Source organism: Pseudophryne corroboree, chromosome 4 (genome assembly GCF_028390025.1).
Source record: "Pseudophryne corroboree isolate aPseCor3 chromosome 4, aPseCor3.hap2, whole genome shotgun sequence".
NCBI lineage: Eukaryota > Metazoa > Chordata > Amphibia > Anura > Myobatrachidae > Pseudophryne > Pseudophryne corroboree.
The window spans coordinates 877378584-878532016 of NC_086447.1; the positions used below are offsets into that span (position 1 = coordinate 877378584).

The following is a 1153433-nucleotide window of genomic DNA, read 5'->3' on the forward strand; positions in this document are numbered from 1 at the left end:
TTGATTGGCCCTGATTCTCCAAGGAAGCAAATTGTGTACGCATCTGGAACCAGTTCTGAATTTCAAAATCTGTTGAATGGATTTGCCTATATTATCATTTACCTACCAGACTTTAGGTACAATGTATTTCTTGCTCTTTGTAAACTATCCACATTGTCTTATATTGATTAGCTTCAAGTCTGTAGTGATTGCAGCAAAAATAGACAATGGTCGCTGACCATCCATCGTGGATGGCCAACCCTAGACCGGGCACAGGATTTCAGCCCTGCTTCCCTCTGTGGGCGCTCTTCTAAATTCAGGAATCTCCTAGAGTCTGGACCATGCTTTTTCAACCAGTATACCAGGACCGAATGTAAGGTGTGCCGTGGAGTCAGAGCCGCTGCCAGCGCCTTCAAAACGAACTGTGAGCCCAGCCAGCGCTGGACTCTTCTGGGAGGTTCAGTCATGCACAGGCCGTGACCTATGCCATGGAGATGCGGCGTAGTGACATCATAGGTCATGATTTATGTAGGAAGCAATGTGGCTTATGTGGGAACCAATATGATTGTTTTTTCTGTGGATGTATTTTTTTTTTTACTGTGGGGGCCAATGTGTGTGTTTTTTCCCCGTGGGAGACTGATGGTGTGCTTGGCAATTTTCAAATATTGTTCAGTGTGCAGCAAGTTAAAAAAGTTTAAAAATCACTGTCGTAGACTACAGCTATATTATCCTATGGGTCATTCCATGTCAGTTCACCCAGGCCATGACACCAACTGACTCAGATTTTCATGATACATTGTACTTTGTAACATTTTTCTTCCCTAGGCCTCATAGTTTTTGAGATATAGGGGGTAAAAATTTTGAAAAACTGCTCGGAAATGCCACTCCTGATGCTCTGTTTTTTGTGTGGTGTGTATCTCAGTGCCTAATCCACATATCGCTTTAGAGATTCCAAAAAAAAAGGTTTATTGATCTTGCCTGACTCTGAGAGTCATTATAAATGCCTTTACTTCATATTTCATTATTTTTTTGATGCACAAATAAAAAAGTGGGTTCAGTAAGCATTAGCAACCTAAGGCAGATGAGTTATCATTTCCCTTTTTTGTTTAAATTGAACCTTAAAGTATATATTAAAAGGTTATGAAAGAAAAATAATGGGATTTTGACTGCCTGCATGAGTATTTTAATGTTTAATTACAATTCTCTCTTTATAAATTAAAATTACCATTAGGTATAATTTTGGCCACCAGGGAAGTATTTTAATTTGTATATTTCTATATATATACTGTATGTGCAGATTTCTTATTATAAATAAAGTAGGGGGGTATTCAATTAGCCGTGATAACCCATGTTTTGCACGAAAAACTGATTTTACCATGAATCATGAAAAACACATATTCAATTAGCCGCTGGCGCAAAGTTGGGGAAAATCCCTATTTTAAGGTAAAAAATGTTGGGATTTGGTTCAGAACCCCTGGGACACCCCCTACTTAGGCACATTGATGGTTAGGCATATTGATGTTTTTCACTATTTTTAATTGCCCATTAATGACATGTCATTTTTGGGGTGAAAAAGTGCAAAGTGATGGGATTTTGGGATCAAGGTATGGAACAGATATATTAGGGCGCTTTATGAGTGGGACAAGCATTTTTAGGCTTGCAGGTTGGAGTAGTCAGTCTTTTTCCACTTTTTTTTTAAAGTTCCCTAGAATGACCCAAAAATATACTTATACTTATTTAATGAGAGCACTTATTTTGCAGAAAAAGAAAATGCTTTTATTTATTTTTTCCATTAAAAAAAAAAAGCATATAATAGCCATTTGACTCAATGTAATTACCCCAAATCTATTTAATATGACCTCTATTTAGGGTGGCCAATACCGAGCCATTTTTTCAATCCTGGGTATCGGGGTTGAAAAATGGTCAATCCCGGGATTGGCTTTTTCCTATGTGTCTGCCCCTCTCACTTAACTCACCATACGACGCGGGCGGTATGGTGGGACACATCCTTCGGGCTCGGCGGCGGGAGACGGCGGACTGCGCAGCTTGATCTGTGACTGTATGTCACGCTAAGCAGGGGGAGCCGGGCAGCGTTTGAGCGTCCTGAGGACACTCAACGCTGCCTGGCTTAAAAAAACACAAAGGGCCGCATGATCCCTTAATCTCCGTGATCGGAGCTTCCAATCCCGCGATTTTTGGTCTAAATTCCGGGATCCCGATCCCGGGATTGGCCACTCTACCTCTAATACACTTCTATACTGTTATCCTATGTCATACCCTCCAACATTTTACACTTGAAAGCCGGTACAAATTAGGAAGAGGGGAGTTGGCATAGACGCCCCTTTCCTATACTTTCAATGTTAAGGAGAGTCAAAAATTAGTACAAAGCCCTTTTTGGCAGGTACAAACCATTAAAAAGGTACTGTACCTGCCATGTTAGTTTGGCATTTTCAGGGTAAAGGCTGATTTCTCCATTTCACCTACACTTTTCAGGGAAGAATTTTTGCTCATATCCTGTTTTCACAATTTTGGAATCGAATAGGTGCGAAAAACGAGATTTGACATGGAATGAGCCCTATATAATAATAGGATAACGCCGTTCCTCACCTCTATAGGGGGAATTCAACTGTTTTGCGCACCGGTGGCCACTAAATGGCGCCCGGCTGAGAAATTAGTTTAGCCCGTTCGGGGGCGCACAGCCGCTGGCATTACTGTTATGTTGTTCCATCGTTTTGACAGGCTGGTAACTAGTTATATTATAAAACTTTCTGGTTAAAATATTACTAAGCCCAGTGAATAGTAATTGGTGGCAAAATCTTTGCCTAACCAGCAGAAACAGGGATGTAATAGTAGCATGGCCCTAAATCCTGGGAATAATTAGGGATAAACATTAACTGTCTATTGTGTTATCAGCATTTTATGCTCCATCACAGCATGACCAGGACACCTATACAACACTGACACACTGACTGACACACACACTGACTGACTGACTGACAGCTGAGCCGACACCAGCAAGAACATCAGCCTCACCAGCCAATGTGCACAGCCGCCGCCGCACCTCCCTCCACAAACCCAATATTTATATGGGAACACCACGTGTGTGTCACTGTCAGAGAGACCCTCTCCGGCCAATCGGCAGCCTCCGCTCTCCCACTGATGACGTCGTCAGTCGCTAGGAGGACGTGGCAGACGCAGCTGCAGGAAGTTCCCTGTGACTCGGGGACTCAGGTGAGGAGAGAGGGGCCGGGGGTTTATCTTTTCTCGGTCATGTGACTCACAGTCGGCCGCTTTCCTTCGTCTTGGCGCCGCGGCTTCTGATTTGTCAGTCCCACGCTGTGGCCGGCGCTGATAGGGTTACAGATGAGCGGGAACGTGTGGCGCTACTGAGCTCGCTGATTTTACCTCAGGCTCAGACGCTAGTCCTGCCGCCGCAGCGGCAGCGGCAGCAGCAGCAGCAGCCATGTTTCCGGTGGACACGTTTTAGACGGTAGATGCTAGAATCAAGTGGGCTAAGGGACCTTTTCCGTAAGGGGGAGGAGTTACGACGCAAGGGGGAGGAGCTAGGCCAGCGGGATAGTTCCTCTACTATCCACGCCACCAACTATTACCTTTAGTAATTAGGTGGTGAGCGAAGCGGAGCGGAGCGAGCCACCGTGCCCGAAGCGTGGCGAGCGAAGCGAGCCCGCGAGGGTACTTTTCGGGTACCCTGTTCGCCCGTAGCTCATCCCCCTGGTGACGTAGCTCCTCCCCTCAACACGTCACAAGGTCCCTTCAGCCCCTCCGATATAGAACCAACCCGTTTTAGACCTGTATTAGCATGCGTTTGCTTGCAGACTGGATGATAAATTGATGCTCTATTCCCTGTATGGCGCTGTGGAGTGTATTGTAGGAGGGGGGATGGAGTAAATCCTTGTCAGGACGATTGCTGGAACAGAATATCGTAGACTTCAGAGGAGTTCGTTTTCTAAAATGATTTATGGTGCTGAAATCCCCCTAGGTGTGACTGTAAAATTCCAGAGACGTCATAATGATAGCAAAAACATAGGCGTGCTCATGCGCCCAAAGTTCTGGCATCTGTCTTTGACCTAAGTATAACAACTTAAGTCGAGAATATATAACTGATGTTGGGGTAATGTACAGATATCCAGTTGATATTAGTAAGTATGGAGTCTCTTCCTTATCAAGCCCTGATGGCCCCTTCATTCATTTGATATCGAACTCACTGAGATGCGGTGGTGGAAACTGAGGCACCAAAGTAATTAAGCATTGTTTCGGTTGCCGGACAGCCCAGAAATGGCCTCTTTCAAAAGTTTACACTGTAAAGGTGCTCATACACTTGTTCGATTTGGGCCGATTTTGACGGTTCGGGCTGAGGAATCCGTCGGAAAGTGGCAAATCGCAGGTGTTTTACCTCTGATTCCGATCCGATGCACGGTCCCGTGTTCATCAGAGTCGGAGATCGCAAGGGCTACGCTATAAATGTGTAGGATCCCAGTGCCTTGGCTGGGATCACATGATGCATCGTATGCAAAAGGACCAACTATGATGTATGTGATCCTGCTGCCGGAGAGCTCAAGGGAATCCTATGCGACTACTCCCCTCGGAGAAGTGATATAAGTGTATGGGGACCTTAAGGGCTAAAACACACTACCCGGCTTTTGCCGGCCGGGAAAAAGCCGGACGGCTTTTTCCCGTGCCGGCATTGTAGTTAACAGTGTGAGGGCTAGGGTCCCTTCACACTGCACGGCCCCGGCCCGGCTGCCGGGTTGCAGCCGGGTCTCACCACTGGAAGGTCCGGCGGCCGGGCGGCCGCCGGGCCGTCTTTGCAGCCAGTGAACAGTGTGTGTGAAGGGGAGCTTTCACACAACGTTTTTTTCTGAAGCCGTGTCTGGTGCTGCACATGCGCACAGCATCACACACGGCTCAAAGCCGTCCTGTGTGAGCGACTCTGCCGGTTTCTCCCGGATGGCAAAAAGCCGGACAAAGTTTGTCCGGCTTTTTGCCATCCGGGAGAAACCGGCCAGTGTGTTACAGCCCTTAGGGATGGGGATCCAATTACCGGAGATGATTTTGTAGTTGCTAGTAAGTGTGGTTGTATGCCGCACATACAGTATATCCAACTAGCTGATTTTTATCACCGCAAAATAGGGCTACAAGTAAAAATGTGCGAATCTGGCACTATAAGGGGAAGCGAGTTTGGGTGCCGTAGCCGGCATTTACACGCAGCTGCAATGGCCACTTGTACCCTTCATGGGGAAAAGGATTGCCCTCTAAGTGTGCATGTGGGAATTATAAATGGACATCGGAAGCCCAGCATTGGGTCCGATTCAGACCTGATCGCTAGGCTGCGTTTTCTCACAGCCTGCAATCAGATCTGAACTGCGCATGCTTATACACCGCAATGCGCAGACGTGACAGACCGCAGCATCGGGGATTGCCGGCCAGCGACGGGATGGTGCAAAATTTCCGAACGCACAGGCGATCGGAAGGAGATTGACAGGAAGAGGGCGTTTGTGGGTGTCAACTGACCGTTTTCTGGGAGTGTTTGGCAAAACGCAGGCGTGTCCAAGCGTTTGCAGGGTGGGTTCCTGAAGTCAATTCCGGTCCCGGACAGGCTGATGTGATCACACCGGCTAAATAAGTCCTGGACTGCGCAGAGACTGCACAAGATCTGTTTGTACAGCTCTGCTACACATGCATTCACACACATGCACAGCTGAAATACACTCCCCCCGTAGGCGGCGACTTTCCGATCACAGGGCTTCAAAAATCGCTGCCCAGCGATCAGGTCTGAATTACCCCCTAGGTATGACTATTAGTGAGTTAACTATTGATGGTATCATTGGTGGTTAACTTTGATGGTATAAAAACCATCTGCAAGGGAATCATCGATGGTTTCACCCGCCAGTGGGTATCCCCCTGCTTTCTCTGACGTCCTAGTGGATGCTGGGAACTCCGTAAGGACCATGGGGAATAGACGGGCTCCGCAGGAGACTGGGCACTCTAAAAGAAAGATTAGGTACTATCTGGTGTGCACTGGCTCCTCCCTCTATGCCCCTCCTCCAGACCTCAGTTAGAATCTGTGCCCGGCCAGAGCTGGATGCACCTAGTGGGCTCTCCTGAGCTTGCTAGAAAGAAAGTATTTGTTAGGTTTTTTATTTTCAGTGAGATCTGCTGGCAACAGACTCACTGCTACGTGGGACTGAGGGGAGAGAAGCAAACCTACCTGCGTGCAGCTAGCTTGTGCTTCTTAGGCTACTGGACACCATTAGCTCCAGGGTAGATGCTAGAATCAAGTGGGCTAAGGGACCTTTTCCGTAAGGGGGAGGAGTTACGACGCAAGGGGGAGGAGTTATGATGCAAGGGGGAGGAGCTAGGCCAGCGGGATAGTTCCTCTACTATCCACGCCACCAACTATTACCTTTAGTAATTAGGTGGTGAGCGGAGCGAGCCACCGTGCCCGAAGCGTGGCGAGCGAAGCGAGCCCGCGAGGGTACTTTTCGGGTACCCTGTTCGCCCGTAGCTCCTCCCCCTGGTGACGTAGCACCTCCCCTCAATACGTCACAAGGTCCCTTCAGCCCCTCCGATATAGAACCAACCTTAGCTCCAGAGGGTTCGAACACAGGGCCTGACCTCGATCGTCCGTTCCCGGAGCCGCGCCGCCGTCCCCCTTGCAGAGCCAGGAGACAGAAGAAGGAGATAAAATTGGCGGCAGAAGACTCCGGTCTTCATTAAGGTAGCGCACAGCACTGCAGCTGTGCGCCATTGCTCCCACTGCACACCACACACTCCGGTCACTGTAGGGTGCAGGGCACTGGGGGGGGGGGCGCCCTGGGCAGTAATAAGTATACCTTTTGGCAATATATACACATAATACAGTCTGGAAAACTGTATATGTGTAAAACCCCTGCCATTTTTAGTCAGAAACAGGACAGAAGCCCGCACACCAGCGCCATTTTCTCTTCACAGCTCCGCTGGAAAGAAGCTCCCCAGGCTCTCCCCGGCAGTATCCTGGTACACAAAGGGTGAAAAGAGAGGGGGGGGGGCACATAAATTTAGGCGCAAAAATTTGTATATACAACAGCTACTGGGTAAACACTGAGTTGTAGTGTAATCCCTGGGTTATATAGCGCTGGGGTGTGTGCTGGCATGCATACTCTCTGTCTCTCCAAAGCGCCTTGTGGGGGAACTGTCCTCAAGTAGAGCATCCCCTGTGTGTGTGGTGTGTCGGTACGCGTGTGTCGACATGTCTGAGGTAAAAGGCTCCTCTAAGGAGGTGATAGAGCGGATGTGTGTGTGAGAGGGTGTCTCCGTCGACAACGCCGACACCTGTTTGGATATGTGTAAGTGCTAAGGTGAATTTATTGCACAAAAGGTTAGGGAACAGACAGGAAATCTACCCATGTCTGTCCCTATGTCACAGAGACCTTCAGAGTCTCTCAATGCTCACTATCCATAATAACAAACACTGGTATCGACATGGAGTTTAACTCCACTGTCGACTACGATAATGCAAAGTTACAGCCAAGATGGCTATAAGGTATTCAATATATGATTATTGAAATAATAGATGATTTGCATATCACTGATGACTCATCTGTCCCTGACACGAGAGTACACATGTTTAAGGGGACGAATGCTGAGGTAAATTTCTCTCCTCTCATGAGGAAAAAGAGCGTGAATCTCCAGACAAGAGACGGCAGCTTCCCACAAGAGAATTCTCAGGCTGTATCCTTTCCCCCCTAGGGCCAGGATATGTTGAGAATCTTCCCCTGGGGTGTCCTGTTTGCACAGATGGTAGCACTTGCTATTCTCAGGGATCCTGCAGATAGCGTGCACATTCTAGTATACTACCCAGACCGGCAATTGTGTCGGCATGGGTTTATAGCGATGTGGCAGCGTGGACAGGTACCTTATCAGCAGAGATGAGACCCTAGTATGCAATATAAATATATTAAAGATGCTGTCTTAAGTGATAGATATATAGTTATAAAGCATGCCCAAAGAGACATGAGTATACTGGGTCCTAGAGTCAAAGCTATGTCGATCTCTGCTTGACGTGTCCTGTAGAATATGCATTGGACAGATGATGCCGACTTAAGAGGTATATGGAAGGCTGAGGATTGTGTGGAGAAGGGTTCTCGGGCCTGGTCTCCACAGCTATAGCTGGTAATTCTGCTAGTTTGCCTTATATTCCTGCACAGCCTAAGAAAGCACGACATTATTAAATGCAGCCTTTCGTATAAAGAAACAAGAAAGTCTGAGGGGCGTCCTTTCTTGTCAGAGCCGGGCAGCTAGTTCCCAGGAACAGAAGTCCTCCCCGGCCCCTACAAAAATCCACCAATGTCGCTGGGGCTCCACAGGCGGAGCTAGGCCCGGTGGGGACACGCCTTCGTAAGTTCAGCCACAAGTGGGTTCACTCCCTGTTCGATCCCTGGGCAATAGATATTGTGTCTCAGGGATACAAGCTGGACTGTGAGAAGATGCCCCCTCACCGACGGCCCTGCGGGCTTCCCCCCAAGAGAGGGAGCCAGTGTTATCTGCAATTCACAAATTGTATCTTTAACAAGTGGTGGTCAAGGGTCCCCTCCTTCAACAAGAGGGTGTTATTATTAGACCATGTTGTAATCCCGAAACCAGACGGTTCGGTCAGACCCATATTGAATTAAAAATCCCTGAACATATACCTGAGAAGGTTCAAGTTCAAGATGGAATCGCTAAGAGCGGTCAGTGCAAGCCTAAAAAGGGGGAGACTTTATTGTGAATCGGGACATAAGGGATGCATACCTTCAGGTCCCCATTTATCCACCTCATTAGGCGCACCTCAGAATTGCGGTACGGGATTGTCATTACCAATTTCAGATGTTGCCGTTTGGTCTCTCCACGGCCCCGAGAATATTCACCATGGTAATGGCGGATATGATTGTGCTCCTGCGGAAGCAAGGTGTCACTATTATCACGTACTTGGACGATCTCCTCATAAAAGCGAGATCAAGAGAGCAGTTGCTGAACAGCGTATCACTTTCTCTGGAAGTGTAACGGCAACACGGCTGGATTCTATATATTCCAAAGTCGCAGTTGTTTCCTACAGCTCATCTGCCTCTCCTAGGCACGATCCTAGACACAGACCAGAAAAGGGTTATCTCCCGATAGAGAGAGCTCAGGAGCTCATGACACTGGTCAGGAATCTATTAAAACCAAAACAGGTGTCAGTGCATCACTGCACTCGAGTCCTGGGAAGGATGGTGACATCATACGAGGCCATCCCCTTAGGCAGGTTCCATGCGAGGACCTTCCAATGGGACTTACTGGACAAGTGGTCCGAATCACCTCTTCAGAGGCATCGGTTAATCACCCTATCCCCCAGGGCCAGGGTGTCTCTCCTGTGGTGGCTGCAGAGCTCACCTTCTCGAGGGCCGCAGATTCGGCATTCAGGACTGGATCCTGGTGACCACGGATGCAAGCCTCCAAGGGTGGGGGGCAGTTACACAGGGAAGAAATTTCCAAGGTCTGTGGTCAAGTCAACTGACTTGCCTTCACATCAATATCCTGGAACTAAGGGCCATATACAACGCCCTAAGTCAAGCGGAGATCCTGCTTCGCGACCAACCGGTTCTGATCCAGTCAGACCGCAGGGGTTCATGTAAACCGCCAAGGCGGCACAAGGAGCAGGGTGGCGAGGGTAGAAGCCACCAGAATTCTTCGCTGGGCGGAGAATCAAGTAAGCGCACTGTCAGCAGTGTTCGTTCCGGGAGTGGACATCTGGGAAGCAGACTTCCTCAGCAGGCACGACCTCCACCCGGGAAAGTGGGGACTTCATCAGGAAGTCTTCACGCAGTTTGCAAATTGATGGGAACTGCCTAAGGTGGACTAGATGGCGTCCCACCTCAATAAAAAGCTAAAAAGGTTTTACGCCGGGTCAAGGAACACTCAGGTGATAGCTGTGGTCGCACTAGTAACACCGTGGGTGTTCCAGTCGGTCTCTGTATTCCCTCCTCTTCCTCTCATACCCAAGGGCTGAGAATGGTAATAAAAGGAGGAGTGAAAACAATATTCTTTGCTCCGAATTGGCCACGAAAGGACTCGGTACCCGGAGCTGCAGGAAATGCTCTCAGAGGACTCAGGGCTTCTGCCTCTCAGACAGGACATGTTGCGACAGGGGCCCTGTCTGTTCCAAAATTTACAGCGGCTGCAATTGACGGCATGGCGGTTGAACGCCGGATCCTAGCGGAAAAGGGCATTCCGGATGCAGTTATTCCTATGCTGATAAAGGCTAGGAAAGACGTGACAGCAAGACTTTTTCACTGTATATGGCGAAAATAGGTTGCTTGGTGTGAGGCCGGGAAGGCCCTACAGAGGAATTCCAGCGGGGTCGATTCCTGCACTTTCTACAGTCAGGAGTGACTATGGGCCTAAAATTAGGATACATAAAGGTCAAGATTTCGGCCCTATACATTTTCTCTAAAAATGAACTGGCTTCACTGCCTGAAGTTCAGACGTTGTTCCGGGGGTGCTGCATATTCAGCCTCCTTTTGTGCCACCGGTGGCACCTTGGGATCTTAACGTTGTGTTGGATTTCCTGAAATCCCACTGGTTTGAGCCACTTAAGACCATGGAGCTAAAATATCTCACGTGTAAAGTGGTCATGCTATTGGCCTTAGCTTCGGCTAGGCGTGTGTCCGTATTGGCGGTTTTGTCATGTAAAAACCCTTATCTGATCTTCCATATGGACAGGGCAGAATTGAGGACTCGTCCCCAATTTCTTCCAAGGGTGGTATCATCGTTTCATTTGAACCAGCCTATTGTGGTGCCTGCGGCTACTAGGGACTTGGAGGATTCCAAGTTGCTGGACGTAGTCCGGGCTTTGAAAATTTATGTTTCCAGAAAGGCGGGAGTCAGAAAGTCTGATTCGCTGTTTATTCTGTATACAGCCAACAAGGTTGGCGCTCCTGCTTCGAAGCAGACTATTGTTCGCTGGATCTATAGCACGATTCAGCTGGTTCACTCTGCGGCTGGATTGCCGCATCCAAAATGGTGAAAGCCCATTCCACAAGGAAGGTGGGCTCTTCTTGGGCGGCTGCCCGAGGGGTCTCGGCTTTACAGCTTTGCCGAGCTGCTACTTGGTCGGGGTCAAACAAGTTTGCTAAGTTCTACAAGTTTGATACCCTGGCTGAGGAGGACCTTGAGTTTGCTCATGCAGTGCTGCAGAGTCATCCGCACTCTCCCGCCCGTTTGGGAGCTTTGGTATAATCCCCATGGTCCTTACGGAGTTCCCAGCATCCACTAGGACGTCAGAGAAAATAAGAATTTACTCACCGGTAATTCTATTTCTCGTAGTCCGTAGTGGATGCTGGGCGCCCGTCCCAAGTGCGGACTCTCTGCAATACATGTATATAGTTATTGCTTAACTAAAGGGTTATTGTTATGAGCCATCTGTTACTGAGGCTCAGTTGTTGTTCATACTGTTAACTGGGTATGGTTATCACAAGTTGTACGGTGTGATTGGTGTGGCTGGTATGAGTCTTACCCTGGATTCCAAATCCTTTCCTTGTTGTGTCAGCTCTTCCGTGCACAGTTTCCTTAACTGAGGTCTGGAGGAGGGGCATAGAGGGAGGAGCCAGTGCACACCAGATAGTACCTAATCTTTCTTTTAGAGTGCCCAGTCTCCTGCGGAGCCCGTCTATTCCCCATGGTCCTTACGGAGTTCCCAGCATCCACTACGGACCACGAGAAATAGAATTACCGGTGAGTAAATTCTTATTTTACTATTCACTGGCCTGCGGACCAATCAGGCCCACAGGATGTGACTTTTAGGGTGCATCAGGGGGTGGAACTAGGTTCTGGGTCCCACACCTTGTGAAAAAAAAACCCAGGTGGTTCTGTTCTATCGATAGTGGGAAACCTTCAGGTTTTCCCCCATCGATGGCAAAGTATTCACTCAACTTCGGGCATAGACCGCACCCCTATCCAGCATTGAATGGTTGCTGGGCTTCCGACATCAAATTAAATGTTGCCATTGCATCAAAAACATTCAATGGTGTAACCACTGATAATTATACTGTGCACAGAAGCATCTGAATACAGTAAAGAAAAAATACTTTTTTTGGGGACACCCAAGCTAGACTATATAATACGCTTGTGCGAAGAGTAACTTAAAACATAGCCTTTATTTGGTGTATAGTAAAAATAAACAACCTTTGTGTAATAATAAAACAAGGACCTCAAAATATCCAGTTGTGATCCTTGATGATTATTCCATAATCCACAGATAATCAGTGGTAAAGAGAACCTGTCACAGTATTATTCACAGTGACTATATAAATCATTGGTTCAATAATACCATGGTTGAAAATTATAGTTGCGGTGACCCATGTCACATATATGTTGTAATTAAATGGAAAACAATGCATATAAATTCAGTTAATATAAGAAGGTTCAGCGTCCTTCCGTTCTCAAAATGGAGTAAATTTACAGCAAAGTGGCACAAACATTAATCATAGAATCTCATGTTCTCCATAAACAAACGGCAGGTCTTTGAAATTTGTCTGCTAACTCACATAGGGTCTAATTCAGAACTGATCTCTGCTGTGCGTTTTCGCACAGCAGCGATCAGGTCTGAACTGCGCTGGCGCATGCCAGACAGTCGACGGCTATCTTAGCCTTGCGATCGCTGGGCAGGAGGGGCCGGTCCTGGCAACGCAGGTGTGCCTAGACCATTGGGGGGGCACGGCTGCTGCGTGGTGTCACACGCAGCCGCTGCAACCCAGCCAGCGTCGAGTAGCTCCCTGCCAGCGCACAGGAGCTGCGCTGGTAGGGAGCTACTCTTCCAGTACAAAAGCATCGCCGCTGTGGGGGAGGGGGTGTCGGGCCTGTGCTGGGCGTCCCCCCCGCACGTCTGAAGACTGTTCGTAGATGTGCTAAATGAAGCACACCTACGATCAGGTCTGAATTAGGCCCAAAGAGCCTAATTCAGACCTGATCGCAGCAGCAAATTTGTTAACAAATGTGCAAAACCATGTGCACTGAAGGGGGGCAGATATAACATGTGCACAGAGAGTTAGATTTGGGTGGGGTGTGTTGTTCAAACTGAAATCTAAATTGTAGTGTAAAAATAAAGCAGCCAGTATTTACCCTGCCCAGAAACAATATAACCCACCCAAATCTAACTCTTTCTGCACATGCTATATCTGCCCCCGCTGCAGTGCACATTGGGGGACATTCGCTCGCTATCTGGGGAGTTGTTCGCTCGCTGTCTGCTTTTAGCAGCATTGCACACGCTAGGCCGCCGCCCCTTGGGAGTATATCTTAGTTTAGCAGAATAGCGAACGATAGAGTAGCAGAACTGCTACTAAATAATTCTTAGCAGTTTCTGAGTAGCTCCAGACCTACTCACAGATTGTGATCAGCTCAGTCCGTTTAGTTCCTGGTTTGACGTCACAAACACGCCCTGCGTTCTGCCAGCCACTCCCCCGTTTCTCCAGACACTCCCCCGTTTTTCCCTGACACTCCTGCGTTTTTTAGCACACTCCCGGAAAACGCTCAGTTACCTCCCAGAAACGCCCCTTTCCTGTCAATCATTTACCGATCAGCAGAGCGACTGAAAAGCGCCGCAGAATCCACAGCAAATCTGCTAAGTTTTTCGTTAAATAACTAAGCGCATGCACCCTGCGTGCCTTGCGCATGCGCAGTTTGCAACAAATCGCAGCATAGCGAAAATCGGCAACGAGCGAACAACTCGGAATGACCCCCCATGGGCCCTCATTCCGAATTGATCGCTTGCTACCAGTTTTTAGCCGTGCAAACGCATACAGTTGTCGCCGCCCACTGGGGAGTGTATTTTCGCTTTGCAGGAGTGTGAACGCCTGTGCAGCCGAGCGCTTGCAAACACATTTTGTGCAAAACAAGACCAGCCCTGTACTTACTTATCCTGTGCGATGATTGCTGCGACGAGTGACACGGTAATGACGTCAGATACCCGCCCGGCCACGCCTGCGTTTTTCCAAACATTCCCAGAAAACGGTCAGTTGCCACCCAGAAACTCCCACTTCCTGTAAATCTCCTTGCGTTCGGCTGTGCGATTGGTATCGTCGCTAGAACCAGTGCAAAACCACAAAGGACTTCGTACCAGTACGACGCGTTTGCGCATTTCAGTGCATACGCATGCGCAGATTACCTGCTTTTCTCTAACGTCCTAAGTGGATGCTGGGAACTCCGTAAGGACCATGGGGAATAGCGGCTCCGCAGGAGACTGGGCACAACTAAAGAAAGCTTTAGGACTACCTGGTGTGCACTGGCTCCTCCCTCTATGACCCTCCTCCAGACCTCAGTTAGAATTTTGTGCCCGGCCGAGCTGGATGCACACTAGGGGCTCTCCTGAGCTCTTAGAAAGAAAGTAATATTTAGGTTTTTTATTTTCAGTGAGATCTGCTGGCAACAGACTCACTGCTACGAGGGACCTAGGGGAGAGAAGCGAACCTACCTGCTTGCAGCTAGCTTGGGCTTCTAGGCTACTGGACACCATTAGCTCCAGAGGGATCGAACACAGGCCCAGCCTCGGTCGTCCAGTCCCGGAGCCGCGCCGCCGTCCCCCTAGCAGAGCCAGAAGCAAGAAGACGTTCCTGGAAATCGGCGGCAGAAGACTTCGGTCTTCATTAAGGTAGCGCACAGCACTGCAGCTGTGCGCCATTGCTCCCCAGGCACACCACATACTCCGGTCACTGATGGGTGCAGGGCGCTGGGGGGGGGCGCCCTGGGCTGCAATATAAGTACCTTACTTGGCAAATTAACACATAATATAGCCTTTAAGACTATATATGTGTAAAATCCCCTGCCATAACTGTATAAAAAAAGCGGGAGAAGCCCGCCGAAAAAAGGGGCGGGGCTATCTCCCTCAGCACACTGGCGCCATTTTCTCTAACGTCCTAAGTGGATGCTGGGGACTCCGTAAGGACCATGGGGAATAGCGGCTCCGCAGGAGACTGGGCACATCTAAAGAAAGCTTTAGGACTATCTGGTGTGCACTGGCTCCTCCCCCTATGACCCTCCTCCAAGCCTCAGTTAGATCTCTGTGCCCGAACGAGAAGGGTGCACACTAGGGGCTCTCCTGAGCTTCTTAGTGAAAGTTTTAGTTTAGGTTTTTTATTTTCAGTGAGACCTGCTGGCAACAGGCTCACTGCATCGAGGGACTAAGGGGAGAAGAAGCGAACTCACCTGCGTGCAGAGTGGATTGGGCTTCTTAGGCTACTGGACATTAGCTCCAGAGGGACGATCACAGGCCCAGCTTGGATGGGTCCCAGAGCCGCGCCGCCGGCCCCCTTACAGAGCCAGAAGGCAGAAGAGGTCCGGAAAATCGGCGGCAGAAGACGTCCTGTCTTCAACAAGGTAGCGCACAGCACTGCAGCTGTGCGCCATTGCTCTCAGCACACTTCACACTTCGGTCACTGAGGGTGCAGGGCGCTGGGGGGGGGCGCCCTGAGACGCAATAAAAACACCTTGGCTGGCGAAAATACATCACATATAGCCCCCAGGGCTATATGGATGAATTTTAACCCCTGCCAGAATCCATAAAAAAACAGGAGAAAAGTCAGCGAAAAAGGGGCGGAGCCTATCTCCTCAGCACACTGGCGCCATTTTCCCTCACAGCTCCGTTGGAGGGAAGCTCCCCTGGCTCTCCCCTGCAGTCACTACACTACAGAAAGGGTTAAAAAAGAGAGGGGCACTAATTAGGCGCAGTATTAACTATACAGCAGCTATAAGGGGAAAAACACTTATATAAGGTTATCCCTGTATATATATAGCGCTCTGGTGTGTGCTGGCAAACTCTCCCTCTGTCTCCCCAAAGGGCTAGTGGGGTCCTGTCCTCTATCAGAGCATTCCCTGTGTGTGTGCTGTATGTCGGTACTTTTGTGTCGACATGTATGAGGAGAAAAATGATGTGGAGACGGAGCAGATTGCCTGTAATAGTGATGTCACCCCCTAGGGGGTCGACACCTGAGTGGATGAACTGTTGGAAGGAATTACGTGACAGTGTCAGCTCTGTATAAAAGACAGTGGTTGACATGAGACAGCCGGCTACTCAGCTTGTGCCTGTCCAGACGTCTCATAGGCCGTCAGGGGCTCTAAAGCGCCCGTTACCTCAGATGGCAGATATAGACGCCGACACGGATACTGACTCCAGTGTCGACGGTGAAGAGACGAATGTGACTTCCAGTAGGGCCACACGTTACATGATTGAGGCAATGAAAAATGTTTTACACATTTCTGATAATACGAGTACCACCAAAAAAGGGGTATTATGTTCGGTGAGGAAAAACTACCTGTAGTTTTCCTGAATCTGAGAAATTAAATGAGGTGTGTGATGATGCGTGGGTTTCCCCCGATAACAACTGATAATTTCTAAAATGTTATTGGCATTATATCCTTTCCCGCCAGAGGTTAGGGTGCGTTGGGAAACACCCCCTAGGGTGGATAAAGCGCTCACACGCTTGTAAGGGCTCTACCTTCGCCTGAGATGGCCGCCCTTAAGGATCCTGCTGATAGAAAGGTATTTACACACATACTGGTGTTATACTGCGACCAGCAATCGCCTCAGCCTGGATGTGCAGTGCTGGGTTGGCGTGGTCGGATTCCCTGACTGAAAATATTGATACCGTAGATAGGGACAGTATATTTTTGCCTATAGAGCATTTAAAAGATGCATTTCTATATATGCGTGATGCACAGCGGAATATTTGCCGACTGGCATCAAGTCTAAGCGCGTTGTCCATTTCTACCAGTAGAGGGTTATGGACACGTCAGTGGTCAGGTGATGCGTATTCCAAACGGCATTTGGAAGTATTGCTTTATTAAGGGGAGGAGTTATTTGGGGTCGGTCTTTCAGACCTGGTGGCCACGGCAACAGCTGGGAATTCCACGTTTGTACCCCAGGTCGCCTCTCAACATGAGAAGATGCCGTATTATCAGGCGCAGTCTTTTCGTGGACAAGCGGGCAAAAGATTCCTCATTTCTGCCCCGTGACAGAGGGAGAGGAAAAAGGCTGCAGAAATCAGCCAGTTCCCAGGAACAGAAACCCTCTCCCGCCTCTGCCAAGCCCTCAGTATACGCTGGGGTTTTACAAGCAGAATCAGGCACGGTGGGGGGCCCGTCTCAATGAATTTCAGCGCGCAGTGGGCTCACTCGCAAGTAGACCCCTGGATCCTTCAGGTGATATCTCAGGGGTACAAATTAGAATTCGAGACGTCTCCCCCTCGCCGTTTCCTAAAGTTGGCTTTACCGATGTCTCCTTCTGACAGGGAGACAGTTTTGGAAGCCATTCACAAGCTGTATTCCCAGCAGGTGATAATCAAGATACCCCTCCTGCAACAGGGAACGGGGTATTATTCCACACTGTTGTGGTACCGAAGCCGGACGGCTCGGTGAGACCGATTCTAAATCTAAAATCTTTGAACACTTACATACAGAGGTTCAAATTCAAGATTGAGTCACTCAGAGCAGTGATTGCGAACCTGGAAGAAGGGGACTACATGATGTCTCGGGACATCAAGGATGCTTACCTTCATGTCAAAATTTACCCTTCTCACCAAGGGTACCTCAGGTTTATGGTACAGAACTGTCACTATCAGTTCAGACGCTGCCGTATGGATGGTCCACGGCACCCCGGGTCTTTACCAAGGTAATGGCCGAAATGATGATATTCCTTCGAAGGAAGTGAATTTTAGTTATCCCTTACTTGGACAATTCCCTGATAAGGGTAAGATCCAGGGAACAGTTGGAGGTCGGTGTAGCACTATCTCAGGTAGTGTTGCGGCAGCACGATTGGATTCTCAATATTCCAAAATCGCACCTGGTTCCGACGACGTGTCTTCTGTTCCTAGGGATGATCCTGGACACAGTCCAGAAAAAGGTGTTTCTCCCGGAGGAGAAAGCCAGGGAGTTATCCGAGCTAGTCAGGAACCTCCTAAAACCGAGCCAAGTCTCAGTGCATCAATGCACAAGGGTTCTGGGTAAAATGGTGGCTTCCTACGAAGCAATCCCATTCGGCAGATTCCACGCAAGAACTTTCCAGTGGGACCTGCTGGACAAATGGTCCGGGTCGCATCTTCAGATGCATCAGTGGATAACCCTGTCACCAAGGACAAGGGTGTCCCTCCTGTGGTGGTTGCAGAGTGCTCATCTTCTAGAGGGCCGCAGATTAGGCATTCAGGACTGGGTCCTGGTGACCACGGATGCCAGCCTGCGAGGCTGGGGAGCAGTCACACAGGGAAGGAATATCCAGGGCTTATGGTCAAGCCTGGAGACATCACTTCACATAAATATCCTGAAGCTAAGGGACATTTACAATGCTCTAAGCTTAGCAAGACCTCTGCTTCAAGGTCAGCCGGTGTTGATCCAGTCGGACAACATCACGGCAGTCACCCACGTAAACAGACAGGGTGGCACAAGAAGCAGGAGGGCAATGACAGAAGCTGCAAGGATTTTTCGCTGGGCGGAAAATCATGTGATAGCACTGTCAGCAGTATTCATTCCGGGAGTGGACAACTGGGAAGCAGACTTCCTCAGCACGACCTCCACCCGGGAGAGTGGGGACTTCACCCAGAAGTCTTCCACATGATTAAAAACTCGACAGGTATTGCGCCAGGTCCAGGGACCCTCAGGCAATAAGCTGTAGACGCTCTGGTAACACCGTGGGTGTACCAGTCAGGGTATGTGTTCCCTCCTCTGCCTCACATACCCAAGGTACTGAGATTGATAAGATGGAGAGGAGTAAGCACTATATTCGTGGTTCCGGATTGGCCAAGAAGGACTTGGTAACCGGAACTTCAAGAGATGCTCACGGAGGATCCGTGGCCTCTACCTCTAAGAAGGGACCTGCTCCAGCAAGGACCCTATCTGTTCCAAGACTTACCGCGGCTGCGTTTGACGGCATGGCGGTTGAACGCCGGATCCTGAAGGAAAAAAGGCATTCCGGATGAAGTCATCCCTATCCTGATCAAAGCCAGGAAGGATGTAACCGCAAAAACATTATCACCGCAATTGGCGAAAATATGTTGCGTGGTGCGAGGCCAGTAAGGCCCGACAGAGGAAATTCAACTGGGTCGATTCCTACATTTCCTGCAAACAGGAGTGTCTATGGGCCTGAAATTGGGGTCCATTAAGGTTCAAATTTCGGCCCTGTCAATTTTCTTCCAAAAAGAACTAGCTTCAGTCCCTGAAGTTCAGACGTTTGTAAAAGGGGTACTGCATATACAGCCTCCTTTTGTGCCTCCAGTGGCACTTTGGGATCTCAATGTAGTTTTGGGTTCCAAAAGTCACATTGGTTTGAACCACTTAAATCTGTGGAGTTAAAATATCTCACATGAAAAGTGGTCATGCTGTTGGCCCTGGCCTGGGCCAGGCGCGTGTCAGAATTGGCGGCTTTATCCTGAAAAAGCCCTTATCTGATTTTCCATTCGGACAGGGCGGAATTGAGGACTCGTCCTCAGTTTCTCCCCAAGGTGGTTTCAGCGTTTCACCTGAACCAACCTATTTGTGGTGCCTGCGGCTACTAGGGACTTGGAGGCCTCCAAGTTGCTAGACGTTGTCAGTGCCCTGAAAATATATGTTTCCAGGACGGCTGGAGTCAGGAAATCTGACTCGCTGTTTATCCTGTATGCACCCAACAAGCAGACTATTGCTCGTTGGATTTGTAGTACAATTCAGCTTGCACATTCTGTGGCAGGCCTGCCACAGCCAAAAATCTGTAAATGCCCACTCCACAAGGAAGGTGGGCTCATCTTGGGCGGCTGCCCGAGGGGTCTCGGCTTTACAACTTTGCCGAGCAGCTACTTGGTCAGGAGCAAATACGTTTGTAAAATTCTACAAAATTGATGTCCTGGCTGAGGAGGACCTGGAGTTCTCTCATTTGGTGCTGCAGAGTCATCCGCACTCTCCCGCCCGTTTGGGAGCTTTGGTATAATCCCCATGGTCCTTACGGAGTCCCCAGCATCCACTTAGGACGTTAGAGAAAATAAGAATTTACTTACCGATAATTCTATTTCTCATAGTCCGTAGTGGATGCTGGGCGCCCATCCCAAGTGCGGATTGTCTGCAATACTTGTACATAGTTATTGTTACAAAAATCTGGTTATTATTGTTGTGAGCCATCTTTCAGAGGCTCCTCTGTTATCATGCTGTTAACTGGGTTCAGATCACAGGTTATACGGTGTGATTGGTGTGGCTGGTATGAGTCTTACCCGGGATTCAAAATCCTTCCTTATTGTGTACGCTCGTCCGGGCACAGTATCCTAACTGAGGCTTGGAGGAGGGTCATAGGGGGAGGAGCCAGTGCACACCAGATAGTCCTAAAGCTTTCTTTAGATGTGCCCAGTCTCCTGCGGAGCCGCTATTCCCCATGGTCCTTACGGAGTCCCCAGCATCCACTACGGACTATGAGAAATAGAATTATCGGTAAGTAAATTCTTATTTTCCCTCTCAGCTCCGCTGGAAGGATCGCTCCCCAGGCTCTCCCCTGCAGTTCCAGACTACATAGGGTCTAAAAGAGAGGGGGGGCACTAAATTTAGGCGCAATCTGTGATATATATAAGCAGCTATAAGGGGTAAAATCACTGTGTAGTGTGTATCCCTGTTTTATATAGCGCTCTGGTGTGTGCTGGCATACTCTCTCTCTGTCTCCCCAAAGGGCTTTGTGGGGTCCTGTCCTCAGTCAGAGCATTCCCTGTGTGCGCGCGGTGTGTCGGTACGGCTGTGTCGACATGTTTGATGAGGAGGCTTATGTGGAGGCGGAGCAGGTGCCGATAAATGTGATGTCACCCCCTGCGGGGTCGACACCTAAGTGGATGGATATGTGGAAGGAATTACGCGACAGTGTCAACTCCTTACATAAAAGGTTTGACGACATATCAGATGTGGGACAGCCGGCTTCTCAGCCCGTGCCTGCCCAGACGTCTCAAAAGCCATCAGGGGCTCTAAAACGCCCGCTACCTCAGATGGCAGACACAGATGTCGACACAGATACTGACTCCAGTGTCGACGATGATGAGACTAGTGTACATTCCAATAGAGCCACACGTTACATGATTACGGCAATGAAAAATGTGTTGCACATTTCTGATATTACCCCAGGTACCACAAAAAAGGGTATTATGTTTGGGGAGAAAAAAACTACCAGTGGTTTTTCCCCCTTCTGATGAATTAAATGAAGTGTGTGAAGAAGCGTGGGCTTCCCCCGATAAGAAACTAGTAATTTCTAAAAAGTTACTAATGGCGTACCCTTTCCCGCCAGAGGATCGGTCACGTTGGGAGACATCCTCTAGGGTAGATAAAGCGCTCACACGCCTGTCAAAGAAGGTGGCACTACCGTCTCCGGACACGGCCGCCCTAAAGGAGCCTGCTGATAGGAAGCAGCAGGCTATCCTGAAGTCTGTTTATACATACTCAGGTATTATACTGAGACCAGCTATTGCTTCAGCATGGATGTGCAGTGCTGCAGCTGCGTGGTCAGATTCCCTGTCAGAAAATATTGATATCTTAGACAGGGACACTATATTGCTAACCATAGAGCATATTAAAGACGCAGTCTTATACATGAGAGATGCACAGAGGGATATTTGCCGGCTGGCATCTAAAATAAGTGCAATGTCCATTTCTGCCAGGAGGGGTTTATGGACTCGGCAGTGGACAGGGGATGCAGATTCTAAAAGGCACATGGAAGTTTTGCCTTACAAGGGTGAGGAGTTGTTTGGGGATGGTCTCTCGGACCTCGTTTCCACAGCGACAGCTGGGAAGTCTGCATTTTTACCCCATGTTCCCTCACAGCCAAAGAAAGCACCGTATTATCAGGTACAGTCCTTTCGGCCCCAGAAAGGCAAGCGGGTTAAAGGCGCGTCCTTTCTGCCCAGAGGTAGAGGAAAAAAGCTGCAGCATACAGCCAGTTCCCAGGAACAAAAGCCCTCCCCCGCTTCCTCTAAGTCCACCGCATGACGCTGGGGCTCCACAGGCGGAGCCAGGTATGGTGGGGGCCCGTCTCAAGAACTTCAGCGACCAGTGGGCTCGCTCACGGGTGGATCCCTGGATTCTACAAGTAGTATCTCAGGGGTACAAGCTGGAATTCGAGACGTCTCCCCCTAGCCGTTTCCTCAAATCTGCCTTGCCAACAGCTCCCCCGGACAGGGAGGCAGTGCTGGAGGCAATTCACAAGCTGTATTCGCAGCAGGTGATAGTCAAGGTACCCCTCCTTCAACAAGGACGGGGTTACTATTCCACAATGTTTGTGGTACCGAAACCGGACGGTTCGGTGAGACCCATTTTAAATTTGAAATCCTTGAACACCTATATAAAAAGGTTCAAGATGGAATCGCTCAGGGCGGTTATTTCAAGCCTGGAGGAAGGGGATTACATGGTATCACTGGACATCAAGGATGCTTACCTGCATGTCCCCATTTACCTTCCTCACCAGGAGTACCTCAGATTTGTGGTACAGGACTGTCATTACCAATTCCAGACGTTGCCGTTTGGTCTGTCCACGGCACCGAGGGTATTTACCAAGGTAATGGCCGAAATGATGATACTCCTTCGAAAAAAGGGAGTTTTAATTATCCCATACTTGGACGATCTCCTTATAAAGGCGAGGTCCAGGGAGCAGTTGTTGGTCGGGGTAGCACTATCTCGGGAGGTGCTACAACAGCACGGTTGGATTCTGAATATTCCAAAGTCACAGCTGGTTCCTACGACACGTCTACTGTTTCTGGGGATGGTTCTGGACACAGACCAGAAAAGGGTGTTTCTCCCGGAGGAGAAAGCCAAGGAGTTGTCGTCTCTAGTCAGAGATCTCCTGAAACCAAAACAGGTCTCGGTGCATCACTGCACGCGAGTCCTGGGAAAAATGGTAGCTTCCTACGAAGCAATTACATTCGGCAGGTTCCATGCAAGAATCTTTCAGTGGGATCTGTTGGACAAGTGGTCCGGATCCCATCTTCAGATGCATCGGCTGATAACCCTGTCTCCAAGGACCAGGGTGTCTCTGCTGTGGTGGCTGCAGAGTGCTCATCTTCTAGAGGGCCGCAGATTCGGCATACAGGACTGGGTCCTGGTGACCACGGATGCCAGCCTTCGAGGCTGGGGGGCAGTCACACAGGGAAGAAACTTCCAAGGGCTATGGTCAAGCCAGGAGATTTCCCTACACATAAATATTCTGGAACTAAGGGCCATCTACAATGCCCTAAGTCAGGCAAGACCCCCGCTTCAAAACCAGCCGGTACTGATCCAGTCAGAACATCACGGCGGTCGCCCATGTAAACCGACAGGGCGGCACGAGAAGCAGGACAGCGATGGCAGAAGCCACAAGGATTCTCCGATGGGCGGAAAATCACGTGTTAGCACTGTAAGCAGTGTTCATTCCGGGAGTGGACAACTGGGAAGCAGACTTCCTCAGCAGGCACGACCTCCACCCGGGAGAGTGGGGACTTCATCCAGAAGTCTTTCAGCTGATTGTAAATCGCTGGGAACGGCCACAGGTGGACATGATGGCGTCCCGCCTCAACAAAAAGCTAGAAAGATATTGCGCCAGGTCGAGAGACCCTCAGGCAATAGCTGTGGACGCTCTAGTGACACCGTGGGTGTACCAGTCGGTTTATGTGTTCCCTCCTCTTCCTCTCATACCCAAGGTACTGAGGATAATAAGACGAAGAGGAGTAAGAACTATACTCATTGTTCCGGATTGGCCAAGAGAGCTTGGTACCCAGAACTTCAAGAAATGATCTCAGAGGACCCATGGCCTCTGCCGCTCAGACAGGACCTGCTGCAGCAGGGGCCCTGTCTGTTCCAAGACTTACCGCGGCTGCGTTTGACGGCATGGCGGTTGAACGCCGGATCCTGAAGGAAAAGGGCATTCCGGAGGAAGTCATCCCTACGCTGATTAAAGCCAGGAAAGAAGTGACCGCAAACCATTATCACCGCATATGGCGAAAATATGTTGCGTGGTGTGAGGCCAGGAAGGCCCCAACGGAGGAATTTCAGCTGGGCCGTTTTCTGCACTTCCTACAATCAGGGGTGACTATGGGCCTAAAACTGGGTTCCATTAAGGTCCAGATTTCGGCTCTATCGATTTTCTTCCAGAAAGAACTGGCTTCACTACCTGAAGTTCAGACATTTGTTAAGGGAGTGCTGCATATTCAGCCCCCTTTTGTGCCCCCAGTGGCACCTTGGGATCTCAACGTGGTGTTGAATTTCCTAAAGTCACATTGGTTTGAACCACTTAAAACCGTGGATTTAAAATATCTCACGTGGAAAGTGGTCATGCTGTTGGCCTTGGCTTCGGCCAGGCGTGTGTCAGAATTGGCGGCTTTATCATGTAAAAGCCCTTATCTGATTTTCCATATGGATAGGGCGTAATTGAGGACTCGTCCCCAATTTCTCCCAAAGGTGGTTTCAGCTTTTCATTTGAACCAGCCTATTGTGGTGCCTGCGGCTACTCGTGACTTGGAGGATTCCAAGTTGCTGGACGTAGTCCGGGCCCTAAAAATCTATGTTTCCAGGACAGCTGGAGTCAGAAAGACTGACTCGCTATTTATCCTGCATGCACCCAACAAGTTGGGTGCGCCTGCTTCAAAGCAGACTATTGCTCGCTGGATCTGTAGCACAATTCAACTTGCACATTCTGCGGCTGGACTGCCGCATCCTAAATCTGTAAAAGCCCATTCCACGAGGAAGGGGGGCTCTTCTTGGGCGGCTGCCCGAGGGGTTTCGGCTTTACAACTTTGCCGAGCAGCTACTTGGTCGGGGTCAAACACATTTGCTAAATTCTACAAGTTTGATACCCTGGCTGAGGAGGACCTAGAGTTCGCTCATTCGGTGCTGCAGAGTCATCCGCACTCTCCCGCCCGTTTGGGAGCTTTGGTATAATCCCCATGGTCCTTACGGAGTTCCCAGCATCCACTTAGGACGTTAGAGAAAATAAGATTTTACTCACCGGTAAATCTATTTCTCATAGTCCGTAGTGGATGCTGGGCGCCCGTCCCAAGTGCGGATTGTCTGCAATACTTGTATATAGTTATTGGTTAACTAAAGGGTTTTTGTTGAGCCATCTGTTGAGAGGCTCAGTTATATTTCATACTGTTAACTGGGTATAGTATCCCGAGTTATACGGTGTGATTGGTGTGGCTGGTATGAGTCTTACCCGGGATTCCAAATCCTTTCCTTATTGTGTCAGCTCTTCCGGGCACAGTATCCTAACTGAGGTCTGGAGGAGGGTCATAGAGGGAGGAGCCAGTGCACACCAGGTAGTCCTAAAGCTTTCTTTAGTTGTGCCCAGTCTCCTGCGGAGCCGCTATTCCCCATGGTCCTTACGGAGTTCCCAGCATCCACTACGGACTACGAGAAATAGATTTACCGGTGAGTAAAATCTTATTTTCTCATACGTCCTAGAGGATGCTGGGGACGCTTCAAGAACCATGGGGTATAGACGGGATCCGCAGGAGACATGGGCACTTTAAGACTTTGAATGGGTGTGAACTGGCTCCTCCCTCTATACCCCTCCTCCAGACTCCAGTTAGATTCTGTGCCCAGTGAGACTGGATGCACACGGAGGAGCTCTCCTGAGTTTCTCTGAAAAATACTTTATGTTAGGTTTTTTATTTTCAGGGAGACCTGCTGGCAACAGGCTCCCTGCTTCGTGGGAATGAGGGGAGAGAAGCAGACCTACTGCTTTGCTTCTTAGGCTACTGGACACCATTAGCTCCAGAGGGTCTGATCGCTAGGTACGCCTAGATGCTCGTACCCGGAGCCGCGCCGCCACCCCCCTTGTAGAGCCAGAAGTCAGAAGACGGGTGAGTAGAAGAAGATCAGAAGACTTCAGTGACGGCTTTGAGGTACCGCGCTGCCGCCATGCTCCCACACACACAGCGGCACTACAGGGTTCCAGGGCGAAGGGGGGGGGGCGCCCTGGGCAGCATAAAACCTCACTAATGGACTGACAAAAGCGATATAAAGTGCCTGAGCACTAAAACCAGACCCCCGCCAGTATAAATATGTGGAAAATAGCGGGGCTGAAGCGCCCCATTAAGGGGGCGTGGCTAACCCTCACAGCTCTAATCAGCGCTATTTCTCTAACGTCCTAGAGGATGCTGGGACTCCGTAAGGACCATGGGGATAGACTGGCTCCGCAGGAGACATGGGCACTTTAAGAAAGACTTTGGGTGTGCACTGGCTCCTCCCTCTATGCCCCTCCTCCAGACCTCAGTTTGAGACTGTGCCCAGAGGAGATGGGTGCACTGCAGGGAGCTCTCCTGAGTTTCCTGCTAAGAAAGTATGGGGGCAGATGTATTAACCTGGAGGAGGCATAAGGAAGTGATAAACTAGTGATATGTGCAAGGTGATAAACGAACCAGCCAATCAGCTCCAATATGTAAATTAACGAGCTAATTGGCTGGCGCATTATCGCCTTGCACATATCACTGGTTTATCACTTCCTTATGCCTTCTCCAGGTTAATACATCTGCCCCTATTTCTCTGACGTCCTAGTGGATGCTGGGTACTCCGTAAGGACCATGGGGAATAGACGGGCTCCGCAGGAGACTGGGCACTCTAAAAGAAAGATTAGGTACTATCTGGTGTGCACTGGCTCCTCCCTCTATGCCCCTCCTCCAGACCTTAGTTAGAATCTGTGCCCGGCTCGAGCTGGTTGCACACTAGGGGCTCTCCTGAGCTTCTAGTAAAGAAAGTATTTATTAGGTTTTTTATTTTCAGTGAGATCTGCTGGCAACAGACTCACTGCTACGAGGGACTTAGGGGAGAGAAGCAAACCTACCTGCTTGCAGCTAGCTTGGGCTTCTAGGCTACTGGACACCATTAGCTCCAGAGGGATCGAACACAGGCCCAGCCTCGGTCGTCCGGAGCCGCGCCGCCGTCCCCCTTGCAGAGCCAGAAGCAAGAAGAACGTCCTGGAAATCGGCGGCTGAAGACTCCGGTCTTCATTAAGGTAGCGCACAGCACTGCAGCTGTGCGCCATTGCTCCCTATGCACACTACATACTCCGGTTACTGATGGGTGCAGGGCGCTGGGGGGGGGGGGGCGCCCTGGGCTGCAATTAGAGTACCTTACATGGCGAACAGCACATAATATAGTCTAATAAACTATATATGTGCAAAAATCCCCCGCCGTAATATAAATATAAAGAGCGGGATAAGCCTGCCGAGAAGGGGGCGGGGCTATCTCCCTCAGCACACTGGCGCCATTTCCTCTTCACAGCTCCGCTGGAAGACAGCTCCCCAGGCTCTCCCCTGCAGTTTCCAGGCTCAAAGGGTAAAAAAGAGAGGGGGGGGGGGGGGCACTAAATTTAGGCGCAAAACTGTATTGTATAGCTGCTATAGGGAAAATCACTTTCTGTAATAGTGTAAATCCCTGTTTATATAGCGCTGTGGTGTGTGCTGGCATACTCTCTGTCTCCCCAAAGGACTTTGTGGGGTCCTGTCCTCAGTCAGAGCATTCCCTGTGTGTGCGCGGTGTGTCGGTACGGCTGTGTCGACCTGTTTGATGAGGAGGCTTATGTGGAGGCGGAGCGGGTGCCGATAAATGTGATGTCACCCCCTGCGGGGTCGACACCAGAGTGGATGGATATGTGGAAGGTTTTACACGACAGTGTCAACTCCTTACATAAAAGGTTCGATAACATAACAGCTGTGGGACAGCCGGCTTCTCAGCCCGTGCCTGCCCAGGCGTCTCAAAGGCCATCAGGGGCTCAAAAACGCCCGCTACCTCAGATGGCAGACACAGATGTCGACACGGAGTCTGACTCCAGTGTCGACGAGGACGAGACTAATGTACATTCCACTAGGGCCATCCGTTGCATGATTACGGCAATGAAAAATGTGTTACACATTTCTGACATTAACCCAGGTACCACTAAAAAGGGTATTATGTTTGGGGAGAAAAAGCAGCCAGTGTTTTTTTCCCCCATCAGATGAGTTGAATGAAGTGTGTGAAGAAGCGTGGGGTTCCCCCGATAAGAAACTGGTAATTTCTAAAAAGTTACTGATGGCGTACCCTTTCCCGCCAGAGGATAGGTCACGTTGGGAGATATCTTCTAGGGTGGATAAGGCGCTCACACGCTTGTCAAAAAAGGTGGCACTGCCGTCTCAGGATACGGCCGCCTTGAATGAGCCTGCTGATAGAAAGCAGGAGGCTATCCTGAAGTCTGTATATACACACTCAGGTACTATACTGAGACCTGCAATTGCTTCAGCATGGATGTGTAGTGCTGCTGCAGCGTGGTCTGATACCCTGTCAGATAATATTGATACCCTCGACAGGGATACTATTTTGCTAACCATAGAGCATATTAAAGACGTCGTCTTATATATGAGGGATGCACAGAGGGATATTTGCCGGCTGGCATCTAGAATTAATGCAATGTCCATTTCTCTGACGTCCTAGTGGATGCTGGGGACTCCGTAAGGACCATGGGGGATAGCGGCTCCGCAGGAGACTGGGCACAACTAAGAAAGATTTAGGACTACCTGGTGTGCACTGGCTCCTCCCTCTATGCCCCTCCTCCAGACCTCAGTTAGAATTTTGTGCCCGGCCGAGCTGGTTGCACACTAGGGGCTCTCCTGAGCTCTTAGAAAAGAAAGTATAATTTAGGTTTTTTATTTTCAGTGAGATCTGCTGGCAACAGACTCACTGCTACGAGGGACTGAGGGGAGAAGAAGCGAACCTACCTGCTTGCAGCTAACTTGGGCTTCTTAGGCTACTGGACACCATTAGCTCCAGAGGGATCGAACACAGGCCCAGCCTCGGTCGTCCGGTCCTGGAGCCGCGCCGCCGTCCCCCTTGCAGAGCCAGGAGCAAGAAGAACGTCCAGGAAATCGGCGGCTGAAGACTCCGGTCTTCATTAAGGTAGCGCACAGCACTGCAGCTGTGCGCCATTGCTCCCCATGCACACCATACACTCCGGTCACTGATGGGTGCAGGGCGCTGGGGGGGGGGGGGGGCGCCCTGGGCTGCAATAAGAGTACCTTAGCTTGGCAAAAAAACACATAATATAGTCAGTAAGACTATATATGTGTAAAATCCCCTGCCAAAAATATCCTGAAAAAAGCGGGAGAAGTCCGCTGAAAAGGGGGCGGGGCTATCTCCCTCAGCACACTGGCGCCATTTCCTCTCACAGCTCCGCTGGAAGGACGCTCCCAAGGCTCTCCCCTGCAGTTACCAGGCTCAATAGGGTAAAAAAGAGAGGGGGGGCACTAAATTTAGGCGCAAACTGTGTATTATAGCAGCTATAGGGGAAAAATCACTGTGTGTAGTGTGTATTCCTGCATTATATAGCGCTCTGGTGTGTGCTGGCATACTCTCTCTCTGTCTCCCCAAAGGACTTTGTGGGGTCCTGTCCTCAGTCAGAGCATTCCCTGTGTGTGTGCGGTGTGTCGGTACGTCTGTGTCGACATGTTTGATGAGGAGTCATATGTGGAGGCGGAGCAGGTGCCGATAAATGTGATGTCACCCCCTGCGGGGTCGACACCTGAATGGATGGACATGTGGAAGGAATTACGCGACAGTGTCAACTCCTTACATAAAAGGTTTGACGACATAGCAGATGTGGGACAGCCGGTTGCTCAGCCCGTGCCTGCCCAGGCGTCTCAAAAGCCATCAGGGGCTCTAAAACGCCCACTACCTCAGATGGCAGACACAGATGTCGACACGGATACTGACTCCAGTGTCGACGACGATGAGACTAGTGTACATTCCAATAGAGCCACTCGTTATATGATTACGGCAATGAAAAATGTGTTACACATTTCTGATATTACCCCAGGTACCACAAAAAAGGGTATTATGTTTGGGGAGAAAAAGCTACCAGTGGTTTTTCCCCCATCTGATGACTTAAATGGTGTGTGAAGAAGCGTGGGCTTCCCCCGATAAAAAACTGGTAATTTCTAAAAAGTTACTAATGGCGTACCCTTTCCCGCCAGAGGACAGGTCACGTTGGGAGACATCCCCTAGGGTGGATAAAGCGCTCACACGTCTGTCAAAAAAGGTGGCACTACCGTCTCCGGACACGGCCGCCCTAAAGGAGTCTGCGGATAGAAAGCAGGAGGCTATCCTGAAGTCTGTATATACACTCAGGAATTATACTGAGACCGGCTATTGCTTCAGCATGGATGTGCAGTGCTGCAGCTGCGTGGTCAGATTCCCTTTCGGAAAACATTGATACCCTAGACAGGGACACTATATTGCTAACCATAGAGCATATTAAAGACGCAGTCTTATACATGAGAGATGCACAGAGGGATATTTGCCGGCTGGCATCTAAAATAAGTGCAATGTCCATTTCTGCCAGGAGAGGGTTATGGACTCGGCAGTGGACAGGTGATGCAGATTCTAAAAGGCACATGGAAGTTTTGCCTTATAAGGGTGAGGAGTTGTTCGAGGATGGTCTCTCGGACCTCGTTTCCACAGCAACAGCTGGGAAGTCAGCATTTTTACCCCATGTTCCCTCACAGCCAAAGAAAGCACCGTATTATCAGGTACAGTCCTTTCGGCCCCATAAGGGCAAGCGGGTTAAAGGCGCGTCCTTTCTGCCCAGAGGTAGAGGGAAAAAGCTGCAGCATACAGCCAGTTCCCAGGAGCAAAAGTCCTCCCCCGCTTCCTCCAAGTCCGCCGCATGACGCTGGGGCTCCACAGGCGGAGCCAGGTACGGTGGGGGCCCGTCTCAAATACTTCAGCAACCAGTGGGCTCGCTCACGGGTGGATCCCTGGATCCTTCAAGTAGTATCTCAGGGGTACAAGCTGGAATTCGAGACGTCTCCCCCCCCGCCGTTTCCTCAAATCTGCCTTGCCTACAACTCCCTCAGGCAGGGAGGCAGTGTTAGAGGCAATACACAAGCTGTATTCCCAGCAGGTGATAGTCAAGGTGCCCCTACTTCAACAAGGACGGGGTTACTATTCCACAATGTTTGTGGTACCGAAACCGGACGGTTCGGTGAGACCCATTTTAAATTTGAAACCCTTGAACACATATATAAAAAAATTCAAGTTCAAGATGGAATCGCTCAGGGCGGTTATTGCAAGTCTGGACGAGGGGGATTACATGGTATCACTGGACATCAAGGATGCTTACCTGCATGTCCCCATTTACCATCCTCACCAGGAGTACCTCAGATTTGTGGTACAGGATTGTCATTACCAATTCCAGACGTTGCCGTTTGGTCTGTCCACGGCACCGAGGGTATTTACCAAGGTAATGGCCTAAATGATGATACTCCTTCGAAAAAAGGGAGTTTTAATTATCCCGTACTTGGACGATCTCTTGATAAAGGCGAGGTCCAGGGAGCAGTTGTTGGTCGGGGTAGCACTATCACGGGAGGTGCTACAACAGCACGGTTGGATTCTAAATATTCCAAAGTCACAGCTGGTCCCTACGACACGTCTACTGTTCCTGGGGATGGTTCTGGACACAGAACAGAAAAAAGTGTTTCTCCCGGAGGAGAAGACCCAGGAGCTGTCATCTCTAGTCAGAGGCCTCCTAATACCAAAACAGGTGTCGGTGCATCACTGCACGCGAGTCCTGGGAAAAATGGTAGCTTCCTACGAAGCAATTCCATTCGGCAGGTACCATGCAAGGACTTTTCAGTGGGACCTGTTGGACAAGTGGTCCGGATCGCATCTTCAGATGCATCGGCTGATAACCCTGTCTCCAAGGACCAGGGTGTCTCTGCTGTGGTGGCTGCAAAGTGCTCATCTTCAAGAGGGCCGCAGATTCGGCATACAGGACTGGGTCCTGGTGACCACGGTTGCCAGCCTTCGAGGCTGGGGGGCAGTCACACAGGGAAGAAACTTCCAAGGACTATGGTCAAGTCAGGAGACTTCCCTACACATAAATATTCTGGAACTGAGGGCCATTTACAATGCCCTAAGTCAGGCAAAACCCCTGCTTCAAAACCAGCCGGTACTGATCCAGTCAGACAACATCACGGCAGTCGCCCATGTAAACCGACAGGGCGGCACAAGAAGCAGGACGGCGATGGCAGAAGCCACAAGGATTCTCCGATGGGCGGAAAATCACGTGTTAGCACTGTCAACAGTGTTCATTCCGGGAGTGGACAACTGGGAAGCAGACTTCCTCAGCAGACACGACCTCCACCCGGGAGAGTGGGGACTTCATCCAGAAGTCTTCCAACTGATTGTAAACCGTTGGGAAAGGCCACAGGTGGACATGTTGGCGTCCCGCCTAAACAAAAAGCTAGAAAGATATTGCTCCAGGTCAAGAGACCCTCAGGCGATAGCTGTGGACGCTCTAGTGACACCGTGGGTGTACCGGTCGGTTTATGTGTTCCCTCCTCTTCCTCTCATACCCAAGGTACTGAGGATAATAAGGAGAAGAGGAGTAAGAACTATACTCATTGTTCCGGATTGGCCAAGAAGAGCTTGGTACCCGGAACTTCAAGAAATGATCTCAGAGGACCCATGGCCTCTGCTGCTCAGACAGGACCTGCTGCAGCAGGGGCCCTGTCTGTTCCAAGATTTATCGCGGCTGCGTTTGACGGCATGGCGGTTGAACACCGGATCCTGAAGGAAAAGGGCATTCCGGAGGAAGTCATTCCTACGCTGATTAAAGCTAGGAAAGAAGTGACCGCAAACCATTATCACCGCATTTGGCGAAAATATGTTGCGTGGTGTGAGGCCAGGAAGGCCCCAACGGAGGAATTTCAGCTGGGCCGTTTTCTGCACTTCCTACAGTCAGGGGTGACTATGGGCCTAAAATTGGGTTCCATTAAGGTCCAGATTTCGGCTCTATCGATTTTCTTCCAGAGAGAACTGGCTTCACTACCTGAAGTTCAGACTTTTGTTAAGGGAGTGCTGCATATTCAGCCCCCTTTTGTGCCTCCAGTGGCACCTTGGGTTCTCAACGTGGTGTTGGATTTCCTAAAGTCACATTGGTTTGAGCCACTTAAAACCGTGGAATTAAAATATCTCACGTGGAAAGTGGTCATGCTGTTGGGCTTGGCTTCGGCCAGGCGTGTGTCAGAATTGGCGGCTTTGTCATGTAAAAGCCCTTATCTGATTTTCCATATGGATAGGGCAGAATTGAGGACTCGTCCCCAGTTTCTCCCTAAGGTGGTATCAGCCTTTCATTTGAACCAACCTATCGTGGTGCCTGCGGCTACTAAAGACTTGGAGGCTTCCAAGTTGTTGGACGTAGTCAGGGCCCTGAGAATTTATGTTTCCAGGACAGCTAGTGTCAGGAAAACTGACTCGTTGTTTATCCTGTATGCACCCAACAAGCTGGGTGCTCCTGCTTCAAAGCAGACTATTGCTCGCTGGATCTGTAGTACGATTCAGCTTGCACATTCTGCGGCTGGACTGCCGCATCCTAAATCAGTGAAAGCCCATTCCACGAGGAAGGTGGGGTCTTCTTGGGCGGCGGCCCGAGGGGTCTCGGCTCTACAACTTTGCCGAGCAGCTACTTGGTCGGGGTCAAACACATTTGCTAAATTCTACAAGTTTGACACCCTGGCTGAGGAGGACCTAGAGTTTGCCTATTCGGTGCTGCAAAGTCATCCGCACTCTCCCGCCCGTTTGGGAGCTTTGGTATAATCCCCATGGTCCTTACGGAGTCCCAGCATCCACTTAGGACGTCAGAGAAAATAAGATTTTACTCACCGGTAAATCTATTTCTCGTAGTCCGTAGTGGATGCTGGGCGCCCATCCCAAGTGCGGATTGTCTGCAATACTTGTATATAGTTATTGTTTAACTAAAGGGTTATTGTTGAGCCATCTGTTGAAAGGCTCAGTTGTTGTTCATACTGTTAACTGGGTATAGTATCACGAGTTATACGGTGGGATTGGTGTGGCTGGTATGAGTCTTACCCGGGATTCAAAATCCTTCCTTATTGTGTCAGCTCTTCCGGGCACAGTATCCTAACTGAGGTCTGGAGGAGGGTCATAGAGGGAGGAGCCAGTGCACACCAGCTAGACCTAAAGCTTTCTTTTAGTTGTGCCCAGTCTCCTGCGGAGCCGCTATTCCCCATGGTCCTTACGGAGTCCCAGCATCCACTACGGACTACGAGAAATAGATTTACCGGTGAGTAAAATCTTATTTTTTTTGCCATATATTCCCTCACAATCTAAGAAAGCGCCTCATTATCAAATGCAGTCCTTTCGTTCCAATAAAAGCAAGAGAGCACGTGGAACGTCCTTTCTTGGCAGAGGGAAAAAGCTGCACAGCACAGCTAGTTCCCAGGAACAGAAGTCCTCCCCGGCCTCTGCTAAATCCACCACATGACACTGGGGCCCCCCTGAGGGAGTCAGCTCCTGTGGGGGCACGTCTTCGACTGTTCAGCCACGTCTGGGTCCACTCACAGGTGGATCCATGGGCAATTGAAATTGTTTCCCAGGGTTACAAGCTGGAATTCGAAGAAGTGCCTCCTCGCCGGTTTTTCAAATCGGCCCTACCGAAACAACCCCTGGAAAGGGAGATAGTGTTACATGCGATTCACAAATTGTGTCTGCAACAAGTGGTGGTAGAGGTTCCCCTGCTTCAAAGAGGGCAGGGGTACTACTCAACTCTGTTTGTGGTTCCGAAACCGGACGGTTCGGTCAGACCCATTTTAAATTTAAAATCCCTGAACCTTTACTTTAAACGGTTCAAGTTCAAGATGGAATAACTCAGGGCAGTCATCGCCAGCCTAGAAGGGGGAGATTTTTTGGTATCTCTGGACATAAAGGATGCATACCTGCATGTCCCCATATATCCTCCTTATCATGCGTACCTGAGATTTGCGGTACAGGATTGTCATTACCAATTTCAGACGTTGCCGTTTGGGCTTTCCACGGCCTCGAGGATTTTCACCAAGGTAATGGCGGAAATGATGGTGCTCCTGCGCTAGCAGGGTGTCACAATTATCCAGTACTTGGACGATCTCCTCATAAAAGCGAGATCACGGGAGAAGTTGCTGAGCAGCGTATCACTTTCACTGAATGTGTTACAGCGACACGGCTGGATTCTCAATATTCCAAAGTCGCAGCTGAATCCTACAACTCGTCTGCCCTTCTTGGGCATGATTCTGGACACAGACCAGAAAAGGGTTTTTCTTCCGAAGGAAAAGGCGCAGGAACTCATGACTCTAGTTATGAACTTGTTGAAACCAAAACAAGTGTCAGTACATCATTGCACTCAAGTTCTGGGAAAGATGGTGGCAACATACGAAGCCATTCCATACGGCAGATTCCATGCAAGGGCCTTCCAATGGGACCTATTGGACAAATGGTCCGGGTCTTTTCTGCAATTGCATCAGCGGATCACCCTGTCCCCCAGGGCTAGAGTATCTCTCCTGTGTTGGCAAACAGTGCTCACCTTCTAGAGGGCCGCAGGTTCGGCATTCAGGACTGGATCCTGGTGACCACGGACGCGAGCCTCCGAGGTTGGGGAGCGGTCACACAGGGAAGAAATTTTCAAGGACTTTGGTCAAGTCAAGAGACTTGTCTTCACATCAACATCCTGGAACTAAGGGCCATATACAACGCCCTACGTCAAGCGGAGATCTTACTTCGCAATCGACCAGTTCTGATCCAGTCAGACATCACCGCAGTAGCTCATGTAAACCGCCAAGGCGGCACAAGGAGCAGAGTGGCAATGGCGGAAGCCACCAGAGTTCTTCGCTGGGCGGAGAATCATGTAAGCGCTCTGTCAGCAGTGTTCATTCCGGAAGTGGACAACTGGGAAGCAGACTTCCTCAGCAGACACGATCTGCATCCGGGAGAGTGGGGACTTCATCAGGAAGTCTTCGCGCAGATTGCAAGTCAGTGGGGACTACCCCAAATAGACTTGATGGCATCCCGTCTCAACAAAAAGCTACAAAGGTATTGCGCCAGGTCAAGAGACCCTCAGGCGGTAGCTGTAGACGCCTAGTGACACCGTGGGTGTTCCAGTCGGTATATGTGTTTCCTCCTCTTCCTCTCATACCCACGGTGTTGAGGATAATAAGAAAAAGAGGAGTGAGAACAATTCTCATTGTTCCAGATTGGCCACGAAGAACCTGGTATCCGGATCTGCAAGAAATGCTCACAGAAGATCCGTGGCCTTTTCCTCTAAGGCAGGACCTGTTACAACAAGGTCCCTGTCTGTTCCAAGACTTACCGCGGCTGCATTTGACGGCATGGCGGTTGAACGCCGGATCCTAGCGGAAAAGGGTATTCCGGATGAGGTCATTCCTACGCTAATAAAGGCTAGGAAGGACGTGACGTCTAAACATTATCACCGAATATGGCGAAAATATGTTTCTTGGTGTGAAGCCAGGAATGCTCCTATGGAAGAATTCCACCTGGGCCGTTTTCTTCACTTCCTACAAACTGGAGTGAATTTGGGCCTAAAATTAGGCTCCATTAAAAGTTCAGATTTCGGCCTTATCCATTTTCTTTCAAACGGAATTGGCCTCATTACCTGAAGTACAGACTTTTGTGAAGGGAGTACTGCATATTCAGCCTCCTTTTGTACCTTCGGTGGCGCCTAGGGACCTTAACGTGGTGTTAAGTTTCCTTAAGTAACATTGGTTTGAACCACTTAAGACAGTGGAGTTGAAATATCTCACCTGGAAGGTGGTCATGTTGTTAGCCTTGGCTAGGCGAGTTTCGGAATTGGCGGCTTTATCACATAAAAGCCCCTATCTGGTTTTCCATATGGATAGAGCGGAATTGCGGACCCGTCCTCAATTCCTGCCAAAGGTGGTCTCATTCTTTCATATGAACCAACCTATTGCTCGCTGGATCTGTAACACGATTCAGCAGGCACATTCTACGGCAGGATTGCCGTTACCAAAATCGGTTAAGGCCCATTCCACTAGGAAGGTGGGCTCTTCTTGGGCGGCTGCCCGAGGGGTCTCGGCACTACAGCTGTGCCGAGCTGCTACTTGGTCGGGGTCAAACACCTTTGCAAAGTTCTATAAGTTTGATACCCTGGCTGAGGAGTTTTGAATGCAAATGTGGCTCTATTGAATAAGAGATTAGATAAATCTGAGTCTCAGAGCCAGTCATGGAGAAAATCCATGGAGGATGCATTGTCACAAGTCCAGACCCCCTCGGGGTCACAGAAGCATGCATTTACTCAGATAGCGGATACAGATACCGACACGGACTCTGACTCCAGTGTCGACTATAGTGATGCCAGATTGAATCCTAAACTGGCTAAGAGCATTCAGTACATGATTGTGGCGATAAAATACATATTACATATCACAGAAGACCCTGCTGTTCCTGACACAAGGGTCTGTATGTTTAAAGGAAAGAAACCTGAGGTAACGTTTCCTCCCTCTCATGAACTGAACACTTTCTGAAAAGGCTTGGGAAAATCCTGACAAAAAGTTACACATTCCCAAGAGAATTCCGGTGGCATATCCGTTCCCCTCTGGGGACAGGGAAAGGTGGGAGTCAACCCCCACTGTGGACAAAGCTCTATCGCATCTGTCCAAAAAGGTGGCGCTTCCGTCTCCTGACACGGCAGCCCTAAAGGATCCTGCGGATCGTAAGCAGGAAAATACATTGAAATCCATTTATGTCACTACGGGTACGCTGCTCAGACTTGCCGTTGCTTCGGCATGGGTGAGTAGCGCTATTGAAAAGTGGGCAGATAACTTGTCATCTGATATAGATTCCCTGGATAGGGATAGCATTCTTTTGACACTGGGTTATATCAGGGACGCTGCAGCCTACCTAAAGGAAGCTGCGAGGGATATTGGCCTTTTGGGATCAAGGGCCAATGCCATGGCAGTCTTGGCTAGGAGGGCATTGTGGATTCATCAATGGAATGCTGATGCTGACTCTAAGAAAGCTATGGAGTCTCTGCCATATAAAGGTTGTGTCTTGTTTGGTGACGGCCTCGCTGATCTGGTATCTACGTCTACCGCGGGTAAGTCATCATTTCTACCTTATGTCCCTGCACAACAAAATAAAACGCCCCACTATCAGATGCAGTCCTTTCGGCCCAATAAATACAAAAAAGGATGAGGGTCTTCCTTCCTTGCTACTAGAGGAAGGGGGAAAAGGTCACTGGCTGTGGCAGGTTCCCAAGAGCAGAAGTTCTCCCCGGCTTCTGCCAAATCGACCGCATGACGCTGGGTCTCCTCTGCGGGAGTCCGCACCGGTGGGGGCACGTCTCCAAATCTTCAGTCAGGTCTGGGTTCGCTCCGCCCTGGATCCTTTGGTATTAGAAATAGTAGCCCAAGGGTACAAATTGGAGTTTCAAGACGTGCCCCCTCTTCGATTTTTCAAATCGGCCTTGCCAGCTTCTCTTCCGGAAAGGGAGGTAGTATGCGCAGCAATACAAAAGCTGTGTGAAAATCAAGTCATTGTCACGGTACCCCCGTCACAGCAGGGAGAAGGCTTTTATTCGAGCCTGTTCGTGGTCCCGAAGCCGGATGGCTCGGTCAGACCGATTCTGAACCTGAAATCCCTCAATTTCTATCTAAAAAAATTCAAATTCAAGATGGAATCTCTCCGAGCAGTGATCTCCAGTCTGGAGGAGGGGGATTTTATTGTGTCGGTCGACATAAAGGATGCCTACTTACACGTCCCCATATATCCTCCGCATCAGGCTTACCTGAGGTTTTCTGTTCAGGATTGTCATTACCAATTTCAGACGTTGCCGTTTGGTCTGTCCATGGCTCCGAGGATTTTCACCAAAGTAATTGCGAAAATGATGGTTCTCCTGCGCAAGCAAGGAATCACAATTATCCCGTACTTGGACCATCTCCTGATAAAGGCGAGATCCAAGGAGCAATTACTGATAAACGTTACGCTCTCCCTGACAATTCTGCAACAACATGGTTGGCTCCTAAACTTGCCAAAATCACAGTTGGTTCTGACAACACGGCTGTCATTCTTGGATATGATTCTGGACACAGAATTACAGAGAGTCTTTCTTTCAGTGGAAAAGGCTCTGGAAATCCAGAACATGGTCAAACAGATTCTGAAACCTTCAAGAGTGTCGATTCATCAATGCACTCGGTTGCTGGGGAAGATGGTGGCGGCCTACGAGGCCATTCAGTTTGGCAGGTTCCATGCCAGGGTGTTTCAGTTGGACCTGTTGGACAAGTGGTCCGGGTCTCACCTGCACCGGAAAATAATCCTATCTTCCAGGACCAGAATCTCTCTCCTGTGGTGGCTGCACAGCTCTCACCTCCTAGAGGGATGCAGGTTCGGGATCCAGGATTGGATCCTGGTGACCACGGATGCAAGTCTCCGGGGCCAGGGAGCAGTCACACAGGGGGAAAATTTCCAGGGAAAATGGTCAAGCCAGGAAGCTTGTCTGCACATAAACATTCTGGAATTGAGGGCCATTTACAACGGCCTTCTGCAAGAGGAACATCTTCTTCGCGGTCTGCCCGTCTTGATTCAGTCGGACAACATTACAGCAGTGGAGTACGTAAACCGCCAGGGCGGAACAAAGAGCAGAGCGGCAATGGCGGAGGCCACAAAAGTTCTTCACTGGGCGGAAAGATATGCAAGCGCTCTGTCAGCAGTCTTCATTCCAGGCGTGGACAACTGGGAAGCAGACTTCCTCAGCAGACACGATCTCCATCCGGGAGAGTGGGGTCTTCATCAAGAAGTCTTTGCAGAAGTGACAAGTCGTTGGGGAATTCCTCAAATAAACATGATGGCGTCTCGCCTCAACAAGAAACTTCAGAGATATTGTTCCAGGTCGAGGGACCCTCAAGCAATAGCGGTGGACGCCCTAGTGACACCGTGGGTGTTTCGGTCAATCTATGTGTTCCCTCCACTTCCACTCATTCCAAAGGTGATAAAGATCATAAGAAGAACAAGGGCTCAGGCGTTACTCATTGTTCCAGACTGGCCAAGGAGGGCCTGGTATCCAGATCTTCAGGAATTACTCATAGGAGATCCCTGGCCTCTTCCTCTATTAGAGGACCTGTTACAGCAAGGACCGTGCGTGTATCAAGACTTACTGCTGCTGCGTTTGACGGCATGGCGGTTGAACGTCAAATCCTAGCCCGAAAGGGTATTCCCAGTGACGTCATTCCCACACTAGTTCAGGCTAGAAAAGAAGTAACGGCAAGGCATTACCACCGTATTTGGAGAAAATATGTGTCTTGGTGTGAATCCAAGAAGGCTCCTACGGAAGAATTTCAGCTGGGGCGTTTTCTCCATTTTTTGCAAGCAGGTGTGGATGCGGGCCTAAAGTTAGGCTCCATTAAAGTACAAATTTCGGCCTTATCAATTTTCTTTCAGAAAGAATTGGCCTTCCCTTCCAGAAGTTCAGACCTTCGTGAAAGGAGTACTGCGCATTCAACCTCCTTTTGTGCCCCCAGTGGCACCATGGGATCTTAACGTGGTATTGCAGTTCCTGCAATCTCATTGGTTTGAACCTTTACATAAGTTTGAGCTCAAATTCCTCACTTAGAAAGTGGTCATGCTGTTGGCCTTGGCATCCGCAAGGCGGGTGTCTGAATTAGCGGCTTTGTCTCACAAGAGACCCTATTTGATCTTCCATGTAGATAGAGCGGAGTTGAGAACTCGCCAGCGATTTCTACCAAAAGTGGTTTCATTGTTTCACATGAACCAACCTACTGTGGTGCCAGTGGCTACTGAAGCCTTGGCGGAATAGAAGTCTCTCGATGCGGTCAGAGCTTTGAAAACTTATGTCGCCAGAGCGGCTCAGATTACGAAAACGGCGGCTCTGTTTGTCCTGTATGCTCCCAACAAGATTGGGGCTCCTGCTTCCAAGCAGACTATTGCACGCTGGATCTGTAATACGATTCAGCATGCTCATTCTACGGCGGGTTTGCCGTTACCGAAATCGGTGAAGGCCCATTCTACGAGAAAGGTGGGCTCATCTTGGGCGGCTGCCCGAGGGGTCTCAGGGTTACAGCTTTGCCGAGCGGCTACTTGGTCGGGTTCAAACACTTTTGCTAAGTTCTACAAGTTTGATACCCTGGCTGAGGAGGACCTCATGTTTGGTCAATCGGTGCTGCAGAGTCATCTGCACTCTCCCGCCCGTTCTGGAGCTTTGGTATAAACCCCATGGTTCTTGAAGCGTCCCCAGCATCCTCTAGGATGTATGTGAAAATAGGATTTTAATACCTACCGGTAAATCCTTTTCTCTTAGGGGTTTTTTCCAAGTTGATCGCAGCAGGATTTTTGTTAGCAGTTGGGCAAAACCATGTGCACTGCAGGGGAAGCAGATATAACATGTGCAGAGAGAGTTAGATTTGGGTGTGGTGTATTCAATCTGCAATCTAAATTGCAGTGTAAAAATAAAGCAGCCAGTATTTACCCTGCACAGAAACAAAATAACCCACCCAAATCTAACTCTCTCTGCACATGTTATATTTGCCTCCCCTGCAGTGCACATGGTTTTGCCCAACTGCTAACAAAATTACTGCTGCGATCAACTTGGAATTATCCCCTTAGTCCGTAGAGGATGCTGGGCATCCGTCCCAGTGCGGACTCTATCTGCAGTACTTGTTTAATAGTTAATGCTTGTGTTACACAAAGTTTATGTTTTGGTTATGGTCAGCCTGTTGCTGACTTTGTTCATGCCGTTGACTGGAATTCTGTTAAATGCCAGGTTGTACGGCGTGTTTGGTGGTGTGAGCTGGTACGTATCTCACCCTTAGTTTAACAGTAAATCCTTTTCCTCAAAATGTCCGTCTCCCTGGGCACAGTTCCTATAACTGGAGTCTGGAGGAGGGGCATAGAGGGAGGAGCCAGTTCACACCCATTCAAAGTCTTAAAGTACCCATGTCTCCTGCGGATCCCGTCTATACCCCATGGTTCTTGAAGCGTCTCCAGCATCCTCTACGAACTAAGAGAAAAGGATTTACCGGTAGGTATTAAAATCCTATTTTTTCAATGATCGCTACGCAGCGAACAATGGCAACTAGCGATCAACTCGGAATGGCCCCCGTGGTTTTGCCCATTTGCTAACAAATTTGCTGCTGCGATCAAGTCTGAATTAGGCCCATAGTCCCCTGGTATAGACAGAATAAACATACAGTATATATATGTACTGTAGCCTTAGACAGCAGTATTATTACTGTAAAGCCCAGATTGTTCAAACCAGAAATGATCAAAGGTGAATTGCTACAAGTCTCACTCAGATTGCCATTTCACATAATTTGTTACACAGTATAGTCGATATCACAAAATGCGGCTGTCTGAGCAAGTAAGTAACACCTGTTAAGCAATTTAACACTTCCCTTGTTGATTTGCTGTACTGTATGTACAAGAGAAACAAGTAACATTTATTTAGCAATTTAACAATTCCCTTGCTGGTTTGTGCAATAAGAACAACTATTAATATACACGGCTAAGTGATTCCATGTAAAACACACACACATCTCCTATATAATAGCCCTATTCTGTGACCTTGTGATTCATTTGCTAACGCTGGGCGGAGTCACAACACTGGGCGGAGTTAGTCAAATGAGTCAGAGATCTGGCCAAATCTACAGGAGACTAGGAGCAGAAGCAGATAGCATGGGCATTGGGCATGTCACAGGCAGGGGTGCATACCTCCCAGCTTTCTGCAGGAGCTTTCTTCAGGCAGAAGGAGGGACACACACTCTGCGAAAAGGGGGCGTGGCTTCACGGGAGGGTCCCCATTTTCGTCAGTGAGGGAGCATGCCCAGCGCTCTGTGAGCTGCTGGCATGCTCCCAGGGGCTGATTATGAGTCCGGGGGGCCCAGGGCACTTGAGACAGGGGAGCCCTATCTCATTGCTGTGCCTGCTGTGGGCTGGGGGCGTGGCCTAATCGCGGACCGCGCGGCCACGCCCCCTTATGCAAATTCCTATTTTTATTTTTTTAATGGTATTTTGGCCCCTCAGCTAGGGGTAAATCCAGAGGAGGTGGTCGCTCCCCCCTACACACCCGCACAGGCAGAAGAAAGCAGGGAGACTGCTGCCTCCCTGCAACACCACAGACCTGCCAACACGCAGCAGCGTGTGCTGACTGTAGCACAATGCTGCCGCTGTTGCTGGCAGGACGGGGGGGGGGGGCTTCTGAGCTGGGACAGAGCATCTCCAGCCGGGGGGCCCCTTAAAACTGTGGGGCCAACGGTACGTATCCCCTGCCCCCCCCCCTTAATCCGGCTCTGCTGCTGGAACCCCCCCATTAATTCGTACCCCCTGATGCCCCCTCTCCCTCTGTCTCCACTATACACCGCTGCTCTGCTAAGCAGAACAGCGAGTACAGGAGCTTTCCAACTGCCCCCCCCCCCCCCCACCGCCGGACACTGCGACCCGCGGGTGGGACAGCGGGACAGACCCCAAAAAATGGGACTGTCCCGCGAAAATCGGGACATTTGGGAGGTATGGGGGTGTGTGAGGGGTATGTCATACAGACAGACGGGCACCGGCTCACTGTGTGCTTGACCCCCCACATCGGCATACTCAGCAGGGTCTCTCTGGTGCAGAGGAGCATCACTTTCTGGCACACTCCACGCTTCTTAGCTGCAGTTTTGTGGGGCACCTGCGCTGTGCAGGTTCCATACTGCCTCTGTTATCTCCAGCCCCGGCAACCCCACCGCTAGCTGCAGCGCTGCCACCCGCAGTGGAGTGCGCCCAGCTCATTCACACACTTTAGCTGGCGGGTAGCGCTGCAGAAATCCGAGCTGCTTGCAGGCTCTGACCCACTCCTCCCTCCAGCCGCAGCGTCTCCTGGGAGCTAACCAGTCACTCCCAGTCTCCCCTTACCACAGTGCCCGGAAGCCGTGAGGTCCGCGCCACGTGCATGCTATGACCCCCTCCTCCCTCCAGCCGCAGCATCTCCAGGGGGCTAACCAGTCATTTCCAGTCTCACCTTACCACAGTGCCCGGCAGCTGCGCGAGGTCTGCGGTGTGTGACTGAGGAGGGGGGGGAGGGATGCGGACGGGCAGAGAAAGCAGGACTCCAGCCTGAGAGAGTCAGCCATGCCAAGTCTCCAGCAGCAGCAGATCCCAACAGGTTGGAGTGGAACAGCAGCAGCCAGCAGCAGTGACTCCGGTAAGACACATCTGTCTGTCACCACTGTTTTGTCCCTAATACCAATCTCTCCCGTGCCCTGTGTTCTGTCATGTCCCTGTCACCCCTGGCCTTGCCCTGCCACCCTTATCCTGGCCTTGTCACCCTTATCCTGGCCCTGTCACCCTTATGCTGGCCCTGTTACCCCTATCCTGGCCCTGTCATCCCTGTGCATGCCCTGTCAACCCTATACTGGCCCCGTCACCCCTGTCCTGGTCCTGCCGCCCCTACCCTGGCCCTGTCATCCCTATCCTGTCCCTATCATTTCTGTCCTGGCCCTGTCACCCCTGTCCTGGCCCCGTCACCCCTGTCCTAGCCCCGTCACCCCTGTCCTGGCCCTGTCACCCCTGTCCTGGCACCGTCACCCCTGTTCTGACCCTGTCACCCCTGTCCTGGCCCCGTCAACCCTGTACTGACCCTGTCACCCCTGTCCTGGCCCTGTTACTGCATACCCTCCAACTACCTTTTATGGCATGTACAGTACCCGCATCGCCTCCAGACCTCTCCCCAATGCACCACACCTCCGCACCTTCCCCTCCACCACATGCGGCACTCCACCCCTCCCCCACATGCTGTGCCTCCAGACCCCCTACACCACCCGTGGCTCCCACTCCTCCACCACCCACAGCACCTCCAGGCCCCTTTCACCATTCACCCCCCTTATATGTCTCCCCCCACACCTGCCCCCCTCCATCCGCAGCATCTGCAGACACCCTCCTCCATCAGCGGCCCCCCCTCACCCACCCCTCCCCCACCAATGGCACCCCCGCACCTGCCCCTCCACCACCTGCAGCACCTCCGGACCTCCTTTCCCATCCGCCGCAACACCTGTACCTGCCCCTACCCTACCCATGGTGCCTGCGGTCCCCTACCCAACCCCCGGCACTCCCGTCCCTTCCCATCCCACAGCACCTCCGGAACCCTTCACCCATCCACAACATCCCCACACCTGCCCCTCTCCCACCCGTGGCACCCCTGCCCCTCCCCCACCTGCAGTGCCTCCGGACCCCTCCCCCATCTGCATCCCCCACTCCTCTGCCCCTCCCCCACGCGCAGCACCTCCCGAACCTTCCCCATCCGGGCCCCACCCCCACTTCTGCCTCCCCTCCACCCGCAGCATCTACAGACACCATCCGCAGTCCCCCCCCGCACCCGCTACATTCTGTACATCGTGCCCTGCAGGTGCTGTTCACGCCGTCGCAAGGGGCTGCGCCTCCTTCACCATCGCACGCCCTTTCATTGTGCAATATTTAACCACTAACAAAGGAATGCAGGTAATACTCCATATAATACAAATATTAAACCCCAGAAAGGCATGCAAGGGTTAAGGGGGCGTAGCCCCTTGCGACGGTGTGAAGAGCGCCCGTAGGGCGCGATGAAGCACCTAGTATATATATATCTATATCTATATCTATATATATATATATATATATATCTATCTATCTTGTGACAAGGATCACATGGGGACTTAGATGAACACTTTCGGTGTTTATTTTGCACAGCAGGTCACTACATAGCAAGTTGATTTCTATACAGTCGGTATTACAGGCAGTAGCATTCAGGTACAGCATAGCAGACTCTTGATAGGCTCCAGTGGTCCCTAGTCTCTCACCCACACAACCCGGCCTATCACTCGGGTAGCTATTCCACCGTCGAGAGCAAGGTGACTCTGTCCTGGAAACCCTTATATCAGGAAATCCCAGGTGCTGCTTATCACACACCTGGGAGTCTGCTACTGCTTCTAAAACCTGGTCTGGATCCTCCACATTACTTTCACATGGAAAACTGCTGTCTCTGCCACACTCCTCCCCCCTTAGCTTCAACTCTCCTGGCGAAGCTACACTATTTTCAGGCGAGCTCTCTGCCTCGCCCACCCCCACCTGTGTCATCCGCCCAGGTACACAGCCTTCCACCACCTTCCAGAGGTCACCCACCTCGCTTTCTTCCTCCTCCCCTAGCTTCACCATAGGGTTGCTTGGAGGAACAGGACCTACAAATCTCCTGGAAAGAGCATCGGCATTGAGGTGCTGTTTCCCCGGACGATGCCTCATCTCAAACTTAAATGGCTGCAAAGCCAAAAACCAACGGGTCACACGAGCATTCACCTCTTTGTATGCATGAACTGTAAGGGTGCATGGTCTCTGACCAACAAAAACTCTCGTCCCAATAAATAATATCTTAATGACTCAATTGCCCATTTAATGGCCAAGCACTCCTGCTCCACAGTTGAGTACCTACGCACCCTGGGCAATAATTTACGGCTAAGATAGAGGATGGGCTTCTCCTCTCCTAGATGGCCACCCCACAAGTGCGTATGGGCAGCTTCTAACACCAGCCGTTCCAGTTTTCGGGGAACCAAGAGCTGATCTACCCGTTTCCCTTGTAAAGTAGCGACACGATACAGCAAATCATTTCTCTGACGTCCTAAGTGGATGCTGGGACTCCGTAAGGACCATGGGGAATAGCGGCTCCGCAGGAGACTGGGCACAACTAAAAGAAAGCTTTAGTCTAACTGGTGTGCACTGGCTCCTCCCACTATGACCCTCCTCCAGACTTCTGTTAGAATCTTGTGCCCGGCTGAGCTGGATGCACACTAGGGGCTCTCCTGAGCTCCTAGAAGAGAAAGTATATTTTAGGTTTTTTATTTTCAGTGAGATCTGCTGGCAACAGACTCACTGCTACGAGGGACTAAGGGGAGAAGAAGCGAACCTACATGACTGGAGATAGTTTGGGCTTCTTAGGCTACTGGACACCATTAGCTCCAGAGGGATCGAACACAGGACCCGACCTCGATCGTTCGGTCCCGGAGCCGCGCCGCCGTCCCCCTTACAGAGCCAGAAGCAAGAAGTGGTCCAGAAAATCGGCGGCAGAAGACCTCGGTCTTCAACAAGGTAGCGCACAGCACTGCAGCTGTGCGCCATTGCTCCTCATGCACACCTCACACTCCGGTCACTGATGGGTGCAGGGCGCTGGGGGGGGGGGGCGCCCTGAGCAGCAATATAAACACCTTGGCTGGCAAATCATCACAATATATAGTCCCAGAGGCTATATATGTGATAAATTACCCCTGCCAGAATTCCTGAAAAAAGCGGGAGAAGTCCGCCAAAAAAGGGGCGGGGCTAACTCCCTCAGCACACTGGCGCCATTTCTCCCTCACAGCTCCGCTGGAAGGATCGCTTCCAGGCTCTCCCCTGCAGTATCAAGCTACAAAGGGTAAAAAAGAGAGGGGGGGCACTAAATTTAGGCGCAGTATAACTTATATAGCAGCTATAAAGGGAAATAATTCAGTTAATCCCTGTATTATTATAGCGCTCTGGTGTGTGCTGGCATACTCTCTCTCTGTCTCCCCAAAGGGCTTTGTGGGGTCCTGTCCTCTGTCAGAGCATTCCCTGTTTGTGTGCGGTGTGTCGGTACGGCTGTGTCGACATGTTTGATGAGGAGGCTTATGTGGAGGCGGAGCAGATGCCTATAAATGTGATGTCACCCCCTGCGGGGCCGACACCTGAGTGGATGGTTATGTGGAAGGAATTACGTGACTGTGTCGACTCCTTACATAAAAGGTTTGACGATATACCAAATATGGGACAGCCGGCTTCTCAGCCTGTGCCTGCCCAGGCGTCTCAAAAGCCATCAGGGGCTCTAAAATGCCCGCTACCTCAGATGGCAGACACAGATGTCGACACGGATACTGACTCCAGTGTCGACGACGATGAGACTAATGTTCTTCCAATAGGGCCACACGTTACATGATTGAGGCTATGAAAAATGTGTTGCACATTTCTGATGTTACCCCAGGTACCACAAAAAAGGGTATTATGTTTGGAGAGAAAAAACTACCAGTAGTTTTTCCTCCATCTGAGGAGTTAATTGAAGTGTGTGAAGAAGCGTGGGCTTCCCCCGATAAGAAACTAGTAATTTCTAAAAGGTTACTAATGACGTACCCTTTCCCGCCAGAGGATAGGTCACGTTGGGAAACATCCCCTAGGGTGGATAAAGCGCTCACACGCTTGTCAAAGAAGGTGGCACTACCCTCTCCGGATACGGCCGCCCTAAAGGAACCTGCTGATAGAAAGCAGGAGGCTATCCTGAAGTCTGTATATACACACACAGGTATTATACTGAGACCAGCTATTGCTTCAGCATGGATGTGCAGTGCTGCAGCTGCGTGGTCAGATTCCCTGTCGGAAAATATTGATACCCTAGACAGGGACACTATATTGCTAACCGTAGAGCATATTAAAGACGCAGTCTTATACATGAGAGATGCACAGAGGGATATTTGCTGGCTGGCATCTAAAATAAGTGCAATGTCCATTTCTGCCAGGAGAGGGTTATGGACTCGGCAGTGGACAGGTGATGCAGACTCTAAAAGGCACATGGAAGTTTTGCCTTATAAAGGTGAGGAGTTGTTAGTGGATGGTCTCTCGGACCTAGTTTCCACAGCAACAGCTGGGAAGTCTGCATTTTTACCCCATGTTCCCTCACAGCCAAAGAAAGCACCGTATTATCAGGTACAGTCCTTTCGGCCCCATAAGGGCAAGCGGGTTAGAGGCGCGTCCTTTCTGCCCAGAGGCAGAGGTAGAGGGAAAAAGCTGCAGCATACAGCCAGTTCCCAGGAGCAAAAGTCCTCCCCCGCTTCCTCTAAGTCCACCGCATGACGCTGAGGCTCCACAGGCGGAGCCAGGTACGGTGGGGGCCCGTCTCAAAAATTTCAGCGATCAGTGGGCTCGCTCACGGGTGGATCCCTGGATCTTTCAAGTAGTATCTCAGGGGTACAAGCTGGAATTCGAGACGTCTCCCCCCCGCCGTTTCCTCAAATCTGCCTTGCCAACAACTCCCTCAGGCAGGGAGGCAGTGATAGAGGCAAATCACAAGCTGTATTCCCAGCAGGTGATAGTCAAGGTGCCCCTACTTCAACAAGGACGGGGTTACTATTCCACAATGTTTGTGGAACCGAAACCGGACGGTTCGGTGAGACCCATTTTAAATTTGAAATCCTTGAACACATATATAAAAAAATTCAAGTTCAAGATGGAATCGCTCAGGGCGGTTATTGCAAGCCTGGACGAGGGGGATTACATGGTATCACTGGACATCAAGGATGCTTACCTGCATGTCCCCATTTACCATCCTCACCAGGAGTACCTCAGATTTGTGGTACAGGATTGTCATTACCAATTCCAGACGTTGCCGTTCGGTCTATCCACGGCTCCGAGGGTCTTTACCAAGGTAATGGCCGAAATGATGATACTCCTTCGAAAGAAGGGAGTTTTAATTATCCCGTACTTGGACGATCTCCTGATAAAGGCGAGGTCCAGGGAGCAGTTGTTAGTCGGGGTAGCACTATCTCGGGAGGTGCTACAACAGCACGGCTGGATTCTAAATATTCCAAAGTCACAGCTGGTCCCTACGACACGTCTACTATTCCTGGGGATGGTTCTGGACACAGAACAGAAAAAAGTGTTTCTCCCGGAGGAGAAGGCCAAGGAGCTGTCATCTCTAGTCAGAGGCCTCCTAAAACCAATACAGGTGTCGGTGCATCACTGCACGCGGATCCTGGGAAAGATGGTAGCTTCCTACGAAGCAATTCCATTCGGCAGGTTCCATGCAAGAACTTTTCAGTGGGACCTGTTGGACAAGTGGTCCGGATCGCATCTTCAGATGCATCGGCTGATAACCCTGTCTCCAAGGACCAGGGTGTCTCTGCTGTGGTGGCTGCAAAGTGCTCATCTTCAAGAGGGCCGCAGATTCGGCATACATGACTGGGTCCTGGTGACCACGGATGCCAGCCTTCGAGGCTGTGGGGCAGTCACACAGGGAAGATACTTCCAAGGACTATGGTCAAGTCAGGAGACTTCCCTACACATAAATATTCTGGAACTGAGGGCCATTTACAGTGCCCTAAGTCAGGCAAAACCCCTGCTTCAAAACCAGCCGGTACTGATCCAGTCAGACAACATCACGGCAGTCGCCCATGTAAACCGACAGGGCGGCACGAGAAGCAGGACGGCGATGGCAGAAGCCACAAGGATTCTCCGATGGGCGGAAAATCACGTGTTAGCACTGTCAGCAGTGTTCATTCCGGGAGTGGACAACTGGGAAGCAGACTTTCTCAGCAGGCACGACCTCCACCCGGGAGAGTGGGGACTTCATCCAGAAGTCTTCCAACTGATTGTAAACCGTTGGGAAAGGCCACAGGTGGACATGATGGCGTCCCGCCTAAACAAAAAGCTGGAAAGATATTGCGCCAGGTCAAGAGACCCGCAGGCGATAGCTGTGGACGCTCTAGTGACACCGTGGGTGTACCGGTCGGTTTATGTGTTCCCTCCTCTTCCTCTCATACCAAAGGTACTGAGGATAATAAGGAGAAGAGGAGTAAGAACTATACTCATTATTCCGAATTGGCCAAGAAGAGCTTGGTACCCGGAACTTCAAGAAATGATCTCAGAGGACCCATGGCCTCTGCCGCTCAGACAGGACCTGCTGCAGCAGGGGCCCGGTCTGTTCCAAGACTTACCGCGGCTGCGTTTGACGGCATGGCGGTTGAAAACCGGATCCTGAAGGAAAAGGGTATTCCGGAGGAAGTCATTCCTACGCTGATTAAAGCTAGGAAGGAAGTAACCGCAAACCATTATCACCGCATATGGCGAAAATATGTTGCGTGGTGTGAGGCCAGGAAGGCCCCAACGGAGGAATTTCAGCTGGGCCGTTTCCTGCACTTCCTACAGTCAGGGGTGACTATGGGCCTAAAATTGGGTTCCATTAAGGTCCAGATTTCGGCTCTATCGATTTTCTTCCAGAGAGAACTGGTTTCACTACCTGAAGTTCAGACTTTTGTTAAGGGAGTGCTGCATATTCAGCCCCCTTTTGTGCCTCCAGTGGCACCTTGGGATCTCAACGTGGTGTTGGATTTCCTAAAGTCACATTGGTTTGAGCCACTTAAAACCGTGGAATTGAAGTATCTCACGTGGAAAGTGGTCATGTTGTTGGCCTTGGCTTCGGCCAGGCGTGTATCAGAATTGGCGGCTTTGTCATGTAAAAGCCCTTATCTGATTTTCCATATGGATAGGGCAGAATTGATGACTCGTCCCCAATTTCTCCCTAAGGTGGTATCAGCCTTTCATCTGAACCAACCTATCGTGGTGCCTGCGGCTACTAAAGACTTGGAGGCTTCCAAGTTGTTGGACGTAGTCAGGGCCCTGAAAATTTATGTTTCCAGGACAGCTGGAGTCAGAAAGACTGACTCGCTATTTATCCTGTATGCGCCCCACAAGTTGGGTGCACATGCTTCAAAGCAGACTATTGCTCGCTGGATCTGTAGTACGATTCAGCTTGCACATTCTGCGGCTGGACTGCCGCATCCTAAATCGGTAAAAGCCCATTCCACGAGGAAGGTGGGCTCTTCTTGGGCGGCTGCCCGAGGGGTCTCGGCGTTACAACTTTGCCGAGCAGCTACTTGGTCAGGGGCAAACACGTTTGCTAAATTCTACAAATTTGATACCCTGGCTGAGGAGGACCTGGAGTTCTCTCATTCGGTGCTGCAGAGTCATCCGCACTCTCCCGCCCGTTTGGTAGCTTTGGTATAATCCCCATGGTCCTTACGGAGTCCCAGCATCCACTTAGGACGTCAGAGAAAATAAGAATTTACTCACCGGTAATTCTATTTCTCGTAGTCCGTAGTGGATGCTGGGCGCCCATCCCAAGTGCGGATTGTCTGCAATACTTGTATATAGTTATTGTTTAACTAAAGGGTTATTGTTGAGCCATCTGTTGAGAGGCTCAGTTGTTATCATACTGTTAACTGGGTATTGTATCACGAGTTATACGGTGTGATTGGTGTGGCTGGTATGAGTCTTACCCGGGATTCAAAATCCTTCCTTATTGTGTCAGCTCTTCCGGGCACAGTATCCTAACTGAAGTCTGGAGGAGGGTCATAGTGGGAGGAGCCAGTGCACACCAGTTAGACTAAAGCTTTCTTTTAGTTGTGCCCAGTCTCCTGCGGAGCCGCTATTCCCCATGGTCCTTACGGAGTCCCAGCATCCACTACGGACTACGAGAAATAGAATTACCGGTGAGTAAATTCTTATTTTTTTAACACAAAATATGGTACACCCTCTGATGGTAAAGCATCAACTACCCTGCCGTTAACTACTTTAACAAAGGCGTGTGCCAAATTGCTGTCATCGTGTTGATCTCTCCCAAAGTTCTGCAGTGATATCTTCTCACCAACTGGGTTCCAATGGGCCTCGGAGTCAGTCTCTTGGGGTGGTCTGGGACCGACCGGCAGCCTCTCTCCCGGATGCTAAACTTTGGTAGTCTCTGGTCTCTGGCTTCTGAGTTGTTTCGGTGGTTGACGATTTGTGGGTAGCATGCCAGGTAACCAGTTCCTGCAGCAATGGAAAGTCCCAGCCCAGGATCAGCGGATACGGGGGTCTGGAGGTCACCGCCGCCACCACCTTTAACGACCAACCTTGAACGACCAGGGTTAAGTAGACACGTGGGCACTCCTCCACATCGCCATGGACGCACAACACCCTGACAGGAGGCTGGTCCTTTTAGCTCCCGGGGGAACCATGTTGGCCGCGACAATGGTGAGCTCACTGCCGGTATCCACCAGGGCCCAAATCTCCCGGTTTCCCACCTGTACCTGACCCGGAACAGGGAGGACTCTGCTTTGGATACCCCCACCGCCGCCATGTTGACCAACGGCCGAGCCGTTTTCCCCGCACTGCAATCCATCGGCTCGCCTTGATTCGGGCAGTCCCGCCGTACATGACCAGGCTTGCTGCACTCAAAGCACACCAAGGGAGGCGGAGCCTTTGGTTTAACTACTGGGACCTGAGTTCTGGGTTCAGGTGTTGGCCCGTATCCTGACCTGGCTTTGTTCAGCTTTTCCAGCGTCAGGTGCCGCTCAGTCACCACCGCCAACTCCTCAAATGTCTGGGGGTCAGCCTGAAGGGCCCACTGCTGCACTGAGCGGTCTAACACTCGCAAAGCCTGGTCCAGTGAGACTACTTCCACAATCTTTACTGCAGAGTTTTTATCCGGCTGCAACCAGGCCCTTGTCAGTCGGGCTAGTCTGGCCAGCTGAATCCTGGGAGACTCAGAGCCCTCCAGCCGCCAGTCATGGAATTCTTGGACTTTGCTGGGCCCTGTCACTCCAATCCTATCCAGTATCGCCTTTTTCAGGCCAGGATAGGAGCGTGCCTCAGCCACAGTCATGTCCACATATGCCCGCTGTGCCTCCCCTGTTAAACAGGGAGCCAGCTTGTCAGACCATTCATCCGCAGGCCATCCCAACCGCGTGGCCGTGCGCTCAAATGTGCAAAGGAATGCCTCTATATCATCTGCTGGGGTGAGCTTTGGTAGCCTTTCCCACTCTGGCTCAGATTTTTTAAGCGCTTTTAACTCATCGCACAACATTTTAATTTGAGCTTGCTGCCCCTTATGTAACATTTGAATTTGAGCTTGCTGCCCCTTATGTAACATTTGAAGTTGAGCTTGCTGACCCTCATGTAACATTTGAATCTGGGTCTGTTGCCCAGCTGCAAGCTCAGCAAATTGTTTTAGTAACTCCTCCATATTGCCCTGCGTGGCCCCTTTAAGGACAAATCTCGGAGGTTTAATATAAAGTGCCAGGCTTATCAAACAGTCCAAGCCGACACCCGCCTGTTTTGCTGGCTATCTAACACATAGCAAACCGTCTGCCTATGATGCTATGGCCCATTAAGACTGCCACATGCACTGCATAACCAGAGAGGAAAAAAGGAAAACTTGCAGTTTAAACAGCTTACCAACCGTTTCTGCTGTACACTGTGTCCTTGCTCGCATTCTCCACCACTTGTGACAAGGATCACACACATGGGGACTTAGATGAACACTTTCGGTATTTATTTTGCACAGCAGGTCACCACATAGCAAGTTGATTCCATACAGTCGGTATTACAGACAGTAGCATACAGGTACTCACAGCACAGCAGACTCTTGATATGCTCCAGTGGTCCCTAGTCCAACCCACACAACCCGGCCTATCACTCGGGTAGCTATTCCACCATCAAGAGCAAGGTGACTCTGTCCTGGAAACCCTTATATCAGGAAATCCCAGGTGGTGCTGATCACACACCTGGGAGTCTGCTACTGCTTCTAAAACCTGGTCTGGATCCTCCACATTACTTTCACATGGAAAACTGCTGTCTGTGCCACTATATATATATGGTGTCCACTATGCTTGTTATTTCTTGATTCACTTTGAATACATTTTTACTTGTTTAAACCCGTGGAGTGCCGCCTGGTTCTTTATACATAGAGGAGAGGAGCAGTAATCCGTCCCAGAGAACCATCACTTGCTATATATATATATATATATATATATATATATATATATATATATATATATAATATATGGTTTTTCTGTCTATACCAGGGGGCTATGTGAGTTAGCAAACAAATTTCAGAGACCTGCAGTTTGTTTATGGAGAACATGGGATTCTACGATTAATGTTTGTGCCACTTTGCTGTAAATTTACTCCATTTTGAGAACGGAAGGACGCTGAACCTTCTTATATTAATTGAATTTATATGCATTGTTTTCCATTTAATTACAACATATATAAGTGACATGGGTTGCCACACCTATCATTTTCAATCATGGTATTATTGAACCAATGATTTATGTAGTCACTCTGAATAATACTGTGACAGGTTCCCTTTACCATTGATTATCTGTGGATTATGGAATAATCATCAAAGATCAGAACTGGATATTTTGAGGTCCTTGTTTTATTATTACACGAAGGGTGTTTATTCTTACAATATACCAAATAAAGATGATGTTTTAAGTTAATATTTGCTGAAGCATATTGTATAGCCTAGCTTGAGTGCTCCCAACAAAGAGTCTTCTTTCTTTACTGTATTCAAATTACTCTGACTCCCCCCGTGCCGCAGTGGCGTCAGGCGACCACCGGGGAGGGGGCGCCGCAGCAGCGGCCACGGACCGCCTGGTCGCCGCCTCCTCAGCCATTTGAATACAGTAAAGACTCTGACTCTGGGGAGCACCGCCAACCCTACTATATTTTTGGAGTTCCGTTGAAAGATATGGTAGTTGGCATGGTATTCAATCAATCCCTCTGTATACTTCCTATGTCTCGTGAGCTGTAGTGCATGGGAAACCAAAGGGAATTCCTGTGCGGAAGTCTCACCTTGTTCTTCACTGTGCACAGAAACAGTCAGAGCTTTGCGCATGTACTTTATGCACAGGAACTGAGCTGCAGACACCACTTCCGTGTGTCACAGCTGCATAGAAGGCTGCCAGCCTTAGGATGGGCATCAGAAAGCTGCACCCATTGGCTGGCAACCATCAAATGCCCACAATTATATTTGGGAAAGTATTTCCATTGCGTCAGGAACGATGGTTGCTAACCATCGGCTTCCTATGTCCAGCCCTAGTGTAAACGGAGTCTATGCATGTGCTCAGACAGGGCTTGAGGAGACGGAGGTATCCGAATGAATCCGTCTTTGCCATTTGGAACTCATTCCAATAGCGAGGCTCTGGGAACTAACGTCATCTTTAGATATGACAATCAAACGTTCAGTTTTAGGAGCTTGATGAATACTCTGCAGAAAGATTGGGCCACTAGTGATGAAATGACCCATTTCTTAAAACATGCTGAAGCAGTCGTTAAATGGGCACGTCACCCTAATGAATAGGCCCCTGTATCATTTACAGTGCGTTTCTCCCTTTCATATCACAGATATTGTCTGCTGCTGGTAGGTTTAATGTGCTTTTATATTTAGTTCTGCTCTACAAAGTCTACAATTACAGACCAAACAGGATAAGTAACAGTGAGGATGTTGGCTATAAACGTTTACAATCTGAATGTAAAGCTGTTATAGTTTTACTTCCCTTATATGCCTGAGATTTAAGGATCCCGATCTCCGCATTAATGCGATGTCTCCCATGTGGATACAGGATCTGATCAGAATAGTTCAACCTGATTTCTCTGGCTACTGACAGAGTTCACAATTAAACTGTGATACATGGGGCGATCTTATGTTAACATTAATCAGTTTCTGCAGTGCCAACAGAAAGGATGGATAGAGTCGACTACACATTATAATATGAGTGTTGTTATTGTTGTGGTTGTAGCAATCAAGAGAAGAAGAGAACTCTAAGGAAGAGTCTGCGCTATATAAAATGCCATGAGCCAGAAAGAAACGCTTATAGAAAAATTCTCTATGAACTTTAGACTATGCGGGTCGAGAATAATATATTCCCGTATTCATTACTTATCACTTCTGCTGCGGGGTACACTGGGCTCCACAAGTCTGGACAACGGGGTGTAGAGTAGGATCTTGATCCGAGGCACCAACAGACTCAAAGCTTTACTGTTCCCAGAATGCACAGCGCCGCCTCCTATATCACCCTGCCTCCCAGCACAGGAGCTCAGTTTGTCAGTTGGTGCTGCAGTAAGCAGGCACTTAACAGAGGGGCTGCTCCAAGCAGCCCTGAGAAAAGCTTTTTATGAGGTAAAAAGTGAAGACTTCAAGGGCAGCAGCGGTGGTAAATGTTTTTGTGACATTCACTGCTGCAGCTCCAGCTCTCCCCAGCAGCGCTGTACACTCCCGAGCCCTGGTTGCCGGGTACCTACAGCGGAGGCTCCGGTTTTCTTCATGTTAGACACACACGGCTGGGGCTCTCCAGGATCGCGTGGCCGCACTTCGGGAGGTGGTAAGTGGGTCCCGCTCGCGGGACCCGGTCTTTATCGCGATCCGGCACGGTCAGTGGGAGGCGGGCCGCGCGCGCTGGCGGTGGACACTGTGGCAGTACAGGCTAGATCACCAGGGCATGGGCGCAGGTCGGGTTTTCTCTCTAAACCACTTCTTATATCGCCCACAGTACCAGGTGGTTTGCCAGCAAGGGGGATAAGGCTTAGACCTGAAGCCCCTCCCCCAGCCCCAGGGCGCCATTTCCCGCAAATGTTCCCGCCCTGGAGCTGCATATCTGTCTTTTCCTCACTCCCAGTCAGTGTCTGCGGCGCCATTATCCCTCAGTTCACTGTTCTTGGGACTGCTTGGGCAAATCCTCCTATGTAAAGCCGCCTGGTTGTCAGTGCTGTGCCTTTACATGACACTTAAGTATTCTACCTGCCTTTTTAGACAGTGATAGTTAAGAAAGAGTGCATTTAGTCAGGGTTTTATAGTACAATTACCATGTGATATACATCCAGTTCTTACTGTGTACTGTTATATCTACTGTTATATAGCTGTGTAAGCTAGTCCAGTGCAGTATTATTGTCTGTAATAACCTCTGCATTGTACAAACTGTGACCTTCTGTGTGTGCATTTGATAGCTGAGTGTTGTCCATCTCGTGTCTTTCACTCAACTTGCTATCCCTATATTCTATAACCTGAGGGGGCTTGGTGCATCAGGTGTTATCTAATATAGGATTTTCACAAAGATATACTTTATTACGTATTTTTCTCTGTGATTTGGTCACCATATCTCTCCTTTATCTCTGCTAGTGCTGACTACACTGCGCAGGGGTTTGGGATATTGTGCTGCTGATAATTGTACTGTGTTACCTCATACTGCAAGTTATATCATGTCTGCTTCTGAGGGTAACGGTTCTGGGGCGGAACACACTGCTGGTGTTGCTGAAGCCACAGGCACATATGAGGAGAATATAGCAGCTGTGGGCTCTGGTTCTTGGGGCTCCTTGCCCCCCAGTGGGACTGTGGCAACGGAGGCACATACTGACCCACCGTGGGCCGCTTTTTCCACGCTTCTGCATACGCTAGTTCATAAACTAACACCCCCTATGGGACCCCCAATGCCGGTACAACCGTATGTGGGCCATGCAGCTAACCCGCCGTGGGCGGACGATTTATCTGCTCAATTAAAGAAGTTGAACCAGTCCCTGACTACTAAAAAGTCTGACCAACGCTCGCCTAAGTCCAAGAGGTCCACTAAGCGAGCGCTCGTCTCCTCACAATCCACTGCTGTCACTGACACCTCGTCTGATGAGGACGGCACTTACACTGACCCCACAGGTTCTGACTCGGATACGGCTGATGGGGAGGGTAGTTCACATGTGGATGTTCCTGACCTTTTAAAGGCTATTAAGTTAATTCTTCAGATTATGGATGATCCCGAGCCATCCGTGCTTCCTAAGAAACCAGATAGGTTCAAGCGTCAGAAGGTGGTTAAACAGGTTTTACCTCACTCTGATCACCTAGTGGATATACGTCAGGAACCCTGGGAAAACCCGGGTACGAAGTTTGTGCCTCAAAAGAGGATGCTGGCTCGCTATCCCCTGTCTAAGAATTGGGAAACACCTCCTCCAGTGGACTCACATGTGGCTAGGATGGTGGTTTCCTCAGCTCTACCGGTCACTACCGTCACGTCTCTGAAAGAGCCTACGGATAAACGTGTGGAGGGTTGTCTAAAAGCCATTTACACCCTCACGGGTGCTGCACAAAGGCCTACTATTGCAGCTTCATGGGCTGCTGAGGCTATTGAAGCATGGGCCTTGGAGTTAAAAGCTGAAATCTTCTCTGACCATGCTAGACAATGCTTCTCATATATTGTCACAGCTTCTCGATATATTAAAGAGGCGGCTTCTGATGCCGGTATCCTGGCAGCCAAGGCCTCTACTACGTCAGTCCTGGCTCGCCGCATATTGTGGCTGAGATCCTGGTCTGTGGATCTGGACTCTAGAAAAACCCTGGAGGTACTCCCTTTCAAGGGGGATATTCTGTTTGGGGAGGACTTAAATAAGATAGTGGCTGACTTGGCTACTGCCAAAACTACCTGTCTACCTAATACCGCTCCTTCTGTGTCGAAGGCTAAAGGTACGTCCTTTCGACCCTTTCGTCCTTCAGGTAAAGCAAAAGGTCAGGTGTACCATAAGCAGGCCCGCACTTCCAAACCTGGTAAGCCGAAGCCCAAAAGAGCCTGGGCTGCCCGTCAGCCAGCTGCCAAGACGATAAGCCTGCCGCATGACGGGGCGGGCCTCCCCCTGGGGGATCCCAGGATGGGAGGCCGGCTTCTAGGGTATACCCAGGAATGGTTGAAGACCACTTCAGATACCTGGGTACGGGAAGTCGTCACTCGAGGTTACGCCATTGCCTTCAAAAACTGACCCCCTCATCGATTTTGCCATACAGACGTCCCTATGGACCGGACAAAGGCAAAAACTCTACACTCGGTGGTACAGACCCTCCTGGATACAGGAGTCGTAGTACAGGTGCCTCTTGCTCAGAGGGGCCGGGGTTACTATTCTCCACTGTTTCTAGTCCCGAAACCGAGTGGGTCCTCCCGGCCCATTCTCAACCTCAAGGCATTGAAAAGGTTTGTGAAGATTTCCAAGTTCCGTATGGAAACCCTTTGCGCTCTAGTTCTGGCCTTGGAACCTGGGGACTACATGGTCTCCTTGGACATGCAGGATGCTTACCTGTATATTCCTATAGCAGTGTCACATCAACAATACCTGAGGTTTGCTATTGGCAACATCCATTACCAGTTTCGGGCGTTACCTTTTTGGTTTAACAACGGCTCCGCGAGTCTTAACCAAAGTTATGGCGGGGATGACGGTGGTACTCCGCCGTCAAGGGGTCAGGATACTGCCGTATCTGGACGACTTGTTAATCCTGGAAAATTCCCCAGATCTTTTCCTGTGTCATCTGAATATGACGGTCCGGTTTCTAAAAGCCCACGGGTGGCTCATCAACTGGAAGAAATCCTCCCTGGTCCCTGCTCAGAGCTTGGTGCACCTGGGAGCGCTGTTAGACACTCACAACCAAAGGTTATTCTTGTCTCAGGAGAAAGTCCTGAAGCTTCAGGACAGGATTCGTTGCTTCCTTTCTTGTCCGCAAGTGTCGATACATTCAGCTATGCAGGTGCTGGACCTCATGGTGTCAGCATTCGACATGGTGGAGTATGCTCAATTCCATTCTCGCCCCCTCCAGAAGCTGATTCTAGCCAAGTGGGACGGCCTGCCTCACCGGATCAGGTCTCACATGATCTCATTGACTCCGGAGGTCCGTCTGTTGCTGCTCTGGTGGCTCCAGGACCAACAATTGTGCAGGAGCCGTCCCTTCTGGATATCCAACTGGGTCCTGTTGACGACAGAAGCCAGTCTAAGAGGTTGGGGCGCGGTGCTGGAGCAGCACTCCTTACAGGGTCGGTGGACCAAGGAGGAATCTCTCCTCTCGATCAACATTCTGGAGTTGCGGGCGGTCTTCAATGCATTGAACCTGGCCCAGCATTTAATTCAGAACCGTCCTGTTCAAGTACAGTCGGACAACGCTACCACGGTGGCTTACATAAATCATCAAGGCGGCACTCGAAGCCGTTTGGCAATGAAGGAAGCCTCACGGATTCTACAGTGGGCAGAACGCCATCTACCGGCAATATCGGCAATATTCATTCCGGGAGTCCTGAATTGGGAAGCGGACTTTCTCAGTCGTCAGGACGTGCATGCCAGCGAGTGGGGCCTCCATCCAGAAGTGTTTCAACTCCTCGTGGAAAGGTGGGGTCTTCCAGATGTGGATCTGATGGCGTCTCGACACAATCACAAGGTTCCGGTCTTTGGAGCAAGGACAAGGGATCCTCAAGCAGCATTCGTGGATGCGCTGGCGGTGCCGTGGAGGTTTCGGCTGCCATACGTGTTCCCTCTGGTGTCACTCCTGCCCAGGGTAATTCGGAAGTTCAAGCAAGAAAAAGGAAATTTGCTTCTCATAGCTCCGGCGTGGCCCAGACGGCACTGGTTCTCAGACCTGCAAGGCCTATCGTCAGAGCGTCCACTTCTACTTCCACAACGCCCAGACCTCCTTGTTCAGGGCCCTTGTGTCTACCAGGACCTAGCCCGGCTATCTTTGACGGCGTGGCTCTTGAAGCTTCCGTCTTGAGGGCTAAGGGTTTTTCTGAAGAGGTCATTAAAACTATGTTGCGGGCCCGGAAACCGGCTTCTGCTCGGATTTACCATAGGGTCTGACATTCATACTTTGTTTGGTGCGCATCTAACAATTATGACGCTTCCAAGTTTAGTACAGCCAAACTTTTGGCTTTTCTGCAGCAGGGCCTAGATTTAGGCCTGCGTCTGGCCTCCCTCAAGGTTCATATTTCTGCCTTGTCGGTGTGGTTTCAGAGAAAAATTGCGACTTTACCTGATGTTCATACTTTCACTCAGGGTGTGTTGCGTATCCAACCTCCCTATGTCCCGCCTGTGGCTCCTTGGGACTTGTCGGTGGTTTTGGAGGCGTTGCAGGAGCTTCCATTTGAACCTCTTGGTTCAGCTGACCTTAAGTGGCTTTTCCTTAAGGTGGTGTTCTTGCTGGCTATTGCCTCTGCTAGAAGAGTGTCGGATCTGGGTGCCTTGTCTTGTTGTTCCCCATATCTGATTTTTCACCGTGACCGGGCGGTTCTTAGGACTCATCCCGGATATTTACCTAAGGTTTCTTCGTTCCACCTTAATCAGGAGATTGTGGTTCCAGCCTTTGTCTCTCCTGATTTGTCTCCCAAAGAGCGGTCTTTGGATGTGGTACGGGCTGTCCGTATATATGTGAAGAGAACTGCTTCTATTCGAAAATCTGATTCTCTCTTTGTTTTGTTTGGATTTCACAAACGTGGCTGGCCTGCTCACAAGCAGACCCTGGCCCGGTGGATTAGAATGGTGATTGCACATGCTTATGTGAAGGCTGGTCTGTCAGCTCCTGCTCACATTATGGCCCATTCTACTCGGTCTGTTGGACCTTCTTGGGCGGCCAACCGTGGTGCGACCCTTGATCAATTGTGCAAGGTGGCTACGTGGTCCTCCGGGAACACGTTCATAAGGTTCTATGCCTTCGATACTGCCGCTTCCCAGGATGCTTCCTTTGGACGCCGGGTTCTTGTGCCCGCTACAGTGCGTCCCCTCCCATAAGGAACTGCTTTAGGACATCCCCATTGTCCAGACTTGTGGAGCCCAGTGTACCCCGTAGCAGAAAATGAGTTTTATGGTAAGAACTTACCTTTGTTTAAACTCTTTCTGCAAGGTACACTGGGCTCCACAAGGCGCCCACCCTGACGCACTTAGCTTCTTTGGGTTGATATGGCATTAGCCGCTGACACGTCTCTTGTCGTGAGAGTGTGGTGTATGTGGCTACTAACCGTTGTCGTCTCTTTTCCTGCTACTGCATTGGGCTGGTTAACTAAAACTGAGCTCCTGTGCTGGGAGGCGGGGTGATATAGGAGGCGGCGCTGTGCATGCTGGGAACAGTCAAAGCTTTGAGTCTGTTGGTGCCTCGGATCAAGATCCTACTCTACACCCCATTGTCCAGACTTTTGGAGCCCAGTGTACCTCGCAGAAAGAGTTTTAACAAAGGTAAGTTCTTACCATAAAACTCGTTTTTTTAATAAATCGTACGTAATCTTTCCATTGAACTCATTTAGTATTTTGCAGATTCTGCCAGGTGGTTTTGTCTATTCATTTATGCAAGTGTTTTTTTTTTTCTTTTCACGGAGTACATACATTTCTCTATCGTCCTAGTGGATGCTGGGGTTCCTGAAAGGACCATGGGGAATAGCGGCTCCGCAGGAGACAGGGCACAAAAAGTAAAGCTTTAGGATCAGGTGGTGTGCACTGGCTCCTCCCCCTATGACCCTCCTCCAAGCCTCAGTTAGATTTTTGTGCCCGGCCGAGAAGGGTGCAATCTAGGTGGCTCTCCTAAAGAGCTGCTTAGAAAAGTTTAGCTTAGGTTTTTTATTTTACAGTGAGTCCTGCTGGCAACAGGATCACTGCAACGAGGGACTTAGGGGAGAAGAAGTGAACTCACCTGCGTGCAGGATGGATTGGCTTCTTTGGCTACTGGACATTAGCTCCAGAGGGACGATCACAGGTACAGCCTGGATGGTCACCGGAGCCTCGCCGCCGGCCCCCTTGCAGATGCTGAAACGAGAAGAGGTCCAGAATCGGCGGCAGAAGACTCCTCAGTCTTCTTAAGGTAGCGCACAGCACTGCAGCTGTGCGCCATTTCCTCTCAGCACACTTCACACGGCAGTCACTGAGGGTGCAGGGCGCTGGGAGGGGGGCGCCCTGGGAGGCAAATGAAAACCTTTTTTGGCTAAAAATACCTCACATATAGCCTCCGGGGGCTATATGGAGATATTTAACCCCTGCCAGAATCCATTAAAGAGCGGGAGACGAGCCCGCCGAAAAAGGGGCGGGGCCTATCTCCTCAGCACACAGCGCCATTTTCCCTCACAGAAAGGCTGGAGGGAAGGCTCCCAGGCTCTCCCCTGCACTGCACTACAGAAACAGGGTTAAAACAGAGAGGGGGGGCACTAATTTGGCGTTAGAAATATATAAAAGATGCTATAAGGGAAAACACTTATATAAGGTTGTCCCTATATAATTATAGCGTTTTTGGTGTGTGCTGGCAAACTCTCCCTCTCCTGTCCTCTATCAGAGCATTCCCTGTGTGTGTGCTGTGTGTCGGTACGTGTGTGTCGACATGTATGAGGACGATGTTGGTGAGGAGGCGGAGCAATTGCCTGTAATGGTGATGTCACTCTCTAGGGAGTCGACACCGGAATGGATGGCTTATTTAGGGAATTACGTGATAATGTCAACACGCTGCAAGGTCGGTTGACGACATGAGACGGCCGACAAACAATTAGTACCGGTCCAGACGTCTCAGAAACACCGTCAGGGGTTTTAAAACGCCCGTTTACTTTAGTCGGTCGACACAGACACGGACACTGAATCCAGTGTCGACGGTGAATAAACAAACGTATTCCTTATTAGGGCCACACGTTAAGGGCAATGAAGGAGGTGTTACATATTTCTGATACTACAAGTACCACAAAAGAGGGTATTATGTGGGATGTGAAAAAACTACCGTAGTTTTTCCTGAATCAGATAAATTAAATGAAGTGTGTGATGATGCGTGGGTTCCCCCCGATAGAAAATTATGGGCGGTATACCCTTTCCCGCCAGAAGTTAGGGCGCGTTGGGAAACACCCCTTAGGGTGGATAAGGCGCTCACACGCTTATCAAAACAAGTGGCGGTACCGTCTATAGATAGGGCCGTCCTCAAGGAGCCAGCTGACAGGAGGCTGGAAAATATCATAAAAAGTATATACACACATACTGGTGTTATACTGCGACCAGCGATCGCCTCAGCCTGGATGTGCAGAGCTGGGGTGGCTTGGTCGGATTCCCTGACTAAAAATATTGATACCCTTGACAGGGACAGTATTTTATTGACTATAGAGCATTTAAAGGATGCATTTTCTATATATGCGAGATGCACAGAGGGATATTTGCACTCTGGCATCAAGAGTAAGTGCGATGTCCATATCTGCCAGAAGATGTTTATGGACACGACAGTGGTCAGGTGATGCAGATTCCAAACGGCACAAAGGTGTATTGCCGTATAAAGGAAGAGGAGTTATTTGGGGTCGGTCCATCTGACCTGGTGGCCACGGCAACTGCTGGAAAATCCACCGTTTTTACCCTAAGTCACATCTCTGCAGAAAAAGACACCGTCTTTTCAGCCTCAGTCCTTTCGTCCCTATAAGAGTCATATCTGCCCAGGGATAGAGGAAAGGGAAGAAGACTGCAGCAGGCAGCCCATTCCCAGGAACAGAAGCGTTCCACCGCTTCTGCCAAGCTCTCAGCATGACGCTGGGACCGTACAGGACCCCTGGATCCTACATGTAGTATCCCAGGGGTACAGATTGGAATGTCGAGACGTTTCCCCTTCGCAGGCTCCTGAAGTCTGGTTTACCAAGGTCTCCCTCCGACAAGGAGGCAGTATGGGAAACAATTCACAAGCTGTATTCCCAGCAGGTGATAATCAAATTACCCCTCCTACAACAAGAAAAGGGGTATTATTCCACATTATATTGTGGTACTGAAGCCAGAAGGCTAGGTGAGACCTATTCTAAATCTAAAAAAATTTGAACACTTATAAAGGTTCAAATCAAGATGGAGTCACTCAGAGCAGTGATAACGAACCAGGAAGAAGGGGACTATATAGTGTCCCGAGACATCAGGGATGCTTACCTCCATGTCCAAAATTTGCCCTTCTCACTAAGGGTACCTCAGGTTCGTGGTACAGAACTGTCACTATCAGTTTCAGACGCTGCCGTTTGGATTGTCCACGGCACCCCGGGTCTTTACCAAGGTAATGGCCGAAATGATGACTCTTCTTCGAAGAAAAGGCGTCTTAATTATCCCTTACTTGGACGATCTCCTGATAAGGGCAAAGTCCAGGGAACAGTTGGAGGTCGGAGTAGCACTATCTCGGATACTGCTACAACAGCACGGGTGGATTCTAAATATTCCAAAATCGCAGCTGATCCCGACGACAAGTCTGCTGTGCCTAGGGATGATTCTGGACACAGTCCAGAAAAAGGTGTTTCTCCCGGAAGAGAAAGCCAGGGAGTTATCCGAGCTAGTCAGGAACCTCCTAAAATCAGTGCATCATTGCACAAGGGTCCTGGTAAAGATGGTGACTTCCTACGAAGCAATTCCATTCGGCAGATTTCACGCAAGAATTTTTCAGTGGGATCTGCTGGACAAATGGTCCGGATCGCATCTTCAGATGCATCAGCGGATAACCCTATATCCAAGGACAAGGGTGTCTCTCCTGTGGTGGTTACAGAGTGCTCATCTTCTAGAGGGCCGCAGATTCGGCATTCAGGATTGGATGCTGGTGACCACGGAGGCCAGCCCGAGAGGCTGGGGAGCAGTCACACAAGGAAAAAATTTCCAGGGAGTGTGATCAAGTCTGGAGACTTTTCTCCACATAAATATACTGGAGCTAAGGGTAAATTTATAATACTCTAAGCTTAGCAAGACCTCTGCTTCAAGGTCAGCCGGTATTGATCCAGTGGGAAAAACATCACGGCAGTCGCCCACGTAAATAGACAGGGCGGCACAAGAAGCAGGAGGGCAATGGCAAAAACTGCAAGGACTTTTCGCTGGGCGGAAAATCATGTGATAGCACTGTCAGCAGTGTTTCATTCCGGGAATGGAAACTGGGAAGCAGACTTCCTCAGCAGGCACGACCTCCACCCGGCAGAGTGGAAACTTCATCGGGAAGTTTTCCACATGATTGTAAACCGTTGGGAAATACCAAAGGTGGACATGATGGCGTCCCGTCTGAACAAAAAACGGGACAGGTATTGCGCCAGGTTAAGAGACCCTCAGGCAATAGCTGTGGACGTTCTGGTAACACCATGGATGTACCAGTCGGTGTATGTGTTCCATCCTCTGCTTCTCATACCTAAGGTACTGAGACTTATAAGACGTAGAGGAGTAAGAACTATACTCATGGCTCCGGATTGGCCAAGAAGGACTTGGTACCCGGAACTTCAAGAGATGCTCACAGAGGACTTATGGCCTCTGCCGCTAAGAAGGGACTTGTTTCAGCAAGTACCATGTCTGTTCCAAGACTTACCGCAGCTGCGTTTGACGGCATGGCGGTGGAACGCCGGATCCTAAGGGAAAAAGGCATTCCGGAAGAGGTCATTCCTACCCTGGTCAAAGCCAGAAAGGAGGTGACCGCACAACATTATCACCACATGTGGCAAAAATATGTTGCGTGGTGTGAGGCCAGAAAGGCCCCACGAAGAAATTTCAACTCGGTCGATTCCTGCATTTCCTGCAAACAGGAGTGTCTATGGGCCTCAAATTGGGGTCCATTAAGGTTCAAATTTCGGCCCTGTCGATTTTCTTCCAGAAAGAAGTGGCTTCAGTTCCTGAAGTCCAGAAGTTTGTCAAGGGAGTATTGCATATACAACCCCCTTTTGTGCCTCCAGTGGCACTGTGGGATCTCAACGTAGTTCTGGGATTCCTCAAATCACATTGGTTTAAAACCAGTCAAATCTGTGGATTTGAAGCATCTCACATGAAAAGTGACCATGCTCTTGGCCCTGGCCTGGACCAGGCGAGTGTCAAATTGGTGGTTTTTTTCTCAAAAAAGCCCATATCTGGTTGTCCATTTGGACAGGGCAGAGCTGCGGACTCGTCCCCAGTTCTCTCCCTAAGGTGGTGTCAGTGTTTCACCTGAACCAGCTTATTTTGGTGCCTTGCGCCTACTAGGGACTTGGAGGACTCCAGGTTGCTAGATGTTGTCAGGGCCCTGTAAATATAGGTTCCAGGACGGCTGGAGTCAGGAAAACTGACTTGCTGTTATCCTGTATGCACCCAACAAACTGGGTGCTCTTGCTTCTAAGCAGACTATTGCTAGTTGGATGTGTAATACAATTCAGCTTGCACATTCTGTGGCAGGCCTGCCACAGCCAAAATATGTAAATGCCCATTCCACAAGGAAGGTGGGCTTATCTTGGGCGGCTGCCCGAGGGGTCTCGGCTTTACAACTTTGCCGAGCGGCTATTTAGTCAGGGGCAAACACGTTGGTAAAATCCTACAAATTTGATACCCTGGCTAAGGAGGACCTGGAGTTCTCTCATTCGGTGCTGCAGAGTCATCCGCACTCTCCCGCCCGTTTGGGAGCTTTGGTATTATCCCCATGGTCCTTTCAGGAACCCCAGCATCCACTAGGACGATAGAGAAAATAAGAATTTACTTACCGATAATTCTATTTCTCGGAGTCCGTAGTGGATGCTGGGCGCCCATCCCAAGTGCGGATTATCTGCAATACTTGTACATAGTTACAAAAATCGGGTTATTATTGTTGTGAGCCATCTTTTCAGAGGCTCCGCTGTTATCATACTGTTAACTGGGTTCAGATCACAGGTTGTACAGTGTGATTGGTGTGGCTGGTATGAGTCTTACCCGGGATTCAAAATCCTTCCTTATTGTGTACGCTCGTCCGGGCACAGTATCCTAACTGAGGCTTGGAGGAGGGTCATAGGGGGAGGAGCCAGTGCACACCACCTGATCCTAAAGCTTTACTTTTTGTGCCCTGTCTCCTGCGGAGCCGCTATTCCCCATGGTCCTTTCAGGAACCCCAGCATCCACTACGGACTCCGAGAAATAGAATTATCGGTAAGTAAATTCTTATTTTTGGTGACATCTGTATTTCCCATAGATTTACACACAGAATACTTTACTCCACATTACAACATTATTTATCAGATTTATCATAAGGGATCATTACTTCCCTATCTTCAGTTCACCTGTCTTCGAGAATCTTCTTTAAGGTGCTAGTGGTTCTCATGGCCCCTCTCAGAAAACCACACTATGGGGGTAATTCAGACCTGATCGCTAGGCTGCGTTTTTTGCAGACCTGCGATCAGATAGTCGCCGCCTACAGGGGGAGGGGTAAAGTGCTGTGCAGGTGTGCAATCACTTTTGTAGCAGAGCTGCACAAGCATCAGTTTGTGCAGTCTCTGCGCAGCCCAGGACTTACTCAGCCGCTGCAGTTGTTTGCTGCTGATTGGGGCCGGAGCTGACGTCAGACACCCTCCCTGAAAACGCCTGGTCCCTCTTGCATTTTTCCGGACACTCCTGTAAAACGGTCAGTTGCCACCCACAAACGGCCACTTCCTCTCAATCACCCTGCGATCGTTTTTTTTTTGCACCATCCCGTTGCTAGGCACCGATGCCCGGTGCTGTTGTGCGATGCGCTGGCTCATTCGGGTGCATACGCATGTCCAGTTCAGATCTGATCGCCTGCTGTGCGAAAACGCACAACAGCGATCAGGTCTGAATTACCCCCCAAGGCCTTCTTTGGATGACCGACGTGTAACATGAAAGTCACTTCAAATTACCTAAGAAAGTATATGTAATGGTATTCACTGAAAGGGGAGGAACTTTTCATGGCTGCTGCATTGTATTCCTATGAGAGCACTGATCACCAATGGAATAGTCATCTAATGCTCTCCAAGAGCTGCTATTATTGGGAGGGGATGTAGTGGCTTTACCGGTGGTTGGGATCCTGGCATTTAGGATACCCACGCCAAAATCCTGACCGCTTACAATGACGCAAGCCGTATTGCCAGCAAACAGGGGCTTTTCCCACTCGTGGGTGTCCATGACACCCATGGAGTGGGAATAGAACCTTTGGCACGTGCATCGAGCCACAGAGCCTGCAAGGGGCTCTGTTGCGCCCCTGGGGTGTCAACAGGTTGCGCCCCCAGGATAGCAAGACGCCCTAACCCTTTATGCAGCTAAACATGATTACTATGGGCGCGATATGCACGATAACGGGGATCACTTTAGAAAGGAGATTGTGCGTGATATATCATTTGTATGACTACAAAAGTCCCAATGGAATTATCCTGCTTGTGACAGGATCCAAATGAGCAAGACAGTGCTTTAAGTGGTAGCTATCATGTCATGGTCACAAGATAGTTTGATATCTTTCTTCACTTTACGTAGCTGGCAAAGACCACAGTATTATTTCTCTAACGTCCTAAGTGGATGCTGGGACTCCGTAAGGACCATGGGGAATAGCGGCTCCGCAGGAGACAGGGCACAAAATAAAAGCTTGAGATATCAGGTGGTGTGCACTGGCTCCTCCCCCTATGACCCTCCTCCAAGCCAGTTAGATTTTTGTGCCCGGCCGAGAAGGGTGCAAACTAGGTAGCTCTCCAGAGCTGCTTAGAATAAAAGTTTAGTTAGGTTTTTTTATTTTCAGTGAGTCCTGCTGGCAACAGGCTCACTGCATCGTGGGACTAAGGGGAGAAGAAGCGAATTCACCTGAGTGCAGAGTGGATTGGGCTTCTTAGGCTACTGGACGTTAGCTCCAGAGGGACGATCACAGGTTCAGCCTGGATGGGTCACCGGAGCCGCGCCGCCGTCCCCCTTACAGAGCCAGAAGAGACGAAGGTCCGGTGAAAGCGGCGGCAGAAGACATCCTGTCTTCAAGACTAAGGTAGCGCACAGCACCGCAGCTGTGCGCCATTGCTCTCAGCACACTTCACACTCCGGTCACTGAGGGTGCAGGGCGCTGGGGGGGAGCGCCCTGAGACGCAATATAACACACATATACCTTAGCTGGCAAAAGGAATACATCACATATAGCTCCAGGGCTATATGGATGTATTTTTTCCCCTGCCATTTTACACAAAAAAGCGGGAGTTAAGGACGTCGTGAAGGGGCGGGGCCTATCTCCTCAGCACACTGGCGCCATTATTCCCTCACAGCTCCGCTGGAAGGACGGCTCCCTGATTCTCCCCTGCAGTACTGCATCTGATTCAGGGTAAAAAAGAGAAGGGGGGGCATTTTGGCAGCAAATAACTAGATTAACAGCAGCTATAAGGGATTAACACTTATATAAGGTTATCCCTGTATATATATAGCGCTGGGTGTGTGCTGGCAGACACTCCCTCTGTCTCTCCAAAGGGCTAAGTAGGGTCCTGTCCTCTATCAGAGCATTCCCGGTGTGTGTGCTGTGTGTCGGTACGCGTGTGTCGACATGTATGAGGAGGAAAATGAGGTGGAGGCGGAGCAGTTGCCTGTGTTAGTGATGTCACCCCCTAGGGAGTCGACACCTGACTGGATGATTGTGTTTAAGCAATTAAGTGATAATGTCAGCAATTTACAAAAAACTGTTGACGACATGAGAAAGCCGGCAAATCAATTAGTGCCTGTTCAGGCGTCTCAGACACCCTCAGGGGCCCTAAAACGGCCGCTACCTCAGTGGGTCGACACGGATCCAGATACAGATACTGAATCTAGTGTCGACGGTGACCAGACAAACGTAATGTCCAGTAGGGCCACACGTTACATGATCACGGCAATGAAAGAGGCATTGAACCTTTCTGACACTACAAATACCTCAAAGGCGGGTATTATGTGGGGTGTGAAAAAACTGCCAATAGTTTTTCCTGAGTCTGAGGAAATAAATGAGGTGTGTGATAAAGCGTGGGTTTCCCCCGATAAAAAACAGCTAATTTCTAATAAGTTATTAGCACTATACCCTTTCCCGCCAGAGGTTAGGGCACGGTGGGAAACACCCCCTAGGGTAGATAAGGCGCTCACACGTTTATCTAAACAAGTAGCGTTACCGTCCCCTGATACGGCCACCCTCAAAGAACCAGCTGATAGGAGGCTGGAAAATATCCTGAAAAGTATATACACACATACTGGTGTTATACTGCGACCAGCAATCGCATCAGCCTGGATGTGCAGTGCTGGAGTCGCATGGGCGGATTCCCTGACTGAGAATATTGATACCCTGGATAGGGACAATATTCTGTTAACTATAGAACATTTAAAGGATGCATTGCTATATATGCGTGATGCGCAGAGGGATATTTGTACCCTGGCATCAAGAGTAAGCGCAATGTCCATCTCTGCCAGAAGAGCATTATGGACCAGACAGTGGTCAGGGGACGCAGATTCCAAACGGCACATGGAAGTATTGCCGTATAAGGGGGAGGAGTTATTTGGGGCTGGTCTAACAGACCTGGTGGCCACGGCAACGGCTGGAAAATCCACCTTTTTACCCCAGGTTACTTCACATCAACAGAAAAAGACACAGTCTTTTCAAACTCAGTCCTTTCGTTCCCATAAGTACAAGCGAGCAAAAGGTCACTCTTTTCTGCCCAAGGGCAGAGGAAGAGGAAAAAGGCAGCACCATGCAGCCGCTTCCCAGGAGCAGAAGCCCTCCCCTGCTTCTGCCAAGTCTTCAGCATGACGCTGGGGCTTTACAAGCAGACTCAGACACGGTGGGGGCCCGTCTCAAGAATTTCAACGCGCAGTGGGCTCACTCGCAAGTGGATCCCTGGATTCTACAGGTAGTATCACAGGGGTACAAACTGGAATTCGAGGCGTTTCCTCCTCATCGGTTCCTGAAGTCTGCTTTACCAAAGTCTCCCTCCGACAGGGAGGCAGTTCTGGAAGCCATTCACAAGCTGTACTCCCAGCAGGTGATAATCAAGGTACCCCTCTTACAACAGGGGAAGGGGTATTATTCCACACTATTTGTGGTACCGAAGCCGGACGGCTCGGTGAGACCAATATTAAATCTAAAATCTTTGAACACTTACATAAAAAGGTTCAAATTCAAGATGGAGTCACTCAGAGCGGTGATAGCGAACCTGGAAGAGGGGGACTATATGGTGTCGCTGGACATCAAGGATGCTTATCTCCACGTCCCAATATATCCTTCTCACCAAGGGTACCTCAGGTTTGTAGTACAAAACTGTCATTATCAGTTTCAGACGCTGCCGTTTGGATTGTCCACGGCGCCTCGGGTCTTTACCAAGGTAATGGCCGAAATGATGATTCTTCTACGAAGAAAAGGCATCTTAATTATCCCTTACTTGGACGATCTCCTGATAAGGGCAAGAACCAAGGAACAGTTAGAAGTCGGAGTGGCACTATCTCAGGTAGTGCTAAGTCAGCACGGATGGATTCTAAATATTCCAAAATCGCAGCTGATTCCAACGACACGTCTACTGTTCTTAGGAATGATTCTGGACACAGTCCAGAAGAAGGTGTTTCTCCCGGAGGAGAAGGCCAGGGAGTTATCCGAGCTAGTCAGGAACCTCCTAAAACCAGGACAGGTCTCAGTGCATCAGTGCACAAGGGTCCTGGGAAAAATGGTGGCTTCTTACGAAGCGATTCCATTCGGAAGATTCCATGCAAGAACTTTTCAGTGGGATCTACTGGGAAAATGGTCCGGATCGCATCTTCAGATGCATCAACGGATAACCCTGTCGCCAAGGACAAGGGTGTCTCTCCTGTGGTGGCTTCAGAGGGCTCATCTACTAGAGGGCCGCAGATTTGGCATTCAGGATTGGATCCTGGTAACCACGGATGCCAGCCTGAGAGGCTGGGGAGCAGTCACACAGGGAAGGAATTTCCAGGGCTTGTGGTCAAGCATGGAAACATCTCTTCATATAAACATTCTAGAACTAAGGGCCATTTACAATGCCTTAATTCAAGCAAAACCTCTGCTTCAGGGTCAGGCGGTGTTGATCCAGTCGGACAACATCACGTCAGTCGCCCACATAAACAGACAGGGCGGCACGAGAAGCAGGAGGGCAATGGCAGAAACTGCAAGGATTCTTCGCTGGGCGGAAAATCATGTGATAGCACTGTCAGCAGTGTTCATTCCGGGAGTGGACAACTGGGAAGCAGACTTCCTCAGCAGACACGACCTTCACCCGGGAGAGTGGGGACTTCACCCAGAAGTCTTCCACCAAATTGTAAACCGTTGGGAAAGACCAAAGGTGGACATGATGGCGTCACGTCTAAACAAAAAACTGGACAGATATTGCGCCAGGTCAAGGGACCCTCAGGCAATAGCAGTGGACGCTCTGGTAACGCCGTGGGTGTACCAGTCAGTGTATGTATTCCCTCCTCTGCCCCTCATACCGAAAGTATTGAGAATCATAAGAAGGAGAGGAGTAAGAACTATACTCGTGGTTCCGGATTGGCCAAGAAGGTCTTGGTACCCGGAACTTCAAGAGATGCTCACGGACGAACCGTGGCCTCTACCTCTAAGACAGGACCTGCTACTGCAGGGGCCTTGTCTGTTCCAAGACTTACCGCGGCTGCGTTTGACGGCATGGCGGTTGAACGCCGGATCCTGAAGGACAAGGGCATTCCAGAAGAAGTCATCCCTACTCTGGTAAAAGCCAGAAAGGAAGTAACCGCAAAACATTATCACCGCATTTGGCGTAAATATGTTGCGTGGTGTGAGGCCAAGAAGGCCCCTACACAGGAATTTCAACTGGGTCGTTTCTTGCATTGTGAAAGGGGTGCTGCACATACAGCCTCCTTTTGTGCCTCCAGTGGCACCTTGGGATCTCAATGTTGTGTTGAGATTTCTAAAATCACACTGCTTTGAACCATTGTCTACGGTAGATTTAAAATATCTCACGTGGAAGGTGTCGATGCTGTTGGCCTTGGCTTCAGCTAGGCGTGTGTCAGAATTGGCGGCTTTATCATGTAAAAGCCCTTACCTAAATTTTCATTCTGACAGGGCGGAATTGAGGACTCGTCCTCAATTTCTACCTAAGGTGGTTTCTGCATTTCACATGAACCAACCTATTGTGGTACCTGCGGCTACTAGGGACTTAGAGGACTCTAAGTTGCTGGACGTTGTCAGGGCCTTGAAAATATATGTTTCCAGGACGGCTGGAGTCAGGAAAACTGACTCGCTGTTTATCCTGTATGCACCCAACAAGCTGGGTGCTCCTGCTTCAAAGCAGACGATTGCTCGTTGGATTTGTAGTACAATTCAGCTTGCACATTCCGTGGCAGGATTGCCACAGCCAAAATCAGTAAAAGCCCATTCCACAAGGAAAGTGGGCTCATCTTGGGCGGCTGCCCGAGGGGTCTCGGCTTTACAACTTTGCCGAGCAGCTACTTGGTCAGGGGCAAACACGTTTGCTAAATTCTACAAATTTGATACCCTGGCTGAGGAGGACCTGGAGTTCTCTCATTCGGTGCTGCAGAGTCATCCGCACTCTCCCGCCCGTTTGGGAGCTTTGGTATAATCCCCATGGTCCTTACGGAGTCCCAGCATCCACTTAGGACGTTAGAGAAAATAAGATTTTACTTACCGATAAATCTATTTCTCGTAGTCCGTAGTGGATGCTGGGCGCCCATCCCTAGTGCGGATTGTCTGCAATACTTGTATATAGTTATTGTTACAAAAAATTCGGGTTATTATTGTTGAGCCATCTTTTCAGAGGCTCCTTTAAATGTATCATACTGTTAACTGGGTTCAGATCACGAGTTGTACGGTGTGATTGGTGTGGCTGGTATGAGTCTTACCCGGGATTCAATATCCTTCCTTATTATGTACGCTCGTCCGGGCACAGTATCCTAACTGGCTTGGAGGAGGGTCATAGGGGGAGGAGCCAGTGCACACCACCTGATATCTCAAGCTTTTATTTTGTGCCCTGTCTCCTGCGGAGCCGCTATTCCCCATGGTCCTTACGGAGTCCCAGCATCCACTACGGACTACGAGAAATAGATTTATCGGTAAGTAAAATCTTATTTTCAGTCTATATTAATTAACTCCTGGAGAATGGACCTTGTATGATGAGGTTTTTCAGTTACTGGTCCAAAAGTTCAAACTTTCTCCCAACAGACCACACAATGACAACTTCCAACATCAAGGTAGTTTGCTTCTAGGGCCTGCACTAATCTAGGACTGCCATTTTGTAATGTTTATAAAGGCACCGTAGCAGATCTGTCTGGCATAAGGAGTTAAACAGTCACTTAGGGCCTTATTCAGATTATTGGGAAACTACGCAGGACCTATTCTGCACATGTGCGGAGGGGTGGTCTTCAGTATGCCGACTGACGGGATCCCGGCGCACAGTATACCGGCGCCGGGATCCCGACAGCCGGCATACCGACACTTATTCTCCCTTGTGGGGGTCCACGACCCCCCTGGAGGGAGAATAAAATAGTGTGGCACGCGTAGCGCGGCGAGCCCGCAATGGGCTCATTTGCGCTCGCCACACTGCCGGTGTGCCGGCGGTCGGGCTCCCAGCGCCGGTATGCTGGTCGCCGGGAGCCCGACCACCGGCATATCATAGTGAACCCGTGCGGAGTGGGTCTTGCATGTTTTTCTATCAGCCTCTGCCTGATTGACGGGAGCAGACGGCTGGCATTTCTGGAGTGGCGAGGCCAAGGTCTGCGTCTCGGACGCATACTTCTTGGCCAAGCAAGGCCCCCTGTGATGGCCAGCCTGAGTAAGCTGAGACTTACTCAGCTGGCAGTCTGCGGGGAACATCGTGACCATCAGTTACGATGTTGATCCCAGGCTGCGATGTGATTGCAAATGCAGTAAGGAGTTGTTTAACATGTGCGAGCAGCTTTACAAATGCGATTCATGCTGAATGAGGGCCTTAATTAGAAAAGTAATTCTACAAAAAAGTTGTTGCTGTAAAACTAGTCTTTTACGTGGACAGTGTCCATGCTTTAAATTAACGTGCTTGCTTTAATAATGACATTTTGATTGAAAAAAAGATCTGATTAGCATCTGTGAAATTTTAGCACAAGACTTTATTGTCAGAGAATTAATTTTGCACAGCAATAAAAAGTACAAAAAGTATTCATCTTCATTATAGTCACCTGCTGTTCCGTCTTTAGCTTTCAGCTGTGATGGGACAAAAGTATTTTATTGTTTGATGAGGGTACATTTTGGTAATTGGAACAAATAATTAAGTCTCAAATTAAAGAAGAAACCTTTTCAAAGTATTTCTTGTTTTAATTAGTCTTTGATACAAAGAGCAGAGAGGAGACTTCTGTGACGAGGGAAGGGAAGCTGTTCCTGGCTCACATCCTGGATCCCTAAAATAAATAAAAGCTTGGACAGGATGGATTTTGGACAATATCAGCAGAATTTATGTGAATATATGCTGATTTTCTCTAACGTCCTAAGTGGATGCTGGGACTCCGTAAGGACCATGGGGAATAGCGGCTCCGCAGGAGACTTGGCACAAAAGTAAAAGCTTGAACTAGCTGGTGTGCACTGGCTCCTCCCCCTATGACCCTCCTCCAAGCCTCAGTTAGATTTTTGTGCCCGAACGAGAAGGGTGCATGCTAGGTGGCTCTCCTGAGCTGCTTAGAGTAAAAGTTTATTTTAGGTTTTTTATTTTCAGTGAGTCCTGCTGGCAACAGGCTCACTGCATCGTGGGACTAAGGGGAGAAGAAACGAACTCACCTGCGTGCAGAGTGGATTGGGTTTCTTAGGCTACTGGACATTAGCTCCAGAGGGACGATCACAGGTTCAGCCTGGATGGGTCCCGGAGCCGCGCCGCCGGCCCCCTTACAGAGCCAGAAGAACGAAGAGGTCCGGTGAAATCGGCGGCAGAAGACGTTCCTGTCTTCAACTAAGGTAGCGCACAGCACTGCAGCTGTGCGCCATTGCTCTCAGCACACTTCACACTCCGGTCACTGAGGGTGCAGGGCGCTGGGGGGGAGCGCCCTGAGACGCAATAAAAAACAGAAATACCTTAGGATGGCAAAAGAAATACATCACATATAGCTCCTGGGCTATATGAATGTATTTAACCCCTGCCAGTTTTCCAGAAAAAAGCGGGAGATAAGGCCGTCGTGAAGGGGCGGAGCCTATCTCCTCAGCACACAAGCGCCATTTTCCCTCACAGTTCCGCTGGAAGGACGGCTCCCTGTCTTTCCCCTGTAGTCCCTACAGAATCAGGGTAAAAACGAGAAAGGGGCCGCACTATTGGCAGCTAAATTATAAACAGCAGCTATAAAAGGGAGTAACACATATATAAGGTTATCCCTATATATATATATATATAGCGCTCTGGTGTGTGCTGGCAAACTCTCCCTCTGTCTCCCCAAAGGGCTGGTGGGGTCCTGTCCTCTATCAGAGCATTCCCTGTGTGTGTGCTGGGTGTCGGTACGATTGTGTCGACATGTATGAGGAGGAAAATGATGTGGAAGCAGAGCAATTGCCTGTATTAGTGATGTCACCCCCTAGGGAGTCGACACCTGACTGGATGGTTGTATTTAAAGAACTACGTGACAATGTCAGCACTTTACAAAAAACTGTTGACGACATGAGACAGCCGACAAATCAATTAGTGCCTGTCCAGGCGTCTCAGACACCGTCAGGGGCGATAAAACGCCCGTTACCTCAGTGGGTCGACACAGACCCAGACACGGATACTGAGTCCAGTGTCGACGGTGAGGAGACAAACGTAATGTCCAGTAGGGCCACACGTTACATGATCACGGCAATGAAGGAGGCATTGACCATTTCTGACACTACAAGTACCACAAAGAAGGGTATTATGTGGGGAGTGAAAAAACTACCAGTAGCTTTTCCTGAGTCAGATGAATTAAATGAGGTGTGTGATAAAGCGTGGGTTTCCCCCGATAAAAAAGTGCTAATCTCTAATAAATTATTGGCACTATACCCTTTCCCGCCAGAGGTTAGGGCGCGTTGGGAAACACCCCCTAAAGTAGATAAAGCGCTCACACGTTTATCTAAACAAGTAGCGTTACCGTCTCCTGATACGGCCGCCCTCAAAGAACCAGCGGATAGAAGGCTGGAAAATATCCTGAAGGGTATATACACACATACTGGTGTTATACTGCGACCAGCAATCGCATCAGCCTGGATGTGCAGTGCTGGAGTGGCGTGGTCGGATTTCCTGACTGAAAATATTGATACCCTGGATAGGGACAGTATATTACTAACTATAGAGCATTTGAAGGATGCATTACTATATATGCGTGATGCACAGAGGGATATTTGCACCCTGGCATCAAGAGTGAGTGCTATGTCCATTTCTGCCAGAAGAGCGTTATGGACGCGACAGTGGTCAGGGGATGCGGATTCCAAACGACATATGGAAGTATTGCCGTTTAAAGGAGAGGAGTTATTTGGGGCCGGTCTATCGGACCTGGTGGCCACGGCAACGGCCGGAAAGTCCACCTTTTTACCCCAGGTCACCCCTCAGCAGAAAAAGACACCGTCTTTTCAAACTCAGTCCTTTCGTTCCCATAAGTACAGGCGGGCAAAAGGCCACTCATTTCTGCCCCGGGGCAGAGGAAGAGGAAAAAGACTGCACCAGGCAGCCTCTTCCCAGGAGCAGAAGCCCTCCTCTGCTTCTGCCAAGTCTTCAGCATGACGCTGGGGCTTTACAAGCGGACTCGGACACGGTGGGGGCCCGTCTCAAAAATTTCAACGCGCAGTGGGCTCACTCGCAAGTGGACCCCTGGATTCTGCAGGTAGTATCACAGGGGTACAAACTGGAATTTGAGACGTCTCCCCCTCGCCGGTTCCTGAAGTCTGCTCTACCAAAGTCTCCCTCCGACAGGGAGGCAGTTTTGGAAGCCATTCACAAGCTGTATTCCCAGCAGGTGATAATCAAGGTACCTCTCCTACAACAGGGAAAGGGGTATTATTCCACGCTGTTTGTGGTACCGAAGCCGGACGGCTCGGTGAGACCTATTTTAAATCTAAAATCCTTGAACACTTACATAAAGAGGTTCAAATTCAAGATGGAGTCACTCAGAGCAGTGATAGCAAACCTGGAAGAAGGGGACTATATGGTGTCTCTGGACATCAAAGATGCTTATCTCCACGTCCCAATCTACCCTTCTCACCAAGGGTACCTCAGGTTTGTAGTACAAAACTGTAATTATCAGTTTCAGACGCTGCCGTTTGGGTTGTCCACGGCACCTCGGGTCTTTACCAAGGTAATGGCCGAAATGATGATTCTTCTTCGAAGAAAAGGCGTTTTAATTATCCCTTACTTGGACGATCTCCTGATAAGGGCAAGGTCCAGGGAACAGTTAGAAGTCGGAGTAGCACTATCTCAGTTAGTGTTACGTCAGCACGGGTGGATCCTAAATATTCCAAAATCGCAGCTGATTCCAACGACACGTCTCCTGTTCCTAGGAATGATTCTGGACACAGTCCAGAAAAAGGTGTTTCTCCCAGAGGAGAAGGCCAGGGAGTTATCCGAGCTAGTCAGGAATCTCCTAAAACCAGGCCAGTTGTCAGTGCATCAGTGCACGAGGGTCCTGGGAAAAATGGTGGCTTCTTACGAAGCGATTCCATTTGGAAGATTCCATGCAAGAACGTTTCAGTGGGATCTTCTGGACAAATGGTCCGGATCGCATCTTCAGATGCATCAGCGGATAACCCTGTCGCCAAGGACAAGGGTGTCTCTTCTGTGGTGGCTGCAGAGTGCTCATCTACTAGAGGGCCGCAGATTCGGCATTCAGGATTGGATCCTGGTGACCACAGATGCCAGCCTGAGAGGCTGGGGAGCAGTCACACAGGGACAAAATTTCCAGGGCTTGTGGTCAAGCATGGAAACATCTCTTCATATAAACATTCTGGAACTAAGGGCCATTTACAATGCCCTAAGTCAAGCAAAACCCCTGCTTCAGGGTCAGGCGGTATTTATCCAATCGGACAACATCACGTCAGTCGCCCACGTAAACAGACAGGGCGGCACGAGAAGCAGGAGGGCGATGGCAGAAGCTGCAAGGATTCTTCGCTGGGCGGAGAATCATGTGATAGCACTGTCAGCAGTGTTCATTCCGGGAGTGGACAACTGGGAAGCGGACTTCCTCAGCAGACACGACCTTCACCCGGGGGAGTGGGGACTTCATCCAGAAGTCTTCCAAGAGATGGTAAACCGTTGGGACAAACCAAAGGTGGACATGATGGCGTCCCGTCTCAACAAAAAACTGGACAGATATTGCGCCAGGTCAAGGGACCCTCAGGCAATAGCGGTGGACGCTCTGGTAACACCATGGGTGTACCAGTCAGTGTATGTGTTCCCTCCTCTGCCTCTCATACCAAAAGTACTGAGAATCATAAAAAGGAGAGGAGTAAGAACTATACTCGTGGTTCCGGATTGGCCAAGAAGGACTTGGTACCCGGAACTTCAAGAGATGCTCACGGAGGACCCGTGGCCTCTACCTCTAAGAAAGGACCTGCTCCAGCAGGGACCTTGTCTGTTCCAAGACTTACCGCGGCTGCGTTTGACGGCATGGCGGTTGAACGCCGGATCCTGAAGGAAAAAGGCATTCCAGAAGAAGTCATCCCTACCCTGATAAAGGCCAGGAAGGATGTAACCGCAAAACATTATCACCGCATTTGGCGAAAATATGTTGCGTGGTGTGAGGCCAATGAGGCACCTACAGAGGAATTTCAACTGGGTCGCTTCCTACATTTCCATGCAAACAGGACTGTCTATGGGCCTTAAATTAGGGTCCATTAAAGTTCAAATTTCGGCCCTGTCGATTTTCTTCCAAAAAGAACTGGCTTCAGTGCCTGAAGTCCAGACGTTTGTCAAAGGGGTACTGCATATACAGCCTCCTTTTGTGCCCCCGGTGGCACCTTGGGATCTCAATGTGGTTTTGGGGTTCCTAAAATCACATTGGTTTGAACCACTCACCACTGTGGAATTAAAATATCTCACATGGAAGGTGGTAATGCTGTTAGCCCTGGCTTCAGCCAGGCGTGTCTCAGAATTGGCGGCTTTATCTTATAAAAGCCCTTACCTGATTTTTCACACGGATAGGGCAGAATTGAGGACTCGTCCTCAATTTCTCCCAAAGGTGGTTTCAGCGTTTCACGTGAACCAGCCTATTGTGGTGCCTGCGGCTACTAGGGACTTGGAGGACTCCAAGTTACTGGACGTAGTCAGGGCCCTCAAAATATATATTTCCAGGACGGCTGGAGTCAGGAAATCTGACTCGCTGTTTATCTTGTATGCACCCAACAAGCTGGGTGCTCCTGCTTCTAAGCAGACGATTGCTCGTTGGATTTGTAGTACAATTCAGCTTGCGCATTCTGTGGCAGGCCTGCCACAGCCAAAATCTGTAAAAGCCCATTCCACAAGGAAGGTGGGCTCATCTTGGGCGGCTGCCCGAGGGGTCTCGGCTTTACAACTTTGCCGAGCAGCTACTTGGTCAGGGGCAAACACGTTTGCTAAATTCTACAAATTTGATACCCTGGCTGAGGAGGACCTGGAGTTCTCTCATTCGGTGCTGCAGAGTCATCCGCACTCTCACGCCCATTTGGGAGCTTTGGTATAATCCCCATGGTCCTTACGGAGTTCCAGCATCCACTTAGGACGTTAGAGAAAATAAGAATTTACTTACCGATAATTCTATTTCTCATAGTCCGTAGTGGATGCTGGGCGCCCATCCCAAGTGCGGATTGTCTGCAATACTTGTATATAGTTATTGTTACAAAATTCGGGTTATTATTGTTGTGAGCCATCTTTTCAGAGGCTCCTTCGTTTATCATACTGTTAACTGGGTTCAGATCACAGGTTGTACGGTGTGATTGGTGTGGCTGGTATGAGTCTTACCCGGGATTCAATATCCTTCCTTATTATGTACGCTCGTCCGGGCACAGTATCCTAACTGAGGCTTGGAGGAGGGTCATAGGGGGAGGAGCCAGTGCACACCAGCTAGTTCAAGCTTTTACTTTTGTGCCCAGTCTCCTGCGGAGCCGCTATTCCCCATGGTCCTTACGGAGTCCCAGCATCCACTACGGACTATGAGAAATAGAATTATCGGTAAGTAAATTCTTATTTTTTTTAACGTGATATGGTGAAAGTTTTTAGGTTCCATAGACAACATTCCAAGACTAAGGGGCCTATTTGTCAAATAATATTTGTAGACAGGAGCGGATCTAGGCATGGGCGAGCAGGGGAGCCCGCCGCCCACCCGCGCCCGCTGCAGCCAGCTCCATTTTCACATAATTGACCTCTAGTGTCTGTGCGGCGCTGCTATGGGAGTGACGTCATGACGTCTCTTCCATAGAGAGGAGCCGGTGGCGGCCAGAGACGGAGCAGCAGCGGTCGGGAAGCGGGAGTGTGAGTATTGTTTTTTCTCTGACGTCCTAGTGGATGCTGGGAACTCCGTAAGGACCATGGGGAATAGCGGCTCCGCAGGAGACTGGGCACAAAAAGAGACTACCTGGTGTGCACTGGCTCCTCCCCCTATGACCCTCCTCCAAGCCTCAGTTAGATTTTTGTGCCCGACCGAGCAGGGTGCAATCTAGGGGGCTCTCCTGAGCTTCTTAGATAAAAGTTAGTTTTAGGTTTTTTATTTTCAGTGAGACCTGCTGGCAACAGGCTCACTGCATCGAGGGACTAAGAGGAGAAGAAGCGAACCTGCCTGCTTGCAGCCAGCTTGGGCTTCTTAGGCTACTGGACACCATTAGCTCCAGAGGGATCGAACACAGGCCCAGCCTCGGAGTCCGGTCCCAGAGCCGCGCCGCCGGCCCCCTTACAGAGCCAGAAGCAAGAAGAGGTCCAGAAAATCGGCGGCAGAAGACATCAGTCTTCATCAAGGTAGCGCACAGCACTGCAGCTGTGCGCCATTGCTCCTCATGCACACCTCACACTGCGGTCACTGATGGGTGCAGGGCGCTGGGGGGGGGCGCCCTGAGCAGCAATATTAACACCTTGGCTGGCAAAAATACATCACATATAACCCCCAGGGCTATATGGATGTACATTAACCCCTGCCAGAATCCATAAAAATGCGGGAGAAAAGTCCGCGAAAAAGGGGCGGAGCTATCTCCTTCAGCACACTGGCGCCATTTTTCCCTCACAGCTCCGTTGGAGGGAAGCTCCCTGGCTCTCCCCTGCAGTTAATACACTACAGAAAGGGTTAGAAAGAGAGGGGGGGCACAATTTAGGCGCAGTATACAATATATATGCAGCTATAAGGGAAAACACTTTTTTATAGGTGCTATCCCTGTGATATATAGCGCCCTGGTGTGTGCTGGCATACTCTCCCTCTGTCTCCCCAAAGGGCTTTGTGGGGTCCTGTCCTCTATCAGAGCATTCCCTGTGTGTGTGCTGTGTGTCGGTACGGCTGTGTCGACAGGTATGTGGAGGATAATGAGGTGGAGGCGGAGCGAATGCCTGTAAATATGTTGTCACCCCCTGCGGGGTCGACACCGGTGTGGTTGAACTTATGGAAGAATTACGTGAAAGTGTCAACTCCTTACATAAAAGGTCGACGACACGGAACAGCCGGCTACTCAGCTTGTGCCTGTTCCAGCGTCTCAAATGTCATGGGGGGCTCTAAAATCGCCCGCTACCTCAGATAACAGACACAGATGTCGACACGGATACTGACTCCAGTGTCGACATCGATCAGACTGGTGTACCCTCCAAATAGGTCCACCCGTTACAGGATTGAGGCAATGAAAAATGTATTACACATTTATGATTATACCCCAGGTACCACATAAAAGGGTATTGTGTTTGGTGAGAGAAAACTATTAGTAGTTTGTCCTGCATCTGAGTAATTAAATGAGGTGTGTGAGGAAGAGTTGTCTTCCCCCGGTAAGAAATTGATAATTTCTACAACGGTTATTGGCATCGTACCCTTTCCCGCCAGAGGATAGGTCACGCGGGGAAACACCCCATAGGGTAGATACAGCGCTTACACGCTTATCAGAAAAGGTGGCACTACCGTCTCCGGATACGGCCGCCCTGAAGGAACCTGCTGATAGAAAGCAGGAGGTTACCCTATAAGATATGGTCACACACTAGGGCATTATATTGCTACCAGCCGTTGCTTCGGCATGGATGTGCAGTGCTCCCGCTACGTGGTCAGATTCCCTGTCGGAAAATAACTATGGATAGGGACAATATTTTGCTGAAAATAGAGCATATAAAAGACGTGGTCTTATACATGCGTGATGCACAGAGGGATATTTGCCGGCTGGCATCAAAAAATAAGCGCTAGGTCCATTGCCGCCAGACGGGGGTTATGGACTTGGCAATGGTCAGGCGATGCCGACTCGAATCGGCACATGGAAGTTGCCCTATAAGGGGGTAAAACTGTTTGGGGATAGTTTTTCAGACCTCCTTTCCACAGCTACTGCTGGGAAATCGATTTTTTTGCCACAGGCTACCCCACAACAAAAGAAAGCACCGTATCATCAAGTACAGTCCTTTCGGCCCCAGAAAATCAAGAGGGCTAGAGGCTCATCCTTTCTGCTGAGAGGCAAAGGTAGAGGAAAAAGCTGCAACACACAGCTAGTTCCCAAGAGCAGAAGTCCTCCCTGCGTCCGGTAGGTCCACAGCATGGTGCTGGGGCTGCTTAGGCGGACCCGGGTACGGTGGGGGCCCGTCTCAGATATTTCAGCGGACAGTGGGCTCTCTCACATGGATCCCTGGGTCCTTCAAGTAGTATCTCAGGGGTACAGGCTGGAGTTCGAGACGTTCTTCCCCCCGCCGTTTCCTAAAATCTGCCTTACCGGCACCTCCCTCTGCCAGGGAGACGGTGTTGGTGGATATTCAACACTATAATCACAACAAGTGATTGTCAAGGTGCCCCTCCTTCAGCAAGGAAGGGGTTACTATTCCACAGTGGTTGTGGTACCGAAACGGTTCGGTGAGACCCATCTTGAAATTAAAATACTTGAACTTTTATATCAGAAGATTCAAGTTCAAGATGGAATTGCTCAGGGCGGTTATTACGAGCCTGGACGAGGGGGATTACAGGGTCTCCCTGGACATCAAGGATGCGTACCTGCATGTCCCCATTTACCCCCCTCACCAGGAGTACCTCAGATATGTGGTACAGGACTGTCACTATCAGTTCCAGACGCGGCCGTTGGAGTTGTCCACGGCACCGAAGGTCTTTACCTAGGTAATGGCCGAAGTGACGATACTCCTTCGCAAGAAGGAAGTTTTTATTATCCCGTACTTGAACGATCTCCTGATAAAGGCGAGGTCCAAAGAACAGTTGGTAGTGGGGGTAGCACTCTCTCGGGAAGTGCTACAACAGCACGACTGGATTCTCAATATTCCAAAGTCACAGCTGGTCCCGACGACACGTCTTCTGTTCCTGGGAATGTTTCTGAACGCAGACCAGAAAAGAGTGTTTCTTCCTGTGGAAAAAGCCGAGGAGTTGTCATCTCTAGTCAGAGACATCCTAAAACCAGGACAGGTGTCGGTACATCAATGCACACGAGTCCTGGGAAAAATGGTAGCTTCGTACGAAGCATAATTCCATTCGGAAGACTCCACGCAAGGACGTTCCAGTGGGACCTGTGGGACTAATGGTCCGGGTCCCATCTACAGATACAACAGCGGATAACCCTGTCAGCAAGAAACAGGGTGTCGCTGCTGTGGTGGCTGCAGAGGGCTCATCTACTAGAGGGACGCAGATTCGGAATACAGGACTGGGTCCTGGTGACCACGGATGCCAGCCTTCGGGGCTGGGGTGCAGTCACCCAGGGAAGAAATTTCCAAGGAGATTTCGCTTCACATAAATATTCTGCAGCTAAGGGCCATTTACAATGCCCTAAGCCAAGCAAGGCCCCTGCTTCGGAACCAGCCGGTACTGATCCAATCAGACGACATCACGGAGGTCGCCCATGTAAACAGACAGGGCGGCACAAGAAGCAGGATGGCGATGGCAGAAGCCACAAGGATTCTCCGATGGGCGACCTACACCCAGGAGAATGGGGACTTCATCCAGAAGTTTTCCAAATGCGGGTAAACCGTTGGGAATGACCACGGGTGGACATGATGGCGTCCCGCCTCAACAAGAAGTTGAAAAGATATTGCGCCAGGTCAAGGGACCCTCAGGCGATCGCTGGGGACGCTCTAGTGACACCGTGGGTGTATCAGTCGGTTTATGTGTCTCCTCCTCTACCTCTCATACCCAAGGTACTGAGAATAATAAGAAGGCGAGGAGTGAAAACCATACTCGGGGTTCCGGATTGGCCATGAAGAGCTTGGTACCCGGAACTTCAAGAGATGCTGGCAGAGGACCCTTGGCCTCTACCGCTCAGACAAGACCTGCTGCAGCAGGGACCCTGTCTGTTCCAAGACTTACCGCGGCTGCGTTTGACGGCATGGCGGTAGAACACCGGATCCTAAAGGAAAAGGGTATTCCGAAGGAAGTCATCCCTACCCTGATCATAGCCAGGAAGGATGTCACCGCAAGACATTATCGCCGCGTTTGGCGAAAATTTGTTGCTTGGTGGGAGGCAATGAAGGCCCCGACGGAGGAATTTCAACTATGTCGATTCCTGCACTTCCTGCAAGCAGGGGTGACGTTTGGGCCTCAAATTGGGGTCCATCAAGGTCCAGATTTCGGCTCTGTCGATTTTCTTCCAGAAAGAACTGGCTTCACTGCCTGAAGTTCAGACTTTGGTTAAAGGAGTACTACATATTCAGCCTCCTTTTGTGCCTCCTGTGACACTTTTTGGATCTCAACGTGGTGTTGGATTTCCTAAAGTCGCATGGGTTGAGCCACTTAAAACCATGGAGCTAAAGTATCTCGCGTGGAAAGTGGTCATGCTGTTGGCCTTGGCCTTGGCCAGGCGTGTGTCAGAATTGGCGGCTTTGTCATGTAAAAGGCCTTATCTGATTTTCTATATGGATAGGGCAGAGTTGAGGACTCGTCCTCAGTTACTCCCGAAGGTGGTCTCAGGTTTTCACTTGAACCAACCTATTGTGGTGCCTGCGGCTACTGGGGACTTGGAGGATTCCAAGTTGCTGGACGTAGTCAGGGCCCTGAAAATTTTATTTTTCCAGGACGGCTGGAGTCAGGAAATCTGACTCGCTGTTTATCCTGATGGCACCCAACAAGCTGGGTGCTCCTGCTTCTAAGCAGTCTATTGCGCGCTGGATTAGTAGCACTATTCAGCTGGCGCATTCTGCGGTAGGATTACCGCAGCCTATATCAATAAAAGCCCATTCCACAAGGACGGTGGGCTCATCTTGGGCGGCTGCCCGAGGGGTCTCTGCTTTACAACTTTGCCGAGCAGCTACTTGGTCAGGGGCAAACACGTTTGCAAAATTCTATGAATTTGATACCCTGGCTGAGGAGGACCTGGAGTTCTCTCATTCGGTGCTGCAGAGTCATCCGCACTCTCCCGCCCGTTTGGGAGCTTTGGTATAATCCCCATGGTCCTTACGGAGTTCCCAGCATCCACTAGGACGTCAGAGAAAATAAGAATTTACTTACCGATAATTCTATTTCTCGTAGTCCGTAGTGGATGCTGGGCGCCCATCCCAAGTGCGGATTGTCTGCAATACTTGTACATAGTTATTGTTAACTAATCGAGTTCTTGTTGTGAGCCATCTATTCAGAGGCTCCTCTGTTATCATGCTGTTAACTGGGTTTCATATCACAAGTTGTACGGTGTGATTGGTGTGGCTGGTATGAGTCTTACCCGGGATTCAAAATCCTTCCTTATTGTGTACGCTCGTCCGGGCACAGTATCCTAACTGAGGCTTGGAGGAGGGTCATAGGGGGAGGAGCCAGTGCACACCAGGTAGTCCTAAAGCTTTATTTTTGTGCCCAGTCTCCTGCGGAGCCGCTATTCCCCATGGTCCTTACGGAGTTCCCAGCATCCACTACGGACTACGAGAAATAGAATTATCGGTAAGTAAATTCTTATTTTTTTGTGTGTGTATTTGTAAGCGGTGCTACAAGGGGGCATCTCTACTGGCGGCACATCTAAGGGGGCACATCTAAGGGAAATATCTACAGGGGCATCTCTACTGGGGGCATATCTACAGGGGGCATCTATACTGGGGGCACATCTAATGGGGGCATCTCTATTGGGGACACATCTAAGGGGGCATAACTACAGGGGCATCTCTACTGGCGGCACATTTAATGGCGGCACATCTAATGGTGGCACATCTAAGGGGGATAACTACAGGGACATCTCTACTGGGGGCAATTCTACAGGGGATATCTCTATTGGGGGCACATCTAAGGGGTCATAACTACAGGGGCATCTCTACTGGCAGCACATCTAATGGGGGCACATCTAAGGGGGATAACTACAGGGGCATCTCTACTGGGGACATCTCTACTGGGGGTACATCTAAGGGGTCATAACTATGGGGGCAAATCTACAGGGGGCATCTCTATTGGGGGCACATCTAAGGGGTCATAACTACAGGGGCATCTCTACTGGCAGCACATCTAATGGGGGCACATCTAAGTGGGATAACTACAGGGACATCTCTACTGGGGGCACATCTACAGGGGGCAAATCTGGGGGCACATCTAAGGGGGCATAACTACAGGGGAATCTCTACTGGCAGCACATCTGATGGGGGCACATCTAAGGGGGATAACTACAGGGGCATCTCTATTGGGGCAAATCTACAGGGGACAACTCTGCTGGGGGTACATCTAAGGGGTCATAACTATGGGGGCAAATCTACAGGGGGCACAACTACAAGGGCCACGCCCCTTCCCTATGAAGCCATGCCCGTATTTTTTACGCGAGCCTTAGGTGCACACTAACCCTTTTTTACATGTGTGTGTGGGGGGGGGGGGGGGGGGCAAAGGAAACTTTTGCCCTGGGCACCACAAGGTCTAGAACTGGCCCTGTTTGTAGGATATTTCCCAAAAATAATTAAGTTTCCCCCAAATGTACCGTAGAGATACCTCACCACATTGGGGGTCATTCCGACCCGATCGCACGCTGCACTTCTTTGCAGCGGTGTGATCGGGTCAGAACTGTGCATGCGCATCGTTGCCCGGCGACGGCTGTCAAATTACCGTATTAAATTACCGTATAAAAAATAGTAGATATGGGCATCAGCGATCAATGGTGTCAGGTGTAACGGAACATAAAATAGTATTCAAATTTCTCATTATAAAATATATATTAATTTATTCTACATAAGGACATGAATTACTAGTTGAGACAGCAAAAAAATTTGTTTTTTATCTATTTTTGCTGTCTCAACTAGTAATCCATGTCCTTATGTAGAATAAATGTATATATATTTATTAATGAGAAATTTGAATACTATTTTATGTTCCCTTACACCTGACACCATTGGTCGCTGATGCCCATACCTATTATTTTTTATACGTTAATTTCACAGCAGCTTATCACTGCTGGTTAATTTAAGGGCCTGCTACCACCTTTTATACCGAGGGCTTGTCATCTTTTGGACAGTTTTTATATTTATATAACTAAGTAAGTGTTTCACAAGTGGCGCTGGTTATTGCTTTTTTTCTATATATATACGACTTGCTCTTGGAGAAGGGACTGATGCACATCCTGCTGGTAATCCATTAAGGATGTTTAAAAGTCTTGAATTACTATGAGAATATATGGCTGCCTGTAGACACATCTGATCAATCCTAAACATCAAATCGTATGAGGTCCACCATAAAAGATATCAACTACTGGTCCTATTAATATACTGTACTTAGAAGCTCTGAGTCTCATCTGAATTATCAGTAGTATTAAGCATCTAGACCTACTGGGGGCATCCCTCACCTATTGAGAATTTACCGTTATATACAGATGGCGTTTACAACATATTTTTCTTTTTAACCTTTATACCCTGATGAAGTCCGTATAGGACGAAACGCGTTGGGTATAGAGACTGATTCTCTTCTAAGAACATTAGCCCCAAAAATTTGTCAGCAACAAAGGGGTTTGTTTATTGTATTTGTTTTAAATATGCACTTTGAATGAACAATTTATTTGTGCAATAAATTTTCCTATGTCTATTTGGTTGTTGGTTTAAATTTGAATTAGAATTAGATTAATTTTGAGCACCCTCTGAATTTGTTTATATATATATATATTTATTCATTTATTTATTTCACATAAGACATAAAGCTTTTCTTAACATCTCCCAAGTAACTGTGGCTGTTTGAGTTTTCCCTTTTTCTGCATAACTGTGCCAACATTCTTAGCTACCTGAAACAAAGTTTTGATCACATTTACTACGAATGACCAGAATCTTTTTTCAATTGTGGTTAAATAATTGTATCTGTAAAGATAGTGGGCCTGATTCAGTCCTAATCGCGCACAGCGGGAGATCAGGCATTAACCGCATGCATATGCACCGCAATGCGCATCGCCAAACAACAGACATCGCCGGTCAGTGACAGGCTAGTGCGAAAATTCTAATCGCACAGCCATTTACAGGCTGATTCACAGGAAGAGTCCGTTTGTGTGTTGTAACTGACCGTTTTCTGGGAGTGTCAGGGGAAACACAGACGTGCCCAAGCGTTTTCAGGCAGGGTGTGTGACATCAGCTCCAGACCCGATCAGCCCGTTCTGATCGCACTGTAGGGGTAAGTCCTGGGCTGCACAGACTGCACACACATGTAAAAACCATTCACTGGTAAGTGAGGTACGAACGGATTTGCAGCTGTCCGATGACTGAGGTTTTTTTAGCTGCTCGGCGTACACATGCGATCGCACACTTGCACGGCGAATATACACACTCCCATTGGGCGGTGACTATCTAATCGCAGGACTACAATTTTAGCAGACTAGCGATCAGGTCTGAATCACCCCCTTTGAGTGAGCAGGAGAGTTTTCATTGAAGAAAACGTTCTAATTCAGTGAGTATAACTTCATTTAATGGGATGTAGTTATGTCACCGGCGGTCAGTTGACTGCTGATCACAATACCGACATCTACATCCCGCTCTTCTCACAAACACGACAACCGGCATGCCTACTAACAGGGACTATTCCAACTCCAGCCGTAGAGTGGGAATAGAACCGAGCCCGCAAGGGGCTTCATTGCTCTCATTTTGACCCCCCTTGCCCGCCGTGCATTTAAATGCCGGGATCCCGCCATTGGTATGGTGACCGGTCACATGATACCAATCCCATATAATGACAGAGAGACAAAGTAATAGTATCCCAAATTCTTTACAACATAAAGTGGGATTTAAGGCCGCCCAAGTTTGGCGGCCGTGCGGGATGCCGACTGAACTTACACTTTTTTTTTAAAGGGTCAATCATGTACAAGGCAAAACCATGCCTTGTAAGTGATTGCCCATTTAAAAAAAAAGTAATGTAATGCTGCACAGCCGCAGAACTCAGGCGGCATTACATCCAGCCCATAGTGTAAAATAGCCAGCCCCCTCCCTCTTCCTTGACCGCCAAAGTTAAACTGTTACCCATACCTACCAAGAAATGATAATTACTCCGGGACAATCGTGATATGGCCAGAGGACCTCGTGTAATTAAACCACCATGCAGTGATTGGGATCAGCAAATAAATAGTCATGGGCAGGTTACTGTATATAGCCCAACTGACCTCATATTGTTAGTACAATACCAACTCCTTATTTTCTGGCGCTACTGATAGTGATATTAGACTTTGGGGGGAACGTCATTTACCGTTCATGTAGGTTACTTGCAATCAATTGCCATAATGACAGCAGCAGTGTCCAGCTTGATACTCTCAGTAACAATGTGCTACTGGAGCTGGAGAAAGCTGTACTGATGCCTAGAGCTGGTTGACCTGCAAAGACATTGAGCCTAATTCAGAGGTGGACAAAGATTTGGTAACAACCGACCAATGTTTTGTAGTCTGCGCATGGATTGGAGCCGCAGTCCGCATGTGCTGCGATACGGTTGTGACGCCTGCCTCAGTGGGCTGGTAGTCACAGCTTGATTGTCAGGCTGCAGGATTTGGGAGCGGTAATGTTGTTGAAAAAAGAAGCATGATACCACTGTTTTAGGGGAGTGCCGAAGCTTTAAAATGTGTCTCCGTACACAGATTCACTGGCCTCAGCAGCTTAGTTGTGGACGACATTCTGGTTGCTCAGATGTCAGCTGGTCTGTGTGATGTTCCGGATCGTCATCCGATGTTGCATGTTTGGAGCGGATATGAGAAGTCGGCTGTTGGCGCCTCATTACAAAAGTCAGCACCAGCAGTATTTGCATAACTTCTCAGGTCTGCTGCAACCAAAGACATAGCTGTGACCAGACTTGGGTCCATCTCTGAATCGGGGCCATTGCTGGGTGTTATTGTTTCTGTGCAGGGTAAATACTGGCTACTTCATTTTGACACTGCAATTTAGATTCCAGTTTGAACACACGCCACCCAAATCTAACGCTCTCTGCACAAGTTACATCTGCCCCACCTGCAGTGCAACATGGTTTTGCCCAATTGCTAACTTCTTTGGTTTGCTAACAAACCTAAATAACCTCCATAGTTTCGTACATTCATATCTTTTCGGTGTGCTATGATAGGTGGGCTTCCCTCTGAGGTGTTATCCTCATTGGCAGGATTATGAGAATATGGGTTTCTTGAAGCATTTCATACACAAGACCTAAAGCAAATACCTCACATTTTTTTGTAGATCATGTAAAAATGATTTTGTTATGCACCCACGTTCCATAATTTATTTGATACTTATGGTGTTTATTGAGCACACCTGTTAGAATGTCTTAATTAGCATTTAAGAAATATTGAAAACAGTAAACTCTAATTTAATTATTTTAGAATAGCCCCAAGCAGACAAGGTGGCACGTTTCATTTACAGTTCTACAAAGTGCCATAATTGCAGCACAGGCAAACACCATTAGATGCAAAGACATTAAAACACTTTTATGGCTAACGGGTTGTGTATAAAAACGACAGTTTTATGTACTTAAGTACCTTATGCTGGAGGGTTATTATTGTATATGGTGTTATAAAATGTGTTGCTTTGCCTGGATTTTAGTCACAAGCTTCTCATATACAGTAATGTGTATATGATGTTATATTTGTTTCTATTTTACACCTCTGGTTGTACAGCATATTACGAAGGCAATGAGAAGAGATGTGTAAAATGTTCACATTTCGTTTTGCTTCATATTCCATATTTGATTTTCAAATTGTACGCTTTTTGCTGGCATGAGTTTCAGCTCCAACCAATCCACACCACCCATACACACCGCGTGAATTAATTGGCTGTTATCATCCCATCTATATTCATAGACTATAAATTCTGCTAAATGAAAACTTGCAAATACACACAGAACGACAAGTAAAAAGTGGAACGTGAAGATTGTATATCCGGAAGTTTAAAGCTCTGCAAAACAGTCTGTTCAGCCGCAAAACTGAATTTACATGAATTTACATGAAATTTTGCCACAATTACGCACATCTGTAAGAACCGAGTTGGTGCTGTAGTTGAGTCCTAGGGAGGAATCCTTTATCTGCCTTCTGTTCTTATCTTATTCTTTGCAACATTTGTGATTTATATACTGAAAATGTTTATGTTCTGTTTTTAAAGCATAGTAGTTTACTCGTACAATGCAGATAATTAATAACATTTTCTCATACGTCCTAGAGGATGCTGGGGTCCACTTCAATACCATGGGGGTATAGACGGTTCCGCAGGAGCCATGGGCACTTTAAGACTTTTTCAGAGTGTGAACTGGCTCCTCCCTCTATGCCCCTCCTCCAGACCTCAGTTTAGAAAATGTGCCCAGGCAGACTGGTCGCACTCTAGTGGAGCTCTACTGAGTTTCACTAAAAAGACTTTATTTAGGTTTTTTATTTTCAGGGAGACTGCTGGCAACAGTCTCCCTGCTTCGTGGGACTTAGGGGGAAGAAGTAGGAACCAACTTCCTAAATAGTTTCATGGCTCTGCTTCTGCTGACAGGATACCATTAGCTCCTGAAGGGTACTGAACACTAGCTGCGGCTATGCGCTCACTCCCACAGCATGCCGTCACCCCCCTAACAGAGCCAGAAGTCAGAAGACTGGTGAGTAGTGTTACCGGAGATCTACAGAGAGGGACCTCCGGTCATCGTGACGGCTTAAGGTACCGTGCAGCGAGCGGGAACGCTGCGCAAGCATGCTATCCATAACACAGAACCCAGCAGGGTACAGGGCGAGGGGGGGGGGGTGGGCCTGGGCAGCTTGAAACCTACTCTCACTGGCAAAAGGTAGCATATGATGTTGTGGCACAGTCCTACACCCCCGCCAGTATAAATATCTATTCTAAAAGCTGAGGAGAAACGTGCCATTATAGGGGGCGAGGCTTCTTCCTCAGGCAGCCAGCACAATGCTCAGCGCCATTTTCTCCCACCAGCTGCAGGGAAAGAAACGCTGATCCTCCTCTCCACTTCTGAATCAAGTGTCAGGGTGCAAAAAAAAGGGGGGGGAGTTAATATTTGGTGCTAAACCTATTATTCGTAATATAAAGCGATTGAAAGTCTCTGTATACAAAGTACGCGACACAGGGATTTTTTCTTTGGGCGCTGAGTTGTGGACTGGCAATTCCTTTCTGTGTCCCTCTGACAGATTTTACTGTGGGTCTGTCCCCTATAAGCCCCGGAGTGTCTGTGGTGTCATTGTGCACGTGTGTGACATGTCTGAGGCATGGAGCTCTTCCCCTTAGGGAGCCATTTTAGGGACGCAGAGTTGTAATGTGGTGGCGCTGCCGTCGCACCACGAACCTGAATGGGTGAAAGAATTACGTGATAGTGTGAATCATATCAGTACGAGATTGGATAAGTCTGAGTCTCATGCAGAAAACTGGAGAAAATCGTGGAAGATGCGATTTTTAATAGTTCTGCTGGTTCACAAAAAAGGTCATTTGCATAAGTAGTACAAACTGATACCGACACGGACTCTGATTCCTGTGTCGACACTAGTGATTCCAGGGGAATAGATCCAAAATTAGCAAAAAACATTCAATACATGATTATTGCTATAAACGAGGTGTTAGAAGTTACGAAGCCCCCTCCTTTACCACACTAGAAGGCTTACTTTAATAAAGAAAAGAAAATTAATATAACTTTCCCTCCATCTCATGAGCTGAACAGTCTCTTTGAGGGAGTCTGGACTAACCCTGAAAAGAAATTTCAGATTCCAAAACGAATTCAGGCAGCTTACCCTTTCCCTGCAGAGGACAGGAAAAGGTGGGAGTCACCCCCCCATTCTAGACAGTGCCCTGTCACGGTTAACAATAAAGGTGATTCTCCCTGCGCCTGGAACAGCTTCACTAAAGGAGCCGGCAGACCGCAAGTTAGAGACTACGTTGAAATCTATCTGTGTGGCCAATGGGACACTACTCAGGCCTACCATTGCCTGTGCGTGGGTGAGTAGTGCTATTGAAAAGTGGTCAGAAAACTTGTCATCAGACATTGACACGATAGATAAAGACGAGATACTCCTAACGCTAGGTCATATCAAAGACGCTGCTGCGTACATGCTTGAAGACATGAAAGATATTGGTCACTTGGGATCAAGAGCCGCTACCATGGCGATCTCAGCACGTAGGGCGTTGTGGATTCGCCAATGGAATGCTGACGCAGATTCCAAAAGGAATATGGAGGCTCTCCCATATAAAGGAGAGGCCTTGTTTGGAGATGGGCTGGATGCCTTAGTTTCTGCGGCTACCGCAGGTAAATCGACATTTTTGCCTAATGCTCCTGCGCCGGCTAAAAAGACACATCACTCTCAGATGCAGTCCTTTCGGCCCAATAAGTACAAAAAGGGCAAAGGTTCTCCTTTCTTTGCAGGTAAAGGAAGGGAAAAGGGTAAAAAGTCCACAGCGTCTGCAGGATCACAGGAGCAGAAATCAACCTCTGCTTCTGCCAAATCTTCAGCATGACGCCGGGGCTCCCTTGCGGGAGTCCGCTCAGGTGGGGGCACTTCTGAAGCTCTTCAGTCAGATTTGGGTTCAATCTGGCCTGGACCTATGGATCTTACAGATAGTGTCCCACGGGTACAAGCTGGAGTTTCAAGACATTCCCTCATGCCGATTTTTCAGATCGGCCTTACCAGCTTCTATCCCAGACAGGTAAGTGGTATCAGCAGCAGTACAAAAATTGTGTCAGGATCAAGTGATTGTCCTGGTTCCCTTGTCGCAACAAGGTGAAGGGTTTTATTCAAGCCTTTTCGTAGTTCCGAAGCCGGACGGCTCGGTCAGACCGATTCTAAATCTGAAAACACTGAATCTCTACCTGCAAAGGTTCAAGTTCAAGATGGAATCCCTGAGGGCAGTGATTTCCAGTCTGGAGGAAAGGGACTTCATGGTGTCGGTAGACATAAAGGATGCCTACTTACATGTCCCTATCTATCCTCCACATCAAGCTTATCTGAGATTTGCAGTGCAGGATTGTCATTACCAATTTCAGACGTTGCCGTTCAGACTCTCCACGGCACCGAGGGTGTTCACCAAGGTGATGGTGGAGATGATGGTCCTCCTTCGACAGCAAGGAGTCAATATAATTCCTTACCTGGATGATCTCCTGATAAAAGCGAGGTCCAGGGAAAGGTTGGTGCAGAACATTGCACTCTACCTGACAGTACTTCAACAACACGGTTGAATTATACATTTTCCAAAGTCACAGTTGGAACCGACGACAAGATTGTCCTGTCTGGGGATGATACTGGACACAGAAGTACAGAGAGTATTTCTACCAGTAGAAAAGGCTCTGGAAATCCAGAGAATGGTCAAACAAATTCTGAAACCAACAAGGGTGTCGATTCATCAATGCATTCGGTTGTTGGGGAAGATGGTAGCGGCCTACGAGGCCATACAGTTTGTCCGATTCCATGTCAGAGTATTCCAGTGGGACCTATTGGACAAGTGGTCTGGATCCCATCTACACATGCATCAGAGGATAATCCTGTCATCCAAAGCCAGAATTTCGCTCCTGTGGTAGCTACACAGTTCTCACCTCCTAGAGGGACGCAGGTTCGGGATTCAGGACTGGGTCCTAGTGACCACGGATGCAAGTCTCCGAGGCTGGGGAGCAGTCACACAGGGGGAAAGCTTCCAAGGAAGATGATCAAGTCAAGAGACTTGTCTTCACATAAACGTTCTGGAGTTGAGAGCCATTTACAACGGCCTTCTACAAGCGGTGCATCTTCTTCAAGATCAACCCATACAGATCCAGTTAGACAATGTAACAGCAGTCGCGTACATAAACCGTCAGGGCGGAACGAAAAGCAGAGCGGCTATGGCAGAGGTGTCAAAAATCCTCCTCTGGGCAGAAAGACATGCAAGAGCTCTGTCGGCAATTTTCATTCCGGGAGTGGAAAACTGGGAAGCGGACTTCCTCAGCAGACACGATCTCCATCCAGGAGAATGGGGCCTCCACCAAGAAGTCTTCGCAGAGGTGACGGATCTTTGGGGAGTTCCTCAAGTAGACATGATGTCATCTCGTCTCAGTAAGAAGCTTCAGAGATATTGTTCCAGGTCGAGACCCTCAAGCAATAGCAGTGGATGCACTAGTGACCCAGTGGGTATTTCGGTCGGTGTATATCTTCCCTCCAATTCCTCTGATACCAAAAGTTCTCAAAATCATAAAAACAGGGGTTCGAGCGATCCTCATTGTCCCAGATTGGCCAAGGAGGGCTTGGTATCCAGATCTTCAGGAGTTGCTCATAGAAGATCCTTGGCCTCTTCCTCTTCGCGAGGACCTGCTGCAGCAGGGGCCGTACGTGTATCAAGACTTACCGTGGCTATGTTTGACGGCATGGCTGTTGAGCGTCGGATCCTAGCCCGAAAGGGTATTCCCAAAGAAGTCATTCCCACTCTTATTCAAGCCAGGAAGGTAGTAAAATCTAGACATTACCACCGTATTTGGAGAAAATATGTGTCTTGGTGTGAAACCAAGAAGGCTCCAACGGAAGAGTTTCGGTTAGGACGTTTTTCCATTTTCTTCAGGCAGGTGTGGATGCTGGCCTACGATTGGGTTCAATCAAGGTTCAGATTTCGGCCTTGACCGTTTTTTTCAGAAACAATTGGCCTCCCCTCCAGAAGTTCAGACGTTCGTGAAGGGGGTTCTACACATCCAACCTCCATGTGTGCCTCCTGCGGCACAGTGGGATCTTAGCGTGGTGTTGCAGTTCCTTCAATCAGATTGGTTTGAACCTCTCCAGGAGGTAGAGTTGAAGTTTCTTACTTGGAAACTGGTCATGCTGTTGGCCTTGGCATCCACCAGGAGGGTGTCTGAGTTAGGGGCCTTGTCTCACAAGAGCCCTTACTTGATCTTCCATGAAGATAGGGCTGAGTTAAGAACTCGTCAGCAATTTCTTCCAAAGGTGGTTTCTTCTTTCCATATAAACCATCCTATTGTGGTGCCAGTGGCTACTGACACTTTCGCTGGTTCGAAGTCTCGGGATGTGGTCAGAGCTTTGAGAATTTAGGTCGTAAGAACAGCTAGGATACGGAAAACAGAGGCACTGTTTGTCCTATATGCTCCCAACAAGATTGGGTGTCCTGCTTCTAAGCAGACGATTGCGCGTTGGATCAGAGGTACGATTCAGCACGCTCATTCCACGGCAGGATTGCCGATGCCGGATTCGGTGAATGCCCATTCTACAAGAAAGGTGGGCTCATCCTGGGTGGCTGCCCGGGGGGTCTCGGCATTACAACTTTGCCGAGCAGCTACTTGGTCAGGGACAAACACGTTTGCTAAGTTTTACAAGTTTGACACCTTGGCCGTTGATGACCTGAAATTTGGTCAATCGGTGCTGCAGGAACATCCGCACTCTCCTGCCCGTACTGGAGCTTTGGTATAACCCCATGGTACTGAAGTGGACCCCAGCATCCTCTAGGACGTATGAGAAAACAGGATTTTAATACCTACCGGTAAATCCTTTTCTCCTAGTCCGTAGAGGATGCTGGGCACCCAGCCCAGTGCGTACTTTACCTGCTGTTGTTAATTTGTTAAAATTGTTTCAGCATGTTTGCTGTCATGTTCATGCTTATTGGCATGTGTTTTGCTGAATGCCATGTTGTGCGGAATGGTTGAAGTGTGAGCTGGTATGAATCTCACCATTACCTTAAAAGTAAATCCTTTTCTCGAATTGTCCGTCTCCCTGGGCACAGTTCCTATACAGAGGTCTGGAGGAGGGGCATAGAGGGAGGAGCCAGTTCACACTCTGAAAAAGTCTTAAAGTGCCCATGGCTCCTGCGGAACCGTCTATACCCCCCATGGTACTGAAGTGGACCCCAGCATCCTCTACGGACTAGGAGAAAAGGATTTACCGGTAGGTATTAAAATCCTGTTATTTAAAAATTAGACACAAAAGAAGTAGAAGGAAAATATACTCGGCCAATCATTTCTTTTAGAAGTGCTCAATTATACAGCTGATTGTGAGCAACAACATCAATCCGCTGTAGTACTAGAATTGTTAAAGGACCAACACAATATATAAGTTGATCTGTTACAAAAAGGCACTTGTACATGTCTTGTGTCATGGGGCCTAAATCATACCTGATCGCATTAGCAAATTTGTTAGCTAATGGGCAAAATCACCCGCACTGCAGGTGGGGCAGATATAACATGTGCAGAGAGAGTGAGATTTGGGTGGGTTATATTGTTTCTGTGCAGGGTAAATACTGGCTGCTTTATTTTTACACTGCAGTTTAGATTTCCCCTGCAGTGCACATGACAAATTTGCTGCTGCTATCAGGTCTGAATTACCCCCTTAGTGATTCTTAATGTGAACAGAATGCGCCCCTGCATACTAAATGTTCAGCAATTATAAGTGAATCATACGTTTCTTGGTCATACTGTATCTCAGTTGCAGCTAAATGGCCTTCACTGGTTTGTAACGTGTTCGCTTGTAGGATTAGAGGGCCTGTTTCAGGTTTGCAAGTAAAGCAAAAAAGCACACAACTGGGCAAAACCATGTTGCACTGCAGGTGGGGCAGATATAGCTTGTGCAGAGAGAGTTAAATTTGGGTAGGGCGTGTCCAAATGGAAATTTAAATTGCAGTGTACAAATAAAGGTAACATTTGTGAGCTACATGCAAAAGCAGTCGATATTTACTGTGCACAGAAAAAAATCTAACCCACCCAAACCTAAATCTCTGCACATATTGCATCTGCCCCACCTGCAATACAGCATGGTTTTGCCCAGTTGTGTGCTTTTTTGCTTTGCTTACAAACCTGAATCATGCCTAGAGTCCCATAAGCATGTAGACAGAATTGCAGGCTATTTAGAAGTGACTTATGCATAGTTCATTTGGATGTCTTATGCCCAATATAGGGCTGGTTAAAATCCACATAACAGCAATGACAGCAGCTCTCAAGCGGAGGGCTGGGGGCTGTGCGGTCCAGTTAAATGCGGCCAGCTCAAAGTACAGGCGAATGTTCACATGGATAGCCGATCATTGGTATTACAACCGATATATCAGATTATTTACCTTTGCAGCTCAGTGAAAGCTGCTGTTCTCTATCATCAGCTATTTTAGATTACGCAGCTCCTTCCTGTGTCCACTGACACGTTTTAGGGTGTTTGTGGTTGGATGAGATCCGTGGTTTGCTGGTATCTGGATTCCCCTAACCTAATACGCATTGTCCAAAATTGCAGTACCACTTAAGACAGGTATGGGTCATTAGGTCGACCACTGTTGGTCGACATGGTCACTAGGTCGACATGGAAAAAGGTCGACATGAGGTTTTTTTTTTACTTTTTTGGTGTCGTTTTCTTCGTAAAGTGACTGGGAACTCCAAGGTTACTTACTATTCCTAATCGTAGTCCACGTGGATCGTAAAGTATGAAAAAGTTAAATGAAAGAAAGAAAAAAAACCCTGTGAAAAACGCATGTCGACCTTTTTCCATGTCGACCTAGTGACCATGTCGACCTATTGCATGTCGACCAATAGTGGTCGAGCTAATGACTGTTGACCTACGTGTGGTCAACCTAATGACCGTATCCCCTTAAGACTGGTTGCTTTACATTCACACAGTTGATTTATTGTTTAGGGTGTTTAAAAAAATAAAAAAATAAGTAACTGAAACTTTTTTCCGTCCTCACACATTGCTCTTGGTGCTGCGCAATCTGCCAGAATGTCCTTTATTATGATTAGCCACGGACCCCGTTTGCTGGAACATTTTCACCCAAGTCAGGATAGTTTTCTTTGGTGGTTCAGGTCTTTGGAAATTGTCCTGGAACCCAGTTGTTACGGATGCCAGGGAAGGCCTACCGTTCCGTCCTGTCCTGTAATTTCGGAAACACTGTTCCACATGCCATACACGTTCCTGGATGGTGTACTGTGGCGTACCGGCTGTCCCTCAATGCCTGCTGTAACACATAAGATACATAAGCTACACATACAAGTTTCAGTTACCTTTTTCTGTGTAACATAATTTGAAGACTACACTAGGCCAGGAATTATATGCCGTCCATGTGTATTGCGTGGCTGTATCAAATATATGTGTTGTTTGGCAAAAAGTAATGATGCAATGGTGTCCATGAAAATCCTGTGTTGCTCCTGTGATATTTCCCAACCTTCTACTCCATTTACAGCTGAAATACCTTCCTACACCCTAAAAGCTAAAATACGTCTGATGCATTATATCATATTTGTGAGATATTACAGGATAGATTTGAATTGCTTGATAATAAGGAATAGCAGTGTGTGACCGGAGATTGATGGCGCAGTAAAGTGCCTGGTCAGTATATGTGTATTAGGGTGGCTGTAGCATTGGCGTTTCTATCATGGGTGCAGTGTGTGCTGTGCATATGGGCCGCTGGGTCCAAGGGGGGCCCACACCGCACACATTGCACCCATGTTTTTATACCCACCTCTCCGAAGTCTACCGCCGGGCGTTGTAGCGGCAGCCTTCGCAGCAACAAAACACCGCAAAAATGGCTGCGGCGCATGCGCAGTACGACTTTTGTCTCCAAAACATGGCAGGCGCCATGTTTTAGGGGACCTGCGCATGCGCAGTAGACTCCGGCATATTGCCAAAGCCTACGGCGCCGTGGCGGGGAGGGGAGTGTGCACACAGGCCCCCTCCTCTCTTAAGACACCCCTGGGCTCTAGTATATTAATTCGGTATTCAAAATGTCAGCATTATGAATATTGGCAGTCGGCATGTCGATAGTTAAATGTGCAATGCATTTTTTTTATGCAACACTAATACTAACCCTAACCCAAACCATGACCCTATAACCTCAAGCTCAACTTGGACAGAGCTGGTCAGAGTTGACCCCCCCCCCCACCCCCAATGATACTTATGTATATAGTGAATTTCCTATTTTGTTACACACACTTTCTGTGTGTGTGTGTGTGTGTGTGTGTGTGTGTGTGTGTGTGTATATGCATTTTCCCTGTATATTAGTTTAGTAATGAGTCCATTTGTATTTTCAGTGGCTGTTGAGTTAGTTTCTGCACAAGACTGAATTGTTCCCGACATCTGCCTAATGCATGGACCCCCTGGAGCAAAGACTGGCAGAATTCAGAGCCAGAAAAGCTAAAGCTCAGCAGGCACATGGGGAAAGCAGCCACGGTGAGAGCAGGGCAGGCACAGAGCATCGGAGGAAAACATTCACACAGGCAGCAAAAGAGACAATGCAGAGTGTGTATAGCATGTGGAAGACACAGGATGCTCCAGAACCTCGGATAATGGATCCCAAGATGGAGGTAAGATGGGGACACAACTTTATGCTCATGGGGCGGAAATAATGAGTGCCCGGAACACTACCTATGTCTGTCCCCGATATCGTTATATTCATAGTGCTGTCAGGAGATGCCGCCACAAATGTGCACGGGGCTGGCGCAGTTTGCATGGTAGATTTTTTTTTTACAGATGTGATGCCAATAACGGAATAATAATATTAACATGTACAAATACATTGTTATGACACACAGTAGTTCCTTATTATAATGACTTAAGTACAACATTGTGGGGGAGAAATCAATTAGACCTGAAAAAGTTTTTGAAGAAAAAAAATGGTGTTTTACCGCAATTTTTCCCCAATGTTTCTCTTTGGCCAGTTCAATTGTAGCCTGTTTTTTTTCTCCCCAAAGAATTACCCGTTTTCGGGTGTAAACACATAGGGTGGGATTCAATTCTTTTCACCCCTTTCCACACCCGTTCTGTTTCTGCCCTCAGGGACGTTGTATCATTATTTCAGCTCCCTACCCCCTGAGTAGCGAGGTACCCAACCCTTTACACAGCTAAACCTGATTGCTGTGGGCGCAATATGCACGATAATGGAGATCATTTTAGAAAGGAAATTGGGCGTGATATATCATTTGAATCTCACCCATAGAATCCATCATAAGTTCACGGAACTGTGTGTTTTTCGCGAAAACGGGGCTGTTTATCAGAGATTTTTTTTCACTCCTCTCAGGCAGGTGATTGTATAGTCCTCGATAGGGGGTGGGGGGTAGTGGTCAACTAGCGGTGGTAATTGAATTCCCCCATATGAAGCTTCAATGATCAGTATTTTAATAGTAGAAAAATATGTTGTAATTAAACTGCTGGTCCAGATATACTAAGGTAGAACCGGAAATTACAGTTCCCTTTTTTTTTTTTTTTACATTTTTGTTTTAACTGACAAGCACATGACTGTGATGGTGTGCAGTCCTTCATGTGGTTGTGTATGATGGGGCTGATTCTGAGTAGGGTAGCAAGCAAAAAAAAGAGTGACTTTGTGGGCTACGGGCCTAACTCAACGTTGATTGCAAAAGCAAAATCTTCCTCTAATGGCAAAACCATTAGGGGCAAATGTAACATGTGCAGAGAAAGTTAGATTTGGGTGGGTTACATTGTTTCTGTGCAGGGTAAATACTGGCTGCTTTATTTTTACACTGCAATTTAGTATTCAGTTTCAACACACCCCACCCAAATCTAACTCTCTCTGCACATGTTACATCTGCCCCACCTGCAGTACAGCATGGTATTGCCCATTGGAGGAAGATTTTGCTTTTGCAATCAACCTTGAATTAGGCCCTACATGCAAAAGCAGACAGTATTTACCCAGCATGCAAACACAATAAATGAATTAGCTCCCCTTACCAAGCAGCATGGTTTGTCCAGGTGCACACAGCACAGTTAGGCTACTTTTTTTTCCCATTGTTTCCAGTTCAGAATCAGCCCCGACATCTGTGACTAGGGCCTTTCAAGGCATGAGAATGCCGTGTATGAGACACATATCCAAAATATTTTTTTCATTTTGGAAATGATCCTTAGGGGTCAATCTAATTAGCCGCGATGATCTTGCGGGTGCGAGTCATCGCAGCAGCGGCCGCTCTTTACGACGGGCCAAATTCACACAAAAGTGCTCACCACCCCATAGAGGTCCGAGCAGTTTTGGGCGAATTGGTTCTGATTTCAGTTTGCGAAAGGTTCGAGATGGTGTGCTGTTGCCAGCGTTGAAAGGCCACAGCAACGACACATTGCACCTTTCGCAACTAATTGGATCAACCCCATAGAGTGCCCTATGGATTTAATATGATGGACACAAGATGAGAACACTCCCTATAGTAGTTCATAACTGGGTCCTACAGATTTGGAGCTCATTCGAGATAAATGCATTTGTTTCCTGTAAGCATCATTCCTATAAATACAAGGAAAGGGCTACAAATAGCTCTGCTGTTGTGCCATAACTGTACTTGCATGCATTTGGAATTAAATCTATAAATCTATTATCACATTACTGTGTCACAATAAAGAAAATACAATCTTGTGTTGCCATTAATATAGAAGTAAACAATCTATGCATTTGGGAACTTTGGGAACAAGTGCATTTATACAATCCATGGCAAACAGCTTTTCTAAACAGAAATAGCAAAAATAGGTTGTAGTTGTTACCAGGCGCCACTTATACAATATGGTCACAATTCAAATGAAAATGTCAAAGCATGGTACGTTCCTGATAATGAGGTTGAATCCTCAGAGGTTCTTCCCACTGTTACATGTAATGCATGTGGAAAGAGTAAATCAACATCATGTGTAGTACAATTTATGTTTTAATGACATACACAATTTAAAAACACAGAAAGAAAAAACAGAATGCTATGTCCCCCTGTTCTGTTGGAGATGCAGTCCTCAACAAAAGCGTGTTATGTATTTATAATTCACAAGTGTCTTGGGGAGGCACTTACCTTGGTTGTTGAAGTGTCCAGGAAGCCTTTTGCGCAGTTGAGGGTATAACTTATCATTCTGTTCACAAATTACGTAGCTTTTCTAAACAGGATCATTTCTCTCCTAGGCTTTGGCTAGTACCTCATCAGTCCCAGAAGAAGACCTGGCGGACATCGATGTGCAGCCTCCTGATAGTTCTGTCCGGAGAATCACCCTTCTGCTAAAGTTCCTCCTGTGGCTTGTATTGCTCGGCCTATTTGTCGAACTTGAGTTTGGACTGGCTTATTTCATTCTATCCATGTTTTATTGGCTTTATGAAGGAACTCGTGGGCCCAGACAGAGAAGGAAAGGAGAGAAGAGCGCCTACTCCGTCTTCAACCCTGGCTGTGAGGCGATCCAGGGGACATTAACCGCCGAGCAGTTTGAGAGAGAACTGCAGTACAGACCCTTGGCCGGGACATAGAAGGAACAGGCAAAGCTTATTGTGTGTTATGTAAAGAGTAACTTCAGCACCATAAACCTGCTGATGTGGAAGCTGTGTATATTGCACATTAATGTGCTATTACTACAGAAAAAATACCCTACACATACATCAATGCCAATTATCATTTTGAGCAAACAGACTTGTTTAATGTTCCTTGGTGAAGCAGAAGAATCCCAGGGGGTGCACTATGCACATGTAACACCCAACGTGCTGCTTCCACCCCTTCCATTCAATAAAACATTTCTGTTTTTTTCTCCTAGGTTTAAATTAATCAAGTGTGAGGGGGATATCAGTGCTGTATCATGTGAGGGTATATCAGTGCTGTCTCATGTAAGGGGATACCAGTGTTGTATCATGTGAGGGGATATCGGTGCTGTATCATGTGAGGGGATATCGGAGCTGTCTCATGTAAGGGGATACCAGTGTTGTCTCATGTGAGGGGATATTGGTGCTGTCTCATGTGAGGGGATATCAGTGCTGTCTCATGTAAGGGGATATCAGTGCTGTCTCATGTGAGGGGATACCAGTGCTGTCTCATGTGAGGGGATATCAGTGCTGTCTCATGTGAGGGGATATCAGTGCTGTCTCATGTGAGGGGATATCAGTGCTGTCTCATGTGAGGGGATACCAGTGCTGTCTCATGTGAGGGGATATCAGTGCTGTCTCATGTGAGGGGATACCAGTGCTGTCTCATGTGAGGGGATATCAGTGCTGTCTCATGTGCGGGTATATCAGTGCTGTCTCGTGTGCGGGGATATCAGGCTGTCTCATGTGAGGGGATATAAGTGCTGTCTCACGTGTGGGGATATCAGTGCTGTCTCATGTCACTTTTGGGCATTTGAAAATGTGTTTCACAACTGGTGGCTCATTTTGAGTCAGATGCAAAGTGACTGTAGATACGGGCTGACACGAGGCCTGATGTACTACCTTATGCTAATGAGAGAATCTGCTAAAGTAATGCAGGAAACCATTTGTCTGCAAGCGGAAATCTGCCGCACATTGATTTCTCTATCGTCCTAGTGGATGCTGGGGTTCCTGAAAGGACCATGGGGAATAGCGGCTCCGCAGGAGACAGGGCACAAAAAGTAAAGCTTTAGGATCAGGTGGTGTGCACTGGCTCCTCCCCCTATGACCCTCCTCCAAGCCAGTTAGATTTTTGTGCCCGGCCGAGAAGGGTGCAATCTAGGTGGCTCTCCTAAAGAGCTGCTTAGGAAAGTTTAGCTTAGGTTTTTTATTTTACAGTGAGTCCTGCTGGCAACAGGATCACTGCAACGAGGGACTTAGGGGAGAAGAAGTGAACTCACCTGCGTGCAGGATGGATTGGCTTCTTGGCTACTGGACATCAGCTCCAGAGGGACGATCACAGGTACAGCCTGGATGGTCACCGGAGCCTTGCCGCCGGCCCCCTTGCAGATGCTGAAGTAAGAAGAGGTCCAGAATCGGCGGCAGAAGACTCCTCAGTCTTCTAAAGGTAGCGCACAGCACTGCAGCTGTGCGCCATTTTCCTCTCAGCACACTTCACACGGCAGTCACTGAGGGTGCAGGGCGCTGGGAGGGGGGCGCCCTGGGAGGCAAATGAATACCTATTTTGGCTAAAAATACCTCACATATAGCCTCCGGAGGCTATATGGAGATATTTAACCCCTGCCAGAATCCGTTAAGAGCGGGAGACGAGGCCGCCGAAAAAGGGGCGGGGCCTATCTCCTCAGCACACAGCGCCATTTTCCCTCACAGAAAGGCTGGAGGGAAGGCTCCCAGGCTCTCCCCTGCACTGCACTACAGAAACAGGGTTAAAACAGAGAGGGGGGGCACTAATTTGGCGATATGCTTATATATATATTAAGATGCTATAAGGGAAAACACTTATATAAGGTTGTCCCTATATAATTATAGCGTTTTTGGTGTGTGCTGGCAAACTCTCCCTCTGTCTCTCCAAAGGGCTAGTGGGTCCTGTCCTCTATCAGAGCATTCCCTGTGTGTGTGCTGTGTGTCGGTACGTGTGTGTCGACAGGTAGGAGGACGATGTTGGTGAGGAGGCGGAGCAATTGCCTGTAATGGTGATGTCACTCTCTAGGGAGTCGACACCGGAATGGATGGCTTATTTAGGAAATTACGTGATAATGTCAACACGCTGCAAGGTCGGTTGACGACATGAGACGGCCGACAAACAATTAGTACGGTCCAGACGTCTCAAAAACACCGTCAAGGGTTTTAAAACGCCCGTTTACTTTAGTCGGTCGACACAGACAGGGACACTGAATCCAGTGTCGACGGTGAATAAACAAACGTATTCCTTATTAGGGCCACACGTTAAAGGCAATGAAGGAGGTGTTACGTATTTCTGATACTACAAGTACCACAAAAGAGGGTATTATGTGGGATGTGAAAAAACTACCATAGTTTTTCCTGAATCAGATAAATTAAATAAAGTGTGTGATGATGCGTGGGTTCCCCCCGATAGAAAATTATGGGCGGTATACCCTTTCCCGCCAGAAGTTAGGGCGCGTTGGGAAACACCCCTTAAGGTGGATAAGGCGCTCACACGCTTATCAAAACAAGTGGCGGTACCGTCTATAGATAGGGCCGTCCTCAAGGACCAGCTGACAAGGCTGGAAAATATAATAAAAAGTATATACACACATACTGGTGTTATACTGCGGCCAGCGATCGCCTCAGCCTGGATGTGCAGAGCTAGGGTGGCTTGGTCGGATTCCCTGACTAAAAATATTGATACCCTTGACAGGGACAGTATTTTATTGACTATAGAGCATTTCTATATATGCGAGATGCACAGAGGGATATTTGCACTCTGGCATCATGAATAAACGCGATGTCCATAACTGCCAGAAGATGTTATGGACACGACAGTGGTCAGGTGATGCAGATTCCAAACGGCACAGTATGGCCGTATAAAGGAAGAGGACTTGTTTGGGGTCGGTCCATCGGACCTGGTGGTCACGGCAACTGCTGGAAAATCCACCGTTTTTTACCCTAAGTCACATCTCTGCAGAAAAAGACACCGTCTTTTCAGCCTCAGTCCTCTCGTCCCTATAAGATCATATCTGCCCAGGGATAGAGGAAAGGGAAGAAGACTGCAGCAGGCAGCCCATTCCCAGGAACAGAAGCGTTCCACCGCGTCTGACAAGTTCTCAGCATGGCGCTGAGACCGTACAGGACCCCTGGATCCTACAAGTAGTATCCCGGGGGTACAGATGGGAATGTCGAGACGTTTCCCCTTCGCAGGCTCCTGAAGTCTGCTTTACCAAGTCTCCCTCCGACAAGGAGGTAGTATGGGAAAAAATTCACAAGCTGTATTCCCAGCAGGTGATAATTAAATTACCCCTCCTACTACAGAAAAGGGGTATTATTCCACACTATATTGTGGTACTGAAGCCAGAAGGCTAGGTGAGACTTATTCTAAAAAATTTTTTTTTGAACACTTACAAAGGTTCAAATTAAGATGAAGTCACTCAGAGCAGTGATAACGAACCAGGAAGAAGGGGACTATATAGTGTCCCGGGACATCAGGGATGCTTACCTCTATGTCCCAAATTTGCCCTTCTCACTAAGGGTACCTCAGGTTCGTGGTGCAGAACTGTCACTATCAGTTTCAGACGCTGCCGTTTGGATTGTCCACGGTACCCCGGGGTCTTTACCAAGGTAATGGCCGAATTGATGATTCTTCTTCGAAGAAAAGGCGTCTTAATTATCCCTTACTTGGACGATCTCCTGATAGGGGCATAGTCCAGGGAACAGTTGGAGGTCGGAGTAGCACTATCTCGGATACTGCTACAATCAGCACGGGTGGATTCTAAATATTCCAAAATCGCAGCTGATCCCGACGACACGTCTGCTGTGCCTAGGGATGATTCTGGACACAGTCCAGAAAAAGGTGTTTCTCCCGGAAGAGAAAGCCAGGGAGTTATCCGAGCAAGTCAGGAACCTCCTAAAAACAGTGCATCATTGCACAAGGGTCCTGGTAAAAATGGTGGCTTCCTACGAAGCAATTCCATTCGGCAGATTTCACGTAAGAACTTTTCAGTGGGATCTGCTGGACAAATGGTCCGGATCGCATCTTCAGATGCATCAGCGGATAACCCAATATCCAAGGACAAGGGTGTCTCTCCTGTGGTGGTTATAGAGTGCTCATCTTCTAGAGGGCCGCAGATTCGGCATTCAGGATTGGATGCTGGTAACCACGGAGCCCAGCCTGAGAGCCTGGGGAACAGTCACACAAGGGAAAAATTTCCAGGGAGTGTGATCAAGTATGGAGACTTTTCTCCACATAAATATACTGGAGCTAAGGGTAAATTTATAATGCTCTAAGCTTAGCAAGACCTCTGCTTCAAGGTCAGCCGGTATTGATCCAGTGGGAAAAACATCACGGCAGTCGCCCACGTAAACAGACAGGGCGACACAAGAAGCAGGAGGGCAATGGCAGAAACTGCAAGGACTTTTCGCTGGGCGGAAAATCATGTGATAACACTGTCAGCAGTTTTTCATCCCGGGAATGGAAACTGGGAAGCAGACTTCCTCAGCACGACCTCCACCCGGGAGAGTGGAAACTTCATTGAGAAGTTTTTTCCACATGATTGTAAACCGTTGGGAAATACCAAAGGTGGACATGATGGCGTCCCGTCTGAACAAAAAACGGGACAGGTATTGCGCCAGGTCAAGAGACCCTCAGGCAATAGATGTGGACGTTCTGGTAACACCGTGGGTGTACCAGTCGGTGTATGTGTTCCCTCCTCTGCTTCTCATACCTAAGGTGCTGAGAATTATAAGACGTAGAGGAGTAAGAACTATACTCATGGCTCCGGATTGGCCAAGAAGGACTTGGTACCCGGAACTTCAAGAGATGCTTACAGAGGTCTTATGGCCTCTGCCGCTAAGAAGGGACTTGCTTCAGCAAGTACCATGTCTGTTCCAAGACTTACCGCAGCTGCGTTTGTCGGCATGGCGATGGAAAGCCGGATCCTAAGGGAAAAAAGGCATTCCGGAAGAGGTCATTCCTACCCTGGTCAAAGCCAGAAAGGAGGTGACCGCACAACATTATCACCACGTGTGGCGAAAATATGTTGCGTGGTGTGAGGCCAGGAAGGCCCCACAAAGAAATTTCAACTCGGTCGTTTCCTGCATTTCCTGCAAACAGGAGTGTCTATGGGCCTCAAATTGGGGTCCATTAAGGTTCAAATTCGGCCCTGTAAATTTTCTTCCAGAAAGAATTGGCTTCAGTTCCTGAAGTCCAGAAGTTTGTCAAGGGAGTATTGCATATACAAACCCCTTTTTTTGTGCCTCCAGTGGCACTGTGGGATCTCAACGTAGTTCTGGGATTCCTCAAATCACATTGGTTTAAAACCAGTCAAATATGTGGATTTGAAGCATCTCACATAAAAAGTGACCATGCTCTTGGCCCTGGCCTGGACCAGGCGAGTGTCAAATTGGTGGTTTTTTTCTCAAAAAACCCCATATCTGTTTGTCCATTCGGACAGGGCAGAGCTGCGGACTCGTCCCCAGTTCTCTCCCTAAGGTGGTGTCAGTGTTTCACCTGAACCAGCTTATTGTGGTGCCTTGCACCTACTAGGGACTTGGAGGACTCCAAGTTGCTAGAAGTTGTCAGGGCCCTGAAAATATGTTCCAGGACAGCTGGAGTCAGAAAATCTGACTCGCTGTTTATACTGTATGCACCCAACAAGTTGGATGCGCCTGCTTCTAAGCAGTCGATTGCTCGTTGGATTTGTAACACAATTCAACTTGCACATTCTGAGGCAGGCCTGCCACAGTCTAAATCGGTTAAGGCCCATTCCACAAGGAAGGTGGGCTCATCTTGGGCGGCTGCCCGAGAGGTCTCGGCATTACAACTCTGCCGAGCAGCTACGTGGTCAGGGGAGAACACGTTTGTAAAATTCTACAAATTTGATATCCTGGCAAAAGAGGACCTGGAGTTCTCTCATTCGGTGCTGCAGAGTCATCCGCACTTTCCCGCCCGTTTGGGAGCTTTGGTATAATCCCCATGGTCCTTTCAGGAACCCCAGCATCCACTAGGACGATAGAGAAAATAAGAATTTACTTACCGATAATTCTATTTCTCGGAGTCCGTAGTGGATGCTGGGCGCCCATCCCAAGTGCGGATTATCTGCAATACTTGTACATAGTTACAAAAATCGGGTTATTATTGTTGTGAGCCATCTTTTCAGAGGCTCCGCTGTTATCATACTGTTAACTGGGTTTAGATCACAAGTTGTACGGTGTGATTGGTGTGGCTGGTATGAGTCTTACCCGGGATTCAAAATTCCTCCCTTATTGTGTACGCTCGTCCGGGCACAGTACCTAACTGGCTTGGAGGAGGGTCATAGGGGGAGGAGCCAGTGCACACCACCTGATCCTAAAGCTTTACTTTTTGTGCCCTGTCTCCTGCGGAGCCGCTATTCCCCATGGTCCTTTCAGGAACCCCAGCATCCACTACGGACTCCGAGAAATAGAATTATCGGTAAGTAAATTCTTATTTTTACCCAAGCTGCCGGTACTGTAGTCATTAGTAACTGCACTTGTCGCAGCTCCATGCTAGATGCAAGAGATCAGTCAGAAACAGGATTCCCCTCCCTGTATGCACAACTCAGGATCTCACAGAGATTTTTATACACGCCCACGACACTTCCATGGCACTCCTATAAGTCTGGATGTCTACGTTTAATTGCCTTGCAGTGGACCAGTTCCCACCCTGAAATGCCCTGTTTCATGGAATGACAGATTCAGCTAAGTTCCGTCCAACTCAGAGTAAACGGACATACGCAAAATAACTAAACTCACTTCTGTTCGTGCGCTTCCGTGGAGAGATATATACAACTCAGAATCAGGCCACTGACCTGCATTTATGATCTTCTTTATCTACCTGAGTGCACTTATTCCTGTGGATTCAGCACTCACCATTATGCAGCTAGAGTTATCACCTTCTTCTGTTGTAATCAGTGCTTCTATCGACACCAGTGTGCTGTCTGCCTCCTGCAGTTATACTGTGACTGTGCTTGCTACAGTCTGCTTCCAAGCTATCTGCATGTAGTCTCCTTACTACATACCACCTGTGTTCTAAGTTGTCCAAGTTATTTAACCTGATTCACATTTGTAAGCAAAGCAAAAAAACACACAACTGGGCAAAACTATGTTGCACTGCAGGTGGGGCAGATGTAACGTGCAAAGAGATTTAGATTTGGTGGGGTGTGTTCAAATTGAAATCTAGATTGCACTGTAAAAATAAAGCTGTCTAATGTTTGTGGGCAACATGCAAAAGCAGCCAGTATTTACCCTGCACAGAAAAAATGTAACCTACCTAAATCAAAATCTCTCTGCATGTTATTTGTGCCCCAATTGCAGTGCAACATCTTTTGCCCAGTTGTGTGCCGTTTTGCTTTCCTTACACACATAAATCAGACCCTGTGTATTGACAGGCTGATCCATCCAGTACTCATTTAAGCACTCAAGAGAAGATGTATTAACTGCCAATATGGGGGAAAGTGGTATCAGCATGTTATGTGCACTGATACCGCTTCTCCCCCATGTATGAATGTGGAGATGTGTGCTACATGACATGTCTATATCAGTGCTGCTATCTACAAGATAGCTCGCCGATATGCTAGGCAATGTATGATCCGTCGGTGGCACTGACCGTTTGGCTGCAGCGGCTGCTGGCTTCGGGCTGCACAGGAGATCTTGTGATGCTTGCGATGTTCAGTGGAGCTGGCCGGGCAGTGAGACTCAGTACTAGGATGATTTGCTATGGGGATCGGTAGGAATAGTCTTCAAGAGAAGAGTTTTCAATCCTTCACCCCGTGATCTGAGATATTCATACAACTCGTCGCTCCTACTTTGCCTGGGTAAAGAAGTGAAGCAGGAAAAAACTATGCTGTGCCAGTATAATACATCTGCCCCTCATTGTACTAGGATTAAGTATTGCTAGCGCATATAGGGCCTAATTCAGACCTGTTTGCTCGCTAGGGGTTTATGCAGTCCTGCGTTCGCATAGTCGCCGCCTACAGGGGGAGTGTATTTTAGCTGTGCAAGTGTGCGAACGCATGTGTAGCAGAGCTGTACAAACAGATCTTGTGCAGTCTGAGTAGCCCAGGACTTACTCAGCTGCTGCGATCACTTCAGCCTGTCCGGGACCGGAATTGATGTCAGACACCCACCCTGCAAACGCTTGGACACGCCTGCGTCTTTCCAACCACTCCCAGAAAACGGTCAGTTGACACCCACAAACGGCTTCTTCCTGTCAATCTCCTTGTGAATGCCCGTGCAAATGGATTCTTCGCACAAACCCGTCGCTGAGCGGCGATCCACTTTGTACCCGTGCGACGCGCCTGTGCATTGCGGTGCATACGCATGCTCAGTTTAGACCTGATCGCAGGCTGTACGAAAACGCAGCCTAGCGATCAGGTCTGAATTAGGCCCATAGCATACTGGGGGTCATTCTGACTCAATCGCTCGCTGCAGTTTCTCGCAGCGCAGCAATCGGGTCGGAAATGCGCATGCACCGGCGTCGCAGTGCGCCGGCGCATGCCTGCTGTCGTTGCATAGCGATTGCCTCTGAGGCAGAGGCAGTCGCTGGGCGGGAGGGGGTTGGACGGCGGCTTTAAGCCGCCGTTTAGGGGGCATGGTCCTGCGAATGCAGGCGTGGCCAGACCGTTGGGGGGCGGGCCACGGCAGCTGCGTGACGTCACACGCAGCCGCTGCGGGCCGGGGAGCAACGAGTAGCTCCCGGCCAGCACGATAAAGCTGCGCTGGTCGGGAGCTACTCTTGAAGTGCAAAGGCATCGCCGCTGTGCGATGCCTTTGCACTTCTGCTGGGGCGGCACTGACATGCGGGGCTAGTCCTTTGCTGGGCGTCTCCCCGCATGTTATTGTGAATGATCGTAGCTGTGCTAAATTTAGCACAGCTACGATCAACTCTGAATGACCCCAACTGAGTTTAGCCTAGATTTACTCGCTCTCTATTTCTCTTACGTCCTAGAGGATGCTGGGGACTCCGTAAGGACCATGGGGAATAGACGGGCTCCGCAGGAGACATGGGCACTAAAAAGAACTTTAGATATGGGTGGGCACTGGCTCCTCCCTCTATACCCCTCCTCCAGACCTCAGTTTGATACTGTGCCCAGAGGAGACTGGGTGCATTACAGGGAGCTCTCCTAAGTTTCCTGAAAGAAATAATTTTTGTTAGGTTTTTTACTTTCAGGGAGCCTGCTGGCAACAGGCTCCCTGCATCGAGGGACTGAGGAGAGAGAAGCAGGCCTACTTAAATGCTAGGCTCTGCTTCTTAGGCTACTGGACACCATTAGCTCCAGAGGGAGTCGGAACGCAGGTCTCTTCTCGCTGTTCGTCACTTAGCCGCGCCGCAGTCCTCCTCACAGAGCCGGAAGATAGAAGCCGGGTGAGTATAAAAAGATAAGAAGACTTCAGAGGCGGCAGAAGACTTCGGATCTTCATTGAGGTAACCGCTGCGCGCCATTGCTCCCACACAACACACACACGGCAGGCACTGTAAGGGTGCAGGGGGGGGGGGGGGCGCCCTGGGCAGCAATTTAAACCTGTCTGGCAAAAACAGTGCATATATAGGCTCTGCACTTATATTAGAGATCCTCTGCCAGGTTTTAAACGAAATCAAGCGGGACCGAAGCCCGCGGCTGAGGGGGCGGAGCTTGATCCTCAGCACTCACCAGCGCCATTTTCCCCACAGCACACCGCTGAGAAGCTGGCTCCCCGGACTCTCCCCTGCTGAACACGGTGACAGAGGGTTTTAAAGAAGGAAGGGGGGGGGAATAATTTGGTGCAATTATATATTTATATGAAATAAAAGCGTTGTCTGGGTATTTTTTTGGTCCAGGTTCATTGGCGCTGGGTGTGTGCTGGCATACTCTCTCTCTGTCTCTCCTAAGGGCCTGCTGGGGGAACTGTCTCCAGTTAGAGAATTCCCTGAGTGTGTGGGGTGTCGGTACGCGTGTGTCGGCATGTCTGAAGCGGAAGGCTCTTCTAGGGAGGAGGTGGAGCAAATGAGTGTGGTGTCTCCGTCGGCAACGCCAACACCTGACTGGTTGGATATGTGGAATGTTTTAAATGCAAATGTGAATTTATTGCACAAAAGGTTGGACAAAGCTGAGTCCAGGGAATGTACAGGGAATCTTGCCCTGCCTTTCTCTATGTTGCAGGGGCCTTCGGGGTCTCAAAAGCGCCCACTATCCCAAATAGTAGACACTGATACCGAAACGGATTCTGACTCCAGTGTCGACTACGATGATGCAAAGTTGCAGCCAAAGTTGGCTAAAAGTATTCATTATATGATTATTGCAATAAAGGAGGTGTTGCATATCACGGATGAATCCTCTGTCCCTGACACGAGGGTGCGCATGTATAAGGAAAAGAAACCTGAGGTAACCTTTCCCCCATCTCATGAGCTCAACGAATTATTTGAAAAGGCGTGGGAATCTCCAGACAAAAAACTGCAGATTCCCAAAAGGATTCTTATGGCGTATCCTTTCCCGACTAAGGACAGGATACGGTGGGAATCCTCCCCAAGGGTGGACAAAGCGTTGACGCGCTTATCCAAAAAGGTAGCGCTGCCATCTCAAGATACGGCAACCCTCAAGGATCCTGCTGATCGCAGGCAGGAGACTACCTTGAAGTCTATTTACACACATACTGGTACCTTGCTCAGACCGGCGATAGCGTCGGCTTGGGTTTGTAGCGCTGTAGCAGCGTGGACAGATACCTTATCTGCTAATTTAGATACGCTGGATAAGGAAACCATTTTATTGACCCTGGGTCATATTAAAGATGCTGTCTTATATATGAGAGATGCTCAGAAAGATGTTGGCCTACTGGGTTCCAGAGCCAACGCGATGGCGATTTCTGCTAGACGTGCCCTATGGACCCGACAATGGACGGGTGATGCCGACTCGAAGAGGCATATGGAGGTTTTACCTCACAAGGGTGAGGAATTGTTTGGGGAAGGTCTCACGGACCTAGTTTCCACGGCTACGGCAGGTAAATAAACTTTTCTCTAACGTCCTAGTGGATGCTGGGGACTCCGTCAGGACCATGGGGATTAGCGGGCTCCGCAGGAGACAGGGCACATCTAAAAAAGCTTTTAGGTCACATGGTGTGTACTGGCTCCTCCCCCTATGACCCTCCTCCAAGCCTCAGTTAGGTTTTTGTGCCCGTCCGAGAGGGTGCAATCTAGGTGGCTCTCTTAAAGAGCTGTTTAGAAAAGTTTTTTTTAGGTTTCTAATCAGTGATTCCTGCTGGCGACAGGATCACTGCAACGAGGGACTTAGGGGAGAGACTTGCAACTCACCTGCGTGCAGGAGGATTGAAGTCTTAGGCTACTGGACACTGAGCTCCAGAGGGAGTCGGAACACAGGTCAGCCTGGGGTTCGTCCCGGAGCCGCGCCGCCGATCCCCCTTACAGACGCTGAAGAACGGCAGAACGGAGGTCCGGAAACAGGCGGCAGAAGACTCCTCAGTCTTCATGAAGGTAGCGCACAGCACTGCAGCTGTGCGCCATTGTTGCTACACGGCTCACTGATCTCGGTCACGGAGGGTGCAGGGCGCTGCTGGGGGCGCCCTGGGCAGCAATATAGATTACCTTAGAGGCAAATAAATACATCACATATAGCCATTAAGGCTATATGTATGTATTTAACCCAGGCCAGTTTTCCTAATAACCGGGAGAAAAACCCGCTGAGAAAGGGGCGGAGCTTATTCTCCTCAGCACTCAGCGCCATTTTCCTGACCAGCTCCGCTGGTGAGGAAGGCTCCCACTCTCCCCTGCACTACAGAAACAGGGTTAAAGAGAAGGGGGGCATAAATTGGCGATATAATTATATATTAAGAGCGCATATATATAGAAACAACACCTTCTAGGGTTGTTATATACATTATGGCGCTTTTGGTGTGTGCTGGCAAACTCTCCCTCTGTCTCCCCAAAGGGCTAGTGGGTCCTGTCCTCTATCAGAGCATTCCCTGTGTGTGTGCAGTAGGTCGGTACGTGTGTGTCGACATGTATGAGGAAAATGTTGGTGAGGAGACGGAGAAAATTGCCTGTAATGGTGATGTCACTCTCTAGGGAGTCGACACCGGAATGGATGGCTTATTTAGGGAATTACGTGATAATGTCAACACGCTGCAAGCCGGTTGACGACATGAGACAGCCGGCGGACAAATTAGTATCGGTCCAGGCGTCTCAGACACCGTCAGGGGCTTGTAAAAACGCCCATTTACCTCAGTCGGTCGACTGACACGGACACTGACCCCAGTGTCGACGGTGAAGAAACAAACGTATTTTTCCTTTAGGGCCACAAGTTACATGTTAAGGGCAATGAAGGAGGTGTTACATATTTCTGATACCACAAGTACCACAAATAAGGGTATTTTGTAGGGTGGGAATAAACTACTTGTAGTTTTGCCTGAATCAGATAAATTAAATGAAGTGTGTGATGATACGTGGGGTTCCTCCGATAGAAAGTTATGGGCGGTATACCCTTTTCCCGCCAGAAGTAAGGGCGAGTTGGAAAACACACCTTAGGGTGGATAAGGCGCTCACACGCTTATAAAAAACATGGCGTTACCGTTTCCAGATACGGCCACCCTCAAGGAGCCAGCTGATAGGAAGCTGGAAAATATCATAACAGTATATACACACATACTGGTGTTATACTACGACCAGCAATCGCCTCAGCCTGGATGTGCAGCGCTGAGGGGGCTTGGTCGGATTTCCTGACTGAAAATTTTGATACCCTTGACAGGGACAGGATTTTATTGTCTATAGAGCATTTTAAGGATGCATTTCTATATATGCGTGATGCGCAGAGGCATATTTGCATTCTGGCATCAAGAGTAAATGTGATGTACATATCTGCCAGACGAAGACACGACAGTGGTCAGGTGAGGCAGATTCCAGACGGCATATGGAAGTATTGCCGTATAAAGGGGCGGTCCATTGGATCTGGTGGCCATGGCAACAGCTGAAAAATCCACCTTTTGTTACCCCGAGTCACATATTGGCAGAAAAGGACACAGTCTTTCAGTCTCAGTCCTTTCGTCCTCATACGGGCAGGCGGGCAAAGGCCAGTCATATCTGCCCAGGGGTAGAGGAAAGGGAAGAAGACTGCAGCAAGCAGCTCATTCCCAGGAACAGAAGCTCCTCACGGCTTCTGCCAAGTCCGCAGCATAACGCTGGGGCCGTACAAGCGGACTCAGGTGCGGTAGGGGGTCATCTCAAGAGTTTCAGCAACACTCGCAAGGGAACTCCGGGATCCTACATGTAATATCCCAGGTGTACATTGGAAATTCGAGACGTCTCCCCCTCACACAATTCACAGGCTGTATTCCCAGCAGGTGATAATCAAAGTACCCTTCTTACAACAAGGAAGGGGGTAGTATTCCACACTATATTGTGGTACTGAAGCCAACCGGCTCGGTGAGATCTGAAATATTTGAACACTTACATACAAGCGTTCAAATCAAGATGGAGTCACTCGGAGCAGTGATAGCGAACCAGGAAGTAGGGGACGATATGGTGTCACTGGATATCAGGGACGCTTACCTACAGGTCCAAATTTGCCCTTCTCACCAAGGGTACTTCAGGTTCCTGGTACAGAACTGTCACTATCAGTTCAGACGCGGCCGTTTGGATTGTCCACGGCGCCCCGGGTCTTTACCAAGGTAATGACCGGAATGATGATTTTTCTTAAAAGAAACATGGACGCTTTCCTGATAAGGGCAAGGTCCAGAGAACAGTTGGAGGTCGGAGTAGCACTATCTTAAGTAGTTCTACGACAGCACGAGGGGATTCTAAATATTCCAAAATCGCAGCTTTTTCCGACGACACGTCTACTGTTCCTAGGGATGATTCTGGACACAGTCCAGAAAAACGTGTTTCTCCCAGTGGAGAAAGCCAGGGAGTTATCCGAGCTAATCGGGATCCTCCTAAAACCAGGAAAAGTGTCAGTGCATCATTGCACAAGAGTCCTGGTAAAAATGGTGGCTTATTACGAAGCAATTCCATTCGGCAGATTTCCCGCAAGAACTCTTCAGTGGGATCTGCTGGACAAATGGTCCGGATCGCATCCTCAGATGCATCAGCGGATAACCCTATATCCAAGGACAAGGGTGTCTCTCCTGTGGTGATTACAGAGTGCTCATCTTCTAGAGGGCCGCAAATTCGGCATTCAGGATTGGATGCCGGTGACCACGGAGGCCAGCCTGAGAGGCTGGGGAACAGTCACACAGGGAAAAAATTTCCAGGGAAGTGTGATTAAGTCTGGAGAATTCTCTCCGCATAAATAAGCTTAGAGCAAATTTATAATGTTCTAAACTTAGCTAGACCTCTGCTTCAAGGTCAGCCGGTATTGATCCAGTGGGATAACATCACGGCAGTCGCCCACGTAATCAGAAAGGGCGGCACAAGAAGCAGGAGGGCAGTGACAAAACTGCAAGGATTTTTCGCTAGGCGGAAAATCATGTGATAGCACTGTCAGCAGTGTTCTTTCCGGGAGTGGACGACTGGGAAGCAGACTTCCTCAGCAGGCATGACCTCCACCCGGGAGAGTGGAAACTTCATAGGGAAGTTTTTCAACATGATTGTGGACCGTTGGCAAAGACCAAAGGTGGACATGATGGCGTCCCGCCCGAACAAAAAACGGGACAGGTATTCCGCCAGGTCATGAGACCTTCAGGCGATAGCTGTGGATGTTCTGGTAACACCGTGGGTGTACCAGTCAGTGTATGTGTTCCCTCCTCTGTTTCGCATAACCAAGGTATTGAGAATTATAAGACATAGAGGAGTATGAACTATACTAGTGGCTCCGGATTGGCCAAGAGGGACTTGGTACCCGGAACTTCAAGAAATGCTCACAGAGGACTAAGGGCCTGGGGAGCTAAGAAGGGACTTGCTTCAGCAAGTACCATGTCTATTCCAAGACTTACCGCGGCTGCGTTTGACGGCATGGCGGTTGAATGCCGGATCCTGAAGGGAAAAGGCATTCCATAAGAGGTCATACCTACCCTGGTCAAAGCCAGGAAGGAGGTGACCGCACAACGTCATCACCACATGTGGTGAAAATATGTTGCGTGGGTGAGGCCAGGAAGGCTCCACGACGGAAATTCAACTAGGTCGATTTCTACACTTCCTGAAAACAGGAGTGTTTTGGGCCTCAAATTGGGGTTCATTAACATTTAAATTTCGGCCCTGTAGATTTTCTTCCAGAAAGAATTGACTTCAGTTCCTGAAGTCCAGATTGTAAAGGGTGTATTGCATATACAGCTTTTTTGTGCCTCTAGGGGCACCGTGAGGTTTCAACATAGTGTTGGGATTTCTTAAAATCATATTGGTTTGAACAGCTCAAATCTGTGGATTTGAAATATCTCACATGGAAAGTGACCATGCTGTTGACCAATATCTCACATGGGAAGTGACCATGTGTTAGCCCTGGCCTCGGCCAGGCGATTGTCAGAATGGGCGGCTTTGTCTTACAAAAGCCCATATTAAAATTTTCCATTTGAACAGGGCAGAACTGGGACTCGTCTCCAGTTTCTTCCTAAAGGGGTGTCAGCGTTTTCACCTGAAACAACCTGTTGTGGTGCCTGCGGCTACTAGGGACTTGGAGGACTCCAAGTTACTAGACGTTGTCAGGGCCCTAAAAATATATATATATATATATATATATATATATATAGTTAGGACGGCTGGAGTCAGAAAGTCTGACTTGCTGTTTATATTGTATGCACCCAACAAGCTGGGTGCTCCTGCTTCTAAGCAGTCTATTGCACGCTGGATTTGTAGTACAATTCAGCTTGCACATTCTGTGGCAGGCCTGCCACAGCCGAAATATGTAGATGCCCATTCCACAAGGAAGGGGGCTCATCCTGGGCGGCTGCCCGAGGAGTCTCGGCATTACAACTTTGCCGAGCAGCTACGTGGTCAGGGGAGAACACGTTTGTAAAATTTTACAAATTTGATACTCTGGCTAAGGAGGACCTGGAGTTCTCTCATTCGGTGCTGCAGAGTCATCCGCACTCTCCCGCCCGTTTGGGAGCTTTGGTATAATCCCCATGGTCCTGACGGAGTCCCCAGCATCCACTAGGACGTTAGAGAAAATAAGAATTTACTTACCGATAATTCTATTTCTCGTAGTCCGTAGTGGATGCTGGGCGCCCATCCCAAGTGCGGATTGTCTGCAATGCTTGTACATAGTTATTGTTACAAAAATCGGGTTATTACTATTGTTGTGAGCCATCTTTTCAGAGGCTACTTCATTTTGTTATCATACTGTTAACTGGGTTCAGATCACAAGTTGTACGGTGTGATTGGTGTGGCTGGTATGAGTCTTACCCGGGATTCAAGATCCTTCCTTATTGTGTACGCTCGTCCGGGCACAGTACCTAACTGAGGCTTGGAGGAGGGTCATAGGGGGAGGAGCCAGTACACACCATGTGACCTAAAAGCTTTTTTAGATGTGCCCTGTCTCCTGCGGAGCCCGCTAATCCCCATGGTCCTGACGGAGTCCCCAGCATCCACTACGGACTACGAGAAATAGAATTATCGGTAAGTAAATTCTTATTTTTTGCCTTATGTTTCCTCACAGCCTAAGAAAACGCCACATTATCAGATGCAGTCCTTTCGGTCGCATAAAACCAAGAGAGTGCGGGGATCTTCCTTTCTTGCCAGACGTAAGGGCAAGGGGAAAAAGCTGCCAACCACAGCTAGTTCCCAGGAGCAGAAGTCCTCCCCGGCCTCTACAAAAGCCACCGCATGACGCTGGGGCTCCGCTGAGGGAGTCCGCCCAGTGGGGGCACGTCTTCAACTTTTAAGCCACGTCTGGGTTCACTCACAGGTGGATCTCTGGGCAATAGAAATTGTTTCCCAGGCTTACAAGCTGGAATTCGAAGAGGTGCCTCCTCGCCGGTTTTTCAAATCGGCCCTACCAGCTTCTCCCCCAGACAGGGAGATAGTTTTAAATGCAATTCAAAAATTGTGTCTTCAACAAGTGGTGGTCAAAGTCCCCCTGCTTCAGCAGGGGATGGGGTATTACTCAACCCTGTTTGTGGTCCCGAAACCGGACGGTTCGGTCAGACCCATTTTGAATTTAAAACCCTTAAACCTATACTTTAAAAGGTTCAAGTTCAAGATGGAATCGCTCAGAGTGGTCATCGCCAGCCTGGAAGGGGGGGATTATATGGTATCCCTGGACATAAAGGATGCGTAACTTCATGTCCCCATATATCCGCCTCATCAGGCGTTCCTGAGATTTGCTGTACAGGATTGTCATTACCAATTTCAGACGTTGCCGTTTGGGCTTTCCACAGCCCCGAGGATTTTCACCAAGGTAATGGCGGAAATGATGGTGCTGCTGCGCAAGCAGGGTGTCACAATTATCCCGTACTTGGATGATCTCCTAATAAAAGCGAGATCGAGAGAACAGTTGCTGAACAGCGTATCACTCTCCCTGCGGGTGTTGCAACAGCACGGCTGGATTCTCAATATCCCGAAATCGCAGTTGGTTCCAACAACTCGTTTGCCTTTCTTAGGCATGATTCTGGATACAGAACAGAAAAGGGTTTATCTTCCAAGGGAAAAGGCCCAAGAACTCATGAATTTGGTCAGGGACCTATTGAAGCCAAAAAGGGTGTCGGTGCATCACTGCACTCGAGTTCTGGGAAAAATGGTGGCGTCTTACGAGGCCATTCCATTTGGCAGGTTCCATGCGAGAACTTTTCAATGGGACCTTCTGGACAAGTGGTCCGGGTCATATCTACAGATTCATCAGATGATTATCCTGTCCCCCAGGGCCAGGGTATCTCTCCTGTGGTGGCTGCAGAGTGCTCACCTTCTGGAGGGTCGCAGGTTCGGCATTCAGGACTGGGTTCTGGTAACCACGGACGCGAGCCTCCGGGGTTGGGGAGCAGTCACACAGGGAAGAAACTTCCAAGGTCTCTGGTCAAGCCAGGAGGCTTGTCTTCACATCAACTTACTGGAGTTGAGGGCCATACACAACGCCCTTCGTCAAGCGAAGAATTTGCTTCGCGACCTACCGGTTCTGATTCAGTCGGACAACATCACCGCAGTGGCGCATGTAAACCGCCAAGGCGGAACAAAGGGCAGAGTGGCAATGGCAGAAGCCACCAGGATTCTTCGCTGGGCGGAAAATCATGTAAGCGCTCTGACAGCAGTCTTCATTCCGGGAGTGGACAACTGGGAAGCAGACTTCCTCAGCAGACACGATCTACATCCAGGGGAGTGGGGACTTCATCAGGAGGTCTTCGCAGAGATTGCAAGTCAGTGTGGACTGCCTCAGATAGACATGATGGCGTCACGCCTCAAAAAGAAACTACTGAAGTATTGCGCCAGGTCAAGCGACTGTTATGCACACCAGTGCCAGCAGGAATGTACTGGTGTCTGAACGGAGAGGGATGCAAAACAAATGAACTCACAGACAGACTGGGGAATATGACATTAGATACACAGAAGGTGATAGGGTAACAAAATAAACACAAAGTGAACAGAGAAGCCCAAAGGCTAAGAAACTGGGTGTCTCCCTAGTATTAGGAATGCTCAGATGGAAAGAAGCGAGATGTTGTGATTTAATACGTAGAGAACCCGAAATGCTGTTGCTAAGGGCAACAGCAAAACCCTAAAGGGTTACCAACGGGTGTGGCAGTAAACTCCTTGGTCAGAGATGGAATAATAGACACAAGGAGAGTCTCCACAATCCTAGTCCTCACTTGCAGTGCACTGGTTCAGTTTACTGCCACTAAACTGACACCTGAACACCTTGCACAGTGAGAAAGGATTTTGGCAGGCAAGTCTGAGAATACAGCCGCAAACTTGCTAGGTTCACAGAGTAGCAAAAGAACCCCAGCAGGTTAAACGACTGACTCCAGTCTTACTGCTAGGTCTGGATTGGCAGAGTGTAATACCAAATCCCAAGGCCTATTTGCAGTAAGCAACAAACAAATACAAAGTTTACACAGTACTAGCTAGCTTTCAGGAACTGACTAACCAACAAAGATTCAGCAGCATCTGCCTAACCTGAGAAGAGGGTTTATATAGCAGGTGCTGTCCACGCCCCACTCAGACCTCACAGACTGTGAGCACAAAAACCAGCACCGGATCCCCTGCCGTGCACAGAGCCTGTAACCACTGCACAGCAAAAGACCCGAACCGGAGTATCAGCTACACTCAGGTTACTCCGCTAGCACTTGTCTCCCGGTTGCCATGACGACGTGGCAGCACAGAGCAGGAGACCCTAACAGTACCCCCCCTCTGACGAGGGTTCAAAGAACCCCTACCACCGGGTTTATCGGGGAACTGCGAGAAGAAAGAGCGTAACAGTCTGGGGGCATGAAGATCACAACTGCGCACCCACGACCGCTCCTCCGGGCCATACCCCTTCCAGTGCACCAAAAATGACAGCCGACCCCGAACCATCTTGGAGTCAAGAATCCTTTCAACAACAAACTCCCTCTGGCCACGTATCAGAAGAGGGGAAGGTCTTCCACTGGAAGAAGGATTACTAATCGCCCGTTTTAAAAGGGAACAATGAAATGTTTTATTGATACCCAAAGAACGGGGTAGATCTAACTGAAATGCCACCGGATTGATAACCCTAGTGATCTTATAAGGACCGATGAACCGGGGGCCTAACTTATGAGATGGCTGTCTCAACTTCAAATTCTTGGTAGACAACCAGACGAAGTCTCCTAATTTGAAGCTGCAGGGTCTTTTCCGCTTATCAAAAACCCTTTTGGTCACTAATGACACAGACACAAGGGCTTTCTTCACTTTCCTCCAAATACCTCTAAGGACCGAAACCACAGAGGAACCACCAGGCGTGGAGTCCAGGGGGTCAAAAGAATTGGCCTTAGGATGATGCCCATACACACAAAGGAAGGGAGAGATCCCTGTAGCAGAGTGAGCCGCGTTGTTATAGGCAAACTCCGCCATGGACAGATGAGCAACCCAGTCAGTCTGACACTTGGAGACATAACACCTGAGGAACTGCTCCAAGGACTGGTTCACCCTTTCAGTCTGCCCATTAGACTGCGGATGGTAGCCTGACGACAAGCTGACAGAAATCTGGAGATCGGAACAAAATGCCCTCCAGAATTTGGCCACAAACTGGGATCCGCGGTCAGAGACCACATCAAGTGGCAACCCGTGGAGGCGCACAACATGCAGCATAAATAATTCAGACAGGCGTCTGGCCGATGGCAGCCCAACCAATGGAACGAAGTGCGCCATCTTCGAAAACCTGTCAACGACAACCCAGATGGCTGTCATCCCCGAGGATTTGGGCAAGTCCACCACAAAATCCATTGAAATGTGGGTCCATGGCTTAGATGGAATAGAGAGTGGATGTAATGGGCCAACAGGAACCCCTCTAGGAGTCTTATTTCGGGCACAGATGTCACATGCCCGAACCCACTGATCCACATCCCTAGCCACCGAGGGCCACCACACCGCCCTAGATAGCAACTCCCGAGTTCTGGCAATACCCGGGTGACCCGCCGACTTCTTGGCATGGAATTCCAGGAACACTCGCTGTCTTAATCTAGGAGGCACAAACAAAATACCTACCGGAAGGTCTGGAGGAGCCTGCTCCTGTGCTCTAAGGACTAATGACAAGAGGTCCTGGGTAATGCCCACTTTAATACATGATGGGGACACAATGGGCAATGGCTCCTCGGTGGTCTCCTGGATTGGAGCAAAACTCTGCGAGAGCGCATCAGCCTTGATGTTTTTTGACCCAGGGCGATATGTTATCAAAAAATTAAAGCGAGCAAAAAACAAAGCCCATCGTGCCTGCCTGGCATTGAGGCGCTTCGCTGACTCTAAATATGCCAAATTCTTATGGTCGGTGAGAATTGAGACCACAAACTTAGCCCCCTCAAGCCAGTGTCTCCACTCCTCGAGTGCATCCTTAATAGCCAACAATTCCCGGTTACCCACGTCATAATTCATCTCGGCAGGCGAAAATTTACGGGAAAAGTAAGCACAGGGATGAAGGCGATTATCAGACACCCCCATCTGAGAGAGCACTGCCCCAATACCCATCTCAGAGGCATCCACCTCCACCACAAAAGGACGCTCTGGATCTGGGTGTCGCAGCACCTTGGCCGAGATAAATGCCCTTTTGAGACGGGCAAAAGCCGCTTTGGCCTCACAAGACCAGTGAGCAACATCCGCCCCTTTCTTAGTGAGTGCCACCAAGGGCGCCACTACAGACGAAAATCCAGCGATAAATCGTCTATAAAAATTTGCAAAGCCCAGAAAACGCTGAAGCGCCTTCAAACTAGTGGGCTGCACCCAATCCAGGACTGCCTGTACCTTGGAACCCTCCATTTGGAAACCTTCTGGGGAGATAATATATCCTAGAAATGCGATTTGCTGAACTTCAAATTCGCACTTCTCCAGCTTCGCCCCAAGCCGGTGGTCTCTGAGTTTCTGGAGGACTAAGCGTACATGCTTCCGATGTTCCTCCAGGGAATGGGAGAAGATTAGGATGTCATCTAAGTATACAACTAAGAATCTATCCAAATATTCCCTGAGCACATCGTTCATGAAGTCCTGGAAGACTGCCGGGGCATTACAGAGCCCAAAAGGCATCACCAAATATTCATAATGCCCTGAGTGGGTATTAAAGGCAGTCTTCCATTCATCCCCCTCTCTTATTCGGATTAGATTGTACGCACCGCGTAGGTCAATCTTAGAAAAAATGGTAGCAGTACGAAGCTGGTCAAACAAGATCGAAATGAGAGGCAGTGGGTATGAGTTTTTAATCGTGATACGGTTCAATTCCCTGAAGTCGATGCAGGGTCGCAATGAACCGTCCTTTTTACCCACGAAGAAGAACCCCGACCCAACTGGAGACTGTGAAGGTCTGATAAATCCCTTAGCCAAGTTCTCCTGAATGTACTCTGCCATAGCCTGAGTCTCAGGACGTGACAGGGAGTACAACCTGTTCTTGGGAAGCTTAGCATTCGGCAACAAATTAATGGCACAGTCATAGGGGCGATGGGGAGGTAGTACCTCTGCAACTCTTCTGGAGAACACGTCCGCAAAATCTGCATAACATCCTGGCAATCCTGGCAAACTTAGCTGCGAAAGCCTGACTGGAAGGCTCAAGCAACTCCTGAAACAATCAGTACCCCAACTAAGAATCTCCCCAGAGACCCAGTCAAATTGAGGATTGTGGGCCCTTAACCAGGGTAACCCCAACACCAATGGGGCAAAAGTACAGATAATCACATAAAAGGACAATTTTTCAGAGTGTGTGGCTCCAATAAACAAAGAAATCTGGCTAGTGCAAGAGGTAATTTTACCCTGGGATAATGGTTCCCCGTTTAACCCACAAATCTCAATTTCCGATGCCAAGGGTACTAAGGGAACAGAGTGTTTCAGGGCGAATTGGCGGTCCATAAAAACCCCGTCGGCCCCACTGTCCACAAAGGCCTCAGTCTTGACAGTTTGACCGAGGATCTTCAAGGTCACCGGAATACTAAAAGTCTTCTTGGGAAATTCTGACTTCTGGCCTGACAGGATATTTCCCATCACCCTCAGGCCCTGAAGTTTTCCGGCTTTTCTGGGCATGATACTACCACATGACCTTTATTCCCACAGTACAAACATAACCCCTGCTGTCTCCTCCGCGTCTTCTCACGCGAGGAGAGGCGGGTAGCCCCAATCTGCATAGGCTCCTCAGAAAATTCCTCAGAGTCTGAGGTTCCCTAGGGAAAGAAGGAAACCTCGGTCTCCCTTTCAAGCCTGCGCTCTCTCAGCCGTCTATCCACCCGAATGGATAACTGCATGAGCTGATCCAAGCTATCAGGCAAGGGATATTGTACCAGTTGGTCTTTTAACTGGTTAGAAAGACCTCTTCGGTACTGGTGTCTCAGGGCTGGGTCATTCCACTGGGTATCATGGGCCAACCTCCGAAACTCTGTACAATAAACCTCAACTGGCCTTCGCCCTTGCTTAAGGATCGAAATCTGAGCCTCGGCTGAGGCCGTCTTGTCAGGGTCATCATACAACATGCCCAGTGCCATAAAAAAAGCATCAACACTTTTAAGCGACGGACAGTCAGGCTGCAACCCATATGCCCAGACCTGTGGGTCTCCTTGTAGCAAGGAAATCACTATGCCCACCCGCTGAATCTCCGACCCAGAAGACTGAGGCCTAAGTTGGAAATATAGCTTGCAGCTCTCCTTGAAACAAAAGAACTGCGAGCGATCTCCAGAAAAACGATCCGGGAGATTTACTTTCGGCTCCTTAACCCCTGAAGGTACTGCTGCTGCGGGAGCTCCGCCAGCGGCCTGCGAGGTGTGCATTTTAATGGACAAATCATTAAATTGTCGAGTCAGGACCTGCACCTGATCGACCACCTGTTGCAAAGTATTTTAAGGGGTATGCTCCATATTCCCACAAAATTTCAACAGGAGTATTTGGCTGCTGAATATGTTATGCACACCAGTGCCAGCAGGAATGTACTGGTGTCTGAACGGAGAGGGATGCAAAACAAATGAACTCACAGACAGACTGGGGAATATGACATTACATACACAGAAGGTGATAGGGTAACAAAATAAACACAAAGAGAACAGAGAAGCCCAAAGGCTAAGAAACTGGGTGTCTCCCTAGTATTAGGAATGCTCAGATGGAAAGAAGCGAGATGTTGTGATTTAATACGTAGAGAACCCGAAATGCTGTTGCTAAGGGCAACAGCAAAACCCTAAAGGGTTACCAACGGATGTGGCAGTAAACTCCTTGGTCAGAGATGGAATAATAGACACAAGGAGAGACTCCACAATCCTAGTCCTCACTTGCAGTGCACTGGTTCAGTTTACTGCCACTAAACTGACACCTGAACACCTTGCACAGTCAGAAAGGATTTTGGCAGGCAAGTCTGAGAATACAGCCGCAAACTTGCTAGGTTCACAGAGTAGCAAAAGAACCCCAGCAGGTTAAACGACTGACTCCAGTCTTACTGCTAGGTCTGGATTGGCAGAGTGTAATACCAAATCCCAAGGCCTATTTGCAGTAAGCAACAAACAAATACAAAGTTTACACAGTACTAGCTAGCTTTCAGGAACTGACTAACCAACAAAGATTCAGCAGCATCTGCCTAACCTGAGAAGAGGGTTTATATAGCAGGTGCTGTCCACGCCCCACTCAGACCTCACAGACTGTGAGCACAAAAACCAGCACCGGATCCCCTGCCGTGCACAGAGCCTGTAACCACTGCACAGCAAAAGACCCGAACCGGAGTATCAGCTACACTCAGGTTACTCCGCTAGCACTTGTCTCCCAGTTGCCATGACGACGTGGCAGTACAGAGCAGGAGACCCTAACAGCAACCCTCAGGCAGTGGCGGTGGACGCCCTGGTGACACCATGGGTGTTTCAGTTGGTCTATGTGTTCCCTCCTCTTCCGCTCATCTCAAAGATATTAAGAATCATAAGACGAAGAGGAGTTCAGACAATTCTCATTGTTCCAGATTAGCCGCGAAGGGCCTGGTATCCGGATCTGCAGGAAATGCTCACAGAAGATCCGTGGCCTCTTCCTCTCAGAGAGGACCTGTTACAACAGGGGCCCTGTCTGTTCCAAGACTTACCGTGGCTGCGTTTGACGGCATGACGGTTGAACGCCGAATCCTAGCGGAAAAGGGCATTCCGGATGAGGTCATTCCTACTCTGATAAAGGCTAGGAAGGACGTGACAGCAAAACATTATCACCGTATATGGCGGAAGTATGTATCTTGGTGTGAGTCCAGGAATGCTCCTCCGGAAGAATTCCATCTGGGCCGTTTCCTTCACTTCCTACAGACTGGAGTGAATTTGGGCCTAAAATTAGGCTCCATTAAGGTTCAGATTTCGGCCCTATCCATTTTCTTTCAGAAGGAATTGGCTTCTCTTCCAGAAGTCCAGACTTTTGTGAAGGGAGTGCTGCATATCCAGCCTCCTTTTGTACCTCCAGTGGCCCCCTGGGACCGTAACGTGGTGTTGCGGTTCCTCAAGTCTCACTGGTTTGAACCACTTAAAACGGTGGAGTTAAAATATCTCACTTGGAAAGTGGTCATGTTGTTGGCCTTGGCGTCGGCAAGGCGAGTGTCGGAGTTGGCGGGTTTATCTCACGAAAGCCCCTATCTGATTTTCCATGTGGATAGAGCGGAGTTGCGGACTCGTCCTCCATTTTTGCCCAAGTTGGTTTCTTCTTTTCATATGAACCAACCTATTGTGGTGCCTGTGGCTACACGGGACTTGGAGGACTCCGAGTCCCTTGATGTGGTCAGCGCATTGAAAATTTATGTGGCCAGAACGGCTCGGGTTAGGAAAACAGAGGCACTGTTTGTCCTGTATGCAGCCAACAAGGTTGGCGCTCCTGCTTCTAAGCAGACTATTGCTCGCTGAATCTGTAACACGATTCAGCAGGCTCATTCTACGGCTGGATTGCCGCTACCAAATTCGGTAAAGGCCCATTCCACTAGGAAGGTGGGCTCTTCTTGGCCGGCTGCCCGAGGTGTCTCGTCATTACAGCTGTGTCGAGCTGCTACTTGGTCGGGTTCAAACACCTTTGCGAAGTTCTACAAGTTTGATACCCTGGCTGATGAGGACCTCATGTTTGCTCAATCGGTGCTGCAGAGTCATCCGCACTCTCCCGCCCGTTTTGGAGCTTTGGTATAATCCCCATGGTCCTTACGGAGTCCCTAGCATCCTCTAGGACGTAAGAGAAAATAAGATTTTAAACCTACCGGTAAATCTTTTTCTCCTAGTCCGTAGAGGATGCTGGACGCCCGTCCCAGTGCGGAATACATCTGCAAGACTTGTATATAGTTTTTGCTTACTTAAGGGTTACGTTGCAGGTTGATCAGTCTCGGACTGATACTGTTTTATTTCATGCTGTTAACTGGTTAGTATATCCCATGTTATACGGTGTGGATGGTGTGGGCTGGTATGAGTCTTGCCCTTAGATTAACAAAAATCTTTTCCTCGTACTGTCCGTCTCCTCTGGGCACAGTTTCTCTAACTGAGGTCTGGAGGAGGGGCATAGAGGGAGGAGCCAGTGCACACCCATATCTAAAGTTCTTTTTAGTGCCCATGTCTCCTGCGGAGCCCGTGTATTCCCCATGGTCCTTACTGAGTCCCCAGCATCCTCTACGGACTAGGAGAAAAAGATTTACCGATGGGTTTAAAATCTTATTATTTCCATATTGGTATATTGTAATGCAGAGAAGTATCCTCCAACCTGCTTGTTTCATTCATTCTAGTTATAGCCAGTTCTGCCCTGTGGCCCCAGCTCCGGCTACAATACAAACTCAGAACCTCATACCCTTCTGGAGTATTACAGAGATCAACTAAATCCTTCTAGATTCCAGGTCAAGAATGAATCAACTTGTGCTGTTACCTGATAAATGATAACATTTGGCTCCGTGGAGTTTTCGGTATTTGAATAATTATCTGTAGGAGCAATATTTCAAGCCTTGCCGAAATATTTATGAAATGTAATAACTCTTTGACAATGAATATTTAAACAGGTAAAATTAGATTTTGCAGTATTATTATTATTTGGCTGTTGCTCAGAAACTGTATTTTAAGATGTAAGTGGCACATTTGCCGGGAAAATAGACATCATTTTCCAGTTTCACATCTTTCAAAAATGTGATACCTCTGAGATAGTAATAAATCTGTACTTCTATTGTTCTGCCTAACATGTCCCACATTGGGGGTCATTCCGAGTTGATCGCACGTAGTAACTTTTTGCTGCTCGTGCGATCAACTAGACGCCGCCTATGGGGGAGTGTATTTTAGCATAGCATGGCTGCGATCACTTGTGCAGCCCTGCTATGCTAAAAAAGTTTCCTGCAAAACAAGACCAGGGTTACTTACCCTGTGCGATGGATCCAGCGATGAAGGTCCCGGAATTGACGTCAGACATCCGCCCTCCAAACGCCTGGACACGCCTGTGTTCGGATCTCCACTCCCGGAAAACGGTGAATCGACGCCCCGGAACGCCTTCCTCCTGTCAATCTTCTTGCAGTCGCAGCTGCGACCACTTTCTTCGTATGCGGTGTCGCCGCCCGTCGCCGGGCAACGGCGCACCTGCGCAATGCGTCCGCTGCTGCGCATGCACAGTTCTGACCCGTTCGCACCGCTGCGATGAACCGCAGCGTGCGAACGGGTCGAAATGACCCCCATTGTGCAACATTATACACCTGCTCAGTCTGCATGCCTATGTGTGTGTGTGTGTGTGTGTGTGGGTGTGTGGGGGAGACAATCATAATGCCGGCACCACAATGTTGAAAGTTATAGTGTTGAAAATGTCATGGTGCAAAACTGTACCCTTTAGCCTGTCCATGCAGTGAACCAATGTGGTAATCCGGGAGCGTGTATCACAGCGGCAGTGTCCCATTACTCCTCTGTGTCCACCTGTCTGTCACAGTCTGCACTTCTGGTAGGAAGGGCACCAGACATCCATAGTTCGTCCACTTGACAACCACTGGTTTATGGATTCTTTGCATAGAGCTGATGAATGGATCATTCAGATATAAATAGTATCCTTGCGCATTTCCTTTTTGCGCTGGCCGGCTCCTGCCTCCAGGATGCATAATGGTAACATAATGGCCATCAGCAGTGACAAATATTTGTGAAGGTGTCATGTGACTTCTCACTTGACTCAAAGTGGTCAGTGAAGGTCAAACGCCTGGATATAAGGATTGCCTCACTCACAAGCAGTTTGTTCTGCATCTAATGGAAACCTTTGTATTATAAGTAATAATGTCATGTAATTTCAAATAAAATGTATCATAATAATAAAAATAAGTTACCCCCCCACTTGAAAAAAATAAGATAATAAAACAAAGGGTGTGGTATAGCTCATAGACAGTTAAAAGATAGACAGTCATTAGTTAGACACTATATGGTCGACAGGGTCATAAGTCAGACACAATTTTTCTCTGACGTCCTAGTGGATGCTGGGAACTCCGTAAGGACCATGGGGAATAGCGGCTCCGCAGGAGTCTGGGCACAACTAAAAGAAAGCTTTTAGACTACCTGGTGTGCACTGGCTCCTCCCACTATGACCCTCCTCCAAGCCTCAGTTAGATTTTTGTGCCCGGCCGAGCTGGATGCACACTAGGGGCTCTCCTGAGCTCTTAGAAAGAAAGTATAATTTAGGTTTTTTATTTTACAGTGAGACCTGCTGGCAACAGGCTCACTGCAACGAGGGACTAAGGGGAGAAGAAGCGAACCTACCTGCTTGCAGCTAGCTTGGGCTTCTTAGGCTACTGGACACCATTAGCTCCAGAGGGATCGACCGCATGGAACTGGCCTTGGTGTTCGGTCCCGGAGCCGCGCCGCCGTCCCCCTTACAGAGCCAGAAGCAAGAAGAAGTCCGGAAAATCGGCGGCATGAAGACTTCTGTCTTCACCAAGGTAGCGCACAGCACTGCAGCTGTGCGCCATTGCTCCTCATACACACTTCACACTCCGGTCACTGAGGGTGCAGGGCGCTGGGGGGGGGCGCCCTGAGCAGCAATAAAAACACCTTGGCTGGCAAAACAATCACAATATATAGCCCCAGAGGCTATATATGTGATAATTACCCCTGCCAGAATCCTTAAAAAAGCGTGAGAAAAGTCAGCGAAAAAGGGGCGGAGCTATCTCCCTCAGCACACTGGCGCCATTTCTCCCTCACAGTTCCTCTGGAAGGAAGCTCCCTGGCTCTCCCCTGCAGTCTACACTACAGAAAAGGGTAAAAAAGAGAGGGGGGCACTAAATTTAGGCGCAGTAAATATTATAGCAGCTATAGGGGACATAATTCAGTTAGTCCCTGCATTATATAGCGCTCTGGTGTGTGCTGGCATACTCTCTCTCTGTCTCCCCAAAGGGCTTCTGTGGGGTCCTGTCCTCTGTTAGAGCATTCCTGGTGTGTGTGCGGTGTGTCGGTACGGCTGTGTCGACATGTTTGATGAGGAAAATTATGTGGAGGCGGAGCAGATGCCTATAGAAGTGATGTCACCCCCTGCGGGGCAGACACCTGAGTGGATGGTTTTATGGAAGGAATTACGTGCAAGTGTCGACTCCTTACACAAAAAATTTGACGACATGCCAAATGCGGGACAGCCGGCTTCTCAGCTCGTGACTGCCCAGGTGTCTCAAAGGCCATCAGGGGCTCTAAAACGCCCGCTACCTCAGATGGCAGACGCAGATGTCGACACGGATACTGATACCAGTGTCGACGACGATGAGTCTAATCTAATGTCCACTAGGGCCATTCGTTGCATGATTGAGGCAATGAAGGAGGTATTACACATTTCGGATATAAACCCAGGTACCATTAAAAAGGGTATTATGTTTGGGGAGAAAAAACTACCCGTAGTTTTTCCCCCATCTGAAGAATTAAATGAAGTGTGTGAAGAAGCGTGGGCTTTCCACGATAAAAGATTGGTAATCCCTAAAAAATTACTAATGGCGTTCCCTTTCCCGCCAGAGGATAGGGCACGTTGGGAAACACCTCCTAGGGTGGATAAAGCGCTCACACGTTTGTCTAAAAAGGTGGCACTTCCGTCTCCGGATACGGCCGCCCTAAAGGAGCCTGCGGATAGAAAGCAGGAGGCGATCCTGAAGTCTGTATATACACACTCAGGCATTATACTTAGACCAGCTATTGCGTCAGCATGGATGTGCAGTGCTGCCGCTGCATGGTCAGATTCCCTGTCAGAAAATATTGACACCCTTGACAGGGACACTATTCTCCTAACCATAGAGCATATAAAAGACTCAGTCTTATATATGAGAGATGCACAGAGGGAGATCTGCCGGCTGGCATCTAATATAAGTGCATTGTCCATTTCTGCTAGGAGAGGCTTATGGACTCGGCAGTGGACAGGGGATGCAGATTCCAAAAGGCACATGGAAGTTTTGCCTTATAAGGGTGAGGAGTTATTCGGGGATGGTCTCTCGGACCTAGTTTCCACAGCGACAGCTGGGAAGTCAGCATTTTTACCCCAGGTTCCCTCACAGCCTAAAAAAGCGCCGTTTTATCAAGTACAGTCCTTTCGGACCCAGAGAAACAGGCGAGGAAAAGGCGGGTCCTATCTGTCCAGAGGCAGAGGTAGGGGAAAAAGGCTGCAACAAACAGCAGGTTCCCAGGAGCAAAAGTCCTCCCCCGCTTCTTCCAAGTCCGCCGCATGACGGTGGGGCTCCACAGGCGGAGCCAGGTACGGTGGGGGGCCGCCTCAAAAATTTCAGCGATCAGTGGGCTCGCTCACAGGTGGATCCCTGGATCTTGCAAGTAGTATCTCAGGGGTACAAACTGGAATTCGAGGCGTCTCCCCCCGCCGTTTCCTCAAATCTGCCTTGCCAACGACTCCCTCAGGCAGGGAGGCTGTGCTAGAGGCAATTCACAAGCTGTATTCCCAGCAGGTGATAGTCAAGGTGCCCCTACTTCAACAAGGACGGGGTTACTATTCCACACTGTTTGTGGTACCGAAACCGGACGGTTCGGTGAGACCCATTTTAAATTTGAAATCCTTGAACACATACATAAAAAGGTTCAAGTTCAAGATGGAATCGCTCAGGGCGGTTATTGCAAGCCTGGACGAGGGGGATTACATGGTATCCCTGGACATCAAGGATGCTTACCTGCATGTCCCCATTTATCATCCTCACCAGGAGTACCTCAGATTTGCGGTACAAAATTGCCATTACCAATTCCAGACGCTGCCGTTTGGACTGTCCACGGCACCGAGGGTGTTTACCAAGGTAATGGCGGAAATGATGATACTCCTTCGAAAAAAGGGAGTTTTAATTATCCCGTACTTGGATGATCTCCTAATAAAGGCGAGATCCAGGGAGCAGTTGTTGGTAGGAGTAGCACTATCTCAGGAGGTGCTACATCAGCACGGTTGGATTCTGAATATTCCAAAGTCACAGCTGGTTCCGACGACACGTCTACTGTTCCTGGGAATGATTTTGGACACAGTCCAGAAAAAAGTGTTTCTCCCGGAGGAGAAAGCCAAGGAGCTGTCATCTCTAGTCAGAGACCTCTTGAAACCAAAACAGGTGTCGGTGCATCACTGCACGCGAGTCCTGGGAAAGATGGTGTGACCTGTTGGACCAATGGTCCGGATCGCATCTTCAGATGCATCGGCTAATAACCCTGTCTCCAAGAACCAGGGTGTCTCTGCTGTGGTGGCTGCAGAGTGCTCATCTCCTAGAGGGCCGCAGATTCGGCATACAGGACTGGGTCCTGGTGACCACGGATGCCAGCCTTCGAGGCTGGGGGGCAGTCACACAGGGAAGAAACTTCCAAGGACTATGGTCGAGTCAGGAGACTTCCTTACACATAAATATTCTAGAACTAAGGGCCATTTACAATGCCCTAAGTCAGGCAAAACCCCTGCTTCTACACCAGCCGGTACTGATCCAGTCAGACAACATCACGGCGGTCGCCCATGTAAACCGACAGGGCGGCACAAGAAGCAGGACGGCAATGGCAGAAGCCACAAGGATTCTCCGATGGGCGGAAAATCACGTGCTAGCACTGTCAGCAGTGTTCATTCCGGGAGTGGACAACTGGGAAGCAGACTTCCTCAGCAGGCACGACCTCCACCCGGGAGAGTGGGGACTTCATCCAGAAGTCTTCACACTGATTGTAAATCGTTGGGAACGGCCACAGGTGGACATGATGGCGTCCCGCCTAAACGAAAAACTGGAGAGATATTACGCCAGGTCAAGGGACCCTCAGGCGATAGCGGTGGACGCTCTAGTGACACCGTGGGTGTACCAGTCAGTTTATGTGTTCCCTCCTCTGCCTCTCATACCAAAGGTACTGAGAATAATAAGAAAACGAGGAGTAAGGACAATACTCGTGGTTCCGGATTGGCCAAGAAGAGCTTGGTACCCGGAACTTCAAGAGATGATCTCAGAGGACCCATGGCCTCTGCCGCTCAGACAGGACCTGCTGCAGCAGGGGCCCTGTCTGTTCCAAGACTTACTGCGGCTGCGTTTGACGGCATGGCGGTTGAACGCCGGATCCTAAAGGAAAAGGGCATTCCGGAGGATGTCATTCCTACGCTGATTAAAGCCAGGAAAGATGTAACGGTAAAACATTATCACCGCATATGGCGGAAATATGTTGCTTGGTGTGAGGCCAATAAGGCCCCAACAGAGGAATTTCAGCTGGGTCGATTTCTGCACTTCCTACAGGCAGGAGTGACTATGGGCCTAAAATTAGGCTCCATTAAGGTACAGATATCGGCTCTGTCGATTTTCTTCCAAAAAGAACTAGCTTCACTACCTGAAGTTCAGACATTTGTAAAAGGAGTGCTGCATATTCAGCCCCCCTTTGTGCCTCCAGTGGCACCCTGGGATCTCAACGTGGTGTTGAATTTCCTAAAATCACATTGGTTTGAGCCACTAAAGACCGTGGATCTAAAATATCTCACGTGGAAACTGGTCATGTTATTGGCCTTGGCTTCGGCCAGGCGTGTATCAGAATTGGCGGCTTTATCATTTAAAAGCCCTTATCTGATTTTCCATATGGATAGGGCAGAATTGAGGACTCGTCCCCAGTTTCTCCCTAAGGTGGTATCTGCTTTTCACTTGAACCAACCTATTGTAGTGCCTGCGGCTACTAGCGACTTGGAGGATTCCAAGTTACTGGACGTAGTCAGGGCCTTGAAAATTTATGTTTCCAGGACGGCTGGAGTCAGGAAAACTGACTCGCTATTTATCCTGTATGCACCCAACAAACTGGGTGCTCCTGCTTCTAAGCAGACTATTGCTCGCTGGATTTGTAGCACAATTCAGCTGGCGCATTCTGCGGCTGGACTGCCGCATCCTAAATCAGTAAAAGCCCATTCTACAAGGAAGGTGGGCTCTTCTTGGGTGGCTGCCCGAGGGGTCTCGGCTTTACAACTTTGCCGAGCTGCTACTTGGTCAGGGGCAAACACGTTTGCAAAATTCTACAAATTTGATACCCTGGCTGAGGAGGACCTGGAGTTCTCTCATTCGGTGCTGCAGAGTCATCCGCACTCTCCCGCCCGTTTGGGAGCTTTGGTATAATCCCCATGGTCCTTACGGAGTTCCCAGCATCCACTAGGACGTCAGAGAAAATAAGAATTTACTCACCGGTAATTCTATTTCTCGTAGTCCGTAGTGGATGCTGGGCGCCCATCCCAAGTGCGGATTGTCTGCAATACTTGTACATAGTTGTTGTTCACTAAAGGGTTATTGTTATGAACCATCTGTTGAGAGGCTCAGTTAAATTTCATACTGTTAACTGGATATGGTATCACGAGTTATACGGTGTGATTGGTGTGGCTGGTATGAGTCTTACCCGGGATTCAAAATCCTTCCTTATTGTGTCAGCTCTTCCGGGCACAGTATCCTGACCTGAGGGTCATAGTGGGAGGAGCCAGTGCACACCAGGTAGTCTAAAAGCTTTCTTTTAGTTGTGCCCAGACTCCTGCGGAGCCGCTATTCCCCATGGTCCTTACGGAGTTCCCAGCATCCACTATGGACTACGAGAAATAGAATTACCGGTGAGTAAATTCGTATTTTTTTTTTTACTTTTTTTGTGTTTTTAAACATTTTTAACCCAAATTTGGTGAAATTCGTCCACTCGCCATGCATCGGGCTCGGTGTCTCGCTCCGCTCCGCTTCGCTCGCCACAACTTTACTAAAAGGTAATAGTTTGTGACATGGATAGTAAATGAGGCAAAACTTGAAAATAACACAGAAAAACAAAAAAACAAAACATTTTTTAGTGTCTGACTTTTGGGGGTCAATCCGACCCGTTCGCATGCAGCGGTTTTTCGCTGCGGTGTGAACGGGTGCGGAATGCGCTTGCGCGGTGGCCGCTGTGTGCAACGTTGCCCGGCGACAGGGGTCGCCGGGTTACGTCGCGGCTACCGACGGAAGCGACCGCTAAGAAGATTGACAGGAAGGAGGCGTGGATGGGCAGATCCGGACCGTTGGAGACCATTTTCGGGGAGTGGTGAGTAAAACGCAGGCGTGTTCAGGTCAACGGAGGGCGGAGGAGTGACGTCAAAGCCGGGCTCATCATCGCTGGATCCATCGCACAGGGTATGTCCAGGCCTAGTCTACTTCTGCTTACATTTTTTTCAGCTTAGCAGGGCTGCACAAGCGGTCGCAGCCCTGCTTAGCTAAAATACACTCTCCCATAGACGTGGACTATTGATCGCAGCAGCAGCAGCAAAAAGTTGCTGGCTGTGATCAACTCGGAATGACCACCTTTGACTGACTTTTGACCCTGTCTGACTTTTGACTGTCTGACTTTTGACCCTGTTTGACTTTTGACCCTGTCTGACTTTTGACCCTATTTGACTTTTGACCCTGTTTGACTTTTGACTGTCGAACATATAGTGTCTAGCTAATGACTGTCTATCTTTTAACTGTCTATAGATAGGAACCCAAAACAAAAGTCACCTAATATTACCAGCACAGGGAAATTGTGTGGGCGGTGACCTTGTGCTTCATGTGGCCACAGAACTCCTCATCCTAGATCTCCTCTGTAAGGTACTGCAATACTCTGCAGCCAGGAAATCAGCATTTCTCCGGCAGGTTCCACAGGTTATACACAGGATAACAATGGGATATGATGAAGTGACAGCGGATTTGCACCAATCGGTCAAAGCTTTTCCGGCCTCCCAGCATGCAACGGGCCCGTCCATATATCCCTGCCTCCTTGCTCAGGCAAATCAGTTTTTTGTTTGGTGCGGCAGGAGCCGGACCATGGTCAGAGGGCTGCTGGTTTTTAGCAGCCCAAAGCTTTCTTATTTTATTTTTATAGTCTTACTATTTTTCTGAATGATCTTTCTAAACAGCGTCTTATACGTACCTTAGAAAGAGTCACTCCGACAACTCTCCGCCGGGTAGCGACAACGCTTACCCACGAGTACAGTGCTGTTTCGGAGGTCGTCTGTGTTGGATATACTAGCAGGTCCAGCAGACGTTACCAGGATGTGGCCGGAGCACGTGGAGAAGGTAAGGCATCGGCTCCGCTTAGAAGGGGAATACGGACACAGACGCGCTGTTTTGGGAGGAGACCACCAAACAGTCGCTGATATTGCTGCCACCTCGGATGCACCAGTGCTAGCCTTAGGGATTAGAGGCTCCAGGAATAGTAGAGGCTGCAATCCATAGGGTTGATGTCAGCAGTGGGGAGTCAGACGCTCTCCTGGTCGCCCCTCCCCCCGGTTCATGACCAGTTTCCGCCGAGTCTCCTGCCATGAACTGTTTCCTGCTTTCGTCTCAGACGCTGTATACGAAGGGAACCCAGTCACAGCATAGGCGGCTGTGTGACTGGTGCTTCCATGTTCACTGAGCGTCTGTGTTCACTATAGGTTCATGGAGCGGCAGTGTACTCTAGTAGCGTCTGGATCCACTCAGCATTCGCTAACGTATTGATCGGTCCTGGAAGCAAGTACGGGTTATACAGCACTAAGTCTCTATCTACCCTTTGAGTACGAATAGTTAGATAAGTGTCTATTGCATATGAGTCTGTATACATTTACTGTTGTTTCTTTCGCATTTGCATCTGAATACGTTAGATCTGTTTAAACATGATACAGTAATATGTTTTCCTACATACTTAAAATGTAGTTGTAGTTGATGATGTGCGCATATTGCTTATTATACTAATGTATAATATGTGACTGACTGCTAGTGTGATTGCTGACTTTACTATATTTCTGTCAGTTTATTCCGATCCTCAATGCTGGTGCATGGGTAGGTTCGGATTGTATATCACTTTAAGAAATTGAAAGTGATTACAGTCACAAATTGTGTAGTACACTGTGGACGTGTTGATAATTTATCATGTCTAAGAGCGGCAAAGGTGAGGAAGGTACACTCACAGCAACACCAACACTCATATCATGTTTGTATTGCAAAGCTGTGTTATCCTCTCAGGATCTGGTTCAGGATGGTTTGTGTGCAAATTGTTTTAGCTTTCACCAGGGGTTAATGTAAAATACAAGGCAGATTCAGGTGCAGATGGATCCACCTTGGGCTATGTTTGCACAGACTTTATCCAGTATAGCTGAATGGATAATTCCTCCAACTCCTGTACCAGGGATAGGTTACACTATTAACCCTTACATGCAGCTCCTCACCTATGGTGTATCACTTACAGCAGCAGCTTCTCAAAAGAAACAAGCAGATAAACTGGTGGTAAGTAAATCTTCACCTTCACAGGCTACACATGATTCAGATGAGGATTCATCAGAAGATGAAAGCTCAATTAATTCTACTTCTGCATACGAAGAGGAGGAGGAAGGTCTCAGCTCAGTGGATATAACCGAGTTAATTAAAGCAATGAAAGCCATTGTATCCTTAGAGGATTCAGCAGAGCCTGTGTTAAAAACCAAGGCACCTGTGTTTAGAAATCCCAAAACAGTTAAGACTGAGTTTCCAGGGTCAGATCAGCTGACGGAAATTATGGAAGAGGCTTGGGCTACGCCCAATAAGAAGTTTAGAATTCCTAAGAAATGGAATTCCAATTATCCTCTTCCAGCTGGGGATTGTTTAAAAAGGGAGGTGGCTCCTAAAGTTACGAAAATCTACATTACCTTTACCTTCAACATCATTAAATGATGTCACAGATAGGAGAGTGGATGGTTTTCTAAAAAAAAAATTTTATACCCTGTCTGGGGCAGTCATAAGGCCAGCAATGGCTTCAGCTTGGATGGAAAAGGCAGTGGCTGCCTGGGATGATGCATTGGAGGGGGATTTTTCTATAGCTTCTAGAGAGCAAAAATCCCATATAGCTCATATAAAACAGGCTGCAATGTTCCTGGAAGAAGCAGCATTGGATATGGGTACTATTGCCTCCAGGGCATCAGCTTCAATAATAGCTGCTCGCAGAGCAGTTTGGCTACGTACGTGGAAAGCTGATTCAGAATCTAAGAAGGTTTTGGAATCTTTGCTCTTTTCTGGAGATATTCTTTTTGGTAAAGAATTGACAGATATTCTGGAGTCAGACGCAGACTCCAAGAAGGTCAAGTTTCCTTCCACATACAATTTCAAACATAAAGTTCCGGCTTTTCGTCCCTTTCGGTCTCAAAGAAAAGCTAAAGGAAAAAGTGATGGCAAGCAGCCCCAATACAAGTCTGGTAAGACTAAAAAGCATTGGGCTACCAGAGGACCAGTTGGGAAAACAGATAATAAGCCATCGTAGTAATAAGCAACAGTAGCCTGATGGTGCGGGCCTCCACCTGGGGGACCCCAGAGTCGGGGGCCGACTTCTTCAGTTTGCACAGATCTGGCAGCAGTATACAACAGATGCCTGGGTGCAGGAAGCAATATCTCTAGGTTATGCTTTTGCTTTGAAGAAGCACCCTCCTCAAAGGTTTTTTTGTACCAGCCCATCTCGGGTAGAGATGATGGCCAGGGCTTTGTTAGAAGTAGTTTAGAAATTGCTTCAGTCAGGAGTAGTCATTCCAGTTTCTCTTGCACAACGAGGACAGGGTTTTTACTCCAACCTGTTTTTAGTTCAGAAGCCAAATGGGTCATTTCGGCCCATTCTCAATCTCAAAGTACTGAAAAAATACATTTGGGTACCTCGGTTTCACATGGAGACGTTACGTTCCATAATTTTGGCCATGGAGCCAGGGGATTATATGGTATCCCTGGATATACAGGATGCTTACCTACATGTTCCTATAGAACTGTCCCATCAGTGCTATCTCAGGTTCGCTATCCTCCAACAGCATTTTCAGTTACAGGCCCTACCTTTTGGGTTAGCCGCAGCTTCCAGAGTATTTACCAAGATTATGGTGGTAATGGCAGCTTATCTCCGCCAGCAGGGGATAAGAATATTTCCATACCTCGACGATCTTTTAATCCTGGCACAGACGCAGGAATTGCTCTTATGTCATCTGCAACAGAGAATAACGTGTCTACAGAACCACGGGTGGCTCGTAAATTGAGCAAAATCATCTCTGGTTCTGTCACAACGGATAACTCACTTGGGGGCTGTACTGGATTCAAGTCTTCAGAGAGTAATTTTACCTCTGAACAAGATATCCAAGGTCCAGACAAGGATTCAGGACTTGTTACACAGTCAAAAGGTATCCATCGATTCACGCAGCAATGCGCGTGATGGGTTTGATGGTGTCAACATTCGACATGATGGAGTATGCACAATTCCATTTGAGGCCTCTGCAGCGTCTGATTCTTGCCAAATGGAATGGGTTGCATCAGACAATAAAAACACAGACTTTGTTTCTTACGATAGAAGTAAGAAGGTCATTAGCCTGGTGGCTACAGACATCCCATCTGGACAAGGGGAGACCCTTTTGGATATCAGATTGGGAAATTCTGACGACAGACGCCAGTCTCCAGGGCTCAGGAGCAGTGTCAGGAAGGCTGTGTTTTCAGGGGCAATGAACGCCCAGCCACACCTGCGTTTTTTCTGCCATGCCTGCGTTTTACCAAACACACCCTGAAAACGGTCAGTTGCCACCCAGAAACGCCCACTTCATGTCAATCTCCTTGCGATCGGCTGTGCATTTGGAATCATCGCTAGAACCAGTGCAAAACCACAAAGGACTTTGTACCCGTACGACGCACGTGCACATTGCGGTGCATGCGCAGATTAGACGTTTTTTTCACTGATCGCTATGCAGCGAACAACCGATCAACTCGGAATGAGCCCCATAGTCTCTGTTCACTCTACTCGTAAGGTAGGTCCATCTTGGGCAGCACAACGTGGTGCTTCAGCAGAACAGATATGTAAGGCAGCCACATGGTCTTCCATTAACACATTTATTAGACATTATTCCTTGAATACATTTGCCTCTCATGACGCTGAATTTGGGTGAAGGATTCTCCTGTCCAATCAGGAGTATCCCCACAACTAAATTGCTTTGGGAAATCCCATTGTTATCCTGTGGATAACCTGTGGACCCTGCCGGAGAAATATACGTTATGGTAAGTGCTTACCGTTGATAACGGTATTTCTCCTAAGTCCACAGGGATCCCACCCTGACGCACCTGATTTGAGGATCCTTTTACTCATTAAACTCTTCCTTCTTGTTCGGAAGGGTGTGCATGTGTGTTCTTATCGCCTGATTAGGGCTATCTATGATGCTCCTGCCTTGAGCTTTGGAATACAACTGATTTGCCTGAGCAAGGAGGCGGGGATATATGGATGGGCCCGTTGCATGCTGGGAGGCCGGAAAAGCTTTGACCGATTGGTGCAAATCCGCTGTTGCTTCATCATCTCCCATTGTTATCCTGTGGATCCTGTGGACTTAGGAGAAATACTGTTATCAACGGTAAGTTCTTACCATAACGTATATTTCTAAAGAACTGAGCAATGAGTACACGGTTGATGATAATCTATGGATGTGGTGTTGAGGACTTTAGGGCTGATCAGAGATGGATCTTATTGGCACAGCTGCTGCATCTTTGCTGTGCAAAATTATGTAAAAGCCTCGGGAGGCATTTTACGGAAAAGTCGTTGCTTGCCAGGTTCTGTGGTCAGCTGCTGCATCCAAAGACACATGAACATCAGACATCTGAGTGGGTGTAGTATGGTATGCCGGCGGCCGGGCTCCCGGCGACCAGCATACCGGCGCCGGGAGCCCGACCGCCGACATACCGACAGCGTGGCGAGCGCAAATGAGCCCCTTGCGGTCACGGTGGCGCGGTACGCGCGCCACTCTATTTTCTCTGACGTCCTAGTGGATGCTGGGAACTCCGAAAGGACCATGGGGATTAGCGGCTCCGCAGGAGACTGGGCACAACTAAAGAAAGCTTTAGGTCACCTGGTGTGCACTGGCTCCTCCCCCCATGACCCTCCTCCAAGCCTCAGTTAGATTTTTGTGCCCGGCCGAGGCTGGATGCACACTAGGGGCTCTCCGGAGCTTCTAATAAGAAAGTATATATTTAGGTTTTTTATTTTCAGTGAGACCTGCTGGCAACAGGCTCACTGCAACGAGGGACTGAGGGGAGAAGAAGCGAACCTACCTGCTTGCAGCTAGCTTGGGCTTCTTAGGCTACTGGACACCATTAGCTCCAGAGGGATCGACCGCAGGCCCGTCCTTGGTGTTCGGTCCCGGAGCCACGCCGCCGTCCCCCTTACAGAGCCAGAAGCAAGAAGAGGTCCGGAAAATCGGCGGCAGAAGACATCAGTCTTCACCAAGGTAGCGCACAGCACTGCAGCTGTGCGCCATTGCTCCTCATACACACTTCACACTCCGGTCACTGAGGGTGCAGGGCGCTTGGGGGGGGCGCCCTGAGCAGCAATAAAAACACCTTGGCTGGCAAAAATACCACAATATATAGCCCCAGAGGCTATATATGTGATAATTACCCCTGCCAGAATCCATAAAAAAGCGGGAGAAAAGTCCGCGGAAAAGGGGCGGAGCTATCTCCCTCAGACACACTGGCGCCATTTTCTCTTCACAGTGCAGCTGGAAGAAAGCTCCCCAGGCTCTCCCCTGTAGTTTTCAGGCTCAAAGGGTTAAAAAGAGAGGGGGGCACTAAATTTAGGCGCAATATTGTATATACAAGCAGCTATTGGGGAAAATTCACTCAGTTATAGTGTTAATCCCCACATTATATAGCGCTCTGGTGTGTGCTGGCATACTCTCTCTCTGTCTCCCCAAAGGGCTTTGTGGGGTCCTGTCCTCAGTCAGAGCATTCCCTGTGTGTGTGCGGTGTGTCGGTACGGCGGTGTCGACATGTTTGATGAGGAGTTTTATGTGGTGACGGAGCAGATGCCGATAAATGTGATGTCGCCCCCGGTGGGGCCGACACTAGAGTGGATGGATAGGTGGACGGTAGGAACCGACAATAAAATAACAGCTGTGGGACAGCCGGCTTCTCAGCCCGCGCCTGCCCAGGCGTCTCAAAGGCCATCAGGGGCTCAAAAACGCCCGCTCCCTCAGATGGCAGACACAGATGTCGACACGGAGTCTGACTCCAGTGTCGACAAGGTTGAGACATATACACAATCCACTAGGAACATCCGTGATTTGATCCCGGCAATAAAAAATTTCTGACATTAACCCAAGTACCCCTAAAAATGGGTTTTATGTTTGGGGAGAAAAAGCAGGCAGTGTTTGGTTCCCCCATCAGATGAATGAATGAAGTGTGTGAAAAGCGTGGGTTCCCCCGATAAGAAACTGGTAATTTCTAAAAAGTTACTGATGGCGTACCCTTTCCCGCCAGAGGATAAGTTACGCTGGGAGATATCCCCTAGGGTGGATAAGGCGCTCACACGGTTGTCAAAAAAGGTGACACTGCCGTCTTAGGATGCGGCCATTTTGAAGGTACCTGTTGATAAAAAGCAGGAGGCTATCCTGAAGTCTGTATTTACACACTCAGGTACTAGACTGAAACCTGCAGAGCGTGCTGCTGCAGTGTGGTCGGTGACCCTGTCAAACATACTAGTTTGCTAACATGAGAACATATTAAAGACGTTGTCTTATATATGAGGGATGCACAGAAGGATATTTTGCCGGCTGGCATCCAAAATGAATGTAATGTCCATTCTGTCAGGAGGATATTAGAGACCTGTCACTGGACAGGTGATGCTGACTTTAAAAGGCGCATAGAGATTCTGCCTTATAAGGGTGAGGAATTATTTGGGGATGGTCTCTGGGACCTCGTATCCACAGCAACAGCTGGGAAGAAATATTTTTACCTCAGGTTTCCTCACAGACTAAGAAAGCACTGTATTATCAGGTACAGTCCTTTCGGCTTCAGAAAAGCAAGCGGGTCAAAGGCGCTTCCTTTCTACACAGAGACAAGGGAAGAGGGAAAAAGCTGCACCAGTCAGCCAGTTCCCAGAATCAAAATTCTTCTCCCGCTTCCTCTGAGTCCACAGCATGACGCGGGGGCTCCACAGGTGTAGCAAGGTACGGTGGGGGGCCGCTTCGAAAAATTTCAGTGATCAGTGGGCTTGCTCACAGGTGTATCCCTGTTTCATTCAAGTAGTATTTCAGGGGTACAAGCTGGAATTCGAGATGTCTCCCCCCCGCCGTTTCCTCAAATCTGCCTTGCCGACAACTCCCTCAGGCAGGGAGGCTGTGCTAGAGGCAAATTAACAAGCTGTATTCCCAGCAGGTAATACTCAAGATGCCCCTACTTCAACAAGGACGGGATTACTATTCCACACTGTTTGGGGTACCGAAACCGCATGGTTCGGTGTGACCCATTTTATATTAAAAATCCTTGAACACATACATAAAAAATTCAAGTTCAAGATGGAATCGCTCAGGGCGGTTATTGCAAGCCTGGACGAGGGGGATTACATGGTATCCCTGGACATCAAGGATGCTTACCTGCATGTCCCCATTTACCATCCTCACCAGGAGTACCTCAGATTTGCGGTACAGGATTGCCATTACCAAGTCCAGACACTGCCGTTTGGACTGTACATGGCACCGAGGGTGTTTACCAAGGTAATGGCCAAAATGATGATACTCCTTCGAAAAAAGGGAGTTTTAATTATCCCGTAATTGGACAATCTCCTTATAAAGGCGAGGTCCAAGGAGCAGTTGTTAGTCGGAGTAGCACTATCTCGGAAAGTGCTACAACAGCACGGTTGGATTCTAAACATTCCAAAGTCACAGCTGGTTCCTACGACACATCTGCTGTTCCGGGGGATGGTTCTGGAAGACCAGAAAAAAAAAAAAAAAAAAAAGTGTTTCTCCCGGAGGAAAAAGCCAAGGAGCTGTCATCTCTAGTCAGAGACCTCCTGAAGTAAAACCAGGTATCGGTGCATCAGTGCATGCGAGTCCTGGGATAAATGGTAGCTTCATACGAAGCAATCCCATTCGGCAGGTTCCATGCAAGAACTTTTCAATGGGACCCGTTGGACAAGGGGTCCGGATCGCATCTTCAGATGCATCGACTGATAACCCTGTCTCCAAGGACCGGGGTATCTCTACTGTGGTGGCTGCAGAGTGCCCATCTTCAAGAGGGCCGCAGGTTCGGCATACAGGACTAGGTCCTGGTGACCATGGATGCCAGCCGTTGAGGCTGGGGGGCAGTCACACAGGGAAGAAACTTCCAGGGACTTTGGTCAAGTCAGGAGACTTCCCTACACATAAATATTCTGGAACTGAGGGCCATTTACAATGCCCTGAGTCAGGCAAGGCCTCTGCTTCAAAACCAGCCGGTACTGATCCAATCAGAATCACGGCAGTCGCCCATGTAAATCAACAGGGCGGCACAAGAAGCAGGATGGCGATGACAGAAGCCACAAGGATTCTCCTATGGGCGAAAAATCACGTGTTAGCACTGTCAGCAGTGTTCATTCCGGGAGTGGATAACGGGGAAGCAGACTTCCTCAGCAGGCATGACCTCCACCCGGGAGAGTTCGGACTTCATCCAGAAGTTTTTCAACTGATGGTAAACCGTTGGGAAAGACCACAGGTGGCCATGATAGCGTCCCGCTTAAACAAAAAAACTAGAGAAATATTGCGCCAGGTCAAGAGACCCTCAGGCAATAGCTGTGGACGCTCTAGTGACACTGTGGGTGTACCAGTCGGGTTATGTGTTCCCCCTTCTGCCTCTCATACCAAAGGTATGGAGAATAATAAGAAGGAAAGGAGTAAGAACGATACTCGTGGTTCCGGATTGGCCAAGAAGGGCTTGGTACACAGAACCTCAAGTAATTATATCAGAGGACCCATGGCCTCTGCCACTCAGACAGGACCTGCTGCAGCAGGGGCCCTGTCTGTTCCAAGACTTACCGCGGCTGCGTTTGACGGCATGGCAGTTGAACGCCGGATCCTAAAGGAAAAGGGCATTCCGGAGGAAGTCATTCCTACGCTGATTAAAGCCAGGAAAGTTGTAACTGCAAAACATTATCACCGCATATGGCGGAAATATGTTGCTTGGTGTGAGGCCAGAAAGGCCCCAACAGAGGAATTTCAACTAGGTCGATTTCTGCACTTCCTACAAGCAGGAGTGATTATGGGCCTGAAATTAGGCTCCAATAAGGTACAGATCTCGGCTCTGTCGATTTTCTTCCAGAAAGAACTAGCTTCACTACCTGAAGTTCAGACGTTTGTGAAAGGGGTGCTGCATATTCAGCCCCGTTTGTGCCTCCAGTGGCACCTTGGGATCTCAACGTGGTGTTGAGTTTCTTAAAATCACATTGGTTTGAGCCACTTAAAACCGTGGATCTAAAATATCTCACGTGGAAAGTGGTCATGTTATTGGCCTTGGCTTCGGCCAGGCGTGTGTCAGAATTGGCGGCTTTGTCATGTAAAAGCCTTATCTGATTTTCCATATGGATAGGGCGGAATTGAGGACTCGTCCCCAGTTTCTCCCTAAGGTGGTATCAGCTTTTCACTTGAACCAACCTATTGTGGTGCCTGCGGCTACTAGGGACTTGGAGGTTTCCAAGCTACTGGACGTAGTCAGGGCCTTGAAAATTTATGTTTCCAGGACGGCTAGAGTCAGGAAAACTGACTCGCTATTTCTCCTGTATGCACCCAACAAACTGGGTGCTCCTGCTTCTAAGCAGACTATTGCTCGCTGGATTTGTAGCACAATTCAGCTGGCGCATTCTGCGGCTGGACTGCCGCATCCTAAATTAGTAAAAGCCCATTCCACAAAGAAGGTGGGCTCATCTTGGGCGACTGCCCGAGGGGTCTCGGCTTTACAACTTTGCCGAGCTGCTACTTGGTCAGGGGCAAACACGTTTGCTAAATTCTACAAAATTGATACCCTGGCTGAGGAGGACCTGGAGTTCTCTCATTCGGTGCTGCAGAGTCATCCGCACTCTCCCGCCCGTTTGGGAGCTTTGGTATAATCCCCATGGTCCTTTCGGAGTTCCCAGCATCCACTAGGACGTCAGAGAAAATAAGATTTTACTCACCGGTAAATCTATTTCTCGTAGTCCGTAGTGGATGCTGGGCGCCCATCCCAAGTGCGGATTGTCTGCAATAATTGTAAATAGTTATTGTTAACTAAAGGGTTATTGTTGAGCCATCTGTTGAGAGGCTCAGTTGTATTTCATACTGTTAACTGGGTATAGTATCACGAGTTATACGGTGTGATTGGTGTGGCTGGTATGAGTCTTACCCGGGATTCAAAATCCTTCCTTATTATGTCAGCTCGTCCGGGCACAGTATCCTAACTGAGGCTTGGAGGAGGGTCATGGGGGGAGGAGCCAGTGCACACCAGGTGACCTAAAGCTTTCTTTAGTTGTGCCCAGTCTCCTGCGGAGCCGCTAATCCCCATGGTCCTTTCGGAGTTCCCAGCATCCACTACGGACTACGAGAAATAGATTTACCGGTGAGTAAAATCTTATTTTATTCTCCCTCCAGGGGGGTCGTGGACCCCCACGAGGGAGAAAAAGTGTCGGTATGCCGGCTGTCGGGATTCCGGCGCCGGTATACTGTGCGCTGGGATCCCGACAGTCGGCATAGTGAAGACCACCCATCTGAGTAACCCTTAGACTTGGGGCACTGCGAGCAACTGCACGGAAACAGGTCTGCACATGTGCAGTGCAGTTCAGATAAAAAAACATTGGAGATTTGTGCGAATATCAGATTTATGTAAATACCTGAATCTGGCCCTTTGCTCAAGAGACTTGCCATCTTACTATTCATAAAAAATCTATTGTGTTTTAAATAATATTTTGCAGCACTAGTTGTTAAGAAAAGGGTACATTAATTTATAATAAATCTATATTTACTTTTTTATAGCAACTTACATCAATGTAATGTCTTTTGTAAAAGCAGAAAAATAAAAAAACAATTCTTTTGTTCAGTGATTAAAAACTACCACAATACAACATAAATCAGATTATTATATTTATGCATGAAAGGTTAAACACAATCATCTGTAGTAAATTAAAGTGTTACATTGTTATCTATTGGCCTCTCCATTCATGTTTGTGTTACTGAAGCCTTACCATTCATACTATATTGGCGTTACTGAAGCCATCCCATTAATGTTGGTGTTACTAAAGCCTTTATATTCATATTGGTGTAACTGAAGCCTTGCAATTTATGTTAATGTAACTGAAGCCTTGCCATTTATGTTGGTGGTACTGAAGCCTTGCCATTTATGTTGGTGATGTTACTGAAGCCTTGCCATTTATGTTGGTGATGTTACTGAAGCCTTGCCATTTATGTTGGTGTAAATGAAGCCTTTCCATTTATGTTGGTGTTACTGAGGCCTGCCCATTTATGTTGGTGTAACTGAAGCCTTGCCATTTATGTTGGTCCAACTGAAGCCTTGCCTTTTATGTTGGTGATGTTACTGAAGCCTTGCCATTTATGTTGGTGAAGTTACTGAAGCCTTGCCTTTTATGTTAGTGTAACTGAAGCCTTGCCTTTTATTATTATTATTATTATCCTTCATTTATATGGCGCCACAAGGGATCCGCAGCACCCATTACACAGTACATAATAAAATGAGCAAACAAGAAAACAGCACTTACAGTACAGGACAAAACAGGACAGGTATAAAAACCCCGGGGTTATGTGCCATCAAAGGGAGTATGGAGTATAAAATAGTGTAAGTAAGAAAAGGATTATGTTGGTGATGTTACTGAAGCCTTGCCATATATGTTGGTGTTACTTCAGCCTTGCTATTTATGTTGGTGTTACTGAACCCTTGCCATTTATGTTGGTGGTACTGAAGCCTTGCCATTTATGTTGGTGGTACTGAAGCCTTGCCATTTATGTTGGTGATGTTACTGAAGCCTTTTAATTTATGTTGGTGTTAATGAAACCTTTCCAGTTATGTTGGTGTAACTGAAACCTTGCCATTTATGTTGGTCCAACTGAAGCCTTGCCTTTTATGTTGGTGATGTTACTGAAGCCTTGCCATTTATGTTGGTGATGTTACTGAACCCTTGCCTTTTATGTTGGTGTAACTGAAGCCTTGCCTTTTATTATTATTATTATTTTCTCTATCGTCCTAGTGGATGCTGGGGTTCCTGAAAGGACCATGGGGGGATAGCGGCTCCGCAGGAGACAGGGCACAAAAGTAAAGCTTTCCGATCAGGTGGTGTGCACTGGCTCCTCCCCCTATGACCCTCCTCCAAGCCAGTTAGATTTTTGTGCCCGGCCGAGAAGGGTGCAATCTAGGTGGCTCTCCTAAAGAGCTGCTTAGAAAAGTTTAGCTTAGGTTTTTTATTTTACAGTGAGTCCTGCTGGCAACAGGATCACTGCAACGAGGGACTTAGGGGAGAAGAAGTGAACTCACCTGCGTGCAGGATGGATTGGCTTCTTGGCTGCTGGACATCAGCTCCAGAGGGACGATCACAGGTACAGCCTGGATGGTCACCGGAGCCTTGCCGCCGGCCCCCTTGCAGATGCTGAAGTAAGAAGAGGTCCAGAATCGGCGGCAGAAGACTCCTCAGTCTTCTAAAGGTAGCGCACAGCACTGCAGCTGTGCGCCATTTTCCTCTCAGCACACTTCACACGGTAGTCACTGAGGGTGCAGGGCGCTGGGAGGGGGGCGCCCTGGGAGGCAAATGAATACCTATTTTGGCTAAAAATACCTCACATATAGCCTCCGGAGGCTATATGGAGATATTTAACCCCTGCCAGAATCCGTTAAGAGCGGGAGACGAGGCCGCCGAAAAAGGGGCGGGGCCTATCTCCACAGCACACAGCGCCATTTTCCCTCACAGAAAGGCTGGAGGGAAGGCTCCCAGGCTCTCCCCTGCACTGCACTACAGAAACAGGGTTAAAACAGAGAGGGGGGGCACTAATTTGGCGATATGCTTATATATTAAGATGCTATAAGGGAAAACACTTATATAAGGTTGTCCCTATATAATTATAGCGTTTTTGGTGTGTGCTGGCAAACTCTCCCTCTGTCTCTCCAAAGGGCTAGTGGGTCCTGTCCTCTATCAGAGCATTCCCTGTGTGTGTGCTGTGTGTCGGTACGTGTGTGTCGACATGTAGGAGGACGATGTTGGTGAGGAGGCGGAGCAATTGCCTGTAATGGTGATGTCACTCTCTAGGGAGTCGACACCGGAATGGATGGCTTATTTAGGAAATTACGTGATAATGTCAACACGCTGCAAGGTCGGTTGACGACATGAGACGGCCGACAAACAATTAGTACCGGTCCAGACGTCTCAAAAACACCGTCAGGGGTTTTAAAACGCCCGTTTACTTTAGTCGGTCGACACAGACACAGACAGGGACACTGAATCCAGTGTCGACGGTGAATAAACAAACGTATTCCTTATTAGGGCCACACGTTAAAGGCAATGAAGGAGGTGTTACATATTTCTGATACTACAAGTACCACAAAAGAGGGTATTATGTGGGATGTGAAAAAACTACCATAGTTTTTCCTGAATCAGATAAATTAAATAAAGTGTGTGATGATGCGTGGGTTCCCCCCGATAGAAAATTATGGGCGGTATACCCTTTCCCGCCAGAAGTTAGGGCGCGTTGGGAAACACCCCTTAAGGTGGATGAGGCGCTCACACGCTTATCAAAACAAGTGGCGGTACCGTCTATAGATAGGGCCGTCCTCAAGGACCAGCTGACAGGAGGCTGGAAAATATCATAAAAAGTATATACACACATACTGGTGTTATACTGCGACCAGCGATCGCCTCAGCCTGGATGTGCAGAGCTGGGGTGGCTTGGTCGGATTCCCTGACTAAAAATATTGATACCCTTGACAGGGACAGTATTTTATTGACTATAGAGCATTTAAAGGATGCATTTCTATATATGCGAGATGCACAGAGGGATATTTGCACTCTGGCATCATGAGTAAATGCGATGTCCATAACTGCCAGAAGATGTTATGGACACGACAGTGGTCAGGTGATGCAGATTCCAAACGGCACAAAGGGTATTGCCGTATAAAGGAAGAGGAGTTATTTGGGGTCGGTCCATCGGACCTGGTGGCCACGGCAACTGCTGGAAAATCCACCGTTTTTTACCCTAAGTCACATCTCTGCAGAAAAAGACACCGTCTTTTCAGCCTCAGTCCTCTCGTCCCTATAAGATCATATCTGCCCAGGGATAGAGGAAAGGGAAGAAGACTGCAGCAGGCAGCCCATTCCCAGGAACAGAAGCGTTCCACCGCTTCTGACAAGTTCTCAGCATGGCGCTGAGACCGTACAGGACCCCTGGATCCTACAAGTAGTATCCCAGGGGTACAGATTGGAATGTCGAGACGTTTCCCCTTCGCAGGCTCCTGAAGTCTGCTTTACCAAGGTCTCCCTCCGACAAGGAGGCAGTATGGGAAAAAATTCACAAGCTGTATTCCCAGCAGGTGATAATTAAATTACCCCTCCTACTACAAGAAAAGGGGTATTATTCCACACTATATTGTGGTACTGAAGCCAGAAGGCTAGGTGAGACTTATTCTAAAAAAAAAAATTTTTTTGAACACTTACAAAGGTTCAAATCAAGATGGAGTCACTCAGAACAGTGATAACGAACCAGGAAGAAGGGGACTATATAGTGTCCCGGGACATCAGGGATGCTTACCTCTATGTCCCAAATTTGCCCTTCTCACTAAGGGTACCTCAGGTTCGTGGTGCAGAACTGTCACTATCAGTTTCAGACGCTGCCGTTTGGATTGTCCACGGCACCCCGGGTCTTTACCAAGGTAATGGCCGAAATGATGATTCTTCTTCGAAGAAAAGGCGTCTTAATTATCCCTTACTTGGACGATCTCCTGATAAGGGCATAGTCCAGGGAACAGTTGGAGGTCGGAGTAGCACTATCTCGGATACTGCTACAACAGCACGGGTGGATTCTAAATATTCCAAAATCGCAGCTGATCCCGACGACACGTCTGCTGTGCCTAGGGATGATTCTGGACACAGTCCAGAAAAAGGTGTTTCTCCCGGAAGAGAAAGCCAGGGAGTTATCCGAGCTAGTCAGGAACCTCCTAAAAACAGTGCATCATTGCACAAGGGTCCTGGTAAAAATGGTGGCTTCCTACGAAGCAATTCCATTCGGCAGATTTCACGCAAGAACTTTTCAGTGGGATCTGCTGGACAAATGGTCCGGATCGCATCTTCAGATGCATCAGCGGATAACCCTATATCCAAGGACAAGGGTGTCTCTCCTGTGGTGGTTATAGAGTGCTCATCTTCTAGAGGGCCGCAGATTCGGCATTCAGGATTGGATGCTGGTGACCACGGAGCCCAGCCCGAGAGGCTGGGGAGCAGTCACACAAGGAAAAAATTTCCAGGGAGTGTGATCAAGTCTGGAGACTTTTCTCCACATAAATATACTGGAGCTAAGGGTAAATTTATAATGCTCTAAGCTTAGCAAGACCTCTGCTTCAAGGTCAGCCGGTATTGATCCAGTGGGAAAAACATCACGGCAGTCGCCCACGTAAACAGACAGGGCGACACAAGAAGCAGGAGGGCAATGGCAAAAAATGCAAGGACTTTTCGCTGGGCGGAAAATCATGTGATAGCACTGTCAGCAGTGTTTCATCCCGGGAATGGAAACTGGGAAGCAGACTTCCTCAGCAGGCACGACCTCCACCCGGGAGAGTGGAAACTTCATCGGGAAGTTTTTTCCACATGATTGTAAACCGTTGGGAAATACCAAAGGTGGACATGATGGCGTCCCGTCTGAACAAAAAACGGGACAGGTATTGCGCCAGGTCAAGAGACCCTCAGGCAATAGCTGTGGACGTTCTGGTAACACCGTGGGTGTACCAGTCGGTGTATGTGTTCCCTCCTCTGCTTCTCATACCTAAGGTGCTGAGAATTATAAGACGTAGAGGAGTAAGAACTATACTCATGGCTCCGGATTGGCCAAGAAGGACTTGGTACCCGGAACTTCAAGAGATGCTTACAGAGGTCTTATGGCCTCTGCCGCTAAGAAGGGACTTGCTTCAGCAAGTACCATGTCTGTTCCAAGACTTACCGCAGCTGCGTTTGTCGGCATGGCGGTGGAAAGCCGGATCCTAAGGGAAAAAGGCATTCCGGAAGAGGTCATTCCTACCCTGGTCAAAGCCAGAAAGGAGGTGACCGCACAACATTATCACCACATGTGGCGAAAATATGTTGCGTGGTGTGAGGCCAGGAAGGCCCCACAAAGAAATTTCAACTCGGTCGTTTCCTGCATTTCCTGCAAACAGGAGTGTCTATGGGCCTCAAATTGGGGTCCATTAAGGTTCAAATTTCGGCCCTGTCGATTTTCTTCCAGAAAGAATTGGCTTCAGTTCCTGAAGTCCAGAAGTTTGTCAAGGGAGTATTGCATATACAACCCCCTTTTGTGCCTCCAGTGGCACTGTGGGATCTCAACGTAGTTCTGGGATTCCTCAAATCACATTGGTTTAAAACCAGTCAAATCTGTGGATTTGAAGCATCTCACATGAAAAGTGACCATGCTCTTGGCCCTGGCCTGGACCAGGCGAGTGTCAAATTGGTGGTTTTTTCTCAAAAAAGCCCATATCTGTTTGTCCATTCGGACAGGGCAGAGCTGCGGACTCGTCCCCAGTTCTCTCCCTAAGGTGGTGTCAGTGTTTCACCTGAACCAGCTTATTGTGGTGCCTTGCACCTACTAGGGACTTGGAGGACTCCAAGTTGCTAGTTGTTGTCAGGGCCCTGAAAATATGTTCCAGGACGGCTGGAGTCAGGAAAACTGACTTGCTGTTATCCTGTATGCACCCAACAAACTGGGTGCTCTTGCTTCTAAGCAGACTATTGCTAGTTGGATGTGTAATACAATTCAGCTTGCACATTCTGTGGCAGGCCTGCCACAGCCAAAATATGTAAATGCCCATTCCACAAGGAAGGTGGGCTCATCTTGGGCGGCTGCCCGAGGGGTCTCGGCTTTACAACTTTGCCGAGCAGCTACTTGGTCAGGGGCAAACACGTTTGCTAAATTCTACAAATTTGATACCCTGGCTAAGGAGGACCTGGAGTTCTCTCATTCGGTGCTGCAGAGTCATCCGCACTCTCCCGCCCGTTTGGGAGCTTTGGTATAATCCCCATGGTCCTTTCAGGAACCCCAGCATCCACTAGGACGATAGAGAAAATAAGAATTTACTTACCGATAATTCTATTTCTCGGAGTCCGTAGTGGATGCTGGGCGCCCATCCCAAGTGCGGATTATCTGCAATACTTGTAAATAGTTACAAAAATCGGGTTATTATTGTTGTGAGCCATCTTTTCAGAGGCTCCGCTGTTATCATACTGTTAACTGGGTTTAGATCACAAGTTGTACGGTGTGATTGGTGTGGCTGGTATGAGTCTTACCCGGGATTCAAAATTCCTCCCTTATTGTGTACGCTCGTCCGGGCACAGTACCTAACTGGCTTGGAGGAGGGTCATAGGGGGAGGAGCCAGTGCACACCACCTGATCGGAAAGCTTTACTTTTGTGCCCTGTCTCCTGCGGAGCCGCTATCCCCCCATGGTCCTTTCAGGAACCCCAGCATCCACTACGGACTCCGAGAAATAGAATTATCGGTAAGTAAATTCTTATTATTATTATTATTATTATTTTCTCTGACGTCCTAAGTGGATGCTGGGACTCCGTAAGGACCATGGGGAATAGCGGCTCCGCAGGAGACTGGGCACAACTATAAAGAAAGCTTTAGGTCTAACTGGTGTGCACTGGCTCCTCCCACTATGACCCTCCTCCAGACTTCAGTTAGAATCTTGTGCCCGGCTGAGCTGGATGCACACTAGGGGCTCTCCTGAGCTCCTAGAAAGAAAGTATATTTAGTTTTTTTATTTTTCAGTGAGATCTGCTGGCAACAGACTCACTGCAGCGAGGGACTAAGGGGAGAAGAAGCGAACCTACCTAACAGGTGGTAGTTTGGGCTTCTTAGGCTACTGGACACCATTAGCTCCAGAGGGATCGACCGCAGGACCCGACCTTGGTGTTCGGTCCCGGAGCCGCGCCGCCGTCCCCCTTACAGAGCCAGAAGCATGAAGAGGTCCGGAAAATCGGCGGCAGAAGACTTCTGGTAATAAATAAACAAGGTAGCGCACAGCACTGCAGCTGTGCGCCATTGCTCCTCATGTACACCTCACACTCCGGTCACTGATGGGTGCAGGGCGCTGGGGGGGGGGCGCCCTGAGGGCAATATATGACACCTTGGCTGGCAAATCTACATCATATATAGTCCTAGAGGCTATATAGATGTAAAAATACCCCTGCCAGTATTCCTGAAAAAGCGGGAGAAGTCCGCCGGAAAAGGGGCGGGGCCATCTCCCTCAGCACACTGGCGCCATTTTTCCCTCACAGCTCCGCTGGAAGGAAGCTCCCTGGCTCTCCCCTGCAGTCTGAACACTACAGAAGGGTAAAAAAGAGAGGGGGGGGGGCACTAAATTTAGGCGCAGGATATATATATATATATTGATATATAAAAAGCAGCTTTAAGGGAAAACACTCATTTATAGTGGGATCCCTGTGTTATATAGCGCTCTGGTGTGTGCTGGCATACTCTCTCTCTGTCTCCCCAAAGGGCTTTGTGGGGTCCTGTCCTCTGTCAGAGCATTCCCTGTGTGTTTGCGGTGTGTTGGTATGGCTGTGTCGACATGTTTGATGAGGCTTATGTGGAGGCGGAGCAGATGCCGATAAATGTGATGTCACCCCCTGCGGGGTCGACACCTGAGTGGATGGTGCTGTGGAAGGAATTACGCGACAGTGTCGACTCCTTGCATAAAAGGTTTGAAGACATACCTAATGTGGGACAGCCGGCTTCTCAGCCTGTGCCTGCCCAGGCGTCTCAAAAGCCATCAGGGGCTCTAAAACGCCCGCTACCTCAGATGGCAGATACAGATGTCGACACGGATACTGACTCCAGTGTCGACGACGATGAGACTAATGTAACTTCCAGTAGGGCCACACGTTACATGATTGAGGCAATGAAAAATGTGTTGCAGTTACCCCCGGTACCACAAAAAAGGGTATAATGTTTGGAGAGAAAAAACTACCAGTAGCTTTTCCTCCATCTGAGGAGTTAAATGAAGTGTGTGAAGAAGCGTGGGCTTCCCCTGATAAAAAGCTGGTAATTTCTAAGAGGTTACTAATGGCGTACCCTTTCCCGCAAGAGGATAGGTCACGCTGGGAAACATCCCCTAGGGTGGATAAAGCGCTCACACGCTTGTCAAAGAAGGTGGCACTACCGTCTCCGGATACGGCCGCCCTGAAGGAATCTGCTGATAGAAAGCAGGAGGCTATCCTGAAATCGATATATACACACACAGGTGTTATACTGAGACCGGCTATTGCTTCAGCCTGGATGTGCAGTGCTGCTGCTGCATGGTCAGATTCCCTGTCAGAAAATATAGATACCCTAGACAGGGACACTATATTGCTAACCGTAGAGCATATAAAAGACGCACTTTTATACATGAGGGATGCACAGAGGGATATTTGCCGGCTGGCATCCAAAATTAGTGCAATGTCCATTTCTGCCAGGAGAGGGTTATGGACCCGGCAGTGGACAGGAGATGCAGATTCCAAAAGACACATGGAAGGTCTGCCTTATAAGGGTGAGGAGTTGTTCGGGGATGGTCTCTCGGACCTCGTTTCCACAGCAACAGCTGGGAAGTCTACATTTTTACCCCATGTTCCCTCACAACCAAAGAAAGCACCGTATTATCAGGTACAGTCCTTTCGGCCCAATAGGGGCAAGCGGGTTAAAGGCGCGTCCTTTCTGCCCAGAGGCAGAGCTAGGGGAAAGAAGCTGCAGGCAGCATACAGCCAGTTCCCAGGAGCAAAAGTCCTCCCCCGCTTCCTCTAAGTTCACAGCATGACGTTGGGGCTCCACAGGCGGAGCCAGGTACGGTGGGGGCCCGCCTCAAATATTTCAGCAATCAGTGGGCTCGCTCACGGGTGGATCCCTGGATTTTTCAGATAGTATCTCAGGGGTACAAGCTGGAATTCGAGACGTCTCCTCTCCGCCGTTTCCTCAAATCTGCCTTGCCAACCACTCCCTCAGGCAGGGAGGCAGTGTTACAAGCAATTCACAAGCTGTATTCACAACAGGTGATAGTAAAGGTACCCCTACTTCAACAAGGAAGGGGTTACTATTCCACAATGTTTGTGGTACCGAAACCGGACGGTTCGGTGAGACCCATTTTAAATTCGAAATCATTGAACACATATATAAAAAAATTCAAGTTCAAGATGGAATCGCTCAGGGCGGTTATTGCAAGCCTTGACGAGGGGGATTACATGGTATCACTGGACATCAAGGATGCTTACCTGCATGTCTCCATTTACCATCCTCACCAGGAGTACCTCAGATTTGTGGTACAGGATTGTCATTACCAATTCCAGACGTTGCCGTTCGGTCTATCCACGGCTCCGAGGGTCTTTACCAAGGTAATGGACGAAATGATGATACTCCTTCGAAAGAAGGGAGTTTTAATTATCCCGTACTTGGACGATCTCCTGATAAAGGCGAGGTCCAGAGAGCAGTTGTTGGTCGGGGTAGCACTATCTCGGGAAGTGCTACAACAGCACGGCTGGATTCTAAACATTCCAAAGTCACAGCTGGTCCCTACGACACGTCTACTGTTCCTGGGGATGGTTCTGGACACAGAACAGAAAAAAGTGTTTCTCCCGGAGGAGAAGGCCAAGGAGCTGTCATCTCTAGTCAGAGGCCTCCTAAAACCAAAACAGGTGTTGGTGCATCACTGCACGCGGATCCTGTGAAAAATGGTAGCTTCCTACGAAGCGATTCCATTCGGCAGGTTTCATGCAAGAACCTTTCAGTGGGACCTGTTGGACAAGTGGTCCGGATCGCATCTTCAGATGCATCGACTGATAACCCTGTCTCCAAGGACAAGGGTGTCTCTGCTGTGGTGGCTGCAGAGTGCTCATCTTCAAGAGGGCCGCAGATTCGGCATACAGGACTGGGTCCTGGTGACCACGGATGCCAGCCTTCGAGGCTGGGGGGCAGTCACACAGGGAAGAAACTTCCAAGGACTATGGTCAAGTCAGGAGACTTCCCTGCACATAAATATTCTGGAACTAAGGGCCATTTACAATGCCCTAAGTCAGGCAAAACCCCTGCTTCAAAACCAGCCGGTACTGATCCAGTCAGACAACATCACGGCGGTCGCCCATGTTAACCGACAGGGCGGCACGAGAAGCAGGACGGCGATGGCAGAAGCCACAAGGATTCTCCGATGGGCGGAAAATCACGTGTTAGCACTGTCAGCAGTGTTCATTCCGGGAGTGGACAACTGGGAAGCAGACTTCCTCAGCAGGCACGACCTCCAACCGGGAGAGTGGGGACTTCATCCAGAAGTCTTCCAAATGATTGTAAACCGTTGGGAAAGGCCACAGGTGGACATGATGGCGTCCCGCCTAAACAAAAAGCTAGAAAAGTATTGCGCCAGGTCAAGAGACCCGCAGGCGATAGCTGTGGACGCTCTAGTGACACCGTGGGTGTACCGGTCGGTTTATGTGTTCCCTCCTCTTCCTCTCATACCAAAGGTACTGAGGATAATACGGAGAAGAGGAGTAAGAACTATACTCATTGTTCCGGATTGGCCAAGATGAGCTTGGTACCCGTAACTTCAAGAAATGATCTCAGAGGACCCATGGCCTCTACCGCTCAGACAAGACCTGCTGCTGCAGGGGCCCTGTCTGTTCCAAGACTTACCGCGGCTGCGTTTGACGGCATGGCGGTTGAACACCGGATCCTGAAGGAAAAGGGCATTCCGGAGGAAGTCATTCCTACGCTGATTAAAGCTAGGAAATAAGTAACCGCAAACCATTATCACCGCATATGGCGAAAATATGTTGCGTGGTGTGAGGCCAGGAAGGCCCCAACGGAGGAATTTCAGCTGGGCCGTTTCCTGCACTTCCTACAGTCAGGGGTGACTATGGGCCTTAAATTGGGTACCATTAAGGTCCAGATTTCGGCTCTATCGATTTTCTTCCAGAGAGAACTGGCTTCACTACCTGAAGTTCAGACTTTTGTTAAGGGAGTGCTGCATATTCAGCCCCCTTTTGTGCCTCCAGTGGCACCTTGGGATCTCAACGTGGTGTTGGATTTCCTAAAGTCACATTGGTTTGAGCCACTGAAAACCGTGGATTTGAAATATCTCACGTGGAAAGTGGTCATGTTGTTGTTCTTGGCTTCGGCCAGGCGTGTATCAGAATTGGCAGCTTTGTCATGTAAAAGCCCTTATCTGATTTTCCATATGGATAGGGCAGAATTGAGGACTCGTCCCCAGTTTCTCCCTAAAGTGGTATCAGCGTTTCATCTGAACCAACCTATTGTGGTGCCTGCGGCTACAATAGACTTGGAGGCTTCCAAGTTGTTGGACGTAGTCAGGGCCCTGAAAATATATGTTTCCAGGACAGCTGGAGTCAGAAAGACTGACTCGCTATTTATCCTGTATGCGCCCAACAAGTTGGGTGCACCTGCTTCAAAGCAGACTATTGCTCGTTGGATCTGTAGTACGATTCAGCTTGCACATTCTGCGGCTGGACTGCCGCATCCTAAATCAGTGAAAGCCCATTCCACGAGGAAGGTGGGCTCTTCTTGGGCGGCTGCCCGAGGGGTCTCGGCTCTTCAACTTTGCCGAGCAGCTACTTGGTCGGGGTCAAACACGTTTGCTAAATTCTACAAGTTTGACACCCTGGCTGAGGAGGACCTAGAGTTTGCCCATTCGGTGCTTCAGAGTCATCCGCACTCTCCCGCCCGTTTGGGAGCTTTGGTATAATCCCCATGGTCCTTACGGAGTCCCAGCATCCACTTAGGACGTCAGAGAAAATAAGAATTTACTCACCGGTAATTCTATTTCTCGTAGTCCGTAGTGGATGCTGGGCGTCCATCCCAAGTGCGGATTGTCTGCAATACTTGTACATAGTTATTGCTTAACTAAAGGGTTATTGTTGAGCCATCTGTTGAGAGGCTCAATTGTTATCATACTGTTAACTGGGTATTGTATCACGAGTTATACGGTGTGATTGGTGTGGCTGATATGAGTCTTACCCGGGATTCAAAATCCTTCCTTCTTGTGTCAGCTCTTCCGGGCACAGTATCCTAACTGAAGTCTGGAGGAGGGTCATAGTGGGAGGAGCCAGTGCACACCAGTTAGACCTAAAGCTTTCTTTATAGTTGTGCCCAGTCTCCTGCGGAGCCGCTATTCCCCATGGTCCTTACGGAGTCCCAGCATCCACTACGGACTACGATAAATAGAATTACCGGTGAGTAAATTATTATTATTATCATCCTTTATTTATATGGTGCCACAAGGGATCCGCAGCACCCATTACATAGTGTTACGTTCACTGTACTTGGTACTCCTGGAACTGGGCGGATGAGCCCCAAGTACAGGAACGTAAAGCTGCAATGGATACGGAGCTCAGCAGCAACCCCTACAGAAACCTGACTCACCCTCGTTGTCAGCCTACGCCTGCGTGACTATGGTTTCTTGGGCCCACGGCAGCCGCGTTTGAAGGGCGGATTATGTCTGCCCAACTCTGATGCCCCCCGGTCTTAGTTGGAGACAAGGCGTAAACTGAGACAGGGTGATGACAAGGGGAACCTCTAACTAAAGACAGAAATACAGAGTTAGGTGCGCTACAGAACTTAAATAAAGTATGTGCAGCACAGCCGCCAGGATAAACAACAACAAAGGAAATGCTGTCCACACGCCGACACAATACTGTTGTGTACCGGCGGTGACAGTATATGCAGAACCCTCTGCAAAACACCAGTAACTAAAAACTAAAGAATACAGCGGCCTTGGCCGACGGACGCGGCAAAGCCGCTACTCACGGAACCGGTACAAATACTGGCAAACGGACAGGAACCCCCAATGTAGCTGACACAGGCTCTCAGGACCAGAGGACAAGCAGAGTTCCAACGACTGAGCAGTGGACACCAAGGAACAGGATACGGAATCAGGATCATGAACAGATAAAGCCACTGGACTCCAGGACAGGAACCCTTCAAGACAAGAAGCTGGATCAGACACTGGATCAGACACTGGATCAAGGCTGGAAGCTGCTAGACAGAAGCTCAGAAACTATCACCGGCGTCTGTGAAATGCAGTGAGCCAGAATATAACAGGGAGCCCTAATTAATTATGTCGTGCAGCTGCCCTGTTGCACGACTCCAACTGACAAGATGCAATTAACAGACAGGTGTTTCCAAACATGGAAACAGGCTGCAATTACACAGACTCACCACTGGCAGCAAACAAGAGTCTTCTAAACCAGAGCAAAGGGAAATCCTGGCCTGCAAGAGAACTATAACATAAAATACATAAACGGAAAACAGGAATGTGGTTCATAACAGTACCCTCTCCTTAAGGGTGGGCTCCGGACACCCACGGGGAACAGAAACAGAAGTATAACATAAAATACATAACCAAAATGCAAAACAGGAATGAGCCACAGCCGTGGCTCATAACAGCACCCCCCCTTGAGGAGGGGTCAACAGACCCCAAAATTCAGGTTTTCCAAAACAAGGTATACATTAATAAACCTCACACTGGAACAAACAAAGACAAGAAACAGAAACAAGCTGTGGCAACAGTTTTCATTAAGTTGGACGCCCACTCAAAAGGCTCCCCTCTAAAGGAATATTTAAGATAGAGCACAAGGTTCTCTGAAGTGATGCCCAGAAATGGTCTAGACAACATAATGATGTCATCAGTGACGTGCGGTGAGGTCATTGGCTGGGGAGGCACTGAGATTTTATATATATATATATATATATATATATATATATTGTACATACAGTGGTAAAAGTGGAAATTTTGAAGTGGGGGTATGGAAAAGTGAAGGTTGCAATTATGCGCGCGCCTCCGGAAAAGGGGGTGTGGCCACTCAAACAGGGGTGTGTCCTTCAGTGTAGTAGGACCCCTTATACTATCTAGTACTGGCGCCCCTTTCACTTGATACCACACAGTATGAGCCGAAATACACATTACAGCACATGGTATGAGCTGCAGTTCACATTACAGCACACGGTATGAGCTGAAGTTCACATTACAGCACACGGTATGAACCGAAATTCACATTACAGCACACGGTATGAGCCGAAATTCACATTACAGCACACGGTATGAGCAGAAATTCACATTACAGCACACGGTATGAACCGAAATTCAGATTACAGCACACGGAATGAGCCAAAATTCAGATTTTACCACACGGTATGAGCGGAAATTCACATTATAGCACATAGAATGAGCCGAAATTCACATTATAGCACATGGTACGAGCTGAAATTCACATTATAGTACATGTATGAGCTGAAATTCACATTATAGCACACGGTATGAGCTGAAATTCACATTATACTACACAGAATGAGTCTAAATTCACATTTTACCACACGGTATGAGCCAAAATTCACATTATAGCACACAGAATGAGCCAAAATTCACATTATAGCACAAGAATGAGCCGAAGTTCACATTATAGAAGATGGTATGAGTCGAAATTCACATTATAGCACACGGTATGTGCCGAAATTCACCTTATAGCACACAGAATGAGCCGAAATTCACATTATAGCACACAGAATGAGCCAAAATTCACATTATGCCACATGGAATGAGACAAAATTCAGGGAGAGTGACAGCAGGTACAGGGAGAGAAAGAGGGAAAGTGACAGCAGGGACATAGGGACAGGGAGAGTAACAGAGGGACAGGAAAAGTGACAGCAAGGACATAGGGACAGGCACAATGACAGCAGGAACATAGGGGCAGGGAGAGTGACAGAGAGAGGGACAGCAAGGGCATACAGTAGGGACTAGGGAGAGAGAAAGGCAGCAGGGTAAGATTACCTTTTTAGCAGCGGCGGTGCTGAGGATACTGTGGTCTGCGGTGCGGTGGATGAGGAGGCAGTGGTCGGCATGGTGCGCAGGAGGCGGAGGTGCAGAGAAGAACTGAGGGCGGCGGCGGGGTGCGGATAAGGGTAGTGGCGGTGTAGTGAGGAAGAGGCAGAGGGCGGCGGCGGTGCAAGTTGGAGGAGGCTGTGGTCAGGGGGCACTGCGGCTCCTATGACCGAGGCGCTACTATTTCATATCTGCTGCGGACCGGCAGCCAATCAGGAGTGGCCGCGTGGTACGCAGCCAATCAGGAGCGTCTGCCTCCCCCCTGTATCTTCCTAAGACTGCCTCCCCCCTGTATCGCCACAAGACTACCTCCCCCCTGTGTATCCCCAAGCTGCCTCCCCCCTATATGTCCCCATGGCTGCCTCCCCCCTTAAGGTCCCCAATGTCCAAATGCTGCTTCCCCTCCTTTATGTCCCCATGGCTGCCTCCCCCCTCAAGGTCCCCAATGCTGCTTCCCCCTGTGTATTCCCAAGGTTGCCCCCCTCCCCACCGTGTGTCCGCCCCCACTGAGTCCCTTCAGGGCTGCCTCTCTCCCCTGTCTCCCCATGGCTGATTCCCCCCCCCCCCGGTCTCCGGCCCCCTTTGCTTGCCTGGGGTCACTGCTGGGGTCGCTGGGGAGAGCATTCATTCATGCCTCTCGTCCCGCAGCGCGGCCGCCGAGCTACTGCTACAGCTACTGGCCGGCGGGACTGCGGTGCCCTTGCCCGAGAGAGGCGCCTGGCTGGAGCATGAGCTCCACTGACGCCGCCCTGGCTACTCCGCTGGGACTCAGCAGGCCGGTGATCTGACAGTGAAAGTAGGCTGGACTTCGGGGTGGGCTCCAGATCTGGTGCCCAATCATATTTGCATCAGTGACAGGGGCGTGCTTTCATATGTACTGAAAGCACGCCCCTGTCACTGAGGCACTCATACTAGTGCCGCATATACTTCTTTTTTAATGGGCTTTTACAGCCCTCTCCTTGGCCCTGCCCCCTACCCGCCCCCCGCTTCCAACCCTTTGTCATTAGCCGCAGGAGGCACCACTATCGGTGCCTCTAACACAGATCCAAACCTGTTTTCTCATGTAATAATGATTCTAATCATATAAAGCATATACTTGTGACACAGAATATGTGTCATAAGTATCTTCTTTATATTATTATAATCATTAATGACAGGGGAGAATGACAGGGGAGGCACTGCCTCCCCTGACTGCACGTCCCTGGATGTAATAGTGTTTGTAAAGCGCCAGAAATTGGACTAAGTCCCCATCAAAGATTATAGATGTTGAGATATCAACAGAGTCAGGATCTACTTCCTTCCCATCTGACTGACTAGAGTGCTTTGCTAGGACCAGGTCACTACTGACCTTACTCGAGGCTGTGGCCTTTGGGACCCTCTCTAGGGCAGTGGCCATTGGAACCCCACCAGGGGTAGTGACTTTCTGAACCCCACCCGGGGCAGTGGCCCTCGGAACCCCCGCTGGGGCATTGGCCTTCGGGAACCCTGCTGGGGCATTGGCCTTCGGGAACCCTGCTGGGGCAGTGGCCTTCGGGAACCCCGCTTGGGTCAGCACCTCGGATTCTTCTACTGGGACCGGTCCGTCGGCCTCCCTCTCTGGGACCGAGCCATCAGCCTCCCTCTCTGGGACCGGGCCGTCAGCCTCCCTCTCTGGGACCGGGCCGTCAGCCTCCCTCTCTGGGACCGGGCCGTCAGCCTCCATCTCTGGGACCGGGCCGTCAGCCTCCCTCTCTGAGTCGATAATTATCGAAACTTCTCTCGGGACTATGACCTCCGGGACTTTTGCTGAAGCTATAACCTTCAGAACCTCCACTAACGCTATGCCTCTTGAGTCCTTTCCTGGGGAAGCGACCTCTAGACCCTTCTCTGGGGCTGTGTCTCTCGAGACCCCATTTGGGGATATTACTTCAAAGATCCCTTCTGGGGTTTTGCTTCTCGAGTTCCCTTCTAGAACTATGGTCTTAGATACCCTTTCTGGGGTTGCGCTTTTCAAGTCCCTACCTGGGGTAACAGCTTCTGAGACCCCTTCTGGTATTGACACCAGAGCTATTATATTCGATGTCCCTCTATGACTCTGGGCATCGGGTACCGCTCCAGGACTCTGGGCATCGGGTACCGCTCCAGGACTCTGGGCATCGGGTACCGCTCCAGGACTCTGGGCATCGGGTACCGCTCCAGGACTCTGGGCATCGGGTACCACTTCGGGACCCCGGGCATCGGGGACCGCTTCTGGACCCCGAACATCGGGGACCGCTTCAGGACCCCGGGCTTCCACAACTGGGGTTTGCAACTCTGATTCAACAGGAAAGTCAAGAGAGGAGAGAAACATTCTCCTTTGGTTCCTGAATCTATAATGGGGCTCCCTAGCCCAAGGACCCCAATTATAGGACAGAGTGCTTTTTAGTGTGGGTTTTGTGACAAGTACCTCTGCCACAGTGGAGACAGGAGTAGGTCTTGAATCCTGACTCAACTTGGCCAGAGGGCAGGACTTGTCGCCACACTTTGGCTTGCGCAACTCACAGGTCTGCAGATAGTGGCCTAAACCCCCACAATATAGGCATAAATTTAAGTTTCTGCGACGCAGACGCTCCTCTTCTGAGAGCCTGGGCCGCGGAAAACTTTTAAACCTTTTCTCTCCAATTAAACCTGAGGATTCTCTTGTCACCATATTGTGAGCAAGAGTCTCTTTAGAGATAGATGTACTCTCAACAACTTCTGGCAAGATAAGCAAAATTTTGGTCAGAAGGTTTTGCAGTTGCTTTAAGGATTGTTGCAAAACTTCCAGCCGCTCAGGTTTCAAAGCATTGAAAGCAGAGTTCAGGGCTGAGAGAGACGCCTGCAGGGCTTGCATAGTTGACATGGGAGGATTTCAAACTAGACAAGACAAGACAAGACTGGACTGGATTTTTAAACTAGACAAGACGGGACTGGACTGGATTTTTAAACTAGACAAGACGAGACTGGGTTCTGCACACTGGACTGGGTTCTAGACAGGACTGGATTCTAGACAGGACTGGACTGGGCCAAAAAAGACAAAACTACTATTTAGCTTTGTTTCTTTTTTGTTTGTATGGCCGGTGATAATGTTACGTTCACTGTACTTGGTACTCCTGGAACTGGGCGGATGAGCCCCAAGTACAGGAACGTAAAGCTGCAATAGATACGAAGCTCAGCAGCAACCCCTACAGAAACCTGACTCCGTTGTCTCAACCGTCAGCCTACGCCTGCGTGACTATGGTTTCTTGGGCCCAGGGCAGCCACGTTTGAAGGGCGGATTATGTCTTGCCAACTCCGATGCCCCCCGGTCTTAGTTGGAGACAAGGCGTAAACTGAGACGGGGTGATGACAAGGGTAACCTCTAACTGAAGACAGAAATACAGAGTTAGGGGCGCTACAGAACTTAAAGTATGTGCGGCACAGCCGCCAGGATAAATAACAACAAAGGAAATGCTGTCCACACGCTGACACAATATTGTTGTGTACCGGCGGTGACAGCATATGCAGAACCCTCTGCAAGACACCAGTAACTAGAAACTAAAGAATACAGCGGCCTTGGCCGACAGACGCAGCAGAGCCGCTACTCATGGAACCAGTACAAATACTGGTAAACGGACAGGAACCCCCAATGTAGCTGACACAGGCTCTCAGGACCAGAGGACAGGCAGAGTTCCAACGACTGAGCAGTGGACACCAAAGAACAGGATCGGAATCAGGATCATGAACAGACAAAGCCACTGGACTTCAGGACAGGAACGCTTCAAGACAAGAAACTGGATCAGACACTGGATCAGACACTGGATCAGACACTGGATCAGACCCTGGACAGACACTGGATCAAGGCTGGAAGCTGCTAGACAGAAGCTCAGAAACTATCACCGGCGTCTGTGAAATGCAGTGAGCCAGAATATAACAGGGAGCCCTAATTAATTATGTTGTGCAGCTGCCCTGTTGCACGACTCCAACTGACAAGATGCAATTAATAGATAGGTGAGGCCAAACACATGGAAACAGGCTGCAATTACACAGACTCACCACTGGCAGCAAACAAGAGTCTTCTAAACCAGAGCAAAGGGAAACCCTGGCCTGCAAGAGAACTATAACATAAAATACATAAACGGAAAACAGGAATAAACCACTACCTGTGGTTCATAACAGTACCCTCTCCTTAAGGGTGGGCTCCGGACACCCCATGACACCCACGGGGAACAGAAACAGAAGTATAACATAAAATACTTAACCAAAATGCAAGACAGGAATGAGCCACAGCCGTGGCTCATAACACATAGTACATAATAAAATGAGCAAACAAGAAAACAGCACTTACAGTACAGGACAAAATAGGACAGGTATAGAAACCCCGGGGTTAGGTGCCATCAAAGGGAGTATGGAGTATAAAATAGTGTAAGTAAGAAAAGGATTATGTTGGTGATGTTACTGAAGCCTTGCCATATATGTTGGTGTTACTGAAGCCTTGCTATTTATGTTGGTGTTACTGGACCCTTGCCATTTATGTTGGTGGTACTAAAGCCTTGCCATTTATGTTGGTGGTACTGAAGCCTTGCGATTTATGTTGATGATGTTACTTAAGTCTTGCCATTTCTGTTGGTGTTACTAAAGCCTTTATATTCATATTGGTGTTACTGAAGCCTTGCCATTTATGTTGGTGGTGTTACTGAAGCCTGGCCATTTATGTTGGTGTTACTGAAGCCTGGCCATTTATGTTGGTGTTACTGAAGCCTTGCCATTTATGTTGGTGTTAGTGAAGCCTTACCATTCATACTCTATTGGCGTTACTGAAGACATCCCATTAATGTTGGTGTTACTAAAACCTTTATATTCATATTGGTGTTACTGAAGCCTTTCCAGTTATGTTTATATAACTGAAGCCTTGCCATTTATGTTGGTGTAACTGAAGCCTTGCCATTTATGTTGGTGTTACTGAGGCCTGGCCATTTATGTTGGTGCAACTGAAGCCTTGCCATTTATGTTGGTGATGTTACCGAAGCCTTTCCATTTATGTTGGTGTTACTGAAGCCTTTCCATTTATGTTGGTGTAACTGAAGCCTTGCCATTTATGTTGGTGATGTTACTGAATTCTTGTCATTTATGTTGGTGTAACTGAAGCCTTGCCTTTTATGTTGGTGATGTTACTGAAGCCTTGCCATTTATGTTGGTGATGTTACTGAAGCCTTGCCTTTTATGTTGGTGATGTTACTGAAGCCTTGCCATTTATGTTGGTGTAACTGAAGCCTTGCCTTTTATGTTGGTGATGTTACTGAAGCCTTACCATTTATGTTGGTGATGTTACTGAAGCCTTGCCTTTTATGTTGGTGATGTTACTGAAGCCTTACCATTTATGTTGGTGATGTTACTGAAGCCTTGCCTTTTATGTTGGTGATGTTACTGAATCCTTGCCATTTATGTTGGTGTAACTGAAGCCTTGCCTTTTATGTTGGTGTAACTGAAGCCTTGCCTTTTATTTTGGTGATGTTACTGAAGCCTTGCCATTTATGTTGGTGGTACTGAAGCTTTGCCATTTATGTTGGTGGTACTGAAGCCTTGCCATTTATGTTGGTGTTATTGAAGCCTTGCCATTTCTGTTGGTGTTACTAAAGCCTTTATATTCGTATTGGTGTTATTGAAGCCTTGCCATTTATGTTGGTGTTACTGAAGCCTGGCCATTTATATTGGTGTTACTGAAGCCTTGCCATTTATGTTGGTGTTACTGAAGCCTTGCCATTTATGTTGGTGTTACTGAAGCCTTGCCATTTATGTTGGTGTTACTGAAGCCGTGCCATTTATGTTGGTGTTACTGAAGCCATGTCATTTATGTGTGTTACTGAAGTGCTACTGAGAACATTACTGGAGCCTTTCTAGTCATGATGTTGTTACTGAAGCTATCTCATTCATGTGGGTGTTACTGGAGCTTTTTTAATTCATTTTTGTAATGAAACCTTTCCATTCATGTTGGTGTTACTGTAGTCTTTTTAGTTCATGTTGGTATTACTGAAGCCCCCTGTTCATGTTTCAGTTACTGAAGCTTTCCATTCATGTTGGGGATGTGACTGCTACTCTCCACATGCAATAGTGCTTCTGAATAGTAACTGAAGTCTGCACGGCCTGCAATCCTTAGAGTTTACTCACCTTTTTACATACCTGTGGCTTCCAGTGTTCTTTTACTTTACATACATTGTACTTTAGGGGTGGTATTTGATATGCCGGCTGTTGGGACCCCGGTGCTCAGTATACCGGCACCGGAATCCCGACAGCTGGCATAGTGACAACTTTTCTCCCTCTTGGGGGGTCCACGACCTCCCTGCAGGGAGAATATATAGCGTGGCGCAGGTTGCGCACCACCGTGCCCATGCGCGTGGCTCTTTTGCGCTTGCCCCTATGCCGGTGGTCGGTATGCCGGTGGTCGGGATACCGGCGCCGGTATGCTGGGTGCCAGGGTCCCGACCGCCGGCATAACATACTACACCTGTACTTTTAGATATGTGTATAAGAACAGACTTACTGTAATACACAATTGGGCTATATATTTTTTACTTGATTTTCAATTATGGGTCAAGTATGTTGAAATATGGGGCCGAATGTAATGATGTTTGAGTTTGCCGGAGGTGCTGAGATGGTTTTGCCTTGTAAATGACTGCTGCTTTAAAAAAGTGTTCAAGTTCCACCGGGAATCCACACCTCCAACCAACTTAGCCGTCATTACATCTGGCTCCCAATGTTCTGTTAAACTCTTTGATTTGCAGTATTTTATCTGTCTTCCACAGCCCAGTTATACTCATTGTCTATTTACAAATTATATTTCCAAGGTCCCCTCTGTTCCTTTCTGTCACCATAAATGTAGCATTATTACATTATTATCATTTGGTGCCTTAAGGTTTTATTTGCCCATTAAATTATTTCCACTTCTTTCTGGAACACGCCAACACTATTTGGGTCAGAGAATGGTCATTGAGCTTATACAGCTTGCTGTAAAATGTTTGAGATTAGATGAAATTGTAATTACAACTGCTTTTCCTGCAATTTGTTTGTAATGCACATATTCTGAAATGAATTTTAGCTCCTTAATGACTCTTGGGAACACCTCACGCAATTTATTACATTGCTAATGACATCTCCTTTTTGTCACCTAACTGACTTAGGAGGTACAGTGGAATCTTAATCTCCTGCCTTTTAGTTTGTAATTTGGCAAACACATTTGTGTGAAGATTAGTTTTATAAGGTGTTTCTACATCCTCAGATCTTCTAGTTGAGGCACAAATATTCCCATTTTCAGCAGCTGATTTTTCAAACTTGATAAATTAACCCCCTGTGTACTGTCTAAACTTGTTTGTTAAAAGTTTGTGTGGCTGAGTTGAATGCAATTTAGCTGTAACTGCTCCCACTTTACATGCTCAGGGCCGGACTGCCAGAAGGGCTGGTGGGTCAGTCCGTTCCCACATAGAGCCGGGAAGGCCACGCGCAGCGCAGCCTCCGGCTCTCTGGTTTAGCCACCCCCACCAGCCTCCTTGGAAATTGGGGGCGTGCCACGAGTCCATGCCCTCGGACTCGCTGCACACCCCCGCCCCTGCAGGTGTCTCCATGTCAGTTTCTCTGTGTCCAAATTCTCACTGCGATGCCGTTGGTACGCAATTACGACATTAATAAAACAGGGACTTACTGTACAAGATAACATTAATGCATGCCAATGTGATAACAAAGTGTGGGGAGGTTCCTGCTTGTAACAGAGGGAACAAGGTAAAGCTAAAACAAGAGGAGGTGGTGTGACTCAGACTAGAGCGGTGCGTGCATCTTCAGGATTAGGACAGGTTGAAGCTGGGAGTAGGAGGCTGCCGTAGCTGAGATGAAAGATGCTGTAATGAGAGAATGATGATGAAGAGTTTGCCTGCATCTTGGGTAAGACTAGTTTATATCTAGTAGTAAGTGGAGGTGAGAGATGGTGGGTGTGAGGAGTGAAGCTGCTGGGGGAGTTAGGAATAATGAAGGCGGTTGCGTGGGTCACTGAGATAATCGCCGTGTCATTAATGATGAAGGAGGATGACTCTGGTAGAAGGAAAAATGATCACCTACCTCTGTTTTGGGCATCTTTAGCTGGCATTGGAAGACTCATCTGGATATACCAGAGAGATAGGTGGTAACACAAGATAGTTGGGGGTAGGGTTTTTATGTAGTCAATGTAGAGGTGACTTCTAAAGGAAGTAAATCAGAAAAGAACTAAGTATAAAACATGCTCTGTTCGGTCTTCTAACTTATCCTTAACTTTTCCTTTAATTTTGATAATGAACTAAGGAAAAGGGGGGGGGGAGTGGGGGTTGAAGTGGTGGGGGTTATACCACCTAATTAATCCAAGAGATATGAGCAAAGCATTTGTTGAAACAAGTCTAGTAGAAGCCAGCAGTCTGAGGGTCCAGAGTCCCATCTTTTAGTTATTGACCTAACAGATACACAGGGGTATATTTACTAAAGTGTGAGTGCTCAAAAGTGGAGATGTAAGGCGGTGTGTCCCTCATAATCGGCTCTCACACAATAATAAATGACTGCATCCCATTTGGACTTCAGAAAATATTGATCAAACCTTAGGTTGGACTTGTGGAAAGTACTGTAGCAAGAGACACTTTGCTCTAACTTTCAAGGGTAAATACTGCAGTCAGTGCCGTAACTGTAGTCTGACTAGGAGGTTCTTGGCTCCATAGTTACAATGCACAAAGTGGTGAGCTGCTCAATCAGATAGTGATGTCACTCAGGTGCTAAAAGGGAGGGATAATTCTGTGTAGGAAAAAACAAAGGTTCCCTAATGCACACCGAGTGAAAAATATTACGACATAATAGTCAGATAATACGGAGATCTTAGTTGCGTATATCTGCAGATATAGGGTTAAGCCCCCAGGCCGATCGACAAGGCTTCTCCGTCACTGGGGGTCCCTAATACTGGGTATGGGTCCGGGGTGCAGGACCCCATAACGTCGGCACAGGTCGGCTACCCCAGGTCAGCACACAAGTGAGAGTTAATAAGAAGCACAGAAGTGCTATATAGGTGGTGTGATTAAAATAATACAAAAATATATACAAAGTGATAGGAAAAATCATAAGTGTTAATAAAGTGTTAGGGTGTGCCGACCTGAAGTAGCCCAGCCATACCGACACAGGGGCCACCGCACCCCACACCCACCCCAGCTAGGGGTATCTCCAGGTGAGCTGGGTCTCAGATGCTGTAGGAGCCATTACCATGTGGCCTTACACTGGGAATTTAACCCAGACATATTTGTAATTATTTATGGGGTGGGTGTGGGGTGCGGTGGCCCCTGTGTCGGTATGGCTGGGCTGCTTCAGGTCGGCACACCCTAACACTTTATTAACACTTATGATTTTTCCTATCACTTTGTATATATTTTTGTATTATTTTAATCACACCACCTATATAGCACTTCTGTGCTTCTTATTAACCCTTATTAACTCTCACTTGTGTGCTGACCTGGGGTAGCCGACCTGTGCCGACATTATGGGGTCCTGCACCCCGGACCCATACCCAGTATTAGGGACCCCCAGTGACGGAGAAGCCTTGTCGATCGACCTGGGGGCTTAACCCTATATCTGCAGATATACGCAACTAAGATCTCCGTATTATCTGACTATTATGTCGTAATATTTTTCACTCGGTGTGCATTAGGGAACCTTTGTTTTTTCCTCCATAGTTACAAGCAAGTTTAGATTCACCTTGTCCTGAATTTGGTTTTCTCCAGCGACATTCAGCCTTAAATGTTCCCAACACCATCACAACTCTCATTGACTTCAGCTCTGTTAATAGACAATAAATTCTGCAAACTGGAAATTTACTGTACGGAAGCACGGAATTGAGTGGCTAGTGAGAAAGGGTTAAGTAACTGATTTATGTTTAGTAACGTAACTGGAAGTTAATAGGTCATGCCGATGGTTTTTGGAACCTGTGTCCTGTACACACAATGCTCACACTAAACGCTTTGTTTGGAATGTGGAAACACAGAAGAACCATGAAGCTGGTCCTATTTTTATAAGAGCTTTATGCGAAATTGCATGGAGCACTGTGCTGTGTAGCCACTGTGCACCCATTCAAAGTATTTTGCATTGTGAAATCCAACTGATTCAATTGGTGTGCTGGGTTCTGTGGCTGGTATGAAACAGATTGGGGGCAGCTACAAAAAGCTGGATGGGAGGCTGAGTGCCTCATGCATGTGGGTGGGGCCAAAGTTTAAACCTGGCACAGTGGCCTGCAGACACGCTGCTGTACTTGCTCAAACATGGGCATGGTTCTGATTCGGACCTGGGCCTGATTCGGACTTGTATGTAATTCTGTTCGCAGATGGATTTTGGGATTTTTAGCAGGTTGCAAATGCATCATGTTCTATATATGCAATACAGAGCAAATATAGGCAAATAAGAATCTCAGTTACACATAGGTTAAGTATATTGTGGGTGTGTTGAGAGACCTGTGGCTATTCAGAGATGAGTGTACACAGAGAGCCATCAGATGTATCTCAATGATAGATCTCAAGGGTAGATTTGGTGACAATTGCACTGATGATGATGAAAAGTGCTTTTACCATGTATGGCTGGTGCGGTTGGCCGAGTCTAAATTCAGGCAGAGTTGCACATTTATTTCCGGACACATAAGGCGTCTACAATTGCAACCACTTGACGCTCAACTTTTAATTAGGCCCACCTGGTGCAATTCGTTTCATAGTGGGAGATGTGTGACACTCTGACATGGATATCCTATTAACTTGGATTTATGGGGATATATGTGGCTATATAGGTACCATCACCAATATACTGGAGACAACCTGGGTGAGATACCTAAATTTTCCCTAAAAGGAACCCTCACTTCTCACTAGCCGGAACAGTGCAGCTGAAAGGGTTAACAGCTTCCCCTTGCCTAGGTTGCTAGGCAACGCCAGCAACCAAGGATAGCAACTTGTGGAGCACTAGGACCCAGGTGCAGACCTGCAGAGCAGGAGGAATCGAAGCTGCTGATTGGGAGGTGCAGAGTGGGAAGAGTAGGAGGCGGGGTTACCTCCTGAGGTGATTGCTGCGGACTCTCCTGAGGTGACAGGGAGAGAGACGCTGTGAGGAGTGGAGCTCTGAGGGAACGGTGAGGAGGAGAGGGGTTATGCTGTCGGCGCAGTGCTGATAGACCCTTCTCTTGAGCAGAGGCCCCTGTTAATTAAGAAAACTTACCTGCCCTGCTGTGATAAAGAAAGCCCTTGTCAAGTGCAGCTGAGGAACTCTGAGGAGGCGGCTTCTGTTCCCCTAACTGAGAACCTGGAGGTGGTGTCTGGAGGAGCGGCTTGCCACTGAGTGACAGGAGCGGGTGGAGCTACTGCTGCAGCCCCAGCATCTGAAGCACAGGCAAGGCGGGCTGTGAGACAGACCTGGATGCTCCATACTGTAAATGGACAAAGGTGGGTGCAGCTGAAGACAGCAAGGATATCCGACAAATGCTACAGGAGAGGTAGTTTACTCTCTGAGAGCCTCACAGTGACTACTATATAGAAGGGGAAAAGTGGCTGTAGAGAAGTGGACATGCCCCTGGTTATGACTAAGGGGGTCATTCCGAGTTGATCGCTAGCTGCCGTTGTTCGCAGCTTAGCGATCAGGCTAAAAATTGGCATTTCTGCACATGCGTATTCATCACAATGCGCAGGCGCGTCGTACGGGTACAATGAGCGTTGTGGGTTTGCACAGAGTCTAACGAAGATTCCAGTTGCACGGCCGAACGCAGGAAGATAGACATGGGGGGGTTATTCCAAGTTGATCGCTATGTTCTATGTACGCAAGTGGCGTACGCAAAAGAGCGAACACATCGCACGATTGCAAACAAACGCCCACCTCGCACTACTGCGATCGTCCATGCACTAGTGCACAAAGTAGGCGTGCATATATGTCGCATCACATGGTAGCGATCTGTCCGCATGACCACCATACGCATCGCTAGCAAAACAGAACACGTCGCATATATGCAATGCCTTCGCAGGAGTACACAGGCTTATGTAAATCTGCAAATTTTCGCACAGCATAGGTTTTTTTTCCACCCCAAACACTGCTCACTGCCATACTTTTTCGTATCCCTTCCTCAATTAAGAGACCAATTAGGCTAAGGAATGTAAATGTGATTATCCAATTAAGTATTCCAAGACTTCAAAAGGGAGACTTTGTCAGCCTAATAGCATAATATTACAAATGTGGTGCTTATTCTTGTTCATTTTCCAATTATGGTTTTACAAATATTTGCAAGACCACAACATTTAAATGTGTATAATCTTTCAGTGTACATGTACATGTCCTTTTTAATGTTTTTTTTTTTGTGTGTGCATTTCTGAAACAATCACCTCCTATCAGCCTTTTTTGTATTTGTTTTACTAAAATTCCATTAAGTAGGCCTTTGACACTCTTTAATGTTCCCATGATCCAATTTCAACACATTGGTACATATGTTAACACTAGGTGCTTCATCGCGCCCTACGGGCGCTCTTCACACTGTCGCAAGGGGCTACGCCCCCTTAACCCTTGCATGCCTTTCTGGGGTTCAATATTTGTATTATATGGAGTATTACCTGCATTCCTTTGTTAGTGGTTAAATATTGCATAATGAAAGGGCGTGCGATGGTGAAGGAGGCGCAGCCCCTTGTGACGCCGTGAACAGCACCTGCAGGGCACGATGTACAAAATGTAGCGGGTGCGGGGGGACTGCGGATGGTGTCTGTAGATGCTGCGGGTGGAGGGGCGGCGGAAGTGGGGGTGGGGCCCAGATGGGGAAGGTGCTGCAGGTGGTGGAGGGGCAGGTGCGGGGGTGCCATTGGTGGGAGAGGGGTGGGGGAGGGGGGGATCACGGATGGAGGAGGGTGTCTGCAGATGCTGCGGGTGGAGGGGGGCAGGTGTGGGGGGAGACATATAAGGGGGGTGGATGGTGGAGGAGGCCTGGAGGTGCTGTGGGTGATGGAGGGGTGGGGGAGTGGGAGCTGCTGGTGGTGTAGGGGGTCTGGAGGCACAGCGTGTGAGGTAGAGGTGGAGTGCAGCATGTGGTGGAGGGGAAGGTGCGGAGGTGTGGTGCATTGGGGAGAGGTCTGGAGGCGCTGCGGGTACTGTACCTGCCAAAAAGGTAGTTGGAGGGTATGCAGTAACAGGGCCAGGACAGGGGTGACAGGGTCAGAACAGTGGTGATGGGGCCAGGACAGGGGCGACGGGGCCAGGACAGGGGCGACGGGGCCAGGACAGAAATGACAGGGACAGGATAGGGGTGACAGGGCCAGGGTAGGGGTGGCAGGGCCAGGACAGGGGTGACAGGGCCAGTATAAGGGTGAAAGGGCCAGGATAAGGGTGACAGGGCAAGGCCAGGGGTGACAGGGACATGACAGAACACAGGGCATGGGAGAGATTGGTATTAGGGACAGAACAGTGGTGACAGACAGATGTGTCTTACCGGAGTCACTGCTGCTGGCTGCTGCTGTTCCACTCCAACCTGTTGGGATCTGCTGCTGCTGGTGGAGACTTGGTATGGCTGACTCTCTCAGGCTGGAGTCCTGCTTCCTCTGCCCGTCCGCATCCCTCCCCCCCTCCTCAGTCACACACCGCAGGACCTCGCACGGCTGCCGGGCACTGTGGTAAGAGTAGACTGGGAGTGACTGGTTAGCCCCCAGGAGATGCTGCGGCTGGAGGGAGGAGGGGGTCATAGCATGCACGCGGTGTGGACCTCGCGGCTGCCGGGCGCTGTGGTAAGGGGAGACTGGGAGTGACTGGTTAGCTCCCAGGAGACGCTGTGGCCGGAGGGAGGAGGGTGTCGGAGCCTGCAAGCAGTGCGGACTTCTGCAGCGCTGCCCGCCGGCTAAAGTGTGTGAAGGAGCTGGGCGCACCTCACTGCGGGTGGCAGCGCTGCAGCTAGCGGTGGGGTTGTTGGGGCTGGAGATAACAGAGGCAGTACGGAACCTGCACAGCGGCAGGCGCCCCACAAAACTGCAGCTAAGAAGCATGGAGTGTGCCAGAAAGTTACGCTCCTTCGCGCCAGAGAGACCCTGCTGAGTATGCCGATGTGGGGGGTCAAGCACACCGTGAGCCGGTGCCCGTCTGTCTGTACGGCATACCCCCTTACACACCCCCATACCTCCCAAATGTCCCAATTTTCATGGGACAGTCCCATTTTTGGGGGTCTGTCTCGCTGTCCCACCCGCAGGTCGCAGTGTCCCGCGGTGGTGGGGGGGATGGGGGGGGCAGTTGGAAAGCTCCTGTACTCGCTGTTCTGCTTAGCAGAGCAGCGGTGAATAGTGGAGACAGAGGGAGAGGGGGCATCAGGGGGTACGGATTAATGCGGGGTTCCAGCAGCAGAGCCAGATTAAGAGGGGGGGGGGGGCAGGGGGTACATACCGTTGGCCCCACAGTTTTAGGGGCCCCCCGGCTGGAGTAGCTCTGTCCCAGCTCAGAAGCTCCCCCGTCCTGCCAGCAACAACGGCAGCATTGTGCTACAGTCAGCACACGCTGCTGCGTATTGGCAGGTCTGTGGTGTTGCAGGGAGGCAGCAGTCTCCCTGCTTTCTTCTGCCTGTGCGGGTGTGTAGGGGGGAGCGACCACCTCCTCTGGATTTACCCCTAGCTGAGGGGCCAAAATTCCATAAAAAATAAATAAATCCTGGAATTTGCATAAGGGGGCGTGGCCCCGCGGGCGCGATTAGGCCACGCCCCCAACCCACAGCAGGCACAGCAATGAGATAGGGCTACCCTGTCTCAAGTGCCCTGGGCCCCCCGGACTCATAATCAGCCCCTGGGGGCATGCCAGCAGTAGAGATGAGCGCCGGAAATTTTTCGGGTTTTGTGTTTTGGTTTTGGGTTCGGTTCCGCGGCCGTGTTTTGGGTTCGAACGCGTTTTGGCAAAACCTCACCGAATTTTTTTTGTCGGATTCGGGTGTGTTTTGGATTCGGGTGTTTTTTTTTAAAAAAACACTAAAAAACAGCTTAAATCATAGAATTTGGGGGTCATTTTGATCACAAAGTATTATTAACCTCAAAAACCATAATTTACACTCATTTTCAGTCTATTCTGAATACCTCACACCTCACAATATTATTTTTAGTCCAAAAATTTGCACCTAGGTCGCTGGATGACTAAGCTGGGCGACCCTAGTGGCCGACACAAACACCGGGCCCATCTAGGAGTGGCACTGCAGTGTCACGCAGGATGTCCCTTCCAAAAAACCCTCCCCAAACAGCACATGACGCAAAGAAAAAAAGAGGCGCAATGAGGTAGCTGACTGTGTGAGTAAGATAAGCGACCCTAGTGGCCGACACAAACACCGGGCCCATCTAGGAGTGGCACTGCAGTGTCACGCAGGATGTCCCTTCCAAAAAACCCTCCCCAAACAGCACATGACGCAAAGAAAAAAAGAGGCGCAATGAGGTAGCTGACTGTGTGAGTAAGATAAGCGACCCTAGTGGCCGACACAAACACCGGGCCCATCTAGGAGTGGCACTGCAGTGTCACGCAGGATGTCCCTTCCAAAAAACCCTCCCCAAACAGCACATGACGCAAAGAAAAAAAGAGGCGCAATGAGGTAGCTGACTGTGTGAGTAAGATAAGCGACCCTAGTGGCCGACACAAACACCGGGCCCATCTAGGAGTGGCACTGCAGTGTCACGCAGGATGTCCCTTCCAAAAAACCCTCCCCAAACAGCACATGACGCAAAGAAAAAAAGAGGCGCAATGAGGTAGCTGACTGTGTGAGTAAGATAAGCGACCCTAGTGGCCGACACAAACACCGGGCCCATCTAGGAGTGGCACTGCAGTGTCACGCAGGATGTCCCTTCCAAAAAACCCTCCCCAAACAGCACATGACGCAAAGAAAAAAAGAGGCGCAATGAGGTAGCTGACTGTGTGAGTAAGATAAGCGACCCTAGTGGCCGACACAAACACCGGGCCCATCTAGGAGTGGCACTTCAGTGTCACGCAGGATGTCCCTTCCAAAAAACCCTCCCCAAACAGCACATGACGCAAAGAAAAAAAGAGGCGCAATGAGGTAGCTGACTGTGTGAGTAAGATAAGCGACCCTAGTGGCCGACACAAACACCGGGCCCATCTAGGAGTGGCACTGCAGTGTCACGCAGGATGTCCCTTCCAAAAAACCCTCCCCAAACAGCACATGACGCAAAGAAAAAAAGAGGCGCAATGAGGTAGCTGTGTGAGTAAGATAAGCGACCCTAGTGGCCGACACAAACACCGGGCCCATCTAGGAGTGGCACTGCAGTGTCACGCAGGATGTCCCTTCCAAAAAACCCTCCCCAAACAGCACATGACGCAAAGAAAAATTAAAGAAAAAAGAGGTGCAAGATGGAATTGTCCTTGGGCCCTCCCACCCACCCTTATGTTGTATAAACAGGACATGCACACTTTAACCAACCCATCATTTCAGTGACAGGGTCTGCCACACGACTGTGACTGATATGACGGGTTGGTTTGGACCCCCACCAAAAAAGAAGCAATTAATCTCTCCTTGCACAAACTGGCTCTACAGAGGCAAGATGTCCACCTCATCATCATCCTCCGATATATCACCGTGTACATCCCCCTCCTCACAGATTATCAATTCGTCCCCACTGGAATCTACCATCTCAGCTCCCTGTGTACTTTGTGGAGGCAATTGCTGCTGGTCAATGTCTCCGCGGAGGAATTGATTATAATTCATTTTAATGAACATCATCTTCTCCACATTTTCTGGATGTAACCTCGTACGCCGATTGCTGACAAGGTGAGCGGCGGCACTAAACACTCTTTCGGAGTACACACTTGTGGGAGGGCAACTTAGGTAGAATAAAGCCAGTTTGTGCAAGGGCCTCCAAATTGCCTCTTTTTCCTGCCAGTATAAGTACGGACTGTGTGACGTGCCTACTTGGATGCGGTCACTCATATAATCCTCCACCATTCTTTCAATGTTGAGAGAATCATATGCAGTGACAGTAGACGACATGTCCGTAATCGTTGTCAGGTCCTTCAGTTCGGACCAGATGTCAGCATCAGCAGTCGCTCCAGACTGCCCTGCATCACCGCCAGCGGGTGGGCTCGGAATTCTGAGCCTTTTCCTCGCACCCCCAGTTGCGGGAGAATGTGAAGGAGGAGATGTTGACAGGTCGCGTTCCGCTTGACTTGACAATTTTCTCACCAGCAGGTCTTTCAACCCCAGCAGACTTGTGTCTGCCGGAAAGAGAGATCCAAGGTAGGCTTTAAATCTAGGATCGAGCACGGTGGCCAAAATGTAGTGCTCTGATTTCAACAGATTGACCACCCGTGAATCCTTGTTAAGCGAATTAAGGGCTCCATCCACAAGTCCCACATGCCTAGCGGAATCGCTCCGTGTTAGCTCCTCCTTCAATGTCTCCAGCTTCTTCTGCAAAAGCCTGATGAGGGGAATGACCTGACTCAGGCTGGCAGTGTCTGAACTGACTTCACGTGTGGCAAGTTCAAAGGGCATCAGAACCTTGCACAACGTTGAAATCATTCTCCACTGCGCTTGAGACAGGTGCATTCCACCTCCTATATCGTGCTCAATTGTATAGGCTTGAATGGCCTTTTGCTGCTCCTCCAACCTCTGAAGCATATAGAGGGTTGAATTCCACCTCGTTACCACTTCTTGCTTCAGATGATGGCAGGGCAGGTTCAGTAGTTTTTGGTGGTGCTCCAGTCTTCTGTACGTGGTGCCTGTACGCCGAAAGTGTCCCGCAATTCTTCTGGCCACCGACAGCATCTCTTGCACGCCCCTGTCGTTTTTTAAAAAATTCTGCACCACCAAATTCAAGGTATGTGCAAAACATGGGACGTGCTGGAATTTGCCCATATTTAATGCACACACAATATTGCTGGCGTTGTCCGATGCCACAAATCCACAGGAGAGTCCAATTGGGGTAAGCCATTCCGCGATGATCTTCCTCAGTTGCCGTAAGAGGTTTTCAGCTGTGTGCGTATTCTGGAAACCGGTGATACAAAGCGTAGCCTGCCTAGGAAAGAGTTGGCGTTTGCGAGATGCTGCTACTGGTGCCGCCGCTGCTGTTCTTGCGGCGGGAGTCCATACATCTACCCAGTGGGCTGTCACAGTCATATAGTCCTGACCCTGCCCTGCTCCACTTGTCCACATGTCCGTGGTTAAGTGGACATTGGGTACAACTGCATTTTTTAGGACACTGGTGAGTCTTTTTCTGACGTCCGTGTACATTCTCGGTATCGCCTGCCTAGAGAAGTGGAACCTAGATGGTATTTGGTAACGGGGGCACACTGCCTCAATAAATTGTCTAGTTCCCTGTGAACTAACGGCGGATACCGGACGCACGTCTAACACCAACATAGTTGTCAAGGCCTCAGTTATCCGCTTTGCAGCAGGATGACTGCTGTGATATTTCATCTTCCTCGCAAAGGACTGTTGAACAGTCAATTGCTTACTGGAAGTAGTACAAGTGGGCTTACGACTTCCCCTCTGGGATGACCATCGACTCCCAGCAGCAACAACAGCAGCGCCAGCAGCAGTAGGCGTTATACGCAAGGATGCATCGGAGGAATCCCAGGCAGGAGAGGACTCGTCAGAATTGCCAGTGACATGGCCTGCAGGACTATTGGCATTCCTGGGGAAGGAGGAAATTGACACTGAGGGAGTTGGTGGGGTGGTTTGCGTGAGCTTGGTTACAAGAGGAAGGGATTTACTGGTCAGTGGACTGCTTCCGCTGTCGCCCAAAGTTTTTGAACTTGTCACTGACTTATTATGAATGCGCTGCAGGTGACGTATAAGGGAGGATGTTCCGAGGTGGTTAACGTCCTTACCCCTACTTATTACAGCTTGACAAAGGCAACACACGGCTTGACACCTGTTGTCCGCTTTTCTGTTGAAATACTTCCACACCGAAGAGCTGATTTTTTTGGTATTTTCACCAGGCATGTCAACGGCCATATTCCTCCCACGGACAACAGGTGTCTCCCCGGGTGCCTGACTTAAACAAACCACCTCACCATCAGAATCCTCCTGGTCAATTTCCTCCCCAGCGCCAGCAACACCCATATCCTCCTCATCCTGGTGTACTTCAACACTGACATCTTCAATCTGACTATCAGGAACTGGACTGCGGGTGCTCCTTCCAGCACTTGCAGGGGGCGTGCAAATGGTGGAAGGCGCATGCTCTTCACGTCCAGTGTTGGGAAGGTCAGGCATCGCAACCGACACAATTGGACTCTCCTTGTGGATTTGGGATTTCGAAGAACGCACAGTTCTTTGCGGTGCTTTTGCCAGCTTGAGTCTTTTCAGTTTTCTAGCGAGAGGCTGAGTGCTTCCATCCTCATGTGAAGCTGAACCACTAGCCATGAACATAGGCCAGGGCCTCAGCCGTTCCTTGCCACTCCGTGTGGTAAATGGCATATTGGCAAGTTTACGCTTCTCCTCCGACAATTTTATTTTAGGTTTTGGAGTCCTTTTTTTACTGATATTTGGTGTTTTGGATTTGACATGCTCTGTACTATGACATTGGGCATCGGCCTTGGCAGACGACGTTGCTGGCATTTCATCATCTCGGCCATGACTAGTGGCAGCAGCTTCAGCACGAGGTGGAAGTGGATCTTGATCTTTCCCTAATTTTGGAACCTCAACATTTTTGTTCTCCATATTTTAATAGGCACAACTAAAAGGCACCTCAGGTAAACAATTGAGATGGATGGATACTAGTATACAATTATGGATGGACTGCCGAGTGCCGACACAGAGGTAGCTACAGCCGTGGACTACCGTACTGTACTGTGTCTGCTGCTAATATAGACTGGTTGATAATGAGATGTAGTATGTATAAAGAAGAAAGAAAAAAAAACCACGGGTAGGTGGTATACAATTATGGATGGACTGCCGAGTGCCGACACAGAGGTAGCTACAGCCGTGGACTACCGTACTGTACTGTGTCTGCTGCTAATATAGACTGGATGATAATGAGATGTAGTATGTATAAAGAAGAAAGAAAAAAAAAACCACGGGTAGGTGGTATACAATTATGGATGGACTGCCGAGTGCCGACACAGAGGTAGCTACAGCCGTGGACTACCGTACTGTACTGTGTCTGCTGCTAATATAGACTGGTTGATAATGAGATGTAGTATGTATAAAGAAGAAAGAAAAAAAAAACCACGGGTAGGTGGTATACAATTATGGATGGACTGCCGAGTGCCGACACAGAGGTAGCTACAGCCATGGACTACCGTACTGTACTGTGTCTGCTGCTAATATAGACTGGATGATAATGAGATGTAGTATGTATAAAGAAGAAAAAAAAAAAAAACCACGGGTAGGTGGTATACAATTACGGATGGACTGCCGAGTGCCGACACAGAGGTAGCTACAGCCGTGGACTACCGTACTGTACTGTGTCTGCTGCTAATATAGACTGGATGATAATGAGATGTAGTATGTATGTATAAAGAAGAAAGAAAAAAAAAACCACGGGTAGATGGTATACAATTATGGATGGACTGCCGAGTGCCGACACAGAGGTAGCTACAGCCGTGAACTACCGTACTGTGTCTGCTGCTAATATAGACTGGTTGATAATGAGATGTAGTATGTATAAAGAAGAAAGAAAAAAAAAACCACGGGTAGGTGGTATACAATTATGGATGGACTGCCGAGTGCCGACACAGAGGTAGCTACAGCCGTGGACTACCGTACTGTACTGTGTCTGCTGCTAATATAGACTGGATGATAATGAGATGTAGTATGTATAAAGAAGAAAGAAAAATAAACCACGGGTAGGTGGTATACAATTATGGATGGACTGCCGAGTGCCGACACAGAGGTAGCTACAGCCGTAAACTACCGTACTGTGTCTGCTGCTAGTATAGACTGGATGATAAATAATGATATAAAAAATATATATATATCACTACTGCAGCCGGACAGGTATATATTATATAATGACGGACCTGCTGGACACTGTCTGTCAGCAGAATGAGTTTTTTTAATTTTTATAGAATAAAAAAACACCACACAAGTCACACGACGAGTGTACTTTTTCAGGCAGACATTCAATCACAATATACTATACTGGTGGTCAGTGTGGTCAGGTCACTGGTCAGTGGTCAGTCACACTGGCAGTGGCACTCTGGCAGCAAAAGTGTGCACTGTTTAATATGTACTCCTGGCTCCTGCTATAACCTATAACTGCTCCCCAGTCTCCCCCACAATTAAGCTGTGTGAGCACAGTCAGATATTATACATAGATGATGCAGCACACTGGGCTGAGCACAGATATGGTATGTGAGTGTGACTGAGTCACTGTGTATCGTTTTTTTCAGGCAGAGAACAAGAACAGAACGGATTATTAAATAATAATAAATTATAAAACTGCACTGGTGGTCAGGTCACTGGTCATCAGTCACTAGTATAACTCCTCCTAAGCTCCAGTAAGTAAATGAAGTGTCTCACTCTCACTCTCCTATCTATTTTAATTTCTAAACGGAGAGGACGCCAGCCACGTCCTCTCCCTATCAATCTCAATGCACGTGTGAAAATGGGCGCGACGCGCGGCTCCTTATATAGAATCCGAGTCTCGCGATAGAATCCGAGCCTCGCGAGAATCCGACAGCGTGATGATGACGTTCGGGCGCGCTCGGGTTAACCGAGCAAGGCGGGAAGATCCGAGTCGCTCGGACCCGTGTAAAAAAACATGAAGTTCGGGCGGGTTCGGATTCAGAGAAACCGAACCCGCTCATCTCTAGCCAGCAGCTCACAAAGTGCTGGGCATGCCCCCTCACTGACGAAAACGGGGGCCCTCCCGTGAAGCCACGCCCCCTTTTCGCCGAGTGTGTGTCCCTCCTTCTGCCTGAAGAAAGCTCCTGAAGAAAGCTGGGAGATATGCACCCCTGCCTGTGCCATGCCCATACTATCTGCTTCTGCTCCTAGTCTCCTGTAGATTTGGCCAGATCTGTGACTCATTTGACTAACTCCGCCCAGTGTTGTGACTCCGCCCAGCATTAGCAAATGAGTCACAAAGTCACAGAATAGGGCTATTATATAGGAGATTTTAAAGAACAACATCAAACTCCTTTGTAGTGCTAAACAAATTTTTTTTATTTTTTTTAGGAAAACATAGTCATTTTTTTTCTCACCAAAACCAAAAAGAAATGTAAAATCAAATTGTAACTAAAACAAAATAATCTATTTTTTTGGGGGAGAAACTTGATTTCCTCCAGGAGGCCCCTGCAATGGGCCTCCATTCTGTGAAGGCTTTGGCCTATTCAGGCATGGGTATCTCCAACAGCATCATCTGTAAGGAAGGTACATAATTAACTGACATAACACATTATATAAGCAAGCCACAAAACACACTTCAACCGGTCACTAGCTAGGTCAGGGATTTCGAGCCCTTGGCCCTCCAGCTATTGAGGAAATATACATACCAGCATGGCCTGCAATGAGCACAAAAAAAACACAGAATAAAACGGGTGCTGGTCATGCTGGGATGTGTACTTCAGACACATCTGGAGTGGCCTGGCCTCACCATTTACTATGTAGGGCTCAGCCTCATCAGACAACGTATGTACATGTGAAGGTGAACTACATATCCCAGCATGTCCTGACTCAGTGATAACATGCCTTACTACCTAAGCTGAGTCAGGATCTGTTGGTATGTGTATCACATCATATTTTTCGTGGCCACATTTGAATAACACATATACCTGTACATCAATAAAAAATAAGATTTTAAACCTACCGGTAAATCTTTTTCTCGTAGTCCGTAGAGGATGCTGGGACACCGTAAGGACCATGGGGAATAGACGGGCTCCGCAGGAGACATGGGCACTTTAAGAAAGAACTGAACTCTGGGTGTGCACTGGCTCCTCCCTCTATGCCCCTCCTCCAGACCTCAGTTAGAGAAACTGTGCCCAGAGGAGATAGACACTACGAGGAAAGGATTTTGATAATCTAAGGGCAAGATTCATACCAGCCTCTAAGGGCAAGATTCATACCAGCCACACCAATCACACCGTATAACTTGTGATAAACTACCCAGTTAACAGTATGAACAAACAATATAGTCTCGGCCAAACCGATGAAACTACAACATAACCCTTATGTAAGCAATAACTATATGCAAGTCTTGCAGAAGTAGTCCGCACTTGGGACGGGCGCCCAGCATCCTCTACGGACTACGAGAAAAAGATTTACCGGTAGGTTTAAAATCTTATTTTCTCTAACGTCCTAGAGGATGCTGGGACTCCGTAAGGACCATGGGGATTATACCAAAGCTCTCAAACGGGCTGGAGAGTGCGGATGACTCTGCAGCACCGAATTGAGCAAACAGGAGGTCCTCCTCAGCCAGGGTATCAACTTATAGAACTTTGCAAAGGTATTTGACCCCGACCAAGTAGCAGCTCGGCACAGTAGTGCCGAGACCCCTCGGGCAGCCGCCCAAGAAGAGCCCACCTTCCTAGTGGAATAGGCCTTAACCGATTTAGGTAACGGCAATCCTGTCGTAGAATGCGCCTGCTGAATCGTGTTACAGATCCAGCGAGCAATAGTCTGCTTTGAAGCAGGGCCGCCAACCTTGTTGACTGCATACAGGACAAACAGTGCTTCTGTTTTTCAGATCCTAGCCGTTCTGGCCACGTAAATTTTCAAAGCCCTGACCACATCAAGGGACTCGGAATCCTCCAAGTCACGCGTAGCCACAGGCACGACAATAGGTTGGTTCATATGAAAGGATGAGACCACCTTAGGCAGGAATTGAGGACGGGTCCGCAATTTCGCTCTATCCATATGGAAAATCAGGTAGGGGGTTTTAGGTGATAAAGCCGCCAATTCCGAAACTCGCCTAGCCGAAGCCAAGGCTAACAACATGACCACCTTCCAGGTGAGATATTTCAACTCCACTGTCTTAAGTGGTTCAAACCAATGTGACGTAAGGAACCGTAACACCACGTTAAGGTCCCTAGGCGCCACGCCAGCCATGTTGCTGTGACACCTTCAGCGAAAGTGACACTCTGTTCAACAACTGCTCTTTTGATCTTTTGATCTCGCCCTTATAGGAGATCGTCCAAGTATGGGATAACTGTGACTCCTTGCTTGCGTAGGAGCACCATCATTTCCACCAATTACCCTGAAATTGGTAATGACAATACTGTACCGCAATTCTCAGGTACGCCTGATGGGGTGGATAAATGGGAACATGAAGGTATGCAGCCTTTATGTCTAGATACATCATCAAATCCCCCCTTTCCAGGCTGTCCATGATCGCTCTGAGCGATTCCACTTTAAATTTGAACCTTTTCCAGTATAGGTTAAGAGATTTTAATTTTAAATAGGTCTGACCGAACCGTACGGATTCGGGACTACAGCCAAGGTTGAGTAATATCTCCTTCCTTGTTGCAGGAGGGGAATCTTGAGCACCACCTGTTGGAGATACAATGTGTGAATTGTATTTAATATAATCTCCCCTTCTGGGGGAGAAGCCGGTAGGTCCGATAAGGAAAACCGGCGAGGAGGCACCTTTCGAATTCCTTTGTAACCCTGAGGACAATTTTTATTGCCCCGGGATCCACCTGTGAGTGAACTCAGATGTGGCTGAAGAGTTGAAGACGTGCTCCCCCTGGGACGGACTCCCTTAGCGGAGCTCCCGCGTTATGCGGTGGATGTAGTAGAGGCCGGGGAGGACTTCTGTTCCTGGGAACTAGCTGTGCCCCGTGCCCTTACCTCTGGTAAGAAAGGGCGCTCCTCATACTTTCTTGTTATTCTGCGACCGAAAGGACTGCATTTGATAATGTCGTGCTTTCTTAGTCTGTGAGGGAATATAAGGCAAAAGATCAGAATTACCAGCTATAGCTGTGGAGACCAGGTCCGAGAACCCTTCTCCACACAATTCCTCAGCCTTGTAAGGTAAACCCTCCATATGCCTCTTTTAGTCAGCATCACCTGTCCATTGCATGTTCCACAGGACACGTCTAGCAGAAATCTAAATAGCGTTGACTCTAGAACCCAGTAGACTAATGTCTCTTTGGGCATGTCTTATATATATATATATATAAGACAACATCTTTTACATATAAATATATATATATATATATATATATATATATATATATACACTAGGGACAATAACATGGCATCCTTATCTAGGGTTTCAATCTCCGCTGATAAGGTATCTGTCTACGCTGCTACAGCGCTATAAACCCATGCCGACACAATCGCCGGTCTGAGTAGTGTACCAGAATGTGTGTAAATGGACTTCAAAGTAGAGATGAGCGCCGGAAATTTTTCGGGTTTTGTGTTTTGGTTTTGGGTTCGGTTCCGCGGCCGTGTTTTGGGTTCGACCGCGTTTTGGCAAAACCTCACCGAATTTTTTTTGTCGGATTCGGGTGTGTTTTGGATTCGGGTGTTTTTTTCAAAAAACCCTAAAAAACAGCTTAAATCATAGAATTTGGGGGTAATTTTGATCCCAAAGTATTATTAACCTCAAAAAACATAATTTACACTCATTTTCAGCCTATTCTGAACACATCACACCTCACAATATTATTTTTAGTCCTAAAATTTGCACCGAGGTCGCTGTGTGAGTAAGATAAGCGACCCTAGTGGCCGACACAAACACCGGGCCCATCTAGGAGTGGCACTGCAGTGTCACGCAGGATGTCCCTTCCAAAAAACCCTCCCCAAACAGCACATGACGCAAAGAAAAAAAGAGGCGCAATGAGGTAGCTGTGTGAGTAAGATTAGCGACCCTAGTGGCCGACACAAACACCGGGCCCATCTAGGAGTGGCACTGCAGTGTCACGCAGGATGTCCCTTCCAAAAAACCCTCCCCAAACAGCACATGACGCAAAGAAAAAAAGAGGCGCAATGAGGTAGCTGACTGTGTGAGAAAGATAAGCGACCCTAGTGGCCGACACAAACACCGGGCCCATCTAGGAGTGGCACTGCAGTGTCACGCAGGATGTCCCTTCCAAAAAACCCTCCCCAAACAGCACATGACGCAAAGAAAAAAAGAGGCGCAATGAGGTAGCTGACTGTGTGAGAAAGATAAGCGACCCTAGTGGCCGACACAAACACCGGGCCCATCTAGGAGTGGCACTGCAGTGTCACGCAGGATGTCCCTTCCAAAAAACCCTCCCCAAACAGCACATGACGCAAAGAAAAAAAGAGGCGCAATGAGGTAGCTGTGTGAGTAAGATTAGCGACCCTAGTGGCCGACACAAACACCGGGCCCATCTAGGAGTGGCACTGCAGTGTCACGCAGGATGTCCCTTCCAAAAAACCCTCCCCAAACAGCACATGACGCAAAGAAAAAAAGAGGCGCAATGAGGTAGCTGACTGTGTGAGAAAGATAAGCGACCCTAGTGGCCGACACAAACACCGGGCCCATCTAGGAGTGGCACTGCAGTGTCACGCAGGATGTCCCTTCCAAAAAACCCTCCCCAAACAGCACATGACGCAAAGAAAAAAAGAGGCGCAATGAGGTAGCTGTGTGAGAAAGATAAGCGACCCTAGTGGCCGACACAAACACCGGGCCCATCTAGGAGTGGCACTGCAGTGTCACGCAGGATGTCCCTTCCAAAAAACCCTCCCCAAACAGCACATGACGCAAAGAAAAATAAAAGAAAAAAGAGGTGCAAGATGGAATTGTCCTTGGGCCCTTCCCACCCACCCTTATGTTGTATAAACAAAACAGGACATGCACACTTTAACCAACCCATCATTTCAGTGACAGGGTCTGCCACACGACTGTGACTGAAATGACGGGTTGGTTTGGACCCCCACCAAAAAAGAAGCAATTAATCTCTCCTTGCACAAACTGGCTCTACAGAGGCAAGATGTCCACCTCATCATCATCCTCCGATATATCACCGTGTACATCCCCCTCCTCACAGATTATCAATTCGTCCCCACTGGAATCCACCATGTCAGCTCCCTGTGTACTTTGTGGAGGCAATTGCTGCTGGTCAATGTCTCCGCGGAGGAATTGATTATAATTCATTTTAATGAACATCATCTTCTCCACATTTTCTGGATGTAACCTCGTACGCCGATTGCTGACAAGGTGAGCGGCGGCACTAAACACTCTTTCGGAGTACACACTTGTGGGAGGGCAACTTAGGTAGAATAAAGCCAGTTTGTGCAAGGGCCTCCAAATTGCCTCTTTTTCCTGCCAGTATAAGTACGGACTGTGTGACGTGCCTACTTGGATGCGGTCACTCATATAATCCTCCACCATTCTATCAATGGTGATAGAATCATATGCAGTGACAGTAGACGACATGTCCGTAATGGTTGTCAGGTCCTTCAGTCCGGACCAGATGTCAGCATCAGCAGTCGCTCCAGACTGCCCTGCATCACCGCCAGCGGGTGGGCTCGGAATTCTGAGCCTTTTCCTCGCACCCCCAGTTGCGGGAGAATGTGAAGGAGGAGATGTTGACAGGTCGCGTTCCGCTTGACTTGACAATTTTCTCACCAGCAGGTCTTTGAAACCCAGCAGACTTGTGTGCGCCGGAAAGAGAGATCCAAGGTAGGTTTTAAATCTAGGATCGAGCACGGTGGCCAAAATGTAGTGCTCTGATTTCAACAGATTGACCACCCGTGAATCCTTGTTAAGCGAATTAAGGGCTCCATCCACAAGTCCCACATGCCTAGCGGAATCGCTCTGTCTTAGCTCCTCCTTCAATGTCTCCAGCTTCTTCTGCAAAAGCCTGATGAGGGGAATGACCTGACTCAGGCTGGCAGTGTCTGAACTGACTTCACGTGTGGCAAGTTCAAAAGGTTGCAGAACCTTGCACAGCGTTGAAATCATTCTCCACTGCGCTTGAGACAGGTGCATTCCACCTCCTATATCGTGGTCAGTTGTATAGGCTTGAATGGCCTTTTGCTGCTCCTCCAACCTCTGAAGCATATAGAGGGTTGAATTCCACCTCGTTACCACCTCCTGCTTCAGATGATGGCAGGGCAGGTTCAGGCGTTTTTGGTGGTGCTCCAGTCTTCTGTACGTGCTGCCTGTACGCCGAAAGTGTCCCGCAATTTTTCTGGCCACCGACAGCATCTCTTGCACGCCCCTGTCGTTTTTTAAAAAATTCTGCACCACCAAATTCAAGGTATGTGCAAAACATGGGACGTGCTGGAATTTGCCCAGATGTAATGCACACACAATATTGCTGGCGTTGTCCGATGCCACAAATCCACAGGAGAGTCCAATTGGGGTAAGCCATTCCGCGATGATCTTCCTCAGTTGCCGTAAGAGGTTTTCAGCTGTGTGCGTATTCTGGAAACCGGTGATACAAAGCGTAGCCTGCCTAGGAACGAGTTGGCGTTTGCGAGATGCTGCTACTGGTGCCGCCGCTGCTGTTCTTGCGGCGGGAGTCCATACATCTACCCAGTGGGCTGTCACAGTCATATAGTCCTGACCCTGCCCTGCTCCACTTGTCCACATGTCCGTGGTTAAGTGGACATTGGGTACAGCTGCATTTTTTAGGACACTGGTGACTCTTTTTCTGAGGTCTGTGTACATTTTCGGTATCGCAACCCTAGAGAAATGGAACCTAGATGGTATTTGGTACCGGGGACACAGTACCTCCAACAAGTCTCTAGTTGGCTCTGCAGTAATGATGGATACCGGAACCACGTTTCTCACCACCCAGGATGTCAAGGCCTCAGTTATCCGCTTTGCAGTAGGATGACTGCTGTGATATTTAATCTTCCTCGCAAATGACTGTTGGACAGTCAATTGCTTGGTGGAAGTAGTAAAAGTGGTCTTACGACTTCCTCTCTGGGATGACCATCGACTCCCAGCAGCAACAACAGCAGCGCCAGCAGCAGTAGGCGTTACACGCAAGGATGCATCGGAGGAATCCCAGGCAGGAGAGGAATCGTCAGAATTGCCAGTGACATGGCCTGCAGGACTATTGGCATTCCTGGGGAAGGAGGAAATTGACACTGAGGGAGTTGGTGGGGTGGTTTGCGTGAGCTTGGTTACAAGAGGAAGGGATTTACTGGTCAGTGGAGTGCTTCCGCTGTCACCCAAAGTTTTTGAACTTGTCACTGACTTATTATGAATGCGCTGCAGGTGACGTATAAGGGAGGATGTTCCGAGGTGGTTAACGTCCGTACCCCTACTTATTACAGCTTGACAAAGGGAACACACGGCTTGACACCTGTTGTCCGCATTTCTGGTGAAATACCTCCACACCGAAGAGCTGATTTTTTTGGTATTTTCACCTGGCATGTCAACGGCCATATTCGTCCCACGGACAACAGGTGTCTCCCCGGGTGCCTGACTTAAACAAACCACCTCACCATCAGAATCCTCCTTGTCAATTTCCTCCCCAGCGCCAGCAACACCCATATCCTCCTCATCCTGGTGGACTTCAACACTGACATCTTCAATCTCACTATCAGGAACTGGACTGCGGGTGCTCCTTCCAGCACTTGCAGGGGGCGTGCAAATGGTGGAAGGCGCATGCTCTTCACATCCAGTGTTGGGAAGGTCAGGCATCGCAACCGACACAATTGGACTCTCCTTGTGGATTTGGGATTTCGAAGAACGCACAGTTCTTTGCTGTGCTTTTGCCAGCTTGAGTCGTTTCATTTTTCTAGCGAGAGGCTGAGTGCTTCCATCCTCATGTGAAGCTGAACCACTAGCCATGAACATAGGCCAGGGCCTCAGCCGTTCCTTGCCACTCCGTGTGGTAAATGGCATATTGGCAAGTTTACGCTTCTCCTCCGACAATTTTAGTTTAGGTTTTGGAGTCCTTTTTTTTCTGATATTTGGTGTTTTGGATTTGACATGCTCTGTACTATGACATTGGGCATCGGCCTTGGCAGACGACGTTGCTGGCATTTCATCGTCTCGGCCATGACTAGTGGCAGCAGCTTCAGCACGAGGTGGAAGTGGATCTTGATCTTTCCCTAATTTTGGAACCTCAACTTTTTTGTTCTCCATATTTTATAGGCAGAACTAAAAGGCACCTCAGGTAAACAATGGAGATGGATGGATTGGATACTAGTATACAATTATGGACGGACTGCCACGGTTAGGTGGTATAAAAAAACCACGGTTAGGTGGTATATATTATAATAATAATACAATTATGGATGGACGGACTGCCTGCCGACTGCCGACACAGAGGTAGCCACAGCCGTGAACTACCGCACTGTACACTGGTTGATAAAGAGATAGTAGTATACTCGTAACAACTAGTATGACACTATGACGACGGTATAAAGAAAGAAAAAAAAATACCACAGTTAGGTGGTATATATTATAATAATAATACAATTATGGATGGACGGACTGCCTGCCGACTGCCGACACAGAGGTAGCCACAGCCGTGAACTACCGCACTGTACACTGGTTGATAAAGAGATAGTAGTATACTCGTAACAACTAGTATGACACTATGACGACGGTATAAAGAATGAAAAAAAAACCACGGTTAGGTGGTATATATTATAATAATAATACAATTATGGATGGACGGACTGCCTGCCGACTGCCGACACAGAGGTAGCCACAGCCGTGAACTACCGCACTGTACACTGGTTGATAAAGAGATAGTAGTATACTCGTAACAACTAGTATGACACTATGACGACGGTATAAAGAAAGAAAAAAAAATACCACAGTTAGGTGGTATATATTATAATAATAATACAATTATGGATGGACGGACTGCCTGCCGACACAGAGGTAGCCACAGCCGTGAACTACCGCACTGTACACTGGTTGATAAAGAGATAGTAGTATACTCGTAACAACTAGTATGACACTATGACGACGGTATAAAGAATGAAAAAAAAACCACGGTTAGGTGGTATATATTATAATAATAATACAATTATGGATGGACGGACTGCCTGCCGACTGCCGACACAGAGGTAGCCACAGCCGTGAACTACCGCACTGTACACTGGTTGATAAAGAGATAGTAGTATACTCGTAACAACTAGTATGACACTATGACGACGGTATAAAGAATGAAAAAAAAACCACGGTTAGGTGGTATATATTATAATAATAATACAATTATGGATGGACGGACTGCCTGCCGACTGCCGACACAGAGGTAGCCACAGCCGTGAACTACCGCACTGTACACTGGTTGATAAAGAGATAGTAGTATACTCGTAACAACTAGTATGACACTATGACGACGGTATAAAGAATGAAAAAAAAACCACGGTTAGGTGGTATATATTATAATAATAATACAATTATGGATGGACGGACTGCCTGCCGACTGCCGACACAGAGGTAGCCACAGCCGTGAACTACCGCACTGTACACTGGTTGATAAAGAGATAGTAGTATACTCGTAACAACTAGTATGACACTATGACGACGGTATAAAGAATGAAAAAAAACCACGGTTAGGTGGTATATATTATAATAATAATACAATTATGGATGGACGGACTGCCTGCCGACTGCCGACACAGAGGTAGCCACAGCCGTGAACTACCGCACTGTACACTGGTTGATAAAGAGATAGTAGTATACTCGTAACAACTAGTATGACACTATGACGACGGTATAAAGAATGAAAAAAAAACCACGGTTAGGTGGTATATATTATAATAATAATACAATTATGGATGGACGGACTGCCTGCCGACTGCCGACACAGAGGTAGCCACAGCCGTGAACTACCGCACTGTACACTGGTTGATAAAGAGATAGTAGTATACTCGTAACAACTAGTATGACACTATGACGACGGTATAAAGAAAGAAAAAAAAATACCACAGTTAGGTGGTATATATTATAATAATAATACAATTATGGATGGACGGACTGCCTGCCGACTGCCGACACAGAGGTAGCCACAGCCGTGAACTACCGCACTGTACACTGGTTGATAAAGAGATAGTAGTATACTCGTAACAACTAGTATGACACTATGACGACGGTATAAAGAATGAAAAAAAAACCACGGTTAGGTGGTATATATTATAATAATAATACAATTATGGATGGACGGACTGCCTGCCGACTGCCGACACAGAGGTAGCCACAGCCGTGAACTACCGCACTGTACACTGGTTGATAAAGAGATAGTAGTATACTCGTAACAACTAGTATGACACTATGACGACGGTATAAAGAAAGAAAAAAAAATACCACAGTTAGGTGGTATATATTATAATAATAATACAATTATGGATGGACGGACTGCCTGCCGACTGCCGACACAGAGGTAGCCACAGCCGTGAACTACCGCACTGTACACTGGTTGATAAAGAGATAGTAGTATACTCGTAACAACTAGTATGACACTATGACGACGGTATAAAGAATGAAAAAAAAACCACGGTTAGGTGGTATATATTATAATAATAATACAATTATGGATGGACGGACTGCCTGCCGACTGCCGACACAGAGGTAGCCACAGCCGTGAACTACCGCACTGTACACTGGTTGATAAAGAGATAGTAGTATACTCGTAACAACTAGTATGACACTATGACGACGGTATAAAGAATGAAAAAAAAACCACGGTTAGGTGGTATATATTATAATAATAATACAATTATGGATGGACGGACTGCCTGCCGACTGCCGACACAGAGGTAGCCACAGCCGTGAACTACCGCACTGTACACTGGTTGATAAAGAGATAGTAGTATACTCGTAACAACTAGTATGACACTATGACGACGGTATAAAGAATGAAAAAAAAACCATGGTTAGGTGGTATATATTATAATAATAATACAATTATGGATGGACGGACTGCCTGCCGACTGCCGACACAGAGGTAGCCACAGCCGTGAACTACCGCACTGTACACTGGTTGATAAAGAGATAGTAGTATACTCGTAACAACTAGTATGACACTATGACGACGGTATAAAGAATGAAAAAAAAAACCACGGTTAGGTGGTATATATTATAATAATAATACAATTATGGATGGACGGACTGCCTGCCGACTGCCGACACAGAGGTAGCCACAGCCGTGAACTACCGCACTGTACACTGGTTGATAAAGAGATAGTAGTATACTCGTAACAACTAGTATGACACTATGACGACGGTATAAAGAATGAAAAAAAAACCACGGTTAGGTGGTATATATTATAATAATAATACAATTATGGATGGACGGACTGCCTGCCGACTGCCGACACAGAGGTAGCCACAGCCGTGAACTACCGCACTGTACACTGGTTGATAAAGAGATAGTAGTATACTCGTAACAACTAGTATGACACTATGACGACGGTATAAAGAAAGAAAAAAAAATACCACAGTTAGGTGGTATATATTATAATAATAATACAATTATGGATGGACGGACTGCCTGCCGACTGCCGACACAGAGGTAGCCACAGCCGTGAACTACCGCACTGTACACTGGTTGATAAAGAGATAGTAGTATACTCGTAACAACTAGTATGACACTATGACGACGGTATAAAGAATGAAAAAAAAACCACGGTTAGGTGGTATATATTATAATAATAATACAATTATGGATGGACGGACTGCCTGCCGACTGCCGACACAGAGGTAGCCACAGCCGTGAACTACCGCACTGTACACTGGTTGATAAAGAGATAGTAGTATACTCGTAACAACTAGTATGACACTATGACGACGGTATAAAGAAAGAAAAAAAAATACCACAGTTAGGTGGTATATATTATAATAATAATACAATTATGGATGGACGGACTGCCTGCCGACTGCCGACACAGAGGTAGCCACAGCCGTGAACTACCGCACTGTACACTGGTTGATAAAGAGATAGTAGTATACTCGTAACAACTAGTATGACACTATGACGACGGTATAAAGAATGAAAAAAAAACCACGGTTAGGTGGTATATATTATAATAATAATACAATTATGGATGGACGGACTGCCTGCCGACTGCCGACACAGAGGTAGCCACAGCCGTGAACTACCGCACTGTACACTGGTTGATAAAGAGATAGTAGTATACTCGTAACAACTAGTATGACACTATGACGACGGTATAAAGAATGAAAAAAAAACCACGGTTAGGTGGTATATATTATAATAATAATACAATTATGGATGGACGGACTGCCTGCCGACTGCCGACACAGAGGTAGCCACAGCCGTGAACTACCGCACTGTACACTGGTTGATAAAGAGATAGTAGTATACTCGTAACAACTAGTATGACACTATGACGACGGTATAAAGAAAGAAAAAAAAATACCACAGTTAGGTGGTATATATTATAATAATAATACAATTATGGATGGACGGACTGCCTGCCGACTGCCGACACAGAGGTAGCCACAGCCGTGAACTACCGCACTGTACACTGGTTGATAAAGAGATAGTAGTATACTCGTAACAACTAGTATGACACTATGACGACGGTATAAAGAATGAAAAAAAAACCACGGTTAGGTGGTATATATTATAATAATAATACAATTATGGATGGACGGACTGCCTGCCGACTGCCGACACAGAGGTAGCCACAGCCGTGAACTACCGCACTGTACACTGGTTGATAAAGAGATAGTAGTATACTCGTAACAACTAGTATGACACTATGACGACGGTATAAAGAATGAAAAAAAAACCACGGTTAGGTGGTATATATTATAATAATAATACAATTATGGATGGACGGACTGCCTGCCGACTGCCGACACAGAGGTAGCCACAGCCGTGAACTACCGCACTGTACACTGGTTGATAAAGAGATAGTAGTATACTCGTAACAACTAGTATGACACTATGACGACGGTATAAAGAATGAAAAAAAAACCACGGTTAGGTGGTATATATTATAATAATAATACAATTATGGATGGACGGACTGCCTGCCGACTGCCGACACAGAGGTAGCCACAGCCGTGAACTACCGCACTGTACACTGGTTGATAAAGAGATAGTAGTATACTCGTAACAACTAGTATGACACTATGACGACGGTATAAAGAATGAAAAAAAAACCACGGTTAGGTGGTATATATTATAATAATAATACAATTATGGATGGACGGACTGCCTGCCGACTGCCGACACAGAGGTAGCCACAGCCGTGAACTACCGCACTGTACACTGGTTGATAAAGAGATAGTAGTATACTCGTAACAACTAGTATGACACTATGACGACGGTATAAAGAATGAAAAAAAACCCACGGTTAGGTGGTATATATTATAATAATAATACAATTATGGATGGACGGACTGCCTGCCGACTGCCGACACAGAGGTAGCCACAGCCGTGAACTACCGCACTGTACACTGGTTGATAAAGAGATAGTAGTATACTCGTAACAACTAGTATGACACTATGACGACGGTATAAAGAAAGAAAAAAAAATACCACGGTTAGGTGGTATATATTGTAATACAATTATGGATGGACGGACTGCCTGCCGAGTTCCGACTGCCGACACAGAGGTAGCCACAGCCGTGAACTACCGCACTGTACTGTGTCTGCTGCTAATATAGACTGGTTGATAAAGAGATAGTATACAATACATACAACAATATACTACTATACTGGTGGTCAGGCACTGGTCACCACTAGTCACACTGGCAGTGGCACTCCTGCAGCAAAAGTGTGCACTGTTTAATTTTAAATTAATATAATATTATGTACTCCTGGGGGCTCCTGCTATAACAACCTGCAGTGCTCCCCAGTCTCCCCCACAATTATTATAAGCTTTGCCTTTTATACATTGATGTGCAGCACACTGGGCTGAGCTGAGTGCACACAGACTGAGTCACACTGTGTGACTGGCTGCTGCTGTGTATCGTTTTTTTTCAGGCAGAGAACGGATATAGCAGAGAACGGATATATTATATTAAAATAAATAAAAGTTAACTAGCAACAACTGCACTGGTCACTGTGGTAAACTCTGTCTGACTCTGCACAATCTCTCTCTCTCTTCTAATCTAATTTCTAATGGAGAGGACGCCAGCCACGTCCTCTCCCTATCAATCTCAATGCACGTGTGAAAATGGCGGCGACGCGCGGCTCCTTATATAGAATCCAAGTCTCGCGAGAATCCGACAGCGTCATGATGACGTTCGGGCGCGCTCGGGTTAACCGAGCAAGGCGGGAGGATCCGAGTCTGCTCGGACCCGTGAAAAAAACATGAAGTTCGTGCGGGTTCGGTTTCAGAGAAACCGAACCCGCTCATCTCTACTTCAAAGTACTTTTACTGCATGCTATCTGCAGGATCCCTGAGGATAGCTGTTAATTCAGCGCTACCTTTTTGGGTAAACGTGTCAATGCCTTGTACAACCTAGGGGAAGATTCCCATCGTATCCTGGCCCCATTAGGGAAAGGATACTCCCTGAGAATTCTTTTTGGGAAGCTGCAGCTTCTTGTCTGGAGATTCCCGCTCTTTTTCTTCATGAGAGGAGGGAAATTTACCTCCGCTTTCTTCCCCTTAAACATGTGTACCCTTGTGTCAGGGACAGATGAGTCATCAGTGATATGCAAAACATCTTTTATTACAATAATCATATATTGAATACTTTTCTGCCAGTCTTGGCTGTACTTTGCATTATCGTAGTCGACACTGGAGTCAGACTCCGTGTCGATATCAGTGTCTATTATTTTGGATAGTGAGCGTTATGAGACTCTGAAGGTCTCTGTGACATAGGGACAGACATGGGTAGATTCCCTGTCTGTTTTCTAATCTTTTGTAATAAATTCATCTTAGCACTTAATTTCACATATCCAATCAGGTGTCGGCATTGTCAACGGAGACACCACACACACACACACACACACACACATTTGCTCCATCTCTTCCTTAGGAGAGCCTTTTACCGCAGACATGTCGACACACACGTACCGACACACTCCACACACACACAGGGAATCTCTTATCTGAAGACAGGTTCCCCCCTAGGCCCTTTGGAGAGATAGAGAGAGAGAGTATGCCAGCACACACCCCAGCGCTATATGACCCACGAAAAAACACAGAATGTTTACCCAGTAGCGCTGCTGTAATGTATAATCGCCAAATATGTGCCCCCCTCTACTTTAAAACCCTCTTTCACCGTGTGTCAAGCAGGGGAGAGTCCAGGGAGCTTCCTCTCAGCGGTGCTGTGGAGAGAAAATGGCGCTGGTGAGTGCTGAGGGAGAAGCCCCGCCCCCTCGGCGGCGGGCTTCTGTCCCACTCAAAATTACTAAAATTTGGCGGGGGCTCTTTTATATACATGTACAGTGCCCACCTGTACATGTATATAGACTTTTGCCATAGAAGAGGTGTTTTATTGCTGCCCAGGGCGCCCCCCCTGCGCCCTGCACCCTTACAGTGACCGGAGTGTGTGAGGTGTATGGGAGCAATGACGCACAGCTGCGGTGCTGTGCGTTACCTCAGTGAAGCACCGAAGGCTTCTGCCGCCTGAGACGTCTTCTGTCTTCATTTCTTCTGGCTCTGTGAGGAGAACGGCGGCGCGGCCCTGGGGTTAACGCCCAGGACGAACCTGTGTTCACTCCCTCTGGAGCTAATGGTGTCCAGTAGCCGAGGTAGCAGAGCCTATCATTTAAGTAGGTCTGCTTCTCTCTCCTCAGTCCCTCGATGCAGGAAGCCTGTTGCCGGCAGTGCTCCCTGAAAAAGAGAAAAAATCCTAACAAAAATGCTTTCTATGCAGGATACTCAGGAGAGCTCCCTGCAGTGCACCCATCCTCCTCTGGGCACAGTCTAAAACTGAGGTCTGGAGGAGGGGCAAAGAGGGAGGAGCCAGTGCACACCCAGAGTTCAGTTATTTCTTAAAGTGCCCATGTCTCCTGCGGAGCCCGTCTATTCCCCACGGTCCTTACGGAGTCCCAGCATCCTCTAGGACGTTAGAGAAATGATTTTACTAAAACATTTGTGTTACTAATTACTCACTCTCCCCTGATGGATGAGCAGCACCCTCTGCCTCCTCAGGTGCCTCAGCTGCCCACTCAGATGTGGGGGAAGGGACTTATAAGGGGGAAGGAGGATGAATGGGTGAGGGGGGTGGAGAGGGGTGGTCAGATTGGGAAGGTGAGGGGGGTTGAGAGGGGGGTTCTGAAAGAGGGGGAGGGTGTTTGAGTGGGGGGTTCAGAAAGAGAGGGAGAGGGTGGTAGAGAGGGGGGCTCAGAAATAGAGGGGGAGGGGTGTTGAGCAGGGGGTTCAGAAAGAGAGGGTGAGGGGGTTTGAGAGGGGGTTCAGAAAGAGAGGGGGATGGAGGTTGAGCGGGGGGTTCAGAAAGAGAGGACGAGGGGGGTTGAGAGGTGGGTTCAGAAAGAGAGGGGGGGTTGAGAGGGGGTGGAAGAGGGAGAGAGGGAGGGGGGTTGAGAGGTGGGTAGAGGGGGAGGGGATTGTGAGGGGGAGGAGGAGGAGGATGGCTCTCGTTCCTCGTCTGGCTGAGGGGGGGGGGATGCGGCTGCACCATCCTCCGCTGCCCTTTGCCTAAAACACAGTACAATACATTTTAATTATGGTAATTTCCCTGAAAAAAGCAAACATACTGTAAATGAACGCTTTTTTTTTTCTGTTTGTCAATACATTTTGTTAAGCATGTTTTTTTTTTTAATTGTGCTGGTTAGTTTTTGGCCCAAACAAATTATTAATATTGATCAAAAATGTAAAAGCACAAGCACACTGTTATGTTCTGTGGCACAGGAGTTGTGTGGCAAACCACTGTGCCTTGCCCTACTAGCTGGCCCTATAGGTTTCTGGCTCATGCTTGCCCACATTCACTCGCCAGCACACATATGTTATGCCACACTACATAGGACTAGTTACCAGGGCCGGATTAACAATGGGGCGGATGGAGCTGCAGCTCCAGGCCCTCCATTGAAAATAGGCCCACAGCCTGCCACAGTGAAGGGGCACATAAACGCTGGCATTACAATGAGTCACACTGACTCATTGTATACCGCTGCCAGCACTACAATCACGGCGACACAGTGCCCCTGCCCCAGGCCAGTCCGTGCATTCAAGTCCCGGCCGGTCAGATGAGGAGGGTCCGCTTTCCACTCTCCTCTCGGGCACCTCCCCTCCTCCCCCCGGACTACTAATTGTGCTGATGACTGTGCTCAGTGACATGCAGGGGGGAGGAGCGATTGTCCCCTCTACGCTCAGCTCCTTCCCCCAGTGCTAGTGATGAGGACATCCCAGCTGGAGGAGGAGGAGGAGGTGCAGCTCCTCCCCTTTCCTGGTGCCGCTAGCTGGTAGCCGCACGGCGCACAGTGCACAGCGTGGCTTCGGCGGGGGTTGGTGGAGGGCAGGCTAACCAGCTGTATCCGCTAATATCCCCCACGATGGTACAGCATAGCAACAATGTGGACCTCTGACCAATAGTAAGCCCATTTAGACTTGCCTGGAGGCCCCCTGTATTTTGCCAGAGTGCACCGCAAACTGAAGTGTTTCTCCCGGATTCCCACTGCACGTGGGTGGCCCCCAGACCCCTTCCTCCCTCACCATGCTTTTAGCAGCCCTCCGGCACCTGTCAGATTCCTGCCCTGCAGTTTGGAGGGGTTTCTGTGCGATCTCCTCTAGTCACCACTGGTGACCAGTCTCCGGCATCCACTCAGAGCTACCAGCCCAGCACCACAGTCATTGACAGGAACCAGAACTAAAGTGGACCAATCATCCAACAGGTTGGAAGTCCCGCGAATCGCGGCATTTTGGGGGCGGAGCCTAATAGAATGGTGCCTTATCCTGTACACAGCTGATCACCCCTGCTTGGTGAGTGGGGAGGTGGGTGTGGGTATATGTAGGTGTGTATGCATGGATATATATATTTCTCTAACGTCCTAGTGGATGCTGGGGACTCCGAAAGGACCATGGGGAATAGCTGCTCCGCAGGAGACTGGGCACAAAGTAAAAGCTTTAGGACTAGCTGGTGTGCACTGGCTCCTCCCCCTATGACCCTCCTCCAAGCCTCAGTTAGATTTTGTGCCCGAACGAGAAGGGTGCAATCTAGGTGGCTCTCCTGAGCTGCTTAGAGTAAAAGTTTAAATAGGTTTTTTATTTTCAGTGAGACCTGCTGGCAACAGGCTCACTGCATCGAGGGACTTAGGGGAGAGAAACGAACTCACCTGCGTGCAGAGTGGATTGGGTTTCTTAGGCTACTGGACATTAGCTCCAGAAAGACGATCACACAGGCCCAGCCATGGATGGGTCCCGGAGCCGCGCCGCCGGCCCCCTTACAGATGCTGAAGCAAGAAGAGGTCCATAAATCGGCGGCAGAAGACTTTCCTGTCTTCATAAGGTAGCGCACAGCACTGCAGCTGTGCGCCATTGCTCTCAGCACACTTCACACTCCGGTCACTGAGGGTGCAGGACGCTGGGGGGGGGCGTCCTGGGAAGCAATGAATTTACCTTAGTTGGCGAAAAATACATCACATATAGCTCCTGGGCTATATGGATGTATTTAACCCCTGCCAGTTTTCCAGTAAAAAGCGGGAGAAGAGCCCGCCGTGAAGGGGGCGGGGCCTATCTCCTCAGCACACAGCGCCATTTTTCCCACACAGCTCCGCTGGTAGGAAGGCTCCCAGAATCTCCCCTGCATCCTGCAACTACAGAAACAGGGTAAAAAAGAGAGGGGGGCACTTATTTGGCAAAATAACAGATATAAGCAGCTATAAGGGATAGACACTTATTGTAAGGTTGTCCCTATACATATATAGCGCTCTGGTGTGTGCTGGCAAACTCTCCCTCTGTCTCCCCAAAGGGCTAAGTGGGTCCTGTCCTCTATCAGAGCATTCCCTGTGTGTGTGCTGGGTGTCGGTACGTGTGTGTCGACATGTATGAGGAGGAAAATGATGTGGAGGCGGAGCAGAGTGTCTGTAACAGTGATGTCACCCCCTAGGGGGTCGACACCTGAGTGGATGTACTGTTGAAAATTACGTGACAGTGTCAGCTCTATATAAAAAAAACAGTGGTTGACATGAGACAGCCGGCTACTCAGCTTGTGCCTGTCCAGACGTCTCATAGGCCGTCAGGCAGATGGCAGATACAGACGCCGACACGGATACTGACTCCTGTGTCGACGGTGAAGAGACAACCGTGATTTCCAGTAGGGCCACACGTTACATGATTGAGACAATGGAAAATGTTTTATACATTTCTGATAATACGAGTACCACCAAAAAAAGGGGTATTATGTTCGGTGAGGGAAAAACTACCTGTAGTTTTCCTGAATCTGAGAAATAAAATGTGTGATGATGCGTGGGTTTCCCCCCGATAACAATTAATAATTTCTTAAAAAGTATTGGCTGCATACCCTTTCCCGCCAGAGGTTAGGATGCATTGGGAAACACCCCCTAGGGGGGATAAGGCGCTCACACGCTTGTAAGAACAAGGGCTCTACCTTCTCATGAGATGGCCGCCCTTAAGGATCCTGCTGATAGAAAGCAGGAGGGTATCCAAAAAAAGGTATTTACACACATACTGGTGTTATACTGCGACCAGCTATCGCCTCAGCCTGGAGGTGCAGTGCTGGGTTGGCATGGTCGGATTCCCTGACTGGAAATATTGATATCCTAGATAAGGATAGTATATTATTGCCTATAGAGCATTTAAAAGATGCATTTCTATATATGCATGATGCACAGCGGAATAATTGCCGACTGGCATCAAGTATAAGTGCGTTGTCCAATTCTACCAGTAAAATGGTCAGGTGATGCGGATTCCAAACGTCATTTGGAAGTATTGCCTTTGAAAGGGGACATTTGGGGTCGGTCTTTTAGACCTGGTGGCCACGGCAACAGCTGGGAAATCCACGTTTGTACCCCAGGTCGCCTCTCAAAATAAGACGCCGTATTATCAGGCGCAGTCCTTTGTTGGCAAGCGGACAAAAGGTTCCTCTTTTCTGCTCGTGACAGAGGGAGAGGAAAAAGGCTGCAGAGATCAGCCAGTTCCCAGGAACAGAAACCCTTTCCAGCCTCTGCCAAGCCCTCAGTATGACGCTAGGGCTTTACAAGCTCAGGCACGGTGGGGGCCCGTTCTCAATGAATTTCAGTGCGCAGTGGGCTCACTCGCAAGTAGACCCCTGGATCCTTCAGGTAATATCTCAGGGGTACATATTGGAATTCGAGACGTCTCCCCCTCGCCGTTTCCAAAAGTCGACTTTACCGACGTCTCCCTCTGACAGGGAGGCAGTTTTGAAAGCCATTCACAAGCTGTATTCCCAGCAGGTGATAATCAAGGTACCCCTCCTGCAACAGGGAACGGGGTATTATTCCACACTATTGTGGTACCGAAGCCAGACGGCTCGGTGAGACCGATTCTAAAATCTAAAATCTTTGAACACTTACATACAGAGGTTCAAATTCAAGATTGAGTCACTCAGAGCAGTGATTGCGAACCTGGAAGAAGGGGACTACATGATGTCTCGGGACATCAAGGATGCTTACCTTCATGTCAAAATTTACCCTTCTCACCAAGGGTACCTCAGGTTTATGGTACAGAACTGTCACTATCAGTTCAGACGCTGCCGTAGGGATGGTCCACGGCACCCCGGGTCTTTACCAAGGTAATGGCCGAAATGATGATGTTCCTTCGAAGGAAGGGAATTTTAGTTATCCCTTACTTGGACGATTCCCTGATAAGGGTAAGATCCAGGGAACAGTTGGAGGTCGGTGTAGCACTATCTCAGATAGTGTTGCGGCAGCACGATTGGATTCTCAATATTCCAAAATCGCAGCTGGTTCCGTCGACGTGTCTTCTGTTCCTAGGGATGATCCTGGACACAGTCCAGAAAAAGGTGTTTCTCCCGGAGGAGAAAGCCAGGGAGTTATCCGAGCTAGTCAGGAACCTCCTCAAACCGAGCCAAGTCTCAGTGCATCAATGCACAAGGGTTCTGGGTAAAATGGGGGCTTCCTACGAAGCAATCCCATTTGGCAGATTCCACGCAAGAACTTTCCAGTGGGACCTGCTGGACAAATGGTCCGGGTCGCATCTTCAGATGCATCAGCGGATAACCCTGTCACCAAGGACAAGGGTGTCCCTCCTGTGGTGGTTGCAGAGTGCTCATCTTCTAGAGGGCCGCAGATTCGGCATTCAGGACTGGGTCCTGGTAACCACGGATGCCAGCCTGCGAGGCTGGGGAGCAGTCACACAGGGAAGGAATATCCAGGACTTATGGTCAAGCCTGGAGACATCACTTCACATAAATATCCTGAAGCTAAGGGACATTTACAATGCTCTAAGCTTAGCAAGACCTTTGCTTCAAGGACAGCCGGTGTTGATCCAGTCGGACAACATCACGGCAGTCACCCACGTAAACAGACAGGGTGGCACAAGAAGCAGAAGGGCAATGACAGAAGCTGCAAGGATTCTTCGCTGGGCGGAAAATCATGGGATAGCACTGTCAGCAGTATTCATTCCGGGAGTGGACAACTGGGAAGCAGACTTCCTCAGCACGACCTCCACCCGGGGAGAGTGGGGACTTCACCCAGAAGTCTTCCACAGGATTATAAACCGTTGGGAAAAACTCGACAGGTATTGCGCCAGGTCCAGGGACCCTCAGGCAATAGCTGTAGACGCTCTGGTAACACCGTGGGTGTACCAGTCAGGGTATGTGTTTCCTCCTCTGCCTCTCATACCCAAGGTACTGAGATTGATAAGATGGTGAGGAGTAAGCACTATATTCGTGGCTCCGGATTGGCCAAGAAGGACTTGGTAACCGGAACTTCAAGAGATGCTCACGGAGGATCCGTGGCCTCTACCTCTAAGAAGGGACCTGCTCCAGCAAGGACCCTGTCTGTTCCAAGACTTACCGCGGCTGCGTTTGACGGCATGGCGGTTGAACGCCGGATCCTGAAGGAAAAAGGGCATTCCGGATGAAGTCATCCCTATCCTGATCAAAGCCAGGAAGGATGTAACCGCAAAAACATTATCACCGCAATTGGCGAAAATATGTTGCGTGGTGCGAGGCCAGTAAGGCCCGACGGTGGAAATTCGACTGGGTCGATTCCTACATTTCCTGCAAACAGGAGTGTCTATGGGCCTGAAATTGGGGTCCATTAAGGTTCAAATTTCGGCCCTGTCAATTTTCTTCCAAAAAGAACTAGCTTCAGTCCCTGAAGTTCAGACGTTTGTAAAAGGGGTACTGCATATACAGCCTCCTTTTGTGCCTCCAGTGGCACTTGGGATCTCAATGTAGTTTTTTTTTTGGATTCCAAAAGTCACATTGGTTTGAACCACTTAAATCTGTGGAGTTAAAATATCTCACATGGAAAGTGGTCATGCTGTTGGCCCTGGCCTGGGCCAGGCGCGTGTCAGAATTGGCGGCTTTATCCTGTAAAAGCCCTTATCTGATTTTCCATTCGGACAGGGCGGAATTGAGGACTCGTCCTCAATTTCTCCCTAAGGTGTTTTCAGCATTTCACTTAAACCAACCTATTGTGGTGCCTGCGGCTACTAGGGACTTGGAGGATTCCAAGTTGCTGGACGTAGTCAGGGCCCTGAAAATATATGTTTCCAGGACGGCTGGAGTCAGAAAATCTGACTCGCTGTTTATCCTGTATGCACCCAACAAGCTGGGTGCTCCTGCTTCTAAGCAGACGATTGCTCGTTGGATTTGCAGTACAATTCAGCTTGCACATTCTGTGGCAGGCCTGCCACAGCCAAAATCTGTAAAAGCCCATTCCACACGGAAAGTGGGCTCATCTTGGGCGGCTGCCCGAGGGGTCTCGGCTTTACAACTTTGCCGAGCAGCTACTTGGTCAGGGGCAAACACGTTTGCTAAATTCTACAAATTTGATACCCTGGCTGAGGAGGACCTGGAGTTCTCTCAATCGGTGCTGCAGAGTCATCCGCACTCTCCCGCCCGTTTGGGAGCTTTGGTATAATCCCCATGGTCCTTTCGGAGTCCCCAGCATCCACTAGGACGTTAGAGAAAATAAGAATTTACTTACCGATAATTCTATTTCTCATAGTCCGTAGTGGATGCTGGGCGCCCATCTCAAGTGCGGATTGTCTGCATTACTTGTACATAGTTATTGTTACAAAAATCGGGTTATTGTTGTTGTGAGCCATCTTTTCAGAGGCTCCTTCTGTTATCATGCTGTTAACTGGGTTCAGATCACAGGTTGTACGGTGTGATTGGTGTGGCTGGTAATGAGTCTTACCCGGGATTCAAAATCCTTCCTTATTGTGTACGCTCGTCCGGGCACAGTATCCTAACTGAGGCTTGGAGGAGGGTCATAGGGGGAGGAGCCAGTGCACACCAGCTAGTCCTAAAGCTTTTACTTTGTGCCCAGTCTCCTGCGGAGCCGCTATTCCCCATGGTCCTTTCGGAGTCCCCAGCATCCACTACGGACTATGAGAAATAGAATTATCGGTAAGTAAATTCTTATTATATATATATATATATATATATATATATATTAGGGGTACCCATGAGAAAATCTGTATTACTGCCCCTATTACAAGTTGCTCCCATGTCAGTGAGTAGCTTTTTTCCTTAAGCTCACTCTTTGTCCCCTCACAGCTCCAACCCCCCCTTCCCCATCTGCAGCACCCCCAGTATCCCACACAGATTCCCCTCTCTTGCTTACTCTATCCCCTCACAGCTCCAATTCCCCCACCCCCACCACCATTCACCATCCCCATCCACTTCAAAACAATGTAAGAACATTAAAGTTTAAACTTTAAAGTAGTAGTTACCCACCAAAGCTGGATTAATGTCTGTCTCATTTGTATGTATGTAACATATACTGCATGTGTATAATTATGTAGGTGCGATGTCGGCGTGTAGCCCTGCTGTGTAGAGGGCCCTACAGACATGGCGATCCGCCGCCGAGCTGCCCAACCGCCGATACGGCAGACGGGCGACCCGGTGGCGGGGGGCAGTGACGGGTGGAGTGAAGTTTCTTCACTCCCTTCGAGTACAGGCAAGTACAGGCAAATATGGACAGGATCGTCCATATTGGCCTGCATGCACAGCCGACGGAGCACGAGCAATGAATGAGCGCGGGGCCGCGCATCGTTCATCGCTGGTGCCCCCACGCTCAAAGATATGAACATTATCTCGTTCAGTAATGTCAGCGTGTAGCCCTGCTGTGTAACGTAGGTGCGATGTCAGCGTGTAGCCCTGCTGTGTAACGTAGGTGTGATGTCAGCGTGTAGCCCTGCTGTGTAATGTAGGTGTGATGTCAGCGTGTAGCCCTGCTGTGTAACGTAGGTGTGATGTCAGCGTGTAGCCCTGCTGTGTAACGTAGGTGTGATGTCAGCGTGTAGCCCTGCTGTGTAACGTAGGTGTGAGGTTGGTGTGTAGCCCTGCTGTGTAACGTAGGTGTGATGTCGGCGTGTAGCCCTGCTGTGTAACGTAGGTGTGATGTCAGCGTGTAGCCCTGCTGTGTAACGTAGGTGTGAGGTTGGTGTGTAGCCGTGCTGTGTAACGTAGGTGTGATGTCAGTATTATGCTCTGCTGTGTAACGTAGGTGTGATGTCAGCGTGTAGCCCTGCTGTGTAACGTAGGTGTGATGTCAGCGTATAGCCCTGCTGTGTAACGTAGGTGTGATGTCAGCGTGTAGCCCTGCTGTGTAACGTAGGTGTGATGTCAGCGTGTAGCCCTGCTGTGTAACGTAGGTGTGATGTCAGCGTGTAGCCCTGCTGTGTAACGTAGGTGTGATGTCAGCGTGTAGCCCTGCTGTGTAACGTAGGTGTGATGTCAGTATTATGCTCTGCTGTGTAACGTAGGTGTGATGTCAGCGTGTAGCCCTGCTGTGTAACGTAGGTGTGATGTCAGCGTATAGCCCTGCTGTGTAACGTAGGTGTGATGTCAGCGTGTAGCCCTGCTGTGTAACGTAGGTGTGATGTCAGCGTGTAGCCCTGCTGTGTAACGTAGGTGTGATGTCAGCGTGTAGCCCTGCTGTGTAACGTAGGTGTGATGTCAGCGTGTAGCCCTGCTGTGTAACGTAGGTGTGATGTCAGTATTATGCTCTGCTGTGTAACGTAGGTGTGATGTCAGCGTGTAGCCCTGCTGTGTAACGTAGGTGTGATGTCAGCGTGTAGCCCTGCTGTGTAACGTAGGTGTGATGTCAGCGTGTAGCCCTGCTGTGTAACGTAGGTGTGATGTCAGCGTGTAGCCCTGCTGTGTAACGTAGGTGTGATGTCAGCGTGTAGCCCTGCTGTGTAACGTAGGTGTGATGTCAGTATTATGCTCTGCTGTGTAACGTAGGTGTGATGTCAGCGTGTAGCCTGCTGTGTAACGTAGGTGTGATGTCAGCGTGTAGCCCTGCTGTGTAACGTAGGTGTGATGTCAGCGTGTAGCCTGCTGTGTAACGTAGGTGTGATGTCAGCGTGTAGCCTGCTGTGTAACGTAGGTGTGATGTCAGCGTGTAGCCCTGCTGTGTAACGTAGGTGTGATGTCAGCGTGTAGCCCTGCTGTGTAACGTAGGTGTGATGTCAGCGTGTAGCCCTGCTGTGTAACGTAGGTGTGAGGTTGGTGTGTAGCCCTGCTGTGTAACGTAGGTGTGAGGTTGGTGTGTAGCCCTGCTGTGTAACGTAGGTGTGATGTCGGCATGTAGCCCTGCTGTGTAATGTAGGTGTGAGGTCGGCATGTAGCCCTGCTGTGTAATGTAGGTGTGATGTCAGCGTGTAGCCCTGCTGTTAAACGTAGGTGTGAGGTCGGCGTGTAGCCCTGCTGTGTAATGTAGGTGTGAGGTCGGCGTGTAGCCCTGCTGTGTAATGTAGGTGTGATGTCGGCGTGTAGCCCTGCTGTGTAATGTAGGTGTGAGGTCGGCATGTAGCCCTGCTGTGTAATGTAGGTGTGATGTCAGCGTGTAGCCCTGCTGTTAAACGTAGGTGTGAGGTCGGCGTGTAGCCCTGCTGTGTAATGTAGGTGTGAGGTCGGCGTGTAGCCCTGCTGTGTAATGTAGGTGTGAGGTCGGCGTGTAGCCCTGCTGTGTAACGTAGGTGTGATGTCGGCGTGTAGCCCTGCTGTGTAATGTAGGTGTGAGGTCGGCATGTAGCCCTGCTGTGTAATGTAGGTGTGATGTCAGCGTGTAGCCCTGCTGTGTAACGTAGGTGTGATGTCAGCGTGTAGCCCTGCTGTGTAACGTAGGTGTGAGGTTGGTGTGTAGCCCTGCTGTGTAACGTAGGTGTGAGGTTGGTGTGTAGCCCTGCTGTGTAACGTAGGTGTGATGTCGGCGTGTAGCCCTGCTGTGTAATGTAGGTGTGAGGTCGGCATGTAGCCCTGCTGTGTAATGTAGGTGTGATGTCAGCGTGTAGCCCTGCTGTTAAACGTAGGTGTGAGGTCGGCGTGTAGCCCTGCTGTGTAATGTAGGTGTGAGGTCGGCGTGTAGCCCTGCTGTGTAATGTAGGTGTGAGGTCGGCGTGTAGCCCTGCTGTGTAATGTTCATGTGTTGTCAGTTTGTAGACCTGCTGTGTGATGTGTGACCCAAGTGGAGAATCCACCCGAAGGTCGTAACTCTGACCGTCGGTATTTGAGCGTCGGTATCTTGAATGCTGGGATCCCGACTGGCGGTCAATTGACTGCCTCCCCATAAACAGACTAGGAGGGGAGGGAGGGGGCACACTGACATATATACAGACAAGTAGGGGACACACTAATACAAAATATAGACTAGGAGGGGGGCACACTAAAACATACACACAGTAAGAGGGGTTGGAGGGCAAACTAATACATATACAGACTAGGCGGGGAGGAAGGCACACTGACGCATGCAAACTGACACTTATACAGACTAGGACGTGAGGGGGAGCACTGACACACATACAGGCTAAGAGAGGAGGGGAGGGGGGCACACACTAATAGGTAGCGCCTAGATCCCCTTTGCCGAGAGGACCTTTCCTATAATGCACTGGGTCATTGTCACCATCTATTGGGAACAGTAACCTGTGGCGAGCAAAGTGAGACTTCGGGCACGAAGTATGGCAAGCGAAGCAAGGCCGCGAGGGTACAATTAAGCCAAACAAGAACAGAAAATAACTTATAACAAATCCAGATTGGAAAAAATAAAAATGCTTTAATGGCATAAGGCAACCTCCGCCCTCATCTGATATCACATCCGGGTCCTTAAGGCGATGGGTATATTGATTCTACCCACACTAATACATATACAGGCAAGGAGAGGAGGGGACACAATGATGCTCATACAAAACAGGAGGGGAGGGGGCACACTAATGCATATACTTTTAAGGACACACATCTTTTCAGTGGCCATGCCCCCTTTTTTGGCGCACGCAACAATACTCCTGTTTCATTTCCCATACACGCACTTCAAAATCCACACTTTAACGACCACTGTATGTATGTGTATGTATGGGTCAGTTGCTCTGTTCCTCTATTAAGTGGTTGAAGGTAGGCACTAGTTATGACCTCCATGGAGAAGCCACACCCATGGCACAGGCCACATCCCCTATTTAGACCACTCTCACCACAGCGCCTGCCACACCTCCTGCCAAGGCACACAATAGGCCCTTCATAAATTTCAGCTCCAGGCCCATGTGGACCTTAATCTGGCACTGCTAGTTACATAGTATTTTTACCCATAGTGATGATCCTGCTTCCTGTAATTTCATTATGTATTAATGGAGGAACACACCGCATGCACTCTACACGTTTATCTAAACCCAAAGTGCTGTCTGTCTCCAGCCTACAACCTGTGTGCTGACTGTCCACACGCATTACCCCCTAACAACTCTGGTCCTCAGTGTGTCCTGCAAGCCCTAATCACACACAGTCTCCAAACAAACAGAGCCACCTGGATGTTCAAACTGGACACCGTAAGACCGAAAGGTCTCAACGACAGAATACAATGGAGTGTTTTCTAAGACATATTCGTGGTAGGAATGCCACTTACCACCACATGGACCATTGCTAATGTCCACTTCAACGAAGGTCGAGACATTTTTCACAGATGTCCCTGTGCAACACCACTGGAAACTCCCCAGAAATTCAGTTGTATGACATATGTTTGTTTCCTATTAGGTTATCACTACTAAGTGCCATTAACCCCTCCCTTTATTATGTTTTTCATTCTACATATCAGTCTGTTCATACATCTGCCACTGAAGTATGTTGCCATCACTTACATAGTTCTTATGAGACAGTTATTAATTATGTGACATTAGTTGCCTTTCCCTGATTACTACATACTGTCACGTTTAATGATTTGCTACAGTAATTGAATTGTATTCATCTCCTTGTGCAGCATACATATCATCTACACAATTGTCACTTTTTACAGCCCGGGTCACTCCACCTCCGCGATCGGGAGACCCACGTCAACCCTAGGCATCCATGACAACTGCAGTGCGTCAGGTTGCCATGGCAACGCGGTAATCCAACGACGCGCAGGAGGACCACGTGATCACGGCGCACACACGTCACACCATCCGGGACGGAAGCACCACGCTCCCCCGGACGCTGCTGTTCCTCCCACTCGTGGGTCCTCTACACCATAAAGGTAATGATTTATGTTTTTCACTTCACTCTGTATTTGGCTCACCTTGACAAAGGGGCTTGCGTGCCCCGAAACGTTGGAACACTTAGCCTGTTTTATGGAATAAATAGCACCAGCACTTTACCTCCATTTGGCTGTGTCAGTCTCTGAGTGCCGCTGTTTGTACTACAGTTACTCATCTGCATGAATTTCTCCAGAAGGCACCTGAGCACTTGAATTGTATCCAGGAGAGTGCCGATCCGATACCAGCTGCGATATATATATATATATATATATATATATACTGTATATATATGTACACACAAATAGAGAAAGAGATAGAGAAGGGGTCATTCAGAGTTGATCGCTAGTGAAAAATGTTCGCAGCACAGCGATTAAGTGAAAAAGCGGCACTTCTGCGCATGCATATGCGGCGCAGCTCGCACGCTCGACGTACTTTCACAGCGGCCGATGTATTTTTACACAAGGTCTAGCGAAGCTTTTCAGTCGCAATGGCAGCCGCAGAGTGATTGACAGGAAAGGGGCGTCTCTGGGTGTCAACTGACCGTTTTCAGGGATTGTTTGACAAAACGCAGGCGTGCCAGGAAAAATGCAGGTGTGGCTGGCCGAACGCAGGTCGTGTTTGTGACATCAAATCCGGAACTGAATAGTCTGAAGTGATCGCAAACTAGGAGTAGGTCTGGAGCTACTCTGAAATGGCACATTTTTTTTTTTTGTAGCCGCTGCGCGATCTTTTCGTTCGCACTTCTGCTAAGCTAAAATACACTCCCAGAGGGCAGCGGGTTAGCGTTTGCGCGGCTGCTAAAAACTGCTAGCGAGCGAACAACTCGGGATGACCACCCCGAGACAGAGAGAGTCAGAGAGTGAGACAGTTAACTCACCACATTTGGAGTGACCAATCAGCTACACAAAGGCAGATTGAAGAGTTTTTGAGGTCAGATGGGTCGGGTGTTTGTTTGTAATCATAGCAGATAAAATGGTGGTGAACAAAACACAAGTAGAAAAGTGATATTCAAAGAAATGAAAATTACAAACACAAAGCAATACAAATATAGTGAAGTTATCTGAAATCAGATAAGCAAGCCTAATGAAACACTAATTTCAAGGAAATGTAAAAAATAAAAAATAAACGGATCTTCAAGCAACAATGACAGACGACTCATCTTCACAGTCACTTATGAAACTACTCAAAACACATACACAACACACTTTAAGAAAAGGCCTGTTACTCAAATGATTGACATATTTAATTAGGAATTGTGTCACCTCTAAGCTACATTTACATCTGGTACACTTAACCACATTTTATACAATCTTAGCAGAATGTTATCTATAGTGGTAGCATACCATAAGCATACCTGAAATACTGCCGCACAATTCTTGCCCTAACAGCATGCCCACGCTGGGCCTCCGTGCCGCCACGGAATGTCCGCACAACCCCTGGCTCCTCATCCTCTCTGGGCAATTCCTCGGATCGAGGAAGCTCCAGCCGACTCCTCACAGCAATATTGTGCAGGATGGCACACAGGACCACAATTTTACTTACCATTTCCGGCGAATACATGAGGTGGTCACCAGTGCGGTGGAGCACATGGAGTCGTCCCTTCAGGACCCTAGTGGTGCGCTCCACCAGCTGCCTAGTGGCAGTAAGCGCGGAATTAAACTCGGACTGTGGCCCTGGCCTGGGTGTGCTGTAAGGAGTCATGAGCCAGGGGGTGCAAGGATATCCATGATCTCTTGTAAGAACACAACACAATCATAAGTGTCATATTTAAACAACATCACACGCAAAAATTACAAATTCAATAAAAACAAACAACTCACCCAATAGCCACGTCTTGGCCTTCCATCATTCTTAATCTTTGCCAGATCCCTGATTGCTGAATGACATGGGCATCATGGGCACTCCCAGGGTACTTTGCATTCAGGGACAGGATCTGGAGGGATGGGCCACAAACAACCATCACATTCAGAGAGTGGAACAGTTTCCTGTTCCTATAGATTTCCTCATTATGTTTTGGTGCCACAATTGGAACATGTGTCCCATCCAAACTCCAATAACGTGTGGGAAGCGACTACCCACTTCCTGGAATTGCCGCATCACCACAGCCAGGGCCCCAGCATCCAATGGCATTGATAAGAACTGCTTTACTCGCTTGATAAAAGCATGTAGGACGCGTCGCAGCACCTTTGAAAATTTGCCCTGAGACATTCCTACCAGATCACCCACTACATGCTGGTAGGAACCAGTGGCACAGAAATGTAACACAGCAAGAAATTGTGTTAATGCTGATATAGTTGTAGGATACTCTCTATTATGGAGACAGTTTCTAGGATGATATGAGGGGGCAGCCTGTAGCGGCGCACAACCTCATCATCTGGCATCCCAAAAAGTGTGACACATGTACGGAAAATAGAAGGCCTTGCACGCCTCCGTTGCCTTGGAGGATGAGGGGTAGGTTGGGGTTGGACGGCGTCGGTGGCAAGATATCTGGCTACATGCATCTTGAAATTAAGGGACAAATGTATCATTAACACTTTATTTGTTTAACACACATTGCTACATTGAAATCTCTGGTTATGTCAGTGCAAAAACTTACTTCAGGAACGTATTCCATATCTACATGTCGGAAAGCAGGAGCCAAAAAAATATAGAAATTAGGGAGAAAGACAAGTGCAAAAAGCAAAAAAATATAACACACAACACACACACAGAAATAACACACTTGACACAGATAAAATTGCCAAAAATCTATCAAGTTACTTACAACTATACTTAAATGGGATAGCTCAATAGGACATACTAATCAAGATGTAACTACACACCCCCACCCCAAGCAAAGCAAAATACATGCAAATACCAGCTATTAGAAGTCAAAACAGGGTATGAAATGAAAAGGCCTCACTTGGCTTAAAAGACGCAAATAAAGAAAGCACCCTAGACAAGACAAAAAAATTATATATAGAAAGTGTACACACACGCTGTCCCAACTACACACCTCCACCCCAAGCAAAGCAAACTACATGCAAATACTTACCAGCTATTAGAAGTCAAATAGGGGTAGGAAATGAAAAGGCCTCACTTGGCTAAATTAATTAAAAAAAAACACTTCCTACAGAAAAGAAAATCAATAATTATAAACTGTACAAACACAATGTCCAAAATACACACCTACACCCCAAGTACAGCAAGCTACATGCAACCAATTTGCATATTTTAAATATAGATATAAATACTGTGGTGCACATTAGAATAGAAACACAAACTCAACAATATAAGGAATGACACCCCCAGCACAATAGATTTTAGGAGCATTAATTTCCACAAAATTAATAAATAAAATAAACACTATATAATAAAAAAAAGTAAAAAAAAAAAGTTGTTATAAAAAAAAACAACGCATGCCGTACGCACTAGAATAATTTGCACCATCCAAAGCGCATAACCGTTTCCATCTCACGGATTTAGAACAGTAAGACTCGTCTCTCTTCTCCAATAACCTCCACTCCACAGCACTACACCTGTGCTAAATAACACTCCAGCATACACCCACCAACAGAGGCCGCATGCAGGCCGTTTAAATAGCCAGTAATCCAAGTACTGGAGAAATGAGTGTATGCAGCACCTGTGCAATTTCCCGCACAAACATACATACGCAGGTATAAAAACCCTACACACATGCCAACGCACATGCCATCACCAATATGGCGACTATCAGCCAACTCGATGGGGAGATTGCAGAGCTGCAGCAGTAGATGAGGGCCGTGGTGGCGAGGAGAAGGACGCTGCATCAGCAATGCAAGCAGCAAACAGCTGCCAGTGCAGAAGATGAAGGAGCAGAACCCAGTACAGCACCACCCCCATCTACTGAACCACACACAGAGGAGGCTGCTGTGAGTGCCCTGCCAGAGGGAGATGAAAGTCAAACTGAGGGAGATTCGGGTGTACAGACTCAAACCCAACCAATGCAGAAAAAAAAGTTTTTACCAATAGGTAAAGGATCGGGCGCTAAAGTTGCTGCACCTCTAATGCTGCTGCTAACTTAATGGGGTAGTCACACCCAATGAAATAACAAAACACAAACAAACAGTAGCAGCGCTAATTACATTAGTAACACTTGAAGGATTGAGTGATAAAACCTTATATTTAATAAGATGGCGATTTTAAGCCATAATTAAAAACAAATATGCACAGCTCATAAAATGAATGAAATAATATGGGTCTCAACTTAGATTGCCTATTGATATGCAGTCCGTTCCTATATTGTGAACTGAGTAAGCAGATGAGTGACTTAAATGTGAAAAGAGACTGACTGCGCAGTCTGACCATCCAACTTTACCAATGCCGCTAGAGGTGAAGTCCTTTGGGAATCTTTGATGTATGCAAACGTCCAAAAGGGGTTCCTCAATATTTTGCGGTGTCCTTCTCCTTAGGTGGTGAGTTGTTGGATGTCACAGATTCGTAATTGCCACAATTCATCTGCAACGGTAAACGTCCAGTTCTGGTCCGGATATAGGCAATAAAAAGTAACGGATGGTGACCCAAAGATAACCATCCGTTACTTTTTATTGCCTATATCCGGACCAGAACTGGACGTTTACCGTTGCAGATGAATTGTGGCAATTAAGAATCTATGACATCCAACAACTTACCACCTAAGGAGAAGGACACCGTAAAATATTGAGGAACCCCTTTTGGACGTTTGCATACATCAAAGATTCCCAAAGGACTTCACCTCTAGCGGCATTGGTAAAGTTGGATGGTCAGACTGCGCAGTCAGTCTCTTTTCACATTTAAGTCACTCATCTGCTTACCCAGTTCACAATATAGGAACGGACTGCATATCAATAGGCAATCTAAGTTGAGACCCATATTATTTCATTCATTGTATGAGCTGTGCATATTTGTTTTTAATTATGGCTTAAAATCGCCATCTTATTAAATATAAGGTTTTATCACTCAATCCTTCAAGTGTTACTAATTTAATTAGCGCTGCTACTGTTTGTTTGTGTTTTGTCAAACCCAACCAAAGTGAAGAGGAAGATGGGGATCATTTCCAGGAAGAGGGATCACAGGCAACGAGCAAAAAGAGAAGGTGCCAGCCCCCATTTACGAAGAGGGAGTTGCGAATTTTGGTCCCACAAGCCATGGAAAAAATTCATTATGGAAGTAAAAACATGGGTGCTGCGGCCAAAGACCACATCTGGCGAGACATTACTGACCGCATCAATGAAGTTGGCCCAATTGTCCGTACCCCACAAGAAGTACGAAGACGGTAAGTACATATTGACACACAATTGCAGACCGTTTTAGAAAACCATGGTTGTAAAATTGTGATGTTGCCTATAGCAACCAAAATCATGACGTGTACAACAAGTAAGCGAGCCATTTATTGTTTTTTTTTCCTTCCTTTCCCCAAAACCAAACCACATATGTAGTTGGGCCGACTTCAAGTCCCGCCTGAAGGCAAAAAGGTCTGCAGAGTGGAATGCCTCGGGGGCAACAGGGGGAGGACCACCTGCTGCCACTGTGGAGTTCACCAACCTAGAGGAGCTGGTGATGCCCTGTGTGACTTACGAGTAGGTGCGTGGGGTCTCGGAAATGGACACCGACATGCCTGAGATTGTAGGCCTACATGACTTGCCCGGTAAGTTGCCTTACATATATAGTCAAGTGCTTAAAGCAGGCATGTCCAAACTGCGGCCTTCCAGCTGTTGTGAAACTACATATCCCAGCATGCCCTGACACAGTTTTGCTGTCAGAGAATGCTGAAGCTGTGTCAGGGCATGCTGGGATGTGTAGTTTCTCAACAGCTGGGGGGCCGCAGTCTGGACATGCCTGGTTTACAGTATTCGTTTGAAAGTTGGTACTAACTTTATTTTATTTAATTTTTTCTCTCCTTTTGTCTCACATTATTATATCTGCTTTTTACATAACACAGCACAGGAAGATGAGCTGGATGAGTCACAGGGGGGGCATCTGGCGGAGGCTGAGGCGGGGGGATGTAGTAAGCCCTCCAGTGTGGGTCTGCCTATTCCACCAGGCCAGACACACACTGGCCCCCCCACCCAACCCTCTATCCCGGAGATTCTGAATGAGATCTCAAGTCATGGAGATAGGCTGAGCCAATTCCATGACGTGATGACCCGGGAGGTACGCCAGATATCTCTTCGGCTCACTGAGCATACCACCTGTGTTGGGCAAGGTGTGGCTGAACTCAAGCAAGGTCTATCCAAGCTCACCTCCTCTGTCCAACAATTAGCTAGCTCAGTTGGACAAGGTCTACAGGACATCACTGCCCTTCTTTCTCACAGTGGCAGGGAGCCAACAACACCTGGCACCTCCCCTACCCCTGCCCAGGAAGAAGAGCCCACTGGGCAGGTCCCTTGAAGGTCATTTCGCAGACCTACCAGTGAACATCCACGTCAGGTGGGGCGAAAGAAAAAAAAAAGTCTCTCCAGATGCGGCCACATTGCCCAGCACCCATGTTTACAATGTTTCCATAATGTATTTTCTATGGCTTGTGGGACCAGAATGGCCAACTCCCTCATGCTGAAAGGGGTTAGGTGGCTTCTCTTTTTGTTAGTAGCCTGTGATGATTTTTCCTGTGAACTTGATCCACCTTTCTCTTCCTAGCGTGCTGTGGCTATTTGGGTTTGGGTATTGTGCCCCGAATCTTCCTCAGTTTGACCAACATGATCCTCTGGCTGGGGATTAACAGCAGTCTCTTATAGTGTATGCTGGCCAGTAGATGGGGGGCTCTGAGTACTGTCTTCTGTGATCCTTATTTCTGCACTGGCAGGTGTTTGTTGCTATGCCATTTTGCTGAATGTATTTTTTTTTTTTTTTTCCCCAGACAAATGTCAAATTACTTCATTCAGGTGTTTGTTGCTATGGCATGTTTGCTGATTATAGTGTTTTCATTTTTTATCAAGACAAAAGTAAAATTGCTTTATTTAAATCATTTTTGTGTGTATATTGTGTGTTTCTTATTGTTAGTTTATACATTAGTTATAAATGCATAGTTACTAAAATGTTGCAAAAATGTTACGTTTGGGGACAAAGGGCACATACATTGCAAATGTCATAAATTAAATTGCTTAGCATTAACAAGTTTACTGTGCCTACAGAAACAATATATTGCCACAAAGCAGTTTGGTTACTAGGGGCAACATGCCACAGTTGGATAAACGGACAAGTGTACAAAATCACACTTAACAATGTGTTAGGCACATCAGTAAGAAAAAAACATTAGCGCGTAGCCTGCATTATGTGTGTAATGTTGGTATATGAGTGTCCAAAGGAAGGATGGAATGTGGAAAACATGGCGTGTTTGTGGGAAGCACTTTTACTACGAAAATTGGCTAGGAAACACTTAGCCAATGGCAATATGTTGTACACAAAGCAGACATATGTATCATAACAAAAACACATGCATTTTGTACAAACACACGTGTGATACTTGTCACTGTGTCAGATTTGTTAATGGTATAGTAAATGGTCATTTGCTAGGAGTTTAATAGCACATACTGTCTGTCAGAGTGTCAGTGTCAGTTGCAGTGTTGAGCAATTAGCTGCTCGCCAGCTGCATTTTATTGCCAATTATCAGCTAGCTACGCCCTGCCAGGCTCTTGCTGCCCGAGTTCGCTTGCACTACGTAGCTCAGAACCTACTCCTGTGCTGCATTCGTCTTGCGAACGCTTGTTGTGTATCTGCTAACATCAGCTACGCAGTGGTGCGCAAAACACACCTGCTACCCTTTGCACACTCCCACAGTAGACACCCACCTTCACGCCCGTTTTCGCTAGCCAGCGAAGCCATTCCCCTGCACTGCCATCAACACGCCTCTTTGTCGTTGGACTACTGCGAACACAAAAAGTGTTGGTATTTCTGCACATTCATTGCACGGCTGACTTTGCACATGCACATTGTAGCTTTTGCGCGTGCGCATTTGCTAAAATTCCGTGCCTTGCGATGCGATGATCCGCTGCGAACAACTCGGAATGAGGGCCCTAAAGTGGGCGTTTCTGGGTGTCAACTGACCGTTTTCAGGGAGTGCTTAGAAAAACACAGGCGTGCCAGGATAAACGCAGGCGTGGCTGAGCGAATGCTGGGCGGGTGTGTGACGTCAAAAGCCGTCCCTCCATCATTAGAATCAATGCACACGAAGAGTAACTACAGGGCTGGTCCTGTTTTGCACAAAATGATTTTGCACGCGCTCTGCTGCACAAGCGTTCGCACTTCTGCAAAGCGAAAATACAATCCCCAGTGGGCGGCGACAATGCATTTGCATGGCTGCTAAAAACTGCTAGCGAGCGATCAACTCGGAATGACCCTCTAAATCCCTGCTACTCCATGCAGTCAGTAGTCTGTTGTAAGCCCTGCAGAACAGACTTTTAAGTGCCAGAAAAACCACTAAGGTGAATCCACATTACCTCTACTGCAATAACCCTGCACTTTAAGCTAATCTCTAACCTACTGTATATGTTTACACAAAGGGAAAATATTGCAGGATCATTATGGATATATATATCCCTCAGACGTCCTTACTGCAGATTATCTGTGCCACTAGCTGTTAGCTGTATACCGCAGCAGACTGTGTTAACAAGTGAAAAGGGCATCTTTAAAACCACTTAACTGACGATTTTTCCCTTCAAAAGTTTTTTCAAATGTATTTTATTTAATAAAGTTGAAAAAGTATTTTTTTAAATATTTAAACATTATATTATGCACATCTGCAGAACGGATCTCCTCGTCGAAAATGGGGGGACAGGGTCGGACGGCACAGTTGCATGAACTCTGACCATGCCAATTAAGTGGTAAGTGATTAACTCTTTAACCACACCAAGAGAGGGTACACGACATTATCTTTAAGAGTGACATAGGACCTGTATTATCTTAGATTCTTTAACTCTGCAGCTGTGATAAAGGAACAGTGTAACATTTATTTGTAACCAAATCCAGTTGCTACCCTTGCGATGCTTCTACAAGGTAGCTATTTTCTTGCAAGAGAATACAATTAATACAAGTGATGGAAAGCACTACATCTTCTTAGCAGTCCCAAGGAAGTTTACCTAACTATCACGCCAGTTTAAGGATCTTCTTAACTTCGGACAGCCATAGCTCACAGTGCAGACACATAAGCAAGGAGAAGCTTTAACACTTATAATTCATCCCAGGCAACAAACTGCAGTATAAAATTCAATCACAGTTAGTGAAGCGATAGAAGAACTGGGACTAAAGGTGCATACACATGGAGCGATATAACTGAGCGAATTTGACTATATAGTAAAAATCACTCAGAAAGTCAGTGCATATCTCTCCATGTGTACACAGCCAGTGATAGTGATGCGCGTCCCCGCCAGGTCGCTATCGCTGCTAAAAATAGACTGTGCAGGCAAGTCAATTTTGGCTATGTCGCTGGAAAAGAAAAAGCATCCCCTTGCTTGAATGAGTTAGCCAAAATCGCCCATAGCCAAAATCACTGGAAAAGTTAGTCAAAATCTCTGGTGAAGTTAGTCAAAATCTCCTACAGCCAGTTCAAGGGAAATCGCTCAGTCAAAATCTCTCATAGTCAAAATCTCTCCATGTGTATGCACCTTAAATTAACCACAAAAGTGCACCACCTGTAAAGTATGCAGCTGAACTTTATTACTGTGACTATTTGGGAAACATGTAGAAAAATGCTTAGGTATTAGTTGTGATTTTCCTTACAGACATTTTTAAAGTTATATAGGGTTTTTTTGTACCGGGAAAAGAGACCACAGCAACAAAGAAGAAAACCTCTTTTTGGGGGCACTCATTCAATATCTAGATTACTGTTTAAAAATAATTTTAATTAGGTAGATTAAAAGGATTATGTATATGGGATTTTAACCCTATCTGCTACATCCCTTAGTAGGATTAGCAGAAAAAAGACAAAAAGTGCATATTAAACAAAATTTACTTTTTACACAAAATATCAAAGTATTAATCAACCACTGGTTGTTTGGTAAATACCTGTGTTGATTGTACGAGTAATGCTTCCTATAAGGTGTTTTTAAATGTCAGTGACCTCAGTCTGTGTTTGCTCTGTGTCTTTATAATAGAGCATTTATTGGGGCAAAAAAAAGGGGTAATGATGTTTCCACTTTTAGATCAATATAGATACAGAATTATTGCATTTCAACAAGGTAAAAAATAGAAAGCATATACTGCGTGCCTGGCGAATAAATATATGCCTGGCGGGTGAATATAAACATTTATGAAAATTATAACATGATGGGATTCCAAATTAAAGCAGTTTCTCCCACTATGTTGGGCATGTAAGTTTAACCAGGGAAACAGTCATATATAAGACATTCTGTGCGTCTGAGAAAAAAACACTTATTTCAAGGAGTTAGTCAGTGTCGGTAATCCGCCGACTTCTGCTACCTTCCCATGTGTGGGTATTTCCACAGTGAATGGGAGGTGAGAGAGTCGAGCGTCCGGCGCTGATATGAAGGAAGAGAAAGTGGTGTTTACTGCTGTTAAGGGCTGCGGGTCGAGTGATCCCTGATGACCATTAGGTTATTGCAGGGAAACAGTGCCCGCTGCTCCTCAATGAGAGCACACCGAAATACCTGTCCGTAGATAAAGTGTTTTAATGCAGCAGCGCTGCGGCTGATCAGCGCGTGTTTCTCCTGGTGCCCGGAGACGGAGCCGTGTTCTCTGCACGGGGATTCCGTGTGACGTCACCGTGACGTCTGTAGATGAACGTACGTTTCACCCTAGGGGCAGGGCTTGTTCACCAGTGTTCCTAGAGCTGGATCCCTTGTGTGGCTTTTATTCTGGATTAAGCCAATCATTTAGTGCTGTCTTATTAGTTGATGTGGCAAGTTAAGCAACTAATGAGTTACCTGTTAATAATTTTAGGCTTACTCAACTATTAGAACGAATTATGTTTGAAGAGGACTATGCATAAATTATCAAAAATATCTGTAATTGTTACATGGAACTGATAAATTTAATATAAAGCATATAATGCTCAAATTGACAATTAATTTAGTTCTGCTTTGTGCAAATAATCTGGAATTATTGTCTTAGTATATAGATAAATTGTATATACAGAGTATTAATATTTTTTTTTTTAAATATGGGATGTTTGTAACCGTAACATGTAACAATTACAGATATTTTTGATAATTTATGCATAGTCCTCTTCAAACATAATTCGTTCTAATAGTTGAGTAAGCCTAAAATTATTAACAGGTAACTCATTAGTTGCTTAACTTGCCACATCAACTAATAAAACAGCACTAAATGATTGGCTTAATCCAGAATAAAAGCCACACAAGGGATCCAGCTCTAGGAACACTGGTGAACAAGCCCTGCCCCTAGGGTGAAATGTACGTTCAACCTACAGATGTCACGGTGACGTCACACGGAATCCCCGTGCAGAGAACACGGCTCCGGCTCCGGGCACCAGGAGAAACACGCGCTGATCATCCGCAGCGCTGCTGCATTAAAACACTTTATCTACGGACAGGTATTTCTGTGTGCTCTCATTGAGGAGCAGCGGGCACTGTTTCCCTGCAATTACCTAATGGTCATCAGGGATCACTCGACCCGCAGCCCTTAACAGCAGTAAACACCACTTTCTCTTCCTTCATATTAGCGCCGGCCACTCGACTCTCTCACCTCCCATTCACTGTGGAATTACCCACACATGGGAAGGTAGCAGAAGTCGGCGGATTACCGACACTGACTCTAACTCCTTGAAATAAGTGTTTTTTTCTCAGATGCACAGAATGTCTTATATATGACTGTTTCCCTGGTTAAACTTACATGCCCAACATGGTGGGAGAAACTGCCTTTATTTGGAATCCCATCATGTTATAATTTTCATAAATGTTTATATTCACCCGCCAGGCATATATTTATTCGCCAGGCACGCAGTATATGCTTTCTATTTTTTACCTTGTTGAAATGCAATAATTCTGTATCTATATTGATCTAAAGGTGGAAACATCACTACCCCTTTTTTTTGCCCCAATAAATGCTCTATTATAAAGACACAGAGCAAACACAGACTGAGGTCACTGACATTTAACAGCCTTCCAGAATCAAAAGGCAAAAACACCTTATAGGAAGCATTACTCGTACAATCAACACAGGTATTTACCAAACAACCAGTGGTTGATTAATTCTTTGATATTTTGTGTAAAAAGTAAATTTTGTTTGATATGCACTTTTTGTCTTTTTTCTGCTAATCCTACTAAGGGATGTAGCAGATAGGGTTAAAATCCCATATACATAATCCTTTTAATCTACCTAATTAAAATTATTTTTAAACAATAATCTAGATATTGAATGAGTGCCCCCAAAAAGAGGTTTTCTTCTTTGTTGCCGTGGTCTCTTTTCCCGGTACAAAAAAACCCTATATGATTGTATTTATCATTACCTCAGGGGAGCACTGCCAACACCGATAATTGCTTATGAACTATTCAAATTATTTGATTACACGTTGGTCATACATCATTTCTTAAACATTATAGCAGTGCAGGTATACCATACCTTTCGTTCTCCAGACATTTTTAAAGGTCTATTAGTTCTTTGGTGGAGTATAATAAACGTTAATTTTGCTACACATGTAAATTCCTTGTGAATGTACTCAGTTGTAAATCATATATTGTCTTAAAGGCATTAAGCATTTGTCGGCTATTTCAATCTTTATGAAGAGACTATCCCTTTAAATAAATTGAGGTTTCAGTTTGAAGCAATTGAGATCATTTTCGGTGTCTGGACAACCCTCCTTACTTCTCTAGTCAAGCAAGTTGAACAGGTATCCCAATAACACACCGGTTTCGGTTTGGGTATTACAGATGTACTAAGCCTTCTAGAGTGATAAAGTGGACAGAGATAAAGTACCAGCCAATCAGCTTCTAACTGCATGTTACAGGCTGTGTGAAAAATTAGTTGGGAGCTGGTTTGTTGGTACTGTATCTCTCTCCACTTTATCTCTCTCTCCAAGGCTTAGTACATCTGCCTCAATATGTTTTCGTTCCTTCCAACGCTGTTCTCACTAACATGAAGCCTCTCCTTAATTACTTGGCGTCTTATGATGCATGACCTTTACACAGAAAATACTCCGTCACCGTAATTGCATTTTGGTGGCTCTAAATAAAATAATATTCATTACATGACCAGTGATAGGTCATACAATAAATAACAGTAGGAGATTTTATTTAGCATGAATTCATTAAATATGATTTGACGCCCTCAGCGATGTAATTCATTAAGACATTAAGCATAGCAATAAATTGAATGCATTGACTAATGAAACATTCAAGAGAAACAATTAATTAAGCACTTGCATCCCGAAGATGCTTCTGTGACAAGTATCATTTGAAGTATTATCACAGCCATAATAGGCAATATTGTAATAAGTCAGGATGAGAAGAATTATACAAGACATCAGCACATCCTCATCAGTATGTCACTGTTTCATATTGTGTAAAGATGGGGATTTGCAAAACAACGTTTCTTGCATTACTCAGAATTCCGGCACCTGTCATCTATTGTGAAGACTGTAAAGGTCTCAAGAGATGACTCAGAATGATAGAACTGAATCTTGGTTTGTGGGCAAAATATAAAGCGTACCACTATGTTGAAGTGTAAATAACACATCTCAAACTCTCCACATGTCCCTTTAAAATTATTTCTTCTCAACACTTTGGATGCCTGTCTGCTCCTACAGTATCTCCACTCTTCATCCTGTTCCCCACCACAGGCAATTTGTGGCTTTAGCTTTATTCCACCCATTCAGTCCCTCATTTAGTCATAGTGTCATGTCACCTCTACTGTACCTTCAATATATACTTTTTCTCCAATCTTGAATACTGCAACTTCAAACTATCTGACCTTTCATCAACAGATCTTCCACTTTTCCCACTGCACATGCACATTCATTAATTTGCTCCCTATAACTACCCAAAGCCAATGCAAACTACTCACACTCACATTTAAGCTTCTCCTCAACACCTCTCTTTATAAATCCTGCCTCCAAGACTTCTTCCATACTGTGTGTTACTTACTGAAATCTCTGCCATGCCTCATCAAACTCATCCATAACATTCAGTCTTTCAAACACTTTGTAATAATCCACATATTTACTACAGCAATTGAGAGACTGTCCTGAGACAGGAGACTGGCTGCAATGATTTTCTTGGGTCTGCAAGGGAGAGCGCCTTTGGCCAAAAAGGTGAATGAGATAAGTAGCAGAACAAGAGACCCAGGGTCAGTAGTTGGCATCCCAGCAGTAACAGAGTCCTCAGCCATGTGACCAGGAGGCACACAGAGGCAATGAGGGAGGATTTAAAGGTATCGGGTGGATTTTTTTTACAGTAGGGGGTAATTGGGAGGCCAGTCTGACAAGCCAAGCACCTCATTCTGATATGTTTAAATGATCATAGTCTTTATGCTAAGCTCATACTTTGAGGTTAAGAGTAAGGTAGCTGATGCTTTATATAATTTCCAGATAGACACGTTCCATTTGATGGCACATTCACAGACAAACATGGCTGTATTTAGTTGGGGAAGGGGTGTCAGAATGACTTGAGGGAGTCAGGCAGCCTAAGGATAGTCACTGATGGGCTGCCTGTGGGTATCGTATGGTGTGAGCTGCAAAGCTAGATTATTTCGGTGTGGGGGTTTTCTATTGGCCAGTTGTATCTAGGATTACTGCTGTGGTCTTTGTTCTCTAGGAAATTGGTGCTGGACTCAGGGATTCAGTCATTGTCTGAATTAGCATCCTGCTTAGAATCTTAGGGAGTAAAGGACAAAATCCAACTGTTTTGTACTCACCATGTGTTAACACACCATTATCGTGCTTTGCATTGTCTAAACACCCCTTCCACATGGTCTTAGCCACCTCCTTTCAAGGAGTCATAAGTGCTAAAGGAGGCTTGGACAGGAAAGGCTAATTTTGTGTGCCAGGTGCGTGGTGCCCATGAACCTAGGGGGGAACCACCCATTGCGTTTACTTACCTAGTGGCCACACACACCATTATTCTGGTGATTTTTTAGAAAGATAGTGACAGAAATATAGCACATATGCAGAAGACTGGCATGTGTCACCATACATTTTTAAGGAGGTATGTCTTAAAATGCTCTTACTACCAACATGGGTGTCCCTAGTTGTGCAGGACATTACAGTTCATTTTGCAGACGGTATTAAAATTAAAATCCTGTTCTATTTAAAAATTCTTGACTTTTGAAAACTTGTTGAATGGAATTTGCCAATTCCAACTGATGCAGGTAGGATTTCTGCCACTTTGTCTTTGTACACTAATAGGGCACAACTGTTGTAGACAGATTTCTGACCTACATTTCATACATTGAAAGGGACATTAAAATGAAGAGTACTGCATGTTCTGTTTATAAGAGGGCTCAGTGTATATTAGCCCATTAGGCTGTGATAGAAATCTCTGTCCTTTGCGCAGTACGACATTGCCAGGCAGTAAATCGCTTTGTTAATGGTATTTATGTGCCCTGATTAGCCACATTTTTGTCCCATCTCATTGTGAAGGTTACACTGTATCAGCAGTATTAAGAAGCAGGTTCATTTCTATGCACCATTAACTGAAATTATTCTTGACATTTATAATGTCTACTCTGATAATGACCTTACAATTGCCTTTCATGGCTGTGTGTTTAGATAAACACGGCAATTATTTTTACAGGCCAGTTTCAATATTATTAGTTCCTTATAAAAATAACAGGACATTGCACAAGGCTTAAAGGGGAAATAATTTCCCATGAACTAGGGCAATATATAACTTGCATACAAATATATTTATCAGATACATCTTGTGTGTTTTAGCACTATGCAACCTCTATAGACATGCGTACTCATCTACAAGCGACTCAGAGTTGTACGCATCTTGGTACGCATCTCCACTTGTGGCTCTGTGGGCATAACTTTGTGGTAATGGAGCATCTGAATGAAGGTTAAGTTGAGTCAGGGTGTATAGTGAATGTGCAGACAGCATTGAATACATGAAAGGTTGTGCATATGTAGGAATCCATCTGATTTGAGATGGATGCCTTGCACCAGGGATAGGGCTGTTGCAAGTGTGCACTGATCATGATTATGGCTATGAAGCCAAGCGTATGGGTGGGGATAACTATGAGTCAAAGCCCGCAATGCCCTGTGCACAGTGTGAATGCAATTGTTGCAAACTTGCATGCAAGTCTGAACTGGCCCCAGATATCTATAAAACTATTTTGCTCACCTCCACCTGGTCACTGGCTTCTGAATAATAGTTCAAATGTCTGAAGTCTTTGATCTCTGAACTTCAAAGTGTGGATATGGTTACACTGTGGTACAGTGTGACTTTTAATTTGTTGACCCACCAATCTTCTAATTCATGGACTCTCACCTTTTTTATTGGAAAGTACAATGTAGCATCTATGGGAATTGGTCAAGTACCACTTTTCAGAAGGTATGCATTTATAAATATGTAAACATTTGTGACATTCATTCAACATAATATATTGCCCCTTCACATATCTCTTATTGTCCCTCCACATAAAGTAGCTACCACTGCCTCCCCCAGAACTCTCATTACCCCCTCCTCAGAACTCTCTCTGCACCTTCCATAGGTTAAAAGTCTAACCTGCAACCCACTCTCCACCACTGGTCCTTACTTATAATGAAAAGGGAAACTGACAACAATTGTGACTTTGCCAGGCTCATGGAAATATGAATCTGCTGTCTCTCCAGCTTCAAGTGCCTCTGTCTCTCTCCTGCCTCATTCCTCCATGTCTCCAGCCTCAAACCACAATTTCTCTCTCCAGCCTATTACCACCATGTCTCTCTCCAGGTTTATACTACCCTGTCTCTCTCTAGCCTCTTGACCCTCCTCCGTATCTCCCCAGCTTCATATCCACCACAAGTTCTATCTCATGCCACCCTGTCTCTACACACCCTTATGCCCACCTAACCTCTCTAATTGTACCACCGTTGGTACACATAGCACCAGTTGAGATCTGCTACTCTAATTTATGCATAAAGGTATGGTACTGATGAAGTTATACATTCAACCCATTAGATTGTAAGATTTCAAGAGTAGGTCCCTTTTTCTCCTGTTTCTTGAATGTGCACTACGTCTATGCTCTACTCCATAAGTACAGATGCAGATTTTTGTTGAGTCTTATAAATAATTAATAATAATAATAATAATAATAATAATAATAATAAGAGTGCATTTGCCCTTAACCGGTAGCAGGTGCTGAAGATGTTCTTCCTAAAAGGTTTATATGCACATATTTGTTGGTCTGCTGGGATACACGGGTGTAAATATATGGCCATAAAAAATGCTGTCTACAAGAGAATGCCCCTTTCCATTTACAATTGCGTCTATACACTATATAAACATTAGCATCAGATTTTGGGAGCTGTCCAGTTCTAATCACACTATATAAACATTAGCATCAGATTTCAGGAGCTGTCCAGTGCTGATCAATCTATATAAACATTAGCATCAGATTTCAGGAGCTGTCCAGTGCTGATCACACTATATAAACATTAGCATCAGATTTCAATAGCTGTCCAGTGCTGATCACACTATATAAACATTAGCATCAGATTTTGGGAGCTGTCCAGTGCTGATCACACTATATAAATATTAGCATCAGATTTCGGGAGCTGTCCAGTGCTGATCACACTATATAAATATTAGCATCAGATTTCAGGAGCTGTCCAGTGCTGATCACACTATATAAACATTAGCATCAGATTTTCAGGAGCTGTCCAGTGCTGATCACACTCTATAAATGTGTAGTTCTATAACAGCTGGAGTGCCATAAGTTGCCTACTCCTGGTAGATATGATATTCATTCTTGGGATATTATTCAGTATATATGTTTTAATTGGCAGTTTTGCTGTTTCAAACAGGTTAAACTTGTAAAATAAATAAATGACCAGTGCTATTTGGAGGCTCACTAAATGTACTATCCTCTGATGCTCCAATTACTGGATTTCAGATATGCAAAGAAGAGGCACTTTTAATGCTTGATTTCCAACTACTTAAAAACAAAAAAATCACAAAAAATGAATTTCTTGCCTCTTACATATAAATACCCCATGCCAATTGTTTCAGTTTAAAAAAATGATTATCATGTTTCCCTTCCACGTCATAAAGACTATACTCTGGTGATGGCAGTAAAGGTTTGTGTTTTTAATGTATGTTACACTAGGCTCAGAACTCTTATCTATCGTTATCTGAATCTCCTGAATTATTGTATGTTCCCAGTTTCGATGTGTGTCAAGACATAACTACTGTAGCAGATCAGGTCTTCAGAATGCTCACAACAGCTTTCCTTGCTTAGCTATATGTATGTCTAAAATTAATCACATAACAGTGAGGGGACTTATTCGTAAATCTAGGTGTATCTTGAGGAAGTTTGAGCATGGTATTTTAAAACATTGATTGCACCCTAACGATCACTCATGATTATTATGTTAGCAAGAACAGGTACCCATGTGACAGAGTCATGATGTAATGGGAATATATGACAATGACAAGCCACAGACTAATACTTGGAGTGCATATGCATTAGAAATGTGGATGGATTTAGTAAAATCAGTGGTATTGCATTTTCAATGTTATTTTTCCATATTGATTTGTCATATTTCTAAGTGTTTTGTTTTCTTTTTGTTTTGCATCATGATATTCCAAACACCCCTGTGAAAGGAATACGTACTATTTACCGGCAGATGGGATGCCAGCTATCAATATCCCGACAGCGGCATCCCGTCCATCACAATGCCGGCAGCGGGGTGAGCGCTAAGAGTGCCCTTGCGGGCTCACTGCACTCGCCGCAGGATCTATTTCCACTCTATGGGTGACGTGGACACACACGAGTGGGAATAGCCCTGTTGCACCAGTATTGTAGACTGTTGAGATGTCGGCGTCTGTCTCCTGAACACCAGAATCCCGACAGCCGACATTTTAACTGCAACCCCTGTGAGGCTATTGGTTTAATTTGTATACAATAAATAAAAAAACTCCAATTTTAAAAAATGCACTGCAGGTCCCGGAATGTCCATGTCAACTATAAAGGGTTGGGTACACTGGTGCATATAGTAGTACAAGCTCCAAAATATCCACGGCTATCAGGGCTTGCTGGGATGTTCTGACATTAGGGGAACTTTGGCCCTCATTCCGAGTTGATCGGTCGCAAGGCGAATTTAGCAGAGTTACACACGCTAAGCCGCCGCCTACTGGGAGTGTATCTTAGCATCTTAAAATTGCGACCGATGTATTCGCAATATTGCGATCACAAACTACTTAGCAGTTTTAGAGTAGCTCCAGACTTACTCTGCCTGTGCGATCAGTTCAGTGCTTGTCGTTCCTGGTTTGACGTCACAAACACACCCAGCGTTCGCCCAGACACTCCTCCGTTTCTCCAGCCACTCCTGCGTTTTTTCCGGAAACGGTAGCGTTTTCATCCACACGCCCCTAAAACGCCGTGTTTCCGCCCAGTAACACCCATTTCCTGTCAATCACATTACGATCGCCGGAGCGATGAAAAAGCCGTGAGTAAAAATACTATCTTCATTGTTAAATTACTTGGCGCAGTCGCAGTGCGAATATTGCGCATGCGTACTAAGCGGATTTTCATTGCGATGCGATGAAAAATACCGACCGATCAACTCGGAATGAGGGCCTTTGTGCAGTGTAGCTTGTCAAGGAGAATTAAGGATTTGGAGTTCTAGATCAGTAAACCTGAGATTCAAACTGCTTCAATCACACTAGGCAGCACTGATGCCTCTGCTAGCATCTGCTCATCCAGTGTACTGCAGAATATCATAATGTCACCATCTATTATCCAGAACCCCAGAATCTTTGCTCACTCAGACGTAGCTCACAGGTAACTCTGGGTGAAAGTGCCTGCACTTTTAGAGGACTATACATTGAACGATCTCTCTAGCACATTCCTCACTTCCTGTGTATTGCATCTCTGGGATGTGTTTCTACAAGCTGACACAACTTACTAGATTTATAACCAGCTATCCCAGTCCTACTGTAAGTAATGTTCTCGTGTAGTCTTTTGTGTCTGTTTTATCATTTAGGTGTGCTTGTGTCATGTATGCATCTACTCGTTCAACATTAATTTAACTAACCAATCAGAAGGCAACTGTATTAAAGGAATAAAATGGAATTGCTATACAACCATGGAATTAAGGACCATGGTGTAGCCCCACTGAAAAACACTCTACTATCTTAGACAAAATGTGCGTAATATGAAGTCTCAGGCATCTTGAGAAGCATATGACACAAATCTAGTATTCTTTTAACAAATTTTACAGTACTTCTATGGGCTTGACATAAATTGTGTTCGACATCGCATCAGGGACCCAATTCAGAGCTGATCGCTGTGCTGCAAATGACACTGTCCTGCAATCAGATAGTCGCCACCCAGGGGGAGCGAAAAGTCGCCCCATGCAAATGGGCGATTGCATGTGTACGCTGTGCGAAAATTCCCCTCAGTCAGCGGACAGCTGCAAAACCTTCGCATCACACTCACCAACAAATGTTTTTCCCATTCTGTGTGTAGCTCAATGCTTACTCCTCCAGTGCGATACAAACAGGCTGATCGGGGCCAGAGCTGATGTAACACATCCATCCTGAAAACAGTTGGGAACGCCTGCGTTTTTCATTACACTCCCAGAAAACAGCCAGTTACCACCCACAAATGTCCTCTTCCTATCAATCACCGGGTATGGGTCATTAGGTCGACAAGATGTAGGTCGACAGTCATTAGGTTAACCACTATTGGTCGACATGCATTAGGTCAACATGGTCATTAGGACGACATGGAAAAAGGTCAACATGAGTATTTTTACTTTTTTTGGTGTCGTTTTCTTCGTAAAGTGATGGGGAACCCCAATTACTGCACCGTGTCCCCTCGCATGGCTCACTTTGCTCACCATGCTCCGGTCAAGGTGCCTCGCTCCTCTACCTCTGCGCTCGGAACAGGTTACCGTTCCCAATCGTAGTCCACGTGGATCGTAAAGTATGAAAAAGTAAAAAAAATTGAAAAACCAATGTCAACTTTTTTCCATGTCAGCCTAGTTCATGTCGACCTAATGACCAAGTCGACCTAGTTACCATGTCGGCCTAATGCATGTCGACTAATAGCGGTCGACCTAATGACTGTCGACCTAAGTCTTGTCGACCTAATGACCGTATCCCCAATCACCTTGTGAACAGCCGTGAGAACGATTTTTTCGCACCATCTTGTCGCTGTTGTTCGATAATTGCCCACTGTGCGAAAACGCACAGCAGCTATCAGGTCTGAATCGGGCCCCAGATCCACAGCGTTTGAATCCATTACTGACTCCAGAGTTTCATACCCTGAAGTCACTGGTCAAACAGCATTGCTGGAGTGTATTTATTACTACTCATATCAAAAGCCCGATAAGTATGATAAAAACAAAGTTCAAGTCATGTGTGCCAGCAATATTATATACAATCTGAAGAGCTGGAATCATTTAATAATCTACCTGAAATGAATTGGATTTGGCTTTTTTCAGAGGAACAGATAAAGATTAATATCTCACGAGAGGTTTTTTTTTCTGTTCTAATAAAACAAATTGTTCAGATACTGATCCTGTTTTAGTCCAGACTACTGTGAGTTCCCAGCTTTACTGTCACAAAGGATTTTTGTTAATACATACCAAAGACAAATGATAAATATTGATTGGTTCCTGTCTGCTGTAAATGTCTTTTAGAAAATCAAATTATTTAGTGAGACATAAATCTTGAACTTTTAATTTTAAAAACATTATATATTCATTTCAGACTCAGTGCTTCACATATATCACATTTTTTCTTACCAGGAGAATTTGTATGAGTTTAAATGAAGAGAAGTGGGGAAAGCTGGACTTGAATAATTTATTATTGAAACAAAGATTGGCCCTCATTCCTAGTTGTTCGCTCGCTAGCTGCTTTTAGCAGCATTGCACACGCTAGGCCGCCACCCTCTGGGAGTGTATCTTAGCTTAGCAGAATTGCAAACGAAAGATTAGCAGAATTGCTACTAAGTATTTCCCTGCAGTTTCTGAGTAGCTCCAGACCTACTCCTAGATTGCGATCAGCTCGGTCTGTTTAGTTCCTGGTTTGATGTCACAAACACGCCCTGTGTTCGGCCAGCCACTCCCCCATTTCTCCAGACACTCCCGCGTTTTTGCCTGACACGCCTGCATTTTTTTAGCACACTCCCGGAAAACGCTCAGTTACCACCCAGAAACACCCACTTCCTGTCAATCACTCACCGATCAGCAGTGCGACTGAAAAGCGTTGCACGAACACCAGCAAATCTACTAAGTTTTGTGTTAAATAACTTAGCCCATGCGCTCTGTGTACCATGCGCATGCGCATTTACCAGCAAATCGCAGCATAGCGAAAATCGGCAACGAGTGAACAACTCGGAATGACCACCCTTGTACAAAACTCATGAAATAAACTTTTTTTTCTTGGTTTTTTATATAATAAAATCTTGTTATAGTCAGGTTTATGGGAAAGGCAAATCAAATGTTTTGCATAAACTGCGAGGCTGGAGGTGAACTATAATTCATAACGGATTCCTTTTATCGTATCACTAATATACTGTACGACCTGACCCAGTACTCAGGGTAAACAATTCCCTTTTTAAATTACATGAATTCATGTTGTATGTTTCCTAATGTATAGTATTGTGGCTTTTATTAAATTGTCTTTTTAAAATTGACAAATTTGGCACAAATATTATTGTTCTTTCCTATTGAGTGCAGCCTTCCTTTTGTTGTATTTTCGTTACAGTGGGAGTGACTTCCCTTTAAACTTGGCTGCAGCTTAGTAAAGCACCTCATTCCTATAGCGCCCGAATACATCTGGGTACATCCTATTTCTGCATAGTTTGTTTTATATCCTGTATTGTTGTAGACTGTCTTTTTGCACTGTATATGGGGTATCCAGTTAGCCCTGATCCATTTTCGGCCAATGAAAACAGCCAGAAATATTGATTAATGACCAGTTATTATTGTGGTATCCTTAAGGGCGTAGCTACCACAGGTGCAGGCAGTGCAGCTGCCATGGGGCCCAGAGCTGAGAGGGGCCACCTTCCCTGTCACACTTACATGTGTTATTGTACATTTCTTGCCATTGGGTGGTACATAGGGGTCCTGTCAAACTTTTTCCTTGGTGCCTGCAATATATCTAGGTATGCCCCTGGACCTGCTCATTGTAGTGTGGTATAAAATGAACTGGAAGGCATTTTAATGTTATATAATATGAACTGGGGAACTGTAATGAGGCACAATATGAACGGGCAGCACTATATATCATAATGTGAATTGGAGTACTATGCGGCATAATGTGTACTGGCAGCTCTGAGATGTGACATAGGGTGAACTTAAGCACTACTGTGATTTATAAAAGAAACTAGGGCACTACTATGGGATATAACATTATTTAAGGCTCTACTATGGTTCAGAAAATAAATTGGGGTACTATTATAGGGAATAAAATTAGCAACTGCTGCAGAGAAGTGTCTTTCTAGAAGCACTGGGACGGGGGCCCCTTCAAGATGTTGCTATGGGAATCCTATTACAGGCCATTTTCATCAGTCGAAAACGGACCCGCGATTGCGCAAAAACACATGGCATCGGGGATAAGTCCCTGATCCCATCGATTATCATGGCTCCGGCAGCCTGCTTATCGAGGATAATGGTTCAGGTGCCTGGGGCAAAGAAAGCAGTGCTGGCATCTGGGCGGAAGAGCGCACTGCATTGGGGCTAATAGGATAACCCCGGCGATACAATTACCCTCTGTTTCTTCTTCTTATAATAATAATAATAATAATAATAATAATAATAATAATAATAGTTTATAGACAGTTAAGATGTGATAGGTCCTTTGTAAGGAATTCATTTAAGTTTAATGTAGTAAAATAAGTAGATATTTCAAGTTGTTGGAGACTTAGAAACATGAGTTAGACTAAAGTTAGTTACAGACCCAGGGTCGGACTGGCCTACAAGTGTACAGAGGAAATACTCAGTGGGCCCCTCCTCTAGGGTTCTGGTTCTAGATCGTGCACTCAAATGATGTATTGTTACTCAGGTTGGCAACTTGATGAAACAGGACCACGGATGCACTGGAGTGCTTGGTTTCTACACAGATATTAGCCCACCTGCCAATTAAAGTGAGTGGTCCTCTGTGGTGGCTGGCCACAATCCTTGAGCTTTGGCTTATACTGCACAACTGCATTCCCTGGTAGGCCCTTCATGCCCTAGCCCAACACTGTACACACCTGCAAGATTTGTTAAATGACCATAGCAATTAGACAGTTTTTGGAGCTAAGATAAAAGATTATCCCAACAATTGTGTGGCATGTATGGCTTAGAGTGTACACACCAAACAGTTAGGGTATGTGGGCTATAGATTTACAGTGTCTAGTTATACAATTAATTGGAAGACACCAAATGGTCAACATGCATTAGGTCGACATGAGTTTTTTAAGACTTTTTTCAACTTTTTCATATGTTACCATCCATATGGACTATAATTGGGAATAGTAACCTGTGCAGAGTGCAGCGAGCCACCTTGTCCGAATGGGAGCAGAAGCAGTGCCCTAATTGGGGGTCCATGCTCTCAGACAGCGAAAACGTCCCCGAAAATAAAAATAAAATGTTGTGTTAACCTTTTCTGTTGACCATTTTCCATGTCGACCTTTCATGTGTCGACCCTTTGTACCTGTTGACCTTTCCATGGCCCTTTCATAGGTTGAGCTAATGACAATGTCGACCTTTTGTCCATGTTGACCTTTCCACTGTCGACCATGTGGTGTCAACCTAATGATGGTAGACCTTCTTACTGTAGGTCTATTGATCCGTAACCACAATTAGCATTCCATTCAAAATGATTGTCTGTCCTTAAAATAATTACACCAATATCATGTCTCCATATAAGCTTGCATATAGTATTGGGGAACAAACACATTTCTCCTCACTCTCTGTCCTTGACTTAACCCCCCTAACCCCATTTCTCTTCCAAAGGTGAAACCATCCATCAGAAATCACATCCCTTCAGATCTCATCATCCCATACTCTCCTTCCCCAACCTTACTCTTCCCATCTTCTCCATCCATTTTACCTACTCTGAATTCCTTCTTCCTAGTATATGGAGATGAAGTCATGGCCCTAATCTGCTCCTTAACCACATCCATTTGTTCCCATTTTGCTCATCAATCTTTCCCTCCCATCAGGCACTGTAACCTCTTCATTTAAGCATACCCTTTTCTCTCCCATCTCGGAACTCTGGCGAGGCAGACCCCTCTCAGTCCTCTTGCAAGACTGGTACATACCCTGCCTCTGGCAAGATGGATCCCTCTCGGAACTCTGGTAGGGCAGGCACCTCTCGGACCTTTGACAAGGCAGGCAGCTCTGGGACCTCTGGCAAGGTTGGCACCCCTTGGACCTCTGGCAAAGTGGGCACCTCTCTGACCTCTGGCAACGTAGGCACCTCTCAGACCATTGACAAGGCGGGCACCTCTCAGATCTCTGGCAAGGTGGGCACCTCCAAGACCTCTGGCAAGGTGGGCACCTCTCTGGCAAGGTGGGCACCTCTCTGACCTTTCACAAGGCGGGCACCTCTCGGACCTCTGGCAAGGTGGGCACCTCTCGAACATCTGACAAGGTGGGCACCTCTCAGACCTCATGCTCGAAGTAAAGGACAGATGGGACCTCATGCCCGAAAGCAAGGGAAAATGGGACCTCATGTCCAAAAGCAAGAGCAGATGGAACCTCATGCCTGAAGGCCAGGGTAGATGGGTCCTCATGCACAAAGCCAAGGGCAGATGTGACCTCATGCCCAAAGGCAAGGGCAGATGGGACCTCATACCCAAAGGCAAGGGCAGATGGGACCTCATGCCCAAAGGTAAGGGCAGATGGAACCTCATACCCAAAGGCAAGGGTAGATGGAAGCTCATGCCCACAGGCAAGGGAAGTTCCGTGGGTGGCAGATAATCCTTCCTCTGGACTGACCGTCAGGACATGAAGTTTCCCCATGGGACCGGCAACACACAAAATCTCTTCTAGGTACTGGCAAGACACCCATCCTGGGTTTACTCGACTGGACTCCCCTCCACGGGTTACTCGACTGGACTCCCCTCCAGGGGTTACTCGACTGGACTCCCCTCCAGGGGTTACTTGACTGGATTCCCCTCCAGGGGTTACTCGACTGGACTCCCCTCCAAGGGTTACTCGACTGGACTCCCCTCCAAGGGTTACTCGAATAGACTCCCTTCCTGGGGTTACTCGAATAGACTCCCTTCCTGGGGTTACTTAACTGGACTCCCCTTCTGGGGTTACTCGACTGGGCTCCCCTTCTGGGGTTACTCAACTGGACTCCCCTCCTGGGGTTACTCGACTGGACTCCCCCTCCTGGGGTTACATGACTGGACTCCCCTCCTGGGGTTACCTGACTGGACTCCCCTCCAGGGGTTACTCGACTATACTCCCTTCCTGGGGTTACTCAACTGGATTCCCCTTCTGGGGTTACTTGACTGGACTCTCTTCCTGGGGTTACTCGACTGGACTTCCCTCCTGGGGTTACTCGACTGGACTCCTCTCCTGGGGTTACTCGACTGGACTCCTCCCTGGGGTTACACGACTGGACTCCCCTCCTGGGGTTACCCAACTGGACTCCCCCCCTGGGGTTACTCGACTGGACTCTCTTCCTGGGGTTACTCAACTCGACTTTCCTCCTGGGGTTACTCGACTAGACTACCCTGCTGGGCTGCAAGAAACAGAAATTTTGGACACTCCTGCTGAGTTCTGGACATTGGGGGTCATTCCGAGTTGTTCGCTCGGTAAAAATCTTCGCATCGCAGCGATTTTCCGCTTAATGTGCATGCGCAATGTCCGCACTGCGACTGCGCCAAGTAAATTTGCTATGCACTTAGGAATTTTACTCACGGCATTTTCATCGTTCTGGCGATTGTAATGTGATTGACAGGAAATGGGTGTTACTGGGCGGAAACAGGCCGTTTTATGGGCGTGTGGGAAAAAACGCAACCGTTTCCGGAAAAAACGCAGGAGTGGCTGGAGAAACGGGGGAGTGTCTGGGCGAACGCTGGGTGTGTTTGTGACGTCAAACCAGGAACGACAAGCAGTGAAATGATCGCAGATGCCGAGTAAGTCTGGAGCTACTCAGAAACTGCTACGAGGTGTGTAATCGCAATATTGCGAATACATCGTTCGCAATTTTAAGATGCTAAGATTCACTCCCAGTAGGCGGCGGCTTAGCATGAGCAAATCTGCTAAAATTCACTTGCGAGCGAACAACTCGGAATGACCCCCCATTGGGCAGAACATCAGCTTGGCCATCGGAAACCTTTGCTGGGGTCTGGACAGAGGATAAGGCATCGGCTTGAATATCATAAACCCCTGGTGGGGTCTTGACCTTGGCTGAAATCTTAAATTCCCCTGCTAACATCTGGACATCAGACAGAACATCGGCTTGATCGTCAGATACCCCTGTTGGTGTCTGGACAGTGTCTGAAGCAGGTTGCCTTTCTAGAGGCCGAACATCGGTTGAAACATCGGACTCTTTTGTGGAACTGGCAAATAAATACTTCCTTCCCAAAGCTAAGCACATTCCATTGGCCCCAGACTTAAGCCTACGAAGAGGGCAGGAATAAAGGAAATGTTCGGGACTGGCACAGTACAGGCACAATTGATGAGAAATGTGAAAGGCTCTTTCAGTGTTTATAAGGGGGGGGGGGGGCATGAGGACCACTTGAATCCTTTTTAATCACCGCAATTGGTTGCACAATACTTGCAGACATTCATGAGACTGACGTCTTAAATGAGTTATAATCACCAGACACACTCTTCTCAGGTGCAGGAGTGAAATCTTTTGCTGACTGTACTGAAAAATGGATAAGAGAATCCACTTGAATAATGGCAGAAACTTTCAACAAAAACTCAGGCAAAATCATGAGGATTTGTGCAATCTGGGCACGCAGCAAAGTGATGTCATTTTGTAGGGAGAGCAGAGAAACATTTTCCCAGGGGAGTGTAACATGACCAATAATTCCAGGGAGTTCTGAAGACAGAATTTTAGCAAAAGTTTTTTGGCATCTCCTTGTTTGTCAGGATGGATCATTCTGTTAGGATCTCCCTTTATGCAAAACAGAACTCCAAGTGACAGATTGTAGCAGAAAACCGGCAGGTTTATTTTATGGTGGTGAAGCATACAGGAGAACAAAAATGATGTCAGCACAGCAGACTGAAATAAATATTTCCAAGATATCACAGAAACATGAAAAACATAACTTGGTGGTGCAAGTAAACTGGAATCCAAACATAAACGTAGGAACACCGGAAAACACGGTTTGCAGGCTAGACTTGGAAGGTAACAGAAGGCTGGAAGACAAGAAACCAAGACTGGCAGGCTGGCCTGGAAAACTGATGTTTAAACAAGAACAGAGGATACCAAGACTGGCAGGTTTGACAGGCAAACAACATTAATGATCCAGCCATGCATGTTGGATCTTTGGCCAATTATATAGCACAGGCAACAGGTGTACCAAGCTGGCATAGAACCCTAATTAATATACCTGACCACAAAACAGAACAAAACTCAAGATATGGTGACCCCTAGTGGTAAAGAACATATTACCAGAAAATACACAGCAACACATAATATAACAATTACACCATCCTATCCTGGCTGTCATCCTACTACTTTGACCATTCTTTTTCTGTCTCCCCTCATGACACTACTTCTTCCGCATGTCTTCTACCAGTAGTTGTCCCCCAAGTGTTTGTTCCCAGACCTCTTATACAGTATTCTCTCTTTACACATACTCTTTAGGATGCTCATCAGTTCCTTTGACCTCCAATATCATCTCTATGCTGATGACACTCGTATCTCCAGCTGGTTTTTTTTGCTATTTCCCTCCCTGTGTCCCAGTGCTTTTTTAAAGGTAATATGTTTAGGACTGAGCTTATTATCTTCCCCACCTTTCACGAATAACCTCACCTCCCTTAATTTCTTTAACTATTAACATCACCACTGTCTCTTATAGTCTGCATGTACACTGTCTTGGAGGTATCACCGACTCCTCCCTTTTATTCAAACCACATATTCTGTACCTTTCGTAGTCCTTCGCAGTTTCCATCTCAGAAATATCTCCAGGATCAGACCTTTTCTCATCATGGAGGCAACCAAGACCCTCATCTACTCACTCATCTCTAGACTGGACTACTGTAGCCTCGACTTATCTGGCCTCCTTTTCGGCTGCCTCTTTCCACTCCAGTCTGTTTTAAGTGCTGCTTCCCTACTCACCTTCCTTTCCAAATCTACTATGTATGCCTCTACAATGCTACAAGCCCTTCACTGGCTCCTCTTCCCCTTCACTGGCTCCTATTCACACGTACTTACAAAGCTTGCACCCAAACCTCTCCTATTTATATACTGTATGTGATCTCATCTTCCCTCATACTCTCATCTATTCACTTTGCTCCACAAATAAATGCCACCTCTCCTCCCAGCTGATTACTTCCTCCAACCTCCAAGATTTTGCTTGTACTGCACCCTACCCCTGGAACTTTCTCCCTCTCCCTATCAGACTCTCCAGCTCTCTATAAAGCTTCAAACAGAGGGGTAGATGTATTAACCTGGAAAAAGGCAGTGTTAAGTGCAAGGTGATAATGCACCAGCCAATCAGCTCCTAACTGTTAATTTACATATGGGAGCTGATTGGCTGGTGTGTTTATCACCTTGCACATATCACTGGTTTATCACTTCCTTATGCCTTCTCCAGGTTAATACATCTGCCCCATTGTCTCAAGACCCAACTCTTTATCAAAGCCTCACCCTAACCCACTGCGTCATGCTCCTTGTCACTGTCTCTCCACTCTGTGTCACTCATCTTTTTCCCACTCTCTTTTAGATTGTAAGATCTCACAAGCAGTGCCCTCTTCACTCTTGTGCTTTTCCTTTTTTGGCTTATACCATCATCTCCTCATTGCCTACAATGGTGTAAAATCTTTGGGTTCAGCCATTCTGCTGCTGATTTGGGTTGTATGACTGCTGGTGCAGCAATAGTTATAAATCGTCTTCTTGTTCTGCATTGTTTTGTACTGTAAGTCACGTTGTTGTGTTTATACTGTTTGTGTACATTGTAAAGTACTGTGGACCTTTGTGGCACCAAATAAAGCATAATAATAGCAATAATAGAAATAATAATGGCAAACCTTTCCCAGCAAAACTGTATTATAAACAAACATCAAGACATTAAAAAGGACACATTTATTTCATACTAATTGTTACACAAACTGTTACAGACCACATATAAAAGTATCCCGATAGCTGCCCGGAGACTAATCATCCCATGCATCGTCATAGACCTTTATTAAAAAGCCCTAAATACATACAATAGCTATACGTAGCAGCAGTAAAGCATTATTACAATCAATAAAGAGATGTGTGCCACGTCTGTTCTATAATCTTCATTAACAAGTGTTATACGAACCATCTGCAGAAGGGACCATGCCTAAAAGAGAACTTTCAAGAGACTGTACTTTATAAAGCACTGCATCCCATAATAACTTATTATATAGTTTTATGCAAAATAAACTGAAACACCTGAGTATTTGCAAACATTAAGTGCCTATTTCATGCCAGTCTACCAGTTGTTACAAGTGAAGGTTTTGTATATTATGTTCCTTTTTCAACAAAGATCTGACAATTAAGGATGAATTTGTTGAGACTCTTAGGGTGTGTACACACGGTGAGATCCTTGCTATGCCCGATTTTCACTTGCGATTTCCCTTGAACTCCCTGGAGCCCAGATAGCACAAATTTTGACTAACTTTTCTTGAGATATGGACTATGTGTGCTTACGATTTTGGCTTATGTGAGATTTTGGCTTATGTGAGATGTCATTATCATGTGAGATGAACTAAACACCGATCTAGCAAGGATTGACTTGCCTGCACAGTCTATCTTTTCTTGCGATGCCGACCTGGCGGGACCGCGCATCGGGACCGCAAGGTGACTTTCACCTTGCGATCTGCACTAACTTTTCTTGCAATTTTGACTATATAGTCAAAATCGAAAGAAAATATCTCACCGTGTGTACACACCCTTAGTCCAGTATTTGAAATAATACAAACAAAAATGTAAATGCTTGAGATAACATAATAGCGTACAAAATAATTGTTTTGAAGAATTAAAAATTTCCATTTTCTGATACAAAAAATATGTGGCGTCACGTTTCTGTTCATCTACTTGTCTTTATGTGCGGTAACATAGCAGCAGCCGCTGAGAAAAGCTAAGCAGATTGGGGGTTCATGACTAAATGCAGAGAGGACGTACTCATGCACCTTGTTTCGTGCCTGTATTTAAAAAAAATTCTCTTGTGGGATTAAATATTTAAGTGATTTTCTGGTGGTAAAGAGGGCGCATTTTGGTGACCATTCCCTGGTGACTACAGATCCTCTATCTTTTCATAACAGGGCTACGAGTTTCCCATGCCTGAAAATCCGATAATCCAAAATATTCCAAAATCCCAAATTTTTTGAGTGTGACTGAGATGTTTAATGCACAAAAATATGACAAAATATTGTATTAAATGACCTTCAGGCTGTGTGTATAAGATGTATATGAAACATAAATACATTCTGTGTTTAGACGTGGATCCCATCCTCATGATATCTCATTATGGTATGCAAATATTCCAAAAATACAGAAAAATTTGATTTCCAAAATACTTCTGGTCTCAAACATTTTGGATCTGGTAGACTCACCCTGTTTAATATTATTCCTGCTCGTGTTTGAAGCGTTGGCAAGCCTTGGATGTTACATCCACTATTAGCAATATTTACAGTTATTTGTCTCAGGGAGACATCATTCTCTGTATAGAAACAAAGAGCCAATAGACTTGTCACATTTTTGCATCTTGAAAAGTAACGCCTGGTCTTCCTTGTATAGTAGTAATCAGGGTTGGACTGGCCCACAGGGGAACAGGGAAAACCACTGGTGGGACCTACTGCCTGGGGGCCCACCCCCTCCTCTAAGGATCAGGTTCTAGACTGTGCTGTTACTAATCTAGTACATTATCTTGCATGCACTACAGTATTTACTGTATATATTTATCTAGGGGACCAACACTTGCAAAATGGTTATGCAAACCAATGTGGCGGCTGGGCACACCCCCTCTATAGACTGGCCACACCCCTAAAATCAGGCCCCTACCACTGTATTCCCCCGGTGGGCCCCACATGCCTTAGTCCGACACTGGTAGTAATTCTGTAAGACGTAATAATGATAATAACATTGAATAATGTTTTTAATGTTCTATTAAATTTAGAATGTGAGAGAAGTAGATTCCAATACTTGTTTGCCTTCCAAAAGCAAAATCATTATACGTCTTGGCCTGTCTGCTACTTGAGGCTGTATTCTTTATCCGTAGAAAAACAACACTAATTCCTAAACTTTTTCCAGACTGCCGGCCCCCTTGATTCCATAAATGAATTACAGCACACCTCCAACCCAAGGAGGTCATTGCTCAAACCAAATTATTCAAAATGTTAAATAAGCATTTTATTTAATTACAAATATAAAACACCACTGACTAAGGATATTGATAATGGAATAAAAATTTTTACTCAATGTATGAGACAAAAGCACTGGGGACAGATGGACATTGCACCATCGCTAGCAGCTCTTGCAGCTATAATATACAACTTATACAGATTTCCTTTGTACATACAGACACTGCTATTCCTGACATCTTCTCCTGGGATGGTACTTGCCATTCCTCAAGAGCTGAAAACTCACAACAATGTTCATACCAGACATGTAGGATTACAGAGCTGCTTAGATTGTACCATAAACCCTACTGTGTTATCTGTTATACCGGTATAACTCCTCTCTCATCAGCCACCAACTACTGTACTATACCTTCTCCCCAATATTCTCCTGCTGGCTCCCGCAGATCCCTTTCCATTCTCTCATGTCTCCTCAGATCGGCTGTGATGATGTTACACACATCATATGTGTATTTGTTATCCCTTTCTTACTGCTGCCCTCACTGCACATAGGGCCTAATTCAGACCTGTTCGCTCGCTAGGGTTTTTTTTGCAGTCTTGTGTTCGCCTAGCCTCCGCCCATAGGGGATTGTATTTTAGCTGTGCAAGTGTGCGGTCGCATGTGTAGCAGAGCTGTACAAACAGATCTTGTGCAGTCTCTGAGTAGCCCAGGACTTACTCAGCCGCTGCGATCACTTCAGCCTGTCCGGGACCGGAACTGACGTCAGACACCCACCCTGCAAACACTTGGACACGCCTGCATTTTTCCAAACACTCCCAGAAAACGGTCAGCTGCCACCCACAAACGTCTTCTTCCTGTCAATCTCCTTGCGAACGCCCGTGCAAATGGATCCTTCGCACAAACCCATCGCTGAGCGGCGATCCGCCTTGTACCCGTGCGATACGCCTGCGCATTGCGGTGCATGCTCAGTTTAGACCTGATCGCCCCCTGTACGAAAACGCAGCCTAGCGATCAGGTCTGAATTAGGCCCATAGTTATTAGGACCCTGATTTGCTCACTTAGCTGCCCTGACGTATGCTGATCTGCATAATAGAGCTGATCATAACATATCTACTTCCCTCTTTGGCCCTCATTCCGAGTTGTTCGCTCGCTAGCTGCTTTTAGCAGCATTGCACACGCTAGGCAGCCGCCCTCTGGGAGTGAATCTTAGCTTAGCAGAATTGCGAACGAAAGATTAGCAGAATTGCGAATAGACACTTCTTAGCAGTTTCTGAGTAGCTCGAGACTTACTCCTACACTGCGATCAGTTCAGTCAGTTTCGTTCCTGGTTTGACGTCACAAACACACCCTGCGTTCGGCCAGACACCCCCCCCCCCCGTTTCTCCAGACACTCCCATGTTTTTCCCTGAAACGCCTGCGTTTTTCCGCACACTCCCAGAAAACGGTCAGTTTCCGCCCAGAAACACCCACTTCCTATCAATCACTCACCGATCAGCAGAACGATGAAAAAACTTTGTTACGCCGTGAGTAAAACACCTAACTTTTGTGTAAAATAACTAAGCGCATGCGCTATGCGAACCTTGCGCATGCGCAGTAAGCGACTAATCGCAGTATAGCGAAAATCGGCAACGAGCGAACAACTCGGAATGACCCCCTTTGTACGTATGGATTCTCTACACTTAATGAGTGCGAAAGGAAAGGGGGTCCCACCAGGGCCTGTCAGCGACAGGGGCCCTGCACTGCAGCAATGCTCCAACCTGGAAAGAAAGAGCTGATGCTTTTGTCTTCTCCAGCAAACCCCAGTTGCTCCCTTGCCTCTTAGCACCCACCTAGAGCAATCCATCATCTCCCAAGGGTACCACCCACTTTGGAATTTACGGGTTTAGAATTGGAAATGTAAACTGACAAACCCCTCTCAGGCCCTTGGGCTGGCAGCCTGGAACAAAGGCTAATGTACCTGAAATCACATCTAGTTTAGCAGCTAGGTAGTAGTTCCGGTATGAACAGGAGAGGTTGTCCTAACTGGGCGAGCAGTGGTGCATTTCCCATTAGCAATGTGAGGCACATACATAGAGGTACCACTTATGGGGGGTGGCAATTGGATGCTTATTTTATTACTGTCCACATTTTCCCAGGGACAACAAAATATTTCCACTGTACTGTACTGTGCACAATTTTGAGTAGACTTTGGATGGCTAGGACATGTGTAGACTGCCAAATTATGATTTTAAATTAATAATTAAAATATAAAAATTGGGGGAATGGGTGGGTCTTAATGCAGTGCCTAGGGGTGGTCTGACCCATAAATCCTCCCCTGTGGGCCAGTCAAAGTATGATGCCACTAATTGCATTAACATGCACCTGCCCACTGTGTATCCATCCAGAGCACATCGCTAGTTTTTGAACTGGCTGATGGAATGTGTAGGGTGGATTGGGGCTGCTTCTTCTTGGGTAACTATATTATACTTACATCAAGATGCAAAGCAAGAGTTTGTTTTGCAGATTCAAGTTATTTAAATTAAATAAAAGTGCATTTCCTGCTTTAATGCTTTCTTCTCTTCTTTTTTTATTTTTTACATTTCATCCACTTCTGTGGTCTCATCAACATACTTATTTTATTGGGAACAATTACATTTTATGGGGAGGCAAATTACTAGCAGTAGCAGCACTTCTACCAGTGTAATAAAAACCGTCAACACATAAAAGTGAGACCTGCTGTAAAGACAGTTGTGAAATCCCCTCATGGTTATGGACAGTTAGCATTGTTGTACAAAAACAGTGTAGTGTTGTAAATGAATGAGCAAAGGTGATAAATGTGATGTCAGCAAGCAGTGACAAGTGTGATGTCAGAAAGTTGTAATAGATGTGATGTTAGAAAGATGGGATGTGGGAAAGTTGTGATAGATGTGGTGCTAGATGTGATGACAGAAAGCTGACGTAGATGTTTTGTCAGAAAGTAGTGCTAGATGTCAGAAAGTAGTGGTACTGTAGATGCGATGTCGGAAAGTAGTGCTAGATGTCAGAAAGTAGTGGTACTGTAGATGCGATGTCTGAAAGTAGTGTTACTGTAGATGTGATGTACCGGAAAGTAGTGCTAGATGTCAGAAAGTAGTGGTACTGTAGATGCGATGTCGGAAAGTAGTGCTAGATGTCAGAAAGTAGTGGTACTGTAGATGTGATGTTGGAAAGTAGTGCTAGATGTCGGAAAGTAGTGGTACTGTAGATGCGATGTCGGAAGGTAGTGTTACTGTAGATGTGATGTCGGAAAGTAGTGCTAGATGTCAGAAAGTAGTGGTACTGTAGATGCGATGTTGGAAAGTAGTGCTAGATGTCGGAAAGTAGTGGTACTGTAGATGTAATGTCAGAAAGTAGTGCTAGATGTCAGAAAGTAGTGGTACTGTAGATGTAATGTCAGAAAGTAGTGCTAGATGTCAGAAAGTAGTGGTACTGTAGATGCGATATCAGAAAGTAGTGCTAGATGTCAGAACGTAGTTGTACTGTAGATGCGATGTCAGAAAGTAGTGCTAGATGTCAGAAAGAAGTGGAACTGTAGATGCGATGTCAGAAAGTAGTGCTAGATGTCAGAAAGCAGTGGTACTATAGATGCAATGTCAGAATGTAGTGCAAGATGTCAGAATGTAGTGGTACTACAGATGCGATGTTGGAAAGTAGTGCTAGATGTCGGAAAGTAGATTCGATATCGGAAAGTAGTGCTAGATGTCAGAAAGAAGTGGTACTGTAGATGCGATGTCAGGAAGTAGTGCTAGATGTTGGAAAGTAGTGGTACTGTAGATGCGATGTCAGAAAGTAGTGCTAGATGTCAGAAAGTAGTGGTACCATAGATGTGATGTTGGAAAGTAGTGCAAGATGTCGGAAAGTAGTGGTACTGTAGATGTGATGTCAGAAAGTAGTGCTAGATGTCAGAAAGTAGTGGTACCATAGATGTGATGTTGGAAAGTAGTGCAAGATGTCGGAAAGTAGTGGTACTGTAGATGTGATGTCGGAAAGCAGTGCTAGATGTCAGAAAGTAGTGATACCATAGATGTGATGTTGGAAAGTAGTGCTAGATGTCGGAAAGTAGTGGTACTATAGATGTGATGTCGGAAAGTAGTGCTAGATGTCGGAAAGTAATGGTACTGTAGATGCAATGTCGTAAAGTAGTGCTAGATGCAATGTCGTAAAGTAGTGCTAGTTGCGATGTTGGAAAGTAGCGCTAGATGCAATGTCAGAAAGTAGCGATAGATGCGATGTTGGAAAGTTGTGCTAGATGTCGGAAAGTGGTGGTACTGTAGATGCGATGTCAGAAAGTAGTGCTAGATGTCGGAAAGTAGTGGTACTGTAGATGCAATGTGGGAAAGTAGTGCTAGATGTCAGAAAGTAGTACTGTAGATGCGATGTCGGAAAGTAGTGTTACTGTAGATATGATTTCAGAAAGTAGTGCTAGATGTCAGAAAGTAGTGGTACTGTAGATGCAATGTTGGAAAGTAGTGCTAGATGCGATGTCGCAAAGTAGTGCTAGTTGCGATGTTGGAAAGTAGTGCTAGATGCGATGTCAGAAAGTAGGGATAGATGTGATGTTGGAAAGTAGTGCTAGATGTCGGAAAGTAGTGGTACTGTAGATACGATGTCAGAAAGTAGTGCTAGATGTCGGAAAGTAGTGGTACTGCAGATGCAATGTTGGAAAGTACTGCTAGTGGATGAGTACCAGTTGGCTACGACTGAACCCGTAAAAACAGAGGTCCTTATAATACAACATCAAAGGACAAGACTGCAGCATAGCCAAACAACTGGACTCACACTTGGGTATTCAGAATTACAAACCACTGATCGTGTGCGGAATCTTGGCGTTGTCCTGGATGGTGGCTTGACACTTAAACATCAGATATCAGCCACAATCAAATCCTCATTCTTTCACCTAATGACATAGCCAGAATCAAGCACTTAATTCGCTCAGATGATATGCCAAAAGTCATCCATGCATTTGTATCATCTCGATTAGACTACTGTAATGCCCTCTACCTTGGTCTCCCAGAAAAAGAATTGCACCGCTTACAGCTGGTGCTAAACACAGCTGCCAGGCTGTTAACCAACTAGCGCCATTCTAGCCACATAACACCCATCCTCTACTCCCTTCACTGGCTGCCTGTAAGATGGCGAATCATCTTCAAGATTGGCTTACTGAGTTTCAAAGCACTACATGACCAGGGCCCAAGGTACCTGAAGCTGCTTCTGCGTCTATACTGCCCCACTCGATTACTGCGATCTGTAGATGAAGGACTTTTAGCAGTACCTAAAATCTCCCATAATTCATCTGGGGGTCAAGCTTTTAGTCATGTGACCCCGACTCTATGGAACTCACTTCCCTGCACAGTGCGAGAGGCCCCAACTATAGAATCCTTCAAAAGTAGACTCAAGACTTTCCTGTTTACTCAGCATTTCCATAATGTCCCTTTACTATCTACATGCTTCTGTATTTTATGAAAAGCTGTTCTGTACTTCATTGTTTCTGTACTATATTATGCTATGTTTCTGAGTCCTATTGGAGAAAGAGCATTATATAAATAAAATTATTATTATTATTATTATTATTCTAGATGCAATGTCGAAAAAGTAGTGATAGATGTAATGTTGAAAAGTAGTGACAGATGCAATATTTGAGAGTAGTGCTAGATGTCGAAAAGTAGTGCTAGATATTGGAAAGTAGTGGTACTATAGATGTGATGTTGAAAAGTAGTTCTAGATGTTGGAAAGTAGTGGTACTGTAGATGCGATGTCGGAAAGTAGTGATGTCGGAAAATAGTAGTACTGTAGATGCGATGTCGGAAAGTAGTGCTAGATGCGATGTCGAAAATTAGTGCTAGATACAATGTTGGAAAGTAGTGATAGATGCGATGTCAGAAAGCAGTGACAGATGCAATGTCGAAAAGTAGTGCTAGATGTGATGATAGAAAGTAGCAATAGATGTGATGACAGAAAGTAGTGATAGATGCGATGTCAGAAATTAGTAGTGCTAGATGTGATGTCGGGAAAGTAGTGCTAAATGCGATGTCAGCAAGTAGTAATAGATGTGATGTTGGTAAGTAATGATAGATGTGATGTGTTTACTGTTCCCACTATGTGCATTTTCCCAAAAAATGCAAGCCGAAAAATATACTGTAATCATAGATGGCTTTTCTGTTGCAGAGCTTGTTGGACATATAGGCACACATATAGGCACACTGTGCCTGCACTGTTTTTGTGGTTTATTAATACCAGCATATTTTGACAGATATATCAATCACCAGAGGTTATTTACATAATGGCCCTTGTGTCTAGATTTGCAAAGTAGTGCACAAATGAGATTTCATTTTGCAAAACAGCATTATTCAAGTGATAAAAAGTTATAATGGGGTAGAGAGGGAACATTTATAGGAGTGTTACTGTATTTATGCAGAGATAGAAAAGTGCTGCACTGCCTGTCCATAGTGTCAGGTGAGGATACCTAGACATCAACCTATTTAGTTATCCTTCCAACAGTTCAGTTTCCATTAAAAAAAATAATAATAATGGCCCATAATAACCCTCATCATAAATAGACAGTATACTTTTTTGAGGGGTAAAGTCACTTTTAGTTCATACGCAGATTAATAAATGTAAATTATGAATTTGCTGAACCCACAACTAGGAGGAAGGAGGAAAGAAAACAGACTACATCAACCTATTAATTACGTGGAAAGAGCAAGAGGCTCAAATTTTATACCTGGCTCTGGATGTTGTTAATTTATAGCCTCAGGTTATGGGAAGTCAAGTGTCAGCTGTAATGTCCCTCTCCCAGGAACAATGTGTTTCTTTAAATGTCTTGCTTTTGGCATTTCCAGCTCTATTCGCTGACACAGTAACCTGGTAAAGCCGTTATACCACCAGTGTCTGTGGTTTACCAGAGACCTTTATAGGACAAGTTAAAAAGGTAGAGCAGGCAAAGGTATTTGTCAGTAGCTTAAGCTAAGGTCCATTATCCTTGTTCCAAAGTGTGATGGAACCACTTAATTCTGTAGTGATTTCCATCAAATATATACCATCTCCAAGTATGAGGCCAATCCTATGACCTGAGTGGATGAGCACATTAACCATCTTGGGCATGTTGGTATATTTCAACAATGGATCTTACAAAAAGGTGTTTGCAGCTCTAGATGGCCAATGAGACAAAGAACACAACTGCATTTGGCATGTTACTGAAGCTATTACAGTTCAAAAAAATGTTATTTGAATGCAGTCGCTTTCTTTTAGTGTCTCATGAAGGTACTCCATCTTAGCACAATTATATAGTGGCTTACTTGGATGATGCATGTAGTTATTTACAGCCCAGCTAAATGCCTTTATCTTTAGAACTACATTGAAAAAAAATGTGGCCTAGGAAAAATTTTAGTACAAATATGTAGGGAATATGGTAAGAAATGATTGCTTAAACCCTGTAGATAATAACATCAAGACTCTGAAAAATACATCTGTCCCACAAGCAAAGATACATCCATTCCACTTTGGCTTCCCTGATGGCATATTTTTTTTTTTCAATTGGACCAATCATATTTGTTGGACTTCCATCTATCAGGAATAATTTGGCAAACACTGGAAATGTTATCATTGAATGCCCTGACTTTGGCCAACCATATGTGCTGCAGTCCCATGCGCTGGATTTGGGTTTTAGCTATGAGAGGGTGGAGCTCCTGGTATTTTAGCTGTAAAATCCATCCTCAGGAAGTGACGTGAAAAAGGAGGGCCTTGCAGTAAATGGGTTGGTCAAGTCTCTGTAGGATTATTTTGGGGAATTGCATGTTAGGGTTGCCGCTGACCACTCTCCTTTAAGGTGGTTTCATATAGTATGCAGAATACCCAGTTTGACCAGTTGGTATCTGGCGGATTGCAATCAATAGACTTTTGAATTGCGCCATAGGCCCTAAAGCATGTATCTTAATGCTGATGTCTTGTTTGCACATGACTTTACTACTGGGCTCCTCCAAACTTTGAGTGTTCAGAAACTAAAGTGGTTGGAGGTTGAACTCTCATGTGACATTTACACTTTTACTAAATGGCCCGATTTTCCCGCCTCCCCACAAATTTAGGCTCAGAGAGAGGTGAGTAGGTGCATTAGCTGAATGGGTTTTAAAGAAAGTATGTAAATAAGGTTCCATAAATTATCTTCCAAGCATGTCCTGGCAACGCAGTTCTATATTCATAAGATAGCAGCTAAGATGTGAACGTACTGGATTTATTGTAACACAATGACAACAGGAAGCAGTTACCTAATAAATATTTTTTCAGATCTGTGGATTGATGACTTTTCATGAATTGATGACAAAAGGGTAAGTACTTTTTCTTACTTTATAACATTAGAAAATCCCTTAATATCCCAATTAGCAGCTATTTTGATGCCGGTTATATTTTCATGCTGCTTTATGCATGGGTAAACTTACAGTAAGCAAGAGTTTTCCTCGGCCTGGGAGAGGATATATCACTTTATGCAAATACCATGACTCGATTTTAGAGATTTTTCTATGCTCGTATTTTATTTTCCCTGGTTCTTGAGCCCTCATAATGATGTGGAGCTGTGATATATATGTAGGAGGCCTGGACTATTGATTTCTGGTGCATCTTGGTCTTACCAAGTACAGAGGTCAGGTTTTCACACATTTATTATTTTCATCTTTGTAGTAAAAATGATAGATTGTGTAATAGGATCATCTGTTGCTAAATCAGCAATGTTCCTAGTTACCGGTGTTCTGGTATGACCAGCGACATCTGCAGGCTGTTGGCTTTACCAGTAACTAGCAGTATAAGGAACAGCGGTAAGTAGAGGGTTCTACTATAAAACATATTAGGCTACTGGGAAATATTAAAACTTACATTACCTATGTAATAATCAGTATATTGCATGTTTTACTCGCCTGATTGACAACTGTTTTCGCTTCATCAAAGATAACTATTCAACATAATTAAACATGACCTACTGAGAATAAAATCACTGTAATTTCGGTATCCAGTCTTTAGGTCGACAACACTTAAGTCATACTTGCCTACCTGACCCTCTCCATGAGGGAGAAAATGCTCTGTTCCTGGACTTTCCTGGTAATGTATGATTGCCATCACCTGTGGTGAGCTAGTTAATTGATAAGAAAGGTGTTTCACCACAGGTGATGGCAATCATACATTACCAGGAAAGTCCAGGAACAGAGCATTTTCTCCCTCATAGAGAGGGTCAGATAGGCAAGTATGACTTAGGTGAATACTCATTAGGTGGACCACTATTAATCAACATGCATTAGGTCTACATGGTCATTAGGTCGATGTGGTCACTTGGTCGACATGGCAAATGCCGACACATGAAAAGGTCGGCGTGTTTAAAAAAAATTATTTACTTTTTCATACTGTATGTTCCACGTGGACTACGATTGGGAATAGTAACCTGTGCCAAACACAGCAAGGCATCTTAACCGAAGCATGTGAGGGGACACGGTGCACTAATTGGGGTTTCTGGTCACTTTACGAAGAAAACGACACCCCCCCAAAAAAAACCTCATGTCGACCCTTTTCCATGTCGACCTTTCCAAGTCGACCTAATGACCGTGTCAACCCATTTCAGGTGTCGACCTAGTCACTGTCGACCCAACGATCCACACCCGTCATTTCAAGCATGAACACGTACATTATGTCTTGAATTACATTCATTATTGTCCTCGTGGCCCGAGCAGGCCTCCTTGATCAATGGCGGACAGTACATGAAAGCTCTAAAATTCCTTTTCAGTAGTGGAACAAAAATCTGAATCTAGTGTCCTTCCTGAGACCAGCCACAGACGTGTACCCCTTGGTAGTTTCTGGTTTCTGTCCAGCCTGTGCCACTACTTCGGATGGGTGGGAATGTGACACTAAGAAGCGTCTTGTCCTTCTATGTTTAAAGTTCTTCTCCTGAAGAGTGAGTTGTGGTGTGACTGAATCACCAATGTAACACGAGCACTGGGACTGCAACCAGCTGAAGCAGCTAAATGTCCATGGTAGTAATATTTAAAAATAAATATAGAAGAGCGTCTTTTCTTGTGCAAAATAAACAACCTCGCTGCTTGTGGAATGTCCTTTGGTGGCTCCATGGTTTGTGGGCTGACCACAGACACTGTCCATCTGTCCAACAGGAAAGACAGTTAGACGCTGCTGCCCATGGTGATTCCACTGCTCAGACTATTGGCTGGAAATTTGATCGGTTTCATGCTGCTGTCCCTCTGACTATATAAATGTTCCAGCTTCCAGCGTTCCCACCGCCTCTGGAACTCAGCCTGGACCTAATAGTGATGGAAAGGTAGAGATAACGGTGTCACTGTATGTGTCACATCTTACATTGGTGTACATTATGAGAATATTCCCTCATAGGATGCATTTTGTAGAAGCTGTGCAGATGGGGGCATGTCTGCGTCATCTTCTGGGTGTGGTTACACTTCCCTGCCAAGTCTCCTCCTCCTACGTGAACTTCTATCTACAGTAGCTGCAGCAGCAATTCTCTATCGGTATTGCCATTGGCGGCTTAACCATCGTTGGTGCCATCAGTGATTATCCTTGATGGCACTGAACTATTGACTGTGAACTAACAATGGTTTGCAACCATTGACGGCTGTCTGTGCTGTGGGGAAACACAGGCAATGGGCCAATCAGAGAAATAGGTGTGACTTAGCAGGTCATTGTGGGTAATGCTAAACTTTGACCCCCGGCGCAGAAGGGGTAAAAAACATCACTGCCTTCTCTGCAGGATCTCCACCGTCAATGGCAAAACCATAAACTAACTGTGGCAAATCATCAATGGTTTCTAGTCATCGATGGTTGAGGCTCATCCCTAAACAAATGGGCAAAAGTACTGGAAATCAGGGGACAATGAGATGCAATTACACAAATCCACAGGCAACTGCACAATCATAATTGACCTCTGTAGTAAGATATATTGCCACCAGCAGTTTAACACGGCTCCGGGTAGCTCTGTGTCATCTGCGCCCACTAAGCCAATGACATAATGATGACGTGCAGAGGGGGGCGGGGTTGCCAAAAGCGGGGACTGCAGCACTGCCCGGAGTGTCCGGAGGATGCTGTAACGATTGCAGGGTGCTGTTCCAAGGGGATGTGGCATAGAAGACTACAGTTATTAGATAGACAGTCAGTAGTCCGACACCATCGGCTACATGTAATAGCCTCCGAGTTCCAGTTTCTGCGAGTCTGCCCAGATTGCTGCAGATAAAGCAGCAATCCGAAAACGGGCAGACTCGCACAAAAGTCCCGCATGTCCAGAACTCGGAAGCTATTGCATTTAGCCGCATATGGGAGATAATTCAGACCTGATCGTAGCAGCAAATTTGTTAGCAGTTGGGCAAAACCATGGCCCTCATTCCGAGTTGTTCGCTCGCTAGCTGCTTTTAGCAGCCGTGCAAACGCTAAGCCACCGCCCTTTGGGAGTGTATCTTAGCTTAGCAGAAGTGCGAACGAAAGGATCGCACAGCGGCTACAAAATAATTTTGTGCAGCTTCGGAGTAGCTCCAGACATACTCCTAGCTTGCGATCACTGCAGACTATTTAGTTCCTGTTTTGACGTCACAAACACGCCCTGTGTTCGGCCAGCCATGCTTACGTTTCACCAGCCACTCCTGCGTTTTTATCCGGCACGCCTGCGTTTTTTCACTCACTCCCTGAAAATGGTCAGTTGACACCCAGAAACACCCACTTTCTGTCAATCACTCTGCGGTCAGCAGTGCGACTGAAAAGTTTCGCTAGACCTTGTGTGAAACTACATTGTTCATTGTAATAGTACGACGCGTGTGAAATTGTGCCGCATACGCATGCGCAGAACTGCTGTTTCTTTGCCTGATCGCTGCGCTGCGAACGAAAGAAGCTAGCGATCAACTCGGAATGACCACCCATGTGCACTGCAGGGGCGGGGCAGATATAACATGTGCAGAGAGAGTTAGATTTGGGGGGGTTATTTTGTATGTGTGCAGGGTAAATACTGGCTGCTTTACTTTTACTCTGCAATTTAGATTTCAGTTTGAGCACACCCCACCCAAATCAAACTCTCTCTGCACATGTTATATCTGCCTCCCCCTCCCCCATGTTATATGATACTTTGATCTAAGCTGTATGATTTAGGCACTGATTATTCATACATTGGATTTAAGTAAAAATTTCATTCATACAAAAAATTCACCACGGAGACAAATACTGTCCTTTAATAAATATTTAGAATAAGGAGGGGTGACATACATATAATTATTTACAAAGTCACACAAATTACAATTACTTACCCCTATTATCTTAAGTAAGAATATTAAAAGTTGCGTTTTAAAATAAACAATCATATCAATTTAATCATCACATATACAAAATATAAAAGAGTGCTCCAAAAAAGCAATCTTTCTTTTTTTTGGCAACTGCCAATGGGGGTCATTCCGAGTTGATTGCTAGCAGTTTTCGTTCGCAGCGCAGCGATCAGTCAAAAAAACGGCAGTTCTGCGCATGCGTATGTGGCGCAATGTGCATGCGTGCCGTACTCTTACAACAAACGATGTAGTTTCACACAAGGTCTAGCGAAGCTTTTCAGTCGCACTGCTGGCCGCAGAGTGATTGACAGGAAATGGGCGTTTCTGGGTGTCAACTGACCGTTTTCAGGGAGTGAGTGAAGAAACGCAGGCATGCCAGATAAAAACGCAGGCGTGGCTGGGTGAAACGTAGGCGTGGCTGGCCGAACGCAGGGCGTGTTCGTGACGTCAAAACAGGAACTAAATAGTCTGCGGTGATCGCAAGCTAGGAGTAGGTCTGGAGCTACTCTGACACTGCACAAAATTATTTTGTAGCCGCTCTGCGATCCTTTCATTCGCACTTCTGCTAAGCTAAGATACACTCCCAGTGGGAGGCGGCATAGCGTTTGCACGGCTGCTAAAAACTGCTAGCGAGCGAACAACTTGGCATGAGGGCCAATAAGTAGATAATAAGAATTTACTTACCGATAATTCTATTTCTCATAGTCCGTAGTGGATGCTGGGGACTCCGAAAGGACCATGGGGAATAGCGGCTCCGCAGGAGACTGGGCACAAAGTAAAAGCTTTAGGACTAGCTGGTGTGCACTGGCTCCTCCCCCTATGACCCTCCTCCAAGCCTCAGTTAGGATACTGTGCCCGGACGAGCGTACACAATAAGGAAGGATTTTGAATCCCGGGTAAGACTCATACCAGCCACACCAATCACACCGTACAACTTGTGATCTGAACCCAGTTAACAGCATGATAACAGAAGGAGCCTCTGAAAAGATGGCTCACAACAACAATAACCCGATTTTTGTAACAATAACTATGTACAAGTAATGCAGACAATCCGCACTTGGGATGGGCGCCCAGCATCCACTACGGACTATGAGAAATAGAATTATCGGTAAGTAAATTCTTATTTTCTCTAACGTCCTAGTGGATGCTGGGGACTCCGAAAGGACCATGGGGATTATACCAAAGCTCCCAAACGGGCGGGAGAGTGCGGATGACTCTGCAGCACCGAATGAGAGAACTCCAGGTCCTCCTCAGCCAGGGTATCAAATTTGTAGAATTTAGCAAACGTGTTTGCCCCTGACCAAGTAGCTGCTCGGCAAAGTTGTAAAGCCGAGACCCCTCGGGCAGCCGCCCAAGATGAGCCCACTTTCCGTGTGGAATGGGCTTTTACAGATTTTGGCTGTGGCAGGCCTGCCACAGAATGTGCAAGCTGAATTGTACTACAAATCCAACGAGCAATCGTCTGCTTAGAAGCAGGAGCACCCAGCTTGTTGGGTGCATACAGGATAAACAGCGAGTCAGATTTTCTGACTCCAGCCGTCCTGGAAACATATATTTTCAGGGCCCTGACTACGTCCAGCAACTTGGAATCCTCCAAGTCCCTAGCAGCCGCAGGCACCACAATAGGTTGGTTTAAGTGAAATGCTGAAACCACCTTAGGGAGAAATTGAGGACGAGTCCTCAATTCTGCCCTGTCCGTATGAAAAATTAGGTAAGGGCTTTTATAGGATAAAGCCGCCAATTCTGATACACGCCTGGCTGAAGCCAGGGCTAACAGCATTACCACTTTCCATGTGAGATATTTCAAGTCCACAGTGGTGAGTGGTTCAAACCAATGTGATTTTAGGAATCCCAACACTACATTGAGATCCCAAGGTGCCACTGGAGGCACAAAAGGAGGCTGTATATGCAGTACTCCCTTGACAAACGTCTGAACTTCAGGAACAGAAGCTAGTTCTTTTTGGAAGAATATCGACAGGGCCGAAATTTGAACCTTAATGGACCCTAATTTGAGGCCCATAGACAGTCCTGTTTGCAGGAAATGCAGGAATCGACCCAGTTGAAATTCCTCCGTAGGGGCCTTCCTGGCCTCGCACCACGCAACATATTTACGCCAAATACGGTGATAATGTTGTACGGTTACATCCTTCCTGGCTTTGATCAGGGTAGGGATGACTTCATCCGGAATGCCTTTTTCCTTCAGGATCCGGCGTTCAACCGCCATGCCGTCAAACGCAGCCGCGGTAAGTCTTGGAACAGACATGGTCCCTGCTGGAGCAGGTCCTGTCTTAGAGGTAGAGGCCACGGGTCTTCCGTGAGCATCTCTTGAATTTCCGGGTACCAAGTCCTTCTTGGCCAATCCGGAGCCACGAGTATAGTCTTTACTCCTCTCCTTCTTATGATTCTCAGTACTTTTGGTATGAGAGGAAGAGGAGGGAACACATACACTGACCGGTACACCCACGGTGTTACCAGAGCGTCCACAGCTATTGCCTGAGGGTCCCTTGACCTGGAGCAATATCTGTCCAGTTTTTTGTTGAGGCGAGACGCCATCATGTCCACCTTTGGTTTTTCCCAACGGTTTACAATCATGTGGAAGACTTCTGGGTGAAGTCCCCACTCCCCCGGGTGAAGATCGTGTCTGCTGAGGAAGTCTGCTTTCCAGTTGTCCACTCCCGGAATGAACACTGCTGACAGTGCTATCACATGATTTTCCGCCCAGCGAAGAATCCTTGCCACTTCCGTCATTGCCCTCCTGCTTCTTGTGCCGCCCTGTCTATTTACGTGGGCGACTGCCGTGATGTTGTCCGACTGGATCAATACTGGCTGACCCTGAAGCAGAGGCCTTGCCTGACTTAGGGCATTGTAAATGGCCCTTAGTTCCAGGATATTTATGTGAAGTGACGTTTCCATGCTTGACCACAAGCCCTGGAAATTTTTTCCCTGTGTGACTGCTCCCCAGCCTCTCAGGCTGGCATCCGTGGTCACCAGGATCCAATCCTGAATGCCGAATCTGCGGCCCTCTAGGAGATGAGCACTCTGTAACCACCACAGGAGAGACACCCTTGTCCTTGGAGACAGGGTTATCCGCTGATGCATTTGAAGATGCGATCCGGACCATTTGTCTAGCAGATCCAACTGAAAAGTTCTTGCGTGGAATCTGCTGAATGGAATCGCTTCGTAAGAAGCCACCATCTTTCCCAGGACCCTTGTGCACTGATGCACTGACACCTGGCCTGGTCTTAGGAGTTTCCTGACTAGGTCGGATAACTCCCTGGCTTTCTCTTCCGGGAGAAACACCTTTTTCTGTACTGTGTCCAGAATCATCCCTAGGAACAGCAGACGTGTCGTCGGAATCAGCTGCGATTTTGGAATATTTAGAATCCATCCGTGCTGTCGTAGTACTATTTGAGATCGTGCAACTCCGACCTCTAACTGTTCTCTGGACCGTGCCCTTATCAGGAGATCGTCCAAGTAAGGGATAATTAAGACGCCTTTTCTTCGAAGAAGAATCATCATTTCGGCCATTACCTTGGTAAAGACCCGGGGTGCCGTGGACAATCCAAACGGCAGCGTCTGAAACTGATAGTGACAGTTCTGTACCACAAACCTGAGGTACCCTTGGTGAGAAGGGCAAATTGGGACATGGAGGTAAGCATCCTTGATGTCCAGAGACACCATGTAGTCCCCTTCTTCCAGGTTCGCTATCACTGCTCTGAGTGACTCCATCTTGAACTTGAACCTTTTTATGTAAGTGTTCAAGGCTTTCAGATTTAAAATGGGTCTCACCGAGCCGTCCGGCTTCGGTACCACAAACAGCGTGGAGTAATACCCCTTTGCCTGTTGTAGGAGGGGTACCTTGATTATCACTTGCTGGGAATACAGCTTGTGAATGGCTTCCAATACCGCCTCCCTGTCGGGGGTAGACGTTGGTAAAGCAGACTTCAGGAACCGGCGAGGGGGAGACGTCTCGAATTCCAATTTGTACCCCTGAGATACTACCTGCAGGATCCAGGGGTCCACTTGCGAGTGAGCCCATTGCGCGCTGAAATTCTTGAGACGGGCCCCCACCGTGCCTGAGTCCGCTTGTAAGGCCCCAGCGTCATGCTGAGGACTTGGCAGAAGCGGGGGAGGGCTTCTGTTCGTGGGAAGAAGCTGTCTGTTGCAGTCTTTTTCCCCTTCCTCTGCCCCGGGGCAGATATGAGTGGCCTTTTGCCCGCTTGCCCTTATGGGGACGAAAGGACTGAGCCTGAAAAGACGGTATCTTTTTCTGCTGCGAGGTGACTTGGGGTAAAAAGGTGGATTTCCCAGCCGTTGCCGTGGCCACCAGGTCCGATAGACCGCCCCCAAATAACTCCTCCCCTTTATACGGCAATACTTCCATATGCCGTTTGGAATCCGCATCCCCTGACCACTGTCGCGTCCATAATCCTCTTCTGGCAGAAATGGACATCGCACTTACTCTTGATGCCAGAGTGCAAATGTCTCTCTGTGCATCTCGCATATATAGGAATGCATCCTTTAAATGCTCTATAGTCAATAATATATTGTCCCTGTCCAGGGTATCAATATTTTCAGTCAGGGAATCCGACCAAGCCACCCCAGCACTGCACATCCAGGCTGAGGCGATTGCTGGTCGCAGTATAACACCAGTATGAGTGTATATACTTTTAAGGATATTTTCCAGCCTCCTATCTGCTGGCTCCTTAAGGGCGGCCGTTTCTGGAGACGGTAATGCCACTTGTTTTGATAAGCGTGTGAGCGCCTTATCCACCCTAGGGGGTGTTTCCCAACGAGCCCTAACCTCTGGTGGGAAGGGATATAGTGCCAATAATTTTTTAGAAATTAGCAGTTTTTTGTCGGGGGTAACCCACGCTTCATCACACACTTCATTCAATTCATCTGATTCAGGAAAAACTACGGGTAGTTTTTTCACACCCCACATAATACCCCTTTTTGTGGTACTTGCAGTATCAGAGATGTGCAAAACCTCCTTCATTGCCGTGATCATGTAACGTGTGGCCCTACTGGAAAATACGTTTGTTTCTTCACCGTCGACACTGGAGTCAGTGTCTGTGTCTGGGTCCGTGTCGACCCACTGAGGTAACGGGCGTTTAATAGCCCCTGACGGTGTTTGAGACGCCTGGACAGGCACTAACTGAGCTGCCGGCTGTCTCATGTCGTCAACAGTTTTCTGTAACGTGCCGACACTGTCACGTAATTCCTTAATTACGGCCATCCATTCAGGTGTCGACTCCCTAGGGGGTGACATCACCATTATAGGCAATTGCTCCGCCTCCACATCATTTTCCTCCTCATACATGTCGACACACACGTACCGACACCCAGCACACACACAGGGAATGCTCTGATAGAGGACAGGACCCACTTAGCCCCTTGGGGAGACAGAGGGAGAGTTTGCCAGCACACACCAGAGCGCTATATATGTATAGGGACAACCTTACAATAAGTGTCTATCCCTTATAGCTGCTTATATCTGTTATTTTGCCAAATAAGTGCCCCCCTCTCTTTTTTACCCTGTTTCTGTAGTTGCAGGATGCAGGGGAGATTCTGGGAGCCTTCCTACCAGCGGAGCTGTGTGGGAAAAATGGCGCTGTGTGCTGAGGAGATAGGCCCCGCCCCCTTCACGGCGGGCTCTTCTCCCGCTTTTTTCTGGAAAACTGGCAGGGGTTAAATACATCCATATAGCCCTGGAGCTATATGTGATGTATTTTTTGCCAAATAAGGTAAATTCATTGCTTCCCAGGGCGCCCCCCCCCAGCGCCCTGCACCCTCAGTGACCGAAGTGTGAAGTGTGCTGAGAGCAATGGCGCACAGCTGCAGTGCTGTGCGCTACCTTATGAAGACAGGAAAGTCTTCTGCCGCCGATTTATGGACCTCTTCTTGCTTCAGCATCTGTAAGGGGGCCGGCGGCGCGGCTCCGGGACCCATCCATGGCTGGGCCTGTGATCGTCCCTCTGGAGCTAATGTCCAGTAGCCTAAGAAGCCCAATCCACTCTGCACGCAGGTGAGTTCGCTTCTTCTCCCCTTAGTCCCTCGATGCAGTGAGCCTGTTGCCAGCAGGTCTCACTGAAAATAAAAAAACTATTTAAACTTTTACTCTAAGCAGCTCAGGAGAGCCACCTGGGGCTTGGAGGAGGGTCATAGGGGGAGGAGCCAGTGCACACCAGCTAGTCCTAAAGCTTTTACTTTGTGCCCAGTCTCCTGCGGAGCCGCTATTCCCCATGGTCCTTTCGGAGTCCCCAGCATCCACTAGGACGTTAGAGAAATTAACATGTTAAGATTTTGATTGTTGGGAGCACCTCCAGCACCTTAAACTATAAACCTATTATACAGGATTAATTATAGTGGCTGGTTCTTTACAAATTGAAAGTATCCATTTTTTATATTTGAAGTCTGGTGCAAGATACTAAAATACCACTGCACAGGGAGCTACACCATACCCTGTGCCAACAGCAGCAGACTGTGGAAGAAGGTGCCCAGTGGCACTACCAACCTACAGGATCTCCCACTGCCCGGCGCAGCCCTTCGCTGACAGTCCCTGTAGTTTACGGATCTCCCTTTCCGCCTCCTGCCCGCCGCGGACACTTTAATCTCTGCGTTGTCTCTTGCACATGCGCATATCATACAGTCTTACGTCATGCGCATACTGGACTGTGGGACGACAGAAGGAGGGAGGCGGGGTCATATGCGCATGTGCAAGAGACAACGCACAGATCACAGTGGCCGCGCCTTGGAGGAGACAAAACGGGGGATAAGAACAATACAGGGACTGGGAGCGAGGGACAGAGCCAGGCAGTAAGGGACACATAATGGGGTATTTCCGCAGTACAACAGCTTAGTGCATCCCGCCACACCCACAGCTCCTCCGGACCCCCTACCCCACCACATGCCCATTCAACACCCGCTGTGCCTCACAAGCCCCTACACCAACCAAGGGAGCACCATACCTGCCCCATCACCCCCCCTTCCCACCACTCACTGAACCTCAGACCAACTTCCCACATATGCCTACACCACTCCACCATCCCTACAGTGCAAACATCACCTCCCAATACCCTCCCCCATCCACCCAACCACTCCATGTGGCCCTCGCCCCACCCATGGCTCCTCTGGTCACCCTCCCCCATCCCCCTGTCCACCGCACCCGCAAATCCCCCAAGCACGACACCTCCCAACCCATCCCCCACCCCTCAGGCCGCAGCATATACAGACTCCCTCCCACAATATACATACATATATACTACATATGTGCAGGACTCACTCCCCCACCCGCGGAACCCCTGCACCCGCCCCTCCACCACCCACGGCACCACTGCACCCGCCCCTCCCCACCCGCAACACCCTTGCAACCGTCCCTCCCCCACCCACAGTGGATCCGGACCACCTCCCCCACCCATGGCACCCCGGCAACCGCACCTCCCCCATTCACGGCAACCGCCCAACCCACGGCAACCCCACAACCTCCCCTCCCCCATCCGCAGCTCACGCACAACCACCCCTCCCCCACCCGTGGTACCCCTGCACCCGCCCCTCCCCCACCCGTGGTGGCTCAGGACTCCCTCCCCCACCACCGGCAACCCCGCACCTACCCCCCTCCCCGGCACCACCGCACACGCCCCTCCCCCACCCAAGGCACCCTTACAACCGCCCCATCCGCGGAACCCCCGGACCCCTTCCCCCCTCCGCATCTCCCTCGCACCCTCCACTCCCCCAACCACAGCACCTACTAGGTGATTCATCATGCCCTGCGTGCGCTGTTCACACCATTGCAAGGGCCTACGCCTACAAGGGCGTGCAAGGGTTAATGGGACGTAGCCCCTTGCGACGGTGTGAAGAGCGCCCGTCGGGCGTGATAAATCACTTAGTAAATAATATAATTTTAAATTGCACAACATCGCACACATCACAGTGCCTCCTGCTCCAGGCCTGTAATATACACAGCAGCCGGCTGTACAGTAGAACAGAAAGGACTTCTCACAGTTCCTTGATTTGTGGCCTGCTTTGGGAGGCAGCAGAGGTAAGGGGGGTAATTCCAAGTTGATCGCAGCAGGACATTTTTTTTAGCAGTTGGGCAAAACCATGTGCACTGCAGGGGGGGCAGATATAACATGTGCAGAGAGAGAGAGAGATTTGAGTGTGGTGAGTTCAATCTGCAATCTAAATTGCAGTGTAAAAATAAAGCAGCCAGTATTTATCCTGCACAGAAATGAAATAACCCACCCAAATCTAACTCTCTCTGCAAATGTTATATCTGCCCCCCCTGCAGTGCACATGGTTTTGCCCAACTGCTAAAAAATTTCCTGCTGCGATCAACTTGGAATTACCCCCAAGGTGTCTGAGACCAGGATTTGTTGCGTCTTACCTCATTGTTGATAAAGCAGTACAGAACCGCAACCATCAGGCCCTAAATATGGAGAGAGACAAGTGATCAGCGCTACAGAACCAAATCATTACGTCATACTGTACTCTGACTGCACATTGAAATACAGATGTGTCCTCATACACTGTCGCGCCAAACAGCCCCTCTCAGCTTCCAGGTGACACGGCAGCGCTGAGCCCCTTTCTCGCCCACAATGTGCGTCAAACTCGCATAAATAAAACAACTGGAAGTGACAAAATTACATTGCTAGATTACACTGCTCAATCTGATATGTGACACTTGTACATCTGTGTGTGACTGGGTCTGACTCTGTATAGGAAGTGCTACTATGCAGCAGTCACGTCTGTTTCTCACGCAGATTCCCTTCTGCTTCATCTGTGAATTTATACGTTTTTAGATATGAATTCCTGTGTGGTTACAGTCAGCGCTGAGCGTCTCTAGTACACTGCGAGCGGTGTTTTGCTGCATCATAAGACACAAAATATCCAAAAAGTCCAGTGCTGGTCAGGCAAGACAATCCTGCCAGATACTGGGGGGTAACCCGCACCAAGATAAATTGATAACAGTTTTCATTACAAAGTTGGGATGCCTTTTACTATATCCAATCAAACCCTAATTTTGGGAGTTTACAAATGTATGTGGTAAACAAAAAAAACAAATTTTTTTTTGAAGGCTCCAAAAGGTGCTACCACCTTGTTTGAGTGAGGCTATAAAATACAAATCCCCAAGAGAGGGGAAGGACAAAAGAAACCAGGTATACTTTGTGGCGCACTCTACCCAACTGACAATTTTTAAATAAGATTTCCCAGAAATGTATATCCTCAGTAATATTAGTAAGTATTGGTTTAAATGCCCATAACCAAAATGGTTGCCTGAAATTATTTTTCTAATGGGACTAAATATGTCCTTTATTAATAGAGCGAAATATTAAAATCAAAGAAAAAGATAAATTATTTGTGTGATAGAAAAAGAAAAATGTGAATAAAGATTTAAAAACAAAGCTGATGTGTTTTTCCCTGTGTGTACTTTCTTATATTTGTTTCAAATGTGCATGACCATTCATGTATTTGTACAGCACTATATCAGTGCAAAATGTATTCAAAATGTATAATATCCATATTCCATGGAACTTGTACCATATATTATAGAGGGAAATATATTTCCCTGCTATTGAGTCACAGACTTATTTCAGATATTGCAACAATGAGACTCTAGTCTCCTAATGTATACCAGAAGTGTAGTGAGATATTTCTCAATGTAGCATGTTAGAGTGAATGAAACACTGTTGCTCAAGTATGTGACTCATAACATAAAGTGCACTATACTGCCTGTGCCTAATGGCGTATTGATGCTAGGTGTATGAGTACACAACTGTACTCCATATATCTTCCCCTTATTCATAGTATTTATGTGTAATGGAATTTAAATGCATTTGTATACCAGCCAGTAATCTAACCAAGCAGTGATCTATACAGATTTGGAATGCTTGTGCAGTTTTTGCAGAGTGGCAGCAACTGTAATCTGCGACCGTGAGTTTCAGCGTTCCATTGCTGTGCTAGTGTGCCCCAGAAAATGTAAGCCCTGAGACAACCACTTTTAATGCCCATGGACTGTACAAATCCCCCATTGGTTCCAAACACATCACCATCGCACCATTGTGTTCACCATTGCCACTTTTACCAGCCTATGGCAGACACAGTGTCTCCTTCTGAAATTGCTCTAAACACGGCCTCTGTGGCTGTGGCTCTGCGTTTGGGAAAGCAGCAAGGCCACATGTACCACTGCCATAACACGCCCGTGAAACTGCCTTTGCATTTGTTGACTTAAGACCACCACCCAGGAACGCCCATGGTTTTGCCTCCCCAGCTCTATATGTCAGTGATCCCCTATGCAGCAGTGGAATCTGCACACTCTCCGGGGAACGCAGGCGTCATAGAGATTTTCCAGAACTTTTTGCAAATGCGCACTAGCACATAATCGGCAAATGCATCTTTCTCTAAATCAGACCCTTCACAATCATCGGCTCACACCCTGATGCAGTTTTCTGCCTCTCACTGTGGCCATTGGGGTCTGGTTGAGGAGCTGTGATTGAACATAGATCCTTGACATACTGATCTGTGAAAATGTTGCCAGTCACAGTGACTAGACCAGTCTGTTATTAATGTTTCTCTCCAGTTTACGCAGCTCATTGTTTACTATTCTGCATGTAATTCTACTGACCTCAGAGTATTTATTTATTTATTTATTTTATTTATTAACAGTTTCTTATATAGCGCTGCAAATTCCGTTGCGCTTTACGATTGGAAATAACAATGATATAACAAAACTGGGTAATAACAAACAGTCATAGAGGTAGGAAGGCCCTGCTCGCAAGCTTACGATCTATAGGGAAAATGTTTCTGATGTTAAATATACAACTCTCCAGATGTAATAGGCAGTGAGTTGTAATCTCAAAGAATAAACTCGCAAAATATTAGATGGCTCAGAGCACCATGATATAGCTGCAAACTCGCAGATGCTCACCATAGGAATGAAAGGGACTACTCTAAATGCCAGAGAATGTACATTCTCACACTCTGAACAATCAAAATGGCCCTATTCTTCTCCTAAGTACAGTGGCCCTCATTCCGAGTTGTTCGCTCGCAAGCTGCTTATAGCAGCTTTGCACACGCTAAGCCGCCGCCTACTGGGAGTGAATCTTAGCTTATCAAAATTGCGAACGAAAGATTAGCAAAATTGCGAATAGACACTTCTTAGCAGTTTCTGAGTAGCTCCACACTTACTCGGCAACTGCGATCAGTTCAGTGCTTGTCGTTCCTGGTTTGACGTCACAAACACACCCAGCGTTCGCCCAGACACTCCTCCGTTTCTCCAGCCACTCCCGCGTTTTTCCCAGAAACGGCAGTGTTTTTTCGCACACACCCATAAAACGGCCAGTTTCCGCCCAGAAACACCCACTTCCTGTCAATCACATTACGATCACCAGAACGAAGAAAAAACCTTGTAATGCCGTGAGTAAAATTCCTAACTGCATAGCAAATTTACTTGGCGCAGTCGTACTGCGGACATTGCGCATGTGCATTAGCGACTAATCGCTCCGTTGCGAGAAAAAAATAACGAGCGAACAACTCGGAATGAGGGACAGTGTCCGTAATTGACCTCTTATTAGTGCTGAGGTCCCACAAGGCACAAGTAGGGTCATCCCTGGGTTTTTTAAATTTTGTCAAGTACCTGGAATACCTATTGTATATGGAACAAAGAGGACCAGTATAACAATGGATAGGGTTAGCAATTTCTGGGTAATTTAGGGATGTGTGATGGTGTTTAAACAAAATAAAAATAAATGGCTTTATTCTTTGCTTTGTGTATTCTGTCTTTATTTTATTTTTATTTTTTACAGGTTCACTATATGTGCCAGTGGGCCCTTGATGTCCATGCATGCTGGTACTAGTGATTTTCCATCATAGTGCCATCATGCTTACTGATGCCAAGTCAACCTGTAAAAACAATATTACTGATAATAATTAAAACCCATTAACTCCGAATGAGGCAGATTACAGGATAGGAAACAATGGATTGACATTAAAGCTGCCTCTCTCCCTGCACTTAACGAAGGATTGCTTTGGCTCTTGGTTCTTCCTCTGGTCACTCACCCTTTGCTGGGTCTGACTATCTCTTGCTGGCATCATTTACATACCCAACTACTCCTTTCAGCTGCCCCTACCTTCTAACCACATTATTTTAGAATGTGGCCTTTCCCCTGGGAATTTCAATTAATTTATTTTGGTTGTGGCTTCTACAAGGGATTACTAGGGTGAGCCAATTGTTTAATGCATCTGGTGTCCTGACTTTTCCCATTATTCAAGCCAAATGGGATCTACCTAATAGATTAAGCATTTATTTATTTGTTTACTGATTAACAGTTTCTTATATAGCGCAGCAAATTCCGTTGCGCTTTACAACTGGACACAATTAGAAGACAAAAACTGTGTAAAAACAAACATTCATAGAGGGAGGAGGGCCCTGCTCGCAAGCTTACAATCTATGGGGAAATAGGCATGGATACACAAGGATAGGCGCTATCTATTGCATAGTTGTTCACCAGATTGTAAAGGTTCTTGGCGGGCTGCATGATATCACATCACAGCAGTGATGAACCAGGTTCAGGGGAAAGAAGAGTGAAGAAAGAAAATATGTGGGGGATGTGTGGACTGTACTGTGAGGATATAATTGGACAGGAAAGCTACGAAGGTAATGTCAGCGGTTCTGGAATTTGATAAGCTTGTCTGAATAGGTGAGTTTTCAGGGAACGCTTGAAGGTTTGAAGACTAGAGGAAGACTTGTACGTGGTAGGGCATTCCACAGAGTGGGTGCAGCCCGAAGAAAGTCCTGTAATCGTGCATGGGAGCAAGTAATGAGTGTGGATGAGAGACGTAGATCTTGTGAAGACCGAAGGGGCTGGGTTGGGAGATATTTTGAGATACGTGAAGAGATGTATGTTGGTGTAGTTTGGTTAATAGCCTTGTGTGTAAGTAACAGTATTTTATATTGAATGCGGTAGAATACAGGTAGCCAATGGAGGGACTGACAGAGTGGGGCTGCAGACGATGAACGTCTAACGAGGAATATTAGCCTCGCAGCTGCATTCAGAATGGATTGTAATGGTGAGAGTCTCTTCTTAGTAAGACCAGGTAGGAGACTATTGCAATAATCAATGTGGGAGATAATGAGAGCATGTATTAGGGTTTTAGCAGTCTCATGTGTAAGGTATGATCGTATTTTGGATATGTTTCTTAGATGCATGTAACATGATTTTGAGACAGATTGAATGTGGGGAGCAAATGACAATTCTGAGTCAAGTATGACACCTAGGCAGCGAACTTGTCATGTAGGGCTGATTGTAGAGTTCTCAACAGTGATAGAAATATCAGGTTGGTAACTGCTATTGGCCAGTGGAAATATAATTAACTCTGTTTTGGAAATATTAAGTTTGAGGTGGCGAGATGACATCCAAGATGAAATGGCAGAGAGGCATTTAGTGACCTGGCCCAATACAGATAGAGACAAATCCGGGTAGGATAGGTAGATTTGAGTATCATCTGCGTACAGATGATACTGAAATCCAAAAGAGCTGATCAGTTTCCCAAGAGATGAGATATAGATTGAGAAAAGCAGAGGACCTAAGGACTGAGCCCTGTGGTACTCCAACTGATAGAGGAAGCGAAGAGGAGGTGGATTCAGAGAAACGGACACTGAAGGAGCGATTAGATAGGGAGGATAGGAACCAAGAGAGGGCTGTGTCATGAAGACCTAGGGATTGCAGTGTTTGTATGAGAAGAGAGTGGTCAACAGTGTCAAAAGCAGCGGAGAGATCTAGAAGAATAAGTAGTGAGTAATGGCCTTTAGACTTCGCAGTGACCAGATCATTCACTACTTTAGTCAGTGCTGTCTCTGTGGAGTGTAGGGAGCAAAAGCCTGACTGATGTGGGTCCAATAAGTTATATGAGTTAAGAAAGTGTGTGAGGCGAGTGTATGCAAGTTTCTCAAGCAGCTTGGAGAGACATGGGAGCTGAGAGATGGGACGGTAGTTTGAGAGAGTATGAGTATGAGTACCCTATCTACTGTTGCCGTGACACAAGACGTATATTGACTACTCTTGCTGCCAGCCCTGACTCTTGCTAGGTTATTGCATTATCAGGACCAGCCCTGTCCTAAGCTGGTTGCTGGACCCCCCCCCCCCCCCCCCCCAAGATAAGACACCAATGAGCTTCCTTCTTTTCTGTAATGCCCCCTTCCTAGTCCCTTCCTGTATTCTAGAGTACTTCCTCTCCTGTATCGGGTCTTCTAGGGATGGAACATCATAAGATAACATTAATGTTACCAATGTTTACAAAACATTGATGACACTAGATCATTGATCATAGAACATTGATATTTTCCGGCATGTCCCATCCCTATCACGTGACAGATTCTGAGCTTAGCCAATCAGGAAACTCAGAGTCCATCATCTTTACAAGCAGCCGCCCAGACTCCCTCTGCTGTGACTGAAAGCTGGAGTAGGCTCAGCTCTCTCCCAGGTTACCTCGTCTGCCTATGTCTCCGCCGGCTGCGTGTTGATTTGCTGGGGGTGGGACAATCAAAACAAGCCTCTGCCCACCAGCGTAACAAAATTATTGGTGGTGAGGAAACACTGGCTTCTCACCACTGCAGAGAGATAAGCATTGGACATTGGAACCAATCCATTCATGGTTCTGATAAAACATGTTTCGATTCCCATCTCTATGCCTTGTCCACACCACCAACATCTGCATGAGACTGCTGTGTGTGGCTACTTCCTTCAGCTGTGACATACTGAAGGCTCTGTGGGTGACTAATGTTAAGTGGGATATGTTTTATTTTCTAATATGTGAGTTGGGCATTAGGGTTTTGGGTAGTGCCGGATTTATTTGGCAATGTGAGTTTGGTATTAATAAATGAAGGGTCTGGTGGGTATTTCTGGCGGTAGCCATCAAGAAATGTGTGACTCTCTTGTCCCCATTTTTTTGTCTATTAGTGGCCCTTGGCCAATTCCTGGTACAGCAACTAATGGAAATTCCTCTATTTTTCCTACGTACTGTATTATTGTTATCCCTTCTGAGGGACCAACCCAGCTACAAATCTCTGGATATCTGCAAACAGACACAGGGGCGTTTAAAGAAAGAAGGGGACCCGCGGGGTGCCTCCTTTGTGGGCCCCCTTCTCTTCGATAGCTAGTAGACTCTGGTAGAGTCTACTGCACATGTGCAGGTCTCCGGGAACATGGCGCCTTGTCCCCTGGGACATCTCCAGTGCGCATGCGCAACTCACTCAGAAATGATCGCGGCAGACATTTTTCAAGTAATTTGTACCCGCACTGCAGGGCCGCCAACACGGGACTCCGGAGGGGTAAGTATACTATATGGTGCAGTGTGTGGGCCCCACCCCCACCACTCCAGACCTAGGGGCCCGTACACACTGCACCCATTAAAGAAACACCTATGAACAGTCAAGAACTATAATACACTGAAATAATACACCCAGGACTGAGGGGCTCTGCGGGTTACCAGTTGTTCATCCAAGCTTACGCCACTCACTACATACAATGCCCTGTTATCCATCCTTTATCCATCCCGTTACATTTCAGACAAATCCAGGAATTTTCAGTTTCATTGTTGGACACTGCATCTAACACATGGCTAAAATCTAAATAAGCTACAGTCTAGATGCTGAGAATAAAACATAAAACACTGTGACCGTAATGATACATTTCCTGCATAACCCATGAGACTTGTTAGGGATAAATAAAAGCTGCAAAGACACTGCTGATCTCCGTTTCCTTATTGGTCTGATATAAGAGCCCTAATCATGGGATACTCCAGTGAGTGATAATGAATGTCCAGTATCTGAGCTCTGACATTTTATTATCACACTGCCTGATGCCAGGGAAATTACAGAGCAGTGATTTCATAGCCCGGGCACAGCCTCTGGAGCTAATTCTCTGTAACCATCGCTTGGAGGGTACAATCAAGCACCGATATAGCGTAAATCATTTTATTCACAATAATATTTATTGTTACTGCACCAGAAATTACAAATGCAAAACAAAACCCTAACTTATATTTGTGTGGTACTCCATAAAATGAGGTTACCCCAAAAAAGGTTAGACAGGGACACCCCTTGTTTTTAGTTGTCAGGTCACTGTTCCTAAAGGAGCGGTGTATTACATATGTGGCTGCAGCGCCTATTCCTTTTCTTTTTTAGTAAAGTGCTGTCTCGCTCAGCCCTAACAGAGCAGCTAGGTGAACCTTTAAGTGACCATTTCCCCAGGGCCTTCACTGAGCTTGTGCACGAGATTCTGGCAAGGTCACTGACCAGGCAGGAACACAAATTCCCTGGAAATCCCCCATCCTCCCAATCTGATTGGAGACTGGGGTTGCAGAGTAAAGGAGCCTGGGGACTGGTTGTCTCCAGGGTATCCAAGGCCAGTAAGGTGATAGAGCCAGGAGTTTAGCGTGACCTGCAGGAGAGCAGATGCCCAGCAGCCAGGAAGATGGAGACATTAGGAGAGGTCTGGGGTCAGCAGCTGTGGCACCTACCCGTAGAGCTGCCACAGTGGGAGGATCCCGGCTGCGCAGAGCCAGTGCAAATATCCAGTGGGGGCCCGGGTGGAGAGGACCCCGGGAGGATCCCTGTGAGGACCCATGCTGGAAGTCTTGGAGGCCGCAGGCAGGAAAAGAAACATAAGGGCAGGCTGTTCTAGACTGCACACCCTAGCCGATTGTAATGAGAGGTGCTACTTTGCTGAGATTATAGTACTACACATAGAAAAAGGGATGTAGGTGCACTATGCAAACATTACTACTCAAAATGGAAATAAATATTACAATAAAAATATCATATAAGAGGATGTTAGCGTAAATTTGGCCAAAGTTATAAACCTGCCTGCCAACATCCAGGTCATATCATTGGGTAAGTTCTTAACATTCTAGGGGTTCACTTCTAGGGTGCAGGGCATCCCCAAACGAGCTCAGCCTAACTCCCTCCCACAGGGTATCACACAAATGGAAGCTAGCAGTGAAGTGTTACAGAGTATCAGGTGAGTGAAAGCAGCTACTCAGTGGCCCTCATTCCGAGTTGATCGCTCGCTAGCTGCTTTTAGCAGCAGTGCAAACGCTAAGCCGCCGCCCTCTGGGAGTGTATCTTAGCTTAGCAGAAGTGGGAACGAAAGATTAGCAGAATTGCACAGGAAAAATGTCATGCCGTTTCTGAGTAGCTCCAGACCTACTCCTATCTTGCGATGACCGCAGTCTGTTTACTTCCTGGTTTGACGTCACAAACACGCCCTGCGTTCGGCCAGCCACTCCCCCGTTTCTCCAGCCACTCCTGCGTTTTTGCCTGGCACGCCTGCGTTTTTTAGCACACTCCCTGAAAACGCAGAGTTGCCGCCCAGAAACACCCACTTCCTGTCAATCAAACTACGAACACTCGAGCGACTGAAAAACGTCACTCGAGCTTGGGTAAAACTACAAAGTTTTGTGTGAAAGTATTTAGCGCATGCGCAGAATTGCCATTTTTTTACTTGATCGCTGTGCTGCGAAAAACGGCAGCGTGCGATCAACTCGGAATGAGGGCCAGTGTTAGGAGAGTTACAAGAGTGAAGAGTGTGTGAAAAAATATAAATAGATAAAAAACAAAGAAAGTGATACAACATGTTAAAATAAGTGTTAGGTGGTGATGCCCTGAAGTGCCCCATCCAGAGCAGCTCAGGATGCCCCATGCCCCCATGCTCACTCAAAACTGATATTATATAAATAGGGAAAGGACTAACTTTTAATTATGCCTTATTCAGTGTGCAGCCAAATGCTAGTTCTTTGCTTAAATACAATTGGTGGGGAGGAGTGCAAATCCAGACTGAAGGAATCACAACCTCCAATATTATATGTATTTATGTACACTTGAAGGCTGAGATTCCTTCACTCTTTATTGGCACCCCTCCCCACATTCTATTTAAGCATGGAACATGCAATGGGTCACGCAGCTGGCCAATTGCTCGGATCAGTAATGCATGTGGGAGGTGTAATATCTCCATCTGCATTACCATATTAGTGCTATCGCTGCTGCTTCTATGTAAGCAGCAGATATAGCCACTCTAACCACATCTGTATCAGGCCCATAATGCACCCAAACCACTTCACCTACGTGTAAGCAGAATCAGATTGGCCGCTCAAAAACAGCTCACTGACCGTAGTGCTCCCTTCATCACCAGGGCACCGAATATATGATGTTTTAGATTATTTTATTTTCTCTTACGTCCTAGAGGATACTGGGGTTCCATTTAGTACCATGGGGTATAGACTGGTCCACTAGGAGCCATGGGCACTTTAAGAATTTGATAGAGTGGGCTGGCTCCGGAGGAGCCGGTCACCCTTATGGAAGCTCCTGAAGAGTTTTCTGCATTTATTTTATATGTTTGTTATATTCAGGCAGGGCTGGATGGCACCAGCCTGCCTTCTTCGTGGGACTTAGAGGGGGGAATGGCCCAACCTCTTAAAGGGTTAATGGTCCCGTTCCCCACTGACAGGACACTGAGCTCCTGAGGGAACTATTCGCAAACCCCACCACTGCGAGCATACATTCACGCAGCACGCTGCCACCCCTAACAGAGCCAGAAGAATGAAGAGTGGTGAGTACTAAGCCGGCATCCTGGTTAGTGGAGCGCCGGCCAATATGACGGCATAAGTGTACGGAGACGCACGACTTCTAACCGGGGCGGAATGCGTCTCCAGACACAGTACACAGCTGTACAGAGTACCCACACTGGCAAAAACAGAATTAAAACGCTTTTCTCTCCATTTTAAGCACCAGATTATGAGTACTTATGAATAAATTCTAAACAAAACTGGATACTTATTAAAATGGTAAGTTTTACTTTCACATAAAACAGAAATGACACTCAATACAGTGGAATAATAACCAATACTTAATCTAAATTAATAATGAATTGTAGGTAAAGACGATGAAAATACAGTAACCAAAATGTGCGCTCTAAGGTGAGCACTTGTCATAAACTCAGTCCTTTTACCACTTAAAGTAGTGGAAGACCACGCGCCATTGAGGGGACGGGGCCTTCACTATGAGCGGATCCAGCAGCTCACCAGCGCCATTTTCCCTCTGCAGTGGATACAGATGCTGACTGACAGGGACGCGCAGCTCCTCCGGAGTGACTCCAGTTTACCTCAACGGTACCAAGGGGTCATAGCAGGGGGGAGCGATTATTAGTGTACTAAGTCCCCTATCAGGGTACTTAGTCTGCGAACCGGCTAAGCTTGGCATTAGCAATAAGGGCGCTGGGAGGCTGGCTCCAAATAACTCTGTGTCTCCCTGAAGGGCTCTTTGTGGGTTCATTGTGCTTAACCTTTTCCCGTGTGTGTGTGTGTGTGTGTGTGTGTGTGTGTGTGCTGTCACATTTACATTATGTCAGGCAAAGAATCTGTTTCTTGTACAGCGGAGTGTTCCTCTTCACCAGGGGGCTCACTACTGGGTACTCAGGGCAGTGCAACTTCCCAGAATAGCGGAGCTGAACTGGAGTGGGTTAATTCCATTAAAGGAATGATCACCATATTTCTATGAAATTATCCCGCAATGAGAAAGAGACACAATACTTAAGACAGAATGTGGATGCGTTTATGAATAGAGACTCAGTCCCCAGGCCCAAACCAGCGCCTCAATCCCCTCCCATTTGTCCGCAAAAACGAGCTCTGGGCCATATCCTGCAGTCTGACTCTGACGATGACGGGTCAGACATGGAGGAGGGTGAGGTGGATTTGGAGGGAGGGGATGCTACTCTGTCACAGGGAATAGAGGCTCTTATAGAGGCTATCAGAGATGTCCTGCAAATTTCTGATAAGTTGTCAGAGGAGTGTGAGGAATCTTATTTTAATGTAAAAAAGAAGTCCTCAGTCACGTTGCCTGTGTCAAAGGAATTGAATATCCTTTTTGAAGAACTGTGGGTTAATCCTGATAAGAAATTTCAAATCCCTAAAAGGTTGCTCTCATCTTTTCCTTTTCCTCTGGAGGATAGAAAAAATGGGAAAATCCACCAATAGTGGACGCATCAGTCTCTAGGCTGTCACGAAAAATTGTATTGCCTGTCCCTGGTGCAGCCTCCCTGAAAGACACTGCTGATCGTAAAATTGAGACTACACTCAAATCATTGTACACAGCTGCTGGGGTGGCCCAGAGACCCACTATTGCATGTGCGTGGATCACAAAAGCCATTGCTAAATGGTCAGGTAACCTAATTGAGGTGTTACATTCCTTGTCTAGAGGGGATGTTGTTTTACTCCTGCAGCATATACAGGACTCTGCGAACTTTATGGTGGAATCCATAAAAGAGATGCTTGCTTAATGCACGCACCACCGCTATGGCAGTGTCAGCACGCAGGGGCTTGTGGCTATACCAGTGGACTGCTGATGCGGACTCCAGGAAAGGCATGGAAGGCCTACCATTCACAGGAGAGGCCTTGTTTGGAGATGAAATAGACAAGTGGATCTCCAAAGCTATTGTGGGTAAGTCTACGTATCTTCCTTCCGCAGCTCCCCCAGCCAGGAAAGCTTATTCAGCTTCAAATTTACAGTCCTTTCGGACGGCCAAGTTTAAGGGCAAATCCAGAGGTGCTTCTACGGCCTCTAGAGGCGCTAGAGGTAAACCACGCAAACCAGCGACTGCAGCTGCTCAGGAATAGAGCTCAGGCTCTGCTTCCTCAAAGCCTTCAGCATGACGGTGGACCGCTATGCCTGGAAGGCTGTCAGGTGGGAGCCCGACTAAAATTCTTGAGTCACATCTGGTCAAGTTCATGCCGGGATCCCTGGGTCATAGATCTTATTTCCCAGGGCTACAGACTGGAGTTCCAAGAGCTCCCACCTCACAGATTCTTCAGATCAGGCTTACCAGTTTCACAAGAGGCAAGTATAACTTTACAGCATGCCATCCAAAAACTGGTACAGACTCAAGTCATTGTTCCAGTTCCACCTCATCTGCAAAACAAGGGGTACTATTCCAACTTGTTTGTAGTACCAAAACCGGACGGTTCGGTACGGCCGATTCTGTACCTAAAGTCCTTGAACCCGTTCTTAAGAGTGTTCAAGTTCAAGAGATGGAGTCTCTGAGAGCAGTGATCTCAGGTCTGGAGGAGGAGGAATTCATAGTGTATCTGGATATCAAGGATGCGTACCTTCACATTCCGATCTGGCCGCCTCATCAGGCTAATCTACGGTTTGCACTGCAGGACTGTCACTACCAGTTCAAGGCCCTGCAATTTGGTCTATCCACGGCACCGAGGGTGTCCACCAAAGTGATGGCAGAGATGATGCTTCTACTCCGCAAACTGGTAGTGAATATAATTCCGTACCTGGACGATCTTCTGATAAAGGCGCCATCCAGGGAGAGGTTGCTGGACAGCATTGGTCTCTCAACCTTCCGAAATCTCACCTAGAGCGAACACGGAGGCTTCCATTCCTTTGAATGATACTGGACACGAGTCGCAGAAGGTGTTCCTTCTGCTGGAAAAGGCACTGGTAATCCAGTCGATGGTTCGGGATGTCCTGAAGCCAACCTGGATATCAGTGCATCTATCCATTCGCCTTCTGGGGAAAATGGTGGCTTCTTACGAGGCGCTTCAATATGGAAGGTTTCACGCAAGACCCTTCCAGCTCGATCTGTTGGACAAATGGTCCGGATCTCATCTTCTCATGCACCAGAGGATCCGTCTGTCGCCAAAACCCAATATCTTCCATCTGTGGTGGCTACAGACTTCTCACCTCATCGAGGGACAGAGGTTCGGAATTCAGAACTGGATTCTGTTGACCACGGACGCAAGCCTCAGAGGTTGGGGAGCAGTCATCAAGGGGGTGCAGTTTCAAGGAAGATGGTCAAGTCAGGAACTCAGGGCCATATACAACGGCCTTCTGCAGGCCTCATATCTTCTTCAAGGTCGGGCCATTCAGGTCCAGTCGGACAATGTGACGGCAGTGACATACATAAACCAACAGGGCGGAACGAAAAGCAGAGCAGAAATGTCAGAGGTGTCAAGAATTCTCCTCTGGGCAGAACAAAACGCTGTGGCGTTGTCAGCGGTCTTCATTCCGAGAGTAGACAACTGGGAAGCAGACTACCTCAGCAGACACGACCTGCACCTGGGGGAGTGGGGCCTTCACCTGGAAGTGTTCAGGTGCTTGACACGTCGTTGGGGATATCCACAAATTGACATGATGGCCTCTCGTCTCAACAAGAAGCTCAAGCAGTGTTGTTCTAGGTCGAGAGACCCACAGGCAGTGGACTCCATGGGTCTATCAGATGGTGTACGTGTTTCCTCCACTTCCTCTGATCCAAGAAGGGCCTGATACGCGGACCTTCTGGAGATGCTCCTCGAAGATCCGTGGCCTCTGCCTCTTCATGAGGATCTTCTGCAACAGGGCCCGTTCGTCTATCAGGACTTACCGCTGCTACGTTTTACGGCATGGAAGTTGAACGGCTGATTCTAGCCAGAAGAGGGATCCCTAACAAGGTTATCCTGAGTATGATCCAAGCCAGGATGGGGGTAACGTCTAAACATTCACCGTATTTGCAAGAAATACGTCTCTTGGTGTGAGAGCAGAAATTATTCTGCGGTGGAATTTCATCTGGGATGTTTCCTGCTTTTTTTGCAAGCAGGTATGGATGTGGACCTACGTCTGGGCTCCATAAAAGTTCAGATTTCAGCCTTGTCCATTTTCTTTCAAAATCGATTGGCTTCTCTCCCTGAGGTCCAGACGTTCTTGAAAGGTGTCCTGCACATCCAACCTCCCTTAGTGCCTCCCACGGCACCTTGGGATCTCAATTTGGTGCTGCAGTTCCTCCAATCGGACTGGTTTGAACCGTTACAGGAGGTGGACGTAAAATTTTTTACGTGGAAGACCGTCACACTGTTGGTCTTGGCTTCAGCAAGATGTGTGTCGGAGCTGGGGGCTTTGTCTCACAAAAGCCCCTATTTAATTTTCCATGAGGACAGAGCTGAACTCAGAACTCGTCAGCAATTTCTTCCTAAAGTGTCTGCATTTCACATCAACCAACCTATTGTGGTTCCGGTTGTCACCGACACCTCTGCTACTTCAAAGTCTTTGGATGTTGTATGGGCTTTGAAGGTGTATGTAAAGCGAACAGCTCGTCATAGAAAATCGGACTCGCTGTTTGTTTTTTATGATCCCAATAAAATTGGGTGTCCTGCTTCAAAGCAGTCCATTGCTCGCTGGATCAGGCTCACTATCCAGCATGCTTATTCCACGGCAGGTTTGCAGGTTCCAAAATCTGTACAAGCCCACTCTACTAGGTCAGTGGGTTCTTCCTGGGCGGCTGCCCTGGGTGTCTCGGCTTTACAGCTCTGCCAAGCAGCTACTTGGTCAGGTTCGAACACGTTTGCTAAGTTCTACAAGTTCGATACTTTGGCCTCTGAGGACCTTCAGTTTGGTCAATAAGTTCTGCAGGAGCCTCAGCACTCCCCCACCCAGTTTTGGAGCTTTGGTACATCCCCATGGTACTAAATGGAACCCCAGTATCCTCTAGGACATAAGAGAAAATAGGATTTTAATTGCCTACCGGTAAATCCTTTTCTCGTAGTCCGTATAGGATACTGGGCGCCCGCACGATGCTTCGTTCTTCCTGCACTGTTACTTGGTTAAGTATTGTTGGTTCAGCTGTTGCTGTTCCTGTGTAAAGTTGGGTTAGCATGGCTTTCCTCTGGTTTGTGTGTGCTGGTTCGGAATCTCACCACTATGTCCATCTCCTCGGGCACAGTTTCCTAGACTGAGTCTGGTAGGAGGGGCATAGAGGGAGGAGCCAGCCCACACTATCAATTTCTTAAAGTGCCCATGGCTCCTAGTGGACCTGTCTATACCCCATGGTCCTAAATGGAAACCCAGTATCCTCTACGGACTACAAGAAAAATATTTACCGGCAGGTAATTAAAATCCTATTTTTCCGCTTCTTAGAGGCACCCGCGCAATCAGTCACTGATTCCGATTGTAAGTGTGAGTGCTGGGAGCTGCGTGCCTCTGAACACTGTCCCTGCATACACACACTGGCAGCGGATCCTGCAATTACCCCCATGAGCCAGTCCCATTCTGTGTCTTACATCTGCTATTTGCCATTGTTTCAACTTCTAGAACTGTCCTAATACATCAGAAACCTTTTCCATCCTCATTTTGCATAACAAAAAAAAAAAAAAAACAACTACAAATAATAATCCGTCTGTCCCAGGTGTATTTCTGCCTATGCACAGGTCTGCATGCAATCGCAATTGTGAGTACAAGCCATTACTGTACTTGTCTTATGCCCACTTTATTGGAGCAGTTGTGTGTAGTTTGTATTTTCTCCCCTTTCTTGCGTGGGTTTGCTCCGAGTACTCCGGATTCCCCCCACTATCCAAAAATATACTGGTATATAATTGGCTCCCAACAAACATTAACCTTAGTGTGTGCATTTATAGATTGTAAACTCCACTGGGGCAGGGACTGATGTGAATGGCTAAATATTCTCTGTAAAGCGCTGAAATATATAAATATCTGATAATAATGTCACCATAACCCTTTAATTCCCATTACTGTCTCCACTTTTCTGCAACTTTTATTATATCTCATGTGTACTTTGTATGTCCCATCATATAATTTTATAATAATTGTACTTATTTTGTTACTATGGGGGTCATTCCGACCCGATCGCTCGCTGCAGTTTCTCGCAGCGCAGCAATCGGGTCGGAACTGCGCTGGTGCCGCAGTGCGCCGGCCCATGCCAGCCATCGTTGCCTAGCGATCGCCTCTGAGGCAGAGGCGATCGCTGGGCGGGAGGGGGCTAGAAGACGGCGTCAAGCCTCCATTTAGGGGGCGCGGTCTGGCCAACGCAGTCGTGGCCGGACAATTGGGGGGGCGGACCGTGGTGGCTGCGCGACGAGTAGCTCCCAGCCAGCACGCTAAAGCTGCGCTGGTCGGTAGCTACTCTTGAAGTGCAAAGGCATCGCCGCTGTGTGATGCCTTTGCACTTCTGCTGGGGGGGGCCGGCACTGACATGTGGGGCGGACTAGCCCTGTGCTGGGTGTCCCCCCAGCACAGGTCAGTGTGAATGATCGTAGCTGTGCTAAACAACTCGGAATGACCCCCAATAACTGTGCTTTTGCTAATCTCCTGCATGCATTGGTTTCTTACTATGCGGGAGACACAGATTTCGGGCACCGGTTTTTGAACGTGATTACATGTGACCGCCTAAAAGTTTTTGATGCAGCCAGATTATTTTTAGATCAAGTAACCCAGCAATGAGTTTTTGGTAATATCAGTATTATCCACCACAATCGTAATATAAACTGAAGTGTCCCACTGCGACTGATCACTTTCCATGTAATAAACTGCAGTAACCATGAGCTTAGGGCTAGTATACCATCGGTTACAAATGAATGAATGTATCGTACAAGTGTTTAAATGTGGCCAAATATATCTAAACCCCACCCCCAGAGACAGATTACTATTTTCGGGAGGCAGTATTGTATATTAGTCATCAGAGGGGGCCGTGTTATATAGGAGCTGGGCTGTGTTATGTGCTGGGCATACCGGAGTTTATTACATGCTGACATTTATTTATGCATCTATTACCTATATTTATGCTGCTGCAGATTGCTGAAATATAGTCCATATTAATGTTATCCGTTTTCTGCAGCAGGAATTTGTTGTGTTCAGCAGGTATAATAATAATTCTGGGAACATTATAAATATCTAGATCTGGCAAGCCTGCAGTTGCCGACACATTACAGTTTATAGGTGGTTACAGTGAGCGAGATAAGCTTGAGATTCATCGTGTTACAGATAATAGTTTAAACAGTAAACTTTCAGGTACAGTTATGCGAGTAGGAACACAATAAATGTAATGAATAAACTATTGGTACACCAAGAAAGTTTGTAACTACTGTATACCTACCCTGATTACATCATTACTCTGTATGGCATAAATAAATGCTATTAGTAATAAATAAATGGCTGAAATTGAGACATGGCATTTTATATAGACTGGTGAGCACCAGTGTAGCTGTACTGGGCTGTCAGGGAAGGGTGGTCTTAAGTTTGCCGGCTGTTGGGATCCCGGCGCACAGTATACCGGCGCTGGAATACCGACAGCCGGCATACCGACACTTTTTCTCCCTCTTGGGGGTCCACGACCCCCCCTGGAGGGAGAATAGATAGCGTGGCGCGCGCAGCCACCGTGCCCGCAGTGAGCCCGCAAGAGGCTCATTTGCGCTTGCCACACTGTCGGTATGCCGGCGGTCGGGATTCCGGTGCCGGTATGCTGGTCGCCGGGAGCTCGGCCGCCGGCATACCCTACTACACCCGTCAGGGAATATACAGGGTGTGCGGAAAGTCACTGTGCACTTTTCATAAAGCAGTGAAAAAAACAGTGGAGAAGTTGCCCATGGCAACCAATCAGCATTGAGGTAACATTTCTAATTTGCATATTATAAAATGATACGGAGCAGCTGATTGGTTGCCATGGGCAACTTCTCCACTGCTTCACTTCTCCACTGTTTTCACAGCTTTATGAAAAGTCCCTATATTATGTTTGGAAAGTCACTGTGCACTTATGTCATACTTGCCTACTTGGCTGCCCCCTCCTCCAGGAGGAGGCAGCGTTGCAGGCGCATGGGGGCATGGCCGTGGCGCCATGATGGGCTGTCCGGGGACGTGGTCAGTTAATTTGGGCTGTCCAGGGTCATGATTACTGGGAAGTGGGCAGTCCGAGGGGCGTGGTATCACGATCGCGTCATCTTGGCTCCGCCCCCGCAATAGGTGCCAAGAAAATAGGCGCTGTATAGCGGGGGGCGGAGCTATGATGACGCAATTCAACCAGAATCACGTAATCAGATCCCCTCGGACCGCCCACCTGTTCCTGCTGTTTGCCCCCGAGGCGGGGCTGCGGAGGTCCTGACAGGGAAAACAGGAGGCTTGCCCACCTTCCCGGGTGGCCAGGAGGGTGACCTGATTTTCGGGTGCCTCTCGGCCATTCCGAGAGGGTAGGCAAGTATGACTTATGAATATAGAGGTGTTTAGAAACAAAATAAAAAGGATCTGTCTTGATGCTACTGGTAGTCATTTTCAACATTGTTTATAATTATCATTCGTGTTTACATGTATTATATATTGAAATGTGTGTTAATAAATATACATATGTGCACAGTGACTTTCCGAACACCCTGTATTATAAATGATTTATAAATCCTCACTAGAATACTAGATATTGGGGGTCATTCTGACCTGTTCGTTCGCCAAAGGCCGTAGCAGGGTTGCGATCGCCTCTGCTTCTGCCTGTTTCGTGGGCGCAGTCCGGCCAACGCAGGCGTAGCCAGACCGAACGTGGGGCATGACGCAGCGGCTGCATGACATCACATGCAGCCGCTGCGAGCCGGGGAGCGATGAGTAGCTCCCGTCCAGCACGCTAAAGCTGCGCTGGTCGGGAACTATGTACTCTTGAAGTGCAAAGGCATCGCCGCTGTGCGATGCCTTTGCACTTCTGCGGGGTGGGATAGCCCTGTGCTGGGCGTTCCCCCGCATGTCAGTGTGACTGATCGTAGCTGTGCTAAACGATCAACTCGGAATGACCCCATTATCACTTTTCTTACAAAAATAAGAGAACTTTGAAAACCTCTGTACTGCCGTCTCACCTTACAGAGTCTGCCCAGCACCTCCCATTATGGGAGGGGTAGACTGACACGGTCAGCTCAGCTCCTCCCACAGAATAACCGGGGAGACCGGACAGCAGAGTTAATGATGGTAGATAGGACCCTAGGGAAATTCTGAGATGATGAAAATGCTTTAAATGTGCTTGACGAGTAGCTCCCTACCAGCGCAGCTCCTGCGCGCTGGCAGGAAGCTACTCATCGCTGTCCGGGTCGCAGCGGCTGCGTGTGACATCACACAGCTGCCGTGGTCCGCCCCCCCCCCCACGGTTCGGGCACGCCTGCATTGCCTGGACCGCGCTCCTAAAACGGCAGCCAAACGCCGCCGGCCCACCCCCTCCTGCCCAACGACCGCCTCTGCCTGTCAATCAGGCAGAGGTGATCGCAGGCCTGAGATGGTCGTCGGCTGTCTGGCATGCGTAGGCGCACTGCGGCACTGGTGCATGCGCAGTTCAGACCTGATCGGCTGCTGTGCGAAATCGCACAGCAGCGACCAGGTCTGAATTAGGCCCGTGGTTGGAGGTGCTATTGCTGCTGCTTACATAGAAGCAGTAGCACTAATATGGTAACGCAGCAGGGATGTCATGTCTTCTGCTGTATTACTGATCCAAACTGCATCCTAGGACGCAATATCGGATCATTTGTGACACTATCGGCCATCTGTGTGACCCATGGTGATGCACAAGCTGGCCGCCGCAGCAACAACAAAGACTCCAGGAAATCTCCGTCCTCGGTTGGAGATCCTGGCCTCACATTATTAGTGCACTTTTACACATAATGACACACATAGTGCCCCTTACACATATGCAGCACATTAATAATGCATTTATACACATGACACACATAATGCCCCTTTACACATATATCGAACACTACTGCACAACCAACCCACCCGCACACACAGCACTCACATGGCTGCTAACACTGTGACCTCTGCCTGTGCACAGATGTGTCTTCATATATCTTGCCTTAATACGCCATTTAGCAGGAGATGCCTGGCGTGAGTTAGCTGGCATCTCTGCTAACGCTGGCTCACCTTTTTTGATGAAAATGCGTCTTATTTGCATTACTATGTGGCTAGGATGCACTAGCAGCTTCTGCTGATTATAATGATATGGGGCATGCCTATATTCTGTGTGCGACTGTGGCTGTATCTGCATACGAAATGCTACGTTACAGTAATTTCCAGGAATACACTGTAACGTAGCATTTCATATGCAGATACAGCCGCAGTCACACATAGAATATAGGCATGCCGCGTATCATTTTAATCAGCAGAAGCTGCTTGGGCTCCTAGGCATACCAAATGCCCTAGGCCAGGCATGTCCAAACTGCGGCTCTCCAGCTGTTGTGAAACTACATATCCCAGCATGCCCTGACACAGTTTTGCTGTCAGAGAATACTAAAGCTGTGTCAGGGCATGCTGGGATGTGTAGTTTCTTAAAAGCTGGAGGGCCGCAGTTTGGACATGCCTGCCCTAGGCATTTGCCTAGTTTACCCATGCCTAGGACCGGCTCTGAGCGGGAGCATGCATATGCAATAACAAAACCAACATTTATTAGCATCATCAATGCAAGAGATAGGTGTGGCACCATGCACGTGGCCGGTAAGGTGTGGGGGGAGAGGTGATTTGGGCCCACGTTCGCTTGAAATGTAGTAAATAGGCAGCACGAGAGTTGTGTATAGGTGGCGCACAAGTTGTGTGCAGGTGGAATGGGCAAAGCTGCAGATAGAAGCTAGTACATTTTATAAGTGTTCCTATCATTGGTGGAGAGTATAGCTGCATGCTACTTTTTTTTACAGTACCTGGAAAGAGCTGAAGGACAATTCAAAAAAGAGTTTGATGTAACGCAGGGACCCTTTGGCATGCTCATCTGTGATAAACGCAAAGATAATCTCATGTGTCCCCAGCAGCGGGATCAGCGTCAGGGTGGACTTTGCCAGTCTGTCGATAAATGGTGGATACAAATAAGAAGTATTAATTCAGCATAGAAACTCTAACTGCACTTTGAAGTAAGACACCTATTTATTTACAAATATCATAAGTTATTCTAACATACTGTATTGCACCAAACATTGATGAACAATCATTTATCACAAGCACAACCAGAACATTACGGAGTAATTAATCCATTTAAAATATGTTCCAATCCCAAGGAACTCTAAAGCTTCATAGCACTGAGTGACTTGCAGTCTCATTGGTAACAGGCATGTTTTATATTGATGCAGGAAATTAATAATAAATTGATAGTTTATTCAGACACTTGTGTGTAAGGTTGTATTATTGTGTTGTGGGCTGAAGCAGAACTAATGTAAATTGAGTTTCATTTTCGCAAATTCGTTGTAACATAACAAATAGAATTTTACACTGCACCTTTGCTGTTATGTGGTTCGCCAGTGAACTCCATTATTTTTACCTCAGTATAAAACCACGGTTTATTTACTCTATCACTGACACAAAGTAGATGCTCTGTAAGGGATTGTTTCGGTGTATGAGATCATGTGACATTTTGTTAATTATACAAACAAATGAAATATAAACAACGTAACTACAGCTGCAGGAATCTGTAATACGTTGTAATAAGACATATATCTAGCGTAGTCCTACTGTACGCAAAGAGAAATATCATTTGTTATGAACTATATAAAACAGGTTCTGTACAGTAATAACCTTGGAATTATATTACTATCTCCCTCTCAGACGAAAATCTCATCATTTCTAGATGCTGCTATAAAATGTGTGCTGCAGTATTGTTTATTTATAGGATAAAGTATTACATAGAACAGTCAGTTTTCATTCTGCTTCTCACATCCTGTCCCATGCAGCCCTGTCCTCACTAACACCTCAATAATCTCCTCATATACTCTGTGCTGCGGGTGTACCCTTCTACTTCCACTATATAACTCTCAGTTTGTGGCTCACTGCTGCCTCCATTCCCCTCCTCACATCCTATTACTGCCCCTGTCACCTGCAGCCCTGTCCTCACTAACACATCACTCATCTCCTGATATACTCTGTGCTGCTGGGGAACCTGCTTCATCCACTATATAACTCTCAGTCTGTGGCTTCTAGGGTTGCCAAACCCGGGCGAAAATGGTCAGATTGGCTTTCTTACTGTGTCTGCCTGTCCCCACCCAACTCTCCCCACTCGCCCAGCAGACATAAATCACTCATCAAACTGCTGGGCTGGGTGGCTGGGAAACTTCCTTTAGACGCGGTGACTGCAGGGGGAGCTGGGAGGAGGCGGCAGATGACGGCCGCCGTACCATCGGGCTCAGCGGCGGGTGACTGCGCAGCGTGACTTCAGAGTCAGAGGTCACCCTGCGCAGGGGGAGCCGGGACGCTCAACACTGCCCAGCTTTAAAGGGCCGCCTGATCCCCCCAATCCCCGGGACTGGTGCTTCCAATCCCAGGATTGAATCCTGGACTATTTTTGGCCTAAATACCGGGATCCCACCATTCCTGGGATTGGCCACCCTAGTGGCTTCCCACTGCCTCGTTCCTCTCCTCACATCATGTCACTGCACCTGTCACCTGCAGCCCTGTTCTCACTAACACATCACTCATCTCCTGATATACTCTGTGCTGCTGAGGACCCTGCTTCTTCCACTATATAATTCTCAGTCTGTGGCTTCCCTCTGCCTCCATTCCCCTCCTCACATCATGTCACTGCACCTGTCACCTGCAGCCCTGTCCTCACTGACACATCACTCATCTCCTGCTGCTGGGGTCCAGTCCTCTTTTATCTGATAGGGGCATTAGCTCCACACGTAGGTCCATTTTTATTGTATCGGTTTTTACATTTTAATGTGACAATGACAAATATAATGAAATGTAATACTCTGGGACAGTGGTGCATTGTTCTCTCTATCTCTGCATATGAGGTTGTATGGAACCTGGAGGAAGCACATGAAGATATCCTGCTGGAATCTTGATCTAGATCAGTGGTTTTCAAACTCGGTCCTAAGGACCCCACACAGTGCAAGTGTACACTGTACAGGTGTATTAATTACTCACTGACACATTTTAAAAGGTCCACAGGTGGAGCTAATTATTTTACTTGCGATTCTGTGAGGAGACCTGCAAAACATGCACTGTCTGGGGTCCTGAGGACCGAGTTTGAGAACCTGTGGTCTAGATATATTCAGAGTCCTCATAAAGACACACACCACTTCTGGAAAATAGGTGATATGGGGGTAAATGTATGAAGCAGTGATAACAGATGAGAATGAGCCAGTGGAGAAGTTGCCCATGGCAACCAATCAGCATTGAAGTAACATTTATAATTTGCATACTATAAAATTATACAGAGCTGCTGATTGGTTGTAATGGGCAACTTCTCCACTGGCTCGCTTCTCCACTTTTATCACTGCTTCATATATTTACCCCATAGTACCAAGAGGGATGCTATGTTGAAGTTATTGCTTTTTGAAGATTAACCAGAAGGGATTTTCAATTTGTTTGGACTTTTATTATACGTGTCTGTAATCATTACAGTGCCATTACTGACCATTTCATGTGCTTTGTATAAGTTTAAAGTGTTGGATACTTCATTTATGGTAAGCGGGCTGCAGTAATTCTTAGGAGGACCATAATCAGCGTGGCTCCTACTTACTTGCAGGAGTGGGTCTGGCGCTACCTGTGCCCTGAGAGGAGAAGAGACAGCTAGCCCTGGCCAGCCGGGTCCCACACCTGTGCAATAGATCTGGCATGCGCCGGGATCGGCGCATAAGCAGCGGTGCGACTGCGCATGTGCAAAACACCAGCTTCTATGGACTGCAGGTCATAGAAGCCAGGTAGGGCTAACGATGAGACAGGGAGTGGCTTTCTATTGGAAGCATGCGTATTGCTAATTGCAGCCCGGTCTGGCAGTCCCAGAGGGAGAAAACACATACCCGGGGCTGCCTGTCGTGTGGGTGACTAACAGGTATCACATCCAATAGGAAGTCACTCGGGGGGGGGGGGGTTAAAATCATAGCTAAAATCTGCCACTGGTCAGATAAAAATCTGCCACTGGTCAGAATAACTTTTGATATTCAGAACCTTTCATACTACACTGAAGCTCTCCGGGATTACCCAGTATTTTGCAAATTCGATACTTCGATCTTACAGATTGATGGACATGTACGTAAATAGCCCATACTGTACATCACAATAACCAAAGGCAAGTAAAAAGGGTTTGGTATGAAATCCTTGCACTTGGGATCCCGACAGTCTGAATCCCAACGCTTAGAATGCTGTTGGATCCCGGTGAGTATTCCTTTGCAATCCCCCCCCCCCTCTTCATCTTCAGTGTAACCCTAATAGTCCCGTCCAGCAGCCTAACCCTAACGTACCCTACCGCAGCCTAACCCTAGCTGCCTCCTCCCAAAGCCCAACCCTAACTGACCTTTCCTGCCTGGGTATGAAATCCTGGCACTCAGGATCCCAATGGTCTGAATCCAGAATCTCTGAATGCCAATGGATCCTGGTGAGTATCCCTGTGTCCCCAGCCCCACCCTGCAGCCTAACCCTAACCGCTCCTTTCCTCAGCCTAACCCTGTCACTCCCCGCAGCCTAACCCTAACTGCCCCTTTCCATAGCCTCACTGTCCCCTCCTGCAGCCTATCCCTAACTGCCCCTTTCCATAGCCTAACCCTAACTGTCCCCTCCTGCAGCCTAACCCTAACTGTCCCCTGCCACAGTCTAACCCCTCTCCTGTAACCTAATCCTAGCCACCCCCTCCCGCAGCCTAACCCTAAATGTCCCCTGCCACAGTCTAACCCCCCTCCTGCATCCTAATGCTAGCCGCCCCCCCCCCCTCCCGCAGCCTAACCTTAACTGTCCCCTCCCACAATCTAACCCCCCCCCCCTCCCAGCAGCCTAAAGGTGTGTACACATGGTGAGATCCTTGCTATGCCCGATTTTCACTTGCAATTTCCCCTGAACTCCCCGGAGCCTAGATACCACCACCGATTTTGACTAACTTTTCTAGAGATATGGACTATGTGTGCTTACGATTTTGGCTTATGTGAGATGTAATTGACATGTGAGAAAAACTAGATAGTACACCGATCTAGCAAGGATTGACTTGCCTGCACACTATCTTTTCTTGCGATACCGACCTGGCGGGACCGCGCATCGGGATCGAATCGGAATCGCAAGGTGGCTTTCACCTTGCGATCTGCACTAACTTTTCTTGCGATTTTGACTATATAGTCAAAATCGAAAGAAAATATCTCATCGTGTGTACACACCCTTACCCTTACTGTCCCCTCCCACGGCCTAACTGCCCCCTCCTACAACATAACCCTAAAACTAGCTAAGGGGCAGATGTATTAAGCCTGGAGAAGTGATAAAGCAGTGATAAGTGTAAAGTGATAATGCACCAGTCAATCAGCTCTTAACTATCATTTTTCAAACCTGTAATGATTTGCTGGTGTGTTATCACCTTACACTTCTCAAGGCTTAATACATCTGCCCCCATAACCCTAATACTCACCTTTAGCATCCATCGGCATTGTGCGCGTTGGTATACTGGTGTCATGAGCCCGACCGCCAGGATCCTGACTACAGTACAACCCAGTAGAAAACCTAAATACAGTAAATGTTACATACAGATACCTACAAATGTCTGCTGTCCAAACCTTGCGTCTGCTCTCCGTAATACTCATCTCTTCCTTATACTAGTGCTGGTAGAAACTTTTTGGGATGAATATTGACCAACCTATCTCTCTAGTAATAGCATTATTCTGGCTGCACAGTCGTACTGTAACAGAGAGTGTACTTTATTTTTTAATTTTCATTTATTTTATTGTTTTCATACAGACTTGAAGTGTTACGGCACAAGAACAGTTTAATAAAGTTTCATTTGGCAAATCACCAAAAAAGTTCTATATTATTCAATTGTTTGAAAAGTCAGTTAGGCGTCTGTTTTTTCTAATAGACAGGAAAAAACAGACACCCAACCGACTTTTCAAACAATTGAATTGCTCCCTATATGTGGTAGCTATAATGCTTTGTATAGAACATATTAAGCTGAAATAAAATAATTGTCACAATCCGGAACATAACTGAGGGATTGTTTCAGAACATGAAAAGTATCCTTGGAAAACTATGACACAGTTAGGGAAAATTATTACCATAGAAATAGACTTAATTGCCCATAAATGTCACAGATTTATTGCTCCCTGTTGTTGCTGCCCATAGATAGTGATTATCTTTACTATTGGTATGAAGAAGTAGAGTAATATAACTGCAGGGAACATCCAGTTGCGGAATCTAATTTTTTTGTTAAACGCTGTTTTATTGTTATATATGTGTTTTATTATTAGCCTAAGTATTCACTAAATCAGTACATATAAAACATGCATTTGTTTAATTTTATATTGACTTCTTTATAGACTATTTGTTTTGCAAAAACAACACAGACTACAACCAGAAAGACTTTATACCCCTCAGAGTTCTCCCACAGGAATGCAGAGAACCACAGAGCCTGATGAAGCTTTTAATCACAGTAAACTGAATTGTTAAATTGCTACTAATGATTTAGAATTCCGCACAATGCCATGTGATTACCATGGCAACCACAGTCACATAACAAAGGTGATATCTATGGCCTCGGTGCTACTGTGTATATGTAATAAGTGTGTAAATATAATAAGTGATAGGACTCAGGTTTAGAATTTGAATCATTGGTTAGCAGCAGGTCTATCACACCCAGTCCACAGCTAATTGGGCAAGAAACGCCCTCCCACACAGGTTACATCCAATGGGAAGCTCTGCCCTTTGGCTGCTGTGTATTCCCAGAGCAGGATTAACAATGGGGCTGATGTAGCTGCAGCTCCAGGCCCACACCCCAAAATAGGCCCACTGCATCTGCAGCAACATATCCTCCAACAATTTACACATAAAAATCGCTACAAATTCGAAAAGGGGGCATGACCACGGGTAAAGGGAAGTGGCCACGCCCTTTTTCTTATACTTTCAATGGAAGTTTGGAGAGCCAGAAATCGGTACAGACCATAAAAAAAGGTACTGTACCTGCCAAAAAGGTGCAGCTGGAGGGAATGCCACTGCATCTGCAGCAAGTCTCTGCGCTGTAGATAGGAGAAAAAAAATCCTTTACTGCAGCGACCTATGTCCTGCTGCCAGTCCGCCTGCCCCCTCCGGCATCAACAATCCCCACTCCCTAGCTGCAGGTGGAGCAAAAGCTGCTGGGGCCACCAGCATAGATGTGTATGAAAGCGGCGCAGCGGAAGGCTTTCATAGCCCTCCCTGCACCGCATACTCTCTAAGCCCCGGAGCCTCCTCTGCGTGTGATGTGACAGAAGTGCCTCCCCGCCACAGCCATGCCCGGATCCCCAGAGGCCCTGACTCCGCAACACAGCACCTGGTCTGCCGGCCTGGAAGCCCCGAGATGGCTAATGTAACAGACAGTGGGTGATATCGCGGAGGGTAATGTCTGGACTCTGAATCAATGCAAAAGGTGACAGTGCTGGGCAGTGCAGTGGGTGTGCAGTGTCACTGACACTGCACAGCACTCTCACCTTTTACATTGATTCAGCGAGTCACTCAGTTCTGCCAGTTAGCGCCAGTGTCCCAACGTGCCGCATTACAGGGAAGTAGACGCACTAAATAAACTACAGCTCCCAGCAACCCTTAGCGCCAAAGCTTTCCAGCACTAAGGGCTGCTGGGAGCTGTAGTTTATTGAGTGCATCTTCTTCCCTGTAATGCAGCGTGTTGGGACACCGGCACTAACAATAGTGACTGGCTGCTTGGCTGCTGTACAAGTCTCCGGGAGAGCCACTGCCAAAGGGAGGACAGCAGCTTAGCTGCTTCCAGGAGGAGAAGCATTACCCGCCCCTACTTGCAGTACCTCCGGGCCCCATCTGCGGTACCCCCACACACCCCCTCCACCACCCGCGGGGGCTCCGGACCCCCTCCCCCACCCGCAGCACCCCGCACAATATTTGTCCGTGCAATATTCAACCACTCACACAATTATGATTGGAGGTAATGCTCCATATAATAAAAATATTGCATGCCCCAAGGGTGTGCAAGGGTTAACGGAGCGTAGCCCCTTACGACGGTGTGAAGAGCGCCTGTAGGGCGCGATGAATCACCTAGTAACATATAAAACATTTATTTTACACAAATCAAGTGTTTAAAAAGGCATGTATATATTTCCCTCATAAAAGACAGATGATTCTCCCAAATAGGAGTAAAAATCCTCTCCTTACGGAAAAATAAATAAATAAATAAATATATATATATTTCTCTAATGTCCTAGTGGATGCTGGGGACTCCGTAAGGACCATGGGGATAGACGGGCTCCGCAGGAGACATGGGCACTTTAAGAAAGAATTTAGGTTCTGGTGTGCTCTGGCTCCTCCCTCTATGCCCCTCCTCCAGACCTCAGTTTGATACTGTGCCCAGAGCGAGCTGGGTGCTTTTCAGTGAGCTCTCCTGAGTTTGCTGAGAGAAAGTATTTTGTTAGGTTTTTTATTTTCAGGGAGCTCTGCTGGGAACAGACTCCCTGCATCGAGGGACTGAGGGGAGAGAAGCAGCCCTACTCTCTGAAGCTAGGTCCTGCTTCTTAGGCTACTGGACACCATTAGCTCCAGAGGGATCGTAAGCAGGATCTCACCCTCGCCATCCGATCCCAGAGCCGCGCCGCCGTCCCCCTCGCAGAGCCGGAGACAGAAGCCGGGTGAGTATGAGAAGCAAGAAGACTTCGAAATCGGCGGCAGAAGACTCCGTTCTTCACTGAGGTAACGCACAGCACTGCAGTTGTGCGCCATTGCCCCCACACATCTCACATACTCCGGTCACTGTAAGGGTGCAGGGCGCAGGGGGGGGGGGGGGGGGGCCTGGGCAGCATTTGGACCTCCTTTTGGCAAAAGTAAACATACATACAGTTGGGCACTGTATATATGTATGAGCCCCCGCCAAGAAAATGTATATTTAAGCGGGACAGAAGCCCGTCGTTGAGGGGGCGGGGCTTCTTCCTCAGCACTCACCAGCGCCATGTTTTTTCTCCACAGCACCAGTGAGAGGAAGCTCCCCGGTCTCTCCCCTGCTTATACCACGGTAGAAGAGAGGGTTTTAAAGAAGAGGGGGGGCACATAATTCGGCGCAGATAATAACAGCGCTACTGGGTAAACATTAAATTGCTGTGTTTTTTCCTGGGTCATATAGCGCTGGGGTGTGTGCTGGCATACTCTCTCTCTGTCTCTCCAAAGGGCCTTGTGGGGGAATTATCTTCAGATGAGCATTCCCTGAGTGTGTGGTGTGTCGGGACGTGTGTGTCGACATGTCTGAGGTAAAAGCTCTCCTAAGGAGATGATGGAGCAAATGTGTGTGTGTGTGGTGTCTCCGTCGACAATGCCGATACCTGATTGGATATGTGAAATTAAGTGCTGAGGTAAATTTATTGCACAAAAGATTAGAGAACAGACAGGGAATCTACCCATGTCTGTCCCTATGTCGCAGAGACATTCAGAGTCTCACAACGCTCACTATCCAAAATAATAGACACTGATATCGACATGGAGTCTGACTCCAGTGTCGACTACCATAATGCAAAGTTACAGCCAAAATGGCAGGAAAGTATTCAATATATGATTATTGTAATGAAAGATGTTCTGCATATCACTGATGACTCATCTGTCCCTGACACGAGGGTACACATGTTTAAGGGGAAGAAAGCTGAGGTAAATTTCCCTCCTCTCATGAAGAAAAAGAGCGGGAATCTCCAGACAAGAAGCTGCAGCTTCCCACAAAGAATTCTCAGGGAGTATCCTTTCCCTACTAGGGCCAGGGTACGATGGGAATCTTCCCCTAGGGTGGACAAAGCTTGTCACGGTTACCCAAAAGGTAGCACTGACTTAACAGCTATCCTCAGGGATCCTGCAGATAGCATGCAGTAAAAGTACTTTGAAGTCTTTTTACACACATGCTGGTACACTATTCAGACAGGCGATTGTGTCGGCATGGGGTTATAGCGCTGTAGCAGCGTGGACGATTTCTGCTAGACGTGTCCTGTGGAACATGCACAGGTGATGCAGACTAAAAGAGGCATATGCAAGGTTTACCTTACAAGGCTGAGGAATTGTGTGGAGAAGGGCTCTCGGACCTGGTCTCCACAGCTATAGCTGGTAATTCTGATCTTTTGCCTTATATTCCCGCACAGCCTAAGAAAGCACGACATTATCAAATGCAGTCCTTTCGATCACAAAGAAACAAGAAAGTCCGAGGTGCGTCCTTTCTTGCCAGAGGCAGGGGCAGAGGAAAGAAGCTGCACAACTCAGCTAGTTCCCAGGAACAGAAGTCCTCCTCGGCCTCTACAAAATCCACCGCAGGACGCTGGGTCTCCACAGGCGGAACTAGGCCTGGTGGGGGCACGTCTTCGAAATTTCAGCCACAAGTGGGTTCACTTCCAGGTGGATCCCTGGGCAATAAAAATTGTGTCTCAGGGATACAAGCTGGAAGTCGAAGAGATGCCCCCTCACCGATACCTCAAATCGGCCCGACCAGCTTCCCCCCACGAGAGGGAAATAGTGTTAACTGCAATTCACAAATTGTATCTTCAACAGGTGGTGGTCAAGGTTCCCCTCCTTTAACAGGGAAGGGGTTATTATTCGACCATGTTTGTAGTCCCGAAACCGGACGGTTCGGTCAGACCCATATTGAATTTAAAATCCCTGAACATATACCTGAAAAGGTTCAAGTTCAAGATGGAATCGCTGAGAGCGGTCATTGCAAGCCTGGAAGCGGGAGATTTTATGGTGTCTCTGGACATAAAGGATGCATACCTTCATGTCCCCATTTATCCACCTCATCAGGCGTACCTCAGATTTGTGGTACAGGATTGTCATTACCAATTTCAGACGTTGCCGTTTGGTCTCTCCACGGCACCGAGAATATTTACCAAGGTGATGGCGGAAATGATGGTACTCCTGAGGAAGCAAGGGGTCACAATTATCCCATACTTGGACGATCTCCTCATAAAGGCGAGATAAAGAGAGCAGTTGCTGATCAGCGTAGCACTTTCTCTGGAAGTGTTACGCCAACACGGCTGGATTCTAAATATTCCAAAGTCGCAGTTGGTTCCTACGACTAGTCTGCCTTTCCTGGGCATGATTCTAGACACATGACACTGGTCAGGAACCTATTAAAACCAAAACAGGTGTCAGTGCATCACTGCACTCGAGTCCTGGGAAAGATGGTGGCATCATAGAGGCCATCCCCTTCGGCAGGTTCCATGCGAAGACCTTTCAATGGGACGTACTGGACAAGTGGTCCGGATCACATCTTCAGATGCATCGGTTAATCACCCTATCCCCCAGGGCCAGGTTGTCTCTTCTGTGGTGGCTGCAGAGCGCTCACCTTCTAGAGGGCCGCAGATTCTGCATTCAGGACTGGGTCCTGGTGACCACGGATGCAAGCCTCCGAGGGTGGGGAGCAGTCACACAGGGAAGAGATTTCCAAGGTCTGTGGTTAAGTCAAGAGACTTGCCTTCACATCAACATCCTGGAGCTAAGGGCCGTATACAACGCCCTGCGTCAAGCGGAGAACTTGCTTCGCGACCAACTGGTTCTGATTCAGTCAGACAACATCACCGCAGTGGCTCATGTAAACCGACAAGGCGGCACAAGGAGCAGAGTGGCGATGGCGGAAGCCACCAGAATTCTTCGCTGGGCGGAGATTCACGTAAGCGCACTGTCAGCAATGTTCATCCTGTGAGTGGACAACTGGGAAGCAGGCTTCCTCAGCACACACGACCTCCACCCGGGAGAGTGGGGACTTCATCAGGAAGTTTTCGCACAGATTACAAGTCGGTGGGGACTGCTACAGGTGGACATGATGGCATCCCGCTTCAACAAAAAGCTACAGAGGTATTGCGCCAGGTCAAGAGACCCTCAGGCGATAGCTGTAGACGCCCTGGTGACACAGTGGGTGTTCCAGTCGGTCTATGTGTTCCCTCCTCTTCCTCTCATACCCAAGGTGCTGAGGATAATAAGAAAAAGAGGAGTGAGAACAATATTCATTGTTCCAGATTGGCCACGAGGATCCAGATCTGCAAGAAATGCTCACAGAGGACCCGTGGCCTCTTCCTCTAAGACAGGACTTGTTGCAACAGGGGCCCTGTCTGTTCCAAGACTTGCCGCGGCTGCGTTTGACAGCATGGCGGTTGAACGCCGGATCCTAGCAGAGAAAGGCTTTCCGGATGGGGTCATTCCTACGCTGATAAAGGCTAGGAAGGACGTAACAGCTCAACATTATCACCGTATATGGCGAAAATATGTTGCTTGGTGTGAGGCCAGGAATGCCCCTACGGAGGAATTCCAGCTGGGCCGTTCCTTCACTTCCTGCAGTCAGGAGTGAATTTGGGCCTAAAATTGGGTTCCATTAAGGTCCAGATTTTGGCCCTATCCAATTTCTTTCAAAAGGAGTGGACTTCTCTACCTGAAGTTCAGACAGTTGTAAAGGGAGTGCTGCATATTCAGCCCTCTTTTGTGCCTCCAGTGGCACCTTGGGATCTTAACGTGGTGTTGAGTTTCCTGAAATCCCACTGGTTTGGACCACTCAAAACGGTGGAGTTGAAATATCTCACGTGGAAGGTGGTCATGCTATTAGCCTTGGCTTCGGCTAGGCGTGTGTCAGAGTTGGCGGCTTTGTCACATAAAAGCCCCTATCTGGTTTTCCAGGCGGATATAGCAGAATTGCGGACCCGTCCATAATTTCTGCCGAAAGTGGTTTCATCCTTTCATATAAACCAACCTATGGTGGTGCCTGTGGCTACTACTGACTTGGAGGATTCCGAGTTGCTTGATGTGGTCAGGGCTTTGAAGGTTTATGTAGCCAGAACGGCTAGGGTCAGGGAAACAGAGTCTTTGTTTCTCCTGTATGCTTCCAACAAGCTTGGTGCTCCTGCTTCAAAGCAAACTATTGCTCGCTGGATCTGTAACACGATTCAGCAGGCTCATTCTGCGGCTGGATTGCCGCTGCCAAAATCAGTTAAGGCCCATTCCACTAGGAAGGTGGGCTCTTCTTGGGCGGCTGCCCGAGGGGTCTCGGCATTACAGCTTTGCCGATCGGCTACTTGGTCAGGTTCAAATACTTTTGCAAAGTTCTACAAGTTTGATACCCTGGCTGAGGAGGACCTTGTGTTTGCTCAATCGGTGCTGCAGAGTCATCCGCACTCTCCCGCCCATTTGGGAGCTTTGGTATAATCCCCATGGTCCTTACGGAGTCCCCAGCATCCACTAGGACGTTAGAGAAAATAAGATTTTACTTACCGGTAAATCTATTTCTCGTAGTCCGTAGTGGATGCTGGGCGCCCGTCCCAAGTGCGGACTTCTGCTGCAATGCTTGTATATAGTTATTGCTTCAATAAGGGTTATTTTATGGTTGCATCAGGGTTGGACCTGATGCTCTGTTGTTGTCATACTGTTGACTGGTTGTTATAAACTCAGGTTATACGGTGTGATTGGTGTGGCTGGTATGAATCTTGCCCTGGATTACCAAAATCCTTTCCTTGTACTGTCAGCTCTTCTGGGCACAGTTTTTCTAACTGAGGTCTGGAGGAGGGGCATAGAGGTAGGAGCCAGAGCACACCAGAACCTAAATTCTTTCTTAAAGTGCTCATGTCTCCTGCGGAGCCCGTCTATCCCCATGGTCCTTACGGAGTTCCCAGCATCCACTATGGACTACGAGGAATAGATTTACCGGTAAGTAAAATCTTATTTTATATATATATATATATATATATATATATATATATACACATATATAGAGTATATTGTTTGGACATGAAGCAGAAACAAACAGTGTTCTGAAAGAGTTACAGTGCCGGCACTGGATTGATATGGGGTCTAAGCCTCCACAATAAGCGCTATGTTGGGTACCTTGTTGCTCCTTATGCTTGTATGCTCCGGCCCCTCTGATAGTACTCTAGGGAGGTGGGTGTATCACAAGTGGGGTGCTTCAGTTCGCAGGTTTGCCGTTTTCCCCTCTCACTCCCAACGTAATCCAAATTTTGCGCGGCCCCATCCTGCTCCTGTCTCCAGCTGCAGTGGGACCCTCTGCTAGTCCGCTGCCTCAGAGTTGTGTACACTCTTCCCAATGGCGTAGGATCATTACTTGGCGCCCGGAGTCGCTGCTATAATGCCTTTCCAGTTATCGATTCCCCGGCTCAGTAGTGTACTGCGGGGGCGGATTCTTAGTTCTCAATATGTGTAGCCAATGCGTTTCCCCCATTGTGGGCTTTGTCAGCGCTCGTATTGTTGCAGACCACCTACTGTCTTCTTTTATTTAGGTAGTAATAGTAGTCATTTGTTGCTGGTGATCTAGTTTTATCCACATATCCAGCAGTTCAATTGTACATATTATAAAACAAATCTAAACCCACGTCCATTCTATATTTAATATCTATAAGTGGTATGAAAAAATGTGTTTAAAAGAGAATGTTTAAAAGTGTTTAAGAAAAAAGGAATTCATAGATAATTATAGGCTGCATGTTTTTGTATTAGACAAGCGCTAATTGCACCCTCTTACTTGTGTAATGGTAACACGTATAGTGTATAGACAGTTGTCCATGAAAAAGGTCTTAGTACCAACTTTTTTCATCTACATGCAGCAAACACTGTATATAACAGATCAGTCCAGGGTTTGACTGGTCCATAGGGGTACAGGGGAAACCCCCGATAGGCCCCACCGCCTCACCCCCTCCTCTGGAATCCTCCAGATTGTACACTTGAATTATATATTATGCATATGTTACATTATACTGCACAGGACTATGGTGTATTTTCTACAGTGTATTGCTGTTATTAATCTGGTATATTATCATGCATGCACTAGCAGTATTTACTATATATACTATTACTCAAGGGACCCAACCATACACTAATGTTAGCCAAGCCTCTAAAGGGCCCCATACACTACAACGATATGTCTGAGGCTGAAGTCAGGGGTGATTTCCCTTGAACTCTCCTGGGAGTGGTTCCTTACGCTTCCATACGATTTGGTACATTTTGCATTCGATATATCGTATGCGATCCCAGCCATGCCTGCGAGAACCGACATATCACCAGTGCAGCACTAACAATCTAGGGGAGCCGATTCAACCCTCACGGGGCTGCGCATTGGATCGGATCGGATACACAGCCAAAATGCCTGATTTCACCCAATATATCGGCCCGAATGCCCGAATTGGGCTGAAATCGGGCATAATAGTTCTAGTGTATGGTGCCCTTAAGAATGGGTCCCTACCACTACATTTCCCCGGTGGGCCCTTCATGTCCCAGTCCGACACTGGATCAGTCCTCTTCCTTTAGGCCTTTTGTTCATATGAAATTAATGGTAACCCATCTTATTTTCATGATATAAATCCATAGCATTTATTAGTAGGTGATGTGTAGTAAAGAAACAGGGTATTTTGAGACTAATAATAGTTATATAGATGGTGTTTATACTTCCTCTTCAGGTCGATTTTTTTGAAGGATGCTACAGTTCGACTGTCATCTTAGCAACATATACATCTGGACCTTTTCTAGAAGTTTCTAGTAGGCAATTTTGTCTTGTGTTCTTACAGGAAGGTGCCTAGATCAAAGTCTGTGTTCAATCCGTACGGTGTAGTAGTTTCAAGGTTATATATCCACCTCGCCTCCTCTCTTGAAATGCTGACTATTTCATCACCTCCTCTCCAGGAGTTGTAGTGCTTGACAATACCTTTAAAGGTAAGGCCAGATGGATCCATTCCAAGTTTCTCCTTGAAGTGCATTGATACTTCACTCCCTTTCTGATATTCCGAATATGTTCCGATATTATTACCTTCAGCTCTCTTACGGTTCTTCCGATGTATTGGAGGTGACACGGACATTCTATTAAATAAATGACCCCCTTGCTGTTACAAGTTATTCTCTTCTTTCTTGCATAAAGTCTTCCATTCTTGTTTGATTTTAAATTCTTCACCTCTTTTGTACTTCTCATCTTTCCCAGTTTACATCCAGGGCATTTTGTGCAATAGTAGAATCCATTTTTCTCTCCTGGTTTCTTAGAAAGCCAAGTGTCTTTAGTTTCTGGAATTAATTCTCTTCTCAGTGCACTATGAACCAACAAACTTCTTAGATTTTTAGCTCTATTGTAGACAAATTTAGGTCTTTCTGGTAGGATTTCCCTAGTTTTTCATCCTTCTGCAAAATACTCCAGTGTTTTGACACAATCTTCTCCATTTCCCTGTATCGGCTACTGTATTGTGTGATAAATAAAAGATTTGTCTCATCCTTTTTTCAATTTTCCCTTTGGTTTCAATAAGGCTGACCTCTCCATATCTTCAACTTTCTTCATCTGGTGGTTAATGGTAGATTCAAGATAACCTTTTTCTAGGAATCTATCCTTCAAGTCCTTAGACTGTTTGTGGAAGTCTTCTGGTCTCGAACAATTCCTTTTGATCTGTTTAAATTGACCCTCTGGTATGTTCTTTAGCCAGGTTGGATGGTGGTTACTTTTATGGTCTATGTAAGTATTACAATCTACTTTCTTTACATGGGTTCTTGTTTCCAGTGTATCATTTTCAATAAAGATTTCGAGGTCCAGGTAAGTAGCTTTTATATTACTGATGCAGGAGGTGAATACGAGATTGAGGTCATTGCAAGTACTTAATAAATTCATCCAGCTCGACCTTATCCCCTATCCATATGAAGATCACGTCATCTATAAGGCGCTTCCAAAGAGCTATCTTATTCAGGTGAGGATTATTGAACCATATACTTTCGTTCTTCCATTGTGCCACAAATAGATTTGCGTAACCTAGCATAAATATCGGACCCATTGTGGTACCTCTTTATTGTCGAAAATGGGTGTCTTTGAATCAAAAAATATTATGTTGAAGTATGAAATCGATGGCCTCTATTAGAAAGTTAATCTGTCTGCTAGGGATTTTGCTATCATTTTCTAAAATAGTCTGTACATGTGATGTCACAAGTTACCAAACTATAGTCTTTCTCCCATTTGAAGTTTTGTAAAATGTTTAAAATGTCAGTGGTGTCTCTTAAATAACTCTTCTACTTTTTCACAACTGGCTGGAGGAACTGATCAATGTATGTCGATAAATTTGAGGTCAGTGAACTAATCCCCGAAATGATTGGTCTTCCCGGTGGTTTTTCTGCATTCTTATGGAGTTTTGACAACCAGTAGAAGACTGGCAGAGTGGGATTTGTTACATATAGGAACTCATATTCCTTCTTGTTTAATAATCCTATATGAAGGGCTTCATCTAGCATACCTTTCAATTCTTCTTGGTACTTCTTGGTGGGGTCCATAGCCAGTACCTCATAGGTGGTATCATCCCCCTAGGATGTTCTGTGTCTCCTTAATGTAGTCGTCCTTGTTTAGGATGAATGTTCCCCCACCCTTGTACGCCGTTTTTATGATAATACTTTTATTCCCTCCCAGTTCTTTTACGGCCTTCTTTTCCTCCTTTGACAAATTAGGCTGTTCTTTTTCTTTCTATCGGGTAGCTTTTCTAAATCGTTCTCTACCATTCTTTGGAAGGTCTCAACAAAGGGTACTTTCAGGTGGCTTGGATAAAAGGTGGATTTCCCCCCCCCCCCCCCCCCCCCCCCCAGTTTTAGTGTGTTAAAAAAGCGCTCTCTTTTTCCGTCATTCTAGCCTCTTGGGGAGGTTAATTCAAAAAGTATTTTCTTAGGGTTAGTTTCTGAATGAATTTAGGTAAACTGATGTAATTTTCAAATTTGTTAATATTATTGCCAGGTGCATATTTTAATCCCTTCTTTAGGACCTTCTTTTGTGAGTTTGATAACTTGGCTTTACTGAGGTTAAATATTCCTTGAGTAATTATCTCCTTGTTCCTTTTGGTCTTGTTCCTAATTGCCTTTCCTCCTCTTTTCCCTCTTCTGATTTTGATTTTTTTGTTGTTGATCTTTGTCTGGATATGAGTCTTGGATCTTCTATATTTTTGTTGCCAACTCTAAAAAATCTTCCACATCTTCCTCGCCTGACTCAATTGAGGTTGGTCTTACTCTTTTATTTGTTTGCATTGTGAGATTCTGTCGTCTGATGTTCTCCAAGAGTTCTGTTTTCCTCTGATGTGCTGTTATTTCAGCTTCTCTTCTCCCTTCTTGGTAGCTCATTTTCACTAAAATCTCCTTTTCTGTACCTTCTTCCCTTTTTCCAATACCTTGTTTAAATCTTCTAGGAATAGGACTTTGATAGTCATATTGTCGTCGGTGGAAATTAATTCTCCATGTTTGCGTTTGAATTTTATGGTTTCTTGGGGTACTTCTTGAGTGATCATAATAAGATTCGTTCTGGATGCATCTTTGATAAAAAGTTTTGTATACCCTCGGTTGTCGACTTTGTTCCGGTATTTTCCTAATTAGTGGTTTTCTCTTTGGTCCTCTCGGTGTTTGTTGGGCATTACTCCCTTTCCTATTTGAAATGTTCTTTTCCTGTTTGGGATCCTTGTTCCGTTGTCTATAATCTGATTTACAGTCGTTCGTGTCCTTGACAAATTTCCTTTGCTTTGTTTTTATAATTTCATCTTCCACTTTTTTCAACTGTATTTGTGTTAATGTCTCAAGTGTTCGGTAATCCACAATTTCTAGAGATTTTAGTGGATCTTTTACTATCAACTCCATCAGTTTAGTGGAGCAGGCATCAAGTACGGAGTACCATTCTTTAATGAAATTTTCATCCTTTGATTCATAGGTGGGTTCCTTTAGGATCCTCAGTCCTCTAGGGATTCATTTATTTTCGATATACTCCGTGAGAGTTTTTGCTTCCCACCATTGTTTTATTTCTGTAATTAACAATTTTTCATACCTCAGGAATGTCTCACAGACGTTATCTTCATCGATTTCCGTTTCCATCGATGGTTCATTCATTGAGAAAATGTTTTATAATTTTCTCATTCTTTCCTGTCTTAGAATATGCATTTTTACAATTGTACTGGTGAAGATAGATGATGCAAGTTACTTGGGAACGATAAATAATATAGGCAGAAATAGGAATATATCTCGCCCTTCTTTCCTGGTGTATCTGTAGTATAGGTGGTAAGCTGCCTCTGGGGTAATTATAATGGTAGTTCCCTACCCATCACTGAATGCAAAGGGGATATCTATGGCCCCGGCGCTACTGTGTATATGTAATATGTGTGTAAATGTAACACATAACACATTATAAAGTGACTGGTCAAGGTTTAGAATACCCTACTCATTAACTGTATAACACCAATGTGACATTATTCCACTCAATTTTTCCCCTCTGATGTCAATGAACTGTTGAGAATCTGTATATGGCAGCCGCCCTTGTATGCTTGCCCTTCAGAGAGATTTTAAAAAGGAGATAATGATTTGTAGAATGCATACTTAAAATCTACTTAATTAGCTAAATAAAAAGTATTCTATGTGGAATTAGCACACTTATCTTCCAAATCCCCAAATACTTCTCAGGACGACTATTGGACATTGATGTGTTAGATGCAAAACACTTTGTAAAGTTTTATACTTGTTTGTTTTTGTAGCTTCTTATGTGATTTCTAGAGATGAGCGGGTTCGGTTTCTCTGAATCCGAACCCGCACGAACTTCATGTTTTTTTTCACGGGTCCGAGCGACTCGGATCTTCCCGCCTTGCTCGGTTAACCCGAGCGCGCCCGAACGTCATCATGACGCTGTCGGATTCTCGCGAGGCTCGGATTCTATCGCGAGACTCGGATTCTATATAAGGAGCCGCGCGTCGCCGCCATTTTCACACGTGCATTGAGATTGATAGGGAGAGGACGTGGCTGGCGTCCTCTCCGTTTAGAATAGATTAGAGAGACACTTGATTTACTAATTTTGGGGAGCATTAGGAGTACTCAGTACAGTGCAGAGTTTTGCTGATAGTGACCACCAGTTTTATTTATAATCCGTTCTCTGCCTGAAAAAAGCGATACACAGCACACAGTGACTCAGTCACATACCATATCTGTGTGCACTGCTCAGGCTCAGGCCAGTGTGCTGCATCATCTATTATCTATATATAATATTATATATATCTGATTATCTGTCTGACTGCTCAGCTCACACAGCTTATAATTGTGGGGGAGACTGGGGAGCACTACTGCAGTGCCAGTTATAGGTTATAGCAGGAGCCAGGAGTACATAATATATTATATAGTGAGTGACCACCAGACACACAGTGCAGTTTATTTAATATATCCGTTCTCTGCCTGAAAAAAGCGATACACACAGTGACTCAGTCAGTCACATACCATATCTGTGTGCACTGCTCAGGCTCAGGCCAGTGTGCTGCATCATCTATATATATTATATATCTGTCTGACTGCTCAGCTCACACAGCTTATAATTGTGGGGGAGACTGGGGAGCACTACTGCAGTGCCAGTTATAGGTTATAGCAGGAGCCAGGAGTACATAATATTATATTAAAACAGTGCACACTTTTGCTGCAGGAGTGCCACTGCCAGTGTGACTAGTGACCAGTGACCTGACCACCAGTATATATAATATTAGTAGTATACTATCTCTTTATCAACCAGTCTATATTAGCAGCAGACACAGTACAGTGCGGTAGTTCACGGCTGTGGCTACCTCTGTGTCGGCACTCGGCAGCCCGTCCATAATTGTATATACCACCTAACCGTGGTTTTTTTTTCTTTCTTTATACATACATACTAGTTACGAGTATACTATCTCTTTATCAACCAGTCTATATTAGCAGCAGACACAGTACAGTGCGGTAGTTCACGGCTGTGGCTACCTCTGTGTCGGCACTCGGCAGCCCGTCCATAATTGTATATACCACCTAACCGTGGTTTTTTTTTCTTTCTTTATACATACATACTAGTTACGAGTATACTATCTCTTTATCAACCAGTCTATATATTAGCAGCAGACACAGTACAGTGCGGTAGTTCACGGCTGTGGCTACCTCTGTGTCGGCACTCGGCAGCCCGTCCATAATTGTATATACCACCTAACCGTGGTTTTTTTTTCTTTCTTTATACATACATACTAGTTACGAGTATACTATCTCTTTATCAACCAGTCTATATATTAGCAGCAGACACAGTACAGTGCGGTAGTTCACGGCTGTGGCTACCTCTGTGTCGGCACTCGGCAGCCCGTCCATAATTGTATATACCACCTAACCGTGGTTTTTTTTTCTTTCTTTATACATACATACTAGTTACGAGTATACTATCTCTTTATCAACCAGTCTATATATTAGCAGCAGACACAGTACAGTGCGGTAGTTCACGGCTGTGGCTACCTCTGTGTCGGCACTCGGCAGCCCGTCCATAATTGTATATACCACCTAACCGTGGTTTTTTTTTCTTTCTTTATACATACATACTAGTTACGAGTATACTATCTCTTTATCAACCAGTCTATATATTAGCAGCAGACACAGTACAGTGCGGTAGTTCACGGCTGTGGCTACCTCTGTGTCGGCACTCGGCAGCCCGTCCATAATTGTATATACCACCTAACCGTGGTTTTTTTTTCTTTCTTTATACATACATACTAGTTACGAGTATACTATCTCTTTATCAACCAGTCTATATATTAGCAGCAGACACAGTACAGTGCGGTAGTTCACGGCTGTGGCTACCTCTGTGTCGGCACTCGGCAGCCCGTCCATAATTGTATATACCACCTAACCGTGGTTTTTTTTTCTTTCTTTATACATACATACTAGTTACGAGTATACTATCTCTTTATCAACCAGTCTATATATTAGCAGCAGACACAGTACAGTGCGGTAGTTCACGGCTGTGGCTACCTCTGTGTCGGCACTCGGCAGCCCGTCCATAATTGTATATACCACCTAACCGTGGTTTTTTTTTCTTTCTTTATACATACATACTAGTTACGAGTATACTATCTCTTTATCAACCAGTCTATATATTAGCAGCAGACACAGTACAGTGCGGTAGTTCACGGCTGTGGCTACCTCTGTGTCGGCACTCGGCAGCCCGTCCATAATTGTATATACCACCTAACCGTGGTTTTTTTTTCTTTCTTTATACATACATACTAGTTACGAGTATACTATCTCTTTATCAACCAGTCTATATATTAGCAGCAGACACAGTACAGTGCGGTAGTTCACGGCTGTGGCTACCTCTGTGTCGGCACTCGGCAGCCCGTCCATAATTGTATATACCACCTAACCGTGGTTTTTTTTTCTTTCTTTATACATACATACTAGTTACGAGTATACTATCTCTTTATCAACCAGTCTATATATTAGCAGCAGACACAGTACAGTGCGGTAGTTCACGGCTGTGGCTACCTCTGTGTCGGCACTCGGCAGCCCGTCCATAATTGTATATACCACCTAACCGTGGTTTTTTTTTCTTTCTTTATACATACATACTAGTTACGAGTATACAATCTCTTTATCAACCAGTCTATATATTAGCAGCAGACACAGTACAGTGCGGTAGTTCACGGCTGTGGCTACCTCTGTGTCGGCACTCGGCAGCCCGTCCATAATTGTATATACCACCTAACCGTGGTTTTTTTTTCTTTCTTTATACATACATACTAGTTACGAGTATACTATCTCTTTATCAACCAGTCTATATATTAGCAGCAGACACAGTACAGTGCGGTAGTTCACGGCTGTGGCTACCTCTGTGTCGGCACTCGGCAGCCCGTCCATAATTGTATATACCACCTAACCGTGGTTTTTTTTTCTTTCTTTATACATACATACTAGTTACGAGTATACTATCTCTTTATCAACCAGTCTATATATTAGCAGCAGACACAGTACAGTGCGGTAGTTCACGGCTGTGGCTACCTCTGTGTCGGCACTCGGCAGCCCGTCCATAATTGTATATACCACCTAACCGTGGTTTTTTTTTCTTTCTTTATACATACATACTAGTTACGAGTATACTATCTCTTTATCAACCAGTCTATATATTAGCAGCAGACACAGTACAGTGCGGTAGTTCACGGCTGTGGCTACCTCTGTGTCGGCACTCGGCAGCCCGTCCATAATTGTATATACCACCTAACCGTGGTTTTTTTTTCTTTCTTTATACATACATACTAGTTACGAGTATACTATCTCTTTATCAACCAGTCTATATATTAGCAGCAGACACAGTACAGTGCGGTAGTTCACGGCTGTGGCTACCTCTGTGTCGGCACTCGGCAGCCCGTCCATAATTGTATACTAGTATCCAATCCATCCATCTCCATTGTTTACCTGAGGTGCCTTTTAGTTGTGCCTATTAAAATATGGAGAACAAAAATGTTGAGGTTCCAAAATTAGGGAAAGATCAAGATCCACTTCCACCTCGTGCTGAAGCTGCTGCCACTAGTCATGGCCGAGACGATGAAATGCCAGCAACGTCGTCTGCCAAGGCCGATGCCCAATGGCATAGTACAGAGCATGTCAAAACCAAAACACCAAATATCAGTAAAAAAAGGACTCCAAAACCTAAAATAAAATTGTCGGAGGAGAAGCGTAAACTTGCCAATATGCCATTTACCACACGGAGTGGCAAGGAACGGCTGAGGCCCTGGCCTATGTTCATGGCTAGTGGTTCAGCTTCACATGAGGATGGAAGCACTCAGCCTCTCGCTAGAAAACTGAAAAGACTCAAGCTGGCAAAAGTACCGCAAAGAACTGTGCGTTCTTTGAAATCCCAAATCCACAAGGAGAGTCCAATTGTGTCGGTTGCGATGCCTGACCTTCCCAACACTGGACGTGAAGAGCATGCGCCTTCCACCATTTGCACGCCCCCTGCAAGTGCTGGAAGGAGCACCCGCAGTCCAGTTCCTGATAGTCAGATTGAAGATGTCAGTGTTGAAGTACACCAGGATGAGGAGGATATGGGTGTTGCTGGCGCTGGGGAGGAAATTGACCAGGAGGATTCTGATGGTGAGGTGGTTTGTTTAAGTCAGGCACCCGGGGAGACACCTGTTGTCCGTGGGAGGAATATGGCCGTTGACATGCCAGGTGAAAATACCAAAAAAATCAGCTCTTCGGTGTGGAGGTATTTCACCAGAAATGCGGACAACAGGTGTCAAGCCGTGTGTTCCCTTTGTCAAGCTGTAATAAGTAGGGGTAAGGACGTTAACCACCTCGGAACATCCTCCCTTATACGTCACCTGCAGCGCATTCATAATAAGTCAGTGACAAGTTCAAAAACTTTGGGTGACAGCGGAAGCAGTCCACTGACCAGTAAATCCCTTCCTCTTGTAACCAAGCTCACGCAAACCACCCCACCAACTCCCTCAGTGTCAATTTCCTCCTTCCCCAGGAATGCCAATAGTCCTGCAGGCCATGTCACTGGCAATTCTGACGAGTCCTCTCCTGCCTGGGATTCCTCCGATGCATCCTTGCGTGTAACGCCTACTGCTGCTGGCGCTGCTGTTGTTGCCGCTGGGAGTCGATGGTCATCCCAGAGGGGAAGTCGTAAGCCCACTTGTACTACTTCCAGTAAGCAATTGACTGTTCAACAGTCCTTTGCGAGGAAGATGAAATATCACAGCAGTCATCCTACTGCAAAGCGGATAACTGAGTCCTTGACAACTATGTTGGTGTTAGACGTGCGTCCGGTATCCGCCGTTAGTTCACAGGGAACTAGACAATTTATTGAGGCAGTGTGCCCCCGTTACCAAATACCATCTAGGTTCCACTTCTCTAGGCAGGCGATACCGAGAATGTACACGGACGTCAGAAAAAGACTCACCAGTGTCCTAAAAAATGCAGTTGTACCCAATGTCCACTTAACCACGGACATGTGGACAAGTGGAGCAGGGCAGGGTCAGGACTATATGACTGTGACAGCCCACTGGGTAGATGTATGGACTCCCGCCGCAAGAACAGCAGCGGCGGCACCAGTAGCAGCATCTCGCAAACGCCAACTCTTTCCTAGGCAGGCTACGCTTTGTATCACCGCTTTCCAGAATACGCACACAGCTGAAAACCTCTTACGGCAACTGAGGAAGATCATCGCGGAATGGCTTACCCCAATTGGACTCTCCTGTGGATTTGTGGCATCGGACAACGCCAGCAATATTGTGTGTGCATTAAATATGGGCAAATTCCAGCACGTCCCATGTTTTGCACATACCTTGAATTTGGTGGTGCAGAATTTTTTAAAAAACGACAGGGGCGTGCAAGAGATGCTGTCGGTGGCCAGAAAAATTGCGGGACACTTTCGGCGTACAGGCACCACGTACAGAAGACTGGAGCACCACCAAAAACTACTGAACCTGCCCTGCCATCATCTGAAGCAAGAAGTGGTAACGAGGTGGAATTCAACCCTCTATATGCTTCAGAGGTTGGAGGAGCAGCAAAAGGCCATTCAAGCCTATACAATTGAGCACGATATAGTAGGTGGAATGCACCTGTCTCAAGTGCAGTGGAGAATGATTTCAACGTTGTGCAAGGTTCTGATGCCCTTTGAACTTGCCACACGTGAAGTCAGTTCAGACACTGCCAGCCTGAGTCAGGTCATTCCCCTCATCAGGCTTTTGCAGAAGAAGCTGGAGGCATTGAAGAAGGAGCTAAAAGGGAGCGATTCCGCTAGGCATGTGGGACTTGTGGATGCAGCCCTTAATTCGCTTAACAAGGATTCACGGGTGGTCAATCTGTTGAAATCAGAGCACTACATTTTGGCCACCGTGCTCGATCCTAGATTTAAAGCCTACCTTGGATCTCTCTTTCCGGCAGACACAGGTCTGCTGGGGTTGAAAGACCTGCTGGTGACAAAATTGTCAAGTCAAGCGGAACGCGACCTGTCAACATCTCCTCCTTCACATTCTCCCGCAACTGGGGGTGCGAGGAAAAGGCTCAGAATTCCGAGCCCACCCGCTGGCGGTGATGCAGGGCAGTCTGGAGCGACTGCTGATGCTGACATCTGGTCCGGACTGAAGGACCTGACAACGATTACGGACATGTCGTCTACTGTCACTGCATATGATTCTCTCAACATTGATAGAATGGTGGAGGATTATATGAGTGACCGCATCCAAGTAGGCACGTCACACAGTCCGTACTTATACTGGCAGGAAAAAGAGGCAATTTGGAGGCCCTTGCACAAACTGGCTTTATTCTACCTAAGTTGCCCTCCCACAAGTGTGTACTCCGAAAGAGTGTTTAGTGCCGCCGCTCACCTTGTCAGCAATCGGCGTACGAGGTTACATCCAGAAAATGTGGAGAAGATGATGTTCATTAAAATGAATTATAATCAATTCCTCCGCGGAGACATTGACCAGCAGCAATTGCCTCCACAAAGTACACAGGGAGCTGAGATGGTGGATTCCAGTGGGGACGAATTGATAATCTGTGAGGAGGGGGATGTACACGGTGATATATCGGAGGGTGAAGATGAGGTGGACATCTTGCCTCTGTAGAGCCAGTTTGTGCAAGGAGAGATTAATTGCTTCTTTTTTGGGGGGGGTCCAAACCAACCCGTCATATCAGTCACAGTCGTGTGGCAGACCCTGTCACTGAAATGATGGGTTGGTTAAAGTGTGCATGTCCTGTTTTGTTTATACAACATAAGGGTGGGTGGGAGGGCCCAAGGACAATTCCATCTTGCACCTCTTTTTACTTTTCTTTTTCTTTGCATCATGTGCTGATTGGGGAGGGTTTTTTGGAAGGGACATCCTGCGTGACACTGCAGTGCCACTCCTAGATGGGCCCGGTGTTTGTGTCGGCCACTAGGGTCGCTAATCTTACTCACACAGTCAGCTACCTCATTGCGCCTCTTTTTTTCTTTGCGTCATGTGCTGTTTGGGGAGGGTTTTTTGGAAGGGACATCCTGCGTGACACTGCAGTGCCACTCCTAGATGGGCCCGGTGTTTGTGTCGGCCACTAGGGTCGCTAATCTTACTCACACAGCTACCTCATTGCGCCTCTTTTTTTCTTTGCGTCATGTGCTGTTTGGGGAGGGTTTTTTGGAAGGGACATCCTGCGTGACACTGCAGTGCCACTCCTAGATGGGCCCGGTGTTTGTGTCGGCCACTAGGGTCGCTAATCTTACTCACACAGCTACCTCATTGCGCCTCTTTTTTTCTTTGCGTCATGTGCTGTTTGGGGAGGGTTTTTTGGAAGGGACATCCTGCGTGACACTGCAGTGCCACTCCTAGATGGGCCCGGTGTTTGTGTCGGCCACTAGGGTCGCTAATCTTACTCACACAGCTACCTCATTGCGCCTCTTTTTTTCTTTGCGTCATGTGCTGTTTGGGGAGGGTTTTTTGGAAGGGACATCCTGCGTGACACTGCAGTGCCACTCCTAGATGGGCCCGGTGTTTGTGTCGGCCACTAGGGTCGCTTATCTTACTCACACAGCGACCTCGGTGCAAATTTTAGGACTAAAAATAATATTGTGAGGTGTGAGGTATTCAGAATAGACTGAAAATGAGTGTAAATTATGGTTTTTGAGGTTAATAATACTTTGGGATCAAAATGACCCCCAAATTCTATGATTTAAGCTGTTTTTTAGTGTTTTTTGAAAAAAACACCCGAATCCAAAACACACCCGAATCCGACAAAAAAAATTCGGTGAGGTTTTGCCAAAACGCGGTCGAACCCAAAACACGGCCGCGGAACCGAACCCAAAACCAAAACACAAAACCCGAAAAATTTCAGGCGCTCATCTCTAGTGATTTCTAGTCATATATTATACACAGCTCTGACTGATGATACAAATATTTTGTGTGAATAAAAAGAAATTGAATGATCTAATGTTAACTGATGCTTACAAAGGTAGTAAATTGAATAATAATATGAAATGTCAGGAACACATAGCAATGTTTTCATACCCATCTATTACAGTAGGCAACCTGTGGCTCACTAGCTGTTGTGGATCTACAAGTTGCATAATGCACCGCAGAATTTTGAGCAAGTTATATACATATGTTTTAAAATGAAACATTGAAATGTAATCATTGGTCAACAAGAGTTTATATTGCTCATTCACAACGAAAATAAGCAGGAAGCACAGGAGAAAGTTGTCAGGTACTGTAGCAAGCAATTACTGCCAATGTTCTATTCTGTGCCATCTACGTGCTGAGTCAGCACAATCCACCAATGAAATATTTATTTTCCTCATGTGACTGCTTGGCTTACACTGCATGGCTTATAATTGGAATTGCCTACTGCTAATGGGATAGGAGATTTGTATTACTTTAACTGAAAAAGTTAATTTTATTTGATTGGCTTTAGACCAACAGCCCAACTTCCACTAACGAGGATTATATCTTATAACCCAGTTCCTGCAGTTAGTTCCTGGCGGAGTCTTTACTGTACACTGCCTAATCAGCAGAAGACTGAGCCCACTCAGGATTGATTGCTGGGACAGTGATTGGAGTCGGATTTTCCTGAATGCAAATGGCCGCATTAGTGAGATAATTACAGCACAATATCAGCTACTGTAGAGGTATGGTTCTCAGCAGGCACTGATCGCATTGGGAAACTACATAACGTGCGTTTGCAATCACAAAGCAGTCATCTTTGACAGGACGGAGGTGGGAAATGTATCGGGCCAGGGTTCTCTACTTCAAGTTCTAGCTAATTATGTGGAGTCTGAAGATGCATTATATGCTGTCTGAGGATAGAAATTGATAATCATGTAGGAAAACAAGTGGTACGATACAATAGTACCTTTATTTATGACTAGCTGTTCTACCTATTCTTCCCATGGGAGTTTCTGATATTCACGGTTGTAAATATAAATGAGTGTTAAAAATGTGTTAAATCTATAGAGCTGTAAATTTGACACGTCTAAATGTAAGTAAATATTAATCAATGGTTCTTGGCGTTATCCGAGGAGCACCCGTAGCCGATATGGTCAAAAGTGACAGGAACATTTTTGTAGTTTATTAAATTCTACACACTGGAGGTGCAATCCAAAATTTGATCCGATTGTCCGTTTGGGTGTTATCGTTCACTCAATGCAAGCCACACATCGGTAACGACATCATTATGTCAACCCTAAGGGGAGGTTTATTAAAATTCTAATTATGTTGTTTTCCTATTTCCCACCTGCAGAATACCTATGTTACATTTCATCTTCCTAACATATTGGAAAGTAAGAGAATTAGTGATGAGTCAGTGAGTGAGTGAGTGAGTGAGTGAGTGAGTGAGTGAGTGAGGGCTCTCGCATTTAATTATATAGATATACAGTATTTGCGTGTGTTTAAAATAATCAAGCAGGAATAGGTTCAGCTAAAACAATAGCCAGGGGGTTCACCACACAAGCAAACGGGCGTAGCTAGTACTTTGTGGGCCCCATAGCAACATTTTGAAGGGGCCCTGTCCCAATGATTCTAGAGAGTCACCTCTCTGCAGAAGTTCATTTTATGCCCTATAGTAATGCCCTAGTTTATTTTATGACCCATAGTAGTGCCCTAGTTCACATTATGTCACATTTTATGGCTGCCAGTACACATTATACAACACAGTACGCCCAATGTATATTATGACATACAGTGCCCCTAGTTCATAGTACTGTATGCCACATTACAGTGCCCCTAGTTCATAGTGTGCCACAATACAGTGCCCCTAGTTCATAGTATGCCACATTACAGTGCCCCTAGTTCATAGTATGCCATATTACATTGCCCCTAGTTCATAGTATGCCACATTACAGTGCCCCTAGTTCATAGTATGCCACATTAGTGCCCCTAGTTCATAGTATACCACATTACAGTGCCCCTAGTTCATAGTATGCCACATTACATTGCCCCTAGTTCATAGTATGCCACATTACAGTGCCCCTAGTTCATAGTATGCCACATTACAGTGCCCCTAGTTCATATAGTGTGGCACAATACAGTGCCCCTAGTTCATAGTATGCCACATTACAGTGCCCCTAGTTCATAGTATGCCATATTACATTGCCCCTAGTTCATAGTATGCCACATTACAGTGCCCCTAGTTCATAGTATGCCACATTAGTGCCCCTAGTTCATAGTATACCACATTACAGTGCCCCTAGTTCATAGTATGCCACATTACATTGCCCCTAGTTCATAGTATGCCACATTACAGTGCCCCTAGTTCATAGTATGCCACATTACATTGCCCCTAATTCATAGTATGCCACATTACAGTGCCCCCAGTTCATAGTATGCCACATTACAGTGCCCCTAGTCCATAGTATGCCACATTACAGTGCCCATAGTCCATAGTATGCCACTTTACATTGCCCCTAGTTCATATTATGTAACAGGATAGTACCCTCATGTTCATTTTATATTATGACATACAGTGCCCCTAGTTCATAGTATGCCACATTACATTGCCCCTAATTCATAGTATGCCACATTACAGTGCCCCTAGTTCATAGTATGCCACATTACAGTGCCCCTAGTTTATAGTATGCCACATTACTTTGCCCCTAATTCATAGTATGCCACATTACAGTGCCCCCAGTTCATAGTATGCCACATTACAGTGCCCCTAGTATATAGTATGCCACTTTACATTGCCCCTAGTTCATATTATGTAACAGGATAGTACCCTCATGTTCATTTTATATTATGACATACAGTGCCCCTAGTTCATATTACTGTATGCCACATTACAGTGCCCCTAGTTCATAGTGTGCCACAATACAGTGCCCCTAGTTCATAGTATGCCACATTACAGTGCCCCTAGTTCATAGTATGCCATATTACATTGCCTCTAGTTCATAGTATGCCACATTACAGTGCCCCTAGTTCATAGTATGCCACATTAGTGCCCCTAGTTCATAGTATACCACATTACAGTGCCCCTAGTTCATAGTATGCCACATTACATTGCCCCTAATTCATAGTATGCCACATTACAGTGCCCCTAGTTCATAGTATGCCACATTACAGTGCCCCTAGTTCATAGTATGCCACATTACAGTGCCCCTAGTTTATAGTATGCCACATTACAGTGCCCCTAGTTCATAGTATGCCATATTACATTGCCCCTAGTTCATAGTATGCCACATTACAGTGCCCCTAGTTCATAGTATGCCACATTAGTGCCCCTAGTTCATAGTATACCACATTACAGTGCCCCTAGTTCATAGTATGCCACATTACATTGTCCCTAGTTCATAGTATGCCACATTACAGTGCCCCTAGTTCATAGTATGCCACATTACATTGCCCCTAATTCATAGTATGCCACATTACAGTGCCCCCAGTTCATAGTATGCCACATTACAGTGCCCCTAGTCCATAGTATGCCACATTACAGTGCCCATAGTCCATAGTATGCCACTTTACATTGCCCCTAGTTCATATTATGTAACAGGATAGTACCCTCATGTTCATTTTATATTATGACATACAGTGCCCCTAGTTCATAGTATGCCACATTACATTGCCCCTAATTCATAGTATGCCACATTACAGTGCCCCTAGTTCATAGTATGCCACATTACAGTGCCCCTAGTTTATAGTATGCCACATTACTTTGCCCCTAATTCATAGTATGCCACATTACAGTGCCCCCAGTTCATAGTATGCCACATTACAGTGCCCCTAGTCCATAGTATGCCACTTTACATTGCCCCTAGTTCATATTATGTAACAGGATAGTACCCTCATGTTCATTTTATATTATGACATACAGTGCCCCTAGTTCATATTACTGTATGCCACATTACAGTGCCCCTAGTTCATAGTGTGCCACAATACAGTGCCCCTAGTTCATAGTATGCCACATTACAGTGCCCCTAGTTCATAGTATGCCATATTACATTGCTTCTAGTTCATAGTATGCCACATTACAGTGCCCCTAGTTCATAGTATGCCACATTAGTGCCCCTAGTTCATAGTATACCACATTACAGTGCCCCTAGTTCATAGTATGCCACATTACATTGCCCCTAATTCATAGTATGCCACATTACAGTGCCCCTAGTTCATAGTATGCCACATTACAGTGCCCCTAGTTCATAGTATGCCACATTACAGTGCCCCTAGTTTATAGTATGCCACATTACATTGCCCCTAGTTCATAGTATGCCACATTACAGTGCCCCTAGTTCATAGTATGCCACATTACAGTGCCCCTAGTTCATAGTATGCCACATTACAGTGCCCCTAGTTCATAGTATACCACATTACAGTGCCCCTAGTTCATAGTATGCCACATTACATTGCCCCTAATTCATAGTATGCCACATTACAGTGCCCCTAGTTCATAGTATGCCACATTACAGTGCCCCTAGTTCATAGTATGCCACATTACAGTGCCCCTAGTTTATAGTATGCCACATTACATTGCCCCTAGTTCATAGTATGCCACATTACAGTGCCCCTAGTTCATAGTATGCCACATTACAGTGCCCCTAGTTCATAGTATGCCACATTACAGTGCCCCTAGTTCATAGTATGCCACATTACAGTGCCCATAGTCCATAGTATGCCACTTTACATTGCCCCTAGTTCATATTATGTTACAGGATAGTACCCTCATGTTCATTTTATACCACATTACAATGAGCAGGTCCAGGGGCATAACTAGATATATTTTAGACACCAAGGCAAATGTTTGTAAGTGCCTCTATGCATCCCCAATGGAGAAAAATATATATAACACATGTATCTTTGACAGAGAAGTTGGGCCCCTCTAAGCTCTGGGCCCCATAGCAGCTGCACTCCCTGCACCTATGGTAGCTACACCCTGTATATAACACATGTAACTGTGACAGGGAAGGTGGGCCCCACTCAGCTCTGAGCCCCATAGCAGCTGCACTCCCTGCACCTATGGTAGCTACGCCCTTGCAAGCAAACTACAGTGTCCTGCACTTTGCTCCATGATGGACGTATTCAGTGAAGCTCTGTCGTGTCATCCAGGTTCCGACGAAAGGCTTGCACATTCGCAGCTGATCGTTTCGTCCATGTACACAAATTCGGGATATTTTTGCCTAGTTTCTGAGGAGTGTAGGGAGTCTCCCAATATTCCGGGAGTCTCCAGGACTATTCAGGAGAACAGGTTAGTGTTCTGTGCTTATTGCATTCTCAGCTTTCCTCATTACGGTACACTATACCTGCCAATTTCCATAGGACGGTTGAGAATTGCAATCAGAAAAAGGGGTGTGGCTTAGTCATTTGAGAACATGGCCTGTTTCAAATGAGGGTACGGCTGGGTGTACAGCAACAGATCTAGTGGCTTAAAGAGCCCCATACACTTATGCGACATGTCCGACCCTCATGTCACAGGCGATCACCCCGGCAGCCTCCCGGGCGGCAGGATTGCACAAGATACATCGTATGCGGTCCTTTTGCATACAACGTATCTTGTGCGATCCCAGCCATGCCTGCGGGGTCGGACATGATCGCTAGTGCAGCACGGTCAATCTGGAGGATCCGATGCTCACGGGAATGCGCATTGGATCGGATCGGAAACACCTCCAAAATGCCCGATTTCCTCTGCTATATCGGCCCGAATGCCCGAAATCAGATGAAATCGGGCATTATCGTCCTAGTGTATGGGGCCCTTAAGAGTGTCACTTACTGGCTCAGGCATGTGGCTTGTTTGCTTCTGTGGGTGTGGCCTGGTGGCTAAGGGTGTGTGACTTGTTTGTTCAGAGGGTGTGATTTGGTGGCTCAGAAGGTGTGACTTGTTGAATCAGACATGTGGCTTGATTGTTCCTTGGGGTGTGGCCTGGTGGCTCAGGGTGTGTGACTTGCTTGCTCAGAGGGTGTGACTTGGTGGCTCAGGGGGTGTGACGTGCTTGCTCAGAGGGTGTGACTTGGTGGCTCAGGGGGTCTGACTTGTTGATTCAGGCATGTGGCTTGATTGTTCCTGTGGGTGTGGCCTGGTGGCTCAGGGTGTGTGGCTTGCTTGCTCAGAGGGTGTGACTTGGTGGCTCAAGGTCATTGCTAAATTATATCCCAAATTTTGTTCAAGGTGTAGAAACTTACCTGGCTGCAGTGTGAGTAGGCAATGCATACAGAAACGTGTAATAATAATGGACTTACCTGCACTTGGTGTCTGTTCTACACATCAGGTTTGCCTGCAGCTTTGAGATAATTATGCAGATCACCCTTATGAAGATCACAAAATTCACCTGAGTAATAAAACAAATTTTAATCAAGTTACGCGTCATCTGCAGCATCCGTGACCTCAGTGACAAATTACTGCAATGTAAGAAATTGTCACTGACTGTTCTCACACGTTTCATTCATTTCCTATTAAGACCCACAATCCCCTGCGCCATGCCCCCTGGTACCAAATTACTGCCTCTGATTTTACTCTGCTCTGACGTCCACCGGGAAATTTACCAAGTGGTATTTATAGGATGCAATAAAAATGGACAACTAAGCGGCATTAACTCCTTCCTCACCAGCTGAACAGTGATACACCTTTGCTGGTTGTGTCCTAAATATATTATGAACGCAAACGCAGCAAACATTTATAAATACAGTCACTTCTGGGGGGGGTTCTTACTCAGCTAATGCCTCTGCCTAATAATGTATGAAAGGACATTACAGCACTACAAAACTCATCATGGCACATTGCTTCTATTTAATTCTAATATTCATTTTGCATTTTAAATACTGTTCCTTAATACATTTTAACTTATAAGAAATTGTATTCGTAAAACGTCCGGGAGACTCCGGAACTTCGAGTGACTCTTCCAGGTTCGGCAACAGAAAACAAGTATCCTGCAGCAAACCACTTGTAGCCAACAGCTGCTGCTGCCTACTATCTGAGTGAAGTGGGCGGTCCAGACAGCTTGGTGATGTGAAACATGCTGAATAGTGTCACTGTGGCCCCGCCTCCTCACTTTACAATGACAGGAATCACTGCATCACTGTGCCACGCCCCCACACCACCCCCACACACACATACACCTACTACCCCGAGGGAGCAGCTAAAATGACAGCAGGAATGAATTAGGAACATAGGGAGATAATTAAAATCATAGATATAAAGGAATTGTATTGTGCCGTTGTTAAATGTTGAAAAATCTTGTTGATTGCCCACATAAAACAGTGGTGTAAGCTGAGATTGCAGAACTTAATACTAGGCAACCAGTAAACAGAAGAGGGTTACCCAGGATAGTCGCACTCATGGCTATACTGTCCATCTGGCAATTCTGCCCTGGGTGCACTGACTAATATGTGAATATTTAAAAACAGTTAAAATATATATCTTTAATAAGGTACAGTAATATTGATAAGTAATATGGTAAAACAAGGCTATTAACCAAACTGCACCATCATACATCTCCTCACTCATCTCAAAATATCTCCCTACCAGACCTCTCCATTCTGCACAAGATCTGCGTCTCTCATCCACATGTATTACCTGTTCCCACTCAAAATTACAGGACTTTACCCGGGCTTCACCCACTCTGTGGAATGCGCTCCCACGCACAAAAAGACTCTCCTCTAGTCTCCAAATCTTTAAACGTTCCCTGAAAACTAATCTCTTCAGACAAGCCTACCAAATTCCAGACCCACCCACATAACCTTCAGTGCTTCCCTATCCAGTTACATCCTCTCTGTACAGTATACATAACATCACATACAGTATCTTGTCTTTCTTTACTCTCACACCCTCCTGACCCTTGGCCAACATTGCGGGGTGATCATATCATACAAACCATTAAGAACCTAGCAATCTGGTGGACCATAATGCAATAGATAGCATCTATCCTTGTGTATCAATGCCTATTTCCCTATAGATTGTAAGCTTGCAAGCAGGGCCTTCCTACCTCTATGTCTGTCTGTCTTTGCCCAGTTTTGTTCTATTACTGTTGTTCTAATTGTAAAGCGGAATATGCTGCGCTATATAAGAAACTGCTAATAAATAAATAAATAAATAAATACATAGAACAAGTCATAGCTTTATTGTGTGTTATATTAAAACCTAGGGAACAGGAAAAATGTGAAAGAATTCGTTGGCGGAAGTTAATTCTAAAACTTGTGTGCACGAGACCAGGTTTAGAAATGAATAACTATGAAGCTTCACAATCTTAGCCTATTAAATTACTTATACCCCATAAAGGTCTTTATGGCAGATTACTTGACACAATATAGGAATTAATGAAACATCAGGTTCTGTAATAATATTACGCTTTGTATGATTCCCTCTGATCAGTTTCTCGGGCAGCACCTCCCTTAAATGTTCTATGCAATTAAGGAATTCACTATTAGAGATAAATAATATAATACCATTTGTTTACATGTTCCTTCCCTTTAGTGTACAATAAATCCCGATGATGGAGGTTTGATAGGTATTAGAATTAAACTAAGGCATTGCCATCATATGATAGCACTGGGCAAAATGTGTGCAGTCATTGGTCCTTATGGAATATTCACCCATTGAGGCAGATGTATTAACCTGGAGAAGGCATAAGGAAGTGATAAACCAGTGATATGTGCAAGGTGATAAAGACACCAGCCAATCAGATCCTAACTGTTCATTTACATATTGGAGCTGATTGGCTGGTGCATTATCACCTTGCACATATCACTGGTTTATCACTTCCTTATGCCTTCTCCAGATTAATACATCTGCCCCATTGATCCTTTTGGATTAATGATTCAACCAGAAAATCATTTGTTGTATTTTATCTATATTTATGGAATGGTTAAACCTGTTTCAGGATGAAATTCCCACATAGTAATGAATGCATCTACAATAACACAGGCTTGCGTTATTTGTAACTCACCCCGATTGCGATCAGGATAGGAAGGCGGATGATGAGCCAGTAATTCATATTGTAATTCCTCGTCCAGCAGCTAGAGAGAAGTCATAGTGATTTATTATTCACAGTGAAACCTAAATTCAGACAGATGATCTTATTCACATGATGAACATGTCAAGACTCTGGCAGGTGTCACGATGACGAGTAAATGAATGGTGACGATCCATCTGTGAGGAGCTGTAATGATTTGTGTTATGTCTGTTGTGTAATCTGATGGATTATCTCTGAAGCTCTTCCAGGCCAGTCACTTCCTCTGTGCTGCACTGTCCTCACTAGCTACGGTACCCAGTGTGATTTATAGGCTAACGCGTTTTACAGTCCTGTAATGGAAACGACCAAAATGTGCACTCCGGTTTATTTTCTGTTGTGCAACGATACATTAACCTCTTCTGTACAGAGGAAGACATTAAAATGCTATTATCAAATGATACATGTTTAAATGAGAGATAAACTGTAGACCAAGCATGAATAGCCTACAGCATGCCAGCTGCTACGGAGTAAAATCTCCCTGTTTATCTCAGTCCCCGAGGATCGCAGCAGCTGTTTTCTTGTAGCAGTTGCTGGGTGTTTTGCTTTTAACATTCTAAGGCTAATATTACACACAGGTTATTCTAGATCTACACAATTCATTTTGGCATGTCTGTGTGTAACCAGTTGTGAAGAATGAATACACAATCTGCTAAAGTCACATTCTGTAATCAAAAATGAAAGTGTTTATGTCTTTCACAAAATGTATTTAGGGGAGATGTATTAATAATAACAATTGGAGATAAACAAGAATCATGGAATGATTTTGACTTTTGACACATGAAAGTAGCCCCGTGGCACTCCTTCTGCAGTGGACACCAAATACTGTTGATGGTGCTCTTCCCAACACTGTTGCAGAAGGTCCCACAAATGCGTTGCACTTGTAGGCTGCTTTGTTCTCACCCTTCTGTCCAGTTCTACTCAAACCAGCTGGATGGGGTGTAAGTCTCGAGACTATGTTGCCAATTTCTTGATTGGAAGCCTCCAATCTTGTTCCGTCTCTCAACATAGTTCTGACATAGCCCGGAGGTAGGTTTTGGGTCATTATCGAGCTGTAGGATGATCGCTTGACCAACTAGGCATAGATCATGGGGCATTGCATAGTGCTGCAAAATGCAGAGGTAGCCATTTTGGGTTCAGAATCCCAGTTAGGCTGCGGAGGGGGAGGGGGTGGCAGTAGGTTAGGAGTTAGGCAGCAGGAAGATAGACTTTAGGTTTAGGCACCTCCGGGAGGTGGGTCAAGAACAAAGGGGGGATTTAAGGATTAGACTGCAGGAACCAAGGATTAGGGGGTAGGGGAGTAGGGAGAACACCCCACACTCACCCCTGTCTGGCTTTACAACTTCAGGATCCCAGCATTGGTATTATGGCTGCCGGGATCCTGAGCCGGCATTGCATACTGAACCCGATGTATCTCTGTATGTGCCCAGAGGGTAAGAGGAACAAATCTTGGAATCCCAGCCCCAAAGCAACATATGGGAAAGCATTATGCTCTACGTTCAGATAAATATATACAGGATCCAACAGAGCAAATGACAGCTTCTAAATAAAGAATGAACATGGTTAATGTGCACCAAGCTGATGAGGGGATGATGCTCCACGTGTTGTTCTAAGACAGAAGATTCAGCTGATGAAAATTGGTTAATGCAAGTAAATTTGCATTTATCAGCAATTTATTCCTGTAATAATCTCATGACAAAAAGTCCAAATCCTACAGGACAATCGTCCTCAATCATCACTGTTGGAAGTATTGCAGAGACATAGAAATGACAGTGGGACACGTTCTTGAGCACTCTAATGGACCCTTGACAAAATAATGTCTTTACAATGCATGTTATGTTGATGAATCTGCATCATCAAAGGAAAGTGATGACGTGTGTTCAAGTGATAATGAAGAGACCACGCTAAATATCTGATATGTATGATTTTTTAAAAACTGCTGTAACCACTTTATACTGTAGTCCAACTAGTTATCAGCCTGATGGAACAACATAACAGTAATGTCAGCACCAGCATCTGTGCGCGGACATCATAAATGCACAAAACACTTGAATTCTTCCCACAGGGGTGAGGAGCAGGGTTAGATTTTTATTATATAGGATAGCCATGTACCTTTTGCTCAGTGTAAGGTCTCTGTTTTCCTCAGTCTCACTTTAGTACACCTTAAGTCTACTGCCCCAGTAGTACATGTGGGAGTAGGGTAGGTGTGAGGGTGTACCAGTGGGAGTAGTATAGGTGGGAGTAGGTTAGGTGTGAGGGTGTACCAGTGGGAGTAGTATAGGTGGGAGTAGGTTAGGTGTGAGGGTGTACCAGTGGGAGTAGTATAGGTGGGAGTAGGTTAGGTGTGAGGGTGTACCAGTGGGAGTAGTATAGGTGGGAGTAGGTTAGGTGTGAGGGTGTACCAGTGTGAGTAGTATAGGTGGGAGTAGGTTAGGTGTGAGGGTGTACCAGTGTGAGTAGTATAGGTTTGAGTAGGATAGGTGTGAGGGTATACCAGTGTGAGTAGTATAGGTGAGAGTAGGGTTGGTGTGAGGGTGTACCAATATGAGAAGTATAGGTGGGAGTAGGGTAGGTGTGAGGATGTACTGGTGTAAGTAGTATATGTGGGAGTAGGATAGGTATAAGGGTGTACCAGTGTAATCAGTATAAGTGGAGTAGGGTTGGTGTGGCGGTGTACCAGTGTGTGTAGTACAGGTGGAGTAGGGTGTGAGGGTGTACCAGTGTGTGTAGTACAGGTAGGGGTAGGGTAGGTGTGAGGGTGTACCAGTGTGAGTAGTACAAGTGAGAGTAGGGTAGGTGTGAGGGTGTACCAGTGTGTGTAGTACAGGTAGGAGTAGGATAGGTGTAAGGGTGTACCAGTGTAATCAGTATAAGTGGAGTAGGGTTGGTGTGGCGGTGTACCAGTGTGTGTAGTACAGGTAGGAGTAGGATAGGTGTAAGGGTGTACCAGTGTAATCAGTATAAGTGGAGTAGGGTTGGTGTGGCGGTGTACCAGTGTGTGTAGTACAGGTAGGAGTAGGATAGGTGTGAGGGTGTACCAGTGTGTGTAGTACAGGTAGGAGTAGGATAGGTGTAAGGGTGTACCAGTGTGAGCAGTATAAGTGGAGTAGGGTTGGTATGGCGGTGTACCAGTGTGTGTAGTACAGGTAGAGTAGGGTGTGAGGGTGTACCAGTGTGTGTAGTACAGGTAGGAGTAGGGTAGGTGTGAGGGTGTACCAGTGTGAGTAGTACAGGTGGGAGTAGGGTAGGTGTGGGGGTGTACCAGTGTGAGTGGTACAGGCGGGAGTAGAGTAAGTGTGAGGGTGTACCAGTGTGTGTAGTACAGGTAGGAGTAGGGTAGGTGTGAGGGTGTACCAGTGTGAGTAGTACAGGTAGGAGTAGGGTAGGTGTGGGGGTGTACCAGTGTGAGTGGTACAGGCGGAAGTAGAGTAGGTGTGAGGGTGTACAAGTGTGAGTAATAGGTGGGAATAGAGGAGGTGTGAGGATGTAGCAGTGTGAGTAATTTAGGAGTTAACAGGGTATGTGTGAGTACCAGCACGGATAGTATAAGTGGGAATACGATATGAGTAAGTGTAAACCATTGAATCAATGTGAGTAGAATAAGTGTGAGTAGGATAAGTGTGAAGATTTACACATTTTTGCGTATCTTAACACATGCTTACTGAGACATGCCAGTCTCGGTAGGCATGTATATGCGAGCTGGTGAGCCAGTTTGCACATTCCTAGTTAAATTGAAAACCCAGATTCAGATTATTTATTTCCCCTACTAAAAAATCTATTAAAATAAATGCTGAAAAATATTTCAAAAATCTAAAAAATATATTTGAAAACTTTTAAAGAATAAAAAAATTATCTATTCAACACATTTTAATAATATGCATGTGTAATAGTCATCGTGATTCTCTAGTTATCGCCATCCTGAGACTAACTGTGACTAATAATATGAGCCATTGGCTTATCTGTAGCCAGTCACTGATGAATGTGTATTGTTTTAGCCTGATGTGACTGTAGCAATGTTCCCTCTTTGCAACGGAGGGGGTCATTCCGACCCGATCGCACGCTGCGCTTCGTCGCAGACGTGCGATTGGGTCGGAACTGCGCATGCGCGGTAGCCGCATTGCGCAGGCGCATCATTGCCTGGCGACGGCTGTAGCCGGGCAGCGACGCTGCTAGCGAAGAAAGCTGTCGCAGTGGCGACCGCAAGAAGATTGACAGAAGGAAGGCGTTCCGGGGCGTCAAATCACCGTTTTCTGGGCATGAAGATCCGAAAGCAGGCGTGTTGAGGCGTTTGGAGGGCGGATGTCTGACGTCAATTCCGGGACCTGCAACGCTGGATTCATTGCACAGGGTAAGTAAGTCTTACCCTGGTCTTGTTTTACACAAAACTTTTTTTGCATAGCAGAGCAGCACAAGCGATCGCAGCCTTGCTATGCAAAAAAACACTCCCCCATAGGCGGCGTCTAGTTGATCGCACAGGCAGCAAAAAGTTGCTACGTGCGATCAACTCGGAATGACCCCCTTTGTTAGTTAGTTACTTTGCTCCCTCCGGGGCTGATACGGATTGATAAGGAGATTCTCGATATTACTAATTAATTCAAGCTACCTGGATAAGCATACAGAAAAGGTTTGTGATGCTCTGCTGTATAATTGTTTAATGTGAAACAATATATATAATTGGAAATTAGAAGAAACTACTGAAGCATTACAAGATTTTGGCATTTAATACTGGTCCTGAGTTTGAGAATAAAATATGATTGGCCGAGACCCAAAAGTGTGCTGCAGAAGGTGACTTTTAATATTTAAGTTTTTAAGAAATAATGCAAATTTAAGCCTATTGCAAGTTGATTTATGAGTCATCTTCTACATCTTTATATATGTATGTATGTATGTATGTATGTATGTATGTGTATATATAATTTATATATACCAGGGTTAATATATACCCTATAACCAGGGTACTGGTTGTATGCTGATTCTCAGATAAGCTGTCTTTTAGTGTACAAATGTGAGTAGTATATGTGGGAGTATTATAGGTGGGAGTACGGTAGGTGTGTGGGTGTATTAGTGTGAATAGTATATGTGGGAGTAGGGTAGGTGTGAGGGTGTACCCAGTGCCATTTCTTGCCGCGGGCGAGCCGTGCAACCACACGGGGCGCCCGCCGCGGCACTTCTTGAGGTCTTTGAATCCCCTCTCTTCCCTCCTCTCGAGTGCCCAGCTCGGGGGGGCGGAGTTACGTGGAATAACGCGGGTGCGTTGTGACGTCACGTCGCAATTGCGTAATTCTGTGAAACTCCGCCCCCCTGTGATGTTAGTGTATTAGAATGCTTAATATTTGTAGACACTTCCTTACTAACATGTGTAAGCCTGAATCTTCAGTGATGGTCCCTGGGACCAGGAGGATGTTGGGAAGTGGGTGGTCCAGTGTGCAGTGTGTCTGGAGTTGGTGATGGAATAAACAGCACAGCAGTGAACTCACATGTCTCTGTGTCCTGATGACTGGATTTACAAACATATGAACAAAACACCCCCCGAGCTGGGTACTCAGAAGGAGGGAGAAAGGGGATCCAAGTCGGCCGGCGCCGCGAAGACGAGGGAGAGGCGGCTGAAGAGAGGGAAGAACCGCTTTGGAATGTAAGTCAGCCTCTCTCTCTCTCCCCCCCTCCTCCCCCCCGCCACCTGCCGGAACGTGTAAAATGGGGACACTTGCCTGCCGTAATGTGTAAAATGGGGACACTCGCCTGCCGTATTGTGTAAAATGGAGACACTTGCCTGCCGTAATGTGTAAAATGGGGACACTCGCCTGCCGTAATGTGTAAAATGGGGACACTCGCCTGCCGTATTGTGTAAAATGGGGACACTTGCCTGCCGTAATGTGTAAAATGGGGACACTTGCCTGCCGTATTGTGGAAAATGGGGACTCTTTCCTGCCGTAATGTGTAAAATGGGGACTCTTGCCTGCCGTAATGTGTAAAATGGGGACACTTGACTGACTTAATGTGTAAAATGGGGACACGTGCCTGCTGTACTGTGTAAAATGGGTACTCTTGCCTGCCGAATTGTGTAAAATGGGCACACTTGCCTATGTAATGTGTAAAACAAGGACACTTGCCGCCGTATTGTGTAAAATGGGGACTCTTGCCTGCCGTACTGTGTAAAATGGGGACACTTGCCTGCCGTATTGTGTAAAATGGGTACTCTTGCCTGCTGTATTGTGGAAAATGGGGACTCTTGCCAGCCGCAATGTGTAAAATGGGGACTCTTGCCTGCCGTAATGTGGAAAATAGGGACTCTTGCCTGGCGCAATGTGGAAAATGGGGACTGTTGCCTGCCGTAATGTGGAAAATGGGGATTTAATGTATCAAGGGCATTGCGGTGTATGGCATAATATATATTTTTTATTTTTTTCCTGTGCTCGCCGTGATCTGTCGGTGCAAGGTCAAAAACTGGGGTGTAAGGTAGTCTTTTCAGACGAGGCCATGCCCATTTTACAGAGACCACGCCCGTTTTATCGAGGCCACGCATACCTTTTACTTTTTATATCTATGGGGGGGGGGGCGCATTTTTTTGTTATGTCAATGGGGGGGCACATTTTTAAAACTCGCACTGGCAGCAAAATTGGCTAGAAACAGCCCTGTGTGTACCAGTGTGAGTAGTATATGTGGGAGCAGGGTTGGTGTGAGGGTGTACCAGTGTGAGTAGTATCTGTGGGAGTAGGGTAGGTGCGAGGGTGTACCCATTGGTGTATCTATAATGGGTGCAGTGTGTGCGAGGCACATGGGCCCCCAGGGTCCTGGGGGGCCCACCCCGCACACACTGCACCCATGTATTTAATACTTACCTCTCTGGAGTCCCCCATCGGAGCCATCCCTTCTCAGCAGCGTAATAGAGTTTGAACACTAGGGGGAACAAACTCTATTGCGCTTGCTGAAAACTCCGGAAAGATGGCACGGTGGCCATTTTTCCGGAGTTTCGCGCATGCGCATTAGCAAAATCTTCAGGAAAATGGGCGCCGCGCCGTGTTCCCGGAGGTTTGCGCATGTGCAATAGAGTCTGTTCTCAGACTCTATTGCGCTGCGGAGAGGGATGGCACCGCCGGGGGACCCAGGAGAGGTAAGTATTAAAATACATGTTCATCAGTCAGAGAGGATGGGGCCCCTGAAGCAGAAGGCTGCACACAGGCCTCCTCCTCTCTTAAAACGCCCCTGGGTGTACCAGTGTGAGTAGTATATGTGGGAGTAGGGTAGGTGTGAGGGTGTACCAGTGTGAGTAGTACAGGTGCAGATAGGGTAGGTGTGAGGGTGTACCAGTGTGTGTAGTATAGGTGAGAGTAGGGTAGGTGTAAGGTTGTACCAGTGTCAGTAGTATAGGTGGGAGTAGGGAAGGTGTGAGGATGTACCAGTGTCAGTAGTATATGTGAAGGTACATTAGGTTTGAGGGTGTACCAGTGTGAGTTGTATATGTGGGAGTAGGGTAGGTGTGAGGGTGTACCAGTGTGAGTAGTATAGGTGGAGATAGGGTAGGTGTGAGGGTGTACCAGTGTGAGTTGTATATGTGGGAGTAGGGTATGTGTGAGGGTGTACCAGAGTGAGTAGTATAGGTGGAGATAGGGTAGGTGTGAGGGTGTACCAGTGTGTGTAGTATATGTGCAGGTACGTTAGGTTTGAGGGTGTACCAGTGTGAGTTGTATATGTGGGAGTAGGGTAGGTGTGAGGGTGTACCAGTGTGAGTAGTATAGGTGGAGATAGGGTAGGTGTGAGGGTGTACCAGTGTGAGTTGTATATGTGGGAGTAGGGTAGGTGTGAGGGTGTACCAGTGTGAGTAGTATAGGTGCAGATAGGGTAGGTGTGAGGGTGTACCAGTGTCAGTGGTATAGGTGAAGGTAGGGTAGGTGTGAGGGTGTACCAGTGTGAGTAGTATAGGTGGAGATAGGGTAGGTGTGAGGGTGTACCGGTGTGAGTTATATATGTGGGAGTAGGGTAGGTGTGAGGGTGTACCAGTGTGAGTAGTATAGGTGGAGATAGGGTAGGTGTGAGGGTATATCAGTGTGAGTAGTATAGGTGGAGATAGGGTAGGTGTAAGGGTGTACCAGTGTCAGTAGTATAGGTTGGAGTATGGTAGGTGTGAGGGTGTACCAGTGTCAGTAGTATAGGTGAAGGTAGGGTAGGTGTGAGGGTGTACCAGTGTGAGTTGTATATGTGGGAGTAGGGTAGGTGTGAGGGTGTACCAGTGTGAGTAGTATAGGTGGAGATAGGGTAGGTGTGAGGGTGTACCAGTGTGAGTAGTATAGGTGGAGATAGGGTAGGTGTAAGGGTGATCCAGTGTCAGTAGTATAGGTTGGAGTATGGTAGGTGTGAGGGTGTACCAGTGTCAGTAGTATAGGTGAAGGTAGGGTAGGTGTGAGGGTGTACCAGTGTGAGTTGTATAGGTGGGAGTAGGGAAGGTGTGAGGGTGTATCAGTGTGTGTAGTATAGGTTGGAGTAGTGTAGTTGTGAGGGTGTATCAGTGTGAGTTGTATATGTGGGAGTAGGGTAGGTGTGAGGGTGTATCAGTGTGAGTAGTATAGATGGGAGTAGGGTAGCTGGGAGGTTGTTCCAGTGTCAGTAGTATAGGTGGGAGTAGGGTAGGTGTGAGGGTATAGCAGTGTGAGAAGTACAGGTAGGAGTAAGGTAGGTGTGAGGGTGTACATGTGAGTAGTACAGGTGGGAACAGGGTAGGTGTGAGGGTGTACCAGTGTGAGCAGTATAGGTGAGAATAGGGTAGGTTTCAGGGTGTACCAGTGTGAGTAGTACAGGTGGGAGCAGGGTAGGTGTGAGGGTGCACCAGTGTGGTAGTATAGGTGGAAGCAGGGTAGGTGTGAGGGTGTACCAGTGTGAGCAGTATAGGTGAGAATAGGGTAGGTTTCAGGGTGTACCAGTGTGAGTAGTATAGGTGGGAGTAGGGTAGGTGTGAGGGTGTAGCAGTGTGAGTAGTATAGGTGGGAATAGGGTAGGTGTGAGGGTGTACATGTGAGTAGTACAGGTGGGAGCAGGGTAGGTGTGAGCGTGCACCACAGTGACGGACTGGCGCCCCGAAATCGGCCCCTGCATTGTTGGCACATCACGGGGTGTTGTAATGCATCGTGGGTGCCTGGCCACGCCTTACAGAGTGGTGTCAGGAGTCACTGAGGCGGAGCCTCATGGTACACACCATCTCTCTGCATGCTGGCCGAGAAGTTCTGCTTTCAGGCGGCTGGACCGGCCTATCTGGCCTTCTGGTATGGAAGTCTGGGTAGAATAGGTATGAATAGGACAGGTGTATGAATGTATCCATGTGGATGTACCAGTGTGAGTAGTATAGGTGAGAGAAGGATAAGTGTGAGGGTGTACCAGTGTGAGTAGTATAGGTGAGAGAAGGATAAGTGGGAGGGTGTACCAGTGTGAGTAGTATAGGTGAGAGAAGGATAAGTGTGAGGGTGTACCAGTGTGAGTAGTATAGGTGAGAGAAGGATAAGTGTGAGGGTGTACCAGTGTGAGTAGTATAGGTGAGAGAAGGATAAGTGTGAGGGTGTACCAGTGTGAGTAGTATAGGTGAGAGAAGGATAAGTGTGAGGGTGTACCAGTGTGAGTAGTATAGGTGAGAGAAGGATAAGTGTGAGGGTGTACCAGTGTGAGTAGTATAGGTGAGAGAAGGATAAGTGTGAGGGTGTACCAGTGTGAGTAGTACAGGTGAGAGAATGATAAGTGTGAGGGTGTACCAGTGTGAGTAGTATAGGTGAGAGAAGGATAAGTGTGAGGGTTATACCAGTGTGAGTAATACAGGTGAGAGAAGGATAAGTGTGAGGGTGTACCAGTGTGAGTAGTACAGGTGAGAGAAGGATAAGTGTGAGGGTTATACCAGTGTGAGTAATACAGGTGAGAGAAGGATAAGTGTGAGGGTGTACCAGTGTGAGTAGTATAGGTGAGAGAAGGATAAGTGTGAGGGTGTACCAGTGTGAGTAGTACAGGTGAGAGAAGGATAAGTGTGAGGGTGTACCAGTGTGAGTAGTATAGGTGAGAGAAGGATAAGTGTGAGGGTGTACCGGTGTGAGCAGTATAGGTGAGAGAAGTATAAGTGTGAGGGTGTACCGGTGTGAGTAGTATAGGTGAGAGAAGGATAAGTGTGAGGGTATACCAGCGTGAGTAATATAGGTGAGAGAAGGATAAGTGTGAGGGTTATACCAGTGTGAGTAATACAGGTGAGAGAAGGATAAGTGTGAGGGTGTACCAGTGTGAGTAGTACAGGTGAGAGAAGGATAAGTGTGAGGGTGTACCGGTGTGAGTAATACAGGTGAGAGAAGGATACGTGTGAGGGTGTACCGGTGTGAGTAGTATAGGTGAGAGAAGGATAAGTGTGAGGGTGTACCAGTGTGAGTAGTACAGGTGAGAGAAGGATAAGTGTGAGGGTGTACCAGTGTGAGTAGTATAGGTGAGAGAAGGATAAGTGTGAGGGTGTACCAGTGTGAGTAGTATAGGTGAGAGAAGGATAAGTGTGAGGCTGTACCAGTGTGAGTAGTATAGGTGAGAGAAGGATAAGTGTGAGGCTGTACCAGTGTGAGTAGTATAGGTGAGAGAATGATAAGTGGGAGGGTGTACCAGCGTGAGTAATATAGGTGAGAGAAGGATAAGTGTGAGGGTTATACCAGTGTGAGTAATACAGGTGAGAGAAGGATAAGTGTGAGGGTGTACCAGTGTGAGTAGTATAGGTGAGAGAAGGATAAGTGTGAGGGTGTACCAGTGTGAGTAGTACAGGTGAGAGAAGGATAAGTGTGAGGGTGTACCGGTGTGAGTAATACAGGTGAGAGAAGGATACGTGTGAGGGTGTACCGGTGTGAGTAGTATAGGTGAGAGAAGGATAAGTGTGAGGGTGTACCAGTGTGAGTAGTACAGGTGAGAGAAGGATAAGTGTGAGGGTGTACCAGTGTGAGTAGTATAGGTGAGAGAAGGATAAGTGTGAGGGTGTACCAGTGTGAGTAGTATAGGTGAGAGAAGGATAAGTGTGAGGCTGTACCAGTGTGAGTAGTATAGGTGAGAGAAGGATAAGTGTGAGGCTGTACCAGTGTGAGTAGTATAGGTGAGAGAAGGATAAGAGTAAGGGTGTACCAGTGTGAGTAATACAGGTGAGAGAAGGATAAGTGTGAGGGTGTACCAGGGTGAGTAATACAGGTGAGAGAAGGTTAAGTGTGAGGGTCAGGGCCGGCCCGACGCATACGCGGGCTACGCAGCCGCGTTGAGCGCCGGGCCGTAGAGGGCGCTGCTGCAGAGAGTGAGTCACAGTGACTCACTCTCTACAGCAGCGGTGGCTAGCAAGCGGCTCGACCCGCTCCTGGCCACCGCTGCCCGGCGCGCACTGACGTCTCCAGCAGCGGTGTGTATCTGAAATTCGGCGCCGGCCCGTGAGCCAATCAGAGCTCGCGGACCGGCAGCTGATGCTCCTGATTGGCTGCCGGACCGCGAGCTCTGATGGGCTCACGGGCCGGCGCCGAGTTTCAGATACATACCGCCGCTGGAGACGGAGGGGTAGGAGAGGCGCGCGCTGCCCTCTCCTCCCCTCACAGCAGCAGCAGGGAGGAGGCACTGTGGGGACATGTATCAACACAGGGGGCATATTTGGCGCTGTGGGGGCATATCTGGCACTGTGGGAGGCACAGTGGGGGCATGTGTATCAACACTGGGGGCATATCTGGCGCTGTGGGGGCATGTATCAGCACTGGGGCTTATCTGGCGCTGTGGGGGCATATCTGGCACTGTGGGGGCATGTATCAGCACTGGGGGCATATCTGGCGCTGTGGGGGCATATCTGGCACTGTGGGAGGCACTGTGGGGGCATGTGTATCTGCACTGGGGGCATATCTGGCGCTGTGGGAGGCACTGTGGGGATGTGTATCAGCACTGTGGGCATATCTGGCACCGTGGGGGCATGTGTTGCAGCATTGTGGGCATATCTGGCTCTGTGGGGGCATATCTGGCACTGTGGGAGGCACTGTGGGGGCATGTGTATCTGCACTGGGGGCATATCTGGCACTGTGGGGGCATATCTGGCACTGGGAGGCACTGTGGGGGCATGTGTAGCAGCACTGGGGGCATATCTGGCGCTGTGGGAGGCACTGTGGGAACATGTATCAGCACTGGGGGCATATCTGGCGCTGTGGGAGGCACTGTGGGGACATGTATCAGCACTGGGGGCATATCTGGCGCTGTGGGAGGCACTGTGGGGACGTGTATCAGCACTGTGGGCATATCTGGCACTGTGGGGGCATGTGTAGCAGCACTGGGGGCATATCTGGCACTGTGGAGGGCATGTGTAGCAGCACTGGGGGCATATCTGGCACTGTGAGAGGCACTGTGGGGGCATATGTATCTGCACTGGGGGCATATCTGGCACTGTGGGAGGCACTGTGGTGGCATGTGTATCTGCACTGCACTGGGGGGCATAGCTGGCACAGTGGGGACATGTGTATCTGCACTGGGGGCATATCTGGCACTGTGGGGATATGTGTATCTGCACTGGGGGCATATCTGGCACTGTGGAGATATGTGTATCTGCACTGGGAGCATATCTGGCACTGTGGGTATATATGTATCTGCACTGGGGGCATAGCTGGCACTGTTGGGATATGTGTATCTGCACTAGGGGCATAGCTGGCACTGTGGGGATATGTGTATCTGCACTGGGGGCATAGCTGGCACTGTGGGGCTATGTGTATCTGCACTGGGGGCACAGCTGGCACTGTTGGGATATGTGTGTCTGCACTGGGGGCATAGCTGGCACTGTGGGGATATGTGTATCTGCACTGGGGGCATAGCTGGCACTGTTGGGATATGTGTATCTGCACTGGGGGCATAGCTGGCACTGTGGATATATGTGTATCTGCACTGGGGGCATAGCTGGCACTGTGGGGATATGTGTATCTGCACTGGGGGCATAGCTGGCACTGTGGGGATATGTGTATCTGCACTGGGGGCATAGCTGGCACTGTGGGGATATGTGTATCTGCACTGGGGGCATAGCTGGCACTGTGGGGATATGTGTATCTGCACTGGGGGCATAGCTGGCACTGTGGGGATATGTGTATCTGCACTGGGGGCATAGCTGGCACTGTGGGGATATGTGTATCTGCACTGGGGGCATAGCTGGCACTGTGGGGATATGTGGGGCATAGCTGGCACTGTGGGGATATGTGTATCTGCACTGGGGGCATAGCTGGCACTGTGGAGATATGTGTATCTGCACTGGGGACATAGCTGGCACTGTTGGGATATGCGTATCTGCACTGGGGGCATAGCTGGCACTGTGGGGATATGTGTATCTGCACTGGGGGCATAGCTGGCACTGTGGGGATATGTGTATCTGCACTGGGGGCATAGCTGGCACTGTGGAGATATGTGTATCTGCACTGGGGGCATAGCTGGCACTGTTGGGATATGCGTATCTGCACTGGGGGCATAGCTGGCACTGTGGGGATATGTGTATCTGCACTGGGGGCATAGCTGGCACTGTTGGGATATGTGTATCTGCACTGGGGGCATAGCTGGCACTGTGGGGATATGTGTATCTGCACTGGGGTCATAGCTGGCACTGTGGAGATATGAGTATCTGCACTGGGGGCATAGCTGGCACTGTGAGGATATGTGTATGTGCACTAGGGGTATATCTGGCGCTGTGGGGACATGTGTATCTGGCACTGGGACATCAGTCATCCACTATCTCAATGTCACCCTACCTCAGTCACCCATTATCTCCCTGTCACCCCTGCCTCACCATTAATCTATTATCTCCCTGTCACCCACTATCACCCTGTACCACGGGGAGTACAATTGTGTAGCCACACCCCTTTCTTGTAAGACCACACCCCTTTTATCCCATGAAGGGGCGCCAAAATAGATTTTTGCTTACTAAAAGAAATAAGCTTGGGCCGGCCCTGGTGAGGGTGTACCAGTGTGAGTAGTATAGGTGAGAGAAGGATAAGTGTGAGGGTGTATCAGTGTGAGTAGTATAGGTGAGAGAAGGATAAGTGTGAGGCTGTACCAGTGTGAGTAGTATAGGTGAGAGAATGATAAGTGTGAGGGTGTACCAGCGTGAGTAATATAGGTGAGAGAAGGATAAGTGTGAGGGTTATACCAGTGTGAGTAATACAGGTGAGAGAAGGATAAGTGTGAGGGTGTACCAGTGTGAGTAGTATAGGTGAGAGAAGGATAAGTGTGAGGGTGTACCAGTGTGAGTAGTACAGGTGAGAGAAGGATAAGTGTGAGGGTGTACCAGTGTGAGTAGTATAGGTGAGAGAAGGATAAGTGTGAGGGTGTACCAGTGTGAGTAGTATAGGTGAGAGAAGGATAAGTGTGAGGCTGTACCAGTGTGAGTAGTATAGGTGAGAGAAGGATAAGTGTGAGGCTGTACCAGTGTGAGTAGTATAGGTGAGAGAATGATAAGTGGGAGGGTGTACCAGCGTGAGTAATATAGGTGAGAGAAGGATAAGTGTGAGGGTTATACCAGTGTGAGTAATACAGGTGAGAGAAGGATAAGTGTGAGGGTGTACCAGTGTGAGTAGTATAGGTGAGAGAAGGATAAGTGTGAGGGTGTACCAGTGTGAGTAGTACAGGTGAGAGAAGGATAAGTGTGAGGGTGTACCGGTGTGAGTAATACAGGTGAGAGAAGGATACGTGTGAGGGTGTACCGGTGTGAGTAGTATAGGTGAGAGAAGGATAAGTGTGAGGGTGTACCAGTGTGAGTAGTACAGGTGAGAGAAGGATAAGTGTGAGGGTGTACCAGTGTGAGTAGTATAGGTGAGAGAAGGATAAGTGTGAGGGTGTACCAGTGTGAGTAGTATAGGTGAGAGAAGGATAAGTGTGAGGCTGTACCAGTGTGAGTATTATAGGTGAGAGAAGGATAAGTGTGAGGCTGTACCAGTGTGAGTAGTATAGGTGAGAGAAGGATAAGAGTAAGGGTGTACCAGTGTGAGTAATACAGGTGAGAGAAGGATAAGTGTGAGGGTGTACCAGGGTGAGTAATACAGGTGAGAGAAGGTTAAGTGTGAGGGTCAGGGCCGGCCCGACGCATACGCGGGCTACGCAGCCGCGTTGAGCGCCGGGCCGTAGAGGGCGCTGCTGCAGAGAGTGAGTCACAGTGACTCACTCTCTACAGCAGCGGTGGCTAGCAAGCGGCTCGACCCGCTCCTGGCCACCGCTGCCCGGCGCGCACTGACGTCTCCAGCAGCGGTGTGTATCTGAAATTCGGCGCCGGCCCGTGAGCCAATCAGAGCTCGCGGACCGGCAGCTGATGCTCCTGATTGGCTGCCGGACCGCGAGCTCTGATGGGCTCACGGGCCGGCGCCGAGTTTCAGATACATACCGCCGCTGGAGACGGAGGGGTAGGAGAGGCGCGCGCTGCCCTCTCCTCCCCTCACAGCAGCAGCAGGGAGGAGGCACTGTGGGGACATGTATCAACACAGGGGGCATATTTGGCGCTGTGGGGGCATATCTGGCACTGTGGGAGGCACAGTGGGGGCATGTGTATCAACACTGGGGGCATATCTGGCGCTGTGGGGGCATGTATCAGCACTGGGGCTTATCTGGCGCTGTGGGGGCATATCTGGCACTGTGGGGGCATGTATCAGCACTGGGGGCATATCTGGCGCTGTGGGGGCATATCTGGCACTGTGGGAGGCACTGTGGGGGCATGTGTATCTGCACTGGGGGCATATCTGGCGCTGTGGGAGGCACTGTGGGGATGTGTATCAGCACTGTGGGCATATCTGGCACCGTGGGGGCATGTGTTGCAGCATTGTGGGCATATCTGGCTCTGTGGGGGCATATCTGGCACTGTGGGAGGCACTGTGGGGGCATGTGTATCTGCACTGGGGGCATATCTGGCACTGTGGGGGCATATCTGGCACTGGGAGGCACTGTGGGGGCATGTGTAGCAGCACTGGGGGCATATCTGGCGCTGTGGGAGGCACTGTGGGAACATGTATCAGCACTGGGGGCATATCTGGCGCTGTGGGAGGCACTGTGGGGACATGTATCAGCACTGGGGGCATATCTGGCGCTGTGGGAGGCACTGTGGGGACGTGTATCAGCACTGTGGGCATATCTGGCACTGTGGGGGCATGTGTAGCAGCACTGGGGGCATATCTGGCACTGTGGAGGGCATGTGTAGCAGCACTGGGGGCATATCTGGCACTGTGAGAGGCACTGTGGGGGCATATGTATCTGCACTGGGGGCATATCTGGCACTGTGGGAGGCACTGTGGTGGCATGTGTATCTGCACTGCACTGGGGGGCATAGCTGGCACAGTGGGGACATGTGTATCTGCACTGGGGGCATATCTGGCACTGTGGGGATATGTGTATCTGCACTGGGGGCATATCTGGCACTGTGGAGATATGTGTATCTGCACTGGGAGCATATCTGGCACTGTGGGTATATATGTATCTGCACTGGGGGCATAGCTGGCACTGTTGGGATATATGTATCTGCACTGGGGGCATAGCTGGCACTGTGGGGATATGTGTATCTGCACTGGGGGCATAGCTGGCACTGTGGGGCTATGTGTATCTGCACTGGGGGCATAGCTGGCACTGTTGGGATATGTGTGTCTGCACTGGGGGCATAGCTGGCACTGTGGGGATATGTGTATCTGCACTGGGGGCATAGCTGGCACTGTTGGGATATGTGTATCTGCACTGGGGGCATAGCTGGCACTGTGGATATATGTGTATCTGCACTGGGGGCATAGCTGGCACTGTGGGGATATGTGTATCTGCACTGGGGGCATAGCTGGCACTGTGGGGATATGTGTATCTGCACTGGGGGCATAGCTGGCACTGTGGGGATATGTTTATCTGCACTGGGGGCATAGCTGGCACTGTGGGGATATGTGTATCTGCACTGGGGGCATAGCTGGCACTGTGGGGATATGTGTATCTGCACTGGGGGCATAGCTGGCACTGTGGGGCTATGTGTATCTGCACTGGGGGCATAGCTGGCACTGTGGGGATATGTGTATCTGCACTGGGGGCATAGCTGGCACTGTGGGGATATGTGTATCTGCACTGGGGACATAGCTGGCACTGTGGGGATATGTGTATCTGCACTGGGGGCATAGCTGGCACTGTGGGGATATGTGTATCTGCACTGGGGGCATAGCTGGCACTGTGGGGATATATGTATCTGCACTGGGGGCATAGCTGGCACTGTGGGGATATGTGTATCTGCACTGGGGGCATAGCTGGCACTGTGGGGATGTGTGTATCTGCACTGGGGGCATAGCTGGCACTGTGGGGATATGTGTAGCTGCACTGGGGGTATAGCTGGCACTGTGGGGATATGTGTATCTGCACTGGGGGCATAGCTGGCACTGTGGGGATATGTGTATCTGCACTGGGGGCATAGCTGGCACTGTGGAGATATGTGTATCTGCACTGGGGGCATAGCTGGCACTGTTGGGATATGCGTATCTGCACTGGGGGCATAGCTGGCACTGTGGGGATATGTGTATCTGCACTGGGGGCATAGCTGGCACTGTGGGGATATGTGTATCTGCACTGGGGGCATAGCTGGCACTGTGGAGATATGTGTATCTGCACTGGGGGCATAGCTGGCACTGTTGGGATATGCGTATCTGCACTGGGGGCATAGCTGGCACTGTGGGGATATGTGTATCTGCACTGGGGGCATAGCTGGCACTGTTGGGATATGTGTATCTGCACTGGGGGCATAGCTGGCACTGTGGGGATATGTGTATCTGCACTGGGGTCATAGCTGGCACTGTGGAGATATGTGTATCTGCACTGGGGGCATAGCTGGCACTGTGGGGATATGTGTATGTGCACTAGGGGTATATCTGGCGCTGTGGGGACATGTGTATCTGGCACTGGGACATCAGTCATCCACTATCTCAATGTCACCCTACCTCAGTCACCCATTATCTCCCTGTCACCCCTGCCTCACCAGTAATCTATTATCTCCCTGTCACCCACTATCACCCTGTACCACGGGGAGTACAATTGTGTAGCCACACCCCTTTCTTGTAAGACCACACCCCTTTTATCCCATGAAGGGGCGCCAAAATAGATTTTTGCTTACTAAAAGAAATAAGCTTGGGCCGGCCCTGGTGAGGGTGTACCAGTGTGAGTAGTATAGGTGAGAGAAGGATAAGTGTGAGGGTGTATCAGTGTGAGTAGTATAGGTGAGAGAAGGATAAGTGTGAGTAGTATAGGTGAGAGAAGGATAAGTGTGAGGGTGTACCAGTTTGAGTAATACAGGTGTGAGAAGGATAAGTGTGAGGGTGTACCAGTGTGAGTAGTACAGGTGAGAGAAGGATAAGTGTGAAGGTGTACCAGTGTGAGTAGTATAGGTGAGAGAATGATAAGTGTGAGGGTGTATCAGTGTGAGTAATACAGGTGTGAGAAGGATAAGTGTGAGGGTGTACCAGTGTGAGTAATACAGGTGTGAGAAGGATAAGTGTGAGGGTGTACCAGTTTGAGTAATACAGGTGTGAGAAGGATAAGTGTGAGGGTGTACCGGTGTGAGTAATATAGGTGAGAGAAGGATAAGTGTGAGGGTGTACCAGTGTGAGTAGTATAGGTGAGAGAAGGATAAGTGTGAGTGTGTATCTGTGTGAATAGTATAGGTGAGAGAAGGATAAGTGTGAGTAGTATAGGTGAGAGAAGGAAAAGTGTGAGGGTGTACCAGTGTGAGTAGTATAGGTGAGAGAAGGATAAGTGTGAGTGTGTATCAGTGTGAGTAGTATAGGTGAGAGAAGGATAAGTGTGAGTAGTATAGGTGAGAGAAGGATAAGTGTGAGGGTGAGTGTGAGTAGTATAGGTGAGAGAAGGATAAGTGTGAGGGTGTACCAGTGTGAGTAGTATAGATGAGAGAAGGATAAGTGTGAGTGTGTATCAGTGTGAGTAGTATAGGTGAGAGAAGGATAAGTGTGAGTAGTATAGGTGAGAGAAGGATAAGTGTGAGGGTGTATCAGTGTGAGTAGTATAGGTGAGAGAAGGATAAGTGTTAGGGTGTACCGGTGTGAGTAGTATAGGTGAGAGAAGGATAAGTGTGGGGGTGTACCGGTGTGAGTAGTATAGGTGAGAGAAGGATAAGTGTGAGGGTGTACCAGTGTGAGTAGTATAGGTGAGAGAAGGATAAGTGTGAGGGTGTACCAGTGTGAGTAGTACAGGTGAGAGAAGGATAAGTGTGAGGGTGTATCAGTGTGAGTAATACAGGTGTGAGAAGGATAAGTGTGAGGGTGTACCAGTCTGAGTAATACAGGTGTGAGAAGGATAAGTGTGAGGGTGTACCAGTGTGAGTAATACAGGTGTGAGAAGGATAAGTGTGAGGGTGTACCAGTGTGAGTAGTATAGGTGAGAGAAGGATAAGTGTGAGGGTGTACCGGTGTGAGTAGTATAGGTGAGAGAAGGATAAGTGTGAGGGTGTACCGGTGTGAGTAGTATAGGTGAGAGAAGGATAAGTGTGAGGGTGTACCAGTGTGAGTAGTATAGGTGAGAGAAGGATAAGTGTGAGGGTGTACCGGTGTGAGTAGTATAGGTGAGAGAAGGATAAGTGTGAGGGTGTACCGGTGTGAGTAGTATAGGTGAGAGAAGGATAAGTGTGAGTGTGTATCTGTGTGAATAGTATAGGTGAGAGAAGGATAAGTGTGAGTAGTATAGGTGAGAGAAGGAAAAGTGTGAGGGTGTACCAGTGTGAGTAGTATAGGTGAGAGAAGGATAAGTGTGAGTAGTATAGGTGAGAGAAGGATAAGTGTGAGGGTGTATCAGTGTGAGTAGTATAGGTGAGAGAAGGATAAGTGTGAGGGTGTACCAGTGTGAGTAGTATAGGTGAGAGAATGATAAGTGTGAGTGTGTATCAGTGTGAGTAGTATAGGTGCGAGAAGGATAAGTGTGAGTAGTATAGGTGAGAGAAGGATAAGTGTGAGGGTGTACCAGTGTGAGTAATACAGGTGTGAGAAGGATAAGTGTGAGGGTGTACCAGTGTGAGTAATACAGGTGTGAGAAGGATAAGTGTGAGGGTGTACCAGTGTGAGTAGTATAGGTGAGAGAAGGATAAGTGTGAGGGTGTATCAGTGTGAGTAATACAGGTGTGAGAAGGATAAGTGTGAGGGTGTATCAGTGTGAGTAATACAGGTGTGAGAAGGATAAGTGTGAGGGTGTATCAGTGTGAGTAATACAGGTGTGAGAAGGATAAGTGAGAGGGTGTATCAGTGTGAGTAATACAGGTGTGAGAAGGATAAGTGTGAGGGTGTATCAGTGTGAGTAGTATAGGTGAGAGAAGGATAAGTGTGAGGGTGTATCAGTGTGAGTAATACAGGTGTGAGAATGTCACTCCTCTATAGCATCCATACTAGAACTAGTCAGTTGTGTCTGACAAAACATACTTCTGAGAAACGTATAACTCAGCTACAAATGAGGCCCATTTGTCATATTCAGACACAACCTGTTCCTGCACCACGGGACACAGTAGACCAAGTGTATCACTGCCACCTGCTCATAATGACTGCTTGTAATTGTTTCTACATCAACCATAAAATACAGTATTACGACGCTCCTAAATATTATTCCTTCTGTAACCAAAGCCAGGTTTCAGCATTACAGACAGGGCCGCTGCAAGGTCTCTCTGCACCCTAGGCAAAGCTTCAACCTGGTGCCCCCTAACCTGCAACCCTCCTGCAGGAGGTGCATCAGGGCTATGAGGAGCCACCACGGGTGGCGCCCCTCAGGAGCCATAGTTACATCCGCCTCCTATGTGCCTTCACGTGACTTGATGTTACACGTGTCGGCACAGAGGAAGCGCTGAGGCACTATGTGGTACAGCCTGATCGTGTCGGCTGCACCTAATTAGACCAGCAGCAGCAGGCAGCACAGTGTCAAAAGAGAAGGCCGCATACAGAGATATCTTTCAGTTTTTTTCTAGATGAATTCACTGGCGCCCTCCAGGGGATGGTGCCCCTAGGCAGCCGCCTAAAGCTACCTAAAGGAAAAGCCGGCACTGATTACAGATAAATAAGCCCCCTTGTTAATTACCCCTTACTGCCCCACATGGTATCTGCCGATCTGGCTAACGACCAAACTCTTCTTTACAAACTCATTAAAGATACCGCAATGCATTTCTCCAGGCAGTTTGCTTTTTCTTGCAGAGATTTGACAACACTGTGGCTTTGGTCTCTGTTCCCCTTCATTCTTATGAAGTTTGCCCTTTGCATTAAATCAAGTTCATTACATTCCTCTCTGAATATGTATGACAGATGCTTAGGCTCTAATCATGTGAATCTCTGCAATCATTCCTAGAATGACAGCCGCGGTTATCTGTCATCCTCCTGTAGCCCTTGTGGGTAATACAGTGAGTTAGCAGAGGAGTCGCTGAGAGGGGCAATTGCAGAGGGAAATGTTTTACAGCCCCCTTCCCCATACCAGAGCTGGCATAATATAAACCCTGAGTTCCAGCTGGTGATGTCACTGCGGTGGGTTATTAGTCTGCAGTAACAGGCAGTTAGGGGGCACAAGCTGATAGTTTCAGTCATGTCTGAGCCGGTAATGGAAGCCTGCGGCATGGAGCGGAAATTAGAACAACAAGCAATTATTGTATCCACCTGTGGAGTTGCTGCCAAAACAATATTAATAAACGCCTCAAAACACATGCCAGCAATTAACCAACAATAGTAATCTCAAGTGAGGACGCTCAGTGACGGAACAAGACATTTTTACTTTGATATGTAAAATAAAAATGAATGCCACAAGCACCAATCCCACTTATAATAACAGGATGAAAGTGCTCAGTTATATAGATAATAATGGCATGCTGCATGTACACTGAGTGCAGTCATAGCAGGGTGGCAAGTCTATGTATTATTCCCCATCTAATTATAAGACTTACAGTAGTAATTATTGAAGGCATGCTGAAAACACCATCAGTGGTACATTATTTACTAAAGGGTGATTTTCATCGATTTTAAACCAATGAAAATCGATGTGGAGTTTCGGGGGCTAAAACACACATTTACTAACAGACAATTTTTTTTTATATTAAAGTTTAAATGTTGCAAAATATGTGTTTTAGCCCCTAAAACACAATACCGATTTAGATCGATTTTCATTGGTTTAAAATCTATAAAAAAAGATGACATTTGACCTTCAGTAAGCATACCCCTAAAACTGGAATACTGAAACATACAGCAGAACATCTGATCAGGTGCAGCCAATCAGGCAATTTTGAGTGGTCACATGACTGTTATATGCACCATACAGAATGAACCAAAAGAAGCTAAGCAATTACTGAACCAACCAAGATGTTATACTCTACTGTATGAAGGCATTCTGGTAACATTCACAACTCATACTATGGGGTCCATCCAATTAGCCATGATGACCTCGCGGATGCGAGCCGTCTCGGCAGCTGCCATATTCGCACCCCATAGAGGTCCAAGGAATTTTGTGTGAATTGGGGCTGATTTCAGCCCGCAAAGGTTGTAAAAGCAAGGGCCGGTGAAACACCAGAGCAATGACACATCGCACCCCATGCGGCTAATTAGATCAATCCCTAAGTAAATTTGCATCCAGCTTAAATAGTCATTTGTTAAACCTCTCAATGGGTACTTACCAGTATTAACTATATTAAGCGCAGTGTATGCAGTCACGAGGTTCTACTTTCCTGTATGTTAAACCATCTCCTAAAAGAAACCTCAACCTTTTACCCTCAGCTGCAAACACGCACAATATAATGTGCCAACAGGCATACTGTATATACATCTCAGCATAGCCCCTTTACTAGAATGCAGTACTTACTCATCCTGTGGTACTCCATCTGCTCGCCTGCAGGAGAAGCCATTCATGCGTCCATCCATTTATCTGAACACTGGCATTTTGGAAGTCGCAAACCCTTATAATTCAGCTCTTGGCACTTCTTAGATACAGTTCATGTAGTGGAGAAGCAGATAACTGTAAATGCTGTATTTTAATCATAAGCCGGCAGACACAAATGAGTAGCCATGATTTGCAATATTATTCTATTAACAGTTTGTTTAAATAAGCATTAGCTTATTGGGTATGATACGTATGTCGACAGGCATAATATTGACATTCATCAGTTATGAAATGCCGACATGTTACAATGCTGACATACAGTATCATCCCTGATGGCCCAGTGGGGACGTGGGTGCCCCCCCTCTCCATAGCATAATTCCCCCTCTAGTGCCTAACCCTGCCCCCCCCATATCCTAACCCCCTCCCACCTGCATCCTATCCCTAATGTCAACATTCTAACAATGTTGACATTTCATCTGCTGACATTCTGAAAATGCCGACTTTACAACTGTTCAGATTGTCGACATTTTGAGTACATCCTACCTTTGGGTGTTTTTTCATTAATTGGCGCATACATACCTGACAAGATATTGCCAGAGGCACGGGGGTGTACACAAATTGTTAAAGAGGCATGTCAGCTTTATTAAGGAGGCGTGGCCACACTTCAGGCTGCCCAACGTGGTTCTGCCTTAGTTACCATTACTACATTACATTTAACTGCTTACTCGCCCAAATCTCAGCAGTTTCAGTATCCGCCACCCAACTACATTTACCTCACAGTCTCCTTGATTTATAGGCCTCTCCTTACAGGCCTTTGGTCTCTTCTTCCTAAATTTACTGTAGCCTGGTAACAAGATCTTAATCAGCCTTTGTATCCTCCCCAGTGGGAATTAAGCTGCCTCTCCCATTACTTTTTTACCATGTCCACTTCTCCATGTTGTTTTTGGTTGCCATTGGGCCTAATTCAGAGGTGGTTGGATTAGCTATCACGGGTGCTTTCTTGGAAGCAGCAGTGATAGCGCTGTGTGGTGATGCAGGAGGAGACATCTGTTACAAGCAGACGCCTCCTGCTGCACCAGTGATCCGGCCTGCGTCCTAGGCAGATCACCGGACACACCATCAGGCGGCTTATAGTACCCATGGTGACGCACAGGCTGCCCGTTGCAGAGGCAAGGAAATCTCTGTCCAATGACGGAGATCCCTGAAGTAACCTGAAGGTTAGTCAGGTGACCGATTGTCACGTAGTGTGATCCAATGGTGCATCTTGATACGCACCAGCCGGTCACGGAAGCGGTTTATTTACACTAGACGCTTCCTGCCGCATTTGCATATGAGCTATATGAGATTTCACAGCCGCTCCTTTGCAGCTGTGCAATATCATACAACTCTGAATAGGCGCATTTACCCATACTTGCCTATTCTCAAGTCCCCCGGAGCCAGCTGCATCCCACCACCCACTTACCAAGTAAAGTGGATGGACTGAGTGGTTGATGATGCGATTTGAGCTGAATCACATCACTGTAGCCGTACCACTTGCTACAGCACAGCTATACAATGCTGACACCACCGGCCAGTGGTATCAGCATTGTATAGCGTGGGGTGTGGCTACGATGACACAATTTTGCAGCCACTCCCCCACCCACAGGCTCTTGCGCTGCTTCACACCCCTAAGCCAAGCCACAACCCCTGCATCACCCAACGCTGTGGTGACCTGTCTGCTCCCTCCTGGAGTCTGCAACTATGTATTAATCATGTGTTGGATACGAGATAGTAAATCTGTCAGCAGTTTGTGTTGGATGTGCAGTTCTGTTTCCCTACTATGGGGGAAATTTACTAAGCTCCCGATTTTGACCGAGATGCCGTTTTTTCATCAAAGTGTCATCTCGGTAATTTACTAAACACTAATCACGGCAGAGATGAGGGCATTCGTAATTTTTTGCAAGTCCAAGTAAAAAATTACGAATGAATACACCATCTGTCAAAACGCGGCTGTTTAAGTATGAATCTCGGTCATTTACTAAGAAGTGCAAAGCAAAAAACAAACAAACACTGCCGTGAAAAATTACAACTCGTAAAAAAGTGCTAAAAAAAAACAGACCTTTTTTTTTTATTCGTGATTGGATAGGCATGCACGGATCCATGAGATCCGTGCATGTATATCAGTGGGAAGGGGTGGGAAAGTGCTTATTTTTTCAAAAAAAATTGCGTGGGGTCCCCCCTCCTAAGCATAACCAGCCTCGGGCTCTTTGAGCCGATCCTGGTTGCAGAAATATGGGGAAAAAAAATGACAGGGGTTCCCCCATATTTAAGCAACCAGCATCGGGCTCTGCGCCTGGTCCTGGTCCCAAAAATACGGGGGACAAAAAGAGTAGGGGTCCCCCGTATTTTTAAAACCAGCACTGGGCTCCACTAGCTGGACAGATAATGTCACAGCCGGGGGTCACTTTTATATAGTGCCCTGCGGCCGTGGCATCAAAAATCCAACTAGTCACCCCTGGCCGGGGTACCCTGGGGGAGTGGGGACCCCTTCAATCAAGGGGTCCCCCCCCCAGCCACCCAAGGGCCAGGGGTGAAGCCCGAGGCTGTCCCCCCCCATCCAATGGGCTGCGGATGGGGAGGCTGATAGCCTTTGTTGTAAAAGAAAAGATATTGTTTTTAGTAGCAGTACTACAAGGCCCAGCAAGCCTCCCCCGCATGCTGGTACTTGGAGAACCACAAGTACCAGCATGCGACGGAAAAACGGGCCCGCTGGTACCTGTAGTACTACTACTAAAAAAATACCCAAAAAAAGACAAGACACACACACCGTGAAAGTATAATTTTATTACATACATACACACATACATACATACTTACCTTAAGTTCCCACGCAGGTCGGTCCTCTTCTCCAGTAGAATCCAAGGGGTACCTGTTGAAGAAATTATACTCACGAGATCCAGGGGTCCAGGCTCCTCGGGAAATCCAGGGGTAATCCACGTACTTGCATAAAATAAGAAAACGGAAAGCCGAGCCACGAACTGAAAGGGGCCCCATGTTTTCACATGGGACTCCTTTCCACGAATGCCAGAAACCCACTCTGACTGATGTCTAAGTGGGTTTCTTCAGCCAATCAGGGAGTGCCACGTTGTAGCACTCTCCTGATCAGCTGTGTGGTCCTGTCCTCACTGACAGGCAGCACACGGCAGTGTTACAATGTAGCGCCTATGCGCTCCATTGTAACCAATGCTGGGAACTTTCTGCTCAGCGGTGACGTCACTTTAGGTCAACCGCAGGGCAGAAAGTTCCCATCATTGGTTACAATGTAGCGCATAGGCGCTACATTGTAACACTGCCGTGTGCTGCCTGTCAGTGAGGACAGGAGCACACAGCCGATCAGGAGAGTGCTACAACGTGGCACTCCCTGATTGGCTGAAGAAACCCACTTAGACATCAGTCAGAGTAGGTTTCTGGCATTCGTGGAAAGGAGTCCCATGTGAAAACATGGGGCCCCTTTCAGTTCGTGGCTCGGCTTTCCGTTTTCTTATTTTATGCAAGTACGTGGATTACCCCTGGATTTCCCGAGGAGCCTGGACCCCTGGATCTCGTGAGTATAATTTCTTCAACAGGTACCCCTTGGATTCTACTGGAGAAGAGGACCGACCTGCGTGGGAACTTAAGGTAAGTATGTATGTATGTGTGTATGTATGTAATAAAATTATACTTTCACGGTGTGTGTGTCTTGTCTTTTTTTGGGTATTTTTTTAGTAGTAGTACTACAGGTACCAGCGGGCCCGTTTTTCCGTCGCATGCTGGTACTTGTGGTTCTCCAAGTACCAGCATGCGGGGGAGGCTTGCTGGGCCTTGTAGTACTGCTACTAAAAACAATGGGGGAAATTTACTAAGCTCCCGATTTTGACCGAGATGCCGTTTTTTCATCAAAGTGTCATCTCGGTAATTTACTAAGCACTAATCACGGCAGTGATGAGGGTATTCGTAATTTTTTGCAAGTTCAGGTAAAAAATTACGAATGAATACACCATCGGTCAAAACGCGGCTGTTTAAGTATGAATCTCGGTCATTTACTAAGAAGTGCAAAGCAAAAAAAGAACAAACACTGCCGTGAAAAATTACAACTCGTAAAAAAGTGCTAAAAAAAACCAGACCTTTTTTTAATTCGTGATTGGATAGGCATGCACGGATCCATGAGATCCGTGCATGTATATCAGTGGGAAGGGGTGGGAAAGTGCTTATTTGTTCAAAAAAAAATTGCGTGGGGTCCCCCCTCCTAAGCATAACCAGCCTCGGGCTCTTTGAGCCGATCCTGGTTGCAGAAATATGGGGAAAAAAATGACAGGGGTTCCCCCATATTTAAGCAACCAGCATCGGGCTCTGCGCCTGGTCCTGGTCCCAAAAATACGGGGGACAAAAAGAGTAGGGGTCCCCCGTATTTTTAAAACCAGCACCGGGCTCCACTAGCTGGACAGATAATGCCACAGCCGGGGGTCACTTTGATATAGTGCCCTGCGGCCGTGGCATCAAAAATCCAACTAGTCACCCCTGGCTGGGGTACCCTGGGGGAGTGGGGACCCCTTCAATCAAGGGGTCCCCCCCCCCCAGCCACCCAAGGGCCAGGGGTGAAGCCCGAGGCTGTCCCCCCCCATCCAATGGGCTGCGGATGGGGAGGCTGATAGCCTTTGTTGTAAAAGAAAAGATATTGTTTTTAGTAGCAGTACTACAAGGCCCAGCAAGCCTCCCCCGCATGCTGGTACTTGGAGAACCACAAGTACCAGCATGCGACGGAAAAACGGGCCCGCTGGTACCTGTAGTACTACTACTAAAAAAATACCCAAAAAAAGACAAGACACACACACCGTGAAAGTATAATTTTATTACATACATACACACATACATACATACTTACCTTAAGTTCCCACGCAGGTCGGTCCTCTTCTCCAGTAGAATCCAAGGGGTACCTGTTGAAGAAATTATACTCACGAGATCCAGGGGTCCAGGCTCCTCGGGAAATCCAGGGGTAATCCACGTACTTGCATAAAATAAGAAAACGGAAAGCCGAGCCACGAACTGAAAGGGGCCCCATGTTTTCACATGGGACTCCTTTCCACGAATGCCAGAAACCCACTCTGACTGATGTCTAAGTGGGTTTCTTCAGCCAATCAGGGAGTGCCACGTTGTAGCACTCTCCTGATCGGCTGTGTGCTCCTGTCCTCACTGACAGGCAGCACACGGCAGTGTTACAATGTAGCGCCTATGCGCTCCATTGTAACCAATGCTGGGAACTTTCTGCTCAGCGGTGACGTCACTTTAGGTCAACCGCAGGGCAGAAAGTTCCCATCATTGGTTACAATGTAGCGCATAGGCGCTACATTGTAACACTGCCGTGTGCTGCCTGTCAGTGAGGACAGGACCACACAGCTGATCAGGAGAGTGCTACAACGTGGCGCTCCCTGATTGGCTGAAGAAACCCACTTAGACAGAAGTCAAAGTGGGTTTCTGGCATTCGTGGAAAGGTGACCCATGTGCAAACATGGGTCCCCTTTCAGTTCGTGGTCGGGACACCGTTTTGTTTTTTTTGTCAAGTACGTGGATTACCCCTGGATTTCCCGAGGAGCCTGGACCCCTGGATCTCGTGAGTATAATTTCTTCAACAGGTACCCCTTGGATTCTACTGGAGAAGAGGACCGACCTGCGTGGGAACTTAAGGTAAGTATGTATGTATGTATGTATGTATGTGTGTATGTATGTATGTAATAAAATTATACTTTCACGGTGTGTGTATCTTGTCTTTTTTTGGGTATTTTTTTAGTAGTAGTACTACAGGTACCAGCGGGCCCGTTTTTCCGTCGCATGCTGGTACTTGTGGTTCTCCAAGTACCAGCATGCGGGGGAGGCTTGCTGGGCCTTGTAGTACTGCTACTAAAAACAATATCTTTTCTTTTACAACAAAGGCTATCAGCCTCCCCATCCGCAGCCCATTGGATGGGGGGGGACAGCCTCGGGCTTCACCCCTGGCCCTTGGGTGGCTGGGGGGGGGGACCCCTTGATTGAAGGGGTCCCCACTCCCCCAGGGTACCCCGGCCAGGGGTGACTAGTTGGATTTTTGATGCCACGGCCGCAGGGCACTATATAAAAGTGACCCCCGGCTGTGGCATTATCTGTCCAGCTAGTGGAGCCCGGTGCTGGTTTTAAAAATACGGGGGACCCCTACTCTTTTTGTCCCCCGTATTTTTGGGACCAGGACCAGGCGCAGAGCCCGATGCTGGTTGCTTAAATATGGGGGAACCCCTGTCATTTTTCCCCCCATATTTCTGCAACCAGGATCGGCTCAAAGAGCCCGAGGCTGGTTATGCTTAGGAGGGGGGACCCCACGCATTTTTTTAAATTATTTTACAGTGTTTAATTAAAAAAAAAAAAATAAACCCCAGCACGGATCACACAGATCCGGCCGAGATTGATTGTAAAAAAAGTCGGCAGTGTTTTGCTAATCACTGCCGTAAAAATAGGTAAAAAACCACGAATGACATCGACATCGGAACAAAAGAAAAACCCGAATACGACAGCTTAGTAAATCCATCGTAATCAATTCAAAAAGTTGCAATTTTACACTGTCGATGTCATTCGTGATTGAACTTGGACATGAATTTGGAAAATACGAATCTTAGTAAATGTACCCCAATATCTTTTCTTTTACAACAAAGGCTATCAGCCTCCCCATCCGCAGCCCATTGGATGGGGGGGGACAGCCTCGGGCTTCACCCCTGGCCCTTGGGTGGCTGGGGGGGGGGACCCCTTGATTGAAGGGGTCCCCACTCCCCCAGGGTACCCCGGCCAGGAGTGACTAGTCGGATTTTTGATGCCACGGCCGCAGGGCACTATATAAAAGTGACCCCCGGCTGTGGCATTATCTGTCCAGCTAGTGGAGCCCGGTGCTGGTTTTAAAAATACGGGGGACCCCTACTCTTTTTGTCCCCCGTATTTTTGGAACCAGGACCAGGCGCAGAGCCCGATGCTGGTTGCTTAAATATGGGGGAACCCCTGTCATTTTTTTCCCCATATTTCTGCAACCAGGATCGGCTCAAAGAGCCCGAGGCTGGTTATGCTTAGGAGGGGGGACCCCACGCAATTTTTTTTAAACATTTTACAGTGTTTAATTAAAAAAAAAAAAAAAATAGAACCCCAGCACGGATCACACAGATCCGGCCGAGATTAATTGTAAAAAAGTCGGCAGTGTTTTGCTAATCACTGCCGTAAAAATAGAAAAAAAACCACGAATGACATCGACATCGGAAGAAACGAAAAATACGAATACGACAGCTTAGTAAATTAGTCGTAATCAATTCAAAAAGTTGCAATTTTACACTGTCGATGTCATTCGTGATTGAACTTGGACATGAATTTGGAAAATACGAATCTTAGTAAATGTACCCCTATGTTGCTGGATCTGCTGTTGTACCAATAACAAACCAGTCATGTTGCAGCTGTCATCCTCATTGTGTGAGAGCTATACATTGCTCAATACACCTTACCATATACAACCCAGAGGGACGAGAGAGGCAGCTGCCTCTGCAGTAATTCCAGCACATGTGCACAGGTTATTCTCCATATGAATGTGTGCAATTTATTTTCCCAAATATCTGCCTTGAAATTATTTCCTTAGTGCAAAGTAAACAGAACCTGAAATAACTGATGCAAATGAAATCACCTTCCGGCAATACCTGGGAAATACATTTTCAGAACAATGTTGCACAACACAAATACACATCCGCTGCGCGCCGGCGACGGGATGATTACTATTCTGTGAGGACAGTTTCACTGCTGATTAGATGGAATTTTTATCTTCATTCATTTTTATGTAAATGTAAAGTGCTGTTTTATAATTTAGATGGGGCTGAAGTATAACCTTGTGCATCATCCCTGAACAATTCATTTGTCTCACAGGAGCAGATGTATTAACCTGGAGAAGGCAAGGAAGTGATAAACCAGTAATAAGTGCAAGGTGAGAAACGCACCAGCCAATCAGCTCCTGTCAATTTACATATTGGAGCTGATTGGCTGGTGTGTTTATCACCTTGCACTTATCACTGGTTTATCACTTCCTTATGCCTTCTCCAGGTTAATACATCTGGTCCACAGTGCGTCAAAGTGACCCAGCGAGGTCTGTACTAGGGGGTCTTACAGTGCATCAAAGGGACCCAGCGAGGTCTGCACTAGGGGGCCTTACAGTGCTTCAAAGGGACCCAGCGAGGTCTGTACTAGGGGGTCTTACAGTGCATCAAAGGGACCCAGCGAGGTCTGCACTAGGGGGTCTTACAGTGCATCAAAGGGACCCAGCGAGGTCTGTACTAGGGGGTCTTACAGTGCATCAAAGGGACCCAGCGAGGTCTGCACTAGGGGGCCTTACAGTGCTTCAAAGGGACACAGCGAGGTCTGTACTAGGGGGTCTTACAGTGCATCAAAGGGACCCAGAGAGGTCTGTACTAGGGGGTCTTACAATGCTTCAAAGGGACACAGTGGGGTCTGTACTAGGGGGTCTTACAGTGCGTCAAAGGGACCCAGCGAGGTCTGTACTAGGGGGTCTCACAGTGCGTCAAAGGGACACAGCGAGGTCTGTACTAGGGGGTCTTACAGTGCATCAAAGGGACCCAGAGAGGTCTGTACTAGGGGGTCTTACAATGCTTCAAAGGGACACAGTGGGGTCTGTACTAGGGGGTCTTACAGTGCATCAAAGGGACCCAGCGAGGTCTGCACTAGGGGGTCTTACAATGCTTCAAAGGGACACAGCGAGGTCTGTACTAGGGGGTCTTACAATGCTTCAAAGGGACACAGTGGGGTCTGTACTAGGGGGTCTTACAGTGCGTCAAAGGGACCCAGCGAGGTCTGTACTAGGGGGTCTTACAGTGCATCAAAGGGACCCAGCGAGGTCTGCACTAGGGGGTCTTACAATGCTTCAAAGGGACACAGCGAGGTCTGTACTAGGGGGTCTTACAATGCTTCAAAGGGACACAGTGGGGTCTGTACTAGGGGGTCTTACAGTGCGTCAAAGGGACCCAGCGAGGTCTGTACTAGGGGGTCTTACAGTGCATCAAAGGGACCCAGCGAGGTCTGCACTAGGGGGTCTTACAATGCTTCAAAGGGACACAGCGAGGTCTGCACTAGGGGGTCTTACAGTGCATCAAAGGGACCCAGAGAGGTCTGTACTAGGGGGCCTTACAGTGCTTCAAAGGGACACAGCGAGGTCTGTACTAGGGGGTCTTACAGTGCATCAAAGGGACCCATAGAGGTCTGTACTAGGGGGTCTTACAATGCTTCAAAGGGACACAGTGGGGTCTGTACTAGGGTGTCTTACAGTGCATCAAAGGGACCCAGCGAGGTCTGCACTAGGGGGTCTTACAATGCTTCAAAGGGACACAGTGGGGTCTGTACTAGGGGGTCTTACAGTGCGTCAAAGGGACCCAGCGAGGTCTGTACTAGGGGGTCTTACAGTGCATCAAAGGGACCCAGCGAGGTCTGCACTAGGGGGCCTTACAGTGCTTCAAAGGGACCCAGCGAGGTCTGTACTAGGGGGTCTTACAGTGCATCAAAGGGACCCAGCGAGGTCTGCACTAGGGGGTCTTACAGTGCATCAAAGGGACCCAGCGAGGTCTGTACTAGGGGGTCTTACAGTGCATCAAAGGGACCCAGCGAGGTCTGCACTAGGGGGCCTTACAGTGCTTCAAAGGGACACAGCGAGGTCTGTACTAGGGGGTCTTACAGTGCATCAAAGGGACCCAGAGAGGTCTGTACTAGGGGGTCTTACAATGCTTCAAAGGGACACAGTGGGGTCTGTACTAGGGGGTCTTACAGTGCATCAAAGGGACCCAGCGAGGTCTGCACTAGGGGGTCTTACAGTGCATCAAAGGGACACAGTGGGGTCTGCACTAGGGGGTCTCACAGTGCGTCAAAGGGACCCAGAGAGGTCTGTACTAGGGGGTCTTACAGTGCATCAAAGGGACCCAGCGAGGTCTGTACTAGGGGGTCTTACAATGCTTCAAAGGGACACAGTGGGGTCTGTACTAGGGGGTCTCACAGTGCGTCAAAGGGACACAGCGAGGTCTGTACTAGGGGGTCTCACAGTGCATCTGTCTCCTGACCGCCAGAATCCCGACAGCCGGTAAATGAACTGCATCCCGGCCTAGCCACAGACAGCCCCATACCAATCATGGTGCACCTACTGACAGGGGCTATCAATACCTATGGTGGTTTGAGGTAGGTGGGTATATAAAAGGGTCTTCCCAGGTACCAAGAGTGTGTCCTTTATTGGGTAAGACAGATGTAAGAGGTCAGCCTCTGGCAGGAGACCTGTGCCCTCTAGACTTTCATGTAGAACTGTAAACATTTGGGATTTTGTCACTGTGCCACTTGGAAACGAGGCACATCGCAGCACTACAGAACGAAAACTGCTGCTGCTGCATACAGTACCATGTTGGGGCTACTCTTGCAGCCCTGGACAAAGTCTTACCCCTCAGCTACATTTTCTCTTAGGGGCCCATTTATCAAAATATATTTGCGACTATATCCCCGAAAAAAAAACGTTCCGGGGGTTAGCCACAAATATTTAGTATCGTCCATTCCTGCCGGCAGCCGTATCCCCTATAGATTATTATGTGGGATGCAATGCTGCCAGATTTATCAATTTCCGGAATGCAAAGCAATTGCGCAGCCACTCCCCCACCCACAGGCTCTTGCGCTGATTCACGCTCCCTAAGCCAAGCCACACCCCCTGCATCGCCCACCCCTGTGCTGACCTGGCTGCTCCCTCCTGGAATTGACAGCTATAAAGTCTGCGACGGTGCAATAATCATGTGTCACATCATTGCCCGCACTGGTTCTTTGTCTAGCTTCATTAAATGCCCAGCGACATGGACCTCATTCCGAGTTGTTCGCTCGCAAGCTGCTTTTAGCAGCTTTGCACACGCTAAGCCGCCGCCTACTGGGAGTGTATCTTAGCATAGTAGATTTGCGAACGAAAGATTCGCAATATTGCGAAAACATTTCTCTGTGCAGTTTCTGAGTAGCTCGAGACTTACTCAGCCACTGCGATCAGTTCAGTGCTTGTCGTTCCTGGTTTGACGTCACAAACACACCCAGCGTTCGCCCAGACACTCCTCCGTTTCTCCAGCCACTCCCGCGTTTTTCCCAGAAACGGTAGCGTTTTTTCACACACTCCCATAAAACGGCCAGTTTCCGCCCAGAAACACCCACTTCCTGTCAATCACATTACGATCACCAGAACGAAGAAAAAACCTTGTAATGCCGTGAGTAAAATACCTAACTGCATAGCTAATTTACTTGGCGCAGTCGCACTGCGGACATTGCGCATGCGCATTAGCGACTAATCGCTCCGTTGCGAAAAAAAATAACGAGCGATCAACTCGGAATGACCCCCATGATGTTTCTGGAATGTGCTTCTCTCAGGAGGAATGTCCTTCTCCACCCTCACTTGTCCGTAAACAGCTTTGCTTGCTGTCCGTGTGCTTGTGTTGGCCGTCGTGTCCATGTGTTTTCTTTCTTTTTTTTCTGGTGTATTGTTTAAGAAAATACAATACATTTTTCTTCTTAAAAAATAATTTGAAAAAAATCCCGTTTTCCATGGTGACGTCCTCCATTTTTTCTATAAATCATGTTCACATAAATTAGCTTTTTTGTGCCACTTTTAAAAGATCAAATAAAATCTGCACTCATAATAAATGAACGGTAGCCCAAGTGGGGAAAGAAATAGAGGCACAAGGAATGGGGGAACTGCTGACGAGGAGCTCCAGTGAGCCTGGGGGGTCATTCCGAGTTGTTCGCTCTGTATTTTTTTCTCGCAACGGAGCGATTAGTCGCTAATGCGCATGCGCAATGTCCGCAGTGCGACTGCGCCAAGTAAATTTGCTATGCAGTTAGGTATTCTACTCACGGCATTACGAGGTTTTTTCTTCGTTCTGGTGATCGTAATGTGATTGACAGGAAGTGGGTGTTTCTGGGCGGAAACAGGCCGTTTTATGGGTGTGTGTGAAAAAACGCTACCGTTTCTGGGAAAAACGCGGGAGTGGCTGGAGAAACGGAGGAGTGTCTGGGCGAACGCTGGGAGTGTTTGTGATGTCAAACCAGGAACGACAAGCACTGAACTGATCGCAGATGCCGAGTAAGTGTGGAGCTACTCAGAAACTGCTAAGAGGTGTCTATTCGCTATTTTGCTAATCTTTCGTTCGCAATTTTGATAAGCTAAGATTCACTCCCAGTAGGCGGCGGCTTAGCGTGTGCAAAGCTGCTAAAAGCAGCTTGCGAGCGAACAACTCGGAATGACCCCCCTGGTTAGGTAATAGCAGGACAGCAAATCAGGAGCATTTTCTCACCACTCTCAGCCAATCACAGAGAAGAACTAATTAGAAATAAAATAACGATTTGCACTTTGTAGGGTCACTTGGAAGAAACGAGATTAGTGGCTCATTTACGGTTAGACGTACATCTGTTTTTTTTCTTGTGTATGGTCCGTATTTCAATATTACGTATGCGCACAAACACGTAAACACATATGTCCATATAGTCTTTTTGCATGTCTATATAAAACAACTTAACTTCAGCCATGAAGTAACATTTTATCATTTGCATACTATACAATTGTACGGAGCAGCTGATTGGTTGTCATGGGCAACTTCTCCACAGGCTCACTTCTCCACTCTTTTCACTGCTTCAGGAATAGACCCCATAATGTCCAAAGGTGAAATGAAAATTAATTTGCATTCGGTAAGTATAGTCTTTGTATTGTATAAACTCCATGCGTCATGATGGCTCCTTTACGTCTGAAGTGAGAACTGTCACTTACAGATTGCGGAAACTTTACTTGGAATTTGCATGAATGTCTGTTTCCGTCTCTAAGTAATTCCAAGCCAGTATTTATTTCTTAATAAAACGTTGGTGTTTTTTATTTTTATGCGTCTTCGCATCAGTGATATCCGCCCCATGGCTAACAATCATTTCTTTTAACAGCAAGACCGCTAACATCTAATTAATGTTGGATTAGACTCCGAGAGCGGCTTACACATAAAAGTGAGAATCACTAGAGCCCTGGAGGCAAAGTCTCAGGTCTCATCTGCAAAATACTTATTTATTTCATCATTTATTGTAACAGAAGAGGAGACGCGATGTTCCTACAACTACACTTACTGCAGAGAATACAGACAGGAAGAGGCCAGTAATAACGGGGAGATGACATACAGCTTATTAGGCGAGTGACAAGTACCACTGTAACTTCGGGTGTCCTGTATCAGACATGAGATACAGTACTTACTTAGGAACTCACGTTAATATTACCTTTTATATAGAAACTAGCTGCAGTACCCGCGAGGGCAGAAGTCGGTAATAGCGGAAGTCGGTTACCTAGGGTTGAGGTGAGCCGCATTTGATTAGAGGTTTCACCTTGCCTATGTAAACAGGTTTGCACTCTTTGCAAGAACAGGCGAGTACAGGACTAGTTATCAGCGCAGAGTTTCTGTGTGATGCCGAGAAGTATGTCTCTCTCTGTCTTCTTAGAGGCAATGTTCTCTCTCCGGGCTATCCTCATTCCTTCTCTCAATGGGGGGTCATTCCGAGTTGATCGTTCGCTAGCTATTTTTAGCAGCCGTGCAAACGCTATGCCGCCGCCCACTGGGAAGTGTATTTTAGCTTAGCAGAAGTGCGAACGCATGTGCAGCCGAGCTCTGCAATAACAGTTTGTGCAGTTTCTGAGTAGCTCTGAACCTACTCAGCGCTTGCGATCACTTCAGTCTATTCGCATCCGGATTTGACGTCATACACCCGCTCAGCCACGCATGCGTTTTTTCAGACACGCATACGTTTTTGCAAACACTTCCTGATAACGGTCACTTGACACCCAGAAACGCCCCCTTCCTGTCAATCTTCTTGCAGCCGTCAGAGCGACTGAAAACTTTGCTAGAACCTGTGCTAAACAACAAATGCCTTTGTACCCGTACGTGACGCATACGCATTGTGGAGCATACGCATGGCAGAAATGCCGATTTTTAGCCTGATCGCTGCGCTGCCAACAACGGAAGCTAGCGATCAACTCGGATGACCCCCAATGTGCGGCCCCTTTACCCGCAGCTCTGTCAGGACCAAGTGCAGTCTTTCCTAGGCATTGTGAAATCTTATCAAAAATAAGCTGTTGAAATTTTTTTTTTACCTACTTTTATAGGGTATCCGGTCTCTAGGTCGACAAGACTTAGGTGGACAGTGTCTAGGTCGACCACTATTGGTCGACAGCAAGTCGGTCGACATGGTTTCTAGGTTAACGGTTTCTAGGTCGACATGACAAAAGGTCGACATGAGTTTAAAAAAAAAAATCATTTTGTGAACTTTTTCATACTTTACGATCCACGTGGACTACAGTTGGGAACGGTAACCTTGCCCGAAGCATGGCGAGCGAATCAGTGCACTAATTGGGGTTCCCGGTCACTGTACGAAGAAAAAGACACCCAAAAAAGTGAAAAAACTCATGTCGACCTTATGTCATGTCAACCTTGTACATGTCGACAGAGTCCCTGTCGACCTAGAACCCATGTCGACCTACTTACTGTCGACCAATAGTGGTCGACCTAGACACTGTCGACCTAACTTTTGTCGACCCTCCATACCACACCTCTTTATTGATGTTAGTCCAAAGAACTACTAATTAACGCTGCTTACCTATGAATAAGTCTGTCACATCAGCCGTGATGTTCTGATCGGTCATTATTGAGGCGCGTACGCCCAGAGCCGGCCCTAGGCATAGGCAAACTAGGCAAATGCCTAGGGAATTTGGTATGCTTAGGGGCACCAGCGTCTTATGCTGATTAAAATTATATGCGGCATGCATATATTCTGTGCGTAACTGAGGCTGTATCTGCATACAAAATGCTACGTTGCAGTGTATTCCTGGAAATCACAGTAATGTAGCATTTCGTATGCAGATACAGCCGCAGTCGCACACAGAATATAGGCATGCTGCATATCATTTTAATCAGCAAAAGCTGTTTGTGCATCCTAGCCATATAGTAATGAAAATAGGACGCATTTTCATAAACAAATGGCGTCCCAACATTAACACAGCTGCCAGCTGACTCGTGCCAGGCATGTCCTGCAGAACTAGCGGTGGTGCAAGGGGGCACCAGACAAAATCTTGCCTAGGGCATCATATTGGTTAGGGCCAGCTCTGCGTACGCCTGTTACTGCCAACTTGCCGAGAGCAGTGCAGGGGACCACTCCCTATGTAGCTCCGCCCACAGCGCCCTCAGGTCAATTGTGATGATACTTAGCCTAAAGCCTTCCTGGGAAAAATACCTACACAACAGTGAATACTGTATTGCAATCAGTTCAGTGGTTTCTGAGTTTATCACAATTAGACAAACAACTTTCACTTTCCAGAGTTTGCTGAATGAAAGTCCCCATACTGGTATATGGGGACTGCGGCCAGGATCAGGGGTGAAATGTAACCATAAGATATCAGTGATATTTCCTGCATTACAAGCAAGAATAATGGATCCGTTACTGAAATTCACAAAATGAAGAGGAAAATAAGTAAAAAAAAAAACATTTTATGTTAAGATGGGGTATGATATATTTTGTCGACATTCATCAACATGGTTGTAATGTCGACATGCTTAGAATAGCGACCAAATGTTTCTGGTGGTCTAGTGGTGGCTTACCCAGTACTGCAGGTCCGGCATCTCCAGTGGTGTCTTTCAGGTCATGATGACTTCTAGCAGATCCTGCGGCTCCTTCGGTGGTGAGTATTGCTAAACCACTAACATTCAACCTAGTGCCTAACCTTAACCTTCCTACCTTCCAATCTCTAACCCTCCCTTCCCACAGCTTAACCCTAACCTACCCCTATAGCACCCTTACCCTACCCCTAGTGCCTAACCTTAGCCCCCTCCTCCCACAGCCTAACCCTAAACCTCCCCCTAGTTCCCCACCCTAACCGCCTTCCCATAGCCTAACCCTCCCCTGCCAGTCTATGCAGAATGCCAACAGTTCACATTGCACATGTCGCACTGTGAACATGTCTACATTCTGCAGATGCCGAATTTCAACAGTGTCGCCATCATCACTGCCGACATTGTGGTGTCAACATTATGAATGTAGATATTGTAAATGGTGACATTATGGCTACATCCCGTCATAATGAATGTGCCTCTGAAAGAGAAGTAAAGGAAATAGACACGTTACTTATACCCCTTTCATACTGCCAATGCCGGATACCCCCCCTGGGAATTGGAAACGGGTCCTTCCCAGGTGGGATCCGGCATTGGACACTGCTGCTGGCTTCCCCGACCCGGTTGCCATAGCAGCGGGGGGCGGAGCCGGCAGCGGAGGCAGCGCTGGGAGATGAGATCATCTCTGCGCCGCCTCTCCCTGTTGTAGTGAACGGGTCCTGGGTCACATCAACCCGGGAGCCCGTTTACGCTGCCATTGACCCGGTATTCAACCCGGGTATAACACTGCTTTATTCCCGGGTTGAATTGCCGGGTCAGGCGACCCAGGATTTCCGACATGGCGCTTTCACACCGCACACTGACCAGTGTCGACCGGGTTATTTGTGCGGTGTGAAAGGGGTATTATTTATCTCTGTGTGATATGACATCCAGTACAATAACCTAGGTCCTTGGCTTCAGCTGGCTGACGTGGAAATTGTTAAACAAATACAGATTCCAATATAACAAATGCAGCACATGGATCGAATAAACTTTGATTACCTCCCAACGCTATTTTCTGGAAATTGTATACGTATTAGTATTACATATCTTCCTCCGTATTCTTGTGATATAGAATTTCCTGTATTTGAGCCACAGCTACCGTATAACCCTTACATGTGATACGCTCGTCAATGTTAGAGGGTGCCTGTCACATTTTGGGGGTTGCATTTTTTGAGCAATGCGCTATTCATGCAAATCGTTGCTGTTTTTCAACTTTATGCCTCTAAGTCGCCACAAAGTCGCACTGCGCAAGCATCCCGCGCTGTGCCCTCGTTTAGATCCTGTTGGATCTGCTTCCTGATGCATAAAGTACCCATGTTCAATACTTTGCGCATAGACAGGACCCCATCTGAATTAGCCCCCGTGTGCGTATAGAGTTGTAGTACTGATCGAGATGCACGGCCTCAGAAATGTACTGGAAATGTATGAGGCGTTCCGGGGTTGTGACTGGGAGGTGGCTATTCAGAAGATGGTCCATCATATAGGTGTGTTATAGGGGTGTCGCGGGCAAGTCACATAGGGGGTTATTCAGACCTGATCGCTACTCTGCGAATTTGCAGAGGTTTGCGGTCAGATAGCCGCCGCCCAGACAGAGTGAAAATCCGCCCCGTGCAAGACTGCGTACAGCTTGCGAAAATCTTGGCGATCGCCAGTCAGCTGCAAATCGGTTCACAACTCACTCACCATCGAATAATGTTTCCAGTCTGTACGTAGCCCAGGACTTATTCCTACAGTGCAATAGAGTAGGCTGATCGGGGCCGGAGCTGACGTCACACACCCGCCCTGAAAATGACTGGCCACGCCTGCGTTTTTCCTGACAGCCCCAGAAAATGGCCACTTACCACCCCCAAACGCCTGCCCTGTCAATCAACTTGCGTATGGCTAGCAATCAAAAAAGTAGCTGGGTTTTTTTGCTGTTTGGCCTCGCTGGTGCGCACTACAATCTGTACATATGTGCAGTCGAACGATAATCGGCCGGCTTGCAAATTTGCATAACAGCGATCAGGTCTGAATGACCCCCATAACTGGTTGGCAGACCCTCATGGGGAGTGTGCACCTAACATGGGGCTGAAGTAGGTTTCTAGGGCGCCACCTATGGTTGCATCTAAATATGCACCAAACAGGATCTTATTGGGTAATGATGCTCATAGTGGGCGTCTCAGTCCTTGCACGGTCAGAGGTGCGGCCGTACATCAGGGATGGGCTTGTACCCACTATAAATACATTACTGCAAAGACTGGGCTAGATTCAGGGATGGACATAAATGCATTTGTATACAGCGACTGTGCAAATGCCGCAGCCGCATGGACATGTACTGAGAAGACCAGCAGTGGCTTTGCGAGTCCCGGCGGCTTTGCACAAAGGTTCAGCACGGGTCGCAGAACAGTCCATTATCTAAGTTCCCAGTATCCTTGTGGCTGTGGAGGGTGGCTGCAGGAAGCAATATGCCGGAGTCATTGGAGCTGCGTATGGGATCGCAGTCACAAGCTTTAACACACCACAGAAACGGCTGCGACGCACCTGTGTATAAGTCACCACACCACCATTACCTCCCACACACGGCCCCTGACTGTCAATCCCTTTGCAAATAAATCATCTCTGCGTGTGCCATCACCAGACCATTGCTGCACCTGCGCAGTGCAACTTAGATGCATGCACAGAGGCAAAGACAAATCGCTCCACTGCGTTCTGAATCAACACTGCGTACTGTTCTGAGTCAGGCTCTCAGTTATGGAATACCTCTTGGCTTAGACCTTACTAAGAGGTGGGGTCAGCATTGGGCTCTGCTACTGAGAGGAGGGCAGCCTGTGTGCAGCATCTGTTCAGGCCCCCTCCCCTCTCTCTAGCCGGCAGCCTAGGAGTGAGTGGCCGTGCAAGTAGATTCTAGCACTGTGCTAGAGTCTACAGCGCATCTGCAGGACTCCGGGAAAATGGGCGGCACACCATTTTCTCAGTGATTTTGCAGGATTGCTGTAGCAGATGCAGGGCTCCAGAGATGATGTGAGTATAGTAAAAATGGGCTCCGCACACACTGCACCCATTATAGATATTTCTCCCACCTTTATATCACTGACATCAGAGACAATGGTGGATACAGGTTAGGAGGGGACTCTATAGAACAGTTGTACCGCAGAGGCATTGGTGTATCTATAATTAACACAGTATGTGCGGTACACATGGGTCCATGGATCCAGGAGGTGCACAACCTTCATCCATGTTTCATTACTTATCTCTCTGGAGTCCCACGTCAGTGCTGCAGCGGCGGCCATTTTCCTGGTGATTTGTGCATGTACATTACAGATTAGTCACGGGAACATAGTTTGCGCCATATTTCCGGAGATCTGCGTATGCATAGTAGACAATGGCACAATGCCAGGGAGTCTACTGCGCCGCAGAGTGGAGAGGCCCCGCAGGGAGTCTGCACATGGCCCCCGCCCTCTGTTAAACCGCCCTGCGCCGAGGTTAGTAGTCCTGGCAGTATAACAATGAACCTGAGGGAACTGGAGACCCAGAATTAACTTAAAAATGTACTTTGTGACCTTGTGTCTGAAGAGCTAATAACAAGACTGTAATCTCAAGTAACCAAGGGGGGATTGTGCAGAAGTAATTACAGTATGTGCAATATTGCATGTGCTACGTAGTAATACTTCTGTCAGTATCTACAGTGTATATGATGATTACAATACTAACACCATATAATGTGTGACAGTTGTTTCTCTCCCATAATCTGTATTCCTGTCATACGGGAATGAGACGGGAAGGGATACATGCGGTTATTGTCAGCTATGAGCGCTATCTTCTCTCGACCTTGTATTGCTCGGTCGCCTTCACAGTCACATAACAGGATTTCATCTCTAGATTGTTCAAGCTATAACCTGTCGCTAACAGATACAGATCTGTCCGGCAGAAGCAATGTACAATACCATAAACACAATGAGATTAGCAAACAGAGCGTAAAATGAGATCTTTATCATGGTGTTTCCTGTTATTGCTATATACTACAGTACCGGCGAAATTAAAAGAGATTGGTATGTCCAGCAAATTTCAGGAAGGGACTGGAGACTATTGGGATATACTTCCAAATGAGAACTTTCTTACCCACCAGGTTTTCACGGGGCATTCCATGTCTAGGTCTTGCATGTTCTGTCATTTAGGGTGCTTGGATATTTTAGAACTGTAATATAATGAAAATCTATCCTGTTTTTGGCAGTGTAGCTCCCCACAGGGCAGGCCCGGACTGCCCATGTGGTACTTCTGGCAAATGCCAGAAGTGCCGATGGGCTGGTGGGCTGTTCCGGTCCGGTCCACAGAGAGCCCGGAAGGCTGCGCTCAGCGCAGCTCCTGGCTCTATGGTTTATCCCACCACTGCTGCTGCCGCCAGACGTGCCCCGTTGCTAAGTAATATGGGTGTGTGCCATGAGTTCACGCCCCTGACTCGCGACATGCCCCCATTTGCAGTGTCCGCGCGCCCCTTTCACGGCACGCGTGCCCCCTTTCATGTGCACGCACGCGCACACGTATGCCAGGGCCAGGCGGAGTCCCCAGTCCGTCCCTGCTACATGGGATGCGGTTATGTGACCGACACCGGGATCCCGAACAGTGAACAGCCCGACAGTCGGCATGCCAACCAGCAGGGACTATTACCACTAGTGGGTGTCCATGACACCCACAGAGTGAAAATAGAATCAGTGGCGAGCGACCGAGCCCGCTGCATGTTGAGCGCAGCGAGCTCGCAATGAGCTTAGTTGCGCTCCCCATCACCCCTGCCCATCAGCCATCTAAAAGCCGGGATCCCGCTGTTGGTATGGTGACCGCCAGTCTCCCAAACGCCGGTCACACTAACCCAACCCCCCTACAGTATGTAACGCCCCAGATACCTGTATGGTACGGAGACTAGAGGTTGGTTTCACTTGCCTGACTCTCAACACAAGCATTTCCTACCCCTGACACGGGACTAATGTGGACTCCCCTTATCTGCACTGATACAAGGTATCTCTGCCCCAGGCACTGACAGTCTGATAATGGCAAATGAAAGTAACTTCTATGAATACCACAAGTCATGAATCTGCAACGTCAGAGAGAGTCCAGAATCTCAGGGGGCTCTCCCAGACTCCGGAAAGAGTGGGCGGGTCTCCAGCATGACACCCACTTCCCAAGATAATGATATTTATCAAATCTTGGAGAGAGATAAAGTGGAGAGAGATGAAGCACCAGTCAGTCAGCTCCTACCTGCCATGTTACAGGCTGTGTATGAAACATGACAGTACTGTCAGCCTGTAACATGGTAGTTATGGGTGGGCGGTATGGGCACTTACCTGCTGGGCAGTCATGGAGAAACGCAGAGAATAGACTGATCTCTTCTTGTTTTCTCCCATATTGCACCGGTTGAATCATCATGTGACAACGAGAGGCGAATCACATCGCTCCCTCACATGCAAAAACAGAGCATACACTTTTATCTGTTAATATCATCTTTCGCAATTTCTAAAAATGTCCCCGATCATTTGGTAAGTCTTTGCCGGGACCGGCCTTTACCGCTTGGTCTGTCCCGGCATTAAACACATTATATAAATACTGTGATATAAATAGTTTGATATGACGCAAAGCGGCAATCTTTTTAAATAGAGTCCAGACAATTGGACCTCTGTACAGTATATCGCACCTCTGTGCACTAAACATATTGAAGCCATTTGTTGTTTGAGCCCACATTTCTGAGAATGCAGCAATATTCAGGCAGTATTAATAAAGTGGTGATTCTTAGTGAATTGATCGGCTACATTCTCATATGGGATGCGGTCAAGATGCCGCCGGCCGGAATCCCGGCGGTCGAAATACCGACGCCGGAATCCCGACCGCCACAATCCTGACATATTCTCCCTCCGTGGGTGTCCACGACACCCATAGAGGGAGAATATAATAGTGTGCTGAGCGCAGCGAGGCACCGTGCCCGCAGCGTGGCGAGCGAAGCGAGCCCGCAAGGGGCTGCGTTCCGCTCGCCACCCCTGTCGGGATTGTGTGGTCGGGATTCCGGCGTCGGTATTTCGACCGCCGGGATTCCGGCCGGCGGCATTTAGTACTGATCCATCTCATATAGTATACTGAATTTGTTAAACCCCCCACCACCACCCCCATTTAAGCAGAGTTAATTGATCCACAAATCTCCTATGTGTTTAATCCCCATTAATTAAAATTTTATACCAACATCCAGTAATACGATTATACTACACAATGACCCTCATTCCGAGTTGATTGCTCGCTAGCTACTTTTTGCAGCTGTGCAAACGCATAGTCACCGCCCATGGGGGATTGTATTTTCGCTTTGCAAGTGTGCGATCGCATGTGCAGGCGAGCGGAATGAAAACGTTTTTTGCAGTTTCAGAGTAGGTCTGAACTTACTCAGCCCTTGCGATCATTTCAGCCTGTCCAATCCCGGAATTGACATCAGACACCTGCCCTGCAAACGCCTGCGTTTTCCCTACCACTCCCAGAAAACGGTCAGTTGACACCCATAAACGCCCTCTTTCTGTCAATCTCCTTGCGATCACCCGTGCGAATGGATTAGTCGCTAGAAGCATTGCCCAGCAACGATGCTGTTTGTAGTACCCGTATGACGCGCATGTGCATTGCGGTGCATACGCATGCGCAGTAGTAACCTGATCACTGTGCTGCGCAAATGCGCAGCGTGCGATCAACTCGGAATGAACCCAAATATACAGGCAGTGGTGACATTGCCCAAAATACTGTATGCAGGGACGGACTAGGCTGTTTTCCAGCCTTGGCATTGTACGACACGCAAGCAAAAACAGGGGGTGTGGCCACGGCTCACTGGGACATGGAGTGAGTCATGGAGGTGGAGCTGCTCCGCCAGCCCTAAGCAGATCTGGCATTTGCCAGGAGTGTCAGATGGGCAGTCCGGGCCCTGACTGTATGAGAAGGTGTCTTTAATCCTGTATGTGTCTAGCACATCATATTACTCTTATATAAAACCGTATACTGTGGTACAACATACAGCCGCTGTCATGTAGGCAACAGTATCTAATATGTGGCAGCCCCTATACAACCGCAATCTGTATATAATGCTCATCAGACATCTGTGTATTATGGGAGGCAATCTGTGTATTATGGGAGGCACTCGATATCCCGGCGCTCTGCATACCGGAACCAGGATCCTGACCACCGGGATACCGACAACTATTCTCCCTCTTAGGGTGTCCATGACGGTATCCGTTCAGATGGTCGACCATGTTATGGTCGACAGTCATTAGGTCGACCAATGTTGGTCGACATTGTCATGGTCGACATGAACACATGGTCGACACGTGAAAGGTCGACACGTGAAAAGGTTGACATTAGTTTATTAACTTTTTTTCTTTTGGGGAACTTTTCCATACTTTACGATCCACATGGACTACGATTGGAACGGTAATCTGTGCCGAGCGAATCGGTAGCGGAGCGAAGCTACCATGCCCGAAGCATGGCAAGCGAAGCGAGCCATGCGCAGGGACGCAGTGCACTAATTGGGGTTCCCAGTCACTTTACGCAAAAAATGACACAAAATAAAGTTTAAAAAACTCATGTCGACGTTTTCATGTGTCGACCTTTCATCTGTCGACCATTTTCACGTGTCGACCATGTGTCCATGTCGACCAACAGTGGTCGACCTAATGACTGTCGACCATAACATGGTCGACCATTCATACCGGAACCGTCCACGACACCCCCGGGGGGAATATAAAGAGCATGGCGCATGTAGCACACTACCATGCCCGCAGCTCTTTTGCGCTCACCCCACTGCCGGTATATCGTAGTACACCCATGTATTATAACCGTATCACATAATAAGCATTAAACCTAGAACACCATAGGCCCTGTATTCTAAGAATAAAACTAAAACAGGTCAAGGATTGAAATAACATATTGCATGTTGTAATTAACTAAATTATGTGTTTCCCGTGCGAGTACATCTCCCCTGCATCCAGCTCACGGTAATTAAGGTAAACAACCCATCAGTGTTCCTGCCATGAATATTTGTAAATCTCCAGGTTAAATCCATAGTTATTGGTTTCAGGCTCATTTTCTCTCGCTGCCAGGAATATGAAAGGTTCCCTATGGGGAGCCAGCAATAAATCTATCAAACGAAGTGTGAAATGGAAAATATTGTTCTCATACAGTATGTGAGCAAGTGGCTGAAATGAGATAATTGAGTAAATTTTGTCTCCTACCGCCCTGCTTGCCAATCCAGTCCTCAACCACTACCACCCAGGTCAGGAATCCTGCTTGTACACAGGTGAGTACAGTGACTAAGTTGCTGGTGAACTCACCTGTGTCCAAGCATAAATATCTTTAAGTCTTGGCCTGAAGCAGTTTCCATGAGGGCTGCTCCTGAATTGATATGGCTGCTAGGGTGTGATCGCAAAGTCTCCATATTATCTCCACATAGTACACCTGACAAGCCTCCATATCCTACGAGCAGTCTCTGTATTGTGCCTATGAGCAGTCTCTGTATTGTGCCTATGAGTAGTCTCCGTATTGTGCTTATGAGCAGACTCCGTATTGCGCCTATGAGCAGTCTCTGTACTGCACCTATGAGCAGTCTCCGTATTGCACCTATGAGCAGTCTCTGTATTGCGCCTATGAACAGTCTCTGTATTGCGCCTATGATCAGTCTCTGTATTGTGCCTATGAGCGGTCTCCGTATTGCGCCTATGAGCAGTCTCTGTATTGTGCCTATGAGTAGTCTCCGTATTGCGCCTATGAGTGGTCTCCGTATTGCGCCTATGAGCGGTCTCCGTATTGCGCCTATGAGCAGTCTCTGTATAGCGCCTATGAGCAGTCTCTGTATTGCTCCTATGAGCAGTCTCTGTATTGCGCTTATGAGCAGTCTCTGTATTGTGCCTATGAGCAGTCTCTGTATTGCGCCTATGAGCAGGCTCCGTATTGCACATATGAGCAGTCTCTGTATTGCGCCTATGAGTAGTCTCCGTATTGCGCCTATGAGTGGTCTCCGTATTGCGCCTATGAGCTGTCTCTGTATTGTGCCTATGAGCAGTCTCTGTATTGCGCCTATGAGCAGTCTCCGTATTGCGCCTATGAGTGGTCTCCGTATTGCGCCTATGAGCTGTCTCTGTATTGTGCCTATGAGCAGTCTCTGTATTGCGCCTATGAGCAGTCTCCGTATTGTGCCTATGAGCAGTCTCCGTATTGTGTCTATGAGCAGTCTCTGTATTGTGTCTATGAGCAGTCTCCATATTGTGCCTATGAGCAGTCTCCGTATTGTGCCTATGAGCAGTCTCTGTATTGCGCCTATGAGTAGTCTCCGTATTGCGCCTATGAGTGGTCTCCGTATTGCGCCTATGAGCAGTCTCTGTATTGTGCCTATGAGCAGTCTCCGTATTGTGCCTATGAGCAGTCTCTGTATTGTGTCCATGACCAGTCTCCATATTGTGCCTATGAGCAGTCTCCGTATTGTGCCCATGAGCAGTCTCTGTATTGCGCCTGTGAGCAGTCTCCATATTGTGCCTATGAGCAGTCTCCGTATTGTGCCTATGAGCAGTCTCTGTATTGTGTCTATGAGCAGTCTCCGTATTGTGCCTATGAGCAGTCTCCGTATTGTGCTTATGAGCAGTCTCCGTATTGTGCTTATGAGCAGTCTCCGTAGTTATCAGTCTCCCTATTGCGCCTATGAGCAGTCTCTGTACTGCGCCTATGAGCAGTCTCTGTATTGCGCCTATGAGCAGTCTCTGTATTGCGCCTATGAGCAGTCTCAGTGTTGTGTCTATGAGCAGTCTCCAAATTGTGCCTATGAGCAGTCTCTGTATTGCGCCTATGAGCAGTCTTTGTATTGTGCCTGTGAGCAGTCTCTGTATTGTGCCTATGAGCAGTCTCAGTGTTGTGCCTGTTAGTAGTCTCAGTGTTGCGACTATGAGCAGTCTCTGTATTGTGCCTATGAGCAGTCTCTGTATTGCGCCTATGAGCAGTCTTTGTATTGTGCCTGTGAGCAGTCTCTGTATTGCGCCTATGAGCAGTCTCTGTATTGCGCCTATGAGCAGTCTCTGTATTGCGCCTATGAGCAGTCTCTGTATTGCGCCTATGAGCAGTCTCTGTATTGCGCCTATGAGCAGTCTCTGTATAGTCCCTATGAACATACACAAACGACAGAGAATTATGTAAATGGCTCCTCACAAGCCAGACAGCACAAACACACAGCACAACCTCTGCAACATACAGCCTTCAGACACTGAGTAACAATCAGTAGGTTGGACACGAACCCATCATCTTCATAAAGGTACTTCACCACGCCCCACGGGAGAACAAACAGCATGGGAACACCTGAGAGAGAGACAAGAGAGAAAGAGTGACAGTCACTGGGATATCAGAGAAAGAGAGAGAGGGAGAGAGAGTCATTGTGATATCAGAGAGAGAGAGGAAGAGACAGTCACTTGGATATCATAGAGAGAGAGAGAGAGAGTCATTGTGTTATCAGAGAGAGAGGACGAGACAGTCACTGGGATATCATAAAGAGAGAGAGAGACAGTCACTGGGATATCAGAGAGAGAGAAGAAGAGACAGTCACTGGGATATCATAAAGAGAAAGAGAGAGAGAGTCAGTCACTGGGATATCAGAGAGAGCGAGAAAGAGTCACTGTGATATCGGAGAGAGAAGGTGAGACAGTCACTGTGATATCGGGGATAAAGATAGTGACTGTCAAGCCTTCTGCATATGTTTGTTATATACATCTTTTCTCTTACGTCCTAGAGGATGCTGGGGACTCCGTAAGGACCATGGGGTATAGACGGGCTCCGCAGGAGATAGGGCACCTAAAAAGAACTTTGACTATGGGTGTGCACTGGCTCCTCCCTCTATGCCCCTCCTCCAGACCTCAGTTAGATTCTGTGCCCAGAGGAGAATGGGTGCACTGCAGAGAGCTCTCCAGAGTTTTCTGTAAAAAAAAGAATTTTGTTAAGTTTTTTATTTTCAGGGAGTCCTGTTGGCATGAGGTAAGCGCGCAGCGGTAAGCTGCGCGCCATTGCTCCCAGTCACACACACACAAGCAGGCACTGAAGGGTGCAGGGCGCAGGGGGGGAGCGCCCTGGGCAGCAATATTCCTCATATTTGGCATTGATAAGCATGGATTAGGCTGTGGCACAGTAAATCCGGTAACCCCCGCCATTTTTCTATAGAAAGTTGATGGGACCGAAGCCCGCCGTCGGGTGGGCGGGGCTTGATCCTCAGCACTAACCAGCGCCATTTTCTCCACAGAGACTGCACGAGGAAACGCTGGCTCCCTGTTCTCTCCCCTGCTGAGCTTCACAGGCTGGAAAAAAGAGGAGGGGGGCACTTTGGCGACGCAGTTAGTTGAGATTACAATTATATACATATAACAGCGCTATCTGGTCTTATATTCCAGTGTTTTTAAGCGCTGGGTGTGTGCTGGCATACTCTATCTCTCTGTCTCTCCTAAGGGCCTGGTTGGGGTTTTGTCCCCTTACAGGTAACTCCCTGTGTGTGTGGGGTGTCGGTACGTGTGTGTCGACATGTCTGAGGCGGAAGGCTTCTCCAAGGAGGAGGTGGAGCAAATGAGTGGTGTGTCCCCGTCGGTTGTGCCGACTCCAGATTGGATGGACATGTGGCATACGTTGCATGCAAGTGTGGCATCTTTACATAAAAGGCTTGATAAGGCTGGTTTAGGGGGGACATGAGGCGGTCAATCCTCAGATTGGACCGACTCACAGGGCCCGTCGGGGTCTCAAAAGCGTCCCTTAACACAAGACACTACTACCGACACGGATTCTGATTCCAGTGTCGACTATGACGAAGTAAAATTGCACCCTAGGGTGACTAAAACCATTCAGTGTATGATTGTGGCAATAAGGGATGTGTTGCATATTGTGGATGAACCCTCGGTCCCCGACACAAGGGTGCACATGTTTAAGGAAAAGAAACAGATTATTAATTTTCCCACATCGCATGAATTAAATGAGTTCTTTGAAAAAGCTTGGGAGACTCCGGATAAGAGACCGCAGATCCCCAAAAGAATTTTTATGGCATACCCTTTTCCTAAGCAGGACAGGGAAATTTGGGAATCACCCCCCACTGTGGACACGGCCCTGACGCGCTTGTCCAAGAAAGTGGCGCTACCGTCTCCTGACACAGCGGCCCTTAAGGACCCTGCAGATCGCAGGCAAGAAACTACCTTAAAGGGTATTTATTCTCATACAGGTGCTGTGATTGCGTCGGCATGGGTGTGTAGCGCAATTGCAGCTTGGACAGATGAGCTGACAGATCAATTTGATACTATGGATAAGGATACTATATTCCTAACTCTAGCCCATATAAAAGACGCAGTCTTATTTATGAGGGATGCTCAAAGGGACATTGGATTGCTAGCTTCTAGGGCCAATGCCATGTCTATCTCAGCGAGAAGATCCTTATGGACTCGCCAATGGACGGGTGATGCGGATTCCAAAAAACATATGGAAGTACTACCCTATAAGGGTGATGTATTGTTTGGGGATGGGCTGACGGACCTGGTTTCCACAGCTACAGCAGGTAAATAAAATGTTTTACCATATATTCCCCAACAGCAAAAGAAAGCAACACCCTATCAGATGCAGTCCTTTCGGTCGCACAAGTCCAAAAGAGGTCGGGGATCCTCTTTCCTCGCCAGAGGTAAGGGCAGAGGCAAGAGAGCACCTGCTTCGGCAGGTGCCCAGGAACAAAAGTCCTCCCCGGCTGCTCCAAAACCCACAGCATGACGCTGGGGCTCCCCTGAGGGAGTCCGCACCGGTGGGGGCACGTCTTCGACTTTTCAGTCAGGTCTGGGTCAGTTCGGACCTGAATCCCTGGGTGTTGGAAATAGTTTCCCAGGGTTACAAATTGGAATTCGAGGAGGTGCCCCCGCGCCGATTTTTCAAATCGGCCCTACCAGCTTCCACATCGGAAAGGGATGTAGTGTTAGCTGCAATTCAAACGCTGTGTATACAGCAAGTGATAATCAAGGTTCCCCTGCACCAGCAGTGAAGAGGTTACTATTCAACCCTATTTGTGGTCCCGAAACCGGACGGTACGGTCAGACCGATTTTGAATCTGAAATCCCTAAACCTGTACATAAAAAGATTCAAATTCAAAATGGAATCTCTCAGAGCAATAATAGCCAACATGGAGGAGGGGGAGTTTATGGTGTCTCTGGACATAAAGGATGCGTACCTTCATGTCCCCATATATGCCCCCCATCAGGAATACCTGAGATTCGCTGTACAGGATTGTCATTACCAATTTCAGAGGTTGCCGTTTGGACTTTCCACGGCCCCGAGGATTTTCACCAAGATAATGGCGGAAATGATGGTGGTCCTGCGCAAGCATGGAGTCACAATTATCCCATACTTGGACGATCTCCTGATAAAAGCGAGATCAAGAGAGAAATTGCTGAGCAGTGTGGCGCTCTCTCTGAGAGTGCTCCAGCAACACGTTTGGATTCTAAATCTACCGAAGTCACAGTTGATTCCGACAACTCGACTACCGTTCCTAGGTATGATACTGGATATGGAACAAATGAAGAGGTCTTCCTTCCAATAGAGAAAGCCCAAGACATCCAGAACATGGGCCCTCATTCCGAGTTGTTCGCTCGTTCTTTTTCATCGCATCGCAGTGAAAATCCGCTTAGTACGCATGCGCAAAGTTCGCACTGCGACTGCGCCAAGTAACTTTACTATGAAGAAAGTATTTTTACTCACGGCTTTTTCTTCGCTCCGGCGATCGTAATGTGATTGACAGGAAATGGGTGTTACTGGGCGGAAACACGGCGTTTCAGGGGCGTGTGGCTGAAAACGCTACCGTTTCCGGAAAAAACGCAGGAGTGGCCGGAGAAACGGTGGGAGTGCCTGGGCGAACGCTGGGTGTGTTTGTGACGTCAACCAGGAACGACAAGCACTGAACTGATCGCACAGGCAGAGTAAGTCTGGAGCTACTCTGAAACTGCTAAGTAGTTAGTAATCGCAATATTGCGAATACATCGGTCGCAATTTTAAGAAGCTAAGATTCACTCCCAGTAGGCGGCGGCTTAGCGTGTGTAACTCTGCTAAATTCGCCTTGCGACCGATCAACTCGGAATGAGGGCCATGGTCAGAGACCTGCTAAAAACGAAAAGGGTGTCAGTTCACCAATGCACTCGAGTTCTGGGGAAAATGGTGGCGGCCTACGAGGCCATTCCCTTCGGAAGGTTCCATGCAAGGACTTTTCAATGGGACCTTCTGGACAAGTGGTCCGGGTCCCATCTTCATTTACATCGGAAAATAACTCTGTCCTCAGGAACCAGAGTGTCCCTCCTGTGGTGGTTGTAAAGTGCTCACCTGCTGGAGGGTCGCTGGTTCGGGATTCAGGACTGGATCCTGGTTACCACGGACGCGAGCCTCCGAGGATGGGGAGCGGTCACACAGGGAAAGACTTTTCAGGGTCTTTGGTCAGACCAGGAGTCCTGTCTACACATCAATGTGTTGGAACTCAGGGCCATTTACAACGGCCTTCGACAAGCGGAGAGTTTTCTTCGAAACCTACCGGTTCTGATTCAATCAGACAATGTCACAGCAGTGGCTCATGTGAACCGTCAAGGCGGGACAAGAAGCAGAGTCGCGATGGCGGAAGCCACAAGGATCCTTCGCTGGGCGGAAAATCATGTAAGCGCTCTGTCGGCTGTCTTCATTCCGGGAGTGGACAACTGGGAAGCAGACTTCCTCAGCAGACACGATCTCCATCCAGGAGAGAGGGGACTTCATCAAGAAGTCTTTGCAGACGTAACACGTCTTTGGGGAACTCCTCAAATAGACATGATGGCATCACGCCTCAACAAAAAACTTCGGAGGTATTGCGCCAGGTCTCGGGACCCTCAGGCAGTAGCAGTAGACGCACTGGTAACACCGTGGGTGTTTGAATCGGTCTACGTGTTCCCTCCTCTTCCTCTCATCACGAAAGTGTTGAGGATCATAAGACGAAGAAGAGTACAGACGATACTCGTTGTCCCAGACTGGCCTCGAAGGGCTTGGTACTCGTAACTACAAGAGATGCTCACAGGATACCCCTGGCCTCTTCCTCTGAGGGAAGACCTGTTGCAGCAGGGGCCTTGCGTGTTTCAAGACTTACCGCGGTTACGTTTGACGGCATGGCAGTTGAACGCCGAATCCTAGCAAAAAAGGTGATTCCGGAAGAGGTCATCCCTACTTTAATAAAGGCTAGGAAGGAGGTGACGATCAAACATTATCACCGTATCTGGCGAAAGTATGTGTCTTGGTGTGAGACCAAGAATGCACCTATGGAAGATTTTCATTTGGGTCGTCTTCTCCACTTCCTACAGACAGGAGTGGATATGGGCCTGAAATTAGTCTCGGTTAAGGTACAGATTTCGGCCCTCTCGATTTTCTTTCAGAAGGAATTGGCTTCTCTTCCAGAAGTCCAGACTTTTGCAAAGGGAGTGCTGCATATGCAGCCCCCTTTTGTGCCTCCAGTGGCACCATGGGACCTGAACGTGGTGTTGCAGTAGCTAAAATCACACTGGTTTGAACCGCTTAACAAGGTTGAGTTGAAATTTCTTACCTGGAAGGTGGTAATGTTGTTGGCCTTAGCATCAGCAAGGCGAGTGTCAGAATTGGCGGCTCTATCACACAAGAGCCCCTACTTGATTTTTCATGTGGATCGAGCTGAATTGAGGACACGTCTGCAATTTTTGCCTAAAGTGGTTTCGTCGTTCCATATGAATCAACCTATAGTGGTGCCTGTGGCTACCGGCGACCTGGAGGATTCCAGATCCCTGGACGTAGTCAGGGCCTTAAAAATTTATGTAGCCAGGACGGCTAGAATTAGGAAAACAGAGGCTCTGTTTGTCCTGTATGCGGCCAATAAGATTGGCGCTCCTGCTTCAAAGCAGACTATTGCTCGCTGGATCTGTAATACGATTCAGCAGGCTCACTCTACGGCTGGATTGCCGGTACCAAATTCGGTTAAGGCCCATTCCACTAGGAAGGTGGGCTCTTCTTGGGCGGCTGCCCGAGGCGTCTCGGCTTTACAACTTTGCCGAGCGGCGACGTGGTCGGGGTCAAACACTTTTGCTAAATTCTACAAGTTTGATACCCTGGCTGATGAGGACCTAGCGTTTGCTCAGTCGGTGCTGCAGAGTCATCCGCACTCTCCCGCCCGATTGGATGCTTTGGTATAAACCCCATGGTCCTTACGGAGTCCCCAGCATCCTCTAGGAAGTAAGAGAAAATAAGATTTTAAACCTACCGGTAAATCTATTTCTCCTAGTCCGTAGAGGATGCTGGGCGCCCGTCCCAGTGCGGAAACTCTGCAAGACTTGTATATAGTTGTTGCTTACATAAGGGTTATGTTACAGTTGACATCGGTCTTGGACCGTTACTGTTGTTTTTTGTTCATACTGTTAACTGGTTATGTATGTTCCAGGTTACATGGTATGATTGGTGTGGGCTGGTATGAATCTTGCCCTTGGATTGCTAAATCCTGCCTTGTATTGTCCATCTCCTCTGGGCACAGTTCTCTAACTGAGGTCTGGAGGAGGGGCATAGAGGGAGAAGCCAGTGCACACCCATAGTCAAAGTTCTTTTTAGGTGCCCTATCTCCTGCGGAGCCCGTCTATACCCCATGGTCCTTATGGAGTCCCCAGCATCCTCTACGGACTAGGAGAAATAGATTTACCGGTAGGTTTAAAATCTTATTATTTCTGTGTTCATAATCATTCATGTAATCAGCGGCATCTAGTGGTCACTTCAGAATCAGTTTAATTCTGAACTACTCAGGCTTCCGTAGTAAGCTTCTTCCGTAGTAAGCTGTGTTCATTCTGGGTAAGTCGTAGGCAGTCTCCATTTTTAGTTTCCACATGGTCTCACCTAGAGATGGATATGGATTAATCTTCTCCTTAACACAGCATCGATGGTAAGAGATTCTGACCCTAAATCTGCCACCATAGATCTGCCACAGTCCGTTATGTATGTCAGCTGTATTGCTTTACACTGCTGCTATCATCTGCATGTGCAGACATGTGTGTTTGCATACCATGATTTTGTATGTATTCCAGTATACTCTTACATGTGATTTTTGGATGCTGCATACTTGGGTTGGTATCGATATACCGGCGCCCGTCATCCCGGCGGTCAGAATCCCAACCGTGGGATGCTGGGTGCCGGAATGCTGGCAGCAGGGCGAGCGCAAAAGAGCCCCTTGCGGGCACAGTGGCAAGCGTGCTATTTATTCTCCCTCGTGGACACCCCAAGAGGGAGAATAGGTGTCGTTATCCCAGCACCGGAATGCTGAGCGCCGGAATTACGACAGCCGGGATATTAAATGCATCCCGCACACAATGCAATGCAAACATAATTTGAGCTTAATCATTGTGTATATTGTAATTGCATTCTGTTGTTTGTATTTACAGTTTTACCAATTTCCTCTACTACATAATAAACAATTCAAGTTCAGCACATGGAACCCCCTGGGCAACTACTACTAATAGCCACGCAGACATCTATTGGGAATAGAGCCACCTTGCCCAAAACGTGGTGATCAGAACGAGCCCGCAAGGGAAAATGTTTTAATGTTCTGTACAAGTTTAATGATGTTATGAACAGTTTAGGTATGCTAACCAGGAGGTCCCATGTTCTGAACTTCAACCATAATAAACACCATACTTTGGATAATCACATCTGATAGACTTATTGTAAAGTAGAGGTGGTTATGCTGTCTGTCTAAATTTGATTAAGGAAAAATCTCAGTGAGGGCAGAACAGTGACAGTCACTGGGATATCAGAGACCGGGGAAGAGAGAGTCATTGGGACAACAGAGAGAGAGAGAGACAGACAGTCACTGGGATATCGGAGAGACAGCAAAATACAGTCACTGGGATATCAGAGAGGCAGAGGTGTTTATGCTGTTTGTCTAAATTTGATTGAGGAAAAATCTCAGTGAGGGCAGAACAGTGACAGTCACTAGGATATCAGAGAGAGGGAGAGACAGTCACTGGGATATCAGAAAGAGTCTTTGGGACATCAGAGAGAGACAGTCAGTCACTCGGCTATCAGAGAGAGAAAGTGACAATCACTGGGATATCCGAGAGAGAGAGAGAGAGATGGTTATGTTGTCTGTCTAAATTTAATTAAGGAAAAATCTCAGTGAGGGCAGATCAGTGACAGTCCCTGGGATATCAGCGAGAGGGATAAAGTCATTGGGCTATCAGAGATGGCGAGACAGTCATTGGGATATGAGAGGGAGAGACAGTCACTGGGATATCAGAAAAATTGAGAGAGTCATTAGGATATCAAAGAGAGAGACAATCACTGGGATATCAGAGAGGGGAAGAGACAATCAATGGGATATCCAATAGAGAGAGAGAGAGAGGTGGTTATGTTGTCTTTCTAAAAAATTTTAAGGAAAAACCTCCGTGAGGGCAGAACAGTGACAATGACCGGGATATCAGAGAGAGAGAGAAAGTCACTGGGCTATCAGAGAGGGAGAGACAGTCTGTATCTGGTCTTTAAGTCGACCACACTTAAGTCGACAATCATTAGGTCGACCACTATTGGTCAACATGCATTAGGTCGACATGTTATTTAGGTCGACATGATCAGTAGGTTGCCATGGCAAAGGTCAACACATGAAAAGGTTGACATGAGTTTTCTCTTTTTTTCCCCATTTTTTATATCTTTTTTATTCTACTATCCATGTGGACTACGATTGGGAATAGTAACCTGTGCCAAGTGCAGCGGTAGCAGAGTGAGGCACCTTGCCGGCGACACGGTGCACTAATTGGGTTTCCCGGTCACTTTACGAAGCTAATGGCACCAAAAATAATTTAAAAAACTCATGTCGACCTTTTCCGTATCGCCCTCATGACCATGTCGACCTATTTTAGGTGTCAGTCAACCTACTCACTGTCGGTCAATAGTGGTCGACCTAGTTAGGGTCGACCCAATGAACCACACCCAGACAGTCACTGGGATATCAGAGGAGAAGCATCCGCTGGGATATCAGAGAGAGTTGGTTATGCTCTCTGTCTAAATTTGATTAAGGAAAGATCTCAGTGCCCGTCACTCACGCTCTGCTTGTTTCCTCCCTGATAACATGGTAATCTCCTGTGTGTCATAAGATAAAACATGGACAGGACGTCTCAGATATTTGGGTGTATTGTACAGCTCATTACCATGCAGATTTTGTTTGATATCAATGTAATGGCTTCACTTACAGGTACTCGTGTGATATTGTTGTTTATTTTTACACTGCAATTTAGATTTAATTTTGAACAAACCCCACCCAAATCTAACTCTCTCTGCACATGTTACATCTGCCCGGTATATGTTCATTTTGTCAGCTGTCAGGATACCAACGCCGTAATACCAATAGTCGACAATACCGCCAGCCAGAATCCCAGCAAAACAGGACTATTCCCACTATTGGGTGTCCACGATACCCATACAGTGGGAACAGATCCTGTGGCGAGCACAACGAGACACCAAGCCCACAACGCGGCGAGCCTGCAAGGTGACTCTTTGCGCTCGTCCCGCTGACAGCATTCTGCCGCTCGCCGGTAAATCATACTGAATGCATCTGCCCCACCTGCAGTGCAGCATGGTTTTGCTCAGTTGTGAGTGTGACGACACAGCCTGCATGTTACTTTCCTAGCCCCGGTCCTACCCACGGACTCGACTAATTGACGATATGTTATTAGTTATGTGCTACGCAATATTTTATATTGTGAAAAAGAAAAATATACCTAAATTGCGCAGACAAGGAGCAGCTAAGAAATACAGTCAAGTGCTATGAAACTTGATGCTAAAATATGTAGACAAGAAGATGAAAAGTATTTCTGCGCTCCACTGATGGATATTACCCTGCACTGTATATCCAATATTGTATTGTGTTATTATGATATTGTACAATTATATTTTATATGTTATATTTGGAATATGTAGTTTATTCAGTTATACTGTGTTCAATGTGTGCAATTGTTAACATGAATACAACTAGGCCGGAGTGTTATACCCCTTTTCCACCTATGAGCACGGGTCGCAGCCGGGAGCCTGACATGGGTGCTACCCGGCTGCGGCCCGTGCTCAGCCCCCTTTCCCACTGCGCTCACCAACCCGGCATATTGCCGGGTTGGTGACGCTGCTAGTGACGCGGCAGGGGCAGCGCTGGGAGGTAATATGATCTCCCAGCGCCGCCCTTCCATACAGTGTAAACGGGAGCCATGTCGCATCGACACGGCTTCCGTTTACACTACAACCCTACCCGGTTCATTCCCGTGTCCTACCTAGGTAGTTACCCGGGTAGGATTCACGGGTCACTTGATCCGGGTTTTTGCGGGGGACCCTTTTCCACTGGTAAAAAACACAGGTAAGTGCACGCCCCGTGCATTTACCGTGTTTTTTGAGCTAGTGGAATAGGGGTATAATTTAAGATGTACAATCAGATGTGATTAGGATGAGTAGGTAAGTAGTAAACAGTTTATGTATGAAGCTGCAGGTAATCTGATCCTATACACCCCATTGTGTACAGGAACCCAGACACCTTGGGGTATATTTACAAAGATTCGTGTTTTGTCCGTTTTGAAGGGTGTTTGAACTCGAATGGTATCGGGTGCATTTTACTGCAACTTTTTGAATCCTGATACGATCATTCACTAAGCTGCCGAGTTTTGCACAATCGTTGCGGTCAGCGGTGAGGTTACTTTCGGTCAACCTCTGACCGCAAAGTTCCCACCATTGGCTACAATGGAGCGCATAGGCGCTACATTGTATCTGTGCCGTGTGCTGCCTGACAGATACTACAGGAGCACACAGCCAATCAGGAGAGTGCCACGACGTGGCGCTCCCTGATTGGCTGAAGGGACCCTCTTTGACAGGAGTCAGGTGGGGTCCTGGCAGTCGGGGAAAGGGGTCCCATGTGTAAACATGGGACCCCTTTCAGTGCGTGGTCGGGTTTCCGTTTTATTTTTTTGCCAAGTACGTGGATTATTCAAAGGTCGGATTCTACACTGGATTATGTGAGTATAATTCTTTTCACAGGTACCCCAAGGATTCTACATGGAGAAGAGGACCGAGCCTCGTGGGAACATAGGTAAGTATGTATGTATGGAGGTGTGCATGTATGTAATAAACTTATACTTTCACGGTGTGTATGTCCTGTTTTTTTGGGGTATTTTTTTAGTAGTAGTACTACAGGTACCAGCGGGCCCGGTTTTCCACCGCATGCTGGTACTTGTGGTTCTCCAAGTACCAACTTGCGGGGGGAGGCTTGCTGGGACTTGTAGTACTGCTACTAAAAACAATATTCACATTTTGAACACAAGGCTATCAGCCCCCCATCCGCCGCCCTTGGATGGGGGGGACAGCCTCGGGCTTCACCCCTGGCCCTTGGGTGGCTGGAAGGGGGACCCCTTGATTTAAGGGGTTCCCACTCCTCCAGGGTACCCCGGCCAGGGGTGACTAGTTGGGTATGTAATGCCAGGGCCGCAGGGACCAGTATAAAAGTGTCCCCCGGTTGTGGCATTATGTACCTGGCTAGTGGAGCCCGATGCTGGTTTCAAAAATATGGGGGACCCCTACGCTTTTTGTCCCACGTATTTTTGGAACCAGGACCAGGCGCAGAGCCCGGTGCCGGTTGATTAAATATGGGGGAACCCCTGTCATTTTTCCCCCCATATTTTTTCAACCAGGACCGGCTCAAAGAGCCCGAGGCTGGTTATGCTTAGGAGGGGGGACCCCACGCAATTTTTTTTTCAGTTTCTACACTAAACAGACCCTTTCCCATAGATAACCATGCACAGATCTCACTGGTCTATTTTTTTGCTGCTTTTTTTAACGATTCGAAAAAAAACAGACCCGCACTTGAGCACTCATAAACTAACACCCAAATACGAATGAATAGTGAATGCCCGTATTGTATGAAATATCAGCCGCGTTTGACCGATGGTCTATTCATTCGTATTTCGGAACTTTGCAAATCAAACCATTACGAATAGTCCAAACACTGCCGAGATTGCTGCTTAGTGAATTCCCGGATTGGGACTTAGAAAAAAAAACACAAATCGGACAAACTCGAATTCTTAGTAAATATTGGCCCTTGTCTCCACTCCTCTGTGACCTCCTGACTGACCTGCTTGTGTGATGAATAGACCGGGTAGGGTATATCAAGAGCAGTGAGCTCTACTGGTGGGGGAGAGATCTGCACAGAAGGTTCAGAGAGTAGATGTACTTCTGGAGTGCAGGCGCTGACTAGGCATTGTGGTGCCGTCAGTGGAGAGAATCTGTGGTGAAGAATGCTGTGTGAGCTGGTATCCCAGTCCAGGGGACACAGACCTACTGCCAGCATGTAACATCAGGAGACCACAGGCATATGTAATCACATACTACTGTGGGGACTTAGTAAGTAAGATACAATCCTGGCTTGCAATTGTTAATGTTATTGTGTACTGTGTGTGTATATTTACAATAAAGGGCATTTGCCATTTTACTAAACTGTTTTCCTGAGTGATCAGAGAATCCGTATCCTCACAGTGTGCTTTTTTGGTCTGCTTACAAACCTGAATAAGGCCATGTGATCACTTTGCAGCCCCATAGAAACATATGAGGGTCTGGAGCTGCTGTAGGACATGGGACAACGGCTTAATTGTGGTCATTCCGAGTTGATTGCAACTTTTTGCTGCCCATGCGATCAACTAGATGCCGCCTATTGGGGAGTGTATTTCTGCATAGCAGGGCTGCAAACGCTTGTGTACCCCTGCTATGCAAAAAAATGTTTCCTGTAAAAGAAGACCAGGGTAAGAGTTACTTACCCTGTGCGATCGATCCAGCGATGCAGGTCCCGGAATTGACGTCAGACATCCGCCCTCCAAACGCCTGCACATGCCTGCGTTGGATTCACCACTCCCCGAAAACGGTGAGTTGCCGCCCAGATCCGCCTTCTTCATGTCAATCTTCGTGCGGTCGCTGCTGCGACCGCTTTCTTTGCTAGCGGCGTCGCCTGGAGACGGCCGTCACCGGGCAATGACGCACCTGCGCAATGCGGCCGCCGTGCATGCACAGTCCCGACCCGATCGCACGGCTGCGAAGAAGCGCAGCGTGCGATCGGGTCGGAATGACCCCCAATATTACGTGATAAATAGTCCCCTCTGAGCTGGGATCAAGTCCAGCTAAAGGGTACAAAGTAGCGTCTTAAAAAGCAATGCTGTGATGTAAAGTGTGCACATGCAAGTCATTCTGCATGCAGGGAAAGCACAGCTCGTCTTGGCACTCAGAGCACAAATACAGTAATTGGCAATTTTATCGTAACGCTACTGTCTGATGTAGAGCAGAGCTAGGTTGTGCCCCTATTAAAAGTTCCCGTCTGACATTAAATACGTCCCGCTACAGTGAAACAGTTTTTCTTGAAGGTGCAGAATGACGCCTTGCAGCTGGGTTTGCTATTATCTCTAAATGATGCTCCACGAGTCTGAACGCCAGGCGTACAACGCATTCACTGGAATAACACAGTTGTGTGTATGCAAAGTTGAAAAATTCACAGGTTGTGTGCAGGTCTTTGAAAGCGAAATATAGAAGGTGTGAATAAAACAACATATGGAATACAGCAGGTACCGCTCGTAATACATGCAGGTGAGATGCAAAAAACAGCAGCTGTGTGACGTACGCTGTCCTCAGGCTTATATATGCCTCTGTGCTGTTCTACTCTGACGCCATGAGGACCTTACAATACTGGGTCTACAGTACGTTAGACCACCCAAACCATCCTCCTTGTCCACACACTGCCAGTGTAAGGAGGGCTCAGCCCCCTTCTTATCCCTGATGTCTCTAAATCTGTGCTAGGACCTGGGAGATTTAACATTTAAATTTCCAGCCCAAAAAGCTTCCAGGGGACTTGGTCCAGAGTCTAGCTCCCGCCTCAAGAGAGGATGGGTGGCCAAATTCCAGAGCAGCATTCTCCTGTTACTCCTGCTGGGACCTCCAAGATAGTGTGCCTCCTGCTTTCATTTGAATACAGGGTGCACCATTATAAATGCCCTCAGGTGGGGTCACTATGCAGTGGCCAAATGCTGCTGTCCCAGGTGCTGCTCCAGCATGCCCCTCATCTGGAATACCCCCCTTCCCCACAGACACACACAAACCCCACCAACATCATATTCTACACACCAGCTACTAGACACATTGATATATAGGGGTCAATCCAATGAGATGCAAATTTGCGACAGCGAGCTTGTCTCATGCATACAGATGTGTCCATTTATATTGTTGCTGCAACATATGCGAATCCCGGCACCACTGCCCATTGAAATGCACTGCAGACCCTTGGGAGCAGCAGCAAACGACGCAGCACAGGTAGGACACATCTGTACATCGCACAAATGAGCACACCCAAGAAATGTGAGATCCAGGGCCATAACCAGGTGTGTGTAGCGGTTATGGGCACGTACTACAAAAAGGATATGGTGGAGCTAGAAAAGGTTCCGAGGAGGGCGACCAAACTAATTAAGGGCATGGAGACGATGGAATACAAGGAAAGGCTTGAAAGACTAGGCATGTTTACATTGGAAAAGAGGAGACAAAGAGGGGACATGATCAACATCTACAAATATATACGGGGACAATACACAGAGCTTGCGCGGGACCTGTTTTTGGTTAGATCAACATAGAGGACTCGTGGACACTCGCTCAGGTTAGAGGAGAGGAGATTCCGCACAATACGGCGTAAAGGCTTTTTCACGGTAAGGACAATACATGTTTGGAATTCCCTGCCCGAGGGAGTTGTAATGACCTACTCAGTCAACACCTTTAAGAATGGGTTAGATAAATTCCTAATGGATAAAGATATCCAGGGTTATGGTGCATAGTCATGCATTATAGTTACTATAAAAAGGGATAAAATGCAACGGCTGACAGCAGCATCAGTCAGAAATTTAGATTAAATCATCATGCATAGGAGGCCACAAATAGGTTGAACTCGATGGACAATTGTCTTTTTTCAACCTTAGTTACTATGTTACTATGTTATGTTACTATGCAGGACCGCCGGCAACACCGGCATGGCCACGCCGCCCTGTCTGTCCATGGTAGCAGCTGCAGCAGCACCTGGCTACTTGTTGTAGCTGGGTAGCACTGTAGTTTGTGTGCAGCACTCTAAGCTCTGCTCATCCTGGCTTCCTGTTGTTGCATTGTGTACATGTACCTGTCCCTCATCATTTACACCTCCACATACATGTCCCGCATCATTTACACCTCCACATACATGTCCCGCATCATTTACACCTCCACGTACATGTCCCGCATCATTTACACCTCCACGTACATGTCCCGCATCATTTACACCTCCACATACCTGTCCCACATCATTTACACCGCCACGTACATGTCCCGCATCATTTACACCTCCACGTACATGTCCCGCATCATTTACACCTCCACGTACATGTCCCGCATCATTTACACCTCCACGTACATGTCCCACATCATTTACACCTCCACGTACATGTCCCGCATCATTTACACCTCCACGTACATGTCCCGCATCATTTACACCTCCACGTACATGTCCCGCATCATTTACACCTCCACGTACATGTCCCGCATCATTTACACCTCCACGTACATGTCCCGCATCATTTACACCTCCACGTACATGTCCCGCATCATTTACACCTCCACGTACCTGTCCCACATCATTTACACCTCCACACACCTGTCCCACATCATTTACACCTCCACGTACCTGGCCCTCATCCTTTACCCCTCCACGTACCTGGCCCTCATCCTTTACCCCTCCACGTACCGGTCCTCATCCTTTACCCCTACACGTACCTGTCCCACATCATTTACACCTCCACGTACCTGTCCCACATCATTTACACCTCCACACACCTGTCCCACATCATTTACACCTCCACGTATCGGTCCCAAATCATTTACACCTCCACGTACCTGTCCCACATCATTTACACCTCCACGTACATGTCCCTCATCCTTTACCCCTCCACGTACCTGTCCCACATCATTTACACCTCCACATACCTGTCCTCATCCTTTACCCCTGCACGTACCTGTCCCACATCATTTACCCCTCCACGTACCTGTCCTCATCCTTTACCCCTACACGTACCTGTCCCACATCATTTACCCCTCCACGTACCTGGCCCTCATCCTTTACCCCTCCACGTACCTGTCCTCATCCTTTACCCCTACACGTACCTGTCCTCATCCTTTACCCCTACACGTACATGTCCCACATCATTTACACCTCCACACACCTGTCCCACATCATTTACACCTCCACACACCTGTCCCACATCATTTACACCTCCACGTATCTGTCCCAAATCATTTACACCTCCACGTACCTGGCCCTCATCTATTACCCCTCCACGTACCTGTCCCTCATCCTTTACCCCTCCACGTACCTGTCCTCATCCTTTACCCCTACACGTACCTGTCCCACATCATTTACACAGCACCATACCTTTCCCACATCATTTACACCGCCACACACCTGTCCCACATCATTTACACCTCCACGTATCGGTCCCAAATCATTTACACCTCCACGTACCTGTCCCACATCATAAAAAAAAAAAGTACAAAAAAAACGGTGAACGGTGCTCCATTGCGGGCTGCTGGACATGGTGTCCTCCTATGTGTTGCCCTGACACCCCCCCCCCCCGGTGCAGTAAAGTGATGCTACAAAATGGCAACTCACTTTACAGCATCGAGGGTCACAACAGCGCACAGGATCCCTGTGAGAACACTGATCAGCGGCTCACAGCATTTTTAAGACAGTTTAAGGTAGATTTCCCATTCCTCCTCTAGACTTATCCCCCTTAGATCAGTTCCAGGCTTCGTCCTGTGACAGAGGGATAAAGCCATTTGCCATTCGTATCTCTTCGGAGACATTTACTTCCAGACGGACAGATGGTTTCAGGGGCAGGTATGTCAGGTTAGAATGGATTTCCTTCAGCCGTTAGAGAATTTAATACGGAATAAATGACATCAATAAATTGCTTTATTCTAATGACTGTCTTCATTCATAATGTCCTTTGTTACAAGGAGTCAGAGCGATGACTAATTCCAAGGAGTCATTTACTGTATATAACAATTTGCATATAATGTAAGATTTCGCACAGTGTGAATATATACGTGACGTTTCATCTGCCGCCAGTGCCGGAGCAAGGTTACTCGACACCCTAGGCAAAACCCTGTCAGCGGGCCCCCAACACCTGCAAGGCCCTAAGCGGCAGCCTATGTTGCCTAGCGGTAAATCTGCTTCTGCTTCAGCCCACAGGACTGTTGGAAAAGGAGCGTTCCGCGCTTTACCCTTGTATGTCTGCTGGGCCTTCCACTCAGGACCCCATATGTACTAGTGTGCATGAGTAGCATCTCTGTGCATCTTCTTAGTCTGTCCTCCATGGTGAGAGCAGTCAGAATACGCCGGATTCCCGACACTGGGGTATATTTACTAAGGTCCCGATTTTGACCGAGATGCCGTTTTTTCTTCAAAGTGTCATTTCGGTAATTTACTAAGCAAAAATCTCGGCATTGATGAGGGCATTCGTAATATTTTGGAAGTCCTAGGAAAAAATCACGAATCAATACACCATCGGTCAAATACGCCTGCAATTTGGTAGAAATCGGCAATTTACTAAAAAGTGCAAATCACAAACACTGCCGACAATAGCCAAACACTGCCGTGCAGAAATACAATTCGTGAAAAAGTGCTAAAAAAAAACCAGACCTGCTTTTTTATCCCGTGTTTGGATAGGCATGCAGGGATCCATGAGATCCGTGCATGTTTATCAGTGGGAAGGGGATGGGAAAGTGTTTATTTTTTTTAAAAAAATTGCGTGGGGTCCCCCCTCCTAAGCAAAACCAGCCTCGGGCTCTTTGACCCGGTCCTGGTTGCAAAAATATGGGGGAAAAAATGATAGAGGTTCCCCCATATTTAAACAACCAGCACCGGGCTCTGCGCCTGGTCCTGGTTCCAAAAATACGGGGGACAAAAAGCGTAGGGGTCCCCCGTATTTCTGAAACCAGCACCGGGCTCCACTAGCCAGATACATAATGCCACAGCCGGGGGACACTTTTATATAGGTCCCGGCGGCCCTGGCATTACATAACCAACTAATCACCCCTGGCCGGGGTACCCTGGAGGAGTGGGGACCCCTTCAATCAAGGGGTCCCCCCCCTCCAGCCACCCAAGGACCAGGGGTGAAGACCGAGGCTGTCCCCCCCATCCAAGGGCTGCGGATGGGAGGCTGATAGCCGTTTGGAAAAAAAATGAATATTGTTTTTAGTAGCAGTACTACAAGTCCCAGCAAGCCTCCCCCGCAAGCTGGTACTTGGAGAACCACAAGTACCAGCATGCGGAGGAAAACCGGGCCCGCTGGTACCTGTAGTACTACTACTAAAAAAATACCCCAATAAAAACATAAGACACACACCTTGAAAGTATAACTTTAATGCATACATACACACCTCCATATACACATACTTACCTTATGTTCACACGAGGGTCGGTCCTCTTCTCCATGTAGAATCCATGGTGTACCTGTGGAAAAAATTATACTCACAAAATCCAGTGTAGAAGCCTCTTCTTCTTTTAATCCATTTGTAACCCAGGTACTTGTCAAAATAAAAAAACGGACACCCGACCTCGCACTGAAAGGGGCCCCATGTTTTCACATGGGACCCCTTTCCCCGAATGCCAGAAACCCCCTCTGACTTATGTCTAAGAGGGTTCCATCAGCCAATCAGGGAGCGCCACATTGTGGCACCCTCCTGATTGGCTGTGTGCTCCTGTACTGTCTGACAGGCGGCACACGGCAGTGTTACAATGTAGCGCCTATGCGCTCCATTGTAACCAATGGTGGGAACTTTGTGGTCAGCGGTTGACCGAAAGTGACCTCACCGCTGACCACAAAGGATGCTGGCTGCGATCAATGACGACGTGTGTGTGTGTGTGTGTGTGTGTGTGTGTGTGTTTTATAAAGCAGCCCCTGAAGCCCTTTTTCACAATATACTTTTCCCAGCGCAGGTGCTATTTTTAGAGCAAGCATCAGATAAGTACCGCAGAACCAGCCCATTTAGCAGTCTATATAATTACACCATCAACAGTCCTAATTTATTTACCCAATTATGTGCTTTGCTAAAAGCCTCTTTTCTTTGTTAACTAAAAGACTGTAAATTGCAGAATACAGATTAGAGAGCGTGCGCTATTGTGCAACGCTGGGACCTGCTGCAGTGTGCGCATGAGGCCTGACAAATGTCTTCATGCTGCCAAAGCTACATACAATTATAATGTATACGCAGATCCTGCATGGAGGTGACAAAGGCCGGTTATAATTGCCTTTATTCTATAACCTGGAAGAAAACTTACGTTCTTAGAAATCATTCAAACAAAAGGAATGAGTGTTTTCTTTTTCTCTACAGCCGCAGAAGAGGTATAAGAATTCTCACTGGTGGGGGAAATTGAATACAATTTTGGAGAGAAATAAAGTGGAGAAGTTGATCATACCGACCAAGCAACATCTTACCACACTTCCCTACTCTCCCGGATTGTGCGGAAGACACCCAATTTTTGGATTTATCCCCCGCAACCACAGATATGGGGTCAGCCCTCCTGCATCCTGCCTAGTAAAGTGGGCAGAATGGGGATATTAATGCAAAAAATCCCGGGGTCCACGAGGAAGGGGCGTGGCCTAGAGCCACATTTCTATTTAAATGTGTCATTTTGTCCCCGCCCCTATGCAAATTTGTGCCAGTTGCGGAAATTTTCCCATGATGGGGCGGTGCTTATAATGCTATAGTCTGGTCCCGCCCCCATCGCCGCACACCTGCATTTTCTCTCCGGGCTTCTCTCGACGCCAATAACAGCAAAGTACAGTAGGCAGGTACAGTATGTATCTAACTCATACATCCCTACAGGATCCGGTTAGCATCCCGGCTGTCAAAAGACTGACACCGGAATCCCAGCACTGATCAGAATGCTGACACCAGCATCCCGGATGCTGGATCACAATGCCGGAACCGGCATCCCAGCAGCTAAGATCCCTGACTGACGGGACGTCTGAGAAGTAAGCCCCGGAGGGGGGTGGGTGAGGTGTAGGCTGCCGGGAGGGGGGTAAGGGTTAGGCACTGACGGAGAGGGCTAGGCTGCATGGAAGGGGGTTTAGGAGGCTGCATGGAGGGGGGTTTAGGTTTAGGCTGCAGGGAGGGGGTAAGGGTTGGTCACCATCAGGGAGGGTTAGGTTGCACGGGGGGGGGGGGGAGTGTTAGGCTGCAGTAAAGGAGGGTAAGGGGTTGAGAGGTAGCTTGCTTCCTGACCCCTGTCATGATCTAAACAGCGAGATGATGCGGTCTGTATTCTGTCCGCCAGCATCCCGCCCGCCGCCATTTTAACCCCAACCTGTCCCTACTCTCCTGGAAGCTGCTGGAGACTCACACTTTTCCGGGTAGTCCTGCAATCCCCCGAGAGAGTGGTCAGATCTTCCACATCCCACCCAGTGGACAGGATGGGCAGATAATGCAAGTGATTAGTGAGTGTGTACGGAGGGGGCGGGGCCAAATGACACAAATTGCAACATTTAGCCCTGCCCCCTTCACACGGACCCACAAATCGTGACATTTTGCAGCTACAGGGGTGGGGCCTAATGAAAACCCATTCCCGCCCTCAGAGCCGGCCATAGGCAAACTAGGCAAATGCCTAGGGCATTTGGAATGCCTAGGGGCACAAGCAGCTTCTGCTGATTAAAATGATATGCAGCATGCCTATGTTCTGTGTGTGACTGCGGCTGTATCTGCAAACAAAATGCTACGTTACAGTGTATTCCTGGAAGTCGCTGTAACGTAGCATTTCGTATGCAGATACAGTCACAGTCACACAGAATACAGGCATGCCCCATATCATTTTAATCAGCAGAAGCTGCTTGTGCATCCAGGGGCGTAGCCAGAACTTTGTGGGCCCCATAGCAACATTTTGAAGGGGCCCCCGTCTCAGTGCTTCTAGAGAGACACCTCTCTGCAGCAATTGTTAATTTTATGCCCTATAATAGTGCCCTTGTTCATTTTCTGAATTATAGTAGAGCGAGCCTTATTTAATGTTATATCCCATAGTAGTGCCCTGGTTTCTTTTATGAATTGTAGTAGTTCTTAAGTTCACCCTATGTCACATTTCAGAGCTGCCAGTACACATTATGCCGCACAGTACCCCCAATTCACATTATGATATATAGTGCTCCCCAATCATATTGTGCCTCATTACAGTGCCCCGGTTCATATTATATAACATTAACATGCCCTCCAGTTAATTTTATACCACACTACAATGAGTGGGTCCAGGGGCATACCTAGATATATTGCATGCCCCAAGGAAAAAGTTTGAAAGGACCCCTATGGTACACCCGATGGTGAAAAATGTATATAACACATGTAACTTTCAAAGGGAAGGTGGGCCCCTCTCAGCTCTAGGCCCCATAGCAGCTGCATTGCCTGCACCTATGGTAGCTACGCCCTTGTGTGCATCCTAGCCACATAGCAATGCAAATAAGATGCATTTTCATTAAAAAAAAGGTGCCTGACGTTAACAGAGCTGCCAGCTGACTCACGCCAAACATCTCCTGCTGCATGGTGTATTGAGGCAAGATGTATGTGGACACATCTGTATCCAAGCAGAGGTCACAGTGTTAGCAACCATGTGAGTGCTGTGTGCGGGTGGGTTGGTTGTGCAGTAGTGTTTGGCATATGTGTAAGAGGCATTATGTGTGTCATGTGTATAAATGCATAAATAATGTACAGCAAATGTGTAAGGGGCACTATGTGTGTCATTATGTGTATCAGTGCACTAATAATGTGCAGCATATGTGTAATGGACATTATGTGTGTTATTAAGTGTATAAGGGCATTAATGTGCGGCATATGTGTAAGGGGCATTATGTGTATAAGGGCATTAATGAAGGTTGGCATAATGTGTAATGCACATTATGTTTATAAGGACATTAATAATGTGTGTAATATGTGTAGGGGACATTACTGTGTGGTATGTGTATAAATGCATTACTAATGTGTGGCATGTGTATATGGTACTCTACTGTGTAGTGTAACATATAAAGGGCACTACTGTGTGGTCTAATGTGAATAAAGGTCAATATGGTGTGGTTTAATGTGAATAAGGAGCAATTCAGTGTGATGTAATGTGAATAAGGGACACTACTGTGAGGAGTAATGTTTATAAGGTACTGTAAAGTGGTACTACTGTGTGATGTAACATGAATTGGGGACATTATCGCATGATAAAATGTGAATACAGTTGCACTACTGTGTGGGGTTATTTGAATTGGGGGCACTATTGTGTGGCCATGCACCTACCCAGCAAGAACACCCCCCTTTTTGGGCTGTGCACCGAATGTGCGCACTGTTCCTATTTAAAATATAGGGGTTAGGAACACCAAAATGAGGACTGCTATGGGTGAGGGATGATGGTGCTGGGAAAGGGAAAGGGGTGCAGGGTCAGAGGTGGAACTAGCGGCGGTGCTAGGGGGAACCAGCCAAAATCTTGCCTAGGGCATCATATCGGTCAGGGCCGGCTCTGCCCGCCCTGAACGTCCCAGCTGCAGCTCCTGTCTGTGCTTCTCCCGGAGTGAAGAATCTGAAAGTCGGCTAGTACCGTAAGATCTGTCATTTTTACTGCACAGCCTGTAAAATGACAGAAGGTGATTGGCTGGTGCTTTGTCTCTCTCCAAGCTTTGAGAAATCTCCCCCTGAGCATTGCTAAATCAGCTTTAAACTCTCCATGGCCTGTGCTTTGCACAAGTGTACCTAAGTTTCGGTCTAGGTGCATGGGGCAAATCTGTGGCATTTGAAGAGAGGCAAAAGTGTGCAGAAACTAAAGGGAGGATTTGAGTGGGGTTAGAGTGTTGCAAACAAATACAGTATAGGCACAGCAGCGTGCCTCGATTTGCAGAGCAGAAATGATATTTCTTTTTGAGGAGCAAGAATTTTGAAATGAGAGGCCTTCAACTGTGCATCGGCTCCTTGCTGGTGTCTTTACATCTCACCCTTAAACTGTATATATACTGGCAGTGGGGGCATATCTGGCACTGGGGGAACGTGTATCTGGCACTGTGGGCATATCTTGCACTGTGGGCACATCTGGCTCTGGCAGTGCCAGATTAAGGTCCACATGGGCCTGGAGCTGAAATTTATGAAGGGCCTATTGTGTGCCTTGGCAGGAGGTGTGGCAGGCGCTGTGGTGAGAGTGGTCTAAATAGGGGATGTGGCCTGTGCCATGGGTGTGGCTTCTCCATGGAGGTCATAACTAGTGCCTACCTTCAACCACTTAATAGAGGAACAGAGCAACTGACCCATACATACACATACATACAGTGGTCGTTAAAGTGTGGATTTTGGAGTGCGTGTATGGGAAATGAAACAGGAGTATTGTTGCGTGCGCCAAAAAAGGGGGCATGGCCACTGAAAAGATGTGTGTCCTTAAAAGTATATGCATTAGTGTGCCCCCTCCCCTCCTGTTTTGTATGAGCATCATTGTGTCCCCTCCTCTCCTTGCCTGTATATGTATTAGTGTGGGTAGAATCAATATACCCATCGCCTTAAGGACCCGGATGTGATATCAGATGAGGGCGGAGGTTGCCTTATGCCATTAAAGCATTTTTATTTTTTCCAATCTGGATTTGTTATAAGTTATTTTCTGTTCTTGTTTGGCTTAATTGTACCCTCGCGGCCTTGCTTCGCTTGCCATACTTCGTGCCCGAAGTCTCACTTTGCTCGCCACAGGTTACTGTTCCCAATAGATGGTGACAATGACCCAGTGTATTATAGGAAAGGTCCTCTCGGCAAAGGGGATCTAGGCGCTACCTATTAGTGTGTGCCCCCCTCCCCTCCTCTCTTAGCCTGTATGTGTGTCAGTGCTCCCCCTCACGTCCTAGTCTGTATAAGTGTCAGTTTGCATGCGTCAGTGTGCCTTCCTCCCCGCCTAGTCTGTATATGTATTAGTTTGCCCTCCAACCCCTCTTACTGTGTGTATGTTTTAGTGTGCCCCCCTCCTAGTCTATATTTTGTATTAGTGTGTCCCCTACTTGTCTGTATATATGTCAGTGTGCCCCCTCCCTCCCCTCCTAGTCTGTTTATGGGGAGGCAGTCAATTGACCGCCAGTCGGGATCCCAGCATTCAAGATACCGACGCTCAAATACCGACGGTCAGAGTTACGACCTTCGGGTGGATTCTCCACTTGGGTCACACATCACACAGCAGGTCTACAAACTGACAACACATGAACATTACACAGCAGGGCTACACGCCGACCTCACACCTACATTACACAGCAGGGCTACACGCCGACCTCACACCTACATTACACAGCAGGGCTACACGCCGACCTCACACCTACGTTTAACAGCAGGGCTACACGCTGACATCACACCTACATTACACAGCAGGGCTACATGCCGACCTCACACCTACATTACACAGCAGGGCTACACGCCGACATCACACCTACGTTACACAGCAGGGCTACACACCAACCTCACACCTACGTTACACAGCAGGGCTACACACCAACCTCACACCTACGTTACACAGCAGGGCTACACGCTGACATCACACCTACGTTACACAGCAGGGCTACACGCTGACATCACACCTACATTACACAGCAGGGCTACATGCCGACCTCACACCTACATTACACAGCAGGGCTACACGCCGACATCACACCTACGTTACACAGCAGGGCTACACGCCGACCTCACACCTACATTACACAGCAGGGCTACACGCCGACCTCACACCTACATTACACAGCAGGGCTACACGCCGACCTCACACCTACGTTTAACAGCAGGGCTACACGCTGACATCACACCTACATTACACAGCAGGGCTACATGCCGACCTCACACCTACATTACACAGCAGGGCTACACGCCGACATCACACCTACGTTACACAGCAGGGCTACACGCCGACCTCACACCTACATTACACAGCAGGGCTACACGCCGACCTCACACCTACATTACACAGCAGGGCTACACGCCGACCTCACACCTACGTTTAACAGCAGGGCTACACGCTGACATCACACCTACATTACACAGCAGGGCTACATGCCGACCTCACACCTACATTACACAGCAGGGCTACACGCCGACATCACACCTACGTTACACAGCAGGGCTACACACCAACCTCACACCTACGTTACACAGCAGGGCTACACACCAACCTCACACCTACGTTACACAGCAGGGCTACACGCTGACATCACACCTACGTTACACAGCAGGGCTACACGCTGACATCACACCTACGTTACACAGCAGGGCTACACGCTGACATCACACCTACGTTACACAGCAGGCTACACGCTGACATCACACCTACGTTACACAGCAGGGCTACACGCTGACATCACACCTACGTTACACAGCAGGCTACACGCTGACATCACACCTACGTTACACAGCAGAGCATAATACTGACATCACACCTACGTTACACAGCAGGGCTACACGCTGACATCACACCTACGTTACACAGCAGGGCTACACGCTGACATCACACCTACGTTACACAGCAGGGCTACACGCTGACATCACACCTACGTTACACAGCAGGGCTACACGCTGACATCACACCTACGTTACACAGCAGGGCTACACGCTGACATCACACCTACGTTACACAGCAGAGCATAATACTGACATCACACCTACGTTACACAGCAGGGCTACACGCTGACATCACACCTACGTTACACAGCAGGGCTACACGCTGACATCACACCTACGTTACACAGCAGGGCTACACGCTGACATCACACCTACGTTACACAGCAGGGCTACACGCTGACATCACACCTACGTTACACAGCAGGGCTATACGCTGACATCACACCTACGTTACACAGCAGGGCTACTTGCTGACATCACACCTACGTTACACAGCAGAGCATAATACTGACATCACACCTACGTTACACAGCAGGGCTACACACCAACCTCACACCTACGTTACACAGCAGGGCTACACACCAACCTCACACCTACGTTACACAGCAGGGCTACACGCTGACATCACACCTACGTTACACAGCAGGGCTACACGCCGACATCACACCTACGTTACACAGCAGGGCTACACACCAACCTCACACCTACGTTACACAGCAGGGCTACACGCTGACATCACACCTACGTTACACAGCAGGGCTACACGCTGACATCACACCTACGTTACACAGCAGGGCTACACGCTGACATCACACCTACATTACACAGCAGGGCTACACGCTGACATCACACCTACGTTACACAGCAGGGCTACACGCTGACATCGCACCTACGTTACACAGCAGGGCTACACGCTGACATTACTGAACGAGATAATGTTCATATCTTTGAGCGTGGAGGCACCAGCGATGAACGATGCGCGGCCCCGCGCTCATTCATTGCTCGTGCTCCGTCGGCTGTGCATGCAGGCCAATATGGACGATCCTGTCCATATTTGCCTGTACTTGCCTGTACTCGAAGGGAGTGAAGAAACTTCACTCCACCCGTCACTGCCCCCCGCCACCGGGTCGCCCGTCTGCCGTATCGGCGGTTGGGCAGCTCGGCGGCGGATCGCCATGTCTGTAGGGCCCTCTACACAGCAGGGCTACACGCCGACATCGCACCTACATAATTATACACATGCAGTATATGTTACATACATACAAATGAGACAGACATTAATCCAGCTTTGGTGGGTAACTACTACTTTAAAGTTTAAACTTTAATGTTCTTACATTGTTTTGAAGTGGATGGGGATGGTGAATGGTGGTGGGGGGGGGGGGAGTTGGAGCTGTGAGGGGATAGAGTAAGCAAGAGAGGGGAATCTGTGTGGGATACTGGGGGTGCTGCAGATGGGGAAGGGGGGGTTGGAGCTGTGAGGGGACAAAGAGTGAGCTTAAGGAAAAAAGCTACTCACTGACATGGGAGCAACTTGTAATAGGGGCAGTAATACAGATTTTCTCATGGGTACCCCTAATATATATATATATATATATATATATATAATAAGAATTTACTTACCGATAATTCTATTTCTCATAGTCCGTAGTGGATGCTGGGGACTCCGAAAGGACCATGGGGAATAGCGGCTCCGCAGGAGACTGGGCACAAAGTAAAAGCTTTAGGACTAGCTGGTGTGCACTGGCTCCTCCCCCTATGACCCTCCTCCAAGCCTCAGTTAGGATACTGTGCCCGGACGAGCGTACACAATAAGGAAGGATTTTGAATCCCGGGTAAGACTCATTACCAGCCACACCAATCACACCGTACAACTTGTGATCTGAACCCAGTTAACAGCATGATAACAGAAGGAGCCTCTGAAAAGATGGCTCACAACAACAATAACCCGATTTTTGTAACAATAACTATGTACAAGTAATGCAGACAATCCGCACTTGGGATGGGCGCCCAGCATCCACTACGGACTATGAGAAATAGAATTATCGGTAAGTAAATTCTTATTTTCTCTAACGTCCTAGTGGATGCTGGGGACTCCGAAAGGACCATGGGGATTATACCAAAGCTCCCAAACGGGCGGGAGAGTGCGGATGACTCTGCAGCACCGATTGAGAGAACTCCAGGTCCTCCTCAGCCAGGGTATCAAATTTGTAGAATTTAGCAAACGTGTTTGCCCCTGACCAAGTAGCTGCTCGGCAAAGTTGTAAAGCCGAGACCCCTCGGGCAGCCGCCCAAGATGAGCCCACTTTCCGTGTGGAATGGGCTTTTACAGATTTTGGCTGTGGCAGGCCTGCCACAGAATGTGCAAGCTGAATTGTACTGCAAATCCAACGAGCAATCGTCTGCTTAGAAGCAGGAGCACCCAGCTTGTTGGGTGCATACAGGATAAACAGCGAGTCAGATTTTCTGACTCCAGCCGTCCTGGAAACATATATTTTCAGGGCCCTGACTACGTCCAGCAACTTGGAATCCTCCAAGTCCCTAGTAGCCGCAGGCACCACAATAGGTTGGTTTAAGTGAAATGCTGAAAACACCTTAGGGAGAAATTGAGGACGAGTCCTCAATTCCGCCCTGTCCGAATGGAAAATCAGATAAGGGCTTTTACAGGATAAAGCCGCCAATTCTGACACGCGCCTGGCCCAGGCCAGGGCCAACAGCATGACCACTTTCCATGTGAGATATTTTAACTCCACAGATTTAAGTGGTTCAAACCAATGTGACTTTTGGAATCCAAAAAAAAAACTACATTGAGATCCCAAGTGCCACTGGAGGCACAAAAGGAGGCTGTATATGCAGTACCCCTTTTACAAACGTCTGAACTTCAGGGACTGAAGCTAGTTCTTTTTGGAAGAAAATTGACAGGGCCGAAATTTGAACCTTAATGGACCCCAATTTCAGGCCCATAGACACTCCTGTTTGCAGGAAATGTAGGAATCGACCCAGTCGAATTTCCACCGTCGGGCCTTACTGGCCTCGCACCACGCAACATATTTTCGCCAATTGCGGTGATAATGTTTTTGCGGTTACATCCTTCCTGGCTTTGATCAGGATAGGGATGACTTCATCCGGAATGCCCTTTTTCCTTCAGGATCCGGCGTTCAACCGCCATGCCGTCAAACGCAGCCGCAGTAAGTCTTGGAACAGACAGGGTCCTTGCTGGAGCAGGTCCCTTCTTAGAGGTAGAGGCCACGGATCCTCCGTGAGCATCTCTTGAAGTTCCGGTTACCAAGTCCTTCTTGGCCAATCCGGAGCCACGAATATAGTGCTTACTCCTCACCATCTTATCAATCTCAGTACCTTGGGTATGAGAGGCAGAGGAGGAAACACATACCCTGACTGGTACACCCACGGTGTTACCAGAGCGTCTACAGCTATTGCCTGAGGGTCCCTGGACCTGGCGCAATACCTGTCGAGTTTTTCCCAACGGTTTATAATCCTGTGGAAGACTTCTGGGTGAAGTCCCCACTCTCCCCGGGTGGAGGTCGTGCTGAGGAAGTCTGCTTCCCAGTTGTCCACTCCCGGAATGAATACTGCTGACAGTGCTATCCCATGATTTTCCGCCCAGCGAAGAATCCTTGCAGCTTCTGTCATTGCCCTTCTGCTTCTTGTGCCACCCTGTCTGTTTACGTGGGTGACTGCCGTGATGTTGTCCGACTGGATCAACACCGGCTGTCCTTGAAGCAAAGGTCTTGCTAAGCTTAGAGCATTGTAAATGTCCCTTAGCTTCAGGATATTTATGTGAAGTGATGTCTCCAGGCTTGACCATAAGTCCTGGATATTCCTTCCCTGTGTGACTGCTCCCCAGCCTCGCAGGCTGGCATCCGTGGTTACCAGGACCCAGTCCTGAATGCCGAATCTGCGGCCCTCTAGAAGATGAGCACTCTGCAACCACCACAGGAGGGACACCCTTGTCCTTGGTGACAGGGTTATCCGCTGATGCATCTGAAGATGCGACCCGGACCATTTGTCCAGCAGGTCCCACTGGAAAGTTCTTGCGTGGAATCTGCCAAATGGGATTGCTTCGTAGGAAGCCCCCATTTTACCCAGAACCCTTGTGCATTGATGCACTGAGACTTGGCTCGGTTTGAGGAGGTTCCTGACTAGCTCGGATAACTCCCTGGCTTTCTCCTCCGGGAGAAACACCTTTTTCTGGACTGTGTCCAGGATCATCCCTAGGAACAGAAGACACGTCGACGGAACCAGCTGCGATTTTGGAATATTGAGAATCAAATCGTGCTGCCGCAACACTATCTGAGATAGTGCTACACCGACCTCCAACTGTTCCCTGGATCTTACCCTTATCAGGGAATCGTCCAAGTAAGGGATAACTAAAATTCCCTTCCTTCGAAGGAACATCATCATTTCGGCCATTACCTTGGTAAAGACCCGGGGTGCCGTGGACCATCCCTACGGCAGCGTCTGAACTGATAGTGACAGTTCTGTACCATAAACCTGAGGTACCCTTGGTGAGAAGGGTAAATTTTGACATGAAGGTAAGCATCCTTGATGTCCCGAGACATCATGTAGTCCCCTTCTTCCAGGTTCGCAATCACTGCTCTGAGTGACTCAATCTTGAATTTGAACCTCTGTATGTAAGTGTTCAAAGATTTTAGATTTTAGAATCGGTCTCACCGAGCCGTCTGGCTTCGGTACCACAATAGTGTGGAATAATACCCCGTTCCCTGTTGCAGGAGGGGTACCTTGATTATCACCTGCTGGGAATACAGCTTGTGAATGGCTTCCAAAACTGCCTCCCTGTCAGAGGGAGACGTCGGTAAAGTCGACTTTTGGAAACGGCGAGGGGGAGACGTCTCGAATTCCAATATGTACCCCTGAGATATTACCTGAAGGATCCAGGGGTCTACTTGCGAGTGAGCCCACTGCGCACTGAAATTCATTGAGAACGGGCCCCCACCGTGCCTGAGCTTGTAAAGCCCTAGCGTCATACTGAGGGCTTGGCAGAGGCTGGAAAGGGTTTCTGTTCCTGGGAACTGGCTGATCTCTGCAGCCTTTTTCCTCTCCCTCTGTCACGAGCAGAAAAGAGGAACCTTTTGTCCGCTTGCCAACAAAGGACTGCGCCTGATAATACGGCGTCTTATTTTGAGAGGCGACCTGGGGTACAAACGTGGATTTCCCAGCTGTTGCCGTGGCCACCAGGTCTAAAAGACCGACCCCAAATGTCCCCTTTCAAAGGCAATACTTCCAAATGACGTTTGGAATCCGCATCACCTGACCATTTTACTGGTAGAATTGGACAACGCACTTATACTTGATGCCAGTCGGCAATTATTCCGCTGTGCATCATGCATATATAGAAATGCATCTTTTAAATGCTCTATAGGCAATAATATACTATCCTTATCTAGGATATCAATATTTCCAGTCAGGGAATCCGACCATGCCAACCCAGCACTGCACCTCCAGGCTGAGGCGATAGCTGGTCGCAGTATAACACCAGTATGTGTGTAAATACCTTTTTTTGGATACCCTCCTGCTTTCTATCAGCAGGATCCTTAAGGGCGGCCATCTCATGAGAAGGTAGAGCCCTTGTTCTTACAAGCGTGTGAGCGCCTTATCCCCCCTAGGGGGTGTTTCCCAATGCATCCTAACCTCTGGCGGGAAAGGGTATGCAGCCAATACTTTTTAAGAAATTATTAATTGTTATCGGGGGGAAACCCACGCATCATCACACATTTTATTTCTCAGATTCAGGAAAACTACAGGTAGTTTTTCCCTCACCGAACATAATACCCCTTTTTTTGGTGGTACTCGTATTATCAGAAATGTATAAAACATTTTCCATTGTCTCAATCATGTAACGTGTGGCCCTACTGGAAATCACGGTTGTCTCTTCACCGTCGACACAGGAGTCAGTATCCGTGTCGGCGTCTGTATCTGCCATCTGCCTGACGGCCTATGAGACGTCTGGACAGGCACAAGCTGAGTAGCCGGCTGTCTCATGTCAACCACTGTTTTTTTATATAGAGCTGACACTGTCACGTAATTTTCAACAGTACATCCACTCAGGTGTCGACCCCCTAGGGGGTGACATCACTGTTACAGACACTCTGCTCCGCCTCCACATCATTTTCCTCCTCATACATGTCGACACACACGTACCGACACCCAGCACACACACAGGGAATGCTCTGATAGAGGACAGGACCCACTTAGCCCTTTGGGGAGACAGAGGGAGAGTTTGCCAGCACACACCAGAGCGCTATATATGTATAGGGACAACCTTACAATAAGTGTCTATCCCTTATAGCTGCTTATATCTGTTATTTTGCCAAATAAGTGCCCCCCTCTCTTTTTTACCCTGTTTCTGTAGTTGCAGGATGCAGGGGAGATTCTGGGAGCCTTCCTACCAGCGGAGCTGTGTGGGAAAAATGGCGCTGTGTGCTGAGGAGATAGGCCCCGCCCCCTTCACGGCGGGCTCTTCTCCCGCTTTTTACTGGAAAACTGGCAGGGGTTAAATACATCCATATAGCCCAGAAGCTATATGTGATGTATTTTTCGCCAACTAAGGTAAATTCATTGCTTCCCAGGACGCCCCCCCCCAGCGTCCTGCACCCTCAGTGACCGGAGTGTGAAGTGTGCTGAGAGCAATGGCGCACAGCTGCAGTGCTGTGCGCTACCTTATGAAGACAGGAAAGTCTTCTGCCGCCGATTTATGGACCTCTTCTTGCTTCAGCATCTGTAAGGGGGCCGGCGGCGCGGCTCCGGGACCCATCCATGGCTGGGCCTGTGTGATCGTCCCTCTGGAGCTAATGTCCAGTAGCCTAAGAAACCCAATCCACTCTGCACGCAGGTGAGTTCGTTTCTCTCCCCTAAGTCCCTCGATGCAGTGAGCCTGTTGCCAGCAGGTCTCACTGAAAATAAAAAACCTATTTAAACTTTTACTCTAAGCAGCTCAGGAGAGCCACCTAGATTGCACCCTTCTCGTTCGGGCACAAAATCTAACTGAGGCTTGGAGGAGGGTCATAGGGGGAGGAGCCAGTGCACACCAGCTAGTCCTAAAGCTTTTACTTTGTGCCCAGTCTCCTGCGGAGCAGCTATTCCCCATGGTCCTTTCGGAGTCCCCAGCATCCACTAGGACGTTAGAGAAATATATATATCCATGCATACACACCTACATATACCCACACCCACCTCCCCACTCACCAAGCAGGGGTGATCAGCTGTGTACAGGATAAGGCACCATTCTATTAGGCTCCGCCCCCAAAATGCCGCGATTCGCGGGACTTCCAACCTGTTGGATGATTGGTCCACTTTGGTTCTGGTTCCTGTCAATGACTGTGGTGCTGGGCTGGTAGCTCTGAGTGGATGCCGGAGACTGGTCACCAGTGGTGACTAGAGGAGATCGCACAGAAAGTGAAACCCCTCCAAACTGCAGGGCAGGAATCTGACAGGTGCCGGAGGGCTGCTAAAAGCATGGTGAGGGAGGAAGGGGTCTGGGGGCCACCCACGTGCAGTGGGAATCCGGGAGAAACACTTCAGTTTGCGGTGTACTCTGGCAAAATACAGGGGGCCTCCAGGCAAGTCTAAATGGGCTTACTATTGGTCAGAGGTCCACATTGTTGCTATGCTGTACCATCGTGGGGGATATTAGCGGATACAGCTGGTTAGCCTGCCATCCACCAACCCCCGCCGAAGCCACGCTGTGCACTGTGCGCCGTGCGGCTACCAGCTAGCGGCACCAGGAAAGGGGAGGAGCTGCACCTCCTCCTCCTCCTCCAGCTGGGATGTCCTCATCACTAGCACTGGGGGAAGGAGCTGAGCGTAGAGGGGACAATCGCTCCTCCCCCCTGCATGTCACTGAGCACAGTCATCAGCACAATTAGTAGTCCGGGGGGAGGAGGGGAGGTGCCCGAGAGGAGAGTGGAAAGCGGACCCTCCTCATCTGACCGGCCGGGACTTGAATGCACGGACTGGCCTGGGGCAGGGGCACTGTGTCGCCGTGATTGTAGTGCTGGCAGCGGTATACAATGAGTCAGTGTGACTCATTGTAATGCCAGCGTTTATGTGCCCCTTCACTGTGGCAGGCTGTGGGCCTATTTTCAATGGAGGGCCTGGAGCTGCAGCTCCATCCGCCCCATTGTTAATCCGGCCCTGGGCTCTGGGGGGGACATGTGTATGTGGCAGTGGGGGCATATCTGGCGCTATGGGGACATATATTTATCTGACACTGTGGAGGAATATATGTATCTGGCACTGTGGAGGAATATATGTAACTGGCACTGTGGCGGAATATATGTAACTGGCACTGTGGAGGAATATATGTATCTGGCACTGTGGGGACATATATGTATCTGGCACTGTGGAGGAATATATGTATCTGGCACTGTGGAGGAATATATGTATCTGACACTGTGGGGACATATATGTATCTGGCACTGTGGAGGAATATATGTATCTGGCACTGTGGGGACATATATGTATCTGGCACTGTGGAGGAATATATGTATCTGGCACTGTGGAGGCATATATGTATCTGGCACTGTGGAGGAATATATGTATCTGGCACTGTGGGGACATATATGTATCTGGCACTGTGGAGGAATATATGTATCTGACACTGGGGACATATATGTATCTGGCACTGTGGAGGAATATATGTATCTGGCACTGTGGAGGAATATATGTATCTGGCACTGTGGAGGAATATGTGTATCTGGCACTGTGGAGGAATATATGTATCTGGCACTGTGGGGACATATATGTATCTGGCACTGTGGGGACATATATGTATCTGGCACTGTGGGGGCATATATGTATCTGGCACTGTGGGGACATATATGTATCTGGCACTGTGGGGGCATATATGTATCTGGCATTGTGGAGGCACCCATTTTTTGGTGTTTTTATATGTATGTGGCACTGTACAGGGGCTTTATTTGTATGTGGCACTGTACAACATGACTAAAAATGGGGTTATGACACAAGGTCATACTCCTACAAACGTCAAACCGAAGGGTGTGCGCATAAAAATGGGGTGTCGCTTTGTGACATCTATGCCACGCCCCCATGTTTGCTTGCGCGCCGTTGGGCGCGCGCACGATATGGCTCTTACCCTTGACTACAGATCTTTTCTGGCTCTTTGCCACTGACTGGTTGGCCACCCCTGCACTACACAGCTCTGCTGAAGCCGCGGCCGCACTGACAAATTTATAATTAAGAATCTTTGGGATAATTTACACCAGGCCTAATTTTTTTTAATTAATAAATATGTTTTAAACAAAGAAAAACTCCATTTAAGATGGCGCCATTACTTATGGGCAAGTGCTCTGGACTTGCCCCCCAGGCTAAAAGTTGCCAGCCAGCCCCTGATATGGGAATGGTTTAGTTCTGCATACAGTATGCTGAATGCAATGCTCTGTATGGGTAAATGCTCCCGTGTGACACTTGCTGAGAACTGTTCCCTTTTTACATGTCACCCCAGGAACAACCACGCTGCAATTCTACCAGGAAAAGTGCCCATTTAACACCAACATTTACCAAGACACATCATGCTCGGGATATTTCTCATAACACAAATTGTTATTATTATACCATTCTTATGATTTATACTTAACATACGGTATATATTTTAGTCTGACAGTATACGTCTCTGCATTATTGGAATGGAGGTATTGTACTTCATCAGGTAACGTACTTCAAACATTTTATATCACAAATAAAAATATATTGAAATAACTGTTTTCTCTTACGTCCTAGAGGATGCTGGGGACTCCGTAAGGACCATGGGGTATAGACGGGCTCCGCAGGAGACATGGGCACTATAAAGAACTTTTAGTATGGGTGTGCACTGGCTCCTCCCTCTATGCCCCTCCTCCAGACCTCAATTGGATTTTGTGCCCAGAGGAGATAGGGTGCATTACAGAGGAGCTCTACAGAGTTTCTCTAAATAAAGAATTTTGTTAGGTTTTTTATTTTCAGGGAGCACTGCTGGCAACAGGCTCCCTGCATCGTGGGACTGAGGAGAGAGAAGCAGACCTACTTAAATGATAGGCTCTGCTTCTTAGGCTACTGGGCACCCTTAGCTCCAGAGGGAGTCGGAACGCTGGTCTCACCCCGCCATTCGTCCCGGAGCCGCGCCGCCGTCGTCCTCCTCGCAGAGCCAGAAGATAGAAGCCGGGTGAGTTTGAGAAGAAAAGAAGACTTCAGAGTGGCAGAAGATTTCAGATCTTCATTGAGGTAAGCGCGCAGCGCCATTGCTCCCACACACTACACACACAGTACAGGCACGGATGAGTGCAGGGCGCAGGGGGGGCGCCCTGGGCAGCAATAAACCTCCGGACTGGCATTTCAGGACATATTAGGCTGCTGGGCAGTAAATGTAGAGATCCCCCGCCATTTGTTTGAAAATTACAGCGGGACAGAAGCCCGCCGCTGGAGGGGGCGGAGCTTGATCCCTCAGCACTAACAGCGCCACTTTTCTCCACAGAACGCTGCAGAGAAGCTGGCTCCCCGGACTCTCCCCTGCTGAACTCGGTGACAGAGGGCTGGAAAAGAGGGGGGGGGCATTTTCAGGGCGCAGTGAGTGTATTACACATTGATTGGTGATAAAAGCGCTATCTGGGTTATTTTCCAGTATCTGTAGGCGCTGGTTGTGTGCTGGCATACTCTCTCTCTGTCTCTGCAAAGGGCCTGGTTGGGGAATTGTCCCCTTATAGATATATCCCTGTGCGTGTGGGGGTGTCGGTACGTGCGTGTCGGCATGTCTGAGGCGGAAGGCTCGTCCAAGGAGGAGGTAGAGCGAATTAGTGGTGTGTCTCCATCGGCAACGCCGACTCATGAATGGATGGACGTGGCATATGTTAAATGCCAGTGTGGCCTCATTACATAAGAGACTGGACCTGGCAGAGTCCAGGGAAAAAGCTGGGGGTCAGTCCACGGATTGGGCTGGGTCACAGGCCCCATCGGGGTCTCAAAAACGTCCCCTATCCCAAATAGCTGACACTGATACGGACACGGATTCTGATTCCAGTGTCGATTATGATGATGCAAGATTGCACCCAAGGGTATGATTATTGCAGTGAAAGAGGTTTTGCATATCACGGATGACCCTTCTGTCCCTGACACGAGGGTGCGCATGTATAAGGAGAAGAAACCTGAGGTAACCTTTCCCCCTTCTCATGAGCTGAATGAGTTGTTTGAAAAAGCTTGGGAAACTCCAGACAAAAAACTGCAGATTCCCAATAGGATTCTTATGGCATATCCTTTCCCTGCCCAGGACAGGGTGCGTTGGGAATCCTCTCCCAGGGTGGACAAGGCTTTAACGCGCCTGTCCAAGAAGGTGGCGCTACCGTCTCCAGACACGGCAGCCCTCAAGGATCCTGCTGATCGCAGACAGGAGACTACTTTAAAGTCTATTTATGCGCATACAGGTGTTTTGCTCAGACCGGCAATAGCATCGGCATGGGTATGTAGCGCAGTTGCAGCATGGACAGATACCTTGTCAGAGGGCCTTGATACCCTAGACAGGGATACCGTTTTATTAACATTAGCCCACATTAAAGACGCAGTCTTATTTATGAGGGACGCTCAAAGAGACGTTGGGCAGCTGGGTTCCAGAGCCAATGTGATGGCTATTTCTGCGAGGCGAGCTCTATGGACCCGCTAATGGACGGGTGACGCAGACTCCAAGAAACATATGGAGGTTTTACCTTACAAGGGTGAAGTGTTGTTTGGGGAGGGGCTCGCGGACCTGGTTGCCACAGCTACCGCGGGTAAATCTACATTTTTACCTTTTGTTCCCCAACAGGAAAAGAAAACGCCACAGTATCAAATGCATTCCTTTCGGTCGCATAAGGCCAGAAGAGGTCGGGGCTCCTCTTTCCTTGCCAGAGGTAAGGGTAAAGGGAAAAGAACACCTGCGTTGGCTAGCTCCCAGGAGCAAAAGTCCTCCCCGGCTTCTACAAAGTCCACCGCATGACGCTGAGGCTCCCCCTAGGGGAGTCCGCACCGGTGGGGGCACGTCTTCGACTTTTCAGCCAAATCTGGATTCTTTCAGAAGTGGATCCTTGGGCAATCGAAATTGTTTCCCAGGGCTACAAGCTGGAATTCGAAGCGGTGCCCCCCTGCTGATTTTTCAAGTCGGCCTTGCCAGCTTCACCACCGGAAAGGGAGGTGGTGTTAGCTGCAATTCAAAAGCTGTGTCAACAGCAAGTAGTGGTCAGGGTTCCCCTGGTTCAACAGGGAAAAGGGTATTATTCAACCCTGTTTGTGGTCCCGAAGCCGGATGGTTCGGTCAGGCCCATTTTAAATCTGAAATCTCTAAACCTGTACTTAGAAAAGTTCAAATTCAAGATGGAATCGCTTCGAGCGGTCATATCCAGCCTGAAAGGCGGGGATTTTATGGTGTCACCGGACATAAAGGATGCATACCTTCATGTCCCCATATACCCTCCTCATCAGGAATACCTGAGAGTCGCTGTACAGGACTGTCATTACCAGTTTCAGACGTTGCCGTTTGGGCTTTCCAAGGCCCCGAGGATTTTCACCAAGGTAATGGCAGAGATGATGGTGCTCCTGCGCAGGCAGGGAGTCACAATTATCCCATACTTGGATGATCTCCTGATAAAGGCGAGATCGAGAGACAAACTGCTGGAGTGTGTCGCTCTCCTTGAAAGTGCTCCAACAGCATGGTTGGATTCTCAATCTGCCAAAGTCACAACTGGTTCCGACGACTCGGCTATCGTTCCTAGGCATGATTCTGGATACGGAACAAAAGAGGGTTTTTCTCCCGATGGAAAAAGCCCAGGAACTCCAGAACATGGTCAGAGACCTGTTAAAACCGAAAAGAGTGTCAGTCCATCAATGCACTCGAGTACTGGGAAAAATGGTGGCAACCTACGAGGCCATCCCCTTCGGCAGGTTTCATGCGAGGACATTTCAGTGGGACCTTCTGGACAAATGGTCCGGGTCCCATCTTCAAATTCATCAGAAAATAAGCCTGTCCCCCAGGGCCAGGGTGTCTCTTCTGTGGTGGCTGCAGAGTGCTCACGTCCTAGAGGGTCGCAGGTTCGGCATTCAAGACTGGGTTCTGGTGACCACGGACGCGAGCCTCCGAGGATGGGGAGCAGTCACACAAGGAAGAAATTTTCAGGGACTATGGTCAAGGCAGGAGGCTTGTCTACACATCCACATACTGGAGTTGAGGGCCATTTACAACGGCCTACGACAAGCGGAGAATCTTCTTCGGGGCCTCCCGGTTCTGATTCAATCAGACAACGTCACAGCCGTGGCTCATGTAAACCGCCAAGGCGGGACAAGGAGCAGAGTGGCGATGGCGGAAGCCACCAGGATTCTTCGCTGGGCGGAAAATCACGTAAGCGCTCTGTCAGCTGTCTTCATTCCGGAAGTGGACAACTGGGAAGCAGATTTCCTCAGCAGACACGATCTCCATCCAGGAGAGTGGGGACTTCATCAAGAAGTTTTTGCAGAGATAACAAGTCGTTGGGGAATTCCTCAAATAGAAATGATGGCGTCACGCCTCAACAAGAAGCTTCGACGGTATTGCGCCAGGTCACGGGACCCTCAGGCAGTAGCAGTAGATGCCCTAGTGACACCATGGGTGTATCGGTCGGTCTATGTGTTCCCTCCTCTTCCTCTCATCTCAAAAATTTTGAGACTCATAAGGCAAAGGAGAGTGCAGGCAATACTCATTGTTCCAGATTGGCCTTAAAGGGCCTGGTACTCAGATCTTCAGGAGATGCTCACAGAAGATCCGTGGCCTCTTCCTCTCAGAGAGGACCTGTTACAGCAGGGGCCATGTGTGTTCCAAGACTTACCGCGGTTACGTTTGACGGCATGGCGGTTGAGCACCGGATCCTAGCTGAAAAAGGTATTCCGGAGGAAGTCATCCCTACTCTACTAAAGGCTAGAAAAGAGGTGACGGCAAAGCATTATCACCGTATTTGGAGGAAATATGTTTCTTGGTGTGAAGCCAAGAATGCTCCTACGGAAGATTTCCATCTGGGCCGATTCCTCCACTTTTTACAGACAGGAGTGGTTATGGGCCTGAAGTTAGGATCCATTAAGGTACAGATTTCGGCCTTATCTATCTTCTTTCAGAGGGAATTAGCTTCTCTCCCAGAAGTCCAAACGTTTGTGAAGGGATGCTGCACATCCAGCCCCCCTTTGTGCCCCCAGTGGCACCGTGGGACCTTAACGTGGTCTTAAACTTTCTGCAGTCTCACTGGTTTGAACCTCTTCAAACAGTTGAATTAAAATTTCATACGTGGAAGGTGGTCATGTTATTGGCCTTGGCATCTGCAAGACGGGTGTCCGAATTGGCGACCTTGTCCCACAAGAGCCCCTATTTGAGTTTCCATGTGGATAGAGCTGAGTTGAGGACACGTCCTCAATTTTTGCCTAAGGTGGTTTCTTCTTTTCACATGAACCAACCTATTGTGGTGCCTGTGGCTATGGGGGACTGAGAGGACTCCAAGTCCCTGGATGTGGTCAGAGCCTTAAAGAATTATGTAGCCAGGACGGCTAGAGTTAGGAAAACAGAGGCTCTGTTTGTCCTGTATGCAGCCAACAAGGTTGGTACTCCTGCTTCTAAGCAGACTATTGCTCGCTGGATCTGTAACACGATTCAGCAGGCTTATTCTACGGCTGGATTGTCGTTACCAAATTCTGTAAAGGCCCATTCCACTAGGAAGGTAGGCTCTTCTTGGGCGGCTGCCCGAGGCGTCTCGGCATTACAGCTTTGCCGAGCAGCAACTTGGTCGGGTTCAAACACTTTTGCAAAATTCTACAAGTTTGATACCCTGGCTGAGGAGGACCTTGCGTTTGCTCAGTCGGTGCTGCAGAGTCATCCACACTCTCCCGCCCGGTTTGGAGCTTTGGTATAAACCCATGGTCCTTACGGAGTCCCCAGCATCCTCTAGGACGTAAGAGAAAATAAGATTTTAAACCTACCGGTAAATCTTTTTCTCCTAGTCCGTAGAGGATGCTGGGCGCCCGTCCCAGTGCGGAATAAATCTGCAAGACTTGTATATAGTTGTTGCTTACATAAGGGTTATGTTGCAGTTGGAATCGGTCTTTGACTGATGCTGTTTTTTGTTCATACTGTTGACTGGTTGTGTATATTCCAGGTTATATAGTATGATTGGTGTGGGCTGGTATGAATCTTGCCCTTAGATTAACAAAATCCTTTTCTCTTATTGTCCATCTCCTCTGGGCACAGTACTCTAACTGAGGTCTGGAGGAGGGGCATAGAGGGAGGAGCCAGTGCACACCCATACTAAAAGTTCTTTATAGTGCCCATGTCTCCTGCGGAGCCCGTCTATACCTCATGGTCCTTACGGAGTCCCCAGCATCCTCTACGGACTAGGAGAAAAAGATTTACCGGTAGGTTTAAAATCTTATTTTTCATCTGTTCTGCAATAGATGAGACAAAGGCTGCCATGTGCATGCTGACACTTGTAGTGCCACATTTTTGCTCTAGAAATGGTGTCTGCTTTATTAAAAAAATAATTTTACTCCGTTATTAGTAAGATCATCCACCGTAATTTAATGAAAAATTATTAATAATTTTGCCTTAATATAATGTAATAGATTGCCTCTATAAAAATTATTCTGAACTAGTTTTGCCCTCTTAATTCAGAAGAAATCATGGCCAGTATAATTCCCAAGCGCCTCCTTATTGTATTGTGAATGGACAGTTAGCTCAATCTCACTGCTTACAACTACACACCCCTATAATGGGCAGGGCCGTCTTTTCGTATGGGCTCAATGGGCTCTTGCCCAAGGGCCCCAGGAGTATAAGGGCCCTAGGCTGATAGCTGAGGGTCCCCTCTTTCCAGAGGTACCAGATTTTTGAAAATCGGCCATCGGGAACCGGAGATATCTGACTTGAAAGCAGTGGTCCCCAACCAAGCCTTATAATTGCTCTTCCCAGCCTGATATCTTGGGTTTTGTCTGACTTAGAGTATTTCTGAGGTTATATGCCAAAAGCTGTGACTCTCCGCTTTCAGTGGACACTGGCAGCTTGTCTCTACTATGCCCAGAACTAGAGATATCAGCCTTCCAGCAGCTGGCCCCTGCTCCAGCTACACATGCCTAATATGCAGTTTTAGATTTTTGTTGGTGAATGGCTTTGGCTCCTGAACTCTGATCCCCAAGTCCCCAGAACCTTCTGAAAGGTGGGACTCTCTAGTTTGTTATCCCATTCAAAGCTAAGAAATATATTTTCAGGAACTTGAGATATCTGCAGTCCAGCAAGCTTCCCTCCCACCGGAAAATGATAAATATTAAGCCAACTCCACTATCCACCCCTCCTCTACGTATTAAACACCCCCTACCACCCTGGAAGTCATGTACCAGGGCTTCTTCATTCAGCCCAATGTCCCCTTCTACAGTTTAGTCCCATCTGTGCAGTAAAGGAGTAAATAGCAGAAATTACTGTTACATGCTGAGCAGAAGATAGAACACCCCCACTGCCCGTGGGACATCAAAGCTGCGCTGATAGCACCCCCCACCCCTACCGCTGGAGGATGGGTAGGGGGCCCAGTGCATTGCTGTGCCCAGGGGCCTACACTGCTGTTAAGACGGCCCTGATAATGGGGGCATAGTGTGTGATGCATAAAATCCAGAGTCTGGGGACTGGGGCCAAGACTGTGCACCCTTTACTTCCCCAGAACACCCCCCCCCCCCCCCCCCCATCCTCCTCATAAGACAATCCAGCGAACATTTATTCATTTATTTCTTTTCTGGCAGGTTTTCCGATGGTTTTTGAAACGCCTGCTTAGAAGCGATTTTTCAAGCGTCCAAAATCACCCTGACACCCAGTGCGTTTAACATATTCTATACTTCCCACCCAGTGTATTTGTGACTGCCAAGTTCAGTAATAATTATTTGTAATACAGCAGATTCTGGTATGTTTGTATTTGTAAACACTACTGAAGGCTCATTAACACAGCATGCGGAATGGTTGATCTAATGAGACCTATAACCCCATCATGGTAATTCTACTTCTAGCATTTATAATCACAGAAATAAATAATTCTCAGAGAATTACTGAGCCAACGGGATGTGAGGAGAACACAAAGCCATCCGTGTTATTGCTGATAATGTGAATGGATGGTTATATGAATCACATATAACAGGTCACTGGCGTAACCTGTAGAGGTGGGCAGATGATAAATAATTGTATGTATTTGTGTTATCCAGTGCTATTATTGCTTATTCTCTATACTCACAGCTGTACCAGATAATTGCAGATTAACCTATTAACTGACATTTTTTTTTCTTCATAAAACCGCTCTGAAATTGCCCATTTTTTTTATTCCTTATTAAAGTTTAAAAAGTATCTTGAAAATATCTAAGGGGTGTTTTGCCCGACCCCCCCCCCCCCCCCTCCCATTCCCCCGTGTCCACTGGACTTCATTATAAAATAACTTCCTACCCCCCCATTGGCAATAGACAATGGTTTTAAATCTTCATAATAGTACCCCTCCACACCCACTTAGTGGCTAAAAAAAAAAATCCATGTTTTATAAACCCCAGCATCAATGTACTTGTGTAGAACGGACCTCCTCATCTACACAACGGGGGACACAGCGGGGCAGCGCGTCACATGTGACAAAGCCAGGTAAGTGGCTAAGGAGTTTTTCTCCCTCTGTCACATATTTCCTCTCACAGTTTATTTACCACTATCTCCTCCCAGGCTGAAATATCGCCCTCCTCACATTGGTGCTAATATCCCCCTCCTCACATTGGGGCTGATGCAGGGTGAGTAATACTTTCTGCTTGGGATAGCCATTGGTGGTTAACCTCAATCAGAGGTGGGGGCGATGCTCCATTGGTTACATCATGGGGCAGAGCTAGGCTCCATTTCCAGAGGAAGCACTAATTACCATGCTAGAAGAGGAAGCCCTAATTACCATGCAAGAGTAGGAAGCGCTAATTACCGTGCAAGAGGAGGAAGTGCTAATTACTGTGCTAGAGGAGGAAGTGTTAATAATGGTGCTAGAGGAGGAAGTACTAATTACTGTGCTGTAGGAAGAACTGTGCCAGAGGAGGAAGTGCTAATTACTGTGCCAGAGGAGGAAGTGCTAATTACTGTGCCAGAGGAGGAAGTGCTAATTACTGTGCCAAAGGAAGAATTGTTAATAATGGCGCTAGGGGAGAAAATGTTAATTACTGTGCTAGAGGAGGAAGTGCTGGTAACTTGTAGAGTAAAGCCCCGTACACACTGGTGGACACACTAGACAATATGAATGAGAAGAATCTTTTTTTCCATGAACTATCATTCATATCATCCAGTGTGTATGGATGAACAATGTGTGCACCCGAGGGTCGTTCTCGTTCATCCATGATCTACCGAACATGCAGCTCAATGTTAACTATATCTTTGAGCTGCATGTTTGGGGAGTGTGCTGGATGACATCACTGAACTATATCATACTTTGATATCGTTCAGTATGTATGCACTGGCGTTCTCCCCTAATTAGCAATCAGCAATATAGCGCTGATTGCTAACTAGGGGAGGTCGCCCAGTGTGTCCCCGGCTTATTAAGTGCAATTAACTGTGCTAGAGGAGGAAGTGCTGATAAAGGTGCTAGAGGAGGAAGTGCTAATATTGCAAGAGGAGGAAGTGATAATTACTGTGATAGAGGAAGTGCTAATTACCGTGCTAGAAGAAGCGCTAATTACCGTACTAGAGAAGATATCGTTAATTACCATGCATGAGGAGGAAGCGCTAATTACCATGCTAGAAGAGGAAGCCCTAATTACCGTGCAAGAGTAGGAAGTGCTAATTACTGTGCTAGAGGAGGAAGTGCTAATAACTGTTCTAGGAGGAGAAAGTGCTAATTACTGTGCTAGAGGAGGAAGTGCTAATTACTGTGCTAGAGGAGGAAGTGCTAATTACTGTCCTAGAGGAGGAAGTGCTAATAACTGTTCTAGGAGGAGGAAGTGCTAATTACTGTGCTAGAGGAGGAAGTGCTAATAACTGTGCTAGAGGAGGAAGTGCTAATTACTGTGCTAGAGGAGGAAGTGCTAATAACTGTGCTAGAGGAGGAAGTGCTAATAACTGTGCTAGAGGAGGAAGTGCTAATTACTGTGCTAGAGGAGGAAGTGCTAATAACTGTGCTAGAGGAGGAAGTGCTAATAACTGTGCTAGAGGAGGAAGTGCTAATAACTGTGCTAGAGGAGGAAGTGCTAATAACTGTACTAGGAGGAGAAAGTGCTAATAACAGTGCTAGAGGAGAAAGTGCTAATAACAGTGCTAGAGGAGGAAGTGCTAATAACGGTGCTAGAGGAGGAAGTGCTAATAACTGTGCTAGAGGAGAAAGTGCTAATAACAGTGCTAGAGGAGGAAGTGCTAATTACTGTGCTAGAGGAGGAAGTGCTAATAACAGTGCTAGAGGAGGAAGTGCTAATTACTGTGCTAGAGGAGGAAGTGCTAATAACGGTGCTAGGGGAGGAAGTGCTAATAATGGTGCTAGAGGAGGAAGTGCTAATAACGGTGCTAGAGGAGGAAGTGCTAATAACGGTGCTAGGGGAGGAAGTGCTTATAACGGTGCTAGGGGAGGAAGTGCTAATAACGGTGCCAGAGGAGGAAGTGCTAATAACGGTGCTAGGGGAGGAAGTGCTGATTACTGTGCTAAAGGATGAAGAGCTTATTACTGTGCTAGAGGAGGAAGTGCTATTAACGGCACAAGAGTAGGAAGTGCTAATAATTGTATTGTTACATCATACACAATGGTGCCCAACCTTCTTTTATCTTGCTCTGCACTTGTTCTATGTGTACAGTATCTAATGGAATTCCATTCAAGCTTTTCAGTTTTGTATAAAATGTGGTTATCCTCATGAATCAAATCCCTACTACCTATTAATTTGTAGCTTTTGAGCTCTTACCTCAGTGCGCCTGATACTGAGTTAGACGCAGTTTCGATGCTGCACGCATTTGGCCATTGTTTTAAACTGTGAATGCCTCCCAATTGTCAGCGCTCAGAGACGCATTACAGAATTGGACGCACAAGCTGCGATTTTTAGTGGGGGTTCCCGGGAATTAACAGCAGGGTGGCTTAACTGACGAGGGCATGTTGTTGAAATCGGCTGCTTCCAAAGATACTCAACAACTCACACAGAAACTGCGTCTGACATAGGGCTGCTGTAAGTTTCGATGCTGTAACCCAGAGGTTCTCAAACTCGGTCCTCGGGGGCCCACACAGTGCATGTTTTGCAGGTCTCCTCACAGAATCGCAAGTGAAATAATTAGCTCCACCTGTGGACCTTTTAAAATGTGTCAGTGAGTAATTAACACACCTGTGCACCTGCTGGGTTACCTGCAAAACATGCACCATGTGGGCCACCGAGGACCGAGTTTGAGAACCTCTGGTGTAACCGATGGTAGCACCTAATGACGCTCTGAGATGGAAATGCACTCTCAAGATGCTGCAAGTGGGTGTTTTCAGTTTTCGCCCTATTACTGCTTTCATCCCACACAGCAGAATATGCTGGAGCTATATAAATAACTTAATAATAAATAACATCTCCAGATATAAGGCAATGTCATATTGTCACCCTCTATTTGTCTGTGCAATTAATTGGATTTGGCTCACATTTAATCCCTATGTTCTGTGCGTCGCCCGATGCTCCTGTGTAATAACATTTAATAACATTGTGTCACATTTCCATCCTCTCTTTTAAATTCCAATCACACAAATTAACAGAATAACTGACATTATACAAATATGCCACATACAATGGAGACTGAAAACAGCCGAGTGTTATTGAATCTGGCATATTGTACATTTAATTTCCCCTTGCAATAATGCTAATACCAGTAACGCATATTCCTACGGCATCATCTGTTTTATTGCTTTCAGCAGGATGGTGTGTATGTTTTCCTAATTTGCTCATTGTCTACCCCAGAGGCCCTTATTTAATATAATAAACCGTGGTTCCCTGCGCCACCGCTGCTTCCACCTCAGCCTTCTGCTGATTCGCTCCCCCTCCCGGCACAGGGTTCCCCTTCCAGATGAATGGAGCAGAGCCTGTGGGGTTGTGTAGTACAATCAGTCACAGCATCCGACAGCTCTGATCATGCTTAATGTAACTGCTGGGAACCGGCGTCATTTCTCGCTCGCTGGCTTCTTCATGGAGCGTTGATAAATAAATCACTTGTTTTAAACGTGTGAGTGTCGCAGCTGTCGGCTGCTCTTGCTGGGTCCTGGCAGCTCAGAGGACATCGCCGCCTCTGCTAAAGGCTCGTCCGCTCACTGCTTTAACAATCCCTTTCCTTCCCCTGAGCCCCTAGGTAATAACAACCTTCACTTGGATTTAATCAGTGACAGAATGGGGATAATTATGAAAAGTGGAGCACAGGTAACTGTTCAGAAATTATACTGAGAGTCCCTTTTCTGCGCAGCTCGCAAATATATATATAGTCTTGGTGTTATGGTCCAGATTATGACCGCTTCATGCAGCGAATGCACAGACCGCATTTGCTGTTTATGGCGAATGCGCAGTCTGCTGAGTGCTAGAAGCATCCACTTTCCAACTTGCGCCTGACTTGGACTCAGGCCCTGAGTCTGAATGCATTTTTGAGCTCACAAAGGATCAGGGTGGTCATTCCGAGTTGATCGCTAGCTGCATTTGTTCACAGCGCAGCGATCAGGCTAAAAAATGGCAGTTCTGCGCATGCGGCGCAATGCACACGCGCGACGTACAGGCACAACGAACGATGCAATTTTACACAGGGTCTAGCGATGCATTTCAGTCGCACTGGTTGCCGCAAAGTGATTGACATGAAGGGGGCGTTTCTGGGTGTCAACTGACCGTTTTCAGGGAGTGTTCGGAAAAACGCAGGCGTGCCAGGGAAAACGCTGGCGTGGCTGGGCGAACGCTGGTTGGGTGTGTGACGTCAAATCTGGAACTGAATAGACTGAAGTGATCGCAAGCGCTGAGTAGGTTTTGAGCTACTCTGAAACTACACAAAAATTTTTTGCAGGCGCTCTGCGATAAAAACGTTCGCACTTCTGCTAAGCTAAAATACACTCCCAGTGGGTGGCGGCATAGCGCTTGCACGGCTGCTAAAAACTGCTAGCGAGCGATCAACTCGGAATGACCCCCAGATGCGCAGTGGGCATCGCAACAGTTTGCGTGCTGTAAATTGCGTAATTTCTCTCTGAGCATGCCCAGAAAAGTGTCCGTACTGATATGTGCCAATGCTGATTTGTGAGATTCCGCCACTGACACCTACTTACATCTGGGGAGCCGAGATGGGACAACATAGGGGCCGCTCGGTGGTAGGCCCGAGTACAGTTCTTACAAGTGCAAACGCAGGCTGGAGAATGAAGCATTTGCACCAGAGAAGCTGGATTATTAGCAAATGGTCAGGTGCAGATATAAAGAGCGGAGGATGATGACAGTCACCTGCAATGACAGACAGCTAGTGATTGGCTGCTTGCAAACACTCCACTGTACTGATTGGTGATTTCCTAATATTTTCCTTTGCGAGTGTACATGAGGAACAGTTATTTCTACGCTATTCAAGAGGATGTCATAGTTATATTGATGGTTAATACCAAATGTGCATGTTGCAAATAAAATGAATGAAAACAAATGGAACGTACTGTAAGAGTATGTGTCGTCTGCCTGATGTAAATCAAACATGCCACTACTGTTGCCGATCTGGAAGCATCTCAAGATACTTACCACTTTGCATATAATTACTTTTTTTTTTATGAAACCAAATTTCAAGATGTCAAGAAGAGATCAAACATCATCATCATTATCATAATAATAATAATAATAATAATAATAATAATAATAAGTCTTAATAGAATTAAGCAGAACCACTTTTTTCTGTAAAGTGGAACTGAAAGTCCAAATTTGGTACGGTGAATCGGTAAGACTAGCCCAGTGAATTGGTAAAACTAGCCTGAGACTTGTCCGGTCAATTGGTAAGACTGGCCCGGTGAATCGGTAAAACTAGCCTGAGACTGGTCCGGTGAATTGGTAAGACTGGCCCGGTGAATCGGTAAAACTAGCCTGAGACTGGTCCGGTGAATTGGTAAGACTGGCCCGGTGAAGAGGTAAGACTTGCCTTGTGAAGTGGTACGAATGGTCCTGTATTTACTGTATATAGAACGGCTTTGTGTGATATACTAATAATAATCTTGGGCATCAAATACTACAATAGGACTCTGTAGAACTATAGAATACATCACTACTGTATCTTGTAATAACCTATCACAAAAACTCATGTTAAGTTATCTCGAGATGGGGTGTGTTATGTAGGGTCGACTAGACTTAGGTCGACAGTGTCTAGGTCGACCACTATTGGTCGACAGTAAGTAGGTCGACATGTACTAGGTCGACATGACAAAAGGTTGACATGAGGTTTTTTACTTTTTTTGGTGTTGTTTTCTCCATACAGTGACCGAGAACCCCAATTAGTGCACCGTGTGTTTTCGCATGGCTCGTGCGTTGCGCACGGCACAGGTTACTATTCCCAATCGTAGTCCACGTGGATCGTAAAGTATGAAAAAGTACAAAAATGACAAAGATTGTGAAAAAATTATGTCGACCTTTTCATGCATCGACCTTTGCCAATAGTGGTCGACCTAATGACCGTATCCCGTGTGGCACATCCCTATAAATGATATACTGTACAGTAGGTTATGTATAAGTCACAACACACTGCAATTCTCTCCCCTGCCAGTTATGTTTTCCAATAGAATACAGGCACTATATCTGCAGTGTATATTATAAAATGATAACTCAATTATCTTTGACTCTGTAACGTTACTGAAATATTTGTAACAATATTTGGAGAGGAATTTCTGGTTTGCATGCCCAGACCTTTCACAAGCCCAAACATAGTAAGTGGGAGATTTACTAAAGTGTCCTTTTGCAAAAGCACACGTTGTTTGTCAGTTTTATGCGCACATCAAACTCCATAATTTCATAATGTCAGTTCTGCAATCATCATCCTGATTTTTTTACACCTGTAAAGAATACTGATCATTCCATGTATTAAGCTGCAGCAATACTTGACAACTTTTTATCTCTCCAGAGGGGATAAGAAGCTGGCCGCTGATGCGGCGGAGCTGAGTGCTTTGCAGCATTAGGCCACGCCCCTTCCCTATGGACCTGCAAATAGTGCCATTACACTCCCTGTCCTGCCTATTTCAAAAGGAAGGGCCACCTACTAGGGATGGCCATCGACACCTCCTCCATCGATGGTTGCCAGTTACATTATAACAGAGGTCACATTATTTTGATACATTATATTGGTGCAATTTTACTGTATTGTTTGATTATAAGGTCATTACAATTTGATTACGGTGGCAATACTATTTCTAGTATAATGTAGTATATAGTCTAATGGGGGCAATACAAATTTATAATCGATGGGGCAAAAATTATTGTTTCAAGATGGAGGTATTATTTACAGTGCCGAATTGTGGCACTACAGGTCCCAGCATGCACACAGTGAGAAACGAGTACTACGCCCACTAATTTATGCTTTACCCAGTAGGCAACATGTTTACAGCATTCCTCTAATGGTAGTTCAAGGTTCTTTCATGTGAGATGTGACTTAGGGGGAGATGTACTGTCTCAAACCTTGTAAAGAGGACAATAGGAAGTTACCCATAGCGACCAATTTATAGCTATAATTTTATAGAATGTACTAGGTAAATGATAGATAGAGTCTGATTGGTTTCTATGAGTAATGTTTCCACTAGTGCATTTTTAGAAGGTTTGATATATCAGTCCTTATGAGACTTTACATTATACAGTAGTTCGCAATAAGGTAAAGCAACGCACTGGAGAGCCTAGCCCACATCCTTAGTTTTGCGCACATGCATCTGTATTATTGCCCATTCCAACAATCACCACATCTGTGAGTTGCAGAGTTTACACCATGAGATGGAAAGGGGTTGTGTGAATTGCTGCATCCTGTAATGTGTGCACCTAGTTTTACACCCACATTTAGTAATAATCACCAGTGACACCAGTAGGTCAGCCACTATAGCTAAATTCACTGGGCACGATTCAATTAGATGACAGTCGAATAGCGTGGGGAATTGGCTCCCGAGGCTATTCAATACAGCGCCCTGTAACACGAGCGAGGACAGGATTTCTTCTCGCACCCCCAGAGGGGAGCGAGCAGAAATCCGACAACAGTGCCAGGGCGATGGTGATTTCTGCCCTTAGTGCGGCAGAAACAGCGTCGCAGCGGGCACTTAAGTCGGAAAATGCTGGTTCTCCCAACAAAACATCCTGTTTAGTCCGGGAGAATGGGCATTCTCCGACTTACCACTGCGCTGTATTGAATAGCTCCGGGAGCTAATTCCCGGCACTATTCAACTGTCTTCAAATTGAATCGTGCCCGTTGTGGTCTTCACCTGTAGCAGCCCCCTTTTCCATCATTTCTGTGTAGGATGCCTATAGTTAGAAATCAATAAAATGGCTACAGAGGACAGGTAGGCATTTACAAATGGGCCCATGTGGTGTACAATCAGCAGGAAGACACATGTAAGTCATCACAGATATTAAGGTCAGGGCAGGCAGCAAAAAGGAAAGGTCAGGAACAAAGCAATAGCAGCAATAGGTTTACAGCAACAACGATTATAGTGATTACAATCTAAGATGGCGCCGCAGATGGCTGCCTCGGAGCTACGCAGCTCAGCCAAAATACCTGTTTCCCCTTGTTTTCCCCTGCCCTTGTCTACCCCACCGGTGACCAAATACAGCAGGGAAGCCCTCCTAAGTTGGAGCGCTCCCGTGGTGCTTACCCCATGTTCGGGCCCTTCGGTGGGCGGATCAGCGGCCCTTGCAGCCCTCGCTGCCCTGTGTGGCAGGGATGCAGACGTCGTGAACGCCGAAATGGATGGCCGAGCACCTGCGCCCCCCCCAGCAGCCCAGGCAGCGATTGGCGGGTGGATCGCCGGCCCCGGAAAGAGAATGACGGAGGACCTCATGTCGTCCCTAGTTAAAGGACCTGGGCTCAGAGGAGAGGCTATCGCGCAGGTGCCCTAGTGAGGTGGCGGCGCGAGGGCACCGGTCTGCACTTCCTGCAATCCTGCTTTCGAAATGTGCGTTCACTGGCAAACAAGTTTGACAAATTGTCCCTCCTTCTGGGCAGCGCAGGGTCAGGCATTACAGGGTCGTCCGTCCTCTGCTTTACGGAGACGTGGTTGGACGACCATATTGCGGACAACCCGATGTCTCTGCTGGGCTTCAGTCTCTTCAGGGCTGATCGCTCCAAGGTTCTCCCAGGAAAAGCGAAGGGTGGTGGCATCTGTTTCTACATCAATGACGGATGGTGCACCAATCTCACAATCCTAGGCAAATCATGTAGCCCTCACCTGGAGATGCTAAGTATCAACTGTAACCCCTTCTATTCCCACCCTGGAACTTGCCTCAATTGTCCTTGTGGGAGTGTACAGTGCATCCCCCCCCCTCGCCTGTGCGACCAAAGCCCTACACCACCTGGCCATATGCATATCCGACATAGAACAAAAACACCCAGACTCTCTGCTTATAGTACTGGGCGACTTCAACAGAACTAACCTGAGCAAGGAGCTACCTAAGTACAAACAACAAGTCACGTGTCCTACTAGGGAAGGGCGCACCCTTGATCACTGCTACACTACCCTCAAGTCTGCCTTCCGGTCTATTCCGCGTGCTGTACTCGGCCTATCTGACCACTGCCTCGTCCACCTACTCCCTACCTATACACAGAAGCTGAGAGTGGTTAAGCCTGTCATCAAGACTGTTAAGAAATGGACCAACGAGGCTAAGATGAAGCTCCAGGACAGCTTTGATTGCACGGAATGGGGGGTCTTCAAAGCCTCTGCAATTCACCTGAACGACCTAACAGACACTGTCACATCCTACATCAGCTACTGTGAGGACATGTGTGTACCTACCAAGACTTACCGCATTTACAACAACAAGCCCTGGTTCAACGCCCAGCTCAGGCAACTTCGTCGGGCCAAAGAGGAGGCCTATAGCAGCGATGACAGAGTATAACCGAACTAGGAACTCTCTGACTAAAGGAATCAGGCTAGTAAAAAAGTGGTTCTCGGACAAGCTGATAAACGATCTCTCCACCAATGACCCCGTATCTGTATGGAAAGGAATGCAATCCATAACCAACTACAAGAAAACATCGAAGTCCACCACCATGCACCAAGACCTAGCAGACGAACTGAACCACTTTTATTGCAGGTTCGCAAAAGAAGTCCCCTGCAACCCAAACAATCACCTCTACGATACCCCGAACACCGACGGCCAACTCCAGGCACTGCAAGTCGCCCAAGAAGAGGTGGAGGCATTGTTCAAAAGTGCCAAACCCAGGAAAGCTCCGGGTCTTGAAGGAGTGTCACCATCTGCCCTAAGAGCAGGTGCGGGTCAGCTCGCCCCCATTTTCACCAACATCTTCAACAAGTCGCTGGAGCTACAGAAAGTCCCTTCCTGCCTCGTCCCGGTCCCCAAGAAACCCTCTATCACAAACCTGAACGACTACAGGCCGATAGCACTGACGTCTGTGGTCATGAAAACGTTCGAGCGTCTGGCTTTGAATCACCTGAAAACTGTGACTGGCCCCCAACTGTTCGCCTATCGATCGAATCGGTGTGTCGAGGATGCAGTCAACCTGGGCCTGCACTACATTCTACAGCACCTAGACATTCCCGGTACCTACGCGAGGGTCCTGTTTGTCAATTTCAGCTCGGCCTTCAATACAATCCCCAGCATCCTCCACCCCAAATTACTTCACCTAGGGGTCCCAGAAGCTACCTGTTCCTGGATAGTAGACTTCCTGACAGATAGAACACAGGTGGTGAAAGAGGGAGAATTCACCTCTCAAGCGCAGTCCATTAGTACATGGGCCCCTCAAGGCTGTGTCCTCTCACCCCTGCTCTTCCCCCTGTACACAAATGACTGCACCTCAGAGGCGCAATCAGTAAAGATCATCAAATTTGCCGATGACACCACCGTCATCGGCCTCATCAAAGACGGGGACGAATCGGCCTATAGACGGGAAATAGACCGGTTGGCCCAGTGGTGCACCCACAACAACCTTGCGCTCAACCCCCTCAAAACTGTCGAGATGATAGTGGACTTCAGGAAGAAGTCAGCTAGTGCACCTCCGATAACGATTGCTGACAGTGTGGTATCGCTAGTGGACTCCTTCAAGTTTCTAGGGACCACAATCTCCCAGGACCTTAAATGGGGGTCCAACGCTGACGCCACTGTCGGGAAAGCGCAGCAGAGGTTGTTATTCCTCAGGCAACTAAGGAAGTTCAACATCCCACAGAAGCTTCTGCTCCTCTTCTACTCCGCGATTGTGGAGTCGGTACTGTGCTCCTTGATACTGGTATGGTACAGCTCCTCCAGCATGAGGGATAGATGCAGGTCCAAAAGGTGGTCAGAACCACAGAGAAGATCATCGGGGCCGAACTTCCCTCAGTCCAGGACCTGTACCTGTCCAGAGCTAAAAAGCGGGCAACAAAGATAGTAAAAGACCAGCTACACCTCGGCCACAGCATGTTTAACTTGCTTCCTTCAGGCAGGCATTACAGGGCCGTCCCCGCCAGGTCCACCAGAAGCCTCAAAAGTTTCTTTCCCCAAGCTGTCCGCCTGCTGAACTCCTGAACATTGACTAACTAGACGTACATGTAACTAACTTGTGTCCCTATGGTATGCCTATCTGTATGACTTTACTTGCCCCCCCCACCCCCACCTGCTTATCTGTTACCTACTTGGCTGTTGTATAGCAAACCAAAGACAAATTCCTAGTATACGCAAGTATATCTGGCCAATAAAGCTGGTTCTGATTCTAATCCAATAAAGCCACATACCTTCATATTTTGAGTTCTGCATCACAGGGATGAAGGAAATCATTGAGAAAGTTCCAATATAATGTCCTGTTCGGGTGGAGATATCACAGCAATCGTCCCGTGGTGGGTAAAGAGTCCGACACAAAGGTAACTTCCCTATGATGCGGGTCTGAATCCAGTTTGATGCTGAACTTTTTATACTTGTTTTATTGGATGAATAAATCACCTTGTTTTGTGAAAGTACATCGGGCTGCCTGTCTCCTGCCTACAAGTGTTGGGGTTTCAAAGATACCTTTTGGTGTACTCGTGACAGAACCCTAATGTTAGTTTGAATTTTTAGCCTGCTATTCCTGAAGAGCGGCCAGCTGGTTCCATTTGGTTAAAGATACCTTTATGGGAGAGCGAGACAGAACACTAATGAGAGTGTCCTTCCACTTGCGAGGGATCATCTGACCGCTGATCGGGAGAAAGCATTATATTCTTAGGTTTTTGTACCTTTGAAAAGCACTGGTTTTTAAACAAATCCTTGTTGTATTAGTCTGTATTCCTTTGGATTCTAAAGGTTGAATCCTATGTGTTAGAAATGAGCTGCTAATATTTATAGCACTGGGCTGCATTCAGTTATCTTATTACTTCCCCAGTAAACTTCACTCATCTCAGACATACTTTTCCAGATTAGCCATGTAAGAATCTTCTCTGTGCTTGGTAATGCTAAAGTAATGTATTTCTGATGTTCCTCCAAGAGGATATCGGTAAATCATCAAGATAAACCACCATAAAGTTACTGAATTGTGTGAAAATGTCTTTGACAATAATTTTGATAAACAGAACATTAAATAGATCAAATGTCATGACTAAATATTCATCATGCATCTAGTATCTCTGGTGGTAAAGGCCATTACCTATTAATCCCCTTGCCTGATCCATAATAAATGCACTCAAATCTATCTTAATGAAGGTTTTAGCTATGTATATTTGATTGATTAGGTCTACAATAGAGGATATTTGACATATATTCTTAAATGTAATTTTATTCAAATTAAACTAGTCAAATCGCATCAGGTTGCTCATACTGTATCTTAGGCTTGTGATGCCTTATGCCTGGGGAGACGCTATACTATATAATGAAGGTGCCATATGCCCCAATTAACTGATGCAGCTAAATCATGTGAGACTTGGGTGCACAGTAGAGGTTTGCGGCGGGCACTTTTCATGTTTTGGTTTTGGATCTGGAACCTCGCTCGTGTTTTGGATCTGGATTGGTTTTGCCAAAACCACCCTTTCGGGTTTTGGATCTGGATGATTTTTAAAAAAACAACAACATAAAAACAGCTAAAATCACAGAATTTGGGGGTAATTTTGATCCTACAGTATTATTATCCTCAATAACACTCATTTCCAGTCTATTCTGAATACCTCACAATATTGTTTTTAGGCCAAAAGGTTGCACTAAGGTCACTGGATGACCGTGCTAAGCGACACAAGTGTGCGGCATAAACACTAGAGATGAGCGCCGGAAATTTTTCGGGTTTTGTGTTTTGGTTTTGGGTTCGGTTCCGCGGCCGTGTTTTGGGTTCGACCGCGTTTTGGCAAAACCTAACCGAATTTTTTTTGTCGGATTCGGGTGTGTTTTGGATTCGGGTGTTTTTTTCAAAAAACACTAAAAAACAGCTTAAATCATAGAATTTGGGGGTCATTTTGATCCCAAAGTATTATTAACCTCAAAAACCATAATTTACACTCATTTTCAGTCTATTCTGAATACCTCACACCTCACAATATTATTTTTAGTCCTAAAATTTGCACCTAGGTCGCTGGATGACTAAGCTAAGCGACCCTAGTGGCCGACACAAACACCGGGCCCATCTAGGAGTGTCACTGCAGTGTCACGCAGGATGTCCCTTCCAAAAAACCCTCCCCAAACAGCACATGACGCAAAGAAAAAAAGAGGCGCAATGAGGTAGCTGTGTGAGTAAGATAAGCGACCCTAGTGGCCGACACAAACACCGGGCCCATCTAGGAGTGGCACTGCAGTGTCACGCAGGATGTCCCTTCCAAAAAACCCTCCCCAAACAGCACATGACGCAAAGAAAAATTAAAGAAAAAAGAGGTGCAAGAGGGAATTGCCGAGTGCCGACACAGAGGTAGCTACAGCCGTGGACTACCGTACTGTACTGTGTCTGCTGCTAATATTGACTGGATGATAATGAGATGTAGTATGTATAAAGAAGAAAGAAAAAAAAACCACGGGTAGGTGGTATACAATTATGGATGGACTGCCGAGTGCCGACACAGAGGTAGCTACAGCCGTGAACTACCGTACTGTGTCTGCTGCTAATATAGACTGGTTGATAATGAGATGTAGTATGTATAAAGAAGAAAGAAAAAAAAAAACCACGGGTAGGTGGTATACAATTATGGATGGACTGCCGAGTGCCGACACAGAGGTAGCTACAGCCGTGGACTACCGTACTGTACTGTGTCTGCTGCTAATATAGACTGGATGATAATGAGATGTAGTATGTATAAAGAAGAAAGAAAAAAAAAAACACGGGTAGGTGGTATACAATTATGGATGGACTGCCGAGTGCCGACACAGAGGTAGCTACAGCCGTGAACTACCGTACTGTGTCTGCTGCTAGTATAGACTGGATGATAAATAATGATATAAAAAATATATATATATCACTACTGCAGCCGGACAGGTATATATTATATAATGAGGGACCTGCTGGACACTGTCTGTCAGCAGAATGAGTTTTTTAATTTTTATAGAATAAAAAAACACCACACAAGTCACACGACGAGTGTACTTTTTCAGGCAGACAATCACAATATACTATACTGGTGGTCAGTGTGGTCAGGTCACTGGTCACAGTGGTCAGTGGTCAGTCACACTGGCAGTGGCACTCTGGCAGCAAAAGTGTGCACTGTTTAATATGTACTCCTGGCTCCTGCTATAACCTATAACTGCTCCCCAGTCTCCCCCACAATTAAGCTGTGTGAGCACAGTCAGATATTATACATAGATGATGCAGCACACTGGGCTGAGCACAGATATGGTATGTGAGTGTGACTGAGTCACTGTGTATCGTTTTTTTCAGGCAGAGAACAAGAACAGAACGGATTATTAAATAATAATAAATTATAAAACTGCACTGGTGGGTCAGGTCACTGGTCATCAGTCACTAGTATAACTCCTCCTAAGCTCCAGTAAGTAAATGAAGTGTCTCACTCTCACTCTCCTATCTATTTTAATTTCTAAACGGAGAGGACGCCAGCCACGTCCTCTCCCTATCAATCTCAATGCACGTGTGAAAATGGCCGCGACGCGCGGCTCCTTATATAGAATCCGAGTCTCGCGATAGAATCCGAGCCTCGCGAGAATCCGACAGCGTGATGATGACGTTCGGGCGCGCTCGGGATAACCGAGCAAGGCGGGAAGATCCGAGTCGCTCGGACCCGTGTAAAAAAACATGAAGTTCGGGCGGGTTCGGATTCAGAGAAACCGAACCCGCTCATCTCTAATAAACACCTGGCCCATCTAGGAGTGGCACTGCAGTGGCAGACAGAATGGCAGTTTTAAAAAATAGTCCCCAAAGAGCACATAATGCAAAGGAAAAAAAAGAGGTGCACTGAGGTCGCTGGGTGACAAAGCTAAGCGACACAAGTGTGCGGCACAAACACCTGGCCCATCTAGGAGTGGCCCTGCAGTGGCAGACAAAATGGCAGTTTTAAAACAAATAGGCCCCAAAGAGCACATCATGCAAAGAAAAAAAGAGGTGCATCGAGGTCGCTGGGTGACAAAGCTAAGTGACACAAGTGTGCAGCACAAACACCTGGCCCATCTAGGAGTGGCACTGCAGTGGCAGACAGAATGGCAGTTTTAAAAAATAGGCCCCAAAGAGCACATCATGCAAAGACAAATAAAGAGGTGCAAGATTAAATTGTCCTTGGGCCCTCCCACTCATTCCTATGTTGTATAAACAGGACATGCACACTTTAACAAACCAATCACTTCAGCGACTTATTATGGATTGACAAAAGCAACAGATGCCTTGACAGCTGTTGTCTGGATTTGTGGAGAAATAATCCCACACCGAAGAGGTGGCTTTTTTGGTATTTTGCCCAGGCATGACAATGGGCTTTTTCATCCCATGGCCAACAACTGTCTCCAGTGGTGCCTTATTCAAACAAACCACACCTCCATCAGAGTCTTCATCGTCAACTTCCTCCGCAGTGCCAGCTACACCCATATCCTCCTCATCCTGGTGTGCTTCTACAATAACATCCTCAATATCAATATCAGCAACTGGACTGGCGGTTCTCCTCCCAGCACTTGCAGGGGGCGTGCAAATGGTGGTAGGAGCCTCCTCTTCCCACACAGTGTTGTGAAGGTCAGGCCTAGACATCTCAACCGCAGACCGTGCCAGCACCCCTGTATTTTCACAACACCCCTGTAATTTTACAGCAAACAAGACAGGTCCACTGTACATTGATTTTCACTGCACCCTAGAATTATTACAGCATACAAGACAGTGTCAGTGTACATTGATTTTCACTGCACCCTAGAATTATTACAGCATACAAGACAGGGCCAGTGTACATTGATTTTCACTGCACCACTGAATTTTTATAGCATACAGGGCCAGTGTAATGTTATTTGAACAGCAACACCCCTATATTTTACAGAATACAGCAGTGTCCTTTTAATTTTTAACTGCACCCCTTAATTTTTATAGCATACAGGGCCAGTGTAATGCTATTTGAATAGCAACACCCCTATATTTTACAGCATACAGCAGTGTGCTTTTAATTTTTAACAACTGCAACCCTAAATTTTTGCAACATACAGGGCCAGCAGCACCCCAATATTTTACAGCATACAGGAGCAGCGTGCTTTTAATTTTTAACAACTGCACCTCTGTATTTTTACAACATACAGGGCCAGCAGCACCCCTATATTTTACAGCATACAGGAGGAGGACAGTGCCCCTGCACCCTGTAAAACACAGTGACAGCCAGGACAGCAACACCCATGTACAGCTGCAGCACATGAAACACCAGTGACAGCCAGGACAGCACTCCTAACACAGCACAGGTACACCACAGTGACTGCAGCAGCACCCCTACAGAGCACACACTAACCCCACCCGATGCCACCACCCAGAGAGAGACAGAGGTCTGTCTCCCTCACGCTCCAAGTCTGGAGTGAAAATGGCGGCGACGTGCGGCTATTTATATGGGATCCAAATGCTGTGAGAATCCGACAGTAGGATGATGGCGTTTTGCCTCGTTCTGGTTTCCGAGTCCGGCGGGAAGTTCCGAGCCGTACTCGGATATGGGCTTGGAGCGTGAAGTTCGGGGTGGGGTGGGGGGGGGGGAGGTTTGGTTCTCTGGGAACCTAACTCGCTCATCTCTTGTACAAAGCCAGATACGCTTCTTATGAGGTGTATCCAGGGCCGTCTTTTCGTATGGGCTCAATGGGCTCTTGCCCAAGGGCCCCAGGAGTAAAAGCTGATAGCTGAGGGTCCCCTCTTTCCAAGGGTACCAGATTTTTGGAAATTGGCCCTGGGGAACCGGAGATATCCGACTTCAAAGCAGTGGTCCCATCCAAGCCTGTTAATTGTTCTTCCCAGCCAGATATCTCGAGTTCTGTCTGAAAAGCTGGGACTCTCCCCTTTCAGTAGACACTAGCAGCTTGTCTCTACTATGCCCAGAACCAGAGATATCAGCCTTCAAGCAGCTGGTCTCTGCTCCAGCTCCACAGGCCTAATATGCAGTTTTATATATTTGTTGGTGGATTGCTCTGGCTCCTGAAGACTGATCCCCAAGTACCCAGTACCTCCTGAAAGGTGGGACTCTCTAGTTTTTTTTTATTCAATTAAATCTAAGAAATCTATTTCCAGAAACTGGAGATATCTGCGGTAAAGCAAGCTGCCCTGACCCTCGGAAAATGATTAATATTAAGCCCACTCCACTATCCACCACTCCTCTGTGTATTAAACACCCCCTACCACCCTGGAAGTCATGTACCATGTTCCCTTCTATAGTTTGGTGTTCTCCTTCCCACCCCATCTGTGCAGTAAAGGAGTAATTAGTAGAAATTATTTCTCCAGGTCCTACATGCTGAGCGAAAGATAGAACCCCCCTACCCCCGGAGGGACATCAAAGCTTCCGCTGATAGCACCCCCCACACCTACCACTGATGGGTGGGTAGGGGCCCCAGTGCATTGCTGTGCCCAGGGGCCTACACTGCTGTTAAGACGGCTCTGGGTGTATATTCTGGTGTAAAGATGCAGAGCAATGATGATGAGGATGTTGTTGATGATGACACCAGCAGCATTAATTAGCCAGTAGCCTACATCATTCATCAGCAAGGCAGCATTATTACAGTATATCAAGTAGCGCCCATTTATTCAGATTTCTTATTTATCATTTCCATTTGGACAAATGCAAACAATAAGTTTCCCATTGGAGAAATAAGAAATTATGGATCTGCGGCTGGTTGTATCACTATGGAGATGTCAGTCACCTTTATTACCAGCACTGTCAGTGCACTATTCTCTTGTCTATAACAATCATGTATGAACATAATAATGCAATGCTTCCATTTACTACTGCCAAGCTGCATCTCTGGGATATTTAAGGACATAATTGTATATACAGTATTTCTACTCCTGTCATATCGTGGTAAGTGTGGAAATGATCATACATTAGTTAGTGGGTATGTTCAGAGCTCCTCAGAATGAGGCAATGGCTGTATACCGATGTTTTTATACTAGTGGCCAATGATTCCTATTTTAGTTGTGGTGGAATACACATCAGACACATAACAAGTATCCCAGGCATATACAGTAAGCACGACCATTGGCCCTCATTCCGAGTTGATCGGTCGCAAGGCGAATTTAGCAGAGTTACACACGCTAAGCCGCCGCCTACTGGGAGTGAATCTTAGCTTCTTAAAATTGCGACCGATGTATTCGCAATATTGCGATTACTAACTACTTAGCAGTTTCAGAGTAGCTCCAGACTTACTCTGCCTGTGCGATCAGTTCAGTGCTTGTCGTTCCTGGTTTACGTCACAAACACACCCAGCGTTCGCCCAGGCACTCCCACCGTTTCCCCGGCCACTCCTGCGTTTTTTCCGGAAACGGTAGCGTTTTCAGCCACACGCCCCTGAAACGCCGTGTTTCCGCCCAGTAACACCCATTTCCTGTCAATCACATTACGATCGCCGGAGCGAAGAAAAAGCCGTGAGTAAAAATACTTTCTTCATAGTAAAGTTACTTGGCGCAGTCGCAGTGCGAACATTGCGCATGCGTACTAAGCGGATTTTCACTGCGATGCGATGAAAAGTACCGAGCGAACAACTCGGAATGAGGGCCATTGGGTGAGAATTTCCCAGCTATTTAACAATGGGGGATATTCAATTGTTTGAAAAGTCAGTTGGGAGACTGTTTTTTCCTATATAATAGACATATATAATATCCTATATAATAGACACCCAACTGACTTTTCAAACATTTGAATTCCTCCTAATGAGTCTGATTCAGAGCAGCACCCAACGCCGATGTTCACGTAGTTGAGTGATTTTTTTGCAACTGCGCACGTGGCGTGGAAATAAATTTAAAAAAATGACAGTGCTTGCGTTACGCATAGTGTATGCACAAAGGTGCTGCTGCAGTCCAGGCGCACGGTATCAGAAATGTGGGAATGTGAAGGGTGTTCCCGGGCGGTGACTGGGAGGTGTCTACAAACACTCTGGGCGGTACTCAATTGTTTGAAAAGTCAGTTGGGTGTCTGTTTTTTTCTGTCTAGTAGAGAAAAAACACAGACACCCAAACCGACTTTCAAACAATTGAATTCCCCCCTCTGAATCAGACCCAATTACTGGCAGCTCCAGATGTGAGACTGCAATGAAGTTCAAAATTCAAATAGAGGGTCCACGCCAACTGCCACCCCAAACACTGCCAAACATCGCCATCCAGGACTCACTGGCAGTTGGTGCAGCTCCTTTATTTGAATTTTGAACAGTGTTGCAGCCAAACCGCTGCAGCCGCCACTAATCCCAATATGTGTTGATTTCGGACTGAGTACATCCCTTGATGTTTCCAGTGTCTCCTGCTCATCGCAGAGTCCGGGCACCTACCCATGCCTATCAGTCCGGGTTACTGAAAACTGTAGAATCTCTATATCCTCCTCTTCCGTTTATCCTCCGGTTCCGCTGCTGCTGTAGTGGAGCACAACTAGAAATGTTCCAGCAAAAAAGAGCGGCCCCACTGCAATTACTGATCTTTTCTGTCTAAAACATTTCCAGCTGGGATCCATTATGGTCGCGGTGATCGAAATCGCTGGACTTGGCACGAAACCTTCAGTAACGAGGCGGTCATATTCTTCACACTGGCATGGTGATCGGACATCAGGAGATAAAGACCTTAGTCACTAACATGGGCTGCTCATTGTCCCTATTCTCAATGCCCATATCTGCTCCTGTTTCCCTTCATTCTTTTACTACTTTGATTTGTGCAAAACCAAGGGTAGTCCTTTGTGATTTATCACCCTGATTATACAATATGTGGAGAGTTCAGTCTGTCTTGTGCTACCGTCATCACTCTTCTCCTCTATCTGCATGATATTGGGGGTAATTCCAAGTTGAACGCAGCAGGAATTTAGTTAGCAACTTGGCAAAACCATGTGCACTGCAGGGGAGGCAGATATAACATGTGCAGGGAGAGTTAGATTTGGGTGTGGTGTGTTCAATCTGCAATCTAATTTGCAGTGTAAAAATAAAGCAGCCAGTATTTACCCTGCACAGAAATAAAATAACCCACCCAAATCTAACTCTCTCTGCACATGTTATATCTGCCTCCCCTGCAGTGCACATGGTTTTGCCCAATTGCGAACTAAATTCCTGCTGCGATCAACTTGGAATTACCCCCATTGTTCCGCGTTTTACTGCCCTGATGGCTGAAGAATTACTTAGAATGGACAATTAAAGAGACTTCTCTTGTTTAGGCTAAAGATAAGAAAGCTCCATATTAATTATTTGTGACTTGAGCTATCCCAAACACTGCGGGTATGTCCAGATATACAATAGATTTACCAATTTGTGGCTCGCTTTGACATCTCCAGAGAATTTCCTTCTACCACATTTGGATTGTATCTGGATACTAGGGGGTCTATTCATGAAGCAGTGAAAAGAGTGGAGAAGTGAGCCAGTGGAGAAGTTGCCCATGGCAACCAATCAGCATTGAAGTAACATTTATCAAGTACATTTTATAAAAGTATACGAGCAGATGATTGGTTGTCATGGGCAACTTCTCCACTGGCTCACTTCTTCACACGTTTCACTGCTTCATGAATAGACCCCTAGATCTGAGTACCTGCTCTGCATTAAGTGACCCTAATCAATAAGTCTCATCTATGGACTGTAACAATACGGTCCTGCACTGCTTGTTCAATTGTACAGTACATGCACATTTATTTTTCAACTAGCACATTTCGAGGTGCATATTCATTGTCCCAGTGCTTGGAACTGACAGCCTGCACATAGGGGGGGATTCAGAGCTGGTCGTAGATGTACTAAATTTAGCACATCTACGATCAGTTTCTCTGACATGTACCGCATGTCAGGCCCTACAAAACCCCTCCCCCCTGCGCGTTCTGGGTCGCAACGGCTGCATGTAACGTCACACGGCCACCGCAGGCCGCCCCGCAATGGTCCGGACACGCCTGCGTTGTCCGGACCGCGCCCCACCAACAGCATTCTAACGCCGTTGGCGCGCCCCCTCCCGCCCCACAACCGCCTCTGTGTGCGCACTCCAGAAAGGGCTTCAGGCTTCGATCGCTGTTGAACCAGCGATCGGGTCTGAATTAGGCCCTTAGCCTGCACTTGCTGGTTAGCTGGTACAGAAAAAGAGAAATGTCCTTACAAAGTCCATCCTATCAGCGCCGGAATAAAGCCTGCAACAGCCCCTAGTCCGTCAAAATCCCCCCCCAAATTATCTCCTAATACATTTTTTAATTTTACCAACCAACAATTTTAATAAACCAATTTTATTACACGAAACAGACATTAAAATGATTAATGCTATTAAACAAACTAACATTATGTTTATTAAACAGTATTAAATATTATCCTATATGATAAAAGGCAGATGAAGCTCCTCACCTCTATGGGGGAAATTCAAGTGTTTTGCATTCCGCACTAGGTGGTGCCGGTGGAGCAATTCAAGTGCCGGTGGAGCAATTCAATTCGAGGCGCTCACAGCCGCAGGTGCTGACATTACTGTTATGTTGTTCCATTATTTTGGCGGGCTGGTAACTAGTTAAACAATATTACACAATATTATGAACCACACTAACTCACAGAAAGCTTTGTTTCTTGGGTTCTCGTGCACGCACTCTAGTGGGATAACCTAGAACTAAGTAGTGTGCACGTTCCCAAAATCAGGTCTCACATTATAAGGCTGGGAACACACTAGAGCAATGTGTACCCGGACAATTTGGTGGCCGACGGGCCGACTTATCGCACCTGTGGTACACATCAGAACGATGTACTGAAGGACGGAACGGTCACTCGTTCCGTCCTTTATTACACTGCAAGGCGCGGCATGCAATATCATCTGGTAGGCAGTGCAGCACAGACAAGCGGAAAGTGACACTAACGACCGCAGGAGCGTGCTGATTGGCCGTGCACACTGAACGATCCCGCAGATACTGTGTGTCATTCCGATTCAGCCTGGAAACAACATATCGGGCCAATATAGTGTGTATCCGATATAACCCTCTCTGCACATATTACATCTGCCCCCATCCTGCAGTGACACATGGCTTGTCCAGGTGCTGTTTTTGGCTTTGACCCCAAATCAGAATCAGCCCCATAGTTCTGTTGGTTTTAGTGAGCAGCAGTTAAGGACATATAATACTGTGTGCTCATCGGTGACTGACACCTCGCAGTCATTACTCATGGGTACAAGTCAAAGATACAGAAATCCTCAAATACTGTGTGAGCCCTCCAGTCTGTGGACTCAGTGATGTTCCCTTATTGTAACAGTAAAGATGGCTCGCCAATTGTTTGTCTGTACATAAGGAAAAGTGCATATATAGTACAGTACAGTATGTGCACCTGCTCATTTGGATGCATCCCACAATGTACAACAGAAGCACCTGCACCAGATGTCGGGCACACTATGGGGGTCATTCCGAGTTGTTCGCTCGGTAAATTTTTTCGCATCGCAGCGATTTTCCGCTTAGTGCGCATGCGCAATGTCCGCAGTGCGACTGCGCAAAGTAAATTTGCTATGCAGTTAGGTATTTTACTCACGTTTTTTTCTTCGTTCTGGTGATCGGAGTGTGATTGACAGGAAGTGGGTGTTTCTGGGCGGAAACTGGACGTTTTATGGGCGTGTGCGAAAAAACGCTACCGTTTCTGGGAAAAACGCGGGAGTGGCTGGAGAAACGGAGGAGTGTCTGGGCGAACGCTGGGTGTGTTTATGACGTCAAACCAGGAACGACAAGCACTGAACTGATCGCAGATGCCGAGTAAGTCTAGAGCTACTCAGAAACTGCACAGAGATGTCTTTTCGCTATATTGCGAATCTTTCGTTCGCACTTTTAAGAAGCTAAGATTCACTCCCAGTAGGCGGCGGCTTAGCGTGTGTAAAGCTGCTAAAAGCAGCTTGCGAGCGAACAACTCGGAATGACCCCCTATGTGAGTATAATTACGCCGAAGAGTAATCAAAGTGTAGAGTTTTGGTATGACCGTGTCAGTCGCATTACCCTGGTAATGTCTAGTTACATAGTTAATGAGGTTGAAAATGCAAAATGCCCATCGGGTTCAACCTGTATCTGTCGTAAGCCGAGTTCATTATAATGTTCCAATTGAAGTAATGTTTTATGTTTAGTTATCAACTGTAAATCATGTTCCTCCCAGATTAAAAATGTCAATATTTTAAATGCTATAACCTTGGATATCTTTTTCAGTCAGAAATGTAATCAATCCATTTTTAAAATGCACATATAGTGTCCGCCGTAACCACTTTCTCTGGCAGGGAATTCCAGATCCTTATTGCCCTAACAGTGAAGAACCCTTTCCTATGTTGAGTATGGAATTTTCTCTCCTCTAGCCTCAGCGAGTGACCTCGCGTCTTATACAGAGTTCTTTTAATAAATAATTCTTCTGATAACTCTTTGTAATTTCCCTTTATATATTTGAATATATTGATAATGTATCCTTAGACGGCTCTTTTCTAGTGTATACAGTCTCAACCTAGTGAGCCTTTCCTCATACTCCAGTCCCTCTAGCCCTTTCATCAATTTAGTAGCACGCCTTTGAATCCTTTGAGTTCACAGATATCTTTTGTCAAAAATATTACATAGAGAGAACATACAGACTCCACACATTATGAGTCGCTATGCTTGCAAATACGTGCCGCGAGCACAGCAATATATGGTAACATACGCATTTACACAGACATGCCACAGAGATAGATTCGACACATATTTCATACAGCACATAATTTGAACATATCAAGCTCCAGACAACATAATGTTTTAAAATTATATAATGGAGTAACGTCATGTATGTGTATTATTGGAACAAAGCAAGATGGACATGTCGTGTTTGGTATTAAAGCAACCAGATTAATGTGTATATCAATTTGATGCCTGTTATTAAGTTGTAGCTCATTGCAACTAGTAGATATGATTAAATGTATGAAAGCTAAAGTCACTCTTATTAGAACAATGGATTTCCTGGAAGACAGCATGATTGTAGCCTGGAGCCAGTGGCTATCTCCTGTGATTACACCATCAAGGCTGGACCTTGCTTGCATATGAACTGACCAGTGACTCATCATGAATGAGAAAGTTTCCTCCCCTAGACTAGTCACAAGAGATCTGTATACGCCCCCAAGAGACTCAGTGTATTGCTGAAGAGACACACAGGAGCGTGCTGTTTTTCCCCTGGGTCCTGAGCGAGATGGAGTGTTGGTAATATTTTGCTTTTGTTAGCTAGAGTTGAGACACAGCTGAAGATGGAGGAATTGGAGCGATTATAAAGTGCATTGAGGGAGATGGTGATGTATTACTGGCCGTATCTGTAATGAATTAGTTTGTAATAACTGCTTACTGTATAAATTGTAACCATGTAACTATATATATATATACTGTACATTGTGATATATTGAATACATATCCTTTTAATAACAAATATATACATCAATGAGCTTTGGAACTCAGATAATGTGTGGGTGTATTGTTTTCTCTTAAGGGATGCAGTGATTTGCGATGTATAGCACACATTCATAGCACATGGTAATAAGATGCGCAGGTGTCCACAATATATATTAGAGCGGGCATTTTAAATATTTGTTAGAAAGCAATTTGGCATTCACAGATGGGGGATGCATCTGTGATATCACGTTCTTAATGATGCACTGTACATTACAAACGTGACGCTGTGGTCGATCAGCTAATGGTGGACGCATCGTGACGCTGACAAATCACATCCGTGTGTTCTGTTGTGTTAATAGAAGGCGCTGATATGAAATTTAAGGGACAGTGTGTTTCTCATAATATTTAAAATGCTAAAACATATTTTTATTGTTGCAAAACAAAGTTAAAATAAGTCATATTGTGTTTGATTCAGATTGGATTGTTTATCTGTTAAGTAGATTTAAAAGTACATTTAAAAGTTGCTGCATAGCCATGATATAGCTGTGTTAGCATGCTGAGAAAATGTGTATATTTTTAAACTCAGGCCTAAAGTAACATTGGTGCCTGTATGGAGTGTGATTTCTTTGTGACAAAGGAGCCACATGGCCTGTCCACCATCTTGTGTAAGCCTCATGGATGTGGAAGGGGAGGAGCAGTGGCCATTTTAGGAAGATCACTTTCTAAATAGCTGATTTTCAGTCTGCTCAGAACAATCAGTTTCCTTTGTCACAAAGTTCCCATATATCTAAAAATCCAACACCATTTATGAGTTACCAATGAATTTATTTAACCCATGCCATAATCAATTACAAATAGTTTCAATTGGGCCTAGTGAGAGTAAATGGTGAGGTAAGTGAATGTTTGTTTGTTTTTTTCTTCCCTCTTGTCTGTAATAACCTTACATCAAGTGGGGATTGCACACAGATAGAAAAAGAAAAAAAAATAGTTTTTTTTTTCTTTTCTTCCAAGACTTGTGGAGTATAGGCATTGAAATGCAAATTAACCTGTGTAACTACTTTTTTTTTAGTAGTGAAAGGCAAATATCTTTGATATGCAAATTAGAGGCCCTGAGAGAAACTAGTCATTCAGTGTGCCCACAATTACATATGAAGGGGTTTCATAGAAGTGCAGTATATAGTGTGTGTGTGTGTGTGTGTGTGTGTGTGTGTGTGCATATGTATATGTATATATATATATATATATATATAGTAACATAGTAACATAGTAACATAGTATCTGAGGTTGAAAAAAGACAATTGTCCATCGAGTTCAACCTATTTGTGGTCTCCTATGCATGATGATTTGACTAAAGTTTCTGACTGATGCTGCTGTCAGCCATTGCATTTTATCCCTATTTATAGTAACTATAATGCATGACTATGCACCATACCCCTGGATATCCTTATCCAATAGGAATTTATCTAACCCATTCTTAAAGGTGTTGACAGATTCCGCCATTACAACTCCCTCGGGCAGGGAATTCCAAACACGTATTGTCCTTACCGTGAAAAAGCCTTTACGCCGTATTGTGCGGAATCTCCTCTCCTCTAACCTGAGCGAGTGTCCACGAGTCCTCTGTGTTGATCTAACCAAAAACAGGTCCCGCGCAAGCTCTGTGTATTGTCCCCTTATATATTTGTAGATGTTGATCATATCCCCTCTTAGTCTCCGCTTTTCCAATGTAAACATGCCTAGTCTTTCAAGCCTTTCCTTGTATTCCATCGTCTCCATGCCCTTAATTAGTTTGGTCGCCCTCCTCTGTACCTTTTCAAGCTCCAGGATATCCTTTTTGTAGTACGGTGCCCAGAACTGTACACAGTATTCAAGGTGTGGCCTCACTAGTGATTTATATAACGGGAGTATAATACTCTCGTCCCTAGCATCAATACCCCGTTTTATGCATGCTAATATCTTATTAGCCTTCTTTGCTGCAGTCCTACTTTGGGTACTACTGCTTAGCTTGCTATCTATGAGGACACCTAAGTCCTTTTCCAGTACAGTTTCCCCTAGTTTTACCCCATTTAGTAGGTAGGTGTAATTTTTGTTCTTGTTACCACAGTGCATTACCTTACACTTGTCTGTGTTGAAGCGCATTCTCCATTTGGCTGCCCATGCTTCTAATTTAACTAAGTCGTTCTGAAGAGACTCGGCATCCTCCTCTGTATTTATAGCCTTACACAATTTGGTATCATCTGCAAAAATTGACACCATGCTCTCTAGACCTTCTGTTAGGTCGTTAATGAAAATATTGAACAATAGCTGTCCTAATACTGAGCCTTGCGGCACCCCACTTAGCACTTCAGTCCAAGTTGAAAAAGATCCATTAACCACAACGCGCTGCTTCCTATTATCTAACCAGTTTTTGACCCAAGTGCATATTGTGCTTCCTAGCCCTGATTCTTGTAGCTTGTATATAAGTCTCATGTGTGGTACAGTATCAAACGCTTTGGCAAAGTCTAAAAAGATTACATCCACGTCTTTACCCTGATCTAGGTTTGCGCTTACTGTTTCATAAAAGCCAAGTAAGTTGGTTTGACAGGATCTGTCCTTCATAAACCCATGTTGATTCCTTTTAATGACCTTATTGGTTTCAAGGAACTTCTGAATACTATCTCTTAGAATACTTTCCAATACTTTCCCCACTATAGATGTAAGACTAACTGGTCTATAATTACCTGGTTCAGCTTTACTTCCCTTTTTGAATATAGGCACTACTTCCGCTATACGTCAGTCTTTGGGAACCATACCTGATATAACTGAATCCTCAAAGATCAAAGATAGCGGTTTTGCCAGTTCAGAGTGAAGCTCCATTAGAACCCTTGGATGAATACCATCGGGCCCTGGTGATTTATTAATCTTTAAATGTTTTAATCGGTCACAGACTACTTCCTCGCTTAAATAAGTACCTATCAGTGTGATATTGTCCTTATTGAGATTGTGTGTCAGTCCCTGAATTGGGTCCTCTTTAGTGAATACTGTTGAAAAAAACTCATTTAGTGTGTCCGCTATGTCATTATCATTTTTGCTTAAGACTCCCAACTTGTCTTTCAAAGGGCCTATACTCTCCTTTTTTAATCTCTTGCTATTGATGTATTTAAAGAATTTTTTGGGATTCGCTTTGCTTTCCTTTGCTACTAGTTTTTCAGTTTCTACTTTAGCCGCTCTTATTTCCTTTTTGCACTTTTTGTTACATTCCTTATAGTGCTGAAATGACTCTGCTTCCCCGTCAGATTTGTATTTTTTTAAATGCTCGCCTTTTCTTGCCCATAAGTTCCTTAATCTTTTTGTTAAGCCACATCGGTTTATGATTTTTATTCCCTTTTTTGCTACTCATAGGAATATATTTGAGTGTATTTTTAGCTAGCAGGAATTTTAGTACCTCCCATTTCTCCGTAGTATTTTTTCCTAAAAACAAACCTTCCCATTCAATATCCCTGAAAAATACCCTCATCATTTAAAAATTTGCTTTGCTAAAGTTTAAAGTCCTAGTTGAGCCAGTATAGGGCTGTTTGTAGAAACTGATATTGAATGTGACCATATTATGGTCGCTGTTTCCTATGGGTTCCCCTACTATAATACCCGATACCAAATCCTGATTGTTTGTTAATACCAGGTCTAAGATTGCATTGTACCTAGTTGGTTCCTCAATTAGTTGGACTAGGTAGTTATCATTTAGTGTGTTTAAAAACATACTGCCCCTAGCAGTATCACATGAATCGTTTATCCAGTTTATCTCTGGATAGTTAAAATCTCCCATCACTACTATGTCTCCTCCTCCTGCTGCTTTTTCAATTTGCTTTAGTAACAATTCATCATCAGATGCGTTGATACCAGGCGGCCTATAGCATACACCCAATACTAACTTTTTTGTTCCTTTTTCCCTGCATGCAATTTCTACCCATAATGTCTCAACAGTGTCTACAGTCCCCTCCTGAGTATCTTCCCATATATTAGGTTTTAAAAACGGCTTTACGTACAGACACACCCCTCCACCCTTTTTATTTAGTCTGTCTCTCCTAAACAGTGTATAGCCCTCTAGATTGACTGTCCAATCATGAGATTCATCCCACCAAGTTTCAGTAATGCCTATAATATCATACTGTTTGCTTGCTGCAAGTATTTCTAGTTCACCCTTTTTACCAGTAATGCTTCTGGCGTTTACATACATACAACTAAGATAAGTATTTTCCCTTGCATTAGGGACATCTTTCACCTTATGTGGCAAGGATGACCTGTAATCGTAATTGGTTAGTGCTTTGGTAAAATCCCTTTTAGTACCCATGTTAGTAACCCTACTGCCTGTTCTTACCCTCCCCCCAACTTCTCCCCCATTTCGTTTACTACCGCCATCCCCACTATTCTCACTGCATGACCCGTAGTTTTTAGCTAAACCCTCCCCCCAGACTCCTAGTTTAAAATCTCCTCCAACCTTCTAACCATCCTTCCCCCCAGCACCGCTGCCCCCTCCTCAGTCAGGTGCAATCCGTCACGACAAAAGAGATGGCGCCTGACTGAGAAGTCCGCCCAGTGTTCCAGGAACACAAACCCCTCTTTCCTGCACCAATCCCTAAGCCACACATTTACCTCCCTAATCTCCCTCTGCCTCCCTGGACTAGCGCGTGGCACGGGTAATAATTCCGAGAATATTACCTTAGATGTCCTTGCCTTCAGTTTCTTTCCTAAGTCCCTATAGTCTTTCTTAAGGACATCCCACCTTCCGCTAACTTTGTCATTGGTGCCAACGTGCACCAAGACCGCCGGGTCTTTGCCAGCCCCTCCCAACAATCTATCTACCCGGTCCGCGATGTGCCGTACCCGAGCACCCGGGAGACAACAGACTGTACGGCGATCACGGTCCCGGTAGCAGATTGCCCTATCTGCCTTCCTGATGATAGAATCCCCTACCACCACCATTTGACTAGGTACCTCTCTATCTTTTATCCCAACCGCGCCAGAGGGACCGCACCTCTGGATGCTAGAGGGAGCAGTCTCCTCCGGCACCGTCATTTCTTCACTATCATCCTCCGATTCCTCATCCAATCGGGCAAATTTGTTCGGGTTTGATAGTTCGGAGATGTCGTGCCTCCCCCTCTTTTTCTTCCTTCTAACTGTGACCCAACTGGCTACCTGATCATCATCCTCTTCTACCAGTGACCCCTCCCGCAACTCCTCCACCGTTCTGTCTAAACTACGCTCGAGATTGTGAATCTCCCTCAGTCGCGTAACGGCTTGCTCTAGATCAGTTACCTGGGCTTCCAGGGCAACCGTTCGCACACACCTCGTGCAGATGTATTCACACTGGGTGGTAGCTCCAGGTGTGCATACATCTTGCATGACATGCACTGAGTGAGGTCCTCAATCACAGCCCCTCCCATATTGTTTGCAAGGTCTAACTCCCTGTTACACTCAAAGAAAAAGCAGCAAAAATAAAAAATAGAAGACAAGCAATGTCACTTATACAATAATTAAGCTGGCTTATACTTATCTATCTTTGTGCGGTTCTTGGTCCTTCACTTTTATGCAGCCGTAGTGCTCTCACCTGCGGCACCTATACTCCACTTAGCAGTTGCAGTTGTTCCAGCTCACTGCTCCTCCTTTTCACTCGGCTTCCAGCTCCTGCTTTTTACTGTTTCCAACTCACTTAGAAATCCCAGCAGCACTTGGAAGAGACCAGCCCCACACATAATTATAATTATGTGTATATTTATATCAGTGTATGTTCTGCAAGATAGCTATCCAATCTGAATCATAGCATTTAAATCATAGGTTATTGCAGTCATTATAGATCTGTGTGAAATCGGATACATTTGTTTGCTATATAGATAAATTTGAAATAAATGTATTTAAGGGTGTAATTATAAAACACAAAACGCAGTTCTGGCCTGGTTGTTAAGGTTTATACAGAAAAACTGGGTGTTGTGTTAAGTGAGCGATTATAGTTAGTATTGCTCACATTTATAGAGACTGTGTGGTTTGTTGAATTGCGGACGTACGTTGTACACGTGGTACGGACAAAGTACAGGAGCGCACATAGCATAAAGGCACGCAGGGTCGCATGTTTACGCAAGGTTGCATAGGAATACGGACGCTAAGTACAATCACAAGATAATTGTTCAATTAAAGGCGGGATAGTATACATTTAATACAATAGCACATAACTATCCGATTTCAAAAGCAGATTAGTGTAAGACTTTGTTTAAACGGTACTGCCTTTAGGTTAAAACCATCAACCTAGGGGAGTGGAAATTTTCTGTACAGAAAAGAAAAACAAGGTGTATTTGAGTGAGTGAAAGCTGAGTGAGTGGAGCTGAACCCAGGAAATTCGGGTCCCGTGGAAACACTGGGTTAGTAGAGGCCCGGTGGCGTAGGGTTCGCTACCTTACGTGATCAGAACTTGGTGGTCTAGGTGATCTAGGTGGTCTAGGTGTCCCAAATCTCGTTGGTCTAGAGTGGTCTAGGTGGTCTACAGCAATCGTAGGGCATATAGATAACTAGTATCTATAGGCTGTGCGATTGAATCGCACGTCCGTGTGTTCTACACAGCACAACGTGATACCATTGTGTTATATGCACTGTGGAAAAGCATACGCAGACGTGATTGTATAGACAAAGGGGTTTTTCTTTGATAACGTCGGGAAATCTCCCTGGTGGAAGTCCATTGGAAAGGGTGAACAATAGTTACAGTATCTAATTTCTCTGTTTTTCACCCTACAAAAATTCCAGTGGAAAGATACCAAAAAGGAATTTTTCGCTGCCTCTCTCAGGAAAATATTCCAACAGAGCCTCCACCGAAAAGAAATTGCGGTGCTGTAAGGTCTTATAGGAGCCCTAAGTTGGGTACATCGCGATCCACTATCAACAGTGTATCGTAGTACTGGCCAGCATGGGCGAGAGCGAGCGAAAGGCGCTCGAGTAACTTTCACCGTCTGCTTGCACTGAGAATTCTGGTGTTTGTGGGAACAGTCGAGAAGGCAAGACCAACAAATATGGGAGCCAGTTGCTCAAGTGAGAGACGTTTATGCAGGGTTCAGGCTGGAGAATTGAGGTCAAAAGGATTATGTGTGAGAAATATGGGCGGTCATTCCGAGTTGTTCGTTCGGTAAAAATCTTCGCATCGCAGCGATTTTCCGCCTAATGCGCATGCGCAATGTCCGCACTGCGACTGCGCCAAGTAAATTTGCTATGCAGTTAGGATTTTTACTCACGGCTTTTTCATCGTTCTGGCGATCGTAATGTGATTGACAGGAAATGGGTGTTACTGGGCGGAAACAGGCCGTTTTATGGGCGTGTGGGAAAAAACGCTACCGTTTCCGGAAAAAACGCAGGAGTGGCCGGAGAAACGGGGGAGTGTCTGGGCGAACGCTGGGTGTGTTTGTGACGTCAAACCAGGAACGACAAGCACTGAACTGATCGCAGATGCCGAGTAAGTCTGGAGCTACTCAGAAACTGCTACGAGGTGTGTAATCGCAATATTGCGAATACATCGTTCGCAATTTTAAGATGCTAAGATTCACTCCCAGTAGGCGGCGGCTTAGCATGAGCAAATCTGCTAAAATCCGCTTGCGAGCGAACAACTCGGAATGACCCCCATGGTTCACACACGGAGGCTTTTTGCAATGAATGGATACGTATGACTGCTGAAGATAGGGCATCGTTCTCTGGGGTTGGTGAGTTTGATCCTAAGGTATTGCAGGTGGTATGTCTAACCAAAGTCATATAAGACAAGAACGGAAATATAAGAACTGTTTGAACTTGTAGCAACAATAAACAAGTAGGAAGAAAAAGAGAAAGCAAGTACACTGCCATATGTAGATGTGGAAGCAGTTACGTCCAGCATACAAACTATAGAAAATAATAAAAATATGACTGTAACCTATATATGTACTTATGAATGTTGAAGTTTTATTTAGGAGGAAAAGGCGACCTGGTTGGTTTCAGCCATTTCTCATGCACTCAGAGGAGTATCCAACCGGTAAAAGAAGAGCAGTAGCCTGCGGGGGAAGTGGCTGAGACCAGGGGAACTGGTAAGTATGGTGTCATTCGTGTACATATATAGCAAAACCCCAAAATAAAATAAAAATCAAGAAAGCAACGTCAGAAATGGAGAAAAACCTGTCCGCACATTAGTATTTGCCAGTAGGAAAGCGGACAAAGACAGGGTAACCCCCGGGTATTTCTCTTAGTTACCATATAAGAAGTATTCATTCCAAATAATACCCCTAGTAAAGATGAGCTCTGAAAAGTTTGTTGGACCATGTACAGACCCTTAATACGGGATGAGAAGGATTGAATGAATACTTCGCATGACCTAGAAACTTGTTAAAAATTTTTTTGGTCTTTTGCAGTAATAGAAAACTCTCCGTCTGGATAAGATCACTGGTAAACACTAATTCGGCAAATGGAAGGTGGCTGTCTCTGTGCTAATGGACGAGCTCAATAAGGCATTGAGGGTCAGGGTGCAGACTTCTTTGCCAAATTGGAAAGGGGTCACAGTAGCTAATCTTAGAGAGTGCGCTATTGAACATCACAAGAATATTGCTAGGCGCAGAGAACAACAGGAGGAGAGGTTGAGGACGGTAAGTATACAGGCACATACAGGAAAGACCCATCAGTCCAAACCCCAGATCCCTAATGGTAAGTCAAGGTCAATAATATGTTACACTTGTAGGAAGGAAGGGCATTTTGCCAGAGATTGTAGGAGTAGTAGGACACATAGTCAATATAGACCCCCTAGACAGAAAACACAAGCCACATTATTAAACACATAGACGGGACCAAGGGACATATAGTAAGGAATCACAAGCCATATACAAAACACAGATTCAGCTAATGGGAAGAACAAAATAAATGCAACATTACCCTTTGACAATACTTGCTGTGGTTAAGATGGGGCCTCTAAACTTTTGCTTCTTTTTCCTAGCAGAAATGGCCCCTGATTAACTTAACAGGAGCTTTGTAATATATGATATACATATAATGTGCTCCCGCTCAGGAAGTACAAAGTATGTTAGACACCTACGAAGACTAATGTTACATTTCACTGTTCTAGATTCATGTCCATCACAGGTAGAGAAAATTATCTCACAGATACCGGGTTCCCTATGAACTTAGGATGGACAGGACACTGGATTGATGGCTGGGATAGTCCCAATAGCGATACAACAAACACAGAATTTTTTTAAGGGGAGTAGACCAAGTAGAGAATAACTTCCCCGTAGTGCCAAATCCAGTTGTCAAATTTTTATAAAATCGTCTTTACCCTACAAACTCATCTGTCACCAACCTCTATTCTGTTTCTCCACAGTTTCTTTTGCGTTCACACAGGGTGGTACAATACATGGACCCGATTACAGTTCAAACACTACATGCCTAATTGGTCCTTCAGAGTTCTGCCCGAATCCAGCATATCTCACCAGCACGATAACACCAGTATTACTGCAGTGTGCCTTGTCATGCACAAAGGGTGGAGGAAGGATGAGAATACTGGTGATGATAAATTTTGTATAGACACTGATATGCCTGTTGGTGAATGGCAAACCTGACATTTTCTTTTTCATTTTCTTCTTCTTTCTCTCCTCTAGAGATGTTTTTTTCTACATTGCAAACACACAACAGTTAAATTAAGATACAAATTTGTGTTCCCTACAGGAAAAGGAGGTCTGGAAGGTGAAGGGATATGGTCAGGAGTCCTCAGGACTTTGGACAGATGGACACGGTAAGCCAGTGGCCCCCAGAGCATATCTCCCAAGCCTAGCTGAGGCGGCATATGGTCTGACTCACCAAGGGTAAGGAAGGTGTGTGCAAGCTGGTAAGAGCCTACTGGAGTGCACCAGTGTACTCTTCTCATGCAGGTAAGAAAGCAATGACATGTCTTACTTGCTTGAGGAAGAATATTGGTAAGGCAATACCAACAGAGCCATCCCATATCCCTCCTGCAGACGGACCTTTTCAGGTAATACAAATCGACTTCGTACAGTTAACACCCTTTAGGAATTATTGTTATGTATTGGTGTGCACTGATGTTTTCTCAAACTGGGTAGAGGCATTCCCTGCCGCCATGGATGCTGCTGTGTTTACCGAAAAGAAAAACTTGCGCAGAAATTTGTGTGTAGATAATGGTACACCTAGGAGTAGGAGCAAAGCTTGAAATTGGACTATTGTGATCACAGATACTGCCACTAGTACACTGCTCAAAAAAATAAAGGGAACACTAAAATAACACATCCTAGATCTGAATGAATGAAATATTCTTAATAAATACTTTGTTCTTTACATAGTTGAATGTGCTGACAACAAAATCACACAAAAATTATCAATGGAAATCAAATTTATTAACCCATGGAGGTCTGGATTTGGAGTCACACTCAAAATTAAAGTGGAAAAACACACTACAGGCTGATCCAACTTTGATGTCATGTCCTTAAAACAAGTCAAAATGAGGCTCAGTAGTGTGTGTGGCCTCCACGTGCCAGTTTGACCTCCCTACAACGCCTGGGCATGCTCCTGATGAGGTGGCAGATGGTCTCCTGAGGGATCTCCTCCCAGACCTGGATTAAAGCATCCGCCAACTCCTGGACAGTCTGTGGTGCAACGTGGCGTTGGTGGATGGAGCGAGACATGATGTCCCAGATGTGCTCAATTGGATTCAGGTCTGGGGAATGGGTGGGCCAGTCCATAGCATCAATGCCTTCGTCTTGCAGGAACTGCTGACACACTCCAGCCACATGAGGTCTAGCATTGTCTTGCATTAGGAGGAACCCAGGGCCAACCGCACCAGCATATGGTCTCACAAGGGGTCTGAGGATCTCATCTCGGTACCTAATGGCAGTCAGGCTACCTCTGGCGAGCACATGGAGGGCTGTGCGGCCCCCCAAAGAAATGCCACCCAACACCATTACTGACCCACTGCCAAACCGGTCATGCTGGAGGATGTTGCAGGCAGCAGAACGTTCTCCTTGGCGTCTCCAGACTCTGTCACGTCCGTCACATGTGCTCAGTGAGAACCTGCTTTCATCTGTGAAGAGCACAGGACGCCAGTGGCGAATTTGCCAATCTTGGTGTTCTCTGGCAAATGCCAAACGTCCTGCACGGTGTTGGGCTGTAAGCACAACCCCCACCTGTGGACGTCGGGCCCTCATACCACCCTCATGGAGTCTGTTTCTGATCGTTTGAGTAGACACATGCACATTTGTGGCTTGCTGGAGGTCATTTTGCAGGGCTCTAGCAATGCTCCTCCTGTTCCTCCTTGCACAAAGGCGGAGGTAGCAGTCCTGCTGCTGCGGTGTTGCCCTCCTATGGCCTCCTCCACATCTCCTGATGTACTGGCCTGTCTCCTGGTAGCGCCTCCATGCTCTGGACACTACGCTGACAGACACAGCAAACCTTGCCACAGCTCGCAATGATGTGCCATCCTGGATGAGCTGCACTACCTGAGCCACTTGTGTGGGTTGTAGACTCCGTCTCATGCTACCACTAGAGTGAAAGCACCGCCAGCTTTCAAAAGTGACCAAAACATTAGCCAGAAAGCATAGGAGCTGAGAAGTGGTCTGTGGTCACCACCTGCAGAACAACTCCTTTATTGGGGGTGTCTTGCTAATTGCCTATAATTTCCACCTGTTGTCTATTCCATTTGCACAACAGCATGTGAAATTGATTGTCAATCAGTGTTGCTTCCTAAGTGGACAGTTTGATTTCACAGAAGTGTGATTGACTTGGAGTTACATTGTGTTGTTTAAGTGTTCCCTTTATTTTTTTGAGCAGGGTATTATATAGCATCGGAACCACTCCCAGATCTTCACTTAACGAATCACCCTCTTCAAAATGTTTGTTTTTATTTTTTTTGTTTTTGGAAGACAACCTCGTCATGATTGATCCGCACAATGATCAGAAATATACCAATGAGGTGACAGTACAGTACCTTATCGAGATGAGCCAGCATTTGAGAACTTGACAAAAGAACTTGAAACTGTTGATTCCTGGTATGCCAAATACTAACTGTCTTGATTGTGAACCAAGAGACTGTGTGATTGTTCTTACGTTCAGGTTGCCTAATAGACAGGTGGGAAGGACCGTACCAAGTTTTGTTGACAGCATTATCCCAGTGAAAGTAGCAGAGAGAGACTTGGATCCACGATTCCCATTGCAGGAAAGTTAGTAGTCCGGAAGGAACACGTAAATGGAGTGAGATCGCAAAAGTATCACCAGAGAGTCTGTTCCGTGAAGACTGAGAGGCGGCACTGTTGAACACTACCTGAGCGTACTAAAGTATTACAGAAAGACCAGTCGTTGTAATTGATTTGCTATGAACAAGAGTTGTTTTGTTCTCTTTCTCTTTTCTCTCTTTCCCGCTGACAAACATTTTTTTTCAGGACATTCTATTTTTGCGAGGTGTTTCATGAGGAGTCGAGTGAGGGACTGGAACTGGTTCTGGAGGAAGGAGTGATTTCCTTATAGGATCCCAGGATTAGCCGATCAGTTTGATAAAGCCAGAGAAAACTCAAAGGTCTAGTAGTTACAGAGTTCGGAGGTAACGTGATAGGCTATTGTCTGAGGAATACTGTATTTTGTAGTTATTGTGACCCCATATTTGAAGATGAGAGCATCCAGAGATGTCAGTCTAGCAATAAGGTGACAGACATCCCTTGAGTGATTACCACTCACTAGTGGGTAAGGTCTTAAACCAAACGGAATGTTGGGTGTGCTCACAGGTACCTCTAAGACTAAAAGATGCAGGATTAGTGCCATATTTTTTTTAGAGTTAGCTGAGGTACTTGAATTGGAAGGGGGAGGGGACTGGTGGACAAAGAGTATAATATAACTAGACCCCCTAGTCTTAAGATCCACCAGTACCATAGATAAATCCTTGGTATGTTTAAATCTCACCAATTTCAGGAAATTGGGAGGTAATCATGAACAATCAGACAATGGCTATTCACACATAGCAGATGAAGAGCTCATTAATATGTGTGGAAGAAAGGTTTATAAGTGGCTCTCCCCGAACTCCGAAGGTTTATGTTATCTAGGAAGAACACTACTTATAACCCTTGTTCAATGATTAAACAGACCTAGCATAAGTTCCAGAAATGGAAACAATGTTCAAAAAATGATAGGAATATATAAATCATGAAAATTTTATATGTCACTTTCACGATTTGTTTGTGTCTTCTCCCTCTACCCAGCAGAACCTCAATCGAATCCGAACATCAGTGTACAAAGACGTAGGTACATGTATGTGTGAAATGTTCATTCAAATCAGACATTATAGGCCAAAGCACTGTCCCAGCATACTCTATAGGTTGAATGTTGTCCCACACCCAACCAGTGGTCCCGTGACCGATGAGTGCATATGGAGGATGTCTTGTCCTCCTCCCTGTCTTCCCCAAATATAGTCAAGTGTCTGATTTGCGAAATGAATACATACGTGTGTCTAGGTCACCGATTATTGTCTGAAATATTTTTGCTTATGTTAATAATTTATGGCAGTTATTGTTTACTGCCAAAGGGTGGACTGTCGAAGTCAAAAATATTACATAGAGAGAACATACAGACTCCACACATTGAGTCGCTATGCTTGCAAATACGTGCCGTGAGCACAGCAATATATGGTAACATACGCATTTACACAGACATGCCACAGAGAGAGATTCAACACATATTTCATACAGCACATCATTTGAACATATCAAGCGCCAGACATCAGAATGTTTTAAAATTGTATAATGGAGTAATGTCATGTATGTGTATTATTGTAACAAAGCAAGATGGACATGTCGTATTTGGTATTAAAGCAACCAGATTAATGTGTATATCAATTTGATGCCTGTTATTAAGTTGTAGCTCATTGCAACAAGTAGATATGATTAAATGTATAAAAGCTAAAGTCACTCTTATTAGAACAATGGATTTCCTGGAAGACAGCATGATTGTAGCCTGGAGCCAGTGGCTATCTCCTGTGATTACACGATCAAGGCTGGACTTTGCTTGCATATGAACTGACCAGTGACTCATCATGAATGAGAAAGTTCCCTCCCCTAGACTAGTCACAAGAGATCTGTATACGCCCCCAAGAGACTCAGTGTATTGCTGAAGAGAAACACAGAAGCGTGCTGTTTTTCCCCTGGGTCCTGAGCGAGATGGAGTGTTGGTAATATTTTGCTTTTGTTAGCTAGAGTTGAGACACAGCTGAAGATGGAGGAATTGGAGCGATTATAAAGTGCATTGAGGGAGATGGTGATGTATTACTGGCCGTGTCTGTAATTAATTAGTTTGTAATAACTGCTTACTGTATAAATTGTAACCATGTAACTATATATATATATATATATATATATATATATATACTGTACATTGTGATATATTGAATACATATCCTTTTAATAACAAATATATACATCAATGAGCTTTGGAACTCAGATAATGTGTGGGTGTATTGTTTTCTCTTATGGGATGCAGTGTTTTGCGATGTATAGTGCTCATTCATAGCACATGGTAATAAGATGCGCAGGCGTCCACAATATATATAAGAGCGGGCATTTTAAATATTTGTTAGAAAGCAATTTGGCATTTTACACTTTTTTATAATGTGTTGCCCAAAATTGAACACAATATTCCAGGTGCGGACATAACAATGATTTTTACAGCGGCAGGATTACACTCTCATCCCTTGTCTCAATTCCCCATTTTATGCATGCTAGCACCTTACTTGCCTTCTTTGCTGCACTTTGACATTGTGTACAGTTGTTTAGCCTATTATTAATACCCCCAAATCTTTTTCCAATACTGTTACCCCCAGACTCTCCCCATTTTAATATGTAGGATACAAGTTTGTTTTTAGTCCTGAAGTGCATAACTTTGCATTTTTCTAAATTGAATCCCATTTTCCAATTAGACGCCCAGATTTCAAGTTTAGATAAGTAATTCTGTAGAGACTCCACATCTATTTCTGAATTAATTACCCTACACAATTTAGTATCATCTGCAAAGATTGACACTGTGCTTTCCAGGCCTATTTCCAGGTCGTTGATAAATATGTAGAACAGTAGTAGACCAGTGGTTCCCAAACTCAGCCCTCAAGGAGCAGTAACAGTGCAGGTTTTAAGGATGTCCATGCTTTAGCACAGGTGACTTAAATAGCACCTCAGCCCAGTGGCGTAAGTTCGTCACAGTTGCCCGGAGGCAAGATAAATATTGGTGCCCCCCTATTTCCTATATTAAGATAAATGTGTGTGTGTGTGTGTGTGTGTGTGTGTGTGTGTGTGTGTGTGTGTGTGTGTGTGTGTGTGTGTGTGTGTGTGTGTGTGTATGGAGTGTTCTGAAAAAAAATTATATACTGTATTTATACATTTGATTGTCTTTTATTTTAAATCACACATTTCTTAGCAGTCATACCCAGGATTAGAACCCATGACCTGTTACACTAACAGCAGACACTTTACTGATGGAGCTATTTGTTCCTGTACAGGAAGCATGATAATTCTAACTATATGAAGTTACGTGTAATTGTCAGAGAAGTAACTTCAAGTAGTTAGAAATCTCATATTTCCTATACAGGAGCAAACAGCTTCATCAGTAAGGTGTCAGCTTCCAGTGTAAAAAGTCGTGGTTTCTAATCCTGGGTGTGACACTTGTAAAATGTGTATATTCAGTATAATAAAGAGGGTGTGATCTGTAAGGTGCAGGGACCAGTGAGGAAGTCGGCCACTGAAAAGACAGCGACAGCTATTAATTAACTTAATTCAATGGTGTCACAGAATGGGAGGAGAGGTGCCCCCTTCAGAGCAGGAGCCCGGCGGCAGATGACTCCGTTGCCTCCCAGAGTTCTGCCTCTGCCTCAGCCAGTTTGATTATACCATCTGTGCACAAGAAGGAATATCTTTAAAACCTGGCCTGTTAGTGCTCCTCGAGGACTGAGTTTGGGAACCCCTGTTCTAGGCAGTTATTAATAAATGTGACAGTCGCATTTTCAATTTAAAATGTAATGATATCCAAACACCAAATGCAAATTAAATTCAAATGAACACAAACAACAATTGTTTCCCATGTAAGAATTTAATTAGAATCTTCTTTCTTGCAGGAGACTAAATGGAAGTATCTATTAAGTAATGCAAATAGAAGCTGCGGCTTCATATACTACAGGCGCCACACTGATTATGTAAGCGCTCTCAGCTGGAGTGGTCTACGCACAATCAGCCAATCAGATGCAGCTGCTATAATCATCATCTTCGAGTGTATTTGAACCGAGCGGGGCTGGCAACAGGCAGTGTCCCAAAAAAAGGGATATGTTGCCCCCATTTTCTGGGCGTGCTTGGACGCCAGAGCCGTAACTAGACATTTTGGTGCCCTGTGCCAGAAAGGGAATTGGTGCTCCATCCATACTCAAAATAGGGACAGGGTGTGCCAAACATTTAGGGGCGTGGCTTCATGGGGGAGGGGAGTAGCCACATAATAATAACAATTCACATTACACCACACAGTAGTGCCACTTGTACACATTGTGCCAGGTAGAGCACTTGTACACATTGCGCCAGGTAGAGCCCCTTAGACACACTAAAGTATGTAGAGCCCCTTATATACAAATTACAATGCACCAGGTAGAGCCCCTTAGATGCACTGCACCAGGTAGAGCCCCTTGGACACACTGCACCAGGTAGAGGGGGCCATTCCAAGTTGATCATAGCTGTGCTAAATTTAGCACAGCTAAGATCATCTTCCCAGACATGCGGGGGAACGCCCAGCACAGGGCTAGTCCGCCCCGCATGTCAGTCCACACCCTCCCTTCCCCGCACAAGTACAAAGGCATCACACAGCGGCGATGCTTTTGTACTTGAAGAGTAAGTCCCGGCCAGCGCAGCTCCTGCAGCTGGCCGGGACTTACTCATCGCTGCCCGGGTCGCAGCGGCTGCATGTGACGTCACATGCACCAGGTAGAGCCCCTTAGACACACTGCACCAGGTAAGGCTCCTTAGACACACTGAGCCAGGTAGACAGAGAGAGAGGGAGGTCGGGGGTGGCGTGTGCGTGTGTTTAATTACCAAGAGCATCGCTTCAGCAGAGCGGCCACTCGTTGGGGGAGACGCCACACTTCACAATGCAGCAGCCTGCGCCTCAGCGGGAAGACCAGTAGACACTGAGCGTGGAGCCGACAAGCTGCAGCCCCCCAGTGACACACGCAGGGGGGGTATCCGAGTACCCAGAAATCCCCCCTGCCAGACTGATCCATTGCCGCAGCACACAGATATTTATTTTTTTTACCCCGAGAGGTCGGACTGTTATCTGAGCTGCCACGGCTGCAGTGCTTCCAGAGTAGGGCAGGAGGAGACCAGGCAGCTCCCATGGTCCTTTGCTGTGTACAGTGCACTGCTCCTCTGCTCCAGTCTGTACTCCAGGCAGCAGAGAGGCTGAATTGCCACTACTAGGTCAGGTGCCAGCTTTTTGCTATGGGTGTGGGGCAAGCAGAGATTGTGTGTGGGAAGGGGAAGACCATCTCCAATCACAGTGTGTATGAGTGTAATCTGCAGTACAGCGAGTGTGTGAGGGTGAGGGAAGGAGCAGTCTGCAGTCTGAGTGTTTGTGCAGGGGAGGGAGCAGGGCAGCCATCAGGGGGGCACTGCGGGGACTGGGGTCCCTGGCCCTTATAGAGAGGGGGCCCACCCCTGGCTCCTGCCACCAATACCTGGATAGCTGCACAATAACAATGGGCAGATGCACATGGAGGACTTAAAACAAGTCTTTCCTGGGGTGGAGCAGTGTGGCAGAATCTTTTTTTTTATTTTGGTAAGGGGGCCTTGTCTATTTTGCCAGTCCCGGGCCCCACACTTTCTGATGGCAGTCCTGGGAGGGAGCAGTTTGCAGTCAGTGTGTATGGGGGGAGGGGGCAGTCTGCAGTTGATGTGCGTATGTGTGATGTGCAGTCCAAGTGTGTGTGCGGGGGAGGGGGCAGTCTGCAGTCCATGGCCAATATTTACTAAGAATTCGAGTTTGTCCGATTTGTGTTTTTTTTTCTAAGTCCCAATCCGGGAATTCACTAAGCACCAATCTCGGCAGTGTTTGGACTATTCGTAATGGTTTGATTTGCAAAGTTCCGAAATACGAATGAATAGACCATCGGTCAAACACAGCTGTTATTTCATACAATACGGGCATTCACTATTCATTCGTATTTGGGTGTTAGTTTCTGAGTGCTCAAGTGCGGGTCTGTTTTTTTTCGATTCGTTAAAAAAAGCAGCAAAAAAATAGACCTGCTTTTTCCAGTCGAGTTTGGATAACCATGCACGGATCAGTGAGATCTGTGCATGGTTATCTATGGGAAAGGGTCTGTTTAGTGTAAAAACGGAAAAAAAAATTGCGTGGGGTCCCCCCTCCTAAGCATAACCAGCCTCGGGCTCTTTGAGCCGGTCCTGGTTGAAAAAATATGGGTGGGAAAATGACAGGGGTTCCCCCATATTTCATCAACCAGCACCGGGCTCTGCGCCTGGTCCTGGTTCCAAAAATACGGGAGACAAAAAGCGTAGGGGTCCCCCGTATTTTTTAAACCAGCACCGGGCTCCACTAGCCAGGTACATAATGCCACAGCCGGGGGACACTTTTATACTGGTCCCTGCGGCCCTGGCATTACATACCCAACTAGTCACCCCTGGCCGGGGTACCCTGGAGGAGTGGGAACCCCTTAAATCAAGCTCCAGCCACCCAAGGGCCAGGGGTGAAGCCCGAGGCTGTCCCCCCCATCCAAGGGCGGCGGATAGGGGGCTGATAGCCTTTTGAAAAAATGTGAATATTGTTTTTAGTAGCAGTACTACAAGTCCCAGCAAGCCTCCCCCGCAAGCTGGTACTTGGAGAACCACAAGTACCAGCATGCGGTGGAAATCCGGGCCCGCTGGTAGTGATGAGCACCGGAAATTTTTCGGGTTTTGTGTTTTGGTTTTGGGTTCGGTTCCGCGGCCGTGTTTTGGGTTCGAACGCGTTTTGGCAAAACCTCACCGAATTTTTTTTGTCGGATTCGGGTGTGTTTTGGATTCGGGCGTTTTTTTCAAAAAACCCTAAAAAACAGCTTAAATCATAGAATTTGGGGGTCATTTTGATCCCAAAGTATTATTAACCTCAATAACCATAATTTCCACTCATTTTCAGTCTATTCTGAACACTGAACACCTCACAATATTATTTTTAGTCCTAAAATTTGCACCGAGGTTGCTGGATGACTAAGCTCAGCGACCCAAGTGGCCGACACAAACACCTGGCCCATCTAGGAGTGGCACTGCAGTGTCACGCAGGATGGCCCTTCAAAAAACTACTCCCCAAACAGCACATGACGCAAAGAAGAAAAAAAAGAGGCGCAATGAGGTAGCTGTGTGACTAAGATAAGCGACCCTAGTGGCCGACACAAACACCTGGCCCATCTAGGAGTGGCACTGCAGTGTCACGCAGGATGGCCCTTCCAAAAAACACCCCCCAAACAGCACATGACGCAAAGAAAAAAAGAGGCGCAATGAGGTAGCTGTGTGACTAAGATAAGCGACCCAAGTGGCCGACACAAACACCTGACCCATCTAGGAGTGGCACTGCAGTGTCACGCAGGATGGCCCTTCCAAAAAACACCCCCCAAACAGCACATGACGCAAAGAAAAAAAGAGGCGCAATGAGGTAGCTGTGTGACTAAGATAAGCGACCCAAGTGGCCGACACAAACACCTGGCCCATCTAGGAGTGGCACTGCAGTGTCACGCAGGATGGCCCTTCCAAAAACTACTCCCCAAACAGCACATGACGCAAAGAAAAATGAAAGAAAAAAGAGGTGCAAGATGGAATTGTCCTTGGGCCCTCCCACCCACCATTATGTTGTATAAACAGGACATGCACACTTTAACCAACCCATCATTTCAGTGACAGGGTCTGTCACACGACTGTGACTGAAATGACGGGTTGGTTTGGACCCCCACCAAAAAAGAAGCAATTAATCTCTCCTTGCACAAACTGGCTCTACAGAGGCAAGATGTCCACCTCATCATCATCCTCCGATATATCACCGTGTACATCCCCCTCCTCACAGATTGTCAATTCGTCCCCACTGGAATCCACCATCTCAGCTCCCTGTGTACTTTGTGGAGGCAATTGCTGCTGGTCAATGTCTCCACGGAGGAATTTATTATAATTCATTTTAATGAACATCATCTTCTCCACATTTTCTGGATGTAACCTCGTACGCCGATTGCTGACAAGGTGAGCGGCGGCACTAAACACTCTTTCGGAGTACACAGTTGTGGGAGGGCAACTTAGGTAGAATAAAGCCAGTTTGTGCAAGGGCCTCCAAATTGCCTCTTTTTCCTGCCAGTATAAGTACGGACTGTCTGACGTGCCTACTTGGATGCGGTCACTCATATAATCCTCCACCATTCTTTCAATGGGGAGAGAATCATATGCAGTGACAGTAGACGACATGTCCGTAATCGTTGTCAAGTCCTTCAGTCCGGACCAGATGTCAGCATCAGCAGTCGCTCCAGACTGCCCTGCATCACCGCCAGCGGGTGGGCTCGGAATTCTGAGCCTTTTCCTCGCACCCCCAGTTGCGGGAGAATGTGAAGGAGGAGATGTTGACAGGTCGCGTTCCGCTTGACTTGACAATTTTGTCACCAGCAGTTCTTTGAACCCCAGCAGACTTGTGTCTGCCGGAAAGAGAGATCCAAGGTAGGTTTTAAATCTAGGATCGAGCACGGTGGACAAAATGTAGTGCTCTGATTTCAACAGATTGACCACCCGTGAATCCTTGTTAAGCGAATTAAGGGCTCCATCCACAAGTCCCACATGCCTAGCGGAATCGCTCTGTGTTAGCTCCTCCTTCAATGTCTCCAGCTTCTTCTGCAAAAGCCTGATGAGGGGAATGACCTGACTCAGGCTGGCAGTGTCTGAACTGACTTCACGTGTGGCAAGTTCAAAAGGTTGCAGAGCCTTGCACAACGTTGAAATCATTCTCCACTGCGCTTGAGACAGGTGCATTCCACCTCCTATATCGTGCTCAGTTGTATAGGCTTGAATGGCCTTTTGCTGCTCCTCCAACCTCTGAAGCATATAGAGGGTTGAATTCCACCTCGTTACCACTTCTTGCTTCAGATGATGGCAGGGCAGGTTCAGGCGTTTTTGGTGGTGCTCCAGTCTTTTGTACGTGGTGCCTGTACGCCGAAAGTGTCCCGCAATTCTTCTGGCCACCGACAGCATCTCTTGCACGCCCCGCTCGTTTTTTAAATAATTCTGCACCACCAAATTCAAGGTATGTGCAAAACATGGGACGTGCTGGAATTTGCCCATATTTAATGCACACACAATATTGCTGGCGTTGTCCGATGCCACAAATCCACAGGAGAGTCCAATTGGGGTAAGCCATTCTGCGATGATCTTCCTCAGTTGCCGTAAGAGGTTTTTAGCTGTGTGCGTATTCTGGAAAGCGGTGATACAAAGCGTAGCCTGCCTAGGAAAGAGTTGGCGTTTGCGAGATGCTGCTACTGGTGCCGCCGCTGCTGTTCTTGCGGCGGGAGTCCATACATCTACCCAGTGGGCTGTCACAGTCATATAGTCCTGAGCCTGCCCTGCTCCACTTGTCCACATGTCCGTGGTTAAGTGGACATTGGGTACAACTGCATTTTTTAGGACACTGGTGAGTCTTTTTCTGAGGTCTGTGTACATTTTCGGTATCGCCTGCCTAGAGAAATGGAACCTAGATGGTATTTGGTACCGGGGACACAGTACCTCCAACAAGTCTCTAGTTGGCTCTGCAGTAATGATGGATACCGGAACCACGTTTCTCACCGCCCAGGATGCCAAGGCCTCAGTTATCCGCTTTGCAGCAGGATGACTGCTGTGATATTTCATCTTCCTCGCAAAGGACTGTTGGACAGTCAATTGCTTGGTGGAAGTAGTAAAAGTGGTCTTACGAGTACGACTTCCCCTTCTGGGATGACCATCGACTCCCAGCAGCAACAACAGCAGCGCCAGCAGCAGTAGGCGTTACACGCAAGGATGCATCGGAGGAATCCCAGGCAGGAGAGGACTCGTCAGAATTGCCAGTGACATGGCCTGCAGGACTATTGGCATTCCTGGGGAAGGAGGAAATTGACACTGAGGGAGTTGGTGGGGTGGTTTGCGTGAGCTTGGTTACAAGAGGAAGGGATTTACTGGTCAGTGGACTGCTTCCGCTGTCGCCCAAAGTTTTTGAACTTGTCACTGACTTATGATGAATGCGCTGCAGGTGACGTATAAGGGAGGATGTTCCGAGGTGGTTAACGTCCTTACCCCTACTTATTACAGCTTGACAAAGGCAACACACGGCTTGACAAATGTTGTCCGCATTTCTGTTGAAATACTTCCACACCGAAGAGCTGATTTTTTTGGTATTTTCACCAGGCATGTCAATGGCCCTATTCCTCCCACGGACAACAGGTCTCTCCCCGGGTGCCTGACTTAAACAAACCACCTCACCATCAGAATCCTCCTGGTCAATTTCCTCCCCAGCGCCAGCAACACCCATATCCTCCTCATCCTGGTGTACTTCAACACTGACATCTTCAATCTGACTATCAGGAACTGGACTGCGGGTGCTCCTTCCAGCACTTGCAGGGGGCGTGCAAATGGTGGAAGGCGCATGCTCTTTACGTCCAGTGTTGGGAAGGTCAGGCATCGCAAACGACACAATTGGACTCTCCTTGTGGATTTGTGATTTCGAAAAATGCACAGTTCTTTGCTGTGCTTTTGCCAGCTTGAGTCTTTTCATTTTTCTAGCGAGAGGCTGAGTGCTTCCATCCTCATGTGAAGCTGAACCACTAGCCATGAACATAGGCCAGGGCCTCAGCCGTTCCTTGCCACTCCGTGTGGTAAATGGCATATTGGCAAGTTTACGCTTCTCCTCCGACAATTTTATTTTAGATTTTTGAGTCCTTTTTTTACTGATATTTGGTGTTTTGGATTTTACATGCTCTGTACTATGACATTAGGCATCGGCCTTGGCAGACGACTTTGATGGCATTTCATCGTCTCGGCCATGACTAGTGGCAGCAGCTTCAGCACGAGGTGGAAGTCGATCTTGATCTTTCCCTATTTTTGGAACCTCAACATTTTTGTTCTCCATATTTTAATAGGCACAACTAAAGGCACCTCAGGTAATCAATGGAGATGGATGGATACTAGTATACTTATGGATGGACGAGCGACTGCCGACACAGAGGTAGCTACAGCCGTGGACTACCGTACTGCGTCTGCTGCTAATATAGACTGGATGATAATGATATAAAAAATATATATATATCACTACTGCAGCCGGACAGGTATATATTATATAATGACGGACCTGCTGGACACTGTCAGCACTGCAGACTCCTAAAGTAAGCTACTAGTATCAAGAAGATATAAAAAAAAAACACCACAGGTAGGTGGTATACAATTATGGATGGACGAGCGACTGCCGACACAGAGGTAGCTACAGCCGTGGACTACCGTACTGCGTCTGCTGCTAATATAGACTGGATGATAATGATATAAAAAATATATATATATCACTACTGCAGCCGGACAGGTATATATTATATAATGACGGACCTGCTGGACACTGTCAGCACTGCAGACTCCTAAAGTTAACTACTAGTATGAAGAAGATAGAAAAAAAAAAAAACACCACAGGTAGGTATACAATTATGGACGAGCGACTGCCGACACAGAGGTAGCTACAGCCGTGGACTACCGTACTGCGTCTGCTGCTAGTATAGACTGGATGATAATGATATAAAATATATATATATATATATCACTACTGCAGGACAGGTATATATTATATAATGACGGACCTGCTGGACACTGTCAGCAGAATGCGTTTATAGAATAAAAACACCACACGACGAGTGTTTAACTTTTTCAGGCAGACAATCACAATATACTGGTGGTCACTGGTCACTGGTCAGTCACACTGGCAGTGGCACTCTGGCAGCTATAACTGCTCCCCAGTCTCCCCCACAATTAAGCTGTGTGAGCAGTGAGCACTCAGCACAGTCAGATATACATAGATGATGCAGCACACTGAGGCTGAGCACAGATATGGTATACTGTGTCACTGTGTATCGTTTTTTTTCAGGCAGAGAACGGATTATATTAAATAATAATAAAACTGCACTGGTGGTCACTGGTCAGTCACTAGTAAACTCTGCACTCTCTGAGTACTCCTAAGCTCCAGTAAATCAAGTGTCTCACTCTCACTATCTATTTCTATTCTAAACGGAGAGGACACCAGCCACGTCCTCTCCCTATCAATCTCAATGCACGTGTGAAAATGGCGGCGACGCGCGGCTCCTTATATAGAATCCGAGTCTCGCGATAGAATACGAGCCTCGCGAGAATCCGACAGCGGGATGATGACGTTCGGGCGCGCTCGGGTTAGCCGAGCAAGGCGGGAAGATCCGAGTCTGCCTCGGACCCGTGTAAAAAGCGTGAAGTTCGGGGGGGTTCGGTTTCCGAGAAACCGAACCCGCTCATCACTACCCGCTGGTACCTGTAGTACTACTACTAAAAAAATACCCCCAAAAAACAGGACACACACTGTGAAAGTATAAGTTTATTACATACATGCACACCTCCATACATACATACTTACCTATGTTCCCACGAGGCTCGGTCCTCTTCTCCATGTAGAATCCTTGGGGTACCTGTGAAAAAAATTATACTCACATAATCCAGTGTAGAATCAGACCTTTGAACTTTGCGGTCAGCGGTGAGGTTACTTTCGGTCAACCGCTGACCGCAAAGTTCCCACCATTGGCTACAATGGAGCGCATAGGCGCTACATTGTATCTGTGCCGTGTGCTGCCTCACAGACACTGCAGGAGCACACAGCCAATCAGGAGAGTGCCACGACGTGGCGCTCCCTGATTGGCTGAAGGGACCCTCTTTGACAGGAGTCAGGGGGGGTCCTGGCAGTCGGGGAAAGGGGTCCCATGTGTAAACATGGGACCCCTTTCAGTGCGTGGTCGGGTTTCCGTTTTATTATTTTGCCAAGTACGTGGATTATACAAAGGTCTGATTCTACACTGGATTATGTGAGTATAATTTTTTTCACAGGTACCCCAAGGATTCTACATGGAGAAAAGGACCGAGCCTCGTGGGAACATAGGTAAGTATATATGTATGGAGGTGTGCATGTATGTAATAAACTTATACTTTCACGGTGTGTGTGTCCTGTTTTTTGGGGGGTATTTTTTTAGTAGTAGTACTATAGGTACCAGCGGGCCCGGTTTTCCACCGCAGACTGGTACTTGTGGTTCTTCAAGTACCAGCTTGCGGGGGAGGCTTGCTGGGACTTGTAGTACTGCTACTAAAAACAATATTCACATTTTTTCAAAAGGCTATCAGCCCCCCATCCGCCGCCCTTGGATGGGGGGGAAAGCCTCGGGCTTCACCCCTGGCCCATGGGTGGCTGGAGGGGGGGACCCCTTGATTTAAGGGGTTCCCACTCCTCCAGGGTACCCCGGCCAGGGGTGACTAGTTGGGTATGTAATGCCAGGGCCGCAGTGACCAGTATAAAAGTGTCCCCCGGCTGTGGCATTATGTACCTGGCTAGTGGAGCCCGGTGCTGGTCTCAAAAATACGGGGGACCCCTACGCTTTTTGTCCCCCGTATTTTTGGAACCAGGACCAGGCGTAGAGCCCGGTGCTGGTTGATTAAATATGGGGGAACCCCTGTCATTTTCCCCCCATATTTTTTCAACCAGGACCGGCTCAAAGAGCCCGAGGCTGGTTGTGCTTAGGAGGGGGGACCCCACGCAATTTTTTTCAGATTTTTTAAGACTTTAATCAACTTTTTATTGTACACAATGAAGCCCTGCACGGATCTCACAGATCCGGCCGGGATTCCTTGTGTTTTGTCAGGCAGTGTTTTACTCATCACTCCCGTAAAACACTGCCTGATATTACGAATCACATCGACATCTGAAAAAACGATTGTGCAAAACTCGGCAGCTTAGTGAATGATCGTATCAGGATTCAAAAAGTTGCAGTAAAATGCACCCGATACCATTCGAGTTCAAACTAGTGATGAGCGGGTTCGGTTTCTCGGAAACCGAACCCCCCCGAACTTCACGCTTTTTACACGGGTCCGAGGCAGACTCGGATCTTCCCGCCTTGCTCGGCTAACCCGAGCGCGCCCGAACGTCATCATCCCGCTGTCGGATTCTCGCGAGGCTCGTATTCTATCGCGAGACTCGGATTCTATATAAGGAGCCGCGCGTCGCCGCCATTTTCACACGTGCATTGAGATTGATAGGGAGAGGACGTGGCTGGCGTCCTCTCCGTTTAGAATAGAAATAGATAGTGAGAGTGAGACACTTGATTTACTGGAGCTTAGGAGTACTCAGAGAGTGCAGAGTTTACTAGTGACTGACCAGTGACCACCAGTGCAGTTTTATTATTATTTAATATAATCCGTTCTCTGCCTGAAAAAAAACGATACACAGTGACACAGTATACCATATCTGTGCTCAGCCTCAGTGTGCTGCATCATCTATGTATATCTGACTGTGCTGAGTGCTCACTGCTCACACAGCTTAATTGTGGGGGAGACTGGGGAGCAGTTATAGCAGGAGTACATATATTTAACAGTGCACACTTTTGCTGCCAGAGTGCCACTGCCAGTGTGACTGACCAGTGACCAGTGACCACCAGTATATTGTGATTGTCTGCCTGAAAAAGTTAAACACTCGTCGTGTGGTGTTTTTATTCTATAAACGCATTCTGCTGACAGTGTCCAGCAGGTCCGTCATTATATAATATATACCTGTCCTGCAGTAGTGATATATATATATTTTTTATATCATTATCATCCAGTCTATACTAGCAGCAGACGCAGTACGGTAGTCCACGGCTGTAGCTACCTCTGTGTCGGCAGTCGCTCGTCCATAATTGTATACCTACCTGTGGTGGGTTTTTTTTTTCTATCTTCTTCATACTAGTAGTTAACTTTAGGAGTCTGCAGTGCTGACAGTGTCCAGCAGGTCCGTCATTATAAAATATATACCTGTCCGGCTGCAGTAGTGATATATATATATTTTTTATATCATTATCATCCAGTCTATATTAGCAGCAGACGCAGTACGGTAGTCCACGGCTGTAGCTACCTCTGTGTCGGCAGTCGCTCGTCCATCCATAATTGTATACCACCTACCTGTTGTGTTTTTTTTTTTCTATCTTCTTGATACTAGTAGCTTACTTTAGGAGTCTGCAGTGCTGACAGTGTCCAGCAGGTCCGTCATTATATAATATATACCTGTCCGGCTGCAGTAGTGATATATATATATTTTTTATATCATTATCATCCAGTCTATATTAGCAGCAGATGCAGTACGGTAGTCCACGGCTGTAGCTACCTCTGTGTCGGCAGTCGCTCGTCCATCCATAATTGTATACCACCTACCTGTTGTGTTTTTTTTTTCTATCTTCTTGATACTAGTAGCTTACTTTAGGAGTCTGCAGTGCTGACAGTGTCCAGCAGGTCCGTCATTATATAATATATACCTGTCCGGCTGCAGTAGTGATATATATATATTTTTTATATCATTATCATCCAGTCTATATTAGCAGCAGACGCAGTACGGTAGTCCACGGCTGTAGCTACCTCTGTGTCGGCAGTCGCTCGTCCATCCATAATTGTATACCACCTACCTGTGGTGTTTTTTTTTTTCTATCTTCTTGATACTAGTAGCTTACTTTAGGAGTCTGCAGTGCTGACAGTGTCCAGCAGGTCCGTCATTATATAATATATACCTGTCCGGCTGCAGTAGTGATATATATATATATTTTTTATATCATTATCATCCAGTCTATATTAGCAGCAGACGCAGTACGGTAGTCCACGGCTGTAGCTACCTCTGTGTCGGCAGTCGCTCGTCCATCCATAATTGTATACCACCTACCTGTGGTGTTTTTTTTTTTTTCTATCTTCTTGATACTAGTAGCTTACTTTAGGAGTCTGCAGTGCTGACAGTGTCCAGCAGGTCCGTCATTATATAATATATACCTGTCCGGCTGCAGTAGTGATATATATATATTTTTTATATCATTATCATCCAGTCTATATTAGCAGCAGATGCAGTACGGTAGTCCACGGCTGTAGCTACCTCTGTGTCGGCAGTCGCTCGTCCATCCATAATTGTATACCACCTACCTGTGGTGTTTTTTTTTTTTTCTATCTTCTTGATACTAGTAGCTTACTTTAGGAGTCTGCAGTGCTGACAGTGTCCAGCAGGTCCGTCATTATATAATATATACCTGTCCGGCTGCAGTAGTGATATATATTTATTTTTTATATCATTATCATCCAGTCTATATTAGCAGCAGACGCAGTACGGTAGTCCACGGCTGTAGCTACCTCTGTGTCGGCAGTCGCTCGTCCATCCATAATTGTATACCACCTACCTGTGGTGTTTTTTTTTTCTATCTTCTTGATACTAGTAGCTTACTTTAGGAGTCTGCAGTGCTGACAGTGTCCAGCAGGTCCGTCATTATATAATATATACCTGTCCGGCTGCAGTAGTGATATATATATATTTTTTATATCATTATCATCCAGTCTATATTAGCAGCAGACGCAGTACGGTAGTCCACGGCTGTAGCTACTTCTGTGTCGGCAGTCGCTCGTCCATCCATAAGTATACTAGTATCCATCCATCTCCATTGTTTACCTGAGGTGCCTTTTAGTTGTGCCTATTAAAATATGGAGAACAAAAAATAAGAATTTACTTACAGATAATTCTATTTCTCGTAGTCCGTAGTGGATGCTGGGGACTCCGTCAGGACCATGGGGAATAGTGGCTCCGCAGGAGACAGGGCACAAAAGTAAAAGCTTTAGGATCAGGTGGTGTGCACTGGCTCCTCCCCCTATGACCCTCCTCCAAGCCTCAGTTAGGATACTGTGCCCGGACGAGCGTACACAATGAGGAAGGTTTTTGAATCCCGGGTAAGACTCATACCAGCCACACCAATCACACTGTACAACCTGTGATCTGAACCCAGTTAACAGCATGATAACAGCGGATCCTCTGAAAAGATGGCTCACAACAATAATAACCCGATTTTTGTAACAATAACTATGTACAAGTATTGCAGACAATCCGCACTTGGGATGGGCGCCCAGCATCCACTACGGACTACGAGAAATAGAATTATCGGTAAGTAAATTCTTATTTTCTCTGACGTCCTAAGTGGATGCTGGGGACTCCGTCAGGACCATGGGGATTATACCAAAGCTCCCAAACGGGCGGGAGAGTGCGGATGACTCTGCAGCACCGAGTGAGAGAACTCCAGGTCCTCCTCAGCCAGGGTGTGCCCCTGACCAAGTAGCAGCTCGGCAAAGTTGTAAAGCCGAGACCCCTCGGGCAGCCGCCCAAGATGAGCCCACCTTCCTTGTGGAATGGGCATTTACATATTTTGGCTGTGGCAGGCCTGCCACAGAATGTGCAAGCTGAATTGTACTACACGTCCAACTAGCAATCGTCTGCTTAGAAGCAAGAGCACCCAGTTTGTTGGGTGCATACAGGATAACAGCAAGTCAGTTTTCCTGACTCCAGCCGTCCTGGAAACCTATATTTTCAGGGCCCTGACAACATCTAGCAACTTGGAGTCCTCCAAGTCCCTAGTAGCCACAGGTACCACAATAAGCTGGTTCAGGTGAAACGCTGACACCACCTTAGGGAGAAACTGGGGACGAGTCCGCAGCTCTGCCCTGTCCGAATGGACAATCAGATATGGGCTTTTGTGAGACAAAGCCGCCAATTCTGACACTCGCCTGGCCGAGGCCAGGGCCAACATCATGGTCACTTTCCATGTGAGATATTTCAAATCCACAGATTTGAGCGGTTTAAACCAATGTGATTTGAGGAATCCCAGAACTACGTTGAGATCCCACAGTGCCACTGGAGGCACAAAAGGGGGTTGTATATGTAGTACTCCCTTGACAAACTTCTGGACTTCAGGAACTGAAGACAATTCTTTCTGGAAGAAAATCGACAGGGCTGAAATTTGAACCTTAATGGACCCCAATTTGAGGCCCATAGACACTCCTGTTTGCAGGAAATGCAGGAATCGACCGAGTTGAAATTTCTTCGTGGGGCCTTCCTGGCCTCACACCACGCAACATATTTTCGCCACATGTGGTTATAATGTTGTGCGGTCACCTCCTTCCTGGCTTTGACCAGGGTAGGAATGACCTCTTCCGGAATGCCTTTTTCCCTTAGGATCCGGCGTTCAACCGCCATGCCGTCAAACGCAGCCGCGGTAAGTCTTGGAACAGACATGGTACTTGCTGAAGCAAGTCCCTTCTTAGCGGCAGAGGCCATGAGTCCTCTGTGAGCATCTCTTGAAGTTCCGGGTACCAAGTCCTTCTTGGCCAATCCGGAGCCACGAGTATAATTCTTACTCCTCTACGTCTTATAATTCTCAGTACCTTAGGTATGAGAAGCAGAGGAGGGAACACATACACCGACTGGTACACCCACGGTGTTACCAGAACGTCCACAGCTATTGCCTGAGGGTCTCTTGACCTGGCGCAATACCTGTCCAGTTTTTTGTTCAGGCGGGACGCCATCATGTCCACCTTTGGTCTTTCCCAACGGTTCACAATCATGTGGAAGACTTCCCGATGAAGTCCCCACTCTCCCGGGTGGAGGTCGTGCTGAGGAAGTCTGCTTCCCAGTTGTCCACTCCCGGAATGAACACTGCTGACAGTGCTATCACATGATTTTCCGCCCAGCGAAGAATCCTTGCAGTTTCTGCCATTGCCCTCCTGCTTCTTGTGCCGCCCTGTCTGTTTACGTGGGCGACTGCCGTGATGTTGTCCCACTGGATCAATACCGGCTGACCTTGAAGCAGAGGTCTTGCTAAGCTTAGAGCATTGTAAATTGCTCTTAGCTCCAGTCTATTTATGTGGAGAGAAGTCTCCAGACTTGATCACACTCCCTGGAAATTTTTTCCTTGTGTGACTGCTCCCCAGCCTTTCAGGCTGGCATCCGTGGTCACCAGGACCCAGTCCTGAATGCCGAATATGTGGCCCTTTAGTAGATGAGCACTCTGCAGCCACCACAGAAGAGACACCCTTGTCCTTGGAGACAGGGTTATCCGCTGATGCATCTGAAGATGCGATCCGGACCATTTTTCCAGCAGATCCCACTGAAAAGTTCTTGCGTGAAATCTGCCGAATGGAATCGCTTCGTAAGAAGCCACCATTTTTCCCAGGACCCTTGTGCAATGATGCACTGACACTTTTCCTGGTTTTAGGAGGTTCCTGACTAGCTCGGATAACTCCCTGGCTTTCTCCTCCGGGAGAAACACCTTTTTCTGGACTGTGTCCAGAATCATCACTAGGAACAGCAGACGTGTCGTCGGAGACAGCTGCGATTTTGGAATATTTAGAATCCACCCGTGCTGTCGTAGAACTACTTGAGATAGTGCTACTCCGACCTCCAACTGTTCTCTGGACCTTGCCCTTATCAGGAGATCGTCCAAGTAAGGGATAATTAAGATGCCTTTTCTTTGAAGAAGAATCATCATTTCGGCCATTACCTTGGTAAAGACCCGGGGTGCCGTGGACAATCCAAACGGCAGCGTCTGAAACTGATAGTGACAGTTTTGTACCACGAACCTGAGGTACCCTTGGTGAGAAGGGCAAATTGGGACATGGAGGTAAGCATCCTTGATGTCCAGGGACACCATATAGTCCCCTTCTTCCTGGTTCGCTATCACTGCTCTGAGTGACTCCATCTTGATTTGAACCTTTGTATGTAAGTGTTCAAATATTTCAGATTTAGAATAGGTCTCACCGAGCCGTCTGGCTTCAGTACCACAATATAGTGTGGAATAATACCCCTTTCCTTGTTGTAGGAGGGGTACTTTGATTATCACCTGCTGGGAATACAGCTTGTGAATTGTTTCCAATACTGCCTCCCTGTCGGAGGGAGACGTTGGTAAAGCAGACTTCAGGAACCTGCGAGGGGGAGACGTCTCGAATTTCCAATCTGTACCCCTGGGATACTACTTGTAGGATCCAGGGGTCCACTTGCGAGTGAGCCCACTGCGCGCTGAAACTCTTGAGACGACCCCCCACCGCACCTGAGTCCGCTTGTACGGCCCCAGCGTCATGCTGAGGACTTGGCAAAAGCGGTGGAGGGCTTCTGTTCCTGGGAATGGGCTGCCTGCTGCAGTCTTCTTCCCTTTCCTCTATCCCTGGGCAGATATGACTGGCCTTTTGCCTGCTTGCCCTTATGGGGACGAAAGGACTGAGGCTGAAAAGACGGTGTCTTTTTCTGCTGAGATGTGACTTGGGGTAAAAAAGGTGGATTTTCCAGCTGTTGCCGTGGCCACCAGGTCCGATGGACCGACCCCAAATAACTCCTACCCTTTATACGGCAATACTTCCATGTGCCGTTTGGAATCTGCATCACCTGACCACTGTCGTGTCCATAAACATCTTCTGGCAGATATGGACATCACACTTACTCTTGATGCCAGAGTGCAAATATCCCTCTGTGCATCTCGCATATATAGAAATGCATCCTTTAAATGCTCTATAGTCAATAAAATACTGTCCCTGTCAAGGGTATCAATATTCTCAGTCAGGGAATCCGACCAAGCCACCCCAGCGCTGCACATCCAGGCTGAGGCGATCGCTGGTCGCAGTATAACACCAGTATGTGTGTATATACTTTTTAGGATATTTTCCAGCCTCCTATCAGCTGGCTCCTTGAGGGCGGCCGTATCTGGAGACGGTAACGCAACTTGTTTTGATAAGCGTGTGAGCGCCTTATCCACCCTAAGGGGTGTTTCCCAACGCGCCCTAACTTCTGGCGGGAAAGGGTATAACGCCAATAATTTTCTATCGGGGGAAACCCACGCATCATCACACACCATTTAATTTATCTGATTCAGGAAAAACTACAGGTAGTTTTTTCACACCCCACATAATACCCTCTTTTGTGGTACTTGTAGTATCAGAAATATGTAACACCTCCTTCATTGCCCTTAACATGTAACGTGTGGCCCAAATGGAAAATACGTTTGTTTCTTCACCGTCGACACTGGAGTCAGTGTCCGTGTCTGTGTCGACCGACTGAGGTAAATGGGCGTTTTAAAGCCCCTGACGGTGTTTGAGACGCCTGGACAGGTACTAATTGGTTTGCCGGCCGTCTCATGTCGTCAACCGACCTTGCAGCGTGTTGACATTATCACGTAATTCCCTAAATAAGCCATCCATTCCGGGGTCGACTCCCTAGAGAGTGACATCACCATTACAGGCAATTGCTCCGCCTCCTCACCAACATCGTCCTCATACATGTCGACACACACGTACCGACACACAGCACACACACAGGGAATGCTCTGATAGAGGACAGGACCCCACTAGCCCTTTGGGGAGACAGAGGGAGAGTTTGCCAGCACACACCAAAACGCTATATTATACAGGGACAACCTTATATAAGTGTTTTCCCTTATAGCATCTTAATATATAATAATATCGCCAAATAAGTGCCCCCCCTCTCTGTTTTAACCCTGTTTCTGTAGTGCAGTGCAGGGGAGACCCTGGGAGCCTTCCTAGCAGCGGAGCTGTGTAGGAAAATGGCGCTGTGTGCTGAGGAGAATAGGCCCCGCCCCCTTTTCGGCGGGCTTCTTCTCCCGTTTTTCTGACAACCTGGCAGGGGTTAAATACATCCATATAGCCCCAGGGGCTATATGTGATGTATTTTTAGCCAGCATAGGTACTTTCATTGCTGCCCAGGGCGCCCCCCCAAGCGCCCTGCACCCTCAGTGACCGTTGGTGTGAAGTGTGCTGAGAGCAATGGCGCACAGCTGCAGTGCTGTGCGCTACCTCATGAAGACTGAGAAGTCTTCAGCCGCCGATTTCTGGACCTCTTCTCTCTTCAGCATCTGCAAGGGGGTCGGCGGCGCGGCTCCGGTGACCCATCCAGGCTGTACCTGTGATCGTCCCTCTGGAGCTAGTGTCCAGTAGCCTAAGAAGCCAATCCATCCTGCACGCAGGTGAGTTCACTTCGTCTCCCCTAAGTCCCTCGTTGCAGTGAGCCTGTTGCCAGCAGGACTCACTGAAAATAAAAAACCTAACAAAACTTTTACTCTAAGCAGCTCTTTAGGAGAGCCACCTAGATTGCACCCTTCTCGGCCGGGCACAAAAACCTAACTGAGGCTTGGAGGAGGGTCATAGGGGGAGGAGCCAGTGCACACCACCTGATCCTAAAGCTTTTACTTTTGTGCCCTGTCTCCTGCGGAGCCGCTATTCCCCATGGTCCTGACGGAGTCCCCAGCATCCACTTAGGACGTCAGAGAAATGTTGAGGTTCCAAAAATAGGGAAAGATCAAGATCGACTTCCACCTCGTGCTGAAGCTGCTGCCACTAGTCATGGCCGAGACGATGAAATGCCATCAAAGTCGTCTGCCAAGGCCGATGCCCAATGTCATAGTACAGAGCATGTAAAATCCAAAACACCAAATATCAGTAAAAAAAGGACTCAAAAATCTAAAATAAAATTGTCGGAGGAGAAGCGTAAACTTGCCAATATGCCATTTACCACACGGAGTGGCAAGGAACGGCTGAGGCCCTGGCCTATGTTCATGGCTAGTGGTTCAGCTTCACATGAGGATGGAAGCACTCAGCCTCTCGCTAGAAAAATGAAAAGACTCAAGCTGGCAAAAGCGTTTTTCGAAATCACAAATCCACAAGGAGAGTCCAATTGTGTCGTTTGCGATGCCTGACCTTCCCAACACTGGACGTGAAGAGCATGCGCCTTCCACCATTTGCACGCCCCCTGCAAGTGCTGGAAGGAGCACCCGCAGTCCAGTTCCTGATAGTCAGATTGAAGATGTCAGTGTTGAAGTACACCAGGATGAGGAGGATATGGGTGTTGCTGGCGCTGGGGAGGAAATTGACCAGGAGGATTCTGATGGTGAGGTGGTTTGCTTAAGTCAGGCACCCGGGGAGACACCTGTTGTCCGTGGGAGGAATAGGGCCATTGACATGCCTGGTGAAAATACCAAAAAAATCAGCTCTTCGGTGTGGAAGTATTTCAACAGAAATGCGGACAACATTTGTCAAGCCGTGTGTTGCCTTTGTCAAGCTGTAATAAGTAGGGGTAAGGACGTTAACCACCTCGGAACATCCTCCCTTATACGTCACCTGCAGCGCATTCATCATAAGTCAGTGACAAGTTCAAAAACTTTGGGCGACAGCGGAAGCAGTCCACTGACCAGTAAATCCCTTCCTCTTGTAACCAAGCTCACGCAAACCACCCCACCAACTCCCTCAGTGTCAATTTCCTCCTTCCCCAGGAATGCCAATAGTCCTGCAGGCCATGTCACTGGCAATTCTGACGAGTCCTCTCCTGCCTGGGATTCCTCCGATGCATCCTTGCGTGTAACGCCTACTGCTGCTGGCGCTGCTGTTGTTGCTGCTGGGAGTCGATGGTCATCCCAGAGGGGAAGTCGTACTCGTAAGACCACTTTTACTACTTCCACCAAGCAATTGACTGTCCAACAGTCCTTTGCGAGGAAGATGAAATATCACAGCAGTCATCCTGCTGCAAAGCGGATAACTGAGGCCTTGGCATCCTGGGCGGTGAGAAACGTGGTTCCGGTATCCATCATTACTGCAGAGCCAACTAGAGACTTGTTGGAGGTACTGTGTCCCCGGTACCAAATACCATCTAGGTTCCATTTCTCTAGGCAGGCGATACCGAAAATGTACACAGACCTCAGAAAAAGACTCACCAGTGTCCTAAAAAATGCAGTTGTACCCAATGTCCACTTAACCACGGACATGTGGACAAGTGGAGCAGGGCAGGCTCAGGACTATATGACTGTGACAGCCCACTGGGTAGATGTATGGACTCCCGCCGCAAGAACAGCTGCGGCGGCACCAGTAGCAGCATCTCGCAAACGCCAACTCTTTCCTAGGCAGGCTACGCTTTGTATCACCGCTTTCCAGAATACGCACACAGCTAAAAACCTCTTACGGCAACTGAGGAAGATCATCGCAGAATGGCTTACCCCAATTGCACTCTCCTGTGGATTTGTGGCATCGGACAACGCCAGCAATATTGTGTGTGCATTAAATATGGGCAAATTCCAGCACGTCCCATGTTTTGCACATACCTTGAATTTGGTGGTGCAGAATTATTTAAAAAACGAGAGGGGCGTGCAAGAGATGCTGTCGGTGGCCAGAAGAATTGCGGGACACTTTCGGCGTACAGGCACCACGTACAGAAGACTGGAGCACCACCAAAAACGCCTGAACCTGCCCTGCCATCATCTGAAGCAAGAAGTGGTAACGAGGTGGAATTCAACCCTCTATATGCTTCAGAGGTTGGAGGAGCAGCAAAAGGCCATTCAAGCCTATACAACTGAGCACGATATAGGAGGTGGAATGCACCTGTCTCAAGCGCAGTGGAGAATGATTTCAACGTTGTGCAAGGTTCTGCAACCTTTTGAACTTGCCACACGTGAAGTCAGTTCAGACACTGCCAGCCTGAGTCAGGTCATTCCCCTCATCAGGCTTTTGCAGAAGAAGCTGGAGACATTGAAGGAGGAGCTAACACAGAGCGATTCCGCTAGGCATGTGGGACTTGTGGATGGAGCCCTTAATTCGCTTAACAAGGATTCACGGGTGGTCAATCTGTTGAAATCAGAGCACTACATTTTGGCCACCGTGCTCGATCCTAGATTTAAAACTTACCTTGGATCTCTCTTTCCGGCAGACACAAGTCTGCTGGGGTTCAAAGAACTGCTGGTGACAAAATTGTCAAGTCAAGCGGAACGCGACCTGTCAACATCTCCTCCTTCACATTCTCCCGCAACTGGGGGTGCGAGGAAAAGGCTCAGAATTCCGAGCCCACCCGCTGGCGGTGATGCAGGGCAGTCTGGAGCGACTGCTGATGCTGACATCTGGTCCGGACTGAAGGACCTGACAACGATTACGGACATGTCGTCTACTGTCACTGCATATGATTCTCTCCCCATTGAAAGAATGGTGGAGGATTATATGAGTGACCGCATCCAAGTAGGCACGTCAGACAGTCCGTACTTATACTGGCAGGAAAAAGAGGCAATTTGGAGGCCCTTGCACAAACTGGCTTTATTCTACCTAAGTTGCCCTCCCACAACTGTGTACTCCGAAAGAGTGTTTAGTGCCGCCGCTCACCTTGTCAGCAATCGGCGTACGAGGTTACATCCAGAAAATGTGTAGAAGATGATGTTCATTAAAATGAATTATAATCAATTCCTCCGTGGAGACATTGACCAGCAGCAATTGCCTCCACAAAGTACACAGGGAGCTGAGATGGTGGATTCCAGTGGGGACGAATTGATAATCTGTGAGGAGGGGGATGTACACGGTGATATATCGGAGGATGATGATGAGGTGGACATCTTGCCTCTGTAGAGCCAGTTTGTGCAAGGAGAGATTAATTGCTTCTTTTTTGGTGGGGGTCCAAACCAACCCGTCATTTCAGTCACAGTCGTGTGGCAGACCCTGTCACTGAAATGATGGGTTGGTTAAAGTGTGCATGTCCTGTTTATACAACATAAGGGTGGGTGGGAGGGCCCAAGGACAATTCCATCTTGCACCTCTTTTTTCTTTCATTTTTCTTTGCGTCATGTGCTGTTTGGGGAGTAGTTTTTGGAAGGGCCATCCTGCGTGACACTGCAGTGCCACTCCTAGATGGGCCAGGTGTTTGTGTCGGCCACTTGGGTCGCTTATCTTAGTCACACAGCTACCTCATTGCGCCTCTTTTTTTCTTTGCGTCATGTGCTGTTTGGGGGGTGTTTTTTGGAAGGGCCATCCTGCGTGACACTGCAGTGCCACTCCTAGATGGGCCAGGTGTTTGTGTCGGCCACTTGGGTCGCTTATCTTAGTCACACAGCTACCTCATTGCGCCTCTTTTTTTCTTTGCGTCATGTGCTGTTTGGGGGGTGTTTTTTGGAAGGGCCATCCTGCGTGACACTGCAGTGCCACTCCTAGATGGGCCAGGTGTTTGTGTCGGCCACTTGGGTCGCTTATCTTAGTCACACAGCTACCTCATTGCGCCTCTTTTTTTCTTTGCGTCATGTGCTGTTTGGGGGGGGGGGGTTTGGAAGGGCCATCCTGCGTGACACTGCAGTGCCACTCCTAGATGGGCCAGGTGTTTGTGTCGGCCACTAGGGTCGCTTATCTTAGTCACACAGCTACCTCATTGCGCCTCTTTTTTTTCTTCTTTGCGTCATGTGCTGTTTGGGGAGTAGTTTTTTGAAGGGCCATCCTGCGTGACACTGCAGTGCCACTCCTAGATGGGCCAGGTGTTTGTGTCGGCCACTTGGGTCGCTGAGCTTAGTCATCCAGCGACCTCGGTGCAAATTTTAGGACTAAAAATAATATTGTGAGGTGTGAGGTGTTCAGAATAGACTGAAAATGAGTGGAAATTATGGTTATTGAGGTTAATAATACTTTGGGATCAAAATGACCCCCAAATTCTATGATTTAAGCTGTTTTTTAGGGTTTTTTGAAAAAAACACCCGAATCCAAAACACACCCGAATCCGACAAAAAAAATTCGGTGAGGTTTTGCCAAAACACGTTCGAACCCAAAACACGGCCGCGGAACCAAACACAAAACCAAAACACAAAACCCGAAAAATTTCCGGTGCTCATCACTAGTTCAAACACCCTTCAAAACGGCAAAAACACGAATCTTTGTAAATATACCCCCATGTGTGTATGTGTGATGTGCAGTCCAAGTGTGTGTGCGGGGGAGGGGGCAGTCTGCAGTCCATGTGTGTATGTGTGATGTGCAGTTCAAGTGTGTGTGCGGGGGAGGGGATAGTCTGCAGTGTGTGTGTGGTGGTGGGGGGTGGGAGGAGGTGGCAGTCCGCAGCTGTCTGAGGTTCCGAGTTGTGTCCAGCTGTGTGCACCCCAATACCAGCCAGATCCAGCAGCAGGGACAGGGCAACGTAAAGGCGTGTCTGACAACACCATCCACAGTCACCGCTCACAAGAAGGTGAGCCACCAGGAACAAGGGTAAGTTCTGTGCCACTAGACGGCACGGCACGCCCTCCCCCCAGGACATAAAACCCCACAGCACATAGGGGGTCATTCTGACCCGTTCGCTCGCTGCTTTTTAACGCAGCAGAGCGAATGGGTCCCTACTGCGCCGGCGTATGCCAGAAGGCCGAAGGCTGTAGCAGGGATGCGATCGCCTCTGCCTGATTGATAGGTAGAGGCGATCGCTGGGAGGGAGGGGGCGGAACGGCGGCATTTGGCCGCTGATTCGTGGGTGCGGTCCGGCCAACGCAGGCGTGGCCGGACCGAACGGGGGGCTGTGCGATGCCTTTGCACTTCTGGGGGGGGGGGGGGGGGCAGGCTGACATGCGGGGTGGACTAGCCCTGTGCTGGGCTTCCCCCCCGCATGTCAGGAAAGATGATCGTAACTGTGCTAAATTTAGCACAGCTACAATCAACTCGGAATGACCCCCATAGTATTTACAACTGGATCATAGCAAGCAAGTTTACCCCTTTACTCAATGAGTGTAAAGACATTTAAATCCAATTATTCTGGACTTAAGACTATGAGATACAGTTCTTTAAGGACTCACAATCAGTATTTATTCAAGACTGTGTTAGGACACAACCAGGGAGCATATTCTCATCTGCACAGGTTACGTAAAGTTACAGATTTTGGTGTTTGTGATTTTTATCTGTACCTTTTAATTTTGATACCAAATGTGCATAGTACCTATTGTATATTGACCCAGAACGTAATAAATAGAGTTCATTTTTGATATTGACATCTTTTGGTGCTTTTTTGACAAACTGACCCATTGGGGTAAATTTACTAAGATGGGAGTTCTATTTAAGATGGGATGTTGCCCATAGCAACCAATCAGATTCCAGGTATTATCTTCTAGAAGGTGCTAGATAACTGAGAAGTAGAATCTGATTGGTTGCTATGGGCAACATCCCATCTTAAATATAACTCCCATTTTAGTAAATTTACCCCAATATTGTATCTACTCAGGCTTACTGCAAAGAAATACTTATTACTTGTCATTTAGATTAACTACCACTACCGTATACTATAGTAGCTGAGCGCAATGCTCCCTTTTGTATTCGCTATATGTTCCCATAGAATAGCTACCCCTTCTCAGTGTGCAGGTAAAACAACCTATCCCCTAAAAAAATGTTTTAAAAAACACACACATGCTTTTCCACACACACATGGAAACCCCCCGTCACAAATCCTGCGTTTGCCCCTGCCCCCGGCTACCAATCTATGTGCCACGCTAACAAGGTTGCCGCAATACTTGCAGCAATACTTGTTACAGCCCTGTTGGATGCAGCTTCACTGCTTCAGCAGTGTGAATTCCCAGGTCATCCTGGCTAACTTGAGGCTTACTCAGATGCAGTAGCGGATCTTGCTACGGGCACACGGGATTTTTGCCTGGGCCGCCGCCTTCCGGAGGGCGCCGCTGCCGTGACAAGATCCGCAACTGGTGTTGCCCCCCCCCCCCCGGTGCCGGTACAGCTGTGCGGTGCGCGATTAAGTCATCGCGCACCGCACTGCATGTTGGGAGTGGCACTTAGACACTAGGGGTCATGATTGACCTCTAGTGTCTATGCGGTTCTATGGGAGAGATGTTATGACGTCTCTCCCATAGATCAGAGGAGCGGCGCCAGCGGCCAGAGACGGAGGGCAGCAGCGGACGGGAATCAGGAGCGGGGATGGTAAGTATACATTTTTTTTATTTATTTTTTTAAAGCGGCACAAACGGGGGCCATACTACTGGGGTCACAAATGGGGGCAATACTACTGGGGGCACAAACGGGGGCAATACTACTGGAGGCACAAATGGGGGCAATTCTACTGGGGGCACAAACGGGGGCAATATTACTGGGGGCACAAACGGGGGCAATACTACTGGGGGCACATTGACCACACCCCTTTATGAAGCCACGCCCCTATTTTCGCCTGGGCGCCACAAGGGCTAGAACCGGCCCTGCTCAGATGACTAAAGTTCATGCAGATGATCCTTGGCCGCAGCAGCAGATCAGGGAAGCCGGCAGGAGGGGCTTATTTACACAAGACGCCTCCTGCACATTAGCATACGATCACACAGCTGCTGGGTGATTTGCGCACATCTCTGAATCAGGCCATAATCACTGAGCAGCACTTATTGAATTTTTTCTTCTTCTAGTTTTAATCACGGCTTCACAGATAATAAATCCCAAGAGAATAATTTTCTATTTTAATTTTTCCCCCCCTAAATCTTGTTGCAAGAAAACATCATTAAAAAGGGGTCAGTGCGAGCGATTGACTCATGTACTGCTTTATTATCTATAAACCTTTTGCAGAACTGTGAGTTGGGTTTTGCAGTGTGAGGTTGCAGCTTGTGACCTTGGCGGACTGTTAATTATCAGCGCTGTACGTGGCAGACTCGTGGCTTGCAGTAACATTGGAAGCTTGTGTCACGTCCTCACAAATACTCTGCTGCATACAGTGTGAATTCAGTTAATACAGATAATACTAAACCTTCTTTGCCATAAACCTTGAGCCCTATAACATACATACACCTTTTTTCTACCTCAGTAATTCTCTTTATAGTGTACCAATTAAGTGTCTATTAAATCCGCAGCTAGGCTGAGCAGGCAGAGGGCTACTCGAAACACGCAAAAGCATCACCGCCGTGCAATGCTCTCGCATGTCTGCGGGGGGAGGGGGTATGGATCCGGAATGCGAGGCGAAGAGGCTCTGTCCTGGGCGTCACCCCGCATGTCAAAGAAATTGATCGTAGTCTAAATTTAGCACATCTATGATCATCTTCCCTGACATGCGGGGGGACGTCCAGCACAGGGCTAGTCCGCCCCGCATGTCATCTGCCCCCTCCCCCCCCCCCCCGCGCACAAGTACAAAAGCGCTTTTGTATTTGTGGAGTAACTCCCGGCCAGCGCAGCTCCTGCGTCTGGCCGGGAGTTGATCATCGCGCGTTCCCCCAACGGTCCGGCCACGCCTGCATTGGCCTGACCGCGCCCCCTAAACGGGGCCTTAACGCCGCCATCCAGCCCGCTCCCGTCCTGCAACCGCCTTTGCCTGTCAATCAGCGCATACGCAATTCCGACCCGATCGCTGAGCTGCGATACACTGCAGCGAGCGATCGGGTCAGAATGACCCCCAGTCTTCAGACATGCGGGGGGACGCCCACTAGTCCGCCCCTCATGTCAGTCCCTGCCCCCCCCCCTCCCCGCACAAGTACAAAAGCATCACACAGCGGCGATGCTTTTGTACTTTAGGAGTAACTCCCTGACAGCGCAGCTCCTGCGCACTGGCAGGAGCTACTCGTCGTTGCGAGGGTCGCAGCGACTGCATGTGACATCACACAGCCACCGCCACCCGTCCCCCCAACGGTCCGGGCATGTCTGCGTTGCCCGGACCGCACCCCCTTAAAGTTTTTGCCGCCGGCCCGCCCCCTCCAGCCCAGCGACCACCTCTGACTGTCAATCAGGCAGATGCTATCGCAGGGCTGAGACAGCCGTTGGCTGTCTGGCATGCACTGGCGCACTGTGGCGCCGGCGCATGCGCAGATCTGACCTGCGCATGCGCCGGCGCATGCGCAGGTCAGATCTGATCGCTGCTGTGCAAAAACGCACAGCAGCGATCAAGTCTGAATTAAGCCCTATGTCCCATAACGAAGTCCAATAAGGGATGATCACTTAATAAAAAACATACCGGCATGCGATAAACGTGAGCGAGAGACTCTAATAAGTGCTTTATAAAAGCAAACATGAAGCCTAAGGAACAAGTTAATAATCACTTTCACTCAGATACAACTTTTCACACAACAAAATGTCACACTTTGAATTCCTTTAATGGGTTTCCGTGTATACAAATTAAGCGGAGGATAATGTGACATTTTCTGTAATTTCAATGTACGAGACCTGTACAGTGATTCAAGAACTTAGCGGGGATGTTTTACTACTGTAATTATTCTCAGAACAGCTTCAGCTGGAAAGGGCAGATCTCTTGTCAGATTCCATCCCCCACAAGCGTTCCATTCATGCAGCTGGGGGCCACAGTGATGGGGTATAGACAATAAGGGTCATTCCGACCCGTTCGCACGCAGCGGTTCTTCGCTGCGGTGTGAATGGGTCGGAAATGCGCATGCACGGCAGACGCATTGCACATGCGCGCGTAGCCTGGCGACGATCATCGCCGGGCAACGACGCTGCCAGTGACAAATGTGATTGCAGCGGCGAACGCTAGAAGATGGACAGGTGGGAGGCGTTCCGCGGCGGATACTCACCATTTCCAGCTGTTTTCGGGGAGTGGTAAGAGAAACACAGGCGTGTCCAGGAGAACGGTGGGCGGATGTCTGACGTCAAAGCCGGGACCTGCATCGCTGGATCCGTCGCACAGGGTAAGTTGGTCTACGGCTAGTCTTGATTTGTGTGAACCTTTTTTTTAGCATAGTAGGGCTGCACAAGCGATCGCAGCCCTGCTATGCTAAAATACACTCCCCCATAGGCGGAGATTAGTTGATCGCGCCAGCAGCAAAAAGTTGCTTGGTGCTATCAACTCGAAATGAGGGCCAATGCGCGGTCTGCTTGAGGAAAACACACCCCAGAAGGAGCAGAGGTGCTGGACTATTGCAGACACCAGTGGTCCCTCGGAGCCGAACCCTCGCTAACTAGCGGCAGTTTTAGGTGTTGTTATTCCTTAAATATAAGTTATTGGAATTTTTCAACGTAAGGGAAAACAATTAATCGTTTTCATTCTTATTATATGTTTATGTTCTTATCCTATTGGGCTAGATGCATCATCGCTTAGAGAGTGATAAAATGGAGAGAGAAAAAGAACCAGCCAATCAGCTCCTAATTGCCATGTCACAGGCCCTGTTTGAAAAATGACAGGTAGGAGCTGATTCGCTGGTCATTTATCACTCTCCAAGCGATGATGCATCTAGTCCTTAGGATAGGAGGCAGTCAACTGACCGCCTGTCGGGATCCCAGCAATCAGGATACCAACGCCGGAATCCTGACACCAGCTGAAATAGCGGCGGTTAGAGTCCTGACTGCCAGCTGGTTACCCCTCTTGGGTGGTGGTCCACGCCACCACCCGGAGGGGAATAGGAACCTGTGGAGACCTAAGGTCGCCACCTGGCCTGAAGCGCGGTGAGCGCAGTGAGCCTGCGAGGGGACACACTGTGCTCGCCAACGGGAACCCGGCTGTCGGGCTCCCAGCGTCTGTCTCCTGACCGCCAGGATCTCGTACTTATCCCCTTAGTATTTATCCTGGCACTGGCAATGAATGTGGATATAAATTAAACCTCCTTAAAACTACGAGTATACGAAACATATTACATTATGAAACATCATAATAAAATAAGGAGTAAAAAACAAAAATGACATGGCTCTTCCATATTCAGTTGTGTTTGACATATTATCAATTAATTGTCCTACCACTGCACAAACCAATATTAGCATTTGTAACATACTACCGGTAAGGAGGACAGTTTAGGCCCGATTCTGTGTCAGTCCAGTAGCGGATCTTGCCACGGGCAAGCAGGACTTTTGCCCAGGGCGCCTGTGCCATCCAGAGGGCGCCGCACCATGGCAAGATCCGCTACTGCTGTGCCCCCCGCTGCCCGCTGTGTCCCCCGCTGGTCCCGCTGTGAAGGGAACTAGACGCTACGCGTCTAGTTTCCCTTCGTGGAGAGGACCTTTGCTGTGCGGTGCGTGATGACGTCATTGCGCAACCGCACAGCATTTCGGCGGCGCTACTCTACTGTACAGGGAGCGTAACTGACCACGCCCCCAGTATGAAGCCACGCCCCTATTTCCCGCCTGGGGCGCAAAAAGGGCTAGAACCGGCCCTGTGTCAGTCGTAGACATGTCTGAGTCTGTTGCCGCTACAAGCCCTTCCCTGGTGTACAGCCATGTGCAGGGCTGCCGTCAGAAATTGCGGGGCCTGGGACTGACAAAAGAGACAGGGCCCCCTGCAAATAAAAAAATATTCTGCCGCACCACTCCACCCCTCTGTGATGTCATGCATTGTGATATTACATATAGATGGAGTGTTGCGGACCTACAGGAACAGTTCACAAAGAGCTGATGCGCAGTTGAAAGTTTGTTTTAAGGAATCCTCCCTATGCATCAGCCCGCTGTTTCACAGCTTGGTGTAGCTCTCCAGGTATTGGTGGTAGGAGCTAGGAGCTGTATGGGCCCGGGACACCAGTCCCCACAGTCCCCCCCTGATGGCTGCCCTGGCCATGTGTATTACCGTGCAAGAACTCCTCGCCCCCATTCAGAGTCTTTAGACACCACCATTGGTTGCACCATGAAGCTTGCACCAAGATGCAGAGGCTCCATCTGAGTGTGGCCTCCTATGAGAGCATTAAGCGTTTGTGTACCTAACCTCTTGAGCGACACTCCCACAACACACCCAGAAGATGGACCATCTCCCAGCGTCTTTATAACCACAGCCCAGGAACACACAATACACACTTCTCAGTGCATCTGAAATCACAACTGTGACTTTGCATGAACATGTGCTGTGCAAATTCATGCATACAACAGCGCCCAACACCAACATAGCATTCAACGCAGAATCAGGCCCTCTCTATTTCTCTGGACTACCTACCTATACTTAGCTTTCCACAAAACTGAAAAGGGTTGCTGCAGAAAATGCAAAGGAGATTTCTAACCGGCTGCGTGTAATCTGGGCGCACCCATGGGCGCACATCCATCCTGGTGGGACAGGCTAAAGTCTGCAGGAGATGGAAATGCACAAGGTTAGATATCACTATTACCTGCTGCTACCTTATCGCTCCCTTACTCATTATAACTTTTGTTTTCCTCCCTTGGAACACTGCTCGCTTTATGCCTTGTACTAATTATAAGAGTGAGGGGAACCTGGAGCGGTGTGACCTCTCACTTTTCTTTCTGTTACTTTTGGAGTAGTACCTGGAACATGGAAGATATAAAAGAAAGTCCATTCCACTGAAAGTGTAAATGCATACACAATGTAGATACACACATTAACTATACACACATGCATACACATTATGCACACATATACCAAGCACACACATTTAACTGACATACATGATGCGCACATCCACAACATAAACAAACATATACTAAAGAGTAGACACATGCATACACAATGGGGGTAATTCCAAGGTGATCGCAGCGGGATTTTTGTTAGCAATTGGGCAAAACCATGTGCACTGCAGGGGAGGCAGATGTAACATGTGCAGAGAGAGTTAGATTTGGGTGTGATGTGTTCAATCTGCAATCTAATTTGAAGTGTAAAAATAAAGCAGCCAGTAGTTACCCTGCACAGAAATAAAATAACCCACCCAAATCTAACTCTCTCTGTACATGTTATACCTGCCTCCCCTGCAGTGCACATGGTTTTGCCCAACTGCTAAAAAATTTCCTGCTGCGATCAACTTGGAATTCCCCCAATGTGCACACATATGCTGATCACACACATAATAGACATGCATGCATACACAATGCTCACACACACATACATAATGGCCCTCATTCCGAGTTGTTCGCTCGCTAGCTGCTTTTAGCAGCATTGCACACGCTAGGCCGCCACCCTCTGGGAGTGAATCTTAGCTTAGCAGCATTGCACACGCTAAGCCGCCGCCCTCTGGGAGTGTATTTTAGCATAGCAGAATAGCAAACGAAAGATTAGCAGAATTGCGAATTGAAATTTCTTAGCAGTTTCTGAGTAGCTCGAGACCTACTCCTACATTGCGATCAGCTCAGCCCGTTTCGTTCCTGGTTTGACGTCACAAACACGCCCTGCGTTCGGCCAGCCACTCCCCCGTTTCTCCAGACACTCCCGCGTTTTATTCTGGCACGCCTGCGTTTTTCCGCACACTCCCAGAAAACGGTCAGTTTCCGCCCAGAAACACCCACTTCCTGTCAATCACACTCCGATCACTTCAACGATGAAAATTCTTAGTTCGGACGTGAGTAAATCTACTAAGTTTTGTGCTAAAATACTTAGCGCATGCGCACTGCGTACCATGCGCATGTGCATTTTTGCCTTAATCGCTACATTACGAAAATCAGCAACGAGCTAACAACTCGGAATGTCCCCCAATGTGTACACATACTGTACATATTACAAACGTATACTAAACCAGGGCCACAACTAGGGCACCAGATTTGTAAGGGCAACGAGACGGTCGGAGGAAACCTGAGTTGAGGCTTCAGAGGGTAGGCCAGGGCTGGATTAAAGGGGGGCACAGTGGCCGTGTAGCTCCCGCCCCCTCTCTCTCAGGGGGCCTCCTGGCTGCAGCTCCCATGACCTCTTTAGTTGATGTCCGGTCTGGTGATTGTGACCAGGCTCTGTGCCTGAGCTGCTGGACTACTCAGCAGGGTGCAGGCAGAGAGGGACCAGGATCTCCCGTCACAATAAAGTTTCCCCCCCCCTATTATAATGTCACGTGCGCTGAAGAGCAGTGTGTGAGTGGCCTGCCGCCGGGATTCCCATACTACGCACACGCAAAAGTGTCCAATGTATTCGCTATTGTGTATGGGACTGCTAACACTTGTGAAGCAGTTTGTGATCTCTGGGTGTCTCAGGGAGGAGACTGGAAGGTGACCTAAAGCGACCTAAAAAATGGGCGTGTTATGGGTGCGTCGTGGGCGTATCTGGGAACGGTGCTGTGTTCCCAATTGCAGATCCATAGCTCTGGGGCCTTGATTAGTTGGCTCTGAGAAGAATAGCTAGAGTAGACCTTAGGCTACCGCAAATGCCGATGGTGTGACGGATGTTGTAGTGATTACAATCTTCATCGCTTTGCACAGACAAGGAAGCCTGAAAGTGGGTGTCTCAGCGCTTGTACACTCCATCGCAGGTTGGAGCAGAAAGGGAACAATAGCAATAGTATATTATATAAGATTATCTCCTATATAATAGCCCAGATCTGTGACTTTGTGCTTCATTTGCTAACGCTGGGCGGAGTCAAAACACTGGGCGGAGTTAGTCAAATGAGTCACAGATCTGGGCAAATCTATAGGAGACTTGGAGCAGGAGCAGATGGTATGGCCATGGCACAAGCAGGAGTGCATACCTCCCAGCTTTCTTCAGGCAGGAGGGACACATGCACAGTAAAAAGGGGGCATGGCCAACGGGAAAGGGGGCGTGGCTTCACGGGTGGACCCGCGATCGCGAGCCACGCCCCTGTTTTCGTCAGTGAGGGGGCATGCCCAGCACTCTGTGAGCTGCTGGCATGCCCCCAGTGGCGGATTATGAGTCCAGGGGGCCCAGGGCACTTGAGATAGGAACCCTATCTCATTGCTGTGCCTGCTGTGGGTTTGGGGGGGTGGCCTAATTGCGGTCCTCGTGGCCACGCCCCCTTTAAGCAAATTCTGGGATTTTTTTTTTTTAATGGGATTTTGGCCCCTCAGCTAGGGGTAAATCCAGAGGGGGTGGTCTCTCCCCCCTACACACCCGCACAGGCAGAAGAAAGCAGGGAGGCAGCACCACAGACCTGCCAACACGCAGCAGCGTGTGCTGACTGTAGGACAATGCTGCTGCTGTTACTGGCAGGACGGGGGAGCTTCAGAGCTGGGACAGAGCAACTCCAGCTGGGGGCCCCCCTAAAATTGTGAGGCCCGGGGTACGTACCCCATGGGCCTCCCTTAATCCGTACCCCCTGATGCCCCCTCTCCCTCTGTCTCCACTAAATAGACGCTGTGTGCATGCTAAGCAGAACAGCGAGTACAGGAGCTTCCCAACTGCCCCCCACCGCGGGACACTGCGGCCCGCGGGTGGGACAGACCCCAAAAAATGGGACTGTCCTGCGAAAATCGGGACAGTTGGGAGGTATGGGTGTGTGTGAGGGGTATGCCATACAGACAGACGGGTACCGGCTCACTGTGTACTTGACCCCCCACATCAGCATACTCAGCAGGGTCTCTCTGACGCGGAGGAGCGTCACTTTCTGGCACACTCCACGCTTCTTAGCTGCAGTTTTGTGGGGCACCTGCCGCTGTGCAGGTTCCGTACTGCCTCTGTTATCTCCAGCCCCGGCAACCCCACCGCTAGCTGCAGCGCTGCCACCTGCAGTGAAGTGCGCCCAGCTCCTTCACACACTTTAGCCGGCGGGCAGCGCTGCAGAAGTCCGCGCTGCTTGCAGGCTCCGACCCCCTCCATCCAGCCGCAGCGTCTCCTGGGGGCTAACCAGTCACTCCCAGTCTCCCCTTACCACAGTGCCCGGCAGCCGCGAGGTCCGCGCCGCGTGCATGCTATGATCCCCTCCTCCCTCCAGCCGCAGCGTCTCCTGGGGGCTAACCAGTCACTCCCAGTCTCCCCTTACCACAGTGCCCGGCAGCCGCGAGGTCCGCGCCGCGTGCATGCTATGATCCCCTCCTCCCTCCAGCCGCAGCGTCTCCTGGGGGCTAACCAGTCACTCCCAGTCTCCCCTTAGCACAGTGCCCAGCAGCCGAGCGAGGTCCGTGGTGTGTGACTGAGGAGTGGGGGGGGGGGGAGGCGGACGGGCAGAGGAAGCTAAGTCTCCACCAGCAGCAGATCCAAACAGGTTGGAGTGGAACAGCAGCAGCCAGCAGCAGTGACTCCGGTAAGACATCTGTCTGTCACCACTGTTTTGTCCCTAATACCAATCTCTCCCGTGCCCTGTGTTCTGTCATGTCCCTGTCACCCCTGGCCTTGCCCTGTCACCCCTGGCCTTGCCCTGTCACCCTTATCCTGGCCCTTTCACCCTTATCCTGGCCCTGTCACCCCTATCCTGGCCCTGTCACCCCTATCCTGGCCCTGTCAACCAAATCCTGGTCCTGCCGCCCCTACCCTGGCCCTGTCATCCCTATCCTGTCCCTGTCATTTTTGTCCTGGCCCCGTCACCCCTGTCCTTGCCATGTCACCCCTGTCCTGGCCCTGTCACCCCTGTCCTGGCCCCATCACCCCTGTTCTGACCCTGTCACCCCTGTCCTGGCTCTGTTACTGCATACCCTCCAACTACCTTTTTGGCAGGTACAGTACCCGCAGCGCCTCCAGACCCCTCCCCAATGCACCACACCTCCGCACCTTCCCCTCCACCACATGCGACACTCCACCCCTCCCCCACACGCTGTGCCTCCAGACCCCCTACACCACCAGCGGCTCCCACTCCCCCACCCCTCCACCACCCACAGCACCTCCAGACCCCCTCCACCATCCACCCCCATATATGTCTCCCCCCACACCTGCCCCCCTCCACCCACAGCATCTGCAGACACCCTCCTCCATTCGCGGTCCCCCCCTCACCCACCCACGGCACCTCCGCACCTGCCCCTCCACCACCTGCAGCGCCTCCGGACCCCCTTCCCCATTCGCCGCACCACCCGCACCTGCCTCTCCCCCACCGCGGTGCCTCCGGACCCCCTACCCCACCCCTGGCACCCCCGCCCCTTCTCATCCCACAGCACCTCCGGAACCCTTCACCCATCCGCAACATCCCTGCACCTGCACCTCCCCCGTGGCACCCCTGCCCCTCCCCCACCTGCAGTGCCTCCGGACCCCTCCCCCATCTACAGGCCCACTCTTCTGTCTCTCCCCCACCCGCAGCACCTCCCAACCCTTCCCCATCCGGGCCCCCCCGCATCTGCCCCCCCTCCACCTGCAGCATCTACAGACACCCTCCCCCATCCGCAGTCCCCCCCCGCACCCGCTCATTCTGTACATCGTGCCCTGCAGGTGCTGTTCACGCCGTCGCAAGGGGCTGCGCCTCCTTCACCATCGCACGCCCTTTCATTGTGCAATATTTAACCACTAACAAAGGAATGCAGGTAATACTCCATATAATACAAATATTGAACCCCATATAGGCATGCAAGGGTTAAAGGGGCGTAGCCCCTTGCGACGGTGTGAAGAGCGCCCGTAGGGCGCAATGAAGCACCTAGTTATATATATATATATATAAGATTAGCAATAGTATATTTCCGCAGCCGCTACTGAGAGAGTGGCTATAAGTGCGACTGCATTACCATCCACTTGTGAATAAGCCCCACTGTACAGTCTGATGCTTAACTTAGGAGCAGTAGAGTCTTACATATACTGGGTGCCCTAAGCTATAGACTGACCTCCCTCCCCCTTCACCGGGCCCGGAAGAATGGGAAGGCGGGGCAGTGGGAACCGATCTTCATTATATTCCTGGATTAAGGTGGTCATTCCGAGTTGTTCGCTCGTTGCCGATTTTCGCTATGCTGCGATTTGTTGCTAAATGCGCATGCGCATGGTACGCAGCGCGCATGTGCTTAGTTATTTAACTAAAAACTTAGCAGTTTTGCTGTTGTTCGTGCAGCGCTTTTCAGTCGCACTGCTGATCGGTGAGTGATTGACAGGAAAGGGGCGTTTCTGGGTGGTAACTGAGCGTTTTCCGGGAGTGTGCTAAAAAACGCAGGTGTGCCAGGTAAAAACGCGGGAGTGGCTGGCCGAACGCAGGGCGTGTTTGTGACGTCAAACCAGGAACTAAACAGACTGAGGTGATCGCAATCTAGGAGTAGGTCTGGAGCTACTCGGAAACTGCAAGTAATTATTTATTAGCAGTTCTGCTAATCTTTCGTTCGCTATTCTGCTAAACTAAGATACACTCCCAGAGGGCGGCGGCCTAGCGTTTGCAATGCTGCTAAAAGCAGCTAGCGAGCGATCAACTCGGAATGACCACCTAAATTCCAACATCCAATACCATTCATCCTCCCCTGCCCTGCCCCCGCCTCACCTCTAGATACAGTCTCTTTGAGCATTCATTAAGAAGGCAGCGTTAGCTTTCTTGAAGTGCAATACGTGCAGGCAGTGCCGGGCTGCGGACTTTAGCACACGATACAGACATAGATAATGGATATGTATGCCATAAGCAAAGCGTACAAGCACCGGGGCTCATAGCTTTGTCTAAAGACAAAAGGCAGGAAAATCATGTATTGTCATTTTCTGTATGAACCGCGTCCCTTATGCTGCAAGTCACAAACCGTTATAAAAATGTCTTCATTACGCCGAGTGCTAGGACGGGAAGACATTTCATTCATGCTGGCGGACAGAGTCGCATTAATACATATTTACCTGTGGTTATTATTTATGGATAAGCACGTGCATCCCTGTATCAGTCATAGATCAGAGAATCGTACATTGTGTTATGCTGCATAAACAGAAGCCGCCAGGGGAGATCTATTTACTTATTATCTGTTCCGCTATATGCATTAAGCCAAAGTTCTTGGCAGACACAATTTCCCCCAGGTAATCTATACAAAACGGATGACAGGAAAGAATGATACGTTGGATTTACTGGTCATCCATTCTGCTTCCTTACGCTGAGTCCCACTCCAGGAAATTTCCACACTCACTGATTTACAATAGCAGAAGTTTTCATAAATAAACCTCAAAGCTGCATTTTTATATTAAAGCTGAAGTTTTATTAAACTTCAAGTCTCAAGCTGCTGAGGGCTGGACAGAAGACCTCATTCGGACTTGGACGCTGCTAAAGCTCTGTGAAGTGTGGGCACGCGCAGCAGCCACACTGCATGTGCGCAAACAGTGGGATGCAAAGGCGTCTCACTTGTGTGATCGCCTCTGCCTGATTGACCGGCAGAGGCGTTAGCTGGACGGGAGGGGGCGTTTAAGGAGCGTTGAGGGTGCACTCCGGACAATGCAGGCATGTCCAGACTTTGTGGGGCGGGCTGCAGCGGCTGCGTTACGTCACACAAAGCCGCTGTGACCCAAAACATGGCGGGTAGCTGCCTGCCTTCGCAGAGGGCTACCCTAATCATAGGAAAGCATCGCCATTGTGCGATGCTTTCGCATGTTTGCGAAGGGGCAGGGCCCGTCTTGTGGGGCGGACTCGCCCTCTGCTGGGCGTCCCCCTGCATGTTGGTGTAGTGGATCGTAGATGTGCAATTTTTCGCACATCTTAGATCCATGCTGAATTAGTCCGGAGTCTGATTGAATGACAATATGAAATCTACTCTAATACCAGATAAATATAAAATAAACAATATTTTTAGCATTTTTATGTAAGTTCCAAAACTGAGCCGGGAGTAGTCGGTCTCCTTCCTTCGATGATCTCCTAGTCAGCTGATGGACAAAATGCTCATGGGGCTTGGTGCCCCTATAGTGTATCATATAGGATATTTTTTTTGCTGTATATAAACCAGAAGAACAAAGCCTACGCAGCATAGGTAATTGGCTGCAAGTTCTGTGAAGCAGCAGGATTACTGCGATCTCGGCTGTATATTTAAGGCTGCAATAATTTAAATGGAAAAACGGAGAGATTGACAAAATTATTTGCTTCACGGAACTCACAACCTATTACATTTACCTCTATATAGTATAGAATCTCCTCCCATTATATGCAGCTCACCCCCAGTGGCGCACGCAGGGAGGGTTTCCGCGTACCTGGGACCCCCCCTGATGACCACAAAAAATGTTTTGAGACGGAGACACAGCTGTCTCCGTCTCAGCAAAAGCAACGATGGGAGCAGTAGCAACAGCAGAGAGCTATGCAGCTCTCTGCTTAGAGAATGCCCTGGCTGCCGGGGGAGCTGCCGGCTGCGCAAGCTCAGCCACGGCAGCTCCCTCCGTCCTCACTTTGCCTCACACTGCAGCTGCCGCCCCTCTGCTCCCAGCCTTGTATACTGTATGTAAGTTTTTTTTATGTGTGCTTTTGTATGATATGTATGTATGCATGTATGTATGTATGTATGTGGGTTTGTGTGTGTGCTTGTGTATGTACAGCATGTATGTATGTATGTATGTATGTGTGCACTGTTTACATGTGTGAGTATGTGTATGTATATATAATTGTGTGTTTTTATATATATATATATATATATATATATATATATCAATACAAAATGTCAAAAGGGAGCTAGAAATGTTGTGTACATACAATATCCTTCCAGATTATGACCGCAAAGTGATAAAAACAATAGATTTTATTCACATATTCACCAAGTACATCATACTTTTAGTGAACGGAGATTATTACATGAAAATCCAATGGTAAATATAATAAAAATACAGTTTACAATGTTATTGCAGACATGATAACAGAGGTAGTGTTTCTTGTGAAAACATCAGACATCCTGTATAATACACCATTTGATGGGATACATTGTCTGTTATCATGTCTGCAATAACATTGTAAACTGTATTTTTATTATATTTACCATTGGATTTTCATGTAATAATCTCCGTTCACTAAAAGTATGATGTACTTGGTGAATATGTGAATAAAATCTATTGTTTTTATCACTTTGCGGTCATAATCTGGAAGGATATTGTATGTACACAACATTTCTAGCTCCCTTTTGACATTTTGTATTGGTATCCTCTTTATGTACTCTATCTAACAGGGAGTACGTCATTTAGGTTTGGAGCTTTCACAAAGCGCATTATTAGGTCTACACCCTTTTCCATATATATATATATATATATATACAATTTGGTAATCCTCCTTGGGTCCTGTGATAGGACCTCTATTGAAGAAAAATAGGCGGCACTCCAAGGACTTAAATAAAGTCAAACTGTATTCAAATTTTTTTTTCCATGGTGCAAAAAACAACGTTTCAAGGCTCTACGGCCTTTTCATCTGGTTATGCATCATAGATGAGGTGAAAAAGAAACAAAATACTTTTTTTTAACCTCACCTATGATGCATAACCTGATGAAAAGGCCGTAGAGCCTTGAAACGTTGTTTTTTGCACCATGAAATTTTTTTTTTAAATACAGCTTGACTTTATTTAAGTCCGTGGAGTGCCGCCTATTTTCCTTCAATACAGGTCCTATCACAGGACCCAAGGAGGATTACCGGTTATATATATTAATTTCAGGAGAGCACCCCGGCATCTATGCTTTTTATCATCCAGAGTGCCAGACGACCACACAAATCTCTCTCTCTCTCTCTCTATCTATATATATCTGCAAATGATGAATGGCACTCCTTACTAGTACCGCACAACATGCTTCGGTGCCCGTCAGATTCAGATAATATATATGGAAGCAGGACGGCACTCATAGAGACTGGTAAACCATAGAAAATCAGCACAGAAAACTGTATCTGTATGTCAATGTTTCAGAGTTAGACTATTTTAAAAGAGTCTAACTCTGAAACATTGACAAACAGCTTCAGCGTCCTGTGCTGATTTTCTATGGTTTACCAGCCTCTATGAGTGCCGTCCTGCTTATATATATATATATATATACATACATATATATAATATTATATATATTTATTACACATACCTGTGCATATACATACACACCCACCCACCCACGCACGGAAACCCCTCTTGCTAAATCCTGCGTTTGCCCCTGACCCCTGCATTGTTTAATGGTTCCTGACTGTATTTTATGCAAATCTCTGCATTATATTGCTATAATGCACCTATTGGAGAAAAGCAATACTGTATATAAATACAATTATTATTAGTTAGATTGTTTTTTATCCTGTAAAGTTGAGAAGAGAGGGTCCTTGGAAATATACAACTACGTAAGTAAGGGAACTGTAAGACTGGAACACCTGTTGGAACCCTAGTGATGTCAGGTTCCTATCACACAACCAACATCAAACATGAAACCAACATCCAACATTGTAGGGGTCTATTTACTAAACCTTGGACAGAGATAAAGTGGATGGAGATAAAGTACCAGCCAATCAGCTCCTAACTGTCATTTTTCAAACTCGTGGCATAGCAGTTAGGAGCCGATTGGCTGGGACTTTGGGGGGTGATTCAGACCTGATTGCAGGCAGGCATTTTTTTTTACAGTGCTGCGATCAGGTAGTTGCCGCCTACAGGGGGAGGGGGTAAACGCTGTGCAGGGGTGCAAACGCTTGTGCAGAGAGCTACACAAACAAAAGTGTGTGCAGTCTCTGCACAGCTCAAGACTTACTCAGACGCTGCGATGATTCGGCCAGGAGCTGACGTCAGGAATCCTCCCTCCAAATGGCTGGGCACGCCTGCGTTTTTCCAGACACTCCCAAGAAACGGTCAGTTGACACCCACAAACGGCCTCTTCCTGTCAACCTTCTTGCGATCGCCGGTGCAATCACTTTCATTGTAGAATCCATCGCTGTCCGGTGATCCCGTCGCCTGCGGCCGACGCTCCTGCGCATTGCGGTGCATGCGCCGTTCAGACCCGATCACACCACTGCAAAAAAAGCTAGCCTGCGATCGGGTCTGAATGACCCCCTTTATCTCCGTCAACTTTATCTCGATCCAAGGCTTAGTAAATAGGGCCCTACGTTCACGTTACTGCCCACCTGGAGAAATTTAATCCATGACCGGTATCAGCAGCAACATTAGGTAATGATAGGGGATATGCTGAGTACAACTTCCTGAGCATAAATCTAGAATATGACTAATTATTACTGATGTACAGTATGATAAATCTGAGTGATAAAACAACCAGGAGAAAGATGACACAGGTACTGTACTCACCCCATCCAACGCACAGATAGAAGCGGAAGAGCCTTTGCTCTGAGAACACTGACAGCACCAGCAGCGTGTGCAGGTAAATTCCCTCCACCAATAGCCAGTAGTAATTTGCTGCCACGCAGTACTGCATCATCACAAAGACCAGCCGGCAGCTTAACGACTCCTACAAGAGACAAGAACACAAAAATGGCAGAGCCTTCCTGGCCACTGTTCTAGATAATAGGAATGGACGGGGACTGACTTACTGCAAAAGATGATTTGCTCGAAAAGACAAAGCCTAAGGAAGTAGGGGGTGAAATTCTTTTCAGCATTGGGGCCATGTCTGGAACTGAGGGACCATTAAAAATAAAATCGAAATAGGTTTCTATAGTGTAAACTACATGTTTATTTATCAAAGCCGTTCTACTCCTACACAAAATGTCAGGTCTTACTGGTTTTCTAGAAGATGTATTAGATAATTATTTTCATTCACACATTTCCTTCGTTCCTGTCAACATAATACAATATAAAAGGAAACTAGTAGGTTCTGTCTCCATCACACATCGTGGTCCTATGGGAAGGTGCTGAGCGGCGATGATACCTGATAGGAGATGAGCCCTTCCCATTGGTTGTCGTATATGGCGATGTTATACATCCACTTCAGCACAGAGTCCTTAATGAAGACGGAGATGGCCCTCAGAATGAAGGAGGTGAAGAGGTTCAGGTGGATATAATTCCTCGTACAATGTAGGTGTCTGGGAAATGAAACCCAAGCAATCCATTAGAATGTGGAACTGAAAACTCAGATTATTAATTCTCTGTGCAATGCCTCTTGGTATCTCCTACGCATGGTGGAGGATGATCCCCCTGTTACTCTGTGATCCTCAGGAGCGAGCATGTATACTGCGCGCTTACTGCTTAGTAATATTTGTGTATACGGGTCTGCAGTTGTCAGTTTCCTGAAACATTTATTGATACGTGGGAGCATCACATTTTCTTTCTTGTGTATGGTTCCCCATGGTCTTTGGATAACATTGCGATCTGTCGTGAGGTAGGCAATTGTATACTAAACTTGAACATAATGGACCCTAATGGAGATGTTTGTATTATGTACTGTACGCTACCTTATTGCATTTCTACTATTGTCATTTATCATACAATTGGGTTCATTTACTAAGATGGGAGTGCTATTTAAGATGGGATGTTGCCCATAGCAACCAATCAGACTCTACTTCTCATTTATCTAGCACCTTCTAGAAGATAATACCTGGAATCTGATTGGTTGCTATGGCCATCTTAAATAGAACTCCTATCTTGGTAAATTTACCCCATTGTTTCAATAAAAATATGAAAAAAATTAAAATAAAAAAAATGTTGAACTGATTTCATCCACAAGATGCTCTCGGTATCCGCACAAACAGACTTGCTTCTTAAAAAAAGATTTATTGAGTTTGAAGTTGTAACTAATACTGTAGTTTCTATAAAAGACAGTTCCTGAGTATGTCTTTGGGGCAGATTTACTAAGAATTGTATTTGACTTCTAAACCAAATCACTGGACATTGGGAGCGCCATCCGATTTTTGGGAGCCCCCACGGCCAATCCGTGAGGATAAGCAAGTATGCATGATGTGTGTCTCACGGCTATGGTGTAATGTCAGTTGCAGGGACAATGCTGGCTGTTGGAAAAATGGGAACCCACACCGGTTTTCTCCCCGATTTTCCAGCACCAGACTATGCTCAGAGGCTTGGGGCTGGTTTTGCTTTTGGGGTGATTTTTATAGTTTTTTAGTTTTATAGTTTTTTTTAACAACACAATACCTACACACCAAATCATCCAAAATCATACTCATATATATTTACCCTTTTGCCCCCATAAATGAACACTGGCATATTTTATGGTGCATTATAAAAGACTTATAGGTGACCCTTATGAATACTTGTAGAAATATATTCCCAAAATGCAACAACCCTGTTATCTGCCTTTTCCTGATTTCAGCATGTGAAGCACGAATAGGACATTTAAAACTCTCAGTTGGCTCTCGTCCTCAGGATATAGCCCGTGTGTGATGATGTTACGGGTATTTTGAAGGGATGTGTTTAATTTACCAACTGTCAGGATCCCCCTAGTCAGGGCACCGATGCCGGAATCCCGCCAGCCGGCAATGCTGCCAGCCGGAATCACGGTGCAACAGTATTATGACATGACACCCATACAGTGGGAATAGATCCTGTGGCAAGCGCAGCGGGGTGTACTATGACTGGCAGGCAGTGGGGCAAGCGCAAAAGAGCCCCTTGCATGCTCGCTGCGCTCTCCATGCGCGCCACACTATTTATTCTCCCTCCACGGGTGTCGTGGAAACCCCAAGAGGGAGAATAGTTGTCGGCATGCTGAGCACCGGGATCCCGACAGCCGGTATATCAATTGCCACCCAGCGCAGCAAGCCACTGAGCCCACAAGGGGACTCTCTGCACTCGCCCCGCAGCTGGCATTCTGGCGGTTTTTCGCGGGACAGCCCTATTTTTTTGGGACTGTCCCGCTGTCCCAGCCGCGGGTCACAGTGTCCCACGGTGGGGAAGGGGGGGCATTTGGGAGGCTCCTGCACTAGCTGCTCATACACACAGCTTCTATTCAGTGGAGACAGGAGGAGAGGGGGCATGCCAGCTGCTGGCATGCCCCCTCAGTGATAAAAACGGGGGTGTGGCGCGCGATCGTGGGCCATCCTGCAAAGCCACACCCCTTTTCCACAGGTCACGCCCCCTTTTGGGTGGGCGCACACTTCACGCGCGCAGATGTCCCTTCTTACAGCACTCAGAAGTTTGGAGGTATGCGGGCGGGATGCCGCTGTCGGGATATTGACAGCCGACATCCCCAGTCCGCTGGTAAATCATACTGAACCCATTTTGAAGAAATCTAGAGAATATATGGGATTGCAAACCTGAATACCGGAACGCTGAGTCATTGTAGGTGATGTTTTGTTTATTGTCTGCGTATAGCTTGCATCAAGTGAAGGTCATGACTGATATTCCTTCCATGTGTTTGAGTTTTGTGGTTTTAATTTACATTAAAAGCCAGGGTACCACGGAAATGTGTTACCAATGCTGACAGTTTTTGTTGTGTGTGTGGTGATGTGACATCACATTTTCCACCCAGAAACTCCAAATGACTCCACTCTTTATGTCTGCAAATTCATCAACTTCTTAAGAATGAAAACTTTGACAAGTACAGTACCCCAGGTTAATGAGAAAGTGTACGGATAAGGGAAAATGAGGGAAAGAGGAAAATGGGATAAATGCAGGGGATTTACAGTGAAAGCAGCAATTGGTGTTTTTTGTGATACAGGTTGAGTATCCCATATCCAAATATTCCGAAATACGGAATTTTCTAAGTGAGAGTAAGATAGTGACACCTATGTTTTCTGATGGCTCAATGTACACAAACTTTGTTTAATACACAAAGTTATTAAAAATATTGTATTAAATTACCTTCAGGCTGTGTGTATAAGGTGTATATGAAACATAAATGAATTGTGTGTTTTTACACAAACTTTGTTTAATACACAAAGTTACTATAAATATTGGCTAAAATTATCTTCAGGCTGTGTGTATAAGGTGTATATGTAACATAAATGCATTCTGTGCTTAGATTTAGGTCCCATCAGCATGATATCTCATTATGGTATGCAATTATTCCAAAATACGGAAAAATCCCATATCCAAAATACCTCTGGTCCCAAGCATTTTGGATATGGGACACTCAACCTACATTAGTATAATCCAGCTGAATTAAATTAAATCGTTAATATAGCTGTTTTGGTTTTGGATTGGTTTTGCCAAAACCACCCTTTCGTGTTTTGGTTTTGGATCTGGATGATTTTTAAAAAAACCGTAAAAACAGCTAAAATCACAGAATTTGGGGGTAATTTTGATCCTACTGTATTATTACCCTCAATAACATTCATTTCCACTAATTTCCAGTCTGTTCTGAACACCTCACACCTCACAATATTGTTTTTATGCCAAAAGGTTGCACCGAGGTGGCTGTCTGACTAAGCTAAGCAACACAAGTGTGCGGCACAAACACCTGGCCCATCTAGGAGTGGCACTGCAGTTGCAGACAGGATGGCACTTAAAAAAACCAGGCCCCAAACAGCACATCATGCAAAGAAGTAAAAGAGGTGCAATGAGGTAGCTGTATGACTAAGCTAAGCAACACAAGTGTGCCGCACAAACACCTGGCCCATCTAGGAGTGGCACTGCAGTGGCAGACAGGTTGGCACTTAAAAAAACTAGGCCCCAAACAGCACATGATGCAAAGAAGAAAAAGAGGTGCAAGATGGAATTGTCCTTGTGCCCTCCCACCCACCCTTATGTTGTATAAACAGGACATGCACACTTTAACAAACCAATAATTTCAGCGACAGGGTCTGCCACATGACTGTGGCTGAAATGACTGGTTTGTTTGGGCCCCCACCAAAAAAGAAGCAATCAATCTCTCCTTGCACAAACTGGCTCTATACTGGCAAGATGTCGACCTCATCCTCTGTTTGCTCACCCCTTTTACTGTGTACATCCTCCTCCTCAGAGAGTATTAATTCGTCCCCACTGGAATCTCCCATCACAGGTCCCTGTGTACTTTCTGGAGGCAATTGCTGGTCAAGGTCTTCCCGAAAGAATTTATAATTAATTTTGATGAACATCTTCTCCACATTTTGTGGAAGTAACCTCCTACGCTGATCGCTGACAAGGTTACGGGCTGCACTAAACACTCTTTCAGCACACTGGAGGGGGGGGGGGCAACTTAGGTAAAATAAAGCCAGTTTGTGTAAGGACATCCAAATTGCCTCTTTTTTTCCTGTCAGTATACAGTACATACGGACTGTCTGGCATGCCTACTTGGATGCTGTCACTCATATAATCCTCCACCATTCTTTCAATGGTGAAAGAATTGTATGCAGTGACAGTAGACATGTCAGTAATCGTTGGCAGGTCCTTCACTCTGGACCAGATGTCAGCACTCGCTCCTGACTGCCCTGCATCACCGCCAGCGGTTGGGCTAGGAAATCTTATCCATTTCCTCGCAGCCCTAGTTGCGGGAGAAAGTGAAGGAGGAGCTGTTGATGGGTCACGTTCCGCTTGAGTTTACAATTTTCTCACCAGCAGGTCTTTGACCCTCTGCACACTTGTGTCTGCCGGAAATAGAGATACAACATAGGCTTTAAACCTAGGATCGAGCACTGTGGCCAAAATGTAGTGCTCTGATTTCAACAGATTGACCACCCTTGAATCCTGGCAAAGATAATGAAGAGCTCCATCCACAAGTCCCACATACTTTGCGGAATCGCTCCATCTTAGCTCCTCCTTCAATTTCTCCAGCCTGATGAGTGGAATGACCTGACTCAAGCTGGCAGTATCTGAACTGATTTCACGTGTGGCAAGTTCGAAGGGTTGGAGAATCTTGCATAAGACGGAAATCATTCTCCACTGCGCTTGAGTCAGGTGCATTCCCCCTCCTTTGCCTATATCACGGCCGTAACTAGGGGGGGGGGGGGGGGGGCTAAGGGGTCACGTGCCCCGGGCGCAGGAGTTCAGGGGGCGCGGCAAACGCTGCCTGGCTCTTACGGCCGCTGCTCCTTCACTCCCACCCCCTGCGATTGCGCGCAGAGAACTCTCCAGCTCTCTCACCCAGTTGCTCCTCCCCACCTCCCCGCCACGATCACCTCCTGCAGCTGCAGCCGCGTATGACACCGTTCCCGCCGCTGTTGCTCTATCTCACTCTGCATGTGTGGCTGCCGGACTCCGGAGCCTCCCTCTGCCCTCCCGCTCGTCAGCACCTCCGCACACTCTCCTGCCCCACTGCCTGACTCCTCCGGAGGGAAGCTGGAGAGGAAAGAGCCGGGAACAAGTGAATCGCTTCCCCCACTTTGTGCTGAGGCAAGTGGGCATTGTGAGGGAGGGTGGGCAGGATGGGCAGTAGGCTTTACAATATATGTATATATAGTGTGTGTGTGTGTGTGTGTGTGTGTGTGTGTGTGTGTGTGTATATATATATATATATATATATATCGTCCTCCAACAAGCAGCAGCACTCTGAGACTTGATTTGTCATACTATGAATCACAATAAAGTTCATTTAATAAATCATCCTGTGAGCCAACGTTTCAGGGCCAATAATGCCCCTTTGTCAAGGTGTCATCACCTTGACAAAGGGGCGTTATTGGCCCCGAAACGTTGGCTCACAGGATGATTTATTAAATGCACTTTATTGTGATTCATTGACAAATCAAGTCTCAGAGTGCCGCTGCTTGTTGGAGGACTTTTGTTTATAACTACATTTTCCAGATGACACCTGAGCATTGCTGACTGATATAGGAGGAGTGCCGATCCTTCCACATCGTGTGTATATATCTATATATAATAATTTTTTATGTTTTATATATATTTACTTCAATTTTATGTTAATTTTTTTATGTAATTTCTTTTTTTATTTCTTTATTATAATTATGTATTTTATGTAATTATGTATTTATATATATATATATATATTATTTTTTTTGAGGGGGGGGCGCTACATTACCGCCTTGCCCCGGGTGCCGAAAATCCTAGTTTCGGCCCTGCCTATATCGTAGGTGGAAGTATAGGCTTGAATGGCCTTTTGCTGCTCCTCCATCCTCTGAAGCATATAGAGTGTTGAATTCCACCTCTTTACCACCTCTTGCTTCAGGTGATGGCAGGGCATGTTCAGGAGTGTTTGATGGCGCTCCAGTCTTCGGCACGCGGTGGCTGAATGCCGAAAGTGGCCCACAATTTTTTGGCCCACCGACAGCATCTCCTGCACGCCCCTGTCATTTTTCAAGAAATTCTGCACCAACAAATTAATTGTATGTGCAAAACATGGGAAATGCTGGAATTTGCCCAGATGTAATGCACGCACAATATTGGTGGCGTTGTCCGATATCACAAATCCCCAGGAAAGTCTAATTGGGGTAAGCCATTGTGCAATGATGTCCCTCAGTTTCCGTAAGAGGTTGTCAGCAGTGTGCCTCTTATGGAAAGCGGTGATAGTGTAGCCTGCCTAGGAACGAGTTGGCGTTTGCAAGATGCTGCCACTGGTGCCGCTGCTGTTGTTGCTGCGGGAGGCCATACATCTACCCAGTGGGCTGTCACAGTCATATAGTCCTTAGTCTGCCCTGTTCCACTTGTCCACATGTCCGTGGTTAAGTGGACAGTGCGTACGACTGCATTTTTTAGGACACTGTGGACACTTTTTCTGAGGTCTGTGTACATTCTCAGTATCGCCTGCCTAGTGAAGTGGAACCTAGATGGGATTTGATACCGGGGACACAGTACCTCAAACAATTCTATAAGTCTCACTAAACTAATGGCGGATACCGGACGCACGTCTAACACCAACATAGCTGTCAAGGCCTCAGTTATTCGCTTTCCAAAAGGATGACTGCTGTCATATTTCATCTTCCTCACAAAGGACTGTTGGACAGTCAATTGCTTAGTTGAAGTAGTACAAGTGGTCTTCCGACTTCCCCTCTGGGATGACGATCGACTCCCAGCAGCAACTACAGCAGCGGCAGCAACAGCAGGATCCTCTGGAGGAATCCCGGTTAGAAGAGGACTCCTCAGTCTTGCCAGTGAGATGGCCTGCAAGACTACTGATCTTCCTGACTGAGGAGGAAGTTGACAATGAGGGAGTTGGTGGTGTGGCTTGCAGGAGCTTGGGTACAAGAGGAAGAAGGGATTTAGGTGTCAGTGGACTGCTTACACTCTTACTCAAAGTTTCACAACTTGACACTTCTGATGAATGCGCAGCAGGTGACGTATAAGGGAGGATGTTCCTAGGTGGTTAACATCCTTAACCCTACTTATTACAGATTGACAGAGGCAACACACGGCTTGACACCTGTTGACCAGATTTGTGGAGAAATAATTCCACACCGAAGAGGTGGCTTTTTTGGTATTTTGCCCAGGCATCAGAGTGGGCTTATTCATCCCACGGACAACAAGTGTCTCCCACGGTGCCTGATTTAAACAAACTACATCACCATCAGAATCCTCATCGTCATCTTCCTCCTTAGCGCCAGCAACACCCATATCCTCATCCTGCTGTACTTCAACAGTGACATCTTCAATTTGAATATCAGAAACTGGACTGTGGTTGCTCCTTCCAGCACTTGCAGGGGCGTGCAAATGGTGGAAGGAGTCACCTCTTCCCGTCCAGTGTTGGGAAGGTCAGGCATCGCAACCGCTTACACACTTGGACTCTCCTTGGGGATTTGTGATACCATATTAGAACGCAAAGTTCTTTCCTGTGCTTTTTCCAGCTTAACTCTTATCATTTTTCTAGCGGGAGGATGAGCACTTCCATCGTCATGTGAAGCTGAACCATAAGTTATGAACATAGGCCAGGGCCTTAGACTATCCTTGCCACTCCGTGTCGTAAATGGCATATTGGCAAGTTTATGTTTCTCCTCAGACCATTTAAATTTATTTTTTTGGCTCTTTTTACTGAACTTTGGCTTTTTTTGGATTTTACATGCCCTCTACTTTCACATTGGGCATCGGCCTTGGCAGACGACGTTGATGGGATTTCATTGTCTATGTCATGATTAGTGACAGCAGCTTCAGCACTAGGAGGAAGTGGTTCTTGATCTTTCCCTATTTTATCCTTCAAATTTTTGTTCTTCATTATTTTTCTGGAGTTATATAACAATATGCGGTACAGGAGAGCGTACCTCTACACCACACAGGGCAAATCCTGTGAAAATTATTTGGATTAAATATTAATAACCCCTTTATTTGGAGTAAATAATATACAGCCCAGGACAGCACCACTGAACTTATATGGCAGTACCACTGGACTGGAATTCTATGGAATTCTATGGATTTATATGGAATTATATGTCAGGATTACTGGAATTATACGGCATGATCACTGGATTTACATGGCAGGATCACTGGACTTATACAGCAGAATCACTGCAATTATACGGCAGGATCACTGGAATTATACAACAGGATCACTGGATTTATACGCCAGTACCACTGGAATTTTACGGCAGGATCACTTGATTTATACGGCAGTATCAATGGACATATACGGCAGGATCACTGCAATTATTCGGCAGGATCACTGGAATTATACAGCAGGATCACTGGAATTATACAACAGGATCAATGGATTTATACGGCAGGATCACTGGACTTATACGGCAGGATCACTGCAATTATACGACAGGATCACTGCAATTATAAGACAGGATTACTGGATTTACACAGCAGAATCACTGGATTTATACGGCCTTACCGCTGGACATATACGGCAGTATCAATGGACATATATGGCAGGATCACTGGACTTATACGGCAGGATCACTGGATTTATACGGCAGGATCACTAGATTTATATGGCAGTATGAATGGACATATACAGCAGGATCACTGGAATTATACGACAGGATCACTGGAATCATACGCCAGTACCACTGGAATTATACGGCAGGATCATTGGATTTATACGCCAGTACCACTGGAATTATACGGCAGAATCACTGGAATTATATGGCAGGATCACTGGATGTATATGGCAGTACCGCTGGACATATACGGCAGGATCACTGGAATTATACGTCAGTACCGCTGGACATATACGGCAGTATCAATGGACATATACGACAGGATCACTGGACATATACGGCAGTACCACTGGACATATACGTCAGCACAGGGACACCACCACTGGACTGATGCAGGACAACACAGCACCACTGCAATGGACTGGACTTATACAGCAGCACTGGACATATGGCAGCAGAGAACACAACCACTGTGACTGGACTGATGCAGCACAACACACCAGCACTGGACTGATGCAGCACAACACACCACCACTGGACTGGACTTATACAGCAGCACTGAACATATGGCAGCAGAGGACACCACCACCACTGTGACTGGACTGATGCAGCACAAGACACGGAGACTGAGGACAGAGACATGTCCTCTCTCTACACTCTCCAATGCCGGAGTGAAAATGGCGGGGACGCACGGCTCCTTATATGGAATCCAAACCCCGCGAGAATCCGACAGCGGGATGATGACATTTTGCCTCGTTCTGTTTTCCGAGTCAGGCAGGAAATCCCAAGCCTGACTCGGATCCGGGCTCGGGTGGTGATGTTTGGGGGGGTTCGGTTCTCTGAGAACCGTACCCGCTCATCTCTAATATTTACAGGGCACACTGTTAGTGGTAATAATGATACAGTTAAAAAATAACTTTTATTAGATCTATGTTAAGATGGGTACAAGCACTCTAGAAAAATACAGAAGTTAAAAGAAGTGTAGGTAGACAGCTGATCATTCTAGGTATGAGAAGTCCTATAATATTGTATAATGATGATATATTATCCTAGAGCAAAATCTCACTATAAATAACAGATTAAAATGACATAGATGAGAGAAAGTTTAAAATGTGAAAGAAAATGGGAGTGAAAGAGTGTTATTCTCCCTGATGTGTAATAAGTGAGGGTGTGTCGTGACTGTTTGTTTTGTGAACCCGGAGTCTATGTGAAGTCTGTGCGGGTAACTGGAGGACTATGAGGGTAATTCAGACCTGATCACTAGGCTGTGTTTTCGTACAGCGAGCGATCAGGTCTAAACTGCACATGCGTATACACCGCAATGCACAGGCGCGTCGCACGGGTACAAAGCGGATTGCCGCTCAGCGATGGGTTTGTGCGAAGGATCCATTCGCACAGACGTTCGCAAGGAGATTGACAGGAAGAAGGCGTTTGTGGGTGGCAACTGACCGTTTTCTGGGAGTGGTTGGAAAAACACAGGTGTGTTCAAGCGTTTGCAGGGAGAATTCCTGACATCAATTCCGGTCCCGGACAGGCTGAGGTGATCGCAGCGGCTGAGTAAGTCCTGGGCTGCACAGAGACTGCACAAGATCTGTTTGTACAGCTCTGCTACACATGCGTTCACACACTTGCACAGCAAAAACACAATCCCCTTGTAGGCGGCGACTATCTGATCACAGCAGTGCAAAAATTGCCTAATAGCGATCAGTTCTGAATTAGTCCCTCTGTGCAGAGTTGGCTGGTCTGAAAGGAACAGTGTGATGAAGAGGTAAAGACCACTCCCTGATCGGGAGTCAAACCCGGGTCTTGGCAGAGAGAGCCGTATCCTGAACACTGGAACACCAGGGACTTTGTTGTGTTGATGACAGGATGGTGAATGTAGTAGGGAGGAGTGTAGTAGTGGTGGATTAAAAGGCTGAGTACTGGATGGATACTGGGGGTAATAATATAACACTCTCCTTACTTGGTAAGAAACATAGCAGGGTGATGAGCGAGGGTTAACAGGACCAATGCTGAGCAAGGTTAGGCTGGAACCGATGATGACACTTCTGGATAAGAACCAAACTGGAGGGCTGACCATGCTGGAACTGGGAGAACTGGACTGGAACCAGATTGTAATGAAACGGACCGGAACAGGACAAACCGGATTGTAATGCAACTGGACTGGAACATGACAAACCAAATTGGAATGCAACTGTACTCGAACCGGAGTTGAGTGCAACCGGACTGGAGTGCAACTGGACTGGAACAGTACAAACTGTATTGGAATGCAACTGTACAAAGGATTGCAGGTGTTAAGGTAATATCTGTAACTCTGGGGAGCTCAGTTACTAGGCTCACACACTGAGCTGTGTGACTCATGGAACTGGCAGGTTCTGAAACTCAGGTCTCCTTACTTATACCCCTTGGTGCTTGATGATTGGTGGATAGAGTCAGGTGAGTCAAGGGAGTCTCTGTCTGGCTCAGGAGTAGATGAATCATGGTCAGGTGATCGGAACCTGTCACAGCAGTAATCCAGGTTAGGCTCTGATGTGGATTGAGGCCCAGCAGGCTAGGAAAAACTGAAGCCTAAACACCAGCAAGCAGAGAACTATGGAGAATAAGACGTTGAACAGAGTATTGCTCACACAGGTGACTTGGGGGGTAATTCTGAGTTGATCACAGCAGCAAGTTTGTTAGCAATTGGGCAAAACCATGTGCACTGCAGGGGGGCTAGATATAACATTTTGCAGCGAGAGTTGGATTTGGGAGGGTTATTTTGTTTCTGTGCAGGGTAAATACTGGCTGCTTTATTTTTACACTGCAATTTAGATTTCAGTTTGAACACACCCCACCCAAATCTAACTCTCTCTGCACATGTTATATCTGAGAACAACCTTCTACAAAAGTATCATCAATTATGTCACTCAAAATCCACTTTCTCCACTCGCATTTGGACCTCTACCCTGACAGCTGCAGTGCAGTGAGGGACGAGCACAGTGAGTGTTTCCACCGAGACATTTTAGCAATGGAAGGGAGATATCAGGGTAGGTGGAACACTCCTTTGCTTGCTGAATACCTTTGGACAGTGACGAGAGATGCCCCAGAAGAGGAGTACCAGCGACAGCAAAGAGAAAGCGCTCTCATCAGTGCCGTTTCTAGCGGCGGGCGAGCCGTGCAACCGCACGGGGCGCCCGCCGCGGCACTTTGTTACTCCTTCTCGCCTCTCCCGAGCGCTCCTGCTCGGGGGGCGGAGTTTCGCGGAATGACGCGTTGCGTCGTGACGTCACGACGCAAACGCGTCATTCCGCGAAGCCCCGCCCCCCGAGCAGGAGCGCTCGGGAGAGGCGAGAAGGAGATAAGCATGAAGGAGGAGGCGGCCGGCGCGAGGGACGTGAGGCGGCGGGACCGAAGAGCGGGAAGACGTAAGTATTCTCTCTCTCTCTCTCCCCCCCCTCTCCCCCTTCCTTCCCCTCAACTTGAAACCTGCCTGCCGCACTGTGTAAAATGGGGACACCTGCCTATGGGGATACCTGCCTGCCGCACTGTGTAAAATGGGGGCACCTGCCTGCGTACTGTGTAATATGGGGGCATCTGCCTGCGTACTGTGTAAAATGGGGATACCTGCCTGCGTACTGTGTAATATGGGGGCACCTGCCTGCGTACTGTGTAATATGGGGGCACCTGCCTGCGTACTGTGTAAAATGGGGGCACCTGCCTGCGTACTGTGTAATATGGGGGCACCTGCCTGCGTACTGTGTAAAATGGGGATACCTGCCTGCGTACTGTGTAAAATGGGGATACCTGCCTGCGTACTGTGTAAAATGGGGATACCTGCCTGCCGCACTGTGTAATATGGGGATACCTGCCTGCCGCACTGTGTAATATGGGGGCACCTGCCTGCGTACTGTGTAATATGGGGGCATCTGCCTGCGTGCTGTGTAAAATGGGGATATCTGCCTGCCGTGCTGTGTAAAATGGGGATATCTGCCTGCCGTGCTGTGTAAAATGGGGATATCTGCCTGCCGTGCTGTGTAAAATGGGGATATCTGCCTGCCGCACTGTGTAAAATGGGGATACCTGCCTGCTGCACTTTGTAAAATGGGGGCACCTGCCTGCGTACTGTGTAAAATGGGGATACCTGCCTATCGTACTGTGTAAAATGGGGATACCTGCCTTCCGTACTGTGTAAAATGGGGACACCTGCCTGCCGCGCTGTGTAAAATGGGGACACCTGCCTGCCGCGCTGTGTAATATGGGGACACTTGCCTGCTGTAATGTGTAAAAAGGGGACTTTTTTATTTTTATTTTTTCCCCCCTGTGGTGGGTGTGATGATATCAGATGAGGCCATGGCCACTTTAATGAGACCACGCCCATTTTAATCAGGCCACACACCCTTGTCGGGAGCGCGCGCGCCTACGACGCGCGCATGCTTTTTCTTTTTATGGCTATATGGGGGGGGGGGGGCACACATTTTTTTTTTAGAGCAATAGGGGGGGGGGGGGGGGGCGCATTTTGAAATCTCGCACTGGGAGCCAAATTGTCTAGAAACGGCCCTGGCTCTCATGAACAGGCCACTGTTTGAGAGAGTACTTTCGGTTGCTGGATTTTGTTTTGTTTTCTGTTCCTATTTGAGATCGACTGAATTCGAACTGCAGTTATTTATGTTGTATCAATAAAATATCAGTTTGTTTTCACTATTATTGTATTCCTGAAGTACGGTACATATAGCGCAAGTAGCGTAGCTCAAAAACTAGAGCTAACAAAAACATTTTGAAGTCATATTTCTTTTTACTTTACTAATAGAGTAAAGTACTGTATGACTATTTTGGGTAAGGAAACAAATTAAAAGTATTTCTTTGTTGTACAGTGTATGCATACAGGGGCTGATTCTGCATTTGCATAAACAGATGCATTCACGACTTCTCACAGACCACGCATAAACTGCAAATGAGGTGGAATCTTGGCACAGACTAACCAGACATATACGGAACACCTGCATCTCATGGTAGTGTCACGGTTGCGTAGACTGGCTTACGTGCTTGTTGAGGTGCCCGGGCACAACTGGGATGCCTGTTTCACACAGACATTTTGCACACAGTATGGGGCGGGTGCAAGTGGCAGTACTAAAGATAATGATTGCAACTGTTGATGGAAAAACAGTGGCCGGCGCAGGTCAGACCCATGCAGACTCATGGAGACTCACATACAGGGGTATATACTCACTTTAGCATAACTCAGTAAGCAGGCTGCTACGGCCGGAGCAAAGTTGGTAATGGATGCATCCAACTTAGAATCACACAAACACTCTCTCTACTGTGCACTGTGGGAGATAACAAAGACCGTGAGAGTGGATCCACCTCGGCACTAGCAGTTGGCAATGGCTCATCTGAAGCACATGATCTAGATATGTGCTTAACCCAAAGAACCACTAGAAATCAAGAAGTGAGCAATAAACCTTGGTGGAAGCAGCACAAAGGTCAGGGCAGGCAGCTCAGGTCAGGAACCAAGCCAATGGTCAAGGACACAAATAGATATAGACAAGGATGGACTGGGGCTGACAGCCCTGGCATTGTACTGCATGTGCGCATGAAAAGGGGGTGTGGTCATGTCTCACAGGGGTGTACCGAGGGTTACTGGGGCCGGGCCTTGCAACACTCCCCCACGTCTCTGTATGCTGGGCGGCTGAGCAGAGCGCCTGGAGGCAGAGCTGCTCGGCCAGCCACTGTCTATGTGAGTAGGCCTGCCGAGCTGAGTGCTTGGCCTGCCCCGGTCTCTCTGCGTGGCCTGGCCGGCCCATCAGGCCTTCGGCACACAATATCCAAAATACCCTGGCTGAGGTACAGTGCTGAGCGAACGTCTTTACCTGAGATCACCAGCTGCAACCTCAAAGTGCATGTCAGGCGCTATAGATGGCAGGACACAAGCACGGAGAATCACCTAAGAGAACATAAGGTCACCCACTGCCTGGAGTGTCAGCATGTGACACTGTTGAAGATGTATCAGAATCATCTAAATAATGCAGATAGAGAAGTTGCCCATGGCAACCCATAAACCCTAGCTATCATTTTGTAGAATGTACTAGATAAAGGATAGCTACAAGATGATTGGTTGCTATGGCAACTTCTGCACTTGTCCTTTTTGGAAGGCTTGATACATCTCTCCCAGTTTCCCTTTTGCCAATGGCAGTCTCTGCAAATAAGAAGGATGACGCAGCTTCAGCAGGAATGTAAAAGGACAGCTGCCCCCAGACGCAGTAGCCTGAACATGAGTGTGGGAAGGTTATATTAAATTACTACTTTATTGATGGTACAACCAATCATTGGTCGAAATTGGCAAATCGATGAGTTCAAACATGTTGGATTTCCCCTGATATCCCGACCCAGGCATCAGGAGAACGGGGAATGGCCCCAATAACCCCCTGATGTATGTGCCCTTTAAATCATTAACGGTATCTTGTTTTTTAAGTGACAGCGGTGGCTTTACGACCACACATATCAGTATATCACACATGAATAGTGCTATGATTCACAGAGCTAACACTCATTGGAAACAGGTGCAGGTGTGGTGTCAACCTCATCATCCCAGCTATTGTACTGCTCTCTCATCAGACAGGAAAGCAAAAGCCCATTACACACTTATAGGCCCTACACACTTGCCGATTTTTAGAAAGATATGAACGATCTCGTTCATAAATGAACGAGAACTCGTCCATATCTTTCAGTGTGGAGACTCCAGCGATGAACGATGCGCGGCCCCGCGCTCGTTCATCGCTGGTCTCCCGTCGGCTGTGCATGCAGGCCAATATGGACGATCTCGTCCATATTTGCCTGCACTTCAATGCAGCCGCGTGACGGGGGGAGTGAAGAAACTTCACTCCCCCCGTCACTGCCCCCCCGCCGCCGGGTCGCTCGTCGGCCGTATCCGCCGTCGGGCAGCTCGGCGGCGGGTCGGCCAGTGAGTAGGGCCCCTTAGGATATGGATGCTAATCACCGAGCTATGATAGAGGCAGGGAGTGAATAATTATATCAGGCAGACAATTATAGGAAATTATAAAATTTTAACATACAAATCTAGTTTTAAAATAGAACAATGGCTGTAATGATTATACGGAAGAGAGAATTCCATTTTATATGTCACAAAGTCAAGTACAGTTCCATCCACGAAGCAGGATTTTATATAAGTGTGAATATTCTATAAACACTAGTACTAGATAAGAGTGAATCAATTTGACACAGTCTTAAAGTCAGCTGGATTTCAGCATTTCACCACATCATTCATAGATGGTAATTACACCCCCTGGAGACTGAGACCTCACTGTGCACGGAACATAAAGAAACCAATTAGCAGACGGAGGCCTCTCATTCCGCATGTACTGTACTAGGCTCAACGTCTGTGATGGGCCCTGTGACTTGTAACATGAGCAGTGACTACTGTGGGCTATAAAAAGAAGAGAATTTCCAGCGCTTTTCTTTGTATGAGCCCAATAAACAATTTTGTTATAAACAGATTTGTAAATATATTTCTTTTATTATCATAAATTATAAACACTTTTTCAGATAAAACAATTTAACTTTATGCTTGTGATCACAAGAAAGTATTTGTTTAAATAATTTGTAAAAATACCGGTACATCTATTTAATTCACATAGACAATACATATACACACAAACATTTAGACACATGTATCTATTCTTGGTAATTGTTTCTGATTTTGAGGGAGTTGACACACTTTGTAGCAATTTACTCTTCTCCTCTATCTTATTAAGGGTGTTTCCAGCTTCCAGTTGTCAATTAGTTAGGACCATTATTGCTGGTTTCTTTGATTTGATGTTAATGTATTTTATTTGTAGTCTATTAAAGACCAAGTTCGGGAAGACGTCCCGTGATGATGCTAGTGTCAGTTTAAAGTCTCAAATGTCATTCCGCAATGCAAATTATCTTAGTCTGCCGGCAGACTTTTCTTCCGCTTACCGCGTCCTCCTCCTTGGTCCTGGGCTCCCTGTTTTCGGTGTCCGGCGTCAGGCCACCATCCAAACTTTGCAGTGACTACTGTGGGCCTGTTCCGGACTACTCTTCGCTTCTGTGCCCAATGAGCAAGAAAAAGCAGGGGATTATGTCCTCCTTAGCAGGGGGTTATGTCCTCCTTTAAGTTTTTAATAAACAAGGGTAAACTTAGCTTACCGCTGTTTATCACCGTACTGTTTATGCTATCTATAGGTGCCGATAGCCATACAGTCCCCATTGCTGGCAATTAAGACCCAGCAACAACCTTTCCGGCTTCAGAGGAGTCTTCCAGGCACTGCCGGGGCCCCACCGGGTGAAAGGGGCAGGTGCATGCACTGACTGGCCGTCGCACATGCACATGACATATCAGCCCACCAATAGGCTCGGAGGATGCCGCAGAGGGCAAAGTCACTGGACACCATCGGAGAGATAAGTAATGTTAAAGACCACGTCATATTCATTAGTATCATTGTGATACTGAACGAAATATGCTGCTGATTAGTGGTGGATTTTGCCTATGGACTGCAGGACTACAGCCACCCCAGGTAAAATCTGCCACCCAGCTCAGCATCAGTGAAGCCAGATGCAGTCCATGATTGCACTGGCTTTACTGTGACTGGCAGTGAGTCAGACTGTAGTGTCTGACTCACTGCCAGTCCCATTGGGAGGGGTTTCCTTTCTCCGGGACTGCCAGACCGGACTGTGAAAGGCAGAGAGCTGGCTTCCTTTGGCGCAGCTCAATCCGACTTCTATGGGCTGCAGTCGGCGCAGTCCATAGTAGCCGGGGGTTTGTGCCTGCACAGTCGCAACGTGGAGACTGCGCATGCACCAGTCCCGGCACCTGCCGGATCCATTGTGCAGGTGCCGGTACCTGGGGCTGCTGTCTCCTCTCCAGGCACGTAGGTAGCAGCAGTCCCCTTACTAAACGTAAGTAGGAGTCGCCGCCGCTGCAGATTATAATATGGTTTGTTATTAAACACTAGAATTGAAAGTAGAGAGAAAGAGGAAAAAGAAAGAGAAATTGGATGGTCAAGACTGCTAGGAAAGCAAGGGAGAAAGAGACAGGAGGTGGGAGGTGGAGGACGTATACTGGGTGCCAAGTAAACTGAACCTCTGAAAAGATAGCAGGGTGATAACCAGGGGCACTGTAAGAGAGGAGGAGACACGTGTTCAGCCTCTTCCGTTCGGGCCTCCTCCGTTCGGGCCCCCTCCTCTCTGCCCAAAGCGCTGTAGAGTCTGAGCACTAGAGGGCTCAGGCTCTACTGCGCATGCGCAAATCTCCGGGAAAATGACGCAGCGGCCATTTTCCCTGAGATTTCTGTACTGCGCATGCGCACAACTCCATGAAAATGGCTGCTAACTCTCTCTGCACATGTTATATCTGCCTCCCCTGCAGTGCACATGGTTTTGCCCAATTGCTATCAAAAATCCTGCTGCGATCAACTTGGAATTACCCCCTAAACTTTGCATTTTGCAAACTGACACACCATCTTCAGATAATGGCAGTGTGTGGTAGTTTGTAGACCCTAAATGTGATTTAGGCCAGATGTTCCCACTCGCACTCCTCAAGGCACCCTAACGGTCCAGGTTTTATGTATTTTCATGCTTGACCACAGGTGCGTAATTAGTCCCTCTGTCAATTTAATTTAACCATCTGTGTAGAGCCATGGATGTCTTTAAATCCTGGACTGCTAAGCTGGGTACACATTGAAAATGAATGTGGGCTTGGATGGGAGCGGCTGCCATGCTGCATTTGGTGGCAAGGCATCGCTAGTGACATCCCCCAATTGCGCTGCATGTGAAGATGACGGGTGAAGTCACTAGTGACCCGTGGGAGCATGCAAAGCTAGTGATGTAGTGGGTACACATTAGGACGATTTCAATGTTTTGTCCTAACGATTTATCGTTATCAGGGAAATCACTCAGATTGTCGGCTAACGTCTACCCAGCTTTAGGGCGACCTTGAGGATTGAGTTTGGGAACCACTGCATTGGGATACTTACATTGCTGACTTGCAATTTCAGATACAATTATAATTTTTTTTTATTACTATACACTTCAAAAAACTTATAATTATTCTGCTGGGCTACTTACAATTTTTTCATGTTAACCGATGGGTAAGCAGATAATTGGCCTAATTCAGACCTGATCGCATGCAGGCTATTTATTGCACTGCTGCGAGCAGGTAGTCGCCGCCTACAGGGGAGGGGGTAATGCCTTTGCAGTGGTGCGTTTGCTTGTGCAGAGAGCTGCACAAACTTTCTCTGCACAGCTCAAGACTTAGGGGGTCATTTCGACCCGTTCGCACGCAGCGGTTTGTCGCTGCGGTGTGAACGGGTCTGAAATGCGCATGCGCAGCGGCCGCACTGCGCATGCGTGTCATTGCCCGGCGACAGGGGTCGCCGGGTTATGTCGCGCTCTACGGAGAAAGCGGTTGCAGAGCCGACCGCAAGAAGATTGATAGAAAGAAGGCGTTCCTGGGCGGATCCGGACTGTTGGCTGCCGTTTTTTGGTGAGTGGAGAAGAAAACGCAGGCGTGTCCAGGAGAACGGAGGGCCGGTGTCTGACGTCAAAGCCGGCCCCAGCATCGCAGAGATCGTCGCACAGGGTAAGTATGTCTAGGGCTAGTCTTGTTTTGCTTGAATTTTTTTTTTAGCTTGGCAGGGCTGCACAAGCGATCGCAGCCCTGCTAAGCTAAAATACACTCCCCCATAGGCGTGGACTAGTTGATCGCAGCAGCAAAAAGTGGCTCGCTGCGATCAACTCGGAATGACCCCCTTACTCAGCAGCTGCGATGATCCTTGCTGTAGCTGACGTCAGGATCCCTCCCTAGAAACGTTCGGACACGCCTGCGTTTTCTTGGCCACACCAGGAAAACGGTAAGTTGACACCCTCGGACGGCCTCTACCTGTCAATCTTCTTGCGTTCGCCACTGCGATCGCTTTCTTCATTGTTTATGTTGCTGCCCGGCGAATGCCGTCGCCGGACATGGACGCGCCTGCGCATTGCTGCCTGCATGCATGCACTGTTCAGACCCGATCGCACGGCTGCAAAAACATGCCCCCCAATATCTGGTTTATTAGTGTTTACCAGTAAAATACTGAACATTGGGCCTAATTCAGACCTGTTCGCTCGCTAGGTTTTTTTTTGCAGTCCTGCGATCGCCTAGCCTCCGCCCATAGGGGAGTGTATTTTTGCTTTGCAGTGTGCGAAGAATGTGTAGCAGAGCTGTACAAACAGATTTTGTGCAGTCTTTGAGTAGCCCAGGACTTACTCAGCCGCTGCGATCACTTCAGCCTGTCCAGGACCAGAATTGACGTCAGGAACCCTCCCTGTAAACCCATGGACACACCTGCGTTTTTCCAAACAATCCCATATAATGGTCAGTTGCCACCCACAAACGCCTTCTTCCTGTCAATCTCCTTGCGAACGCCCAAGCGAACGGATCCTTCGCACAAACCCATCATTGAGCGGCGATCCGCTTTGTACCTGTGCGATGCGTCTGCGCATTGCGGTGCATAGACATGCGCAGTTTAGACCTAATCGCCTGCTGTGCGAAAATGCAGCCTAGCGATCAGGTCTGAATTAGGCCCATTGAAACAATGGGCTTAATTCTGATCTGATTGGGTAGCAAATTTGTTAGCTAATGAGCAAAACCATGTGCACTGCAGGCGGGGGGGGGGGGGGGGGGGGCAGATGTAACATGTGCAGAGAGAGTTGGATTTGGGTGGGGTGTGTTCAAACTGATATTTAAATTACAGTGTAAAAATAAAGCAGCCAGTATTTACCCTGCTCAGAAACAATATAACCCACCCAAATCCAACTCTCTCTGCACATGTTATATCTGCCCCACTGCAGTGCACATGGTTTTGCCCATTAGCTAACAAATTTGCTGCTGTGATCAGGTCTGAATTAGGCCCAATGTTTCCTTATTTCATACTGTAGGATCCGATGTTACCTTAGACATGATTTAATGTTGCTTGTAACAAATAAATAAAAAATTATATATTAAATTTAATTCCTGATATATTACTGTATATAAAAGGTCCTTCCCCTAAGCCAAAGGTTCTCAAACTGTGTGCCGTGGCACCCTGGGGTGCCTCAGGACACTTGCAGGGGTGGCTTGAGTTGGTGGTCCAGGACCAATTAAAATTATTTATGGTGAGTGTAATAGGCAAAACCAGTGCCGGTGGCTGCCAATCATAGAATATGTGGACAAACAGAAGCAAATCTTGTCCCTCACCACATAATTAAACCTAAAAATGACATATAAAGACAATTTATTTAATTTAATATTTCTTTCTAAATTCTCAATAAGAAGCTTTTGGCCTAAGGGGCGCGGTGAAAATTACTCTAGATATTCTAGGGCGCCGTGATTCAAATAAGTTTGAGAACCACTGCCCTAAGCACAAATACCCCGGGATACAATAGCAGATGGATAGCTTATTATACTACTTTGAAGCACTAAACAGAGTGGCTCTCCGTGGCTGGTCCACCACTAGATACAAGCTAAAAATGGGAGGAACATGTCAAAGTGTTGCCATGCATGATAAATGTTAGTACAAAATATATACATTTTCTAAACTTACTGTGTTCCACTTGGTCTATAAGAGATTTGCTTTTTTTTTTTTTTTTTTTTTAATATGTATAATAATTTACATTAGAATTTTCAAAAAGAGAAGAAAAAGGAGGTGTTCAGCAAAAAGAGTCGGAAGGGCAAAGGGTCAGGTATGAAAAGCGCATACAGACAATTTTGCAACAATATTGAACAGCATAAAGAAAACAGCACAGAAGTAATGTAGTAAACCCAAGGAAAGAAGAGCTGCTGAATATAATAAAGTGATGAATGAAGACGATATACGAAAATCCTCCTCTGTACTTCAGTAAACAACAGAAATTCACAGACAAATAGTAACTCAGGAACCTTCTGTAGAATACACTGTTCTCATGATAAATGTCAGTCCATTTTCTAAACTCACTGTGCTCTGTAAATTGGTCTATTAGAGATTTGACTCCTTTTAGTTCTGTGTCCAGATCTACCACATGCAACCTCACCTGCCAGGCGGTGCTGCAGACTGGAACACCCTGAATCTGGAGTAGCAGATTAAGCTTCTCTATTTAAGCATCAACATGCATGGTGTTCTGCAATTACACAAAGCCACTGTAATCACTGCAGATGACATTTTAAATAGATTTACATACAGAAATTAATGAAATGCATTAACAGCTTTTACAGCCTGACCATTAAAAGTGCCTTCAGATTGTCATTATACTGCTAAATATTAATCTATGCTAATGAATGCAAATCTAATTACTACAATAAGTGATAAGGGGAGTCATGAGAACCTTGTACAAAAACCGCTTCCGTTGGACTATTTTACAGAGATTTTACTGTCCACAATAACATCTATTTGTAGCGTTATTGTCCCGTCTCTGGTGTAATAAACATCCTGCATTCCCTGGACACATTTACCTTAAACTGTGTATACTGTATGACTAGTAATATATCTAAGATAAATCTGTATTTATTAGTTACAACAATACCAAGTTCCTGGTGACAAGCAAAATATTAACAAAATATCAATATGGGATGAAATCAGCAAATCTTCAGAAGCGTCATCTCATTATTTATTAAGTAACAGCACGTACTGTAAATCCATCTCTACTGCAGAACGTGGGAACCGGCGCTCTCAGCCAATCAGCGATTCCCCCATTCATCCCATTTTCTTTTCTGAAACCGCTTGGATGCAGAAGACCCAATCCAAGGGTATGATATGACATTTTATTTCTTTATTTAATAAAGGATTTCCCCATTTGGCATGCAAGTCCTGTATTTTAGTATATAAAAGCCAATGGCTGTTATAAATGTACGGGCTGCACGACGTGCAGCCACACGATAGTGGGTAAACACTTTATACACCCTCATCATTGGCGTTTCTATAACGGGTGCAATGGGTGCGGTGCACACGGGCCCCTGGGTCCAGAGGGGGCCCACGCCGCACCCATTGCACCCATTTTAACACTTACCTTTCCAGAGTCCAGCGCCGGGACCTGCAATCGCGGCAGAAAAGCGCCGCCAAAATGGCTGCCACGCATGCGCGGTAGCCAAATTGGTCTCCAGATCATGGCGGGTGCCATGTTTCCGGAGACCTGCGCATGCGCGGTAGCCAAATTGGTCTCCAGATCATGGCGGGTGCCATGTTTCCGGAGACCTGCGCATGCGCAGTAGACTCCGGCACAATGCCGGAGTCTACAGCGCCGTACAGAAGAGGGGGCCCATCCGGAGGTGCACTCGGGCCCCCTCCTCTGTAGAAACGCCCCTGACCCTCATACTGGTCGAAAATGTGAGAATCGACATGCCCTGTCCTGTTCCAGCACGTATGTTGTATATTTGATTAAATGCCCCTGCGGATTATGCTATGTAGGAAAGACCATAGGTTCTTATAAAGAACGTATGGCACTCCATAGATCAGCAATACGAGCCGCATACAGTGAAAAGGGGTCTGACCAACCTATTGCGAGACACTTTGTGGAAGCTAGACACAGCATCTCGAGTTTCAGACACATGGGGGTATATTTACTAAAAATATGAGTTTGTCCGATTTGTGGGGGGTTTTCTAAGTGGCAACACGGGAATTTACTATGCACAAATCTCGGCAGAGTTTAGGCTATTCGTAATGGTTATGACGGCAAAGTTCAGAAATACGAATGAATAGACCATCGGTCAAAAGCGGCTGTTATTTCATACAACACGGGTATTTGCTATTCATTCGTATTTGGGTGTTAGTCTCTGAATGCTCAAGTGCGGGTGTATTTTTTGGCGATTTGTTTAAAAAAAGCAGCAAAGAAATAGACCTGCTTTTTCCAGGCGAGTTTGGATAATCATGCACGGATCAGTGAGATCTGTGCATGGTTATCTATGGGAAAGGGTCTGTTTAGTGTAAAAATGAAAAAAAAAAAATTGTGTGGCATAACCAGCCTCGGGCTCTTTGTAAACATGGGACCCCTTTCAGTTCGTGGATCGGGTTTTTTGTTTTTTTATTTTTACAAGTACGTGGATTATTACTTATAAGAAGAGGACCGATCTACACAGGATTCTTTGTAAGTATAATTTTATTTACAGGTACCCCGGGATTCTACTGGACAAGAGGACCGAGTGCTTCGTGTCAACATAGGTAAGTATGTATGTATGTAAGTGTGCATGTATGTCTAATAAAATTTTACTTTCATGGTGTGTGTGTTTTGTTTTTATTTGGGTATTTTTTTGTAGTAGAACTACAGGTACCAGCAGGCCCGTTTCACCCCTGCATGCTGGTACATGTGGTTCTCCAAGTACCAGCTTGCGGGGGAGGCTTGCTGGGACTTGTAGTTCTGCTACAAAAAACAATATTCTATTTTTACACAAAAGGCTATCAGCCTCCCATCCACCGCCCACGGATGGGGGGGACAGCCTCGGCCTTCACCCCTGGTCTTTGGGTGGCTGGAGGGGGGGACCCCTTGAGTTAAGGGGTCCCCACTCCTGCAGGGTACCCCGGCCAGGGGTGACTAGTTGGGGATTTAATGCCAGGGCCGCAGGCACCAATATAAAAGTGTCCCCCGGCTGTGGCATTATCTCTCTGACTAGTGGAGCCCGGTGCTGGTGTTAAAAATACGGGAAACCCCTACGTTTTTTGTCCCCTGTATTTTTGGCACCAGGACCAGGCGCAGAGCCCGGTGCTGGTTGTTTAAATATAGGGGAACCCCAGTCATTTTTCCCCCTGTATTTTTACAACCAGGACCGGATCAAAGAGCCCGAAACTGGTTATGCTTAGGAGGGGGGACCCCACGCAATTTTTTTTCAGTTTTTAACCCATTCTGCACTGCTCACAATGCACACAATGAAGTCCTGCACGGATCTCACAGATCCGGCCGGGATTCCTTGTGTTTTGTCAGGCAGTGTTTTACTAATCACTCCCGTAAAACACTGCCTGACATTAGGAATCACATTGACATCGGAAAATACGAATGTTGCAAACTCGGCAGCTTAGTAAATTACTGTATCAGGATTCAAAAAGTTGCAGTAAAATGCACCCGATAAAAAATGAGTTTAAACTCTACACAAACCGACTCAAACACGAATATTGGTAAATAAACCCCATGGTCGTTGACCAAGTTATACAATAGATGACAGTAGAAGAGGGGACCGTCATAAGAGCTGTTACAATGTGAGGTGAAATGGATTAATGTTTTGGATACAGTAAAACCAAGAGGTTTGAATGACCAGCTAAATATGGTTTTTTTTGGTGTGATTATCTAGCTCCTTACAGTATTGGGATTAATAAAAACAGTATTTTTGTGTTTCCAAGTTACATTCTAGTAAATTGATATTGTACAGTTTGATATATGTATATTTGTAGGTTTTCCAATTATGTCACTGTCTGTCATTATACTTTTTAACTTAATTACTGTTTATATTATACTACAATGTTATGTATTGGTGTCCTCTGTGCAGTTACAGGTTGAGTATCCCATATCCAAATATTCCGAAATACGGAATTTTCCGAATTACGGAATTTTTTCAGTGAGAGTGAGATAGTGAAACCTTTGTTTTCTGATGGCTCATTGTACACAAACTATGTTTAATTCACAAAGTTGCTAAAAATATTGTATTAAATGACCTTCAGGCTGTGTGTATAAGGTGTATATGAAACATAAATGCATTCTGTGCTTAGATTTAGGTCCCATCGCCAAGATATCTCATTATGGTATGCAATTATTCCAAAATACGGAAAATTCCGATATCCAAAATACCTACGGTCCTGAGCATTTTGGATAAGGGATACTCAACCTGTACCAGGTTGCCATGACTACGTGTGCGGGCGACGTGGTGAGCGGCACTGGGGGAATCCCGGAAGTCGGACACTAGCTGCTGGCAGTGTGGGATGGCGCCTGGGACCTGCTCTGGATTCAAGGGTATTTAAGGTAAATCCTGTATGTTTCACTGTTTGACTGTTATATGTGCTGCTTGACAAAGGGTCTGATGTGTCATTATTAAGACTGATGGAGGATATGTGACAGAATTGTAATGAGCACCACGGCTGCTGTTTAAAGGAGGGGGAGTACCTGCCAATTGTTATATATATATATATATATATATATATAAAATTATCATTATTGATTTTTTATTTATTTTTACAGAAGTACTACTGGTGCCAGTGCTGATCCTTGGGATGCGGAACCACATTTTATTGTTTGTTTTCCATTATTTCAAGAATTTTCATCTTGGGGACCCCACTCTGTGTGTCTCACTGCTATGGAATTATCCCCTTGGCTGGTTCAACCCGGGGCTGGATGTAGGAAAATAGGGTGGACTTCACGTAGATCCCCCACCAAATTTTCTGTACCAGTCCAGGCTGAGAGGTCTGTGTCCGGTTACTAATTTAGGAGGGGACGTCGTTATTTTAACATCAGGTTTAGCCGTTTTAAAACCACCCATTAGTAAATTTGTGGGTCCTAAAGTTTTCTATGTAAAAGCATTAATTGTTATAAAAGCTAAGAAACCAGTAACTTTGCACCTGGGCAAACTGTGCTGCCCTGCAAGCGGTGAATCTACAGTGCGTTTATGTTTTTTGCATGCACGGAAGTACTGGATGAACTTAACATTTCAGATACATTGTGTGTTTCCTCCCATAATCCTGAAACGTGACGGTAGATTAATTAGCTTCTAACAAGAAATTAACTGTAATGTATGTGTACATGTAGTTGGGAATATAGATTGTGAACTCCACTGGGGCAGGGATTGATGGTAAAGGTCAGGGGTTAATGTGGAATATGTGCATGTTATATAAATAACTTTATAAATAATAAAAATATAGTTTATTTCTATTGAATTTTTTTGTATTTGTAAGCTATAAAGTATAACATCAAATTCAAATTAACAATTACAAATGCACAACAATGTGGTTGAACCACAAACAGAGTCTCCAGCAGCTGTTGCACTGCCTGTGACAATGGGGGTCATTCTGACCCGATCGCATGCTGCAGTTTATCGCAGCGGCGCGATCGGGTCAGAACTGCGCATGGCCGACGGCCGAAGAGCATCGCTGTGCTACGATCACATCTGCCTGATTGACAGGCAGAGGCGGTCGCTGGGCGGGGGGACGGAACGGCTGCGTTTGGCCGCCATTTCGTGATTGCGGTCCGGCCAACGCAGGCATGACCGGACTGTGCGGAGGGCAGCGACGAGTAGCTCCCGGCCAGCACGCTAAAGCTGCGCTGGCTGGGATCTACTCCTAAAGTGCAAAAGCATCGCCGCTGTGTGATGCTTTTGCACTTCTGCGGGGAGGGGAGGGCGGCACTGACATGCGGGGCGGACTAGCCCTGTGCTGGGCGTCCCCCCGCATGCCTATGGACATGATCGTAGCCTTGCGCTACAATCAACTCAGAATGACCCCCAATGGGCGCTGACTGCCGGATTGCCACATTGCAGAATACGTCCTGTTATCACTTCCATCAGTAATACAGCTGACCTCACATGTGATTCCTTTTATCAATGTTGTTACATTTCTTTACTTCTGACTTTTAATTGCTTTTGTTTTCTGTATCTTTAGATTGAATGCCGTTTCGGTGCTCTGGTTTCCTCCAGCCCCAGGACATACTGTACACTGATTGAGTTGGAATTTGTACATCTTGTGTTTTTGATTGTCCTGCTTTATCTATTTATGTTTCATTTAGCAGGTTGTATTAAAGACTTCAATGCATTTCTTATTAGCAGAAGAAGTAAATGTGATGGAACAATGTATTTTCTAAAGCATTACAATCTTTCTTCTTTTATTCTCCCGTATATATTGTGCTGAGTTATTCCCAGACTATTAAATAGTTTGGCTAACAAGGACCATCAGGTTCAACTTCAGAATATGGGACCACTACCAACAGCGCCGCTCCTGGGTCCTCTGCATACTACCATCAGCGCCGCTTCTGGTTCCTCTGCATACTACCAACAGCGCCGCTCCTGGGTCTTCTGCATTCTACCATCAGCGCCGCTTCTGGCTACCCTGCATACCACCATCAGCGCTGCTTCTGGGACCCCTGCATACTACCATCAGCACCGCTTCTGAATCCTCTGCATACTACCATCAGCGACGCTTCTGGGTCCTCTGCATACTACCATCAGCGCTGCTTCTGAAACCTCTGCATACTACCATCAGCGCTGCTTCTGAATCCTCTGCATACTACCATCAGCGCTGCTTCTGAATCCTCTGCATACTACCATCAGCGACACTTCTGGGTTCTCTGCATTCTACCATCAGCACCGCTTCCAGGTCCTCTGCATACTACCATCAGCGCCGCTTCTGGATCCACTGCATATTACCATCAGCGCTGCTTCTGAATCCACTGCATACTACCAACAGCGCCGCTCCTGGGTCCTCTGCATACTACCATCAGCGCCGCTTCCGGTTCCTCTGCATACTACCAACAGCGCCGCTCCTGGGTCTTCTGCATTCTACCATCAGCGCCGCTTCTGGCTACCCTGCATACCACCATCAGCGCTGCTTCTGGGACCCCTGCATACTACCATCAGCACCGCTTCTGAATCCTCTGCATACTACCATCAGCGACGCTTCTGGGTCCTCTGCATACTACCATCAGCGCCGCTTCTGAAACCTCTGCATACTACCATCAACGCTGCTTCTGAATCCTCTGCATACTACCATCAACGCTGCTTCTGAATCCTCTGCATACTACCATCAGCGACACTTCTGGGTTCTCTGCATTCTACCATCAGCACCGTTTCCAGGTCCTCTGCATACTACCATCAGCGCCGCTTCTGAAGCCACTGCATACTACCATCAGCGCTGCTTCTGAATCCTCTGCATACTACCATCAGCGCCGCTTCTGAATCTACTGCATACTACCATCAGCACCACTTCTGAATCCTCTGCATACTACCATCATCTGGGTTCTCTGCATACTACCATCAGCGCCACTTGCGGGTCCCCTGCATACCACCATCAGCGCTGCTTCAGCGTCCCCTGCATACCACCATCAGCGCCACTCCGAGGGACCTGCCACCCCTCCTGTACTTGCTTCGGCTCTACCCCCAGTGTATCCTGATCACTGCTGATTGGGCAACCCTGCGGCACCCCTCACCGGTGGAAACTCTCCCTCTGTCCCAGTCACTGCAGGTGGGGCAGATGTAACATGTGCAGAGAGAGTTAGATTTGGGTGGGGTGTGTACAAACTGAAATCTAAATTGCAGTGTAAAAATAAAGCAGCAGTATTTACCCTGCACAGAAACAAAATAATCCACCCAAATCTAACTCTATCTGCCTCCCCTGCAGTGCACATGGTTTTGCCCAACTGCTAACAAATTTGTTGCTGCAATCAACTCTGAATTACCGCCATTATGTAACAGTGTGAGACATTTGTCTCTGTGGTATATTATGTTACAGTGTGAGACATTTGTCTCTAGTATGTTATGTGCCTCTATGGTATATTATGTTACAGTGTGAGACATTTGTCTCTATGGTATATTATGTTACAGTGTGAGACATTTGTCTCTATGGTATATTATGTTACAGTGTGAGACATTTGTCTCTATGGTATATTATGTTACAGTGTGAGACATTTGGCTCTATGGTATATTATGTTACAGTGTGAGACATTTGTCTCTATTGTATATTATGTTACAGTGTGAGACATTTGTCTCTATGGTATATTATGTTACAGTGTGAGACATTTGTCTCTATGGTATATTATGTTACAGTGTGAGACATTTGTCTCTATGATATATTATGTTACAGTGTGAGACATTTGTCTCTATGGTATATTATGTTACAGTGTGAGACATTAATCTCTATGGTATATTATGTTACAGTGTGAGACATTTGTCTATGATATATTAAGAGCAATTCCATGAAAATATGGACATAGAGTCTAAACCATAAAAGTCAGCACAGGTACAAGATGATGGCATTATTAATCAAGTTCTCTAGGTTGGGTACGAAATCCCAACAGTGGAATCCTGATGGACAGATTCCTGATAGATCACGGTAGTATTTTCACACTACTTCTACCCCTAATCCTAACCCTAGCACACCCCTCCCGCAGCCTAACCCTAACCTCACCTTCCCGCAGCCTAACCCTAACCTCTCCCTCCTGCAGCCTAACCCTAACCTCTCCCTCCCGCAGCCTAACCCTAATCTCTCCTCCTGCAGCCTAACCCTAACCTCCCCTCCCGCAGCCTAACCCTATTCTCTCCTCCCGCAGCCTAACCCTAATCTCTCCTCCCGCAGCCTAACCCTAACCTCCCCTCCCGCAGTCTAACCGTAATCTCTCCTTCCACAGCCTAGCCCTAACCTCCCCTCCCGCAGCCTAACCTTAACCTCTCCGTCCTGCAGCCTAGCCCTAACCATCCCCTCCTGAAGCCTAACCCTAATCTCTCCTCCTGCAGCCTAACCCTAACCTCCCCTCCCGCAGCCTAACCCTAATCTCTCCTTCCACAGCCTAACCCTAACCTCTCCCTCCTGCAGCCTAGCCCTAACCATCCCCTCCTGAAGCCTAACCCTAACCACATCCCCTGTACTTACCTCCTGGATCTTTCGGGATTCTGACCATATGGAACATATGGGCAGGCTTTCATGCATTTGCATTTAAAGCAAAGAAAATGTGCTTGATTTAATTGTCACATAATATCTCAATATCAGTCTTAATAACATGGAAATAAGGTAATTTAACAACCATAAATAGTACTCCACAATATAGTTAAATTGAAACACTGAACAGTAAAGTTGACTCCTGAATCGGAAAATGTAAAAAAGTTTGATTATTTATTCAGATTTGAAGATATTGGCCAGGATGTAATGGGAGTTGATAATGCCACCTGGGAATTATCGCACCACATCGGACAGTACAAATGTGCTTCTTTTTTCTGGAACTCGGACAATGCAATGGCATGCATCTATTTCCTGGCGTATCGGATCCGAGGTGTTGTAGGATTTAGACTAGAAAATGTCCGATATTTTCGGAAAAACCAAAATGCGTCTTTTATTATAGGAGGTCCACAGTGTCAGAGAGAGTCGCCCATTGCCTCCCAAAAGTCCCATGATTAAAGCAACACAAGCCCTAAATAATCCTTAGTCCTCCAGGACGCACGAGCAGTTTATGCTGATTTAAAGGATATGTGGCATGGCACGCCTGTATCACCATACCAAATTGTGTTACAGTGTTTGGCTGGAATACACCGTAGCATAACATTTTGTATCCAAACACAGCTGATGCAAACAGGACGCACAAGCAGCTGTTTAATGTGATATGCTGCATGCCTATGGGCCTAATTCAGACTTGATCGAAACAGCAAACTTTTTCTCTAATGGGCAAAACCATGGCCCTCATTCCGAGTTGTTCGCTCGGTATTTTTCATCGCATCGCAGTGAAAATCCGCTTAGTACGCATGCGCAATGTTCGCACTGCGACTGCGCCAAGTAACTTTACTATGAAGAAAGCATTTTTACTCACGGCTTTTTCTTCGCTCCGGCGATCGTAATGTGATTGACAGGAAATGGGTGTTACTGGGCGGAAACACTGCGTTTCAGGGGCGTGTGGCTGAAAACGCTACCGTTTCCGGAAAAAACGCAGGAGTGGCCGGGGAAACGGTGGGAGTGCCTGGCCGAACGCTGGGTGTGTTTGTGACGTCAACCAGGAACGACAAGCACTGAAATGATCGCACAGGCAGAGTAAGTCTGGAGCTACTCTGAAACTGCTAAGTAGTTAGTAATCGCAATATTGCGAATACATCGGTCGCAATTTTAAGAAGCTAAGATTCACTCCCAGTAGGCGGCGGCTTAGCGTGTGTAACTCTGCTAAAATCGCCTTGCGACCGATCAACTCGGAATGAGGGCCCATGTGCAGTGCAGGTGGGGCAGATGTACATACCTCCTAACATGACCCTCCGCAGGAGGGACAGAATGCTCTGCTCCTGGACTTCCCTCTTAATGTATAATTGCCATCACCTGTGCTGAAACACCTTTCTTATCAATTAACCTGTTTAAAACAGGTGCCGGCAATCATAAATTAAGAGAAAAGTCCAGAAGCAGAGCATTGTGTCCCTCCTGGAAAGGGTCATGTTGGGAGGTATGGATATAACATGTGCAGAGAGAGTTAGATATGGGTGGGGTGTGTTCAAAATGAAATCTTAATTACAATATAAAAATAATAAAATAACCCACCCAAATGTAACTCTCTTTGCACATGTCATTTCTGCCCCACCTGCAGTGCACATGGTTTTGCCCATTAGTGAAAGATTTTGCTTTTGCGATCGGGTCTGAATTAGGGGGGGTCATTCCGAGTTGATCGGTCGCTGACGATTTTTGCAGCGCATCGATCAAGTGAAAAAAATGGCATTTCTGCGCATGGGTATGCCCCCCAATGCACACGCGCCACGTATGGGTACAAAGCTCTTTGTGGTTGTGCTCAGGTTCTAGCGAAGTTTTCCTTCGCACTGGCGGCTGCAAGAAGATTGACAGGAAGGGGGCATTACTGGGTGTCAACTGACTGTTTTCAGGGAGTGTTTTCAAAAACACAGGCGTGTCTGAAAAAATGCAGGCGTGGTTGGGCGTTCGCTGGGTGGGTGTATGACGTCAAATCCGGACAGCAATAGGCTGAAGTGATCGCAAGTGCTGAGTAGGTTCAGAGCTACTCTGAAACTGCATAAACTGTTCGGCTGCACAAGCGTTCACACTTCTGCTAAGCTAAAATACATTCCCCAGTGGGCGGCGGCATAGCGTTTGCACGGCTGCTAAAACTAGCTAGCGAGCGATCAACTCGGAATGACCCCCTAGGCCCTTTATTCTATGTGTAATAGCATCTGTACCTGCATACAAAATGTTATGCTACAGTATATTCCAGACAAACTCTGTAATATTACATTTTGCGCAGATACACTTGCAATTAGACACAGAATATAGGCATGGCACATATCATTGGATTCAGCTGGATCTGCTTGTGCGACTTACTACATTTATGTGCCTCATACACATTTCCCAGGGAAAATAATGTAAAAATGACATGTGGAGCATTTTTACAGAACAAAGTTTTCTTTTCAAAATGTATTGAAAAGTGTTTATTTATTGCAAATGCGGTTTAAAAGTTTATTTATAATTAATTTCCAACATTTTCATAACCAACTCGGCCAAAAAAAACACTTCTAAATTATTTTTAGAGCTGTTTTGTTTCTGAATTGCAATATCAGAATCCATTACATCGGCCGAGTTAAATACTTAACATGGGCAAAACATCTGGATCTAACTTTTTATCGGGCTCTCTACTTTAAAGCTGAAAGCGGCCGAAAAATACGCTTTGCAGCCGCTAATACAATAACTGACTTTGCAAAATGCCTGATGTTTGCAGCTTAAGCTGCAAACATCGGACATTTTGCCGTTATCGGCTCCCATTACATCCTGGCCACTGCCTCAAAATTCGGTTTTATATTACAGTTTACCATGCTCTTTATCTGCGTGGTGATTCTGTTACTTTATTGAATAATGTGCCCAGGTCATATAAATTGTTATGCTTTTTTATGTAGATGTATCTGCAGAATGCCCCCATCTTGCAGTAACACTGGCTCTCATTACGAGTTGATTGCTCGCTGGCTACTTTTTAGCAGCCGTGCAAAAGTATAGTCGCTGCCCACGGGGGTATTTTCGCTTTGCAAGAGTGCGAACGCCTGTGCAGCCGAGCGGTACAAAAAATATTTTGTTGAAAACAAGGCCAGCCCTGTAGTTACTTATTCTATGCGATGATTGCAGCGATGAAGGTCCGGGTATTGACGTCAGACACCCGCCCAACAAACGCCCGGCCACGACTGCGTTTTTCCCAAACACTCCCAGAAAACGGTCAGTTGACACCCAGAAAGTCCCACTTCCTGTCAATTTCCTTGCGTCCGCCAGTGCGACTGGAAGCGTCGCTAGAACCTGTGCAAAACCACAAAGCTCTTTGCACTTGTACGACGAGCCTGCGCATTGCGGTGCATACGCATGCGCATGCGCAGATTAGCCCCGTTCTGCCATAATCTCTGCACTGCGAAAATCCTTAGCGAGCGATCAACTCGGAATGACCCCTATTGTGCTTTAATTCTGGAAGCTGAATTTATCAATTTTGTGTGTAATGTATACACATAGGGGTAAATTTACTAGGGTGGGAGTTTTTTAAAACTGGTGATGTTACCCATAGCAACCAATCAGATTCTGTTATCTTCTAGAAGCAGTTAGATAAATGTTAAGTAGAATCTGATTGGTTGCTATGAGCAACATAACCAGTTCTAAAAAAACCACCCACCTCAGTAAATTTACCCCATAGTAACATGTCTCATGAATAGTGATTCCATTACGGAGAATGAAAATAGGCTGATTGATCAAGAATAACTTACATAATATACGTCTTTAGCTATTTTGATAGTATTTTATATTGGGTACACTGTGGGCAGGAGATAGTGAGGGTCTGGGGATACAGGGTTGCAGGTGCCAGGGAGGGAGGGATAAGCGACGGAAAGCTCCTGGAGGTAGTGGGGACAGGCTGCTGGTGCTGTGAAGGGAGAGAGCGTGACAGAGGGGTGTAGTATGGTATGCCGGCGGCCGGGCTCCCGGCGACCAGCATACCGGCGCCGGGAGCCCGACTGCCGGCATACCGACAGCATGGTGAGCGCAAATGAGCCCAGAAAAAGTGTCGGTATGTCGGCTGTCGGGATTCCTGTGCTGGTATACTCTGCGCCGGGATCCCAACAGTCGGCATACTGAAGACCACCCTGACAGAGAGCCATAGAGTGTGAATAGAAGGAGGGAGAGAATTGCAGCGCAGAGCTACTGGAGGCATTGGGGACAGAGCAGGGAAGGATCTGGAAAGATCCCTTTCTTGATTTATGAAGGCATTCGGGTGCCTATACGCCATACAGGTTGAGTATCCCATATCCAAATATTCCGAAATACGGAATATTCCGAATTACGGACTTTTTTGAGTGAGACTGAGATAGTGAAACCTTTGTTTTTTGATGGCTCAATGTACACAAACTTTGTTTAATACTCAAAGTTATTAAAAATAGTGTATTAAATGAGCTTCAGGCTGTGTGTATAAGGTGTATATGAAACATAAATGAATTGTGTGAATGTAGACACTCTTTGTTTAATGCAAAAAGTTATTAAAAATATTGGCTAAAATGACCTTCAGGCTGTGTGTATAAGGTGTACATGCAAAAACAATAGAAGGGGACTTATCCTGCGCTCCTCAGTAAGGTCACCGTCACAATGAATTTCCAGAGTTGTTGGTGAACTCGTATGGGTACCATATAAAAGAAATGTGAATATAGTGACGTACAGTTTTAATCAACCAACAAACATAATACAATACAATAACGATGGTTAAAAACATTCCTCTTACAGAGGTCTTTATCAAGGTGCAAAGTAATTTAGTGTGCTGCTGGGGGAAGTCTATTTAAATGTCCTGTCGCCAATCACCTTCCGGTGACCGCAGCTGAACCCTGTAAGCTTGATTGCTTCACTCAGTCCCATAGTCTTTTTACTTCCTGTGGACACATGTCTCCATGGCAACCGGACTTCCAGTCCTAGGCAAAGTCTAGTGCTCTGGGTAGACTTCCCCCAGCAGCACACTAAATTACTTTGCACCTTGATAAAGACCTCTGTAAGAGGTTGAAACGCGTTGGTGGATACAGGACTATGAGCTGAGGAGTGCCGGAGGATTAACCAGTGCAGTGCAGCGAGGTATAGGGGATTTCCGGGTTCCCCTGTTCCACTGAAACCCGCAAGCCGTTTTGAACTACATTTGTAGTTCTACCTATCTGGTAATTTTCCATTGCTTCTCACTGTTCAGTCCATGCCATTGAGCTGCTTAAACAATTGCTGCTATTACCGATGCTGCTTTTCATTTAAAAATGGAATGTTTTTAACCATCGTTATTGTATTGTATTATGTTTGTTGGTTGATTAAAACTGTACGTCACTATATTCACATTTCTTTTATATGGTACCCATACGAGTTCACCAACAACTCTGGAAATTCATTGTGACGGTGACCTTACTGAGGAGCGCAGGATAAGTCCCCTTCTATTGTTTTTTGCATGTACACCTTTGGGTGAAGGGATTGGGAACCTTCTTTTGAAGGGGGTGTGTCCAGCTGCTTAACTAGTGCGCACTAAGAATTTTCCTGCAAACTTTTTCTGGATTACTGTGTGTATAAGGTGTATATGTAATATAAATGCATTCTGTGCTTAGATTTAGGTCCCATCACCATGATATCTCATTATGGTATGCAATTATTCCAAAATACGGAAAAATCCCATATCCAAAATACCTCTGGTCCCAATCATTGTATCAGGATGGAGTACAGTTACACACTCAAGTTCTGAAGAAAATGCTCTTACAGAGCTTGATAAATAGTACCCATACTAATGTATAGGTGAGTAAAGGGGGGTACTCACGGATCAATATTCTAAGCAATCTGACTAGATTGCTTAGAATTTAAGCATTATCGCTCCGTGTGTAGCCCCCTACAGCGATAGCGATGCGCAGTCCCGCGCATCGCTATCGCTGGTGCTAGATGGGCCTGCCGTGCAGGCCTATCTAGCAGGTCGCTCATTTCACCCGCTGGGTGAAATGAGCGCCCCCCCCCCCCATCTCCCCCTGCACGCTCAGCACACATCGCGCTGTTCAGAGCGTGGGGGGGAGAGATGTGTGCTGAGCGGTTCGCTCAGCACACATCTCTCCCACATCGGTCCGTCTATATGGGCCTTCACTCATAGTGAACCCTATTCATAGTCTGAAGTTCAATTTGAGATTTTCTTTTATCAAGGTGCAAGCTTGACCCAGTGTGTGTGCTTGATAGTGATTATAGACATCTAATGTTTGACAGTGTCTTTATGACACATGTGCAGGACATTTTTGGAAGAGCACCATCTGCTGTTTAAAAAGTGGTATTACACAATCTTACAACTTGGCGTGTTAAAATGTGTGGTACGTTATATGTATAATATGCACCATGTATACATGTATATCGGACTATGTGGAAAAACTATGGGTGTATGTGGACACATCTGTAGGCCGGCCATATGTAAAACAATAAGAGATGAGCGGTTTAGTTTTGCTGAAAACCAAACACACCCGATCTTTGGGGTTTCAAATCAAATTGATAACAGAACAAAGACAGGTCCAAATTACATGAGTTTAGCTGTTTTTGTCAATTTTTACTTTAAGAATGTTTAAGAAAACAGATCCAAAACCAAAATACGATGATGATTTTCAACCAAAACCAAAACACGAAATTCGGTGCACATCTCTAAAAACTATGTTTCAAAAACAAAAACTTTTTTGAAGGGATGTCTAGTCACTGGGTTTGGTCACTAATTCATCACATTTTCCTCTCATGCCAGGAGGTGGTGACATTACCTCCATAAACTGGATTATAAATGACTATTCAATCCATCCACCCAAACCCACCCAAACCACCCAAATGACATTAGGACTGAAACGCCAATAGCAGAGGCGTGGCCGGGATAAAAGATAAATATTGGGATTATGGAACTTGGTGCCCTGAACCGCACAAGGAGGGGTAATTCAGACCCGATCGCTGCTGTGCATTTTTGCTCAGCAGCGATCGGGTCTGAACTGCGCATGCGTATGCACCGCAATGCACAGGCACAAGGTCACCCCACCGACGGGGAGCGCAGGACAGCGATGGGATGGCCGAAGAAAGTGATCGCACCGGCGATCGCAAGAAGATTGACAGGAAGAAGGCGTTTGTGGGTGTCAACTGACCGTTTCCTAGGAGTGTCCGGAGAAACGCAGGCATGTCCAGCCGTTTGAAGGGAGGGTTCCTGACGTCAGCTCCGGGCCGGATTATCGCACTGGAAGAGTAAGTCCTGAGCTGTGCAGAGATTGCACAAACTTTTACAGGTAGTCGCCCCCTGTAGGCGACTGCAAAAAACTGCCTGCTTGCGACCAGGTCTGAATTAGGCCCAAGGTTCATTCATGTTTCCTGACACGTCTGAATAATGATGTAAAGGGTGTTCCAGCCCATGATTAATCCAGAAGGAGCTACAGTACACGAAATATGATGTATAAGGGAGAATTGGGATAGGTGTCTGACAAATACTTAATAGCCAAGCAGCATTGGAATATAGATGATTCTACTCTGATATCAGAAGTGTACAGAGATAACATATTCATTGTATTGTTCCATATATCACAGTGTGCACACATCACATACAGGGAATAACATGATTTAATCATCACTGTAGAGGAAGATGGATATTTTCCATATGAAAATGGTAATTTCACCATTCTTCCTCCTACGCTGCTATTATACCGACCACCTCTCCCGTCCTCTCTGCCCAAACTCCCTCACCAATTACTAACATGAATATGAATGATAATATAGGATCACATATATCACATAAATCACCGGCCAACGTGATATATTATTACACAAGAGAAAGTAAAACAGTATGCGATTATTAAACATTCATATTCTTTGTACGACGGGCAACCATCGCTATGCTAGGGTTTATGCACATCTGTCAGTGGTGCATCGTTGTGAGTTTAGGGGCTTGCAGAGGGGGGGGGGGGGGGGGGCAGAAAGCTATGGTGGAAAGATTGGGGGTAAAGCTATTATACGTACAGTATATGGGGATTGCTGGGGGGGCCAGAAAGCTATGGTGGAAAGATTGGGGGTAAAGCTATTATACGTACAGTATATGGGGATTGCTGGGGGCATGAGAGAATAGAGAATGTATGCATCCATGAACAAGCCCCTTATGAAGCAGCAGTAACAAAAGTTATTTGAGTGATGTACAGATGCAGCAATCAGAAAAGCTAACATGTAACACGTCATGACTCCAGTCACGGACTCTTTATTCATCAACATTACATCATGTATGTTTCCAAAAGCATTCCCCTGCTATTTTATGGGACCTGGGCAGAATCACAACAAATGTGTCATACAGTATGAACAGGGCTTAAAGTTGTCCTGAAGAGGTGGTGGAACTCATTTACACCACCACCTACACCCCCCCTCCCCCACATACACACATTAAGCCAAGCCAGGGCCAGTGCTAGTGTTTTCAGCACCCCCCTGCAAACTGTAAATTTAGTGCCCTACTTCCCATACTTTATAAAGGAACATTGATCTCACAAAGAAATGACACCACACTGTAGCACAATCTCATTCACATTACACCGCATGTAGTGCCCCTGATTCATATTACACCACATAGTAATGCCCCTTATTCAGGTTATGTCACTTAGTAGTGCCCTTTATTCACATTGCACTACACAATGGTACCCTCTATACATGTTATGTCACACAGTAGTGCCCCTTATATACAATGCCCACAGTAGTGCCCCTTATACACAATTTCCACAGTAGTAGTGCCCCTTACACATAATGCCCACAGTTGTAGTGCCACAAACACATAAAGCCCACATAGTAGTGCCACTTACACATAATGCCCACAGTAGTGCCTTGTATACACATATTGCCCACAGTAGTGATCCTTATACACATCTATGCCTCTGTCACTCCAGCAGCTTACAGCCTGTGTCCCTCCAGCAGCGTCCCCACCTCTCTTTTCCCTCCCGCTCCTCATCTTGTCTTCAAGATGCACAGAGCCTCCTCTTCATGGCTCCTCTTCACTTCAGCAGCGGTGAAAGCATGACATAACATACTGTATGCCGTGCTGGAAAATGAAGCCACTTGGACCAGAGGAGGGGATGAATGCTGTCCAACAGACCAGCGTGTGTGAGTACCAGGAGGGGTGAACTGTAAATGGAGGAGGACCATGGAGCCACCAGGATATGAGGAAGGAGGAGGTGGCTGCAGCTCATCAGTAACACCAGCGCCGCCTGCATCATCTATTGATGTAGGTAATGGGGCAGGTTTTTGCGTTGGAATTACTGTGCAGGGCAATGGAGGTGGTGGGAGGTGGTGGAACTAGTTCCCTCTACCATTACAGGTGGTGGTACTCCGTTCCACCTCGTCCCCCCCACTTTAACCCCTGAGTATGAATAATGAGAAGTCGGCACATGCTTACTGGGCTTTCTGAATCAAATTGCTCTGCCCAGGTTCCTTCTTAAATGAATGAATAAGCAACCCTCCCCCCCCCCCCACACACTTGTATATTTATAATGGGTACAATGTGTCCGGTGCACATGGGACCCCGGGTTTCTTGGGGGGTCCACACTGCATACCCTGCACCCATTATTTGTAATACTCACCCTCTGGAGTCCCGCTGCGAAGCCACAGCGCTACTGCTGGCTAGAGGATAGGGGTCCCTGACGGAACCAGCACACGGGCCTCCTCCTCTCTAAATATGCCCCCGCGTTTCTCCCCCCCCCCCCACACACACACACCCCGTTCCAGGTGCTACTAGTTCTATGTTGATAAAAGTTGTGTTGTTGGGGTAAATGTCCCAGAATAATGGATATGGAAACCCTGCACATTATGCATAGTCAAGACAAATAAATACATAAATAACACATACATAGGGCCGGATTCAAATGTGCTCTCCCCTCTCACGGCCATGATGGCGACCGCCAGCGGTATTCTAATATTACTGCAGACAGGCGCGACAAGATCATTTTAGCTCGCTACCCCCGGAGGTAGTGAGCAGAAATGCTTGTAAAGAGACCCGTTGGGGCGCCCAAATGGGTCTTTTCACGATCGCGCCAATTAGTTTTGCCGGTTTTAGGTGCTTTGTGCGCCTATACCCAACTGTACTGGGCGTGATAGGGGCAAAAATGGGAGACATTTGAATATCACCCCTCTATCTCCTGTCACTTTAGACAGAAGATAGGGGGCACGTTAACATTTGAAACCGGACAATAATTTCTAAATAAACAAGTACAATTTGAGTTTTTATTACTATAAACAGTTATATTCTTATTTTCTGATCTGTTATTCTGTAAATCTTATATATAAAATTCATTGGTCTGTTTGTTAGTTTGTTTGTTTGTTTGTCTGTCCAGTTATGTATTCGGATACCCCTGTACCAATTGGTATCAAACCAATGCGAGGTGGTCCAGTTGGATGCTAGCCAGGTTTTAGGGGAGTTAGGGACTCGGTAGGACCTCCCGTTGGTATGGGACACAGTCATTAGGTCGACCACACTTAGGTCAACAGTCATTAGGTCAACCACTATTGGTCGGCATGCAATAGGTCAACATGGTCACTAGGTCGACATGGTCACAAAGACGACATGTACTAAGTTGACATGGAAAAAGGTTGACATGCGTTTTTCACTTTTTGATTTCATTATTTAAACTTTTTCATACTTTACGATCCGATTGGGAATAGTAACCTGTGCCGAGTGTAGCGGTAGCGGAACAAGGCACCTTGCCCGAAGCATGGCGAGTGAAGCGAGCCATGTGAGTTGACATGGTGCACTAATTGGGGTTCCCCGTCACTTTACGAAGAAAACGACAACAAAAAAAGTAAAAAGCTAATGTCGACCTTTTTCCATGTCGAACTTGTTCATGTCGACCTAATGACCATGTCGACCTAATGCATGTTGACCAATAGTGGTCGACATAATGACTGTCAACCTAAGTGTGATCGACCTAATGACCCATACCCGTTGGTATATGCTATTCAGAACTTTTGACCCAGGGAGCCTGTTGTGGTCTTTCTTCTGGATGGATCTGGATGAAAGCTTCACAGAGTGGTAACATTGGATCCCAGAAGAAATACCAGGGAGTTGGGTTCCTGATTGGACCTCCTATTTGTATTCACCAGGCAGAACTTTGAAACAAGGGATTTGCTGAAAAGGTGCGGGAAAACTTATTGGGCGCTGGAAAGGGAATAGGCAGCCTAGGGTACACCTCTGGGGTTTTCCTCTTCCCCAAAAATAGAACAAGAATAAAGGTGTGGAGTGGTGTAACCGGGGCGCCCTTTTTCCGTGGTTGTATGTAAAGACCAAAGCAATGGTCACCTTATCTAATAAATAGTGAACACAATAGCGATATGCTGATATGAATTCCGATGAGTCTCAATAAAAAACGTAAGATTTAATATAATGAACATTCACATACATATAAGTAAAAGCATACCATTAATGGTAAGCTAGGAGGCGGAGGTGTTAAAGGAGGCAGGGTGGTCAAAAGATACACCCTGCTCAGGCTCCCAGGAGCCCGAACCTTTCATCTATTGGACATCAACCTTGTGGTTAGCTTGGGAGCCAGAGCAGGGTGAAGTCTGGACCACCCTGCTGTCATAACACCTGCGGCTCCTTAGCTACCTCTCTGGTATGATTTCCAACATTGTTTGAATTGTGATTTGAGCTGTTTTGAATATTTATCATCACCTATCCAGGGGTTTATGACCCATCAGTAAGCTTAGGAGCCTGAGCAGGGTGTATCTTTTGACCACCCTGCCTCCTTTAACACCTGCGGCTCCTAGCTTACCATTATGGTATGCTTTTACTTATATGTATGTGAATGTTCATTATATTAAATCTTAAGTTTTTTATTGAGACTCATCGGAATTCATATCAGCATATCGCTATTGTGTTCACTATTTATTAGATAAGGTGACCATTGCTTTGGTCTTTACATACAACCACGGAAAGAGGGCGCCCCGGTTACACCACTCCACACCTTTATTTTTGAAACAAGGGAGACTGTTCTGGGCCTTGGAAGCTTTAATGAACTGTAATAACTGACAGAAATGACCATAAAACAATAACATGAAGTAACTGACTGAAATAACTATAAATCAATTAACTAAAATAACTGACAGAAGTGGAGGTGAGAAGACAAACAATGATGTCCACCCAAAAGCCTTGCAATAGCAACATTTATAACAGAAGGAAAACTTTAAACCCGTCTCGCAATGTTAATTAGAAAACTGAGCAGAGAGGAAATCTGGGGATCAGGTCTACTGGTAACTCCACAAAAACAAAAAAGACACTGGGCAGACACCTCATGGGTGTGTTGGAACAGCTACTAAGCTACTAATTATTTTTAATATGTTGACAGTTACATCCAACTCATTGATAACTTTTTACAAAAGATATACACCTGCCGCTATCATCATGAAAGTATCAGCAACTAGTCTCGGGGATTAAGTTCCAATAACCCCAAACATGAAAACAATATACAAAATATGAGACCTCGCTCCTTACTTTGATCACACTTTTATCAGATAAAACACAATAAAATACAGATACCGGCCAGTATCTTAAAAATACATTAACATTCATAATAACATCTTATCAAATAGTTTGCCAAGTTTGAGCCGATCAGGTTTTTATATATCCTGAAAATGAAGGGACTGTGATATAAATTAAGATCTTAGTCTCATTATCAGGATATATAAAAACCTGATAGGCTCAAACTTGCCAAACTATTTGATAAGATGAAATTCATTGATAACTTAATAACTTGAAGATTTTAAACCCAGACAACGACGGGTACTTCAGCTGGTAAGAGATAAAATCTACTTTCCTTCTATCTTAAACTGATGTACTCTAAACTGCCACAAGAAAATGGAAACATCTCTGCTTCCCTGGCAGCCTATCATAGTCAGTGTCCCATGCCGACTGCTTGCGATTGGCTGGTGGTGGAGAAAAGTTCTGGGGAATCATTTTTGTTCATCTTACAGTGTTTATTTGTAAAACTCCTTAAATTTTATATAAAATCTGATACTTATAGTGATGGTAAACCAGGTTTTGGGAAGTCTTGCGTTATTGTTTGTACACATTTGGTATAATGGGTAATGGTCTTAGGCAGGGCCTGATTAAGCCTTAGAGGTGCCTGGGGCACTTAAGACAGGAGGGCCCTGGTGGTAGGGGGGGTGTATATTAAATTGTGCATACCTCCCAACATGACCCATTCCAGGAGGGACAAAATGCTCTCTACCTGGACCTCCCTCTAAATATATGATTGGTGTCACCTGTGTTGAACTATTTAATTTATAAGAAAGTTGTTTCAACACAGGTGATAGCAATCATAAATTAGGAGGGTAGTCCAGGTAGAGAGCATTTTGTCCCTCCTGGAATGGTTCCTGTTGGGAGGTATAGATTGTTTATATTAAATTTAAATCAATGGTGTATATTAGATGAAAATGAATCTCCTATATAATAGCCCAGATCTGTGACTTTGTGCTTCATTTGCTAATGCTGGGCGGAGTCAAAACACTGGGCGGAGTTAGTCAAATGAGTCACAGATCTGGGCAAATCTATAGGAGACTTGGAGCAGGAGCAGATGGTATGGCCATGGCACAAGCAGGAGTGCATACCTCCCAACTTTCTTCAGGCAGGAGGGACACAGCGCACAGTAAAAAGGGGGCATGGCCAACGGGAAAGGGGGCGTGGCTTCACAGGTGGACCCGCGATCGCGAGCCACGCCCCTGTTTTTGTCAGTGAGGGGGCATGCCCAGCGCTCTGTGAGCTGCTGGCATGACCCCAGCGGCGGATTATGAGTCCAGGGGGCCCAGGGCACTTGAGACAGGAACCCTATCTCATTGCTGTGCCTGCTGTGGGTTTGGGGGTGTGGCCTAATTGCTGCCCTCGTGGCCACGCCCCCTTTAAGCTAATTCCGGGATTTTTTTTTTAATGGGATTTTGGCCCCTCAGCTAGGGGTAAATCCAGAGCGGGTGGTCGCTCCCCCCTACACACCCGCACAGGCAGAAGAAAGCAGGGAGGCTGCTGCCTCCCTGCAACACAACAGACCTGCCAACACGCAGCAGCGTGTGCTGACTGTAGGACAATGCTGCTGCTGTTACTGGCAGGACGGGGGAGCTTCAGTGCTGGGACAGAGCAACTCCAGCTGGGGGCCCCCCTAAAACTGTGAGGCCCGGGGTACGTACCCCCTGGGCCCACCCTTAATCTGTACCCCCTGATGCCCCCTCTCCCTCTGTCTCCACTAAATAGACGCTGTGTGCATGCTAAGCAGAACAACGAGTACAGGAGCTTCCCAACTGCCCTCCCCCCCCCCCACGGCGGGACACTGCGGCCCGCGGGTGGGACAGACCCCCCAAAAAATAAGATTTTACTCACCGGTAAATTTATTTCTCGTAGTCCGTAGTGGATGCTGGGAACTCCAAAAGGACCATGGGGAATAGCGGGCTCCGAAGGAGGCTGGGCACTCTAGAAAGATTTATGACTACCTGGTGTGCACTGGCTCCTCCCACTATGACCCTCCTCCAAGCCTCAGTTAGGACACTGTGCCCGGATGAGCTGACATAATAAGGAAGGATTTTGAATCCCGGGTAAGACTCATACCAGCCACACCAATCACACCGTACAACTCGTGATACTATATCCAGTTTGACAGTATGAAAACAACTGAGCCTCTCAACAGATGGCTCAACAATAACCCTTTAGTTAGCAATAACTATTTACAAGTATTGCAGACAATCCGCACTTGGGATGGGCGCCCAGCATCCACTACGGACTACGAGAAATAGATTTACCGGTGAGTAAAATCTCATTTTCTCTGACGTCCTAGTGGATGCTGGGAACTCCGAAAGGACCATGGGGATTATACCAAAGCTCCCAAACGGGCGGGAGAGTGCGGATGACTCTGCAGCACCGAATGAGAGAACTCAAGGTCCTCCTCAGCCAGGGTATCAAATTTGTAGAAATTTGCAAACGTGTTTGCCCCTGACCAAGAAACAGCTCGGCAAAGTTGTAAAGCCGAGACCCCTCGGGCAGCCGCCCAAGATGAGCCCACCTTCCCTGTGGAATGGGCTTTCACTGATTTAAGATGCGGCAGTCCAGCCGCAGAATGCGCCTGCTGAATCGTGTCACAGATCCAGCGAGCGATAGTCTGCTTAGAAGCAGGAGCACCCAGCCTGTTGGGTGCATACAGGATAAATAGCGAGTCAATTTTCTTGACTCTAGCCGTCCTGGAAACATAATTTTTTCAAGGCCCTGACTACGTCCAGTAACTTGGAATCCTCCAAGTCCCTAGTAGCCGCAGGCACCACAATAGGTTGGTTCAAGTGAAAAACTGATACCACCTTAGGGAGAAACTGGGGACGAGTCCTCAATTCTGCCCTATCCATATGGAAAATCAGATAAGGACTTTTATATGACAAAGCCGCCAATTCTGATACACGCCTGGCCGAAGCTAAGGCCAATAACATGACCACTTTCCGCGTGAGATATTTTAGATCCACGGTTTTTAGTGGTTCAAACCAATGTGATTTTAAGAAACTCAACACCACGTTGAGATCCCAAGGTGCCACTGGAGGCACAACCGGGGGCTGAATATGCAGCACTCCTTTTACAATGTCTGAACTTCAGGTACTGAAGCTAATTCTTTCTGGAAGAAAATCGACAGAGCCGAGATCTGTATCTTAATGGAGCCTAATTTTAGGCCCATAGACACTCCTGCTTGTAGGAAATGCAGAAATCGACCTAGTTGAAATTCCTCTGTTGGGGCCTTTTGTGGCCTCACACCAAGCAACATATTTCCGCCATATGCGGTGATAATGTTTTGCAGTTACATCTTTCCTAGCTTGAATCAGCGTAGGAATGACTTCCTCCGGAATGCCCTTTTCCTTTAGGATTCGGCGTTCAACCGCCATGCCATCAAAACGTAGCCGCGGTAAGTCTTGGAACAGACAGGGCCCCTGCTGCAGCAGGTCCTGTCTGAGCGGCAGAGGCCATGGGTCCTCTGATATAATTTCTTGAAGTTCTGGGTACCAGGCTCTTCTTGGCCAATCCGGAACCACGAGTATCGTTCTTACTCCTCGCCTTCTTATTATTCTCAGTACCTTTGGTATGAGAGGCAGAGGGGGGAACACATAAACCGACTGGTACACCCACGGTGTTACCAGAGCGTCCACAGCTATCGCCTGAAGGTCCCTTGACCTGGCGCAATATCTTTTATAGCTTTTTGTGTCTGCTGAGAAGAACTGCTTCCCAGTTGTCCACTCCGGGAATGAACACTGCTGACAGTGCTAACACATGATTTTCCGCCCATCGGAGAATCCTTGTCGCTTCTGCTATCGCCATCCTGCTTCTTGTGCCGCCCTGTTGGTTTACATGGGCGACTGCCGTGATGTTGCCTGATTGGATCAGGACCGGCTGGTTTTGAAGCAGAGGCCTTGCCTGACTCAGGGCATTGTAAATGGCCCTCTGTTCCAGAATATTTATGTAGGGAAGTCACCTGACTTGACCAAAGTCCCTGGAAGTTTCTTCCCTGTGTGACTGCCCCCCAGCCTCAAAGGCTGGCATCCATGGTCACTAGGACCTAGTCCTGTATGTCGAACCTGCGGCCCTCTTGAAGATGGGCACTCTGCAGCCACTACAGTAGAGATACCCTGGTCCTTGGAGACAGGGTTATCAGCCTAATGCATCTGAAGATGCGACCCGGACCACTTGTCTAACAGGTCCCCCTGAAAAGTTCTTGCATGGAACCTGCCGAATGGGATTGCTTCGTAGGAACAGGGCCGAAACTAGGGTTGCTCTCACCCGGGGCAAGATAGTAAATTTGCGCCCCCCCGCAAAGTAAAAAAAAAAAAAAGTATAATTAAAATACAATTTTATATATATATATTATATATATATATATATATATATATATATATATATAAAATCCCACACGTTACACCACAGAGGAGCCTCTGCCACACTACAGCCGCTTATGCACGTTACACCACAGAGGAGCTGCGTATACACATTAGATAGATTATATAGGGGGCACACTATCACACATATGGTGCAGGTCCCAGGGGAACTCTGACACCCACACACAGACCAGGGGCACCCTGACACAAAAACAGATTGTATATGACCACATTGACACACACACGGTATAGGGACCAGATGTACACTGACACACACACAAAATATATAGGGACCAGATGTACACACACACACACACACACACACACACACACACACACACACACACACACTGTATAGGGACCAGATGCACACTGACACACTGTATAGGGACAAGATATACACACACACACACACACACACACACACACACACACACACACACACACACACTGTATAGGGACCAGACGCACACTGACACACACTGTATAGGGACAAGATGTACACTGACACACACAAAATGTGTAGGGACCAGATACACACTGACACACACACACACACACACACACACACACACACACACACACACACACACACACACACTGTATAGGGACCACAGGAACACTGACACACGCACACACACACACACACACACACACACTGTATAGGGATCAGACGCACACTAACACACACACACTGTATAGGGACCACAGGAACACTGACACACACACACACACACACACACACACACACACACACACACACACACACACACACACATACACACACTGTATAGGGACCAGAGGAACAATGACACACACACAAACACATACACATTGTAGAGGGGGAGCTGTCTGCCAGGTAGAGAAACATACCTCATAATAAATCTCTCTCTGTCACAGCTGCCCCTCGTTCACAGTCCACGCTGCTGCGTTGTGTGCCTCCCCCTGTTCCCAGTCATGGGGGAGGGCTGTGGGCTCAGGGCTGCTGGAGACATGCTGTCTCCGTGAAAGCTCCCCTGTCAGAGGAGCCTGCAGAGTCCAGTGCGGAATGCTGCAGCGTCAGTGACAGTGACTCATTCACTGTCACTGACTGACTGCAGCCGCCAGCCAGTGTGCTCTCATCAGTCCCAGGCTCGGCTCTGCTCAACCGCGCCGGCCAGACTACTGTCTCCGTCCTCTCTCCCTCACCTCCGCGGCAACCAGAGATTTTGGCTGCAGAAACAGCCTCCCTAGCGCCCCCACATTCCAGCGCCCGGGGCGCGTGACCCCCTAGCCCCCCCTTAGTTACGGCCCTGGTAGGAAGCTATCATTTTTCCCAGGACTCGCGTGCAATGATGCACCGATAACTGTTTTGGCTTCAGGAGGTCTCTGACTAGAGATGACAGCTCCTTGGCTTTCTCCTCCGGGAGAAACACTTATTTCTGGTCTGTGTCCAGAACCATCCCCAGGAACAGTAGACGTGTCGTAGGAACCAGCTGTGACTCTGGACTGTTTAGAATCCAACCGTGCTGTTGTAGCACTTTCCAAAATAGTGCTACCCCGACTAGCAACTGCTCCTTGGACCTCGCCCTTATAAGGAGATTGTCCAAGTACGGGATAATTAAAACTCCCCTTTTTCGAAGGAGTATCATCATTCCGGCCATTACCATGGTAACACCCTCGGTGCCATGTACAGTCCAAACGGCAGAGTCTGGACTTGGTAATGGTAATCCTGTACCACAAATCTGAGGTACTCCTGGCGAGGATAGTAAATAGGGACATGCAGGTAAGCATCCTTGATGTCCCGGGATACCATGTAATCCCCCTCGTCCAGGCTTGCAATAACCGCCCTGAGCGATTCCATCTTGAACTTGAATTTTTTATGTATGTGTTCAAGGATTTTAAATATAAAAAAGGGTCACACCGAACCATGCGGTTTCGGTACCCCAACCGTGTGGAATAGTAACCCCGTCCTTGTTGGAGTAGGGGCACCTTAAGTATTACCTGCTGGGAATACAGCTTATTAATTGCCTCTAGCACAGCCTCCCTGCCTGAGGGAGTTGTCGGCAAGGCATATTTGAGGAAACGGCGGGGGGAAGACATCTCGAATTCCAGCTTGTACCCCTGAAAGACTACTTGAATGAAACAGGGATCCACCTGTGAGCGAGCCCACTGATCGCTGAAATTTTTGAGACGGCCCCCCACCGTACCTGGCTACACCTGTGGAGCCCCCGCGTCATGCTGTGGACTCAGAGGAAGCGAGAGAAGAATTATGATTCTGGGAACAGGCTGACTGGTGCAGCTTTTTCCCTCTTCCCTTGTCTCTGTACAGAAAAGAAGCGCCTTTGACCCGCTTGCTTTTCTGAAGCCGAAAGGACTGTACCTGATAATACAGTGCTTTCTTAGTCTGTGAGGAAAACTGAGGTAAAAATATTTCTTCCCAGCTGTTGCTGCGGATACGAGGTCCCAGAGACCATCCCCAAATAATTCCTCACCCTTATAAGGCAGAATCTCTATGCGCCATTTAAGGTCAGCATCACCTGTCCAGTGACAGGTCTCTAATACCCTTCTGACAGAATGGACATTACATTCATTTTGGATGCCAGCCGGCAAAATATCCCTCTGTGCATCCCTCATATATAAGACGACGTCTTTAATATGTTCTCAAGTTAGCAAACTAGTATGTTTGACAGGGTCACCGACCACGCTGCAGCAGCACGCTCTGCAGGTTTCAGTCTAGTACCTGAGTGTGTAAATACAGACTTCAGGATAGCCTCCTGCTTTTTATCAACAGGTACCTTCAAAGTGGCCGTTCCTAAAACGGCAGTGCCACCTATTTTGACAACCGTGTGAGCGCCTTATCCACCCTAGGGGATATCTCCCAGCGTAACTTATCCTCTGGCGGGAAAAGGTACGCCATCAGTAACTTTTTAGAAATTACCAGTTTCTTATCAGGGGGAACCCACGCTTTTCACACACTTCATTCATTCATCTGATGGGGGAAATGTGTAACACATTTTTTATTGCCGGGATCAAGTCACGGATGTTCCTAGTGGATTGTGTATATGTCTCAACCTTGTCGACACTGGAGTCAGACTCCGTGTCGACATCTGTGTCTGCCATCTGAATGAGCGGGCGTTTTTGAGCCCCTGATGGCCTTTGAGACGCCTGGGCAGGCACGGGCTGAGAAGCCGGCTGTCCCACAGCTGTTACGTCATCCACCCTTTTATGTAAGGAGTTGACACTGTCGGTTAATACCTTTTACCTAACCATCCACTCTGGTGTCGGCCCCACAGGGGGCGACATCACATTTATCGGCATCTGCTCCGTCACTATATAAGCCTCCTCCTCAAACATGTCGACACAGCTGTACCGACACACCGCACACACACAGGGAATGCTCTGATTGAGGACAGGACCCACGAAGCCCTTTGGGGAGACAGAGAGAGAGTATGCCAGCACACACCAGAGCGCTATATAATGTGGGGATTAACACTATAACTGAGTGAATTTTCCCCCATAGCTGCTTGTATATACAATATTGCGCCTAAATTTAGTACCCCCCCCTCTCTTTTTAACCCTTTGAGCCTGAAAACTACAGGGGAGAGCCTGGGGAGCTTTCTTCTAGCTGCACTGTGAAGAGAAAATGGCGCCAGTGTGTCTGAGGGAGATAGCTCCGCCCCTTTTCCGTGGCCTATTCTCCCGCTTTTTTCTGGATTCTGGCAGGGGTATTTACCACATATATAGCCTCTGGGGCTATATATTGTGGTATTTGTGCCAGCCAAGGTGTTTTTATTGCTGCTCAGGGCGCCCCCCCCAAGCGCCCTGCACCCTCAGTGACCGGAGTGTGAAGTGTGTATGAGGAGCAATGGCGCACAGCTGCAGTGCTGTGCGCTACCTTGGTGAAGACTGATGTCTTCTGCCGCCGTTTTTCCGGACCTCTTCTTGCTTCTGGCTCTGTAAGGGGGACGGCGGCGCGGCTCCGGGACCGAACACCAAGGACTGGGCCTGCGGTCGATCCCTCTGGAGCTAATGGTGTCCAGTAGCCTAAGAAGCCCAATCTGGCTGCAAGCAGGCGAGTTCGCTTCCTCTCCCCTTAGTCCCTCGCTGCAGTGAGCCTGTTGCCAGCAGGTCTCACTGAAAATAACAAACCTAAATCTATACTTTCTTTCTAAGGGCTCAGGAGAGCCCCTAGTGTGCATCCAACCTCGGCCGGGCACAAGATCTAACTGAGGCTTGGAGGAGGGTCATAGTGGGAGGAGCCAGTGCACACCAGGTAGTCATAAATCTTTCTAGAGTGCCCAGCCTCCTTCGGAGCCCGCTATTCCCCATGGTCCTTTCGGAGTTCCCAGCATCCACTAGGACGTCAGAGAAATGGGACTGTCCTGCAGAAAATCGGGACAGATGGGAGGTATGGGGGTGTGTGAGGGGGTATGCCATACAGACAGACGGGTACCGGCTCACTGTGTACTTGACCCCCCACATCAGCATACTCAGCAGGGTCTCTGATGCGGAGGAGCGTCACTTTCTGGCACACTCCACGCTTCTTAGCTGCAGTTTTATGGGGCACCTGCCGCTGTGCAGGTTCCGTACTGCCTCTGTTATCTCCAGCCCCGGCAACCCCACCGCTAGCTGCAGCGCTGCCACCTGCAGTTAAGTGCGCCCAGCTCCTTCACACACTTTAGCCGGCGGGCAGCGCTGCAGAAGTCCGCGCTGCTTGCAGGCTCCGACCCCCTCCCTCCAGCCACAGCGTCTCCTGGGGGCTAACCAGTCACTCCCAGTCTCCCCTTACCACAGTGCCCGGCAGCCGCGAGGTCCGCGCCGCGTGCATGCTATGACCCCCTCCTCCCTCCAGCCGCAGCGTCTCCTGGGGGCTAACCAGTCACTCCCAGTCTCCCCTTACCACAGTGCCCGGCAGCCGCGAGGTCCGCGCTGCGTGCATGCTATGATCCCCTTCTCCCTCCAGCCGCAGCGTCTCCTGGGGGCTAACCAGTCACTCCCAGTCTCCCCTTACCACAGTGCCCGGCAGCAGCGAGGTCCGCGCCGCGTGCATGCTATGATCCCCTCCTCCCTCCAGCCGCAGCGTCTCCTGGGGGCTAACCAGTCACTCCCAGTCTCCCCTTACCACAGTGCCCAGCAGCCGCGCAAGGTCCGTGGTGTGTGACTGAGGAGTGGGGGGGGGGAGGCGGACGGGCAGAGGAAGCCAAGTCTCCACCAGCAGCAGATCCAAACAGGTTGGAGTGGAACAGCAGCAGCCAGCAGCAGTGACTCCGGTAAGACATCTGTCTGTCACCACTGTTTTGTCCCTAATACCAATCTCTCTTGTGCCCTGTGTTCTGTCATGTCCCTGTCACCCCTGGCCTTGCCCTGTCACCCTTATCCTGGCCCTTTCACCCTTATCCTGGCCCTGTCACCCTTATCCTGGCCCTGTCACCCTTATCCTGGCCCTGTCACCCCTATCCTGGCCCTTTCAACCAAATCCTGGTCCTGCCGCCCCTACCCTGGCCCTGTCATCCCTATCCTGTCCCTGTCATTTCTGTCCTGACCCCGTCACCCCTGTCCTTGCCCTGTCACCCCTGTCCTGGCCCCGTCACCCCTGTCCTGGCCCCGTCACCCCTGTTCTGACCCTGTCACCCCTGTCCTGGCTCTGTTACTGCATACCCTCCAACTACCTTTTTGGCAGGTACAGTACCCGCAGCGCCTCCAGACCCCTCCCCAATGCACCACACCTCCGCACCTTCCCCTCCACCACATGCGACACTCCACCCCTCCCCCACACGCTGTACCTCCAGACCCCCTACACCACCAGCGGCTCCCACTCCCCCACCTCTCCACCACCCACAGCACCTCCAGACCCCCTCCACCATCCACCCCCCATATATGTCTCCCCCCACACCTGCCCCCCTCCACCCACAGCATCTGCAGACACCCTCCTCCATTCGCGGTCCCCCCCTCACCCACCCACGGCACCTCCGCACCTGCCCCTCCACCACCTGCAGCGCCTCCGGACCCCCTACCCCACCCCCGCCTCCGCCCCTTCCCATCCCACAGCACCTCCGGAACCCTTCACCCATCCGCAACATCCCTGCACCTGCCCCTCCCCCGTGGCACCCCTGCCCCTCCCCCACCTGCAGTGCCTCTGGACCCCTCCCCCATCTACAGCCCCCAATCTTCTGTCTCTCCCCCACCCGCAGCACCTCCCAACCCTTCCCCATCCGGGCCCCCCCGCATCTGCCCCCCCTCCACCTGCAGCATCTACAGACACCCTCCCCCATCCGCAGTCCCCCCCCCCGCACCCGCTCATTCTGTACATCGTGCCCTGCAGGTGCTGTTCACGCCGTCGCAAGGGGCTGCGCCTCCTTCACCATCGAACGCCCTTTCATTGTGCAATATTTAACCACTAACAAAGGAATGCAGATAATACTACATATAATACAAATATTGAACCCCATATAGGCATGCAAGGGTTAAAGGGGCGTAGCCCCTTGCGACGGTGTGAAGAGCGCCCGTAGGGCGCGATGAAGCACCTAGTAGTTTAATAATGCCTGAATACTGTTTATAGCTCCACCTACTGTAATTGAGAGACAACTACTTTATAAAGTTTTCTTGTAGTGGAAGACAACTTAAACAGCCTTAAAATACACATAGATTATATTTTTCTATCGTCTATGGTGTCACATGTAGAATAGCAGCAGCCTCTATACTACTTACACACTGGGACAGGAATCAGGAGGACTCTTTGTGTGTCTCTCTCTAGACCCAAATGCTCTCATTACATAACAGGTTACAAAGGACCCAGGCGGGGAGGAGGAGAAGCTGGGATTCCTTGGTCACTTACAGCTCTCTTCCCCCTTCTAGCTCTCCTCTGGTCAGGAAGCTCCGTCAGTAGCTCATGAAATCTGATACTCCTGTGTCTCTGCCTACAATGCATACTGTCCTACTCACATTCTTGCTGCCCGGTTCTGCTACTGCACAAGAAGGAGAGCTAGTGATGTCACTGTGCTTCGGCCAGATATAAGTCTGGAACAGGTGGAGGTAGGGTGAAATGGATTTATACTGGACATATATATATATATATATATATATATATATATATATTGATCAGGTGTGTGATTAGGTTTTGTCACCTTTAAAGCATGGGACAATGGTGGTCATTCCGAGTTGTTCGCTCGCTGACGTTTTTAGCAGAATATCGATGAGGCTAAAAATGGGCGATTCTGCGCATGCGTATGGGCAGCAGGGCGCACGCGCTAAGTATTTTCACACAAAACTATGCAATTTTACACAGGTCCGAGCGACGCTTTTCAGTCGCTCTGCTGATCGGTGAGTGATTGACAGGAAGTGGGTGTTTCTGGGCGGAAACTGACCGTTTTCCGGGAGTGTGCTAAAAAACGCAGGCGTGTCAGGCTAAAATGCAGGAGTGGCTGGAGAAACGGGGGAGTGGCTGGCCGAACGCAGGGCGTGTTTGTGACGTCAAACCAGGAACTACACAGTCTGCAGTGATCGCAATCTAGGAGTAGGTCTGGAGGAAAAGATTTTCGAGCAAATCTGCTAATCTTTCGTTCGCAATTCTGCTATGCTAAGATACACTCCCAGAGGGTGGCGTCCTAGCATGTGCAATGCTGCTAAAAGCAGCTAGCGAGCGATCAACTCGGAATGAGGGCCAATATTCACTCATGTAAGGTGATGAATGAAATGAGTGGGATATCACCGGCTTACAGCTTTATGGTGGAAGGAAATGCATGGCTGATGAGTGATGTGTTAGTGAGGATAGGGGCTACAACATAATTATGTGAGAAGAGTAATGGAGGCAGCAGGAAACCACAGTCTTGAGAGTTATATAGTGGAAAGAGCAGGGTCCTTCAGCAGCACAGAGCATATCAGCAGATGAGAGATGTGTTAGTGAGGACAGGGCTGCATGTTGCACGGGCAGTGACAGTATATAAGGAGGAATGGAGACAACAGGAAGCCACAGACTGAGAGTTATATACTAGAAGATGCATAGTCCCTAGCAGTATATCTGATGAAGGATGTGTTACTAAAGGTAAGTGGGCATGTGACAGGGGCAGTATCATGATGGATGCAGCAGGAAACCACAGTTACAGTATATAGTAGAAGAAGCTGGGTCCCACAAGGACACTGAGTAGTGATCTGATGTGAATCTACTAAACTCCTGTTATAGTGATAACTGCAGCGGCACTTCTATGCAAAGGTCCATACAGCTGGTGTATAAAGTCAGCAGTGGCGGATCTTGCCACGGGCAAGCAGGACTTTTGCCCGGGGCGCCGCCTTCCGGAGGGCGCCGGCGCCATCCGGAGGGCGCCGCACCATGGCAAGATCCTCCACTGTCAGTGGGCGCCCCAGCAGTGTCCCCCCGCTGTGCCCCCCCTCCCGCTGTGAGAAGGGAACCAGACGCTATGCGTCTGGTTTCCCTTCGTGGCGCTGGTCCTCCCCCGCTCTGAAGGGAATCAGACGCTAAGCGTCTAGTTTCCCTTCATGGAGAGGACCTTTGGTGTGCGGTGCGCGATGACGTCATCGCGCACCGCACAGCATTGTGGCATAGACGCTAGGGGTCATAATTGACCTCTAGCGCTTATGCTGTGCTATGGGAGAGACGTCATGACTGACGTCTCTCCCATAGATCCGAGGAGAAGAGCGGCGCCGGTCTGCAGGGTCTGGAAACAGGAGCGGGGTACGGTAAGTATACTTTTTTTTTCCAGCGGCGCTACAAATGGGGGGCGTGACTGACCACGCCCCCATGTTAAGCCACGCCCCTAACTTTTGCCCGGGGCGCCGCGAGGGCAAGAACCGGCCCTGAAAGTCAGGGTTTATTATATGGTGTTATACATGTTAAGCAGATAATAAAAATGGTACTTAATAATATCACATTTCTTAAGCAGATAAGAAGCGAAAACCTCTGAACCAGGCATAGCGCGGATTACCTGAATATTACCAGGATGACTGTGGCTATGACAAGTGCTGAGAAGGACAAAGAGTATCCGATGGTGTAAATAATAGACAGAGAGGACAACTGCTGCTCCGGCTGCACCTGGAGAGAGAACACAGACAGATAGCTCAGCCTCACCAAACATTAACTTTCACATTTCTCTCCCTAGGACTCACAACCTGTATTAATGGAATGTGTTCTGCATATCACCAGTGCTGCAATGTATCCGTTTACTGAGCTCACTGCAAATGACTTCAGATGATTTGTAATGCAGAGTGGAAGCCTAATACGCTGCCATTACTTTTTTTTAATGAAGTAGTAGAATTCAGGTCTCTCACATAAATGGCCATTGGGGGTCATTCCGAGTTGATCGCTCGCTAGCAACTTTTTGTAGCGCTGCAATCAGGTTAAATCTCGGCAAAACTGAACATGCGTATGCACCGCAATGCGCAGGCGCGTCGTACGGGTACAAAGAGGATCGGTGCTGGGTGATTGATTTAATGAAGAATTCATTTGCACTGCCGATCGCAAGGAGACAGAAAGAGGGCATTTGTGGGTGTCAACTGACCATTCTCTGGGAGTGTTTGGAAAATCGCAGGCGTGTCCAAGTGTTTGCAGGACGGGTGTCTGACGTCAATTCTGGGACCAAAAAGACTGAAGTGATCGCAGCGGCTGAGTAAGTCCAGAGCTACTCAGAAACTGCAAAAATCTTTTTTGTGCCATCGGCTGCAAAAGCGTTCGCACACTTGCAAAACGAAAATACACTCCCCCATAGGCGGCGACTATCTGATCGCAGCGCTGCAAAAAGTTGCTAGCGAGCAATCAACTCAGAATGACCCCCATGGTGAGTAATGGGGAGTTCAGTATCCTTTGTTAGTTTGCCTAATACAGATTCAACAATCATAAATTGCCTTGATTCTAAAATCATGTACAAACTCCCATTTCCACGTGCTTTACGGGGGAAAATTTACTTTAATAAATAGGGCACTAAACACTAAATTTAAAATGTAATTGTTTTAAAGTGTTTTCAAATAAGGAGTATTAGACACTCTTTGTCCCACATGACCCATTTTGTTGCAATCTGTCTGGATTCTAGTTCTCACACATATTTTGTGTTATACATGCAGAGCTATTTACACATACCAAAAGATCTTATTGCTTTATCTATCTGTGGCTCGGTCCCAGTCCCCAGCCAGCCCCCACGCTCACCCACATAGACACGATGGTGGCTGTGGAACTGAGATTAAGATAGATAGATAGTTAGAGAGATAGGATAGATAGATAGATAGATAGATAGATAGATAGATAGATAGATAGATAGATAGATAGATAGATAGATAGATAGATAGATAGATATCAGTAGCGGATCTTGCTACGGTCACACAGGATTTTTGCCCGGGGCACCACCTTCCGGAGGGCGCCGCCGCCGTGGTAAGATCCGCTACTGGTGGTGCCCCCCGGTGCTGGCTGTCACTGCTGTGCAGTGCGCGATTACATCATCGCGCACCGCACGGCATTGTGGAATGGCACATAGACACTAGGGGTCATGATTGACCTCTAGTGTCTATGTGGTGCTATGGGAGAGACGTCATGACGTCTCTCCCATAGATCAGAAGAGTGGCGCTGGCGGCCGGAGACGGAAGGCAGCGGGCAGCAGCGATTGGGAATCAGGAGCGGGGATGGTGAGTATTGATTAAAAATGTTTATTTTTTTTAATTTATATTTTTGTAAGCACAAACGGGGGCACAACTGTACTGGGGGCAATACCACTGGGGGCACAACTCTACAAAGGGCATACCTGACCATGCCCCTTTTATGAAGCCATGCCCCTATTTTCGCCCGGGGCGCCACAAGGGCTAGAACCGGCCCTGATAGATATAGACAGACTAATAAGGATACAGTAAATATGATGTTTTGCACAGCCCATGACATAATAAAATAAAAAGAATAATTAGTTTAAATATTTATCTTAAATACTATGAACATCAGGGCCAGTATAATAGGCCTATGAAACATTATAAAACTTCTTCATGCCATCATACAGATTCCTTATTGTGACATCATTGGCATTGAGGGATGGTGATGTGACTGATCTTTTCTTCTCAGGTACAGGTAAAGTACTGTTGCACCAGGTCCATGTTATTGGAGCATAAGTACATTCATGAATATTATTTTGGGTAAATTGGCATTATTTACAATCTGCAAACTCTAGTCTGATTTTACAGAATGGATTCTAGTTAATTTCTAGATAAATGGGATGCTACTAGAAATGTTTGCTGTGTAACTTATTGCTAGCCTTGTAGGTGGAATTAGGTATTGAAGGCAGGAGGCAACGTCTGTACCACTATTTATTGCTTAGTGTATGGGGGGGGGGGGGGTCATTTCGAGTTGATTGTAGCTGTGCTAAATTTAGTATAGCTACGATCATCTTCTCTGACATGCGGGGGGACGCCCAGCACAGGGCTAGTCCGCCCCGAATGTCAGTGCCAGCCCCTACCCCCCGCAGAAGTGTAAAGACATCGCACAGCGGCGATGCCTTTGCACTTCAAGAGTAACTCCCGGCCAGCGCAGCTTTAGCGTGCTGGCCGGAAGCTACTCATCGCTCCCCGGGCCACAGCGGCTGCGTGTGACGTCATGCAGCCGCTGCAGCCCGCCCCCCCCGTTCGGTCCGGCCACGCCTGCGCTGGCCGGACCGCGCCCATGAAACGATGGACAAACGCCGCCATTCCTGTCAATCAGGCAGAGGCGATCGCAGCCCTGCTACGGCCTTCGGCCGTCTGGCATGCGCCAGTTCACTACGGCGCCAGCGCATGTGCAGAAGGGACCCGTTCGCTCGGCTGCGATAAAAAGCAGCGAGCGAACGGGTCAGAATGACCCCCATGGGCTGCAGTTTTTTTTTATTCAAAATGTTGTTTTTTTTCGCTTCTGTTTAATCACCTAGACACTACTTGCTGGGCACTCTGCTTGGACATCGCAAGGAGATTACACTTAATTGATACATTTCTGATTGATTTTAATCTTTCCTATACTCCATCCTGCACACTCTCTTCAGCCAGACCTTGGTAACCCGGCCGTGAGTTCCTGCTTCACAACCTTCCTAAAGCTGCTGTAGGCTGGGGATTTGTGTCCTGCACCACTATTCCCAGGAGCTGGGGCATATACCCCAAATCCATTGCAATCCCACTAAATCCAGGATATTGGGGGTCATTCTGAGTTGATCGCACGCTGACGATTTTTGCAGCGCAGCGAACCGGTTACTACTGTGCATGTGTATGCACCGCAATGCACATGCGCGTCGTACGGGTACAAACAGCATTGTTGCTGGGCAATGCTTCTAGCGACGAAGCCATTCGCACGGGCGATTGCAAGGAGATTGACAGGAAGAGGGCGTTTATGGGTGTCAACTGACAGTTTTCTGGGAGTGTTTGGGAAAATGCAGGCGTGTCCGGGCGTTTGCAGGGCGGGTGTCTGACGTCAATTCCGGGACCAGACAGGCTGAAGTGATCGCAAGGGCTGAGTAAGTTCAGACTTACTCTGAAACTGCAAAAAACATTTTCGTCCCACTCGGCTGCACATGCGATCGCACACTTGCAAAGTGAAAATACACTCCCCCGTGGGCGGCGAATATGCATTTGCACAGCTGCAAAAAGTAGGTAGCGAGTGATAAACTGAGGGTCATTGAGCACTCCTACTGTAACCCTCACCCTAGTACCCTACCATAAACATTAACCCTAATACCTTATCCCTGACCCTAACAACTATAACCCACTCCTGACCTCAAGCCTCTCCCTTACCATAACCCCCATACCCTAATATCTTAACCCAAATAGCTAAACCAACCCTAATATCCTATCCCTAATACCCTAACACCTAACCTAGTGTTCGTTCTGGCCAGAGCCGGCCCTAACCAATATGATGCCCTAGGCAAGATTTTGGCTGGTGCCCCCTAGCACCACCGCTGGTTCCGCCTCTGATCTTGCACCTCTTTCCAAGCACCATCACCCCTCACCTCATAACAGTCCTTATTTTGGTGTTTGTACCCCCTATATTTTAAATAGGAACAGTTTGCACATTTGGCGCACAGCCCAAAAAGGGGGGTGTTTTTGCTGGCAAGGGGCATGGCCACACAATAGTAACCCAAATTCAAATTACGCCACACAGTACTGCAACTTTATTCACATTTGATCATACGATAGTGTCTATAATTCACATTACATCCCACAGCAGTATCACTTTACCTTATAAACGTTACTCCTCACAGTAGAGCCCCTTATTCATATTACATCACACTGAATTGCTCCTTATTCACATTACACCACACCCTATTGCCCTTTATTCACATTAGATGACACCGTAGTGCCCTTTCTATATGCAACGCCACATAGTAGAGCACCTTATACACATAATGCCACACATTAGTAATGCATTTATACACAGAATTCCACACAGTAATGCCCCTTACACATATGAGACACATTATTAATGTCCTTATAAACATAATGCACCTTACACATTATGACAACCTTTATTAATGCCCTTTTACACATAATGTCCCTTACACATATGCCGCACATTATTAATGCCCTTATACACATAATGACACACATAGTGCCCCCTACACATTTGCTGCACATTATTAGAAAATTTGTATAGTTTGCTGCGCTGTGAAAAAAGCTGCTCAGGTTATTTTTGGAGTGCAATTTTAGAGATTTGAGCCGAGCGCTATGTATGATTATGCGTGGTGTTCTGTGTAATTGTGTGAAAAAAGAAATATAAAATAAGGTAATAAAAATAATAAAAATAAAAATAACAATAAAAATAACAATAAAAATCAAATGATAAGTGAAAAGCCTCTGCTTTGATACAGATGTGTCCTCGTAAATCTTGCCTCAATGCGCCATGCAGCAGGAGATGTCTGGCGTGAGTCAGCTGGCAGCATTGCAAACGTCCGGTGCCTTTTTTTTATGAAAATGCATCTTATTTGCATTGCAGTGTGGCTAGGTTGCACAAGTAGCTTCTGCTGATTAAAATGATATACAGCATGCCTATATACTGTGTGAGACTGTGGCTGTATCTGCATACGAAATGCTACACACAGAATATAGGCATGCCGTATATCATTTTAATCAGCAGAAGCTGCTGATGCCCCTAGGCATATCAAATGCCCTAGGCAATTGCCTAGTTTACCTATGCCTATGGCCGGCTCTGTGTTATACACAGAACCCTGGGGTGACTTCTTATATCCACAGTAATGTAATGTAGGGGGTATATTACACCTTATGTTACGCAAGATTTCATTACACTTTGTAAGCAATAGAATTTGTGTTCAGCGTTACCAACGTCTTATGGCGTCATAGTTACCAGTACCAATGCCTATATAACACTATGGGACTGATTCCGAGTTGGAACGCCTGTGCGTCACATTCTGCTGCTGTAAAATGCGTCATCTAAATCAACACAACTTCCTGTATATGCAAATTAGCAAAACTTGCAAGATGGCACACATCAGACGCACTCACTTTCTGCCATTATACATTGTTTTATTATAAAATGGTGATAGATAGATAGATAGATAGATAGATAGATAGATAGATAGATAGATAGATAGATAGATAGATAAATATACAAATATACATATATACAAATGGAGTTCATTCTCCTGCCGACTCTCCTCTCCTCACCATGTCGGCAATGTGGGCCGCAGTTAGCGTTGCCCCATCCATCTAGCTCTCTGCAGAGAGTCCATAGATAAATGAATATAATCTGCCAGCAATCTCATAGTCAGTAGTTTCCTCACACTATGTGGCTACAGCAGTGAAGTAGTAAATGATGAGTCTGAGTAACCATGTTACAATGAGGATCAGCATTACGACATCATCTGGGTCATAACGCTCAGTGCCGGAGTCAGTGATGTCCTCCGCTCCGCTCTCACCGCTCTCCTCCACGTGCTCCTCCGCAGGTTCCTCACACGCAGTAAAGTCCAGGGTGTGATAAATTGGGGACCTGGACCCCCATCCTGCACATGCAGCGCCACGCACTACCTCTGTGCTCCCGGAGTCAGTGATGTCCTCTGCTCCGCTGTCGCTCTACTCAACAGGTTCCTCCTCCTCATATATGGTGGAGAGTTTGGGTTTGAATCTGTAGCGTTTAAATTCCTGTACCATGCGTCGCTTGTACATGGGTGGGGTAGCGATAATTTTCATCAGAATGTTAGCATGAGCGAAGAAGAATTCTGGATCTGCCTCTATTGGGATGATTACAGGATCCTGCTGTCTGCAAGGTGCCACAATCTCCACAGCGTTATCTGCCTCATCATTTCCGCAACATCTGCTGCCACAGCAACCCATGATTCCTCTTTAGTTGGGCTCCAAACAAGGAGTGATCCCAAAGCCAAGTACCGTAGCTGAGAGAATGTGATTAGCCTGTGACATCATAGTGACCAGTAACGCATTGTGACATCATCAGCAGCAGCATCTACCATATGTGAGCTGGCAGAGCCGGCCCTAACCAATAAGATGCCCTATGCAAGATTTTGGCTGGTGCCCCCTAGCACCACCGCTGGTTCTGCCTCTGACCTTGCACCTCTTTCCCAGCACCATCACCCCTCACCCATAGCAGTCCTTGTACCCCCTATATTTTAAATAGGAAATGTTTGCACATTTGACGCACAGCCCAAAAAGGGGCATCTTCTTGCTGGAAAGGGGCATGGCCACACAATAGTAACCCCAATTCCAATTACGCCACACAGTGCTGCAACTTTATTCACATTTTATCTTGCAATAGTGTTCATAATTCATATTACATCCCACAGTATTATCACTTTACCTTATAAACGTTACTCCTCACAGTAGAGCCCTTTATTCACATTACATCACACTGAATTGCTCCTTATTCACATTACACCACACCTTATTGCTCTTTATTCACATTAGACGACACAGTAGTGCCCTTTCTATATGCAACGCCACATAGTAGAGCACCTTATACACATAATGCCACACATTAGTAATGCATTTATACACAATTCCACACAGTAATGCCCCTTACACATATGAGACACACTAATGTCCTTATAAACATAATGCACCTTACACATTATGACAACCTTTATTAATGCCCTTTTACACATAATGTCCCTTACACATATGCCGCACATTATTAATGCCCTTATACACATAATGACACACATAGTGCCCCCTACACATTTGCTGCATATTATTAGTGCCCCTATACACATAATGACGCACATACAGAAGTACCCTGTTACACATATGCTGCACATTATTAATGCCCTTATACACATGATGACACACATAGTGGTCCTTTACACATATGTTGCACATTATTAAAACATTTTTACATGACACACATAATGCTCCTTACACATATTCTGAACACTACTGCACAACCAACCCACTCACATGCACACAGCACTCACACTGCCGCTAACACTGTGACCTCTGCCTCTGCTTGGATACAGATGTGTCCTCACAAATCTTGCCTCAATGCTAACGTCGGGCACAATTTTTTTTATGAAAATACATCTTATTTGCATTGCTATGTGGCTAGGATGCACAAGCAGCTTCTACTGATTAAACTGATATGCAGCATGCCTATATACTGTGTGAGACTGTGGCTGTATCTGCATATGAAATGCTACACACAGAATATAGGCATGCCGCATATCATTTTAATCAGCAGAAGCTGATGATGCCCCTAGGCATATCAAATGCTCTAGGCAATTGCCTAGTTTGCCTATGCCTATGGCCGGCTCTGGTTCTGGCGCCCTGCACCTTTCGGGGCGCCTGCGGTTCCTCTTTCCTGCCTGGGCTGTCGCTCTCTGCTCTGGTGCTTCTTGGAACACTCTGCTCTGTATCTCAGCACTAAAATGCAGACTGGGGTGTGCCGAGAGGCACCAGAGCGGGGAGTGGCGCCCCGGGTGGGAGATAGCAACTACACGAGTTTTGGAGGGTGCAGGGTGCTACTAACCAACCAACCCTAAAGCCCTATCCCTAATATCCTGGCCCCATCTCCTAAATTAACCCTAATACCCTAACCCAAACCACTAAACCATCCCTCTAATGCTATCCCTAATACTGTAACCCTGAAGGGCAGATTGGATGGGCCATTTGGTTCTTATCTGCCGTCAAATTCTGTTTCTATGTTTAATAAACTGCTCCAAGATAGGAGGGACGGCGCAATATTAAAATATAAGTATAACTTGTTAGGCAGGACTACTGGGGGTAAAATTACTAAAGCTTCTAAAACAGAGAATTGTTGATGTTGCCCATCGCAACCAATCAGATGCTGTCTATCATTTTCTAAAAGGCAATAGAGAAATGATAGACAGCATCTGATTGGTTGCTATGGGCAATATCACCAATTCTCTGTTTTAGAAGCTTTGGTAAATGTACCCCTTGGAGTATGTAGCTTGAGAAGCTACACTCTATGGACAGTAGGTGGCACTGTTTCTTAAGTTGGCAATGTTGTAACTCCTCTTTGTTGTGAAGTTTACACTGTTCCGGACTATTGCTTGTTTATCCCCTATGCTACAGTTTGTTATGCAGAAAAAAAAAGGTACACTCTCACTTGCGCTCCATAATGTCCCAAAGTTATGATGGTCCATGGGGCATCATGGTAGTTTTCTATTGGTATTCAGTCCGAGTTGCTTAGCAACAAGCATGATATAGGAAGTGCATTATGGGGCTGGTTATCCGGACATACAGACTGGGAACAAGTTGCTATATCAGTTGTATGTAACATGCCAATGTCGTCCTATAATATGATGCTCTATAAGGTTATTTTAATATGATGCCAAACAGGATAATATACTTATGTTATTTTATGATGTTGATACCATAAGTTTCTACACGTAAAGTTTTATAACCACATCATTGGCTGTGATATTCATCATTTCGGGTGCCGACATATCTTCACAATCTTCCTCTCCTCCATTCGCCAAGGGATACGGTCATTAGGTCGACAACATTAATCCTTCTGGATCTCTCTGCAGCATTTGATACCGTGGATCATGGGCTTCTCATTGAGCGACTGATACATTTTTGTGGACTGGATGGCATAGTCCTAAGCTGGTTCAAATAATTTCTCACAGGCAGGTCACAGAGAGTATCGTCTGGAGTATACTCATCACCATCAGTGCCGTTGCCATGTGGTGTCCCACAAGGTTCTATACTATCCTCCATGCTTTTTGCAGTATACATGCTCCCGCTGGGTGAAATAATCAGGCGCCATGGGCTAGTCTAACACTGCTATGCAGATGATACACAACTGTACTTGTCCTTTGCTCCGGGCACGGATAACCCAATGGCAACCCTAACTGGCTGTCTAGCTGATCTCCAGGAGTGGATGAGTGCCAGTTGGCTGCGACTGAACCCAGATAAAACAGAGGTCCTTAGGATAGGACCGCAACATCAAAGGACAAGACTGCAGCATAGCCAACCAACTGGACTTACACTCGGGGATTCAGAATTACAGACCAGTGATCGTGTGCGGAATCTTGGCGTTGTCCTGGATGGTGGCTTGACACTTAAACATCAGATATCAGCCACAATCAAATCCTCATTCTTTCACCTGAGGTACATAGCCAGAATCAAGCACTTAATTCCCTCAGATGATCTGCCAAAAGTCATCCATGCATTTGTATCATCTCGATTAGACTACTGTAATACCTTGGTCTCCCAGCAAAAGAATTACACCGCTTACAGCTGGTGCAAAACATAGCTGCCAGGCTGTTAACCGACCAGCCACGTTCTAGCCACATAACACCCATGCTCTACTCCCTTCACTGGCTGCATGTAAGATGGCGAATCATCTTCGAGATTGGCTTAATGAGTTTCAAAGCACTACATGACCAGGACCCCATACTGCCCCACTCGATTACTGCGATCTGTAGATGAAGGACTTTTAGCAGTACCTAGAATCTCCCGTAATTCATCTGGGGGTCGAGCTTTTAGTCATGCGGCTCCGACCCTATGGAACTCACTTCCCCGCACAGTGCGAGAGTCCCCAACTATAGAATCCTTCAAAAGTAGACTCAAGACTTTCCTGTTTACTCAGCATTTCCATAATGTCCCTTTAGTATCTCCATGCTTCTGTATTTTATGAAAAGCTGTTCTGTACGTCATTATTTTCTGTACTATATTATGCTATGTATCTGTTAAGCGCCTTGAGTCCTATTGGAGAAAGAGCACTATATAAATAAAATTATTATTATTATAATTATTAACACTTAGGTCGACAGTCATTCGGTCGACCACTATTGGCCGACACACATTAGGTCGGCATGGTCACTAGGTCGACATGGTCATTAAGGCGACATGTACTAAGTCGACATGGAAAAAGGTCGACATGAGTTTTTCAAATTTTTAAAAATTTGCAAACTTTTTCATACTTTACGATCCACGTGAACTACGATTGGGAATAGTAACCTGTGCCGAGCGCAGCGGTAGTGGAGCGAGGAACCTTGCCCGAAGCATGGCGAGCGGTGCACTAATCGGGGTTCCCCGTCACTGTACGGAGAAAACAACACCAAAAAAAGTTTAAAAACTCATGTCGACCTTTTACATGTACATGTCGACCTAATGACCATGTCGACCTAGTGACCATGTCGACCTAATGCATGTCGACCAATAGTGGTTGACTTAATGACTGTCGTCCTAAGTGTGGTCGACCTAATGACCCATACCCGTTCACCGACTGGTGGAATTAATTGTATTTACAGTATTACACTTTTATGTGATGTTTTTGTTTTTCATGTGGTTACCATCGGATATCACGTCATTCGATCTTATTGTTGAATTAATACTCTGAGGACCATTATAACTTTGGGACATTTTGGAGTGCAAGTGGGATTGTACCTTTTTTTTCTATATATGTTGTTATAGGTTGGTGACCTATCCTGTACCATCTCGTGCTGCTTCATTAGGAGGAATTGTTTTTTTGTTGGTCAGTATGTTATGCAGTTTACATGTAAGTCACAGAAACATTTATCCCACATAGGGGGTCATTCCGAGTTGATCGCTAGCTGCATTCGTTTGCTGGCATTAAATGGCACTTCTGCGCATGCGTATGTTGCGCAATGCGCACGCGCGTCGTACAAATGCAACAAATGATGTAGTTTCACACAAGGTCTAGCGAAGCTTTTCAGTCGCACTGCTGACCGCAGAGTGATTGACATGAAGAGGGCGTTTCTGGGTGTCAACTGACCGTTTTCAGGGAGTGTTAGAAAAAACACAGGCGTGCCAGGAAAAACGCAGGCGTGGCTGGCCGAACGCTGGGCGTGTTTGTGGCGTCAAATCAGGAACTGAACAGTCTGCAGTGATCGCAAGCGCTGAGTAGGTACTGAGCTACTCAGAAACTGCACAAAAAAAGTTTGCCGCTGCTCTGCGATCCTTTCGTTCGCACTTCTGCTAAGCTAGAATACACTCCCAGTGGGAGGCGGCATAGCGTTTGCACGGCTGCTAAAAACTGCTAGCGAGCGAACAACTCGGAATCACCACCATTATTCCTTGCATGTTGATACTTGGAACAAAGGAGCATTTGCTAGAACAAGGACTGTCCAAGGACTCAGACATTAATATGCCAATAGATCTGGCTGATCCATTGGCATTTTATTCATAATTAAGCTTTCAAATGTAAACAATTTAACGATATTTACAAAAAAACAATTTTCTTAATTCTATTTTATTTAAATCAGCTCTTGGTGAAAATGTCTTAAACAAAGTTAAAAATCCATTTTCCTCCAAACTATTTTATAGGTAGGCAGCTGTGGGGAGAGACGTTCTCAGCATAAACCGGGTCCCTTTGCTGCACTTTGCAGGTGATCGGATATAAATCCAGCACTGTCTGCTCCAGCTGCCGTATTGCTGCTGAGTTGTGTTGAAGTTTGCGCGGCACACATGCTGATGTCCAATGCACTGTGACAGCCCCGGGAGCGCTATTTACCATGCAGGCCATGAATAGCAGCTGAGAGACCTGGGATGGATATGTCAGCAAGTAATGGAAGGTATCAGGAAAGTGATATCAGATAAGGATATTTCAGGTTACTGCTCAGTTAATGGATCTGACAAATGTGTCTAAGAGATATTTTACATGATGCTAAACCGTCCCCCATGGCTAATTCTTCATGCTTCTCAGAGAGGGGGCTGATGATAGGACAAGCCAAGCATTAGGAATGACTTTGAAGAAGTAGAGGAATAGGACAGCTGCCCAGCCGGGATTTAGAGTGCGGCTGGGTATTGCTAGTACACAAAGACTCACAATGACTGATGCACAGACTCTCAATGACATTTACTGACACACAGATTTACATAATACACAGACTCACAATGACAGTGACTGATACACAGATTTACAATTTACACAGATTCACAAAGACAGTGACTAACACAGATGTACGTTATACACAACTCACAATGTCAGTGACTAACATATAGATTTACATTATGGCCCTCATTCCGAGTTGTTCGCTCGCAAGTGAATTTTAGCAGATTTGCTCATGCTAAGCCGCCGCCTACTGGGAGTGAATCTTAGCATCTTAAAATTGCGAACGATGTATTCGCAATATTGCGATTACACACCTCGTAGCAGTTTCTGAGTAGCTCCAGACTTACTCGGCATCTGCGATCAGTTCAGTGCTTGTCGTTCCTGGTTTGACGTCACAAACACACCCAGCGTTCGCCCAGACACTCCCCCGTTTCTCCAGCCACTCCTGCGTTTTTTCCGGAAACGGTAGCGTTTTTTCCCACACGCCCATAAAACGGCCTGTTTCCGCCCAGTAACACCCATTTCCTGTCAATCACATTACGATCAACAGAACGATGAAAAAGCCGTGAGTAAAATTCCTAACTGCATAGCAAATTTACTTGGCGCAGTCGCAGTGCGGACATTGCGCATGCGCATTAAGCGGAAAATCTTTGCGATGCGAAGATTTTTACCGAGCGAACAACTCGGAATGAGGGCCTATATACACAGACTCACAATGACAGTGACTGACACACAGATATACATTATACACAGATTCACAAAGACAGTGACTGACACACAGATATACATTATACACAGACTCACAATGTCAGTGACTAACATACAGATTTACATTATACACAGACTCACAAAGACAGCGACTGACACACAGATATACATTATACACAGACTCACAATGTCAGTGACTAACAGACAGATTTACATTATACACAGACTCACAGTGAGAGTGACTGACACACAGATATACATTATACACAGACTCACAATGACAGTGACTGACACAGATATACATTATACACAGAACACAGACTCACAATGACAGTGACTGACACACAGATATACATTATACACAGACTCACAATGACAGTGACTGACACACAGATATACATTATACACAGACTCACAGTGAGAGTGACTGACACACAGATATACATTATACACAGACTCACAATGACAGTGACTGACACACAGATATACATTATACACAGACTCACAGTGACAGTGACTGACACACAGATATACATTATACACAGACTCACAATGACAGTGACTGACACACAGATATACATTATACACAGACTCACAGTGACAGTGACTGACACACAGATATACTATACATGATTATACACAGACTCACAGTGAGAGTGACTGACACACAGATATACATTATACACAGACTCACAATGACAGTGACTGACACAGATATACATTATACACAGACTCACAATGACAGTGACTGACACACAGATATACATTATACACAGACTCACAATGACAGTGACTGACACAGATATACATTATACACAGACTCACAATGACAGTGACTGACAAAGATATACATTATACACAGACTCACAATGACAGTGACTGACACAGATATACATTATACACAGACTCACAATGACAGTGACTGACACAGATATACATTATACACAGACTCACAATGACAGTGACTGACACAGATATACATTATACACAGACTCACAATGACAGTGACTGACACAGATATACATTATACACAGACTCACAGTGAGAGTGACTGACACACAGATATACATTATACACAGACTCACAATGACAGTGACTGACACAGATATACATTATACACAGACTCACAATGACAGTGACAGACACACAGATATACATTATACAGACTCACAATGACAGTGACTGACACACAGATATACATTATACACAGACTCACAATGACAGTGACTGACACACAGATATACATTATACACAGACTCACAATGACAGTGACTGACACACAGATATACATTATACACAGACTCACAATGACAGTGACTGACACAGATATACATTATACACAGGCTCACAATGACAATGACTGACACACAGATATACATTATACACAGACTCACAATGACAGTGACTGACACAGATATACATTATACACAGACTCACAATGTCAGTGACTGACACACAGATATACATTATACACAGACTCACAATGACAGTGACTGACACAGATATACATTATACACAGACTCACAATGACAGTGACTGCCACACAGATATACATTATACACAGACTCACAATGACAGTGACTGACACACAGATATACATTATACACAGACTCACAATGACAGTGACTGACACAGATAAACATTATACACAGACTCACAATGACAGTGACTGACACACAGATATACATTATACACAGACTCACAATGACAGTGACTGACACAGATATACATTATACACAGACTCACAATGACAGTGACTGACACACAGATATACATTATACACAGACTCACAATGACAGTGACTGACACAGATATACATTATACACAGACTCACAATGACAGTGACTGACACACAGATATACATTATACACAGACTCACAATGACAGTGACTGACACAGATAAACATTATACACAGACTCACAATGACAGTGACTGACACACAGATATACATTATACACAGACTCACAATGACAGTGACTGACACAGATATACATTATACACAGACTCACAATGACAGTGACTGACACACAGATATACATTATACACAGACTCACAATGACAGTGACTGACACAGATATACATTATACACAGACTCACAATGACAGTGACTGACACAGATATACATTATACACAGACTCACAATGACAGTGACTGACACAGATATACATTATACACAGACTCACAATGACAGTGACTGACACAGATATACATTATACACAGACTCACAATGACAGTGACTGACACAGATATACATTATACACAGACTCACAATGACAGTGACTGACACAGATATACATTATACACAGACTCACAATGACAGTGACTGACACACAGATATACATTATACACAGACTCACAATGACAATGACTGACACACAGATATACATTATACACAGACTCACAATGACAGTGACTGACACAGATATACATTATACACAGACTCACAATGACAATGACTGACACACAGATATACATTATACACAGACTCACAATGACAGTGACTGACACACAGATATACATTATACACAGACTCACAATGACAGTGACTGACACACAGATATACATTATACACAGACTCACAATGACAGTGACTGACACAGATATACATTATACACAGACTCACAATGACAGTGACTGACACAGATATACATTATACACAGACTCACAATGACAGTGACTGACACAGATATACATTATACACAGACTCACAATGACAGTGACTGACACACAGAAATGCACTGACGCTTACAGAGGAGTTACACAAAACTATGGGCTTAAGGCAATCGCTGCTACAACAATGATCACACTCTGAAGCCCTTTACATAGTGCGCACGTGCGGCTGGCGCACTGCGCATGTTAAGCCAGTGAGATGCGAAAAACATGTCACTGGTGCGATCGCCTCTGCCTGATTGATATAACGCGGCGGGTAGCCACATGCACATGTCGCAGGCAGGGAGCTACTTGGTGGGTGCAAAAGCATCGCCGCCGTGCGCGCGGGGGGGGGGGAAGGGGGGGGAGGCCTGACATGCGGTGCGGACTAGCCCTGCGTGTCCCCCCGCATGTCAGAGAAACTGATCGTAGAGATACGGGACAGCCCTGTAGCCACTGGAGCATGGAGCAGCACCCATTGCCTTTGTGGCATGAAGAGTTCACTGCGGTTTGCAGATTTTTCTAGGCTATGACGTTGTGCTTTTGTCTGCTGTGTGTATACAAACAGTACAGTGTAGTAGCAGTTACCTTTTATACATTAGGGCACAATGACCCAGTCGCCCCGGCTTGCAGGATACTTGGTCTATAAATGAGTTCAATTATTGATGTTTCTTCTGAAGCTATTGAGTAATAACAACAACATCTGCAGCCACTTACAGTAACTCCATGCTAGAGTGTTTCCTGGTCAAGTGGAACCATCTCCTACACAATACAGTGCCTGTCTGTTTCTGTCTCACAAAAGGCGGATTAGATATATTTTCTGGTTGCGTATAATGGAAAATATCATGCATCCACTCTATGGGGTCTATGTACTCATCCATGGGGGTAAATTTACTAAGATGGGAGTTCTATTTAAGATGGGATGTTGCCCATAGCAACTAATCAGATTCTACTTCTCATTTATCTAGCACCTTCTAGAAGATAATACCTGAAATCTGATTGGTTGCTATGGGCAACATCTCATCTTAGCTAGAACTCCCATCTTAGTAAATTTACCCCCATGGAGAGTGATAAATTGGACGGAGATAAACAGCCAACCAATCAGCCGCCGACTGTCATTTTCCAAACATATCCGGTAACATGGCAGTTAGGTGCTGATTGGCTGATACTTTATCTCCCTTCACTTTATCTCTCTCCAATGCTTAGTACATAAACCCCCTAAGTCTGCCAATCAGCACACAGTGATTGGATGATGCTTTTAGGAACAGTCTACGTGCAGTCGGGAAACACAACTCCTGCTGTACAGTATCTCCACTTGCCAGTTGTCGCACATGTGCCAGAAATCCATGCAGAGTGGTACGTGGGGCAGGTAGGTGAGAAAGAGACACAGAAGTGGTGGCAGACTGGGGATTTGATAGGGAACGGGGAGGGGATTACTTAAAGGGATTATAGGACATATTTATCAAAGCTTGGAGAGATAAAAAGGCAAAAGACAAAGTACCAACCAATCAGCTTCTGTCATTTTTCAAATGCAACCCGTAACATGCCAATTAGGAGCTGATTGGTTGGTACTTTATCTCTTTTCGAGCTTTGATAAATATGCCACTATATCCATATAAATTATATTTTTTGCATATTGTGTAAAATTATAATTAAACTTCGGAATAGATTTATCTGGCAAAATCTGCTTGTACAGTATGACAAATAAACTAGTCCTAAAGCAGTTAAGTAATAGAAAGGTTGTGCACTAGGTAAAGGTGGGGAGTGCGAGGATAGTGGTGTCTGCTAATTGGCGGTAGGTCATAGAGTCCATAGATACAGCACAAAAACTCAGGACTCTCATTGCTGGTTGACACAGCGCCATTGATTTCTAATGCAGCAAAGCTCTCTGATGACCCCACAAGAGAGAGACCATGAGGGAGCCAACTTGGTGTAGCTATCATTGGTGCAGGGTGTGTAAAGAAGTTGGGTCAACAAATCAATGGGGGTATCACATCTTCCTCATGACTCTTGGGCCCCTTAAAAGTTAAAACCATGGAGGGTGAATCACTGGGATTCAATATTGAGGCGGGAAGGGTGGTGGTGGTGGTGGTGGTGGGGAGGGGTTACTGATTGATCTGATGCATGACCACTGCCCGAAACCTTGCTCCACACCGTCCCATTCAGCTGTTGGCCCTTAGACTCTTTTAAACTATGGATGAAGCGGAAGATAATCAGCGTTGCTGATCAGCAACCACCTACAGGTATAATAATAAGTAGGCTTATAATATAGATCAGGATAGAAACACGTTTTAATGCTCTTGTCCAAGCAACTGGTAAGATGGCCAAGGGAAACCTCTTTGATAGATGAGCCGTATCACGGGCCGAAACACCAGCGTAGAATGTAAGCGATTGCTGGAAAGAGTGCATAAATTCTCCTTCTTTCACATACGTTAAACCTTTTTGTTTGTATATATTTAGATGTTTTCAGCTGTCCTTTATTTACACATCATTTTCTATTTCACAGAAAATTATTAAAGTTACTGTATATTTTTTCAATTTGAGCTCTCTTTAGCATTCATCTCATCTTGAGTGGGCAAACCACAAAGCATCCAGCGATGCTATACAGCTGTCCTATTACATAGATAGGACCCTAACATTGCTTCCCTCATGTGGCCCTTCATGGTCCAGACCAACACTGGTCACTGGTGTCTAGTAAATTGATAGACTAATGTTAACGGCTGTCAAAATCCTATCTTCCGCTGGGTGATGGCGTCAGGAACATTTTAGCTACTGCTTACGGACCGTCACTTACCTGTGTTAATGAATATTTAATGAAGGCACACTAACAGTCAGTGTTTTGAAGATGGCCATATGTACTTGACTATCTGTGCTCAGGCATGAATATCTTTAACACTTGGGCTTTTAGTGTGCCTGAGGACTGAGGTTTGGAAATACTGAAGTAGATGATGTCTACACAAAGTAAATCCATCTGGATATCACCATGCCTGCCTATACTTCCATCTTGGAGATGGAACATCTTGGTAGGATAAGAGGACATGGAAGGATTTGTGTCAAGTGAGTGGAACAATTAAGGTATAACGTCCCTAACGCTTTGTGTTTATGGAAATGAAGGGGCTTGATGTTGCAATTTGTGTCATGTCCACACACCTTGTACAGGTAGACGCTCTCTAGGAGAATCATATGCTCTCTGGGAAATCCAAGAGGTCTCCTCTTTATTTGAGAGTGTCCCAGAGTGTACACTTCGGTAGAGTGTGAAACTAAAGTTATTATTGATTACCTTTCGAGATCGGTCCTCACACTCTGTCAGGTTCCTCCAGGGTATGGTGATGTTCTCCTTAATCTCTTTGACCAGCCATGTCCCCTCCGGGGTGCAGTATCGGAAAACTTTGCCTTGGATCACTGTGGGCACAAAGACACAAATGCATTTTGAAAGTTTAAGTTTGGGCTCTGGACCCTAAAAAAAAATCTGTTCTAGTACTAGGGTAAGCATTAAACAACAACACCCACAGAACAACATCATGTCTGCTGTTCTGTGTGGCAAAATGCAATTTATACAGTTATAACATTACTAGGTGATTCATCGCGCCCTACGGGCGCTCTTCACACCGTCGTAAGGGGCCTTAACCCTTGCACACCCTTGTGGTGAGTAATATTTGTATTATATGGAGTATTACCTCCAATCATAATTGTGTGAGTGGTTAAATATTGCATGGACAAAGGGCGTGCAATGGTTAAGGGGTCGAAGCCCCTTGCAATGGGGTGAACAGCGCATGCAGGGCCTGATGAATCACCTAGTAGGTGCTTTGGTTGGGGGAGTGGCGGGTGCGGGGAAGATGCGGATGGGATCCAGGGGTTCCGCGGGAGGGGCGGTTGCGGTGGTGCTGCAGGTGGGGGAGGGGTTGGTGCAGTGGTGCCGCAGGTGGGGGTCCGGAGCCACCGCGGGTGGGGGAGGAGCAGTTGCGGGGGTGCCCCGGGTGGGGGAGGGTCGAATGCGGTGGTGCGGGGGGAGGGGCGGGTACGGGGTTGCTGCGGGTGGGGGAGGGGGTCCGGAGCTACCATGGGTGGTAGAGGGGGTGTGTGGGGGTGCCGCGGATGGGGCCCGGAGGTACTGTGAGTGGGGGCGGGTAATGCTTCTCCTGCTTCTCCTCCTGGAAGCAGCTAAGCTGCTGTCCTCCCTTTGGCAGTGGCTCTCCCGGAGACTCGCACAGCAGCCAAGCAGCCAGTCACTATTGTTAGCGCCGGTGTCCCAACGCGCCGCATTACAGGGAAAAAGATGCACTCAAACTACAGCTCCCAGCAGCCCTAAGGGCCGGAATGCTTCGGCGCTAAGGGCTGCTGGGAGCTGAAGTTAAGGGGGCATTACGTGTGTACGCATCACTGGTACAGGGGGGCGTTACGTGTTTAAGCATCACTGGTACAGGGGGCATTACGTGTCTCAGCGGCATTGGTACAGGGGGCGTTACGTGTCTAAGCAGCACAGATACAGGAGCGTTACGTGTCTAAGCGGCACTGGTACAGATGGCGTTACGTGTGTAAACGTCACTGCAACGGGGGGCGTTGCGTGTGTAAGCGTCACTGCTACAGGGGGCGTTACTTGTGGAAGCGTCACTGCTACAGGGGGTGTTACTTGTTTAAGCATCACTGGTACAGGGGCCGTTACATATCTAAGCGCACAGATACAGTGGCGTTACGTATCTAAGCGTCACTGGTACAGAGGGCGTTACGTGTCTAAGCGGCACTGGTACAGAGGGCGTTACGTATGTGTCACTGCTAAAGGGGGCGTTACGTGTGTAAGCGTCACTGCTACAGGGGGCGTTACGTGTGTAAGCGTCACTGGTACAGGGGGGCGTTACGTGTGTAAGCGTCACTGGTACGGGGGGGCGTTACATGTGTAAGCGTCACTGGTACGGGGGGGCCGTTACGTGTGTAAGCGTCACTGCTACAGGGGGTGTTACGTGTGTAAGCGTCACTGGTACAGGGGGGCGTTACGTGTGTAAGCGTCACTGGTACGGGGGGGCGTTACATGTGTAAGCGTCACTGGTACGGGGGGGGGGCGCTACATGTGTAAGCGTCACTGGTACGGGGGGGCCGTTACGTGTGTAAGCGTCACTGCTACAGGGGGTGTTACTTGTGTATGGTCACTGGTACAGGGGGGAGTTACATGTGCAGAGCCGGATTAAGGGGGGGTCTCTGGGGGTAAGTAACCCTGGGCCCCCCTCAGTGACGGGGCCCCCCGTCACCCGCCACAGATCGGATCTCTATTACCGATCCGATCTGCGGCGCTGCGGCTCCCCGCTAATATCAGCGACAGCCAGCCAGAGTTCAGCAGGGCAGCAGAGCCGAGCGACGGCTCCGCTGTCCAATGATATATGAAAATGCAGCCTGCGGCTCCGTGACTGGTTGGAGCGCAGGCTGCAGGAAAGGGGGAGGCGGGATCCCGGCCATGCTGATCTTTGGCGGCGCGTGGAGATGGTTGTATCCAGAGGAGGAGAGAGGAATCTGCAAGCTCTCTCTTTCCCCTCCGTGTTCCTTGTCACAGCCTTGTCACAGCCTCCAGCACAGCAGTGCTAAAGTAAGGCGGGATGCATTCAGTTTTTTAAGTTAATGGGTCGTGTGTGTGTATATAGTATACAGGGATATACATACAGTATATATATATATATATATATATATATATATATATACTGTATGTATATCTGCACACACACATATTAGTATATATATATATATATATATATATATATCTGTATATATGTATATACAGACCTAGGGTGGCACTCGCAGCTCAATAAATCACGCTATACCAATTTGTAATATATTAAAGTTTCAATGCATTACATTTTCTTCAGTATATTCTGAAGAAAATGTTATGCATTGAAGCGTTGATATATTACAAATTGGTATAGCTTGATTTATTGAGCTGCGAGTGCCGCACTAGGCCGGTTTATTTTTTAGACTTTTTTTAAGGAGTGTATGGACACTGGCCTATAGTACTACATTTGGGAGTGTCGATCATGCTGGAAACAAAAATAAATATATATAGTATGCATGGACCGGCACTCATTCCAATGTAGGCAGCATACCCTGGTGCCCTCTGGTAGAAATCCGTACAGCTCCCAGTAAGAAACAGCAGCACTCGAGGTTTTTGTGCAATCACAAACGTGTATTCAAAGTACACATAAAACCAAAGGGGCTTGTAGGTGCTGAAACGTTGGTTTTATGTGTACTTTGAATACACGTTTGTGATTGCACAAAAACCTTGAGTGCTGCTGTTTCTTACTGGGAGATCTATCTATCTATCTATCTATCTATCTATCTATCTATCTATCTCATGATTGTCATTTTAGAGCTTAGGGCCCCCTGTTTTAAGTACCCCAGGCCCCCCGAAGCCTTAATCCAGCTCTGTACATGTGTAAGCGTCACTGGTACAGGGGCGTTACATGTGTAAGTGTCTCTACTACAGGGGGTATTATGTGCGCTGTGTCTTTGTAAAGTATGCGAGGTTGCCAATATATAGTTTGCTGGGGAGCGCTGAACACCCTAGCACCGGCCCAGACTGCAAACCCACGGCACTGCACTGCACAGCACTGTCACCTTTTACATTGATTCAGCGTCCAGACATTACCCTCCGCAATATCACCCACTCTATCCGTTACATTAGCCATCTCAGGGCTTCCAGGCCGGCAGCCCAGGTGCTGTGTTGCGGAGTCAGGGCCCCTGGGGATCTGGGTGCGGCTGTGGCAGGGAGGCACTTCTGTGACATCACACGCAGAGGAGGCGGATTGGCCATAGGGCTCACAGGGAAGATTCCCGGTGGGCCGACGCACCCGTGGGGCCTGTTTTGTTTGAGGACATGTGGTCCTTTTTATAGACATAATGAATAAGATGCAAAATAATTTGCATATATGAAAATTACTTTGCCACTTAGCCTGTGATTGCAGATGATCTAGTGTATGCTCTGTCTGCCTGCTTGACTGACATATAAGATTGAGTGAATAGTGATTGGGATACGGTTGGTGTAATAAGCAAGAAAATATATCTTGCTAAAGAATTATATAGTTTCCTAAATTCTGAAGGTGTATCATATAATGTGCTCATAATATTTAATTTTATTTCTTCCCCCTTGATGCTGGACATGCCCACTACCTGGAAAGTCTTGGGGAGAGGGTGCTGCTGCCATGGCCCATGGCTAGATCTTACAACTCTGGTGCTGCCCATGTGGGGCCACTAGTACACATTTTTCCAGGGCCTCTTTTTGTTCCCAATCTGCCCCTGGCCCTGGGGCTCAGAGAGTATGCAACGCAGGGAGGGCTATAAAAGCCTTCGGCTGCGCCCCTTTCATACACATCTATGGCGGTGGCTACAGCAGCTTTTGTTCCACCTGCGCTGCGGCTAGGGAGTGGGGATTGTCGATGCCAGAGAGGGTAGGCGGACTGGCAGCAGGACAATAGGACGCTGCAGTAAAAGGATTTTTTCCCCCCCTATCTGCAGCGCAGAGACTTGCTGCAGATGCAGTGGCATACCCTCCAGCTGCCACTTTTTGGCAGGTACAGGACCTTTTTTTTATGGTCTGTACCGTTTATTGACTCTCCAAGCTTCCATTGAAAGTATAGGAAAAGGGGCGTGGACACGTGGCTGTACCCGTGGCCACGCCCCCTTTTCAAATTTGTATCAATGTTTATGTGTAAATTGTTGGAGGGTATGATGCTGCAGATGCAGTGGGGCTATTTTGGGGTGTGGGGCTGGAGCTGTAGCTCCATCAGTCCCATTGCTAATCCTGCTCTGTGAAAACACAGCAGGCAAAGGGAAGAGCCTCCCATTGGATGTAACCTGTGTGGGAGGGCGTATCTCGCCCAATCAGCTGTGGACTGGGTGTGATAGACCTGCCACTAACCCAATGAAAGATGCGTTATACACACAGGCACAAAGTCACAGAGCTGGGCAATTATATAGGAGATGGTTGTTAGACTTTGGTCAGCCAAAAACTTTCTGCGTATGCAAAGTATGCAGATAATGGTAGTAAATATTTAATCGCTAAGGGCCGGTAAAAGGTGGGAGCATCAGTGCTTTGGACGGAGGGGGTGATTCAGATCTGATCGCTGTGCTGCTAATTTTGGTGTCCTGTGATCAGATAGTCGCCGCACAAGGGGAGTGTAAATTCGCCCCGTGCAAGTATGCGATCGCATGTGTATGCCGCGTGAAAATGTCCCTCAGTCAGCGGACAGCTGCAAATCCATTTGCAACTCACTCACCATCGAATTATTGCGGCCCAGGACTTACGCATACAGTGCAATGAGAACAGGCTGTTTGGGACTGGAGCTGACATCACACAACCTCCCTGAAAACGATTGGAAACTAGAGATGAGCGGGTTCGGTTTCTCTGAATCCGAACCCGCACGAACTTCATGTTTTTTTTCACGGGTCCGAGCGACTCGGATCTTCCCGCCTTGCTCGGTTAACCCGAGCGCGCCCGAACGTCATCATGACGCTGTCGGATTCTCGCGAGACTCGGATTCTATATAAGGAGCCGCGCGTCGCCGCCATTTTCACACGTGCATTGAGATTGATAGGGAGAGGACGTGGCTGGCGTCCTCTCCATTTAGATTAGGAGAGAGAGAGAGAGATTGACCTGAGGCTGATACTGTAGAAGAGAGTGCAGAGTTTAGTGACTGACCACAGTGACCACCAGCAGTGCAGTTGTTTTATTTAATATATCCGTTCTCTGCCTGAAAAAAACGGTACACACAGTGACTCAGTCACATACCATATCTGTGTGCACTGCTCAGCCCAGTGTGCTGCATGCGTGCATCATCTATGTATATATTATATATCTGACTGTGCTCAGCTCACACAGCTTATAATTGTGGGGGAGACTGGGGAGCACTGCAGTGCCAGTTATAGGTTATAGCAGGAGCCAGGAGTACAAGACAGTCACATACCATATCTGTGTGCACTGCTCAGCCCAGTGTGCTGCATCATCTATGTATATATTATATATCTGACTGTGCTCAGCTCACACAGCTTATAATTGTGGGGGAGACTGGGGAGCACTGCAGTGCCAGTTATAGGTTATAGCAGGAGCCAGGAGTACATATTATATTAAAATTAAACAGTGCACACTTTTGCTGCAGGAGTGCCACTGCCAGTGTGACTGACCAGTGACCTGACCACACTGACCACCAGTATAGTTAGTAGTAGTATACTATATTGTGATTGCCTGAAAAAGTTAAACACTCGTCGTGTGACTTCACTTGTGTGGTGTTTTTTTTTTTATTCTATAAAAAACTCATTCTGCTGACAGACAGTGTCCAGCAGGTCCGTCATTATATAATATATATACCTGTCCGGCTGCAGTAGTGATATATATATATTTTTTATATCATTATTTATCATCCAGTCGCAGCAGACACAGTACGGTAGTTCACGGCTGTAGCTACCTCTGTGTCGGCACTCGGCAGTCCATCCATAATTGTATACCACCTACCCGTGGTTTTTTTTTCTTTCTTCTTTATACATACATACTACTACATCTCTTTATCAACCAGTCTATATTAGCAGCAGACACAGTACAGTACGGTAGTTCACGGCTGTGGCTACCTCTGTGTCGGCACTCGGCAGTCCGTCCATAATTGTATACCACCTAACCGTGGTTTTTTTTTCTTTCTTCTTTATACATACATACTACGACATCTCTTTATCAACCAGTCTATATTAGCAGCAGACACAGTACAGTACGGTAGTTCACGGCTGTGGCTACCTCTGTGTCGGCACTCGGCAGTCCGTCCATAATTGTATACCACCTAACCGTGGTTTTTTTTTCTTTCTTCTTCATACATACATACTACGACATCTCTTTATCAACCAGTCTATATTAGCAGCAGACACAGTACAGTACGGTAGTTCACGGCTGTGGCTACCTCTGTGTCGGCACTCGGCAGTCCGTCCATAATTGTATACCACCTACCCGTGGTTTTTTTTTCTTTCTTCTTTATACATACATACTACTACATCTCTTTATCAACCAGTCTATATTAGCAGCAGACACAGTACAGTACGGTAGTTCACGGCTGTGGCTACGTCTGTGTCGGCACTCGGCAGTCCGTCCATAATTGTATACCACCTAACCGTGGGTTTTTTTTCTTTCTTCTTCATACATACATACTACGACATCTCTTTATCAACCAGTCTATATTAGCAGCAGACACAGTACGGTAGTTCACGGCTGTAGCTACCTCTGTGTCGGCACTCGGCAGTCCGTCCATAATTGTATACTAGTATCCATCCATCTCCATTGTTTACCTGAGGTGCCTTTTAGTTGTGCCTATTAAAATATGGAGAACAAAAATGTTGAGGTTCCAAAATTAGGGAAAGATCAAGATCCACTTCCACCTCGTGCTGAAGCTGCTGCAACTAGTCATGGCCGAGACGATGAAATGCCAGCAACGTCGTCTGCCAAGGCCGATGCCCAATGTCATAGTACAGAGCATGTCAAATCCAAAACACCAAATATCAGTAAAAAAAGGACTCCAAAACCTAAAATAAAATTGTCGGAGGAGAAGCGTAAACTTGCCAATATGCCATTTACCACACAGAGTGGCAAGGAACGGCTGAGGCCCTGGCCTATGTTCATGGCTAGTGGTTCAGCTTCACATGAGGATGGAGGCACTCAGCCTCTCACTAGAAAAATGAAAAGACTCAAGCTGGCAAAAGCAGTAGCACCGCAAAGAACTGTGCGTTCTTCGAAATCCCAAATCCACAAGGAGAGTCCAATTGTGTCGGTTGCGATGCCTGACCTTCCCAACACTGGACGTGAAGAGCATGCGCCTTCCACCATTTGCACGCCCCCTGCAAGTGCTGGAAGGAGCACCCGCAGTCCAGTTCCTGATAGTCAGATTGAAGATGTCAGTGTTGAAGTACACCAGGATGAGGAGGATATGGGTGTTGCTGGCGCTGGGGAGGAAATTGACCAGGAGGATTCTGATGGTGAGGTGGTTTGTTTAAGTCAGGCAACCGGGGAGACACCTGTTGTCCGTGGGAGGAATATGGCCGTTGACATGCCTGGTGAAAATACCAAAAAAATCAGCTCTTCGGTGTGGAACTATTTCAACAGAAATGCGGACAACAGGTGTCAAGCCGTGTGTTCCCTTTGTCAAGCTGTAATAAGTAGGGGTAAGGACGTTAACCACCTCGGAACATCCTCCCTTATACGTCACCTGCAGCGCATTCATAATAAGTCAGTGACAAGTTCAAAAACTTTGGGTGACAGCGGAAGCAGTCCACTGACCAGTAAATCCCTTCCTCTTGTAACCAAGCTCACGCAAACCACCCCACCAACTCCCTCAGTGTCAATTTCCTCCTTCCCCAGGAATGCCAATAGTCCTGCAGGCAATGTCACTGGCAATTCTGACGAGTCCTCTCCTGCCTGGGATTCCTCCGATGCATCCTTGCGTGTAACACCCACTGCTGCTGGCGCTGCTGTTGTTGCTGCTGGGAGTCGATGGTCATCCCAGAGGGGAAGTCGTAAGCCCACTTGTACTACTTCCAGTAAGCAATTGACTGTTCAACAGTCCTTTGCGAGGAAGATGAAATATCACAGCAGTCATCCTGCTGCAAAGCGGATAACTGAGGCCTTGACAACTATGTTGGTGTTAGACGTGCGTCCGGTATCCGCCGTTAGTTCACAGGGAACTAGACAATTTATTGAGGCAGTGTGCCCCCGTTACCAAATACCATCTAGGTTCCACTTCTCTAGGCAGGCGATACCGAGAATGTACACGGACGTCAGAAAAAGACTCACCAGTGTCCTAAAAAATGCAGTTGTACCCAATGTCCACTTAACCACGGACATGTGGACAAGTGGAGCAGGGCAGGGTCAGGACTATATGACTGTGACAGCCCACTGGGTAGATGTATGGACTCCCGCCGCAAGAACAGCAGCGGCGGCACCAGTAGCAGCATCTCGCAAACGCCAACTCTTTCCTAGGCAGGCTACGCTTTGTATCACCGGTTTCCAGAATACGCACACAGCTGAAAACCTCTTACGGCAACTGAGGAAGATCATCGCGGAATGGCTTACCCCAATTGGACTCTCCTGTGGATTTGTGGCATCGGACAACGCCAGCAATATTGTGTGTGCATTAAATATGGGCAAATTCCAGCACGTCCCATGTTTTGCACATACCCTGAATTTGGTGGTGCAGAATTATTTAAAAAACGACAGGGGCGTGCAAGAGATGCTGTCAGTGGCCAGAAAAATTGCGGGACACTTTCGGCGTACAGGCACCACGTACAGAAGACTGGAGCACCACCAAAAACTACTGAACCTGCCCTGCCATCATCTGAAGCAAGAAGTGGTAATGAGGTGGAATTCAACCCTCTATATGCTTCAGAGGTTGGAGGAGCAGCAAAAGGCCATTCAAGCCTATACAATTGAGCACGATATAGGAGGTGGAATGCACCTGTCTCAAGCGCAGTGGAGAATGATTTCAACGTTGTGCAAGGTTCTGATGCCCTTTGAACTTGCCACACGTGAAGTCAGTTCAGACACTGCCAGCCTGAGTCAGGTCATTCCCCTCATCAGGCTTTTGCAGAAGAAGCTGGAGACATTGAAGGAGGAGCTAACACGGAGCGATTCCGCTAGGCATGTGGGACTTGTGGATGGAGCCCTTAATTCGCTTAACAAGGATTCACGGGTGGTCAATCTGTTGAAATCAGAGCACTACATTTTGACCACCGTGCTCGATCCTAGATTTAAAGCCTACCTTGGATCTCTCTTTCCGGCAGACACAAGTCTGCTGGGGTTGAAAGACCTGCTGGTGAGAAAATTGTCAAGTCAAGCGGAACGCGACCTGTCAACATCTCCTCCTTCACATTCTCCCGCAACTGGGGGTGCGAGGAAAAGGCTCAGAATTCCGAGCCCACCCGCTGGCGGTGATGCAGGGCAGTCTGGAGCGACTGCTGATGCTGACATCTGGTCCGGACTGAAGGACCTGACAACGATTACGGACATGTCGTCTACTGTCACTGCATATGATTCTCTCACCATTGAAAGAATGGTGGAGGATTATATGAGTGACCGCATCCAAGTAGGCACGTCACACAGTCCATACTTATACTGGCAGGAAAAAGAGGCAATTTGGAGGCCATTGCACAAACTGGCTTTATTCTACCTAAGTTGCCCTCCCACAAGTGTGTACTCCGAAAGAGTGTTTAGTGCCGCCGCTCACCTTGTCAGCAATCGGCGTACGAGGTTACATCCAGAAAATGTGGAGAAGATGATGTTCATTAAAATGAATTATAATCAATTCCTCCGCGGAGACATTGACCAGCAGCAATTGCCTCCACAAAGTACACAGGGAGCTGAGATGGTGGATTCCAGTGGGGACGAATTGATAATCTGTGAGGAGGGGGATGTACACGGTGATATATCGGAGGGTGATGATGAGGTGGACATCTTGCCTCTGTAGAGCCAGTTTGTGCAAGGAGAGATTAATTGCTTCTTTTTTGGGGGGGGTCCAAACCAACCCGTCATATCAGTCACAGTCGTGTGGCAGACCCTGTCACTGAAATGATGGGTTGGTTAAAGTGTGCATGTCCTGTTTTGTTTATACAACATAAGGGTGGGTGGGAGGGCCCAAGGACAATTCCATCTTGCACCTCTTTTTTCTTTTATTTTTCTTTGCGTCATGTGCTGTTTGGGGAGGGTTTTTTGGAAGGGACATCCTGCGTGACACTGCAGTGCCACTCCTAAATGGGCCCGGTGTTTGTGTCGGCCACTAGGGTCGCTAATCTTACTCACACAGTCAGCTACCTCATTGCGCCTCTTTTTTTCTTTGCGTCATGTGCTGATTGGGGAGGGTTTTTTGGAAGGGACATCCTGCGTGACACTGCAGTGCCACTCCTAAATGGGCCCGGTGTTTGTGTCGGCCACTAGGGTCGCTAATCTTACTCACACAGTCAGCTACCTCATTGCGCCTCTTTTTTTCTTTGCGTCATGTGCTGATTGGGGAGGGTTTTTTGGAAGGGACATCCTGCGTGACACTGCAGTGCCACTCCTAAATGGGCCCGGTGTTTGTGTCGGCCACTAGGGTCGCTAATCTTACTCACACAGTCAGCTACCTCATTGCGCCTCTTTTTTTCTTTGCGTCATGTGCTGATTGGGGAGGGTTTTTTGGAAGGGACATCCTGCGTGACACTGCAGTGCCACTCCTAAATGGGCCCGGTGTTTGTGTCGGCCACTAGGGTCGCTAATCTTACTCACACAGTCAGCTACCTCATTGCGCCTCTTTTTTTCTTTGCGTCATGTGCTGATTGGGGAGGGTTTTTTGGAAGGGACATCCTGCGTGACACTGCAGTGCCACTCCTAAATGGGCCCGGTGTTTGTGTCGGCCACTAGGGTCGCTAATCTTACTCACACAGTCAGCTACCTCATTGCGCCTCTTTTTTTCTTTGCGTCATGTGCTGATTGGGGAGGGTTTTTTGGAAGGGACATCCTGCGTGACACTGCAGTGCCACTCCTAAATGGGCCCGGTGTTTGTGTCGGCCACTAGGGTCGCTAATCTTACTCACACAGTCAGCTACCTCATTGCGCCTCTTTTTTTCTTTGCGTCATGTGCTGATTGGGGAGGGTTTTTTGGAAGGGACATCCTGCGTGACACTGCAGTGCCACTCCTAAATGGGCCCGGTGTTTGTGTCGGCCACTAGGGTCGCTAATCTTACTCACACAGTCAGCTACCTCATTGCGCCTCTTTTTTTCTTTGCGTCATGTGCTGATTGGGGAGGGTTTTTTGGAAGGGACATCCTGCGTGACACTGCAGTGCCACTCCTAAATGGGCCCGGTGTTTGTGTCGGCCACTAGGGTCGCTTATCTTACTCACACAGTCAGCTACCTCATTGCGCCTCTTTTTTTCTTTGCGTCATGTGCTGATTGGGGAGGGTTTTTTGGAAGGGACATCCTGCGTGACACTGCAGTGCCACTCCTAGATGGGCCAGGTGTTTGTGTCGGCCACTAGTGTCGCTTAGCTTAGTCATCCAGCGACCTTGGTGCAAATTTTAGGACTAAAAATAATATTGTGAGGTGTGAGGTATTCAGAATAGACTGAAAATGAGTGGAAATTATGGTTTTTGAGGTTAATAATAATATGGGATCAAAATGACCCCCAAATTCTATGATTTAAGCTGTTTTTTAGTGTTTTTTTAAAAAAACACCCGAATCCAAAACACACCCGAATCCGACAAAAAAAATTCGGTGAGGTTTTGCCAAAACGCGGTCGAACCCAAAACACGGCCGCGGAACCGAACCCAAAACCAAAACACAAAACCCGAAAAATTTCAGGCGCTCATCTCCTGTGTTTTCCCTGACACTCCCAGAAAACGGACAGTTACCACCCACAAACACCCTCTCCCTGTCAATCAGCATGCAAATGGCTGGGCGATTGAAATTTTCGCACCAGCTTGTCGCTGCTTGTTGTTGTTCGTCGACACACGTGCGCATTGCGGTGCATACGCATACACAGTCAATCGATAATCGCCCACTGTGTGAAAGTGCACAGCAACGATCAGGTCTGAATAGGGCCCGGAATACATACACCTTGCTGTGACCCCAGTATGGATTAAAAGCTGCTGTTATTGGGCATTTGTAAATGGTACACCACGCCATGACATCACTGCGCAGCATTCTAGAATTCAATACTAGACAGATTTCATAATTGTCTAGTGCCTTGCTGCTTGCTGGTAACATGAAAGGAGATGACAGAATTTTTTTTTGCAAAGGATTTATTATTTAAATATAGTATTTTTAATGCATGAGACATTATGAAATGGTTTTTACATATTTCAAATGTGTCAGATCTCATATTTCAAATAAATGGTGCTTTACTGCATACTGAAGGGCACTGTACTGTACTGTAGGTGGTGCAATTCTTTTTTTTATGCTCCAAAATTGACCTCCATTGCATTCCTCCAAGGTCTAAATCTTGGTGGCACACACCTGATTTTACAGATCTCAAAAAGTTTGGCAATTTGCCCAAAAGTGGACATTTGTGAGCAGATCAGGGTAACTTTTGGGAGGATAGGGATTAGTATATAGGCCCTCATTCCGAGTCGTTCGCTCAGTAAATTTCATCGCATCGCAGTGATTTTCCGCTTAGTGCGCATGCATAATGTCCGCACTGCGACTGCGCCAAGTAATTTTGCAATGAAGATAGTATTTTTACTCACGGCTTTTTCTTCGCTCCGGCGATCGTAATGTGATTGACAGGAAATGGGTGTTACTGGGCGGAAACAGGCCGTTTTATGGGCGTGTGGGAAAAAACGCTACCGTTTCCGGAAAAAACGCGGGAGTGGCTGGAGAAACGGAGGAGTGTCTGGGCGAACGCTGGGAGTGTTTGTGACGTCAACCCAGGAACGACAAGCACTGAACTGATCGCAGATGCCGAGTAAGTCTGAAGCTACTCTGAAACTGCTAAGAAGTTTGTAATCGCAATATTGCGAATACATCGTTCACAATTTTAAGAAGCTAAGATTCACTCCCAGTAGGCTGCGGCTTAGCGTGTGCAATACTGCTAAAATCGCCTTGCGAGCGAACAACTCGGAATGACCTCCATAGGCCCTCATTCCGAGTTGTTCGCTCGCTAGCTGCTTTTAGCAGCATTGCACACGCTAAGCCGCCGCCCTCTGGGAGTGTATCTTAGCTTAGCAGAACTGCGAACGAAAGATTCGCATAATTGCGAATAGAAATTTCTTTACAGTTTCTGAGTAGCTCGAGACTTACTCCTACACTGCGATCAGTTCAGTCAGTTTCGTTCCTGGTTTGACGTCACAAACACACCCAGCGTTCGCCCAGACACTCCCCCGTTTCTCCAGCCACTCCCGCGTTTTTCCCAGAAACTGCAGCGTTTTTCAGCACACACCCATAAAACGTCCAGTTTCCGCCCAGAAACACCCACTTCCTGTCAATCACACTCCGATCACCAGAACGATGAAAATTCCTCGTTATGCCGTGAGTAAAATACCTAACTTTTGAGTAAAATAACTAAGCGCATGCGCTCTGAGAACATTGCGCACGCGCAGTTTGCGGCAAATTGCTCCGTTGCGAAAATCACTAACGAGCGAACAACTCGGAATGAGGGCCATAGATCAGTGCTTATTTTGTCCCGAAATCATGTGTTGGGAGCTACAGTGTAAGGATTTCTTTTTATTTTATTTTATAAATACAGTATGCTCTTTACGGCACTTTAATCACTGTATACATAATAATGGGGGTAATTTTGAGTTGATCGCAGCAGCAAGTTTGTTAGCAATTGGGCAAAACCAGGGCCCTCATTCCGAGTTGTTCGCTCGCCAGCTTTTAGCAGCATTGCACACGCTAGGCCGCCGCCCTCTGGGAGTATATCTTAGCATAGCAGAATTGCTAACGAAAGATTAGCAATTCTGCTATTAAGTATTTCCTTGCAGTTTCTGAGTAGCTCCATACCTACTCCTAGATTGCGATCACCTCAGTCCGTTTAGTTCCTGGTTTGACGTCACAAACACGCCCTGCGTCCGGCCAGCCACTCCCCCGTTTCTCCAGCCACTCCTGCGTTTTTACCTGGCACGCCTGCGTTTTTTAGCACACTCCCTGAAAACGTCCAGTTTCCGACCAGAAACACCCACTTCCTGTCAATCACACTCATCAGAGCGATTGAAAAGCTTTGTTCGCCCGTGAGTAAAATAGCATAGTTTTGTGTAAAATTGCTTAGAAAGTGCACCCTGCTGTGCATACGCATGCGCAGAACTGACGGATTTTAGCCTATTAGCAATTCTGATAAAAATAGCAGCGAGCGAACAACTCGGAATGAGGGCCCATGTGCACTGCAGGGAAGGCAGATATAACATTTGCAGAGAGAGTTAGAGTTGGGTGGGTTATTTTGTTTCTGTGCAAGGTAAATACTGGCTGCTTTATTTTTACACTGCAATTTAGATTTCAGATTGAATACACCCCATCCAAATCTAACTCTCTCTGCACATGTCACATCTGCCCCCCCTGCAGTGCAGTGCCGTAACTAGGTGTGTGCCAGCGGTGCCTGGCACACAGCACATGTGCACTGAGCGCGCAGGACCGCCGGCAACACCTGCTGGTCCGCGCTGCTCAGTGCTTGTCTGCAGAAGCACTGTAGCTGCAGCGGCGGATCAGGATGCTGGATGTGATTGCCCTGTGTCCGGTCCTGCGCCTCCTCGTCTCCCAGGCCGCCTATCAGTGCTGAAAGGGGGCATGGCCACGGGTCTGTGATTAGGCCACGCCCCCGACCTTGCTGTTTGGTCTGTATCTGTCCGTCTCTGCTAAGGGGACACTGTCTGCCGTAATGTGTAAAAAGGGGGATGCTGTCTGCCGTAATGTGTAAAAAGGGGGACGCTGTCTGCCGTAATGTGTAAAAAGGGACGCTGTCTGCCGTAATGTGTGAAAAGTGGGACGCTGTCTGCTGTAATGTGTAAAAAGGGGGACGCTGTCTGCCGTAATGTGTAATAAGGGGACGCTGTCTGCCGTAATGTGTAATAAGGGGATGCTGTCTGCCGTAATGTGTATTAAGGGGACGCTGATTGCCGTAATGTGTAAAAAGGGGGACGCTGTCTGCCGTAATGTGTAATAAGGGGACTCTGTCTGCCGTAATGTGTAATAAGGGAACGCAATCTGCTGTAATGTGCAACATGGGGACGCAATCTGCCGTAATGTGTAATAAGGGGACGCTGTGTGCCGTAATGTGTTAAAAGGTGAATCTGTCTGCCATAATGTGTAAAAGGGGCTCTACCTGGTGTAGTGGCGCTACTGTGCAGCATAATTTGAATAATAGAGACTACTGTGCACAGTAAAATTAATTGGTATTATTTTGTGGCCACACCCCTTCCCCATGAAGCGCACTGCCCCTGTTTTGCATGGGGGAGGGGGCGCCAAGGCCATTTCTTGCACACAGCGCTAAAATGTCTAGTTACGGCACTGCTGCAGTGCACATGGGGGGTAATTCCAAGTTGATCGCAGCAGGATTTTTAATAGCAATTGGGCAAAACCATGTGCACTGCAGGGGAGGCAGATATAACACGTGCAGAAAGAGTTAGATTTGGGTGGGTTATTTTATTTCTGTGCAGGGTAAATACTGGCTGCTTTATTTTTACACTGCAAATTAGATTGCAGATTGAACACACCCCACCCAAATCTAACTCTTTCTGCACATGTTATATCTGCCTCCCCTGCAGTGCACATGGTTTTGCCCAACTGCTAAAAAAAAATCCTGCTGCGATCAACTTGGAATTACCCCCATGATTTTGCCCAACTGCTAACAAATTTGCTGCTGCGATCAACTCTGAATTAGGCCCAATATTAACATCTAGATTAGAAAGTTGTGATGTTAGGATAATAAATATATATAGACACTAAGACAAAGGAAAAACAACCTATTATCATTTAAACAATGAAATCATCATTCTTTCATCTGAGGAACACAGACCGAATCAAGCACTTAATTCCCTTAGAAGATCTGCCTAAAGTCATACACGCATTTGTAGGGTGTACTATGATTGGCCGGCTGTCGGGATCCTGGCGCCCAGCACACCGGTGCCAGGATCCTGACCGCTGGAATGCCGGCAGCAAGGGAAGCGCAAAAGAGCCCCTTGCTGGCACGGTTGAGCACTACGCACGTCACGTGCGCCACGCTATTTATTCTCCCTCCAGCGGTGTCGTGGACACCCCAAGAGGGAAAATAGTTGTCGGTATCCTGGCGCCGGTAATCTGAGCGCCGGTATCCCGACAGCCGGTACTGTATATCGAGTGCCACCCGCATTTGTATCATCAAGCCAAGACTACTGCAATGCCCTATACCCAGGGCCGGTGCAAGGTTACTTGGTACCCTAGGCAAAACGTCTGCCTACTGCCCCCCAACACCATCAATTACCCAATTCCCCAGTCAGTAAGGTGAAAATGCAGAGGCGGTGTATTGCATGTGCCTCTGAGTCAGGCTCTATGTGCTAGTGCCTGATGTTGGGTAGCTGGTGACTGTGCTACGTCATGGCTACAGGTTGTGGATGTGTAGGTCCTCCTGGCTCTGGTACTGAGTTAGTTCCTAATTCTGGGTAGTTGATGATTACAGTCACTATGTTCGTTCCTGGCGCTGGGTGGATGGTGATTACGGGTACCGTGCTGTGCTCATTTCTGCCTCTGGATATTTGGAAGCTACTGGCACTGTGACCCTTGGTACAGTAGTTGGTGACTACAAACACTATACTAGTTTCTGGCTCAGGAAGTGAAGCTTTGAGACAATGTACGGCGGTGTCTTATACATCTCCCAGCTGTCTGACTGCAATGAGTTCGACAAGGATGTATCTCTCAAAGACATCCTTAATTATTTGACAGGTACACTCAGTGGCACCCCCTTACCAGATTCTGGCACCCTACCCAGCTACCTATTTCTTTCTATTTCATTCTCTCTCTCATACATACATATATACGTCATCCATACACTGCCTCTCTCATACTTACATGCATCCACTGTCCCTCTAAATACATCCATACATCCATACACTGCCTCTATCGGGTGGTCTTCAGTATGCTGCCAGCCAGGATCCCAACCACCGGCATGCCGACACATATTCTCCCTCTTGGGGGTCTACGACCCCCAAGGAGGGAGAATAAATAGCATAGCGCACCACCGTGCCCGCAGCGTGGGGAGTGCAGCGAGCCCGCAAGGGGCTCATTAGCGCTCACCCAGCTGTCAGTATGCCGGCGATCTGGATCCCGGCCGCCGGTCACTCATACTACACCCCGTCTATCAAACATACATACATACATACACTGCCTCTATCATACATACATACATACATACACACACTGCCTCTATCATACATACATACATATATACATAGATACACTGCCTCATTCATACATCCATACACTGCCGCATTCATACATACATATATACGTCCACACACTGCTTCTATACATACATACATACATACATACATACATACATACACTGCCTCTATCATACATACATACACACACTGCCTCTATCATACATACATACATATATACATAGATACACTGCCTCATTCATACATCCATACACTGCCGCATTCATACATACATATATACGTCCACACACTGCTTCTATACATACATACACTGCCTCTATCATACATACATAGATACACTGCCTCATTCATACATCCATACACTGCCGCATTCATATATACATATATACGTCCACACACTGCTTCTATACATACACACACTGCCTCTATCATACATACATAGATACACTGCCTCATTCATACATCCATACACTGCCGCATTCATATATACATATATACGTCCACACACTGCTTCTATACATACATACATACATACATACACTGCCTCTATCATACATACATACATACATACATACACTGCCTCTATCATACATACATACATAGATACACTGCCTCATTCATACATCCATACACTGCCGCATTCATATATACATATATACGTCCACACACTGCTTCTATACATACATACATACATACATACATACATACATACATACACTGCCTCCATCCATACGTCACACGCAGCCGCTGTGACCCGGGACGTGGCGGGTAACTGCCTTCCAGCACAGCTGGCAGGGAGCTACTCAGCAGGTACAAAAGCATCGCCGCTGTGCAATGCTTTTGCACCCTTGTGGGGGGATAGGGCCAGACATGCGGGGCGGACTAGCTCTGTGCTGGGCGTCCCCCCACATGTCTGAGAATCTGATCGTAGATGTGCTAAATTTATCACATCTACGATCAGCTCTAAATCACCCTCACAATTAGTACCTCAGTTATTTTGACCCATATCCTGTTGGTTTGAATACTGTACACCTCCTGACAATCTGACCACACCTATCACATGAGGCTATGGGGAAGCGTGTGTGTGTCAGGCTATGGGGCAGCGCGTGTGTGTCAGGCTATGGGGAAGCGTGTGTGTGTCAGGCTATGGGGCAGCGTGTGTGTGTCAGGCTATGGGGCAGCGTGTGTGTGTCAGGCTATGGGGCAACGTGTGTGAGTCAGGCTATGGGGAAGCGTGTGTGTGTCAGGCTATGGGGCAGCATGTTAGTGTCAGGCTATGGGGCAGCGTGTGTGTGTCAGGCTTTGGGGCAGTGTGTGTGTGTCAGGCTATGGGGCAGCGTGTGTGTGTGAGGCTATGGGGAAGCGTGTGTGTGTCAGGCTATGGGGCAGCGTGTGTGTGTGTCAGGCTTTGGGGCAGCGTGTGTGTGTGTCAGGCTATGGGGCAGCGTGTGTGTGTGTCAGGCTATGGGGCAGCGTGTGTGTGTGTCAGGCTATGGGGCAGCGTGTGTGTGTCAGGCTATGGGGCAGCGTGTGTGTGTGTCACAGGCTATGGGGCAGCGTGTGTGTCAGGTTACTCAGGTAGGGGCAGCGTGTGTGAGTTTCAGGCTATGGGGCAGCGTGTGTGTGTGTCAGGCTATAGGGCAGCGTGTGTGTGTGTCACAGGTTATGGGGCAGCGTGTGTGTCAGGTTACTCAGGTAGGGGCAGCGTGTGTGTGTGTCAGGCTATGGGGCAGCGTGTGTGTGTGAGGCTATGGGGAAGCGTGTGTGTGTCAGGCTATGGGGCAGCGTGTGTGTGTGTCAGGCTTTGGGGCAGCGTGTGTGTGTGTCAGGCTATGGGGCAGCGTGTGTGTGTCAGGCTATGGGGCAGCGTGTGTGTGTGTCAGGCTATGGGGCAGCGTGTGTGTGTCAGGCTATGGGGCAGCGTGTGTGTGTGTCACAGGCTATGGGGCAGCGTGTGTGTCAGATTACTCAGGTAGGGGCAGCGTGTGTGAGTTTCAGGCTATGGGGCAGCGTGTGTGTGTGTCAGGCTATAGGGCAGCGTGTGTGTGTGTCACAGGTTATGGGGCAGCGTGTGTGTCAGGTTACTCAGGGGCAGCGTGTGTGTGTGTCAGGCTATGGGGCAGCGTGTGTGTGTGTCAGGCTATGGGGCAGCGTGTGAGTGTCAGGCTATGGGGCAGCGTGTGAGTGTCAGGCTATGGGGCAGTGTGTGTGTGTGTGTCAGGCTTTGGGGCAGTGTGTGTGTGCCAGGCTATGGGGCAGCGTGTGTGTGTGAGGCTATGGGGAAGCGTGTGTGTGTCAGGCTATGGGGCAGCGTGTGTGTGTGTGTGTGTGTGTGTGTGTGTGTGTCAGGCTTTGGGGCAGCGTGTGTGTGTGTGTCAGGCTATGGGGCAACGTCTGTGTGTCAGGCTATGGGGCAGCGTGTGTGTGTGTCAGGCTATAGGGCAGCGTGTGTGTGTCAGGCTATGGGGAAGCGTGTGTGTGTCAAGCTATGGGGCAGTGTGTGTGTGTGTGTCAGGCTTTGGGGCAGCGTGTGTGTGTGTCAGGCTATGGGGCAACGTGTGTGAGTCAGGCTATGGGGAAGCGTGTGTGTGTGAGGCTATGGGGAAGCGTGTGTGTGTCAGGCTATGGGGCAGCGTGTGTGTGTCAGGCTATGGGGCAGTGTGTGTGTGTGTCAGGCTATGGGGCAGCGTGTGTGTGTCAGGCTATGGGGCAGCGTGTGTGTGTCAGGCTATGGGGCAGCGTGTGTGTGTATCAGGCTATGGGGCAGCGTGTGTGTGTCAGGTTATGGAGCAGTGTGTGTGTGTCAGGCTATGGGGCAGTGTGTGTGTGTGTGTGTGTGTGTGTGTGTGTGTGTGTGTGTCAGGCTATGGGGCAGTGTGTGTGTCAGGCTTTGGGGCAGTGTGTGTGTGCCAGGCTATGGGGCAGCGTGTGTGTGTGAGGCTATGGGGAAGCGTGTGTGTGTCAGGCTATGGGGCAGCGTGTGTGTGTGTGTGTGTGTGTGTGTGTGTGTGTGTGTCAGGCTTTGGGGCAGCGTGTGTGTGTGTGTCAGGCTATGGGGCAACGTCTGTGTGTCAGGCTATGGGGCAGCGTGTGTGTGTGTCAGGCTATGGGGCAGCGTGTGAGTGTCAGGCTATGGGGCAGCGTGTGAGTGTCAGGCTATGGGGCAGCGTGTGTGAGTGTCAGGCTATGGGGCAGCGTGTGTGTGTGTCACAGGCTATGGGGCAGCGTGTGTCAGGTAGGGGCAGCGTGTGTGTGTGTCAGGCTATGGGGCAGCGTGTGTGTGTGTCAGGCTATGGGGCAGCGTGTGAGTGTCAGGCTATGGGGCTGCGTGTGAGTGTCAGGCTATGGGGCTGCGTGTGTGTGTGTCAGGCTATGGGGCAGCGTGTGTGTGTGTCAGGCTATGGGGCAGCGTGTGTGTGTGTCAGGCTATGAGGCAGCGTGTGTGTGTCAGGCTATGGGGAAGCGTGTGGGTGTCAGGCTATGGGGTAGCCTGTGTGTGTGTGTCAGGCTTTGGGGTAGCGTGTGTGTGTGTCAGGCTATGGGGAAGCGTGTGTTTGTCAGGCTATGGGGCAGCGTGTGTGTGTCAGGCTATGGGGCAGTGTGTGTGTGTGTGTCAGGCTATGGGGCAGCGTGTGTGTGTCAGGCTATGGGGCAGTGTGTGTGTGTGTGTGTCAGGCTATGGGGCAGCGTGTGTGTGTCAGGCTATGGGGCAGCGTGTGTGTGTGTCAGGCTATGGGGCAGCGTGTGTGTGTCAGGCTTTGGGGCAGCGTGTGTGTGTCAGGCTATGGGGTAGCGTGTGTGTGTGTCAGGCTATGGGGCAGCGTGTGTGTGTCAGGCTATGGGGCAGCGTGTGTGTGTCAGGCTATGGGGCAGTGTGTGTGTGTCAGGCTATGGGGCAGTGTGTGTGTGTGTCAGGCTATGGGGCAGCGTGTTTGTGTGTCAGGCTATGGGGCAGCGTGTGTGTGTGTAAGGCTATGGGGCAGCGTGTGTGTGTGTCAGGCTATGGGACAGCGTGTGTGTGTCAGGCTATGGGGCAGTGTGTGTGTGTGTCAGGCTATGGGGCAGTGTGTGTGTGTGTCAGGCTATGGGGCAGTGTGTGTGTGTCAGGCTATGGGGCAGTGTGTGTGTGTCAGGCTATGGGGCAGCGTGTGTGTCAGGCTATGGGGCAGCGTGTGTGTGTGTCACAGGCTATGGGGCAGCGTGTGTGTGTGTCAGGCTATGGGGCAGCGTGTGTGTGTCAGGCTATGGGGCAGTGTGTGTGTGTCAGGCTACTATGGGGCAGCGTGTGTGTGTCAGGCTATGGGGCAGTGTGTGTGTGTCAGGCTATGGGGCAGTGTGTGTGTGTGTCAGGCTATGGGGCAGCGTGTTTGTGTGTCAGGCTATGGGGCAGCGTGTGTGTGTGTAAGGCTATGGGGCAGCGTGTGTGTGTGTCAGGCTATGGGACAGCGTGTGTGTGTCAGGCTATGGGGCAGTGTGTGTGTGTGTCAGGCTATGGGGCAGTGTGTGTGTGTGTCAGGCTATGGGGCAGTGTGTGTGTGTCAGGCTATGGGGCAGTGTGTGTGTGTCAGGCTATGGGGCAGCGTGTGTGTCAGGCTATGGGGCAGCGTGTGTGTGTGTCACAGGCTATGGGGCAGCGTGTGTGTGTGTCAGGCTATGGGGCAGCGTGTGTGTGTCAGGCTATGGGGCAGTGTGTGTGTGTCAGGCTACTATGGGGCAGTGTGTGTGTGTCAGGCTATGGGGCAGTGTGTGTGTGTCAGGCTATGGGGCAGTGTGTGTGTCAGGCTATGGGGCAGCGTGTGTGTGTGTCACAGGCTATGGGGCAGCGTGTGTGTGTCAGGCTATGGGGCAGTGTGTGTGTGTGTGTCAGGCTATGGGGCAGTGTGTGTGTGTCAGGCTATGGTGAAGCGTGTGTGTGTGTCACAGGCTATGGGGCAGCGTGTGTGTGTCAGGCTATGGGGCAGCGTGTGTGTGTCAGGCTATGGGGCAGTGTGTGTGTGTGTGTCAGGCTATGGGGCAGTGTGTGTGTGTCAGGCTATGGTGAAGCGTGTGTGTGTGTCACAGGCTATGGGGCAGCGTGTGTGTGTCAGGCTATGGGGCAGCGTGTGAGTGTCAGGTTATGGGGCAGCGTGTGTGTGTGTGAGGCTATGGGGCAGCATTTGTGTGTCAGGCTATGGTGAAGCGTGTGTGTGTGTGTGTGTGTGAGGCAGCTCCAGGCGTTGCACTGACCTGTAGGATGCATGCAGAGTTCACCTCACAGATGGTGACAGCTGCCCTGTGTCCATGCATTTTTCTTCCTGGTATTTCTGGTACTCCTGTAGGCAGCTCAGCCCTGGAGATGCCCTTTTCTCATAATTTCAGTGCCCAGGGTTCCCAACAGTTACTGGAGGGTGAATGGGAGGACTTCAGCCAAAATGGGGGCGGGGCACCAGGAGCCGCGGGTGGGCGGGGCTTCGGCGGCTACTACAGAGGAGCATCAGGTACAGTATCTGGCCAGTGAATAGGCAATGCTTTGCATATGGCCACGCCCCCTCCCTACGGCTCTCCCCTTCTCTGCTAGTACTGCCGTGGACAGTGTGCCTGAGCAGCCTCAGCCTGTCTCTTGTTCTCTGGGTGCAGGGGAGCTGCGGGCCATGGAGTTAGCCGGGGCCACATAGCAGCTGCATCCCCTGCACCTGTGGTAGTTACGCCACTGCCAACCGCTGGGTAAGCACTGTTCCTACTGGTGGGGAGGCACTACTCTTGTTACTGCCCCCAGCTCCATAACCGCGTGATTGGTGCTGCTGCTGGTGAGGGGGCGGGCGGCTGCTGCTGGTGAGGGGGCGGGCGGCTTCTTGCATCTCCAATCCCCCCTGCCCTCCGTACCACGCAAAAAAAATTATATATATAATTAAAATAATGGTCCTGTGGGTTGTAGGGAGACAGTAGTGGCCGCCCTCCAGCGGCCGGCGCTCTAGGCAGCTGCCTAAAGCTGCCTAATGGTAGCGCCGGCCCTGCCTATACCTTGGTCTCCTTGCTCCCTTTTAAGCTTGATGATTATCTTATTACAAGAATATCAGAATTGCGCGCATATAAATATACATAAATGCCCAGTCCTCAGAAATTAATGCCATGTTCCACAACACTGGGACTTATTCTACCAAAGTCTCTTAAAATGTCTGTGTCCTAATGAATTAGCAAAGCAAAGGAATGAATGGGTCATTTTTTATACTTTTAAAGCTATTCGCTGTCTCCGTTTTAGTCAGCGGAACAAGACTACGCAAATAGTTCTGCAAACATAAAAGAACATTTGTGATTTATTCATGTTCCACAATTGTGCTATGTACAGAAGATTCCAGGTGAAACGCAGAAATTCTACTAATCAAATAAAGTGGCTATTATACTCTGACCTCTAAATGCTTCTCATCCAATTATCTCCATGTAGCCTCACAATAATATAATATTGTTCTCATGTTCCCTGGAGACCACGTAGGTGAGAAGACGGCAGTGAGAATGTCATGCTTCTCTGTACAAAAATATTTCCATTTGTTAAACAGTTTATTGAGTGTTCTGGCTATTTGTATGGCAACATCATTTCACAGTAACAATCTCAGAGTGTAAATGTCTGTTGAGGCCAAAAAAAACCTATATAACCTGCACACTATTCTTTGACACAGAGTCGGCCCTAACCAATATGATGCCCTAGGCAAGATTTTGGCTGGTGCCCCCTAGCACCGCCGCTAGTTCTGCAGGAGATGCCTGGCATGAGTCAGCTGGCAGCTCTGCTAAAGTCGGTCGCCTTTGGTTTATGAAAATGCATCATAATATTTGCATTACTATGTGGCTAGGATGCACAAGCAGCTTCTGCTGATTAAAATGATATGCAGCATGCCTATATTCTGTGTGCGACTGTGGCTGTATCTGCATACGAAATGCTACATTACAGTGATTTACAGGAATACACTGCAACGTAGCATTTCGTATGCAGATACAGCCGCAGTCACACACAGAATATAGGCATGCCGCATATCATTTTAATCAGCAGAAGCTGCTGGTGCCCCTAAGCATACCAAATGCCCTAGGCATTTGCATTTGCCTAGTTTGCCTATGCCTAAGGCCGGCTCTGCTTTGACATATTGATAGTTTGGGGATTAGGGGTCTATTTACTAAGCCTTGGGTGGAGATAAAGGGGGCCATTCCAACCTGACCGCACGCAGCGGTGCGAACGGGTCTGGAATGCGCATGCGTTACATGCGCATTGCGCACGCACGTCAGGGCAACGATGCTGACAGAGAAGAAAGCGGTCGCAGCGGCGACCGCAAGAAGATGGACAGCAAGAGGGCATTCCGGGGCGTCAACTTACTGTTTGCTGCCATTTTTGGGGAGTGGTAAGTAAAACGCAGGTGTGTCCAGGCGAACGGAGGGCGGAGGTGTGACGTCAAAGCCGGCCCCATCATCGCTGGATCCGTCGCACAGGGTAAGTATGTTCAGGGCTGGTCTTGTTTTGAGTGAAACTTTTTTAGCATAGCAGGGCTGCACAAGCGATCGCATCCCTGCTATGCTAAAATACACTCCCCCATAGGCGGAGATTAGTTGATCGCACCAGCAGCAAAAAGTTGCTTGGTGCCATCAACTCGGAATGAGGGCCAAAGTGCACAGAGATAAAGTACCAGACTATCAGCTCCTAACTGTCATTTTTCAAACCCAGCCTGTGACATGGCAGTTAGGAGCTGATTGGCTAGTACTTTTATCTCCGTCCACTTTATCTCCATCCAAGGCTTAGTAAATAGACTTAAGGGCCCCATACACTACTGCAACACAGCTACAAATATACACCTGGCGCCGTCATTAATCAAAGTAATAGCAGCTGGTCCCGAGGACTTAATCCCATATCCTCAAAAATAGACAAAGAATAAATAAATACAATGAGACCGCGCTACTACTTTGAAACAAATTTATATATCAAAAAAGTTCAGCAATACAACATTAGTATACGTAAACCGGCCGGTTATAATTTATACATAATAAAAAATAAAAACTTAAAACTACCTATCGCTGACTGTGAGCCATTCTCCAAACAACTAAAGTTTAGATACAAATTAATGTTAGTATATTCCTGTGTCTCCCAACACAACTTTAATTGTTAGATCTTAGTCTTATTTACTCTTAACTCGTAGTAATTCCAACTTGAATTCCATGTGCATAAATTGGTAAATGGAGTTTTAGTACAGCATACAGTTATTGCCACAACGGTAGGTAATTCAGACACACATGAATAGCAGCATAGGATCCTTAATTGTATACCATGCGATATACTTATTTTAAATACCTCTCCCCCATGGCTGTGAGGGTAATGAGGACTGGTAACTTTTTCTCCGGAGTCCCAAGCAGGGAATGCACTCCTGTTTATTCTCCCCTTAGCACTGGGGTAGAATACGTAATAGCTGGCCGGCTCAAAGTGGTGTGTCTCCTGCAGGTGAAAGCAGCTGACTGCGACAATAGTGTCCCGTCCTTATGCAGACTGCAGCAATGATGTCCCGTCCTTACAAACGCGTTTCTCCGCCTGTGGACCCTTATCGGCGGCTTCCTCAGTGTAATCAATGCCTCCCTGTGCAGATAGGCATTTAAATACCGCATCCCGCGGTTTGCGCATGCGCACTCCAAATGCGGTTCGAGCCTCCTTCTCCGCAGTAGTCACTGGGCATGTGCAACTTAGATACACATACCTCAAGCCTCCCTTTCATTATATTCTCTCGGGAATTATTCTCTCTGCTTAAATACTTTCGTAGCTCACTAGATACATTTATTTTTGTCACCTTAAAAACAGCTAAATGACTGCACTATAAAATAGTACATACTACAAACAAAAATAAAAAACATAATAAAAAGACACACACTTATTGATGTATATATACACATACTGGTACAGCTCAGAAAAATTCCAATTACAACGCCATTTGGCGTTTCTGATATAAATATATATATATATATATGCATCACATCTTATATGAGACTCATTCCATATATCTAAAATATAAAAAAATATATATATATATATATATATATATATATAAAAATATATATATATAAACACACAAGGCTTAAGCTTCAGGCCCTGTATCTAATTCTAGACATAAGCCCATATATTTCTTTCAAAAAAGGACAGCTTTCCACATAGACAGGTAATGACATATATAACATATGTGGAATAACAATTTAAGAATTCTCTTATCTGGAACTGTTCCCCCGTATTAGACGCTGTAAAAGACATGACCTTCCTTGGTAGGTTCTTGCAGGATAAACAGTTTGTCTTGCCACACTTATGAAAACCTAACGGTTTATCGGGTAACCACATACGTTCGTTCTGTAGTTTACTTCCCCCCCGAAAATGACTTGGTATTAATTTTGAACGCAAATTCTCTGCCTTACGAAAAATAGTGAGACCCCTAGGATCTAATTGAGGTTTTAAGACCTCGTCTAGCAATAGGAGCGAAGTGTTTTTCCTTATTACTTGTTGAATCTGGTGTGCACAGCTATTAAATTTTGTGATAAATAACATATTTCTACTTCTATTAATCTCCCCTCTATATTTTTTTCTACTACAGAACGAACATATGTGGTTACCCGATAAACCGTTAGGTTTTCATAAGTGTGGCAAGACAAACTGTTTATCCTGCAAGAACCTACCAAGGAAGGTCATGTCTTTTACAGCGTCTAATACGGGGGAACAGTTCCAGATAAGAGAATTCTTAAATTGTTATTCCACATATGTTATATATGTCATTACCTGTCTATGTGGAAAGCAATATGTGGGGAGGACTATTCGCACAATGCACATTAGATATATGGAACATCGTAGAAATATATTAAAAGGTGCAAGACACCCACTGTCCGATCACATAATTCAGTGTCAAAATTCTGGGTTTGAGAAAGTTGGGATGATAGCTGTGGAACAGATAAAAAATACCATACGGGGGGGTGACCGTTTTGGTTTATTGTGTAGGCGTGAAGCATACTGGATATATAAATTGGACACATTGATGCCGGGAGGCCTGAATGATATGGTGGAATTGAATGGAATCTGAATGCCTGAAGTCTAAATAACTATGATTTTCTTTGTAGGTAAAATGATACAATGTAAATCGTTATATCCTTGTTTAAATGAGTCAGGTTACTAAACAATTTTTTAGGTCTATGTTTGTCTCCATGTGATATATAGGGGTTTGCTGTCCTTTTTTGAAAGAAATATATGGGCTTATGTCTAGAATTAGATACAGGGCCTGAAGCTTAAGCCTTGTGTGTTTATATATATATTTTTATATTTTTTATTTTTTATTTTTTTATATTTTAGATATATGGAAAGAGTCTGATATAAGATGTGATGCATATATATATATATATATATATATATATATACTAGGTGATTCATCGTGCTCTACGGGCGCTCTTCACACCGTCGTAAGGGGCTACGCCCCCGTAATCTCTCCATAAAAGTTAAGGTGTATGTGGATGTAGTGTGAGCGATGTTGGAGAGGGTGGTTTCTAGGCTAGGTGTGTGGACGGGGCACGGCGTAACACAGTGTGCAGGGTCGGCAGACAGTTTGTGTTGGGCTTGTGCGGAAAGTAGTCTGTGTGTGGCGGTGTTGGGGACTGTGTGCGGGTGTGCTGCGGGACTCTGTGGGTGCGCCGTGGCTGTAGTGTGTCAGATGTTTGTGGGGGTGCATGTATTAGCGGTGTGGGGAGGGGGTCCGGTGGCACACAGTGTGCAGGGATGGAAGGTAGTGTGTGTGGGGCTTGTGGGGAGAGTGTCCGCTGTGCGTGCGTGCTGGGGTCTGTATGCAAGTGTGGTGTGTGCGTAGTGCTGCGGGATTGTGTTGCCGCGGCATGGCAGCAGTGTGTCAGATGTTGGGGGGTGAATGTGTCCGCGGTGTGGGGAGGGGGTTAAACGGCTGTACACAGTGTGCAGGGAGGGAAGACAGTGTTTGTGTGGAGGGTGGCCTGTGGTCGACCGTGCTGGGGAATATGTGCGTCCGTGCTGCGGGACTATGTGGCCATGGTGCACTGTGGATAGGAGGCTGTGTGGGGCGGTGTTGGGGAGTGTGTGCGTCCGTGCTGTGGGTGGCCGTGCTGCGGGACTGTGTGGGGGGGCCATGGGTGAGGTGTGTGAGATATTAGCGGGGGTGAATGTATGAGGGGCATGTAGCGGGAGGCCGGCGTCTGTCCAGACTGTGCAGGGGGGGGGGGAGAGTCCGCTGTGCGGCCGTGCTGCGGGAGTGTGTATCCGCGACACGGCAGCAGTGTGAGCTATTAGCGGGGGTGAATGTATGAGGGGCGTGTAGCGGGAGGCCGGCGTTTGTGTAGACTGTGCAGGGGGGGGGGGAGTCCAATGTGCGGCCGTGCTGCGGTAGTGTGTATCCGCGACACGGCAGCAGTGTGAGCTATTAGCGGGGGTGAATGAATGAGGGGCGTGTAGCGGGAGGCCGGCGTGTGTGTAGACTGTGCAGGGGGGGGGGGGAAGTCCAATGTGCGGCCGTGCTGCGGGAGTGTGTATCCGCAACACGGCAGCAGTGTGAGCTATTAGCGGGGGTGAATGCAGCCGCGGTGTGTAGAGGGAGGCCGGCGGCTGTACACACTGCAGGGGGGGGGGGGGAGAGTGTGCCTTGGTCTTGTGGGGAGGGTCTGCTGTGGTCGCCGTGCTGCGTACCTGGTTGGAGATGGTGGTGGGATGACGTGTCTGCTGCTCAGTTCTGTGCAGGGCAGGAGCTGGTAACTCCACCCAGGCCTCTAACTCCGCCCAGCGTTAGAGGGCCAGGCACACACAAGGCAAATATATAGGAGATATATATATCAGAAACGCCAAATGGCGTTATAATTGGAATTTTGCTGAGCTGTACCAGTATGTGTATATATACATCAATAAGTGTGTGTCTTTTAATTATGTTTTTTATTTTTGTTTATAGTATGTACTATTTTATAGTGCAGTCATTGGGCTGTTTTTAGGGTGACAAAAATAAATGTATCTAGTGAGCTACGAAAGTATTTAAGCAGAGAGAATAATTCCCGAGAGAATATAAGGAAAGGGAGGCTTGAGGTATGTGTATCTAAGTTGCACATGCCCAGTGACTACTGCGGAGAAGGAGGCTCGAACCGCATTTGGAGTGCGCATGCGCAAACCGCGGGATGCGGTATTTAAATGCCTATCTGCACAGGGAGGCATTGATTACACTGAGGAAGCCGCCGATAAGGGTCCACAGGCGGAGAAACGCGTTTGTAAGGACGGGACATCATTGCTGCAGTCTGCATAAGGACGGGACACTATTGTCGCAGTCAGCTGCTTTCACCTGCAGGAGACACACCACTTTGAGCCGGCCAGCTATTACGTATTCTACCCCAGTGCTAAGGGGAGAATAAACAGGAGTGCATTCCCTGCTTGGGACTCCGGAGAAAAAGTTACCAGTCCTCATTACCCTCACAGCCATGGGGGAGAGGTATTTAAAATAAGTATATCGCATGGTATACAATTAAGGATCCTATGCTGCTATTCATGTGTGTCTGAATTACCTACCGTTGTGGCAATAACTGTATGCTGTACTAAAACTCCATTTAGTAGTTGGAATAACTACGAGTTAAGAGTAAATAAGACTGAGATCTAACAATTAAAGTTGTGTTGGGAGACACAGGAATATACTAACATTAATTTGTATCTAAACTTTAGTTGTTTGGAGAATGGCTCACAGTCAGCGATAGGTAGTTTTAATTTTTAATTTTTTATTATTTTTTATTTTTTATTATGTATAAATTATAACCGGACGGTTTACGTATACTAATGTTGTATTGCTGAACTTTTTTGATATATAAATTTGTTTCAAAGTAGTAGCGCGGTCTCATTGTATTTATTTATTCTTTCACTACTGCAACATGTCCATCTGACATGTCGCAGGCGATCACCCCGGCAGCAGGATCGCCCAAGATACATTGTATGCGGTCCTTTTGCATACGATATATCTTGGGGCGATCCCAGCCATGCCTGCGGGGTCCGACATGTTCAATCTGGAGCATGTTCAATCTGGAGGATCCGATCCGATGCTCACGGGGCCTCGAATCGGATACACAGCCAAAATGCCCGATTTCACCCAATATATCGGGCCGAATGTCGTTTGGGCATAATCGTTCTAGTGTAGGGGCCCTTTAGAGAGAATTCTATTGTACAGTATGTGCCCTGATTCTTGTTCTGTTATACATACAGTAAACATCTATACGGGTGTACTACGATATACCAACACTCGGGACCCCGGCCCTCAGCATACCGGCGCTGGCATACCGACCGCCGGAATGCTGGCAGTGGGGCGAGCGCAAAAGAGCTCACTGTGTTCGCCATGTTGCACGCTCCACGCTATTTATTCTCCATCCAGGGGTGCTGTGGACACCCCAAGAGGGAGAATAGTTAACGGTCAGATTGCTTAGATTTTAAGCAGCGATCGCTCCGTGAGTACCCCCCTTTAGTGGTCTAGTTATCACATACTGTGTCGCTATCCAACAGCAGCACTTAACATACTGTATCCCCAAGATTGTTATGTTTATAATTACCCTTTATTTATATGGTGCCACAAGCGTTCTGCAGCACCTAACAATGGGGGTCATTCCAAGTTGATTGCTTGCTACGGATTTTCGCAGCGCAGCAATCATGGCAGAACGAGGCTAATCTACGCATGCGTATGCACCGCAATGCGCAGGCGCATCATACGAGTACACAGTGGTTCGTTACCCAGCGATGGCTTCTAGCGACGATTCCATTCGCACAGCCGGTTGCAAGTAGATTGACAGGAAGAGGGCGTTTGTGGGTGTCAGCTGACCGTTTTCTGGGAGTGTTTGGCAAAATGCAGGCGTGTCCAGGCGTTTGCAGGGGGGGTGTCTGACGTCAATTCTGGTAACAAAAACACTGAAGTGATCGCCAGGGCCGGTTCTGGGGCTCTGTGCGCCCCGGGCGGCATTAGGGGGCGTGGCTTTGTAGAGGGGGCGTGGTCATTTACGCCCCCTGTACAGGCTGAAATGATGTGCGGTGCGCGATGACGTCATCGCGCACCGCACAGCAAAGGTCCTCTCCACGAAGGGAAACTAGACACATACGCGTCTAGTTTCCCTTCACAGCAGCAGCGGGGGGCAGCGGGGGGCACAGCAGCAGCGGATCTTGCCCTGGTGCGGCGCCCTCCGGATGGCGCCCTGCGCCCTCCGGAAGGCGGCGCCCCGGGCAAAAGTCCTGCTTGCCCGTGGCAAGATCCGCTACTGGTGATCGCAAGGACTGAGTAAGTCCAGACCTACTCTAAAACTGCACAAAATGTTTTTGCAGAGCTCCGCCGCAAAGACGTTCGCACACTTGCAAAGCAAAAATACACTCCCCCGTGGGCGGCGACTATGCGTTTGCACGGCTGCTAAAAGCAGCTAGCGAGCAATCAACTCGGAATGAGGACCAATGTACATAAACATATGAACAAAACAAGAAACAGTGACTTACAGTACAAGACATTGCGGGACAAGTACATGGTTTATAAATGTTGGTGCACCAGTGGCAATAACAAATAGGCATCAGGGTGGCAGACACCAAGGTTAGGTGCCATTGCAGGGAGTATAGCATAGATGATAGCATAAGTAAGGGAAGGAAAAGCACATGAGGGAAGAGGGTCCTGCTTGTGAGAGGTTACAGTACATTCTAAAAGGGAGACGTATTACAGATGGGGTAGACAGGGAGTATGGGCCAGGTTACTATGAGAGCTGTATGGCATTCCTAAACGTCTCTTGCAGTGCTATTTATATGTCCTCTGGCTCCCTTCTTGCAGTGCTGGCTACATGTCCCCTGGGTCCCTTCCTGCAGTGCTATCTACATGTCCCCAGGGTCCCTTCTTGCAGTGCTGGCTACATGTCCCCTGGGTCCCTTCCTGCAGTGCTATCTACATGTCCCCTGGGTCCCTTCTTGCAGTGCTGGCTACATGTCCCCTGGGTCCCTTCCTGCAGTGCTAGCTACATGTCCCCTGGGTCCCTTCCTGCAGTGCTAGCTACATGTCCCCTGGGTCCCTTCCTGCAGTGCTAGCTACAAGTCCCCTGGGTCCCTTCCTGCAGTGCTAGCTACATGTCCCCTGAGTCCGTTCCTGCAGTGCTAGCTACATGTCCCCTGGGTCCCTTCCTGCAGTGCTAGCTACATGTCCCCCGGGTCCCTTCCTGCAGTGCTAGCTACATGTCCCCTGGGTCCCTTCCTGCAGTGCTAGCTACAAGTCCCCTGGGTCCCTTCCTGCAGTGCTAGCTACAAGTCCCCTGGGTCCCTTCCTGCAGTGCTAGCAACATGTCCTCTGGTCCCTTGCTGCAGTGCTAGCTACATGTCCTCTGGTCCCTTGCTGCAGTGCTAGCTACATATCCGAGCTGGCTCACTTCTTATGGCTCATGCCAGTTTGTTTAAATCAGTCATGGCAAATTCCTAAAGTATCAAATAGAGCAGGAGCTACAAAGTGTGAGCACATAAATACAGTACACAAGACATAGCTTAGCTAAAATGATGAAATATAAAAATGTATGGGAACAAGTCACTAGGACCATTCTTCTGATGCTAAAATGCAGTGAGATCAGTGTCAGGGTGAAGCTGTCACTACTCGAACCAATGCAAACACCTAGGGTGTGAAGGTCATTGCGATGAGATAAGGATAAGGGTTTGATTTCACCATGTTGATTTCACTGAGTCCTTGGAGGACCTTGCAAAGGCGCATGTCGTGTTCTTCAATGGGGCAATCCCAAATTAGGATGTCATCATAATGATTTTGATGGTGTTTTAAAAAACCAAAGGTCTATATGTCGAAGACCTTGTACCATCACAGCCAGACTTCTGACACCGTGTAAAGGGTACTCTGGATAACTGTAATAGTGTGACTTCACTAGCTGCAAGACATGCTGAACAATGACTGCAATTCACTTCCTGTTTAACAAACACTTCCTGTACAACAAATACTTCCTGTTTTACAAAGGGATGGCAGTGATGCAACTTCCGCCATCCACATACATACAGCACACATGTACAGGGAGAATGCACCATTAAACCCTTCTGAAACAAGCGGCCATGCAACAAATCTGTTACACCTGTAGTGACGTACGATAGGAGCATGCTCGATTGAAGTACATGCAAGATACACTCTGCAAATAGACTAATGTTTAACTCTACGCTAGCCCCAATGTACAGTACTGCAGTTGTAGCGAAGTTCCAGATTGAATTTTGTGCACATAAACCATATCCCTCCTGGGACACTGGATTCAGTGTTACACAAGTGACAAGGTGACCTGCAGTCTACAGAAACATGTCCCCGCGTATTGAGACAGATGACTGGACTGAAAAGATTTGTAGTAGAGAAGTGGACATAAAGGTCTCTCCCTGTTCTGTCACGTCTTCTCCTCAGGCAACCACAAACACAATTAGCCTGAGAATGAATTCCCGCTGCAGCAGTTCAACTTAAATATTGTCTACAGATCAGCGGGTCAGAAGGGCTAACTGAGGGACTGAATTAGAGAAACTATGATTATTCCTGCAAGTGGTTTCGCATCCTCTCTGTATCCCGTCGTAGAACAATGTTTTCCTACTTTCCCCAGCAGTGGCATAAATTAACACGGACAAAAGTCAGTCAAGTAGGAAATTAATGTTTTCTCTTACAGTTCTCGCACAGGGTGCGTAATTCAGACCTGATCACTCGCTAGCGTTTTTTGCAGTGCTGCGATCAGGTCAGAACTGCGCATGCGTATGCACCGCAATGCGCAGGCGCGTCGCACGGGTACAAAGCGGATCGTTGCAGTAAGATGGGTTTTACGAAGAATCCATTCGCACAGCCGATCACAAGGAGATTGACAGGAAGAGGGCGTTTGTGGGTCAACTGACCATTTTCAGGGAGTGCTTGAAAAAACGCAGGCGTGTCCAAGCGTTTGCAGGGCGGGTGTCTGACGTCAATTCCGGCCCCAGGCAGGCTGAAGTGATCGCAGCGGCTGAGTATGTCCTGGGCAACTCAGAAACTGCACACTGTTTTTTGTACCGCTCGGCTGCACATGCGATCGCACACTTGCACAGCTTAAATACACTCCCCGGTGGGTGGCAACTATGCAAACGCAGGACTGCAAAAAACAGCTAGCGAGCGATCAGGTCTGAATTACCCCCTGTCAGGCTCGGACTGGGCCACCGGGGAGCCAGTGAACTCACCTGTAGGTCCTGCCGAGTGTTAGCCACGCCCTCTTTTGTGTGAGGGTGGGGCTGCACTCTCCTCCGCGACTCCCGTCCCAGCCACAGGAGCAGTGCAGCAGCCGGCATGTGATCCCTGTGGCGGCGTTAATTGCAGAGTCCGGCTGTAGGGAGGAAGGGTGCGCGCTGCGCTTTCCTCCCCAGCCCCCAGCCACAGCAGCCGGCAGGTGATCCCGGGGGGCGGTGGTGAATGTAGAGTTGAAGAGAGGGGAGGAGAGGCGCATGCTGCGCTCTCCTCCCCGGCCCCCAGCCGCAGGACCAGCAGTGGGAGCAGCAGCAGAACCCAGGCGGCGGAGGTAAGCAGCACTGTGGAGGCATCTGGTATTGTGTGGGCAGTGCCTGTGTATATGGCACTGCTTGGGGCAGTACCTGTTCATCTGGCACTGCTGGGGGCAGTACCTGTGCATCTGGCACTGCTGGGGGCAGTACCTGTGTATCTGGCACTGCTGGGGGCAGTACCTGTGTATCTGGAACTGCTGGGGGCGTATGTGTGTCTGGGACTGCACTACTTGCGGTGTTTGTGTATCTGGCACTGCTGGGGGCATCTGTATATCTGGCACTGCACTACTTGTGGTGTTTGTGTATGTGGCACTGCTAGGAGCATCTGTGTATCTGGCACTGCACTACTTGCGGTGTTTGTGTATCTGGCACTGCTGGAGGCATCTGTATATCTGGCACTGCACTACTTGTGGTGTTTGTGTATGTGGCACTGCTAGGAGCATATGTGTATCTGGCACTGCACTACTTGCAGTGTTTGTGTATCTGGCACTGCTGGAGGCATCTGTATATCTGGCACTGCACTACTTGTGGTGTTTGTGTATCTGGCACTGCTGGGGGCATCTGTGTATCTGGCACTGCTGGGGGCATCTGTGTATCTGGCACTGCGCTGCTGGGGGCGTATGTGTATCTGGCAGTGGGCTGCTGGGGGCGTATGTGTATCTGACAGTGCGCTACTGGGAGCGTATGTGTATCTGGCACTGTTGGGGGTGTATGTGTATCTGGCACTGCACTACTGGGGGCATCTGTGTATCTGGCACTGCACTACTGGGGGCATCTGTGTATCTTGCACTGCACTACTGGGGGCATATGTGTATTTGGCACTGCACTACTAGAAGCGTATGTGTATCTGGCACTGCTGGGGGCGTATGTGTATTTGGCACTGCACTACTGGGGGGGCATCTGTGTATCTTACACTGCACTACTGGAGGCGTATGTGTATCTGGCACTATTGGGGGTGTGTGTATCTGGCACTGCACTACTGGGGTCATTATTTGTATCTGGCACTATACTGGGGTCACTATTTGTATCTGGCACTATACCAGGGTCACTATTTGTATCTGGCACTATACTGGGGTCTTTATGTGTATCTACTGCTCTCTCCCAGTGTAACCCAGGCACATATACTGCTGCTCTCTCCTGGTGTAAACCAGGTGCGTATACTGCTGCTCTCTCCCGGTGTAACCCAGGCGCATATACTACTGCTCTCTCCCGATGTAACCCAGGCGCGTATACTACTGCTCTTTCCCGGTATTCACCAGGTCAATACCATCTGCACAGTGAAGAATGGTGGTGGCAGCATCGTGCTGTGGGGATGTTTTTCAGCAGCAGGAACTGGGAGACTAGTCAGGATAGAGGGAAAGATGAATGCAGCAATGTACAGAGACATCCTAGATGAAAACCTGCTCCAGAGCGCTCTTGACCTCAGACTGAGGCGGCGGTTCATATTTCAGCAGGACAACGACCCTAAGCACACAGCTAAGATATCAAAGGTGTGGCTTCCTTGAGTGGCCCAGCCAGAGCCCAGACTTGAATCCAATTGAACATCTCTGGAAAGATCTGAAAATGGCTGCGCACCAACGCTTCCCATCCAACATGATGGAACTTGAGAGGTGCTGCAAAGAGGAATGGGCGAAAATGCCCAAAGATAGGTGTGCCAAGCTTGTGGCATCATATTCAAAAAGACTTGAGGCTGTAATTGCTGCCAAAGGTGCATCAACAAAGTACTGAGCAAATGCTGTGAATTCGGATGTGATTTCTTAGTTTTTTATTTTTAATAAATTTGCAAAAATCTCAAATAAAAACTTTTTTTCACGTTGTCATTATGTGGTATTGTGTGTAGAATTTTGAGGGGAAAAATTAATTTATTCCATTTTGGAATAAGGCTGTAACATTACAAAATGTGGAAAAAGTGAAGCGCTGTGAATACTTTCATTATGACTTTTTTTTGTTACTTATTCCCATGAATGGTGTGTAGGAGCCTTTGACCAGGTTCATCAATGCTGTTAAGATGGCCCTTGGTGCAGTATGGGACTAGATGCCGGCCTACACCCACTGGGCAGCATAATATTAATAATATTATAACACTAAAGGGCCGTATTCACTGCCCGATTTGGGGAGAGATGTGTGCTGAGCGTACGGGGGGAGACGGGGGGGGGGGGGGGGGGGGCGCGCTCATTTCACTCAGCGGGTGAAGTGAGCGACCTGCTAAATGCAGGCCAATCTTGCACCGGCGATAGCGATGCGCGGGGCTGCTGTGAGGGCTACACACGGAGTGATTGCTGCTTAAAATCTAAGCAATCTAGTCAGATTGCTTAGATTTTAAGCAGCGATCGCTCCGTGAGTACCCCCCTTAAGTGTCAAGGGGTCATACTATTAGTGAAAAAGAAACTTTCTACCTTTATCTGCATGCTGGTTTCTGCATACACGCACAGGATGCAGCCACACAATTGTATGACAGATGAAGAATATAATACCCCTTTCACATCGCACAAATAACCCGGTATCGACACGGCAAATTGCCGTGTCGACACGGGTCAGTGTGCGATGTGAAAGCACTTTCTGTGAATTAGCGGGTCGCCTGACCCGGTAATTCAACCCGGTATAAAAGAAGGATTATACCCGGGTTGATTACCGGGTCAGGTGCGGTGTGAATGGGAGCCGTGTCGATGCGACACGGTTCCCATTCACAGCATAGGGAGAGGCGGCGCAGGAGATGAGCTCATCTCCCAGCGCCGCCTCCACCCCCGCCCCTGCTGCTGCTGCGCCCTCCCGCTGCTATGGCAACCGACCCGGTATATTGCTGGGTCGGAAAGCCTGCAGACGGGAGCAAATGCCGGATCCCACCCGGTAAGGACACGTTTCTTTTACCGGGTGGGATCCGGCATTAGCGATGTGAAAGCGGTATTATCTTACTGTATACGTATAATAATATGTATTATATATGATCCAGCACTGACACTATAATACTTCAGGCACTTACAGTATTGTTGCCGATGATCTATTATAGTTATTACATAGGATGATTTCTCCTTTTCTCCCTCTCATTAGAGCCTCATTGTATATGTGTGGATTGATTCCTGTAAATGGTAAGTGTCTGTGACAGCTGACAGAGCAGTAATGGCCGGCCGGTGTCAATAGGCAGATCATGTGTTAATGGCGCTGTTTCTAACACCACAGACCCATTGTGTGAGACAAATGACAGATACACCAGATGAGGAGCCATTCAGAGGACAGACAGATTAGATTATCCCGATCACACCTGCATGGACTAATGGCAGCATTAAAAATGTGTTCATTAAACGGAAAGGATAAGCGCTCAGGCCACTTACGGATCTATAGAAACACAGTTACTGTAGCTACAGTATAGGGCCGTTCCCATGTTTACTTTGACTTTCTTAACAGTAACGGCAATACAAAGCCACCCGTTTACCATCGAGCAGTGACCAATGGATGGAAAACATACTATATATTCTTTTTTTCCTTGAAGTCATTAACACCGTGCCGTGAAATACTGTATGATTTGTCCTGCAAATAACATATGTTTAATAATGCAATTTATTCTATCATTAAATAACAATGCTGCTCCCATGAGGTCACCATTAAGGGGAAGCGGCAGGAAAATACCTGGTCCCCAAACCACAGGAGACACACATATGCTGCATTGGGATTGATGTATCAAGCTGGGAAGTGTTGAGAAGTGGACCAGTTGCCCATAGTAACCAATCAGCATCTACCCATTGTTTTGTTCATATGTTTGTAAATCCAGTCATCAGGACACAGAGACATGTGAGTTCACTGCTGTGCTGTTTATTCCATCACCAACTCCAGGCACACTGCACACTGGACCACCCACTTCCCAGCATCCCCCTGGTCCCAGGGACCATCACTGAAGATTCAGGCTTACACAGATTAGTAAGGGAGTGTCTACAAATATTAAGCATTCTAATACACTAACATCACATCCTCTTTTCTTTAAAGATAAGCCCTGTACGCTTCAATGCAACAATTAACAACGTCATATTAAGAACATCATCTTACACGTTTCAATGAGTCTCTCAGGTCTGCGTATTTCCCTTTTGGGTCTTTCATACACAGTCTGTGTTTCATCGACCATGTTGGACCTTTCTAGAATCGTGGTTGGTTCACCATTATCAGGATCATCATACATGTCAGATGAAGGGTATTCTTCAGTCATGTTGTCTTCATTATGGTTAGGTTGAGATCTTAAATCCATCCCGATTTCTTCTTACTTCCGTTCCACGCTCTGTACATATAGTATAAGATCTTGGTGCTACTTGTGCTTGCACAATACCTTTCTGCACCCAAATACCTTTCTCGTGATCTCTGAGACGGACTTGGCCACCCGAGTTTAGATCAGATAAGCTTTTTGCTCGCCTGTCATGGAACAGTTTCTGTTTCGCCTGTTGACGTTCCTTACTCAGTCTGACCAACGTTGAGTTATGTGTATTAAGCAGTTCATAATGTATCGGGAGATTTGCTCTAATCCTCCTTCCCATCAGCATTTGTGCAGGAGAAAGTCCATTCTGTAAAGGTGTACTGCGGTAGATTAAAAGACTTTTGTAGAAATCTTCTTTACCTTCTTGAGCTTTTTTCATGAGACTCTTTACAGTTTTTACTGAACTTTCCACCAACCTATTTGAGCGTGGATAGTGGGAACTTGACATAGTATGGACAAATTCCCACTCATCAGCAAATTGTTTAAATTCAGCACTGGAAAACTGTGGACCATTGTCAGTGAATACTTCCATAGGAACACCATGCCTTGCAAAGATTGACTTCATGCAATTGATTACGGCTTTACTAGTAGTTGTATGTAGTGTCTTCACCTCAGGGTAGTTAGAGTAATAATAAGTCACGACAATGTACGTTTTCCCATTACAATCAAACAAATCTGCGCCAACTTTCTGGTACGATCTCTCTGGCATTGCGTGAGGACTCAGTGGCTCAACTTGTTGTTTCGGTCTATACGTAAGACATAATTCACATGTAGCTGTAGTCTGTGCTATGTCTTGGTTCATTCTTGGCCAATACATAACTTCACGCGCTCTCCGCTTACATTTTTCTTCTCCTAAGTGGCCTACATTTATCTTGCACAGCATAGTTTTTCTTAGTCGTGCAGGTATGACAAACCTATTGCCTTTGTAAATAATACCATCGACAACTGTAAGGTCCCTGCGGTACATCCAATAATCATGGATAGACAGCGGGCACGCATGTTTTTCTGCTGGCCAACCTTTCAGAATGATATCTTTCAACACTTTCATTGTGTCATCTGTCTCAGTTTCTTTCCTAATCTGTTCTTGTCTTGCAAGAGACACTGGTAGAGAAGCTACGATCAAATTAACATAGGCTTCTATCTCTTCATCCATCAGACTTTTGGAACCTTCACTTTTGTCCACAGCACGAGAAAGTGTATCAGCAATGTACATGTATTTGCCGGGACAGTACAGCAAGTGTACATCATATTTCTGTAGTCTGATAAGCATTCGTTGAATTCTCATGGGACAGTCATGCAATGATTTAGTCATGATAGCTACCAATGGCTTGTGGTCAGTTTCCACTGTAAATGTTTGACCATACACAAACTGATGAAATCGCTCACATGCATATGTGATCGCTAGAAGTTCTTTTTCTATATGTGCATACCTTGTTTCAGCACTTGTCAGTGCTCTTGATGCATAGATTACTGGTTGCCATGTATCCTCATGTTCTTGTAACAACACTGAGCCTAGGCCAAATTGCGAAGCATCCGCTGAAATTCTTATTCTTTTCGCAGGATCAAAGAATTTTAGCACTGGTTGCTCTGTAATGATCTGTTTCAAGTTTTACCAACTTTCTTCTTGTTCATGTGACCACATCCACTCGTTATCTTTGTCCAACAACCATCTAAGAGAGGCTGTTCGTTCAGAGAGTTGAGAAATTAACTTTCCTAAGTAAGTAATCATTCCTAGGAATCTTCTGATGTCGTCTTTGTTGTTAGGATGTTCCATGTTCACTATGGCTGATATTTTACTTGGGTCTGGTTTTACACCTTGATCCGAGACCACGTCGCCCATAAAGGTAAGTGTATTCACGCCAAATTCACATTTGTCCTTGTTTAGCTTTAGATTCACTTTCTTGACAAGTTCCATTACTTGTCTCAATCTAGAATCATGTTCTTCCTTTGTAGATCCCCAGACAATAATGTCATCCATCATTGTTTCAACACCTGGAATATGTTCAAAAATCATGTGTATCTTTTTGTGATATACTTCTGGAGCAGACAATATTGCATATGGTAGTCGAAGAAATCTGCATCAACCTTCTGGTGTATTAAATGTACAAAGCTTTGAGCTGGCCTCATCTAGCTTCATTTGCCAGAATCCTGAAGATGCGTCCAATTTACTGAACCATTTTGCTCCCGCAAATTGCGACATGATTTAATCTCTGGTTGATAGTTTGAAATGTTCTCGTTTAATAGCTTTGTTTAAATCTCTGGGGTCTAGACATATTCAGTAGGCTCATCAACTTTCTGTATCACACCCAAGGCTTCCATGCGATTTAACTCTTGTTTCAGTTTTTCTCTCAGTGCAAATGGCACTTTTCTACAGGGGTGTATCACTGAAGAAACTTGCGTGTCTACATTTATTTTATGCTCTCCAGGCAAACAACCTAGACCTTCAAACAAGTCTCTGTATTCTGTAAACATCGATTTGCAGTCATCTTCTACTTCTGATGTCACCATAAAAACTTTCTTTAGCAAGCTTAGTTTCTCACAGGAACTTAATCCTAGAATCGGTTGTACATTTTTATCCACAATCAGTAGAGATGGTTTAAACTGTTGTCCCTTATATTTCAGTGTCACTAAGCATGTACCTTTCACAGGAATTTCCTCCCCATTGTACCCTGTAACTTTCACTTTGGCTGGATGAATTTTAGATTTTACTCTAAAAGTCTTATAGTCTTGAAATGATATTAAATTCACCTGCGCGCCAGTATCAAGCTTAAAGGGAATGACAATCTCGTTCACAGTTAAAGGGACAATCCATTCTTTCTTATCTGCACTGCAAAGTTCAATGCAATCCACAGAGAAATCATCTGTTTGTTTAACAGCATGCACTTTAGTTGTTTTACTTTTAATTTTACAGCATTTGGCAAAGTGATTAAGTCTACCACATTTCATGCAGGTTTTACCATAAGCAGGGCACATTTTAGGATTGTGAGCATTTCCACATCTACTACACATTTCCTTATTAGACTGTGGCTTAGACTGCTTCATTCTTGAGAATGGAGGTTTGCTTTGCTCTGTTTTCTGCACAACATATACAGCAGCATCAGCGTCCTTGTGTAACTTTTTGGCTTGAAATCTAGTTATTTCTGCAGATCCACACATAGTCACTGCCTTTTCTAGTGTTAGGTCTTGCTCTCTCAGGAATCTCTCTCTGGGTCCATTATCAGGTATTCCACAGACAATAAGAGCTCTAATCAGTGAATCCTTTAAATCACCAAACTCACAGGTTTTACTGAGTGATTGCAGCTCTGTAACATACTGTACTGATCAAATCCATCTCCAGACTTCTGATCACATGTGAAAAACTTATATCTTTCATATGTCACATTTTTCCTTGGCACAAAGTAATCTTCAAACTTTTGCATTATAGAAGATAGCACCATATTCTGCCCCTCAGCAAACTGAAAACTATTATAAATGTCCAGCACATCCTCTTCTATCACATCGTTTTGTCAGCCTCTGTATCAGTTCCACGTGCAAGAAGATACATATTAAACCTTTGCTTAAATCTTTTCCAGTTTTCAGACAAGTTACCAGACATCAGCATGCTGGTTGGAGGAGCCAGTTTATCCATGGTTACTCACTGTTTGAAGAGAGGAGCACACGGCAGGCTTTGCAGACACTGAGTATCACAGCCTTACAGACTTCTGTAGGATTCTTTCACACTCTGAGAGCACTAGCAGTCCAAGTTAAACTTCTTCTGACACCATGTTTTGTTCATATGTTTGTAAACCCAGTCATCAGGACACAGAGACATGTGAGTTCACTGCTGTGCTGTTTATTCCATCACCAACTCCAGGCACACTGCACACTGGACCACCCACTTCCCAGCATCCCCCTGGTCCCAGGGACCATCACTAAAGATTCAGGCTTACACATGTTAGTAAGGGAGTGTCTACAAATATTAAGCATTCTAATACACTAACATCAAACCCATCATTTTATAGAATTTAATTGCAGGGGCGTAGGGGGGGCGGTTCTGGAGGAGCTCGAGCTCCAGGCGCCCAAGGCAGTACAGGGCGCCGCAGCTCAACTCCGCCAGAACCTCTTCCTGGCCGCACGCAGCTCGCAGCCACAGCTGAAAGCCTGAGCTGCGTCAGCTCTCTACCTCCCTCCCTCTTCCCCTCCGCTCTCCGTGACTTGCGTGTGACGTTGTGACCTCACATGCACGGGCGCCTGACCTCAGACAGGCGGAGATGCGGCCAGGCTCAGAGGGACTGCGTAGATGGAGAAGCGGCAGCAGCAGTCGGGAAGCAGGAGCGGGGCAGGTGAGTATTGTTTTTTTGTTTTTCTTTAGTGTTTGTACCAGGGGGCACAATTACTCTGGGCACAGATACAGGGGGCACAACTACTGGGGGCATAACTACAGGGGGCACATCTACTGGGGGCAAATCTACAGGGGGCACAACTACTGGGGCAAATCTACAGGGAGCACAGATACAGGGGGCACAACTACTAGGTCCATTATTACAGGGGGCACAACTGTGGCCACGCCCCTTCCCTATGAAGCCACGCTCCTATTTTTTGCCGCGCGCACTATTTATTTTTTATTTATTTATTAACAGTTTCTTATATAGCGCAGCAAATTCCGTTGCGCTTTACAATTTGAAATAACAATAACAAACTGGGTGATAACAGTCATAGAGGTAGGAAGGCCCTGCTCGCAAGCTTACAATCTATAGGGAAATAGGCATATGTACACAAGGAAAGGTGCTATCTATTGCATAGAATGAGAAGACATGTGAGGATATGTGTGGACTGTACAGAGTGGATGTAATTTGATAGGAAGGTTTATGAAAGTTATGTGGGCGGTTCAGGAATTTGATACGCTTGCCTAAAGAGGTGAGTTTTGAGGGAACGCTTGAAGGTTTGGAGACTAGAGGAGAGTCTTATTGTGCGTGGTAGGGCATTCCACAGGGTGGGTGCAGCCCGATGAAAGTCCTGCAGTCGTGAGTGGGAGCGAGTAATGAGTGTGGATGAGAGACGCAGGTCTTGTGAAGAGCGCAGAGGTCGGGTTGGGAGATATTTTGTGATAAGCGAAGTGATGTACATTGGTGTAGTTTGGTTAATGGCCTTGTGTGTGAGTAAAAGTATTTTATATTGAATGCGGTAGAGTACAGGTAACCAATGGAGGGACTGACAGAGTGGATCTGCAGACGATGAACGTCTAGCGAGGAAGATAAGCCTCGCCGCTGCATTCAGAATGGATTGTAGTGGTGAGAGTCTTGTTTTGGGAAGACCAGTTAGGAGACTATTGCAATAATCAATGCGGGAGATAATGAGAGCGTGGATTAGAGTTTTAGCAGTGTCTTGTGTAAGGTATGGTCGTATTTTGGATATGTTTTTTAGATGCATGTAACATGATCTTGAGACAGATTGAATGTGGGGAACAAAGGACAGATCAGAGTCAAGGATGACACCTAGGCAGCGAGCTTGTGGGGTAGGGTAGATAGTAGAGTTTTCAACAGTGATAGAGATATCAGGTTGGTACCTACTATTGGCCGGTGGAAATATAATTAACTCTGTCTTTGAAATATTAAGTTTGAGGTGGCGAGATGTCATCCAGGATGAGATGGCAGAAAGGCATTCAGTGACACGGTCCAGTACAGATAGGGACAAGTCAGGGGAGGATAGGTAGATTTGAGTATCATCTGCGTACAGATGATACTGAAAACCAAAAGAGCTGATTAGTTTACCAAGAGATGAGGTATAGATAGAGAAAAGCAGAGGACCCAAGACTGAGCCTTGCGGTACTCCAACTGAAAGAGGTAGCGAAGAGGAGGTAGATTCAGAGAAGCGAACACTGAAGGAGCGATTGGATAGGTACGATAGGAACCAAGAAAGGGCTGTGTCTTTAAGACCTAGGGATTGTAGTGTCTGTATGAGAAGAGAGTGGTCTACAGTGTCAAATGCAGCAGATAGATCTAGAAGAATAAGTAGTGAGTAGTGGCCTTTAGACTTCGTAGTGACCAAATCATTAACCACTTTAGTCAGTGCCGTCTCTGTGGAATGTTGGGAACGGAAGCCTGACTGAAGTGGGTCCAACAAAGTGTATGAGTTAAGAAAGTGTGTGAGTCGAGTGTAGGCAAGTCTCTCAAGTAGCTTAGAGAGACAAGGGAGCTGAGAGATAGGGCGGTAGTTTGAGAGAGCATTAGGGTCAGAATTTTGTTTTTTTAAAATGGGAGTAATCACTGCATGCTTGAAGAGTGAAGGAAAAATACCAGTAGAGAGAGAGAGATTACAGATGTTAGTTAAGGTAGGGATGAGCACCAGAGACAGAGCTTTACTTATTTGTGAGGGTAAAGGATCAAGAGGAGAGGTAGTAGAGAAGCAGGATGAGAAGAGTGATGATACTTCATCTTCATTTGTGGGATCAAATGAAGAAAGAGTGCCAGAGGGTTCAGGTACAGAACGGAGCAGGTCACTGGCTGCCGAAGAGCATACCATTTCATCTCGGATCTTATCAATCTTCTCCTTGAAGTAGGAAGCAAGATCCTGTGCCTTGATAGTGGCTGGTGGGGTAGGTGTGGGAGGATTCAGAAGTGATTTAAATGTATTAAAGAGTCGTTTGGGGTTAGAGGCTTGAGCACTATGTTTGGCCTATGGGTGTGGGGGGGGGGGGGAAGCAAAGGAAACTTTCACCCTGAATGCCACAAGGTCTAGAACCGGCCCTGGTGGCCACACTCCCAATTCAGTACAGGGGAGGGGGGCGCTGAAACAGGGGCTGGCAACATTTAGCCTGTGGGGCAAGTCCAGAGCACTTGCCCATAAGTAATGGCGCCATCTTAAATGTAGTTTTTTATGTTTAAAAAATTATTAATAAAAAAAAAAATTAGGCCTGGTGTAAATTATCCCAAAGATACTTAATTATAAATTTGTCAGTGCGGCCGCGGCTTCAGCAGAGCTGTGTAGTGCAGGGGTGGCCAACCAGTCAGTGGCAAAGAGCCAGAAAAGATCTGTAGTCAAGGGTAAGAGCCATATCATGCGCGCGCCATAGCGTGGCATAGTTGTCACAAAGCGACACCTCGTTTTTATCTGCACACCTTTCGGTTTGACGTTTGTAGGAGTACGACCTTGTGTCATAACCCCATTTTTAGTCATGTTGTACAGTGCCACATACAAATAAAGCCCCTGTACAGTGCCACATACATATAAAAACACCAAAAAATAGGTGCCTCCACAGTGCCAAATACATAAATGTCCCCACAGTGCCAGATACATATATTCCTCCACAGTGCCAGATACATAAATTCCTCCACAGTGCCAGATATGCCCCCACTGCCAGATACACATCTCCCCAGTGCCAGATATGCCCTCACTGCCAGATACAAATCTCCCCAGTGACAGATATGCCCCCAGTGTAAGATACACATGTCCCCCCAGTGCCAGATATGCCCCCAGTGCCAGATACACATGTCCCCCCAGTGCCAGGTATGCCCACAGTGCCAGATACACATGTTCCCCCAGTGCCAGATATGCCCCCAGTGTAAGATACACATGTCCCCCAGTGCCAGATATGCCCCCAGTGCCAGATACACATGTCCCCCCAGTGCCAGGTATGCCCACAGTGCCAGATACACATGGTCCCCCAGTGCCAGATATGCCCCCAGTGCCAAATATGCCCCCAGTGCCAGATCTACCCCAACTGCTAGCTACATGTCTCCCCAGTGCCAGATATGCCCCCAGTGCCAAATATGTCCCCACTGCCAGATACATGTCCCCCCAGTGCCACATACACATGTCCCCCCCAGTGCCAGATATGCCCCCAGTGCCAAATATGCCCCCACTGTCAGCTACACGTCTCCCCAGTGCCAGATATGCCCCCACTGCCAGCTACACATCTCCCCAGTGCCAGATATGCCCCCAGTGCCAGATACACATGTCCCCCCAGTGCCAGGTATGCCCCCAGTGCCAGATACACATGTTCCCCCAGTGCCAGATATGCCCCCAGTGCCAAATATGACCCCACTGCCAGATACATGTCCCCCCAGTGCCAGATACACATGTCCCCCTAGTGCCAGATATGCCCAGTGCCAAATATGCCCCCACTGTCAGCTACATGTCTCCCCAGTGCCAGATATGCCCCCACTGCCAGCTACACATCTCCCCAGTGCCAGATATGCCCCCAGTGCCAGATACACGTCCCTCCCCATGCCAGATATGCCCCCAGTGCCAGAAACACATGTTTCCCCAGTGCCAGATATGCCCCCAGTGCCAGATACACGTCCCCCCAGTGCCAGATATGCCCCCACTGCCAGAAAGACATATCCCCCCCAGTGCCAGATACAAGCCCCCCCAGTGCCAGATATGCCCCCAGTGTTAAACTGGGCATACACTATACAGTTATCTGGCAGATAATCTGTGTTTGGTATTAAAACCTGGTAATGGATGAGAACAATTGACAATCGATCATTTGTTATGTACAAAAAGAGGGAGCGACTGGGCACTGGGATATAATCAGTTATTGATATTATTGAAACCAAAGGCGGACAATTGAACCAAGGAAAAGAGAGATACCATCTTTCAGTAATAGTCCTTATTTGGTGGTGCGCCCAGAGCCAGGGAGTACAAGTACTAGCAGTGGGAGAAAAAGAAAGCTCTTGTGTGGGCGCACTCTTAGAAAAAGAAAAAGAAGAAAATTCTTAAATTGGAAAAGATTATGTTAAAACATGAGTTTAATAGTTAATTAGTTAAGAACAAATATCCTTCTACGATCCTAAGGAAAAATGCACAAAAAGTGCAAAAAGATTTTTTTAAAAATTATGTTAAAATGTTCTGGTCTGTAAATCATGAAGGAAAGATTTAGAAAGGTTGCAGACACTATATAGTCTGACACCCGTTTCTCCTGACCAGTACAGATAATCTGTATTAATGGGACCCACGGAGGAGGTCGGTGTACATATTTTGTCATAGAAAGACTGATTACATTGGGTCAATACTATACACTTTGTTAGTTACCCGTGAAATCATATGGCATAAATTCAGATTGGATGTCTGGCTGTGCTCATGAAAATTAGATCCTCATGAAGGAGGATATAGAGAAGAAAAAGGCTGAAAAAAGTATAAATAGTGGTGATACTGCTGTTGGTGTCCACCCTTCAGAGGAAGGGGAATAGTTCCTATCCTACAACACCGGGTATTCCCAGGGAGTCTCCTCTCGTGGTACTGACCCAGCCCAGCGCTGTTTAGCTTCCAAGATCGGACGAGATCGGGCACAAGCAGCGTGGTATGATAGTAGGAGGGATATCTACCAATGAGAGTGCACCTATATATGAAAGTATAGAATGATAGAAATATAGAACAAGTAGTACGTGGATCTGCTTTCCACGTTAGGCAGAGTAGAATGACTGTCACACCGTGGCGCCGTGTACCCTGGATCGGGGATGAGAGTCCACTAGACAATAGTCAGTTAGGAAAATGAAGGAAAAAGTATAGAGATAAAGTTAAATGACCATTCAATATTTAGGGAACAAATATCCAATGACGGAGAAAAAAATCAAAATGAGTTACAAAAACCAGAGACAAGCTGACTATACAATCTTTGTATGCAGTCAATTTAAATATGTGACAAAAATAGATAACCCATGCGTAGTTGAAAATAGAGATCGGTGCATCTGATAAGAAATACTGTGTAAGGCTGATATGAATAAAATTCAGAAAGTAGGTGATCACAAATAGCTAAATAAGCACTTATAATAAAGTATATTGCTTAAAGCCATTAGGATCCTGTAGTATCAGGAGTTAAAGATCACCCTCTAATCACCCAGACAAATGAACTGGGTTAAACACAAGGAGTCATTATTTATGTGTGTATATAAATACCTCCTAAGAGATATATTAATCATGCATCAACAGTGGGTGCCTATATTAGAGATTTAGCACAATAATAGCTTGTGTTGAAAATAAGAACCTATATACACATCAAGTCAAAATACAATGATTATTAATGTTGGCAAAAAAGCCAAAATACTCAAAAAATCAGACGCAGCAGGTAGATGATAATCAGAGAAGCCTCCATACGCAGGTCCCGCTGTGGAGTCCGTAGAAAACGCGTTTCGCCTGCGGGCTTGTTCACTTCCGGGATCACCTACTTTCTGAATTTTATTCATATCAGCCTTACACAGTATTTCTTATCAGATGCACCGATCTCTATTTTCAACTACGCATGGGTTATCTATTTTTGTCACATATTTAAATTGACTGCATACAAAGATTGTATAGTCAGCTTGTCTCTGGTTTTTGTAACTCATTTTGATTTTTTCTCCGTCATTGGATATTTGTTCCCTAAATATTGAATGGTCATTTAACTTTATCTCTATACTTTTTCCTTCATTTTCCTAACTGACTATTGTCTAGTGGACTCTCATCCCCGATCCAGGGTACACGGCGCCACGGTGTGACAGTCATTCTACTCTGCCTAACGTGGAAAGCAGATCCACGTACTACTTGTTCTATATTTCTATCATTCTATACTTTCATATATAGGTGCACTCTCATTGGTAGATATCCCTCCTACTATCATACCACGCTGCTTGTGCCCGATCTCGTCCGATCTTGGAAGCTAAACAGCGCTGGGCTGGGTCAGTACCACGAGAGGAGACTCCCTGGGAATACCCGGTGTTGTAGGATAGGAACTATTCCCCTTCCTCTGAAGGGTGGACACCAACAGCAGTATCACCACTATTTATACTTTTTTCAGCCTTTTTCTTCTCTATATCCTCCTTCATGAGGATCTAATTTTCATGAGCACAGCCAGACATCCAATCTGAATTTATGCCATATGATTTCACGGGTAACTAACAAAGTGTATAGTATTGACCCAATGTAATCAGTCTTTCTATGACAAAATATGTACACCGACCTCCTCCGTGGGTCCCATTAATACAGATTATCTGTACTGGTCAGGAGAAACGGGTGTCAGACTATATAGTGTCTGCAACCTTTCTAAATCTTTCCTTCATGATTTACAGACCAGAACATTTTAACATAATTTTTAAAAAAATCTTTTTGCACTTTATGTGCATTTTTCCTTAGGATCGTAGAAGGATATTTGTTCTTAACTAATTAACTATTAAACTCATGTTTTAACATAATCTTTTCCAATTTAAGAATTTTCTTCTTTTTCTTTTTCTAAGAGTGCGCCCACACAAGAGCTTTCTTTTTCTCCCACTGCTAGTAATCGATCATTTGTTACCAAACACTGGAAAATGGACAAAACCTTTCTGTGATTTAACCAATTTGTAGAACGACAGGTTTTGTCCGTTTTCCAGTGTTTGGTAGTAAATGGTTGATTGTCAGTTGCTCTCATCCATTACCAGGTTTTCATTCCAACCACAGATTATCTGACAGATAATTGTATAGTGTATGCCCATCTTAAGATACACATGTCCCCACACTGCGCCCCCCCAAGTGCTGCTCACCGCCGTGCTGCTGCTCTGCTTAGTCTGCTGCTTGTGAGGGGAGGAAAGCACAGCGTGCGCCTCTCCCGCCCCTCAGTCTCCACTCTCCGGCGGCGTTGATTCTCCCTAATTAGGTGCCGGTCCATGAGCCAATCAGAGTTCGCGGACCGGCAGCTAAGACTCCTGATTGGCTGCCGGTCCACGAGCTCTGATTGGCTCATGGGCTGGTGCCGAACACTGCAGACTAGGGCAGCGGGAGGCGCCGCGGGAGCTTGCGAGTAGCATGTGGAGATAGAAAGAGCCGTATGCGGCTCGAGAGCCGTGGGTTGGCCACCACTGGTAAAGTGGAAGGTGGCGGCCAGCCCATGACCCTTGGCACCCTGCCCCCCCGGGCCAGCCCGCCTCTGCGCTGAAACATACCTTGCTCCAGGCACCATGACACATGCTAGAGATGTGCGGCGGGCACTTTTCGTGTTTTGGTTTTGGTTCTAATTCCATTTTCGTGTTTTGGTTTTAGCTTGGTTTTGCCAAAACCACCCTTTCATGTTTTGGTTTTGGTTATGGATCTGGATGATTTTTGGAAAAGAACATAAAAACAGCTAAAATCACAGAATTTGGGGGGTAATTTTGCTCCTACGGTATTATTAACCTCAATAACAATCATTTTCACTCATTTCCAGTCTATTCTGAACACCTCACAATATTGTTTTTAGGCCTAAAAGTTGCATCGAGGTGGCTGTATGACTAAGCTAAGCGACACAAGAGGACAACACAAACACCTGGCCCATCTAGGAGTGGCACTGCAGTGTCAGACAGGAGGGCAGATATTTAAAAAAAAAAAAAGGCCCCAAACAGCACATGATGCAAAGAAGAAAAAGAATTGCAATGAGGTAGTTGTATGACTAAGCCAAGCAACACAAACAATTGTCCCATCTAGGCGTGGCACTGCAGTGGCAGACAGGAGGGCAGATATCAAAAAAAGGCCCCTAACAACATATGATGCAAAGAAGAAAAAAGGTGCACCGAGGTTGCTGTATGACTAAGCTAAGCGACACAACCACCTGGCCCATCTAGTAGTGTCACGCAGTGGCAGAATGTCGAGAGTGGGCCACAATTGTTCGGTCCACTGACAGCATCTCCAGCACGCTCCAGTCACTTTTAAAAAAAATCTGCAATTGGTGGATTATACGGCGCAGTACCCCAGGACTAATACGGCAGTACCCCTGGACTCATACGGCAGTGTCACACAGGATGGCACTTTTCAAAGACTAGGCCCCAAACAGCACCTCATGCAAAGATGTCGAAGAGGTGCAATGAGGTAGCTGTATGAATAAGCCAAGCGACAAACAAACAATTCCAAATGGAATTATACGTCCAAATCACTGTAATTAATTGGCAAAATCACTGTAATTAATAATTGTAAATCACTGACATTAATTGGCAAAATCACTGTAATTATACGTCCAAATCACTGGAATTGAATGTCAAGATCACTGTAATTAATAATTATAAATCACTGACATTAATTGGCAAAATCACTGTAATTATACGTCCAAATCACTGGAATTAAATGGCAAGATCACTGTAATTAATAACTATAAATCACTGAAATTAATTGTCAAAATCACTGTAATTATTCGTCCAAATCACTGCCTAGTGAAGTGGAATCTAGATGGGATTTGATACCGGGGACACAATACCCCTCCATCAATTGTCTAAATCCCACTGCACTAATGGCGGATACCGGACGCATGTCTAACACCAACATAAGTGTCAAGGCCTTAGCTATGAGGGCTTCCATCGTCATGTGAAGCTGAACCACTAGTCATGAACATAGGCCAGGGCCTCAGCCGTTCCTTGCCACTCCGTGTCGTAAATGGCATATTGGAAAGTTTACGTTTCTCCTCAGACCATTTAAATTTCTTTTTTTGGGGTCTTTTTACTGAACTTTGGCTTTTTGGATTTTACATGCCCTCTACTATCACATTGGGCATAGGCCTTGGCAGACCATGTTGATGGCATTTCATCGTCTATGTCATGGCTAGTGGCAGCAGCTTCAGCACTAGGAGGAAGTGGTTCTACTTGATCTTTCCCTATTTTCTCCTCAAAATTTTTGTTCTCCATTATTTTTTGGGAGTTATATGAGACAATATGCGTCACAGGAATGACTGGAATTACTGATGACACAGGACACTACCACTGGTCTGATGCAGCCCAACAGGTTGTTATAATTGTTATACTGTAGCAGTGGATATATAGCAGCAGCGTATATCATCACTGGAATTACTGATGACACAGGACACTACCACTGGTCTGCACAACACAGCACCACTTTATACAGCTACACTGGATATATGGCAGCAGAGAACACCAACACTGTGAATGGCTGGACGGATACAGCATAATACACTGACTACACTGGACTGGTCTGCACTAGTGATGTGCACCGAACATTTTTCGGGTTTTGTGTTTTGGTTTTGGATTCGGTTCTGCGGCCGTGTTTTGGATTCGGACGCGTTTTGGCAAAACCTCCCTGAAATTTTTTTGTCGGATTCGGGTATGCTTTGGATTTGGGTGTTTTTTTTACAAAACCCCCTCAAAAACAGTTTAAATCATAGAATTTGGGGGTCATTTTGATCCCATAGTATTATTAACCTCAATAACCATAATTTCCACTCATTTCCAGTCTATTCTGAACACCTCACACCTCACAATATTATTTTTAGTCCTAAAATTTGCACCGAGGTCGCTGGATGACAAAGCTAAGCGACCCAAGTGGCCGACACAAACACCTGGCCCATCTAGGAGTGGCACTGCACTGTCAGACAGGATGGCACTTCAAAAAATAGTCCCCAAACAGCACATGATGCAAAGAAAAAAAAGAGGTGCACCAAGGTCGCTGGATGGCTAAGCTAAGCGACCCAAGTGGCTGACACAAACACCTGGCACATCTAGGAGTGGCACTGCAGTGTAAGACAGGATGGCAGATTAAAAAAATAGTCCCCAAACAGCACATGATGCAAAGAAAAAAAGAGGCGCAATGAGGTAGCTGTGTGACTAAGCTAAGCGACCCAAGTGGCCGACACAAACACCTGGCCCATCTAGGAGTGGCACTGCAGTGTCAGACAGGATGGCAGATTAAAAAAATTGTCCCCAAACAGCACATGATGCAAAGAAAAAAAGAGGCGCAATGAGGTAGCTGTGTGACTAAGCTAAGCGACCCAAGTGGCCGACACAAACACCTGGCCCATCTAGGAGTGGCACTGCAGTGTCAGACAGGATGGCAGATTAAAAAAATTGTCCCCAAACAGCACATGATGCAAAGAAAAAAAGAGGCGCAATGAGGTAGCTGTGTGACTAAGCTAAGCGACCCAAGTGGCCGACACAAACACCTGGCCCATCTAGGAGTGGCACTGCAGTGTCAGACAGGATGGCAGATTAAAAAAATTGTCCCCAAACAGCACATGATGCAAAGAAAAAAAGAGGCGCAATGAGGTCGCTGGATGGCTAAGCTAAGCGACACAAGTGGCCGACACAAACACCTGGCCCATCTAGGAGTGGCACTGCAGTGTCAGGCAGGATGGCACTTCAAAAAATAGTCCCCAAACAGCACATGATGCAAAGAAAAATGAAAGAAAAAAGAGGTGCAAGATGGAATTGTCCTTGGGCCCTCCCACCCACCCTTATGTTGTATAAACAGGACATGCACACTTTAACAAACCCATCATTTCAGCGACAGGGTCTGCCACACGACTGTGACTGAAATGACTGGTTGGTTTGGGCCCCCACCAAAAAAGAAGCAATCAATCTCTCCTTGCACAAACTGGCTCTACAGAGGCAAGATGTCCACCTCCTCCTCATCGTCCAATTCCTCACCCCTTTCACTGTGTACATCCCCCTCCTCACAGATTATTAATTTGTCCCCACTGGAATCCACCATCTCAGGTCCCTGTGTACTTTCTGGAGGCAATTGCTGGTGAATGTCTCCATGGAGGAATTGATTATAATTAATTTTGATGAACATCATTTTCTCCACATTTTCTGGAAGTAACTTCGTACGCTGATTGCTGACAAGGTGAGCGTCTGCACTAAACACTCTTTCGGAGTACACACTGGAGGGGGGGCAACTTAGGTAAAATAAAGCCAGTTTGTGCAAGGGCCTCCAAATTGCCTCTTTTTCCTGCCAGTATAAGTACGGACTGTCTGACGTGCCTACTTGGATGCGGTCACTCATATAATCCTCCACCATTCTTTCAATGGTGACAGAATCATATACAGTGACAGTAGATGACATGTCAGTAATCGTTGGCAGGTCCTTCAGTCCGGACCAGATGTCAGCACTCGCTCCAGACTGCCCTGCATCACCGCCAGCGGGTGGGCTCGGAATTCTTAGCCTTTTCCTCGCAGACCCAGTTGCGGGAGAATGTGGAGGAGGAGCTGTTGACGGGTCACGTTCCGCTTGACCTGACAATTTTCTCACCAGCAGGTCTTTGAACCTCTGCAGACTTGTGTCTGCTGGAAAGAGAGATACAACGTAGGTTTTAAATCTAGGATCGAGCACGGTGGCCAAAATGTAGTGCTCTGATTTCAACAGATTGACCACCCGTGAATCCTGGTTAAGCGAATTAAGGGCTCCATCCAGAAGTCCCACATGCCTGGCGGAATCGCTCTGTTTTAGCTCCTCCTTCAATCTCTCCAGCTTCTTCTGCAAAAGCCTGATGAGGGGAATGACCTGACTCAGGCTGGCAGTGTCTGAACTGACTTCACGTGTGGCAAGTTCAAAGGGTTGCAGAACCTTGCACAACGTTGAAATCATTCTCCACTGCGCTTGAGTCAGGTGCATTCCCCCTCCTTTGCCTATATCGTCGGTAGCTGTATAGGCTTGAATGGCCTTTTGCTGCTCCTCCGTCCTCTGAAGCATATAGAGGGTTGAATTCCACCTCGTTACCACCTCTTGCTTCAGATGATTGCAGGGCATGTTCAGGAGTGTTTGCTGGTGCTCCAGTCTTCGGCACGCGGTGGCTGAATGCCGAAAGTGGCCCGCAATTCTTCGTGCCACCGACAGAATCTCTTGCACGCCCATTGTCGTTTTTTTAAATAATTCTGCACCACCAAATTCAATGTATGTGCAAAACATGGGACGTGCTGGAATTTGCCCACATGTAATGCACGCACAATATTGCTGGCGTTGTCCGATGTCACAAATCCCCAGGAGAGTCCAATTGGGGTAAGCCATTCTGCGATGATGTTCCTCAGTTTCCGTAAGAGGTTGTCAGTTGTGTGCCTCTTATGGAAAGCGGTGATACAAAGTGTAGCCTGCCTAGGAACGAGTTGGCGTTTGCGAGATGCTGCTACTGGTGCCGCCGCTGCTGTTCTTGCTGCGGGAGGCAATACATCTACCCAGTGGGCTGTCACAGTCATATAGTCCTGAGTCTGCCCTGCTCCACTTGTCCACATGTCCGTGGTTAAGTGGACATTGGGTACAACTGCATTATTTAGGACACTGGTGACTCTTTTTCTGACGTCTGTGTACATTCTCGGTATCGCCTGCCTAGAGAAATGGAACCTAGATGGTATTTGGCAGTGCCGTAACTAGACATTTTAGCGCTGTGTGCAAAAAACAGCATCGGCGCCCCCTCACCCCAAATATAAAACTGGGCCAATGTGCGCCGTAGGCGCGCGGCAAAATATAGGAGTGTGGCTTTATGTGGAAGGGGCGTGTTCACATAGATACCTTTTACACAGTAAGGCAGGTAGAGCTTTCTTTTACACAGTACGGCAGGTAGAGTACCATTTTACACATTACAGCAGCATAGTCCCGTTTACACATTACAGCAGCAGAGTCACCCTTTGTTACATATTACAGCAACAGAAAGTGAGAGTGAGTGAGAGTGTGTGTGCGTGTCAAGTTACCTGTTAGTGCGATGCGGCATCCAGGACTACCAGGCGCAGACACTCATTTACTGGCGCTCACAGTCCCCTCTCCAATGTTCAGGCTGCGTCGGGTGTCACAGTAGAGGCAGCGGCGGCTCCTATACGGGACCAGGCGGCTGAAGGAGCGCTCCCTCTCCACTTCAAAGGTTGCGGTGGAGCTCTCAGCCAGAATTACCGCACGACGGGTAACACCAAATGGCGCGCTCCCCGTCGCTTACAGAGGCGTGCACCGGCGGACAGCGGAAATTTCACTACTCCATCACTGACTAAAACAGCCGTAGATAGGGGTGTGCTGCCAGACGGTGCGCCTTCACTGCACTTGCGCTGTGGGCAAGGCACCATCGGCACACACCTAGTTACGGCCTTGGTATTTGGTACCGGGGACACAGTACCTCAAACAATTCTCTAGTTCCCTGTGAATTAACGGTGAATACCGGAAACACGTTTTTCACCACCCAGGCTGCCAAGGCCTGAGTTATCCGCTTTGCAGCAGGATAACTGCTGTAATATTTGATCTTCCTCGCAAAGGACTGTTGGACAGTCAATTGCTTGCTGGAAGTAGAACAAGTGGTCTTCCGACTTCCCCTCTGGGATGACGATCGACTCCCAGCAGCAACAACAGCAGCACCAGCAGCAGTAGGCGTTACACTCAAGGATGCATCGGAGGAATCCCAGGGAGGAGAGGACTCGTCAGACTTGACAGTGACATGGCCTGCAGGACTATTGGCTTTCCTGTCTAAGGAGGAAATTGACACTGAGGGAGTTGGTGGTGTGGTTTGCAGGAGCTTGGTTACAAGAGGAAGGGATTTAGTTGGCAGTGGACTGCTTCCGCTGTCACCCAAAGTTTTTGAACTTCACCCATTTGACACTCCGTGTCGTAAATGGCATATTGGCAAGTTTACGCTTCTCCTCAGACGCTTTTAATTTAGATTTTTGGGTCATTTTACTGAACTTTTGTTTTTTGGATTTTACATGCTCTCTACTATGACAATGGGCATCGGCCTTGGCAAACGACGTTGTTGGCATTTCATCGTCTCGGCCATGACTAGTGGCAGCAGCTTCAGCACGAGGTGGAAGTGGATCTTGATCTTTCCCTATTTTACCCTCCACATTTTTGTTCTACATTTTTTAATGTGTGGAATTATATGCCAGTAATATATCAATAGCAATGGCCTACTACTATATATACTGCGCACAAAAACTTAAATGCACCACAGGTATGGATGGATAGTATTCTTGATGACACAGAGGTAGGTAGAGCAGTGGCCTACTGTACCGTACTGCTATATATTATATACTGGTGGTCAGCAAAATTATGCACTGTCCTACTACTATATATATACTGCGCACAAAAACTTAAATGCACCACAGGTATGGATGGATAGTATACTTGACAACACAGAGGTAGGTAGAGCAGTGGCCTACTGTACCGTACTGCTATATATTATATACTGGTGGTCAGCAAAATTATGCACTGTCCTACTACTATATATATACTGCGCACAAAAACTTAAATGCACCACAGGTATGGATGGATAGTATACTTGACGACACAGAGGTAGGTAGAACAGTGGCCTACTGTACCGTACTGCTATATATTATATACTGGTGGTCAGCAAAATTATGCACTGTCCTACTACTATATATATACTGCGCACGAAAACTTAAACGCACCACAGGTATGGATGGATAGTATACTTGACGACACAGAGGTAGGTAGAGCAGTGGCCTACTGTACCGTACTGCTATATATTATATACTGGTGGTCAGCAAAATTATGCACTGTCCTACTACTATATTTATACTGTGCACAAAAACTTAAATGCACCACAGGTATGGATGGATAGTATACTTGATGACACAGAGGTAGGTAGAGCAGTGGCCTACTGTACCGTACTGCTATATATTATATACTGGTGGTCAGCAAAATGATGCACTGTCCTACTACTATATATATACTGCGCACAAAAACTTAAATGCACCACAGGTATGGATGGATAGTATACTTGACGACACAGAGGTAGGTAGAGCAGTGGACTACTGTACCGTACTGATATAATTCTGGTGGTCACTGGTCAGCAAAATTCTGCACTGTCCTCCTACTATATACTACAATGCAGCACAGATATGGAGCGTTTTTCAGGCAGAGAACGTAGATATTTGCAGCACACTGAGCACAGATATTTGCAGCACACTGAGCACAGATATTTGCAGCACACTGAACACAGAAACTGAGAGAACGCCAGCCACGTCCTCTCACTATCATCTCCAATGCACGAGTGAAAAATGGCGGCGACGCACGGCTCCTTATATAGAATACGAATCTCGCGAGAATCCGACAGCGGGATGATGACGTTCGGGCACGCTCGGGTTAATCGAGCAAGGCGGGAGGATCCGAGTCTGCTCGGAACCGTGCAAAAATGGGTGAAGTTCGGGGGGGTTTGGATCCCGAGGAACCGAACCCGCTCATCACTAGTCTGCACAACACAGCACCACTTTACAGCTACAATGGATATATGGCAGCAGAGAACACGCATTTTGCCGCGTTCGGGTTTCTGAGTCAAGAGGGAAAATCCGGACTCGGAAGGCAAAGTCCGGTAGGGTTCGGTTCTCTGAGAACCGGACTCGCTCATCTCTACTTGCTACACCTCTGTTTACTTGATAAATACTTCCCCACTTCTCCACTCTGTTCACTGTTAGATACACTAACCCCTTTGGGGTCTATTTACTAAGCGTTGGAGAGAGATAAAATGGACAGAGGTAAAGTACCAACCAACCAGCTCCTGTTATTATTATGATTATGATTATTATTATTGTTTAATTATATGACACCACAAGTGTTTTGCAGCGCATAACAAAGTACATAAACAAATTAGCAAAACAAGAAAATAGCGACTTACAGTACAGGGCAATGTAGGACAAGTACATCATACTTGCTTACTTTTGAAAAAGCATTTCAGTGAGATTGTGAATGAAACGCCTATCAGCACGGACGCGCTCTGCTAAATCTGAGCGGTGTATCATAAAAATGACATATCCAAATGTAAATGAGCCGCAAAGTTAATAAGATCTACTTGTTGAAGAAAAGACACTGATATTTTTCAGGAAGTGTTCATGTATTGTGTTTTACAAGAGGTTCCGTATACTGTAAGTGGCTACAAGAATTCTTATGTAAAATGCATGTTGCCATAGGGATCATAGGGGGTCATTCCGAGTTGATTGCTCGCTACCTACTTTTTGCAGCCGTGCAAACGCATAGTCGCCGCCCACTGGGGAGTGTATATTTGCTGTGCAAGTGTGCGTTCGCATGTGCAGCCGAGCGGTACAAAAATAGTTTGTACAGTTTCTGAGTAGGTCAGAACTTACTCAGCCCTTGCGATCACTTCAGTCTGTCAGGTCCCGGAAATTGATGTCAGACACCCGCCCTGCAAACGCTTGGACACGCCTGCGTTTTTCCAAATACTCCCAGAAAACAGTTAGTTGACACCCACAAACGCCTTCTTCCTGTCAGTCTCCTTACAATCGGCTGTGCAAATGGATTCTTCATTAAATCCATTGCACAGCAACGATCCGCTTTGTACCCGTACGACGCGCCTGCGCATTGTGGTGCATACGCATGCACAGTAGTGACCTGATTGCTGCGCTGCGAAAAACGGCAGCGTGCGATTAGGTCAGAATGACCCCCATTATGCCATATAACCAATACAGGAAAATGACAGTGATGATCCCATTTGAATGTATATTTCTCTGATTTATTTTTTCCCCCAAGAATGTAAAAGCTATATAATGGGGTAAGGTGCAATCAGGGAGATTGCTGGACTTTTCAGGGAGTCAGGGAGATTGCTACTATTTCAGGGAGTCTCCTGCAGAATGAGGGAGGGTAGGCAACTATGAAGTACATGGTATATAAACGTTGCTACGTCAGGGGACATGACATGGGGGTCGATTTATAGGCTTACCATACTATCCCTTTAAACCAGGAAACCCATGACTTACACAGGTTCTGTGGCTGGCTGACGTCACGCCTGCATTTCACCTGGTTTTGATCAGCCACAGATCCTGTTTTGCCAAAACCACCCTTTCGTGTTTTGGTTTTGGATCTGGATGATTTTTGAAAAAAACATCAAAACAGCTAAAATCACAGAATTTGGGGGTAATGTTGCTCCTACGGTTTTATTAACCTCAGTAACAATCATTTCCACTCATTTCCAGTCTATTCAGAACACTTCACACCTCTCAATATTGTTTTTAGGCCAAAAGGTTGCACCAAGGTTGCTGGCTGACTAAGCTAAGCGACACAAGTGGACAACACAAACACCTGGCCCATCTAGGAGTGGCACTGCAGTGTCAGACAGGAGGTAGCTGCATGACTAAGCCAAGCGACACAAGTGTGTGTCACAAACACCGGCTAGTCCTTAGTTTGCCCTGCTCCACTTGTCTACATGTTTGTGGCCCTAACAGCACATGATGCAAATAAGAAAAAGAGGTGCACCGAGGTTGCTGTATGACTAAGCTAAGTGACACAACCACCTGGCCCATCTAGTAGTGTCATGCAGTGACTGAATGTCGAAAGTGGGCCGCAATTGTTCGGTCCACTGACAGCATCTCCAGCACGCTCCAGTCACTTTTAAAAAAATCTGCAATTGGTGGACTTATACAGCTGTACCCCAGGACTAATACGGCAGTACCCCTGGACTCATACGGCAGTGTCACACAGGATGGCACTTTTCAAAAACTAGGCCCCAAACAGCACCTCATGCAAAGATGTAGAAGAGGTGCAATGAGGTAGCTGTATGACTAAGCCAAGCGACACAAACAATTCCAACTGGAATTATACGTCCAATTCACTGGAATTATATGTCCAAATCACTGGAATTAATTGGCAAGATCACTGGAATTAATTGGCAAGATCACTGGAATTATACGTCCAAATCACTGGAATTAATTGGCAAGATCACTGGAATTATACGTCCAAATCACTGGAATTAATTGGCAAGATCACTGTAATTAATAATTATACGGCCAAATCACTGCAATTAATTGGCAAAATCACTGTAATTATACATCCAAATCACTGGAATTAATTGGCAAGATCACTGTAATTAATAATTATACGTACAAATCACTGGAATTAATTGGCAAGATCACTGTAATTAATAATTATACGTCCAAATCACTGGAATTACTTGGCAAGATCACTGTAATTATACGTCCAAATCATTGGAATTAAATGGCAAAATCTCGCTATCGCCTGCCTAGTGAAGTGGAATCTAGATGGGATTTGGTACCGGGGACACAATACCTCCATCAATTGTCTAAATCCCACTGCACTAATGGCGGATACCGGACGCACGTATAACACCAACATAAGTGTCAAGGCCTCAGTTATGAGGGCTTCCATCGTCATGTGAAGCTGAACCACTAGTCATGAACATAGGCCAGGGCCTCAGCCATTCCTTGCCACTCCGTGTCGTAAATGGCATATCGGCAAGTTTACATTTCTCCTCATAAGATTTAAATTTCTTTTTTTGGGTCTTTTTACTGTATTTTGGCTTTTTGGATTTTACATGCCCTCTACTATCACTTTGGGCATTGGTCTTGGCAGACCACGTTGATGGCATCTCATCATCTATGTCATGGCTAGAGGCAGCAGCTTCAGCACTAGGAGGAAGTGGTTCTTGATCTTTCCCTATTTTATCCTCCAAATGTTTGTTCTCCATTATGTTTCTGGAGTTATATAATACAAAGGGGGTCATTCCGAGTTGTTCGCTCGGTAAATTTCTTCGCATCGCAGCGATTTTCCGCTTAGTCCGCATGCGCAATGTTCGCACTGCGACTGCGCCAAGTAAATTTGCTATGCAGTTAGGAATTTTACTCACGGTTTTTTCTTCGTTCTGGTGATCGTACTGTGTTTGACAGGAAGTGGGTGTTTCTGGGCGGAAACTTGCTGTTTTATGGGTGTGTGTGAAAAAACGCTACCGTTTCTGGGAAAAACGCGGGAGTGGCTGGAGAAACGGAGGAGTGTCTGGGCGAACGCTGGGTGTGTTTGTGACGTCAAACCAGGAACGACAAGCACTGAACTGATCGCAGATGGCGAGTAAGTTTCGAGTTACTCAGAAACTGCACAGAGATGTCTTATCGCAACATTGCAAATCTTTCGTTCGCAATTTTAAGAAGCTAAGATTCACTCCCAGTAGGCGGCGGCTTAGCGTGTGCAAAGCTGCTAAAAGCAGCTTGCGAGCGAACAACTCGGAATGACCCCCAATATGCGGCACAGGAATGACTGATGGCTGATGGCCAGGACACTACCACTGGTTTTGATGCAGCACAACACAGCAACACTGTGAGGGACCTGTTGTTGTTGTTATTATTATTATTATTATTATAATACGTCAGCAGTGGACATATAGCAGCAGCGTATACCACTGTGACTGCCTGGTCACTGGAATGACTGATGGCCAAGACACTTACCCTGGTCTGATACAGGACAACACAGCGCCTCTGAAAGGGACTTATACAGCTACACTGGATATAAGGCAGCAGAGGACACCACCATTGTGACTGGTCACTGGACTGAAGCTGCACAAGACACTACCCCTGGTCTAATGCAGGACAACACAGCATCACTGAAAGAGACTTATACAGCTACACTGGATATATGGCAGCAGAGGACACCACCACTGTGACTGGTCACTGGACTGAAGCTGCACAAGACACTACCCCTGGTCTGATGCAAGACAACACCGCAAAAATGCAAGGGACTTATACAGCAGCCAGCAGCACTGGGGACATATAGCAGCAGAGGACACCAACACTGTGACTGGATGGACTGATGCATCACAATACACTGACTACACTGGACTGGACTGAGCAGCACAACCATTGGCATGCGCAGCACATTTTATTAGGGGGTGCACTGATGGAGGGGTGTGTCTAGCACCGCCTTTTGGGCCTTTTTGTCTTCCTAAGAGGAACGCTGGCTGCATGCTGCTCCTCATCAGTGGCTGGCGTTGGCATAGAATAGAAGGAGAGAGGTGGGCATGTGACAGGTGGCGTGCGAGCAGCATGATGTCATCACGTCACATCTCGCTGTTTTTGTACATTGAGGTGGAGCCGGGAGTTCGAAAGCCGGTGGCAGTGGCACCCTTGATTAAACCAGGCGTCCAGTCAGTAATGCAGTCCAGACAGGGTGCAACGCAGAGGGGACAGTAATCAGCCTGCTCGGCGATCACACTATCAGGCATGTGAGATCGGATTGCCGGACATTAGGGGGTGCCTGTGCGCACAAGGCACCCCCCCTGCGCACGCCTATGAGCACAACACAGCACACGACTCGCCACCCCACTTTCCCGCCCCCGACACGTCCTCTCACTACACTCTCCGAGACTGGAGTGAAAATGACCCTGACGCGCGGCTCCTTACATGGAATCCAAATCCTGCGAGAATCCGACAGCGGGATGATGACGCTTTGCCTCGTTCGGGTTTCCGAGTCAGGCGGGAGAACTCGAGCCGGGCTCGGAACCGGGTTAAGAGCGTGAAGTTCGGTACGGTTCGGTTCTCTGAGACCCGAACCCGCTCATCTCTATAGGGTAGGGATCATTAGGTCGACCACACTTATGTCAATAGTCATTAGGTCGACCACTATTGGTGGTCGACCTAATGCATTAGGTTGGCATGGTCACTAGGTCGACATGAACAAGGTAGTTATGGAAAAAGGTCGACATGAGAGTTTTTTTTTACTTTTTTGGTGTAATTTTCTTCGTAAAGTGATGGGAAACCCTAATTAGTGCTCCGTGTCCCCTCGCATGGCTCGCTTCGCTCGCCATGCTTCGGGCAAAGTTACTCTTTCCAATCGTAGTCCACGTGGATCACAAAGTATGAAAAAGTTTCAAAAATGTGACCATGTCGACCTAATGCATGTCGACCAATAGTGGTCGACCTAATGACTGTATCCCGTATGGTAAGCCTATATATTTACTAAGCCTTGGAGAATTATAAAGTGTAGAGAGATAAAGGCCCAGGTTTATCAAGCCTTGGGGGTATATTTACAAAGATTCGTGTTTTTGACGTTTTTAAGGGTGTTTGATCTCGAATGGTATCGGGTGCATTTTACTGCAACTTTTTGAATCCTGATACGGTCATTCACTAAGCTGCCGACTTTTCCAAATTCGTATTTTCCGATGTCGATGTGATTCGTAATGTCAGGCAGTGTTTTACGGGAGTGATGAGTAAAACACTGCCTGACAAAACACAAGGAATCCCGGCCGGATCTGTGAGATCTTTGCAGGGCTTCATTGTGTACCTTAAAAAGGTGTTTAAATTGTTTTAAAATCTGAAAAAAATTGCGTGGGGTCCCCCCTCCTAAGCATAACCAGCCTCCCTGCTTTCTTCTGCCTGTGCGGGTGTGTAGGGGGGAGCGACCACTAGAGATGAGCGGGTTCGGTTTCTCTGAATCCGAACCCGCCAGAACTTCATGTTTTTTTTCACGGGTCCGAGCGACTCGGATCTTCCCGCCTTGCTCGGTTAACCCGAGCGCGCCCGAACGTCATCATGACGCTGTCGGATTCTCGCGAGGCTCGGATTCTATCGCGAGACTCGGATTCTATATAAGGAGCCGCGCGTCGCCGCCATTTTCACACGTGCATTGAGATTGATAGGGAGAGGACGTGGCTGGCGTCCTCTCCATTTAGATTATAAGAGACTGAGAGAGATTTACTGGAGCTGACTAGGAGGAGTACTGTTACTGTAGAAGTGTAGAGACTGAGTGGAGAGAGTTTACTAGTGAGGACAGTGCAGTTTACTTTATAATCCGTTCTCTGCCTGAAAAAAGCGATACACAGCACACAGTGACTCAGTCACATACCATATCTGTGTGCACTGCTCAGGCTCAGGCCAGTGTGCTGCATCATCTATTATCTATATATAATATTATATATATCTGTCTGACTGCTCAGCTCACACAGCTTATAATTGTGGGGGAGACTGGGGAGCACTACTGCAGTGCCAGTTATAGGTTATAGCAGGAGCCAGGAGTACATAATATATTATATAGTGAGTGACCACCAGACACACAGTGCAGTTTATTTAATATATCCGTTCTCTGCCTGAAAAAAGCGATACACACAGTGACTCAGTCAGTCACATACCATATCTGTGTGCACTGCTCAGGCTCAGGCCAGTGTGCTGCATCATCTATATATATTATATATCTGTCTGACTGCTCAGCTCACACAGCTTATAATTGTGGGGGAGACTGGGGAGCACTACTGCAGTGCCAGTTATAGGTTATAGCAGGAGCCAGGAGTACATAATATTATATTAAAATTAAACAGTGCACACTTTTGCTGCAGGAGTGCCACTGCCAGTGTGACTAGTGACCAGTGACCTGACCACCAGTATATATAATATTAGTAGTATACTATCTCTTTATCAACCAGTCTATATTAGCAGCAGACACAGTACAGTGCGGTAGTACACGGCTGTGGCTACCTCTGTGTCGGCACTCGGCAGCCCGTCCATAATTGTATATACCACCTAACCGTGGTTTTTTTTTCTTTCTTTATAGTCATACTAGTTACGAGTATACTATCTCTTTATCAACCAGTCTATATTAGCAGCAGACACAGTACAGTGCGGTAGTTCACGGCTGTGGCTACCTCTGTGTCGGCACTCGGCAGCCCGTCCATAATTGTATATACCACCTAACCGTGGTTTTTTTTTCTTTCTTTATACATACATACTAGTTACGAGTATACTATCTCTTTATCAACCAGTCTATATTAGCAGCAGACGCAGTACAGTGCGGTAGTTCACGGCTGTGGCTACCTCTGTGTCGGCACTCGGCAGCCCGTCCATAATTGTATATACCACCTAACCGTGGTTTTTTTTTCTTTCTTTATACATACATACTAGTTACGAGTATACTATCTCTTTATCAACCAGTCTATATATTAGCAGCAGACACAGTACAGTGCGGTAGTTCACGGCTGTGGCTACCTCTGTGTCGGCACTCGGCAGCCCGTCCATAATTGTATATACCACCTAACCGTGGTTTTTTTTTCTTTCTTTATACATACATACTAGTTACGAGTATACTATCTCTTTATCAACCAGTCTATATTAGCAGCAGACACAGTACAGTGCGGTAGTTCACGGCTGTGGCTACCTCTGTGTCGGCACTCGGCAGCCCGTCCATAATTGTATATACCACCTAACCGTGGTTTTTTTTTCTTTCTTTATACATACATACTAGTTACGAGTATACTATCTCTTTATCAACCAGTCTATATATTAGCAGCAGACACAGTACAGTGCGGTAGTTCACGGCTGTGGCTACCTCTGTGTCGGCACTCGGCAGCCCGTCCATAATTGTATATACCACCTAACCGTGGTTTTTTTTTCTTTCTTTATACATACATACTAGTTACGAGTATACTATCTCTTTATCAACCAGTCTATATTAGCAGCAGACACAGTACAGTGCGGTAGTTCACGGCTGTGGCTACCTCTGTGTCGGCACTCGGCAGCCCGTCCATAATTGTATATACCACCTAACCGTGGTTTTTTTTTCTTTCTTTATACATACATACTAGTTACGAGTATACTATCTCTTTATCAACCAGTCTATATATTAGCAGCAGACACAGTACAGTGCGGTAGTTCACGGCTGTGGCTACCTCTGTGTCGGCACTCGGCAGCCCGTCCATAATTGTATATACCACCTAACCGTGGTTTTTTTTTCTTTCTTTATACATACATACTAGTTACGAGTATACTATCTCTTTATCAACCAGTCTATATATTAGCAGCAGACACAGTACAGTGCGGTAGTTCACGGCTGTGGCTACCTCTGTGTCGGCACTCGGCAGCCCGTCCATAATTGTATATACCACCTAACCGTGGTTTTTTTTTCTTTCTTTATACATACATACTAGTTACGAGTATACTATCTCTTTATCAACCAGTCTATATATTAGCAGCAGACACAGTACAGTGCGGTAGTTCACGGCTGTGGCTACCTCTGTGTCGGCACTCGGCAGCCCGTCCATAATTGTATACTAGTATCCAATCCATCCATCTCCATTGTTTACCTGAGGTGCCTTTTAGTTGTGCCTATTAAAATATGGAGAACAAAAATGTTGAGGTTCCAAAATTAGGGAAAGATCAAGATCCACTTCCACCTCGTGCTGAAGCTGCTGCCACTAGTCATGGCCGAGACGATGAAATGCCAGCAACGTCGTCTGCCAAGGCCGATGCCCAATGTCATAGTACAGAGCATGTCAAATCCAAAACACCAAATATCAGTAAAAAAAGGACTCCAAAACCTAAAATAAAATTGTCGGAGGAGAAGCGTAAACTTGCCAATATGCCATTTACCACACGGAGTGGCAAGGAACGGCTGAGGCCCTGGCCTATGTTCATGGCTAGTGGTTCAGCTTCACATGAGGATGGAAGCACTCAGCCTCTCGCTAGAAAAATGAAAAGACTCAAGCTGGCAAAAGCAGCACAGCAAAGAACTGTGCATTCTTCGAAATCCCAAATCCACAAGGAGAGTCCAATTGTGTCGGTTGCGATGCCTGACCTTCCCAACACTGGACGTGAAGAGCATGCGCCTTCCACCATTTGCACGCCCCCTGCAAGTGCTGGAAGGAGCACCCGCAGTCCAGTTCCTGATAGTCAGATTGAAGATGTCAGTGTTGAAGTACACCAGGATGAGGAGGATATGGGTGTTGCTGGCGCTGGGGAGGAAATTGACCAGGAGGATTCTGATGGTGAGGTGGTTTGTTTAAGTCAGGCACCCGGGGAGACACCTGTTGTCCGTGGGAGGAATATGGCCGTTGACATGCCAGGTGAAAATACCAAAAAAATCAGCTCTTCGGTGTGGAGGTATTTCACCAGAAATGCGGACAACAGGTGTCAAGCCGTGTGTTCCCTTTGTCAAGCTGTAATAAGTAGGGGTAAGGACGTTAACCACCTCGGAACATCCTCCCTTATACGTCACCTGCAGCGCATTCATAATAAGTCAGTGACAAGTTCAAAAACTTTGGGTGACAGCGGAAGCAGTCCACTGACCAGTAAATCCCTTCCTCTTGTAACCAAGCTCACGCAAACCACCCCACCAACTCCATCAGTGTCAATTTCCTCCTTCCCCAGGAATGCCAATAGTCCTGCAGGCCATGTCACTGGCAATTCTGACGAGTCCTCTCCTGCCTGGGATTCCTCCGATGCATCCTTGCGTGTAACGCCTACTGCTGCTGGCGCTGCTGTTGTTGCCGCTGGGAGTCGATGGTCATCCCAGAGGGGAAGTCGTAAGCCCACTTGTACTACTTCCAGTAAGCAATTGACTGTTCCACAGTCCTTTGCGAGGAAGATGAAATATCACAGCAGTCATCCTACTGCAAAGCGGATAACTGAGTCCTTGACAACTATGTTGGTGTTAGACGTGCGTCCGGTATCCGCCGTTAGTTCACAGGGAACTAGACAATTTATTGAGGCAGTGTGCCCCCGTTACCAAATACCATCTAGGTTCCACTTCTCTAGGCAGGCGATACCGAGAATGTACACGGACGTCAGAAAAAGACTCACCAGTGTCCTAAAAAATGCAGTTGTACCCAATGTCCACTTAACCACGGACATGTGGACAAGTGGAGCAGGGCAGGGTCAGGACTATATGACTGTGACAGCCCACTGGGTAGATGTATGGACTCCCGCCGCAAGAACAGCAGCGGCGGCACCAGTAGCAGCATCTCGCAAACGCCAACTCTTTCCTAGGCAGGCTACGCTTTGTATCACCGCTTTCCAGAATACGCACACAGCTGAAAACCTCTTACGGCAACTGAGGAAGATCATCGCGGAATGGCTTACCCCAATTGGACTCTCCTGTGGATTTGTGGCATCGGACAACACCAGCAATATTGTGTGTGCATTAAATATGGGCAAATTCCAGCACGTCCCATGTTTTGCACATACCTTGAATTTGGTGGTGCAGAATTTTTTAAAAAACGACAGGGGCGTGCAAGAGATGCTGTCGGTGGCCAGAAAAATTGCGGGACACTTTCGGCGTACAGGCACCACGTACAGAAGACTGGAGCACCACCAAAAACTACTGAACCTGCCCTGCCATCATCTGAAGCAAGAAGTGGTAACGAGGTGGAATTCAACCCTCTATATGCTTCAGAGGTTGGAGGAGCAGCAAAAGGCCATTCAAGCCTATACAATTGAGCACGATATAGGAGGTGGAATGCACCTGTCTCAAGTGCAGTGGAGAATGATTTCAACGTTGTGCAAGGTTCTGATGCCCTTTGAACTTGCCACACGTGAAGTCAGTTCAGACACTGCCAGCCTGAGTCAGGTCATTCCCCTCATCAGGCTTTTGCAGAAGAAGCTGGAGGCATTGAAGAAGGAGCTAAAAGGGAGCGATTCCGCTAGGCATGTGGGACTTGTGGATGCAGCCCTTAATTCGCTTAACAAGGATTCACGGGTGGTCAATCTGTTGAAATCAGAGCACTACATTTTGGCCACCGTGCTCGATCCTAGATTTAAAGCCTACCTTGGATCTCTCTTTCCGGCAGACACAAGTCTGCTGGGGTGCAAAGACCTGCTGGTGACAAAATTGTCAAGTCAAGCGGAACGCGACCTGTCAACATCTCCTCCTTCACATTCTCCCGCAACTGGGGGTGCGAGGAAAAGGCTCAGAATTCCGAGCCCACCCGCTGGCGGTGATGCAGGGCAGTCTGGAGCGACTGCTGATGCTGACATCTGGTCCGGACTGAAGGACCTGACAACGATTACGGACATGTCGTCTACTGTCACTGCATATGATTCTCTCAACATTGATAGAATGGTGGAGGATTATATGAGTGACCGCATCCAAGTAGGCACGTCACACAGTCCGTACTTATACTGGCAGGAAAAAGAGGCAATTTGGAGGCCCTTGCACAAACTGGCTTTATTCTACCTAAGTTGCCCTCCCACAAGTGTGTACTCCGAAAGAGTGTTTAGTGCCGCCGCTCACCTTGTCAGCAATCGGCGTACGAGGTTACATCCAGAAAATGTGGAGAAGATGATGTTCATTAAAATGAATTATAATCAATTCCTCCGCGGAGACATTGACCAGCAGCAATTGCCTCCACAAAGTACACAGGGAGCTGAGATGGTGGATTCCAGTGGGGACGAATTGATAATCTGTGAGGAGGGGGATGTACACGGTGATATATCGGAGGGTGAAGATGAGGTGGACATCTTGCCTCTGTAGAGCCAGTTTGTGCAAGGAGAGATTAATTGCTTCTTTTTTGGGGGGGGTCCAAACCAACCCGTCATATCAGTCACAGTCGTGTGGCAGACCCTGTCACTGAAATGATGGGTTGGTTAAAGTGTGCATGTCCTGTTTTGTTTATACAACATAAGGGTGGGTGGGCCCAAGGACAATTCCATCTTGCACCTCTTTTTTCTTTTCTTTTTCTTTGCATCATGTGCTGATTGGGGAGGGTTTTTTGGAAGGGACATCCTGCGTGACACTGCAGTGCCACTCCTAGATGGGCCCGGTGTTTGTGTCGGCCACTAGGGTCGCTAATCTTACTCACACAGTCAGCTACCTCATTGCGCCTCTTTTTTTCTTTGCGTCATGTGCTGTTTGGGGAGGGTTTTTTGGAAGGGACATCCTGCGTGACACTGCAGTGCCACTCCTAGATGGGCCCGGTGTTTGTGTCGGCCACTAGGGTCGCTAATCTTACTCACACAGCTACCTCATTGCGCCTCTTTTTTTCTTTGCGTCATGTGCTGTTTGGGGAGGGTTTTTTGGAAGGGCCATCCTGCGTGACACTGCAGTGCCACTCCTAGATGGGCCCGGTGTTTGTGTCGGCCACTAGGGTCGCTAATCTTACTCACACAGCTACCTCATTGCGCCTCTTTTTTTCTTTGCGTCATGTGCTGTTTGGGGAGGGTTTTTTGGAAGGGACATCCTGCGTGACACTGCAGTGCCACTCCTAGATGGGCCCGGTGTTTGTGTCGGCCACTAGGGTCGCTTATCTTACTCACACAGCGACCTCGGTGCAAATTTTAGGACTAAAAATAATATTGTGAGGTGTGAGGTATTCAGAATAGACTGAAAATGAGTGTAAATTATGGTTTTTGAGGTTAATAATACTTTGGGATCAAAATGACCCCCAAATTCTATGATTTAAGCTGTTTTTTAGTGTTTTTTGAAAAAAACACCCGAATCCAAAACACACCCGAATCCGACAAAAAAAATTCGGTGAGGTTTTGCCAAAACGCGTTCGAACCCAAAACACGGCCGCGGAACCGAACCCAAAACCAAAACACAAAACCCGAAAAATTTCAGGCGCTCATCTCTAGCGACCACCCCCTCTGGATTTAACCCTAGCTGAGGGGCCAAAATCCCATAAAATAAAAAAATAAAAAATTCTCCGGAAATTGCACAAGGGGGCGTGGCCACGCGTCCCACGATTAGGCCACGCCCCCAAACCCACAGTAGGCACAGCAATGAGATAGGGCCCCCCTGTCTCAAGTGCCCTGGGCCCCCCGGACTCATAATCCGCCCCTGGGGGCATGCCAGCAGCTCAGAGCGCTGGGCATGCCCCCTCACTGACGAAAATGGGGGCCCTCCCGTGAAGCCACGCCCCTTTTCGTTGGTCACGCCCCCTTTTCGCCGCCTGTGTGTCCCTCCTTCTGCCTGAAGAAAGCTGGGAGGTATGCACCCCTGCCTGTGCCATGCCCATACCATCTGCTTCTGCTCCTAGTTTCCTATAGATTTGCCCAGATCTGTGACTCATTTGACTAACTCCGCCAAGTGTTGTGACTCCGCCCAGCGTTAGCAAATGAGTCACAAAGTCACAAAGTCACAGATCTGGGCTATTATATAGGAGATAATTGTTTTACTTGAAAAACACTCTTTATTAAGTGTCCAGTGTCCAGAAATAGAAAGTGAAATATCCGTTGGCAAAACCCTTTTTCTCCCAAGAGTATAGATACTGAAGTAGGTAGCAGGATTAACTGCTCTGACTTTATAATAACTGTAAAATGGTAACTGCCACTCCATATGGTCCTGATCAATGCTCCCAGCATACAGAACAAGGAAAACATGAAACGTAGCGCAGTATTGCTTGTAAGACTGAACAAATTTTATATATTTTGTATGGATGGTGTAATTACCTCACAGCCTCACAGCATTGAGGTCATGGGTTCGATTCCCACCATGGTCCTAACTGTGTGCAGTTTGTATATTTTCCCCGTGCTTGCGTGGGTTTCCTCTGGGTGCTCCGGTTTCCTCCCACACTCCAAAAATATACTGGTAGGTTAATTGGCTCCTGACAAAATGAACCCCAGAGTGAATGTGTGTGCGTGTACATGTGGTAGGGAATATAGGGGGTCATTCAGTTTGTCGCAGCGCAGCGATCGGGTCGGACCTGCGCATGCGCCGCAGTGCACCGGCGCATGCTGGGCGGCCGTAGGCTGTTGTATCGTAGCGATCGCCTCTGCCTGATTTACAGGCAGAGGCGGTCGCTGGGTGGGAGGAGGCTGGATGGCGGAATTTTAAGCCGCAGTTTAGTGGGCGCAGTCCGGCCAATGCAGGCATGGCCGGACCGTTGGGGGGGTGGGCCGCGGCTGCTGCGTGATGTCACACGCAGCTGTTGTGACCCGGCCAGCGAGGAGGGTCTCCCAGCCAGCCGCAGTAAGCTGTGCTGGCCGGGAGTTACTCCTGAAATGCAAAAGCATTGCCGCTGTGCGATGCTTTTGCATTTCTGTGAGGGGGCCGGTACTGACATGTGGGGTGGACTAGCCCTGTGCTGAGCGTCCCCCCGCATGTCTGAATGCCTGATCGTAGCTGTGCTAAATTTAGCACAACTACGATCAACTCGGAATGACCCCCATAGACTGTAAGCTCCACTGGGGGAGGGGCTGATGTGAATGGCCAAATATTCTCTGTAAAGCGCTACGGAATATGCAGGCACGGATTAACAATGGAGCGGATGGAGCTGCAGCTCCAGGCCAGCCCATCAAAATAGACCTGGGGCATGAGCTGCACTGCTGTATAGAGGAATATTTTTCTTTTCTATTACAGTGGCTGTCTAAGGCCCGCCCACTGAAACAGCAAACCCCACCTCCCTCGCTTTCCTGGCCGGGGTTTAAAACCCGAGCTTAATACTTCTGCTAATGGTGGTGCAGCGGAAAGCTTCACAAGCCCTCCCGACTCTCCAGCGCGGCAGCATCATGACGGGATATCACATCCCACCATGTGACATGACAACAAGCGCTGCATCGCTGCTGCCCCCACCACTGCTTGTATATCTGCTGTGCAAGCGTGCACTGTGCAGCAGCCAGCTCAGCTCCGTGAAGGTAGCCCTAATGGGTGTGAGGGCGGGATGTATTATAAGACATCGCCGCCCCTCGCTGCCTACAGCAGCGATACTAATCGCATATGTACTAACATATGCGATTAGTATCGCAATGCAGTATAGGAGGACCCCGCGATGATGTCTGCTGGGGTCAGTGGGGGTCTCAGTCACCTCCAAGACCCGGGAGGTGACGTGCACAGGGAGTCCCCGGGCTCCTCCTCCCCCCCTCCCCTGCAACCGGAAGGAGACAAGGCTGTGCTGCGGGGGAGAAGGAGGAGGGGGGCCGCACCAGCAGCAGCACACAGGTATGCCGGGGGAGGGGGGTCGTCGTGAGCGGCGCGGGGCGGCAGCGGGATGCGGGGGCAGTAAGAATCCCATAGGCTTCTATAGAGTATCGCCATTAAAAGATGGCGATACCCTATGGGGCGAAAACGTGGAGGTCGGGGGTTAGTACATATAAAAATGCGGTAAAACGGGGGTTTACCGCATTTTCTCTTTAGTAAATCCCGCCCTGAATGAGGTACCCGGCAGCTGCTGGTCGTCGGTGACAGGCTGTGGCTGCTGCTGATCAGAGAAGGGGTGTCAGTGTCCTTCAGTGTCTCTGTAAAAGGTATGCACTGCCACTGACTGAATATATATATATACATACACTAGGTGATTCATTGCGCCCTACGGGCGCTTTTCACACCATCATAAGGGGCTACACCCCCTTAACCCTTGCACGCCCTTGTGGCATGCAATATTTGTATTATATGGAGTATTACCTCCAATCATAATTGTGTGAGTGGTTAAATATTGCACGGACAAAGGGCGTGCAGTGGTTAAGGGGTTGTAGCCCCTTGCAATGGCGTGAACAGTGCATGCAGGGCCTGATGAATCACCTAGTAGGTGCTGTGGTTGGGAGAGTGGTGGGTGCGGGAGAGGCACAGATGGGGGTGGAGGTCTGGGGGTGCCGCGGATGGGGGAGAGGGTCCAGGGGTGCCGCGGGTGGGGAAGGGGTGGTTGCGGTGGTGCCATGGGTGGGGCTGATGCGGTGGTGGTGCGGGTGGGAGAGAGGCTGGTGCGTGGGTGCTGCGGGTGGGGGAGGGGGTCTGGAGCCACCGCGGGTGGTGGAGGGGGGGTGGGGGTACCACGGATGGGGCCTGGAGGTTTTTTTGAGTGGGGGAGGGGTGGGTAATGCTTCTCCTGCTTCTCCTCCTGGACGCAGCTAAGCTGCTGTCCTCCCTTTGGCAGTGGCTCTCCCGGAGACTCGCACAGCAGCCAAGCAGCCAGTGACTATTGTTAGCGCCGGTGTCCCAACGTGTGCATTACAGGGAAAAAGATGCACTCAATAAACTACAGCTCCCAGCAGCCCTTAGCACCGCAGTTGTAGTTTATTTAGTGCTTCTACTTCCCCATAATGCGGCGCATTGGGACACGGCGCTAACAATAGTGACTGGCTGGCAGTACTGACTGACTTGCTGAGTCAATGTAAAAGGTAAGAGTGCTGTGCAGTGTCAGTGACACTGCACACCCACTGCAATGCACAGCACTGTCACATTTTACATTGATTCAGCATCCAGACATTACCCTCCGCAATATCACCCACTCTATCCGTTACATTAGCCATCTCGGGGCTTCCAGGCCGGCAGCCCAGGTGCTGTGTTGCGGAGTCAGGGCCCCTGGGGATCTGTGCGCGGCTATAGCTGGGAGGCACTTCTGTGACATCACGCGCAGAGGAGGCTCCGGGGCTCAGAGAGTATGCGGCGCAGGGAGGCCTCTGAAGGCACCGCTTTCATACACATCTATGCTGGTGGCTGCAGCAGCTTTCGTTCCACCTGCGCCGCGGCTAGAGAGTGGGGATTGTTGATGCCGGTGGGGGCAGGTGGACTGGCAGCAAGACATAGGGGGTCATTCCGACCTGATCGCTAACCCAATGAGAGCTCCTAGCCACGCCCAGCGTTATACACACAGGCACAAAGTCACAGATCTGGGCTATTATAATAAGATTTTACTTACCGGCAAAATCTATTTCTCGTAGTCCGTAGAGGATGCTGGGACTCCGCAAGGACCATGGGGAATAGACGGGCTCCGCAGGAGATAGGGCAATTTAAGAAAGCTTTGAATTCTGGGTGTGCACTGGCTCCTCCCTCTATGCCCCTCCTCCAGACCTCAGTTAGGGAAACTGTGCCTAGAGGAGATGGACAGTACGAGGAAGGAATTTTGTAAATCTAAGGGCGAGATTCATACCAGCCACACCAATCACACCGTATAACTTAAGATAAACTTACCCAGTTAACAGTATGAACAACAACATAGCCACGGTATCACCGAAAACTATAACATAACCCTTATGTAAGCAATAACTATATACAAGTCATGCAGAAGAAGTCCGCACTTGGGACGGGCGCCCAGCATCCTCTACGGACTACGAGAAATAGATTTACCGGTAAGTAAAATCTTATTTTCTCTAATGTCCTTGAGGATGCTGGGACTCCGTAAGGACCATGGGGATTATACCAAAGCTCCCAAATGGGCGGGAGAGTGCGGATGACTCTGCAGCACCGATTGAGCAAACAGGAGGTCCTCCTCAGCCAGGGTATCAAATTTATAGAACTTTGCAAAGGTGTTTGTCCCCGACCAAGTAGCTGCTCGGCACAACTGTAATGCCGAGACCCCTCGGGCAGACGCCCAAGTAGAGCCCACTTTCCTAGTGGAGTGGGCCTTAACCGATTTCGGTAACGGCAATCCTGCCGTAGAATGCGCCTGCTGAATCGTGTTACAGATCCAGCGAGCAATAGTCTGCTTTGAAGCAGGGGCGCCAACCTTGCTGGCCGCATACAGAACAAACAAAGCTTCAGTCTTTCTGATCCGAGCCGTTCTGGTCACATAAATCTTCAAAGCCCTGACTACATCCAGGGACTCGGAATCCTCCAAGTCCCTTGTAGCCACAGGCACGACAATAGGTTGGTTCACATGAAAAGATGAGACCACTTTTGGCAGAAAGTGAGGACGAGTCCTCAACTCTGCCCTATCCACGTGAAAAACCAAGTATGGGCTTTTATGCGATAAAGCCGCCAATTCTGAAACACGTCTCGCCGAAGCTAACGCCAACAACATGACCACTTTCCAAGTGAGGTATTTCAACTCCACAGTTTTAAGTAGTTCAAACCAAGGTGACTTGAGGAAACGTAACACCACGTTAAGATCCCAAGGCGCCACCGGAGGCACAAAGGGAGGCTGAATATGCAGCACCCCCTTCACAAAAGTCTGTACCTCAGGAAGAGAGGCTAATTCTCTTTGAAAGAAAATGGATAAGGCCGCAATCTGGACCTTTATGGACCCTAATTTTAGGCCCAAGGTCACTCCTGTTTGAAGGTAGTGAAGTAGACGGCCCAAATGGAACTCCTCCGTAGGAGCAGCTCTGGCCTCACACCAAGAAACATATTTCCGCCATATACGGTGATAATGTTTCAACGTCACGTCTTTCCTAGCCTTGATCAGGGTTGGAATGACTTCCTCCGGAATTCCTTTTTCCGCTAGGATCCGGCGTTCAACCGCCATGCCGTCAAACGCAGCCGCGGTAAGTCTTGGAACAGACAGGGCCCTTGCTGCAGCAGGTCCTTCTTTAGAGGAAGAGGCCACGGATCTTCTGTGAGCAACTCTTGCAGTTCTGGATACCAAGTCCTCCGTGGCCAATCTGGAACAATGAGGATTGTTCTGACCCTGCTTATTCTTACAATTCTCAACACCTTGGGTATGAGAGGAAGAGGAGGAAACACATAGACCAATCTGAACACCCAAGGTGTCACCAGAGCGTCTACCGCTACCGCCTGAGGGTCCCTTGACCTGGCGCAATACCGCTTTAGCTTTTTGTTGAGACGGGACGCCATCATGTCTATTTGAGGCAGGTCCCACCGATCCGCGATCTGTGCAAAGACTTCTTGATGAAGTCCCCACTCCCCCGTGCGCAGGTCGTGCCTGCTGAGGAAGTCCGCCTCCCAGTTGTCCACCCCCGGGATGAACACCGCTGACAGCGCACTTACATGGCCTTCCGCCCAGCGTAGAATCCTGGTCGCTTCTGCCATGGCCACTCTGCTCCTTGTTTCGCCTTGGCGGTTTATATGAGCCACTGCCGTGACATTGTCTGACTGAATCAGAACCGGTCTTCTCCGAAGTAAGTTCTCCGCTTGACGCAGGGCGTTGTATATGGCCCTCAACTCCAGGACATTGATGTGGAGACAAGTCTCCAGGCTTGACCAGAGACCTTGGAAATTTCTTCCCAGTGCCAGTGCCAGCCTCGGAGGCTTGCGTCCGTGGTCACCAGGACCCAGTCCTGAATGCCGAACCTGCGACCCTCTAGAAGGTGAGCACTGTTCAGCCACCACAGGAGAGATACCCTGGTCCTGGGAGACAGGGTGATCCTTTGATGCATTTGTAAATGGGACCCGGACCACTTGTCCAAGAGGTCCCATTGAAAAGTCCTTGCATGGAATCTGCCGAAAGGGATGGCCTCGTATGAAGCCACCATCTTCCCCAGGACCCGCGTGCACTGATGCACTGAAACCTTCTTTGGTTTCAATAGGTTCCTGACCATGGTCATGAGTTCCTGAACCTTTTCGATCGGAAGAAAAACCTTTTTCTGGTCTGTGTCTAGGATCAGGCCCAGAAAGGTCAGACGCGTTGTAGGAACTAGCTGGGTCTTCGGTATATTGAGAATCCAGCCGTGTAGCTGCAACGTCTTCATGGACAGAGACACGCTGTCCAGCAACTTCTCCCGAGATCTCGCCTTTATTAGGAGATCGTCCAAGTATGGGACAATTGTGACCCCCTGCCTGCGCAGGAGCACCATCATTTCCGCCATTACCTTGGTGAAAACCCTCGGGGCCGTGGAAAGCCCAAACGGCAACGTCTGAAATTGGTAGTGACGGTCCTGCACTGCAAATCTCAGGAACGCCTGATGGGGGGGGGGATATTGGAACATGAAGGTATGCATCCTTTATGTCCAGGGACACCATCCAATCCCCCCCCCTCCAGGCTGGCGATGACCGGCCGGAGTGATTCCATTTTGAACTTGAACCTTTTCAAGTACAAGTTCAGAGATTTCAGGTTTAAAATGGGCCTGACCGAACCGTCCGGTTTCGGGACCACAAACGGGGTCGAATAATATCCCTCTCCCTGCTGGAGATGAGGAACTGTGACGATCACCTGTTGAACATACAATTTTTGGATTGCTGTCAACACTGACTCCCTCTCTGACGGGGAAGTTGGCAGAGCCGATTTGAAAAACCGGCGAGGAGGCAAGTCTTCGAATTCTAGCCTGTATCCCTGAGCAACAATCTCTACTGCCCAGGGATCCACCTGCGATTGAACCCAGACGTGGCTGAAAAACCGAAGACGAGCCCCCACCAGATCTGCCTCCCCCCGGGAAGCCCCAGCGTCATGCGGTGGACTTTGCAGACGCAGAGGAGGACTTCTGCTCTTGGGAACTAGCTGTGTGCAGCTTCTTTCCCCTGCCTTTTCCTCTGGTAACAAAGGACGATCCCCGCACCTTCTTGTTTTTATTGGAACGAAAGGACTGCATTTGATAATGAGGTGCCTTCTTAGTATGCTGCGGGGGGACATAAGGTAAGAAATTCGACTTACCAGCCGTAGCCGTAGAGACAAGGTCCGAGAGGCCGTCTCCAAACAACTCCTCCCCCTTGTACGGCAAGGACTCCATGTGCCGCTTAGAATCGGCATCTCCCGTCCACTGCCGGGTCCACAGGAGTCGCCTAGCAGAAATAGACATAGCATTTATTCTGGAGCTTAATAAACAAATGTCTCTCTGAGCATCTCTCATATACAAGGCAGCATCTCTGATATGCTCTATGGTCATTTGAATGGCCTCCCTATCTAAGGTGTCAATCTCCGCAGATAAGGAATCTGCCCATGCCACAACCGCACTACAAACCCAGGCCGACGCCATAGCCGGTCTAGCAATAGTACCGGAGTGAGTGTAAATGTGCTTCAAGGTAATTTCCTGCCTACGATCAGCCGGTTCCTTGAGAGAAGCCGTATCCTGAGAAGGCAGTGCCACCTTTTTGGACAAGCGTGTCAGCGCCTTGTCCACTTTTGGTGAAGATTCCCAGCGTATCCTATCAGTTTGTGGAAAAGGATACGCCATAAGAATCCTTTTAGGAACTTGTGGTCTCCTATCTGGAGAGTCCCAAGCCTTTTCGCACAATTCACTTAATTCAAATTATGATGAAAAAGTGACTTCAGGCTTTTTCTCTTTATACATGTGTACCCTCGTGTCAGGGACAGGGGGTTCCTCAGTAATATGCAAAACCCCTTTAATGGCCATAATCATGTACCGAATACCTTTTGCCACCTTTGGCTGTAATTTTGCATCTTCATAGTCGATACTAGAGTCAGAATCTGTGTCGGTATCTGTGTCATCGATCTGGGATATGGTGCGCTTCTGAGACCCCGACGGGCCTGGCGCCACAGGGACAGGCATGGACTGGGTACCTGACTGATCCCTAGCTTCTGCCTTGTCTAACCTTTTATGCAATAGATTGACATTTGCATTCAAGACATTCAGCATATCCACCCATTCCGGTGTCGGCGTTGCCGACGGCAACCTGACTTTCAAACACTCCCCCTCCACAGTAAGCGAGCCTTCCTCGTCAAACATGTCGACACACGCGTACCGACACACTTCACACACACAGGGAACCCCTTTTCTGAAGACAGTATCCCTGTCAAGGCCCTTTGGAGAGACAGAGAGAGAGTATGCCAGCACACACCCCAGCGCAATAAAACTGGAGACCAACACAAAATGTTTTTCCCCAGCAGCGCTGTGTAATATGTAAACCGCCAATTATGTGCCCCCCCCCCTCTCTTTTAAGCACCCTTTCACCGTGTGTAAGCAGGGGAGAGTCCGGGGAGCTTCCTCTCAGCAGTGCTGTGGAGAGAAAATGGCGCTGGTGAGTGCTGAGGGAGAAGCCCCGCCCCCTCGGCGGCGATCTTCTGTCCCGCTGAAACTTAGTAAAATATGGCGGGGGCTCTTTTATATACATGTACAGAGCCCACCTGTACATGTATATAGTCTTTTTGCCATGCAGAGGTTTATATTGCTGCCCAGGGCGCCCCCCCCCCCCCCCCCCTGCGCCCTGCACCCTTACGGTGACCGGAGTGTGTGAGGTGTATGGGAGCAATGACGCACAGCTGCAGTGCTGTGCGTTACCTCAGTGAAGCTGATGGCTTCTGCCGCCTGAGACGTCTTCTGACTTCTGGACTTCTGGCTCTGTGAGGAGAACGGCGGCCGGCTACGGGGGTGGACGCCCAGTAAGAACCTGCGTTCACCCCCTCTGGAGCTAATGGTGTCCAGTAGCCGAGGAAGCAGAGCCTATCTTTGACAAGAAGGTCTGCTCCTCTCTCCTCAGTCCCTCGATGCAGGGAGCCTGTTGCCAGCAGTGCTCCCTGTGAAAAAGTAGTAAAAAGTTGAAAGAAAAATCCAAACAAAAATGCTTTCAGGCAGAGAACTCTGGAGAGCTCTCTGCAGTGCACCCATCTTGCTCTGGGCACAGTGAAAACTGAGGTCTGGAGGAGGGGCATAGAGGGAGGAGCCAGTGCACACCCAGAATCCAAAGCTTTCTTAAAGTGCCCTATCTCCTGCGGAGCCCGTCTATTCCCCATGGTCCTTACGGAGTCCCAGCATCCTCAAGGACGTTAGAGAAATAGGAGATATATACAATATATATATATATATATATATATATATCTATCCATCCTCCAAAAGGTCGCACCCACATCTTCACATCTTCAGCAACTCCATAGCATCAACTGGGGTGGTGTGCAATGATATTGCCTGGATGTACCTTTGAAAAAGGTCCGTGCTAGGACCGAAACGTTGAGGAGAAGCATTTGTACACCATGGATATGTAAGCAATAAAATTTTCTATGTCATTTTTGGAACAACAAACCCTGGTGAGTGCCCCAATCTGTACCCAGTAGTGTCGAAGGGGGGGGGGGGGGGGGGGGGGAGAGGATACAAATTATCCAGACCCAGGTCTGACAGAGTGGCCCATGCCCCCTCCCCCTTACCTGGCAGCAGCAGCTCAGCCTAGCACACTCTGCTGTGTACTGGGCTGCAGTGTAGCCATGGAGGTGCTTAAAATACACCTCCTGTGATTATGCCACGCCCATTGAAAAGTACCTGGGCCCAGCCCGGTTCTCGACTGCCCTGTCCGTACCAAAGGTGTCGGTTAAACCATCGCTTGTATAACAGATGTTAAAAGTTACCCGTAGGTATATACACCAGCGTCCTCAGACCGGGATCGAGGTCCTTGCGTCAAACCACGCCCATACGCGTTTCATCACCGGACTTCGTCAGTGGGCTTGGTTTGACGACAAACAGCTAGTATTATGTACACATCAACACCAAGCATAGCCAATAGGGTTTTTAAAAAGCACAAGCTGTTCAATTACATCCACAAGAGAGACACACCCCTTGATCCTAACGTTAAAACAATCTTTTCTTTTAACGTATACACAAGACCAATCATTTGTTCAATTATCAAATAATGACAATTCTATTTTATAAAAAGAATACAAAATACAAAGGTAGGTACAACGAAGGAACTAATGGAAGACTAATTAATACAGAGACCAAGTTCATATTAGTAGAACAAATAACATTGGTGCGGAGCAAACGAAAAATGGAGTAAGTTCATAGCCCTCGTTTAGTCCTTTTGAATACAATATTATAGTACAAAATGTCTGTCCCCTCCACGTTTATTTACTGGTACATGTTCAAGCCAAATAAACTTTAATATTGCGGGATTACTAGAATGACAATATTGTTCTTGATATTTCCAATGTGTTCTAAAATGCGCAACTTAAATACCCTCTTTGTTTTGCCGACATATCTTTTCCCACAACTGCATTCCAATAAATAAATTATATGTGTGAAGTTACATTTAATAAAATTATTTATCTTCAAGTGTTTCACTGGATTTTCATTACTGGTAAATATTTTAACCATATTGACATACTTTGCATTTTCCACAGGTGTAGAACCCTCCTATTACCAGTTTCCTCATTTTTTAGCAAGTACTGGAAGTAAGCTGGGTGCTAAATGGGTTTTTAAAGTTTTTGCCCTTCTGAATACCATGTCAGGTTTTTTCAACACGCAATCGGATAAGACAGGGTCCATTTGCAATTCATGCCAGCTCCGTGCCAGACTATTTTGGATCTCCTTATTGAAAAAATGTAATTGAGTAACAAAAGAGCAAAACATCTTATCGTTCTTGGCCCCTTTGATCTTCTCACAAGTTTGGTACTCATTTAAATCCTTCCTGTCTAATTGACTTGATAATCTTTGGCATTGCAGACTAGGTCCAAAAACTCTATTTTCTCTCTTTGAAAGTTGGATGTAAAGCTCAAAGTATATTCATTATTATTCAAATATTGTACAAACCCATCAAATTCTCTTTCTGTTCCACGCCAGATAACAATGATGTCATCAATATAGCGTTTGAATAGTACAATATTATCAGAAAAGGGATTATTACCCAATTAGCGACAATGTTAGTACAAAAAATTCTTCTAAAAAAGTAAAATAGTTGTGCTCAAAAATACATTTTACACAATTTACTAAAAATGAAATCCTCTGTGGATCCATTTCTGCACCTCTAGCAAAAAACTAGATAGACCCTTCCCATGCGGGATAGAGGTATATAGGGAGGTTACATCAATGGTTCCTCAACGCAATTCATCACTCCATACAACAGTTTCTAACAATTGTAACATATGCGTAGAATCCTTCACATAAGTGTCTAACAATGGGACATATGTTTTCAAGAAGATATCAATATATTCAGAGACGCGTGAGGTTGGGGAATCAATACCCGAGACTATCGGGCGCCCCGAGGGCTTAACCCGATTCTTATGAAATTTAGGTAGATAATGTATTGTTGCAACCCTCGGGTGTTCATTCCACAGATAAACATATTCCTCATCACTAAGCACCTTAGATTCACAAGCTTTACTTAACGCCATATTTAATTTTATCAGGTAGTCCTTTGTGGGATCACTTTTTAATTTGTAGTATGAGGTCTTATCCAATAATAGCCTATACATTTCGGATTCATAGTCAGATCTATCTAATAAAACCAGGCCTCCCCCCTATTATTATCCTTCAACTTTAAAAAAAAAAAAAAAGCTTATTCTATTTTGGATAAATTATATTCCATATTGCCTTTTTTTCCCTATTTTCTCAAAATCTTTCTTTACTAGTTGAGCGAATAGATCTAAATGTAAACCTCGCGACTCTACAGGATAAAACGTAGAGCCTTGTTTAACCCTGACATATTTGCTACTTTTTGACTCTCAGAGTTTTTTTTATAGGGGCAATGGATTTATGATCCTGTCTGATGAAATGTCACTTTAATCTTATCTTACGTACATACAGATTTAAATCCATATATAGTTTTAATTTATTAACCCATACTGAGGGTGCAAAGGATAACCCTTTATGTAACACATTAAGATCTGTCTCTGTTAAATTCAGTTTAGAGAGATTAAAAATACCTGTTTTCTTTTTAACTACTGGGGTTGTGTCAGAGCTTTTTTTAACTACTGGGGTTGTGTCAGAGCTGTCCTCCTTTCTTCCCTCTTCGTTTATGAATCTTTTCCCCAAGTGCGCAGGGGTTCCTGGTTCAATTCGTGATCCCTTCTTGGGACCATGAACCTCCTTCCTCTCCCTAAAAAATCTCATTGTCTTGGGAAGTATTTATTTGTACAGTATATATATGTATAGTGCTCGAAGTGGGCCGGTACACAACAGTATGGCACACTGGCACTTCTTTGAGCACTATCGTAGTATAAGTAGAACTATAGAGCTAGTGTGGCGCCAGATCGGCTCTAGGCAAGCAGCACCCCTTTTGAACCAATGGTATTCCCCTATACCTGGGTGTAAATGTGAACATGCAAAAGTAGGTACAATAGGGTGCGCTAATGAGCAGTATTCTAAATGTGAGAATAATAATGATCCTCTCAGTGATTCCAATAGTGAAAAACAAATAAAATTCCCTTTACGTGGGAATGCTGTATACTTCCCTTAATACTTCACAAATGCACACAGTTTTCAAGCAGGTTCCATATGCAAAGGAAACAAGAAATGGCATATAGTGTAGTATATTTGTATAGGGATGTTTAATATTTAAAAGGTTCTGATAGTATCTCATATATCATCAATTCAACTTTCTAAAATAGTATGAGAAACATACATGCAATAAATATGGTATTTCTTTATAAAAATAACCCAATGCAGGGTTTTGTATGGGTGGAGGATTACCAGAAAGTAGTTCAAAACGGGCACCTCAGATGTAAATGTGGGATACCGGGCTCCGGAACCTTGTTCCCTCGTCCACGTCTCACTCCCGTCTGGTTCACCTTTTCCCCAAATCAAGCGACAGACACTCCACTCTCCTGCTGCAACGCGTTTCGGGGCAATCCCTTCCTCAGGCAGTGAGGGTGGAGTGTGGTATACTTCCTTATATGCTCCCTCTGGTTATTATTTCTGGGTCAAGGGTCATAAGTAATTAAAACGAATTTAACTTAAAATGAACACATTGGAATAATTAATACATTCTGAAAAGCATACAGCACTGAACAATGGAATGTTTTACAACAAAAAGTCATGTATAAGTAATCACAGTCCCGAGATTTTTATTCTTAGCCGGAAGTTGTCATTCAGCAACTTCCGGTCACGGCTTTTCTGAATCTTATACACAATAATGTTTGAACCTAGAAGAAGACCTTTTTCTCGTCCAGCATGTGCAGACCTATCAGAACCTTTTAAATATTAAACATCCCTATACAAATATACTACACTACAGTATATGCCATTTCTTGTTTCCTTTGCATATGGAACCTGCTTGAAAACTGTGTGCATTTGTGAAGTATTAAGGGAAGTATCCAGCATTCCCACGTAAAGGGAATTTTATTTGTTTTTCACTATTGGAATCACCGAGAGGATCATTATTATTCTCACATTTAGAATACTGCTCATTAGCGCACCCTATTGTACCTACTTTTGCATGTTCACACTTCTTTGAGCACTGACCGTTGAAGTCCCCCACCTCCGCATTGAGCTACCGCTCCTATAACCGCGGCGCTACTATTTCAAATCTCGCGGACGCTCCTGATTGGCTGCCGTTTCGTGGAAGATTTGAAATAGTAGCGCCGTAGTCATAGGAGCTGCAGTGCCGCCGACCACAGCCTCCTCCTCCTTGCACCGCCGCCACCCTCTGCCTCCTCCTCTGCTACACCGCCGCCGCCCTCAGCCGCTCTGCCGCCGCCCTCAGTCCTTCTCTGCACCTCCGCCTCCTCCTCACCATGCCGACCACAGACTGCTCATCCACCGCAGACCACAGCATCCTCAGCACCGCCGCTGCTAAATAGGTAATCTTACCCTGCTGCCTTTCTCTCTCCCTAGTCCCTATGGTATGCCCTTGCTGTCCTTCTCTCTGTCATTCTCCCTGTCCCTATGTCCCAGCTGTCACTTTCCCTGTCCCTCTGTCACTCTCCCTGTCCCTATGTCCCTGCTGTCACTTTCCCTGTCCCTCTGTCACTCTCCCTGTCCCTATGTCCCCGCTGTCACTTTCCATGTCCCTCTGTCACTCTCCATGTCCCTATGTCCATGCTGTCACTTTCCCTGTCACTCTCCCTGTCCCTATGTACCTGCTGTCACTCTCCCTGAATTTTGTCTCATTCCATGTGGCATAATGTGAATTTTGGCTCATTCTGTGTGCTATAATGTGAATTTCAGCTCATACCGTGTGCTATAATGTGAATTTCGGCTCATTCTGTCTGCTATAAGGTGAATTTCGGCTCATACCGTGTGGTATAATGTGAATTTCGGCACATACTGTGTGCTATAATGTGAATTTCGGCTCATACCATGTTCTATAATGTGAATTTCGGCTCATTCTTGTGCTATAATGTGAATTTTGGCTCATTCTGTGTGCTATAATGTGAATTTTGGCTCATACCGTGTGGTAAAATGTGAATTTAGACTCATTCTGTGTAGTATAATGTGAATTTCAGCTCATACCGTGTGCTATAATGTGAATTTCAGCTCATACCATGTACTATAATGTGAATTTCAGCTCATACCATGTGCTATAATGTGAATTTCGGCTCATTCTATGTGCTATAATGTGAATTTCCGCTCATACCGTGTGGTATAATGTGAATTTTGGCTCATACCGTGTGCTATAATGTGAATTTCGGCTCATACCATGTTCTATAATGTGAATTTCGCCTCATTCTGTCTGGTATAATGAAGAGCGAGTGCTAAATAAGCGCAAGCGATCATAAACTTCAAGGTATTGGGATTGTATGATCCTCACACAATTTAGTTAGGTAATTAAACAGTTAAAAGGTTTGGGGGCAGGAAGCACCTAGAATAGTGTTAGGGAGGAGCTAGTGGACATTTTGTGTGAGGGGTATCATCCCACCCTCCTTCTCCAAGTCACCTTTTTCCCCATCCGGTTGACCGATTTTAATGGCATTTCAGTGGTCTGTGTCGTTATTTCTAGATAAGTTAAGTTTAGTTCATATTTAGTACTAGGTGCTTCATCGCGCCCTACGGGCGCTCTTCACATCATCGCAAGGGGCTACGCCCCCTTAACCCTTGCATGCCTTTCTGGGGTTCAATATTTGTGTTATATGGAGTATCACCTGCATTCCTTTGTTAGTGGTTAAATATTGCACAATGAAAGGGTGTGCGATGGTGAAGGAGGCGCAGCCCCTTGTGACGGCGTGAACAGCACCTGCAGGCCACAATGTACAGAATGTAGCGGGTGCGGGGGGTACTGCGGATGGTGTCTGTAGATGCTGCGGATGGAGGGGGGGCGGAAGTGGGGGTGGGGCCCGGATGGGGAAGGGTTGGGAGGTGCTGCGGGTGGGGGAGGGGCAGAGGAGTGGGGGATGCAGATGGGGGAGGGGTCCGGAGGCACTGCAGGTGGGGGAGGGGCAGGGGTGCCATGGGTGGGGGAGGGGCAGGTGTGGGGATGTTGCAGATGGGTGAAGGGTTCCGGAGGTGCTGTGGGATGGGAAGGGGCGGGAGTGCCACTGGTGGGGTAGGGGCCCGTAGGCACCATGGGTAGGGGAGGGGCAGGTACGGGTGTTGCGGCAGATGGGGAAGGAGGTCCGGAGGTGCTGCAGGTGGTGGTGGGGCAGGTGCGGGGGTGCCATTGGTGGGGGAGGGGTGGGTGAGGGGGGGACCGCGGATGGAGGAGGGTGTCTGCAGATGCTGCGGGTGGAGGGGGGCAGGTGTGGGGGAGACATATAAGGGGGTGAGTGGTGGAGGGGGCCTGGAGATTGCTGGGGGTGGTGAAGGGGCGGAGGAGTGGGAGCCGCGGGTGGTGTAGAGGGTCTGGAGGCACAGCATGTGGGGGAGGGGTGGAGTGCCGCATGTGGTGGAGGGGAAGGTGCGGAGGTGTGGTGCATTGGGGAGAGGTCTGGAGGTGCTGCGGGTACTGTACCTGCCAAAAAGGTAGTTGGAGGGTATGCAGTAACAGGGCCAGGACAGGGGTGACAGGGTCAGAACAGGGTTGACTGGGTCAGGACAGGGGTGACAGGGTCAGAACAGGGGTGACAGGGTCAGAACAGGGGTGACGGGGCCAGGACAGGGGTGACAGGGCCAGGACATGGGCGACGGGGCCAAGACAGAAATGACAGGGACAGGATAGGGGTGACAGGGTCAGTGTAGGGGCGGCAGGACCAGGACAGGGGTGTCAGGGCCAGTATAGGGTTGACAGGGCAAGCACAGGGGTGACAGGGCCAGGATAGGGGTAGCAGGGCCAGCATAAGGGTGACAGGGCCAGGATAAGGGTGAAAGGGCCAGGATAAGGGTGAAAGGGCCAGGATAAGGGTGGCAGGTCAAGGCCAGGGGTTACAGGGACATGACAGAACACAGGGCACGGGAGAGATTGGTATTAGGGACAGAACAGTGGTGACAGACAGATGTGTCTTACCGGAGTCACTGCTGCTGGCTGCTGCTGTTCCACTCCAACCTGTTGGCATCTGCTGCTGGTGGAGACTTGGCATGGCTGACTCTCTTAGGCTGTATTCCTGCTTCCTCTGCCCGTCCGCATCACTCCCCCCCTCCTCAGTCACACACCGCAGACCTCGCGCAGCTGCCGGGCACTGTGGTAAGGTGAGACTGGGAGTGACTGGTTAGCCCCCAGGAGATGCTGCGGCTGGAGGGAGGAGGGGGTCATAGCATGCACGTGGCGCGGACCTCACGGCTGCTGGGCACTATGGTAAGGGGAGACTGGGAGTGACTGGTTAGCTCCCAGGAGACGCTGATGCTGGAGGGAGGAGGGGTTCAGAGCCTGCAAGCAGCGCGGACTTCTGCAGCGCTACCCGCCGGCTAAAGTGTGTGAAGGAGCTGGGCGCAACTCACTGCGAGTATGCTGATGTGGGGGTCAAGTATGGCATACCCCCTCACACACCCCCATACCTCCCAAATGTCCCAATTTTCGCGGGACAGTCCCATTTTTTGGGGTCTGTCCCGCTGTCCCACCCGCGGGTCGCAGTGTCCTGCGGTGGGGGGGGGGGGGAGCAGTTGGAAAGCTCCTGTACTCGCTGTTCTGCTTAGCAGAGCAGCGGTGAATAGTGGAGACAGAGGGAGAGGGGGCATCAGGGGGTACGGATCAAGGGGGGGTTCCAGCAGCAGAGCCGGATTAAGGGGGGGGGGGGGCAGGCGGTACGTACCGTTGGAGAGCCTAAGAGAGTCAGCCATGCCAAGTCTCCACCAGCAGCAGATGCCAACAGGTTGGAGTGGAACAGCAGCAGCCAGCAGCAGTGACTCCGGTAAGACACATCTGCCTGTCACCACTGTTCTGTCCCTAATACCAATCTCTCCCGTGCCCTGTGTTCTGTCATGTCCCTGTCACCCCTGGCCTTGACCTGCCACCCTTATCCTGGCCCTTTCACCCTTATCCTGGCCCTTTCACCCTTATCCTGGCCCTGTCACCCTTATGCTGGCCCTGCTACCCCTATCCTGGCCCTGTCACCCCTGTGCTTGCCCTGTCAACCCTATACTGGCCCTGTCACCCCTGTCCTGGTCCTGCCGCCCCTACACTGACCCTGTCACCCCTATCCTGTCCCTGTCATTTCTGTCCTGGCCCCGTCGCCCATGTCCTGGCCCCGTCACCCCCGTCACCCCTGTCCTGGCCCCGTCACCCCTGTTCTGACCCTGTCACCCCTGTTCTGACCCTGTCACCCCTGTCCTGGCCCAGTCAACCCTGTTCTGACCCTGTCACCCCTGTCCTGGCCCTGTTACTGCATACCCTCCAACTACCTTTTTGGCAGGTACAGTACCCGCAGCACCTCCAGACCTCTCCCCAATGCACCACACCTCCGCACCTTCCCCTCCACCACATGTGGCACTCCACCCCTCCCCCACATGCTGTGCCTCCAGACCCCCTACACCACCCGCGGCTCCCACTCCTCCGTCCCTTCACCACCCCCAGCAATCTCCAGGCCCCCTCCACCATTCACCCCCCTTAAATGTCTCCCCCACACCTGCCCCCCTCCACCCGCAGCATCTGCAGACACGCTCCTCCATCCGCGGTCCCCCCCTCACCCACCCCTCCCCCACCAATGGCACCCCCGCACCTGCCCCACCACCACCTGCAGCACCTCCGGACTTCCTTCCCCATCTGCCGCAACACCCGTACCTGCCCCTCCCCTACCCATGGCACCTACGGACCCCTACCCCACCAGTGGCACTCCCGCCCCTTCCCATCCCACAGCACCTCCGGAACCCTTCACCCATCTGCAACATCCCCACACCTGCCCCTCCCCCACCCATGGCACCCCTGCCCCTCCCCCACCTGCAGTGCCTCCGGACCCCTCCCCCATCTGCATCCCCCACTCCTCTGCCCCTCCCCCACCCGCAGCACCTCCCAACCCTTCCCCATCCGGGCCCCACCCCCACTTCCGCCCCCCCCTCCATCCGCAGCATCTACAGACACCATCCGCAGTACCCCCCGCACCCGCTACATTCTGTACATTGTGGCCTGCAGGTGCTGTTCACGCCGTCGCAAGGGGCTGCGCCTCCTTCACCATCGCACACCCTTTCATTGTGCAATATTTAACCACTAACAAAGGAATGCAGGTGATACTCCATATAACACAAATATTGAACCCCAGAAAGGCATGCAAGGGTTAAGGGGGCGTAGCCCCTCGCGACGGTGTGAAGAGCGCCCGTAGGGCGCGATGAAGCACCTAGTAAGGGGTATATGGTGTGGTAAACTACACAGAAGGACACGCCCCCTTTTGAGTGGCCACACCTCCTTTTCTGGAGGAGCGCGCATAATTGCAACCTTCACTTTTCCATACCCCCACTTTAAAATTTTCACTTTGACCACTGTATATATATATATATAATTATATATATATATATATAAATCCTCCAAACAGCCGGCACTCCCCTTGCTTACATGTCATCTGCTCCGGTGCTCTCCCTAGGAACGAATTCCAATTGTATACAGGAGAATGGGCGGCACTCAGGAGACTGTTCAATCAACTTTCTTTATTGAAAAGACATAAAGAAAGTTGATTGAACAGTCTCCTGAGTGCCGCCCATTCTCCTGTCTATATATATATATATATATATATATATATATATATATATATATATACACTGCTCAAAAAAATAAAGGGAACACTTAAACAACACAATGTAACTCCAAGTCAATCACACTTCTGTGAAATCAAACTGTCCACTTAGGAAGCAACACTGATTGACAATCAATTTCACATGCTGTTGTGCAAATGGAATAGACAACAGGTGGAAATTATAGGCAATTAGCAAGACATCCCCAATAAAGGAGTTGTTCTGCAGGTGGTGACCACAGACCACTTCTCTGCTCCTATGCTTTCTGGCTGATGTTTTGGTCACTTTTGAAAGCTGGCGGTGCTTTCACTCTAGTGGTAGCATGAGACGGAGTCTACAACCCACACAAGTGGCTCAGGTAGTGCAGCTCATCCAGGATGGCACATCAATGCGAGCTGTGGCAAGAAGGTTTGCTGTGTCTGTCAGCGTAGTGTCCAGAGCATGGAGGCACTACCAGGAGACAGGCCAGTACATCAGGAGACGTGGAGGAGGCCGTAGGAGGGTAACAACCAAGCAGCAGGACCGCTACCTCCGCCTTTGTGCAAGGAGGAACAGGAGGAGCACTGCCAGAGCCCTGCAAAATGACCTCCAGCAAGCCACAAATGTGCATGTGTCTACTCAAACGATCAGAAACAGACTCCATGAGGGTGGTATGAGGGCCCGGCGTCCACAGGTGGGGTTGTGCTTACAGCCCAACACTGTGCAGGACGTTTGGCATTTGCCAAAGAACACCAAGATTGGTAAGTTCGCCACTGGCGCCCTGTGCTCTTCACAGATGAAAGCAGGTTCTCACTGAGCACATGTGACAGACGTGACAGGAGTCTGGAGACGCCAAGGAGAACGTTCTGCTGCCTGCAACATCCTCCAGCATGACCGGTTTGGCAGTGGGTCAGTAAGGGTGTGGGGTGGCATTTCTTTGGGGGCCGTACAGCCCTCCATGTGCTCACCAGAGGTAGCCTGACTGCCATTAGGTACCGAGATGAGATCCTCAGACCCCTTGTGAGACCATATGCTTATGCGGTTGGCCCTGGGTTCCTCCTAATGCTAGACAATGCTAGACCTCATGTGGCTGGAGTGTGTCAGCAGTTCCTGCAAGTCGAAGGCATTGATGCTATGGACTGGTTCGCCCGTTCCCCAGACCTGAATCCAATTGAGCACATCTGGGACATCATGTCTCGCTCCATCCACCAACGCCACGTTGCACCACAGACTGTCCAGGAGTTGGCGGATGCTTTAGTCCAGGTCTGGGAGGAGATCCCTCAGGAGACCATCCGCCACCTCATCAGGAGCATGCCAAGGCATTGTAGGGAGGTCATACAGGTACGCGGAGGCCACACACACACTACTGAGCCTCATTTTGACTTGTTTTAAGGACATTACATCAAAGTTGGATCAGCCTGTAGTGTGTTTTTCCACTTTAATTTTGAGTGTGACTCCAAATCCAGACCTCCATGGGTTAATAAATTTGATTTCCATTGATAATTTTTGTGTGATTTTGTTGTCAGCACATTCAACTATGTAAGGAACAAAGTATTTAATAATAATATTTAATTCATTCAGATCTAGGATGTGTTATTTTACCTTTATTTTTTTGAGCAGTGTGTGTATATATATATATATATATATATATATATACTAGGTGCTTCATCGCGCTCTACGGGCGCTCTTCACACCGTCGCGAGGGGCTACGCCCCCTTAACCCTTGCATGCCTTTCTGGGGTTCAATATTTGTGTTATATGGAGTATCACCTGCATTCCTTTGTTAGTGGTTAAATATTGCACAATGAAAGGGTGTGCGATGGTGAAGGAGGCGCAGCCCCTTGCGACGGCGTGAACAGCACCTGCAGGCCACAATGTACAGAATGTAGCGGGTGCGGGGGGTACTGCGGATGGTGTCTGTAGATGCTGCGGATGGAGGGGGGGGCGGAAGTGGGGGTGGGGCCCGGATGGGGAAGGGTTGGGAGGTGCTGCGGGTGGGGGAGGGGCAGAGGAGTGGGGGATGCAGATGGGGGAGGGGTCCGGAGGCACTGCAGGTGGGGGAGGGGCAGGGGTGCCATGGGTGGGGGAGGGGCAGGTGTGGGGATGTTGCAGATGGGTGAAGGGTTCCGGAGGTGCTGTGGGATGGGAAGGGGCGGGAGTGCCACTGGTGGGGTAGGGGTCCGTAGGCGCCATGGGTAGGGGAGGGGCAGGTACGGGTGTTGCGGCAGATGGGGAAGGAGGTCCGGAGGTGCTGCAGGTGGTGGTGGGGCAGGTGCGGGGGTGCCATTGGTGGGGGAGGGGTGGGTGAGGGGGGGACCGCGGATGGAGGAGCGTGTCTGCAGATGCTGCGGGTGGAGGGGGGCAGGTGTGGGGGAGACATTTAAGGGGGGTGAATGGTGGAGGGGGCCTGGAGATTGCTGGGGGTGGTGAAGGGACGGAGGAGTGGGAGCCGCGGGTGGTGTAGGGGGTCTGGAGGCACAGCATGTGGGGGAGGGGTGGAGTGCCACATGTGGTGGAGGGGAAGGTGCGGAGGTGTGGTGCATTGGGGAGAGGTCTGGAGGTGCTGCGGGTACTGTACCTGCCAAAAAGGTAGTTGGAGGGTATGCAGTAACAGGGCCAGGACAGGGGTGACAGGGTCAGAACAGGGTTGACTGGGCCAGGACAGGGGTGACAGGGTCAGAACAGGGGTGACAGGGTCAGAACAGGGGTGACGGGGCCAGGACAGGGGTGACGGGGCCAGGACATGGGCGACGGGGCCAGGACAGAAATGACAGGGACAGGATAGGGGTGACAGGGTCAGTGTAGGGGCGGCAGGACCAGGACAGGGGTGACAGGGCCAGTATAGGGTTGACAGGGCAAGCACAGGGGTGACAGGGCCAGGATAGGGGTAGCAGGGCCAGCATAAGGGTGACAGGGCCAGGATAAGGGTGAAAGGGCCAGGATAAGGGTGAAAGGGCCAGGATAAGGGTGGCAGGTCAAGGCCAGGGGTGACAGGGACATGACAGAACACAGGGCATGGGAGAGATTGGTATTAGGGACAGAACAGTGGTGACAGACAGATGTGTCTTACCGGAGTCACTGCTGCTGGCTGCTGCTGTTCCACTCCAACCTGTTGGCATCTGCTGCTGGTGGAGACTTGGCATGGCTGACTCTCTTAGGCTGTATTCCTGCTTCCTCTGCCCGTCCGCATCACTCCCCCCCCTCCTCAGTCACACACCGCAGACCTCGCGCAGCTGCCGGGCACTGTGGTAAGGTGAGACTGGGAGTGACTGGTTAGCCCCCAGGAGATGCTGCGGCTGGAGGGAGGAGGGGGTCATAGCATGCACGTGGCGCGGACCTCACGGCTGCTGGGCACTATGGTAAGGGGAGACTGGGAGTGACTGGTTAGCTCCCAGGAGACGCTGATGCTGGAGGGAGGAGAGGGTCAGAGCCTGCAAGCAGCGCGGACTTCTGCAGCGCTACCCGCCGGCTAAAGTGTGTGAAGGAGCTGGGCGCAACTCACTGCGCTGCAGCTAGCGGTGGGGTCGCAGGGGCTGGAGATAACAGAGGCAGTACGGAAAGTGCACAGCGGCTGGTGACCCACAAAACTACAGCTAAGAAGCGTGGAGTGTGCCAGAATGTGACGCTCCTCCCCGCCAGAGAGACCCTGCTGAGTATGCTGATGTGGGGGTCAAGTATGGCATACCCCCTCACACACCCCCATACCTCCCAAATGTCCCAATTTTCGCGGGACAGTCCCATTTTTTGGGGTCTGTCCCGCTGTCCCACCCGCGGGTCGCAGTGTCCTGCGGTGGGGGGGGGGGGAGCAGTTGGAAAGCTCCTGTACTCGCTGTTCTGCTTAGCGGAGCAGCGGTGAATAGTGGAGACAGAGGGAGAGGGGGCATCAGGGGGTACGGATCAAGGGGGGATTCCAGCAGCAGAGCCGGATTAAGGGGGGGGGGGGCAGGCGGTACGTACCGTTGGCCCCACAGTTTTAGGGGCCCCCCCCGGCTCGAGTAGCTCTGTCCCAGCTCAGAAGCTCCCCCGTCCTGCCAGCAACAGCGGCAGCATTGTGCTACAGTCAGCACACGCTGCTGCGTATTGGCAGGTCTGTGGTGTTACAGGGAGGCAGCAGTCTCCCTGCTTTCTTCTGCCTGTGCGGGTGTGTAGGGGGAGCGACCACCTCCTCTGGATTTAGCCCTAGCTGAGGGGCCAAAATTCCATAAAAAAAAAAAATAATAATAATAATCCCGGAATTTGCATAATGGGGCGTGGCCTCGCGACCCGCGATTAGGCCACGCCCCCAACCCACAGCAGGCACAGCAATGAGATAGGGCTCCCCTGTCTCAAGTACCCTGTGCCCCCCGGACTCATAATCAGCCCCTGGGGGCATGCCAGCAGCTCACAGAGCGCTGGGCATGCCCCCTCACTGACGAAAACGGGGCCCTCCCGTGAAGCCACGCCCCCTTTTCGCTGTGTGTGTGTGTGTGTGTGTGTGTGTGTGTGTGTGTGTGTGTGTGTGTGTGTGTGTGAAAGCTGGGAGGTGTGCACCCCTGCCTGTGCCATGTCCATACTATCTGCTTCTGCAGCTGCTCCTAGTGTCCTATAGATTTGGCCAGATCTGTGACTCATTTGACTAACTCCGCCCACTGTTGTGACTCCGCCCAGCGTTAGCAAATGAATCACAAGATCACAGATCTGGGCTATTATATAGGAGATATATATATATCGAGGAATGGACTGGAACTCTCCTGACTGATTTTCTTACCCCAGTGCCTTCTGGAATAAAATCGTTCCTTCTTTTGGAACCTATATATATATATATATATATATATATATATTATATATACCCTTCCGGATCCGATCACATTCTCTGGTCTCCACCCCACTGATTTACCGGAAGTGCCAAATTTGCGTTCCAGATGTGTTCCACCGCCGAATTCATTGTTTAACTTTTTCAAGTATTATTTATATAAAATGATGTTCAAATATACACCCTGGACCCTTCTGCTACGGACAGATAGCTTTCATGTATTTTAACTATTGCATGTTTGTTTGTTTCATGTATCATGAATCTTTATTGGTTAGCCGACCGAAAACAACATAATTAAGTTAAATTGCTGCTAATGCCTACCATTACTCCTTTTTCACGTTGATTGTTGATTTTTTAATTCTATAAGGCGCTTGGGAACTTTCACTTATCAAATATATATATTTGTAATTGTGATTAAGCAGAGCACGCCCTGCCCATCTTGTAAATAACATGATGCGCCATGCCTTTTTAGGGAGTGTCACACTGTTTGGATAATCGGCACTGATGTGGACACTCCCTGATGCTGAGATAGCAGTTTCCCTGCTGCTGGCCAGGTCCTGGCATCTGCACAATGTAGACGCTGGGACCAGCACATGTGCACTAGTAGTGGCGGTACTGCGCCTTTGAACAACCGCGCCTCTATAGACTGCATCAGTTTCAGCCCATAGAAGCCGGCTGTGCAGAGAGTGGTTTCCTACAGGAACTCAGCTCTCTGCTACTTGCAGCCCGTACTGGCAGTCCCAGGATGAGGAAACACCTCCCAATGGGACTGCCTGTCCTGCAAGTGACTGGCAGATACGACATCCAATAGGAAGTCACTGACAGTGACAATATAGCCGGTGCAGTCTCAAAGACTGCATCTGGCTCAGTGACATGAGCTGAGCTGGCAGATTTTACTGGAGGGGCTGCAGTCCGAAGCCACTTGTTCTAACCATGGTGCATGTTTCTGAACCAATTCTGCCTTTAAAATATGCTGAAAATGCTATTTCACATGTTTAATACAGAATGGGCAAGGAAGGGGGGGATTCAGGCTTTTGAAGGTAGGTTATAGTCACACCCTACGGCACAGACCACACCTGCTATGCCGACCATACCTCCACAACATTGGTCACAACCCCCATATCACTAGTAACACCCCTGCAGCGCTGATCACACCCACTGCGACGGCACACTATAGGCCTTTTATAAATTTCAGCTCCAGGCCCATGTGGCCCTTGATCTGGCACTGGGAATATGTGTGTGCTATATAAATTACTGGTAATAAATAAATATGAGTATAAATATTCAATGCACATAACACGTTATATTGGACCTCTACAGAATTGTGTGCGTAGCAGAGAACAGAAGTAGGATAATATGTAATAGCCCCACAAACTAATCTTGCCTCCATTCCAGATGACGTGTGGTGGATTTTTCTCTCCGACATGTACCAAGGGTCTAAGTAGAATCAAAGTGCTGCTGACCACACTGGTACATGCTTCACACGTTTCGCTATGAAAGACGCTTTCTAAAAAGATATTCCATATGGAAATGCCGGGGTTGCAGTACTGACAGAAAGCCAGTCCCCGGCATCTGTATGGAGGTACAGTGTCAGCAGCCCGAACCAGGACCAGGAGGAAGGACTTGTGGGAAGACCTCACTACCAGCCGCAATCAGAGTGGGGTAAGGCAGACTACAGATGTAGCCACCTTTATCTTGACCGATTCTCCGCCTAGACGGACGTTTAGTCACGCTAAGGCGATAGCTTAGCTTGCTGAGTTTAATCACAGGCAGGCGCGTTGAGGTGATTCTAGGTACTCAGCATGTATTATACATCTCCACCACTGGGTGGCTAATGCTCCACCAATCCAGTACTTTCGATCGTATAGTGGCGGATTGGTCTACAGCTCTGGCAAATGGTCAGTGACGACTGTAATGTTAATAGATGGTGACCGATGGTCAGACGGTGAGAGTTCTCAATATGAATAAATAGTTTATACAGACACAAACGAACATGTTAAAACACTTCTGTATGCAGACGCAAGATTGTGTATGGAGATGCAACTAATTGTGTAAAAGGAAGTATGTACAATGCATAAACACCGTGCTTTTGAAATACATGTACAGTATGAGCGTCCGAGTTCCCGTGACATTCACTTTATTAAAAAATGTTTTCTTTGTTATACATTCAATGGAAGGGTGCACACAGGTTTCACATAAATCTTGTCTTGCAACCTGATCAGAACTCTCTACCTGTCTACTGCATGAACTGTGCAGGCTCCCAGGGGTGAAGGGGAAAGTGGGATGGGGGTAGGGTGAGGCAGTGGAAAATACAGTGTTCAAAGAACGGGCCAATGCTGAAGGAGCGTCAAAATCCCCTAGCTAAAATACACAGGGTTGATAGGGATAAGTGAGGTCTATGCACATAACGATACACCAGACCCCATCGCATCACAAAGAGACAAAATGTCCGAGGCACATGAACCCCCGCCTTGTAGCATTATGTGCATAGACCACGCTTAACCCTATCGCCCCTGTGTATTTTAGCTAGGGGATTCCGACGCTCCTTCAGCACTGCCCCAAAGCCTGCAAAACCTATGCCGTCACTCGCTCCATAGCTGAATGCTGACACAAGGTGGATGTTTATGTGCCTCGGACATTTTGTCACTTTGTGATGCGATGGGGTCTGGGGTATCGTTAAGTGCATAGACCTCGCTTATCCCTATCGACCCTGTGTATTTTAGCTAGGGGATTCTGACGCTCCTTCAGCATTGCCCCGTGACCTACAAAATCTGTGCTGTTACTTGCTCCATAGCCGAGGGCCTCCATGGGGCAAGGAGTCACAGTCGGTAGCCATTTCAATTGAGTCTGCCCTGCTATAGAATTGTATGTGTACCGTATGGTGCATAGAACCTTAACAGTACAACTGCTCCTGCAGCTTTCCCTAGTTTATGTGAATAACTCCCTCCCTGTCTACTTCATGACCTGTGCAGGCTCCCAGGGGGGAAGGGCGATGGGCTAGCGGGAGGCGGTGGAAAATACTGTGCTTTTGAAATGCAAGTACTGTATGAGTCCGAGTCCCCAGTATGTTCTTCTAGTGTACTAATTAGCACGAACAGCTTGTAATATACATTGGCAAGTTTAATCTTTCTATGTATAATGGAGAGATAAAAGCTCATTCCTAAGTTCCTAGATGCCAAATCACCGTCCTTAGTATCTCTGTACAGTATGTTCTACTAGTGTACTAATTAGCACGAACAGCTTTTAACTGGATGCCAAATCACCGTACTTAGTATCTCTGTACAGTATGTTCTATTAGGGTACTAATTAGCACAACAGCTTGTAACGTACAGCGGCAAGTTTAATCTTTCTATGTATAATGGAGAGAGATAAAAGCTCCTCAGTAAATTCCTGGATGCCAAATCACCGTACTTAGTATCTCTGTACAGTGTGTTCTATTAGGGTACTAATTAGCTGTTCGTGCTAATTAGTACCCTAATAGAAAATACTATACAGAGATACCAAGGACGGTGATTTGGCATCCAGGAACTTAGGGAGGAGCTTTTATCTCTCTATAATATACATAGAATGATAAACTTGCCTCTGTACGTTACAAGCTGTTCGTGCTAATTAGTACACTAGTAGAACATACTGTACAGAGATACTAAGTACAGTCATTTGGCATCCAGGAACTTAGGGAGTAGCTTTTATCTCTCTCCATTGTAATCTTTCTAATTATAATGGAGAGAGATAAAAGCTCCTCCCTAAGTTCTTGGATGCCAAATCACTGTCCGTAGTATCTCTGTACAGTATGTTCTACTAGTGTACTAATTAGCACGTGCAGCTTGTAACATACAGTGGCAGGTTTGATCTTTCTATGTATAATGTAGAGAGATAAAAGCTCCTCCCTATGTTCCTGGTTGCCAAATCACCGTCCTTAGTATCTCTGTATAGTATTTTCTACTAGGGTACTAATTAGCATGAACAGCTAATTAGTACCCTAATAGAACACACTGTACAGAGATACGAAGTACGGTGATTTGGCATCCAGGAATTTACTGAGGAGCTTTTATCTCTCTCCATTATACATAGAAAGATTAAACTTGCCGCTGTACGTTACAAGCTGTTTGTGCTAATTAGTACCCTAATAGAACATACTGTACAGAGATACTAAGTACGGTGATTTGGCATCCAGTTAAAAGCTGTGCGTGCTACTTAGTACACTAGTAGAACATACTGTACAGAGATACTAAGAACAATGATTTGGCATCTAGGAACTTAGGGAGGAGCTTTTATCTCTCCATTATACATAGAAAGATTAAACTTGCCACTGTACATTACAATCTGTTCATGCTATTTAGTACACTAGTCGAACATAGAGTACAGAGATACTAAGGACGGTAATTTGGCACCCAGGAATTTAGGGAGGAGCTTTTATCTCTCTCGATTATACTTAGAAATATTACAATGGAGAGAGATTAAAGCTCCTCCCTAAGTTCGTGGATGTCAAATCACTGTACTTAGTATCTCTGTACAGTATGTTCTACTAGTGTACTAATTAGCACGAACAGCTTGTAACGTACAGTGGCAAGTGTAATTTTTCTAATTATAATGGAGAGAGATAAAAACTCCTCCCTATGTTCCTGGATGTCAAATTACCATGCTTAGCATTTCTGTACAGTATTTCCTATCTAGCCAGAAACCCTGCATCCTGTGCAAGCTAGGCGGACAACTGGAGGGGACCCGATAAACGGTTGCTTCCTGTTTCCCTTTCCAGTGTCACATAAACTAGTGGTTGGTCTGCCCCGAAAGCCAAGAGTCTCCTCTTTTGTATGGTACCAGTCCTGAGTCTCTGGGACACCCAGAACCACAGATATCAGTATGCAAAGTGGACCCACTTTCCCATAGACTATAATAGGCCCGTTAATTCAGACCCGCCATGGGTTCCGACGCTTGCTATGAGCCTTGTGGGGGTCACAGAAATTTGGGGTTGGTACCCTCGGGTAGCTAATTGTCTCCCCTTCCATACCAACCTAGTGCCAACCTTTTTTTTTATGTTCCCGTGACATTCACTTTATTATTTTTTTTCTTTGTTATACATTCAATGGAAGGGTGCACACAGGTTTCACATAAATCAGAGTGGGCAGAGGATTTTCCTACATACAGTAGTATACTGTTGCACATGTCTTGTAACCTGATCGGAACTCCCTCCCTGTCTACTGCATGTACTTTGCAGGCTCCCAGGGGGAAGGGGAAAGTGGGATGGGGGTAGGGCGAGGCAGTGGAAAATACCGTGTTCAAAGAAAAGGCATAATCAAAACCATGGGGAACTTTGCGGTGTATCGTTATGCGCATAGACCTCGCTTATCCCTATCACCCCTGTGTATTTTAGCTAGGGGATTCTGACGCCCCTTCAGCATTACCCCGTAGCCTGCAAAACCTATGCCGTTGCTCGCTTCATAGCTGAGTGCTGCCACAAGGCAGGGGTTCACGTGCCTTGGACATTTTGTCACTTTGCGATGCGATGGGGTCCGGTGTATCGTTATGTGCATAGACCTCGCTTATCCCTATCGCCCCTGTGTATTTTAGCTAGGGGATTCTGACGCTCCATCAGCATTGCCCCGTAACCTGCAAAATCTGTGCTGTTACTTGCTCCATAGCCGAGTGCCTCCATGGAGCTAGGAGTCACAGGCGGTAGCCATTTCAATTGAGTCTGCCCTGCTATAGAATTGTATGTGTACCGTATGGTGCATAGAACCTTAACAGTACAACCGATCCTGCAGCTTTGCCCTGGTTTATGTGAATAACTCCCTCCCTGTCTACTGCATGACCTGTGCAGGCTCCCAGGGGGGAAGGGCGATGGGCTAGCGGGAAAATACCGTGCTTTTGAAATGCAAGTACTGTATGAGTCCGAGTCCCCAATATGTTATTCTAGTGTACTAATTAGCATGAACAGCTTGTAACATACAGTGGCAAGTTTAATCTTTCTATGTATAATGGAGAGATAAAAGCTCCTCCCTAAGTTCCTAGATGCCAAATCACCATCCTTAGTATCTCTGTACAGTATGTTCTACTAGTGTACTAATTAGCCAGAACAGCTTTTAACTGGATGCCAAATCACCGTACTTAGTATCTCTGTACAGTATGTTCTATTAGGGTACTAATTAGCACGAACAGCTTGTAACGTACAGCGGCAAGTTTAATCTTTCTATGTATAATGGAGAGAGATAAAAGCTCCTCAGTAAGTTCCTGGATGCCAAATCATCGTACTTAGTATCTCTGTATAGTAGTTTCTATTAGGGTACTAATTAGCACGAACAGCTAATTAGTACCCTAATAGAACATACTGTACACAGATACTAAGTACGGTGATTTGGCATCCAGGAATTTACAGAGGAGCTTTTATCTCTCTCCATTATACATAGAAAGATTAAACTTGCCACTGTACGTTACAAGCTGTTCGTGCTAATTAGTACACTAGTCGAACATAGAGTACAGAGATACTAAGGACGGTAATTTGGCACCCAGGAATTTAGGGAGGAGCTTTTATCTCTCTCCATTATACTTAGAAAGATTACAATGGAGAGATATTAAAGCTCCTCCCTAAGTACGTGGATGCCAAATCACTGTACTTAGTATCTCTGTACAGTACGTTCTACTAGTGTACTAATTAGCACGAACAGCTTGTAACGTACAGTGGCAAGTGTAATTTTTCTAATTATAATGGAGAGAGATGAAAACTCCTCCCTATGTTCCTGGATGTCAAATTACCATGCTTAGCATTTCTGTACAGTATTTCCTATCTAGCCAGAAACCCTGCATCCTATGCAAGCTAGGCGGACAACTGGAGGGGACCCGATACACAGTTGCTTCCCGTTTCCCTTTCCAGTGTCACAAACTAGTGGTTGGTCTGCCCCGAAAGCCAAGAGTCTCCTCTTTTGTATGGTACCAGTCCTGAGTCTCTGGGACACCCAGAACCAGAGATATCAGTACGCAAAGTGGGCCCATTTTCCCATAGACTATAATGGGCCCGTTAATTCAGACTCACCATGGGTTCCGACGCTTGCCATGAGCCTTGTGGGGGTCACAGAAATTTGGGGTTGGTACCCTCCGGTAGCTAATTGTCTCCCCTTCCATACCAACCTAGTGCCAACCTTTTCTTTTTATATATGTTCCCGTGACATTCACTTTATTATTATTTTTTCTTTGTTATACATTCAATGAAAGGGTGCACACAGGTTTCACATAAATCAGAGTGGGCGGGGGATTTTCCTACATACAGTAGTATACTGTTGCACATGTCTTGTAACCTGATCGGAACTCCCTCCCTGTCTACTGCATGTACTTTGCAGGCTCCCAGGGGGAAGGTGAAAGTGGGATGGGTGTAGGGCGAGGCAGTGGAAAATACTGTGTTCAAAGAAAAGGCATAACCAAAACCATGGGGAACTTTGCGGTGTATTGTTATGCGCATAGACCTTGCTTTTCCCTATCACCCCTGTGTATTTTAGCTAGGGGATTCTGACGCTCCTTCAGCATTACCCCGTAGCCTGCAAACCTATGCCGTTGCTCGCTGCATAGCTGAGTGCTGCCACAAGGCAGGGGTTCACGTGCCTCGGACATTTTGTCACTTTGCGATGCGATGAAGTCCGGTGTATCGTTATGTGCATAGACCTCGCTTATCCCTATCCCCCCGTGTATTTTAGCTAGGGGATTCTGCCGCTCCTTCAGCATTGCCCCGTAGCCTGCAAAATCTCTGCTGTTACTTGCTCCATAGCCGAGTGCCTCCATGGAGCTAGGCGTCACAGGTGGTAGCCATTTCAATTGAGTCTGCCCTGCTATAGAATTGTATGTGTACCGTACGGTGCATAGAACCTTGACAGTAGAAACTTTCCTGCAGCTTTGCCCTGCTTTATGTAAAACTTGTGTTCTGTCAGTTTGCTATGCGATCGAGCCTGGTGTAACGTAATGTGCATAGACCTAGCTTATCTCTATCGCCCCTGTGTATTTTAGCTAGGGGATTGTGACGCTCCTTTAGCATTGCCCCGTAGCCTGCAAAACTTATGCCATCTCTCACTCCATATCCGAGCGCTGCCTGCCACATGGTGGGGGTTCAGGGGCGGCGGCCATTTTGCCAGTGTGCTATGCGATCGAGTCCGGTGTACCGTAATGTGCATAGACCTCGCTTATTCCTATCGCCCCTGTGTATTTTAGCTAGGGGATTGTGACGCTCCTTCAGCATTGCCCCATAGCCTGCAAAATCTGGACTGTGACTTGCTCCGTAGCCTAGGGCCTCCGTGGGGCAAGGAGTCATAGGTGGTAGCCATTTCTATTGAGTCTGCCCTGCTACAGAATTGTATCCTGCAGCCTTGCCCTGGTTTATGTGAATAAAAAAAATAATAAAGTGTCTGGAAAAAACTAGCATGCATTCGTACTTTAGGAATCAAACTCGGGACTCTGAGTATAGGAAGCGGAACACTTCACCACTTCACCGTAGACAGATGAATAAATCCATTGGTTTTGATTATGCTGTAATGGCTACGGGATTAGGATGTTAACATACTGTACAAAATTCCTAATCTCAAGAGGCAATAGTGAATTTCTAACACTTCCATTTGCGACAGTGTACACTACTGGTTTTATGTTGTTTTGTCTGCGGAACTTGGACGCGCACATATTCATAAAGTACTGTAGATGGATCATATACTGTATGCTGTACTATTTGCGTCTGTACCGTATATACTGTATTAAATAATGCAGCGTAATGAGTATTAACTGTATTAAATAATGCAGCGTAATGAGTATTTACTGTATGCAGAGTAATGAGACGCCTTAGTAAAGTAGTCCTTATTATATATTTCAGTATTGTATTTTACGGGAGACCACACGCATGCGCAGTGGTGATTGTAAAAAGCGACATCTGGTGGATGATCACAGGTATTACACGTAAAGGTAACGCCAAACGCTCTGTCTGCCTCCGTGCGATTAGGTACGCCTCTCTGTGACTAGGCACGCCTCCCTACGCCCCAGTACGCTGCGTATGCTCGATCGGGACAAACTCCTCAGCCAGTCAAGATAAAGGTGGCTACATCTGTACATACAGGGAGGGTGGGACGCCGCAATACCTCAACTTTGAATCTTGTATATACATATTAATCTAAAGGTCCACATTGATAAGAGGAGTTGATTCAGGACCAAGTGGGGAAACCATCCGGGACCCCAAAAATGTGACAGCTGAGATATCAGGGCCATATAAAAGCATACCTCCCAACAGTCCCGATTTTCGCGGGACAGTCCCATTTTTTTGGGACTGTGCCACCCGCGGGTCATAGTGTCCCGCGGTGGGGCAGTTGGGAGGCTCCTGTAGTCAATGCTCTGCCTAGCAGAGCAGCGGCGAATACCCCCATAGTGATGGAAAATAGGGCGTGGCTCGTGGCAGCGGCACTCCCACAAAGCCATGCCCCCTTTTCTGTAGGCCATGCCCCCTTTTCGGGCAGGCTCGGCTTTGCCGCACCATGGTGTCTCTCCTAGCAACATCTGAATTTTGGGAGGTATGCAAAAGCTGTCAGTGGCCATAAGAGAAGTACTGAAGGTTCTTAAAGGGTGATATAGGTTGAGTATCCCTTATCCAAAATGCTTGGGACCAGAGGTATTTTGGATATCGGATTTTTCCGTATTTTGGAATAATTGCGTACCATAATGAGATATCATGGCGATGGGACCCAAGTCCAAGCACAGAATGATTTTATCTTTCATATACACCTTATACACATAGCCTGAAGGTGATTTTAGCCAATATTTTTAATAACTTTGTGCATTAAACAAAGTTTGTGTACATTGAGCCATCAGAAAACAAAGGTTTCACTATCTCACTCTCACTCAAAAGATTCCGTATTTCGGAATATTTGTATATGGGATACACTATGTGTAAATGGCTGATTTTTGCATTTTTTAAATTAATTAATGATGTAGAAATGATTGCAAGAACATGTTTTTCATCAAACTAAAATCTTTCTTTTAGGGTACAGAAAAATGTCTGTATAATAATTTTTCAGTGTTTTTATACTAGTTTGTAAAAGCTGGAATATACACTTTTACATCTCATCAGCAAGTAAAAAAAATCTCTCCCTTCAATATAACATCTGGGTGTGACTGTCCCACATCATTTACTCCGGTTTCCTCCCACAATCCAAAAATATACTGTAGGTTAATTGGCTCCCAACAAAATTAACCCTAGCGTGAATGTGTCTGTGTGTACATGTGGTAGGGCCTAAATTAGGCTAGGGCCTAATTCAGACCTGATCGATGTTGTGCTAAATCGCAAAGCAGACGATTATTGAATGACGGATTGTAATGTGCAGGCGAGAGGTCAAACTGTGAAAAAATCCTGCGTCTTTTTTGATCGCTAGGTGTACACAGGTTGATTGACGGGATGCAGACGTTTGGGGGTGGTAACTGCCTGTTTTCTGGGAGTGTCAGGAAATACGCAGGTGTTCCCAAGCGCTCCAGCCCCGATCAGCCTGTTTGTATTGCACTATAGGAGTAGGTCCTGGGCTACGCACAGACTGCACAGACTGGAAAAATCATTAGATGGCGAGGGAGTTGCGAACGGATTTGCAGCTGACCGGTGTTTGCAAAGCTTTTCGCACGGCGTACGCAGACTTGCACGGGTCGGATTTTCACTCTGACTGGGCGCTGACTATCCGATCACAAACCTCTGCAAATTTGCAGAGGTGCGATTAGGTCTGAATTAAGCCCATAGATTGTAAGCTCCACTGGGGCAGGGACTGATGTGAATGGTCAAATATCCCCTGTAAAGTGCTGTGGAATATGTGTGCGCTATATAAATAACTGGTAATATAAAAAAATGTACACCTCAGCACACATGTTCCACACCATTTAACCCATTATTGAGCTTTTTAGAGAAATTCACCCTGAACACTTGACTTGTCTTTAAGGACTACATTTTGCTATTTAAACCCCTCCAAGTGCGTGATTATTCATTGGGAGGGGTGCACCAGAGGTTCTGCACATTTTGCCACTGTACTTTTTCCCTTGCTCAGGGGGGTGCTCACAAAGAAAGTGTGAATTTCATCTAGAAAAACAATATGAGCTTGGAATTGATTCGCAAATGTAATTCGCAGTGCGAGTTCTACGTGTGACTGGCTCACAGGACCCAGTCGCACCTAATTGGATTGACCCCTAAGAGTTGAGTCTCGCTGCAAATTATCAAGCCTGAATGGATACGCCAGCATAGGCTATATGAAGACCAGTACTGTGTTGTAACTCTGTTTCTCTGTGCCTTATATTACATCTGTCATAATGTGATTGATGAAAGTGCTATAATGACGCTGGTGATTTGATATAAAAAAAAATGCAGACTTTCTTTATTCGGATGATTTCCTGGATGAGAAGATATGTTTCGACATCTACGGTACAGAAGGTGCATGATAGGCTGAAAGTAGCCCAATAAGCGCTGGCTTGATCTAGACGTCTTTGCTGGGCGGCACTCTGGGAAACACTGTGGTGCCCCAGTATCATCATGACATGGGGGCCCTTTTGATTTTGACTAAAACAATCCCTGGTTCAATGTCTGAGTAATGTTCCCCAATTCCCTGTGTTACCGATTCATCGGCATTCCACTGCGCGGTGACCAATGATTGCTGATCAATTTTTTGGTTGGAATTGCTGAGTTGGGGAAACGTTGGATTTATCTGATACCCTGCAAAACAATTAATTGCCCCAATTTCTGTCTGATGTACAGGCCCCGTGAGATGAAAAATGGTCAATCTAGTAGTACAGTAGTTTACTGGTGTTTATTTATGGCTGATAACTAGGGAACTATTACATTGCAATGTGTTGCTGACTCACATTTTGCCTTGACTGAGAGAGCAACATGTTTGTTCCATTATGTGTGTTCTTAGCCTTGACAAAGCTGCATTACTGAATGAAACGCACGTCAGCATTCACCCAAGTCTTTTCTGTTCCTAGCACATATAATAATAATAATAATAATAATGATAATGCCAATAGGACTCAAGACTCTTAACAGACCGAATTAATATAATGCAGTACAGAATCAATGAGATACAGAAAAGCTTTTCATAAAATACAGAGAGCATGGAGGTACAAAAGGGACATAAGAAAATGCCTCAGTACACAGGAAAGTCTTGAGTCCTGAGTGTTTTTGAAGGATTCTAGAGCGAGGGCCTTTCGAACTGTGGGGGGAAGCATGTTTCATAAAGTCGGTGCCGCATGGCTAAAAGTTTGACCCCCAGATGAATTATGGGACATTCTAGTTGGTATATTTACTAAGGTGCTTCACGCTGGTAGTGAGTCCTGGCCGGCAATGTAGGGAAGCATTGGGGGGGGGGGGGGGGCAATTGCTGTGGCTCCTCTATTTAAAATTTGGTCTACGTTGCATCCCTACTGCCGCAACCACCACTGGACTGCAATTCTCTGTCTAGTAGGAGGGGGCAGTCCCTTACTTTGCCTGGGGAGCTCAGACCTCTAGATACACACTTGTAAAATTATTTTTGCTAAGGACCTGATCTCTACTAGCCTTGAGATGCAATTAATTTGTGAGGTAGAAATTTCTGCACACCCTCTATAACCCATAGTAGTGTCCTGACTAGCTCTTTACCTCATATCACTAATCTTGCTCCACAAAATGAAATCTTCATAAAACTAGATGCAGCAGTACGTCCACTCCTCCCTTATCTCTCACTATGCCCAAGTCCCTTCCTTGGCACATGTTCTACTGAAGATGCCACCATCTAGTTTTGAAGAACCATTGGGCACTAGCAGAAACCTTGAAGCACTTGCTGAAATCAAGGAGCATATGAGGCTCTGGGCTGCATTATAGTTGTTTTGTACTTCGTAAATGCCATCATTTGTGTGCATCTGATCCTGCACTGTCTACACCAGGGGTCAGGGAACTTTTTTACCTTTTACCCCAAAATATATTTAGATACGCCGATATTTCTCCCTAGATTTGAAAGGAAGGAAATCATATTTCTCTAACGTCCTAGAGGTTGCTGGGACTCCGTAAGGACCATGGGGAATAGACGGGCTCCACAGGAGACATGGGCACTTTAAGAAAGACTTTAGACTCTGGGTGTGCACTGGCTCCTCCCTCTATGCCCCTCCTCCAGACCTCAGTTTTAGACTGTGCCCAGAGGTAGATGGGTGCCCTGCAGGGAGCTCTCCTGAGTTTCCTGCTAAGAAAGCATTTTGTTAGTTTTTTTTTTTATTATTATTTTCAGGGAGCTCTGCTGGCAACAGACTCCCTGCATCGAGGGACTGAGGAGAGAGGAGCAGACCTACTTAAATGATAGGCTCTGCTTCTCGGCTACTGGACACCATTAGCTCCAGAGGGAGTGGAACACAGGTTCGTCCTGGACGTTCATCCCAGAGCCGCGCCGCAGTTCTCCTCACAGAGCCAGAAGAAAGAAGATACTGAGGCGGCAGAAGCCCTCGGGTGCTTCAATGATGTAACGCACAGCACTACAGCTGTGCGTCATTGCTCCCATACACCTCACCCACTCCGGTCACTGTACGGGTGCAGGGCGCAGGGCGCAGGGGGGGGGGGGGGGCGCCCTGGGCAGCAATAGAATACCTCTCCTATGGCAAATGACTATATACATGTACAGGTGGGCACTGTACATATATATAAATGAGCCCCCGCCATATTTTATTAAGTTTGAGCGGGACAGAAGCCCGCCGCCGAGGGGGCGGGGCTTCTCCCTCAGCACTCACCAGCGCCATTTTCTCTCCACAGCTCCGCTGAGAGGAAGCTCCCCGGACTCTCCCCTGCTTGACACACGGTGAAAGAGGGTTTTAAAGTAGAGGGGGGGCACATAATTGGCGATTATACATTACAGCAGCGCTACTGGGTAAACATTCTGCGTTTTTCTCCGGGGTCATATAGCGCTGGGGTGTGTGCTGGCATACTCTCTCTCTGTCTCTCCAAAGGGCCTAAAGGGGAACCTGTCTTCAGAAAAGAGTTTCCCTGTGTGTGTGAGGTGTGTCGGTACGCAGGTGTCGACATGTTTGACGATGAAGGCTCGCCTAAGAAGCAGGGGGAGTGCATGATTGTCAGGTCGCCGTCGGCAACGCCGACTCCGGACTGGATGGATATGTGGAATGTCTTGAATACTAATGTAAATTTATTGCATAAGAGATTAGACAAGACTGAGGCTAGGGATCAGTCAGGTAGTCAGACTATGCCTGTCCCAGTAGCACCGGGACCTTCCGGGTCTCAGAAACGCACATTATCCCAGATCACTGACACAGATACCGACACGGATTCAGATTCCAGTGTCGACTATGAGGATGCAAAATTACAGCCAAAGGTGGCTAAAGGTATTCGTTACATGATCATTGCTATTAAAGAGGTTTTGCATATTACTGTGGAACCCCCTGTCCATGACATGAGGGTACACATGTATAAAGAGAAAAAGCCTGAGATCACCTTTCCGTCCTCATTTGAGCTAAGCGAATTGTGCGAAAAGGCTTGGGAATCTCCATACAGGAGGCTACAAGTTCCCAAAAGGATTCTTATGGCGTATCCCTTCCCACAAAAGGACAGGATACGATGGGAATCTTCGCCTAAAGTAGACAAGGCGTTGATGCGCTTATCCAAAAAGGTGGCGCTGCCTTCCCAGGATACTGCTACCCTCAGGGATCCTGCGGATCGTAAGCAGGAAGTTACCATGAAGTACATTTACACACATTCTGGTACTACTGTTAGGCCGGCTATGGCGTCGGCCTGGGTTTGTAGTGCTGTCGCAGACAGGGATACCATTCTAATGACCCTAGAGCATATCAAGGATGCTGCATTATATATGAGGGATGCTCAAAGAGACATTTGTTTACTAAGCTCCAGAATAAATGCTATGTCTATTTCTGCTAGGCGACTCTTGTGGACCCGACAGTGGACGGGGGATGCCGACTCGAAGCGGCATATGGAGTCGTTGCCTTACAAGGGGGAGGAGTTGTTTGGAGAAGGCCTCTCGTACCTTGTCTCTACTGCTACGGCTGGTAAATCGAATTTTTTACCTTATGTTCCCCCACAACATACTAAGAAGGCACCTCATTACCAGATGCAGTCCTTTCGTTCGAATAAAAGCAAAAAGGTATGGGGATCGTCCTTTCTTGCCAGAGGTAAGGGTAAGGGAAAAAAGCTGCACACAGCTAGTTCCCAGGAGCAGAAGTCCCCCTCTACGTCTGCAAAATCCACCGCATGACGCTGGGGCTTCCCTGGGGGGGCCAGATCAAGTGGGGGCATGTCTTCGTTTTTTCAGCCACGTCTGGGTTCACTCACAGGTGGATCCCTGGGCAATAGAGATTGTTTCTCAGGGATACAGGCTGGAATTCGAAGAGATGCCTCCTTGCCGGTTTTTCAAATCGGCTCTCCCGGCTTCTCCCTCAGAAATGGAGTTAGTGTTAACTGCAATTCAAAAATTGTACCTGCAACAGGTGATAGTCAAGGTTCCTCTTCTCCAGCAAGGAAAGGGGTATTACTCGACCCTGTTTGTGGTTCCGAAACCGGACGGTTCGGTCAGATCCATTTTGAATCTAAAATCCCTGAACCTGTACTTGAAAAAGTTCAAGTTCAAGATGGAATCGCTCAGAGCGGTCATCGCCAGTCTGGAGGGGGGGGATTGGATGGTTTCCCTGGACATAAAGGATGCTTACCTACATGTTCCGGGTTTTCTTCCTCACCAGGCGTTCCTGAGATTTGCGGTGCAAGACTGTCATTACCAATTTCAGACTTTGCCGTTTGGGCTTTCCACGGCCCCAAGAATTTTCACCAAGGTAATGGCGGAAATGATGGTGCTCCTGCGCAAGCAGGGTGTCACAATTATCCCATACTTGGACGATCTCCTCATAAAGGCGAGATCTCGAGAGAAGTTACTGGACAGCGTGTCACTGTCAGTGAGGACGTTACAACAGCACGGCTGGATTCTCAATATTCCAAAGTCCCAGCTGGTTCCTACAACGCTTCTGACCTTTTTGGGCCTGATTCTGGACACGGAACAGAAAAAGGTGTTTCTTCCGATGGAAAAGGCTCAGGAGCTCATAGCTCTGGTCAGGAACCTATTAAAGCCAAAAAAGGTTTCAGTGCTTCACTGCGCCCGTGTCCTGGGGAAGATGGTGGCATCGTACGAGGCCATCCCCTTCGGCAGGTTCCATGCGAGGACCTTTCAATGGGACCTACTGGACAAATGGTCCGGGTCTCATTTACAAATGCATCAAAGGATCACCCTGTCTCCCAGAGCCAGGATATCTCTCCTGTGGTGGCTGCACAGTGCTCACCTCCTGGAACGCCGCAGGTTCGGCGTTCAGGACTGGATCCTGGTGACCACGGACGCGAGCCTCAGAGGTTGGGGAGCAGCCACACAGAGAAGAAATTTCCAAGGACTTTGGTCAAGTCAAGAGACTTGTCTTCACATCAACATCCTGGAACTAAGGGCCATATACAACGCCCTACGTCAAGCGGAGATCTTCCGTCGCAATCGACCAGTTCTGATCCAGTCAGACAACATCACCGCAGTAGCTCATGTAAACCGCCAAGGCGGCACAAGGAGCAGAGTGGCAATGGCGGTAGTCACCAGAATTCTTCGCTGGGCGGAGAATCATGTAAGCGCTCTGTCAGCAGTGTTCATTCCGGGAGTGGACAACTGGGAAGCGGGCTTCCTCAGCAGACACAATCTGCATCCGGGAGAGTGGGCACTTCATCAGGAAGTCTTCGCGCACATTGCAAGTCGGTGGGGACTACCCCAAATAGACATGATGGCATCCCGTCTCAACAAAAAGCTACAACGGTATTGCGCCAGGTCAAGAGACCCTCAGGCGGTAGCGGTGGACGCCCTGGTGACACCGTGGGTGTTCCAGTCGGTCTATGTGTTTCCACCTCTCCCTCTCATACCCAAGGTGTTGAGGATAATAAGAAGAAGAGGAGTGAGAACAATTCTCATTGTTCCAGATTGGCCACGAAGGACCTGGTATCCGGATCTGCAAGAAATGCTCACAGAAGATCCGTGGCCTCTTCCTCTAAGGCAGGACCTGTTACAACAAAGTCCCTGTCTGTTCCAAGACTTACCGCGGCTGCGTTTGACGTCATGGAGGTTGAACGCCAGATCCTAGCGGAAAAGGGCATTCCGGATGAGGTCATTCCTACTCTGATAAAGGCTAGGAAGGACGTGACAGCAAAACATTATCACCGAATATGGCGAAAATATGTTTCTTGGTGTGAGGCCAGGAATGCTCCTACGGAAGAATTCCATCTAGGCCGTTTTCTTCACTTCCTACAATCTGGAGTGAATTTGGGCCTAAAATTAGGCTCCATTAAAGTTCAGATTTCGGCCTTATCCATTTTCTTTCAAAAGGAATTGGCCTCTTTACCTGAAGTACAGACTTTTGTGAAGGGAGTACTGCATATTCAGCCTCCTTTTGTACCTCCGGTGGCGCCTTGGGACCTTAACGTGGTGTTAAGTTTCCTTAAGTCACATTGGTGTGAACCACTGAAAACAGTGGAGTTGAAATATCTCACTTGGAAGGTAGTCATGTTGTTGGCCTTGGCTTCGGCTAGGCAAGTTTCTGTATTGGCGGCTTTATCACATAAAAGCCCCTATCTGGTTTTCCATATGGATAGAGCGGAATTGCGGACTCGTCCTCAGTTCCTACCTCAGGTGGTCTCATCCTTTCATATGAACCAACCTATTGTCGTGCCTGTGGCTACTCATGACGACCCTGCTTCAAAGCAGACTATTGCACGCTGGATCTGTAACACGATTCAGCAGGCGCATTCTACGGCAGGATTGCCGTTACCGAAATCGGTTAAGGCCCATTCCACTAGGAAGGTGGGCTCGTCTTGGGCGGCTGCCCAAGGGATCTCGGCACTACAGCTGTGCCGAGCTGCTACTTGGTCGGGGTCAAACACCTTTGCAAAGTTCTATAAGTTTGATACCCTGGCTGAGGAGGACCTCCTGTTTGCTCAATCGGTGCTGCAGAGTTATCCGCACTCTCCCGCCCGTTTGGGAGCTTTGGCATAATCCCCATGGTCCTTACGGAGTCCCAGCATCCTCTAGGACGTTAGAGAAAATAAGATTTTAAACCTACCGGTAAATATTTTTCTCGTAGTCCGTAGAGGATGCTGGGCGCCCGTACCAAGTGCGGACTACTTCTGCAAGACTTGTATATAGTTATTGCTTACATAAGGGTTATGTTATAGTTTTATCGGTCTTGGACTGATGCTATGTTGTTTTTCATACTGTTAACTGGGTAGTAAATCTCAAGTTATAGGTGTGATTGGTGTGGCTGGTATGAATCTTGCCCTTGGATTACCAAAATCCTTTCCTCGTACTGTCCATCTCCTCTGGGCACAGTTTCTCGAACTGAGGTCTGGAGGAGGGGCATAGAGGGAGGAGCCAGTGCACACCCAGAGTCTAAAGTCTTTCTTAAAGTGCCCATGTCTCCTGTGGAGCCCGTCTATTCCCCATGGCCCTTACGGAGTCCCAGCATCCTCTACGGACTACGAGAAAAAGATTTACCGGTAGGTTTAAAATCTTATTATTATTATGCATATACACTGGTTATCACTGTTTATATGGCATTTCTGAGATACTGTATATATATATATATATATATAGAAATTCAATGCAGGAACGGCACTCAGAGACAACAGCAGGTCAAAAAGCGTGTATTAGAAGTCTACGATCGTTTCGGAGCACAAAGCTCCGTCGTCAGGACAAATAACAACAGTGTAACAATTACACTGTTGTTATTTGTCCTGACGACGGAGCTTTGTGCTCCGAAACGATCGTAGACTTCTAATACACGCTTTTTGACCTGCTGTTGTCTCTGAGTGCCGTTCCTGCATTGAATTTCTACATATCTACTGTTCTGGCACCTGAGCAAGTTGATTCTTTTGGAGGAGTGCCTGCTGCTGCTGTACATATATATATATATATATATTAGTGATGTGCACCGGACATTTTTTGGGTTTTGTGTTTTGGTTTTAGATTCGGTTCCGCGGCGTGTTTTGGATTCGGACGCGTTTTGGCAAAACCTCCCTGAAATTTTTTTGTCGGATTCCGGTGTGTTTTGGATTAGGGTGTTTTTTTACAAAAAAACCCTAAAAAACAGCTTAAATCATAGAATTTGGGGGTCATTTTGATCCCATAGTATTATTAACCTCAATAACCATAATTTACACTCATTTCCAGTCTATTCTGAACACCTCACACCTCACAATATTATTTTTAAGTCCTAAAATTTGCACCGAGGTCGCTGGATGACTAAGCTAAGCGACCCAAGTGGCCGACACAAACACCTGGCCAATCTAGGAGTGGCACTGCAGTGTCAGGCAGGATGGCACTTCAAAAAAATAGTCCCCAAACAGCACATGATGCAAAGAAAAAAAGAGGCGCAATGAGGTAGCTGTGTGACTAAGCTAAGCGACCCAAGTGGCCGACACAAACACCTGGCCCATCTAGGAGTGTCACTGCAGTGTCAGACAGGATGGCACTTCAAAAAATAGTCCCCAAACAGCACATGATGCAAAGAAAAAAAATAGGTGCACCAAGGTCGCTGGATGGCTAAGCTAAGCGACCCAAGTGGCCGACACAAACACCTGGCCCATGTAGGAGTGGCACTGCAGTGTTAGGCAGGATGGCAGATTTAAAAAATAGTCCCCAAACAGCACATGATGCAAAGAAAAAAAGAGGTGCCTGACTTAAACAAACCACCTCACCATCAGAATCCTCCTTGTCAATTTCCTCCCCAGCGCCAGCAACACCCATATCCTCATCCTGGTGTACTTCAACAGTGACATCTTCAATTTGACTATCAGGAACTGGACTGCGGGTGCTCCTTCCAGCACTTGCAGGGGGCATGCAAATGGTGGAAGGCGCAACCTCTTCCCGTCCAGTGTTGGGAAGGTCAGGCATCTTAACCGACACAATTGGACTCTCCTTGGGGATTTGTGATTTAGAAAAACGCACAGTTCTTTGCTGTGCTTTTGCCATCTTAACTCTTTTAAGTTTTCTAGCAGGAGGATGAGTGCTTCCATCCTCATGTGAAGCTGAGCCAATAGCCATGAACATAGGCCAGGCCCTCAGCCGTTCCTTGCCACTCCGTGTCGTAAATGGCACATTGGCAAGTTTACGCTTCTCCTCAGACGATTTTGATTTAGATTTTTGGGTCATTTTAATGAGCTTTATTTTTTTGGATTTTACATGCTCTCTACTATGACATTGGGCATCGGCCTTGGCAGACGACGTTGATGGCATTTCATCGTCTCGGCCATGACTAGTGGCAGCAGCTTCAGCACGAGGTGGAAGTGGATCTTGATCTTTCCCTATTTTAACCTCTACATTTTTGTTCTTCATTTTTTAATGTGTGGAATTATATGCCAGTAATATATCAATAGTAATGGCCTACTACTATATATACTGCGCACAACTGAAATGCACCACAGGTATGGATGGATAGTAGACTTGACGACACAGAGGTAGGTAGAGCAGTGGCCTTCTGTACCGTACTGCTATATAGTATATACTGGTGGTCAGCAAACTGTGCAAAACTGAAATGCACCACAGGAATGGATGGATAGTATACTTGACGACACAGAGGTAGGTAGAGCAGTGGACTACTGTACTTTACTGATATATATATAGTTATACTGGTGGTCAGCAAACTGTGCAAAACTGAAATGCACCACAGGTATGGATGGATAGTATACTTGACGACACAGAGGTAGGTAGAGCAGTGGCCTTCTGTACCGTACTGCTATATAGTATACACTGGTGGTCAGCAAACTGCAAAACTGAAATGCACCACAGGTATGGATGGATAGTATACTTGACGACACAGAGGTAGGTAGAGCAGTGGACTACTGTACCGTACTGCTATATATATATAGTTATACTGGTGGTCAGCAAACTGTGCAAAACTGAAATGCACCACAGGTATGGATGGATAGTATACTTGATGACACAGAGGTAGGTAGAGCAGTGGCCTTCTGTACCGTACTGCTATATAGTATATACTGGTGGTCAGCAAACTGCAAAACTGAAATGCACCACAGGTATGGATGGATGGTATACTTGACGACACAGAGGTAGGTAGAGCAGTGGACTACTGTACCGTACTGTAGTGTTCACTCTAGGCTGTTTTAGCAGGGCGCCGCGCCCTGCCCGTTTTTTAACAGGCAAAACCCGCCCTGCCCCTTTTGCGGCGCCCTGCTAGAACAGCCGCCCGCTCCCTGCCCTCCCGGCGTGTATAGATGCCGTGCGCATGCGCGCGGCATCCATTCACGCATTGGGAGAGGGCTGGGGGATGCCCAGCACCGACGGAGGTGCTGGGCACGCCCCCAACAGTGACGTCGCCGGCCACAGACGCTCTCTATAGTAGCGTCTGTGGGCCGCACCGCCCCCTAAAATGACGAAGGCGTGGCCACGCCCCCTAATTTGCATGACCGCGCCCCCATTTCGGGCGTGCAAGCGGCTTTGCCGCGCGCTCGTGTGCCCCCGGAGTCCGGCGCCCTGCCCCTTTTCACTCCTAGAGTGAACACTAGTACTGCTATATATATAGTTATACTAGTGGTCAGCAAACTGTGCAAAACTGAAATGCACCACAGGTATGGATGGATAGTATACTTGACGACACAGAGGTAGGTAGAGCAGTGGCCTTCTGTACCGTACTGCTATATAGTATATACTGGTGGTCAGCAAACTGTGCAAAACTGAAATGCATCACAGGTATGGATGGATAGTATACTTGACGACACAGAGGTAGGTAGAGCAGTGGACTTCTGTACCGTACTCCTATATATTATATACTGGTGGTCAGCAAAATTATGCACTGTACTCCTACTATATACTACAATGCAGCACATATATGGAGCGTTTTTCAGGCAGAGAACGTATAATACTGGTGGTCACTGGTCAGCAAAACTCTGCACTGTACTCCTCCTATATAATACTGCTGGTCCCCAGTCCCCACAATAAAGCAGTGTGAGCACAGATATATGCAGCACACTGAGCACAGATATGGAGCGTTTTTCAGGCAGAGAACGTATAATACTGGTGGTCACTGGTCAGCAAAACTCTGCACTGTACTCCTCCTATATAATACTGCTGGTCCCCAGTCCCCACAATAAAGCAGTGTGAGCACAGATATATGCAGCACACTGAGCACAGATATGGAGCGTTTTTCAGGCTGAGAACGTATAATACTGGTGGTCACTGGTCAGCAAAACTCTGCACTGTACTCCTCCTATATAATACTGCTGGTCCCCAGTCCCCACAATAAAGCAGTGTGAGCACAGATGTATGCAGCACACTGAGCACAGATATGGAGCGTTTTTCAGGCAGAGAACGTATAATACTGGTGGTCACTGGTCAGCAAAACTCTGCACTGTACTCCTCCTATAATACTGCTGGTCCCCAGAATAAAGATATTTGCAGCCCCCTGAAAGTTCTGAAACAAAGTGAGAGGACGCCAGCCACGTCCTCTCACTATCATTTCCAATGCACGAGTGAAAAAATAAGAATTTACTCACCTGTAATTCTATTTCTCGCAGTCCGTAGTGGATGCTGGGGACTCCGTAAGGACCATGGGGAATAGACGGGCTCCGCAGGAGACTGGGCACTCTAAAAGAAAGATTAGGTACTATCTGGTGTGCACTGGCTCCTCCCTCTATGCCCCTCCTCCAGACCTCAGTTAGGGAAACTGTGCCCGGAAGAGCTGACATTACAAGGAATGGATTAGGAATCCAGGGTAAGGCTCATACCAGCCACACCAATCACACCGTATAACTTGTGATAACCATACCCAGTTAACAGTATGAACAACAACTGAGCCTCAATCAACGGATGGCTCATAACAATAACCCTTTAGTAAGCAATAACTATATACACGTATTGCAGAAGAAGTCCGCACTTGGGATGGGCGCCCAGCATCCACTACGGACTACGAGAAATAGAATTACCGGTGAGTAAATTCTTATTTTCTCTGACGTCCTAGTGGATGCTGGGGACTCCGTAAGGACCATGGGGATTATACCAAAGCTCCCAAACGGGCGGGAGAGTGCGGACGACTCTGCAGCACCGAATGAGCAAACTCAAGGTCCTCCTCAGCCAGGGTATCAAACTTGTAGAACTTAGCAAATGTGTTTGAACCCGACCAAGTAGCAGCTCGGCAAAGCTGTAAAGCCGAGACCCCTCGGGCAGCCGCCCAAGAAGAGCCCACCTTCCTTGTGGAATGGGCTTTTACTGATTTTGGATGCGGCAATCCAGCCGCAGAGTGAGCCAGCTGAATCGTGCTACAGATCCAGCGAGCAATAGTCTGCTTCAAAGCGGGAGCGCCAACCTTGTTGGCTGCATACAGAATAAACAGCGAGTCAGACTTTCTGACTCCCGCCGTTCTGGAAACATAAATTTTCAAAGCCCGGACTACGTCCAGCAACTTGGAATCCTCCAAGTCCCTAGTAGCCGCAGGCACCACAATAGGTTGGTTCAAATGAAACGATGATACCACCTTAGGGAGAAATTGGGGACGAGTCCTCAATTCTGCCCTGTCCATATGGAAGATCAGATAGGGGCTTTTACATGACAAAGCCGCCAATTCTGACACACGCCTAGCCGAAGCTAAGGCCAATAGCATGACCACTTTCCACGTGAGATATTTTAGCTCCACGGTCTTAAGTGGCTCAAACCAGTGGGATTTCAGGAAATCCAACACAACGTTAAGATCCCAAGGTGCCACTGGTGGCACAAAAGGAGGCTCCCTTTACAAACGTTTGAACCTCAGGCAGTGAAGCCAGTTCTTTTTGAAAGAAAATGGATAGGGCCGAGATCTGAACCTTTATGGACCCTAATTTGAGGCCCATAGTCACACCTGACTGTAGGAAATGCAGAAAACGACCCAACTGGAAGTCCTCTGTAGGGGCCTTCCTGGCCTCACACCAAGCAACATATTTCCGCCATATGCGGTGATAATGCTTTGCTGTCACATCCTTCCTAGCTCGTATCAGCGTAGGAATTACTTCATCCGGTATACCCTTTTCCGCTAGGATCCGGCGTTCAACCGCCATGCCGTCAAACGCAGCCGCGGTAAGTCTTGGAATAGACAGGGCCCCTGCTGCAACAGGTCCTGTCTGAGAGGCAGAGGCCATGGGTCCTCTGTGACCATCTCTTGAAGATCTGGGTACCAAGTCCTTCTTGGCCAATCCGGAACAATGGCCCTCATTCCGAGTTGTTCGCTCGCAAGCGGATTTTAGCAGATTTGCTCATGCTAAGCCGCCGCCTACTGGGAGTGAATCTTAGCATCTTAAAATTGCGAACAATGTATTCGCAATATTGCGATTACACACCTCGTAGCAGTTTCTGAGTAGCTCCAGACTTACTCGGCATCTGCGATCAGTTCAGTGCTTGTCGTTCCTGGTTTGACGTCACAAACACACCCAGCGTTCGGCCAGACACTCCTCCGCTTCTCCGGCCACTCCTGCGTTTTTTCCGGAAACGGTAGCGTTTTTTCCCACACGCCCATAAAACGGCCAGTTTCCGCCCAGTAACACCCATTTCCTGTCAATCACATTACGATCGCCAGAACGATGAAAAAGCCGTGAGTAAAATTCCTAACTACATAGCAACATAGCAAATTTACTTGGCGCAGTCGCAGTGCGGACATTGCGCATGCGCATTAAGCGGAAAATCGCAGCGATGCGAAGATTTTTACCGAGCGAACAACTCGGAATGAGGGCCAATGAGTATCGTTCTCACTCCTCTTTTTCTTACTATTCTCAGTACCTTGTGTATGAGAGGAAGAGGAGGAAACACATATACCGACTGGAACACCCACGGAGTTACCAGTGCATCCACAGCTATCGCCTGAGGGTCCCTTGACCTGGCGCAATATTTTTTTAGCTTTTTGTTTAGGCGGGACGCCATCATGTCCACCTGTGGCCGTTCCCACCGATTTGCAATCTGCTCGAAGACTTCTTGATGAAGTCCCCACTTTCCCGGGTGGAGGTCGTGCCTGCTGAGGAAGTCTGCTTCCCAGTTGTCCACTCCCGGAATGAACACTGCTGACAGTGCTTGTACGTGATTCTCCGCCCAACGAAGAAACCTTGTGGCTTCCGCCATCGCCACCCTGCTTCTTGTGCCGCCCTGTCGGTTTACATGGGCGACTGCTGTGATGTTGTCTGACTGAATCAGCACTGGTTGGTCTTGAAGCAGGGGCTCCGCTTGACTCAGGGCGTTGTATATGGCCCTTAATTCCAGTATGTTTATGTGCAGACGAGTCTCCTGACTTGACCACAGCCCCTGGAAGTTTCTTCCCTGAGTGACTGCCCCCCATCCGCGGAGGCTTGCATCCGTGGTCACCAGGACCCAGTCCTGTATGCCGAACCTGCGGCCCTCGAGAAGATGAGCACTCTGCAGCCACCACAGAAGAGACACCCTGGCCCTTGGGGACAGGGCGATCAGCCGATGCATCTGAAGATGCGATCCGGACCACTTGTCCAACAGATCCCACTGAAAGATCCTGGCATGGAACCTGCCGAAAGGAATGGCTTCGTATGACGCTACCATCTTTCCCAGGACACGCGTGCAGTGATGCACCGACACCTGCTTTGGTTTCAGGAGATCCCTGACCATGGTCACTAACTCCTGAGCCTTCTCCTCCGGGAGAAATACCTTCTTCTGTTCTGTGTCCAGATTCATGCCCAGGAAGGGCAGACGCGTCGTAGGAATCAGCTGCGACTTTGGAATATTCAGAATCTAGCCGTGCCGTAGCAACACTTCCTGAGAGTGCGCTACGCTGACTAACAACTGCTCTCTGGACCTCGCCTTTATGAGGAGATCGTCCAAGTACGGGATAACTGTAACTCCTTGCTTCCGGAGGAGTACCATCATCTCCGCCATTACCTTGGTAAAGACTCTCGGTGCCGTGGATAGACCAAACGGCAACGTCTGGAATTGGTAATGACAGTCCTGTACCACAAACCTGAGGTACTCCTGGTGAGGCGGATAAATGGGGACATGCAAGTACGCATCCTTGATGTCCAGAGATACCATAAAATCCTCCTCTTCCAGGCTGGCAATGACCGCTCTGAGCGATTCCATTTTGAACTTGAACTTTTTCATGTAAATGTTCAAGGATTTTAAATTTAGAATGGGTCTTACCGAACCGTCCGGTTTCGGTACCACAAACAGTGTGGAATAGTAACCCCTTCCCTGCTGAAGGGGGGGTACCATTATTATCACTTGCTGGAGGTACAGCTTGTGAATAGCCGTCAGGACTATCTCCCTCCCCGTGGGAGAAGCTGGCAAGGCGGATTTTAGGTAACGGTGAGGGGGCGTCACTTCGAATTCCAGCTTGTATCCCTGAGATACAATTTGTATAGCCCAAGGATCCACTTGTGAGTGAACCCCCTGGTTGCAGAAAATTCGGAGACGCGCCCCCACCGCTCCTGGCTCCGCCTGTGGAGCCCCAGCGTCATGCGGTGGACTTAGTGGAAGCAGGGGAGGACTTTTGTTCCTGAGAACTGGCTGCATGGTGCAGCTTCTTTCCTCTACCCCTGCCTCTGGCAAGAAAGGATGCACCTCTGACTCTCTTGCTTTTTTAAGAACGAAAGGACTGCATTTGGTAATATGGTGCTTTCTTAGGCTGTGAGGAAACCTGTGGCAAAAAAGTCGACTTTCCAGCTGTCGCTGTGGATACGAGGTCCGAGAGACCGTCCCCAAACAATTCCTCACCCTTATAAGGCAAAACCTCCATGTGTTTTTTAGAGTCGGCATCCCCTGTCCATTGCCCAGTCCATAAGACCCTCCTGGCAGAAATGGACATTGCATTTATTCGACAGCCCAGCAGGCAAATGTCCCTCTGGGCATCCCGCATATATAAGACGACACTTTAATATGGCTAAGTGTTAGCAATACGGTATCCCTGTCCAGGGTATCCAACCCCTCTGACAGAGTATCTGTCCATGCTGCAACAGCACTGCACATCCAAGCTGAAGCAATAGCCGGTCTCAGTAGAGTACCAGAGTGTGTATACACAGACTTCAAGATACCTTCCTGCTTCCTATCCGCAGGTTCCTTTAGGGCGGCCGTATCCTGAGACGGCAGGGCCACTCTTTTAGATAAGCGCGTCAGGGCCTTGTCAACCCTAGGGGATGATTCCCAGCGTAACCTATCCGTTGGCGGGAAAGGGTACGCCATTAGTATTCTCTTGGGAATCACCACTTTCTTATCAGGGGAAGACCACGCTTCTTCACATAACTCATTTAATTCATGTGACGGGGGAAAAGTCACTGGCTGCTTTTTCTCCCCAAACATATTTACCCTCTTGTCAGGGACAGGGTCAGCCTCTGAAATGTGTAATACATTTTTCATTGCAATAATCATGTATCGGATGGCCTTAGTCATTTTGGGCTGTAATAGTGCCTCATCCTCGTCGACGCTGGAGTCGGACTCCGTGTCGACATCTGTGTCAACCAACTGAGATAGTGGGCATTTTTGAGACGCTGACGGCCTCTGAGGCGCCTGGGCAGGCCCGGGTTGAGAGCCCGGCTGTCCCCTGGCAGCAACATAATCAAATCTCTTATGTAATGAGTTTACATTGTCATTTAAGACCTTCCACATATCCATCCAATCAGGTGTCGGCTCCGACGGGGGCGACACCACATTTATCTGCACTTGCTCCGCCTCCACGTAACCCTCCTCATCAAACATGTCGACACAGCCGTACCGACACACAGCACACACACAGGGAATGCTCTGACTGAGGACAGGACCCCACAAGGTCTATGGGGAGACAGAGAAAGAGTATGCCAGCACACACCACAGCGCTATATACACAGGGATACACACTACCAGAAGTTAATTTTTCCCAATAGCTGCTGTATCAATACACCTTTTGCCTAAATTTATGTGCCCCCCCTCTCTTTTTACCCTCTTAGTGCCAGGAGACTGCAGGGGAGAGCCTGGGGAGCGTCCTTCCAGCAGAGCTGTGAAGAGAAATGGCGCTGGTGTGCTGAGGAAGAAGGCCCCGCCCCCTCAGCGGCAGGCTTCTGTCCCGCTGTTTCTGACTAAAAAATGGCGGGGGTTTTACACATATACAGCCACAGACTGTATTATGTGTCTTTTTTATGCCAAAGGTATTCTTATTGCTGCCCAGGGCGCCCCCACCCAGCGCCCTGCACCCTACAGTGACCGGAGTGTGTGGTGTGCAGTGGGAGCAATGGCGCACAGCTGCGGTGCTGTGCGCTACCTTAATGAAGACAGGAGTCTTCAGCCGCCGATTTCATCACCAACTTCTGATCTTCTGGCTCTGCGAGGGGGACGGCGGCGCGGCTCCGGGAACGGACGACCGAGGACCTTTGCCTGTGTTCGAACCCTCTGGAGCTAATGGTGTCCAGTAGCCTAAGAAGCGCAACCTAGCTGTGAACAGGTACGTTTGCTTCTCTCCCCTCGGTCCCACGTAGCAGTGAGTCTGTTGCCAGCAGATCTCACTGAAAATAAAAAACCTAACAAATACTTTCTTTCTAGCAAGCTCAGGAGAGCCCACTAGGTGCATCCAGCTCTGGCCGGGCACAGATTCTAACTGAGGTCTGGAGGAGGGGCATAGAGGGAGGAGCCAGTGCACACCAGATAGTACCTAATCTTTCTTTTAGAGTGCCCAGTCTCCTGCGGAGCCCGTCTATTCCCCATGGTCCTTACGGAGTCCCCAGGATCCACTAGGACGTCAGAGAAATGGCGGCGACGCTCGGCTCCTTATATAGAATCCGAATCTCGCGAGAATCCGACAGCGGGATGATGAAGTTCGGGCGCGCTCGGGTTAACCAAGCAATACTGGAGTATCCGAGTATGCCTCGGACCCGTGTAAAATGGGTGAAGTTGGGGGGGGTTCGGATTCCGAGGAACCGAACCCGCTCATCACTAATATATATACATACAGTATATATATATATATATATATATACATACATACATACACAAACATACTGTATACATTTTTATTTTTTGGCAATGGATGAGGAAGATGGATGAAGATGGATGAGGGGGGGGGGGAGATATGACTTTTAGGAGACAGATGGTCACATCCTCACCTCGGTAATGTCAGTATTAATTTCCCACTGTTATGTAGGCCACTGCCTGATCCTGCGGAACAAGATCCGCCCAGTTCAGCCGTCTGTTGCAACATGTGTACCAACCGCCCGTACACACACAACCATGTACCAATATATCTGAGGATATATTGGTAATTGTGTGTGCTGCATGGCCGATGCGATATGTCTGTAAACTACACCATTTACAGACATATCATTGGTACACATTCGCCGACGGGCCAGCGATATATCGGCTGTTCAATAGAACGCCCGATATATATCGGCCAGTGTGTACCCAGCATAAGTGTAATAGGGTCCAAGTTGCCAGAGGTGTGGGACTTTGGGCGAGAATGACCATATTTTAAAAGTACCAGGTTTTGCCTTGTTACTATTTTCTCTGTAAAGGCCCCTATTCATCAACAATCGATTGGGGCAATTTGGAGACAATTGTGCAAATAAATCTGCACTGTATGGGGTTCGTATATCGCGGATTCAGACCAAAAATCGATTACGATTGTTAAATCCGATTGTCCAACATGTTTGATTTTACAGATCAATTGGGGCTATAGATTGCAACAATCAACAGATTTGCAGATCGTTTCTAGTAAATTGATGACCCTTTCAAGATTGGCATATCCATATTTGCTGAAAATGATCTGCAAATCACTGAAAAATATCTGTAAATGTATGAGCGCAGATTGGTGGATCGGGTGATCTTTAAATCTGTGGGGGGGGGGAAATCTCAGAATCTGCTGATTGTTTTTATATGATTGCTGATGTATGGGGGTCGTAAAACACACAGGCTGATCCCAGACGCCGAATCCGTCTGCAGGTGGTGTTATTATCGCAAGATTCTCTCCAGTACTTTTTTTTTACTATTTGAGTTTAGTAAATTTGAGCAGATCACATTTCCCATTACAAACAGCCCATTTGCTTACTAAAAAAAAATTGACTCGGAGGAGAATTTTATGATTTCACATTAGCACATTTCTGTGATACTAAAATAATGTGAAATCCCATTTTCACATTATTTTAATAAAATAATTAATTAATTAGAAATATGTCCATCAGATAGTATTTAAAAATGATTGACAATCTTAAAGCTTCAGTCAATCCATGTTGGCGTAGTAATGGGGCTGGTATTCTGAACCACAGCCGTTTGCCCTGTGCTCACTAATTAAGTTTGAAATCTGCGTCTATTGATACTACTCAGCAGCCGCTGTACATTAGCTAATCAGTATTATTATTATTAATTTATAGACTGACTCACAAATGGAATTGTTAAGATTTTTAAAAAAAATACAGATCATGTGGTAAAAAAGTACTTGTTTTTGAACAGACCTGGCACTACAGGATGTGTTTGTTGAAAGGGTTCTCAACCTATTAAGATATGAAGAGTATAATCAGACATCCATCAACTTGATACAGCCTACGTCTTTTACAATTGGAACAGCAATTAGGGTGACGCTACCACTTCAAACCCACTTTGTGCCTATTGACTTTCCGGAGGCTGACACAGCAAAGTATCATAACCGGCAGAAAGATCTATACAAATACTACAGTGCCCATAACCTATTGTTCTAATAAATGAGACCCCGGAATGGGCTGTGAATCCTCTCTAAGGACACAAACTAATGTTAAGTTCAACAAGATTCTTTTGTGCAAACTTCTTATTTACGGAATTCATTTGGTTTGTACTCCGTCCACAAGGGTTGCAGGAGTCTGAGGCCCCTCTAATCAGGCACTGGGCAAGGTAATTTGACAACAGGTGCCGCCTAATCAGGGCTACGATCAGAAACTGTGGGTCCCGGGACTGACAAAATAGGCAGCCCTCTCCTCCCCCACACAAAAAATAAATAAATAAAAAATAAATAAATATATATAAAAGAATACAAAATAAATAAATATATATACAGTATATAAATGCAACAATCAGGCGGCACTCACGGCGTGATAATAACGACAGACATCAGTCTGGGGTGCAACATCAATGTTTCAATGTCATGATAACATTTTCGTCAGGATCCTGATCCTTGGGCCCTCCCACCCACCCTTATATTGTATAAACAGGACATGCACACTTTAACAAATCAATCATTTCAGCGACAGGGTCTGCCACACAACTGTGGCTGAAATGACTGGTTTGTTTGCCTCCCCCCCCAAAAAAAAAGAAGCAATCAATCTTTCCTTGCACAAACTGGCTCTACAGAGGCAAGATGTCGACCTCATCCTCCGATTCCTCACCCCTTTCACTGTGTACATCCTCCTCCTCACAGAGTATTAATTCATCCCCACTAGAATCCACCATCACAGGTCCCTATGTACAGATGTAGCCACCTTTATCTTGAGTGGCTGAGGCGTTTGTCCCAATCGAGCATATGCAGCGTAGGGAGGCGCGCCTAGTCACAGAGAGGCGTACCTAATCGCACGGAGGCAGACAGAGCGTTTGGCGTTACCTTTACGTGTAATACCTGCGATCAGCCACCAGATGTCGCTTTTTACAATCACCACTGAGCATGCGTGTGGTCTCCCGTAAAATACAATACTGAAATATATAATAAGGACTACTTTACTAAGGCGTCTCATTACGCTGCATACAGTAAATACTCATTACGCTGCATTATTTAATACAGTACTGTATATACGACACAGACGCAAATAGTACAGCATACAGTATATGATCCATCTACAATACTTTATGAATACTGTATGTGAGCGTCCAAGTCCCGCAGACAAAACATAAAACCAGTAGTGTACACTGTCGCAAATGGATGTGTGTTAGAAGTTCACTATTGCCTCTCAAGATTAGGAATTTTGTACAGTATGTTATCGTCCTAATCCCGTAGCCATTACAGCATAATCAAAACCAATGGATTTATACATTTGTCTGCGGCGAAGTGGTGAAGTGTTTCGCTTCCTATACTCAGAGTCCCGGGTTCGATTCCTTAAGTACGAATGCATGTTAGTTTTTTTCAGACACTTTATTATTATTTTTATTCACATAAACCAGGGCAAAGCTGCATGAGCGGTTCTACTGTTAAGGTTCTATGCTCCGTACAGTACACATACAATTCTGTAGCTGGGCAGACTCAATAGAAATGGCTACCACCTATGACTCCTTGCCCCACAGAGGCCCTAGGCTACGGAGCAAGTAATAGTCCAGATTGTACAGACTATGGGGCAATGCTGAAGGAGCGTCACAATCCCCTAGCTAAAATACACAGTATGCACATTATGGTACACCGGACTCGATCGCATAGCACACTGGCAAAATGGCCGCCGCCCCTGAACCCTTTTGCAGGCTATGGGGCAATGCTGAAGGAGCGTCACAATCCCCTAGCCAAAATACACAGGGGCGATGGGGATAAGCTACTGTAGGATTGCATACAGTATTACGGTACACCGGACTCAATCGCATAGCACACTGTCAAAATGACCACTACCCCTGAACCCCCACCTCGTGGCAGGCAGCAGTCGGGTATGGAGTGAGAAATGGCATAAGTTGCGCAGGCTACGGGGCGATGCTGAAGGAGCGTCACAATCCCCTAGCCAAAATACACAGAGATAAGCGAGGTCTATGCACATTACAGTACGTTACACCGGGCTCGATCGCATAGCAAACTGACAAAACACAAGTTTTACATAAAGCAGGCCAAAGCTGCAGGAGAGTTTCTACTGTAAAGGTTCTATGCACCGTACGGTACACATACAATTCTATAGCAGGGCAGACTCAATTGAAATGGCTACCGCCTGTGACTCCTACAGTAGCTCCTAGGAGGCACTCAGCTATGGAGCAAGTAACAGCACAGATTTTGCAGGCTATGGAGCAATGCTGAAGGAGCGTCACAATCCCCTAGCTACAATACACAGGGGCGATAGGGATAATCGAGTGGCTGGAGGGGGTGTCCCCTTGATTTAAGGGGTCCCCACTCCTCCAGGGTACCCCGGCCAGGGGTGACTAGTAGAGATGAGCGGGTTCGGTTTCTCTGAATCCGAACCCGCCAGTACTTCATGTTTTTTTTCACGGGTCCGAGCGACTCGGATCTTCCCGCCTTGCTCGGTTAACCCGAGCGCGCCCGAACGTCATCATGACGCTGTCGGATTCTCGCGAGGCTCGGATTCTATCGCGAGACTCGGATTCTATATAAGGAGCCGCGCGTCGCCGCCATTTTCACACGTGCATTGAGATTGATAGGGAGAGGACGTGGCTGGCGTCCTCTCCATTTAGATTATAAGAGACTGAGAGAGATTTACTGGAGCTGACTAGGAGGAGTACTGTTACTGTAGAAGTGTAGAGACTGAGTGGAGAGAGTTTACTAGTGAGGACAGTGCAGTTTACTTTATAATCCGTTCTCTGCCTGAAAAAAGCGATACACACAGTGACTCAGTCAGTCACATACCATATCTGTGTGCACTGCTCAGGCTCAGGCCAGTGTGCTGCATCATCTATTATCTATATATAATATTATATATATCTGTCTGACTGCTCAGCTCACACAGCTTATAATTGTGGGGGAGACTGGGGAGCACTACTGCAGTGCCAGTTATAGGTTATAGCAGGAGCCAGGAGTACATAATATATTATATAGTGAGTGACCACCAGACACACAGTGCAGTTTATTTAATATATCCGTTCTCTGCCTGAAAAAAGCGATACACACAGTGACTCAGTCAGTCACATACCATATCTGTGTGCACTGCTCAGGCTCAGGCCAGTGTGCTGCATCATCTATTATCTATATATAATATTATATATATCTGTCTGACTGCTCAGCTCACACAGCTTATAATTGTGGGGGAGACTGGGGAGCACTACTGCAGTGCCAGTTATAGGTTAAAGCAGGAGCCAGGAGTACATAATATATTATATAGTGAGTGACCACCAGACACACAGTGCAGTTTATTTAATATATCCGTTCTCTGCCTGAAAAAAGCGATACACACAGTGACTCAGTCAGTCACATACCATATCTGTGTGCACTGCTCAGGCTCAGGCCAGTGTGCTGCATCATCTATATATATTATATATCTGTCTGACTGCTCAGCTCACACAGCTTATAATTGTGGGGGAGACTGGGGAGCACTACTGCAGTGCCAGTTATAGGTTATAGCAGGAGCCAGGAGTACATATTATATTAAAATTAAACAGTGCACACTTTTGCTGCAGGAGTGCCACTGCCAGTGTGACTGACCAGTGACCTGACCACACTGACCACCAGTATAGTTAGTAGTATACTTATATTGTGATTGCCTGAAAAAGTTAAACACTCGTCGTGTGACTTCACTTGTGTGTTTTTTTTTTTTTTATTCTATAAAAATAAAACTCATTCTGCTGACAGACAGTGTCCAGCAGGTCCGTCATTATATAATATATAATATATACCTGTCCGGCTGCAGTAGTGATATATATATATTTTTTATATCATTTATCATCCAGTCGCAGCAGACACAGTACGGTAGTTCACGGCTGTGGCTACCTCTGTGTCTCTGCACTCGGCAGGCAGTCCGTCCATAATTGTAATACCACCTAACCGTGGATTTTTTTCATTCTTCTTTATACATACATAGTTACATAGACATCTTCTCTTTATCAACCAGTCTATATTAGCTGCAGACACAGTACAGTACGGTAGTTCACGGCTGTGGCTACCTCTGTGTCTGCACTCGGCAGGCAGTCCGTCCATAATTGTATACCACCTAACCGTGGTTTTTTTTCATTCTTCTTTATACATACATAGTTACATAGACATCTTCTCTTTATCAACCAGTCTATATTAGCTGCAGACACAGTACAGTACGGTAGTTCACGGCTGTGGCTACCTCTGTGTCTGCACTCGGCAGGCAGTCCGTCCATAATTGTATACCACCTAACCGTGGATTTTTTTCAGTCTTCTTTATACATACATAGTTACATAGACATCTTCTCTTTATCAACCAGTCTATATTAGCTGCAGACACAGTACAGTACGGTAGTTCACGGCTGTGGCTACCTCTGTGTCTGCAGTCGGCAGGCAGTCCATAATTGTATACTTGTATCCATCTCCATTGTTTACCTGAGGTGCCTTTTAGTTGTGCCTATTAAAATATGGAGAACAAAAATGTTGAGGTTCCAAAATTAGGGAAAGATCAAGATCCACTTCCACCTCGTGCTGAAGCTGCTGCCACTAGTCATGGCCGAGACGATGAAATGCCAGCAACGTCGTCTGCCAAGGCCGATGCCCAATGTCATAGTACAGAGCATGTCAAATCCAAAACACCAAATATCAGAAAAAAAAGGACTCCAAAACCTAAAATAAAATTGTCGGAGGAGAAGCGTAAACTTGCCAATATGCCATTTACCACACGGAGTGGCAAGGAACGGCTGAGGCCCTGGCCTATGTTCATGGCTAGTGGTTCAGCTTCACATGAGGATGGAAGCACTCAGCCTCTCGCTAGAAAAATGAAAAGACTCAAGCTGGCAAAAGCAGCACAGCAAAGAACTGTGCATTCTTCGAAATCCCAAATCCACAAGGAGAGTCCAATTGTGTCGGTTGCGATGCCTGACCTTCCCAACACTGGACGTGAAGAGCATGCGCCTTCCACCATTTGCACGCCCCCTGCAAGTGCTGGAAGGAGCACCCGCAGTCCAGTTCCTGATAGTCAGATTGAAGATGTCAGTGTTGAAGTACACCAGGATGAGGAGGATATGGGTGTTGCTGGCGCTGGGGAGGAAATTGACCAGGAGGATTCTGATGGTGAGGTGGTTTGTTTAAGTCAGGCACCCGGGGAGACACCTGTTGTCCGTGGGAGGAATATGGCCGTTGACATGCCAGGTGAAAATACCAAAAAAATCAGCTCTTCGGTGTGGAGGTATTTCACCAGAAATGCGGACAACAGGTGTCAAGCCGTGTGTTCCCTTTGTCAAGCTGTAATAAGTAGGGGTAAGGACGTTAACCACCTCGGAACATCCTCCCTTATACGTCACCTGCAGCGCATTCATAATAAGTCAGTGACAAGTTCAAAAACTTTGGGTGACAGCGGAAGCAGTCCACTGACCAGTAAATCCCTTCCTCTTGTAACCAAGCTCACGCAAACCACCCCACCAACTCCCTCAGTGTCAATTTCCTCCTTCCCCAGGAATGCCAATAGTCCTGCAGGCCATGTCACTGGCAATTCTGACGAGTCCTCTCCTGCCTGGGATTCCTCCGATGCATCCTTGCGTGTAACGCCTACTGCTGCTGGCGCTGCTGTTGTTGCCGCTGGGAGTCGATGGTCATCCCAGAGGGGAAGTCGTAAGCCCACTTGTACTACTTCCAGTAAGCAATTGACTGTTCAACAGTCCTTTGCGAGGAAGATGAAATATCACAGCAGTCATCCTACTGCAAAGCGGATAACTGAGGCCTTGACAACTATGTTGGTGTTAGACGTGCGTCCGGTATCCGCCGTTAGTTCACAGGGAACTAGACAATTTATTGAGGCAGTGTGCCCCCGTTACCAAATACCATCTAGGTTCCACTTCTCTAGGCAGGCGATACCGAGAATGTACACGGACGTCAGAAAAAGACTCACCAGTGTCCTAAAAAATGCAGTTGTACCCAGTGTCCACTTAACCACGGACATGTGGACAAGTGGAGCAGGGCAGGGTCAGGACTATATGACTGTGACAGCCCACTGGGTAGATGTATGGACTCCCGCCGCAAGAACAGCAGCGGCGGCACCAGTAGCAGCATCTCGCAAACGCCAACTCTTTCCTAGGCAGGCTACGCTTTGTATCACCGCTTTCCAGAATACGCACACAGCTGAAAACCTCTTACGGCAACTGAGGAAGATCATCGCGGAATGGCTTACCCCAATTGGACTCTCCTGTGGATTTGTGGCATCGGACAACGCCAGCAATATTGTGTGTGCATTAAATATGGTCAAATTCCAGCACGTCCCATGTTTTGCACATACCTTGAATTTGGTGGTGCAGAATTTTTTAAAAAACGACAGGGGCGTGCAAGAGATGCTGTCGGTGGCCAGAAGAATTGCGGGACACTTTCGGCGTACAGGCACCACGTACAGAAGACTGGAGCACCACCAAAAACTACTGAACCTGCCCTGCCATCATCTGAAGCAAGAAGTGGTAACGAGGTGGAATTCAACCCTCTATATGCTTCAGAGGTTGGAGGAGCAGCAAAAGGCCATTCAAGCCTATACAATTGAGCACGATATAGGAGGTGGAATGCACCTGTCTCAAGTGCAGTGGAGAATGATTTCAACGTTGTGCAAGGTTCTGATGCCCTTTGAACTTGCCACACGTGAAGTCAGTTCAGACACTGCCAGCCTGAGTCAGGTCATTCCCCTCATCAGGCTTTTGCAGAAGAAGCTGGAGGCATTGAAGAAGGAGCTAAAAGGGAGCGATTCCGCTAGGCATGTGGGACTTGTGGATGCAGCCCTTAATTCGCTTAACAAGGATTCACGGGTGGTCAATCTGTTGAAATCAGAGCACTACATTTTGGCCACCGTGCTCGATCCTAGATTTAAAGCCTACCTTGGATCTCTCTTTCCGGCAGACACAAGTCTGCTGGGGTTGAAAGACCTGCTGGTGACAAAATTGTCAAGTCAAGCGGAACGCGACCTGTCAACATCTCCTCCTTCACATTCTCCCGCAACTGGGGGTGCGAGGAAAAGGCTCAGAATTCCGAGCCCACCCGCTGGCGGTGATGCAGGGCAGTCTGGAGCGACTGCTGATGCTGACATCTGGTCCGGACTGAAGGACCTGACAACGATTACGGACATGTCGTCTACTGTCACTGCATATGATTCTCTCAACATTGATAGAATGGTGGAGGATTATATGAGTGACCGCATCCAAGTAGGCACGTCACACAGTCCGTACTTATACTGGCAGGAAAAAGAGGCAATTTGGAGGCCCTTGCACAAACTGGCTTTATTCTACCTAAGTTGCCCTCCCACAAGTGTGTACTCCGAAAGAGTGTTTAGTGCCGCCGCTCACCTTGTCAGCAATCGGCGTACGAGGTTACTTCCAGAAAATGTGGAGAAGATGATGTTCATTAAAATGAATTATAATCAATTCCTCCGCGGAGACATTGACCAGCAGCAATTGCCTCCACAAAGTACACAGGGAGCTGAGATGGTGGATTCCAGTGGGGACGAATTGATAATCTGTGAGGAGGGGGATGTACACGGTGATATATCGGAGGGTGAAGATGAGGTGGACATCTTGCCTCTGTAGAGCCAGTTTGTGCAAGGAGAGATTAATTGCTTCTTTTTTGGGGGGGGTCCAAACCAACCCGTCATATCAGTCACAGTCGTGTGGCAGACCCTGTCACTGAAATGATGGGTTGGTTAAAGTGTGCATGTCCTGTTTTGTTTATACAACATAAGGGTGGGTGGGAGGGCCCAAGGACAATTCCATCTTGCACCTCTTTTTTCTTTTCTTTTTCTTTGCATCATGTGCTGATTGGGGAGGGTTTTTTGGAAGGGACATCCTGCGTGACACTGCAGTGCCACTCCTAGATGGGCCCGGTGTTTGTGTCGGCCACTAGGGTCGCTAATCTTACTCACACAGTCAGCTACCTCATTGCGCCTCTTTTTTTCTTTGCGTCATGTGCTGTTTGGGGAGGGTTTTTTGGAAGGGACATCCTGCGTGACACTGCAGTGCCACTCCTAGATGGGCCCGGTGTTTGTGTCGGCCACTAGGGTCGCTAATCTTACTCACACAGCTACCTCATTGCGCCTCTTTTTTTCTTTGCGTCATGTGCTGTTTGGGGAGGGTTTTTTGGAAGGGCCATCCTGCGTGACACTGCAGTGCCACTCCTAGATGGGCCCGGTGTTTGTGTCGGCCACTAGGGTCGCTAATCTTACTCACACAGCTACCTCATTGCGCCTCTTTTTTTCTTTGCGTTATGTGCTGTTTGGGGAGGGTTTTTTGGAAGGGACATCCTGCGTGACACTGCAGTGCCACTCCTAGATGGGCCCGGTGTTTGTGTCGGCCACTAGGGTCGCTAATCTTACTCACACAGTCAGCTACCTCATTGCGCCTCTTTTTTTCTTTGCGTCATGTGCTGTTTGGGGAGGGTTTTTTGGAAGGGACATCCTGCGTGACACTGCAGTGCCACTCCTAGATGGGCCCGGTGTTTGTGTCGGCCACTAGGGTCGCTAATCTTACTCACACAGCTACCTCATTGCGCCTCTTTTTTTCTTTGCGTCATGTGCTGTTTGGGGAGGGTTTTTTGGAAGGGCCATCCTGCGTGACACTGCAGTGCCACTCCTAGATGGGCCCGGTGTTTGTGTCGGCCACTAGGGTCGCTAATCTTACTCACACAGCTACCTCATTGCGCCTCTTTTTTTCTTTGCGTCATGTGCTGTTTGGGGAGGGTTTTTTGGACGGGACATCCTGCGTGACACTGCAGTGCCACTCCTAGATGGGCCCGGTGTTTGTGTCGGCCACTAGGGTCGCTTATCTTACTCACACAGCGACCTCGGTGCAAATTTTAGGACTAAAAATAATATTGTGAGGTGTGAGGTATTCAGAATAGACTGAAAATGAGTGTAAATTATGGTTTTTGAGGTTAATAATACTTTGGGATCAAAATGACCCCCAAATTCTATGATTTAAGCTGTTTTTTAGTGTTTTTTGAAAAAAACACCCGAATCCAAAACACACCCGAATCCGACAAAAAAAATTCGGTGAGGTTTTGCCAAAACGCGTTCGAACCCAAAACACGGCCGCGGAACCGAACCCAAAACCAAAACCCGAAAAATTTCAGGCGCTCATCTCTAGTGACTAGTTGGGTATTTAATTCCATGGCTGCAGGGACCGGTATAAAAGTGTCCCCCGGCTGTGCATTATCTGTCCAGCTAGTGGAGCCCGGTGCTGGTTAAAAAAATAGGTGGAACCCCTATGCTTTTTGTCCCCCAAGCTGCAGGAGAGTTTATACTGTAAAGGTTCTATGCACCGTACGGTACACATACAATTCTATAGCAGGGCAGACTCAATTGAAATGGCTACCGCCTGTGACTCCTAGCTCCTAGGAGGCACTCAGCTATGGAGCAAATAACAGCACAGATTTTGCAGGCTACGGGGCAATACTGAAGGAGCGTCACAATCCCCTAGCTACAATACACAGGGGCGATAGAGATAATCGAGTGGCTGGAGGGGGGGTCCCCTTGATTTAAGGGGTCCCCACTCCTCCAGGGTACCCCGGCCAGGGGTGACTAGTTGGGTATTTAATGCCACGGCCGCAGGGACCGGTATAAAAGTGTCCCCCGGCTGTGAATTATCTGTCCAGCTAGTGGAGCCCAGTGCTGGTTCAAAAAATACGGGGAACCCCTACGCTTTTTTGTCCCCCTTATTTTTTGCACCAGGACCAGGCGCAGAGCCCGGTGCTGGTTCTAAAAAGATGGGGGATTCCGTGTCCATTTTTTCCGTATTCCTGCCGGAATTCGACCGCAATTGCATATACTGTACCCCTTAATGTCACTGCTTACAGTATACAGTATTTAGCAGGCAGAGATCCGCATAGGCTCGAAGCCACATAAACTCCCTGAATTTTTCTGACATGTGTTGAGGATAGGCAGGGCTAGCCTTAGTGATTGACAGTGGTGGTCAGGTGACAGATGGGTGCCTATTAGGGATAGGTAGGAGGAGTATGCACAGGGGTATATAGTTCAGGGTTTTGGCAGCCATCTTCCTCTTACCAGTTTTTCTTGGATGAGGGTAAGGCATACTGTCAGCATTTTGTCAGTTATTTCCCCTCTTTTCAATACTGCATATACTACTGCTCCCTCCCTTTATATTACAGTCAGTGTGCGCTTTAGGTGTTATCCACACTGTTCTGCTGCAGCATGCCCCGTCCCAGAAGATCAGCGCCCCCCCCCCCCCCCCCCGCCGCCTGGCTGAGGCCTCCCGACCGCTCGCGGCAGCGGGCTATCGCCGGCCGCGGGTGCGCGCGGTCCCCCCCTCCGCTTCGCCGCCCGCCGGAGACAGGGTCCTGCTCTCCACGGGCGGCGGTGCTTCCCCAGCGTCGGCCGTTCCCGGAGCCCGGCGCAGTGGCAGAGCCGCGCGCGCCGGGCTCCGGCCTCCACAGGCGTTAGTACGCCTCTCCACACGGCCGCGATTGGCGGGTCACGTGACCCGGTGGGTGGGTGCCGCGAATCAGCGGTGAGGAGGGGAATGAGGGGTCTTTCACCGGCCAGCTCCCCTGCGGGTGCCTGGCTGGTGCAGGATGTAGTGTCCCTGCCTTCTGGTCCAGGGACAACGGGGGGTGCGGGGCCTGCGTTTGAGCATGCGCAGGCTCTGTTTCCCCCCACCGTTTCCATAGGTGCCAACATCGGGGTGGGCAGCGGGGTGTCGGGCGTCAGCGGGCAGACAGCTGGGATTTACCCCGGTGCGCTCCCGGTGTCCCAGATACTGCTGCCGCCTGTGAGTGGCCTGTGGCCCAGCGAGCCGACGCCGTCTGCTGGCCAGCTCCTGGTACACCAGATGGGGCCGGGACCAAGTTCCTTGGCCGCTCCATTCGCGTACCGGGGCGGCACGTATACGGCTTCGCCCGCGGGTTTCCTTCCGGCGGCTTCGGTGTCAGTGGCCTGGTCGGGGTTATTGCAGCTCCCGGTCATGACTTCCGGGGCGGCACCTGCATTCCGTGGGGTTCCTGCCCCCTTTTCGTCCACTTATTTGCCGGCGGCGTTTACGCACGCGCAGGGATCGGTGACCTCCTGGCCCACGCCGAGTGGTCCGGGTTTTGCGCAATGGGGGGGTTCTTACTCCAGTGGTTTTACCCCAGGGGCCCTCGGCCAGACTCCTTACTGGGCGTCGCCGTTTTCACAGGCTCCGTCCACTTGACACGCTGGTTTTACTTCCCCGGGCACAGTGCCTCCAGCGTCTGGCGCAGCGTTTGAAATGGCGGGCGTCGCGACATCGGGCTTGCCCGCACTCGGTTCGCGGCCCCCACTTGCGGCTCCCCCTCCCCCGCTACCTCCGGTTCCCCCCCCCGGATGTGGCTGCTTTTGTGCCTCCCCTCCCCCCCCTTCTGTTTCCCCAACAGGTGCAGGTACGGCGAGGGGGGTCTCTCCCCCGGCCGGATTGTCGGGGGCCACGACGACAGCAACATCCAGCGAGGCACAGACAGGAGCGGCGATGCAGGCTGAACATGTGGAGACGGGGGGATCTCGGGTCCCTGAAGAGGTTCCATCCGGCCCCGCCATCGCAGCAGTTGACGCGGGCGGTCCTCCTAGAACGGGTGAGACATTTAATCCTTCTTCTGATAGCTCTTCTTCCAGCTCCTCTTCTGATACTAGGTCTTCCGGGTCCCCCAGGCGCCCGCGTAAGTTAGCTAGGCTCATTGCGCATCGCTTGCACAAGAAAGAGAGGAAGGCTAAGGGCGCAGCTGCGGTTAGAGGTCACTCATCAGAATAAGCCCCTTTATGAAGCCCAGGGCGGTAAGCCGGGTTTAAATGTCCGGCCGAGCCCGCCCGCGGGGAATAAAGGGAAATGCTTTGCCTTCAACGAGGGCAAGTGTTCCCGGGGGGCTAACTGCCGTTTTCGCCACTCCTGCAAGGCGTGCGGCGGGGGGCACCCGGCCAAAGATTGCCAGTCCCCTTCCGGGTCCAGGCCCTCTGATGCTGCCGAGGTGCCCGGAAGTGGAAAGTAAGGCGTTTTCCCCCATCAACGTCCCCGAATTGGCTAAATGGTTGGGCAGTTACCCCGACGTCACTTCGGGGTTGTTTTTGTTGGAAGGTTTTCGTAGCGGTTTCAGGCTTCCCATCCCGGATTCCGTCCTCGTGGTCTCCAGGCGCAATTTAAAATCCGCACGGGATTTCCCCTCCGTGGTCGCCCGTAAGGTTCGGGTGGAAATTGATTTGGGGCGCATGTGCGGCCCTTTCCCGTCCCCCCCACTGCCCCGGCTGTGCATTTCACCGTTAGGGGTGGTCCCCAAGAAAGCTCAGGGTAAATTCCGCCTCATCCAGCATTTGTCACACCCCCGTGGCGGCTCGGTCAACGACTTTATCCCGGAGGAAGCTTGCAGGGTGCGATATCAATCGTTCGATGAGGCCCCGCGGTTAGTCCAAAGGGCGGGTCCCGGCGCCCTCATGGCCAAGCTGGACATTGAGTCCACTTTCCGCCTCCTGCCCATCCACCCCGACTCCCTGCGTTTCCTTGGTTTCAGGTTAGGGGGTGGGTATTATGTAGATAGGTGCTTGCCCATGGGGTGTTCCATTTCTTGTGCCTATTTTGAGAAATTCAGCTCATTTTTGCATTGGTGCGTAGTGTCGGCCTTCGGCCACCCGGGGGTCGCCCACTACCTAGACGATTTTCTCTTTGTGGGTCCAAGGGTGGGGTCGGTGTGCGGGGATGTACTGGGTTTAGCTCAGAGTTTATTCGGCCGCCTGGGCGTTCCCGTGGCCTCGGATAAGACCGAGGGGCCCACGGCGTGCCTCAGTTATTTGGGCATTGAAATCGATTCGGAAGCCGGCTGTTGCCGGCTTCCGGCCGATAAGGTACTCAAGTTGTTGGGTCTCATAGAGCAGTGCCTCCTCTCGCGCAGGGTCAGACTACAACGGGTTCAGTCGTTGCTCGGGTCATTTAATTTTGCGTGCAGGATCATACCCATGGGCCGGGTTTTCTGCCGTAAACTTGAGAGATCCATGGCGGGGGTACGGAAACCTCATCATACGGTTTACATTTCGCGCGAGGTCAGGGAGGACTTGAGAACCTGGTCCACTTTCTTGGTTTCTTTTAACCGGGAGGTGTTGTGGCCAGCGAAACGCTGTTCCAACGCTGCGTTAAAACTTTTCACCGACGCCGCTGGTGGTTCGGGCTTTGGGGCTTTTTTCAGAACACAGTGGTGCGCCGCGCCTTGGCCCGCAGCATGGGTGACTCGAGGGTTTACAAAGAACTTGCTCCTGCTGGAGTTATTCCCCTTGATAGTGGCAGTTGAGTTGTGGGCACCCAGCTTGTCGGATCGGAGTATTGTATTTCGCTGCGACAATCTGGGCGTCGTGCACGCCGTTAATAACCAGCGCTCGTCCTCTCCTGAGGCTCTGCGCTTGTTGCGTTATCTTGTGCTCAAGTGCTTGAGGCATAACATTCATTTCACGGCAGCGCATGTCCCAGGGGTTGACAACAGAATTGCTGACGCACTGTCGCGTTTTGAGTTCGACAAGTTTAGGGAGCTGGTACCCGATGCGGAGGTTGGGGGTCTATTGGTGCCGCCCTTCCTGTGGAGAATCGTTGACTAAGGCCCTCCCTGGTGAGTGGGTTTTGCCCCTGCGGGCGGGATACCGTTTGGGTTTGGGCAACCGGTATTCATTTGGCTAGGCTTGCGCCTAGTATAAGGATCTGTTAAGTATTGTTGTTATTGCGCCTGTTGCGCGAACCCGGAAACATGTTTTACTCGTCGGTTTTTGAACGGCTAGCGTTCAGAAATGGAGGGTGTGAAGTGAATTTTTAAATTTTCCTCCGAGGGGACCGAATTACAATTGGCATTCACACACGGTTCACGGGAGGTTTTTTGAGTTTTCTCCTTCACTCGGGTTCTTACTTGCATGTTTAAGTTAATTTGTTTTTGATCTTTATAATGTCTGACGGTAAGGAATTTTCTTTTTGCAGCTACTTTGGACATCTCGGATCAGATTTGGCTCATTGGCCATTCTTTTATTTTTTGGGCGGAGAGGCATCCAATGGCAGGACGAACGGGCGAATTATTTGGGGACAAGGTAGTTAGATGGTTAGGAGTTAGAGGTTTACGTTGGATGGGTTTACTTCGCTTGCTGTTTCGCCATGAGCGGAGGTGGGGGCGGCCCGGCTGGGTTGTCATTCACCTCGGGGGGAATGATATGGGGAGGGTCAAAGGCATTGATCTCAACTTGAGTATCAAAGCGGACCTAGTAGCGTTACGGGCATCTTGGCCACGGGTGATAGTGGTGTGGTCCGACATAGTGCCCCGTTTCCATTGGCGGGGTGCCATTCGTTTCTCCGCTATAGAAAAAGCTAGGAAGAAAGTTAATTCCGCAGTGTCAGTATACGTGCAGGCGATAGGAGGTTTAGTGGTTAGGCATCCGTTTTTGGTGCTGCACAATGTGCAGTTTTATAGGGAAGATGGTATTCACCTTTCCCCTGCGGGTATTGGTGTGTTCTTGGACAGTATTTTTAGAGTACTGTCCGGTTGAATCTCTTCTCCTGTTGTTGGTGGATGGCGGTCTGCGTTTTTTTGTTAAAATCCTTGTTGTGGCGGAAAGTCGCTACCAGCCAGCGGTCAAATAGTTACATAAGTGGTCACTGTGGGGCACCCCCTTTTGAATGAACAGCGAGTATGCCCTCCCCTTGCGGGTGGACTACGGATGTTCCCTTGCGGGTTCGTCCACGGCTCTGCTAAAGTAAGGGGGGTGAGCCTGCGCAGTGCAGGTTATGTTAAGGAGGCGGTTGTGAGGCCCCTCCTATTTTATGGTTTATTATAGTTGACTGGTGCTGGTGAGTTGGTAGCGCCTTTTTCTTGCCATCCTCCAATATTCTTAGTTTAAACGACAGGTCACCAAACAATAAATATCTGTTTGACCTTTTAAATCTAGCAGTTGGTGTCCGTGTGTTTATTTCTTAGTGATAAGCTAGCTAGTTATAAATGTTAAGTTCGTCGGAATAAAGTCATGGGTGATTTAAGACATGAGCTTGTGTACAGTATCTGTCATGAGGTGCTTTTTTCACTGACACTATAACTTTTTTCTATTGTAATATACTGTACAGAGGCGGCAAACTAGCCAAACGGGAATAATCAGCTTCTGCTGAATAAAATGAGATGCTACAGTACATGCCTATATTCTGTGAGTGACTGCGGCTCTATGAAATTAAATCAGAAAATGTAAATATGAAATGCATTACTAATGTGTGGCATTACTGTACTGTATGTGTATAAGGTGTACTACAATATTTTCTGGTGTAACAAGGAAAGGGCACTACTGCATGGTCTAATGCAGTGGTTCTCAAACTCGGTCCTCAGGACCCCACACAGTGCATGTTTTGCAGGTAAACCAGCAAGTGCACAGGTGTATTAATTACTAACTGACACATTTTAGAAGGTCCATACAGTAGGTGGAGCTAATTTTTTCACTTGTGATTCTGTGAGACCTGCAAAACCTGCACTGTGTGGGGTCCTGAGGACTGAGTTTGAGAACCTGTGGTCTAATGTAAATAAAGATGAATGTGGTGGGGTGTAATGTGAATAAGGGGCAATACTGTTAGGAGTAATGTGGTACTATGATATGATGTAATGAGAATAAGAGACACTACTGCATGTAGCGTCAGAATACACTCATTTCATTCCCGCTGTTTAGGTGCATTTAGCGTAAAGAATCGCTCCTGCAGATGTACTCTGATTTATATGTAACTTGTGTGCACCTTTCCATTGACTGTCTTACAATGTAAATAAAATAATACAGTGTATTATTACAAAAAAAAAAAAAAAAAAAGCACATCAGGTCTTGAACCCTGGACCCCCAGCGTGGGAGGTGGGAGCCTTCACCCCTAGCCCACGACGCCTCATGAGAGATTCCCAATTTCATGTGTGAAAGTATTGCACACAGCGCCCGGCCCCCACCCCATTGATGTTGGTTTATGCCTTAGAGGACTCGGACGCTCGCATTTGTAAAGCACAGTATTTTCCACCGCCTCCTGCTAGCCTGTTGCCCTTCCCCCCTGGGAGCCTGCACAGATCATGCAAGAGACAGGGAGGGAATTCAGGTCATGTGCAATACACAAACGCCGAATATCTACTGTATACTGTAGTACTGTTTTGCTCACTTAGTAGCGTCAGAATACACTCATTCCTACTCATTGCCGCTGTGCAGTTGCATTTAGCGTAAAGAATCGCTCCTGCAGATGTACTTTGATTTATGTGAAACCTGTGTTCATCCTTCCATTGGATGTATTAGAGAGAAAAAAGAATTTTTTAAAATGAATGTCACGGGAACACATAAAAAAAAAAGGTTGGCACTTCCTTCCCATTGGTGTTGGTTTACAGTATGCCGTAGTGGACTCGGACGCTCATGTAATTGCATTTCAAAGGCACAGTATTTTCCATCGTCTCCCCCTACCCCCATCGCCCTTCCCCCCTGGGAGCCTGCACAGGGAGGGAATTCAGGTCCTGTGCAATACACAAACGCTGAAGATCTACAGTACTGTTTTGCTCAGTTAGTGGCGTCAGAATACACTCATTTCATTCCCGCTGTTTAGGTGCATTTAGCGTAAAGAATCGCTCCTGCAGATGTACTCTGATTTATATGTAACTTGTGTGCACCTTTCCATTGACTGTCTTACAATGTAAATAAAATAATACAGTGTATTATTACAATTAAAAAAAAAAAAAAGAAAGCACATCAGGTCTCGAACCCTGGACCCCCAGCGTGGGAGGTGGGAGCCTTCACCCCTAGCCCACGACGCCTCATGAGAGATTCCCAATTTCATGTGTGAAAGTACTGCACACAGTGCCCGGCCCCCACCCCATTGGTGTTGGTTTATGCCTTAGAGGACTCGGACGCTCGCATTTGTAAAGCACGGTATTTTCCACCGCCTCCTGCTAGCCCTCCATTCCCATTATGCATTAGCGAACTCAGACGCTCATGTATTTTAAAAGCACGGTGTTTATACATTGTCCTGTACATTCTTCCTTTTACACAATTACTGTAGTTGCGTCTGCATACACATACAGTACAGTACTCCATACCATACAGTACAGTACTCTACATACTGTAGGTCACCATCTTTTTCCACCGCCTCCCGTTACGCCTACAGTATTGCCAGAGCTGTAGATCAATCCGCTGCTATACTGTACGATCGAAAGTACTGGATTAGTGGAGCATTAGCCACACAGTGGTGGAGATGTGTAATGCATGATGAGTATCTAGATCGCCTCAACGCGCCTACCTGTGATTAAACTCAGCTATCGCCTTAGCGTGACTAAACGCCCGTCTCGGCGGAGAAACAGTCAAGATAAAGGTGGCTACATCTGTACTTTCTGGAGGCAATTGATGGTCAATGTCTTCCCAGAGACCTATAATAGACCTATTATAATTCATTTTGATGAACATCATCTTCCTCACATTTTGTGGAAGTAACCTCCTACACTGATCGCTGACAAGGTTACCGGCTGCACTAAACACCATATCGGGGAAGTACACACTGGAGGGGGGGCAACTTAGGTAAAATAAAGACAGTTTGTGCAAGGGCATCCAAATTGCCTCTTTTTCCTGCCAGTATACGTACGGACTGTCTGACATGCCTACTTGGATGCTGTCACTCATTTAATCGTCCACCATTCTTTCAATAGTGACAGAATCATATGCAGTGACAGTAAACATGCCAATAATCGTTGGCAAGGTCCTCAGTCCGGACCAGATGTCAGCACTCGCTCTTGACTGCATGACCACCAGCAGGTGGGCTCGGAAATCTTATCCTTTTCCTCACAGCCCCTTTTGTGGGAGAAAATTAAGGAGGAGCTGTTCCGTTTGAGTTGACAATTTTCTCCCCAGTGTCACGGACCTGGGTTGAGAGTGTTGAGAACTCTGGGATTCTTTCGATGATCGGGAAGAAGAACCTTAGCTGGGTCGAAATAGAGACGGACGAATATAGGTCTTCCTCATGCAGGATCAATAGATAACTAAAGTTCGTGAACGAAGCAGAGTGCACTGAATGAGATGATGATTTGAGAATGATGCCGAAGAACTCTGAATGAAAAAGTAAATGATGACTTGTGAGCGATGCTAAAGAACACAGAGTGAAAGATGACTTGTGAGTGATGCTGAAGAACACAGAGTGAAAGCTGACTTGTGGGCGATGCTGAAGATCACTGAATGAAGAAGTGAAAGATGACTTGTGAATGATGCTGAACAACACTGAATGATAGATGACTTGTGAGCGATGCTGAAGAACACAGAGTGAAAGATGCATGAATAATGCTGGGAGCACTGGAGTCTGTGAGCTGTGAGACACACTGAACGCTGGAAGCACTGGAGTCTGTTAGCTGAGAGACACAATGAACTCTGGAAACACTGGAGTCTGTGAACTGTGAGGCACTGGAACACAGAGAGCTGGGAACACTCCTTCCCGTACTGCAGCGTGAGCCTGGGGGTAGCTGTGCAGCAACGATACTCAGGCACTGGGGCTCTGCCCGGCATCTGCTTTTGAACTTCCCGCCTTCCACTGATTGGCGGAGGGAGCTGGTGACGTCCCCTGCCCACTGCACCCACATGTATGCCAGATGCAATGGTGGCTCCCACGAACCGGGAGACCGCCAGGAGCAGTGCCAACAGGACACCGGGACCTGCAGCCCACTGGAGGGGGAGACCGCCAGGAGACCCAGCGCACCCGCAGAGGTAAGTGCGACAGCCACCGCTCCAGGAGCATAACAGTACCCCCTCCTCTAGGAGTGGCCCCTGGACACTTCCCTGGTTTCGTTGGGTGCCTGGAATGAAAGATTCAAACTAGTCGAAGAGCAGTGACTTCGGAAGCCTTCACCCAGTTTCTCTCCTCAGGTCCATAACCTTTCCATTCTACCAGATATTGTAGATTCTTGTGATAGTAACGAGAGTCGAGAATAGCCTTAATCTCAAATTCTGTTCCAGCTTCGGTCTCCACTGAGACAGGTCTAGGAGAATCCGAATGGAAATGATTTAGAATGAGAGGACGGAGAAAAGAAACATGGAAAGAGTTCGGTTTTCGAAAGGGAGAGGGCAAACCCAATTTGCAGACGACAGGATTCAGGACTTGCAGAACAGGGTAAGGACCGATGAACCTTGGAGCAAATTTCATAGCGGGTACCCTTAGACGGAGGTTGCGGGTGGAGAGCCATACCCTGTCGCCAACCTTGTACTGAGGAGCTGCCTGCTGTTTTTTGTCTGCGTAGAGTTTATATCTGATGGAGAGTCTCTTGAGATTAGCATGAACTTTACTCAGGACTGAAGTGCTGTAGAGTGGAGGTTACAGCAGGAACATCCTCCTAAAGGAAGAGTGGTCACTCCGGAACACACGGATGAAATCCATAGTTGATGTAAAATGGGGTCTCGCCAGTGGAAGAATGGTACTGATGATTGTGGGCAAAAAATTCTGCCCAGGGCAACAGCTCCACCCAGTCGTCCTGTGAAGGACAGAGATAAACGCGGAGGAAAGTCTCTAAATCCTAATCGACTCTTTCGGTTTGTCCGTTGGTTTGTGAATGGTAAGCAGAAGAGAACTTGATTTTTATTTGTACAGCAGAATAGAACTCTCCAAAATCTTGCAGTGAACTGTACCCCTCGATCTGAGACCACCTCCTGAGGTAATCCGTGTAACCAAAATTGTTCTCGGATGAATAGTTGAGCCGTTGGTAGACCTGTCAACGGGACAAAATGTGCCATTTTCGAGAAGCGATCAACGATCACCCAGATGGTGTTGCAACCCTTGGAAAGGGGTAACTCAGCGATGAAGTCAATAGAAATATGGGTCCAGGGCCTTCTAGGAATGGACAAAGGATGACGCAATCCAGCATGAGGTAGACGAGGGATTTTGTACTGGGTACATTGAGGACAGGAGTTGATGTAATCCTGTATATATCTCCTCATCTTGGACCACCAATAAGATCTTCATAAGAATTCAAACATTTTTTGAACTCCAGGGTGACTGGAGAACTTGGAGATATGTGCCCACTGCAGTATTTTTGGTCGGAGTTCAGCTGGAAGGACATCCTCCCAGGAGGAGGGTCTAGAGAAGTGGGAGCTGCAGAAATGGAGAAAGGACTGAGAATTAAACTCTTCTCCATGGAATTCTCTTCATCGGAGGTGGTTAGGGAGCGGGACAGAGAGTCAGCTTTAGTCCCAGCCCGGTACTTAATAACAAACTAGAACTGAGTGAAAAAGAGTGCTCATCTAGCCTGACGGGGGTTCAAACATTGGGTGGTTTTGATGTATAACAAGTTCTTGTGGTCAGTGTAGATGGTAATTAGATGTTTAGCAGCCTCCAATAAATATCTCCACTCCTCCAAGGCAGATTTTATTGCCAGAAGTTCCTGATCTCCTATAGTGTAGTTCTGTTCAGCAGGTGAAAACTTTCAGGAGTGGAAACCACATGGATGCAATTTCCCATCAGAAGAGTACTGTGAGAGGACGGCTCCGACACTGACTGAGGAGGCATCGAATTCCAAGACAAACGGTTTCTCAAAATTTGGCTGCTGGAGCACCAGAGCAGACATAAAGGCCGATTTCAACTGGGCAAACGCTTCCACGGCTTCGGGAGGCCATGAACTTGGATTGGAACCTTTCTTGGTCAGAGCAGTAATGGGTGCTACAATGGTGGAAAACCCTTTAATGAACTTCCTATAATAATTTGCAAAGCCAGGAATCTTTGCACCGCTTTCAAGGAGAGGGATTGAGTCCAGTCCCAGATGGCTTTAAGTTTTTTCGGATCCATGCGAAGCTCTGTGCCCGAGATGACATATCCAAGGAAAGGAATTGATGGCACTTCAAAGGTACACTTTGAAATTTTGCCATATAGTTGGTTCCTACGCAGTCGGTGAAGTACTTACTTGACATGCATCCTATGCTCTGCAAGATTCCTGGAGAAGATCAAAATGTCATCCAAATAAACCACTACGCTCTGGTATAGCATGTCTCGAAAGTTCACGAATCCCTGAAAGACAGCAGGAGCATTGCTGAGGCCAAACTGCATTACTAGATACTCGTAATGCCTGTCCCTGGTATTAAAAGCGGTCTTCCACTCATCCCCCTGTCTGATGCGTATAAGATTATAGGCTATCCTCAAGTCAAGCTTTGTGAAAACATGGGCTCCTCGAACCTTATCAAATAGCTCAGCGGCAACGGGTATCTATTCCTGATGGTGATATCGTTCAACCCACGATAATCGATACACCGTTTTAGCCCCCCATCCTTTTTCTTCACGAAAAAAAAACCCAGCTCCAGCAAGAAGGTAGAAGGACGACTGAACCCTTTTTAAAGATTTGATTTAATATAATCTGTCATGGCTTGGGTTTCCAGTAACAACAGGGGATATGTGCAACCTTGAGGCAGCATCTTTCCAGGGATTAGATCAATGGGGCAGTCCCAGGGACTATGGGGCGGTAACTGATCGGCTGCTTGCTCGGAAAAACACATCTGCAAACTCCTGATAGGCTTCTGGAATAAGCTCTTCATCTGACTTGGAAGACGCAAGGAACAGGTAAACGGGCGTTAGGCAACTAGAGTGACAATAGGAGCTCCAGGACAGGATTTGCAAGGACTTCCAGTCGATGTGGGGTTATGAGTTTGAGCTAAGGTAAACCGAGGACAAGATCATGAGGCATCTCCGGAATCACCAGGAACTCCAGATATTCTAGATGTAGAGCTCTGCAGCTTGGTCGGCTATGTGCAACTCGAAATAAGGCCATTGGAGATTTGGGTACCATTGATAGCAGTCAGCTATAGACTTCAATAGACTTCAACTTCAGACCCAGATCCTGGATACAAGAGAGGGAGATAAAATTCCCAGTGGCCCCAGACTCCAACAAGGCATAAAAAGGTTTGGCGATTGACTCGAAGAACAAAGATATGGAAAGTAAACAGTCCTCTGTCGGAGAAGATTTGGATGTGGCACCCAACTTGACTCCTATGGAACAAGCTAGGCTTGCCCGTTTTTCCGAATGTAACATAGTAACATAGTAACATAGTATCTGAGGTTGAAAAAAGACAATTGTCCATCGAGTCCAACCTAATTGTGGTCTCCTATGCATGATGATTTGACTAAAATTTCTGACTGATGCTGCTGTCAGCCGTTGCATTTTATCCCTATTTATAGTAACTATAATGCATGACTATGCACCATACCCCTGGATATCCTTATCCATTAGGAATTTATCTAACCCATTCTTAAAGGTGTTGACAGATTCCGCCATTACAACTCCCTCGGGCAGGGAATTCCAAACACGTATTGTCCTTACCGTGAAAAAGCCTTTACGCCGTATTGTGCGGAATCTCCTCTAACCTGAGTGAGTGTCCACGAGTCCTCTGTGTTGATCTAACCAAAAACAGGTCCCGCGCAAGCTCTGTGTATTGTCCCCTTATATATTTGTAGATGTTGATCATATCCCCTCTTAGTCTCCGCTTTTCCAATGTAAACATGCCTAGTCTTTCAAGCCTTTCCTTGTATTCCATCGTCTCCATGCCCTTAATTAGTTTGGTCGCCCTCCTCTGTACCTTTTCTAGCTCCAGGATATCCTTTTTGTAGTACGGTGCCCAGAATTGTACACAGTATTCAAGGTGTGGCCTCACTAGTGATTTATATAACGGGAGTATAATACTCTCGTCCCTAGCATCAATACCCCGTTTTATGCATGCATGTGACTTACAGAACTTAATAAAGTGATTCGCGGCTCCACAATACAGGCAGAGTTTACCCTCACGACGGCACTGTCATTCTTCCAGAGACAACTGGGACCGTTTGATCTGCATGGGTTCGTCTGGACTTGGTAATGTTGCTTGCCTAGTAGGGAGAGGCTGGAACCTGGACCGATCCGACCGACTATGCTCACCACCACGTTCCCCATGCGGAAATCCACCTTGACGCAGAGCGAGATTAACTCTTCTAGTTGATCCGGCAGATCCCTAGTGACCAGCTCATCCTTCAGGCGGTCCGAAAGCCCACTCCAGAAGGCAGCCCTGAGGGCTTCGTTATTCCAGCGTAGTTCCGAAGCGATGGTCTGGAATTGAACTACGTACTGTCCTACAGAACGGGAGCCTTGACGAACACGGAGCAGTTTGGTAGAGCCGCGGTGACCCTGCCGGGCTCATCAAAGATTCTTTGTAAGGAAGCGATGAAGTCAGTGTAATTGGAAATCAATGGGTCAAAACGTTCCCATAATGGAGACACCCAATCCAACGCTGAACCCTCGAGCAAGGAATTTATGTCTGCCACTTTGGAACGATCCGTGAGGAAATTGTTTGAGAGCAGTTCAAAGTGCACCTTGCACTGGTTTAGAAAAGTGTGGCAATGTTTAGAATCCCCATTATAGTGGGATGGAGTAGGGGGTGTAGTATGGTATGCTGGCGGCCGGGCTCCCGGTGACCAGCATACCGGCGCCGGGAGCCTGACTGCCGGCATACCAACAGCGTGGCGAGCGCAAATGAGCCCCTTGCGCGCCACGCTATTTATTCTCCCTTCAGGGGTGTCGTGGACCCCCACGAGGGAGAATATGTGTCGGTATGCCGGGTGTCGGGATTCCGGCGCCGGTATACTGTCGGGATCCCGACATTCGGCATGCTGAGCTGGAGGCATGACCTGATTGCAGCCGAGGGCTGGACGCTACTGGAAATTGCTACTGGAGTGGATACTGGCGCTGGACCCGGAACCATGAAAGCCAAAGATGCTTCAATTTGATCCAGACGTCCCCGACAATTCCTGAAGATACTGCATCACCTGACCATATGTCACCTCCTGACTCTGTACTCAGGAAGCCAAGCTTTGGATGGCGCTTGCCTCTGCGTTCCGGTCCCCCAAGTCCATTTGGCTTGAGTATACTGTCGCGGACCTGGGTTGAGAGTATTGAAAACTCTGGGATTTTTCCGATGGTCGGGAAGAAGAACCGTAGCTGGGTCGAAATAGAGACGGCCTAATGTAGGTCTTCCTCATGCAGGATTAATAGATAACTAAAGTTCGTGAACGATGCCGAGTGCACTGAATGAGATGATGATTTGAGAATGATGCAGAAGAAGTAAATGATGACTTGTGAGCGATGCTGAAGAACACAGAGTGAAAGATGACTTGTGAGTGATGCTGAAGAACACAGAGTGAAATAGGACTTGTGGGCGATGCTGAAGATCACTGAACAAAGAAGTGAAAGATGAATTGTGAACGATGCTGAAGAACACTGAATGATAGATGCACTAGTAATGCTGGGAGCACTGGAGTCTGTGAGCTGTGAGACAACTGAACACTGGGAGCACTGGAGTCTGTTAGCTGAGAGACACACTGAACCCTGGAAATACGAGTCTGTGAACTGTGAGACACTGGAACACAGAGAGCTGGGAACACTCCTTCCTGTACTGTAGCGTGAGCCTGGGGGTAGCTGTGCAGCGACGATACTCAGGCGCCGGGGCTCTGCCCAGCGTCTGCTTTTGAACTTCCCACCTTCCACTGATTGGCGGAGGGAGCTGGTGACGTCACCTGCCCACCGCACCCAAGTAGATGCCGGGTGCAATGGTGGCGCCCACAAACCGGGAGACCGCCGGGAGCAGTGCCAACAGGACGCTGGGACCCGGAGCCCACCGGAGGGGGAGACCACCAGGAGACCCAGCAAACCTGCAGAGGTAAGCGCGGCGGCCGACGCTCCCGAAGCATTACAACCAGCAGGTATTTGAACCTCTGCAGACTTGTGTCTGCCAGAAATAGAGATACAATGTAGGCTTTAAACCTAGGATCGAGCACGGTGGCCAAAATGTAGTGCTCTGATTTCAAAAGACTGTCCACCCTTGAATCCTGGCAAAGCGAACGAAGGGCTCCATCCACAAGTCCCACATACTTTGCGGAATTGCTCCATCTTAGCTCCTACTTCAATTTCTCCAGCTGCTTCTGCAAAAGCCTGATGAGGGGAATAACCTGAATCAAGCTGGCAGTGTCTGAACTGACTTCACAATGGCAAGTTCAAAGGGTTGGAGAACCTTGCACAAGACGGAAATCATTCTCCACTGCGCTTGAGTCAGGTGCATTTCCCCTCCTTTGCCTATATCGTAGGTGGATGTATAGGCTTGAATGGCCTTTTGCTGCTCCTCCATCCTCTGAAGCATATACAGTAGAGTGTTGAATTCCACCTCATTACCACCTCTTGCTTCAGGTGATGGCAGAGCAGGTTCAGGAGTGTTTGATGGCGTTCCAGTCTTCGGCACGCGGTGGCTGAATGCTGAAAGTGGCCCGCAATTCTTCGGGCCATCAACAGCATCTCCTGCACGCCCCTGTAATTTAAAAAAAAATTCTGCACCACCAAATGAATTGTATGTGGAAAACATGGGGCGTGTTGGAATTTGCCCAGATGTAATGCACGCACAATATTTGTGGCGTTGTCCGATATCACAAATCCCCAGGAGAGTCTAACTGGGGTAAGCCATTGTGCAATGATATCCCTAAGTTTCCGTAAGAGGTTGTCAGCTGTGTGCCTCTTACGGAAAATAAGAATTTACTTACCGATAATTCTATTTCTCATAGTCCGTAGTGGATGCTGGGGACTCCGTCAGGACCATGGGGAATAGCGGCTCCGCAGGAGACTGGGCACAAAGTAAAAGCTTTAGGACTAGCTGGTGTGCACTGGCTCCTCCCCCTATGACCCTCCTCCAAGCCTCAGTTAGGATACTGTGCCCGGACGAGCGTACACAATAAGGAAGGATTTTGAATCCCGGGTAAGACTCATTACCAGCCACACCAATCACACCGTACAACTTGTGATCTGAACCCAGTTAACAGCATGATAACAGAAGGAGCCTCTGAAAAGATGGCTCACAACAACAATAACCCGATTTTTGTAACAATAACTATGTACAAGTAATGCAGACAATCCGCACTTGGGATGGGCGCCCAGCATCCACTACGGACTATGAGAAATAGAATTATCGGTAAGTAAATTCTTATTTTCTCTAACGTCCTAGTGGATGCTGGGGACTCCGTCAGGACCATGGGGATTATACCAAAGCTCCCAAACGGGCGGGAGAGTGCGGATGACTCTGCAGCACCGAATGAGAGAACTCCAGGTCCTCCTCAGCCAGGGTATCAAATTTGTAGAATTTAGCAAACGTGTTTGCCCCTGACCAAGTAGCTGCTCGGCAAAGTTGTAAAGCCGAGACCCCTCGGGCAGCCGCCCAAGATGAGCCCACTTTCCGTGTGGAATGGGCTTTTACAGATTTTGGCTGTGGCAGGCCTGCCACAGAATGTGCAAGCTGAATTGTACTACAAATCCAACGAGCAATCGTCTGCTTAGAAGCAGGAGCACCCAGCTTGTTGGGTGCATACAGGATAAACAGCGAGTCAGATTTTCTGACTCCAGCCGTCCTGGAAACATATATTTTCAGGGCCCTGACTACGTCCAGCAACTTGGAATCCTCCAAGTCCCTAGTAGCCGCAGGCACCACAATAGGTTGGTTTAAGTGAAATGCTGAAAACACCTTAGGGAGAAATTGAGGACGAGTCCTCAATTCCGTCCTGTCCGAATGGAAAATCAGATAAGGGCTTTTACAGGATAAAGCCGCCAATTCTGACACGCGCCTGGCCCAGGCCAGGGCCAACAGCATGACCACTTTCCATGTGAGATATTTTAACTCCACAGATTTCAGTGGTTCAAACCAATGTGACTTTTGGAATCCAAAAAAACTACATTGAGATCCCAAGTGCCACTGGAGGCACAAAAGGAGGCTGTATATGCAGTACCCCTTTTACAAACGTCTGAACTTCAGGGACTGAAGCTAGTTCTTTTTGGAAGAAAATTGACAGGGCCGAAATTTGAACCTTAATGGACCCCAATTTCAGGCCCATAGACACTCCTGTTTGCAGGAAATGTAGGAATCGACCCAGTCGAATTTCCACCGTCGGGCCTTACTGGCCTCGCACCACGCAACATATTTTCGCCAATTGCGGTGATAATGTTTTTGCAGTTACATCCTTCCTGGCTTTGATCAGGATAGGGATGACTTCATCCGGAATGCCCTTTTTCCTTCAGGATCCGGCGTTCAACCGCCATGCCGTCAAACGCAGCTGCGGTAAGTCTTGGAACAGACAGGGTCCTTGCTGGAGCAGGTCCCTTCTTAGAGGTAGAGGCCACGGATCCTCCGTGAGCATCTCTTGAAGTTCCGGTTACCAAGTCCTTCTTGGCCAATCCGGAGCCACGAATATAGTGCTTACTCCTCACCATCTTATCAATCTCAGTACCTTGGGTATGAGAGGCAGAGGAGGGAACACATACCCTGACTGGTACACCCACGGTGTTACCAGAGCGTCTACAGCTATTGCCTGAGGGTCCCTGGACCTGGCGCAATACCTGTCGAGTTTTTCCCAACGGTTTATAATCATGTGGAAGACTTCTGGGTGAAGTCCCCACTCTCCCCGGGTGGAGGTCGTGCTGAGGAAGTCTGCTTCCCAGTTGTCCACTCCCGGAATGAATACTGCTGACAGTGCTATCCCATGATTTTCCGCCCAGCGAAGAATCCTTGCAGCTTCTGTCATTGCCCTTCTGCTTCTTGTGCCACCCTGTCTGTTTACGTGGGTGACTGCCGTGATGTTGTCCGACTGGATCAACACCGGCTGTCCTTGAAGCAGAGGTCTTGCTAAGCTTAGAGCATTGTAAATGTCCCTTAGCTTCAGGATATTTATGTGAAGTGATGTCTCCAGGCTTGACCATAAGTCCTGGATATTCCTTCCCTGTGTGACTGCTCCCCAGCCTCGCAGGCTGGCATCCGTGGTTACCAGGACCCAGTCCTGAATGCCGAATCTGCGGCCCTCTAGAAGATGAGCACTCTGCAACCACCACAGGAGGGACACCCTTGTCCTTGGTGACAGGGTTATCCGCTGATGCATCTGAAGATGCGACCCGGACCATTTGTCCAGCAGGTCCCACTGGAAAGTTCTTGCATGGAATCTGCCGAATGGGATTGCTTCGTAGGAAGCCCCCATTTTTTTGAGGAGGTTCCTGACTAGCTCGGATAACTCCCTGGCTTTCTCCTCCGGGAGAAACACCTTTTTCTGGACTGTGTCCAGGATCATCCCTAGGAACAGAAGACACGTCGACGGAACCAGCTGCGATTTTGGAATATTGAGAATCCAATCGTGCTGCCGCAACACTATCTGAGATAGTGCTACACCGACCTCCAACTGTTCCCTGGATCTTACCCTTATCAGGGAATCGTCCAAGTAAGGGATAACTAAAATTCCCTTCCTTCGAAGGAATATCATCATTTCGGCCATTACCTTGGTAAAGACCCGGGGTGCCGTGGACCATCCCTACGGCAGCGTCTGAACTGATAGTGACAGTTCTGTACCATAAACCTGAGGTACCCTTGGTGAGAAGGGTAAATTTTGACATGAAGGTAAGCATCCTTGATGTCCCGAGACATCATGTAGTCCCCTTCTTCCAGGTTCGCAATCACTGCTCTGAGTGACTCAATCTTGAATTTGAACCTCTGTATGTAAGTGTTCAAAGATTTTAGATTTTAGAATCGGTCTCACCGAGCCGTCTGGCTTCGGTACCACAATAGTGTGGAATAATACCCCGTTCCCTGTTGCAGTAGGGGTACCTTGATTATCACCTGCTGGGAATACAGCTTGTGAATGGCTTCCAAAACTGCCTCCCTGTCAGAGGGAGACGTCGGTAAAGTCGACTTTTGGAAACGGCGAGGGGGAGACGTCTCGAATTCCAATATGTACCCCTGAGATATTACCTGAAGGATCCAGGGGTCTACTTGCGAGTGAGCCCACTGCGCACTGAAATTCATTGAGAACGGGCCCCCACCGTGCCTGAGCTTGTAAAGCCCTAGCGTCATACTGAGGGCTTGGCAGAGGCTGGAAAGGGTTTCTGTTCCTGGGAACTGGCTGATCTCTGCAGCCTTTTTCCTCTCCCTCTGTCACGAGCAGAAAAGAGGAACCTTTTGTCCGCTTGCCAACAAAGGACTGCGCCTGATAATACGGCGTCTTATTTTGAGAGGCGACCTGGGGTACAAACGTGGATTTCCCAGCTGTTGCCGTGGCCACCAGGTCTAAAAGACCGACCCCAAATGTCCCCTTTCAAAGGCAATACTTCCAAATGACGTTTGGAATCCGCATCACCTGACCATTTTACTGGTAGAATTGGACAACGCACTTATACTTGATGCCAGTCGGCAATTATTCCGCTGTGCATCATGCATATATAGAAATGCATCTTTTAAATGCTCTATAGGCAATAATATACTATCCTTATCTAGGATATCAATATTTCCAGTCAGGGAATCCGACCATGCCAACCCAGCACTGCACCTCCAGGCTGAGGCGATAGCTGGTCGCAGTATAACACCAGTATGTGTGTAAATACCTTTTTTTGGATACCCTCCTGCTTTCTATCAGCAGGATCCTTAAGGGCGGCCATCTCATGAGAGGGTAGAGCCCTTGTTCTTACAAGCGTGTGAGCGCCTTATCCCCCCTAGGGGGTGTTTCCCAATGCATCCTAACCTCTGGCGGGAAAGGGTATGCAGCCAATACTTTTTAAGAAATTATTAATTGTTATCGGGGGGAAACCCACGCATCATCACACATTTTATTTCTCAGATTCAGGAAAACTACAGGTAGTTTTTCCCTCACCGAACATAATACCCCTTTTTTGGTGGTACTCGTATTATCAGAAATGTATAAAACATTTTCCATTGTCTCAATCATGTAACGTGTGGCCCTACTGGAAATCACGGTTGTCTCTTCACCGTCGACACAGGAGTCAGTATCCGTGTCGGCGTCTGTATCTGCCATCTGCCTGACGGCCTATGAGACGTCTGGACAGGCACAAGCTGAGTAGCCGGCTGTCTCATGTCAACCACTGTTTTTTTATATAGAGCTGACACTGTCACGTAATTTTCAACAGTACATCCACTCAGGTGTCGACCCCCTAGGGGGTGACATCACTGTTACAGACACTCTGCTCCGCCTCCACATCATTTTCCTCCTCATACATGTCGACACACACGTACCGACACCCAGCACACACACAGGGAATGCTCTGATAGAGGACAGGACCCACTTAGCCCCTTGGGGAGACAGAGGGAGAGTTTGCCAGCACACACCAGAGCGCTATATATGTATAGGGACAACCTTACAATAAGTGTCTATCCCTTATAGCTGCTTATATCTGTTATTTTGCCAAATAAGTGCCCCCCTCTCTTTTTTACCCTGTTTCTGTAGTTGCAGGATGCAGGGGAGATTCTGGGAGCCTTCCTACCAGCGGAGCTGTGTGGGAAAAATGGCGCTGTGTGCTGAGGAGATAGGCCCCGCCCCCTTCACGGCGGGCTCTTCTCCCGCTTTTTTCTGGAAAACTGGTAGGGGTTAAATACATCCATATAGCCCAGGAGCTATATGTGATGTATTTTTTGCCAACTAAGGTAAATTCATTGCTTCCCAGGACGCCCCCCCCCAGCGTCCTGCACCCTCAGTGACCGGAGTGTGAAGTGTGCTGAGAGCAATGGCGCACAGCTGCAGTGCTGTGCGCTACCTTATGAAGACAGGAAAGTCTTCTGCCGCCGATTTATGGACCTCTTCTTGCTTCAGCATCTGTAAGGGGGCCGGCGGCGCGGCTCCGGGACCCATCCATGGCTGGGCCTGTGATCGTCCCTCTGGAGCTAATGTCCAGTAGCCTAAGAAACCCAATCCACTCTGCACGCAGGCGAGTTCGTTTCTCTCCCCTTAGTCCCTCGATGCAGTGAGCCTGTTGCCAGCAGGTCTCACTGAAAATAACAAACCTATTTAAACTTTTACTCTAAGCAGCTCAGGAGAGCCACCTAGATTGCACCCTTCTCGTTCGGGCACAAAATCTTAACTGAGGCTTGGAGGAGGGTCATAGGGGGAGGAGCCAGTGCACACCAGCTAGTCCTAAAGCTTTTACTTTGTGCCCAGTCTCCTGCGGAGCCGCTATTCCCCATGGTCCTGACGGAGTCCCCAGCATCCACTAGGACGTTAGAGAAAACGGTGATACATAGCGTAGCTTGCCTAGGAAAGAGTTGGCATTTGCGAGATGCTGCTACTGGTGCTCCTGCTGTTGTTGCTGCGGGAGGCCATACATCTACCCAGTGGGCTGTCAAAGTCATATAGTCTTTAGTCTGCCCTGTTCCACTTGTCCACAGTTCCGTGGTTAAGTGGACAGTGGGTACAACTGCATTTTTTAGGACACTGAGGACACTGGGTGGTCTTCAGTATGCCGGCTGTCGGGATTCCGGCGCACAGTATACCGGCGCCGGGAACCCGACAGCCGGCATGCCGACACTTATTCTCCCTCATGGGGATCCACGACCTCCCTGGAGGGAGAATAAAATAGCGTGGTGCGCGTAGCGCGCCACCGTGCCCGCAGCGTGGCGAGCGCAGGGAAGCCCGCAAGGGGCTCATTTGCGCTCGCCACACTGTCGGTATGCCGGCGGTCGGGCTCCCGGCGCCGGTATGCTGGTCGCCGGGAGCCCGACCGCCGGCATACCATACTACACCCAGGACACTTTTTCTGACATCTCTGTACATTCTCGGTATCGCCTGCCTAGTGAAGTGGAATCTAGCTGGGATTTGATACCGGGGATACAGTACCTCAAACAATTCTCTAAGTCCCACTGAACTAATAGCGGATACCGGACGCATGTCTAACACCAACATAGTTGTCAAGGCCTCAGTTATCCGATTTGTAAAAGCATGACTGCTGTAATATTTCATCTTCCTTACAAAGGACTGTTGGACAGTAAATTGCTTAGTTGAAGTAGTACAAGTGGTCTTCCGACTTCCCCTCTGGGATGACGATCGACTCCCAGCAGCAATAACAGCAGCGGCAGCAACAGCAGGCGTACCACTCAAGGATCCTACGGAGGAATCCCGGTTAGGAGAGGATTCCTCAGTCTTGACAGTGACTTGGCCTGCAAGACTACTGACGCTCCTGACTGAGGAAGAAGTTGACGTTGAGGGAGATGGTGGTGTGGCTTGCAGGAGCTTGGGTACAAGAGGAAGAAGGGATTTAGGTGTCAGTGTACTGCTTACGTTCTTACCTAAAGTTTCACAACTTGACACTGACTTCTGATGAATGTGCAGCAGGTGACGTACTGTATAAGGGAACATCCTTATACGTCATGTGCATATAAGGATGGTGGTTAACATCCTTACCCCTACTTATTACAGATTTAACGCACTGCTTGACACCTGTTGTCTGGATTTGTGGAGAAATAATTCCACACCAAAGAGGTGGCTTTTGTGATATTTTGCCCAGGCATCACAATGGGCCTCTTCATCCCACGGACAACAGGTGTCTCCCCCGATGCCTGATTTAAACAAACCATATCACCATCAGAATTCTCATCGTCAACTTCCTCCTCAGCGCCAGCAACACCCATATCCTCATCCTGGTGTACTTCAACAGTCATATCTTCAATTTGAATATCAGAAACTGATCTGTGGGTGATCCTTCCAGCACTTGCAGGGGGCGTGCAAATGGTGGAAGGAGCCACCTCTTCCCGTCCAGTGCTGGGAAGGTCAGGCATCGCAACCGCCTACACACTAGGACTCTCCTTGGGGATTTGTGATACCATCTTAGAACGCAAACTTCTTTTCTGTGCTTTTTCCAGCTTAACTCTTATCATTTTTCTAGTGGTAGGATGAGGGCTTCCTTCGTCATGTGAAGCTGAACCACTAGTCATGAACATAGGCCAGGGCCTTAGCCGTTCCTTGCCACTCCGTGTCATAAATGGCATATTGGCAAGTTTACGTTTCTCCTCAGACCATTTAAATTTCTTTTTTTGGGTCTTTTTACTGAACTTTGGCTTTTTGGATTTTACATGCCCACTACTATCTCATTAGGCATCAGCCTTGGCAGATGACGTTGATGGGATTTCATCGTCTATGTCATGACTAGTGGCAGCAGCTTCAGCACTGGGAGGAAGTGGTTCTTGATCTCTCCCTATTTTATCATCCAAATTTTTGTTCTCCATTATTTTTCTGGAGTTATATAACAGTACGCAGTACAGGAGAGCATAACTCTACATCACACAGGGCAAACCCTGTGAAAATAATTTGTATTAAATATTAATTTCCCCTTTATTTGGAGTAAATAATATACAGCACAGGGCAGCACCTCTGAACTTATATGGCAGCACCACTGGACTGGACTTATATGGAATTATATGAATTCATATGGATTTATATGGCAGGATCACTGGACTTATTCGCCAGTACCACTGGATTTATACGCCAGTACCACTGGACTTATACGGCAGTACCACTGGACATATACGGCAGTATCACTGAACTGGACTTATACGCCAGTACCACTGGAATTATACGGCAGGATCACTGGACTTATGCGCCAGTACGACTGGAATTATATGGCAGGATCACTGGAATTATATGGCAGGATCACTGGAATTATACAGCAGGATCACTGGAATTATACAGCAGGATCACTGGAATTATACGGCAGGATCACTGAACTTATACGCCAGTACCACTGGAATTATACGGCAGGATCACTGGATTTATACGCCAGTACCACTGGAATTATACGGCAGGATCACTGGAATTATAAGGTGGTACCACTGGATTTATACGGCAGTACCACTAGAGATGAGCGGGTTCGGTTTCTTTGAATCCGAACCCGCACGAACTTCACTTTTTTTTCCACGGGTCCGAGCGACTCGGATCTTCCCGCCTTGCTCGGTTAACCCGAGCGCGCCCGAACGTCATCATGACGCTGTCGGATTCTCGCGAGGCTCGGATTCTATCGCGAGACTCGGATTCTATATAAGGAGCCGCGCGTCGCCGCCATTTTCACTCGTGCATTGAGATTGATAGGGAGAGGACGTGTCTGGCGTCCTCTCCATTAGAATAGAGATAGATAGATTAGATAGAGAGAGATTGTGCAGAGTCGCAGACAGAGTTAGTTTACCACAGTCAGTGACCAGTGCAGTTGCTAGTTAACTTTTATTTAATATAATATATCCGTTCACTTCTCTCTGCTATATCCGTTCTCTGCCTGAAAAAAAAAACGATACACAGCACAGTCAGTCACACAGTGTGACTCAGTCTGTGTGCACTCAGCTCAGCCCAGTGTGCTGCACAGTCATCAATGTATAAATTAAAAGCTTATAATTAATTGTGGGGGAGACTGGGGAGCACTGCAGGTTGTTAGCAGGAGCCAGGAGTACAATTATATTAATTAACAGTGCACACTTTTGCTGCAGGAGTGGTGACCAGTGCCTGACCACCAGTATAGTATTGTTGTATACTACTAATATCTCTTTAAATATCAACCAGTCTATATTAGCAGCAGACACAGTACAGTGCGGTAGTTCACGGCTGTGGCTACCTCTGTGTCGGCACACGGCAGGCAGTCCGTCCGACCAGAATTGTATTATTTATTATTATATACCTACCACCTAACCGTGGTTTTTTTTTCATTCTTTATACCGTCATAGTGTCATCCTAATTGTTACGAGTATACTACTATCTCTTTATCAACCAGTGTACAGTGCGGTAGTTCACGGCTGTGGCTACCTCTGTGTCGGCACACGGCAGGCAGTCCGTCCGACCAGAATTGTATTATTTATTATTATATACCTACCACCTAACCGTGGTTTTTTTTTCATTCTTTATACCGTCATAGTGTCATCCTAATTGTTACGAGTATACTACTATCTCTTTATCAGCCAGTGTACAGTGCGGTAGTTCACGGCTGTGGCTACCTCTGTGTCGGCACACGGCAGGCAGTCCGTCCGACCAGAATTGTATTATTTATTATTATATACCTACCACCTAACCGTGGTTTTTTTTTCATTCTTTATACCGTCATAGTGTCATCCTAATTGTTACGAGTATACTACTATCTCTTTATCAACCAGTGTACAGTGCGGTAGTTCACGGCTGTGGCTACCTCTGTGTCGGCACACGGCAGGCAGTCCGTCCGACCAGAATTGTATTATTTATTATTATATACCTACCACCTAACCGTGGTTTTTTTTTCATTCTTTATACCGTCATAGTGTCATCCTAATTGTTACGAGTATACTACTATCTCTTTATCAACCAGTGTACAGTGCGGTAGTTCACGGCTGTGGCTACCTCTGTGTCGGCACACGGCAGGCAGTCCATCCGACCAGAATTGTATTATTTATTATTATATACCTACCACCTAACCGTGGTTTTTTTTTCATTCTTTATACCGTCATAGTGTCATCCTAATTGTTACGAGTATACTACTATCTCTTTATCAACCAGTGTACAGTGCGGTAGTTCACGGCTGTGGCTACCTCTGTGTCGGCAGTCGGCAGGCAGTCCGTCCATCCACAATTGTATTATTATTATAATATATACCACCTAACCGTGGTTTTTTTTTCATTCTTTATACCGTCATAGTGTCATACTAGTTGTTACGAGTATACTACTATCTCTTTATCAACCAGTGTACAGTGCGGTAGTTCACGGCTGTGGCTACCTCTGTGTCGGCAGTCGGCAGGCAGTCCGTCCATCCATAATTGTATTATTATTATAATATATACCACCTAACTGTGGTTTTTTTTGCATTCTTTATACCGTCGTCATAGTGTCATACTAGTTGTTACGAGTATACTACTATCTCTTTATCAACCAGTGTACAGTGCGGTAGTTCACGGCTGTGGCTACCTCTGTGTCGGCAGTCGGCAGGCAGTCCGTCCATCCATAATTGTATTATTATTATAATATATACCACCTAACCGTGGTTTTTTTTTCATTCTTTATACCGTCGTCATAGTGTCATACTAGTTGTTACGAGTATACTACTATCTCTTTATCAACCAGTGTACAGTGCGGTAGTTCACGGCTGTGGCTACCTCTGTGTCGGCAGTCGGCAGGCAGTCCGTCCATCCATAATTGTATTATTATTATAATATATACCACCTAACCGTGGTTTTTTTTTCATTCTTTATACCGTCGTCATAGTGTCATACTAGTTGTTACGAGTATACTACTATCTCTTTATCAACCAGTGTACAGTGCGGTAGTTCACGGCTGTGGCTACCTCTGTGTCGGCAGTCGGCAGGCAGTCCGTCCATCCATAATTGTATTATTATTATAATATATACCACCTAACCGTGGTTTTTTTTTCATTCTTTATACCGTCGTCATAGTGTCATACTAGTTGTTACGAGTATACTACTATCTCTTTATCAACCAGTGTACAGTGCGGTAGTTCACGGCTGTGGCTACCTCTGTGTCGGCAGTCGGCAGGCAGTCCGTCCATCCATAATTGTATTATTATTATAATATATACCACCTAACCGTGGTTTTTTTTTCATTCTTTATACCGTCGTCATAGTGTCATACTAGTTGTTACGAGTATACTACTATCTCTTTATCAACCAGTGTACAGTGCGGTAGTTCACGGCTGTGGCTACCTCTGTGTCGGCAGTCGGCAGGCAGTCCGTCCATCCATAATTGTATTATTATTATAATATATACCACCTAACCGTGGTTTTTTTATACCACCTAACCGTGGCAGTCCGTCCATAATTGTATACTAGTATCCAATCCATCCATCTCCATTGTTTACCTGAGGTGCCTTTTAGTTCTGCCTATAAAATATGGAGAACAAAAAAGTTGAGGTTCCAAAATTAGGGAAAGATCAAGATCCACTTCCACCTCGTGCTGAAGCTGCTGCCACTAGTCATGGCCGAGACGATGAAATGCCAGCAACGTCGTCTGCCAAGGCCGATGCCCAATGTCATAGTACAGAGCATGTCAAATCCAAAACACCAAATATCAGAAAAAAAAGGACTCCAAAACCTAAAATAAAATTGTCGGAGGAGAAGCGTAAACTTGCCAATATGCCATTTACCACACGGAGTGGCAAGGAACGGCTGAGGCCCTGGCCTATGTTCATGGCTAGTGGTTCAGCTTCACATGAGGATGGAAGCACTCAGCCTCTCGCTAGAAAACTGAAAAGACTCAAGCTGGCAAAAGCACCGCAAAGAACTGTGCGTTCTTTGAAATCCCAAATCCACAAGGAGAGTCCAATTGTGTCGTTTGCGATGCCTGACCTTCCCAACACTGGACGTGAAGAGCATGCGCCTTCCACTATTTGCATGCCCCCTGCAAGTGCTGGAAGGAGCACCCGCAGTCCAGTTCCTGATAGTCAGATTGAAGATGTCAGTGTTGAAGTACACCAGGATGAGGAGGATATGGGTGTTGCTGGCGCTGGGGAGGAAATTGACCAGGAGGATTCTGATGGTGAGGTGGTTTGTTTAAGTCAGGCACCCGGGGAGACACCTGTTGTCCGTGGGAGGAATATGGCCGTTGACATGCCAGGTGAAAATACCAAAAAAATCAGCTCTTCGGTGTGGAGGTATTTCACCAGAAATGCGGACAACAGGTGTCAAGCCGTGTGTTCCCTTTGTCAAGCTGTAATAAGTAGGGGTAAGGACGTTAACCACCTCGGAACATCCTCCCTTATACGTCACCTGCAGCGCATTCATAATAAGTCAGTGACAAGTTCAAAAACTTTGGGTGACAGCGGAAGCAGTCCACTGACCAGTAAATCCCTTCCTCTTGTAACCAAGCTCACGCAAACCACCCCACCAACTCCCTCAGTGTCAATTTCCTCCTTCCCCAGGAATGCCAATAGTCCTGCAGGCCATGTCACTGGCAAGTCTGACGAGTCCTCTCCTGCCTGGGATTCCTCCGATGCATCCTTGCGTGTAACGCCTACTGCTGCTGGCGCTGCTGTTGTTGCCGCTGGGAGTCGATGGTCATCCCAGAGGGGAAGTCGTAAGCCCACTTGTACTACTTCCAGTAAGCAATTGACTGTTCAACAGTCCTTTGCGAGGAAGATGAAATATCACAGCAGTCATCCTACTGCAAAGCGGATAACTGAGTCCTTGACAACTATGTTGGTGTTAGACGTGCGTCCGGTATCCGCCGTTAGTTCACAGGGAACTAGACAATTTATTGAGGCAGTGTGCCCCCGTTACCAAATACCATCTAGGTTCCACTTCTCTAGGCAGGCGATACCGAGAATGTACACGGACGTCAGAAAAAGACTCACCAGTGTCCTAAAAAATGCAGTTGTACCCAATGTCCACTTAACCACGGACATGTGGACAAGTGGAGCAGGGCAGGGTCAGGACTATATGACTGTGACAGCCCACTGGGTAGATGTATGGACTCCCGCCGCAAGAACAGCAGCGGCGGCACCAGTAGCAGCATCTCGCAAACGCCAACTCTTTCCTAGGCAGGCTACGCTTTGTATCACCGCTTTCCAGAATACGCACACAGCTGAAAACCTCTTACGGCAACTGAGGAAGATCATCGCGGAATGGCTTACCCCAATTGGACTCTCCTGTGGATTTGTGGCATCGGACAACGCCAGCAATATTGTGTGTGCATTAAATATGGGCAAATTCCAGCACGTCCCATGTTTTGCACATACCTTGAATTTGGTGGTGCAGAATTTTTTAAAAAACGACAGGGGCGTGCAAGAGATGCTGTCGGTGGCCAGAAAAATTGCGGGACACTTTCGGCGTACAGGCACCACGTACAGAAAACTGGAGCACCACCAAAAACTACTGAACCTGCCCTGCCATCATCTGAAGCAAGAAGTGGTAACGAGGTGGAATTCAACCCTCTATATGCTTCAGAGGTTGGAGGAGCAGCAAAAGGCCATTCAAGCCTATACAATTGAGCACGATATAGGAGATGGAATGCACCTGTCTCAAGTGCAGTGGAGAATGATTTCAACGTTGTGCAAGGTTCTGATGCCCTTTGAACTTGCCACACGTGAAGTCAGTTCAGACACTGCCAGCCTGAGTCAGGTCATTCCCCTCATCAGGCTTTTGCAGAAGAAGCTGGAGGCATTGAAGAAGGAGCTAACACGGAGCGATTCCGCTAGGCATGTGGGACTTGTGGATGCAGCCCTTAATTCGCTTAACAAGGATTCACGGGTGGTCAATCTGTTGAAATCAGAGCACTACATTTTGGCCACCGTGCTCGATCCTAGATTTAAAGCCTACCTTGGATCTCTCTTTCCGGCAGACACAGGTCTGCTGGGGTTGAAAGACCTGCTGGTGACAAAATTGTCAAGTCAAGCGGAACGCGACCTGTCAACATCTCCTCCTTCACATTCTCCCGCAACTGGGGGTGCGAGGAAAAGGCTCAGAATTCCGAGCCCACCCGCTGGCGGTGATGCAGGGCAGTCTGGAGCGACTGCTGATGCTGACATCTGGTCCGGACTGAAGGACCTGACAACGATTACGGACATGTCGTCTACTGTCACTGCATATGATTCTCTCAACATTGATAGAATGGTGGAGGATTATATGAGTGACCGCATCCAAGTAGGCACGTCACACAGTCCGTACTTATACTGGCAGGAAAAAGAGGCAATTTGGAGGCCCTTGCACAAACTGGCTTTATTCTACCTAAGTTGCCCTCCCACAAGTGTGTACTCCGAAAGAGTGTTTAGTGCCGCCGCTCACCTTGTCAGCAATCGGCGTACGAGGTTACATCCAGAAAATGTGGAGAAGATGATGTTCATTAAAATGAATTATAATCAATTCCTCCGCGGAGACATTGACCAGCAGCAATTGCCTCCACAAAGTACACAGGGAGCTGAGATGGTGGATTCCAGTGGGGACGAATTGATAATCTGTGAGGAGGGGGATGTACACGGTGATATATCGGAGGGTGAAGATGAGGTGGACATCTTGCCTCTGTAGAGCCAGTTTGTGCAAGGAGAGATTAATTGCTTCTTTTTTGGGGGGGGTCCAAACCAACCCGTCATATCAGTCACAGTCGTGTGGCAGACCCTGTCACTGAAATGATGGGTTGGTTAAAGTGTGCATGTCCTGTTTTGTTTATACAACATAAGGGTGGGTGGGAGGGCCCAAGGATAATTCCATCTTGCACCTCTTTTTTCTTTTCTTTTTCTTTGCATCATGTGCTGATTGGGGAGGGTTTTTTGGAAGGGACATCCTGCGTGACACTGCAGTGCCACTCCTAGATGGGCCCGGTGTTTGTGTCGGCCACTAGGGTCGCTAATCTTACTCACACAGCTACCTCATTGCGCCTCTTTTTTTCTTTGCGTCATGTGCTGTTTGGGGAGGGTTTTTTGGAAGGGACATCCTGCGTGACACTGCAGTGCCACTCCTAGATGTGCCCGGTGTTTGTGTCGGCCACTAGGGTCGCTAATCTTACTCACACAGTCAGCTACCTCATTGCGCCTCTTTTTTTCTTTGCGTCATGTGCTGTTTGGGGAGGGTTTTTTGGAAGGGCCATCCTGCGTGACACTGCAGTGCCACTCCTAGATGGGCCCGGTGTTTGTGTCGGCCACTAGGGTCGCTTATCTTACTCACACAGCGACCTCGGTGCAAATTTTAGGACTAAAAATAATATTGTGAGGTGTGATGTGTTCAGAATAGGCTGAAAATGAGTGTAAATTATGTTTTTTGAGGTTAATAATACTTTGGGATCAAAATTACCCCCAAATTCTATGATTTAAGCTGTTTTTTAGGGTTTTTTTAAAAAAACACCCGAATCCAAAACACACCCGAATCCGACAAAAAAAAATTCGGTGAGGTTTTGCCAAAACGCGGTCGAACCCAAAACACGGCCGCGGAACCGAACCCAAAACCAAAACACAAAACCCGAAAAATTTCCGGCGCTCATCTCTAAGTACCACTAGACATATACGGCAGTATCACTGGTCTGGACTTATACGCCAGTACCACTGGAATTATACGGCAGGATCACCAGATTTATACGCCAGTACCACTGGAATTATATGACATGATCATTGAATTTATGTGACAGGATTACTGGAATTATACGGCAGGATCACTGGATTTATACACCAGTACCACTGCAATTATACGGCAGGATCACTGGAATTATACGGCAGGATCACTGGACTTATACACCAGTACCACTGGAATTATACGGCAGGATCACTGGACTTATACACCAGTACCACTGGAATTATACGGCAGGATCACTGGACATATACGGCAGTACCGCTGGACATATACAGCAGTACTGCTGGACATATACGGCAGTACCGTTGGACATACACAGCAGTATCAATGGACATATACGGCAGTATCACTGGACATATATGGCAGTTTCACTGAACTGGGCTTATACGCCAGTACCACTGTAATTATACGGCAGGATCACTGGAGTTATACGGCAGCATCACTGGAATTATACGGCAGGATCACTGGATTTATACGGCAGGATCACTGGAATTATACGGCAGGATCACTGGAATTATACGGCAGGATCACTGGAATTATACGGCAGGATCACTGGATTTATATGGCAGGATCACTGGAATTATACGGCAGTACCGCTGGACATATACGGCAGGATCACTGTAATTATTCGGCAGGATTACTGGATTTATATGGCAGTACCGCTGGACAAATACGGCAGTATCAATGGACATATACGGCAGTATCCCTGGACATATACGGCAGTATCTCTGGACTGGTCTTATATGCCAGTACCACTGTAATTATACGGCAGGTTCAATGTAATTATACGGCAGGATCATTGTAATTATACGGCAGTACCGCTGGACTTATACGGTAGTATCAATGGACATATACCGCAATACCACTGCACATATACGGCAGCACAGGGACACCACCAATGGACTGATGCAGGACAACACAGCACCACTGCAATGGACTGGACTTATATAGCAGCACTGGACATATGGCAGCAGAGGGCACCACCACTGTGACTAGACTGATGCAGCACAAGACACTACCACTGTACTGATGCAGGACAACACAGCACCACTGCAATGGACTGGACTTATATAGCAGCACTGGACATATGGCAGCAGAGGACACCACCACTGTGACTGGACTGATGCAGCACAACACACCACCACTGGACTGGACTTATACTGCAGCACTGGACATATGGCAGCAGAGGACACCACCACTGTGACTGGACTGATGCAGCACAAGACACCACCACTGGACTGATGCAGCACAACAAAGCACCACTGGACTGGACTTATACAGCAGCACTGGACATATGGCAGCAGAGGACACAACCACTGTGACTGGACAGATGCAGCACAAGACACGGAGACTGAGGACACTGAGGACGGATACACGTCCTCTCTCTACACTCTCCAATGCCGGAGTGAAAATGGCGGGGACGTGCGGCTCCTTATATGGAATCCAAACCTCGTGAGAATCCGACAGCGGGATGATGAAGTTTTGCCTCGTTCTGGTTTCCGAGTCAGGCGGGAAAACCCGAGCCAGACTCGGATCCGGGCTCGGGACGTGAAGTCCAGGGGGGCTCGGTTCTCTGAGAACCAAACCCGCTCATTTCTCTGTAATACTGGGATGACTCCTCGCCTCAAATGGATTTAAATGCTTTGAAAGCACGCCACATTGGTTTGTGTTTAGTACTCCTGTGTTTACTGCCCATTGGAATGAATTTGTGAATATTGCTATCAAGCAACCCTTTTAAAGCATCCCACATTTCCGATGTGTCCTTACCGTGAAACAAAATTTCCCAGTCAATGTCGTTTAGTGCCTGTACCAGCATATTGAAGTTGGCTTTTCTAAAGTTTAATGTTTTGGTTGATCCATTACAGCTATTTTTCTTGAAACCGATGTCAAATGTGATCATATAGTGATCACTGTTTCCCAAGGTCTCCCCAACTGTAATGTTAGATATAATGCCCACATTATTGGTAATAACTAGATCCAGAATATTATTATTTCCTCTGGTTGTGTCCTCGACTAATTGACACAAGTATTGATCCTTTAATGTGTTTAGGAACCTGCTGCTCCTAGCTTTTACGCATGAATCGTTACTCCAATTTCTATCAGGATAATTGAAATCCCCTATCACTAGGATGTCCCCCATTCCCGCAGCTTTTTCAATTTGCTGCAAGAGTTGTTCCTCCTCATGTATGCTATTCCGATTGTTTGTAGCATGTGCCAATGACTAGTTTTTTTGCTTCAATGCCCCCACTTGTGATCTCAACCTATAGCGATTCCACGTTATCTCCAGTCCCCTCGTAAATAACATCTATTAAGTTTGGTTTTAGAGATGGTTTTACATAGAGACATACCCCTCCTCCCCTTTTGGTAGCCCTGATTCTCCTGAAGAGTGAATATCCCTCCAAACTTGCAACCCAGTCGTGAGAGTCGTCCCACCATGTTTCCGTAATACCTATAATATCATACTGATTTTTTTTGATACAAGCCATTCCAATTCCCCCATTTTACCTGATAGGCTTCTTGCGTTCGCAAGCATACATTTTAGCTAAATATTTCCTTTGCCCGTTTGTTTTAAAGGTAACTTACGTGTCCACTTACATCTTTGCTGTTTTGCTAAATATGGCACAACATGCAAAACACAGCTAAGCTGTTTTTCATGAGTAACAAGTGGATAGATTTTAAAATTATTATTTGCCATGATAGAACATGTATAAAGTAACATATTAAAGAAGCAAATTAAGAAAAATCACAAGGCATGGCTAAATCTATGAGTCTATGGCATGCAAAACTGTGCCATACACGGTGGGATATAGCAAAGATGTATGTGGACACATATGTACCCTTATTTACAAGTGCCTTTCTAGGAGTACTCTTACCAGCTGTTATTCACTTCCCTCCCTTACCACCTCCATCATATTTATTACAGCTTATTTTACTACTATCCCTATTTGGCCTATTAGGTCTTTCTAAACCCTCTACCCCAGGGCTGGCCAAACCGGTCCTCGAGATCTACCAACAGTTCATGTTTTCCAGGCCTCCTGGAGATCTGTAGAATTGTCAGTTAGGAATGAATGCAGCACATCTTAATTAGTAATGACTACACCTGTGGACTAGCTAGGTGGTCTGGAAAATGTGAACTGTTGGTAGATCTCGAGGACTGGTTTGGCCAGCCCTGCTCTACCCTGATGTACATACTTTCCCTTATGCTATGGACATAATTTCTATATACCGTACTTTTGAACCATAACGGTCATAAGTTAATAATTTGGGAATACCATGGGCAATACCTTTGTCAGTAATTCCTATGTCAATGTCCCTGCAAATACCCTTGCCAGCTGTTTTTCCCCTCCCCCCTTCACCACCCCCATTTTGTTCACTAGCCCCATCCTTATTGTTCTCCCTGTTTGACCCGGAGCTTCTAGCTAAATCCCCCCCCCCCCAGGCTCCTAGTTTAAAAGCTCCTCCAACCTTCTAACCATCCGGCCCCCCCTCATTCAGGTGCAATCCATCGCAACAAAAAATATGGTGCCTGACTGAGAAGTCCGCCCAGTGTTCCAAGAACACAAACCCTTCCTTCCTTATACCAGTCTCTAAACCACACATTTACCTCCCTAATCTCCCTCTGTCTCCCTGGGCTAGCACGTGGCACTGGTAATATTTCAGAGAATATTACCTTAGATGTCCTTGCCTTAAGATTCTTGCCTAATTCCCTATAGTCTTTCTTAAGCACATCCCACCTTCCACTAACTTTGTCATTGGGGCCGACATGCACCAAGGCCATCGGATCTTTACCAGCCCCTCCCAACAATCTATCTACCCGGTTCGCGATGTGCCATACCCGAGCACCCGGAAGACAACAGACAGTACGGCGATCATGGTCCCGGTAGCAGATTTCCCTGTCTATCTTCCTGATAATAGAATCCCCTACCACCAGAATCTCAGTAGGTACTAAACTATCTTTTTTCCCATCTGTACCGGAGGGACTGCTCCTTCGGGTGCTAGAGGGAACAGTCTCCTCCGGCTCCGTCATTTCCTCACTGCCATCCACCGAATCCTCGTCCAGTTGGGCGAATTTATTGGGGTTTGGCAGATCGGAGATGTCCTGTCTCCCCCTCTGTATATGTGTGTGTTTAGCCATTATGTGTATAAGTGGCACTTCTGGGGGCATTATACATAAGCGCAAAACTACAGGGGGCATTATACATAAGCACACTACTACTGGAGGCATTATACATAAGCGGCGCTAATACTGGGGACATTATACATAAGCGGCACTACTACTGGGGCATTATACATAAGCGGCACTACTACTGGGGGCACTATGTGTATAAGCAGCGCTACTACTGGGGGCATTATGCATAAGGAGTGCTACAACTGGGGGCATTATGCATAAGTGGCGCTACTACTGGGGGCATTATACATAAGCGCACTACTACTGGGGGCATTATACATAAGCGGCACCACTACTGGGGGCACTATGTGTATAAGCAGCGCTGCTACTGGGGGTATTACGCATAAGCAGTGCTACAACTGGGGGCGTTATGCATAAGTGGCGCCACTACTGGGGGCATTATGTGTATAAGCAGTACTAGTATGTGTGGTGTAATGTGAATAAGATTGTGCTACTGTGTGGCTTAATTTGAATTGGGAGTACTATTGTGTTGCCACGCCCCTTCCTTGTGAAACCACACCCATTCTAGGCGTCCCTTTGTAAAGTATGGGAGGGCACAAATTTATAGTTTGCAGGGGATTGCCGAACACCCTAGCACCGGCCCTGTTTGCGACTGACAAAGCACCTCCATTTACATCTGAATTACGCCCCAATATAAATAACTGGCAATAAATAATACAAATCACCTACAATCAGCGTCCCTCGTCTACAGATGGCCGAGCATCACTTCTTTCTTCTGGGTTCACTAAAGGAGGAACCTCGTTTTTGTAGTGCATACATTTTCTCTCTCACCATTGCCTAGTGCACTAGTGTCTCTGTAACTGTACCTTGCTTTGTCGCCAGCAAGATACACAGGGCAAACCAGAGTTTAAGCAGTGTTCTGGTGAACTACTTAAAAGTCACCAAACATTCGCAACCTATTAAATAATAATAATAATAATAATAATAATAATAATAATTTTATTTATATAGCGCTCTTTCTCCAATAGGACTCAAGGCGCTTAACAGATACATAGCATAATATAGTACAGAAAATAATGACATACAGAACAGCTTTTCATAAAATACAGAAGCATGTAGATACTAAAAGGGACATTATGGAAATGCTGAGTAAACAGGAAAGTCTTGAGTCTGTTTTTGAAGGATTCTATAGTTGGGGCCTCTCGCACTGTGCGGGGAAGTGAGTTCCATAGAGTCGGAGCCGCAGGACTAAAAGCTCGACCCCCAGATGAATTACAGGAGATTCTAGGTACTGATAAAAAGGGATGAGTGGGTTCGGTTCTCTGAGAACCGAACCCTATCGGACTTTACCATTCGAATCCGGTTCCGAGTCAGGCTCGGGTTTTACCGCCTTATTTGGAAACCAGAACGAGGCAAAACATCATCATCCCGCTGTCGTATTCTCGCGGGATTTGGATTCCATATAAGGAGCTGCGTGTCACGGCCATTATCACTCCAGTCTCGGAGAGTGTAGTGAAAGGACGTGTCTCCGTCCTCAGTGTCTGTGTGGGGGCGGGAAAGTGGGGTGGCGATTCTAGTGCTGTCTTGTGCTGCTCAGTCCAGTGTAGTCAGTGTCTTATGCTGTATCAGTCCAGCCAGTCACAGTGTTGGTGTCCTCTGCTGCTGGCTGCTGTATAAGTCTCTTGCAATTTTGCTGTGTTGTCTTGCATCAGACCAGGGGTAGTGTCTCTCTTGTGCAGCATCAGTCCAGTGACCAGTCACAGAGGTGGTGTCCTCTGCTGCCATATATTCAGTGTTACTGGCGCATAATACTAGTGATATTGCCGTATAATTCCCGTGATATTGCCGTATAATTCCTGTGATACTGGCGTAAAATTACAGTGATGTTGCCGTATAATTCTCGGGACACTGGCGTATAACTCCTGTGATATTGCCATATAATTCCAGTGATATTGCCATATAATTCCCGTGATACTGGCGTATAATTCCTGTGATATTGCTGTAATATTCCAGTGATATTACCATATAATTCCCGTGATACTTTCGTATAATTCCAGTTATCCTGCCATATAATTCCATATAAATCCATATAATTCCGTATAAATCCAGTCCAGTGGTGCTGCCATATAAATTCAGTGGTGCTGTCCTGTGCTGTATATTATTTACTCCAAATAAAGGGGTTATTAATATGACGTATAATTCTAGTTATTTTGCAGTATAATTCCAGTGGTTTTGCAGTATAATTCCAGTGATTTGGACGTATAATTCCAGTGATTTGGACGTATAATTCAATTCCAGTGATTTTGCAGTATAATTCCAGTGATTTTGACGTATAATTCCAGTGATTTTGCAGTATTATTTCAGTGATTTTTCAGTATAATTCCAGTGATTTTGTCATTTAATTCCAGTGATTTGGACGTATAATTCCAGTGGTTTGGCCGTATAATTCCAGTGATTTTGATGTATAATTCCAGTGATTATGCCATTTAATTCCAGTGACTTGGACGTATAATTCCAGTGATTTTGCCATTTAATTCCAGTGATCCTGCTGTATAAATCCAGCCGTATAATTACGGTGGTATTGGCATATAATTACAGTGATCCTGCACTATAAATCCAGTGATCCTGCCATATAAATCCAGTGATTCTGCCGTATAATTACAGTGGTACTGGCGTATAAATCCAGTCCAGTGATACTGCCTTTTTTTCTTCTTTGCATCATGTGCTGTTTGGGGCCTTTTTTTGATATCTGCCCTCCTGTCTGCCACTGCGGTGCCACTCTTAGATGGGCCAATTGTTTGTGTTGCTTGGCTTAGTCATACAGCTACCTCATTGCACCTCTTCTACATCTTTGCATGTGGTGCTGTTTGGGGTCTAGTTTTTGAAAAGTGGCATCCTGTCTGACACTGCAGTGCCACTCCTAGATGGGCCAGGTGTTTGTGCCGCACACTTGTGTCGCTTGGCTTAGTCATACAGCAGCCACGGTGCACGTCTTTTTCTTCTTTGCATCATGTGCTGTTTGGGGACTAGTTTTTGAATATGGCCATCTTGTCTGCAACTGCAGTGCCACTCCTAAATGGGCCAGGTGTTTGTGCCGCACACTTGTGCTGCTTAGCTTGGTCATACATCCACCTCGGTGCAACTTTTAGACCTAAAAACAATATTGTGAGGTGTGATGTGTTCAGAATAGTCTGGAAATGAATGTTATTGAGGTTAATAATACCGTAAGAGCAAAATTACCCCCAAATTCTGTGATTTTAGCTGTTTTTATGGTTTTACAAAAATCATCCAGATCCAAAACCAAAACATGAAAAGGGTGGTTTTGGCAAAACCAAGCCAAAACCAAAACACGAAAGTGGAAAAAGAACCAAAACATGAAAAGTGCCAGCCACACATCTCTACGATAAAAGTCCTTCATCTACAGATCGCAGTAATCGAGTGGGGCAGTATGGGGTCAGAAGCTGCTTCTTGGGCCCTGGTCATGTAATGCTTTGAAACTCAGTAAGCCAATCTTGAAGATGATTCACCATCTTACAGGCAGCCAGTGGAGGGAGTAGAGGATGGGTGTTATGTGGCTAGAACGGGGCTGGTCGGTTAACAGCCTGGCAGCTGTGTTTTGCACCAGCTGTAAGCGGTGCAATTCTTTTGCTGGGAGACCAAAGTAGAGGGCATTACAGTAGTCTAATCGAGATGATACAAATGCATGTATGACTTTTGGCAAATCATCTAAGGCAGGCTTTTTCAACCAGTGTGCCATGGCACACTAGAGTGCCGCGAGCAGTTGCAAGGTGTGCCGCGGAGCCTGAGCAGCTTCCTGCACCTTCAGAGTGAACTGTTGGCCCGGGCTCTACTTAGAGGATTAGTCGTGCTGATATCATAGGTCACGGCCGCCACGTCTCACCACCCAGCCAGCCCACCCGCCTGCATACACATCTTCCAGTTCCTGCCTGCATACACAGCTTTCCTTGCCCACCCACATCCACACCTGCCCAACTGCCCACTGCTCAGTATTCGCAGCACACCACTATGAACAACCCCCGCCACTGAGGGACAGGAAGGAGGACAGCTGACCAGTAGGGGCTAATATTTGTTATTGTATTTCTCCTGTGGGGAACAATAGGATTTATGTGGGGAGTATAAGGATTTATGGGGGGAACAATGTGAATAATTCATGTGGGGAACAATAGGATTTATGTGGGGAGTATAAGGATTTATGGGGGGGAACAATGTGAATAATTCATGTGGGGAACAATAGGATTTATGTGGGGAGAAATGTGATTGATTTATGTGTGTCAGGAACTGGTGCAGAATCCGGAATTTGGGATCAGGTACCAAGTGGTTGACGTTACCCAGAACAGAGGCGCGGAGTCTAACACGCCGGGAGGTTTTCACCAGGGAACCCCGCAAGGGGATATGGGCTTTGCGGCTCCCGACGTGCAGGTCGCGGCCCCCTGTCTGGGTCACTTGATACCTGAACTGGACTAGAGTTATGGTAGAGGTGTTGTATATGACAAACCGCAGGGATACGCAGGAACAAACAGGAACTGGAGAAGGTGGCAAGGTGCACATGGCCAGATGGTACACTGGGGCCGTGGAGATGGAACAGCAGCAGGAACTCTAGGGGAGACACAGGAGGTAGCGGCACACGGACGGACTGGGGTGCAGACACTTGGAGACAGGGTAACGGCAGTCGGCAGACTAAGGTCGTCAGCAAGATGTTGAAGCTGGAATTCAATGCAGGAACAAGGCAATACCCACTGGACAGATGAACTGAGACCAGAGAGGAACCAGAGAGCAGAACACCACATGGAGTAGCTATAACTGGCAAAGCCTCTTGGGATTGAGAGGCTTAAAAAAACAGGCTGGACCAATCAGCTGTGAGCACCAGACAGGCCCCCAGTAATTGATATAACATGCAGCTGCAGTGCAGACTGAGCAGGCTGACAAGCTGAATAGTAGTTTTCAGGTAACCAGCTGTAATCACAGAATCCAGACACCTGTGAAGTCAGTTGCTGAGTGCAGGAGCTGAGGCACTGGGAGACAACTATGCAGGAGCTAGCTGTAACCTGTAGTTCCACAAACTGAAGCAAAGGTAATTTATAACAATAACTAACAAAACATGAGTGCTCAGGATTGTAACAATGTGTGAGCAACATGATTTATGTGGGGAGCAATGTAATTGATTTATGTGGGGAGCAATAGGATTTATGTATTGAGCAACATGATTTATGTGGGGAGCAATGTAATTGATTTATGTGGGGAGCAATAGGATTTATATATTGAGCAACATGATTTATGTGGGGAGCAATGTAATTGATTTATGTGGGGAGCAATAGGATTTATGTGGGGAGCAATGCGATTATTTTTTCTGTGTAGGCCAATGTATGTGTGTATTTTTTTTTTACTGTGAGGGCCAATGTGTGTGTTTTGTTTTTTTTCTGTGGGGAACTTATGGTGCGCCTTGGCAATTTAAAAATATTGTTCGGTGTCCCGCGAGTAAGAAAAAAGTTGAAAATCACTGATCTAAGGGAATTATGTGCTTGATTGTGGCTATGTTCCTCAGGTGAAAGAATGAGGATTTGATTGTGGCTGATAGCTGATGTTTAAGTGTCATGTACTATGCTCCATGTAATCTCACCTCAGGAAGAAATAATAAGATTTTACTTACCGGTAAATCTATTTCTCGTAGTCCGTAGAGGATGCTGGGACTCCGTAAGGACCATGGGGAATAGACGGGCTCCGCAGGAGATAGGGCACTTTAAGAAAGCTTTGGATTCTGGGTGTGCACTGGCTCCTCCCTCTATGCCCCTCCTCCAGACCTCAGTTAGGGAAACTGTGCCCAGAGGAGATGGACAGTACGAGGAAGGATTTTTGTAAATCTAAGGGCGAGATTCATACCAGCCACACCAATCACACCGTATAACTTAAGATAAACTTACCCAGTTAACAGTATGAACAACAACATAGCCACGGTATCACCGAAAACTATAACATAACCCTTATGTAAGCAATAACTATATACAAGTCATGCAGAAGAAGTCCGCACTTGGGACGGGCGCCCAGCATCCTCTACGGACTACGAGAAATAGATTTACCGGTAAGTAAAATCTTATTTTCTCTAACGTCCTTGAGGATGCTGGGACTCCGTAAGGACCATGGGGATTATACCAAAGCTCCCAAACGGGCGGGAGAGTGCGGATGACTCTGCAGCACCGATTGAGCAAACAGGAGGTCCTCCTCAGCCAGGGTATCAAACTTATAGAACTTTGCAAAGGTGTTTGTCCCCGACCAAGTAGCTGCTCGGCCCAACTGTAATGCCGAGACCCCTCGGGCAGCCGCCCAAGAAGACCCCACTTTCCTAGTGGAGTGGGCCTTAACCGATTTCGGTAACGGCAATCCTGCCGTAGAATGCGCCTGCTGAATCGTGTTACAGATCCAGCGAGCAATAGTCTGCTTTGAAGCTGGGGCGCCAAACTTGTTGGCCGCATACAGAACAAACAAAGCTTCAGTCTTCCTGATCCGAGCCGTTCTGGTCACATAAATCTTCAAAGCCCTGACAACATCCAGGGACTCGGAATCCTCCAAGTCCCTTGTAGCCACAGGCACGACAATAGGTTGGTTCACATGAAAAGATGAGACCACTTTTGGCAGAAAGTGAGGACGAGTCCTCAACTCTGCCCTATCCACGTGAAAAACCAAGTATGGGCTTTTATGCGATAAAGCCGCCATTTCTGAAACACGTCTCGCCGAAGCTAACGCCAACAACATGACCACTTTCCACGTGAGGTATTTCAACTCCACAGTTTTAAGTGGTTCAAACCAAGGTGACTTGAGGAAACGTAACAACCCGTTAAGATCCCAAGGCGCCACCGGAGGCACAAAGGGAGGCTGAATATGCAGCACCCCCTTCACAAAAGTCTGTACGTCAGGAAGAGAGGCTAATTCTCTTTGAAAGAAAATGGATAAGGCCGAAATCTGGACCTTTATGGACCCTAATTTTAGGCCCAAGGTCACTCCTGTTTGAAGGAAGTGAAGTAGACGGCCCAAATGGAACTCCTCCGTAGGAGCAGCTCTGGCCTCACACCAAGAAACATATTTCCGCCATATACGGTGATAATGTTTCAACGTCACGTCTTTCCTAGCCTTGATCAGGGTAGGAATGACATCCTCCGGAATTCCTTTTTCCGCTAGGATCCGGCGTTCAACCGCCATGCCGTCAAACGCAGCCGCGGTAAGTCTTGGAACAGACAGGGCCCCTGCTGCAGCAGGTCCTGCCTTAGAGGAAGAGGCCACAGATCTTCTGTGAGCAACTCTTCAGTTCCGGATACCAAGTCCTCCGTGGCCAATCTGGAACAATGAGGATTGTTCTGACCCTGCTTATTCTTACAATTCTCAACACCTTGGGTATGAGAGGAAGAGGAGGAAACACATAGACCGATCTGAACACCCAAGGTGTCACCAGAGCGTCTACCGCTACCGCCTGAGGGTCCCTTGACCTGGTTCAATACCGCTTTAGCTTTTTGTTGAGATGGGACGCCATCATGTCTATTTGAGGCAGGCCCCACCGATCCGCGATCTGTGCAAAGACTTCTTGATGAAGTCCCCACTCCCCCGGATGCAGGTCGTGCCTGCTGAGGAAGTCCGCCTCCCAGTTGTCCACCCCCAGGATGAACACCGCTGACAGCGCGCTTACATGGCCTTCCGCCCAGCGTAGAATCCTGGTCGCTTCTGCCATGGCCACTCTGCTCCTTGTTCCGCCTTGGCGGTTTATATGAGCCACTGCCATGACATTGTCTGACTGAATCAGAACCGGTCTTCTCCGAAGTAAGTTCTCCGCTTGACGCAGGGCGTTGTATATGGCCCTCAACTCCAGGACGTTGATGTGGAGACAAGTCTCCAGGCTTGACCAGAGACCTTGGAAATTTCTTCCCAGTGCCACTGCTCCCCAGTCTCGGAGGCTTGCGTCCGTGGTCACCAGGACCCAGTCCTGAATGCCGAACCTGCGACCCTCTAGAAGGTGAGCACTGTTCAGCCACCACAGGAGAGATACCCTGGTCCTGGGAGACAGGGTGATCCTTTGATGCATTTGTAAATGGGACCCGGACAACTTGTCCAAGAGGTCCCATTGAAAAGTCCTCGCATGGAATCTGCCGAAAGGGATGGCCTCGTATGAAGCCACCATCTTCCCCAGGACCCGCATGCACTGATGCACTGAAACCTTCTTTGGTTTCAATAGGTTCCTGACCATGGTCATGAGTTCCTGAACCTTTTCGATCTGGAGAAAAACCTTTTTCTGGTCTGTGTCTAGGATCAGGCCCAGAAAGGTCAGACGTGTTGTAGGAACTAGCTGAGACTTCGGTATATTGAGAATCCAGCCGTGTAGCTGCAACGTCTTCATGGACAGAGACACGCTGTCCAGCAACTTCTCCCGAGATCTCGCCTTTATTAGGAGATCGTCCAAGTATGGGATAATTGTGACCCCCTGCCTGCGCAGGAGCACCATCATTTCCGCCATTACCTTGGTGAAAACCCTCGGGGCCGTGGAAAGCCCAAACGGCAACGTCTGAAATTGGTAGTGACAGTCCTGCACTGCAAATCTCAGGAACGCCTGATGGGGGGGGAAGGGGGAATATTGGAACATGAAGGTATGCATCCTTTATGTCCAGGGACACCATCCAATCCCCCCCCCCTCCAGGCTGGCGATTACCGGCCGGAGTGATTCCATTTTGAACTTGAACCTTTTCAAGTACAAGTTCAGAGATTTCAGGTTTAAAATGGGCCTGACCGAACCGTCCGGTTTCGGGACCACAAACAGGGTTGAATAATATCCCTCTCCCTGCTGGAGATGAGGAACTGTGACAATCACCTGTTGAACATCCAATTTTTGGATTGCTGTCAACACTGACTCCCTCTCTGATGGGGAAGTCGGCAGAGCCGATTTGAAAAACCGGCGAGGAGGCAAGTCTTCAAATTCTAGCCTGTATCCCTGAGCAACAATCTCTACTGCCCAGGGATCCACCTGCGATTGAACCCAGACGTGGCTGAAAAACCGAAGACGAGCCCCCACCAGATCTGCCTCCCCCCGGGAAGCCCCAGCGTCATGCGGTGGACTTTGCAGACGCAGGGGAGGACTTCTGCTCTTGGGAACTAGCTGTGTGCAGCTTCTATCCCCTGCCTTTTCCTCTGGTAACAAAGTATGATCCCCGCACCTTCTTGTTTTTATTGGAACAAAAGGACTGCATTTGATAATGAGGTGCCTTCTTAGTATGCTGCGGGGGGACATAAGGTAAGAAATTCAACTTACCAGCCGTAGCCGTAGAGACAAGGTCCGAGAGGCCGTCTCCAAACAACTCCTCCCCCTTGTACGGCAAGGACTCCATGTGCCGCTTAGAATCGGCATCTCCCGTCCACTGCCGAGTCCACAGGAGTCGCCTAGCAGAAATAGACATAGCATTTATTCTGGAGCTTAATAAACAAATGTCTCTCTGAGCATCTCTCATATACAAGGCAGCATCTCTGATATGCTCTATGGTCATTTGAATGGCATCCCTATCTAAGGTGTCAATCTCCGCAGATAAGGAATCTGCCCATGCCACAACCGCACTACAAACCCACGCCAACGCCATAGCCGGTCTAGCAATAGTACCGTAGTGAGTGTAAATGTGCTTCAAGGTAATTTCTTGCCTGCGATCAGCCGGTTCCTTGAGGGAAGCCGTATCCTGAGAAGGCAGTGCCACCTTTTTGGACAAGCGTGTCAGCGCCTTGTCCACTTTTGGTGAAGATTCCCAGCGTATCCTATCAGTTTGTGGAAAAGGATACGCCATAAGAATCCTTTTGGGAACTTGTGGTCTCCTATCTGGAGAGTCCCAAGCCTTTTCACACAATTCACTTAATTCAAATGATGATGGAAAAGTGACTTCAGGCTTTTTCTCTTTATACATGTGTACCCTCGTGTCAGGGACAAGGGGTTCCTCAGTAATATGCAAAACCTCTTTAATGGCCATAATCATGTACCGAATACCTTTTGCCACCTTCGGCTGTAATTTTGCATCTTCATAGTCGACACTAGAGTCAGAATCTGTGTCGGTATGTGTCATCGATCTGGGATATGGTGCGCTTCTGAGACCCCGACGGGCCTGGCGCCACAGGGACAGGCATGGACTGGGTACCTGACTGATCCCTAGCTTCTGCCTTGTCTAACCTTTTATGCAATAGATTGACATTTGCATTCAGACATTCAGCATATCCACCCATTCCGGTGTCGGCGTTGCCGACGGCGACCTGACATTCAAACACTCCCCCTCCACAGTAAGCGAGCCTTCCTCGTCAAACATGTCGACACACGCGTACCGACACACTTCACACACACAGGGAACCCCTTTTCTGAAGGCAGTATCCCTGTCAAGGCCCTTTGGAGAGACAGAGAGAGAGAGAGAGTATGCCAGCACACACCCCAGCGCAATAAAACTGGAGACCAACACAAAATGTTTTTCCCCAGCAGCGCTGTGTAATATGTAAACCACCAATTATGTGCCCCCCTCTCTTTTAAGCACCCTTTCACCGTGTGTAAGCAGGGGAGAGTCCGGGGAGCTTCCTCTCAGCAGTGCTGTGGAGAGAAAATGGCGCTGGTGAGTGCTGAGGGAGAAGCCCCGCCCCCTCGGCGGCGGGCTTCTGTCCCGCTCAAACTTAGTAAAATATGGCGGGGGCTCTTTTATATACATGTACAGAGCCCACCAGTACATGTATATAGTCTTTTTGCCATGCAGAGGTTTATATTGCTGCCCAGGGCGCCCCCCCCTGCGCCCTGCACCCTTACAGTGACCGGAGTGTGTGAGGTGTATGGGAGCAATGACACACAGCTGCAGTGCTGTGCGTTACCTCAGTGAAGCTGATGGCTTCTGCCGCCTGAGACGTCTTCTGACTTCTGTACTTCTGTCTCTGTGAGGAGAACGGCGGCACGGCTAAGGGGGGTGGACGCCCAGTAAGAACCTGCGTTCACCCCCTCTGGAGCTAATGGTGTCCAGTAGCCGAGGAAGCAGAGCCTATCTTTGACAAGAAGGTCTGCTCCTCTCTCCTCAGTCCCTCGATGCAGGGAGCCTGTTGCCAGCAGTGCTCCCTGTGAAAAAGTAGTAAAAGGTAGAAAGAAAAATCCAAACAAAAATGCTTTCAGGCAGAGAACTCAGGAGAGCTCTCTGCAGTGCACCCATCTTGCTCTGGGCACAGTGTAAAACTGAGGTCTGGAGGAGGGGCATAGAGGGAGGAGCCAGTGCACATCCAGAATCCAAAGCTTTCTTAAAGTGCCCTATCTCCTGCGGAGCCCGTCTATTCCCCATGGTCCTTACGAAGTCCCAGCATCCTCAAGGACGTTAGAAATAATGTGTGCAAGAAGGAATACCTTCGTATTGTATTGACCTGGCACTGTGTAAAAGGCAGGGACGTACCTAGAACTTTGTGGGCACTATAGAAAAATCTTGAAAGGCCCCCCCTTGCCATTGTTACTACAATGCCCTTTATGGGAGCAGGAGAGAGAGAGTGAGTGGAGTGAAAAACTTGAATAAGGCCTACAACCTGTGACATGGCAGTTAGGAGCTGATTGGCTGGTACTTTATCTCTCTCCACTGTATCATTTTCCAAGTTTTGATCTCCCCTAAACTCCAGAATAATTAGGGTATCCTGTTAATAGGGTCACTCTTGATACCTGTGAACCACTCTGCATATCACTTATGCATTATAAAATTGTAATATTAGAACTTGCCGCCTTTAAACCAGTAAATTTGTGATCTGAAAAACGCAGAGTGATTTTTAACAGATAATTACAAATAAAATCTGACTTTGAATAGACTTTTGGACACATTTGTAAATTGGGGCCACTGTTTCCACCATTCGTGACGTCCATAAAGATCAGTCTGAGGCAAACACTCAAGGAGGTGAAAATGAATAATTATATGCAATCTAAAAAGCAAATATAAAAAAACAGCAAACAACCTTCTACATTTGATCTGAGCCATTAATGGCTTATCCGTTCCAATGTGGCTGTTAATCACTGATTGGTATTTCACACGGTTTAAACCCAGCGATTAGAGCAGCAAACAAACAACTGATCCGTCTCTTAATTCTCAGTTGTACAAGTGTCTGGAGAGCAGAGAATGGATGGTATCCCTCAGGCCTGTCGCTGTCACTGCGCAATATGTCACTAAATATCAAGCAGATAATGGGAATAACATATAGCGCATTTGTTTATGGCTAAACGCACCGTGGGAGATCCACAAATGTCAGCTGCATCTTTTAGGCCATTAATCTTTATTTTTTGCATTTTTTTAAACCTAAAATCTATCAGCTGCAGTTTTTAGAATGCGATTAAATGCCATAGATCAGGGGTGGGGAACCTTTTTTCTACCGAGGGCCATTTGGATATTTATAAAATCCTTCGGGGGCCATACAAAAATTTTTAACTTAAAAAATGACCCTGCCCCCCAGTAGGTCTGCCCCTTAGAGTTACTGTGTGTGCGCGCCGGAGGCGCGCACGCGCCAAAAAAATGGGTGTGGCCAGTTAAAATGGGACGTGATACACATATGCCCCCAATAGTGCGGTGCCAGATCCACAATTGCCCCCACAGTGCCAGGTATACAAATGCCCCTCACAGTGCCAGGTATACAGATGCCCCTCACAGTGCCAGGTATACAGATGCCCCCACAGTGCCAGGTATACAGATGCCCCCACAGTGCCAGGTATACAAATGCCCCTCACAGTGCCAGGTATACAAATGCCCCTCACAGTGCCAGGTATACAAATACCCCCCACAGTGCCAGGTATACAAATGCCCCTCACAGTGCCAGGTATACAGATGCCCCCACAGTGCCAGGTATACAGATGCCCCCACAGTGCCAGGTATACAAATGCCCCTCACAGTGCCAGGTATACAAATACCCCCCACAGTGCCAGGTATACAAATGCCCCTCACAGTGCCAGGTATACAAATGCCCCTCACAGTGCCAGGTATACAAATGCCCCCCACAGTGCCAGGTATACAAATGCCCCTCACAGTGCCAGGTATACAAATGCCCCCCACAGTGCCAGGTATACAAATACCCCCCACAGTGCCAGGTATACAGCCCCCACAGTGCCAGGTATACAGATTCCCCCCACAGTGCCAGGTATACAGATTCCCCCCACAGTGCCAGGTATACAAATACCCCCCACAGTGCCAGGTATACAAATACCCCCCACAGTGCCAGGTATACAAATACCCCCCACAGTGCCAGGTATACAGCCCCCACAGTGCCAGGTATACAGATTCCCCCACAGTGCCAGGTATACAAATAGCCCCCACAGTGCCAGGTATACAGCCCCCACAGTGCCAGGTATACAAATACCCCCCACAGTGCCAGGTATACAGCCCCCACAGTGCCAGGTATACAAATGCCCTCCCCTCCGTGCTGCTTACCGTGGACGCGACGGAGGAGAGCGAGGCTGTCGGGTGAAAGCGGCGGCGTGTAGTACTTCAAATCAGCCGCCGGTTCGAGAGCCAATCAGAGCTCGCGGACCGGCAGCCGCGGCTCCTGATTGGCTGCCGGTCCGCGAGCTCTGATTGGCTCACGGACCGGCGGCTGGTTTGAAGTACTACACGCCGCTGGTCCCATTCTACAGCCGCGCTCTCCTCCGTCTCCCTGCTCTGACAGCTGAGACACGCTGCCGCCCGACTGAGCGGCAGCGTGTCTCACTGACACAACCTGGTGGGCCGGACCAAACGGCTTCGCGGGCCGTATACGGCCCGCGGGCCGGAGGTTCCCCACCCCTGCCATAGATCATTAGCTATATGTTGTAGTTAATATTTGACAAAGGTTTTGAGAGATTTTTTTTAACGATGGAAGTTTTAAAATGCGTGATGCATCCACTGCAGTCTTACGGGATGACGCTGCCTTGGGTCTCTATCCTTCTGTGTAGCATGATATAGACCAGTGGTTCTCAAACTCGGTCCTCAGGAGCCCACACAGTGCATGTTTTGCAGGTAACCCAGCAGGTGCTCAGGTGTATTAATTACTCACTGACACATTTTAAAAGGTCCACAGGTGGAGCTAATTATTTCACTTGTGATTCTGTGAGGAGACCTGGAAACATGCACTGTGTGGGGTCCTGAGGACCGAGTTTGAGAACCTGTGATATAGACTTTTCAGTACATGAATGTATATATACATAGTAACATTCCTCCATTAATGAGTAACGTTCCCTTCATAGGGCCTAATTCAAGGTTGATTGCAAAATAATAAGAATTTACTCACCGGTAATTCTATTTCTCGTAGTCCGTAGTGGATACTGGGAACTCCGTAAGGACCATGGGAAATAGTGGGCTCCGCAGGAGACTGGGCACTCTAAAAGAAAGATTAGGTACTATCTGGTGTGCACTGGCTCCTCCCTCTATGCCCCTCCTCCAGACCTCAGTTAGGGAAACTGTGCCCGGAAGAGCTGACACAATAAGGAAAGGATTTGGAATCCCGGGTAAGACTCATACCAGCCACACCAATCACACCGTACAACTCGTGATACTATACCCAGTTAACAGTATGAATAACAACTGAGCCTCACGAAAAGATGGCTCATAACAATAACCCTTTAGTTAGGCAATAACTATATACAAGTATTGCAGACAATCCGCACTTGGGATGGGCGCCCAGCATCCACTACGGACTACGAGAAATAGAATTACCGGTGAGTAAATTCTTATTTTCTCTGACGTCCTAGTGGATGCTGGGAACTCCGTAAGGACCATGGGGATTATACCAAAGCTCCCAGATGGGCGGGAGAGTGCGGATGACTCTGCAGCACCGAATGAGCAAACTCAAGGTCCTCCTCAGCCAGGGTATCAAACTTGTAGAATTTTGCAAATGTGTTTGAACCCGACCAAGTAGCAGCTCGGCAAAGCTGTAAAGCCGAGACCCCTCGGGCAGCCGCCCAAGAAGAGCCCACCTTCCTCGTGGAATGGGCTTTTACTGATTTAGGATGCGGCAGTCCAGCCGCAGAAAGTGCAAGTTGAATCGTGTTATAGATCCAGCGAGCAATAGTCTGCTTTGAAGCAGGAGCACCCAGCTTGTTGGGTGCATACAGGATAAATAGCGAGTCAGTTTTCCTGACTCTAGCCATCCTGGAAACATAGATTTTCAGGGCCCTGACTACGTCCAGCAACTTGGAATCCTCCAAGTCCCGAGTAGCCGCAGGCACCACAATAGGTTGGTTCAAATGAAACGCTGATACCACCTTAGGAAGAAATTGGGAACGAGTCCTCAATTCCGCCCTATCCATATAAAAAAATCAGATAAGGGCTTTTACATGACAAAGCCGCCAATTCTGATACACGCCTGGCCGAAGCCAAGGCCAACAGCATGACCACTTTCCGCGTGAAATATTTTTGCTCCATGGTTTTAAGTGGCTCAACCAATGCGACTTTAGGAAATCCAACACCACGTTGAGATCCCAAGGTGCCACTGGAGGCACAAAAGGGGGCTGAATATGCAGCACTCCTTTAACAAAAGTCTGAACTTCAGGCAGTGAAGCCAGTTCGTTTTTGGAAGAAAATCGACAGACCTTAATGGAACCCAATTTGAGGCCCATAGTCACCCCTGACTGTAGGAAGTGCAGAAATCGACCCAGCTGAAATTCCTCCGTTGGGGCCTTCCAGGCCTCACACCAAGCAACATATTTCCGCCATATGCGGTGATAATGTTTTGCGGTCACATCCTTCCTAGCTTTAATCAGCGTAGGAATGACTTCCTCCGGAATGCCCTTTTCCTTTAGGATCCGGTGTTCAACCGCCATGCCGTCAAACGCAGCCGCGGTAAGTCTTGGAACAGACAGGGCCCCTACAGTAGCAGGTCCTGTCTGAGCGGCAGAGGCCAAGGGTCCTCTGAGATCATTTCTTGAAGTTCTGGGTACCAAGCTCTTCTTGGCTAATCCGGAACAATGAGTATAGTTCTTACTCCTCTCCTTCTTATTATTCTCAGTGCCTTGGGTATGAGAGGAAGAGGAGGGAACCCATAAACCGACTGGTACACCCACGGTGTCACAAGAGCGTCCACAGCTATCGCCTGAGGGTCCCTTGACCTGGCGCAATATCTTTTTAGCTTTTTGTTGAGGCGGGACGCCATCATGTCCACCTGTGGCCGTTCCCAACGGTTCACAATCAGCTGGAAGACTTCTGGATGAAGTCCCCACTCTCCTGGGTGGAGGTCGTGCCTGCTGAGGAAATCTGCTTCCCAGTTGTCCACTCCCGGAATGAACACTGCTGACAGTGCTATCACGTGATTCTCCGCCATCAAAGAATCCTTGTGGCTTCTGCCATTGCCACCCTGCTTCTTGTGCCGCCCTGGCGGTTTACATGGGCGACCGCTGTGATGTTGTCTGACTGAATCAGAACCGGTTGGTTTTTAAGCAGGGGTTCTGCTTGACTCAGGGCGTTGTAAATGTCCCTTAGTTCCAGAATATTTAAGTGCAGGGAAGTTTCCTGACTTGACCATTGTCCTTGGAAGTTTCTTCCCTGGGTGACTGCCCCCCAACCTCGGAGGCTTGCATCCGTGGTCACCAGGACCCAGTCCTGTATGCCGAATCTGCGGCCTTCGAGCAGATGAGCACTCTGCAGCCACCACAGCAGAGACACCCTGGCCCTCGGGGACAGGGTGATTAACCGATGCATCTGGAGATGCGATCCGGACCACTTGTCCAACAGATCCCACTGGAAGATTCTTGCATGGAATCTGCCGAAGGGACTTGCTTCGTAAGAAGCTACCATCTTTCCCAGGACTCGCGTGCAGTGATGCACCAACACCTGCTTTGGTTTCAGGAGGACCCTGACCAGAGATGATAATTCCTGGGCCTTCTCCTCCGGGAGAAATATCTTCTTCTGTTCTGTGTCCAGAATCATGCCCAAGAACAGCAGACGCGTCGCAGGAATCAGCTGCGACTTTGGGATATTCAGAATCCAGCCGTGCTGATGCAGCACTTCTTGAGATAGTGCCACGCCGACTAGCAACTGCTCTTTGGACCTCGCCTTTATAAGGAGATCGTCCAAGTACGGAATAATCATGACTCCCTTCTTTCGGAGGAGCATCATCATTTCGTCCATTACCTTGGTAAATACCCACGGTGCCGTGGACAGACCAGACGGCAACGTCTGGAATTGGTAATGACAGTCCTGTACCACACCCTTGAGGTACTTTGAACTTGAACTTTTTTATATAAATGTTCAAGGATTTTAAATTTAGAATGGGTCTCACCGAACCGTCTGGTTTCGGTACCACAACATTGTGGAATAGTAACCCCGTCCCTGTTGAAGGAGGGGTACCTTGATTATCACCTGCTGAAGATACAGCTTGTGAATTGCCGCCAGTACTACCTCCCTTTCTCTGAGGGCAGCAGGCAAGGCTGATTTGAGGTAACGGCGAGGGGGAGTCGCCTCGAACTCCAGCTTGTATCCCTGTGATACTACTTGCAGAACCCAGGGATCCATCTGTGAGCGAGCCCACTGGTCGCTGAAGTTCCGGAGACGCGCCCCCACCGCACCTGGCTCAGCCTGTGGAGCCCCAGCGTCATGCGGTGGACTTAGAGGAAGCGGGGGACGATTTTTGATCTTGGGAACTGGCTGTCTGGTGCAGCCTTTTTCCTTCTTCCCTTGCCTCTGGCAGAAAGGAAGCGCCTTTGACCCGCTTGCTTTTCTGAGGCCGAAAGGACTGTACCTGATAATACGGTGCTTTCTTAGGCTGTGAGGGAACCTGAGGTAAAAATTTTGACTTCCCAGCTGTTGCTGTGGATACGAGGTCCGAGAGATCATCCCCAAACAATTCCTCACCCTTATAAGGCAGAATCTCCATGTGCCTTTTAGAATCAGCATCACCTGTCCACTGCCGGGTCCATAATACCCTCCTGGCAGAAATGGACATTGCATTAATTCTGGATGCCAGCCGGCAAATATCCCTCTGTGCATCCCTCATATATAAGACGACGTCTTTAATATGCTCTATGGTTAGCAAAATAGTATCCCTGTCGAGGGTAACACTATTATCTGACAGGGTATCAGACCACGCTGCAGCAGCACTACACCTCCATGCTGAGGCAATTGCAGGTCTCAGTATAGTACCTGAGTGTGTATATACAGACTTCAGGATTTCCTCCTGCTTTCTATCAGCAGGCTCATTCAAGGTGGCCGTATCCTGAGACGGCAGTGCCACCTTTTTTGACAAACATGTGAGCGCCTTATCCACCCTAGGGGATATCTCCCAACGTGACCTATCCTCTGGCGGGAAAGGGTACGCCATCAGAAACTTTTTAGAAATTACCAGTTTCTTATCGGGGGAAACCCACGCTTCTTCACACACTTCATTCAATTCATCTGATGGGGGAACAAAACACTGGCTGCTTTTTCTCCCCAAACATAAACCCCCTTTTTAGTGGTACTTGGGTTAATGTCAGAAATGTGTAACACATTTTTCATTGCCGAAATCATGCAACGGATGCCCCTAGTGGATTGTGTATATGTCTCAACCTCGTCGACACTGGAGTCAGACTCCGTGTCGACATCTGTGTCTGCCATCTGAGGTAGCGGCCGTTTTTGAGCCCCTGATGGCCTTTGAGACGCCTGGGCAGGCGCGGGCTGAGAAGCCGGCTGTCCCATGGCTGTTACGTCATCCAGCCTTTTATGTAAGCAGTTGACACTGTCGGTTAATACCTTCCACATATCCACCCACTCTGGTGTCGGCCCCGCAGGGGGTGACATCACATTTATCGGCACCTGCTCCGCCTCCACATAAGCCTCCTCATCAAACAAGTCGACACAGCCGTACCGACACACCGCACACACACAGGGAATGCTCTGACTGAGGACAGGACCCCACAAAGTCCTTTGGGGAGACAGAGAGAGAGTATGCCAGCACACACCACAGCGCTATTTAATCAGGGATTTACACTAATATAAAGTGATTTATCCCTATAGCTGCTTTTTATATACAGTTTGCGCCTAAATTTAGTGCCCCCCCCCCCTCTCTTTTTAACCCTTTGAGCCTGTAAACTGCAGGGGAGAGCCTGGGGAGCTGTCTTCCAGCTGCACTGTGAAGAGAAAATGGCGCCAGTGTGCTGAGGGAGATAGCCCCGCCCCTTTTTCGGCGGACTTCTCCCGCTCTTATAATTTTATTATGGCAGGGGATTTTTACACATATATAGCTTATTAGGCTATATTATGTGTTGTTTGCCAAAGTTAAGGTACTCTAATTGCAGCCCAGGGCGCCCCCCCCCCAGCGCCCTGCACCCATCAGTGACCGGAGTATGTGGTGTGCATAGGGAGCAATGGCGCACAGCTGCAGTGCTGTGCGCTACCTTAATGAAGACCGAAGTCTTCAGCCGCCGATTTCCTGGACGTTCTTCTTGCTTCTGGCTCTGTAAGGGGGACGGCGGCGCGACTCCGGGACCAGACGACCGAGGCTGGGCCTGTGTTCGATCCCTCTGGAGCTAATGGTGTCCAGTAGCCTAAGAAGCCCAAGCTAGCTGCAAGCAGGTAGGTTCGCTTCTTCTCCCCTTAGTCCCTCGTAGCAGTGAGTCTGTTGCCAGCAGATCTCACTGAAAATAAAAAACCTAACACATACTTTCTTTTCTAGGAGCTCAGGAGAGCCCCTAGTGTGCAACCAGCTCGGGCCGGGCACAGATTCTAACTGAGGTCTGGAGGAGGGGCATAGAGGGAGGAGCCAGTGCACACCAGATAGTACCTAATCTTTCTTTTAGAGTGCCCAGTCTCCTGCGGAGCCCGCTATTCCCCATGGTCCTTACGGAGTTCCCAGCATCCACTAGGACGTCAGAGAAAAAATGTTTCTCTAATGGGCAAAACCATGTGCACTGCAGGGGGGTACAGATATAACATGTGCAGAGAGAGTTAGATTTTGTCAAAGTCGAAAAATATAGCGACCTATGATGCCTTGTACTAACCCCAATGCACGTGCCCGCTGCTCACGCACCGACTCCCCCGTGCGTACGCATCCCCTCAGGTTGCGTAGGGGACGTTCTGACGTCGCCTGCGCATGGAGATGGGTATTTACGGCGGTGTTTGTGTGCGACTAGCGAGCAACTCGATCGCTACATATTTAACCAATATAATGCGTTTTATATTTAATATTCCCCTTAATAATGTCAGCAAGTATGGTAAGTTTAAAACGGCTCTTGGACCTGAGAAATTCTCCTTTGTATGCTGGGAGGGTTCAGACAAAGGTTGGAGGGTAGTATTTGGTGTCCAGCTGTGGGGTATTGAAGGGGTGTTGTGCCTATGATAATTGGGAGGGACTCGCATAGTTCCTGCTCATGGTTATGCACAGAAGTAGAAAATAAGATTAATTGCATTCCGAATAAATTAAACATAAATGCAGGGTGGGTGAATGGAATTCAGTCACTTCTTTCCCACAGACTGAAAACAATAGCCTTATTTACACTAAGCTTTGAGATTCTATGAAGAGGGCTTACACCTTTGTTTATGAATAGGTCCAGGTTTCTCTCCAGATGAATGAGTGCTGAGGTGTCATTGTCTCAACCGAAGGAGGGTGACAGTGGGGTAAACAAAGCCCAGAGACAGAGTTTGTTTGGAAGATCCAAACAATAGCTTTCCTCAATATAACAAGACAAAGAGGAATTTAGAATACTAACTAGTCCTAGCCATCGCCCACTTCTTGAACTAACCAATGATCCCAGGTGCAGTACATGTCCCACCCCCTAACCAATGGAAAGAGGGCACACAGTATCTATTGTAGTATGTCTTGAGCTAGTAAATAAATATAGTTTGCAATAGGCTTGGGGACACAAGACTCTACTCTCCACAAGGTTTTCATCACTGATTAACTAAGAGCTGGATTTCCAGATTGCGCCTGCGATTCATTCCCATGTGTGTAAGTTTCTCTCTGTGGCCACCCTTATTCTCTGACTGTATTTTGCCACGTTCTCTCTTTTACTCTCTCTCATTGTATGTTATTGTTTGCGATTGGGCCGCTATTGTATATTTATGTGTAGTTATTCTGTTAGATATTGATGTTAGCCTGTAGTGTATAAGATGTTAACTGTATTTTCCCTTTTGATATAACTAAATCTCGTTAGTAAAGGTTTTGGAGCCTTAGCAAGGTATTGTGTGTTTATTACATTGCTGAGGGTATTCGGAGCGTCTCAATCGCTCAAGCAGCTTTTATATTAACAAGGTTAAGAAGCGTTATATCATTACAGTATTTCAGTAGTAAGGTTTACAGTATAAGCTTAATCTTTCAGTTTGTTGTATACAAGGTTTACTGAGTGTCATCCCATGAGCGTCTGCGCCGCTCGTGTTCCACACGTGGGCACGGCGTCCGCTACGCTAGTGGCGTAGCATTACGGTAGTCGGCCGCCTATAGCGTGCTCGATACCAAGCGTAAGCCGTGAGCGAACGTGCCGCTCGTGCGTCTCGACCACGGCTAAGCGTCTGCTACGCTAAGTGCGTACCCTTACGGTACCCAATACGCCAATTGCGTACGGAGTCTCTTACCCATATATAGTGAATGTTATAAGGTAAATAATCAGCTTTATCAATTGAGGGCTCGCCCGTCCTCCACATATCCGCACTAGCGAACACACACTTTATCTGTCAGCAAAGGGCGGAAAAGTAGTATCCCTTCATATCCGTATTAGTGGTGAGGGATACAGTAGTGCTGACTAGATAAGCGTCTGTTTCGCTACGCTGTAGGAGTGCTGGTGGAATCAGGAACCGGAAGATAAGAACAGTACGCTATTGTCTTTTAAAACTGTTTATTTCTGTTTTGCGTACGCACACACGCACGCACACACCTGCATTTCTTTGTCATTTTGTATACTTTCACATCTCACTCTCCTGTTTGCCAGTTATAATTGATAACGTGCTGAGAAAGATTTGTTGCTATTGGTAGTTAAAAGTAAAAATAATACGTTAAGGAGTAAATTGTAAAACACGCACACGGCTTTGCCTAAAGATACAAGGAAAGATCTGTGTGGTGCTCGGTAGATGATTACAGTTAAAGATCATTTACATTGATATAAACGTGTTAGTTGTATTTTTGTGGACGTGTCTGGGCTGTGTACACGTGTCCCTAACAAAGGGCGGGACAAGCGTACGCGACGCAAGGGCTTACACACGTAGCGTATATTACACAACGGAGCGTATGGGTATGCCCACATAATACAAATCACACGATAGTATTGTTTTAGTAGGCGATACGGAAGTAACGCGAAAATAGCACAAATTGATTTCAGTTTCCAAAATTTAGTTTAAATACCTTACTTTACTGTAATGCCTCTGGGAAGAGCTATCAGATTACGGGAAATGATTATTTTTTTCTGATCAGAAAACTATAGAATGATAGTGGGTTGAAAACGGTATGAGTGTATTGAACTCCTCTTGGTGAAATCTTGGTGAAGTCTTGGTGAAATCTTGGTGAAATAATCTTGGTGAAGTCTTGGTGAATCACGGTCTAGGTGAATACGTGATGAGCACGGTCTAGGTGAAAACGTGCGTGCACGGTCTTGGTGAACAAGTGCGACGAAGTGTGATAAAGTTTTTCGTGGTATTACGCTCCGACTGTTTTGGAGCACAGTAGGGAGACTCCAATGATCCTACCATTTATAGGCAACAAGTGTCTATAAGTGGTACGATTGGACCGCACGGTTGTATGTGTGACCAATAACGCAACGTGATATGAGGTCGTATATTTAAATTGCCCTCATGCGTGTTGTAGGGAGCACATGCAAGCGTGATTTGTGTAAAATATAAAGGTAAGGAATTTTCACTGGTAGGGCCTGCAACGATTACGTGGGTCTGCTAAAAGGGGCGGATTTGTTGTACTCGGAGCAGAAGAAGCTTGTGGAAGAGCTTGGAAAACTTCCACCGTAGACTTCTGTGTTTGGTGCATTTTAGGAAGTTTTTTTCTGTGTTAAAAAGGTCCACATTGGAAGCCAAGTGCACAACACAGGGACGTTTAGCAGTCAGGGTTCAGACTGAAGAGGCTTGCAGACCCCGAGGGTATGCTCGGTAAGTAATGCGGGGGAAGTATGTTCCCCACACTGAGACCTTTTGTGATGAATGGACACGAATGACTGTGGGGGATAAAGCACCATTTCCTGGGATAGGTAGTTTTGACTCAGAGGTATTGCATAATTTAAGGCGAAGGATCTGTCTCATAAAATCCGGGAAGCAACGAATTAGACATTATGATTGTTTACAGATATGGCAACAGGAAGGTGAGATACAAAGGGAATTAGCTTACACAGCTGACTCTCACTCTGGTAAGAAAAATATGGCAACAAGAGAGAAGGTGGTTACAGAGAGTGGCACACTGGGGTATGATAAACATGCACTTAGCAACTGTATTATTGATGATAAGAATAATTGTAACAAATGTAACAATGATAAAAGTAATAAATGTAACAATGATAAAAGTAAAACTGTTAAATGTACAACTGTTAACCCATGCAAGTTGCACCCCATGTTAAACTTCCCTCAGGATTACCAGCAAGAAAGTGAGCCCAGCACGATGTCGGCACCTTTTCCAGCAGCCATCATACAAGACATCCAGGTGGACGCGACCCAATCGGTAAAGGCAGTAGTCGAACCCCCTAACGGAGGGTCAGGTGAGGTCGTGTCCACAGGTACGTACGGTGTTATATATCACGCACAAACAAATGTACCTCATATTGTAGAGCCAACACAAGATTATGTAGTTGAACTTAACCCTGTCAGGGTGATCACAGTCCCATATGGACAGACTGACGCTCAGGGAGTCACTCCCGTCAGAGACATTGCTATGCATTGTCCCTGGTCCCGGATGGAATTGAGGACAATTATGTCTGAATTTCCTGATCCCAGGAGAGATCTAGCCGCATGTCAGAGGTTTATTAAAGAATTAGGTAACGCCGCAGAACCCACAAACAAAGATTGGCGGACATTGCTGAGGGCATGTTTACCCTCCAATGTCGACTCAGTGAAATTCATTGCTGACTGTAAATTAGACGAAGAGGTACCCCTTACGGATGCGTAAAACCAAGATAATGTAAAAAGAATCAATCTGCAATTAGGAGTATATTTCCCAACTATTGTCGAGTGGAACCAAATTTTCTCCATTAGACAAAAAGAAGGTGAAATGGCAGCGGAATATTTCCATCGAGCACTGCAGGAAATATCTAGATACACTGGGATCACGGACATCAAAACAAATGTACATCATAGGGAGGTAGCTGTGTCCGTATTAATGGACGGCTTAAAAGACACACTAAGAATCAGGGTACAAACCTCTCTACCTCACTGGAGAGGTATCTCGGTGGCTGCATTAAGAGAGTCCGCTATCGAGCATGACCGTAATATCCAAAGAACCAGGGAAGCACAGGGAGAGCGGTTGATGGTGATGAGCATCCAAGCACTAGAGGAGGCATCAAATCGACCGAAACCCCAGGCCACTGGCACATGGAGGAAGCCAAGGGTTTGTTATCTTTGTAAAAGAGAAGGGCATTATGCCAGCAACTGTAACAGCCCACATAAAGTTAGACCCCCTAGACAAGAACATGAGCAGAGCTATGACACACAAAATTGTAATCAGGGATCGTATAAGAAGAAGTTTGGGCTACACCTGTCATATGCAATCCGGAAAGGTGATCATTAGGACTGACAGTAAGCCTGAGGTTACAGTTAATGTAATTGGGAGGTCATTCCTTGTAGACACAGGAACGGCCGGGTAAACGTTGTAATTTATTTGTAAATGTTTATTTTTCCCCATCTCTGACTTTCATCGGCAGAACTCAAACATCACATAGCTACTTGGTCTTTGCAGAAGTCTACCTAACCCCAGTGTGACCTACCGACATCGGTGTGTCCTGGCCAGGCACAAAAGGGTGGAGTGTGGTAATACTGGTGGGGGAGACTGCGCAAAGATACCAATGGATGTGTTGGTGTGACAGCCTGATGGTGAACGGAAGATCTGACAGTGTTTTTTTTTGTTTGTTGTTTATGTAATATATATATGAATTGTTCTCTCTCTCGTTTGTTTTTTTTCCTCTTCTCTCTCATGTTCTCATGCTTTAAAGGTGGTATGTCACACATCAGTTAGACAAATGGTAATGCAAGATTTTTGCTCCTTACAGAAAGATCGCAGATTTGGAAGGAATATTGGCCCTCATTCCGAGTTGATCGCTCGCAAGGCGAATGTAGCAGAGTTACACACGCTAAGCCGCCGCCTACTGGGAGTGAATCTTAGCTTCTTAAATGTGCGACCGATGTATGCGCAATATTGCGATTACAAACGAGTTAGCAGTTTTTGAGTAGCTTCAGACTTACTCTGCCTGTGCGATCAGTTCAGTGCTTTTCGGTCCTGGCTGACGTCATAAACACACCCAGCGTTCGCCCAGGCACTCCCACCGTTTCCCCGGCCACTCCTGCGTTTTCTCCGGAAACGGTAGCGTTTCCAGCCACACGCCCCTAAAACGCCGTGCATCCGCCCAGTAACACCCATTTCCTGTCAATCACAATGCGAACGTCGGAGCGATGAAAAAGCCGTGAGTAAACTTACTTTCTTCATAGTAAAGTTACTTGGCGCAGTCGCAGTGCGAACATTGCGCATGCGCACTAAGAGAATTCTCACTGCGATGCGATGAAAATCTCAGAGCGAACAACTCGGAATGAGGGCCATTGTATCACCAGAATGTTCGTTTGGAAGACTGAGAGACAGCACCTTTGAGATGACAGCAGAGCAAGAAGAACAACAAGACTAGAGGACAAAAGACATCGTAACATTTTTCTTTCCCCTCAAATTATTTTTTTTGTACCCCCATTACAAATTTCTCTTTCTGCTCCTCTAAGATGGACTTGCCCCAAGAGACTGTGATCCGGATTTTCCTGTTGACCCTGTTGTTGACCAGAGCAGTCTGTTTCGGTGAGAGTACCATGGAGGTCGAGAAAGGATCGGGAATGGGTTCTGATGACCAGGATGGAGGCGTAGATTTCCAAGAGCAACACAATCACCGAGTAAAGGCGAGTATCAGAAAACAATCTGGTAGCATTGACAATAGAAGGAATTGTGAAGGATTGTTAGCTGAAGAGAACTGCATCTGTAGGCATTGTGACAATATAGTTGAGGATGGGTGCATCAAGAAATGTCAGTCCAGTTTTAATATCCACATGGACCGGCATCCATTGAGTGACTATCACTCCTTAGTGGGTAAAGTGTTAAACCAGACAGACTGTTGGGTATGCTCTCAAGTACCTCAAGGTCATAGCAAATCAGGACTAGTACCATTCCCTTTAACTGTAGGAGAGGTACTTGAGTTAAGTGGTGGGAGGCCGGTGGACAAGAGGTTTAATATCTCTAGTCCTCCTAGTTTGAAGCTCCACCAATATCATGTGGATAGGTCCTTAGTATGCTTTAACATTTCCAATCCCCGAAAGCCGGGAAATTGGGAAGTGTCATGGAGTAATCAAACCATGACATTTTCATATAGAGCCGATAGAATGCCCATAGACACAGAGCTTATACGCCAGATAGCCGACAGTGGAAAATATTTCCGGTATAGGTACACTCTAGGAAGTAGGACCATGCGAGTTGGAGAAGTATCACCAGGATACTGTGCACATATCGTACAACCGGATACGTGTACTAGACAGATGGGAGAATTAGGGTTAGGAGATTTCACATGGAAAGTTTGTAACATGGTTATGTCATACTCAGTCCCATATGTTCTCCCCGATGATGCATATTTCATATGCGGGAGGAAGGCGTATAGGTTCCTCGCCCCAAACTCAGAGGGATTGTGTTATGTTGGAAAAGTACTGCCTGAAGTAATGACTGTATCCCATATAAAAATGAAAGACATTCACCGCAGTGCCCAAGCTCCTTATACTCACACTCATTACGAGCACGTCGTTAAACGGCACCTGATAGAAAGAACAGAGCATCCGGCCTCTGACCTGATCCATGAATCCACCGGGATTCAAGTCCTACTCGCGTTAGATATCACTCGTACCGCCAGAGGAGTGTTAAACTATAGATATATATCTGCGCTAGCAAATTTGTTAGACAATATCACCGAAATGTATGACGACACATTCAGGTATACTGGGAGAGAGTTACAAGCCTACAAAACAGAACTGGTTCAGCATAGGATGATTCTCAATTACCTCACAGCTGTGACAGGCGGGTATTGTGTTACCCTAGCAACTCAATATGGAGTAAAGTGCTGCACGTATATTACAAACAGCACTGAGGACCCGGCCGAGGTCATAGACCAAAAGAAGGGTGACATTTTACAATTGAAGTGGGAGTTCCGAAGGAAACACAATCTCACACTCGCTGCTGTAGGTAATGAGCTGACCAGTTGGGTGTCATGGTTGAACCCATGAAATTGGTTCTCGGGTTTAGGAGAATGGGCCCAAGGTATTATCATGGATGTAGGGAAATTTCTCTTGTGTATTCTGGGAGTCGTCATACTGGTTGGTCTGATATTTAGATGCGTTCGGACTTTAACGAAGTGTTAAGGTAGTACCAGAGTGATGAGTCTGAGGAGCGAGGACACTGTAATAACAACAACTAATTTGATTTATGACCCAACGATAGAGACAATGTTGTGATAAAAATGTGATTCCACGGTCCGTTTCTTTCACCTGTTTCTCCTTTGTTTTCCTCCAAGGTACAAAGACATCCGCTTGGAAGAAGAATTTGACAACCTCTTTTATACAGACCATTGATGAACTATGTCACAGACCCCCCCAATATGCCTAGTGACTTTAACTTTTTACGAAAGCCCAATACTTAAGAGACTGTAATTTTATGGACAATGGAACAGCTTTTGCTCGCTATTTACAACAAAAGCACCGAGAGACATCAGACAACATGTACATCAAGACAAGACATCAGACAAGACCTCAATCGGCGACTGTTTATTTAAACTCACATAGTTTACGACTGCATTTATAACGATTGTTTCTTATCTTCATCTCCACAACCTCCAGGTAATGACACACATAGTCGATAGGGAATATAGACACAGATATCAGCACTCACATATTCCCCCCATTCATGTATCATCAACTAAATGTGCTCCCCCATTTGTTGCAACCAAAAGCCGAAAAGAGCTCGGTACAGTTTGACAGCCCATCCACAGACCCTTAATACGGGATAAGAAGGATTCAAATGTATACTTCGCAATACCTCGAAGCTTGATTTAAAACACGTATGGCACGATGATACATGACCCCTCAAACATAGATTCATACACACATGCTTCTACTATCTCACTAGGTCATACCTTTCCCACCTTCTCCTCTCCTCCCTCTACCCAATCATAAAAAGGTATTCCATGATGACATATATTTTTCTGTTTGAATTGTTTAGGAAGTGGCAGTTATTGATGACTGCCAAAGGGTCGACTGTCAAAGTCGAAAAATATAGCGACCTATGATGCCTTGTACTAACCCCAATGCACATGCCCGCTGCTCACGCACCGACTCCCCCGTGCGTACGCATCCCCTCAGGTTGCGTAGGGGACGCTCTGACGTCGCCTGCGCATGGAGATGGGTATTTACAGCGGTGTTTGTGTGCGACTAGTGAGCGACTCGATCGCTACATATTTAACCAATATAATGCGTTTTATATTTAATATTCCCCTTAATAATGTCCTCAAGTATGGTAAGTTTAAAACGGCTTTTGGACCTGAGAAATTCTCCTTTGCATGCTGGGAGGGTTCAGACAAAGGTTGGAGGGTAGTATTTGGTGTCCAGCTGTGGGGTATTGAAGGGGTGTTGTGCCTATGATAATTGGGAGGGACTCGCATAGTTCCTGCTCATGGTTATGCACAGAAGTAGAAAATAAGATTAATTGCATTCCGAATAAATTACACATAAATGCAGGGTGGGTGAATGGAATTCAGTCACTTCTTTCCCACAGACTGAAAACAATAGCCTTATTTACACTAAGCTTTGAGATTCTATGAAGAGGGCTTACACCTTTGTTTATGAATAGGTCCAGGTTTCTCTCCAGATGAATGAGTGCTGAGGTGTCATTGTCTCAACCGAAGGAGGGTGACAGTGGGGTAAACAAAGCCCAGAGACAGAGTTTGTTTGGAAGATCCAAACAATAGCTTTCCTCAATATAACAAGACAAAGAGGAATTTAGAATACTAACTAGTCCTAGCCATCGCCCACTTCTTGAACTAACCAATGATCCCAGGTGCAGTACATGTCCCACCCCCTAACCAATGGAAAGAGGGCACACAGTATCTATTGTAGTATGTCTTGAGCTAGTAAATAAATATAGTTTGCAATAGGCTTGGGGACACAAGACTCTACTCTCCACAAGGTTTTCATCACTGATTAACTGAGAGCTGGATTTCCAGATTGCGCCTGCGATTCATTCCCATGTGTGTAAGTTTATCTCTGTGACCACCCTTATTCTCTGACTGTATTTTGCCACGTTCTCTCTTTTACTCTCTCTCATTGTATGTTATTGTTTGCGATTGTGCCGCTATTGTATATTTATGTGTAGTTATTCTGTTAGATATTGATGTTAGCCTGTAGTGTATAAGATGTTAACTGTATTTTCCCTTTTGATATAACTAAATCTCGTTAGTAAAGGTTTTGGAGCCTTAGCAAGGTATTGTGTGTTTATTACATTGCTGAGGGTATTCGGAGCATCTCAATCGCTCAAGCAGCTTTTATATTAACAAGGTTAAGAAGCGTTATATCATTACAGTATTTCAGTAGTAAGGTTTACAGTATAAGCTTAATCTTTCAGTTTGTTGTATACAAGGTTTACTGAGTGTCATCCCGTGAGCGTCTGCGCCGCTCGTGTTCCACACGTGGGCACGGCGTCCGCTACGCTAGTGGCGTAGCATTACGGTAGTCGGCCGCCTATAGCGTGCTCGATACCAAGCGTAAGCCGTGAGCGAACGTGCCGCTCGTGCATCTCGACCACGGCTAAGCGTCTGCTACGCTAAGTGCGTACCCTTACGGTACCCAATACGCCAATTGCGTACTGAGTCTCTTACCCATATATAGTGAATGTTATAAGGTAAATAATCAGCTTTATCAATTTGGGTGGGTTATTTTGTTTATGTGCAGAGTAAATACTGGCTGCTTTATTTTTACACTGCAATTTAGATTTCAGTTTGAACACACCCCACCCAAATCTAACTCTCTCTGCACATGTTACATCTGCCTCCCCTGCAGTGCACATGGTTTTTCCCATTAGAGGAAAATTTTATTTTGCAATCATCCATGAATTAGGCCCATAGTGAGTAACATACCTCTAGCAAATGAGTAAAATGCTCTTCATACAGTGTAATATTCCTCCATTAATGAGAACATTGAGAACATTGATTTCATACAGAGTAACATTCCTCTAGTGAATGAGTAGCACTCCCTTCATACAAAGTAGCATTCCTTTATGAATGAGTAACAATCCTGTCATACAAAGCAACATTCATCTTTTAAAGAGTAATATTCACTTCATACTGAGTAACATTCCTTTATGAATAAGTAACAATCCCGTCATACAAAGCAACATTAATCTATTAAGGAGTAATATTCACTTCATACAGAGTAACATTCCTTTTGTAAATGAATGATATAGAGCACAGGTTCCCAAACTCGGTCCTCAGGACCCCACACAGTGCATGTTTTGCAGATCTCACAGAATCACAAGTGAAATAATTAGCTCCACCTGTGGACCTTTTAAAATGTGTCAGTGAGTAATTAATACTCCTGTGCACTTGCTGGGTTACCTGCAAAACATGCACTTTGTGGGGTCCTGAGGACTGAGTTTGAGAACCACTGATATAGAGTAATATTCGTCTAGTGCACAGGTTCTCAAACTCGGTCCTCAGGACCCCACACAGTGCATGTTTTGCAGGTAGCCCAGCAGGTACACAGGTGTATTAATTACTCACTGACACGTTTGAAAAGGTCCACAGGTGGAGTTAATGATTTCACTTGTGATTCTGTGAGGAGACCTGCAAAATATGCACTGTCTGGGGTCCTGAGGACCGAGTTTGAGAACCTATGGTCTAGTGCATGGGTGATATTCCCTTCATACAAAGTATCATTCCTCTATTAGTGAGTAACATTCACTTCATATAGAGCTACATTCTTATAGTAAATGAGTGATACTCCCTTCATGTGGAGTAACATTTGTCCATACTTGCCTCCCTGACCTCTCCATGAGGGAGAAAATGCTCTGTTCCTGGACTTTCCCGGTAATGTATGATTGCCATCACCTGTGGTGAGCTAGTTAGTTGATAAGAAAGGTGTTTCACCACAGGTTATGGCAATCATACATTACCAGGAAAGTCCAGGAACAGAGCATTTTCTCCCTCATGGAGAGGGTCAGGTAGGCAAGTATGCATTTGTCTAGTAAATGAATGATACATCCTTCATATGGAGTAACATTTGTCTAGTAAATGAGTGATACTCCCTTCATATGGAGTAACATTTGTCTAGTAAATGAGTGATACTCCCTTTATATGGAGTAACATTTGTCTGGTAAATGAATGATACACCCTTCATACAAAGTATAATTCCTCTATTAGTAACATTCCCTTCATACAGAGTAACATTCCGATACTCCCTTTATATAGAGTCACATTTGTCTAGTAAATGAGTAAAATCTCTTCATACAAAGTATCATTTCTCTATTAATGAGCAACATTCCCTTCATATAGGTTCAGGGGGATATTCAATTCCAGGAGAATACATCCGCCCAACCTAATCAGCAAGGCCATAGCCGCACTTTATGACAGCCCGGTCTCGTTAAAAAAGTGTTCGCTACCCCATGGGTAGTGAGCAATTGTAAGCAAATTCTGGATTTTGAGGGGCGTCCGAAGTGTGCGAGATGCAGTGCCGTTGCCGGCATTTAAATTCAGCGGTAATGGTAATTCATGAACTTCTCCTGGGATTGAATCCCCCCTGTAGAGTCCTCTATTAATAAGTAACATTCACTTCATACAGTGTAGTATCCCTCTAGTAAATTACATTCTCTGTAGTAATTAGTGACGCACCATGTAGTAATGGGGTCATTCCATGTCGGTTCACCCAGGCATGACACCCACCGACTCAGATGTTCATGATACTTTGTACACTTCATACTACCACAGAGCTACTAACCCATGACAATTTTTTCTTCTCCAGGCCCCACAGATATCAAGATATAGGGGGTCAAAGTTTCTAAAAATTGCTGCAAAATGCCACTATTGATGGTCTGTTTTTTCTGAGGTGTATCTGGAAAAAAATTCACATCTCACTGCCTAATCCACGTATCACTTTGAAATTTTGACCCTTTGTCAATCAAAATATGGTGATTCCAGTAACAATGGTTTATCAATCTTGCCTGACTCCGACAGTTCATTATACATTCCTTTACTTCATACTTAATCATTTTTTTGGTGCAAAAAAAAAAGTGAGTTTAATTATCATTATCAACCTAAAGCAGATGAGTTATCATGTCCCTTTTTTGTTTAAATTGAACTTTAAAGTATACATTAAAAGGCTATGAAAATAATAATAATAGGATTTTCATTGCCATACGAGTATTTTAATGTTTAATTATAATTCTCTTGTTAAAAATGAAAATTACTACAGGTATTTGCCTGCCAGAGGAGTATTTTAATTTGTATATTTCTATATATATTTGCAGATTTCTAATTACATGTAGAGGAGTATTCAGTTAGCTGCGATTTTACTGCAAATCGTGAAAAACCTCTATTACGTCAGCCGCAATAATTTATTGTCGATAATGTTACCGTGAATTAAACTTCACCTACTCTGAGCAGGTGCAAAGTTGGTGAAATTCTCCATTTTAAGGTAAAAATTTCAGGATTTGGTTCAGAACCCCCAGTGACACCCCTCCCTCCCCTAATGACTGCACAGCGGGCAATCAGGTCCAAACTGCGCATGCGTATGCACCGCAATGCACAAGCACGTCGCACGGTTACAAAGTGGATCGCCGCTCAGCGATGGGTTTGTGCAACGGATCCATTCGCACGGGCGAACGCAAGGAGATTGACAGGAAGAAGGCGTTTGTGGGTGTCAACTGACCGTTTTCAGGGAGTGTCTGGAAAAACTCAGGCGTGACCATGCGTTTGCAAGGATGGTTCTTGACGTCAATTCCGGTCCTGGACAGGCTGATGTGATCGCAGCGGCTGAGTAAGTCCTGGGCTACTCAGAGACTGCACAAAATCTGTTTGTACAGCTCTGCTACACATGTGTTCGCACACTTGTACAGCGAAAATAAACTCCCCCTGTGGACGGCGACTATCTGATCGCAGCAGTGCAAAAATCGCTTGCTAGCGAACAGGTCTGAATTAGGCCCTAAGTAGGCACTTTGATGTTTTTAATTATTTTTAGCTGGCCAATAATGACATGTAATTACTGCGGTGATAAAAGTGCAAAGTGAAGGAATTTGGGGTTCAAGGTATGGGACAGGTATATTAGGGTGCTTATGAGTGGGACAAATGTTTTTAGGCTTGCAGGTGGGAGTAGTCAGTCTTTTTCCTAAAATGACCCAAATATAAACTTATACCCATTTTTATGTATCCCGAATTTAATGAGAGCACTTATATTGCTGGAAAAAAATAAGATTTTACTTACCGGTAAATCTATTTCTCGTAGTCCGTAGTGGATGCTGGGGACTCCGTAAGGACCATGGGGAATAGACGGGCTCCGCAGGAGACAGGGCACTTTAAGAAAGAATTTGGATACAGGTGTGCTCTGGCTCCTCCCTCTATGTCCCTCCTCCAGACCTCAGCTAGAGAAACTGTGCCCGGAAGAGCTGACAGTACAAGGAAAGGATTTTGGAATCCAGGGCAAGACTCATACCAGTCACACCAATCACACCGTATAACTTGTGATAAACTTACCCAGTTAACAGTATGAACAACAACGGAGCATCAGATCAACCCTGATGCAACCACAACATAACCCTTATTTAAGCAATAACTATATACAAGTATTGCAGAAGAAGTCCGCACTTGGGATGGGCGCCCAGCATCCACTACGGACTACGAGAAATAGATTTACCGGTAAGTAAAATCTTATTTTCTCTAACGTCCTAGTGGATGCTGGGGACTCCGTAAGGACCATGGGGATTATACCAAAGCTCCCAAATGGGTGGGAGAGTGCGGATGACTTTGCAGCACCGAATGAGCAAACACAAGGTCCTCCTCAGCCAGGGTATCAAACTTGTAGAACTTTGCAAAAGTGTTTGAACCCGACCAAGTAGCTGCTCGGCAAAGCTGTAATGCCGAGACCCCTCGGGCAGCCGCCCAAGAAGAGCCCACCTTCCTTGTGGAGTGGGCTTTTACTTATTTTGGAAGCGGCAATCCAGACGCAGAATGAGCCTGCTGAATCGTGTTACAGATCCAGCGAGCAATAGTTTGCTTTGAAGCAGGAGCACCCAGCTTGTTGGATGCATACAGGATAAACAGCGACTCAGTTTTCCTGACTCTAGCCGTTCTGGCTACATAAACCTTCAAAGCCCTGACCACATCCAGCAACTCGGAATCCTCCAAGTCACGAGTAGCCACAGGCACCACAATAGGTTGGTTCATATGAAAAGATGACACCACTTTTGGCAGAAATTGTGGACGGGTCCGCAATTCTGCCCTGTCCATATGGAAAACCAGATAGGGGCTTTTATGTGTCAAAGCCGCTAATTCTGACACACGCCTAGCTGAAGCCAAGGCTAATAGCATGACCACCTTCCACGTGAGAAATTTTAACTCCACGGTTTTGAGTGGCTCAAACCAGTGTGACTTCAGGAAACTCAACACCACGTTAAGATCCCAAGGTGTCACTGGAGGCACAAAAGGGGGCTGAATATGCAGCACTCCCTTTACAACGTCTGAACTTCAGGAAGAGAAGCCAGTTCTTTTTGAAAGAAAATGGATAGGACCGAAATCTGGACCTTAATGGAACCCAATTTCAGGCCCAAAGCCACTCCCGACTGTAGGAAGTGAATGAAACGGCCCAGCTGGAATTCTACCGTAGGGGCATTCCTGGCTCACAGCAAGCAACATATTTTCGCCATATACGGTGATAATGTTGAGCCGTCACATCCTTCCTAGCCTCTATCAGCGTAGGAATGACCTCCTCCAGAATGCCTTTTTCTGCTAGGATCCGGCGTTCAACCGCCATGCCGTCAAACGCAGCCGCGGTAAGTCTTGGAACAGACAGGGCCCCTGTTGCACAAGTCCTGTCTTAGAGGCAGAGGCAACGGGTCCTCTGTGAGCATTTCTTGCAGATCTGGATACCAAGTCCTTCTTGGCCAATCCGGAACAAAGAGTATTGTTCTCACTCCTCTTTTCTTATGATTCTCAGCACCTTGGGTATGAGAGGAAGAGGAGGAAATACATAGACCGACGGGAACACCCACGGTGTCACCAGTGCGTCCACAGCTATCGCCTGAGGGTCTCTTGACCTGACGCAATATCTCTGCAGCTTTTTGTTGAGGCGGGATGCCATCATGTCCACCTGTGGCAGTTCCCACCGACTTGCAATCTGCATGAAGACTTCTTGATGAAGTCCCCCTTCTCCCGGGTGGAGGTCGTGCCTGCTGAGGAAGTCTGCTTCCCAGTTGTCCACTCCCGGAATGAATACTGCTGACAGTGCGCTTACGTGATTCTCCGCCCAGCGAAGAATTCTGGTGGCTTCTACCATCGCCACCCTGCTCCTTGTGCCGCCTTGGCGGTTTACATGAGCCACTGCGGTGATATTGTCTGACTGAATCAGAACCGGTTGGTCGCGAAGCAGGGTCTCCGCTTGACTTAGGGCGTTGTATATGGCCCTTAGTTCCAGGATATTGATGTGAAGGCAAGTCTCCTGCCTTGACCACAGCCCTTGGAAATTTCTTCCCTGTGTGACTGCCCCCCCACCCTCGGAGGCTTGCATCCGTGGTCACCAGGACCCAGTCCTGAATGCCGAATCTGCGACCTTCGAGAAGGTGAGCACTCTGCAGCCACCACAGGAGAGACACCCTGGCCCTGGGGGATAGGGTGATTAACCGATGCATCTGAAGATGTGATCCGGACCACTTGTCCAGTAAGTCCCATTGGAAGGTCCTCGCATGGAACCTGCCGAAGGGAATGGCCTCGTATGATGCCACCCTCCTTCCCAGGACTCGAGTGCAGTGATGCACTGACACCTGTTTTGGTTTTAATAGATTCCTGACCAGTGTCACGAGCTCCTGAGCTCTCTCTATCGGGAGATAAACCCTTTTCTGGTCTGTGTCTAGGATCATGCCTAGGAGAGGCAGATGAGCTGTAAGAACCAACTGCGACTTTGGAATATATAGAATCCAGCCGTGTTGCCGTTACACTTCCAGAGAAAGTGATACGCTGTTCAGCAACTGCTCTCTTAATCTCGCTTTTATGAGCAGATCGTCCAAGTACGTGATAATAGTGACACCTTGCTTCCGCAGGAGCACCATCATTTCCGCCATTACCTTGGTGAATATTCTCAAGGCCGTGGAGAGACCAAACGGCAACGTCTGAAATTGGTAATGACAATCCCGTACCGCAATTCTGAGGTACGCCTGATGAGGTGGATAAATGGGGACATGAAGGTATGCATCCTTTATGTCCCGAGTCCCCATAAAATCTCCCCCTTTCAGGCTTGCAATGACCGCTCTTAGCGATTCCATCTTGAACTTGAACCTTTTCAGGTATATGTTCAGGGATTTTAAATTCAATATGGGTCTGACCGAACCGTCTGGTTTCGGGACTACAACATGGTCGAATAATACCCCCCTCCTTGTTGAAGGAGGGGAACCTTGACCACCACCTGTTGAAGATACAATTTGTGAATTGCAGTTAACACTGTTTCCCTCTCGTGGGGGGAAGCTGGCAGGGCCGTCGGTGAGGGGGCATCTTCTCAAAGTCCAGCTTGTATCCCTGAGACACAATATCTATTGCCCAGGGATCTAACAGGGAGTGAACCCACTTGTGGCTGAACTTACGAAGGCGTGCCCCCACCGGGCCTAGCTCCACCTGTGGAGCTCCAGCGACATGCGGTGGATTTTTGTAGAGGCCGGGGAGGACTTCTGTTCCTGGGAACTAGCTGTGTTGTGCCGCTTCTTTCCTCTGCCCCCGCCTCTGGCAAGAAAGGACGCACCTCGGACTTTCTTGTTTCTTTATTCGAAAGGCTGCATTTGATAATGTTGTGCTTTCCTAGGCTGTGCAGGAATATAAGGCAAAATATCTGAATTACCAGCTATAGCTGTGGAGACCAGGTCCGAGAACCCTTCTCCACACAATCCTCAGCCTTCCATATGCCTCTTAAGTCGGCATCATCTGTCCATTGCATATTCTACAGGACACGTCAAGCAGAAATCGACATAGCTTTGACTCTAGGACCTAGTATACTCATGTCTCTTTGGGCATGTTTTATATATACATATCTCTTAAGACAGCATCTTTAATATATATATATCTCTATATATACATATATATATCTATATGCATACTAGGGTCTCAATCTCTGCTGATAAGGTACCTGTCCACGCTGCCACAGCGCTATAAACCCATGCCAACACAATCGCCGGTCTGAGTAGTGTACCAGAAAGTGCACGCTATCTGCAGGATCCCTGAGAATAGCTGTTACGTCAGGGCTACCTTTTTGGCAAACGTGACACCCTAGGGAAAGATTCCCATCATATCCTGGCCCTTGTGGGGAAAGGATACTGCCTGAGAATTCTTTGTGGGAAACTGCAGTCTCTTGTCCGGAGATTCCCGCTCTTTTTCATCATGAGAGGGGGGAAATTTACCTCAGCTTTCTTCCCCAGGCTTAAACATGTGTACCCTTGTGTCAGGGACAGATGAGTCATCAGTGATATGCAAATCATCTTTTATTACAATAATCATATATTGAATACTTTTCTGCCATTTTGGCTGTAACTTTGCATTATCGTAGTCGACACTGGAGTCAAACTCCGTGTCGATATCAGTGTCTATTATTTTGGATAGTGAGCATTGAGAGACTCTAAAGGTCTCTGCGACATAGGGACAGACATGGGTACATTTCCTGTCTGTTCTCTAGTCTTTTGTGCAATAAATTCACCTTAGCACTTAATTACACATATCCAAACAGGTGTCGGCGTTGTCGACGGAGACACCCTCTCACACACATATTTGCTCCATCTCCTCCTTAGGGGAGCCTTTTACCTCAGACATGTCGACACACACGTACCGACACACCACACACTCAGGGAATGCTCATCTGAAGACAATTCACCCATAAGGCCCTTTGGAGAGACAGAGAGAGAGTATGCCAGCACACACCCCAGCGCTATTAACCCAGGAATAACACAGTAACTTAATGTTAACCCAGTAGCTGCTGTTTATATTGATTTTTGCGCCTAATTATGTGCCCCCCCCCCTCTCTTTTTACCCTCTTCTACCGTGTAACTGCAGGGGAGAGACTGGGGAGCTTCCTCTCAGCGGTGCTATGGAGAAAAAACATGGCGCTGGTGAGTGCTGAGGAAGAAGCCCCGCCCCCTCAGCGGCGGGCTTCTGTCCCGCGTTTCTGTGTAAAAATATGGCGGGGGCCCATGCATATATACAGTGCCCAACTGTATATATGCCCACTTTTGCCAGGAGGTCTCTAATTGCTGCCCAGGGCGCCCCTCCCCCCCCCCCCCCCCCCCCCCCCCTGCGCCCTGCACCCTACAGTGACCGGAGTATGTGGGTTTAGTGTGAGAGCTGCCGCCGATTTCGAAGTCTTCTTGCTTTTGTCACCTGCTTCTGTCTTCCGGCTCTGCGAGGGGGACGGCGGCGCGGCTCCGGGATCGGACGACCAAGGGTGCGATCCTGTGTACGATCCCTCTGGAGCTAATGGTGTCCAGTAGCCTAAGAAGCAGGACCTATCTTCAGTGAGTAGGGCTGCTTCTCTCCTCTCAGTCCCACGTAGCAGAGAGTCTGTTGCCAGCAGATCTCTCTGAAAATAAAAAAACCTAACAAAATACTTTCTTTTTAGCAAGCTCAGGAGAGCTCACTAAGTAGCACCCAGCTCGTCCGGGCACAGATTCAAATTGAGGTCTGGAGGAGGGACATAGAGGGAGGAGCCAGAGCACACCAGTATCCAAATTCTTTCTTAAAGTGCCCTGTCTCCTGCGGAGCCCGTCTATTCCCCATGGTCCTTACGGAGTCCCCAGCATCCACTAGGACGTTAGAGAAAAAAATAAGAATTTACTCACCGGTAATTCTATTTCTCGTAGTCCGTAGTGGATGCTGGGAACTCCGTAAGGACCATGGGGAATAGACGGGCTCCGCAGGAGACTGGGCACTCTAAAAGAAAGATTAGGTACTATCTGGTGTGCACTGGCTCCTCCCTCTATGCCCCTCCTCCAGACCTCAGTTAAGGAAACTGTGCCCGGAAGAGCTGACACAACAAGGAAAGGATTTGGAATCCAGGGTAAGACTCATACCAGCCACACCAATCACACCGTACAACTTGTGATAACCATACCCAGTTAACAGTATGAACAACAACTGAGCCTCAGTAACAGATGGCTCATAACAATAACCCTTTAGTTAAGCAATAACTATATACATGTATTGCAGAGAGTCCGCACTTGGGACGGGCGCCCAGCATCCACTACGGACTACGAGAAATAGAATTACCGGTGAGTAAATTCTTATTTTCTCTGACGTCCTAGTAGATGCTGGGAACTCCGTAAGGACCATGGGGATTATACCAAAGCTCCCAAACGGGCGGGAGAGTGCGGATGACTCTGCAGCACCGCATGAGCAAACTCAAGGTCCTCCTCAGCCAGGGTATCAAACTTGTAGAACTTAGCAAACTTGTTTGACCCCGACCAAGTAGCAGCTCGGCAAAGCTGTAAAGCCGAGACCCCTCGGGCAGCCGCCCACGAAGAGCCCACCTTCCTTGTGGAATGGGCTTTCACCAGTTTGGATGCGGCACTCCAGCCGCAGAGTGAACCAGCTGAATCGTGCTATAGATCCAGCGAACAATAGTCTGCTTCGAAGCAGGAGCGCCAACCTTGTTGGCTGCATACAGAATAAACAGCGAGTCAGACTTTCTGACTCCCGCCTTTCTGGAAACATAAATTTTCAAAGCCCGGACTACGTCCAGCAACTTGGAATCCTCCAAGTCCCTAGTAGCCGCAGGCACCACAATAGGCTGGTTCAAAGGAAACGATGATACCACCCTAGGAAGAAATTGGGGACGAGTCCTCAATTCTGCCCTGTCCATATGGAAGATCAGATAAGGGTTTTTACATGACAAAACCGCCAATACTGACACACGCCTAGCCAAAGCTAAGGCCAATAGCATGACCACTTTCCACGTGAGATATTTTAGCTCCATGGTCTTAAGTGGCTCAAACCAGTGGGATTTCAGGAAATCTAACACAACGTTAAGATCCCAAGGTGCCACCGGTGGCACAAAAGGAGGCTGAATATGCAGCACCTCCGGAACAACGTCTGAACTTCAGGCAGTGAAGCCAGTTAATTTTTAGAGAAAATGTATAGGGCCGAAATCTTGACCTTTATGGATCCTAATTTTAGGCCCATAGTCACTCCTGACTGTAGGAAGTGCAGGAATCGACCCCGCTGGAATTCCTCTGTAGGGCCTTCCCGGCCTCACACCAAGCAACCTATTTTCGCCATATACAGTGAAAAAGTCTTGCTGTCACGTCTTTCCTAGCCTTTATCAGTGTAGGAATAACTGCATCCGAAATTCCCTTTTCCGCTAGGATCCGGCGTTCAACCGCCATGCCGTCAAATGCAGCCGCGGTAAATTTTGGAACAGACAGGGCCCCTGTTGCAACATGTCCTGTCTGAGAGGCAGAAGCCCTGAGTCCTCTGAGAGCATTTCCTGCAGCTCCGGGTACCGAGTCCTTCTTGGCCAATTCGGAGCAAAGAATATTGGCCCTCATTCCGAGTTGATCGGTCGGTATTTTTCATCGCATCGCAATGAAAATCCGCTTAGTACGCATGCGCAATATTCGCACTGCGACTGCGCCAAGTAATTTAACAATGAAGATAGTATTTTTACTCTCGGCTTTTTCATCGCTCCGGCGATCGTAATGTGATTGACAGGAAATGGGTGTTACTGGGCGGAAACACGGCGTTTTAGGGGCGTGTGGATGAAAACGCTACCGTTTCCGGAAAAAACGCAGGAGTGGCTGGAGAAACGGAGGAGTGTCTGGGCGAACGCTGGGTGTGTTTGTGACGTCAAACCAGGAACGACAAGCACTGAACTGATCGCACAGGCAGAGTAAGTCTGAAGCTACTCTGAAACTGCTAAGTAGTTTGTAATCGCAATATTGCGAATACATCGGTCGCAATTTTAAGAAGCTAAGATACACTCCCAGTAGGCGTAGGCTTAGCGTGTGTAACTCTGCTAAATTCGCCTTGCGACCGATCAACTCGGAATGAGGGCCATTGTTTTCACTCCTCCTTTTATTACAATTCTCAGCCCTTGGGTATGAGAGGAAGAGGAGGGAATACAGAGACCGACTGGAACACCCACGGTGTTACTAGTGCGACCACAGCTATCACCTGAGGGTCCCTTGACCTGGCGTAAAACCTTTTTCAGCTTTTTATTGAGGTGGGACGCCATCTAGTCCACCTTAGGCAGTTCCCATCAATTTGCAAACTGCGTGAAGACTTCCTGATGAAGTCCCCACTTTCCCGGGTGGAGGTTGTGCCTGCTGAGGAAGTCTGCTTCCCAGATGTCCACTCCCGGAACGAACACTGCTGACAGTGCGCTTACTTGATTCTCCGCCCAGCGAAGAATTCTGGTGGCTTCTACCCTCGCCACCCTGCTCCTTGTGCCGCCTTGGCGGTTTACATGAACCCCTGGATCAGAACCGGTTGGTCGCGAAGCAGGATCTCCGCTTGACTTAGGGCGTTGTATATGGCCCTTAGTCCAGGATATTGATGTGAAGGCAAGTCAGTTGACTTGACCACAGACCTTGGAAATTTCTTCCCTGTGTAACTGCCCCCCACCCTCGGAGGCTTGCATCCGTGGTCACCAGGATCCAGTCCTGAATGCCGAATCTGCGGCCCTCGAGAAGGTGAGCACTCTGCAGCCACCACAGGAGAGGCACCCTGGCCCTGGGGGATAGGGTGATTAACCGATGCCTCTGAAGAGGTGATCCGGACCACTTGTCCAGTAAGTCCCAGTGGAAGGTCCTCGCATGGAACCTGCCTAAGGGTATGGCCTCGTATGATGCCACCATCCTTCCCAGGACTCGAGTGCAGTGATGCACTGACACCTGTTTTGGTTTTAATAGATTCCTGACCAGTGTCATGAGCTCCTGAGCTCTCTCTATCGGGAGATAACCCTTTTCTGGTCTGTGCCTAGGGTCGTGCCTAGGAGAGGCAGATGAGCTGTAGGAAACAACTGCGACTTTGGAATATATAGAATCCAGCCGTGTTGCCGTTACACTTCCAGAGAAAGTGATACGCTGTTCAGCAACTGCTCTCTTGATCTCGCTTTTATGAGGAGATCGTCCAAGTACGTGATAATAGTGACACCTTGCTTCCGCAGGAGCACAATCATATCCGCCATTACCATGGTGAATATTCTCGAGGCCGTGGAGAGACCAAACGGCAACATCTGAAATTGGTAATGACAATCCCGTACCGCAATTCTGAGGTCCGCCTAATGAGGTGGATAAATGGGGACCTGAAGGTATGCATCCCTTATGTCCCGACTCACAATAAAGTCTCCCCCTTTTTAGGCTTGCACTGACCGCTCTTAGCGATTCCATCTTGAACTTGAACCATCTCAGGTATATGTTCAGGGATTTTTAATTCAATATGGGTCTGACCGAACCGTCTGGTTTCGGGATTACAACATGGTCTAATAATAACACCCTCTTGTTGAAGGAGGGGACCCTTGACCACCACCTGTTAAAGATACAATTTGTGAATTGCAGATAACACTGGCTCCCTCTCTTGGGGGGAAGCCCGCAGGGCCGTCGGTGAGGGGGCGTCTTCTCACAGTCCAGCTTGTATCCCTGAGACACAATATCTATTGCCCAGGGATCGAACAGGGAGTGAACCCACTTGTGGCTGAACTTACGAAGGCATGACCCCACCGGGCCTAACTCCGCCTGTGGAGCCCCAGCGACATTGGTGGATTTTTGTAGAGGCCGGGGAGGACTTCTGTTCCTGGGAACTAGCTGCCCGGCTCTGACAAGAAAGGACGCCCCTCAGACTTTCTTGTTTCTTTATACGAAAGGCTGCATTTAATAATGTCGTGCTTTCTTAGGCTGTGCAGGAATATAAGGCAAACTAGCAGAATTACCAGCTATAGCTGTGGAGACCAGGCCCGAGAACCCTTCTCCACACAATCCTCAGCCTTCCATATGCCTCTTAAGTCGGCATTATCTGTCCATTGCATATTCTACAGGACACGTCAAGCAGAGATCGACATAGCTTTGACTCTAGGACCCAGTATACTCATGTCTCTTTGGGCATGCTTTATTCCTTCCAGCGGAGCTGTGAAGAGAAAATGGCGCTGGTGTGCTGAGGAAGAAGGCACGGCCCCCTCAGCGGCGGGCTTCTGTCCTGTTTCTGACTAAAAATGGCGGGGGTTTTACACATATACAGTTTTCCAGACTGTATTATGTGTATATATTGCCAAAAGGTATACTTATTGCTGCCCAGGGCGCCCCCCCAGCGCCCTGCACCCTACAGTGACCGGAGGTTGTGGTGTGCAGCGGGAACAATGGCGCACAGCTGCAGTGCTGTGCGCTACCTTAATGAAGACCGGAGTCTTCTGCCGCCGATTTTATCTCCTTCTTCTGTCTTCTGGCTCTGCAAGGGGGACGGCGGCGCGGCTCCGGGAACGGACGATCGAGGTCAGGCCCTGTGTTCGAACCCTCTGGAGCTAATGGTGTCCAGTAGCCTAAGAAGCACAAGCTAGCTGCACGCAGGTAGGTTTGCTTCTCTCCCCTCAGTCCCACGTAGCAGTGAGTCTGTTGCCAGCAGATCTCACTGAAAATAAAAAACCTAACAAATACTTTCTTTCTAGCAAGCTCAGGAGAGCCCACTAGGTGCATCCAGCTCTGGCCGGGCACAGATTCTAACTGGGGTCTGGAGGAGGGGCATAGAGGGAGGAGCCAGTGCACACCAGATAGTACCTAATCTTTCTTTTAAAGTGCCCAGTCTCCTGCGGAGCCCGTCTATTCCCCATGGTCCTTACGGAGTTCCCAGCATCCACTAGGACGTCAGAGAAAAGCTTTTTTTAGTAGTAATGTGTGACGCATAATCTAATAATGACTGACATTCTCTGTAGTAATACAGTACGTGACACACCGTGTAGTAATGACTGACATGCTCTGTAGTAATGAGGTACACTCCACGTAGTAATGACTGACATTTCCTGTCCTAATGACTGACACTCCCTGTAGTAATGACTGACACTTCCTGCAGAAATGAGTGACATTCCCTGTCGTAATTAGTAACGCACCATGTAGTAATGACTGACATTCCCTGTTGTAAGCAGTGACACACCATGTACAGTAGTAATGACTGGCATTCTCTCTAGTACAGTAATGTGCAGTGAGGTCAGTGTGTGGGAGGCATACATGGAGGTGGGTCTGACTACCCCCTGCCAAACTGCGCCCACCTGCACAGCCACCCCCTGCCACACTGCACAGCACACATAACACACCCCACACATAACACCCTCACCCTCCCTCCGCAGCAGTGACAACCCCTTTCTCTCTCCCCCCCCCCCCCCCGCAGCAGCTGACAACCCCTTTCTCTCTCCCCCCCCCTGCAGCAGCTGACAACCCCTCTCTCTCTCTCCCCCCTGCAGCAGCTGACAACCCCTCCCCCCCCCGCAGCAGCTGACAACCCCTTTCTCTCTTCCCCCCCCCCGCAGCAGCTGACAACCCCTTTCTCTCTCCCCCCCCCCCGCAGCAGCTGACAACCCCTCCCCCCCCCCCCACAGCAGCTGACAACCCCTTTCTCTCCCCCCCATGCAGCAGCTGACAACCCCTTTCTCTCTCTCCCCCCGCAGCAGCTGACAACCCCTTTCTCTCCCCCCCCCCCCGCAGCAGCTGACAACCCCTTTCTCTCTCCCCCCCCCCGCAGCAGCTGACAACCCCTTTATCTCCCCCCCCCCCCCTGCAGCAGCTGACAATCCCTTTCTCTCTCCCTCCTCCGCAGCAGCTGACAACCCCTTTCTCTCTCTCTCCCCCGCAGCAGTTGACAACCCCTTTCTGCCCCCCCCCCCCACCCCGCAGCAGCCAGCAACCCCCCTCTCTCCCCCCGCAGCAGCTCTCACCTGCAGTGATGTGCCTCAGATAGGCAGATCAAGTGATGGGCAACCCGCATCTGGAGGGAGCGGTCAGCGGCTGGTGAACCTGCAGGTCTGTCGTAAATCAGTGACACACTTTGAAGTAATTCTGACATTCCCTGTCATAATGACGGACGCTATATGTAGTAATGAGTGACACTCCCTGTAGTAATGAGTGACACTCCCTGCAGTAACGACTGACACTTCCTGTAGTCAGGGTCGGACTGGCCCACAGGGGAACAGGGGAAACCACCGGTGGGCCCCACTGCCTGTGGGCCCTTCTCCTCCTCTAGGGATCAGGTTCCAGACTCTATCCTAGTGCACTTGAATTTTGCATTATACTTATGTTACATTATACAGTGCTTCACAATAATATGGTTTATTGTATATTTACCAAGGGGAACAGAACATGTACTCTGTAATGGTTAGCCAAACCTTTGTGGTGGCTGGCCACGCCCCAGTGGAGCCTGGCCACACCCTTAAGCATAGGCCCCTACAACAGCATCCCCCTGGTGGGCCCTTCATGTCCCAGTCCGACACTGCCTGTAGTAATGACTGACACTCCCTGCAGTAATGAGTGACACTCCCTGCAGTAATAACGAGTGGCACTCTCTGCAATAATGGTTGACACTCCCTGCAGTATTGAGTGACACTCCCTGCACTAAATGTAGTAATGAGTGACACCTCCGGCAGTAATGATCGACATTCCCTGTAATGAGTGATCAGAGCCGTAACTAGACTTTTTGGTGCCCTGGACCAGAAAGAGAATTGGTAAAAGCCCCCCCCCCCCCCCCCCCCCCTCATTTTTCCTATAGGGACTTAAGGCACGCATGATATTATGCCCCGTCACACAGTTTGTTTATATATACACGCATTTGTAGAATGCTGCAAGAAAACTTATTTGGACACACAACTTCTTTATACCACATTCATGCACTTAACTTGACAGCTCATTGTTATTCAGTTAAATACCCTTTATTAGATAACACATTTCAATATACTGCCATACCCAGGATTCAAACCCATAACCTGTTGCATTACAGTCAAACACCCTACTCATTGATATATTTGATTCTGCATAAAAACTATGAGATTTCTAACAATATGAAGCTACTGGTACTTTGTAAAAAAATAATAATCAGCATTGCAATTGAGCAGATCTATGTAGTGTGCAGCCACATTCAATCCCTTTCTATGCAAGGACAGATACAGTAGCTCAATGGATAGAGTGTTTGATTGCAGTGCTACAGGCAATGGGTTTGAAACCCAGGTGTGTCAACAACTTGAAATGTAATAAGAGGACAGTGTGACTGATTAACAAAGAGCTATCGAGTCAAGTTCATGAATGTTCTGTAGGTATTAGCGACAGAAAAGGTGGGGGTAAGAGACAGGGGCGGTCAGGAGAAGCTGGACTTCAAAAAAGGGGGAAGCTGCAAGTGAAAGTAATTAAACCAAATAATTGCCAAGTACCGTCAACAGCGCCCCCTACCCTGCAGCGGTATGTGCGGTGCCCCCTCCGCATAAACCTAGTTACGGTCTTGTGTGTGATACAGTATTTCTTGTAGCCGGTGCCACTGTCTGGGCCATATGTGACATCCTGTAGAGTACACTGAGCTACAGTGAAGATGGGGACGAAATGTACAGCAGTCATAATGTCCACTGTCATAATGTCAACATTTTCTGGATGCTTGGGGTCAGTGCTGGGGTTAGGGTTGCCCTCGGGGCACTGGCGTTTTTATAATGGGTGCAGTGTGTGCGGTGCACACAGGCTCCTGATTCCAGAGGGGATCCCCACCGCACACGCTGCACCCATATTCTAAATACTCACCCCTCCGGAGTCCTGCACCGACGTCCGCTTCAGTGTTAAAACTCAGTGGAAATGGCTCAGCGGCCATTTTCACGGAGTTCTGCGCATGCGCAGTGCAAAAATCACTGGGAAAATGGCAGCCGTGCCATTTTCCCGGAGATCTGCGCATGTGCAGTAGACTCTGAGCACTCTAGTACTCAGACTCTCAGCGCTGCCGGCAGAGAGGAGGGGGCCTGAATGGAGGAGGCTGCTCCCGGGCCTCCCCCTCTCGTAAAGCACCGCTGCCCCGGGGTTAGGCTTTGGTTTACCGTTATGGTTAGGGACAAAATTAGAACACAACTACAGTACCATGTTCACATTCTAATAAAATCCACGTCGACATGCTGAATGGTCAATTCAACATTATGACCATGCTGACCACGTCGGCATTGTGACTGTCGAGCAAATATACCGCACCCAACAGGGACATCGGTTATTTTGCAGTGTTTTGGTATAACTTTGTGTAAGCTGCGGCATTTTCCGTAACTTCGCGTTTTCTAACTGCTGACAGAATGAATGACATACAGGAGGTGCAATCCCCACCAGGCCCAGCCACAAATACAGAGATAGTTATTCCACCTTCCGATGGGTTTAAATGTCCTCAGACACTTGTTATCTAGTTTACCTTCTTTTTTTTTTACAGTGTTTTTTTCTGGCAATATACAGTATTATCACACACCAGAGCTATAGGAGAGATGTAGTTACGTTCACAGGCGTCTTCAATAGTTTACTCTTAAATCACTGCAAAATTTTAAGTTCTGTACAGTACTGACGTGATTACAGCAAAAGTCATCTACATATGAGAGATAACACACACAGTGTGAAAATTGGAACATTCAGAAAATGTTGCGCCTTGCTGCTGAATGGTGCAGTCAGAGAGGGATGTTCTGGCACCACCAGCGTAACAGCGATATCTTACCATTGTGCGCCCAGGGGAGATACCAGGGACAGGATACATTCACATAAGTTCCAGGGACTCCGTCAGGCCAGCAGGCATAGTCATCGAAGGTCCGGTTACAAAACCTGCCTGTGGAGGATAAGATATGTGCATCAGGTGCTGCAGCGTCATTATAAAGTATTATATCACAATATTCATATAAATTAATAGAGCAGATGCTTCAGCGACATTCCAAAGTAATATATCAGGTGCTGCAGCATCATTACAAAGTAATATATCAGGTGCTGCAGCATCATTACAAAGTAATATATCAGGTGCTGCAGCATCATTACAAAGTAATATATCAGGTGCTGCAGCATCATTACAAAGTAATATATCAGGTGCTGCAGTGACATTTCAAAGTAATATATCAGCTGCTGCAGCATCATTCCAAAGTAGCATATCAGGTGCTGCAGTGTTTTTCTAAAGTAGTATACAGTACTACATAATACTGCAGTAAGAAGTATTATAGCAGATGCTTCAGCAACATTCTAAACTAATCTATCAGGTGCTGTACTGTAGCACCATTGCAGAGTAGCATATCAGGTGTTGTACTGTAGCACCATTGCAGAGTAGTATATCAGGTGCTGTTCTGTAGCACCATTGCAGAGTAGTATATCAGGTGCTGTGCTGTAGCACCACTGCAGAGTAGTATATCAGGTGCCGTTCTGTAGCACCATTGCAGAGTAGTATATCAGGTGTTGTACTGTAGCACCATTGCAGAGTAGCATATCAGGTGCTGTACTGTAGTAGAGTAGTATATCAGGTGCTGTACTGTAGCACCATTGCAGAGTAGTATATCAGGTGCTGTGCTGTAGCACCATTGCACAGTAGTATATCAGGGGCTGTACTGTAGTAGAGTAGCATATCAGGTGCTGTTCTGTAGCACCATTGCAGAGTAGTATATCAGGTGCTGTGCTGTAGCACCATTGCACAGTAGTATATCAGGGGCTGTACTGCAGCACCATTGCAGAGTAGTATATCAGGGGCAGTACTGTGGCAACAGTGCAGAGTAGTATATTGGGTGCTGTACTGTAGCACCATTGCAAAGTAGTACAGTATATCAGGTGCTGTACTGTAGCACCATTGCATAGTAGTATATCAGGGGCTTTACTGTAGCACAAGTGTAGAGTAGTAAATCTTGGGCTGTACTGTAGCACCATTGCAGAGTAGTATATCAGGGGCTGTACTGTAGCAACATTGTAGATTATTGTATCAGATGCTGTACTGTAACACCATTGCAGAGTATTATATCAGATGCTGTACTGTAACGCCATTGCAGAGTAATATATCAGGTGCTGTACTGTAGCACCATAGCAGAGTAGTATATCAGGTGCTGTACTGTAGTAGAGTAGTATATCAGGTGCTGTACTGTAGCAGAGTAGTACAGTATATCAGGTGTTGTACTGTAGCACCATTGTAGAGTAGTATATAGGGTCTGTACTGTAGCACCATTGCAGAGTAGTATATCAGGTGCTGTACTGTAGTAGAGTAGTATATCAGGTGTGTACTGTAGCACCATTGCAGAGTAGTATATCAGGTGCTGTACTGTAGTAGAGTAGTATATCAGGTGCTGTACTGTAGCAGGGTAGTACAGTATATCAGGTGTTGTACTGTAGCACCCAGGCGTTACCCACCGGGTGACATCAAAATGCCGGCTCCTGCTCAGTGACATGAACCGGGTGTGGCACTGTAACATTATGTGCAGTACTCTGCTCCTGTCACTGTGTAGGAGCCGGCACTGTAGCTACAGCACTCCCTGGGGGCAGTCCGCATCTCCTGAACCCCCGGAATGTCGCAAAACCGGGGGTTGGGACACGACGCCCCTTCCCCGTGAAACCCCGCCCCCATTTCAAAGCGCCGCACTGGGTGTCACTGAGGCAAGTGACGGCTCTGGCTATATACTGTAGACACTAGGGGGAGCTGCAATGTGGCTGGACGCACAAACTTATTTCCATTTATTTTAATAGCCCATATAAATGGGGTAACTACATGGTTTGGGTATGGAATCCCGACGATCGGGATCCCAACATCAGAATGCCAACATCGGAACCCTGATGCTGAGAATGCAGATGACTGCCAGGTAAGAATTTTACCCATAACCATGACCCACGCATCTGGCAGCCTAACCCTAATCACCCATCCGGCAGCCTAACCCTAATCACCCATCCGGCAGCCTAACCCTAATCACCCATCCGGCAGCCTAACCCTAATCACCCATCCGGCAGCCTAACCCTAATCACCCATCCGGCAGCCTAACCCTAACTGTCCCGTCCCACAGTCTAACCCTCCCCTAGTGTCTAACTCTAGCCCAAACCCTCATTCTCACCTCGGGGATCCATTGGCATTCTCAGAATCGCACATCTTCGACCCATCACACTGACATGATGGGGACACCAGCACAGGGCAAGTCCGCCCTGCATGCCTAGTCTTGCCCCCCTCCTCCCCCGCAAATATGCGAAAGCATCACACGGCAGTGATGCTTTGGCATGTATTGTTTAGGGTAGCCCTCTGCCTACGCAGCCCAGCTGTGAATGCAGGTGGCTACCTGCCATGCTTTGGGTTGCAGCGACTGCGTGTGGCATCGCGCAGCCTCCGCAGCCCGCTCCGCAAACAATCTGCGTTGTTTGGACCACGCCCCCCGAACGCCCCTTAAATGCAGAGTTGACGCCCCCTCCCACCCCGTGAACACCTCAAACAGGCAGAGACTTTCACACAAGTGAGATGCTGTCGCATGTCACTGTGTGCGCACATGCAGTGCGGCTGCTGCGCGTGCGCACCCTTCACAGGACTTCAGCATGCAAAATTTAAATATAATAGCACAGTCTCCTGGTGCGTGAGTCACATCACATTGCGACTAGCGTGCTTTATCGGAAGAAAAGTCCTGGCGTGCCAAGAGGGGCCGTTTGGTGCGACTGGAGTCTGACACCTGCGGTAACGTATACTAGCCCTGTGTAATTGTAAATGAACCTATAACAGTCCATCAGTTCATGCTTAGCCGTGAGTAGAGGCCGCGGTGAATCGAAGGTTAAGGCCATTGAGACTTCTCACACAGACGTAAAATCTTGCCAGCCGGAGGGTCTAGAGACATTCCACGGAATTAAATTACAATGTGTACAGCAGCAAACTATTCATTTTATTCATTGATTGATTTTATTTATGTGACCCTAGAAATATCTTTTGGCCAATCAGTGGTTCTGCTTCGGTACCTTCTTCAAAGGTGTTGGTAGGAGAAAATACGCAGTGACATCACAGAATAAACTACAGCTTTCATTATGCATGGCAGGGATACCAATACCTCATTCTAGGTGACGGCTCTGAGTGGGGTGAGCTGCTACAGCTGCTGGTCTGCCCTTACAGATATCATGATTGTCTGTGAATTCAAAGATGAAAACTGACCCCCTCACCTGAGCCAGCAGCTCGTGCTATACAGATATCATCTAGACCTGCACAGTTACTGGTGTCATTTACATATTTGCTAAGTACTAAGTAGAAAAAGTATCTGACCTCACTGTCATACCATCTGTCAAAGCCTGGGAACATGGCGGCATCTAATATATAAACACATGTTCTTGATATAGAACTAAAGTACCATCTTCTTTTGCAACTCAGAGACTAGGAATGTATGGCTGAGAGCAGGTGTACCTCCGCAGACCTAGTGCCACAGATTGCCTACTGCGATTCTATCAGCATGGCATTCAGTAACGTAGGATCCAGGGTAACTATTATTCCAGTAACATAGGATCCAGGGTAACTATTATTCCAGTAACATAGGATCCAGGGTAACTATTATTCCAGTAACATAGGATCCAGGGTAACTATTATTCCAGTAACATAGGATCCAGGGTAACTATTATTCCAGTAACATAGGATCCAGGGTAACTATTATTCTGGTAACATAGGATCCAGGGTAACTGTGATTCCAGTAACATAGGATCCAGGGTAACTGTGATTCCAGTAACATAGGATCCAGGGTAACTGTGATTCCAGTAACATAGCATACAGGGTAACTATTATTCCAGTAACATAGCATGCAGGGTAACTATTATTTCAGTAACATAGGATCCAGGGTAACTATTATTCCAGTAACATAGGATCCAGGGTAACTATTATTCCAGTAACATAGGATCCAGGGTATCTATTATTCCAGTAACATAGGATCCAGGGTATTATTCCAGTAACATAGGATCCAGGGTAACCGTGATTCCAGTAACATAAGATCCAGGGTAACTATTATTCCAGTAACATAGGATCCAGGGTAACTGTGATTCCAGTAACATAGGATCCAGGGTAACTGTGATTCCAGTAACATAGGATCCAGGGAAACTGTGATTCCAGTAACATGGGATCCAGGGTAACTATTATTCCAGTAACATAGGATCCAGGGTAACTGTGATTCCATTAACATAGCATACAGGGTAACTATTATTCCAGTAACATAGGATCCAGGATAACTGTGATTCCAGTAACATAGGATCCAGGGTAACTGTGATTCCAGTAACATAGCATACAGGGTAACTATTATTCCAGTAACATAGGATCCAGGGTAACTATTATTCCAGTAACATAGGATCCAGGGTAACTGTGATTCCATTAACATAGCATACAGGGTAACTATTATTCCAGTAACATAGGATCCAGGATAACTGTGATTCCAGTAGCGTAGGATCCAGGGTAACTGTGATTCCAGAAACATACAGTAGGATCCAGGGTAACTATTATTCCAGTAACAAAGGATCCAGGGTAACTATTATCCCAGAAACATAGGATCCAGGGTAACTGTGATTCCTGCAACATAGGATCTAGTGTAACTGTGATTCCCAGAAACATAGGATCCAGAGTAACTATGATTCCAGCACACAGTAACCTAGTATCCAGGATAATTATTATTCCAGTAACACAGTGTCCATGGTAACTAAGGGTTATATTTACTAAGCAACATAGCATTCAGGATAACTACAGTATGATTCCAGCAAAATAGCATCTGGGGTAACTATGATTCCAACAGCTTAGCATCTGGGGTAACTATGATTCCAGCAACAAAGCATCCAGGGTAATTACAGTATGATTCCAGCAATATAGCATCCCGGGTAACTATGATTCCAGCACACAGTAACATAGTATCCAGGATAATTATTATTCCAGTAACACAGTGTCCATGGTAACTAAGGGTTATATTTACTAAGCAACATAGCATTCAGGGTAACTACAGTATGATTCCAGCAAAATAGCTTCTGGGGTAACTATGATTCCAACAGCTTAGCATCTTGGGTAACTATGATTCCAGCAACAAAGCATCCAGGGTAATTACAGTATGATTCCAGCAATATAGCATCCCGGGTAACTATGATTCCAGCACACAGTAACATAGTATCCAGGTTAATTATGATTCCAGTAACACAGTGTCCATGCTAACTATGATTCCCATTTAGGGAAAGTATTAATCCAGCACACCGTAACATAGTATCCAGGATACCTATGATTCCAGTAACACAGTGTCCATGGTAACGAAGGGGTGTCTTTACTAAGTAACATAGCATCTGGGGTAACTATGATTCCAGCAGCATAGCATCTGGGGTAACTATGATTCCATCAACATAGCACCTGGGGTAACTATGATTCCATCAACATAGCATCTGGGGTAACTATGATTCCAGCAACATAGCATCTGGGGTAACTATGATTCCAGCAGCATAGCATCTGGGGTAACTATGATTCCAGCAACATAGCATCTGGGGTAACTATGATTCCAGCAGCATAGCATCTGGGGTAACTATGATTCCATCAACATAGCATCTGGGGTAACTATGATTCCATCAACATAGCATCTGGGGTAACTATGATTCCAGCAACATTGCTCCTGGGGTAACTATGATTCCAGCAGCATACCATCTGGGGTAACTATGGGGGTCATTCCGAGTTGATCGCTCACTAGCTGCTTTTAGCAGCAGTGCAAACGCTAGGCCGCCGCCCTCTGGGAGTGTATCTTAGCTTAGCAGAAGTGCGACCGAAAGGTTCGCAGAACTGCTACAAAAAAAGATTGTGCAGTTTCAGAGTAGCTCGAAACTTACTCCTAGCTAGCGATCACTTCAGACTGTATAGTTCCTGTTTTGACGTCACAAACACGCCCTGCGTTCGGCCAGTCACTCCCCCGTTTACCCAGGCACGCCTGCGTTTTTACCTGACACGCCTGCGTTTTTCAGCACACTCCCGGAAAACGGTCAGTTGCCACCCAGAAACGCCCCTTTCCTGTCAATCACTCACCGATCAGCAGTTCGACTGAAAAGCGTTGCTAGACCTTGTGTGAAACTGCATAGTTTTGTGTGAAAGTACGTTGCACGTGCGCACCATCCGCATGCTCAGAAATGCCATTTTTTCACCTAATCGCCGCGCTGCGAACTAAAGCAGCTAGCGATCAACTCGGAATGACCCCCTAAGATTCCAGCAAAATTGCATCTGGGATAACTATGATTCCAGCAGCATAGTATCTGGGGTAACAATGATTCCAGCAGCATAGCATCTGGGGTAACTATGATTCCAGCAACATAACTCCTGGGGTAACTATGATTCCAGGAGCCGAGATCCATCGTCTAATAACATACAGCTTTTCTACTCTTCAACAAAGGAAACTTAAAAATACATTTATTTATTTTTTGCGTTCTCACATACTGGATAGTGCAGAAGACGGGCCTCCTGTCAGAGTAGATTACATATTGCGGCACCGTCAGAGTGCTGACTTCTGCTCCACGGGTGCTGCAGATTGCAGAAGGTCTTCAAGTAGTTAAGTCCTCAGCCTACAGAAGGTCTACCAAGTGGTAAGTGTTAAATATGCAACAACTGCACCTTACAAATTCATACATTCATTGATTTTTACTGCTGCTTGGACACAGTCCAGGCTAATAGAGACACGGGAGTGTTGGGACAGATTGATCTCTGAATGATATGAATGGTTACAGATCCCTGATATGATTACATGGCTTAAACTGCTGCTAAATCCAATGAAATAACAGGTTTTGTAATTGTAATCCATGAGTAAAATCCACTGCGGAACAAAGAAAATGTTTCCGATTGATTTCAGCAGGCGAAGAATGACTATGACATTTAAAACTCTACGTTAGCTCTTGGTTCCGAGATATAGCTAATTGATGATGATGATGATGAGGTATTTTGTTAAATAATAGGCAATTTTGGCATGTACAGAATGTATAGGTTGGCATACCTGAGTACCGAAGTGCCGAGTCAAGGTAGGCCATGTTTTGTCTTCCATCAGAAAAATGTCCATCATAGGGGTGTATTCCGACCTATTCATTTCCCGACTTGTCGTAAAACACGTGGATTGTTGGAATCCACTGTTCTGTCGGAAGCGCGGCCAAACCCAACAGGTTTTAGCCCCCTTTCTGACAATGTCAATCCGGATTGGTATTGTTGGGAATGGCCCAAATCTGTCGGGTTTGGTTGCGGCATTGAATACTGACCTGTCGGATCCTTTCCGTCGGAAAGGATCCGACAGGTATTGAATACACCCCATAGGGGTATAATCAATTGAAGTCGGATCCATTCCGACATTAATTTGTCGGAAATGGATCCGACCTGGGCTAGTCAATGCAATCTCAATTCGACTTTAAAAAAAGTCGAATTGAGATGCGGGAGCTGAGACGGGGGAGAGCCGCGGGCAGACGGGGGGGGGGGGGGAGCAGCGCTACAGCAGAATGTATATAGCCACTGCTGTAGTGCTGCTCTCCCTCGTCTGCCTGTGGCTCTCCCCCGCCTGCCCCCCGCTCACGCTTGCTGGAGCCAGGTGGACGCTACTGTGAGCGGCGGCTGTGACACATCCTCCGGCGCTGCTCTCCCCATCTGCCCGTGGCTCTCCCCGTCTCTGCTCCCGCAACTCACTTTGACTTTTTTTAAAGTTGAATAGAGATGGTCGAAAGGGGGGCTAAAACCGACACTGTAACTGTTTTCGACACAAGCACGCGGATCGGCAGCTATTCCGCCGATCCACGTGCTTTTCGAAATCGAATTCCTCGACTTGTCGAAAAATTTGGGGTTAGGTTGAATAGGACGGAACTCCTTTTGACCTAAAAAAGTCGAAAAACTGCCGTCTTTTTCGACAGACGGCAGCTTTCAACTTCAATTGAATATACCCCATAGTCTACTAGTTGATCGAACCAAAATTCGTCTGCCCCTTTTAAACATCAAAGTCGGACTTATGAAGGACTTTGGGGATGACCAAAGATGGAGAGGCTTTCATGTACCTGAGAGGAAAAATTCCACTTCTGACGGACACTAAAGATAAGTAGGGAGTCTTTGTTGGTCTGCAAATTTGTCAACTTCTTAAGGATGAAAACTTTGACTGAGTCCTCCAGCTTAATGCGCCTTGGCCATGTATTTGTGAAATTTCTGGGTGGTAACTGGGTGGTAACCAGTGGCGGTTTCAGAGGTGGGGCTGCAGCACAGTCCAAAATTCAAATAGGGGAGCCACACCAACTGCCACTCCAAACGGATTCACTGACAGTTGGTGTGGCTCCTTTGTTGCACTGCAGCCCCAACTCTGGAGCTGCCACTCGTGGTAACCATGCAATCTGTTCCGTCTCATGGGGGTGTCGTTGCTATGTACTGCAGGCCTGCTTCAGTTGTGGTGTATGGATTAAGAGAAGGGAGTGGGATGGGCTTCCACATGCAGTCCCAAGCAGTTTTAGTATACTGTACATGGGTTGATTCTTGCATTATAATCATGTAAAAGATGGCAGCCGCTGACGGATGGAAAAGCAGTAGCACACTGACATACGAGTATCAAAAATCAAATTAATCAGCGCAGTCTCCTGGTGTGTCCTAGTCTCATTGGGTTCGGTATGAAATAGTGGTGGTCAGGATGCCGGTGGACACATCACCCACAGCGGCATCCCGACCGTGAAGATTCCCAACAGCGTAGGGGGTAATTATTTTAGCCCCCCACACCTTAATGGCTAACCGCCCACCCCTCTTGATGCCTAACTCTAACCTCCCCTAGTGCCTAACTCTAACCTCCCCTAGTGCCTAACTCTAACCACCCTGGCCTGAACCCTGGTACTTACCTTCGGGATGTTGGCTGTCGGTGTTTTCTGGCGCCGGTCTCCAGAGTGGTATCGGGATTCCGGCTTCGAAAACATGACCACTGGCATCCCGTCCGCCGGGATGCCGAACGCATCCTGTCTCATTGCATTGTGACTAAGATGCATTATCAGGTGATAAAGATGCTAATGAGATGTGCAGGGCTAGCAGAGTCACGTGGCACCTGGTACGCCGAGAGGGGCTGCTTGGCGTGACTGCAGCAATGATGAGGACACATCTGTATGTAAACCGGACAATATTTTATGACCTGTATGGTCCATTGTGGGGCAGATCCTGCAGCTGGCAATGGGCATGTACCCACCTCAGACAAGTGTGGGGCTAATGCTGAGTCAAATGCTATGTCGGTGTTGCTGGACGTGGTTGTGCAAATGTTACTTTACTGCGCATTTGTCTATGTCGCTCTGTGCTTGCATCACAATTGTGTATGTACAGTTGCGATTTCAGATGCACGTATGTAGAAGTGCACTGAAAATGCGTTGGGAATTCCTTAGGCGGTGACTGGGAGGTGGCTATTTAGACGCGCAAAGATGGTCCGCCTCATGATGCATGTTATGGGTGTATCATGGACGTAACACTAATGTGTTTGTGCACTCAGACACTCATCCGTTCACTTTGGAGGTCGTAGTCAGTCGGTAAACCTGCAACTGCCATGGGGCTGTGATAGTGGCGTCTAAAGCTGCACCAACCGGTAGTATAGCGCCTACGGATGCTGACAGTGGGCGTCTCAGTCCTTGCATACTCAGACACAGAGATGTACACCAGGGAAGGGCTTTGTAACAACATTAACGTATGGTCACAGACAAAAGACGCAGATTCTGGGGCCGCTGCCGCCGACTCAGCCCCTTAATGTGCTGAAAAGTCATTGATGGCTATAGGAAGAGCAGAAACTTCTCATGAGACAGCAGATATATAAATACCCCAGAACCAGGTCTGGTGATGTCATAGGATGTAGTATATTACAGTGGGCTGGCGTCAAATCCTGCATTAAGCTGAGTGGAGAACATTAACCCTGACACACATAAAGCACTCTCCCCAACCTTGTCTTATCATAACTCACATTAATGGCAGCATCCATCATATGCCAGACCTACGCATCCCGCACACTGATCCTAGTGCTCCTTTCTGAAGGGAACCTCTAAATCGTAAGCTCTTCAGAACTTACTGTATTGCTTACAGGATGGATACATCTCATCAGCATATAGAAACTCTATGTATTATGAGATCTCTTATTCGGAAATCCATTTTCCATTAACCTCCAGAAAACCAGAAATACAAAGGAAAATAAGTTTTGATGGGCAGTACGGATGGTGTAATGGTTAGCATTACTGCCTCACAGCACTGAGGTCATGGGTTCAATTCCCACCATGGCCCTAACTGTGTGGAGTTTGTATATTCTCCCCGTACTTGCGTGTGTTTCCTCCGGGTACTCCGGTTTCCTCCCACAATCCAAAAACATACTGGTAGGTTAATTGGCTCCCAACAATATTAACCCTAGCATTAGCGTGTGTACATGTAATAGGGAATATAGAGTGTAAGCTCCACTGGGGCAGGGACTGATGTGAATGAGCAAATATTCTCTGTACAGTGCTGCGGAATATGTGTGCGCTATATAAACAACTGGTAATAAATAAAAATAGAGGATGCCATAGATTTAGGTCACTGTGAGGCACCCTCATATATAGGTAATGGTGGCGTGTCATATGCGCAGACAAGCGTGAGGGCACATCAGGGTATAATACATTTTATTAATATTATTTTAAGTAGGGTGTTATAAATTATGGAATTGTCTTTTATCCAAATAACCTGAAGTCACAAATTACAATAGTAGATCCCATGGGATCCGGAATCTGATACCATACCTGTGTAATCTATATACTAAACAGCAATTCTGTAATGACATTAATGTTAAGTAAAAACAAAGTAATGATAAACTTAATATATAACAGCATTGCACTTATTTATGTCATCACCTTGATTCTATACAAGCAGCTGGTTGGTGCTTATGGGCAGACTAGATGAACCCAAGTGGTTCTTATTTGCTGTCAAAATTCTCTGATTTTATGCATCACCTTTATTAAGAGAAAATATGGTCTATTTCATAAACAGGGCCCTAATTGAGCAACAGATACATACAATGTTGTGGCAAAGGGGCTCATTCTGCATCAGGCGCAATGGCGTCCATGTGTGCATCTTTTGCTACAGTTGCGCCTGCAACTTTATGCAGATACCGGTACAAGCCGTACTGAGACGCCCCCTGTGAGCGCCTTAAGGAGCTACAATCCCGATTGGTGCATCTTTAACACAACCGTTAGGTGCATGGATATAACACGGTGCGTCAGCTCCCAGTCATTGCCCATGAACTACCAATACATTTCTGAGCCCATGCATATCAATCAGTCCTGGGAAGCACCATGCTCTGATATGGTCTAAGGGGGATACTCAGCTCCCATCGCTGTTTGCAGCCGGGGATTTTCTGCAAATTGTGCATGCGCCGCAGCCGCTTAGCGCATGCGCTCGCATTCAAGGATGCAATCACACTATGACTGACAGCGGTGGTCGTCGGGGGGGGGGGGGGGGGGGTTAGTGGTGTTCTGCCATTGCGGGGAAGTTGTCGGATCGTTTTCTGGACAGCTGTGTGGCATCGGATGCAGCCGCTCCGATGAAGGAAATGGCGGAAGAGTGCCTGCATACGCAGCCTTGTTTGCGATCACATCGCTGGCCGCCAATTAGCATGCTAGGTGGCCTTGCCCTGCACTGGGCGGCCCCAGCATGCTATAGAAGCAGCTGCAGATTCTGCTTTTTAGCAGAATCTGCAACTGAACCTGAATAGGGTTCTGAGCTTTGGAGAGAGATAATCAGCTCCTAACTGTAATTTCTGCTGCGGGGTACACTGGGCTCCACAAGGAATGGACAATGGGGGTGTAGAGTAGGATCTTTCTTGATCTGAGGCACCAACAGGCTCAAAGCTTTGACTGTTACCAGAATGCATAGCGCCGTCTCCTATATCACCCCGCCTCCCAGCACAGGATCTCAGTTTTGTAGTTGGTGCTGCAGTACAGGCACTTAACAGAGGGGCTGCTCCAGGCAGCCCTAAGAAGAGCTTTTTTTCTGAGGAAAAAAGTGAAGACTTCAAGGGCAGCAGCAGTGTTACATGTCAGTGGACATTCACGGCTGCAGCTCCGGCTCTCCCCAGCGGCGCTGTACACTCCCGAGCCCTGGTTGCCGGGCAACTACAGCTGGAGGCTCCGGTTTTCTTCTTGTCAGGCACACACGACGGGGGCTCTCCGGGATCGCGTGGCCGCGCTTCGGGAGGTGGTAAGTGGGTCCTGCTTGCGGGACCCGGTCTTTATCGCGATCCGGCGCGGTCAGTGGGAGGCGGGCCGTGCGCGCTGGCGGTGAACACTGTGGCAGTACAGGCGATCCCACTAGATCACCAGGGCATGGGACAGGTCAGGTTTTCTCTATAAACCGTTTTATTACAGCCCGCAGTACCCAGTGATTTTGCCAGCAGGGGGATAGAGCTTGGACCTGAAGCCCCTCCCCCAGCCCCAGGGTGCCATTTACCGCAAATGTTCCCACCCTGGAGCTGCATTTCTGTCTCTCCCTCACTCCCTGGCAGTGTCTGCAGTGCCATTATCTCTCAGCTTACTGTTCCTGGGAATGCTTGGGCAAATCCTCCTATGTAAAGCCGCCTGGTTGTCAGTGCTGTGACTTTACAAGACACTTAAGTATTCTACCTGCCTTTTTTAGTCAGTGTTAGTTAAGAAAGAGTGCATTTAGTCAGGGTTTCCTAGTACAATTACCCTGTGATATACATCCAGTTTCTTACTGTGTACTGTTATATCTATTGTTATATAGCTGTGTAAGCTAGTCCAGTGCAGTATTATTGTTAGTAATAACCTCTGCATTGTACAAACTGTGACTTTCTGTGTGTGCATTTGATAACTGAGTGGTGTCCATTTCGTGTCTTTCACTCAACCTGCTATCCCTATATTCTATAACCTGAGGGGGCTTGGTGCGTCAGGTTTTATCTAATATAGGATTTTCACAAAGATATACTGTTTTACGTATTTTTCTCTGTGATTTAGTCACCATATCTCTCCTTCATATCTGCTGGTGCTGACTACACTGTGCAGGGGTTTGGGCTAGAGGTATCGTGCTGCTGACAAATTGTACTGTGTTACCTGATACTGCAAGTTATATCATGTCTGCTTCTGAGGGTAACGGTTCTGGGGCTGAACACACTGCCGGTGTTGCTGAAGCCGCAGATACCTATGAGGAGAATATAGCAGCTTTGGGCTCTGGTTCTGGAGGCTCCTTGCCCCCCAGTGGGACGGTGGCAAATAATGACCCGCCGTGGGCCGCTTTTTCCACGCTTCTGCATATGCTAGTTCATAAACTAACACCCCCTATAGGACCCCCAATGCCGGTACAACCATTTGTGGTCCCTGCAGCTAACCCGCCGTGGGCGGATGATTTATCTGCCCAAATAAAGAAGTTGAACCAGTCCCCGACTACTAAAAAGTCTGACCGTCGCTCGCCTATGTCCAAGGGGTCCTCTAAGCGAGCGCTTGTCTCCTCACAATCCACTGCTGTCACTGACACCTCGTCGGATGAAGACGGCACTTACACTGACCCCACAGGTTCTGACTCAGATACGGCTGATGGGGAGGGTGGTTCACATGTGGATGTTCCTGATCTCTTGGAGGCCATTAAATTAATTTTACAGATTATGGATGATCCCGAGCCATCTGTTCCTCCTAAGAAACCAGATAGGTTCAAGCGTCAGAAGGTGATTAAACACGTTTTACCTCACTCTGACCACCTAATTGATATACGTCAGGAACCCTGGGAAAACCCGGGTACGAAGTTTGTGCCTCAAAAGAAGATGCTGGCTCGCTATCCCCTTGCGCCGGAGCCGTCTAAGAATTGGGAAACGCCTCCTCCAGTGGACTCACATGTGGCTAGGATGGTGGTTTCCTCAGCTCTACCGGTCACCACCGTCACATCTCTAAAAGAGCCTACGGATAAACGTGTGGAGGGTTGTCTGAAAGCGATATACACCCTCACCGGTGCTGCACAAAGGCCTACTATTGCAGCTTCATGGGCTGCAGAGGCCATTGAAGCATGGGCCTTGGAGTTAGATGCTGAAATCTCCTCTGACCATGCTAGACAATGCTTGTCTTATATTGTCACAGCTTCTCGTTATATTAAAGAGGCGGCTTCTGATGCCGGTATCCTGGCAGCCAAGGCCTCTACTACATCAGTCCTGGCTCACCGGATATTGTGGCTGAGATCCTGGTCTGTGGATCTGGACTCTAGAAAAACCCTGGAGGTACTCCCTTTTAAGGGAGATATTCTGTTTGGGGAGGATTTAAATAAGATTGTGGCTGACTTGGCTATTGCCAAAACTGCCTGTCTGCCAAGTACTGCTCCTTCTGTGTCGAAGGCTAAAGGTACTTCCTTTCGCCCCTTTCGTCCTTCAGGTAAAGCAAAAGGTCAGGCGTACAACAAGCAGGCCCGCACTTCCAAACCTGGTAAGGCTAAGCCCAAAAGAGCCTGGGCGGCCCGTCAGCCAGCTTCCAAGACAGATAAGCCTGCCGCATGACGGGGCGGGCCTCCCTCTGGGGGATCCCAGGGTGGGGGGCCGGCTTCTAGGGTATACCCAGGAATGGTTGAAGACCACTTCAGATGCCTGGGTATGGGAAGTCGTCACACGAGGTTACGCCATAGACTTCAAAAACCGACCACCTCATCGATTTTGCCAGACAGATGTCCCGTTGGACAAGACAAATTCAAACACTCTACATTGGTACAGACCCTCCTGGATACAGGAGTCGTAGTACAGGTGCCTCTTGCGCAGAGGGGCCGGGGGTACTATTCTCAGCTGTTTCTAGTCCCGAAACCGAATGGGTCCTCCCGGCCCATTCTCAACCTCAAGGCATTGTACAGGTTTGTGAAGGTTTCCAAGTTCCGGATGGAAACCCTTCGCTCTGTAGTTCTGGCCTTGGAACCTGGGGACTACATGGTCTCCCTGGATATACAGGATGCTTACCTGCATGCTCCTATAGCAGTGTCTCATCAGCAATACCTGAGATTTGCGATTCGCAACTGCCATTACCAGTTTCGGGCGTTACCTTTTGGTTTAACAACAGCTCCGCGAGTCTTTACAAAAGTCATGGCGGTGATGACGGTGGTACTCCGCCGTCAAGGAGTCAGGATACTGCCGTATTTGGACGACTTGTTAATCCTGGCAAATTCCCCAGAACTTCTCCTGCGTCATCTAGATGTGACGGTCCAGTTTCTGCAAGCCCACGGGTGGCTCATCAACTGGAAGAAGTCATCCCTGATCCCTGCTCAGAGCATGGTGCATCTGGGAGCACTATTGGACGCTCACAACCAGCGGTTGTTCCTGTCTCAGGAGAAAGTCCTGAAACTTCAGGACAGGATTCGTTGCTTCCTATCTCGTCCGCAAGTGTCGATACATTCGGCTATGCAGGTGCTGGGCCTCATGGTGTCAGCATTCGACATGGTGGAGTACGCTCAATTTCATTCTCGCCCTTTCCAGAGGCTGATTCTAGTTAAATAGGACGGCCTGTCTCACCGGATCAGGTCTGAAATTATCTCATTGACTCCGGAGGTCCGTCTGTCGCTGCTCTGGTGGCTCCGGGACCAACAACTGTGCAGGGGCCGTCCGTTCTGGATATCCGACTGGGTCCTGTTGATGACAGATGCCAGTCTAAGAGGTTGGGGCGCGGTGCTGGAGCAGCACTCCCTTCAGGGGCGGTGGACCAAGGAGGAGTCCCTCCTCTCGATCAATATTCTGGAGTTGCGGGCGGTCTTCAATGCCTTGAACCTAGCCCAGCATTTAATTCAGAACCGTCCTGTTCAAGTACAGTCGGACAACGCCACCACAGTGGCTTACATAAATCATCAAGGCGGCACTCGAAGCCACCTAGCAATGAAGGAAGTCTCACGGATTCTACAGTGGGCGGAACGCCATCTACCGGCCATATCAGCAATATTCATTCCGGGAGTCCTGAATTGGGAAGCGGACTTTCTCAGTCGCCAGGACATGCATGCCGGCGAGTGGGGCCTCCATCCAGAAGTGTTTCAACTCCTAGTGGAAAGGTGGGGCCTTCCAGACGTAGATCTGATGGCGTCTCGACACAATCACAAGGTTCCGGTCTTCGGAGCAAGGACAAGGGATCCTGAAGCAGCATTCGTGGATGCGCTGGCGGTACCGTGGACGTTTCGGCTGCCGTACGTGTTCCCTCCGGTGTCACTCCTGTCCAGGGTAATTCGGAAGTTCAAGCAAGAAAAAGGAATTCTGCTTCTCATAGCTCCAGCGTGGCCCAGACGGCACTGGTTCTCAGACCTGCAAGGCCTATCGTAGGAGCGTCCATTTCTACTTCCACAATGCCCAGACCTCCTCGTTCAGGGCCCCTGTGTCTACCAGGACCTAGCCCGGCTGTCTTTGACGGCGTGGCTCTTGAAGCTTCCGTCTTAAGGGCTAAAGGGTTTTCTGAGGCGGTCATTCAAACTATGTTGCGGGCCCGGAAACCAGCTTCGGCTCGGTTTTACTATAGGGTCTGGCATTCTTACTTTGTTTGGTGCGCATCTAACGATTATGACGCTTCCAAGTTTAGTATAGCCCAGTTGTTGGCTTTTCTTCAGCAGGGCCTGGACTTAGGCCTGCGTCTGGCCTCCCTCAAGGTTCAAATATCTGCCTTGTCTGTGTGGTTTCAGAGAAAAATTGCGACCTTACCTGATGTGCATACCTTTACTCAGGGCGTGTTGCGTATCCAACCTCCCTATGTCCCGCCTGTGGCTCCTTGGGACTTGTCGGTGGTTTTGGAGGCGTTACAAGAGTCTCCGTTTGAACCTCTTGGTTCAGCTGACCTTAAGTGGCTTTCCCTTAAGGTGGTGTTTCTGCTGGCTATTGCTTCAGCTAGAAGAGTGTCGGATTTGGGTGCCTTGTCCTGTAGTTCCCCATATCTGATATTTTACCGTGACCGGGCGGTTCTTAAGACTCGTCCCGGCTATCTACCTAAGGTGGTTTCTTCGTTCCACCTTTATCAGGAGATTGTAGTTCCGGCACTTGTTTCTCCTGATCTGTCTCCCAAAAAGCGGTCTTTGGATGTGTTACGGGCTCTCCATATCTATGTGAAGAGAACTGCTCCTATTAGGAAATCGGATTCTCTTTTTGCTGTGTTTCGGTTTCACAAACGTGGCTGGCCTGCTCACAAGCAAACTCTGGCCAGATGGATTAGAATGGTGATTGCACATGTTTATGTGAAGGCTGGTCTCTCTGCTCCTGATCACATTAAGGCCCATTCTACTCGGTCTGTTGGACCTTTTTGGGTGGCCCAACGTGGTGCGACCCTTGAACAATTGTGCAAGGCGGCTACGTGGTTCTCTGTGAACACGTTCATAATGTTCTATGCCTTAGATACTGCCGCTTTCCAGGATGCTTCCTTTGGACGCCGGGTTCTTGTGCCTGCTACAGTGCGTCCCCTCCCATAAGGAACTGCTTTAGGACATCCCCATTGTCCATTCCTTGTGGAGCCCAGTGTACCCCGCAGCAGAAATAGTTTTATGGTAAGAACTTACCTTTGTTAAAACTCTTTCTGCGAGGTACACTGGGCTCCACAAGGCGCCCACCCTGACGCACTTAGCTTCTTTGGGTTGGTATGGCATTAGCTGCTGACACGTCTCTTGTCGTGAGAGCGTGGTGTATGTGGCTACTAACTGTTGTCGTCTCTTTTCCTGCTACTGCATTGGGCTGGTTAACTAAAACTGAGCTCCTGTGCTGGGAGGCGGGGTGATATAGGAGGAGGCGCTGTGCATTCTGGGAACAGTCAAAGCTTTGAGCCTGTTGGTGCCTCGGATCAAGATCCTACTCTACACCCCCCATTGTCCATTCCTTGTGGAGACCAGTGTACCTCGCAGAAAGAGTTTTAACTAGAGATGAGCGCCTGAAATTTTTCGGGTTTTGTGTTTTGGTTTTGGGTTCGGTTCCGCGGCCGTGTTTTGGGTTCGAACGCGTTTTGGCAAAACCTCACCGAATTATTTTTGTCGGATTCGGGTGTGTTTTGGATTCGGGTGTTTTTTTCCAAAAACACTAAAAAACAGCTTAAATCATAGAATTTGGGGGTCATTTTGATCCCAAAGTATTATTAACCTCAAAAACCATAATTTACACTCATTTTCAGTCTATTCTGAATACCTCACACCTCACAATATTATTTTTAGTCCTAAAATTTGCACCGAGGTCGCTGTGTGAGTAAGATAAGCGACCCTAGTGGCCGACACAAACACCGGGCCCATCTAGGAGTGGCACTGCAGTGTCACGCAGGATGTCCCTTCCAAAAAACCCTCCCCAAACAGCACATGACGCAAAGAAAAAAAGAGGCGCAATGAGGTAGCTGTGTGAGTAAGATTAGCGACCCTAGTGGCCGACACAAACACCGGGCCCATCTAGGAGTGGCACTGCAGTGTCACGCAGGATGGCCCTTCCAAAAAACCCTCCCCAAACAGCACATGACGCAAAGAAAAAAAGAGGCGCAATGAGGTAGCTGACTGTGTGAGTAAGATTAGCGACCCTAGTGGCCGACACAAACACCGGGCACATCTAGGAGTGGCACTGCAGTGTCACGCAGGATGTCCCTTCCAAAAAACCCTCCCCAAACAGCACATGATGCAAAGAAAAAAAGAGGCGCAATGAGGTAGCTGTGTGAGTAAGATTAGCGACCCTAGTGGCCGACACAAACACCGGGCACATCTAGGAGTGGCACTGCAGTGTCACGCAGGATGTCCCTTCCAAAAAACCCTCCCCAAACAGCACATGACGCAAAGAAAAAAAGAGGCGCAATGAGGTAGCTGTGTGAGTAAGATTAGCGACCCTAGTGGCCGACACAAACACCGGGCCCATCTAGGAGTGGCACTGCAGTGTCACGCAGGATGTCCCTTCCAAAAAACCCTCCCCAATCAGCACATGATGCAAAGAAAAAGAAAAGAAAAAAGAGGTGCAAGATGGAATTATCCTTGGGCCCTCCCACCCACCCTTATGTTGTATAAACAAAACAGGACATGCACACTTTAACCAACCCATCATTTCAGTGACAGGGTCTGCCACACGACTGTGACTGATATGACGGGTTGGTTTGGACCCCCCCCCAAAAAAGAAGCAATTAATCTCTCCTTGCACAAACTGGCTCTACAGAGGCAAGATGTCCACCTCATCTTCACCCTCCGATATATCACCGTGTACATCCCCCTCCTCACAGATTATCAATTCGTCCCCACTGGAATCCACCATCTCAGCTCCCTGTGTACTTTGTGGAGGCAATTGCTGCTGGTCAATGTCTCCGCGGAGGAATTGATTATAATTCATTTTAATGAACATCATCTTCTCCACATTTTCTGGATGTAACCTCGTACGCCGATTGCTGACAAGGTGAGCGGCGGCACTAAACACTCTTTCGGAGTACACACTTGTGGGAGGGCAACTTAGGTAGAATAAAGCCAGTTTGTGCAAGGGCCTCCAAATTGCCTCTTTTTCCTGCCAGTATAAGTACGGACTGTGTGACGTGCCTACTTGGATGCGGTCACTCATATAATCCTCCACCATTCTATCAATGTTGAGAGAATCATATGCAGTGACAGTAGACGACATGTCCGTAATCGTTGTCAGGTCCTTCAGTCCGGACCAGATGTCAGCATCAGCAGTCGCTCCAGACTGCCCTGCATCACCGCCAGCGTGTGGGCTCGGAATTCTGAGCCTTTTCCTCGCACCCCCAGTTGTGGGAGAATGTGAAGGAGGAGATGTTGACAGGTCGCGTTCCGCTTGACTTGACAATTTTGTCACCAGCAGGTCTTTCAACCCCAGCAGACCTGTGTCTGCCGGAAAGAGAGATCCAAGGTAGGCTTTAAATCTAGGATCGAGCACGGTGGCCAAAATGTAGTGCTCTGATTTCAACAGATTGACCACCCGTGAATCCTTGTTAAGCGAATTAAGGGCTGCATCCACAAGTCCCACATGCCTAGCGGAATCGCTCCGTGTTAGCTCCTTCTTCAATGCCTCCAGCTTCTTCTGCAAAAGCCTGATGAGGGGAATGACCTGACTCAGGCTGGCAGTGTCTGAACTGACTTCACGTGTGGCAAGTTCAAAGGGCATCAGAACCTTGCACAACGTTGAAATCATTCTCCACTGCACTTGAGACAGGTGCATTCCATCTCCTATATCGTGCTCAATTGTATAGGCTTGAATGGCCTTTTGCTGCTCCTCCAACCTCTGAAGCATATAGAGGGTTGAATTCCACCTCGTTACCACTTCTTGCTTCAGATGATGGCAGGGCAGGTTCAGTAGTTTTTGGTGGTGCTCCAGTCTTCTGTACGTGGTGCCTGTACGCCGAAAGTGTCCCGCAATTTTTCTGGCCACCGACAGCATCTCTTGCACGCCCCTGTCGTTTTTTAAAAAATTCTGCACCACCAAATTCAAGGTATGTGCAAAACATGGGACATGCTGGAATTTGCCCATATTTAATGCACACACAATATTGCTGGCATTGTCCGATGCCACAAATCCACAGGAGAGTCCAATTGGGGTAAGCCATTCCGCGATGATCTTCCTCAGTTGCCGTAAGAGGTTTTCAGCTGTGTGCGTATTCTGGAAAGCGGTGATACAAAGCGTAGCCTGCCTAGGAAAGAGTTGGCGTTTGCGAGATGCTGCTACTGGTGCCGCCGCTGCTGTTCTTGCGGCGGGAGTCCATACATCTACCCAGTGGGCTGTCACAGTCATATAGTCCTGACCCTGCCCTGCTCCACGTGTCCACATGTCCGTGGTTAAGTGGACATTGGGTACAACTGCATTTTTTAGGACACTGGTGAGTCTTTTTCTGACGTCCGTGTACATTCTCGGTATCGCCTGCCTAGAGAAGTGGAACCTAGATGGTATTTGGTAACGGGGGCACACTGCCTCAATAAATTGTCTAGTTCCCTGTGAACTAACGGCGGATACCGGACGCACGTCTAACACCAACATAGTTGTCAAGGACTCAGTTATCCGCTTTGCAGTAGGATGACTGCTGTGATATTTCATCTTCCTCGCAAAGGACTGTTGAACAGTCAATTGCTTACTGGAAGTAGTACAAGTGGGCTTACGACTTCCCCTCTGGGATGACCATCGACTCCCAGCGGCAACAACAGCAGCGCCAGCAGCAGTAGGCGTTACACGCAAGGATGCATCGGAGGAATCCCAGGCAGGAGAGGACTCGTCAGACTTGCCAGTGACATGGCCTGCAGGACTATTGGCATTCCTGGGGAAGGAGGAAATTGACACTGAGGGAGTTGGTGGGGTGGTTTGCGTGAGCTTGGTTACAAGAGGAAGGGATTTACTGGTCAGTGGACTGCTTCCGCTGTCACCCAAAGTTTTTGAATTTGTCACTGACTTATTATGAATGCGCTGCAGGTGACGTATAAGGGAGGATGTTCCGAGGTGGTTAACGTCCTTACCCCTACTTATTACAGCTTGACAAAGGGAACACACGGCTTGACACCTGTTGTCCGCATTTCTGGTGAAATACCTCCACACCGAAGAGCTGATTTTTTTGGTATTTTCACCTGGCATGTCAACGGCCATATTCCTCCCACGGACAACAGGTGTCTCCCCGGGTGCCTGACTTAAACAAACCACCTCACCATCAGAATCCTCCTGGTCAATTTCCTCCCCAGCGCCAGCAACACCCATATCCTCCTCATCCTGGTGTACTTCAACACTGACATCTTCAATCTGACTATCAGGAACTGGACTGCGGGTGCTCCTTCCAGCACTTGCAGGGGGCGTGCAAATGGTGGAAGGCGCATGCTCTTCACGTCCAGTGTTGGGAAGGTCAGGCATCGCAACCGACACAATTGGACTCTCCTTGTGGATTTGGGATTTCAAAGAACGCACAGTTCTTTGCGGTGCTTTTGCCAGCTTGAGTCTTTTCAGTTTTCTAGCGAGAGGCTGAGTGCTTCCATCCTCATGTGAAGCTGAACCACTAGCCATGAACATAGGCCAGGGCCTCAGCCGTTCCTTGCCACTCCGTGTGGTAAATGGCATATTGGCAAGTTTACGCTTCTCCTCCGACAATTTTATTTTAGGTTTTGGAGTCCTTTTTTTTCTGATATTTGGTGTTTTGGATTTGACATGCTCTGTACTATGACATTGGGCATCGGCCTTGGCAGACGACGTTGCTGGCATTTCATCGTCTCGGCCATGACTAGTGGCAGCAGCTTCAGCACGAGGTGGAAGTGGATCTTGATCTTTCCCTAATTTTGGAACCTCAACTTTTTTGTTCTCCATATTTTATAGGCAGAACTAAAAGGCACCTCAGGTAAACAATGGAGATGGATGGATTGGATACTAGTATACAATTATGGACGGACTGCCACGGTTAGGTGGTATAAAAAAACCACGGTTAGGTGGTATATAATACAATTATGGATGGACGGACTGCCTGCCGAGTGCCGACACAGAGGTAGCCACAGCCGTGAACTACCGCACTGTACACTGGTTGATAAAGAGATAGTAGTATACTCGTAACAACTAGTATGACGACGGTATAAAGAATGAAAAAAAAACCACGGTTAGGTGGTATATAATACAATTATGGTTGGACGGACTGCCTGCCGAGTGCCGACACAGAGGTAGCCACAGCCGTGAACTACCGCACTGTACACTGGTTGATAAAGAGATAGTAGTATACTCGTAACAACTAGTATGACGACGGTATAAAGAATGAAAAAAAAACCACGGTTAGGTGGTATATATTATAATACAATTATGGATGGACGGACTGCCTGCCGAGTGCCGACACAGAGGTAGCCACAGCCGTGAACTACCGCACTGTACACTGGTTGATAAAGAGATAGTAGTATACTCGTAACAACTAGTATGACGACGGTATAAAGAATGAAAAAAAAAACCACGGTTAGGTGGTATATATTATAATACAATTATGGTTGGACGGACTGCCTGCCGAGTGCCGACACAGAGGTAGCCACAGCCGTGAACTACCGCACTGTACACTGGTTGATAAAGAGATAGTAGTATACTCGTAACAACTAGTATGACGACGGTATAAAGAATGAAAAAAAAACCACGGTTAGGTGGTATATAATACAATTATGGTTGGACGGACTGCCTGCCGAGTGCCGACACAGAGGTAGCCACAGCCGTGAACTACCGCACTGTACACTGGTTGATAAAGAGATAGTAGTATACTCGTAACAACTAGTATGACGACGGTATAAAGAATGAAAAAAAAACCACGGTTAGGTGGTATATATTATAATACAATTATGGTTGGACGGACTGCCTGCCGAGTGCCGACACAGAGGTAGCCACAGCCGTGAACTACCGCACTGTACACTGGTTGATAAAGAGATAGTAGTATACTCGTAACAACTAGTATGACGACGGTATAAAGAATGAAAAAAAAACCACGGTTAGGTGGTATATATTATAATACAATTATGGATGGACGGACTGCCTGCCGAGTGCCGACACAGAGGTAGCCACAGCCGTGAACTACCGCACTGTACACTGGTTGATAAAGAGATAGTAGTATACTCGTAACAACTAGTATGACGACGGTATAAAGAATGAAAAAAAAACCACGGTTAGGTGGTATATAATACAATTATGGTTGGACGGACTGCCTGCCGAGTGCCGACACAGAGGTAGCCACAGCCGTGAACTACCGCACTGTACACTGGTTGATAAAGAGATAGTAGTATACTCGTAACAACTAGTATGACGACGGTATAAAGAATGAAAAAAAAACCACGGTTAGGTGGTATATATTATAATACAATTATGGATGGACGGACTGCCTGCCGAGTGCCGACACAGAGGTAGCCACAGCCGTGAACTACCGCACTGTACTGTGTCTGCTGCTAATATAGACTGGTTGATAAAGAGATAGTATACAATACTACTAATATACTGGTGGTCAGGCACTGGACACCACTAGTCACACTGGCAGTGGCACTCCTGCAGCAAAAGTGTGCACTGTTTAATTTTAATATAATATTATTTATCATGTACTCCTGGCTCCTGCTATAACAACCTGCAGTGCTCCCCAGTCTCCCCCACAATTATAAGCTTTATATACAATACATTGATGTGCAGCACACTGGGCTGAGCAGTGCACACAGACTGAGTCACTGTGTGACTGTGTATCGTTTTTTTCAGGCAGAGAACGGATATATTAAATAAAACAAACAACTGCACTGTCTCTGGTGGTCACTGGTCACTGTGGTCGTCAGTCACTAAACTCTGTCTGCACTCTCTTCTAATCTACAGTATCACAGCAATCTCTCTCTCTCTCTCTCTTCTAAATCTAATCTAAATGGAGAGGACGCCAGCCACGTCCTCTCCCTATCAATCTCAATGCACGTGTGAAAATGGCGGCGACGCGCGGCTCCTTATATAGAATCCGAGTCTCGCGAGAATCCGACAGCGTCATGATGACGTTCGGGCGCGCTCGGGTTAACCGAGCAAGGCGGGAAGATCCGAGTCGCTCGGACCCGTGAAAAAAAAAGTGAAGTTCGTGCGGGTTCGGATTCAAAGAAACCGAACCCGCTCATCTCTAGTTTTAACAAAGGTAAGTTCTTACCATAAAACTCATTTTTTCAAACACAGCCTGTAACATGGAAGTTACAGTAAGAGCTGACTGACGGACACTTTATCTCTCTCCACTTTATCTCTCTCCAACAGGGGAGAGATGTACTAAGGGGCTAATTCATGAGACGCTGATCTGCTGAAATTGCTATGGAGCGATTTCAGCACATCACGTACGCGCATGCGCAAGGTCTTAAACTGTGTGCGATTTTTCGCACATCTACAACTAATGCTGAATTAGGCCTTAAGCCCTGGAGAGAGACAAAGTGGAGAGAGATAAAGTACCAACCAATCCGCTCCTAACTGTACTTTTTCAAACACAGGCTGTCACATGGCAGTTAGGAGCTGAATGGCTGGTACTTTATCTCTCTCCATGGCTTAGTAAATAGACTCCTTATACAGCATCAACTTCATAATGGTGTGCAGCGAGAGTCGGACATTCCAGCAATACTACGGTTACATTTGTGGACTTTATAGAATATATATATATCTATAAGTCCGTCCAGTACTCGGGCAAATACGTTCTGATGTGTACTGTGGCTGGGGAAGGACTGGGAATACTTAATGCCAAATTCTCCAGCCTGATACAGAACGTGGAAAATCATTTATGCATGAACACACGCTTGTTCAGGTTAACCCATTGCCTGCTGTAATGTATTAATCAGTATATCTCTTCTATAATCACAGGGAAGAACAATTGCTTTTATATAAGTAAATACAGATATGTTGACGGGAGAGAGTGTGATTCATGTTTTGTTTTGTTAATTAATCCAATTATATCATTAATGAAAAGTTAATTAATGGAAATTGCATTAAATATGCAAGATAATAAAAAGTAATTGCATTTCTCAGATGTAGAATTTAAGGTCTGTTTAATCCCATATTTGTGCCTGTTATACTTATTACAAACATCCATTTATCAGTGTTAATAGTGCTAAAAGCTATTATTTCAGTCTCTATTGTATAATCACACAATATTCTCTGCAGAGAAAGCATTAGTGCGATACAATGTTTTGGTGCCTAAGGCAAAGATAAAACCAGTGTCTCTGTACAAAGGCGTAATGCAGCAACTGTTTACTAAAGTCCTGTAACCATCAATGTATCACTCGCTTTGCTGCCCGATAGGAATCATGTATTCTATGCTGGAACTGCCCCTCAATGTTATCTAACACAAGGATTGTGCTCAGGGGTATACTGTATATCAGGGGTGGCCAAACAGTCGATCGCGGACATGCGATCAGTCGATCTCGATCCGCCGCCCAGCCACCCGAAGCCGCGCCTCTCCTGCCTGCCGCTCTGCCTCCTCAGTCTGGTCTCCGGCAGTGACGGTCGAGTGTATAGCTAAAAATCAGGTGCCGGTTCGTTAGCCAATGAGAGCTCGCAGACCGGCGCCTGATTTGAGCTATACACGCTGCCGTCACCACCGGAGATTAGACTGAGAAGCAGGGCGGCAGACAGGAGAAGCGCGCGCTGCGCTCTCCACACAGCAACGGTGAGCTCTTCTATGGGGGCATATCTGGCATTGTGGGCACATGGCTCAGTGAGGGCATATCTGGCAATGTGGGGCATATCTGGCACTGTGGGGTCATATGTGGCACTGGGGGCATATCTGGCTCTGCGGGCACATGGCACTGTGGGGGCATATCTGGCACTGTGGGGGCATATCTGTAATCTGGCGCTGTGGGGACATATCTGGCACTGTGGGCACATGGCACTGTGGGGGCATATCTGTATCTGGCACTGTGGGGGCATATCTGGCACTGTGGGCACATGGCACTGTGAGAGCATATCTGGCACTGTGGGGGCATATCTGGCACTGTGGGGGGATATCTGTATCTGGCACTGTGGGGGCATATCTGGCACTGTGGGCACATGGCACTGTGGGGGCATATCTGTAATCTGGCACTGTGGGGGCATATCTGGCACTGTGGGCACATGGCACTGTGGGGGCATATCTGTATCTGGCACTGTGGGGGCATATCTGGCACTGTGGGGGCATATCTGGCACTGTGGGCACATGGCACTGTGGGGGCATATCTGGCACTGTGGGGGCATATCTGTATCTGGCACTGTGGGGGCATATCTGGCACTGTGGGCACATGGCACTGTGGGGGCATATCTGTAATCTGGCACTGTGGGGGCATATCTGGCACTGTGGGGGCATATCTATCTGGCACTGTGGGGGCATATCTGGCACTGTGGGGGCATATCTGGCACTGTGAGGGCATATCTGGCACTGTGGGCACATGGCACTGTGGGGGCATATCTGGCACTGTGGGGGCATATCTGTAATCTGGCACTGTGGGGGCATATCTGGCACTGTGGGCACATGGCACTGTGGGGGCATATCTGTATCTGGCACTGTGGGGGCATATCTGGCACTGTGGGGGCATGTGTATCTGGCACTGTGGGGGCATATCTGGCACTGTGGGCACATGGCACTGTGGGGGCATATCTGTATCTGGCACTGTGGGGGCATATCTGGCACTGTGGGCACATGGCACTGTGAGAGCATATCTGGCACTGTGGGGGCATATCTGTATCTGGCACTGTGGGGGCATATCTGGCACCGTGGGGGCATGTGTATCTGGCACTGTGGGGGCATATCTGGCACTGTGGGCACATGGCACTGTGGGGGCATATCTGTATCTGGCACTGTGGGGGCATATCTGGCACTGTGGGCACATGGCACTGTGGGGGCATATCTGTATCTGGCACTGTGGGGGCATATCTGGCACTGTGGGCACATGGCACTGTGAGAGCATATCTGGCACTGTGGGGGCATATCTGTATCTGGCACTGTGGGGGCATATCTGGCACTGTGGGGGCATGTGTATCTGGCACTGTGGGGGCATATCTGGCACTGTGGGCACATGGCACTGTGGGGGCATATCTGTATCTGGCACTGTGGGGGCATATCTGGCACTGTGGGGGCATGTGTATCTGGCACTGTGGGGGCATATCTGGCACTGTGGGGGCATATCTGGCACTGTGAGGGCATATCTGGCACTGTGGGCACATGGCACTGTGGGGGCATATCTGGCACTGTGGGGGCATATCTGTAATCTGGCACTGTGGGGGCATATCTGGCACTGTGGGCACATGGCACTGTGGGGGCATATCTGTATCTGGCACTGTGGGGGCATATCTGGCACTGTGGGGGCATGTGTATCTGGCACTGTGGGGGCATATCTGGCACTGTGGGCACATGGCACTGTGGGGGCATATCTGTATCTGGCACTGTGGGGGCATATCTGGCACCGTGGGGGCATGTGTATCTGGCACTGTGGGGGCATATCTGGCACTGTGGGCACATGGCACTGTGGGGGCATATCTGTATCTGGCACTGTGGGGGCATATCTGGCACTGTGGGCACATGGCACTGTGGGGGCATATCTGTATCTGGCACTGTGGGGGCATATCTGGCACTGTGGGCACATGGCACTGTGAGAGCATATCTGGCACTGTGGGGGCATATCTGTATCTGGCACTGTGGGGGCATATCTGGCACTGTGGGGGCATGTGTATCTGGCACTGTGGGGGCATATCTGGCACTGTGGGCACATGGCACTGTGGGGGCATATCTGTATCTGGCACTGTGGGGGCATATCTGGCACTGTGGGGGCATGTGTATCTGGCACTGTGGGGGCATGTGTATCTGGCACTGTGGGGGCATATGTGTTTGAGGTTTTTATCTGTGGGGGCCAATGTGTTATTTCGTGTGGGTCATTACACTCTGTGCAGCAAGGCTACGTCCCTTTTTTAAGTTATACCCTGCCCACTTTTTGTTATACCACGCCCTTTTTTTGCGCACGCGCCTGTGGCGCGCGCTATTATTCCTCCTAGGTAGATCACAAAAGCTTTTTAGCTTTCACAGTAGATCACCAACTCCAAAAGTCTGGCTGCGCCTGCTGTATATTATATAAGATATATATATATATATATATATATATATATATATACACACACACATACATACACACACACACACACACTGGTGTATCTATAATCGGTGCAGTGTGCGTGGTGCACACTGGCCCCCTGGGTCCAGGGGACCCACACCGCACACCCTGCACCCATTTTTTAAATACTCACCCCTCCAGACTTCTCCGCTGGCAGCAGCATTTCTCAACATATCTCTGGTGAATGGTGCGGCAGCCATTTTTCAAGAGATATGTGCATGGTCAGTAAGTAAATCTTTGGGAAAATGGCCGCCCGCCATTTCTCCGGAGATTTAAGCATGCGCAATAGAGGCTGTGCCCCTCAGACTCTATTGCGGTGACCGGCACCGGTTGATGAAGAGGGGTCCCAGATGGAGGAGGATGGACACAGGCCTCCTCCACTGTTAATATGCCCATGTAGATAGATAGATAGATAGTGTCAAAGTCGAAAAATATTGCAATGCATACACCATGTACTAACCCCATGCACATGCCCGCTGCGCGTGCACTTGTTCCGCCGTGCGTGCACATATCCGCAATTTGCGTATGATCGCTCCCGCGTTCCTGCACGTGGTATGGGTATTTACGGCGGAGTTTGTGGGTGCATAGAGGGTTATCAGAACATTACATATTTAACCCAAATAGTGCACATTTTACACATAGCCACCCCGCACCACATCAGCAAGTATCAACAGTTTAAATGATTCCAGGACTAAGGGATTCGCCTTTGCATGATAGGAAGGGACAGACCAAGGTTAGAAGGTGATGTCTAGTATCCAGCTGTAGGGTATTTTAAGGGTAACATTCCGGTGTTGGTTAGAGAAAGATCGCATGTTCCAGCGTATAGTTATGTGCAGAAGTAGAATATAGATATAAACTGTATTTACTGTATATTATGTATGCGGCGGGAATTCAGAGGATACCACCCCCAAGAGCAGTTGAGAAAGACATCGCCCACCTTTTCAAATCAACCTATGACCTCTCCTGTAATGTAAAGATGGATCTCTGTGTCCAATGGACAATGAGATTACAGTGACCATTGTATTGTGTATAGAAGTTGTGTATAAAAAGCCTGTTGTTGCCTGGCCGGTCAGAAGACTCTGAACGCTTTCTACCTGATAAGTGGAGGACTGGTCCAGGTTGCGCAAGCGAACATTCTCACGTATGTACATTGACTGTAGCCATTATTCTGTTGTAGATTTATCTTATTAGCCTGTAGTGTATAATTTGTACTGTTATCCCTTTTGAAATAATCCACTGTGGCCTTAGAACCCTGTGGTTACCTACATATTGGTGTTGTGTCCTCACTTTCCTGCTAGGGTTTAAAGCGTATTTTACTGTATAAGGTTTAAGAGTATATTGATAAGGTGTACGCACTGCGGGTACTTTATTCCGTCAGCGCTACTTAAGGTTTAACGTATAACATCATTACAGTGCTTTGCGGCACATGGTTTAGAGTGTAAGAATAACATTGCATTGCAGTACGAATAAGGTTTAATGTTTATTAAAAGTGTGTGCGCGCGCTGTGCGTACTCTGTACACTCAGCGCGGCGTCTGTACGCCAAGTACGTACAACGTACGGGACTCTGTACGCAAATAGCGTACAAAGGGGGTCATTCCGAGTTGTTCGCTCGTTATTTTTTTCTCGCAACGGAGCGATTAGTCGCTAATGCGCATGCACAATGTCCGCAGTGCGACTGCGCCAAGTAAATTTGCTATGCAGTTAGGTATTTTACTCACGGCATTACGAGGTTTTTTCTTCGTTCTGGTGATCGTAATGTGATTGACAGGAAGTGGGTGTTTCTGGGCGGAAACTGGCCGTTTTATGGGAGTGTTTGTAAAAACGCTACCGTTTTTGGGAAAAACGCGGGAGTGGCTGGAGAAACGGAGGAGTGTCTGGGCGAACGCTGGGTGTGTTTGTGACGTCAAACCAGGAACGACAAGCACTGAACTGATCGCACTGGCAGAGTAAGTCTCGAGCTACTCAGAAACTGCACAGAGAAGTCTTTTCACAATATTGCGAATCTTTCGTTCGCTATTTTGATAAGCTAAGATTCACTCCCAGTAGGCGGCGGCTTAGCGTGTGCAAAGCTGCTAAAAGCAGCTTGCGAGCGAACAACTCGGAATGAGGACCAAAGTGCGTCGAGTGTTTTCAGTCTAGCGGCCATAGCGGTCCAAGGTAATAGTGTATCTAGAGGTATAGCTTTATGGTTTAAGATAATATCGACATTATCAATTGGGGGCATCGTCCTGTTTTTCCTCATACCCACAACCTAGCAGGTTAAAGCAGACTTTATCTATCAGCAAAGGGCGGACAGGTATCCACGTAAGCCTTCTCCTGGTTGGTGGATACACTGGTAAACCCTACTTCAAATTGCTGATAAGATAAGTGTCTGCTCTGCATGGTTTGTAGGGATGCTGGTGGGATCCGTAAGGTAAGAACGCAAAGCTATTTTTAAAGTCTGTGAATTTCTGTTTGGCGCCAAATGCGCACACAATACACGCATACACCTGTATTTTGTACTTTGCATATCTGCTTGCATTGTTGCCATAAGTATTGATTATTAGATTCATTTTGACCTGTGCTGAGGAATTTTTTGCTATTTAATTAAAATATAGAGTTAATAGTTAAGGAAGTAAGTGTAAGACGCATACACAGCCTGGCCTAGTTGTAAAGGTTTATACAGAAGAAACTGTGTGTAGTGTTAAGTGAGCGATTATAGTTAATATCGCTTACATTTATAGAAGTGTGGGATTTGTACTACTGCGGACGTACGGTCTTTGTACACGTGTCTCGGACAAAGTACGGGACTGCGTACACTATGTAAAGACATACGCACGTGGCGTGTTTACACAACGTGCGTAAAGGTACGACCGCTAAGTACAAATTACACAATAGCATTGTTTACTTTAGGCGCGAGACGGTAGCCACGCGATAATAGCACAAATTGCTCAGTGTCCAAGATTTAGTTTACATAAATCCTTTTTTACTGTATTACCTCTGGTACTAAGGCTGTTTTATCTGAATGAAAGTTAATTTTCTGTACAGAAAAACCAAAGTGTATATGAGTGAACGAGCGTGAGTGTGCAAACAATAAAGGTTTTGTGGACCCAGAGAATTCGGGATCCCGTAGGAGACCACACCAGGTGAGTAGACACTTGGTGGCGTGAGAGTGGCTTGCTCACGTTAACATTGATTAAAGTACAAAGGAGCAAAGTAGTAGATATCGCAGACCAAAGGTCAGCGAAGGTTTAGAGTACCGCAGACCAAAGGTCAGCGAGGTTTTTGTTTAGAGCCCAGGGGGTTAGCGAAGAACCCATATAGACCCGTTCAGATACGCTCCGGCTGAGGTTTCGCAGCCTGAAAAACGATTCCATTGGTCGTACGGCGGATAAGTAACAGTTACCTATACGCTGTGCGATTGGACCGCGCGTTCGTGGGTGCAATACTTAGCGCAACGTGATATTCTTTTACGAGCTTTACGTAAAATCGCGGGATCATTAGCGCTGGGTGTAGCATACGCAAGCGTGATTTGTGTAAAAAGTTTTTTTGTTTTAAGGGAGTTTCGCTGGTCACTCAGGAAATCTCCAACAACCAATATTTACTGGAAATGGTAAGTCACTCCCAGATACTTTCAGTGAATAGAGGTTACACAGGGGCCCTAGGTTGGGTACATTGCCTGCGCTATCAACAGTGTATGGTAGTATTGGCCAACGTGGGCGTGAGTGGGTGAGAGCACTCGTTGAACTTTCACCGTTGCCTTATATTGAGTATTTTGTTTTTTTGTAGGAATTAGCTGAGAAGGCAATACCTGCAAAATATGGGGGCCAGTTGCTCAAGTAAGGGACGATCAACCAGGGTTCAGGTTGATATTCCGCGGCCCAAGGGGTCGGCGAGGTACATAATGTGTGAGAAGTATGGATCACACACAGAGGTTTTATGCAATGAATGGGAATGTATGACTGCGGAAGATAGGGAACCATTCCCTAGGGTAGGCAGTTTTGAACCAGAGGTGTTGCAGAATTTAAGGTTTAGGATATGTCTGATAAAATCCCGAAAACAAAGGGTCAGACACACAAACTGTTTACATTTATGGCAGCAAGAGGGCGATATGCAGAGGGAACTAGCTCACGCAGCCGGTTCCAAACCTAGCAGGAAACTGATGGCAACCGCACCACCACCACCGTATATTACAGGAGAAAAAGTGGCTACAGACAATGGCATACTGATATATGATAAGAGTGAACTTGATAAATGTATTAATGCTAACACGTGCAAGTTGTATCCCATTCTAAACTTCCCTCAGGACTGCGAGCAAGAAGATGAGCCCAGCACGATATCGGCACTCTCTCTAGCAGCCACCATGCAAGACACCCAAGTGGGCACGGCCCAACCAGTAAGAGCAGTAGCAAAGGCCCCTAGTGGAGGGACAGGTGAGGTCGTGTCCACAGGTAAGTACGGTACTGTACATTATGCAGAGACAATAGCACCTCAGATTGTAGAGTCAACACAAAATGATGTAATTGAACTAAATCCTGCCAGGGTGATCGCAGTCCCCAATGGGAAGACTGACGCTCAGGGAATCACTCCCATCAGGAACATTGCTATGCATTGTCCTTGGTCCCGGACAGAATTGAGGACAATTATGTCTGAATTTCCCGATCCCAGAAAGAATCTAGCCGCATGTCAGAGGTTTATTAGAGAATAAGGTAACGCCACCGAACCCACAAACAAAGATTGGCGAACAGTGCTACGGGCATGTTTACCCTCCAATATTGACCCCGTGAAATTCATTACTGATTGTAAATTGGACGTAGAAGTACCTCTCACTGATGAATACACTCAGGAGAATGTACGACAGATCAATCTACAATTAGGAGTATATTTCCCTACTGTTGTCAAATGGAATAAAATCTTTTCCATAAGACAAAAAGAAGGTGAAACTGCTTCTGAATATTTCCATCGAGCACTGCAAGAAATGGCTAGATACACTGGGGTCGAGGACATTAAGGAAAATGTACATCATAGAGAGGTAGCTGTGTCAGTATTAATGGACGGGTTAAAAGAAACATTGAGAACAAGGGTACAAACCACTCAACCTAACTGGAGAGGTATCTCGGTGGCTGCATTAAGAGAGTCCGCTATTGAGCATGACCGGAACATCATTAAGCACAGGGAGTCACAGGGGGATAAGCTGATGACAGTAAGTATAAAAGCCCTTACAACGAAGCAGCATCAGCCGAAACCCCAGACCCCTGATGGTAAGTCGTATGTAGTAAAATGTTATAACTGCCAGAAGGACATTACGCACAGAACTGTAATTATAAAGGCACACATAAGGTATACCGACCCCCTAGACCAGAATATGAACCACATTATGATACACGTAATAGGGATCAGGTATCGCATAGGAGGAGTTATGAGCCACATGCAGGGGAAACAAGGAGGTACCCACCTAGGAGGGACTGGCAGACCTCTGAAAATTCTCAACTACCCCCCTCACATATTGTAGCCGCCAGCGCACTGCGGGAGGGTCACAACATACAATAGGGGTTAGGCCACACATGTAGTCTGCAGCCAGTGAAGTTGATTGCTAGCCTTGGAAGTGAACCCGAGGTCACAGTTGATGTAGCTGGTGGATCATTACCTTTCCTTGTAGATACAGGGGCGGCCAGGTCAGTGTTAAATTCAACGGTAGGTATGAAAACCACGGGTAAAACAATTTCAGCAATGGCGGTAACAGGAATAGTGCAACACTACCCTTTAAGTAGACCAGCGGAGATTACGATAGGGCCTTTGCAGACCAAGCATTCCTTTTTGCTAGCTGCATCGGCTCCGACTAATCTACTTGGGAGAGATTTATTGTGTAAGTTGAGGTGTGTCATATATTGTACTCCTGAGGGTGTCTTCTTAGATATACCCGAGAATCACGTTCAGGAAGTGCAGGATATGTTAGACACCCCACAAAGGTTAATGTCAACACTCTGCTGTTATAGACAGGTGTCCATCCAAGGTAGAGGAAATGATCTCCCAGATACCGGAATCCCTCTGGACCAAAGATGGACAAGACACTGGATTGATGGCGAATGTAGCTCCTGTAGTAGTGCAAGTAAAAGATGGTAGGATAGCTCCAAAAATCCCACAGTGTCCTCTGAAGCCAGAGGTGGAATTAGGAGTGTACCCAGTCATAGAGCGCTTGCTACAACAGGGCATCCTAGTCAGGACGTCCAGCACTGCCAATAGTCCCATCTTCCCTGTGAAAAAGAGTGGGGGGAGGGGTTACAGGCTAGTGCAGGATCTAAAGGGGATAAACAAGATAGTTGAGAGCCAATTCCCCGTGGTGCCAAATCCAGCTGTCATCCTCATGCAAATTCCCCCTACTGCAAAATTTTTCACTGTCATTGACCTCTGTTCTGCTTTCTTTTCGGTCCCTCTGCACCCTGACAGCCAATACCTGTTTGCATTCACATACAGGGGAGTACAGTACACATGGACTCGCCTACCCCAAGGTTTCATTGACAGCCCAAGTATTTTCTCCCAGGCTTTGCATGACTGTTTACAATCCTTTCAACCTGAGAGCGAATCAGTATTAATACAGTATGTAGATGACTTACTGCTGTGTTCAGATTCACTTGAGTCGTCCTTGAAAGACACAAAACAGCTTCTGTTTCACCTTTCTAATATGGGACACAAGGTTTCAAAGGATAAGTTGCAGCTGTGCCAGACCAAGGTAAAATATTTGGGACATTGCTTGACACAAGGACTTAGACACCTCACCGCTGATAGAATACAGGCGATTCGCGACATGACTCTGCCACAAACCCAGCAGCAGATCCGCACTTTCCTTGGAATGTGTGGGTACTGCCGAAACTGGATCCCAGGGTTCTCCATACTGACTTTACCTTTACAGGAAATGGTCTCCTCGAACAAACCAGATCGAATCTCTCACACAGATGAGTCCAAACTGGCATTTGAGAGACTTAAACAATGTCTATCACAGGCACCTGCATTAGGCATGCCAGATTATGGGAAACCCTTTGAATTGTACGGTACAGAAAGTGCTGGGTGTGCGGCAGGTGTCCTAACCCAGAGACATGGTGATGCCAGCAGGCCGGTAGCTTACTACAGTGCACAGTTGGACACCGTAGCATGGTCTCTCCCCACATGCTTGCGAAGTGTTGCAGCGATAGCTTTGCTAGTGAGTAAAAGCGAAGACGTAGTGTTAGGACACAACCTGACCATCCATACACCTCATGCAGTGTCAGCCTTACTGAACTCTGCCCAAACCAGACATGTCTCATCAGCACGGTTTACAAGGTGGGAATTAGCACTAATGGCCCCTGTAAACATCACCATAAAAAGATGCAGCGCACTAAATCCTGCAACTTATTTGCCAGGTGGAGGAGGAGAATGATGGTGAAGGAGGATTTAGTACAGACACTGACACACATGATTGTATGGAATATCTGAACCAAACTTTCACTGCAAGACCCGACATTAGTGACAACCCACTGGAAGGCGTAGATTTAACTTTTTACACTGACGGTAGTTGCCACAGACAGACGGACTCGGGAGACTTGTGTACTGGATACGCAGTCGTAGATGACAGAGGTATCATAGAAGCTGAGCCCCTGGGCCCACCGCACTCAGCACAAGTTGCTGAGCTGGTCGCCCTAACCAGAGCGTGTGAATTGGCTAAGGGTAAGTCAGCCAATATATATACAGATTCTAGATATGCCTTTGGAGTAGTGCATGATTTCGGGGCCCTATGGCGCCTCAGAAATTTCATGATGGCAGCTGGCACACCTGTAGCGCATGCATCCCATATAAAAAGGCTTCTAACAGCGATACAGGAACCTGACAGAGTGGCTGTTATCAAGTGCAAAGCCCACACTTACAGTCAAGACCCAGTGTCACTTGGTAACAGCCGGGCAGACGAAGCTGCTAAATCAGCAGCCAGCACCCCCATACAGACAGATATCACATCACTGATGATATTCAACACCGTCAATACACAAAAATTAAGTGAAATGCAAAATTTGTGTTCTCCACAGGAAAAGGCAGTCTGAAGGTCAAAGGGGTATGGCCAGGAGTCCTCAGGACTCTGGACAGATGGACAGGGTAAGCCAGTAGCCTCCAGAGCATATCTTCCAAGCTTAGCTGAGGCGGCACACGGTCTGACTCATCTGGGCAAAGAGGGTATGTGTAAGCTTGTGAGAGCCTACTGGTGTGCACCAGGATTCTCTTCTCATGCGGGTAAGAGAGCAATGACATGTCTTATCTGCTTGATGAAGAATATTGGAAAGTCAATACCAACAGAACCATCCCATATCCCGCCAACAGACGGCCCTTTCCAGGTAATACAGATTGATTTCATACAGTTACCACCCTGCAGAAATTTAAAATATTTGTTAGTCTGTATTGATGTGTTTTCCAATTGGGTAGAAGCGTTCCCCGCTGCCACAAATACTGCTACGTTCACTGCAAAGAAAATTGTGCAGGAATTTGTGTGCAGGTATGGTATCCCTAGGATAATTGAAAGCGATAGGGGTACCCATTTTGCAGGTGAAGTCTTTCAGGTTATGTGCAAACTGATGGGAATTAATAGAAAGCTGCATACTCTGTACCGCCCACAGGCGAGTGCGAAGGTGGAAAGAGTAAACAGCACTATTAAGAACAAGCTGAGCAAAGTGATGGCTGAAACTGGATTGTTGTGGCCAGAAGCTTTGCCACTTGTATTGTACAGCATCAGAACCACTCCAAGGTCCCCCCTTAACCTATCACCCTTTGAGATTCTTTTTGGTCGACAACCCCATGTAATGATTGACCCCCAGGATGATTTGAAATGCAATAATGAGGTGACTGTAAAATATTTGGTTAAGATGAGCCAGCAGTTGAGGAATCAAAACAGAAATCTAAAGCTGGTGATTCCTGACCTACCGAACAGTAATTGTCATGACATTGAACCTGGGGTTATGTAATGATTCAAAATTTTCTATGCACAGGTTGCCTCATTGACACGTGGGAAGGACCGTACCAAGTCTCACTAACCAGCACGACAGCATTAAAGGTTGCCGAAAGAGAGACTTGGATCCACTCGTCCCGCTGTAAGAAGGTCGCTGACCCAGAGAGAACCCGTGACAAAGAGCAGAGTGTAGAGAACATCGTATCACTGGAGTGTCTGTTCCGGGAAGGTTGAGAGGCAGGACTGTTGTCACGGCACCTGAGCGCGGAGAACAACAAGACCAGAGGCGGTTGTCGCACCAATTTTCTTTTTCCTTTTTATTATTTTCTCCATCTCCATTACCCTCCTTTCCTCCCCCTTCTTGTTCCCTTTTCTCTCCCCCCTTAACAAGATGGACTTACCCCAAGAGACTGCGTTCCGGGTTTTCCTGTTGACCAGAGCAGTCTGTTTCGGTGAGAGTACCAGAGAGGTCGAGAAGGGATCTAGAATGGGTTCTGATGACAAGGACGTATTTGTAAAATTCCAAGAGCAACATATCCATCGAGCAAAGGCGAGTATCAGAAAACGATCTGGTAGTCAGGAAACTAGGAGGCACTGTGAAGGGTTATTGGCTGAAGGAAAATTGCATTTGTAGGAACTGTGAAAACATAGTTGAGGACGGGTGCATCCAGAGATGTCAGTCCAGCCTTAATATTACCATGGACCGTCATCCATTGAGTGATTACCACTCACTAATGGGTAAGGTCTTAAACCAGACAGAATGCTGGGTGTGCTCACAAGTACCTCAAGGTCAGAGCAAGTCAGGACTAGTACCGTACCCTTTAGCAATAGATGAGGTACTCGAATTACGGGGTGGGAGACCGGTGGACAAGAAATTTAATATTTCTGGGCCCCCTAGTGTTAGGCGCCGGGGTCCGCAATGTCCGCGCGGCCCGGTGCCTAGCAACTAGGGACGCCGTGCGCGTTCAGCCGCCGGCTTCCTAGCAACGCTAGACGCCGGGCGCGCTGAGCCGCACGACCCTAGCAACGGGGACGCCACTGGCGGACCGCGTTCCCCGTTGCAGGGTCTAGTTACACACGCACACACACTTGTCTTCTGGCCGTGCAGCAAGGCAGCTGCACGGCATTAATACCAATCAGGCTCTGAACAGCTGATTGGAGGACTCCCTGCTAAATACCTTCTCAGTGCTTCTCACAGACGCCGGTAATAGCTTCCTGCATGCTGCTTTGGTTTGCTGAGAGTCTGTTCCAGTCCTGCTGTATCCGGTCATTCCTGTCCTCAGAAGTCCTGTATCCGGGAGTTGTCATCTCATCCCAGGAAGTCGTTGGGTCCCCAGTAGTCCTGACTGATCACCTTTGAATATCGAGTGGTGTTTCGTGAGTTGCGGCTCTGCCGTGTGTTGCGGCTCAGCCGCTTTATCTTTACATATTTTGTCTTTGGAGCATTTGCGGAGGGTTCCGCTTCCACAAGTCCTCTCTGGAACTCGGCGGTGCCGGGTAGGAGAAGTGGACAAGTGGATATTTTGGTTGTCCTTTTCCCTGGCGGTTTTTCCGCACATATTCTAGTTTTTATTAGCTTGTAGCCCCTGGCCTGGTTGTTTAGTCAGAGGGCCCCTTGTTATCACCCTGTCTCGAAATTTCCCTTTGTCTCTCATTAAGACCTGGGGGGGCATCGGAGTTGGGCAGACGTAATCCGCCCTTCAAACGCGGCTGCCATGGGCTCAAGCAACCATAGTTTCGCAGGGGATTTCTGACAGCACGGGTGAGACAACGGAGTTAGGGTGCCAGGGGCTATTTTCCATTCCCGCTCCCTTCCCCAGCATTACGTTCCAGTGCTCCGGTCCTCGCAATAAGATCTCCTCAGACCAGAGTGCTGGAATCATAACATTATTACCGGCCATACCAAAAATTAAAATTAAACAGGGCTTTAATTTTTTCCTCTCATTCAGTTTTTGTTAAAAAATTTTGGCCTCATGAATCCGACAGGTTTAGGGCCAAACCCTGGCCAGCTCTTAGTCAATCAGATTCAAGAACTTACTCAGATGGTTCAGGATCTTTCTCTTCGGGTGAGGTCGCAGGAAGATCTTTTGCGAGCCTCCCCAAGGGGAGTCCCTGAACCAAAGATGCATTTGCCTGACTGTTTTTCTGGTGATAGAAAAGAATTTTTTAATTTTAAAGAATCCTGTAAACTTTATTTTCGTTTAAGACCTACTTCCTCTGGTACTGAATCTCAGCGGGTTGGGATTATTATTTCTTTACTCCAGGGGGATCCTCAGACCTGGGCATTCGGTTTAAGAGCAGAGGATCCTGCGTTGTTGTCAGTAGACGCTTTCTTTAAATCTTTAGGGCTTTTGTATGATGACCCAGATAGAGAGGCGTCCGCTGAAAGTCAGCTGCGCGCTCTCAAACAAGGTAGAAATCCTGCAGAGGTTTATTGTACTGAGTTTCGCCGTTGGTCGAACGACTGTGGCTGGAATGACCCAGCCCTGCGCAGTCAGTTTCGCCTCGGCTTATCAGAGTCTATTAAAGACAGTCTCCTCCAGTACCCCGCTCCTGAGACTCTCGATAAACTCATGGAGCTTTCTATTAAGATTGATCGTCGTCTCAGAGAGCGGAGAGCTGAAAGAGGAACATCTGTAAGGTCAAGTCCTTGTGTTTATTCCATTCCAGAAGACGTCGAGGAGCCCATGCAGATGGGTCTCTCCCGGCTGTCTCCTGAGGAAAGGACCAGAAGGCAAAATTCCGGTCTTTGTTTGTACTGTGGTGGTAAGGGACATTTTGCTCGTAACTGTCCGAACAAGTCGGGAAACGCTTTGACCAGGTGAATTGTGAGGGGGTTCACCTAGGTCTGCAGCTTATCTCCTCGAATAACTCTCTTTTAGTCCCAGTTAAGGTTTCCTTTGACAGCCTCAGTTCTTTGGTGTCGGCTTTTGTTGACAGTGGAGCTGCAGGAAACTTTATGGATTTAACTTGGGCTAAGGCCTTAGGCATTCCACAGTTACCATTGGATAGGTGTGTCACCATGCATGGCTTAGATGGGAGTCCGCTTTCCAATGGGGTTATTACCCACCGTACACCTCCCGTAGTACTTACAGTAGGAGCCTTACATTCCGAAAATATCGAATTCTATCTAACACATTGCCCAGCAGTTCCAGTTGTTCTGGGTCACCCATGGCTGGCCTTTCATAATCCCACCATTGATTGGCGGTCCGGGGAGATTTCCCAATGGGGTACATTTTGTGCTAAGGAGTGTATTTCGTTTCCAGTCAGAGTCGCAGCTATCATTTCAGAACTCATTCCTGGGGAATACCAGGAGTTTGCCGATGTATTCTCCAAAGGCAATGCGGACATTCTGCCTCCCCATCGGCCTTATGATTGTGCTATTGAGCTAGTTCCTGGTGCCGCATTGCCAAAGGGGAGATTATATGCATTGTCCGGGCCAGAAACTTCGGCTATGAATGACTATGTTCAGGAGAGCTTACAGAAAGGATTTATTAGACCATCAAAATCCCCTTTAAGTGCTGTTTTTTTCTTTGTGGAGAAGAAGGATGGCTCGCTTAGACCATGCATAGATTTTAGAGCCCTGAATAAGATCTCAGTTAAAAACACCTATCCTTTGCCGTCGATTTCTGTACTCTTTGATCAGTTACGTTCTGCTGTGATTTTTTCTAAAATTGACCTGAGAGGAGCTTACAACCTCATCCGAATTAAATCTGGAGATGAGTGGAAGACGGCTTTCAGTACTCAGTCGGGTCACTACGAATACCTGGTGATGCCGTTCGGCCTGTCTAATGCTCCAGCAGTTTTTCAAGACCTCATAAATGATGTGCTCCGTGACTTCCTAGGGAAATTCGTTGTCGTTTATTTAGACGACATCTTGATTTATTCTGAATCGATGAAACAACATATCACCCAGGTGCGTCTGGTTCTTCAAAAGTTACGTGAGAATCATTTATAGGCCAAGCTGGAGAAGTGTGAATTTCACGTCACGGAATTATCTTTTTTAGGGTACATAATTTCCCCTCACGGATTTTCGATGGAACCTAAGAAGCTCCAGGCCATCCTTAATTGGGCGCAACCCACCAATTTAAAAGCAATTCAGCGCTTTTTAGGGTTTGCGAATAATTATAGGAGGTTCATTCATTCTTTTTCTGACCTGGTTGCTCCCATTGTAGCTCTGACAAAGAAAGGAGCGGATCCTACCAACTGGTCGCATGAAGCGGAGTTATCCTTCCGGGCCCTGAAACAAGCCTTTGTCTCAGCTCCAGTCCTAAAACATCCTAATCCGGAATTGCCCTTTGTTGTGGAGGTTAATGCCTCAGAAGTTGGAGTGGGGGCCGCCCTTTCTCAAAAGGATCTGGAGTCTCTGGAGTTACATCCTTGTGCCTTTATGTCCAGGAAATTCTCCTCCGCTGAATCCAATTATGACGTTGGTAATCGGGAGTTACTGGCGGTAAAGTGGGCTTTTGAGGAGTGGAGGCATTGGCTGGAAGGAGCAAAGCATACTATTTCGGTATTGACTGACCATAAGAACCTGCAATACATTGAATCAGCTAAACGGCTTAATGCCCGGCAGGCACGTTGGGCATTATTTTTTACTCGTTTCAAATTTATAATCACTTTCAGGCCTGGTTCCAAGAATACTAAAGCTGATGCCCTGTCACGTGGCTTTCTTCCGGTTCACAATAACAATCCTGTTGTTACCCCAATACTTCCATCTTCGGTCATCCGGGCAGGCCTCACACAGGATTTATTTACCCAGTTAAACCAGCTTCAACATCAAGCTCCTAGATTTACTCCTGCTGGTCGTCTTTACGTTCCTGAATTTTTGAAAGCTACTGTTTTAACCGAATTCCATGACAACAAAGTTTCAGGGCATCCGGGAATCACTAAAACATTGGAGTTAGTCTCTCGCTCAGTATGGTGGCCTAGTATTTCTAAAGACGTTAGGGAATTTGTTTATTCATGTCAGGTTTGTGCACAGCATAAGGTTCCCCGTTCCTTGCCTATAGGGCAACTTATGCCCTTAAGTGTCCCTCTCAGGCCATGGTCTCATATTTCCATGGATTTTGTGGTTGACCTTCCCCTTTCAGCTGGATTCCGAGTCATATGGGTGGTAGTGGACCGTTTTAGTAAAATGGCTCATTTTATTGCTGTTCCCCGATTGCCTTCTGCTCAAGGGTTGGCAGTTTTGTTCCTCCGCCATGTGTTCAGGCTTCATGGGTTGCCCACTGATATTGTTTCTGATCGGGGTCCACAATTCGTCGCACAATTCTGGAAATGTTTTTGTGCTTCATTAAAGATGAAACTGTCGTTAACATCCGGTTACCACCCACAATCCAACGGGCAAACCGAACGAGTTAACCAGTCATTGAAACAATATCTGCGCTTGTATTCAGCCAAACTCCAGAATGATTGGTCCGAGTTTCTTCCTTTGGCTGAATTTGCTTACAATAATTCTTGTCATTCCTCCACTAAAGAGGAATGACAGTTTTTGGTTTTCACCCCAGAGCTAATTCTTTTTTTCATCATTCTCCAGTCTCCTCGCTGGCATTGACCTCCCATCTCAGAGCAATTTAGAAAAAAGTGCACCTTGCTCTCAGAAAAGCGGCCTTTCGAGAGAAGAAATTTTCTGACAGGCTAAGGTGGGAGATAAGGTGTGGTTGTCAACTCGCAACATCAAGCTTCGACAATCCTCTGCTAGACTGGGACCCAAATTTATTGGACCATTTCTTATTATTAAAAGAGTCAACCCAGTTGCCTTTCGGCTACGTTTACCAAAATCTCTCAAGATTGGAAATACGTTTCACTGTTCCCTGTTGAAACAATACGTTTCTTCCAGTAGATTTCCTCGGAGGATCTCTCAGGGTAGATCTCCAGTGGATGTACAGGGACAACAGGAGTTCTTGGTAGAGAAAGTTCTTGATTCCAAATTGTCCCGTGGTCGGCTTTATTTTTTAGTTCACTGGAAAGGCTATGGTCCGGAGGAAAGGTCTTGGGTCCTAGATAAGGATCTTCATGCCCCTAGGCTCAAGAGGGCATTTTTTCGTGAATTTTCTCAGAAACCTGGCTTTAGGGGTTCCTTGACCCCTCCTCAAGGGGGGGGTACTGTTAGGCGCCAGGGTCCGCAATGTCCGCCCGGCACCTAGCAACTAGGGACGCCGTGCGCGTTCAGCCGCCGGCTTCCTAGCAACGCTAGACGCCGGGCGCGCTGAGCCGCACGGACCCTAGCAACGGGGATGCCACGGGCGGACCGCGTTCGCCGTTGCAGGGTCTAGTTACACACGCACACACACTTGTCTTCTGGCCGTGCAGCAAGGCAGCTGCACGGCATTAATACCAATCAGGCTCTGAACAGCTGATTGGAGGACTCCCTGCTAAATACCTTCTCAGTGCTTCTCACAGACGCCGGTAATGGCTTCCTGCATGCTGCTTTGGTTTGCTGAGAGTCTGTTCCAGTCCTGCTGTATCCGGTCATTCCTGTCCTCAGAAGTCCTGTATCCGGGAGTTGTCATCTCATCCCAGGAAGTCGTTGGGTCCCCAGTAGTCCTGACTGATCACCTTTGAATATCGAGTGGTGTTTCGTGAGTTGCGGCTCTGCCGTGTGTTGCGGCTCAGCCGCTTTATCTTTACATATTTTGTCTTTGGAGCATTTGCGGAGGGTTCCGCTTCCACAAATCCTCTCTGGAACTCGGCGGTGCCGGGTAGGAGAAGTGGAGAAGTGGATATTTTGGTTGTCCTTTTCCCTGGCGGTTTTTCCGCACATATTCTAGTTTTTATTAGCTTGTAGCCCCTGGCCTGGTTGTTTAGTCAGAGGGCCCCTTGTTATCACCCTGTCTCGGATTTCCCTTTGTCTCTCATTAAGACCTGGGGGGGCATCGGAGTTGGGCAGACGTAATCCGCCCTTCAAACTCGGCTGCCATGGGCTCAAGCAACCATAGTCTCGCAGGGGATTTCTGACAGCACGGGCGAGACAACGGAGTTAGGGCGCCAGGGGCTATTTTCCATTCCCGCTCCCTTCCCTAGCATTACGTTCCAGTGCTCCGGTCCTCGCAATAAGATCTCCTCAGACCAGAGTGCTGGAATCATAACACCTAGTTTGAAGCTCCACCAGTACCATGTAGATAGATCCTTAGTATGTTTCAACATTTCCAATTCCCGAAAGCCAGGAAATTGGGAAGTGACATGGAATAACCAAACCATGGCATTTTCACACAGAGCTGATAGGATACCTGTAGACTCTGAACTTATACGCCAAATAGCCGACGGTGGAAGGTATTTTCGGTATAGGTATACTCTAGGCAGTAAGACCATGCGGGTTGGAGAAGTATCACCAGGGTACTGTGCGCATATCATACAGCCTGATACGTGTACTGAACAGATGAGAGAACTAGGGATTGGGTTTTTCACTTGGAAAGTTTGCAATATGGTAATGTCATATTCTGTCCCATATGTTCTCCCCGATGACGCCTATTTCATATGCGGGAGGAAGGCGTATAAGTGGCTTGCCCCAAACTCAGAGGGATTGTGTTACATTGGAAGAGTGTTGCCAGAAGTAATGACCATAACCCATGATAAGATGAAAGACGTTCACCGCAGTGCTCAAGCTCCTTATACTCATACTCACTATGAACACATCGTTAAGAGACACCTCATAGATAGGACAGAGCACGCAGCCTCTGATTTAATCTACGAATCCACCGGGATTCAATTCCTACTCGCGTTAGACATCACCCGTACCGCCAGAGGAATTATAAATTATAGGTATATCCACGTGCTAGCCAACCTGATAGATAATATCACCGAGATGTATGATGATACCTTCAGGTATACAGGAAGGGAGTTGCAAGCTTACAAAACGGAACTGATCCAGCACAGGATGGTCCTCAATTATATCACAGCAGTGACAGGCGGGTACTGTGTCACTTTGGCAACTCAGTATGGTGTGAAGTGCTGCACGTATATTACCAACAGCACTGATGACCCAACCGAGGTCATAGATCAAAAGATGGACGATATCTTGCAGTTGAAGTGGGAGTTCCGAAGGAGACACAACCTTACCCTTACTGCTGTGAGTAATGAACTGACCAGCTTGGTCTCATGGTTGAACCCACGCAATTGGTTCTCAGGTTTAGGAGAATGGGCTCAAAATGTTATCATGAGTGTGGGAAAGTTTCTCCTTTGTATCCTGGAAGTCGTCATAATTATTGGCTTGATATTTAGGTGTGTTCGAATTTTAACGCGGCGCAAGCACGGTACCAAAGTGATGAGTTTAAGGAGCGGGGGCATTGGTACAGCAGCAGATTTAATTTATGACCCATCAATAGAGACAAGGTTGTGATATGACATGATTCCACGGCCCATTTCTTTCACCCATTTTTCCTTTGTTTTCCCTCAGAAAAAAAAATACACCCATCCGGAGAAGACTTCAATCAACACCCAAGAATGATTACGCAAATGTTATGTGAATGTATTTTTGATATGTTTCTTATCTTCAGCTCTACAATCTTCAGGTAGTGACACACATTGTCGATAGGTGATATCCATATATTAGCATTCACATGTGTTCCCCCTCCATGTATCATCAACTAAATGTGCACCCCATTTGTTGGAACAAGAAGCCGAAAAGAGCTCGGTAGTGTTTGTTGGCCCACTTACAGACCCTTAATATGGGATAAGAAGGATTTAATGTATACTTCGCAATACCTCGAAGCTTATCTAGAACATGTACGGCACGATGATACATGCCCCTCAGACATGGATTTCATACATACATGCTTTTACTATCCCACTAGGTAATACATTTTCCACCTACACCTCTCCTCCTACCATCCAATCATCTGTAGATATTTGTATTGCATATTTTTATCCAATCATCTGTAGATATTATATTGTATATTTTTCTGTTTAATGTGTAGATAATGGCCGTTATTGTTGACTGCCAAAGGGTGGACTGTCAAAGTCGAAAAATATTGTAATGCACACACTATGTACTAACCCCATGCACATGCCCGCTGTGCGTGCACTTGTTCCGCCGTGCGTGCACATATCCGCAATTTGCGTATGATCGCTCCCGCGTTCCTGCGTGTGGTATGGGTATTTACGGCGGAGTTTGTGGGCGCATAGAGGGTTATCAGAACATTACATATTTAACCCAAATAGTGCACATTTTACACATAGCCACCCCGCCCCACATCAGCAAGTATCAACAGTTTAAATGATTCCAGGGCTAAGTGATTCGCCTTTGCATGATAGGAAGGGACAGACCAAGGTCAGAAGGTGATGTCTAGTATCCAGCTGTAGGGTATTTTAAGGGTAACATTCCAGTGTTGGTTAGAGAAAGATCGCATGTTCCAGCGTATAGTTATGTGCAGAAGTAGAATATAGATATAAACTGTATTTACTGTATATTATGTATGCGGCGGGAATTCAGAGGATTCCACCCCAAAGAGCAGTTAAGAAAGACATCGCCCACCTTTTCAAATCAACCTATGACCTCTCCTGTAATGTAAAGATGGATCTCTGTGTCCAATGGACAATGAGATTACAGTGACCATTGTATTGTGTATAGAAGTTGTGTATAAAAAGCCTGTTGTTGCCTGGCCGGTCAGAAGACTCTGAACGCTTTCTACCTGATAAGCGGAGGACTGGTCCAGGTTGCGCAAGCGAACATTCTCACGTATGTACATTGACTGTAGCCATTATTCTGTTGTAGAGTTATCTTGTTAGCCTGTAGTGTATAATTTGTACTGTTATCCCTTTTGAAATAATCCACTGTGGCCTTAGAACCCTGTGGTTACCTACATATCGGTGTTGTGTCCTCACTTTCCTGCTAGGGTTTAAAGCGTATTTTACTGTATAAGGTTTAAGAGTATATTGATAAGGTGTACGCACTGCGGGTACTTTATTCCGTCAGCGCTACTTAAGGTTTAACGTATAACATCATTACAGTGCTTTGCGGCACATGGTTTAGAGTGTAAGAATAACATTGCATTGCAGTACGAATAAGGTTTAAAGTTTATTAAAAGTGTGTGTGCGCGCTGTGTGTACTCTGTACACTCAGCGCGGCGTGTGTATGCCAAGTACGTACAACGTATGGGACTCTGTATGCAAATAGCGTACAAAGTGCGTAGCGCGTGTATTCAGTCTAGCGGCCATAGCGGCTCCAAGGTAATAGTGTATCTAGAGGTATAGCTTTATGGTTTAAGATAATATCGACATTATCAATAGATAGATAGATACAGTATTTATTTGACTTAAATCATGCAGGAACAAAAGTTTCTGTAAAGGGGGGTACACACAGAGAGATCCGTGCTTAAATTTTGACTAGATTGCTTAGAAATTAAGCATGGATCTTTCCGTGTGTATGCCCATAGCGATAGCGATGCGCGGTCCCATGCGTCGCTATCGCTGACTCTAGTTAGATCAGTCATTTCATTGGGTGAAATGAGCAGCCCGACATCGTCCCCCCCCCCCCCCCCCACACACACACACGACGCCTAGCACACCGCGCTGTGTGCTGAGTGGGGGGAGAGATGTGTACTGCGCATTCTGTGCTAGATCGCTCAGCACGCATCTCCCCTGTGTGTACAGGGTTTAAGACTGAGGGGTACATTTACTAAGCAGTGATAAGAGTGGAGAAGTGAGCCAGTGGAGAAATTTCCCCATCAACCAATCAGCAGCTCTGTAACATTTTATAGTATGCAAATTATAGATGTTACTTCAGTGCTGATTGGTTGCCATGGGCAACTTCTCCACTGGCTCACTTCTCTGCTCTTATCACTGCTTGGTAAATGTACTCCTAAGTACTAAATTTAGACAAAATGTTAGTATTGGGGCTATTTACCAGTATAGCATATACAGTATGTACTTCTTTAACCAAACTGCTGCTTAATACTGCCGGCCCCATAATTCCCGATTGGGACAGTGAACTGCAGTCATTTATCAAGCATCAACAAGTTTATCTTTGGAAGGTTGGTCCCGAGAGCCAGCGCCATCTTATTGGGAGTACTATCCTGGCAGGAAGACTGATAAATTGCTTCTGTCATCACTGTAAATAGAGACAATGGCACATGATAATTAACTGACATATTATGCGAATACTAATAAATATGACCCTAGGACTCTGATTTGCTGCCACTTGATGACAATGGTGAAAGCAAATCCACATCCAATATTTACTGATAATAAGTTTGGATTTTCATGGGACAGTCACTTTGCCTGGTGGGGGTAAGCTCGCAGGATGGGGACATGGAATGTGCACTTCTGGCAATGTCCGAATGGGTTTGTCCCTTTTCCCATGAGATGAAATTTGGAGGTTTGATATGAAATTTAGGGCAGAATGCAATCACATCGGGTGTCTGTATCATCTGGCACAGGCAGGGACAGAGGCTCCGAAAGGACTGCCATGAACTGCGGCCACACTGACCGCCATGCACAGCACCCATTACCAGTCATTTCCTGGGAAAGAAAAGAAACAAATAATTCCAGCGCGTCACTACCACCTAACTCATACAATTTGGGTCGTATGTGCTGAAATAAGCAGCTCTCAACTGGACAGTACTGACCTGTCCACACACAAAACAGCACAAAAGATGATAATATATTATCAGAGAGCGCATATAGCTATATATATCAAATTTATTACATATATAATACGATAAAATAAACACATGTACAAATAAAAATAAATATAAACAATTAATTAAAAAATTCCCACTGCTGCAGCAGATTGAATTTAACCGGACGCTTATACTATGTCCAAATTAAAGTGCTTAATGTGACCTTATTCTCAGTTAAAAGTCTCGAACAATATGCAGTCCTATTTAGGAACAATTGATGATGCCTGCTGTTTAAATCCAGCTGTAAGCATTTTTCACGTGCTCATAGAGATCTCCTTATGTATCAGATAACAGCCGGCTTTCCACTCCCGTTAATTAATGCCGCTGAGCGGCCAGGTGCTTTGGATACTTATGCTTTGGTATCTATTTCAACTGACTTTTTTCGTCCACTCTCACTGTGCTAATAGGGCCACATTTGCAAGATTGTCCACTTTACTCACAGCCAGGAGTGTATCCGTTTAGTATCCGTGGGCGGCCCCCGTTGTCGGTCTCAGCCACAGTCGAGAGAGGCACCTTCCTTAGTTGCGGGGTGCACCGGAGGATCTCTAGAGACGGTCAGCTTCCACACACGGACAGTAGCACCAAGGGATATTGCTCAACCGGAAACCGCTGGTAGTAGGAAGGACATCAGTATGGAGCTTATTCCATACTGATGTCCTTCCTACTACCAGCGGTTTCCGGTTGAGCAATGGCCCTCATTCCGAGTTGTTCGCTCGGTAAAAATCTTCGCATCGCAGCGATTTTCCGCTTAATGCGCATGCGCAATGTCCGCACTGCGACTACGCCAAGTAAATTTGCTATGCAGTTAGGATTTTTACTCACGGCTTTTTTCATCGTTCTGGCGATCGTAATGTGATTGACAGGAAATGGGTGTTACTGGGCGGAAACAGGCCGTTTTATGGGCGTGTTGGAAAAAACGCTACCGTTTCCGGAAAAAACGCAGGAGTGGCCGGAGAAACGGAGGAGTGTCTGGCCGAACGCTGGGTGTGTTTGTGACGTCAAACCAGGAACGACAAGCACTGAACTGATCGCAGATGCCGAGTAAGTCTGGAGCTACTCAGAAACTGCTACGAGGTGTGTAATCGCAATATTGCGAATACATCGTTCGCAATTTTAAGATGCTAAGATTCACTCCCAGTAGGCGGCGGCTTAGCATGAGCAAATCTGCTAAAATCCGCTTGCGAGCGAACAACTCGGAATGAGGGCCAATATCCCTTGGTGCTACTGTCCGTGTGTGGAAGCTGACCGTCTCTAGAGATCCTCCGGTGCACCCCGCAACTAAGGAAGGTGCCTCTCTCGACTGTGGCTGAGACCGACAACGGGGGCCGCCCACGGATACTAAACGGATACACTCCTGGCTGTGAGTAAAGTGGACAATCTTGCAAATGTGGCCCTATTAGCACAGTGAGAGTGGACGAAAAAAGTCAGTTGAAATAGATACCAAAGCATAAGTATCCAAAGCACCTGGCCGCTCAGCGGCATTAATTAACGGGAGTGGAAAGCCGGCTGTTATCTGATACATAAGGAGATCTCTATGAGCACGTGAAAAATGCTTACAGCTGGATTTAAACAGCAGGCATCATCAATTGTTCCTAAATAGGACTGCATATTGGCCCTCATTCCGAGTTGTTCGCTCGGTATTTTTCATCGCATCGCAGTGAAAATCCTCTTAGTACGCATGCGCAATGTTCGCACTGCGACTGCGCCAAGTAACTTTACTATGATGAAAGTATTTTTACTCACGGCTTTTTCTTCGCTCCGGCGATCGTAATGTGATTGACAGGAAATGGGTGTTACTGGGCGGAAACACGGCGTTTCAGGGGCGTGTGGCTGAAAACGCTACCGTTTCCGGAAAAAACGCAGGAGTGGCCGGGGAAACGGTGGGAGTGCCTGGGCGAACGCTGGGTGTGTTTGTGACGTCAACCAGGAACGACAAGCACTGAAATGATCGCACAGGCAGAGTAAGTCTGGAGCTACTCTGAAACTGCTAAGTAGTTAGTAATCGCAATATTGCGAATACATCGGTCGCAATTTTAAGAAGCTAAGATTCACTCCCAGTAGGCGGCGGCTTAGCGTGTGTAACTCTGCTAAATTTGCCTTGCGACCGATCAACTCGGAATGAGGGCCATTGTTCGGGACTTTTAACTGAGAATAAGGTCACATTAAGCACTTTAATTTGGACATAGTATAAGCGTCCGGTTAAATTCAATCCGCTGCAGCAGTGGGAATTTTTTAATTAATTGTTTATATTTATTTTTATTTGTACATGTGTTTATTTTATCGTATTATATATGTAATAAATTTGATATATATAGCTATATGCGCTCTCTGATAATATATTATCATCTTTTGTGCCATTTCCTGGGAACCCTGCCAGAACTACATCCTCGATCTGTAGCCCATGGGCTACAATGAGCTACCACTATCTGAAGATGGCGGTAGCTGCATGTACCAATATCGGGAATGCTTTGCACTCCATATATTGGCAAATCTACCAGCATCGCATCCCACACAGAAACCTATGGGAGACTCGGCAGCCGACAGGAATAGAGCAGCAGGCATTGGAGAGCACGGCAGAACACAACATATATAATTAGGCATAGCGCTTTCCACCAGTAGTCACCCCTTCCCCAGCACCCCTGCCCTCCAGGACTCTCAGCGGCCCTGAATACATGTGCGAAGATACCTGATTCATGCTTTTAATTAACTGAAAGCCCAAATGGGAATATTCCATGCAAGGTCAAAAGAGCAAAGTCACAATAATGGCTGCAGAGACGATGAAAGTGGGTTCCCAGTGCTTACACATTACGGAGTAGGCGGAAGCTATTATTTGCACTAGGGGTAGGCTGGAGCTATCACATGCATATTATCCCAGCCGGGACTCTAATGACGGCATCTTTCATTAATGACGGCATCTTTCTCCAGTATCTGAGCATGAAGAGCCTTGATTCTGCTTTCCATTTCTTGGTGCCTGTGGTTGACCATCAGAAGGTCCTTGTTGCTATTGTTTGGCGAGTGGTGAGGTGAATGATTGATGATGGTAGTCAGGGCCGGTGCAAGGGTGTTCGGCGCCTCCCTGCAAACTATAAATTTGCACCCTCCCTCCCATACTTAATAAAGGGACAGTGCGAACCGAAGTCGCACGCCACAAAAAACGGGTGGGGTGTGGCCACACAATAGTACCAATTCAAATCACTCCACAAAGTAGCACAATCTTGTTCACATTACACCGCACATTGGGGGTCATTCCGATCCGTTCGCACGCAGCGGTTCTTCGCTGCGGTGCAAACGTGTCGGAACTGCGCATGCGCGCCGGGCAGCGACGCCACCAGCGAGAAATGTGATCGCATCGGCGATCGCAAGAAGACGGACAGGCAGGAGGCGTTCCGGGGCGGATACTCACCGTTTTCCAGGCCTTGTGAGTCCAACGCAGGCGGATCCAGGCGTTTGGAGGGCGGATGTCTGTCGTCACAGCCGGGAACATCATCGCTGGATCCGTCGCACTGGTGAGTAGCTGCAGGTCTGGTCTTGTTTTGCTTTAAACTTTTTTTAGCATAGCAGGGCTGCACAAGCGATCGCATTCCTGCTATAATAAAATCACTCCCCCATAGATATGAGATAGATAGATAGATAGATAGATAGATAGATAGATAGATAGATAGATAGATAGACACTTAGATAAATAGATAGATAATAGGCAGACACATAGATAGATAAATAGATAGATAATTGGCAGATAGATAGATAGATAGATAGATAGATAGATAGATAGAGACAGACAATCACACATAAAAAGAAAACTCACTTTAGTTCCTCTGTACTGGCCCCAGGCAGTCTCTCGTTTGTTCCTGAGTCCTCAGTTGATGAGATGGCTCCTGGCAGTACTGCAGTCAGCTGTGACTGCAGCTCTCTGCTCCCGAAGCCGTCCTTTGCTGGTCCCGCCCCCACACCTCCTCCTGCTAGTGTCACAGCGCTGACACAGGACGGGAGGAGGTGTCGTCAGCGGCGGGGCTGAACTCTGGAGTGGGGGGACAAGAAGATCCGCGATCCAGGCTGCCGGCTGCCGCTGCTTGTACAGTGATAGGCGCAGCAGCAGCCGGCAACAACAGCGCACAGTGAAGGGATGCAGACAGAGCCGGCCCTAACCAGTATGATGCCCTAGGCAAGATTTTGGCTGGTGCCCCCTAGCACCACCGCTAGTTCCGCCTCTAACAGTGCATCCCTTTCCCAGCACCATCACCCCTCACCCTCAGTCATTATTTTGAGTTTCCTACCCCCTATATTTTAAATAAGAATAGTCGACGCACAGCCCAATAAGGGGTGTGTTTTTGCTGGCAAGGGGCATGGCCACACAATAGTAACCCCAATTCAAATTATACCTCACAGTACTACAACTTTATTCACATTTTATCATGTGATAGTGTCCCTAATTCACGTTACATCACACAGTAGTACCACTATACCTTATATACATTACTCCTCACAGTAGTGCCCCTTATTCACATTAGACCACACAGTAGTGCCCTTTTTATACATTACGCCACACAGTAGAGCACCTTATACACATAATGCCACACATTAGTAATGCATTTATACACATAATACCACACTGTAATGCCCCTTACACATATGACACACGTTATTAATGTCCTTATAAACTTAATGTGCCTTACACACTATGACAACCTTTATTAATGCCCTTATACACATAATGTCCCTTACACATATGCCGCACATTATTAATGCCCTTATACACATAATGACACACATAGTGCCCCTTACACATTTGCTGCACATTATTAATGCATTTTTACACATGACACACATAATTCCCCTTACACATATGCCGAACACTACTGCACTCAACTCACCAACGCACACACAACACTCACACAGCCGTAAACACTGTGACCTCTGCCTCTGCTTGGATACAGATGTGTCCTCATAAATCTTGTCTCAATGCTAATGTCGGGCAACTTTTCTTGATGAAAATGCATCTTATTTGCATATGGCTAGGATGCACAAGCAGCTTCTGCTGAATAAAATGATATGCAGCATGCCTATATACTGTGTGAGACTGTGGCTGTATATGCATATGAAATGATACGCACAGAATATAGGCATGCTGCATATCATTTTAATCAGCAGAAGCTGCAGATGCCCCTAGGCATACCAAATGCCCTAGGCATTTGCCTAGTTTGCCTATACCTAGGGCCGGCTCTGGATGCAGAGCAGTTAGAGCGCCTCTCCTGCCTGGCGCCTACCTGCACTGCATCCCTTCGCTGAGCAGGTTCCGCTGGCTCTTATGGTAGTGTCCTGCGGTAGTGGCTTCAGCATCCATCGCAAACTGGCGCATGGCCCGTTCCTCCAAATACTTCTGCTGCCACTTCGTTGCGTCTGCCTCCAGAGCCAGTGTCCGTTCGTTCTTCTTTCTCCCTCAGCTGCTCAGAGAGTTCTTGGGCAGACAGTTCGGGAGAAAAGTTCTTTAGCTCTTGCTCCAGCCTTGTCTGCAGATGCAGTTCCAGCTGTTCTCTCTTTTCACAGGCAGCCTGCAGTTGGCTCAATGGGGTCTATTCATGAAGCAGTGAAAAGAGTGGAGAAAAGGACCAGTGGAAAAGTTGATCTATAGATCTGAATATTTTCATAAAAAATTGTGATAGTATTATTATATTATTACTATTATCATAATCATCTGCTATTGTTGCACGTTTCCTGTTACTATTATTAGTTATTATTACTATCACGCTATCTACGTGTTATGACATTTACTGTGAGCAGCTAAGTGGCACAGAAGTCTTTAGTATAAAACCTATTCAATCACATTTTAAATCCTTTATTCACTTTTTATGAGGTGACATTTCAGTGGATTAAGCAATTCAATTAACTACTTTAAAATGAGAATGATTTCCATAATGACCCGCCAGTGTACACTTACATAGCCTCCTCCGTTTGCTAATTGGGTTTTCAATGGATTATGATTGAAATAAATTAAGATGGATAAAAATGACTTCATAATGGCTCATAATGGTTCGTCTGGTCATTTACTAATTAGTTGCACCAAACTGAGAGCACGGGTTATTTTATTTAATAGTTTACAGTATTCCTGTGAAGCCCGAGGCCTGGTGACTCAACTAATCCATGGGAACTAAACTCTGTTTACACACAACGCTGGCATTATAGGCCACTGATCTCTCACTACAAAGAGTTACAGTATGGTTTAGGCAATGATACTGTATATCATTTCTCCCCTGAAGTATCACGGACAGGTTTCTTCCAGTAACTACTCCCCTCACCACGTCATATAAAATGTTTTCTTCTTTATTTCATTTTCATTAAACAATTCAGGTTCCAAGAGATGGTTATTCCCAACGGGACCTGTCTTTCAAATGCTATTTCACTGCATCATTGGTTATTAAAGGCTGTGACACTAACCAGAGATAAGCACTGCAGGGAAAATGTTACCTGGGACTTTTATATTTTATTGTTTTAGTATATTGTAGCACCATGCCTGGAATTTGCTAAATGATATGTAAAAATGTCAGCTATCTTTAGATTGTTAGGAGAGGGCTTCATCGCCTCAGCCGCCAGTGCATTGCATGCGGACGTCATTTATATTTTGGTAGTAGGGGTAACAGTAGCGGATCTTGCCACGGGCAAGCAGGACTTTTGCCCGGGGCGCCGCCTGTCCCGCTGTTAAGGGAACGCGTCTAGTTTCCCTTCGTGGAGAGGACCTTTGCTGTGCGGTGCGCGATGACGTCATTGTGTAACGCACAGCATTTCAGCGGCGCTACTCTACTGTACAGGGGGCGTAACTGACCACGCTCCCTGTATGAAGCCACGCCCCTATTTCCCATCCGGGTTGCAAAAAGGGCTAGAACCGGCCCGGAGGGGTAATTGTCTAGGACAGTGGTTCTCAAGTACCCCCAACAGTTCATGTTTTCCAGGTCACCTGGCAGTTGAACAGGTGTAGTCATTACTCACTGACACGTTATAAAAGATCCACAGGTGGAGCAAATTATTTCACTTGCAATCTTGTGAGGAGACCTGGAAAACATGAACTGTTGGGGGTACTTGAGGACCGCGGTTGAGAACCACTGGTCTAGGAGACCTCAATAGCATCCTCCTCATATGTAGAAAGCCCCTCTCTCCCAGCTGCAGCACTCCAGTATTGTGACGGATTCTGCTGCGCATCTTCCCAGCGATTACTTTACTGCACTTGTTTATATCTCCGGAAACTGGCGTAGACGCCATTCTCCTGGTGATTTCTTCAGGGATGACTGCAGTCTAAGTAGATTCAATGTATATTGACTCAGGAGCCATTTAGCACCACACACCCTGATCACATTATAGATAAGCCAGTGATACACATACACAGGGCCGGCGCTACCACTAGGCAGCTTTAGGCAGCTGCCTATGGGCGGCGGCCATTGGAGGGCGGTACCTCATGCTGCCGATGAATGCTTGCTGATTGCCTTAGCTTAGCTCCTCTTCCTTTACGAGAAGAGCAGGGATGCCGAGGCCACCTGGCAGCACTGACGGTGTAAGTAACCCATCGGCAGCTGCTCGCATAAAGTAAGTTTTGTGCTGCCGCTTATTGAACCACACTTACTACACTTGTACTGTAGTAAGTGACTGCTCCCACCGCGACAACACCCGATCTTCCCGCACCGCACCACAGCAGAGTCCCGTAATGTTTACCTGCATGATTCCTGCCCACCCCCCGCAATTGCATCCCGATCCCGCACATACAGTACCCCCCCCCGCGATTGCATCCCGTACATACAGTATCCTCTCTCCCCCTCGCGATTGCATCCCGCACATACAGTATCCCCCCCCCCCCGCGCGATTGCATCCCGCACATACTGTTTCTTCCCCCCCCCGCGATTGCATCCCGCACATACAGTATCCTCTCTCCCCCCCCGCGATTGCATCCCGCACATACAGTATCCCTCCCCCTGCGTGATTGCATACCACAACACACGCCCCCCGCCGCAATACTTCCCGCCTGCCCTGTGATCGCATACCCCGCAGGAAGGGGAAAATAGTATATATGTGTATGTTCTACTTGCTGGTGTGCCCTCCTAGGACTTGTAGAGGTCCAATATATGTTAAAAGAAAATCAGGCAGCACTCTACAGACTTACAATGTATAATATTTTTTTATATATATATATATATATATATATATATATATATATTTATTTATATACTGTATATATACACACACACACAATATGTGTGTGTGTGTGTGTGTGTGTGTATATATATATATATATATATATATATATATATATATATTTATTATACACTGTAAGAATAAGGATGCTGATTACTTTGTTTGCAAGTCTGTGGAGTGCTGCCTGATTATTATTTTTTGCATATATTGGACCTCTACAAGTCCTAGGAGGGCACACCAGCAAGTAGAACACCGCATGTCGTGGAGGGAGTGCCGGGCTTTTATATATATATATATATATATATATATATATATATATATATAAAAATGGGACGCTGTTTGCCGTAATGTGTAAAATAGGGGGACTGTCTGCTGAAATGTGTAAAAAGGGGACGTTGTCTGCCATTATGTGTAAAAAAGGGGACGCTGTCTGCCGTTATGTGTAAAAAGGGGACGCTGTTTGCCGTAATGTGCAAAAAGGGGACGCTGTTTGCCGTAATGTGCAAAAAAAAAAAGGGGGACTGTCTGCTGTAATGTGTAAAAAGGGGACGCTGTCTGCTGTTATGTGGAAAAAAGGGGACGCTGTTTGCCGTTATGTATAAAAAGGGGACGCTGTCTGCCGTAATGTGTAAAAAAAAAAAGAGAGACTGTCTGCTGTAATGTGTAAAAAAGGGGACGCTGTCTGCTGTAATGTGTAAAAAGGGGAAGCTGTCTGCCGTAACGTGTAAAAAACGGAGACGCTGTCTGCCGTAATGTGTAAAAAGGGGCCGCTGTCTGCCGTAATATGTAAAAAAGGGGGACGCTGTCTGCCGTAATGTGTAAAAAGGGGACGCTGTCTGCCGTAATGTGTAAAAAAGGGAATCTGTCCACCTGGTATAGTGGTGCTACTGTGTGGCGTAATTTGAATAATGGAGACTACTGTGCACCGTTATATGAATTGGTATTACTTTGTGGCCACGCCCCTATATTTTTTGCCCATGTTTTACATAGAGGGAGGGGCTCTGATGCAGTTTCTTGCACACAGTGATAAAATGTCTAGGTACGGCACTGTTGCTAGGTATCCATTTCCCTGGCCCTGAGCAGGTCCCCCTCACCAGATCCTCTCCAGGGGTGAGGGGGTGGACTTGGATGGGATGGGGGGGGGGGCAAAGCATTTTGTTGCACCTGGGCCCCCCGCTCGCTAGTTCCGCCACTGATATATATATATATATATAGCCGTTTTGTGGTGCCGCCGCTAGATGGCTGTAGTAGAGGCCAGCTACTTGTCACAGAGTTATATGGTGTGGTATCCGGGCAGCGCTGCAACTTCCTGTCTGTACGCTCCACCCTTCTCGGCATGCAAAAGTCGGCAGACACTACACTGTCAGTGCAAGTTGTTACGTATTATTATTAACAACAGTGTTTTATATTCTGTTGCACTTTACAAACAGTGATAGAACAAAGCTGGGTAATTACAGACAAAGCAGTAGGAACAGGGTCGGCTCTATCATTAGGCAGCTTTATGCAGCTGCCTAGGACGCTATGATCTGGGGTCTGCTTCTCAGAAAATTAAGGAAAACTGTGAGAGATGCATCCTTGTTTAACTTAACGCAGACTACAGCGTTTGAACTTCTAAGATGTCACCTCCAGTCTTTCACCTGAGGGGCTGGATAGTAGGTACTGGTGTGTGGTTTGGGAATGAAGGAGGGGGCAGAATGCTGAAGTTTTGCCTAGGGCGTCGAGAAACCTTGCACCGGCCCTGCACATACATTACATTAATCTACATTAGGAGGACACCGAACACTTACACAGTACAGGACCTGCCATGCTATTGGACAGCAGAGACCCCTTTAATTCATTTAGGTTTTATGTCACTTTAAATAAGTGGTAATGTATAATTATTTCTCATAGATAATGTACATGCAGAACTTTATACTACAATGAACATTCCGCTGAATGTTCCGCTAATACGTTATCTTCTACATTGACCGTGAACCAACTAAACAATGCATGTCCCAGCTTTAAAGCTGTTGTGACTAAAATACCTTTTCCTCATACCATTCATTGTCAGTTCCGTCTCTCCTGTCGCTTCCTTGACACTGTATTATAATGAATCTGCATACCATAAAAATGGAACACGTACAATGTCTGAATACATACGTGCAGATATGCTCAGCCTCTTCTGGTTTGCCTTGATTAGCATGCCCGTGTACGGGCAAGTACGAATAGTCGCACCCGTGATCCATAAAAAACACATTGTGACTATTCGCACCCGGGCATGTGTAGTCGCTGCCACGATGCATGGGCACGTGCGAAAGCATTGCAGCAATGACCAGTGTGGGCACGTCTGCAAATACAGATTCATCCTTTAGTAACCATAGAGCACAGCTGCTTTAAAACACTGATGGCAGAATGTAATGGAGTCCAAGATCGCCGCGGGTGCGGGATGTTGGCCGTTCTTTGACAAGGAGGGGTGTATTTGTTTTTTTACTGGGGGATGGGGTTGGTGGTGTGTGTTTTAGTACTGTCTATGGTGGGGGGGTGCATTAATATTGTGTGTTACGGGAGTATTCATATTATCTGGATTTATATGTGTGTACTGATGGTTTCTGCATTATATGGAAGTCACTGCAAGCTCTCTGTATTATATAGTTGTCATTGTGATGATCTCTTCATTATATGGTGGTCACTGTGATGCTTTCTGTATTATATGGCGGTCAGTGCAATGTTCTCTGCATTATATGGTGGTCACTGCAACGCTCTATTATATGGCGGTCATTTCGATGCTCTCTTTCTACATTAGCCATAAACCATCAATGATTTTGAATAATCAATGGTCGACGGCCATCCGTAATTTAAATTGGTCATGGACCACCAACCCGAGTAAGTATTAGTGCCCCAAGGCTCCCCAGGGTGTCACGTCACCCAGTTTGGGAACCACTGTTTTATGGTAAAGCTCTGTTCATTATTCTTTATAACTACTGTAATGCCCTGGTCTTGTCAAGTCTTTTTTAAATTTCTTGTGCGCTTTACTAAATCTTTTACAAAATTCACAAAATGATCCTGTATTTCCATATACTGCTGAATTATTCATTTTACATAATCTTTATATCAGGTGGTAGCAAAATATATTATCTGTCAACTAAATTGGTTTCTCATTTTATTAATCAGCACCCAAAGAAATGAGCAAAGTTGTGACAGCGTTCCAACAACACAGTCATCACTTTGCCATTCGTTGCTGTTATTATTATTATTATCCTTTTATTATATGGCACCACAAGAGTTCCGCAGCGCCAAATTACAGAGTACATAAACGAATAATCAAACAGGAAAACAGCAACTTACAGTTGATGACAATATAGGACAAGTACAGGGTAAATAAACATAGTTACATCAGCAGATGACACTGGAATAAGTATCAGGTGGCAGAAGACTGCTGGATTTGGTGCAGTTGAAGATTATTAAAGTAAGAAAAAGGATAAGCATATGGGGGAAGAGGGCCCTACTCGTGAGAGCTTACATTCTAAAGGGGAGGGCTAGACAGACAGGGGTGACACAGACCGGGTACATAGAGAGCGTGGAACAGAGGGTTAGGATGAGATTTGGCTGGGTTTGATGAAGAAGTGGGTTTTGAGAGCCCGTTTGAAGTTTTGTAGAGAGGTGAAGAGTCTGAGGGGGAGAGGTAGGGAATTCCAGAGAAATGGAGCAGCACGTGAAAAATCTTGGAGGTAGGAGTGGGAGGAAGTAATCAGTAGGCAGGAGAGTCAGCGTGCATTAACAGAGCGAAGAGGATGGGTGGGAGTGTAAAGAGAGATAAGGTCAGAGATGTAGCTGGGAGAGGAGTGGGTGAGGGCTTTGTAAGTGAGTGTAAGAAGCTTGAATTGGATTCTGAAAGGGAAGGGGAGCCAGTGAAGGTCTTGTAAGAGAGGAGAGGTGGACGTAGTGCATTGGTGAGGAAGATGAGCTGGGCAGCAGCATTGAGGATAGATTGGAGTGGAGAGAGGTATTTGTCAGGAATGCCAGTCCGGAGGAGATTACAGTAGTCCAGTCTGTAGATGACCAGTGAGTCGATAAGAGTCTTAGTAGCATCCTAGGGTCAGAAAGGGTCTGATCCTGGAAATATTTTTTAGATGAAAACGGCAGGTTTGTGAGAGGTGCTGAATGTGTGGTTTGAAGGAAAGGGAGGAGTCAAGGATTACTTCAAGACAGTACACTTGTGGGCTAGAGGAGATAGTAGTGCCATCAATAGATAATGAGATTGTAGGAGGTGAGGTTATGCGGGAGGGAGGGAAGATGATCAGCTCGGTATTAGACATGTTAAGTTTAAGAAAGCGCTGGGACATCCAAACAGAGATAGCAGAGAGACAGTTGGAGATACGAGTGAGGAGAGCAGGGGAGAGGTCTGGAGAGGAAAGATAGATTTGAGTGTCATCAGCATAGAGATGATATTGGAAACCAAAAGAACTAATGAACTTACCTAGTGAGGACGTAAAGAGAGAGAAAGAAGAGGACCAAGCATAGAACTTTGAGGTACACCTACAGTTAGTGGAAGTGAAGGGGAAGTGGTGTCATGAGAGGAGACAGAGAATGAATGGTCAGAGAGGTAGGAAGACAGCCAAGAGAGGGCAGTATCACGCAGACCAATGGAGTGAAGGATTTGCATTAGGAGAGGGTGGTCCACGGTGTCAAAAGCAGCAGAGAGATCAAGAAGAATAAGTAGAGAGTAGTGGCCCTTCGATTTAGCAGCATGGAGGTCATTGCAGACTTTTATAAGGGCAGATATAGAAACAAAGATGTAGGGAGTGGTTCAAACTGGCGCTGTGCAGCTCAGATGTAACAGATTTCGAATTAAATGTCACCACATTATTATTATTATAAGGGCAGTTTCAGTGGAGTGGAGAGGACAGAAGCCAGACTGGAATGGGTCAAGCAGTGAGTGTGAGGAAAGAAAGGAAGTAAGGTGGTTGTAGACAATATGCTCAAGGAGTTTGGAGGCAAAAGGGAGAAGAGAGGTCAGTCGGTAGTTGGAGAGAGTGTTTAGATCAAGGGTAGGTTTTTTTAAGAATAGGAGAGATGAGTGCATGCTTGAAGGCAGAGGGGACAGTGTCTGATGAGAGGGAGAGATTGAGAAGGTGGGAAAGTTGGGAACAGGCAGAAGGAGAGAGGTAGCGGAGGAGGCGGGAGGGGATAGGGTCAAGTGGGGAAGTGGTGAGGGGACAGAAATGAATGAGGGCCATGACTTCCTCACCAGGTGCATGGGAGAAAGATGTCAGAGTTGGTGAGAGGGATGGGGAAGGGTGGTAAGGGATAGGAGGAGGCTGGTTGCTGATGGTCTGGGGTGATGTGATGTCCTGACGTATGGCGTAAATTTTGGATGTGAAGTAAGTGGCAAAGTCAAGAGCAGAGAGTGAGGAAGGGAGACGAGGTGGAGGTGGGCAGAGGAGTGAGTTGAGAGTGGCAAAGAGGCACCGGGGGTTGGAAGACTGGGAGGAGATGAGGTTCTTGAAGTATGACTGTTTAGCAAGAGAAAGGGCAGCACTGAAGGATGAGAACATAAGTTTAAAATGGATGATGTCTGCCTTAGAGCGTGCTTTCCTCCAGTGTCGCTCAGCAGTACGTGAGCATTTTTGCAGATATCTTGTGCATTTAGTGTGCCAGGGTTGAGGTGTTAATTTGCGAGGGTGAATAGTGGTTGGTGGAGCAACAGAGTCAAGAGCAGAAGTAAGGGATGCATTGTATATGTAAGTGGCTTGATCAGGGCATGAGAGAGAGAGAGAAGGAGAGAGAAGTGAGTCAAACAGGGAGGAAAGGAATGTGGTGTCAATAGCCTCAATGTAACGCTTAGTGATGGTAGCCTTAGTAGGTAGAGATGGGGAAGCAGAGAGAGATAAGTTAAAGGAGAGTAGGTGGTGGTCATAGAGGAGAAATGGGGAGTTGGAAAAATCAGAAATATCACAACGGTGAGTGAAGACCAGATCCAGTGAGCTCCCATTCACATGGGAAGGCGAGGAGGTCCACTGGGAGAGACCAAGTGAAGAGGTGAGGTTAAGGAGTTTAGAGGCAGGGGATTGTGTGGGGATGTCAATAGGGATGTTGAAATCGCCTAGGATAATGAAGGGAATGTCAGAAGAGAAGAAGTGAGGAAGCCAGGAAGCAAGGTTGTCAAGGAATTTGGAGGCAATGCCAGGGGGGCGGTAAATGACAGCTACTCTAAGATGGACTGGTTGGAAGAGACATATAGCATGGACCTCCAATGTAGAGAATGTTAGGGATGGTTCTGGTGGTATGAGTTGGTAGGAGTAACTAGAAGGTAAAAGGACCCCAACACCACCCCCATGGCGACCCCCTGTTCGGGGGGGGGGGGGGGGGGTGAATGTGAGGTCCCCAGCAGGAGAAGTAGTGTCAGAGGGCGTAATCCAAGTTTCAGTAAAGGTTAGTAGGTGCAGGAAGTTGGAAATGAAAAGGTCATGAGTGGGGACCAGTTTGTTACAAACAGATCTGGCATTCCAGAGGGCACAGGATAGGGGGTATGATTTTGTGGGAGAGATGTGAATGAGATTATCAAGGTTGCTGTAGCGATGAGGTGAGATTAACTTTGAGGGCAGGGATGATGAGAGAGTAGTAATGGTGCAGGTGGCTGAGCTAGGAGGGGAAACTGCAGGAGGTGGGCAGGGAGGGAGTTCAGTGTGATGTGGATGGGGGTGTGGGGAGGTAACAGGGAAGGGAGGGAGGGAGCAGGGCTGAGTTGTGGGGTAGCAGGACTATGGGGCAGAGGTGAATGAAAGTGGGGTAACAGGAAAGGAGGGGAAAGGAAACAGAGGGATTGAGGGGAGACAGAGGAGGGGAGAGAGGAGGAGGTGTAGGAGACTAGGGGGGAAGGATAGGGGGAAAGATACATTATTAGGTAGACACTGATTGATGTGGGGAGTATAAGAAAACCTTGACATAGTGTTAAGTAGGTAAATAGGTTGAGGGAAACTGGAACTAGGAGTGGAGACTGTAAGGGAATCAGAGCAGAAGAATTGCAGAAATCCAGGTGAGAAAAGCAGTGTATGCTCAATGGGTGTAGATTTAGCATGAAGTGAATCAAAAGCGTAGATAAGGTGGGTGCAAAAATGTATTTGGACTGTAAGAAATGGAGGCTCGTGAGGGGGTTAAAAAGCAATGGTAATTCTAAATGGATTTTTAAGTGTTTGTAGGTAAAAATGCATTGGTGCAGCTGTACATTAAAAACAAAATTACAAAAATACAGATACAAGCATTTGTTGGTAAAATGGATGGTTTTTGAAATGTCCAAGTAAGGTAGTTCCGTGCTATTTAATCAGATGCAACAATCAGGAGGTGTGTGATATGAAGAGTAAGTGACTCACATTTGTTATTAGTTCTTCAGTTTTCTATATTTTGTTAGATTGGTGTCCTTCCGTTTTCCTTCTTTTTCACTTCGATTGAACACTGATGGAACGCTGCTGTTATGTGTCAATTTTATCACACTTTGATAAAAATGCCCACTTCGATAAAAAATGCACAGCCTACAGGATAGAACTTAAGTAGAGAAATACTGCATGTGAAACTAATAATTGGAATCTCCAACCACACCGCCCCCCCTAAAATGCCAGGCAGTAAATTACCTTACAAAAACAAACAGGCATACCACATAGATAACAACTGGGTCCATACAATTCAAAACTAAAGAAAGTACATCAGAATGAGATACTATGCAATAATGTTTCAATTTGCATTACCTAGCAATTTCAGCCTGACCTATAGAAGTATAATGCAGCAGAATATGTTGGTGGTTGTAGTTGCTGTATTGTAAGTTCTCAGATTGCTGTATTGTAAGTTCTCAGCTAGCAGAGTGCATAGCCTATGAAGAGGGCTGGGATGACAATGAGCTATTTATTGTGTTGTGTGGATGCACATGAGATTTATCACAGCGGTGGGAGGGCCGTGGAGCAGTGGCAGGGCCATGCAACGTATGAAGGAGGGATCACAGCAGGTATCTCCTATACGTGCTACGAGCCCTCCATTGCCGGCCGCAGCTGCATCCCCTATAGGTTTCTATGGGGTAAGCTGCCAGATTTACCAATATTGGGAAAGTGAAGCATACCCAATATTAGCCCCCACAGCTACCACAATCTTTTCATTGTGGTACCCCATTCTAGCCTATGGGCTACACTTCTCTGGATGTAGTTCTGGCAGGGTTCCCCAGGAACCCTCCTCTGGAAACGCCACTGTGCATGGTAGTCATCCTGACTGCGCATGCGCAGAGGCCCTGGCACCTTTTTGGAGTCCCTGTCCCTGCTAGCGCCGGGTGATACATACAGGGTCGGACTGGTCCACAGGGGAACAGGGGAAACCACCGGTGGGCCCTACTGCCTGTGGGCCCCCCTCCTCCTCTAGGGATCAGGTTCCAGACTCTATCCTAGTGCACATGAATTATGCATTATACTTATGTTACATTATACTTCACAAGAATATGGTTTATTATATATTTACCAAGGGTAACAGAACATGTACTCTGTAATGGTTAGCCAAACCTCTGTGGTGGCTGGCCACGCCCCAGTGGAGCCTGGCCACACCCTTAAGCATGGGCCCCTTCAACAGCATTCCCCGGTGGGCCCTTCATGCCCCAGTCCGACACTGGATACATACACCCGATATGATCGCATTCTGCAATGTGATCCTGGGCGTTAATATCGTGCCCAGGTTGCACTGCAAATGCGAACATTGATAAATGGGCCCCTAACTAGAGATGAGCGGGTTCGGTTTCTCTGAATCCGAACCCGCCAGAACTTCATGTTTTTTTTCACGGGTCCGAGCGACTCGGATCTTCCCGCCTTGCTCGGTTAACCCGAGCGCGCCCGAACGTCATCATGACGCTGTCGGATTCTCGCGAGGCTCGGATTCTATCGCGAGACTCGGATTCTATATAAGGAGCCGCGCGTCGCCGCCATTTTCACACGTGCATTGAGATTGATAGGGAGAGGACGTGGCTGGCGTCCTCTCCATTTAGATTATAAGAGACTGAGAGAGATTTACTGGAGCTGACTAGGAGGAGTACTGTTACTGTAGAAGTGTAGAGACTGAGTGGAGAGAGTTTACTAGTGAGGACAGTGCAGTTTACTTTATAATCCGTTCTCTGCCTGAAAAAAGCGATACACAGCACACAGTGACTCAGTCACATACCATATCTGTGTGCACTGCTCAGGCTCAGGCCAGTGTGCTGCATCATCTATTATCTATATATAATATTATATATATCTGTCTGACTGCTCAGCTCACACAGCTTATAATTGTGGGGGAGACTGGGGAGCACTACTGCAGTGCCAGTTATAGGTTATAGCAGGAGCCAGGAGTACATAATATATTATATAGTGAGTGACCACCAGACACACAGTGCAGTTTATTTAATATATCCGTTCTCTGCCTGAAAAAAGCGATACACACAGTGACTCAGTCAGTCACATACCATATCTGTGTGCACTGCTCAGGCTCAGGCCAGTGTGCTGCATCATCTATTATCTATATATAATATTATATATATCTGTCTGACTGCTCAGCTCACACAGCTTATAATTGTGGGGGAGACTGGGGAGCACTACTGCAGTGCCAGTTATAGGTTATAGCAGGAGCCAGGAGTACATAATATATTATATAGTGAGTGACCACCAGACACACAGTGCAGTTTATTTAATATATCCGTTCTCTGCCTGAAAAAAGCGATACACACAGTGACTCAGTCAGTCACATACCATATCTGTGTGCACTGCTCAGGCTCAGGCCAGTGTGCTGCATCATCTATTATCTATATATAATATTATATATATCTGTCTGACTGCTCAGCTCACACAGCTTATAATTGTGGGGGAGACTGGGGAGCACTACTGCAGTGCCAGTTATAGGTTATAGCAGGAGCCAGGAGTACATAATATATTATATAGTGAGTGACCACCAGACACACAGTGCAGTTTATTTAATATATCCGTTCTCTGCCTGAAAAAAGCGATACACACAGTGACTCAGTCAGTCACATACCATATCTGTGTGCACTGCTCAGGCTCAGGCCAGTGTGCTGCATCATCTATATATATTATATATCTGTCTGACTGCTCAGCTCACACAGCTTATAATTGTGGGGGAGACTGGGGAGCACTACTGCAGTGCCAGTTATAGGTTATAGCAGGAGCCAGGAGTACATATTATATTAAAATTAAACAGTGCACACTTTTGCTGCAGGAGTGCCACTGCCAGTGTGACTGACCAGTGACCTGACCACACTGACCACCAGTATAGTTAGTAGTATACTTATATTGTGATTGCCTGAAAAAGTTAAACACTCGTCGTGTGACTTCACTTGTGTGTTTTTTTTTTTTTTATTCTATAAAAATAAAACTCATTCTGCTGACAGACAGTGTCCAGCAGGTCCGTCATTATATAATATATAATATATACCTGTCCGGCTGCAGTAGTGATTTATATATATTTTTTATATCATTTATCATCCAGTCGCAGCAGACACAGTACGGTAGTTCACGGCTGTGGCTACCTCTGTGTCTCTGCACTCGGCAGGCAGTCCGTCCATAATTGTAATACCACCTAACCGTGGATTTTTTTCATTCTTCTTTATACATACATAGTTACATAGACATCTTCTCTTTATCAACCAGTCTATATTAGCTGCAGACACAGTACAGTACGGTAGTTCACGGCTGTGGCTACCTCTGTGTCTGCACTCGGCAGGCAGTCCGTCCATAATTGTATACCACCTAACCGTGGTTTTTTTTCATTCTTCTTTATACATACATAGTTACATAGACATCTTCTCTTTATCAACCAGTCTATATTAGCTGCAGACACAGTACAGTACGGTAGTTCACGGCTGTGGCTACCTCTGTGTCTGCACTCGGCAGGCAGTCCGTCCATAATTGTATACCACCTAACCGTGGATTTTTTTCAGTCTTCTTTATACATACATAGTTACATAGACATCTTCTCTTTATCAACCAGTCTATATTAGCTGCAGACACAGTACAGTACGGTAGTTCACGGCTGTGGCTACCTCTGTGTCTGCAGTCGGCAGGCAGTCCATAATTGTATACTAGTATCCATCTCCATTGTTTACCTGAGGTGCCTTTTAGTTGTGCCTATTAAAATATGGAGAACAAAAATGTTGAGGTTCCAAAATTAGGGAAAGATCAAGATCCACTTCCACCTCGTGCTGAAGCTGCTGCCACTAGTCATGGCCGAGACGATGAAATGCCAGCAACGTCGTCTGCCAAGGCCGATGCCCAATGTCATAGTACAGAGCATGTCAAATCCAAAACACCAAATATCAGAAAAAAAAGGACTCCAAAACCTAAAATAAAATTGTCGGAGGAGAAGCGTAAACTTGCCAATATGCCATTTACCACACGGAGTGGCAAGGAACGGCTGAGGCCCTGGCCTATGTTCATGGCTAGTGGTTCAGCTTCACATGAGGATGGAAGCACTCAGCCTCTCGCTAGAAAAATGAAAAGACTCAAGCTGGCAAAAGCAGCACAGCAAAGAACTGTGCATTCTTCGAAATCCCAAATCCACAAGGAGAGTCCAATTGTGTCGGTTGCGATGCCTGACCTTCCCAACACTGGACGTGAAGAGCATGCGCCTTCCACCATTTGCACGCCCCCTGCAAGTGCTGGAAGGAGCACCCGCAGTCCAGTTCCTGATAGTCAGATTGAAGATGTCAGTGTTGAAGTACACCAGGATGAGGAGGATATGGGTGTTGCTGGCGCTGGGGAGGAAATTGACCAGGAGGATTCTGATGGTGAGGTGGTTTGTTTAAGTCAGGCACCCGGGGAGACACCTGTTGTCCGTGGGAGGAATATGGCCGTTGACATGCCAGGTGAAAATACCAAAAAAATCAGCTCTTCGGTGTGGAGGTATTTCACCAGAAATGCGGACAACAGGTGTCAAGCCGTGTGTTCCCTTTGTCAAGCTGTAATAAGTAGGGGTAAGGACGTTAACCACCTCGGAACATCCTCCCTTATACGTCACCTGCAGCGCATTCATAATAAGTCAGTGACAAGTTCAAAAACTTTGGGTGACAGCGGAAGCAGTCCACTGACCAGTAAATCCCTTCCTCTTGTAACCAAGCTCACGCAAACCACCCCACCAACTCCCTCAGTGTCAATTTCCTCCTTCCCCAGGAATGCCAATAGTCCTGCAGGCCATGTCACTGGCAATTCTGACGAGTCCTCTCCTGCCTGGGATTCCTCCGATGCATCCTTGCGTGTAACGCCTACTGCTGCTGGCGCTGCTGTTGTTGCCGCTGGGAGTCGATGGTCATCCCAGAGGGGAAGTCGTAAGCCCACTTGTACTACTTCCAGTAAGCAATTGACTGTTCAACAGTCCTTTGCGAGGAAGATGAAATATCACAGCAGTCATCCTACTGCAAAGCGGATAACTGAGGCCTTGGCATCCTGGGTGGTGAGAAACGTGGTTCCGGTATCCATCATTACTGCAGAGCCAACTAGAGACTTGTTGGAGGTACTGTGTCCCCGGTACCAAATACCATCTAGGTTCCATTTCTCTAGGCAGGCGATACCGAAAATGTACACAGACCTCAGAAAAAGAGTCACCAGTGTCCTAAAAAATGCAGCTGTACCCAATGTCCACTTAACCACGGACATGTGGACAAGTGGAGCAGGGCAGGGTCAGGACTATATGACTGTGACAGCCCACTGGGTAGATGTATGGACTCCCGCCGCAAGAACAGCAGCGGCGGCACCAGTAGCAGCATCTCGCAAACGCCAACTCTTTCCTAGGCAGGCTACGCTTTGTATCACCGGTTTCCAGAATACGCACACAGCTGAAAACCTCTTACGGCAACTGAGGAAGATCATCGCGGAATGGCTTACCCCAATTGGACTCTCCTGTGGATTTGTGGCATCGGACAACGCCAGCAATATTGTGTGTGCATTAAATATCGGCAAATTCCAGCACGTCCCATGTTTTGCACATACCTTGAATTTGGTGGTGCAGAATTTTTTAAAAAACGACAGGGGCGTGTAAGAGATGCTGTCGGTGGCCAGAAAAATTGCGGGACACTTTCGGCGTACAGGCACCACGTACAGAAGACTGGAGCACCACCAAAAACTACTGAACCTGCCCTGCCATCATCTGAAGCAAGAAGTGGTAACGAGGTGGAATTCAAACCTCTATATGCTTCAGAGGTTGGAGGAGCAGCAAAAGGCCATTCAAGCCTATACAATTGAGCACGATATAGGAGGTGGAATGCACCTGTCTCAAGTGCAGTGGAGAATGATTTCAACGTTGTGCAAGGTTCTGATGCCCTTTGAACTTGCCACACGTGAAGTCAGTTCAGACACTGCCAGCCTGAGTCAGGTCATTCCCCTCATCAGGCTTTTGCAGAAGAAGCTGGAGACATTGAAGGAGGAGCTAACACGGAGCGATTCCGCTAGGCATGTGGGACTTGTGGATGCAGCCCTTAATTCGCTTAACAAGGATTCACGGGTGGTCAATCTGTTGAAATCAGAGCACTACATTTTGGCCACCGTGCTCGATCCTAGATTTAAAGCCTACCTTGGATCTCTCTTTCCGGCAGACACAAGTCTGCTGGGGTTGAAAGACCTGCTGGTGACAAAATTGTCAAGTCAAGCGGAACGCGACCTGTCAACATCTCCTCCTTCACATTCTCCCGCAACTGGGGGTGCGAGGAAAAGGCTCAGAATTCCGAGCCCACCCGCTGGCGGTGATGCAGGGCAGTCTGGAGCGACTGCTGATGCTGACATCTGGTCCGGACTGAAGGACCTGACAACGATTACGGACATGTCGTCTACTGTCACTGCATATGATTCTCTCAACATTGATAGAATGGTGGAGGATTATATGAGTGACCGCATCCAAGTAGGCACGTCACACAGTCCGTACTTATACTGGCAGGAAAAAGAGGCAATTTGGAGGCCCTTGCACAAACTGGCTTTATTCTACCTAAGTTGCCCTCCCACAAGTGTGTACTCCGAAAGAGTGTTTAGTGCCGCCGCTCACCTTGTCAGCAATCGGCGTACGAGGTTACATCCAGAAAATGTGGAGAAGATGATGTTCATTAAAATGAATTATAATCAATTCCTCCGCGGAGACATTGACCAGCAGCAATTGCCTCCACAAAGTACACAGGGAGCTGAGATGGTGGATTCCAGTGGGGACGAATTGATAATCTGTGAGGAGGGGGATGTACACGGTGATATATCGGAGGGTGAAGATGAGGTGGACATCTTGCCTCTGTAGAGCCAGTTTGTGCAAGGAGAGATTAATTGCTTCTTTTTTGGGGGGGGTCCAAACCAACCCGTCATATCAGTCACAGTCGTGTGGCAGACCCTGTCACTGAAATGATGGGTTGGTTAAAGTGTGCATGTCCTGTTTTGTTTATACAACATAAGGGTGGGTGGGAGGGCCCAAGGACAATTCCATCTTGCACCTCTTTTTTCTTTTCTTTTTCTTTGCATCATGTGCTGATTGGGGAGGGTTTTTTGGAAGGGACATCCTGCGTGACACTGCAGTGCCACTCCTAGATGGGCCCGGTGTTTGTGTCGGCCACTAGGGTCGCTAATCTTACTCACACAGTCAGCTACCTCATTGCGCCTCTTTTTTTCTTTGCGTCATGTGCTGTTTGGGGAGGGTTTTTTGGACGGGACATCCTGCGTGACACTGCAGTGCCACTCCTAGATGGGCCCGGTGTTTGTGTCGGCCACTAGGGTCGCTAATCTTACTCACACAGTCAGCTACCTCATTGCGCCTCTTTTTTTCTTTGCGTCATGTGCTGTTTGGGGAGGGTTTTTTGGAAGGGCCATCCTGCGTGACACTGCAGTGCCACTCCTAGATGGGCCCGGTGTTTGTGTCGGCCACTAGGGTCGCTAATCTTACTCACACAGCTACCTCATTGCGCCTCTTTTTTTCTTTGCGTCATGTGCTGTTTGGGGAGGGTTTTTTGGAAGGGACATCCTGCGTGACACTGCAGTGCCACTCCTAGATGGGCCCGGTGTTTGTGTCGGCCACTAGGGTCGCTTATCTTACTCACACAGCGACCTCGGTGCAAATTTTAGGACTAAAAATAATATTGTGAGGTGTGAGGTATTCAGAATAGACTGAAAATGAGTGTAAATTATGGTTTTTGAGGTTAATAATACTTTGGGATCAAAATGACCCCCAAATTCTATGATTTAAGCTGTTTTTTAGTGTTTTTTGAAAAAAACACCCGAATCCAAAACACACCCGAATCCGACAAAAAAAATTCGGTGAGGTTTTGCCAAAACGCGTTCGAACCCAAAACACGGCCGCGGAACCGAACCCAAAACCAAAACACAAAACCCGAAAAATTTCAGGCGCTCATCTCTACCCCTAACGCTTTTGTACAGTATACAAGGAAGTATTTAACTTTTTCTTTCAATGTTGGATGCTTTCTATTCTGCCAACTGGTGCTTCAGGGAAAGCAGATACATCAGCATGCAAAATATAACTTTCACAATATAAATAACTTCACTTTCTCCGTGATACTAATATATGTAGGTTGGCTTTATACTTAGTCCTGTCATTAGGTTTAAAAGGAAATCGCTGATGTGGGTTGAAAAGCAGAATTCTGCGGGGTGGTAACTCTGGGATTGTCATGCAAATCAGCGAGAAAGTCACCCCCTGAGGGGAAACATGAACTGCAATAAAAGTAATATCTATGAAGGATCAGAGTCTAATTGTGTGCAGCACAGAATCACCTCAATGGAAATTTCAGCACATTAAAAATCAGAACATAGAAACCCCTTTAAATGCTTCTGTAGCTATTACATTTGTCACAGTCATATCTTTGTAATCTCAATGTTATACAGAAGAAGAGAGTGCTACCATGGATAAGATTGCAGCATACAACATTTCCAGACAGTGGAAGAAAGAAATCCATATTGGCGCACATGGGTACCTTCTGGGGCTACCATTAAAATGAAACTTTTATTATTGTTACAAATTAAAATATTTTGGTGTATTTGTATAAAAACAATGAATTCTTCAATTTAGTCTTTTGTATTGCACATAAGAAATAGCTAAATAAAAACAAAGATTTTAGTCTGCCCCTCCCCTTTAGAATGTAAGCTCTAACAAGCAGGACCCTCTTCCCTCATGTGCTTTTCCTTCCCACGGTTTTCTGCCACCCTGATACTTACATACCTCCCAACACCACCCTCTCCAGGAGGGACACAATGCTCTGTTTCTGGACTTTTCACTTAATCTATGATTGCCGTCACCTGTGTTGAACAGGCTAATGGATAAGAAAGGTGTTTCACCGCAGGTGATGATAATCATAAATTAACAGGAAGTCCAGGAGCAGAGCATTGTGTCCCTCCTGGAGAGGGTCATGTTGGGAGGTATGTACTTATGTCAGTGTCATCTGTGGCTGTAGTTCTGTTTATATACAGTACCCTGTACTTGTCCTATATTGTCTTCAACTGTAAGTCGCTGTTTCCTGTTTTGCTTATTCGTTTATGTACTCCAGAGGTTCTCAAACGTGATCCTCAGGGCCAGTGGTGGGATTCAAATAAATTAACAACCGGTTCTATGTCCTAATGACCATTTTAAGTATACCGAAAGGTAGTTTAATAAGTCATGCATTTAATACTCAAATAACACCCATTATGCGTTATGCCACACACTGTAACGCCAATTACATATTATGATACACACAGTGATGGCCCTGACACCATTTTATGCCCACACACAATAATGCCACTTACATTGCTAGGGGTCTCCTGTGCGTTGCCAGGGGTTTCATATGTGTTGCTAGGGGGTCTCCTGTGCGTGGCCAGGGGTTTCATACGTGTGCTAGGGGGTCTCCTGTGTATTGCCAGGTATCTCCTGGCCGCTGCATCAGTAAAGTAGGGAGGGTGGGTGCGGGCATCAGTGGTTACTGCTAGCCCCCGCAGTAGATTGAGACACGCTGGGGGCTGTGGAAGCGCTTCTGTACCATGGTAGTGTAAAAAAGGCACCCTCTTAAAATGCCCGCCGCCAAGGAGACAGGCGCTAGAGGTCAAATGTGACCTCTAGCGTCTGTCTCCTCCTTGGTGGAGGCCATTTTTGGTTGTTTTTTCTTTTTCATTGCTATGGTACAGAAGAGCTTCTGCAGCCCCCAGCGCGTCTCAATCTACTGCGGGGGCAGCGGCGGCAAGCTCTACTGGGGTAACGGAATCGGCGCCTATGCTGGCGGCGCTCATTAGCAAACGGTTCTCAGAACCATACCTAACATTAGGTATCGGTTCTGAAGAACCGGTGCGAACCGGCTGAATCCCACCAATGCTCAGGGCCTCCCAATAGTCCAGGTTTTAAGTTTACCCATGCTTAGCCACAGGTGACTTAATTAGCACCTCAGTCATTTTGATTGAACCATCTGTACTGAGCCATGGATATACAGTACGTAAAACCTGGACCATTGGGGTGCCTAATTGCCGCGTTCGAGAACCTATGATGTACTCTGTAATTGGGCGCTGCGGATAACTTGTAGCACCATTTAAATAAAGGATAATAATAATAATAATAATAATAACTTAAAACAAAAAGAAAAATGGTGATTAGAAAATTTGTCCACAGGGTGTCTTTTTCTTGTGCTCTTATATTTCTGCATTTTATTGCTGCTTATGTGTAAATATGGGATCCGGTCTTCAGGTCGACAGCACTTAGGTCGACACTCATTAGGCCAACCACGATTGGTCGGCATGCATTAGGTCGACATGGTCTATATATCGACGTGGTCACTAGGTCGACATGGAGAAGGTCGACATGGAAAAAGGTCAACGTGAGTTTTTAAAAAAAATTCAATTTTTTAAAAAACTTTTTCATACTTTACGATCCACGTGGACTGCGATTGGGAATAGTAACCTGTGCAGAGCGCAGTGGTAGCACAGCAAGGCACCTTGCCCGAAGCTGCGAGGGGACATGGTGCATTTACTGGGGTTCCCGGTCACTTTATGAAGAAAACGACACAAAAAAAGGTAAAAAAACTAATGTCGACCTTTTCCCATGTCAACCTTGTTCATGCCGACCTAATGTCTGTGTCGACATATGTCAGGTGTTGACCTAGTCACTGTCGACCAATAGTGGTCGACCTAATGACTGTCGACCAATAGTTGTCAACCTAATAACTGTCGACCTAGTTACTGTCGACCCTATAATTCACACCCGTAAATATAGTCTGCAGTACCACAAAATTCTGCAAATCTATTGTATTGTTCACAAGTTTAAAGGGCCCTACACACTGGCCGACCCGCCGCCGAGCTGCTCGACAGCGGATACGGCCGACGAGCGACCCGGCGGCGGGGGGGCAGTGACGGGGGGAGTGAAGTTTCTTCACTCCCCCTGTCACGCGGCTCCATTGAAGTGCAGGCAAATATGGACGAGATCGTCCATATTGGCCTGCATGCACAGCCGACGGGGGACCAGCGATGAACGAGCGCGGGGCCGCGCATCGTTCATCGCTGGAGCCTCCACACTGAAAGATATGAACGAGTTCTCGTTCATTTATGAACGAGATCGTGCATATCTTTAAAAAAATCGGCATGTGTGTACGGCCTATAATTCTAAAAAGTTCTGGATAGAAGTAGCTTTCAGGGATAATTAGCAGCTTAAGAAGTTGCAGTTGTACAAAAGAGCCCATTTAACCTCTTCAGGGACGAATGTTTAATTTTAGAGATATACCATTTAAATGTTTTTTTTATATACTGTATATTTTCTTGAAAAGATAATACAGTTCAAGTTAAGATATTTTTTATACAGTAAATATATTTTGACTGATTCTATTATACTGTATATTCAAACTTCAAAAAGTTTTGCAATAAAAAATAACCGTTAAGTAAACAGTATCCGGTCTCTAGGTCGACAAGACTTAGGTCGACAGTGCCTAGGTCAACAGGGTCTCTAGGTCGACATGTTCTAGGTCGACAGGTCAAAAGGTCGACATGAGTTTTTCACAGTTTTTTTTTTTTTACTTTTTCATACTTTACGATCCACGTGGACTACAATTGGGAACGGTAACCTTGCCTGAAGCTCGGCGAGCAAAGCAAGCCGTGTGAGGGAACGCGGTGCACTAATGGGGATTCCCGGTCACTGTACGGTGAAAACTTCACCAAAAAAGATTTTAAAAAAACTAATGTCGACATTTTGACCTGTCGAACTAGACCATGTCGAACTAGAGGCCCTGTTGACCTAGTTACTGTCGACCAATAGTGGTTGACCTAGAGACTGCTGACATAAGTGTGGTCGACCTTCAATACCACACCCTAAGTAAACGTATACATATGTGCCAGTGTCTCTGTAGAGGTTAAAATATATCTGCTGTTTTCTAATTCTAGTATGAGACAATAAAGCTGTTACTCCTCTTTACAAATATCAATATGTAACATCTATTAGAATGTTTTATCAAACCAAATTATGTTGCAACAAAGCACCTCACTCACTGTATTACAGATTCAGGGGTTTATTTACTAAGCCTTGGATGGATATAAAGTGGAGAGAGATAAAGTATCAGCCAATCAGAGTCTAACTGCCATGTCACAGGCTGGGTTTGAAAATTGACAGTTAGGAGCTGATTGGCTGGTACTTTATCTCCGTCCACTTTATCTCCACCCAGGGCTTAAAAAATAGACCCCTATATCCTTAGTTATATGGCGGGATATAATGGAGTCTGAGATCACCGAAGGTGCGTGATTGTCCCTTTAAAAAAACATCCAAGACCGCCTGGCATCCCACACCTCCGGCGATATCGGACTCCTTTACATCCCATCGATAGTTATAGTTTCCTGAAAATGCTATAGAGCTGTATTCGTTTTGTTCTCCATATACTGTATATATTCTTGTGCCTAGTAAAAGTTATACACTTTATTACATATTGAAGAAAGATGTCATCTTGGCTGATTGGCTGGTACTTTATATCTCTCCACTTCACCGCTCTGCAAGCATTAGTCCCCCCCCCCCCTCCCTCAAATTCCAGTTATTTGCTCATATACTGCAACTGTTTTATGCTGGATTTGTCAATAACACCTCTCAACTTTATTGTAGCTGCAAGAGGGACTCCTGCGCGGCGAAGCCTTGCCCGCCGGGGGACAGGGGGCGTGGCTTTAGAAAAAGGGCATGTCTTTGGACAGAGAGTGTGTGGCTTTTCGGTAAAGCCGATATTGCGAGCCACGGCCCCTGTTTCTCGTCACTATGGGGGCATGGTCAGCGCTCACTGAGCTGCTGGCATGCCTCCTCTCCCTCTGTCTACGTGAATAGACAATGTGTGCGCATGCGCACAGTGGGCCTAATTCTGAGTTGATTGCAGCAGCAAATATTTTAGCAGTTGGGCAAAACCATGTGCACTGCAGGGGGGACAGATATAACATGTGCAGAGAGAGTTAAATTTGGGTGTGGTGTGTTCAAACTGAAATCTAAATTGCAGTGTAAAAATAAAGCAGCCAGTATTTACCCTGCACAGAAACAATATAACCCACCAAAATCTAACTCTCTCTGCAAATGTTTTAACTGCCCCCCATACAGTGCACATGGTTTTGCCCAATTGCTAACAAACTTGCTGCTGCGATCAACTCAGAATTACCCCCAGTGTCTATTCACCGCTGCTCTGCTAAGCAGAGCAGAGCAGTGACAGGAGCCTCTCAACTGCCCCCCCCCCCCCCCCTACACCATGGGACAGTCCCCCAAAAAACGGGACTGTCCCGTGAAAATCGGGACAGTTGGGAAGTATGCAGTAATGAATATATTACATTATCATTATCTCTGTTGCAATCACCAGTGGTCAGCAGATAGCAAGAGAGACTTCATAGTTTCGAACTGACCTGGCACCCAATTTGTTACTTACCAGTCAGGGTTGTCGGGGTTTGGTGGAATGTGTTCATACACTGCTCTCTGTACTCTCTCCACTTCTGTATGGTATCAGATAGGGAAACAGCTGTTCTCTGCAAGGGAAAACAGAACATGAATGTAATACTTATTCTGTGCAGACAATACTGGAACTCAGTGATATAACCCACTCAGTATAGGGGCTGATAGGGGCTATAGCACAACTACTGTGTCTTTGTACATAACGGCTGTGCGAAATAGGCTATAGGTACAGGAGGCATCATAAGTAAAAAGAGGCCCACTGCCGGCTTCTCCGATCTGGTGCTGTGCCCTAGGATCCAAAAACAGATCCAAGAACATTGGCCAACTGCAAATGAATCAGAATAGCAGCCACCTATGAATCAGACCTACAGTATAGTTCACAACTCCCACCATCCTCTTTAGCATCGTCAGAGCCGGCCATAGGCATAGGCAAACTAGGCAATTGCCTAGGGCATTTGGTATGCCTAGGGGCATCAGCAGCTTCTGCTGATTAAAATGATATGCGGCATGCCTATATTCTGTATGTAGCATTTCATATGCAGATACAGCCACAGTCTCACACAGTATATTGGCATGCTGCATATCAGTTTAATCAGCAGAAGCTGCTTGTACATTCTAGCCACATAGCAATGCAAATAAGATGCATTTTCATTAAAAAAAAGGTGCCCGACGTTAGCATTGATGCAAGATTTGTGAGGACACATCTGTATCCAAGCAGAGGCAGAGGTCACAGTGTAAGTGGAAGTGTGAGTGCTGTGTGCATGTGAGTGGGTTGGTTGTGCAGTAGTGTTCGGAATATGTGTAAGGAGCATTATGTGTGTCATGCAAAAATGCATTAATAATGTGCAACATATGTGTAAAGGGCCACTATGTGTGTCATTATGTGTATAAGGGCATTAATAATGTACGGCATATGTGTAACAGGGTACTACTGTATGTGTGTCATTATGTGTATAGGGGCACTAATAATGTGCAGCAAATGTGTAGGGGGCACTATGTGTGTCATTATGTGTATAAGGGCATTAATAATGTGTGGCATATGTGTAAGGGACATTATGTGTAAAAGGGCATTAATAAAGGTTGTCATAATGTGTAAGGTGCATTATGTTTTTAAGGACATTAATGTGTCTCATATGTGTAAGGGGCATTACTGTGTGGAATTTTGTATAAATGCATTACTAATGTGTGGCATTATGTGTATAAGGCTGCTCTCCTATGTGGCGTTGCATTGAGAAAGGGCACTACTGTGTCGTCTAATGTGAATAAAGAGCAATAAGGTGTGGTGTAATGTGAATAAGGAGCAATTCAGTGTGATGTAATGTGAATAAGGGGCTCTACTGTGAGGAGTAACTGTTAGGGTCTCCTGCCCTGTGCTGCCACGTCGTCATGGCAACCGGGAGACAAGTGCTAGTGGAGTAACCTGAGTGCAGCTGATACTCCGGTTCGGGTCTTTTGCTGTGCAGTGGTTATAGGCTCTGTGCACGGCAGGGGATCCGGTGCTGGTTTTTGTGCTCACAGTCTGTGAGGTCTGAGTGGGGCGTGGACAGCACCTGCTTTATAAGGCCTCTTTTCAGGGTAAGCAGATGCTGCTGAATCTTTGTTGGTTAGTCAGTTCATGAAAGTTAGCCAGTACTGTGTAGCTTTGTATTTGTTTGTTGCTTACTGCAAATAGGCCTGGGGATTTGGTATTACACTCTGCCAATCCAGACCTAGCAGTAAGACTGGAGTCAGTCGTTTAGCTTGCTGGGGTTCTGTTACTACTCTGTGAACTTAGCAAGTTTGCGGCTGTATTCTAAGACTTGCCTGTCTAATCCTGTCTCACTGTGCTAGGTGTCAGGGGTCAGTTTAGTGGCAGTAAGCTAAAACCTGTGCACTGCAAGTGAGAAATAGGATTGTGGAGACTCTCCTTGTGTCTATCATTCCATCTCTGACCAAGGAGTTTACTGCCACACCCGTTGGTAACCCTTTAGGGTTTTGCTGTTGCCCTTAGCAACAGCATTTCGGGTTCTCTATGTTTTAAAACACAACATCTTGCTTTTACCATCTGTGCAGTTCTAATACAAGGGAGATACCCAGTTCCTTAGCCTCTGGGCTTCTCTGTTCACTTTGTGTGTATTTTGTTACCCTATTACCTTCTGTGTACGTTATGTCATATTCCCCAGTTTGTCTGTGAGTCCATTTGTTTTGCATAACAGTTCAAACACCAGTACATTCCTGCAGACACTGGAGTGCATGACAGTTCTGACACCAGTACTTTCCTGCAGGCACTGGTGTGCATAACATATTCAGCAGCCTAATACTCCTGTTGAAATTTTGTGGGAATATGGAGCATACCCCTCAAAATACGTTGCAACAGGTGGTCGATCAGGTGCAGGTCCTGACTCGACAATTTAATGATTTGTCCATTAAAATGCACACCTCCCAGGCTGCTGGTGGAGCTCCCACAGCAGCAGCACCTGCAGGGGTTAAGGAGCCGAAAGTAAATCTCCCGGATCGTTTTTCTGGAGATCGCTCGCAGTTCTTTTGTTTCAAGGAGAGCTGCAAGCTATACTTCCGGCTTAGGTCTCAGTCTTCTGGGTCGGAGATTCAGCGGGTGGGCATAGTGATTTCCTTGCTACAAGGAGACCCACAGGTCTGGGCATATGGGTTGCAGCCTGACTGTCCGTCGCTTAAAAGTGTTGATGTTTTTTTTACGGCACTGGGCATGTTGTATGATGACCCTGACAAGACGGCCTCAGCCGAGGCTCAGATTTCGATCCTTAAGCAAGGGCGAAGGCCAGTTGAGGTTTACTGTACGGAGTTTCGGAGGTTGGCCCATGATACCCAGTGGAATGACCCAGCCCTGAGACACCAGTACCGAAGAGGTCTTTCTAACCAGATAAAGGACCAACTGGTACAATATCCCTTGCCTGATAGCTTGGATCAGCTCATGCAGTTATCCATCCGGGTGGATAAACGGCTGAGAGAGCGTAGGCTTGAAAGGGAGACTGAGATTTCCTTCCTTCCCAAGGGAACCTCAGACTCTGAGGAATTTTCTGAGGAGCCTATGCAGATTGGGGCTACCCGCCTCTCCTCGCGTGAGAAGACGCGGAGGAGACAGCAGGGGTTGTGTTTGTACTGTGGGAATAAAGGTCATGTGGTAGTATCATGCCCAGAAAAGCCGGAAAACTTCAGGGCCTGAGGGTGATGGGAAATATCCTGTCAGGCCAGAAGTCAGAATTTCCCAAGAAGACTTTTATCATTCCGGTGACCTTGAAGATCCTCGGTCAAACTGTCAAGACTGAGGCCTTTGTGGACAGTGGGGCCGACGGGGTTTTTATGGACCGCCAATTCGCCCTGAAACACTCTGTTCCCTTAGTACCCTTGGCATCGGAAATTGAGATTTGTGGGTTAAACGGGGAACCATTATCCCAAGGTAAAATTACCTCTTGCACTAGCCAGATTTCTTTGTTTATTGGAGCCACACACTCTGAAAAATTGTCCTTTTATGTGACTGTCTGTACTTTTGCCCCATTGGTGTTGGGGTTACCCTGGTTAAGGGCCCACAATCCTCAATTTGACTGGGTCTCTGGGGAGATTCTTAGTTGGGGTACTGATTGTTTCAGGAGTTGCTTGAGCCTTCCAGTCAGGCTCTCGCAGCTAAGTTTGCCAGGATTGCCAGGGTGTTATGCAGATTTTGCGGACGTGTTCTCCAAAAAAGTTGCAGAGGTACTACCTCCCCATCGCCCCTATGACTGTGCCATTGATTTGTTGCCAAATGCTAAGCTTCCCAAGAGCAGGTTGTACTCCCTGTCACGTCCTGAGACTCAGGCTATGGCAGAGTACATTCAGGAGAACTTGGCTAAGGGATTTATCAGACCTTCACAGTCTCCAGTTGGGTCGGGGTTCTTCTTCGTGGGTAAAAAGGACGGTTCGTTGCGACCCTGCATCGACTTCAGGGAATTGAACCGTATCACGATTAAAAACTCATACCCACTGCCTCTCATTTCGGTCTTGTTTGACCAGCTTCGTACTGCCACCATTTTTTCTAAGATTGACCTACGCGGTGCGTACAATCTAATCCGAATAAGAGAGGGGGATGAATGGAAGACTGCCTTTAATACCCACTCAGGGCATTATGAATATTTGGTGATGCCTTTTGGGCTCTGTAATGCCCCGGCAGTCTTCCAGGATTTCATGAATGATGTGCTCAGGGAATATTTGGATAGATTCTTAGTTGTATACTTAGATGACATCCTAATCTTCTCCCATTCCCTGGAGGAACATCGGAAGCATGTACGCTTAGTCCTCCAGAAACTCAGAGACCACCGGCTTGGGGCGAAGCTGGAGAAGTGCGAATTTGAAGTTCTGCAAATCGCATTTCTAGGATATATTATCTCCCCAGAAGGTTTCCAAATGGAGGGTTCCAAGGTACAGGCAGTCCTGGATTGGGTGCAGCCCACTAGTTTGAAGGCGCTTCAGCGTTTCCTGGGCTTTGCGAATTTTTATAGACGATTTATCGCTGGATTTTCGTCTATAGTGGCGCCCTTGGTGGCACTCACTAAGAAAGGGGCGGATGTTGCTCACTGGTCTTGTGAGGCTAAAGCGGCTTTTGCCCGTCTCAAAAGGGCATTTGTTTCGGCCAAGGTGCTGCGACACCCAGATCCAGAGCGTCCTTTTGTGGTGGAGGTGGATGCCTCTGAGATGGGTATTGGGGCAGTGCTTTCTCAGATGGGAGTGTCTGATAATCGCCTTCATCCCTGTGCTTACTTTTCCCGTAAATTTTCGCCTGCCGAGATGAATTATGACGTGGGTAACCGGGAATTGTTGGCTATTAAGGATGCACTCGAGGAGTGGAGACACTGGCTTGAGGGGGCTAAGTTTGTGGTCTCAATTCTCACTGACCATAAGAATCTGGCATATTTAGAGTCAGCGAAGCGTCTCAATGCCAGGCAGGCACGATGGGCTTTGTTTTTTGCTCGCTTTAATTTTTTGATAACATATCGCCCTGGGTCAAAAAACATCAAGGCTGATGCGCTCTCGCGGAGTTTTGCTCCAATCCAGGAGACCACCGAGGAGTCGTTGCCCATTGTTTCCCCATCATGTATTAAAGTGGGCATTACCCAGGACCTCTTATCATTAGTCCTTAGAGCACAGGAGCAGGCTCCTCCAGACCTTCCGGTAGGTCTTTTGTTTGTGCCTCCTAGGTTAAGACAGCGAGTGTTCCTGGAATTCCATGCCAAGAAGTCGGCAGGTCACCTGGGTATTGCCAGAACTCGGGAGTTGCTATCTAGGGCGGTGTGGTGGCCCTCGGTGGCTAAGGATGTGGATCAGTGGGTTCGGGCATGTGACATCTGTGCCCGAAATAAGACTCCTAGAGGGGTTCCTGTTGGCCCATTACATCCACTCTCTATCCCATCTAAGCCATGGACCCACATTTCAATGGATTTTGTGGTGGACTTGCCCAAATCCTCGGGGATGACAGCCATCTGGGTTGTCGTTGACAGGTTTTCGAAGATGGCGCACTTCGTTCCATTGGTTGGGCTGCCATCGGCCAGACGCCTGTCTGAATTATTTATGCTGCATGATGTGCGCCTGCACGGGTTGCCACTTGATGTGGTCTCTGACCGCGGATCCCAGTTTGTGGCCAAATTCTGGAAGGCATTTTGTTCCGATCTCCAGATTTGTCAGCTTGTCGTCAGGCTACCATCCGCAGTCTAATGGGCAGACTGAAAGGGTGAACCAGTCCTTGGAGCAGTTCCTCAGGTGTTATGTCTCCAAGTGTCAGACTGACTGGGTTGCTCATCTGTCCATGGCGGAGTTTGCCTATAACAACGCGGCTCACTCTGCTACAGGGATCTCTCCCTTCCTTTGTGTGTATGGGCATCATCCTAAGGCCAATTCTTTTGACCCCCTGGACTCCACGCCTGGTGGTTCCTCTGTGGTTTCGGTCCTTAGAGGTATTTGGCGGAAAGTGAAGAAAGCCCTTGTGTCTGTGTCATTAGTGACCAAAAGGGTTTTTGATAAGCGGAAAAGACCCTGCAGCTTCAAATTAGGAGACTTCGTCTGGTTGTCTACCAAGAATTTGAAGTTGAGACAGCCATCTCATAAGTTAGGGCCCCGGTTCATCGGCCCTTATAAGATCACCAGGGTTATCAATACGGTGGCATTTCAGTTAGATCTGCCCCGTTCTTTGGGTATCAATAAAACATTTCATTGTTCCCTTTTAAAACGGGCGATTAGTAATCCTTCTTCCAGTGGAAGACCTTCCCCTCTTCTGATACGTGGCCAGAGGGAGTTTGTTGTTGAAAGGATTCTTGACTCCAAGGTGGTTCGGGGTCGGCTGTCATTTTTGGTGCACTGGAAGGGGTATGGCCCGGAGGAGCGGTCGTTGGTGCGCAGTTGTGATCTTCATGCCCCCAGACTGATACGCTCTTTCTTCTCGCAGTTCCCCGATAAACCCGGTGGTAGGGGTTCTTTGACCCCTCGTCAGAGGGGGGGTACTGTTAGGGTCTCCTGCCCTGTGCTGCCACGTCGTCATGGCAACCGGGAGACAAGTGCTAGTGGAGTAACCTGAGCGCAGCTGATACTCCGGTTCGGGTCTTTTGCTGTGCAGTGGTTATAGGCTCTGTGCACGGCAGGGGATCCGGTGCTGGTTTTTGTGCTCACAGTCTGTGAGGTCTGAGTGGGGCGTGGACAGCACCTGCTTTATAAGGCCTCTTTTCAGGGTAAGCAGATGCTGCTGAATCTTTGTTGGTTAGTCAGTTCATGAAAGTTAGCCAGTACTGTGTAGCTTTGTATTTGTTTGTTGCTTACTGCAAATAGGCCTGGGGATTTGGTATTACACTCTGCCAATCCAGACCTAGCAGTAAGACTGGAGTCAGTCGTTTAGCTTGCTGGGGTTCTGTTACTACTCTGTGAACTTAGCAAGTTTGCGGCTGTATTCTAAGACTTGCCTGTCTAATCCTGTCTCACTGTGCTAGGTGTCAGGGGTCAGTTTAGTGGCAGTAAGCTAAAACCTGTGCACTGCAAGTGAGAAATAGGATTGTGGAGACTCTCCTTGTGTCTATCATTCCATCTCTGACCAAGGAGTTTACTGCCACACCCGTTGGTAACCCTTTAGGGTTTTGCTGTTGCCCTTAGCAACAGCATTTCGGGTTCTCTATGTATTAAAACACAACATCTTGCTTTTACCATCTGTGCAGTTCTAATACAAGGGAGATACCCAGTTCCTTAGCCTCTGGGCTTCTCTGTTCACTTTGTGTGTATTTTGTTACCCTATTACCTTCTGTGTACGTTATGTCATATTCCCCAGTTTGTCTGTGAGTCCATTTGTTTTGCATAACAGTTCAAACACCAGTACATTCCTGCAGACACTGGAGTGCATGACAGTTCTGACACCAGTACTTTCCTGCAGGCACTGGTGTGCATAACAGTAACGTTTATAAGGTAAAGTGATACTACTGTGGGATGTAATATGAATTATGGACACTATCGCAAGATAGAATGTGAATAAAGTTGCAGTACTGTGTGGAGTAATTGGAATTGGGGTTACTATTGTGTGGCCATGCCCCTTCCCAGCAAGAAGTTGCCCCTTTTTGGGCTGTGCGTCAAATGTGCGAACTGTTCCTATTTAAAATATAGGGGGTACAAGGACTGCCAGGGCCAGATTAAGCCTTGGGGGTGCTTAGGGCACTTAAGTCAGGGGGGCCCCGATGGAATGTGTGGGATGTATATTAAATTGTGCATACCTCCCAACATTTTGTTCCTCCTGGAATGGGTCATAGTGGGAGGTATAGATTGTGTATATCCAATTTAAACCAATTGTATATATTCGCTTTAAAAAATATTTTAATAATGCCTGGGTACTGTTTATAGCTCAACCTAATTGAAAGACAACTATTTTATACACTTTTCTTGTAGTGGAACAAAGGCAAATTAACCTTAAAATACACATAGAAAAATTAAATAATTTATCTTGTCACAGGCAATAATAGCAGCAGCCTCTGTGCTACTTACACACTGGGAAAGGACTCTGTAGGACTCTGTGTATGTGTCTCTATCTCTAGACCCAAATGGTTTAGTTGCTTAATAGTTTACACAGGACTCAGACACCCAGGTGGGGATGAGACGCTTGGATCCCTGTGTCACTTATAGCACTCTCTACCCTCCCATATCTCCTCTGGTCAGAAAGCTCTGTCGGTAGCTCATGAAACATGATATTCCTGTGTCTCTGCCTGCATCACATACTGTCCTGCTCACATTCTGGTTGCTGGTTCTGCTGCTGCTTAAGAGAGAAAGCTAGTGATATCAGTGTGCTCTGGCAGGGAAGGGGTACAGTATGCCCTGCATCCCCCCCTTAATCTGGCTATGAGGACTGCTATGGGTGAGGGGTGATGGTGCTGGGCAAGAGGTGCAAGGTCAGAGGCAGAACCAGCGGGGGTGCTAGGGGGCACCAGCCAAAATCTTGCCTAGGGCATCATATTGGTTAGGGCCGGCTCTGAGCATCGTTCTATGTACTCATTCCAGAATGTCCTTCTCTTTGATCTAGAGATGTGCGGCAGGCACTTTTCGTGTTTTGTGTTTTGGTTTTGGATCCCCGCTCATGTTTTCGATCAGGATTAGTTTTGCCAAAACCACCCTTTTGGGTTTTGGTTTTGCATCTGGATGATTTTTGGAAAGAAAAAAAAAAACAGCTAAAATCACAGCATTTGGGGATAATTTTGATCCTACGGTATTATTAACCTCAATAACATTCATTTCCACTCATTTCTAGTCTATTCTGAACACCTCACAATATTGTTTTTAGGCCAAAAGGTTGCACCGAGGTAGCTGGATGACTTTGCTAAGCTACACAAGTGTGCGGCACAAACACATGGCCCATCTAGGAGTGGCACTGCGAGGCAGACAGGATGGCACTTTTAAAAACTAGGCCCCAAACAGCACATCATGCAAAGAAAAAAAAGAGGTGCACGAGGTCGCTGGGTGACTAAGCTAAGCGACACAAGTGTGCGGCACAAACACCTGGCCCATCTAAGATTGGCACTGCAGTGGCAGACAGGATGGCACTTTTCAAAAACTAGGGCCCAAACAGCACATCATGCAAAGAAGTAAAAGAGGCACAATTAGGTAGCTATATGACTAATCTAAGCGACACAAGTGTGAGACACAAACACCTGGACCATCTGGGAGTGGAATTACAGTGGCAGACAGGATGGCACTTCAAAAAACTAGTCCTCAAACAGCACATCATGCAAAGAAATAAAGAGGTGCAATGAGGTTGCTGTATGACTAAGCTAAGCGACACAAGTGTGCGGCACAAACACCGGGTAGTCCTTAGTTTGCCCTGCTCCACTTGTCCACAAGTCTGTGGTTAAGTGGACACTGGGTACAACTGCATTTTTCAGGACACTGAGGACATTTTTCTTAATGTCCCTGTAAAGTCCAGGAATCATTTTTCCAGTGAAGTGGAATCTAGATGGGATTTGGTACCGGGGACACACTACCTCCATCAATTGTCTAAATCTCACTGCACTAATGGTGGATACCGGAAACACACGTCTAACACCAACATAGCTGTCAAGGCCTCAGTTATTCGTTTTGCAAAAGGATGACTGCTGTCATATTTCATCTTCCTCGGAAAGGACTGTTGGACAGTCAATTGCTTAGTTGAAGTAGTACAAGTGGTCTTCGGACTTCCGACTTCCCCTCTGGGATGACGATCGACTCCCAGCAGCGGCAGCAGCAGCAGTAGGAGGAAGTGGTTCTTGATCTTTCCCTATTTTATCCTCCAAATGTTGTTCTCCATTATTTTTCTGGAGTTATATAACAAAATGCAGTACAGGAGAGCGTACCTCTACACCACACAGGGCAAACCCTGTAAAAATGATTTGGATTAAATATTAATAAGCCCATTATTTGGAGTAAGTAATATACAGCACAGAACAGCACTACTGAACTTATATGGCAGTACCACTGGACTGGATTTATATGGCAGTAGCACTGGACTGGATTTATACGGCAATATCACTGGACATATACGGCAGTACCAGTGGACATATACGGCAGTATCACTGGACTTATACGGCAGTACCACTAGACATATACGGCGGTATCACTGGACATATACGGCAATACTACTGGTCTGGATTTATACGGCAGTATCACTGGACTTATATGGCAGTACCACTGGACATATACGGCAGTATCACTGGACATATACAGCAGTATCACTGGACTTATATGGCAGTACCACTGGACATATACGGCAGTATCACTGGACATATACGGCAGTACTACTGGACTGGATTTATACGGCAGTATCACTGGACTTATATGGCAGTACCACTGGACATATACGGTAGTATCACTGGACATATACAGCAGTATCACTGGACTTATATGGCAGTACCACTGGACATCAGGGACGTGCGTTAAGCTAAATGGCTCAGGAGACACTGGCTAACCCCAGAGCCAGATTTACATGCAATATATGAGCCAAAGGGTACATCTGGGCATTATACACAGGTGAAGCATTATAAACTCTTGGAAATCTGGTTAGTTTTGATTAGAGATGTGTGGAAAGAATACACAGGTGAGGCACTGCCTCACCTGCCATATACTTTTTACTCCAGAGTTTGGGCTATAAAAATTATTAGAATAATGCTAAGAAGATATTTCAAACAAATTATCAGTATTTTTCATAGATTTTATTCAGTCAAAACTCTGGTTTAAACGTAAGTATGACAGGAAAGGCTCTGCCTCACCTGCCTCACCCCACTGCACATCACTGCTGGACATATACGGAAGTATCACTGGGCATATGGGCATCGGCTTTAGCAGACGACGTTGAGGGAATTGCATTGTCAATGTCATGACTGGTGGCAGCAGCAGCTTCAGCACTAGTACTAGGAACTGGAAGTGGTTCCTGATCTTCCACTATTTTTTCCTCCAAATTTTTGTTCATTTCACAGGTCAGCACCCTTTTATTATTACAGCACACAGAACAGTGCCCCTTTATTTTCACAGCACCCCTGTATTTTGACAGCATATAGGACTTGTGTATTTTTATTTTAACAACAGCACCCCTGTATTTTTACAGCATACAGGACCAGTGTACTTTTATTTTAACAACAGCACCCCTGTATTTTACAGCATACAAGACAGGGACAGTGTACTTTTATTTTAACATCAGCACCCCTGTATTTTAACAGCATACAGGACCAGTATACTTTTATTTTAACAACAGCGTCCCTGTATTTTTACAGCATACAGGGCCTGTGTACTTTTATTTTAACACCACCCTAGAATTTTTATAGCATACAGGACCAGTGTAATTTTATTTTAACAACAGCACCCCTGTATTTTTACAGCATACAAGACAGGGCCAGTGTACTTTTAGTTTAACAATGGCACCCCTGTATTTTTAAAGCATACAGGGCCAGTGTACTTTTATTTTTACAATAGCGCCCCTGTATCTTTACAGCATACAGGACCAGTATACTTTTATTTTAACAACAGCGCCCCTGTATTTTTACAGCATACAGGGCCAGTGTACTTTTTTTTTAACGACCGTGGCCCCGTATTTTTACAGCATACAGGGCCAGTGTACTTTTATTTTATCAACAGCACCCCTGTATTTTTACAGCATACAGGACCAGTGTACTTTTATTTTAACAACACCACCCCAGAATTTTTATAGCATACAGGACCAGTGTCATTTTTTTAACAACAGCACCCCTGTATTTTTACAGCATACAAGACAGGGCCAGTGTACTTTTAGGTTAACAGCACCCCTGTATTTTTACAGCATACAGGACCAGTGTACTCTTATTTAAACAGCAGCACCCCTGTATTTTTACAGCATACAGGACCAATATACTTTTATTTTAACAACAGCACCCCTGTATTTTTACAGCATACAGGACGAATATACTTTTATTTTAACAACAGCACCCCTGTATTTTCACAGCATACTGGGTCAGTGTACTTTTTTTTACAACAGCGCCCCTGTATTTTTACAGCATACAGGACCAATATACTTTTATTTTAACAACAGCACCACTGTATTTTTACAGCATACAGGGCCTGTGTACTTTTAACAACAGTGCCCCTGAATTTTTACAGCATACAGAACCAGTGTACTTTAATTTTAACAACAGCATCCCAGAATTTTTACAGCATACAGGGCTAGTGTACTTTTATTTTAACAACAGCACCCCTATATTTTTATAGCATACAGGACCAGTGTACTTTTATTTTAACAACAGTGCCCCTGTATTTTTACAGCATACAGGACCAATATACTTTTATTTTAACAACAGCACCCCTGTATTTTTACAGCATACAGGGCCTGTGTACTTTTAACAACAGTGCCCCTGTATTTTTACAGCATATAGGACCAGTATACTTTTATTTTAACAACAGTGCCCCTGTATTTTTACACATACAAGACTGGTGTACTTTTATTTTAACAGCACCCCAGAATTTTTATAGCATACAGGGCCAGTGTCCTTTTATTTTAACAACAGCGACCCTGTATTTTTACAGTATACAGAACCAGTGTACTTTTATTTTAACAACAGCACCCCAGAATTTTTACAGCATACAGGGCCAATGTACTTTTATTTTAACAACACCACCACAGAATTTTTACAGCATACAAGACAGGACCAGCACCCTTGTATTTTCACTGCATAGAAGGGGACAGTGCCCCTGCCCCCTGTACATCACAGAGACAGCCAGGACAGCAACACTCATGTACAGCTGCAGCACCCTTAACAGCATATGAAACACCAGTGATAGCCAGGACAGCACCCTTGACATCACAGGGACACCACAATGACAGGAACATCATCACTACAGAGCACACACTGACCCCACCCGATGCCACCACCCAGAGCCGGCCCTAGGCATAGGCAAACTAGGCAATTGCCTAGGGCATCTGGTATGCCTAGGGGCACAAGCAGATTTTGCTGATTAAAATGATATGCGGCATGCCTATATTCTGTGTGTAGCATTTCGTATGCAGATACAGCCACAGTCGCACACAGTATATAGGCATGCCGCATATCATTTTAATCAGCAGAAGCTCCTTGTGCATCCTAGCCACAGAGCAATGCAAATAAGATGCATTTTCATAAAAAATAGGCACCCAACGTTAGCAGTGCTGCCAGTTTACTCACGCCAGGAACTATATGTGCCATTATGTGTATAAGGGCATTAATAATGTGCGGCATATGTGTAAGGGACATTATTTGTGTCATTATGTGTATAAGGGCACTAATAATGTGCGGCATATGTGTAAGGGACATTATGTGTGTCATTATGTGTATAAGGGCATTAACAATGTGTGGCATATGTGTAAGGGAAATTATGTGTATAAAGGCATTAATAAGGGTTGGCATAATGTGTAAGGCGCATTATGTTTATAAGGACATTAATAATGTGTGTCATATGTGTAAGGGGCATTACTGTGTGGCATTATGTGTATAAATGCATTACCAAAGTGTGGCATTATGTGTATAAGGTGCTCTACTGTGTGGTGTGACGTATAGAAAGGGCAGTACTGTGTGGTCTAATGTGAATAAAGAGCAATATGGTGTGGTGTAATGTTAATAAGGAGCAATATAGTGTAGTGTAATGAGAATAAAGAGCAATATGGTGTGGAGTAATGTGAATAAGGAACAATTCCGTGTGATGTAATGTGAAAAAGGGGCACTACTGTGAGGAGTAACGTATATAAGGTAAAGTTGTACTACTGTGTGATGTAATGTGAATAAGGGACACTATCGCATTATAAATTGTGAATAAAGTTGCACTACTGAGAGGCATAAGTTGAATTGGGGGTACTATTATGTGGCCATGCCCCTTGCCAGCACAAAAAACATATCTTTTTGGGCTGTGCACCGAATGTGCACACTATTCTTATTTAAATTACAGGGGGTAGGAAAACAAAAATAAGGACTGCTATGGGTGAGGGGTGATGGTGCTGGGAAAGGGGTGCAGGGTCAGAGGCGGAACTAGCGATGGTGCTAGGGGGCACCAGACAAAATCTTGCCTAGAGCATCATATTGGTTAGGGCCGGCTCTGCCACCACCCACAGAGAAAGACAGAGGTCTGTCTCCCTCAACCCCAAGTCCAGAGTGAAAATGCCGGCGATGCGTGGCTGTTTACATGGAATCCAAAACCCGCGAGAATCTAACAGTGGGATGATGACGTTTTGCCTCATTTTGATTTCCGAGTCTAGCGGGAAGTCCCGAGCCGGACTCGGATTCTGGCTCGGAACGTGAAGTTCGGGGGGGTGGGGTGGGGTTCAGTTCTCTGAGAACCGAACCTGCTCACCTCTACTCTATACATTGTCCCGGCATAAATGGACTGTAAGCGGTTCCCCAGTCAGCCAGTCAAGCAGTGTCTATTTGTGGAAACCCTGTATATAGGTATGCTATTTTCTGGATACAAACAAGCTAGTTGTGCAGTCTCCTGACTATTCATTCTGGGACTTGCGGGGTAGTATCTCACCTTCAGTCATGTTATGAACAAATTCCCTTATGTTGATCCTGCTGGGTTTATTACAAGAATGGCAAAAGATGCTGTCAATTCCGCCTAATGGGGGAATAAAGTGCACTTAGATCTGGCAGCATGTTCAGATGAATGAAAAATGTTCAGGAAATTCACCTTTATTTACAAGAGGTTAAACACTGTGTAATAACCAGATCTGCCTGCTGAGATAACAAGGCAATATAAATCACATAAGTGCAGCCAATACCGGCATCTTACAAACATCCATAGTAGGTACAGAAAGTAAACATTCCCCAGCATTCAATATCCGATATATTCTGTTATATAGAGAAATTGTTCAATTTAGCAGGACTTTCAGAGTCATGCCGCTGTTACCCCTCTGCACTGACAATGTGTCTCTCTGCGGAGTAATAGTCATTTGGGGGGAGATACCTAAGCTCTGCAGTTTTCACAGTCATAAATAGAATTTCTATTTAAGTAGTGTCACTTTATGGGAGCAGGTGCAACGTTTAAAGTGAATGATTTCTACAGAAATGCTCCTTTATTTTTACATACAGTAAATAGACACACCACGCTCTTCCTCCAATGTGATAAAGCGCTGTGGGTGCAGTAGCTTTAACTACATAAAAACACTTCTTTCCTGATGGGGTCCAGGGCCGGCATAGGCAGTCCAAGCCCTGAGCCCAGAGGGGAGCGTCCACTTGCCAAAAGCAAAACAGTGTATTTTAACTTTTAATCTGAAAGTGTTTTACTTACTGTGAGCACGCATGTGCGCTTGTGCAATACGGGTCTGCGACCTCAGATTCAGATCAGCAGCAGGCAGTCAGTGATTGACAGTCTGCTGCCATTTGGCAGCATGGCACAATGCGGGATGAGGAGGGGGAAGGAGAGCGCAATGTGGATGAGGGGAGCACAATGTGGGATGTGGATGGAGTAATGGGAGCACAACGTGTGATGAGGAGGGGGAAGAGGGGCACAATGTGAGATGAGGAGCGAGAAGGGGAGCACAATGTGGGATGAAGAGTGAGAAGGTGAGCACAATGTGAGATGTGGCTGGAAGAACGCGAGCACAATGCGGGATGAGGAGGGGGAAGGAGAGCACAATGTGAGATGAGGAGCGAGAAGGGGAGCACAATGTGGGATGTGGCTGGAAGAACGCGAGCACAATGCGGGATGAGGAGGGGGAAGGAGAGCACAATGTGAGATGAGGAGCGAGAAGGGGAGCACAATGTGGGATGAAGAGTGAGAAGGTGAGCACGATGTGAGATGTGGCTGGAAGAACGCGAGCACAATGCGGGATGTGGCTGGAAGAACGCGAGCACAATGCGGGATGAGGAGAGGGAAGGAGAGCACAATGTGAGATGAGGAGCGAGAAGGGGAGCACAATGTGGGATGAAGAGTGAGAAGGTGAGCACAATGTGAGATGTGGCTGGAAGAACGCGAGCACAATGCGGGATGAGGAGGAGGAAGGAGAGCACAATGTGAGATGAGGAGCGAGAAGGGGAGCACAATGTGGGATGTGGCTGGAAGAACGCGAGCACAATGCGGGATGAGGAGGAGAAAGGGGAGCACAATGTGGGATGAGAAGGGCCAAGGGAAGCACAATGTGGGATGAGGAGGGGCAAGGGAAGCACAATGTTGTATCAGTAATGGGAAGGGGAGCACAATGTGGGATGTGACTGGAGGAAGGGGAGCAAAATGTGGGATGAGGAGGGGGAAGGGGAGCATAATGTGGGATGAGGATGGAGGAAGGGGAGCACAATGTGGGATGAGTAGTGGGAAGGGGAACACAATGTGGGATGTGGCTGAAGGAAGGGGAGCACAATGTGGCATGAGTAGTGGGAAGGGGAGTACAATATGGGATGTGGCTGGAGGAAGGGGAGCAGAATGCGGGATGAGGAGGGGGAAGGGGAGCAGAATGTGGAATGTGGCTGGAGGAAGGCAAGCACAATGCAGGATGAGGAGGGGGAAGGGAAGCACAATGTGGGATGTGGCTGGAGGAAGGGGAGCACAATGTGGGATGAGAAGGGGGAAGGGGAGCACAATGGCACAATGTGGGATGTGGCTGGAGGAAGGGGTGCACAATGTGGGATGTGGCTAGAGGAAGGCAAACACAATGTGGGATGAGGAGGGGACAGGGGAGTACAATGTGGGATGTGGCTGGAGGAAGGGAAGCACAGTGTGGGATGAGAGGGGGGAAGGGGAGCACAATGTGGGATGTGGCTGGAGGAAGGCGAGCACAATGCGGAATGAGGAGTGGTTGGCGAGCACAATGCGGGATGAGGAGGGGGATGGGGAGCACAATGTGGGATGAGGAGGGGGAAGGGGAGCACAATGGCACAATGTGGGATGTGGCTGGAGGAAGGGGTGCACAATGTGGGATGTGGCTAGAGGAAGGCAAACACAATGTGGGATGAGGAGGGGACAGGGGAGTACAATGTGGGATTTGGCTGGAGGAAGGGAAGCACAGTGTGGGATGAGAGGGGGGAAGGGAAGCACAATGTGGGATGTGGCTGGAGGAAGGCGAGCACAATGCGGAATGAGGAGTGGTTGGCGAGCACAATGCGGGATGAGGAGGGGGATGGGGAGCACAATGTGGGATGAGGAGGGGGATGGGGAGCACAATGTGGGATGAGGAGGGGGAAGGGGAGCACAACGTGGGATGAGGAGGGGGAAGGGGAGCATGATGTGGGATGAGGTTGGAGGAAGGGATGCACAATGTGGGATGTGGCTGGACAAAGGCAAGCACAATGCGGGATGAGGAGGGAGAAAGGGAGCACAATGTGGGATGTGGCTGGAGGAAGGGGAGTACAATGTGGGATGTGGCTGGAGGAAGGGGAGTAGAATGCGGGATGAGGAGGGGGAAGGGGAGCAGAATGTGGGATGTGGCTGGAGGAAGGCAAGCACAATGCAGGATGAGGAGGGGGAAGGGAAGCACAATGTGGGATGTGGCTGGAGGAAGGGGAGCACAATGTGGGATGAGAAGTGGTTAGGAAGCACAATGTGGGATGAGGAGGGGGAAGGGGAGCACAATGGCACAATGTGGGATGTGGCTGGAGGAAGGGGTGCACAATGTAGGATGTGGCTAGAGGAAGGCAAACACAATGTGGGATGAGGAGGGGACAGGGGAGTACAATGTGGGATTTGGCTGGAGGAAGGGAAGCACAGTGTGGGATGAGAGGGGGGAAGGGGAGCACAATGTGGGATGTGGCTGGAGGAAGGCGAGCACAATGCGGAATGAGGAGTGGCTGGCGAGCACAATGCGGAATGAGGAGGGGGATGGGGAGCACAATGTGGGATGATGAGGGGGATGGGGAGCACAATGTGGGATGAGGAGGGCGAAGGGGAGCACAACGTGGGATGAGTAGGGGGAAGGGAAGCATGATGTGGGATGAGGTTGGAGGAAGGGATGCACAATGTGGGATGTGGCTGGACAAAGGCAAGCACAATGCGGGATGAGGAGGGAGAAAGGGAGCACAATGTGGGATGTGGCTGGAGGAAGGCGAGTACAATGCGGGATGAGGAGGGGGAAGGGGAGCACAATGTGGGATGTTGCTGGAGGAGGGGGAGCACAATGTGGGATGAAGAGGGGGAAGGGGAGCACAATGTGGGATGTGGCTGGAGGAAGGGGAGCACAATGTGGGATGTGGCTTGAGGCAGGGGAGCAGAATGCGGGATGAGGAGGGAGAAAGGGAGCACAATGTGGGATGTGGCTGGAGGAAGGGGAGTACAATTTGGGATGTGGCTGGAGGAAGGGGAGTACAATGTGGGATGTGGCTGGAGGAAGGGGAGTAGAATGCGGGATGAGGAGGGGGAAGGGGAGCACAATGTGGGATGTGGCTGGAGGAAGGGGAGTACAATTTGGGATGTGGCTGGAGGAAGGGGAGTACAATGTGGGATGTGGCTGGAGGAAGGGGAGTACAGTGTGGGATGTGGCTGGAGGAAGGGGAGTACAGTGTGGGATGTGGCTGGAGGAAGGGGAGCACAATGTGGGATGAGGAGGGGGAAGGGGATCACAATGTGGGATGTGGCTGGAGGAAGGGAAGCACAGTGCGGGATGAGGAGGGGAAAGGGGAGCAAAATGTGGGATGTGGCTGGAGGAAGGGGAGCACAATGTGGGATGTGGCTGGAGGAAGGGGAGCACAATGTGGGATGTGGCTGAAGGAAGGGAGCACAATGTGGGATGAGGAGGGGGAAGGGGATCACAATGTGGGATGTGGCTGGAGGAAGGGAAGCACAATGTGGGATGAGGAGGGGGAAGGGGAGCACAATGTGGGATGAGGGGGGGCAAGGGGATCACAATGTGGGATGTGGCTGGAGGAAGGGGAGCACAATGTGGGATGTGGCTGGAGGAAGCGGAGCACAGTGCGGGATGAGGAAGGGGAGCAAAATGTGGGATGTGGATGGAGGAAGGGGAGCACAATGTGGGATGTGGCTGGAGGAAGGGGAGCACAATATAGGATGAGGAGGGGGAAGGGGAGCACAATGTGGGATGAGGAGGGGCAAGGGGAGCACAATGTGGGATGTGGCTGGAGGAAGGGGAATACAGTGTGAGATGTGGCTGTAGGAAGAGGAGCACAATGTGGGATGTGGCTGGAGGAAGCGGAGCACAGTGCGGGATCAGGATCGGGAAGGGGAGCATAATGTGGGATGTGGCTTGAGGAAAGGGAGCAAAATGTGGGATGTGGCTGGAGGAAGGGGAGTACAATGTGGGATGTGGTTGGAGGTAGGGGAGCACAATGTGGGAAGAGGAGGGGGAAGGTGTGCATAATGTGGGATGTGGTTGGAGGTAGGGGAGCACAATGTGGGAAGAGGAGGGGAAGGGTAGAGCAATGTGGGACATGGATGGTGAGAAATAAGATAACGATATGTGAGGGGCACACTATAATAATAACAGACGGGGTATTCAGTGAAGGGCACAGTGCAAATTGATGAAATTAAAATAAAATACTGTATGGTCAGTGGCACAACAAAGAAAACAAGGGACCAATGTGTGGAGAATAATAAGGAAAATAGAGGGTATCTAATAAAAGTACAGAAAATACAGACAATACAGCACTGACCCCTGAAGGGAAGGGCCAATGCAGGTGGTGTCACTCTCTGCCACCAATGTTAGCAGAGTGGGTAAGTACCCAGTGGGACACCCTTTCCTCATTACCTCCCTACACCACCAGAGTGTTAGGCCCATCGGCACGGTAGGTAGCACTAGGCTCTTGTCCCGTAGTTAGGCAGGCACTAGGCTGTGAATATAAGTAGTATAGAAACAATATATATGTCATTGATACATTATTTATATATTACTCAGTTTTGGGCTTACGGTATTTACTTAATAGCTACAGACAGGGAAAATCAGAGAGCGTTAAGACAATTATTATTACATAGCATTATAGCTCTCAATTATAGTTGAACAAAACAGCAACATCTCCTCACTGGCTCAGTTCTTTTCATCTGGTGCTAGGACAATGGCACAAACCGCCATATATACGCACGGGCGCGAATGGGTCCTGTTTGATTGATGAGTTGTGGTGGCGACAGCCTCTGTTTGTGAAAACAAAGATGCAACGCCACCGTTGGATGGAGATTTCCTGGCTAGAGATCTTTCCCAACATAGGATATAATGGTTCCCCAAACAAATGTACCAATCATGCAAATATAAGGGTGCGCTAATGTGATCTCTGTTATTACACAAACTTAGTAATAAAATAAATATTCCACCATCACCATCATGATAAAAACTCTGCACGTCACCAAAATTGTTTTATTATTAATGTCAATTCACAAACAAATAATGAATGCCGACTACTTAATACTGTCGGCAAAGCTTCACATAATTGCTCCAAATGTAATTCATCCAAATGATAAGTCGCAATAAAAGCCAAGCGTTCCATCTCAAATTCTGATTGCAATCACAAATGACACAAAAATACACAATTAAGCCACAGCTCCGATGGAATATCTATAATATTACAGGCTCATATGATAGACAGTAGTTTAGGGGAAAGGCAGAGTTACATAGAAACATCATGCAAGTCGCTTCTCTAGGACAGAACGTGCGCTTTGGTAGCACTGTGAAAGCTGCACTGGCAATCTCACGCGCCTACCGTTGATTCTGGTCTTCTCAGTCGCAGCTCCCATCAGGGCTGTCATCAAAAATTGTGGGGCCCGGGACTGACAAATTAGACAGAGCCTCTCCCCGTTTAAAAAAAAAAAGATTCTGCCACACTGCACCGCCCCTCTGTGATGTCATACATTGTGACGTTACATATAGGTGGAGTGTTGCAGACCTACAGGAACGGTTCTCAGAGAGCTGATGTACAGAGAAGGCTTGTTTCTTAGGAGTCCTTTCTGGGCATCTGTCTGCTGTTGTTTCACAACCTGGTGCAGCTCTCCAGGTGTTGGTGGCAGGAGCCAGGGGCGGGCCCCCCTCTCTGTAAAGGCCCAGGACACCAGCCCCCCCCCCCCCCCCCCCCCGATGGCTACCCTGGCTCCCATTGTGGCTGAATGGACATAACTGGGTGGCAAGGGGCAATAGCACATAGGTAAAGTTGAGTGAGTGTGTGTCGTGGGCATACATCCGGAATTGCACATACATAGATAGTATATCAATGTGCACTAATAATGAGGAAATGGAGGTTTGGTTGCTTATATATTATCTCTGCATGTAGGTGAATAATCCACATTTAGGGACTGAAGGGTCTATTTACTAAGCCTTGGATGAAGATAAAGTCACTGGAGATAAAGTACCACCCAATCAGCTCCTAACTGCCATGTTACAGCAGCCTGTGTTTGCAAAATGACAGTTAGGAGCTGATTGCCTGGTAATTTATCTCCAGCTACTTTATCTCCACCCAAGGCTTAGTAAATAGACCCCTTAATTACAAGCAAATGAGATTGCAGCAGCCTCTATTGGTGGTCACCCATCTGTGAGATTATGCAAAAGGCCTAACATCTCCTTCTTCTGGGCACATCTGTGCGGCCAAATGTGCAAGGACTGGGACGTCCTCTATCAGCTCCCCTTGCTCCTTATACACCACCATCAGACGCACCATTGAAACTTGTTCCTATGCTTGCAGTGATACGCCTGAGTCCCTCCCATAATATGCCCACTGAATGAACCATTTTTGCATGCACTACCTAGATACCTTCCTGTCACCTAGACACCGCCCAACACTTTTCCGCCACAATCCTGATACCATGTGACCCAAACACAGCAACAACTTTTTGCATATTCTATGAGGCTACATAAGATCCCGAAGGATTTACGTCCTGATGTGCAAAAGTGCCAATGTTTGGTGCTTGGTGCATGTGCAGGACCTGTTCTGCATGCAGCAAAAGGGTCCTGCAACACAGGATGCAGTCCGGCATTAGACAGGCGTTTTGAGGGAGGGTGTCTGACTTCAGCTCCGGCCCCAATCAGCAGGATACAGTCGTAGTGGCTGATTAAGTCCTGGGCTCCACAGAGACTGCACAAACGGATGTTTGCACAGCTCTGCTAATGAAGCGAATGCACACTTGCACAATGTTTTCTCCTCCCCCTGTAGGCGGCGACTATCTGATCACAGGGCAGCAAAAAAAAGCAGCCCAGCGATCAGATCTGAATTAGGCCCCGTGTTTGGGTAACAGAAAAAGCAAACTGCTAATCTCTATGCTAGACTCATCTCTATACTATACTCTACTTGGGAAAGGCAAGTCAGATGCTTGGTTGCATAGGGAGAGGAATCAGTAGCAGGAAAAAAGAAGTGATAATGCCACTGTATAGGTCATTGGTGCGGCCTCATCTAGAATAATGTGTCCAGTTCTGGAGACCCTATCTCCAGAAGGATATAAATACATTAGAGAGTGTACAAAGAAGGGCAACTAAAATGGTGGATGGCCTACATCACAAAACTTACCCGGAAAGGCTAAAAGATCTTAACATGTATAGTTTGGAGGAGAGAAGGGAAAGGGGAGACATGATAGAAACTTTCACATATTTCAAGGGTCTTAACAAAGTTCAGGAGGGAAACATTCTCCAAAGGAAGAGAAGTATTAGTACATGAGGACATACACTGAACTGGAGGCAGGCAGGTACTGGGGAAATTTAAGGAAAAATTACGTCACAGAAAGGGTAGTGGATAAGTGGAATAGCCTCCCATCAGAGGTGGTAGAAGCTAAGACTTTAGAGCAATTTAAACATGCTTGGGATAGGCATATGAATATCCTTACAAAGAATTAAGGTTCAAAAAGGGTTGAGATTACCTAAAGTGGTTCTTATCTGCCGTCAAATTCTATGGGCTAGATGTATCATCGCTTGGAAAGTGATAAAATGGAGAGTGAAAAAGTAACAGCCAATCAGCTCCTAACTGCCATTTTTCAAACACAGCCTGTGACATGGTAGTTAGGACCTGATTGGCTGGTACTTTATCACTCTCCATTTTTTCACTTTCCAAGCGATGATGCATCTAGCCTTATGTTTCTATGTTTAGACAACAGGCACTTTCTGAAATCACGTGTAAAATTCCTTAATATACAAATGTACCTGCTAATGTATCTCTGAGCTCACATACCGTCAATTAGCGGTAATCTTCCAGCAATATATTGTCCACAAGCAGGTGATGTAATCACAGCTGCTGCTCCATATTTCAGTTCCACAATGGCATAAAGTCCATTTCTAACCAGCAGCCTCAAATCCCACCGGATAATGGTGTCAGAATAATTTGCTGATTGCAATTGGTTATTCCCTGTTCAGTGTGAGAAGCGTTTTCACTGCATACTGTATGACACCAGCGATAAAAAGTGGCCCGTCAGTATACAAATGAGCTAAGAATGCTCCAGACAACCCTAATTGATGTGTCATTAGTACTGTAATTTGTCAACTGACGCATTTCTTCACACGTCAGTGATTTCATCAGAGGTACTATGACGGTTCTTACACCTGGTGCTATCAGTGCACAAAATCCTTTTCTCTCTGCACATGATAAAACAGATCTGCCAACTTAAATATAATCTACAACTACAATACAAGTTTCTAATAGGAAAATTATGACAACTATCACAAATATATAGGTAGAAGTTTCCATAGTGTTACAGAACTTGAGATAGTTTACTTTATGCTTGCAATTAATTACAAGTTATTATTCTCTATCAGCCTTTTTTTAGGGGTGTAAAGGAGGCTAAAAATGGACGTATTGTCCTTCAATGGGATTATTAACAGGAAAATGTCTGTCATAAAGCATGGGCAACGCTTTCCATGGCTTCTGCTTATTTCATGCTGACTTGGGGGTCTGGCACCACTACCCCCTGCTATAAGTACATGGCTCTTTCCTTACTTAATCCCTATGGTCACGTCATCGCTGCCACCACTTCAGGTGGAGTGTTCAAACCTGTCTTACCTATTTAAGCCCTGCACTGGCTGAAGATGCTTGCCAGAGTAAAGGGCTCATTACCTATATCCAGCAGAGTGTGACAGCTTCCTATCTGTTTGATCCTATCTATGAATTTCTCATGCATACCCCCAGTCAGGGTTGGACTGACCCACAGGGGAACAGGGGAAACCACTGGTGGGCCCCACCTCCTCTAGGGAATCATGTTCCAGACTGTGCACTTGAATTATACATTATACATAGATTACCTTATATTGCACAGGACTATGGTGTATTCTCTACAGTGCATTTCTGTTATTAATCTGGTACATTATAATGCATGCACTAGCAGTCCATGCACTCTTTAATGGTTAGCCAAGACTCTGAAGTTTGGCCACACCCCTAAACATGGGCCCCTAAAATGCATTCCCTCGGTGGGCCCTTTATGCTCCAGTCCGACACTGCCCCCAGTGATGTGCACATGGCATCTCCTGGCACCATACTGTACCTTGGCATTGTTTGTGACTGCTCTTCTGCCTTATTCCATTGGCTATATACAAGCCAAGAACCCAGCTTGCAGATTTCTACCTCGTATCTGTCACGCTAGTAGCTGGTGCAGGGAGACATGATTTGCATACTGACTGCAGCATAGTCCAAACCTTCTTTTGGGGATTTCTGGAGAATCCCTCTAGTGTATTAGACTCCGCACCCTTGTCTCTGGTTGCACTAAATACAGGATGATGGCACCAAATCCATTAACACACACAGGTCTCCCTTCAAGTACCTCAAATACCTTTAGTACCCAGAGGCTCCAGAAATGTAAACGCTCATATTGGATATGGGCCCTCATTCTGAGTTGTTCGCCCGCAAGCTGCTTTTAGCAGCATTGCACACGCTAAGCCGCCGCCTACTGGGAGTGAATCTTAGCTTAGCAAAATTGCGAACGAAAGATTCGCAATATTGCAAAAAGACTTCTCTGTGCAGTTTCTGAGTAGCTCGAGACTTACTCTTCCAGTGCGATCAGTTCAGTGCTTGTCGTTCCTGGTTTGACGTCACAAACACACCCAGCGTTCGGCCAGATACTCCTCCGTTTCTCCAGCCACTCCCGCGTTTTTCCCAGAAACGGTAGCATTTTTTCACACACTCCCATAAAATGGCCAGTTTCCGCCCAGAAACACCCACTTCCTGTCAATCACACTCCGATCTCCAGAACGAAGAAAAAACCTCGTAATGCCGTGAGTAAAATACCAAACTTCATAGCAAATTTACTTGGCGCAGTCGCAGTGCGAACATTGCGCATGCGCAATTAGCGGAAAATCGCTGCGATGCGAAGAAAATTACCGAGCGAACAACTCGGAATGAGGGCCATTGTTATATATGCCGATGAGTATTTTACATTGGATGTTTTCAGCTTATACAACTACTCTGCCCTAGTTTAAATTAAAAAACAACTGGTATAGTTTAACATTTTGTGGGAGTGCCATGGCAGTGTCATGGGTAGGGTTGTCACCCATCCTGTTTAATATCCAGTATTGTACTGGATTTCAAAGAGAAATGCTACATCCCTGACTGAATCAATACATGACACAGTTTGGCCCGTATTCCGCTGTAGCTTGAATTTCTGGCACCGGCCATGACCCGTGCAATAATGTAGTTTATTGCTGCCCCACACCACTGGAAGGCAGAGAGGAGCCACAGCACCAAGAGCAGCAGCCATAAGATATAGAAGAAGGTAAGTGACTTAGGTGGTCATTCCGAGTTGTTCGCTCACTGCCGATTTTCGCAGCGCAGCAATCAAGTGAAAAAAACGGCAATTCTGCGCATACGCATGGTACGCAGCGCGCATGCGCTAAGTACTTTCACACAAAACTTTGCAGTTTTACCCAAGCTCGAGCAACGTTTTTCAGTTGCTCGAGTGATCATAGTATGATTGACAGGAAGTGGGTGTTTCTGGGCGGCAACTTGGTGTTTTCAGGGAGTGTGCTAAAAAATGCAGGCGTGCCAAGCAAAAACGCAGGAGTGGCTGGAGAAACGGGGGAGTGGCTGGCCGAACGCAGGGCGTGTTTGTGACGTCAAACCAGGAACTAAACAGACTGCATTCATCGCAAGATAGGAGTAGGTCTGAAGCTACTCAGAAACGGCATGACATTTTTTAGTAGCAATTCTGCTAATCTATCGTTCGCAATTCTGCTAAGCTAAGATACACTCCCAGAGGGCGGCGACCTAGAGTGTGCAATGCTGCTAAAAGCAGCTAGCGAGCGATCAACTCAGAATGAGGGCCTGTGAGCTGAAGCCGGAGTGATGTAGGATTGGAGCTGGAGAGACCCTGGGTGCTAGACAGACAGAAGAGAGCTGAAGAGACACTGGGAGCCCTTAAGAGGCATATGGGTATGGGGATTCCGCTAAGGGGACTGAGAGATACTTGGGGGTTGTAGAGGCACAAGGGGACAGGAGAGACACTGGAAGACCAGGCTGTCTGGGGAGGGTGGGGTACTCTTTACCTGGCCCTGACTTGTTGGAGGGGCCTGACAGGGGCCCGGGTCAGTTGCTCAGGGGACATGGCCCCCTTTGCAATGCTGTGCATAGTATGTTTTCTATATTTGTGGGAAGGGCGTGGTCACACCTCCTGGCAAGATTAATGCCCGTTTTAACCCTTCCCAACCCCTCATACTGTATGCTAACAGTCATTGAAGCAGACTGAGGGAAACACAATACAGTACTATATATAATAACCTGGCTTTGTTATGCTTCTGTTATGGAAGGCACACTGACTTCCTACATATATCTACTCATAACTGTCGCTCAAGTCGTGGCAAATAGGCCCTCTCGGTGCACCATGTCCTGGGGCAGATCAGCAGCACCCAGCTTCTTTCTCACTCAAAATGTGCATCTTATCCGCAGAAATAAAAACAGCTGGGAGGGACAAAACTACATTACTAGCTTACATTGATGAAAGACATTTGTACACCTGCGTGTTAATGAGTCTGTATATGAAGTGCTACGATGAAGTGGCCGCAGTTTATTTCTCAGGCCGACTTCTGTTACGCATAATTCTCGTGCTGCATGGCGTATAGATGTCAGAGGTATGGGGACACATCTGTATACAGTATATGCAGAACCATCTCTCACCGACGTCCAGTGACTTGCCGCAAAATATCAACAGTAGACAAAGACGTAACTAAACTCCCTCCAGTCTCATTCCATTGAAGCTCTTGCAGCATTCCATCCAGTCCCAGGCTCTCAGCTATCCGCAGTTACAACATGCCAGATACAAGTGTGGAAAAATAAATTAATAAAACAGCTAAAACAATCTCCAAGGTACAAACAGGGCAGCTCTGAGCCAGCACTTCATTTCCTCCTCCACATAAGTGAATGTGCTGCTTCAGCTCCTAGTGTGGGCAATAAAGGTAAAAATGATGGGGTGATCAGTGGAGCCTGAGCAGGAGCTGACCCATGTGATCCGCCAACAGCATGCTGGGTAATAGCATGTGTGTGGGAGCGGTTGTGTTTATTTTCCCTTCATAGCAAGGACCAGGATGTAACAGCAGAAGAGGGTGGAAGTTTCTATTGCCCTTACAGCACATTAATGTTTTATCATACTTGCCTACCTGACCCTCTCCATGAGGGAAAAAATGCTCTGTTCCTGGACTTTCCTGGTAATGTATGATTGCCATCACCTGTGGTGAGCTAGTTAATTGATAAGAAAAGTGTTTCACCACAGGTGATGGCAATCATACATTACCAGGAAAGTCCAGGAACAGAGCATTTTCTCCCTCATGGAGAGGGTCAGGTAGGTAAGTACAGTATGTGTTTTATCCATTCTCCATTTGTTTTAGGTTATTTAGTTTTGTCTATGCACCATTGTACCCTCACGGGCTCGCTTTGCTTGCCACGCTTCGGGCTCAGTGTCTCGCTCCGCTCGCCACAGATTACTATTCGAAATAGTTAATGACGTGGACCCAGTGGATTATGGGAAAGGTCCTTTCCACGATGGGAAACTAGACGCTAGAAGGGAAAATATGTGGCACGGGAACTGCCTGCGTGGCTGTATTGTGCGGCCGGTTGTATTCTGTAATATGGGGCCTGATTCATACCTGATCGCTGCTGTGCATTTTCGCACAGCGGGCGATTATCGATTGACAGCGTATGCACTGCAATGCTCACGTGCGTCGACAAACAGCGACAAGCTGGTGTGAAAATTTCAATCGCACAGCCATTCGCAAGCTGATTGACAGGAGAGGCCATTCGTGGGTAGTAACTGACCGTTTTCTGGGAGTGTCAGGGAAAACGCAAGCGTTCCCAAGTGTTTTCAGGGAGGGTTTTCTGCTCCGGACCTGATCAGTCTGTTCTCTTCGCACTGTAGGAGTTAGTCCTGGGCTGCGCACAGACTGCACACAGTGGTAAAAACATTCGATGGTGAGTAAGGTTACGAATGGATTTACAGCTGTCCGCTGACTGAGGGATGTTTTTAGCACGGCATACACATGCGATCGCACACTTGGACGGGCGAATATACACTCCCCTTGAAGGCAATTATCTGATCGCAGGACAACAATATTAGCAGGACAGTGATCAGGTCTGAATTAGCCCCATGGAGCGATCTGTTACTCTTGCTCTCATCACTGGTCTATCGGGAAGATACTGTAACCAATCACACGTCATTTCTCCTACGGTGAAAATAAGTTTAAAGTTGCATACAATTTTTTCCCCAGATGATCCAGATCCTCTCACATGGCCGTCTAACAGAGCGCTGGACATGCCACCTCAGCGTCCAAAATGGGAGGCGTGGCTTGTGAGCCCACAAAGCCACACCCCTTTTACATATGCCACACCCCTTTTCAAACGGATGAGGCTTTGGTGCGCGAGGAAGTCCCGACTCCCCCATCTTTAATGTTTGGAGGTATGAGAAATAATAGCTATACACTGTGAGACATCTTACAGTCGACATCTGCGTTCCTCCCCTGGGGCGGGATGTACTAAGCGGAAAATGCGGTAAACTCCCTGTTTACCGCATATTCCTGATGTACTAACCCCCGGCCGGCAGGACAGCTTTAGCTGGCGTACGTCCATAGAAGCCTATGGGCTTCTCTCCACGGCGCTGTGTGAGGGATCCGATCGGATCCCTCCCAGCATGCCCTGCGGCCGCCCCCGTCACCCCGCGCATGCGCAGACTGACCTCTGGGGCCGAATCCCGGAAGTCAGGCTGCCGCTGCGCATCGCGGAGGACAGCTCTTATCGGAAGAGCTGTCCTCCGCAATGCTGATCGCATATGTTAGTACATATGCGATCAGCATCGTGGCGCAGGGAGGCGATGGGCGGCGATGTACATTAGTACATCCCGCCCCTGGTGAGGAGACGTTTCGCCGTAACTCCGCTGTGAAGAAACAGAGGAAATACCCGTCAGTTACCTGCGCAGCGCATACACTGATGGATATACTGGACAATCCGGCATGTCCGACCAATCACTTTTTTTGGAACGATAGCGTGTATATATATTAGAGATGAGCGCCTGAAATTTTTCGGGTTTTGGTTTTGGGTTCGGTTCCGCGGCCGTGTTTTGGGTTCGAACGCGTTTTGGCAAAACCTCACCGAATTTTTTTTGTCGGATTCGGGTGTGTTTTGGATTCGGGTGTTTTTTTCAAAAAACACTAAAAAACAGCTTAAATCATAGAATTTGGGGGTCATTTTGATCCCAAAGTATTATTAACCTCAAAAACCATAATTTACACTCATTTTCAGTCTATTCTGAATACCTCACACCTCACAATATTATTTTTAGTCCTAAAATTTGCACCGAGGTCGCTGTGTGAGTAAGATAAGCGACCCTAGTGGCCGACACAAACACCGGGCCCATCTAGGAGTGGCACTGCAGTGTCACGCAGGATGTCCCTTCCAAAAAACCCTCCCCAAACAGCACATGACGCAAAGAAAAAAAGAGGCGCAATGAGGTAGCTGTGTGAGTAAGATTAGCGACCCTAGTGGCCGACACAAACACCGGGCCCATCTAGGAGTGGCACTGCAGTGTCACGCAGGATGGCCCTTCCAAAAAACCCTCCCCAAACAGCACATGACGCAAAGAAAAAAAGAGGCGCAATGAGGTAGCTGTGTGAGTAAGATTAGCGACCCTAGTGGCCGACACAAACACCGGGCCCATCTAGGAGTGGCACTGCAGTGTCACGCAGGATGTCCCTTCCAAAAAACCCTCCCCAAACAGCACATGACGCAAAGAAAAAAAGAGGCGCAATGAGGTAGCTGTGTGAGTAAGATTAGCGACCCTAGTGGCCGACACAAACACCGGGCCCATCTAGGAGTGGCACTGCAGTGTCACGCAGGATGTCCCTTCCAAAAAACCCTCCCCAAACAGCACATGACGCAAAGAAAAAAAGAGGCGCAATGAGGTAGCTGACTGTGTGAGTAAGATTAGCGACCCTAGTGGCCGACACAAACACCGGGCCCATTTAGGAGTGGCACTGCAGTGTCACGCAGGATGTCCCTTCCAAAAAATTCTCCCCAATCAGCACATGATGCAAAGAAAAAGAAAAGAAAAAAGAGGTGCAAGATGGAATTGTCCTTGGGCCCTCCCACCCACCCTTATGTTGTATAAACAAAACAGGACATGCACACTTTAACCAACCCATCATTTCAGTGACAGGGTCTGCCACACGACTGTGACTGATATGACGGGTTGGTTTGGACCCCCCCCAAAAAAGAAGCAATTAATCTCTCCTTGCACAAACTGGCTCTACAGAGGCAAGATGTCCACCTCATCATCACCCTCCGATATATCACCGTGTACATCCCCCTCCTCACAGATTATCAATTCGTCCCCACTGGAATCCACCATCTCAGCTCCCTGTGTACTTTGTGGAGGCAATTGCTGCTGGTCAATGTCTCCGCGGAGGAATTGATTATAATTCATTTTAATGAACATCATCTTCTCCACATTTTCTGGATGTAACCTCGTACGCCGATTGCTGACAAGGTGAGCGGCGGCACTAAACACTCTTTCGGAGTACACACTTGTGGGAGGGCAACTTAGGTAGAATAAAGCCAGTTTGTGCAAGGGCCTCCAAATTGCCTCTTTTTCCTGCCAGTATAAGTACGGACTGTGTGACGTGCCTACTTGGATGCGGTCAGTCATATAATCCTCCACCATTCTATCAATGTTGAGAGAATCATATGCAGTGACAGTAGACGACATGTCCGTAATCGTTGTCAGGTCCTTCAGTCCGGACCAGATGTCAGCATCAGCAGTCGCTCCAGACTGCCCTGCATCACCGCCAGCGGGTGGGCTCGGAATTCTGAGCCTTTTCCTCGCACCCCCAGTTGCGGGAGAATGTGAAGGAGGAGATGTTGACAGGTCGCGTTCCGCTTGACTTGACAATTTTGTCACCAGCAGGTCTTTCAACCCCAGCAGACTTGTGTCTGCCGGAAAGAGAGATCCAAGGTAGGCTTTAAATCTAGGATCGAGCACGGTGGCCAAAATGTAGTGCTCTGATTTCAACAGATTGACCACCCGTGAATCCTTGTTAAGCGAATTAAGGGCTCCATCCACAAGTCCCACATGCCCAGCGGAATCGCTCCGTGTTAGCTCCTCCTTCAATGTCTCCAGCTTCTTCTGCAAAAGCCTGATGAGGGGAATGACCTGACTCAGGCTGGCAGTGTCTGAACTGACTTCACTTGTGGCAAGTTCAAAGGGCATCAGAACCTTGCACAACGTTGAAATCATTCTCCACTGCGCTTGAGACAGGTGCATTCCACCTACTATATCGTGCTCAATTGTATAGGCTTGAATGGCCTTTTGCTGCTCCTCCAACCTCTGAAGCATATAGAGGGTTGAATTCCACCTCGTTACCACTTCTTGCTTCAGATGATGGCAGGGCAGGTTCAGTAGTTTTTGGTGGTGCTCCAGTCTTCTGTACGTGGTGCCTGTACGCCGAAAGTGTCCCGCAATTCTTCTGGCCACCGACAGCATCTCTTGCATGCCCCTGTCGTTTTTTAAAAAATTCTGCACCCCCAAATTCAAGGTATGTGCAAAACATGGGACGTGCTGGAATTTGCCCATATTTAATGCACACACAATATTGCTGGCGTTGTCCGATGCCACAAATCCACAGGAGAGTCCAATTGGGGTAAGCCATTCCGCGATGATCTTCCTCAGTTGCCGTAAGAGGTTTTCAGCTGTGTGCGTATTCTGGAAAGCGGTGATACAAAGCGTAGCCTGCCTAGGAAAGAGTTGGCGTTTGCGAGATGCTGCTACTGGTGCCGCCGCTGCTGTTCTTGCGGCGGGAGTCCATACATCTACCCAGTGGGCTGTCACAGTCATATAGTCCTGACCCTGCCCTGCTCCACTTGTCCACATGTCCGTGGTTAAGTGGACATTGGGTACAACTGCATTTTTTAGGACACTGGTGAGTCTTTTTCTGACGTCCGTGTACATTCTCGGTATCGCCTGCCTAGAGAAGTGGAACCTAGATGGTATTTGGTAACGGGGGCACACTGCCTCAATAAATTGTCTAGTTCCCTGTGAACTAACGGCGGATACCGGACGCACGTCTAACACCAACATAGTTGTCAAGGCCTCAGTTATCCGCTTTGCAGCAGGATGACTGCTGTGATATTTCATCTTCCTCGCAAAGGACTGTTGAACAGTCAATTGCTTACTGGAAGTAGTACAAGTGGGCTTACGACTTCCCCTCTGGGATGACCATCGACTCCCAGCAGCAACAACAGCAGCGCCAGCAGCAGTAGGCGTTACACGCAAGGATGCATCGGAGGAATCCCAGGCAGGAGAGGAATCGTCAGAATTGCCAGTGACATGGCCTGCAGGACTATTGGCATTCCTGGGGAAGGAGGAAATTGACACTGAGGGAGTTGGTGGGGTGGTTTGCGTGAGCTTGGTTACAAGAGGAAGGGATTTACTGGTCAGTGGACTGCTTCCGCTGTCACCCAAAGTTTTTGAACTTGTCACTGACTTATTATGAATGCGCTGCAGGTGACGTATAAGGGAGGATGTTCCGAAGTGGTTAACGTCCTTACCCCTACTTATTACAGCTTGACAAAGGGAACACACGGCTTGACACCTGTTGTCCGCATTTCTGGTGAAATACCTCCACACCGAAGAGCTGATTTTTTTGGTATTTTCACCTGGCATGTCAACGGCCATATTCCTCCCACGGACAACAGGTGTCTCCCTGGGTGCCTGACTTAAACAAACCACCTCACCATCAGAATCCTCCTGGTCAATTTCCTCCCCAGCGCCAGCAACACCCATATCCTCCTCATCCTGGTGTACTTCAACACTGACATCTTCAATCTGACTATCAGGAACTGGACTGTGGGTGCTCCTTCCAGCACTTGCAGGGGGCGTGCAAATGGTGGAAGGCGCATGCTCTTCACGTCCAGTGTTGGGAAGGTCAGGCATCGCAACCGACACAATTGGACTCTCCTTGTGGATTTGGGATTTCGAAGAATGCACAGTTCTTTGCTGTGCTGCTTTTGCCAGCTTGAGTCTTTTCATTTTTCTAGCGAGAGGCTGAGTGCTTCCATCCTCATGTGAAGCTGAACCACTAGCCATGAACATAGGCCAGGGCCTCAGCCGTTCCTTGCCACTCCGTGTCGTAAATGGCATATTGGCAAGTTTACGCTTCTCCTCCGACAATTTTATTTTAGGTTTTGGAGTCCTTTTTTTTCTGATATTTGGTGTTTTGGATTTGACATGCTCTGTACTATGACATTGGGCATCGGCCTTGGCAGACGACGTTGCTGGCATTTCATCGTCTCGGCCATGACTAGTGGCAGCAGCTTCAGCACGAGGTGGAAGTGGATCTTGATCTTTCCCTAATTTTGGAACCTCAACATTTTTGTTCTCCATATTTTAATAGGCACAACTAAAAGGCACCTCAGGTAAACAATGGAGATGGATACTAGTATACAATTATGGACTGCCTGCCGAGTGCAGACACAGAGGTAGCCACAGCCGTGAACTACCGTACTGTACTGTGTCTGCTGCTAATATAGACTGGTTGATAAAGAGATGTCTATGTAACTATGTATGTATAAAGAAGAAAGAAAAAAAAACCACGGTTAGGTGGTATACAATTATGGACGGACTGCCTGCCGAGTGCAGACACAGAGGTAGCCACAGCCGTGAACTACCGTACTGTACTGTGTCTGCTGCTAATAATATAGACTGGTTGATAAAGAGATGTCGTAGTAGTATGTATGTATAAAGAAGAAAGAAAAAAAAACCACGGTTAGGTGGTATACAATTATGGACGGACTGCCTGTCGAGTGCAGACACAGAGGTAGCCACAGCCGTGAACTACCGTACTGTACTGTGTCTGCTGCTAATATAGACTGGTTGATAAAGAGATGTCTATGTAACTATGTATGTATAAAGAAGAAAGAAAAAAAAAACACGGTTAGGTGGTATACAATTATGGACGGACTGCCTGCCGAGTGCAGACACAGAGGTAGCCACAGCCGTGAACTACCGTACTGTACTGTGTCTGCTGCTAATATAGACTGGTTGATAAAGAGATGTCTATGTAACTATGTATGTATAAAGAAGAAAGAAAAAAAAACCACGGTTAGGTGGTATACAATTATGGACGGACTGCCTGCCGAGTGCAGACACAGAGGTAGCCACAGCCGTGAACTACCGTACTGTACTGTGTCTGCTGCTAATATAGACTGGTTGATAAAGAGATGTCTATGTAACTATGTATGTATAAAGAAGAAAGAAAAAAAAACCACGGTTAGGTGGTATACAATTATGGACGGACTGCCTGCCGAGTGCCGACACAGAGGTAGCCACAGCCGTGAACTACCGTACTGTACTGTGTCTGCTGCTAATATAGACTGGTTGATAAAGAGATGTCTATGTAACTATGTATGTATAAAGAAGAAAGAAAAAAAAACCACGGTTAGGTGGTATACAATTATGGACGGACTGCCTGCCGAGTGCAGACACAGAGGTAGCCACAGCCGTGAACTACCGTACTGTACTGTGTCTGCTGCTAATATAGACTGGTTGATAAAGAGATGTTGTAGTAGTATGTATGTATAAAGAAGAAAAAAAAACCACGGTTAGGTGGTATACAATTATGGACGGACTGCCTGCCGAGTGCAGACACAGAGGTAGCCACAGCCGTGAACTACCGTACTGTGTCTGCTGCGACTGGATGATAAATGATATAAAAAATATATATATATCACTACTGCAGCCGGACAGGTATATATTATATATTATATAATGACGGACCTGCTGGACACTGTCTGTCAGCAGAATGAGTTTTATTTTTATAGAATAAAAAAAAAACAACACACAAGTGAAGTCACACGACGAGTGTTTAACTTTTTCAGGCAATCACAATATAAGTATACTACTAACTATACTGGTGGTCAGTGTGGTCAGGTCACTGGTCAGTCACACTGGCAGTGGCACTCCTGCAGCAAAAGTGTGCACTGTTTAATTTTAATATAATATTATGTACTCCTGGCTCCTGCTATAACCTATAACTGGCACTGCAGTGCTCCCCAGTCTCCCCCACAATTATAAGCTGTGTGAGCTGAGCAGTCAGACAGATATATAATATATATAGATGATGCAGCACACTGGGCTGAGCCTGAGCAGTGCACACAGATATGGTATGTGACTGAGTCACTGTGTGTATCGCTTTTTTCAGGCAGAGAACGGATATATTAAATAAACTGCACTGTCTGGTGGTCACTCACTATATAATATTATGTACTCCTGGCTCCTGCTATAACCTATAACTGGCACTGCAGTGCTCCCCAGTCTCCCCCACAATTATAAGCTGTGTGAGCTGAGCAGTCAGACAGATATATAATATATATAGATGATGCAGCACACTGGGCTGAGCCTGAGCAGTGCACACAGATATGGTATGTGACTGAGTCACTGTGTGTATCGCTTTTTTCAGGCAGAGAACGGATATATTAAATAAACTGCACTGTCTGGTGGTCACTCACTAGTAAACTCTCTGCACTCTCTACACTTCTACAGTACTCCTCCTAGTCCTAAGCTCCAGTAAATCTCTCTCTCTTATAATCTAAATGGAGAGGACGCCAGCCACGTCCTCTCACTATCAATCTCAATGCACGTGTGAAAATGGCGGCGACGCGCGGCTCCTTATATAGAATCCGAGTCTCGCGAGAATCCGACAGCGTCATGATGACGTTCGGGCGCGCTCGGGTTAACCGAGCAAGGCGGGAGGATCCGAGTCTGCTCGGACCCGTGAAAAAAACCATGAAGTTCGGGCGGGTTCGGATTCAGAGAAACCGAACCCGCTCATCTCTAATATATATATATACACATATATAGATCCAAGAAGCGAAACAGCACACTAGCAAGGGTTAACAAAATACCAACGGTCGTGGTGCAGGGGCTTTTGCCTATCTTATCTCCTGCCCCAAACCACGCCTATGCTTTAACTGTAATCTATATATATAAAAAAATAGGATTTTAATACCTACCGGTAAATCCTTTTCTCTTAGTCTGTAGAGGATGCTGGGGTCACCATTAGAACCAGACTCCAGTTATAGGAACTGTGCCCAGGGAGACGGACATTTCGAGGAAAGGATTTATTGTTAAACCAAAGTGAGCATCTTACCAGCTCACACCTCCAGTATGCTGCAGAACGTGGCATTCAACAGAACACAAGCCAACGGCATGAACAATTTGCAGCAACATGCTGACCAGAACGGTAACACAACATGTGTGTAACCACAATTAATAACTGCAGATACAGTACGCACTGGGATGGGCGCCCAGCATCCTCTACGCCTACGGACTAAGAGAAAAGGATTTACCGGTAGGTATTAAAATCCTATTTCTCTAACATCCTAGAGAATGCTGGGGACTCCGTAAGGACCATGGGGATAGACGGGCTCCGCAGGAGACATGGGCACTTTAAGAAAGACTTTAGTTCTGGGTGTGCACTGGCTCCTCCCTCTATGCCCCTCCTCCAGACCTCAGTTTAATACTGTGCCCAGTGGAGACTGGGTGCTTTTCAGGAGCTCTCCTGAGCTTTCTGACAGAAAGTATTTTGTTAGGTTTTTTATTTTCAAGGAGCACTGCTGGCAACAGACTCCTTGCATCGAGGGACTGAGGGGAGAGAAGCAGCCCTACTCTCTGAGTTGCAAGTAGTGATGAGCACCGAAAATTTTTCGGGTTTTGTGTTTTGGTTTTGGGTTCGGTTCCGCGGCCGTGTTTTGGGTTCGAACGCGTTTTGGCAAAACCTCACCGATTTTTTTTTGTCGGATTCGGGTGTGTTTTGGATTCGGGTGTTTTTTTCAAAAAACCCTAAAAAACAGCTTAAATCATAGAATTTGGGGGTCATTTTGATCCCAAAGTATTATTAACCTCAATAACCATAATTTCCACTCATTTTCAGTCTATTCTGAACACCTCACACCTCACAATATTATTTTTAGTCCTAAAATTTGCACCGAGGTCGCTGGATGGCTAAGCTAAGCGACCCAAGTGGCCGACACAAACACCTGGCCCATCTAGGAGTGGCACTGCAGTGTCACGCAGGATGGCCCTTCCAAAAAACACTCCCCAAACAGCACATGACGCAAAGAAAAAAAGAGGCGCAATGAGGTAGCTGTGTGAGTAAGCTTAGCGACCCTAGTGGCCGACACAAACACCTGGCCCATCTAGGAGTGGCACTGCAGTGTCACGCAGGATGGCCCTTCCAAAAAACACCCCCCAAACAGCACATGACGCAAAGAAAAATGAAAGAAAAAAGAGGTGCAAGATGGAATTGTCCTTGGGCCCTCCCACCCACCCTTATGTTGTATAAACAGGACATGCACACTTTAACCAACCCATCATTTCAGTGACAGGGTCTGCCACACGACTGTGACTGAAATGACGGGTTGGTTTGGACCCCCACCAAAAAAGAAGCAATTAATCTCTCCTTGCACAAACTGGCTCTACAGAGGCAAGATGTCCACCTCATCATCATCCTCCGATATATCACCGTGTACATCCTCCTCCTCACAGATTATCAATTCGTCCCCACTAGAATCCACCATCTCAGCTCCCTGTGTACTACTTTGTGGAGGCAATTGCTGCTGGTCAATGTCTCCACGGAGGAATTGATTATAATTCATTTTAATGAACATCATCTTCTCCACATTTTCTGGATGTAACCTCGTACGCCGATTGCTGACAAGGTGAGCGGCGGCACTAAACACTCTTTCGGAGTACACACTTGTGGGAGGGCAACTTAGGTAGAATAAAGCCAGTTTGTGCAAGGGCCTCCAAATTGCCTCTTTTTCCTGCCAGTATAAGTACGGACTGTCTGACGTGCCTACTTGGATGCGGTCACTCATATAATCCTCCACCATTCTTTCAATGGGGAGAGAATCATATGCAGTGACAGTAGACGACATGTCCGTAATCGTTGTCAGGTCCTTCAGTCCGGACCAGATGTCAGCATCAGCAGTCGCTCCAGACTGCCCTGCATCACCGCCGGCGGGTGGGCTCGGAATTCTGAGCCTTTTCCTAGCACCCCCAGTTGCGGGAGAATGTGAAGGAGGAGATGTTGACAGGTCGCGTTCCGCTTGACTTGACAATTTTGTCACCAGCAGTTCTTTGAACCCCAGCAGACTTGTGTCTGCCGGAAAGAGAGATCCAAGGTAGGTTTTAAATCTAGGATCGAGCACGGTGGCCAAAATGTAGTGCTCTGATTTCAACAGATTGACCACCCGTGAATCCTTGTTAAGCGAATTAAGGGCTCCATCCACAAGTCCCACATGCCTAGCGGAATCGCTCTGTGTTAGCTCCTCCTTCAATGTCTCCAGCTTCTTCTGCAAAAGCCTGATGAGGGGAATGACCTGACTCAGGCTGGCAGTGTCTGAACTGACTTCACGTGTGGCAAGTTCAAAAGGTTGCAGAACCTTGCACAACGTTGAAATCATTCTCCACTGCGCTTGAGACAGGTACATTCCACTAGAGATGTGCACTTGAAATTTTTCGGGTTTTGTGTTTTGGTTTTGGGTTCGGTTCCGCGGCCGTGTTTTGGGTTCGACCGCGTTTTGGCAAAACCTCACCGAATTTTTTTTGTCGGATTCGGGTGTTTTTTTTAAAAAAACACTAAAAAACAGCTTAAATCATAGAATTTGGGGGTCATTTTGATCCCAAAGTATTATTAACCTCAAAAACCATAATTTCCACTCATTTTCAGTCTATTCTGAATACCTCACACCTCACAATATTATTTTTAGTCCTAAAATTTGCACCGAGGTCGCTGGATGACTAAGCTAAGCGACCCTAGTGGCCGACACAAACACCTGGCCCATCTAGGAGTGGCACTGCAGTGTCACGCAGGATGTCCCTTCCAAAAAACCCTCCCCAAACAGCACATGACGCAAAGAAAAAAAGAGGCGCAATGAGGTAGCTGTGTGAGTAAGATAAGCGACCCTAGTGGCCGACACAAACACCTGGCCCATCTAGGAGTGGCACTGCAGTGTCACGCAGGATGGCCCTTCCAAAAAACCCTCCCCAAACAGCACATGACGCAAAGAAAAAAAGAGGCGCAATGAGGTAGCTGTGTGAGTAAGATAAGCGACCCTAGTGGCCGACACAAACACCTGGCCCATCTAGGAGTGGCACTGCAGTGTCACGCAGGATGTCCCTTCCAAAAAACCCTCCCCAAACCGCACATGACGCAAAGAAAAAAAGAGGCGCAATGAGGTAGCTGTGTGAGTAAGATAAGCGACCCTAGTGGCCGACACAAACACCTGGCCCATCTAGGAGTGGCACTGCAGTGTCACGCAGGATGGCCCTTCCAAAAAACCCTCCCCAAACAGCACATGACGCAAAGAAAAAAAGAGGCGCAATGAGGTAGCTGTGTGAGTAAGATAAGCGACCCTAGTGGCCGACACAAACACCGGGCCCATCTAGGAGTGGCACTGCAGTGTCACGCAGGATGTCCCTTCCAAAAAACCCTCCCCAAACAGCACATGACGCAAAGAAAAAAAGAGGCGCAATGAGGTAGCTGTGTGAGTAAGATAAGCGACCCTAGTGGCCGACACAAACACTGGGCCCATCTAGGAGTGGCACTGCAGTGTCACGCAGGATGGCCCTTCCAAAAAACCCTCCCCAAACAGCACATGACGCAAAGAAAAAAAGAGGCGCAATGAGGTAGCTGTGTGAGTAAGATAAGCGACCCTAGTGGCCGACACAAACACTGGGCCCATCTAGGAGTGGCACTGCAGTGTCACGCAGGATGTCCCTTCCAAAAAACCCTCCCCAAACAGCACATGACGCAAAGAAAAATTAAAGAAAAAAGAGGTGCAAGATGGAATTGTCCTTGGGCCCTCCCACCCACCCTTATGTTGTATAAACAGGACATGCACACTTTAACCAACCCATCATTTCAGTGACAGGGTCTGCCACACGACTGTGACTGAAATGACGGGTTGGTTTGGACCCCCACCAAAAAAGAAGCAATTAATCTCTCCTTGCACAAACTGGCTCTACAGAGGCAAGATGTCCACCTCATCATCATCCTCCGATATATCACCGTGTACATCCCCCTCCTCACAGATTATCAATTCGTCCCCACTGGAATCCACCATCTCAGCTCCCTGTGTACTTTGTGGAGGCAATTGCTGCTGGTCAATGTCTCCACGGAGGAATTGATTATAATTCATTTTAATGAACATCATCTTCTCCACATTTTCTGGAAGTAACCGCGTACGCCGATTGCAGATAAGGTGAGCGGCGGCACTAAACACTCTTTCGGAGTACACACTTGTGGGAGGGCAACTTAGGTAGAATAAAGCCAGTTTGTGCAAGGGCCTCCAAATTGCCTCTTTTTCCTGCCAGTATAAGTACGGACTGTGTGACGTGCCTACTTGGATGCGGTCACTCATATAATCCTCCACCATTCTTTCAATGGGGAGAGAATCATATGCAGTGACAGTAGACGACATGTCCGTAATCGTTGACAGGTCCTTCAGTCCGGACCAGATGTCAGCATCAGCAGTCGCTCCAGACTGCCCTGCATCACCGCCAGCGGGTGGGCTCGGAATTCTGAGCCTTTTCCTCGCACCCCCAGTTGCGGGAGAATGTGAAGGAAGAGATGTTGACAGGTCGCATTCCGCTTGACTTGACAATTTTCTCACCAGCAGGTCTTTGAACCCCAGCAGACTTGTGTCTGCCGGAAAGAGAGATCCAAGGTAGGTTTTAAATCTAGGATCGAGCACGGTGGCCAAAATGTAGTGCTCTGATTTCAACAGATTGACCACCCGTGAATCCTTGTTAAGAGAATTAAGGGCTCCATCCACAAGTCCCACATGCCTAGCGGAATCGCTCCGTGTTAGCTCCTCCTTCAATGTCTCCAGCTTCTTCTGCAAAAGCCTGATGAGGGGAATGACCTGACTCAGGCTGGCAGTGTCTGAACTGACTTCACGTGTGGCAAGTTCAAAGGGCAGCAAAACCTTGCACAACGTTGAAATCATTCTCCACTGCGCTTGAGACAGGTGCATTCCACCTCCTATATCGTGCTGAATTGTATAGGCTTGAATGGCCTTTTGCTGCTCCTCCAACCTCTGAAGCATATAGAGGGTTGAATTCCACCTCGTTACCACTTCTTGCTTCAGATGATGGCAGGGCAGGTTCAGGCGTTTTTGGTGTTGCTCCAGTCTTCTGTACGTGGTGCCTGTACGCCGAAAGTGTCCCGCAATTCTTCTGGCCACCGACAGCATCTCTTGCACGCCCCTGTCGTTTTTTAAAAAATTCTGCACCACCAAATTCAAGGTATGTGCAAAACATGGGACGTGCTGGAATTTGCCCAGATTTAATGCACACACAATATTGCTGGCGTTGTCCGATGCCACAAATCCACAGGAGAGTCCAATTGGGGTAAGCCATTCCGCGATGATCTTCCTCAGTTGCCGTAAGAGGTTTTTAGCTGTGTGCGTATTCTGGAAACCGGTGATACAAAGCGTAGCCTGCCTAGGAAAGAGTTGGCGTTTGCGAGATGCTGCTACTGGTGCCGCCGCTGCTGTTCTTTCGGCGGGAGTCCATACATCTACCCAGTGGGCAGTCACAGTCATATAGTCCTGACCCTGCCCTGCTCCACTTGTAAACATGTCCGTGGTTAAGTGGACATTGGGTACAGCTGCATTTTTTAGGACACTGGTGACTCTTTTTCTGAGGTCTGTGTACATTTTCGGTATCGCCTGCCTAGAGAAATGGAACCTAGATGGTATTTGGTACCGGGGACACAGTACCTCCAACAAGTCTCTAGTTGGCTCTGCAGTAATGATGGATACCGGAACCACGTTTCTCACCACCCAGGATGCCAAGGCCTCAGTTATCCGCTTTGCAGCAGGATGACTGCTGTGATATTTCATCTTCCTCGCAAAGGACTGTTGGACAGTCAATTGCTTGGTGGAAGTAGTAAAAGTGGTCTTACGATTTCCCCTCTGGGATGACCATCGACTCCCAGCAGCAACAACAGCAGCGCCAGCAGCAGTAGGCGTTACACGCAAGGATGCATCGGAGGAATCCCAGGCAGGAGAGGAATCGTCAGAATTGCCAGTGACATGGCCTGCAGGACTATTGGCATTCCTGGGGAAGGAGGAAATTGACACTGAGGGAGTTGGTGGGGTGGTTTGCGTGAGCTTGGTTACAAGAGGAAGGGATTTACTGGTCAGTGGACTGCTTCCGCTGTCGCCCAAAGTTTTTGAACTTGTCACTGACTTATTATGAATGCGCTGCAGGTGACGTATAAGGGAGGATGTTCCGAGGTGGTTAACGTCCTTACCCCTACTTATTACAGCTTGACAAAGGCAACACACGGCTTGACAAATGTTGTCCGCATTTCTGTTGAAATACTTCCACACCGAAGAGCTGATTTTTTTGGTATTTTCACCAGGCATGTCAACGGCCATATTCCTCCCACGGACAACAGGTGTCTCCCCGGGTGCCTGACTTAAACAAACCACCTCACCATCAGAATCCTCCTTGTCAATTTCCTCCCCAGCGCCAGCAACACCCATATCCTCCTCATCCTGGTGTACTTCAACACTGACATCTTCAATCTGACTATCAGGAACTGGACTGCGGGTGCTCCTTCCAGCACTTGCAGGGGGCGTGCAAATGGTGGAAGGCGCATGCTCTTCACGTCCAGTGTTGGGAAGGTCAGGCATCGCAACCGACACAATTGGACTCTCCTTGTGGATTTGGGATTTCGAAGAACGCACAGTTCTTTGCGGTGCTTTTGCCAGCTTGAGTCTTTTCATTTTTCTAGCGAGAGGCTGAGTGCTTCCATCCTCATGTGAAGCTGAACCACTAGCCATGAACATAGGCCAGGGCCTCAGCCGTTCCTTGCCACTCCGTGTGGTAAATGGCATATTGGCAAGTTTACGCTTCTCCTCCGACAATTTTATTTTAGATTTTGGAGTCCTTTTTTTACTGATATTTGGTGTTTTGGATTTTACATGCTCTGTACTATGACATTGGGCATCGGCCTTGGCAGACGACGTTGCTGGCATTTCATCGTCTCGGCCATGACTAGTGGCAGCAGCTTCAGCACGAGGTGGAAGTGGATCTTGATCTTTCCCTAAGTTTGGAACCTCAACATTTTTGTTCTCCATATTTTAATAGGCACAACTAAAAGGCACCTCAGGTAAACAATGGAGATGGATGGATACTAGTATACTTATGGATGGACTGCCGACACAGAGGTAGCTACAGCCGTGGACTAACGTACTGTGTCTGCTGATAATATAGACTGGATGATAATGAGATGAAATCAATATATATGTATATATAATATCACTAGTACTGCAGCTGGACAGGTATATATTATATATTTATTATGTAATGACTGATGACGGACCTGCTGGACACTGTCAGCTCAGCAGCACCGCAGACTGCTACAGTAAGCTACTATAGTAGTATGTATAAAGAAGAAAGAAAAAAAAAACAACCACGGGTAGGTGGTATACAATTATGGATGGACTGCCGAGTGCCGACACAGAGGTAGCTACAGCCGTGGACTAACGTACTGTGTCTGCTGATAATATAGACTGGATGATAATGAGATGAAATCAATATATATGTATATATAATATCACTAGTACTGCAGCCGGACAGGTATATATTATATATTTATTATGTAATGACTGATGACGGACCTGCTGGACACTGTCAGCTCAGCAGCACCGCAGACTGCTACAGTAAGCTACTATAGTAGTATGTATAAAGAAGAAAGAAAAAAAAAACAACCACGGGTAGGTGGTATACAATTATGGATGGACTGCCGAGTGCCGACACAGAGGTAGCTACAGCCGTGGACTAACGTACTGTGTCTGCTGATAATATAGACTGGATGATAATGAGATGAAATCAATATATATGTATATATAATATCACTAGTACTGCAGCCGGACAGGTATATATTATATATTTATTATGTAATGACTGATGACGGACCTGCTGGACACTGTCAGCTCAGCAGCACCGCAGACTGCTACAGTAAGCTACTATAGTAGTATGTATAAAGAAGAAAAAAAAAAAAAAAACACGGGTAGGTGCTAGGTGGTATACAATATTATATATATATATATTATATACAATTATATATATATATATATATATAATATATATTAAACTCATAAACTGGTGGTGATTATTAAACTGGTGGTCAGGTCACTGGTCACACTATCAGCAACTTGCAAGTAGTACTCCTGAGTCCTAAGCAGACAATCACAATATATATTATACTGGTGGTCACAGTGTGGTCACAAACAATGGCAGTGTGGCTGGCACTCTGGCAGCAAAAGTGTGCACTGTACGTTATATGTACTCCTGAGTCCTGAGTCCTGCTCTCAGACTCTAACTGCTCCCCACTGTCAGTGTCTCCCCCACAAGTCAGATAATACAGTCACACTATCTCTCTCTATCACTTCAGCAAGTACTAGTAGTAGTAGTACTCCTCCTAATGCTCCCCAAATTACTACTGTGTCTCTCTCTGTCTCACTCTCTTCTCGAATCTCTATAAACGGAGAGGACGCCAGCCACGTCCTCTCCCTATCAATCTCAATGCACGTGTGAAAATGGCGGCGACGCGCGGCTCCTTATATAGAATCCGAGTCTCGCGATAGAATCCGAGCCTCGCGAGAATCCGACAGCGGGATGATGACGTTCGGGCGCGCTCGGGTTAACCGAGCAAGGCGGGAAGATCCGAGTCGCTCGGCCCCGTGTAAAAAAAACTGAAGTTCGGGCGGGTTCGGATTCCGAGGAACCGAACCCGCTCATCTCTACATTCCACCTCCTATATCGTGCTCAGTTGTATAGGCTTGAATGGCCTTTTGCTGCTCCTCCAACCTCTGAAGCATATAGAGGGTTGAATTCCACCTCATTACCACTTCTTGCTTCAGATGATGGCAGGGCAGGTTCAGGCGTTTTTGGTGGTGCTCCAGTCTTCTGTACGTGGTGCCTGTACGCCGAAAGTGTCCCGCAATTCTTCTGGCCACCGACAGCATCTCTTGCACGCCCCTCTCGTTTTTTAAATAATTCTGCACCACCAAATTCAAGGTATGTGCAAAACATGGGACGTGCTGGAATTTGCCCATATTTAATGCACACACAATATTGCTGGCGTTGTCCGATGCCACAAATCCACAGGAGAGTCCAATTGGGGTAAGCCATTCCGCGATGATCTTCCTCAATTGCCGTAAGAGGTTTTCAGCTGTGTGCGTATTCTGGAAAGCGGTGATACAAAGCGTAGCCTGCCTAGGAAAGAGTTGGCGTTTGCGAGATGCTGCTACTGGTGCCGCCGCTGCTGTTCTTGCGGCGGGAGTCCATACATCTACCCAGTGGGCTGTCACAGTCATATAGTCCTGAGCCTTCCCTGCTCCACTTGTCCACATGTCCGTGGTTAAGTGGACATTGGGTACAACTGCATTTTTTAGGACACTGGTGAGTCTTTTTCTGAGGTCTGTGTACATTTTCGGTATCGCCTGCCTAGAGAAATGGAACCTAGATGGTATTTGGTACCGGGGACACAGTACCTCCAACAAGTCTCTAGTTGCCTCTGCAGTAATGATGGATACCGGAACCACGTTTCTCACCGCCCAGGATGCCAAGGCCTCAGTTATCCGCTTTGCAGCAGGATGACTGCTGTGATATTTCATCTTCCTCGCAAAGGACTGTTGGACAGTCAATTGCTTGGTGGAAGTAGTACAAGTGGTCTTACGAGTACGACTTCCCCTCTGGGATGACCATCGACTCCCAGCAGCAACAACAGCAGCGCCAGCAGCAGTAGGCGTTACACGCAAGGATGCATCGGAGGAATCCCAGGCAGGAGAGGACTCGTCATAATTGCCAGTGACATGGCCTGCAGGACTATTGGCATTCCTGGGGAAGGAGGAAATTGACACTGAGGGAGTTGGTGGGGTGGTTTGCGTGAGCTTGGTTACAAGAGGAAGGGATTTACTGGTCAGTGGACTGCTTCCGCTGTCGCCCAAAGTTTTTGAACTTGTCACTGACTTATGATGAATGCGCTGCAGGTGACGTATAAGGGAGGATGTTCCGAGGTGGTTAACGTCCTTACCCCTACTTATTACAGCTTGACAAAGGCAACACACGGCTTGACAAATGTTGTCCGCATTTCTGTTGAAATACTTCCACACCGAAGAGCTGATTTTTTTGGTATTTTCACCAGGCATGTCAATGGCCCTATTCCTCCCACGGACAACAGGTGTCTCCCCGGGTGCCTGACTTAAACAAACCACCTCACCATCAGAATTCTCCTGGTCAATTTCCTCCCCAGCGCCAGCAACACCCATATCCTCCTCATCCTGGTGTACTTCAACACTGACATCTTCAATCTGACTATCAGGAACTGGACTGCGGGTGCTCCTTCCAGCACTTGCAGGGGGCGTGCAAATGGTGGAAGGCGCATGCTCTTCACGTCCAGTGTTGGGAAGGTCAGGCATCGCAAACGACACAATTGGACTCTCCTTGTGGATTTGGGATTTCGAAGAACGCACAGTTCTTTGCTGTGCTTTTGCCAGCTTGAGTCTTTTCATTTTTCTAGCGAGAGGCTGAGTGCTTCCATCCTCATGTGAATCTGAACCACTAGCCATGAACATAGGCCAGGGCCTCAGCCGTTCCTTGCCACTTCGTGTGGTAAATGGCATATTGGCAAGTTTACGCTTCTCCTCCGACAATTTTATTTGAGATTTTTGAGTCCTTTTTTTACTGATATTTGGTGTTTTGGATTTTACATGCTCTGTACTATGACATTGGGCATCGGCCTTGGCAGACGACGTTGCTGGCATTTCATCGTCTCGGCCATGACTAGTGGCAGCAGCTTCAGCACGAGGTGGAAGTCGATCTTGATCTTTCCCTATTTTTGGAACCTCAACATTTTTTTTGTTCTCCATATTTTAATAGGCACAACTAAAAGGCACCTCAGGTAAACAATGGAGATGGATGGATACTAGTATACTTATGGATGACGAGCGACTGCCGACACAGAGGTAGCTACAGCCGTGGACTACCGTACTGTGTCTGCTGCTAATATAGACTGGATGATAATGAGATAAAATTAAAATATATATATATATATATATATATATATATCACACTAGTACTGCAGCCGGACAGGTATATATTATGTAATGACGGACCTGCTGGACACTGTCTGTCAGCACTGCAGACTCCTAAAGTAAGCTACTAGTATCAAGAAGATAGAAAAAAAAAAAACCACGGGTAGGTGGTATACAATTATGGATGGACGAGCGACTGCCGACACAGAGGTAGCTACAGCCGTGGACTACCGTACTGTGTCTGCTGCTAATATAGACTGGATGATAATGAGATAAAATTAAAATATATATATATATATATATATCACACTAGTACTGCAGCCGGACAGGTATATATTATGTAATGACGGACCTGCTATACACTGTCTGTCAGCACTGCAGACTCCTAAAGTAAGCTACTAGTATCAAGAAGATAGAAAAGAAAAAAAAAAACCACGGGTAGGTGGTATACAATTATGGATGGACGAGCGACTGCCGACACAGAGGTAGCTACAGCCGTGGACTACCGTACTGTGTCTGCTGCTAATATAGACTGGATGATAATGAGATAAAATTAAAATATATATATATATATCACACTAGTACTGCAGCCGGACAGGTATATATTATGTAATGACGGACCTGCTGGACACTGTCTGCAGAATGCGTTTATAAAAACACCACACGACGAGTGTTTAACTTTTTCAGGCAGACAATCACAATATACTGGTGGTCAGCAGACAATCACAATATACTGGTGGTCAGTGGTCACTGGTCAGTCACACTGGCAGTGGCACTCTGGCAGCAAAAGTGTGCACTGTACTTAAAATATGTACTCCTGCTATAACTGCTCCCCAGTCTCCCCCACAATTAAGCTGTGTGAGCAGTGAGCACTCAGCACAGTCAGATAATGATATACAGTATTACATATGATGCAGCACACTGGGCTGAGCACAGATATGGTATGTGACTGTGTCACACTGTGTATCGTTTTTTTTTCAGGCAGAGAACGGATTATTTAAACTGGTGGTGGTCACTGGTCACTGGTCACACTATCAGCAAGTAGTACTCCGTCCTAAGCAGACAATCACAATATACTGGTGGTCAGTGTGGTCACTGGTCAGTCACACTGGCAGTGTGGCACTCTGGCAGCAAAAGTGTGCACTGTACTTAAAATATATTATTTATGTACTCCTGCTCTAACTGCTCCCCAGTCTCCCCCACAATTAAGCTGTGTGAGCAGTGAGCACTCAGCACAGTCAGATAATGATATACAGTATTACATATGATGCAGCACACTGGGCTGAGCACAGATATGGTATGTGACTGTGTCACACTGTGTATCGTTTTTTTTCAGGCAGAGAACGGATTAATTAAACTGGTGGTCAATGGTCACTGGTCACACTATCAGCAAGTAGTAGTACTCCAGTCCTAATATGCTCCCCAAAATTAGTAAATAGTGTCTCTAACTCTCTACTCTCTTCTCTATAAACGGAGAGGACGCCAGCCACGTCCTCTCCCTATCAATCTCAATGCACGTGTGAAAATGGCGGCGACGCGCGGCTCCTTATATAGAATCCGAGTCTCGCGATAGAATACGAGCCTCGCGAGAATCCGACAGCGGGATGATGACGTTCGGGCGCGCTCGGGTTAGCCGAGCAAGGCGGGAAGATCCGAGTCTGCCTCGGATCCGTGTAAAAAGGCTGAAGTTCGGGGGGGTTCGGATTCCGAGGAACCGAACCCGCTCATCTCTAGTTGCAAGGTCCTGCTTCTTAGGCTACTGGACACCATTAGCTCCAGAGGGATTGGTACGCAGGATCTCACCCTCGCCGTCCATCCCAGAGCCGCGCCGCCGTCCCCCTCGCAGAGCCGGAAGATAGAAGCCGGGTGAGTATGAGAAGAAAAGAAGACTTCAGAGGCGGCAGAAGACTTCATGATCTTCACTGAGGTAACGCACAGCACTGCAGCTGTGCGCCATTGCTCCCATACACCTCACATACTCCGGTCACTGTAAGGGTGCAGGGGGGGCGCCCTGGGCAGCAATATAAACCTCTTTTTGGCAAAAATATAACATATACAGCTGGGCACTGTATATATGTATGAACCCCTGCCAATTTTACAGTTTAAGCGGGACAGAAGCCCGCCACCGAGGGGGCAGGGCTTCTCCCTCAGCACTCACCAGCGCCATTTTTTCTCCACAGCACCGCTGAGAGGAAGCTCCCCGGACTCTCCCCTGCTTATACCACGGTAGACAAGAGGGTTGAAAAGAGAGGGGGGGCACATAATTCGGCGCAAATTACATACAGCAGCGCTACTGGGTAAACATTAAGTTACTGTGTTATTCCTGGGTTATATAGTGCTGGGGTGTGTGCTGGCATACTCTCTCTCTGTCTCTCCAAAGGGCCTTGTGGGGGAACTGTCTTCAGAAAGAGCATTCCCTGTGTGTGTGGTGTGTCGGTACGCGTGTGTCGACATGTCTGAGGAAGAAGGCTATGTTAGAGAGGAGCAGGAGCAAATGAATGTGGTGTCTCCGCCGACACCTGACTGGATGGATATGTGGAATGTTTTAAATGCTAGTGTAAACTCATTGCACAAAAGATTAGACAAGGCTGAAGCTTTGGGACAGTCAGGGTCTCAACCCATGCCTGATCCTATGTCGCAGGGACCGTCAGGGTCTCATAAGCGCCCACTATCCCAGATTGTTGACACAGATACCGACACGGATTCTGACTCCAGTGTCGATTACGATGATGCAAAGTTACAGCCAAAATTGGCAAAATCCATTCGATATATGATTATGGCAATAAAAGATGTTTTGCACATCACAGAGGAACCCCCTGTCCCAGACAAGAGGGTACATATGTACAAGGGAAAGAAGCCTGAGGTAACCTTTCCCCCCTCACATGAGCTGAACGAGTTATGTGAAAAGCTTGGGAATCTCCAGATAAAAGACTGCAGATTTCCAAAAGGATTCTTATGGCGTATCCCTTCCCGTCAACGGATAGGTTACGATAGGAATCCTCCCCTAGGGTGGACAAAGCATTAACACGCTTATCCAAGAAGGTAGCCCTCCCGTCCCAGGATACGGCTACCCTCAAAGATTCTGCTGACCGCAAACAGGAGATTACCCTGAAGTCCATTTATACACATTCAGGTACCTTACTCAGACCGGCAATTGCGTCGGCCTGGGTGTGTAGTGCTGTAGCGGCATGGACGGATACCTTATCTGAGGGGATGGATACCCTAGATAAGGATACTATTTTATTGACCCTGGGGCATATAAGAGATGCTGTCCTATATATGAGAGATGCTCAAAGAGACATTAGTCTACTGGGTTCTATAATAAATGCTGTCGATTTCTGCCAGAAAAGTCCTATGGACATGGCAATGGACAGGTGATGCCGACTCAAAAAGGCATATGGAGGTTTTACCTTACAGGGGTGAGGAATTGTTTGGGGAAGGTCTCTCGGACCTAGTCTCCACAGCTACAGCTGGAAAATCAAATTTTTTACCTTATGTTCCCTCACAGCATAAGAAAACTCCGCATTATCAAATGCAGTCCTTTCGGTCCCAAAGAAACAAGAAAGTGCGAGGTGCGTCCTTTCTTGCCAGAGGTAGGGTCAGAGGAAAAAAGCTGCACAACACAGCTAGTTCCCAGGAACAGAAGTCCTCCCCGGCCTCTACAAAATCTACCGCATGACGCTGGGGCTCCACTGGCGGAGTCCGGCCCAGTGGGGGCACGTCTTCGGAGTTTCAGCCACATCTGGGTTCACTCCCAGGTGGATCCCTAGGCAATAGAAATTGTTTCTCAGGGTTACAAGCTGGAACTCGAAGAAGTGCCTCCTCGCCGATTTTTCAAATCGGCCCTGCCAACTTCTCCCCAGGAAAGGGAGATAGTGTTTTGTGCAATACAAAAATTGTATCTTCAACAGGTGGTGGTCAAGGTTCCCCTCCTCCAACAAGGAAAGTGATATTACTCGACCATGTTTGTAGTCCCGAAACCGGACGGTTCGGTCAGACCCATATTAAATTTGAAATCCCTGAACCTATGCTTGAAAAGGTTCAAGTTCAAGATGGAATCGCTAAGAGCGGTCATTGCAAGCCAGGAAGGAGGGGATTTTATGGTGTCCCTGGACATAAAGGATGCATACCTTCATGTCCCCATTTATCCACCTCATCAGGCGTAACTCAGATTTGCGGTACAGGACTGTCATTACCAATTTCAGACGTTGCCGTTTGGTCTCTCCACGGGCCCGAGAATTTTCACCAAGGTAATGGCGGAAATGATGGTGCTCCTGCGCAAGCAACGTGTCACAATTATCCCGTACTTGGACGATCTCCTCATAAAAGCGAGATCAAGAGAGCAGTTGCTGAACAGCGTATCACTTTCACTGAAAGTGTTACAGCAACACGGCTGGATTCTCAATATCCCGAAATCGCAGTTGGTTCCTACGACTCGTTTGTCTTTCTTGGGCATGATTCTGGACACGGACCAGAAGAGGGTTTATCTCCCGAAAGAAAAGGCCCAGGAACTCATGACTCTTGTCAGGAACCTATTGAAACCAAAACAGGTGTCAGTGCATCACTGCACTTGAGTCCTGGGAAAGATGGTGGCATCATACGAGGCCATTCCCTTCGGCAGGTTCCATGCGAGGACTTTCCAATGGGACCTACTGGACAAGTGGTCCGGGTCACATTTACAGATGCATCGGTTGATCACCCTGTCCCCCAGGGCCAGGGTATCACTCCTGTGGTCACCTTCTAGAGGGCCGCAGATTCGGCATTCAGGGCTGGATCCTGGTGACCACAGACGCAAGCCTCCGAGGTTGGGGAGCAGTCACACAGGGAAGAAATGTCCAAGGTCTTTGGTCAAGTCAAGAGACTTGTCTTCACATCAACATCCTGGAACTAAGGGCCATATACAACGCCCTACGTCAAGCGGAGACCTTACTTCATGACCAACCGGTTCTGATCCAGTCAGACAACGTCACCGCAGTGGCTCATGTAAACCGCCAAGGCGGCACAAGGAGCAGAGTGGCGATGGCAGAAGCCACCAGAATTCTTCGCTGGGCGGAAAGTCATGTAAGCGCACTGTCAGCAGTGTTCATTCCGGGAGTGGACAACTGGGAAGCAGACTTCCTCAGCAGACACGACCTACATCCGGGAGAGTGGGGACTTCATCAGGAAGTCTTCGCACAGATTACAAGTCGGTGGGAACTGCCACAGATAGACATGATGGCGTCCCGCCTCAACAAAAAGCTACAGAGGTATTGCGCAAGGTCAAGAGACCCTCAGGCAGTAGCTGTAGATGCCCTAGTGACACCGTGGGTGTTCCGGTCGGTCTATGTATTTCCTCCTCTTCCTCTCATACCCAAGGTGTTGAGGATAATAAGACAAAGAGGAGTGAGAACAATCCTCATTGTTCCAGATTGGCCACGGAGGACCTGGTATCCGGATCTGCAGGAAATGCTCACAGAAGATCCGTGGTCTCTTCCTCTAAGACAGGACCTGTTGCAGCAGGGGCCCTGTCTGTTCCAAGACTTACCGCGGCTGCGTTTGACGGCATGGTGGTTGAACGCCGGATCCTAGCAGAGAAAGGCATTCCGGTTGAGGTCATCCCTACGCTGTTAAAGGCTAGGACAGATGTAACGTCAAAACATTATCACCGTATATGGCGAAAATATGTTTCTTGGTGTGAGGCCAGGAATGCTCCTACGGAAGAATTCCATCTGGGCCGTTTCCTTCACTTCCTACAAACTGGAGTGAATTTGGGCCTAAAATTAGGCTCTATTAAGGTCTAGATTTCAGCCTTATCCATTTTCTTTCAAAAAGAATTAGCTTCTCTTCCAGAAATTCAGACTTTTGTAAAAGGAGTGCTGCATATTCAGCCTCCTTTTGTGCCTCCGGTGGCACCTTGGGACCTTAACGTGGTGTTAAGTTTTCTAAAATCACACTGGTTTGAACCACTTAAAACGGTGGAGTTGAAATATCTCACGTGGAAGGTGGTCATGTTGTTAGCCTTGGCTTCGGCTAGGCGAGTTTCGGAATTGGCGGCTTTATCACATAAAAGCCCATATCTGGTTTTCCATATGGATAGAGCGGAGTTGCGGACCCGTCCTCAATTCCTACCTAAGGTGGTCTCATTCTTTCATATGAACCAACCTATTGTGATGCCTGTGGCTACGCGTGACTTGGAGGATTCCGAGTTACTTGATGTGGTCAGGGCTTTGAAAATTTACGTGGCCAGGACGGCTAGAGTCAGGAAAACTGAAGCGCTGTTTGTCCTGTATGCAACCAACAAGATTGGTGCCCCTGCTTCAAAGCAGACTATTGCTCTCTGGATTTGTAACACGATTCAGCAAGCGCATTCTACGGCTGGATTGCTCGGTCAAGGCCCATTCCACGTTCAAACACCTTTGCAAAATACTATAAGTTTGATACCCTGGCTGAGGAGGACCTCATGTTTACTCAATTGGTGCTGCAGAGTCATCCGCACTCTCCCACCCGTTTGGGAGCTTTGGTATAATCCCCATGGTCCTTACGGAGTCCCCAGCATCCTCTAGGACGTTAGAGAAAATAAGATTTTAAACCTACCGGTAAATCTTTTTCTCGTAGTCCGTAGAGGATGCTGGGCGCCCGTCCCAAGAGCGGACTACTACTGCAATACTTGTATATAGTTATTGCTTCAATAAGGGTTATGTTATAGTTGCATCGGTCCTGCACTGATGCTATGTTGTTTTTTCATACTGTTAACTGGGTAGTTTATCACAAGTTATACAGTGTGGATGGTGTGGGCTGGTATGAATCTTGCCCTGGATTAACAAAATCCTTTCCTCGTACTGTCAGTCTCCTCTGGGCACAGTTTCTCTAACTGAGGTCTGGAGGAGGGGCATAGAGGGTGGAGCCAGTGCACACCCAGAACTAAAGTCTTTCTTAAAGTGCCCATGTCTCCTGCGGAGCCCGTCTATCCCCATGGTCCTTACGGAGTCCCCAGCATCCTCTACGGACTACGAGAAAAAGATTTACCAGTAGGTTTAAAATCGTATTTTTCTCATACACCCTAGAGGATGCTGCGGTCACCATTAGAACCATGGGTTTATACCAAAGCTCTAGAATGGGCGGGAGAGTGCGGACGACTCTGCAGCACCGAATGACCAAACTTGAGGTCATCCTCGGCCAAGGTAACAAACTTGCAAACTTAGCAAAAGTGTTTGCTAAATAGCTGCTCGGCAAAGTAGCAATGCCGAGACCCCCCGGGCAGCCGCCCAGGACGAGCCCACCTTTCTAGTAGAATGGGCCTTCATCTATTTCGTTAACGGCAATACTGCTGTGGAATGAGCATGCTTGGATCTGCTTGGAAGCATGACACCCAATCTTGTTGAGAGCATACAGGACAAACAGAGCCTCTGTTTTCCTAATCTGAGCCGTTCTGGCGACATAAATTTTGAAAGCTCTGACCACATCCAGAGATTTTGACTCAACAAAGGCGTCAGTGGCCACAAGCACCACAATAGGTTGGTTCATGTGGAAAGATGAAACCACCTTCGGCAGAAATTGTTGACGTGTCCTCAATTCTGCTCTATCTTCATGGAAGATCAAATAAGGGCTCTTGTGAGACAAGGCCGCTAACTCAGACACCCGCTTTGCGGATGCCAAGGCCAACAGAATGACCACTTTCCAAGTGAGGAACTTCAACTCCACCTTCTGTAAAGGTTCAAACCAATGTGATTGAAGGAACTGCAACACCACATTAAAATCCCATGGTGCCACTGGAGGCACAAAAGGAGGTTGGATGTGCAACACGCCTTTCACGAAAGTCTGAACTTCTGGAAGGGAGGCCAATTGTTTTTGAAAGAAAACCGATAAGGCTGAAATCTGTACCTTGATTGAGCCCAAATTTAGGCCCCGATCCACACCTGCTTGTAGAAGATGGAGAAAACGTCCTAGCTGAAACTCTTCCGTAGGAAACCTTCCTGGATTCACACCAAGAAACATATTTTCTCCAAATACGGTGGTAATGTTTAGACGTTACCCCTTTTCTGACCTGAATAAGTGTGGGAATGACTTCACTGGGAATACCCTTACGGCCTAGGATTTGGCGTTCAACCGCCATGCCGTCAAACATAACCGTGGCAAGTCCTAATACACGCACGGCCCCTGCTGCAACAGGTCCTCGCGCAAAGGAAGAGGTCAGGGATCTCCTATGAGTAATTCCTGAGATCTGGATACCAAGCCCTCCTTGGCCAGTCTGGGACAATGAGGATCGCTCGAATCTCTGTACTTTTTATGATCGCAGAACTTTTGGAATGAGAGTAAGTGAAGGGAATACATATACCGACTGAAAACACCCACGGTGTCACAAGTGCATTCACTGCTATTGCTTGAGGGTCCCTTGACCTGGAACAATATCTCTGAAGCTTCTTGTTGAGACGAGATGCCATCATGTTTACTTGAGGAAACCCCAACGACATGTCACCTCTTCGAAGACTACTTGGAGGAGGCCCCCCTCTCCTGGATGGAGATCGTGTCTGCTGAGTAAGTCTGCTTCCCAGTTGTCCACTCTTGGAATGAATATTGCTGACAGAGCGCTTGTATGTTTTTCCGCCCAGCGGAAAATCCCTGTGGCTTCTGCCATTGCTGCTCTGCTTTTCGTTCTGCCCTGATGGTTTATGTACGCTACTGCTGTTACATTGTCCGACTGGATCAGTACGGGTAGATCTCGAAGAAGATGTTCCGCTTGTAGAAAGCCGTTGTAAATGGCCCTTAACTCCAGAACGTTTATGTGGAGACAAGTTTCCTGACTTTACTATCCTCCTTGGAAGTTTTCCCCCTGTGTGACTGCTCCCCAGCATCGGAGGCTTGTATCCGTGGTCACTAGGATCCAGTCCTGGATCCCGAACCTGCGCCCCTCTAGGAGGCGAGAGCTGTGCAGCCACCACAGGAGTGAGATTCTGGTCTTGGAAGACAGGATTATCCTCCGGTGTATGTGTAGGTGGGATCCGGACCACTTGTCCAACAGGTCCCACTGAAACACTCTGGCATGGAGCCTGCCAACCTGAATGGCCTCGTAGGCAGCAGCCATCTTTCCCAGCAACCGAATGCATTGATGGATTGACACTCTTGCTGGTTTCAGAATTTGCTTGACCAGACTTTGGATCTCCAGAGCCTTTTCCACTGGAAGAAAAACTCTCTGTAGTTCTGTGTCCAGTATCATTCCCAAAAATGACAACCACGTCGTTGGGACCAACTGTGATTTTGGCAAGTTCAGGAGCCAACCATGTTGTTGAAGAACTTTCAGGGAGAGTGCAATGTTTTGCACCAACTGGTCCCTGGATCTCGCCTTTATCAGGAGATCATCCAAGTACGGGATAATTGTGACTCCTTGCTAGCGAAGGAGAACCATCATTTCCGCCATCACCCTGGTGAAAATCCTCGGAACCGTGGACAGACCAAATGGCAACGTCTGAAATTGGTAATGACAATCCTGAATTGCAAACCTCAGGTAAGCTTAATGCGGAGGAAAATGGGAACATGTAAGTAGGCATCCTTTATGTCTACTGAACCATGAAATCTCCTTCCTCCAGACTGGAGATCACTGCCCTGAGAGATTCCATCTTGGATTTGAATTTCTTTAGGTAGAAATTGAGGGATTTCAGATTTAGGATTGGTCTGACCGAGCCGTCTGGCTTTGGGACCACGAAGGGGCTTGAATAAAAACCTTCTCCCTGTAGTGACGGGGGAACCAGGACAATGACCTGATTCTGACACAACGTTTGTATTGCGTCACATACTACCTTCCTGTCCGGAGGAGAATTGGTAAGGCCGACTTGAAAAATCGGTGAGGGGGAACGTCTTGAAACTCCAGTTTGTACCCTTGGGACACTATTTGTAAAACCCACTGGTCCAGGTCCGAACGAATCCAGGACTGACTGAAGAGTTTTAGACGTGGCCCCACCAGTGCAGGCTCTCGCAAGAGAGCCCCAGCGTCATGCAGTGGATTTGGCAGAAGCAGAGGATGATTTCTGCTCCTGTGATCTTGAAGAGGCTGCGGACCTCCTCCCTCTTCTCTTTCCTCTACCTGCAAAGAAAGGGGAATCCTAACAACTTGTGTATCTATCGGGCCGAAATAACTGCATCCGATAATGATGCGTCTTCATCCGTTGTGAGGGAACATAGGGCAAGAAGGTTGACTTACCTGCGGCAGCTGCCGAGATCAAATTAACTAGGCCGTCACCAAACCAGGCTTCACCTTCATAGGGAAGAGACTCCATTTCTTCTTGGAGTCAGCATCAGCATTCCATTGGTGAATCCACAACGCCCTCCTAGCCGAGACCGCCATGGAATTGGCCCGTGAACCCAAGAATCCTATATCCCTTGCAGTCTCACGTAAGTATGCTGCAGTGTCCTTTATATGACCTAACGTAAGGAGTATCCCATCTCTCCCCAGGGTATCTATATCGGATGACAAGGTATCCGACCATTTTTGAATACTACTACTCAACCATGCGCATGTAATGGCAGGTCTAAATAACGTACGCGTGGTCACATAACTAGAATATAACGTAGCTTCCTGCATACGATCCGCTGGATTTGTGACAGGGCCCCGTGCAGAATAGGGGGTGACTCCCACTTTATTCTGTCCGCGGCGGAAAAGGAATAAACAACCGGAATCCTCTTGGGGATTTGAAATCATCTTGTCAGAGCTGACCCAGACTTTCTCAAACAGAGCGTTCATCACATGAGATGGAGGAACGTTACCTCAGCTTTCATTGTCTCCGGCGGCAGCGGCATGTGTGTGTTAAAGGAAGTGCCGGTTTCCGGCACTTCCTTTAACACACACACGCCGCTGCAGCCGGAGACACAGGAGGGACACAGGAGAGCCGCGCGCTGTGCCCTCCCATGTCCCTCCTAAATACTCACTCGTGTATAAGCCGAAGAGACTTTTTCAGCACAAAAAAAGGTGCTGAAAAAGTCGGCTTATACTCGAGTATATACGGTAAGTCTTTTCAGAGAAACTCAGTAGAGCTACCCTGTAGTGCATCCAGTCTGCCTGGGCACAATTCTAAAACTGGAGTCTGGAGGAGGGGCATAGAGGGAGGAGCCAGTTCACACCCTTTGAAAGTCTTAAAGTGCCCATGTCTCCTGCGGATCCCGTCTATACTCCATGGTTCTAATGGTGACCCCAGCATCCTCTAGGACGTATGAGAAATATATGTGTGCGTGTGTGTGTGCGTGTGTGTGTGTGTGTGTGTGTGTGTGTGTGTGTGTGTGTGTGTGCGTATGTATGTTCCAGCATAACTCTGGAATGCCTGGAGCAATTTACACCAAACTTGGAACACATATGACTTACATTAAAAAAAACAAATATGGAGAGTTCCACTTAACTAGCGCTATTTGTGATTTCTTCTTTGTTCCATATCATTCCATCATGTTATCCAGAACAAGTTGGCATATAGAATGAAAAAAATAATGTATAGTGAAGTACCGTTTTAATTACAACAACACATATACATAACATATGCAAGACAATACAAGAAAATATAGGATCAATTATTCAACAAAATCCCTTGGAGAGGCGTGTGAGGCAATAGGTAATTACCAGAATTTTAGGGAACTGTGGTTTAGACAGTCCCTATCAGCTCGTGTGTCCCGAAATGGGTGCTCCAGATCAGCCCATCCACCACACAGATTGTCATTGCTGGGTCCCGGATAAATACGCTCTCCTCACAAGCGTCTTCAACAGGAAACCGACGCGTTTCAACTCTTTACTAGAGTCTTTTTCAAGGTTGAGATGAATAATGATCCTGCTTAACAATTCCCTATTTAAATATCCCTCCACCAATCGGACTCCATAGTTCACAGCGGGAACAAATTGTACAATCAGTCCTTCCCTAATGACGCTGTACCAAGCCTCAGCATCTATTTCCGTATGTAGTGGTTGCCATGACAACATACACTATGTATGACCTCCTCTCCGGCTTAGTGTTAAGCGCTAGTTAAGTGGAACTCTCCATATTTGTTTTTTTATGTGCACTTGTGGTGAGGGTAAAAGGAACCTCATAGGAGAGAAACACTGTTTTAGCTGCTGTTTTGCGCACCCAGTAGTTTCTATAATTTACATTCATTACATATGACTTCTGGGAAAAAATACTGTGGGGGTAAGACACTCCTAGCACCCCTAGGGGTGGGGGTGGGAAGGTGGTGACATGTAAAAATCTATAGTTTTCAACATAACTCTGGAATGTCTGGAGCAATTTACACAGAGGCACACATTGGTAGGGGCAGAGGCACCCACGTGGAAGGGCAGAGGCACTCACGGGTAGGGGCAGAGGCACACATGGGTAGGGGCAGAGGCACCCATAGGTAAGTATAGAGGCACACACGGGTAGGGGCAGAGGCACACATGGGTAGAGGCATAGGCATATGTGTAGCAGCAGAGGCACCTATGGGTAAGGGCAGATACACACACGGGTGGGGGCAGAGGCATACTTTAGTTTCGAAGCTAAGCAAGGAGGCCTAGGGCCCTTTGACATAGAGTCAGCCTGCAAACCTGACATATATAACATACAGCGGGCGGAGCTTGGACTGTCGTCCCAGCATTTACAGCACTGAGCAGGGCAGCATCAGAGGCGGGACGGCGCAGAGAAGGAGGCGGATTATTCTCCTCAGCACCAGCATTTACAGCACTGAGCAGGACAGCATCAGAGGCGGGACGGGGCAGAGAAGGAGGCGGATTATTCTCCTCAGCACCAGCATTTACAGCACTGAGCAGGGCAGCATCAGAGGCGGGACGGGGCAGAGAAGGAGGCGGATTATTCTCCTCAGCACCAGCATTTACAGCACTGAGCAGGGCAGCATCAGAGGCGGGACAGGGCAGAGAAGGAGGCGGATCATTCTCCTCAGCACCAGCATTTACAGCACTGAGCAGGGCAGCATCAGAGGCGGGACGGGGCAGAGAAAGAGGCGGATTATTCTCCTCAGAACCAGCATTTACAGCACTGAGCAGGGCAGCATCTGAGGCGGGACGGGGCAGAGAAGGAGGCGGATTATTCTCCTCAGAACCAGCATTTACAGCACTGAGCAGGGCAGCATCAGAGGCGGGACGGGGCAGAGAAGGAGGCGGATTATTCTTCTCAGCACCAGCATTTACAGCACTGAGCAGGGCAGCATCAGAGGCGGGACGGGGCAGAGAAGGAGGCGGATTATTCTCCTCAGCTCCAGCATTTTTACAGATTCAATCCGGGGAAGCCCAGAGGTGCGGCCTGACAAAGATTGGCAGTATTCTTTAAATACCGTAGCGAAGCACGGGTGTGCAGCTAGTAGTTATATAAACTCCAACTCAAAGAAGAAATAATCCCAATTTATTTTTTTAATGAATTCTCCTTTAATGCTGAGAGAAGGGTGAAGAAGTACGGCCAGGATAATAAAGTCACTGGGATAAGTCTCCCGTGGTAATGAGATCCAGAAGTTATGTTTAGGTGGAATAGTTTATATCTGGAGCCGTAATTAAGTTTGGTACGTTCTGCGGTTCCCCATGAAAGGCGTAGATACTGGAGGTGTCACTTGTTTTACAGCTACAGTAATAAACGCGCAAGAGTAGGACGCCAGTTGTGTGCATCCAAATATTCATCAGTCTCATAAAGAGAAATCGCCTGTATTTATGGGGTAAGGACTCCCTTACTGCTTTGTTAATTAGAACCGCGCTCAGAGAGAAGCTGTGTCTCCCAGCCGGAGGGGAAGGGGTAATGAGCTTCTCTTTATAGGGATGATAGATGAGAACAACATTGTGAGGGCCGGTGTCAGATCGCTCACAAACATGTTTGTGTTGCAGTATATGCAGCTATTTAGCCTCATACTACCTCTGCCGTCAGCTGTGTACTTTCCAGGCTGTGCCAATGACAATCCATGGGAGCGCCTTCTGCTCAGAATAGCGTTACAACGTATGCTCGCTGTGGATCATTACTGTAAAAAACCCATGTATCCAGGAGCAATGATGCAGAGATTGATGGGTGGAATTATGGGCAATGTTGTATAGTGCACCCTGTTACTGTAGGCAGCGACTGGAAATCCTGGCATGTTCACACACGTTGCAATCCACAAGAGACATTTCCGCTGTACGGAAGGGTTCCACGGGTGTGGTATAACAGATAGACAGTGTCTAGTTAGACAGTCAATAGATAGACACCACATGTTAGACAGACATTAGGTCGACAGGGTCAAAAAGTCGACCTGAAAATGGTTGACATAAAAAAAAGGTAGACAGCTTTTTATTTTTTATTTTTGGGGTTTGTGTGGATAGTTTTGTCATCTGGGACCCCCAATTGTAGAAAGGCATCCCCTCGCGGGGTTTCGTGCTCGCCACAAGATTTATAACCAACTTTATGCCGACACGGATAGAGAAGGTATGAAAAAATCCAAATACATGTAAAATTGAAAAAAAACCTGTCTACCTTTTTTATGTCGACCATTTTCACGCCGACCTTTTGACCACGTCGACATTTTGTACTGTCTACCTTTTTCATGTCGATCTTTTGATCCTGTCGACCTAATGTCTGTCTAACATATGGTGTCTATCTATTGACTGTCTAACTAGACACTGTCTATCTATCATCCGGATACCGGGTTCCACAGTGCCTAATAAAGCTTGTGAGCCATGCGAGGGGACACGGTGCACTAATTGGGGTTCCTGGTCACTTTACAAAGAAAACAACACCAAAACTCCCCCAAAAAAACTCATGTCGACTTTTTTCCATTCCGACCCGACTTTTTCGCAGCCGTGCTGCACTTTTTCGCAGCCGTGTGATCGGGTGGGAACTGTGCATGTGCTGCGGCCGCAATGAGCAAGCACGTCGTTGCCCAGTGACGGCCGTCGCCGGGCAGCGACACTTCTTACAAAGAAAGTGGTCGCAGCGGTGACCGCAAGAAGATTGACAGCAGGAAGGCAGATCCGGGCATCAACTGACCGTTTTTCGGGGAGTGGTGAGTCCAACGCAGGCGTGTAGAGGCGTTTGGAGGGCGGATGTCTGACGTAAATTCCGGGACCTGACACGCTGAAGGGATCACAACAGTTAAGTAAGTCTGACCCTACTCCTGTCCTGCACAAAACTTTTTTGCATAGCTCGGCTGCACAAGTGATCGCAGCCTTTCTATGCAAAAATCCACTCCCCTATAGGCGGCGTCTACCTGATCGCACGGGCAGCAAAAAGTTGCTGCGTGCGATCAGGTCAGAATGAGGGCCCCAGTGCATTAGGCGATGAGCAAAGCAAGAAAACAGCAACTTACAGTCAGTTCAGTTGGTGCGTAATATAATATTACACTCTGACAACACGTTACAAGACAGTGAGTGCTTGCTAGGTCTCTGGCCTTTAGCTGGGTGGTATCCGGTGTTTAGGTCGACAGCACTTATGTCGACACTCATTAGGTCGGCCACTATTGGTCGACATGCATTAGGACAACATGGTCACTAGGTCGACATGGCAAATGTTGACACATAAAAAGGTCGACATGAGTTTTCCACCTTTTTTTTACTTTTTTATACTCCACGATCCATGTGGACTACGATTGGGTATAGTAACCTGGGCCAAGAACAGCGAGGCACCTTGCCCGAAGCTGCGAGCCATGCGAGGGGACACGGTGCACTAATTGGGGTTTCCGGTCACTTTACGAAGAAAACAACACCAAACCCCCCTCCCCCCCAAAAAAAACCCTCATGTCGACTTTTTTCCATGTCGACCTAGTCAACCTAATGGCTGTCGGCCTAGTTACTGTCAACCCAACGAACCACACCCAGCTGGGTACACACCTATACAATCATCGGCCTGTTCTCACAACATCTGGCCGACCTCCCGATTCCATAGAAGCCCATACACACATATACAATTCATGTCAGTGGCAGGTCAAACTGGGGACACATTGTTCTGCTGATTGTACAGGGGTGTACACAGCTTTACTGTGGTTCCAATAATCAGTTCAAAATCATATACCCTACATTGACAATCCTTACAAGAGTGACACTGTTTGTCTATTCCAAAAATCTTAGAGGGAACCTACAGAAATCCTAGGAGAACATACAAACTCCACACCAAATATCATTATTACAGTAGATGACAGTGCCTAGTAAAATGTCCATTAGTTGCATCAATTGTATGGTATGATGCCTATAGTATTGTCCAGCAGGATAACCATTAGCAAACTGCAGATAATTGTATCACCCAACTATGGGGGTCATTCCGACCCGTTCGCACGCAGCGGTTCTTTGCTGCGGTGCGAACGGGGCGGAAATGCGCTTGCGCGGCGGACGGACAGGCGGGAGGCGTTCCGGGGCGGATTCTCACCGTTTTCCAGGCATGGTGAGTCAAATGCAGGCGTGTCGAGGTGTTTGGGGGGCGGATGTCTGACGTCTGGACCGGGACCTTCGTCGCTGGATCTGTTGCACTGGTGAGTAGCTGCAGGTCTGGTCTTGTTTTGCAGAAAACTTTTTTAGCATAGCAGAGCTGCACAAGCGATCGCAGCCCTGCTATGGTAAAATACACTCCCCCATAGGCGGCGGCGCACGAGCAGCAAAAAGTTGCTACGTGCAATCAACTCGGAATGACCCCCTATAAACTCTGCAAAATGCACCGCGCACAGCAGCACAACCTCGATCTGTGTGAATTATTACTGTGATCACACAAGTATCTAAATCTAGGCTATATACAACTAGGATGGAAAATCTACCTTTATTAAATGTTTTATTAAATGTATGTTGAGAGGTCACGATGAGGATGAATACACATCAGCATCATTTACATCAATCTGGATAAAATAAGTGTTAACTACTAGTGTCACGAGACTATTTAGCTGGATGAGTAAATGAAGAGGAACACTATAAATACATCAGGGTTTTATACAGGAGATAGATCAGCCTCCTGCTTAGGCAATGGTTGATTGAGGGGTTAAGCAGTGGGAGCTCTGAGTGGTCTAAAGTCATTTACTCTATTTATCTAACGATACATCTGATAATAACGTGCGCTCATCATCAGCGCCCTGCAGAATAAATGGCGCATTGATATTTAAAACTGGTTTATGTTTTTCCTTATCACCTCCCATACTGCCATTACCTGTCCAGATCAATAGTAACCACAATCATTCCATTGCCTTTGTTCCATAGAAGATTATGTTGCTTTATTGAAACGCCTGATTTATTTAAATGTATTCTGAAAATCTTCCTTCCATGACTTTTACTGCTGGAAATAATCATTGCGGGTTCTGAACACTGGGCTGTACAGTACAGCAGCTCTTCCTATTATTCAGCTTCTCCGCAGACCCTGAGAGGCATTGCGCACTGCTACAAGGGAAACATTGCTCCGGCTGCCTACATGTACCGGTCGGATGGCGGTCGTTAGGTCGACATACATTGGGTCGGACACTTTTGGTCGACACGCATTAGGTAAACATGATCACTAGGTCAGCATGGTCATTAGGTCGACGTGAGTTTTTCACAAGTTTTTAAATTGTTTGACCTTTTTCATAATTTCCGATCCACGTGGACTACAATTGGGAATGGTAATTGAAGCATGGCGAGGGGACACGGTGCACTAATTGGGGTTCCCGGTCACTTTACGAAGAAACTGACACCAAAAAAACAAAAGAAAACCTCATGTCGACCTTTTTCCATGTCGACCTAGCACATGTCAACCTAATGACCATGTCGACCAAATGTGGTCGACCCAATGTATGTCGACCTAAAGGCCTGTACACACTGGTCGATATATCGGCCGTTCTCGTGAACGGACGATATATCCCGGGTCCGTCGGCCAGTGTGTACGGCCGATACGTCTGTGAACTCCGTCGTTCACAGACGTATCGCGTCGGCCACGCAGCACAGCCAACGGCCAATATATCTACTGATATATTGGCGCGTCGCTGTGTGTGTATGGGGAGGTCGGCCGACCGCCCGTACACATGCTGCGGCGGCCGGCGGTGATTGACAGCTGAACTGGGCGAGCGTGTGTAGACGCCCGCCCAGTTCATAACGTCAGTCCCCGACGGATTGAGCAGTTTGTATGCACAGCACGCTGCCCGATCCGTCCATAGATATATCTGCCGATCAATTGATCGGCAGATATATCTATTAGTGTGTACCCACTTTAACTCATGTTGACCTAATGAACCACACCCGTACTGGTCACACAGGGCATCGCCGTAGCTATTTTTAGCAATCTGTGCATGTGACGCGGCCGACATCCTAGTTCAGCTGCGAGCAATTCTGAGTGCAATGCATGTCAGTCATTTCTTACCGACGGCTGAATGGGCATTCATGGGTGGTGGTTGGGCATTTACAGCACCTAGCGTGGGTTAGTTGTAAGCATACTTGCCTACTCTCCCGGAATGGCCGGGAGGCTCCCGAAAATCGGGTGACCCTCCCGGCCCCCCGGAAGAGCAGGCAAGTCTCCCGATTCGCGTGGTCCCCCCTGCCCGTCCGCCCACTTAGTGTGTAAAGTGGGCGGTCTGGGCAGTCAATGACGCGATTCTTGCAGAATCGCGTCATCATAGCCACGCCCCCTGCAGTGTAATGCCGGTGATCACGGCACTACAGAATGGGGGCGTGGCTTAAAGGAGGCATCACTGTGGCCCCGCCCTTGCTCCGCCCTCATCCCGCCTCCGGCCCACCCCCTCCTCTTCATCACAGCCTCCCCTGCCCGCCCTCTGAGCCGACCTGGCTGCTCTCTCCCGCAGAGAGCAGCCAGAATGTCGGTAACTATGGGTGTAAGTGATGTTACTAGGGATAATGGCAGCTGCATGATCCGCTGTATGACCGCACATCCAATGGGACGATGCGACCACCCAATTCATAAATTGTGGGAATTAAGTGTACACACTACGTGATGGTCGCAGCATCATCCGATGTATCATTTAGTGTGTATCCAGTTTTGGCTGATTTCATCTGCAAATATTGGGGTCTATTTACTAAGCCTTGGATATAGATAAAGTGGACAGAGATAAAGTAACAGCCAAGTAACTGTCATTTTCAAACACAGCCTGTAACACGACAGTTAGGAGCTGGTGGGTTGGTACTTTATCTCCGTCCACTTTATCTCTCTCCAAGGGGCTTAGTAAATAGACACCATTGTTCTCATTGCTGGTAAGAGCCTGACGGTCAGTAGTAGAAGCACATAGTAGCGGATGCAGTGATTTCACAAACATGTAAATGTGGTATTTAAGTTTAACATGTAAGTAACATATAAGTGAGCATATTGCCAGCTCCGTCAGAGATTGGGCAATCATTACATGAAACTATTAACGTGTTCAGTATTTGTTGTCTTGAATCCTTTGGAAATCTCATCGTTCTATGAAATGTTACAGTTTTTGCTGGAGTAAATTTCCTTCCGTGTTCCCAGTCCTATCCTCGGCCACACGCTCATGAAATGACTGTAGTTGCTATCTTTATAGACTATAAACAGGGCCATAATAGTGGTGTGGAGGGGCGGACTGTCTGTCTGCTCCTTCTGGCAAATGCCACCTGAAGGCCTGGCCACGCAGCTCCTGCCCCCTGCACTCTGCTCGGCTGTCATGGTGAGATGAGGGAGTGCAGCATGGCCAGGATATCTCCATCTTCTAAAGGAGATATTGGCCTCGGCACTCCCCCAAAACAAAGGCAACACACCTCCGTTTTGGATAACTGTCACTAACGCTACCCTCTCCCCGCCCACAAATGCCTGCAGACTATAAATCTGCCAACAACGCAGGACCCGTACTGCACTTGCGCGGTATGGGTCAGGTGTATGTACAAAGTACTCAACATCGGTACTTTGCTACATGCTACGCACTTGCGTCGGGACCGGAGCGGGGAGTGGGCAGGACCAGTTTTAGGGCCACGGGCTTGGAGCTGAAAATATTCAAGGGCCTATTGTGAGAAACGAGGGAGGTGTGATCCGTGCTATGTGAGCCCCACATTGTGGGGAGAGCCATGTGGGCGTGTACATCCCCCTGCACTATCAGCTCTAATGTCTCCCTAAATATGTAAAAATATAAAAAATTGCATCATTTTGTGAGAAAATAGAAATGCAATGTGGTATTTAAGTTTAACATGTAAGTAACATATAAGTGAGCATATTGCCAGCTCCGTCAGAGATTGGGCAATCATTACATGAAACTATTAACGTGTTCAGTATTTGTTGTCTTGAATCCTTTGGAAATCTCATCGTTCTATGAAATGTTACAGTTTTTGCTGGAGTAAATTTCCTTCCGTGTTCCCAGTCCTATCCTCAGCCACACGCTCATGAAATGACTGTAGTTGCTATCTTTATAGACTATAAACAGGGCCATAATAGTGGTGTGGAGGGGCGGACTGTCCGTCTGCTCCTTCTGGCAAATGCCACCTGAAGGCCTGGCCACGCAGCTCCTGCCCCCTGCACTCTGCTCGGCTGTCATGGTGAGATGAGGGAGTGCAGCATGGCCAGGATATCTTCTGAAGGAGATATTGGCCTCGGCTCTCCCCCAAAACAAAGGCAACACACCTCCGTTTTGGATAACTGTCACTAACGCTACCCTCTCCCCGCCCACAAATGCCTGCAGACTATAAATCTGCCAACAACGCAGGACCCGTACTGCACTTGCGCGGTATGGGTCAGGTGTATGCACAAAGTACTCAACATCGGTACTTTGCGACATGCTACGCACTTGCGTCGGGACCGGAGCGGGGAGTGGGCAGGACCAGTTTTAGGGCCACGGGCTTGGAGCTGAAAATATTCAAGGGCCTATTGTGAGAAACGAGGGAGGTGTGATCCGTGCTATGTGAGCCCCACATTGTGGGGAGAGCCATGTGGGCGTGTACATCCCCCTGCACTATCAGCTCTAATGTCTCCCTAAATATGTAAAAATATAAAAAATTGCATCATTTTGTGAGAAAATAGAAATGCAATCTTAATATTAAGATTTATAGGTGACCATGTAGCCAGCTGGTGGCTAGTGATCTTCATGCTGCCATGATGATGGGCCTATTTTAAGTTGAGGCCTGGAGCTGGAGCTCCATCCGCCCCATTGTTAATCTGGCCTTGGGAGTGGGTACAAATTACCCATGCCCTGGGCTTGTAGGAGGGGCCTGGTGATCCCACCCTTCCCCCCACTTTGCTACCTTTCAGAAGCAGCAGCCGCTCTCCCGAGCCCAGCACGTGCTGAGCTGCGGTGGGTGGTCCAGGGAGCAGCAGCAGTCTCCTCTGGGTGCTGGGATGGGGGGGGGATTGCGTTGACGCCCGCACTGTGCAGGTCACAGAGCTGCTTTGAGCTGTCTAGAATACTATTTTTTCATAGATTCTTTAATTACTAAGGCCCAGCCCCCTCTCTCCAGCCCTGCATAGACTGTGTCTTCATAGCTGTGATAGGACCAACACCTACAGAACAAGAATAGCCACAATACTGGTACAACACTTCTGTGTCTCATTGATTTCACTAGATAGGTCAGTGATACCCCGGTCACCGCTAATAGCAGCAGCAGCAGCAAGGTTCTACTGTCCATGCTGCACGGCCTTCATTTCTTCAGGACGTTTATCTATACCCTGCCAGGACACAGCTGAGACGGGCAGGATGTGCCAGGGGCATCATGGTCAAGAGTGACAAATGGTCAGGATGGGTTCCTAAAATGTTTACTGTTAGATAAATACCTGCCATAGGTATGACATTTATTACAAATAATGTTACTATGACTTGTATACAGAAAATTGTTTTAAATGTAGAGTTGAACATTTGTTTTTGTCTGTTAGTCATCTCAACAGGCAGCAAAGTGTCACAGTGGTTAGCATTGTCAAGCAGGGCCCTATTAATGTTAGTGTGAGTTTTTTGTGAATGTTCCAGTTTCCTCCCACAGTCCAAAATATTCTGGAAGATTAATTGTCCTCTAACTAAAATGGATCTGTGTTTGTGAGTGAGTGTGTGCGTGTTAGTCTGTGTATGTGTGTGTGACTGTCTATATACAGTATGTGTGTAAGTGTGAGTGGTGCGTCTGTGTGTAAGTATGTCTACATGTGAGTGTCTATATGTGAGTGTGTGTGTGTGTGTGTGTCTGTATGTATGTGAGTGTATGTGTCTATGTGAGTGAGTGAGGGAGTGTGTGTGTGTGTGTGTGTGTGTGTGTGTGTGTGTGTGTGTGTGTGTGTGTGTGTGTGTGTCTGTATGTATGAGTCAGTAAATGAGTGTAATTGAGTGAGTGTGTGTGTCTGTATGTTAGTGTGTGTGTGTGTGTGTGTGTGTGTGTGTGTGTGTGTGTGCATATGCGTGACAGTATGTGTGTGTGTTTGTGAGTGAGTGTGTCTTTCTGTATGTTACTATGTGTTTGTCTCTATGTATGTGAGGTGTTTGTGTCTGTATGCATGTGAGTATACTGTATGTGTCTGTGTGAGTGTGTGTCTGTAGGTATGTGAGTGTTAGTGTCTATCTGTGAGAGTGTGGTAGGGAAATCAGATTGTAAGCTACAATGTGAGTGATTCAGAAGTCTGTTTTTATAAAGTGTAAATTAACTTTCATTTAAATTTTAAAATGAATTAATTAACTGAACATTTTTAAAATGCTCAAAATCGTATCTCAGTACCATTATCTATAAGGTATAATCTCTAACGGTACTTTTCCCCAACAAGAGGGTCTACTCGTCCTAGAAACGCTGATAACGAGTTCTGTGATCCACAACTACAGTGGATGTAGTCAAAATGTTGACATTTACAATGGCGACATTCATAAGTCGTCATATGCAGAATGTCTACTAGCTCACATTGTCAATATGTGAAATGTCAACATGCGAAATGCCGACATTCTGAACAGATACTAGGGGGGTTGGGTAGGGTTAGGCACTAGGGGGAGGGTTGGGGGGTAGCGATACGCACTGCCGGAAGCACCGCTGGAAGTCTTCATTGGTTGACGCCCGGACTTGGCAGATATCGTTGGAGCCGTCGGACCAGGTAAATCACCACTAGGCCACCATGGACATTCTAATCATGTCAACATTTTATAAGAGTCGTCATGATAGATGTTAGTGTGGTAAATGTCATGACAATGCGACCATGCTGTTATGATCATGCCAACATATCCATGTTGACATTATGTCATCAAAATGAGGTGGCATCTGCCCATGCTTCCAAAATAATTGCTCTTATGTCACTGGAATTACACCAAACTGTCCTCAGTGCCTTACGAGGCGTCTGGGAGCTGTTTCATCTACTGTACTCGGAGCCTCTGCTGTCAGTAATATCTGATTTATTCAGGCTCATAAACTCTGCAGGACATTTCAGCAATTCATTATCTCCCAGAGACAGGTCTCCAAGCTCCTGTCCATTTAGAGCAGTCATCACAGAACATCACTTCAAGGCTATTTATTGTGTTTGTAATTTGGTGTCAATGTGGGTGAATGTGACCTTATCGTATGTAAGATGTCTCCCTGCTTAATGTTCTGTCCGCTGCAATGCCCAGATGCTTGAAACTGTCCCTTTACTGTGCACATGGCACATTTATGGCTATTGCTACTTATTGTACTTACAGTATTGTTACATTGGGCACTTTGTTTGACACTAGAGGAATGTTCCACCAAAATGACTTTGTTTTACAATTTGTGTATACACACTGTAGTATTGCCGCAACTGCGAAGTATCGTTGCACAGATCGGAGCTGCAGAGGACCACTGTAGACTTGGGTTAGGGCTTGATCAAATATTAGGTATAGGATTAAAGGGCCTAATTCAGACCTGATCGCGCCTCTGTTTTTTCAGAGGTCTGCAATCAGATAGCCGCCGCCCATAGAGAGTGAAAGCCCGCCCCGTGCAAGTGTGCGAATGCATGCGTACGCCGTGCGAAACCTTAGCCAGATAGCGGACATCTCCAAATCCGTTCGCAACACACTCCCCATCGAATGATTTTTCCAGTCTGTGCGTAGCCCAGGACTTACTCCTACAGTGCGATACAAACAGGCTGATCGGGGCCGGAGCTGACGTCACACACCCGCCCTGAAAACGCTTGGGAACGTCTGTGTTTTTCCTGACACACCCAGAAAACATCCAGTTACCACCACCGCATATACACGGTGGGATATGAAATACCAATATGTACTATATAGTCCATTTCGGTAGAAAGCATAGTACATATTGCACCGTGTGTATACAGCTTGCAATGCCAATGTGCGCTCCTGCGGGGTCGGTATCGCCAGAAAAAAATAGACTGTACAGGCAGGTCAGTTTTGACTAGAAAGTGTACAGTCTAGTTTCTAGTATAGTCAAGATTGTACATAGCCAAAACCGCACCGTGTGTAAAGCCAATATCGGTGGTTCTGGGCTCTGGGGTCTTCAAGGGAAATCGCAAAGTCAAATTGTCCTTTAGGCAGAATCGCACTGTGTGTAGGCCCCGGATAAAATATACACAAGTTTCTACTGTCCAAGGGCCTAATTCAGACCTGATTGTAGATGTACAAAAAAGTACACTTCACCAACTCCAACTGACGACGCCTCTGGTGATGCGTACGCCTCGGACTGTGTGCGGTCCCGCTGTGCACAAACGGCTACCCCGTCCTCTTTCCTTACCGCAGATGACAGTCCGCTGACCTGCTTCTTATACCTTCCATATAACCAGTACAGGTACACTGTTTTCTCCCTCACATCGGGCTGATAGTGCGGGAATTACACAATGTACAGCCCCTGCAATGCTCCAGTATCAGGGGACTCACTGACGGCCCGGCGCTGCCTCCCGCTGTCTTTCTCTTCCTTCAGCAGAGCTCACCAATGTTCACTGTGGGTATTCCCACACACACATTTGGCAGCAGCAGTGGGACTCATACAGTGTCGGATTGGGGTATTTAGGGCCCACTGGGGGAATGCAGTTGTAGGGGGCCCATGTTTAGGGGTGTGGTCAGTCTCCAGAGGGGGTGTGCCCAGCCACCACATTGGTTTGCCTAACCATTTTGCAAGTGTTGGTCCCCTAGATAAATATATACAGTAAATACTGTAGTGGATGCAAGATAATGTACTAGATTAGTAACAGCACAGTCTGGAACCTGATCCCTAGAGGAGGGGGTGGAGCCCCAGGCAGTAGGGCCCACCTGTGGTTTCCCCTGTACCCCTGTGGGCCAGTCCAACCCTGGATTCATAATCTGGGACTGTACTTATAACAATTATGTTTAAATACTTACCTCAATATTTCAAAAGTTCTCTCACTGGATCTGCCTCCCTTGTGGTCATTCCTGCGCTGTTATATACATCAGGAAAGTCAGGCCGGAGCGGAAACAAAAGCAGAAACTTTTCCTGTTTTTTCTCCCTCTTATTCGCGACACAGCGGCACGCTCACCCAGATATTCAATGCTTTTGCAGATCTATCGTAACAATCCTCTGTTACATAAATTAAAAATCTACCATTAACTTTTGTACCTGTGGCACAGAGATGCCTACATTACAGCATTTAAGCTTTTATTCTACTGGTTATAACAATGGAATTTTGCCCGCGGCTATGCATACTCTTACAGATGGCATTTGATATATCTATTGAGAACTTTAATATCACATGTATCTAGCTTGAATAGTAACTGCATTTCCATTGATGTGATACAAATTGAAAGTCATTGACAGCAAAATTTAGATAGATATATTTTCTCTTTGAGTCACACAATTTCACTGGTGTCATTGTTGTAAATGTGCTTTGGTAATTTAACCTGTTCTGATTCCAGAGAATTAGTATCTATTGTCTGTTGACATTAGAGATGAGCGCCTGAAATTTTTCGGGTTTTGTGTTTTGGTTTTGGGTTCGGTTCCGCGGCCGTGTTTTGGGTTCGAACGCGTTTTGGCAAAACCTCACCGAATTTTTTTTGTCGGATTCGGGTGTGTTTTGGATTCGGGTGTTTTTTTCAAAAAACACTAAAAAACAGCTTAAATCATAGAATTTGGGGGTCATTTTGATCCCAAAGTATTATTAACCTCAAAAACCATAATTTACACTCATTTTCAGTCTATTCTGAATACCTCACACCTCACAATATTATTTTTAGTCCTAAAATTTGCACCGAGGTCGCTGTGTGAGTAAGATAAGCGACCCTAGTGGCCGACACAAACACCGGGCCCATCTAGGAGTGGCACTGCAGTGTCACGCAGGATGTCCCTTCCAAAAAACCCTCCCCAAACAGCACATGACGCAAAGAAAAAAAGAGGCGCAATGAGGTAGCTGTGTGAGTAAGATTAGCGACCCTAGTGGCCGACACAAACACCGGGCCCATCTAGGAGTGGCACTGCAGTGTCACGCAGGATGTCCCTTCCAAAAAACCCTCCCCAATCAGCACATGATGCAAAGAAAAAGAAAAGAAAAAAGAGGTGCAAGATGGAATTGTCCTTGGGCCCTCCCACCCACCCTTATGTTGTATAAACAAAACAGGACATGCACACTTTAACCAACCCATCATTTCAGTGACAGGGTCTGCCACACGACTGTGACTGATATGACGGGTTGGTTTGGACCCCCCCCAAAAAAGAAGCAATTAATCTCTCCTTGCACAAACTGGCTCTACAGAGGCAAGATGTCCACCTCATCTTCACCCTCCGATATATCACCGTGTACATCCCCCTCCTCACAGATTATCAATTCGTCCCCACTGGAATCCACCATCTCAGCTCCCTGTGTACTTTGTGGAGGCAATTGCTGCTGGTCAATGTCTCCGCGGAGGAATTGATTATAATTCATTTTAATGAACATCATCTTCTCCACATTTTCTGGATGTAACCTCGTACGCCGATTGCTGACAAGGTGAGCGGCGGCACTAAACACTCTTTCGGAGTACACACTTGTGGGAGGGCAACTTAGGTAGAATAAAGCCAGTTTGTGCAAGGGCCTCCAAATTGCCTCTTTTTCCTGCCAGTATAAGTACGGACTGTGTGACGTGCCTACTTGGATGCGGTCACTCATATAATCCTCCACCATTCTATCAATGTTGAGAGAATCATATGCAGTGACAGTAGACGACATGTCCGTAATCGTTGTCAGGTCCTTCAGTCCGGACCAGATGTCAGCATCAGCAGTCGCTCCAGACTGCCCTGCATCACCGCCAGCGGGTGGGCTCGGAATTCTGAGCCTTTTCCTCGCACCCCCAGTTGCGGGAGAATGTGAAGGAGGAGATGTTGACAGGTCGCGTTCCGCTTGACTTGACAATTTTGTCACCAGCAGGTCTTTCAACCCCAGCAGACCTGTGTCTGCCGGAAAGAGAGATCCAAGGTAGGCTTTAAATCTAGGATCGAGCACGGTGGCCAAAATGTAGTGCTCTGATTTCAACAGATTGACCACCCGTGAATCCTTGTTAAGCGAATTAAGGGCTGCATCCACAAGTCCCACATGCCTAGCGGAATCGCTCCCTTTTAGCTCCTTCTTCAATGCCTCCAGCTTCTTCTGCAAAAGCCTGATGAGGGGGATGACCTGACTCAGGCTGGCAGTGTCTGAACTGACTTCACGTGTGGCAAGTTCAAAGGGCATCAGAACCTTGCACAACGTTGAAATCATTCTCCACTGCACTTGAGACAGGTGCATTCCACCTCCTATATCGTGCTCAATTGTATAGGCTTGAATGGCCTTTTGCTGCTCCTCCAACCTCTGAAGCATATAGAGGGTTGAATTCCACCTCGTTACCACTTCTTGCTTCAGATGATGGCAGGGCAGGTTCAGTAGTTTTTGCTGGTGCTCAAGTCTTCTGTACGTGGTGCCTGTACGCCGAAAGTGTCCCGCAATTTTTCTGGCCACCGACAGCATCTCTTGCACGCCCCTGTCGTTTTTTAAAAAATTCTGCACCACCAAATTCAAGGTATGTGCAAAACATGGGACGTGCTGGAATTTGCCCATATTTAATGCACACACAATATTGCTGGCGTTGTCCGATGCCACAAATCCACAGGAGAGTCCAATTGGGGTAAGCCATTCCGCGATGATCTTCCTCAGTTGCCGTAAGAGGTTTTCAGCTGTGTGCGTATTCTGGAAAGCGGTGATACAAAGCGTAGCCTGCCTAGGAAAGAGTTGGCGTTTGCAAGATGCTGCTACTGGTGCCGCCGCTGCTGTTCTTGCGGCGGGAGTCCATACATCTACCCAGTGGGCTGTCACAGTCATATAGTCCTGACCCTGCCCTGCTCCACTTGTCCACATGTCCGTGGTTAAGTGGACATTGGGTACAACTGCATTTTTTAGGACACTGGTGAGTCTTTTTCTGACGTCCGTGTACATTCTCGGTATCGCCTGCCTAGAGAAGTGGAACCTAGATGGTATTTGGTAACGGGGGCACACTGCCTCAATAAATTGTCTAGTTCCCTGTGAACTAACGGCGGATACCGGACGCACGTCTAACACCAACATAGTTGTCAAGGACTCAGTTATCCGCTTTGCAGTAGGATGACTGCTGTGATATTTCATCTTCCTCGCAAAGGACTGTTGAACAGTCAATTGCTTACTGGAAGTAGTACAAGTGGGCTTACGACTTCCCCTCTGGGATGACCATCGACTCCCAGCGGCAACAACAGCAGCGCCAGCAGCAGTAGGCGTTACACGCAAGGATGCATCGGAGGAATCCCAGGCAGGAGAGGACTCGTCAGAATTGCCAGTGACATGGCCTGCAGGACTATTGGCATTCCTGGGGAAGGAGGAAATTGACACTGAGGGAGTTGGTGGGGTGGTTTGCGTGAGCTTGGTTACAAGAGGAAGGGATTTACTGGTCAGTGGACTGCTTCCGCTGTCACCCAAAGTTTTTGAACTTGTCACTGACTTATTATGAATGCGCTGCAGGTGACGTATAAGGGAGGATGTTCCGAGGTGGTTAACGTCCTTACCCCTACTTATTACAGCTTGACAAAGGGAACACACGGCTTGACACCTGTTGTCCGCATTTCTGGTGAAATACCTCCACACCGAAGAGCTGATTTTTTTGGTATTTTCACCTGGCATGTCAACGGCCATATTCCTCCCACGGACAACAGGTGTCTCCCCGGGTGCCTGACTTAAACAAACCACCTCACCATCAGAATCCTCCTGGTCAATTTCCTCCCCAGCGCCAGCAACACCCATATCCTCCTCATCCTGGTGTACTTCAACACTGACATCTTCAATCTGACTATCAGGAACTGGACTGCGGGTGCTCCTTCCAGCACTTGCAGGGGGCGTGCAAATGGTGGAAGGCGCATGCTCTTCACGTCCAGTGTTGGGAAGGTCAGGCATCGCAACCGACACAATTGGACTCTCCTTGTGGATTTGGGATTTCGAAGAATGCACAGTTCTTTGCTGTGCTGCTTTTGCCAGCTTGAGTCTTTTCATTTTTCTAGCGAGAGGCTGAGTGCTTCCATCCTCATGTGAAGCTGAACCACTAGCCATGAACATAGGCCAGGGCCTCAGCCGTTCCTTGCCACTCCGTGTGGTAAATGGCATATTGGCAAGTTTACGCTTCTCCTCCGACAATTTTATTTTAGGTTTTGGAGTCCTTTTTTTACTGATATTTGGTGTTTTGGATTTGACATGCTCTGTACTATGACATTGGGCATCGGCCTTGGCAGACGACGTTGCTGGCATTTCATCGTCTCGGCCATGACTAGTGGCAGCAGCTTCAGCACGAGGTGGAAGTGGATCTTGATCTATCCCTAATTTTGGAACCTCAACATTTTTGTTCTCCATATTTTAATAGGCACAACTAAAAGGCACCTCAGGTAAACAATGGAGATGGATGGATTGGATACTAGTATACAATTATGGACAGGCTGCCGAGTGCCGACACAGAGGTAGCCACAGCCGTGAACTACCGCACTGTACTGTGTCTGCTGCTAATATATAGACTGGTTGATAAAGAGATAGTATACTCGTAACTAGTATGTATGTATAAAGAAAGAAAAAAAAACCACGGTTAGGTGGTATATACAATTATGGACGGGCTGCCGAGTGCCGACACAGAGGTAGCCACAGCCGTGAACTACCGCACTGTACTGTGTCTGCTGCTAATATATAGACTGGTTGATAAAGAGATAGTATACTCGTAACTAGTATGTATGTATAAAGAAAGAAAAAAAAACCACGGTTAGGTGGTATATACAATTATGGACGGGCTGCCGAGTGCCGACACAGAGGTAGCCACAGCCGTGAACTACCGCACTGTACTGTGTCTGCTGCTAATATAGACTGGTTGATAAAGAGATAGTATACTCGTAACTAGTATGTATGTATAAAGAAAGAAAAAAAAACCACGGTTAGGTGGTATATACAATTATGGACGGGCTGCCGAGTGCCGACACAGAGGTAGCCACAGCCGTGAACTACCGCACTGTACTGTGTCTGCTGCTAATATATAGACTGGTTGATAAAGAGATAGTATACTCGTAACTAGTATGTATGTATAAAGAAAGAAAAAAAACCACGGTTAGGTGGTATATACAATTATGGACGGGCTGCCGAGTGCCGACACAGAGGTAGCCACAGCCGTGAACTACCGCACTGTACTGTGTCTGCTGCTAATATATAGACTGGTTGATAAAGAGATAGTATACTCGTAACTAGTATGTATGTATAAAGAAAGAAAAAAAAACCACGGTTAGGTGGTATATACAATTATGGACGGGCTGCCGAGTGCCGACACAGAGGTAGCCACAGCCGTGAACTACCGCACTGTACTGTGTCTGCTGCTAATATATAGACTGGTTGATAAAGAGATAGTATACTCGTAACTAGTATGTATGTATAAAGAAAGAAAAAAAAACCACGGTTAGGTGGTATATACAATTATGGACGGGCTGCCGAGTGCCGACACAGAGGTAGCCACAGCCGTGAACTACCGCACTGTACTGTGTCTGCTGCTAATATATAGACTGGTTGATAAAGAGATAGTATACTCGTAACTAGTATGTATGTATAAAGAAAGAAAAAAAAACCACGGTTAGGTGGTATATACAATTATGGACGGGCTGCCGAGTGCCGACACAGAGGTAGCCACAGCCGTGAACTACCGCACTGTACTGTGTCTGCTGCTAATATAGACTGGTTGATAAAGAGATAGTATACTCGTAACTAGTATGTATGTATAAAGAAAGAAAAAAAAACCACGGTTAGGTGGTATATACAATTATGGACGGGCTGCCGAGTGCCGACACAGAGGTAGCCACAGCCGTGAACTACCGCACTGTACTGTGTCTGCTGCTAATATATAGACTGGTTGATAAAGAGATAGTATACTCGTAACTAGTATGTATGTATAAAGAAAGAAAAAAAACCACGGTTAGGTGGTATATACAATTATGGACGGGCTGCCGAGTGCCGACACAGAGGTAGCCACAGCCGTGAACTACCGCACTGTACTGTGTCTGCTGCTAATATATAGACTGGTTGATAAAGAGATAGTATACTCGTAACTAGTATGTATGTATAAAGAAAGAAAAAAAAACCACGGTTAGGTGGTATATACAATTATGGACGGGCTGCCGAGTGCCGACACAGAGGTAGCCACAGCCGTGAACTACCGCACTGTACTGTGTCTGCTGCTAATATATAGACTGGTTGATAAAGAGATAGTATACTCGTAACTAGTATGTATGTATAAAGAAAGAAAAAAAAACCACGGTTAGGTGGTATATACAATTATGGACGGGCTGCCGAGTGCCGACACAGAGGTAGCCACAGCCGTGAACTACCGCACTGTACTGTGTCTGCTGCTAATATATAGACTGGTTGATAAAGAGATAGTATACTCGTAACTAGTATGTATGTATAAAGAAAGAAAAAAAAAACACGGTTAGGTGGTATATACAATTATGGACGGGCTGCCGAGTGCCGACACAGAGGTAGCCACAGCCGTGAACTACCGCACTGTACTGTGTCTGCTGCTAATATAGACTGGTTGATAAAGAGATAGTATACTACTAATATTATATATACTGGTGGTCAGGTCACTGGTCACTAGTCACACTGGCAGTGGCACTCCTGCAGCAAAAGTGTGCACTGTTTAATTTTAATATAATATTATGTACTCCTGGCTCCTGCTATAACCTATAACTGGCACTGCAGTAGTGCTCCCCAGTCTCCCCCACAATTATAAGCTGTGTGAGCTGAGCAGTCAGACAGATATATAATATATATAGATGATGCAGCACACTGGCCTGAGCCTGAGCAGTGCACACAGATATGGTATGTGACTGACTGAGTCACTGTGTGTATCGCTTTTTTCAGGCAGAGAACGGATATATTAAATAAACTGCACTGTGTGTCTGGTGGTCACTCACTATATAATATATTATGTACTCCTGGCTCCTGCTATAACCTATAACTGGCACTGCAGTAGTGTTCCCCAGTCTCCCCCACAATTATAAGCTGTGTGAGCTGAGCAGTCAGACAGATATATATAATATTATATATAGATAATAGATGATGCAGCACACTGGCCTGAGCCTGAGCAGTGCACACAGATATGGTATGTGACTGAGTCACTGTGTGCTGTGTATCGCTTTTTTCAGGCAGAGAACGGATTATAAATAAAACTGGTGGTCACTATCAGCAAAACTCTGCACTGTACTGAGTACTCCTAATGCTCCCCAAAATTAGTAAATCAAGTGTCTCTCTAATCTATTCTAAACGGAGAGGACGCCAGCCACGTCCTCTCCCTATCAATCTCAATGCACGTGTGAAAATGGCGGCGACGCGCGGCTCCTTATATAGAATCCGAGTCTCGCGATAGAATCCGAGCCTCGCGAGAATCCGACAGCGTCATGATGACGTTCGGGCGCGCTCGGGTTAACCGAGCAAGGCGGGAAGATCCGAGTCGCTCGGACCCGTGAAAAAAAACATGAAGTTCTGGCGGGTTCGGATTCAGAGAAACCGAACCCGCTCATCTCTAGTTGACATCCCTGATACAATGTATATTTTGATCCACACATACTGTGACTGAATGGAACTGTCCTTTTTTGTTTCACAAACACGGTATTTTCATTTGCAAGATTTATTTCAGTGCATCCACTAGACATACTAATTGGGAGTAATTCAGACCTGATCGCAGCAGCAAATTTGTTAGCAGTTGGGCAAAACCATGGCCCTCATTCCGAGTTGTTCGCTCGCAAGCTGCTTTTAGCAGCATTGCACACGCTAAGCCGCCGCCTACTGGGAGTGAATCTTAGCTTAGCAAAATTGCGAACGAAAGATTCTCAAAATTGCGAATAGAAATTTCTTTGCAGTTTCTGAGTAGCTCGAGACTTACTCTGCCACTGCGATCAGTTCAGTCAGTTTGGTTCCTGGTTTGACGTCACAAACACACCCAGCGTTCGCCCAGACACTCCTCCGTTTCTCCAGCCACTCCCGCGTTTTTCCCAGAAACGGTAGCGTTTTTTCACACACTCCCATAAAACGGACAGTTTCCGCCCAGAAACACCCACTTCCTGTCAATCACATTACGATCACCAGAACGAAGAAAAAACCTCGTAATGCCGTGAGTAAAATACCAAACTTCTTAGCAAATTTACTTGGCGCAGTCGCAGTGCGAACATTGCGCATACGCAATTAGCGGAAAATCGCTGCGATGCGAAGAAAATTACAGAGCGAACAACTCGGAATGACCACCATGTGCACTGCAGGGGGAATGGGGGTTGGGGTAAGGCAGATATAACTTCAAACTGAAATCTAAATTGCAGTGTAAAAATAAACCAGCCAGTATTTACCCTGCACAGAAACAACATCCTTACACACAGAAACATACTACAGAATATTTTTAACTTGTAGTTCCATGACAGTTGGGGACCCACAGACAGGTATCATATATGAATATAGCCCTATTAATTCATGTGCAATACCAGTATCGGACTGCGAAATGAAGGGCTCACCAGGGGGAGTGCAGTGGTAGGGACCCTTGCTTAGAGGCTTGGCTAACCATTAGAGAGTGCATGGGCTGAACCCCTTGATAAATATACATAGTAAATACTGCATAGTCCTGTGCAGCATAATGTAACATATGTATCATACTTGCCTACCCTCCCGGAAGTTGCGGGATGCTCCAGATATTTGGAGCAGTCCCCCACAGCCCCGGAAGGGTAGGCGACGCTCCCAAATCCTGCCCACTTCCCAGTGAAGCGGGCAGGATGGTGTAAAAATCACAGACAATCGTGGGGCCATGAGAAGGGGGCAGGCCTAAATGACTGGAATTATACATTTAGCTCCGCCTTCACAAATCGCGGGTGTATTCCTGAGTTGGGGATGGGCCTTAAGCTCTGCTGCTTGCTGTAGACCCGTGAATTGCGGGTGTTTCCTAGTGCTGCGGGTGGGGCCTAATGATGACACAGTTTGCCCCCCCTCCCGAAGTGACATGTTGAGAGGAGAATGAAAAAGTTGGTAAGTATGATATGTATTAGCAAGTACTGTATTTGGGTTGGGTATGGTATGCCAGCTGCCACAGGTTCTATTCCCACTCTATGGGGGTATTCAATTAAGTGCCGTTTTTTCAATTGGTTACCCACTCGACACGGGGTATTCAATTGTGGGTATTTTTGCTTGTTTTTTAGTCCATTTTTGCCCATGCCATTTCACTTTTTTTTGTTGAATCAGCATGGGCAAATTTGCCCATGAATTCGTCAAAACACATGTATCAGCGGCAAATTCGCTGATACTCGTGGTTTTCGCCAGTTCACGATTTTTTTGACCAATCAAAAAAACTACATCGGCATTGAGTGACCTGTGGGTCGGCATTCTTCAGACTGGTGGCATTTTGAGCATTCGGGATTCCGGCGTCGGCATGCTGACCGCCGGGATCCTGAGCGCCGGCATATGAACTACATCCCCTGTATTCATAATAGCCTATACAGTACATGCCATAAAATCGGAACTTGCTACAACAGTAGCTGCGAAATAAACATTAGGAAACTGATTAATTAGCAGCAAGTCATTGTTTGGAAATTTGGCCAGAACTCCTCTGGGAATAACGAAAGACCTTTCCCTAGATAACACATGCTGTTATTCTGACATGTAACATTTGCGCAGTCTCAAGGTATTAACACCACAGCCACTGAGTGCTCTGCACAAAAGGTTGTGGATTATTCATTTGGGTTGCTGCGTCAATTAGACAGACATGAGAAAAACATCAGCGTCTCCGGACTGGTGTCAGAACAAATAAAACACGTAATACAAACAAGAAAACCAACAGAAGATATTACAAATATTACTGTTGTCTTTAGAAACATGACACGTCACTTATAATCCTCTTGGAGTATGAGATGGCACAGCCGAATTTGCACTTGTAATACAAATGGCATTTGAGAATAAAAACCGTGGTAATGGAGGAAGTGCAAATTCCAGTGTGGCTTCTACAGTTGTCCTGCACCTGGCATTACTCCTCTACTGATTTGCCCCCTCATCCTATAACCACCTCTAGGGCAGGTGCTGGAAGGTGACAGTGACCCGGGTATTGGGTGCTGGAAACTCAGGGCCTAATTCAGATCTGATTTGCAGAGGTCTGCAATCAGATAGTCACCGCCCATAGAGAGTTAAAACCCGCCCCGTACAAGTGTGCGAATGCATGCGTACGCCCTGCAAAAATTTTGCGACACAGTGGACATCTGTAAATTAGTTCGCAACTCACTCACCATCGAATGATTTTTCCATACTGTGCAGTCTGTACGTAGCCCAGGACTTACTCCTACAGTGCGATAGAATCAGGCTGATCGGGGCCGGAGCTGACGTCACACACCATCCCTGAAAACTCTTGGGCACGCCTCCGTACATCTTGCGATCTAAATTTTCGCACCATTCTGTCGCTGTTTGGGGCTGCGCTTGCACATTATGGTGCATACACATGCGCAGTCGTACGATAATTGGCCGCTGTGCTATTTCGCACAACAGCGATCGGGTCTGAATCGGACCCTCAGTATGGAGCAATTGCCTTAAATATCCAGGTACTGTGATGTTGCTTTACTAAGTAGATGAATTCATATAGGGATAAAGGAACTAAGGGGGACATGTACTAAGCAGTGATAAAAGTGGAGAAGTGAGCCAGTGGAGAAGTTGCCCATGGCAACCAATCAGCATTGATGTAACATTTATAATTTGCATACTATAAACATATACAGAGCAGCTGATTGGTTGCCATGGGCAACTTCTCCACTTTTATCACTGCTTAGTACATGTCCCCCTAATTCAGTAAGCTTTTGCAATGCAAATGTAGGAGGAGGTGCATACCAGATCATTCCTGCATTTGCGATGCAATCGCATCTGTGATGAACATCGCAACCATCAGTCGCGATGTTCATCTGTGACAGCAAGCTTACTCAGACTTGACGTCGCAGTGCGGCTTGCGGGGCCAAGGAAACTGTGTATGTGACATTGTCCTTGGCTTCACCACTTCCAGAAAATGGGAGTGTCACTGCGTGCGCAGTTTCCAGGCCATCGGGGAACTGCAGTTATGTGATCCTTATGTGATCCTTACTGAGTCAAGACGAAAATTCCTGCAAATGGCTGTTGTAACTAGTGAATGAGCATTAAGGGGTCAATTATAAAATTAAGTAGATTCAAGAGTGGCATGTATTCAGTCCAGCACAATTAGGTGTGAGGTAAAATAAAATGTTACACTTCCCCCTCCCCTAAAAACAATAAAAATAAAAACTTAGTTGATCACATACAGTTGAGGTGATGAAGATTTGGATCTAAGCTATTTTTCTCTTATGTCCTAGTGGATACTGGGGAACTGTACTTTAGTACCGTAGGGTATATATATCGGGTCCACTGGAGCCTGGCACTTAAAACCTTTAGTGTGTGTGTGTGTGTGTGTGTGTGTGTGTATGTGTGTGCTGGCTCCTCCCTCTATGCCCCTCCTACCAGACTCAGTTTAGAAAAATGTGCCCAAGGAGCCGGGTGCATTCCTCTGGAGCACAAGAGAGTTTTATTTTATTTTTTTATTTTTTTCAGGTAGCACTGGTTGGCAACCAGTCTAACTGCTTCATGGGACTTAGAGGAGGGGGGGGGAGGGGGGGGGGAGGGGGGGACTGGACCAACCTCCTGAGGGTTAATGGTTCGTAATCCCTGCTGACAGGACACTGAGCTCCTGAGGTGCTGTTTCACACACCACACTGTGTGCACACACCAGCAGCAAGCTGCCACCCTCTAACAGAAGCTGAGGAGACGCAGGTGTGGTGAGTGTTAATACCAGGGTCCCGGTTAGCAGGTCCCCAGTGCAGTTGGAGGCATGTCGCCCAGCGGTCACGGGCCATGAGCTGCGGTGCCCGCCACGGACCACACTGGCTTGGAGGAGTTTGTAACTCCACAGGGTGCTCAGCATCTGACATGATATGTTATTTTACTATGTTTAACAAGTATACAGCCAGTATAATTTAATGGGGGCCGCGCACCATTATGGGGGCGGGGCTTCCTGGAGAGCGACGCCAGAGGCGGAAAAGGCGCCATTTCCTGCTGCTTGCAAGCTGCTCCTCCACGGACCCAGGCTGTTCAGACTCTGTACTGGTGCCAGGGAGTCATAGCAGGGGAGGAGCGCATCAGCGGTGGCACACACACATAAACGCTCACTGCCACAGTAGATAGTGTGATCCTTATATACAATTATATACAATTGCGCTGCTGTGTTTGTGTGCTGGTCTCCTTTCTCTGTGTCACTCCAGGGGCTCTCTAGGGTCTGTGTGGAGGTGTTCAGTGGGTTTAACTGTATTGTCACTGTAAAATCATGTCTGCTGACATAGTGATATGTACTGCTTGTAATTCTACCCCTTCTTCTGAGGGGTCCCTCATGTGTGAACAGTGTTCTTTATCCCCAAGGGGAAGCATTTCTCAGGCACCTGATTGGTTAGATGCTTTTAAGAGCATGATTCATAATGTTAATTCTGAACTGGCTGCTGCTAGGAAGGAGAGACAGGTGTTAAGACAGTTTGTTGATTGTATGGCTAAAGCTGCATATAACACAAAGGCTTCTCAACCCCCTCTGTTTGTTTCACATAAACGCTCACTGCAATAAGTGCTCCAGTCTGATTCTGATTCTGACCTGCTTGATGTTGATGACACTGATGATATGGAGGAGGACAGCTCTGTCACCCATGGTGGAGGCTCTCATTTATGCTGTGAGGGAGGTTCTTAACATACCCGATCCAGAGGCAGAACCAGATGAAGAATTGTACTTTAGTATAAAACCAATCCTCAGCCACTTTTCCTGTATCAAAGGAATTAAACTCCCTGGCCAGGGAGGCATGGGTAATCCCTGACAAAAAATTTAACATTTCTCAGAGATTATTATCTTAATTTCCCCTCCCAGCTGATAAAACCCCCCATCAGTCGATGCGTCTGTGTCCAGTCTGTCTAGAAAATGGGTACTGCCGGCACCCGTGGCGATATCTCTGAAAGACTCAGCTGACCGTAAAACTAAGACCACTCTCAAAGCAATATATATGGCAGCGGGCATAGCCCAATGTCCCACAATGGTTTGTGGTTGGATTTCAAGGGCAGTGGTCAAGTGGTCTGATAATGTTATTAATGGATTTGACTCGCTGCCCCAGGATGAGGTTATTACACTACTGCAACATATACAAGATGCTGCAAACTTTATGAGCGAAGCTGTTAAAGAATTGTGCTAGATAAATAGCCGTACTACTGCTATGATGGTTTCGGCATGCAGAGCTCTGTGGTTACGGCAATGGTCAGCGGATGCTGATTCCAAAAAGGGGGTGGAAAATCTTCCCTTTACAGGTGATGCTTTGTTTAGTGACGAATTAAATAAATGGATTTCTCAGGCAATGGCGGGTAAGTCTACCTATCTGCCGTCGGTTGCGCCACCTGCTAGGCACCCTTACTCTTGACCTTCCTTGCAGTCCTTTCATGTGGCGAGGTTAAGAGGCAGAGGCCGAGGAGCCTCCAATGCTCCTAGAGGTAGGTCCCGAAAATCTGCAGCTGCAGTTTCCTTGGACCAAACCCCTGGTACCCCTACCACAAAGCCTTCCGCGTGACGGTTGGCCTCAACAACAAGGTGAATTTCCGGTATGTGCACATCTTCAACACTTCGCCCACATGTGGGCAAAGTCCTGCCGGGATCCTTTGGTGAGAGACCTCATTTCTCACGGATACCATCTGGAATTTCAAACACTTCCTCCTCACAGATTTTTCAGGTCAAGCTTGCCAGCTTTACCAGCAGCAAAAGTTACCTTGCAAGAAGCCATTCAGAAACTTTTACAGACAGGAGTTGTGGTTATTCTAAAATGGAATAAATTAATTTTTCCCCTCAAAATTCTACACATAATACCCCATAATGAAAAAAGTTTTTTTTGCAAATTTAAAAAAAAAAACAACAACTAAGAAATCACATGTACTTAAGTATTCACAGCCTTTGCCATGAAGCTCAAAATTGAGCTCAGGTGCATCCTGTTTCCACTGATCATCTTTGAGATGTTCCTGCAGCTTAATTGGAGTCCACCTGTAATTAGATCAGTTTATTGGACATGTTTTGGAAAGGCACACACCTGTCTATATAAGGTACCACACTTGACAATGCATGTCTGAGCTCAAATTAAGCATGAAGTCAAAGAAATTGTTTGCAGACTTCCAAGACAGAATTGTCTCAAGGCACAAATCTGGGGAAGGGTACAGAAAAATATCTGCTGCTTTGAAGGTCCCAATAAGCTCCGTGGCCTCCATCATCCGTAAATGGAAGAAGTTCGGAACCACCAGGACTCTTCCTAGAGCTGGCCAGCCATATAAACTGTGGCCCTAGTCAGGAAGGTGACCAAGAATTCAATGGTCACTCTGTCAGTGCTACAGCATTCCTCTATGGGGAGATGAAAACCTTCCAGAAGGACAACCATCTCGCAGCAATCCACCAATCAGGACTGTATGGTAGAGTGAATAAGCTAAACACAAGAGAGAAAAAACACAGACAGAAGACACTCCTTAGTAGAAAGCAAACGGCAGCCTGTCCGGAGTTTGCCAAAATGCACCTGAAGGACTCTCAGGACATGAAAAACAAAATTCTCTGGTCTCATAAGACAAAGATCGAACTCTTTGGCGTTAAAGTGCCAGGCATCATGTTTGGAGGAAACCAGGCACTGCTCATCACCAGGCCAATACCATTCTTACAGTGAAAAATGGTGCTGGCATTATCATGCTGTGGGGATGCTTTTCAGCGGCAGGAACTGGGTGACTAGTCAGGATAGAGGGAAAGATGAATGCAGCAATGTACATCATCTTGAATGAAAATGTACATCATCCTGGATGAAAATCTGGGTCCTGGATCCTGAAGAGACATCCTGGATGAAAACCTGCTACAGGGCGCTCTTGACATCAGACTTGGGCGACGGTTCATCTTTCAGCAGGACAACGACCCTAAGCACACAGCCAAGATATCAAAGGAGTGGCTTCAGGACAACTCTGTGAATGTACTTGAGTAGCCCAGCCAGAGCCCAGACTTGAATCCAATTGAACATCTCTGGAGAGATCTAAAAATGACTGTGCACCTACACTTCCCATCCAACCTGATGGAGTTTGAGAGGTACTGCAAAGAGGAATGGGCGAAACTGCCCAATGTTAGGTGTGTCAAGATACTGGCATCATATTCAAAAAGACTTGAGGCTGTAATTGCTGCCAAAGGTGAATCAACAAAGTATTGAGCAAAGGCTGTGAATACTTATGTAAATGTGATTTCTTAGTTTTTATTTTTAATAATTTAACAAAAATCTCAAAAACACTTTTCACGTTGTCATTATGAGGTATTGTGCAGAGCCGGCCCTAGCCCATATGATGCCCTAGGCAAGGTTTTGGCTGGTGCCCCCTAGCACCACAGCTAGTTCCGCCTCTGACCCTGCACCCCTTTCCCTTTCCTAGCACTCCTCACCCATAGCAGTCCTCATTTTGGGGTTCCTACCCCCTATATTTTAAATAGGAACAGTGCGCACATTCAGCGGACAGCCCAAAAAGAGGTGTGTTTTTGCTGGAAGGGGCATGGCCACACAATAGTAACTGCAATTCAAATTATGCCACACAGTAGTGCAACTTTATTCACATTTTATCATGCGATAGTGTCCCTAATTCATGTTACATCACACAGTAGTACCACTTTACCTTATATACGTTACTCTTTACAGTAGTGTCCCTTATTAACATTACATCAAACTGAATTGCTCCTAATTCACATTACACCACACCATACTGCTCTTTATTCACATTAGACCACACTGTAGTGCCCTTTCTATACGTTACACCTTATACACATAATGCCACACATTAGTAATGCATTTATTTATACACATAATACTACACAGTAATGCCCCTTACACATATGACACACATTATTAATGTCTTATAAACATAATGCACCTTACATATTATGCCAACCTTTATTAATGCCCTTAAACACCAGAGGCGTATCTAGGGTAGGGCGAGTGGGGCACGTGCCCCGGGCGCCTTGGCAGGCCCAGGAGAGGGGGGCGCCACCGGCGGCCAGGGCATCATGCCCCACTCGCCCCCATCAACCCGAAATGTGAGGGGAGGAGAACGCAGCGTCTCTCCCTCCCCTCACCGCCGCTACCAGCACTAGCAGCGCTGCCAGCAGCGCTGCTGTGTCCGGTCTCCGGCGTTAGCCAATCAGAGCTTGCGGACCGGCTCCTGATTGGCTGCTGGTCCGCGAGCTCTGATTGGCTAGCGAACCGGCGCCAGACAGCCGCCGGAGACCTGGAGCGGTGAGGGGAAGGAAAGGCGCTGCGCTGCGCTCTCCTCCCCTCACATAACAACAAGCGGCCGGTCAGTGACCGGGGGGGGGTAGCGGCACAGTGGGGCATGTATCTGGCACCAAATGGGGCATGTAACTGGCACTGAGTGGGGCCTGGCACTGTGGGGCATGTAACTGGCACCAAATGGGGCATATAACTGGCACTGAGTGGGGCATGTAACTGGCACTGAGTGGGGCATGTAACTGGCACTGTGGGGCATGTAACTGGCACTGTGGGGCAATGTAACTGGCACTGTGGGGCATGTATCTGGCACTGTGGGGCAATGTAACTGGCACTGTGTGGCATGTATCTGGCACTGTGGGTCGATGTAACTGGCACTGAGGGGCGATGTAACTGGCACTGTGGGGCAATGTAACTGGCACTGTGGGGCAATGTAACTGGCACTGTGGGGCATGTATCTGGCACTGTGGGGCAATGTAGCTGGCACTGTGGGGCATGTATCCGGTACTGTGGGGCAATGTAACTGGCACTGTGGGGCAATGTAACTGGCACTGTGGGGCATGTATCTGGCACTGTGGGGCAATGTAACTGGCACTGTGGGGCATGTATCTGGCACTGTGGGGCAATGTAGCTGGCACTGCGGGGCATGTATCCGGTACTGTGGGGCAATGTAACTGGCACTGTGGGGCAATGTAACTGGCACTGTGTGGCATGTATCTGGTACTGTGGGTCGATGTAACTGGCACTGTGGGTCGATGTAACTGGCACTGTGGGGCAATGTAACTGGCACTGTGGGGCAATGTAACTGGCACTGTGGGGCAATGTAATTGGCACTGTGGGGCATGTATCTGGCACTGTGGGGCAATGTAATTGGCACTGTGGGGCATGTATCTGGCCCTGTGGGGCAATGTAGCTGGCACTGTGGGGCATGTATCCGGCACTGTGGGGCAATGTAACTGGCACTGTGGGGCAATGTAACTGGCACTGTGGGGCATGTATCTGGCACAGTGGGGCAATGTAACTGGCACTGTGGGGCAATGTAACTGGCACTGTGGGGCAATGTAACTGGCACTGTGGGGCATGTATCTGGCACTGTGGGGCAATGTAACTGGCACTGTGGGGCAATGTATCCGGCACTGTGGGGCAATGTATCCGGCACTGTGGGGCATGTACCCGGCACTGTGGGGCAATGTAACTGGCACTGTGTAGCAATGTAACTGGCACTGTGGGGCATGTATCTGGCACTGTGGGGCAATGTAACTGGCACTGTGGGGCAATGTAACTGGCACTGTGGGCCATTTTCAGTGACTACACCCCTTCTGGAGCGTGGCCACACCCCTTCTGGTGTGTGACCACGCCCATTTTTTTTTGCATGCGCACATGCTTCTTTTTGTGTGTGTGTTTTTTTTTGTTTTTTTTTTTGGGGGGGGGGGGGGGGGGGGCATTTTCCATCTTGCCCTGGGCTCCGAAAACCCTAGCTACGCCTTTGTTGAACACATAATGGTGGTCATTCCGAGTTGTTCGCTCGTTAATTTTCTTCGCATCGCAGCGATTTTCCGCTAATTGCGCATGCGCAATGTTCGCACTGCGACTGCGCCAAGTAAATTTGCTATGAAGTTTGGTATTTTACTCACGGCATTACGAGGTTTTTTCTTCGTCCTGGAGATCGGAGTGTGATTGACAGGAAGTGGGTGTTTCTGGGCGGAAACTGGCCGTTTTATGGGAGTGTGTGAAAAAACGCTACCGTTTCTGGAAAAACGCGGGAGTGGCTGGAGAAACGGAGGAGTGTCTGGGCGAACGCTGGGTGTGTTTGTGACGTCAAACCAGGAACGACAAGTACTGAACTGATCGCACTGGAAGAGTAAGTCTCAAACTACTCAGAAACTGCACAGAGAAGTCTTTTCGCAATATTGCAAATCTTTCGTTCGCAATTTTGATAAGCTAAGATTCACTCCCAGTAGGTGGCGGCTTAGCGTGTGCAATGCTGCTAAAAGCAGCTTGCGAGCGAACAACTCGGAATGACCACCAATGTCCCTTACACATATGCCGCACATTATTAATGCCCTTAAGCACATAATGACACACATAATGTCCCTTTCACATATGCTGCACATTATTAGTGCCCTTATACACAAAATGACACACATAATGACCCTTTCACATATTCCTCACATTGTTAGTGCACTTATACACATAATGACACACATAGTGCCCCTTACACATTTGCCGCACATTAGTAATGCATTTATACATATGAAACACTTATTGCCCCTTACACATATGCAGAACACTACTGCACAACCAACCCACCCACACACAGCACTCACACGCACGCTAACACTGTGACTTCTGCCTCTGCATGGATACAGATGTGTCCTCATACATCTTGCCTCAACATGCCATGCAGCAGGAGATGCCTGGCGTGAGTCAGCTGGCAGCTCTGCTAACATTGGGCGCCTTTTTTAATGAAAATGCATTACTATGTGTGTAGGATGCACAAACAGCTTCTGCTGATTAAAATGATATGCGGCATGCCTATATTCTGTGTTCGACTGTGGCTGTATCTGCATCCGAAATGCTACATTACAGTGATCTCCAGGAATACATTGTAAAGTATTATAATTATTATTATTATTACATTTTATTTATAAGGCGCCACACGTGTTTTGCAGTGCCGTACAAAGGACAGTACAGGGAGACAAAACTTAGCATTACAGTAAATAAATAACAAAAATAGAGTATAGATAACAAGGAGCACCACACATTCTCAAGACACAATACAGCTAAGATGTAAGTAGTGAGCGAGTGATCATCGTACTACTAGGTGCTGGTGGCCATAGATGGAGATGAGCCTTTACCAGCAGGAAAAAAAATGGTAAAGATGGTCGCTGAGTAATATGTCGAGAAGAGGGCTAAGATAACAAGAGGAAAGAGGGTGCAGATAACAAGAGGAAAGGGGTGTAGCACGGGCATAGTCTTGAACTCGAGCATGGGAAGCAGTGACCAGGGCGGTGGAGAGGCGACGGTCATTGGTCGACCGTAGGGGGGAAAGTAGCATTTCGTATGCAGATACAGCCGCAGTTACACACAGAATATAGGCATGCCGCATATCATTTTAATCAGCAGAAGCTGCTTGTGCCATAGGCATTTGCCTTGTTTGCTTATGCTCAGGTATTGTGTGTAGAATTTTGAGGGGGAAAAATTAATTTATTCCAGTTTGGAATAAGGCTGTAACATAACAAAATGTGGAAATAGTGAAACACTGTGAATACTTTCCTGATGCACTGTATACACAATTTATTTTAATACATTTTTCCACTGCCCAGCGCTGAGGGTTGGGCCCCCTTGCCAGCAGGGACTGCTGGGGATCGCCTTCTCCCTGCCTGCTCTGAACACAAAGCCCTGCCTCTTCGGGACTTAAATACCGACTGCAGCAGCTTTTACATGCAGCCCCCCTCTCGGGGGTTAACTAGTGCCGCTCGGGAAGCCCGGCTAGCCTGGTCCCCCCTGCATGCAGCACTTAACCCTGGAGACCCCGGAGGTGATCCGGGCTGCAGCACACCCCATAGCTCTGCTGATGCCCCCACTACCCCGGTGCAGCACAACAGCTCCCCGGCGCAATGAGGTCCCGGTCTCCCACTGTCTAGCCTCCTTCAACCGCCACACATGACCTCCAGGAGGGACAGAATGCTCTGCTCCTGGACTTCTGTCTTAATTTATGATTGCCATCACCTGTGCTGAAACACCTTTCTTATCCATTACCTGTTCAAAGCAGGTGCCAGCAATCATACATTAAGAGGAAAGTCCAGGAGCAGAGCATTTTGTCCCTCATTGGAGAGGGTCATGTTGGGAAGTATGGGATAGCCCTGTCCCCCCTGTGGCCGACGAGGTCCGGGACTGCGGCACATCAGAGTACCTAAAACAAACATTTTAAAAACATAGCTAGCTTCCATGCTCGGCGCCTAGCGCCACCAACACATTTAAAAATTGTCGCAAAGTGCCCATTCTCTAGTTAAAGATGGCGCAGCAGCATGGGTGTTAACACCTTCAGTGCCGCGGCGGCCATTAACCATGTGGTATGAGGGGGTCGCCGCCCACAATACCCAATTACCTTTATTCCATGTCCCCCTGTATTAGGCTTGTTTTGTGTTTATGATTTTGGGTCTGTTTTAGGGGACGCAGCATTCGCTGTCTCCTGTTATCCTTGCGCAATATGTCCCTATGGTAGACAAAATAATGCTCACAGGTTTATTAATTAGCAGCGTACTATGGGGGTCATTCCGAGTTGACCGTAGCTGCGCTAAATTTAGCACAGCTACGATCTTCTTCCCTGACATGTGGGGGGATGCCAAGCACAGGGATAGCCCGCCCCGCCTGTCAGTCCGCCCCCCCCCCCTCCCACGCGTAGAAGTGCAAAGGCATTGCACAGCAGCGTTGCCTTTGCACTTCAAGAGTAGCTCCCGGCCAGCGCAGCTTTAGTGTGCTGGCTGGGAGCTACTCATCGCTCCCCGGCCCGCAGCGGCTGCGTGTGACGTCATGCAGTCGCTGCGGCCCGCCCCCCATTCGGTCCGGCCACGCCTGCGTTGGCCAGACCAAACCCACAAAACGGCGGCCAAATGCTGCCGTTCCGCCCCCTCCCGCCCAGCAATTGCCTCTGCCTGTCAATTAGGCAGAGGTGATCGTATCCCTGCTACGTCTGGCATACGCCGGCGCACTACGGTGCCGTCGCATGCGCAGTAGGGACCCGTTCACTCTGCTGTGTTAAAATGCAGCGAGCGAACGGGTCAGAATGACCCCCTATGTTGTTGAGACACATCTGGCAAACAAAGAGAAAGTTTTAATGTTGCTATCAAACAGACCCACGGCAGAGGTCGCGCTTGTTGTCGCAGGTGAGCTCTGGTCTCACTATATGTGCTCAATGCAAAGAATTTGATTAACAATAAAACATGTTCATTATTCCTGGCAGCCGTGTATTGCAGAACCTCGGGTTGCCCTGACAAGGAGATTAGCACAACTCTGTTCATCTAACCCTCAAATATACACCCAGCGCGCAGGAAGGACGCTTCTCTGAATGTATCGGGCTGGCCTATCATTTACATTTTATTACCTCTAACAATATTAGCATTATAATTCTCTTTAGATGGAAATTTATATAAACTGTGATGCCCTTCTGTTCTGCTGCCCCGAATTATTTAACCTTTCCGTGGAGTATGGTGATGACTTGTCGGTGCTCTTGCTTGGCGAAAAGATTTTTCAAATAAATTGAAACTGTAGCCTGGCGTGACGCGTTAGACTTGTAAAGAAAATATATTACAGGGCAATGTGCTTTTTTTCTCCTAGACTGGTGGGAACACTGACGTCTTATTTATTAAAGCAGCAGGGGACAAACTTTTCTCACCCAGGAGCTCCAAGTGTGGTTGAAAAAGTTTGTTATAGCTTTAGAAATTACTGGAAGTCATTGGGGATAATTCAGAGTTGATCGCAGAAGCAAATTTGTTAGCAGTTGGGCAAAACCATGGCCTTCATTCCGAGTTGTTCGCTCGGTAAATTTCTTCGCATCGCAGCGATTTTCCGCTTAGTGCGCATGCGCAATGTTCGCACTGCGACTGCGCCAAGTAAATTTGCTATGCAGTTAGGTATTTTACTCACAGCTTTTTCTTCGTTCAGGCGATCGTAGTGTGATTGACAGGAAGTGGGTGTTTCTGGGCGGAAACAGGCCGTTTTATGGGTGTGTGGGGAAAAACGCTACAGTTTCTGGGAAAAACGCAGGAGTGGCTGGAGAAACGGAGGAGTGTCTGGGCGAACGCTGGGTGTGTTTGTGACGTCAAACCAGGAACGACAAGCACTGAACTGATCGCAGATGCCGAGTAAGTCTGGAGCTACTCAGAAACTGCTAAGAGGTGTGTAATCGCAATTTTGAGAATCTTTCGTTCGCAATTTTGATAAGCTAAGATTCACTCCCAGTAGGCGGCGGCTTAGCGTGTGCAAAGCTGCTAAAAGCAGCTTGTGAGCGAACAACTCAGAATGAGGGCCCATGTGCACTGCAGGGGGTCATTCAGAGTTGATCGCTAGCTGCCGTTGTTCGCTGTGTAGTGATCAGTGAAAAAAAGGGCTACTCTGCGCATGCGTATGCACCGCCATGCGCACGCACAACATACAGCTACAAACTCCATTGTGGTTTTGCACTGGTTCTAGCGACGATTCCAATCGCACAGCTGGCCGCAAGGAGATTGACAGAAAGAGGGCGTTTCTGGGTGTCAACTGACCGTTTTCAGGGAGTACTTAGAAAAACGCAGGCATGGCTGAAAAAATGCAGGCGTGGCTGGGCGTTCGCTGGGCGGGTGTGTGACGTCAAAAGCCGTCCCTCCGTCATTAGAATCAACGCACACGAAGAGTAACTACAGGGCTGGTCTTGTTTTGAACAAAAAGATTTTGCAGGCGCTCTGCTGCACAGGCGTTCGCCCTTCTGCAAAGCGAAAATACACTCCCCAGTGGGCGGCGACAATGCGTTTCCACGGCTGCTAAAAACTGCTAGCGAGCGATCAACTCAGAATGACCCCCCTTGTGCACTGCAGGTGGGGCAGATACAACATTTGCAGAGAGAGTTAGATTTGGGTGGGTTATATTGTTTCTGTGCAGGGCAAATACTAGCTGCTTTATTTTTACACTGCAATTTAGATTTCAGTTTCAACACACCCCACCCAAATCTAACTCTCTCTGCACATGTTATATCTGCCCCACCTGCAGTGCACATGGTTTTGCCCAACTGCTAACAAATTTGCTGCTGCGATCAACTCTGAAGTAGGCCCATTGTACAGACCACTGCAATAATAAGGAGGCACAGGCTGAGCCATGTCTGGTACCAAATTCACAGATCTAAAGGTGGGTACACACTAGTAGATATATCTGCAGATCAATTGATCTGCAGATATATCTATGGACGGATCGGGCAGTGTGCTGTGCATACACACTGCCCGATCCGTTGGGGACTGACGTCATGAACTGGGCGGGCGTGTACACACGCCCGCCCAGTTCAACTATCAATCACTGCCGGCCGCCGCAGCATGTGTACGGGCGGTCGGCTGACCGCCCCGTACACACACAGCGACGCGCCAATATATCGGTAGATATATTGGCCGTCGGCTGTGCTGAGCGGCCGACACGATACGCCTGTGAACGACGGAGTTCACAGAAGTATCGGCCGTACACACCGGCCGACGGTCCCGCGATATATCGGCCGTTCAAGAGAACGGCCGATATATCGACCAGTGTTTACGGGCCTTAAGCCAAATTTATAAAGTGGTGTCACGTCTAATGTGCAAAACTGTATATTGTACCAACTGTAATGTGCAGACCCATGGGCAATGTTCCTGCTGGGATTGAGGCAAGTACCAAGTAGCTTGTTATTTAGGGTAGATGTGGCTGGATCTACATCCTCTTGGACTGCAGCTTTCCCCGTCCTACCTCCCCTATGTTTTTGTGTGTGTCGGCTCGGTTTTGTGTTTGTTGTGTGTTGTTTATGTACCTCCCTTTCTCAGGGTGAATTGTCTTTGGCCTGGTAATGCTAAGCCAATTAATGGGGGGTGGGGAACCTACAGCTCAGGTTATGTCATGGGAAGCGGCACCTCCTACTTTTATCTCTTGGGAGGACTGGCGCCAGTCTTTAAAAAGCAGTCCAGGCTTCAAGGGGCTCCATCGGCTGCAGTCCTGTGAAGTCAGATTGAGCTGCCACTATAGCAGGGGAGCGGCTTCCCATTTGAAGTGCTCTCTCTGCTAATTGCAGTCTGGACTGGCAGTCCCATAGGGAGATAAACCCCACCACCCCACCCGGGGACAGTGATTAGCAATGAGTGCTTCCATGGGAAGTCACTGCCACTGATAGGCAGTCCCTGTGGGTTGCAGCCCCTAAGTAAAATCTGCCTCTGGTCAAGGGCTGATATTTGCCGAAGTGTATTGTAATTAAACCGAGTAGGCCAAAGCAGAGAATGTAATGCTTAGTCACCCACTTCTCTTTACGTTATTATTATCTTTAATTAGATAAATAAAAGCTGTGACTCCATCCCTGTTGTCCCTGGTGTCATTATTTTATTATAGTTTTACCTGTTGCTAATGGTGTGCTAAGGGTTATTAGCAAAGCTAAAGCTATTCTCCAGCTTCTGAAATATGTATTAGCAGCTTAATGAAAAAAAGTTATTCCCTGTTTGTTAATGAAATCCCTGATTAATGCTACGGGACACGCTACATTTTAAAGATGAATTATTGGTGATAAATGATTTACACTCCTCCGGCAGAGAGTTATTGTATATTACATAATCTCTGACAAAGCTGACAAATGAAATGAAATATCCAGACATACATCTCACGCCGTAACGCTCTCTCAAGCAGAACGGAGATTGAAGCACGATCACCCAGAAACACCAGCCTGACAGCCGAGTGTATAATAAACCTCATGACGACGGTATCACCAAGAGAGAGAGTAACTTTGTTTGCCGAGATTTCCTGACGCCCATCCCCAGAGAACATACCAGAAGTATTAAATGAACCCTTTAATGTTAACCCAGCGTCTGATCTATACATGACTATTAGGAGTTATTATTACTTTATTTTTATAAGTATTATTATTTGATTTTCTGTATCCGCTTATCACAGTGATAAAAATAATCCACTGCATGAATTTAACAAGAAGATGCTCGCTGGTGATACTGACTGAAAGCAGAAATAAGACGCATCTGCCGACGCACTGCCGGCCAGCCCTGGTTACCTTTATCTACGTGTGGCTCTGCTTTGCCCGATCTCACATGCAATGATTGCCCAATCTCACATATAATAATTTGCAGCGACAATTTGCCATATAAAATATAACAAAATTCCCTACTGCATTTGCCTCATACACACTGATTTGCGGAATATTATTGTTAACACTGATAGCAACACTCTGTTTTGTACACATATAAATATGGCATTAATACTGCCACGTGGCTGGTGCAATGTACCATGGCCCTCATTCCGAGTTGATCGGTCGCAAGGCGAATTTAGCAGAGTTACACACGCTAAGCCGCCGCCTACTGGGAGTGAATCTTAGCTTCTTAAAATTGCGACCGATGTATTCGCAATATTGCGATTACTAACTACTTAGCAGTTTCAGAGTAGCTCCAGACTTACTCTGCCTGTGCGATCAGTTCAGTGCTTGTCGTTCCTGGTTGACGTCACAAACACACCCAGCGTTCGCCCAGGCACTCCCACCGTTTCTCCGGCCACTCCTGCGTTTTTTCCGGAAACGGTAGCGTTTTCAGCCACACGCCCCTGAAACGCTGTGTTTCCGCCCAGTAACACCCATTTCCTGTCAATCACATTACGAGCGCCGGAGCGATGAAAAAGCCGTGAGTAAAATTACTTTCTACATAGCAAAGTTACTTGGCGCAGTCGCAGTGCGAACATTGCGCATGCGTACTAAGCGGATTTTCATTGCGATGCGATGAAAAATACCGAGCGATCAACTCGGAATGAGGGCCCATGTGCACTGCAGTTATACAGTGTGAAACGCGCTGCCTTATTTTTCAATTTCCTTCACGCTGTGATTTCGCATATTTACCTGTGTGTTCTGTCGTTTCCTTCTCTCCATGTGGGATCTGCTTTTGTTTTTCTCTTCTCTCTTATAATAATAATAATAATAATAATAACAATAATCAGAGCACATTGTCCCTCGCTAAGTGATCTTTTGGCAACACATCCAGTAATAACACTTTGCAATGTTTCTTCTTTATGTATTTAATACTAGATGTCATGTGATTTTATTACATAACATAAACAGTCCCCTGGCTAATGTTTCTTATAGTTTTATCTGTCTCCTGCTAGGAACCATTATATTCATTAGAGAACTAACTTGCTGATGCACAAATGAGTAACATGTCCAAACTGCGTCCCTCCAGCTGTTGAGAAACTACACATCCCAGCATGCCCTGACACAGCTTTAGCATTCTTTGACAACAAAACTGTGTCAGGGCATGCTGGGATATGTAGTTTCACAACAGCTGGAGGGCCGCAGTTTGGACATGCCTGATTTAGGCTGTCTCACATAATTCCAGCTAAAATTTATTGTGTTCATACTGAACTTAGGGCATACTTGCCTACCCTCCCGGAATGGCCGGGAGGCTCCCGAAAATCGGGTGACCCTCCCGGCCCCCGGAAAGGTGGGCAAGCTTCCCGCTTTCCCCCTCGGCCGCCCGCAGCAGAGAACAAGCGGGCGGCCCGAGGGGGTCCGATGACGCGATTCGCACTGAATCGCGTCATCGTAGCTCCGCCCCCCGCTATGCAGCACCTTGTTTCTCGGCACAGCGGGGGGTGGAGTCACGATGACGCGACCCTGATGCAACGCCCCCAGACTGCTCATCCTGCTGCCGGCCACACCCCTGAACCGCCCATCCTGCTGCCGACCACGCCCCCATACACCTACAACGCTGCCTCCTCCCGGAGGAGGAGGCAGCAAAGTAGGTAAGTATGACTTAGGGCCTAATTCAGACCTGATCGCTAGGCTGCGTTTTCGTACAGCCTGCGATCAGGTATGAACTGCGCATGCGTATGCACCGCAATGCACAGGCGCATCGGTCTGCAGCGACAGGGATCGTCGGGCAGCGACGGGAAGGTGCGAAAAAAGCGATCGCACGGGCAATCGCAGGGTAACTGACAGGAAGAGGCCATTTGTGGGTGGCAACTGACCGTTATTAAGGAGTGTCCGGACAAACGCAGGAGGAACCAGGCGTTTGAAGGGAGGGTTTCTGACGTCAGCTCCGGCTCCGATCATCGCACTGTAAGAGTAAGTCCTGGGCTGTGCAGAGACTGCACAAACTTCTGTTTCTGCAGCTCTCCTGGACATGTGATCGCACCCCTGCACAGCGATCCCCCCCTCCCCTGTAGGTGGCGACTACCTGATCCCAGGGATGCAAAAAACGCACCCTAGCGAGCAGGTCTGAATTAGGCCCTAAGACTTTACATTATTCAACCTATATCCATTATTGTGAGGAACTAAGGCAGGATTTTTAAGGGGGGGGGGGGGGGGTTGGGTCCATATATATTAATATAATATTAACACATATATATATATATATATATATATACATACACATACAAAAATATAAATATATATACATATCTCCTATATAATAGCCCAGATCTTTGACTCTGTGCCTGTGTGTATAACGCTGGACGTGGCAAGGAGCTCTCATTGGGTTAGTGGCAGGTCTATCACACCCAGTCCACAGCTGATTGGGCAAGAAACGCCCTCCTACACAGGTTACATCCGATGGGAGGCTCTGCCCTTTGGCTGCTGTGTGTTCCCAGAGCAGGACATTGGGGCTGATGGAACTGCAGCTCCAGCCCCACACCCCAAAATAGTCCCATTGCATCTGCAGCAACATACCCTCCAACAATTTACACATAAAAATCGCTACAAATTCGAAAAGGGGGCGTGGCCACGGGTATACTATACTTTCAATGGAGGTTTGGAGAGTCAAAAATCGGTACAGACCATAAAAAAAAGGGACTGTACCTGGCAAAAAGGTACAGCTGCAGGGTATGCCACTGCATCTGCAGCAAGTCTCTGCACTGTAGATAGGGAAAAAACATCCTTTTACTGCAGCGTCCTATGTCCTGCTGCCAGTCCGCCTGCCCCCTCCGGCGTCAACAATCCCCACTCCCTAGCCGCAGCGCAGGTGGAACAAAAGCTGTTGCGGCCACCGGCATAGATGTGTATGAAAACGACGCAGCGAAAGGCTTTCATAGCCCTCCCTGCGCCGCATACTCTCTGAGCCCCGAAGCCTCCCCACCACAGCCGCGCCCAGATCCCCAGAGGCCCTGACTCCGCAACACAGCACCTGGGCTGCCATCCTGGAAGCCCCGAGGTGGCTAATGTAATGGATAGAGTGGGTGATATCACAGAGGGTAGTGTCTGGACGCTGAATCAATGTAAAAGGTGACAGTGCTATGCAGTACAGTGGGTGTGCAGTCAGAGCCTGTGCTAGGGTGTTCGGCGCCCCCCTGCAAACTATAAATTTGCACCCTCGTATACTTTACAAAGGACAGCGCACATAATACCCCCCGTAGTAGACACTTACACATGTAACGCCCCCGTGTACCAGTGATGCTTACACACGTAACGCCCCCTGTACCAGTGCCGCTTAGACACGTAACGCCCCCTGTACCAGTGACGATTACACATGTAACGTCCCCTGTACCAGTGCCGCTTACACACGCAATGCCCCCTGTACCAGTGCTGCTTACACACGTAACGCCCAGTGTACCAGTGCCACTTACACACATTATGCCTTAGTCACACATACACACAAATACACACAGAACATACACACTCATATATATATATATATATATATATATACAAACACACACACATACATACTGTACATACATTACACACATACACAGTCACACATATATACAGTATACACAGACACTGTATATATACACACACACTCACTCTCTTTCCAGACACTTACCTAATGAAGTCTGGCTGGCCGAAGCTGTAGCAGTTCATCCTCCTGCTGCAGCATGGTCCCGTCTAGCGCCACCCCTTATTCCCATCTAGCTCCGCCCCCTTTGGCTCCCGTCCGGCCACTGAATGTCACACAGGGGAGGGGAGGGGGGGGGGGAGGGGGGAGAGGAGGCTTTGTGCTTCCAGAGCCGAGGCGGAGAGGAGGTTTTGTGCTGATGGCGCCACTGCATGTGTGACAGCAGCTGGCAGCAGCAGCAGGGATAGCAGCAGCTCAGCACAGGGATGCAGAGCAGGGAGAATGCCTCTCTTTCCTAGTGCCTCCCTGCACTGCATCCCTTTGCTGAGCGGCTAGCGCCGATCCTGTGTGCAGTGTCACTAACACTGACACTGGACTGCACTCTCACCTTTTACATTGATTCAGCCAGTCACTCAGTTCTGCCAGCCAGTCACTATTGTTAGCGCCAGTGTCCCAACGCGCCGCATTACAGAGAAGTAGATGCACTAAATAAACTACAGCTCCCAACAGCCCGTAGCGCCGAAGCATTCCGGCCCTTAGGGCCGCTGGGAGCTGTAGTTTATTGAGTGCATCTTCTTCCCTGTAATGCAGCGCATTGGGACACCGGCGCTAACAATAGTGACTGGCTGCTGTGCGAGTCTCCGGGAGAGCCACTGACAGGAGGAGAAAAAGGAGAAGTATTACCCGCCCCTCCCCAACCCACAGTACCTCCGGGCCCCATCCGTGGCACCCCCACACACACCCTACAGCATCCGCGGTAGCTCCAGACTCCCTCCCCCACCAGCAGCATACCCGCCCCCCCACCAGGCGCACCACCGCATCCGCCCCTCCCCCACCCGGGGCACCCCTGCAACTGCTCCTCCCCAACCCTCAGTGGCTCCGGACCCCCACCCGCGGCACCCACGCACCCTCCCCCACCGGCGGCACCACCGCAACAGCCCCTTCCCCACCTGTGGCACCACCGCAACCGCCCCTCCCGTGGTACCCCCGGATCCCATCCGCATCTTCCCCGCATCAGCCACTCCCCCAACCAAAGCACCTACTAGGTGATTCATCAGGCCCTGCGTACACTGCCCACGCCGTTGCAAGGGGCATCTACCCCTTAACCACTGCACACCCTTTGTCCATGCAATAATTAACCACTCACACAATTATGATTAGAGGTAATACTCCATATAATAAAAATATTGCACCCCACAAGGGTATGCAAGGGTTAAGGGGGAGTAGCCCCTTACGACGGTGTGAAGAGCGCCCGTAGGGCGCGATGAATCATCTAGTAAATACATATATGTACATACATATACAGTATATATTTATATATATATATATATATATATATATACACACACACACACACACACGTATATAGGTGGGATCCGGTCTGAAGATCGATAGTGTCTAGGTCGACAATGTTTAGGTCGACCACTATAGGTCGACAGTCACTAGGTCGACATGGATGGAAGGTCGACAGGGTTTCTAGGTCGACATGTGCTAGGTCTACAGGTCTAAAGGTCGACATGAGTTTTTCACATTTTTTTTCTTTTTTTGAATTTTTTCATACTTAACGATCCACGTGGACTACAATTGGAACAGTAAAGTGTGCCGAGCGAAGCGGTAGCGGAGCGAAGGCACCATGCCCGAAGCATGGCGAGCGAAGCGAGCCATGCGAGGGGACGCGGTGCACTAATTTGGGATCCCGGTCACTCTACGAAGAAAACGACACCAAAAAATAAATCCTCATGTCGACCTTTAGACCTGTCGACCTAGCACATGTCGACCTAGCATCCATGTCGACCTAGTGACTGTCGACCTATAGTGGTCGACCAAAACATTGTCGACCTAGACACTGTCGATTTGATGAACCACACCCATATAGGTATATAGCAAGTACAGTAAGTCCATAACTCCTGTATACTCTGTACCTTAAGTCAACCTGCACCCACACAGCCTCTCCCCAGCAGAGTCCCAGATACCTCTACAGCTTCTCCCAGCATCTCCTGCCAGTATTTCCACTGCCCCCCATCATCTCAGTGTTTCCGCTCCTTCCACAGCCTCTCCCAGTGCCCAGCTCATCCCCGTAGCATCTCCCTAGCGTCACCGCTTCCTCCGCAGCCTCTTCCAGTGCCCTCTCCCTGCACAGCATCTCCCATGTCCCCGCTCCCTCTGCAGCCTCTCCCAGTGCCCGGTACTCCCCACTTCAGCATCTCCTTAGTGTCCAGCTCCCTTCGCAGCCTCTTCCAGTGCCCGCTCCTCCCCATAGAATCTCCCGTGTCCTCGCTCCCTCTGCAGCCTATCCCAGTGCCCGCTTTCCCCGCAGCATCTCCACAGCAGTCCCACTCTCAGACTGTGAAGAAAAAAAACAATTGGTCCACCAGGGGGGGTTTTCAGGTACTCGGAACCCCCTCCCCCCCTGTGTGTGCCACTGAACTATTATAGTGAGGCTGTGGCCGCCTTACGCACATGCTGGACCTTATTCCGTGTTGTATGTACAGCCGACGTCAAATATAGTGAAGCTATTTTTTTTCTTCTGCACGTAAGTAGCAATTGAGGTGCGCTGAAGACACTCAGAAATGTTTTGAGAATTGTCAAAGTCAGAAAAATATCTCTACACACACTGCCATATTTGCACCTCATACTGGTCCGCGCTGCGCATGCGTACGCTCTCCCGTACGTGCACATACTCACAGTCGCGGGCACCCGCAGGCGCACGGTATGCGTATTTATGGTAGAGTTTATGTAATCGTAGCGTGCGACTCATTCGTTACATATTTTCACTAATAATGTATTTTGTAGATCATGGTCCCTTTGATAGATTCTGAAAGTTTGGTTAATATAGCATGTTCCTGAACAGAGAGATCCCTCTTTGTATTGTACGAAGGGTCTAACAGGGGTCATACAGTGGTGTTTGGTACCCATCGGAAGAGTATTTAAATAGCAATATTCCGGTGTTGGTTTGGAGCGGATTAATCGCTCGTGCGAATAGTTATGGACATAAGAAGTTTATGTCCATTTACTATTATTTGTTCTTACTTAGTCATGCGGCGGGAAACCCAGTATCCCACCCACCTGGACAGTTGGAAACAGTCACAGCCCACCTGTATGAATCAACCTATGACCTTTTGTTATAATGCGAAGCCGAATTCCTGTGTCCAATGAACAATGAGATTGTAGGGACCATTGAATTGTATTGTGTGTGGGGCATAAATAGGCAGGCCGACCGTATCCAGTTCTCTCTCTTCAACGGTTCTCATTGCTGATAATCGGGAGCTGGATATCGAGGCGCATGCGATCGTTTCCCCTTGTGCGTAAGTGTTTCTCCGCAATCATATTGTCTTGATGTTATTGTGAGCCATTTCTCTCTCTCTCTCTCTTCTATTTCTCCCGTATTTTTCCCTTAATTGTATTGTATTGTATTTCCTGTGTAGTTATCTGGTTAGTTAGTCTATGTTATATTGTAGTGTATGCTTTGTACTGTGATTCTTTTGCAAGTATAATAGTCATAATACATATAATAGGTTTTGGACCCTAAGCCCAGGTATCTGTGTATTTCTTATAGTGTTAAGTATTCCCTGAGCGTCGGTGACGCTCAAGCAGCTTTGTAGTTAATCAGGTTACACCAGGTTGCACTTACACTCTGTCACCACACTAAGGTTTACTGTATATTTCGTTGTTAAAGGTATAGATATAAAGATTTAACGTTATAAGCGTCTGCACCGCTGGTGATCTCCTCGTGGTCCCGAGCGTCCGCTACGCTATAGCGAATCATTACGTTAGTCGGCAGCCAATAGCGTGCCTGCCTGTGATCTCTGGGCCGTAAGCGAACGTGACGCTTGAGCGTCTCGACTACGGTTGAGCGATCGTTACGCAACTTGCGTACCCTTACGGTACTTCTTACGTAGATAGCGTACAGTGTTCTTAGACCTCTTAAAGTGGTTTATATACGATAAATATTTAGCTTTATCAATTGGAGGCTCGTCCAGTCCTTCACATATCTGCACTAGGTAGATCAGCAGACATTATCCCTCAGCAAAGGGCGGGAGGTTGTATCCCTCGTAGTGCTGACGGGATAAGCGTCTGCTTCGCTTAGGTAAAGGGTGCTGAAGGAATCCGGGAACCGGAGGTAAGAGCAAAACGCTAGTGTCTTTTAAAACTGTTTATTTTTCTATCTTGCGTACACACGCACACATATATATCTGCATTCCTTTTTTCATTTGTGTATTTTCGTATATCACTCTCCTGTCTGCCAGTTTTATAGTTGATAAAAGTGCTAAAAGAGATTTGCTGTTATTTCATAATTTAAGAATAGAGGTAATAAAGTTAAAATATAGACAAACACACAGTTTTGCCTGGGAGATAAGGCGAAGTCAGTGTGGTGTGTGGTAGATGATCAAGGATCATCTACATTGATAAAAGTATAAATTGTGTTACGGTGGATCTTTGCTTTGCGTGCACGTGTCCCTAACAAAGACTTGCGTACGCAATCCAAAGGCCGATGCACGCAGCGTATATTACGCAACGGAGCGTCCGGTTACGCCCACGTAGCTCAAGTCACGATAAGTTGATTTTTAACGCAAAGCGATAAATAACGCAAAGCGATAAATAACGCAAAGCGATAAATAACGCAAAGCGGTAAATAACGCGAGGCGAGAAATAACGCAAGTCTATTTTTGGGTGTCCGAAATTTAAATTAACAGATCCTGCTCCTAATTGGTAACACATCTGGTCTAAAGAAAAATTTCTGCGCAGAAATAGAAATAGAAACAAAAGTGTACATGTGATGAGTGAGTGTTTTTGTATTACATAAGTTTATATAATTTGGAGGTTGAACCAAAAGAAATCACCGAGTACTCGTGAGGAACATACGTGTAAGTGACATGCACGGTGGCTAGGGAGGCATCCTTAGTTAAACATACAATTTGAGCATTAGAGTATAGCGGACCAGGAGGTCGTATAAAACAAGACCAGGAGGTCAGACCAGGAGGTCGTATAGAACAAGACCAGGAGGTCATAGTAGACCAGCAGGTCCAGGTACAGTAAACAAGGAAGTCCGCTATACAGTCCACAGGCACAACACCGAAAAGGGTTGGTGCAACACCCATATAGGCCATACAAGCTCTCGCTGAAGGAATTCGCAGCCGCAATTTTCGATTCCATTGGTCTTTCCGTACATAAGCTTAGTTGCTTGTGTGCTGAACGATTGGACCGCACGTAATTGTGTACAGTAGTTAGTAATCTGACCTAGTACCATTAGAGTAAAGGGGTCACAAACGCTATTTGTACATTCTAACGTGATTTGTGTAATTTTTTTATTTTTTCAAAAAGGGAAGTTCGCTGGTCACTCAGGAACTATCTGACAACCCCACCTTTACTGGAAAGGGTAGTGCTCTTCGGATCACACTCGCATTTTTCAAGTAAACAAAGGTTAATAGGTGCCCTGGGTCGAGTGCACCAGCACCATATCGGTGTGATCAGGTCGCATTGGTCGGCGTGGGCGAGCGAGTGGGGTGCTCGGTAAACTTCACCGTCTGCCTATCGTGAATATTTTGGTTTTCTGTAAGGGTTCGCTGAAGACCCTGATATAGAGATCAGAGGTAGAGCAAGCAACACCTGCAGATTATGGGGGCCAGTTGTTCAGGAAGGGGGCGATCAACCTCGGTTCGGGTTGACTCTGTAAACCGACCAGTAGGATCGGCCAGATACGTAATGTGTGAGAAATATGGAAGTCACACAGAGGTTTTATGTGATGAATGGGAGAGAATGACGGTACATGACGGGGAGAAATTCCCAAGAATAGGTAGCTTCAGCCCAGAAGTGTTACAAAATTTAAGGAGGAGGATATGTCTCATAAAATCAGCAAAGAGACGAATCAAGCATTATGATTATTTGCAGTTGTGGCAACAGGAAGGTGAGATACAGAGAGGTTTGGCTCAGGCGGCGGGATCTGGGTCGGTCAGGAAACTGATAGCCACGGCCCCACCGCCACCATATATAGCGGGAGAGAAGTTGATTGCGGAGAAAGACGCACTAAGGTGTAACACACAATCACTTAGTAACCATGTAAATGTTAAAGATAATGTTGAACCATTAACCCATGCAAGTATTAACCCGTGCAAGTTGTACCCTGTTTTGAACTTTCCTCAGGAGTGTGATCAAGAAGACGATTCGGCAACAATTTCAGCGCTCTCTCTAGCGGCCACCATATCGGAAACCACAGTAGGAACTGCTCCACCCCCGAGATTAGTAACAAAGGCCCCTAGCGGAGGGATAGGTGAGGTCGTGTCAACGGGTAAGTACGGCACCATACATTATGCTGAAACAATTTCACCACAGGCTGTAGAATCTACACAGAATGAGGTTGTTAGAGTAAATCCTGTTAAGGTAATAGTAGTTCCCAATGGGAAAACAGACACGTCAGGAGCCACACCCGTTAGGAACATTGCCATGTATTGCCCGTTTACCCGAATGGAATTGAGGACCATAGTGTCTGAATTCCCTGACCCTAGAAAAGATTTAGTTGCTAGCCAAAAATACATCAGGGACCTAGGAAACACTTTAGAGCCCAATAATAAAGATTGGCAGATATTGCTAAGAGCTTGTTTACCCTCCAATGTCGACGCAGCTCAATTCTTAGTTGACTGTGGATTAGATCAGGATGTACCTCTTACAGATGTGTACAACAAAGATAACGTAAAAAGGATAAATTTACAGTTAAAGGAGTATTTCCCAGCCGTTGTTAAATGGAACAAAATATTCTCCATTAAACAAAAGCAGTCAGAAACGGCAGCAGAATATTTTCACCGGGCACTATTAGAAATGGCAAAGTACACTGGTATAGAGGACATTAAGACCAATGCAAACCATCAAGAAGTAGCAGTATCTGTATTAATGGATGGTTTAAAGGAAGCATTAAAGGCAAGGGTACAGACCACGCAACCATGTTGGCGAGGTCTGTCAGTGGCCACTTTGAGAGAGGCTGCTATTGATCACGACCGGAACATCACCAGACACAGGGAGTCACAAGGTGATAAGTTAATGTCAGTAAGTATACAGGCCCTGACCACAAAGCAGCCTGTGGTAATATCACCAAACCCTGTGGGTAAGTCAACTGTGGTAACATGTTATTTTTGTCACAAACAGGGACACTTTGCACGAGACTGTAGATCAAGAAATCGACAAAAGTCTTACCAACCCCCTAGACAACGACACGACACACGACATTGGGATCAGGGTCCACAGAGACGGAGTTATGAGCCACATACAGGGGAAACAAAAAGATATCCCCCGAACAGAGACTGGCATGCCTCTGGTAGTTCCCAGCTATCTCCCTCACAAGTAGTTGCTGCCAGCGGGATTCAGGGAGGTCACCATACCCAATAGGGGTGTGGCCATACCTGTAATCTGCAGCCAGTAAAATTGATTGCAAGCCTTGGAAGTGAACCCGAAATTGCAATTAATGTAGCTGGTAAATCATTAAACTTTCTTGTAGACACAGGGGCGGCCAAGTCAGTGATAAATTCGACAGTGGGCATGAGAACCACTGGTAGGACAATTCTAGCCATGGGAGTAACAGGAGTAGTCCAGCACTACCCTGTTAGCAAACCAGCCGAGATTACAATAGGGCCTTTGCATACCAAGCATTCCTTTTTGCTGGCTGCATCGGCACCAACTAATCTCCTGGGAAGAGACTTACTGTGTAAAATGGGGTGCGTCATTTATTGTACTCCTGAAGGTGTATTCTTGGACATACCTGAGAATCACGCTCAGGAAGTGCGAGACATGTTAGACTCCCCATCAAAATTAATGTCGCATACCATTATGACAAATAGGAATCCATCCCAAGTAGAAGAGATGACATCTCAGATACCAGAGTCACTTTGGACAAAAGACGGACAGGACACTGGATTAATGGCAAACGTAGCTCCAGTAGTTGTACAAGTAAAAGATGGTAGGATAGCTCCAAAAATCCCACAGTACCCTCTGAAGCCAGAGGTGGAGTTAGGAGTTTACCCAGTAATAGAGCGCTTGCTACAACAGGGCATTCTGGTAAGAACGTCCAGCACTGCCAATAGTCCCATCTTCCCTGTTAAAAAGAGTGGAGGGAGGGGTTACAGACTAGTGCAGGATCTAAGGGGGATTAACAAAATAGTTGAGAGTCAGTTCCCCGTAGTGCCAAATCCAGCTGTCATCCTAATGCAAATCCCTCCCACTGCCAAATTTTTCACTGTCATTGACCTCTGCTCCGCTTTCTTTTCGGTACCTCTGCACCCTGACAGTCAATATTTGTTCGCATTTACATACAGAGGAGTCCAATACACATGGACTCGATTACCACAAGGATTCATAGACAGCCCAAGTATATTTTCTCAGGCTTTGCATGATTGTTTACAGTCTTTCCAACCAATGAGTGGATCAGTATTAATACAGTACGTGGACGATCTACTACTGTGTTCTGATTCATTGGAAGCATCTCTGAAGGATACGAAACAGCTCCTGTTTCATCTTTCAGACACAGGACACAAGGTTTCCAAAGACAAGTTGCAATTATGCCAAACTAAGGTAAAATATTTGGGACACTGTTTAACACAAGGACTGAGACACCTGACCGCTGATAGAATCCAAGCAATTAGAGACATGACTCTGCCACAAACCCAGCAACAGATCAGAACGTTTTTAGGAATGTGTGGGTATTGCCGTAATTGGATCCCAGGGTTTTCCATTTTAGCGTTACCTTTGCAGGAAATGGTCTCCTCAAACAAACCTGATAGGATTTCGCATACAGACGAGTCCGAAACAGCATTTGAGAGACTTAAACAGTGCCTAACGCAGGCACCAGCACTAGGTATGCCAGACTATGGGAAACCCTTTGAACTATACGGAACAGAAAGTGCTGGTTGCGCGGCAGGCGTACTAACCCAAAAGCACGGTGATGCCAGCAGGCCAGTTGCATACTACAGCTCCCAGCTAGACACGGTAGCGCGATCCCTCCCCACATGCTTGCGAAGCGTTGCTGCGATAGCATTGCTAGTGACAAAAAGCGAATATGTCGTGCTAGGCCACAACCTCACAATCCATACGCCACATGCAGTGTCAGCCTTATTGAATTCTGCCCAAACCAGGCACGTATCATCAGCGAGGTTTACAAGATGGGAATTGGCCCTAATGGCCCCCGTAAACATCACCATAAGGAGATGCAGTGCATTAAATCCTGCAACATATCTCCCAGGTGTGCCTGGTCAGGCACAAAGGGTGGAAGGTGAGAGTGATGGGGAAGGAGGATTTAATACAAAGGAAGATACACATGATTGTATGGAATATTTGACCCAAAATTTTACCGCAAGGCCTGACATCAGTGACAACTCACTGGAAGATGCAGAACTCACGTTCTACACGGACGGTAGTTGTCATAGACAGTCAGACTCGGGAGACTTGTGTACTGGATACGCAGTCGTAGATGACCAAGGCACCATAGAAGCGGAACCGCTAGGCCCACCTCACTCAGCCCAGGTTGCTGAACTGGTCGCCCTAACCAGAGCATGTGAATTGGCTAAGGGTAAGTCAGCCAATATCTACACCGATTCTAGATACGCCTTCGGGGTAGTTCATGATTTCGGAGCCCTATGGCGCCTCAGAAATTTCATGACGGCAGCTGGTACACCGGTAGCGCATGCAGCTCACATAAAAAGGCTTCTAACAGCGATACAGGAACCCGACAGAGTGGCTGTTATCAAATGTAAAGCACATACATATAGCCAGGACCCAGTATCACTTGGTAACAGCCGAGCAGACGAAGCTGCTAAGTTAGCAGCTGCTACCCCCAGACAGACAGACACAACACAACTGATGGTATTTAATACCATCAACACACAAAAGTTGTGTGAAATGCAGAATTTGTGTTCCACACAGGAAAAGGCAGTCTGGAAGGCAAAGGGATATGGCCAGGAGTCCTCAGGACTCTGGACGGATGGACATGGTAAACCAGTGGCCCCCAGAGCATATCTTCCATGTCTGGCTGAAGCAGCTCACGGGCTGACTCATCTAGGCAAGGAAGGGATGTGCAAATTGGTAAGAGCATATTGGTGCGCCCCAGGATTCTCCTCTCATGCGAGTAAAAGAGCAATGTCATGCCTTACCTGTTTGAGAAAGAATATTGGAAAGGCAATACCTACAGAACCATCCCATATCCCACCTGCCGGCGGCCCTTTCCAGGTAATACAAATTGACTTTATACAATTACCCCCTTGTCGGAATTTGAAATATGTACTTGTCTGTATAGATGTTTTCTCAAATTGGGTCGAAGCATTTCCTGCGGCTACAAATACCGCTATGTTTACTGCTAAGAAAATTGTGCAGGAATTTGTATGTAGATATGGTATCCCTAGAATAATCGAAAGTGATAGGGGTACCCATTTTACAGGTGATGTCTTTCAAGGAATGTGTAAGTTGATGGGAATTGATAGCAAGCTGCACACTCCGTACCGTCCACAGGCGAGTGCGAAGGTCGAAAGAGTGAACAGCACTATTAAAAATAAATTGAGTAAAGTGATGGCAGAGACAGGATTGACATGGCCAGAAGCTTTACCCATTGTATTGTACAGTATCAGAACCACTCCCAGGTCCCCTCTTAATCTGTCCCCTTTTGAAATCTTGTTTGGTCGACAACCGCATGTCATGATTAACCCTCAGGATGATTTGAAATGTAACAATGAAGTGACTGTAAAGTACTTGATTAACATGAGTAAACAGTTAAGGAATCAAAATGATAATCTGAAGTTGGTGATTCCTGATTTACCAGATAGTAATTGTCATGACATTGAACCTGGGGATTATGTGATGATACGGAATTTTCTACGCTCAGGTTGCCTTATTGACAGATGGGAAGGACCATACCAGGTCCTATTGACTAGCACTACAGCATTGAAGGTTGCTGAGAGAGAGACTTGGGTTCATTCATCCCACTGCAAGAAGGTTGCTGATCCAGAGAAGTCCCGTGATAAGGAACAGACGGTAGAGGTTGTATCACTGGAGTGTCTGTTCCAGGAGGACTGAGGCGGCACCTGAGCCGTGAAAATCTCAAGACCAAGAGCTGTTGTCGACTCCCCACTCCCTTTTATTGTTTTTCTCCACTTCCCATCCCCTCTCCCTAAAATTTCTTTTTCCCCCTTCTCATTCTTCTCCGTTTCCTCCTATAAGATGGACTTGCCCCAAGAGACTGTGATCCGGATTTTCCTGTTAACCATGATGTTGACCAGAGCAGTCTGTTCCGGCGAGAGTACCATGGAGGTCGAGAGAGGTTCTGGAATGGGCTCTGATGATAAAGATGGAGGCGTAGTTTTCCAAGATCAACCTAACCAACAAGCAAAGGCGAGTATCAGAAAACGATCCGATAGCATTGACCATAGAAGAAATTGCGACGGATTGTTAGCTGAAGAAAACTGTATCTGTAGGCTCTGTAACAATGTCATTGAGGATGGGTGCATTAAGAAATGCCAATCCAGTTTTAATATCCATATGGACCGGCATCCATTGAGTGACTATCACTCCTTAGTGGGTAGTGTGTTAAACAAAACAGATTGTTGGGTATGCTCTCAAGTACCTCAGGGTCATAGCAAATCAGGGCTAGTACCATTTCCTTTAACGATAGGGGAGGTACTTGAGTTAAATGGTGGGAGACCGGTGGACCGGAGGTTTAATATCTCCAGCCCTCCTAGTTTGAAGCTCCACCAATACCATGTGGATAGGTCCCTATTATGTTTCAACATCTCCAATCCCCGAAAACCGGGAAATTGGGAAGTGTCATGGAGTAATCACACCATGACCTTTTCGCATAGAGCAGATAGAATGCCTACAGATACAGAGCTTGTACGCCACATAGCCAGTAGAGGAAAATCTTTCCGGTATAGGTATACCTTAGGAAATAGGATTACTAAAGTTGGAGAAGTATCACCAGGATACTGTGCACATATCGTACAACCTGATACGTGTACTAAGCAGATGGAAGAATTAGGGTCAGGAGATTTCACATGGAAGGTGTGTAATATGGTTATGTCCTACTCCGTCCCATATGTTCTCCCCGATGATGCATATTTCATATGCGGGAGAAAGGCGTACAAGTGGCTTGCCCCAAACTCTGAAGGATTGTGTTATATTGGAAAAGTACTGCCTGAAGTAATGACTGTATCACATGACAAAATGAAAGACATACACCGTGGTGCCCAAGCTCCTTATACTCACACCCATTACGAGCACGTTGTTAAAAGGCACCTGATAGAGAAGACAGAGCATCCGGCCTCTGATCTGATAAGTGAATCCACCGGGATTCAATTCTTAATCGCGTTAGATTTCACCCGCACCGCTAGAGGAGTGCTGAATTATAAATACATTTCTGCGCTCGCCAATTTGTTAGATAATATCACTGAAATGTATGATGACACGTTTAGGTATACTGGAAGAGAACTTCAGGCTTACAAAACAGAACTGGTACAGCATAGAATGGTTCTCAATTACCTCACAGCAGTGACAGGCGGATATTGTGTCACACTGGCAACACAATACGGCGTGAAGTGTTGCACGTATATCACGAATAGCACCGAGGATCCGGTCGAGGTCATAGACCAAAAGATGGACGATATTCTCCAATTGAAGTGGGAATTTCGCCGAAAACACAATCTCACTCTTGCTGCTGTAGGTAATGAGCTGACTGGTTGGGTGTCATGGTTGAACCCGCGAAATTGGTTCTCCGGTTTAGGAGACTGGGCTCAAGGAGTCATAATGGATGTTGGGAAGTTTCTCCTATGTATCTTAGGTGTTGTCATATCGATTGGATTGATATTTAGATGTGGTCAGGCTTTAATGAAGTGCAATCATCGTACTAGGGTAATGAGTTTAAGGAGTGAGGAAACTGTAATTAACCTGGACTTGATTTATGACCCAAATGTAGAAACAATGATGTGATGAAAATGCGATTTCTACGGTCCGTTTCTTTCACCTGTTTTTCCGTTTTCTCCAAGGTAACAAGACCCACTTGGACGAGGAATTTGATGAGCCGATATACAGACAACAGAGGGATTAAAGAAGAAGTTTTGACCACTGTAGATACGGACATTTGATGAACTTTGCCATGGATCCCCAGTTTCCCTAGAATTCTTAAACTTACGCTAGCCCAACATTTTTTTTTGTAAATCTAATGGCATTGACAAAGCTTTTTGCTCGCACCTAATGGGCAAAACAGCGCAAAGAAGACGACTTTCAACTGATACCGAACAAAACTTCAACCGACAGATGTACATTAACCTGACATAGAATACCACTGCATTTTCCATAAGTGTTCTTTATCTTCATCTCTACAACCCTCAGGTAATGACACACATAGTCGATAGGGAATACAGGCACAGATATCAGCAATCACATATCTCCCCCATTCATGTATCATCAACTAAAATGTGCTCCCCCATTTTGTTACAACCAAAGCCGAAAAGAGCTCGGTAAAGTTTGACAGCCCATCCACAGACCCGTACCACGGGATAAGAAGGAATTCACATGTATACTTCGCAATACCTCGAAGCTTGATTTAAAACACGTACGGCACGATGATACATGACCCCCAAGCACGGATTCATACACACATGCTTCTGCTATCTCACTAGGTCATACCCTTTTCCTACCTACTCCTCTCTCCTCCCTTACCCAACCATGGAAATGAATTAACCCCTGACATATATTTTTCTCCTTTTGAAATGTTTTAGAAGGTGGCAGTTATTATTGACTGCCAAAGGGTGGACTGTCAAAGTCAGAAAAATATCTCTACACACACTGCCATATTTGCACCTCATACTGGTCCGCGCTGCGCATGCGTACGCTCTCCCGTACGTGCACATACTCACAGTCGCGGGCACCCGCAGGCGCACGGTATGCGTATTTACGGTAGAGTTTATGTAATCGTAGCGTGCGACTCATTCGTTACATATTTTCACTAATAATGTATTTTGTAGATCATGGTCCCTTTGATAGATTCTGAAAGTTTGGTTAATATAGCATGTTCCTGAACAGAGAGATCCCTCTTTGTATTGTACGAAGGGTCTAACAGGGGTCATACAGTGGTGTTTGGTACCCATCGGAAGAGTATTTAAATAGCAATATTCCGGTGTTGGTTTGGAGCGGATTAATCGCTTGTGCGAATAGTTATGGACATAAGAAGTTTATGTCCATTTACTATTATTTGTTCTTACTTAGTCATGCGGCGGGAAACCCAGTATCCCACCCACCTGGACAGTTGGAAACAGTCACAGCCCACCTGTATGAATCATCCTATGACCTTTTGTTATAATGCAAAGCCGAATTCCTGTGTCCAATGAACAATGAGATTGTAAGGACCATTGAATTGTATTGTGTGTGGGGCATAAATAGGCAGGCCGACCGTATCCAGTTCTCTCTCTTCAACGGTTCTCATTGCTGATAATCGGGAGCTGGATATCGAGGCGCATGCGATCGTTTCCCCTTGTGCGTAAGTGTTTCTCCGCAATCATATTGTCTTGATGTTATTGTGAGCCATTTCTCTCTCTCTCTCTCTCTTCTATTTCTCCCGTATTTTTCCCTTAATTGTATTGTATTGTATTTCCTGTGTAGTTATCTGGTTAGTTAGTCTATGTTATATTGTAGTGTATGCTTTGTACTGTGATTCTTTTGCAAGTATAATAGTCATAATACATATAATAGGTTTTGGACCCTAAGCCCAGGTATCTGTGTATTTCTTATAGTGTTAAGTATTCCCTGAGCGTCGGTGACGCTCAAGCAGCTTTGTAGTTAATCAGGTTACACCAGGTTGCACTTACACTCTGTCACCACACTAAGGTTTACTTTATATTTCGTTGATAAAGGTATAGATATAAAGGTTTAACGTTATAAGCGTCTGCACCGCTGGTGATCTCCTCGTGGTCCCGAGCGTCCGCTACGCTATAGCGAATCATTACGTTAGACGGCAGCCAATAGCGTGCCTGCCTGTGATCTCTGGGCCGTAAGCGAACGTGACGCTTGAGCGTCTCGACTACGGTTGAGCGATCGTTACGCAACTTGCGTACCCTTACGGTACTTCTTACGTAGATAGCGTACAGTGTTCTTAGACCTCTTAAAGTGGTTTATATACGATAAATATTTAGCTTTATCAGAATGCAGTGGCCATTTCTGGGCGGGGACAGGGAGGTGGCTTAGCGGATGCATGGAGATGGTCTGTCTTCTAGGTGTGTTATGGGCATGTCGCTGAAATCTACTGTATACAGCGATGCTCAGCCTGTCACACAGGATGCCATACTCGGAGACTCTGCACCTGCCATAGGGCAGTTTAGATGGTGCGACCGATGGTGATGTCTAAGCGTTTTTTCAGTACGTACAGGCATTGAAAGTCGTCTTCTCGGTCCATCCATTATCTGATGCACGGCTTTACACCAAGGAAGGTCTTTGCATTTGTGTAAAGTTGCGACTGGCAAAAGACACAGACATAGATACAGCCCAATATGAGCGTTTTGTCATTACTTGGGGTGTAATTGGCTAGTACAGTATATGGTTTATAGTATCATGTAGGTCACTCCTAATACAGTCATGTTAGGTGCAGTGCAATGTCACACCTTTACCAAGATGGCCGCCAGTGTACGGCCCTTGTCACAGTGATGCATGGTCCTGCAGAACCTAGCTTCTCAGAGGATAGAATACATAGTGCCCTTGTACTCAGGGTCATCTTAACGTATAGACAAACTGGGGCCCCATGACTCTAGGGCCCTTGGAGCAGAAGGGAGCTGAGCCATGGGGCATTTTTCCCCTGCGATGGTGCCTCTGGAGCTTCTTGGGAGACAGGTAGAGAATGCTGTCTGGATACTGTGGTTGTGAATTACAGCCGTGCAGCATTCTCTCCCAGCTTCCCAGGCAGACAGTGAATGGATGTCGGCATGCTGATTGGTGGATGGCTGTAGCCAGTGGCGGATCTTGCCACTGGCAAGCAGGACTTTTGCCCGGGGCGCTGCCTTCCGGAGGGCGCTGGCACCATCCGGAGGGCGCCGCACCATGGCAAGATCCGCCACTGTGCAGTGTGCGCCCCAGCAGTGTCCCCCCGCTGTGCCCCCCCTCCCGCTGTGAGAAGGGAACCAGACGCTACGCGTCTGGTTTCCCTTCGTGGCGCTGGTCCTCCCCCGCTATGAAGGGAATTAGACGCTAAGCGTCTAGTTTCCCTTCATGGAGAGGACCTTTGGAGTGCGGTGCGCGATGACGTCATCTCGCACCGCACAGCATTGTGGCACAGACACTAGGGGTCATAATTGACCTCTAGTGCCTATGCTGTGCTATGGGAGAGACTTCATGACTGACGTCTCTCCCATAGATCCGAGGAGAAGAGCGGCGCCGGTCTGCAGGGTCTGGAATCAGGAGCGGGGTATAGTAAGTATACTTTTTTTTTTCTTCCCTTTCAGTGGCGCTACAAATGGGGGCGTGACTGACCACGCCCCCATCTTAAGCCACGCCCCTAACTTTTGCCCGGGGCGCCACAAGGGCAAGAACCGGCCCTGGCTGGAGCTATTCACCAGAGTGCTGAGAGCGATTCACAATATGGCAGTATGTGGAGAGAGCGAGAGACTGTGCAGAAAGGGTGAGTTATGTTTTTATATCCCCATGAATGGGTGTGTAGGGAGTAGGGACCCCAGTGAATTGCTTCGCCCAGGGCCTGCAATGCTTGTACTGCACAGCTCTGCTAGTACTGCCGCTAATATCACCACTGCTGTATGTTTCCTACACTGCCGTGTACAGTATATACTAGAGATGAGCGGGTTCGGTTTCTCTGAATCCGAACCCGCCCGAACTTCATGTTTTTTTACACGGGTCCGAGCGACTCGGATCTTCCCGCCTTGCTCGGTTAACCCGAGCGCGCCCGAACGTCATCATCACGCTGTCGGATTCTCGCGAGGCTCGGATTCTATCGCGAGACTCGGATTCTATATAAGGAGCCGCGCGTCGCGGCCATTTTCACACGTGCATTGAGATTGATAGGGAGAGGACGTGGCTGGCGTCCTCTCCGTTTAGAAATTAAAATAGATAGGAGAGTGAGAGTGAGACACTTCATTTACTTACTGGAGCTTAGGAGGAGTTATACTAGTGACTGATGACCAGTGACCTGACCACCAGTGCAGTTTTATAATTTATTATTATTTAATAATCCGTTCTGTTCTTGTTCTCTGCCTGAAAAAAACGATACACAGTGACTCAGTCACACTCACATACCATATCTGTGCTCAGCCCAGTGTGCTGCATCATCTATGTATAATATCTGACTGTGCTCACACAGCTTAATTGTGGGGGAGACTGGGGAGCAGTTATAGGTTATAGCAGGAGCCAGGAGTACATATTAAACAGTGCACACTTTTGCTGCCAGAGTGCCACTGCCAGTGTGACTGACCACTGACCACTGTGACCAGTGACCTGACCACACTGACCACCAGTATAGTATATTGTGATTGAATGTCTGCCTGAAAAAGTACACTCGTCGTGTGACTTGTGTGGTGTTTTTTTATTCTATAAAAATTAAAAAACTCATTCTGCTGACAGTGTCCACTCCAGCAGGTCCGTCATTATATAATATATACCTGTCCGGCTGCAGTAGTGATATATATATATTTTTTATATCATTATTTATCATCCAGTCTACTAGCAGCAGACACAGTACGGTAGTTCACGGCTGTAGCTACCTCTGTGTCGGCACTCGGCAGTCCATCCATAATTGTATACCACCTACCCGTGGTTTTTTTTTTCTTTCTTCTTTATACATACATACTACATCTCATTATCATCCAGTCTATATTAGCAGCAGACACAGTACAGTACGGTAGTCCACGGCTGTAGCTACCTCTGTGTCGGCACTCGGCAGTCCATCCATAATTGTATACCACCTACCCGTGGTTTTTTTTTTCTTTCTTCTTTATACATACTACATCTCATTATCATCCAGTCTATATTAGCAGCAGACACAGTACAGTACGGTAGTCCACGGCTGTAGCTACCTCTGTGTCGGCATTCGGCACTCGGCAGTCCATCCATAATTGTATACCACCTACCCGTGGTTTTTCTTTTCTTTCTTCTTTATACATACTACATCTCATTATCATCCAGTCTATATTAGCAGCAGACACAGTACAGTACGGTAGTCCACGGCTGTAGCTACCTCTGTGTCGGCACTCGGCAGTCCATCCATAATTGTATACCACCTACCCGTGTTTTTTTTTTTCTTTCTTCTTTATACATACTACATCTCATTATCAACCAGTCTATATTAGCAGCAGACACAGTACAGTACGGTAGTCCACGGCTGTAGCTACCTCTGTGTCGGCACTCGGCAGTCCATCCATAAGTATACTAGTATCCATCCATCTCCATTGTTTACCTGTGGTGCCTTTTAGTTGTGCCTATTAAAATATGGAGAACAAAACTGTTGAGGTTCCAAAATTAGGGGTGGATCAAGATCCACTTCCACCTCGGGCTGAAGCTGCTGCCACTATTCATGGCCGAGACGATGAAATGCCAGCAACGTCGTCTGCCAAGGCCGATGCCCAATGTCATAGTACAGAGCATGTCAAATCCAAAACACCAAATATCAGTAAAAAAAGGACTCCAAAACCTAAAATAAAATTGTCGGAGGAGAAGCGTAAACTTGCCAATATGCCATTTACCACACGGAGTGGCAAGGAACGGCTGAGGCCCTGGCCTATGTTCATGGCTAGTGGTTCAGCTTCACATGAGGATGGAAGCACTCAGCCTCTCGCTAGAAAACTGAAAAGACTCAAGCTAGCAAAAGCACCGCAAAGAACTGTGCGTTCTTCGAAATCCCAAATCCACAAGGAGAGTCCAATTGTGTCGGTTGCGATGCCTGACCTTCCCAACACTGGACGTGAAGAGCATGCGCCTTCCACCATTTGCATGCCCCCTGCAAGTGCTGGAAGGAGCACCCGCAGTCCAGTTCCTGATAGTCAGATTGAAGATGTCAGTGTTGAAGTACACCAGGATGAGGAGGATATGGGTGTTGCTGGCGCTGGGGAGGAAATTGACCAGGAGGATTCTGATGGTGAGGTGGTTTGTTTAAGTCAGGCACCCGGGGAGACACCTGTTGTCCGTGGTAGGAATATGGCCGTTGACATGCCTGGTGAAAATACCAAAAAAATCAGCTCTTCAGTGTGGAGGTATTTCAACAGAAAAGCGGACAACAGGTGTCAAGCCGTGTGTTGCCTTTGTCAAGCTGTAATAAGTAGGGGTAAGGACGTTAACCACCTTGGAACATCCTCCCATATACGTCACCTGCAGCGCATTCATAATAAGTCAGTGACAAGTTCAAAAACTTTGGGCGACAGCGGAAGCAGTCCACTGACCAGTAAATCCCTTCCTCTTGTAACCAAGCTCACGCAAACCACCCCACCAACTCCCTCAGTGTCAATTTCCTCCTTCCCCAGGAATGCCAATAGTCCTGCAGGCCATGTCACTGGCAATTCTGACGAGTCCTCTCCTGCCTGGGATTCCTCCGTTGCATCCTTGCGTGTAACGCCTACTGCTGCTGGCGCTGCTGTTGTTGCTGCTGGGAGTCGATGGTCATCCCAGAGGGGAAGTCGTAAGCCCACTTGTACTACTTCCAGTAAGCAATTGACTGTCCAACAGTCCTTTGCGAGGAAGATGAAATATCACAGCAGTCATCCTGCTGCAAAGCGGATAACTGAGGCCTTGACAACTATGTTGGTGTTAGACGTGCGTCCGGTATCCGCTGTTAGTTCACAGGGAACTAGACAATTTATTGAGGCAGTGTGCCCCCGTTACCAAATACCATCTAGGTTCCACTTCTCTAGGCAGGCGATACCGAGAATGTACACGGACGTCAGAAAAAGACTCACCAGTGTCCTAAAAAATGCAGTTGTACCCAATGTCCACTTAACCACGGACATGTGGACAAGTGGAGCAGGGCAGGGTCAGGACTATATGACTGTGACAGCCCACTGGGTAGATGTATGGACTCCCGCCGCAAGAACAGCAGCGGCGGCACCAGTAGCAGCATCTCGCAAACGCCAACTCTTTCCTAGGCAGGCTACGCTTTGTATCACCGCTTTCCAGAATACGCACACAGCTGAAAACCTCTTACGGCAACTGAGGAAGATCATCGCGGAATGGCTTACCCCAATTGGACTCTCCTGTGGATTTGTGGCATCGGACAACGCCAGCAATATTGTGTGTGCATTAAATATGGGCAAATTCCAGCACGTCCCATGTTTTGCACATACCTTGAATTTGGTGGTGCAGAATTTTTTAAAAAACGACAGGGGCGTGCAAGAGATGCTGTCGGTGGCCAGAAGAATTGCGGGACACTTTCGGCGTACAGGCACCACGTACAGAAGACTGGAGCACCACCAAAAACTACTGAACCTGCCCTGCCATCATCTGAAGCAAGAAGTGGTAACGAGGTGGAATTCAACCCTCTATATGCTTCAGAGGTTGGAGGAGCAGCAAAAGGCCATTCAAGCCTATACAATTGAGCACGATATAGGAGGTGGAATGCACCTGTCTCAAGTGCAGTGGAGAATGATTTCAACGTTGTGCAAGGTTCTGATGCCCTTTGAACTTGCCACACGTGAAGTCAGTTCAGACACTGCCAGCCTGAGTCAGGTCATTCCCCTCATCAGGCTTTTGCAGAAGAAGCTGGAGACATTGAAGGAGGAGCTAACACGGAGCGATTCCGCTAGGCATGTGGGACTTGTGGATGGAGCCCTTAATTCGCTTAACAAGGATTCACGGGTGGTCAATCTGTTGAAATCAGAGCACTACATTTTGGCCACCGTGCTCGATCCTAGATTTAAAGCCTACCTTGGATCTCTCTTTCCGGCAGACACAAGTCTGCTGGGGTTGAAAGACCTGCTGGTGAGAAAATTGTGAAGTCAAGCGGAACGCGACCTGTCAACATCTCCTCCTTCACATTCTCCCGCAACTGGGGGTGCGAGGAAAAGGCTCAGAATTCCGAGCCCACCCGCTGGCGGTGATGCAGGGCAGTCTGGAGCGACTGCTGATGCTGACATCTGGTCCGGACTGAAGGACCTGACAACGATTACGGACATGTCGTCTACTGTCACTGCATATGATTCTCTCACCATTGAAAGAATGGTGGAGGATTATATGAGTGACCGCATCCAAGTAGGCACGTCACACAGTCCGTACTTATACTGGCAGGAAAAAGAGGCAATTTGGAGGCCCTTGCACAAACTGGCTTTATTCTACCTAAGTTGCCCTCCCACAAGTGTGTACTCCGAAAGAGTGTTTAGTGCCGCCGCTCACCTTGTCAGCAATCGGCGTACGAGGTTACATCCAGAAAATGTGGAGAAGATGATGTTCATTAAAATGAATTATAATCAATTCCTCCGTGGAGACATTGACCAGCAGCAATTGCCTCCACAAAGTACACAGGGAGCTGAGATGGTGGATTCCAGTGGGGACGAATTGATAATCTGTGAGGAGGGGGATGTACACGGTGATATATCGGAGGATGATGATGAGGTGGACATCTTGCCTCTGTAGAGCCAGTTTGTGCAAGGAGAGATTAATTGCTTCTTTTTTGGTGGGGGTCCAAACCAACCCGTCATTTCAGTCACAGTCGTGTGGCAGACCCTGTCACTGAAATGATGGGTTGGTTAAAGTGTGCATGTCCTGTTTATACAACATAAGGGTGGGTGGGAGGGCCCAAGGACAATTCCATCTTGCACCTCTTTTTTCTTTAATTTTTCTTTGCGTCATGTGCTGTTTGGGGAGGGTTTTTTGGAAGGGACATCCTGCGTGACACTGCAGTGCCACTCCTAGATGGGCCCGGTGTTTGTGTCGGCCACTAGGGTCGCTTATCTTACTCACACAGCTACCTCATTGCGCCTCTTTTTTTCTTTGCGTCATGTGCTGTTTGGGGAGGTTTTTTTGGAAGGGACATCCTGCGTGACACTGCAGTGACACTCCTAGATGGGCCCGGTGTTTGTGTCGGCCACTAGGGTCGCTTATCTTACTCACACAGCTACCTCATTGCGCCTCTTTTTTTCTTTGCGTCATGTGCTGTTTGGGGAGGGTTTTTTGGAAGGGACATCCTGCGTGACACTGCAGTGACACTCCTAGATGGGCCCGGTGTTTGTGTCGGCCACTAGGGTCGCTTATCTTACTCACACAGCTACCTCATTGCGCCTCTTTTTTTATTTGCGTCATGTGCTGTTTGGGGAGGGTTTTTTGGAAGGGACATCCTGCGTGACACTGCAGTGACACTCCTAGATGGGCCCGGTGTTTGTGTCGGCCACTAGGGTCGCTTATCTTACTCACACAGCTACCTCATTGCGCCTCTTTTTTTCTTTGCGTCATGTGCTGTTTGGGGAGGGTTTTTTGGAAGGGACATCCTGCGTGACACTGCAGTGACACTCCTAGATGGGCCCGGTGTTTGTGTCGGCCACTAGGGTCGCTTAGCTTAGTCATCCAGCGACCTAGGTGCAAATTTTAGGACTAAAAATAATATTGTGAGGTGTGAGGTATTCAGAATAGACTGAAAATGAGTGTAAATTATGGTTTTTGAGGTTAATAATACTTTGGGATCAAAATGACCCCCAAATTCTATGATTTAAGCTGTTTTTTAGTGTTTTTGGAAAAAAACACCCGAATCCAAAACACACCCGAATCCGACAAAAAAAATTCGGTGAGGTTTTGCCAAAACGCGGTCGAACCCAAAACACGGCCGCGGAACCGAACCCAAAACCAAAACACAAAACCCGAAAAATTTCCGGCGCTCATCTCTAGTATATACTGCTGTTACCACTGTTCCATAATAAACCAGCAAGCCGGGTATGGGCCTCAATGCACAATTATGTGGGAGCCATGAGGCATTCAGTTGATCAAGAAAGGTTTACACGTCATTAAGTATGTGTGACCTTGTAACAGTCAGAGGGAATAGAGACCAAGGAGGGCATGTACTAAGCAGTGATAAAAGTGGAGAAATGAGCCAGTGGAGGAGTTGCCCATGGCAACCAATCAGCAGCTCTGTATGCTTTTATAGTATGCAAATTATAAATGTTACGTCAATGGTGATTGGTTGCCATAGGCAACTTCTCCACTGGCTCACTCCTCCACTTTTATCACTTCTTAGTACATCTCCCACTAAGGTCCTTACAGCCACAAAAGACAGGACAATCACGGTTTTCCTAAAGGGGGGTACTTACGGAGCAATATTCTAAGCAATCTGACTAGATTGCTTAGAATTTAAGCATTATCGCTCAGTGTGCACCCCCTACAGCGGTAGCAATGCGCAGCCCCGCGCATCGCTACCGCTGGTGCTAGACTGGCCTGCATACAGGCCAATCTAGCAGGTTGCTCACTTCACCTGCTGGGTGAAATGAGTGGCCCCCCCGTCTCCCCCCCCCCCCCCCGCACGCTCAGCACAGATCGAACTGTGCTGAGCGGCGGGAGAGATGTGTGCTGAGCGGTTCGCTCAGCACACATCTCTCCCACATCGGCCCGTCTATATGGGCCTTAAGAATAAGAGTTGAAACCATAGTCGCAAACATCCAAGATGTGTTATTCATACAAGATATGGGGACAAACCTCATTGCCATAAGTATCCTAGAAGACAAAGGATTCAAGGTCAAGTTTGTGCTGTGCCGAATGATAGAGGGACTGTGATAGCACAGCAATCCGAGGCCAGAGGCTATACGTCCTAGACACAGAGGAGGCAGAGATAGAGGACATGAAAAAGGTTCCTTATCACAGCACTATTGGAAGTTTAATGTATGCAAGTGTAGGAACTCGTCCAAGAATTACACATGCTGTAAGCCGGGTGAGACAATTTGCCATAACCCTGGGAAACAACATTGGACTGCATTTAAATGAATCCTAAACTATCAAAAGAGCTCAGCTTCCTAGAAGTTACAGTTTTCCAGGTGTGCGAATCCTGCATTGAAGTCTTTCTGTGATGCCAACTGAGGATTCAGCATGAGTTGTATTTCGCACAATTACAACTTATTCCACTAACATGCTGTGTCCTGCCCCCCTCCCGCTAAAATGTGAGTGCTTTGCTAAACAGCAAATCGCTTGCGTGCGTAGGGTTGCCAGACGGGCCACCATGTTTCCGGTCGCAGTGGCTGCGTGTGATGTCACACAGCCACCGAGGTCTGCCGCACAAATGGTCCAGACACGCCTCCGTTGTCTGAACTGCGCTGCCAGAACGGTGCGTCGATGCCTACAAAACACTGCGCCCCATTACCACCAACCCCACTCCCACCGCTGGGACTTAGACTGCGGTCGCATGTGATTGCAGTTCAAGTCTTCGCACATGTGCGTAGCGGCGTGAGTGCATGTACAGAAGTGCTGAAATCGGTAAATAGTGACTTTAGTACTTAGGTGATCCATGCTGAATTATGTCCAAAGCCGTAAGCTGGGCAAGCAGAAAGCAGCACACAGTGGGGGTAATTCTGAGTTGATCGCAGCAGCAAGTTTGTTAGCATTTGGGCAAAACCATGTGCACTGCAGGGGGGGCAGATATGTCATGTGCAGAGAGAGTGAGATTTGGGTGGGTTATTTTGTTTCTGTGCAGAGTAAATACTGGCTGCTTTATTTTTACACTGCAATTTAGATTTCAGTTTGAACACACCCCACCCAAATCTAACTCTCTCTGCACATGTTATATCTGCCCCTCCTGCAGTGCACATGGGCCCTCATTCCGAGTTGTTCGCTCGTTGCCGAGTTTCGCTATATTGCGATTAGTCGCTTACTGCGCATGCGCAAGGTTCGCAGAGCGCATGCGCTTAGTTATTTTACACAAAAGTTAGGTATTTTACTCATGGCATAACGAGGATTTTTCATCGTTCTGGTGATCGGAGTGTGATTGACAGGAAGTGGGTGTTTCTGGGCGGAAACTGGCCGTTTTATGGGTGTGTGCGAAAAAACGCTGCCGTTTCTAGGAAAAATGAGGGAGTGTCTGAAGAAACGGGGGAGTGTCTGTGCGAACGCTTGGAGTGTATGTGACGTCAAACCAGGAACGAAACTGACTGAACTGATCGCAGTGGCAGAGTAAGTGTCGAGCTACTCAGAAACTGCTAAGAAGTGTCTATTCGCAAATCTGCTAATCTTTCGTTCGTAAATCTACTATGCTAAGATTCACTCCCAGTAGGCGGCGGCAATGCTGCTAAAAGCAGCTAGCGAGTGAACAACTCGGAATGAGGGCCATGGTTTTGCCCAACTGCTAACAAATTTGATGCTGTGATCAACTCAGAATTAGGCCCCGTAGCCCTATCTACCACTGAGGTGGAATACATGGCACTGACATGGCAGGGAAACTCTATGGACATGATTCAGGTCCGGTTGGTATTGCTCCTTTAACGCAGTTATCTGAAAACAGCGCAGGACCCGTACTGTGTTTATGCTGTATGCATCCTGCGTTCTCGCATGCAGATGACTGACAGTCTGCTGTCATTTGGGGACGAGGAGAGGGCATGTTGCCTCCGTTTTGTGGAAGTGCCAAGGCCAGGGCCTCTGACTTCATACAGAGATTTTCTGGCATCAGCGACGGAGCTGCGGTGACCAGTCTGTGCAACCTCAGGGTCACTCAGCCAGCTGATGGCGTCGCATGTACCATGGTCTGGTCTCTTAATCCTGTCGCCAACTGTACCAATTGATGATCTGGAATCTTTCAGGGAGTGCAGAGAAATAACTGTGGACATCAGCAAAGTAACAACGATACCTCACTCCACTGCTACAAGGCATAATGGTAATTACACAACTATCCCCCGCTTACCCTAATAGCACAACTATCCCCCGCTTACCCTAATAGCACAACTATCCCCCACTTACCTCTAATAACACAACTATCCCCCACTTACCCCTAATAACACAACTATCCCCCGCTTACCCTAATAACACAACTATCCCCCGCTTACCCTAATAGCACAACTATCCCCCACTTACCCCTAATAACACAACTATCCCCTGCTTACCCCTAATAACACAACTATCCCCCGCTTACCCCTAATAACACAACTATCCCCCGCTTACCCCTAATAACACAACTATCCCCCGCTTACCCCTAATAACACAACTATCCCCCACTTACCCCTAATAACACAACTATCCCCCACTTACCCCTAATAGCACAACTATCCCCCGCTTACCCCTAATAGCACAACTATCCCCCGCTTACCCCTAATAACACAACTATCCCCCGCTTACCCCTAATAACACAACTATCCCCCGCTTACCCTAATAACACAACTATCCCCCGCTTACCCCTAATAACACAACTATCCCCCGCTTACCCCTAATAACACAACTATCCCCCGCTTACCCCTAATAGCACAACTATCCCCCGCTTACCCCTAATAGCACAACTATCCCCCACTTACCCCTAATAGCACAACTATCCCCCGCTTACCCCTAATAGCACAACTATCCCCCGCTTACCCCTAATAACACAACTATACCCCGCTTACCCCTAATAATACAACTATCCCCCGCTTACCCCTAATAACACAACTATCCCCCGCTTACCCCTAATAACACAACTATCCCCCGCTTACCCCTAATAGCACAACTATCCCCCGCTTACCCCTAATAACACAACTATACCCCGCTTACCCCTAATAATACAACTATCCCCCGCTTACCCATAATAACACAACTATCCCCCGCTTACCCCTAATAACACAACTATCCCCCGCTTACCCCTAATAACACAACTATCCCCCGCTTACCCCTAATAGCACAACTATCCCCCGCTTACCCCTAATAACACAACTATCCCCCACTTACCCCTAATAGCACAACTATCCCCCGCTTACTCCTAATAACACAACTATCCCCCGCTTACCCTAATAGCACAACTATCCCCCGCTTACCCCTAATAACACAACTATCCCCCGCTTACCCCTAATAACACAACTATCCCCCGCTTACCCCTAATAGCACAACTATCCCCCGCTTACCCCTAATAACACAACTATCCCCCGCTTACCCCTAATAACACAACTATCCCCCACTTACCCCTAATAACACAACTATCCCCCGCTTACCCCTAATAACACAACTATCCCCCGCTAACCCCTAATAACACAACTATCCCCCGCTTACCCCTAATAACACAACTGTCCCCCGCTTACCCTAATAACACAACTATCCCCCGCTTACCCCTAATAACACAACTATCCCCCGCTTACCCCTAATAGCACAACTATCCCCCGCTTACCCCTAATAACACAACTATCCCCCGCTTACCTCTAATAGCACAACTATCCCCCGCTTACCCCAACTTGCGAATGGCTGTGCGATTGTATTTTTTGCTGACTGGTGATGCCTGTTGTTTGCCGACATACATGCGCATTGCGGTGCATACGCTCGATAATCACCCGCTGTGCGAAAATGCACAGCAGCGATCAGGTCTGAATCACCCCCTATGAGACACCACTTCATCCATGAGCTAGTGGAGAAGTCTGTGTAGTGAAGATATTGCCTGTATTGCCCGGACCGCGCCCCCTAAACGGCGGCCAAATGCCGTCGACCCACCCCCTTCCACCCAGCGACTGTCTCTACCTGTCAATCAGGCATAGGTGATTGCAGGGCTGAGACAGCCATCGACTGTCTGGTATGCACTGGTGTGACACTCTGAACTGGACCCCATTAATTTGTGCTACAAAGGGTATGCATTCCAGGCAACTGTCCGACTGGATAAGACATGAGTACGGTCCCCTAATTTTCCCCTTGCTGAGCTACGATAACTACCCATCCTGTTAATGCTGAAGAGGTTAACACTCCCTTCTGTTGTTGCCTGGGAGACGCCAGCAGGACCAGTGTGCAGATAGGCACTAGGACCCTTGGACTTACTTATAATGGAGGAGGGAATGAGAAGGCTGATGGAGTTTTGATTGGCTGTGGCAGAGCGGGAAAAAGAGGATGTGCGGTTCGCACCATTGTGTGTGAGGAGAGACACTCTGTGGAGAGTGGAGCTGCCGCTGTGGAGAGCCGAGCCGCTGCTGAGGAGACCGCTGTGAGGAGACACGCTGTGGAGAGCGGAGCTGCTGCTGAGGAGACACGCTGTGGAGAGTGGAGCCGCCGCTGAGAAGACCGCTGTGAGAGCTGCCAGCTGCTGCAGTGACACCAGCCTGCCCAGTACTGAGAGAAGCTGCCAGGAAAGGTCTCAGGTGATAGAGGGGAGTGGGTGAGGCCGCTGATAGCAGGTGCCTACCTCTGACGCACAGACACTCCAGCTAATGCCCTCAGTTAGAAACCCAGAGTCACCCAGCTCCGCATACACAGCTGAATAGGGGTCATATGAGGGAGAGAGAAAGAGAGAGAGAGAGACACTCTTCCTTTTACTTGGCAGACACAGCTATTAAGAGTACTGGACAGTATCAAATATTGTACCTTTCAACAGGGCAGCCCACTTAATGACCAGCATAACCCTTTTTGGATATAATTTACCCCAGGAAAGGCAGGCATCAGATAGAAAAATAAACTCTAAACTGCCACAGTGAACAGCGTGACAGGAGAGATCGGACCCTTGTACATTTCAGACACTTCTTGTATCAACCAGCTTTATCATACCTTGCCTGCAATCTATCTGCACCTTTCATGTGACGCTAAACTGTATTGTGAACACACTCTAGCTATTCAGAGCCTCAGCTACTAATGTAGCCTGCAGCTGCCAGCTGTGCTTATAACCTTATTGCTTTGACTGGAAACTGCTTTAAATTCATTTGCATCCTCATTGTACGCTATTGTTGTCTGCATGCTATTGGGCCTGGGGATTAACCCTCTGCAAAGTTTTCCCGGGCCACTAGAGAGACACTGACTAGTAAAAGCTCTGGCTTAGGAGAGAGTATCTATTGCATGCTGATGCTATCATCTAAACTGTTACTACCCCCATCTTTTGCTTTTCATTACTGTGACTGTATTTATTGCTCCATCTATCAACTTAGATGGGGCATTAGGTGGGGCACAGGGACACTTTGTGTTCTGATGACGGTGTCCCTGTGCCCCAAAATGTTGGCGATGAATTAAAATGCACCACTGTTTTATACCAGTCTGAAGAGTGCCGCATTTACGGAAGTTTGTTTTATATATATATATATATATATATATATATAAAAGCTAATGGGGACATTCGTATTAAGAAATTGGAAGGGGAAATATTGGAGACAAAGGTGAAAAAATTCAAAAGGGATACTATTGATTATCGTGATGGGACGGCGAGGAGTTGGCCTAAACAAAGAAATGATTGGAATATTAATGAGAGATCTAGGAGTCGTTATAGAACACAATTCAACAATAAGAATAATCATAGAGGAAATGAGAGAGGTCCCTTTAGGATCCCTTTGTTCAATAGATTTGAAACATCCACACCGGATTACAGGAAACAAAATGCAAATTTTTTTCAGAAAGATCAGAATTGGAGGGAACGGAGGAACTTTTACAACAGGGAAGTGAATCACAGTCCAGGTTTAGGGACAAAAAGGAAAAAAGAGGAACTAAAAGAGGCAAGAGAGGAGGAAAGAGGAGTAAAAATGAGAAAACAGAACTCCCATTAAAAACAGAGGTATTTAATTTATCAGATCATGTATTAAATAAAAACGAAATTGCATTATTATCAAAAGGATTATCCTTTGCCCCCAATACAGCCCCCAAGGGTTTTGAATTGTTTATAGACACAAACAAATTTATTAGAAATTTGACTTTAAAATGCCATTTTGTTAACAATAAAAAAATCTGAGGAGATGAATAATGGTGCAAATACTGTGAAAAAATTTAAAAAACGATCTAACTTCTATCCAGTAGAGGGGGAATTTCATTGATACGTTTTCGAATTTAGTAAAAAAAAGATCTAGACCAATTATGTAGTAACGAATTTAAATTTAAAGATAACCTCAACCAAGGAGAAAGAGCAGCTCTAAAAGCTCTCCAAAATGATCCCCTTTTGGTCATTAAGATGGCGGATAAGGGGGGGGGGGGTATCGTATTGTTAAATAGAATTGATTATATAAATGAATGTGAAAGACTCCTAAATGATAATAGAACGTATAAAAAAATTATTGAAAGACCCCACTGAACGTGTAGTGGAAGAAGTGAGAATTCTTTTGGAAAAGGGAGTTAAAGATGGGAGCATTAATTTAGAAGAGTTACAATTTATGTTTACTCCATACCCTAGGGTTCCGTTATTTTATGGCCTACTGAAAATACATAAGCGGCCTAATAATTCCCCTGGCCGCCCGATAGTTTCTGGGATCGGGTCTGTTTCTTCTAATATCTCTGAGTTTATAGATGGTCATATAAAAGATTATGTTTTAAAATTGGAATCCTATATTAAGGATTCTACACAGGTCCTGAATGAAATAGATAAGCAAGAGTGGAACAGTGATTACAGCTGGGCTACGATTGACGTCAAAGCTTTGTACACCAGTATCCCACATGAGGGGAAACTGGAGGCAGTAAAAATGTTTTTAGACGGTGATCAGGAGTTAACCATAAATACAAAAAGTTTTCTATTGGAATGCATGAAGTATATACTTAAGAATGACTATTTTAATTTTCAAGGTACATTCTTTAATCAGGAGTGTGGGGTAGCGATGGGGACCCCTTATGCCCCAAGTCTAGCAAACCTATATCTCGGAAAATGGGAAATGGAAGTTATATATAATAATAATCCCTTCTTGAAACATGTCCACCTATACAAGCGTTTTATAGATGATATTCTTATTGTGTGGTCTGGTGGTATCGAGATGTTTGAAGAATTCATGGTTTATCTTAATCATAATAAATACAACTTACATTTTACTTCTAAATACCAAAGAGACAGAATTGAATTTTTGGATCTCATATTGGACAGCAAGGAGTTAAATAGAGGGGATAGGGTTAACATTTATACCCATATTAAAGGGATAGATAGGAATAGCGATGTACATTTCCAAAGCTCCCATTATAAGAAGTGGATTGAAAATATTCCCTATTTCCAATTTGTGAGATTGAGACGTAACTGCTCACAACGGGAAAATTTTGAAGAACAAGCCCACATTTATAGTGGAAGGTTTAGGGAGAAGAGATATCCGGAACAACTTATTAAGAAATGCTATGAGAAAGCATCCAATAGAGATCGATATGAACTAATGGTATATAAAGAAAAAGATACATGTTTAAAGAGTACATATGGGGTACCATTTGTGACTAGATTCAATAAGGGAGGGGGAGAGATCAAAAAAATTCTCAGTAGACATTGGGACGTTTTATGTCTTGACCCATTATTAAAAGATGTCATTCCGCAACAACCCTGCACAGAAACAAAATAACCGACCCAAATCTAAATCTCTCTGCAAATGTTAAATCTGCCACACCTGCACTGCACTGCACTGCACTGCACATTGGGGGTAATTCTGAGTTGATCGCAGCAGCAAGTTTGTTAGCAATTGGGCAAAACCATGTGCACTGCAGGTGGGGCAGATATAACATGTGCAGAGAGAGTTAGATTTGGGTGGGTTATATTGTTTCTGTGCAGGGTGAATACTGACTGCTTTATTTTTACACTGCAATTTAGATTTCAGTTTGCATACACCCCACCCAAATCTAACTCTCTCTGCACATGTTATATCTGCCCGCCCCCCCCCCCCCCCCTGCAGTGCACATGATTTTTCCCAACTGCTAAAAAATTTCCTGCTGCGATAAACTTGGAATTACCCCCATTGTTTTGCCCAACTGCTAACAAATTTGCTGCTACGATCAGGTCTGAATTACCCCCATACTTAAAGATCTGACCTTTGCACCTTTTATACATGCGCCATTAATGGCAGCCATTACAGTAAGATAATGATTACAAGAAATAACCTATTAATTACTTTGATTCTACTGCCCAAAACAACTGCATCACTCTGCAGAATTGTAGGACACAGCCTGAGAGAAGTTGTAGAATCTTTGGGAATGCACCTACCAATATTTGCGGGATATAAAACGTTTTATTACGCTCTAACAGCCATAATTACACTCATTCATGCTTGCCAACTTGACAATGTAATTCTCAGGGGGGCGGAGACACGGTGATGCAATCATAGCACCACGCCCCTCCACACCTCGAACATGGGTCAATCATTTTTTTGGGGAGCAATGTACAGTAAATATATTTCCACAGTGCACACTTCCTCCTTCTTAAGCTGTGATGGTAACACCTATTTACCTGAGTCTTCACTCAGCAGTCTTATTCTCTTCATGTAGGATCTGCTTTTAATTCCTTCTCACTTATAGCAATAATAATAATAAGAGCCGCTTGTTTCCTCGCTAAGTAATCTTTTGGCAGCACATCGAATTACAACACCTTGCAATATTTCTTCTTTAAGTGTGTAATACTAGATACAGTTCCAATCTATCATAAAACAGAAATAGTCCCCTGATAACTGCTGTATTTTTCCCCAAGACATTCACAGCAGATTAGTCGTTCATTTGACGAGGCAGAGAAAACCTGTCACATTTATTCTGCGTATAATTACAGATAGTGTAGGAGAGCGGGGCAGATGGCAGTGATGAATACTTGTTACAGTACATGACAGCCACATCTGGTACGAAGAGGCATACATAGACTACATGTGATGAAGGGGCTGATTGGGAACTTGAGGGGACATTTACTAAGCAGTGATAAGAGCGGAGAAGTGAGCCAGTGGAGAAGTTGCCCCATCAACCAATCAGCAGCTCTGTATAATTTTATAGTATACAAATGATAGATGTGACTTCAGTGCTGATTGGTTGCCATGGGCAACTTCTCCACCGGCTCCCTTCTCCACTCTTAACACTGCTTAGTAAATGTCCCCCTTAGGGTTCTATTTACTAAGCCTTGGATGGAGATAAAGAGGAAGGAGATAAAGTACCAGCCAATCAGCTCCTAGCTGTCATATTACAGGTTGGGTTTGAAAAATGACAGGAGCTGGTTGGCTGGTGCTTTATAGCTGTGCAATTTATCTCCGTCCAAGGCTTAGTAAATAGACCTCTTAAAGTGGAAAATGATTTGTAAGTGGACCGACATAGGTGGGGCCAGATCACTGGGCTGTAGCGAGGACGGTGCGAGCAATGCTGACGCCCAGGGCACAATGCCATGGGGTCAGCACAGCCACTGTTTACTCTAGCCCAGGACAGTCACGTAAACCTAAGCCCACCATGTAGTGCCAGGTGCCTGCTGTCCACCACAATGTATAATACGTGAGCGAGATTCCAGGTTCCCCTTCTCCTGTGTACGAACGTGGAGCTACTGTGCCTACTGTCCACCACAATGTATAATACATGAGCGAGATGCCAGGTTCCCCTTCTCCTGTGTACAATCGTGGAGCTACTGTGCCTACTGTCCACCACAATGTATAATACATGAGCGAGATTCCAGGTTCCCCTTCTCCTGTGTACGAACGTGGAGCTACTATTGGCAGTGACTGCGTCATGTCAAATGGAGAATGAGTTGTCATGACTTCACAACGAGAAGACGAGGAACTGCAAAGAGGAGTGTCAACCCAACCAGCCTGAGACCCGCCCCAGACCAGAGTCAAAGCAGAAAATAAAGACAGAAGTTCTGTCATTCACTTGGAGCACATAGATGAGGGCAATTCAAAAGTGTTATATTATGTGTCTCTTAACAATGTAGCATCAACCATGGTTGTAAGAACTAGTAGTCCACAGTTGATGTCTCATTTCCACTAAGCTCTGCCTGGTGTCACACGGTGGGTACTCACATTAGGGCTGGATTAAGGGAGGGGCAACAGTGGCGGTTGTCCCAGGGCCCCCACATACAGAGGGGCCCCCATACAGGGTCAGCGCGACCCCTGCAATTGCTGAGAACAGGTGCCCAGAGGTGTCTAGCAAAAAAAAGTTCCTTTATGGGTTGAATAATCTTTCAGCAAACACCTGTCATAGTAGTAGTAAGTCCAACTAGGCACTTGAAAAATTAGGTGACGTACCATGAACTGGCGGAATGGACACGGTCACAATAAAAGTTCTCAGGTAGTTTTGCAGTTTAATGTTTCAGAGCAGCACAAGCAAGAAAATCTAAGGTGGACCTGGAGCAACTGATAAAGCTTGTGAGTCTTGAGTGACATAACCAGGCCCTTCTACAATTTGTGCCAGCCCGTAGGACCCTATAAAGTGCTGCTTCCACCAGATAGTGCAGAGTGGCCACAAGTTTTGTACCTGTTACACAGCAGGGCTGAGAACTCTATGCCATGTACCTCCACAGCCCTACTAATTGGTGTCAGGGGCTGGTGAGCAGACAATTTGGGTTCACTACGATATGCCGGCGGTCGGGCTCCCGGCGACCAGCATACCAGCGCCGGGAGCCCGACCGCTGGCTTACCGACAGTGTGGCGAGCGCAAATGAGCCCCTTGCGCTCGCCACGCTACGGGCGCGGTGGCGCGCTACGCGCGCCACACTATTATATCCTCCCTCCACGAGGGAGAATAAGTGTCGGTATGCCGGCTGTCGGGATCCCGGCGCCGGTATACTGTGCGCCGGGATCCCGTCAGTCGGCATACAGAAGACCACCCGACAATTTATTGTCCCCTTTGCCTAGAGTAGACGTTCTCTGCCCATTCTCAATAATAGAAAGGTATCAGATAACTGTTATTCTTTCCCACTTATCTTCTAAGTTAAATGTCCTTGAGCCAACAAACTCCCCCCCCCCCCCTACACTTTTATGCTAATTTCCCGTATATGTGCGCTAAACCACAATGAACTTTCCAGAGGTGGTTTCTCCAGCACAAACACATCTGGTTATAATTGTACAAATAACCAAGGCTGCCTCAAGATTGTGTTGCATCTTCAACCTATTCACCCCTTCCCCCCCCATCCCCCACCGTCCCTTTCTGGAAACACTCATTACGGCTTTATTGAATGCATAATACAGGTTTTTAGCTGTAGATTAATCGAAGGTCAGGATACAGTACATTCATAGCTTTCTAAGACTCCCGGCAACCGTACACTACACGCTCTCCACTTGTTCAGTAGTTGTTGCATAAATGGGTGATACTTTGGTTCTGTACGAGGCCCAGTATGCAGGTAGGTTGATGTCATTGCTGGAACCACGGTCAAGTTTGGGATATTATTGATGAATTGGAAAATCCGCTCCATACAGTATGTGACAAATACTATGTAGACAGTCTGTGAAGTCATCGCCATGCCCTTGCCTCTCCAGAGAATTCATTATGAGATGGATTAAACAGTGACATAGAGTAATGTGCAGTGATAATAACACATTGTGATGAAGGATGTGGCTTTTTGCGTGCAGCTGTCGAATTTGCATTAATTCCCTTGTTTCTGTGATGTTAGGATTGCCTGTACACATAATAATGAAAGAACGTCTGACGTGGGTCTTCCCAGGAACCTGTGAGATTCCCTCTAGCTCTTTTCATGCTGATACATTGAATATACTTCAGAATCATTTCATATGCCTGAGTCAGTATGTTAGGATTTCTGAACCATTGGTGGTCATTCCGAGTTGTTCGCTCGGTAATTTTCTTCGCATCGCAGCAATTTTCCGCTTAATGCGCATGCGCAATGTTCGCACTGCGACTGCGCCAAGTAAATTTGCTATGCAGTTAGGAATAATACTCACGATTTTTTCATCGTCCTGTTGATCGTAATGTGATTCACAGGAAGTGGGTGTTTCTGGGCGGAAACAGGCCGTTTTAGGGGCGTGTGGGAAAAAACGCTACCGTTTCTGGGAAAAACGCGGGAGTGGCTGGAGAAACGGAGGAGTGTCTGGGCGAACGCTGGGTGTGTTTGTGACGTCAAACCAGGAACGACAAGCACTGAACTGATCGCACTGGCAGAGTAAGTCTCGAGCTACTCAGAAACTGCACAGAGATGTCTTATCGCAATATTGCGAATCTTTCGTTCGCAATTTTAAGATGCTAAGATTCACTCCCAGTAGGCGGCGGCTTAGCGTGAGTAAATCTGCTAAAAACAGCTTGCGAGCGAACAATTCGGAATGACCACCATTGTTCTGTGTTACTGCTGCCACTGTGTTCTGTAACTGTGACGTCACTCACACAGATTACACTGCAAACATGACAAATCCTGGCTGTCACTTATAGCGTCAGGTAGATGTAGAGATAAAGCGGAGAAGTTACCCAAAGCAGCCAATCATTGCCGGCCATTTCACAGACTGTGCTAAGTAAATGACAGTTATAAGCTGAGCAGCTGCTTTGCTATAGCTCTCAAAGCTTGATACATCTCCCCCAGCAGCGCTGTCTGTATGTAAGACTGATCACTCCTAAAAGTGTTGGTAACAATAATATTTGACAAAAAACCCGTTGTATTGATAAAGGATAGACAAAGAGAAAAAGAACTCTATAATGGACGCACAAAGGGCCTAATTCAGAGTTGATCGCAGCAGCAAATTTGTTAGCAGTTGGGCAAAACCATGTGCACTGCAGGGGGGGCAGATATAACATGTGCAGAGAGAGTTAGATTTGGGTGGGGTGTGTTCAATCTGCAATCTAAATTGCAGTGTAAAAATAAAGCAGCCAGTATTTACCCTGCACAGAAACAAAATAACCCACCCAAATCTAACTCTCTGCACGTTATATCTGCCTCCCATGCAGTGCACATGGTTTTGCCCAACTGCTAACAAAAATCCTGCTGCGATCAACTTGGATTTACCCCCATGGTTTTGCCCATTAGCTAACAAATTTGCTGCTGTGATCAGGTCTGAATTAGGCCCTAAGTCAGTAGCACCCCCTATTGGAATACATCCAAAAATAATACACTGCTCAAAAAAATAAAGGGAACACTAAAATAACACATCCTAGATCTGAATGAATGAATGAATGAATGAATGAATGAAATATTCTTATTAAATACTTTGTTCTTTACATAGTTGAATGTGCTGACAACAAAATCACACAAAAATTATCAATGGAAATCAAATTTATTAACCCATGGAGGTCTGGATTTGGAGTCACACTCAAAATTAAAGTGGAAAAACACATTACATGCTGATCCAACTTTGACGTAATGTCCTTAAAACAAGTCAAAATGAGGCTCAGTAGTGTGCGTGGCCTCCACGTGCCTGTATGACCTCCCTACAATGCCTGGGCATGCTCCTGATGAGGTGGCGGATGGTCTCCTGAGGGATCTCCTCCCAGACCTGGACTAAAGCATCCGCCAACTCCTGGATAGTCTGTGGTGCAACGTTGGTGGATGGAGCGAGACATGATGTCCCAGATGTGCTCAATTGGATTCAGGTCTGCGGAACGGGCGGGCCAGTCCATAGCATCAATGCCTTCGTCTTGCAGGAACTGCTGACACACTCCAGCCACATGAGGTCTAGCATTGTCTTGCATTAGGAAGAACCCAGGGCCAACCGCACCAGCATATAGTCTCACAAGGGGTCTGAGGATCTCATCTCGGTACCTAATGGCAGTCAGGCTACCTCTGGCGAGCACATGGAGGGCTGTGCGGCCCCCCAAAGAACTGCCACCCCACACCATTACTGTCCCACTGCCAAACCGGTCATGTTGGAGGATGTTGCAGGCAGCAGAACGTTCTCCTTGGCGTCTCCAGACCCTGTCACATCTGTCACTTGTGCTCAGTGAGAACCTGCTTTCATCTGCGAAGAGCACAGGGCGCCAGTGACGAATTTGTCAATCTTGGTGTTCTCTGGCAAATGCCAAACGTCCTGCACGGTGTTAGGCTGTAAGCACAACCCCCACCTGTGGACGTCGGGCCCTCATACCACCCTCATGGAGTCTGTTTCTGATCGTTTGAGTAGACACATGCACATTTGTGGCTTGCTGGAGGTCATTTTGCAGGGCTCTGGCAGTGCTCCTCCTGTTCCTCCTTGCACAAAGGCGGAGGTAGCGGTCCTGCTGCTGGGTTGTTGCCCTCCTACGGCCTCCTCCATGTCTCCTGATGTACTGGCCTGTCTCCTGGTCGACACAGCAAACCTTCTTGCCACAGCTCGCATTGATGTGCCATCCTGGATGAGCTGCACTACCTGAGCCACTTGTGTGGGTTGTAGACTCCGTCTCATGCTACCACTAGAGTGAAAGCACCGCCAGCTTTCAAAAGTGACCAAAACATCAGCCAGAAAGCAGAGGAGCTGAGAAGTGGTCTGTGGTCACCACCTGCAGAACAACTCCTTTATTGGGGGTGTCTTGCTAATTGCCTATACTTCACACCTGTTGTCTATTCCATTTGCTTAACAGCATGTGAAATTGATTGTCAATCAGTGTTGCTTCCTAAGTGGACAGTTTGATTTCACAGAAGTGTGATTGACTTGGAGTTTCATTGTGTTGTTTAAGTGTTCCCTTTATTTTTTTTGAGCAGTGTATATACAGGCCCCCATTTATCAAGCCTTGGGGAGTGATAAATAACACAGTGATAAAGTACCAACCAATCAGCTCTTAACTTCCATGTCACAGAGCTAGATGCCTCATCGCTTGGAGAGTCATAAGATGGAAAGTGATAAAGTACCAGCCAACCAGCTCCTATCTGTCCTTTTTCAAACAGGACCTGTGACATGACAGTTAGGAGCTGATTGGCTGGTGCCTTTTCTCTCTCCATTTTATCACTCTCCAAGTGATGGTGCATCTAGCCCACAGGCTGTATTTGAAAAATGACAGTTGGGAGCTGGTTGGTTGGCACTTTATCACCGTACAATTTATCACTCTCCAAGGCTTGATAAATCTGAACCAGAAAAAGTAAATCAATATAGGGGTATTCTTCTTTTTGATAAAATATAACAAACTTACACAAGTGTGCAGATACACAACTCTTTGTATGTATTGATAAAGGACCATGGTGGTCATTCCGAGTTGTTCGCTCGTTGCCGATTTTCGCTATATTGCGATTAGTCGCTTACTACGCATGCGCAAGGTTCACAGAGTGCATGCGGTTAGTTATTTTACACAAAAGTTAGGTATTTTACTCACGGCATAACGAGGATTTTTCATCGTTCTGGTGATCGGAGTGTGATTGACAGGAAGTGGGTGTTTCTGGGCGGAAAATGGCCGTTTTATGGGCGTGTGCGAAAAAACGCTGGCGTTTCTGGGAAAAACGCGGGAGTGCCTGAAGAAACGAGGGAGTGTCTGGGCGAACGCTGGGTGTGTTTGTAACGTCAAACCATGAACGAAACTGACTGAACTGATCGCAATGGCTGAGTAAGTCTGGAGCTACTCAGAAACTGCTAAGAAATTTCTATTTGCAATTCTGCAAATCTTTCGTTCGCAATTCTGCTATGCTAAGATACACTCCCAGAGGGCGGCGGCTTAGCGTGTGCAATGCTGCTAAAAGCAGCTAGCGAGCGAACAACTCGGAATGAGGGCCCTAATTCAGAGTAGTACACAAACCCGATGGTATCACTGTCAGCATAACGAATGGGAATCACATCCAGCTGTTCTGAATTCACAATGTAGCCCCAATAATTATAATTTCTTGTCACCTCATCACAGCAATGAGAAAATACTTATTGGTGCAATGTACTGCATCACAGAACGCCTACAGGGCCAAGGAAACGGCCCTGCAAAGTGTACAAAGTAAAGTGATCTACTTCCAGCATGCTAACTGCATGTGGCACTTAATGGAGAGGGATCCTTCATACCCCTCACCTTGGTACATTTCTAAATTTAGTGGCCCCCATAGAAACCTATTGTGATTGAAACCAGAGATCTCTGCTGCGGTGAGCACTTCATACAATTGGGGGACACTTCATTTTTGCAGGATCATACAAAAATGTCAGTTTTGTGAAGATTTCCTGCAAAATACCTAAATTGAATCAAATGAGGTTAAAAGAAAATGCTTCTCACACGTTAATCATTCATCTGTAAAATAGCTGACTGACATTCCCCAAAAGATATGAAACTTTAAGGCATACCAATGACCAATAGCTTTCTGCCAGCTGTTGAACTAGAAGTAGCAGCATGCCTGCACAGCTAGAGATGAGTCTGAGGACAGGAGGAGATGTCACGGTTAAGGTAAAATGCGACAGAGCTGAAGGACCTCTGACATTACAACCACGTGATGTTCCCGCAACAGCAGGAGAAAGGGCAAGGTTGGCTGCCGTGATGTCACTAAGCAGCGGCAGCCATTTCATGTCTCTGCAGATCTCCTTTTCTCTACACTTGTGAGGGAATTCAACTAAGAGCAGGAAATTAGAGAAATACCTGCGGTGGAGGCTTTTTCCAGCAGCATTTTGCTAATCAATTAGAGGAGAGAAAATGAGACATGGTGATTTCTACAGAAATCACTGCGTCTTTTTTTACATACCCCAAAGCAAATCTGATTTCTCCTAAGATCGTTATTTTTAGGAAAAAACACTGAGACTTACTCTGTCACCAACCATATACATACACCCAACATACACCCCCATGTGTGAAACCGCCTCTAGGCAGTGGCTGGATGGACTACATATTCCAGCAGCCCCCTCGTCTACCACCAGCCCCTTACCAGTACAAAGATGGAGGGAAGCAGGGCTGGACTGGCCCACATGGGTACAGGGGAAACCCCCAGTGGGCCCCACTGCCTGTAGACCCTCCTCCTCCTCCTCTAGGGATCAGGTTCCAGACTCTATCCTAGTGCACTTGAATTATGCAGTATACATATATTACATTATACTTCGCAATAATTTGGTTTATTACATACTTTATTTACCAAGGGGCACAGAAGATGTACTCTGTAAATGGTTAGCCAAACCTCTGTGGTGGTTGGCCACACTCCCACTGGAGTCTGGCCACACTCTTAAGCATGTGCCCCTACAACAGCATTACTTTAGGTATGGAAAATGCTGTTGGGAAGCAGGAAATGGAGCCTGTCAATTTGAGTATTAGGGGCAGAAAGGTGGCGTCTGAGGTAAATAAGAGCAGGCGCACAGTTTCTAGGCGTTCATATGCAGACACTGTGCGTTTTGGGCGAGAAGGTGCTGGCTGGAACTCGTCTGAAGTAGCGTCCATATGCACTTCAGTAATATCAGCACTGGTCCCTGTTCTTACTGCAGGTCATGCTGAGGGGAGAGTCTTGAGGGAGCAGAATCCCTCCATGTTGAATGAGGATAGTGTAAGTGATCCAGCGGCTGCTGGTTCACGCGCGTGGGCACGCAGAAAAAGAGCGGGTAATGTGATACTTAATGAGTGTCTGGTGGATGCTTCCCCTTGCATTTCTCTGTCAGAATCTTTGATTGTCCCCGAACTACAGGAGGATTCAGGGGAGTCGGCGGCTGTGGTCGAATCCGCTCTGGACGAGAGCGGTCGATTTTATGGTGAGTCTGATGTTAACCCTATAGTGGGTCAGGAGGATGCAGTAGCCAGCTCGGGCAATAAGTCATTGGTTAAGGAGAAATTATGCAAGCAAAAAGCTGCATATAAAGGAAAGCGTAGGCGCAGAAGGGAGAGTGGTTCATCCACATCTTCCTCAGAGTACTCAGATTCAGTAGACAACGATTGCAGTGGTTGCAGGAAAAGACACAAAAGAAGGTGCAGACACAGTAGTTCTAGTATGTCCTCAGAGGAAGGTCCTGATAACTCTTTGCAATGCGCTAATACGGCTGTGTTGAGAGGAGTACGGCCCAGGGATTGTATACGAGAGGGTAGATTTATTAACATGTTTGCGTTAACTAGCAAAGCAAAAAAGGCATTAGCTGCGGCCAGAAAAAAATCGGGTATAGGTGAGAAGGCGTATAAATCATATTCTAACTGGCAAAAAGGCATGCTGGTCTTTGCGGCCTGTTATTTAGAGATGAGACCTCAAGAGCACATGAACATACTTAAATATATGTATTTGTTACACGAATTGGCGAGATCAGGGCGCGGAACAGCCTAGAGGTCTTATGATGATGAGTTTTGCAGGAAACAGAATGGTAAAGCGGTTATTGATTTTGGTAAAAAAGATGTGGAGATTTTTGTAGATGTTACACAACCACTGAAGCGATTGGCGATAAACATGGTAGTAACAGTAATAGGATGGCACGGAAGAACAGTCAAGGTAGGTATTATGCTTTTAATAATAGTGAATGCACCCTAGGGTCAAGCTGTCCTTTTCGGCATGTTTGTATCCGCTGCGGGGGATCACATCCCATTAGAGACTGCTCGAGGCACTCAGGTGGTAGAGGAGGTTTTCACAGCAAAACCACACTCCAGCAGTTGCCAATGCAGGGCCCCTACTCCTGTGAGATTGGATAAATTATCTTATTGGTTAGAAATTAGAATATTATCCAAATAGAGAGGATGCTGATTTGCTAGGGTTGGGTTTTTTCCAGAGGTTTTCCGTTGCCTATTAAGGGCCAGGTTAATTGTGGTTTTGTTCGTAATTTGTGCTCGGCTGAGCAGTTTCCGGAAATTTTGAAAGAAAAAGTTGATAAAGAGGTTGCTTTGGGAAGAATGGTAGGGCCTTTTAGTTCTCCACCAGTTCCGGATTTCATTTTGTCCCCGGTGGGTGTTGTTCCTAAAAAGACACCGGGAAAGTTTAGATTAATTCAACATTTATCCTATCCAAAGGGGTCTTCAGTTAGTGATGCAATTCCCGAGTCTTTGTCGATGGTAGTTTATCAATCTTTTGAAGATGCATTGGCAAAGATTAGGTTATTGGGTAAAGCAGCATTTATGAGTAAAATTGATGTAGAGTCGGCTTTTCGACTTTTGCCCATTGATCCCGAAATTTTTCGTTATTTGAGTTTCCGCCTGAATGATGGTTTCTATGTTGATAGATGTCTTCCGATGGGTTGTTCTATATCTTGTTCGTATTTTGAAAAGTTTAGTAGCTTTTTACATTGGTGCATTTCAGAATATTTGTCAGCGTCTGGCGTTTTACCGGTACGCTGGGGGCTGGCTTCCTTGGCGATATGCGGGCAGCGGCCGGAGGTGGGCTGCTGCGCTGGATCCGTGGGCAGCAGTAGCGGCGGTGAGGGGGTCCGCTCGCGGCGGCGGGACGCCGCTACAGCGGGTCGCTCTTGGTGAGCCGTTGCTAGGAGACCAGGGGCAGTGAGCAATGTGGCTTTGCAAAAAGGTCTACATTACTGGGCGCCGCTATGTTGGAGACCAAGTTTTAAGCATAGTTCCTGTTTCCTGTTTCTTCCAGCCAATCCAGGGGAAGCTCTCCCTATAAAAGGGGGCTGGTTTAGGACAGGGATGCCAGTGCTTCAAGTTACAACCCTGTTGTAGGTGATTTAGCCTGTGCTCCCAGGATTCCTGCTGTATTCTGGTTCCTCCTGATCCTGCTTGGTCGGTTCTCTGTTGCTGCTGCAGCCCTGCCGTTTCTAGCCTGCTACTGCCTGTGGAAGTGCTCCTGGAAAACCCGGTCCAGTAAGACTCTTTGGGCACAGTCGGCCCCGGGTCTTCTGCCTCGTCTTCCAAGCCACACCAGCCACGCCTTTGTACCACCGACCACAGCCTGCAGATTATTATCTTCAGCCTCGTTTTCCAAACCACAGTCCACAGTCCTTGTCTCCAGCCACGTCTTCAACCACCATCCACAGTTCCACAGTTCATCATTTAAAGTCTCGTCTTTCAAATCACAGTCCACAGTTCTTCGTGCTCCAGCCTCGGTTCTCTGCCTCAGCCCTGAACATAATAAATACTTTCCATTGACTCTCAAACCCCGCCTACGTTCTACATTGCTCCGTGTCCCATGCGAAGGAACTATATCCAGCCCCCTCGTCTTGTTCATTCACAGCCTGCTACCTCCTCGGGCAAATCTCAGCTGCCGGATACTCAAACTTTGCTAGACGTGACAATATTCAGGTCAGTCTGGAATTGTTCATTATTTAGATGATTTTTTGTGCATGGGCCCAGCTGAGTCTGATATTTGTGGTAATATTTTATCAAATGCTTTGTCATTGTTTACTGAATTTGGGGTTCCAGTAGCTGAGGAAAAGATGGTGGGTCCTATATTGGTGTTGACCTTCTTGGGTATTGAAATTGATACGATTGAGGGTTGCTGCCATTTGCCCATTGAAAAGATAGCTAAACTGAAGGAGGAGATAATGGTGGCATTGGCCAATGGCAAGGTGACGTTGAAACAAGCTCAATCATTATTGGGGTCTCTCAATTTCTCTTGCAGAGTTATCCTAATGGGTAAGGTCTTTAGCAGGAATTTGGTAAGAACGACAGCTGGTGTTAAAAAGTCTGGCCATTTCATACAATTATCCAAAGAAATTTGTAGGGATTTACATATTTGGGAAGAATTTTTGTGAAATTTTAATGGTGTTTGCATTTGGCAGTCTGAATCTAGATCCAATGTTGAGTTGCAATTATTCACGGATGCGGCTGATTCTTTGGGTTTCGGAGCGTATCTAGAGGGTAGGTGGTGTGCTTCCCCATGGCCTAAAGCATGGTTTGATGAAGGCCTTACTGGAAATCTGTTGTTGTTAGAATTTTTCCCAATCATGGTGGCACTGGAGTTATGGTATGAGGTATTGGCCAATGTTTCAGTAGTTTTCTGGTGCGATAATTTGGGAGTAGTTCATGCGATTAATAGACAAAAAGCTGCTGGTCTACCTGTTTTGCGATTGTTGGGTCAGATTGTCCTGCGTTGCCTTCAATGGAACATAAATTTTGGCGCTAAGCATGTTCCAGGCATTGAAAATGGCGTGGGAGATGCTCTTTCACGTTTTGAGTGGCACAGGTTCAGTATGCTAGCGCCGGATGCGAATGTATCTGGTGACCCTTGCCCATCTTATGCCTGGCAGGTGATACGCCCGGATTGGAGGGCTTAGCGCTAAGATCCTTGGCGCCGTCCACCCTTCAGGAGAACAGAACTGCAATGAGAGAGTGGGAGAGATATGTCCACATACGTCGAGACCAAGGTAAGAACGATTATACCATGTTATTGGATTATGTTTGGGAATGTTTTAGCGCAGGCAGACCAAGAGGATTTGTAATACATTTACTGTCTGCTCTATCTTACTTCTTGAGACTTGAAGGCCGGCATGATTTCACTAAATCTTTCTTTTTAGCGAGAGTACTGATAGGGTGGGCACGAGTGATGCCCCCTGTACAGGACGCACTAAGGTCAATAACCATTTCAATGTTGCGGCGCATGGCGGTCGTTTTGCAGAAGGTCTGTGCGTCTGACTACGAAGCACTTGTATTTAAATTGTGTTTCGTGATGGCCTTTTTTGGGGCTTTTAGAGTCAGTGAATTGGTGGCCGCTTCAAAAACAGCGATGTCAAACACAGCGATGCTTATGGTGCAAAGTGCAACGTTCAAAAACCTATCAATTCAGTAAAGGGTGTTGGGTGGCCCAGAGGTGTGTTGATGATATTGAGATTTGCCCAGAGTCTCTGGCAAAGGCATATTTGAGAGCAAGGACTGATATTCCAGGTCCATGGTTGCAGAATATAGATGGTATGCTGGTTACTCAATTCCAATTTAGATGGGTGATAGAACGTTGTATTTTCACAATGGGTTTACCAGTATCAAAATACGGTACCCATTCTTTTCATATAGGTGCGGCGACAGCAGCGGCTGCTGAGGGCCATTCGAGCGGGCAAATTAGAGCTCTTGGGAGGTGGAAGTCTGATGTATTTCGGAAATATATCAGGTTTTGACCAGGTGGATCTAAATCAGACTTGAGGTTTCAGCCACTCGCCATATTTGGGGGTCTTGAGGAATTTTTTATCCTGTCAGGTGCCTTAAGCCATGGGGTTCACACCCGCTAGACAGGTGTGTTTTTTATCCTCTCATCAAGTCTGATTCTTCATATTCCCCCCACCATCACCTTGCATTTAAAATTCATCACCTTAGAGTCCAAATTAAAATAGCTTAATGATTAAAAAATACCATGTTAGAAAGGTTATAATGGGAATGGTTGGGTGGTTTTTTGTCTTGGAAATAAGGTTGTTTTCTAGGTCATCTTATTTAAAGGTTCTGTGAATATTGTTTTTTGTATTTTCAGATTGGCTTTAGGATGAGTGTCCGATATGGATTGTGGGGCACTCATATGTCTTCCACGGTGAAAGGTCTGGGTTGGAGTGCCTTCAGTCCTATGATGCGAAGCTGATAAGGTGGATCGGTGTGAGGGGCCTAAGTTGGGAGCAAGTCATGACCCTATTTTGGCAGCAGATGGGAGAGGTCAGGATGCCCATTGAGAGTGGTGTTCCATGCCGGGGGAAACGACTTGACCAAAAGGTCGGGCCTTGATCTTCGGAAAACCATGGTTAGGGACTTAGCCTACAAAACAGGTTACCCTTCCTAAGCATGGGATGGTCTGACATCATTCCACGGTTGGTGTGGAGAGGTGCGGATAGAACGGCTGCCATAGAGTTGCTCCGGCGCTGGATCAATTCTGTGGTGGGCTGGGCTGTGAGTGAGAATTGGGGGTTTGTGTTCCCGCATCCCTCCATTTTGGTGACTGCCCCTCAACTTTACATGGCCGATGGTGTCCATTTGAATTTAAAAGGTATGGAAATCTTTCTGGAGGACTTGTTGTCCTCAGTCTGTAGTCAGGAATTTTATTAGTGAGATAGAAGGATTCTTAGGAGGAGTAAGGAAGTGTTTTTAAGGTTGAGGTATGGTGGTGGGGTTTCGTTGAAACTGTAGCGGGTTGGGACGGCCTGAAGTTGTGGCTGTAGTTGAAAAAGGTTTTATAGGTGCTCAGGAGATGAGAAGGTGGTGGAGTTTCATACATTACCGGGCCGGAGTACCATCGGACCAGGTGGGCTTCGATCTCCGGTGGAGTTGGTAGACACCTGAGCACCTTTTTGGTTTGGAGTTGGGGAATACCTTGAGTGGAGAGTTAGCCACGGTATCCCCGGTAAAGATTTATCAACACAAGGGGTGGCAAATGGCCCCTTATGGCCCCTTGTGATGCGATGGAGGCTGGGCTGAAGTTGGGCCCTTGCACCCTTGTGATGCGATGGAGGCTGGGCTGAAGTTAGGCCCTTGCCTCTTCTTGTGTTCTGAAATGTATATGTTTGGGTCAGCCACAATTAAAAGGGTTAAAATGTAGAATAAATATGAACTTGAGTTAAATAGGCCGTCCCTCCTTGCCACCATACCGTTTGTTTAATAAAGCTAACATTTTTATTTGGCAAAATTATTCCTGTTGTCAGTGTCAGTTATTTCTTTAGAGTATGTCTTGAGTATGCGTGTGAATGAAGAATAGTCTACGATAGACATTTTATAAGTCCTCATAAAAACCAAGTACTGTCTGTGCTGTAAAAGCAGGGAGTGCAAAGTACTGTTGGCGTAATTGTGGAGAAGTAGACAATATTTTTCATAGTTTCTGGTCCTGTTCCTCCCTACAAAATTTCTGGGTCGAGATATTTCCGCTAATTAACAAAGTACTGAATTGATCATTAATTCCATCTCCGACTTTAGCTTTACTGCTTATTTTCCCCACGGATGTCTTATCTCATCACAGATACGTGTTGGGACATATTTGTATTGCAGCTAGGGTGGCGATAGCCCAACATTGGAAGCAATCTTCCACCCCAACTATAACTCTGGTTATTAATGAGATTCAATTCCACTTCACCATGGAAACTGAGTTTATGCCTTATTCTTCTTCAGCTTCCTCTCCAATGGTAAAATGGATGCCATGGCTTGAATATATATCGGTAGGTTATGGTGCCTCCCCCCCATCTTAACTAACCCTACATACATCCTAATCTATTTAATGCCCAGTATACACTTATAGTCTTGTCAGATAAGTTATTCACTGGTATAATTTACTGCTTGACTTACAGTATATCTCATTGACTATTCTCTCTCTGAAGCACTACATTTGTCTATGTTTATTTGACACTGTTATGTGTTTATGTTTGATTATGTTTGGTCCATATTTGCCTACATCCCATGTCCCTGGTGCTGTATCCCCCCCACACACACACTCCCTACTTCCCCTTCCTTTTCTGTATCCCACCCCTTCAAAAATTGAAAACTGTATTTTCAATAAAAATTATTGATGGAAGAAAAAAAATCAGGGAGTGCAGCCGCTACGGGGCCCCGCCACTCAAGCTACGCCTCAGGCGTACCATCCTTGTACAAAGTGCTCACCTTATACTGAAGATGTGATCTCTGGACCTGCTTGTTGGTATGGACAGTCAAACACCTCCCAACAGTCCGTGCCTGGCCGTCTCTTCCACAGTGTTCTCTCTGTCTGCTGGGAGGGGAGATGAAATTACGCCCCCTCCCCTCCTTCCCCACCAGCATTCCCTGCAGACCAGGGTCAGACTGAAACACCACTTGGTGCATCTTTATATGGTCACTCCATCAAAGCTTGCTCCATCTTTATGGCAGGTGCAGATTCCTTGTATGAGTGTGGCCCCAATTTGAACAATTCTGCATCTCACCCCATAACCACTATCAGCGACACTCTCATAGTATGCCCATAAGATGGGCCATCTCCATGGGTCATCCTGGAATGCCCAATACATTTTCAAAGCATTTCTGAGGCCGTGCGTCTCCTGTGCGCCTCGGTCGCAACTGTGACTCTGCGTGTGCGTCATTCACAGTGCTACTATGACATGTGTCCAACATCGCCACTGATTCCGGCTCAGAGCCAGGCCCTATTTTACTTAATTCTTACTTACTGGTGCCATTTCTTTATTTCAACCATTGTTACCAACTTCTAGAACACACCAACCTACGTATCAGGCAATTTATTAATGCTGTAACAGTGGAGATATCACAGATCTCTGTTCCCTAAGGCACGGCATCCGCAAAGGTTATTGATGGGGTTATTTAACAAGCTCAGAGAACCTTAGCTGCATATACAAAGACACAGTTTGATCCGCCACATTTGGGAACATTCTGAATTTATTATATTACGTGAACTTAATATATTTCCTGGAACAATAAGACAACTAGAGCCGCAATAAGACAGGGAATTATTTGCATCGAGACCGCCAACTGTGTTCAAAGTATTTAGAGGAAGCGAAATATTTCCAGCAAATAACTTCACTTTTTGCCTTATAATAAAATATCTGGGTGTTCCTAAAATAATTCAATTCAAAAAAGCACTGGCGTCTATTAAGCAGTGTGCGCAGCCATTCGTTGGACATAATAATGGTAAAATGAGTAAAAAATAAAATAGAGTAATAAAAAGCCCAAGTAAATTAAATGCTGACATAAAATCAGTGAACATGATCAAAGACAGATAAAACAGTCCTAGATATCTGGGGGAGAGATCCCTGGCTTCTTCTACACAATGAATGATGTCTCGTTAATGTTCGCTTGGACGACATTATCTGCGCACCACTGCACAACATCTAACTCTCTCCCACTGAGCAGCAGAGGATTGCAGGATGCTGGTCCCAACTGGGTTCCTACCTAGCATAAAGGGATGGGGAGATCTCACACTTGGTCAAGTACATAATAAATACGTAGAAGGGTATATTTTCACTTTTCAGTAATCTCTAGGGCAAGAAGAAACTTCTACATGTACTGTAAGACCTAACCTGTAATTGTATTTTGCTTGCAAAGTCAGTGCTAAATCTAATGAAACGGCGCCTCCGGTGGTAGACAATGTGTACCTGCACCCAGCAGTACAGTATGCAGTTATTTGTAATTCAGAAGGATGAAAACTTTCTAACCACTAGGAACTGGTGATGTCACCAAGCAAGCAGTAGCAGATTTCCCACTAGGCACGTGGCACACCAGGCTGATAAGGGCCAGGTGATTCTTTTTTTCCCATCACATTTAGCAAATGACGGGGATTGGAACAATGGCTAGCAAATTGTGGTCCAGGAGTTGTTAGTAAGGTGAGGCTGGGGCTGCCTTGGTGGTCTCTCAAGCCATCCGGACTGGCACCCAAAATAAAGAATGCAATGACGTGATGAGGGGGGAGGGTGGGCGGCCAATAATGTGTCTAGGGTTGGCTTGACCCTTAAATCTGTCCCTATCACCAAGGCATGAGGGACTTCTTAAAAGGGGTTAGGACATGCTGCTGACATGAAATTAAATGGTTAAACTCTACAAGCTGTCTCTTAACAGCCACAATAACAACACATGTCTGAGTCACCAGACTTAAAGGTCAGGCTGATTAAGACTGCAGGTGCATGTTGTTTACTTGGCTCTATAAAAAAAATCCGGCACCGCAATTTTTGGTGACCTTCTACCCATCCTGCACACTTCACTAGGAAGTGGGTGGAAAGCAGAAGTTTTGCCTACTCACCGTGGGCGCGGGAGACTACAAAAAAAGCTTAGTCTCCCGCAAATTCTGGGAGAGTAGGCAAGTATGAGTTAGGGGCCTATTTGTTAACCAAAACAATGATGTCACCCCTCCAAAATCTCAGTGTGCCAGAGTATAACTGTGCATGCTGATATCTTTGCCAAAATGGCAATGGGTATTTGTGCAGCGCTGGTGGAAAGTTAAATATAGGGGCGTATCCAATTAGCTGCAATCATTTACCACGACTAATTGTTACATCAGGGGCTATCCTATTAGTCCTGATAGCCGGTTCTTACTCCCCAATGCCAGCACATATCGGGGATTGGTTTTGCTTGCCTCAGGCAGGTGAAGCTAAATCCCCAAATAAGTGACTATTTTTTCTGCGATGAGTGCCGCGTAAATACATAGGTTAGCGGCTTTTTGCAGATTCTATGTATTTTCACGAGAATAACAGGGGAGTGTTCTCACGAAGTACGTAACTGTATACCGGTGGAAAAAAAAATGGTTACCCCCCATAGTCTATGGGTGCAGGATGAGCGCTGTCAGCACTTCTTGACTTCCATGTGTGCCATACAATCTGCACCCATCATATATATAACTGTTATACATAGATATAGGTTTTCTGATGTCTTATATGTTTTTTTCTGATGTTTAGCAGGGCAGCGGTGATACATGCTGTGCGCATCCATGCGGCAACTATTCACAGGAGAGAGGGACTAGTGGCATGATCAGCAGCTCCCAAAGTGCTGGGCATGCCCCCACAGTGTTGGAAAATAGGGTATGGCATTTTCCATGAGGTCACACCTCCTTGTTAAAAGGTCACACCCCTTAATTTTAGGTGCATGCCTCTGTTGCATGCAAATCTCCCCTCTCTCTCTGGCTAAAAGAAATTGGGAGGTATGCACAAGGGTCCACAGCACCTTACAGAGGGGGTCATTCCGAGTTGATCGTAGCTGTGCTAAATTTAGCACAGCTATGATCATTCACACTGACATGCGGGGGGACGCCCAGCACAGGGCTAGTCCGCCCCGCATGTCTGTGCCAGCCCCCCGCAGAAGTGCAAAGGCATCCCACAGCGGCGATGCCTTTGCACTTCAAGAGTAGCTCCCGACCAGCGCAGCTTTAGCGTGCTGGCCGGGAGCTACTCGTCGCTCCCCGGCCCGCAGCGGCTGCGTGTGACGTCACGCAGCCGCTGCGGCCCGCCCCCCCAACGGTCCGGCCACGCCTGCATTGGCCAGACCGCTCCTCCTAAACGGCGGCTTTACGCCACTGTCCAGCCCCCTCCCAACCAGGGACCGCCCCTGCCTCAGAGGCGATCACTAGGCAACGACAGCTGCCATGCGCCGGCGCACTGCGGCGTCGGTGCATGCGCAGTTCTTACCCGAACGCTGCGCTGTGACAAACTGCAGCGAGCGATCGGGTCGGAATGAACCCCAGAGTACATATTGTTGCCGAAGGGCAGCCTTGCTTACCAAGGTTCTAAAGTTCTACTCCACTTCTGTTCAAAAACAACCACGTACTGTAACTTGGGATTTATTCAGCATTCTCTCCGCTGTGCTGACACCCATCTACAGTAGCTGTGTTATGCAGTTCATTTTAATACACAACCATTTAAATCTAATTTATTAGTTTTGCTGACACTATCGTTTAACCAGAGCTCTCAGACTATTATTCTTGTGACAACTTGTAATTTATAATTTTATACATTACTTCTCAAGGACAGGGGACAATATGGGAAATGGAAAGCGCTAATCTTTCACGTTATAGTAAATTGAGGTCTCAGCACACTTAAAAAAAGTTCTGCGATCTCTCAAGTCGAATGAAGGATCACTTCTAATAGGGAATTATTTATTATTAACAGTTTCTTATATAGCGCAACATATTCCATTGTGCTTTACAATTGGAACAACAGTAATAGAACAAAACTGGGTAATAACAGACAGTCATAGAGGTAGGAGGGCCCTGCTCGCAAGCTTACAATCTACAGGGAAATAGGCATTGATACACAAGGATGGGTGCTATCTATTGCATAATGGTCCACCAGATTGCAAAGGGCCAAGGGTCAGGATGTGAAAGTGAAGAAAGACAACATATGTGAGGTTATGTGTGAACTGTACAGAGGGGATGTAATTAGATAGGTAAGCAGTAAAGGTATGTGGGTGGTCCTCACGGGCGTTTCAACAGAGGAGGGGGCCCGTGTGCACCTCTGGGTGGGCCCCCTCCTCTGTACGGCACTGTAGACTCCGACTTTGTACTGGAGTCTACTGCGCATGCGCAGTTCTCCGGAAACATGGCGCCCGCCATGATCTGAATGCCGCATGCGGTAGCCGTTTTGGCATTGATTTCTGCCACGATCGCAGCACCTGACGCTGGACTTCGGAAAGGGGAGTATTAAAATTGGTGCAGTGTGTGCAGTGTGGCCCCCCCTGGACCCAGGGGCGCATGTGCACCGCACACACTGCACTCATTATAGAAGCGCCAATGGGTGCTCTGGAAAATTATAAGCTTGTCTGAAGGGGTGAGTTTTCAGAAAACGCTTGAAGGTTTGGAGACTAGAGGTGAGTCTTATTGTGCATGGGAGGACATTCCACAGAGTGGGTGCAGCCCAGGGAAAGTCCTGTACTTTTGAGTGGGAGCGAGTAATGAGTGTGGATTAGAGATGCAGATCTTGTGCGGAGCACAGGGGTCGGGCAGGGAGATATTTTGAGATGAGCGAAGAGATGTATGTTAGTGCAATTTGGTTAATAGCCTTGTATGTACGTAAAAGTATTTTATATTGAATACGGTAAAATACCAGTAACCAATGGAGGGACTGACAGGGTGGATCTGCAGACGATGAACATCTAGTGAGAAAAATCAGCCTCGCAGCAGCATTCAAAATGGATTGTAGTGGTAAGAGTCTATTTTTGGGAAGACCAGTAAGGAGACTACGTATTGCAAAAATGCCGGAGATAATGAGAGCATGGATTAGAGTTTTTGCAGTATCTTGAGAAAGATATGGTCATATTTTGGATATATTTCCTAGATGTATGTAACATGATTTTGAGACAGATTGTGGGGAACAAAGGACAGTACAGACATCCAAGATGAAATGGCAGTAAGGCATTCACAACCAAATACAGATGGTGACAAATCTGGGGAGGGGAGGATAGGTATCATCCGCAAAGAGCTGATAAGTTTGGCAAGAGATGTGGTATAGATTGAGACAAGCAGAGGACTTAAGACTGAGACTTGCGGTACTCCAACTGATAGAGGTAGCGTCAGTGGCGTAAGTTCGTCCCAGTTGCCCAGAGGCAAGATAAATATTGGTCCTTCCCCCTTACATTAGATAAATATATGTATGTATATATATATATATATATATATATATATATATATATTTATTTGTGTACTGAATAAAAAATGTATATACTGTATATATACATTCCATTGTCTCTTATTACAAATCACACATTTCTTAGCAGTCAAGCCCAGGATTAGAACCCATGACCTGATAGCAGACACTTTACTGATGGAGCTATTTGCTCCCGTACAGGAAGCATGCAAATTCTAACTATATGAAGTTACGTGTAATTGTCAGAGAAGTAACTTCATATAGTTAGAATTCTCATATTTCCTATACAGGAGCAAATAGCTCCATTAGTAAGGTGTCTGCTTCCAGTGTAATAGGGTGTGGTTTCTACTCCTGGGTATGACACTTGTAAAATGTGTATCTACAGTACAATAAAAAGGGTGTGATTTGTAAGGTGCAGGTACCAGTGAGGAAGTCGGCTACTGAAGAGATAGCAACAGATATCAATTAACTTAGCTCAATGGTGTCACAGAATGGGAGGAGAGGTGCCCCCCTTCAGAGCAGGAGTCCGACGGCAGATGACTCCATTGCCTCCCAGAGTAACGCCTCTGGGTAGTGTAGAGGAGGTGGATTCAGAGAAACAAACACTGAAAGAGAGGTTAGATAGGTAGGTTGGGAACCAAGAAAGAGCTGTGCCCTTGTGACCTAGGGCAGTGGTTCTCAAACTGTGTGCCGTGGCACCCTGGTGCCCTGAGTTGTTGGTCCAGGACCAATTCAAATTATTTATGGTCAATGTAATAGGCAAAACCAGTGCTGGTGGCTGCCAATCTTAAAATATGTGGACAAACAGAAGTAAACTTTGCCCCTCACAACATAATTGAACATTAGGATGACATATAAAACACAATTTACTTAATTTAACATTTCTTTCTAAATTTCTAAATAAGAAACCGTTGACGTAGGGGTGCCATGAAAAGAATCCTGATACTCTAGGGTGCCGCAATTCAAAAAAGTTTGGGAACCACTGACCTAAGCATTGTAGTTTTTGTATGAGAAGAGAATGGTCAACAGTGTCAAACGCAGCAAAGATCAAGGACAATAAGTAATGGCCTTTAGATTTACCAGTGATCAGATCATTTACTACCTTAAGGAGGGTACACACGGAGAGATACGTGCTTAAAATCTAAGTGATCTGACTAGATTGCTCAGAAGTTAAACACGGATCTCTCGTGTGCATGCCCCCTAGCGATAGCGATGCACGGCCCCGCACGGAGCTATTGCCGGTACTAGATTGGCCTGCATGCAGGCACAATCTAGCACATCGCTCATTTTACCCGCTGGGTGCAATGAGCGGCCCCCCTTGGTCAGCACACATCGTGCTGTGCTGAGCAGGGGGAGAGATGTGTGCTGAGCAGTCTGTGATAAATCGCTCGGCACACATCTCTGCCAGTGTGTACTGGCCTTTAGTCAGTGCTATCTCTGGAATTTTGGTCACAAAAGCCTGACTGAAGTGGGTCCAAAAAGTTGTGGGAGTTAAGAAAGTGCGTGAGGTGAGTGTAGGCAAGTATTTTAAATAGCTTGAAGGGGCTTAAGGGCTGAAAAATGGGATGGTAATTTGAGAGAGAGTTAGGGTTAGAATTTTGTTTTGTTTTGTTTTCAAAATGGGAGTAATCACTGCGTGTTTAAATAGGGATGGAAAGATACCAGTAGGTGGAAATTACATATTTTAGTAAAGGTTGGGATGAGCACAGGAGACAGAGCTTTACTTATTTGTGAGGGTATAGGATCACGAGGAGAGGTAGTAGAGTAGGCAGATGAGAAGAGTGTAGACACTTCATCTTCATTTGTGGGATCAAATGAAGAGAAGGTGTCAGAGAATTTAAGAAGGGAATTGAGGAGGTCACTGGCCGTGGAAGAACATACCATTTAATTTTGGATCTTATCAATCTTGTCCTTGAAAATAGGAAGCAAGATCTTGTGCACTGATAGTAACTGGTGGGATTGGTGAGGGAGGGCAGGGCCGTAACTATGTGTATGCGGAGTGTGCTCCGCACATAGCGCTGCAGGGTAGGGGGCACTGTTGGCAACACTTGTCAATTATGAATTATCTAATTACTATCACTTGCAGCCTCCCCCCTTTTTGATGCCCAGCATCACCTGACTGCCCCTGTCTGCTACCCCCACTCTTTGTCGCTAATACCTATATAACATTCATGTACTTGATCTTTGTTATTCAGTCTCACTGTCCTTTATTACATATGCTGATTTGGCCAGGATTCTAACCCATTTCCTTGCCTATGGCATTGCAGTCAGACACTCTATTCATTGAGCTATCTGCCCTTGCATAGAAAGCTAGAGAATTCCAAGCTGGAGAGTTTTAGCTATTTGAAACTTACCTTGTACTTTTGATCAGCATTGCGGCTAGGCAGATCTACTGTATATCGTGTGTGGCTGCAAGGGATTGAATGTGTTGCTGCACACTGCATGGATCTGCTCGATTATGGTGCTGGTTCTTTTTTACGGGATACAAGTAGCTTCATATACAGTAGTTAGAAATCTCATAGTTTTTATGTGGTATCAAGTGGCTCAGTGGTTGTGGTGTTTGGCTGGGATGCAGCAGGTTGTAGGTTTGAGTCCTGGGTGTGGCAGTATATTGAAATGTGTTATTTAATGAGGAGTATTGTAGCTGGATGGTGAAAAGCTCTTGGGATGAGCGCATAAAAGTGGTATAAAGAGGATTTGTGTCCAAATCCATTTTCTTGCAGTGTTCTATAAATAAGTGTGTATCATATATATATATATATATATATATATATATATATATATATATATATATATATGAAGGGGTATCAAAGCATGGGCTTTCTCTGTAATCAACTTTGTCATGCCTTTTTACAGAGAGGCATGCGCCTTATGTCCCTATTGGGGGGGGGGGGGGGAGAGGGGGGGGGCGCCGATTCTCTTTCTGGCACAGGGCACCAAAAAGTCTAGTTATGGCTCTGAGGGAGGGATAAGTGGTTTAAATGTATTAAAAAGTTGTTTGGGGTTAGAGGCTTGAGCAGAGATGAGAGTTTGGAAGTGTCCATGGCATTACGATAAGAGTGGCAGATAGTCTTATATGTGAGGAAGTCACTTGGAGTATAAGATTTACACCGACGTTCTACTTTACGTGAACATTTTTGTAGGTGTCTTGTGAGTTTAGAGTGCCACGGTTGACATCTAAGTCTACGTGGAGTGTGTTGGTAGCTGGAGCCACTTCACCAAGTGCTATTTCTAGAGTTTGGCTCAAGTGTGATACAGCCGTCTCAGGAGAGGTTAATGTAGAAATTGGTGAAAATAGTTGCAGAGAGGGGGATAGTTGTTGAAAATTAATAGTGTTAATATTTCTGCGGGTTTGGGATGTTTGTGTTTGCAGAGTATTGCGGTACTTGGTGCAGTATTGGCGGTACTTATCAGTGTCCTGATGTGGCTGCGGTATGACTGTGGGGATATGCTCCGGTGGTGAGGGACGGAGAACTGCACAGTCATGCAGTCTGACTCCCGCTGTTTAGAAGAAGTGATGCACTGCCCGGCTCTGTATTGACTCTAGAGGTGCGGTACATGTGGTACGCAGAGGAACGCTGTAAGTCTCTCTCAGCTCACACACTCGCTTCCACTGCTCGCTCTACTGACACTAAGATGGAGGAGCTCCTGGTCTTAGCTCCGCCTCCCTGAGACATTGGCACTAGGGGACAAACACTAGAGGATTCTTCCATGTAATCCCATACATAAGGAGCCAGGTACAGAGCGCACCATATACAGTACTAACACTCCCCCTCGCACAAGATTATCTCCAGTCACATATAAAAGAACAATACATTTTATCAAACATGTTTCAATAAAGTCATACCTGTAACTGAAAACATATTATGAAGCAAAAACAGTAAGAATAAATCAACATTAAACATATTCCAGTACATATTCCTTCAGGAATGCAAGTAACAGGTGTGATGACAGTCCCTTTGTCAACATGTCGGCAAGATAATTTTCACTTGCAACATATTCCACACTGATGGACTTGTTTTCTACTAGTTCACGAATGAAGTGATGTCTTATAGCAATGTGCTTAGACCGTCCATGATACTTTGTGCTACAAGAAAAATCTATTGCTCCCTTGTTATCACATCATATGTTGATGATCTCATTGTGATAAAGAAGACCTAATTCATATAAAGTCTCTTTTATCCAAAGTGCTTCTTTTGAAGTTTCTGTGAGCATCATGTACTCCTCCTCTGTTGTAGAAAGAGCAACTGTAGGTTGTTTCCTACTTGCCCAGCTGACAGCTGTGCCTGGTAGTGTAAACAGGGATCCTGTATAAGAACATCTGTTGTCTTCATCTGACCTCCACTCGGCATCACAGAATACTTTCAAGCTGGTGTCTTTTGATTTTGTAAGTCTCAGCTTTAGTGAACTTGTACCTTTGAGGTACCTTAGAATTCTTTTTACTGCAATCCAGTGTTGTCTCCCAGGATTGTTTGCAAACTGGCTTGCCCGACTCACTGTATGTGTGATATCAGGATGAGTCCCAATACTTGCGTACATCAGACTACCAACAGAATTTTAATAAGGAATTTCTTGCATTTCCTCTATCTGTCCCTTGCTGCTTGGTGACATGGCTTTGACCATCTTTACACGTTTATCAATGGAAGTGCTTACTGGGTTTGCATCTGTCATTCCATGTTTAGAAATGATTGCCTCAATGTATGTTTGTTGGCCAACTGTAATAGTCCCTTCTTTTAGGTTTTGTACAATTTTCATGCCTAATAAGTGATTTGCAGGGCCTAGATCTTTTAACTTGAATGTTTGTTTAAGCTGGTGCTTGACATCAGTGAAGTGATTTTCTTGACCTGCCAGAAGTAAATCATCCACATAAACAGCTATGATGAACAACTTTTCTTCTATAGTCTTATGGTATAGGCAGTGATCATTCTCTGACCTAACAAAGTTAATTTCTAGTAACACTGCATCCAACTTCACATACCAGCAATGGCCATTTGCTTGAGGCTGTATAGTGACTTCTTTAAGAGACAAACTTTTCCAGTTTGGAATATATCCACATCATAGTGTTCAAGTGGTTCCATATAAATTTCCTCAATCAATTCTCAATTTAGGAATGCAGAATCAAAGTCTAGCTGATATAACAGTAGATCATGTAGTGTAGAAATAGCAATCACTAATCTTAAGGTACTATACCTTGCGACAGGTAAGTAAATCTCTCCGTAATTGATTCCGGACTCCTGGGTATATCCCTTGGCAACAAGGCGGGCTTTGTAACGAGCTATTGTCCCATCTACTTTTAAGTTCTTGCAGAAGACCCACTTGTTTTTTATCATTTTATGGTTACTTGGTCTATCAACCACAATCCATGTACTGTTATCATTTAGTGCTGACAGTTCTGTATCAATTGCTGATTTCCAATCTGTCCACTAACTGCTTGACTTCGCTTCTTGTATGTTTTGAGGTTACCAGTAAGCTATGTTTCCGTACTCCTCACTGTATTTCTTGGCTGGAACACCTTTGTTGCTCCTCATGGAACTTCTGTTCCCTGATTTGTTGTCTACTTTGACACTCTCAGATTCAGACACGCTTTCTGCTGCCTGTACATCCAATAATACACTCTCTTCTTGCTCCACTGCTCCAGTTAGTGGTGCTGTCTCGTAGAATACCACATCTCTGGATTTAAGAAGACGTTTACTTGTAACATCCCAAAGTCTGTATCCTTTGCTTTCTTCGCAGTATCCGAGCATTATACATTCTATGGATTTTGAATCTAGCTTTCTCCTTTTCTACTTTGGTATAAGTGCAAAAGCTTTGCTCCCGAAGACACGAAGATGACTGACACTTGGCTTTTCTCTGGACCACGCCTCCAGTAGTGTTTTACCTTTGAAGGCCACTGTAGGTACACGATTCTTTAGGTATTCTGCAGTAGATACTGCTTCTGCCAAAATTTCTTCTCTAGGCCAGTATCACTTAACATAGTCCGTGCTCTCTCAGCAATTGTGTGGTTTGCTCACTTACTCACGCCATTCTGTTCCAGTATGTAGGTAATTGTTAGCTGATGCTTTATGCCATATTTTCTAAAGAATGCGGCTAAGACTTTGTTATCATACTCTCCACCGTTGTCTGATCTCAGGACCTTTAGTTTTAAACCTGTCTGATTCTCCACCAGGTATTTGTATTCCACAATTTTGTTAATGACTTCACTCTTTTCTTTAATGAAGTACACATGTGTCATTCTTGTGGCATCATCAATGAGAGTCATGAAATACCTGTAGCCACTGATCGATTCCCCCTCCATTGGACCACACACACGTCTGTGTGCACCAGAGCTAACGGGTGTCTCTGCTCTACTAACTGACTTTGATAATGGGTTGCAAGTTTGCTTGCCTTTTATGCAACTCTCACACATGGGTCTTTCAGCGTTGCTCACGGTGATCCCTGTTACCATTCCATCTAGCAGTTTCTGGATGTTATCATATCCTAGGTGACCCAAACGTCTGTGCCACAGCTCAATTGACTGGTTTGCATCAGTATCCATCATTGCAGTACACTCCTCAGTGTCCAGGACATAAAGTTGGTTGCACTGGGTTGCTGAAGCAATAACAGTCCCTCTTTTATTTTGCACCATACTCTTGCCTTTCTGAAATTGGACTTTGTAGCCTTTTTTCTCTAGGACACTGATAGTAATGAGATTACTTCCTAAATCAGGCACGTACAACACATCTTGGATATCTGTAACATCTATTTCTCCACCAATTCTTAAACGCACTGTGATCGCCCAGCTTGTGATGCCGTTAGGACTTTATTTCCAATCCCTGTAATTGTAGTGGGTACATACGGTGTTAAAGAATTGAACTAATGCTGATTGAAACTGAAATGTCTAGTGGCCCCCGAGTCCATGTACCAGCAATCCTTCCTGTGACTGTCTGCTACATTCAGTGCTGACTCGTTTGTCTTGTCACGCCGCTTCTGCGCACCACTGGAATTTCTCATCTTACAATCTGAAGCTTTATGTCCTATCTTGTGACATTCAAAACATTTGAACTTGTGCTTTTTAGACTTTGTGCTCTTTGTGATCAAGGCAGAACCCTCAGCTATGGTCTCGGCAGGAATACGTTCTTGGAACTGCAGCAATTTGGCCCTTAAAATCTCTGTTGTCAGCTTAGTGTCATTTGACTCTAAAGCAACCACCAAAAAATCAATTCTGGTGTCAGATTCCATAACATAGCCATTGCCACTTCTTCCTCGTCCACCTGTGCCCCCACAGATGCCAACTGATGAGCTATCGACAATAACTTATAAATTTAATCATTTATGTCCTTGCAGGCACTCAGTTTCATTCCATATAGCATGCGTCTCAAACTTATCCTTTTCATCAGACCTCCCTGTCCACATGTCCTTAGCTAACACTTTCCCACTGACTATTGAATAGACATGCTGCTCCACAGCTAAGCCTATCATGCCAATGGCTCTGTCTACAGTATGTCATCTGGGTTTGGACCTGCTCCTGGGTCTATTGTGACCTTCCACAACTTTTCCCACTTAAGCTGCATCTCCATGGCACATTTCCATGTAGCATAGTTTTCTGAACCTTTCAGCTTAGCAAAGTTCATACTGTGCCCTGTGTTATACATCTCTCTGCACTTGTATAAAATGTCACTTTTAAACTTTATCTGTGTGTTCTTTTATTCTGAGCTATTTACTCAAACACATAGGGGTTAATCTTCAAACATGCGGGGCTGGGCCCATAACCTGTTAACAGAGTATTGCGGTGTTTGGTATAGTGACGTTAGTCCATGCACTAATGAGTTAAACAGCAAAACAGGTTTATTTGTAATACACACTGGTGACTTGAGTATGCAGCAATAGTAGGCAATTGGGTCTGTTATAACATACAGGGTAACTCGGGTATTGACGGTACTTATCAGTGTCCTGATGTGGCTGTGGTATGATTGCAGGGATATGCTCTGGTGGTGAGGGATGGAGGACTGCACAGCCGTGCAGTCTCACTCCCACTGTAAAGGAGAAGTGATGCCCCCCCCTCCCCCCCGGCTCTGTATTGAATTCGGTGTTGCAGTACATGCGGTACGTGGAGGAATGCTGTAAGTGTCTCTCAGTTCACACACATGCTTCCAGTGTGCGCGCTGCTGACACTAAGATGGAGGAGCTCTGGGTCATAGCTCCGCCTCCCTGAGACATTGGCACTAGGGGACAAACACTAGAGGATGCGCCCATGTAATCCCATACATAAGGAGACAGGTACGGAGCATACCATATACTAACAGTTTGGGCACCTAATTTGTACTGATGAGTCCAGGACGAGGACAGGACATCGGCTGCGCCAGGCGGCTGCTAAGACCTCGCTCCTGTTTCCCCTGGGGATAGAGCACAGTTGGGGCTCGGGCTCCTATCCCCCACTCCCTGTAAGGTAAGCTGGTCACAGAGGGTACAACACGGGCTGATTACAGTGGAGTGACCAAAAACATAAACATTGCTGTCCAAATATATCCCATCCTTTTTACTACATCATCATTAATGCATGTTTCACTTATTAATTAACTGTATACATATCTTGTCAGGTGGGACTGTGAATGCAGTCTAGTACCTGCCATGGACATAACCATTCTACAGACACATTTTCAACACCTTTGATAGACTGTAGTTGATTCCTCTCTATGCCAACACGTTTCCCGGTTCCACCTTTGCTAACACCACCACCACCTTCCCATCTATACTTTTACTTAAGCCACCCATTTGCCAGCTCCACATTTATTTAATTCACCCCTTCCTAGCTCCACATTTTCTTAAACCACCCCCCTTTCCAGCTGCACCTTTATTTAAGCCACCTCCCTTCCCAGCTCCACTTTTAGTTAAGCCACCCCTTTTCCCAACTCCACCTATAGTTAATCCACCTCCCTTCCCATCTCCACCTTTACTTACAAGACCCCCCTTCCCAGTTTCACCTTACTTAAGCCAACCCCTTACAAACTCCACTTTTACTTACATCTCCACCCTTCCCATGTCCACCTCTTTTTTATGCTGTGGTCATTATGTTTAAGGGGCACTACTGTGGGCATTCTATGTGTAAGGGGCACTACTGTGTGGTGTAACGTGTATTGGGGGACTTCTGTGTGGTGTAAGGTGTATAAGGAGTCTTACTGTGTCACAACGTGAATAATAAACACTCCTATGTGGTATAATATGAATCAGGGGCAGTTCATACAGTATTATGTGAATAAGATTGTGCTACTGTGTGGAGTAATTTGAATTGAGCTTCATTAGACACTCAAATACAGCTTGGTGTGTCTTTAGACGCAACCGTCAGTAGCACCATCAAAACATGTACCAGCTTCATGCTAGGGGTAGAATTTCCATCAGAGTACAACCTCCAATGTGAGCAAACACTTCAGCGACATGCCCACAAGACACCCATGGCTGTGCTGTAATTCAATGTTGGCACTTATTAAGTAAGACACACCATCATAGCACATAGGTCGCAACATGGAAAATTGCACCTTCCCCATGGCAGATGGAATTTTTCTGTATGAACATGTCCACGTATATCAGTGCAACTGTGCAACTGCATCTTCCAACTAACTGTAAGCTGCCAGGACACTGTCTCCGATAAGTGCCTCATCCCGGCTATCAGTAAGTACTAGTGATGCATACAATATCTACTCCTTCCCACATTGATACATTCAAGCAGCACTTAACCTACCCTTAAACATGCAGAAACAGCAGTCTCTCTGCATGTTCTAAGGGCAAAATTATTTGAATAATAGGAGCCAAAGTCTGATGAATAAAAAATGGTTTCTATTGTCCTGTATACTGCAATGACATTGTACTTGCTAGCAATTCATCCTCTTCCTTTAGCCATACAGTATCAGACCCCTACAGCGCAGAAGAAGGTAAGTATGGAGCTAATGCTGCAATTGTGACGGCATCTCACTTATGCGATCGCCTCTACCTGATTGACAGCGGGTGGAAGGGGGCGCAGTGTTGGGGGGGGGTGCGGTCCGGACAACGCAGGCGTGTTCGGACCGTTGCTGAGTTGGCCACAATGGCTGTGTGAGGTTACACGTAGTCGCTGCGACCCAAAACATGGCGGGTAGCCATCTGGGTGTTCCCCCCACGTGTCTAACAATTTGATCGTAGATCTACGTTTTTTCGCACATCTACGATAAGGTCTGAATTGCCCCCATTGTGCACTGACCGTTTTGAAGGGGCTTTTTTCCCCAACACACTATTTCAATTATATTATGAAAGCCAAATAAATACATTTAAAAAAACAAAAACATTTGATAAACAGAAATATGTATCCAGGAATAAATTATATTAATTTGGCTAATTAGGACTGATGTTAAAAGCATAAACAGAATATTAATAAGGATAAAATGAGATGGAAAGCAATACACAAAGCGGCTATTCAGGCTTCCTGTCATGTAACGCATTCATCTATTGAGCAGAGTGGTGTTTTCTCATTATAAAAGTAGACTGGTTAAGAATGTGCTTCAGTCATTAAATGGATTTTTCTGTTTCTACAATTGTCAGTACGTGCTAATGAGTAGCTTCCATGTATTTGGAATTAGGAATAATTATGGAATGTTACGGTGAGGACACACAGACGGGCTGAGGCTGCGGCTGCATTTACAGTTCCTTGGTAAAGTATTCACCCCCCTTGGCTTTTTACCTATTTTACAACCTATAATTTTTTTTTTTATCTGAATTTTATGTGATGGATATGCACAAAATAGTCTAAGTTGGTGAAGTGAAATGAGAAAAATTTATAGAAAAAATAATTTTTATAAATACAAATTTGAAAATTGGCATGTGCATATGTATTTACCCCCTTTGCTATGAAGCCCCTCAAAAGTTCTGGTGCAACCAATTACCTTCAGAAGTCACATAATTAGTGAAATGAAGTCCACCTGTGTGCAATCTAAGTGTCACATGATCTGTCAGTATAAACCAGGGCTGGCCAAACCGGTCCTCGAGATCTACCAACAGTTCACATTTTCCAGACTACCTAGCTGGTGCACAGGTGTAGTCATTACTAATTAAGATGTGCTGCATTCATTCCTAACTGACAATTCTACAGATCTCCAGGAGGCCTGGAAAACATGCACTGTTGGTAGATCTCGAGGACCGGTTTGGCCAGCCCTGGTATAAACACACCTTTTCTGAAAGGCCCCAGAGGCTGCAACATCACTAATACCCCTTTTCCACTAGCTCTAAAAACACGGGTAAATGTGCGGGGGCGCACATTTACCCGTGTTTTTTCCTAGTGGAAACGGCCCCCCTTGCAAATTCCCGGCTCAAGTGATCCGGGAATCCTACCCTGGTAGCTTGCCCAACCCGGTAAGCTATGTAGTGTAAACAGAAGCCGTGTCGATGCGACACGGCTCCCGTTCACACTGTATGGAAGGGCGGCGCTGGGAGATCATGTGATCTCCCAGCGCCGCCCCTGCCGCGTCACTAGCAGCGTCACCAACCCGGCAATATGCCGGGTTGGTGAGCGCAGTGGGAAAGGGGGCTGAGCACGGGCCGCAGCCGGGTAGCACCCATGTCAGGCTCCCGACTGCGACCAGTGCTCATAGGTGGAAAAGGAGTATAAGCAAGAGGCATCACACCATGAAGACCAAGGAGCTCTACAAACAAGTCAGGGACAAATATGTTCTGTGAATGAAATGATGCAAACCTTCAAACAATCCATTTTAATTCCAGGTTATGAGGCAACAAAACATATATGTGAATACTTTAGCAAGGCACTGTATGTTCAAATTCACATATAAAATGTGTTCGCTAAAAACAAGACACAGCTGCAAAAATCGCAATATGCATGGGGGGGTCTACGTGTTTACCCCATCAGATACAATTACAGCCAAATATTTGTAACCTTTGCTATTAGGTTTGTTAATTGTTTCATGTAAAAATATGTTTTATTTATTGATTCTGAAGCATCTTCAACAAAGAAACAAACAATGGCCCTCATTCCGAGTTGTTCGCTCGTTGCCGATTTTCGCTATGCTGCGATTTGTTGCTAAATGCGCATGTGCATGGTACGCAGCACGCATGCGCTTAGTTATTTAACTAAAAACTTACCAGTTTTGCTGTTGATCCTGCGGCGCTTTTCAGTCGCACTGCTGATCGGTGAGTGATTGACAGGAAAGGGGCGTTTCTGGGTGGTAACTGAGCGTTTTCTGGGAGTGTGCTAAAAAACACAGGCGTGTCAGGGAAAAACGCGGGAGTGTCTGAAGAAACGGGGGAGTGGCTGGCCGAACGCAGGGCGTGTTTGTGACGTCAAACCAGGAACTAAACGGACCGAGCTGATCGCAATCTAGGAGTAGGTCTGGAGCTACTCAGAAACTGCAAGAAAATATTTAGTAGCAATTCTGCTAATCTAAGATACACTCCCAGAGGGCTCCCTAACGTTTGCAATGCTGCTAAAAGCAGCTAGCGAGCGAACAACTCGGAATGAGGGCCAATGTACAATACCATAATGATAAGGTCTACTTACTAAGCCTTGGAGAGAGATAAACTAGATGGAGATAAAGTACCAGCCAATCAGCTCCTAACTGCCATGTCACAGGCTGGATTTGAAAAATGACAGTTAGGAGCTGGTTGGCTGGTACTTTATCACTGTGCAATTTATCACTTTTCAAGGCTTAGTACATAGACCCGAAAATCGGGAAAAGAGGAGATAATACATTTGGGTCGCCGACGGATATAGTATATGAATGACATGCAGAGCCGTGACTAGACATTTTGGTGCCCTGTGTCAGAAAGAGAGGCGATGTCCCCCCAACTTTCTAAGAATGGACATCCAGGAAATGAAACAACTAAGGCTGGGGCCACACATAGCAGCCAAACACTTAGCCGGGAGGGGGGTTCTGTGTGCACACGGATCCTGTTCTGCGGGATTCCACAGTGACACACGGGATTCCATAGAACACATACACTGCCCACACTGCCGCACATGTGTGGGCGCCTATATGCAGTCTCCTAGCAGCCAAGCGGGTCCCGCTGAACGGGACCCGCTTGGTTGCTATGTGTGGCCCCAGCCTTACACACATCCTTGGTAACAGCAGGCAGATGCAGCGCACAGGCAGCACTCGCTACAGACACCCACCCAGCCACCCACTAATGGGGGTCATTCCGAGTTGATCGCTAGCTGGCGTTGATCGCTAGCTGGCATTGTTTGCAGCGCAGCGATCAGGCTAAAAATCGGCATTTCTGCACATGCGTATGCACCGCAATGCGCAGGTGCGTCGTACAGATACAATGAGATTGTGGGTTTGCACAGAGTCTAACTAACATTCCTGTCGCACGGCCGAACGCAGGAAGATTGACATGAAGTGGGCGTTTCTAGGTGTGAACTGACCGTTTTCAGGGAGTGATTAGAAAAAAGCAGGTGTGGCTGGGCGTTAGCTGGGCGGGTGTGTCACGTCAAAAGCCATCCCTCCGTCGTTATAATCAATGCACACAAAGAGTAACTACAGGGCTGGTCTTGTTTTGCACAAAAAGATTTTGCAGGCGCTCTGCTACACAAGCGTTGGCACTTCTGCAAAGCGGATATACACTCCGCAGTGGGCGGTGACAATGTGTTTGCACGGCTGCTAAAAACTGCTAGCGAGCGATCAACTCAGAATGGCCCCCAATATGTGAACTCATTGACGCTGCACAAATATAAGACCAGCTCCTTGTTCAGTTCTGTGGCAGTCTCTCCCTACACATAATGTAGAATCACCAGAGAGTAGCCAATACTAGCCACAGCACCCAGAGCATGTGAATCTTATGGCATTGCTTACCTAAAAACCCTCTTTCTTCCAGCTTGGCAATCCAATTGAAAAAAAAAAAAAAATACTGGAAGAGTGACGAAAACTACAGAACCCAGAATGCCTACAATCCTTCTATTTACTTCTGTCAGAAAGTGGCTTTCTTCATCTGGAAATCCATGAGCTTATTCACATAACTTATTACATGTGCAGAAAATTAGACATCACATAGTAGGATTTATACGGCACAATTGGAAATAAAACTTTTTGTACAGTACAGTATGGGGGGAATTCAGTCAGCTGCAGTAAATTACTGCGGCTAATTGATTTCCCTGGGCCTATCCAATTAGTCCCGAAAACCGTCAGTATTGAGGATTTTTTTTCACCCAGAAGCAGGCAAAAAACATCCCCGATAACTCACCCGCTTTCGAAATGATATCGTGAAAACACATGTATCTGGGAACTTATCCCGAATCCATGTGTTTTTGCATGAAATTGGGTCATTTCTCGTGCAAAAACCTTGGCTGGAATTGAGTTGCCCGAAAACCAGCATTGGGCAATTACGCGAAAAACCATCGTGAAGAATTGAATTCCCCTTTAACAGCGGGATGTAATGGAGTCCGTGATCTCCACAGATGCCGTCTCGCCCTGCAAATACACTCACTCTCCTGTAAAACTAGGTGAGTGTGTGCAAAAGTCATCATGTGATATCACAAAACAAAATGTTTTGTCACGTTTTTCTTCCTAACAAAAAAAAAATAATTACACTGAAAATAACTTTGAAACTATCTAAAGTTTTTTTTATTCATCACGAAGCCAGTGACCCGGTCAAGTGACGCCCGGAGAACAAAACAATATTCGCCTTTTAAATTACTTAGAATGCTTCCTGCGCAAAAAAACGAATCCCCTGTCATCATATATTTGCATTTATTACGCTCATTCCTATTAACTGCCATGCAGTGCCCAGTTGTTATTTTATGACCTTGGAGTATTTATTTGCAAGAACTTACCAGCAATGGCCATATATTAGATTTAAATATTTATAAGGCACCAAGAACACATTTGGCTACCTCAATGACTCTTTTTATATATATAAATGTCATCCCACAAGAATTGTATGTTTCCTTTTTTTTTGTCCATTTTTTTCAGGTAGTATAATACCTCATAAATACCCCATAAAGCCACAATTGTCATTTTATGAGACTCATCGTCTTGTATGTTTTCATATTTAGTTTTCCATTTCTGAGGAAAAGACCCATAAAGATATTTATTCACCACTCTGAACTCTGCAGACCCCTAATTTGTTTCCTCTCTCGTGGATTGTGCTGTTTTACTATAGAAAAGATTGTCCTAACTGCGGGAATTCTACGTATTAGCACTCTAATTATTGGTATAACATCACCTTACTGCCCTCACTCATCGCCAGAACATTTACCAGATACTTACTGGGAAAGATTAAATATTGGATTGTCTCCGAAGGACGGTGAAATGCTGTTAAATTATGTGAATTGTTATAAACTACAGCAATGTAAAATGTCCCGCTGTTTTGCTGACCTTCCCCTAATAAAGTTTTACAACTTTTGAAATATGCTTTCTGTTTTGTGGCTGTGAGACACTTACTACTTCAACTACTAGAAAAATGTTTTTATTTATACTGTTCCATGTTTTCTGCTCATCACTCCATTGAATGCCGTCACTGATAGCAAGGTAGATGCTAGAATCAAGTGGGCTAAGGGACCTTTTCCGTCTGGAGGAGGAGTCACAACACAAGGGGGAGGAGCAAGGCCAGCGGGATAGTTCCTCTACTATCCACGCCACCAACTATTACCTTTAGTAATCAGGTGGTGAGCGAAGCGGAGCGGAGCGAGCCACCGAGCCCGAAGTGTGGCGAGCGTACTTTTCGGGTACCCTGTTCGCCCGTAGCTCCTCCCCCTGGTGACGTGTCTCCGCCCCCAGATACGTCAGAAGGTCCCTTCTCCCACTCCGAAATAGAATCAACCCTGATAGCAATGGGGTATTTTTGGTATTTTACCATGGCAATTACAGTGCATCTGGAAAGTTTTCACAGCGCTTGACTTTTTCCACATTTTGTTATGTTGCAGCCTTATTCTAAAATTAAATAAATTATTTTTTTCCTTCAAAATTGTACACACAATACCCCATAATGACAACTTATGTTTTAGAGTTTTGCAAATTTATTAAAAATAAAAAAACTAAGAAATCACATGTACATAAATATTCACAGCTTTTTGAATATGATGCCACAAGCTTGGCACACCTATCTTTGGGCAGTTTTGCCCATTCCTCTTTGCAGCACCTCTCAAGCTCCATCAGGTTTGATGGGAAGCGTCGGTGCACAGCCATTTTTAGATCTCTCCAGAGATGTTTAATCGGATTCAAGTCTGGGCTCTGGCTGGGCCACTCAAGGACATTCACAGAGTTGTCCTGAAGCCACTCCTTTCATATCTTGGCTGTGTGCTTAGGATCGTTGTCCTGCTGAAAGATGAACCGTCGCCCCAGTCTGAGGTCAAGAGCGCTCTGGAGCAGGTTTTCATCCAGAATGTCTCTGTACATTGCTGCATTCATCTTTCCCTCTATCCTGACTAGTCTCCCAGTTTCTGTCGCTGAAAAACATCCCCACAGCATGATGCTGCCACCGCCATGCTTCACTGTAGGGATGCTATTGGCCTGGTGATGAGCGGTGCCTGGTTTTCTCCAAACATCGCGCTTGGCATTCACGCCAAAGAGTTCCTTTTTTGTCTCATCAGACCAGAGAATTTTGTTTCTCATGGTCTGAGAGTCCTTCAGGTGCATTTTGACAAACTCCAGGCGGGCTGCCATGTTCTTTTTACTAAGGAGTGTCTTCCGTCTGGCCACTCTATCATACAGGCCAGTGGCAAACGCAGGATTTCTAGAGGGGGGGGGGGTTCCAAATGCAATCCACAATCCCACTCTGCAGACTATTGGGACAAGTGGAGGTGTCTGGGGAAGCGGCAGAAGAATCAAGTAACAACCCTGAACATTAATATACACATTGGTCTTTTTATACACTGGATACTGTATGGAATGTAGTATTAATATTTAACACTATAGAATAGATTATCTATAGTATAGGCTGTATTAAACATATTTAAATATTATAAATAAGTGGTCAGGAAAAGGTTAAACATGCCATAATAAATAAATAAATAAATACACAAACATAATAGAACCAGTACTGCAATTTCTAAGCACACATTCTCCTACTCTCTCGTCCTGAGCGCTGATTGAGGACTCGGATCCACACATACAGTAGGCTTGGTAGAAGATGCTGCTACCACTGGGCATGTGTAGCAGCTCTGCTCTGTCCCTTAAACTGCATGATGTGGCGGCAGCTCTAGTAATCATATTATATACCATTGCTGCACTTGGCATAATTGGAGCTACTTACCAAGAGGAAGGCGGTTTCTGGGCAACCAGAACCATATGCATGCGCAGAAGTGCTGATTTTTTGCCTAATCGCTGCGCTGCGAACGAAAGCAGCTAGCGATCAACTCAGAATGAGGGCAATTGTGTGTAAAATTTTGAGGGGAAAAATTAATTTATTACATTTTGGAATAAGGCTGTAACATAACAAAATGTGGAAAAATTGAAGCGCTGTGAATGCTTTCCGGATGTACCGTATCTACCATTTTTAAAAGGGACATCTAGCACATATACGAGGGGTGTTCAACAAGTTTCCGGATCTAAAAAGTATTATATTTACAAACACAAGTGAACATTACATTTTTCAAGTATTTACCAGAGGAGTCTATGCAAAGATGGGTGAGCGCAAACCACTTGGTGAAGCAGCTGGACCAGTCCAAAGCAGGTATGTCTTCCACATGCTGGATGAAGTTCTCCACTGCAGCTTCCGGAGACTCAAAACTAATCCCATGCATCTTAGTCTGCGGGGGAGCCAGGAGATAACTCATTGCTGGTTTGGGCAGCAGTGGGCCCCTTAGTCCTTAGGGGCCCAGTGCAATGCACCTGCTGCACTAATGGTAGTTCTGCCCTGTCACCACTATGGTAATAGTGTCTGAAATGCAACTAAGAAGGGTTCTGGGAGCCTAGACCCAATCACTAATATTCTTGGGGGCATATGACTCATATTCTGAAAGCTGATAGGTTGCTATGGGTGATTGTCCACTTTAAAAGGTTTGATACATCTCCCACTTGGAGACAAAAGCCTTTCAGTCAAATACCAGATTACCAGTCAAGGCCTCCAAAGTGACCGAGTGCACAGACCAATCGATTTGACATTAAAATATTTAAACAAGACATTTCGGGGGAGATGTACTAAACCTTGGAGGTAGATAAAGCTTCGGTTTGGGGCTGGGAGACCGGCGCTGGGGATCCCAGTAGTCAGCATTCCGACGCCAGCAGCAGAATGCCGGCAGGGGTGGCGAGTGCAACAAATCCGCTTTACGGGCTCGCAATCTATAGGTGTCATGGACGGGTGGTCTTCAGTTTGCCCGGCATACCCTACTACATCCGTCGTGGACACCCATGAGTGGGAATAGTCCTTGTCAGTAGTCATGCTGACTATCGGGCTGGTAAGCGAGTGGGATCACATGACCGGATCCCAAAGCATTAGTCAATCAGCTTCTAACTGCCATGTTACAGGCTGTATTTGAAAAATTACAAGAGCTGATTAGCTGGTATTTTATCTCCTTGCACTTTATCTCTCTTCCAAGACGTAGTACATCTGCCCCGTTTAGTGTAACCCATCTCTTCTATAATGCATACACTGTATATTTTTTATTCTTGATAAGTAAAAAAAAAAAAAAACAACAACTTTGTCTGACTGTAATAGGACCATAAACTCAGGGTCAGCGACTGATATAACATGAAGGTCCTGCCCCAGTGACTTGTGTCCTTGCTTCACTTATTAGCAGCGTGAATTCACTGGAAAGGCGGAATTTATCACAGTAATGAGTTTTGTTGCAAGTTGTTTAATTAACTTTCCAGACTTTGATGAATCAGCTATCAGAAAACATTCCTGAATTTATGTAATTGGCCCTCTGCAGACTGATGAATGAGAGGAAGTGTGAGGTCCAGGACATGTGCGGTGATGACAGGTCACGTTGGCTCAGCTCTGAATTGTTTTTCTGTTGTCTGGGATGCGGCTGGCTTTATCTATCAAGTAGTCTAGTAGGAAACCATGAGTTCCATCTGTTGCTGGATAGGTGTCAGGTGAGCGATTCCAATGCAAGACAGACTGGCCTCTCACATAGCAGGGTGGCGTCTTCTCAAAGACAGATTGCAATAAATTTGATAAATGGAGTGTTTGTATAAACGCCTGAAACATACACACATATTAGCAGGTAAGGTTTAGTGTAACAGCGGCACCCAGGCTCTTCTACTAAAGAAGATTAAAAATATCCAAAGATATACAGTATGAGACTTGCTACATTGCTCTCTTAGAGTAGGAGACTTACACTACCCTGATCAAGGCCAGTGGTGGAACTATCACTACTGAAGGAGGCACATCTTCTAATGAGCCTGGAGCCATGCAGGACCCAGCAATGTTGATGGAGCTCCTGAAGAGTGTACATAGAACCCCAAATCAGGAGCGGTGGGGTTAGCCCGCAACACTGTCGCCTTGTCCTAGATTTTTGCTCTTGGATTTGGAGAGGTTGTGTTCTATGGTAATAATAATAATAATAATAATAATTTTATTTATATAGCGCTCTTTCTCCAATAGGACTCAGATACATAGCATAATACATTACAGAAACAATGAAGTACAGAAAAGCTTTTCATAAAATACAGAAGCATGTAGATAGTAAAGGGACATTATGGAAATGCTGAGTATCCAGGAAAGTCTTGAGTCTACTTTTGAAGGATTCTATAGTTGTTGCCTCTCGCACTGTGCGGGGAAGTGAGTTCCATAGAGTCGGAGCCGCATGACTAAAAGCTTGATGACTAAAAGCTTGACCCCCAGATGAATTACGGGAGATTCTAGGTACTGCTAAAAGTCCTTCATATACAGATCGCAGTAATCGAGTGGGGCAGTATGGGGTCAGAAGCTGCTTCAGGTACCTTGAGCCCTGGTCATGTAGGGCTTTGAAACTCAGTACGCCAATCTTGAAGATGATTCGCCATCTTACAGGCAGCCAGTGAAGGGAGTAGACTATGGGTGTTATGTGGCTCGAATGGGGCTGGTTGGTTAACAGCCTGGCAGCTGTGTTTTGCACCAGATGTAAGCGGTGCAATTCTTTTGCTGGGAGACCAAGTTATAGGGAGCATTACAGTAGTCTAATCGAGATGATACAAATGCATGGATGACTTCTGGCAGATCATCAGTTCGGGGTCCATCTTCCCAAATAAAAAGAACATATCTGCAATAATGTTCTGGGAATCCCATTTAGTAGTTCACCACAATGGACTCTACTAAAGATAACTGCAATTGTCCAAAGATGGAAGAACCCAGAATGCATTGAACAGACATAGGTGGTCATTCCGAGTTGTTCGCTTGTTGCCGATTTTCGCTATGCTGCGATTTGTTGCTAAATGCGCACGCACATGGTACGCAGTGCGCATGCACTTAGTTATTTAACTAAAAACTTAGCAGTTTTGCTGTTGTTTGTGCGGCGCTTTTCAGTCGCACTGCTGATCGGTGAGTGATTGACAGGAAAGGGGTGTTTCTGGGTGGTAACTGAGCGATTTCCGGGAGTGTGCTAAAAAACGCATGCGTGTCAGGAAAAAACACGGGAGTGGCTGGAGAAACGGGGGAGTGGCTGACCGAACGCAGGGAGTGTTTGTGACGTCAAACCAGGAACTAAACGGACCGAGCTGATCGCAATCTAGGAGTAGGTCTGGAGCTACTCAGAAACTGCAAGAAAATATTTAGTAGCAATTCTGCTAATCTTTCGTTCGCTATTCTGCTAAGCTAAGATACACTCCCAGAGGGCGGCGGCCTAGCATTTGCAATGCTGCTAAAAGCAGCTAGCGAGCGAACAACTCGGAATGACCACCATAGCACTATGTTAATGCTGGTCGTAATTGGTCATAAGGCATTACTACAACAATGGATACATAGCTGACAACCTGTGGTAGAAATGGCCACTTCTACACTTCTCTCTCTGCTTATCATGAGTTGGTTTGACTTTGAAACATTATATAATAAAGAAAGCAATGATAATAAGGAACTTCTCACATCAGCATTAACCAAATACTTTGGGAAGTAGGTACATATGTTTGCTGTGACACCATACATACATTCATTGTTACATCTGCTTGCTTCCTTCTCCTCACCATCCTGCTCCTGCACTCTCCCTCTGCCACCGACCCACGTACGCTGTTACTCCACTCCGGATGTCCTTATCTAGGATATTTAAGGCCAGCGAGTACCACCTGGGGTGGTCTTCAGTTTGCCGGCGGCCGGGCTCCCGATGACCAGCATACTACACCCAGGAGCGGTACTTGGTGTGGGCAAGCAGTGCCTGCGCCCGTGGTGCTGCGGCTTGGGGGCGCGGCCACAGTCACCCCGCAGGCACTGCCGCCTACCCGCACCCCGCTCCCCGGCAGCAGCGGACGCCGTGGGCTGTGTGGGCATCCGCTGCAGCCGGCTCCAGCGACAGACACTAGAGGTCATAATTGACCTCTAGTGTCTGTGCGGCGCTGCTATGGGAGAGACGTCATGACGTCTCTCCCATAGAGAGGAGCCGCGGGAGGCCAGAGACGGAGCATCAGCAGCAGCAGCATCGGCGGTCGGGAAGCAGGAGCGGGGCAGTGGTAAGTATTGTTTTTTTTTTAGTGTGTTTGTGTTTGACAGCGACAGGGGGCACAGCAGTAGAGGGCACAACTACAGGGGGCACAGCAGCAGAGGGCACAACTACAGGGGACACAACTACTGAGGGCAAAGCAACAGGGGGCACAACTACTGGGAGCAAAGCAACAGGGTTCACATCAACAGAGGGCACAACTACTGGGGGCAAAGCAACAGGGGGCACAACTACTGGGGCAAATCTACTGGGGGCAAAGCAACAGGGGGCACAGCAACAGAGGGCACAACTACTGGGGGCAAAGCAACAAGCGATGGGGCACAACTAATGGGGGCACAACTACTTGGGGCAAATCTGGGGGCATAACTGTGGCCACGCCCCTCCCATATGAAGCCACGCCCCTACTAATTGTTTTGCCGAGGGGGGGGGGGGCGCCAGTGGAAAGTTTTGCACTGGGCGCCACAAGGTGTAGAACCGGCCCTGACTACACCCACCACCTGACTCCATGGTATGGATTGGTAATAACTACAGGGTGTTATATATATATATATATATATATATATATATAGGGAAAGAATTGATGTCACTTGTTGCTATTTGTTTGTTCACTTTTGTTTTTACTGTTTCACAGCTGACAGCGAGTCTATGGTAACGCCAGCTATCTCTCCAGCCAGGACCCGAGATCTCGCGGGATCGAGCATTAGGTGAAGGGCAGTGCAAGTGAAGCGGCCGTGAGATGATACTCAGACAGAGCAGTCACCATGGTAACGCGCCCTGCATGCGATACATCACTTCCGGTCCCGCGGTGACGCGAACAGCCGGGCGGAAGTCACGTTAGGGCGGCCGGACGGACACGCTGCAGCTGCAGATTGGATGGGGACAGAGGGTAAGTGTTTGTACTGTCTATTTAAACACCTTTGTTTGCCACTTGTGTTATCCTGAAGAAGGGGAATAGGTCCCCGAAACGTTGATACGCTTTGCACCTTTTGCACAAATATATGAATGCTGTTTCAAGTCTCTGAGTGCCGCCTCAATTCTTTCCCTGCATGTCACCGGCTCCCGGTCGTGGATGGCACCAGAGCAAGATTAGTCCAGCATTGGACTATGTGGAGTGCCGGAGCAGTCGTTTATCTTATATATATATATATATATATATAGTGCAGTTAATAAATATGGAAATGGAATGCAGTTATATGGGAATAAAATGCTTGTACTTTATCTCCAATTAATGCTTAGTTGCATTCATATGGTGGGACATGGTCACATTGGCCCACGGGGGTGTAGGGGGGAAACCACCGGTGGGGCTGGGGGGCCCACCTCCTTCTCTATGGATCAGGTTAATTATATACCTTGTATATGTTACATTAGACTGCACAGGACTATGGTGTATTTTCTACAGTGCATTGCTGTTATTAATCTGGTACATTATCATGCATGCACTAGCAGTATTTAGCATATATATATATATATATCAAGGGGCTCAGACCATGCACTCCCTAATAGTTAGCAAAGCATAGGCCCTACCACTGCACTCCTCTGGGTATGTAATGGAGTCCGTTACAGCCAGAGGTGCGGGATGCCGGCTAATCTCGGACGCTTTTTTAAAGGTGCAATCGAGATGTGCGCCTGGCACTTTTCGTGTTTTGGTTTTGGTTCTAATTCCACTTTCGTGTTTTGGTTTTGGCTTGGTTTTACCAAAACCACCCTTTCGTATTTTTGGTTTTGGTTTTGGATCTGGATGATTTTTGAAAAAAACATAAAAACAGCTAAAATCACAGAATTTGGGGGTAATTTTGCTCCTATGGTATTATTAACCTCAATAACAATCATTTACAGTCTATTCTGAACACCTCATACCTCACGATATTGTTTTTAGCCCAAAAGGTTGCACCGAGGTTGTTGGATGACTAAGCTAAGCTATACAAGTAGTCAACACAAACACCTGGCCCATATAGGCGTGGCACTGCAGTGGCAGACAGGAGGACAGATATAAAAAAAAGGCCACAAACAGCACATCATGCAAAGATGTAGAAGAGGTGCAGTGAGGCAGCTGAATGACTAAGCCAAGCGACGCAAACAATTGGCCCTTCTAGGAGTAGCACTGCAGTGGCAGACAGGAAGGCAGATATCAAAAAAAGGCCCCTAACAGCACATAATGCAAAGAAGAAAAAAGGTGCACCGAGGTTGCTGTATGACTAAGCTAAGCGACACAACCACCTGGCCCATCTAGTAGTGTCACGCAGTGGCTGAATGTCGAGAGTGGGCCGCAATTGTTCGGTCCACTGACAGCATCTCCAGCACGCTCCATTTTTTTAAAAATTCTGCAATTGGTGGACTTATACGGCAGTACCCCAGGACTAATACAGCAGTACCCCTGGACTCATACGGCAGTGTAACACAGGATGGCACTTTTCAAAAACTAGGCCCCAAACAGCACCTCATGCAAAGATGTTGAAGAGGTGCAATGAGGTAGCTGTATGACTAAGCCAAGCGACACAAACAATTCCAACTGGAATTATACATCCAAATTACTGGAATTAATTGTCAAGATCACTCTAATTAATAATTATATGTCCACATCACTGGAATTAATTGGCAAAATCACTGTAATTAATAATTATACGTCCAAATCACTGGAATTAATTGGCAAAATCACTGTAATTATACGTCCAAATCACTGGAATTAATTGGCAAAATCACTGTAATTAATAATTATACGTCCAAATCACTGGAATTAATTGGCAAAATCATTGCAATTATACATCCAAATCACTGGAATTAATTGGCAAAATCACTGTAATTAATAATTATACATCCAAATCACTGGAATTAATTGGCAAAATTACTGTAATTATACGTCCAAATCACTGTCATTAATTGGCAAAATCACTGTAATTATTAAGTATTCATCCAAATCACTGGAATTAATTGGCAAAATCACTGTAATTATACATCCAAATCACTGGAATTAATTGGCAAAATCACTGTAATTAATAATTATATGTCCAAATCACTGGAATTAATTGGCAAAATCACTGGAATTATACGTCTAAATCACTAGAATTAATTGGCAAAATCACTGTAATTATACATCCAAATCACTGGAATTAATTGGCAAAATCACTGTAATTAATAATTATATGTCCAAATCACTGGAATTAATTGGCAAAATCACTGGAATTATACGTCCAAATCACTAGAATTAAATGGCAAAATCTCGCTATCGCCTGCCTAGTGAAGTGGAATCTAGATGGGATTTGGTACCAGGGACACAATACCTCCATCAATTGTCTAAATCCCACTGCACTAATGGCGGATACCGGACGCATGTCTAACACCAACATAAGTGTCAAGGCCTCAGTTATGAGTGCTTCCATCGTCATGTGAAGCAGAACCACTAGTCATGAACATAGGCCAGGGCCTCAGCCATTCCTTGCCACTCCGTGTCGTAAATGGCATATTGGCAAGTTTACGTTTCTCCTCAGACTATTGAAATTTATTTTTTTGGGTCTTTTTACTGAACTTTGGCTTTTTGTATTTTATATGCCCTCTACTATCACAATGGGCATCGGCCTTGGCAGACGACGTTGATGGCATTTCATCGTGTCATGGCTAGTGGCAGAAGCTACAGCACTAGGAGGAAGTGGTTCTTGATCTTTCCCTATTTTATCCTCCAAATGTTTGTTCTCCATTATTTTTCTGGAGTTATATAACACAATATGCGGCACAAGAGAGCGTACCCCTACACCTCACAGGGCAAACCCTAAAAAAAATATTTGGATTAAATATTAATAACCCCTTTATTTGGAGTAAATAATATACAGCACAGGACAGCACTACTGAATTTATATGGCAGCACCACTGGACTGGATTTATACGGAATAATATGGATTTATATGGAATTATACGGCAGGATAACTGGAATTATATGGCAGTATTCTGAGAATTATATGGCAATATCACAGGAATTATATGCCACTATTCCGAGAATTATATGGCAATATCACAGGAATTATACGGCAGTATCATAGGAATTATACGCCAGTATTCCAAGAATTATATGGACATGTCACAGGAATTATACGCCAGTATTCCGAGAATTATACGGCAATATCACAGGAATTATACGCCAGTATTCCGAGAATTATATGGCAATATCACAGGACTGATGCAGCATAAGACACTGACTACACTGGACTGGACTGAGCAGCACAACACAGCACAAGACTCGCCAACCCACTTTCCCGCCCCCACACAGACGGAGACACGTTATCTCACTACACTCTCCGAGACTGGAGAGAAAATGGGCGTGACGCGCGGCTCCTTATATGGAATCCAAATCTCTCGAGAATCCGACAACGGGATGATGACATAACTGACGTTTTGCCTCGTTCGGGTTTCCGAGTCAGGTGGGAAAACCCGAGCCTGGCTCGGAACCGGACTCAAATGGGGAAGTTCGGTACAGTTCGGTTCTCTGAGAACCGAACCCGCTCATCTCTAATTTAAATTCTTCCATTAACAACTGTGCCATTCCAGAAATGCTTTCTACGCACCACTTAGTATTCCCATCATCTCCTAGCAGAAAAATGTCCCTTACACGTGGAACGTTTTCATGCACTGTCTTGTCACGCCATGCGTGTGACTTAAAAGCATGCGCACAACTGTACAAAGCAGATGCATGACATCACAGACAGAAAAGAAACAGATTTTGCCCTGGATGTCTATACAGTATTTCAAACTACCAACGTGGGCAAGATCCACCTTTCCAGCCGAAACTGTTGCCAGCTGACATATAGTAAATGACCACATTCACTAAAGCACAGCATATGACAACTGAAAATGTTTCCGTTTGAAATATATTGTTTATAAAAAGTGAGAAATGTAAGGGAACGCAATTTGCCAAGAATATTCCCCACACTGCTGAGACTCTTTTTTACATACAAACATAGAATGTGATGGCAGATAAGAACCACTTGGCCCATCTAGTAGTCTGCCCTTTTCTTTTACCATATTTTTTATCTCAAACCTTATTTGATCCTTATTTCTTTGTAAGTATATCCTTATGTCTTTCCCATGCACATTTAAATTGCTCTGTCTTAGCCTCTACCACCTCTGATGGGAGGCTATTCCACTTGTCCACTACCCTTTCTGTGAAGTAATTTTTCCTCATATTTCCCCTGAACCTCCCCTCTCCAGTCTCAGTGCATGTCCATGTGTCCTATTACTTCTCTTCATTTGGAGAATGTTTCCCTCCTGGACTTTCTTAAACCCTTGGTAAATTTGAAAGTTTCTATCATGTCCCCCCTTTCCCTTCTCTGCTCCAAACTATACATATTGAGATTTTTTAGTCTTTCTGGGTATGTTTTGTGATGTAGGCCATGCACCATTTTAGTTGCCCTTCTTTGTACAGTCTCTAATGTATTCATATTCTTTTGAAGATAAGGCCTCCAGAATTGAACACAGTATTCTAGATGAGGCCGTACCAATGATCTATACCAGAGGTTCCCAAACGCGGTCCTCAAGGCACCCCAACGGTCCAGGTCCTAAATGTATCCATGCTTGGCCACAGGTGACTTAATTAGCAGCTCAGTCAATTTGACTTAACCATCTGTGCCAAGCCAAGGATATACCTAAATCCAGGACCGTTGGGGTGCCTTTCCCGCGCCCGGGAACCTCTGACCTATACAGTGGCATTAGTACTTCTTTCTTTCTGCTGCTGATTCCTCTTCCTACGCAACCAATCATCTGACTAGCCTTCCTCATTGCTTTGTTACATTGCTTATCCATACCTCCCAACATGACCCTCTCCAGGAGGGACAGAACGCTCAGTTCCCGGACCTCCCCCTCAATGTATGAATGCCATCACCTGTGGTGAAATTACTTTCTGCTCTATTAACCTGTTCAACTAAGGGGCCAGCAATCATAAACCAAGAGGAAACTCCAGAAGCAGAGCACCCTGTCCCTCCTGGAGAGGGCCATGCAGGGAGGCATGCTTACCTACCTTTAAGTCACCTGAAATAGTGACTCCTAGATCCCTTTCCTCCTCAACAGTTTCCAGTATAGTGCCATTAATACTATATTTAGCCTTTGGATTTTTGAGACCAAGTCAATACATACTGATCATTATAAAGGCTTATTGCAGGTTATAGCACCCACCCGGTTTGTGTTGCCTTGCAGAACTGTAGAGTTGTGTTCAGTAGTGCAGTTGTCAGTTGCCCTATAAATTAACCCTGAATTCCCTCCAGAGTAAAACTTATGACCTTACACGGTGATCTTTCAAATTCAATATACGTTGTTCGCCAAAAATAATAATTATCCAGCGGATAAGAGGACTTGCTTCCTGCTACACAGCTATCCCCACAGTGTGTAACAGGTCCTTGCCTCAACATGGGCTGAAAACTCATTTGAATTTAATGTGATTCTGGAATGCCATTCATCGTGCAGAGCGTATCCGACAAAGAAAGGGTCAATTCCTCTCCACCAAAAATCGCACACAAAAGCGTTGGACAAATGATTTAGGATGTAGGGGGGATTAGAGGAATGGACAACAGTTTGAATACAGCAAAAATGTAACATAACAACAGTCTGGAATGAAGCACTTAGATCAGAGCAGTGTATCGCAGAGGGCAGGATGAATGGGCCATAGAGCTGTCTTGTGTGTAAGAATGATTATTACTGGCCAGTGGCCACCACAAACAGCAGTGCAGGCCATACCCAGAGCACAATTTGCAGCACAAAAACAGATGTTGCGATGACTTAAACCCAGTTCTACATTCTGGGGTAAATATAATAATTTGTATTAAAAGAAATACAATAAAGTTAATTTACAAACATACAAAAATGCTCTTCTGCAGAGATACAATATGACATTTTGGGATGTTATTCCGCAACATTTTTTGTGCCAGTTGCAGAAGTACATGACTTTCATCTCAAGATGGCTGTGTTTATAGGGGGCAGCACTCTGCATCTGGGATGAGCTGGGCCAACGGAGAGTCCATGGATAATTGCACTGACATTGTGGGAGAGAAATTGCACCAACTCATAACTGAACACTAATACCAATGCAATAAAATGATCAACACACGGGGCGGAATCCTAATAGCAGCAGTACTTTTCCACTGCTAATAGGATCGCCAGGGGCTATCCTATTAGCTATGATGGTGGCATAATTTTCTCCCGATGCCTACCGGGGACTATGCAGCATAATCCACAATAAAGGGCCACCGGAGCTGCAAAAACACATCGGATCGGGAACTTATTCCCGATCTCATGTGTTATCAAGTGATCGTGGGTCCAATTTCGGCTGACCAAAATGGACTCTAATTGGATACCGCCATAATGATCATCAGTCATACATCATAATCTCTGTCTGTTTTGATCAACCGAAGCGCCATTGGGGCTAATAAGATACCGCCCACAGAAGGCAAACATGTAATACTGACAGTCCTGGTGTCCCTTCACTCTCAGGACACATGTAATACTGACAGTCCTGGTGTCCCCTCACTCTCAGGACACATGTAATACTGACAGTCCTGGTGTCCCCTCACCCTCAGGACACATGTAATACCGACAGTCCTGGTGTCTCCTCACTCTCAGGACACATGTAATACAGACAGTCCCGGTGTCCCCTCACTCTCAGGACAGATGTAATACAGACAGTCCCGGTATCCCCTCACTCTCAGGACACATGTAATACAGACAGTCCATAGGTCCCCTCACTTTCAGGACATATGTAATTATATATGTAATATAGACAGTCCTGGTGTCCCCTCACTCTCAGCACACATGTACTGTAATACAGACAGTCCTTAGGTCCCCTCACTCTCAGCACACATGTAATACAGAGAGTCCTGGTGTCACCTCACTCTCAGCACACATGTACAGACAGTCCTTAGGTTCCCTCACTCTCAGCACACATGTACTGTAATACAGATAGTCCTTAGGTCCCCTCACTCTCAGCACACATGTAATACAGACAGTCCTGGTGTCACCTCACTCTCAGCACACATGTAATACAGACAGTCCTGGCGTCTCCTCACTCTCAGCACACATGTAATATAGACAGTCCTGGTGTCCCCTCACTATCAGGACACATGTAAAACAGACAGTCCCTGTGTCTCCACACTCTTAGGACACATGTAATACAGACAGTCCCGGTGTCCCCTCACTCTCAGGTAGTGGTGCAAGTAGACTAAATTTCTTAGTGGTACTGTATGCGTGAACATGGCCCCGTGCCACATGGGGCATGGCCACTGAAAACGTGGACACGCCACCCATTTCTCGTCACTCTGAGAGCATTCCTTTCAATGCCATATACACCTTACCTACATGGTGGTTTTTCGCAACAGGGAACTTCTGACAAAATGTATCATCCCTGGGCAGTGTCTTAGAAACATAGAATGTGATGATGTAAGGATATCCTTCTGTCTATCCCATGCATGTTAAAATTGCTCTACTGTCTTAGCCTCTACCACCTCTATGGGAGGCTATTCCACTTGTCCACAACCCTTTCTGTGAAGCAATTTTTCCTCAAATTTCCCCTGAACCTCCCCCCCTCCAGTCTCAGTGCATGTCCTCGTGTCCTATTGCTTCTCTTCATTTGGAGAATGTTTCCCTCCTGGACTTTGTTAAAACCCTTGATATATGTGAAAGTTTCTATCTTGTCCCACCTTTCCCTTCTCTGCCCCAAACTATACATATTGAGATTATTTAGTATTTCTAGGTATGATTTGTGATGTACGCCATGCTCCATTTTAGTTCTTTGTACAGTCTCTAATGTAGGGGTGGGCAACGTGCGGCCCGCGGGCCGGATGCGGCCCGCGAACTGATCCTGTCCGGCCCCGCTTTCCCACACCACTGTGCAATGACAAGCGGCCCGAATGGCTGAGCCGCTCGTCATTGCGCTACCTAACTCCAAGAAGCGGCGCCGCAGAGGAAATCCCGGTCACGTAACTGGGTCTGCTGACCGGGATTTCCACTGTGAGGTCAGGCGCTGGGCGGCACTGGGGGCGGGGCCACGGCAGGAGCGGGCAGCAGGCAGTAGCAGCAGGGACTCCGTGCGGCACAGCGGGCAGCGGGGATCAGGCAGCGGGCCCTGGATCTGCCACTGTGAAAAAAGGTAAAGGAATAAATGCTCAACTTTAAAAGTTGCTATATAGGTTCAGGGGAGGGGAGGGTTGGTTAGGAGGGGAGGGACTGCTATATGGGTTTAGGGGAGGATAGAGACTGCTATATAGGTCCAGCAGAGGGGGGGGGGGGAGAGGGAGGAAGGAGGGAAGGGTAGAGACTGCTATATAGGTCCAGCAGGGAGGGAGGAAGGAAGGAGGGAAGGGTAGAGACTGCTATATGGGTTTAGGGGAGGTTAGAGAGTGAGACTGCTATATAGGTCCAGCAGAGTGGGGGGTGCGGGGGGGGGGGGGGGGGGGGGAGGGGGAGGAAGGAAGGAGGGAAGGGTAGAGACTGCTATATAGGTCCAGCGCTATTTTTTTTATTACTGGATTTTTTATTACTGGATTACTTTTTTTTTTAGACATTTTGTTTTTTGCCCGTAAAAAACTACGTATTTAATGTATATTGTGGTGTATGTTTTTATAGTGTTATATATATATATATATATTTTTATATATATATATTTATATATATATATACACACTATGTTTTTATTGTTATATACATAACTATAGGCCTAATTCAGACCTGATCGCTAGCAGGCGATTTTTGCACTGCTGCGATCAGGTAGTCGCCGCCTACTGGGGTGAGGGTAATCGCTGTGCAGGGGTGTGATCGCATCTGCAGAGAGCTGCACAAACAAAAGTTTGTGCAGTCTCTGCACAGCCCAGGACTTACTCTTCCAGTGCGATGATCGAGACCGGAGCGGACGTCAGAAACCTTCCCTTCAAATGCCAGGTCCCGCCTGCGTTTTTCCGGACACTCCTCTAAAACGGTCAGTTGCCACCCACAAACGTCCTCTTCCTCTCAATCACCTTGCGATCGCCCGTGCGATCGCTTTGTTCGTACCATCCCGTCGCTGCGGACCGACGCGCCTACACATTGCGGTGCAGTTCAGACCCGATTTACAAGATATTTTGTGTGTGGCCCTTGACTATTCAGTTTCACTGGAAGTGTTAAGCGGCCCCCCAGCTGAAATAATTGCCCACCCCTGCTCTAATGTATTTATATCCTTTTGAAGATATGGCCTCCAGAATTGAACACAGTATTCTAGATGAGGCCGTACCAATGACCTATACAGTGGCATTATTACTTCTTTCTTCAGTTGGTTTTCACTTTTCATGTAGGCGATGACATGGTCCGGAAGATGCCTGTTTGTGTAGGAACATAACCAAGATCATCATCATACAACAGAGGTTCAACGAGACTCATACCACCATCCGCCATGTCACCTGCCGCCTGCGTCTCTCAGCAACACCATCATCTCCCAACTGCATCTCTCAGCAACAGCATCATCTCCTGCCTGAGTCTCTCAGCCACACCATCATCTCTTCCTGCGTCTCTCAGCCACACCATCATCTCCCCCTGTGTCTCCCATCATCATCATCATCATCATCATCATCCTATCTTTGGATCTCTCAGCCTCCCCGTTCACTCTGTGCCTCTCGGCCTCTCACCTTTCACAATGTCTCTCAGCCCCTCTTCACTCTTTGTCTCTCAGCCCTCTTTACCCTGTGTCTCTCAACCTCCCCTTCACTCTGTGTCTCGCAGACTCTTTCCTTAACTCTTTGTATCTCAGTCTCCCCCTCTCTTGGTTCTGTGTCTAACAGCCCCCCTCTACTCTGTCTCTCAGCTTTACTTCATTCTGTGTCTCTCAGCCTCCCCCTCCCTTTCCTATGTGTCTAGCAGCCCCCACTTCATTCTGTGTCTTTCAGCCTCCCCCCTCCATTCTATGTCTCAGCCTCCCCCTCCCTTCACTTTGTGTCTAACAGCCCCCCCTTCATTATGTATCTCTAAGCCTCCCACTCCCTTCACTCTGTATCTAACAGCCATCCCCCTTTCATTCTGTGTCTCTCAGCCTGCTGCCTTCATTCTGTGTCTCTCAGCCTCTCCCTTCCTTTGTGTTTCTCAGTCTCCTCCTCCCTTTATTCTGTGTCTAATAGCCCCCACTTCATTCTGTGTCTCTCAGCCTCCATCTCCCTTCAGTCTTTGTCTTACAGTTTGAAGTAGGGGGAGGCTGTATCTCTTAGCTTCCCCCATTTATTCTGTCTCTCAGCCTCCCCCTAGATTTACTCTAACAGCCTCCCTTCATTCTGTGTCTTTCAACCTCCCCCTTCATTTTGTGTCTCTAAGCCTCCCCCCTTTAATTTGTGTCAATTAGCCTCCCCCTCCATTCACTCTGTGTCTTTCAGCCTATCCCATTCATTCTGTGTGTCTCAGCCTCCCCTATTCATTGTGTCTTACAGCCCCCCCCCCCCCCATCCCATTTACTGGCAGCCACCCTCACCTCTGTCTTCTTAGACTGTATGAAACAGATGGTGAGGCCAAGCAGGCGCAGCAGGAGGTACACAGCAGGGCAAGCTCTTCGTGCCAGGACATGTTGGGTGACTTTATGTAAGCGTAGTGCTGCTCCCGGCAGCCCTGCCTAAATGGAGGAGCTGTCACACCACCAGAACTGCACTGTGGATTTGCTCGGTGATGCAGTACAAACTAATAGTGGCTACAACGTGGTCGGAAAGGTACTGTGTACCAGCTGCCAATATTTTAACAGTATACCTTGCACCATTACTCTCAGGACACATGTAATACAGACAGTACCTGTTACCCCTGTCTCTGAGCGCACGTGATAAAGACAGTCCAAGTATTTAATCACTCTCAGTTCCCTCCCAAAAATGCAAACTGGTCAATCTCTCTGCATCCAAATCTTTACTATGACCGCCGTCTGTAAACCATTGCAACATATGCACATTACCAGTTAGATGCATTCACAGTACAAAAAACATCAGCTGGAGCTGGATGCAATGCTGATGTTTGCACAGCTGACCACCATGGAGGCAGATGAGATAGGCAATATCAGTGGACGTTCCCGGGTGGCTAGTCAGACGCGGGGGTGTTACAGGCATGTTACAGCCAGCGACTGCAAATTATACTGCAATTGCACTGACACTGGCGGCCATGTTCCGATGGACATTATGAGTAATCACTCTTATGTCCGATGCAGCGTCTTTGTTTGAACAGTGGCGGATTTGCAATGCAGCCGGTGGGCGTCTCTGCATGAATTCCATTGGCTGTGACATTAGCATAAAAATGCAGATGCGCAAAGTAATCAGATGCAGCCACGGCTTATTAGCGCCCACCTCTGATTCAGTCAGTGTTTCATGTGCTGAAATCTAATAAATCTGCTCGAAATAAACCGAGGATTCCCACCTCATCTGTGTGTGAACAATATATTAGTAACATCTACTTTAATGCAATGAAAGTTTTAATAGGATTTGCAGACAATACCCGATCGCTGTGTCTGCAGTGTGTAAGATTTGACAAACGATCCTTGATTATTTTTTTCTGGGAGACAAAACTATTCTGATGACATCACCAGTGGCAGCTCCAGAGGTGGGGCTGCCTGCAACGCAGTCCAAAATTCAAATAGGGGAGCAACAGCATAATAGACTCACTCACTAATAATAGTGTTTTGGTGCATTGGTTCATAAATTGATCAAGACATTTAAGCGTGCAGCCCAACGTCAAGGGACCCCATTTTTCTGCAAGTCCTACTCTATCACAGTTATAAACCTGGTAACTGCTATCACATCAGAATTAAACTTATACTAACTGGTTTAGAATTCGCCTACCAGCTGAAATGTTGCAGCCTGTGCACTACAATAGATATAAACTCCTGATTTTGTCTATAGGGCTGGCGTGTATATCAATCTTCTTTCAGCTGGGGGATTATGGGGAGGCCTACCCTATGTAGCCTGAAACTGTTACCAGCTCCCACTGTATTTATGTAGGAAGACTGATTACACAATACTACTCTAGACAGGGTCAGGGCCCCTACAGGTGGAGCCTCCTTGTCTTTGCCTGCTTAGTCGCAGGTGTGCACTCTCGGCGTGACTAGGCAATCCGTCTGCCTATTCACGCCGGGCGTGCAAAGAGCCGCTTCCCATTGTAAGCGTCTCTGTCTGGGCATGCGCGCCCGCCCGGACGGAGACGCTCTCCATTCAAGTGAATGGGCCGCGTCTCTGTCCGGGCGCACGCGCCTGTCGAGAGAGAGACGCTAACAGTGTCCAGGCACGCCTAGTCACAGACGGAGCCACGTCTAGTATATCATTTATAAGGGGACTTTTTGTGTGTGGGACATAAAATGGTGTCAGTGGCATAACTGTGTGTGGCATAATATGTAATATGCATTACGATTTGTGGTATAATATGTAATAGGCATTATGATTTGTGGTATAATATGTAATAGGCATTATGATTTGTGGTAGAATATGTAATAGGCATTATGATTTGTGGTAGAATATGTAAGGCATTATGGTGTGTGGCATAATGTGTAATGGACATGACGTGTGTGGCATAATGTGTAATGGGTGTTATGGTGTCCGGCATAATGTGTAATTGGCATTACAGTGTGTGGCATAATGTGTAATAAGCATTATGGTGTGTGGCATAATGTGTAATAAGCATTACGGTGTCTGGCATAATGTGTAAGGGGCATTACAGTGTGTGGCACAATGTGGCCATGCCCCTATTTTCATGTAGCCACCCCCCAGTTCAATGTGACCACGCCCCCTCATGACACATGACCACACCCATTTTTACTATCATTACCACTAAGAACAAAAATTCTACTTGCACCACTGCTCCCAACTGTCATTTTTCACACACACATGACAGTTAGGAGCTGATTGGCTGGAGCCCCATTTATCATACACAATGAGTTTTATCATTTTCAATGAGTTTTATAACTCGTTGATAAATGAGCCCCTTTTTATAAAAAAAAAGACAATTAGGAGCTGATTAGTTGGTACTTTTGGGGGGAATTCAATTGCGGGCGACTACATCCATCTGGCCAAATCAGTGCTGCAAAAGCTGTGCTTTATGGCAGCCTGATCTCACACAAAAGTGTTTGCTGCCCCATAGAGTAGTGAGTACTTTTGAGCAAATCTGGCATTTGGCCGGTCAGGCAAAGGGTGCGAGATGTGGTGCAATTGGCGGCATTTGACGGTGCCATTGGCAGCAATGACAATTCACAACCTTCACCTGTAATTGAATTCCCTTCTTTATCTCTCTCTAAGCTGTGATAAATCCTCCCCTATAGGCATACTTACCGACTTTTTGGCTGCTCTCTCCGGGAGAGAGCAGCCAGGTCGGTTCGGCAAGGGGGCGGGCTGCGATGTGAGTGCAGAGGGGGGCGGACCGGAGGCGTGGCGTAGGCGGGCCGGGGCATGTCGGGGGCGGTCCGGGGGCGTGGCTACGGGATCGTCCCGTGTATGCCCCGCCCCCCACTGTGTAATGCCGCTATTACCGGCATTATACAGCAGGGGGCGTGGCTATGATGACGCGATTCAACAAGAATCGCGTCATCGCCTGCCCGGACCGCCCACTTTACTCGCTAAGTGGGCGGCCGGGCAGGGGGGGACCCCTGTAATCGGGAGACTTGCCTGCTCTTCCGGGGGGCCGGGAGGGTCACCCGATTTTCGGGAGCCTCCCGGCCATTCCGGGAGAGTAGGCAAGTCTGCCTATAGGTTTTATTTTTATTTGGTTGCTGTGTCTCTGCCTATGCAGCCCTGTATTGTTCTCGTAGCCTTACTTACTGCAAGGTTACTTTGTTTATATGATCCATCATGGTTGTTCCACTGAACTTTTACTCTGCAGATGTATCTGTTACTGGTTCCCAAGACTACTGAGTGTACATCTATTATGCACTTGGCTGCCTCCAAAGCTCTGGCCATCCACCAAATCTTGCTGAAATGAATCTGTAGATGGCGGTGCTGTGCTCCCTGCGGTCACCGAGTTCAGACGTTGAATGACAGCAGCTACAGCCGACACGCTGACATCACTCACATGACACCAGATAAGAACAAGACTGCGCGCAGTTATCAGTCAGGCGATGAGAGATATAACCAAGAGCTATGGAAAGGTATCTGAGTATCCGGGTCTGAGCTCTAGGTATGCAGAGTCTGGGCTGCGGATTCTCAGATACGTGCAATGCACAAGGTTATAACAGTGAGTCATCCTGGACATAACGCCACCACTTATATCACACCTCCTCTGTGTAGAAATATCCTTGTGCTTCCAGCACGAACGTGTCACTTGTACACTACATGCCTATTGTCAGGACATAGAGTGGTTTAACATGCTGATCAAGTTTCCGATGGGGGTCTTAATGTGTGTCAGTGAATCTACAGTATGATTCATTTATGATACACTGCTTACTTATTGAAGAGCTTTCAATCACTTTCAAGTACTTTAATTGTTGTTAACAAGTTCACTGTGAGGGTGATTCTACGATCAGTTTCTCTGACATAGGGGAGATGCCCAGCACAGGGCTAGTCTGCCCAGCATGCCAGCCTCTCCCCCCCCTCCCACCCCCCGGCATGGGTGCGAGCTTTCTCACCCGCCATGTAGCTCCCTGCCTGCGCAGCCTAGCTGCACTGGCAGGCGGCTACCCGCCACGATCTGGGTCGCAGCAGCTGCGTGTGACATCACGCAGCTGCCGAGGCCTGCCCCCGAAATGGTCCAGACACGCCTGCGTTGTCCGGACCGTGCCCCAGCAACGGCGTTCTAACACTGTTGGCACGCCCCCACCCGCCTCTGCCTGTCAATCATCTTTTAGCAGCTCACTGGGACTTACTGGGTGCGCACGTGCCACAAAGGCCTTCAGAGTGAGCAATCGCCTCTGAATCACCCCCTATATCTATTATACAGTAGATATGAAAATAAAATGGGGGAAATGTATCAAAGCTTGGAGAGAAAATGTTCTCCTAATCCATTTTTTCCAACACAGCCTGATTGGTTGGTGCTTTCTCTCTCTCCGCTTTGCCTCTCTCCAAGGTTTGATACAACTCCCCCAATAAGCAGGGAAGTACAGTATGGAAAGTGTTTAGCAGTTATAATCACACTAAAACCTACTGTTTTGTGAACATGTCTAAGGACTGGAGGGGAGATGTTGCCCGAAGCAACTAATTACCCAAGCTGATTGTTTTGGGCAACTTCTCCACGGTATAGCTCTTCAGGCTTGATACACCTCCCCTCTTGTGTTTAAAAACTGTGAATTCATGACTAGAGAGTTAGAGCCACAGCAGTAAGTAACAGCCTGACACAAGATCATGAAGCCGAGGGTGATTCATCAGCTGCAAATCACTATAAGTATCTGACAGCCGATAAATTGTGTTATCCACATTTTATATCTCATGCACAATGCACAATGCAGACATCAATCACTGGATGGTGCAATAAACTCCTAATACTGTACTATAATGCTAATGATACACAGGGGATGGCCGCCTGCTGAATACCCCTGCCATAGAGTAAGATAACGGACAGACTGCCACTACCAATAGTACAAGAACAGATCCCATTTGTGTTCCGCTAGTTATATCAACCGAATGTATCCTGCAGCTTATGAGAAAGAAAATGTAAGACTGTGAAGTACGGATGGGGACATGCAATCTGAACCTTTCCTGGCTGTATTTCCAATAATACATATAAGATTTAATACACAATAGGAATAACATATATAGAACCAGAGGTAACAATAGGATGAACACAGACATCAGTATAATCACATACCTCCCAACATAGGGGGTAATTCCAAGTTGATCGCAGCAGGATTTTTTATAGCAGTTGGGCAAAACCATGTGCACTGCAGGGGGGGCAGATATAACATTTGCAGAGAGAGTTAGATTTGGGTGCGTTATATTGTTTCTGTGCAGGGTAAATACTGGCTGCTTTATTTTTACACTGCAAATTAGATTGCAGATTGAACACACCACACCCAAATCTAACTCTCTCTGCACATGTTACATCTGCCTCCCCTGCAGTGCACATGGTTTTGCCCAATTGCTATCAAAAATCCTGCTGCGATCAACTTGGAATTACCCCCATACTGCACTCCAAAATAGGGAGCACTTGTGCGCCGAAGACACACGTCCGAAAAATCTCCTGGAGATGCTGGGCTGCCCCCAGGCTCTCCCCCGCACTGTGTAGATGCTGTGCATATTATCTATACACACGCTGCGGCCTGCAGATGAAATAACACGACAGTTCCCAAAAAGTGGGACTGTCCCACCCAAAGCGGGACAGTTGGGAGGTATGTGATCAATATCATTACTCCGCTGTGAGAGGACCCTGCTCCTTCCACTATATAACGTTCTGTCTGTTGCTTTCTGCTGCCTCCATTCTTCTCATCACATCACGTCACTGCCCTTGTCACATACAGCCCTGTCCTCACTAGCACATCACTCATCTCCTGATATACCCTGTGCTGCTGAGGACCCTGTGCCTTCCACTATATAACTCTCAGTGTATGGCTTCCTGCTGCCCCCGTTCCCCTCCTCACATCATCAGGGGCGGATTAAGCCTTAGGCGTGCCTGGGGCACTTAGGATAGGGGGCCCCAGTGGAAGGTAGGTGGTGTATATTAGATTGTGCATACCTCCCAACATGTCCCATTCCAAGAGGGACAAAATGCTCTCTACCTGGACTTCCCAGTTAATATATGATTGGCGTCACCTGTGTTGAACTATTTAATTGATAAGAAAGGTATTTCAACAAAGGTGATTGCAGTCATAAATTAAGAAGGAAGTCCAGGTAGAGAGCATGTTGTCCCTCCTGCAAAGGGTCATAGTGGGAGGTATGGATTGTGTATATTAAATTTAAACCAATGGTGTATATTAGTTTTAAACTAATAGTTTAGTAATGCCTGGGTACTGTTTATAGCGTCACCTAATTGAAAGACAACTATTTTATAAAATTTTCTTGTAGTGTAACAAAGACAACTTAACCTTAAAATACACATAGAAAAATAAAACAATGTATCTTGTCACATGCAAGAATATCAGCATCCTCTGTACTACTTACACACTGGAACAGGAGTCAGGAGGACCCTCTGTGTGTTCCTCGACCCAGATGGTTTAGTTGCATAATAGTTTACACAGGACTCAGACACCCAAGCAGGGAGGAGGAGAAGCTGGGATCCGTGTGTCACTTACAGCTTTCTCCACCCTCCTATCTCTCCTCTGGTCAGAAAGCTCCATCGGTATACTCCTGTGTCTCTGCCTGCACTGCATACTGTCCTGCTCGCAATCTGGCAGCTGGTTCTGCTGCTGCTTAAGAGGGAAAGCTAGTGATGTCAGTGTGCTCTGGCCGTGGAGGACCCTGACAAAGGGGGGCTCGGGGTACAGTATACCCTGCATCCCACCTTAATTTGGCTATGCACAGGGCCGAAACTAGGATTTTCGTCACCCGGGGCAAGGCGGTAATTTGCCGCCCCCCCCCCCCCCAAAAAAAAAAAGCACAAAACAAAAAAAAAATACAACCCTACCAGATTAAAAATTATCAGATTTTATCAAAAATTTAGAAAAAAAGGGGATACTACTGGGCAAAATTCCCATATGTGCCTCAAATGCCCTATGTGTTACAGTCCCCACGAGCGTGTTCAACTACATGCTCCTCTGTGTGTCCCCATACATTACAATATATCATAACACTTCATCACTGCACTACATTCCTCTATCCACTGCACTACATCACTATACTACATCTCCTACACGCTGAACTACATCACTACACTACATGCCCCAATGCACTGCACTACATACCCTATATGCTACGCTACATCACTACACTACATCCCCATATATGCTACACCAAATCAGTGCACTACATGCCCCTATATACTGCAATACATTACTACACTACATAACCTATATGGTACACTAGATCACAGTACTACACCCCCTATAAGCTACACCAAATCTCACATCTGGGAGGCAAAGCAGAGGTTGATACTGCTAACTGCGAGCACAGTGCACTTGTACAGCTTGTACGGTGCGCCGCACGCTAGTCGCAGCACTGCATGGCAAAGAAGAGCGTTTAAGACAGATGCCCACATAGGAGAGATCTCAGGTACTGGAGCTTAGCCACCCAGCATTGGAGCCAGCTGCGGGCAGACAGGTGGGTCAGATACATTGCCCTGGGAGCTGTCTACTGTCTCACTGGAGCAGAACAGCACTGCCGGTAAAAAAAATAAAAAAAAATAATCCTGCTCCTCTGTAACCACTTGGCGCCCCCTCAAATCCTGCACCCGGGGCACATGCCCCCTTAGCCCCCCCTAGTTACGGCCCTGCTATGCACATCATGTCCCTGCCCCTGTGACATGCAGTCCTGTCTTCACAAGCACATCACTCATATCCTGATATACTCTGTGCTGCTTGTGAGACATTCTCCTTCCACCCGGCATACAGAGAGACAGAGGCGTGTTGCAATGCCATGCCCTTATGACTCGTGGCACGCCCCCATAAGATTGGACCATGCCCCCTTGTTGTTCGCGCTGTGCCTTCCATTCCCATCATAACGTCTTGGCACATACAGCGATGTCCTCACATAATAAAATGAATGAACTGCTTGCTGCACCCCACAAGATTAGTGCCATCATCTCCTGTGAAATTTCTGATTGCATTTCTGACACACAGACAACCAGGAGATGTGGACTGAATGAAATGAGTGGTCAGATCTCAGTTAAACAGACCTTAAAATTTATGTTGGACATTCATAAATTAGATCTTTGGCCGCATATGGGCTGACGAGCTCAGAACAGTTCTAACTAACCCATACTGTGTAATGCTGGGTACACACTGATAGATATATCTGCAGATCAATGGATCTACAGATATATTTATTAGTGATGTGCACCGGAAATTTTTCGGGTTTTGTGTTTTGGTTTTGGGTTCGGTTCCGCGGCCGTGTTTTGGGTTCGAACGTGTTTTGGCAAAACCTCACCGAATTTTTTTTGTCGGATTCGGTTGTGTTTTGGATTCGGGTGTTTTTTTCAAAAAACCCTAAAAAACAGCTTAAATCATAGAATTTGGGGGTCATTTTGATCCCATAGTATTATTAACCTCAATAACCATAATTTACACTCATTTCCAGTCTATTCTGAACACCTCACACCTCACAATATTATTTTTAGTCCTAAAATTTGCACCGAGGTCGCTGGATGGCTAAGCTAAGCGACCCTAGTGGCCGACACAAACACCTGGCCCATCTAGGAGTGGCACTGCAGTGTCACGCAGGATGGCCCTTCAAAAAAATACTCCCCAAACAGCACATGACGCAAAGAAAAAAAGAGGCGCAATGAGGTAGCTGTGTGACTAAGCTAAGCGACCCTAGTGGCCGACACAAACACCTGGCCCATCTAGGAGTGGCACTGCAGTGTCAGGCAGGATGGCCCTTCAAAAAAATACTCCCCAAACAGCACATGACGCAAAGAAAAAAGAGGCGCAATGAGGTAGCTGTGTGACTAAGCTAAGCGACCCAATTGGCCGACACAAACACCTGGCCCATCTAGGAGTGGCACTGCAGTGTCACGCAGGATGGCCCTTCAAAAAAATACTCCCCAAACAGCACATGACGCAAAGAAAAAAAGAGGCGCACTTGCAGGGGGCGTGCAAATGGTAGAAGGCGCAAGCTCTTCCCGTCCAGTGTTGGGAAGGTCAGGCATCGCAACCGACACAATTGGACTCTCCTTGGGGATTTGTGATTTCGAAGAACGCACAGTTCTTTGCTGTGCTTTTGCCAGCTTAAGTATTTTCTTTTTTCTAGCGAGAGGATGAGTGCTTCCATCCTCATGTGAAGCTGAACCACTAGCCATGAACATAGGCCAGGGCCTCAGCCGTTCCTTGCCACTCCGTGTCGTAAATGGCATATTGGCAAGTTTACGCTTCTCCTCAGACGCTTTTAATTTTGATTTTTGGGTCATTTTACTGATCTTTTGTGTTTTGGATTTTACATGCTCTGTACTATGACATTGGGCATCGGCCTTGGCAGACGACGTTGATGGCATTTCATCGTCTCGGCCATGACTAGTGGCAGCAGCTTCAGCACGAGGTGGAAGTGGATCTTGATCTTTCCCTATTTTTTTAACCTCCACATTTTTGTTCTCCATATTTTAATGCGCACAACTAAAAGCCACCACAGGTATACAATGTAGATGGATGGATAGTATAGTATTATATTACTTATGGACGACGAGTGCACTGACGACACAGAGGTAGGTACAGCCGTGGCCTACCGTACTGCTTATATATATAATATACTGTATAACGGACCTGGTGGACACTGTCAGCAGACTGCTAAACTAGTATGAAGAAAAAAAAAGCCACCACAGGTATACAATGTAGATGGATGGATAGTATAGTATTATATTACTTATGGACGACGAGTGCACTGACGACACAGAGGTAGGTACAGCTGTGGCCTACCGTACTGCTTATATATATAATATACTGTATAACGGACCTGGTGGACACTGTCAGCAGACTGCTAAACTAGTATGAAGAAAAAAAAAGCCACCACAGGTATACAATGTAGATGGATGGATAGTATAGTATTATATTACTTATGGACGACGAGTGCACTGACGACACAGAGGTAGGTACAGCCGTGGCCTACCGTACTGCTTATATATATAATATACTGTATAACGGACCTGGTGGACACTGTCAGCAGACTGCTAAACCAGTATGAAGAAAAAAAAAGCCACCACAGGTATACAATGTAGATGGATGGATAGTATAGTATTATATTACTTATGGACGACGAGTGCACTGACGACACAGAGGTAGGTACAGCCGTGGCCTACCGTACTGCTTATATATATATAATATACTGTATAATATAATAACGGACCTGGTGGACACTGTCAGCAGACTGCTAAACTAGTATGAAGAAAAAAAAAGCCACCACAGGTATACAATGTAGATGGATGGATAGGATAGTATTATATTACTTATGGACGACGAGTGCACTGACGACACAGAGGTAGGTACAGCCGTGGCCTACCGTACTGCTTATATATATTAGAGATGAGCGCCTGAAATTTTTCGGGTTTTGTGTTTTGGTTTTGGGTTCGGTTCCGCGGCCGTGTTTTGGGTTCGACCGCGTTTTGGCAAAACCTCACCGAATTTTTTTTGTCGGATTCGGGTGTGTTTTGGATTCGGGTGTTTTTTTAAAAAAACACTAAAAAACAGCTTAAATCGTAGAATTTGGGGGTCATTTTTGATCCCATATTATTATTAACCTCAAAAACCATAATTTCCACTCATTTTCAGTCTATTCTGAATACCTCACACCTCACAATATTATTTTTAGTCCTAAAATTTGCACCAAGGTCGCTGGATGACTAAGCTAAGCGACACTAGTGGCCGACACAAACACCTGGCCCATCTAGGAGTGGCACTGCAGTGTCACGCAGGATGTCCCTTCCAAAAAACCCTCCCCAATCAGCACATGACGCAAAGAAAAAAAGAGGCGCAATGAGGTAGCTGACTGTGTGAGTAAGATAAGCGACCCTAGTGGCCGACACAAACACCGGGCCCATTTAGGAGTGGCACTGCAGTGTCACGCAGGATGTCCCTTCCAAAAAACCCTCCCCAATCAGCACATGACGCAAAGAAAAAAAGAGGCGCAATGAGGTAGCTGACTGTGTGAGTAAGATTAGCGACCCTAGTGGCCGACACAAACACCGGGCCCATTTAGGAGTGGCACTGCAGTGTCACGCAGGATGTCCCTTCCAAAAAACCCTCCCCAATCAGCACATGACGCAAAGAAAAAAAGAGGCGCAATGAGGTAGCTGACTGTGTGAGTAAGATTAGCGACCCTAGTGGCCGACACAAACACCGGGCCCATTTAGGAGTGGCACTGCAGTGTCACGCAGGATGTCCCTTCCAAAAAACCCTCCCCAATCAGCACATGACGCAAAGAAAAAAAGAGGCGCAATGAGGTAGCTGACTGTGTGAGTAAGATTAGCGACCCTAGTGGCCGACACAAACACCGGGCCCATTTAGGAGTGGCACTGCAGTGTCACGCAGGATGTCCCTTCCAAAAAACCCTCCCCAATCAGCACATGACGCAAAGAAAAAAAGAGGCGCAATGAGGTAGCTGACTGTGTGAGTAAGATTAGCGACCCTAGTGGCCGACACAAACACCGGGCCCATTTAGGAGTGGCACTGCAGTGTCACGCAGGATGTCCCTTCCAAAAAACCCTCCCCAATCAGCACATGACGCAAAGAAAAAAAGAGGCGCAATGAGGTAGCTGACTGTGTGAGTAAGATTAGCGACCCTAGTGGCCGACACAAACACCGGGCCCATTTAGGAGTGGCACTGCAGTGTCACGCAGGATGTCCCTTCCAAAAAACCCTCCCCAATCAGCACATGACGCAAAGAAAAAAAGAGGCGCAATGAGGTAGCTGACTGTGTGAGTAAGATTAGCGACCCTAGTGGCCGACACAAACACCGGGCCCATTTAGTAGTGGCACTGCAGTGTCACGCAGGATGTCCCTTCCAAAAAACCCTCCCCAAACAGCACATGACGCAAAGAAAAATAAAAGAAAAAAGAGGTGCAAGATGGAATTGTCCTTGGGCCCTCCCACCCACCCTTATGTTGTATAAACAAAACAGGACATGCACACTTTAACCAACCCATCATTTCAGTGACAGGGTCTGCCACACGACTGTGACTGATATGACGGGTTGGTTTGGACCCCCCCAAAAAAAGAAGCAATTAATCTCTCCTTGCACAAACTGGCTCTACAGAGGCAAGATGTCCACCTCATCATCACCCTCCGATATATCACCGTGTACATCCCCCTCCTCACAGATTATCAATTCGTCCCCACTGGAATCCACCATCTCAGCTCCCTGTGTACTTTGTGGAGGCAATTGCTGCTGGTCAATGTCTCCGCGGAGGAATTGATTATAATTCATTTTAATGAACATCATCTTCTCCACATTTTCTGGATGTAACCTCGTACGCCGATTGCTGACAAGGTGAGCGGCGGCACTAAACACTCTTTCGGAGTACACACTTGTGGGAGGGCAACTTAGGTAGAATAAAGCCAGTTTGTGCAATGGCCTCCAAATTGCCTCTTTTTCCTGCCAGTATAAGTATGGACTGTGTGACGTGCCTACTTGGATGCGGTCACTCATATAATCCTCCACCATTCTTTCAATGGTGAGAGAATCATATGCAGTGACAGTAGACGACATGTCCGTAATCGTTGTCAGGTCCTTCAGTCCGGACCAGATGTCAGCATCAGCAGTCGCTCCAGACTGCCCTGCATCACCGCCAGCGGGTGGGCTCGGAATTCTGAGCCTTTTCCTCGCACCCCCAGTTGCGGGAGAATGTGAAGGAGGAGATGTTGACAGGTCGCGTTCCGCTTGACTTGACAATTTTCTCACCAGCAGGTCTTTCAACCCCAGCAGACTTGTGTCTGCCGGAAAGAGAGATCCAAGGTAGGCTTTAAATCTAGGATCGAGCACGGTGGCCAAAATGTAGTGCTCTGATTTCAACAGATTGACCACCCGTGAATCCTTGTTAAGCGAATTAAGGGCTCCATCCACAAGTCCCAAATGCCTAGCGGAATCGCTCCGTGTTAGCTCCTCCTTCAATGTCTCCAGCTTCTTCTGCAAAAGCCTGATGAGGGGAATGACCTGACTCAGGCTGGCAGTGTCTGAACTGACTTCACGTGTGGCAAGTTCAAAGGGCATCAGAACCTTGCACAACGTTGAAATCATTCTCCACTGCGCTTGAGACAGGTGCATTCCACCTCCTATATCGTGCTCAATTGTATAGGCTTGAATGGCCTTTTGCTGCTCCTCCAACCTCTGAAGCATATAGAGGGTTGAATTCCACCTCGTTACCACTTCTTGATTCAGATGATGGCAGGGCAGGTTCAGTAGTTTTTGGTGGTGCTCCAGTCTTCTGTACGTGGTGCCTGTACGCCGAAAGTGTCCCGCAATTTTTCTGGCCACCGACAGCATCTCTTGCACGCCCCTGTCGTTTTTTAAATAATTCTGCACCACCAAATTCAAGGTATGTGCAAAACATGGGACGTGCTGGAATTTGCCCATATTTAATGCACACACAATATTGCTGGCGTTGTCCGATGCCACAAATCCACAGGAGAGTCCAATTGGGGTAAGCCATTCCGCGATGATCTTCCTCAGTTGCCGTAAGAGGTTTTCAGCTGTGTGCGTATTCTGGAAACCGGTGATACAAAGCGTAGCCTGCCTAGGAAAGAGTTGGCGTTTGCGAGATGCTGCTACTGGTGCCGCCGCTGCTGTTCTTGCGGCGGGAGTCCATACATCTACCCAGTGGGCTGTCACAGTCATATAGTCCTGACCCTGCCCTGCTCCACTTGTCCACATGTCCGTGGTTAAGTGGACATTGGGTACAACTGCATTTTTTAGGACACTGGTGAGTCTTTTTCTGACGTCCGTGTACATTCTCGGTATCGCCTGCCTAGAGAAGTGGAACCTAGATGGTATTTGGTAACGGGGGCACACTGCCTCAATAAATTGTCTAGTTCCCTGTGAACTAACGGCGGATACCGGACGCACGTCTAACACCAACATAGTTGTCAAGGCCTCAGTTATCCGCTTTGCAGCAGGATGACTGCTGTGATATTTCATCTTCCTCGCAAAGGACTGTTGAACAGTCAATTGCTTACTGGAAGTAGTACAAGTGGGCTTACGACTTCCCCTCTGGGATGACCATCGACTCCCAGCAGCAACAACAGCAGCGCCAGCAGCAGTAGGCGTTACACGCAAGGATGCATCGGAGGAATCCCAGGCAGGAGAGGACTCGTCAGAATTGCCAGTGACATTGCCTGCAGGACTATTGGCATTCCTGGGGAAGGAGGAAATTGACACTGAGGGAGTTGGTGGGGTGGTTTGCGTGAGCTTGGTTACAAGAGGAAGGGATTTACTGGTCAGTGGACTGCTTCCGCTGTCACCCAAAGTTTTTGAACTTGTCACTGACTTATTATGAATGCGCTGCAGGTGACGTATAAGGGAGGATGTTCCGAGGTGGTTAACGTCCTTACCCCTACTTATTACAGCTTGACAAAGGGAACACACGGCTTGACACCTGTTGTCCGCATTTCTGTTGAAATAGTTCCACACCGAAGAGCTGATTTTTTTGGTATTTTCACCAGGCATGTCAACGGCCATATTCCTCCCACGGACAACAGGTGTCTCCCCGGGTGCCTGACTTAAACAAACCACCTCACCATCAGAATCCTCCTGGTCAATTTCCTCCCCAGCGCCAGCAACACCCATATCCTCCTCATCCTGGTGTACTTCAACACTGACATCTTCAATCTGACTATCAGGAACTGGACTGCGGGTGCTCCTTCCAGCACTTGCAGGGGGCGTGCAAATGGTGGAAGGCGCATGCTCTTCACGTCCAGTGTTGGGAAGGTCAGGCATCGCAACCGACACAATTGGACTCTCCTTGTGGATTTGGGATTTCGAAGAACGCACAGTTCTTTGCGGTGCTACTGCTTTTGCCAGCTTGAGTCTTTTCATTTTTCTAGCGAGAGGCTGAGTGCCTCCATCCTCATGTGAAGCTGAACCACTAGCCATGAACATAGGCCAGGGCCTCAGCCGTTCCTTGCCACTCCGTGTGGTAAATGGCATATTGGCAAGTTTACGCTTCTCCTCCGACAATTTTATTTTAGGTTTTGGAGTCCTTTTTTTACTGATATTTGGTGTTTTGGATTTGACATGCTCTGTACTATGACATTGGGCATCGGCCTTGGCAGACGATGTTGCTGGCATTTCATCGTCTCGGCCATGACTAGTGGCAGCAGCTTCAGCACGAGGTGGAAGTGGATCTTGATCTTTCCCTAATTTTGGAACCTCAACATTTTTGTTCTCCATATTTTAATAGGCACAACTAAAAGGCACCTCAGGTAAACAATGGAGATGGATGGATACTAGTATACAATTATGGACGGACTGCCGAGTGCCAACACAGAGGTAGCTACAGCCGTGAACTACCGTACTGTGTCTGCTGCTAATATAGACTGGTTGATAAAGAGATGTCGTAGTATGTATGTATGAAGAAGAAAGAAAAAAAAACCACGGTTAGGTGGTATACAATTATGGACGGACTGCCGAGTGCCGACACAGAGGTAGCCACAGCCGTGAACTACCGTACTGTACTGTGTCTGCTGCTAATATAGACTGGTTGATAAAGAGATGTCGTAGTATGTATGTATGAAGAAGAAAGAAAAAAAAACCACGGGTAGGTGGTATACAATTATGGACGGACTGCCGAGTGCCGACACAGAGGTAGCCACAGCCGTGAACTACCGTACTGTACTGTGTCTGCTGCTAATATAGACTGGTTGATAAAGAGATGTAGTAGTATGTATGTATAAAGAAGAAAGAAAAAAAAACCACGGGTAGGTGGTATACAATTATGGACGGACTGCCGAGTGCCGACACAGAGGTAGCCACAGCCGTGAACTACCGTACTGTACTGTGTCTGCTGCTAATATAGACTGGTTGATAAAGAGATGTCGTAGTATGTATGTATGAAGAAGAAAGAAAAAAAAACCACGGTTAGGTGGTATACAATTATGGACGGACTGCCGAGTGCCGACACAGAGGTAGCCACAGCCGTGAACTACCGTACTGTACTGTGTCTGCTGCTAATATAGACTGGTTGATAAAGAGATGTCGTAGTATGTATGTATAAAGAAGAAAGAAAAAAAAACCACGGTTAGGTGGTATACAATTATGGACGGACTGCCGAGTGCCGACACAGAGGTAGCCACAGCCGTGAACTACCGTACTGTACTGTGTCTGCTGCTAATATAGACTGGTTGATAAAGAGATGTCGTAGTATGTATGTATGAAGAAGAAAGAAAAAAAAACCACGGTTAGGTGGTATACAATTATGGACGGACTGCCGAGTGCCGACACAGAGGTAGCCACAGCCGTGAACTACCGTACTGTACTGTGTCTGCTGCTAATATAGACTGGTTGATAAAGAGATGTCGTAGTATGTATGTATAAAGAAGAAAGAAAAAAAAACCACGGTTAGGTGGTATACAATTATGGACGGACTGCCGAGTGCCGACACAGAGGTAGCCACAGCCGTGAACTACCGTACTGTACTGTGTCTGCTGCTAATATAGACTGGTTGATAAAGAGATGTAGTAGTATGTATGTATAAAGAAGAAAGAAAAAAAAACCACGGGTAGGTGGTATACAATTATGGATGGACTGCCGAGTGCCGACACAGAGGTAGCTACAGCCGTGAACTACCGTACTGTGTCTGCTGCGACTGGATGATAAATAATGATATAAAAAATATATATATATCACTACTGCAGCCGGACAGGTATATATATTATATAATGACGGACCTGCTGGACACTGTCTGTCAGCAGAATGAGTTTTTTATAGAATTAAAAAAAAAACACCACACAAGTGAAGTCACACGACGAGTGTTTAACTTTTTCAGGCAATCACAATATAGTATACTACTAACTATACTGGTGGTCAGTGTGGTCAGGTCACTGGTCAGTCACACTGGCAGTGGCACTCCTGCAGCAAAAGTGTGCACTGTTTAATTTTAATATGTACTCCTGGCTCCTGCTATAACCTATAACTGGCACTGCAGTGCTCCCCAGTCTCCCCCACAATTATAAGCTGTGTGAGCTGAGCACAGTCAGATATATAATATATACATAGATGATGCAGCACACTGGGCTGAGCAGTGCACACAGATATGGTATGTGACTGTCTTGTACTCCTGGCTCCTGCTATAACCTATAACTGGCACTGCAGTGCTCCCCAGTCTCCCCCACAATTATAAGCTGTGTGAGCTGAGCACAGTCAGATATATAATATATACATAGATGATGCAGGCATGCAGCACACTGGGCTGAGCAGTGCACACAGATATGGTATGTGACTGAGTCACTGTGTGTACCGTTTTTTTCAGGCAGAGAACGGATATATTAAATAAAACAACTGCACTGCTGGTGGTCACTGTGGTCAGTCACTAAACTCTGCACTCTCTTCTACAGTATCAGCCTCAGGTCAATCTCTCTCTCTCTCTCCTAATCTAAATGGAGAGGACGCCAGCCACGTCCTCTCCCTATCAATCTCAATGCACGTGTGAAAATGGCGGCGACGCGCGGCTCCTTATATAGAATCCGAGTCTCGCGAGAATCCGACAGTGTCATGATGACGTTCGGGCGCGCTCGGGTTAACCGAGCAAGGCGGGAAGATCCGAGTCGCTCGGACCCGTGAAAAAAAACATGAAGTTCGTGCGGGTTCGGATTCAGAGAAACCGAACCCGCTCATCTCTAATATATATATAATATACTGTATAACGGACCTGGTGGACACTGTCAGCAGACTGCTAAACTAGTATGAAGGGAAAAAAAGCCACCACAGGTATACAATGTAGATGTATGGATAGGATAGTATTATATTACTTATGGACAACGAGTGCACTGACGACACAGAGGTAGGTACAGCCGTGGCCTACCTTACTGCTTATATATATAATATACTGTATAACGGACCTGGTGGACACTGTCAGCAGACTGCTAAACTAGTATAAAGAAGAAAAAAAAGCCACCACAGGTATACAATGTAGATGGATGGATAGGATAGTATTATATTACTTATGGACGACGAGTGCACTGACGACACAGAGGTAGGTACAGCCGTAGCCTACCGTACTGCTTATATATATAATATACTGTATAACGGACCTGGTGGACACTGTCAGCAGACTGCTAAACTAGTATGAAGAAAAAAAAAGCCACCACAGGTATACAATGTAGATGGATGGATAGTATAGTATTATATTACTTATGGACGACGAGTGCACTGACGACACAGAGGTAGGTACAGCCGTGGCCTACCGTACTGCTTATATATATATAATATACTGTACAATATAATAACGGACCTGGTGGACACTGTCAGCAGACTGCTAAACTAGTATGAAGAAAAAAAAAGCCACCACAGGTATACAATGTAGATGAATGGATAGTATAGTATTATATTACTTATGGACGACGAGTGCACTGACGACACAGAGGTAGGTACAGCCGTGGCCTACCGTACTGCTTATATATATATAATATACTGTATAATATAATAACGGACCTGGTGGACACTGTCAGCAGACTGCTAAACTAGTATGAAGGAAAAAAAAGCCACCACAGGTATACAATGTAGATGGATGGATAGTATAGTATTATATTACTTATGGACGACGAGTGCACTGACGACACAGAGGTAGGTACAGCCGTGGCCTACCGTACTGCTAGATATATATAAAAATAAATATAATATACTGTATAATAAATAATAACGGACCTGGTGGACACTGTCAGCAGACTGCTAAACTAGTATGAAGAAAAAAAAAGCCACCACAGACAGGAGTGTTTTTCAGGCAGACAAACGTATACTGGACTGGTGGTCACTGTCAGCAAAACTGTGCACTGTACTCCAGCTATAACTGCTCCCCAGTCCCCACAATTAGGCAGTGTGAGCAGTGCACTCAGCACAGATATATCATGCAGCAGTGCAGCACACTGAGTGAGCACAGATATGGTGGAGCGTTTTTTTCAGGCAGAGAAACAAACAAAGGATTAAACTCACTGGTGGTATAATCAAAACCCTGCACTGTACTCCCTAACAGCTGCTCCCCGTCCCCAATCCTCCCCACAATTATAAGTAAGTCACTCAGTCTTTATACTCAGTCTTTTTCTACTATAACGGAGAGGACGCCAGCCACGTCCTCTCCCTATCAATCTCAATGCACGTGTGAAAATGGCGGCGACGCGCGGCTCCTTATATAGAATCTGAATCTCGCGAGAATCCGACAGCGGGATGATGACGTTCGGGCGCGCTCGGGTTAACCGAGCAAGGCGGGAGGATCCGAGTTGCTTGGACCTGTGAAAAAAAAGGTGAAGTTCGGGCGGGTTCGGATCCCGAGGATCCGAACCCGCTCATCACTAATATTTATAGGTGGATCAGGCAGTGTGTTGTGCATACACACTGCCCGATCCGTCGTGGCTGACGTCACAAGCTAGGCAGGAATTTACATGCACCCACCCAATTGAGCCGTCAATTACCGCCGGCCTAAGCAGCATGTGTACGGGCAGTCGGCTGACCCCCCCCCCCCCCTTCCCGTACACACACAACGATGCACCAATATATCTGTAGATATATTGGTCATCGTGTATGCTGCAGGGCCAACGCGATATGTCTGTGAACAACGGCGTTCACAGATATATCGTTGGTATACACTAGCCGACGGGCCAGCAATATATCGTTCATTCAATAGAACGGCCGATATATCGGCCAGTGTGTACCCAGTTTCACAGTAACATAAAACACAACACATGCATGGCGGTTAAAGGTTATCCATTTATTAATGACAGCATAAAGAATGTATGATGGCCGAGAAAGCATGGCTGACCAGTAATCAGTGCAGGAAATAGTATATAACATAGGGACATATATCTGCCCCTCAGACAGCAGACTGAATTGTGTGGGAAAAACACAACCCCCTACTAGGCTAGATAGAAAAACGTCACTTTGTCAGCAGTACATTTAGGGGGACATTTACTAAGCAGTGATAAGAGCGGAGAAGTGGCAACCAATCAGCACTGAATTAACATCTGTAATTTGCATACTATAAAATTATACAGAGCTGCTGATTGGTTGATGGGGCAACTTCTCCACTGGCTCATTTCTCAGCTATTACCACTACTTAGTAAATGTCCCCCTTAGGTGTCTATTCATGAAGCAGTGAAAAGTGTGGAGAAGTAAGCCAGTGGAGACGTTGCCCATGGCAACCAATCAGCATTGAAACAACATTTATAATCTGCATACTATACAACTGTACGGAACACCTGATTGGTTGCCATGGGCAACTTCTCCACAGGCTCACTTCTCCACTCTTTTCACTGCTTCAGGAATAGACCCTCTGAATCATACTTACCTACTTTGCTGCCCCCTCCTCCGGGAGGAGGCAGCGTTTTAGGTGCATGGGGGCATGGCTGGCAGCAGGATGGGTGGTCTGGGGGCGTGGCCAACAGAGTAGTGGACAGTCCGGGGTCGTGGCATCAGGATTGCGTCATTGTGGCTCCGCCCCCTGCTATGCAGTGCCGAGAAAAGAAGCGCTGTATAGCGGGGGGCAGAGCTACGATGACACGATTCAGCGCGAATCGCGTCATCGGACCCCCTCGGACCGCCCACTTGTTCTTTGCTGCGGGCGGCCGGAGAGGGTCGTGGAGGGGCAGCACGGAAAGCGGGAGGCTTGCCCACCTTTCCGGGGGTCCGGGAGGCCACCCGATTTTCGGGAGCCTCCCGGCCATTCCGGGAGGGTAGGCAAGTATGTGTTGAATGCACATTGAAGCTTATTACAATGTTGGCATTCTGCATGTAGACTAACATACCGCACCCCTAAACTGAAGCTGTGTCTTCTCTCAAGTCCCTGCTTTTATGTGCTCTGGAGCTTATTTAAAAGCACTTGGTTGCCATTATCACAGGTTTTCTCATACGTCCTTAAGTGAAGCCATTCCAGGCGCAGGGAGAAACACTTTTTCTCTTTTATGACAGGGCCCTGTCTAAAATGCGGGGTGACTCCCACCTTTTTTAGAAAAAGGTAAGCTGCCTGATATCCTTTTGGGAATCAGAAATTTCTTTTCAGGTTAAATCAGACCTGAGGTGGAGGGAAAATTACATTACTTCTTTACTAAAGTAAACCCTCTCCTTGTGGTAAAAGAGGGGGCTTCGTAACTTTTATCACCTTTATAGCTAAAACATGTTTTGAATGCTTTTTTGCTAACTTAGGACCTATTCCCCTGGAATCACTAGTGTCGACACAGGAACCAGAGTCCGTGTCGGTATCAGTTTGTACTACTTGACTTGTGCAAATTTGTATGTGACCCAGAAAGGTCCTTGTGGATGAAAGGCAGAACTATTAAAAATCACATCTTCAACAGATTATTTTCATTTTCTGTATGAGATTCAGTCCAACCTCTTACTGATATGATTCACACTATCATGTAACCTTTCACCCAGTCAGGCTCTTGGTGTCATATTACACCTCTGTGTCCCTAACATGTCTCCACAGAGTTCCCTGCCACAGACATGTCACACATGTGCAGAACCACACCACAGACACTCTGGGATTTATAGGGGACAGACCCACAGTAAAATCTGTCAGAGGGACACAGATAGGATTTTGCCAGTTCACAACCCAGCACCAGTAACACAATGTCTGTGAACACAAAATGCCCACTGACATTCAGCGCTTTTATAATGTTAATCACACAATTATATAGCACCAAATTCACTGTGGCCCCTCCTGTTTTGCACCCTGATACTTGTTCAGTAGTGGAGGACCAGTATTGTCTCTGCAGCCTGAGGAGAGAGAGAAAATGGCGCTGAGCAGTGTGCTGGCTGACTGAGGAGGAAGCTCCACTCTTCAATGGTGTGTTTCTCCTCAGCTTTTATGAGGTCATTTTTTATACTGGCGGGGGTAGGACTGTGCCTCAGCAACTTATGCCCCTTTTTTATGCCAGTTTCCATAGGTTTCATGTTGCCCAGGGCGTCCCCCCGCACCCTGCAACCTGCAGTGCCTGTGTATGGGTGGGCAACATGGCGCGCTGCGCTCTCGCCAGCCGCGCGGTACCTTTAGCCGTCACTTTCTTGATTGAAGATCTGTCTTCTAACACTCACCTGTGTTCTGACTTCTGGCTCTGTGAGGGGGGTGACGGCGTGCTGTGGGAGTGAGCATCTAGGTACGGCTAGCGTTCAGTTCCCTTCAGGAGCTAATGGTGTCCTGTCAGCCAGAAGCAGAGCCATGAAACTCTTTAGGAAGTTGGTTCCTACTTCTGCCCCCTCAGTCCCACGAAGCAGGGAGTCTGATGCCAGCAGATCTCCCTGAAAATAAAAAATCTAACATAAGTCTTTTCAGAGAAACTCAGTAGAGCTCCTCAGAGTGCATCCAGTCAGCCTGGGCACATTTCTAAAACTGAGGTCTGGAGGAGGGGCATAGAGGGAGGAGCCAGTTCACACCCAATGAAAAGTCTTTAGAGCGCCCATGTCTCCTGCGGATCCCGTCTATACCCCATGGTCTTCATGTCGTCCCCAGCATCCTCTACGGAATAGGCGAAAAGGATTTACCGGTAGGTTATCAAAATCCTATTTTCTATGATGTGTCTATCACAAGTTTTCTATCACATACAGTATGTAGTCCATGTTTGCCCACTCTAGGAATTTGCAGGAGACTCACAATTTTATGGGTAGTTCCCCAGACCTCCCAAATCCCGCTCGCTTCCTAGTGATGCAGAGAAAACCACCGTAATCGTGACCGCCATAAGGAGAAGGTGGGGCTTAATGAGTAATTTGCGCCATTAAGCCACACACCCTCTCATTGGACCCTCAAATCACTGCATTTTTCCCATTGTGGGGATGGAGCTAATAATGTGTCAGCCAAGCCCCCCGAAGTAGCTAGCAGTGTCTCCTCTCCGGGCTTCTCCCAGAGAGATAAAGTAGGTTGTATCTGCAGTGGACATATGTAGTTGTATAAAGAATATTAAAAAATAGCAAAGCTATCTGCAAAGCTAATATATATACATAAAACTAAAGAAGAACGGTTTAGGCCAAAATATAACAATTTATTAAAAACAAGTACCGTATATATAAAAATCATACAGGTTCAATTGCGACCAATGATAAATAAAAGACAGAATGAGAGCATATGTACTGTGCAGTTATTTAAGCAAATAGTATAATAACAGATCTTGAGAATCATACCCAGCATATAAGAGAAGTGGTACTCTGCAATTGTCTATGCATACAGTATGATTAATAACATATCTCAGTGACTACTGTATATCCAGTATATAAAATAAGAGTAGTTTTACTGTGCTGCTGTCTATAATACAGTAAAAGAGCAGATCCTGAGAATCATATACTGTACAGCATATAAGAGTAGTGTTACTGTGCAGTTGTCTATACATACAGTATAATAGGGTGTGGATCATTAGATCGACAGTGTCTAGGTCGACAATGTTTAGGTCGACCACTATAGGTTGACAGTCACTAGGTCGACATGGTTTCAAGGTCGACAGGGTTTCTAGGTCGACATGTTCTAGATCGACAGGTCAAAAGGTCGACATGAGTTTTTCATATATTTTTTGGTGTCGTTTTCTCTGTACAGTGACCGGGAAGCCCAATTAGTGCACCGTGTCCCCTCGCATGACTCGCGTTCGGGCAAGGTGCCTCGCTCCGCTCGGCACAGGTTACCGTTCCAATCGTAGTCCACGTGGATCGTTAAGTATGAAAAAGTAAAAAGAAAGAAAAAAATTTGAAAAACTCATGTCGACCTAGAAACCCTGTTGACCTTGAAAACATGACAACCTAGTGACTGTCGACCTATAGTGGTCGACCTAAACATTGTCGACCTAGACACTGTAGATCTTCAGACCGGATCCCGTTTAATAACATATCTCAGTGACTATATCCAGTATATAAAACAAGAGTAGTGCTACTGTGCAGTTGTCACTCTATACACATACAGTATAATAAAATATCCTGAGAATCATATCCAGCATATAAGAGAAGTGGTACTGTGCAGCTGTCTATACATTCGGTGTAATAACATCCTGAGAATCATATCTAGCACATGAAATAAGAGAAGTGGCACTGTGCAGTTGTCTATACATATGGTGTAATAACATATCCTGAGAATCATATCAGCATATGCGATAAGAGAAGTGGTACTGTGCAGTTGTCTATACATACAGTATAATAACATATCCTGAGAATCATATCCAGCATATGAAAGAAGAGAAGTTATACTGTGCAGTTGTCTATACATATGGTGTAATAACATATCCTGAGAATCATATCAGCATATGAGATAAGAGAAGTGGTACTGCGCAGTTGTCTATACATACAGTGTCATAACATATCCTGAGAATCATACCCAGCATATGAAATGAGAGAAGTCGTACTGTGCGGTTGTCTATACATACAGTGGAATAATATATCCTGAGAATCATATCCAGCATATGAAAGAAGAGAAGTTATACTGTGCAGTTGTCTATACATATGGTGTAATAACATATCCTGAGAATCATATCCAGCATATGAAATAAGAGAAGTGGTACTGTGCAGTTGTCTATACATACGGTGTAATAACATTTCCTGAGAATCATATCCAGCATATGAAATAAGAGAAGTGGCACTGTTCAGTTGTCTATACATACAGTGTAATAACATATCCTGAGAATCCTATCCATCATATGAGATATGAGAAGTGGTACTGTGCAGTTGTCTATACATACGGTGTGATAACATTTCCTGAGAATCATATCCAGCATATGAAATAAGAGAAGTGGCACTGTTCAGTTGTCTATACATACAGTGTAATAACATATCCTGAGAATCCTATCCATCATATGAGATATGAGAAGTGGTACTGTGCAGTTGTCTATACATACAGTGTAAGAACATATCCTGAGAATCATACCCAGAATCTGAGATACGAGAAGTGGTACTGTGCAGTTGTCTATACATAAGGTATAATAACATATCCAGAGAATCCTATCCATCATATGAGATATGAGAAGTGGTACTGTGCAGTTGTCTATACATACGGTGTAAGAACATATCCTGAGAATCATACCCAGAATATCAGATAAGAGAAGTGGTACTGTGCAGTTGTCTATACATAAGGTATAATAACATATCCAGAGAATCCTATCCATCATATGAGATATGAGAAGTGGTACTGTGCCATTGTCTATATAATAGAGAGCGACAGTGGCATCCCGGCACTGAGGCCGCAAACCACTCATGGGCTAGCTGCATTCGCCACGCTTTGGGCCTGGTGGCAAGCTTCGCCCACTACAGGTTCTATTCCCATTTGATTGGTGGTGTGGACCCACCAACCGAGTGGTAATTCCGTGCAGGTGTCGGGATTCTGGCCATCGCTATAATGTCAACTGCGGTACACAGTGTTGATGTCGCACACAAGCAGCTGATGTGTTTAGCCCACGTGGCTGGGACACACAATTACTGTACATGTAAGAGATTGAGTGGATGTTCTTGGAAGGTAAGAGGGGGGTGAATAGGCACACACAGGTGTGTCCCAACCAGTGTCTGAAGACACAGTTGCGCTGACACAGGTGGCCATGTTCAGGCGGCAAAATTGCAGCTGCCATAGAGTAGGTGCGATCTTAGATTTAGTGACCAATGGTGCAATGTTAGTGCTTCTTAGTATCTGTGGCATCAGAATAACACTGCTGCCTTGGTAGGCTGAGAATCGGTCATGACATTTGCATAAAGATGCCGACGCTATTTCAGGCTGTGTAATTGCAGGGAGGTGTAATTCTGCATCCAGACCCAGCTGAGTCATGGTGCTATTATGTATCAGAATAATACCTCTTTTACCCCAAATGAGGCATGTCGCACCTGGGAGCCTGACACAGGAGCTTCCTGGGCGCGACCCACCTTTGGCCCCTCTCCGTTGCTGTTTCCAATCCGGCATGATCCCCAAGCGCCGCCCGTACATACACTGTGAACCTGCGTTCAACCTTGCTTGCTACTCCAGTTGTAATACCAGGTTACTGACCAAGATTACACGCTCATGTGCAGTAACCCATGTTAGAAGCTGGCGGTGTAAAAGGGGTATAAATCTTTTCTGACAAAATTCCTCCTTATATTACAGAGTTGGTCTCACTGCTGCTGTGTGCCTGATACCAGGAACATGCGGTAACGTAAATGGCTCAGGAGGCATGGTCTAGTACCAGAGCCAGATTTACACACAATATATGAGCCCAAGGGTGCATGTGGGCATTATACACAGGTGTAGCAGTATATAAATGTGGGCATTATACACAGGTGCAGCAATATATACATGTGGGTATTATACACAATGTTTAGGTCGACCAATATAGGTCGACAGGGTTGGAAGGTCGACAGTGTTTCTAGGTCGACATGTGCTAAGTCGACATGCTGTTTTTGTGTTGTTTTCTTCGTAGAGTGAGCGGGAACCCCAATTAGTGCACCGTGTCCCCTCACATGGCGAGCGACTGCTTCGCTCGGCACAGGTTACCGTTAAAGTCGTAGACCACGTGGATCGTTAAGTATGAAAAAGTTCAAAAATAGAAAAAAATGTGAAAAACTCATGTTGACCTTTTGACTTGTCAACCAAGCACGTCGACCTAGAAGCTAGGGATGAGCGGGTTCGGTTCCTCGGAATCCGAACCCGCCCGAACTTCAGTTTATTTTACACGGGGCCGAGCGACTCGGATCTTCCCGCCTTGCTCGGTTAACCCGAGCGCGCCCGAACGTCATCATCCCGCTGTCGGATTCTCGCGAGGCTCGGATTCTATCGCGAGACTCGGATTCTATATAAGGAGCCGCGCGTCGCCGCCATTTTCACACGTGCATTGAGATTCATAGGGAGAGGACGTGGCTGGCGTCCTCTCCGTTTATAGAGAAGAGAGTGAGACAGTAGAGAGAGACACAGTAGTAATTTTGGGGAGCATTAGGAGGAGTACTAGTAGTTACTTGCTGAAGTGATAGATAGTGTGACTGTATTATCTGACTTGTGGGGGAGACACTGACAGTGGGGAGCAGTTAGAGTCTGAGAGCAGGAATCAGGAGTACATATAACGTACAGTGCACACTTTTGCTGCCAGAGTGCCACACTGCCATTGTGACCACACTGACCACCAGTATAATATATATTGTGATTGTCTGCTTAGGAGTACTACTTGCAAGTTGCTGATAGTGTGACCAGTGACCTGACCACCAGTTTAATAATCACCACCAGTGAGTTTAATATATATATATATATATATATATATATAATTGTATATAATATATATATAATATTGTATACCACCTACCCGTGGTTTTTTTTTTTTCTTTCTTCTTTATACATACTACTATAGTAGCTTACTGTAGCAGTCTGCGGTGCTGCTGAGCTGACAGTGTCCAGCAGGTCCGTCATCAGTCATTACATAATAAATATATATACCTGTCCGGCTGCAGTACTAGTGATATTATATATATATATATTGATTTCATCTCATTATCATCCAGTCTATATTAGCAGCAGACACAGTACGGTAGTCCACGGCTGTAGCTACCTCTGTGTCGGCAGTCGCTCGTCCATCCATAATTGTATACCACCTACCCGTGGTTTTTTTTTTCTTTCTTCTTTATACATACTACTATAGTAGCTTACTGTAGCAGTCTGCGGTGCTGCTGAGCTGACAGTGTCCAGCAGGTCCGTCATCAGTCATTACATAATAAATATATCTACCAGTCCGGCTGCAGTACTAGTGTGATATAATATATATTGATTTCATCTCATTATCATCCAGTCTATATTAGCAGCAGACACAGTACGGTAGTCCACGGCTGTAGCTACCTCTGTGTCGGCAGTCGCTCGTCCATCCATAATTGTATACCACCTACCCGTGGTTTTTTTTTTTCTTTCTTCTTTATACATACTACTATAGTAGCTTACTGTAGCAGTCTACGGTGCTGCTGAGCTGACAGTGTCCAGCAGGTCCGTCATCAGTCATTACATAATAAATATATATACCTGTCCGGCTGCAGTACTAGTGATATTATATATATATATATATATTGATTTCATCTCACTATCATCCAGTCTATATTAGCAGCAGACACAGTACGGTAGTCCACGGCTGTAGCTACCTCTGTGTCGGCAGTCGCTCGTTCATCCATAATTGTATACCACCTACCAGTGGTTTTTTTTTTTCTTTCTTCTTCTTTATACATACTACTATAGTAGCTTACTGTAGCAGTCTGCGGTGCTGCTGAGCTGACAGTGTCCAGCAGGTCCGTCATCAGTCATTACATAATAAATATATATACCTGTCCGGCTGCAGTACTAGTGATATTATATATATATATATTGATTTCATCTCATTATCATCCAGTCTATATTAGCAGCAGACACAGTACGGTAGTCCACGGCTGTAGCTACCTCTGTGTCGGCAGTCGCTTGTCCATCCATAATTGTATACCACCTACCCGTGGTTTTTTTTTTTTTTTTCTTCTTTATACATACTACTATAGTAGCTTACTGTAGCAGTCTGCGGTGCTGCTGAGCTGACAGTGTCCAGCATGACCGTCATCAGTCATTACATAATAAATATGTCTACCTGTCCGGCTGCAGTACTAGTGATATTATATATATATATATTGATTTCATCTCATTATCATCCAGTCTATATTAGCAGCAGACACAGTACGGTAGTCCACGGCTGTAGCTACCTCTGTGTCGGCAGTCGCTCGTCCATCCATAATTGTATACCACCTACCCGTGTTTTTTTTTTTTTCTTTCTTCTTTATACATACTACTATAGTAGCTTACAGTAGCAGTCTGCGGTGCTGCTGAGCTGACAGTGTCCAGCAGGTCCGTCATCAGTCATTACATAATAAATATATCTACCTGTCCGGCTGCAGTACTAGTGTGATATAATATATATTGATTTCATCTCATTATCATCCAGTCTATATTAGCAGCAGACACAGTACGGTAGTCCACGGCTGTAGCTACCTCTGTGTCTTTTAGTTGTGCCTATTAAAATATGGAGAACAAAAATGTTGAGGTTCCAAAATTAGGGAAAGATCAAGATCCACTTCCACCTCGTGCTGAAGCTGCTGCCACTAGTCATGGCCGAGACGATGAAATGCCAGCAACGTCGTCTGCCAAGCCGATGCCCAATGTCATAGTACAGAGCATGTAAAATCCAAAACACCAAATATCAGTAAAAAAAGGACTCCAAAATCTAAAATAAAATTGTCGGAGGAGAAGCGTAAACTTGCCAATATGCCATTTACCACACGGAGTGGCAAGGAACGGCTGAGGCCCTGGCCTATGTTCATGGCTAGTGGTTCAGCTTCACATGAGGATGGAAGCACTCAGCCTCTCGCTAGAAAACTGAAAAGACTCAAGCTGGCAAAAGCACCGCAAAGAACTGTGCGTTCTTCGAAATCCCAAATCCACAAGGAGAGTCCAATTGTGTCGGTTGCGATGCCTGACCTTCCCAACACTGGACGTGAAGAGCATGCGCCTTCCACCATTTGCACGCCCCCTGCAAGTGCTGGAAGGAGCACCCGCAGTCCAGTTCCTGATAGTCAGATTGAATATGTCAGTGTTGAAGTACACCAGGATGAGGAGGATATGGGTGTTGCTGGCGCTGGGGAGGAAATTGACAAGGAGGACTCTGATGGTGAGGTGGTTTGTTTAAGTCAGGCACCCGGGGAGACACCTGTTGTCCGTGGGAGGAATAGGGCCGTTGACATGCCTGGTGAAAATACCAAAAAAATCAGCTCTTCGGTGTGGAAGTATTTCACCAGAAATGCGGACAACATTTGTCAAGCCGTGTGTTGCCTTTGTCAAGCTGTAATAAGTAGGGGTAAGGACGTTAACCACCTCGGAACATCCTCCCTTATACGTCACCTGCAGCGCATTCATAATAAGTCAGTGACAAGTTCAAAAACTTTGGGCGACAGCGGAAGCAGTCCACTGACCAGTAAATCTCTTCCTCTTGTAACCAAGCTCACGCAAACCACCCCACCAACTCCCTCAGTGTCAATTTCCTCCTTCCCCAGGAATGCCAATAGTCCTGCAGGCCATGTCACTGGCAATTCTGACGAGTCCTCTCCTGCCTGGGATTCCTCCGATGCATCCTTGCGTGTAACGCCTACTGCTGCTGGCGCTGCTGTTGTTGCTGCTGGGAGTCGATGGTCATCCCAGAGGGGAAGTCGTAAGCCCACTTTTACTACTTCCACCAAGCAATTGACTGTCCAACAGTCCTTTGCGAGGAAGATGAAATATCACAGCAGTCTTCCTGTTGCAAAGCGGATAACTGAGGCCTTGACAACTATGTTGGTGTTAGACGTGCGTCCGGTATCCGCCGTTAGTTCACAGGGAACTAGACAATTTCTTGAGGTAGTGTGCCCCCGTTACCAAATACCATCTAGGTTCCACTTCTCTAGGCAGGCGATACCGAGAATGTACACGGACGTCAGAAAAAGACTCACCAGTGTCCTAAAAAATGCAGTGGTCCCCAGTCCACTTAACCACGGACATGTGGACAAGTGGAGCAGGGCAGGGTCAGGACTATATGACTGTGACAGCCCACTGGGTAGATGTATGGACTCCCGCCGCAAGAACAGCAGCGGCGGCACCAGTAGCAGCATCTCGCAAACGCCAACTCTTTCCTAGGCAGGCTACGCTTTGTATCACCGGTTTCCAGAATACGCACACAGCTGAAAACCTCTTACGGCAACTGAGGAAGATCATCGCGGAATGGCTTACCCAATTGGACTCTCCTGTGAATTTGTGGCATCGGACAACGCCAGCAATATTGTGTGTGCATTAAATATGGGCAAATTCCAGCACGTCCCATGTTTTGCACATACCTTGAATTTGGTGGTGCAGAATTTTTTAAAAAATGACAGGGGCGTGCAAGAGATGCTGTCGGTGGCCAGAAGAATTGCGGGACACTTTCGGCGTACAGGCACCACGTACAGAAGACTGGAGCACCACCAAAAACGCCTGAACCTGCCCTGCCATCATCTGAAGCAAGAAGTGGTAACGAGGTGGAATTCAACCCTCTATATGCTTCAGAGGTTGGAGGAGCAGCAAAAGGCCATTCAAGCCTATACAATTGAGCACGATATAGGAGGTGGAATGTACCTGTCTCAAGCGCAGTGGAGAATGATTTCAACGTTGTGCAAGGTTCTGCAACCTTTTGAACTTGCCACACGTGAAGTCAGTTCAGACACTGCCAGCCTGAGTCAGGTCATTCCCCTCATCAGGCTTTTGCAGAAGAAGCTGGAGGCATTGAAGGAGGAGCTAAAAGGGAGCGATTCCGCAAGGCATGTGGGACTTGTGGATGGAGCCCTTAATTCGCTTAACAAGGATTCACGGGTGGTCAATCTGTTGAAATCAGAGCACTACATTTTGGCCACCGTGCTCGATCCTAGATTTAAAACCTACCTTGGATCTCTCTTTCCGGCAGACACAAGTCTGCTGGGGTTCAAAGACCTGCTGGTGACAAAATTGTCAAGTCAAGCGGAACGCGACCTGTCAACATCTCCTCCTTCACATTCTCCCGCAACTGGGGGTGCGAGGAAAAGGCTCAGAATTCCGAGCCCACCCGCTGGCGGTGATGCAGGGCAGTCTGGAGCGACTGCTGATGCTGACATCTGGTCCGGACTGAAGGACCTGACAACGATTACGGACATGTCGTCTACTGTCACTGCATATGATTCTCTCACCATTGAAAGAATGGTGGAGGATTATATGAGTGACCGCATCCAAGTAGGCACGTCAGACAGTCCGTACTTATACTGGCAGGAAAAAGAGGCAATTTGGAGGCCCTTGCACAAACTGGCTTTATTCTACCTAAGTTGCCCTCCCACAAGTGTGTACTCCGAAAGAGTGTTTAGTGCCGCCGCTCACCTTGTCAGCAATCTGCGTACGAGGTTACTTCCAGAAAATGTGGAGAAGATGATGTTCATTAAAATGAATTATAATCAATTCCTCCGTGGAGACATTGACCAGCAGCAATTGCCTCCACAAAGTACACAGGGAGCTGAGATGGTGGATTCCAGTGGGGACGAATTGATAATCTGTGAGGAGCGGGATGTACACGGTGATATATCGGAGGATGATGATGAGGTGGACATCTTGCCTCTGTAGAGCCAGTTTGTGCAAGGAGAGATTAATTGCTTCTTTTTCGGTGGGGGTCCAAACCAACCCGTCATTTCAGTCACAGTCGTGTGGCAGACCCTGTCACTGAAATGATGGGTTGGTTAAAGTGTGCATGTCCTGTTTATACAACATAAGGGTGGGTGGGAGGGCCCAAGGACAATTCCATCTTGCACCTCTTTTTTCTTTCATTTTTCTTTGCGTCATGTGCTGTTTGGGGAGTGTTTTTTGGAAGGGCCATCCTGCGTGACACTGCAGTGCCACTCCTAGATGGGCCAGGTGTTTGTGTCGGCCACTAGGGTCGCTTATCTTACTCACACAGCTACCTCATTGCGCCTCTTTTTTTCTTCTTTGCGTCATGTGCTGTTTGGGGAGTGTTTTTTGGAAGGGCCATCCTGCGTGACACTGCAGTGCCACTCCTAGATGGGCCAGGTGTTTGTGTCGGCCACTAGGGTCGCTTAGCTTACTCACACAGCTACCTCATTGCGCCTCTTTTTTTCTTCTTTGCGTCATGTGCTGTTTGGGAAGTGTTTTTTGGAAGGGCCATCCTGCGTGACACTGCAGTGCCACTCCTAGATGGGCCAGGTGTTTGTGTCGGCCACTAGGGTCGCTTAGCTTACTCACACAGCTACCTCATTGCGCCTCTTTTTTTCTTTGCGTCATGTGCTGTTTGGGGAGTGTTTTTTGGAAGGGCCATCCTGCGTGACACTGCAGTGACACTCCTAGATGGGCCAGGTGTTTGTGTCGGCCACTAGGGTCGCTTAGCTTAGTCATCCAGCGACCTTGGTGCAAATTTTAGGACTAAAAATAATATTGTGAGATGTGAGGTATTCAGAATAGACTGAAAATGAGTGGAAATTATGGTTTTTGAGGTTAATAATACTTTGGGATCAAAATGACCCCCAAATTCTATGATTTAAGCTGTTTTTTAGGGTTTTTTGAAAAAAACACCCGAATCCAAAACACACCCGAATCCGACAAAAAAAATTCGGTGAGGTTTTGCCAAAACGCGGTCGAACCCAAAACACGGCCGCGGAACCGAACCCAAAACCAAAACACAAAACCCGAAAAATTTCAAGTGCACATCCCTACTAGAAACTAGAGATGAGCGCCTGAAATTTTTCGGGTTTTGTGTTTTGGTTTTGGGTTCGGTTCCGCGGCCGTGTTTTAGGTTCGACCGCGTTTTGGCAAAACCTCACCGAATTTTTTTTGTCGGATTCGGGTGTGTTTTGGATTCGGGTGTTTTTTTCAAAAAACCCTAAAAAACAGCTTAAATCATAGAATTTGGGGGTCATTTTGATCCCAAAGTATTATTAACCTCAAAAACCATAATTTCCACTCATTTTCAGTCTATTCTGAATACCTCACACCTCACAATATTATTTTTAGTCCTAAAATTTGCACCGAGGTCGCTGTGTGAGTAAGATAAGCGACCCTAGTGGCCGACACAAACACCGGGCCCATCTAGGAGTGGCACTGCAGTGTCACGCAGGATGTCCCTTCCAAAAAACCCTCCCCAAACAGCACATGACGCAAAGAAAAAAAGAGGTGCAATGAGGTAGCTGTGTGAGTAAGATTAGCGACCCAAGTGGCCGACACAAACACCGGGCCCATCTAGGAGTGGCACTGCAGTGTCACGCAGGATGTCCCTTCCAAAAAACCCTCCCCAAACAGCACATGACGCAAAGAAAAAAAGAGGCGCAATGAGGTAGCTGACTGTGTGAGTAAGATAAGCGACCCTAGTGGCCGACACAAACACCGGGCCCATCTAGGAGTGGCACTGCAGTGTCACGCAGGATGGCCCTTCCAAAAAACCCTCCCCAAACAGCACATGACGCAAAGAAAAAAAGAGGCGCAATGAGGTAGCTGTGTGAGTAAGATAAGCGACCCTAGTGGCCGACACAAACACCGGGCCCATCTAGGAGTGGCACTGCAGTGTCACGCAGGATGTCCCTTCCAAAAAACCCTCCCCAAACAGCACATGACGCAAAGAAAAAAAGAGGCGCAATGAGGTAGCTGACTGTGTGAGTAAGATAAGCGACCCTAGTGGCCGACACAAACACCGTGCCCATCTAGGAGTGGCACTGCAGTGTCACGCAGGATGGCCCTTCCAAAAAACCCTCCCCAAACAGCACATGACGCAAAGAAAAAAAGAGGCGCAATGAGGTAGCTGACTGTGTGAGTAAGATAAGCGACCCTAGTGGCCGACACAAACACCGGGCCCATCTAGGAGTGGCACTGCAGTGTCACGCAGGATGGCCCTTCCAAAAAACCCTCCCCAAACAGCACATGACGCAAAGAAAAAAAGAGGCGCAATGAGGTAGCTGACTGTGTGAGTAAGATAAGCGACCCTAGTGGCCGACACAAACACCAGGCCCATCTAGGAGTGGCACTGCAGTGTCACGCAGGATGGCCCTTCCAAAAAACCCTCCCCAAACAGCACATGACGCAAAGAAAAAAAGAGGCGCAATGAGGTAGCTGTGTGAGTAAGATTAGCGACCCTAGTGGCCGACACAAACACCGGGCCCATCTAGGAGTGGCACTGCAGTGTCACGCAGGATGTCCCTTCCAAAAAACCCTCCCCAAACAGCACATGACGCAAAGAAAAAAAGAGGCGCAATGAGGTAGCTGACTGTGTGAGTAAGATAAGCGACCCTAGTGGCCGACACAAACACCGGGCCCATCTAGGAGTGGCACTGCAGTGTCACGCAGGATGGCCCTTCCAAAAAACCCTCCCCAAACAGCACATGACGCAAAGAAAAATAAAAGAAAAAAGAGGTGCAAGATGGAATTGTCCTTGGGCCCTCCCACCCACCCTTATGTTGTATAAACAAAACAGGACATGCACACTTTAACCAACCCATCATTTCAGTGACAGGGTCTGCCACACGACTGTGACTGATATGACGGGTTGGTTTGGACCCCCCCCAAAAAAGAAGCAATTAATCTCTCCTTGCACAAACTGGCTCTACAGAGGCAAGATGTCCACCTCATCATCATCCTCCGATATATCACCGTGTACTTTCCCCTCCTCACAGATTATCAATTCGTCCCCACTGGAATCCACCATCTCAGCTCCCTGTGTACTTTGTGGAGGCAATTGCTGCTGGTCAATGTCTCCGCGGAGGAATTGATTATAATTCATTTTAATGAACATCATCTTCTCCACATTTTCTGGATGTAACCTCGTACGCCGATTGCTGACAAGGTGAGCGGCGGCACTAAACACTCTTTCGGAGTACACACTTGTGGGAGGGCAACTTAGGTAGAATAAAGCCAGTTTGTGCAAGGGCCTCCAAATTGCCTCTTTTTCCTGCCAGTATAAGTACGGACTGTGTGACGTGCCTACTTGGATGCGGTCACTCATATAATCCTCCACCATTCTTTCAATGGTGAGAGAATCATATGCAGTGACAGTAGACGACATGTCCGTAATCGTTGTCAGGTCCTTCAGTCCGGACCAGATGTCAGCATCAGCAGTCGCTCCAGACTGCCCTGCATCACCGCCAGCGGGTGGGCTCGGAATTCTGAGCCTTTTCCTCGCACCCCCAGTTGCGGGAGAATGTGAAGGAGGAGATGTTGACAGGTCGCGTTCCGCTTGACTTGACAATTTTCTCACCAGCAGGTCTTTCAACCCCAGCAGACTTGTGTCTGCCGGAAAGAGAGATCCAAGGTAGGCTTTAAATCTAGGATCGAGCATGGTGGCCAAAATGTAGTGCTCTGATTTCAACAGATTGACCACCTGTGAATCCTTGTTAAGCGAATTAAGGGCTCCATCCACAAGTCCCACATGCCTAGCGGAATCGCTCCCTTTTAGCTCCTCCTTCAATGTCTCCAGCTTCTTCTGCAAAAGCCTGATGAGGGGAATGACCTGACTCAGGCTGGCAGTGTCTGAACTGACTTCACGTGTGGCAAGTTCAAAGGGCATCAGAACCTTGCACAACGTTGAAATCATTCTCCACTGCGCTTGAGACAGGTGCATTCCACCTCCTATATCGTGCTCAATTGTATAGGCTTGAATGGCCTTTTGCTGCTCCTCCAACCTCTGAAGCATATAGAGGGTTGAATTCCACCTCGTTACCACTTCTTGCTTCAGATGATGGCAGGGCAGGTTCAGTAGTTTTTGGTGGTGCTCCAGTCTTCTGTACGTGGTGCCTGTACGCCGAAAGTGTCCCGCAATTCTTCTGGCCACCGACAGCATCTCTAGCACGCCCCTGTCGTTTTTTTAAAAATTCTGCACCACCAAATTCAAGGTATGTGCAAAACATGGGACGTGCTGGAATTTGCCCATATTTAATGCACACACAATATTGCTGGCGTTGTCCGATGCCACAAATCCACAGGAGAGTCCAATTGGGGTAAGCCATTCCGCGATGATCTTCCTCAGTTGCCGTAAGAGGTTTTCAGCTGTGTGCGTATTCTGGAAACCGGTGATACAAAGCGTAGCCTGCCTAGGAAAGAGTTGGCGTTTGCGAGATGCTGCTACTGGTGCCGCCGCTGCTGTTCTTGCGGCGGGAGTCCATACATCTACCCAGTGGGCTGTCACAGTCATATAGTCCTGACCCTGCCCTGCTCCACTTGTCCACATGTCCGTGGTTAAGTGGACATTGGGTACAACTGCATTTTTTAGGACACTGGTGAGTCTTTTTCTGACGTCCGTGTACATTCTCGGTATCGCCTGCCTAGAGAAGTGGAACCTAGATGGTATTTGGTAACGGGGGCACACTGCCTCAATAAATTGTCTAGTTCCCTGTGAACTAACGGCGGATACCGGACGCACGTCTAACACCAACATAGTTGTCAAGGCCTCAGTTATCCGCTTTGCAGCAGGATGACTGCTGTGATATTTCATCTTCCTCGCAAAGGACTGTTGAACAGTCAATTGCTTACTGGAAGTAGTACAAGTGGGCTTACGACTTCCCCTCTGGGATGACCATCGACTCCCAGCAGCAACAACAGCAGCGCCAGCAGCAGTAGGCGTTACACGCAAGGATGCATCGGAGGAATCCCAGGCAGGAGAGGAATCATCAGAATTGCCAGTGACATGGCCTGCAGGGCTATTGGCATTCCTGGGGAAGGAGGAAATTGACACTGAGGGAGTTGGTGGGGTGGTTTGCGTGAGCTTGGTTACAAGAGGAAGGGATTTACTGGTCAGTGGACTGCTTCCGCTGTCGGCCAAAGTTTTTGAACTTGTCACTGACTTATTATGAATGCGCTGCAGGTGACGTATAAGGGAGGATGTTCCGAGGTGGTTAACGTCCTTACCCCTACTTATTACAGCTTGACAAAGGGAACACACGGCTTGACAAATGTTGTCCGCATTTCTGGTGAAATAGTTCCACACCGAAGAGCTGATTTTTTTGGTATTTTCACCAGGCATGTCAACGGCCATATTCCTCCCACGGACAACAGGTGTCTCCCCGGGTGCCTGACTTAAACAAACCACCTCACCATCAGAATCCTCCTTGTCAATTTCCTCCCCAGCGCCAGCAACACCCATATCCTCCTCATCCTGGTGTACTTCAACACTGACATCTTCAATCTGACTATCAGGAACTGGACTGCGGGTGCTCCTTCCAGCACTTGCAGGGGGCGTGCAAATGGTGGAAGGCGCATGCTCTTCACGTCCAGTGTTGGGAAGGTCAGGCATCGCAACCGACACAATTGGACTCTCCTTGTGGATTTGGGATTTCGAAGAACGCACAGTTCTTTGCTGTGCTTTTTCCAGCTTGAGTCTTTTCATTTTTCTAGCGAGAGGCTGAGTGCTTCCATCCTCATGTGAAGCTGAACCACTAGCCATGAACATAGGCCAGGGCCTCAGCCGTTCCTTGCCACTCCGTGTGGTAAATGGCATATTGGCAAGTTTACGCTTCTCCTCCGACAATTTTATTTTAGGTTTTGGAGTCCTTTTTTTACTGATATTTGGTGTTTTGGATTTGACATGCTCTGTACTATGACATTGGGCATCGGCCTTGGCAGACGACGTTGCTGGCATTTCATCGTCTCGGCCATGACTAGTGGCAGCAGCTTCAGCACGAGGTGGAAGTGGATCTTGATCTTTCCCTAATTTTGGAACCTCAACATTTTTGTTCTCCATATTTTAATAGGCACAACTAAAAGGCACCTCAGGTAAACAATGGAGATGGATGGATACTAGTATACAATTATGGATGGACTGCCGAGTGCCGACACAGAGTTAGCTACAGCCGTGGACTACCGTACTGTACTGTGTCTGCTGCTAATATAGACTGGTTGATAATGAGATGTAGTATGTATGTATAAAGAAGAAAGAAAAAAAAACCACGGGTAGGTGGTATACAATTATGGACGGACTGCCGAGTGCCGACACAGAGGTAGCTACAGCCGTGGACTACCGTACTGTACTGTGTCTGCTGCTAATATAGACTGGATGATAATGAGATGTAGTATGTATAAAGAAGAAAGAAAAAAAAACCACGGGTAGGTGGTATACAATTATGGATGGACTGCCGAGTGCCGACACAGAGGTAGCTACAGCCGTGGACTACCATACTGTACTGTGTCTGCTGCTAATATAGACTGGTTGATAATGAGATGTAGTATGTATGTATAAAGAAGAAAGAAAAAAAAACCACGGGTAGGTGGTATACAATTATGGACGGACTGCCGAGTGCCGACACAGAGGTAGCTACAGCCGTGGACTACCGTACTGTACTGTGTCTGCTGCTAATATAGACTGGATGATAATGAGATGTAGTATGTATGTATAAAGAAGAAAGAAAAAAAAACCACGGGTAGGTGGTATACAATTATGGACGGACTGCCGAGTGCCGACACAGAGGTAGCTACAGCCGTGGACTACCGTACTGTACTGTGTCTGCTGCTAATATAGACTGGATGATAATGAGATGTAGTATGTATAAAGAAGAAAGAAAAAAAAACCACGGGTAGGTGGTATACAATTATGGATGGACTGCCGAGTGCCGACACAGAGGTAGCTACAGCCGTGGACTACCGTACTGTACTGTGTCTGCTGCTAATATAGACTGGATGATAATGAGATGTAGTATGTATAAAGAAGAAAGAAAAAAAACCACGGGTAGGTGGTATACAATTATGGACGGACTGCCGAGTGCCGACACAGAGGTAGCTACAGCCGTGGACTACCGTACTGTACTGTGTCTGCTGCTAATATAGACTGGATGATAATGAGATGTAGTATGTATAAAGAAGAAAGAAAAAAAAACCACGGGTAGGTGGTATACAATTATGGATGGACTGCCGAGTGCCGACACAGAGGTAGCTACAGCCGTGGACTACCGTACTGTACTGTGTCTGCTGCTAATATAGACTGGTTGATAATGAGATGTAGTATGTATGTATAAAGAAGAAAGAAAAAAAAAACACGGGTAGGTGGTATACAATTATGGACGGACTGCCGAGTGCCGACACAGAGGTAGCCACAGCCGTGGACTACCGTACTGTACTGTGTCTGCTGCTAATATAGACTGGATGATAATGAGATGTAGTATGTATGTATAAAGAAGAAAGAAAAAAAAACCACGGGTAGGTGGTATACAATTATGGACGGACTGCCGAGTGCCGACACAGAGGTAGCTACAGCCATGGACTACCGTACTGTACTGTGTCTGCTGCTAATATAGACTGGATGATAATGAGATGTAGTATGTATAAAGAAGAAAGAAAAAAAAACCACGGGTAGGTGGTATACAATTATGGATGGACTGCCGAGTGCCGACACAGAGGTAGCTACAGCCGTGGACTACCGTACTGTACTGTGTCTGCTGCTAATATAGACTGGATGATAATGAGATGTAGTATGTATAAAGAAGAAAGAAAAAAAAACCACGGGTAGGTGGTATACAATTATGGATGGACTGCCGAGTGCCGACACAGAGGTAGCTACAGCCGTGGACTACCGTACTGTACTGTGTCTGCTGCTAATATAGACTGGTTGATAATGAGATGTAGTATGTATGTAAAAAGAAGAAAGAAAAAAAAACCACGGGTAGGTGGTATACAATTATGGACGGACTGCCGAGTGCCGACACAGAGGTAGCTACAGCCGTGGACTACCGTACTGTACTGTGTCTGCTGCTAATATAGACTGGTTGATAATGAGATGTAGTATGTATGTATAAAGAAGAAAGAAAAAAAAAACACGGGTAGGTGGTATACAATTATGGACGGACTGCCGAGTGCCGACACAGAGGTAGCTACAGCCGTGGACTACCGTACTGTACTGTGTCTGCTGCTAATATAGACTGGATGATAATGAGATGTAGTATGTATAAAGAAGAAAGAAAAAAAAACCACGGGTAGGTGGTATACAATTATGGATGGACTGCCGAGTGCCGACACAGAGGTAGCTACAGCCGTGAACTACCGTACTGTGTCTGCTGCGACTGGATGATAAATAATGATATAAAAAATATATATATATCACTACTGCAGCCGGACAGGTATATATTATATAATGACGGACCTGCTGGACACTGTCTGTCAGCAGAATGAGTTTTTTATAGAATAAAAAAAAAAACACCACACAAGTCACACGACGAGTGTTTAACTTTTTCAGGCAATCACAATATAGTATACTATACTGGTGGTCAGTGTGGTCAGGTCACTGGTCAGTCACACTGGCAGTGGCACTCCTGCAGCAAAAGTGTGCACTGTTTAATTTTAATAATATGTACTGCTGGCTCCTGCTATAACCTATATAACTGCTCCCCAGTCTCCCCCACAATTAAGCTGTGTGAGCACAGTCAGATATTATACATAGATGATGCAGCACACTGGGCTGAGCACACAGATATGGTATGTGACTGAGTCACTGTGTATCGTTTTTTTCAGGCAGAGAACGGATTATATTAAATAAAACTGCACTGGTGGTCACTGGTCAGTGGTCAGTCACTAGTAAACTCTGCACTCTCTAGTACTCCTAAGCTCCAGTAAATCAAGTGTCTCTGTCTCAATCTCACTCTCTCTCTTCTAATCTAAATGGAGAGGACGCCAGCCACGTCCTCTCCCTATCAATCTCAATGCACATGTGAAAATGGCGGCGACGCGCGGCTCCTTATATAGAATCCGAGTCTCGCGATAGAATCCGAGCCTCGCGAGAATCCGACAGCGTCATGATGACGTTCGGGCGCGCTCGGGTTAACCGAGCAAGGCGGGAAGATCCGAGTCGCTCGGATCCGTGTAAAAAAAGCTGAAGTTCGGGCGGGTTCGGATTCCGAGGAACCGAACCCGCTCATCTCTACTAGAAACCCTGTCCACCTTCCAACCCTGTCGACCTAGTGACTGTCGACATATAGTGGTCGACCTAGACAGTGTCCATCTTCAGACTGGATCCCATTATACACAGGTGCAGCAGTATATACATGTGGGTATTATACACAGGTGCAGCAGTATATACATGTGGGCATTATACACAGGTGCAGCAGTATACACATGTGGGCATTATACACAGGTGCAGCAGTATATACATGTGGGCATTATACACAGGTGCAGCAGTATTTAAATGTGAGCATTATTATACACAGGTGCAGCAGTATATGCATGTGGGCATTATACACAAGTGCAGCAGTGTATATAGTGCTGCAAGTATGGCGGTACGAGGCCGTACTGCGTACCGATAACAAATTGGCAGCTGGTACGCAGTACCGCTGGTCAGACCGCCATGCTTGCAGCCTGTGTGTGAGCTCTGCTGTGTGTGAGGACAGGAGAGTGCAGCTCGTGCCTCTCCTGCCCCTAAGTGTTCAGTCCAGTCTCCAGCGGCGGCATGTATCTCTAATGAGTTGCCAGTTTGTCAGACAATCAGAGCTCATGGACCAGCAGCTGCAGCTCCTGATTGGCTGCTGGACCGCAGGCTTTGATTGGCTCACGAACCAGTGCCTGATTGGAGATACACGCCGCCACTGGAGACCAGACCGAGCACTGAGGGGCAGGAGAGGCGCGCGCTGCACTCTCCTCCCCTCACACACAGCAGCCAGCGGCAGTAGCGGTGAGCAACACTGGGGGAGGGGGGGTGGACCTGGCACTGTGGGGCATATGTGTATCTGGCTCTGTGGGGCATATGTGTATCTGGCTCTGTGGGGCATATGTGTATCTGGCACTGTGGGGCATATGTGTATCTTGCACTGGGGGCATATGTGTATCTGGCTCTGTGGGGCATATGTGTATTTGGCACTGCACTATTGTGGGCATATGTGTATCTGGCACTATTAGGGGCATATGTGTATCTGGCTCCCCATATTTGTATCACGTCCACATTTGCATTAGCCACGCCCTGTGTGGCATGTGGCCACACCCATTTTTTTGTGCTTCGGGATCAACGGGATACTGGGATTTTGGCCTAAAATTGGCCGGGATTGAATCCTGGGATTGGAGTTTACAATCCCGGGATTCAGGCCAATGCTTTTTTTTAATGCCGGGCAGAGTCTGAGCCAGTTCAGCATATGGCTCAGACGCCGCCCGGTCCCCCTGCCCCCGGCTGTGCGACTGCGCGCACTGTGCAGCGTGACATGGCGATAGAGGTCATGCAGCACAGCGCAAGCATTGCCGCCAGCCTGGAATGCCCACACCCACCTCCTGCTGCCCATACAGCCTGCCAGACCCACCTCCTGCTGCCTGGACCCGCCAACAGCACAGCCACCTGCCGCCCGGACCCGCCGACAGCTGGACCTGAAGAGGGTAAGTATTTTCTTTTTTTTTCTTGTCTTTTTTTCTACCTTAGCTAATCCTGGGTATCCCAGAAATCCCGGGATTGAGCGTATTTCAATCCCGAATCCCGGGATTGAAAAAAACGGCCCAGGATTAGCCTCCCTAGTTTTGAGTATAATATGATTAGAATAATACAAAGAAGATATCTCTAATATATTCTTTGTATTTGTCATATACTTTATTTAGTCAAAACTCTGGCTTATACTGTATGTTAGTATGACAGGAAGGCTCTGCTTCACCTCACCGCACGTCACACGGATCCAGTTCATTGCAGCAGCACAATACTCGAACCGAGGATATGTTCAATATCCTGGCTGTCAGATTCCTGGCAGCCGAAATGCCAATGCCATAATCCTGACACCCACCAGAACACTGACGCTGGAATATAGAAAACCTCAGTATCCTGACGCTGGAATCCAGGCAGCCGGGATACCTAAAGGTAGGTATACAGCAGTGGCGTGCGGTGGGGTGAGGCAGAGCCTTTCCTGTCATACTAACATTTAAACTTTTGACTATATAAAGTGTATGAAAAATGAAAAATACAAAGCATATGAAAAATACAAAGATTATATTATAAATATCTTCTTTCTATTATTCTAATGATTTTTATAGTCAAATCTCTGGAGTAAAATGTCTATGACAGGTGAGGCAGTCCCGTCCACCTGTTACCCCCCCCCCCCCCCGCCTACCCCCCGCCTACCTTTTCCGCACAACTCTGATCAAATCTCACCAAATTACCGGGAGTTTATACGGCTGTACCTGTGTATAACGCCCACATGTATATACTGCTGCACCTCTGTATAACGCCCACATGTATATACTGCTGCACCTGTGTATAATGCCCACATGTATATACTGCTGCACCTGTGTATAATGCCTACATGTATATACTGCTGCACCTGTGTATAACGCCCACATGTATATACTGCTGCACCTGTGTATAATGCCCACATGTATATACTGCTGCACCTGTGTATAATGCCCACATGTATATACTGCTGCCCCTGTGTATAATGCCCACATGTATATACTGCTGCACCTGTGTATAATGCCCACATGTATATACTGCTGCACCTGTGTATAATGCCCACATGTATATACTGCTGCACCTGTATATAATGGCCACATGTATATACTGCTGCACCTGTGTATAATGCCCACATGTACCCTTTGGCTCATATATTGTGTGTAAATCTGACTCTGGTACTAGCCAGCACCTCCTCAGCGATTTACCTCATCCGGGGCCTGATTAAGTGTTCCAGCCACCCTAGGCTAATACAGAAGTAGGTTTAGGCTGCAGGGGTATGGAGGTTAGGGTTAGGCTATAAACAGGAGGTGTTAGGGTTAGGCACCACCAGTGCTGCTCCTGGTACTCCCCCTCCTTCCCGTCATTAGTACTCCGCTTGGGGGCGGAGTTTCACGTAATGACCCATTTGTATAGTGTCATCCCGATGCAACACATCATTTCACGAAACTCCGCCCCCAAGCTGAGTACTAATAACAGGGAGGAGGGGGACGGGGAGCAATTGGCGGGAGTCAATGGAGTCCTGCCGGCTGCCGATCAAAAGTGAATCTTACAAACCTAAGGAAGGCAGGTAAACTCAATCCTCTGTTTATAAACATGTTTGCACTGCAGAACGGGCGAAGCTTACCTCCAGCGATAGCCCTGATGGCGGTAAGATTATAGGGCTTTCATCAGTGAAGGCTTCTGCATGAGTATTGCACTGCTCCCCTGCACAGCTGCCAAGAAGCTACAGAGAGAAAGCAGGCCGGCCAAAATACATGCTGCAAGGTCAATTGCCTCCAAACAATCACGCTTTAGTTTTGTTAGCACTTCTGCTGTGGAACTACAAATCAGGGCATGTCCTGCCATACATTTTTCTGATATACAGTCAGCCACACAACATACGTAAAGTGTCACTTCCACTATAATACCTAAAACCACGTGGATCAAGAGAGAGGAGGTGCATGCGCTGTTGTCCAGGAAAATAGCATGGGCGCCATTTCCCCGGTGATTTCTATAGTGCTCATGCGCAGATCTCCGGGAACATGGCACCTGTGTCATGTTTACAGTGATATCTGCGGCACAGATCTCTGGAAACATGGCGCTTGCCCTATATTCCCTGTGATGCCGGCAGCACAGATGGAGAGGTAAGTATTATTTATAGGTGTAAGGTGTGCAGTGTGGCCCCCCTGGATCCAAGGGCATGGGTGCACCGCACACCATACACTTATTAATTATATGTCGCTGTCCGTGTACTATGTGTTGCTTGATTGCCTCCCAAGTGTGACATCCCCTCGGGCAGGAGCATAGGTGTGCGCAGGGGGGGTGCCTGGTGCGCACAGGCACCCCCTAATGTCCAGCACCCCGATCTCACATGCCTGATGCAGCGATCACCGAGCAGGCTGATTACTGTCCCCTCTGCGTTGCACCCTGTCAAGACTGCATTACTGACCGGACGCCTGGGTTAATCAAGGGTGCCACTGCCACCGGCTTTCATCTCCATGTACAAAAACTGCGTGATGTGACGTGATGATGTCATGCTGCTCGCACGCCCACCCGCCACACGCCCACCTCTCTCCTTCTATTCTATGCCAACGCCAGCCACTGATAAGGATCACCATGTAGCCAGCGTTCCTCTTAGGAAGACAACTTCAATACTGGCAGGCGGTTGGCAGCAGTATTGACACGTCACTTGTTTTTCCAGCAGCAGCAGTACTAGTCTGCGACTGTCAGTGTCAATGAGTTACTGACTTGTAAGTAAGCTGCTGGAGCTTGCAGGGGAAAGAGAGAGGGAGCCAGACCAGGCTGAGGAGGAGCAGTGTAATTGCAGTGAGTGCCATCAGGAGAGTTTGTTTGGTGCACACCATAACACCTGACAATGCATCTGCATTATTAGGATTGGTACAAGGGTGGATATTTTATATTGCGTTGACCATCAATAGATAGTGCTAGACACGCCCAAAAGGCGGTGCTAGACACACCCCTCTGACGGGTCACCCCCTAATAAAATGTGCTGCGCATGCCTATGCAGGAGCACTGTTGATGCCTAAACACAGCCTGTCCTGCATACAGTACTTATATGTCCTCCGGGTGCTTTCTAGACACCCTCAGTCGACTGCCCTTTTTCCATCATGTACAATGTTTTATGGGCCCCTACCCTTGTGTTTCTCTAGTGGGCCTCAGACCGACACTGCCCTTGATTTTATTTCACTTGAACTTCCTCCCACATGCTGAACATGCCCCCTCCCCATGCATTTGCCCCAGGCACCATGGCTCTATGCTACGTCTCAGACCAGGACGTACAGGAAGTCGCTCTGAAATCCTAATTAATTGCCTGGTTTCTATGTTACATATATTAGATTATCTCATTACACACCCCTGGCAACTAACATTACACACCCCTGAGCCCCGACAATGAGCATTACCCCTGACAACGAACATTACACACCCCTGGCAACTAGCATTACACACCCCTGAGCTCTGACAACAAGCATTACCCCTGGCAACGAGCATTACACACCGCTGGCAACTAACATTACACACCCCTGAGCCCCGACAATGAGCATTACCCCTGACAACGAACATTACACACCCCTGGCAACTAGCATTACACACCCCTGAGCTCTGAAAACGAGCATTACCCCTGGCAACGAGCATTACACACTGCTGGCAATGATCATGACACCCATCCCAGAGCATGAAACGCCTGGCAACCAGCATGACACCCAGCACATGAAACCCTTGGCAACGAGCAGGTAATTTAAAAGTAATTAGAAGCTTTACTGTAGGCCATAATGTATCAAGAGCATTGTGGTGTGTGGCATAATATGGTGCAGGGGGCATTACTGTATGGGGCTTAATATGGTGGAATTTATTTTTTTTTCCCTGTGGTGGCCGTGATCTGTTGCAGGGTCAAAAACTGGGGTGTAAGGTTGTCTTTTCATGAGGCCACGCCCATTTCAGAGAGACCACACCCATTTTAGCGAGGTCACTCCCCCTTGTCAGGAGCACACAAATTTGTGCATTTTTTTATATCTGGGGGGGGGGGGCATTTTTTTAAATGTCAATGGGGGGGGGGGGGGGGGGGGGCATTTTTAAATCTCGAACTGGGAGCCAAATTGGATAGAAACAGCCCTGGGCACCACACCGGGGGGATGGTTACGTTTAGGCTGCAGGGTGTGGAGGGTTAGGTTGAGGCACTTACTGGGGAGGTTAGGGTTAGGCACTCATGCGGGAGGTTAGAGTTAGGCTGCAGTCACGAAGGGTTAGGGTTAGGGAGTGAGTTGCTACAGCCCCAACATGACTCGACCATTGGGATATAGCCATAATACACTTCTATTACAGTCTTTACCAGGGGCGTGTAAGCTTTTTCTTTGAATGCCAAACTGTATTAAGAAAATGTTGAATGGAGGGCGCTCAATTGTTTCTCACAAACTCCTAGCAAATAGGTAAGGGTTGTATACTGAGTGATTATAAGAAACACTAGGACTAGTAAACATGATTTATTCTTCATATTTTTAGCATAAACTGCGGAATCAATGGATTTTTTGCTTGCGCGTTATCCCCCAGTGGTGACTTTTTATTGCAGCTTTCACTCTGTTGGGAATGATGTGTCTGCCGGTGTTGTTACTTGTTATATGGGTGCATACCAGCGGGTGACTCACACTATGAACAGCCCAGTTACTTAATCAGTGATGCTGGTTTATAGAAGTTAGCAGGTAGAGCCGTACTCAGTGGTTCCATTGGACTGAAGCTTCAGCATAAAGGGGTCCTATACAGCTCACAAGCTGGTGAGTGTCTGCTGCTTGCAGGTAGTGGCGCAGGGTTTTATGCAGGTAATAACTGGGTCTGGAGCTAAGTGGGAGAATTGCGTCTCCGCCATGTCTCTTCTCACATAGTAGGGATGTCCTATGTTGAATTGACCATTGATGGCGGAGAACCAGATAGTTTCCCACCATCGATGATACAGAACCACCCAATGTTGTTTTTTCCAATGTGCCAGGACACAGAGCATAGCTTCACATTCCGCCCCTCCCCGGGTGCACCCACAAAGCCCTACCCCCTAGGCTCTGATTGGCCCATAGCCCAGTGAATGGTAAAGCAGGGGTGACCATCAGTGGTTGGAACCATTGATGGTTCCCTTGCAGATGGTTTCACACCATCGATGTTAACTGTCAATAGCGACCATCGATGGCTATCCCTATCACACAGTCTTACACAGTACTAAGAAAGAATTGGTATCCGGACTCCAGGTCGACACCAAAAAGGTCGACACACCTTAGGTCAACGCCAATTGGTCAACACGCCTTAGGTCAACATGGGCAAAAGGTCAACATGAACAAGGTCGACATGGGAAAAGGTCGACATGATTTTTTCACAATTGTTTTCTTTTTTGGAACCTTTTCATACTTAACGATCCACATGGACCACGATTGGAACGGTAATCTGTGCCGAGCGAAGCGAGGCACCTTGCCCGAAGCATGGCGAGCGAACACGGTGCACTAATTGGGGTTCCCGGTCACTCTACGAAGAAAACGACACAAAAGACACATAAAAAACTCATGTCGACCTTGTTCAAGTCGACCTTTTGTCTATGTCAACCTTTTGTCCATGTCGACCTCAGGTGTGTCGACCAATTGGCATCGACCTAAGGTGTGTTGACCATTTTGGTGTCGACCTGGAGTCCCAGACCCGTAAGAATCTGCAAGATGTCTGCAGTCACATGGTGCAGCAGTACAACAGATTAGAGGACAGATCTCCCTGTATCCTAGTGCCCAGCATGTATAGTATTCACAGTGGGGACCCTAGGGGATTAATGCAAGTATTAAACCCCGCTAAGTACATCACCCAATCGCGGTAATATGCGAAGTGCCACAGAGCTAACATTCTGAAACTCCAAGCATCAAAGTGATATTATTCCCAAAATAAGGTGCTTACTAATAGAATACATTGCACATGTGACAGTAACCTGACCTGCAGACTGTTGTAGGCCCATTGGCGTATCTATAAGGGGTGCAAAGCATGCAGTGCATGCGGGCCTCCTGGTCCAAAACATGAATGCTACCATTTGCAACCCTGTCACATTTATTACCTTAAAAATTAGATTATTGAAATCGAGCAATGGTCAGAAAAAATCACTTTCTGGATACTTATTACAGCTATGGAGAGGAAATCCTGTGCTAACGTCAGATCTGGAACATCATGAATAAGTACCAGAAAGAAACAGAGATGTTGTGCTAAACATAGGACTGGAACAGAGCTGCTGTGCTAAACATAGGACTGGAACAGAGCTGCTGTGCTAAACATAGGACTGGAACAGAGCTGCTGTGCTAAATAAAGGACTGGAACAGAGCTGCTGTGCTAAATACAGGACTGGAACAGAGCTGCTGTGCTAAATAAAGGACTGGAACAGAGCTGCTGTGCTAAATACAGGACTGGAACAGAGCTGCTGTGCTAAACATAGGACTGGAACAGAGCTGCTGTGCTAAACATAGGACTGGAACAGAGCTGCTGTGCTAAATAAAGGACTGGAACAGAGCTGCTGTGCTAAATACAGGACTGAAACAGAGCTGCTGTGCTAAATAAAGGACTGGAACAGAGCTGCTGTGCTAAATACAGGACTGGAACAGAGTTGCTGTGCTAAATACAGGACTGGAACAGAGCTGCTGTGCTAAATACAGGACTGGAACAGAGCTGCTGTGCTAAATACAGGACTGGAACAGAGCTGCTGTGCTAAATATAGGACTGAAACATTGCTGCTGTGCTAAATAAAGGACTGGAACAGAGCTGCTGTGTTAAATACAGGACTAAAACAGAGCTGCTGTGCTAAATAAAGGACTGGAACAGAGCTGCTGTGCTAAATACAGGACTGGAACAGAGCTGCTGTGCTAAATATAGGACTGAAACATTGCTGCTGTGCTAAATAAAGGACTGGAACAGAGCTGCTGTGTTAAATACAGGGCTAAAACAGAGCTGCTGTGCTAAATAAAGGACTGGAACAGAGCTGCTGTGCTAAATACAGGACTGGAACAAACATTGTGTACTAAACATAGGACCAGAACGGAAGTCCTTACTGTGTATAGAATTAGAACACCATTCTCATGATAACTTCATGACCCATGTGCTAAATATAATGCTACAGTATATAAAGAATTACAACAAGAATCCTTTGCTAATTTCAGAACTGGGACAGGATATATATAAGATATACAATGCTGGGAAATAAATCCTGTACGAAATACAGAACAGAAACAGAATCCCTGTGCTATGTGCAATACTGGGAAATAAGGGGGTCATTCCGAGTTGATCGTAGCTGTGCTAAAGTTAGCACAGCTACGATCATCTTCCCTGACATGCGGGGGGACGCCCAGCACAGGGCTAGTCCGCCCCGCATGTCAGTCCGCCCCTCCCCCCCCCCCCCCCCCCGCACAAATACAAAAGCATCGCACAGCGGCGATGCTTATGTATTTGTGGGGTAACTCTCGTCACTGCCACTGGCCGCAGCGGCTGCGTGAGATGTCATGTAGCCACCGCGGCCCGCCCCCCCCATGGTACGGCCACACCTGCGTTGGCTGGATCGCGCCGCCATCCAGCCCCCTCCCGCCCTGCGACCGCCTCTTGCCTGTCAATCAGGCAGAGGCGATCGCTACTGAACGACGGCGTTCGGGCGTCCAGCATGCGCCGGCGTACTGCGGTGCCGGCGCATGCGCAATTCCGACCCAATTGCTGCGTTGCGATAAACTGCAGTGAGCGATCGGGTTGGAATGACCCCCTAAATCCTGTACGAAATACAGAACTGGAAGAAGATATCTCATGGACCACGATTGGAACGGTAATCTGTGCCGAGCGAAGCGAGGCACCTTGCCCGAAGCATGGCGAGCGAACACGGTGCACTAATTGGGGTTCCCGGTCACTCTACGAAGAAAACGACACAAAAGACACATAAAAAACTCATGTCGACCTTGTTCAAGTCGACCTTTTGTCTATGTCAACCTTTTGTCCATGTCGACCTCAGGTGTGTCGACCAATTGGCATCGACCTAAGGTGTGTTGACCATTTTGGTGTCGACCTGGAGTCCCAGACCCGTAAGAATCTGCAAGATGTCTGCAGTCACATGGTGCAGCAGTACAACAGATTAGAGGACAGATCTCCCTGTATCCTAGTGCCCAGCATGTATAGTATTCACAGTGGGGACCCTAGGGGATTAATGCAAGTATTAAACCCCGCTAAGTACATCACCCAATCGCGGTAATATGCGAAGTGCCACAGAGCTAACATTCTGAAACTCCAAGCATCAAAGTGATATTATTCCCAAAATAAGGTGCTTACTAATAGAATACATTGCACATGTGACAGTAACCTGACCTGCAGACTGTTGTAGGCCCATTGGCGTATCTATAAGGGGTGCAAAGCGTGCAGTGCATGCGGGCCTCTGGGTCCAAAACATGAATGCTACCATTTGCAACCCTGTCACATTTATTACCTTAAAAATTAGATTATTGAAATCGAGCAATGGTCAGAAAAAATCACTTTCTGGATACTTATTACAGCTATGGAGAGGAAATCCTGTGCTAACGTCAGATCTGGAACATCATGAATAAGTACCAGAAAGAAACAGAGATGTTGTGCTAAACATAGGACTGGAACAGAGCTGCTGTGCTAAACATAGGACTGGAACAGAGCTGCTGTGCTAAACATAGGACTGGAACAGAGCTGCTGTGCTAAATAAAGGACTGGAACAGAGCTGCTGTGCTAAATACAGGACTGGAACAGAGCTGCTGTGCTAAATAAAGGACTGGAACAGAGCTGCTGTGCTAAATACAGGACTGGAACAGAGCTGCTGTGCTAAACATAGGACTGGAACAGAGCTGCTGTGCTAAACATAGGACTGGAACAGAGCTGCTGTGCTAAATAAAGGACTGGAACAGAGCTGCTGTGCTAAATACAGGACTGAAACAGAGCTGCTGTGCTAAATAAAGGACTGGAACAGAGCTGCTGTGCTAAATACAGGACTGGAACAGAGTTGCTGTGCTAAATACAGGACTGGAACAGAGCTGCTGTGCTAAATACAGGACTGGAACAGAGCTGCTGTGCTAAATACAGGACTGGAACAGAGCTGCTGTGCTAAATATAGGACTGAAACATTGCTGCTGTGCTAAATAAAGGACTGGAACAGAGCTGCTGTGTTAATTAAATACAGGACTAAAACAGAGCTGCTGTGCTAAATAAAGGACTGGAACAGAGCTGCTGTGCTAAATACAGGACTGGAACAGAGCTGCTGTGCTAAATATAGGACTGAAACATTGCTGCTGTGCTAAATAAATGACTGGAACAGAGCTGCTGTGTTAAATACAGGGCTAAAACAGAGCTGCTGTGCTAAATAAAGGACTGGAACAGAGCTGCTGTGCTAAATACAGGACTGGAACAAACATTGTGTACTAAACATAGGACCAGAACGGAAGTCCTTACTGTGTATAGAATTAGAACACCATTCTCATGATAACTTCATGACCCATGTGCTAAATATAATGCTACAGTATATAAAGAATTACAACAAGAATCCTTTGCTAATTTCAGAACTGGGACAGGATATATATAAGATATACAATGCTGGGAAATAAATCCTGTACGAAATACAGAACAGAAACAGAATCCCTGTGCTATGTGCAATACTGGGAAATAAGGGGGTCATTCCGAGTTGATCGTAGCTGTGCTAAAGTTAGCACAGCTACGATCATCTTCCCTGACATGCGGGGGGACGCCCAGCACAGGGCTAGTCCGCCCCGCATGTCAGTCCGCCCCTCCCCCCCCCCCCGCACAAATACAAAAGCATCGCACAGCGGCGATGCTTATGTATTTGTGGGGTAACTCTCGTCACTGCCACTGGCCGCAGCGGCTGCGTGAGATGTCATGTAGCCACCGCGGCCCGCCCCCCCCATGGTACGGCCACACCTGCGTTGGCTGGATCGCGCCGCCATCCAGCCCCCTCCCGCCCTGCGACCGCCTCTTGCCTGTCAATCAGGCAGAGGCGATCGCTACTGAACGACGGCGTTCGGGCGTCCAGCATGCGCCGGCGTACTGCGGTGCCGGCGCATGCGCAATTCCGACCCAATTGCTGCGTTGCGATAAACTGCAGTGAGCGATCGGGTTGGAATGACCCCCTAAATCCTGTACGAAATACAGAACTGGAAGAAGATATCTCGGCCTGATTCTGAGATGGATGCAAACCCGATCTTTTCGCAGTTGAGCGATTATCGTCTGCTGAAGCATCTAAGTCGCACTGCGGATGTGCCGCTATGGTCTTACGATGGCGGCCGCAGAGAGTATTATTTGCAAAGTAATTGACAGACGGGCACCGTTTGTGGGCGGTAATAGGGAGTTCCAGCAAAGACGCAGGTGTGTCGTGACCGTTTTGCAGGAGTGCTTGAGGCTGCAACTGCGATCCCGTACACAGCTGCACTGTGTTGTCTCCTTCCTGCGGCCATGCTGGGTGACCATAGGTTTTCCTCAGAACTCCGATAATTGACTGATCTGCAACAGATGCTGCGTCTTTGTACGCAGCTGCGGGATTTTCAAAACCACCAGTAGGCGTCTCAATACAAATCCAGGCGGCAGCGACATTGGAATATTTTTGCGCAGCAGATGCGTATACATTAGCAGCTGCGAGTGCCTTTGTGCCATCTCTGAGTCAGGCCCCACCATACAAGACTATGGCTAATGTCCAAAATACCGAACTGGAACGGGATCCCTCTGCTAGATACAGCTTCAGAATACAGCTCCTGTGGTAACTTCAGAACTGGAACAGAACCCTCGTGCTCTATGCAACACAGGGATATAAATACAGAAATGGAACAGGGTTCATGTGCTAAATACTGCAGTATGGTTTCTGCGCTAAATTTATAACTGGAACAGTGTATTGCAGTATGCTACTGTATGTACCATACTGGGATATGAAAACTGCTCAATTCCGTACTGGATTATTATTACTGTGCACGATACGGGACTGGCGCAAGCCTTACATTCTACAGTAAATACCGGAACCGAAGTCCTGCGCTATAGGCGGAATCAGAACCTGGATCTTGTGCCCACTTTAGAACTGGATCCCTGTGCAATCTACAATGCTGGTAAATGGATCCTGTGCTACACAGAGGAATGGAACAGGATCACTGTGCTGTATACAAGACTGCAATATCAGTCCTGCTCAAAGTCCGGACCAGGAATATAGAATCCTGCACTACAACCGATGCCGACATAAAATTCTATAGATGAGAAATAAGTGCAATAACTTTGTATCCATATACGTCTCTCGCAGCATCCTGTACGAGAGCTGCACATACTGTAATGCCAATCATTCCTGTTACAGTAGCTGAGCCGTGTTCTGTGAATGAATGAGTCCTCTAACTGTCCGGTTATACGCTGCTATGTGATGCCAGGGAAAGGTCACAAACAATCGGGTTGCCGCAGGTGGCACCTATTATGTGATCCATAATACAGCATTTATCAAGGTGACACAAGGACAGTATCAGGCACGTTAAAGTGTGAAAGATAAACCTGTCGTATACACAGCCTGTACCCATGCAGTGATTTCAGAGTGACAGCTGATGCCACTGTGCCTCTTACCTGTTTCTTGGATCCTGAATTCACCATCTCCAGAAGTAGGAAGAAAGTCACAATGTACCTATGGGGCATCATCTGGTGGTATCCCACAGAGAGGAGGAGGAGGAGGAGAGGGCAGCTAGAGAGGAGAGGGTGAGGAGAGAAGGGTCCAGGTAAGAAGCACAGGGGATGTGGAGTGCCTGGAACAGAGGAGGAGCAGGTGGAGAGGAACAGGAGAGAAGTGTCAGCACTGGGGGCTGTCACGGAACTACACATGGAGCTAGAAGTGTAGAGCAGGAGGGAAGGAGGATTGGAGGCAGACATGATTTGGCAATAGACGTACAAGTGGGGGCACGGGGTGGCAATGACAGGGAATCGGTGACACAATTAGGGAGGGATCACACGCAGAGTATCAGTGTTGTGCACAATGCAGGAGAGAAGTTACATTAAGGCTGGCAGATCCAGGAGGTCCCTCACAAGCATTAACCCTTACTTGTATGTCTGTGTACATGTGTATAGAGATTGTAAGCTTTTCTGGGGCTATTGTAAATGGACACACTTTCTGGAAAGTGCTGCGGAATATGTGTGCGCTATATAAATAATTGTTAATAAATAAATTACTCAGTGTCAGCGACCCGATGCCGACACCAGATGCCACAGACTTAGTATTAAATCGATTATTATGTTCTCTCGTTGCCCTGTGATAAACTGTCCCCTTGATTTATCTTATTAAAGGTCCCTATCACTACACAGCCACAAACTTTCAAGTGAGCAGAAAATCCTGCTGAAATAAAGGCACCAAATGCAGCAATACAGGGAGAGCTCTGAAGACGCAGAATTCATTCCATTTGCCTTTTTTTTTCCTGTCGGAAGCAGAGAAAATGTTTTAACCCCTGACTGGAGAGTAGAGATATTTTTCTGTGTATTACAGTAATCTGGTGCTCCCTGGCAGAGGGAGGGTTAATTAGCACCCTGTCAAAGTCGAAAAATATCATGATGCATACCCCTTGTACTAACCCCTTATGCACATGCACGCTGCTCGTGCACCTGTTCCCCCGTGCGTGCACATACCCGCAAGTTGCGTAAGATCGCTCCGGCGATCGTGCGCATGAGATGTGTATTTACGGCGGAGTTTGTGAGCGTGTAGCGTGCGACTCGATCGTAGCATATTTAACCCAAATAGTGCATTTTGTAGTTAATATTCCCCTAGACCATGTCAGCGAGTATGATTAGTTTAAACTGTTCCTGGATAGAGAGATTCCTCTTTGCATGATAGGAAGGGTCAGATAAAGGTTGAAAGGTGGTGTCTAGTATCCAGCTGTAGGGTATTTTAAGGGTAACATTCCGATGTTAGTTAGGAAAGGATCGCTCGCTCCTGTGTATAGTTATGTACAGAAGTAGATTATGAACATTAACTGTATTTGCTGTAAATTACACATGCGGCGGGAATCCTGAGGATACCTCCCACCAGAGCAGTTGGGGAAAGACACAGCCCACCTGTTCAAATCCACCTATGACCTTTGCTGTAATGTAGAGACACATCTCTGTGTCCAATGAACAATGAGATTACAGGTACCATTGTATTGTGAATGTATGTTGTGTATATAAAGACCACTGTTGCCTGGCCAGCCTGATGTCTCTGAAGGCTTTCTACCTGAATAGCTGAGGACTGGATTCCAGGTCGCGCATGCAAAAGATTCCCCACGTATGTATATTCTCTGTAGCCATTGTTCGTCTTATTCTCTGTTATTCTGTTAGATTTCTGTGTTAGCTTGTAGTGTATAACTTGTATTGTTTTCCCCTTTTTCTCTGAATAATCCACGGCAGTGTTAGAGCTGCTGTGGTTTTAACCAAACCCGGTGTTGTGTTTTCACTTTCCTGCAAAGGGCTTTCTTAGCGTCTCAATCGCTCAAACAGCATACACATTGTTAAGGTTTTTAGGCGTTACATCATTACAGTATTTGACTACAAAGGTTTAGAGTATAAGCATATTCTTATTGTGTTTTATTAACAAGGTTTAAAGGTTATCAACTGTGTGTGCGCCCGCTGTGTGTATTCCATACACTCAGCGCAGTGTGTGTATGCCAAGTGCGTACCACGTGCGGGACTCTGTACGCAAATAGCGTACAAAGTGCGTAGCACGTGCACGTGGTCTAGCGGCCATAGCGGCTCCACGGTAATAGTGTATAGCTTTTTGTTTGAAGATAATAATTGACATTATCAATTGGAAGCTCGTCCGGTTCTCCTCATATCCGCAGCCTAGCAGGACAAGGCAGACTTTTATCTATCAGCAAAGGGCGGGAAGGTAGTATCCCCTGTTAGCCGTTTTGTGGTCGGGAATACATTAGTGCTGATTAGATAAGCGTCTGCTCCGCTTGGTTTGAAGGGATGCTGGTGGGATCCGGAAGGTAAGAACGTAAAGCTATTGTTTTTTTTATCTGTTTAATTTCTGTTTGGTGCCAACTGCGCACGCAACACACGTAACACACGCACACACCTGTATTTCATTTGTGTATTTTCGCATATCTACCCTCTTGTTTGCCATTAGCATTGATCACGTGCTGAGAAAATTTGTTTCTATTTTAGTTAAAAGTAAAGAGTAATATTTAAGGGAGTAATTGTAAAACACACACGCAGCCTGACCCAGTTATAAAGGTTTATACAGGAGATACTGTGTGGTGTTAGTAAGCGATTATAGTTAAATATCGTTTACATTTATAGAAGCGTGTTATTTGTGTTACTGCGGGCGTATCCGGCCTTTGTACACGTGTCTCGGACAGCGTGCGGGACTGCGTACGCAACGCAAAGGCCTACACACAGGTGGTGTGTTTACGCAACGTGCGTACAGATACGCCCACTAAATACAAATCACACGATAGCATTGTTTTAGTTTAGGCGATACGATAGCCACGCGATAATAGCACAAATTTGTTCAGTTTCCAATATTTTAGTTTAAAAGATCCTTCTCTTATTGCATCACCTCTGGGATTAGCCTGTTTTACCTGAATGAAAGTAATTTTCTGTACAGAAAAATCTAAGTGTATATGAGTGAGCAAGAGTGAGTGTGCAAACAATAAAGGTTTTGTGAATCCGGGATCCTAGAGGACACCAGTGAAGTGAACACTTGGTGGCGTGAGATTGGCTTGCTCACGTTAACTTTGATAAGGTATAAAGGAGCAATTAGTATTACAGCAGACCAAAAGGTCGGCGAAGTCAGAAATCCGCTCACCAGGTCAAGCGAAGCTCTGAAAACCCTGGCCTGAGAAAGGTCAGAGGTAGAGAGCGCACCCCCGGGGGTTTGCGTAGTACCCATATAGGCCCGTTTTGAGAATACGCTCCGGCTGAGGTTTCGCAGCCTAAACAACCAATTCCTTTGGTCGTGCAGCGGATAAGTAATAGTTACTTATACGCAGTGCGACTGTACCGCACGTTACTGTGTGCATTAGTTAGTTCACCTTGATACCCATTACGCAATTTGCGTACAATCGCGGGGTCATAGATGCTAATTGTACACGTAACGTGATTTGTGTAACAGGTTTTTTTTTATTTTAAGGGAGTTTCGCTGTTCACTCAGGAAATCTCCAGCAACTGATATTTACTGGGAGGGGTAGCATACTCCCACACACTCTCAGTAAATAGAGGTTACACAGGGGCCCTAGGTTGGGTACGACCAGCGCTGCAGACAGTGTGTAGGTGTATTGGCCGACGTGGGCGAAAGTGAGTGAGAGCACTTGTTGGACTTTCACCGTTGCCTTACCTCTGAGTAACTTGGTTTTTGTAGGAATTCGCTGAGAAGGCAATACCTGCAAAGAATGGGGGCCAGTTGCTCAAGTAAGGGACGATCAACCAGGGTTCAGGTTGATATCATTCCGCGGCCCAAAGGGTCGGCGAGGTACATAATGTGTGAAAAATCACACGCAGAGGTCTTATGCAATGAATGGGAACGAATGACTGTGGATGATAGGGAACCGTTCCCTAGGGTAGGCAGTTTTAATCCTGAGGTGTTGCAAAATCTAAGGAGAAGGATATGTCTGATAAAATCCAAGACACAAAGGATTAGACATTATGATTATTTACAGTTATGGCAACAGGAGGGTGAGATACAACGGGGATTAGCTCAAGCAGCTGGTTCCAACCCTAGCAGGAAACTGATAACAACAGCACCACCACCACCATATATAACAGGAGAAAAAATGGCTACAGAGAATGACATACTGATATATGATAAGAGTGCACTTAATAAATGTATTAATGACAATAAGAGTAAACGTAATAAATGTATTAATGACGATAGGAGTAAAACTGATAAACGTATAAATTCTAACCCGTGCAAGTTGCACCCCATGTTAAACTTCCCTCAGGATTACAAGCAAGAAAGTGAGCCCAGCACGATGTCGGCACCTTCTCCAGCAGCCACCATACAAAACACCCAGGTGGGCACGGCCCAATCGGTAAGGGCAGTAGTAAAGCCCCCTAACGGAGGGTCAGGTGAGGTCGTGTCCACAGGTAAGTACGGTATTGTACATTATGCACAGACAATTGCACCTCACATTGTAGAGTGAGGAAAATATGCATCATAGGGAGGTAGCGGTGTCCGTATTAATGGAAGGTTTAAAAGAAACGTTGAGAACCAGAGTACAAACCACTCAACCTAACTGGAGAGGTATCTCGGTGGCTGCATTAAGAGAGTCCGCTGTTAAGCACAATCGGAACATCAGTAAACACAGGGAGTCACAAGGGGGGTAAGCTGATGACAATAAGTATAAAAGTCCTGACAACGAAGCCACATCAGCCTAAACCCCAGACCCCTGTTGGTAAGTCGTATGTGGTAAAATGTTATAACTGCCAGAGGGAAGGACATTATGCACGGAGTTGCAGATTTAGAGACCCACATAAGGTATATCGACCCCCTAGACCTGAACATGACACACTGTATGACGCACGTAATTGTAATCAGGGATCATATAGGAAAAATTTTGGGCCGCACCTGTAGTCTGCAGCCAGTGAAGTATAGTTGGTAGATCATACCTTGTAGATACAGGAGCGGCCAGGTAAACTCTGTGATTTATCTTCAAATGCTTCCTCTTCATCTCTGACGTTCACCAGCAGAACTACAGCTCAAACGTCACATGTCTACTTGGTCTTTTCAGAGGTCTGCCCAACCCCAGTATATCTTACCAGCATCATTGTGCCTGGCCATGCACAGAGGGTGGAGAGTGGAAATACTGGTGGGGGAGACTGTGCAGAGATACCGATAGACATGTTGGTGTGACAGCCTGATGGTGAACAGAAATCTGACAATTTTTCTCTTTTTCTATTATTCTCTCTCTTTTTGTTTTTTCATGTTCTAAGGATGGTATGTCACACAACAGTTAAACAAATGGTAATGCAAGATTTATGCTCCTTACAGAAAGGTCGCTGATTCGGAAAGAATATCGTATCACTGGAGTGTCCGTTTTGGGAAGACTGAGAGGCAGCACTGTTGAGACGGCATCTGAGCAAGAAGAACAACAAGACTAGAAGCGGTTATCGTACCAATTTTCTTTCCCTTCTATTATTTTCTTTACCTCCCATTACCACTCTTTCTTTCTCCTCCTGCAAGATGGACTTACCCCAAGAGACTGCGTTCCGGGTTTTCCTGTTGACCCTGTTGTTGACCAGAGCAGTCTATTTCGGTGAGAGTACCAGAGAGGTCGAGAAAGGATCTGGAATGGGTTCTGATGACAAGGACGGATTCGTAGAATTCCAAGAGCAACACAGTCACCGAGCAAAGGCGAGTATCAGAAAACGATCTGGTAGTCATGACACTAGGAGAAATTGTGAAGGATTGTTAGCTGAAGAGAATTGTATCTGTACAAATTGTGAGAACATAGTTGAGGACGGGTGCATCCAGAGATGTCAGTCCAGCCTTAATATCAACATGGACCGTCATCCATTGAGTGACTATCACTCATTAGTGGGTAAGGTTTTAAACCAAACAGAATGCTGGGTGTGCTCACAAGTACCTCAAGGTCAGAGCAAGTCAGGACTAGTGCCATACTCTTTAACAATAGGTGAGGTACTTGAATTAAGGGGTGGGAGACCGGTGGACAAGAAATTTAATATTTCTAGGCCTCCTAGTTTGAAGCTCCACCAATATCATGTGGATAGGTCCTTAATATGTTTCAACATTTCCAATCCCCGAAAGCCGGGAAATTGGGAAGTGACATGGAACAACCAAACCATGGCATTTTCACACAGAGCCGATAGAATGCCCGTAGACTCAGAACTTATACGCCAAATAGCCAACGGTGGGAGATATTTTCAGTATAGGTACACTCTAGGAAGTAGGACAATGCGGGTTGGAGAAGTATCTCCAGGATACTGTGCGCATATCATACAGCCTGATACGTGTACTGAACAAATGAGAGAGTTAGGGATAGGATTTTTCACCTGTTAGGTTTGCAATATGGTGATGTCATATTCTGTCCCATATGTCCTCCCCGATGATGCATATTTCATATGTGGGAGGAAGGCGTATAAGTGGCTTGCCCCAAACTCAGAGGGATTGTGTTACATTGGAAGAGTGTTGCCAGAAGTAATGACCATTACCCATGATAAGATGAAAGACGTTCACCGCAATGCTCAAGCTCCTTACACTCACACTCACTACGAACACATTGTTAAGAGACACCTTATAGATAGGACAGAGCACGCAGCCTCTGATTTGATCCACGAATCCACGGGGATTCAATTCCTACTCGCGTTAGATATCACCCGTACCGCCAGTGGAATTATAAATTTTAGGTATATTACTGCGCTAGCGAACCTGATAGACAATATCACCGAGATGTATGATGACACCTTCAGGTATACTGGGAGGGAATTGCAAGCTTACAAAACGGAACTGATCCAGCACAGGATGGTTCTCAATGACCTCACAGCAGTGACAGGCGGGTATTGTGTCACCCTAGCAACTCAGTATGGCGTGAAGTGCTGTACATATATCACAAACAGCACCGATGACCCAACCGAGGTCATAGACCAAAAGATGGACGATATCTTGCAATTGAAGTGGGAGTTCCGAAGGAGACACAACCTTACCCTTACTGCCGTGAGTAATGAACAGACCGGCTGAGTATCATGGTTGAACCCACGCAATTGGTTCTCAGGTTTAGGAGAATGGGCTCAAAATGTTATCGTGAATGTAGGGAAATTTCTCCTTTGTATCCTGGGAGTTGTCATAATGATTGGATTGATATTTAGATGTGTTCGGATTTTAATGCATTGCAAGCGCAGTACCAAATTGATGAGTTTAAGGAGCGAGGGCATTGTTACAACAACTGGTTTAACTTATGACCCATCAATCGAGACAATGTTGTGATAAGACGTGATTCCACGGTCCGTTTCTTTCACCCGTTTCTCTTTTGTTTTTCTCCAAGGTAAAAAGACATCCACTCGGAAGAAGATTTTGATGCACATTTCTACAGACCTTTGATGAACATTTCTACAGACCTTTGATGAACTTTTTCACAGACTTTGCGAGACACTTTAGAGACTTTAACTTTCTATGGACACTTGAAAAACTTTGCTTACCACCCACAGCAAAGATACACCTATCCGGACAAGACTTCAACAAGACATCCAAGGACAATTACACACATTATCATATGAATGTATTTATAACACATGTCTCTTATCTTCATCTCTACGATCTTCAGGTAGTGACACACATAGTCGACAGGTGATATATGTACATATATCAGCACTCACATATTTTCCCCCTCCATGTATCATCAACTAATGTGCACCCCATTTGTTGGAACTAAAAGCCGAAAAGAGCTCGGTAGTGTTTGTTAGCCCACTTACAGACCCTTAATACGGGATAAGAAGGATTTAATGTATACTTCGCAATACCTCGAAGCTTATCTAGAACATGTACGGCACGATGATACATGACCCCTCAGACATGAATTTCATACATATATGCTTTTACTATCCCACTAGGTCATACATTTCCCACCTTCTCCTCTCCTCCCTCCACCCAATCATTTATAGGTATTTCATTGTATTGTATATTTTTCTGCTTAATTGTTTAGATAGTGGCAGTTATTGTTGACTGCCAAAGGGTGGACTGTCAAAGTCGAAAAATATCATGATGCATACCCCTTGTACTAACCCCTCATGCACATGCACGCTGCTCGTGCACCTGTTCCCCCGTGCGTGCACATACCCGCAAGTTGCGTAAGATCGCTCCGGCGATCGTGCGCATGAGATGTGTATTTACGGCGGAGTTTGTGAGTGTGTAGCGTGCGACTCGATCGTAGCATATTTAACCCAAATAGTGCATTTTGTAGTTAATATTCCCCTAGACCATGTCAGCGAGTATGATTAGTTTAAACTGTTCCTGGACAGAGAGATTCCTCTTTGCATGATAGGAAGGGTCAGATAAAGGTTGAAAGGTGGTGTCTAGTATCCAGCTGTAGGGTATTTTAAGGGTAAAATTCCGATGTTAGTTAGGAAAGGATCGCTCGCTCCTGGGTATAGTTATGTACAGAAGTAGATTATGAACATTAACTGTATTTGCTGTAAATTACACATGCGGCGGGAATCCTGAGGATACCTCCCACCAGAGCAGTTGGGGAAAGACACAGCCCACCTGTTCAAATCCACCTATGACCTTTGCTGTAATGTAGAGACAAATCCCTGTGTCCAATGAACAATGAGATTACAGGTACCATTGTATTGTGAATGTATGTTGTGTATATAAAGACCACTGTTGCCTGGCCAGCCTGATGTCTCTGAAGGCTTTCTACCTGAATAGCTGAGGACTGGATTCCAGGTCGCGCATGCGAAAGATTCCCCACGTATGTATATTCTCTGTAGCCATTGTTCGCCATTGTTCGTCTTATTCTCTGTTATTCTGTTAGATTTCTGTGTTAGCTTGTAGTGTATAACTTGTATTGTTTTCCCCTTTTTCTCTGAATAATCCACGGCAGTGTTAGAGCTGCTGTGGTTTTAACCAAACCCGGTGTTGTGTTTTCACTTTCCTGCAAAGGGCTTTCTTAGCGTCTCAATCGCTCAAACAGCATACACATTGTTAAGGTTTTTAAGCGTTACATCATTACAGTATTTGACTACAAAAGTTTAGAGTATAAGCATATTCTTACTGTGTTTTATTAACAAGGTTTAAAGGTTATCAACTGTGTGTGTGTGCGCCTGCTGTGTGTATTCCGTACACTCAGCGCAGCGTTTGTATGCCAAGTGCGTACCACGTGCGGGACTCTGTACGCAAATAGCATACAAAGTGCGTAGCACGTGCACGTGGTCTAGCGGCCATAGCGGCTCCACGGTAAAAGTGTATAGCTTTATGTTTGAAGATAATAATTGACATTATCAACCCCCATAGCTGTATCAGCTTGCTAACTAATACCAGCACGCCTATCATACTACGGCAGTAAACTTTGTGCTTGTAGCAGGGCTAAGAGAAAGTAACTATTCCAAACAGGAGATAAATCCATTCTAGGATTTATTCATATATGTGAGAGTTTAACCAATAGATAAAATATTTTATAAATAATATATTTTTGCAGTACAGGTAACAGTGCATATATATATTTTATTTTTATATATATATATATATATATATGTATATATATATATATATATATAGATATTATGCATCATGTATGGTCTGTTAAGGCGTAAGGAGTAAGCATTATCCCCTACAGATTTCTAATAAGATATTTATTTTACTTACGGAGGAGATAATAAAGATTTTCTATCGCCGCTTATTGCACTGATAGAGAATGTCGTATTTCCACATTTACTTAAATACATCACTTCATTTACTTAACTTCGCTAATTTTGCCAGGGCATCTCTACAAAGCTAATCCAGCACTGGCTGGGACAGGTTTATTAGATAGAGGGAAGCCTGATGGGTGTTTTTGTATGAAAACTGTTTTCTTTCCCCTATAGAAAATATGCCAGACAGATTCTTGATAATAAATCTACAGAGCGGAGGAGATTGTAAACCTAATGTCTTATGCCTCATTATACCCCTTATACAGGGTTGAACTGGCCCACAGGGAAACCCCCGGTGACCGTGGGCACCACTACCTGAGGGCCCACCCCCTACTCTAGAGAACAGATCCCAGACTGTGCATTTGAATTATATATGTTACCTTATACTGCACAGGACTATGATGTATTGTGTACAGTGCGTTGCTGTTATTAATCTGCTACATTATTCTGCATGTACTAGCAGTATTTACTATACAGTACTGTATATATTAACCGAAACTATGATCGCCAATCCCAGGTTCAGGATCGGCGGGATCCTGGGACTTTGTCCTAAAATTGGGCGGAACTGAATCCTGGGATTGGAGCTTCCAAGCCCATGCTTTTTTATAATGCCGGGCAGCATCTGAACTGGTTCAGCATACGGCTCAGACGCTGCCCGGCTGCCCCTGCCCCCAACTGTGCGACTGCGTGCACTGCACAGCGTGACATGGTAATAGAGGTCACGCAGCACAGTGCAAGCCTCGCCACCGGCCTCTAATGCCCACACCTGCCTTCTGTCGCCCATACCAGACCCGCCACCTGCTGCCCCGACCCGCAGACAGCACTGATGCTTGCCACCCCGGACCTGCTGACACCTGGACCTGAGGAGGGTTAGTATTTTTTTATATTATTTTTTTCTAACCTCAGCCAATCCCAGGTATCCCGGAAATCCTGGGATTGACTGTATTTCAATCCCGAGACCCAGGATTGAAAAAACGGCCCAGGATTGGCCTCCCTAATCGGGACCAAGCCCATGTGCTCTCTGATGATTAGCTAAGACTCTGTGGTGGCAGGCCACACCCCCTCTGGTGGATGGCCACACCCCTACAAATGAGACCCTACCACTGCATTCCCCTAGAGGGCCCTTCACACCCCTGTCCGACACTACCCTTATAAAACATATCTTAATACCACTATACATAACAATGAAATAACAACAGACAACAGTGCTTGAATAAAAAGATGTGAAATGTTTATTGCAACACGGCTCCCGTTAACAGTCTATGGAAGAGCGGCCCTGGGAGATTATGTGATCTCCCAGCGCCGCCCCTGCCGCGTCAGCAGCAGCGTCACCAACCCGGCAATATGCCGGGTTGGTGAGCTAGTGTAGAAGGGGGATCTAGCACGGGTCGCAGCCGTGTCAGGCTCCCGGCTGCGACCCGTGTGACAAGTGGAAAAGGGGTATAAGTGTTAGGGAGATGTACTGTAGGGACATCACATGACTTAGCCTGCCTATGAAGTGGCAGGGGGTGTATTTGTGTTAGATTTTATCTAAGGGCTTGGTGCTGTGGGCCAAAGCCTTTTTGTTTCCAGTCTTCCCACCATCCCTCCCTTGTAGTTTATGTTGGTTTGTGATTGATCTTTGGCTATTTTGTGGTGGGAAAGAATGGCAGCTCACCAGTTCGGGTGCAACAATTTATTTTGGGTTCGCTCCCTTCGTTGGCAGTTGGCTGTACCATCCATAACGGGGAACAGTGTCATCACCCAAACGAGTGGGTAGTCAAGTTAGCAGGTAAGTGGATACCCTTGGTGGTGTTATCGTTGAGTCGTATCCACCTGCAATGCATGTTGTTGGTTGTTATTGTGCATTGTGGATTTGTGCTGATTCTGTCCGTCCTTTCTTTACCACCATACTTTCTCTTAAATATAACTTTAAATAGATAAATAGCTAACAATTTTTCTGACAAATTTATATATCCGTGTCTTTATTTATTAGTTTGTTGTGATTATCAGTATTATTATTATAATTATTATATTTATTGGTTAATGATTTCCATACATGGCACACCTCATCCAATAGAAGGCTTATGTAGCAGCTACTGATTGCTGTACAATTAAAGGGTGCTCATATTATGACTACACCTGACACCTGTCATGTCAGTGTCAATTCAGGAGCACTGTGCCTCCTACCCTGCACTTAGCAATAAATTGTATTTTCACACATCATAATCCAGACTCACCAACATAATTGGTTTTATATCACTCCTCCTATACACAAGTATACATCCACACCAGTGGTGGGATTCAGCCGGTTCGCACCGGTTCCGCAGAACCGATACCTAATGTTAGGTATGGTTCTGCGAACTGCTTGCTAATAAGCGCCGCCCGCACACCCGCCCACCAGCACAGACCGGTGACCGCAACAGGAGTTCCTCCGCGCCTGGCCCTGGCCTGCTCACTCCTCCTCTCCCTACAGAAGTGTTGGAGAGAAGAAGGTAACTACTCTCACCATCGGCACCCTCCGCTGCACCGCACTCTAAACATCAGCGGCGCATTACCAGCCAGCTGTCGCAGTGTTAAGCGCTCCCGGCTGCACCTCACCTCCAGCGGGACTCTATAATCTGAAGCCCGATTTGCTTAGCAGCATGCACAGCGGGAAGGAGACAAGCCCCGTGTCGACAGGTACAAAATATCATCTGGATCCAAGACTGCGGTAGAGGTAGGGTCAGCCTAGGTTCCTTCGGGGGAAACCAGAGTAAAGTTTCCAACTCTAATCTTCAAAAAAATGATTCCAAAAAAGAGCTTAAACATTATAAAAATAATGTACTAACCGTTTTTATTTTTCACAGGTGCCACAATAGTTATTTTATACATAATTAAGCGCTCAATTTGTTTCCTTTTTATTCACTCTTTCTTATTTGAGCATATAACATTGAGGTACAGCACTTTGTATAAATACCTCAATTACCCTAGTGTCCTGAGTCCTAACAATGGTAGTTGCTCGGTCATTCCTGGAGATAATTATGTATCAGGTGCTGGAAAGGGGGAGGGGTCACAGACAAACAACAGACAGAGAGGGGTGGGGGTGCAAATCCCCACCCCTAAATTTCCCTTCAGCACACTAAAAATTACCTATAACCATACCTGAACCTATCTGGTAATAGAAATTCAGAGAATTAGTCACACATGTTTGCAAACACATGTTTAAGCTGCTGAGCCACTTCACGGCTTCTCTGATATCAGCAGTCCTAACACTACATAATATCAGTGCCCACATAGGGCCATGTAATTTGTCACACTAGGCCTCATGATAAAGGCTATTACTAAAACACATCCAGACAGAGAGCTAACTTACTCGGAAGCCACCCCCAGGATCTCCCATTGGCACTACAAGGAACAGCATGCCTTCCAAATACTGCTCCCATTCAATGCCTCTCGCACACAAGCAGACAAACAATGGTAGTTGCTCGATCATTCCTGGAGATAATTATGTATCAGGTGCTGGAAAGAGGGAGGGGTCACAGACAAACAACAGACAGAGAGGGGCGGGGGTGCAAATCCCCACCCCTAAATTTCCCTTCAGCACGCTAAAAATTACCTGTAACCATACCTGAACCTATCTGGTAATAGAAATTCAGAGAATTAGTCACACATGTTTGCGTAGTAAGCATGTCAAGACGCTGAGAGAGGGTGGGCCGGGTGCGGAGGAACTCTGCAGTGCTACAAAGAGACGCTCGGTCCTGTTGCGGTCTGTGCTGGCAGGCAGGTGTGACTGCGGGCGGCAGCTCAGGCTAAGCAGGGGTGCCATTTTCGGTAGCGCAGCGGAGCGGTCACTTACCCACCACCAGTGTGCAGCTGCATCGAGCAGTCAAGTGCAGGCCCTGTCCTGGGTCTGGCCGACTGGCTGGGGGTATGTACAGTATGTAGTCCCTCTTTTTCCCCTCTGCTAGTCGCACTTTTCCACCTTCTGCTAGTCCCACTCTGCTAGAGCCATTTTTCTGCCCTCTGCTAGTCCCACTTTTCTGCCCTCTGCTAGTCCCACTTTTCCGCCCTCTGCTAGTTCTACTTAGGACATAGAACCTGTTGTTAATTTTAGAGATGAGCGGGTTCGGTTTCTTTGAATCCGAACCCGCACGAACTTCACTTTTTTTTTCACGGGTCCGAGCGACTCGGATCTTCCCGCCTTGCTCGGTTAACCCGAGCGCGCCCGAACGTCATCATGACGCTGTCGGATTCTCGCGAGACTCGGATTCTATATAAGGAGCCGCGCGTCGCCGCCATTTTCACACGTGCATTGAGATTGATAGGGAGAGGACGTGGCTGGCGTCCTCTCCATTAGAATAGATTAGAAGAGAGAGAGAGAGAGAGAGATTGTGCAGACAGAGTTTACCACAGTGACCAGTGCAGTTGTTGTTAAGTTAACTTTTATTTAATATATCCGTTCTCTGCTATATCCGTTCTCTGCCTGAAAAAAACGATACACAGCAGTCACACAGTGTGACTCAGTCTGTGTGCACTCAGCTCAGCCCAGTGTGCTGCACATCAATGTATAAAAGCTTATAATAATTGTGGGGGAGACTGGGGAGCACTGCAGGTTGTTATAGCAGGAGCCAGGAGTACATAATATTATATTAATTTAAAATTAAACAGTGCACACTTTTGCTGCAGGAGTGCCACTGCCAGTGTGACTAGTGGTGACCAGTGCCTGACCACCAGTATAGTAGTATATTGTTGTATACTATCTCTTTATCAACCAGTCTATATTAGCAGCAGACACAGTACAGTGCGGTAGTTCACGGCTGTGGCTACCTCTGTGTCGGCAGTCGGCAGGCAGTCCGTCCATCCATAATTGTATTATAATATATACCACCTAACCGTGGTTTTTTTTTCATTCTTTATACCGTCATAGTGTCATACTAGTTGTTACGAGTATACTACTATCTCTTTATCAACCAGTGTACAGTGCGGTAGTTCACGGCTGTGGCTACCTCTGTGTCGGCAGTCGGCAGGCAGTCCGTCCATCCATAATTGTATTATAATATATACCACCTAACCGTGGTTTTTTTTTCATTCTTTATACCGTCATAGTGTCATACTAGTTGTTACGAGTATACTACTATCTCTTTATCAACCAGTGTACAGTGCGGTAGTTCACGGCTGTGGCTACCTCTGTGTCGGCAGTCGGCAGGCAGTCCGTCCATCCATAATTGTATTATAATATATACCACCTAACCGTGGTTTTTTTTTCATTCTTTATACCGTCATAGTCAGTCATACTAGTTGTTACGAGTATACTACTATCTCTTTATCAACCAGTGTACAGTGCGGTAGTTCACGGCTGTGGCTACCTCTGTGTCGGCACTCGGCAGGCAGTCCGTCCATCCATAATTGTATTATAATATATACCACCTAACCGTGTTTTTTTTTTCATTCTTTATACCGTCATAGTGTCATACTAGTTGTTACGAGTATACTACTATCTCTTTATCAACCAGTGTACAGTGCGGTAGTTCACGGCTGTGGCTACCTCTGTGTCGGCAGTCGGCAGGCAGTCCGTCCATCCATAATTGTATTATAATATATACCACCTAACCGTGGTTTTTTTTTCATTCTTTATACCGTCATAGTGTCATACTAGTTGTTACGAGTATACTACTATCTCTTTATCAACCAGTGTACAGTGCGGTAGTTCACGGCTGTGGCTACCTCTGTGTCGGAACTCGGCAGGCAGTCCGTCCATCCATAATTGTATTACAATATATACCACCTAACCGTGGGTTTTTTTTCATTCTTTATACCGTCATAGTCAGTCATACTAGTTGTTACGAGTATACTACTATCTCTTTATCAACCAGTGTACAGTGCGGTAGTTCACGGCTGTGGCTACCTCTGTGTCGGAACTCGGCAGGCAGTCCGTCCATCCATAATTGTATTATTATAATATATACCACCTAACCGTGGTTTTTTTTTCATTCTTTATACCGTCATAGTGTCATACTAGTTGTTACGAGTATACTACTATCTCTTTATCAACCAGTGTACAGTGCGGTAGTTCACGGCTGTGGCTACCTCTGTGTCGGCAGTCGGCAGGCAGTCCGTCCATCCATAATTGTATTATAATATATACCACCTAACCGTGGTTTTTTTTTCATTCTTTATACCGTCATAGTCAGTCATACTAGTTGTTACGAGTATACTACTATCTCTTTATCAACCAGTGTACAGTGCGGTAGTTCACGGCTGTGGCTACCTCTGTGTCGGAACTCGGCAGGCAGTCCGTCCATCCATAATTGTATTACAATATATACCACCTAACCGTGGTTTTTTTTTAATTCTTTATACCGTCATAGTCAGTCATACTAGTTGTTACGAGTATACTACTATCTCTTTATCAACCAGTGTACAGTGCGGTAGTTCACGGCTGTGGCTACCTCTGTGTCGGCACTCGGCAGGCAGTCCGTCCATCCATAATTGTATTACAATATATACCACCTAACCGTGGTTTTTTTATACCACCTAACCGTGGCAGTCCGTCCATAATTGTATACTAGTATCCAATCCATCCATCTCCATTGTTTACCTGAGGTGCCTTTTAGTTCTGCCTATAAAATATGGAGAACAAAAAAGTTGAGGTTCCAAAATTAGGGAAAGATCAAGATCCACTTCCACCTCGTGCTGAAGCTGCTGCCACTAGTCATGGCCGAGACGATGAAATGCCAGCAACGTCGTCTGCCAAGGCCGATGCCCAATGTCATAGTACAGAGCATGTCAAATCCAAAACACCAAATATCAGAAAAAAAAGGACTCCAAAACCTAAAATAAAATTGTCGGAGGAGAAGCGTAAACTTGCCAATATGCCATTTACCACACGGAGTGGCAAGGAACGGCTGAGGCCCTGGCCTATGTTCATGGCTAGTGGTTCAGCTTCACATGAGGATGGAAGCACTCAGCCTCTCGCTAGAAAACTGAAAAGACTCAAGCTGGCAAAAGCACCGCAAAGAACTGTGCGTTCTTTGAAATCCCAAATCCACAAGGAGAGTCCAATTGTGTCGGTTGCGATGCCTGACCTTCCCAACACTGGACGTGAAGAGCATGCGCCTTCCACTATTTGCATGCCCCCTGCAAGTGCTGGAAGGAGCACCCGCAGTCCAGTTCCTGATAGTCAGATTGAAGATGTCAGTGTTGAAGTACACCAGGATGAGGAGGATATGGGTGTTGCTGGCGCTGGGGAGGAAATTGACCAGAAGGATTCTGATGGTGAGGTGGTTTGTTTAAGTCAGGCACCCGGGGAGACACCTGTTGTCCGTGGGAGGAATATGGCCGTTGACATGCCAGGTGAAAATACCAAAAAAATCAGCTCTTCGGTGTGGAGGTATTTCACCAGAAATGCGGACAACAGGTGTCAAGCCGTGTGTTCCCTTTGTCAAGCTGTAATAAGTAGGGGTAAGGACGTTAACCACCTCGGAACATCCTCCCTTATACGTCACCTGCAGCGCATTCATAATAAGTCAGTGACAAGTTCAAAAACTTTGGGTGACAGCGGAAGCAGTCCACTGACCAGTAAATCCCTTCCTCTTGTAACCAAGCTCACGCAAACCACCCCACCAACTCCCTCAGTGTCAATTTCCTCCTTCCCCAGGAATGCCAATAGTCCTGCAGGCCATGTCACTGGCAAGTCTGACGAGTCCTCTCCTGCCTGGGATTCCTCCGATGCATCCTTGCGTGTAACGCCTACTGCTGCTGGCGCTGCTGTTGTTGCCGCTGGGAGTCGATGGTCATCCCAGAGGGGAAGTCGTAAGCCCACTTGTACTACTTCCAGTAAGCAATTGACTGTTCAACAGTCCTTTGCGAGGAAGATGAAATATCACAGCAGTCATCCTACTGCAAAGCGGATAACTGAGTCCTTGACAACTATGTTGGTGTTAGACGTGCGTCCGGTATCCGCCGTTAGTTCACAGGGAACTAGACAATTTATTGAGGCAGTGTGCCCCCGTTACCAAATACCATCTAGGTTCCACTTCTCTAGGCAGGCGATACCGAGAATGTACACGGACGTCAGAAAAAGACTCACCAGTGTCCTAAAAAATGCAGTTGTACCCAATGTCCACTTAACCACGGACATGTGGACAAGTGGAGCAGGGCAGGGTCAGGACTATATGACTGTGACAGCCCACTGGGTAGATGTATGGACTCCCGCCGCAAGAACAGCAGCGGCGGCACCAGTAGCAGCATCTCGCAAACGCCAACTCTTTCCTAGGCAGGCTACGCTTTGTATCACCGCTTTCCAGAATACGCACACAGCTGAAAACCTCTTACGGCAACTGAGGAAGATCATCGCGGAATGGCTTACCCCAATTGGACTCTCCTGTGGATTTGTGGCATCGGACAACGCCAGCAATATTGTGTGTGCATTAAATATGGGCAAATTCCAGCACGTCCCATGTTTTGCACATACCTTGAATTTGGTGGTGCAGAATTTTTTAAAAAACGACAGGGGCGTGCAAGAGATGCTGTCGGTGGCCAGAAAAATTGCGGGACACTTTCGGCGTACAGGCACCACGTACAGAAGACTGGAGCACCACCAAAAACTACTGAACCTGCCCTGCCATCATCTGAAGCAAGAAGTGGTAACGAGGTGGAATTCAACCCTCTATATGCTTCAGAGGTTGGAGGAGCAGCAAAAGGCCATTCAAGCCTATACAATTGAGCACGATATAGGAGATGGAATGCACCTGTCTCAAGTGCAGTGGAGAATGATTTCAACGTTGTGCAAGGTTCTGATGCCCTTTGAACTTGCCACACGTGAAGTCAGTTCAGACACTGCCAGCCTGAGTCAGGTCATTCCCCTCATCAGGCTTTTGCAGAAGAAGCTGGAGGCATTGAAGAAGGAGCTAACACGGAGCGATTCCGCTAGGCATGTGGGACTTGTGGATGCAGCCCTTAATTCGCTTAACAAGGATTCACGGGTGGTCAATCTGTTGAAATCAGAGCACTACATTTTGGCCACCGTGCTCGATCCTAGATTTAAAGCCTACCTTGGATCTCTCTTTCCGGCAGACACAGGTCTGCTGGGGTTGAAAGACCTGCTGGTGACAAAATTGTCAAGTCAAGCGGAACGCGACCTGTCAGCATCTCCTCCTTCACATTCTCCCGCAACTGGGGGTGCGAGGAAAAGGCTCAGAATTCCGAGCCCACCCGCTGGCGGTGATGCAGGGCAGTCTGGAGCGACTGCTGATGCTGACATCTGGTCCGGACTGAAGGACCTGACAACGATTACGGACATGTCGTCTACTGTCACTGCATATGATTCTCTCAACATTGATAGAATGGTGGAGGATTATATGAGTGACCGCATCCAAGTAGGCACGTCACACAGTCCGTACTTATACTGGCAGGAAAAAGAGGCAATTTGGAGGCCCTTGCACAAACTGGCTTTATTCTACCTAAGTTGCCCTCCCACAAGTGTGTACTCCGAAAGAGTGTTTAGTGCCGCCGCTCACCTTGTCAGCAATCGGCGTACGAGGTTACATCCAGAAAATGTGGAGAAGATGATGTTCATTAAAATGAATTATAATCAATTCCTCCGCGGAGACATTGACCAGCAGCAATTGCCTCCACAAAGTACACAGGGAGCTGAGATGGTGGATTCCAGTGGGGACGAATTGATAATCTGTGAGGAGGGGGATGTACACGGTGATATATCGGAGGGTGAAGATGAGGTGGACATCTTGCCTCTGTAGAGCCAGTTTGTGCAAGGAGAGATTAATTGCTTCTTTTTTGGGGGGGGTCCAAACCAACCCGTCATATCAGTCACAGTCGTGTGGCAGACCCTGTCACTGAAATGATGGGTTGGTTAAAGTGTGCATGTCCTGTTTTGTTTATACAACATAAGGGTGGGTGGGAGGGCCCAAGGATAATTCCATCTTGCACCTCTTTTTTCTTTTCTTTTTCTTTGCATCATGTGCTGATTGGGGAGGGTTTTTTGGAAGGGACATCCTGCGTGACACTGCAGTGCCACTCCTAGATGGGCCCGGTGTTTGTGTCGGCCACTAGGGTCGCTAATCTTACTCACACAGCTACCTCATTGCGCCTCTTTTTTTCTTTGCGTCATGTGCTGTTTGGGGAGGGTTTTTTGGAAGGGACATCCTGCGTGACACTGCAGTGCCACTCCTAGATGGGCCCGGTGTTTGTGTCGGCCACTAGGGTCGCTAATCTTACTCACACAGTCAGCTACCTCATTGCGCCTCTTTTTTTCTTTGCGTCATGTGCTGTTTGGGGAGGGTTTTTTGGAAGGGCCATCCTGCGTGACACTGCAGTGCCACTCCTAGATGGGCCTGGTGTTTGTGTCGGCCACTAGGGTCGCTAATCTTACTCACACAGCTACCTCATTGCGCCTCTTTTTTTCTTTGCGTCATGTGCTGTTTGGGGAGGGTTTTTTGGAAGGGCCATCCTGCGTGACACTGCAGTGCCACTCCTAGATGGGCCCGGTGTTTGTGTCGGCCACTAGGGTCGCTAATCTTACTCACACAGCTACCTCATTGCGCCTCTTTTTTTCTTTGCGTCATGTGCTGTTTGGGGAGGGTTTTTTGGAAGGGACATCCTGCGTGACACTGCAGTGCCACTCCTAGATGGGCCCGGTGTTTGTGTCGGCCACTAGGGTCGCTTATCTTACTCACACAGCGACCTCGGTGCAAATTTTAGGACTAAAAATAATATTGTGAGGTGTGAGGTATTCAGAATAGACTGAAAATGAGTGTAAATTATGGTTTTTGAGGTTAATAATACTTTGGGATCAAAATGACCCCCAAATTCTATGATTTAAGCTGTTTTTTAGTGTTTTTGGAAAAAAACACCCGAATCCAAAACACACCCGAATCCGACAAAAATAATTCGGTGAGGTTTTGCCAAAACGCGTTCGAACCCAAAACACGGCCGCGGAACCGAACCCAAAACCAAAACACAAAACCCGAAAAATTTCAGGCGCTCATCTCTAGTTAATTTATTTGAATCCCACCACTGATCCACACCCACATACACCCAACACATAGCCAAAGTGCAGCGCCAGCTACAACCTCTCCGACCTATGTATTTACAAGACTGGACATCTCAAGTATGAGCCATTCCAGGAAAGCCAGAGAGCTGATCGCAAACCCTTAGCATCACAGGATGCTGCAGTAGTTGAGGTGGGAGATGATGGGAGAATAGGGCATGTTCTAGCAATATTGTGATGGTGACATCACTAAAATTTAATGAATGTGAAGGGGAGAGGGAGAGGTCAGTTATAGAGTTCCCCCATATTGTGTCTGTCAGCACTGTCCCAATTGATTCTACCAACAATTAGCCCATTGATAATACCTGCATTATTCATACTGCTTATACAGAACTCTAGTAGCTTATAACACCTTGTCATGAGTTGTAATGCCTTACCACTAGCACAGCAAAATCAAGCAAATGTATGAGTGTGAGGATAGCTAAATGAGGACAAAGCGGCACCAATATGATTATACCATCGTCGTCGTCGTCATCATCATCATCATCATCATCATCACTTCTGTTCCACAAGTCCACTACCTTGGTTTTGTCCACATTCTGATCTGTCCTTTAAACCCCACATTCAGGCCCATCTTTGTCACTTTTACTATCTCCAGGATTAGACCCTTTCCTTCCATGGAGGCTACTAAGACCCTCAGCCACTCACTGGTCATCTCTCACCTGGACTATTGTGGACTACTGTACCACAATATCTTGCCCTCCGGACTCCCACCTCTCTCCCTTCCAATACTTAATGCTGCTGCCAGTTGAAAGTGGGATGTGCAACTGCACAGACTCAATGTGTCTACTCCTCCAAGACTTCATTAGTCTTCTACTAAGCTCCAGTGAGACCTGCGATTACCTGCTGTTTAAGACACTGTTCCAGCATTCTGCACCACTACCCGCGAGCTGCAAACACCCACTGGCTGGTGAGCTATATGACATCCTGTATGGCTGTACCTGCTATATCTTCAATAAACCACTCCACTGGTTAAGTAACTAGGTTGTTTGTGGTTGTAAGGCATCCGCTGGTGTGTACAGAAACTTTGCTACATCCTGAGGCCTGTACAGATATATTTACAACAGGTTATGGGCCTGGGTACACAAAGCTACTAGAACGCTCACAGCAGCACACACATGCCATCTTGAGCACATGAACAGCACATTCCGCAATAGAACACAGTGAATACAGCACAGAGTATTTCCAGCACAGTGTAGCAGCACAGCAACAGAGTAGAGCACAAAAGCTGCATAATTATATCTGTATAAAGCATGCATACAGGAGCTACTGTACACCCATGATGGGGTTTATTAAGCTAAAAGGTGCAGAGAATTATACAACATGGAAACTTGCTATGGAAATACAATTACAATGTGATAGATTGTGGAAAATGACAGTAGATCCAGTAGAGAGCCATGGGTTACTACTGGCTTAAGTGTAGCGCAACATGTGTACTCTATAATATATTGGAAAATTTCAACTATGAATGTAAGATGTGTATTGTACAACACCAAACTGAGTGGATTCAGCAGTATGAGTGACTACATTGATAAAATCATGTACGTTTCTCAGCCAGTAACATCTGTTGGAGTGCAAATATATGATGAAGAGTTCACTACAGCAATGCTACAGAACTTGAGGACTGAGTTTGAATTCCTAATTTTGGCATTGGAAGCAAAGACAGCAAAATTAACAACAGACACAGTCAAAGCAAAGTTAGTTCCAAAAACGTGTGACCAGTAAGTGAAATGCTGAGGTTGCTACATTGCATACAAAAAGTGAAAAACTCGGGAAATTCAAGTTCAAGTGCTACAATTGTCACAAGATAGGTCACTGAGCATTTGAGTGCAAGCGAAAGAATATGAATCCTTTACAAAGCGATAAATGCAATGGCAAAGATGAGTCAGCCCTAAGTGTTAATCAAAGTTATTGGCAGTCAAGTCCTTACTGGTACAAAAGTTGAACAATTAAAGCCCGCTTGAGAGTTGGAACAACACAAAAGTCATAAAAATTGAAGACGTGATTTACTGTACATACCAGAGATGGGAATAAATCTTATAGCCATAAATGTCCTAGAACAGAGTTTACTACGCTAAAGGAAAGTGTATTATGCAAAACAGAAAATGGACAGTCATAGTTATAGGCACAAGGTGTCAGCAATTGTATGTACTTAATACACAGCACTGTTACAAGATGATGACAACTGAGTCACAGTCACTGGAACTCTGGCATAGAAGATTTGGTCACCTTGGAAATGAAAGTGTCCAAAAACAACAGAATGAGATGGTCACATGAATGTCAGTGATGAACACAGGAAAAACAAAGTCATCAGCAATTTCCTAAGTCAGTAAGCAAATCTACAAATCCACTTGATATAGTACATACAGATGTCCAATGGAAGTAGAGTCAGTAAATGGATACAGATACTTCATGATGTTTATAGAGTACTTCAGAAGAATGACACGTGTACTTCATTAACGAGACATCTAATGTATCAAAGAAGATTGCAAACTACAAGAGACTTACAGAGAACCAGACCAGTCACAGCTCAAGACCATGATTTCTGCTAATGGTGGAGAATACCTAAACAGAGAGGTGCAACAATTATTAAGAAAAAAATGGATAGAGCATAAATCGATAATTGCCTGTACTGTATGCTACAGGACACAGGCCTAGACAAACAGTTTTGGGCAGAAGTCATGTCCACAGCAGCATATTCCAAATATTCTCCTACAGTTGCCTTAATGGACATAGGGCCTAATTCAACATGGATTGTAGATGTGCGAAAAAACCGCACATCTACGATCCATTACTCTGACCTGTGGGGGGACGTCCAGCACAGGGAAAGTCCACCTGCATGCCAGATCCAGCTCCCCCGCAAACATGGGAAAGCATCGCACAGCGCATGTTTAGATTAGTCCTCTGCCCATGCAGCCTGCGAAGGCGGGTGGCTACCTGCCATGTTTTGAGTCACAGCAGCTGTGTGTGACATCATGCAGTCACCGCGGTCTGTCCGCAAATGGTCTGGAAATGCCTGCATTGTCCAGACCTCGGCCCTTCCAATGCTGAGTCGACACCCCCTAAACAATGTTGCGACACCCACTCCCACCCCGCATACGCCTCTGCCTGTCAATCAGATAGAGGTGTTTTGCAGATGTGAGATGTCATCACATCTCACAGCATGCACATGCGCAGTTCGGATGCTGTGCATGTGCACACTTCAAAAGGCCCCAGCGTGCGAACGCTGCCGCAGCAGCGTTCCATGCTGAATCAGGCCCATAATACCTATTGAAACATGGTCAAAGAGAAGACCAAGTCTAAACCATCTCAGAACATTTGGAAGTATTGCCTACAGTACGTGCATATATCAAGAGAATGAAAATGCAAAATGGATTCAAAATCAGTGAACTGTATCATGCTTCGCTACTGCCATGAAAGAAAATGTTACAGATTAATGTAATCTAAGAAACATATTTACTAAAGTGTTGGTTTAAAAGTGGAGTTATTACCCATAGCAACCAATCAATCAGATTCTACGTATTATTTATCTAGCACCTTCTAGAAGATAATAGCTAAAATCTGATTGGTTGCTATGGGCAACATGTCCACTTTTGTAAACCAGCACTTTAGTAAATATATCCCATCATAAACAAAGAAACAGCACAAGTCATAGAAAATCTGGAAATTGACATGCAGAACAAATATGTGTCACTGGACATGCCAGCAGCAGGAGACGTAACTGAATCAGAGGCTACCAGCGTGGAAGTTCAGACACAGAAAAGGACTTTGGCAAAATCAAATTTCAGCAAGCCATCTGAGTGGTAAATTTGTAAATATTGCATTCAGTCAGCCTCAAGACATCCAGAAGCCAAAAACCAAAACCTGACTGGTGTTAGTGGTAGACCAAGATAGTCAAAGGGACTTAACAAGATTTAAAAGTCACAAGTGAGGAAGACATCAAATATCGGAAGAGTGACAACAGTCCTAAGTTGGTAAATCAAGAGGCTGTGGTAGTGGTCCTTGCTGTCAGCAAGGGGACTCTTGCTGATGTGTCTATCAAGAAGAATGGCTCAAAGTCACGTGATATGCTATTATTATTATTATTATTATTATTATTATTATTATAACATTTTTTATTTATAAGTGGCCACAAGTGGTCAGCACCACCTTACATATGGTAACAGCAGAACCGTACACGGTACACAGAACATTACATTACAGTAAGCAAAACATAAACAGAGCACAAGTAACAATTAGCACCACTATTCTCAGTACACAAAACAGCTATTGAGTGAAGGAGTAATCAGCGAAGGGTGGTACCTGTCTCCAATAGTGACGGAACGTCTAGCAGGAGCAGAGTCGCTGAAAGAGATGACTGGCTATGAGCAAGAGGAAATCTGGACTACATATCCACTGAGTAGGTGAAGGCTTTCAATGAAATGCTAGAGAAGATGGCTGTGAGTACAGGAGGGAGGTGGACCCTGTTCCTAGGAGCTTACAATCTAGGGGAGAGATGAGCATGTCAATGGGGACTGAGGACAGGAAGTAGGTGAGGTAGAGATGGCTGAGGTAGGAGGGTGGGGTAAGCAACCCGCTGACAAGGTTATGTTGTGGAAGAGTAAACTGTGATGAACAGGTTGCTTTTTAGTGCAAGTCTGAAGCTATGCAGAGTCAGAGAGAGCCTGATAGAGTGAGTGAGCTGCTTGTTCCAGTGAATGGGGGCCACACAGGTGAAATCTTGGATTCGTGCATTAGATACAGTAACCAGGGTAGAGGAGAGGCAACATTGTCCGACCGAAAATGGTGGGAGGGAGTATGTAAGGAGATGAGGTTGGAAGTAGGGAGCGGTGGGGTTCGAGAGGGCCTTGTTTGTAAGGGTGAGGAGTTTGAAGAGGATTCTTTAGGGAAATGAGAGCCAGTGCAGGTTTTGTTGAAGGGGAATGGTGGATGTAAACAGGGGGAGAATAAAATACAGTAAGTCTTGCTGCAGCATTGAGAACAGATTGGAGAGGAGCAAGATGGGAACATGGGAGGGCGGTAAGAAAAAAATTGTAGTAGTCGAGTCGAGAAATGATTGGTGTGTGGATAATCAGTTTGGTGGCATTCTCGGAGAAGAAAGGCCTGATGCAAGAAATGTTGCATAGCTAGACATGACAGGATTGAGCCAGAGATTGAATGTTGTGGCACAGGAGAGGACGGAGTCAAGGGTAACACCCACGCAGCGGAGTTAGGGAGCAGGGGAGATGATGGTGTTGTCAACAATGATAGAGGGATTGGGGGGGGGGGGTGACGTGTTCAGTTTTGTCCATGTTGAGCTTCAGATAGTGCTCAGACATCCAGGAGGAGATTGCAGAGAGAAAGCTGAGAAGGAGTGGTTTGTGAGGTAAGAGGTGACATACAAACAAAAAGTTTACGTCTCACTTTGCGCTTTCCAATGTCCTCACAATCTTCATAAATAGATTCAGTCCTCAGTGGGTCATGCAATATACAAAAACAACAATGTGTGAGGCTGTTTAAAGTCCAATATTATAATTCCAGATGTGCAGGAATCAGAAAGGTGATAAATCCTCTCCCCAGCTTTTACCATAGAAATCCTTCAATAGGGTTGAGGGATTTCTATGGTAAACCCTGGGGAGACGTAAACTTTTTGTTTGTATGTCTACATTGGTTGATAGAGTTTGGTGGCTCCATCTGTTTGCTTCTCTGCAGCTTACCATTGGCAGCGCCATTTTGTGTTGTACTTTTGTTGTCTGAGGTAAGAGGTGACCCTAGAGATGCCAATGGTCTGAAGGGTGCAGAGAAGGAAAGAATGATCCACAGGTCAAATGCCACAAAGAGTTCCAGGAGGATGAGCAGAGAGAAGTGGGTCCTAGATTTGGCGAAAGCTGGTAATTCGTGACTTTGTCCAGGGCAGTTTCAGTTGAGTGAAGTGGGTGAAAGCCAGATTGGAGAGGATCAAGGACAGAGTTGTCAGAGAGGTAGCTGGCCAGACAGATTCAGACAAGCCACTGAAGTGGTTTAGACACAAAAGAGTGAAGAGAAATGGGTAGGTAGCAAGTAGGTGAGGACGGGTCAAGGTTGGGTTTTTAAGAAAAGGTGAGGCAAGAGCAAGTTTAAATGGCAAGGGAAAAGTGTTGGTGTAGAAAGACAAGTTGAAGAGGTAAGAGCAGGCAGTGGCAGAGAGGGAGCAGAGGAGGTGAGATGCGAGGGGGTCCAGGGGCCAGGTGCAGGGCGGAAAGGACAAAATGAGGAAGTGGACATTGTTGCCCATGGTGGGGCAGAAAGAGCACAAGGTGGTGTGGCTGGGGGGGGAGCAGATGGTGGTAGTGGTGGGGTGGCAGGGGGGAAATAGGAGATTTCATGACGGATTACCTACATTTGGGAAGAGAAGAAGGAGCCAAAGTCAGTCACAGTAAGGGAGGATGGGAGGGGAGTAGGGGGTGGGAGGAGTGTTGAAAGTAGCAAAAAGGCAGCAGGGGCTAAAGGACTGAGAGGAGATGATGATGTTTTCTTATGTGTGTGACCCTGCTTCTTTTTCAGGTCACTACAAGAAAGCTTTGAAAGATTGAGTCAGTGTTAGTTGAGAACTTTGAAGAAAGGGTTGGTGTTGAAAGTGTGGTGCACTACTGCACAGAGTCCATGTTGCTACTGCTCCAGGGAAAATTAAATCCCTGTACCAAGATGGCCACCAAGGCTATTACTGAGCCATCGTGAGACTGTGTGAGAAGTGCCACCATGCAAAACAGTAGTCTTCACTTAGCTCCAGTGATTACCTGCTGCTTTAGATACTGTTCCAAGATCTGGCACCATTACTCCAAACACTCACTGCCTGGTGAGCTATATGACATCCCGCTCTGCTCAAGCTCAGCTCCATTTACAAGTGTTTATAAGAGTGAGTACAGCAGTACCTGATTTGTCTTCACTAAAACCACTCTACTGGTTAAGTAACTGGGCTATTTGTTGTTGTAAGGCATCAGCTGCTGCGTAAAGAAACTCTACTACATCCTCAAGTCTAAACATCTCAGTATCTCTGGGAGTATGTGCTTGCCCACCAGAGTGATGGAAAAGGGGGCAATATGTGAGATCACGTCCCCTTACTGGGTGGCCACTTCCTATTTTTAGCACACACCTTCATTGCACACAGACTGTCCCTACTTCATGCCCCCATATGTTGGAAGGTGTGATCTTTCCTCATGTATTCTTACTTACCTCACCTTTGCTTTATCTACTTACAGTGACCCCTAACCAGCCCACCTGATACTCCCTTCTACTAGGGCACAGGTTTCAGCAAGCATGCACTTATTATGCATATTTATTTTCTAGCATGTGTGCTTCATAATGATTTGCACTTTATTTCCTCTTATGGTTGCACTGTATCTGTATATGTACTCTGTGAGACACTGCAGTAAAGTTTACAAGAAGCGGGCCAAGTAAGACATACTGGGTGGAATTTAAATGATATATCAATGATCCCTGTTATTGTGCATATTGTGCCCATAGTAGTAATCAGGTTTAGCCGTGTAAAGGGTTGGGTGCCTCGCTACTCCAGGGGCAGCAAGTTGAAAGAATGATACCATGCCTCCGAGTGCAGAAACAGAATGGGTGTGCAAAGGAGTGAAAAGAATTGAATCCCGGCCACTGTATGTGGCGCATTTTGTGTGAGATGTAGAGATTTCTTGTCAGACTGGAAGTATTTTGTTCTGATTTTGGATTGGTAAATACTGGAAGGTATATGGTATACTGTTTTGCCCTGTCATCTTAAAGTCTTATGGTACCCACACATGGTGCGATTCTCGCATGCTATTTGATCTTTTTAGTTCAAATAGCATTGCGTCTAGGTCAAATTGCACAGTGTGTATTGTCCCTTGCAATGCAATGCGCGCTCCCGTCTAGTCCATATCTTAAGGCAAACAGTATATGCAGGCAGGTATTTTTGTACTACATCGCATATAGGGGGTCATTCCGAGTTGATCGCTCGCTGCCAATTTTCGCAACGCAGCGATCAGGTAAAAAAATGGCATTTCTGCTCACGCGTATGCCCGGAAATGCGCACGCACGACGTAGGGGTACAAAGCTCATTGTGGTTGTGCTCAGGTTCTAGCAAAGTTTTCCTTTGCACTGGCGGCCACAAGAAGATTGACAGGAAGGGGGCGTTACTGGGGTGTCAACTGACCGTTTTCAGGGAGTGTATGCAAAAACGCAGGTGTGTCTGAAAAAACGCAGGCATGGCTTGGCGTTCGCTGGGCGGGTGTATGACATCAAATCCGGACACGAATAGGCTGAAGTGATCGCAAGCGCTGAGTAGGTGCAGTGAAACTGCACAAACTGTTTTTGTAGAGCTCGGCTGCACATGCGTTCGCACTTCTGCTAAGCTAAAATACACTCCCCAATGGGCAGCGGCATAGCATTTGCACGGCTGCTAAAAACAGCTAGCGAGAGATCAACTTGGAATGACCCCTACAGTACATTGTAGTGTGTTCAAAATCGCATGTAATTCAAATAGCATACCCCACTTAGTCCAAATCGCTAAACCTCCTAATGGCTGAGGGGCGTACCTCCCTCATGACAGTAAACAATTCAAAACAACTTATACTATAAAATAATGACACAGAGACATGTATTTTGGCAGAAAGTTGTTAGCTATTTATTAATAATCTAATAACTAGAAAAAAAACTGTAATAAAATGATATTAATTTGTATATTTAAGATAAAGAGTATGGTGGCCAGAAAAAAGAACGTCTTAAATCGAACGACAAAAACCCCAAGCTAATTAAATCTAAACCAATCAGAATCAAACTACCAACCAAACATATGTATCCACTCAGACCTTCTACCTTGACTACCCACCCTGAAGGGAGATGACGCTGCCCCCGGAAGGGTGGTCCATCAGATATAACAGTCAACAAAGGTGAGTGCACCTAAACAGCATCAAACCAACTAAAAAACTGTGACTAACAACTCAAACACGAGAACCTGCTGCTCTTTTCCGCCAATAGCGAAAGGCTCTTCTTAAAGAGGCTTCGCACCGCCACCATACCCACAACCTAAAGAACCCAAAACTGAAAAAAGATCCTCAAAGGAAAAGCACCAACCCTGCCTCAGACAAGTGCATACCTTCTGCCCGAAAAAGGTACCACACCACCGTGAGCTAACACCCACTTCGCCACTGCCGAATTCACCTTTTTTCTGGCCTCATCAATAGGGCGACCATCTGGCACTCCACGCCAACGCAACCTCGGAACAATAAACAAAAATACCAATGTGCATTGAGACCAAGCTTTGGCAATACTAGCCAAATCCTTTACCATGGAATATCTCAAATCTAACAACGTCCTCTTACCCAAGTTACTGCCACCAAAGTGCACCAACAAAACCCTAGGGACACCATGCAGCCAAGCTTGAGCTAATAACCTACCCTTAAGGTCCTGCAACAACATTCCACGCCAACCGAGCCAACGAACACCACGAGCCAGTGGAAAAAACTGCGTCCCCTTAGAGGCCATAAACCTTGCTGCCCAGTACACATAGGAGTGACCAACTACCCATACTGTACACTCATCCTCTACCCAACCTAAAATGAAGGAAAGGAAATAAAAAAGTATTTTAGTAAACTCACTCCAAATGAATTGGTGCATGAAATGAACCTGAAGGATCTGCCAAAAATAAAAATTTTTACGTACCACGGCCTAGCCATGCAAACAAGTTTCAAGCCAATCGAAGCAACATAAAGACACAATGGGAGAAGAATAAAATTAAAAGAAAATCTTAGTGGTCCTGGAAGAAAGGAGGGGAGGTAAAGGGGGGTGGGGGGCAATACAGAGAAACTCAGCTGGAGGTGAAAATGAAAAACCTGCTAAGGGACTTTCAATTGGAATCCAATTAGCCGAATTAAAAGAGAATAAACTGAATTCAGTCCGTCAGGTCAGGCAAAAAAGTGAAAAAGAACTCCAGACTCCCACTGCCAACAGCGGCGAGTAGCTAATCTCTGAGTAGGATGGACAGGGGATAACAATCACAGACATACATTGACAAACTCAACAAGTTAAACAATCAGCTCATTAACGATTGCCAAACAAATATAAAGAACTCATAACACCGGGCGAATATAACGTTTGTAGCTGGAAGATTTCCAACGTCCCAACAACTGGATCTCCCTGGCAGAAAACCCTGGTGGAAAACCCTGCCGACGCGGCCGACTTAGCAGCTCCGATCTGAAATGAATGCGTACCAAAAGCCATGGGTGAAAGGCCCACGCTGGCCAGACAGCAACTTAACATCCAGCGAAATTGGTATTTCGTCAATGGCAACCCATCATAATGCAGCAGCCAGGACCCCCCACAGAGGGCCGAACTGCCAAGTAGCGGGCCGCCAAAGTCACTGGGCAAATGCGATCATCCAAAGACGAGACCAAAGTGACCCATCGACCTCTACCTAACTGGTCCGTCTTAGAGCGATGCAGTCTACACAGCAAGGACCTCTCACCCACTACCACATCCTCTTGGAGCATGGGCGAATCTTTCCAATTAGATGACTCCAGCAACTCCGAAATGCGAAAAGCCCCATGATACGCCATGGAGAAAGCCAATTTCAAACAACAACACCTCAAAAAACGAAGAAGCTATTTTGGCGACAGCTCCGATGATTGCTGGCAGAAGAGCCGCATCAATCGGACGTCTCCTATCAGGCGGCGTTGGCGCCAGCCACACCCACCCTTTAAGAGCCTTCGCAAGGAGGAACCTCTTTGTAATGTCAAAGTGACCCTTCAGTTTAGCGAAAAAATTAAATCCCCGCTAGGTACCGCGACACAACCGCTCTAGACCTACCAGCGACAAAGAGTTGCCAAATAAAAGAGAGCATCAGACGATGCCTACTCTTACCTCCATGCCCCCGCTCATGGGCAAACTCTTCCCACTCACTCCAAGCTTGACTGTAAGTCTTGAGCTTATTCGGGGCTATTGATCGCATCGCTAATCCCTCCAGGTCGGTCCGATCACCTGCCAAACATAACCAGGACAGCGAATCCCAAGAGCATCAGCCTTAGGCACCAATAACTAAAATCTCTCCCACTGCCCGCGGGACAAAGCATCGACAATTCCATTATCTTCCCCAGGAACAAGCGATTTTGCCCTCTCATTGTTAATCGAATGCGCCATGCCCAGATTATCGCATCTGAACAAAATGCTGCGATAAAACAGACGCTCTCCCCAAACCTCCAAGGCTACCATGATTGGGAAAAGCTTGAGCTGCTAAAGCTGGCGGTACCCTCCACACCGAAAACCTGGTGGCCAGGCATTAGTACATCTGAATATGCGGTAAAACCCCCGGGGGTTTACAGCATTTTCACTTTAGTACATCCGGCCCAGGGAGAGAGGGGGGACAAGAGAGACAAAGGGAAAGATAGGGAAAGAGAGAGATATCATGAGAATAGAAATATAGTAAAAATACGCTGACACTTACCACACTGTCTCTGTGTCAGTTGCCTCATGAGTGGGGAGGGTGCCTACAGCTGCTTTGTGGAGTCTGCAGTGCGGCACTTTGTGCCTGGTTGCCTCCTCCTGCTGCTCTTCCGTTATGCCGCGGTTCACCATCCAAAGATGGCGATATCCTCAAGGGCGAAAACGCGGCGGATGGTTGTTAGTACATACGAAAATTCGATAAAACCCCTGAAAATGGGGGTTTTACCGCATTTTCCTTTTAGTACATCCCGCCCATACAGTGTCAGGCAATGCAATGGTGTTCTGGTTAGCATTACTGGCTTACATCACTGAGGTCTTGAGTTTGATTTCCACCTAGGCCATAACTGTGTGGAGTTTGTATAAATAACTGTTAAAAATAAATATCTTTACTTCTGGCTCCTGAGATCTGAGATTTTTCCACATATTTCTTGCCACCATAATACATTTTTTGTTTTTTTTAATAAAATAATAATTTTGGATGTTTAAATACATGTTCTTCACCCAATTCACTTATTTAAAAAAATGACAATTTCTGAACGTTTTGTGAAAACAAATTTGTCAGTTAAGTGGTTAAAAGAGTGAAGTTCCAATACTCTGACCAACAGGGTAAAAGCTGCTCTGCATTTAGAAGCTGGCAGGAGCATCACGGCTACTTGTATAGCAATTACTTACTAATAGTGTTTTTCGCCCCCCACCCTGCGGCTGCAGAGATTAGCAGCCACTGGGGAAATGTAAGAAAGCAACACTCACCTTCCCTGTACAGAGAGAAGCACCCGCCAGTAAAATATAGAGTCACGATGGTTGTGATGGTCTGATGTAAATATACCATCAATGTTTGTAAAAAAAAAATATAGTATTTTTTTATTTTTTTTATAAAGTTGTATTGGATGTGCTTTAAAAAAAAAACAACCAATCCAGAGCGGGTTTTAGAAATATAATCAGCCAGTTAAATGGTTAAAAGCTGGAAGAAAGCAGAGTATCCACCAGGATTAAGGCGAGCTACAAACTGGTAAATGGGCTATATAAAAATATTTCTTTGAGGGTGCTTTGCAGATCCCAGTGGTTCTACTAGCACCACTATACCAAAGCAGCTTAGGGCTTGCTGGGACAAGTGATCATTTTAGTGATCATGCCCACTAACAATTAGAGATAAGTGGCAAACCATTTTTGCTAGTTTTGATTCCAATTTGTCGTCCGGTATTGGATTTGGTTTTGAATTTCAGCTGTGACTGGTATTATATTTTTAGTTTTATATTTTTTTGTTTTACATTTTTTGGTTTGTATTTTTTTATTTCAATTTGCCAAAAAAGCTAATATCGCATAGCTTGGACCTTTTTTTTGTTCCTAGAGTATTATTAACCTAAATAACATTAATCTCCACTCATTTCTAGTCCATTTTGACCACCTAAAAGCTTACAATAATTGCTTTCATCCGGTTTAGGCCACAGGCTGCAGCGAGCTGGCTGGTTACTAAGTGACAGCAGTGGCACAAACACACATTAGTTTATAGCACATCTGTGAAACATTCAAAGCCGGATTTAGGGGTCAGGCCGCTCCTGGACACAATAATATTGGCCACCCCCCCAACACAATGATATCGGCCGCTTAATAACTCACCAGCTGTACCTTTGCTCAGGTGCTCGGTGCCTCTACAGCCATTCCTCCCGACCCACCTGTCTGTCCGCCCTTCATCCGCTGCTGTTCTGATGTGGCGGTGGGAGGGGGGAATGCCATGCAGCGCCGCTGCTCTGATGTGCGCGGGGGGAGGGGGGGAGAGACTGCTGTGCCACTGATCTGCTGCGGGTGGGGGGGGGGGGGGGAATTGTCATGCCACTCCTCTAATGTGGAGGAGGAAATGCTGTGTTGCTCCACTGACTGGGGAAGGGGCAGGGCCGGTTCTAGACCTTGTAGCCCATGGCAAATGTTTCCTTTGGTGCTCCCCCTCCCCACTGAAAACAGGGACAGTGTGCGCTAAAGGTCATCTGTCACCAACCTGTGGGACCCTGCAAGTGTCTCGAGGCACCCCATGGCGTACTGTGGTGCAGTGCCCAGAACAGTACAAACAATATATTTGTTCTTTTTTTTAACTGGAACCTCAGCTCACACTGTGTGGAGTGAGACCTCTCTTATGCACATGCACTGGGTTACAGTGTACTGTGGTGCAGTGCGCAGAACAGTACAAACAAATTATACACTATTTTTTATTTTTTAACTCACAGCTCAGCTCACACTGTGTGGAACAAGACCACTTTTACGCATGTGCACTGGGGTACAGCATACTGTTGTGCAGTGTGCAGAACAGTACAAACAAATTATACAACAGTATTTTATTTATTCTTTTTTTAACTGGCAGCTCAGCTCAAACTATGTGGAGTGAGACCACTTTTTTTGTACATGCACTGGGGTACAGTGTACTGATGTGTAGTGTGCAGAACAGTACAAACAAGTTATACAACAATTTTTTATTTATTCCTTTTTTTAACTGGCAGATCAGCTCACACTGCATGGAGTAAGACCACTTTTATTCATGCGCACTGGGGTACAGTGTACTGGGTGCAGTGCGCAGAACAGTACATACAAATTATACAACAATTGATTTATTTATTTTAACTGGCAGTTCAGCTCACACTGTGTGGAGTGAGACCACTTCTACACATATGCACTGGGGAACAGCATACTGATGTGCAGTGTGCAGAACAGTACAAACACATTTTACAGCAATATATTTTTGTATTATTTTTTTAACTGGCAGCTCAGCTCACACTGTGTGGTGTGAGACCACTTTTATGCACATGCACTGGGGTGCTACAGCATACTGTGGTGCAGTGCACAATTCAAACAAATACTGTACAACAATTTTTATTTTTTAACTTTTTTATTTTTTTACTTTTTTGCTGACAAATATGGAGTCACACTGTGTGAACACAGTGGGTGCAGCTTGCAGAGTCAGTGCAGTACCACTGTGATGAAATTAGACTGGACACAGCTTGTGGATGGACACAGTGACAGCAGCGCAGCCACTTAGAAGGACACAGTGACAGCACAGCCCCTTAGATGAACACAGTGACAGCATCACAGATCCTTAGATGGACACAGTGACAGCAGCACAGGCCCTTATATGGACACAGTGACAGCAGCACAGCCTCTTAGATGGACACAGTGACATCAGCACAGCCCCTTAGATGGACTCAGTGACGGCAGCACAGCTCCTTAGATGGACACAGTGACAGCAGCACAGCCCCTTAGATGGACACAGTGACATCTGCACAGACCCTTAGATGGACACAGTGACAGTAGCACAGCCCCTTAGATGGACACAGTGACATCTGCACAGACCCTTAGATGGACACAGTGACAGTAGCACAGCCCCTTAAATGGACACAGTGACATCTGCACAGACCCTTAGATGGACACAGTGACAGTAGCACAGCCCCTTAGGTGGACACAGTGACATCAGCACAGACCCTTAGATGGACACAGTGACAGTAGAACAGCCCCTTAGATGGACACAGTGACATCAGCACAGACCCTTAGATGGACACAATGACAGTAGCACAGCCCCTTAGATGGACACAGTGACGGAAGCACAGCCCTAGAGATGGACACAGTGACATCAGCACAGACCCTTAGATGGACACAGTGATGGAAACACAGCCCCAGAGATGGACACAGTGACATCAGCACAGACCTTTAGATGGACACAGTGATATCAGCACAGCCCCTTAGAAGGATACAGTGACAGCAGCACAAGCCCTTAGATGGACACAGTGACATCAGCACAGCCCCTTAGATGGACACAGTGACATCAGCACAGCCCCTTAGATGGACACAGTGACAGCAGCACAGCCCCTTAGATGGACACAGTGACAGTAGCACAGCCCTTAGAGATGGACACAGGGACAGTAGCACAGCCCCTTAGAGATGGACACAGTGACAGTAGCACAGCTCCTTAGATGGTCACAGTGACATCAGCACAGACCCTTAGATGGACACAGTGACAGCAGCACAGCCCCTTATGTACACAGTGATAGCACTTGTATTCCGCACAGCCACTTGGATGGATACTGCAGAGCAGAATGCAGCATAAAGCAGCATGACTGGAGAGAAATTACGTCAAGTCCCGGTCACGGCTCCTTATATGGAATCCAAAACGAAATTCGACACCGGGAAGATGGTGTTCAGCACGGGAAGACTCGGATTACATAAATCTCTACAATAAGTGCATTTTGTGCTAAACAAACAGATAAAAGTCTGACTCTCTCCAACTCTCTCCCATGCAGTTTATTTACAGGGATTCTTTAGTGGATTGTTTTTATCTAGGGAATGTAATACCCTTTGGGAATAAAAATCAAATGTAGGTTCCTGATATTTTATGGATTTTTACAGATTGTTACATTTTCAGTTGTAAATGCTGATGTGACCACTAGATGGCATCTGTGTGAACAGTGTATCCTGTGTAATGACTGCTGCAGGAATCTATGTTTAACACAATACGTGATATTTTAATATATATTTCAGTAATATCATTATTTAGGTTAT

The 1153433-nt window shown here is 47.2% G+C and overlaps 2 protein-coding genes and 2 pseudogenes across 6 annotated transcripts; 2 read left to right on the forward strand and 2 right to left on the reverse strand.

Moving 5' to 3' along the window:
• Positions 1–3103: 3103 nt before the first annotated feature.
• Positions 3104–105717, forward strand: SAYSD1 (SAYSVFN motif domain containing 1). Of its 4 annotated transcripts, none has more exons than XM_063918846.1 (3): positions 3104–3210; positions 102253–102525; positions 105102–105717. In XM_063918846.1, the coding sequence occupies exons 2-3, from the start codon at positions 102310–102312 to the stop codon at positions 105435–105437; spliced, it is 552 nt and encodes a 183-aa protein (XP_063774916.1). In that variant the 5' UTR covers positions 3104–3210; positions 102253–102309; the 3' UTR covers positions 105438–105717. The 4 variants fall into 4 exon arrangements, with proteins under 4 accessions (XP_063774916.1, XP_063774917.1, XP_063774918.1 ...); XM_063918847.1 differs by lacking the exon at positions 3104–3210 and adding an exon at positions 3273–3469; XM_063918848.1 differs by lacking the exon at positions 3104–3210 and adding an exon at positions 4039–4139.
• A 152761-nt stretch (positions 105718–258478) lies between these two features.
• Positions 258479–874063, reverse strand: GLP1R (glucagon like peptide 1 receptor). 2 transcript variants are annotated; one of them, XM_063918850.1, is made up of 12 exons: positions 873972–874063; positions 795610–795717; positions 575358–575479; positions 556430–556536; positions 500208–500361; positions 499631–499790; positions 375813–375873; positions 326900–326969; positions 324198–324286; positions 291045–291183; positions 269956–269997; positions 258479–259556 (listed from the first exon to the last, which is right to left on the reverse strand). In XM_063918850.1, the coding sequence occupies exons 1-12, from the start codon at positions 874006–874008 to the stop codon at positions 259419–259421; spliced, it is 1227 nt and encodes a 408-aa protein (XP_063774920.1). In that variant the 5' UTR covers positions 874009–874063; the 3' UTR covers positions 258479–259418. The 2 variants fall into 2 exon arrangements, with proteins under 2 accessions (XP_063774920.1, XP_063774921.1); XM_063918851.1 differs by lacking the exons at positions 795610–795717; positions 873972–874063 and adding an exon at positions 598145–598614.
• LOC134913070 (5S ribosomal RNA) lies at positions 623846–623964 on the reverse strand (annotated as a pseudogene).
• LOC134913071 (5S ribosomal RNA) lies at positions 625235–625353 on the forward strand (annotated as a pseudogene).
• Positions 874064–1153433: the final 279370 nt, after the last annotated feature.

Coding starts and splice junctions, on each gene's coding strand:
- GLP1R (XM_063918850.1), bottom strand. CDS start 874,008: ATGAACACATTCCACCAAACCCCGACAACCCTGACTG. Junction 795,718..873,971: donor AACCCCGACAACCCTGACTG/GTAAGTAACAAA, acceptor TATCCTCCACAG/GCAGGTTTTGTAACCGGACC. Junction 375,874..499,630: donor CTATCTGTGCGTTGGATGGG/GTGAGTACAGTA, acceptor TCTCTCTCTCAG/GTGTTCCCATGCTGTTTGTT.
- SAYSD1 (XM_063918846.1), top strand. CDS start 102,310: ATGGACCCCCTGGAGCAAAGACTGGCAGAATTCAGAGCCAGAAAAGCT. Junction 102,526..105,101: donor TAATGGATCCCAAGATGGAG/GTAAGATGGGGA, acceptor TTTCTCTCCTAG/GCTTTGGCTAGTACCTCATC.